Genomic DNA, 1,137,109 nt, shown 5'->3' on the forward strand with positions numbered 1-1,137,109 from the left:
TTAGTATTTCCTGGCCTCCATCATTCAACTGCCATGATTTCTGTCTTCTCTGCACAGGCTTTAGACTATTATTTACTTAACCTTTTAAATGGAATTTTTTAAGTTAAAAGTATTTCAAAAGGGAAATTCATATCCCTATTTAAGTGGAAAAATGCACTTATCTAATATATTGAAAAATAACACTGTTACCAAGATCATTAGTGGGACAGGCCCTCTAGATTAGTTCCGCACACCCGTCCAGGGGCATCTTTGCCACTTCGGGGAGGCATGATTTTGAGCGTGATAGCCCCCATGTGGTGGGCAGAGCAGTTTTATATGTCCCTGGGGGCTTATGTTATGGATGAAGAAAAGCAGGGGTTCCAGTTGTAGAGGCCCTAGGGCTCAAACCAGCCCTCTTGCCCTTGCAGCCTCTGCCCTTCCCTGGGACGACCTCTGCGGCCTCAGCCTTGCAAACACCTGTTTGCCTCCAGCGCCACCTAGCGGCGGAGTCTTGCATCAGCCCACGCAGAGACCCCCTCCGCAGCTCCCTGCCGCCCTCAGGCACCCTCTCTCTAGTCCTCCCAGTCCCCATATCCTTCCACCTGCTTCCATCATCATGGGCGCTCTGCTCCATGCCCTCACCTCCTTGCTCTGACCTTGGGTTTGCGGCTCTCAGTGGAGCAGCCTTCCCTCCTATACCCCTTGTATGTCTATCATTTCTCCTCCCTCTTTCTCCGTAAAATTCCAGCTCCTTGAACTGTAAGCCATCAGACCATACTGTTCCTCCCCTTGTGACTCCTCCAGTGGATCCCATCTCACTTTGGCTAGAACACATATTCCTTATGAAGGCCTAGGAGGCCCTATGTGACCCGTCCCCCCGCTTCTGGATCCCTTCTCCCACCACCCCCCTTCACTCAATGTCAGCCACCTGCCACCTTCTAAGACAGTGGCTTTGCCGACTTTGTTCCTGCCTCAGGGCCTTTGCACTTGCCTTTCTTGCCACTTGGACAACTCTTCCCCAAATCTTTGCTTGGTTTGCTCCAGCTCGTCATTCAGGTATCACCTCTCAGAGGCCTTCCCTGACCACTGTCTAACCACTTGACCTTCTCCAAACACACCACTCTCTAAAATATCCCTCACCCCATTATTCTTTCTTTCTATGCTTCCCCCGCCCCAATCCTTGTTGTTTTGCATCCACTGGTTTCCTTGTTTAGTCTTTGTGGTCCTGCCAGGATGTAAGCTCCATGAGGGCAGGCACACCTGCCACCAGGAAGGTCCTGAGGGCATCACTGGGTGTTGACCCCGTGACATGTGCCTGCCTGCGTGCTTGTTGGCCAGCTACGCAGCAGGAAACACAAGCTTTTGCACACTCAGGGCTGCGTGAATACAAGAGGCAGCACAAAGTCAGCTGCCGCTGGATCCCTGGGTACCACTGTGGGCAAAGTCACTCTTAGAGGTGCCAAGTTGGAGACAGCTACCATTTATCTCCCACCCCTTCCACCCTAAGGACCTGCTTCCAGTGGAGAACTTGCTTCTATCTTTTCCCACAAGCCTGCCCTGCCACTTTGGGAATAGGAAACCTTCCTGGCAAGGCACAGAGCAAAGCCTGTAAGGAGCTGCCCCCACTTGTGTTTGGTCTCAGGCAGAGCCTAGGGGGGCACCCGATTCTAAACAAGCGACACAGCCCGCTGGCAGCAACCCCCATTGGCCAGTATGGTGCCTAAGGCTGAGGAGTGGGGCCCCTAACCTCCAGAGCTGGGACCCTTTATCAGCCAGGGTTCTAGCAGAGAAACAGAATTCATAGGAGATTAATTATTTGCTTGTTTCTATCTTTCAAGGAACGGGCTTATGTGATTGTAGAGGCTGGTTGGGTGAGCCTGACATTTTAGGACAGGCCAGTAGGCTGGAAACTTGAGAAGCAGCTGATGCTGCGGGCCTCAGGCTTAATGGAAACCTCAGTTTGGCTATTCTGATCTTTTCACCTAGTTGGATGAGGCCAACTCAGATGTAGAGCATAATCGCCTTTACTTAAAGTCTGCTGATTGTAGGTGTTAATAATATCTGCAAGATAACCCCCCAGCAACACCTAGATTAGTGTTTGAATAACTGGGCCTAGCCCAGTCCACCATCTATCAGCTAGGTACCCTCACACTCTTAAACCACACTTACCTCCAGATAAAGTCAGTAACAAAGCCTTGCTTCCACTGAATATGATGTGACTATCCCGCCCATAATCCAAACACACTGATCCTTTCCCCAGGAGAGGATGCCAAGTCCTTGGTTGGACACTCTTCTCTATGAGATCTTGTAACTTAAATCCTATGATGCAGGGGGCTTCCCTGGTGGTCTGGTGGTTAGGACTCTGTGATTCCACTGCAGGGAATCCTGCTGATCCTTGGTCAGGGAATTAGGACCCCACATGCCACGTGGCTAAAGAAAGAAAACATTCTGTGATGTAAAGCTAACTATTTTTAATTCATTTCATGTTACATGACAAGGAGATAAGACAAAAATATTTACTTTATATGTACTATATATCTATCCATAATGTACAAGTTTGTGTATGAAGTTACCAACACAGCGCAACAAATTGAGGAAGAAATACTCATAATCACAGGCCTCATTTCTGCAACTGGTCACGCAGATGCAGTTGCTGTTTACAACTACTGTCTTTCACTACCCATTCCACACCCTCAGCAGCCACCTCAGCTGGTCAGGGCTGCTGGGGTGACCGAACCTTCATTTCTGAAGTCAGGGCCATTAGTAGTCCTGCCTTCATTGGATTTTCCTACAGGCAGGGTAGCCTTAGGGATCTCCTGTATTCCCATGTTCTTCCTTATCTTCATTTGTGTAGTAGCAGCCCAATCTCCTCTTGATAGTCATTTCAACCAGCCAAGCCAATAGGATAACACCCTTCTCTGCCTGTTGATTCTGGAGGCATGAGAGCCTGAAGCGGCCGGGGAGCTGAGCTCCGAGTTTGATGGAGTCATCGTTGTGTCTCCTGGAAGCGCTGCTCTCTGTTGTGGGTTGAATTGCATCCCAAGTTTGTGCCCATCCAGAACCTCGGGATGTGAACTTCTTTGGAAATAGGGTCATTGCAGGTGTAAATCCAATGGCTCAGCAGTTACTTAGAAGGGAAGGGATTTATCTGCAGCAAATAGCAGGTGCCAATTTTTCTCTTGCTCTGGGCCCCACTCAAAACAGGCAGCTTTTCAGGTCACTTGGGCCTGAAAGTAAATAAGCCAGAGTGACACACCCAAATGAGGACTACATTGCTCCAAAATCCAGAGGACAATTATATGTTGTGCCTGGTTTTTTGGCTGTAGGAGGGGCAGGATGCCAATAACTTGTCTGAAAAAACCTATCTTGACATGGACCCAACCATTGCATCACTAGAAATTTAACTGAGGTGGAAGGCCTCTGACTCTTTTTGGAATTTATTTCCCACCATTTGACAATGCAAATGTCTTAATCGTCACTACTTCTTGGTCGCTAGATGGAATTCCCATTTATCATCAGTGTTCAGCCGGTGGGATATTTTGTGGAAGGAAAAGGTGATCAAGGTCCCTGCAGACCAAATTGTAATTACATTGGGCGGCAGAGTTGATACACCCGAGGCAGGACAGTGAATGAGTATTTTTGGTCTGGCCAAGTGAAAGCAAACTGCTTCTCATGGTTTTAACTAACAGGTATTAAGGAAAAAGCACTTGTTGGATCAGTAGCTGTAAACCAGGAACCAGGGGATGTGTAATTTGCTCAAGTAATGAGACCACATGGAAAAGCAGCTGCAATTGGAGTCACCACCTCCAGTCACCAGTGAAAATCAATTTATGATCACCCATGTCCACACATTTCAAAAAACGAAGATCATGGCATCCGGTTCCATCACTTCATGGCAAATGGATGGGGAAACAATGGAAACAGTGAGAGACTTTCTTGGGCTCTAAAATCACTGCAGATAGTGACTGCAGCCATGAAATTAAAGACACTTGCTCCTTGGAAGAAAAGCTATGACAAACCTAGACAGTATATTTAAAAACAGTATGTTAAAAGTATATCACTTTGCTGACAAAGGTCCGTATAGTCAAAGCTATGATTTTTCCAGTAAAGTACGGATGTGAGAGTTGAACCATAAAGAAGGTTGAGTGCCAAAGAATCGATGCCTTTGAACTGTGGCATTGGAGAAGACTCTTGAGAATCCCTTGGACTGCAAAGACATCAAACCAGTCAATCCTAAAGGAAATCAACCCCGAATATTCATTGGAAAGACTGATACTGAAGTTGAAGTTCCAATACTTTGGCCATCTGATGCAAAGAGCTGGCTCATTGGAAAAGACCCTAATGGTGGGAAAGATTGAAGGCAGCAACAGAAGGGGATGACAGAGGAGGAGATGGTTGAAGTGCATCACGGATGTAATGGACATGAGTTTGAGCAAGCTCTGGGAGATGGAGGACAAGGAAGCCTGGTGTGCTGCAGTCCATGGGGTTGTAAACAGTCGGACACGACAGAGTGACTGAACAACAAAAGTCATCCTCTATGACCCACCTGTCTTCTGCAGAGAATGAGGGGTGAACAGAGGTGTGGGGTCAGCACCGCCGCATCTCTTAAGTCCTTGATGGTGGCGCTGATCTCTACAGTCTTTTTCCTGGGTGCAGTCAGTTCTTGTGACTTCCACTTGGTTTTCCATAATAAGCCTCACTCCACAAGTGAGGGAACCAGTGTGGGGATTCTGCCTATTGCTAAGTAAGGCACACCTCGGAGATACTGTGGGTTCAGTCCCAGGCCCCTGCAGTAAAGCAAATATTGTAATAAAGTGAGTCATACGAACTTTTTGGTTTCCCAAAGCCCATAAAAGTTATGTTTACATTATACCGTAGTCTATTAAGTGTGGAATAACGTTATGTCTAATAAAACAGTACATACCTTAATTTAAAAATGCTGTAGGGACTTCCCTGGTCCAGTGGCTGGTTGGGCATCTGTGCTTCCAGTGCAGGGGTGGGTGTAGGTTCGATCCTGGTTGGGGACACTAAGATCCCACATGCCACAGGGGGTGGCCAAGACATTCAAAAATAAATAAAACACATCATGCTGACAAAATATAAAATAAAAAAAAAATTAAAGTACTGTATTACTACCCTGAAGAAGGAAATGGCAACCCACTCCAGTCTTCTTGCCTGGGAAATCCCATGGAGAGAGGAGCCCGGTGGGCTACAGGTGAAAGGTGTGCCCTCTGGACCCTCCCAGGGTGGGTGAGCAGGTCTGACATGATAAATTCACACTCAACATTGCAATCTCCCTATGATGAATACCTTCTACATATACCAAGGTAGTTCTGTCATTTCAGCTTCCCTAGTGTGGGCTGCCCTTCAGTCTATGTTTCAGCCAACTTAACTATCAGAACCATTTCTCATTTTTCACGCTGAAACAAACAGAATCTCTGCTTAATGGGAGGGAGGTGGGAAGGGGGTTCAGGATGGGGAACGCATGTACACCCATGGCTGATTCATGTCAATGTATGGCAAAAACCACTACAATATTGTGAAGTAATTAAGCTCCAATTAAAAAAAAAAAAAGAATCTGTACTCAGCGGGCTGTTAGTAAATCCAGCCTGGGCTTCCCTGGTGGCTCAGTGGCAAAGAGTCTGCCTGCCAAGGCAGGGGACATAGGTTTGATCCCTGGTGTGGGAAGACCCCATATGCCACAGGGCAACTACTGAGCCCGCAAGCCTAGAGCCTGGGCTCTACAGTAAGAGAAGCCACCACAATGGGGAGCCTCAGCACTGCAGCTGCAGGGTAGCCCCCACTCACCGCAACCAGAGAAAGCCCGCAGCAACGAAGAACGAGCATAGCCAAAAATAAACTTAAAAAAATTAACAAAAAATAAATCCATCCTGATCCAACTTGCTGTTGCTTCCACCACTAGCCCACACCCATTAATAATACCCATTCTCACCCCACCCTGGAATTGGCCGTATAAGTCGGAAAAATCATGCAGTTCTTTAGGTGTACCACACAGAGCTGTTCACTTCTTGAGACCTGCTGGGACTTGAGTCTGATAGTAGATGTAGAAGCAAAGGGAGGTGAGGGAGGTGTAGGTTTTGAGAAGACTCAGCCGCTTCTCTCAAAGGAACGCCCTCAGGGAGGCTGTTACAGTTTCTTCACCCAAAGGGTTAACTCCCTTAGAAATGGGTGAGAGAGCTTCTTCTGACAAAGATGACTTGGACCCTTTCTCTATTAGCCAGACCATAGATCCGCTTGGCTTCTGATCCCCTCCCTAGCCATCTAGAGTATTTACCTCCATTGCTCATTATGGATGTATAACGTCACTTCTCACCAAGCACCTGTTTGCTGCATAGAATGCCAAACAAATTGTCCATTAACAGTAACTTAACTGCATTTCCCAGAGAAGGCAATGGCACCCCACTCCAGTACTCTTGCCTGGAAAATCCCATGGATGGAGGAGCCTAGAAGGCTGCAGTCCATGGGGTCGCTGAGGGTTGAACACGACTGAGCAACTTCACTTTCACTTTTCACTTTCATGCATTGGAGAAGGAAATGGCAACCCACTCCAGCGTTCTTGCCTGGAGAATCCCAGGGACGGAGGAGCCTGGTGGGCTGCCGTCTGTGGGGTGGCACAGAGTTGGACACGACCGAAGCGACTTGGCAGCAGCAGCAACTGCATTTCCTCAGCCGTGGCACATTTTTCAGTCCTGGGCAGGTCCACAGAAGGGAGAGGCCACAGACCACACACCCTCCTTCGAATGCACATCAGTATGTTAAATGCCCTAGGAGCCCTGCAGTGCAGGAACCCACCAGCTTGTGTCGACTTGCGGCTTCCAGGTTTACCCGGCTGTGAGATCATTTTCCTGAGGCCTCCCAGGTGGCTCAGTGGTCAAGAATCCACCTGCCAACGCAGGAGACGCCAGTTCAATCCCTGGGTGGTAAAGATCCCCCAGAGAAGGAAATGGCAATCCACTCCAGCCTTCCTGTCTGGAAAATCCCTTGGACAGAGGAGCCTGGTGGGCACAGTCCATGGGGTTGCAAAGACTTGGACACAACTGAGCGACTGAGGACGAGCTCATTTTCTGGAATGTTCCTTCTATAGAACTGGGGTTCAAGAAAACACACCCTGGAAAAGACACACTTAAAAAGCAATGACGGCCTGAGCTAACACTTGGGAATTTTTTTGGTTTATGCTTTCAGCTTTTTAATTGCTACTTAACAACAGAGACTCAAACCAACAATTTCCAAAGTATTAACAGTGGTATGCAGTACATTCTTGTGAGTGCACATTTAGTAACTGTCGTAGAAACAGTTCTGCCATATCTCACACCCATCAGAAGTCTTTAAACCTTGACTCTTGTCTGAAGGCTCCTCTCTTAATGTGGCTAGGGACAATCTGAACCCTTGTCAGCTGTCCTTAGGAGCACCTTCCTGGAACTATTCTGGGCCTGTGGAATCCAGAGTTTAACTGATGCAACAGGACACCACAGGGAGAGTGAGTGGCCTCACCACTTCAAAAGCAGGAGCCCAGCACTGCCAGCTGCCTGGGGTTCCGGGTGTCTTTTCCAAGCGATGCTGCTCCTGCTCCATAAGACGATAGGCTTCTCCACTAGGGATTTTTAAAATGACCTCGTATCAACTCTTAATGACCGCTTTGATCAATGGCCAAGTACGCCAGGATCCAGCTCCATGGTGGGCGGGGGCCTCACCTCTGCGCTCTCGTTTCGGCGGGGACCCCTCTCTGCGGCTCCTCAGTCTCCTCGCATCACCCACTTCTCACTCGTAAAACTACAGAACCTCGTCTTGAGTTGCTTCTTCCTTCAGGCAAATATTGCCTTTGTAACTCGTTAATCATCGGTGGCTTCTGACTGGTCAGTCCTCTGGTTCCAGAGGTCTGGTGTTATTTCAAACTCTATGCTATTTTATTTTACTCCTTACATGATTATCTTGGTTAGCTTTTTAAAGCACAGTCATAGATAAAACTGGAGTCCTTTCCAGGTTGTGATAGTGGTTAAGAATCCACCTGCCAGTGTAGGAGACACCAGTTCGAACCCTGGGTTGGGAAGATCCCATGGACAGAAGAGCCTGATGGGCTACAGTCAATGGGTTGCAAAGAGTCAGACACGACTTAGTGACTGACCATGCGTGCTCACGCACAAACACATACATAAAACAGCTTTGCCTCTACCCAGCATCTGGCTATGAATTGTTCAGGGAATGTTTACTGGATGTCAATGATGTTTCCAGTCATCATTGTAAACAGTGATGTTTACATGAACATGACCAAGACTTCCCTAGTGGCGCAGTGGATAAGAATCTGCCTGTCAGTGCCGGGGACACAGGTTTGATGCCTGATTTGGGAAGGTTCCACATGCCACGGAGCAACTAAGCCCATGAACCACAACTACTGAGCCTGTGAGCTGCACTTACTGAAACCCGAAAGCTCTAGGGCCCATGAGCCGCAACTGCCGAGGCTGCATGCTGCAACTACTAAAGCCTGCGAGCCTAGAGCCTGCGCTCCACGAGAGAAGCCACCTCAGAAGAAGCCTCGCACCGCAGCGAAAAGCAGCCCCGCGAGCCTAGAGCCTGCGCTCCACGAGAGAAGCCACCTCAGGAAGAAGCCTCGCACCACAGCGAAGAGCAGCCCCGCTGCCGCAGCCAGAGAAAGCCTGTGCAAAAAAAAGCGACAAAGATCTAGTTCAGCCGTAAATAAATGATCATGACCATGACACAAGAAGCTGATTTACTTTGCTGAAAACAACAGTCCCAGGCCTTTAGCATTCTACTTACAGCATCATTCATGTGAAAAATACACAGCACTTTACTTTTCAGATTAGTCTCAAAAATACTACTTAAAGTCCAAGAGTAAAGCTCAGCATGACATGTGAGCAGGTGAAAAGTACTTAAAGCCACTAACTTTAAATCAGGGGAATTTAATGCTGATGGGTTACTATATAAGCCAATATTATTTAAATCAGGAAATGGGGAGTGCAGGGCAAACACAAGCATAATCTCAGTAAGTTGAAACTTCCATGGCTTTACCTTATCTTCTTAATCAGTACAAACAGTCCTCTTATAAAAAGAAGCAAAATATTCAGTTACTTAAAAATCGGCAGCTCAACTGCTGACCACCCAGTGACGACAGGCACAGAGTAAACAACTAAGATGACAGGAGTCTCTGCCAGGGTCATTCATAGTAAAACTTTATTGAACAGAAAATCCAGCAAAGGTTTTCACCTCTGCAAAGCTCCTCTTGGTGTAAAGTAAAGCACTGCATTTTAAAAAGCAATTATACATAAGTCTTTCCTAGAAAAGTCCTGCTAAAACATGTCTAGCAATTTCATTGATTATATAAAGTAGTACACTTAGTGTAATTTAAACATTCCAACAGGAATCAAATCGTACCAGCAGAACCGTTTCTGCGTCTATGACATCTATGTACAAACACTCATGCAGACACACACATCTGGAAAAGTTCCTCAGGCATAAACATGCGAAACTAACGCCTTCTACTTACAATGCCTATTAAACTACAACAGTATATATTAAAGCTCTTCAGAATAAAGACATGAGAAGCCTGTAGGCATTTTTTGTTCATCAATTTGTATCATGGCTTCATGTCTTACTTTCCGCTTTTGCGTAATCACAAAAGCATATCATCCTCTCTGTAGATTCTTATACTATTTCTGTGCCACTGCCACGTCCAGGTAAGGAAATCGAGCCAGAATCAGATGACCCAGTCCACTCCTGTCAAAGCCTCCAGCAGCCAGAGGGGAAACGCCGTCAGTTTGCTATGGCTGGAGGGCCCTCTGGAAGGAGAGAGGCAAAGAAAGTCTTGAAGACAAGCCAGGCTGTGCTCATAAATGAAGGGCTGGTCTGCTCGTCACCCCGTACATCCCTGTCTGGAGGGAGGTGGCTGGGATCTTCACTTTCAGGATCAGGGCCCCCCTGTAGGGAATAAACCACAAGGAGAAAACAATTAGGACTGTGACAAGCACCCAATAACATTGGGCGAGGGCAGAGTGACTCCCTGCGTCCCCGCCCATAAGCCAAGCGATGCAGGCACAACCCCAGGGATGATGTCCCACGCTGGACGGAGCTCCTCCTCCAGCCTCCACAGCACAACTGTGCTGAACACTCTCATGGTTTTCAGTATCCCTGGCCACAGTATCAAATGAAGTAACTAGATCTTCAACTATTATTAAGTTAGTAATTAAGCTTGACACTTCATTAAACATGGATATTTTTCTAATTTTGGCAGTGTTCTGAGTTAAAAAAAAAAAAAAAAGCAACTAAAACTGGATTCTAAAAACAGATACTACAGTGTACTTTATATTAAAAAGAATCTCCTTTAGGATTGTGCATTAAATTGCCTTATAGAAATCCTATTTCTGTATGTTATTTTCCAAGAAATCTATTCTGTGAGAGACAGGCATATGTTCCCAAGTCTTAATTAGAATAACTCTCCATTAGCAGTTTCCATGGTATAATACATTGTTACTGAGCATGAACACTCAAAATAGTGAGCTTCAAAAACCATTTACATATGCCAAAATGCAAATTGCCACATAACAAAAATACCTGACAGATTTTGTGACAGTGTTTTAAAAATAGCTACTGCTCTAAGAATAAATTTGAAAAAATCTTGAAATATTTAGTCTAATAAAATGGAAAAACCACAAGGTATTTAGAGATGAAGGACTCCAGGGCCTGGCTCTTCACACCGGGCTCGCCGGGCTCCATGGGAGCTCCATACCTGGAAGTTATTGTTGGGGTCTTGATTCACAGCCTCCTGAGGACCACCATCATTCGGGAAGTTCTGAACTGGCCTCTGCCGAAATGGAAACCACCCGACGTGATGCCTTCGAAGGAAGCACATTAAGTCCATCTTAGTGAACAGAGTGAGATGTACTCAAGAATTTAAGGGCCCTCTTGATGAGATGAAGTCCCCCCGCTCCCCTCCTCTCATCAGAACAGGACCCGATTAGAAGCTTGCAACCAGACCCATCTGCAGACACATTCTAGCAGGCCAGGTGGGATGTGAGGTGCTTGATGGTCACTATGGAAACTATGCCTTTTTCATCATCGTGTGCCCAGCAGCATAAAGAGCACTTGGCACACAGTGTGTGCACGATACATACTTGCTCACCTGAACTAAACCTTACAGTTGAAAACTTGAACAGAGAGGAAAAGAGGAAATACACACACAGCTGTGACTATATGTCATAACATACTAATAAGACCGAGATTTAGTCACCTAAATATATGATTCTACAGACTATAGAATTCAAAAAATTACCTAAAAGTTTTATCTGGAAAATCCACTTAAATCCAAGTATTGAAGCAAACATGACAAAATATTAACCATGATTAATACTGGGTGTGAGTACTGAATGCATTTTTCTAAATATTTCTTTTTTAAGATTTTCAAAAACTAAAACAATCCATTTTTCCTATAGAGGAAAAATGTCTTCAGTCAGTTTCACCACAAGTAAGGCTGTATCACTCCAGGCCAGGGCTTCCCCACTTTGGCACTGCCGATGTCCCAGGCTGGGTGTTTACTGAGGGGCTGAACCGTGTACTGCAGTAGTTTAGCAGCTATCAACTAGATGCCGGTAGACCACCTCCCCCCATCATCCCCGCTGTGAGAGTGAATAACGTCCCCAAACACTGCCAAATGTCTTGAGGGTAAGGGTTAGGGTTAGAGGGAGATGTAAAACCATTCTGGTTGAGAACTAGCACCATGGATACAGCCAAATGTCAGGCCGGCAACAGTTCCCTGACCCTTTAAGACTATGCCACAGCCAGTGGCCTTCATCCTAGAAGGCAGCTGTAGCCTGGTAAAAGAGAAATATGTTCTTATTCAACACAGACACAATTTTTCTTTCCATGCCTCCGTATGGAAAGAAGCCTGGCAGGTAGCTTAACTAGAGGAAAAGAAGAGAATGTTGTTCTTGTATCAACACAGATGTAATTGTATTGTCGGCAATGCACAACCAAGCCATCGATTCTTTACACTGAAAATGCCAGAATGACTTATTAAATATACCTCCTTAAATATTGACTGAAACTGCTCAGAAGAGGAAAGTCTGTACTTGGTTTGAGTCACCACATAGTGTAATTTGTAGTAGAGAGGGAATAAAAGCGAAATCATCTGCTTACAGGTACATAACCACGGTGGCCCCCATGACCATGAGGAATCGGCTCAGGGAGGAGTAGAAGTAGAGGATACTGAGAAACACGGAAAACGTAGCGGCTGAGTAGGTCCAATCCAACCAATCTCGATTTATCTCATCATCTTCTTCCACAATGGGGCCTCCTTGAGCATTCATCCGCAGATTCTGATTGGCCCCAGGGTTAACCACCACTTGTGGAGCAGCGTTCTGATTGGCGGGCTGGTTTTCAGCTGGAAACTGGTTGTGGATTGGGGCTGGAGTAGGTGCAGTGACCACAGGTATCTCTTGCGCACTTGGTGCGGGGACAAAAGCCCCTGATGCAGCAGTGGCTGCTAAGCTAAGGTAAAAACAACAGAGGCAGATACTGTTGAGACCAAGGCATCCTGAAGGCTGGTTCTCATCATCTCATTTACATCTTTTACTATTAAGAATTATAAGTAGGGATATACAAATGACAATTTTTAACTTAGCGAAGAACTTCTTTACTAGCAGTCATATTTTTAAAAGCTTTTCTGCTCCTAAGGGAAGCCACTTGGTAAATTTCATCTGGAATTAAACACCAAGGCTACCATAAAAGTACAGAGTAAAATAGTAAATTAAAAATTTCAAAAACCATTAAAGATACCACAAATTGAAAAGGAAGGAACATATTCTACATAAAGTCATCAAACCATGGATCACACACAAGCACACCTGTGTCAATACACAAGTTAGTAGTTACCATTTACACTGTTCTGCCCACAGAACCAGACACAATAGGACTTTGCAGATAATAATGAAAATACACTCATTCCTCCACTTCTAGCTTTACAGGACACATGGACGAGAGCTCCTTCCATTCCCGGGAGCCCTGGCCACACCCAGCACAGCAGGGAAACACTCACTACTGCATGTAGTACTGCCGCGCGTACATCTGCTGGAACCAGGACAGCTGCAGCCACCCGTAGGTTGTGTAACCCGAGAAACCAGGCCCCAGGCCTTGGAACGCCGGCTGGGCTGCTTCAGGCCTATGAAAGATGTTAAAAAATGCTCGTTTTGAGTTGGCTTAGTATGAATCAATGAAAACCAAGTTTAAATCACAATCAGGAATTCAAAACAGAAGGAGACAGAAGACTGGGCTTTGTGACAGTTACACGTAATTTCTGGGCGAGGCACCAGTGCAACACGATCACAGAAGGTACTGACGAAGCCCTCCTGCCACGGTCTGGATCCCATGGGAAAACAAGGGCCCTCGCCCAGCACCAGGGTCTCATGTCATCGCCCTGACGTACAACCAAGCCGGACCTTTTCAGTCTGAGTGGATTCCCACCCTTATTTTAGACTTGTGGAATCTCACTGGAGGTCTGCTGCTGCTGCTGCTAAGTCGCTTCAGTCGTGTCCGACTCTGTGTGACCCCACAGACGGCAGCCCACCAGGCTCCTTTGTCCCTGGGATTCTCCAAGCAAGAATACTGGAGTGGGTTGCCATTTCCTTCTCCAATGCATGCACACATGCAAATTTGCTTCAGTTGTGTCTGACTCTGTGAGACCCCATGGACAGCAGCCCACCAGGCTCCTCTGTCCACAGGATTCTCCAGGCAAGAATACTGGAGTGGGTTGCCATTTCTTTCTCCCACTGAAGGTCTAAACCCCACTATTCATCCTTCAGGGAGCAGCTCAAAAAAGTCACATCTCTCCAAAGCCTTTTCTGCAGGAAATACTCCCCTTCTCCTAACACCATTTCTCTCCCAACCCTAGATCTGCGATATAAAGGGGGCAGAGTTACGTACACCATCACCCAGCCACGCTTACTGACCACTTGTGCCCTGTGAGGCCACCAGGCTGCTATCTCACTGGATCCCCAACGAGTCTGTGGAGCTCTCCAGCCACGCCATTTACAGAGGGAAGCCAGAGGACAGCTCAGGGAGGACAAAGGATCTAGATGAGGCGGCCGAACTCCTAAGTAGTAGGGCTGGATCTAAGCCCTGTTTATGTGACACCGAACTCATGCTTTTGTCATTTAGCACAGCCTGGGGCAGGGTGTGTGTGGGAGTCATCTTCCGCCTGTGAGCCCTACACAGTGAACTCCTTTGGCATCACATCACAAAATACAAACTACCAGAACTGCAGAAGACCAGGAGTAGTTGTGTGGTCATCTGTGTGGTCATCTCATATCCTTAAACAAAGGTGCAGGCACCGTCTGTCCAATAAGTATGTGTTGGATGAAATCGACAAGTTTTATGACGGTGAAATTCACAGAGATATGAGCCTCAATTTTCAAATCATACAGTCAAAGAGATGCAGTTTTAAGAGCATCTATCCAATAATGGATTCAATTATCCAACTTGTTCACTGACAACAGTATTTTAACCAAATTCCATACCCAGAGTACTTTTAAAATTGTATTCTAACACAAGTATGTCATGTACGATACTGTTTTTAATTATTTAAAGATTCAAGGTTCTAATGTATAATGCAGGGAACTATACTCAATATCCTGTGATAAACCATAGAAAATAAAAATTAAAAAAGAATGTATCTATGTGTATAACTGCGTCACTTTGCCATACAGCACAGATTGGTACAACTCTGCAAGACGACTATGAGTTCATGCTCAGTCACGTCCAACTCTTTGCTATGCTATGGACTGTAGCCCTTGGGGCTCCTCTGTCCATGGGATTTTCCGGGCAAAAATACTGGAGTGGGTTGTCATTTTCTCCTCCAGGGGATCTTCCCAATTCAGGGATCGAACCTGGATCTCCTGCACTGGCAGGTGGATTCTTTACCACTGAGCGACCTGGGAAGCCCCATGTCAATAAAAATTGCAAAAAGATACAGTGTGCGTATAGAAATGACAAAATAAAGTATTTCTGTTAGCTCTGATGAGGACACTCCAGATACACAAGGTAACTACAGGGTTTTTAGAGTTATATCCTGAAGTATATGGGGATGAACTGACAATGTCTGAGAATTATTTTTAAATACCTCAGGATAAAGGAAAGGAGGAATAGATAAGGCAAGTATGGCAAAACATTTTAATCATTACATGAAGATTCATTATACAGTTCCCTCTACTTTCATGTATATCTGAAATTTCCATTAAGAAAAAAACCAACGCTTCATTCCTCAAACGCCCGACTAGCAACAATCAGGTATGGAAAACTAAGAAACAGAAGGCAGGGGACTCAGAGAGTAGAGAATTTCAACTCATAATTAATAAACTGTTTTTTTCCCATAGGACCTTTCCTAAAAAGGTGTTCTAAGGGCTACGAAATACAAACAGCACATCATTTAGACACTTCTGGCTTTGGCTCTAAAGAAAAGCTCTAATTGCACCCCCTCTCCGAGCTCCACCAACACAGTTCCTGGCAGAGCATTTCTCAAATGATACCTTCACCTTTTGTCACCCACTGTTACGACAGACAAAGCACAGAGCCACTCAGCAAAGCGGCTGCACAGTGCTGACAACAGCTGTTCCCGCACAGCAGCACCGACTCCACCGTGAGGTCAGTGCCGTGCCAGGCACACCCCCGCAAGAGAAGGAATGCCCAGATCTGCATGATGTGGCTCTCTACTTTTTAGATGTTCCTAAAAGTCCATGTATTAAGTTAAATACATAAGAGATCTTTAAAGTGAAGCCCTTATAAAGCAAAACTGTGTCCCTTTTAAAGTTCCATGACTCACAGTACAAACACAGCTTATTCGCAAGTTGATGCAACTGATGCACCTTCATGTTCTTTATGACAACACTCACCTTGAGATGCTCTCCCATCCAGAGGGAGAAGGGTTCCGAAGAACCTCCCGCTGCCTTAAACCATCGCTTGAGGAATCCCCAGGGGACTGTCCCTGATTAAGACCAGTGAGCTGCTCTGTGGATTCAGCAACCTAAGTGCAACGTGAACACAAGAACAAAAGGCCTGATGCAACTGTCTGAAATCAAGCTTCAAGGCTTCTTTCGCTGTGAATGGCTTATGCCTCAACCCTGACCTCTGAACTTGACAAAATCAAATAGACTGCAATGTTACATAAAGATATTCTGAAATTTTCTCAACACAGTATCAATACAGAGATACTAAATCTATACTTTTTTCCTGGAGTAGCTATGCTGTAGTTTCACTAAAATCTTCCAATGAAGTTATCATTGCTGAGAAAGCAATAGCTTCCTATTAATGCTCTATTCATCTTATGGTGTTAAATTTACTAAATCAAGAAATTAAATTTGACTGATAAGGCTTATAAATACAACACAGACCTGAAGTATTTCTTTTAGTATATTCAGATGTTTCAGGATGTACTGCTGTAATGCAAATTTACAGTGTATCACCACATTAGAATATTAATAGAGTATATTTGAACTAACACTGTGAAATGAAAAACAAGGGACTTTAACCATTTAACATGAGTCTTTATAAAGACTGTGATCTTTTCCTATCCCAACAAATGAAAATTTCCAAGGAAATAGTCACTTTTTTACTCTATAAATATGAATGGTTCCTTAGAAGAAATTTATTATGTGCTAAATTCATGACTGCCTTGCTAGTTTGGCGAACTGGACACCAAGCCACTATAGGTCAAACTGTGTCCCAGAAAAGAGTATACTGCAGAACTCCACTTTTCCACTACAAGACTAATAGAACAGTCTACTTCTATTACAGTAAACTCTCATTTGTATTGATAACAGTTTATTCCTGATTCTCACTGGGGAAGAGACAAAAAGAGATAAAAAGGCTCGCTTATGAGTTTAACCCAACTTCCTTTATTCTCCCTTGACAGTCTGAATGACACAAACTGCCATGCAGTCATGAAAAAGCAGACATACCTTGGCACCGGCTTCGGGCATTTTTGAAGTACTCTTCACATTGCACACCAGATGCATAACATGCCGTTTTTCCTGCTGAAAGTAATAAGGAAGTACTTTAGGACTTGAATTCAACCCGGTTAGTGCTTAAAAACATTCAAAAAGTTAATAATATTAAGTGATACCTTTGGAAGCAAGTCCCTGAGACACTGGTGATCCAACAACAGCTTCCCGGAATAAATTAACCTCTGGTCCTCTGGACGCTTATGGAAAGAAAGAGTAGCACAGGTCAGCACTTGGCCCTGCAAGTTCCCAAACAGAAGACATGGTTTTATACCAATATTTAAATGTTTTCCCCCAGCATCATAGGAGTACATTTTTCCAAAGGCCCCATATACTTTTATTTAGAAAATTCTCAATAAACTGATTTCTAACATGCAAACAAATTTAGGATGGCAAACTACATCCGGTCCACAAAGCCTATGGCAACCTACGTAACTTCTTAACTCCTAGGGAGACCGCTTTCTGCCACAAAAAGCACCAATCTGGAGTTCCTACAGCAACCAACTTCAAAACCTCCTTTGGTCTTAGAGAAGTCAAAGTTAGCCTTCACTAAAACCACAGAACACCGTCCCAAGATAACATGAAGCAGTTATAAACTTAAGTCCTCCAAGAGACTTTTCCCAACATACAAACGCAGCTAGAGAGGGGATGCTGTGGCAACACTCCACACAACCCTGTGAGATATTTAGTATGCCTATTTTAACATGGGTTAGATCTCTGGGTCAGGAAGACCCAATCCAGTATTCTTCCCTGGAGAATTCCACGGCCAAGAGGAGCCTGGCAGGCTACAATCCATAGGGTAGCAACGAGTCGGACACGACTGAAGCACCTTAACAAGCAATTCTAAGGGGGGGGGCAGGGGGGAGTCTAAAATTCACTGGTCCAAGGTTACCTGCTGCTAAAGTCAAGATTCCTAACCCTCTTCTCCATTCCAGTGATTTTAAAACCACAGTGGTGCCACACACTTTTATACAGATCTCACTTTTAAAATCTATTTTTAATTCCCTTTAAAACTGGACTTAAAGGCTTCAAACGATATACACCAAAGTCAGTACACTGGAGTGCACCACCAACTTCTTAACCTACTCTTGCCAGAATAACCAACTATGCAAAATTTGGAATAAATCCATTCCTGTGAAGTAGCCAGAGATACAAAGCAAGCTGTTTAAAACAAAACAATAACAGTATCTATTTATCTGTGTAAATCAGGATTTTTTTTGACACTGGGCAAGTATAACAAACTACAGAAATATACTGAATGTTGGATTCACCATCATTGTCACCAACTGAACTTTTTAAGTAAACGCTATACGCTTGGATTTGTAAGTGTTATTGCATCAGTGGGATCCTGCATTATCAAAGCGTTCCACACTAGGAAAGGTGTGAAAACCACAGGTGCCTGTGATCTGAGGCCTGTTAAAGGCCTGAACTGACACTGGTGTCTTTACCCAGAATGCTGATTTGAAGAAAAATATATTAAGCAAACCACTATCAAAAGTAAGGCTTCTCACATTACAAAGCAAACAACGAGTATGCTTCAGCCATAATTTTTAAACACAAATTTACATACCCCAGAGACCTTTTACTTACAACTTGAGGTCCTTAGACTTAATAAGAGTGATGCTCCTCACCCCGGGAAGCCCTAAAGGAAAGCTCTCTTCCAAAACACCGCCTTTCACCAAATGATGCAACAAGAGCCTACACCTGCCTCGCCAATTTGTGTACCTAATAGCCATTCTCACAGCAGCTTAACACCTGGTTTCTTGGAAGCAACTATGGTGACCTTGCAAACAGTGCCAGAATGGGAGCTTCTTAAACAAACAAGTAAATTTCAAAAGAACGGCTCAGGAGGGACACTCACACTTCCACCTTCTTGACAACACGGAGCAAAAACAACCTGACCCATGAGCCGTGGCATGTTGTAACGCTTCAGATCAGATCAGATCAGATCAGTTGCTCAGTCGTGTCCGACTCTTTGCGACCCCATGAATCGCAGCACGCCAGATAAGGAGGCACAATTTCACAATCTCGTCCTGACGTGATGCCCTCTCCTGTTTGATGGAGGCGAATTACAGCCGTGGGCAGCAAAGAACACTGCTGACACTTACATAATATTAGAGTAGAAAGTAAATACAGGAAGGTCCAGTTCATGGCTTCCATCACGTGGTGGGGAGGGAGGGCTGTCGCTAAGGGTGATGTTGACAGATGTGTCAACCAAAACAAAGCAAGGAAATCTCTGTAATTGTGGGACCAAAGTCTTTAAAACCCAGACTCGGGGAGGTTCCTTCCACCTATTTGCGTTCTAAGTCACTCTTTACCAGAAAGCGCACGAGGCTCCTCCCTGGGACTAGGCAGAGGCTGCGGAGTCCAGCTCACAGGGAGGGGCCCCCGTGGCGGAAGGTGGACGGGGAGGGGAATAGCCACGTCCTTGCTTCTGGGTGTGGGGCCTTAGGTACACACGGCCCGGCGTTCACCATGCTTCTCTAATAGCCACTGGCCTAGGCTTAGCCCCTGCACTCTCCTCTCCGCAATGAGAGGCCACATCAGAAAACTCATTCTGCAGCCTTCACGTTTTCTTATTTCCTTACTTCTTTCTAACTTAATCGGATACGATCCTAACCAGGAACACGTCGCTCTGACGTTTGGGGAAAACTGAGGTTTGGAGGATGAAATTATTCACCCAAGGTCAAACTGCTGTTTCAGAGGCTTGGCTAAGGCTGGAAACCAGATCTAGGGGACGAGAAGGAGTCTGGAGAGGTATACGGCAGAGTTTGGGGGCCTAGAAGGCGACGTGACAGGGGAAGGCGCCCCGTCAGGAAGGCGGGGCGATGGCGGCCTAGAAGGAGGAAGTGACAGTCACGGGGCCAGGTCAAGGGACGCCTACGGCGGCAGGGCACTAAAAGGGGGAGACCACAGGCCTGGGAAACTGGATTTGGGGGGAGCAGCCATTGGAGGCCGGCCGGCGAAGGGAAAGGGTACGGGGAGAGGGGAGGTGGACATGGCCTCTCTAGGGGGGAGGGGCGCGAAGAGCGCTGCGAGGATGACAGCCGGGGTTGAGGGATGCTGGCAGCGGGAGTCGGGGCCCCCCTCTCACCGGGCGCTCGGGGTAGACGCGGCTCAGATGGGCCTTGAGGCGGCCCACGCTCCAGCTGCGGTCGGCGCTCAGCTCCAAGTCTCGGTGGCGCTGGTTGGGGCTCTTCACCAGGAGCGTGACGGGCTCGGGCTCAGGCTCCATGTCGGCGGCACCCCCAGACAGCAGGGAGGAAGCGTCCCAGCCGCCAGCAACCCCCGCAACGACGGTTCCAGTCTCCTGGGCGCGCGCCCCCGCCTCCCGCACCTTTTATAGACACCCCGCGCCCAGACTCTGCGGACAGAACCCTTTGTGGCTGTCGCCCATTGGCTGAGGCAGAGGCCCCTGCCCTAACGTGGCCCAATCGGCGCCCAGCTCCGTAGGCGGAAGGGCGGGCCAAGGCCCGTGCACTCGGGCTGATGCAACCCGCCGCGGTGGCGTCACCCGGAGTCGCGGCTGCGGCTGGGGACCCCGGGTTCGGAGACCATGCTGGGGTGCGTGCTCCCCGCGCGGGGCGCCTCAGCCCTGAGGACACTGGCTTGCTCCGTGGCTCGGGTTACTCAAGGCCGTTTAGGGAGGGTCGTCCCTGCAGACTCCCGGTTTGGCGGCCCCTGCAAATTGTTTCCTCACAAAGCAGCACCCCCGCCCCTTTGCCCCCAGTCCCACTTACTCTTTCCCTTCCCAGGGGTGGCCCGAGACGTCAGGCCCCCAGGGCAGGCCGCGCCACCCCGACCCTTGCCGCGGCTCAAAGAACTGCTGGGCGAACCCAGTTTGCAGCGCCCTAGGAGGGCCAGGAAGAAGGGCGGATCCTTCCTGGGTTAAGGATACAGGAATCTGAGCCAATGTGGCCTGTTCATCTGTGACCTCAGTCTTGAAAGTTACACCCCTAATGTGGGACATCATACTAATGAGTGGCAGGCAGGGCATAGTCCTGGTTAAGCTGGGGGCTGTTCGAAAAAGTCCTCAGTCTATAGGATACTAACATATGCTTCCTTGAAACGGTCTGAGGAGGGAAGGCAGGATTCTGTTATCCTAAAAAGTGACCTCAAAGACCTTGCTGCTGTAGACCCTCCCTCCCTCTGTAGGAAAAAAGGTCTTGAAAAAATAAAACTGCCATTGTGCTTAGCCCATCCTTGTTCCAATCTTGTTGGGCTATCTGTTCTGCCAGGTGTCAGAAGTTTGGCAAGGGCAAGAGAGGAACAGGAGGAACCTGGTCTGGTTGGCGGATGTAGTGCCGGGTGGGTGCAGTGCCACAAACGGGGTGGCTTAAAGGACAGAAATGCATTAAGTGTCTCACAGCTCTAGAGGCTAGAAGTCTGAGATCAAGGTGTTGGGCAGGGTTCGCTCTTCTGAAGGCAATATGGGAGAATCTCTTCCCTGCCGGCAATCGCTGGCATTTGTTGGGGTGATGCTGCATCCTCGCCATTTCTGCCTTCATGGTCACCATGTGTCATTCCTCCCCCCGCCCCCAGTGTTCATGCCCTCACATCATTTTCTTTATGCATGTCTCTGTGTCCCAGTTGCCCCCTCTTTTTTATAAGGACACCAGCCATATGGGATTAGGGTTTTACCCTAATGACCTCATTTTAATTGATCATCTGCAAAGACCCCATTTCCAAATACAATAACATACATGGGGTGTGGGTGGCGGGTGATGAAAGTGAAAGTTACTCAGTTGTGTCTGACTCTTGGAGACCCCATGGACTATACAGTCCATGGAATTCTCCAGGTCAGAATACTGAAATGGGTAGCCTTTCTCTTCTCCAGGGGATCTTCCTAATCCAGGGATCGAACCCAGGTCTCCCACACTGCAGGTGGATTCTTTACCAGCTGAGCCACAAGGGAAGCCCAAGAGTACTGGAGTGGGTAGCCTATCCCTTTTCCAGCAGATCTTCCTGACTCAGGAATCAAACTGGGGTCTCCTACATTGCATGCGGGGATTCTTTACCAACTGCGCTATCAGGGAATTGGAGGACGCTGTTCAATGCATAACAATCAGCCTTAATGTAACACAGAACAGGGGTGGTTTCCATTTCAGCAGTCTTTGTACCAAGAAGGGAAGTGGAAGGCTTTGGAGATTATTGGCCCCATGCTGAACTTCCTGTGATTGGTTTTTGTCAGCTGAGAAGGGCTCAGTCCCTTTTTCATCCAGGCAGGCTTCACCCGTGTGACACCTGTTGGGCCCTGCTCTTGGTTTAATGTCCTTCTGAAAATATTGAATAAATTTTGAAGTCCTGCATTTTCATTTTTCACCCGGTCTCACAAATTATGTAGCTGGCCCTGTTTTTCATACATCAGGATGGAAAAAAATGACTGGTTATGATCTGGTAGTCTTGCAACTAGTGAGAAGCTGACCAGTGAGGCCAGACCAGATAAGACAAGCAGAGGCCTTGGAGGAGGCAGCCAGGCAGAAGATAACAGCTTCATTGGGTAATTAATGATGCCACATAACGTGGTTTCCTGTAGCCGACAGTGAGAAGAAGCAGGTCCCCTTAAAACGGCACATCCATTTTCACTCAGTAGAAAGAAAGTAAAGGGGCGTGTTTTTTCCTAGGGAAAAGGCAAGTGGATTTCTTGATTCCCTGTTGAGTTCTCTCTCTGAGACAACAACTTGTAAAGGACTTCTGTGATTCTGCCTGTAGCACAGAATTGTTCCTCATGTGCATGGAGGATTGGGTCTAGGACTTCCCCCACCCCATAGAAAAATCCTTTGCTGCTCTAGTCTCTTCTATAAAATGGTGTAGTATTTGCATATAACCAATGCAACATCCTCCCATATATATTTTTTCTAAAAACCTTTTGGCCATGAGGCACATAGTTCCTGACCAGGGATCAAGCCTGCAAAATTTGGAGTCTTAACCACTGGACCACCAGGGAAGTCCCATTCTCTCAATATATTTTGAATCATATCTAGATTACTTATGATACCAAATACAATGTAAATGCTATGTAAATAACTGTAAATACAATTTAAATGCTATGTAAATAGTTGCCAGAGTGGGGGCAAATTAAGTTTTGCTTTTTGGAACTTTTTGGAACTTTTTTCTTCAGAATATTTTCCATCCGTGGTTGGTTGAATTGGTGGATGTGGAACCCGTGGATACAGATGGGCAACAATATTTATAAAGACATTAAATTCAGGTCAACATGCTGGGAATAGAAAGATAAACATGAAGTGACCCTAATCTCAGTGACCTTAGAAATATAATGAGCATGATAAGACAGTGTAAAAACAGAAATAAAAGTCAACCTAAAAGTCTCACACATTGCTGAAGGACTTATGTTACACTGAGGGATTACACAGAGGAAGAAGGAGAGGGGAAGACGGAAACCTGGATAGAGAGGAGGAATTTGACCTGAATTTTGAAGGATGAGTGGGATTTGAGTAAAAATAATAATGACAGGGACTTCCCTCGTGGTCCAGTAGTTAAGAATCTGTCTTGCAATGTATGGGACGTGGGTTAGATCACAGGGAGGAGAACTAAGATCCCACATGCTGTGGAGCAACTAAGCCTTAGGAACCTGTTAGGTTCCTGTGCCACAGCTATTGAGTCTACACGACACAACTAGAGAATCCATGCTCAAGGAAAGATTCTACATGCTGCAACTAAGACCTGACACAGCCACATAATAAAGATTTTTAAAATACAATGTCAGCAATTACTGATTAAGCCCAATAGGGGATTTATACACAATTTGTATGGGCAAGTAAAAGTCAGTAGTTCAACTGATGGATGAAGAGCCAAAGTGCCTATTTCAAACCCAACTTACGTCGCTTATGAGCTATGTGACCTTAGGCAAGTTACTCAACCTCCCTCTTCCTAATTGTCCTCATCTGTAAAATAGGAAGAATAATAGTGTCTCTTTCACAGAGTTGTTGTGATATTTAAATGATATAACATTGATAAGATCTTGGGAAAGAGCCAGACACTTAGCAAGTGCTCAGTTAATATTAGCTAATAATATTCAGGGAACTGCAACAAGTCCAGTCTACAGGTTTCTAAGCCTGATTGCGAAACTGAATCATCCAAGGAGCTCTTTTTTTTTTTTTTAAAGTGAAGACTCTTACAACACCAAGTATTGAAAAAATATGGAGCAATCAGAACTCTCATACATGGCTGGTAGGAGTATAAAATTATACAGTCCTTGTGAAAAATCAGTGGCAGCCACCAGGGAATTTCCCCAGAGTTTATTTTAAAATAATAATGATGATGATGTCAGCAAGAGGTAAGACTGGAAAGAATTCTTGGGACCAGCTCAGGGAAGACTGTATGTTCATCCTTGAGAGCTGGTTTTATTTTGTGGGCAGTAAGGTTTTTGAGGGGTAGAAGGCACATGACCAGAATCATGTGTGGATCCGCATCATGAGGAAGGCTGGGTTTGAGAAGAAGAGAAATCAGCGCTAGTATAGAGTTAAAAAGGAAATGTGAAAAAAGATGCGGGGGGAAAAAGACATAGCAGCAATAAGGTAGGAGGGAAAGAGGCTTGGGAACAAAGATGGGTTCATGAACAGAGCTACTGGCTAAGACAGGGGAGTGCTTACCAGGTGCTGGATACACAGCTTCCAGAACTTTGCATTTGATCCTCACAGCAACCTAATGAAGTAGAATGCTTTTGTTATTGCTATCTCACAGCTAGGGAAATGGAGGCACGGGGAGTTTAAATAACTTGATTGCGTGTGTCTGCTAAGTTGCTTCAGTTGTGTCCGTCTCTTTGTGACGCTATGGACGGACTCTAGCCTGCCAGGCTCCTCTGTCCATGAGATTCTCCAGACAAATACTGGAGTGACTTGCTATGCCCTCTTCCAGGGGAATCTTCCCAACCTAGGGATCGAACCCAAGTCTCATCTCTCCTGCATTGCCAGGCGGGTTCTTTACCACCAGTGCCACCTGGGAAGCCCAGTTAACTGCATGAAAGTGAAAGTTGCCCAGTCGAGTCCGACTCTTTGTGATCCCATGGACTATCCAGTCCATGGAATTTTCTAGACCAGAATAAAACCCAGGTCTCCCACATGGCAGGCAGATTCTTTACCAGCTGAGCCACAAGGCAAGTCCAAGAATACTGGAGTGGGTAGCCTTTCCCTTCTCCAGCGGATCTTCCCCACCCAGGAATTGAACCGGGGTCTCCTGCATTGCAGGTGAATTCTTTACCAACTGAGGTATCAGGGAAGCTAATCTGAGATTTCACAAGGTTTAAAAATGTACCTGGGATTAATTCACTTGATAAGCTAAACAGAGAATTTTCACATGACCCAGCAATTCCATTCCTAGGGATATATCCAAAGTAGTTGAAATCAGGAATTTAAACAAAAACTTGTCCATAAATATTCACAGTAGCTCCAGGTTCATGACTGTCCTGGCTGCTTGGGTTTGGCTTCAGGGCAAACAGCACTCAGGTAGGCCCTGCCCTCCAGGCCTGCATCCCGGGCAGGATCATGGCTGAACTCTGGGGTCCAGGCAACGTCAGAAGCCCACAGTTCCTCATCACAGCCACCAGTCCAGCCCTCTTCTAAATATTCTGATTGTAGTTCAGCATTTTGCTTTAAAAAGAAAAGGAAAAAACAGTGTTTATTCATCTTAAGTTTTATAGTGCCTCATCTTAAGTTTTATAACACTCAGGCCTCCAAACCCCAATTTTTTATGGGGTTTTTCATAAATAAATGGAGAAGGCAGTGGCACCCCACTCCAGTGCTCTTGCCTGGAAAATCCCATGGATGGAGGAGCCTGGAGGGCTGCAGTCCAAGGGTTCGCTGGGAGTCGGACATGACTGAGCGACTTCACTTTCACTTTTCACTTTCATGCATTGGAGAAGGAAATGGCAACCCACTCCAGTGTTCTTGCCTGGAGAATCCCAGGGACGGGGAAGCCTGGTGGGCTGCCGTCTGTGGGGTTGCACAGAGTTGGACACGACTGAAGTGACTTAGCATAGCATTCATAAATAAAAAAATCTTTCCTATACTCCAAGTAGAATTTCGACTGTGTGTTAGTTTCTTTCTTTTTTCTCTAGCAAAACCTCCAGCTTCCCCAGGCTGGTTTCAGACTAGATCTAGCACTTAAGCAAAGATGTATAAGATCACAGAGATAGCAATGTTCTTGTTTTAACGGTGGGACTTATTACTCTCCTCCATGAAGTTTCTTGCTCGGCCCTCCCTTTGAACTCTGGGCTTCTCCTTTCCCAGACCATAACAAACATCTCTGTTCATTCCTCTAACTGCTTATCTCTCCCCTGGTCTGGCCACCTTTTCCTGCCCCAGGCCTAAGTCAATCACTCAGATCAGCAAGATTTTACCTGTGGGTCTGGTTCTTTATAAACAGGCTCTGGCTCTCTCCCCATGCACCTTGCCCCAATTCCCAAAACCTCCTCAGGTTAACCAACCCTACCTTTCTCTAAGACAAGACTTTTGAACATTTCCCATTGAAGGCAGCCTTTCTCCCATCTCCCCCTCCCCAGTGCTTCTTCTAAGCTGGTGTGCATCTTAGCAGCTTCTCTCTTCTCATGAGAAGGTTTCAGTTCAGTTCAGTTCAGTCGCTCAGTCGTGTCCGATTCTTTGCAACCCCATGAATCGCAGCACGCCAGGCCTCCCTGTCCATCACCAATTCCCGGAGTTCACCCAGACTCACGTCCATCGAGTCAGTGATGCCATCCAGCCATCTCATCCTCTGTCGTCCCCTTCTCCTCCTGCCCCCAATCCCTCCCAGCATCAGAGTCTTTTCCAATGAGTCAACTCTTCGCATGAGGTGGCCAAAGTACTGAAATCCCAGGGCTGATGAGGTTTACCTGACTGCAATTACAGTCTTTTGCCGTCTAGAAGTCTCTTCCAAGGTTACAAACTTCCTTTACATCCTTTGCTTTGCCCATCTCTCTCTCTCTGTCTCTTTTTTTTTTTTTTTTTTTTTGGCTGCATGGCATGCGAGATCTTAGTTCTCTGACCAGGGATCGAACCCAGGTCTCCTGCATTGGGAAAGTGGAGTTGTAACCACTGGACCGACAGGGAAGTCCCGTCCCTTGCCCATCATAATGGTTCTAGCTTCCTGATCACACTCCCTTTCATTCATATCCACTTACTTCTATCTCTGCTCTACTCTGTTCCCACTGCCCATTGGACATGATCCATTCATCCATTCATTCACTTGCCAAGCATTTACTGAGTGCCCTCCCTGTGCTAAGCTCTGTGTTGGATGCTGGGAAGCAAAGATGAGTCAGATGTGGTCACCATCAGGGCTGAAGAGCACTCACTCAGCCATCTCAGTGGTTAAGATATTCAAATACCCCCATGCCAGCCAGTAAACATGCCACGAATACCCTCCAGCTGCTCTGGTCCTCAAAGTCTTCCTGCCACCCAGTGACTAAAAGGTTCATGCCAATTGCCAACTTCACAGAGCTCACAGTCAAATGACAGACACCCTAGATTTTGCTCCAACACCTCCTGCAGAATCTCACACCTTGAAATGCACACATACTGACCACAAACTCCCCCACATTCTTCTCCATCTCTCTCTCCCACTCCCCTGAGCATCTTTTTTGTCCTCCTGCTACCAGCCCCTCAAGCGTTCTCAAATCTTGCGGCTCACTTCCAGTCTCTCCATCCACTTTGGAGCTCACGTACTTTGGTCATTCTTGGATTTTTCGCACCTTGGCCTTCCATCCTTCTTGCTTGGCCCATCCCATCACTGGAGAACAGGTCCCTAATTATTCATTCTGCACATTTGTTTTATGACCTGGTGCTTAGAAGCCTTGGCAGAGACTGGCACAAGGGCAAGTGTCCTGGGAATTTTGCACCCTTGAGATGGCAGACAATAGCTATGCCTTCCTTGTTGTTCAACTCTTTGCATGTCGTGTCCAACTCTTTGCGACCCATGGACTGCAGCACACCAGGCTTCTGTCCTTCACCGTCTCCCAGAGTTTGCTCAAATGCCTTCTGTGCTGCTTAGCAAAATTCCCCCCACATTTTGTTGATTCTCCATTACTACCTTTTCATCACTCTCTTCCTTGCATGTTAAATCTTCCCCCTCTGACCTATATTTCTCTCATTCCCACCCATGACAGAGACATTTATTGCCCAATGAATACTTCTATGGTCCTCCCCGTTTTCCAGCACTCTTGCAGCAAGGTGGTGCCATGTGAATTATTTGGCTCATGGACTTTGAGTGGAAGCAACAGGTCACTTCTGAGCAGAAGCATTTGAAAGCCAGTGCACCACCCTCCTGCTCTCTTCCCCTTCCTCAGTGAGTTGGAAGCTACTGGCTGAAGTGGTTGCCTCCCAAGATGGGAATAATCACTGGGACTTGAGGTGGACAAGAGGGCTTACCCAGCATAGGAATATTTGCAAGAGAGAAATTGATCTTTATCATATAAGCTGCTAACATTTAGAGGGTAATTTATGACTGCAGCAGAATCTAGCATTATCCTGACTGACACACCCCCTAAGACAACAACAATCTCTGCTTCTCCTCCAAGGTCCACCTTATTTTTCCTCACCGTATTGTTGTTTTTCTCCCCATTGCTGGGTCACTCAAGCACAGGTCTACATGTATATCTTCTGCTTTCCTTCCCCCTCCACCAACTGTTCCTCAGTCTGGGGTCCCTGACCCACCACCTTACTGAATTATTCTAAGGCTCCTAGTGATGCCCAGAACTGCAATTCAGCAGTGACTTTACATCTGGCAATTGGGTAACATGAGAGCCGACAGTTCTGTGCTTCTTGGACCCTGGTGCCTTCTGAGGCTCTTGGTTACCGGGGTTTTCCTCCTGCCCCACCAATGGTCTTTTCCGAAAAATTTTTATTGGAGTTTAGCTGATTCACAATGTTGTGTTAGCTTCAGGTGTGCAGCAAAGTGACTCAGTCATACTTGTATGTGTATCCAGTCTTTTTTTAAGATTTTTTCCCCATATAGGCCATTACAGAGTATTGGGTAGAGTTCCCTGTGCTATACAGTAGGCGCTTGTTATCTAATATATATATATATGTGTGTGTGTGTGTGTATATGTTAATCCCATTCTCCCAATTTACCCTGCCCCTCTTTATCCTCTGGTAACGATGAGTTTGTTTTCTACGTTTGTGACTCTACTTCTGTTTTGGAAGTTCATTTGTACCTTTTTTTAAAAAAAATATTCCATTTATGTGATATCATATGCATATAATATTTGTCTTTCTGTGTCTGACTTACTTCACTCAGTGTGACAATCGCTAGGTTGCTGCAAATGGCATTATTTTGTTCCTTTTTTATGACTGAGTAATATTCCCCCACTAATGATCTTTTCTAGGCTGCTTTGTTGGCTGCCTCTTCTTCCTGCCCCTAAATGGAGCCCTTCTGAGGTCCAGCCTCTAGCCCTCTCCATTCCCTTCACACTCTTTCTTGGTGATCTCACTCAAGCTATGACTTTGATTTCCTGTCCATGAGTGTGACTCCCAAATCTACTTATGGTCTCTGCTTTCAGAGTTTCAGGCTGAAACAGTGGACACCATGAGCTCTTCCTGAGCTCCAGGACCACATTTCTGACCCCTGGGGTGTCTTCGAAACCAAACCCACCTACTTGCTCATTTCCTCCAGCAGGAAGCCTAATCCCTCATCCTCCATGTGACACAGTTTGTTCTTACAGCTGCGCAGGCTCAACTTCTGGGGCCCTGTTCCATCTACACGTACATCCAGGCCATTCTCAGTTCTGGAAAATGCCATTTCTTCCTCCTCTTTCCCCTGCCCTTTGTCAATCTGAAGACTGTTGAGGCTTGCTGGCTTGCTTTGGCAGTTCTGCATATCGTCCTCTCTGGGCACCCTGCCTTCTCTCCTCCAGCCTCCTCTATCTCCTGTCTGGCCAAACTTCCTCAGGTTCAGGCTTCCTTTACCCTCAGTGGCTCCCTAGTGCCTTTGAATCAGTTCTGAGCTCCTCAGCCTCCCCATGGGGGCCTTGCACTTGAAGACCTTCTCTATCTTATTTTCTCCCAGTTCACAACTCTCTTAAACCAGGAAGAATGGTTTATTTCTTGTTCTCCAAACATACCTAGTTTGGAGAATTACAAAAGTGAGTCACATAGGAGAGTCACAAAAGAAAATGCTCTAAAGACGCAAAAGAGGGAGCAAAGACTAAAGTGGAGGGTGGAGGGAATTATTATTTTTTATTATTTATTTATTTGGCTGTACCGGGTCTTAGTTGCAGCATGCGGGACCGTCAGCTTTGTTGTGGCACGTGGGATCTTTAGCTATGCCATGTGAGATCTTTAGTTGCAGCGTGTGAGATTTTTTTTTTTAGTTTCAGCACGGGAGATCTAGTTGCCTGACCAGGGGTCCAACGGGGAGCCGCTGCCTTGGGAGCATGGAGTCTTAATAGTCCCTGGGAAGTTCCCTCCACTCTCCACCTTAGTCTTTACTCTCTCTTTTCCCTCTTTTGCATCCTTAGAACATTTTCTTTTGTAACTCTCCTATAAGCTGGAGCAGAAAACACTTATCTTTTCTTGCTACTGTCTTTTAACCGTATGACATTCTGCTGTTTTGCCTCCCAGCCAGGTGGTTTTTCTTAACACTAGACCACATGGTATTTTTAGAAACTGTGTTTGTTATGGCTCCCTTTCAGGCAGGGGCACTCATGTCACGCTTGTGCTTTCGGTCATAAGTTTGACCCTCATTTCAAGTGGGCAATTACCAACAAAGCTGGTGGCTGGACTTTCCTGGGCCCCGTTTCTGTGAACACTTCGAAAGTGGCTGGTACTTTTTTTTTTTTTTTTCCTGCTCTCCTGAGCTATACACAGCTAGAAGCAAAACCTGGCTGCTTTGCATGTGCTTGGGGACCTCTCAGCCAGGTGGTGGTTCAGGAACGTTCCAGCTAGTCGCATCTGTGTGAAACCCACCTCGCCCTCCAAGCCACACTATAGGCCAGGTAGGTGTGTAAAAGGGAATTCAGTCCAGACGGGGCTTTCCATGTTCTTGTGAGACCCACAGCTCTCTGCCTGAGAGGGGAGCTCAGAGAGCCTATCTTACATCAGAGCCACAAGTCTGGGCAGGAACTGAAAGAGGACATGAAATCTGGAGGCTGAAATGCCAGGGGGGAAGTCAGGAGCTATCTGAGCAGTGGATCCTGGGGGAGATAAGTGAGGAGTTCCTTCTGCAGTGGCAGGGTGGCTGCTGGCAGTGTTGGGCTCCAGCTCTGATGACCACCTCTCTGTGGTTTCCCGGGCACAGTGCCAGGCTGGACTCCTCACTGACGTGGAGCATCTTATCATCCAGACACAGACACACACACAGCGGACCAAAGTCTCTTCATCTCTCAGTGCTTCACATGCCCAGCGATGACTTGGTGGTGGTGGGGGGTGTCTTCACAGCCTCTGAGCACACAGTAGGGCCGGAAGTGGTGTGCCACAGTGGGGGTGGGGGTACTGAGGAATGTGTTCTCCACCCCACCTGGTGCCCCTCACTTCCATAACACTAATCAACCACACTGGGGACTTCCCTGATGGTACAGTGGCTAAGAACCCGCCTGCCAGTGCAGGAGACACAGGTTCCATCCCTGATCTGGGAAGATTGCACATGCCTTGGAGCAACTAAGCCCCTGCGCCCTCTAGAGCCCTCAAGCCACAGCAAGAGGAGCCACCACAAAGAAAAGCCCGAGCACTGCAGCGAAGAGTAGCCCCCGCTCACCACAAGCAGAGAAAGCCGGCACAGCAACGAAGACCCTGCACAGCCCAAAGAAATACACACTTAATTAAAAAAAAAACAACACGTGGGCCAAACCAGTCAGCAGCAGGCCAGTTGGCTGGTGACAGCTGCCTCAGTCCCATTCTCTCATTTCACAGACTGCGGCTCAGAGAGGGTAAGGGGCCATATCTGAGGTCATAGTCAGTTTTGGGGGGAACACAGAAACTCAAGTCCAGGTTCCTTGGTGGCCACGCTCTGGCTCTTTCCACTCAATCTCTCTGCCCGTTGGTTTGAGGCAAGATTGAAATTCCTGGGAGACTTTTTAAAAGATTAAAGAAGACAGGCTCTCTGTGCATCTTCAAGCACATGTAAGAGAAGCAAAGGGAAAAGTAAGTGACCCCTGTAAACATCCATGTGGAAATCTGGCACTGTGACCTATGGGACCAGTGGAAGCACAGAGAAAAGTTTAATCCAGGGTCGAAAAAACAATACAGTTAATTTTTCCAAAACACTCAGCGGAGTTGAGAAACAGCCTGTTCCAAAACAAATAAATTCTGTTGACTGAGTAAATGTATTTTTTATTCATTTCATTGTTTTTGACCTCACTGTTAACTCAAGACTTTTTTTTTAAACAAAGCTATTATCATTGTTCAAAATTTAGATTCCAACATGGTGAAGTGTTTTATTTAAGTTCCCAAAGTCAAAGCATTCTCTGTTCTTGGATCAGAGTCTCCTTGAGGTCAGAAGAGGGAGCAACCATTTGCCAGGAAGTGGTTTTCCATGTGGCTCTAGAAAGGCTTTGCCTCATCTGGAGTGGGAGTTGGTCCCAGTCCACTGAATGGCTCAAAGGCAGCCCCCTCTCCCTCCTTCAAGTGCTCGGCCAGGAGCTCTGTCTTTCTCAGCAAAGGATAAAGATTGTTTTGTCACACTTTTGTTTCATTGTATTTGTTCCAAGTTTCAATGTCAAATAGATTTCTTACTGTGGGTTGCCATCTAGAAAAGTTTGAAAGTCTCAGTTTACCAAAGAACCAACCAAAACACTTCAGACACATTATTGAAAGTGAAGGAAGTGAGAGGCAGTTAAATAAATTTGCATTATTATGGAGGCTCAAGGGGCCCTGTATTCCTCCTGCAAGGGTTGCAGGTGCATGTGGGGTGCCCACTCGCCTGACATTGGTATGGGGAGGCGTGTTTAGGGGGTGCTCCCAGGAAAGGTCTGTAGAAACCGCCAAGATACACATCCAGAAGTCTGTCTCAAATTTGTACACAAATCAAAGACTGAAATCTTAATTTGTTGTAATCAAGAGCAAAAGAAAACTTAAAAGGGATATGGACCCGCCAGATAGAGCAGACAACTCTATCTGCTACTTCTTTAGCCCATAAAAACAAAACCCAGAGCACAAGTCCAATGGGAGTGGGGTCCAGCCGATGTTTGAAAATCTACCAACTTCTTCCATCAGATCATCAGATACTACATGTGACAGGGTATGCCTTCTGTGCCCGTGGACAGGTAGGCATCCCCTGCGCTCAGGCTTTGGGCAGGTGCAGCCAAGCCCGAAGTTACTGGCAGTAAAAGGTGAGCACGTTCTCCTGGTTTCCTCGGATCAGGATGACTGGAGGTCTGAGGTCCTGGGACAGCGTCTCCAGCCAGGCCATGTAGAGTGAGCTCGGGCACTTCCCCTTCCTCCCTATGGGCAGGGTGCTGTGGGGCAGGAAGAAGCAGCAGATGGGAAATTAACCAGGGGCCTTCCCCATGAGGCCCAGCTCCCGGTCTGCTTCCTGAACAGCATCTCTGTTTGTTGGCCCCTTCAGTGCTCCTTCTTCCCAGCCACCCTAAGAATGACCTGTGGCTCTTCTTGAAAGCATGACTTGAAATGTAACTTCACCCACAAAGCATTTCTAAACAAAGCCATGGCTTGTGAGGCCCCTGTGATCCTGGCCCCACCAGCCTCCAAAACCTCCCCTCCCACTGCCCTCAGGCTCCCTCATACCCACACAGCCACAGAGGCTTCCTTTCCACTCCTGAAATAAACGGCCAGCTTGTTCCTGCCCCGGGGCCTTGGCACATGACATTCTTTCCACCCAGATGGCAGAGCCAGCTCCCAGCTCTTCAGCTTGGCTCCCTCGGGTCTTGGCCCAAGTGCACCTCCTTCTCGGATCACCCTCTTCAATCCCATCTCCCCCTCTTTATCATGTCACCCTGTTTCATTATCTTTGTAACACTTCACACTTGCAAATCCTCTTTTCATTTATTTGTTGTCTGTCTCCCTCCGCTAGAATGTTTGGTCACGCATGGGCAGGTGGGGTCTGTCTTATTCACCTGTATGGAGAACAGTCTGAGGCTCACGGCGAGGCTCACGGATCCCACTCCTGCAGCCACTCGGATCACGCCAGCCTCGCCTCTCCAGCCACACCCCTGCCTGCAGCCACAGCAAAGTGATACGTTCATGGGTTTCAGCTGAGTGGCCTAGTCCTGGCTCCTGCCACATATGTAAGGCCTTGGGAGCAGGACTCTGCCGTCTCCCTGAACTGCCTTGTCTGAACTGCTATGCTAAGCAAATAACCACATACCCTCGGAAGGCTCTTCAGCCACATTTTCATGGCTATTTCAGGAAGCGACTTTTCCACCATCTTGAGATTCCAAAGACACCTGGTGATGACTGCCACTGCCCTGCTTGCGGCTCTTGCGGGAAGGCGGCATCATACCGATCCCGCTGGCGGTGCACAAAGCTGGGGCACCAGCATGTTACATGGGCCTGAACTTTGTTTGTTTTCCCAAAGTACACCCACAGGTACTGTTTCATCTGAACCTCAAAACTACCCAGGGGAAAAGCTGGGGGAACCGGCCAGACAGGAGGATGCTGTGCAATGCTGGGCTTCAGAGGCTGGCTCTGGGTCAGAGAAGCTGCTAGAGTCGTGGCTTGCCGCTTCCTCAGCCATGTGGCTGTGACAAAAGGCTCATTGACCCTAAGCCTCAGTTTTTGTTTCCCCAAAGTGAACACACATGATTCTGTCATAGGCTTATGAGTTCCAAAGAAGCCCCAGGTCGTGAAGGGTACTGCACAAAAGCACTGGCGTAGAGTGAGCACTTTGTGACGTCAGCAGTATTGTCACCACTTATTACCATTTGCCAGCTCGAGATGACCCAGCGGGTGAGTGGCAGAGCTGGGACATGACCCAAGGTCTTGGGATCTTCCCATCCCCATGATCCCAGCTCACTGCAACCCCTCCTCTGCTGAGAATCGACGTCCCCAAACAGCTGTCCCTTTTTTTAAAATTCCCTTCTCAAAGCTTCTTTTGGGACAAACAGTATCCTCCCTTATAAAGCAAGGTCCCCAGGATCAGGGAACACCATGGGAACAAGCACATTCCATGAAGCCAGTGTCACCTTAGTTAATAGACTGAGTTTGTGTTTTTCTGGTACCTTTCCCAGGAAAAGGGAAGTGGAAATATTGAAACCAAATTTTCCTGATTTGACAGTCACACTAAAGGCTGGAAATGCCCACTGGTAACTACTCATCGGAAAAGACCCTGATGCTGGGAAAAATTGAAGGTGGGAGGAGAAGGGGACGACAGAGGATGAGATGGCTGGATGGCATCACTGACTCAATGGACATGAGTTTAAGTAGACTCCAGGAGTTGGTGATGGACAGGGAGGCCTGGCGTGCTACAGTCCATGGGGTCACAAAGAGTCGGACACGACTGAGCGACTGAACAGAACTACTGGTATTATACGTTCTTTTCAGGGACTGCAATTAGAAATGTCTAAGGCTTGGGGGCCTAGTAACTGCACTATCCAGGGCAGGGGACCTCCATCACTCCTGCTGTGGCTTTTCAAGCCCCAACATGAAGTTCCCTCTCAGAGCAGAGCCTGTCCATCTGTCTGCCTGTCCAAAGGACAGACTCCCTTGGCACTCTCCCCCAGTGCCAGCGAATGACACGCTCTGTTTCTGCCCACAGGATGTGTGTGGTGTAAGCTACTAATCTTTTGAAATCAAGCTGCTCCAGAACAAAGGAGCTTTTTGCTCAGAACTGCTTCGCTTAGTCACAAGGAAAGGCAGCCTTGGATCTAACCTAGATGCAGAAAGATAACCGAGCTTCAGAACCGGCGTCTGCGGCTTCAAACCCTAGTCACCACCTGGCAGATTCTGAATCTCTCTGAGACTCAGCTTCCTCGTCTCCTAAGGGTGTGTGCTGCGGTGGGGATGGGGGTAAAACAGAGTCACTTCATAGAGTTCTGAAAATTAATAAGGCCCAGTGGATTTAGGAGTTTGGGATTAGCAGATGCAGACCATTATGTGTAGGGTGGATAAACAGCAAGGCCTTACTCTGTAGCACAGGGAACTATATTCAGTTCCCTCAGATAAACCAAAACGGAAAAGAATGTGAAACAGAATGTATATATATGTCTAACTGAATCACTTTGCTATACACCAGAAATTAACATAGCATTATAAATCAACTATACTTTAATAAAATAAATTTTTTAAAAAGTTAGGACTGCCCTTGTGGTCCAGTGGTTAAGACTCCATGCTCCCAATGCAAGGGGCACAGATTGAATCCCTGGTGGTAAACTAAGATTTCACATGCTGCTCGGTATAGCCAAAAAATAAATGAAAAAAAAAATTTTTTTATTAATAAACCCCAATGCCTTGAGTGTCACAGAGGCTCAATCAATAAAATGCACTTTGATTGCTATTATTCTATTACTATTTGTCTTTGGTGACTTCCAGGTGCCACTAGTGGTAAAGAACTTGCCTGCCAAACAGGAGACACAGGAAGCACGGGTTTGATCCCTGGGTCGGGAAGATGCCCTGGAGTAGGAAACGGCAACCCGCTCCAGTATTTTTGCCTGGAACGTTTCATGGACAGAGGAGCCAGTGGGCTACAGTTCATAGGGTTGCAAAGAGTCGGACACAACTGAAGCAACTTAGCACACACGCATTTAGCTTTGAGGAGGGAGTGTTTATAAGAAAAAAGAGGGGTCTAGACCCAAAAGTTATGCCAGAAATATGTGCTTAGTGTGGTCAAGGTTGTTGGGCTAGTTACAAGGCTGGTTTATTAGTGTGCAGTTTAAGCTGAGCTCAAACAAGGACTGTTAATCAGATAAACCACTGATTAGAAGACAGCAAACAAGCCAGTTCTGCCTCAAAGCTGCTCTAGAAAACAGCCCCATGTGTGCTCTCTGATGTGCTAGAAAATGTGATTTTTGTCATTTCCTGGAGGCTTGGGAGGATTTTCTCATTCTTGGGATTTCTGGGAAATGTGGGCTCCTGGGCTCAACCCCAGACCCTGATCTAGAAGGAATTGAGGAATTTGCTGTTTTCCACACCTCCCCGCCCCCTCAATGGTTGAAGCAGGGGGCCCTCAGGGTGAACTTTTAAAGGCATGTCTCCGGGTTGGAGGAGCAAAGCAGCTGCTCCCCGTGGTGCTGGCTGGACAGCCAGGGCCCTTTCAGGCAACTGTGGCAGACGCCCTGGGGTGCACCTGTGTGCCGCTCTCTCCTCTCCCGTTTATTTGTATCAGCTAATCCCAGAAAGGCTGGGGGTGGGGATGGGTTTCCCCTGTGAGATCCAGAAGGTGGGGGAGTGGGAGGGGAGAGGTGACAGCAGGTGGTCCCTCCCCAGATGAAACTCCTCCTCTTATGGCCTGAGTCTGACTCATTTTAGTGGCAAACTTAGGGTCATAGAATGTTAGAATGAAAGAGAATCTTGGAAATAATTAATTTAACTCTTCTCTATAATCAGGGAGGGACTTCCTTGATGGTCTAGGGGTTAAGAATCCACCCTGCAGTGCAGAGGACATGGGTTCTATCCCTGGTCAGGGAACTAAGAGCCCACATGTCTCTGGGCAACTAAGCCCAAGAGCCACGACTACAAGTCTGGGGGTCTTAACTAGAAGAGAAACTACAGAGCCCACGCGCCCTAGAGCCCGTGCACCACAACTAGAGAGAAGCCCGCACGCCACGATGGAGAACCTGTGTGCTGCAAGTGAGACTTGATGCAGCCCCAAAAATAAACATTCAAAAAAAATGTATAATCAGGGAAGCTGAGGCTCAGAGAAGGAGAGTTACTGGCCCAAGGCCACACAGTGGGCTAATGGCAGAGACAAAATGCAAATCTGCTTCTCTGAACAGAGGTGGCACTCAGGAAGAGGTGCTTTGGCACACCTATGCCCCAGATGGCACATCCCAAGTACCACACCCAGGGAAAGTCGGGGAGCCATCCCAGGATGAAGGCGCTGTCACCGTCTTACTTGCTGACCCGGCCCACAACCAGGCTAACCTGGCCCTAGAAACGTTCTCTGAAAGATATTGACCAGCGGCTTGGAGATCAACTTGCTTCCCTTACACTACGGTCCCCACACCAAAGGAAACATGGAGCACTTTCTTTGTAGAAAAGATTATCTCCCCATGAGCCCCAGAAAGAACGGCTCCAGGCAGAGCCAGCTTTGGGGGCAGCCACCTGTGCGGTCACGAAGCCCCGCACTGAGACGGGTCCCAGGCTGTGTTTCACGCTCTGCTGTTACCATTCTGAAGTTCTTAATCGCCTTTGAACAAAGGGCCCCACATTCTCACTGCGCACAGCCTCACAAATTGTGTGCTCCATCCTGGTCTCAGGGTGTGAACAAACAGGTTCGGCGGCTTTCCCCGCTGTCCTGTGGAGTCTGCGGTAGCTCGCCCCAGGAAATGTCAGGGGCTCCTTGGGCAGAGGGCTGCATTCCCTCTGAGCCGGCCTGTCCCTGAGAGAGGGGGCTGGGGGCCTGGCTGACCGTGTTCTGCCTCTTGGCCTCCATGAGGCTGTCCGCACCACTGTCACCTTCCCCTCTTCTTCCACTTATTCAGCCTGGGTCAACGGCCAGCCGAGGCGGCTCCTAACCAGACAGGGCCAGCAGCGAGAGAGGCTGGAGCAGCCCCGGCCAGGGCAGGGTTCTGATTCCACTGCCCAGACCTGGCACCAACATCAACTGGGGGTGGCTGGTGACCAAAGAGAGCTGGCCAAACAACTAGGAATCGATTTTCTTCCAGAACAAACTGGGTCCCCTTTGCCAAGCTGAGTTTGGCAGGAAAAAGCAATGGACAGGGGAAAGCAGGGGTGGGGGGAGTCGGTGAGGCTTGGGACACAGGGACCCAAGACCTCGGCGAGCTGGTGCGCTGGCGTGGGGTGTGGGGCGTGGGGCATGGGGTGGATGCAGGCCCGGTCAAGGAGTAAGAAGCCACCCAGATTGTGTTTCTATGGGCCTGGGGCCCTTCATCCTCACAGAGGAAGGCTCGGGTCCTCAGCCAGTGACCAGCCCTCTAAAGCTGACACTCTGGCCTGGGCATCAGGCTTCTCCAGCACACAGGTCACTACTTACATGACAACCAGAGCAGCATCTCGGGAATAATCCAGCAGAATCTCGTTCAGCCTCACCTGCCGCAGGGACTGGGCAAGGAAAAGCCATGTGGTCATTTCCCACGTCCCCTGAGCGATCCCCGCCAAGCCCAAGTCCACGTTCTTGAACATCTCAAACTGGGTGTGTGAATTGTCCCCCCTAAATTATGGTAGATTCTCCCACCTCCAAGAAGGTGACTGAAAGCCAAGCTTACCTCCTGGAGGAGCCCCTGGGGTGTTTTCTTCCTGACCTTATTATTGTGGGATTGTGGTGGGAAAGAGCACCTCCCGTGGGGTGGGGAGGGCTGGGTTCACATCTCAGCTCTAAGAGTTTCTGACATCGAGCAGGCACCTTGCCTCCCTGAGCTTCAGTGTCCTCAGCTGTGAAATGGGTGCAACAGTGCCCTCCCCGGGGAGTCTGGGGAAGCCTGAGTGAGACAATGCACACAAAAGCTCCAGGGGAAGCACTTGCTAAGGTGCACTCAGCAATGGTGATGGCTCGATCTCCCCTGTGACAGAGTAGGCAGGAGCCTTCTGTGGACACGACACATTACTCAGCCTTTTCTCAGGACTGGGTGACTCTGGAAGGCTCAGGGGCCGGGTCAGGGAACTCCCCAAAGCTCAGGTGGGGCTGAGCTGAGGGCGGACTCCCTCCTCCTCTCCAAGGCTTGTCTCTGAATTGTTCGGAAGTGGTGGACACTCAGGGTCTGATTGTGGATACCCCATTGGAGAGAAAGGAAAACAGAGGGCAAGTGAGTTCACCCAGATCTCACATGGGCAGCATTTGGGTGGAATCACTCTGTGTTGTGGGTTGCAGGATGTTTAGCAGCATCCCAGGCCGCTACTCGCTAAGTGACAGCGGCCATTCCTGCTGGCAGGTGACAGCCAAAACTGTCCCCAGAAATCAGCAAATGTCTCCTGAGTCCTCAGAACTACCACCATGGAACTCACAGGGAGCAGAACTGCTCTCCCCACCTTAAAATGGGCATGGCAGCCCCCACTCTCCTTTAGGCCTGAGCAGAGTCCTGAAGATGCTGCCTGGGAAGGGCGTGGGGTCCATAGCCTAGGGGAGAAGCTCAGGCAGCTTTATGGGCCCACAAAGGACAAGCTCTACCTTGACCTTCACCATCTGCCTCATGAATTCCTTCCTGCAGGCATGGAAGAACAGGGGAAGAGAGGGAGAAGGACCCCAGGCAGTCCATTGCCATGGCCAGGGAGACTCAAAATGGACCGAGGGACCAGGTTCCCACACCAAGGATGGCTCTGAGATCAACCCCTGGGTCACTCGTCAGCCTGAGCGTGTGTGGCTTGAGGACACCTCAGAGGCTTGGTGCAGGGAGACTAGAGTTGAGGGTCAGGGGAAGGGGTTCAGGAAGCCCAGGACAGATGGGGGCACAGGCCCTGACCCAGGGGAGCACCTCGGTCAGGAGCACCCCCACCCCTACCCCAGCAAGGCCCTTCTTTCTCCCGCACCTTGATTCTATTCTTGTTAATCTCCTCATCCGAGATCTTCCAGGGGCAGTCCCGCCTCGTCTCAGTGACCGTGGCCTCGTCCTTGAAGCCATCATTCAGGCGGAAGGGTGCAATCATGTCCTCAAAGCGCTTGATGCTGGGGGCAGAGAGAGCCAGTGAGACTGGGCAAGGTGCCCATGTCCAGGGGAACGGGGTCCTCAGAGGGAGATGGAGGTGGGGGCCGTGGGGACATACATTTCAGGCTGAAACCCTTTCTGATGCTGCTGTTTACACCAAGCAGCCTCTGTGTTGAATTCAGCCTTGACAGCTGCGTCTGACTTTGAACAGGACTTCCACAAGTGGTCCGTGAAGCCTGACTGGGATCCATCTCCACCCCCTGACCACTCCCGCCCCAGGGTGTTTACCGAGCACTGCTCTGTGCTATACAGCAGTGAACAAACCAGACAACATCCCCAGGCCGCACAGAGCTCGTGGTCTGCTGGGCGACAAATAAGCAGGTGGATACAGATCAGAAGACTTATGAAAGCATACGCTGAGTCCTGGGATGGGAAATACTTGGGCAGAAAGTCCTCTCTGGACCCGAGGATGCCCGTCCTTCCGAAGCTAGCTATGCACAAGGCAGGGGGTGTTGGAGCAAACAGAATGGAAGGTGCAAAGGCCCCGAGGCAGAAGTGTACTTGGGCTGCTTGAGGAGCAACAGAGAAGCCTGTGTGGATGGAGCAAGGTGAGTGCAGGCATGAATGGGATGCCCTCAGGTAAGTCAGGGAAAGGAGGCAGCACCAGCAAAGGAAGCTGAAAGAAGGATCCCTGAAGTGGGAGGGATCCGGGAGAGGGCAGCATCTTGGATCCAAAGGGGCTGTTTCAAGAAGGACCGCTGTGTCAAATGCAGCTGTGAGGCAGAGAACGAGGAGGACAGCCGCGGGCTCTGCAGACCTGGTGGTGCAGAGGTCACGGCCCAAGCTGGAGAGAAGGATTTCAGCGGAGCTGCAGGAGGGCAGCCAGACTGGAGTGAGCTGGAGAATGAGGGAAGGGTGGGAGGAAGCAGCCACAAAGAGGGTAGCATCACTTTGGAGAAGGTTGGCTGTGCAAGGGAGGAGAGAAATGGTCCAGGAGGTGAAGGCAGATGCAAGAGGAAAGATGGGGTTTAAAGACAAGATGGGCTGGGGGGTTCTGCATGTGGCTCCCACTGTCCTCTCCATGGGGGAAGGTCTCCCCCTCCCATCTCTGTTCACGGCCGTTCTCAAGGCTCTGCTCCTCCACTAGCAGAGATGGCCCTGTTCTCCTTTGCATCTGCGTCCATCTCTGCACCATTCTGATGCTTCTTGACATCCTCCCTGTACCTCAGCCAAGGTAAACCATGCAGGGCAGGGCTGCAATTTACTCACCTCTGCCCCTGTCGCTCAAGCACAGCCCTGAGAGAATGGGGGAGTCAGTATATCCATCACTGTTAACTAGTTCCTTCCTTCAAAAAAATATTTATTTATTTGGCTACTCTGGGTCTTAGTGGCAGCATGAGGGATTTTTAGTTATGGCCTGGGGGCTCTTACTTGCAGCATGTGGGATCTAGTGCCCTGACCAGGGATTGATCCCAGACCCCCTGCACTGAGAGCTCGGAGTCTTAGCCACTGGCCCACTAGGGAAGTCCCCTTTCTTTTCTTCTTGATGTCCTTCCTTCTCCAGGTAAACAAGGGCTAAAGAGGTCAGGACAGACCTTACTTTACTGAGAAGACAGAGTGCTGGAAAACCTCACTTCGACAGATTTACATAAGGCAATCCTATCATAAATGTCTTCTTTTAAGAATGTGCAACTGAATCATTAGGAAAGTAACTTATTCCTTCTGGCCCCACAATTGAGCCCTGCTACAGATTCACACAGGAGTTTGCTTCAAGTCTGCCCACTTGCCATTGCATGGGTGAGCAGGGGAGCGGTTGCCCAGACCATTCGACATCTTCTACTCCCCAGGTGCCAGTGAGTTAACATAACATCAGGGGCTGCAGCTGCCACGCTTCTGCCTCAGGGCCTGGGGAACTTCCGTTCTGTTTGCTCCAGTGCCCCTCAGCCCCACGGAGGGGACGTGCCTCTGCCGTGGCCTCTGCAGAAGGAGCATCCTTCCAGTGGTGTATTTCGGGGCATATGATCCTGCCACTCGTGGCCATGGCCAACTGGACTAAAGGTGGCCAAGAAATAGACCTTCCGGTGACCTTTACCTCGGCTTGGCAGGAAGCAATGAGCTGGGATGGTCACAGTCCCTTTTTCAGACACTTAATTTAAGCCAATGTCCGGAGAAGGAAGGAAGCAGTCTGTAGCAGAGTTAGGACTATAGGGAAAGGTGGAGATACAGAAAGAGCTCAGAAGCTACAAGCGGGCAGAAGCCACAAATCCAGCCTTGACTGATCATTGACTCTAGGCAGGGCGCCCTGTTAAGCATGTTACATGGATCGCCTGAGACTGTGGTTCTCAAAGTGAGGTGCCTGCATCAGCACAGGAGAGCTTGTTAGAAGTGCACATTTTCAGGCCTCACCCCAGACCTAGAGACTCAGAATCTTGAGGCTGGGCCCCAGAGTTGTGTGTTCACAAACCCTACAGGTGATGCTGATGTTTGAGAACCACTCCTTTATGAAAACGATACAGGGGTTGGAGAAAATTTAGAAAATCAGAGTAGATAAATCAGCCTTTCATGAGTAGCCAGCAGCCTGAGCTTGAGAGGTGTGAAGCTGGAGACTTTCTCAGCCCCAGGGTGTGCGGGGTGGGTGGGAGGCCCCTGGCAGATGAAACACCAGCTCTGCTCTAGGAGCAGAATGGCCATGAAGAGCTTCAAAAACACTGGGTCTGTGAAAAGCATGAGTGGGAACTTTCATTGACCTTCAGCCCAGGTATTTTTCTGGCAAAGACCACAGCTCTGATATGCAAAGGACCACGGGGCAAGGGGGAAAAACTCAAACAAAAATTAACGGCTGCAAACTCTTTCTTTCCATGAGCCCAGTGTAGGCAGGGGCAGGTGAACCGGGTTGCCCTTGGTTTACCAAAGGGCCAACCCTTCTCCCTGGAACCCCCAACACAGAAAACTCACTGCTCGGCCCGTGGCTTCTGGTTGATGTCGGGAAGGACGTGAACTTCGTGGAATCCCAACCGGAACTTGCTCAGCAGAGAAATGATCCTGGAAGACAGAGGTTTTTTTTTAACGCATTCATTCCTTCAGTGAGTTTTCACTGAGCACCTGTGGAGGATATGTATGTTAGTTGCTCAGTCGTGTTTGACTCTTTGTGACCCCACGGATTGTAGCCCACTAGGCTCCATGGGACTCCCCCAGCAAGCATACTGGAGTGGGCTGCCATTTCCTTCTTTAGGGTATCTTCCCAACCCAGGGATTGAGCCTGGGTCTCCTGCATTGCAGGCGGATGCTTTACCATGTGAGCCACTAGGGAAGACATAGCAGCGAACAAAACAAACTCTGCCCTTGGGGATTTCACATTCTAGCCGACGAGGGAGGCAGACAGTAAGTGAATATTGATAAAGCAGGTCAGATGATGACAAGTGACAGGACAAAGGAACTGTCCTTAAGTCTCAGGTGGCCATCTCTGGGCTAGAGCTCCTCACATTCTAACGTCTGCGCACCTGCTGGGGAGCTTGTTACGACGCAGGTTCTGATCCAGCTGGCCTGGGTTGGGACCTGGGATTCTGCATTTCCTTTTTTTTTAATCTTTATTTTAAGATTTATTTATTTACTTTTGGCTGAGCTGGGTCTTTGTTGCTGCATGTGGGATCTTTCCGGACCAGGGATCGAACCCGTAGCCCCTGCATTGGCAAGTGGATTCCTAACCACTGAACCACCAGGGAAGCCTGGGATTCTGCATTTCTAAGAAGCTCCCAGGTGATGTGGGACTGCTGGTTCACTGGCCACACTTTGAGAAACGAGGGTGTAAGGAATGGGAGGTGAACGGTAGGAAATTCCTCAGGGTGGCTGGGGGAGCAGGTAACACATATGAGCTGAGTACAGAACCAGGAGTGGCAAGCCAGATAGCCCTGACTTTGTGTCCACAAGGAGGAAACGGCAACTGTGGTCTGAAGCAGTCAGAGGAGGCTTCACAGAGGAGGTGGCAATCTGGCTGGATGGTGAACAGTGGGTAAGACTGTTATAGACTGAAGAGGGTAGATAAGGGTGTTCACACCGGAACCACACAAGGAGGCTTCTAAACGGTACTCGTGCCTCGGCCCTAGCCCGCCCATTCCATCAGAATCCCTGGGCAGGACACGGTGTTGGTGACGCCCCAGGACTAGCCGGTGGGGAGTGAGCACCCCAGGAGGAGAGTCCAAATAAGCAAAGACATGGGGGTGCAGGGGATGGGGTGGGAGCAGCGAGGGGCTGCCTGGGACGGTGTGGAGCATGCCAGGGAACAAAAAGGAGACAAACTGCCATCGCTGGTCCCGGAACTTGGGAGTGAACTTAGGAAAGCACAGCTGGGGGCAGCACAGGGGTGGCCTGGGGTCACAAGGAAGGCAGAGGACTTGGGCTGGTCCAGAGTCAGCTGGGAGGAGAGGAGATTTCACAACCTTTGCTTGCAAGACATCCTGTGACCCCACAGTGCCGTGGCCTCGATCTGAACCAACACCCCCTGAGCCCAGCTTTGAGTGGGAGCTGGAACAGGAAGCCAAGAGGGCAAAGCAGCCTTTGCGGTGTGTTTATCTTCTGGAAAGGAGCACAGAGAAGCAGATGTTGCGTTTCCCAGGCAACGTTCTCCTCCGCATTGAGGAGAAGGGCCCTCCAGTGGAGAAGCTCTCAGTGGGGGTGAGGGCAATAAGATGGGGTTGCTAGTCACCCTTAACTCATGCAGCAGGGGTCATGGGGATGTATGAGGTACTGGCATAGGACTAGGGTGGCACAGGCCATGGAGTCCTGTCCCTGGGGTGTCACAGCAGGCACTCAAGGCTGTGCAGGGTTTTCTCTCTGGCTAATTAACTGCACGGTTTGGGGCAAGCCACCCACCCCATCCTCCCCAGCCTGCCCACACCCTCCAGCAGTCCTCGGTCCTATGGCCTTCGACCTCACTTGACCTTGCTCTAAAGCAACAGGGGCCCAAATCTAGCCCACGTGTGCCACCTGCCCGACTCCTGCCACCTCCACACCTGTGTACGTGCCCGACTGTTTACTTCCGTCTCAGCTTAAGTCAACTCACATTCTCACTTAGATATGTCTTGAAAGGAAATGGCTTCACAATTTAATCAGCAAATCAGCAACCCTTGCCAGAAAGATGAGGCCAATAAAACCAGTAAACCAACATCACTCAGTTCTGGCAGATGCCATCACCTGCCCAGCACTTGAACCAGGCCGACTTCCTCTTGTTTAGACAGAGAATCAGCCATGGAGTTGGAGAATGGAGTCTCTTCTCACCAAGAGATTCCAGGGGATTTGCTGCCCTTCATCCTGGCCACTTAAGTCACCTCTGGCCTCACCAGGGGTGGCACCTGAAGCTTGGGAGTTGGGGGGTGCGGGGGCTTGGGTGGGGAGTGGGGGACGTTGCCCTGAAGGATTCTAAGCTCTGCCCTCATTTCTGAGGGGCAGGGCCTTCTCCATCCTTCATTTCACTGCAAATCTCCTGGAGATTTGTGGATTTAAAATTTACCAGCCCTCCCTGCCATGGCCAGGACTAGGACATGTGTATCTTATTAAAGGGGACAGGACACCAAAACCGCTTCTGAAATGGAGAGAAACCTCCTCCTGTCCTAAACTCTCTCACCGCTGCTGTGACCCGAGAGCCCTGAGGGGTGGAATGGGGAGTAGGGGCAGGTGTGGGCAGGCACGGGTAGCCCTGGATGGTCGGCGCTCCCCACTTACGCCTTTCTCTCCTGGTCCATCCTGTTGATCTGGCCCCCCACGAACACGCGGATCCTGCATTTGCTCCATCTCTTCTTGCGGCCGAGGAGATAGGGGATGAGGAGGGTGAGGCCTGGCAAGGAGGGTGCCATGAGTTAAGAGAAAGATGCTCTCAGGATACAGCCTTGTCTGGGTCCCGCTCCACTCTGCCTCTAGCAACCCCATCCCTTCTCTTGACCTCAGTGTACTCATCTCTATAATGAGTTTGTCAGGTGAAACCAGGGTGAGACATGGGCTCTGTGGGCTGGGGTTTACTTGAATGGCATGATGCTTTTATTTATTTTTAAAAAATCTGGGGGGCTTCCCTGGTGGCTCAGTGGTAAAGGATCTGCCTGCCAATGCAGGAGACACGGGTTTGATCCCTGATCCAGGAAGATCCCGCAGGCCTTGGAGCAATAAAGCCCGTGTGCCACAACTATTGAGCCTGTGCTCTAGAGCCCCGGAGCTTCACTACTGAGGTTGCATACCCTAGAGTCAGTGCTCCGCAACAAGAGAAGCCACCACGATGAGAAGCCTGCACACCACAAGAGAGTGGCCCCTGCTCGCCACAACTAGAGAAAGACCCACACAGCAACAAAGACCCAGCATAGCCAAAAATAAAAATGCTGCTGCTGCTGCTAAGTCGCTTCAGTCGTGTCCGACTCTTCGAGACCCCGTGGACTGCAGCCCACCAGGCTCCTCCATCCATGGGGTTTTCCAGGCAAGAGTACTGGAGGGGGTGCCATTGCCTTCTCCGAAAAATAAAAATAAATTAAAAAAAAATTATTTTGGCCTTTCAGGATCTTATTTCCCAGAATCAGGGATCCAACCTGCGCCCCCTGAAGTGAAAGTGCCCACCAGGGAATTCCTGTGCACAAGGCTTTTAAATATGTGAGCCAGCATTTAGGGGGGCGGATTTAAACGAAGATCATGGCATCCGGTCCCACCACTTCATGGGAAATAGATGGGGAAACAGTGGAAACAGTGTTAGACTTTATTTTTCTGGGCTCCAAAATCACTGCAGATGGTGACTGCAGCCATGAAATTAAAAGACGCTTACTCCTTGGAAGGAAAGTTATGACCAACCTAGATAGCATATTCAAAAGCAGAGACATTACTTTGCCAACAAAGGTTCGTCTAATCAAGGCTATGGTTTTTCCTGTGATTATGTATGGATGTGAGAGTTGGACTGTGAAGAAGGCTGAGTGCCGAAGAATTGATGCTTTTGAAGTGTGGTATTGGAGAAGACTCTTGAGAGTCCCTTGGACTGCAAGGAGATCCAACCAGTCCATTCTGAAGGAGATCAGCCCTGGGATTTCTTTGGAAGGAATGATGCTGAAGCTGAAACTCCAGTACTTTGGCCACCTCGTGCAAAGAGTTGACTCATTGGAAAAGACTCTGATGCTGGGAGGGATTGGGGGCAGGAGGAGAAGGGGACGACAGAGGATGAGATGGCTGGATGGCATCACTGACTCGATGGATGTGAGTCTCAGTGAACTCTGGGAGTTGGTGATGGACAGGGAGGCCTGGCGTGCTGCGATTCATGGGGTTGCAGAGTCGGACACGACTGAGCGACTGATCTGATCTGATTTCACATGCAAATCTAGATCACTGTCATTTATCACTGTATGATCCACACATGACTTCTCCACTCTGTGCCTCAGTTTCCTTATTTGTAAAGGGAGTTAATAATCATTTTCACCTGGGGACTGCATTAGGTTAACCTATGTAAACCCTTGGTATCAAGCATATAGTAAATGCTCAGAATATCTTCTCTGTATCTAGGACTCTATCAAGGGTGGGAACAATAAAACTGAGAGTCACAAGAAAATCAAGAGAGCGTGTTTTTCTTTGGTAAGTGATGAATATGCCTACAGCTTTGCTGCGCTCCAGCTCATGTCTCCCACTTACATCACGTGCCCGTGACCCCGACGGCCTGTCCAGTCTGAAGTCCCTCCTCACACTGACCTCACCTGCTCCTTTAAGTCCCTCATTTTACAGCTGAACACAGAGGGCCACAGGAGGGACCTGGCCAGGCTCCCGTGAGGCCAGTGGTGGGCCCAGGGGCCCCATTCCTTTTAGCTGGGCCCCGAGGTCCCACCAGTGGCCTTGTCAGAGGCCAGCGAGGGAGGCCGAGAGTGGAGGTCATGGAAGGGAGGCAGCCAGGGGAGAGCCGGCATCCTGGGGCACTGACCTCCATCGTCGAACAGCCAGTAGATGTCAATGGTCTTCTTGCCCTGCTCCGACTGGAAGACTGTGCTGGCCTGCTCCTCCTGCACCAAGGCCTCGGGGTCCACTGCAGGAGCAGAGGGGCAGGTCAGGTGGGTGCGGAGCACAGGGAAAGGCCTGAGGCTGTCTGGGAACACAGCATGGGCTTGTGCACACGGTGGCCGGAAGCCCTTGCTGTGCGCATGCGCTGGGGACGCCCCCCTATGGGAGACTCCCGGGGCAGGGACCCCGGAAGAGCAGTGCTGGGATGTGCCCCTCCTCTGCTCCCAGCTTCTCTCTCCCTGGATTCTGGTTGGCTCCGGGGGTGGGACCATTCTCTTAAAAACTCCCCTGTGCCCCTCACAAATGCCCACAGGACACTCCCAGCCCCTGCACTGTTTCCCTGCTTCCCAGGGTGTTGTTGCCCCTCTGCATCGGAGCATGGCCAGGGGGCCCTTGGAGGGGCAGGACTTGGGCCCCAGAGCCTACTGGATGGTGTCCCACGATGCCTGGACTCTGAATTCTCCAGCAGGGCTGGAAATCTTTACCTTGCCCCTAGCCCCACTGCCCTACCAACTCCCTGTGACCCAATCCTAGGGGTTTCAGGTCACTGCCAAAAACAAAAATCTCCTGCCCTCGGCCGAGTTCCCCCGTGGCCCATCACTCAGTGCTCCCCAGGGTGAGAGCTCCCTGTGCCTCTGAGTTGGGGTGGGGGGACTGACCTGTGCCGGAGACAGACAGGTGGGCCCCGCCGGCCCTGGCTTCCTTGCTATCCTCTGCTGGATCAAACATAGGGTTAACTGAAAAAGAGGGGGAGCTTTGTACCCAGGCTTCTCTGGGGGCCCTCTTACCCTGGGGGAAGGTCCTGACTCTGCAGCTTCCACTGATCTGGTCTCTACCTCCCTGCACACTCCATGCACCCCCCACCAGCTTCCTGTCTGCTCAAACAAGGCATGCTCCTTCCCACCAGGTCTCAGCAGTGGGTGGGTGGCCTCAGAGCCAAGCGCCCTCTTTCCCCAGCCCTCTCCTTCTAGAAATAAGCGCCCTCCTCAGAGAGGCCCTCCTGCCCGCATTCCCCTCTGTGTGGGCTTCCTCAGGACAGCTCATGAGCTATCACTGCCTGCAATGAGTCCTGGGTCCACTGCGTTTCCCCCAGAATGTCAGCTCCTCCAGGGCAGACTTGGTTTTGTTCCCTGCTGCACGCCCAGCACCTAAAGCCACCTTGGTCAGGAGTGTGGCTGCTGCTCTGCAAATTCTGGTTGTGTAAATATTCACTGAACTACCAGCTGCCAGGCACACCCTCAGCCCATCGGTGACCTGGGTGAACAAGACCCAGGCTGGCCTGCAGCATCCGCTCCTCTCAGCATCACACCCCCCACCCCCATTGTCTTTATATGTGTTATTTCTATCACGCTTCTAAAAATAACGAGTTCAGATCTATTTACATGTGGCCTTAAACGTAGCACATCTCCCTACTCTATCCCCAGCTTTCATGGCCTCTCTGTGTGTGTTTTCATGCTCTGGGGTCTTCACGTGGCTCTTCTCCCCGTCTTTTTCTCTCTCCTGTCTTAGTTCCTCTTTATCCCATCTGGTTACAAATGCTCCCATGGTGATCTGGGGAGCTGTGGTCCAGTCAAGCAAGGCCTTGAACTAGCCACATCCCCTTTCAGGACCTCAGTTTCTCCTTTTAGAAATCTGATGATTTCCATCAAAAGCTGACTTCCTAGGAGTCTGTGACCTTTTATTCCTTACTAATTTCCCCTGTCCTCCCTGAACCACTTGGGAAAAAAAATGGGTTCTAGAGCTTCCTGGGATCCTGTTGTCTTTGACAGGGGTGTCAAGAAGGGGGGTACTCACTGTGCGCCTGCATCACCTCTGAGATGTTGAGGCCCTCACGCATCCTCATGACACAGACACCGTAGTTGAGATCAAAAGCGTCGCTGGAGAGAGAGGTCATGGGGTCAACCTGCTCTCGGCCCCGCCCCCAGCCCCCAGCCCCCAGGAGGCCTGTCTAGAGCTGACCCTGCCTCCCACCATACCCTTCTCCTCTCTGGGCCTCAGTCTCCCATCTGTATAACGTGCAGGCAGGACCGGAGAGGTGGCCAGGACCCCTCTAGCTCTACTGTCTGAGGCACTGTGGATCCTGCAGACCCTCTTGGGGGAAACTGAGTCAGGCCAGTCTCGGAACCAGCCCTGTCCTCCTGATTGTTGCTGTTGCTCAGTTGCTAAGTAGTGTCCGACTGTCGACCCCATGGACTAGACTGTAGCATGCCAGGCCTCCCTGTCCTTCACTATCTCCCGGAGTTTACTCAAACTCGTGTCTATTGAGTTGGTGATGCCATCCAGCCATCTCATCCTCTGTCACCCCCTTCTCTTCCTGCCTTCAATCTTTCCCAGCATCAGGGTCTTTTCCAATGAGTCAGTTCTTCACATCAGGTGGCCAAAGTATTAGAGTTTCAGCTTCAGCATCAGTCCTTCCAGTGAATATTCGGGGTTGATTTCCTTTAGGATTAACTGGTTTGATCTCCTTGCAGTCCAAGGGACTCTCAAGAGTCTTCTCCAGCACCACAGTTTGAAAGCATCACACGTGGCTCATCTTCACATCTCTACCAACAGAGGTGGGAATGGGAATTGCTACTCCCATTTGACAGATGCAAAATCTAAGTTTTAGGGAGTAACTTTTCTATGACCACATGCTAAGGAAGTGGCCAGTTCAGATCAGAATTAAATAGCTGAAGTTGGACATGCACACAGGAACGGCCTCACTCATGAAGACAGCAGTGGGCTGTCTGTATGGTATGTCTGGAAGACTCCCACCCCACAAGTATATTAACTGCCTGGTTGACAGGGTGCCCAAGAGCCCACCATCAGGGCTAATCTACTAGGCTAAGCACTGCCCTCTCTGAACTCTAATCACAAGTCTCTGGGACAGGGCCCTTTAGGCTTCAGCAGTTTGGAGTTTTGGCATATTGAAGCCACTATGTAGGGGTTCCTACAGAGCGGGTATGTACTGCCTCCTGTTGTGATTTTGCTAGAGGTGGTGAGATGCACTGCTCAGTCATACAGCTGGTTCCCAGCAGACCTGGAAGCCAGGCCCAGGTCCCCAGCACTCAGCCTCATGCTTGTTAAATGCCCCAGCACACTGCCTCTCCATACCCCATCAAGGCAGAAAAGCAGCTCAAGCAGGCATTTTCTGGACTTTGCACAGCAAGAAATGAAAGAGAACGGGTTTGGAGTTAACCCTGAAATCCCAGGGAGTTTATCCCCTGGTCCCATTCCCCAGCTTGTCACCTCCTCGGAGGCCTGGTTTCAGTGGTACCACCTCACAGCTTGAGAGCTGGGTATTTGCAGGTCTTCTGCAGCCCCCAGGTAAGCACACGATTTTCACCTAAAAACTCACATTTTTGACTTTCTGAAAAACTAGAAGACCTGGCAACACTGGGTCCTCATTTCTGCCTGGCACAATTAGCTGGAGCCAGGGAACACCTGTTCCTTTCCGTTTGCCACAGTCCCCACCGTTCCCTGATGGCCCACACCTGGCCCACTTCACTGTTACTTGCCTGTTCTCTGCCAATCTGGGTGCCTATGACCCACGGGACAGAGTGGGGGACCCTCCGTCTGTCTTTTCTTCCTCAGCTTTGAACCAGTGGACTCAGCTTCTTACAGCGCCCACTGCTTCCCCTCTCCTTCCCAAGGCCCAGGAAACGCCAAAGGCCCAAGTCAAGAGGCCTCAGGCCCTGCCCCGCCTGGTGACCTCACTCACTGCAGGATGCCAATGTAGTCTTCCACCGTGGCTGGGTGAGCCGACTGCCAGTTCTTCTTGAATCCGATCACCAGAATGTTGGGCTTCATCCTCCCGAGACCTGCGGCCTGCCACAGGGTGGGGATGTGGTGACGGGTCAGGCCTCTGTTCTGTGACTAGGGTGGAGCTTGGTCTCAGCCCAGTTTCCCTCTCCGCCATGGGGTGGGGGGCTCAGGAGAAATATCTCCCAGTTCAAGGTCCTCGTTGCCTGGATACACCCATGAGAAAGGTGAAGCTATAGCCAGAGTTATTCCCTGAGGCATCTGCAAGCAGGGCTAACAGCTGGACTGTCCCATTAGTTCTGGATTATCCCAGCTACTATTTATTTATGGAATTATTTCCTGTAACAGGGCACTTGAATTTGGATGTCAAGCTTAGAGTACTCCTGGGTCACCTAATCCATACATCTTTTATATTTCTCTTTTTTTAATGTTAAATTTTTTTTTTAATTTTTGAGGTAAAGTTTACATAACATAAAATCAACCATTTAAAAGTGTATAATTCAGTGGCATTTAATACATTTAAAATATCACACAATCATAACTTCTACCTCTGCTCCAAGTAGTTTTATAATCCCAATAGGAGACCTTGTCTGCTCTTTTTTAATCTTGAGAAATACTGGAAACTATTGAAAAGGAGTCCCCTATGTTGACTCAGAATTAACAACTGTTATTTTATCCATGCATCCCACTTTACAAATAAGAACACTGAGCAATAAAAGGAATTGCCTGAATGGAATGTTCTAGAACTTGACCCGAGTGGTGGTTTCATAGCACTAAGTGGTGTCTGCATTTGTAAACATATATCAAACTCTACACTATTTCACTTTGCTGTCTGTAGATTATATCGTTAAAAAGTCCCCAAACCACAAAATGTGTCAGCAGCTCCCACCGGTCTCCAAGGCAGTGTCCCCGGGATCCTGGGCACTTGGAGAAGGTGCCCTGAATCAGCACATCCAGAGAGGGGGAGGAAGGTGAGACTCCCATTGCAGCAAAAGGGGCTTCAACTAGCCCACCGGGGCATCCCACTTCCAGGTTGCCAAGCAAGTAGTAAGGCCTCTGGGGAAGCCCCAGGCCCACCCACCTGCATGAGAACCTGGACACCGCTGCGGAGGTCCTCGGCGAGCACGTCGGAGTAGAAGGCTTTGATCTTCCTCTTGTTCAGCCACTTGGTGTGCCCGTTGGCGATGAGCCGGAGCTCAGGCATCCTCTGTTTGCGGGGGCCCTGTGGGTGGCAGGGACACATGACCTCAGGGGTGGCCTTTACCCTCTGACCTGAGACACAGTTCCTCTCTTGCCCTGGAGGTTGTCCCCTGGGCTCACTGCTGGTTTCCTTTACAGAATTAGGGGAAAAAAAGAGGAGGAGGAGGGCTTCCCTGTGGCTCAGCTGGTAAAGAATCTGCCTGCAATGAGGGAGACCTGGGTTCGATTCCTGGGTTGGGGAGATTCCCTGGAGAAGCGGAAGGCTACCCACTCCAGTATTCTGGCCTGAAGAATATAGTCCATAGGGTCGCAAAGAGTCAGACACATGAGGACTGAGCGACTTTCACTTTCACTTTTTCACTAGGGAGGGGGAAGGCCAGGAGGAAGATGGAGGGAGCAGGTGAGGGGCTGGGCAGTGGGGAGAAGCCAGTGACAGGGACAGGGAAGGGGAGAGAGCCTGTCCAGGCTCCACAGCCCCTCCTCCGGCCCCTACCTCACCCTACCCCACGCCCACCCTTGGGGGTGGACCCGGTGCCCAAAGGCTCCTCCAGGAACACAGCCCCACCCTCCCTGCAGGGGACACTCACCATGAGCACATGGCCACAGATCATCAGGCTGAGGTTCCGGGTGAAGGTGCCCACGAAGTCCACCAGGGCCGGGCGGAAGTTGGGGGGCCCCGTGAGCACCAGGCACTGGGGGCTGAGGAGGGGAAGGGAAAGAGCAATTAGGACAGAGTTGGGGGTGTGGATGCCAAATAGAGTTGCTCCAGGCATTGCCCCATCTCCAGGACTCCCTTCCTAAGCAGAGGAACCAGCCCGTGGTCTTCCCATCCATGACTCCTTTCCAGCTCTCTCTGTGGCCAGCCACCACACTGGGTGTTCCTTGTCCCTCCTGTTCAGGCCACCACAAGCTCCCCTGGGGCGAACCTCCCTCCTGCTGCTCCACCTACTGTCCCCGCTCCGCCCAGCACAGCATGGTGTGAGCAGAATCAAGACTGCGAGTAGGGAGGCCCCTCACTCACGAGATCACTGTGTTACTGGGTAGAAGAGGCAGCCAAGGCTCACAGTCAAGGGTCACTACCAGACTCAGTTGGAACCAGACAAAACTGGCCATTCACCAGCTGTGTGAGTTGGGGCCCATTACTTAACCTCTCCTTGCCTCAGTGTTCTCATCTGTGAATGGGGTTAGCAGTTTCATATACCTCAGAGGGTTGTGCCGACGCTGTGTAGGTCACCTAGCATAGGATTGACACCTAGATACGTCCGATCATTAACATTGTGATCTGTTGGGAAAGGGATTCTGGAGGTACAATTTCCCTCACTTAGGAGGGGAATCAGCTTTGAAGAGTACTTGGGAGAGGCTCAGCACAGTCAGCCTCACAAATTATAACATCAGAGCACCCTTACGAACAGGTGGCACTTAGAATCTGTAGGTTCTACATCTGCAGGTTCAACCAAGTGTGGTGGGGACTTCCCTGGCGGCCCAGTGGCTAAGACTCTGCACTCCTAATGCAGGGGGCCCGGGTCCACCCCTGGTTGAAGAACTAGATACCACATGCTGCAACTAAAGATTCTGCACACTGAAACAAAGATCAAAGATCCCAAGTGCTGCAAATAAGACCCCGCGTGGCCAGAAAAATATTTTTTAAAAAATCAAGCATGGAGATTGAATCTGGATGTGGGACAGTGGACAGCAAGGGCCAAAGGTACTAGGCTTTCTACGTAAGGGACCTCAGCACCGGAGGATGTTGGTATCTGGGCAGGGGATGGGAGGTGGGGCTGGATCCAGGCCCCGGTGGACACAGAGGGATGTCCATGTTGTCTGTTTGTATCGCGCAGAGCATATGCCACTGTGGAACTTAGGTACAGAGAGGCCACTAGACTTGCTTGGGCCCCACTGGGCAGCATCTACTCTGGTCTCCTGACTGCTGGGCGATGCTCTCCGATCCTGCTCCCTCTCCGAGAAGGGGCCATGCCCATCCTGGGTCTGCTGGTCAGGTGTCAGGTCTTGGCTGGGGATCTCCAGAGCAGGGTCAGAGCCAGCCCTGCACCCCAGGCACCCCGAGCCCGTGCTCACCGGTAGTTCTTGATGTGGTCCTCCACCTCATTGAGACCCACAGAGTAGCTCAGGGCCAGGTTGTAGGAGCCCGCCTGTACTGAGGAGCCCCAGTTCACCTCTGAGATTAGAAGTCACGGGAGAAACCAGACATTAAGTACAAGGGAGGGAATGTTGACCTTTAGGAAGCAAACACTCATGGGAGCAGTTGACAGCCTGTAGTTCTGTTCCTAACCTTTGCACTTACAATATGGCTATATGCTCACCATTATACATTACATCAAGCTATTGAACTCTACAAACTAGTCTCCTCCTTTGACAAACAGACCTTCACAATGACCTGGAAGGCCAAGTTCAACTTGAAAGTTCTAGGCTTTCCTGGAGTTCTTTATCTCACTCTGAGAGTGCTGTCTCCTGGGATCCTTGCCTGCCTGCGTGTAGACACCCCTGCCCCTGTGTACAGGCTCTGACTGCCTGCCTTTCTATCAGGCAGCCCCTGGTCTGGTATGCACACCAGCAGGCCGGCCACTCTCTGGAGGTTGGACCTGAGCAGGCAATTCCAGGTCCTGGGTGTCCGGCAGGGGGTGGTGTGGGCTCTGAGTGGGCACACTCCCTGGGGGCTCCTCACTCCATGGGGAGGGATGGAGGACCAGAGGGAGCCCTTGGGAGCACAGACTCTGAGACAGGCCCTCTGGCTGAGCTGATGGGCAGGCTGGCTCAGCAGCCTCAGGGCGAGAAGGGGACGCCTGACCCCCAGGGCCGCCTGAGACACACACCTGGCTTCTTGTAGATCACATAGAGCAGGAGGAAGAGGACCACGCCGATGGCGATGAGGGCCGCCCACCAGGTGAGGAGGAACATGATGACCACGGAGATGATCGCCCCAAACAGCGCTGCCCACTTGCTGTAGTATCGGAACGAGGGTCTCCACCCTGGTGGGGGGCACAGGGCTCGGGGGTACACTCAACACTCTGGAGTCTCCCTCTGAGCCAGCACAGCTGGGCAGGGTCGGGGTGGCAATGCCCATAGTGCCTAGAGCCGGGGTCCCAGCCTTTGCCCACCCATCTTGCTTCCTGGGATTGGGCTTAGAAGCACTGATAGAGCCACACGCCTGCCTTGGTTGGCACCCTCCCACGTGAACAGGCTGTACCAAAGGACAGGCATCCGGCTCTGGCCAAATACGGCCACAGGACACCCAGCGTCAGCAACACTGCTGGCTTCCGGGGCTCGCACAGAGCCAAGGGGGTGAATGGAGGGGAAGGAGTTGATTCTGCAAGGCCCATATCTGCAGCTGTGCCAGGGCCACCACTAGTGAAAGCCACCCCACGGCACAACTCCAGGGCACCGTGGTCCACGGTCTAGGGAAAAGGTGGCTCGGGGACCAGCTTATCAGCAGTTTCAGGCCAATTGGAAAAAGTCTTCCTGGAAGACTCTTTGCTGCCATCTGCCAGAAAGTATTCATAATAAACATATAAATCTATGATGTCGTGAGTGGCGCCCCCTGGAGTTGGGCAAGTGCAACCTGCAGCCTCTCTGGTGATTTTCTTCCCTCTCTTGGGAACCAGGTTCCTGACTCCCTTAAATCTGGGGGAGGAAGGCAAGAGAAAAGTCTCTGCACGCTGTAAACAGTGTATGAATCCATGCAGAATGTATGTACATTGTAAGTGCCTGATAAAGGATAGCTGTTATTATTATTATTGGAAAGTTACCTTTAATTGACTTCAGTTTGACAGATGACCTTGGTCTTCCCACCTGCATCCATGTCTTCCACGCCCCCTCTCCATACCCCAGCCCCAAGTGTCACTTCCCATGGAGAGATGAGGGCCTTGCTTACCAGGAGAGTTGGTGATGGAGGCATGGAAGCAGCTGAAGTTGATGAGGGCGTAGGAGCACAGGAAGAAGTTGGAGATGATGGGGGCGATGGTGTTGAGCTCAGCTTCAGGGACCCAAGGGAGAGAGGAGACAGTCTGTTGGGCAGCTCCATCACAGAGTCCCCAGAATCCTCCCTCTCAGGGTAAGGGAATGCCAGACGGGCCACCAAGGCTCAGTCTCAGCTTTCTCATCTGTGAAAGGGGCCCATCATTTTGTGAATCTCAAAGCCCATTGTTTCGTAACAATGGAGGATGGAGAGGAATGCAAGGGTGGATCCTGTCAGGCTACAGGATGACCCAGGACAGTGACTGTCACTTCTTTTGTGACCACAAATTGTAATAAGAAATACATCTTACAATGCAACCCAAGACACATGCCATCTGTTATCTGAAACCTTGGGGCCATATCACAGTTCCATCTGCAGTGGAAGCCTGCTCAAGACCTGACTCCTGCCCTTCCCTGTCTGGCGAGCCCCCTGCCCTGGCACCCTGGCACACTTCTGCACATGAATCCTTGTCTTAGGGCCTGCTTCTGCACGATCCCCGAACAAGACAAGCGCCTCTGTGTGCCGGGTCTTCTGTACACAAGTCCATTGAATCAGCACAAGAACCTGACCAGGAACATCTGAGATCACTGTCCTCCGTCTGAGGTCCAGTCAGAACCACCCAGATGAAAGGACATCAAATTGGAGGAGGGGGTGGACCGCAGGGTGAGCAGGAAACAAGCAACAACATCCGGGACCCCTGACCTGACCAGGTGTTTCCAGCCCTGGGTGTGGCCCTCCTGCCTCTTCATCTGGTGTAAGACCCAGTCTGGAACGTTTCCCTCGAATGGAAGTGGGGCTAGATCACTAGGCTATGTCTCCTGGGTTGGCGGTGCCGGCCTAAGTCGCAGGGATTCAGCTGTGGCAGGAAAGCGCCCCCCAGCCAGGGGAGGTTCACCAGTCACTGACCCTGGCCCCATTCCTGCATCGGGAGGAGGGTCAGGGGTCTTCATGGCCACTGCTTTTGCTTGGTCGGGTCACCTCTCTCCTGGCAAGTTCTGCCTTGTTGGCTAAACTTCAGAAAGTACTGGGGAGTGGGCACACACGAGCGTGTGCATATATGAATGCGTGTGTGTGTGTGTACATACGTGGTCTCTTCCTGCCCATCAGCGACACACCCTCTACGCATTGTTGCTCCCATTTTGCAGACAAAGAAACCGAGGCTCTGGGAGGTGAAGTACCTTCTCCAAGGTCACTCACCTGGCACATGGCAAAGCCAGGATAGAGGTCAGTCTAGCTAACTGATTAACTGGGCTCTTTCTCCAAGGGCATCCCCTGTCTCAGACCCCAAGGGACCCAGTAGCTCAAGGTCTGAGAAATGAGGTTGGTGTAGCTTCTGCACCTACAGAGATAGTGACCCAGCTGCTTGTATCAGCTCCCGAGGAGCAATCAGTCGCTTGCCCTGTGCTCCCAGTGTTTCCTGGGGGCTGGTTCAGACCTGGGGAGGGAGGGCCCAGACGCTAGCACACAGGAGGGCAGAACCAGGGAAAGCAGGTCGGGCCCTGCCCTGTGGCCAGCCGGAGAGGTGGCGGCCCTGCATGCCCTCGGCCACTCACCGATGATGATGAAGGCCACAGCGATGGCATAGGCCAGCAGGTAGCCACGCACCGGCTCGTTGTTCTTGCCATAGCCTTTGCCGAAGAAGCCGATGAGCGGGTACAGCTGGTCCAGGCACAGGCACTGTGGGCACAGGGCGACACGCTCACCCCTGGCCGGGACCTGCCCGTCCCCTCCCCTGCGGCCACCTGGACCCCAGCCCCTGCTTGCTCTCTCCTTGACCTCAGCAGGGCACTTCCTGGCTTCTGTCTCTGTGAAAGTGGGGGATATCCCACCTGCCTTCTGTCTCTGTGAAAGTGGGGGATCTCCCGCCCTCTCCACTTCACCACGAAGACTGAAAGGGGGCTGATCACATCGGAGGGAGACTGGGAGGGTGGGCTGCAGACGGGGTGCCAGACTGTGCAGGGAGGGTGCGGGATGGGAAAGGTGGGTGCTCTTCAAAGCTCAGTGCAGCAAGGGGGCTGCTTCCTGCAAGCCTTTGGTTTCCCAGCTCCTTTCCTTCCCATCTAGACACGAGGTCACATGACTCCTCCGACCTCTGGAGGTCACCTGGCCTCTCAGACTCTCCCGCCCCCTCCTGAGGCCTCACCTGGAAGACTTTGGCGGCAGAGACGAGACAGGCCAGGGCAGAGGAAAGGGTGGCCCCAAAGATGCCAGCTGTGATCAGGGGTGCGAAGCCTGACACCATGCTCATAGTCTGCGGGGACATGGGGTTCAGACCTCCGAGGTGAGGGGTGGGCCCAGAGCCCCCACCCGGGTCACCCCAGTCCCCATGGCAAGCAGGGGCTCTGTCTGGAAGCTTCCACCCGAGCCTGCAACCCTCACTGGGGACCCAGTGCCTGCGGGGGCAGGAACTGGGCCCGGAGCCCCTATCTGAAACTCTTTCCCCAACCTTGAGCCATCCCCCCAAGCCTTGTCTTCTCCAGCCCGTTCCAGCCTCCACCCGGCCCTCCTGGCATCCGGCGGGGCTGCGCGTGCCTGATAGTAGTTGATGAGGCCGTAGCGGCAGCTGCGCTGCTGGGCGCACTCGGTGAAGTTCCAGCCGTAGCCACAGGCCAGCCCCTCGCAGGCGCCTGAGCCGGGGGTCACCGTGTCATTCAGCCCCCCAGAGGCATCTCGAACCACACAGGAGCCTGGGGAGGAAGGAGGGTGTGGGGAGGTCTCCCTCCCTTCCTCCCTCCTCCCCTGCCACCCGGAAAATGCTGGTCACTTCTGCAGAGGGCGAGATGCTGCTGCTGGGCCAGCTCTTCCTTTACTTTGTAATAATGATAATCATTTTAGCTCTATGTGGGAGCACTTTCGACATGCCAGGCCCTGTGTTAAGCATATTAAACACTCCTGGGAAGCAGGTATTTCTATTATTTTTGTTGTTGTTGCTATTCTATAGAGGCACAAGGAGCCTAAGTGACCCAAGGTCACAGTGTCCTCCTTATGAGGGAGACCTGACTCTCAGGCCCCGAGTGGCTATGACTGGGCCACGTCCCTTGGCCATCTGTGAGCAGCTCACCTCGCAGGGTGGTTACTGAGAGCAAGAGCGTGTGTGAGGGTCTCAGTGAGAGGCGAGTGTCAACAGCCCAGGCCTGGGTCCAAAGCCCACCTCTACCACTCAGGCTGTGTGACCTTCGGCAGGTCACTTGACCTCTCTGAGCCCTTGCTTTCTCCTCCATCAAAAGGCAGAAATGACCAGTGCCTGGATTAAATGTAATAAGGCATGTAAAGGACTGAGCACATGATAATAAGTCAGTTGCTAGAATCATCTTCCTCATCCTCAGCATCACTATTTTTATTATTATTCCTAGGGTTGGAGCTTGATTTTTCCTACAGGATTTTACACTCTTGAATCTGTAACCTGAGGTTTGAAGGGATCAGAGGAGCCTCGTCTGACCCCACATCTCCACCACAAACTACCTCCCACCATAAAGATGTTCTGGTTGCCACCATGGTGCCCCCCACAAAATAAAATCCACGGCTCCACTTCCTGGTGTTGCCACGCCTTCCCGGCTCGGCCCTCCCTGTTAGAGAGCCGACTGCACCCTGTGGCCCCTCCAGCGCTCTGGGCTGTCAGCTTACCGATGGTGGCCGAGATGGCCAGGTAGGAGACAGTGGTCCAGAAAATGGCCATGAGTGTTCCCTTGGGGATGGCTACTGCAGGGTCCTGGAGGAGAGAGGGAGGGAGAGGGGGGTCAGGCAGCCCCACCCAGGCCCTGCCCTTGTCAGGCTGAGGGTGGGGCCACCACCCCTGGCCCCTCAGAGCCCTTTCCCAAGGGGCATCTAGAGATTGAGCACCCACAGAGGAGGACGGGAAAGAAAGAGGGTGGCGGCTGAGACCACACCCAGGGCCCTGGGAGCCAGAGGCAGGGAGAGGAACTCCTAGCAGTTCCTCTGGTCCCTGAGGACACCTGGCCAGTGCTTGCCCTGGGGGCGGCGAGGGGGAGGGCTCCGGAATCAGCTTGTGTGCGTGCATGAGTGCTCAGCTCTGTTTGACTCTGTGCGACCCCATGGAATTCTCCAGGCAAGAATACTGGAGTGGGTTGCCATTTCCTTCTCCAGGGGATCTTTCTGAGCCAGGGATAGAGCTCATGGCTCCCTCGTCTCCTCACTGGCAGGCAGATTTCTTATGACTGAGCCACCTGGGAAGCCCCCTGAGCCATCCTGCCTGCGGTCAGATTCAGATGATCACTGGGCAGCCTGCCTGTCCTCCCAGGCCTCGGCCCCTCCAGCCTCACAGGGATGCTGGCAAAACAAACCCATCCTTGTCAAGCTCCTAGACCAGGACCCAGCTCATCAGTTGTGTTTGCTGCGTGTAATCCCCATTATGTGTCAAGTGATTTGTTTGATTACATAGCCAGGAATATATAGACCAGGCCCCAGCTTCCTCCTTCCTCTCAGAAGAAGAACTCTGCTGGTGCTTTCCTCGCAGCAACAGCAGACGTTCACAGCCACATCACGTGCTTCTCTCTTCCAGGCGCTTCTTCAAGCACAGCTTCCTGAGAGGCGGCTGGTGGGGAAACTGAGGCCAGGGAGCCAGGAGGAGGGCCCAGTTTGCAGAGCCTTAAGCAGCTCAGCCCTGACATGTCGAGGTCCATAGCCTCAGGCCCACCCCCAGGCGGCACTGGTCCTGGGTGGAAGGATATAGGCTGGGGGTTTTACAGCAGGTTTCTGGTCTAGGTATGGACCCCAGCCTGAAGGGGAAGGCCACGTCAGCCATGGGAAGTCAACCTGCCCGCCTTCCCTGGGCCATTCTGCTCGCCACTCAGCTGGCAGATGCAGAAAGCATCAGAGGTGACATAACTTGGAGGGACCGTGACACTGTTCAAGTTCATGGACAAGTCAAAACAAAGCTGGCCATGGTCCAGCTCTCTGCCTCAAACACCGGGGGCCTGAGGTGGAACCCGTGGTCACTCTGTGATGATGAGGCCCTGAGGCCTGGCCCAAGGGAGGAGGTACAGTGGGATCTTGCCCACACAGGGCAGATGGTGTGCCCACCACAGGGAGGACCACAGTGCACTGGGGAGCAAGGTGAGGAGACGCTGCCAGAACCCCAGAAGGCCTCATGGTGGAGGGTCGACTGAGGGCACTCTGAAGGCGCTGGGTGGGGAGGAAGGGGGTGGCAGGCCAGAGAGAAGTGGGAGCAGAGGTGCCGAGCTGAGGGAGGCTGGAGTCTCTGGAGCATCCTAGCTCTGAGGTCTCTGCTCTGCAGCTGTGGTCCAGCCAGCCCTGCCCTGAGAACCAGGAGGGCTCGCTAGGTCAAGCACACAGGGTCCCTGGGCCCAAGGCCAACAGACCAGGTCAACGTCCCATCTCACCTATGATGGGATGAATAGTGTCTCCAAAAATTCACATTTATCTAGAACCTTAGAATAGGGCCTTATGTGGAAATAGCATCTTTGCAAATGCAATTAGTTAAGATGAGGTCATACGGGATGAGGTGGGTCCTCCGTCCAATGACCTGGTCCTTGTAAGAGGAGGAGAGACCACAGAGACATGCAGAGGAAAGAAGGCCACTTGAGGACAGAGGCTGAGACTGGAGGGAGGCAGCTACAAGCTGAGGAGCCCTGGGATTGTTGGAAGCCTCTAGAAGCTGGGAAAGATTAAAGGCAGGAGGAGAAGTGGTCAAAGGACGAGATGGTTGGATGGCATCCCCGACTCAATGGACATGAGTTTGAGCAAAGTTCAGGAGATGGTGAAGAACAGGGAAGCCTGGTGTGCTGCCGTCCATGGGGTCGCAAAGAGTCGGACATGACTGAACGACTGAACAACAAAAGAAGTTGGAAGAGGCAGGGAAGGATTCTTCCCTAGAGCCTTCAGAGGAGCACAGACTCTACAGACACCTTTGTTTGGACTTTTGGCTCCTAGAACTGTGTGACAATAAATTTTCCCTGTCGTCAGTCACCAAGTGGGTGGTAATGCATTATAGCACCCATGGGAAGTGAATACACGAGGCCTCCATCCCGCCCTCACATCTTGGTCTGAAGTCTCAGAGCCCAGCTCACAGGTCAGGAGTATCTGGGTCCACATCCTGCCTAGCTCTCGCTGGCTGTGCACCTTAAGACCAGTCCCTTACCCTCTCTGGGCCTCAGCAGCCTCCCTACTGAAATGAGAGTAGGCTGGCACATAGCAAGTGCACAAGCCAGCTCACCAATGTGAGCGGTGAGGTGTGAGCTGTGTGGTCACACCGCCTGGCACAGATCCCACGGCAGTCACTAGGAAGTCCCTTGTCTCGGTCCCCATCTCCCCATCAGAAAATTGACTTCATAATAACGCTTTCCTTGGCTTTAGCACAGGGTGGTTGTGAAAAGGAGACCTCCCTGATACTGTGGTCATGAGACTGCTCTGTAAGTGCTAAAGGGTTGGGGGATGCACGGGGTGAATGGAGACAATGACATCTTTGTCATCACCCCTTTAGGGCTCGGCTCCCATGTCTCCTTCTCAGGGCTCGCTGGCCACCTTAGCCCCACCGCCGCCCCAGGCATTCCCTCCCTGCTTCTCTGCTTGCTTTCTCTCCCCATCACTCAGCCACCATCAGGCAAACTACACGTTTCACTTATTTATTTGCCGATTGTCTCCCCACGAGGCATGTGAGCTCCGTGAGGGTGGGAGTCTGTGTGTTTTGTTTACTGCTGTTTACTTCCTGTCCACAAGACACTGGCATCAAACCAGGGGCTCAAAAAATACTGGGTGAGTGATGAAGTTGTGATGAAGTTGAGCCTTCGGTATTCTAGAAACTTGGCATTCCAGCTCCTCTGCCCTCTGTGTGCAGGGCCCTGGGCAAGCCCCCGAGCCTCTCAGAGCTGGGTCTGCTCCTCTGTAACGTGGGGACAGTGAAGCTAGAAGACTATGGTGGCACCAAGGGTATTATTTGTAAAGAAGGAGGCACCCGGACTTCCCTGGTGGTCCAGTGGCTAAGACTCCGAGCTCCTAATGCAGGGGGCCTGGAATTGATCCCTGGTCAGGGATCTAGATCCCACGTGCCTCAGCTAAGGCCTGGAACAGCCAAATAAATAAATTAATTAAAAAAAAAAAAAAGGAAGGAGGCATTGTGCTGGCCACAAAATGACACTGACCTTGACAACTGGCCCTTGGCACTTCCTCTGGGCTGGGCACCATGCTAGCAGATTATGTAAATTAGCACGCTGAACCCTTCCTGCCCTGTGAAGACATGGCTGTGTGAGCCCCATTTTACAGCTGGGGAAGCTGAGGCCCAGAGAGGTTTTTAAGGGACTTGCATGAAGTCCCCACGAACAGGACTACTCTTTGCTGAGGACGTGCTGTCCCAAGGAATGGGCAAGGGGCCAGAGCCAGGAGGAAAGGGCCCCTTTAGGGCGTGAAGGCATTTAAGACAGAAGAAGGTACCCCTACCACCCCTAGCTCTGAAACAGCTGCTGGGCCCTGATGACTGCACACTGGGCTGGTCAGTAATCTAAGAAGCTTGATGAAGCATCTAGATAAATCCCCAGGCTGCGATTTCTACGACAGGGCTGGGAGGGGGAACCAGGCCACTGAGCACATGCCTGCGCTCTGCCAGGAGCTCAGGACAGGCAGACCAAGCCCCTGCTGGCCGCTGCCCAGAGAAGCGAGGGAAACGGCAAACACAGCCTCCCTCTGAATTCCAGAGCCAGGCTGCATTCGAGAATGCCTCCAACGCACGATTCTTAATTCATTCAAGAACGTGATCAGGGAGCACTTTCAAGCAGACCTGGAGGTGGAGGGTGAGGGTTCCCAGCACAGAGCCAGGCTCCTCTCTCTTCATCCCCACGTGTGTACCAGCTCCTTGGTTAACCCCTGCTGGAGAGGGCTCCGCCGGCACCAGCTTCACCTCCACCCAGAAGTGTTGCTGGAGCTCCTGCCACCTCAGCCCGCACGTCTCCCCCACTTTATTACATACTCAACTTCTGCTCTTACACTTCCCGTTTGCCATATCCCATCACTATCCACTCGACAAACAGGTCAACGGAGGAGACCAGCCCATTTTGGGGGTGGCATTCAAGGCCTAGAGCGTGGTGGTGCCAGTAAACATCCTTGGAATTGAATGGGCTGAACGGGATGGATTTGGGCTGGTCTAGATTGAGTTGAGCTGAAGTTTAAAAGCTCTGGCCCTGGGGGCTCAGTGCCCAATCCAGTAGGACATCCTGGGAGGAAGGAGCAGGAAGTGGGAGAGATGGACATCCTGCTCACCTTGAGGTCCCCAGAGATGTTGGCTCCTGCCAGGATACCTGTGGCCGAGGGGAAGAAGATGGAAAACATCCCGAAGAAGCTGCCGTCCATGCCTCTCCATTCAGGCACCAAGTTTTGGACAAAAATGTCCGCTGGAAAAATGAGGCCTGAGTCAGGGCCTCCTGGAAGGTCCGGCACCCCTTGCTGGGCCCAGCCAGGCAGGCAGGGGGCTCCCATGGCAGCTCGTGCCTCCCCGTGTAACCGAGCAGGATCCTACGAGGCCTTCCCAGAATAGACCCCTGCCCATGTCCTCTGCCTGCCTTTTGTCTGGTAGGGAAAAAACTTTAGTCAAAGAAGAAATTTAATCAGAGAACTGAGAAGATGTAGAGAGAACGGAAAACAGTCAAGTAAGACAAAATAATAATAATTTAGCCATTAAACAAAGTACCTCCTCTTTTGCCGCAAGGGCTGTAGATAATATTCTGAGCCAAATCCTTTCCAACGGTCCTGCAGCCACTGACACCCCCACCAGGGGGGAGAAGTTAACTGCGTGCTGCCCACAAGTACGTAGACCCCAGACCAGCTGGAACCAGAAGGTTGATGATGCTGACTCCCGACCCACCTCACCACCAGCCAATCAGGAGAAGGTCCTCGAGCTGGTTACACCCCCACAGCCCCCTCCCTCTCCCTGTCTTTATAAACCTTTCCCTGAACGCCTTCAGGGAGTTTGGGTCTTTTAAGCATTAGCTGTCTTGAACTCTGCTTGGTGCCCTGCAATAAACATTGCACTTTCCATCACCACAACCAGTAGATGGGGTTTACTGCACACAGGCAAGTGGACACAAATTTGGCAAGGTAACAGAGCCCTCAGAATGGGCCAGATAGGTGGGGCAGACTGTCTCTATCTCCAGAGCCACAGGCGGGGCTCCAACCCACACGTACCTCGGTAGCTGAAGAAGCCTTTGGAGGCCTTCTCCTCGGATGGGGGGATCAGTGTCCCCACCAGATAGTTGGCGAACGAGACCATGATGACGAGGAAGAAGAGCACCTGGGCCTGGGGGGAGAGGAGCCTGGAGGTCAGACAGTCTGGCCCTGCCTGTTCAGGGAGCCCCAGCAGGGAAGAGCTTGCCCAGGTCCCTCACTCTCTCATTCATTCAACACCTATTATGCTGCAGCCAAGCTCCTGTCTTGCAGACAAATAAGGAAGGTGAATCTAGTGAATGAACGGGGGTGTTACGGGGACTGGGTTGGGGCTCCTTTAGCAGGGTGGCCTGGGAAGATGTCTTCAGGTTCCTAGAGGAGGAGGGTAAGGGAGCAGCAGCATGACAGGGGCATTAGCTTGCTGCGTTCAAGGAACTGGGAGAAGATGTGGAGTTGGAGGTCAGAGGGTGAAGGTGAGGAGGGGATACAGGGCCATGCTCGCCAAGCCTGCCGCTGAGGCCTGACTTCTCTCCCCTTGTTTCATGCTGAACCTCTGATCTGGGGCTGGGCCCAGGTTCAGAGGATGCTCACATTTCCCTAGGCCCTGTTACAGTAAGGTGTGGCCATGGACTGCGTTCCGGCCAATGGGATATGAGCAGAAGGAATATGTATAACTGCCAGGCTGGGCCGGAAAAGTAAAGGGAGGGAGGACAGGGATTTTCTCCTTTTCACCCCCTTTCCCCTTCCTGGGGCTTCCCTGGTGGCGCAGTGGGAAAAAATCTGCCTGCCAATGCAGGAGACAGAAGATTTCATCCCTGGGCTGGGAAGATCCCCTGGAGGAGGAAATGGCTGCTGGCTGGGCTGTGGCCATGGAAGTGGGGGCCGTCACGGGCCAGGCAGATGAAGGCCGCACCCCAGGGGTGGAGAGGCCACAGGATGGAAGGAGGCTGGGTACCCCCCACACACACTGTGGCCACACACCCGAGAGAGAAACAAACAACTCTGGCTTGAGGCTCCCTTCCTTGGGGTCTCTGTCACCCGGCAGAGCTCAGGACCCGGCTGATACACACAAGAGACGGAAGCAGGAGCAGGCCCCAGGACTCCGGCTTCTGCACTTGACCTTGCCCAGCCCCCTCTCCAACCTCCTGCCCTCACCTTGGACTCCCACTCCATGCCAGCAAGGGAGATGGCCAGCAGAACAGTGACGGTGACCACGCCGATGATGCGGATGTCATTGGTGGGGTCCACGATGGGCGAGCCATACTCCTGGGGGAGGGGACAGGCCAGGCTGCGTGCTGTCTCCACACACCCCACCCCTCCAGGCTCCTCCACCTTGATTTACCTCATTTATGGGTGTCTGCTCACAGGAACACACACACTCAACCCCCTTCCCTGCCAACAGGCCCTCCATAGCAACTGCTGCATGGGCCTGGCAACTTGGCCCTAAAGGCAACACGCACCCTGGAAGGTGGTTTCTGGGAATAGTCTTTATTTGCTGAGATCATCATAGTCACCTGCAGTTGTCAGACTGTGGCTTTGGTCCCTGATGGGAAAGCTGGGCAGAGAGAGGCAGGAAGGCCTGGCACAGATGGGGTGGGGGAGGATGCGGCAGGCCACCTGAGCTCCCTCTGCCCAGGCTCCCGCCCCTGCCTCACCTGGAGCAGGTCCCGCACAGTCTCTGCAAAGCCCACGGTGTGCATGGCCACGCCCACGGCATTGGCAAAAGCAAAAATGAGGCCAATGGAGCCGCCTAGCTCTGGGCCAAGACTCCGGGAGATGAGGAAGTAGGTGCCACCTGTAGGGGACAGAGTCAGGAGCCATGACCCAAGAGGAATTGTCTGGCTGGGATGGACTTGGGGTAGGCAGAGCTGAGGCTGGGAGGAGGTGAGCATGGGACCCAGTGCTCCATGGGGGAGGAAAGACCCAAGGCCACCCCGTGGGTGTGGAGAGACTGCCCAAAGCCTACATCTGCAACCAGAAGAAGCATTCCCCGTTTGGGCCGGGGTGGAGGGTAGGGAGTGGTTCAGAGATCTGCCCCCGGGGTGAAGACTCAGGGTCCTACCAGAGGAGGATCTGGGGGCTGGGGTGGGGCCTACCTGACTTGACCTTGCCGTTGGTGGAGATGGCGGAGATGGAGAGGCCCGTGATGGAGGTCACGGTGACCGAGAGCAGGATGATGATCCAGGTCAGGACTGTGGAGGCGGGGGTGTGATTGCCCCAAAACTCAGTCAGAGCATTTCCAGAATGAGAAGCCTGAGTCAGCCAACCGATTCACCACGGGACTTAAGTTACTTTCCTTCTCTGAGTTTCAGTGTTCTCATCTGAAAAACGGGTCTCTGTCTACCTCATGGTATATTCTGAAGAGCCAGGGAGTTGATAAGCCAACGTGTAAAGGATCTTAAGATATGGATGGGGAAGTATTTTTTTTTTTAATAATAAATAATAGTTACCTCTTGCTGAGCACCTCTGGGTGCCAAACCCACTGCCGTTTTACGCACATCAGAGGAACAGTTATTGCCACAATTTGCTAATGAGGAAACTAAGGCTCAGAGAGGTTAAATGCTTGTCCAAGGTCACACAGCATGCTACAGAACCAGCAGCTGCTCTGTCCTTAGTGAGAGGTCCTAACCCAGAAGCTCTGTGGGAGAAATTTGGCTCCAAGAGGTTGACTTCCTGAGGGCAAACTGAGCCAGGGAGAGCCCCCAGGCCTGCCGACCCACATGCAGTGCTCCTCAACCGCACTGCCCTGACCTCAGCCACTGCAGGGCCCCGGGGGCTCCATAACCCGAGTTCAAGCCTGGGAGGACCAGGCCCCTTCCCCCGCATGCCAGAGGCAGCACTTACCAATGCCCGCCTGGGCGGTAATCCAGGGGAGCCGCAGATACAGAATCACACCCCAGATATTGAGCATGCAGCGGATCTGGGAGGAGAGGGGCGTCAGAGGCCACCTGGGGGCCGGGTACCCCAAGATCAAACACATACATCCCTGTCCCCAGTCATGGCCCGGCATCAAGCACCTAGGGGACACCTGGGCTCTTTCTTTGCTTCACCCACTTGAGCGGGTACCCACTTCAGTGCCTCTCTGGTTCTATGGGGCAGGGAGGGGAGGGGTACCCAGAGACCCACCTGTCCCTCCCACCACTCTCCTGCCCTCCTTCCATCGAGGCCTGAGGATGGGCGGCAAGTCTAACACCCGTCACCCCGCCCCAAGCCCAGGGTCCTGTGTCTGCCAGCCCCAGTCATGGCCCAGTGGCCAGCTGTTGGCCCACAGCCTGGCATTTAGGGAGAACTAGGCAAATGCCAGCTGAGCTGATGCCCCACATACAAGCAGAAGTCATGGCTCAGGTTGCTGTGATGTCAGCTTCCAAATTTAAAGCCAAGCTGGAGACCACAGCTGAGGCTGGAATTCCCACATGGGAGGGAGGTGGTGGTCTTTGGAGTGGGACAGGTGGCAATTACAAGTTCTGGAGATTTCTTTTTTCTTTTAGTCTTTAAAATTTTTTAATTTAATTAAAAAAATTGAGGTATAGTTGATTTACAATATTGTATTACTTTCACATGTACAACAGAGTGATCCAAAATTTTAGGCCAGGAGATGGCGAAGGCCTGCATATGTGCTGAGGTACTGAATGGGGCCCACACAAGGCTCTGAGCACCAAGGGAGGGAAGGAGGCCAGACGCTGGATCTAGGGGGAGGGGTGACCATTCAGATGGAGAAAGGCACAGCCTGCAGAGAGTTGAAAGAGTTAAGGTCAGAACCCAGGCCTCCTGCCTCCCAGAGTGGGACTAAAGCTTTCTCCTAGACCTCATGTGACCCCCTCTGTAAAGTCCCATAAAGTCTTTCAAAGCCAAATTCATTAGATTGTTTGCTGTCTCAGTGGGACCTAACACGGCAAACCATCTCCTCATCGTGGAGAATGAGAGAACAGTTGTGGAATTGTGTGTTAGGTGCTGCCCTCTCGTGGCTCTTAGGGGGAAAAAGTTTCTCCCAATAACTCCAAGGCAGGCATTGATTCATGCACTTTATATCTATTAATTTGTTTAATGCTGATCATTTCATAGATGAAGAAAGAGAGGCATGGACAGGTCACACGATGAGTGGAGCAGTCAAACAGAGATCCACCCCAGGGCCAGGCCTCAGTCTCGGGGGGTAAATGGAGGTCAGGAAACAAAAAGGGAGAGAAAATCTGAGATTGCTTTGCAGATGGGGAAACTGGGTCGTGGGTCTGCCTTGACCACTGCCTAATGAGAGTCAGAGCTGAGTTTGAATGGAGCTCTGTCTCCCCAACCCCCATCCCTGGACGTTCCATCCACTCACCATCACCCCTTTGACCCAGCCAAAGCGCACGGGCTCCTCAGGGTTCTTCTCACCATTGATACCTGCCTCATCCTCCACCAGCCCATCAGTCATCTCATGGCTGGGCCGGCTGTCAAAGGCAAGGGCATGCAGGTGGCTGCCTTCCTGCTGGGAGCCCAGAGACCACGGGTCAGGCAGGCCGGGGTCAGGACAATCCAGCTCCCTAGCTCCTCCACCATTCAGCCTCCGAGGAAGCACACCTAGTAAGCCCCCTCTCTGCTGCAGACCCTCCCTACCCCTCTTTCCTCATCTCCTTTAGGTGTGTTAAACCTCTCTAAACTACTGGGAATTCATTACTTCTCTGGGAAACCCTAGATTGCTTGCCTGGGTTGCCAAAGACTGGGCAATAAACATTACAACATGTGCCCAGAGGCTTACAGCTCCCATGCCCACATTTCACATGGGCCTCTCAGCCCACGAGGAAGACCGTTCTTGTCTTCCATGGAGACCCCTCTGTGTCCCTATGACACAGATGACAGAGCTGAGGCTTAGAGAGGTTAGGTAACCGGTCGAGGTCACACAGCAGGAAGGTCTGCTCCTCTGGGATGGTGTTTACCTTAAGGAAGGAGTGCAGGTCGGCCAGCGTGGGCCGGACCTTTCGGGGCTCACCAGGCAGGGCGCTGTTGGCATAGTGCTCGTAGGCGGGCACCACATCGATAGTGTTGTAGCCAAAGGTGCGATTGTAGAAGGTATTGCCGTGGGTCAGGTGGCTGGGGTGGCTGCTGTCATAGGCGGCCGGTGGGGGGGGTTCTTCGCCCCCCAGCAATGTGCTGATGGTGAAGCGCCCACTGCACAGAGCAGGGTCCCTGGGCGCCTCCGACACTGGCAGCTCTGCCATCGTGGGCTCTGGGCGTCAGGGGAGGGGTCCAGGGTCGACGGGGACACACAGGGTGGCTTTATAGGCTGGGTCCACAGCAGGGAGGAGACGGGGAGGTTGGCCCAAACCGCCCACAGCTGGTCAGCAAGGTCCCTGGACAGGGTGGGAGGCAGAGCACGTGCCCATTGCTGTCCTGCCCACCATCTGATCACAGAGATAGCAACTGGCCTTGGACTGGGAGCCGGGGCTGGCGCAGTCCCTGGGTCCTAGGGAGGCTCTCCTGAGTCTGGGGGCAGCAGACATCTGCAGCTGAATCCCAGGAAGGAGTGGACCCATAGGGACACTATGAGGGACCCCAGAGACAGCCTGATGACCCTCAGAAACTTGTGTCAGTTTTATTTACTTAGCATTTTGAATAGCTGAGTGGTGTGACATTTAAAACTGTGTGTGTGTGCTCACTCAGTCGTGTCCAACTCTTTGCGACCCCTTGGCCTATAGCCCACTAGGCTCCTCTCTTTATGGGATTTTCCAGGCAAGAATACTAGAATGGGTTGCCATTTCCTACTTGAGGGGATCTTCCCAACCCAGGGATCAAACCTCCATCTCTTGAATCTGCATTGGCAGGCAGAGTCCTTACTGCTGTGCCACCTGCAAAGCCCCATTTAAAACAATACACACACACATATATAAAAGGTTAGTCTCTCTTACTCAGACCCGAGTCTAATACGTCCTCCCAGAGGTATCTCAGAATGTTTACGCCCTTAGGTACCAGCAGCCCTAAGCAGAGTTCAGCAGGTCCCAGGTGTTATCTGCAGTTACCAGGGGACCAATGAGCCCCTGGGGCTTGTGGCTGCAAGACTCGTGGACACCGACCCCACGCACACCGCTTATAGGGCCACTGGGGTATGGAGCCCAAGGAGCCAGCCCTCACCCCCTACCCTGGGCCAGCCCATGAGCAACCAGCTCCCACGGCAGGCAGCGGGCCAGGCAGGCTTGTTTTGCCAGCATTCCTGAGGTCAACCTTTGAATGCACAGTGGCCATGAGGGCATCAGTCTGGTCACCAGAGACACAGAAGCCAAGGCAGGGTGGGGAGCTGAACTTTGAGTCATAGAGGATGAAACAGAAGTAGCTCAGGGTTTGAAGAGATGAGTTAGTGTGGTGGATGATGCTCTGCCAGAAAAGGACATCCCCCAGCTGCTGGGAGGAGTCTCGGCATCTGCCCCTATGGGAATAGCCTTGCCTATGGCTAAACTCCCCCGTGGAGCTCTCCTCCAATGATGGGTGTGGGATGCAGAGGCCTGGTGTCCTGCCCCCGGCTGCAAAGGCCCACCCCAGCTCCAGAGGTCCCTGGGGTCAGCTGAGGCTTTGTCTCCACAGCAGCCCGTGGCCCACTTTGCTTCTGTCCTGCTGCCTGTCTCCTCCCCACGCCAGCTGCCAGCGGGGTGAAGGCTCCGTGGTGAGGACTCCAGGGCCAGGACTCGGGGTCAGTTTTCCACCTTCCCTGCAGCCCCCACCCGACCCGCTAATTCCTCCTTCCCTCCCATAGGGCCTCAGGGCAGCGCTTACAGATCTTATCGGCCTCTCCATCAAGAGAGGCTGATTAAACTGCCACTTGACTGGTGAAAATCACAGCTGCCCAACACCCCCTCACACTGTCGCCGGAGCAGCTGTGGAAAATTCCTGATTAAGATCTCAGGAGAGGAAGTGGCCGGATTCCAGCAGCACCGGGGGCCCATGCCGAGTGAGGGGCCACCGCTTTGCTGGGTGACCTTGAGAAAACCACTTCCTCTCCCCTTTGCCATTCCCAGGCCTGGGTCAGCTGCGAGGTTCCTCCCAGCACTGGAAGCATTTGCTGTTTCAAGAAGCCTTCCCCATTGCCCTCCCCCATCCCTACATCTCTCTAGGGTGGGGTGGGGTGGGATTTAAGCAGGACCCCTCGAAAGGCCTATCAGTCGGAGAATTGAAGGGACTGTCGGAACTCTGTGCCCCAAGTCACAGACCCCCCGACCCACCCACCAAGAAGGGGGCTTCCTGCCCTTGAGTGGGCATCTATCACTTTGAGAAATGTTCACAGGGGCACTCTTCTTGATGGGGGCACAGCATGGTCACACACGACTCCTGCCTTCCAGGGGTCTGAGACCTGGGAGAGGGAGTCACAGGACCCCTGAGCAAAGCCCTGGGATGTGGCCGCGGGGGCCGTCAGGCTCCCTTCTCAGTCGTCAGTTGATCCGGGCCTCTGAGCAGGTTGCCTGGTCTTGTTGAACCTTTGCCATCAGTAGCCACGTGGAAGCGACACCCACGCCAGTGCGGCTCTCACTCACCCAGGGGCCCCTGTCCTCTCCTGCTTCTCGGAGGAGGCAGAATGGGCCAACAAAGGAACAGGAAAGACCCACTGCTGGGAAACTCCCTGGGCACAGGGGGCTGAGACGGGGAGGCAGGGGGGCCTGTGTCTTCACGGCCTCAGAGGCGCCTCAGTCTTTATGCACCAGAACCTGCATTCACATCCTAGCCTGGCAGACGAACCAGCAAGGAGATGCAGCAACCGGCTGGTAGAACAGGGAGGCTGCCCCGGAAGAGAGGGGAGCTGGGAGGGGAGATGTAGGCAGGGATGGAGGGGGTTCAGGGACGTGGGACCCAGGAAAGCGTGATCGGTGGAAGGGACCAGCCCGTGGGATTAGAGCTCGTGGAACTGGGGGGAGGCGGAGGGGAGAAGGGGTGGTAGATGAGGCTGAAAGGGGTCCGATTATTTCTCCAGTCACACACATTTATTGAGTGCCTACTGCATACCATGCCATGTGCTAGGCAAAGGAGGTACCACAGGGAACAAGACAAAGGCCCTGCCCTCCTGGAGCTCACATTCTAGTGGGAGAGACAGACAAGCAGTACACAAGCAATCATTACAATACATTCAGTGGTAAGTGTTATGAAGAGAACATTTTTTTTGTTGTTGTTGTTTTTCTAAAGGAGGGGCATTTAGGCTTCTCTGAGAATGAGAAATTTGAGCTGAGCTCCAACAGTAACGGGGAGCCACCCGTAAGTGAGCAGATGTGAGCACAGGGGTTCCAGACAGAGGAGAGATCATGTGCAAAGGCCCTGGGAGGAGTGTGGTTGGGGCTTCCAGATGGCGAGGAGCCTAGGATGGCAGGAGCCAAGGAACCGAGGAGATGGGTTTGAGACATGGAAGCGGGGACACCAGGCCTTAAAAGCTGGGGTTAGAAGCTTCATGTTCTGTGATGAGCAGATTTATACTTCTCAAACGTCACTTTGGCCATTGTGTGGAGACTGGATGTAGGGAAGCAGAGTTAGCCCAGTGGGGCCACTGTGGGTACAGGAAAGTGGCTGGGCAGTAGCTGTGGATGACAAGGTCGTGAGAAGCACTGGGAGTCGAGACACACGCTCAAGGCAAAGCCGACAGAACCAGCACACGGATTCATGTAGGAACAGGGAGGACTCCGTGTGGGAAAGGTGGTGTCATTTCTGAGTAGGGAAACCCGGTAAGGAGGACTTGAACGCCAGGGTAGGAGCCTGGCCTTCGTCCTTGGGAAATCAATGTTCACCTGCTTCTGGAAAGCTGGTGGGGGGCATAATGAATGGTGTGTGAGCAGTGCCAGGAAGAAAAACAGGGCCAGGGAGAGCCAGGAGGGGTTATGGCAACAGTTAGGCAAGAACAGACAGCTGCCCAGCTCCGAACCCTTGACTGCACACACACTTCAGTCTCACTGAGCCTCTGACAGATGCTGACTCTGTGGCCCCCACTGGGGATTCTATGGGCCTGGGGCCCAAAGTGGGTGAGGGGTTGGCATCAGTATTCTCGGAAAGCTCTCCAGGTGGTCCTGAGGGGCAGTCAGACTGAGACCCAGTGAGTTAAAGAGAACAATCTTTCACACACAGCCTGTCCGCCCCCACCCCACCCCCATGTCCCCGTCCGCCCAGGTCCCACGAGGCTCGCCTGGAGAGGATGGGTATGATGCAACCCTGGTGTCGTGAAATAGCCGGGTAAGAGGATGCGCTGCTCGTCGGCCTGATTCACAACACCAGCTGCAGCAACGATACCAGAACTCGGGCGCGCTTCCTCCTCTGGCTGGTGCTCCGAGGCTTCAAGGCAGCGATGACGGGCCTGTGCAAACGCCCTCCCTGAGCCATGGCTGCCCTGGACCAGTGCCATGCAGATGCCTAGGGCTGCCAACAAAGGAGGCTGGGTCCCTGCCCCCCAGGGGGTGCACAGACTTGAGGTGAGGAAGTGGGGACAAACAGGAGGCAGAGCCACAGCAGAGGTGTCAGGCACCAGAAAGGTCTGGAAGCCACAGGCTGACTGCAACCTCTCCAGCAACCCGAACCACGAAAACTGGGGTTTCTCTTGAGCCTTGCAAATAACTTAAGTGTGTCTACTGTAATTCTGGTCCTTCTATCCAGACAGCGTAATAGCAGTTGAACACTGAATTATCTTGAAGCTACTGGCAGCTAAAGCAAAAGGGAAACATGTTTGATGATTAAGATAGTTTCAGTATTAAAGGAACAACTCCTGGTTCCTTTTTCTTCATGGTTAGACTTACTTAAAAAAAAAAAAAATCTATTTAGCCAACATTCACTCCACAAGTAATGGCAGGTATTAATGATGTATTAGACTCAGGCCAGCTATTTTGGAGGGTACACAGAGATACTGCTCTCGAGTATCACACAGTTCATCAGAGGAGGAAACAGCCACAAACAGAGGCATAAAGGCATAAACCCCTGGATAGCACACTACAAGGCTTCATAGAAGGGATGCCTTTCTCTGGCTGGGGTGATGATGGAGCGGGACGTATGAAATACCAGTTAGAGAAAAGCAATCATTTAAGGAGGGAGAGTGCCATGTTAGCCTGGAGCTTCCTGGCAGCCAAGGCAAAAACTAGAACTATAATCAGTAGTCACTATCTGATAAAGAGTGAGATTTCATTTTCTCCCCCCTCTCTTTCCTCATAAAGAAAATAAATCTCCCTCAACCCATTATCCCCCCCAACCCAAGCTTGGAAAAGCTGCCCAAACGAGAATGGCTTGAGCGCATTCCTGCTGCATCAACACAAACTGAAGCAGTGATTCGAATAGAAACTTGGTCCTGTAGTCACAGGCATGTGACCACTCGGTCTTCAACCAATGACTCTGCCAATGTGCTCTCCAAGAGACAAATCCCATTGTTTTTCCTACCCCTAGCCTTTCACTTTTAAACACAACTTCAGTTTTTCTACCTTTCCTATAAACCTTTGTACCTTTCTTAAAAGCAATAGATGAGACACGTGGTCATTGTGCTCCATCTTGAATTCCACGGGTGCATTTCTCATTGGAATCCTCTTCAGTGGCGTCTTTTGACGCTTAGGAGTCTCTCAGAGGACCTGATCCTGGAGCTGGGACCAGGGGCCCTAGAATCATGGAACCGCTGCACAAGCTCAGGTTCCCTCCCACCACCTCCCCCAAGCTGGGCCCAGCCATAGACCCATGGGGAGAGGGGGAAGGATAGGAGGCAAAGGAGGCTGGGGCTGCCTGGCTCTGCACTACCTACCTCACGGCCTCAGACACATGGGGAGAGGGGGAAGGAGTCAAAGGAGGCCGGGGCTGCCTGGCTCTGCACCACCTACCTCACGGCCTCAGGCCTGCGTGCCTTAGTTTCATCATCTGTCAAGTGGGTAACTCTTCTCAGTCAATGAGTGTTTTGATGATCAAGAGAGGGAACTTGTGAAAGAAGCATTTCAGAAGACATTAATAAAGTTCTGCAAATATATATATATATATGTATTTTGCCCCCCACCCCTCCTCCAGCTCTTTAGCTACCAGAAAAGAAAGGTGGGGGGAAACCAACTCACCCTTGACTATTTAAGGGAATGCTTTTTAGTAAGGGCAGGTGCTAAAATTTATTAACAAACAAAACAGGGCATTAGGAGGAGTTGAGGGGAAGAGGTGCTCAGGATCAGAAGGTGGAAACCCAAAGAGAGTTGGCTTTGGTGGTTTGCATTCATCAGAACTCAAGCTTCAGCAGAGCAAACAGAGGATCCTAGAAGCCCAGGGAGACTCCTGTCATCTCTTTGCGCCTTTACCAGAGACTAGAAATAAGCTACTGACCTCCTTAATATGTATCCCAAAGGCTCTTCTGCGGGTGGTTACCCAGGGTTCAGAGGCAAGATGACACTTGCTTTGAGGCTGGGTGCAAGGGGAGTCTGTTCTCCAGATGGGGTCCCTCAGGCCTGGTGCAGGTCCCCCGGGTATGGAGCCCCCCAGCAGGAAGTTTGAGGGCTGCATGTGGAGCGGACCTCGGGCCCTCACTCCCTGGAAGCTTAGTCAGCAGCAGCACTGAGCACACTGGAGAGGCTCCTAGTGAGCCTGGTAAGACCAGTGCCCGCCACAGGTGGGCACGGGAGGCTTGGGGCAGGGGGCACTGGGAAATAGAACCCTGGATGAGGGCCCAGGGATTCAACCAGAGCTGTCAAACACTTGTGATTTACTGGGAAATGGGACACTGCCGTCCCCTCTGATCCTTTCACCCCCCTGCCACCCACCCCAACAATAACGCACTTCAACTGGTGCCATTTTTAACTGATGAACCACCACCATCAAGAACCATCCTGGACAACTGGCTTTGACACTGGTGGGTACACAGTGGGCTAGCTGACTCAAGGGGCCGTAGGTATGGCACATGTTTTTCCTAACTAGTTAGAATTTTCATCTTCCTGTTTAGTGCATCTCTGACACTCTATGATTTATTGATAGCCTTCCTTGAGGAGTGGGGAGGGGGGAGTCCACATTTAGAGGGGCCCAGAGGCCTCCTTCACCCCCTGCTTCCAGTCAGAGCAAAGGTCTTGACCCTGTTCTTGACTCAGGACATGAAAATCACCTGGGGAGCTATAACAACCCAATCAGTACCTGGGCCCCTCCAGAGACCAATTATGTCAGAAACTCAGTGGGTAGGGGCTTGGAAATCAGTGTTTTTGAAAGCTCCCCAGGTGATTCTACGTAGCCAGGGTTGCGAATGGCAGTGCTGGGGCCGAAAGCCACAGAAAGATGTGTTGACTAAGGCTGTGCACAGCACAAAATCTGGCTTTTCTTGATAAAGATAATGCTGAATTAGGGTTTCTTAAAAATAATCTTTCACGTTGTAAACGGATTTTAAAATGTTTTCTTTTCCTGGGTAGATTCATGAATACATAAGTAGGCTATCAGCCCTTTGCTTGGGTTCCCTGCCTAAGACCAACAGACAGCTGTACAGTTACTGATTTGTACAGGTGAGTGTGTCCCCCTACCAGACCGTCCCTCATCGCTCTGCCTGATGGACCACACACCCCAGGTGCAAACCCCACATACTCACCTGTTGGACAAGGTGGATGCCCCACAATCAGGTTTCTGCTCTGCCAGGAAGGGCTGAACATAAGGCCTGCGACCTCTGGCAGGTCTCCCCACCTGGCTTCAGAAGCCCTCAACTCCCCTGAGTCCTGCTGTCTCCCCAGCTTCAAGGTCACAAGAGAGATTAACAGTAGCAGGAGATGCTGGGGCCCCAGGGGGAGCTGGAGTGGAGCTCATTGTTACCATTCTGGGCCGGCAGGATGGCCACCCCGAACCGTGCCGTCCCCCGCCCCCCCACAGCCCCCCCCAAGTCTGTGGGTTTGGATCCTGGTCATGCAGATGGCTCCTGCATCCCCCGGCCACAGGAAACCCTGCCTCTGATCTTTGGCCCTTTCTTGTGGCATTTCCAAAAGGCTTCCTGTTCTATTATGATGTCTGTGGGTGCACACAACTACCTCTCTTTCCCTAACCACACCATGCGGTTATGCAAGAGGGGCTGCAAATCAGTCTCAAAAATCACCACAAAGTTCTTAGCCCCAGGTCCCTGGTAGGTGCTGAAGGGCTTTAAGCTCGAGTTAGCATAGGGTGGGGGTAGGGAGTGGGGGCAGAAGAGGCCCTTTCCTGTAGGTCTCACCTCAATAAAAGGTAAGCTCCTTGAGGGCAGGCATGTCGATTCATCTCAGCTCTGTGTCTCCAGCACCTAGAATAATGCCTGAAACAGCACAGATGCTCAAACATTCGTTGAATTGCGTTATCCATTTAGCAGTCACTGAATCAATAGGAATCACAAGTTGAACTTGACATGCCAATGTCTGTCCCCTAGTAGCAAATTTTTGGCTTACTAATTTTAAGCCTGTCTTCTTGCAAAAAAAAAAAAAAAAAAAAGCTATCACCGGCTTGGGGATAACTGATTCCACCCTGCACCCATGTGAAAAACCTGTTGTGAAGGGCAGAAGCCAAATGGTAGAGGAGCCCCTAGCTTCAGAGCCCCAACTAAAGGTTAGTAGCAGAGTGGCCAAAATTAACCTTGAGGCCCAGAGTGTGTCAGGCAATAGGTCAGTGATTTCTAGAAATTAACTTCACCTTCTCATTAGCCTGATGGAATAGCAATTGGACCCCTGCTTTATACCTGAGCAATCTAGTTTGCAGCAGTCAATAATCTGACCTCAGTCACATGATTACCAGATTGTGAAAGGAGGATTTTAGCCCAACTTTCTGGCCACCTCCAAGATATATGTTTCTTGAAAATGCTGGGTCTTGAGGCCTGGTGAGCTTGTTTCATCTAGGGCTCTGTGCTTGGAGAGCCTTCAAGCTCTGAACATCAGGCTGGCCCTGTAGGAGAGCGAGGCATCTGCAGCAGCCGAGGAAACTTGCCAGCCGACCTCCCCAAGGAAAAGGTCTTCCCAGCCAAGAGCAGCGCCGCCTCGCGCAGCCCCAGCTCCGGGCCTCGAGGCCCACTGTCAGTCCTCCTGCTTCCCTGCGCTCCCCGGGGCTTCTATGGAGACCTGGGGCCCCGCCCCGGGGGGGACCAGTGGCCCTAACCTGGTCCTCTTTCCTTGCCACCTGGGTGGCTTTTAGAAATATTTTAACTGAGGACTCCACTGAAAAGCCTCCAGTTCCGAGACTTGGATGAACAGGGCTATACTTCACAGCAGCGGCCAGCTCTTCACCTGGCCCTGCTCCTCGCCAGCCCCCCCTCCAGGAGGTGCTGCAGAGCCCAGAAGAGAGCACGGAACCCTACACAGGGTCGGGGGCACTTGTATGAGGCCCAGATTTCCAGGTGACTCATCAGGAAGTGGGCTCCCCTAGGACGCGGGGACCAGAACAAGCTGAGGGCCCCCAGGCAAAGGGAGTAGGCTGCAGCTCTTCCTGTGGCCCCTTCAAGGAGAGAACATTCCGGCCACAAGGCAGCTGGAGCCCGTCTCTCCAGGGCTTCTCGTTAGGGCCAGGTATAGAGATGAAGACCCCGACCTCCTTAGCATTTGCACATCCCCAGACAGAAGCCCAGCCTCCAGACCCTGAAAACCCCTCCCAGGTCAGAAACACAGCCAGATATTGCTCGAGAAAGTAGGAGACACCTGTCCCATGACCAGGCCCAAGTCTCTCCCCTCACCAGACCCATCCTGTATCCCCTCCCCCAAGGCCAATAACTGGCTCTCAACCCCCATTTAAAATTCTTTCCACTGAGCACCCAACACCAATGGTCACAGACTTTCAACAGCTCCCAGCCCCAGAATGCATGCCACACGCGGGTCACCACCCATATGCTCTGGATGGTCTAGGTCCCACCACACTTCCAGCTTGACCCTCCTCAGACCCCTAGCCAGGGGACTTAACTCCAAAGCTGGTGGGGGGACAGCCAGACCTCGGAGCTGCAAGTCCTGTACTTACAGAAACCCCTGGGGGCTTCGCAGATCCAGGGGCCCGGCAGGCCTCAGCCCTCCTTGCAGGGAGTGGAGGAGGGGCCCGGCGAGGTCACCCCAGAGACGGGGAAGAGGCATTTTGGCTGCCTTCTGAGGAGCCCCAGGCTGCGCCTCAGCTAAGGACATCCCCAGGAAGGGAGCCTGAGAGTGGTTCCTGCTCCACTGAAGGACTGAACAAAGGGGGCAAAATTCCGGAAATTTACTGGCTACACACAGGGGTGGTGATGAAGGAACCATCCTAAACACAGTAAATGCAGAAGTTACTGGAAGGAGCATGAGAACACACACACCAACTCTCTCCCACCCCGTCCCTTCCCCCAACAAACACCACACAGACTGACAGTGTCAGCAAAGCAAAGACGAAAGGAAAATGATCAGCCAACTAAACAAGGCAAAACATTCTCCCCCCGTGCATTTCTCATCAGCTACTGATCAACTGAGCAAAGGCTGTACTTTGCCTCTTTGCGCCCTTTATAAAATACACACTTGAAATTCCTGGTGGAAGAATACCCAGTAGAGGCTAGCAGCTGAGGTCAAGGGGGGCCCACACACATCCGACTGTCAGCCGGGCTCTTCAGAACTGAATTCTTGTTTCCGCCCTTTCTCAGGTGGTGCAATGATAGAAGAATCCACCTGCCAATGCAGATGTCAGAGATGTGGGTTCGACCCCTGGGTGGGGAAGATCCCCTGGAGGAAACGGCAACCCACTCCAGTATTCTTGTCTGGAGCATCCCATGGATAGAGGAGCCTGGTGAGCTACAGTCCATGGGGTCACAGAGTTGGACATGACTGAAGTGACTTAGCACCCATGCACGCCCTTTCTCAAGTAACTGCGTAGCTATCATTTCCGCTGCCCACAGAGGCACAAACAGTGCAACAAATCAGGGCAATCAATTTAGCTGGAGAGCTCCCGGCAGCCTGTGCCAAGCCTGGAAGCCTCTGCACAGCAGATGCCAGCAGAGGCAAGCCTGAATAGGGTAGCCAGATAAAACTGGGACAAACTTAGAGAACTATTCGTTGTTTATCTGAAATTCAAATGTGACGAGGTAGCCTGTATTTTTATTGGCTAAATCTGATGCAGGGGGCCTGGTGAAGGGGCCTAGGCCGGCTCTGCTGGGGCCACCCAAGAGGCTATACAATGTGTCTGTTTCTCTGTTAGAAGTCCCCTCTGGGATCATGGCTCTGCCACTTCCTGCTCAAACAGAAGCCACTGTCTGAGGCAACTCTTTCATCCTCCCCAGAATCTCAAGGATCCCAAAGGCAAAGGCAACAGGGAGGATAGATAGTGTGCCAATGCAGTGCTGGGTCTCTGCCCATCCCTCAACCTTTATTTTTTAAGATTTGACCTTTACTACTGTTAAGAGTGAATCAAACATCCACCCCCTTCTTCTCAACATTTCCCTGCAAACTGTGCAGCTCCACAAGTTTCCTTCTTTCAAGGATCAGCCTTGGTCTCTCTGACCCCAGGAGACACTCCCCTCTACCTTCTTTCAGGCTGAATGCCTATTAGAGGCCCCTGAGTCTGAATCCAGGCACGTGGAGCTGGGACAGAGGATGTGGGCAGGGGGCTGGTACAGGAGACGGAAGCAAAGGACCTGCTTGTTCAAACCTTTGCTAAACTAGGTGGGTGCTAAACGAGATTCCCCAGAGAGGGCACATGGAAGCTATTTCAAAAATCAAGGTTAGGACAGAAAAAGTTTCCTCCTTTCCTGGGCTAGCAATTTAGAACTGATAGTATTTCTACTAAGGTGGTTCTGGACAAAAAAAGATAGATCCCACCGAGACTTCTGAATGGATGGGGACTTGATTACCGTGGCCATCCCCAGCTCCGAGCACAGCCCGGCACGTGCAGGGCTATAACAGCTGAAGGGAACTAAGGTGGACACATCAATACACGGGGCCTGTTTGGCCAGATCCTCAATTAGAGCCAGTCACAAGGCAAGGAGAAGTACAGATCATCTGAAATTAATGTTCACAACATTTTAGGTAGTGGTTTTACGTTTTTTTTCCACCAACCTTTTTAGTTAGAAACAAGCAGTAAGAAGACAGATTTGGTTCCCTCCTGTCCCTGTCCTGTGAAGGATACCAGTATACTATGCAGCGGTCAGAAGATGGGCTGGAGGCAAGTGATGTCTCAATTCCACCTAAAAGAACGAAGACTGGGGGGACATCAGGGACCTCAACACAGCCTCATTGCCTCATTTCCCTCCAGGGAGCTACATGATTTCTGTTTAATGAGTCGCTGACTTCTTCCTGATATTCTGAAAGGCAGGCACAAAAGTTTTTTTTTTTTTTTTTACTAATACTAAATGAGCATCTTGAATGATACCTTAAAGTGCATATTTCCATTAGGAATTTTATAACATTTTTTCCCAGTTTGCTGGACAGAAGTCTCAGTCTCCATGACTGACTGAGGCTAAGTGAGAGTCCAGTCAGGCTGGGGCCTGCCAGCACTTTGGCAGGCCTGGGACAACGCCCCAGCCTGGGGTTTTATGCAGTATTTGGCATGCTCAATCACCTCCTGAGTGGTGTGATGTGAACTACCGAATGAGCTGGACAAAGATTCTGACGCCTAATGGAGAAGCATGGACTGTGGAGATCCATGTAAAGCAGTAGGGCACTGGCACATCTGCACGGAATGGCTTAATTGAATATTAAACAGAGCGGGCAGGGGTGAGAAGCCAAAGAGGAGATAGTCCACAATTTTTTCCCCTCTGTATCAGCAACTGTGGGATTCTGTGGGGAAGTCTATAGTACTGTGCTTAAAGTAACTTAAACCCTAGACTTTAAAGTCATTCATCAAAATAACAACAGGAGTGATGAACCCAAATGATTCACTCTGAGAGCACACTACTCCCACTCCGGTTTTCCCTTAGAAGTCAGGTGGCCAGGGCTGTTTAAAAAAAAAAATTCAAAGGAACAGAATCTTTGTAATTAAATCTTGAGGCCTCTGAAAAGGCCCTAGACCAAGTGAGTACTTCCCTTTGAGTGTCTCAGTGAGTTTATTATAAGCCATTTGGAGGCAAGCACTAACCCCATCAAGTTCCAAGTGCCCTTGATTTTGTTAGAAAGATTGGAATCTCATCCGGGGAAGGCGACAGACTCCCAGGCCACTTTCTCTGTTTCTCTAGAATAATGGTGAAATCACAGGCCAGTATCAAGGGAGAGGATTTAGTTCCGTGACCGACTGAGGATGGCTTTTAACCTAATAACCTGTTACAGGACCATGAATTCTGAGCACAAGCTGTAACCATGGGTACACGGTAACCTGTTGATGCAGTGGCCTTGCAAACTCAGCCTCCTGTCTCCTGCATCTCTGCACCCAGCTTTATTTTACCACAGAATCAGTCAATAGGACAAGCACTGGGGTGTGCTCCAGGAGCCTGGCCCTCCTGGAATAAGAAGAGTTATCTTATTTCTCCTGTAAGTGTCTCTTGCTAGGCAGGCCCTCAAATTCCAACCAGGGACTGCATTCATCTCAATTCCACACAGCTTCCCCATCAGGGCAGTTTTCCCCTTCCTTCTGTCCAAAGGTGAAGGACCTCACCCCCCTATGCAGGGCTCCCATGCAGCTCTCCTGTCTGGAGCCCGCAGAACTGCATGATGCAAAGAAAGGTAAATCCACAATTAATTCTCATGATGTAAATGATGAACAAGAGAAGAACTAGGGAGTAAATACATATTTAAATTCCTTGTACCTTGTGTCCTTTATGGTAATGTTACATTTCTATCTACAAGATCTAGCATTAAAAAAAAAAAAAAATCAGAACTCTTAAGTCACATTTATGAAAAGTCCTCAGAGAACTCTTTTAAGGCACTGTTAAAGCAAATTGTTTGCTTTGTTTAAAATATAAATCACTGCCTATAAAGAGGGTACAACTTGCTAAATCAAGTCTCCTGCAGAGCCTGTCCAGACTTTCTTAGTAAAGCTCAACTGAAGGTGAATAGATGCGAGCTGAGGAGGGAGACAGCCCCTCAGGCTACATCCTTGATAGATATAACGGGATCCGACTGCGGAGCAGCAGATGGCCCCAGTATCTATAGACGAGCTCCTTACTACAAGCAAAGGCAACAATTTGTATTTACAGGATTATGAGGGTAACTGTGCCCTGTGAGGAGTTTTCTCTCTAGAAGCAAAAGGTACCTTGGGAGACTCTGGGGACTTTAACACTCTCCCCCTGGGAGAGCTGCTGCAGGAGCAGTCCATAAAGCCAGCAGAGCCGACCACACCCGATCCTGTAGCCCCAGCTGGCACATCAGGTACATTCGTCCTCCCGTTCTCTCCAGCTTAGCCCAAGGCCTTGGAAGGAACAGGGCCACCGATGGGGGACAACCTTGCTCAGGGACCACATACCGATGGTACTGATGCCCAGTGGAATGAGACCCATGAGCTGACCTGGCCAACTGGCTTTATGAATGGAGACAGGGAGAGGAGGCTGTCCAAGGAGAGGAACCAACTGGCAGAGAAGAGAGAAGAGGTGCTGAGAAGTCCTCTTAAAGAGGGGCACGCACAAGGCCAAGCAGGCGCCTTGCTGTGGAGCAGACAGAGGGAGAAACGGCCAGGTCTGCCCTGCCTTGAGCTCCAGCTGAGACCCTGACAATGTTCACCGATCAGACTATGGGTCTCCAGGACTATGTTTTCATCTCCAGGGGGATTTCAGCAGAACAGCAAACATTAATCCTGGCATCAGGGCAGATAATTTGGAGGATGGTCTTGGAGAAACACCAACAACCTTAGATATGTGGATGATATCACTCTAATGGAAGAAAATGAAGAGGAACTAAAGAGCCTCTTGATGAGGGTGAAGAAGGAGAGTGAAAATGCTTAAAACTAAATATTTAAAAAAACTAAGATCATGGCATCCTTCCCCATTACTTCATGGCAAATAGAAGGGGAAAAGGTGGAAGCAGTGATAGATTTCCTCTTCTTGGGCTCTAAAGTCACTGTGGATGGTGACTGGAGTCATGAAATCAGAAGATGACTGCTTTTTGGCAGAAAAGCGATGACAAACCTAGACAGTGTGCTGAAAAGCAGAGACATTACTTTGCCAATAAAGGGCCGTATAGTCAAGGCTATGGTCTTCCCGGTGGTCACATATGGTTGTGAGACCTGGACCATAAGGAAGGCAGAATGCCAAAGAACTGGTGCCTTCGAACTGTGGTGCTGGAGAAGACTCCTCAGAGTCCCTTGGACAGCAATGAGATCAAACCAGTCAACTTAAAAGGAAATCAACCTTGAATACTCATTGGAAGGACTGATGCTGAAGCTGAAGCTCCAGTATTTTGGTCATCTGATATGAACAGCCACCTCTTTGGAGAAGTCCCTGATGCTGGGAAAGATTGAGGGCAGAGGGAGAAGAGGATGCGAAGGCTGGATGGCATTACCGATGCAATGCACATGAACTTGGGCAAACTCTGGGCTATGGTGAGGCAGGCCTGGTGTGCTGCAGTCCATGGGGTCACAAAGAGCCAGACACGACTGAGCGACTGAACAACAACAATGACTTGGACCTCAAGGCACAACTTGGGGAGATAAGAGGGAGGAGGATGAGGAGTGCCTGCTATTTCACACACAAATCTTAACTCACCCAAGGCTGAGGCTGGCTCTCACATTCAAATAAAAATGTGAAAAGCTAACTGTCACCCTGCTGTAGGGAATGTTATATCTAAATAAAAGCAACTCCCAAAGGCTTCATTTCCTTGCTCATTTTGGCTCAATTTTTAATCATATCAGGTCGACTTTAACCAACTCCTGGATGCCTATACAAGTCTGTCATTTTCTGGCCCAAGCACTAGTGAGGACAATTCCTCCCACACAAATAAAAATTTCAACAAAATTGCAAAAGGGGGAGAAAAAAAACAGTGAAATTAAAAGAATGTGAAAAAAAATACAAATCAAAGAAATTTATTGGTGTTGACAAAAATACATAATACAGAAAAATGAAACAAAACAAACACAACAGAAACAAAACCAGAAACACCCCCCAACCCTGGAGGACCCTTAAGTACTGACAGCAAGCAGCCCCGTGAGCCCCTCAGAACATCACACTTAATTCATGAGGACCTCCATCTGCACCAGCCTCGCGTTGGTATCCCCAGATGTCCTGTAGGGTATCATCCCAGCAAAGGTGATCAGGGCTCGGGCTTGGCTGCGGAGTTGCTGAGAGAAAGGGGAAGAAGAGAAGGAACCCAGTTAAGTTTTGGGTCAGGGCACTGTCCTGGGAACCAGCACTCCATCCTTCCATTTTCTCCCCTCGGTGGTGTAATGACAGATACCCAGTGGGTGGATGACCATCCTGCCCTCCACTGTCACGTTCCTCCAGTGTGGTGCAGAGTTAGCAAAGGTGGGCCGCCAGGCCCCCAGTTCCAAAGCCCTTTTACTTAGCAGAAGATGGATGGGTCTGCCAGGCAAGCCGCCCCATTTGAGCAGCTGCTGACCTGGCTCTGTGCTTCAGACTGCCTGCTCCACTTTTCCGAACCTCTCCCTCCCCTGACTGGTGAAGACCCGAGTTTCTAGGAGCCCATGAAGCGCCTGCACTGCCCATTCCAGGTCCTTCCTCTCCTGCGTCATCCCCTTTCCTCCCTTTCACCCGTTCAATCTCTCTCTCTAAGGGAAGTGAGTAGCCCTCTTTTCTCAGGCAACAGTATTTATGAGATTCCTGGATTGCTCCAGGAGGGAAAAAAATTTTAACTCAGGTGTTTCCAATATTAGAAATAACAACCTTTACTCTGATTTCCAAGTGATAAATTACTGAATAAAGAAAAATGAAATCTCAGAGAACAGCTTCAGGTTGCCCATATCGAGCTGTACTGGATGCTTAGAGAAGAAAGGAAACCACGGCTAGGATAGAAAGGGTGGCGGGGGTGGGGGTGAGTTTTCTGGACTAGTAACGAGACTTAAAAGGAAAATTCAAGGGTCACTTACTAGGCCTCTTAAGGACCATTCAAGAAGCAAGCTGAAAGGCAGGTGCCTTTTCCCTGATATGTGAAGTAAACTGGCAAGTCTAGGTGGAGGTTCTGACAATGACAGGACCTGTGGGGGTCATAGCTGAGAGAGGCCACAGACATCCTTGGAGGCAAGAGATGGATTTTCAAGGCTCTGGTTTCTTGACTGCCAAAAGCAGGTATGGTTATTACACACCATACTGAGAGCCTCATTAAATGTTAAGTGGAAATGTTAAGGGAAAGGTAATTCTAAAATACCACCAGTTTTAATATTTTAATGGGTCAAACACGTTTTCCTTTTTGTCAAATCAACTGTACAGCATATGCTGTTTGGGTCCAGGGGTTCTATCTGCCTGGACTCTGTGTGACCCAGGTAATGCTGGAGGCCCACAGGCAGTCGAAGGGGCACTGGCCCCGGTGTCAGACAGACCTGGCTTCCAGACACAGCAACTGTTGACCAAAAGTACGGTTTTCATGGAAGTGCTGAACCGAGACTCATAAAATGACCGTATATTTTAAAGTGGGCAGGAATTCTTATGGAATTCAATGGAATCAATATAAACTAGTATTTTGATTGATTTTTTTAAGACCTGATATTCACTGACTTGGAACATCATTATTTTTTAGCTTGAGAAGAGGAGCAACCCTAGTAACGTTCAATTTCTTCTGGAAGCGCTCAACATAAGCTTTACCCAGATGCCAGGTAGTAAAGAAACAAGCACTTTAGGTCATGAGCAATGGTCTCATGAGGAGCAACTGAAGGCAAACCAGAAAGGTGGTTCTCAGCGATGGCTGTGGCCAACGCTGGGATCTTACAGAGTCACGGTCCTCGATGACTCGCTGAGGCCTGGTTGCTGAGGATGGACTTGTCCCCTTGAGCCTCTTAAACTGTGTGAACAAGATGTTCATGGTGGCGAGAAGCACTTCTGAGAGGTTGTGCCTGATCTGCAGAGAGAGACATAAGGAAGTAAGAAGAAAGAACCCAGCCCTGGGGCCAAAGACAGGCTGGGGTAGTGGGGGCCGGTGCTCCAGGAAGGCTGGGTCACGCCATATCCCCACAGTTGCCAGCTGGTGTATTACACAGCCACCAAAAAGGAGCCGAAGGCACTGGAATGTCAAGCGTGAAAGCAAAGCCCAGGCAACACTATTCAGAAGGTCAGATCGGTCATTCTTCTGCCCTCTGCTCCCTTCTTTATGCGGGGAAGTGAGCAGAGAGCATGCTAACTAGGTCTGGCCAGCAGAGGGATTAGCAGAAGTCCGCATCTGAACATCAGGAGGTAGGGACGCACACGCTGGCTCTTCAGTCCCCATCACTGCCCACCGTCTCAGACCCACCACAGTCTCCCTGGGACTTGCACAACTTGAGCAGAGTCCTTGGGAGTGTCTACGAGGACAGGCCCTGGTACCCCACTTCAGTTTATAAAACAATGGATGATGTAACCAGGGGTCGGCAAGAAACAACAAAAGGAGGAACAGCTAGAGGCAGAATTGTAGTAGGTGTGAAGGGAAGGTTGGCAAGAGGCAAGACCTCTTAACTGTCTATACCATAGGAGGGAGCCACCCCATATGTGGAAGCTGGCCTTCTTCCTCTAGAACAGACACATGCTTCCATAAAAGGAATGTGCTCATTGAGTAATGGTTTTAAATCAGAACACTGTTAGGAACACCCTGGGACCAGGCAGCTGGTTCTAGAGAAGAATCTTACCCTAGCCACACACAGGAATAACCAGGGGAGTTCTGGGCTGCAGGCTCAGATCAGAGAAACCAGAATTTCTGGGCCTCGGCATGAGGATTTTTTTTAAAGGTCTCTGAGCAATTCCAGTGTGCAGCCCAGCTGAGTAGCCTTGAGCTAGGCAGTGGCAACATGCTAGAAACCCTGCAGAGAGAGGAGCTCTTGGGTTCCTGGGCTGAATACTGAGACCATGGTCATTGCATCTGCTTCTTGAGACAAAACTTCTCTGCTTCTTCAGAAAAGGGAAATAAGGAAATGAATCACAATGTATGTTTCATGCACCCGAAGGAACTACTTAATATAAGATCAGAGTTAAGCACTGACACACCCTCTAGAACAAGTAGATAATAAACACTCAAGCCAGATTTCATAGAATCAGTAAGAAACCTGTTTCTCTCAAGGATATGTCTGATCACTAGAGTCAGAGTATTTTCTGAGTCAGGAATTCAGACAATAATCTGATGGGTATATGTGTACTCACAGGAAAACCAGTCCCGGATTCCTGAAACTGGACTTGTCTTAGAAAATTCAGTCTGGATGGTGACTGTACTAGGACTCTTAAGAGTTATTGGCTACATTAAAACAAAAGCTTTCAGTAAAGTGCGGAAAAAAGAATTTCGTAATTCAGGAAGAGAAGGACTCACCTCATCACTGAAATTTCTGAAGGCAGCCACTCTCTCTTCCACACTTTCCTGATTCAGGGGCACCAGCTTCAAGCGATCAATTATCTGTTTAACACAAAAGCCATCAGCCCCATATGATACAATCATCACAGTCATTCCATCTCTTCAAACACATGTCAGCATCTAACATGTTCATAGGTGGCTTCTTAGTAGGAAATTCTACTCCCCTTGTTCAAAGGCTTTGATTCCAACTTGCTGACTGACTCAATTCCTATCCTTGTTTTCCGAGGCAGTTTTTACAATTCAGAGACTTCAAATTATTTTGAGAAATCCCTCTGTTTTTAGATTAAAGAAGAAAGGAAAAGAAAAAAGGGAAAAAAAAAGAACAACATAGAAATCCCTTTTAAATTGCCAGGATCTTACTTGTCCTTTTTCACTTAACAGGCATACTGGTGACATTTCCTTTGTTTTAAATGAATCCCACAAAATGTTTTGATTTTTCAAGGGCATACATTAAGCAGGACTTCAAACACCCCTCCTGAAACTTACATCAAAGGCTCTGTCAATATGCCCACTGTGATACTCGTCAAAAAAGGTGATCAAGTCCAACAGAAGATAGAATGTGGAGTCCACAAATTTATTTGCACTGATTCCCTGAGCCCTATACCTGAAGGAGAAAAAAGAGGGAAGGGAGGCAGAGGTATATTAGGAATTTCTGTGCAATCTGTAATTTGAGGACAACATCTAAAAAATGTCAAAACCTCTCAGGCTCTCTACATGAGGTGAACTAAGGAGTGGAAAATAGTGTCTCTTTTATAATGGCCGAGCATATGACGGTGGATTTGACAGAGATCCACCTATAAACGTTCTGTATGAAGTCCAGTTCTCCAGCTTTGGCCGCCATCTCAGCAAGCACCCTGACCCAGTTCTCAGGCAGATCTGGAGAGGGCACAAAAAGTAATGACTGCTGCCCAGCCAGGGAGTCACACTGGTTGGAGTACACCTCCACTCATGGGGAGAGGGGAGATTCTGAATCACTGGCCACTACACCTCGAAGAATCCCCCATCCACCCATCAATCTATCACTAGCTTTGTTACCAAATCCCTTTGAGATGGCTGCTAATGGCGCAGAGATGAGTATAATGCCTAGAATTAAACTGCAGGATTAGAATGCTGAGATATTCTTATATCCCCTTCTTTCTGGCAAAAATGTTTACCAAGTGACAGCTGGTTATGATGGTTATTAAGAACTCTCAAAACTGTCAGTGCCGGTGGGACAGTGGAGACCCTCTTAGGGACTGTGTGACGTCACAGTGAAGCTAAGACACACCTGGGTGGGGGCTGAGAGCCCAGGGCCCCGGGAGCTTCTTCGGCCTTACCGTTCTGCGATGGAGAGGGCCATGTTCTTCAGCCGCTCCTTGTTGGACTGTGGTGCGCTGATCTGGGGCACAATGGGGCTAAGCAGTTTGTTCATCAGCTCCAGCACCTTGTCAGCATTCTGTTTAGTTTTTTTTTAAATTAAAGAAGGAATTCATTAAAAATAATCAATAAGAAGAAAAAAACTAAATTACCAAGACAAAGAGGGAACTTTTTGTTCTGCATCTTGACCTGGGTGATGATGACACAGACATATACCTGTGGAAAATCCATTAAGCTGTTATGTATACTAAGTATCTACACCTTTTCTATTTTTTCACTAGACCTCAGTCTCAGTAGAGGACTTCGCTGACGGCTCAGCAGTAAAGAATCTGCCTGCAATGCAAGAGACCTGGGTTCTATCTCTGGGTGGGGAGATCCCCTGGAGAAGGAAATGGCAAGCCACTCCAGTATTCTGGCCTAGAGAACTTCATGGACAGAGGAGCCTAGTGGGCTACAGTCCATGGGGTCACAGAGTTGGATACAACTGAGCAACTAACACTTTCCCTTTACTTTCAGTCTCAATATTTTTAAATTAAAAAAAATGAAATATAATCCTATTTTGCCCACTTCAGAGAATGCAATCTTCTCCAGGCTACAGTTACTAGTATTCCCCAAATGTTCTAATGCAGAACTCCTAACTCCAGGGCTCTCAGCACGCCTTGGCTGTGGTTTTGTTCCCAAACATCCATCCGTCCCCAGTGGGTCTGCGGCTGCTTGGCGGATGAGCACCAGGCACTTTCACCAGCAGCTTTACTGTCCAAGCATGATGGAGGTTCATTCTGCTGCCAAGTGAGACTACAGCTCAATGCCCGCAGGACAGCCTTTCAATATATTGTGCTCTCGTCTGGCCAGAAACACCTTATGGGCAGAAATAATTCTGTAAAATGGGAATTTCACCCTGACCGGATCATTAACTGCCTAAGCATTAGGAGACAATGCCTCAGCAGACAGAGGGGTACAATAACAGCACCGTGGAAATGGTTCTGCATTTAATGCAGCAAGGCTGACAGATCTATTAGGTGCAGAGGCGAGAAAAGGACACATTTACCTTGGCAAGGTCGTAAAGCTTTGCTGCTTCTTCAAACAGTCCTTTATTTTCTGCCACGGAAGCAACTTTGTTGATAATAGGCTTTGTGTCACTGGTAAACTTATCTATGACTCCAGGCTGACAAGACAAATTATGGAAGGGAGGAAGAGAGGAACAGAGGGACAAAGCTGTCATTTTAAACACAGAGAAGCAATCGGGAATCTGAAAACTAACTGAAAATGCTTGCTCTGGGCAATGCATACATTTTCATCAGCCAGACTCTGGCTTTCCTGAAGATATAAGGGCCTATTAAACATATGAAAAGGACCAAGATGAGTACCCATGAAGAGGCAGACTCACAGGCAGCCCAGAGGAGTCAGCAGTAAGACTCCATGCTTTCTCATTTTGTAAAATGACCTAGTGAGTATGTGAAATCATCAATGATTTTAATTTTGCAAATGACCCTAGTGGGAGCAAAAAAATCAGGAGGCTCAGAGAAAATATCTGAAAGATTTTGGATCTGCTTTATAAGACAGACAGCAAAAGAAACCCATTCTTGAAAAAAATACACGGCAAGTGGTGCCAGGATACTAAAAACAACAACAAAAAAATCTGCATCATCACTCAACAGCAACCAAATGGTCAAGAGAGTATGAAACAGGCCTTAGGTAACACAAAGAGAGAGGACAGACTCCATGACGTCTGATTGGCTGCCTGGTTCTTCATTAGCCCTGGACCGAGTCAGGGGACCGACCTTCTCTGCCACCCTGGCACCACAGGAGGTCAGTGAAGAACATGGGCTCTGGGGTCAAGAAGGACTGGGTTCCAATTCCAGCTCATTTTCTTACTAGCTGTGTGACCTTGAAGACAAAAATTAACCTCTCTTGTCTCCACTTCCTCCCTTGAAAAACAGATAATAGTTCCGACTCTGTGGGGTTCTTGTGACCATTAGGTGAGAACATATTCATCGAGCATTCAGCACAGGGCCTGGCAGCTGTCACTGCTCCATAAGCATGGCCATCATCACATCATCACCAGTAGAGCCACTGGTCTTCCTGAGCTGGATGGTGTAAGCAGCGTGAGCTCATTTCAAGATTTCTGGGTCTAAACCACCCATTTTTGTAAGCAGGGAAGTGAGTCCCTGAGAGAGGCACAAGGAGCCCCGAGGCGGGTCAGGAGGAGCCTCCATGCCAGGGCCCCTGCCCGTCCACACGGCCCCGAGAGGGGTCCCGAGTGGGGTCAGGAGAGGCCACCACGCCAGGGCCCCTGCCCGTCCACACGGCTCCCAGTGGGGTCAGGAGGGGCCTCCCCGCCAGGGCCCCTGTCCGTCCACACAGCCAAGTAGCCATGATGGGTCTCAGGGAATTGCGGAGGCTCATGGGAGCAGCTGCATCTGTGGGGTCAGTGCAGAGTTCTGAGCCCTTGAAAACTACCTTTGGAGAGAGGTCAAGTGCATCTCTAATTTCCCATCTGGGGAGAGCAGCGTAGTGATCAATTTCTTTCTTGCATCTTTTCTGAGCCAAGAATGGCAGAAATGTAGCCTTCTCAGATGAAAAAATGGCAGGTGTAAACAGATGAGTATTCTGAACATAATTTAAAAAGCTATCTCACCACAGATTTACATATTTCAAGGAGAAATGTAAATGTGTCTAACATCAAGGTCATCACTTGGGACCTGTAATTTTTATTCTTTGTTTTTTAACACTAAGCAACTTCATTCAGATCTGCATCTTTAGTACCTTGCATCCTAAAACCTAACTGTAATTTTTTGGACAACTGTAAATCTCCACCTGCAAACTAACACATCTCCAGGGGTGTCTTTAACCCACCTTTCTGCTTCCATCATTCTCCAGTTTCCCAAGAATCATATCGAACTGCAGAGACAAAAAATGTTTACCCAGTTTACTGGATGAGGATATACACATAATCCACAATTCTTTGGAGATGAGAGAGGACTAGGGGAGGTGGAAGAAGTCTCGAGGACACTGAGACTGAATCAACATTTTCAGAAACCAAAGAATACTCTAAAGCTCCCTGCCTCCCCCCAACCCACACTGAGGTGATCAGCATGAGAACCGATATACTGGAAAGGTTAGGAGATATACCTCTCGACTTTCTATCACCAGCTCGCTCACACAGCGCAGAAACATGTTTTCTCCTTGACTATCCTTCTCATCCCTAGGAGGAGACAAAAACTGGTTTCTGAAGGTGCGACTTTAAGGTCTCTAATCATCATTCTCATAACGGCAGAAACCAAAATCAGCTGAAGTAAATGGTCAAAAGCCAGTCTCACCTGAGAAAGTAAAAGTACTGGAGGGCCTCTCTCGGGTCTGTGGACTCAAACTTCCGGGTGTAGAGCATGAGCAGCCGCACAAAGTTCAGCCTCCGCATGCAGGGAGGGTCGCCGGGCTCATGGCTGACTGCACGGGGCGGCGAGGACAGAACTGGTCACAACCACACAACCCGGAACTACAGGAACCAAGCCCAAAGACCCAGTGGCACCTACTCCCGCAGCACAGCCAACGTCTGGCAGTGCGAGCTCAGCCCAGTGCCTTCACCACCGCTCTGGAGTTCGGCCCAAGCACAGAGCAGAGACAATGGCATTTTGTAGTGAATCATAGTATGCTGGTCTCTGAATGAAAAGGTGGGAACAACCGACCATTACGAAATGTGCTGCGCTATGAGGAAACTGCAGCCCTCGGACACGTCTCCTCTCCCTCCTGACTACCGCTCCCTGCCAGCAGGCATACCTGATGGCTGGTGGGCCTTCCAGTGTCTCCAACTAGAGCCCCAGTGGGAACCAGTCTCACTGGGTTTATACATTGAACTCCCCAGGGAATCTGAATGGAGAAGGGAGAGGCAAGACCCCTCACACTGATCATCCCAGAGGCCCAACTGTCTACAACACTCTAACAACGACTGGCTGTTTGCTGTATCCCTGTCGGTTGCAGTTCTGCGTTCACTGTCACCTGACGGGGGATGTGTCATGTTGTGGAGGTGTGAGGGCCAGCAAGTACTCACGGAGCTGAGCACTCTGTCCTGAGGATTTTAAAAGCAGCTTCAGCTCAAAGAGCACCAGCGCCACGTGGACAGCGTGGCAGCGCAGCCGCTCCATGCGGAAGAGAAAGGCAATGGCGGCTTCAAACTGCGCCGTCAGGAACAGCACTTGGAAGTAGAGGAAGGGCTGCTGGTTCACCGTGAAGTGGGACTCGCCTGAGGGAGAGGAGGGAGAGCTGACTCAGAAGGAGTGAGTCGGAGGAGCAGCCGACCGGCAGCCCCGGTGCTCAGAGGGCGGGATGAAAGCACCAGCCTGAGCCGGAATGGACTTGGGCTCTGGACACAGCGGACGCCACTCCAGCTTTGCCCTGCTTCCCCAGCCTCCTGACCTCCCAACACAACTGGAGAGTGGGGGGCCCGTGTTGTAAAACCTGGACTACTTGCATTAGGTGGGAAAGAAACAGAGAGTAGGACCTTAAAATAGAATGCAAAAGGATCTGTTTATATACTGTGTCCTGATGAGTCACTCAATAAAGAGAGGAATGATTTCCAAGCTGCAGTTTCCTCAGATTCACGGCATTTAGCGCTGCTGACCACCAGTGGGAACTTTCTCTCAGTGCTCAGATGCAGTCACTTTGAGGTCCCTGAGGCAGCCGCAGCCAGGTCCTCCTATGTCTCTTCCTGAGCCAGTGTCCACCAGAGCCGTTCAAAGAACTGTCAGTGACTATGTCAGCCACGTCCACTACCTAAGGCCATGGGTGCGGCCTCTACTCGAATCTGAAATAATTGTTTTGTTGTGCTGTGTTTTGAAGGATCATGGGGTTTTGAAGGAGACACAGAGTTCAGAGATGAAGGATTTTCTCAGAAAGAAGCTAACCAGTGACCTTAGGTGGATGAGACAGACAGAAGGCATTTATGCTCAGGGGATCTTACCATAGTCTTCCAACAGCTGTTTCTGGAACTGAGAGAGAGTGAGCCTGTCCTGTGGGGAGCTGGTGCCATCGTCATCGAAACACACCTGGTTCAACTAAACCCCCAAAAGAAACACAGGCATTGGTACCAACGGCACCCTACTCCAGTACTCTCGCCTGGGAAATCCCATGGATGGAGGAGCCTGGTGGGCTACAGTCCACTGGGTCGCAAAGAGTCGGATAGGACTGAGCGACTTCACTTTCACTTTCACCTTGAGCCAGGAGCGAACTCAGAGCTGTCTGAGCTCAAGGCTCAAGGCTATGCGAATGGCTGTTACTGGTTGGGAATAGTGCACAATAAAAACTGGGCCAGGAGACAGGAAAACCACTAGTGCAGTCAGCTTCCTGGCATCACACATTAACAGGACAATCTGTGTGCAGAGCGTAAGCAGGGGGAAGGGGCAAACACCCTGCTGGGCAAGGGGGGCACGCCTGCCTTCAGCCACAGATAGTCCTCGGTTTTGTCGGCCACCTCGCTCTGGTTGTCTGTGACGTCGCATCTGCCGATGATACAGTACACGGCCCGTTTGTAGGGGTCTGTGTTGTTCCTGAGGGCCCTGCGGTAATGCAGTCGGAGCTTGTTCTCCGTAGCTGGGGACAATCTGAAGACACAAGGGAACAGACACAGGCTGAAGATCCTCAAAGGCACCTGAAAGCACCAGTTCAACCACACAACAACAAGGTTATGAAGCCTTCCTCCATGGAGGGGAACAGGCACTGTCCCACCCAAATCCCCGGGGACCATCACTTTAACCTGACTTGCAGCTCCCAGGACTTGCGTCTCTGCCTGCTGGCTTCCTCCAGTGATGGCCTTCAGGACAGAAGGCCTGCGGAATTGACCCCCCAGCCCCCCACCCTCAGTAGCCTGCAAACAGTGATGAACAAGACTGAGTCAGTCCTTTAACTGCCTCAGCTCCCTCTGGCCTCTCCACTCCCTTAACCCTGTGACATCACCTCCCAAATAAACTTCCTGCACTCAAATCCTTGCCTCGGGGTCTCCTGGTAAACCTAGGACATGGTCCCTACTTTACACTCTGATATGAGCAAGACAGGACTTATGTTTACCACACTCTCTGGAGATGGACACTGCTAAAAAAGTAATCCTGGTTTTCCACACGTGTAACTGGGGTAACTACCACTATTTCTTCTATATACATGCACATATATTTAAACTAGGTCTGAATGTGAATTTAAGTCCAACTACATTAACAAAAACCAAATAAAAACTAATGCTTTGTAGTTCCTTAATGTAAGAGGAAAAAACAAAAACAAAAAACACCTTAGTGAAGTAATTCAATGGTTATATCTCAAGTGTGCTAATGTCTAATTCTGGCCTTCGAGCTACGAGGTGCATGACAACATATTTTCATCCGGATCAACCAGAAAACCACCAACAGTGAACAAGTGAAGTGTAATACAATAGTTTCATTTTATAAAGCATTTCTGATGTGCCTAGGACTTTATAAGTCTACAGAATGGGGCTCTTGAATTCTTCATGCTTTCCAAAGTTCATTTTTCTCCCAAGCAGAAACTTATTTGGAGCCATGCGCAAGGAAGACAGAGCAGCGCCAGAGCGGACCACCCTGTTGATCCCATGTGGCTTCTTCTGGACCCGGCACCTCATTCACCGTACCTTCTGTCCTTGCTGTTCATGTACTCCTGGAACCAAGTTTTGAACTCTCCCAGTTGGTGCTGGGCTCGGTTGACCACCTGTGAAGCGGCAAGCAGGTCTCCGCAGCGCATGCAGTAATAAATTAACGCCCACACAGGATGGCCTTCCACCTCTCCATCCTAAAAAGGAAAGGTGCTCAAGTAGACAGGCAAACAAAAGCTAACTGATGGCTTTCGATGTGCTGGTCCTCAGCTAAGCCTCTTCTTGTATTAAGTCATTCAATCTCGCAACTCCACTAGGTAGGGACCCTGAATGGCTTCCCCCTCTCTGTTTTACAAACCAGGAAACTGAGGCATGGGGCTGTTAAATAGTTTTTCCATGGCAAGCTAGTAAGCGCCAGTCTAGCCTAGAGCCTTTTCTGTACAGCACCATGTGTTCCACATGAATCAAAGCCAGATGGGGGGTTCTCCATGGAACCCCAGGATTCACAGCGAAGGGGCGACATGTTCTGTGATGATTTACAGACATGCACTCTTGCCACCCCAACAAGTAAGGGCTAAAGCCATTCACTTACCAATAGGAGACTATCGTCATATTAAGAGTTTCACTGTGCTTAGCACTGGGGATGTAGAAAGCAGGTCTGATCCTACCCTCTGAGCAAGAGCATCTCTCCTGAAAGTGGCTGTGTCCCCAGACTGTGCAGCAGCCCTGTGGTTATTCCTCCCTCTGCTCCTCCCCGACTCCTCCAGAAATGTGGACCTCAGACTTCTCTTCTTGGCCCCTCCACCCTCCCCTCAGCAGGACTCCTTCTAAGACTCAGATCTGATTGTGTCACTTCCTCACTTAAACCCCTATGAGCTGTTTGTACCTTAAGTTCTTAGCCTGGCGCTCCCCAAGCTGGCCCCGCCCTGACACACACCCAGTGGGCCAAGTGCTCCATCCTGCCTCGATCTGTTTGTTCTCACTGCTCCCTCCCCTCGAAAACCCTATCCGAGACTGCTGGCTGGCGAGCCCCTTCTCTTCAAGCACTAGTGTGAGCCTCACTTCCCGCAGGAAGCCAGCCTCCTGTGTATTCCACCAACCTCGGTACAAAGATCTGGTTCAGCACTCTGCACACAGCAGGTATCTGAACTGAGCTGAGAAGAAAGGTACTTTCTAGGAACCATATCTAACTCTGTTCTGTCAGCTATTTGAGCCAACAATCTCAGAAGTCATCCCTGACTCTGCGGCTCACACCCATAGCCAAATTCTTCCACAGTCCTACTGGGTCCACTTTCAAAACATGTCCAGAAAACAATGACATCAACCCCCTGCACCCTCCTCCACCGTCATCCCCCAGACTCCGGAGCCACCAGCCTTTCCAGGTCTCCTAGTTTCTCTTCCTGCCCCCTCGGGTCTCTTCTTCATATAGCAGTTTCCACACACAGCCTCATTTCAGCTGAAAATGCCTATCTGAGAGGCTGATCTGGAGGAGTAACTGATCACATAAAGGTGCTAGTACCTGAAGGCCAGGCAAGGGAGCTGGAAGTTTAATGTTCAGGAAACTTCGAACCAACTGGTAAGTCCCCGGCACTCCGCCCAGCTGGGCCTGATGCAAGTTTCCAAAGACAGTCACAAGGGTGTAATTCTTATAACTGGAAAAAATTTGAAGGCACAAAAAAGGGAGGGGGGTTTGAAAACACATATTACACGTATCTGTGTCCATACCCACAACATTAGACTGTGAACTCCACATGACAGGGCCTGGACTTCAACTGAACACAGAAGAGGAAACAGAAGTGCATGCTTAATGACACAAGCTACATTATTGATTTGGTGGGTGGTGGATCTCCATGAAGACTTATCATTGTGGATGCTCAAAAGAATTCCTGGAGCCACATAATTGTGGATTTCAAATGCAGAAAGGGCTGCTGTGCAGAAAAATAAGTGCTCTGGCTCACAGCCTAATGCTCTAATGGGATCTTCTCAAACTTTTTATTTTGAAAAATTTTAAACCTACAAAAAACTAAAGAATAGTTCGACGAGTGCTCATACGCCCTTTACTTACATTCGTCAGTTGTTAATTACATGCATGCTCTTCTCTCTCTCACACATACATTTTATCTGAACCATGTGAAAATGTTATAGAAATACAGAAATCAGGGGCTACCTCATCTGTAAATATTTTGCCATGTACCTCCTAATTAGGACATTCTCCTACCTAACTTCAATATTATCATGCTATCAAGAAATTTAACATTAATGTACTGTTACTGTCTAAAATATAACACATATTCACATATCTTAATGTCACTTATAGTTTGTTTTTTTTAAATCCAGTAGCCAATCCAGGGAATGCATAAAATTAAGTTGTCATGCCACTTTCATTTCCCTTAATCAAGGATAATTCTACTTTTTTTTCATGACACTGACCTTTTGAGAAGAATCTAGGCTAGCTACCTGCTGTAATGTCCCACAAGCTGAATAGTTTCTCATGACTTGGTCCAGGTTCAGCTTTTTTGCTGATGCTGGTACTGCCACAGTGAGGCAGGTAACACCATTTTGCTCCATTCTTGGTAACATTTAATTTGATCACTTGGTTAAAGGTATGGTCTGCCATACTTCACTGCTGAAGCACCTTCTTTCCCCTCTGAAATTAGTAAGTACTCTGTGGGGTACCACTTGGAGGTCATGTGAATATTCTGTTCACCAACAATCTTTCACCCCATAGTTTCCACTGATGGTCTTTGCTGAGCCCACTGTCACACTGGTGTCTGCAAACGATTTTCTATCACTCCCTCTTTATTTGCTAGCATGCTTAAAATCCTTTATAACGTTTTAAATTGTTTTCGTATTAGGATTAAATGGTTCGAGTTACAGATACTCAAAAATGGGGTTAATATAATGAAAAACTTTCAGGTGCTTTATATGCACTAAAATGTTCAACATCAGATTAAGTATAATAGCAGACTGAGACACACACACACACACTTCTCAGAGAAAAATGACTAAATGTCAATTACAGAAAACAGACTCATCAGAAATTGAGGTAGTTTTAAAAAATGATACTGACAAAAAATTTTACAAGCAAACTATATAAAACCATATATTGTACACATTGGGATTATAAGCTGTGTAAAAGATAAATATCAAACAAAATATTCATAAGTCCCAAAAAGGCGGTGGGGGGTGGGTGTGGAGGTGGCGGTAAGGAAATACAAGGTACCAGGAGCGCCTGCATGTGAGAGGGGGGACTGCTCCTTTTTTCAGGTCCTCTTTTTGGCATCTTTCAAAATTTCTATAATAATCATGTAGTATTTTTATGATGAAAAATAAACATAATTTGATTTAACAAATACGAGTTCTCTATCATGGGAGTATTTAAAAGCAGAGGTTGGAAAAGAGATTAGAGAAGAGCCCCGTAGCAACTGGGACAAACAATGCCCACTATGTCTCTTCCAACTTGAATGAAGACAACCTACATGCTGGAAACGGCCTAGACTCCTTGAGAAACAGCCTAAATTCCTTGGGAGCTAAGAAATGCTACCTTGCTTCAAATTTGAAATACTCAAAAAATAATTTGGGACCAGGCCTGCTTTGCCATCTGGTGTATTACATCACTTGAAATACCGTATGTTGGGACTCCCCTGGTGGTCCAGTGGTTAAGACTTCGCCTTCCAATGAAAGGGGTGCAGGATCAATCCCTGGGCAGCTAAGACCCCACATGCTTCGAGGCCAAAAAACCAAAACATAAAACAGAAGCAATGCTGCAACAAATTCAATAAAGATGTTTAAAATGGTCCACATCAAAAAAATCTTAAAAAAAAAAAGAAAAGAAATACTGTATGTTATCCTCTCAGTGGATTAGTACCAGCAAAAATATTTTTTTAAGTGAGTACAGTTATCTGAAATACTCCCTTTATCAAAAGGGACAACAAATCCTTAAAAAAGATGCCAAGAGAGAGATGCTGTTAGAAAAAGAAAATAAGCATATAACAGTTGTACACAGGGAACTCCCCAATAGCTCCAAGTGCTGCTAAAGGAATTAATGGAATAAGATCATTCTAAAAAAACTAAATGAAAAGAATAGTAGAAGAATTGGGATGGCTTACATATATAAAATCCCAAACTGCAACCTGGTACCTCTGGTGGTCAAGCACCAACAGTGAGAATTAGGCTTACTGAAGAAAAAGCAGTCATATACTTAATCCTTAAAAAAAAAAAAAAAACCCTAATATTTTTTATACACTGTGAGAAATTTTTTGACTCATATTTTGCTAACTTGTAGCAAATAAATACCACTATATATATTAGTTTTTTCACGGCTGCAGACTTAACAAAACTTACATTATAAAAATTGAGTGAAAGCCTGATATAATACTTTATGAACTCTTTGCGCCTGTGCCAGAAAAAATGAAAGACCATTTGGAGTTTCAGATTTTTCTTAACAAAAGAATGGAGGCTAGTGAGTTTAATGTATCTGACGGTGTTTATCTTGTGTAGCTATTAAATAATTAATTTAGTATTTGGTATAAAAATCTGTTCTCTCTCTGCCATACCAAGTCTTGAATTACTCTTCCTAATGGAGTATTATTTTGTTGACAGAGGGTGACCACACAACAAGGCCACTGGCAGCTGCATGGGTGCAGAGGCAAAAAGCTGCTATTGAGCAAGTGTATTCAGCTTGGCTTTCTCTTCTCCAGCCAACAGAGAGAGGCCCAGCTCCCTGTCTCTGGGATAAAGAGGGTCTACTGCATACTCATGACAATACCTGCTGGTCAATTCAGAGCTAGGAGTGTCCACAGGGCGTGGATGAATGGCACGGGCCCTACCAACTAGGGGGACAACAGTCGAGGCACAAGGGCACAGCCGCAAACCCCTCTGTGACCAACTCCAATTAGTGAGGAGGTGGCAAAAACCTAGGCATAAATCAGAGGCATTAGCAGCTGAGAAGGATCTGAACTCACAGGATTAACCAAACAGAGCCAGAAGGAAAACAAAGGCTCAAGGGGCTTTCCTAAGGTTTGGAGGTGGTAAAATGCTGGGTGGGAAAAATAAAATGTTGAGAGAAAACCAAGAGCCTGAGGAGTAATGGCTGAACCCCGCGAGGGCCCAGGATCCTGACCCAAGGCACTGTGCCCTAATAACCCTGTGTCTGTACTGAGGGACGCAGGGTGGAGAAAGACAGAGAAAAGCCTAACAGGGCTCAGGGCTCCCACTCACGTGGTTTTACATCTGTGCAGAGACAGTTCCCATAGAGAAGTGCTCCTAAAAACAGCACAACATCTCTCAGACTTGCTCAACCTTGTTTAAATCACACCAGCTCCAGAGCACTTAGCTAGAGGACCACTTCAAACGGGAACGGCTGCCTTCAGGGGATTTTAAAGGCGGCCTCTGTGCTGCCGCTGCCTCACCTCTGTTCCAGGTACCCCAAGGCCTGCCTGACAAACTCCATGCGCACTTCCACGCTGTTGCGGCTCTTCAGGGCGTCAGTCGCTGGCACCAACAACACATCTGTCATTTGTTTCACCATGGCCCACATGTCGGAGATGTTCTGCACAGAAACGACACTGCATGTGACAACGCTGTGGGGCTGGGCAAGCAGCCTGGTTCTTCGCGGCGCTCTGACATGGAGGGGGCTGAGGTTAACGTCTTGTCTGCAGCCCTCAGGCTCAAGCCCAGCAAAGAAGATGGGCCTCGGCCTGGCCAGTGGCCAGGCTCTCATCTTCCCGTAAGCAGCCCCCGTCCTGAGTGGGTTTTCAGATCAATTACTATTCCAGGTCTGACATAACCACCTATATAATTGAGACCACATATAACAAGAACACTAAATCTCAGTGGGTTATCCCTTAAGAGAGAGTGAACACATTTATAATCGTCCAGAGCTCTAGGATCTTAAACTCAAATAGCTGCATGTCAGTCCTTACAAGGTCATTTGAGTTTTTTAAGACTTAAAATAAGAGTTTAACCTAAATAATACAGGTTTTGTCCTCCCGGAGGCTCTCCAGGGGGTCCCTGCTCTTACCCTGTTTTGTCAGCAGCATGGCCTCTCATTTTCCTGCCTACTCACTCCCCTCAAAAGGCACCTCCAGTGCAGCCTCCTAGAAGAGGCACGGGTGTGCTTGCCTGTGTGTAACCACAGTACAGACGGACTCTTACATCCCAGAACGCTCCTGGTTGTAAACTTTGCCTTAAAAGTGTGCTCCCTGAACCCTTTGCAATGTTAGAAAGTTAAGAATCTCTGGAAGGCAGTAGCAGTTGGAGAAAAAGCAGGTATACACTTTTTCCAAAGGAAAAGAGAAAATCCCATTTTCATTGTTTCTTGGAAATGTTAAAAAACTGTAGAAAATCCATCTAAATGTGACTCTTTCTAGGTGGTGAGAGAGTAGATAAATTCTTAATTTCTTCTTTAGATTGGTTTTATAATCTTACACTTTATTATTGGGGAAAAAAAAAAGTTGGCTGCCCTGTGAAGGAAAAATGTGTTTAAGTGCTTGCTTCCGTTACAGACTTCCTTCCTTTTCTCATTCTTCCTGGCCACCTACCAATCTATCCATCCCCTTTTTTGATTTTGATTTTTTCCCTGCAGTGAGAGAAACTGGGCCAAGAATAAGAATTGAGGGGCAGGAATGAAGAGGGGGGAGTCAGAGAGAAACAAAACCAGCAGCATATGAAAAATTCTTGTAAAGACCCCACCTGAGTCAAGTTCAAGGGGCTCACAGTACAAAAATCACATCACCTTTACAATTCACATCTCATGAAAGAGCCCTGTCTGTCTTAGCAGGGAAACTGACAGGGTGGAGCTGGAGCCTGACAGGACTTCAAAGCAAACACAGCCTGGCTGGGCCTTTTGAAGATGCATTAAAGATACATAAATTTATATATATACGCCATAAAAAAAAACCACCTCAAAATTACTTAAAATAAAACTCTGAAGAACAGTTAACTTCATCTTCCAAGGCATAGAATTTCTCTCTAGCACACTTCTGCCAAATCAGCAAGCTGCTAATCCCATCAGACACCCGACCCCACGTGTCTCCCTGGCTGGCTATAGGTGCTACCTTATCATCCAGCTCTGTGACGGAAGCACAGAGGTCCAGGAGGTTAGGCTGCAGGTGTCCATTTACGATCTTCTCGTTATAGATATAAATCTGAAAGAAAGAGCAGAGTAAATGGCACAAATTCCATTTTCACCTCTCCTTTTCAGAACCCCTTGAAGGAGTTCTGAAACCAACTTCTGCCCAGTGGTCAGAAGCTTTGGCCAACCTTTCCCTCCTCACGGTGGCTGAACTATCCACACTGCCTGGAGGGCAAGGCCTCTGGCTAGCTGCTCAGTCCTGTGTCCGAGTCTCGCGCAGCAGCATGAACACACACCAGAGCTAACTGCCCCCCCAGCCCTCCTAACCTGGGGAGCGGGAGCAGGGTGGCCCTGGGGGAGGAGCACCACGTGCAGTTCTGTGCTGCTCTGCCCCAGCAGACCCTCGGGCCCAGAGAGCAAGGACCAAAGTGGAAGACGGGACAGCGGAAGGTCTCTAGCTGCTGTTTCCTAGGAATCTGAGCAGAGTCTGGTCACCTTTCTGTCAACAGGACAGAATGGCCCCAGCCCAGGCTGCAGCCCTCCACACGTGTTAGAAGAGCACTTCTGCCCATTTGCAGTACCTATTTCTCTCATCGAGAATCTAGGCTCCTTAGTAAAATTTTCTCAAGAAAAAGGAACTATGTGATGTTTAAGGAATGGAAAAGCCAATATTACTCTGGACTTTGTTTCTAAAGAACCAACACAGTGATGGTGAAAACTAGTAAGTTCTACTCTTTGCATTCTGAAATCCTGCTCTGCTGAGGACTGAACTAGGTAGTGATTTTAGACAAAACAGGACCCTGTCGAACCCTGCCTTCTGCTCTCAATGGGGGAGAGCAGCACGTAGCCTCTGGAGCATTATAAAGACAAGGTGGTGTTTATTCACTCGACGAGCATTTCTGAGGGGCCTTCCCTTGGGTACTGTGTTCAGCATGGGATATAAAGGTTCTCTCTCCACTGGGGGGACTGCCATGTAAACAGACATGACATTACGGAGTCCTGAGTGCTAGAAAACCTTAGTCTTATAAAGCTTTAGTCTTCACAGACACAGAAGACCCATGGTTTCTCTCCTTAGAAGCCTGTAATTTCATTAGGCCTGAATTCTGGAGATGTCTGTGACAATGATAGTCAGTCATATAATCAAAGTGAAATTTTAAAAAAGGTAGATGGAGTGTGGGAGAGCTAAAAATTGGAGAATAAATATTAGTAAAACATGAGGGAGTTGGAAGAAGGTGGACTTGTGTGTGCAAAGCTGACACAACTTGCACAGTGCTTTGAGGGAAGAATATGTTGGTGCCACTGTGGCCCTCAGCATTACCCACTTCCTTTCTTCCACCGAGTCTCAGGTCGGGTGGGTGGAGGGCCACAGTGGCACCAACATATTCTCCCCTCATAGCACTGTGGAAGTTGGTCACAAATGAACAGATGTTCCTTGATGACTTCTGGTGCAGGACATTTAAAGGGGGTGGAAGCCCACCACCTGCAATTCAAGAAACAAGACTGTTTCTTTTTTTTTTTTTTTTTTTTTTAAGACTGTTTCTCCTTCATGATACTTTGTGCGGGAAATCAGCAAACCAGAATAAAGTACACAAGGCTGGTACAGCTTCACTCAAAAGGTCAATTCCAGGTATGTACTGTCTTGAGGGCAGTTTCGTGTAGTTTTTACACCCTGTGCTTTAACAGAGTGTCTCAATCTATATTTACACTATTGCATGGTCATGATACACAACCAGAATCACAACACCCCAAATACTACGAGCTTCTCCAGGACAGTAATATCCAGTAATGGTGGGTACCATTATGCTTACCCAGGCAGAAAAATATTTAGAAAATTTCTTTCTACAACAAGGGAGGGAGCAGGGTTTCTGATAATACCATTTGCCAACCAGGTGATCAGTTAATATAGAACTCCATTTACTCAGCAGTGCAATTACTCAGAGCTTTACTGTACATGGACTGTTGCCAAATGCAAAATGAGATGGCTTGGTCAGTGTGTGAGGCAGATTTCAATTTCCCTAAATCAAACCTGAGTCATTCTATTACCCAATTTCATAGACTTCTCCAGGGACCTAGATGGTAAAATATTAACAAGTCCTCTGAATGAAAACCCAACTTGCTTTTAGGGTCTGACTTTCACATGAAGTCTGTGTTCTCTTTCACTCTCCAGAGGGCTCACGGAAGATTTTCCTGGATTTGATCTTCCTTGAGAACATGCTTACCTGCCGGGCGTAGGCCATTTCGATGCTGTCTAGAGAGCTTCGACCAGGGGGTCCTGCATCACTGATGTAACTTGGCTGCAGAGAAATACACATTCAGAATTGGTTCAGAACAGCATTCAATCATGCAAAGGAAAAAAAAATCATAAACATCTGTTTGTCTTTAACGGAGCTGTGAGGAGTCTGTTTCCTAGTCAGACTTCCTGAAAACAGTGATTTTGGGGGTTTCAATAGAAGGAGACTCTCTTATCATGAACACATAAGGGAGCAGGCACAGGACCCAATGAACTCAATAACAGGAGGCTGACGAAGCTGCAGAGACATCTCAATAACTGTTTCTGTCTTTGAAACATTTGGTTTCAATCCCAAGCTCCCACTTCACCTCATCTTCCTCGTCCATGTCTTTATACCAGTGAGGCTGCGGTGTATGTGGGTCTCCTGTTTCCATCAATCATATTAAACAGCTGAGGAAATGGAGATTATAGGGTCACAATACTGAGGTTCAGACATTTCCTATCTAGAGTCCACACTAAGGCAACAGCTACTGATGAACTTTCTGCATCTGAAGATACAAAGTCAGTCTAAGTTGAGTCATTTATTTATCTATTCATTCATTCAGTAAACATCTGTTAAGTGTCTGCCTGCCACATGCACAGCATGAACGCACCCATCCCCACAGGGATGACAGGAAGACAACCCACAGAGGCTGCCCACAAAGAGCTTCTGATGGGGAAAGTCAGACACCAACACATGGGAAGGTTTATTGGTCTTTTTAGAGAAAGATTAAAGTTAATCTTTAGCTAAGTTTATTCCCTACTGTAAACAAAAATGGATCAAAAATAGATATGCTCCAATTAGGTACATCAGGCATATTCTTAAACTTCCAAATTAGTTTGTACTGTACTGCAGCAGAGATCAAATTCTTCTCTCATTTAAAAAAAAAAAAAAATCAATGCTCTATTCTCTAAAATCTAAAACAAAGCAGTTTTAAAGTAGGCTTTGTGGGAGCAGATGGAAGATAGCAGCAAAACCTCCCAGCACCACCAAGGCTGGCAGAAGGTTACCAGTGTGAGCATACGCTGGGGTAGGACAGGGAGGAAGGAGGGCCGGGAGGCAGAAAGGCGGGATGTAAAGCTTCAGCTTCTGGAATGGACACCTGGGTTCCAGGAGGAACACTCCACTCCCTGGTTTTGGGGTCCAGGGCCAAGCACATTCCTTTGGAGCCTCAGTTTCTCATCTGAGAAACCAATGAAGGGGCTGTCCTAGACAGTCTCGAGAAGTCCTCCCAGCTCAGATTTTCTGCAGTCACTAGGATTAAAGGAGCTATAAATAGCTTACTATTCAAAATATTGAATTTGGTCTCACTACAGTACAGCAAAAACCAGTATATTGGAAATTTAAGAATATAACTAACACCTAGCAGAACACACCTAATTTTGATCCATATTTATTTACAGTAGGGACGAAACTTAGCTAAAGGTTAACTTTGCTCTTTCTAAAAAAAGACTAAGAAACTCTTGCATATGTTGGCCTCGAATTCTCCCTATCAGATGGTAAGCTGAGTAAATGCTGCCGCTTGGCTGACTCAATGAACATTTCACATCCCTACCTCTTACCTCTAGTCGCTGCCACTTCCCCCTCTGGCATATGGCATTTTAGATATAACATATCTAATTGTGTGTTGGTAAATGTTTAACAACTGGCTTGGGGAAGCGGACTTAATTTGTAGCATTTGCTGGTTTCTTTAGTGTAGATACTCCCATGCTGGCAGAATTCAAGCTATTCCAAGTGATATCAACTAGATAGTAAGTTTTCTGAAAATCTGACAATAGGTCCTCATGAGCTAAACCCTACACACTACCCTTTCCAGCCTCCACTGCAGCTGGGAGTGGCCATGCACCACCCTGGTTCTGGCCAGTGAAGTGGAAGCACAAGCCTGGCAGTACATTCAGGCAAAGTGTAGCTTCTGCTTTTCCTGACAGAGGGGAAAAAGAGCCTGGCATGGCCTTTAGCATTCTAACCTGAACGCAAACAGCATGCCTAGAGCAGCGGCAATCATCTTGTAAGCCTGAAGGAGCTGTGCTAAAAAATGTTGGTGTACAGAGACAAAGACGTGTCTCTGATGGCACCACAGAGCAAGTGAATTAAGGCCCACTCTTTCCACACCTGCAGACTTGTTAGGTGAGAAAAATAAATTCTTCTTCAAGCTACATTAACTCAAGTTTTCAGTTATTCACAGCAGAATGCATTCCTATCTGAAATGACTGAAAACCATCAGGTTACAGTGACAACAGCCACACTTTCTGAGCAACTCCTATACACCAAGCAGTCTTAATTTTCGTGTATTAACTCCACAACCCTATGAGAGACATACTTTTACGATGTCAGTTTTACAGAGAAAGATACCTAAGGGCACAGAAAGCAACTTGCCCGAGGACATGCCAGTAAGAAGTAGCAAAGCCATGGTGTGCATCCACAGTCTGGGGCCACGCTGCCTGTGGGTAGTCCGGGGCAACTGTCCAAGGATGGCCACTGAAGAACACGTCAGCAGTGGTTTAGAAAGCCTGGCCCCACTGCTCACTAGCTACGTGATCTTGACTGAGTACACTGATTCTTTGGGGCCTGGGCTTCTTTAGCTGTAGCAATGATACAGGGGAAGCAATGATACTTACGTTATAAATGAAAAGATTAAATGGGAAGAAAACATTACCTACTTCACAAGGAGTAAGTAGGAACAAGTAGAAAGAACTCACTGTCCAACATCTGACCAGTAAACGCTAACGGCTATCACATTAAATAAAAAGTAAACCACAAGGAACCTGGGAATAAACCCAACACTGAACAACGGATAGATATGGACACTACAGAAACATAACCTACAATATTGTACTTTCTGCTGGCTGGAAATTCTCATCTCATTTTTCTACAATGAGCATGTGTTCCTTGTATGAACAGAACTCCCACTAGCTCATTTTCTACTTCTGAGTGTTGCCAGCAACACTGTGACAAAGACTGTTCTATAACACAGTCATCTTTCTGGAACAGAACTAACTCTCTGAAAGCTGATGATCCCCAAGTCTTTGAAAGAACAGAGCACTAAGGTTGTTAATTCCAGTGACCTAACTGGGGGGAATAAACAGGGATGAAAGGGAGAAACGGCACTAAATACTTCTGCAAGGACACAATTGTTTCAGCTAAATATACATAAACAGCCTTGAGAAATATTTTCCGGTACTACTAGAAACCTAATTCTAAAAATTATCCACTTAAAAAGTAGTTGGTTTTCAGCCCGCAAATTTCCATTTAAATGAATTTTGCTTAATATGCTTGTTTTCAAACATAGCTTTCCTTCATTTGCCCTTGGCGGAGCCTCTATTTCACCACACACAAAGTCAATTATCCACCAACAGGATGTGGACACGCACGTGCCTGAGGAGAGGAACCAGCAAACATTCACAGGAATCTCAAAGCCAGGGGTTGCTGGAGGGCTGGGAAAGTGGACTCCGGTGGCTGTGTGGGGAAACATTTCAAACTTTTCAGGTTTGCCTAACTGGATCACAGTGGGGATACCAGGATCATGGAGTTAGAGACCAGGAAAGCGGGGAAGATGGGAGGGCAGGGCCAGGACGACAGCAAAGGGTTCACCTAGGAGTCTGGAGACACTGCGGAGAAATAGCATCTCTGGGAGCACAGACATGAAAAGGGTTTTCTCAGCGTACATGGTGTTCCCAAAACAGTCATTTTCTTTTCTTTTTTAAAATCAGACTTTAAACTTTATTTTGTATTGGGGAATAGCTGATTTACAATGCTGTGGTATTTTCAGGTGAACAGTGAAAGGACTCAGCTATACACATACAAGTATCCATTCTCCCCCAAACCCCCCCTCCCATCCAGGTTGCCACATGACATGGGGCAGAGTTCCATGTGCTACACAGTAGATCCTTGTTGGTTATCCATTCTAAATAAAGCAGTGTGTACATGTTGATCCCAAACTCCCTATCTCTTCCCCCCATTATCCCTCCTCTGGCAACCATAAGTTGTTTTCTAAGACTCTGAGTCTGATTTGTAAATGAGTTCATTTGTATCATTTCTTTTTAGGTTCCACATATAAGGGATGTCATACGATAAAAGAGCCATTTTCTAAGAGAGCATTCCAGAACTGGGAGGATATGGCTGGAGTGGCAGGGGGTTAACTGTAAGCTTTTATCAAGAAGCTATTTTTGTACATAACCTATCCAGGGATAAATAAACCTCTTTTTCCAAGGAGGGAACATTCTAGACAGAAAAAAAGGAACGTAACTAGCACTCACTTTTAGCAAAATAAGTACAGAGTAAAAAGAAAACGTGATGATACTATTGAAGGAGGAGAGTTTTTAACTTCCAAGTGGAAGGTTTTGGCTTTACATAAACAAAACAGAACCGAAGTAATTAATGTACAGTAGTTGGCTATAAACTCTGTACATAGAAGCTCAGTACTACTAGGACAAAAACACCAACTGGGGACCAGAAGACCCAGGTTCTAAATGCAACCCAACTGTGTGACTTTGGGTAATGACATCGAACTTCTCTGGGGCAAAGCTCTTCATGGATAAAATGGGAGGAACACTTGGGTCATTTATACAATGAAATTCATTACAGCCACTAAAAAATGGCAGGCACCTACACATACTAACCAAGAAAAAGCTCCAAAATAAGTTAAAAAACAAAACATAATGCTAAGTTGTAGTATCTATTATATAAAATGCTGCCATCTATGGAGAAGATAATAAACTGACTGGATGGACATATATGTATAAACGTGCACATAAAGACATAAGAGGGAATGAAAGGACAGAATATCAGAGGTTATGTTGGGTTTGGGGTGGAGGAGAGCGGCTGAATTTTTACAAGGACATTCAACCATTGGAACGCTGTGCAAGAAGATGTTCACGTGTGATACGGCTTGATATTAAAATGAGTTGGTTCTTTAAACTTCTTTTTGAAAGAGCAGCGAAGCACTTTCCATACTTGAAATTCTATTCAAATTCCAGTATGTGGAACAAAACCAGCCCTTTGGGAAACTACCAGGGAGCCATACAATACAGCTTGGAATCATCTAGTTTGGGGTTTTTAAATTCAAACATTGACAGTCAATATTTTTGCTGTATTCCACCAAATCTAACTATCTATTATAAGATATCATGTTTATGTACTAAGAAAGAACTCTTGCCTGGAAAATCCCATGGGCAGAGGAGCCTGGTAGGCTGTAGTCCATGGGGTCCCAAAGAGTCAGACACGACTGAGCGACTTCACTTTCACTTTTCACTTTCATGCACTAGAGAAGGAAATGGCAAGCCACTCCAGTGTTCTTGCCTGGAGAATCCCAGGGACGGGGGAGCCTGGTGGGCTGCTGTCTATGGGGTCGCACAGAATCGGACACGACTGAAGTGACTTAGCAGCAGCAGCAAGAAAGAAAAATGCTGACAATTAAACTATACCATTGATTTAGGACATATCTTGATTTCAGAGATGCTAAAATATAGAAAAGATGTGTAGCTGGGAGCTGATGGTATTAAGTCAGTTATCTAAATTAGAGACTACATTCAACATATACCATTCATTATCAGTAACGATTAAGCTACAGCAGCTTCTTTATCAAGGCTCCTGCTTGAGAAGCTGAGTCATTTCCCACGTAATACAATAAAGCACTAACCACTGACTGTGTCTAACACCAATACAGCCATGACACACTGAGGCTAGATAAAAACTAACTTTTAAATACTGTTTTAAATGTTGGCTGAGACATATCAAGGATTCTCAACACTGCTCCCAGCCTGTGTGCTGTCACGCAAGCAGCACAGACTGGGGGTGTTCTTCCCCACAGGCCAGACAAAAGGTCTGGGGCATGGGGGTTCTTAGCCAGGAGTCTCTTTCTTGCTTTAAAGCCTATCATTTTTACTGAAACCAAAACTTGGAACATTAACAATCTTTCAATTCCTACTTCCTTTAAAAATTATATCTTTTTCTTCAATGATATTCTAAAGAAATTAATTTCCCAAATTGAATTTTGCTATTGAAGCATCATTTTCCTTATTAAAACTTGCCAGGAACAGATATTACTAATGTGTTGCTGCTCTTCTGTTATCAGAAGGCTTGAGGGAAAAATGTTTTAGGAATCACCATCTCCTAGTTCATTTTTGTTTAAAAAATTAAAAAAAGCCTCAAGCCTCTTTTCATATTAAATTAAATTAGCCAAATTTGGACATTTTCCTTCAATGTAAAGTCAGCTCCAAAAGACTGGAAGCCTCTTCTTAGCTAATGACTCTCTAGATTCCAACAATCTTATTCTTCAAAATAAAGTACCCAGAAAAGAATGGTTTAGATGGCAAGTCATACTTTAATTATTTCCTGTACTTATGAGATATTTGTCATTCTCAGAAACACTTCATAAATCAAGGGACAGTTAAAAAGGGATTCATTTTAGAATAATAAAAATAAACTTAACAATGTGTGCATGGATATGTGCTAAGTCGCTTCAGTCATGTCCGACTCTGCAACCCCATGGACTGTGGTGCACCAGGCTCCTCTGTCCATGGGATTCTCCAGGCAAGAATACTGGAGTGGGTTGCCATGCCCTCTCTCCAGGGGATCTTCCTAACCCAGGGACTGAACCCATGTCTCTTAAGTCTCCTGCATTGGGAGGCAGGTCTTTACCACTAGTCCCACCTGGGTAGCTTACCAAATACCAACCACCACCATGAACACTGCTGGGATGTGCTAAGCGTGTGCTCTATGCAGGCTCTGGGCCAGGTACCTTACACACGCGCTATGTTCCTTCCAACCATTCTTCAAGAGAGGCCTTTTACAACAAGGATGAGAACAATGTGGTTCCCAGGGGAGGCCCGGGAACTCAGACCTGCTGAATTCCAAAGCCTGCCTCTGTGGTTTCCTACAGAGAGGGCAGAGAAAGTGCCTGCCCAAGTGGAGCTAATACCACCTTTCCATCTTTTGGAAGAAAATTATATGGGAAAAACACATGGTTCTTCCACACATCCACCAGAATGGTTGAACTGAAAAAGGCAAAAAATACCAAGTGTGGCAAAGATAAGGAACAAAGAATTCTCACAGTGCTGGTGGGAGGGACCGTGAGACACCATTCTGGAAAACCGCTGGGCAGCATCCGCTGAGGCTGAACACGTGCACCCTGTGTGCCAGCAATGCCCTCTCACATGTGCCCCACGCGTGTGCACATGTACGTTCACCGACAGGTCCAAGAATGCCCTCACTAGCACTCGGTATAAAAGCTGAGAACTGTAAACTATTCAAACGTGCATCCACATCAGAATGGATAAATACTGCAGTCATACTATCTGGCCATGAGAATGAACAGCTTTCAACTACATGTAATGGTACACAGAATGTTAAGCAAAAGAAGCCAGACACAAGCGCACATACACCATGACTCCACTTACACAGAGTTTAAAAACAGGCAAAATTAGTCCATGGCATTAGAAGTCAGGACAGTGTTTCTCTTGGTGGTTGTGGTGAGGGGTCGTGAATGAAAAAGCACGGGGGGCGGGGATGCTAGGGGGATGGCAGTGTGGTTTCTTCATCCGGGTGTGTTTCATTTTTGGTAACTCATGAGCGATATACTTAGAATGTGTGCATTTTTTTCTATATGTATGTCATACTTCAGGGGAAAAGTTCAAAACAGCAACAAACAATAAAACCTACGAGGGTTCCAGAAATGGCAATTCCCTGGATAACCTGAAGAGAGAACCATCTGCATTATTTGCCAGCTTTTTCAGCAAAGCTATCCACTCTGCTAGGTGTCACCACAGAGAGCAGCAGAAGTATCAATATAAGAGGGAGGACTCGAGGTCAAGGAAGAAGTGTCTACTAAATAGACTAGTCTATTTTTAAGACAAGAGCAATCAAGAAAGAATACCTCATTAGCAGCTTATAATTACTTCCAAATCCCAATACAGACCACAACCTATTAACACAGTTTTAAAAAATGAAGTTTATAAAACCATGAGCTGTTCTACTTCTCTGCCTAGACTTATAAGAAATTGAGAAACATCAGGCTGCCCAAGGATTTTCTACATTAGCTCTTTTTTTTTCCCCAAGACTCTGCTCTTCTCTGAAGTCTTTGAGTCTAAGAAATGTGGAACAAGGTCCTTAATGAGTAATTTCCTAAGATAAATGACTTTAGCATCTATTTATTTGGGGGCTAATTTAATAGAAAAACTTGATTTTAAACCAGGAGCAAATCTGTAGACACAGGATGTGTAACGTTATCATGCAGGCATGACACTGCCAAGCTACCCACCTTTGACCCAGACCTCAATAGGACGATGGTCCAAATGTCAACAGTCCCCGGTCTCACCTAGCATAGCACAAGTTTCACTGAGCCTTAGGTATCCAATCTCTTATGAGAAAAGAACGTCAGCTAGTCAAAACAACTTCGGAGGAAGCGCTGGTAATATTACTTGAAATGTCTAATGCTATAATTTTTATAAGTTTTAATAATTTTTTGACATAATTTTTAACTTGCACATCCAAACTGTCTGAAACTACTTTTTGAGTTTTATTTTTAATGTGGACCATTTTTAAAGTCTTTTATGAATTTGTTACAATACTGCTTCTGTTTTACGTAATGGCTTTTTTTGGCCTTGAAACACATGGAATCTTAGCTCTGGAACCAGGGATCGAACCAGCACCCCTTTCATTGAAAAGCACCATGGAAGTGCCCTGAAATTACTTAACTTTTAATCAATAGTAAAGGACAGTCATTATGGGAGAGGGGCTTTACATTATCACTAATCTTCCCAATAATCCCATTCTACTAATGAAGACACTAAATGTTTGCAGGGTTAAATAACTTGAATATTTAATATATAAGTAATAACTTGGATGCCATATCAGAACTAGTCAGTGGTGAAGCTAGGGTTAGAACCCCAAAGTCATCCTCTCCCCAACACTGGTGTGGTGAATATATGGTCACAGTTCCCACAGGCCAAGGGCAGACATCACTAATCAAGCAAGACGTACTTTCCTGCTGATCCCAAGATGCAGCCTCAAAATCCCTCTCAGGAAAGATCTCCAGGATAAGTAAGAGATAAACCCCATGTAACATACCCATTCTAAAATCACACATCCCTAATACTCTGGTTGGCACAAAGTTAGCTAAGGCCAAAGGATTTATTTACCAAATATTTTTGGAGCATCGAATATGTTCCAGGCACTCATCTAGGCATTGGTGATATGAGTAAATACAGCAAACAAAAATCCTTACCTTCCTGGAGCTTAAATTCTTCTGGGAGAAACAGACAATAAGCAATATAAAGACATCACACACACACACACAGTGATTTTAAGTGGTTTAAAGTGAGGAAGTGCTAAAAATAAAAATATAGCAAGAAAAAGGGGATATAGGGAGGGTTGAATGGGGAGAGCTTGGTTTGGATTTCAGATGTAAAGGTCCTGGAAGGCCTCACCGAGATGGCACTGGGTAATATTTGAAGGAAGTGAGGAGGACAGGCATGCAGTGATTTTGGGGAAGAGCCTTTTAGGCACAAGGAACAGGAAGCCCAGATGATCTAAGGCAGAAGCAGCAAGAGCAATGGGGAGAGCAGAATAATGTGAGCTGGGAGAGGCAGCAAGACCAGGTCAGAGACGGATTGGGAAGTCAGGGCGAAGACTCTGGCTTTCACTCCAAACGAGACGAGTGTCACTGGAGGACCCTGAGAAGAGGTCTGACATGATCTAGTCTGTGTTTAACAGCATCGCTCTGGCTACTGAGAAGACTGCACGAGGGCAGAAGCAGGGAGACCAGTGTGGTTGACAGCCTCTAAGATGGCTCCCAGTAATCCCCACGCCCTGGGATCCAAGTTCTCATTTAATCCTCTCTCCTTGAGTGTAGGCTGATTTTAGTAATTTACTTTGATCAGAGAGGCGACAGAATATAACTTTCAAGATTAAGTCATGGAAAGACTGTAGTTTCTCTCAGGGGCCCTTGAACTCTTCCTTGGATCCTTCACTCTTGCCCCAGGAGAGGAACACTACCATGCTGTGAGCAGCACAAAAGAGACCCACACAACAAGGAACTCACACCCCTAGCCAAGAGCCAGACAGGACCTGAGGCTTGTCAGGAAGCACATGAGTGAGCCTGGGACTGGATCCTCTTCGAGTTGAGCCCTGCGAGGAGTGTAGCCTTAGCCAATATCCTGACCACCAGGGCCAGGACATCCCAAACCAGAAACACTGAGCTAAGCTAAACACTTGTTTTCAGCTACTATGGTTTGGACTGATTGATTACACAGCAACAGATAATGGAAAAACTAGTTAGGAGATCGGTCCAATAATCTGAACAAGAGATGCTGGTTGACTTGGCCCCAAATGCTAAAAGCAGAGGTGGTAAGAAGTGGTTGGGGAGGGGGATTCGGGATGGGAGGGGGGACATATGTATACCCATGGCTGATTCATGTCAATGTATGGCAAAAACCTCCACAATATTGTAAAGTAATTAGCCTCCAATTAAAATAAATAAATTTTTTTAAAAAGTGGTTGAACTCTGGGTATATACTGAGAGGAGGGTTAAGTGGATTTGTCACCATGTCTGAGAGTCTAGGTAAGAGAAGGGTAGGATAAAAATGAATCTGAGGTGTTGGATCTCAGCAAGTGAAAAACTGGAACTGCCCTTTATAAAGATGATAAACTCTGTGAGAAAAGTGGGGAGGGAGTTGGAGGCAGTTGCTACCACGACTCAATTCTAAACATGTTAAGCTGATGGCTCTGAGACACCTGAGTAGCCAAGAAGGCCACTAGAACAAATGAGTCTGGGAGGATTTGGGGCGGTGATGTGAATTTGAGTCTTCAAGTACAGAGAAGGTATTTAATACATAAGCCCAGAAGAGACCAACAGGGCAGTGATTAATGAAGAATCAGGAACACGTCAAGGATGGAGCCCTGGGACAGGAGTTTGAGGACAATTTAGCACAAGAGGTTGAGCAGAAGCAGCCAGCCATGCTGGAGGAATCCAGGCAAATGTGGGCATCTAGAAGGCGATGAAGAAAGGGCTTCCAGAGGAAGACAGGGACCAGCTGTTCCAGGCCAGCCAGCGGTCAAGCAGATAAGCATTTTCTGACCTCACATTTTTAATAATGGTTTATTTTCTGGATTCAACTCACCTCGCTTTCTTGAGTAAAGTCAAGGGCATCTTCTCCTGATGCCAGCAGGGTGTGGAGAATTCGCTGCTTCACTTGTTCCCACTCGACCAGCATTGACTCTCGATGGTACTCCTCAGCCATACCAAAGGTCTGGGGGAGAGAAGAAGAGAGAGAGGACCCGAGTGAGAAAACAAAGAACACAGTTTCCCTTAACGTGCAACAGAAATTCAAAACCCGCTAGATCTGCCATCTTTCCATAATCAGAGCAAAGGCAAGCTATTTCAAATTATCCTTAAAGAACTGAGAGCTGTGTGCAAACATGCCCTATTTCATCAAGTCTAACACATGAAAACCAGTTTTTTAATTGTGGTAAAACGTACTTAACCATAAAGCTTACGATTTTAACCACTTTACCGTGCAGTTCAATGGCGTTAAGTTCATTCATATGGCTGTGCAAACATCACCACCATGTATCTCCAGAATGCTCATTGTGCAAAAATGAAATTCTGCACCCATTAAACAATACCTCCATTCCCATCATTTCCCAGACACAGGCAACCACCATTCTACTTCTGTCTCTAGGATTCTGACACATCTAGGTACCTCATAGAAGTGCAATCATACAGTATTTGTCTTTTTGTGTCTGGCTTATTTCACTTAGCATAATGCCTCAGGTTCATCTATGTTGTAGTGTATGCAGCCTCCTTCCGTGTTAAGGCTGAATAATACTCCACTGTACATATACACCACATTTTGTTTATCCATGCCTCTATCCATGCACACGTGAGTTGCTGCCAACTTTTGGTTAATATGAATCATGCTTTTGTGAAACTGGGTGTACAAATATCTCTTCAAGTTCCTGCTTTCAATTCTTTGGGATACATGTCCAGAAATGAAATTGCTGGATCACATGGTCATCCTATGTTTAATTTTTTGAGCGACTGCATATGTTTTCAATGAGGCTACACTTTTTCATTCCCACCAACAGTGCACAATAGTTCCAATTTCTCTACATCCTCTCCAATATCATTTTCTGGTTTTTTTGACTGTAGCCATGCTAATGGGTGTGAGGTGACCAGGTGATAACTCCTGGTTTTGATCTGCATTTCCTCTAATGAGCAGTAATGCTGAATTTTTTTCTTATGTGCTTATTAAGATAAATATCTTCTTAAAACCTTAACCCTCTGAAATCAGGCTACATATTACGATTGATAGCATGTCAAAAGCTTAAATCGAAGTACTGTTTTTTAAAGTACTTTTTCTGTGCCGTACATAAAATAATGACGGATTGTAAGTCAATGGTATCTTAAGATTTAATGAGCCTCTAAGATGAGACAGAAACAAAAGATTTTCTCAATGTCTTATCTTTTTTAAAGAAACAGTAATATTTTCACAGGAGAAAGCAAATCAGTAAAGAAAACACACACACACACACACACACACACACACACACACACACACCTAGAGCCATCTACAATTAGGTTTCCTATCAGTCTACTCGGGCTTCCCTGGTGGCTCAGAGGCTAAAGCGTCTGCATCAGTCTACTCAAAGTCACTCTTGAAATCGCTGGCAAACCTCACTCCTATTTGCTAGTGACACTGCAGGTTGCCAAAGCAAATGCACTCAGGAAAAAAAAAAAAAAAAGAAGGAAAACAGAAAAGAAGGGAGGCAGAAAGGAAGGGAAAAACAAGCAGCAACAACAACCCCCCTCCGAAAAAAAGAAAAAAAAAAAAAAACCCCTTGAAAACTAAAACAAAACCCTCTGAGGGGGAGACTAAAGCAACTTATAGGGACATACTGAATCATAACCATTCTTAGCCTATGATTCTTTAATTGGCAAACCAGGTTTCCCATAAGCTTGAGCCCACTTTTCAAAAAGCCATTTCATTTACAATCAGATTGGCATCCAGTTAGGCAGCACCGAGGGAATGAGTATTAGTAATGCCTGCTTTATTTCTGGCAACAAAGATAATTTATATACTGATAATATCCATATATATGAGCTCTGGGAAACTCTACGAAAAATCGTATACTCTTTTTACAAATGTGGTGTTTGCATATGGATCAGTATTTATTAAAACATGAAAAAGACAGCAGACAGCCACAAAAATGATTAGGAAGAGGGTTGGCACATCCTGCAAATTTGATTTGGTCCATCTATCAGTGTATTCCTAACATGTACTCTGAAGACAGAAGAAATGATAATCAAAAACTTTAAAAATAGACTTTCACTTGGTTTTCTTCTGAGAGTCAGGAAGAAAAGACCATTCCAGTTAGCCTGGATTGAAAAAAAAAATACCTAGAGAAAAATCATTTTCTCTTGCTACATTAGGGACCTTAAACATGAAAGCTATGCTTTTTGAACAGAGAAGGATGTTGGACAGAAAGATGGGGGAGAGGGGAGGGGAAGGGGCTACCCAGAAATGCTGTACGTGTTGAACCACATTTCTTCTAAACCTCTTCCTGTTTAGCGATCAACCACCTCCTCAACCTTGCACCTGTCGGAGTAAGGGAAAACAGAGAGCTATGCGGCAGGTGGACCAGGGTGGGCTGAAATAAAGAGGTGGCGAGCTGGCATACCATACAGCTTTCCAAATTTGCAACAGGAAGTGAAGCAAGTGAAGCGCTGACTAAGCTGTGGCACTGACCCAACACACTAGGGCATCACATGCATATTTTTTAAGGCTAAGTCCTCCGGCTGGTGAAGGATGGCAAAGCAGTAAAGACAACTGAAGAGAACACAATCTGTCTCAGAGACACTGTTGATGAGGACGGCAGGGGCAGACTTCCAACATCATGTAAGGGTCAGAGCCATAACAGTGGGAATCAACCATCCCATGTTAATCAAGCTGCCCACCTGTGTGCCAAGAACTGCTTCAGGAACACAGGAAGTACTCTGAAAATTGGCAGCTTTCTGGGCTCCAGTCCTCAGAATATGTATGAGAAGTACGCCAGGCTACTCATTTAGAAACAGCCCCACAACCTGAACAAACAGCACTGTCATTCCATTCATCATTAGTGTGATAAGGAGCTTCAAATAAAAATAAATGGCCCAACATTAAAATTCTCTTCTCTTGACCATGCCACCCCCAGCTTATCTTAATTACATTAGAGATAATGGAACATCCAATTTGTGGGCTAATCAGGGATGATCAGCTGCCCATCTGCCCTCTTCCAGCCTATTCCCTTTAGACTCACATCTGACCACTGGATTAGGTGCAAAGAAGAATGTCAACTAAGAGAGCTAATCAGAGAGAATCAACAGAGCTAAGAACTAAGAGGAAGGAGGACAGGGAGGGTCTGAAGTGAGGTGAGAGACAAGAAGGAAAGAAACTCAAGGGAAGAGAAGAGGGATAAGGAAGGGTATGGAAGGGTATGCAGAGGTCTACAAATTAAAAGGGAAGACAAACCACAGAAAATGACAAAGCAGGGAGAAACTGTAACAAACCAGATCTGAATCTTTCAAGTTATGTGGGGAAATAGATCTCTTCAAACACGGTTAAGAAAGGCAGGCACAGAAAGAACTGGGCAACTGAATTAAGAACAGGTGGGGAGCACTCGAGCCCCATTTTCATAAAGGGAAGAGGGCAATATGCTTTGACTTCACACCCGCTTATTATTGAGCTGTTGCTGGCTTTTAGAAACTCTACATATGTTCTGATAATGTTGTTCTGTTTTTGCTGGGATGCACCAAATGGGAAAAGATAGGACACATTTGTGGTTTTGTAGCTTGTTTTCTTGGCATTTCAGCAGGACATTGGCAAGTTATTCAAACGTGAAATTACCACCAAAATGCCAGGAAGCGGCTCACCTTTGTTTGAAAATGATTCTTGCTCAGTGGCAGCCTCCCTGTATCCAGACAGGTGAAAGGTCCCCCCTCAGGGCCAGCTCCCAACACCGGAACACCTCCCTCACAAACACATATGCACACATTTTGCACTGTGGTATGTCACTTAAATGTTTTGGCTGGCGGCACATTTAGTCTCAGTATGGCACAACGTTCAGAGACTGCCAATTTCAGAAACACATTCCGCAGGGTAAAAGGATTAATAAGGCTCGGTGGCATTCAACAATCCTAATTTAATTTCATTGGTCCTGTACAGCAGGAGAAATCAATGTTGGTGAATAACTCATTCCAAGTGTGAACAAAAAGGAAAAAAAACCTTAAAAAAATTTTTTTTCAATTCTGGATCAAGTGAATCTCTCTATTTCTAGGAATAAGTACTATTGCCAACAATATAATTAATTAAATTTTAGGGAATTTTACTCTGATAATTAAGCATACCAGTCATTCAAATAATGTCTTTGAAACATATTCTTATCAATTAGAGCTGGAAAGCTCCCGTGCTGCCCTGTCTCACTCACATCAGCCCTAATGAGACACTTACACCTGTATGGAGTATTTAATAAAGCATACCGAGAAGCAGCAATTTTTTTTTACTCTCTTATTTTTTGAACCATATAAATACACAAATGTACTTCATGTGATCTATGGGCTACAGAAGTAAACAGCAGAACAGAGGTCCCTTCACTCCTACTCGTCCTTGCAGATACAGAGACTGCTTTCAGACTAACCCGAAACCCCCAGCCTCCTTCCTGGGAAAAGTTGCATCTTTAGAACCAACTTCACATACTCACTAAGCTGCTGCTTCCTCCTTCCCCAAAAGACCCAGGGGCTTGAAAATCTCTTACTCCATAATGGAAGGTTTTGGAAAGGTTTTGATCTTTTCATCCTTGTTAAACAATTGAAGATAACTCACATGTTAGTAAAGTAAATGATCTTTGAGTATCTTGTGGGAATGCTCGTTGCAAAATATTGCTGCCCATGTCATGGGTGTTCTGGCTGACTTATGTACTATCCTCTTGAACATCAAGATGTTTTTGCTTGTTCAAAAGAGTTTGGAGAAATTGCTAATTTAAAAGGTGTTGTAGAAGGTCAAATTTTATGACAAAAGGAAAATAAATTAGGGAAAATTATCAAGGATCATAACTGCTTTTCTGAATTGCTGGTTCAGTAGAAACCAAAATGCCATTTATACTATAACAATGAGACCAAAGAACTATCTTGTTCTCCCATTTCAAGATTAACTTAATGGTCAACTGCCCAGCCCAATGTTTCAGATGCAGTCACTGTATACACCAGAGTTACAAGCATGGTATTTTCCTCAAAAATGGTTACTGTAAAACTCCCCCTGGTGAACTACCAGGAGAGCTGGGCCTGGGACAGAGAATCCAGCTTCTAGAACCTGTACACCCCAGCATACATGCTGCCCTCACAACAGCATACATCTATGCATGTCTTACCCTCTTCCGGGACTCTTCGATGGCAGACAGCAGGGCATTGTCTTTTTCATTCTTTAGGAAGCCCTGGGAAGGAAGAGAGAAATGATACAACTTAGGTCAAAATTAATGAAATTAACCTTTAAAGAATCAAAGGCACACTGCAGGAAGAAGAAGAAAAAAAAACAACCATAGGGACATCTATTACCCTGCTTACCTTCACCCTCAACAAATGCTCTCAACTGGAAAATGTTACACTACAGTTTTGGCTATGCAGCCGGTCACAGTGCCTGTAACTGTTCTGGTCTACAATTTCTTCCTAATATTGAGGACGCCATCAGCCATCCTTCTGTTTGGGTGTTTTTCACTTGTTTATCAGTGGTTGGGATACTTGCAAAACCATTTATTTACACACTTCTTCTGGGGTTATGCTACGTGTGCCCCCTATTTCAGGCCAGATGACATATACTGTTTGTTTAACACAGCTGGGGGGAAGGGGAGCTGACCCACAAGGCTGGTTTTACATGCACAGGGTGAAATGTTTGTAAAATACAACTTCACGGTAACACAAGAGACCTAGTTTTACATTGTGCTCCCCCTATTTACTACTTGCATGGGTGACTTGATTTTAGACAAGTCACCCAGATTCTCTAAGCTGTAGTTTACTCAGATGTAAAATGAAAATTAAAGGAGATAATGTAATCAAGTGCTTTGCCCAAGGCTCAAAACATGTAGTTCTAGCATTAGGACGGATTAGATCTAGATCTGCTGGTGACATTAAAGCAAGATGCCCAGGGTGACTTCCTTGCCGCTACTGTCTTCATTGCTCAACCTGAGATCCTGGGGAGGAGAAGGGAGAGCTGCAGACACAGTGGGCTTCCATGCTGATCTCTAGGCTAGTACCTGGCCCTTCACAGAGGAGTGAACCTCACGGCTGGGATGTGGGGGCCAAGGAGGAACAAGGAAGACAATCCATTAACTAATAGTTGGAGATCAAAGCTTTAGTTGTAATGAAAGAACTGCCATCATCCTATACATTAGGTCCACCTGTACTATGGAATTCAAGGTACCTGCGCATCAACAACACTGTGGGTGTATTTATGTGTTCAAAATCATGTTTCTTTTTTTTTCAGAATCGTGCTTTTACTGTTCTTATTTTGGGAACTCTTTGGGGAACTATAATACAAAACAGAATTAAGCTAAAAGTTTCATGCTAAATTTTAAAACATTGATAGTTTTCTTGAAAACTTACTGTCGTGATTAATTGATTTACTGATCACTTATTTATATCTCAACAATTGTAATGTTTTAATATATTTTGTTCAAACAGTCCCAGATACAAGGCTATGATTCTTAAATTAAGAAAAAAACAAAAACAAAACAGGGGTGGGGGCTAGATAAGACTGGAGACATATATTTAAATAAAATATGACTGATCTTTGTACAAGTCTCCACATCTGTCGTCACATCCCAACCTGGGCTAAGCACTGGAATGGACAACGGCCAGCAGATCTGGGAGCAGTTCTCTTGTTGGCGTCTCCAGGGCAGGCAGTCCCGAGGCAGCACTCAGGCTGCTCCAAACATCTACACTGACATTTGGGGGAGGTGGTCGGGTAGAGAGAAGGAAGCACTGGCCACTTGCCTACTAATATAATGGCCTCAGTAAGCCAGAGCACGTAAAACCTGGCACCCCATGGAATCCATTCAGGAGAGGGCAGCTTGTCATCACATGCTTGTTTCTGACCATTGCAAGGGAGCCAGACGTGAAATGATGGGAAGGATTTTAATGGACCTTGTTCATACCCTTCACAGTGAATGATTATATCAAGTAAACAAATCTTTATTATGATTCCCTTTTCCTGAGACGGTCTTCAACGGCAACAGCCAAAGGCTTTAGTGTCACAGTTTATAAACAAAGCTATAGAACTATTATCTTCGATTGCTGTTTTGAACAAAGGGCAGGCATGGTTTGTGCTTTGTTGCACTGTTTCATGCTGCTAATGATCAGGGTGGTGGTGATAACCACTGCCTGACAGGCCTGGTTTCAATTTTTTCTTTTTGGTTGGGGTGGGAGGGGCTGTGCCAGCTGCCCCACCTCCTCTCTGGGCTTCTCTGCTCTTCCCAGTGACCAGCCATCTCATTCTTTCAGCTGCATCCATGTCTGTCTATAACCCACATACACACAATTCAAACACAAATGCAAAGCAATAATCAGACATTTGTTTAAAAGCAACATAATAGTCCGTAAGAAACACAATTTCAAAACTTCTAAGAAATGAAATTTCAAGTAGTGGTTAAGAAACAAAAAAGAAGGAAAAAAAGGCATTATTGGAGGGGGTGCAGATTACTCTCTTCTTATAACCCTATCTTCCAAAAATCTCACTAAATAAATTAAATGAAGCATTTGTGCGTGAGAATCAAATTACAGATACCACCTACATATGAACAAAGACCACGAGCCACGATGAACCTCAACAATAGGGGCTGTTGAGCCAAGTTTACAAAATACACGGATTTTGAATTTTATTTTTTCATCCTTTATTCACTTCTAAAATGAAATGTTAAAATATTTTAATATATTTTATTTTTAAAAACAATGTATCAGTGACCTAACTTTTGAAAAGAATCTTAAACGATTACCCAGTCAGAATAGTGCTGGGATCTGTGCGCCATCTAGTGGCAGTTAGATTCTTGTAAAGAACATATGTCTTAAGGAAAAATAACAAATTAAAGAACTAATAAGCTGGGCAAGAAAACACCTGCCTCAGTCCAAGTTTCCATGGGTCTCTTCTTCCACCTCCCTTTTCCATGTGCGTGTTTCCTGCTCCCGTGAGGCACCTTTCAGAGATATATTTCTAAAGCTTATAAGAAAATGGCTTTTCTACAGAGGTGAGCTGGGGCGTGAACAGTGTCACTAGGAGATGCCTTCTCTCCACGGGCGGAGCTCCCTGCCACACTGAAGATTCCTGGTCAAAGAGAAGGCCCGACAGCTCACTTCCTACTTGGAGACGCCAGCTGTGTAACTGGAACCCTCAGAGATTCTCATCATTAATTTCCCCTCTTTTTGTCAACAAGTGCTTTTTTAATTGCTCAGTCTCCAACCCTTCTACTGCTGACCCCCTCAATAAAGAACATTCCATAAACATCTGCAGGCCTGCTAAGTAAGATAACTACTCCTGACTTCCCATCTATATATGCTCCTCTCTGCCAGAGTCCTGGAAACAGACCCTTTTCTAACTGGCTCCTTGAATGGGTTTTGGTTTCAAGCTTTCTGTAACATATAATAGCTTCTATTCAGGAAGCAATTAGGGGCCAGACACTGCTCCAAGCAATTCAAAGACATTATTGCTAATCTTTTAACAATATGAAAGAATAGACATCCATTCTCCCTCCCTTCCCAACCACATTTTACAGGTAACAGATTTCAGCATTCAACTAACACTGATAAAGGGTTCCCAACCAAGAAGAGGCAGGGGAAGAATTCAAACACAGCTCAAACTCTCAAAAGACCAACTGCTTCTGAAATACTGAGGGAATACTTCTAAAATTTAGAAAATAAAAATAAAATTTCCTTTTATCTCTAAAAGGATGGAGTCCAGGAGGGGAGCAAAATATCCTTATATTTGTTTCCTTCATCAATTACCAATTCCCCTTTATAGATGATGAAGTTAAAGGCTTTGAGAATACCAATTCTTACACCAGTACTAGTGAGAGCAAACACTTACATGGGTATGGTTATTACTCTGTCCTAAGTGTGTGCTGCACATATTTGGTTCTAGTCTTCACTTTTAACCCAATGCTCAAATGACTCTCAATAGTACTTAACTGGATAATCCTATAAAGTATCAATATGTTCTTAATATAGGTTTAAAAGTTGAAAGGGCTTTTGAGATGGTTTCCAGAGCTTCCATCAACTCTGAAACATTATGGTTCCATATTAAGATAACCTCGTTCGTAAGGAGTCAAGTTCAGACTCGGAATCCAAATTTTCTGACCCCTTTTCTACCTTTTTCCACTCTACCATGCAAGTTAGGATGAGATAAACAGCTATTTTATGCTTGCATATTTACCCTTCCCCTTCCCTACCTCACACAGGTGAGGAATGAAACAATAAATGTCAAGTTTGGGGCATTTCTTTAGAATAGTGTTTTTCAAAACATGCGTCAAAACTCTTAATTGGGTTATGAAATTAGCATTTTAAAAATGAAATAAAATGCAACAGAGATATATGGTATGGATAGATGCTGTCTTGTGAAGCTTTCAATGATATATACTTATTTGTATGTAGAAGGGGTCATGGTGTTACATGTATTTCTCACTATGGATCACAGACAAAAGATGGAGAAATCACCGTTCTAGACTGTCCACGGTATAGTGTCCCAAAATACTGCTTTTACTGCTGTGGAACAATAACCACTGTACATCTGCACGAGTAGTATCTCCAGCCACGTGCTCCATCTTTAACAGAGGACGTGGGCTGTCTTGCAACACATACTGGCTGAGAACAATCTAGAATGCTGCTGCAAGGTAAGCCAAGTCTCCTATCAAAAGTGTAGTCACATCTCAGGGACCTGGCAGGCCAAACTGGCTTTTAAATGGCTCAGGTTGAAAAAGACAAGCATGAAAAACTGCCTTATTTTAATCACCACGCAGACTCTGGGTTTCAGAATATAAATGACTGTCGAAAAAGCAAGTGGGCAAAGGATGTTTGTTTTTGTCAAGTGGCCAAATTCTCTTCATTTATTTGCTTTCCAAAAGTAAAACGGTTAAGAAATAAGGGTCTCTGTGAGAAAAATTTTAGTATCCCCTTTAGCCAGGGAAATGTGACAGCAAAAAAAGAGCTTGCGTTGATGCCTTCACAGGCCTTTGCTTCCCACCAACAAGTAAGTGGTTTGTCGAAGAGTTACGTAAACGGTTTGAAGTAAAGAACACATAGATTTCCTGATCATTAAAAAATAAAACAAAAAAGAAAATAATTAGTCTAAGTTGGCCCCACAAAACAAAAGCCAGTTTACATGGTGCTCAAAACATGAAAGACCACTCTAGGCCTCTCTCCCTTCAACAGACCGACTGGCAATCTCCGGTCAGAATGTAAAGTGAGGCAGCCACAGCAGGCCTGGTTTTCTATCAGAAGGTATCTGACACGAGACACACACTGATGAGTGCTACAAAAAATCTCTCTTCTCTCATGGAATACACACAAAGTTAAAGGAAGTCAATAACCAACATCCCAAATCCAAATAATATTAACACAATTAAGCAGTGACCATACTTAATGGTCACTGTGGTTGGAAAAAAACATTGCCAAGATACAAGCAAGAGCTAGGAAGGCAATGGAGAAGGAAAGAAAAATAAGCAGGGCAAAAAATAAACTTAGGAAACAGAATAATCAAGAGAGTCTATTCCAAGATGAAACAAGAATTTCAATAAGCACTACAAGTATTCCTGAGAACTTTGGATAGTGAAATGGAAACGTGTCCACTTTCTGTCAAGACTGCTGTACCCATTATTTTGCTTCAGCTCATTCTGAACAAAATATCACTCCCTTAACCTCTCCCAAACCTTCTTGCCAATTTCTGAATGAACGATCTCTTCTGAAGTCTTCTCTTGTAAAATTTTTACAAAGGCAAAACTGTTACTTAAGGAGAAAGTGAGGAAGGACAAAGCAAGATCCTGTTTTCAGACAAGCAGCAGAAACCCTGCCAGCACTCTGCCGCTGGGCTTATCAGATGGTGTGGACACGCTTTTCATTAGCTCCCTTTGTGGTGCCTACAGAGAACGCCTCAAGGAATTTTTCAGGTGCAAAGAGATATTCACTACTGATAAAGTCCAAAAGACGAACAGAGAAATTTGAAATGGGGGGCATTTTTCAAAATTTGGGGAACTTTCATTTTGTTTTATAGCATGGTTGGTTATTTTAGGAGATCAATATTTAATGCATTAAAACAAGAAGATATAAAAGCCCACGAGAGACCAAACTCCTTTTGTAAGAAATACAGACTAAACAGCAAATCCAAGCTTTATTCACCAATTCAGATATTTACAGTAGGTTTCACCGCTTGTTTTCTACAAAAAATTTAATATTTTAAATTGTTCACAAATTGTATTAATATTTTTCAGATCGCATTAAAAAGAAATACATATATGTACATATATTTGTTTTTCCAAGAAATACCCCTGCAGAAACAGTGCTAAGATCTGCCACTGTCAACTGTAATACATTTTTAATGCTGTTGTATGATTTCTCACTGTGCATTTATGCAAAAGCCTAGCCACCCTCATTCAGCAGGTAGCAGCAGATGCTGCAAGAGTGGCTCTGGTGTTTGTTCCCCCATTTGCCAGATCAGCAGACCCACTGGCCCACAGGCAGCTCTGCAGCCACAGGTGGCAGACCTCGGTGCTGTGTGAGCACCAGGCCATCTGTCACTCCTTAGGCTGCAGGGTCCCATTTCGTACATGGTTTCTGCTGCTGGGCTAAACAAAGGGTCACACAACTATGTGCTGGATTTGGGTCCATGAAGGCGAAGCAAATCACTTGCTCCCATGTAATTCAAATTGGTTTACAAGATGGTCTACAGGTTCTCACAGGCTGAAGAGAACTCAACATGTGCTGAGAGACTGTAAACCCAAGAATACACAGCTCTGAGCATGCTTCCTCCTGGGCCCACTTGGGGCCTTATGGCAGCACTCTGATGCAAGTGTACTGGCTGGCCTGGTCTCTTTCAGGCATGTCAGTATCACCGTGACACAAATCCATCTCACTTGTGTCCTCTGGAAGAGTCACAGGCCTCTGAGAGAACCACTCATATAAGTCTGTCTAATAGCTTTTTGTGGCTCCTTCCCTATTACCCTATCCATTGCACAAGAGAACAGAAAGAAGAGGGAGGAGGTGGAAAGGGAGAGAGAGGGGGAACAGGAAGGGGAGTTGAGGGAGGAAAAGGAATGAGGCCCTCAGGCCTACCGCTTCAAGAATTAGCCTTCCTGTTTCAGGAGAGGGAGGAGGAAAGATGGGCAAGGGGAAAAATGGAGGAGGAAGGGAAGAAGGGAGAGGTGGGGGTGGAAGAAAAGGAGAAGGGAAAGGGGAAGAGGGGGAGGAAGGGGAGGAGGGGGAGGAAGGAAGGGCAGAGGAGGAGGCAGAAATAACTATCATAAAACAAACACCCAACTTCCGAGATATTCAGCACTGGGTAAAGAAAGCATGTGAGAGGTAGGACTCACTCTGATCCAGAAGGGAAGTCACATCTGAGAAGGAGACACGGCATTCCTGCGGGGCACTAGTGAGGGGTGCACGGATGCTTGCACACTTTCCTTGCCAACAAAGCGTAGGCACACTTTCCTTGCCAACAAAGCGTAGGCAGGCAACTACTCTAGACGCCTCTTCTGGTTCTGCACCAAGGCTTCAAGCTGGGGTTGCTTATTGGCACATCTGGTTGCTGTACTTGGAGGATAAGGCCAAGGTTAAGGTCTGCATTCCAGTGAGAGCCATGTAAGTCTCTTGTGCTCCTGCTTAAAAACCAGTTCTGTCCCTTTTAGGGGGCCCAAGCCATCCCCGTTATCTACCTCTGGTCATCCGGGAAAGGGAAGCGTCCAGGTCAGGTACTGGGAGACTCTCTGGGGTAGGGGGCAAGCAGTAAGGGCATAATATGAACGAGTGAAATAAAACATGATGGCCATTTAGTCAGCTAGGGGGGAAATGTTTTTCAGCAGAAATCCCCTCTCCTCCCAAATGCAGCAGAGCCCTGCAATAACCTTTCAGGGTTGTGTAAGCAGCTCTCCCCGGCTGGTCACAGGAGGCCTGTGGAGAGGATGTGACTTGCTTGGCGCAGATTCCCACATCTCACTGCTTCCAAAAAACAAGCCAGAGCCCGCACCTCAGCGATGCCGCAGGATATGCCCTGCAGTAGTCGCTGGGCCTCTGCTGCGCCCCCACCTCCACTCCTGGGAAGGAGGGGGCCGAAAAGTAAGAACACTAAAAACCAAGGCAGGGAGGGAGCGGGGAGGCCAGCCAGCCAAGTGCTCTCAGACTCGGAGGTGGCCCCATGGGAGAGAGTAAGGACAGCAGCTCTGAGCAGGTTCTCTCCTCTGCCTGCCCCTCAAACCCGGACCCTGGCTCCAAACCAGCATACCTGTTAGAGCAACCCTTCGAAGTCACAAGAACAGGGAGGATTCTAAAGAGGAAACTTTTCAATCTAGCTTTGTGAGTGGAATAAACTGTGTGCCAAAGTATGCCCAGCTGAAGAACCCTCTCCTCACCCAAAGACTAGATCTAAAAAATATTAATCCCATAGCCACTCTTAGGTGATGGAAAGATAAGATAAGGAGGATATATTAAAGGATGATAAAAATGTTTTAATGTGTCTTTGGGGAACGGATTTCCATCTTGGAGATGGATTAGTCCACGTTCAAAGAACTTTAGGTACTAAAACTGCTCTGCAGTATGAAATGGGAATGTATCAGTCATGGCCTTTATCATGGCCAAAGTCCCTTCCCACTGTCCTCCCGCTCCCAACCCAAACTTAAAAGAACTTATTAAAAGAATCCTGTATTATATATATAAAAAAATACAGGTTGCCTGCTTTGTCAGATCTAGTGTCTTTTCCCCTTGGCAACAAAGTAAGGCTCGGGGGCTATGAGAAGGACAGGCAGCAGAGGGTGTGTCTCTGAGGCAGTCAGGTGGGAGCTGAGTAGTGTTTGCCAGGCTAGTTTCCACTGCGCTCAAGATTAAGTCTGAGTTCTACTTAGCAAGCGCAAGGAGCGCCCTTAGCGAAGACAATGTTTGGGAACCACGTGTCATATTCATTCCCTGCTGGTACACGGTGTCAGTCATTCACACTGCAGTCGAAAATCCCAGCTCCTCCTGCTATGCAGCACTGCTTATGCTGATGGGATCGGAGCGCTGATCATCATGGCTGTCACAGAGAAGGGAGGTTTGGTTCTGCTGCAGTTTCTTCTCATTCAGAAATTCTTTTTCAAAAATGTATTTGTTGGGAAACCACTAACAGACTTTCTCTTTTATAACTTCCCATTGCCTTAGATGGAATCTGTCATGGTACCCCATTTGCCTCCAGTACTTGGGGTTTCACACACTCTCTAAAACCTTAAGTTTGGAAGCGTTTTGACTTTACCCTGTCAGACCTGAGGGAATACTGCAGGATGCACTCACCATTGTCACTGCGGGTACAGAAAACACCAAACACTGCTTAGCTAAAACGGCAAATGCGAGCAAACAGGAGGGGAGAGAGCAAGACCATTCTTCAAACACAAATTGCCTAAAATAGACAGGGAGGTAAAACCTTTCACCCAGCCTATGCATACTAGGAGAAGAGGGGCAACCCTGCCCCATGGTACCCCTCACACCTGGAGAACAAGAAGTGATCTTCTGGGAGGATACATCAGAATGCCCGTGCCCATGCCAGGAGACAAGTACTTCACCCTGCATGCCAAATCAACAGAATGTACCTAAAAGCTCAACCTGTAGGATTTACCTTGTTTTAACTGTTTGTTTATAAATGTGTATCGTCTACATCAAAGGATCGGAGGACTCCAAGCAGAGCTCCATAAAGCTATTTCCGACGAGACCGAGAAGGAACATCTCTGGGAGAAGGTTGCTTTGCTGCAAGCTCAATCCATTAGATCCATCACCAACCAGTAAGCCCACAAGAGAAACAGTCAAATGCAGGCAGATGCACAGCATAGATTATGAGTCTGATGGCCTGGATTCAGGCAAAATTGACTGCTTTCCAGACGTATGACCTTGAGCAAGTTGTTTAATGGCAGTCAACCTTGTTTTACTTAACTGTAAGGATGAGCTGATTATAGTACATAAACTCTAAAGCCAGTTCCAGAAATTCTAACTCCATGAAAGGTGGGAACAGGTAAGAAATTGGCATCGTCATGACTGTAGCTCACTTCCAAAATAATCCATACCTTAAACTACAAAAGAAATACAGCAAACTTCGTTTTCGAAGGCAGTTGACATACATTTCATACTTAAACTAATCAAAGCCCACAGAGAGCTAGAAAGAAAATCAGAATCAAAGACAAATAACGTTTTTTCCACAGGAATGCCAGTTTCATCTTGCCATAAAGGAGAAGCATACTGTCTTGTTTTCTGAAAAACCATCCTATACTGAAAGGAGTACATTTTCCCAATTAAAAAAAAGAAGAAAGCACAAAGCAAGGAAATTCAGAAGTCTTAACAAAATACTTATTTAAATTTTTGTTTTATCCATATTTGCTACCAATTTCTTAAAAGCAGCAATCGGAAGCTATCTAGATACAAGTGCTAATTAAGTCTTTACTTCAGGAAAATCTCAAAATTTCTACCGTTTAACAGAGTAAAAAGTAACTGTAAACTGGCAAGGTAGTGCTGCTAGAGCCATCTTCAGACTTGACTGAACGAAGATGACCCGTGCGGCCCACCTCTTCTCACAGGGCTCCTGGGGACGCCATTTTCCTCCTTCCTCACTGCCATCTTAGTGCCACAAACGTCTCTTAGCGGGCTGGCCGACAAGCTAGCTTATCTACATTATGGCACTGCCAGAGCATTCAAAGGTTTGATAGAAACATATTTTTTGCAGCAGAAAGAACAGCCTCTGACTCTCTACTACCAGCCAGGCTAAAATTTCCACATTAAAGAGATTTAGGAATCGCCTACAAGTACCAGAAATGCAAGCCTCTCCCCAGTAGCCACTCTTGAGTAGACCATGGAGCAGACCATGGTGAAGGTAAAGAAAATGGAAAGCAGCTGGGTCTCTGCTATGTCCTCAGAGTACCTGGTACACAGCTTACATAAAGCCAGGGAAAGAAAATAAGACCAGCATCTTTAACCAAGTTTTACTTTAAAAATGTCAAGGGAAGGCTTTGTGATACCCTTTATGTCATCCAACCAAACATTTATGCAGGCAAAGATGCAGTTAAGAGGAGTTCTAATTTGCTGTCCTCCAAGTCTTTTATTTCAAAGTGCAAGCCTTGTAAAAACCAAAGGAAAAGAATCCCTTTGCATTCTACTATATACAGTAAACAATTAATATATTAAATGTCTCTTTCAGGGTTAGTAAAATTATATTGAGATCTAGGCTCTTACGCGACAAGCATAAGATTAATGCAAGATTTACGGAATCTTTATGGGATTCTAAAGAGGGCTTAGGAAAACTGAGCCTTCCAATTTCAATGAAAAGACTGATGTGAAAATCCTCCTCTCCCCTAGTTTCAAAAACATCTCCTAATTAGAGAAAACAGCATTCAGTGAAGAAGATGAACAACAGCTACTGCAACAAGACTTGGAAGAACAGCTGGCTTTATAAATTTGGTATCAAGTTAAAAGATACCTAGTTCTGTGAAGATTCAACTCCTGAAACAGCTACTAAAGTATTCTGAACAAATTCTTCATGGCACAGTTTACTGTAAAATACACTTACTATAAATTCTTCAGGGTTAAGTGCCTTTGAAAACATAAACACACAAATCAAAGTTAAAATCCACTTGTTTCCTCTTAGTAACAGCATAAAGGAACAAAGGAAAAGCCGAGTCAAATCCAATTAATTTTAAGAATCAAGATTTCTAAGCTTATAATCACAAACAAGAGTTTTCCACAAGTAGCTTTGAAGTCAACTATTAATTAAACAGAAGGCACTAAAAATTGTCCCCATTAATGGGAGTGAAAGCCCTCCATCATCTACTGATCTTTTAAGGACAAAATCTTCTTTTGTTAAAACATTTTCCCTATATATTTTAATCAGCCATTATAGATCATTAACATTGGAAGCATTTTCTTAAAAAAGAAAAAAAAAAAAAAAAAAACCAACCAACCAACAATAAAACCCCTAAAATCCAGCAATTTTCTTCATAAATGGAAAACCAATTGTAAAAGACAGTGAAAAGAAGCCGGAACTCTCATTAACTTAAATTACCAATGAATACTTAATTAAAAGCATGTATTAAAACCACTTACAAAACCTATATTTCAAGTACACATATATATCAATATATATCACCCTTGGTTTCCAACACATACATAAAAAATACATCTAACAATCTCTGTTTTATACCTTTAATATTTGCAGTGTTCATTTTAAAGTCTATTTTGTCCATTCAACCAAAGACAAATTTTCAACTTCTCACTGCTAAATGAGTATGAGAAATACTTACTGTAGACAAAAGGATTCCATTTTCTTTCTGGGAATGCTCTCCACCCTCCTACAGAACTCTTCTGTGCAGTGTGCAATTGCATTTTTTGACTTTTACAGTAACAAAGCTCGCGTGCCACAGAACCTAATGTAAATGAAATGGCCCTGCAGCTGCCTTCAGAACTCAGCTCACCTCAACCATGATACAGCTAATTGTTAAAAATGGTGGCTGAGACATTTTCCATACATTAAATTAAGGAGCTCTGATGAAGGCACTGGCATCCTCCCACTTCAGACAAAGGAAAATAATTTGCAACTGTACCAAGGCACGGATAATTGAGTCATTTCCTATACTGGGTCAGTGTTAGAGGTTTCCTCCATCTTTACAAAATGCAAACCACAGCTCATTGTCTCATCCCAGAAATCAATTCATTGCAATGCTGCACTGGGTCACAGTTTTAAAGCAATCTTAGTCCTGGGTAAATCTACACCTCCAACACGGAGACAAGTGAAATTCTCACAGTTCCTCTCTTCCCTGGGCTGTTCTCTTCTATTCCTCACTTGACAGTGCCTCAAGTCTTCCTATTGTTAAGAGTACAGAAAGTCCCACACCTCTGAAGGAAGCTAAATCTCTTAACTAGGTGAGCAATTTCCAAGTCCATGCTTTGCAAAGAAGTCCAGACCCTATGGGTCCCATGACACAAATACATTCCTTGGGATAAAAAGCTATGTATTGTTGGCTTTCTTTTTTGGTGGTGGTGGTGGGGGGTTGTTTTTAAGGGAAGACAAGACAATCAAGCTGCTTTTTAATGCTGAATCAAAAGCATTTTATCTCTGATATTAGTCAAGGTATTAACAGTGGTACAAGCAACAAACCTTTATGGTTTTACCACCCTCCAGATAAGGCTTAGAGGACTCGGAAAGTTTTTCATTTCACTTATACAAATCATGATCTCTGCACCAAAAATTGGAAATATACTTGAAGTGTTCATATCACACTCTTCTGAGAACAAATTTGGGATAGGAAAAGTCACTATCTCAATTCAAATCACCTACATTTGATAACACTTAAGAATCCACATCTTTGATGCTGTATTTAATTTTCATTTAAAGTCTTATGCCAAAGCACTACTTGTGAGATAATTCCAGATACCTTGAATAGTACTTTTTCCCTATAACAAAATATAAATGACTGAATTCCTTGGTAAACCATGCTCCCCCCCCCACACACACACTCTCTCTCTCATCTACAAACCCAAATGATTTGATTTTAGCATAGAAAAATTCTATTTTAATTATTTTATCTCATGTAAGAATTCTACACTTCACATGGATCTTTTCAAAAAAATCCTAAAGAAAGTCCACACTACTTACTACTTAAAGATGAAGTCTGCAAAAATCCTAAATAATCGACTATTTAAATCTTTAAGTGAATGCTTATCTGCCCCACCCAACAGACTTTTTTTTTTTTAAAGAAAAACGTTAGAATGACAAGGCACAAATCTGAATAATTCCCAGGAGAATCAAGTACTTTTTCTATCAAATGAGTTAAATGCTTCTGAATTCATCTCAAAAATTTAAACAAACCAAGATCTTATCTTTCAGAGGTATTGCAACAACATGCTATTAATGTATTTACTATGGCACATTAATCTTTTTTTAAGGTGCATTAATCTTAATTTCTCTATGAAACACAGGCAATCCTACCTGCAGCTCTCCAATTTAAGGAGTTTCTCCAATTTAAGGAGACCGGTCGACATTGTTGGTCACTGCAGCTCTTCCATACCTTCTATGTGGGATGAGCTCTGTCGGAACCAGTGCTCAAGTTTTCCCCACTCCAAACAGCCAGAAATGAGCAGGGGGAGGAGAGGAGAGCGAGACACAGGGAAGAGAGAAAGAAGAGAGAGTACGAAGAAAAAGGAAAGGATAGCACCCTGCAAATGCTCATATGACTGAAGCACTGAAGAGTCTAATTAGACAATGAGATTGCAGGGTCCCCTTAAAAAGGGTGCTCGCAGTCCCCGGGGCAGAGCATCATCACCCGTGTTGCCCCACACAAATTCAGAGAAGTCAGCTATCAGTTTGAAAGCACAAACTGATGGGAGTAACAGTTTATAGGTTACAGAAGGGTATTTTATTGTTAACGGACTGTACCAAGTTAAGATTTAAGAGGGGGAGAGACAACATGTAGGCAAGGAATGCTATGATACTTTTTTTTTTTTTTGACCCAAGCCACTGCAATTACTCTGATGTGAATTTTTGATGACTTCCGACATCTTGCATGGTTAATACTCGCTTCAGCTGTCATGTTTGGTTAATGTGGAAAATGCATTTGCTGCATTGTGATGCAGTGCTGTGGCCACAGATTGTAACACCAGTTGTGAAGCTGGTCCCTTAACTGAGCAGCAGGAATTTGCACATGCCATGATGCTAAAATAAATGGTAGTTAAAAGCTTTTATACAGTAGCAGGCAGATTCTGCCATTTTAGCCTGCAGAACGTGTAGTTTCTACCTCCACAAGCATCTCAGCTCACTGTGCCCTCATCAATTGCACTGTCCTTCAAACAGAACGGTAAATTCACCATCTTATATGTTTGGCCTCTCAGTAGTTAAAAGATTTCAATACTGTTTAAATAACTATTCAGATTAATTATAGCTTTGAACAGAACCGAGGTTATTTGCATTTCAGGAATATACAGCCAAAGAAACTGTCAGTGACACAGGAAAATGCAGACCTTTTATTAACATATGCTCAGCTCAACTGTCACTTCTCTGTACAACATTTAGGGGAAAATATATGATGTGTAAATAATGAATATTTCCATACTACCATAATGGTTTTTTTTAAATGTTTCTCAGAAAGGGATTTTTTTCCTCCTTAGGTTTTAATGTATTATCTGAGACTTAAAGACTATCTCAAAATACTAACGTGTTTTTTATTGTCACTAAAAGAAATTTAATGCAGCAAACAACTGTGCAATTACAGGAAAGCTTGTGCAAAAGCAGAGATGAAACTGCACTGAGAACCAGGCACGAGAGGCCAGTAAGGTAGTGGACCATCATTACAGTGCAGATTGCAAAAGAAAAATCCTTCTTTTCTGCAAGAGAAAGATCCTTCCACCTTCAAAAACAAAAACCACAAACCCTACGACTGCAACTGTGTTGGCTGCAAAACTAATACCTATACTGCAGAACGTGAAGGACAGACACAGGATTTGCCAATTTTACAACATTTTTATACAAATATTAACTTGGCTACTTAGCATCTAGAATTTGGCTACTTAAGGTTCTTATTCATCTGTAACAATCATTTCGGTATTTTAAAAAAGCAGAACCAAGTTACAGACTTTGTTTTTTAAAAGAAAAACAACTAATATAATCAACTTGTATTTCTTACATCAGAACTTTTGCCAATTAAATGCTCAGAGTTAAGGTGTTTCAGACGTTTCTGCCTTGAAAAAAAGAAAACTAAACGGAAAAAGAATGAACATAAGAACACACTGGTGTCTGCACAGTGAATAACAATGAAAGAACTTATGTTACTAACATAAAAACGAACCCATGATTTCCTTTGTTTTATTCATTGTGATAGCACCAAATGCATAATTTGGAGGTGCATGTGTTAACAAGAGCTGTAAAACTGAAGAGCTTTCTAGTTCTGTTTCTTCTCCCAACTTAAAATTAACTGTACCAACAACGCTATTTGGTGCCATAGCAGATGTCACAGTAGTTGTAGCTAACATTCAACAATTCAAGGTTTTTTGTTTCAGACCCAATACAAGGTACCACTAACGGCTCAGAAACCACATAAGCAAGGAGCGGGGGAGAGAGGGAACGTGTGTTGGGGGTAGCTTTGAAATTAACCAGGCTCAGCTTATGCTCCAATTACTGAACAAAAGACAATCCTGGGGGACCTCTCTCTGAACCAGTGCAAGAAGCAAACTCTTTTGTTTCTGATCAAATAAATACAGCATTGGAGCATAGTGGATATGCAGCAAGAGGAGTCTCTGCCTGGGGATGGAAGGGGCAAGAGAAAAAAAGAACTCAGAGACCCCAGTGTGGTTACAGTCAAACCATTTCACTGATGGTTAAAACCTATTCCTGAGGGAGACATCTAAAGTTCACTACAGGAGACTGAGAAAACCCCCTTCATTACTTAAAAAACCCCATGTCATTAGAGCCACATTTTTCCATGCCACTGTGGCCAAAGAAATAAACTAAGAGGATACACCTTGTTGCTAGAGTAAACTGTGAGCCAGTTCAGCCTCAATCTGTGAGTATCCCAAGGAGACCAGATGAGCTGCACGGTATCTTGAATGCAAAGGACCTCAGAGTAGAGACTACTGAGAAATGTTAAGTGATCTGCCTCAGACCCCAAGCCCATGTAAGTATGGGGAGGTCGCTAAAACACTGAAAAGACGACCCCTGACAAAGGAAGTACTTTTCCAACTGCTGTGTCAGTAGATGAAGTAATCCATTCCTAAATGCCTATTTGGTAGTCCACTGTTTAATTCTGTGTTTTGGCTTTATACAGCCCTCAGCATAAAAACTAAAAGAGAAAATGGTAGACAACTAGTGGACTCAGTACTTATTAATACAACAGTCGTAAATGGGCGTGCTTATTTCACAAATGCAGAGACGATGTAGGATTCTTCCTACCACAGGGGATCGATATGATCTTTTCAAAATCCTCTGTATACTGCAACATTCTGAAATACAATGGCACCTAACTTGTACATCAGATACACATACACTCTGTGTGAAAAATGCAGACAACCCAAAGTGTAAAAACAGATGGATCTTACTACCACAATGACCAAAGTGCATTCAGGTCTTTATGCATTTGAAAGATCTCCAAATTTCTGGTGAGGGCTCAAATTTTTAAACACTATTCCATACAAATTTCCAATGAAGTATGCCTTCAGATAGTTCCTTAGAATTCACTGTAATGAGAATCTTTAATAGAAAAGTTTCGAGTTCATTGTTTTTATTTCCATCTCTCTATAGATTCTCCCAGTTAGTCCATTAAGTAACTTCTTAGCAAAGTACAGGTACAGGACCAAGAAAGAGAGAAGAAAATTTCCAAAAATAGTAGCAACACTTCCTCCAACCTCAGACAGCCATATTCCAAAGTCTCTGATTTTCTCCCTCATGCAGTTAACTGGTTTTAAAGATCTGAGTAGGAAAAAATAAAAAATAAAAAGGAGGGAAAAAGTAGCTCTAATTTCCTTAGGCCTGTGTTTGAAACACAAGAAGGATGAGGAGACTTTTTTTTAAGAGGTGGCATTAGTACGCCTTTTTTTTTTTTTAAACCTGTTACCATTAATAAAGAAAATTACAGAACAGAAAAAGGAAGCCACTGAAATTCTGTGGTTCAATTAGAATTATGATAATCACTCAGTGAAATTATCATGTTCAAGCATACAACTGTAATGCTTTAAAGTACATTAACAACATGTAGGGTTTCACGCAGAAATCAAACTATTACAGAATCCTGATGAGCTCTGTTCTCCCTTCTACTGGGCTGCTGGGAAGATCAAGTAATATCACTGGAGGGCAAGTGCTTTTAAGAGTTAAAAATGAGAGACCATGTGAGGTCAGGCAAGCACTGTCCCCGATTCTAGCCTTCTGAGGCGCACAGGCTCCCAGTTCGCTTCCTGGCCGCCCCCACCGACCTCCTCCCGGCTCCCCCTCCCTGCTGAGACCTTGGTCCCTGGCCCCATGCTACACGTTTCCCCTTCTGTACAGTAGCTTGTACTGCCACAACTCTTACCTCTAGACCAGTGACTCTGGAAAATTCTGGCTGGAGTAAGTTTCTGAGCAGTGTTTCTTATCCTATCTTCAAATGTTTCAGGGGCATTTCCATGAAGATGCCTTGCCAGAACATCGAAAACTGAAACCAAATCTCAGCTCCCAATCTAGTTAACTTTCCTAATTTCTCAGCCTTGACCAATAGTGCCCATCCTTCTTGTGCCACAAACCTCAAGTGATTTCTGAACATCCTTCTTAAGCCCATCAGATGTTTTATTCCAGATGTTTCTCACACACCTTTTCCTCTCTGTTTTTTCGGCCACCAACCTGGTCCTGGCCACCATCACTGTGCCTGGATTGCTGCAATCACCTCTGAACAACACTGCAGCAGGTATCCTTCCCCTCGCCCAGCCAACTTCCACAAGTGTTTCCACACCTTCCCTCCTTTCCTGTTGACACTTACCTGCTCCAAAACTTTCAACAGCATGTACTGCCGACACTCTGCTGCTTGGTAGTCACCCCTTTCACATCTGTTCCTCCTACACTGACAGAGTTTATTTTTTAGCACATAGCTTCTATTCTCACCTCCCTGACTTTGTTCAGGTTATTACTTTGATATCCTCTTTCACTTCCACAAGCTAAGCCCATTTAATCTTGCAAGGCCTACTGAGATCGTGACTGTTCCAGGGGATCTTCCCCAATCACCCTAGAATTCATTCATCATTACCCCTTTTCTCTCCTCTGAGCTCCCTATGGCATTTAGAGTCTCATGTGATTCCTATTTAGTTTTGCCAGTCATTTTACACAGTCTTGGACAGTTTGACCCTATAATAGGAATGTTAGTCTTGGCTCTCCAGGTAGAGAACAATGAGCTTCCAGAGGGAAGCATCCAGAATTTAGGTTTATTCTAATTGTCATCAGTGCCTACCATACGGCACTCCTTAATGGGCACTCAACAAAACCACTTCATTGATTTTTATTAGTGTTCACTAGGCCCCACCCAGGGAGATGGAGGTATCTACTTAAAGGGGAGCTAAATATTACTTTACTTATTGTTCGTTCTTTTAAATCTCTTCAGCTCCCTGAGATAATTGCAGCCTTAGGTACTAAGACAGATGCTGAGATGGTTCTTGGCCAATGTGCAGAGGCACCAAACTCGTCTTTGTGACTAAGCAATATTATCAACAGTGTTCAATCCCCAAAGTCGGCTTCCTTCTCAGTTGCATCCAGAGCCAGGGAGGTTCCGGGAAAATGAGATGGTCCTGGCCCAAAGTCAGTGGTGTGGCATTCACAGCTGATCTGTCCTGACAAATCAGCTGAGAATGAAAAAGCAATCTGCTAATTTTATCAATGACATTTCACCTTGAGTATTGAGTGCAGACTACTAGATTTAGGCAGTCATTAAAGAATCAGAGGATCTCTGCTCATCTTATTTAGCAGGAAAATAAGGTTCATTATCTGTTGTTCAAATGCAAACTTGTCTGCCTAGGGCTCAAGAAACAAAAGGAAAAAGAAAGCTCTCCTTTCTATTGCCCCACAGCAGGGTTCTGCCTCCATAAGCTTACCAAGGGGACAAAGTTAGGACTGGGCCAGAAACTCAAGGCAGGTAGGTGAAGGTAATTTCAGAAGCTAGGCTTCCACTTTAAGTACGTTTTAAGGAAGCAGTTTCTCAGTAAGTGTGGTTATTAATGGGAAGGGGCTGAAGTGGGAGGAGGCAGCATCTCTCCTCAAATATACCTCCGGGAAAATTCACTGCAATCCCAAGTTCCAGAAATTCAGAATGGGAGTTCTCTTGTCAGTTTGGGTCTGGCTCTCTGTCTGTCTCATAAACACACACACAAACAAATACATTCCCAGCATCTAATCAAGTCTTAGTATTCAGATAAAGGGAACAAGTGATTCTGGCAAGAACTTGGAGATTATATGAAGAAGTTCTACCTTAATAACAACAAATGAAATAATAAATAAAAACTTATCTTCATCACAGTCATGAAATTTCAGGGGCAGTTCATTTCCCTGTGGCATAGATTAAGAAAACAAGGAAACAGAGCGTCACAGGTCCAGGCCCTGGGTTCAGGCCTGAGCTCCTCGCTCTCAGGGTTCTCTACACAGCACTATGACACGGTATCAACACAACCTGGCGAGGGGTGTGCTTGATGAAATCCGACCTCAGGGAATCTGAAGTTCTTCCATGGACGATGATGGTGGATACAAAAGAACAGCTTCTGGCTTGCTAGTTCTTGTTACCAACGTACTTTACACAACAGATGTATTTCTTACCAGGTTGATTGTAAATAGAATTCTTTTAAACAACTTCTATTTTAAATTCAGTAGGGAAGCTGTTATCTCAAGGAATACTAAAGCTAAGTATCACCCCAAGAGTTCTTTAATAAATGCAGATATTCAGATTTTGGATTTGCTTACTAAAGCAGGGCCCATCATATTACTATTATTTTAGATAAAAGACATTACAACCTCAATTTTCATGCAGGTTTTTTTTTTTTTTTTGCTGTATATATCTACTGTTTCTGTTATTAACTGGAAAACACTGATGAGGCCAGAAACTGATTTAAAAAAAAAATACACTCCTCAATAGAAAGAAAAGGATTACTAAAATTACTCAGTCCTCAAGGATTCCAACAAGGCAACATTTAAGTATTTCATTATCTGGTCTGAGTTTCAAAATCTACTGACATATAAAATATTAGTCCTGAAATCTAAGAAAAATTTTATAAGAAAATAACCAGAGTTAAAAATTACATGCAAAATAACAACAAAATGAAGTGTTCCTGTGAAGCTACCTGTATATTATTCTAACTTAATCTAGTTAAGCCTTATGGGTTAAATGCCCTGTAAAGCTACCTACAGAGGATTTCCTAAATCTAGTGGAAAGCATTCTGAAGTTGGAGTCAAAAGAACTGTGTTCTAAGTAACCCTACACTACTTATTCACATCATGCCTCAGTTTCCTCATCTGTAAAATGGGAAAATGCCACCAAACCTATATGATGAACAGTATGTTTATCTTCACCAGCTAATACAAGAGGATTATTCTTCAAAGCAAAGAGAAGATGTTTCAAATGATTTCTAAGACACACAGGCTGCAAATTTTAATATATTTTTAAAATATGCAGACTGATTTAGACATTTCCAAGGAAATACTTATTCTGACTCTGCTTTCTTTCATGGCATCTGTTGTTACTAGCAGCTAAGGAAAAGTAAAATCTAATGTCATTAACAGTCGACCGAAGATCTTCAGCACTCACTCAATGCAGGAGGGGCTCACAGAGAGAAACAAATGAAAAGGTAAATAAAATGAGGATGAAAGAAGCTGAGGTGAAAGGCAGAGAAAATCAGGTTAATAAGTATAAACAAGAAGTCCATCTTTCATCTCTCCTAGCTCCTACTGATGGCAGACGGTGTATTTAATCTGCTGAGAGACCAGATTTAAGGCCTCCCTTTGGTATAGTCCATCCATGAATTATTAACGTTAGCAGAAGCAATAGCACATCCGCTCACAGCGATCACAGAGGAAAGTGATGATTAACCAAGACGGGATTATTAATCCCTCCACTTCCTGTTCCTCCATCCCCGTCTCTTCTTCATCCCCCACTGCACTCTCACTGCTTTTTAGGCAGTGTATATTAAGCTACAGCTTCGGAATCAGAGTTAATTCCTTCACGGTGAAAAAATAATGAATGACCGATTACAAGTAATAGACTTTTAACATATATAAGTTTTTAAACATATTTTATTGACCACTGTGCCCTTCATAGAACAAGAATAAAAACAAGGGTGATGGGGCTTCCAAGGGTGGAGGGCCAGTGGTTAAGAATCCACCTTGCAATGCAAGGAACATGGATGTGACCCCTGGTCCAGGAAGATCCCACCCACATGCTGAGAAGCAACTGGGCTGGGCACCACAACTACTGAGCCCGTGCTCCAGAGCCCAGGAGCCACAACTAGAGAGCCCACATGCTGCGACTACTGAGCCCGTGCACCTAGAGCCTGTGCTCTGCGACGGAGAGTATTCCCTGCTCATCGCAACTACAGAAAGCCCGCCATACAGCAAAACAGACCCACCACAGTCATAAATAAATAATTTTTTTAAAAAAAGAACAAACAAAAACAAACAAACAAAAAACCCAATGGTGATTTCTAATTCTTTATGGTCTCAAACACTTAGATGATAAATATACTGCTTTGCAGGCTGAAAGTTCAGGGTTAGTCCACAGGTGGACCAAGTGTAACAGTTGGCAGAGATGGCTAGAAAAGAAGGGGTCACTTATTCTAGGCTTCTGTAATAGCATAACCCAGTGGATCTCAAGCTGGAGGGCTTGTTAGAACAGATTCTGGGGCCCACCTCCAGAGATCTGGATTCCTTAGGTCTGCGGTGGGACCTAAGAGTGAACATTTCTAACAAGTTCCTAGGTGATGCTGAAGCTGTTGGTCTGGACACCACACTTTAGAATCACTGACCAAGAGCTTCTTTCCTGTTGCCAAATGCATTAAGGGCATGAGAGGAACAGAGAAGGAAATTAGAACCTGAGGGAGAAGATTAATACAAATACAAAGATGAGATATGCAGCTCCTTTCCCTTCCTAACCCCTAGTGAAAAACCTGGAGGCCTAAAGGGCTCCTCAGTGTCTGAGGCTCCAAAATAAACCCCATTTCCACAACATTCCCTCTCCCCAAAATATGAGATAGCAGGATGGATAAGTTAACACATGGTGAGGAACACATATGAAGCTGAGAACTAGATTAATTTATAACTCCATTCCTAAAACATGTGAAACAAAATCAAATATGCCCTTTTCCTTGGTCATTTTCTTCCCCATCCTTCCCTCTAGGATTTGGCTTTAATGCATGATCAATCCTCAAAACACAAGGAAGTTGTAATAGCCTTACCCAAAACAGCTATGTACTGTAACAGAAAACTTGTATACATCTTCAATGTCAAGCTGAGTTAGGCACCAAAAGAAAAAAAAAAAAAGAAAGACCAAAAGAAAAAGTAGATTAGCAGAGGCTTTAGCGCTTTACAGCATCCATTAACAGAGCAAAATAAGAACAGGTTAGCCAGATGGATAAACTCCACTCCACCTCTTTGGGGTTTGCGAACGCAGAAAACCCAAGTAATGATAGCACATGAGGAAGAGCAAGGCCTGGCTCCCACAGAACCAGCTTCTCCACACCAGCTCAACCCCGCACCCAGACTCACTCTACAGAGTACATGGCGTGGGTGGGTGCACGCTGCCAGGCTGCAGGAACCATTCTAACAGCCATGATTTCACAGCTGCTACTTGACTGGAAAAAAGGAGGTACGCTCCCATTAGCAATGGCTGCTCCGGATGCCAGCCAGTCTAAAAGGCCGGGGGTGGAGTGTAGACAGAGAAAGAGAGATGCAAAGGACAGAAGGAAAAAAGCAAGAATGGAAGGAAGAAAGGAGAAAAGACAAAAAGAACAGACAAAAAGAATGGAAGAAGAGACAATAGTCCAAAGGAAGGAAAGAAAAAGGGAGGGTGAACCAGAAAGCAAAAAACTGGCAAAAACTAAAAATTTCTCCCTTGACTTGTTCTGAACCCTGACCATCTAGTCCAGCTAAAGTTCCAAATACAACTTTTGCTCCGGTTTGCCACTTAGCATTTGCTTGGCACCAGTGACCTACTCAGACAGCACAAACCAGGCTGACAGGCTCTAGTGCAACAAATCTCAAGAATCCCTGGGCCGTTTCACACAAAGGGCATCTATAAACTATGTCAGCAGCAGTTACTCTTCTGTTCAGTATCACTTCTTCTTTCAAAGTATATCTCAGATGGAAGCAGTGAGGTTTGTCACCAGTCTATAGTATTGCTCTTCTAAGTAGCATTTTTGTCTCTACAACTGATTTAGTTAACCAGCAAATCTTTCATGTGGAAAGGAATACATGGAAATGTCACTTCAAAGAAAGCAAGTAAAAAAAAGTCCAGGGGGAAAGACAGAACCAAAACATCAAGAAATTTGACCAGTGGCAAAAGAACTAGCTTAACATTTTGCAGAAAAATAAAATAATAATAATGATAATGTGGAATTTACCCAATCATCCATCCCTTGAGGCTTTCCTCAGCAAGGCATGATATGAAGCATCTGGATTCAAGTTCCACCTTTGATAGTAACTAATCAATCCTGATCTTGATTTCTTCCCTTTCTAAATAAAGATGATGCCAACATCCATTCACCTCACCTCAAACACGGCAGAAAGGAATAAGACAGTGATGGACAAAGCCCATTGCAAAGTATTATACGAATGGAAGGATTGTTGTGCTGTGTCCCTCAAAGCTCACATAAAATTACTAGTCCGCTACCTCCCCCTTGATCTTCCAAATCAGGACAAAGTCATAAGACTTCTCAATAACTATTTTTCCCAATGGTTTGAGAGGGACAGTGAAATGACATAACGATCATTCATGAAATCTGTATCAGATCTCTATTCACACAATAGAAAACCTTTTCTGTCACAGAATAAAGGAAAAGACTGTATATTACTTTATAGGAATTGACCAATGGCCTGATGAGGGCCATTCTTATAGTCTACCTCTAACATGTTTCATGAAACAATTCCTCACTGCCCTGTTAAAATAAATCAATTTTCCTTGTCATTTTCAAAGATGTTTCACAGCTTAAAGTACCTGGTCCAAACAATTCAACACTCCCCAAACAGTGGCAGTCAAGAAAGTGCACTATGGAGCCATTTCCCAAGTACTCTGAACTAAGCACATTTTGCTTTTGTAATTAGATGGAAAAGTCCATTTCCCCTTTTAATGCCACTGAGTTCTCATTCATACCCTTAAAATCCCAAATTTAATGGTTTCTTGTCATCTAATTCCCTCAGCCCTCATTTACCCTCAATTCCAGTCAAGAGGTGTTCAGGTTATGAAAAGGAGGGTAAAAGTCTTTCACAGACATTGACTACTTCTCTTCCAACCATTGTGAGCCCAGCTTCCTCCATAAGCAAGACACTGTAAACGCCTCTCAGCTATACTCTATTTTCAACTTTGCATGGGGAGAGTGGCACTGGGCACGTGCTGAGGACCACTCACAAGGAAGCGCCTGCTTAGCTGGGACCCACTCTGGTGTACCACCATGCCCGCCCAGTTCCCTGCTGGTCTTCTCATCAAGATTCTGTTATGCTAGTCGGCGTTTATTTCTAAGAACCGGTTAGTCCAGAGGGTATCAATTTGCATGACTTCAGGTGAATGTCAACTCCTCACTTTTGTGTTGACTCCTAGAAAAGCCTGATTTTGCTATGCAGAAATTCTTTCCCGTATTCTGGAGCACACATACCAAGTGGAGGGCTTTGCCTGTGTCTTTAAAGACCAAACACATATAATACCCTTAGACAGCCAAATCATATTACGAGATGTAAGATTTCAACATTCCGGCACACTGCCAGAACTTAATGGCCAGTCAGACGCTAAGTAAGGAAATGGGTCTGCATTAAACCTACAAAGAAGTCAACAATCAATAGTTCAGGACTACAGTAAAAATCTGATGTGCCCTTTAAATTGCTTCTAGCATCATCCTTCTAACTCCAGCTCAGCTTCAGAAGCAAAACAAAACAAAGATGATCAAGCAAGAAGCTGAACACAACCTATTTTCACAAGCACAAAGCGCTGGCATTTTAAAACTAAAAGCTGCTCCAGGATTTCACAGAAATCCTTTACAGTGTACCTGTAGGGCAGCAAACCTGAGAAATAACAGGCTGGGCTTTGGACAGTAAATTAAACTGACAGCTCAGCAAGCAGAAAACTATGGCAAAAAAGCCAGCACCTGGAGATAAATGGAGGAAGCAGGTTTGGCCTTCCTGAAAACTCAACCCCCCCCCCCCAAACCAGCAGGGGTTTGTATTACAGTTTAGAAAGCACATTCTAGCTTCTCCCTCAATCAACATTATTTTACTACTGAGCTTATCTAAATAAGAGAGATGCCCACCATATCCATTCTCTATGAGCTTTACACTCTTTATTTTGCTCTAAATGAGCACTCAGTTATACTATTTCCTATTTCTACCACGAATAGTCTTCAAAATACCCTGAAAATTCACTCCTATGCTAAAAGAGCCTTAGTCTACAAATGAAATTTGAAATCTCATGGAATAAGGGCAAGGACTGAACTCAAACTGACAGAAGGGAGTTCAAGTCTGGCACACACAGCCTCTTAGGCCTCAGGCTCTTCCTTGGTGAAATGGGGTTAATGTCACCACCTCAGAGGGTTACTGGAAGGACTGAATGAGGAAACCCAGAAACTGCTCAGTACAGTATCTGAACACAATACACGTTTAGTTAGTCTTCAGCTCTGCCTCCTTGACTTTAGCTGGGATAAAACAAGACAGAAGTTCAAACTTGTCTTTGGTGCCATGTTTTACCGTACAGCAAGGAACGCTTAAAACGAAAGGAAGGAAGGGAGGCAGGAAAGGCGGAAAGAAGAAAACACACCCACTGAAACCAGAACTGCCCAAGTACAGCTGAAGAAGCGCCCGTCCACAGCTCCCAGTCTGTAGCAGATAACTACAAAAACTGAGAATTAGCATTTAGAAATTTTTATAGCAACCTGACAAGAGTAGCTTTATGTCTACTGACTTTAATTAAAAAAAAACAAAAACAAAAACAAAACAACCAAGGCTTCCAGGAATTCCTTGGTCTAGCAGTCCACTGGTTAGGACTCCGTGCCTTTCACTGCCGAGGGCCTGGGTTCAATCCTCGGTCAGGGAACTAAGATCCCAGAAGCTGCATGGAGTGGCCAAAAAACGCAAAACAAACATAAAACCAAAACCTAAGTCTCATATTCTGTATGTCTTTTACTTCACTTTTTCTAGTAATTCATATAACTTATTTTATCTCAGTCTGGGATAAATTGGGAAAGAAGAAAAAAGAAAGTTGAGAAGCATGGATTCTATTAGCACCTTTTCAGTACAACACCCATCACTCTATTCCTTCAAAACAAGCGCATGTGGGACCTCATCACAGAACCAAGTGCGACTAGTGAAGGCCTTAAACCTTCAAGGACCCACCCAGCACTGCTCCGTTAGAGGCTGCTTCTGCTGAGAAAGACGGACACGTTCTGTGGATAACAGAGAACCTAATAAGAAATGAGAAAGCACTCCCAGATAATATCATACACGTATATTTCGGTACCTTGAGCAAATCAAGCATATAACCTTCCATGGTTGTTTCCACCTGTCCCTAAGAGAGCAACAGCTTTTCCAAATAGACAATTTTTTTTTCATTAGAAAAAGGAGGAATGGAGAAAACTGTGCCCCATATCCTTGCACTTGTGCCATTCAAAGAAATAAATCAAATCAGGTAGCAATAATAAAAATCAGCCAGTGGATCCATACTCCCACTTACATTCTGCTGACCTAATCCTCCCCTTTGTGTTATAAACTAAATGAATGGTTGGGGCTAGTTGTAAATGTGTTTTGTAAGACAAGAGGTTTTTTTGTACAGTTTCTTGGAAGCTGTGTCACGCCCAGCCCTGCTCAGCTGATTCTGCCGCAGTGCTTCAAGTGCTGCGGCTTTCTGAAAAGCACAGGCAGGATTCTGCTGATGGCATCTCAGCCTCACCGCCACTCCATGGTGAGAAGCAGGGATTCGCCTTTCTGTCCTCCAAGATAATTAAAGCCGCACGTGCACTGCTGCCGATTGTTAGTGTCGCAGACCAGGAGAGTGGGGGACGCACCCAATCTCTCCACATCTGAAGTGCAAGATGGAAGCCAACCTTTTGAGAGACCGGAAAATGCTCCCCTCCCCCGAAAAAAAGCAATACACACTGGTTCTGAGAGCTCTGCAGCAAAAGAAATTCTAAGTACAGGTCTCGTCAGCAGAGGATGATGCCCATCCTACGCCCCCCCGCTTCTTTTCCTGGTCCCCGCCAAAAAACAGACAGAAGCAAAACCACGGGACTCTGTCTCAGATGCGGAATTTTAGTGGAGACGGGGAGAACCTGACCCGGAAGTTCAATGACTAGGGAAGCCACGTTTTGCAACCACCACCAATGGAAGGGGCCAGATCACACTGCCGGCCTGGAAAGCCTCGGATTGAACATTCCGAAATGGAAATAAGAGATCACAGGGCGCTGTGGCAAGCAGATCCGAGTGGCACCCAGGGTCAAGATGTGCCATCTGAGAACGACAGGCTGGTCTACAGTAAGTGTGTTCAGTATCTGACTAGGTTTTAACCCCCATTTAAATCAAACAGTTCAGCCCGTTTCTAGTTCCTGAAACCAAGCAATTTAAAGATACCAGACTGAAGATGACAATATATGTTTCCTATCTCCAGAGTTCTGGCATCAATAGGTATCGGCAGGTTAAGAGAAGGTGGTAAAGAGGGAGGAGATGACTCAATTCCAGTTCAAAGGCACCAGTGCCTGGCCAACACTTGAAGTGCTCTATTAAATTGTTAGATAAATATTTTAGCCATGGGCTTCTTCCAAAATACTCTTACAGAACCATTCCAACTTCTTTCTTCTTTAAGTTGGTAATTGATATTCCTCTGCTCACTACAGGATATAAGAAACCTCTGAGAAGACAAAAAAGCCTGTCATTTCCTCCCTGTTCAGAATGCATTCAGCATCCATTTACTTGTTTGTTCTGAAAGCCCTGCATTCAGGAGTAAGTGTGAATGGATAAGTAAAAAGGCTGAAATCTTATATCCCTGGCTAACATAAAAGCAGTTTTTCACATTTTCCACAGATGATGCTTCTAACACCCACTTTTATTACCATTTTTAATTCCATTTACAGGACACTTTAATGTAATTGCATACTTTGCCACCAGACCATGATGTCTACCTTTCCCCTTATCAAAAACAGGCAGGAAAATTAAGTCATTTCAGTACTTTCCACAGCACTCTGCATTAGCCCACCTAATTATAAACACAAAACAGGATGGCACATTAACCTGCCTCTGCAAAGACACTATTTTTTCCTTTTTACATGTTTACCGGCTTTTACCAGCTCTGAGATTTATTCCGGGTCAGGGTTTAATGACAAGGAAGAGCAAATATGCTCATTAAGTGGGGGTGATGTGGGCGCTGCAGTGTTTCCACGAGATGAAGCCTAGCAGGGCTACCGCCTTGAACAAGAGCACAGGGAGAGATGCACCTGGTCCACATGCACCTCGGCCCCTACAACTGAATTTTAGCCTAAAATATACCCGGTATTTGTTCTAGGAAAGAGTTTCTCTCTCTACTAACAGGCTTTGGATCCACTGGGAATTGGATTCATTTGCTAGTGAACCCAAGAGTATTACCCATAGGTTGTTTCAAGTCCAGGACAGAGAGTTGTTATAAGGTGGAAAGGGCAAGATTCAAATATCCATTAAAGTCCTCTAAAAATTCAAAAGAAAGGTTAGCGTGAACGTCCCACTGACTCTCTTAGGAGCAAGAGGACTATAACAAAGGTTAATAAACACAAATGCTTAACTAAATAAATATCTTCACACTGTCAGATTCCATGCAATGGTCTCTTACATTTTTATATTAATATTATGTGAAAACATTTAAGAGCAAAGTCTTATTCCCTCAGAGTCCATCAATTCAAAATTCTGAATCATCCAATATTGGGCAAGATAACCATTATGTGCAGAAAAGACTGCTCGAGTATATTTAAGAGCAGAAACAATAATGCAGGTAGGTTATGTTTTGTCTACTTTAAACCATTTCTTAGAATTGTTATACAAATTTCAGTATGCAAACAGATGCAACTCTTATGAATGAACCTCATCTCTTCCTTAATTTACTAAAGCAGTTTTGGTAAGACCTCTGAAGGAATGATGCTAAAGCTGAAACTCCAGTACTTTGGCCACCTCATGCAAAGAGTTGACTCATTGGAAAAGACTCTGATGCTGGGAGGGATTGGGGGCAGGAGGAGAAGGGGACGACAGAGGATGAGATGGCTGGATGGCATCACCGACTTGATGGACGTGAGTCTCAGTGAACTCCGGGAGTTGGTGATGGACAGGGAGGCCTGGAGTGCTGCGATTCATGGGGTTGCAGAGTCGGACACGACTGAGCGACTGAACTGAACTGAACTCTTTGGTACACGCACTTAGCAGTTTCAATTTCTAGAACGATGCAAATGACAATGATTTACATTTCTTTAAAAATAATTCCAGATTTAAAGGAAGTCAAGAGATACCTGGAGTAACAGGCAAATTTGGCCTTGGAGTAAACAATGAAGCAGGGCAAAGGCTAACAGAGTTCTGCCAAGAGAATGCACTGGTCATAGCAAACACCCTCTTCCAACAACACAAAAGACGACTCTACACATGGACATCCCCAGATGGTCAATACCGAAATCAGATTGATTGTATTCTTTGCAGCCAAGGCGGAATGGCTCTATACAGTAAAAAAAAAAAAAAAAAAAGACTGGGACTGACTGTGGCTCAGATCATGAACTCCTTATTGCAAAATTCAAACTTAAATTGAAGAAAGTAGGGAAAACCACTAGACCATTCAGGTATGCTAAGTCGCTTCAGTCGTGTCTGACTCTGCAACCCCATAGACGGCAGCCCACCAGGCTCCCCCGTCCCTGGGATTCTCCAGGCAAGAACACTGGAGTGGGTTGCCATTTCCTTTTCCAATGCATGAAAATGAAAAGTGAAAGTGAAGTCGCTCAGTTGTGTCTGACTCTTAGCGACCCCATGGACTACAGCCCACCAGGCTCCTCTGTCCATGGGATTTTCCAGGCAAGAGTACTGGAGTGGGGTGCCATCGCCTTCTCTGACACCATTCAGGTATGACCTAAATCAAATCCCTTACGATTATACAGTGGAAGTCACAAATAGATTCAAGAGATTAGATCTGACAGAGTGCCTGAGGAACTATGGACAGAGGTTCATGATACTGTGACATTGTACAGGAGGCAGTGATCAAGACCATCCCCAAGAAAAAGAAATGCAAAAAGGCGAAATGGTTGTCTGAGGAGGCCTTAAATATAGCTGAGGAAAGAAGAGAAGCAAAGGGCAAAGGAGAAAAGGAAAGGTATACCCATTTGAATGCAGAGTTCCAAAGAACAGAGAGAGATAAGAAAGCCTTTCTCAGTGATCAATTCAAAGAAAAGAGAGGAAAACAACAGAATGGGAAAGACTAGATATCTCTTCAAGAAAATCAGTGATACCAAGGGAACATTTCATGCAAAGATGGGCACAATAAAGGATGGAAATGGTATGGACCTAACAGAAGCAGAAGATATTAAGATGAGGTGGCAAGAATACACAGAAGAACTATACAAAAAAGATCTTCATGACCCAGATAACCACAATGGTGTGATCACTCACCTAGAGCCAGATATCCTGGAATGTGAAGTCAAGTGGGCCTCAGAAAGCATCACTATGAACAAAGCTACTGGAGGTGATGGAACTCCTGCTGAGCTATTTCAAATCCTAAAAGATGATGCTGTGAAAGTGCTGCACTCAATATGCCAGCAAATTTGGAAAACTCAGCAGTGGCCCCAGGACTGGAAAAGGTCAGTTTTCATTCCAATCCCTAAGAAAGGCAATGCCAAAGAATGCTCAAACTACCGCACAACTGCACTAATCTTACACGCTAGCAAAATAATGCTCAAAATTCTCCAAGCCAGGCTTCAATAGTACATGAACCATGAAATTCCAGATGTTTAAGGCGGATTCAGAAAAGTCAGAGGAACAAGAGATCAAATTGCCAACATCTGCTGGATCATCAAAAAGCAAGAGAGTTTCAGAAAAACATCTATTTCTGCTTTATTGACTATGCCAAAGCCTTTGACGGTGTGAATCACAACCAACCATGGAAAATTCTTAAAGAGATGGGAATACCAGACCACTTTACCTGTCTCCTGAGAAATCTGTATGCAGGTCAAGAAGCAGCATTTAGAACCGAACATGGAACAGCAGACTGGTTTCAAATAGGAAAAGGAGTCAAGGTTGTATATTGTCACCCTGCTTATTTAACTTATATGCAGAGTACATCATGTGAAATGCCAGGCTGGATGAAGCACAAGCTGGAATCAAGATGCCAGGAGAAATATCAATAACCTCAGATATGCAGATGACACCACCTTTATGGCAGAAAGTGAAGAACTAAAGAGCCTCTTGATGAAAGTGTAAGAGAGTGAAAAAGTTGGCTTAAAACTCAACATTCAGAAAACTAAGATCATGGCATCCAGCCCCATCACTTCATGGCAAATAGATGGAGAAACAATGGAAACAGTGAGTGACTTTATTTTTTTGGGCTCCAAAATCACTGCAGATGGTGACTGAATCCATGAAATTAAAAGATGCTTGCTCCTTGGAAGAAAAGCTATGACCAACCTAGACAGCATATTAAAAAGCAGACACATTACTTTGCCGACAAACGTCCGTCTAGTCAAGGCTATGGTTTTTCCAGTAGTCATGTATGGATGTGAGAGTTGGACTATAAAGAAAGCTGAGTGCCCAAGAACTGACACTTTTGAACTGTGGAGTTGGAGAAGACTCTTGAGAGTCCCTTGGGCTGCAAGGAGATCAAACCAGTCAATCCTAAAGGAAATCAGTTCTGAATATTCACTGGAAGGACTGATGTTGAAGCTGAAACTCCAATACTTTGGCCACCTGATGTGAAGAACTGACTCATTGGAAAAGATCCTGATGCTGAGAAAGATTGAAGGCAGGAGGAGAAGGGGACAACAGAGGATGAGATGGTTAGATGGCATCACCGACTCGATGAACATGAGTTTGAGCAGGCTTTGGGAGCTGGTGATGGACAGGGAAGCATGGTGTGCTGCAGTCTATGGGGTGGCAAAGCGTCGGACACGACTGAGCGGCTGAACTGACTGAAGATACTGTTCGCCCATTCAGAATGCCCCTTCTCTCAACTAATTCAAGCTAGGAAAAGCTTACTGCATTCTCCCCTCAGTATTAATATTTTGCCAGTACTAATCCTGAAGAACTGCTATTAGCATACTAATCATTCTAGGTAAGTCTGACCCTCTTTTCAACAAACCGCCATAGGATTTCTGGAACCAATTCCCTACCAACAACTTGCCAGTACTACAAACACACAATTATTAATAGCATTCAACCACTTTTCCTCTTAGCTGTTATATATAGCTGCATTTAATCAGCAGTACCTTAATTCTGAAGGTATAAAATTAAAAGATAAACCTCGAAAATAACAATTTAGGTGATATGGGATTATAACACCAGTGATTTGTTTTATACTTAACCAAAGCCATTTAGTTTCTTCTGGTTATTTACAAGATAAGCTAACAGTGGTTTGAGCATAACTCTACATTTCCAAGGACAGAAAAAGGAAGGACATAATGAATATTTTACTATAGATACAGTGTGGTAAGCAGAACAAGTTTTTAACAAATCAATTATTATTGCATCATTAGTTTTATATGTGATACATCAGTTCCCTGACTCATTTTCTTACAGCTATTTTCCTCTCTTTTTAGGACTTTTTTTTCTCTTTACTTATACAGGACAGATTTCCATTTGGAAATTTAGCAGACTATGAAGATCTTTAGTTCTGTATAGGGTTTCTTGTGTATAGAAGGGGCTGTATTTTCATTTATCAAGATTTAAACTGGCTGCTAAGTCAATTCCAGTAACATAATCTAGGTTGCTGTTTACTTTGTGGGGGACCATTCAGAAAGTTTTGTTTTTTTCCTAAGCAGTAAAGCCAACATGCTACATTTGGAGGCCATGGGAAGAGAGATCTGAGACTATGAAAGAGGTAGCATCTAAGGAAGGCCTTAAGAGTGTCAGACTGAAAGGGGGCTCAGACATTTTCAGAGGTGCTACTCCACGCTAAAGCATGGTGGTGAGCAAAGGCCTAAAGTATAAACGGAAAGCAGGGCGGTTGGTAGCCTGGTTGGCCGAAGGAGAAACCTCTTTCTCACCCCCAGTACTCCCTCCCCTCCTAGATTTAATGCTACCTGTCCTTACCCCGAAAACTAAAGTACTTAAAACTATTTTAAAAAATCAGGCTGTTTCTAGCAGTCAGCCTCACCTTTCAAAGGCCTAAAAGAGAGCTGAGGGTGAGATCAGATACTTGATTGAGCTTTGCAGTCCCTGGAACAACTAGCAATAGACGCCTTATCCTGACACTCCGTCCAGTTGTGAAACACAGAATGTTTCATTTCAGTTAATTTATAGTTTTACATTTTCTGGCACTGTTAATACAGTGGGTTAAAGTAGCTATGTCTAAGTCCTAACTCCTGGTACCAGTGAATGTGATCCTATTTGGAAATGGGGTCTCTGCAAATGTAATTACGATAAGGATCTCTAGCTGAGATCATCTTGGATTTAGGGTGGGCCCTAAATCCAATGGCTGGTGTTCTTAGAAGGGAGAAGTGGATTGACACACATGAGGAAAGAAAGAAAAAAAACCTATGAAGATGGAGGCAGACTGTGCCTCTGCTGTCACAGGTCAAGGGGAGTCAGGAGCCACCAGAAGCTAGAAGAGGAAGGAGTCTTCCCTAGTGCCTTCGGAGGGCCTTGCCAACACCCTGATTTCAAAGTTCTGAGCTCCAGAACAGTGAGAGAATGAATTTCTAATGTTTTAGGCCACTAAGTTTGTGGTAATTTGTTATGGCAGCAATATGAATCTAAGTAAGTTTAGCAATAATATTATATTTTGGTCTATTGCCATTTGGAAATATTGCAGGCTAATGCCAAGAAACTGCAGCTCCCATTTTTATGGCCAGCCCAGGTTATTTCTGCACAGCTTTCTTAAAAAATACATGTAATCTCGTGAAAAAGCCCAGAACACAACTGAACTGTGTAACTGTGTACTTTATTACTATATAATACATATCATCCATGGTACATTAGGTCTGTTCAGACCACAGTAAAAATGTGCAGTCTACCCTCAGTACTTTTTCTTCCAAAGACAGAAGTGAGCAAGAGGATCTCTGTGAGAGGGACAGTACTTACAAGCACCACAAAGTCACTCAGAATAGAGCAGTAGCTGCTTTAGTACCACATCCTGTTAACAATTATTGCTCTTCATCTCTATTACAGCAAATGTGTAGGCCTTCTTTATGAACATTTCCAAAAATTAAGTCAATAAACATTTTTTAAAATTTCACTAGTATCATTCAAACATATATTTAAGTGGGTTTATTTAAATATGTTACCTTTGCTGGCCACAGCAATTTAAAAATGCATTCTCAGTGCATGCCAAGATGACTGATTATGATAAACAACAAAAAACTTGTATTAATTTCAAGCTCCATTAGAAAGAGAAGGAAATACAATCAATGTTTACCAAACAGAAAAGGACAATCTATTCATGGGAAAATGCCTTTTCAAGCTTATAAGTAATGCAAACATTGGACAATACAAAGTCTTGGGCAGAATCTACCAAAGGCTCCTTCAGCATTTCCTTTTATGAAAATATATACTGACATAATAAATTCACTCTGACTGATACTCAGTATATGAGATTAGGGTGTGTTCTTATCTCAGAACTGCATAGTTGGAAAACATGACATTCATATACAAAAACTGATCAGATTTATACTATGTGAATCATTTCAATAAAGCTGGTAAGAAAAATAAATGAGAAGAAAGTGTCCATCAAAAAGTATATCTGGTTTTTCAAACTTAAAATGTCCAAATTAACTCTTCCTGGATAATCAATACATGAAGAGAAGAATTAAAAGGAGGATCACTCCTGTGAAGGGGGGAGGCTGGCTTGGCTCCTATATCTGATTACTACACAGGAAGTCAGAAAAGGACATGATACTATATCCTGCACAGGAAGTTAAGGCATAGGTCAACGGAGCCACACAATGCAACTTAAGACTTCAAATCTCTATCAACCACTAGCTCAAATTAGGCCAAAGACTCAGTCCTTTGAAAGTTAAATTTTCTTCTTTAAAAGGCTTTGCTGGCAAGAAGATGAAGTCAACAGAGGATTTTATTTTGAAACTAGTTAGTCTTAAATCTTTGTCTTAAAACTAGTTAGTCTTTGCAGGTCTAGATGATCAATTCCCAAATAATCAAAACTTATCTTAGAGCAACCAACTCACATTTTAAAAAATATTCCAGAATAGCTCAACTGAGAGGTTAAATTCCAAAATGGAAGCATCCTTCCTCTCAAAGTTCAAAGGTTCACAGCAGGGGCAGGACCAAAACTCTTAGCCATGCTTATTTCAAATTAAGAAACTTTCTCTGATGTGACCAAGCATGCACTGCTAGGAAGCCACCTAATGGGGCTGTTGAAGGACAGTGTTCACACATAAAGTAGAAGGTTAGAATAAATCATTATTACCTAATACATCTGTAAACCTGTCATTAATCCCTCAGAGCAAAAAATGTAACACATCAAAGGGAATTCATGAACTGCCTCACTAAACATTGCTGGGTATTCCAAATATGCATTACAAATATGCCAAAGAAAGTAAAAAAAGCAGTTTTTAAAATAAACAACTTATCTGGCATCTTAAACATTAAAAACAACTCAAATAACAACCTTTCAGTAAGTGCCATCTCTTTCCACACTATTTGGATACTCCCCTAAATACATGGTGATTATTCAAATTATTTGAACTATATCCCATTCAACCACCTTGATCCTGTTGTAAGTACTGGGTTGGTCAAAGAGCTCATTTGGGCATTTCCATAGATGTTATGGGAAAACCCGAATGATCTTTTTGGCCACCCCCAATATTTGTTTACAGGGCATCAAGCAAAATAGAAGGTGGAGAGAGGAAGAGTTAAAACTTAAAAAAAAGAGGCAATTATACATGCCATTTTAAAATTACATGGAAATAAGAAAGCATCTGTAACGTGAGAGGCAAATATAATTTAGCATATAAAACTGGGAAAAACTGAATTTTCATAGTCTGGGAACACATCAATAACAGAAAATAACGAACATCTTTAGTTATTCAACTCTCAACTCAAAAGTCTAGGGTTTTAGGTTTCTGAAGTGGAATAAATGCAGTAGCACTGTGGCCATTAGATGGATTAAAACAGTTCTTGAGAAGGATGGTGGGGTGAAGTGTTTCAAATTGAGCCCAAATAATAATAGATCCATTCATACTAGGATTTGCCTCTGTAGGACCTGCATCCTTTTATCTCAAAGGTAAGTCAATGACAAAAATGGTATCCTACCATCCCTTCACTCTAACACAAATCAGTGCTCCAATTCCTCAAAACTAAATGGATCACAAGATTTTTTCTTAACAATTTTGGACACACACTCACACAGCCACTAGTTTCTGATTAGATTAAAATAGCAATCAATTGTGCCAGTGGCATGCTAGGTTAAATGAGACTGGAGTGCTCTATTAGGCCATTTCCTGGTGCCACTAATGGAGCCAAATACTTCCTAGAAATCGATAAGTGGGTTTCAGTAAATAGTACTTAAGTTTTTCCCAGCTCTTTGCCAATGCATACAAGCAAGATGCAGAAAAGAAATGTGGAAGAGGAATAGTAAAACTATTTGAGATCTAGCAAAGAAAGCAAGAGAAACTTACAACTAATGTCTCTGTCCCTTGGATTAAGCCCAAAGAAGGAAGACAAATCTGTGCTCGTAATTACAATAATTTAAAAAGTGCAGGTCGGAACTGCTTCCCTAAATTCAGTCTTGCAGAGCACTGTGAAAATAATCCAATGTTCCTCCAAATCTGAGCCTCTCATTCTCTTAATATTTGAAGAAGAAAATTAACAAAGAAATATGGAATTACTAAACCAGCTGGTGAACAAAGGGTCAGGGCCTTCAGCTGGGGTTGCATGCTCAGGGTTTCACTGCACCAGTCCTGGTGCCTGGCATCCCTTACCTGAATGTCTGTATCCTTCACAGGCTCAAGAGGCTCGAAAGTGGTGGCTGCACTCAGACTCTCCAATCGCTGTGAGATGTGGGATATGTCAAGTCCCCGAGACCCAAGGAGAACTGACCTATATGAGGATACAGGGCAGGGAGAAAAAAAGAATTAGGACATCTAATGTACTTCCTAAAATATTAAAGAGTATTTTTAGTATAAAACATCTTATACGCTGCATGAATACTTTTGTATGGTTGCTTTATACCTTTCCAAAAACATCTACCACCTGGTATAACAGATACAACGTTGCATTTTTTAGTAAGAGTTCTGATCATGCCTAAATTAGAGTGAGGGACCTATATAGGATAAAATGATAGCATATCAATAAAATCATAGGCTAAACTGCTTCAAATATTTTACAGTGAAGAAAACTGTGAGGTGGGTATTATTCTCAATCACCATTTTCCAGATAGGGGGACCAAAGTGCAAAGAGGTTAACCAACTTATTCAAAATCACAAAGCCAGGAAACAGCAGAGCCAGGTCACCAAACTCCACAGCACAAACTCTTAACCAGCACGCTATATTTACAGCCTCTGTACAGACAGATGTAGTGAACCTCAAAATTTTAGAAGCTTAAGGAGTAACCTAGTTCAAACTTCATTCATTAAGGAAACTAAAAGTCCAGGGCAATCAATAACCTGCAAAGGGCAGTAAAACCAGAATTCAAGGCCAATTCTCCAAAGATTCTCTTCAAAAGCCAAACATCATGTAAAGTGCATCTTCAAGTTCCCCCTCTGTTGCCCAGTCTAACACGTGACTAATAAATGCTTTTCAAGGGAAATGAGAATAATACAGCTGGATTTATGTCTACTCACTTGAGTAATGTGACAATGGAGACCAAAAATAATTATAGAGTCTCACTAATATCCAGAACACTTTCTAGAAGAAAGAAACCTAGGAAGATTAAGTTGTTTAGACTGTTACTTTTGGATTACGGTTTAATACCTCAACATTCCACTGACAAAGTCTCCGCTCATTCTGAGTAATTCAGAAGTGAGACCACCTGGCAGCACAAGTAACCCTAATACCTATGGGTGTTACACTGAAGAAGACCAACTCTGAACACACTTATTGGAGAAATGAAAGGACTTCTCAAGCCTATTTCCACTGTACTAAGTACCACTAATGGTACTAAGTGCTACTAACAGATGATGTGCACCCAGAGGACTCCCCACTGTAGATTTTTGTCTCTTCTATCAGAATGGTCAGCTCTGATGCCATCCCTGGCCTGCCCTCCAGGCTATCATTTCAAACAGATAATCTTGCCTCTCTCTTCTAACAATCCTTGACAGCTAACTTCCTAATACACTGGTTCCCAGTCTTGGTTGCACATTAGAATCACCTAGACAACTTCCCTCCCAGTGATTCTGATAATGCTGGGTGAAGACTGGAGACTGGGTATCAATATAATGCTCTCCTTCCTTTTTTAGTAACAGCTTTACTGAGATATTATTCATATATCACACAATTCACCCACTTAAGTGTATAATTTCATGGGTTTCCGTGTATTCACAGGGTTGTACATCCATCACCACAATTTATTTTAGAACATTTTCATCCCCCTCCCCCCTCCTAATTTTCCAACAACCCATCAGCAGTCATGGGAATGTAAGATGCCCATGTCTCCACAAATCTCTCCCCAGCCTCTGGCAACCAGTAATTTATTTTCCATCTCTCTAACTTCTCCTATTCTGGACATTTTCTATAAATGGAATTATAAAATATGTAGCTGTTTGTGACTGGCTTCTTCCACTTAGCGTATTTTCAAGGTTGATCCATGTTGCAGCATGTATCAGTACTTTATTTCCTTTTATTATTGTACAGTACTCCATTATATGAATATGCTATATCTTATAGTTATGAACATATCCATTCATCAGTTGAAGGACAGCTAGGTTGTTTCTACTTTTGGCTTTTATAAAAATGCTGCCATGAACATTCACGTACAAAATTCTTTTTCTTTTTTTTTTTAATATTTATTTGGCTGCACTGGGTCTTGGTTATCTTAGTTGTAGCATGTGGGATTTAGTTCCCTGACCAGGGATTGAACCCAGGCTCCCTGCACTGGGAGCACAGAGTCTTAGTCGCTGGACCATCACGGAAATCCTTGTACAAGTTTTTACATTAATTTATGTTTTCATTTCTCGTGAGTATATACCTAGGAGAGGAACTGCTAGATTATATATTAACTCCTTGTTTAACCTTCTGAAGAACTGTCAGACTATTTTCCAAAGCAGTTACACTATTTCATATTCCCATAAGCAATGTACGAGGGTTCCAACTTTTTCCATATCTTTTGCCAATACCTGTTATTACCTTTTTGATTGCAGCCATCTTAGTGAACTCCCCCTTTTAAACTATTATAGGAAAAGTCTTAATATTTTATTATAAAATAACAAACCTTGTACATATTGCTGTTGTTCAGTTGCCAAGCCATATCCAACTCTTTGCCACCCCATGGACTGCAGCATGCCAGGCCTCCCTGTCCCTCACCATCTCCCGGAGTTTGCCCAAGTTCATGTCTGTTCCATCGGCAGTACCATCCAGCCATCTCATCCTTTGATGCCCCCTTCTCCATCTGCTCTCAATCTTTTCCAGCATCAGGGACTTTTCGAATGAGTCAGCTGTTTGCATCAGGTGACCAAAATACTGGTACCTATTACTGCTTCAAAAATTAGCATGTCGTAGGAAAGTTTATTTCATCTACATCCCCACCCACTTTCCTCTCGCTACCACCCAGATTATTTCAAAAGAAATTCAAGATATTTCTCCAATTACTTAAAATTATTTTTAAGATTTGTGTTTGTTTGAATAGAACACAAATTAGTTCTCTACTTGCAAATAACTGATATGCCTCCAAGTGTCTTTTCATCCACATAGGCTGCCCCGTCTCATTTTTTTTCTTACAATTGCTTTGTTTGGAGACTCTAGTTCATTTGTCCCGTAGAGCAACACTACTCAAACTTGAAACGTGCATGTGAATCACCTGGGAAACTTGTTAATATGCAGATCGTTTCAGCAGGTCTGAGAGAGTATGAGCATCTCCATTTCTAAAAAGCTCACGGCTGATGCTTATGCTGTTGATCTATGGGCCACACTCAGAGTAGCAAGGATGTAGTTCCCCACATAAAGGTTTTACTGACTGCATCCCCATGATGTAATTTAGCAGGGTCCTTTGGCCTCTCCTATCCAATTTCCTGTAAATTGAAGGTAAGTGCTGACAGTCGGATCAGATTCATGTGGCATTATTTTATTTTTTTGGTTCGATTACTTCAGACTTTTATCAAGAGGTATGTAACGTCTGATTACCTCTTTTTGGAATGTTACCAGACGCTGATGATCACTGCTGAGATTCATTAATTCCTCAGAGGTTGCAAAATGGTGGTATTCTATCTTTATTAGCTGGAATATTTCCCCTCAGAGACGCTCTTCATCAACTGTGTGGTTACTCTGAATAACGAGTTGATTCTCTAGCATCCTCCAAAGGTGACTGATGAGTCTTGCTTTAGTATCATTATGAACTCATGAATTTAAGCATATTTGATGTGTTTCACTCCACGCAGTTATTATCTTTATCATGCTCAAAATCATCTCATCTGTGGTTAATAGAAGTCTTTTCAAGTTGGTTTCTGAGATCTTTTCACATGACTCAAGTGGACCTTCATAACTTCCTTGCCATCTGGTATAAGTTCATCTTACACAGACCTGGAATTGGTCAACTCTCCAAAGAGCCCCAGTTACTTTTTATTAAGAAATGGATTTTTAGAGCATACTCTCTGGGCACTAGGACTGCTACACTGTTTCTAAGCCTTCAACAGGCAGAGCTAGAAACAGAGTTTTTAATTTTGTTTCAGCTTCCTTAAGATAAATTATATCATGAGTTCATACTGACGCTTTAAATTCAAAATTAAAAACCTACAGTTTTGGGTTAAGCTCATAGACGGAGGAGCCTAGTGGGCCACAGTCCATGGGGTCGCTAAGAGTCAGACAAGACTCAGCGACTTCACTTTCACTTTTCACTTTCATGCATTGGAGAAGGAAATGGCAACCCACTCCAGTGTTCTTGCCTGGAGAATCCCAGGGATGGGGGAGCCTCGTGGGCTGCCGTCTACGGGGTTGCACAGAGTTGGACACGACTGAAGCGACTTAGCAGCAGCAGCAGCACAGATTTTCTATCTGCATCTCTCCCTTCTCTTATACCAAAAGTCCTAGTTCTCAACATCACCACCCTAACTATCTACTTCCTTTATCCTACGCTATATACACAACAATCTCAAAACAACAGTATTAATCCCTCCACCAACAATATCATTATTGACGACTGATTAAGATATTACTTGGAAATGTTCCTCTCTGAATGGTTGTGTCATCAACTGAATGAGCATTTATTTTTCTTCTGTAGGAATTTTTTGAGATTTGTTTTACAGTTATGCAAAATATTTAAACCATTCCAAAGTCCAAAAAAAAAGTCCCTGTCTTCTCCATCTTATTTTTTCCCTTTTCCTATAGGTAACCGTCTGTGTTAATCACATCTTTTTACTTTCTGTGATTTGCTGCTTTGACATCTGGGGTCTTGCTGATACTGGAGGGACTGCCTCTCTCAGGTTTGCTAATCCTAGAGGCCTGCAAGCACATATAACATATGCATACTAATCAATCCAGAGCCCATACCTCAACCACCTCCTTCACTGGGACACTATCCTCTTCCCTAATCATCTCAGGGCTAGGTACCAAACAACCAGAGACAGCACTTTTACCCTAGAGCCCACTGAAGTGATTCAAACTAGCCAATCCTAAGCCTGCTCATCATGCCTTCTTACAGAAACCACAGTAAAGGCTTTTGCCCACGTGTTCCCCTTACTTCATTTGCCCCGACTGACCTCAGTGCTTCCTCAGTGGCCCTGCATAGCATGCTCTGCCTCCTGTTTCTGGAAAAATGTGAGTAGAAACTTCTTCCCTCATGACAGTCATATCCCTGTCTTCATGTCTTAGCATACTTTATTATAGCAAACCTTCAGTTCAGTTCAGTTCACTCAGTCGTGTCCGACTCTTTGCAACCTCATGAATTGCAGGCCAGGCCTCCCTGTCCATCACCAACTCCCGGAGTTCACTCAAACTCACGTCCATCGAGTCGGTGATGCCATCCAGCCATCTCATCCTCTGTCGTCCCCTTCTCCTCCTGCTCCCAATCCCTCCCAGCATCAGAGTCTTTTCCAATGAGTCAACTCTTTGCATGAGGTGGTCAAAGTACTGGAGTTTCAGCTTTAGCATCATTCCTTCCAAAGAACACCCAGGGCTGATCTCCTTTATAATGGACTGGTTGGATCTCCTTGCAGTCCAAGGGACTCTCAAGAGTCAAATACTTATATACATTTGTGTTTTCTACTTTTTGCAAACAGTTTTACTGAGACATAATCCACATACTATTTAATCATCCACTGAAAACGTGTAATTCAGACACGTGTATGTATGACTGAATCACTTTTGCTGCACTCCTGAAACTAGTAACATTTTTAATCAACTATAATATAAAGTAAAAATTAAAAATAAATTTTAAAAAATGGCAGAATGTTGATATGATGGGTGATGGGTACCTGGGAGTTTACTATACTGTTTTCTCTACTCTTACGAATGTTTTAACATTTTCATAATAAAAGGGTTAAAAAGAAGTGTGATGGGGTGGGTGGGAGGAAATCTCAAAAAAAAAAAAAAAAAAAAAGTGGTTTTTAATATATTCACAGATTTGTGCAACCAACACTACAATTAATTTTAGAAATCTTTTCATTACCCAGAAAAGAAACTCCTTACCCAGAGCAGTCACTCCCCAGGCCCCCTAATCTATCACTCCCTTGACAACCTCTAATCTACTCTCTGTTTCTATGTATTTGCCTACCCTGCACGTTGCATGTAAATGGTACTATACAGTATATAGTCTTTTGTGACTGGCTTCTTTCACTTAGCATGTTTTTTCAAGGTTCATCCATGGTGGAGTATGTATTAGTAGTTTATTCTTTTTTATTGCCAAATAGTATTCCATTATATGGATATACCACTTTTCATTTATCAATTTTTCAGTCGTTAGGCATTTGGATTGTTTCCCCTTTTTGGCAACTATGAACACTCATGTACAGGTTTCTGTGTGGACCATTGTTTTCCTTCCTGCTGGGTATACGCCTGGGAGTGGAACTGCTCATGTATATGGAAACTCTATATTTAACCTTTTGAGGAACTGCTAGACGGTTTTGTAAACTCTGCACCACTTTACATTCCTACTGACAGTATATGAGGGTTTCAATATTTTCCACATTCTTTCCATTTGTTATTACCTATCTTTTTGACTACAGCCATCCTAGCGGGGGTGAAGTGGTATCTTTCTGTGGTTTTGATCTGCAACTCCCTGATGGTTAGTGAACTGAATATCTTTTCATTTGTTTACTGGACATGAACAGACCTTCTTTGGAGAAACGCCTATTCAGACCCGCTAATCTTAAAGCTGGGGTGTCTTCTGGTGCAGCCACTATGTAAAACAGTAAGGAGGTTTCTCAAAAGAAAAATGCTAAAACAGAACTACCGTATGATCCAGCGACTTCACTTGGAATATATACTCGGCAAAAATGAAAACACTAATTCAAAAAGATACATGTATCCAATGTTCATAGCAGCACAGTAGCCAAGATATGGAAGCAACTCAAGTGCCATCCACAGATGATAAAGAAAATGTGGTGTATATGTATGTGTGTATATATATATACACACACACACACAATGGACTGTTATTCACTCATAAAAAAGAATGAAAATTTGCATTTGCAGCAACATGGACGGACTGAGAAAGCATTATACTTAGTGAAATTAGAAACAAATACTGTATGACATCACTTATATATGATATCTAAAAAATAATACAAATGTAATTAAAAAATAATACAAATATAATCTAAAAAATAATACAAACAAATGTATCAAAAACAGAAACAGACAGACAGACAGAGAAAACAAATGGTTAGCAGAGAGGAGAGGGAGAGGGGGAGGAGCACATTAGATACGGGATTAAGAGACACAAACTACTACACATAAAACAGATAAGGAACAAGGATACACTGTAGAGCACAGGGAATTATAGCCATTGTCTTTTAACAACTTTCAATGGATGATAACCTGTAAAAACACTGAGTCACAATGCTGTCCATCTGCAACTAATATTGTAAATCAATACTACTTCAAAACAGAGTTGTCTTTTTATTATTGAGTTGTAAGAGATTTTAATACATTCTGGATGTAAGTCCCTTATCCAATATATAATATACAAACATTTTCTCCCCATTCTGTGGGTTATTTTCTTCCCTGATAGTGTCCCTTAAATCACAAAAGCTTTTTAATTTTGATGAAGTTCAGTTTATTTTTGATTCTGTCACTTGCGCTTTTGGTTTCATATCCAAAAAGGCTCTGTCCAACCTAAGGTCAGGAAGATTTATGCCTATGTTTTCTTCTAAGAGTTTTAAAATTTTAAAGACAAATACCGTATGATTTCACTTATATGCAGAATCTCAAAACCAAATCAAGTGAACAAACATAACAAAACAGAAACAGATTCATAGATTCAAAGAACAGGTGGTTGCCAGAGGGGAGAGAGGTAGGGGGAACGAGTGAAATGCAGGGAGGGAGATCAGGAGGTACAAACTTCCAATTATAAAATAAATGCGTCACTGGAATGAAATGCACAGAATGGGAAATACAGTCAATAATACTGTAATAACTTTGTATGGTGAGATGGTAACTAGACTTATGTGATCATTCTATAAAGAAATATCGAATCACTGTTATACCTGGAATTAACAAAGTGCTCTAGCTCAATTATACTTCAATTAAAAAAAAAGATTGTTGTGGCCATTCTAGGTTCCTTGAATTTCTATACAAATTTTAGGATCAATTTATAAGTTGCTGCAAAAAAGCCACCTGGGATTTTGATAGGAATTGCACTTAATCCATAGATCAATTTGGGGAATGTTAACATCTTAATGAGATGAAGTTTTCCAATCCACACACATGGACTTTCCTTCACCTGCTTTCTTAAATAACGGAGAAGGCAATGGCACCCCACTGCAGTACTCTTGCCTGGAAAATTCCGTGGACGGAGGAGCCTGGTAGGCTGCAGTCCATGGGGTCCCGAAAAGTCGGACATGACCAAGTGACTTCACTTTGACTTTTCACTTTCATGCATTGGAGAAGGAAATGGCAACCCACTCCAGTGTTTGTGCCTGGAGAATCCCAGGGACGGCGGAGCCTGGTGGGCTGCTGTCTATGGGGTCGCACAGAGTTGGACACGACTGAAGCAACTTAGCAGCAGCAGCAGCAGCAGCATACACGTTCCTCCACCTTTCATGTTTATTTTACTTAGCAACATGGCCTGGAGACACTCCATCCAATGAGTGTATATTCTCATTCCTTTCTGCTACTGCTATGCACATGCACCACATTTATTCAACCAGTCCCATATTGATGGATACTGGAATTGTTTCTAACTTTTGCTATTACAACCAATGCTGCAAAGAATATCCTTGTGCACACATCTTTTTGTACTTTTGCCAGTGTATCTTTGGGAGAGATCTTCAGAAGTGTGACAGCTGGGTCAAGAGTAAATTCACTAGCTACTGCCAAATTCTGTCCCACCGGCACTCTATCCCCACCAGTGATACGTGAGAATGTATTCAGAGGCCAGAGATTTAAAGGCATACCAGGGTTGGGAACCTTGAAATTTAAAAATTAGCTATGAAAATTATGAGGAAAAGTCATCGAGGTGGCTGGTGCCCAGAGGAAGTGTGCAGTTCACGGACTGTGCAGTGCATTCACAGGAGCCCTGATTGGGGTGGGGAGCTGGGGGTGGAGGGAGGGACCATAAAGGAGGCAGGCAATCTGGGGTAGGGATGATGTTACTAATACCAACAAAGGCTGTTTCACCTTCTCAGGGCGGAAAAACCCAAAGGTTCCCTGCCCCAATTTTTACAAGCCAGAGAGCCTCTCCTGAGCAGAAAGCCAGAGAAGCTGGAGTCAAACAGTCCAGTCCCAGGAGAACAAGAAGACAAAAGCTGTTCTCAGAAGAAAGTCCAGAGGCCTGGGTTAGTCCCATCTGTCAGATACTGACTGAAAATCCTGGACAGCTCACTTGTCCAAGCTTCCTTTTTCTCCTGCTAACATGTAGAGGAAAGCCCTGCCTCTCTCACCTCTCAGGGCTGTGAAGACCAGTTGGGAGAACGCCCATGATAAGCCTTCGGGAACTGAACATGCCTCACAAACAAGAGGGATTCGCACTGCCCAAGCTGGGTTGGAGTTCTGGCGTGATTACCTGCTCTCTGACTCCTCAATATAAAAAGGAGACAGTCACACTTATTTCAAAGGGTTATTTTATTTCACAGGAAAGTACATAATGCATGTAAAGTACTTGGCACAGCGTCTGACAAACAATAAGTGCTTTAAAAGGTAGGTTAGTAGTATGAGCACAGAAAATGTTATAATCTGCTGTTTAACTCTGGGCAAATAAAAGTGTATACATGTTTTGCCTGATCATGGGGAAAACTGTGAAAGAACAAGCAAGTTAATGGCATTGATCACCTTGTAGGTAAAGTTAGGCAGAGAGAGTGATTGCCGACTTTTTCTTTGTATCCGAGGTTGTTTGGTTTCTGAGCTGAATGGAAAAATTCAATGAGGCATCGCCCGTGGGAAAAGAGGGGGATGTAATTGACGATGTGTACCCAGACTGGGGTTCACAGCTACTGATAACATTCTATGTCTTAACTGCGCAATGTGCACAGCGGTATTCATTCACTTTACTACTATTTACACCATGAGTCGGCAAACTTAACTCCGTAAAAGGCAGACAGCAAGTACTTCAGGCTTTGCCGGCCATACAGTCTGTCATTACTACTCAACTCGGCTACTGTAGCACAAAGGCAGCACAGACAATACACAAACAAGTACGTGTGGCTGTGTTCCAACAAAACTTTAACAGGCAGCAAGTTGTATTTGGCTCCTGGGTCTTAGTCTGCCAACCCCTGATTTATACCTTCATATACGTTATGCATATTCTTTTGTGTGTGAAGAAATTTAACAATTTAAAAATATCACACACACATGCAAAAAAGCAATCAAATCTGTTCCCTAAAATGAAAAATCCAACACAGTTTATTTAAACAAATGCATTTCAACACAGAACAATTCAATCTTAAATCTACAATCCAATCTTAACTAAAATCTTGAAGACAGAAATTTCTTTCAAAATTTATTTCATGTAAGAAAATTTTCCCTATTCACTTCTTTCCTCTGCCCTCATCCTGTACTAAAATATTCACATCACACTTTATGTCTCTGCCTATCACAGAGATGGAAAAATACAGTCATCAGCCCTTTGGTTTCTTTTTAAGCACCTGCCCCACCCTATACCCATTCTTTCAACGTTCCAAATTCCTCCCCACTAAAATGATGAATTTAAGGTAGAAAGAAATGAGGAAGAATGGAAATTTACAAGAAAGAGAGCATGACTGATAATTGTTACCAAGAAAACATTTTCCCTTTTCGCTCTTAATAGGCTGTAAAGCTGATGCAATTAAATTATAACTATAGCAACTCAGCTGGCATCACAGTCCTTTCACTCCAGCAGCATCTTTTCACATAAGCAAAGCCTGCATGCTCGAGCCCCGGGGTAACTGCAGGCAGCCAGGAGCTGCAGCAGCAGGAGCCTGCAGGGAGGGTAAGTTAGTGGAAACGTCTGAAGGCTGGTTGGGGTGTTGGGCAATAGTGTAGGGGAGCAAGGATGGATAATAAAAAATCCCCACCAGGGTTCCCCTGATGTGCCTTTACCAATACCAACAGAACCAAGAAAACTTAGTATTTTAAAAAAATAAAATTCTGGGGAGGCCTACATAAGGATTTCTACAACATCCTTACCAATTCAGCATGGCAGCCAAAACATTCAGATCTCAAGATGAGTTGAAAAAAGAAAATGTGGCCGTTATACTCATCCTGGTGACATTCACTATGTATCCAAACAATGTCCCCACCTTAATACCGGCACTTATGTCTTTCTCAAGTTTAAGGAATGAAGACTGAGCAGATGACTGACAATTCCCATGATGCATTTTCCACAGAGAATCTCAGCCACTTTCCAGACCCAGCAAGGTCACCAGTAACAACACCTCTCCATCCTCCCATGACCCTTCCATCAGGCCTAAAGGAGCACACACTCTGGAGTCAACCTCACTGGGTCTGAATGCTGACTCACTACTCACCAGCTGTGTGATCCGAGAGAGTTATTGCCCTCTCTGAGCCTTAGCTGCTCAACTGTAATACAGGGGTCACAGTCCTACTATTTATTGTGAAAGTGAAAGTATTAGTCACTCAGTCGTGTCCGACTCTTTGTGACCCCACGGACTACAGCCAGCCAGGCTCCTCTGTCCATTGAATTCTCCAGGCAAGAACACTGGAGTGGGTTGCCATTTTATTGTGAGAGCTAAGCAAAATCTTACTGATGTACGGTAAGTAATCAATAAACACATTTGTTATGGAAAGTGGCAAGATTTTTTTTCTGCCTCACTAAAGAATAAGCTCCTTGAGGGCAAGGACCATGTCTAATTCATGGTTGTAGCCGAGAGAGTCCAGGCCTGGCACAGTGGGGATCCCAAACATATGTCTGTAGAATCAACAACCCAATGCATGCTGCATGGCAGCAGCAGCCACCGGTCAACAGTCAATCTGCACTTTTCCCCCGCTGCACCTTCTCGGGGCTCATTCACTTTCCTCTTCTACAATCAACTGGCAGGCACTACATTTCCAAGGTCTTTTAGAAGCAGCCTATGGGGTCACTGACAATAAGCAGACAGAATCACTACTCACGTGGATGGCTTCTCATCACTAACTGCTCATCAATTTCTTCCAAGTGCTCTTAAAAATGGTGCCCATCACTTCGTGCTCTCTGGCTTTTAAGGGAACACTTATCTGTGTGACCCACATTTACCAATATACTATGTGAACCATTTATGACCCAACAGTCAGTGAACCCAAGCAGGAAAATGACTGGGACGCTTCTGCACGGCAAAGCTCTACACCCTTTCTCACCCTGATCATCTCTGCCTGTGACAGGGGCTCACAGCTTGGTCAGGCAGACAGGCTGGAAAAGCCAGGAAGGTGGGAGACAAAGCGGTGCTGTTGACCTGTTTACGAAACCTCTCTCGAATTCCTGAGGATCTGGCGTGTATCTGAATTTTACAGACTGCAGCCACATTCAAGGCAGGAAAGAAGAAACAGATCCTGCCCCCGAGCTCCCCAGTGCCAGTGCTCCCTCCCCAGCAGTACTCACGCCTTGACATCTGCTGTCTCCTGGGACGTGCGTGTGAGGGTACGGGAACGCAGACGCTCGCCCGCCTGCTGGATCTCCTGCAGGTTCCGTTCCACATGGGGAAGCTCTGAGATGCCCTCGGTCTCCGCGGCAAGCTGTTCAGCTTGCTGAAGGAGCTCACCAAACCCCTCAGTATCCATTGGGGATGCAGATCCTAGGTGGGGGAGAAGAAAGAAGAGACCCAAGTCAAGGGACGGATAGGCGTCACACACTGCCTGAACCTGTCACAAGCTCAACAAAACACTGGGACTTTTTGAAAACAGACAAGGAGACAGGTCCTCAACAAGCAGGGTTTGTTCCTGAACGTAGCCCAAGAACAACAGGTCTGACAGAAAATGAGTCAGACTGAGAATAGATCATTTCTGTCCAAATTGACAGCCCCAAGATTGATTTCTGCCACCAGAACAAAAGCAAAGATATTAAGGCACAGACTAGAATTCCTGTCTCCCTCCACAGACTCAGAGCTGACAGGGCATGGAAGCCATGGGCATCCTCTGAGAGGCCCAAAGAACCCTCACCTGTGCCTCCTTCCGCCCGCTTGAGACAGGAAAACGCCCCGCCTGCAGAGGGCCGGGCAATTAGGCCCTTACCTTATATGATTCCCAACAACTGTGAGGATCTTGAGAAGACAAAGAAGCAACGTCAGTCCACAGAGCTCAGTCCTGTGCCCAGAACAGTCTCTGCGGCAACGAGGCAGAACTGAGGCCAGAAGAAGACAGGCTTCTGACTGATCCCTGTTAGTCTCACACCTGCTCCTTTGCTAACATAAAAGACAGGGTTTTAAAATTCATGTCCAAGTCTCCACTCATTCTTTTTTAGCTTCACCTCTGAGAGCAGAGATTCATCTCTGCTTGTTATATATGACACTCAGAATATTAGACTTGTTAATACATCTACTACTTTCAGAAATACCACTGCAACTGATAATTATACAATAGGAGCTGGCTTCTAGATGATGAATATTATTAGTAAGATCACCTGTTTCTCCAACAACTGAGAAAAGCGCTTTGAACAGTGTTGATATTTAATGCACATTATACATTTATTAATCTTCTATATACTTCACCATCCTAGTATAAGGTTCATGACCAAGGAGTTTTAACTACTACCCCTACTGAAATCAACAAAGATAAACAGTATTAACATCATTTAAAAAAATTTCACTGCTAAAAGGTTAACAAAATTATTATTTATTAATAAAGAACAAGTCTTTCAAAAGTAGCTTTTGTTGATTATAATTTTCCTCTTTGTTCCAAAGGCTTGGCCTCTATTGTACTTTTGAAATCCCTTGGTCTAGAAGTATAGTTACAATGTTAATGTAATATACAATTTCGTCTCAGCTATGAAGCTCAGGTTAATGTTAAAAGGGCATGGTTTCCACCATAAATCCACAGCAAGAGAATAAGGAGTTTTAAAAATGAACATTAAAGGACATTAACTTTAAAGGCAAGGGCACAAGGTTAAAACAAAAACAGCTCAGCTGGAATAAACATGGAAACATTTCTATATTCTTTATGAAGTGCCAAGCTGACTTTAATATTTAGATGAAAAGTCATGTACACTATAACTCTTTATCTAAAGTTTCTAGATATTCGTGGTCGTTTTTTGATTTTTGTTTTTTTTACCTAATGGAATCAGGCTGTAACTGGCCATCTCTACCTGTGGGAAAATGCAGATTACAGAGTAAGAGGTACTTTCTGGGACAGAAGAATAAAGAAATAGAATATTATTACACAACGGCTCCTGCCTGATGGAGAAATGTTTTTCCTTCAGAAACCTACAAGGCCAATGACATTCTATGAAGTGTCAGAAACATGGTCTCTCACCACAAAGAGGAAAGAAAAGAAACATGCTGCCTCTTCCCCCACATTTTTTTTACTCTAAGATAAAAATAATTTGTCAAACAGAGCCAAGGAGAAGAAAACACTTTTTTCCTTCATAAGGAAAATTTTGGAACTCCTTGAATAAAACACTGAATGAAACAAAACTTTATGTTTAAAAAAAAGCAGAGAGAAGAAAATACATCCAATATCTCACATAACATTTCCATATCAGAGAAATTCAGACAAAGGAAATGCTCAACCTCTCAAATGACTTATCCATACAAAGACTTAAAGTGATGCATTTGAGGGTAAGTAATAAATGTAAAATAAAAGTCATGCTTTAGTTCAATATGGTCCAATAAATATGATTCATCAAAGTTAATGAAGAATTATTCTGACCACAGTAAAATAAAGGCTGAATCTCTAAACAACATCCTAAACTTCAGTCAATTCAGTTCAGTCACTCATTCGTGTCCAACTCTTTGTGACCCCGTGGACTGCAGCACGCCAAGCCTTCCTGTCTATCACCAACTCCCAGAGCTTACTCAAACTCATGTCCATCGAGTCGATGATGCCACCCAACCATCTCATCCTCTGTCATCCCCTTCTCCTCTTGCCTTAGATCCTTCCCAGCATCAGGGTCTTTTCCAATGAGTCAGTTCTTCGCATCAGGTGGCCAAAGTACTGGAGTTTCAGCTTTAGCATCAGTCCTTCCAATGAATACTCAGACTGATTTCTTTTAGGATTGACTGGTCTGATCTCCTTGCAGTTCAAGGGACTCTCAAGAGTCTTCTCCAACACGATAGTTCAAAGGCATCAATTCTTCGGTGCTCAGCTTTCTTTATGGTCCAATTCTCACATCCATACGTGACTACTGGAAAAACCATAGCTTTGACTAGACAGACGTTTGTCGGCAAAGTAATGTCTCTGCTTTTTAATATGCTGTCTAGGTTGGTCATAGCTTTTCTTCCAAGGAGCAAGCATGTTTTAATTTCACGGCTGCAGTCACCATCTGCAGTGATTTTGGAGCCCAAGAAAATAAAGTCTGCCACTGTTTCCCCATCTATTTGCCATGAAGTGATGGAACCAGATGCCATGATCTTAGTTTTCTGAATGCTGAGTTTTAAGCCAGCTTTTAAACTCTCCTCTTTCACTTCACGAAGATGCTCTTTAGTAGTTCTTCGCTTTCTGCCATCCTAAACTTAACATGCCCCAAACTGAGCTTTAACCTCTCGTCTATAAAACCTGCTCCCTGGCCTTCTCAGTGTGGAGACCCCATCAGTCACTTGGGTCAAAATCCTTAAGTTCAGTTCATTGCTCAGTCGTGTCTGACTCTTTGCGACCCCATGAATTGCAGCACGCCAGGCATCCCTGTCCACCACCAACTCCCAGAGTTTACCCAAACTCATGTCCATCAAGTCGGTGATGCCATCCAGCCATCTCACCCTCTGTCGTCCCCTTCTCCTCCTGCCCCCAATCCCTCCCAGCATTAGAGTCTTCTCCAATGAGTCAACTTTTTGCATGAGGTGGCCAAAGTATTGGAGTTTCAGCTTTAGCATCAGTCCTTCCAAAGAACACCCAGGACTGATCTCCTTTAGGTTGGATCTCCTTGCAGTTCAAGTGACTCTCAAGAGTCTTCTCTAAAAGTCCTTAAAGCTCTCCCCAATTCACATCCCACATGAGATAGGCCAACAAAGCCTTTCAATCTACCTTCAAAGTGCACCCAGGATCTACCTCTTCCCACCACCTTCCCCATCCAAGTCACCTGGACTTGGCTCCCTGGCTTAAGCCCTTGACTCCTGCACTCTCAACCTGACAACTAGTGGTCCTTTAAAGGTCTGATCACATCCATCCTCTGTTTAAAACTCTTGTGTTAACACAGAGTGAAGCTCAGTGAAGCAACCCACCTCTTTTCTCCTCTGAGACTCGTCTCCAGCCCCATCCCTCCTCCTTTTCTGCACCCCACTCATTCCGAGCCTCCGTGCTGCTCCCCTATGAGTCAAACACCATCCTGTCCTTTTTCTGTACCTTAGCTCTCTCAACTGTCACCGTGCCTTTGATGCCAACCTGGGCTTCCCTGGTGGCTCAGATGGTAAAGAATCACCTGCAGGGTGGGAGACCTTGGTTTGATCCCTTGGTTGGGAAGATCCCCTGGAGAAGGGAACAGCTATTCACTGCGGTATTTTTGCCTGGAGAATTCCATGGACAGAGGAGCCTGGCAGGCTACAGTGCATGGGGTCACAAAGAGTCAGACACAACTGAGAGACTTTCACTTCACTTCATTTCATAGGACAAAATATTTAAGAGTGCAGCCTGCTACCACCCTGAGCACTCCCCCATCTCCCTATGGTCTGTCATCCCAGCCACAATGTAAACCGCACAAGGACGGCGATTTTTGCCTGTTTTGTTCACTGAGGTTCACCCAGTCCCTAGAACAGTGCCTGGCACATAGTAGGTGCTCATCTGTTGAATGAATAGTAGGAGTTTTGTTCTTCCATTTATGGAGACTGTTTTTCTTGAAGACTTCCTATACATTCTTGCCAAATCCACTGGCAAGCACAGACCAGAGCAAAAACATTCTCTTCCAACTACCAACTGATACTTAACATTTCCGAGGCTGCACAGCATAAGGCAGTGACAATATAAATGGCATGAATTCAGATCACACTTGGTCCAGACAAGTGCTTTCCCTCTAAATACCCAGACAAAAACCCAGTGGTATTTTAGAAGAAATAGCCCAGTTTTCAGGTGAACAAATTCCAAACTAAGCAAATAATACATAGAATTGTGCTATACAACTTCAAAGTAGAAAATAAGCTTGTTTCATGTCTGTCTGAAAGAAGACAGTAATGTATATAATACTATATTTGGGAAAAACTGGATTTGTCCTGCATTATAACTCAACCAATGGAAACTGATTTATCAAAAAATGCTATTAAAGTTTCCAAGTCTATACTTTTATGCAGTCATCATCCTGTTTCATTAAAATTTTTAAATGCATGGTTAATTTAACAAGTTTAAAGACAATTTTTAACCTTTGTGCAAAAATAAATATCAAATTAGCCACAAAATATAAGGGGTTAAATATCGGTATCATTTGATCCAAGATATTGAAAACTGATCAGGAAAATAACCTCACAAGCTTAGTCCAACAGAGAGAACTAAAATGGGATGGGGAAGAGGGAGTTGTCAGGGTGAAGTCCAAGCTCTGTGTTGGGGAAATCTGGTCAGGACACACGCAGAGACTGGATGTCAGCTGCATGGCGGGAAGCTGTGGAGGAGGGAGCCACTCCACGGGAAGAAGCCACTGAGAACCCACACATGTGGGCTGTGGCACAGCCAAGGCAGCAAAACCGGGGCTGGATGGGAGAAGACCAGCAAGGACAGCTCATGGCACTGGGGCCCCTCTCTGTCATAGGACTCCGTGCCTGACTGCGAGGGCCCCTGGAAACACTGAAAGGCCCTTCAGAGAGCACAGCAGGGTACGAGGGCTCTGAGCAACAACCTGCTCTCTGTGCCTCTGGGAAGAAGTCCTCCAACGACTTCCTCAAATACCCGGTGAAGTTTAAAATGAAGGGCAAACTTATCACTGCTGTCAGAAGGCAAGACTGGTTGCCCTTTGCGGGGCAGGGGTAGAGAGAAAGGAGGCTTCTGGGGGTTGGTAATTTTCTTACACTTGGTGCTGCTTAATAGTGTGTTCAATTTGAGCAAGACTCATCGTTTACGCACATTCTGATTGTGCATCACACTTGAGTAAAAAGTTCCCCTCCAAAACGAAAGGCAATGACCCACTGGTGAATGCTTCTTAAGTGGAAGTTCCCCAGTTCAGACCTCTTCACCACACCTAGAAGATGCTGAGAAAATTAACTAGAGGAAAAAATTAAAGCCTGCAGCTTTAGAGAGACAGCTCCTATTCAGAGCTAAAGCCAAGGACTGGGCAGATTTCCATTTCCTCAAATTAGTTAGCATTCACCTGTCCTTCAGTGTCCAAAAAAATGCCCCTTCTATGCACATAAACATTCTTAACAAAGAGAAAAAAAAAATCTCCAAATTGCATATAGGATGAAATAAACTTAAAAAAAAAGGGTAAAGCAAAAATGCATCAAATAATTTTGGTCTACTTGCTATTAACATGTGTCTTAATTATGAAAAATATGGTCATTTCCACATAATATAACCATGTTAAATATTTAATCAAGTCAGAAAATAGTAGCGTAGTATAATACATACATTTGGTCTTTGTCCCCAAGTTCCCGGCACAAAGCTTCTATAACCCCTGGAATGTCCTGAAGTTCTGAGTCTTCTGTAACTCACAATGAACCCTTTTAAGCACACCTGAATTTATGCAAATGAGGTAACTTGGAGATGCTATTCTAGGCGGCCTCAGGATGGGGCCAGTCACCAGGAAGACCAGGTTGGAACTTTCGGCCCTACCCACCAACCTCTGGCAAGGGGAAGCAAGGGCTGCAGATTAAGCTCTATAGAAACTCCTGAACAATGAGATTTGCTGAGTTTCTGGGTTGGTGAATCACCTACATGCTGGGACAATGGTTCCAGGGGAACAGGAATGGTACCCAGGTTCCACAGAGACAAAAGCTCCTGGGCTAAAGACTCATCTGGACCCCATCTTATGTACCTCTGCACTTGGCCATTCATCCTTCATGACAAACTGGTGAGCGTTAAATAAATGTTTCTCTGATTTCTGTGAACTGCTCTAGTGAACCAGTTAAACCTAGAGGTGGGGGTGGCGGATACAAGAGCCTCTGATCTGTAGCCAGTTGGTCATAAGTACAGATAACAATCTAGGAAAGATTAAGGGTAGGTGGAGAAGGGGGTGATAGAGGATGAGAAGGTTGGACGGCATCACCAACTCAATGGACATGAGTCTGAGCAAACTCGGGGGAGACTGGGAAGTCTGGTGTGCTGTAGTGCATAGGATCGCTAAGAGTCGGACATGACTTAGTGACTAAACAACAACAACCCTTGCAGCTACTCAGCTCCACTTTAAAGCAGTTAACAGGTAAATAAGTATGGAGGTGCTCTAATAAAACTTTAATCACGGCCACTTGAATATGAATTTTATAAAATTTTCACATGTCATGAAATAGTCTTTAGATTTCTTCCCCCACAATGACTTAAAGACATAAAAAATAAAAACTCTTCTCAGTTTCTTTGGCCCATAGCTAGGAGTTTGCCAACCCCTAGTTTGCCGAGGATATTTGAGCTAGACCTGCTAAGTGCTTACTGGCCTGCTTCAGTGTCCTGCCAGACCTCCCCTCCCTAGGCCTCAGCAGGGACAATAGTTACAGAGACTGAGTGACACAACCGGCCTGCTGTCCCTTCCCTTCCCTCTTTAAGCTGTGTGTTTGGAGAGTACATCTGGGAGAAGAAATCTGTTTTGTAAATGACGAGTTGTGTCCAGTAAAAACACACAGAATGTGTTCTGACCGACCACATAGTGCTAGTGGGAACGCACTGCCCTGTTCAGGTATACGGCAACATACTGAACGACCCAAGTGAATTTTTCCTTTTCCTTATAACCCACAATCCAAACAGCCTAGCTATCCAAGAAACACCAAGGGCTGAGAAAGAGATGAAAGGATAAAGACAAGGCCATCCATTTTTATTTCAGCATTAAAGGACTCTCAATTCAGTGAGGTGCATGGGGAGAAGATGCCAGCTACTTTCCCTGCAGAATGTCAAAGTACTCAAACAATACTTTATTAGCACTCACCATGGAATTCTAATTTTACCATACACCCAAATATTATCTCTTTCAACTACAAAGATCCTGCAATCTAATATAAACGCACATTTAGCACTGCTGTACATTTTCTGGATGTTGTCAAAGGAGGATTTCATATACATGAGGGGAAATAACTGATGCTGCAGTTTATACCTTTTTTCTCTAAAATATACAATAACAATATTATTACTTCTTTCAATTATTTTTAAAAGTTTTGACAGTAATAAAAAAAATATTTTGAAAGGAACTGGTAAACAGGAGAAGACTGAACTTTGAGCCCACACACCTGGTTCAAATCTAGAAGGTTCACTTACTAGCTGAAGGGGGGGTTGACCTACCCTGGGATAGAATCCCAATCTCCCCCACAATTTCCTTGTCTCTAAAGGGGAGAGGACAATGCCTACCTATTTCAAAGAGCTGATGACACACAGGAAGTATTTTTATTAACTCTTGTGGTTTATGTCATTATAAAATGGTATTTTAGCTTCTTTCCAAAGTTGCCAATTTGGCAATATTTTGTCAATTGCAAACATCTCTGCTTCAAAAAAATCTAGTAAATATATGATACTAAATTATGACTTATTTAACCACAGCTTCTTATCATTCAGCAAGAACTTCTGGGAGACAGCCGCAATTTTTACATGTACAATTTTTAAATTCCCCACTATCAAATATGGTTTTAATTATAAATCCAAATTTCTACAATGAAAGTGTGACTCAAATGAAATTTAGCATTGAATTTGAAGTGGAAATCTTGCCCTTAAACCTTCTTATTAGACTGCAGTAGGATTAAAACACAAGAACAGTGTTCAATGTTCAACACCAAGATTAATGAGGAAAGCCTCACAGGAAGTGTCAAAAGTTGAAGACTGGCTCTGTCCTCTTCTTCCGAATACATAAACTATGGTTAAATGACAACAGCACTCCGCTTTATGCTCTGTCAGCTGTCAATTACAACAATAGCCAAAAGAAAATTACACCCGACACCTCTAGAAGACTAGGAAAAAAATGATTAAAAAACTGTTTTCAGATAATTTTTTATAGTCTTGTGAAACGAAGTAAAAGAGTTAGACCTAATCATTATTCAGAAGGTAGACACTGGAGAAAGAACTAAAATAAATTACCCCAGACAGAAGAGAAATTAAAGACCTGGTGATTCATTACAAGTATGGGCCTGGATGATTCAGTCAGGAGTGTGTAGTGTCAGCTTTCCTGATACATAAAATAACACTTGTATTATTTCATTTCAAGGAGCCAAGAGAAGCAGAAACCAAATACCCACACGGCCCACTTCCTGACACACTCTCACGGTGGAAGGCTTGGGGTAGAACGTAGACCCCATCCTGGCTTTGCCCCACATCAGCCCTCTGACCCTGGGATCTGCCCTTCCTCACCTCCGGATCCCAGCTTCACCACCAATGAGATGAAGGGGTTGGCTTGGGTGATCTCTAAGGTCTTGCCCACCATGAAGAATCTACAGATGTGAGATATTTTAATTGTCTCTAAACAGAGGATGAGATGGTTGGATGGCGTCCCTGACTTGATGGACATGAGTTTGAGCAAGCTCCAGGAGTTGGTGATGGACAGGGAAGCCTGGTGTGCTGCAGTCCATGGGGCTGCAAAGAGTTAGACATGCCTGAGCAACTGGACTGACTGAAACCCAATGAACGTGTTCTTGGAAGGAGCAGCCCCAACTCAGTGGTGATGAAAAGTATCTGTATGTAGAATCTTGGGAACATAAACCAGGGCAGATCACCAAGCCTACACCAAAAAGGCTTTGGCTCTCCTCTCTAAACTAAGGATTCTCAGCTGGGGGCGGCTTTGCCCCCTGAGGAGCTCTGGCACTATGGAGAGGCATTTCTGGTTGTCACAACTGAGAAAGAGACCACATGCTACTGACATCTAGATGGCCGAGGCCAGGGGTGCAACGCACAGCACAGCTTCCACAACAAAGAATTATTCAGCCTAAAATATCAACAGTGTCAAGGCTGAGAAACCTTGCAGGAAACTAAAGAAGGCTTCTTGTCCTGAGGGCTACTACACTAACATCAAAGGCACCCGGAACCTCTGGAAATATATGCATGCATCTTAAAAAATATACAAGAAAAGCACTACAGCTGTTACCAGATTCTAACAGAAGTCTGAGTCCCCTTCTCACTCCGCCCCAAATAATCTTAAAACACTGTATAATTCAGAATTATACCATTTGGGTTTTTCATGGTGGTATATTCATATGCCAGCATATCACACAGCACTGGAGAAGATCAAACCACAGCTACATGGAACAGGGATAAATGGAACTACAGCAGCCACATACCAAAAAGGACATATTTCATGATTCCATTTCCATGGATTTTAAGACAGAAAAAACTAATCTATGGTGCTAGAAATCAGAACACTGGTTGTGGGGGCGGGGTGCGGGTGCGCGGTTAAGGGGAACAGGGAATGACTGGGAGGAAGGACAACAGAACTCTCCTGTCAGCGCAGACTGAAACGCGTCCCTCCAAAAGTCACTGTGAAAGGCACTCAGTCGTGTCTGACTCTGAGACAACCACGGACCATGGAATTCTCCAGGCCAGAATACTGGAGGGGGCAGCCCTTCCCTTCTCCAGGGGATCTTCCCAGGAGATTGAATTCAGGTCTCCCGCATTGCAGGCGGATTCTTTACCAACTGAGCTATCAGGGAAGCCCATAAAAGTCATTATGCTGAAGTCCTAACGTGAAAATATATTGAGAAGTGGTCTCTGGGAGGTAATTAGGTTTAGAGGAGGTCATGAAGAGGGCATCCTCAGGATGGGACTGGTACACTACTAAGAAGAGACACCAGAAAGCTGCTTCCTCTATCTCCTACCCCCACTCCACACACACATTCACCCAGAAAGTACACGTGAGCACACTAGGGATGGTGGCCACCTATGAGCCAGGAAGAGAGAGGGCCCTCACCAGAACCCATCACGTGGCACCCCAGTCTCAGATTTCCAGCCTCCAGAGCTGTGGAAAAACAAACTTCTGTTGTTTACACCACTCAGGCCATGGTAATATGGCAGCCCAGGCGAAGACATCGGGGTATTGGAAATATTCTATATTTCAAAATGGGTGATGGTCACAAGATTGAATAACTATGTAAAAGTTCATAAGCTATACTAAATATATATTAACTGTGTATATAATATATATATTGAAGCTTGTTCACAGATAGTATTTAGAAGACATAGCAAGAAACTAAGCATTACCTTGAGAAAGAGAGCAAAGCTAAGATTTGAGAGATTTCTACTTTTCATTTTATACCCTCTGTCAATCTGAATTCTTTTCCATAAGTGAATGTGACCCTTTCTAATTTTTACTAACTTGTTCATCTGAAAACTGCTCTGAACTCCCTGTCTCAGTGTTTGTCTCATCACTGCCCCGCACCCTCGATGGCAATGAATGTCAACTCCACACGCCCACCCTGCTTCTTGCACTCGCACTCCAACCCAGGAGTTTCGAGGCACTGCCTGTGCACGTCCACTCAATCCCATAACCGTCACACCCCGCACGTCTCCAAATGCAGTTATTCACCACCGCTGCCGCCACCAGCTGTCTTCCCAAAGCCCTCCACCTGTCCCCTGGCTGCTCTCTCAGGTTCTAACTCATCCTTCTCCTTGCATCTGTGCATGGATTGTTTATTTATAGGTATTCTCCACTCTCCAGACTCAGAAACCATAACAGATTTTGATACACTTTTGAGAGACAACAGGGAGGTATTACACATTATCCAAACTATTGCTACTCCCTAACAAAATCTCAGGAAACCAGTACTACAGATTTAGATGACATGACATCCCTCCAAATCCCTCATTACCTAAACAGATTAACCAGCAAGGGATACTGTATTTTTACAGCGTCTTCTGTTGCTTTTTCTTTTTCCAGCTTTACTGATATGTAACTGACCCACCATACTGTATCATTTTAAGCACACAATGTGATGATGTGATAGACACACATACTGTGAGATCATTACCACAAGAAGGCTAGTCTAACTGTTGCTTCCATCTTTGTCACCATCACTCTTGGCCAGACTTCCTGCCCTTTAAGCCCAGTTCTTGCTGGATGCCAGTTCCAGTCCCTCCCAATGCCTACCACTTGCTCACTGCGACCACATCCATCTTTCCACCATCACTTTCCCTCTGTTGCTCCTGCACAAAAGCCCTCAATACATCCCACTCATGGGATCCAGACAAGGCACTGTTTTTGCAGAAACCCTGTGTGCGAGCAACGTGATCCGCTCTGTCTCTGACCATCTTCACCCACTCCCTGCTCTGTGCTCGCGCCCCATTTTTCACAGCCAGGAACATCTACTCGCCTTCCACCACCCCCGGACCCAGCTAGGAACTGCACCCTCTAACTGGGCGACTTTGGGTAGTTAACCACTCCTTCTGCGCCTGGCCTATGAAGTGGAAACATAGTTGTACCTTCCTCACCTGCCACACAATAACCACTCAAACATCAGCCACCGTTACCACCAATTCAAGTCCTACCTGCCAAATGGTGTTCCCCCACACAGGTCCCACAGCAACCCCCCCTCAATTCCTCTCGACTCCATTTTTCTATTTGTCGTGCATGTTTCCATGTAGCCAATAGTCTGTTTCTGTGCTCCACGGGGTTTCTGTAGCCTCATTTCACTCTGGAGCTTTCACCGAGCTATTTTTCATCTACATCTAGTTGTTTGTTTGTTTCTATGGGAGGACAGGCATTAGGACCTGTTAGTCCAACACCCTGCTAACTTCATTCTCCTCATTTGCCTTGTTATTGTCTATTTGTATCTAGATTCCTTCTTTCCCAAACAGCTTAAAATTTAACGTATTCTGAAGCGTTACCAATTAAAAAAAAAAAAAAGCCTTCGACTACAATTCCCACCAGTGGCCATTTGTCTTCCAGATGGCTACAGACCTCTCTGAATCCATTCACATACATGTGGGCATCCAAGAGAAACACACACACACACTCTTGAACAGGCGGTATCAGGAAATTCAATGTCGCCTTTCCCCAGGAACTCAATCCAAGGACCTCGGCGGTCTATCTGGGCCCAGGCAAGGAGCCTCATCTGTCAACACAAAGGTGACTTCCGTATCTCTATGTCTAGCCGAGCTCTCTCCCTGGGCCAATATTTCCAACTGTCCACCTCACATCTACACCTGGCTGACCAGTGGGTGCCTCAAGCTACACATCATCCCAAATGCTTCACTCCTCCCGCTTCCTAGCTGCCACTGCAACTGCCACCATCACCACCTCCTCCTCCTCCACTTCCAGTCTCTCTAACCTCATTCTTTTCTCCTGATCACCTTAACAATCTAAGCCTTCTCGTTCCTCTAACCCACCCTCCCCTCACCCAGAAAGGTTAATTCTTTCTGAAATGTTCCCCTGCCTTTGCACTTGACCCACTAAGGCCACCTTCCATCCACTACATGCAAAGAATGGGCACAGCCACCCTTACCATCCTCATCTCTTACTGTCTGCTCCCCACAGATACCCCAGCAGTTCGCTACTCTTTGGGGTGCCTCATGCTGTTCCCTCCCTTCATACCCCAGGACATGCAGGTGCACACTCTGCTAGAACACAAACCTACCCTGTCACACTCTTAGGTAGCTTGCAAAGTGAACCAGGAGAGTCCTAACTACCTCAAACCGCTCCCAAACGATTCTGAACCTTCAATTACTATTTTCCTGGACAGCTGGAAAAATGGTGATGATTTCTCCCTGAGTCTGTCTCCTCCACGTGGAGAATTCTGGTAGGATAAGGTCCACAGACTGATCAGCTCTGAATTTTCAGTTGCTAAGTTTGGCACAAAAAAGGTACCAAATCAATGTTTGCCGAATGAAAGTGGCCAGTTCCCTGAGGACCTGTACCTCAGGTACTCACCCCCGGATCTTAGCTCTGACCCCTCCCTCTCAGTGGCATGTCTTTCTTTCTCTCCACCTTATTTTCCCCTTCAGCCCGTCAGGAAGCAGGTGCAGACATTCAAGTTCACTATCTTGAATCTCCAATATTCCCACCTCAAGGTATTTGCACTGGCTGTTTTCCTCCAGGAATGCGCTTGCCCTAGATATTACCCTCTCAGATTTCAATCAGGTCTCTGTTCAGATATCCTTGTCCTCTTTTTAAAAGGGCCCTGCCACCACATGCTATCCCTGTAGGCTCACCACTGGTGCTGTGCCCCACAGAAACAGCAACTCAGTGAGTGCAGGCCTATCTCAGGCACCACTGGATCCCCAAATCTTTATTGGTGTCAGGAACATGGCCTTATTTCCTGTGTTGAGCACATACTGTGTAGCAGGTCTAGGTGCTGGAGATACAGCAAGGAACAAAAGAGATAAAAATTCCCCCTTCATGTTCCCAAGGGGAAAAATAAACAATACATTAGATAAACAAGAAAAATATAACAACAACAACAAAATTGATAAAGGAAGACAGGAAGTGGGAAAAGTCTCACTAGGTGACTTGCAAATAAAAATCTGCGAGAAATGAGGGAGCAAACCATGTGAATACTGAATTGCAAGCCCAAAGGTTCTGAGGCTGAAGAATGTCTGCCATGTGCAAAGAGTGGGGAGCAGAAACTAAAGTGCGAAAAGTAACAGTGGATCAGATTATAGCTCCCTGTAAGGACTTCATCATTTGTTTGTTTTTTCTTTTTGTTTTTTTGGTCATGCAGCACAGCCTGTGGGATCCTAGTTCCCAGACCAGGGATGGAACCTGGGCCTGAGACTCAAGTCCCAACCACTGGACCACCAGAAGATTCCCAAGAGTTTATCTTAAAATGAGATGGGGACCCATTGGAGGGCTTTATGATCTGCCTTGCAGGGATCCTTTTATCTGCTGTGCTGAAAACAGGGGTTAGGGCAGAAGCCAGGAGAACAGATGGGAGACTATTTCAATAATCCAGGAGAGAGGTGATGGTGACTGGGCCAAAGGCACTGGACGTGAAAAAGCAGTCAAGGATAACTCAAAGGTTGTTGATCAGTCTCTTATGTTCCTGAGAAGAGAAAAAAATAGCAAGAAGAGCAGTCTGGGAAGAGAGGTGGACGGGAGCTTGATAGCGCTGTCCTGACATGTTCAGTCTGAGTTCCGAACCGTAGGCAGCTGCATATAGGTGAAGGGAGAGGCCCAGGCTGGAGATATTCAGGTGGGATCTGTTAGTCTAATAAACAGGTATTTAGAATGATAGCCTTGAGTGACATCACCAGGAATGAAAAATAAAAATGTTCCAAACACAAATTCACAAAGAAGAATAACTGAAAAGATACGATGCCTAAGGACACCCTCTCACCCTTCAAACAGAACAAAAAGGTGACCCTTGCTGAAAGACATTTTGGTCAAAACAAAACCTCTTTCGCATACCCGGCAGAGGGACAAACCAGGACCAACTCTGTCAATGGGTCGTCCAAACTTTGAACAAAGACCCCTGCGGTCCGCCCCGTAATTTTTCAAAAATGAGACCCAGTAAATGTAGGTATTGCCTTTGTAAAAGATGGGGTGCTGTGGGCCCAGAGAAAGTGAGGGCCACGTCCAGGTTCTAATCACTAGCATCTCCCGGCACTGGAAGGAGCATTCTGCTGGATGCAGACGGAGGAGATAGGCCACGGCTCACAGGGTTGTCAATCTCCTGGGAGGGCACCGCCTCCCGACTGGGTCCATCCATCCCTGAGGGGCGAGCGAGCTGGCAGGGCGCGGTCAGGAAGGTAATCAGGCAGATGGGTGCGGGGAGGGGCATCGACACAGACAAGGGTGGACTCGCAGGGCAGGGTTGGACGTGGGGGCGTGGCGCGCCCGCAGAGCGCTGGAGTGGGACATGAGGGCCGCCAGGAGGCCGCGGCCTCGTGTTCGGAAGGAGGGCAGATAGAAGACACCGCAGGCGCACCCCGACGCTATAATCAGGGGCGGTTCGACAGGGCGCTGTGTAGCCGGGGTGAGGCATGCCGGCTGACATGAGGCGAACGGGAAGCGTGGGCAGCACGGTTCTGAACATGTGGACCGGGCTCCGCCCAGCCTCGAGGACCTGGATTCAAGGATACGCCGCGTGTCAGAAGGACGGGGCCACAAACACCCTTACCTAGCGCAGCAGCAGCCGTATCCCCCTCGCAGGTCCCGGCTGGAGAACGCGGCCGCCGCTCCTCGCGCCGCTCGTCCGCGCTTCCTGATTGGCCGAGGCCGGCCCTCCCAGAAGCCCCCGCGCGGCGCGCCTCCAAATGAACTTTATGGAGACCCGTGGAAGAGGACACGGACACGGGGCGGGGCCTTCGACTGAGCTGTCACTCCCCACACTCCCTCGGCCACTCCCCTCACCCTTCCCACGTGGTTAGAGTCAACTCGGGCGCAAGAAAGCGGTCGCACAATGACCTGCGCGGATTTCTTACCCTTTATTGAGCACCATCCAAGTGCCAAGCACTATTCTAGGCACTGGGGGCACAGTAGTGACCACGACAGGCAAGGTCCCTGCTCTAATGGAGTTCTCAAGGTGGTGGGGAAAATGAAAGTGAGTCGCTCAGTCGTGTCTGACTCTTTGCGACCCCATGGACTGTAGAGTCCATGGAATTCTCCAGGCCAGAATATTGGAGGTAGCCTTTCTCTTCTCCAGGGGATCTTTCCCAACCCAGGGATCGAACCCGGGTCTCCCGCATTGCAGGCGCATTCTTTACCAGTTGAGCCACTAGGGAAGCCCGTGGTGGGGGAAATAAAATTTAATAAATGACTGCCAGTTTGTAAGGAAGGCAATGGCGAAACAAGCAGGGTAACAGGAGAGAGAATGCCTGTGTGGTCAGAGAGGGCCTCTCGGAGAAGGTGATCGCTGAGCTGAAACTTAAATGAAGAGAAAGGGTCAGCCTTGCATAGCCTTGGCTGCAGAACATTCCGAGTAGAGGGAACAAATCTGAAGGTTCCACGGGGAAACACCTGGTGTTTGAAGAATAGAAAGAAGAGGGGTATGCCTGGTAGAAGATGATAGAGCACAGGTCGGGTAAGACTCACAGCTGGGGGGGCCAGACTTTGCAGATCCTTCAGGCTGCAGCGAGAAAGTGTAAGTTATTCCTCATGCAAGTGGAAGCCACTGGAGGGTTTCATGCTGAGTTCTGACATGAGCTGGTTTACTTTTGTAGACAATCCCTCTAGTCCTTTTTGGGGGAGAATGGACAATAGGCAGCAGGGAGGAGCTGGGAGGCTACTTCTGTGTTTAAGACATAAAGCAGAGGACTTCCCTGGTCCTCAGGTGGTTATAAATCCACCTGCCAAAGCAGGGGACACGAGTTTGATCCCTGCTTCAGGAAGATTTCACATGCCCCAGGGCAACTAAGCACCACAACTACCGAGCCCAAGCAGCACAGCTACAGAGTAGCCGCCTCTTGCTGCAACTAGAGAAAGCCTGCCCATGGCAATGAAGACTCAGTGCAGCCAAAAATAAATAAATAAATAAAATGAAAAAAAGAAAGACAAGAGAGTGGAACTACGATTGTTGCAGTGCCCAGTCATGCAACACAATTAGTCCTTATTATCTGATGAGGAAGTGGGTACAGAAAGAGTGTATTTCAATGTAACATGTAAGGATGCTAAGGGAGTTTAACCCAGTCTGGTGGGTTGAAAGGAGCCTTCCCCTGGGGGTGGGTGGAGTGACACCTTAACTGAGCTGTAAAGATGAACAGGGCTCAGACTGGCAAAGAAAGAAGGGAGCTTTTTCCTCGCCAAGGGAATAGAATAAGCAAAGGTGGAGAGGAAAGAAATAGTGTCTGCCCACCCTCTCCATATATTACCTCTCAATTCTGAGAAAGGGAGCATCTACCCAGGCTCCTTTAAGACCTGTTCTCTTCTAAGCTTTCAACTTGCACCTGTAAAGACTTGAGCAAAACACTAACATACTTTCTAACAGCTATTAAAATCAGATATGAAAGTGTGGACATTACTGCTGATTCTATAGAAATAAGGATAAGAGTACTGCGAATAATTGTACCCCAACAAATGATGGATGGTATGGACCAATTCCCAGAAACGTAAAACTTACCAAGACTAAATCAAGAAAAAGTAGATAATCAGAGTAGATCTGTAATTCATGAGATTGAATCAGTCAAAAATCTCTCAACAAATAAAAGCTTTGGATCCAATGGCTTCACTGGTAAATTCCACCAAATATTTTAAAAACTACTACCAACCCTTCTCAAATTCTTCCAAAAAACTGAAGGGGAGAGAACACTTTTTATGAGTGTTCTGTGAGGCCAGTATTACCCTGATTCCAAAGCCAGCCAAAGATACCACAAGTAAAAATTCTTAGCAAAATACTAGCAAACCAATTTCAGCAGCATATTTTTAAAGAGATTTTTTGGATGTGGACCATTTTTTAAAAGACTTTATTGAATTTGTTACAATACTGCTTCTGCTTTATGTTTTGTTTCCCTGGCCATGAGGCATGTGGAATCTTAGCTCCCTATATGTGCATGCTCAGACATATCTGATTCTTTGCGACCCTATGGACTGTAGCCCACCAGGCTTCTCTGTCCATGGGATTTTCCAGGCAAGAATACTGGAGTGCATTGCAATGTCCTCCTCCAGGGGATATCCCTAACCCAGGGATCAAACCTGCATCTCCTTTGTCTCCTGTATTGCAGGCAGATTCTTTACCACTTGAGCCATCAGGGAAGCCCTCAGCAGCATATTAAAATGAGTATAACACCATGACCAAGAAGCATTTATTTCTGGAACGTAAAACTAGTTCAACATATGAAAATCAATCAATGTAATACACCACTTTAACAGAATGAAGGAGAAAAATCATGATAATCTCAACTGATGCATAAATACATTTGACAAAATTCAACACCCTGTCATTATAAAAACACTTTGCAAACTAGGAACAGAAGGAAAGTACTTCAACAGAATAAAAGCCATATATGAAAAAAACATCATACTCAATGGCGAAGAGCTGAAATCTTTTCCTTTAAGATCAGAAACAAGACAGGGATGCCTGCTTTTGGCACCTCTATTCAACATAGTACTGGAAGTTCTAGCTAGAGCAGTTAGGCAAGAAAGAGAAATAAAAGGCATTCAAATAAAAAAGGAATAAGTTAAATTATCTCTGTTCCCAGATAAGGTTTATATGTAGACAGTCCTAAAGATCACACACACACACAAACCCTGTTAGAGTGAACAAATTAATTCAGCAAAGTAGCAGGATACAAAGTCAACACACAGAAAACCACTCACATTTCTATACTCTAACAAAGAAAAATCTGAAAAGAAAATTACAAAAACAATTCAGTTTTTAATAGCATAAAAATAATTTAGAAATTAACTAAGGAGGGAAAAACTTACACAATGAAAACTACAAAATAGCTGAAACAAGTTAAAGAAGACATAAGAGAAAACACATTCCATGTCCATGGATTGGAAGACTCAGTATTGTTAAGATGTCAATATTACTCAAAGAGATCTGCAGAGTCAATGCAATCCCTAAAAAAAACCCTTATGACTTTTTTTTGGAGTAGAAAAACCCATTATTTATGGAGAAGCCTCAAAAACTAAAAATGGAATTTCCATATGATCCAGTAATTCCACTTCTGGGTATATACTCCAAAGAATTGAAAGCAAGGTCTCAAAGTGACATTTCTACACCGATATACATAGCATTATTTACAATATTCAAACTACAGAAGCAATCCAAGTGTCCATGATGGATGAATGGATAAGCAAATGTAGTAAATACAGAGAATAGAATATTATTCAGCCTTTAAAAGGAGGGAAATCATGACATATACTATAACTGGATGAACCTTGAGGACACTATACTAAATGAAATAAACCAGTAACAAAAAGACAAAGACTATATTATTTCACTTAGAGTAGGTAAAGTCATGGAGACATAAAGTAAAATGGCAGTTGCCAGGAGCTAGGGAGTGGGGTGGGAATGGGGTTATCATTTAACGGGTTCAGAATTTTAGTTTTACAGGTTGAAAAGGGTTAAGAAGATAGATGTAGTGGTAGTATTATAATAATCATAAACACATTGTGAAAGTATTTAATACTACAGAACTGTACACTTGAAAATTAAGATGGTTAATTTTATGTTGCATATTTTACCAGAATTAAAAAAAAAATGTTTTTAAGGTTGTGGAGCAACTAAGACCATGATATACTACAGAGGATTTGTAAATAGGAACATCCGTTTTGGAAAACTAGCAAAACATATTAAAGTTAAATGCACACAAACCCCGTGATTCAACAGTTTTATGTATGTATGTATATGTTTGTGTGCTTTACTCCATCTCTTGCATAAATGTGTACATATTTTCACTAAAGCCATGTACAACGACACTTATAACACCATATCTTGTACTAGCCCCAAAGTGGGAACTACCCAAATGTCCATTAAAAGAAGAATGCGATAAATAAGTTATGGTGTGATACTGCAAAGTGCTGCAGTAAATAAATGAATATGTGAACTACATCCACATATAATACCATGAATGAATTTCATAAACAGAATAATGGTAAGCCAAAGCCAGACCCAACTGTATGACTCCATTTACATAAAGTTCAAATCAGACAAAACTCATCTATGGTGACAGATTGTCAGATCAGTAGTAGTGCTTTGAAGGCACATCAGTAGTTATTTTGAAGGGAGGAAAGGTTGTTGATTAGGAAGGGAAATGAGACAATCTTCTGAGGTTTGTTAATGTTCTGTTTCTTAATCTGGATGCTGAGTACATGGGTGTATTCACTTTTAAAAAATTCATTGAGCTGCACATTTAAGATTTATATACTTTACCACACATATATTATTCATTATACAATAAAAGTTAAAAAAGGGAAAATATCCCCTTCACTGTGGAATATTCGATATTTTTGCTACCCCAAAATTCCTATCACTTCTCTTTCCTCAAGTATTTGCAGTTTAGAACCTTGTTTTACTTCCTTGGTATCCCCCACAATCTTTAGCATGTAGTACATGGAAAGAAAGCTAGAATTATTTCTTAAATGACAGAATTCAGCTCCACAATTGCCCCCTATCTTGAGCTGCTACTGCTAGAGATGGGCTCTTAGTGGGTGGCAGCAAATTGCATAATGCTTTGTGATCTGTGGCTGAGTGATCAGCAGTATTCTTTAATAGTCATTAAAAGCTTAAAAGGGAAGCTTCTTACTTTGCTCTTTAGATGAATTTAATTTCAGCTGCACAGAAGGTGACTTGGCATTATCAGAGATGGCAAATAGGCTTTGACTAGAATACTAACTCCTGTGTCAGCACAATTGGCTGGGTCTACCAGAAGTCCTGTGTAAAGATGCTGAGGGTAGTTCCAGGCTCAATAGAGGACCTCTGAGATCATTTAGTATGATCTCTAATCATACAGTCAGGATGTTTGAGCTCCAAATAACCAATTGAATTTGGCCTGAACCATAAGGAAACGTGTTATTAACCTAACTGGAAGTTTGGCAGTAGATGTCAGGCTGGTTGATTCAGCAGCTCACAGTCTCCAGGGCCCTTCCAGCTCTCTGCTGTGTCATCCTCGGTGTGAACTCCATCTTGAGGCAGTAAAGATGTTGCTGATCTAACAGGATAGCCAGTTCTTACCCTATAAAATGGGCTTCCTTGATGACTCAGTAGGTAAAGAATCTCCCTGCAATGCAGGAAATGTGGGTTCGACCCCTGGGCTGGGAAGATCCCCTGGAGGAGGGCGTAGCAATCCACTTCAGTATTCTTGCCTGTAAAATCCCAAGGACAAAGAAGCCTGGTGGGTTACAGCCTACCACAGGGTTGCAAAGAGTCAGACATGACTGAAGCGATTTAACACGCATGCACAGGTGTATACATATCAAAAATTTATTGAGCTGTAGGCTTATGACTTGTGTACGTCGCCAGATGTAATTATCTCTCAATGAAAAGATTAATAAGCTTGAAATGAAAGAAATGCGATTCACATCTAATATCGCACTTGAACCTTGCAACAACCCAGGGGTAGGCAGGGCAGGGCTGGTGATCATCGTGCATCCCGTGGGAACCCAAACTCCAGGAGGATTAAGTGATATACCCAAGCTTACAGAGGGAGGTAGTGGCAGCCTAGAGCCTACACTCAAGTCTTCCGATATCAAGGCCGGTGTTTTCTAGTCCAATGAAAGCCTCAGAGGTGAATTTAGAAGCCTTCGTGAACTGTAATAAGAGCTATGCAGTGAAGTTCTTATATGGACTTTCTTGCCAAGTTTCTGAATTGGGTTGGAAACAAACCTCACATTCTCATTAATCAGCAGCTAACTCTCAGATGACATTGTGGAGATGGTAGGATTTTTTTAAACATCTGGTTGTTTTATTTGTTATTAAACAAACTGTTGAGTGAAAGGAAAAAAAATCCTACACATTTCTTCGTTGCTGCTGTTTCAAAACAGCTTTGCCGACATCTATCAACTTTGTTTATGTCAAATTGCACAATTTGTCACTGATGCTGAATTTGCCAAAAGTAAAGTGAATTTGATTGACAAGGCCCCAGGGCTTCTCTCTCTTCCTTTTCAACATTCCAGATGTTAAAAAAAAAGTTGGATCCACCCCCAAGAAAGGCTCATCTGCGGGTGGAGCTTGGGGGATATGGTTATAGTTTGTTACAGTTTCTGTAGAAACTTTGCCTCCTAGAAACCCCATCTTCTTGATTGGTTCAAATTACCCTCCATTTTCGATTGTTGCCTTTCAATGGAGCCATCTGTTTTGAGGCTCATCTGTCAGGGGCTCTGTTGTGGTTGATTATTAAACATATTTGCAGCTGGAGGTTCAGAGAAAAAAAAAAACAACAAAAAAAACCCTTAAATAACAAAAGAAAAGTGTCCCCAAAAATGAAAGTAGAAAACAGAAACAGACTTCTAGCTATTACCACTCTTAGATGGCTTAATCCTTCTCTGAAAACCCAGGAGAAAATTAATATAAGCAAACAAGTATGGTGGACAGTAATGGCCATTGGGTGGCATTGGGGCTTACCACCGCACAGTCTCCCTTCTTTGGAAACTACACCCAAGGACACACAGGCTAACTCTGGGGGGATTACCTCTTTCACATTGTGACTATTCTCATAGGGATAATAGTAATCCACCATGAAGGGCTGTCTCTAAGGATTAAATTAGTTAATGCATGTTAAGGGCTTAGAGCAGTCTTAACATATATCAGGTGCTCAGTAAATATTAATTGTTTTTATTTCTGGCAGAGCTTGTTGTTACAATATTCTAGAATTGAGTAGAGGTTTCTCTGACCCACCAGGACCAAGCCACCCTCTGCCCTCACCCATCCCATCCCACTCCACCTCACCCCATGCTAGGCATCACAGGACATGGCAACTCTCCATAACTTTCCCCTTGAGAGCTAGGTCACGGCACGTTCTGCTTTATGTCCACCAAGGGGTGATCAGTGAATCTTAGTTGAAAAAGGACCAGCCTGACCCCCTGGCTGGGACTCTCGGAACAAAGGCTCCAGCATCCCCAACGCGTCAACTCCCCTGGAACAAACACAGAGCCTGAAATTCTCAAATAGAATTAGCAGCCTCAGCATTTGGTTCAGACTAAGGTTAACAGTGGTATGTGTAATATAGTATGTGTAGCCCCATCTTGGTGGTCACGGGTTCTGTAATATTCCTAGGCACTGGAAACATTTCCTGAAACATGATGCAGCCAGACCTTGTCTTGTGTCTTGCTTTGAGATAGAAGACTGCTGAATACTCAGACTTCAGTGAAGCAATGCCAGAGTTTACCCTTACGAAAACCATTTCACATACACTCACCAGGCTACAGCCCCTGGCTGAAATCTGGCTTAGGTGTCTCATCCTTTTTTAGAGTAGAAAAAGAAAAACAGTCTTCTGAAAGTCAGAGAAGAGGGGCATTTAGGGAAGAGTAAAACTTTCTTTATCCATTTGGTTGGTAATGTAATTTTAATGGAAAATATGTTTGTTTATGTTTTTAATCCATGTGTCTTCACAGCATTTACTTTTTTGTAATGCATTTAATTTTATATTATGAAAAGTATGACCTTCAGTTTCATGGTTCAGTTTAAACTGGAAGATTTGAAGGGAGAGTTTTTATCCAGTATGGTCTCAATTTTTCAAATCATCCGTCATTTTTTGTGAAGTTTTTGTGAAAAATCTATCCTGGCAAGAATCAGTGTTTCTGTTTTTGTTTGTTTGTTTTTTAAATGAAATTAATTCCTGCAAGTAAAATTAAAATACATTCATTTCAACTCAAGGTCTTGTATAGAATATTTAATAAATGTGTCAAGTGAATGAGAGAAATATTAGTATGAAAGCCTGCAAAGAAGTGGGGTAACTTCTGTGTTGCGGAGTTGACTGTGCTGGACTCAGCCCATCGTTTCATTCCACCCAGCAGCAACACTTAGGGAGGACCTGTCAGGGTCTATTTTGGAAGAGAGGGCTCTCTGCTCTTTGACTTCCATTTAGCCAGCCAGGAATGGTTGTTTGACAATCAGAACACGCCTCACTGGTAGCTGGATCAGGGTTGTTTTATCTCTACCTGGTGAATAATCTTAGCATCATCCTTTATACCCAGAAGGTGTGTAATTAGTGTAATGAATTAACAGTTTCTTGCTTCTCTGGGAAAATGAATACCAGGAACCCTATTATCATAAAGGGCAATTGAGGGGAAAGGAACTCACATGGCAGATACTTGACTTATGCTGTTTAATTTAATCCCTCCAACAGCGCTTTCAAAGTATTCGTGTGTTTCAGAGCAGAAAGGAAGCTGAGCAGAGGAAAATGTCCAAGGTCACGTAGTGAAGTAACTAGAAAAGGGTTTTTTTGAACCAAAAGTTGGTCTAATGCTGTGGCCCATGGTCTTGCCGCCATATCATTCTCTTTGTAGAAGAATGAGGGGCTGCTGTTTAGAGACAAAGAACTGAGCTGAACATTGCACAGCAGGGACTCAGATGAGGCAGGACCTCATGGAGGATCATCCCATGGCACCTGACAGTGGGTAGCCCCTTGCCCGACCTGAGCCCTAGCTCTGGCACACTCCACTGTCATCGGGGGAAAAGGACTTCACCCTTGCCCTTTGAAATGCTTCATGCCCAGACATCCCTGTACCACTGTGGTTCTCAGGCATTTCCATAGTGCCCTGGGCAAAAAGTCAGGGGATCCCACCACTGCCTGTGGTCTGTTTGGGCCATGGAGGGGAGGATTGGGCAAGTTACTTGCCTTCTGAATCTCAGACCTTTCCTGTGTCAGGGGAAGTCACTACTGCTTGTCCAAATACAACCCACCTGGAAGGATGCAATGAGACTCTATGAAAAGATATGTGTGGAAGTGCTTTGAAAACATTAGAGACTGTAGGAATATTCTTCCAGATTCCTCGACTTCTTTCCAAAAAACATGTGACCGAATTCCTGAGAAATTAATTGGTATCAGTTTTTCATTTTGTTTTGTTTTGCCTTTTTTCCCCCTTTGGTCAGCATCTTCTAACAAAGAACGGAGAGTTCATTTTCTCCATCTCCCTCAAAGGAAAACAGCCAGGTGCAGAAGTTAGTATTCAATTCAACTGCAGAAAACAAACAAAACCCAAACACAGTAACACCACCAGTACCTGAACAAGGGAAGACATTATTTTTCTGTCACTTAAGAGAAGTCCAAAGAGAGGCCATGCAGACAATGTGGTGGCTCCCGAGTCATCAAGGACCCAGGCTCCTTCTTCACTGTTGCTCCACCACCCTTAACGTCCCTCCTCACTGGCCAAGGTGGTTGCTTAAGATCCAGCTATTGCATTCAGGTTCCAGCTAGCATAAAGGGCAGGACTCTGAAGAAGCTCCTAATTCCTTTAAGAATATATTCCTACAGTTTTATACCCACTTCCACTTACCAGTCATTGGACAAAACTTGGTTACATGGCCACCACTGGCTGCAAAATAAGCTGGGAAATGTAGTCTTAGCGGGACGTTCACCTCCCAGACAATTGTGGGTTCTTATTACAAAGAGGGAGAAGGCAATGGCACCCCACTCCAGTACTGTTGCCTGGAAAATCCCATGGATGGAGGAGCCTGTTAGGCTGCAGTCCATGGGGTCACTAAGAGTAGAACGTGACTGAGCAACTTCACTTTCACTTTTCACTTTCATGCCTTGGAGAAGGAAATGGCAACCCACTCCAGTGTACTTGCCTGGAGAATCCCAGGGACAGGGGAGCCTGGTAGGCTGCAGTCCATGGGGTCGCGCAGAGTCGGACATGACTGAAGCGACTTAGCAGCAGCAGCAGCAGCATTACAAAGAGGGAGGGGGTGCATAGCGAGGGCAAACCCATTGTCTACCCATCATATCTTGGGTTCTTAAGTTCTGGATTCCTTGTCCAGGTATGTGTGTGTGTGCGTGCATGCATACATGCACACGTGTGTTAGGTGGAAGAGAGCAAGCAGGGGAAAATACCCAATAGAGCACCACTGAGATCTCAAATTTTAGTGCAAAGCAGAATCACATGAGAAGCTTACTAAACACATAGTCAGTAGGCAGATCTTAGGCAGGAAACTAGCACTAATCAAAATAGGACAAAATAACAAACTGGTTTTCAACACAAATTAAGATTTCTGATCATCAAAAGATACCATGAAGAAAATGAAAAGGCAAGCCCTCGACTGAAAGGAAAATTTCCTAATATTTATCTATGACAAAGGACATATGACCAAAACTGTGTGCTGGTCTCAGCCTGTCGATAACCAATATTTTGGTTGGACCAGTCCATGTGGTTCTTACGATTGAAGACACCCTTCAGCTACAGCCATCAGGAAATTTTGAAAAAAAAAAAATTGAGGTTTAAGACTTATAAGATCTGGAAATGACACATCACATCTGGGGCCACACAGCAAGGTCAAGGGGAGAGAGACTGCATGGGCCTGGTGTTCCTCTTTTATTGGGGTTGAGGGTGGGGGGGGTAGATTTTCCTGAACTCACTCCTTATTGATGAATTTAAAACATAAAAGTGGGAATTTTAAAACATAGAAAGAAGAGAAAGGGTAGCACCTAAGGTCAGTTGTTGGAATCAACCAAGATCTCTAAAAATAAAGGAATCTTGGTGGGGGAGGCCGCCTGGCTCTTTATCTTGCTGTGTAGCTGGCAATGTGTTTATTCTAAATGTTTGTTTTTGAAGTGGATGCTTCTTTGGAATAGATGCCCCAGTGATCAAAGTGTGTCAGGCACTTGCACTATAAAAAAGAAAATACTGTCGGAGCTTATACTATAAGAATATATAAAAGAATATCTGAAAATTAATAATTATTAATAATAATTTAAAAGATAACCAATTTTTCTAAATGGTCAAAAGACTTGAATAGGCACTTCATGAAAAGAGCATGCTGCTGCTGCTGCTGCTAAGGCGCCTCAGTCGTGGCCGACTCTGTGCGACCCCATAGACGGCAGCCCACCAGGCTTCCCCGTCCCTGGAATTCTCCAGGCAAGAACACTGGAGTGGGTTGCCATTTCCTCCTCCAATGCATGAAAGTGAAAAGTGAAAGGGAAGTTGCTCAGTCGTGCCCGACTCTTAGTGACCCCATGGACTACAGCGGGATTTTCCAGGCAAGAGTACTGGAGTGGGGTGCCAGTGCCTTCTCTGGAAAAGAGCATATAAAATGCCAATAAACATGAAAAAATAGTTAATATTCTTAGTCATCAGGGAAAAATAAATTCCGGTCACAATGATCCACCACTTCATACCCACCAAAATGACCACAATTTAAAAGCCTGATAATACCGAGTGTTGGCAGAAATGTGAAGCAACTGGAACTCATATTCTGCTGGATGGAGTCTTAAAGGTTACAACCATTCTAGAAAAGTTTGGCAGCTTGTAATAAAGGCCCAGAAATTCCACTGCTAGGTGTCTGCCCAAGAGAAATGAAAGCATGCTGTCCACAAAAAGACTTACCCTCAAATGCTCATGGCCGCTTTCTGCATAATGGCCCCAAACTGTGAACAACCTGACTGTCCAGCAAAGATGGGATAAGCTAACTGTGGGGCATGCATACAATGGAATGCTACTCAGATATAAAGGAATAGACTATTGATATATGCAATAATATGGTTGAATTTCAAAAACACTGGGCTGGGTAAAAGAAGCCAGAACAAGTATTAACTATAGGATTCTGTTTACATGAAGTTCATGAATAGATGAAACTAATATGGGGCAGAAATCAAACGGTGGTTGTGGGTGGGTGAGACGTATTGACTGGAAGCGGGGCTGGGGAATTCTTAGGGTGATGGACATGTTCTATGTCATGTCTGGTGTGTGAGTTACATGGGAATGTTTCATTTGTCAAAACCCATCAGACTATGAATTTAACGTTTGCACATTTTACTGAATGTAAATGTAATTTAATCTCAAAAACTGTGTGTGTGAGTTGGTGGTGTGAGTGTGTGTGTGTGTGAATTGCCAGTCCTCATCTCAGAGATTTGGATTCATGGGATCTAGGAAACTGACGTTTTTCAGCTTAGGAACTGGCATTTTAATCACCCCCCTCCTCAGGGTGTCCTGATGCAGGTGGACAGGCCTGATGTGGCTTCTGGAACCAGGGAGGGAGCCGTGAAGGCCGTGTGGCTCGGATGGGAGTGGCTCTGAGTTCTGGAGGACCCCAAGGTGGAGGGTGGAGGAGGGGAGAGGGGCCTGGGTTCACAGCACACAGTGCCCTGCAGGGGGCCCTCGGGTGGGGAGGTGCAAGAATACTCCTGACCCTGGTGCCTAGTGCCTGGGCCCTGGGGGAGCAGGCAGGGCCCCATCAAGAAGGCCTGTGGTCAGTGGTGAGGGCAGCTGGGAGAATGTCCTTGTGGCCTGCTTAGAGCGGCTAGAGATGATGGCCAGCGGAAGAACAATCCAGGGCTAGTGTTACTGAACCAAGCTCGGGTCTGCTTACCTGCATGCAATTAAGCCCATCTACTGACACCAGGTTGTGGTGAAGGAACGTGCAGTGTTTATTGCAGGGCACCAAGCAAAGGGTTCAGGGCAGCTAATGCTCAGAAGGCCCAAACTCCCCATGGCTTTCAGGGAAAGGTTTATAAAGACAGGGAGAAAGGGTTGCAGGCGTGTGGACACTCTTCTGATTGGCTGGTGGTGAGGTAATCGGGAGTCAACATTATTAACCTTCTGGTTCCAGCTGGTCTGGAATCTATGTGCTTGTGGGCAGCACACCATTAACTTCTCCTACCTGGTGGGGGGTTCAGTTGCTGCAAAGCATTTGAAAGGATTTGGCTCAGAATATTGTCTACTGCCCTTGAGGAGGAACTGAAGATCCTTGACTTTAATGGCTAAACCATCACTTTTGTCTTGCTTGACTGTTTTCCTTTGTTCCTGAATTTTCTCACTTCTCTGATTAAATTTATTCCTTGGAACTTGGGGGAGGCCGAGGAGGCTAAAGTTTTTCTACAACCAAGGGGCAGGTGGAGGACATAGGGAAGGGAGGTCTGTCCCAGAAAGGCCCATTAGGGTCCCCCTTGGTGACAATTCCCTCTTTTTTTTTTGTTCCTCAATCCTGAGGAAGAACAGGTCTGGAACGAGAAAGGAAATAAAGCTTTGGATACAGAAGTTAATCGTAAACTCCGTGGAGGAGCTCAGTTTTGGGTGAGGGGGAACTCCGTTTCTCTAGGGATCAAACTAATAGTTATCGATCATTGAGTGTGAAGAGGTTTACATGTACTGATATCTATTCATTTCGTTTCCCCCATATTATAAGTGAAAAAACTGGGATGCCAGGGGAGCCAGGATTTGAACCCGACAGCCTGGTTCCAGGGCTTACATCCTCACCCTCCATGCTGATCTTCCCCTTCCACTGACCCCCACCCCTTGTATCTCTGCTTTCCTGGGCATCAGACAAATTGCTGTAGCCAGAGGTAGAATATACAGCCTCGAAAGGAGATTGAAGAAAAAAAAGGTAGAAACTGAGGTTGGACTCCTCAAAGCCTTGGTAAGTGGGAAGCCACGGCCCCTTGCAGGGCCAGGAACTCTTGCTCATGAGTAACAAGGCAGGTGTGAAACGCTGGGGAGTGGGGGGCGCGGGCTGTGGCACGACCACTTTGAAGGGGGCAGACGTTACTGAGATGGTCCCCTTGGGGACATGCAGCAACACTGATTTTTAAAGATTCTGATCCTTCTGGTTCACATTCCAGTCAAGTGAAACGTGGGCAGGTGGGATGCAACCCTGGGGGTGCCTATTGCAATGTCTGCTCTTTTCTGCTCCCTGGGTGTCCTGTGGCAGGATGGATGGCAGGCCAGTGGCCTTCAGAAGGTTGGCCTCAGGCTTCTCAGGGAGAGCATATTTAACTCCATTAGAGCCCACCCGCCCCTGTGTACTGAGCCTGAACTTTCTGAGGTGGCCAAGGGAGTCCCACACTGCCCTCGTGTCGGCGTGCACCCTTCCTTGCTGACAGTCAATAGCTTTATCCCAGAATCCTACCAGCCCTTCCTCAGGGGCTCCTTTGCCCCATGCCAGTTTTCCCAAAGGCCCTCACGTCTGCCAGAGCTGCCTCCCGCCTTGTCCCGCCACGTCCCACTGCCTCCCACTCCGTTGGCTGGCTGATACACATTTTTGGTTTCTTAAATTCCATTTGAGCCATCGTGCTGCCCAATCTCTTATCTCACTCCCTATCTAGCTTCAGCCTCAGCGTGTGCGTCTTGTGGGCTTTGCAGCCAGATATGAAAGGAGGAGAGATTCATTTCCTGCCGCCTGCCTCTCCAACCCCACATCTTCCAGTTTAATTCACAAGCTCTTTTTTGGTGTAAACAGCAGACATTCGTTTTCTCACGATCCTGGAGGCCACAAGGCCCAAATCAAGGTGTCAGCAGGGTTGACTCCCCCTGCCCGAGGCTTCTCTCCTTGGTTTGTGATGGTTGGATTCTAGCTGCGTCCTCACTGAAGTCTTCCTTCTGTGCGTGTCTGTGTCCTCATCCTGTCTTATGAGGACAGCAGTCACACTGGACGTGGGCCCACCTTCATGACCTCATGGTAACTTCATTATCTCTCTAAAGACAGTCTCCAAATACAATCATTCTGAGGTGCTGGGGGTTAGATTTGCTTTAATGTCACACATGCTTTTTTTTTTTAATTAAAAATGTTTTAATACAAATTTTAAAGTTCACACTCCATTTACAGTTATTTTAAAATATTGGCTATAATCTGCGTATTGTACAATGTATTTTAAAAATATAATAATGTCTTATTTAATGCAATATATCCTATTATTTCAACATGTAACAAATGTTAAAAAAATTTTTAATGAGATCTTATTTTTTTCATACCAAACTCTGAAACCCTATGTGTATTTTATTTATTTATTTTTAAACTTTATTTTAGTTGGAGGATAATTGCTTTACAATGTTGTGTTGGTTTCTGCTATACAACAATGTGCATCAGCCATAAGCACACACACATTCCGTCCCTCTTAAGCTTCCCTGCCCCCGCCCCCCATGCTTGTTATGAAGCCTCGCTCACCAGTAGCTGATGGCTGGGTCTCTCGATGCACAGTGTGGGCGTGTTGCCATTCCAGGCCTCCTTACAGGCTGTCAGCATCCTTCGCCTGACACTGGGGCCTCTGCCTCTCCCTAAGATGCTTGGCAGGTTGCATCTCACTCCTGGGCAGACCTGAGGGAAACAAAACCCTTGCTCATAGCAGGACAGTTCAGTGGTATAAGTTCTGCACCCTAGTGGGAGAGGCCGAGGATAGAGGGTCCCTGACAATTATCTGTGCTCGGTGCCCTCCTTTCCTGTTCTCACCCTCCTTCCCTCCTTCTCACCTTCAAAAAGTCACCTGCATGGAATTGTGGTCTCCAGCTCTGAATCAGAGAAACCTGAGGGCAGAAGAGGGTCAGTGCTGGGCTGAGAAGAGAGCAGGGCAATGTCTAAGACGGGATGGCAAGAAACCCCTGTACTCCCATCGCTAAGTTCAAGACGCTAAAAATCCCATTATTACAGTGAAAAAATAAAGTCTTAGTTTTCCAACAATAGAGGCCAGCTTGATAAATTACAGCTCACCCTTACAATGCATATTCTGCCATTATTAGTAGTGCTGTATAGAGTATGGCAAAATGTTGACATTTGTTGAAGCTAAGGGATGGATACATTTCATTTTACTATCCTCTTTACTTTTATATGTTTGAAATTTTTCATAATAAAATGCATATAAAAAGATGGATGAAGAAAATGCCGTTGTACTTGGAAATTATTCACTATGTTGTTGAGTGAAAAAAAAACTGGCCACAACTAATTCAACTATTTAAAATAATACATCTATATGTGCATTTTAAAAATATTAAGAAATTAACTATTAAGAAAATAATATTTTAAAAAGAAATTGAAATGTACATGCCCGATGACCCAGCAATTCCACTTCTGGGTAGAGAAATGCATATGAGAAAGGAGATGGGTAAACAGCTGAAGTATCTATTAATAGGAAAATGGCTTTTACAATGGTACTATAATCATTCCTTGAAAATTTGGCAGCAGACAAAAAGAAAATTACTAGAACACTTAAGTGCAGGTACCCTTCTAAATACTTAGGCACGCTAACATAATTCTCACCCTATAAAGTAGGTATTATTGTTAAGCCATTTTATAGATAAAGAACAGAAAAGCTAATAAACTTGCCCGAAGTTCACTGGGCCAATGGTAGTTCTGGGACTGGAACCCAGGGAGCGGTCAGCCTGACTGCACAGCCCACGCTCTAAACCGCTACGCTACTTCACCATTTGATGAGGAAATGGTCCTAGAAATAGCAGCACATTTATCAGACCTAACATTCATTTGAAGTCGTCCATGTGGCAGGCCCTGTTTTGAACAGTTGACGTGTATGATCTCGTTTTGTCCTCATGACAACTCTTTTAGGAAGGGAGATAAGATACTAACTACTAAGAGCTCATTTTTCTAAAGGAGACAAAGAGCGGAGAGGCTAAGTAACCTTCCCAAGGTTACACAGCTAAGAAGCGGTAGAGACAGGATTCAAACCTATGGAATCAGGTTCCAGAGCCTAAGCTCTCTACCCCTTTGCCCTAAGTCAATACATCACAACAGGATAAATACAGTTCAAACACACGAAAAAAAACCAACAAAAATAATGTATTTTCTAGAGGTACATATGTGAGCATATAGAATAAGTATTCAAATGTGAAGTAGAAAGATGCACCCACAGAACTGAATTTACAATATAAAATATATAGATAAAGAATAGAAAAAAAAAAAAAAAACCCAGGTCTCTGCATCTCCACATACATAGAAAACGGTCTGGAATGATACTTACTACCCTAATGAGTGGTCATCTGGGAGGCAAAGGCTGGAGCCAGCTACAAGAGTGGGGCTGGCTGTCTAAGGGGACTTGAGACCTATCTATAATGTTTTAATTTTTGACAAGAAGACTATATTCATGTATTATTCATAATTAAAAATTTAACAATGCCCCTAATAGTCTACATGAATATACACTAAAATGGCAGCAAGTACCATCTCTGTGTGGTGAGGTTTTTTTTAGTTCTTTCCTATAATTTATAAATTTTCTACCAAGAAAATATGTGACTTTAGCAATCAAGGTGGGGAAGGAAGGGAGGGAGCAAAAAGAAACAAATGTAACATTACTGCCTCCAAACGATGCCCCAACTTCTCCTCCTGGATCATCTGTTTTTTTTTTTTTTTTCTGGATCATCTCTGGTTCACTCTCCTAGCTCACCGTGCAGCGCGGTGTCCTGGTCCCCAGCCCCTTCCCACAGAACAGCTCACTCCCCACGCAGTGCTCTCTGAGCCCCATGGGGGCACAGAATACATTGTTCTCTGTTGGTTGGCTCTGTGGCTTGGCAGTGAACTTCTCCAGGGTAGGCCCTCTGTGCTGACCTCTGACATCCCTGCTGGCTCCTCCACTCCAAGCGCTGGCCCACAGGCATCAATAAGTGTTGGTGGAATTTACAGTGTTCAGAATCCATCAAAAAAGGAGAGGAGAGGATCCTTCAGGTCCACCTTTCTCTCCCACCTGGGACCCCCTGTGAATCCTAAGGGTCTTCTGACCATCCACTCACATACCCCCAAAGATGCATTGCCAAGTCCAGCTTCCTTTTCACTGAGTACCTACTATGTGCCAGTCACTTCTGGGCACTGGGGTTGACCCACAGTGACATGCTCTGTAAAGAGCAAAGACAAGGATGGACCTCAGCCTTTGATACCATACCTGATACTGACCTCAGAACCTCAGACCCCAGACCATCAATGAGGAAACCCTTGGTTTTGTTAGGGCCACCACAGCACTCACAGTTAATTTCTCCAATGTGGTTATTCAGAGACCTACGGCAATTCACTTCACAGCTGCCCTCCACTGTTCTTGTTTCTGCCTTGACTAAATAAACCCTTGAGGTAACAAATAGAAGAAATGAAGAAACATAGGTCAGATATCATCTGAATCTATAGAACCAAGATGGGGGATTGTTATGTTGCTTCGCGGGATAAATAAAAAGTTAAGCCTTTTAAACCATAAATAGAAGACATCTTTTTACAATAACTGTATAATCAGTCAGTCAATCGCTCAGTTGTGTCTGACTCTTTGGGACCCCATGGACAGTAACCTGCCAGACTCCTCTGTCTGTGGAACTTCCCAGGCAAGACTACTAGAGTGGGTTGCTATTCCCTACTCCAAGGGATCTTCCCGACCCAGGGACCAAACCCACATATCTTATGTCTCCTGCATTGGCAGGCAGATTCTTTACCACTAGCTCCACCTGGGAAGTCTTAAGAATGGTTTCCTTCATATAACGTCCCTGTTTCAAAAAGCTGCTGCTGCTGCTGCTGCTAAGTCACTTCAGTCGTGTCCGACTCTGTGCGACCCCATAGATGGTGGCCCACCAGGCTCCCCCGTCCCTGGGATTCTCCACGCAAGAACACTGGAGTGGGTTGCCATTTCCTTCTCCAATGCATGAAAGTGAAAAGTGAAAGTGAAGTCCCTCAGTCATGTCTGACTCTTAGAGACCCCATGGACTGCAGCCCACCAGGCTCCGCCGTCCATGGGACTTTCCAGGCAAGAGTACTGGAGTGGGTTGCCATTGCCTTCTCCGGTTTCAAAGAGAGAGACCTTTAATTCACAAGTTTGCTTGTCTGACTTATTATGTGCACACTCTGCCCATTAATGTCTGGAGAAAGCAAGGATTTTTCCATAATAAAGTCCCTGCCCTCATGGAGTGTGCCTTCTATTAGGGGAGGATAGATAATGACAGGTGCTCAGGCAAAAAATAAAGCTGGAAAGGGGAAGGGGTAGGTTTCTGAGGGGGAGGGGCTGAGATTTTAAAGAAAAGAGGGCGGGAGTCCACTGACAGCGCATCACAGGCGCAGAGGACCAGAGATGACAAGGGTCCAAGCAGAACATTTCTGATGGTCCCGAGGTACAGGACTTGGCAAATGGAGCTAGTGGGAGGGAGTCATGTAGGGCCTGGTGAGCCAACATAAGGACTTTGGTTTCTACTCCCAGAGAAGTGCTGAGCCATTGGAGGGTTTGCAACAGAGGATGACACGTTCTACCAGGATGAGTCTGGCTGCTGTGTTAAGAACAGACCAAAATCCTAGCTGAATTCTCTTGAAGCCTCTTGAAACACCATTGTTATTGCTATTAAATATTATTCATGTTAATAACAGTTGTGGGTGGATTCTGGCCAAGACTGAGCTCTGAACAACCATTTTATCTGGGCCCAGAGGGACAGGGAAGTGGCAGAAGACCGGAAACTGAGTCTTGGGACTACTCAGCATCCTCAAGGTCAGCCAGCATCCTGTGTCACCACAGCGACAGTGTTGACACTGTGACACTGAGGTCCCTGGGCCTCCTTGCTACTAATAGTCACTGAAAGGTCCTGCCTCGGGCCTGCTTTTTGCTATGTTTCTAATGTCAGGCAATTTGGAAAACAGTGCTTTAAAACAAGATGTTCCCAGTTTTGGGCATCCTAAATACGTATAATTATCTCCAATTGTACTATGAAATTCTCAAAAACATCTTCACAGGATGAATTCAACCATCCTTGACTATAAATTTATAAATGCATTCTGAATAGGGATTTTAGTAGCAGGGAAGTTGGGGACAAAGTCAAGGTCCTAAAAATTCAAACTAAGACCCTAGGGAAAAAATGGGGGGGAGGGGAGGTCACTACATATATCAGCTCATGCTAACTCCAAAGTGTTTACTCAAGGGCCTGTCAGCTATAAACTTAGAACCACGTTCTAGGATCTGAGCAAAGCAAGTCTGATTGTTTCAACCTTTTGATGTGCTGGTTGGTTGACTCAGTTCAGTTCAGTTCAGTCGCTCAGTCGTGTCCGACTCTTTGCGACCCCATGAATCCCAGCACGCCAGGGCTCCCTGTCCATCACCAACTCCCAGAGTTTACCCAAACTCATGTCCATCGAGTCAGTGATGCCATCCAGCCATCTCATCCTCTGTCATCCCCTTCTCCTCCTGCCCCCAATCCTTCCCAGCATTAGGGTCTTTTCCAATGATTCAACTCTTCACATGAGGTGGCCAAAGTATTGGAGTTTCAGCTTCAGCATCAGTCCCTCCAATGAACACCCAGGACTGATCTCCTTTAGAATGGACTGGTTGGATCTCCTTGCAGTCCAAGGGACTCTCAAGAGTCTTCTCCAACACCACAGTTCAAAAGCATCAATTCTTCGGTGCTCAGCTTTCTTCACAGTCCAACTCTCACATCCATACATGACCACTGGAAAAACCATAGCCTTGACTAGATGGATCTTTGTTGGCAAAGTAATGTCTCTGCTTTTGAATATGCTACTAGGTTGGTCATAACTTTCCTTCCAAGGAGTAAGCGTCTTTTAATTTCATGGCTGCAATCACCATCTGCAGTGATTTTGGAGCCCCCCAAAATAAAGTCTGACACTGTTTCCGACTGCTGCTGCTGCTGCTAAGTCGCTTCAGTTGTGTCCGACTCTGTGCGACCCCATAGATGGTGGCCCACCAGGCTCCCCCGTCCCTGGGATTCTCCAGGCAAGAACACTGGAGTGGGTTGCCATTTCCTTCTCCAATGCATGAATGCGAGAAGTGAAAGTGAAGTCGCTCAGTCGTGTCCGACTCTTAGCGACCCCATGGACTGCAGCCCACCGGGCTCCTCCGTCTATGGGATTTTCCAGGCAAGAGTACTGGAGCGGGGTGCCATTGCCTTCTCTGACTAGTTAAGACTAAATTGGGATTTCCCGCAGCTTGCAATGAACTAAATTACCACTAGGTGACAGCAGACACCCAGTAAAAGTCAATTCCTTTTTGACCTATAAAGTTCTCACTTGCAAACTCAAAAGATGAGATCATTGGATAACATTGGAAAGGGGAGTACTTAAAATTCTGGATAACTATAGCTAAATTATGTTGCTGATTAAAAAAAAATGTATCCAGCTTTCTTTCTTTTTTTTATTTTATTTTCAAAAACAACTTTATTCATGACACATATTAAAAAAAAAACTCCCACCCCCTGGAAATGAGCTAAAAAAATAAACAAAATCCACCTCCCACCTCCCTGTTCCCACTTCCTCCCATTCCCTCCAAATAAAAGGGGGAAAAAAAAAGGCAAAGAAAAACAAAACAAAAAAAACCTGAAAAACAAAAAACACCCCAAAACCCCCCAAAACAAGGTAGTGCATTCCCCAAGGCGAAGGGGAATTTACACTGGAGCCGCTGGGAGCGGAACGGAGATCTTCCGGCTACAGAAACCTGCAAAGAAAGACACTCAAAACAGAAAAAGAAACACAAAAGGAAACAAAATAGATCACCAGGCAATCTGGAGCGGCAGGGAGCCAGAAAAGAGGGGCAGGGTGGGTGGTAGACCTGGCAGGACAGGAGCAGGCAGGAGGGGACTGTGAAAGTGAGGAAGATGGAGGGAAGGTAACAAGCAGAACAGTCTGGTGTCGTTCCAGAGCCCTGGGTAAAAAAAACCCCTCCTACCACCCATGCCCACCTACCCTTGAGCAGCCCCCAAGGGGGCAAAGGGAAACAGGGAAACAGGGGAGCAGCTTGCGCGATTGAGACGTGTCCATGGCGAATCCCCAGAGTGAATGAGCAGCCCCCTGCCCCACTCCCTGGGCCTTCCCCTACTCCCCAAAGCAGGTCCCTCCTCAGCAGTTAGTTATGGGATTATCCCCCCTTCCACAGTATATCTTTTTTTTTTTTTTAATATTTTTTTTTCCATCAAGGTCATCTTCTGTTTTTCTTTTTTTTTTTTTAATTCTTTTTTTTTTTTCCTTCTTTCCTCTTTTTTTCCTCTCTCTCCTCCTAATACACACTTTTTTTTTAGTAAGGGGAATACCATGATGTCGCTCTAGCCCGGCCCCTGTAGACGCGACCCCGGGGCCTGCTGTTAAAACCACTGTAGAATCGAGAGCGGGTACTGTTGTAGTTGGTGGTTCGGGCACGGTATCGGGTTCGTGGGAAGCCTTGGTCTGTTGTGCTGATGCCTGGTCTGTTGGTTCGTTTAGGGATCACCTTGATCTGTCTTCCTCTAAATAAGGATTCATCTAAGGCCAGGGAAGTCCTCACTGACTCTTTGTCTGAGAACTCTATATACGCAAACCCTTTCGGATGGCCACTAAATTTGTCACAGAGTATAGTAACACGGTTGACTGAACCACAGCCATGAAAGTGTGCTTCTAGCTCTTCCGCTGTTGCACCATAGTCCACATTGCCAACATAGATGGAACGGGCATCAGCCTCTATCTTCTCCTCAATGGACATGATCACTGGGCCAGCATTGCCCGGAGGTGGACTCATATTCATCTGCTTCTCTACCTCATTCTGTAGCTCCTTTAGCTTCTCAGCTTCTTCCTCCATCTCCCTAACTCGAGCTTTGATCGCTTCCAGCTCCGGGTCCTAAATGGCGCCGTCCCCCGGGTCACCCTCGACCAGTCCCGACTCCTCCTCCTCCTCCTGGTTGCCGGGGACTCCCGAGCCAGGCCCAGGGCCCGGAGCTCCCGGGTGGGGGGGCGCGGGGCCGGGGCGGCTCCTCTTCGGGCTCGGGCTCCGGCTCGGGCTCCAGCAGCAGCTCCTCAGGCTCCAGTTCCTCAGACTCCAAGCCGTTCCGTAGTCCCCTGCGCCCCCCGGGGCCCCCTCCCCGGCCTCCCCACCGGCCCCGGGCACAAGATGGCGCCGCCGCCCCGGCCGGGAGCCCCGACCGCCCGCAGCCCCCGCTCTGTATCCAGCTTTCAACCTAAAATTTTCCTTTCCCTCAGCTTCAGTAGGTTTTCCCCAGGGCCCAAAACGGGATGGGTTTGCTGCCTTTTCCCAGTGGTTAAGAGATTCATTTCTTAGGGGAAGAAGTGTCTGAGCAGGGCTTCTAGCCTGCCCTCTTAGGACAGGCTTTCTCTGATCTTACTACCTGTTACCAGTATTTCTCAAAGCTCCCTGATAGAGGTCCAGGGAGAAGGGCCAGCAATGAGTAACCTTCCTGTGGGTCCTTGGTTTCTGAGGACTGTATACTCCCTTACCCGCTCACAGTTGGCCTTTAACACTTGATGCTCATTTTAAGTCACTCTACTCACACACGCAGTGACTCCATCTTCCACCTGTCAGCAGTCAGTCAGTGTTCATGTCCCATCTGTCTTCCACAGTGCTCATCTTCCTTCAGACTTCAGGGTAATTGCCCTGCAACCTCTTTGAATGAATCAGAAAAAGTCATGAAACGGAATAATCCAGATTTTTCTTGCAGAAAGTGTGGCCGTAACTTTCTTAGAGATTTCTACATCCCAGGAGAAGACAGTAGTCACCCCAGGAAATCTGAAAGAGACAGTTTTCAGGTGATACTCCTGGGACTCACTTCAGGGTGGTCACTGCTTGGATCTGATGTAGTTCAGACCGCAGAGAGGGTTCATATGAGTTGTTGGAAGAGATGGCCCCAGGGAGGGGCCTGGAAGGATAACACGTAAGTTGAAGAAAGCACTGTAGACCTGTGGGAGGGCCAGTAAGGGCCAGGCAGCCATGCCACATGTCGCCATGCCCCGTCCCTCTCTTTCCCACTCCAGGACATCCTCAGTCTGTGTCGCCTCCATCTCTACAGGCACCTCTGCATGGAGGAGGGGGACACGGCACTCTGGTCCCCCACATCCTCTCATTGGAGTTGTGGATGGCCCAGAGACATGGAGTGATGCAGCGTCCCCCTCAGCACCTCCCAGGGCCCAGCCCGCTCCACTCTGCACGTCCAGAGGTCAAGCCAGAACGGCCAGAGCACCTTCCTGCCGATGGTGCCCACTGCCTTCATCCTTCTCTCACTGAGGAGGATGACTATTCCAGCGCAAGACAAAGACATTGACTTGGTCTCCAAAAGAACGTTTATTTCCAAATCGAGGCCACAGAAACAGAAACTCCCCCTCCCTGACCTCTGCCACTCCCATCGGATAATTCCTCAGCCTCCACAATAAGATGCCTCTTTGGTCCATAAACATTTCTAGAGAAACCCCCGGTTTACAGCTCAACATGTTTTGACCGTGGTGCCTTCTTTGTTGCCTCCTGGGACAGAAGCTCATTCCAGAAAGCCACTTTCTCACTTTTCAGCTTCTCGGCTGCCTGAGTGTTAACACCAATCTGAAGGTATCCTTCTTTCTGGTCATACGCTGGCCAGTGGGGAAGCCCCTTCCCATTGGGATTCCTAGAACAAAATCAAACAGAAATTCCCCAAAGCTGCTGTGTGGTCTTGGACCTCTGAGATTGTCAGGGACCCCCCTGGCTTCATTTCTGCCAAAGGCTCAAATGCCTCCAGAGATAGGAGGCTGACCATGTCCTGGGCAGCCAATCTATCACGGGGAGCTCTCATCTCAGAGGTCACAGGGCGGGGCGTTTGACCATCACACATTGGAAGCTCCCCCCACCCAACAGACACGCCCAACCCCGCTCCATGTCTGCCAGCAGCTCACCCATTCCGAGCAAAGTTGGCCCAAAATTTCATCATCATCTTGCTGAGGTTGATCTCTTCTTCTGAGGCACCATCTGTGGGGAGGGGACAAAGCCAATGCTGCTCAAAGAGTGGTTCATGGGCAGTAGCAGCACTTGAGAAATTGTTAATAAATTCAGAAATGGGGGCCTTACTCCAGACCTACTGAGTCTGAGTCTGCATTTTAAGAAGATCTTGGGTAACACAAGTGGACTTTAAACTTGACAGTTACCAACTGAGGCTGGGCTCAGTGAAGGGCTGCAGTCGATCCATAAGCTGACTGCCTTGTCTTCTGTGCCCACGCGACTGCCCTTCTGCCTTTAGTGTTTCAGGGACACACCCCAGGGTTGCTGCTAGAGTAACCCCACTCCCAGGATGCTCTCCTTTGGGTCTTTTCTCGGTGTCTTTGATCCACACACATTTTCATAGAATCTGGAAAATAACTGAGCTCCAAGATCCCGCAAAAGTCACCCAACCAGGAAATGCCCAGAGGCATTGTGTGTAATGAACAGTTCTGTGATGTGTCACACACAATTTGTCTGTAACTACTAATGGTTAAGGCATTGAAGACATCTGTGAAAAGTTTTTATTTTTTTTAATATTACACACCTAGATATATTATGATATTAAAAGATATGAGTTTCAGACAGATAGATGATTGGATAGAGAGACACACATGTTAGTCCTGATTCAAGGTAAATAACAACTCTAATTTTACCCTCACGCACATTCTGATGTGTTCTTGTGAGGGCAGAGTGAGTGGTGGCCTTCTAGCCCTGAGCAGGGCCCTGCGGGTGACCCAGCTCCCGTCTTGCTAACGCCCGGTCTGGATTCTTACAGTGACCAGGGTGAGGGCACAAGGATTCACATTCTCCATCAGGTTCATTAGAGCAAAAGGATGGTTGGGACCTTTGTCCTTCCACCCTGTTATGGTGAATTCAGGAAACTAAGACCTGGAGAGAAGGAGGAACCTGCCCAAGGTCACCAAATAAACTTGAACCCAGATCTCCTAACTCCAAGTTCATAGTCACCAAAGGGCCATCACCTTGCAAAACTGGAATCCCGAAGACAGAGGACTGTTCATCCCCATGGTCCCCTATCACTGTCTTGGATTTCAGCTCTGATGAGAATCTTGGGCGATACTGAAATTCGTACATGTAGGTTGGGACTCCAGCATCTGGAAAACATGGATTCATACATGGTTCATTTCAGCAGACGCACACCTGATGGTATCAAGGTCTCCGGGGGTCTGTGAGCAATCAGGAAATTGGGGGCACGCCTAGTCCTGAGTGAATAACAACAGTATGAATAGCAGCTGCCCGCTGTGAGAACCAACCGTGTGCCAACCTTGTGTGTTCCTACAGGAAGCCCCTGGTTATGAGCACATTAAAAATTTTGGAAAAATTTCATCACTTGTTTAAGGCTGCGTAGTTGGTAGAGGTGGAAAAGGATTTGAGCTGGGTATTTATTGAATGAGTAAGTGAAGAGTGAATGAATGAATGTTGAAACCTTGAGTAGCTCCATTCTAAATAAATATAGGGGCACTGGGTCAGTTCACATAAGCCCCTTTTGATCATCCATGCACAAGGACATCCATACATGCACACTTTATTGTATTTCATTGCTGACAGGCTAGTCTTCATTTCCTTTGAGAATACCTGCAGCCTGACAGGTGTCTTCCATTATGTCCATTTTTGAACCTTTCCAGTGATTTTCACATGTATTCCAAGAGTGAAGTAAATTCAAGTTGTGAGCCTGAACGTGCGGATTTAAACACAAACCTATGCAGAAAGGGGAAAATTTGCTCCCCGTGTCTCAGGAAACCTCAATCCAGTATTTCCTTTTTGTCCGTCCTCTCACATGTCTTGATTCCTGCGTGGCTCAGGGAGTGTGCAGCACTGGCAGAAGGAAGAAGGGGCTGAGGAAGGGGACAGTCCCTCTCTCCTGGCCTCTCTCCTCCCCTCTCCTCTCCCCTCTCCTCTCCCCTCTCTCCACCCCGTCTCGAAGCCCCAAGAAGAGTCAGTTTTCCTGCTGATGCTTTAGCAGAGATGCTCATCTTGTTCCTTCAGGGCTAACTCGTGGGCCCCCCACCTGGGGAGCTCTGTGCTTTGCACTGATCGTTATGCCACAGCCAGTGACTGTAATGGGGAAGGGTCAGGCCCCAAGGCAGACTGGTGGGCAGATATCACAACATCCCCTCCCCGCCTTGGGGATACTATCACATTTGGAAAATGCCAAAAAAAAAAAAAGAAAGGAAAATGAACAAAATGATCACTTATAATCGCACTGCTCAGAGTGCAGAGTGCTCTGTTAATATTTCAGAACTTATTCCACTTATGCATATAAAATTATGATACTATTGATAATTATGTTATTACATATGCCCATAATAATTGCTTCATGTCATTAAAATTTCCCAACAAAGTAGTTTAACAATATATGCCATCCCAACAGGAGGATGTAAAATAATTTGTTTAATTGCCTCCCTCATCTCCCACCTTTGCACTTTGGTTTAGCAAGAGGTGGTTTTTGGAAGAAGCAATCCTCTGTGGTCCCACAAGCCACTTATTAAACAGTTGCTTCAAGGCTGTGGGCTTCCCTGGTGGTTCAGATGATAAAGTATCTGTCTGCAATGCTGGAGACCCAGGTTCGATCCCTGGGTCGAGAAGATCCCCTGGAGAAGGAAATGGCAACCCACTCTCGCCTGGAAAATCTCATGGACAGAGGAGCCTGGTAGGCTACAGTCCATGGTGCTGCAAAGAGTTGGACACGACTAAGTGACTTTACTTTACTTCAATGTCAAGCAGAGAATGCCGTAAGGAGGGGCTTTAACCTTGGCTCTACCATTTTAAAGTTTTAGAAAGAACTCATGATCCAACCATAGGGGAAAGAACTTTCATGAATGAGAGAAATTATTTTTGGGAGCATATTGCCCAAAAGATATTTTTGTTCATTTTTTTCTTTTTAACATTTCTGGCTTAAACTTCTGAGATTTATTAAATTCCTACAACCACAACACAAGTCTTCAAAAGAATAAGTAGGGCACAGGTTTGAATAGTAACATTTAGGAACAATAAGAAAAGCAGAGGGAAGGAAATAGCTAGCAATAAAAAATACACAAATTTAAACAGTGTGATGTTCTTTTTTCTCTATTTGGTAAGGAGGGGCTTATGAAATTGGCAGCATTATTTTTATTTTTTAATCTGAGTATCTTAACAGAGAGAATTAAGAAATACTCATTCTTATATACTGGAAGCAATTTCACAATATGTATCAAGAACTTTAAAATGGTCCTACAAGCTAGCCTAGTAATTAAACCTTTAGTAACCAAATCTAAAAAAAAAATCATCAGAGATTTCGTTAAAGATATATGCACATCAGGCTGAGCATAATATTTTACAGCATCAAAGTATGGTCAGCCTGCCTCAATATCCAGTAGGACAGGAATACTAAAGTAAATTTTAATGTATTATTCCATGAGATAATGGATGCTTTTTATGAGTTTTCATTGACATTGAGGAAATGCTTACCATATAGGATTCCATGAAAAAAACACAATATAAAATTAATATTTAAATTATATGTAAGTCATGGGAAGATTAATGAAGAAAATATGTCAAAAATTTATAGTGGATATTTCTATGAATTTTGAAGGCTTCCAAGGTTAGAGCTAGCTTTGACTATAAATTTGACTAGAAACTAGAAATTTCTAGTTTCTTCTTTATGTGTTTCCATATTTTCAAAATGTTCTACAACTATAAGATGCTAATTTTTATATTCAGAATAAGTTCTCTTCTGTATAAAAAAAGACTTAAGACAAGTACAAAAAGTTAAAAAAAGGAAAGCATAATGTTAATGAAGTCTGGGAATTCCAAGCAAAAATGACTCTGATGGGGGTCCGACACATCCTGACTCACCCAAGATGACTGGGTCAACAGACAATGAAGCAGAGGAAACCACATGTATGGAGAGACAAGACCACTTTGTGAGAGAACAGCTCTGACCCCAGGCCGCCCCTGGCTGAAGAGCTTCATCAAGACCCTAGGGAGGAGGAAGGGTAACCAGAACCTATCCATGACTGTATTGAACTGGGGGGACCTGGTAGGTCAGCTGTAGCTACTTTTTATTATGCTTATAGAGTCCCAAATTCTAAAACCCTTCTAGCATGGTTAGAAAGAGTGATCTGGGTCAGAGAACCACGTCCTGCCTTGCAGACTAGGTGAGAGATAGCTCCTGGAAAGGGAGGGTCCTGTGAGGACCTCAGCAAGGCACTCCAAAAGGACACCTCCTGTCCAGGTGAGCTCCTCCATCCTTGGCCTCATGCCCCTAGGGCCCCCTCACACACAGTCTTGGGATATGCTAAAAGGTCCTGCGATAGACCCAGCACACACTGGCATGGAACAAGGCCAGCTGCAGACATCAACATTCTCCAGACCACTTGCCCCATACCTCCCTCTGCTCAGTCCTTTGGGTTTTCTTGGTCCCAGACAACATTCCTGATCCGACACTTGGCCTCATGCTATCTCAGCTCCACTGGTTAACAAACTAGTCTGAAGCTATCTCTGACCTTGGAAGGTTTCTAAGACAAAACCTCCAATATTTGCCCTGTGGCCCCACAGACTACTGTAATTCAGGTGAGGGACCCCGGGGCAGAGACTGTTGGTGTCTCCCCAAGTCCCCTGCTTCTGGGCACACTGGCCAGAGTTCCACCTCCTGCATCTGTAGCTCTTTGCCTGAGGTCTTCGGCAGCCAGAGACCATTCTGCCCACATGTGCAGCAGATTAAAGCACCAGGGAATTAACTGCCCTTGGGAACAGCCTTCAACTGATGACTCATCAAAGCTGGAGGATAAATACCCCAGCTCTCTTGCCACTGACTGGGGAAAACCCTGAGCCACGTCTTCTGCTGGTTTCCCAGTGATTCCCCAGCCCCAGGTGTCCGTGGTGGATACTCGCTTGACAGCACAGTGTAGACTGACTTCCTTGTCCATCCGTGTCACTTCTCCACTCCTCTACCAGTGTTACCTGGGATCACCCCAAATACACTGCCTGCATTTAGGTCCTTCCTCAGAGTCTGCTTCTGGTGGAAACCAAAATAGGACAGTGCCCCACCCCTGGCTATGTGGAATGCATCTTGAAGTTTTCTTATATCTTTCTGTGCTGAGGGTTAAGACAGAATACAGTGTGAAGCTGGTGGGGTCAGGGTCCCTCTCCTGTCCAATGTCGAAGACTCACCTCTGTGGTAGCGGGCCGTGTTCACAGACGGGACACCAAACAACCCATCTGCAATCAAGTCCAGGAGCAGGTCTTTCTTTTGGACGGGGTCATGTGTCCCTCCTAAATACTTGTCAGTGGCCACTGGAGCCAGTTCCTCAGGGATGTTCTGAAATAGATCAAAAGTTAAAGTGACCACCAAGCCCTAGTGAACAGCCCTGGCTTCCCCAGCCAGGGAGGAAGGCTTGCATTAATGGTGAACTTCTCAGGCCCCATGCCACCACTCCTGCCCACCCCTGGTGGTGAGGTGGAAAGGCAGAAAAATAGGAGCTGAACCCCCCTGACCCCTAGCCCCAGTCTTCATTTTGCCATCAGATGCTCTGAAATTGGAAACAAGCCCCTGCCCCTCTTTGGTGCTCAGCCAGTTTCTGTGATTTCTAGAGTCTTACAAGGATGGGGTAGGACTTCCACACGAATGACGTGGCCATCTCCTGGTCCATCTTGCCTGCAGTGAGTGGGAAGCCCATGAGCTGTTAAAACAAAGGTTAAGCAATTATGAAATCATCAGGAAATAGCAGGAAAAACCAAAGTGACCAACAGACCAAACTAAATGGAAGCTGAAGGTCACTTTGTCATGCGTTTTTGATGAGTTTTGGACTCAAATGGACTTTAATATCCAGAGACCAAGGAGTGTAAAGAGGATAATGTAATTGTTAAGGGAAGCTGTCCTAGTCCTTGTGTGTGTGTGTGTATATGTGTGTGTGTGTGTGTGTATGTGTGTGTGTAGACACACACAGACAAACAATTAGAGTCCCCAGAGTGGTCCAGACAGACAGGGAAGATTTCGGCCAGCCTAGGGTTGAAGTGAAGGGCTCTGGGGCAGATGACATGGACCCACAAATACCCTACCTGTGTCAGATAACTGGTAAAAAAAAAGTGAAAGTATTAGTAGCTCAGTCATGTCTGACTCTTTGCAACCCCATCGACTGTAGCCCAACAGGCTCCTCTGTTTGTGGAATTCTCCAGACAAGAATACTGGAGTGGGTAGCCATTCCCTTCTCCAGGGGATCTTCCCGACCCAGGGGCTTTACAGGCAGATTTGATAGTCAGATAACTGAGAAAGCCCCAAATCCTGCCATTATGACTTTGGTCCTTTGGTATAACCTCTGAAATCATTCTGAAGAACCGCAGAACTACAACTCCATTAAAGCTCAGCCCTAAGAGACTAGACCAAACTCCAGGACAGCTAAAGAAGGCTTAAGGCCATGTCCCCAGGATGACCGCAGGCCCCCTTCAAGAGCTCTGGGCTGCCAGGAGATTTTACTGTTTGTTTCCGCCAAAGCCTGGTGATAGGCAGGTAGGTCCCTGAACTCCCTCTTAGAGCAGTTACTTTAGAACTCTTGTAATTATAAATCTTTTCTTTGTCCCTTTACATGTAAATCTACCACCCAAAGCTGTTTCCTCAAGGAGCTGAGAGCCATCTCTATGAAAAACAAACATGCAGGGGATAATTCTTGCTCTGTCCTCCAGTCCCTGTGAAAAGATAAAGGCCTAAGTTCAGTGGGAACCTTGATTCTACACACTGCCTCCTGTCATAAGACAGAAGTTTGTTTCTTCTCCAGATAAATGCCAGCTAACAAATCCAGGTGGTCCAGTCACATGGACAATCCACCCCACCCCACCCCACTCCCACCCACTCCTTAAATAAGCTCCAGGCTTTCATTTCAGGGATTGGATTCAGTTCACGATGGATCTTTTCCCTAGAGCAGGGGTGTAACTGAATCAAATCTGTTACCACGTCACCTAGTGTCCGGCTTTGTTTATCTTTGGCAGAAGGGAAAGCCCTTCCTAACTTTTGAAGTCAATTTTAACCCAGGAGGAAGCAGGCTCCTCTGACTCTTTCCGTGAGATGAGTGAGAGCACGGGTGACCAGGGGTGATTTGTGGGGAAAGCATGAAAACAGCAAGCCCTAGGGGAGAGGCTGCAGGTCCCAGACCTCACTCTCCAGAACCCCCGAGCCCCTGGCCCCGTCCAGGCCTTGGGTTTCATCTGCCCAGTGACGATCTCCACCGGCCCTCCCGGAACCAGCATTTCAGGATCCATGGATGGGGGGACAATCACAGAGTGTGTGGGGACGTGGGTCCCCAGGGCTACATCTCCCAGATGACAGTGTGGACCATCAGAGATAGTTTTCATGGAAATGTCAACTTTTGTATGACGGGGACAGCTGGCCTGGTCCCAGAGAGAGGTCTGTGACCAGAGATGGGAGGGTGATGGGATGGGAGACAAGTTTATGAGGCCTGCGCTTTCTCACCAAAGGCAGAATCCAGCCAAACTCTTGCTTGTTGATTCCGACGATGTAGGGAACAGTGTTGAAGTTCTTTTCAGCCAGCATCTCTTCTGGCATCTTTGGCAGCAGCACTCCGTCAACCACGGTGGGCAGGAAAGGATAGGTCTGGGGAAGAGGGCAGAGTATTGTCTGTGCTTCCCCTTCCAGGTCACACCCGCATCCCCGTCTCCACCTGCCGGAGCTCACAACCAGTATCGCACACCTGAGTCCTAACAAAGGGGGATAACTCTGTGGACCCCAGAGGGTAGGACTCTGACCAGGGGACAGCAGTGGCCAGGTGATGGGGACAGATCTTCAGTCAATTTGGTATAAAAATATATAATATATAATGTGCATATATTTGAAGTATCTATCTATCTAACTATATGTCTCTTTCCAGTCTCATTCAGCTCTCTGTATTTGTGATACTTAAGCTCTAAAAACTTACTGTAACGGACTTCCCTGGTGGTCCCCCAGTTAAGAGACTGTCTGCCAATGCAGGGGACATGGGGTTTAATCCCTGGTCCGGGAAGATTCCGCAGGCCTCAGGGCAACTAAGCCAACAAGGGCTCAGCGGTTCCCTGGGTGATGGGACTGTAAATCCCTTGGCCATCAGCCTCAACAGTGCTGCCCACTGTGCTTTTTTTTTAATCCGCCTTCATCTCATAAAATCACAAACACAGCTTGTTTTTCATGGCTTCGTCACACGCTATAGATGTTAATTTAGCATATTCCTAAGCAGCTCAACGAACTGATCGGCAAATAATCTTTTCCTTATTCTGGATGCTACGCATTGTTGATTCATTAACACTGAATTCTTGACCAGCAGCACTGTCATCCATGCCTGAAGGCAGTTTGTCTAATACTCATATTTCTCACAAGTCAGACACATTGTAGGCTGCCTGCACTTAGGCACACTAGACAGCCCTTCTGTCTGTGGTCGGGATTATTTTAAACAGCAAAATTGACAGCACAAAACTCAAGAATGCAAAAGGTGGCACTAAATAGGACCATGAAAAGATATGTTAATGGTATTAGAGATGAAACAAAAAGACAAAAATGTAGCTCCTTGTTTGATCTCTGTGAAGAAAAGGGAACCCTCCTACACTGTTGGTGGGAATGTAAATTTGTGCAGCCACCTTGCAGAACGGTATGGAGGTTCCTTAAAAAGCTAAAAATATTATCATATGACCCTGCAATCCCACTCCGAGGCATATATCCACAGAAAACTCTAATTCAAAAAGACACATGCATCTCAATGTTCACAACAGCCCTATTTACAGTAGCCAAGACACGAAAGCAATCTAAATGTCCATCGACAGATAAATGGATAAAGAAGATATGGAACATATGATGGAATATTACTCAGCCATGAAAAAGGATGAAACAATGCCATTTGCAGTAACATGGGTGGCCGCAGGGATTATATACTAGGTGAAGTAAGTCAGAAAGAGAAGGACAAATGCCATATGATATCACTTATATGTGGAATCTAAAATATGATGCAAATGAACTTATTTACAAAACAAAACAGACTCACAGACAGAAAACAAACTATAGTTACCAAAGGGGAAAAGGGGTCGAGTGGGGATAAATTAGGAGTTTGGGATTAGCAGATACAAACTCCTATATATAAAACAGATAAGCAACAAGACCCTACAGAGGGAGCTATATTCAATATCCTGTAATAAACCATGGAGAAGGAAATGGCAACCCACTCCAGTGTTCTTGCCTGGAGAATCCCAGGGACAGGGGAGCCTGGTGGGCTGCCGTCTCTGGGGTCGCACAGAGTCGGACACGACTGAAGTGACTTAGTAGTAGTAGTAATTAAACCATAATGGAAAATAATATTAAAAAGATTGTGTATATATATGTATAGTTGAATCATTTTGCTATATACCAGAAACCAGTCCAACACTGCAAATCTACTTAAAAAAAAAAAAAAAAAAAAAAACTTTGTTGAATGACTAAGTCTCATTTGATCCTCTCTACACCTTTTAAGGTAAGACTCCCCAGGGAGTCTGCAGAGAGGCCAGGACTGAGATGCCACAGAAGTAATGCCATCAGAACCTGGTGAAGGGAAGCGTTGGAAGGTGAGAGGAGACGAAGGAGATGGGAGACTGCTGTTGGAGTTTCCCACGTGGCTGGGAGGAGAGTGGTGTCCTGAGGACTCAAGACTCATGGCTCCTTTCCCCACATCCCTGCAAACAGTGCGACTTGCACAGTCAGTCAACCTGAAACCCCCCAGGAGATGATCCGGGCTCCTCCTGGAGGCTTCTGAAGAGCCCCTTACCCAGTCATCTCCACTCCCCACAGTGGAGGTTTCTCGTTCACCTTCTCCCAACAGGGCGTTTTCAGGAATGTAAACAAGACCATGGGCTGGTTGGGGACAGGGACACAGAGTTGGTGATGGAGAGCACTGCCCGGGGGTCAGGGTACTGGGTTCTAGTCTGATGACTGGTCTCCTCCTGGGGCCACCCGGACATTACTCTATCTCTCTCTGGGCGTCAGCAGGGTAAACACAAGGAGCTACTATGGCTTCGCATGGGAGAATTCCTGTCATTCATATGTAACTGGAGCTTAAAGGTGTCAAGACTTAAAACCCATAATAAAGAAACCAAAGGTCCTTACCTTTGTTGGGTCTCCCAAGAAATTAAGAGTGAAAAAGTTCTGTGAAGACAAAGACAGAGGTTGTGGTGAGGAGGCTTCCTGGGAAGAAAGCTGACCTCTGTGAGCTGTCCCAAAGGTACCAAGTGCTCCTTCCTGGTGCCACCCTGGCTGGGCTGAAAGGAAGCGGGCACGACACCCTCCCCTGGGCACCAGCACAGGGAGCAGGTGTGGGATGGGGGAGGGGAGCTCTGCAGAGGACTGTTGGTTGCCTGCCTTGCCCTCCACCCATTTCCCCTTCTTCTTCCTCCAGGCAACAACACCCTGATTTTCCTTTGGGGGGCCCCCTCTCCCCAACTCTCACTCCATGATTACAGGCATCTGTATGTGACCTCAGGTGCACCAAATCCCTGAATACAGGGACTACTTCAGCGGTGGACATGTGCCCATGTCAGTTCAATAGAGTTTACCCAAAACTTTTGCTGGAGTTATTGGGAAAGAGGGTTTCTAAGCAGATAGGATGTAAGACTAGAGTATTGTTGTTTAACTTCCCTAGGGGCCAGATCTGCCTAAGAGTGAAGCCAACACAGAAAGGTAAAAGGTGAGGGATAGAGACTGATTCTTAATAGCATCATATGTGCATCCAGATCCAGCCACGCCAGAAGCCGTCAACTCCTGGACTTGTCCGTGAGTTACCAGAAGATTCTGTCACAATATATTCCTCTCTCTTCTCAAAGCACTTTGAGATGAGTTTTCTCATCTTGCATTAGAAAATCCTGACTCCTACAAACTCACTGAAAATTCTCTTTGTTGTAAGTTTACCACGATTGTACTGACATTATTGTTATACTGTAGCTAACAGGCCTGACCAGTACATATGAGGTCACCAAAAACGGTCTCTCCATTATGTGTTGTAGCCCTGCAATCCAGGTGCATGTGTCCATGTGTGTGTGTCTATGTGTGTGTACTAGGGTGAGAAGGTAATCATGGAAACACTTCCACATGATCTCAGAAAACTCAGGAGGATTATAGAGGCTCTGGGTTTTACCAAAGTTACCAATTCTCCCTTTATAAACTGGACCTCATGTACCACATTGAGAGGTGCTGAAATAAATTCACATCCTTTCAGGCATTAGAAGGCAGTTGTGTTTTCATTCTTTGAACATATTGGTCACATCATGTGAGCCTGAGAAGCCAGGATCTAAGTCCCAAGGCCACACTGGAAAGGGCTCAGAGTCCAGTGTTAGAGACTTGTTTCTGGGGGTCCAGGAATACCCTCCGAGTCCAGACAGAGAGCCCAGGTGCTTAGGTTACTCTGGGCTTTCTTTCAAACCCTCCCCGACAGAGAGGATAGTTTATATTGGCCTGGGTGCTATATTTCTGGGTGTCCATCCTGCTGTGGCTTCTCTGTGATGACGCACTGCCACAGACATCCATCAAGCCTCACAGGTCACCTTCTCTGTGAAGTATCCTTGCTTAGTACAACAAATACTTCCCCTCTCTGTATGCCTACCACACAGAGCCCACAAAGTATGTGGGTGTGTTTCTCCCTGGAAAGTTCCTTGTGAGCAGGGACTATATAGCTGATTCACGTTCACATCACCCTCCCTGCTACCACCCCTCCCCGCCGCACACACATTTAACCTAGATACATGGATGGATGAAGTGGTCAGTAGGTGGAGTACTGGTGAGTCAGATGGACAAGTGGATACATGGAGATGGGTGATGGATGGATCACTGATTGGAGGGACGGATGATGGAGTGACAATACTGGTATCTGGATGGTGCATGGATAATTAATAATAGATGAATGAAAAGTTTTGAATGGATTTGTGGGCTGGATAGAGGAATGATAAGATAGATGAATAAATGAATGGATGGTTGGATAGATTAATGGGTTGATGTACAGTTTTCCTAGAATAACAACTGAGGCAGAGTCTTAAAAAAATCTAGAAAAGTGGCCCACCATTAGCTTAAAAATGAAAAGGTTTCTAAGTTAACTAAGACAAATTGTGATAATCTTTCCAAAAATATTTGTTTTTTATATTTCTGTCCCTAAAGTTCAGGATGGTAGTTACCTCTGAAATATACAATGTTTAATTTTTTAAAATATATCTAAAAATGAGAATAGAAAAAATGTTTTGATAGATCTAGAGGATTATTAATTGTTCATTATGTTCTTTTTTTGACTTTGCTAAAGTTTGAGGTATTCATAATAATAAATAAAAACAGTTCCCCATTCAGATCCAGAGGCTGACACTGCTCCTGGGAGGTGAGAAACTGTCCCAGGTAATTTTTCTAGGGCAAGAGGACTGAAGCTGAAATGGTGAAGCCTGGAGCCATGTTTCCAGGGTTGGCGGCTCGTTTTTCCAAGAGAACTGATGCACTTACCATCTTTTGTGTTATCTCCAAGAGCTCGTCCTCCGTCTTCTGGCGCAGGCAGTGAACAAGGACAGCCGAGGTGATGGTTTTGCACCCAGCAAAGGCAGCAATTCGCTACAGAGATCACAGGTGACAGCAGAATTCAAGAGTCACTTCTCTTCCCTCCATCAATACTGAGGTGTTCTGTCCCAACCTCAATTTCTCAAGGCAGCCAGAGGTAGCAGAAAACACCCGAGACCAGGACTTCCCTGGTGGTCCAGTGGTTAAGAATCTGCCTGCCAGTGCAGGGGATCCGGGTTCATCCCTGGTCTGGGAGGATTCCATCTGCTGCAGGCAACTAAAGCCACGCACCACAACTGCTGAAGCCCCTGCACCCCAGACCCCATGCTCTGTAACAAGAGAACCCACCACAGTGAGAAGCCTGTGCGCCACAACTAGAGAAAGCCTGCACACAGCAATAAACACTCAGCACAGTCAAAAATAAATACATGATTAAAAAAAAATAATAATAAAATTAAAGTTTAAAACACTAAAAGAAGAAGAAGAAGAAAGAAAAAGAAAATGCTCCAGACCAGTTTGCGTGGGTCCTGGGTCCCAGTCATGCCGATTATACAGCCTCTGCTCTGTTACTTTATGTCTGTTAAAATGGGCACAATATCCTTGAAACTGAAGAGAGGTATCATGGAATGGAGCTTAAAAATGTGGAATCCACAATCCCACTATCTAATTTCAAATCTTGTCTCATCCAATTAACAGCCATGTGGCCTCAGGCCAGTCACTGGCAAAGTGAAGCCAGAGGGGAAGATGCAGCGGAGAACTCAGGCGCCAGGATGGTGGGGCACTGGAGAGTGTGCACACTGGAGACGGGTCCAGTGTCTGACATGCAATCAGTGCTCAGCCATAAGAAGTGGACAGAGTAGGGGGAGAGAGAGAGGGAGGTAGGGCAAGAATAAGAATCTTAGATTCCTTCATTATCTTAGATTCCTCCCTTTAAGTGAGGCTGCTGGCCCTACCCCTCCACCAACCAGCCCGACCAAAATGCTCCACATCACTGACTCTAAGGCACACTCCTCAGCAGGGCCTTTGTGTTGCTCACCCTTCCCTGTCTTCCTAACATTCTCCAAATAAAGGCAAAGTCCCCACTAGGTCCTATGTAGCATGGCCCTGCCAATGGCCGCATCCTCAGCTCTCTCCAGGTGCTGTCTGCACTTTCTGCCCTGGCCATATCAGCCTTCCTCACCCTCTCACTTGAGATACCTGCTCCTGCCACAGGACACTTGCTCAGGATGTTCCCTCTTCCTGGATATTCTTTTCTTACCAAGTAATTTACTGCTCACCCTTCTCATCTCAACTCGTTGATCATTATTTTTTCCAGGAGCCTTTCCTGATAACTTCTCCCTACACACTGGACTAAGTGCTCCTTTTGGATTCTTTTGACATCAGGTACCTCTTCTCTCGGAGAAGGCAATGGCACCCCACTCCAGTACTCTTGCCTGGAAAATCCCATGGATGGAGGAGCCTGGTAGGCTGCAGTCCATGGGGTCGCTAACAGTCGGACACGACTGAGCGACTTCACTTTCACTTTTCACTTTCATGCATTGGAGAAGGAAATGGCAACCCACTCCAGTGTTCTTGCCTGGAGAATCCCAGGGACGGGGGAGCCTGGTGGGCTACCGTCTCTGGGGTCGCACAGAGTCGGACACGACTGAAGCGACTTAGCAGCAGTAGCAGTAGCTCTTCTCTATTGCTCTAGTCACAGTTGACATTTTACAAGTTGTGCAATTGTATAATTATTACTCTATCTCCTAAATTATAATAGAAGCTTCATGAGGTTGCCAGATGTCAGATTATATCAAAACTACTTGTTGAGTGAATGAATGATTGAATGAATGCTCCAGGAACCTACCCCAGTCACAAGCCCCCAGGGAAAATCCACTCCAGGCTCACATGAGGCCAATGAGTTCAGCAGACTCAGACACTGAGGGAGGCAACACAGATGCCACTGCCCACTGTGCAGCCCCTCACCCCACCTGGCACACTTTGGGACGCATGTTCAGTGCAAAGTGCACCGGGGCTGGCAGTCCAGAGTCACGAGCCCGAGTCCAGCTCTGCCCTCATCACTGGCTGACCTTGACAAGTTCTTCTGCTCTCTGCCCCAGTTTGCTTAGCAGGAGAACTGGGAGGTGGGGTGGAGTGTGTCCTCGCCCTTCCTGGTCAGCCACCCTCACTGCTATGATTCTCTGAGGATGTCAGCCAGACCCTGTGATAAGAAAGGGCCCTGACAACTTCAGCAGAGCAGAGCATGGTGTAGGGACAGTCCAGTGTGAGACCTACCTTAGCTTCAGCCTTAGAGTCCTTCTTGACCAGGCCAGGAATAAGGGCAACACCACTCTCTGAGATGGCCCGGTGGAAGAGATTCTTGGCCAGAGGAGATAAAACCTGGGAGGAGAGTGGCAAGAAAGGGAGTTTATGCTCACAGGGAGTGGGGTCTTCAAGAGCTAGACCCATCCATAGCCCCATCCTGGACTGTTCCTATGGAGACCGTGGGGCTCAGTGGACATGACAGGTCCTTGCTTGAACTGACTGACCTTGTTCCCTAGACTGACCGGAGGGTCCAGCTTCTCCAAGAAAACCTCCTCTAGAGGGAACCAGGTGTACAGAGTGAGGCATAACAGTCAAAGTATCTGAAAGGCAGCTGGAAATTTCTAGCATCGATTTAAACACACAGTTCTAATTTTCCAATTCCATTACTCAGGATTTAAGGGAAATGATTTGGAGGCAAACAAAAATCTCCAAGATGTTCACGTTATTCATAACAGTAAAAAGTGGAAATAACACAAGGTGTTATATGACATTGGGTAAATAAGGTATTTTTCATTCTTCATTCAAAGACTAGAAATACTAATGACTATACACACAAAACATAAATAATAATTAATGGTTAGGGAAACATATATGCTATAATGTAAAGGAAGCTTTTTTGTTTAAAAATTCATACATATAGATAGATGATAGATAGGGTGATTCATGGGAAAAGGGCTATTCTGGTGGCTCAAATGGTAAAGAATCTGCCTGCAATGCAGGAGACCTGGGTTCAATCCCCGGGTTGGGAAGATACCCTGGAGGAGGTCATGGCAACCCACTCCAGTATTCTTGCCTGGAGAATCCCCAAGGACAGAGGAGCCTGGTGGGCTACAGTCCACAGGGTTGCAAAGAGTTAGACACGACTGAGCGACTAAGCACAGAACAGCACAACAGCATGGAAAAAAGACCAGAAAAATGAAACTGTCCATGGTGAGAATCACTGGCTAATGGGATTGTGGATGAATTTTTATTTGAGGGGGTTATCTATGATTTTCTTTTTTCTCCATTTTATAAAATATAAAAAAGTTTTCCCTGAATATTCAACTATGATTCCACATGTTTTAAAAATATAGTAATAGTGCTCAATAGTGAGGTAGTTGGAGTGTTTCCCACAGCTCCCAGCACCTTCTAATCTGGCTTTCCAGCTTTGCTTCCTTTGGTGTCTCCCTCATTCCCATTCCCCACACCACACTCCCAGGTCCTATCTGTGTCCCTTGTCGCCTGTCCCATCCCCCATCCCTCCTCTTCTTCTCCTTCTCCCCAGCCCAGCTCCATCCCTCAGCCCCAGAGACTGCTGCCCTCCCTCCTGGGCATGGACAAGCCCCCAGAGCCCTCAGAGGGGACCCCCAACCTGTTCCTAGTGCTCGTGTCTCCCTGAACTGTAGGCCTGGCTTCAAGTCAGACAAGGACACCCAGACCAACCTCATGGTCAGCTCCTCTGATTAATCATTTACACCCACCCCTAATCTCAAAAGAAGTGAGGCGAGTCCTAATGTTAAAATGATTAAGAAGGAGAGGATGAGCTCAACCGACACAGGACAGCAAGAGAGTGTCTGTCGCAGCTGTGGCTGCAGCTACGGCCCTGGAGGCTGAGCTGAGTCCTGAGCTTCCTGGGGGCCAAGGGGAGTCTGGCCATTAACTCTCCACCATCTGATGCTGCACAGAGGTGGGTCAGCCTTGAATCCAGATCTTGAAAGTAAAGGTCCCAGGACTAGATGGGCTGGTCTGCAAGGGGTCCCATCAGCAGCCACATCAGGGCCAGGAAGACTTACAAGAACGGAGACACTTTCCGCTCCTGCTGACCCTCCAAAGATGGTCACAGAGCCTGGATCCCCTCCAAAGTTGGCAATGTTCTCCTGGACCCAGTGCAGCGCAGCTACCTGGTCCAAGTGGCCCCAGTTTCCCCGGCTGTGCTCGTCCCCTGTGCTGTGAGTAAGAGAACAGGGTGGGGTTGGGGGCAGAGATGTCCCGGCAGGGCCCTGAGGACCAGAGATGGGGCTGGGGGTCCAGGGGAGCCTTCTGGAAAGGACTGGGCTTCCACAACCCTGACACAGGGTCTTCATCTTCTTCTATCCTATTCTGCTGTAGGGCTCTACATATCCATCCTTTATCTATTGACTGAGCATTTCCTATGAGTACATGGACTTCACAAATATCCAAAGAAGGGCGTTCCCGGTGGAAGAAACAGCAAGTGCAAAGGCCCTGGGGTCCAGTGAAGCAAAAGTGTGAGTCTAGGACATGCAGCTACAGAGGGTCCTGAGGCTCTGGGTGAGGACATCCATGTCGCTGTAAGTAAGAAGGGAAGCCATTGCAGAGATAACAAGATTCCATTTATGTCTTAAATGATCACTCTGGTTACTGTGGAACCAAGAGGATTTGGTGGTGACTGAATGTGGGGAGTGAAAAAAAGAGAAGAATTCATGCAACCATAAGGTTTTTATCCAGAGTAACTGGAAGGGTGTATTTGCCAATAGCTGAGCATGAGGCCCTGTTGAGGGGACCATGGGAGCCAAGGGCTATGTCTGTTAGTGGAGGAGTGAGGTGCCCTCAGATGCCCCATAGAGAAGGTAGGAGGCACTTAATGGTGTACTTGTGGGCTTCAGTGGAGAAAAGGGACTAAAAATAGGAAGCTTGGAAGTGCTCCCTGAGGTCACTCAAGGAATCAGTGGGACAAAGAAGGAGATGCACAGAGGCTGAGACAGGAGGAGGAGGGCCAGGGAGGAGCTGAGAAGGAGGACCCATGAGGGAGGAGGTGGCCAGGAGCCAAGAGAGGTCAGCTTTTCAAGAAGAACTGAGGGATCACGTGTGGATCTGCCAAGGTTGGCTGAGAGATGCTGGGGCATGGTGACCTGGACCAGAGTAGTCTGGTGTCTGGTTGGGGTGAAACCTTGGTTCATGTGGTAGAAGAGAGACTGGGGGAGAGGAAGTGGGGCGAGTATGTGCAGTTACACTGTCCCTGGGAGCAGACACGGGTCGTGGGGGGAAGAGCTGAAGGGTCTCCGTGAAGGGGACACATCCTGAGACACGACTCCCCTGGGACAACCCTCCCCCAGCCCACAGGTCTTTCCAGGGAGGTGACCACCTCTCACCCAGGCCACCCCCCAGCATCTCAGAGTAAGAGGTCCTGGCACCAGTACATTCGGGAAAAGCTCAGTAACTGCCTGCTGGAAACCTGGTTCCTGTCCCCACAGAATCCACACAGGAGACTCAAGCCTTCACTTACGCATGTGCCAAGTTCCAGAAGGAAATGGGGTGAGTGGCCCAACGCTCCTCCCAGTAGATGTACCCCTGGAGTCAGATGCTCCTTACCACCTCCTAGTTCCAGGCACCCGTTCCTTCACCTACAAGACTTCACGGAGCTCCCACATGAGTCTACCCCTTCCTTTTTTTAAAAAAATTAATTTATTTTTTTAATTGGAGGCTAATTACTTTACAATATTGTGGTGGGTTCTGCCATACACTGACATGAATCAGCCACGGGTGTACATGTGTCCCCCAGGTCCTGAACCCTCCTCCTACCTCCCTCCCCATCCCTTCCCTTTGGGTTGTCCCAGTGCACCGGCTTTGAGTGCCCTGCTTCATGCATTGAACTTGGACTGGTCATCTATTTCACATATGGTAATATACATTTGCTTCCCCAGGAGATAAGATGTGTGAGCCTCTAAGTGCTGTGCTGCATGATAACTGTCATCTTAAAGATACTGCAACATGCCAGGCAGCAAAGTGAAAACGAGATAAGTAGTTCAGATGAGATAACATCTGGGTTGGGCTTGGTAGGAATAATAGGAGTGTGTCAGGGAGATTAGGTGTTTTATGTGTAAGAGCTCAGAAGTAAGTGCACCAGGGTGGCTGGGGAATGAGAAGGTAGGTGGAGCCCAATTAGGAGGGGACTCAGATGTCTTAGTAGGGAGCCTAGCAAGGAGCCCCTTGAGGGCTTGCATGACCAGAGTAGGGTCCTAGCACCCCCACACTCCGGGCAATGTGCCATCAGGAGAGTCCAGAGTCTTACCTGAAGAATCCCCAGATGCCCAGGCGGTACTGAATGGTCACCACCACCACATTTTCATGGGCAGAGAGGACCAGCCCATCACAGCTTGATGCTCCACCCATCAGCAGAGCTCCTCCATGGATCCACACCATCACCTGGATTGGGCGGGGTGGGGGGGGGGACCCAACCACACAGGTTACAGAAAGCAGAGCTGGGGAAGACCTCAGAGGCAGGTTTGGTCACCTACCCATTCTCCAGCAGTGGCCCAGGCCGCCACCCCACTCAGGGCACCCCAGCTGCCCCTGCCTGTCTCCCCTGCCCCAGTGCCACCTGCACTCAGCGCTCTTCATGCTGAGAGCATCATCATGGGAACAGCCAAGGCTCGAGCATCATCTTCTTTCCAACACTCCCACCACCCTCACTCCTGGGCCCCTCACCCAGCTCAGTACACTCAGCATGCAGAAGCCCTTGGTTAGAAGCTTGTTTCAGCTTCATCTTAGTTACCTTTTGTGTGGCGAATTCAACTTCTCATGTGAATGAATGATCGTGTCAAGAAGCCTATGCCCTGGGTGGTACCTCATCTTAATATGACTTCCTGCTGCCTCCTTCTGCTCCCCAAATCTCACCCATCCTCCAAAGACCGGCCTAAAAACCACCTCCTCCAAGAAGTCTTCAACCATTTGATGAATATGATCTGAAAACCTACTAGGTGCCAAGGACTGTGGTAAGAATTGAGGCCATTCATAATGCATGTCCCCAAATTTAAGGAGTTCACATAGCAAGAAAGTGAGAATAGCTAAAGTTTTTGTTAACACCATCATCATGGGAACGGCCAAGGCTCGAGCATCATCTCCTCCCCAGCACTCCCACTCCTGGATCCCTCACTCCTGGACCCAACACCAGCCTTGACCAGTGGTTCCCACCGCTTACCGGCAGCCTGCTTCTCTTCATCAAGTCAGCAGGGGTGTAAATATTTAGGTAAAGACAGTCTTCAGAAAATTTAGTTTTAACAGTCTCCATTCCGTTGCTAATGAGGTCTGAGGTCATTTCCACCAACACTGCGTTTTGGGAGCACCTGGGAGGGGCAAGGAAAGAGAAGAACTCCTGATGTTCAATCAGAGCTGACCAAGGAGATGTCTCCTGTAGTGAGGCCAGGTCTTGGACTGGGAGAAGTAAGCCTGTAAACAGAGCTGTCTTACCAGATTCCAGACACTGGAATGGGTAGGAGACTACCTGGGGGGTCAGGATAGGGGGCTCTAGGGCTCACCAAGGTCTCTGGGGAGAGTGACTAATGAGAAGACCTGGCACCTCCCCCTTTCAGGAGCTTCGGAATGCATTGTGTCAAGAAGATGCTGCTTATGAGCCTGGAAGTGGACCATTTCCTGCATTCCCTGGTTGCAGCTGGCTCTCTGCTGCATAGCGAGTGCAGGGTGCTTACGCTCCTCTACAGGTCAACTAGGAGTTCCAGTTCATGGGAGACTTCCAAAAACGGTGAGAAGCCACTCTGTTGGCAGTCATTTAAGGCATGCCACAGGTCAAGGGCAAAATATTTGTGGTGAACATTAGGAGAGCTTGGTTCTAGTTCTGCCTCTGCACTTACGTGCCGGGTGACCTTGGGCAAGTTCCTTCTCTGTTCTGGGTCTCAGTCTGCCACGTCTGAATGCAGGGAATGATTTCTATACGGGTCTTGCAGCACTGACATGCTAAGATTTTGTCAGCTCATCTCGTCAAGTGTTATGCATTGCCCAAATAATGGATCTGAAAGGTCTAACAGCGGTAACAGGCAATACTTAATATTTAAAAGACACTTGCTCCTTGTAAGGAAAGCTATGACCAACCTAGACTGCATATTAAAAGGCAGCGACATCACTTTGCCGACAAAGGTCCGTACAGTCAAAGCTATGGCTTTTCCCATAGTCATGTATAGATGTGAGAATTGGTCCATAAAGAAGGCTGAAGGCTAAGGAATTGATGCTTTTGAATTGTGGTGCTGGAGAAGACTAGAAAGTTCCTTGGACTGCAAGGAGATCCAACCGGTCAATCCTAAAGGAAATCAACCGTGAATATTCATTGGAATGACTGTTGCTGATGCTGACACTCCAATACTTTGGCCACGTGATACTAAGAGTCAACTTGTTGGAAAAGACCTTGATGCTGGGAAAGATTGAAGGCAAAAGGAAAAGAGGGTGGCAGAGGATGAGATGGTTAGATAGCATCACCGACTCAAGGGAGATGAATTTGAGTCCAGGAGATAGTGAAGGACAGAGGAGCCAGATGGGCTACAGTCCATGGGGTTGCAAAGATTCGGATATAACTTATGGACTGAACAACCACAAAATCTTCAGATCAGGGGCTTCCCTGGTGGCTCAGTGGTAAAGAATCTGCCTGCCAGTGCAGGAGACACAGGTTCAATCCCTGATTTGGGAAGATCCCACATGCCACGGGGCAACTAAGCCTGTGAGCCACAACTACTAAGTCTGTGCTCTAGAGCCTGGGAGCCTCAACTACTGACGCCTGCGCGCTAGATAAAGACTGCACAGCATCAAAGACCCAGCACAGCCAAAAATAAGTAATAAGATAAATAAAATTATTTTAAAAAATCTTCAGATCAGACCCATGATATGGGTTCTATTATTATCCCCATTTTACAGTTGAGAAAACTGAGGCACAGAGAGGTTATAGAACCTGCCCAAGGTCACATAGCCATGAAGAGTCAGACTATGCACTGCTTATGTTTCCGAGGACATTATAAGCCACATTTCCAGATTTTCAGAAAGCAGGCATGGTGGCCCCCAGTACTGAGGTGCTTGGATGACATAGCTGTCAAATGACTGTCAGAGCCCCAAAGAGACCCTCTTGATTTCCATCCTGGAGGAGCTGTCCCCAGATCACCAAGGCAAGTGGATATAGTATTCATAAAAGGATACAATGAAAAATTAATGGGAAAGAGAGTTCAACATCACTAGTATTGAGATAAATGCAGAATAAACTCTAAAATTATATAAATAATTATGAGGCTAATAATTATTATTATTTTGCCTACTCAATAGCCAAAATATTTTTAAATAATCTCAAGCATTGGCTACGGTCTGGTGAATGAAAGTTTTCATATATTAACGAAAAGAGTGTAGCTGGGACATTTTCGGAAGGAGATTTAACAAAAGGTGATACTGTTTTACTCAGAAATGTCATTTCTTGGAACTCAGCCTCAATTACTGTGAATGTGCATAAAGGTTTGGCTATAGGATGTTCATCACAGTGCTAATTATATTATCAAAAATATCCAGAACTTAATGGTCCCAAATAAGAGACTGGGTAAATAAACTATAACTCAATACCCAATGTAATGTAATGTCAGGCTGTGATATGTAATGACATATAACCATGTTTATGATACAAATGAGCAAAGCAGACATCCAAAGTATCTGTATCGGGCTTCCCTGGTGGTCCAATGGTTAAGAGTCTGCTTTGCAATGCAGGGACATCGGTTTGATCCCTGATCTGGGAAGCTCTCACACGCTGTGGGACAGTGAAGCCCGTGAGCCACAACGACTGAGTCCGAGCCCTACAGCCCATGCTTCACAACAAGAGAAGCCACGGCAGAGAGAAGCCCACGATCTCAACTAGAGAGTAGCCCCTGTTCCTTGCAACTAGGGGAAGCCCACGTGCAGCAACAAAGACCTGGTGCGGCCAATAAAACTTAATAATCAAAATTTTTAAAATTGTTAAAAAAAATAAAGAATCTGTATTGTGTGATATGATACTGTGATATAATAAGAAATGTGTCTTTGGTCTTCCCATTTCCTGCAAGGAGTTCCTAAAGCCCTAGGAATTTCCTAAGTGAAGAGAGTGACAAACGCATCATATGTTGTGTTAATGAGGTGGTTCTGGACCCCACCTTAGGGCGGAAAGTAGCGGCAAGAGGCAGATCCTGGAAATCCCCAGAGATCCACGCATGTAGATGTCCTAGGTGTTCTGGGGGATGACTTTGACTTCTTTGCCCAACGTGGACACAGTGACTAGGACACACCGACCATTGCTGTCCTCCTTACTAGGCAGCAGTCACACCTGGGAGTTAGGAACTGGCGATACCCCAAAGACTCCCCACCCACACACTTCCTGGCCCACCTCACTCCCCAGCTGCATCGAAGATCAAGACAGAAGAATAAACAGAATCGTTACTTCTGACCACTGCTCAACTCCTTGTTTTATTCCAAAGCACTTAGCCTATTCTTACATATTATTACTCTGCTACCTTGCATATTGCTCAGGATCTGTCTTTCCCTGCTACAAAGGCAAGCTGCATGAGGGTGGGATCTTTCTTTGGGTCACTGATGGATCCCAGGACACTAGAACACGCCTGACACATAGGAGGTGCTCCAGAAATATTGGTTGAATAAAAGGCTCTACAGTGCTGTGAGAATTCTGGAATGCTGGTAAGGATCTACAATATCTTGAGGATTTCAGAATAAAGCATAAGCCACTCAGAGGATTGCCTTGGCTCCTTCCTGCATCCCTTTGAGACTAACATCCCCACTGAACGATGCCAAAAGCCACACCCCCGGCTTACATGGGAGAGTAAGAGGTGGTATTCTTCACGAAGGTCCATGGTTCTGCAGGCTGCGGCGGAGCAAACCTCAAAGATCCAAGAGGAGGCTTGGCAAAAGGAATTCCCAGGAAAACGCCCACAGGCTGTGCAAATCCTTTTAAGCTGACATATTTTCCCAGGACTCTGCCCTGAGCGGTGTCCACAATAGGCGGTGAGGGTGGCAGCCCTGCTGGACATTGGGAGGAAATGAGGACACGTCAGAGGTGAAGGTTTGAACCGGATTCTGGGTGGACTTTGTTACCTTTGCCATGTGATCTTGAATGTCCTCTCAACTCTCTAAGCCTCAGCTTCTTATGTGAGAGACAGTGAAGCTGACTGTCCTTCCTAACTCACAGGGTCATCAGAGAGAGCGAGACTGGGGGTCACACTCTGTCTGTCCCATTCCCATGGAGCAGACAGTTCCTTCTCACTGAGCTCAAATGCATCTCCTGCAGTTGCCACGTCAGGCCTGGTCCTCCCTGCTTGGGGACATCCTGTACCTTCACAAGGCAGGTGGCCTTCGTGTTGACCCCTGTTCATGCTCATCTCTCAAGTCCTCTCTTGTCCATCCTCAACAGCTGCAGTTTGTTTAAGCATCCTAACAGAAAATGATTTCCAGCCTCTCACCCTCCCAATTGTTCCCTTTTAGATACAGAAAAAACGACAACCTCTCCCTCAAAGCGTGTGGCCAGAACAGAGAAGAATAACCCAGATCTGGTCTTATAAACACATCTGATGATAACCTTCAAGAGACATGAAGTGGACAGATGGCCAATTGGCAAAGGTGAAAAAGTGGGTGGTGCTGTGAGGCACAGGCAGCAATGGTGACGGCGGCGGTTACCACCTGAGGTGCATGTAATGATGTGTATTGGGTACTTTCTCTGTGCCATGTGGACATTCCAATGACAAAAGCCTCGCTAGGGAAACATTAATATGCCCATTTTACAAAAGAGGTAACTGAAGAAATGGAGGAAGCCAGTATGGATCTTTAAAAGATGGAAATAGACTGACTCTACCCAGATAAACCAGCAGAAAGGGGATAATCAGCTTCTAATGTGCTTCTTACTCTGCTCTTCCCCTCAGTTCCAGGCCTCTCACAGTGTCACAGCACCAGGAAGAGGATTAAACCCAGTGTAGACTGGACTGTCAGAGCACTTGCTCTGGACTCAGGAGACAGGGATAGAATTCAGAGCATGATTTTCCAGCTGACCTTGGATACATACCTTTCCCCTCTCTGAGCCTCGGTTTTTCCATCTATAAAATGGTACAGATACATTCTGAGGGCTCTTGCTGCACCCTTGTATTAACCATGTCTTCTATGCTGTGTATTCTGATGCTTTGACACTGGGAGCCTTGCTGATTCTGGGGGGACTGCCCCTCCCAGAGTTAGCCAATCCCTGGAGACAGGAATGAACTTTCTCTTCCAGCATGCCAGAGGCTGAACCCCAACCACCTTATTTATCAGGCCCTCCACAATGGCCACTATCATCCTGCCCTAATCACTCCAAGGCAAAGTACCTAACAGTTGTGGGCACTCCCTAAGCCCTAGAGCGTGGCGGGGATTGGCTAGTTCCCTCACCCTATCCAGCCCACCCCACTAACCAAGATAAAGTTCTTGCCCTGATTCCTCCCTTCTTCCTCTGCCCCTGACACACCTGGTGCTTCACCTTCTAGCCCACCAGGTGGTGTCACACCCCCACCTCTGGGAAACTGGGAAAAACAAACTATCTCTTAAATGGCAATTGGCTCCTGATCTATGGGCTTTACCACACCTCAGGGTGTCTATTAATACACTATAAGTTATAACAACTCTTTTACTTATGAATCACTGCTTTTTCACTTTTTCCAATTCCAGACACTCTTTAGAAACAACCCATTTCACACTTAGAACAGCCCAATGATGTAGATACAGTTCTCACCTCCATTTTAGACGTGCAAAACTTAGACACAGAAAAGAAACATCCCTTGTCTAAGAATACATAGCTACTGAGTGCTGCCTTGGATGGGAACCCTTGTACACTGACTCCAGAGTGGACATTAATACTCCATTAACCCACTTTTGGAGAAGGCAGTGGCACCCCACTCCAGTACTCTTGCCTGGCAAATCCCATGGATGGAGTAGCCTGGTAGGCTGCAGTCCATGGGGTCCCTAGGAGTCGGACACGACTGAGTGACTTCACTTTCACTTTCATGCATTGGAGAAGGAAATGGCAACCCACTCCAGTGTTCTTGCCTGGAGAATCCCAGGGACCGGGGAGCCTGGTGAGCTGCCGTCTCTGGGGTCGCACAGAGACGGACACGACTGAAGTGACTTAGCAGCAGCAGCAGCAGCAACCCACTTTTAGCCATATCTGGACTAATGATCAAGGGGGAAACAGACGGAGCTCGCCAAAGTCCTCAGCTGCTCAGCGATAGGTGAGCTGGTTGCCCTCCTGCACGTGGCACGGCCGGTGGGCTCCCAGTGGGTACCCTCCCCTTTGTCTCCTGTCGCCGCCGGGAGTTGGCAGAGCCTCAGAGTTCTGACAGCTCGCGCTGCTGTGGGACCTGGCAGCTTGTCACTGCTTTGCACTGTACGCTTCTCCTCCACCTGGTCCCCTACAAGGATTCCCAAAGACCGCCTGCTATTTGCATTTCAGGACGACTCACCCCAAGCCGTGGAAATGGCGAGGGAGGTCAGGACGAGAGCGACGAGCCACATCGTGGCAGGACAGCAAGCTCTTCGTCCTCAGGTCTCTGTGCCTACCGAGGGCCTTATGAGTCAGCCCAGTTCCCGCCCCCTCCAGCTTCTCCCCTAGCCCCGCCCCCGCCGCCCAAGAGCCTGAGGAGACAACAGAAAAGCTCTCCCCGCTACCGAAGATGAGAGGGCTGACGTTTCCGCGGCCAAGCCCGTCCAGGCCCCGCCCTCCAAGACTTTGACTTTTATCAAAAGAGCTTGCATTAAACTTTCTGATTACAGATAACCACTGACTTGTTCAACCACAGGTTTCACAAGTGTTTCTCCCTTCCTGGATTCTAACCTTAGTGCACTGTGAGCTACCCAAAGCACGCATAAGCAAACAGAGGTCTTTAGACAAGGGCACACTTTGATGGAACAAAAGACTGGATACAAATGGGAAAAGGAGTACCTCAAGCCTGTATATTGTCACCCTGCTTATTTAACTTACATGCAGAGTACATCATGCGGAATGCCAGGCTGGATGAAGCACAAGCTGGAATCAAGATTTCTGGGAGAAACACCAATAACCTCAGATATGCAGATGACACCACCCTTATGGCAGAAAGTGAAGAAGAACTAAAGATCCTCTTGATGAAAGTGAAAGAGGAGAGTGAAAAAAATGGCTTAAAACTCAATATACAGAAAACTAAGATCATGGCATCAGGTCCTATCATTTCATGGCAAATAGATGGGGGAAACAATGGAAACAGTGAGAGACTTTATTTTCATGGTCTCCAAAATCACTGCAGCCATGAAATTAGAAGATGCTTGCTCCTTGGAAGAAAAGCTATGACCATCCTAGACAGCATATTAAAAAGCAGATGCATTACTTTGCCAACAAAGGTCCGTCTAGTCAAAGCTATGGTTTTTCCAGTGGTCATGTATAGATGTGAGAGTTGGACTGTGAAGAAAGCTGAGCGCCGAAGAATTGATGCTTTTGAACTGTGGTGTTGGAGAAGAATCTTGAGAGTCCCTTGGACTGCAAGGAGATCCAACCAGTCCATCCCGAAGGAGATCAGTCCTGAATATTCATTGGAAGGACTGATGCTGAAGCTGAAACTCCAATACTTTGGCCACTTCATGCAAAGAACTGACTCATTGGAAAAGACCCTGATGCTGGGAAAGATTGAAGGCAGGAGGAGAAGGGGACAACAGAGGCTGAGATTGTTGGATAGTATCACTGACTTGATGGACATGAGTTTGAGTAAGCTCTGGGAGTTGGTGATGGACAGGGAAGCCTGGAGTGCTGCAGTCCATGGGGTCGCAAAGAGTCAGACACAACTGAGTGACTGAACTGACTGAATTGACGCTTTGGTCTGTGGTCTTCAGAACAACTCAAAAACTTTCAGAGTGACTCATACCCCACAGCTGTCCGGTTGGAGAATATGGCAAATCTCTTCGCTTCCCCAGGTTTCTGTTTCATAGAATTCCATGCTTTCCACTTTGGAAGCATCTTAAATTTCATCCCATTTCCCTTTTGATACGTGGATTAACTTTACAGTGTTCCTGACAATTAACTCAGCCTCCTTTTGCACACCTCGCACAGAGTCGAACATGACTGAAGCAACTTAGCAGCAGCAGGGTCTGAGGACTCACTACTTCTCCAGGCAGGGATCTTTGGACAGAATGTTCTTATAGTAAAGGAACACTGTCTCTTCATAGTTCCTGACTCTAACCATCCATCTTTCCATCTATTCATTATTTCCTTTATTCATTCATTCTGAAAACATCTATCAAATATTTGACTCTATGCTGGGAAGTATGGATACAAAGGTACATTTAAGACATGTTCTAGTGCCCAGAGGAGTTCACCATGTAATAGATAAAAGAGATGGGGGAAGCTATGGGTGGCTTGCCATGCAATGTGAAAGTGCCATATACAGGGATATGTGCTATATATATAAAGTGCTCTGGATATACCTGGGAGAGTGTCATCTCCCTGGTGGGGATGCAAAGAAAATGCTCAAAATCTGTTTCATAGAATCATTAAATGTCCAACAAAAGAGAATTCTCCAAATATGCTCTGATGTTGGTATTTAGCTGGCTAAGACAATACTATCCATTCACTCAAACTAGTGATGCACACTTCTACATACGGACAAGAGAATACAGTCATGATCCACTGTTAAGGGGAAAATATAGGTTATAAAATAGTTAGGGTTGCTTTAGGACACAGCTTGGCAGTTTATTAAAAATTAAACTTAGGAACTCCCTGGTGGTTTGGTGGTTAAGAATCAGCCTGCCAACGCAGGGGACACAGGTTTGATCCTTGGTCTGGGAAGATCCTATATGCCGTGGAGCAACTAAGCCTGTACACCACAACTACTGGGCCCATGCGCTGCAACTACTGAAACCCGCATGCCCTAGAGCCTGTGCTCTGCAACAAGAGAAGCCACTGCATTGAGAAGCCTGTGCACTGCAAGGAAGAGTAGCCCCATTTGCTGCAACTAAAGAAAGTCCTCGAGCAGCAACGAAGACCCAGTGCAGCCAAACATAAATAAATAAAAACATAAATTAAAAACAAATAAATAAAAATTAAAATTAGAGTTACCATATTTCACAGCAATTTCACTCCTAGGTATGTACCCAAGATAATTGATAATATGTCTATACAAAAACTTGCACACAAATAGCAGCATTTTTGTGTTTGAGCACAACTGAGCACAATTGTACTCATCTCACATGCTAGTAAAGTAATGCTCAAAATTCTCCAAGCCAGGCTTCAGCACTACGTGAACCGTGAACTTCCTGATGTTCAAGCTGGTTTTAGAAAAGGCAGAGGAACTAGAGATCAAATTGCCAACATCTGCTGGATCATGGAAAAAGCAAGAGTTCCAGAAAAACATCTATTTCTGCTTTATTGACTATGCCAACGCCTTTGACTGTGTGGATCACAATAAACTGTGGAAAATTCTTCAAGAGATGGGAATACCAGACCACCTGACCTGCCTCTTGAGAAACCTATATGCAGGTCAGGAAGCAACAGTTAGAACTGGACATGGAACAACAGACTGGTTCCAAATATTGTCACCCTGCTCATTTAACGTATATGCAGAGTACATCATGATAAATGCTGGGCTGGAAGAAGCACAAGCTGGAATCAAGATTGCTGGGAGAAATACCAATAACCTCAGATATGCAGATGACACCACTCTTATGGCAGTAAGTGAGGAGGAACTAAAAAGCCTCTTGATGAAAGTGAAAGAGGAGAGTGAAAAAGTTGGCTTAAAGTTCAACATTCAGAAAACTAAGATCATGGCATCTGGTCCCATCACTTCATGGGAAACAGATGGGGAAACAGTGGAAACAGTGTCAGACTTTATTTTTTTGGGCTCCAAAACCACTGCAGATGGTGATTGTAGCCATGAAATTAAAAGATTCTTACCCCTTGGAAGGAAAGTTATGACCAACCTAGATAGCATATTAAAAAGCAGAGACATTACTTTGCCAACAAAGGTCCATCTAGTCAAGGCTATGGTTTTTCCAGTGGTCATGTATGGATGTGAGAGTTGGACTGTGAAGAAAGCTGAGCGCCGAAGAATTGATGCTTTTGCACTGTGGTGTTGGAGAAGACTCTTGAGAGTCCCTTGGACTGCAAGGAGATCCAACCAGGCTATCCTAAAGGAGATCAGTCCTGGAAGGACTGATGCTGAAGCTGAAACTCCAATACTTTGGCCACCTCATGTGAAGAGTTGACTCATTGAAAAAGACCCTGATGCTGGGAGGGATGGGGGGCAGGAGGAGAAGGGGACGACAGAGGATGAGATGGCTGGATGGCATCACTGACTTGATGGATATAAGTTGGAGTGAACTCTGGGAGTAGCTGATGGACAGGGAGGCCTGGCGTACTGTGATTCATGGGGTCGCAAGGAGTCGGACACGACTGAGCGACTGAACTGAACTGAGCAGCGTTAGTCAAAAGAGTTGAAAGTGGAAACAACCAAAATGTCCATCAACTGATAAATGGACAAAGAACTATTATGATCTATAATATAATCTATCCACACAATGGAATATTATTTGGGCATAAAAAGAAATACAGTATGGATACTTGCTGCAATGTGGAGGAACCTTAAAAACATCATGCTAATGGAAAAAGCCAGCTACAGGAGGCCAGATGTTGTATGATTTTATTTACAAGATGTTCATAATAAGCAAATCCACAGAAACAAAGTAGATTAGAGGTTCCCACAGGCTGGGGATGAGGGGAATAAAGAATGACTCCTAATGGGTATGAGGTTTCTTTTAGGAGTGGTGACAATTTTCTGGAATTGGATAATGGTGATGGTTAAACAACTTTGTGAATATACAGTCCACTAAATAGTGCACTTTAAAAATGTGAATTTTATGGTACTTGAATTATATTTCAAGAAAATAGTTATTTTAAAAATCCCATCAAGTATAGCGAAAAGTGAAAGTGAAAGTGAAGTTGCTCAGTCGTGTCTGACTCTTTGCAACCCCATGGACTGTAGCCTACCAGGCTCCTCCCTCCATGGGATTCTCCAGGCAAGAATACTGGAGTGGGTTGCCATTTTCCTTCTCCAGGGGATCTTCCCAACCCAGGGATCGAACCTGGGTCTCCCGCATTCCAGGCAGATGCTTTAACCTCTAAGCCACCAGGGACAGTATCCTATGTTAAAAAATAAAGTTCCACTTCATAAATCTGAAGATATAATTGCCTTTTCAAATGATTCACACACAAAGCAGAAATCCATCTAGCAAGCAGAAAAGTTCTGAAAGGTAGGGAGGAGGTTGGACAAGCAAATCATAAACAAATGAAAAATGATGACGTTGGGCAGTGTCACTTTCTTCGAGGGGACAAAAGGGTCTATGAGGCATATTACCTCACTGGTGCTGGCTAGGAAATTCCAGACTGACTCGTTAAGATTACATCCCTGGGGAAGGTTGACACTCCACTTAGGTAAGGTACTAAATCTTCATCTGATGATGAGGGCTTAGCACAGTGACTGCATCTGAGGCCTGTTTGTTTTTGTTTTTAACAATTCCCCTCTTTTGATCCAATAGTTAGCTTAACTGAGAGAGGTGATCAAGATCTAGGCAAGATCTAAGCACCACTCTTGGCTACAGGTCACAACTTCTGTGGGTCCTTTGTGTGGTGTCCAGAACGCAACAATTTTTTTTGTTTAATCCCCATGACAGGTCATAGGTCATGGCTTCAAGTTCATGATACTTATCTGGTTATTCTCTTTCCTTCTTTTCCAACATTCCAGTCTTAGGGAGATCATTTTCTTGGTCGTTAGCAGCTGGGAACATGTATTTAAAGCTTTTGAGAGAATATAATGCACTCATGGAAATGACTATGATTGCAATAAGCACAGTAACTCTCAATGTTTGGAGTGCACTCAGTGCAGGAGATGCAAGAGAAGCAGATCTGATCCCTGGGTGGGGAAAATCTCCTGGTGGAGGAAATGGCAACCCACTCCAGTATTCTTACCTGGGAAATCCCATGGACAGAGGAGCCCAGCAGGCTACAGTCCACGGAGTCACAAAGAGTCAGACACAACCAAGTGACTGAGCTCGTGCGTGTGTGCACACACACACACACACACAACATACAGTAGAGCCATGGTACCCAAGAACTAATTCAAAGTCAAATCTGTCCAAGAAAGAATCTTTGAAGGAGTCAGCTTTTTAAGCCAAGTGGCTTGCTCAGTGACCTTACGTAATTGATCATACGTAACTAAGTCACTTCCCCAGAAATGTTAATCCAAGTGCAGCACGTGGTGTTGGTCAAAGTACAGATATCTCCTTGCTCAGTCAAAAGATAATCAGGCGAATAAGACACATGTATCCCATTGTTCACAGCAGCACTATTTACAATAGCTGGAACATGGAAGCAACCTAGATGTCCATCGATAGATGAATGGATAAAGAATTTGTGGTAGTATACACAATGGAATATTACTCAGTCATAACAAGGAATGCATTTGGGTCAGTTCTAATGAGGTGGATGAACCTAGAACCTATTATACAGAGTGAAGTAAGTCAGAAAGAGAAAGAAATATCATATTCTAAGGCATATATACAGAATCTAGAAAAATGGTACTGAAGAATATTTACAGAGTAGCAATGGAGAAATAGACATAGAGAATAGACTTACGGACATGGGGAGAGGGTGAGAGGGTGAGACAGTAAGACTAACATGGAAACTTACGTTACCATATGTAAAATAGATAGCTATTTTAAAAAATGGGGAATTTGCCGTATGGCTCAGGAAACTCAAACAGGGGCTCTGTATTAACCTAGAGGGGTGGGATGGAGAGGGAGATGGGAGGAAGTTCAAAAGGGAGGGGATATATGTATACACACCTATGGCTGATTCATGTTGAGGTTTGACAGTAAACAAAATTCTGTAAAGCAATTATCCTTCAACAAAAAATAAATAAAAAAGATCAAGGGCTATCCTGTTACCAAAAACAACTTTGGCTAGAGAGTCTAAGGAGTTTTCTTGGGCAGCTATTTCTTTAGTAGCAGATTCTGTAATACTTTCAACAGTAAAGGAGAGGTTCCTGATCATAGCCTCATTTACATTTACTCCTAACCATTTACATTTACACATTCCTTCAAAGGAAGCAAGTCCTGAACACTGAATGTCTCCTGGTAATTCCCATTTGAATCTTTGGCTCAAGATTGGAAAGGTGACAGCCATGGAGGCTAGTAAAAGGGTCTGTAGACCACCTAGGCAGTTTTACCTTTTCCTCATGTACAATTTTTTTTGCAGACAGCCTGGACACAAGGTTTCCCAAGTTTGGGGTTGTTAACAGAGACAAAGAAATGGATCAGGGTGACCCTGGCATCATGGACAGACAAGAGTTTTTTAAAATGACAGATCCAGCAGTCTGAAAACTTACTCCCTTTAGCAATGGATGATGGCATCATCTTTCCAGGCCATTGCCAGAGTCGAGGGAAGAAAGAGAATAAAAAGAAAGGTTTCATGTTTAAAGTATTAAGTATTTTTTTAAATTAATTTCTGTTGGCATATAGTTGCTTTTTACAATGTGTTGCCTTCTGCTATACAGCAAAGTGAATCAGCTATGTTGTTGATGTTCATTGCCATTTCCTCCTTAGGGGATCTTCCTGACCCAGGGATCGAGTGGCATCTCCTGCATTGCAGGCAGATTCTTTACAACTGTGTCTCCTGGGAAGCCTGCAATACCTATTGTTTGGGTAAATTCCTTTCTTCTTGAGGTTCCTGAGTCTGCCAGGAAGTTATTTTCCTTTCTCACCTGGTAAGCTTGCTGGGAAACCTGTAAGCAAGGTAACAGGTCAACTTTTTCAAGCAGCTCCTTAAAGTTGTCTGGTCATATTTGAGCCTTTATACATCTCTTTTAAATATGACGTTCTCAGGTTCAATGGCTGGGTCAAGGCGTTCCCCTGGAGAAGGAAACAGCAACCTACTCCAGTTTTCTTGCCTGGAAAATTTCATGGCCAGAGGAGCCTGGTGGGCTACAGTCCATGGGGTCCCAAAGAGTTGGACATGACTGAGGAACTGAGCACTAAAACTACTAGTCAAAGCTTTGGTAATATGTCCAATATTATTGTGTTCTGTTATAAGGAGAACAGAGTCTTACTGAACTTACTCAAATAAACTATATTACCATGAAAAGAATACTCAAGAGTTTCTGAATTTTGAAGGGGTTAGGTAGGGAGAAAAAGTAAATATTTCATCTTTGTTCGCAAAGGTATAATTGATTAACTTGTCAATCACTTCAAGAAAAAGAAAACAGGTTTCCTTAAATCTGGAAGAACAAAACATAAACGAACCAGCAACATTTCAAACAAAAAGTCATCAAAAGTTATAATGATCTTTATCAATTCATTTAGTCCTACATAATTAATTCTTGCTGATCTTTTGTTAGCAATTTTATGAATTTAATTTTTCCTTAGAGTTCTGAAAATTCTTACCCACTTTGGTGGTATGATCGAAAGTTATTACAATAGGTATTCTAGAGCACTTGTGAGAATCTCTTTTATGAATTTCTCTGAAGATGAAACATTTTGTTGGAACACTTTTGCAAAAGCATCCAAGTAAAACAAGAACTTTCTGTAAATGACAGAAGACTTAAAATAACCATGGTTAAAGATCTCATTAGATTTCATTACAGTGTGATTGATACGGAAATTTTGTTATTTCTGTGAAATACAACATTTTAAGATAATAACTGGAACTACTAAGCCATTTCAGATTTTTAGGAATTTCATGCAATTTTTGGAACACATAATACATACTAACATAAATACAACATTAAAAAGCTTAGTGTTACTTCTTTTCTGACAATGCTTCCCATGTAACTTAATATATCAAATATATCTAATTAATATCTTTTCATATGAGAGAGAATAAATTTTTTAAGGTGTTCCAGGAACTCTTCAAAAGATCCCAAAGTTAGTTTAGGTTAAAAGATTTCATTTAGAATTTTATTTTGGGGACGTTTGTAAAAAATAACAAAAGGTTTAAAAACAGTCAAATAGAATCACAGGTCACTGTGAAACAATACTTAGTTATCTACTAAACCAAAGTGACAAAGACTTCTCAAGCAAATATGGAAGGTTATATATTCTGAGCAAAACTTCCCTCATTTACTATTGAGAGGGCTAGTTTTACTTAAGTAATCAAAGACAACATGCAATACAAGTGATTATTTTAACAAGTCTCAAGATGTTTGTTTTCTAGGCAGATCATTTTAAAAGGTAAAGAAAAACCTTTCACTATCAGACCAATAGTTCAATAAAACTTTTTCCCTTTAACAGTGAAAAAACCAACTTTTAATTTGTACCAGCTTACTTTTGATATTGGGAAAGTTCCCCAGTGGCTCAGGGGTAAAGAATCCACCTGAAATGCAGGAGAGGCAGTTGGAGCCGTGGGTTCAATCCCTGGCTTAGGAAGATCCCCTGGAGAAGGAAATGGCAGCCCACTCTAGTATTCCTGTCTGAGAATCCAATGGACAGAGGAGCCCAGCAGGCTACAGTCCATGGGGTCCCACAGAGTCGCACACAACTGGACAACTGAGCACACACTTTTGATATGAAAACTCATTCAACTTATTTAAAAAATATATTTTTTAGAAACATAATTTTTATAGTAAAATTTTCAATGTGTCACAAGATATGTTTACTAACATACCCAACAAACTTAAACTAGCTTTTATTTACTAAAGATTATTTTAGATCATATGAACTTGAGAAACATTTGGGCTAGTTTCTGTTATATTTCTGAGAGTTTGACTTATATAAGCACTTAATTTTTCTTAAACTAATTAAATAAAGCTCATTTTACAAGCTAATTTTAGAAATACCATCTAGAGGTAGAAAATACACACACATCTACAGCACACATTTTTATACATATAAACATACAGAGAGAGAAAAAGAGACTTTATAGTTTCATTTATGAATTGTAGCCAGGCCAGTACAGTAAGAGGCGGCAGTACCTCCCTTATGCTCACATGCTTTGACATTGTCATTTAGCAAGCCTGCTTTTGTCCAGGCCAGACCAATATTGACATCAGAGAGAGCTGAGCAACCAGCAGCTATAAAACACAAGATAATCCCCAAAAGGCTCATGGGTTCTTGGCTAAGGGCATAGGCTATAGCTGAAATGAAGCTTCTGGAGACCCAAATTCTAGAAAGGATGCTCATTTGCACTCATTCTGGCCACAATGGCAGGCCAGTGAGGGGAAGCCCTGTGTTTCAGATGAGGACTTTGTAACAAAATTGGGATCAGCCTTCAGAGAAGATTGCTTCTATGAAGTTTGATTTCTTCCCTTACTTTTATCTGAGAAAGAATCAGGGGTCATATGAGCACCCTAAAAAGGGAATCTCTATTTCTATTCATGTGGAACAATCCAAGTGGTCTACCTAAGCAAAAAACAAGGCTGTTTCTAATCACTTATCATAACATACACACACACACACACACAAACTTACACTCACACTAAAACTCATAAATGCATACGCCTGTCAAGAAATACGGAGAAGGCAATGGCACCCCACTCCAGTACTTTGCCTGGAAAATCCCATGGATGGAGAAGCCTGGTAGGCCGCAGTCCATGGGGTCGCTAAGAGTTGGACAGGACTGAGTGACTTCACTTTCACTTTTCACTTTCGTGCATTGGAGAAGGAAATGGCAACCCACTCCAGTGTTCTTGCCTGGAGAATCCCAGGGACGGGGGAGCCTGATGGGCTGCCGTCTATGGGGTCGCACAGAGTCGGACACGACTGAAGTGACTTAGCAGCAGCAGCAGTCAAGGAATAACTATCCAGCCTTTTGCCCTGGCCATTTGGCCTTTCCATTCTGGGAACACAACCCTAGCTGTTAGCCTAGGAAGACTGTGGGATGCTGTCTTAACAAAATATAAAAAGAGGGGATGAATTATTCTCTTCATCTCATGGTTCAATCACATACCTACTTGCGACACCCACAATTTCAAAAAGAGAGGCAGCCACTCCCAGACCTTGCTCTGAATGGCTACAGTTATGAATGCCCATACCTAGCTCATGATGACTCTGCAGAAATGGGTAAGGCTGAAGCCTATCAAATCTGAAGCCAAACCTCAGTTTCGCTTAATGTGTATAATTCTGTGGCATCACAATCACTATAAGTAACACAGCTCTTAGGTGTCAGTGGTGTTTGATTGGGATGATCACCTTTCCTTTGGGTAACTCCCTAAGGTTTCCATGTGAAACTAGATGATCTGGAAAGTAAAATCCTAGGAACTGACCTTAACTCCTATGCAGCTGGGCAGGTCTTAGGAGAGAAGACAAAACCTTTCCATCTCTATCAATTTATTCAAAAGATATACAGAGAGCACATACTAAAACAAGCACTAGACAAGTATGAGCTTGTGTCATATGGGTCCTTTACTGGGCTTTGTTCGGTTAATCATGGGATTAATCAGACAAAGACTTCATGGTTTAGAACATGGCACTGGGAGATCAGAAACCTGGGAACTCCACTGGGTAGCATTCGGGCATCTGTTCTGGAAAGGGAGTGGTGAGAGACAGGAGTGCCTATGGGTGAGGTGATCTCTCATGCACCACTCACTCTGAATCAACATTCTATGAATCTAGAATTATATGACATTTTCCACTGCAGCCTAGACATATGCAGTGTTTCTGGAACCTCAGTTGTTCTCATAATAACATCATGCTTTTTTGCTGTATCAGTATACCATCTGTATTATTATTATCATGAGATCCTGTGTGTGTGCTCAGGATCACATGTCCGACTTTTTTCAACCCGGTGGACTGCAGCCCTCCAGGCTCCTCTGTCCACAAAATTTTCCAGGAGTGGATATTGGAGTGGGTAGCCATGCCCTCCTCCAGTGGAACTTGTCCATCCAGGGATTGAACTTGTGCCTCCTGCTGCATTGCAGGTGGATTCTTTACCACTGAACTACCTGGATAGCCCATCAGAACATATATATATATATATATGCCCAAATTTGTCCATGACTTCTGATCATACTGGGCATTAAGAGGTGAGCAGGATTTGGAGAATAGAGAAGAAAGGACATTAGCAGCAGTGCAAAGTGGATTTGGAGGCTTCTTGGGGTTGGGCAGCAGGGGCTGAAAGGTGAATAAAGGACAGAGACCAATTTTTTTTTACTCTGAAAAGTACCAGGTTAAGGAGAGCTGGGTTTCACCCCAGATGATGGGGATGACAAGATAACACGGGTGTTTCTGAAAGTAGAATCTGGCAGAAGCATGTAAGCCATTGGAGTGGCCAAGAGGGTTAATCTGAAAAGGAACCCTCCAAACACTCACTGAGACAGTGGAAGGTGAGTTCTCCTTCCCAAAGATGGCTAAATTCTCAGCAGGTGAAAGTTTTTCCTTAGGGGATCCCACAGACCTCAGCAAGAATAAAACAGAAGAATCTCCAAAATGCTAGATTGCCAACAAGTTTTGTCAAATCCCAGGATCTATTTTTGTGAGCTCTTGGCTCTCACTCTGAAAGGTCACAGGAGCCATGGGAAGTTGTAACCCACTGAGATTCCCCTGAATCACTGTCTTGTTCTGTGCTTACTTGTCCTTCTAGGAAGCAGGTCAGGAGCACACTGGGGACCGGGCACAAGTCTGTGGTGCGGGCGGAGGTTGAATTAGTCCACGGTTCCCCCATCATATCACCCAGGTTTCAAGTACCCTTCAAGCTGCACATATATATAAAATGTCACTCCAAAGTACAAGCATGAACATCAAGATGTGCAAATTAAAACTATACATATCAAACTGTACCTGTCCAATTGGCAAGGAATCACCTCACGACAGTTTTAGTGGTTGTGCCAAGTATTGGCAAGAAAAACAGGAAGTTTCACAACTGATGTAGGAGATCAATTAATACAGCATTTCTTGGGGCAATTTGGCAAAATCTATCCCCCCCGGAGAAGGAAATGGCAATACACTCCAGTGTTCTTGCCTGGAGAATCCCATGGACAGAGGAGCCTGGTGGGCTACAATCCATGGGGTTGCAAAGAGTTGAACACGACTGAAGCAGTTAAACACATCCAAATACTTACAAAGGATATCCGGGTGGCCCTAGCTATTCTCTGCTGCTGCTGCTGCTGCTGCTAAGTCACTTCAGTCGTGTCTGACTCTGTGTGACCCCACAGACGGCAGCTTTCTCTACTGAGGAATAATTCTGAATGTCTGTATGATTCTCTACTGAAGAATAGTTCTCAAAGGTGTCTGTTTCAGATTGTTCACCTCAGTGATACTGATAGTAGTAAAAAGTATGAAATAACTTATGACCAACAAAGTAAATGATTACATAATTTATTAAGTGTTTCTACTGTGGGATGCTATGTAGCAGTCAAAAATGTAATGACATGTATGATATTGTTTTTAAGTGTTTATTTAAAAAGCAGTTTGGCACTTGCTATTAAAGAAGAAGGATCAAAACTTGCATTTATGGGGACTTCCCTGGTTGTCCAGTGGTTAAGAATTCGCCTTGCCATGCAGGGGATGCAGGTTCGATCCCTGGTTGGGGAACTAAGATTCCACATGCCTCAGAGCAACTAAGCCCACGGGCCACAATTACTGAACCGGAACACTCTTGAGCCTGCCCGCCACAGCTAGAGAGTCGATAGGCTGTAGCAAAAGATCCCACACAACACGACTAAGCCTCGACATAGCCAAATAAATAAATATTTTAAAAAATCTATTTTAAAACTCCATGCATTTATTTCCACTCCCTTCTCAAGTTTTTCTAAAAGGAGAGCAAAATAACATTTGTTAAGGCACAAGCTGCTGTGTCCAAACAAAACAGAAGAGGAGTTGATGGCAACAGTATTTTAGAAGCTGAAAGATGACAGAACAATGATTACTACTTTCAGAGCAGAGAGAGGGAGAGTCGATGTGTGGGGATGAGGGAACCCCCAACAGATGGATGCAGAATGGAGGCAATAGACAGCCTTCTAGCTTAGAGGTGCCAGGTAACTGTTAAAGTGGGGGTGCAGATATCCCCAACTTCTGTGCATCAAGAGTGCAGCTCTCCCCTCCAAGATCCACCCAGGCCAAAGTTCCCCACGTGGGCTCTGCTTCTGCCATTCCTAGAACTGGACTGCATCTGGGGAATCCAATCACTTAATCACAACAGGGCATCAGAAGGACCCTGGAAGCCTCAACATAATGTTATTTCTGTCCAGAGATCTTAGTGTCAAAAGGAAAAGTCTCCTGAAGTTCCAGGAAGTGACTGCAGTAACAGTGACCCTTGATGAAGACAATGCCTGATTACCTACCTAGTGGTCATGATGGTGGACAAGGTGGTCCCATCCTTATATTACTAGCTGATCATCATGGTATGCTTTTCCCACTGAGTAACTTATTTTCAGGAAAACAATTTTCTAAGGGAGTGGCCAACATGGTGCAGTGGAAAGACCCTGAACTCACCTCTTCCAACAGGCACTCCAAATAGGGTAACAATGAGAATGACCTGAAGACTAGCAGAAAAGGTTTTCCACAACTAAGATACAAAGAAGGAAACAACAATACAAGAGGATGGATAGAGAAGACCCACATCCCCTGTGTAGGTGACCCACAAGCAGGAAGATAAGCACAGTTGAAGGGGTTCTCCCCAAGGAGCGAGGAGTCTGAGTCCTGCCTTCATCAGGCCCCCAACCTGGGGAACCTACACCAGGAAGACCAGCCAGCCCCCAGAGTCTCTGGCTTTGAAGGCCGGCATGCAGGGGAACTGGAGACCTTGGGAAAGGTGCACATAAAATATCACATACTCTTAGATCCAGCAAGGAAGCAGTCATATGAAAGGAGCCTTGGTCTTATCCACTTGCTGATCTTGGAGAGCCTCCTGAAGAGGCAGGAGACAACTGGGGCACCCCCTAAGGAGAAATATTACAGTGGCAGCTATTTATGGGCTCCTGTTCTACCACCAGGACACCAGGGCTAGCAAGTGCCATTTGGGAGCCCTCCCTCTAGTCCATTAGCACTGGCTCTTCCCTATCCCCCAGTTAGTTGGCACAAGTCCCAGGACCCCTCAGGCTGAGCAGTCAGCCACTCTGGGACACAGCCCTGCCCATCAGCAGGCCCAGAACCCAGCCTCACCCAACAGGTCAGCACCAGCTGTAAAACCCCCCGACCTCAGCAGCCAACCATACTGGCACATGGCCCTGCCATGAACAGGCTGAAACCAGCCCTGGGACCTACCCCCAATTCAGAATCCCCTGGCAGCCAGCTGGGCCAGGGACCAGCCCCACTTACTGTGGGCCCACAGTAGTCTGCCCTGCCAAAATAGGAGGACTCTGGCAATCCACACAGGTGGCACCACTAGAGCCTATAATTTTGGTGACCTGAGGGGAGTGTGCTGCTGGCTCCTATAGGACAACTGCTGCATAAGGCCACTTCTCCAAGACTGGGAAATGTAACTGACCTATCTAATACAAAAAAATAAAAACAGAGCTAGGCAAAAGGGGGCAAAAGGAAAATATGTTACAAGGGAAGGAATAAGATAAAACCCTAGAAGAAGTGGAGATAAGCAATCTATTCCATAAAGGGTTCAAGGTAATGAATATAAAGAGCCTCAACAAACTCAAGAAGAATGGATGAACACAGTGAGATGCACAACAAAGAGTTAGAAAGTATAAAGAAAAATAGAGCTGAAAAATACAACAACTGAAATTAAAAACATGCTAGAAGGAATCATCAATAGAATAGGTGATATGAATGAACAAATCAGGGAACTGCAGGACAGAGTAGTGGGGATCCCCAAAGTGCAAAAGGAAAAAAAAAAGGATTAAAAAAATTAGAATAGTTTAAAAGACTGCTGGGACAATATCAAGTATACTGTCATTTTCAGGGTAGGGAAAGAGAAGAGAGAGAGAAAGGGGCAGAAAATTTATTTGAAGAAACGATAGCTGAAAACTTCCCTAATATGGGAAAGGAAACAGAAATCCAGATCCAGGAAGCACAGAGTGTTCCAAGAGGTCCACACCAAGACAAAATGTCAAAAGTTAAAGAGTGACTATTAAAAGCACCAAGGTTAAACCAACTAGTTATGCCTAATGAAATTCTCATAAAGCATCAGCTAACTCTTCAGCAGAAACTTTGCATGTCAGGAGGAAGTGGCATGGTGTATTTGAAGTCATAAGGAAAAATCCTACATCAAGAATACTCTACCTGAGATGGATATCATTCAGGTTTGAAAATAAGATAAAGAGTTTAAGCTAAAAGAAGGATTCCCTGGTGACTCAGTGGTAAAGAATCCACCTGGGTAGGGAAAATTGGATTTTCCCTGGAGAAGGAAATGACAATCCACTCCTGTATTCATGCTGGGGAAATCCCATGGACAGAGGAGCCTGGCAGGCTACAGTCCATGGGGTTGCAAAAGAGTCATCCATGACTTAGCGATTAAACAACAAAAGCTAAGAGTTTGATACCAGAAAACCAGCTTTACAATAAATGCTAAAGGGACTTCTCTAAGAATGAAAGACCACAGCTAGAGATAGGAAATTTACAGAAGAAAATATCTCACTGGTAACCAATGGTAAATCAGCTCCTCTACAACAAAGGGCCACATCAAGATGGGCTGGCTGGGCAGAGTCATGGTGTTCCCCAAACCCACCCCAGTATGGTGACCCACAAGCAGGAGGAATATCACAAACACACTGCTTATCCCTGAGGAGCAAGGGGTCTGTGCCCACTAGCCCTTGGGACCTGAACTGGAGAGACAGGTCCCAGGATGCCTGATTTTAAAAACCAACAGAGCTCCTGTTCAGGAGAACTATGGGCCTATAGGGAATGGAGATTTATCTCTTAGATTATACTCAAACTCACTTCCTGGGATATAGCACAAAAGCAGCAGCTTGAAAGATGCCTAGACCATTTGTGAAGAAGATTCATTTGGTAATCCTTAAGCATCTGCTGGAGGGGCAGGAACCTGCTGGGTTGCTCTCTGGGGACACGGCCTCTGGTGGGCACCCTTTTTGCTTCTCCTTCTACCTCGCTAACATAAGCTTGGCAGACACGTTTTCTGCACTCTGCCTCTGGCCTGCTAGCTCCGGGGGGGAGGTCTGGCCTCTGAGACTTTCCCTTGGCCCCACCAAAGCTGACCAAGCAAGTGCCTCACCCCTGTACCGCTTCTGCAGTCCCACCAAAGCCAGTTGGGTAGGTGCCTACAGTCTTGCCAAACCTGGCTGGGCAAGTACCCTGCCCTTGCACTGCTCCTGTGACCCTCCCCCAAAGCTGGCAGACACATGCAGGCCATAGTGGGGACACCCTGGTTCACTCTGGTGGCAAAGAGTTTTATATTTCTGGGTCCCAGGGGTCTGAAAAATCAGAAAGTTTTTGACACCCTCAAAAACTGGCACCTATCAAGAAAAAAACCAGGCTGCTTAGAAACAGACTCACAGACTTAGAAAATGAACTTATGGTGGTCAGGGAGGGATATGTGGGGAAGGGATAGTTAGGGAGTTTGGGATCGACATGTACACATTGCTATATTTAAAATGGATAACAATAAGGACCTACTGTACAGCACAGGGAACTCTGCTCAATCCTATGTGACAGCCTGGATGGGAAAGCAGTTAGGGGGAGAAGGGATACATGGATACGTGTGGCTGAGTCCCTTTGCTGTCTGCCTGAGACTATTACAACATTGTTAATGACTATATTCCAATGTAAAATAGAAAGTTTAAAAAAAAAATCTAAACCACAAAATTAAAAAAAAAATCAGGCTGCTTAAATAATCACAAATGACTAAGAGACAACTCAAGCTAGGTCAGGTTAAATGCTGTTTTATCTCCTACTCAAGTCTGTTACTTCAAGACTGGGAGAGATAGCTATTTTGCCTAATATCAAGGTATGGAACAAATACAGAGAGCAAAACAAAATGAGGAGATAGAGGAATATTTTCCAAATGAAAGAACAAGATAAAACCTCAGAAAAACCTCAATGAAATAGAAATAAGTAATTTACCCAATATAAGTCTAAAAGTAGTGGTCATGAGGATGCTCACTGAATTTGGGAGAGGAAAGGATGAACATAGCAGAATTTCAGCAGAGAAAAAACACGAGAAGGTACCAAACAAATCACAGGCCTGCAGAATACAAGAACTGAACCAGAATATACACTGGAGGGGTTCAACAGCAGAGTGAAAGAAGCATTGAAAAGAATCAGTGACTTGGAAGACAGGGCAGTGGAACTTACTAAAAGAGAGCAGCAAAGAGAAAAAAAGAACTTTAAAAAATGAAGATAACTTAAGGGACCTATAGGACCACATCAAGCAGAATACCATTCACATTATAGGGATTCAAGAAACACAAGAAGAGAAAAGAGAGTCACTTCAGATCTAATCTGAAGAAGAAAATGGCAACCTGCTCCAGTATTTTTGCCTGGAGAATCCCATGGACAGAAGAGCCGGGAGAGCCCCAGCATGTGGGGTTACAAAGAGTCAGACATGACTGAGCGACTAACACTTCACTTCAGATCTAAAGATGCACACAAACTGAAAGTAAGGAGATGGGTAATTTCTGAGTTTTTTGTTTTCCCAGTGCATATAAAAGTTATATTTGCACCCTATAACAGTCTATTAGGACTTCCCAAGTGGCTCAGATGGTAAAGAGTCTGCCTACAATTCGGGAGACCTGGGTTCAATACCTGGGTTGGGAAGATCCTCTGGAGAAGGCAATGGCACCCCACTCCAGTATTCTTGCCTGGAAAACCCCATGGATGGAGAAGCCTTGTAGGCTACAGTCCACGGGGTCGCAAAGAGTCGGACACAACTAAGCGACTTCACTTTCTTTCTTTCATAATAGTCTATTAAGAATTCAATAGCATTATGTTTTTATTTTTTTTATTTTTTTAAATTTATTTATTTATTTTTTTTGCAAATAAGTGCATTTGTATACTTTTTTTAGAGTCCACATATAAGCAACATCATACAATATGCATGTTTGTAAACGCATTCAACATTCTCGATTGTTGGCATATGTGCGTATTCTTTAAATTGTCCTTTGAACTTACTAATTTTCTCATTAACTAGTGAATGTGACAAAGTTTGCATTTGTGTGAGATTTATGACTTTATTCATTAAAAAGTATCCCTTTTCCCCCAATGATTTATAATACACATTTTATAACAGGAAACTTACTATACAGCACTATAATAAGCATTTCTGTTTTTTTTTTTAATACAAATTTTTATTTACACGTGCTCCCCATCCTGAACCCTCCTCCCTCCCCCCTCCCCATACCATCCCCCTAGGCCGTCCCAGCGCACCAGCCCCAAGCATCCAGCATCGTGCACTGAACCTGGACTGGCATCTCGTTTCATACATGACATTTCACATGTTTCAATGCCATTCTCCCAAATCTTCCCACCCTCTCCCTCTCCCACAGAGTCCATAAGACTGTTCTATACATCAGTGTCTCTTTTGCTGTCTCGTATACAGGGTTATCGTTACCATCTTTCTAAATTCCATATATATGCGTTAGTATACTGTATTGATGTTTTTCCTTCTGGCTTACTTCACTCTGTATAATAGGCTCCAGTTTCATCCACCTCATTAGAACTGATTCAAATGTATTCTTTTTAATGGCTGAGTAATACTCCATTGTGTATATGTACCACAGCTTGCTTATCCATTCATCTGCTGATAGACATCTAGGTTGCTTCCATGTCCTGGCTATTATAAACAGTGCTGCGATGAACATTGGGGTACACGTGTCTCTTTCCCTTCTGGTTTCCTCAGTGTGTATGCCCAGCAGTGGGATTGCTGGATCATAAGGCAGTTCTACTTCCAGTTTTTTAAGGAATCTCCACACTGTTCTCCATAGTGGCTGTACTAGTTTGCATTCCCACCAACAGTGTAAGAGGGTTCCCTTTTCTCCACACCCTCTCCAGCATTTATTATTTGTAGACTTTTGGATCGCAGCCATTCTGACTGGTGTGAAATGGTACCTCATAGTGGTTTTGATTTGCATTTCTCTGATAATGAGTGATGTTGAGCATCTTTTCATGTGTTTGTTAGCCATCTGTATGTCTTCTTTGGAGAAATGTCTATTTAGATCTTTGGCCCATTTTTTGATTGGGTCATTTATTTTTCTGGAGTTGAGCTGTAGGAGTTGCTTGTATATTTTTGAGATTAGTTGTTTGTCCGTTGCTTCATTTGCTATTATTTTCTCCCATTCTGAAGGCTGCCTTTTCACCTTGCTAATAGTTTCCTTTGTTGTGCAGAAGCTTTTAAGTTTAATTAGGTCCCATTTGTTTATTTTTGCTTTTATTTCCAATATTCTGGGAGGTGGGTCATAGAGGATCCTGCTGTGATGTATGTCGGAGAGGGTTTTGCCTATGTTCTCCTCTAGGAGTTTTATAGTTTCTGGTCTTACGTTGAGATCTTTAATCCATTTTGAGTTTATTTTTGTATATGGTGTTAGAAAGTGTTCTAGTTTCATTCTTTTACAAGTGGTTGACCAGATTTCCCAGCACCACTTGTTAAAGAGATTGTCTTTAATCCACTGTATATTCTTGCCTCCTTTGTCAAAGATAAGGTGTCCATATGTGCGTGGATTTATCTCTGGGCTTTCTATTTTGTTCCATTGATCTGTATTTCTGTCTTTGTGCCAGTACCATACTGTCTTGATAACTGTGGCTTTGTAGTAGAGCCTGAAGTCAGGTAGGTTGATTCCTCCAGTTCCATTTTTCTTTCTCAAGATCGCTTTGGCTATTCGAGGTTTTTTGTATTTCCATACAAATTGTGAAATTATTTGTTCTAGCTCTGTGAAGAATACTCTTGGTAGCTTGATAGGGATTGCATTGAATCTATAAATTGCTTTGGGTAGTATACTCATTTTCACTATATTGATTCTTCCAATCCATGAACATGGTATATTTCTCCATCTATTAGTGTCCTCTTTGATTTCTTTCACCAGTGTTTTATAGTTTTCTATATATATATTTTTATAGTTTTCTATATATATATTTTTAATTTAAAAAAACTTTTTTTGCTAAAAATTGTGCTAACCATCATCTGAGCCTTCAGCAAGTCATAATCTTTTTGCTGGTAGAGGGTCTTACCTTGATGTTGATAGCTGCTGACTGATCAGGGTGTTGGTTGCTGAACGTTGGGGTGACTGTGGCAATTTTTAAAGATAACAGTGAAGTCTGTGCACTGACTGGCTCTTCCTTTCATGAATGATTTCTCTGTAGCATGCAATGCGATTTGATGGCAGTAGGACTCCTTTCAAAAGTGGAGTCAAATTCTCCCAAATCCTGCTGTTGCTTTACCAATGAAGTTTATGTAATATCCTAAATCTTTACTGTTGTTTTAATAATACAGTTAAATCTAGTTATTTTAACTAGATCTGCTAGACAGAGTGCCTGATGAACTATGGACGGAGGTTCGTGACATTGTATAGGAGACAGGGAGCAAGACCATCTCCAAGAAAAAGAAATGCAAAAAAGCAAAATGGCTGTCTGGGGAGGCCTTACAAATAACTCTGAAAAGAAGAGAGGCAAAAGGCAAAGGAAAAAAGGAAAGATATAAGCATCTGAATGCAGAGTTCCAAAGAATAGCAAGGAGAGATAAGAAAGCCTTCCTCAATGATCAATGCAAAGAAACAGAGGAAAACAATAGAATGGGAATGACTAGAGATCTCTTCAAGAAAATTAGAGATACCAAGAGAACGTTTCATGCAAAGATGGGCTCAATAAAGGACAGAAATGGTATGGACTTAACAGAAGCAGAAGATATGAAGAAGAGGTGGCAAGAATACACAGAAGAACTGTACAAAAAAGATCTTCACAACCCAGATAATTACGAAAGTGTGATCACTCACACTCACCTAGAGGTGGACATCCTGGAATGTGAAGTCAAGTGGGCCTTAGGAAGCATCACTATGAACAAAGCTAGTGGTGGTGATGGAATTCCAGTTGAGCTATTTCAAATCCTAAAAGATGATGCTGTGAAAGTGCTGCATTCAATATGCCAGCAAATTTGGAAAACTCAGCAATGGCCACAGGACTGGAAAAGGTCAGTTTCATTTCAATCCCAAAGAAAGGCAATGCCAAAGAATGCTCAAACTACCACACAATTACACTCATCTCACACGCTAGTAAAGTAATGCTCAAAATTCTCCTAGCCAGGCTTCAGCAATACATGAACCGTGAACTTCCAGATGTTCAAGCTGGTTTTAGAAAAGGCAGAGGAACCAGAGATCAAATTGCCAACATCCACTGGATCATGGTAAAAGCAAGAGAGTTCCAGAAAAACATCTATTTCTTCTTTATTGACTATGCCAAAGCCTTTGACTGTGTGGATCATGACAAACTGTGGAAAATTATTCAAGAGATGGGAATACCATACCACCTGACCTGCCTCTTGAGAAACCTATATGCAGGTCAGGAAGCAACAGTTAGAACTGGACATGGAACAACAGACTGGTTCCAAATAGGAGTATGTCAAGGTTGTATATTGTCACCCTGCTTATTTAACTTATATGCAGAGTACATCATGAGAAACGCTGGGCTGGAAGAAGCATAAGCTGGAATCAAGATTGCTGGGAGAAATACCAATAACCTCAGATATGCAGATGACACCACCCTTATGGCAGAAAGTGAAGAAGAACTAAAGAGTCTCTTGATGAAAGTGAAAGAGGAGAGTTAAAAAGTTGGCTTAAAGCTCAACATTCAGAAAACTAAGATCATGGCATCCGGTCCCATCACTTCATGGCAAATAGATGGGGAAACGGAGGAAACAGTGGCTGACTTTATTTTTCTGGGCTCCAAAATCACTGCAGATGGTGATTGCAGCCACGAAATTAAAAGATGCTTGCTCCTTGGAAGGAAAGTTACGACCAACCTAGACAGCATATTAAAAAGCAGAGACATTACTTTGCCAACAAAGGTCCGTCTAGTCAAGGCTATGGTTTTTCCTGTGGTCATGTATGGATGTGAGAGTTGGACAGTGAAGAAAGCTGAGCACCAAAGAATTGATGCTTTTGTACTGTGGTGTTGGAGAAGACGCTTGAGAGTCCCTTGAACTGCAAGGAGATCCAACCAGTCCATCCTAAAGGTGATTACTCTTGGGTATTCATTTGAGAGGCTGATGTTGAAGCTGAAACTCCAATACTTTGGCCACCTGATGAGGAGAGCTGACTCATTTGAAAAGACCCTGATGCTGGGAGGGATTGGGGGCAGGAGGAGAAGGGGATGACAGAGGAGGAGATGGTTGGATGGCATCACTGACACAATAGACATGGATTTGGGTGGACTCCAGGAATTGGTGATGGACAGGGAGGCTTGGTGTGCTGTGGTTCATGGGGTCGCAGAGTTGGACACGACTGAGTGACTGAACTGAACTAACAATCTTCACAACATCTTCACCAGGTATAGATTTCATCTAAAGTAGTCGCCTTCTTTGCTCATCATTAGAAGCAACTCCTCAGCTGTTGAAGTTTTATCATGAAAACATATACTTTGCCATATGTTAAATGGGTAGCCAGTGGGAATTTGCTGAGTGACACAGCGAGCCTAAACCCGGTGCTCTGTGACAACCAAGAGGGGTTGGATGGGGGTGGGAGGTGGGAAGGAGGCTTAAGAGAGAGGGGACTTGTGTATACCTATGGCTGATTCATGTTGATGTATGGCATAGACAAATACAATATTGTAAAGCAATTATCCTCCAATTTAAAAAAGTTTTATCATGAGATGGCAGCAATTCAGTCCCTTCATGAGGTTCCACTTCTAATTCTAGCTCTCTTGCTATTTCCATCATATCTGCAGTTAGTTCCTCCACGGAAGTCTTGAACCCTTCAAAGTCATCCATGAAAGCTGCAATCAACTTTTTCTAAACTATCGTTAATATTGACATTTGGGCTTCTTCACATGAATCGTGAATGTTCTTAATGGCATCTAGAATGATGAATCCTTTCCAGAAGGTTTTCAATTTCCTTTGCCCTGGTCCATCAGAGGAATCACTACCTGTATTGTCTATAACCTGAATGAAATGTATTTCTTAAATAACATGACTTGAAAGTTTAAACTAGCCCTTGATCCACGGACTGCAGAATGGATGTTTAAGCAGCATGAAAATAGAGCTTTTGAGCAGTAATATTTTGAAAGGAATCCTTCTTTTCCCTGAGCACTAGGTCTGAACAGTGGGCTTAAAATTTTTTGGCAAACCATGTTGGAAACAAATGTATTGTCATCCAGGCTTTGTGGTTCCATTTACAGAGCACAAACAGAGTAGATTTAGAATAATTCTTCTAAGCGTCCTAGGATTTTCAGAATGGTAAATGAGCATTGACTCAACTGAAAGTCAGCAGCTGCGTTAGCCCCTAACAACAGAGTCGGCCTGTCCTCTGAAGTTTTGAAGCCAGATATTCACTTCTCCTCTCTAGCTGTGAAAATCCTAGCTGGATCTTCTTCTAATAGAAGGCTGTTTATATATAAAGTCTGTCATTAGCGCAGCTGCCTTTGCTAATCATTTTAGCTAGATAATCTGGCCGACTTGCTGCAGTTTCTTGGCACTTCTTTGTTCTTCTATGTTATGGTGACAGTTTCTTTCCTTAAACCTTATGAACCAAGCTCTGCTAGCTTCACACTTTTATTCTGCAGCTTCCTCACCTGTCTCAGCCTTCACAGAATTAAAGGAAGTCAGGGTCATGCACTAGATTAGATTTTGGCTTAAGGGAATGTTGTCACTGGTTTGATCTGCTGCTGCTGCTGCTAAGTCACTTCAGTCGTGTCCGACTCTGTGCGACCCCAGAGATGGCAGCCCACCAGGCTCCCCTGTCCCTGAGATTCTCCAGGCAAGAACACTGGAGTGGGTTGCCATTTCCTTCTCCAATGAGTTAAAGTGAAGTCGCTCAGTCGTGTCCAACTCTTAGCAATCCCATGGACTGCAGCTTACCAGGCTCCTCCGTCCATGGGATTTTCCAGGCAAGAGTACTGGAGTGGGGTGCCATTGCCTTCTCCGACAATAAAATGAGGTATGTCTAAAAAGGGGCTCAGATACATAGATGATAGATAGATGTGTGTGTGTATGTGTTAGTCACTCAGTCATGTCCGACTCTTTGTGACCCCATAGACTGTAGCCTACCAGGCTCCTCTGTCCATGGAATTCCCCAGGCAAGAATACTGGAATGGGTTGCTATTCCCTTCTCCAGGGGATTTTCCCAACACAGGGATTGAACTCACACATTGTCTCCCACATTTCAGGCAGATTCTTTACCATTTGAGCCAGCAAGGAAGCCTGATAGATAGATATAGATGATAGATAATGGATGAATGAATGGATAGGTAGGTAAATTCACCTTTTATCAATCATCCCACTGTGAACAAAGAGATCTATTTCCTACAGGTCAAGGTATAAAAACTGTTCTCTAAGCCTCAAAGTTGTACTCCAGCAACCATAATACTCACCATGCTGCACATTGGGCTGACTCTCGCCCTGTCCTGCACATTTATGGCCGAGCTTCTACACACCTTTGCTGGCCTTTATCCCCCCATTCATTCTGGTCCAAATTTAAGACTCAGTCCATCCATATAGCATAGCAATCTCTTTGCCCAGGAATTCCCTTGTATTTGAACACAATCAAATGACAAGTTAGATTTTTTCCTCCCCACGCCTGCCTTCCCAGGGGATAAAATGAGGTGCACACTTACAAACTAGCAGAGCACAGGGCTATGGTGCGCTGGATCTGTCTTAGGGCAGTGGTCGCCCAGGCAGGGCAGCTTCCCAGGTCTAGGTCCTGAACCCCACCTCTGCCAGGAGGGGAAACCCGTGACTTGTGGCCAAGACCAGAGGCTGACAGGGAGAAGGATTGGGCTTTGGGGGGTCAGGCAGAAAGGTCCACCACGGTGCAAAGGGCCGCTGAGGGAAGAGTAGAAAGAACAGGATCCGCCGGGGAAGGAACTGCTTCTGACCCGTATGAGGCCCCGAGGGATTGATGGAAAACTAGAAAAAACAGGAAAGGAAAAGATCGCTGGCCCCAAACTCTTCTGCCTGTGAGTCATTCCAGTCAGACTTTTTTTTTTTAATTGGAGTATAATTGCTTTACAATGTTGTGTTAGTTTCTGTTGTACAACAACGTAAATCTGCTGTATGTACACATATGTCCCCTCCCTCTTGAGCCTTCCGCCCCACCCTCTCCCCTGGGCCATCTCAGCACTGAGCTGAGCCCCCCGTGCCACACAGCAGCTTCCCGCTCGCAGTGTATATATGTCGACGCCACTCTCTGCACTTTCCTCCCCTCCCCTTTCCCCACTGTCCGTTCTCTACATCTGTGTGTCCATTCCTGCCCTTGAGGTAATGAACTACACTTCTCCCCTTTCCAAATATCGCAGAGAAAAGAGACAATGATTAATGGTGTTGGTTTGCAACTTAACTGTTTTGTATGGTTTTCTTTTCCTTTTGCTGCTGCTGCTGCTGCTAAGTCGCTTCAGTTGTGTCTGACTGTGAGACCCCATAGATGGCAGCCCACCACGCTCCCCCGTCCCTGGGATTCTCAAGGCAAGAACACTGGAGTGGGTTGCCATTTCCTTCTAAGCTCTAGCATATCACAGCACCTGCATCCCAGGACCCCTGAGGGAAGGGAAAAATTTCCCCCCTTTACATTGCTGCCCTCTGCTGGATGAGAAGAAATTCAGGTGAAGACTGGGTTTGATTTAGTAATTCAATTCAAGATTGTCTGAAAAAAAATAAAGGATTTCTCTGTAAATAAAAAAGTTTTAAAGTTTGCAACAAGAAAGTAATTAAATACTTCATGCTTTTCAGTTTAGTTCAGTTGCTCAGTGTGTCCGACTCTTTGTGACCCCATGAATTGCAGCACGCCAGGCTTCCCTGTCCATCACCAACTCCCGGAGTTCACTCAGACTCACATTCATTGAGTCAGTGATGCCATTCAGCCATCTCATCCTCTGTTGTCCCCTTCTCCTCCTGCCCCCAATCCCTCCCAGCATCAGAGTCTTTTCCAATGAGTCAATTCTTCACATGAGGTGGCCAAAGTATTGGAGTTTCAGCTTTAGCATCATTCCTTCCAAAGAAATCCCAGGGCTGATCTCCTTCAGAATGGACTGGTTGGATCTCCTTGCAGTCCAAGGGACTCTCAAGAGTCTTCTCCAACACCACAGTTCAAAAGCATCAATTCTTCAGCGCTCAGCTTTCTTCACAGTCCAACTCTCACATCCATACATGACCACAGGAAAACCATAGCCTTGACTAGACAGACCTTTGTTGGCAAAGGAATGTCTCTGCTTTTGAATATGCTATATAGGTTGGTTATAACTTTTCTTCCAAGAAAAGACGAGTAAGCGTCTTTTAATTTCATGGCTGCAGTCACCATCTGCAGTGATTGTGGAGCCCCCCAAAATAAAGTCTGACACTGTTTCCACTGTTTCCCCATCTATTTCCCATGAAGTGATGGGACCAGATGCCATGATCTTTGTCTTCTGTATGTTGAGCTTTAAGCCAACTTTTTCACTTTCCACTTTCACTTTCATCAAGAGGCTTTTGAGTTTCTCTTCACTTTCTGCCTTAAGGGTGGTGTCATCTGCATATCTGAGGTTATTGATATTTCTCCCGGCAATCTTGATTCCAGCTTATGCTTCTTTCAGCCCAGCGTTTCTCATGATGTACTCTGCATAGAAGTTAAATAAGCAGGGTGACAATATACAGCCTTGACGTACTCCTTTTCCTATTTGGAACCGGTCTGTTGTTCCATGTCCAGTTCTAACTGTTGCTTCCTGACCTGCATACAGGTTTCTCAAGAGGCAGGTCAGGTGTTCTGGTATTCCTCTCCCTTGAATAATTTTCCACAGTTTGTCGTGATCCACACAGTCAAAGGCTTTGGCATAGTCAATAAAGAAGAAATAGATGTTTTTCTGGAACTCTCTTGCTTTTACCAGATCCAGTGGATGTTGGCAATTTGATCTCTGGTTCCTCTGCCTTTTCTAAAACCAGCTTGAACATCTGGAAGTTCACGGTTCATGTATTGCTGAAGCCTGGCTAGGAGAATTTTGAGCATTACTTTACTAGCTTGTGAGATGAGTGTAATTGTGTGGTAGTTTGAGCATTCTTTGGCATTGCCTTTCTTTGGGACTGGAATGAAAACTGACCTTTTCCAGTCCTGGGGCCACTGCTGAGTTTTCCAAATTTGCTGGCATATTGAGTGCAGCACTTTCACAGCACCATCTTTTAGGATTTGAAATAGCTCAACTGGAATTCCATTACCACCACTAGCTTTGTTCATAGTGATGCTTTCTAAGGCCCACCTGATTTCACATTCCAGGATGTCTGGCTCTAGGTGAGTGATCACACCATCGTGATTATCTGGGTTGTGAAGATCTTTTTTGTACAGTTCTGTGTATTCTTGCCACCTCTTCTTCATATCTTCTGCTTCTGTTAGGTCCATACCATTTCTGTCCTTTATCGAGCCCATCTTTGCATGAAATGTTCCCTTGGTATCTCTAGTTTTCTTGACGAGATCTCTAGTCTTTCCCATTCTGTTGTTTTCCTCTATTTCTTTGCATTGATCACTGAGGAAGGCTTTCTTATCTCTTCTTGCTATTCTTTGGAATGCTGCATTCGGATGCTTATATCTTTCCTTTTCTCCTTTGCTTTTTGCTTCTCTTCTTTTCACAGCTATTTGTAAGCCTTCCTCAGACAGCCATTTTGCTCTTTTGCATTTCTTTTCCATTGGGATGGTCTTGATCCCTGTCTCCTGTACAATGTCACGAACATCCGTCCATAGTTCATCAGGCACTCTATCAGATCTAGTCCCTTAAATTTATTTCTCACTTTCACTGCATAATCATAAGGGATTTGATTTAGGTCATACCTGAATGGTCTAGTGGTTTTCCCTACTTTCTTTAAGTCTGAATTTGGCAATAAGGAGTTCATGATCTGAGCCACAGTCAGCTCCTGGTCTTGTTTTTGTTGACTGTATAGAGCTTCTCCATCTTTGGCTGCAAAGAATATAATCAATCTGATTTCGGTGTTGACCATCTGGTGATGTCATTCATACTTTTGGAATGATGAAAAAGCAGAAGTGTCTGTGAAATACATGTACCTGTATTGTTGAAGAAGTGATGTGATCTTCCAGAAGTGAGTTTGTAGAACAAAAAGACAGTAATGTAAATAGGGCACCGCCTTTGATCCAGTTGATCTTCTGCAAATTCAGAAGCCAGAAACAGTTTTTAAAAGTATCAATAAAAGCACATGTGCACTGTATAAATTTAAGGTTACAGAATAATGATGTGACTCACATTTACCATGAAATGATTACCACAATTTTAGTGAACAGTCATCATCTCACAGATATAAAATTAAGGAAATAGTAAACTTTTTTTCCCCTTGTGATGAAACTTTTAGGATTTCCTCTCTTAACAACTTTCATACATAACATTTCCCAGGCAAGAATTTCCTGAGAAACCTGTACGCAGGTCAAGAAGCAACAGTTAGAACTGGACAAGGGACAACCGGCCGGTTCAAAATTGGGAAAGGAGTACATCAAGGCTGTATATTGTCACCCTGCTTATTTAACTTATATGCAGAGTTCATCATGCAAAATGCCAGCTGGATGAAGCACAAGCTGGAATCAAGATTGCCAGGAGAAATATCAATTACCTCAGACATGCAGATGACACCACCCTTATGGCAGAAAGCGAAGAGGAACTAAAGAGCCTCTTGATGAAGGTGAAAAAGGAGAGTGAAAAAGCTGGCTTAAAACTCAACATTGAAAAAACCAAGACCATGGTATCTGGTCCCATCAGTTGATGGCAAATAGATGGGGAAACAATGGAAACAGTGACAGACTTTATTTTCTTGGGCTCCAAAATCACTGCAGCTGGTGACTGCAGCCATGAAATTAAAAGACGCTTGCTCCTTGAAAGAAAAACTATGACAAAACTAGACAGTGTATAAAAAGCAGAGACATTACTTTGCCGACAAAGGTCTGATAAGTCAAGGCTATGGTTTTTCCAGTAGTCATGTATGGATGTAAGAGTTGGACCATAAAGAAGGCTGAGTGCCGAAGAATTGATGTTTTTGAACTGTGGTGTTGGAGAAGACTCTTGAGAGTACCTTGGACTGCAAGGAGACCCAACCAGTCAATCCTAAAGGAAATCAGTCCTGAATATTCATTCGAAGGACAGATGTTGAAGCTGAAGCTCCTATGCTTTGGCCACCTGATGCAAAGAACTGATTCACTGGAAAAGACCCTGATGCTGGGAAAGATTGAAGGCAGGAGGAGAAGGGGATGATAAAGGATGAGATGGTTGGAAGGCATCACTGACTCAACGGACATGAGTTTGAGCAAGTTTGGGAGATGGTGAAGGACAGGGAAGCCTGGCATGCTGCAGTCCATGGAGTTGCAAAGAGTGGCACGTGACTGAGTAGACTGAACAACAAGGCAAGAATACAGGAGTGGGTGGCCATTTCCTTCTCCAGTGGATCTTCCCGAAGCAGGGATCAAACCCGCGTTTCCTGCTTGGCAGGTAGATTTGCTGAGCCACCTGGGAAGCCCTTCATATATAACATACTGTAGTGTTAATTACGGGGCTTCTCTGGTGGCCCTAGTGGTAAAGAACCTGCCTGTCAATACAGGAGATGTAAGAGACCCAGGTTCAGTCCCTAGGTTGGGACAATGCCCTGGAGGAGGACATGGCAACCTACTCCAGTATTCTTGTCTGGAGAATCTCATAGACAGAGGAGCCTGGTGGGCTACAATCCACAGGGTCGCAAAGAGTTGGTCATGGCTGAAGTGACTTAGCACGCATGCATGCAGTGTTAATTATATTTATTATGTTGTACATTGCATCTCTAGTATTTATTTATCTAATGATGGGAAATTTGTACCTTTTGACAACATTTCATACAATTTCACCTTCCCCATCCCTGCCTCTAGTAACCAAAAATATAATCTGTTTTTCTATGAGTTTTTTAGATTATTTGCTTGTTTGGGCTTCCTATGTAGTGCAGTTGGTAAAGAATCTGCTTGCTAATGCAGGAGATGGAAGAGACACAAGTTTGATCCTTGGGTCAGGAAGATGCCCTGGAGGAGGAAATGGCAACCCACTCCAGTATTCTTGTCTGGACAATTCCATGGACAGAGGAGCCCTGAGGGCTATAGTCCATGGGGTTGCAGAGTCATACACTGCTGAACACAGCACAACCTTGCTTGCTTGTTTGTTTTTGAAGTGTAATTGCCCTACAACTCTCTGTTAGTTCCTATTATATAACATGGTGATCTATATGTTTCCAAAAAATCACCATGATAAATCTAGTTACCATCTCTCAATATACAGTAGCACATATATTTGCTATATCCCCCATGCTGGATATTTTACATCCACAACTCATTGTTTTACAACTGAAGTTTGCATTTCTTAATCTCCCTCCCCTATTTTTGTCTTCTACCCAACCCCCACTCCTTGACAACCACCTGTTTGTTCTCTGTATCTATGATTATGTTTCTGTTTTGTTTTTTCATTTGTTTTGTATAAGGGGAATCATACGATAATTATCTTTCTTTGACTTATTTTGCTTAGCATAATAACTGCTAGGTCCATTCATATTGTCAAAAACAGCAAGATCTCATTCTTCCTTATGGCTAAGCATGTATATATATATACACACACATATACATATGTGTATATATACCATATCTTCAATGTCCATTTGTCTTTTGATGGCACTTAGGCTGCTTCTGTATTTTACCTATTGTAAATAATTCTGCAAGAAACATTTCAAATTAGTGTTTATGTCTCCTTTGGACAAATTGCCAGGAGTAAAATTTCTGGATCATATGGCAGTTCTATTTTTAATTTTTTTGAGGATTCTCCATACTGTATTGCATAGTAGCTGCACCAAATTTACATTCCCACCAACAGTGTCGAGGGTTCCCTTTCCTCCACACCCTCACCGTTTGTTGTCTTTTTTATAATAGCCATTAGCCATTCTGACAGGTGTGAGGTGATACCTCGTTGTGGTTTTGATTTTCATTTCCCTGATGATTAGTGACGTATTTTCATGTGCCTGCTGGCCTTTGTATATCTTCTTTGGAAAAAATGTCTGCTCAGGTCCTCTGCCCATTTTAAAATCGTTTTTTTTTTTTTTTTTGATGTTGAGTTCTGTGAGTTCTTTGTGTATTTTGGATATTAGCCTCTTATCATATATATCATTTGCAAATATCTTCTCCCATTTAGCAGGTGGACTTTTTGTTTTGTTGATAGTTTCCTTTGCTGTATAAAACCTTTTTAGTTTGATGTAACCTCATTTGTTTGTTTTGGCTTTTGTTTCCCTTACCTGGGGAGATAGATCCAAAAAACATTACTAAGACCAAAGTCAAAGAATGTACTACCTATGTTTTCTTCTGTAAGTTTTATGATTTGGGGTCCTACATTTAAGTCTTTAATACATTTTGAATTTATTTTTGATTATGGTGTGAGAAAGTCATCCTGTTTGATTATTTTGCATGTTGCAGTTTCCCCAGCACCGTCTATTGGAGAGGCTGTCTCTACCGTCAGCGTGTATTCTTACTTTGTGCTAGATTGCGTGCTGTGTGCCTAGTCGCTTCAGTCGTGTCTGACTCTTTGCGACCCTATGGACTATAGCCCACCAGGCTCCCTTGTCCTTGGGATTCTCCAGGCAAGAACACTGGAGTGGGTTGCCATGCCCTCCTCCAGGGGATCCTCCCGACCCAGAGATTCAAACTGTGTTTCTTATGTCTCCTGCATCGGCAGGCAGGTTCTGTGCCACTGGTGCCACCTGGGAAGCCCTAGATTAATGGACCGGATGTGTGTGAGTTCACTCGGGACTCTCCTCTGTTCCATTGATCTGTGTGTCCCTTTTTGTGCCAGGATCATATTGTTTTGATTACTGTAGTTTTGTACGAGAGTTTGAAATCAGGAAACATGATACCTTCAGATTTGTTCTTCTTTCTCAATATTGTTTTGGCTATTCTGGTTCTTCTGTGTCTCCATACAAATAGTTCTAGTTCTGTGAAAGATTCCATGGGCATTTTTATAGGAATTGTATTGAATCTGTAGACTGTCTTGGGTAGTAGGGTCAATTTAACAATATCAGTTCTTCTAATCCATGAGCACAGTGTATCTTTCCATTTGTTTGTGTCATCCTTAATTTCTTTGGTCAGTGTCTTATAGCTTTTTGAGTACAAGTGTTTTATCTCTTTGGTTAGATTTATTTCTTAGGTATTTTATTCTTTTTGATGTGATTGTGAATGGAATTGTTTTCTAAATTTCTCTTTCTGATAGTTCATTGTTAGTGTATAGAAACATAGCAGATTTCTGTATATTAATTTTGTATCCTGAATCATTACTGAATTCATTGATGAGTTCGAATGTTTTTTCAGTGGTAGCTTTAGGATTTTCTATATATAGTATCATGCCATCTGCAAACAGGAACAAAAGGAAATCTGGATTCCTTTTATTTCTTTTTGTTGTCAAATTTCTGTGGCTAAGACCTCCAGTACTAAGCTGAATAAAAGTGGTGAGGGTGGGCATCCTTGGCTTGTTTCTGACAAGAGGAAATGCCTTCAGCTTTTCATTATTGAGTGTGATGTTATCTGTGGGCTTGTCATAGATGGCCTATATTATGTTGAGGTTTGTTCCCTCTACATCTGTTTTTTGAGAGTTTTTATCATAAATGGTCAAATTTTGTCAAAAGCTTTTTCTACATCTATTGTGATTATCATGTGATTTTTATTCTTCAATTTGTTGGTGTGGTATTTAATATTGATTGATTTTCAGATATTGAACTATCTCTGCATGCCTGCCATAAATTCTGCTTGATCATGTTATATGTTCCTTTTACTGCATAGTTGAATTCAATCTGCTAATAGCTTGTTGAGGAATTTGCATCTATGTTTGTTAGTGATATCAGCCTGTAATTTTCTTTTTTGTGTGATATCTTCATTTGATTTTAGTATCAGGGTGATGTTGGCCTACTGTGATGAGTCTGACCCAGGTAATTTCAAATGACTGCTTCTGCCCTGGGTCTCCGAGCATGTAATATTCTGTGTGTGTCCTTAAGTGTGGAGTTTCTGTTTCCTACAGCCTTCTGTCTTTCATGAAAGTTAGATCCACTGGCTTGCCAAGTCAAATGTTTTGGGGGATCATCTTCCTGTGCAGGGTCTCTGGACTGAGGACCCCAATGTGGAGTTTCGACTCCTCACTCTTGGGGGGAACCTCTGCAGTTAGAATTATAATCCTGTTTGTGGGTTGCCTATACAGGGGTATGGATCTTGACTATAATATTTCTGCCCCTCCAACCTATCTCATTGTAGATCCTCTTTTAATTAATATCTTTAATTATTAGCCTATCAAAATATTTTCTGCTAGTCTTCATGTCATTCTCATTGATAATTGCTCTGTAAATAGCTATAATTTAGTTTGCCCATGAGAGTAGGTGGAATTGGGGTCTTCCTACTCTGCCATCTTGGCCATGCCCCATAAAAATGGATTTTTTTTAAGATGCTCTAACAATTAGAAAAATACATATGCCACATGATTAACGCTCAGCAGTTCTTATTCAGGGTGTGCATTGAACATGTAAAAGCTGAAAATATAGATATCCAGGTCCCTCCCAAGAAGATTTTGCCTCAGTTAGACTGGGGTGTGGCTGGACATTGGATTTTGAAAAAAACCTCCATATAATTCTTCTACTTACACCCCATATAAATTCTGAATTAAATGAAAAATGTTGGATACCAAATGTCATTTATATTTCAACTTTGATTTGATAAAACATCTGGTTGCAGGTGGACAGGAATATGAGGAGAGAGGGCCCTATATCTGGATGAAGTAGAAATATGCTCCCTCCAGCAAGATACCAACCAAAATAAGAACCATATTTGATGTTAGGACTGCATTCAGTATATAAATAATATGTGTAATTTCATTTAATATAATAATATTTAAAAATATGAATTGAGTGGTATTTTCTAGTTGGTAGTTTTGCCAAATATCAATGTAGAAATTAGCCTTCTGCAGCTGCAGAAGCAATTGAATTTTCAGCTTGCTTGCATATGGCTCAGTCCCTCTTTTAAGAGCCATAAATTAGCCTGAACATCACTGATCTGCAACTTTCAAAATCACTTAAACTAGAGACAATCCAGTGACTTTGGATCATCTGCTGATGGAGGCAGCCAACATGGCAGGAAGAGTCTTGCTCTGGAGGGACAAGAGATTCAAGGCCTGGTTGATTCAAAGTTGGCTTGCTGCTAACTCACTAAGTGATCTTGGGTGAATCCCATCACCTCTGCAGATTACTGTAGAATGAGAAGGTAAAGGGTCCAAACCTAAACACCTTCAGGGGGCAGGAAATGTCAGTGAGCGAAGTGGGCCAGGACCAAGACAGTGGGGAATAGTGAGGGCTGTGGAACATTGAGAGTTCATTCCTTTGTCAAGGGATAGCCACTCCTCAGCTCCTGCAGACTGTTCCATCAGAGGACAGTTATGAAGGTTGTCCACTGCACAAGGACACTACTTCAGAGGATGTGTCATTCATATCACAGATGTAGATATTTTCTGGGGAGAGTTCTGAGGAAAGGATATCTTCTAATTTGCACAAAGGTACTTCACGGGCTTTCAGAAGTCCACATTACCGTGTGGTAATTCTGTTCCAGTGTCACCAGATCTGTTGTTGAGAAGCTGTAAATATAGCTTTTAATGTGAAATTTCCCTAATTTAAAATTAGGTGGAAAATAATTCCAAAACATATTTGACATTGTGTGAGCTAAACAAAATACTTGTGGGGATCAGATTCAGGCTGTAAGCGAAGATCTCTGACCTAGATGAACTGTAAGTTACTGAGATTTCAGAGACTTTCTTATTCTGTGTACTTCATGTGTAATTCTGAAGGAATAAAAAATAAACACTAATTACCTGGGTAAGTTATATGGATGTAACAGGGATTATATGGGTATAAAAAGTCAAAGTATACCCTTTGAATGATGGTATGTATAATGTTCTCCCTAATTATCATGTGGTTAACTTTAATTCATCCCTTCTTATTACAAATGTTATTTCTCCAGAGAGAGCTTCCTGAGACTTTCACCTAAGTTAGGTTCCCCTCTTATACTTTCTTAAAACACCTTACTTTCCTGAGTGAATTCTTCAATGTAATAATGTAAGATAGTCACATGTTTGAATGTTTGCTTCCTGTCTGCTTACCATTCAGTGGAGAGTATGCCTTTGTTAACCGCTATCTGCCCACTGGAGATACTACTGATATCTATCAGGCACCCAGTGTGGATTTACTGAATGATGGATTAGGCTTCACACATCCGTGTAACTTCTTTTCTTCTTGGTGTCTCTGACTGAACTGCTGCTTGGTGCTTGACTTCTGGGACTCAGACCTTGGAGGACACCTGGTTTCCATTTCTGAGGAGGATCTCTGGTATATCCCCCTCCCTGAAATATCTCTAGAGTCAGATAAGAGACATAGTTCAAGGCAGTGATGTTCAGGACATCCATTCTTGGTTTGTGGTTAAAATTCACCTGGATGGGGGTTGGAGGACTCGTAATTTGGGAAACGTACACAAGATACGTTTTGCTGATAGAAAGCCCACTTCATTTTGGTTGCTGGGACTGTGGGGAGAGTTTTCAGCCCAGAATTAAATTCTGTTCCCTGTAACATGTTTTGCATTCTTATTTTATTTTAGATCAGTAACAGGATCATGATGATGCCAACTGATGGCCCAGCCTTCTTCCAGCTTTACTAAAGAAATCTGGTAGCCTTCCAAGACAAACTGCATTTTTTTATGTTGAAAATAGTTTTTTAAGGATCATCCCCAAGTTCCCAAAACACAGATAAAGCAGCTGATTCCATAAAGTAACTGAACACAGATGAAGCTAAAGATGGTGGAAGAAATTGTAGGAGAAGGAAAACCAAAACTACACAAAGATAACTTCTCAGGGAGCAAAAGAGAAAATGAAAGGCAGGAGTAGAAAAAGGAAGGTTGAGGAAGAAAGAGAAGCCAGGAGAGCTCCGGACGAGGTCATCATTAAGGGGAGGGTTTCTGTCCAAAATTTCAGCTCCAGCTCTTTCAATCTCTGTCCCACGCTTATGTTCAAGTCCAGCTGCAAGTATTCCTCAGACTGCCTGTAGGCCGGCCACAGAGGCAGACCTTTCCCATTAGGATTCCTGGAAGTGAGAGATTTTTTTGCCTCAAATACCCAGTGAGATTTTCATCCTCAAATATCTGGTATGGAGGAAGATGGGAGGTTCACTTACCCAGTCCGAGCAAAGTTAGCCCAGTATCTCATCATCTTCCTGCTCAGCCCTTTCTCTTCCTCTGTGGCTTCTTCTGGAGGAAATAATCACAAAATCTCATTCCCACAATGATGTGCCAGAAGCCCAAGGGGCCTCACATTGGATGAATTGCTTTGGCGCCTTTCTTTCTGTTGCGTCCCTAACAGCCTGCTAAGTCTCAGTACTCATTGTGCATTTGCAGACAATCACCTTCCCAAGCAACCATGCTTTCGCATGGTAGAGGCTGAACACACACCGTTGCTGTCTGTCCAATGCTCTTCCAGCCCTTTCCAGGTGACTGCGATTTCCTTGGGGACAAAGATCACCTCTTTTCCTCTCTACCAATCCATTAATTGTATGTGTATTTTTTAATTTGAAAATGTAATACTGCTCAAAGTACAAAATTAGAAACACAGAAAGTAAATCTAATGAAAGTTAAGTTTCTCCCCATCTCTTCTCTCTAGTCACTGAGTTACCAGCCTCAGAGGCAACCTCAGAGGCGACCATTGTTTCCTCGTTCTTGAGTGCACTTCTGAAAGAGTGTAGATGTGCACAGGGCTTTAAGCAGACATCTTTTTACACACTTGGTACTATAATGGACACACATTCTATATCTTTCTCTTTCACTAAAACCATATCCAGGAGTTAGTTCCACATTGGCACCTATAAAACTTCCATTTGTTGCTCTTTGTTGTTCTAGAAACATATAATATATAAATATATATTTATATGTATGTGCTTGCGTGTGCGTTCAGTCATGTCCGTCTCTTTGTTACACCATGGACAGTAGCATGCCAAGCTCCTCTGTCCATGGGATTTTCCAGGCAAGAATACTAGAGTGGGCTGTTATTTCCTCCTCCAGGGGATCTTCTCAATCCAGGGATCAGACCCACATCTCTGGCATCTCCTGCATTGGCAGGCAGATTCTTTTCCACTGAGCCACATGGGAAGCCCATATTTATATTTAATTATATGTAAATATATTATTCAGGTATCCAGTACTATATTAATGGGTCTTGACATTTTTTGAATCTTTTGCTCAAAAAAGCAATGTTTCACTGTGTGCATATATATTTTTGCACACGAGGAAGTATAACTGCACACACAAAAAAATCTTAGAAGTTGAATTGTTGGACTAATGACTACGTGCATTTTAAGTTTTGATAGAGTGTTCCATTGATACATGAGGTTATCTATTATCCCCCACCTGCTCAAATACATTATGTAAAATGTTCTTCCCAACTTTGACCTATGAAAAATGATTACTTGGTCAAGGTTAGTTTTTAATCCTCTTTGCCAGGAGCCAGTCTAGGTAGATTTTTATGTTCAAAAGCCACTGGTGTTTCTGTTTCCCTAAACTATCTATTTATATCTGTTACTCAGTTTTTGACTGGGTTGTGCTTTTCTCATTGATTTCACAAGCTCTTCAGATACCAAGTAATTTAATTCTTTGACCCAAACACATGTTGTTCATTTGTCCATTTTTGAGAGTCCATGTGCCCATCACATACTATAGACTCAGTGATGGCTACTGAGTAGTAATAGTAATATTTATTAAGCACTCACCACGTGATTTATGAGAATTGTTTCATTTAATCCTTATGACAACCTAAGAGGTAGTTCTGTTATTACTGGCATTAAAGATAAGAAAGAATAAATAAAGCAATGAACAAACCACACTACACACACTCTAGAGGAGAGGTTCTGTCCTTATCACAGAGCGGCCAGCGTGAATTGGTTAAGGGTCCATATTGTGCAATTTTTTAAATGAAATAGTTTAGTCCTAACTCCCGTGTATAGTTCCTGTGGTTTTTAAATTTTTGATAACCTCAATGAACAGGTCATAAGCTCAGGAATAAATGAGCTAACCTCACTAGAAACAGTTCACAAGCATTCACATAAGATCACCTGAATCCACACCACTTTCAGCTAAAATTATGAAAAATATGGCTTTTGCCTTTGAAAGCCCTGGATGGTAGCCTCAGGGGAGCTCTGGGAAGGGCGGGGAGGATAAGATCAGGTGTCAGGGAGAGGGAACTAAGTGGCTTTGTTTCTCAAAATGATCAGATTGTGGGACTTACTGGTGGTCCAGAGACTAAGACTGTGCACTCCTAATGCAGGGGACCCAGGTTCGATCCCTGGTCAGGGAACTAGATCCTATATGCTGCTATTAAGAGATCACATGGTGGAACTTAAGATCCTGTGTGCCGCAAGGACAATGGAAGAACTCACAGGCCACAGCTAAGACCCAGTGCAGCCAAGTAAATAAATATTGAATTGCATGAGTGCCCCCAGATGGCCACCCTGCCTTTAGTCCAAACAGAAACATTTATCAAGCAAATGTTGGCCCTTCTTTTTCATCCTTGTTTCTAAAACTATGACTGGGGCCATTCTCCAGGGAAAGGTTGTGTCTGTTAACCAGAGGTTCAGTCCACCCCGCCAGCACTCCCAGGCTCTTGCATAGTGGTGAGGTGGGCGAGGCTTCATGCTAAAGGTGGTGATTCTCTCCTTATCCCCTTCTCCCTATTTCATGTTCCTGCAAGAGCAGGAACCCCTCAGGCCAGTTTCTTACCAAACATGACAATGTTGCCCTTCAGGAAGGCGCCTCCAAAGACGAAGCGGATTTCATCAGTGTGATCAGCCTTGACAAAAGATGGCTTCCTGTCCTTCAAGCACTGGGGCCGATGCTGAAACTCATAGAAGTAGACAGGGGCACCAGCATCTACAGGAAGGTCGAGAGGGTTTGTGGTAGACATGCAGGCAGGGGACAGTAGAGGCTGGCCCCTCACTCCACCCATCTGGTCTGGGATTCACAGACTCACAGGTGGAACAGCCCAGAGACTAGAGGTGACCTAAAAAGCTAACTCCTTCTTCCTCATCTGAGGCTAGGGTTTCCTGCTCCTGGAAACAGAACTCATTACCCCTCAGGGCAAAATTCTGAAAGAGATGGGAATACCAGACCACCTGACCTGCCTCTTGAGAAACCTGTATGCAGGTCAGGAAGCAACAGTTAGAACTGGACATGGAACAACAGACTGGTTCCACATAGGAAAAGGAGTACGTCAAGGCTGTATATTGTCACCCTGCTTATTTAACTTATATGCAGAATACATCATGTGAAATGCTGGGCTGGAAGAAGCACAAGCTGGAATCAAGATTGCTGGGAGAAATATCAATAATCTCAGATATGCAGATGACACCACTCTTATGGCAGAAAGTGAAGAGGAACTCAAAAGCCTCTTGCTGAAAGTGAAAGAGGAGAGTGAAAAAGTTAGCTTAAAGCTCAACATTCAGAAAATGAAGATCATGGCATCTGGTCCCATCACTTCATGGGAAATAGTGGAAATAGTGTCAGACTTTAATTTTTTGGGCTCCAAAATCACTGCAGATGGTGACTGCAGCCATGAAATTAAAACATGCTTACTCCTTGGAAGAAAAGTTATGATCAACCTAAACAGCACATTCAAAAGCAGAGATATTACTTTGACAACAAAGGTCCGTCTAGTCAAGGCTATGGTTTTTCCAGTGGTATGGATGTGAGAGTTGGACTGTGAAGAAAGCTGAGCACCGAAGAATTGATGCTTTTGAACTGTGGTGTTGGAGAAGACTCTTGAGAGTCCCTTGGACTGCAAGGAGATCCAAGCAGTCCATTCTGAAGGAGATCAGCCCTTGGGATTTCTTTAGAAGGAATGATGCTAAAGCTGAAACTCCAGTACTTTGGCCACCTCATGCGAAGAGTTGACTCATTGGAAAAGACTCTGATGCTGGGAGGGATTGGGGGCAGGAGGAGAAGGGGACGACAGAGGATGAAATGGCTGGATGGCATCACTGACTCGATGGACGTGAGTCTGAGTGAACTCCGGGAGTTGGTGATGGACAGGGAGGCCTGGCGTGCTGTGATTCATGGGGTCGCAGAGTCGGACACGACTGAGTGACTGAACTGAACTGAACTGAACCCCTCAGGGCAGCCTGCAAGGGCAACAGTTCTACTTTTCAAAACAAACAAACAAACAAAAACCAAAGGAGGGTGGGATAAATTAGGAGAATAGCATTGACATGTATTTAAATACCATGTGTAAAATAGATAGCTAGTGGGAAGCTGTTGTATAGCACAGGAGGTCAGCTCTCTGTGCTCTGTGATAACCTGGAGGGCTGGGGTGGGGGTGGATGGGAGGGAGGTCCAAAAGGGAGGGGATGTATGTATACTTATAGTTGATTCATGTTATTATACAGCAGAAACTAACACAACATCATAAAGCAATTATTCTCCAATTTAAAAAATGCTTTATACTGATCCAAGATGTACCTCCTTGTGACTTCCTTTCATTGACCCTGGTTCAGCTGTCTGCAGAAAATAGGACAAAGCTATCCTCCTGCTTCCAAGATGCTCCACTGCGTCCTATGTTGCTTCATCTCTCTTCTACTGCACGTCTTTGCTCTGCCATTTCTGCTCCTTCTCTGCATCAGTTTCTCTCTATTGGATCATCACCATCAGTGGCAAACAAGCTTACAAAGTCTCTCATTAAAGCACACACGTACACATGCATGCATGCATACACACAGAGAAACACATACAAGCATACATACTCTTGGTTTCAACTTGCCCTCCAGTTACTGGCTTATTTCTCTAAATCCTTTCTAGCTAGCCTTAATAATGCAGTTGCTTTGTACTCACAGTCTGTGCTTCCTTGCCTCTCATTTTCTCTCTTTTCATCAAAGTATCAGGTAAAAAGCACAGATTTTAAATGTGCATTTTGGTGAAATTTAACAAATGCGTGCACCTTCATGTAAACACCACCCCAAGCAGGATACAGAGCATTTCCATCACCCCAGAAGTTCCCTTGTAGCTCCTTCTAGTCATTCTACCAAGAAACACAATATTTTTATTCCTATCACAATTGATTAATTTTGCTTGTTCTTGAACTTTGTGTGAATGCAATAACACAATATGTACTCTCTTGAATCTGGCTTCTTTGGCTCATCATAATGTTTTTGAGGTTCATCCATGTTTTCCCTGTATCAATAGTTGATTCCCTGTCACCAAGTAGTATGCTGTTGCATGAATATACCATAAATTATTTATCTATTCATCTGATGAAAGACATTTGGGTTCTTTCCAGTTTGGGGCTATTATGATTGAAGCTGCTGTGGATATCCATACACAAGTCTTATGTATATTTGAATAATAGAGTAGGTATATGTCTAACTTTGTAAGAAACGTGCTGTTTTCCAGAGTGATTGTAACCATTTCACATTCTTGTCAAAAGTACTAAACATTCCACATCCTTGGCAATACTTTTTGGTATATGGCTTGAGTTTTTAATATTAAATATTAATCATTCTAGCAGGTGTAAATGATTGCCTCATTTTGGGCTTACTTTGCATTTCCCTGATGATTAATACTGTTGAGCACCTTTTCATGTGCTTTTTGTTCTCATTTTTCCTCTATTGCATAGTGTCTTTTCAAGCCTTTCACCCATTTGTAAATGGATTATTTGTCTTTTCATTATTGAACTATAAGAATTCTTCTAGTCTGGATATGGATTTTTTTGGTGGGATAGCTGTGTTGTGAATATATTCTTCCATCTGTGGCTTGCTTTCTTCACTGTAAGTCGTAAAAACTCACCAACATAAATGTCAACATTTTAATAGTTTCAGGGTGTGTAATTCAGCAGCTTTTAGAAAGTTCAGAATGTTGTGCAATCATCACCACTATCTAGGTCCAGAACATTCTTGTCACTCCAGACAGAAACCCAGGCCCGTTGAAGCACTCATTCCCTCATTGACCCCTCCCTTTCATTCATGAAAACTCTATGACTCTGTAGATTTGCCTATTCTGGACATATCACATAAACAGAATCACACAACATATAAGCTTTTGTGTCTGGCTTCTTACACTTAGCAGTGCTTCCAAGCTTCATCCATGTTGTGGCATGTATCAATATTTCATTACTTTTTAATGGCCAAATAATAATTCATATATATAAATTAAATATATATGTCCTGCATTGGCAAAAGGATTCTTTATCACTAGCATCACCTGGGAAGCCCCATAATCCAAAAAGATACATGCACCCTAATGTTCATAGCAGCAGTACTCACAATATCCAAAACATGGAGACAACCTAAATGTCCATCAGCAGAGAGATGGATAAAGAAGATGGGGTGTGTGTATTATGTATTTATATATACACATATATACACAGTGGAATACTACTCAGTCATAAAAAGAATGAAATGATGCCATCTGCTGCAACACAGATGCAACTAGAGATTACCATACTAAATGAAGTAAGCCAGAAAGAAAGTAAGCCGTGAAAGAAAAAGGCAAATACCCTATAACATCACTTACATGTAGTATCTAAACTACGACACAAATGAACCTAATTGTGAATGGGCTCACAGACACAGAGGACAAATCTGTGGTTGCCAACAGGGAAGGGGGATGGGGAGGGACGGACTGGGAGTTTGGGGTTAGCAGATGAAAATTGTTATGTATAGAACGGATAACAACAAGGTCCTACTGTATAGCACAGGAAACTATACTCAATATCTGTGATAAGCCATAATGGAAAAGAATACTGAAAAGAATATATATATGTGTATATATATACATATATGTAGCTGAATTATTTTGCTGTATAGCAGAAATTTACACAACATTGTAAATCAACTGTACTTCAATTAAAAGTAAATAAATACAAACTTTTTTTAAAAAAGAAAGAAAGGCAGGTTTGTGCCCCACAAGTAATCTCTTTCTTATTGCTCCACTGCTCCTTATAGATATTTGGGAAGACATTTCCAGACAGGGCTTCCCAGGTGACTCACTAGTAAAGAATCCACCTGCCAATGCAGGAGACATGGGTTTGATTCCTGGGTCGGGAAGACACCCTGGAGTAGGAATTGGCAACTTGCTCCAGTATTATTGCCTGGAAAACTGGAAGATTGTAGCCCACGGAGTCACAAAGAGTCAGACACAACTGAGCATGCACACGCACGCATTCCAAAGAGAAAGGTAAGTGTGGGCCGGCCTCTGAAAATATGGGGGGATGGGACTTTTCTACACAGTCCTGAAGAAAGGAAAGTACTAGAATCAACAAGGACTGATCAACATTCCTGAACTCTGAAAGGCAGGGGAACTGCGAAGGTCAGCATGCAGGGCTATATCCCAGGCAGCCTTGGGAGCTCCCTCTCAGCAAGGGAACAGCAGGGCAGGGCAGAGCAGGTGGCCGCCAGTATACAGGCAAAGGGATCCCTGCGGCCACCAGCCTTGCAGGAGGAGGCGTGCGAGGAGACTTACCTGTGTGATATTGAGCTGTGACCAGCCCAGGGATCACAAAGAACACATCTCCAAGCAAATCCAGGAAGCGATTTCGTATATCGACCAGAGAGTGCTTATTGTGGAAATATTCATTAGCCACAAGGTATAAATACTGGACAGGGATGTGCTGTAAAACATCATGGTAGCAAGAGATCCAGGTCAACTGCAATAGCCATCATAGCGACACTCGCCAAACATTTGCCTTTGCAAGCATAATTCTGAGTGCTTTATATGCATTGTCTCATTGAATCCACACAGTAATACTATGACGCAGGCATCAGAATTAACCCCATTTGACAGGTGAGGGAACTGAGGTTTAGAGAGGTGATGTGGTTTGTCCAAAGTGGTAGAACCATGACTCCTTCACAAGTCTATTTGCATCCAGGTCCCATGTTCTTAACTCCAGTATAAGGTGTTTGGTCATGTTCACCCATCCCAACAGTCTACAAGTCCCTCAGATTCAGGGAGAGTGCCTGCTATCACTGTTCAGTTCAGTCGCTCAATTGTGTCTGACTCTTTGTGGCCCCATGGACAGCAGCATGCCAGGCTTCCCTGTCCATTACCAACTCCCAGGGCCTGCTCAAACTTATGTCCATCGAGTCAGTGATACCATCCAACCATCTCATCCTCTGTTGTCCCCTTCTCCTCCTACCTTCAATCTTCCCCAACATCAGGGTCTTTTCCAATGAATCAGTTCTTCGCATCAGGTGGCCAAAGTATTGGAGCTTCAATTTCAGCATCAGGCCTTCCAATGAACACCCAGGACTGATTTCCTTTAGGATTGACTGGTTTGATCTCCTTGCAGTCCAAGGGACTCTCAAAAGTCTTCTCTAACACCACAGTTAAAAAGCATCAATTCTTTGGTGCTCAGCTTTCTTTATGGTCCAACTATCACATCCATACATGACTACTGAAAAAACCATAGCTTTGACTAGACGAACTGCTTTTAAATATGCTGTCTAGGTTGGTCATAGCTTTTCTTCCAAGGAGCAAGTGTCTTTTAATTTCATGTCTGCGGTCACCATCTACAGTGATTTTGGAGCCCAAGAAAATAAAGTCTTTCACTGTTTCCATTGTTTCCCCAACTATTTGCCATGAAGTGATGGAACCGGATGCCATGATCTTAGTTTCCTGAGTGCTGAGTTTTAAGTCAGTTTTTTTCCCACTCTCCTCTTTTACTTTCATTAAGAGGCCCTTCAGTTCCTCTATCACTGTACCCAGGACCTAAGGACATGCCAGGGTGTGCAGACTCTCAAGAAACATTTATTCAATGAAAAAATGAATGAAATGAACCTGGCACAGAATACACACTGAGTGTATGTTTATGGAAAGAAGAAAGGAAGGAAGGGAAGAAATCTGTCTCTGTCTTAGTGTCTAGGTTGATATATCTCTATACCCCTAGTATAGGGAGTGAATGAATAAATGATTGGCTAAAGGCCCTCAGCACTGCTAGAACAGAGAACAGTACCTGACTGGTACGTAGTGAATATGGGTCTCTAGTCCCAGGTGGTTTTCAGAATTCAAAACTTTTCAGTTCTTAGATGAATAATTCAGTACATATGCTGCATATTATATGATATGCTCAGCCCCCACATTGATCACATAGAAACATATAGTGGGACAAAGTGAATGAACGTGTAGGAATAATGAAGACCAATGGCTGTGTATCAGTCTAGGTGAATTTTGGCTGCCGAGCTTGTGGGCTGTCAGAGCTATTTGGATGTTGAGACTGTGGATAAGGGATTGCAGAACTCTGTTTAGTGAAGATCTACTAATGAATGAATGAATAAATCTCTATCCCAGCCTTACCCCTGAGTGTGACCCAGGAGGTTTGTGAAATGAATGGATCTTGGAGGAGAGTCAAGCTCGCTTACCAGGACTGAGTGTATCAGTTGCAGGGCGAGGGACTTGTTGGAGCCCCAGAGGATCTCAGGAAACTCCTTCTGTGGAAAGAAGCAGGGAGTCCTCCGTGAGTACATCAGGTCATCAGAAGGGAAACTGGTCTCCCCAAGTGCCCAGGCACCCACCTTTCAGAGGGGAGGCTGGCTAGAGCAGGAACCCTTTCAGCCCCGAGGGGTCCATGTGTAAGGAGCAGCCTCAGTGGGTTGGTTGAGCAATGATGATTCTTTTTCTCACATTTGAATTTATCAAGCAGCCGTTCCCTGTCATACCTGAGGTCTTGAGGGAGCTGAGTGGCCACCACGTTATGAGTTGGGTGTGTCCTCTACCAAATTCCTATGTGGAACCCCTGCTGCTGCTGCTCCTGCTAAGTCGCTTCAGTCTTGTCCGACTCTGCGCGACCCCATAGACAGCAGCCCACTAGGCTCCCTGTCCCTGGGATTCTCCAGGCAAGAACACTGGAGTGGGTTGCATTTCCCTCTCCAATGCATGAAAGTGAAAAGTGAAAGGGAAGTCGCTCAGTCCTGTCCGACTCTTCGAGACCCCATGGACTGCAGTCTACCAGGCTCCTTCTAGGACCTCAGAATGTGACTGTGTACGGAGAGGAGGGTCTTTAAAGGGGTTGTTGAACTAACATGAGGATGCTAGGATGGGCCCTAATCCAGTCTGATCGGTGTCCTTACAAGAAGAGGAAATTTGGACATGCAGAGACTCAAGGGGTGTGCACACGGAGGAAAGACCTGTGAGGCCACAGCGAGAAGGTGGCCACCGGTAAACCAAAGAGGAGGCCGCAGAGGAAACCAAACCTGCTGGCACTTTGATCTTGAACTTCTAGCCTCTAGAACACTGAGAAAATACATTTCTGTGGTTTAGGCCACCTCTGCGGTATTTCATTACGGCAGCCCTAGGAAACTAATGCAGACCACCACTTGGCTTCAACAGCAAGTTGAAGTGGTTTATTTATTGCTCTCTTTCTAAAGTCCTTTGTCATTGGGCTGTCTGAGAAACCAGCAGTTGGCAGAGGCAGGCAGCAAGTGAGGCTGCAGAGTGGATGGTTAAAAACACAGAGGCTGCTTGGTACAGAGTAAGAGCTACAAGCAGTTATTTTTAAAATGACCCTTCCCTGGCCAATATCACAGCTTAAAAACATGAGGTAATAGAAATAGTATTCACTTGTCAAATGAATTTCTCTGGTACATTTTCTGCTGAAAATCTTGGGGTAATGAATCATGACAGATATTTAAACAAATCTGTCTTGTGGAATCTGAGAGAACCCCTAGAGTCTTTCAAATAATCCACAAGTACTTTTAAACTACTAAGAACCCTCTCTGTATGTTCAGGAGCCAGGATTGGTTTTTGGAGGCTTTCTATGGTCTCAAACAACCACAGAATGACAGCACTCATGCAGGCTTTTGCTGTACAGACTTGGACACCAAGTCCTGTCCTCCTACTTGAATAATTCCAAAATCTAATAAATGCCTAGCATTTAGACTATATGCCAGGCTATTTGATGTGTATCTGTGAGGCAGGTAGTAACTTTAGCCATATTTCATAGATGAGGGAACAGAGATTCAGAGAGGTTAGGCAGCTCCTCGAAGGTCACACAGCCGGTAAATAGAGAACTCAGCATTTACAGGCAGAACCTAAATATATGAAATTTATACACTGCTGTCTCCTCTCTAGCTAGGAGATTTAGGAAAGTCACATTAGCCTCTCTGAGTCTCAGTTTCTTTAGCTGCTAAATGGGGATAATAATGCCTGTTTGCATTATTGTACAGTCGCCAAACACTTGGCTTATGAAAGACACTCAGTCACAGTGATTATGGTGATGAGGCTGTTATCAGTAGCGCCTGTCTCCCTTTTTCTAGTACAGATCCACAAAGCATTAAAAGAACTAACTTAAGCCACAGTCTGTGACTCAGTTGCTTCAATTACAATGAGGGGAAAAAATCCCCACTCCACCTACCCTGAAACATTGCTCTGTATGTCAAATTAATAATCGCCAGAACATGCCTTTAACAACCCAGTGATCTCAGGGTTTTGATTCCAGAGGACCACCAGCTAGCCTTGTAACTCGACAAATCACTGTATTTCATAGCCTGCATTTCATACACTGTATTTCACTGCCCCTACTTGAAAGGTGGAGGTTGATCTGTAGAAATGAACTAGGAAATATAAAGAACTGAGCGCTCTCTTCTGAGCACAGCATTGCACGTGTGCTAAGTTGCTTTAGTTGTGTCCGAATCTTTGCGACCCTGTGGACTATAGTCTGCCAGGTTTCTCCATCCATGGGATTCTCCAGGCAAGAACACTGGAGTGGGTTGCCATTTCCTCCTCCAGGGAACCTTTCCAACCCACGGATCAAATTTGTATCTCTTATGTCTCCTGCATTGGCAGGTGGATTCTTTACCACTAGCGCCACCTGGGAAGCCCTCTGAGGACAGATGAAAAGCTTATTTTAAATGGGGAGACTCAAACTACAGGGTCAAACAAACCATGGCTCCTACTAAGCATTCAGATCTCAGCTCAAATGGTCCCTCCTCAGAGAACTCTTTCCTGACCTCTTTTCTGCTCCCTAAAGAAGCCTCCTCTTCTCAGTCTATGTTCTTCATAGCCCTTGCTGCTGCTGCTGCTAAGTCGCTTCAGTCGTGTCTGACTCTGTGCAACCCCATAGACGGCAGCCCACCAGGCTCCCCGGTCCCTGGGATTCTCCAGGCAAGAACACTGGAGTGGGTTGCCATTTCCTTCTCCCATGCATGAAAGTGAGAAGTGAAAGTGAAGTCACTCAGTCGTGTCCAACTCTTAGCGACCCCATGGACTGCAGCCCACCAGGCTCCTCCATCCATGGGATTTTCCAGGCAAGAGTACTGGAGTGGGGTGCCATTGCCTTCTCTGACTCTCTGAAACCATCCATTCAATCTTGCATATTATCTGTCTCTCCCCTTGAGAATGTAAGCTGGCAAAAAGCAGGAACCATGTGACTTGCTCATTGCTGAATGCTGTTTTTTTTTAATGAGTGCAGGGCATAGAGTAAACCCTTGGTTCATATTTGTCGGATGAATGAAACAAGTCAATAATTTTGCAACTTGCACTGGCATTCTTGGAAATGAAATGCCAGAACCAAGGCTTGAAATGAAAGTGTGAAGGTCTGCAGTTTTCTAAACCTGTGTGAATTTCACCTCTGAGGGAGAAACAGTGCTTATTTGAAACAATCATTTGTAATATTTTGAACAAAGTCCATTTGGATCTCTCACTTTTTTGTACAATTGTTTCTTTAACCCTATAGGAAGAACAGAGTGAACACTTGCTGCAGCTGCCCCCAATCCACAGTTCTCCTCCTTCAGAGAGAAAAAGTGACTGGTGTGTATTTGGGGTGATGGGCTCCAGCCCTCATAATGCTGGTGAGAGCTATGTGCACGCCCAGTGTGAAGCAGACAGCTGCCTCACTGTTGAAGGAGTGGGAGGAGGCACAGAGGAATTCTTACCATGGGTAGCAGGAAGCCACACTCGTGGTTATTGACTCCGATGATGGAAGGAACCAGATGAAATAATTTTTGAGCCAACAGGTCTAGCGGCTCATTAGGAAAGAAAAGGCCATCAACCACTCGAGTGAAAGACTTGGTTTTCTGAAACAAGGAAGAAGAGAAAAATCAGCAGCTGTTTCATTTCACAAAACCTGCTGTCCCCAGACTCTAGCCCAACTGAACCAATCCACTATAGCAAAAGGCATTAAGAAAAGAAAAATCAATCACTCTTGGCCCATCCCGAGGCATCAGTGCTTCCTGGCCAACTCTGCCACTCACTTGGGCAAAGGGGCCCAACTTTTCTGGGCCTGAATTTCCTGGTCTTCTAAATGAGGATAAAAAAGTAGTAACTCCCTAAGATATATAATACCCCAGCACAATGATTCTCAGAAAGTGGCTCCAGGACCAGCAGCATTGCCTGGGAACTTGTTACAATTGCAAATTCTCGGGCTTCCCTGGTGGTCTAGTGGTAAAGAACCCGCCAGCCAATGCAGGGAACACAGGTTCGATCCCCGGTCCAGGAAGATCCCACGTGCCTCAGAGGAACTAAGCCCATTGCGCCACAACTACTGAAGCCCAAGTGCCTGGAGCCCGTGCTCCACAAGAGAAACCACTTCGATGAGAAGTTCACACACCACCACAAAGAATAGCCCCTACTCTCTGCAACTAGAGAAACCCTGTACAGCAATGAAGACCCAGCATAGCCGAAAATAAATAGAAATAAATTAAAAAAAAAATTCTCATGCCCTATCCCAGGCCTGCCAAATACAAAACTCTGGGGCGTGCAGCTCAGTAACCAGCCCTCCAGGTGAGTCTGATGCACGCTCAAGCGTGGAACCACTGTCCAAATGCCATGGACAGAGAGGTGAGGTGAGGGGATGGCCAGGGTAGTGTGGGTTGGTATGCCGTCTTCCCAAGGTGTCTTCCTCAGCACTGAGACTTGGGTCTGGATGGACGGTTCTTGGGTCTTAGGAAGCAACATCTGGTTCTATTCATGCTTTTTTTTGTTTGTTTGTTTTTAGGTCTCTGTTTTGGGAGTAGGGGTAGAAGAGAGCCCACAAAAAGAACTTTCACGCTACATTGGGTCAAGAACTTATCTATTTCCTGGGTCCTAGTACAACTTGTAGCAGATTTTTCAATCCATGCCAAATAATTGTTTAACAAATGTTGGAAACGGACAGGTAAGGATTTCATTGTCTCTCAAGGACTATCAGAGGGTCTCAAGATTGGAAGATTAGGCATAAAAGGTTATCCAGTCCAATAAATTACTTGGTGATTGAAATTCATCTATGGTCATTTAGACCCTGCTTACATACCTACAGAGGTGGGTATCTCACTGTCTTCTAAAGGAGCTGATCCTTTTTCAGATAACTGAGTTTTTAGAAAGTGCTTAGTTATGGCTCCCCAACTTCCAGCTCTTGATCTTGACTTTAGCTCCTGGTGGCCTGTGGAGCAAATGTGGACCCTCTTCCCTGTGAGATCCCTTCACTGATGTAGAGACAGTTACAATCTTGGTGTTTTGTTGTGTCTTCTCCAAGCTAAGCAGCACCCTGGCTTGTCAATCTCCTTAAATTAAACTATAAGAGCTCTATATTCCACATTGCTTTTTTTTATAGTCATTACTAGGAATCCCCAACCCCAATCTGTCCAAGTTCTGAATTGAAATAAATAAGAGAGAGGTAGGATTTGCCTACGATTCCATTCAAAGGACAACCTTGTCCCCAAACTCCCCCCCATCTTCACCTGGTTGATGCTCAGCAACTCCTTGGAGGACTTTGCCCGCAGGCACCGCAGCAGGGCAATGGAGTCCGACGCGCTGCAGTCACAAATACTTGCAATTGTCTGCAACTATTTTCGGAGAAGGAATAGGTCAGTGCACAGAACTGAAAGCCTCCAGGAAAATGAGAGTTGAAAAACGTCCTCAGTCCAGCCCTAGGCTGCTGCTTCATATACGAAGACCAGCATGTGGCCTCTCTCACCACGGGCCCATAATGGAATGCGCACACTGAGGACAGGCTGGCACTGCATCATCTTTTCTCTCTTGCCTGACTCTCCTCGCCATCTTTAGTAATCACCTGAGCTGGATCTGTTTCAGCCTGTCAGCTCCGCTCAAGCCCCACCGCCACCCCAACCTGGAGCATCTGAACATGTCCTGAACATCCTTTTTCTGTCTCTACCAATTCCATTTATTCCTTGAGGCCCAAGCCCCATCTTTTCCAGGATGTCCTTTTAGCCCATAGAGCCCATGAGCCCTTCCTTTTCTAATCTCCTGTTACTCTAAGTGTCCTCATCTTCCTGTCCTAGTTAGCCTTTGCTAGACACCTTCCTGCTCTCTCCCTGGACTTCCTACATATATAGAACTTGGCTCTTGATAGTAGTTGTCCTTACTCTTCTGGGAGTCATGGATGCTCTGAGTATCCAGTGGAAGCTACAGACGCTCTCCCTGAAAGACGCACACACATGCAGTCTGCATACAACTGCAGGGGTTCTAGAACCACCTCTTCTACTTTCCATGGGTTCCAGGTTAAAAATCATAAAAAGGATTGATGCCATCCAACCATCTTATCTTCTGTCACCCCCTTCTCCTGCCCTCAGTCTTTCCCAGCATCAGGGTATTTTCCAATGAGTTGGCTCTTTGCATCAGGTGGCCAAAGTAGATTAAGTAAATAAGCCATACATAATACAGAGGACTGAGTTATATATCACCAGCAAAGAATAATGGATAAGATGTAAGAACTATCACACATCTGCTTACACACACAGTCTTAAGTTTGTATATGCTTTCTTCACTTAAACACTCATTGGTCTTAAAATACAGCAGGGAAAACAAAGAGCACTCAATATGTGTGTGGCAAACGCACAAACTAAAAGTAGCTTGATATATCATTCTACCAAAATCAATATTCTCTGTGTATTGAGAGTATTTTTAAAAATAATATTACAGCTCTGTGTTCCCACTTTTGGTTGTTATTTTCTACAAGGTGCTTAAAAAAATGCACCACTAATGTGAATGATACCCAGGAGATGGCTCCATAGTCCAGTGCTTAATTAATATTCATCGAGTGAATCAGCTCATTTGTGAACTCATTCATTCAGCAAACATTTAGAATCTTCTAATACACACCAGATACTATGCTGGGACATGAAAGATACAGAGAGACCTTGGCCTCCAGGTCTTCTTATCTGGGTAGAGCGCTAAGACAAGATGATAGATGACAAATACCTGGGGCACATGCTTCACTTCCCCCTCACAGTCTCATGCCAGACAGCATTTATCAGTAACAGTGTTATTTCACACTGAGCTGGAAACAACCTCAGAACCTTTCTTAACATAGCACTCTAGGTAGAGTGCTGCTAAGTCACTTCAGTCGTGTCCAACTCTGTGCGACCCCATGGACGGCAGCCCACCAGGCTCCCCCGTCCCTGGGATTCTCCAGGCAAGAACACTGGAGTGGGTTGCCATTTCCTTCTCCAATGCATGAAAGTGAAAAGGGAAAGTGAAATCGCTCAGTCATGTCCGACCCTCAGCGACCCCATGGACTGCAGCCTTCCAGGCTCCTCCATCCATGGGATTCTCCAGGCAAGAGTACTGGAGTAGGGTGCCATTGCCTTCTCCGCTAGGTAGAGTAGAGAAAGCAGATAAGCCATACATAATACAGAAAACTGAGTCATATGTCACCAGCAAAGAATAATGGGTAAAACGTAAGAACTATCACATATGCTTACACCGCCCCTGCCCACCACCCCCACACATGCAAGCACACCAGCAACAGTGCATTGTGCGCCTGGGCCGACGTCCTGTTGAACCAGACCTTCCATGAAGCAAGAAGGGTCACCTTGGGCCAACATCAGATCCTTTAGTCATGGTCAGTACGGACAGCCAAGCAGATGGTCTCTGGACACCTGATCACATTCTCTCCTGACCAAAGACAGGAAGCTGGAGAGGAGTTTACAATATACCTACATCATCATTCCTCTCATAATCAGGGGCCTTCAGGTAAGGGATGATGGCCACCCCACTCTCCATGATGGCTCTGTGGAATAAGCCTTTGGTCATGGGGGACAGAATCTGGAGAGAGAACACAGGAGGCCCAGGAAACGTTATTCAGGGAGCTTCCCACCCATCACACATAATAGCCAGCCTTTCTTTAGAGAAAACTTTCACAGAGAAGCAGATGCAGAGAGCAGACCTGTGGACACAGGTGGAAGGGGTGATGCCCTGAGAAAGCTGCATTGGCGTGTATATATACTACCGTGTGTACAGTAGACAGCCAGTGGGAGGCTGCTGTGCGACACAGGGAGCCCAGTCTGGCACTCTGTGACAACCTAGAGAGGTGGGATGAGGGAGGTGGAGGGAGGCTAAACATGTCTACATAGGCTGATTTGTGTTGTTGTGTGGCAGAAACAATACACATTTTAAAGCAATTAAAAAATTAAAAATAATAAAAATAAAAGAAATAAAACCTACCAGGAAGCCTCCTTAGTTGTTCTACCCTGCTAAGTCACTTCAGTCATGTCCGACTCTGTGCAACCCCATAGACGGCAGCCCACCAGGCTCCGCCATCCCTGGGACTCTCCAGGCAAGAACACTGGAGTGCGTTGTCATTTCCTTTTCCAATGCATGAAAGTGAAAAGTCAAAGTGAAGTCGCTCAGTCATGTCCAACTCTTCGTGACTCCATGGACTGCAGCCCACCAGGCTCCTCCGTCCATGGGATTTTCTAGGCAAGAGTACTGGAATGGGTTGCCATTGCCTTCTCCGTAAGTGTTCTACACTTAGAGGGAAAAAAAGTCCTGGTTTGGGAATTTCAAGGACTAGCTGCAAAGGTTTGGGCAAATCTTCTAACCTCTCAGAGGCCCAGGTTCCTCATGAACTTGAAGGTCAAGCCTTCTGGCACGGGGGTGCTGGCTCCTTCACTTCTTGCCCTTGAAATGAGACTAAGCCCCTTACTCACCGTGTATTTGTGAGGCTCGAGGGAGACAACGTGTTTATGAGCATTTGTTCAACACGAAAGCAGCAATTAGATGTGCATGACTCATTGTCCTAATTTTTGTCACCTCTCCCACCGAAGTTCCTTCAGGTCCCAAAGAGAAGAAACTCACAAGGCTGGAAACACTTATCGCTCCTGCTGACTCGCCGAAGATGGTCACGCAGCGTGGGTCCCCACCGAAGAACTCAATGTTTTCCTGGACCCAGATCAGAGCAGCCACCTGATCCATGAAGGCCCAGTTCCCCCGCGCATGCTCGTCCCCTGTGCTGTGGACAAGAGGCAGGGTGAGAACGCTCATCTGGCCACTGTCTGCTTCCCACAGCCTCAGGTGTTGGAGGCGGAGGCTGTGGGCTGTGTCAGGGCACCGCCACTCCATCTGGAGAAAAGCGGGGAGCCAGAGGCCTGGGGTCGCTGGGAGAACCAGGCTTAATTCTCACCCTCTGTTGGGATTTGGGTTTCTTTGAGAATCCGATGAAAGCTCCATACCCCCAGAAAAGTGCATGGACAATTTGGTATGTGCAATTTCAGGGTGTTCACAGCCTCCCCTGAATCCATGGATTCCAGAAGAGTCCTGCTCCTGAGAGTTGGTCTGCACCAGGAAGCAAGACCTCCCTGGGCACAGGGGTTCCAAGTGAATGACTGAATTAAAAATAATGATAATAATAGCAGCTGTTGCAGCATCGTGTACAATGCTGTCCCCAGGGCTTTATAGCTGGAGTTCCTATAATCCTCCCACCCTATGAGGTAGGTGGTGCTGGTCTTTCTCCTTCATCCTTGTGGGTACTCTCTCCGCCCTTCTCCACCTTGTTCTCAAAAGGGCGATTTTCATGAACTACCCCACTGTGTGTGGTCAGAGGGAGGAACCGGCTGGGGGTTTCAGGGTGGAAAATTGAGAGACTGATTCCATCACCCCATGTTCCCCCACCTCTGCTGGGAAGTGGTTTGGGCAGTGGCTGCATTTCTAGGCAGCCAGAACTTACTCACGTCATGCCCACTCCCATGCTTGATATCCGCAAGCGTGTTCTAAGGATACTGAGGGATTCATCATTTCCGTCTCACAGACAGGAAGCAGAGGCATAGAGAGGTGAACTCCCTAGCCCAGGAGCTAGAAAGTCGCAGATCTGGGTCCATTCTCCTAACCGTGTGCCCCTGCTGCTGGGTAGTACACGTATGCTTCCCACCACGTATGAGGGTGACCTCGGGATCATAGTCTACTCCTCCTCCATCTTCCAGTCCCCCACACCGCCCCTCCCCTTGGTTCTCTCTGTCTGTCCCTGATGCCTGTGCTGGCCCCACCTCCACCTTCTCTCTCCCACAATCCCTGCATCTGGTCAGGAGCCACACTCTGCTAATTTCACCTCCATTCCATCATGGCTCCCACGTTGGTTCCCATTCCTCCCTTTGTTTATCCTGATTCATAATCTGGTCACTTATGATCTGGGTGACCATGAGGAAGTCGCTTAACTTGCTTTGCCTCAACGTTCTCATGTCTGAATGGGGTTGATAATGGTACCTGCTTCACATGACTGTTGTGAAGACTGACGGTGCAGGCACACAGTAAGTGCCATATCCATGCTAGTAATCCCTCTAGTTATTCAGCCACCAGCCTGCTTCACCCCATGACCTGCATCTAGGCTGCACAGAAGCACCCCAATCAGATGTCCCATCTGAAGCCCAGGTACCCCTGGGCCAGCCTGCACTCTACTTTGGAGTGACCTTCCACTCTGTTGCTCTGCAGGGCACTCCTGGGTCCCTCCTTCTTTATCCACTAAAAACCAGTAACCATGTACAGCCTGGCATTCAGGGTCTTTCCCAATCAGGCCTGGCCCTACCTTTTCGCACCCATTTCCTATTATATTCTCATCTACCTGTCTATTAGAACCCAGATGTTATAAACAACTTTTGGAAACCTTTCTGTTGAGAGAACATTAGGCAGAATCCCAATGTACAGACCTGCTAAACATGTAAGCACTCTGGTCAGGACATTAGTCTGATCTCAGTCCTTTCTGCCTCCACTGCAGCCTCTCAGCCACCTCCCTGTGCTACATGCCCCAAAGCCCAGTTTGCAAATACTGTTCCAGCCCCAACTTCCTTCCAACTTCCAACTATGTTTCCTTCCAACTTCCTAGTCTTTGCTCAGGCAGCTCCTGTTGCCAAGAGTGCTCTCTCCCAACCCTTCATCCCTAAGTCCAACCCCATCTTTAAGGTGCAGTTAGTTCCAATTCCACTTCTCTCAGGAAGACTGGCTGATTTCTTGCAGCTCCCGCCTCTGTTTCTACATGCAGCTCTGGCACCTCTTATCCTCAGAACGTGACTGATGTCCTGCCTGGCGGGGATTTGTGTCCCTGTGTTATTTTCCCCATGACACTGACAGCCTCTCAGGGGCAGGATACATGCTGGACTCCTTGCTGCCTTCCCCATACTTTCTGACCTTTGGCTCACATCCTGGCCAGGGCTTGAGTTCTGCCATGTTCTAAATAGTATCAAGGAAGTGGCCAAGAGACCTAGCTCCATTCTGGGAAGTTGTTTCACCTCTCTGTGCTTCCATTTTTCAAGTGTAAAATGAGAATAACAACAGTATGTTTCTCATAGAATTAGCCTGAGGGTGAGTTATAATGAATGCATAGCAAGTGCCTGGCATGGTGTTGGGCTCACATGAGCACTGAAACATGCCTGATATTACTTGGTGGGGGAGGGAAGTCATCAATGGAGTGATTATTCCTAGGTGAGCAATGGAGGAGGCTTGATGTGGGGCCCAATGGCAGACACTTGGAACTGCTCACACTCCTGGTTTCCTCATCTGCCAGGGAGCACATTTCCCTCGCAGTTGAGTGTGGCTATTATGACTGAGTTCTGCCAATTGTATGTAAACAGAGCAATAATCGCCCCCACCAGGCTGGCCTGGAAAGACCACCCTGGTATGATTCTCCTGCTTGTTCTCCATCTGCTGGCCAACTGCAGAGAAGCTGGGTGTGGCCCTAGAGGAGGGATGGAAGGAACCTGTGTCCCTGATTGACCATGGAGAAGAATGCCTGTCAGTCAGAAACACTTGGTTGGATTTTAGTTGAGTGAGAAGGAAAGTTTAAGTTTAACAGATAAACTTGGGGTTTATCAGTTACAGCTGCTAACATAACCTAACTAGTTTGGGCGAAATTAGTTCAGCGTCCCTGAAGGCTCATTTCTCCTTAGGTTGCCGAGCACTAAGTTCCCTGTGGCTGTGCCCAGCTGCTCCTCGGGGGTCAGGGGTGTCAATCCCTTGGGGAGACTCACTTGAAGAAGCCGAATATTCCTAGTCGGTACTGAATGGTCACAACCAGCACGTCCTCATAGGAAGCCAGGGCGGACCCATCAAAGATGGACGCTGAGCCAGTCTCGAAGGCGCCGCCAGGGAGCCACACCATGACCTGAGGAAGGGGAAAGGAACCCTCCAGCCAGCCCACCAGGCACCCACAGCCCCCCTCATGCATGCTGGGACATTCTTTCTTTAGGGAAATAGGAATGTTTCGCTTTCCTTCCCAAACAGCCTCAGCGGTTTTGTCTTTTCAAGAAGGCCCAGGGTTATGTATGTGGATTCTGGCATATGAGTGCCTGGGTTTGATTCCCATCTCTGCCCTTGACTAGTTGTGTGGCTTTGAGCAGCCTTCTGAACCTTTCTGAGGTTCGTTTTTCTCATCTGTAAGATGTGCAGAATGAAAGTGTCTCGTTTATGAGGTTATCATGACGTTTAAAGAAAATTCTTCATCTGAAGTTCATGGAACAATGTTGGCATATTTCAAGAGCTCAAAAAGTGTTAACTTAATGTCATGAAACTTGTGACCCACAGAAAAATGGAAATAGCTATAAGCGATATATGAGACCAAGAGCCACTTAAACTGTTTTAATCTAAGAGTTTATCCTACTTACAGAGAGAAGAGAAGAGAGAAGGGAAAAAGAGAAAAGTGTGGAAGTTTTACTTTACCAATTAGAAAAATTGGGGCCAGGAAACATCAAACATTCAAATGGTATTATCACCAGGTATATACTTAATGTATGTGTGCGAAGTCACTTCAGTCATGTCCAACTCTTTGCCACCCCATGGACTGTAGCCCGCCAGGCTGCCCTGTCCATGAGATTCTCCAGGCAAGAATACTGGAGTGGGTCACCATTATCTTCTTCAAGGGATCTTCCCGACCCAGGGATCGAACCTGAGTCTCTTATTAAGTCTCCTGCGTTGGCAGGCAGGTTCTTTACCACTAGCACCACCTGGGAAGCCCATACTTAATGCATATTACCATGTATATACTTAATTAAAAAAAAAATCCCTTCTCTTCTCTTTTAAAAGTCATATTAGTGACTATAACTCATGGGGTAGGAAAGAGAAGAAAGCCATGGAGGTAAAGGAGCACTGGACAAAGCACTGGATTGATACCCAGATCTGCCGCTTACTGTGTGTATAATGTGGACCAAGCTGCTTATGCCCTCCCTGGTCCTCAGCTTCCGCGTCTGTAGACTAGGTCCAATAATCCTCCCCACTGGGTTATTGTGGGGGCTTAGATGAGAGAATGAACTGTACCTGGCACACAGTCAGCCCTCAATAGGTGCTGCTGTTATGATACAATAGAGCAAGTCTCTGTTGCAGTGGCAAGGGGGAGAGAGAGGGTGTGGTCCAAAATTAGATGCAAAGTACACTCACTTGTACAAAGATCTTTCGCATTCTTAAGTGAAACATTTCTCATTATAACCTGTCTTCATTTGAAAATAAAAAATTTGCAAAAGGCAATTATCTTCTTTAAAACAGGATGTCCCCCAGACTTCCTGGGTGGTCCAGAGGATAAGAATATGCCTGCCAATGCAGGGGGCACTGGTTAAATCCCTGGTCTGGGAAGATTCCACATGCCTCGAAGTGACTAAGCCCGTGTGCCACAACTACTGAGCTCTCACTCTAGAGCCCATGTTCTGCAACAAGACAAGCCCCAGCTTACAGCAACTAGAGAAAGACACTTGCAGCGACAAAGACCCAGCATGGCCAAAAATAAACGAATACATAAATGTTTTTTAAAAAACAGGATTTTCCAAACCAAAAAAAATCAGAGTCCTTCAAAGCAGGGTATTTTCTGTTTGCAGACTATTTAATACCCAACAGAGGCGAAAACCAAAACAAAATAAAAAATCAGAGGTCAAATCACTAACCATAAAGAAGTAATCACAAAAGAAGACAAAGCGAATCTGTCAGTAGAATGATTTTTAAGAAAGCTATTGACATGTCAAGTGATTACATTTCCTTTTTACCCAAGGGAGCCTATATTTGATTCCAGATATCCAGACACTCCACCCAGGTGCTAGGCCCAGAACCTGCAACTGAAGCCCCTAGCACAGCAGGAGCTGTGAGCCTTACCGGGAGCTTGGAGCCAGTTTCTGCATGGGCCGGTGCGTAGATGTTAAGATACAGGCAGTCTTCCGATACTCTGAATTTGGGGTAATGCACCTTGAGAATGTGTTGATCTGTGAACAGCCACTCTGAGTTCTGGAAGCACCTTGGAAAAGGGAAGGAGAAGACCCCAGAGTTGCTGTCAGCAGACCTGCCTCGGAGGGGCCAGCTTTTGTGACAGCAGGGAGGCCTAGTGATGGCCTATGCCTGAGCAGAATAGGGATTCAGTGCTCTGGTACAAAGTTTAAAAACACCCCAGCCCCCATGGTGGCCCAAACAAGCTGTGCATGTTAAGTCACTTAAGTTATGTCCAACTCTTTGTGACCCTATGGACTGTAACCCACCAGGCTTACATGGGATTCTGTCCATGGGGTTCTCCAGGCAAGAATACTGGAGTGGGTTGCCATGCCCTCCTCCAGAGGATCTTCCTGAACCCAGGGATCAAACCCATATCTTCTGGGTCTCCTGCATTGGCAGGCAGATTCTGTATCATTGGTGCCACTTGGGAAGCCCAAACAAGCTATAATTCTCCTTGATCTGGTTTCTGAGTAAGAAAGCACATTGTGCAGAATAATTACACCATGAACCCCCAGGACCCACTCATGCCTACCCCCATTACCATAATTCACACACACACACACGTAAAGACTAAAGCTGGCTCAACAATTCTCCAAGCTGTAGACAGTAGGTCACAGGGTTGTGTATCAAGGGTTGTGCTTTGGGGACTCCCTTTTCTGCCTCTAGAGGAACAAAAGGACATTCCCAGGCCTTTCTACCAGAAACAACAGAGGTAGGCTAGCAGCAAGATTCCTGCAATCAGGCCTTTGCCTAAGCTAGTCCCTCTGCCCTGACTACTCTCTCCCCAGATCTGCTTGTTCACATTCTTCCCTTTCTTTCAGATGCTGTCAAAGTGTCACCTCCTCCAAGAAGCCTCCTGAGATTTCTCCAGCTAGACCAGAGCTCTTGGAATTGTTTAGTCGCTAAGTCGTGTCAGACTGGTTTGCGACCCCATGGACTGTAGCCCGCCTGGCTCCTCTGTCCGTGGGATTTCCCAGGCAAGAATACTGAAGTGGGTTGCCATTTCCTTCTCCAGGGGAGCTTCCCAACCCAGGGATTGAACCTGTGTCTCCTGGGTTGGCAGGTGGATTCTTTACCACTGAGCCACCTGGAAGGTCTTTGGAAACACGTATATATTTTGTGTTCTTTCCTAGAATCTCTCCTAGTGAGCAGCTAAAAGCCTAGGGTTCTGTGTGAGTCACCTTGGTACCTTATAGTCCCTAGCCCAAGGCATAGTAGGACTAAGTGAGATTATATATGTGAATATGTCTAGTAAGTGCTCAATTAATGTTCATTGTTTTTCTAAAATAGAATAGTGTACAGATTAGGCAGCAGAAAATCATTGCTTCAAATGCTTTTTTCTTCCTGTGTATGTTGTGTATCAGAAATTGGGGCTCACTGCTTTTAACAAAGCCATTTCTGGCCTCCCCTCAAGGCTCCCTCACTGACCAGCTCTGTGTCCCTAATGCTTGCCTTGTCACCCCATATTTTAACTGTCCTTATTGTTTATGTCTTCAACACCACAGCCAGTCTGCAGGTTCCTTGAGGGAAGCTCTCAGGGCCTAATGGAGAGCCAGTTTCTGAGTTGGTTCTCAGTGGATATTAGTTGAATGAATGAATGAACACATGAGGTTCAACTTATTGTCCTAGGTGTCTGGACAACATGGGGTTTTCTTCTGTGGCTTAGTTTTCTGGCACCAAGGTCCTCCTTCTGCCTGGGACCCCAATGCCAAGAACAAACATGGCCCAATCTGAGGGCTTCACAGAATCTGAGAGTTGAAAGATTCTTGGTGGACTTCACTGGTGGTCCAGTGATCAAGAATCTGCCTGCCAGTACAGGGGCCACAGGTTGGATCCCTGGACTGGGAAGATTCCACATGCTGAGGGGCAGCTAGGCCCATGGACCACAACTACTGAGCTCGTGTGCTGCAACTACTGAAGCCTGCATGCCTAGAGCCTGCACCCCTAGAGCCTGTTCTTTACCACAAGAGAAGTCACCGTGATGAGAAGCCTGTGCACTGGGCTGGAAAGCAGCCCCTGCTCGCCAGAACGAGAGAGAGCCCGAGGAGCGATGAAGACACAGCACAGCCAAAAGTAAATAAATAAATAAACTTACACTTAAAAAAAAAAAAGATTCTTGGCATTTCCAAGCCTCACCTCCCACCCAGTGCACTAGACACCTCCACAATTTACCTGGGAACTACTTGCTCATCTCACCTGGAAAATTTGCAGTGTCTGGGGGCATCAGCCCTCCCAGCTCCCCTGGGTCACAGAGACACATTCATGTATCCATTCCCCAGGTAATTATTGATTCCCCACTATGGGCCAGGCCCTGCATTGGGCACCTTGTGAATTGCTAGAGTTAAAATTCATCTGGGATGGTTCTCACTCTAAAGACCTGATCCAGTCCAATGGTGGAGACCAAGCCTGGGGTGGAGGTCACCTGGAGATGCATCAATAACCTCTTGTAACCCAAAGACTCAGTCAGCCCATCACAATGGTTCCCCAGCCTGACTGGTCCTCAAGATCACTAGAGAGCTTCTTTACAGTGCAGTTTCCCAGGCCCAGGTCTGGGGATTCAGGGAATTCAGAAGAGAGCCCAGGGACTCTGCTTGTTTAAACAGGTGGGAAGCCATGTTAAACAAGGTGGGGAGCCATGCCATCACAGAAGCCTCAACCACATCTGACCCTCCACATCCTCCTCACAAATGCCTCCCCCTTTTCCACTGGGCTGCATGACCTTTACTTCCCCTCAACGTTCTGCCCCTACTCCCAGGTCACAGGCCGCCCCTACTCCCAGGTCACAGGCCACCCCTGGGACCAAGCCAGTTCTTACAATTTAGGGTAGGACGTGGCATTTAGGAAACCATCCCAGGGCAGTAAAGGCTCCGGTTTTGCAAATCGCAGGGGCCCTACAGGGGGTGCGGCATAAGGGACCCCAAGGAACACATTCACGAGCATGTCGTTTCCCAGAACAGAAGCTTGCGTCCCCTGGACCCATCCCAGGTTGGTGTGCCTGGCTGGTGCATCAGCGGTGGCTGGCCCTGAGGAAACACAGAGGGAGGAATTAGGGGCGCAGGGAAGAGGCTGGGAACAAGCCAAACTCAGAGTTTCCCAGGGTGGAGAGCTCTTTCTCAACCCAGAGACTGTGCAAGTATCTGGATTCCTTCTCAATGAATCCATGTCCACTGCTCCTTCGACATTCCCCTAGAAGTCATCTTCATCAAAGCATTCACTGAATGTCTCCTAGGAGCATAGACCAAGCCACAAAACTTTCTAAGATGTAAGTTGGGAACCCATCTCCCTGCTGCTGCACACAAGCTTTTCTTTACTGTGGAAAAAACAAACACCAGCCTTTACAGAGCCTGAGTGTGTTAGTCGTTCAGTTGTGTCCATCTCCTTGTGACCCTGTGGACTGTGTAGCCTGCCAGGCTCCTCTGTCCATGGAATTCTCCAGGCAAGAATACTGGAGTGGGTTGCCATGCCCTTCTCCAGGGGATCTTCCCAACCCAGGGATCGAACCTGGGTTTCCAGTATTGCAGGCAGATTCTTTACCCTAGGACCCCATAAAATCTGACCCACATTTCAGTTATTTTTATACCCACCAGCATAACTGCTGGCAAGTCTGTGTATCACCTGTGTGACTACTGGCTTTCTTCTTTTCTTAAAATTAAGTTGAGATAGGCTTCTAAAATTTTACTTAGTGGAATTCTACGATACTGGATGCTTGGGGCTGGTGCACTGGGACGATCCAGAGGGATGGTATGGGGAGGGAGGAGGGAGGAAGGTTCGGGATGGGGAACACATGTATACCTGTGGCAGATTCATTTCGATATATGGCAAAACCAATACAATATTGTAAAGTTAAAAAAAAATTTTTTACTTAGTGGAATTCTAAACAATGACACCTATGGAACTGTGGCTTTGATGACTTAGGTATATGCTTTTGAGTATACAAGAAAATACATATAGAGCAACAAAAACAAAAAATTATCTTACGCTTCCTGAAATCAGCTCATTTACCTCCAGGGGTACAAGGATAACACTTAGGGAGACTGTGCAAGCTTCTTGGTTTCCACATCAAATATGGAGCCTTGAGAAGTTAGTTGCCCAGGTATTTACTTAGGAGCGCCCAGATTTCTTGGCATCACCTGTTCTAAACTCATTTCAACAGCAACAGTCCTGCCTCAGCAGTCGGTGTTATAGAAACATAGGCTCCGTTCCATGCCCTTCCAAGCCTCCCAAGATTCAAGCAACCCAAAGACAGGACAGGATCTTCTGTGCTCTACACACACCTGAGAAGGAGACTCTGGCCTGGGGCTCTCAGCAACACCAGGACATGGGTCAGGTGCCCTGAGGTTCTACACAACCCTCCATTTTCCATTTTCCACCAGTGGAAAATCCTCCAAGGCAGGGAAATCCCCTATCCCATCTTCTGAGGGCCCTCCTCTCCCACTGGGCGTCTCACCCTTGGTGGCAGCTGCAAGGACCCAAACAGCCCAGATCAGGGTCTGGCCTGGGTGCACCCACTCCCCACTCATCTGGCTGGCCCGCCTGACTCTCTGGACATCCACGGCCACAGCTGGCCTCGAGGATCTTCCGTCAGGGACAAGAAACAACTTCCTGATAGGAGACAAGTGTTGAGCAGGCAGACACAGGACACAGCCTCAGTGACGAATAATAGCTAAGATTTTCGGAGGAATTGGCCAAGCAAGACTTTCCTGTTCTGATTTACATAAGAAGCTGATGATTAACTCTTAAGTGCAGTGTTGGGTGGGAGGAGGGGAGCATTTAGAGATAATTTGATAGGCTTTGGATTCACAGGATGGTAGAGGCAGAAAGTACATTTGGGAACTTTTGGGTGCATCTCAACTCAGATGCCTACAGAGGCTAGGAAGGCAGCAAACAAGCAGTGAATGAAGCTGGCCAGGAGAGACAATAGGGAATGGTAGGGACTGTGGAAAACCAGACAGCACATGCTCTGTTTAAAGGGGCAATGACTACTCCACTCCAGTAAACTTTTAGTTCATGATAATGTAGGTTGGCCAAACTAGAAGTCTATGATACTTCTCAATTCTTAAATGTGGCCTCAATTTAAAAAAAAAATCACCACATGAGCCCCAAAGCATTTCTACTGGCTCGAGTTGTGTGTGGATGAAGACTCTGCAATCCTAATCTAGATCCAGGCTCCCCACAGTAAATATAAAGAGACAAACCTAGGGAGTGAAATTATTATAAGCCATTCTGTTGGGACCAGTCATCAGCATTCTGGATTCTTGTTGCAGTACTGGTGGGTCATGGATGATCCATTTCAGAACCCAGGACTATCACCATCCTGCCCCTCACAGGCTCCATACCTCACGTAGGGTTCAGGACTCAGGATAGAGCTTCCCAAATATTTGGGGCTGGGCCAGTGGGGTCAGAATTATCAGGGGCACTTGTTGAAAAGTACGTTATTCTGCCCCACCCTCTGGAGATACAGAGAAGGAATTTAACAACAGCAATAGTGGGTTTGAGAAGCAAGGGAAGTTTCCTAGAATAGTCAGCTCCTAAAAGAGACAGGGGAGTTATGAGCCAGATACAGAACTCTGCACTAGCAGGTAAGGTCATCCTCAAGGTCAGAGCAAGGGGCTGCCTGATGTACTTTGCTCATCAGGTGCTCCATAAACTTTTGTTGAACCTCTGTCCCCTGAATTGCAAGATGAATTCCTAATTACTGGACCACCAGGGAAGTCCCTACAAATATCTTAATTCATGTTTTGTTTGTTGTAATAGGTTCAAGAGAACTATAGCATTTTAGACATCAAAGCATTTAGTGTATGCCCGGACTGTATAGTAGGTGGTCAGTAGTGTTTCCTAGATCAGAATCTAAACCTTTTTCTCCAGGCCTCGGTCTCCCATGTTATGAGAATTGAGAAGACATTTAAGGATTACAAATTCTAGAGACCCCAGTACAAATGAGGTTTCCATTCCTGCCTGTGATGCCAGAAGAACCCAGAGCAGGGTGGAAAGGCAGAGAAGTTTCCGAGGAGAGGAAGAAGGCTGCTGATTGGATAAGTGATTGACTCTGAGGCATAAACTTTGCCAGCTCAGAATGGCATGTCCCCTGGCCTTTCCACCCAGTGTCTGAAATGTCCATTTTGTCTATAATCTTGAGCCTTCTTAGACTATCTCCCGGCTCTGGCCCTCCCTCACTGCCTCCAGAAAGAGTCTTGTTGCCCTACAATTCTGTCCCTCCATCGAATCAGAAATAATATTAACACCTTATACCAGTACTCATTCAACAGTTTTAAAAGTGTCTTCACTTGTACTCTTGCTATTGTCACAGTCTTTCGTCTCTAGCTTCTTATCCTTTAAAGTCCAGTTCAATGGCCACCTCTTTCAAGAAGCTTTCCTAGGTTCTCCTGAACAACTGAATGCTCTGCTTTTTCCACCCGTCCTGCTTGTTAATGAGTTGTGTACATGACTGCCTTACGGTCTTTTCTACCCATGTATGTATCACAGCTTTTACCATGTATCCCGGTGTTTCCCCAACTCGGCCATTGACCTCCTAACTTTACAATTTGTATCATTCCCACTACTAACTTTACTATCAATTCACTTGATATTTTTCTTTAAATTGACCTTGAAAACTGTTAATTATCAAAGAAATCATTAATATCTAATACAATAGGGATAGTATTTTAGAAAGAGTAAACCAGTATGTCTTGCATTTCCATACTGCAAAATCATTCCCCCTTCTCCTGGCAACCATCATGTGAAGCCAAAGGGTGTGATGTAGAGCATCTCAAAATAGGACCAAGAGGAGAGTCTTGGTCCCCTCTACACTGTGGACCTTGGGAAGGAGACGGAAACCGAGATAGGGAAGGCAGGCATTGACACAAGTTGCTCTGAGTCCCTCTCCTAGACTTACGTCCCAAAGTGGGAGGTATGAGAGGTGGGAGGGTACCAAAGCAAGCTTGGCTCTTCAGGAGGAGGAGGCTGCCTCCGGTGTGTCCACACCACTGAACCAGACTGCAGCGGCACAACAAAATAAAAGAGGACAGACAAATCACAGGTGATGCTCCCACTTCCCTCACATCTGCTGTTCCTTGGAAGGACCCCAGATAAAATCTTGAAGGGAACTCAGAGGTGATTGAGAACCTGGCCATGAGCTGGAGGGGGAAGAGGGCAAGAGGCCCACAGAGGTGCTTTCTAGGCTTGAAAACAAAGTGGAACCACAACTTGACCTGGGCGGAGCACAGTGCTGAGTGCTGGTCAGAGCTAAAGTGAGGGCTGAGTTAGTAGGGGAGGACCATTGGTTTTGATCAAGACAAGAGGACAGATCACTAGCCTACCACGTTAAAATTCGTCATCCTCCCAGAAACCTGGTGCAGAGGGAAATTGCCGTGGAAATCACAAGAAGATGTTTACAAATGGCTCCAGGCTCCTTCTGCCCTTCTACTCATATGCTGCTGCTACTGCTGCTAAGTCGCTTCAGTCGTGTCCGACTCTGTGCGACCCCATAGACGGCAGTCCACCAGGCTTCCCTGTCCCTGGGATTCTCCAGGCAAGAACACTGGAGTGGGTTGCCATTTCCTTCTCTAATGCACGAAAGTGAAAAGTGAAAGTGAAGTCGCTCAGTCGTGTCCGACTCTAGCAACCCCATGGACTGCAGCCTGCCAGGCTCCTCTGTCCATGGGATTCTCCAGGCAAAAGTACTGGAGTGGAGTGCCATTGCCTTTCCCCAATTCATACAGCCAGATTGCACCTTGGAGAGGAGGAGGGAAGCTAGGAAGCCAGTCTGAGAGGCCACACATTCATTTGAAAAAATTACTTTTTAAAGCTTATTTATTTTTTTAATTGAAGTACAGTAGATTTATAATGTTGTGTTAGCAATATGTGTATGTGCTCAGTGGTGAAGTCATGTCTGACTCTTTGTGACCCCATGGACTGTAGCCTGCCAGTCTCCTCTGTCCATGGGACCCTCCAGGCAAGAACACTGGAGTGGGCTGCCATTTCCTTCTCCATGAAAAAAGTTTATGTTACTTAAAGAGACTTTAAAGTATTGAATAGGACTGAGTTTACCAGATTAAACACAATGTAATTTTCTCCCATTAACCAGAGGGACAAGGGTGTTCTCTCTTTGTTATAAAGAAAAATTAACCAGATATATATGGTGGCTCAGCAGTAAGGAATCCACCTGCAATGCAAGAGATGGGTTTGATCCCTGGGTTGGGAAGATCCTCTGGAGAAGGAAATGACAACCCATTCCAGTATTCCTGCCTGGGAAATCCCATGAACAGAGAAGCCTGGCAGGCTATAGTCCATAGGGTGGCGAAGAGTAGGATATGACTTAGTAACTAAACAACAACAATATGCATATATATCTCTTATTAATAAGATAGATAAACATATATTTTATTTTATATATGTATGTATATCTTACATGTATGTATATATGAAACATGCAAACTGAGTCTATCTTTTCTGCAAAACCATTATTGAAAGAGAATTGTGGAGGATATGGCTTCCTAACCATATATCTTCTATTTCCTGTTCCGTCTAGGTCGCCTGTCCCCTAGTGCTCAGGAACTCCACTCTGGGAGACACTAATATATGTCAAGAAACAATGGTACTAGTTTTCATGTATGGAATGCTTTGTAGGTGTCAGATCCCAGGCTGAATGCTTTGCAGCCATTCTCTAATTTAATGCAATGATTGCCATTCTGTAGATGAGGAAGCTGAAGTTTTGCAAGGTAGGATGAATTGTCAAATATCACAAGGCTGAAAGGCAGCATAGCTGGGACTTGAGCCCAGATTTCCTGCTTCCAAGCTGCAGGCTTTGCCATTTAGAGAGGATGGAGTAAGAAATGAGGAACAGAAGTAAGATTCTGGAAGGATGGCTGACTTCTGCAGTTCTTGATCTATGAAAAATCACATAATCTTCTCGGAGGCTGACTAATCACTTGACATCACCTCCTAGGACCTTGATGTCCCCATCAGTAGCACAGACCAGTGGCCTGGATGGCCCCAGAGAGACACAGGACTTCAATGGGCTCTCACTGTTCTCTAGATTGCTCTGCTACAACCCCTGAGGGAGAAACCAAAAATGAGAGAGGACCCCAGTCTGAGGCATGGCGTAAAGCATGCGCTCAACCACCCCTGCTGATAGATGCAAGTGGAGATCAAAAGCACACTTTCCGACTCTCATAATGGGAGACTGAAGGAACCCTGAAGGCATCAGAGCAACCCTGTGGCCTCAAAGTGGAGACTGGCCCGAAGGTTGACAAAACAAAGGGAGGATGGTCTGGGGATGGAATCAGGTCAGCAGGCAATGCCTCTGTTTTCCCGCATGGACCCAGAGCTGGACCTTTAGAGTTTCCTTCTTTCAATCTTTCTTCAAACCCACTTCACATTCATGTGAAACCCAAATACTGCCATCCCAGAGAGATGCCTCATTGCACCCCATCCCAACAACCCCATAAAAACATGCCATCACTACAGCCCCATAACTATACTCATCACTGTACTCCATCACTGTACACCATGGGTGTATATGGTCTTTGTTAATTATAGTTTCCTCTCCTGGATGTTTTGCCTTGACTTCACCTGATGAAATCCTCAGTCAGTTCAGTTCAGTCACTCAGTCGTGTCTGACTCTTTGCGACCCCATGAATCACAGCACGCCAGGCCTCCCTGTCCATCACCAACTCCCGGAGTTCACCCAAACTCATGTCCATCGAGTCGGTGATGCCATCCAGCCATCTCATCCTCTGTCGTTCCCTTCTCCTCCTGCCCCCAATCCCTCCCAGCATCAGGGTCTTTTCCAATGAGTCAACTCTTTGCATGAGGTGGCCAAAGTATTGGAGTTTCAGCTTCAGTATCAGTCCTTCCAATGAACACCCTATTTGTCTTTTAAGATCCCATGGAAATACCATCTCCTTTATATAGACCTCTTTATTATCAAATGTGAGATTCATTTTTCCTTTCCTCCTATATATTCTGTAGGTTTCTCATTATATTACTTATAACAGTGGTCCCCAACCTTTTTGGCACTGGGATTGGCTTTGTGTATGACAATTTTTCCATGGAACAGGGCTGGGAGGGGGGTGGTTTAGGTATGATTCAAACACGTTACGCTTATCATGCACTTTATTTCTATTCTTATCACATCAGCTCTACCTCAGATCATCAGGCATTGGCTCCCAGAGGCTGAAGACCCCTGATTTATATATATATATAAATAACTCTGCCCTTGTTCTACAGCTGGTTTAGCCACAAATAATGATGATGAGGAGGATAACAATGACAATGATGATGACGTCACTCATCACTTGGTCACTAAACCTCAGCACACTTCTGGTTTAAGTCTTAGCTTCAGTGGACAGTTCTATGCACGCTCAGCCTCACCTTGCAGACAGAATGCCACTTGAAGCCTCAATGGGCCACATGACTTTCTATTTTCTGTTCCCGTTTGTCTTTGTTCAAGTGAGACTGGAATTATAGGATGGTTAACCCCCCCAGGAGTAACCCTGTGCTCCAGCCTCTGGAGATGTTCTGTATCCTGCTCAGGTAGCAGGAAGTCCTGGAGAAATTGGGCTCTCCTTGGTCACAGCAGCAGTTTTAGTAATACATACTTATCTTGTGGTTTCCCCCCCTGTCTGTCTCAGGTTCTACTCTCAGGGGACAAAACTAAGTCAACTAGCCCTAGAGGGGGGCCTAGGAAGGAGACCCTCAGTGGGATTCTGTAACTGGATCACTCCAGTCTGACAACATCATGTCATTAAGACTCTCTCCAGCTGGAGGGACAGCACTGATATATGGATTAACTCTAAGTTATGGAGGCAATGGGCTTCCCAGGTGGCTCTAGTGGTAAAGAACCCACCTGCCAATGCAGGAGAACCAAGTGATATGGGTTCGATCCCTGGGTTGGGAAAATCTCCTGGAGAAGGAATGGAAACTCATTCTAGTATTCTTGCCTGGAGAATCCCATGGACAGAGGAACCTGGTGGACTACAGGTCATGGGGTTGCAAAGAGTTGGACATGACCGAAGTGCCTCTAGCAGCAGCATAGAGGCAATGATAATGATAAGGATTGTGGTTTGGGCTAGCTTTGAAGCTTCTTGGAAATCTTAAAGAAAATGACAAGCTCAGCTATTAACAGAGTATGCCACGAAAATTAGAAGGCTCTTTCAGCTCTGAAAGATACCTTCTCTCCTGGAACCATAGTTAGATCATGCTGAAAGTTATTCTCAAAATTTAACCACAGGAGTGAGAGAGCTACAAAGGAGGTTGAATATACAGCCATGGAAGATCTCCTATGCTAAAGGTCAGTTCAGTTTAGTTCAGTCGCTCAGTCATGTCCGACTCTGCAACTCCATGAATCGAAGCACACCAGGCCTCCCTGTCCATCACCAACTCCTGGAGTTCACTCAAACTCATGTGCATCGAGTTGGTGATGCCATCCAGCCATCTCATCCTCTGTTGTTCCCCTTCTCCTCCTGCCCCCAATCCATCCCAGCATCAGGGTCTTTTCCAATGAGTCAACTCTTCGCATGAGGTGGCCAAAGTATTGGAGTTTCAGCCTCAGCATCAGTCCTTCCAATGAACACCCAGGACTGGTCTCCTTTAGGATGGACTGGTTGGATCTCCTTGCAGTCCAAGGGACTCGCAAGAGTCTTCTCCAACACCACAGTGCAAAAGCATCAATTCTTCGGCGCTCAGCTTTCTTCACAGTCCAACTCTCACATCTATACATGACCACTGGAAAAACCATAGCCTTGACTAGATGGACCTTTGTTGGCAAAGTAATATCTCTGCTTTTGAATATGCTATCTAGGTTGGTCATAACTTTCCTTCCAAGGAGTAAGCGTCTTTTAATTTCATGGCTGCAATTACCATCTGCAGTGATTTTGGAGCCCAAAAAAAATAAAGTCTGACACTGTTTCCACTGTTTCCCCATCTATTTCCCATGAAGTGATGGGACCGGATGCCATGATCTTCGTTTTCTGAATGTTGAGCTTTAAGCCAACTTTTTCACTCTCCACTTTCACTTTCATCAAGAGGCTTTTTAGTTCCTCTTCACTTTCGGCCATAAGGGTGGTGTCATCTGCATATCTGAGGTTATTTGATATTTCTCCTGGCAATCTTGATTCCAGCTGGTGCTTCTTCTAGTGCAGCGTTTCTCATGATGTACTCTGCATATAAGTTAAATAAGCAGGGTGACAATATACAGCCTTGACGTACTCCTTTTCCTATTTGGAACCAGTCTGTTGTTCCATGTCCAGTTCTAACTGTTGCTTCCTGACCTGCATACAGGTTTCTCAAGAGGCAAGTCAGGTGGTCTGGTATTCCCATCTCTTTCAGAATTTTCCACAGTTTATTGATGCTAAAGTGAGGTCCCATATAAAGAATGATTAAGACCCTGAGACATGGAATGGAGACATTTGGAGGTATGCATTTGAGAAATGAGCACCCAGATTCTCTTAAACTCTCCAAACTAGCAGGAGCAGCTCTCTCCTTCTCACTAGAAGAGAGCAGATGTGATCTATGACGTGTGTCTCCTATGAAAATGCTTTTCCTCATAAAGATCACCTGACTTCATGCATTGCCCCAAGTTAATAACCAGGGACAGGTTGCAGCCTAAACAAGAAAATACAGTTCCTTCTCTGGGAGGAAATGGACTTCTTACTGAATTAATTGCATGACACGGCTAATACGTCCTGGTAGGAATGAGAACGGAGAAGGCAATGGCAACCCACTCCAGTACTCTTGCCTGGAAAATCTCATGGACGGAGGAGCCCGGTAGGCTGCAGTCCATGGGGTCGCTAAGAGTTGGGCACGACTGAATGACTTCACTTTCACTTTTCACTTTCATGCATTGGAGAAGGAAATGGCAACCCACTCCAGTATTCTTGCCTGGAGAACCCCAGGGACAGAGGAGCCTAGCGGGCTGCTGTCTATGGGGTCGCAAAGAGTCAGACACGACTGAAGCGACTTAGCAGCAGCAGCAGGAATGAGAAAAACATATGTGGGAGTGACTCTTGAGGGTGGTGGACCTGAGGCATGGGGCAAAACATAAGTCTGTGTGGGAGGGAACTGATTAACACAAAAGCACATGCTCATGATTTAGGATTTATTGTCCTGAAAGAATGCCTCAGGCTGGTCTAGCATGCTTCAGGAATGGCTCCTTGAAGCTTGGACACATTGACAGCCTATAGTAAAAGAGATGGAACTGCTAGAATTGCCATGGCAGAATCTTGATGAAGAGATCAAAAAACTAGGGACTGTAGGTCTGTTAGAATACATTTATTTCCTAATACGAGGGAAACCACCACCTAATGATCTTTACTAAGAGAACCCAGGAACTCTCTTCACAAAGGCAACAAGAAATGCACTAGTGTAGAGGCCACCAGCATCTTTGAGAAGCCAGATGGTGACAGTCCTTGTTAGATCAGGGTTGACGGTAGTCAATTCTACCATGAAAATGGGCTTTATTCAGATTCCGTGGGAATGAGTCAGGAAAAGCAGAGGCCAGGTAGTGCTACTTAACCACTACAGATAAGGCAGAAATAATTACCTTAATGGGCAGCAAAGATAGTGGCAACCAGGTTGCCTCATCCCATGAAGATCTATGACAGCGAGTAATAGACCATGGTATTCCTAGAAGTAAGATAGGTGGACAGCCAATTTGAACATTATTTAACTTTTAAAACCAGAAAAAGTCAAGAGCTGGTGAGCAGAAGTTTTATGTAAGCCATAACAATGAAAAATCACAATATCTTGAATAAAGTCTTCTGGGTCCTCTTATGGAAGAATTATGCAATGCCACTACCTGTAAGCAACTTCTAAGTCCTTCCCTAAAGAAAACTGTAGCCAGGATCCAGTTCACAATGGAAAGTTTCAGAGTCATGGGCACTCAGTGCCCAGGATCTAGCATTTCTTCTCTACCAGGACCAGTAACATACCAGGAGATGCTTCTCACAGGGCATGTAATTCTCTGCTGGAGTTGGCAATGGCCTTATTCCAGAATTCCAGGGAACTGTATCATGATTATCCCACTGGAGCTTGACATAGACTCCACAGAGTGCATCTTTTCCTGACTCTGACAGCTCCAACACTATAAGGCCTGGCAGATCCTGTCACTCAAACAGCAGGTCTCTTTATGTTTCACCTGGTATTTGGAGCAAAGCATTATGCCTCGGTGTAAAATTTGGTACCTACAGAACCCAAGGAGGCCTAACTTTCTTCTTTTTGATAGGAATTTCAATTTGCATAGATTTGTCTTTTATTTTTAAAGGGAGATTCTCATATGGTCCTAATCACTAGATTCCTAAAACCTTCAATGAAGTGTCTACTCTCTGAATTTCCATAGGATTTATCTCCTGCCCTCTGGATCCTAAGGCCTCCAGAATGCTAGTCACCCCTTGATCATCCTGTCCACTCAGCATGACGTTGTCAATTTAATGGGAGAGTGTGATATTCTGTGGAATACCTGGCAGTCTAGATGTTTTTGGACTATATTATGACAGACAGTGGGAGACAGCCTTGCAGATGAATATTACTCATCCCATGTGAATGTGAACTATTTCTGATCTTCTTCCTAAATTGGAATAGGAAAGACTGCATTTTCTAAATCAATGGCTATGTACCTTATAGCAGAGGCCTTATTAGTGGCAAGGATACCACATTTAATGGCAAGGATACCACATTTAGCACAGCAGCTATGGTCAGGGTGGTGTGCATGCATGCTGAGTCACTTCAGTCGTGTCTGATTCTTTGCTTCACTATGGACTATAGCCTGCCGGGCTCCTCTGTCCATAGGGATTTTTCAGACAAGAATACTGGAGTGGGTTGCCACGCCCTCCTCCAGGGGATCTTCCTGACCCAGGGATCAAACCAGCGTCTTTTAAGTCTCCTGCATTGGCAGGTGGGTTCCTTACCACTAGTGCCACCTGGGAAGCCCCATGATCAGAGTTACTACTTGGTTAAGTCTGCTGTAGACATCAGTCATTCTCCAGGTTCCATTCAATTTCTACAGGTGCTAAACAGGTGAATTAAATGGATATGTGAGAGGAACTAACATCCTTTTATCTTTTAGGTCCTTAATGGTGGCATTGGTCTATGTCATATCCCTCCCCAAGGACACAGTACTGTTTTATATTTCTTGTTTTGGCCATGGGATGGGGACCTCCTGGATTCTGGCAGGACAGAGGTTTCCATTTGGCCTTCCCGTTGTGACAGCTCTAACTCCATAAACCATGAACCCAATATGAGGGACTACTCCAATTGCCAAGTATATCAATCCCAATTTATGCACTTGGGTACTGGAGAAATGATCACTGGGTAGGAGTCTACTGATCTAGTGGGCCCATTATGAGCTAAAATTTAGCTGAGATTCCATTTATTATTTGTCCCTATATAGGTCCCCACTCTAATAATGGGATCATGATGACACTCTGGGTCTCCAGATATTAAAGACAATTCAAACTTTGTGTCCAACAGTCCTGGAACTGTTTGCTGACACAGTCACCCAAGTACATAGCCATAGGAGAAGAACTACGGAAACTGTCACAGTATATACTTGTCATAATTTTGCAGAGCCCTTCTTCCTGGGGATTCAGTCACCTTTTCATTCAATGACTTTCAGATCTTACTATAACCTCAGAGCTACCTCTCTTATCAGGGTATGAACTGCATGAGGTCAGGGACACATTAGATTTACCTTTTACACATCAATGACCAGCTTAGAGCCAGACAGAGCAAGTCTTTAACAAATGTTAAATTTAAAATTATAAATGTGTTTTCCTATTCAATTTGATAGTTAAAAGGGAGTTTTACACAAATGTGGCCTGGAATAATTCAAACCCAGCAGAGATATTTGAAGACATACTGGCTGCAAAACTGATGGAAGACATCAACCCACATATCTAAGAATCCTAACAAATCTAAAACAGGGTAAATACACACAAAGAAACCTACAGCTTGGCACATCACAATCAACTGCTGAAAACCAAAACTTAAAAAAAGTCTTTCCAACAGCCAGAGAATAAAATACATATTGGATTTCAAAGGAAAGCAATAAGAATGATAGCTAGTCTCATTAGAATGAATGGAAGGCAAAAGATAACAAAATGATGAAAGAAAAACATTGTCATTCTAAAATTCTTTATCTAGGGAAAATACCCTTCAAGGATGAAAATGAAATAAACACATATTCAGGAAAGAATATGCTACTGGCAGACTCAGACAATTCAGAAAACACGGGTTTGATTGATTCCTGGGTCAGGAAGATCCCCTGGAGAGGGAAATGACAACCCACTTCAGTATTCTTGCCTGGAGAATCCCATGGACAGAGGTACCTGACAGGCTGCAGTCCGCAGGGTCACAAAGAGTCAGACATGACTGAAGTGACTTAGCACACATACAAAACTGCTCATCAAGAGATATCATTAAGAAAGTGAAAAGACAAGCCACAGACTGGGAGAAAGCATTCACAATACATGTATCTGATAAATCATATCTGGAATATATAAGCATTCCCACAGTTCAATGATAAAAAGACAAATCATCTAATTAAAAATGGACAAAACTTATATGTGGAATCTAAAAAAATGGTACATATGAATTTATTTACAAAACAGAAATAGGGTTATAGATGTAGAAAAAAAATTTGTAGTTACAAAGGTGGAGGGAGGGATAAATTGGGAGATTGGGACTGACATACACACTATTACACAAGGTAACTAACAATCGACTGAATAGCACAGGGTACTCTATTCAATACTCTGTAATGACCTATATGGGAATACAATCCAAAAAAGAGTAGATGTATGTATATATATAACTGACTCACTTTACTGTACAGCAGAAGGTAACAGAACATTGCAAATCAACTGTACACAGATCAAAAAAATCTGAAAAAATGAATAGACATTTTATGAAAGAATCTATCCAAATAGTTAATAAGCACATAAAAGGGTGTTCAATATCATTAACCTTCAGGGTAATGTAATTAAAACCACAGTATAGTTACCACCCAAAATGCTAAAAATAAAAAAAATCTAAGTATTGGCAAGGATGCAGAGTATACATTGCTGGGAAGAGTTAAAATAGCAAAAAGCACTTTGTACAACTGAATGGTAGTTTCTATTAAAGTTAAACCATTGTACTCATAGTTGTTGGAGCAAAGGCTTCAAGCCTCCTCTGCAGGGAGCTCATAGGCCCTAGCATACTCCTCCCCTAGCCTTGAGGGTTTTCATCCTACCCTCCCACTTTGAGCTTCAAACCATGACATCTAACCCCAGGAAGTTGCAGGGCCACATCAAAGGAGAACAAGTGTTTGAGCCCCTATCAGAAGGAGGGGGTAAGGAGTGGGAAGGGGCCCCAGTAGATTAGTGGTAGATTTTGTCCATATCTACCCATATCCACAACTATGGCATTGACTCTTCTACAGTGACTCAGAGGTTGGCCATGTGATTTACTTTGTGGGCTTCCCTGGTGGCTCAGATGGTAAAGAACCCGCCTGCCAATGCAGGAGATGCAAGAGATGCCGGTTTGATCCCTGGGTCAAGAAGATCCCCTGGAGAAGAAAATGGTAACCCACTCCAGTATTCTTGCCTGGAGAAGTCCATGGACAGAGGAGCCCAGCAGGCTACAGCTGATGAGGTCGAAAAGAGTGGGACATGACTGAGCGACTAACACTTTCACTTTGAATTAAACAACAGCAAATATAACACAAGCAGAGATTTGAAAAATATCTATATATTGGGGTTTTCCTTCTCTTGCTGCCCTTTGGGACCCTGCCATTCCCTTGTGTTGAATCAGTCTGGCCAGCCTGCCAGAACAATGTTCTGAGGCCCAGGGTCCCCATTGTTCCAGCCGACAGCCACCTAACCCTCAGAGTCAGGGTCTCCTAGCTGACTGGCAGTTGACCCTGCAAGCCTCTTGCTCCCAAACCATGCCTTGATAATCCAGGGATTATCACTGGTTCTCCAGAACTGAACAGGGGGTTAGGGAACCCAGAAAGAGTTCAGGCTAGATTCTCTCACCATTTGTGTACAGTGAGGTCTCTGCATGCTAATTTAGCATTATCAACATCAAAGAACATTATATTTTTATTCTAAGTTTGGGGTAGTTACATTGCAATATTTTCCTTTACTTTCAATGATTGTCATGAAATTAAGTGTCATGAGTTAAGCTTTAGAAGTTCAGCTCCTTCCAGCTGGAGGAAATTAATTATTTAAATTATTTATGAGTGATCATATTAATATTATACAACCATGTAATATTTACTGTTTTGTTATTATTATCATGGCTTTCACTGTGCTAAGTGCTTTACATACATTGCTTTAATTAACCTACCTACAACTGTATGAAATGGATATTATTACTGCCATTCTATACAGGACAGAATTAAGGCTTAAGGGAATTAAGTACTTAGTTCCCTAACTTCTGAGTTTCATCCCCTATCTTATACTGCAATTTGATTTTGGAGGCAACAACTATGGCTGTACTGATTCCAAGAGAATTACAACTAGGAGGGATCTAGAGATTCCCAAAGTCAACCTCATCAGAGCGCTGGGGTCACGCAGAGTTATAGAGGGTCAGTTTTGACCAGAATGCAGGTTCCTGACTCCTGACCACTGTTCTCTACACAGATTCAGGGTGCCACCTTACAATATGCAAGCATTGTGGACCAAAAGGGTGGCAGGCATTGCCTCATTTAATCCTCATGACTACCCTAGGAGATGGGGTTTATCCTTATATTAAACATAACAAAACTGTGGTTTCAAAAGTTATTATCTTGCCCAAGGTCTTGGATGCTGAATGGACAGTCAGCATTTGAAAGTAAAACTCTATTAGAAAACCTGTGTTTTCAACTCATAATCTGCCCCCAGGGCAAGTGGTACTCATCCCAAGGAATGGGTTCACAGACTTGGATTTTCTATTGACTGGAGCCACGGCAGCATTCCCACATTCCTGAGTGAGGCCTGGACTGCTCACTTGTGTGCAAAGAGCTCTCATTTTGCTCCTCTTCAGCTTGTGTCTCCAGGGGACTGCTAAGTGTTCTGCTCCTCTAAAGCCCATGCCAAGAGCATCTAACTACCAGGGACTACTCCCTGCTGTCCTCTGTGGGAAACAAAGCACTTTTCTTGGAAGCAGGGGAAGGGAGAGCCAGCAGGAAGTGGGATGCAGGGAGAGCGATTTGTTCTTTACTTTGACCAAAGGCCAAGACACCTCCAGGGCTGGGGCTTTGGGGGAAGAGGAAGAAGTGGTCCTGGGACCCTGTAAGTGACCCAGGGTCTTAGAGGGGTCCAAGATGAAGGTTTGCTTTGTCTTTTTTTTTTTTTTTTGGTCCTGCAAGAGGCATGTGAGATCTTAGTTCCCCAACCAGGGACCGAATCTGTGCCCCTGCAATGGAAGTGTGGATTCCTAACCCCTGGGCTGCCAGGGAACTCCCTGCTTCATCTTTCTTAGAAGTCCATCAACACCTAAACCGAATGGATGTGTTGAGTGGAAGCCAGCTGTGATGATTAATTTTATGTGTCAATTTAACTGGGCTAAAGGAGACCCAGAGAGCTGGTAAGGCATAGTTTCTGGGTGTGTCTGTGAGGGTGTTTCTGGGAGAGATTAGCATTTGAATCAGTAGACTGAGTAAAGATAGTCACCCTTACCAATGTGGGTGGGCATCTTTTAATCCATGATCCTGAATAGGACAAAAAAAAAAAAGTGGAGAAAGGTCAAATCTGCTTTCTGCATGAACTGAAATACCTGTTTTTTCCTGCCCTCAGACATCTGTGCTTCTGGCCTTTGGACGTGGATGAGGACTGATGTCAGCGGCCCCCTGGGGCTCTCGGGCCTCCAGACCCAGACTGAATTATACCACCAGCAGACAGCAGGTCGTGGGACTTCCAGTTCTCCATAACTACGTGAACCAGCTTCTACAACTGCTCTCCTCTTACATATCTCTCCCTATCTATCCTAGTGTCTCTTGTTTCTCTGGAGAACCCTGGCTACTATATCTGCCTTAGCCTGAAGAAGGACCAGGTAGGAGCCTGGATGTAGCGATGTGTTCCCAGAATCCCCTTATTTGCCTGATGGAAGGACCCCAGGAAAACATTGCCTTCAAGCCTCTCAGTGTACAATGGGGAAAAAAAATCAGAACTCAGCATGGGGTAGATATCTCCATGTTTCCTTTTTGCTTAAGAGGCACTTACAGATGACAGTATGTCTTTACCATTAGGCTTTAGAAAGCTACTTTACTGTGCATAGCAGAATTATTTGTAAAAGTAGAGAATTGGAATGAATTCAAATTTCTGGCATCAGTAGGATAAGTAAACAAATGTATTACTGGGATAAATAACTGTGGTCTAGCCATAAGTGGAATACCATACAGTAATGAAAAAGAATGAACTGCTGCTATATGCCATGAAATGAATGTCTCTCCCAATGTCAAACTTTAAAAGCCAGACACAAAAAGATTACACAGTGCATTAGTCCCATAATCTCAATTTCAAATACAGTCAGGCTAATCTATGGTGGCAGAAGTCAGAACAGTGGTTGCCTTGGTGAGGTAGGTAATGACTGCAAGGCTTCGGGTAATGGGGATGCTCTCCATTTTGATCTGTGTGATGTGGTTGCATGAGCAAAAATTTGTGAAAACTTGATTTGTATACTGAGGATTTGTGCACTTTTCCATATACATGATATATGGTATATTTTGATAAAAAGGTAAAAGCAAATAGTGAGTATTTCCTGAGTGCATGGATGTAAAATCATGTGTAAGTGTATTCAGGAACTCTGAAAGGTGGGTCACAAGATGTCAAAAGCAGGTAGATCTTCAAAACAGGAACCAGAGTGATCTTTACTTTATACTTTTCCATATTGTTTGAAACTTTATTTGTAATGAGCAAGTAATATTTTTATAATTGGAAAAAAATGGTTATTTTTATCTGGGGAAAGACATACCTGAAGCAAAATAAAGGCAAATAAGAGACTAAAGGAGGAAGCCTCCAAAGTATAATGGCTCATCCTAAACACAAAAAATTCGGCAGAATGAATGTATTGATAAAACCTCAAGAGGTTGTTTCAATAGACTTGGAAATTGAAATTCAGTAAGAAGTCCTTTAAAGCCTCATCTCTAATTATGGAAGAAAGGTTTTATCCTAATAATGAGATATGTCCCTAAGGGGCAGCTAGGGCACAGAAGCCCCTGCCGCAATCTGGCTAGGTCTCTGCCACCATGGGAGAGGCTGGGGGCTTCCTGGGAAGATAGTCTGAACAAGGAAACTAGGGGTGGTGGTGCCAACACTGAAATTTACAGGTGTCGTCACACTCATGACCGCGTCCCAAGAGATCACTGTGTGCCTTGCACAGTGAAGGCACTTAAGTAGGTAATTTAATCTCCTCTTCTCAGTTATCCTATATGGATGTCTTAATGGCTGCATTTCATAAATGAGGAAGCAGAGGTTCAATCAACCCACAACTAATGTGACAGATGGACACTGAGATTGAGGTTCTGTGGTGAGGGCCTGGAGACACCTCAGTGTGGATCAAATACTGGACACCAGCATCTCAAAGATCTTGAAAGCTGTCTGAGCCTATAGCAAGGAAAGGACAGCTCAGTTAGGTGGAAAAGAATGGTTCCACTTAACTGGTTCCAAATGGTGCTTTCAGAATCGACACAGGAGTTGAGAGTATGTTCTCTCATTGGCATTATGATGGAAGGCTTCCTGGAGACGGTGTCCAAATGAAGATGCCCAGAAAAAGCACTTGCAGTGCTACACATCCTTCCAGAATGGGAGCTGGGAGCACTGAGGAGGTGACTGACTGTCCCTCCAGAGCCCCCTCCTCTGCCTTTCCAACTGAAAATCTGACTTGGAAATGGGGCCCTAGATTCACATGGCAATTCTGAGCTAAGAGACAACTGGGATTCTGAGTCTGTAAGTTTTTACATTGTGTCTCCTAAAACACTAGTGTGTCAGAAGAGCCTCTGGGGCAATGGAGAATGGAGAATGGATCCACATCACACTCCCTCCCATCTCCCTTCAAAGGAGACTCTCACCTTTTCACTGTTTTATTGGATTAAAATAGTGGGCTTCAATCAGGAGCAATTTTTGCTCCCCTCCCCCAGGGACAAGTGGAAATGTCTGAAGACATTTGTGATTGTCACAATTTGGGGAGTGCTACTGGCATCTGGTGAGTAGAGGCCGGGGATGCTGCCATCCATTCCACAGGGCAGCCTCCCACAGTTATCCACCTCTAGGGTCAACAGTGCGGAGGCTGAGAAACCCTGCCCTAAACCATATGAACGAGTCAGTCTTAAAGGAAATCAACCCTGAATGTTTATTGGAAGGACTGATGCTAAAACTGAAGCTCCAATACTTTGGCCACCTGATGTGAAAAGCTGACTCACTGCAAAAGACCCTGATGCTGGGAACGACTGAAGGCAGGAGGAGAAGGGGACGACAGAGGATGAGATGGTTGGATAGCATCACCTACTCAAGGGACACGAATTTGTGCAAATTCTGGGAAATGGTGATGGACAGGGAGGCCTGCCCTGCTGCAGTCCTTGGGGTCACAAAGAGTCGGACACGACTTAGCGACAGGACAACAACAACAAATGGCAATTTCACATGATCCATATTGCCTTTGTATAGATTTCAACTTAATAAAGGGTTCCAAAGTATTCTTAGATACTGAAATCATTAATCAAATCCAAACTCCTGATTGCACAGATGGCAAAAATGTGGCCCAGAGAGGATAAGGGGATTTCCCAAGGTCACACAGCAAGTAAGCATGGATCTAGACCTGAACAGAGTCCCTGTTAACCCTTCCCATCAACACAGAAGCCTCCACCCAGGCTCATTTCTCCAGCCACAGGAAATGGCTTTGTTCCTATTTACTGCTCTAATGTCCTGTCCCAGGAGAATGTTTCAGAGACGGCTGCTTCCCACTGAAAACTTGGAATGGCATTCATTCAGAACTCAAAAGAAAATGTGTTTGCTTAAAAAGAAAGAAAAGAGGGGGTGCAGGACAAAAAAACTTTATTCCCAAACAGCCATGCAAAGTAAAGGCCAGCTGCAGGGAATTAAGTGAGATTAATACCCGCTCATGTTGATCAAGAGAGAAAAGGCGGATGAGAAGCACATTGGGCCTTTGTGCTTTCCTCTCAAGGAATAATAACTGCCTCAGATGGACAAGGAGACTTTCACTCTGAAAGAAGCGACCCAGTACCATCCCCCCATAATAAAGCCTGTGCAGGGGTCTTCAGGAGTCCAGGGAACTTGTCCTCCAGGAAAAATGAAATTGCAATGCCATGGCTACTTCTAAGGGCAAAGGACACAGCCTACAGGAGCGCTTTCCTTGTCAGAGCCGGGAAGAACCTTAGAGACTGTCTTGGGGGAAAGAAGCAAGCCAAGTTGTGCAGATTTGGGGTGAGGAACAGGAGTCAAACTTGCCCTCACTCTGCAGCCAAACGCCAAGGCAGCTTGCCTGCCAACTTGAATTTAACCTGCACACATTCATCTTAGTACCAGGACATTTACATCCCACCTGCCCAATGTCTCACCCAAAGAAGAAAGAAAGAAAGAAAGTGAAGTCGCTCAATCGTGTCCGACTCTTTGCAACCCTATGGCCTGTAGCCTATCAGGCTCCTCCGTCCATGGGATTTTCCAGGCAAGAGTGCTGGAGTGGATTGCCATTTCCTTCTCCAGGGGATCTTCCAAGTTTCGTTCAATTACTTCTCTAAAGAGTGCATCAAGGAAGTGCTCATTTGATTGCACATCCTTACTGTGTGTCTCATGGGGAAATTGAGGCAAGAAGACAGGGAGGGGTTTGCCTGAGTTATGGGAAGTGCGGCTTACCTCTCCATACCTACACAAGGAGGGAAATGAAGTCAGCGAGCAGATACCTCATGGGCAACCTAATTAAAGTTTTGTTTTGTTAAAGAAACAAAACTTCACCGTAGAGTTAAACTCATACAGACAAAATACATGAAGCTGCTGACTATACAGCTTGGAAAGCAGATGCCCCATCCTCAGTGAGGAGGCCTTCCCCTTACAAAACACATCAAGCCTCTGCTCCAGCCTCTCTGGATCTCCTGTTTATCTAGGCCTCAGTTATGCCCCCTGCTGTGTGGGTGCCAGCAACAGTCTGCAATCACCTGCCAACACCTGGGTTCCCTCAGCTTCCCTCTGATGGTTTCCATGGCAAACACTCCCACCACCCATTTAAATGGAGGATTTAGGCCAACCAAAGGGCTCTTGGAATGAACTGGTTTTTCAGATCCAACTAGTATTGATTTCTGTTTTTGTCTTATAAGTCGATGGATTTTATTTTAATTGCAAGGCTCACAATGACATTGCAGCTGTCCCAAGATTGTCTGTCTGTCAGCACGCGGCTTCAGCAGCCAGCCGCCGCCCACATTCCTCATCCTTGTTCCTTGCAGCGCAGGGTGACAGAAGCCTTGGCGAGGACTGTAATGAGGAACAGGAGAGTTTGCTCTCAAATGAAGCCCATTCCCTTTGATCTTCACCTTTTTGACTGTGCCTCTGGCTGCTGAGCACCGCTTTGATCCTTCACCTGCCAGAAGCCATGGAAGATTTTCGACATCCTCTGCTCTATTTAGAAGGAAATAGAAGCTTCATCACCTGGCAGGCCAGGGCACCAGTGTCAGGGAACGAGAGAGGTGAGCATCCACTCTGCAATGGTGACTGGACATTTTGGGGGGCTGTGATCAATGGGACATGGAATGGGCAGTAGAAATTTTCTTACATGCTGCCTTCTGTCCAGTTTGGTCAAGTGTCCAAGGGGCCTGTCTTCCACCCCCAGGGGGGAAGTGATGGCACAACTTTACTGCCCATCAGGACTGACCTTCTAAGGCCCTTCCCATAGGAGACAGGAAGGCAGATGAAAGAAGACATCACCTTGGTTTCACCTCTCAGTCCTGACCAACATCCTATAAAATGATTGTTTATTTAAACCTTCCCCAGAAAGATATTCACAATGAAGTGGGATTATCAGAGGCACCATCCACAGCTGTCAGAGGCCTGGGGTCAGTGGGGTTTGAAGAGGGATTGGGGGGAAGAGTGTGCTTTGCAAGAAGCTTCAAACTGTAGATAATGTTGGGACTTACCATCTATTAATAGCTGCTGACACAAAGCCCTCATGATTATAGACCATAACCCTAGTACAGAGGAGAGAAACAATAATAATTGAGAAGAGGAAAGGGAGGGCTTCCCAGAGGGCTCTAGTGGTAAAGAACCTGCCTGCCATTGCAGAAGACATAAGAGATATGGGTTTGATCCCTGGGTAGGGAAGATCCTCTGGGGGAGGGCATGGCAACCCACTCTAGTATTCTCTCATGGACAGGGGAGCCTGGCAGGCTATGGTCCATGGGGTCGCAAAGAGTTGGACATGACTGAAGCAACTTAGCATGCACACATAAGAGGAAAAGGAAGTTTTAATTTATTAATTTCCTGGGAAATCTTTTGACACTTTAAGTGTGCCAGTTCATTTAATCCTTGCTACAACACCCCTGGGAAGAATAATTGATTTTATGTGACCAGTGAGAACACTGAAATTCAAAGAAGTTAAGCCCCTTGTCCAAATTCACAGAGAGAAAAAGTGACCGTCAGGATTCAGATTCAGGTCTATCTGCCTCTAGGGACCTGTAGTCTCAGACTATATGGACTGTTACAAATGGTCAATGTTGGGGCGGGGGTGGGGGCGGCCCCTCTGAGGATTACACACGCCCTAGGCACCAAAAAAGACACTTGGGCTTAAACCAGACAGTGTCTAGCTGAGATCACTCTTGTCTCCTGGTGACAGCGTTTGAGGAGAGGGATGCTGATTGATGCCAGTTGTAATAATACTTATTTGTCTGTAATTGCTCCTTGAATTCCAGCCAAAAGGGACACACTGAGCTGCAGCTGTATAAGACGTCTGGATTCTCCCACACAGCACAGAGTTGGGAATGGGCTGGTCAGAAAAAAAGCTGAGTGGGGCCGGAAAGATGTCTCCATTTAACAAATATTTATTGCACCCCTGCTTCATACCTAGACTGGGGAGGTGGGGAGGGGGAAGGAAGAGAAAAGGCATGAAGCTAAACAAAATGTAGTTCCTTTAGTTTCTTTGAATGTCATTAACTGTTTCCTTCATGGTGCAAAAATTTTTCAAAAGAGTCATCTCTTCCTTTGAGGGAAATAACAGGCACATGAACAAAAACCAGAAGCCCGATGTGACTAACATCATAATCAGGGTGTGCTGGGGAGGCCGAGAGAAAGCGCTCCCCAGGAAGCTGCAGAAGAGTTTCTACAAGAGGCGATTTTTAAGTTAGGGCTTGCAGGTAGGTCTTGTGTGCTTGTCCATCAGGTGGAGAGAAGCTGAGAGGTGAGGAGGCAGTTCGGGCTGGGGGGAACAGCCTGGGGAAAGTCTGCCAGGTGTGGGCAAGCATGGAACGCGAGAAGTTCAGTGTCAGATGTATCTGCTGTTGAGTCACAGGCTGCTGGAAAGATCTGAGGCCAGTACATTTCTTTGTGCCTCATGTGTCTCTTCTTGTAAGATGGAGAGGATAATAGTTCCTAGAGATGCGGGTTCGATCCCTGGGTTGGGAGGAGGAAATGGCAACCCACTCCGATAGTTTCGCCTGGGAAATCCCATGGACAGAGGAGCTTGGCAGGCTACAGTCCATGGGGTTGCAAAGAGCTGACGTTGTGATAAAGACGAAATGTTATCACATGTTTAATGCCTAGAAGAATTCCTGGCACATAGATGCTTAATAAAAGCTAGTTGATTTTAATTATTCATGTGATGAAGATAACAATGATGATATAGGACAATGATGAGAAATGAGAATAGGACATTGGGTCAGGGTCAATTTATCAGGAGCTTCAAATGCTATGGGAAGGAATGGAGAATTCCATCCTGTGGGCAACACGTTTCAGAATAAAACTGCAGAAGACTTCTGCTCAGAGTGCTTTCATTTCTTTCAGATGAGCCCCATCACTTTGACAAGGACACTCTCCCGGGGTGTGGCAAGGCAGGCTCACTCATCCCAGGGATTCTTGGAGTGAGAGTGGGGGGCAGGGGTGGAGGGACAGACAGCAGGACAAGTCCCCCTCCCTGCCCCCACCATCAAGCTCTGTCACTGATCCTCACAGATGTGCTGCGTAGAAGGTTTGTAAGGATATCTCCAGGCCTCCTGCGGTTTGAGGCACACCAGACGCCACAGGAAACCACCTATACTTCTTCTTTGGGCTCCACTCACTGGGTCCCTCCATCCCCACCCCCATACCTCCCCAACAGCTCTCAGAAATAGGACATGGATGTCCCATCATTCCCTGAAGCCTTAGGCCATCAGTGATCTGGTGTGACTAACTGGCCTCTGGTCTGCACTTGGCTTTGTCTTCTCTTCACCCTGCCCTGCAGGGTGGACAAATTCTTTTCCAATTTGTTCCCTCCCATAGCCCTTGTCCATCTACCCCTGAAATCAGCCACCCCTCCAGGCTTGCTCCTACTCCTTCAAGCACAGGACCCCTGCTTTCTTCACCATCCTGGCCCCCCACCCCTGAACATGAATGCTTCCTGTTCCTGCTTCTCCTCTCACCTTGCCCAGATCCTATCTGTCAGCCTCCAATGGAGACTTCTTGTTCCAACAGTGTTCTCTCTTAATTCCTAGAGTCCATGCTAATTTTTCCCATCTCGCTTGCTACCTGTAAATCCAGGATGCTCTCTCTGCTCACAGTTTAGTCCACCTTATATCTTGCACGGGCCATAAGCACCTTGACTCATAATCTGATTCCCCAAAAAGGTTGCCCTACAGAGGCCTCTCCACCTCCCCACCCACAAGGGGCAAAGGCACCCAGCACTGGCTACAAGGGAGCCACCCCTTTCCCTTGACGGGTGAAGGCTACACCCCTTCTTCTTCCCTTCTCTCCATTCCAGGCACAAACTGCTCAAAGAGAACAAAGAAAATGCTCATATTTTCCCGAAGAGAATAAAACGCAAAGAGAATCTAGAACAGAAGAAAAAAATGTTCCATATTTATAGGTTGGAGGAGGGAGGAGAAGTGATGGGATTGTAATAAAGCAGAAAAGGGCAACTTTCATTTGCCTGGGGTTGGGTCAGGCTGTAGAGCCCACTGGTTTCTGAAAGACACTGCCCTCCACCCTTCCCTCCAGAGCCTTGGGGATGACTGGGACCTGGGGGTCTGGGTGGACAGTCCTCATCTACTTGTTCTCAGTCCATGGGGGCTGGAGGTGGGGGGCTGGATCCTTCCCTCCACCCCCTTTCCCATGGAAATAGGAAAGAAAGTGAGGGCGAATTCATGGATTTCAACCCACTCCTCACTGTCATAATGCATAATGTAGCAAAACCAACCTGTATCTAGAGGTTAAAATAAATCAAACCAAAAGTGAAGCAGGAATGACTGCAGTAAGACACCAAGGAGAACTGGCAGACCACTGTGGTAGGACACACAGAGGTGGCAGAGAGGAGCTATGGTGTCTGAAGGGCAAGGAAAGGTGGCCTCGAGTGAGCTGCCATAGCTGAGGATGCACGCACGCCTGGAGACAGAGAGACCTGACCTGATCATCTCTTGAGTGCTCTTCAAATTCTGAGGTCCATGAAATAGTAGCCAAGACTCTGCACTTTCAATGCAGGGGGCTTGGGTTTGATCCCTGGTCAGGGAACTAGATCCCATATACTGAAACTAAGAGTTTGTATGCCTAAACTAGATCCCATATGCTTCTATGAAGAATGAAGACCCCACATGCTGCAACTAAGACTTGGTGCAGCCAAATAAATAACAAACTTTTAAAGGGTCCTACAAGTGGAGAAATGGCTCAGAAGTGGCCAACAGCAGATTTGAGGCCTGCACACAGCAGTAAAGAATCCACCTGCCCATGCAGGAGACACAAGAGACACAGGTTCAATCTCTGGGTGGGGCAGATTCCCTGAAGTAGGAAATGGCAATCCACTCCAGTATTCTTGCCTGGAAAATTCCATGGACAGAGGAGCCTGGAGGGCTACAGTCCAGGGGGTTGCAGAGTTGGACGTGACTGAGCACACACACACACACACACACACATACACACCCTATCTTTATGTCAGCTGCATCCCCCAACTTTGGGAAATCAGGAAATCTGGATTCAGGTTCCTCTACTGGCCTTGGGAGTTCATTGCCTTCTCTGGGCTCAGTGCCACCATTCTCAAAATGACAGGCTAGAAAAGATCATCTCTAGGGGGCTCCCAGCTCTGCCTTCCAAGAAGTTGGCATGTTCACTGTATGCTGAGACAGTGGGAGGCACTGCTCACAGGAGTGCCTGGCCCCAGCTGGTCACCCAAGGCACTACAGGACCCTCACTCTGCTGGGCAGCCACAGCCTCAGTGAGCCCTGACACACCAGCTGGACAGCAGAGGCATCAGGTGTGGGCTGAGGGGCACCAGCTAACGGTAGCCACGTGCCCTGTGGCTGGTCCCCCTCCACCACTCACTTCCAGCAAAGAGGCGCCCTGTAGCCCACTCCTCTAAATGCACAATGCACCCAAATCCAGCATCTACCAGTTCAAGACCACTGTTGTACCAGCACAACAGTCATTTGAGCCAAGGTACCTGTGTGCCCCCCACCCAACAGCGGAGCCATCCCACAGCTCAGTGAGGATGCCCTGCACCTCATCTCTTCCCGTAGTCTCCAGCAGGTAAAGTTTCAGGTTCTGTGACTATGCCGGTCCACACCCATTTGCCCCTTCTCTGAGGACATACACCATGTACTGCCCGAGCCCCAGAGATACCAAAGGCTGTATGCTCTGTTGAGATAAGTGTGCTCCTTAGCATGAACCTTGTTTCCTTAACTGTGACAACCTCTGTGACTATCCAGGGGTCCAGGAGCTTGGAGAGACTGCATAAAACCGAAAGCTTCCATATGCATAGTATTTGGAAATTACATTAGGGTCAAGGTTAAGCTGCAAAGAATCCTCAGTATATAGTGGCTTGAGGAACATAGGAGTTTATTTCTCTTTCTGCAGAACCAGAGCTGAAGCTTCTGGTTCTGGGCTTACATTCCCTTGGGTCCCCTTACTGGGCCCATGCCCAAAGCCAGCACCTGCATCTTTGGCAGAGGGCTGCCCTCAGCCTGATGACATTCACTTGGCCCACCAGTACACAGAAGACTGGAAGTGCCTGAGAACTAGTTCTCCCCAACCCCTGCCCTGACACTGATGGGTGTGGGCATAAATATGGCCCAGTTCCTCCACCCGTGGCTAGCTCTGAAGGCTGTATTCTACACTGTTTCTCAGAACTTCCCCATGGAACTCACCCCTGGTCATCCACTGTGGTAGCTGGCCTTTACTGGCTGCCTTCTCTTCCCTTTGTCACCTCCCCACTCACCTGCCAGTGCCCTGAGCCTTCCAAAGCAAACCACATGCACTCAGTCCTAGTCTCAATACCGGGACCCAGGTTCCCTCCAATCTCTTGCCCTGTCAGCCCTCCACCACTCCCAGCATGCCATCCTGCTCGGCACAGCCAAAGAGGTGTCGTGGCATAGCCATGCCCTGGCTTGTAGGAAGGGAAAAAGAGGACGTGCTGGGAGGCAATTTGCTACAAGTGAGTGACATCGAAGTGGCACCCACCCTCTCCTCTCATGTGTCCTTAGTGACCACAGAGCGGCAAGGCGGGCTGGAAGCGTACGCTGCTTGAAGCAGTAATCTGGAGGAGACGAGACGGGTGCCGTGGCCACTCTGTAGTTTCTGCTACAGAAATGAAATAAAATCTACCCATTTACTGGACTCCATAATAAAGGTGCTCTGCTTATTTTCCATGTGCTGCTTTGCTGACTCTGCACAACACAGTGAATGTCACTGTTGCCATTTACAGATTGGGAAACTGAGGCACTCAGGAGCTCAGGGTCCTGTGTGACGTCACACAGGGGCAGTAAGGGGGCAAGGTCAAGATCTGAACCCAGGTTTTTTTGTGCTCTCTGGTTATTCTGCTTTTTATCCCTATAAATGTATTTTATCTGGTTCCATATCCTGACTTTGAAGGTGACAAAATGGGGGGGGGGGGTGGGCAGAGAAAGGCAGGGCCTCACCACAAATCACCCAGAGAGAAAGAGAGAGCAAAAGGCTGAATCGAGCCAGGACCCAGGGGTCCTGGCTGCCAGCAGGCTGCTTTATCCATGGAGCCTGCTCGGGGCTGGTACCTTCAAAACAGCTCCTGCTCCAGTTCAGATCAGTGCCTCCGGGGCTGCAGGGGAGGGGGACATGCACCTTTTGGGCTCACTGAGTCCAGAGCCCAGCCTTAAAACGCAGCAGCATCTACAGATTCCACACAGGAAAATCTACCAGTCACGGTGGCAGTGATGGCCCAGTGTCCCTTGTGACATGAACAGCATCCTCTGTGCTCAGCTCACAAGCCTTAAACTGGCTCCCTGTCCTCTCCCAGAAGAGGGATGCAGATTCCCTTGGGCCTCGCTGGCGGCATGCAGGAATTAGACAGAGGAGAGGGATTGGGCCATCAGGGTCCCCAGATCCTCCATGAAGTCATCCCCTTGCTGTCGTCAGTGTCAGTTGCCTAGCAACTGCCTTTGGCAGATGGTGGCACTGAGAGCATGCCAATCTCTCCACAGCTAAAAATACATTCCGACGACAACGGGTCTATTTTAAAAGATACAATGCGCTCCCAACATCTTCCCTTGTCTGCAAAGAACTGTGCCATGCCGGGTCTCTCCGCGCTTCTGATTTGGTCTGACGGTGTGGAAGACAGTATTCTAGGAAAGGAACTCAAGACCAGGCACCACAGGGGTGCTTAGCAAATTGCCCTGGAGGAGGATGAGGGAGAGGAAGAAGAGGAGCAGTAGGAAATAGTGGACTGGGAGGAAGACACAGGAGTTGGGAGCAAACCCTGTCGTTTGGTCATAATCCTTCCCTACTCAGAAGGGTGGGGTTAGGAAGAAAAGTCATAGAATCACAGAAGCCTAGTGCTGGAAGGGACCCAATCCCACTTCCCAGTTGGGAAGGCAGAAGCCCTGAGAGATTGAGATGAGAAGAGTTGGCTCTTTGCCCTTGTTCACAGTGCAAGGGCTGGGATTCCCAGGGGTGGGTGTGAGACCTTGGACCCTCAAACTCCTCTTACATTGTATCGGCATCATATCACTGCCCCCCTGCCCCACCAGCTTAGTCTTTCCGTTTAATCACCATAATTTGCAGCTTTTTTAAAAAAATAGAGAATAGTAAGCCTATTTGTGCATTGATTAATTCAACAAATACTTCTTAAGCACCCACTGCCATACTGTGCCAAGCTCTGCAGATACAGCAGGGGACCCATACACGTGGTCTCCACCACCTGTTGCTGGTGGTCCAGCAAGTGATGTTGGCATCAAGCAGGTGACCACAGGGTGCACTGTGCTTCAGACATCAAGGCAGATTTGGGTCGGGCCCACTTACCAGTTCTGCAACCAAAGGACATCATTTAGTTAGGGTTGCAAGGCAAAATATAGGGGACCCAGTAAAATATGAATTTCAGGTGAAAGACAATTATTTTTTTAAGATTAGTGTGTTCCCAGTATTGTATCCTCTGAGGTTCAAATTTAACTGGGCCTCCTACAATTTTCTGGAGAAGGAAATGGCAACCCACTCCAGTATTCTTGCCTGGGAAATCTCATGAACAGAGGAGCCTGGTGGGCTACAGTCCATGGGGTCACAAAGAGTTGGATACAACTGAAGTGATTTGGCACAGCTCACATAGGGGTTATTTTTCAGATTAAATAAGAAAACATATATACTTCTATGGCTGGCTGATAAATGTTACTTCCTCTCCTCTCCAAGCAGTGCTTCCCTGGGGTTTAGCCCTGGTCAACATCTGAGCCCAGCTCTCCTCCCCTCAGGATCTAGCAATAAGCGATGGTTAGCGGTAACTCTGTTCTGTCCTAAGGCTGAGCTAGGATGAGGGAAAATCTGCTGGTGGACATTGACTTGCCAGAAGAACTAGGAACCAACCCAGCTTTACTTGGAATGCTGGTCGGGGCCAGCAGTTCTACACTACCTGGGGTGCTTGTTAAAAATATAGATACCAGGGGCTTCCGTGGTGGCTCAGTGGTAAAGAATCTGCCTGCCAATGCAGGAGACACGGGAAGATCCCACATGCCATGGAGCAACTAAGCCCATGCACCCCAACTACTGAGCCTGTGCTCTAGAGCCCGGGAGCTACAACTACTGAAGCCCGTGCTCCACCACAAGAGAAGCTTCCATAATGAGAAGCTGGAATGGTCCCTATTCGCTGCAAGTAGAGAAAAGTCCATGCAGCAATGAAGATCCAGCACAGCCAAATATAAATTAAGTTATTTAAAATTTTTTTAATTAAAAAAACAAACAGATGCCAGGGTTCTACCCAAGATTCGCTGAATTGGGATGTCTAGGGAAGAATGTGCCATTTAAGCAAAATCCCTGGTGACTCTCTGGACCCGATAAAGTTTGAGAACCCCTGGTCTGGTGTGTGCTGAGAGACTGCTGCCCCTGTAGAGGCAGCACCAAAAGCTTGTTTTGGAATATAGGATCCTGGACTGGATTCTGGAACAGAAAAATGACGTTAGTGGGAAACTGTCTGAAATCTGAAAAACATCAATAGTTTAGTTAATGGTATTGTGCCCATGTAATTCCTTAGTTTCGATCACTGTACTATGGTTACATAAGATGTTAACATTAGGGAAAGCTCACACTGAAGGCTATCTGGGAACTCTCTGAGCTATTGTCGTAACTCCTGTATAAATCGCAAATTGTTTCCAAATTAGAGGTTTAAAAAACAACTGCTTTAGCTCACAGCCTGCTGTGGGCCTTTCCCCAGACTGGTGGAGCATCAGAAGGCCTGGCCCATGTGCTAACCTGGCTTGAGCTAAGCAGGTGCAGGTAGCTGAGAGCTCCCACTCCACAGTTCTGGGAGAGCTTTGCTCTCTTCCCTGTCATTCACACTGGGGCTTAAATGTCAGCCTCAATGAATTACATTTTAATCTGTTTCTGTTATCAACCTGGCCAGGCCCTAATTGGATGCCAGGCACACCGCTGAAGGGCATGCATAATTCATCAGCTGGGAGGCCAAGAAGGCCTTTCATCATGGGCCAGGGAAGCAGGAGGGAGAGAAGGCGGAGGGGAGGAGAGAAAGGGGAGAAGAGAAGGGGCAGGAGCTCGGAAGGGAGTGAGAACAGGTAGGTTGCAGGGGAGGGGAGGAAAGGGTCCTGGCACAGTTGTAGCCACTCCCTTTCAGCCTCTGCTTCAGGGCCACCTCCTCCAGGAAGTCTTCATTTGCAAGCCTCAGGCCCTTCTTTCCTTGGTTGCCCATTGCACAGGACAGACCTCTGTTACACTTGACTAATTGCAAGGTCCCCCTGATGTTCGTTTAAACAACCTGCCCCTAGACCCTGAATGCTCTCCCTTTGGGGTGACGTCTGACCTCATGACAGATCACCCCAGTTTGGCAGAGTCCCGGCACAGTGAGTGAGTGCTGAATGACTGGAAGATAGATTCTAACTCAGGCCATACAAAGAAACGGTCTTAATTTGAGCTCCTTGGCTCTGCCACCAAACTTGCCCTAGCCGGGTCCTGTTCCCCAAAGCCACCTTCCATTCTGTAGAGCCTCTGTCTCTTCCTGCCAGCCATCTCCCAGGACCAGGGACCACATGGAAAAGCAAACACAGTTATACCGGAACTGAAAGAGAAAGTCCGTATTTCTCTGACCATGCCTCATGCTATCAATACGTAGTTGACTGCACAGATCATCTGCTTTCCACACTTTCCTCAGTCTTCTCTAGGGGGACCCACTCGGCTCAAACCACTATTGTCCAGGTCACCAACCAGCTCCATGTGGTCGCAGCCAAAGTGCACTCCTCTGCCTTGGCCTTGACTGACCCTTCAAGAGCATTGACCTCAACCACCCTCTGACACATGACCTCCTCCTGATTCTCAATACCACACCCTCTGCCTTCCTCCTTCCACCTCAGCCACTTCATGCCCACTTACTTTGCTGAATCTCTCTCCTTTGCTCAATGACTCTGAATGTTGGGAAGCCCCAAGGTTCACTCTTCAGACCTCTGCTCCTCTCTAGCTACTGTTTCTACTTAAATAGTATCATTCAGTTCCATGGCTTCAAATGCCATCAAACACTAATGGTTCCTAAACATATATGTCCACCCTTGACCTCTCCCTTAAGCTCCAAGCACAAGTAGCCACTTGAGTGTATTAGTTCTCTATTGCCAAGTAACAAACGACCCCTTGCCCCGCCACCCCATTTAGCAGCATGAAACAATAAAGACGTGTTGTCTCACAGTTCTTGTGAGTCAGGAATTTGGGTGCCACTTATCTGGGTGTCTCTGGCTCAGGTTCTCTCATGAGGGTGTAGTCAGACTGTCGTTTGGGGCTGTGGTCTCTTCCTAAGGGTGTGACTGAGAGAGGACCTGCTTTCAAGCTCACTTTTGTGGCTGTGGGCAGGATTTGCTTCCTTGCCGGTCACTAGACTGAGAGTCCCTATCTCTCACTGACTGTTGATGGGGGTCTCCCTCAGTTCCTTGCCATGAGAGCCTCTCTGTAGATTGCCCACAGCACAGCAGTTGCCTTGCATCATAGTAAGTGAGCCGAAGAACAAGAAAGAGTACCCAAGACAGAAGCTGTGGTCTTCTTGTCATTACTCACAGAAGGGACCTTCCACCACCTCTTCCCAGTTCTGTTTGCTGAAAGTGAGTCACTAAATTCAGACCACACTCAAGGGGGAAATATTACTCAGGGCATGAACAGCAGGATGCAGGGATGTTGGGGGCTATTTTAAATAGGCATCTCAAATTAAACATGTCCATGATAGAACTCCTTTTTCCCATCTCAAATTTCCTCCTCTCCAAGTTTTCTTTAAGCACAAAGAGGTGAAGTGATTTGTCCATGATCTCACAGACAATTAACAAAACAGATAGTAAGAGGGGCATTGGAGCAAGGTGCACGACTTAATTCTGGAGCCTTGAAAGCGCTCTGCCAGAGCCCCTTCCTACCTCAAGCCCACCTCAACTAATAGTCTCTGTTAGGCTGGAAGCTTAACTCAGCCATACACAGAGTCAGTAACAGAACTCCCCAGGTCTCAGATCAAATGTCCTGCTGGGCAGAGGTTGAGTGAGTCCCAGGTGGTAGGCTCCCCTCCTTCATGGCTTTCGCCAGCTTCCAGGCAACTCTACCCTGTGTTCCCCTGCAGAAGAGCTGGGCTGTATCAGGCCTTCAAGGCCCACATGCAGCTCTTCTGAGGTTTGTTCAACAAATAAATACACAGAGATGGAGAAACAGTCTCATACTCTGGCAGGTCAAAGGGCTACAGAGAAGCCAGTGTCACTGTGATTAGTATCATCTCCAGTGGCTGCTGGACAAAGCTCAGGGGGTAGGGGCAGATAAAGCTTCACAGTGCCTGGGAAGTACCTGCCACCCTCTCTCCCACGTGGGGTCTTCCTGGGTAAGTAAGTTCCTATATTAAACCCACTCATGCTGTTGCAAGTGACAGAAGACCCAATTTGAATGTTAGTTGAAAACAAAAAACAAACTTACAGATTCATATAACTGAGACAGTCTGGCTTCAGGTATGGCTGTATCTAGGGGTTCTGATGATGTTTCAGGACCTGGTCCCTTAAAGTTTCTCATTTTTGTACTTCCTGTCAACTCAATGGACATGAGTTTGAGCAAGCTCTGGGAGTTGGTGATGGACAAGGATGATGGTGATGGCATGCTGCAGTCCATGGGGTTGCAGAGTTGGACACGATGGAGTGACTGAACCAAACTGAATTGTTGGCTTCATTCTCAAGTTCCACATTGTGACACAAAGCCTGCCAGAGGAATGAGGGCTTGGTGGCATGGTCTTAACAAGCTGAAGCTCAGGCTGGTGAGCTAATATTGAGGTTGGAATAAACAAGAGTGTTAAAGGCAGTGGGTATACTCATGTAACAGAACACCAGAGCCCCTCTAGTCTAATTTCCTAATCTGTCAGACCGGGAAGCTGAGGCTCCAAGAGTCAAAGGGATTTAAGGTTACCGTAAGTAGGTGGCTCAGCAGCCGGGACCAGAACCTGGGGCTGCTGACTTCTGAGCCAGTGCCTTGCCCCCTCCTCTTCTGTCCCTCTTAATTCTCTATTCAGAACCTGAGATCACGTGGTCCTGACCTGACAATGCCTTGACAATCAGATCTCAAGACTCAGAGCTCCCAGTTGATTCTGACTTTACATCATGGGTGGCCTTGGAGCTCAAGGCCCTTAGTGGACATCCAGGGTCTGCTTCCCAGCCTCAACCTGCAGGAGCACAGAGGCAGGTTATGTTCAAGGTCTGGGTACAATCTGAGACCTTGGTGACACAGCCAGGTCCACACGCCTGTGGGGTCTCAGCACATGTGGCCTCTCATGGGATCTACACAGGCCACATGAGAGAAGTCAAAGCTGGGACCAGGGCTCACAGGGGTGGTAATTGAGGAGGGGAGTGGCCCTGAGTAGGCATTGGAAGGGAGCAGATAGGGGTCCATCAGCCCCTGGGGACCATCGTGGATCAGCCCCAAGGCAAGGCCAAGTTCAACCTTCCGACTTTCTGGGAAGATGGTTTTCCAGCAGCATCGCTGATGGAAGTGGAAGCCTAGCTCACAAGCCTGGTTGGCAGGCATGTAGGACAGATGGGCTGCTGACAGCATCCCCCTCTTGCCCCCTCCTCAGAATACTCCGAAGCAGGGAGGAGCAAGCAGCAGGCCTGCCCGCACATCTCCTCCCGCCTGCATTCACACAATCTGGCTGCATCTCTCACATGGACCCAACCCCCACTCATCTCCCCCACTCACCCTAGCCCTGTAGGCCTCTGCTCCCCACAGGCCTGAGTTACCAGCTCAGAGTTGGGGCTGGGACTAGGGTGAGGCAGCTGAGGCATAATATTTACGGCAGCTTCAAAATTACTCAGTGATCAAGATAAATAATCATTTGTGTGATATTTTTTAAAAAACAAAATTAATGCAAAAAAGTCCACAATGAACAAATATCAAAAACTTACATATAACAGTCTATAAAAGGATTGGGTTGAGGTGATGAATGCCACATCGTGTAAGTACAGGGTTAAATGTCTTTATTTAAAAATTTTGGTATACATTTTGGTATTGTGTGTACTGTAGATTTTTTTTTTTTTTTTTTGCATTACCTTTAAATTTTAAAGTACTGCATTATTAGTTATCTTAGTTACTAATTTTTGGCCTCCACTTAAATTCCGTGCCCATGACAATGCCTCACTCTCCTCACCCAGTTCCTGGTAAAACTCACTGTGTTCCTGCCCCTCACCATCCTCAGTCCCAGGAGTGGCTCCCAATATTGTCAGGATGCAAGTGAAACTCTCAGTGTGCTGTCTAAGTCCTTGCGTGGGTCCCTAGCTACCCCTCCACCCTAACCCTGCTAGTCAGCAGAACATGGCATCGAGGTGGTTTGAGTACTGAAACACTTCCTTATCTCTCATCCATGTCAGTGCACCCTCCCGTGTACTCTCCTGCGAATGTGTCTCAGCGATTAATGCCTTTGTTTGGTGTATCCTCTCTTCCACACACACTCCACATAGTCTTCCTGTCACCATACAAAATATGAGACAGGCAGGCCTGCCAACGCTCTCATCACAAAGTTATCAGGAATAGAACTTAATAAACAGGAAGCAACATATGAAAACACTGAGTCAGAGCAAAGATACACAAATGCTGAAATTGCCCTTGTTGCCAAAATTCCAGTCTGTAGATGGGTCCTTCATGGTCGTCAAGGACAGCCCATGTGCTCGGGTCTTCTGTTCTGCTGACTTCAGTGGGCGTCCTCTGATGTGCCACTTCAACTCTCATGCATCCTTGGGGCCTCCGTCACCTCTAGTCTTCGAGAACCCCCAGTACCTGGGCTGTTATTTCCGGACCATCCTCCATAGCATGCCTAACTTTCTGTGATATTTGGAAATCTACTTCCCGTGCCTCAAGGAACCAATGGAAGGGAATAGAAAAGGAGGGACTTGGCGTTTGATTTCACAATGCCGTCTTTGCACCTCTGCAGTCTGATATCTTCCCTTTTTTAGTGGACTTGTTTGGAGGACTTGCGGGAGAATCCACTTGAGAAGCTGCTGGGATCTCTCTGCCAAATCAGATAATTCCCCGATGCCCACCTTCCTGGCAATGATGCTCTCCATGTGAAAGTACCTACAAGCTGGAAAGCAGGTCTGTCCTGGGAAGTCTCTTTACAGTTGCATCCTAGCATATGTTGCATTTCTCCATCTGGTCCCTGAGTCATACAGCCAGGTCTGGGAGACCTTCTTCTGTGTCTGTTTGACTTTTAATGGTAGGTGCTTCTTTAGTCCTGGCAGACCACAGAGTGACACCCATATGGATCAGAGAATTAACTAATTCAAGAAAGGGATGCCTTTTGAGAGTAGACATGAGGTTACGAGAGGCTCCTTACAGTTAGAATAAAGTTTTTGTTTTAGATGAGGGGTTACTTGAAGTTAAAGAACACTTTAATGCAGAAATCATTTTTGAGCAGGTATTATGTACAAAGTATTGTACTGTAACTTTTACATGCACAGAGAGCACCTCCATTTGCCTCAAAGACATTCATACGTGTTAAAAAATTTAGTCCTCAAAAAAGGGAGCAGTAGTATTACACTCACTTTACAGATGAGGAAACTGACACACAGGGATGTTAAGTAGGGCAGCAAATGGGCTGTAGGAGTCCAAGCAAACACATGAGTGGTATCAGAAGGGCAGAGTAAGATAAACACCACAAGAGAGGAAAGTGTAGAGGGTAGTTCCCTTGCTAGAGTTCCCTCTTATGCCTTCCTTCCTGGAGAACTTGACATGTCCTTCAAGATTCAGCCCTAGATCTGTGTTTTTGGTAAAGCCTCTTCTTACCCCTCCCTCCAGCAGAGATGACCACTCCCTTGACTGATGCCTCCTGCCGGAGTCATAGCATTACCCAGCCTGACCACCCTGTGTGACAGCTGCTCCATATTTGCCCCCCTCGCTGGCTGTGAGCTCCTGGAGAGCAGAGGCAAGACTGTGCACCCAGGGCCTCCCCTGCATAGAGCATGGCACAGGATAACTTCTGATGAATGATACAGCAGTAAGTCAGGCTTACAAGTCCTGCTATGGTGGCTCAGTGGTAAAGAATCTGCCTGTCAATGCAGGAAATGAGGGTTCCATCCCTGGGTTGGGAAGATCCCCTGGAGAAAGAAATGGTAACCCACTCCAGTATTCTCACCTGGAAAATCCTATGGACAGAGGAGCTTGGCAAGCTACAGTCCATGGGGTCGCAAAGAGTTGTACAAACTTAGACATTGAGCACAAGCACAAACTTACTTAAAGGCCTCTATTCTCAGGTGACCCATGTCACTTCCGCTTACATTCTATGGCCCAAAGCAAGTTACATGCTTCTGGCTACACTTTTCACACCTCAGACCTTGCCTGGCCAAATTCAGCTATGCCAAAGAAGACTCCAGGGGGACTGCCAGATGGATTGGGGACAGACAGGTGGAGAGTGCCCAAGCCAAATTAACATATCCACACCTTGGGAACTCCCTGCAAAAAATGGGCCCTTCTGGAAATGTAGAGAAGCTGTAAAAGAGGTGGGTACTATGTGAGCTATGACAGGAAGGAGTTTGGACACTAATGGAGGAGCCTACACAAGGGAATATTCCTATCCTGCTGTTAATTCTCTGTAGATCTCAGGCACAGCCCTTTCCTTCAAGGGTCCTCTTTCTCTCCATCAGAATAATCCCAGGCTACAAGTTCATGGTCTCCATGTTTTTAAGCTTATGTGATCCCAACAACCAAGGAATATGTCTCATGACATGCCCAAAATATTATCTACCCCCATAGTTTGGGAGCCTGATGAATTTTAGCAAATGCAGCAAAACACTGCAGAGAAACAGATCATATTCCTTTCCCCCCTACCTGTCTTTCCCCCCTACCCTCTCCCATTTTTTTTTTCCTTCTTGAATATTAAGTCTCTGGGGTGACTAAGCTTTGTCATCTCTAAATTCTGAGAAGTTTAGATTTCATGGGGTGAGGGAAAGGAGGGATGAACCATCTCTTGCCTGTCATCTCAAGAAGATGCAGCACATTTCAAAAGTAAGATTGGCTTCTGACTATTAAAAATAAACTCTGGCCCAGGGCCTTCCTTGCACATTAATCTTGCCAATAGATATAGGCAAGATACATTGCTTGTACACACACTATCTGGCTCCATGCTGAGACCCAACTTCTCTGGCCTGTTCTCATGCTAAGATTCTCTAAGGACAACCATTTCTGTTTGGACAACTGTGAAGTCAGCCATTTGTCCTTTCAAGGAAAGGGTGCACAGTTTGAGTCATATGCCCTTTCCCTACCAGTCATCGTAGACACTCCATTCACATTTCACAAACTGAGTGCAAGAGTATAGTTCCCCAAAGAGAAGCCAACGTTAAGACCTGGAAAAAATGCATGGAGCATTCAGAGGACTCTGTGAGGTAAATAATAACAGATAGATAGCAGAATAAGACCAGAATTCACAGTACTAATGAACCAGTTGTGAATTATCTTTCCCCCGCTCTCATATCCCTGGACCTGAATACAGATCAGCCTGAAACCCAAGTGGGCACTATCATGAACAGAGAGCTCTAGGATAACTCTATAATTTTAGCTCAAGGAATAGGAAGGACAACTCTGAATTCTCAGATACAGATGAACTGAACACCACCAAGACCAAAGTACATCCATTTGACGCTTACCAATTCCTTATTTTTCCCAGTCAAAAGTAGCATACACATTCTTTTCAAGGGAACATTAAATACTTACCAAGACAGACCATATTCTAGATATAAAACAAATTTTAACAATTTTAAAGTACTTGAAATCATGTAAAATATGTTCTCAAGCTATAATGGCATTAAACTGGAAACCAATAAGATAAAGATAAGAGGAAAATTTCCAAGCAGTAGCATATGAAACAATACACTTTTAAATAATACATGGGTCAGAAAAGAAGTCTCAGGAGAAATCAGAAAATACTTGAACTGAATGAAAATGAATATATGACATATTAAAATTTGTGGGATGCATATAAAGCAGCTGGGCTTTCCTGGGTGGCTCAGATGGTAAAGAATATGCCTGCAATGTAGGAGACCTGGGTTCAGTTCCTGGGTCGGGAAGATCCTCTGGAGAAGGGAATGGCAACCCACTCCAGTATTCTTGCCTGGAGAATTCCATGGACAGAGGAGCCTGGCAGGCTACAGTACATTGGGTTGCAAAGTATCAGACACGACTAAGCAATTAATACTTTCACTCTTCACTTATAAAGCAGTGCTTAGAAATTTATATCAAATGCTTACATTAGTAAAAAAGAAAGGTCTCAAATCAGTAGTTTAAACTTCCACAAGAAAGTAGAGAAAGAAAAGCAAAATAAAACCAAAGCAATCAGAATAAACAATAAAGGTAAGGCAGAGTAAAGGAAATTGAAAAGAAAAAAGTAATAGAAACAACTAATCAAGCCCAAAGTTGTTCTTCTCTTAGATGATCAATAAAATTGAAGTGTGTCTTGGAAGGTTCACAAAGAAAAACAAAGCACAAACATTAATATCAGGAATGAAAGAAGGGATATACTAATATCAGGATGAAAAGAAGGGATATACTACTTTACATTAAAAGAGTAAGAAGGAAATACTACAAATACATCATTTCATGCAAATTCAACAACTTAGATGAAATTAAACAATTCCTGGAAAACCACAAAGAACCAAAAATCACTCAAGATAAACAGACAACCTAAACAGTCCTATAAATATGAAAGAAAATGAATCTGTAGGTAAAAACCTTTCACAAAAGAAATTTCTAGGCCCAGTGGTTTCAGTGGAAAATTTCACAAAATATTTAAAGAAGAAATAATACGAATTCTATACAATCTCTTCCCAAAATTGGAGTGAAGGAAACACCCCTTTCATTTTATGAAGTCAGCATCACCTTGATACCAAAAGCAGACAGATAGTGGCAAAAAGAAAACTACAGATAATATTCTTCATGAATATAGATATAAAATTTCTCAACAAAATAATAACAAGCGAATTCAGCAATATAATAAAAAGAATAAAATACATAACCAAGTGAGATTTACCAGAAAAAATATAAGCCTGGTTCAATATTAGAAAATCAATCAATGATATCATCATATGAAAACTTAAAAGGGGAAAAAGCCATGTGATCATAATAAATGATTCAGGAAAAAAGCTTTTAACACATTTCAACTCCAATTCGTGATAAAAACTTTCAGTAAGAGTAAAATAAAAGGGAATTTTCTCAACTTGATAAGTAGTATCTAAAACAAAAACAAAACCAAAACCCTCTACCATTAATATTTCGTTTAATGGTGAAGGTCTGTGTGCTGTCCCCTCAGATCGAGAACAAGCCATGGATGCCCACCAGAATAGCTATAATCAAAAGAGACCGACAATACAAAATGTTGAGTCTATAGACCAACTAGAACTCTCATGCATGGCTGCTGGGAACATAAACAGCACAACCACTTTGAATATCTGTTTGGCAACTTCTAATAAAGTTAAACATACACCATTTGCTCCAACGTGTCACTTCCAATTCAACAAACACATGCATGCATTTGTGCACCTAAAATACATACAGGACTACACCCTGAAGCCTTAATCATAATATTCAAAACCCCAAAATAACTCAAATGTTTTCAACAGGAAAATAGATAAACTGTTACATTTATACAGTGGAATACTAGTTGGCAGTAAAGAAAAGAGCAACCTTGGATGTTTTTGGATGAATCCCAATAATATTATGGTGGGCCAAAGAAGCCAGGCGCAAAAGAGTACATACTGTGTGATTTCATCCATGCAAAGTTCTAGAACAGGTAAAACTAAACTAAGGTGATAAGAATCAGAACAGTAGTTGCCTGCGGGGTGGGAAGGCTGACTAGAAATGGACCCAAGGGAACTTCCTGGAGTGATGGAAATGCTTTATATCTTGTTTGGACTGGTGGTCTCAGAGTCGATTACAATTGTGCAGACTTACAGAACCGAATATTTAGAAGTTGTGTGTTTCTATTGTATAAAAATAACCTCGATTTAATTAGAAGAAAAGAAAACCTTTACGAATATGGCACAACTTTCCATGAAACATTTTCACATCCATTCCCCTATACCCTCTGTTTGATCTTCCCAGCAACCTCAGGAAGCAGGAAGATTGGCTTACTTTACAGATGAGGAAACTAGAAGATGGTTAGAGTCAGGGAGGAACTCCCAAGGGTGTACAATGTGTGCCAGAGTGAGGACCAGAGCTCAGGTGTTAGGACCCCACTGCTCCTTATGCAATGCCCTGGTTTTCAATCTGTGTTCTCCCTGCTCTGAAGTATTGTAGAGATGCCCATGGGCAGATGATTGTCAGCCTCTACAATTCTCATCACTTTTATCCATACTTTTGCCTAAGATTTTAGCTGAAAAGTTTGAGAACTGCTGATATTACAGATGCTATTAATAAAGCAAATATAAATGTCCAGGGGCTCCCCTCTGCCCTGGCAGCCTCTGTGGTATGACTTGCAAGACTCTAGAATCTGATTTTCACTCTAGGATAAAACAGTGACATAGGCATGCTAAATCACTTCAGTCATGTCCGACTCTTTGTGACCCTATGGACTGTAGCCCATCAGGCTCCTCTGTCCATGGGGATTCTCCAGACAAGAATACTGGAGTGGGTTGCCACGCCTTCCTCCAGGGGATCTTCCCCACCCAGGAATTGAACCTGCGCCTCCTACATTGCAGGCAGATCCTTTTACTGTTGAGCCATCAGGGAAGCCCAAAACAGTGATATCTGCCTGGAACAGTGCAGCCTGCAGGCACCAGCTATTACATCAGAGTGTGTAAAACAGAAAGACCAGCTGGAGAAGAAGGTCTTTAACCATCGTTCTGCCACTGTTTGATGTTAACCCAGTCACCCCCATGCCCCCGAGTCTTGATTTCCTGATCTTTAATATAAGAGATCTGGGCTAGGTAAGTTCCAAGTAAGTATCCTATCCTAGGGTCTAGAGCTGGAAAGGAAGGATTCATGTTACTCTAAAACCTTCTATATGAACACTGTCAGTCCAGACATCCCACCTGAGATTCTCATTCCAGAGAAAACTCTCACAAGTCTTTAAGCTAAGAGGGACTCCCCTTCCGTGTACAGAAGTAAGAGACCTCCAGGATAAATCATCTCCCATTCCCTTGTCCAAGATCTCAAAGGACCTGACACCTTTTGTGTGCCACTTCTGGGCCAAGAATTGATACTGCAAACACTTGGGTCACAGTCCTAGTTCTGTTAATAGTTGACAATGCAACTCTTTAACAAGACCCCTCCTCTATATGGACTTATTGCCCCACCAATAAAACAGAGTTCATGACCCCTGCCTACCTCCCTGGATAATTGAGAAGAAGGAGGTAAAATGGAAAGACATACTTTGAGCAGAATAAAACTCCCTACCAAGATAATGGAATCTTATCTTTGCGGGAGGGAAGTCAGAGACAACTTACCTTCTAAATCCTTGGGGTCCAGAACCAATCTTTTTTCCCCCGTGCCTGTATGGTGCTACTCAGACCACTAGATGGCGGTAGCTATCATTTGCAGATTCAGAAAGAAGGGTGTGGGAGAGCCAGGGGGCCGCCTGCTTTAAGAAAACTAGGCCAAAGCAGGCTCGTTACATCACCTCTAATGGAAGCAGCCAGTTCAGTCTGGATTTTTCTTTATTGCAGGCAATGGTGCAGGGAAACTTCCTGGTTCCTGCACATTTCAGCGCTAATTCAGGGCTGAAATCAGTCTTTATCTCCCAGGGAGAGGTCCTAGAGTCTGTCCCACCTTCCCTGGGGTACCGGCCTTTCTCCTCCAAGCCCCTCCATCTGCCCCACAGTACTCTCAGCCCCATGCTTGAAGTGCACTTCTTGTCTTGCCTTTAACTCTCAATTTAGTTCTTCAGGCACTCATGTCTGCTTATAGCCAGGGCCACTGTAAGTGTACCAGGCCCTACCCTCAAAGGAAAACAGGAGAGCTACAGGCTGCTTGAGAACCTCTGCCCCTCACTTGCTAAATGCATGGTTTTGAACAAGACATTCTAATTCTGTTCTTTACTTCCCTTAATTTTAAAATGGGATTAATCATTGTCTTTTTAAAACCATGAATCCTGGTTTTTACAGCTCTTGGAACAGGGTCTGGCATGTTGTAGGCAATAGTAATGATTCATTGAGCACCTAGTGGGTACATTATCTGATTTAATGCCCAAACCAATGGCCCTGAGAAGTTAAACAACATGGCCAAGGTTGCACAGCATCTCAGAAGTAAAGGCAGGATTTGAACCAGGTTCTGTCTGACTCCAGGAGCCCTGCCTTCTGCTGCTCTTGAAGAGAGAAAACAAGCACCCAAATGTAGGAAATGGAGAGATGAGTGAATCAGCAAACTACACTGTCAGTCCCAGGGTACCTACAAATCAGCCATCCTGAACTGTGTCATTCAGGTCTCAGAGATCTCATACGGATCAACTCTAGCACTCCCTTAGGCTTTGAGAACTGGGGCAAGACCCCTCTATACAGGCCGCAGATTTTTTCATCTATAAAATAAGGCAGCTTGATAGATCACTTTGTGCACATGCTCAGTTGTCAGAATCAACTGGGGTCCTTCTTAAAAGGATGGATCTTTGGGAGGGACCCCACTTTAGAGATGCTAAAATAGACTCTCCAGGGAAGGGATTGGAACTTCTATATTTTTAACAAGTGACTCATGATTCTCAGGACCAAGAAAATTAGAAGAAAACATCCTAGGTCCGGATGATCTTAGAAGTTCTCCCAGTTCTGTCTATATTTCTGCACTACGTCTCATCTGGGCTCCTGACCCACCACCACGAACACCACAGACCCTCTCCCTCTGTCCTCCCATTTGATCCCCTGAGTATCCCACCCCACATGGACTTGATCCTTCCTTCCTGTAAGATATTCAGCTTCTCAAGGGAGCCGAAGCTGTATAAATAATAAATGGAATTTACAGTAGCATTTAAAATTCACTTAAGCACTAGAAACACAGTTGCAGTGAAGTCTTCTTAAAAATCATCCTTTCATTGGGTAAGAAAGAACAAAGATAGCTTCTCTCTTGACTTTCCTAACATACAAATCTGGATATTTTGACACGATTTGATTCTCAATGTCCACGACGTCCTTTGGAAGGTATCATTTCCATTGTCAGAACAGCAGTGCCCTGCTGCCCCAGTCTGATATACACAGGAGCCCTAGGCCAAACCATGTTTTAGGCCAAGGACAGGGCTACTAGCCCCATGTCCTGGTGGAAGGCCTTGTGGAAAGACTGAGAAAGATGTGCCAAAGCATAAAGCCAACCTCAGCCTTATAAAACCAGATTCTCCTGTAAATCCCAATTCTTGCTTTTCCTGTTTGCATAGTCCTCAAATGGTACTGTTGAGCAATACTGGCTTCTCATTTTCCCTTCTTTCTGCGACAGTCTCTATCTCAGTCTCCACAAACCTCTGCTTCCAGTACTCAAAATTCTTACTGTTAGGCTAAGTCTTTGAGTTAAGGAAATGTTTTTTGGGAGAGTTAGTACCCTGGGCTGGGTTTTGGAAGGCTGGTGCAGTCAGCTATGGCCATGATAATGCAGTGTAACAAGCCATCCCAATACTCAGTAGTTTAAAAACAGTTACTTATTCTCACTCACACATATGTGTGTTGGCTAGGCAGCTCTGCTGATCTCATTCAGCTGATCTGAGCTCAGTAGAGTTTGGCTATGGCCTTCAGTTTGGTCCAGGTCTGCTTCAGGTATCCCTCAATTCTTGAACCAGTGGACTAACTGGAGCATGTTTCTCTTGTGGTGAATGGCAGAAGCCAAAGAAGGCAAGTCCACAGGTAAAGCTAATCTCAAGCCACTGCTGGCATCACATTGGCTCACAGTCCATTGACTAGGGCAAAAGGTAAGGTATACACCCTGCTCTACAAGAGGCCAGAGTGCATCAGAACATAGGCTGGGTGCAAGAAGGCAAGAACAGAAAAAGAGTCAGGCACCATGGCTTTAGTCCCTGCAGGTGAAATGACACAGGGACGATGTGAAATGATCCTGGAGCAGCTGGACCAGGCTCATATGGAACTAACTCAAGCCATAAAGGCATGGCCACAGTAATGTCTCCATGGGGAGAGGGGTGGTAAGGAAGGAGAAAATGTAAATCAGAAAAAATAAAAAATAAACAGTCTCCAAGTAGGCAGCACATCACTGCCTGGACTTTGACTGACCTAATGCCTTCTCTCTCCATCTTCCAGGGTGAAAACCCAAGTGAGAGGTGCATGACCTCTTCTTTGTCACAACTGGTTGTTTGCTTTAGACAAATCACAGCTTTATAAAAGATCAGACTGGGAAGGGACTCTGGATGACCATCTTATCCCACCTCCTCAGCTTCCAGAGAGAAAAAGAGTCCTGTGGTGGGTCATTAGTCAAGAAAGAAGCAGAATGAGGAATACTGACTGTGCTTAAGCAATTTTCCCACTTGATACGCCTTCAAACAGCCAGGTAATTAAGATTTCATGTATTCAACAAACACTTACTTAGCACCTATTCTGTGCCAAGCACTGTTCTAGGTGTTAGGGATAAAGAAGTGAACAAAACACCTCTCCTGAAGCTTCCATTCTACTGAGGGAGGGGGCACAGGCAACAAATAAGCAAAAAGTAAATTCACTGTGTGGTGATAAGCTTGATGACAAACAAGCTGAGTGAGGGGAAGTAAGTGTTAACACGGGCTGTAGTGAGAGGAAGGTGGTGTCATATACAGATGGTCAAGAAAGTTCTCACACATTGAGATGACATTTGATCAGTGCTATGGTCTGAATGTGTCCCCCCAAAGTCATACACTGAAATCCTAATCCCTAAGATAATGGTATTAAATGGTGTGGTCTTTGGAGGTGATTAGGTCATGAGGGTGGAGCCCTCCAGATTGGGATTAGTGCCCTTAAAAGGAGACCCCACAGGGACTTCCCTGGCAGTCCAATGGTCAAGGATTCACACTTCCATTGCAGGGGACATGGGTTTGATACCTGGTATTGGAACTAAGATCCCAAATGCCATGTGGTACAGCCAAAAAATAAATTTAAAAAACAGAGACCCCACAGAGCTTCCTTGCCCTTTCTGCCATGTGAGGATACAATGAGAAGTCTGCAACCTGGAGGAGGGCCCTCACCTGACTATGCTGGCACCTTGGACTTCCTGCCTCCAGAATGGTGAGAGATACATTTTTTCTGCTTATAAACCACCCAGTCTGTGGTGTTTTGCTATAGCAGTCTGAACAGATTAAGACAGGAAGCTGAAAGAAGCAAAGGGGCAACCGAGAAAATATCTGGGCCTTTTTGGCAGAGAGATCAACAAGCACAAAGGTCCTGAGTCAAGAATGAACTTGGCAGGGAGCAAGGTGAGCAAAGGGGATGTTGCGGTAGAAGAGATCAGCAGGACAGCATGGGGGCAGGACCAGGTCATGGAGGGCCTTTGGGGCTGGAACGGTTAATTTATGTGTCAACGTGACTGGGCTACGGATGCCCAGATAGCTTGTAAAACATTATTTCTGAGTGCATCTGTGAGGGTATTTCTGGAAAAAACTAGCATTTGATTCAGTATACTATGTAAAGAACATTCTCCGTCACCAATGGGGGTGGGCATCGGCCAGTCTCTTAAGGGACCACGTAGAATAAAAAGGCATAAAGAAAGGTGAATTTCTTCTCTCTTTTCTTGAGCTAAGACTTCCATTTTCTCTTGCCCTTGGAGACGGGTGCTCCTGTTCTCAGGCCTTCAGGACTTACACCAGTGCCCCCTCCCCAGCTTGATCCCCCACCCCTCCCACAGACCTTCAGCCTTGGACTAAATCATGCCACCACTTTCCTGGTTCTCCAGCTTGCAGATGTCAGACTATGAACGTCTCAGCCTCCATAACCACATGAGCCAATTTCTGTAATAGATCTCCTCTTTATATCCATATCTATATACCTGTATCTAAATCTATGTCTACATGTATCCTATTGGTTCTGGTTCTCTGGAGAATGTTGACAGGGGCCATAAAAGAACTGAGGATTTTGCTCCAGATAAGATAGGGGATATTGCAAGGTTTTGAGCCAAGGAGACACATGATTAGACTTTGGTTTTAAAAGATCACTTTGGACACTGTGTTGAGAACAGACTGTAGAGGCTAGAGGTGGAGGCTAAGAGTCTGTCTGACTTGGCAGCAGTGTCCAAGCCAGCAATGGTAGTAGTGGCTGGGAACAGGGGTTGGCATTCCTGGTGGTGAGAAAGGGTGAGATTTGGGATTATTTTGATGGTAAAGTGGAGAGGATTCCCTGACAGATTGAAAGTATGGTGTTAGAGACAGGATTCAGAAAAGACTCCAGGAAGATTTTTATCTTGAGCAACTGGAAATGGTAGTCACCATTTTCTGAGTTGGGGAAAGTTGAAGAAGAAGTAAATTTGGGTAGGCAAATCAGAATGCGTGTAGAAAAGGCAGTTACTTCCTTTGCTTCCTGATTGCCGGGGTCTAGCCTCACACAACTCAGCTATCCACATCCAGGGCAGGTTAAATGGTTTCTGTAGCCAAATACACCCACAGTGGTACTTTCCTCTGACAGACTTAGTGATTTCCAGGAAATTCTTGATTCTAGGATGGGATCTCCAGGAAGTAGACTCAGATAAAGTTTAGCATGCTGGAGGTTTTTTAAGAGAGTACTCTTGGGATCAACAGCTGTGGAATGAAGGAAAGGAAGCCGACTGGGCAGAGGAAGTGATGCGATGCAGCGTCAACAGAAGTGTGAGATCTGAAAATGAGATAATCCTTCAGAACTGCCAGAGCTGGGGTGAGAAGCCTGGGCAAGGGAACTGCCTGCTGCCCAGGAAAGGATGTGACCTGAGAAAAAAGTCACTCTCTTCATCTGAGGCAATCCTGAAAGGGCTGAGAGCTGACATCTGTATTCCTAAGTCATTGCCAGAGCTGGGGAAATACATTCTTTATTTCAGAAGGAGGATCTGGGTGCTGGATCAAAATGTCCACCACATTTCCTTGCGTAAGTCACAAGGAGGCAAGCTAGTTTCTCTATGTCCAGTTCATCTGCACTAACTCATGGCTGGTCAGCAAGTGGCAAATCCAGGTGAGTTCACAGAATTTCCAAGCAGTGGTGAAACAGAAGAATATCTTAACAATGGAAGTGAACTCAGAGGGAATTCTTAAGGATGTCACAGTGGAGCCATGGGCTGTCATGCAGCTATCAACCCAGATCCTGGTAATATCTAGTCACATATTTTACAGTCTTGGTTTAACACATCAGTCTTGGACCTGGTGGTCCAGTGGTTAAGAATCTGCCTGCCAATGCAGGGGATATGGGTTCAATCCCTGGTCTGGGAAGATTCCACATGCCATGGAGCAACTAAGTCCATGTGCTGCAACTGCCAAGCCTGGGTGCTGCAACAACTGAAGCCCACATACCCTAGAGTCTGCATTCTGCAACAAGAGAAACCACCGCAGTGAGAAACAACTAGAGAGTAGCCCCCACTCACTGCAGTGAAGACCCCGTGCAGCCAAAAATAAATACATTGATTAATAAATTTTTTTAAAAAAAGGTTTTAAAAAATTAGTCTTCACTATATGAAAAACTCAGGAAGTTAGGTAAAAATTGTGAATCAAGTACAATCTTTGCATTCTCCTTCTTATCCTAAATGCTTAGAAAGAAAAATTAAAAGAAAGAATAATAATAATCATAAACATTGATGATTATATAAAAAATACAATATAAATATAATATATGCTTAATAATATAATGATATATAATAAAAATCCATACCAGTATTGAAACAAGAAGGGATGCTCAGACCAAAAAATGTTAGGAATCCCTTAAAAGACAAGGAAGGATAGGAAGGACTTAAAATAGATCACCACCACCCAGATCCTCCTTCTGAAATAAAGAATGTATTTCCCCAGCTCTGGCAATGACTTAGGAATACAGATGTCAGCTCCCAGCCCTTTCAGGACTGCCTCAGATGAAGAGAGTGACTTTTTTCTCAGGTCACATCCTTTCCTGGGCAGCAGGCAGTTCCCTTGCCCAGGCTTCTCACCCCAACTCTGGCAGTTCTGACTTAAGATAGGACTTAAGATAGGACTTAAGGACTTAAGATAGGAAGGACTTAAAAAAGAAACCACATTTTACCTAGCTGTACAAAGGAGAAGCTTTCTGCAAAAAGTTGGGGGAGCAGCCTCAGGAGGTCCAAGGATGATCAATAAGGTGACTGTTTCCGAAGAAACTCAGCACTATAAAAGAAAAGTACTAAATTTAATAGTTGAAAACTACATATAGCATGAAGAACTAAATTCAACAAACTGAAGAACTAAAAACCCATGGAAGGAATCAATGAAACGAATGAAAAAAGACTTTAGGAAAGTCTAATTAGCATTCTCATGTGAGGCGATGTTGCGTATATACAAAATAATCAACTAGAAGTTTTGGAAATAACAAACTTGGGTATTGAAATAAAAAACTCAACATATGGGCTGAATATCAGAATAGATAGAACTAAAGAGCAAATTACTAAACTAAGATATGGAACCAACGACTTCTCCCGGAACAAAGCACGGAAAGCAGCAGAGGTGGAAAGTAAGAAGAAAGTAGAGAAATGGAGAATGAATCCAACAGCGACAAAATCCATCTAAAACGCGTTCTAGAAAGAGGGGAAAATTAAAATGAAGAATAAGTACTCAAGTAAGGAGTCAGGGGGGGAAATTCTGGAAAACAAACAAACTTGAAAGTCTGTAGATTGAAAGAGCCATCAAGTAAGTGGTGAGCAAGTTAAAGTTTAAAAAGATCTACATTTAGGTTGGATGGCATCACTGATTCAATGAACATGAGTTTGAACAAACTCAAGGAGATGGTGAAAGACAGGGAAGCCAGGTGTACTGCAGTTCATGGGGTTGTAAAGAGTCAGACACGACTTAGCGACTGAAGACCAACAGCATTTAGTTATCTTGTGGACATTTTCACAAGAAGAGACAAGTTGTCCATACAGACAAAACTGATTCCTCACAAAGGAATGAGAGTCAAGTGTTATCAAAATTCTCACTGGCACCACTGAATGCGACAAGCAGTAGAACAATAGTCCCAGAGATCTAAGGGAATTTATTTTTAACCTGGAATTTGATGTTCAGTAAAACTATCTTTGAAGTAAGAGAGGAAATAAAGATATTGTCAAACATGCCAGAAAGAATTCTTAGACAAGATGGAACCATATAAATGAAAAAAGGAATCCAAGAGGGATTACATATTTTATCCAAATATGGGATTCAAGTCATGTTAAGAAAAGGAATCCAAAGGAATTAAGAAATCTTACTAATTGAAATGTATGATGATATTAAAACAAAATCATTAATATTTTGTAACTACAATCCCAAACCCTATCAACATGTTAAGTGCTGGAGAGGAGAGAAGAAAGATTAGCAGGAGAAAGGAAGTAAAAGGTTTTAGTATTCTTCACTGAAAGAATGTAAGTAGTGCTTGATTCTAGATATCATTATGCCTCTCAAAAACTCACCCAGCCTATTACAGTTGATTCAAAGTATGCAAATGAGATCCATAGCTTCCAAACATTAGAGAAAAAAAGAAAAGAAAAATGTATTTAATAATTTTTTTTAAAGAAAAAGGCAAGAGAGGGACTTCCCTGGTGCCGCAGTGGATGGAAATCTGCCTGCCAATGCAAGAGACGTGAGTTTGATTCCTGATCCAGGAAGATTCCACATGCCTCAGGGCAACTATGTCCATGCACCACCACAGCTGAGCCTGTGTGCTGCGACTACTGAAGTCCACACATCTGAAGCTGTGCTCTGCAGTAAGAGAAGCTGCCACGATGAGCAGCCCTCGCACCCAGTGAAGAGTACCACCAGCTTGCCATAACTAGAGAAAGCCCGTGCACAGCAACGAAGATCCAGCACAGCCAAAAATAAAAATAAAATAAGTAATTTTTTTTAAAGGCAGGAAAGATGGGGGGCACGGGGGGGGGGGAACCATGAATTTATGATAAATAAAAAGCACGAAAATTGGCAGGAATAAGTTAAAATAATTAGTAATATCAATAACATGAGTGGCTTAAATGCCTATTGGATGAGAGAGACTATTAAGTTTAAAAATAAAAGCTTATATGCCAGGGGAAGGTTAAAAGTTAAAGGATGAAAATAGCTATGCCATGCAAATACCAATAAAAACAAAGTAGGCAGAGTTGTAATAATATCAAACAAAATAGAACCCAAGGGAAAAAACAAGAAAAGGGACTGAATAGTCTGTGGCAAGACTAAGACTTGTGGGTAGGACAGAAAGTAGAAAGGACAGAGAGTACAACATCAAGAATGGGGAAAAAACATACTAGATGAAGTATATTTTAATTAAAGAGAATATATGTGCTAATTTATACCAAAGCATTTGGATATCCAGATGAATCAGATAATTTTCTAGAAAGCAATAAATCACAAAAATTAGCTCAAAAAGAAAAAAAAATCATGAAAGAACAATAATTATATGAGAAATATAAATAGTCATGATAACTCTACCCTCATAAAGTGCACCAAATTTAGTTTTGAATGTCCTACAAAACATTCAAGAAATCCAGAATTCCATGCAATATATTATTCCACTTTTATAAGAAGATAGAAATTACCCAACTCATTTTATGTGGCTAGCATAATCCAATTCCAAAACTGGACAGGGAAAACAGATACAAAAGGGGAAAATCCATAAGCCAATTATAATTTATGATAAAGATGCAAAAACTCTAAACAAAATGCTGCTGCTGCTGCTAAGTCACTTTAGTCGTGTCTGACTCTGTGTGACCCCATGGATGGCAACCTACCAGGCTCCCCTGTCCCTGGGATTCTCCAGGCAAGAACACTGGAGTGGGTTGCCATTTCCTTCTCCAATGCATGAAAGTGAAAAGTGAAAGTGAAGTCGCTCAGTCATGTCTGACTCTCAGCGACCCCATGGACTGCAGCCCACCAGGCTCCTCCATCCAGTACTGCATTGTGAGCAGGTATATAAGAATGAAACACTAAAACATCATCCATGTTTCTGACTAGATTGAAATCCTCTCAACAGATCATTTCAACTGATACTGAAATTTAATAAAATTTAACATCCATTTCTGATTTAAAACAAAAAACTGACTTAATAATGTTTTCTACTATAGACCCACAGCACACATCAAAGTTAATGGTAAATTACCAGAAACAATCCCATTACAGTCAGGATCAAGGCAAGGACACCCATAAACTCTGCCATTTTCAATAGTGTACTGAGGGCTTACTTGTGGCGAAAGACAAGAAAAAAAAGGAAATAAACACACTGCTGAACAGAAAGAGACAAAATGAATAGTATTTGCAGTCAATATAACCATCTACCTAGGAAACCCACTAGAACCAAAAGGCTAGTATAATCGAATATAAATTTACCAAGGTGACAGATATAAAATCAACACACAAAATTAATAGCTTTCATATTCCATAGCAACAACTAATTAGAACATGCACTTTATAACCTGATTCACAAAAGGGAAAAAAATAACCTGAAAAATATCTCAGACAAACTTAATAAAAAATACCAGCAGAAGAAAGGTAAAAAGCTTTAGGACATGAAGGAAAACCTGGGTAAGTATGAAGGCTGCAAAACTGCTAGGTTGGAGTAGAGCTTAAGTTTTGTTGTTTGTTGTTGCTTAGTCACTAGATATGTCTGACTCTTTTGTGACCCCACAGACTGTAGCCCACCAGGCTCCTCTGTCCATGAGATTTTTCAGGGCAAGAGTACTGGAGTGGGTTGCCATTTCCTTCTCCAGGGGATCTTCCTGACCCAAGGATGGAACCCAAGTCTCCTGTTATCTCCTGAATTGTCAGGCAGATTCTTAACCATTAACGCCACCAGGGAAGCAGAGCTTAAATACCTGTTTTTTAAAGCCCTATTTGTCTAACACTAACACCAGATTCTAGCTCAGCTGGTAAAGAACCCACTTGCCATGCAGGAGACCCAGGTTCAATTCCTGGGTTGGGAAGATCTGCTAGTGAATGGATAGGCTACCCACTCCAGTATTCTTGGGCTTCCCTTATGGCTAAGCTGGTAAAGAATCTGCCCGCAATGTGGGAGACCTGGATTCAATCCCTGGGTTGGGAAGGTCCCCTGGAGAAGGGAAAGGCTACCCACTCCAGTATTCTGGCCTGGAGAATTCCATGGACTGTATAGTCCGTGGGGTCACAAAGAGTTGGATAACTTTCACTTTCACTTTCAGGACCAGATTCAGACAACAAAGGCCCAAATAAGTCAAGTGTACAGGGCTTTGTAGATGGAAGACTTTGTTAGCAATTGGGAAAATTAAGAAAATGTTTTTTCAGGAAGAAAAATGAGGGCATGCACTGGAAACAGAGGGGAGCAGAAAAAAAAGACTGGAGGACATGGAAAACAAAACTTGCAGACTTAAAGTTCATCATTGTGGGCCCTGACCAAGGTGAGACCTGGAGTGGAAGAGGAGGAGGTCTCTGTCCCCACATATACCCCTCAAAGCCGTGGTGGCCAAACAGATGGCACACAGCACATTTTTAAACCACTTTTTAACACAGTCACTTTTTTTTGCCTGCTTGCTCTTTATTCCTCTAGTCAAAAGTTCCACCAGCTGTCACTGTCTCAAAGAAAATGTCAGGGGTTTGTGGCTGCCTGTGCCTCTCCTCAGGGAGGGGGCCGGGGGACCTCAGCCTGCTGTGGTCCTGGCTACAGGATAGGTGAAGCAGCTGAGAGGGTGGGCTCCTCACCAAAATAAACCCTCCAAGGGGGTCCACAGCCAATCTGTCCCCCATAGTCACTCGGTCCAGGTGGAAACATACAGACTTCCCAAAGCACTTTCCCTCCTATTTCTTTGCCTCCTTCCAGACTTTCCTGAGAGGCCAATATTATTTCCATTTCAAAGGGAGAACAAAGGGGAAGTCTGGCTTCCAGCTTTCAAGCTGTGTGACCTTGGAAAACTCCCTTTTCCTCTCTGGGTCTCAGTTTCCCTGCTGCAAAATGGAATTGACCAAAGGTCCTTCAAAGTCCTCCCAATCAGGGTCTCACAGAGTCGGACACAACTGAAGCAACTTAGCAGCAGCAGCAGCAGCAGCAGCAGCAGCAGCAGCAGACCATTGCCTAGTATCAGGAAAACAGCCCTGGGACTTTCCTGCGGGTCCAGTGGCTAAGACTCCACGCTCCCAACGCAGGAGGCCCAAGTTGGACACCTGGTCAGGGATCTAGAACCTGCATGCCACAGCTAAGATCCTGTGTGCTATACCTAAGACCCGGTGCAGCCAAATAAGTTAATACTAATAATGATGATGAAAGAAGACAGCCCTGAGCCTTCTCTCTGAATGACAGCTCCTGCTGCTTCTCTGACTCTATCCTTCTGCTAAAGAGGATACACCAAGGAAATCAGAACCTGGGAACTGTGGGAAGCTATCAAACTAGGTCCTGTTCTTTTAGCATTTTTTTTCCTCTCCAAACACCCATCACTAACCTCTTTAAGTGACAGCCAAATAGGACAGTTGGTTTCTTGCTGAATCAAAAGAAAGACAAAAACTTGATGAGTAATTTGCTGAAACTAATCTTTGCTCCACCCCAAACCTTTTGAAATTACACATTTAAACTGATTTAGAGAACTTTAAAGATGCATTTAAAATTTCTTTCCCCCTTGTTTAACTATATAATTGTTTTCATTCACAGTAATCTTCTCTCGGAGGCGTATGCCTGACTTACTTAATAACTCCTTCTCCACATTTGAGCTAATCCATTAGTGATACGGAGCTCAACACTCCATTACCCACAATAAATTTCTGCCATTAAATAGCCACATGTCACATGGAGGAAAGGAGATACCTGGATGGCCATGTCGAGCCAGGGCAGCATCAGAGCTCAGCCCTGGAGCCTGCTCCAGGTCTGCCTCTGAGTTCCTTATTCCAGCCTTGGGAGTCAAGATATTGATCCAGCCAACCTGGAGCTGACCCGGAAAGACAAAGTAGGAGGGGCACACGCATCCCGCTCTATGGTTCATCTCTGTCATTCCAGAAGGGGTGGGGCTGGGGTACAGGCAGTTGGAGCCAAGGCAGGGAGCAGGCAAACAGAGCGGGTGGCCAGGACTGCCCTTGGGCTTAATACAAGGCCTCAGCAGCCCAGCTGGGCTTGACACAGAGCCCCAGTCCTCCTGTGCATCGTGTACACGGCACAGCTGATAAAGAAAAGTCAAACGTTGTTTACCGCTTTTCTCCACCTTTGCCAGCTGGCTGCATTCTCAGGGGGCACTGAAGCTTGGCTTACAAGCTGATGGCACCTCTGCTCATTGACAACAGGCAGCTCCATCATGGGGAGAAAGAACAGAATCATTAACTGGGGAACCTTGGAGTCAGAGGGAAAAGAGACCTCAGAGGCCACTGATTCCAGGAGTTCTCAAGCTTTGCTGTGTGTCTGTATCACCTCTGGAGATGGCTGAATCTTTAAGGAACACCCAGGTAAAGCTAATGCATCCAGAAGTGATCTGGTTTCCTGATTCTCAACATTAGCTATATGATATAATGACCTGGGAAGTTTTAAAAGTACCAATTTCTGGCCTCACTCCATACCAGTTAATTCAGAATTTCTGGCTATAGGCCTGGGACACAAGAATTATTGAAAAGCTACCCTGGTGATTACAGTGGGCCATCAGGATTGAAAACAACTGATCTGGGCATCTTACAGAAAATACATGGCCCAGAGAGGGGTTAAAACTTGCCCCATGTCCCATAGCAAGTGAGAGAGAGAGAGAGAGAGAGAGAGCAAGCTGTATAGAATCCAGGTGGCCATTAGTCCGATGTGAGCTCTTGGCGCCTGCTGGGATATGTGAGAGTAAGGAAGATGGCCAGTGTCACCCAGGAAAGCTTGATGCTCTGAAATGTCAGCCACTCTGCAGGGGATGATCGTTCAGAAGATTGTGCACCTATATAGTGTCAGAGCTGCTGACCCGAAAACACACTTTTAATAGCAAGAATCCAGATCCCTTTTATAATGCCTCCTCCTTCCTTTTGAATCTCAGTGCTCATCCATCAGGCATCAGCCCCTAGTTCTTCCCTGTCTCTGCACAGAATGAAGCCATGGAAATGAGCACACTGTATTCTGCACCTTAGGGAGGCATCCCAAGTATTGTGAGTGAATGGCAGGTTTGGTAATCTTATTTCCTGCCCAGACTGTGAGTGCTCTGAGGGCAGCTCTGAGCCCCCTTCTCTCGCATCCCTTGGCTTGTGGTTCAGGACAGCAAGACAGAAAAGGCTCCACATGGCCCTGGGCAAGTCACTTCTTTGCAGGAGTCCCATCTGTAATATCTGAATGCTAACACTCACCTCCTAGGACATCATTATGATTAAAGTGAAACATCAGAAGTAAAGTGCCCAGCCCAGAAGGGAAGTACAAAAAGTAGTTGACAATCTCAATTTCTGTACAGGGATGGCACATCAAGGGAGATGCTGAACTAGGATTGCCTGGGTTCCAATTCAGTCTGTACCACTTAGACCTGAACCTTTCTGACCTTGACCTTCTCTTCTGTATGATAATAGCAAGAGACACAAAGGATTGCTGTGAAGGTTAAATTAGAAAGTGCATTTAGGCTTCCCTGATGGCTCAGTGATAAAGAATCCGCCTGCCAATGCAGGAGACACAGGTTTGATCCCTGATCCTGGAAGATCCCACATGCCATGGAGCTACTAAGCCCATGTGCCACAACTAGTAAGCTTGTGCTCTGGAGCCCAGGAGCCACAACCACTGAAGCCTGCGTGCCCTAGAACCCACGCTCCACAATAAGAGAAGCCACGGCAGTGAGAAGTCTGTGCACCACAACTAGTGAGTAGCCCCTACTCACTGCAACGAGAGAAAAGCCCGTGCAGCAGAGACCCAGCACAGTCAAAAATAAATAAAATCATATAAAAACAGAAAGTGCATTTAGAGCACTGAGCACATGGTAAGCACTTGGTGAACATTAGCTATTATTATTACTGCTGACCCCAGCCTCCTTCATGTCATTTTCAGATTCATATCCCTGCAATTTATGTAAACTTGTTCCCTGACTCATAGCAGGTGCTCCATACTTGTTGGTTGAGTATCCAGGATGGTCTAGAAATGACTCATAATTGAAACAGTGTCTTGAAGAAGAGGCACACACTTTGCCAGGGGCAGGCAAGCTACAAACTATAGGCCAAATCAGTCCCCATCTGTTTTTGCACAGCCCACGAAGTAAAAATGATTTTTATGCTTTTATATAGTTGGGACAAAATCAAAAGAATAATATTTTGTGCAAAGTAAAAATCAGATAAAATACAAATTTCTGTATCCATAAATAAAGTGTTCTTGGAACACATCTACACCCATTCATTTACGTATTGTTGATGGGTGCTTTCTCTTGCCCCAGTGGAAGAGCTGAGTAGTAGGGGCAGACCATAAGGCCCACAAAGCCTAAAATATTTATTATTAGGTCCTTCACAGAAAAAGGTTGCCAGCTCCTGTGATAAACATTGAAAATATTTTGAAGAGCTGAGAGAGAGTGAAAGTAAGAAAGAGAAAGAAAATGAAGGAGAAAGAAAGAGATTAGCTTGGTAGAAGAGGAAGCTACTAATAACCTGAGTGAGCCTTACTCCATTTGGGCTGCTATAATTAATTGCCATCTACTGGGTGGTTTAAACAAAAACATTTACTTCTCACAGTTCTGGAGGCTGAGAAGTCCAATATCAAGGTGTTGACAGGTCTGGCGTCTGGATGGCAGATGGCCATCTGCCCGCTGCGTCCCCACAGGGCAGGGAACCAGCTCTCTCCTGTCTCTTTTCATAGGAGTACTAATCCCATCATGAAGGCCCCCCTCTCATGACCTCATCCAAACCTAGTTTCCCCTCCAAGCCACATTTCCAAATACCATCACATTGGAGATTCGGGTTTCAACATAAATTTGGGGACAGGGGAGAAAACACAGGCATTTAGTCTATTGTACAGGGTTATCCAAAGAGTATATAAAAGGCCTTGAAAAGGGTCATTTGTTCCCACTCCATTGGACACCTACTTCTGAGATGCTTTTAGGGGTTTCAAGCATTAGGACAGGGAGCTGGCAGATGATCTTTAAGCCTCTTCCACCCCTGAGATGCCCAGAATTTATGACTCAGATGCCCTCGAGGCCAGAGAATTCCAAGGTGACTCTATTCCAGGGGTCTGATGCCTTCAGGCTATCCCATTACATTCTTTGTGCACCACCAGTCCTGGGGTAAGCTTTTCTGGTACCAATAAGATAGCAAACCCACTGAGATGAATGCATCTATCCATCAAGTATGCATAGCTAGATATGCACGAGGCTGGAGATTCAAAGTTTATTCTTTAAACCAATAGCTGATGGCCATTACTGACAAGAAAAGTTATTTCTGATTCACCAAGTCTCAACACTTTTGATGAGTCATTCTTCCAATGAAAAGTGATATTGCAGTTATATCTGATTTTCTGTCACCATTCTCTGTTGAACCACATTGATCTATTTCTCATTTGAAGCCACAAGGTCCTGATATACCTGCAGTCTGACCTTCCATCTGAAAAAGTCCTATCAGCTCTCTTGACTTGAGAACTCCCATCATGGGATAAACAGGGGCGGATTCTGATTAAGGCTGATAGCTCAGCTGGTAAAGAATCTGCCTGCAATGCAGGAGACCCCGGTTCGATTCCTGGATCGGGAGGATCTGCCGGAAAAGGGATAGGCTACCCACTCCAGTATTCTTGGGCTTCCCTTGTGGCTCAGCTGGTAAAGAATCTGCCCGCAATGCAGGAGACCTGGGTTCAATCCCTGGGTTGGGAAGATACCCTAGAGAAGGGAAAGGCTACCCACTCCAGTATTCTGGCCTGGAGAATTCCATGGACTGTATAGTCCATGGGGTTGCAAAGAGTCTGACACGAGTGAGCACCTTTCACTTTCCCTTTCCTGGGTATAGGCACAGTCTGCTCTTCAAAACTGTTCTACCCAGGAAAGGTTGTTTGAGGTGAACAAATAAAGTAAAGCCACAGAAGGAGCAAACAGAAGCCCTAGATAGCTTAGAGTAACCTCAGGGGATCAAAAGAGCTGGAGAACAGGTTGGTGTGATTAACAAAATTTTCTGTCATCTCAGAAGGTATGAGTCAGGTTTTATTGTAATAATGCCATGCAACAAACAATCCCAAAATTATAGTGCCTTATAACAAATAAGCGGTCATTTCCTAATCATGGGTCAACTGTAGTTGGCCATTCTCAGCTGGGTTTAGAAGCATTCAATAAATGAGATTGGACTCATGTTTTAGGATGTTTCAGATCTCCTCTGTGTGTCTTCCATCAGGGCTGGGGCATGTTGCTCTCACAATACAGAACACAAGCTCCAAGAGGGCTGCAGAAACTCACTGAACCTCTTTAAGTCTCAGCTTGGAACTTGCACAATACCTCCTCCCACATCTCATTGGTCAGAGCAAGTCATATGATCAAGCCCCACATCAATGGGGCATGGAAGTATACTACAGCCATGGAGAAGCCATAGCCAAGGCATAAAGTGAAGGAAGAATTATGGACAAAAGCACACTCTAGGATGGGATCACCTGAGTGCCTTTACTTCCCAAGCTTTGCTGTCAGGATCCATTTTCTTTCTCACTTGGTAGAGCTAAAGGATTGTGAACGAATCTAGGTCTGATGATGGAGGACATGGGTGGTATGGACCATTGTTGGAACACCACTGGTCCCATCTACTCCTGGAGATAAGGGAGGTTTATGAGAGGTGAAGCTAACTTCTCTAGAATGTGAAGAAAAACTGACTACATAAATGCATTTTCCCCTCTCTCCACCTGCTTGAAAGATTCTGTTTAACTGGTTAGTTCTAGTTAGTTGGCTTCCAGTTTACTGAGATTATATCTTGTAAGCATTTTTATCACCCATTTAGCACGTGGTGTTATTTCTGAATAGCCAGGATAATGATAAAATAAACAAAAGACTACAGTCCTTTTCACATGCTTGCTTCTTAACTGTTTAAAATTAGCTCCTTTGACACAATCAACCATTCTGTGAAGTGAGAACAAAGGAAAGATAAGAACTATTTTAAAAGTGCTGACATGACACCATCAACAATAGCCCAGCTCCAGTTCAGGCCTTCTTGTATGATCATAAGACAACCCTGTATGATCACAAGCCTGGATTAGACTCGAGGGCACCAAACCAGGCACCAGGAGATGGTGCCACCATATGTCCGTGGAGCAGAGGTCTAGGCACAAAGCCCTGAAAAGTGGCATGTAGACCAGGAGCATGACACAGACTAGACTCCTCATGATGCTCTGGGGTCTCCTTCATGGGGCTGGCTTCCTTGAACCAGTTTCCTACATGGCATGGATGTCTTACAGTCTCCTACTTAGGGGTCCTTGTTAACCCTGAGAGTTTCCCTGAGCAGAGAAATAAATACATGGCCTTGCATTGTCCCACCTGGGGCATGGCTACCCATTCCAGTATTCTTGCTTGGAGAATCCCATGGACAGAGGAACCTGGTGAGCTACAGTCCAGGGGGTTGCAAAGAGTTGGACACATCTAAGCATTGTCCCTGACCCATCTTATTGACAGCAGATGAAGATTCATCTTGACCACCCCAGGCAGTGGGAAGATGGCCTCTCAGAGCCAGCATTGGTTCCTTCTCCATTAAGGTCTATTATGCCATTATTCATCAATAGAAGACCGACTCTCACCACAGATTTTTTTTTTTTTTTTGGCTATGCCATGCTGCATGTGGGATCTTAGTTCCCCGACTAGGGATTGAGCCTGTGGCCCCTGTATTGAGAGCATGGAGTCTAAACATTGAATCACCAGGGAGGTCCCCCACCATAAAATTTTAAAGTAGAAAAGAAACACATGTTACATGGTCTCCATCTCTCTTCAGCTGTCAAGGTATACATGCTTGCTTGCATGCTAAGTTGCTTTAGCCATGTTCAGCTCTTTGCAACCCTATGGACTGTGGTCCGCCAGGCTCCTCCGTCCATGGGATTCTCTAGGCAACAATACAGGAGTGGGTTGCCGTGCCCTCCTCCAGGGGATATTCCCAACCCAGGGATCAAACTCTAGTCTCTTATGTCTCTTGCACTGGCAGGTGGGTTCTTTACCATTAGCACTACCTGGGAAGTTCTATCAAGGTGTACACCTCATACTAAAAGAATAGTCCACTTCACACACATAGTAACACCAGCCATGTGACCTTGGCTAACCAGCTAAGCCTTCACTTCTTAAGAGCATCATTTATAAAAGGGGAATCAGTCTCACCAGGCTGCTTGGAAGTTGCCCAGAGATTTGAGTTTGAGTCTTTTATCAATCTTTATTTCTGTAACAAGTTAGTTTAGCTCTTTCTACTTTAATTTCCTCTGTTATAAAATGGGAATACTAGTTAATTATTAAGGGTGCCAGCTCTAAACATCCATGAAATGTCATCAGATTGTTCAATTAATTTGATTAACCTACAGAAGATTTTCATATACAATAAAATATACAGTGTATTAGAGCATCATTTTAACTAGTATGCCATATTATATAATTTCAGAGAAGGCAATGGCACCCCACTCCAGTACTCTTGCCTGGAAAATCCCATGGATGGAGGAGCCTGGTGGGCTGCAGTCCATGGGGTCGCTAAGAGTCAGACACGACTGAGCAACTTCACTTTCACTTTTCACTTGCATGCATTGGAGAAGGAAATGGCAACCCTCTCCAGTGTTCTTGCCTGGAGAATCCCAGGGACGGGGGAGCCTGGTGGGCTGCCGTCTATGGGGTCGCACAGAGTCGAACACGACTGAAGCGACTTAGCAGCAGCAGCATTATATAATTTATGTACCTAATTTGCTTTTTGTCAAATATAGGTGTGCTAATACACCTTGAAATTATGTGACAAGGTGTGTCCCAGTACACACCTCAGAGACTTAATTTGATTTGGAGATTAATAAAGCATGGAAGTTGCCCCTCTCTCGAGGTTACAGTGTTTTAAATACCGATTGCCTTGTGAAATGGATTTTGGGACTATTACAGCAATCCAAGCTGACCAGAGGGGAGAAAGATGCCATTGCAACAGTCTTTGTGTTTCCTGATGCCTGCTTCAGTCAAGACACGACAGAAGGCTGTGCTCTGGCCTAAAGAGAGGGGCGCAGGTTCACTGCCTCAACTCCCACCCAGCTAGACCAAGAACAGACTTGCTTTGGTGGTGGATTGGGGCCCAACAAAGGAAGGGTTTTACAGGCTCAAATCTACCCTGGAATGTGAGCTTCAAAGGTGCAGGGACTGAATCTGCTTGCTGTATAGAGCTGGGCACACAGGTCATCAGTGATATTTGTGGAGTGGAAGAAGTAAGGAGCAGTAAGACTTTATGAAGATTCCAGGAGGACCCAGGCAGAAGGTGAGGTGACCTCTTGCTGGGGATACTGCCCAGAGGAGTCATGCACTTGTTGCAGGAAGGGGAACCCCTTCCAGGGCCTAAGAGTGAGCTCTTGTCTAACACTCGGAAATGAATTATCCAAGGAGACAAATGAGCTGACAAAGCAGGAGATGTTATTGGTAAGGGGTGCCCAGGCAGAGAGCAAGAGGGTAAGGGGAACCCAGGAGGACTGCTCTGCCATTGGGCTCACAGTCTCGAGTTTTATGGTGATGGAATTAGTTTCTGGGTTGTCTCTGGCCAATCACTCTGACTCCAGGTCCTTCCTGGTGGCACATGCATTGCTCAGCCCAAAACGGATTCCAATGAGGAGGATTCTGGGAGGTTGGTAGGACACATGGGATCTCCTTTTGACCTTTTCTTGGTGGTGGCTTGTTATTTCCCTGTGCCTTACCAGGACTTCATGTCATAAAATAACTCATGGAAGCGGTTACTATGGTGCCTGGCCAGGGTGGATGTTTTGAGTCCGTTGTTCCCCCTAAACACATTCAGTGGGGACCAGGGATCTTTAAGGTCTATATGAACCCTGAGATTCCACCTGGACGTGCAAGGATGAGTGCAAAATAGGCAGCAGACAGGAGACAAGACAGTCCCTCTTTTCATGTAGGTTCAGAGCCACGATGCGGTGTTGGCTGGTTCACACCTGGCTGGGTGCCTTTCTCTTCCAGAAGAGGGACTCTTTATTTATTTTTTTTAATTTATTTATTTTCCAATTGAGGGATAATTGCTTTACAGAATTTTGTTGTTTTCTGTCAAACATCAACATGAATCAGCCATAGGTGTACATATGTCCCCTTCAAGAGGGACTCTTTAAATTTACGTCTGTCTGAGCTGCTGGTGGAATGAATCACAGAATTCAGTACAGGATGGGAGAAGCATGGTCTAAGCTATAGGCAGGATCATAAGAAGAATCAAAGCTTGGACCCTATATTAGTTTCCCAAGACTGCTGTAACAAAGTACCACAAACTGGTGGCTTTAAACACCAGAAATTTATTCTCTCACATTTAGAGAGGCTAAAAGTCTAAAATCAAGGTGTTGGCAGGGCCATGATCCCTTTGAAGGATTCAGGGAAGAATTCTTCTTGCCTCCTCCCAGCTTCTAGTGGTTGCCAGCAAGCCTTGGAGATACTTGCAGCTGTAACAGTCCAATCCCTACCTCTGATTTCACATGGCCTTTTCCTCTGTGTCTCTGTGTTTCTCTGTCCAAATTTCCCTCTTGTTAAAAGTACACCAGTCGTGGGATTAGGGTTCACTCTAATCCAGTTTGACCTTATCCTAATTAATTACATCTTGGTTATGTATGGATGTGAGAGTTGGACTGTGAAGAAGGCTGAGCGCCGAAGAATTGATGTTTTCTTCATCAACTGAGAGGAGACTCTTGAGAGTCCCTTGGACTGCAAGGAGATCCAACCAGTCCATTCTGAAGGAGATCAGCCCAGGATTTCTTCGGAAGGAATGATGCTAAAGCTGAAACTCCAGTACTTTGGCCACCTCATGCGAAGAGTTGACTCACTGGAAAAGACTCTGGTGCTGGGAGGGATTGGGGGCAGGAGGAGAAGGGGACGACAGAGGATGAGATGGCTGGATGGCATCACTGACTCGATGGACGTGAGTCTGAGTGAACTCTGGGAGTTGTTGATGGACAGGGAGGCCTGGCTTGCTGCGATTCATGGGTTCGCAAAGAGGCGGACACGACTGAGCGACTGAATTGAACTGAACTGAACTGCTAAGACTCTATTTCCAAATAAGGCCCACATTCTGAGTATCCAGGTGGACATGAAGTTTTGGGGGGACACTATTTGATTCAATACAGCCTGAGGACTCCAATGGGACACTCTCCAAGCTTGGAGCATGGACCTCATAGCCTAGTCTCTCCGAACCTGCAACCTCTGGCCTCCTGGGGCTCCCTCTGACCGCTTCTGCAACTAACATGCTGGCCTCTGGGGGCGCTGTGCCTCCTTTAACCCTCCCTCCGCCCCCATCTCCCCACCCCAGCTCGAGTTACAGATCTACGCTTACTCCTTGGAGGAAAAGTTATGACCAACTTAGATAGCATATTGAAAAGCAGAGACATTACTTTGCCAACAAAGGTCCGTCTAGTCAAGGCTATGGTTTTTCCAGTGGTCATGTATGGATGTGAGAGTTGGACTGTGAAGAAAACTGAGCGCCGAAGAATTGATGCTTTTGAACTGTGGTGCTGGAGAAGACTCGTGAGAGTCCCTTGGACTGCAAGGACATCCAACCAGTCCATTCTGAAGGAGATCAGCCCTGGGTGTTCTTTGGAGGGAATGATGCTAAAGCTGAAACTCCAGTACTTTGGCCACCTCACGCGAAGAGTTGACTCATTGGAAAAGACTCTGATGCTGGGAGGGGTTGGGGGCAGGAGAAGGGGACGACAGAGGATGAGATGGCTGGATGGCATCACTGACTCGATGGACGTGAGTCTGAATGAACTCCGGGAGATGGTGATGGACAAGGAGGCCTGGCGTGCTGCAATTCATGGGGTCGCAAAGAGTCGGACACAACTCAGTGACTGAACTGAACTGAATCTAAAGGTTCCCTGAAGTTCAGAGGGAGGTTCTTGCTTTGCTCCTGTTCATCGCCATAGGGCAGAGATTCTATAAGACCCCCACCACACAGAGTGACCACAGGGGTATGAAAATGCCTGAAGTCATATGAACCGAAGAGAGGGAGACCGCTGAGGACAGCGTTCCTTCTTCCTTCTGTCCTGAATGTTCTAGCCCCTTCTACAGTGGAGTTCTAGCCCCTCCCCACTGGGAGGGGGCATAGTTTGATTCTCCTGCAGTAAACCTTAGTGTCTGGGTTTCATGGAGCAGGGCTACTCTCCTGCTGCTTAGGCCTGAGATTGGTGGAGCAGCGGAAGAAGAGATAGTGGGTGAAATTAGAACACAAAACATCTTCTCCCTCCCCCTGGTAGCCAGTGGAATGCTGTTCTGTTGGTTCCACGTGATGATTGAATTGCCTTTTCACTGAGGGATAAGCAGATCTTTAAAAGGCAGGTAATGTAAGCTAATGGTTTCAAGAAAATGCAGCCTATCAAAGGGACCATAAAAGAAAGTGGGGTTAATGGTTATGCTGCTAAGAATCTAGGGAGCAGCTCTCAATTTAATACTAAGAAAACCTCCCAGGTGCCTACTGCTACCTGCTCCCATTGTCTCTCTCAACAACCTAATAAACTGGGAGAAATCAGTCATCCCCACTTCACAGATGGGGACGTGGATCTTTGGAAATCTAATATGAACTAGCAGGAAATGGCTCCTTAAGAGTATCCACACAGTCCCTTTGGTTTACATATGAGGAAAATGAGATCCGAAATGGTCACACACTGAACCAAGGTTACACAGCTCGTAAGATGCCCAACTGGAATTCAAATTTGTCTGACTCTGAGTCCAGGGCTCTTTACATGACTGCGTGATGATGTGGTTTGTGGTTTGCTCAGGTTCCCACAGTTAGTGGGTATTAGAACGAAGACTTCAACCAGGTCTTCCAACTTCTGGTCCAGCCTTTTTCCCACTGTGTCCCTTGGGGTCTCAGCGGGAACTTGCACCCAGTCACCAGCTCAGTCTCCTTTTTGCTTCACCTTCATAGATGATCACTTCAGGACTTTTTTCCAGGAGCTGGGACTCCGTGGGTCCAGGCAGGATGGGAGGCCCCATGCCTAACCACTTGTTGGGAGGGTAAGCCCTGATCTTTACAACACAACCAGGCTATGTTCTCAAATTGGGCCAGAACATTTGTTATTTTGCATCAACTCTGAACACTCAATAGAAGAGAAAAAGTGGGACACTTTGGAACTGGCTTTCCTCTGTGCCAACAAAGTGCCATTATTTTAACTTCATTTGTGTGGTACAAATGAGGAGATAAATGTCGTGTTCCAGCCAGAGTCTATTAGTGGGTATGGACCGCAACATGGAAAGACTGTGCGATCTGGCTGGGTAAGGAACAGGGAAGAGCTGCACCCAAGGATCTCCGCTCTTAAATTCCTGCTGCCTGGGATTTCTGAACGGTGAAGGAAGATAAAAATGCATGTGGTATGTTACACACCTACAGCTAGTTGCCTTTATATTTTTTTAATTACATACAAATTCTGATTGGGTAACTTTGGGCATGTCTCTCAATCTCTTTAGGACTTAACTTTCTCATCTGTAAAACTGAGACAATATCTGACCTCCCTGCTACACTATGTATTTTGGTGTTAGAATTAAATAAGAAAATGAACAGAAAATTGCAATTGTTCCACAAATGCTATTGATTATACATTATGCATTGTATATACACAAAATAATTAGGCACCTAAGTAATCTTGCTTGCTTGGTTGCTTGCATAGTCACTTCAGTTGTGTTCAACTCTCTCCGACCCTATGGACCATGGCCTGCAAGGCTCCTCTGTCCAGACAGGAATACTGGAGTGGGCTGCAATTTCCTTCTCCACCTAGGTAACCTAGATTCATGTTATAAGTATGTGTCTGCTGTGCTCAGTTGCTTCAGTCGTGTCTGACTCTTTGCGACCTATGGACTGTAGCCCACCAGGCTCCTCTGTCCATGGCATTCTCCAAGCAAGAATACTGGAGAAGGTTGCCGTGCCCTCCTCCAGGGGATCCTCCCAACCCAGGAATTGAACCCATATCTCTGGCATGCTCCTGCAGTGCATGCAGGTTCTTTACCCACTGAGCCACCTGGGAAGTCTGTAAGTATGTAATTCAAACTAAAATATATTGCCTTTTCACCTCCCTGATGTAACTAATCCCATGAGATTCAATAAGAAAAAGGAAGGAATGCTTAAGCCTCCATTCTTTTGATTTAATAAAATTTCACTGAAATATAGTGTATCATACAGAAAGTACTTGATTAATTTTTCCAAAGTGAACATATTTACCATCAGCACCTAGATCAACAATTACTATCAACCCCTCAGAAGCCTCCCCTAATATTCCTTCCCACTTAACTACCATCAACTCTTCCCCAAAGTTACCATTACTCTGAATGCTAATATTATTACTAAATTTAACTGTTTGTGCTTTGATAAACAGAATCATACAGTATATGCGCTTTGGGGTCTGGCTTCTTTCAATATTACATTAGTGGAATTCATCCAACACATTCTGTATAGCAGTAGCATATTTGTTTTCATTGTTTTATAGTATTCCATTATGTGAAAATACCTTTATCCATTCTACTGTTGATAGACATGTGCACTGTTCTCAGTTTGCAGCTAACACAAATAATGGTTCACATGTATATAGATTTTTGTTGAAGATGTAATTGGGAGAGGAATACTGGGTTATAGAGTAGTGAGGGCTTCAGTTCAGTTCAGTCGCTCAGTCGTGTCTGACTCTTTGCGACCCCATGAATCACAGCACGCCAGGCCTCCCCGTCCATCACCAACTCCCGGAGTTCACTCAGACTCACATCCATCGAATCAGTGATGCCATCCAGCCATCTCATCCTCTGTCGTCCCCTTCTCCTCCTGCCCCCAATCCCTCCCAGCATCAGAGTCTTTTCCAATGAGTCAACTCTTCGCATGAGGTGGCCAAAGTACTGGAGTTTCAGCTTTAGCATCATTCCTTCCAAAGAAATCCCAGGGCTGATCTCCTTCAGAATGGACTGGTTGGATCTCCTTGCAGTCCAAGGAACTCTCAAGAGTCTTCTCCAACACCACAGTTCAAAAGCATCAATTCTTCAGCGCTCAGCCTTCTTCACAATCCAACTCTCTCATCCATACATGACCACTGGAAAAACCATAGCCTTGACTAGATGAACCTTTGTTGGCAAAGTAATGTCTCTGCTTTTGAATATGCTATCTAGGTTGGTCATAACTTTCCTTCCAAGGAGTAAGCGTCTTTTAATTTCATGGCTGCAGTCACCATCTGTGGTGATTTTGGAGCCCAAAAAAATAAAGTCTGACACTGTTTCCACTGTTTCCCCATCTATTTGCCGTGAAGTGATGGGACCGGATGCCATGATTTTCGTTTTCTGAATGTTGAGCTTTAAGCCAACTTTTTCACTCTCCTCTTTCACTTTCATCAAGAGGCTTTTGAGTTCCTCTTCACTTTCTGCCATAAGGGTGGTGTCATCTGCATATCTGAGGTTATTGATATTTCTCCTGGCAATCTTGATTCCAGCTGGTGCTTCTTCTAGTGCAGCGTTTCTCATGACGTACTCTGCATAGAAGTTAAATAAGCAGGGTGACAATATACAGCCTTGACGTACTCCGTTTCCTATTTGGAACCAGTCTGTTGTTCCATGTCCAGTTCTAACTGTTGCTTCCTGACCTGCATACAAATTTCTCAAGAGGCAGGTCAGGTGGTCTGGTATTCCCATCTCTTTCAGAATTTTCCACAGTTTATTGTGATCCACACAGTCAAAGGCGTTGGCATAGTCAATAAAGCAGAAATAGATGTTTTTCTGGAACTCTCTTGCTTTTTCCATGATCCAGTGGATGTTGGCAATTTGATCTCTGGTTCCTCTGCCTTTTCTAAAACCAGCGTGAACATCAGGAAGTTCACGGTTCACATATTGCTGAAGCCTTGCTTGGAGAATTTTGAGCATTACTTTACTAGCGTGTGAGATGAGTGCAATTGGGTGGTAGTTTGAGCATTCTTTGGCATTGCCTTTCTTTGGGCTTAGCTTTATCAAATATTGGCAAATATGCCCCAAAGTGATTGTTCTAATTTGTACCCAGATCAGAAGTGTGAGTTCCAGTTACTACACATCCTTACCAGCACTTGATTTTTCTTTAACTGAGGTTACATTGGTTTATAACATTATATAACATTATATTTAGACTTCCGTAAATACTACAATGTACTTACTACCAAAAGTTTAGTTTCCATCACTGTACAGTTGATGCCTTTACCCACCCCCATTTCCATTCTGTTAACCCCTACTCTGTTTTTTGTACCTATGTTTTTGTTGTCGCCTTCTTGTGTTTGTTCATTTAGATTTTTTAATATTCTACACATGATTGAAGTCATATGGTATTTCTCTTTTTCCATCTGACTCATTTCACTTACCATAATACCCTCAAGGTCCATCCATGCTGTTGTAAATGGCAAGATTTCGCTTTTATTATGGTCAGATAGTATTATTGAGGCTTTGCATGTTTTTATAAGTGGTAAAGCTAGTCATTTCTCTTACTTGTGAATATTTTTCTTATTATTATAGTTTGTTTATTTTTTCAAGTGAATTTTGGAACAAGCTTCTTTGATTAAAAACAAAACTCCAAATATCTTATTATGATCATATTAAATGTATAAATTAAATTAGGAAGAATTGACCTTTTTTTGAGAACTGATATTTTATTTGTAAGTTTTTCTATCCCTTTCAGTTTTCACTTGGTGTTTGTATATTGATCCTTCTTTCCTGATTATGTTTTCTAATGATTTAGTTATCTTATTGTTTCAAAGAACTAGACTTGTGGATGTCCCTGGTGGTTCAGTAATTAAGAATCCACCTGTCAGTGCAGGGGACACAGGTTTGATTCCTGGTCTGGGAAGATTCCACATGCCATGGGGCACATAGCCCCATGCACCACAACTACTGAAGCCTGTGCACCTAGAACCCGTGCTCCACAGTAAGAGAAGCCACTGCGATGAGAAGTCTGCACGTTGCCAACTAGAGAGAAGCCCCCGCTAGCCACCAGAGAAAGCCCACACAAAGACCCAGAGCAGTCAAAAATAAATAAATAAACTTTTAAAAAAGAACTAGATTTGGGATTAATGTATTAGTACTGTTTATCTAATTCATTAATTTCTATTTTTATCATTAGTACTATTTCTGATAGCTTTCAATTTATTTTTGTATGCTTTTTATAACTTTTTGAGCACAGTGCTTAAATTTGTTTTTTATTCTCTCTTTTGTTATTTGACTATGATTTTCCTGTCTACATTGATTTAGCTGTGTATTCATTTCCTAGGGCTGCCGTTAAAAACTACTGTACTCTGGGTGGCTTAGACGATAGAAATACATTGCCTCACAGTTCTGCAGGCAAGACATCAAAGATCAAGTTGTTGGTAGGGTTAGTTTCTTCTAAAGCTATAAAACAGAGGGGTTCTATGCCTCTCCCCTGGCTTCTGGCAGTCTGTTGGCAATCTTTGGTGTTCCTTGGCTGGTAGAAGCAGCACTCCAATCTCTGCCTTCATCTTCACACAGTGTTCTCCCTGTGTGTCTTTGTGAACAAGTTCCCCTTTTCATCAGGACGATAGTCATATTGATTTAGGGCCCACCCCAATGGCCTCATTTTAACTTAATTACCTCTGTAAAGACCCCATCTCCCTAAAAGGTGACATTCTGAGGTACTGGGAGTTAGAACTTCCACCTATGATTAGAGGGTGGGACACCATTCAACCCATAACAGGCTGTGTCCACAAAACTGCATAAAGAGTACCTTCATTATTGTTGTTGCCTAAGACAGTCTTCCATTTCTGTTTTTTATTTCCCTCTTTGAGAGTTTAAGAGAGCCTTTAAAAAATTTCCACATGGAAGGAACTTTCTCCTTTCTATTTTGTTATCAGTGTTTAGTGAATTGTATAATATATAATTTAGTAGTTACAAAATGTTATCCAAACTGCATCTAACTTTGAGAATTTATTGAAGATTTATTTATGGGTCAATGTACAATTGGTTTCTATGAAAATTCTCACAGCTTTTGGGGAAAAACAAAATGTTTATTCTTTGGTTACGTGGTTTAATTAGTTCTATCTCATTAGTTACTTAAATATTCTTATCTTTATTTATTTTTGTCTTCTTGATCTATTCTTACAGAGGGAATTATATTCCTCTTCTACTTATATATGTCTGCCTATTTCTTGCATCTCTTGTAACTTCTGCTTTATAAATGTGAAAACTATATTATTTGGTGAGTTGATATTTACAAATGTTGTCTTAGTCAAACTCATAAAATCAGAGTAGATTGGTTTGTTACCAGGCACTGGGGGGTGGGGAAAATAGAAAGGGCAAAGGTAGAAATTTTTTTGCTATAAAATGAGTAAGTTCTGGAGTTCTCATATACAGCATGGTGACTATAGTTAAAATATTATATTGTATACTTGAAATTTGCTAAGACAGTAGATATTAAAAGTTCTCAGTGCAAAAAAGTAACTATGTGAGTTGACATGTGTTAAGCAACATTATTGCAATAAAAATTTCACTTTATATATATACATATATAATCATGCTGTATACCCTAAAATTATACAATGTCATTTGTCAACTGTATTTCAGTAAAGTTGGAAGAAAATATTGTCTTTATTGAATTATACTCCTTAGATTACAATATATTTTTCTTTTTCATTTAATGATCTTTGTACTGAATGTCACCTTATCTGTCCTGTAGTTGTTCAGTCACTAAGCTGTGTCCAACTCTTTGCAACCCAGTGGACTGCAGCACACAGGCTTCCCTGTCCTTCACCATCTCCAGAAATTTGCTCAGATTCATGTCCTTTGAGTCAGTGATGTTATCTAACATCTCATCCTCTGCTGCCCTCTTCTCTTTTTGCCTTGAATCTTTCCAGCATCGGGAACTTTTCCAGTGAGTTGGCTCTTCACATCAAATGGCCAAAATATTGGAGCTTCAGCTTCAGCATCAGTCCTTCCAATGAATATTCAGAGTTGATCTCCTTTAGAATTGACTGATTTGATCTCCTTGCTGTCCAAGGGATTCTCAAGCATCTTCTCCAGCACCACAATTCGAAAGAATCAATTCTTCAGCACTTAGTCTTCTTTATGGTTCAATTCTCACATCTGTACATGACTACTAAAAAAAACCATAGCTTTGACTGTATGGATATTTGTCGGCAAAGTGATGTCTCTGCTTTTTAATACGTTGTCTAGGTTTGTCATAGTTTTCCATCCAAGGAGTAAGCATCTTTTAATTTAATGGCTGCAGTCATCATCTGCAGTGATTTTGGAGCCCAAGAAAATAAAATCTGCCACTGCTTCCACTTTTTCCCATCTATGAAGTGATGGGACCAGATGCCATGATCTTAGTTTTTTTAATGTTGAGTTTTAAGCCAGATTTTTCACTCTCCTCTTTCATCCCCATCAAGAAACTCTAGTTCCTCTTCACTTTCTGCCATTAGAGTGGTATCATCTGCATATCTGAGGTTACTGATATTTTTCCCAGCAACCTTGATTCCAGCTTGTGATTCATCCAGCTCATTATTTCACATGATGTATTCTGCATATAAGTTAAATAAACAGGGTGACAATATATAGCCTTATCATACTCCTTTCCCAGTTTTGAACCAGTCAGTTGTTCCATGTCTGCTTTTGATGGTGCAGACAGGTTTCTCAGGAGACAGGTAAGGTAGTCTGGTATTCCCATCTCTTTAAGAATTTTCCACAGTTTGTTGTGATTCACACAGTCAAAAGCTTAAGCATAGTCAATGAAGCAGAAGTAGATGTTTTTCTGGAATTCCCTTGCTTTCTCTATGATCCAACAAATTTTGGCAATTTGATCTCTGGTTCCTTTGCCTTTTCTAAACCCAGCCTGTATATCTGGAAGTTCTCAGTTCATGTACTGTTGCAGCCTAGCCTGAAGGATTTTGAGCATAACCTCACTAGCCTGGGAAATGAGCACAATTGTACAGTAGTTTGAACACTCTTTGGGATTGGAATGAAAACTACCTTTTCCAGTCCTGTGGCCATTGCTGAATTTTCCAGATTTCTGACATATTAGCATTTTAATAGCATAATCTTTTAGGATTTGAAATAGCTCAGCTGGAATTTTATCACCTGCACTAGTCTTGTGTGATGTTTCATAAGGCCCACTTGACTTCAGACTCCAGGATGTCAGGCTCCGGGTGAGTGACTACACCACTGTGGTTATCTAGGTCATTAGTATAGTGTTTTTGTATAGTTCTTCTGTGTATTCTTGCCACTTCTTTTTAATCTCTTCTGCTTCTGTTAGGTCCTTACCATTTCTGTCCTTTATCATGCCCATGTTTGCATGAAATGTTCCCTTGATATCTTCAATCAAGGAGAGATCTTGAAGAGATTCTTGAAGAGATCTCTAGTCTTTCCCATTCTATTGTTTTCCTCTGCTTCTTTGCACTGTTCACTTAAGAAGGCCTTCTTATCTCTCCTTGCTGTTCTCTGGAACTCTGCATTCAGTTGGGTATATCTGTCCTGAACTCCATCTTATCTGATATTGAGATAACTACCTTTGCTTTCTTTGTGTCTATATTTCCCTGGTGCATATTTGTTTTTCTGTGGTTTTGTTTTAGATGTATTTCTTACATATAACATAGGGTTGGGTTTGCTTTGTGATTCATTCTGAAAATCATTTTATCGCAATAAAATTTACTCTAATAACAGGTCAAATATGCTTGGTCTTTGTTCTATCATATTAATTTTGCTATGTTGTGATTGAATAGCTCTAGTTTTTAAAAATCTTTCATTATGTACTCTATAGTTATTTTGTGTCTTGTTATTCTGATATTTAGAAAGATTTGTATTTTTGTTCTAACAGTCGCCTTTACAAGTATCAGTTCAGTTGTTCAGTCATGTCCGACTCTGCGACCCCATGGACTGCAGCACGCCAGGCTTCCCTGTCCATCACCAATTCCTGGAGCTTGCTCAAACTCATGTCCATCGAGTCGGTGAAGCCATGCAACCATTTCATCCTCTGTGGTCCCCTTCTCCTCCTGCCTTCAATCTTTCCCAGCATTGGGGTCTTCTCCAGTTAGTCAGTTCTTTGCATCAGGTGGCCAAAGTATTGGAGTTTCAGCTGCAGCATCAGTCCTTCCAAAGTATAGTCAGGACTGATTTCCTTTAGGATTGACTGGTTGGATCTCCTTGCAGTCCAAGGGACTCTCAAGAGTCTTCTCCAATACCACAAGTATAGTATCATTTTAATGCCCTTAGCTCTCTATCCCCTTAGTTAGTTCTTTACCACAAGCAATAATGGAATGATTGTATTTCCTTTCCTTCCCTTGTCATATTTCTTAGTTTTCCTACATAGCTCATAGATGAGGCCACCAGTGATAATCAATAAACATTGATTAACTGCTACACTTTTCTAAAAACAAAACCCCAAAAAAACACACACTCAATGTCTAGAAAAAAATCTTCTCTGTAGTCCTCTGCCTGAATATCTTATACTGGCTTGTCTAGAACCAGCCACCAGTCCTGTTTGAAACCATTTTCCCTGGACCTAAAGACAGGAATCTGGACCTTGGAAAGTGAGAATTGCTGTATGTAGGAGCACCTGCCACACCCATGTTCTCCTCTTTGATCCAGCTCCTGATTTCTCCATTGCCCAAGCTTTGGGCAATCAGAGCAGCAGAAAAACGAGCAATCAGTGGGAATAACCAAGACTGGATCTCAAAACTGTTCCAGGGAGCTGGCCTCACCAAGTACAAAGGCTACAAGATTGAAAGGACTAGAGGTACAAGTCAGGAAACAGAAGTACATTTTAGAGACACACCTGATTACCAGAATGAGTCCGCGAAGAATAAATGCTGGAGAGGGTGCAGAGAAAAGGGAACCCCTCTACACTGGTGGTGGGAATGTAAATTGGTACAACGACAACCACTACAGAGAACAGTATTGCTACTGCTAAGTCACTTCAGTCGTGTCCGACTTTGTGTGACCCCATAGACGGCAGCCCACCAGGCTCCCCCGTCCCTGGGATTCTCCAGGCAAGAGCACTGGAGTGGGTTGCCATTTCCTTCTCCAATGCATGGAAGTGAAAAGTGAAAGGGAAGTTGCTCAGTTGTGTCCGACCCTCAGCGACCCCTTGGACTGTAGCCTTCCAGGCTCCTCCATCCACGGGATTTTCCAGGCAAGAGTACTGGAGTGGGGTGCCACTGCCTTCTCCGATGGAGAACAGTATGGAGGTTCCTTAAAAAACTAAAAACAGAGTTGAAAATATGATCCAACAATCCCACTCTTGGGCATATATCTGGAGAAAACCGTAATTTGAAAACATACATGTACCCCAACGTTCACAGTAGCACTATTTACAATAGCCAAGATATGGAAGCAACCTAAACGTCTGTTGACAGAGGAATGGATAAAGAATATGTGGTACAGATATATAATAGAGTATTACTCAGTCATAAAAAGGAATAAAATAATGCCATTTGCAGCAACATGGATGGATCTATAAATAGAAGTTACTGTATTAATGAAGTAAGTCACACAGAAAAAGACTAATATCATAAGATATCACTTATATGTCAAATCTAATAAAAAATGATACAAATGAACTTATTTACAAAACAGAAAAAGACTTACACACTTTGAAAACAAACTTATGGTTACCAAAGTGGAAAGGTGGAGGGGAGGGATAAATAAGGAGTTTGGGATTAACATAAACACGCTACTGTATAGCACAGGAAACTCAATATTCTGTAATGATCTAAATGAGAAAAGAGTTTGAAAAAGAGTGGACATGTGTGTACATATATATATATAACTGAATCATTTTGTTGTACACCTGAAACTAACACAACGTTATGAATCAAATACACTCCAATATAAAATAAAAATTAAAAAAGAATGAGCCCAAAGGCCTACATGACCTACTGCACCTGCCTTACCTACCTGTGGGGTGACCACTGGTCTTGATGAACAGTTTTGCTTTGTGCCTGTTGAGCCAAAGGATTTCAGTTTGGATAACAAATTATAGACTCACCTCATCCCAAAACCATGTGTATGATTGACAAAGGTGCCAGGTAGTCTTGGTCTTCGTTTTCGTCATAACTGGAAAGCATACATGATCTGCCAGTGACTAGCTGTCTTTCTGGCTAAGTTAAGTGTCCTAATCTGTAAAATAGACAAAAAGAGAGTGAGTTTTTTGAGCTCAAAAGTCTCTTTTGTTAGTACATCAGAAGTGTAGTTTTACACAGCTTCATCATTTTTTTCATTAAGATCAAATTATTTTGGTCATGGCTATTTTAAGAGTCAGAATCAAAATGGACAAAAAAGTAATCAGTTGTGTGATTATATGCAGACAACAAGCACCATTATTACTTCAAGAGGCTTTCTGGCACTTTCCTTTAGAAAAAAAGAAAGAGAATTAAACATTCTATTGATTTTTAGAGTTAGGTTCATAGAAAGGTCTTTTCTACCAACGCAGTGATGTGTACAAGGTATGCGGTATCCCTGAGGACAGCAGGTCCTGCTTGACAGGAACTAGGATTTGAGAGGGATGGTTCATGTGCTCACAAAAATCTCCAGCATAAGAGTTTCAGGCAAAAGCCAATATGTGGGAGGCTCTGAGGGCCTTAATTAAAAGGTCAATCAATTTTTTCCAAGGTGATTTTATAGTGTGCATTAAAAGGATTCGTGATTTGTTCTCTCCGTTTGGGTGGAGTTCAGACCTACTGGAGCACATGGTCCTGTGTCTAAGGAACAACAAGTAACAACAGATACTCATTAGACAAAGTTGCATCAACCTGACAGACATCGCAGTCCAGCCCCTCTTCCAACTTCTTTTAGAATCTATCTTTAAGGGGAAAAGTCTCTCAATAAGACTCAGAGCTTTAGACTTTCCTGTTTGGGAAAATTTTTCAAAGTATCTCAGTATACATCCCTTCTCTCGAACAAGTTGGTCATTTGCCTAGTTCTTCTCTAGATGCTGCCACCCTTCCAGACCAAGAGGCAGCAAACTTTTTCTGTAAAGGGCCAGGTAGCAAATATTTCAGGTTTAGCAAGCCATATGATCTCTGTAGTACCTGTTCAACTCTGCAGTTGGAGCCATAGATAATATCTAAACAAATGGGCATGGCTGTGTTTTAATATAATTGTATTTATGAACACTAAACCGGAATTTGAATTTCTTATAACTTTTATGAGTCATGAAATGTTATTGTTTTGATTTTCTTTCAACCATTTGACAATATAACAACTGCTGTTAGCGGCAGGTTGTACAAAAACGAGTGAACCAAACCGGGCCCATGGGCCATAGCTTGCCAACCTCTCTTCTATATCATGAACAACTTGAGGACAGGGACTCAATCATAATCATCTTACTATCTCCTAGGATTTCACTCAGTATCTGACACTTTTGAGGCATCCAAAATGGTGGAGGAAGAAGTGAGCAGTGAGGACCATGAAAAAGACAGCAGATGCATCTATCACACTTCACATTGTTCTGTGTATGGGTATTGGAAGGGAGGATGTGTGAGAGCTAATAGTATCATTTTGGAGTCAGAAGGACCTGGGTTTTACTCACAGGTCCACCATTTTCTGGCTTGGGCCCAGGCAAGCAAGTGAACATCTGGATGCATTTTTTTTTTTTTTTTGTAAATAATAGAAAAACAACCAATGGTTGTTTGAACATAGCAGATATTCATTGTCTCGCTTATCAAGAAGCCTAGACATAGCGGTTCCAAGGCTTGTTTGGCGGCTTAACAATGTCACTAAGGTCACACAGTTTATATTTTGACAGCCTGAGCCATTGGCTTTTCATCTATATGTGTGTCATCTATGGTCACAAATGGCTATCCCAGTTTTCAGCATATTTGCATGTTCAAGCCAGGAATATGAGGACGGAGGAAGTGCCAGCTGAGTCTCCTCTTATCCTGCTATCAGGAGGCCACTGTCTTATCTAGAACATTCCAAGCAGGTATCATTTACATTCTCCATGTGCAGACCTGAGCTGTGTGGCAAAGGAGGCGAGCCTTTACTGCGGGAAGCAAGGGAAGATGGAATTGGGAATGGTTTGGGGAGACCCTTAACAGTGTCCATCTCACAGTCTGTTGTGAGGACAAATGAGGCGATGTGTGAGAAGCACTGGCACACGAGTACTCAGTCAACGGCGGCTACCATTATCAGTAGGACTAACAATAGTTTCAAAATCCTAAATATAATCCCTACACTGTCAGTATGAAAACTGTAATTTCTCAGATGAAGTTAGAAAGCCTCCATACTCTCATTTCACTGTAATTACATATAGTTAAAATTAATGAATATTGAGTTGGAAGAGAGAGAATGTGTATGTGTGTGTTGGGTTATTGATTTATTTCATACTATATATGTACATGGAGCTATATATACACATATATGCACATTAAAATTAAATGAGAAAAACCTGGTGATGCCAGGTATGCTCCACATCCTGCTTGTTAAATGAGATAACTCAGTCACTTTCTCCAGGCTTAAAATCTGAGTCATCCTTCCCTCTCTCTTTGCCTTCCCTGGCCAGTCAATAAGCCCTATAGATTTTTCACTACAATATGTCTCATATTTGTTCTCTATTTTCCAGAACCCAAGCACAACTTTTATCACCTCTTGTCCAGATGACTGCAATAGACTGCTAAGTATTCATCTGTCCCTAGTTGCTCTGTTTGCTACCAAACCAATCCACTCCCTCCTTCTTCCCAGAGTTATCTTCTGGAAGCAAAGCTCTGACCATGCCATTTTCTTGCTCAAAATCTTTCAGTGGTTTACCAATGCCTTCAAATTTCAAACTCCTCATGTTATTCAAAGTGTTCCTGACCTGTCCCCAACCTCCTTTCTTGTCCTCTCTTCTCCTCACTCACATGCACAGTACAGCTCACTTAGAACTTGCCTTCTGTTCTCTGAACCATCCTCTCCCCAACCCCCATGCATCGTTGCTCACACTGCTCCATCTCTGCTTTTCCAGATATGAGAATGATGGGTAGTTTCCATTTTAAGTTACAATGAAACTCTGCTTGTGGGTGACTACAAGAAATTTGGAATTTTATGGACCATAATTTGTGTAAAACTGTCTGATTAAATAGTCAATCATTGCTTCTGATGTTTTTCTAGTCCAGGGATAGTCAAATGTACTGACGATCTACAACTTAAAACTGAAATGCCTCATCCATCAAATGAGTTAGGAAGGAGACACCTGATTCAGGCCAGCAGGCTCAGCATCTGGACTTTGCAGGGAGCTGGTTGGAGCTCAGCTTGGTTCTCCCTTTATAGAGATATCGGAAGGCTTTTGTATGGCAGAGGGTTGGAGTGTTCTGTGCTGGTCCAGGCAGTGTAGTGGTAAAGAATCTTCCTGCCAATGCAGGAGACATAAGAGATGTGGGTTCAATCCCTGGGTCAGGAAGATCCTCTGGAGAAGCAAATGGCAACAGGCTCCAGTATTCTTGCCTGGAGAATCCCAGTAATCAGAGGAGCCTGGTGGTCTACAGCCGATGGGGTTGCAAAGAGTCGGCAAGTGCACCCAGTGACTAAGCAAGTGCACACACACACACACACACACGCACACACAAATCAGGAAGGGAGCCACTGCATTTGGTGCCAGGTGCTGTGATGAATGTGCCATTCTGTTGTCTAGTTAACTCTCCCAACGGCTCTGTGAGGTAGGCATTCTTATTATCTGTTTTCTAGTGGAGATGAAAGATTCAAAGATGAGTAAATTCTTAAGGTCACAATGCTGGGGTGTAAAACCAAGTCTGTCTGACTCCAACATTTTCTGTACATTTTCTTGTGTATCCAAGATTACACAGCAGGTAAGTGACTAAATTCGGATCAGCTTCCATCAAGGATGCCACAGAATGCATTTGTACAGAGGACAAGAAACTGGGCCAGATGAACTTGGGAAATCTCTCCCAGTAAGGGGATTCTAAGAGTCTATGCTCATGGGATGGGCCATTAGAAGAGGACCCCTCCTCACTTCAGCTGTTGGAGGACTTTTCTTCATTCAGATCTGATATGAAATTCAAGCAGAAGAGCTCAGCCATCACCCTTCACATGACTTCAGTTTCAATGTATTTACTTTCAGGATCAACCTCACTCTCATATTTTATCATTTTGCTGTTCAGTCACTCAGCTGTGTCTGGCTCTTTTACAACTCCATGGACTGCAGCACGCCAGGCTTCCCTGTCTTTCACTATCTCTCAGAGTTTGTTCAAACTCATGTCTGTTGAGTCGATGATGCCATCCAGCCATCTCATCCTCTATCACCTCCTTCTCCTTCTGCTCTCAATCATTCCCAGCATCAAGGTCTTTTCCAATGAGCAATGCCACTCCCCATGATATATTGTTTCATGTTTGTATGATGACATGAAGTTGCTCAGTCATTTCCGACTCTTTGTGATCCAATAGACTGCAGCCTACCAGGCTCCTCCGTCCATGGAATTTTTCCAGGCAAGAGTACTGGAGTGGGTTGCCACTTCCTTCTCCAATGTTTGTATGACTAATCCTTAAAACCAGATCACAAAAACTAGACAGTAGCAATCAGTTCTTTTCCTCTTTGTGAGCAAGTGTAACTCCAGCTTTTCCTGTTTTACATAATTACTATCACATAATTTATTAGGCTAGAGATTGTCTGAAGTTTGGTTGATCTAGATTGGGTTCAATTAGGCTTGACTCCAGGCCATGAATTAGGTTCAGGTCTGTTTCATATAGTTCTCATTCCTCTGGGGCCAGCCTCTGGGGCATGTCTTCCTTATGGCAATGAGGAAGCACAAAGGAGGGTAAAAACCCAGTCACCCAAGACATTTCAAGCCTCTTCCTGAATCACATCCCCTCATTTCCCAATGGCCAAAAAGTTATGTGGGGACTTCCCTGGTGGTCCAGTGGTTAAGAATACGCCCACCAGAGCAGGAGACAGGGGTTCCATCCCTTATCTGGGAAGACTCCACATGCCACAGGGCAACTAAATCTGTTTGCCACAACTACTGAAGCCCGTACACCTAGAGCTCATGCTCTGCAACATGAGAAGCCACTGCAGTGAGAAGCCCGGGCACTGCAACTAGAGAGAAGTCCCTCTTGCCACAACAAGGGAAAACCCACGAGCAGCAAGGAAAACCCAGTGCAGCCAAAAAATAAGTAACTAACTAAATAAATAAAAATTAAAAACTTGTCAATGTATACACACACATACGATATACATAGATATGTGTGTATATACACACACACATGTATGGGAATGTGTGTCTATATGTCCATGGGTACTTATATGTATATATGTACCCAAATTGGCACACAGCTGCTGTGGTCACTGCAGCCACAGACCACACTCTATCTCAAGCCACACTGACTGCCCAGGAGCTATGGGCTTCTTCACACTCTTACATGTTCTTTTTGGAAACAAATAAAGAGGTCATTCACAACCTGTGGTCGAATATGAGCCTCTCCTCTAGGCTGTCTCCCTTTACTTGACATCCAAGACCCCAGAATCAGCACCAGGAACATGGCCAGGGAATTCAGTCGTGCAGCTTCAGTCTTCAAACAGAAGAGACAGACTTTGGGGGTTTGATCCACCAGCCAAAAATATAAGACACAAAGGAGGGGGCATATCTTCAGCCATGATTCAGAAGCTGAACCCCTCAGCCCTTGAGCTGTCTGTTTTAACTACTGTTTACAATCTATTGTATCTCTCTGTTGTTTGGAGGGAAGGGTTGGGGTCTCAGTCAATCTCTCCCTCTTTCCCTCAACTTTTCTGACTACTTCCTGAGTGCAAAATGCCTACTCCCATACATGGCTTCAATTCTTAATCTTCTTTTTCATTTCCTCCCATTTCTTCCTGTCTCTACTTCTTTGTAATGGTAGCTACAAATACTTGTGGGAAGTGTCTTAATTTTTTAACACATTTGTAGTCAATTTCCCAGATTTGATGAGCATGCCACCCTGGAGCTCTCCAAGAAGCCAGGCCTCTCACCTTCCCCACCAGCCCTGGTCCTCAGGGGTTTAACATTGAATGGTTCTCTCATCACCTTGTCCCGTAATTCACCAGTCTGATTTATTATACTTGGCTGAGGACTTAGAACCTACATTCAGAACAGGTTTCAGCTGTATACTTTGAAATTAATGCACATCTCTCATTCGGGGCTTCTTATTTCATGTGCATGTGTGCATGCTAAGTTGCTTCAGTCGTGTCCAACTCTTTACAACCCCATGGACTGTAGCTCGCCAGGCTCCTCTGTCCATGGGATTCCCCAGGTAAGAATACTGGAGTGGGTTGCCATGCCCTCCTCCAAGGGATCTTCCCGACCCAGGGATCAAGCCCTCATCTCTTATGTCTCCTGCTTTGGCAGCAGGTTCTTTACCATTCTCACCACCTGGGAAGCCTCCATTATTTCATGCATGGCACCAGAAATCAAACATCCTCTCTCCTGCTTGCTTTTGTGTGTGTGTTGGTGTATTCCTAACAAAAGTTTAAATTCCTAAAAATTTAATTATTCTAAAAAATCTTGGCTTTAGACAACTTCTGTAGCTAGTAGATTATGCCAATAAAAATTTACTATATACTTACTATGTGTAAGATGTTGGTCTGGAGCTGCTGCTGCTGCTAAGTCACTTTAGTCATGTCCGACTTTGTGCGACCCCATAGACGGCAGCCCACCAGGCTCCCCCGTCCCTGGGATTCTCCAGGCAAGAACACTGGAGTGGGTTGCCATTTCCTTCTCCAATGAATGAAAGTGAAAAGTCAAAGTGAAGTTGCTCAGTCATGTCCGACTCTTCGCGACCCCATGGACTGCAGCCTACCAGGCTCCTCCGTCCATGGATTTTCTAGGCAAGAGTACTGGAATGGGGTGCCATTGCCTTCTCCGTGGTCTGGAGCAGGTTGGGGCAAATTATAGTCCATGGATTTTTGTAAATCAAGTTTTGCTGGGACACAGCCACATCCCTTTGCTTATGTATTGTCCACTGTGGCTTTCAAGCAAAATGCCAGAATTGAGCACTAGCAATAAAGATCATATGGTCTGCAAAGCCTAAAATATTTATTATCCAGTCATGGTCTGGACACTGGACAGTTGGCTGCAAGCCATCTGAAGAATCTCATTGGTTCTCGTGGCATTCACTGCAAACATTGCTGTTGCTGTTGTTTAGTGACTAAGTTGTGTCTGACTCTAGTGACTCCTGAATCTGGCAGCTCTCTTTGGACCTCTCTCCAAAGTTCCAGAGTTACATTTGCAACACTTTTCAGACAGCTCTACATGCCATCCCAATATTCTACTGACTCCTCAAGCCCAGTCTTCCCATATGAACCTCTCTTTTCATGGTGTCACCACCAACAGATCCTGGGTCTCGATCACTTGGGAGACACCCCTGGATCTTCCCTGTCCCTCAGCTGCACATGTAACCACCACTACTGCGTTTATGTATCTCCAGATCTGTCCCCCTTACGTCATCCTTGCTGCCACACTCTCTTAGTCTCCCGCCTACACCAGAGCAGACGCTTCCCCTCTCCACCCCTGGGCTCACCTTAGACCCAAGGGTGAGGACTGACCAAACTGAGGAGCAAAAGAAGCACACGATACACAGCTTTTCATATGATTTGGGAGAACAACCCTTGTACTTTGAAATAATAAGAGTCAACACTTACAGAGCACTTACTATGTTTCAGGTGCAGTTTTATGTAATTTGTGTTGTTCAACACTTTTGATCCTTATAACAGTTGTACGAGTTAGACACTCTTACTATAACATCACCAACTCAATGGATGTGAATTTGAGCAAACTCTACGAGACAGAGCCCATGGGCCTGCAAAGAGTTGGACATGACTTAGCTACTGAACAACAAAAAACAACAACTTTCCCATACCCATTTGACAGATGGAGACATTGAGGCATGATGACATTGAATAACTTGCATAAAGTCACAGGGACACAAGGAGAGAAGCCAAGATGCAAACTGAGAAAGAAGGGTTCCAGAGCTCATGCTCTTAACCACTGTGCTACACCACCTCTGCTGAGCCCAAAGCTTTATTTATTGTGCCAGGGTCACCAACATGGAACCACAAGTCAGTCTGGGTGACAGCTTCTTTACAGCCTGGATGACTCCTAAGAAAAATGTAGATTATTCCGACCCAAAGGACCTTATACTGGTACTCCAGGAGAGGGGCTGCCCAAACCCTAGGCCTCTCCTTCTGGTGTAGAAGTGGGGCCCAGGGGCTCAAGACAAAGATGAAACCCAGAAACCCCAGAGCTTCATTTATGAGAGAACAGCATTTCAGAATGTGGCTAGAATAGTTAGGACAATTATAACCCTTAAGCAGACTTTCTCCTGCATTTGTCTGCAATAAAATCCATTACCAAGTTGTCTTTCTGCTCCCTGATCTGTCACTCTTCAAGCTTTTATCATGAATAGCAACACTTAAATATTCAGCAAGTGCCCTGCAGAGCACTAAATACCAAAAGCACACATAAAGGTCATGGTCTCTGAGCCCTCCCTACTCCCGGGAATTTAACAGTTTAAGAGGCAAGACCCCAAAGCTGAACCTCATACGACGTGGCCTAAATATGTAGAAAGAAATTATTTCTTGCCACGTTTTTTTCAATTTTGACTTTCTTCTGTCTTTGTTGGGTACTGCCAAGAGGAAAAGGCAGGTAAAATGACATATTTAATTCATCTGAACAAAACATACTAAGAATCTACTCTGTCCAAAGCTTTATGCTTGGTACAGAAAGTAACAGGAGTGCCAAATAATTCCTACCTTCAAGAAGTTTCTATTGAGCAGAGAGATCAGTTACATATCTACGTAAATAATAGTATCATATTATTGCCCCAAAAAGTATACACAAGGGAAATAATAATAAAAGCCACTCATTGAGTCCCTGCTATATGTCAGGAACTTTGTGTTCAGTGTTGCAAGCCTTCTGACAACTCAAAAGATCTTTACAACAGCTCTGCAAGGCTGGGATATTATTAGCCCCATTTTACAAATGAGGAAACTGAGGCTAAGAGAAGTTGAGTAGCCTGCCCTACAAGTGGAAGAGCTGGGATTTAGATCCAAGTCACTTGGACTCTGGGCTTCTCAGGTGGCACTAGTGGTAAAGAACCCACCAGCCAATGGAGGAGACATAAGAGATGTAGGTTCAATCCCTGGGTTGGGAAGATCCCCTGGAGGGCATGGCAGCCCACTCCAGTATTCCTGCCTGGAGAATCCCCATGGACAGAGGAGCCTGGCAGGCTACAATCCATAGGGTTGCACAGAGTCAGACACAACTGAAGCGACTTAGCACGCATGCACGTGCATTCAAACTCCAAAGCCCATAGTAGATACACTATCTGAGCTCCTTTTTGTCCCAGTGAATAGAACATTAATAATGATGAAATGGGCCAGTCAGTACATCCCAAGCAGAGGGAAGAGCCTGAGGGTGAGCTGGGGGCACAGAAGACTGTGAGGGGTGTGCCTGAGGTAGAAGGGTGAGGGAACATGGTGGATGTAACTCATAAAGGCAGGTTGGGGTTTTGACTGGATATTATGGAGGGTCTATCGTTTGATGGCTGCTGGCCAACCAGAATGGTGGCTTCTCCAGAGGACATTGCATTTGGGACATAAAAACAGCCTCAGAAAGCTCTGACTTTTTCTGATTTTAAGCCAAATCATGTTCATCTCCCTCAGCACTGCTCCTATAACCTTTTTTTAGCACAACCACATCTTCAGCAATTTGGGGCCAAGCAAACATGGTCATTCAGGACGGGTCACTTGTCCTTGCAAGGGGCCTTCATGCTCTGGTGACAGAGATAGTTGGCACGTGGCTGCCCTCCAGCTAACCACTTCTCCCTCTGAGAAGAGTAGTTATTGCCTTGCATCTCTGCCTCATAAAAGGGGAATGGAATTGGCTGGGGGCAATCTGTTGGGATTGGTCTGTGGCATGTTGCATTAGTGTTTGAAGCGTGGCCTTCAGAAAGTATGTTTCCATTTGTTGTACTTGATCATGATCAGAGACTCGGCTTCAAAAAAAAGAAAGAACAGAGTTTGAACTCTACTTATTGGATGAAAAGAAGGAGAAAAGCAGGGGTAGGGCAGGAAGCAAATTGTGGAAGAGACTCAATCTGTATTTTCAATAACAATAGCCATTTAAACACTGCTCAGATTATGTCTGATGAGCAGGAAGACTCAGGGTCATTGGAGGAAGAAGCATGAATCCAGGAGACAAATCTCCACACAAAAGCAACCTCAAAGGTCAAGAGAGGTCAGATTTGAATCACAGCTGGAAGGAACAATGGAGATTAGCCCCTCAATTTTTTATATTTTATTTATTTTTTCATATTAGAGGATAATTACAATATTGTGATGGTTTCTGCCATGAATCAACAAGAATTGGCACTACATGTACATATGTCCCTTTCCTTTTGAACCTCCCTCCCACCTCCCTTCCCATTCCACCCCTCTAGGTTGTCACAGAGCACTGGCTTCGGGTTCTTTTAAAACTGGAGCAGCTAAAGCCCAGGGGGTGCAAAGACTTAGTTGAGGCCACACAGATGGTGAGCAATGGGACAAAGTTTGAAGTATCTTGCTTTCCAGTTCTGGGTTTGTTTGACATCAAGCTGCCCTCTAGGAGAATGTGACTGTGAGCAAACAGTAAATGTTTTAAGATGTCAGAAACCTGGGTGTGGGTGTAAAAGGCCAAGGATGGCTTCGAGGAGGACATGGAGCGATGTGAAATAGGTGGAGAGCAGAGGGCATTGTAGCTAGAGGGGGAATGCCCTCTACCTGCCCAGAATGTGCCAAGCCTGGCATCTCAGTGTCAGGAAAAGAAGTAAGCAGATTCTTGTGGCCAAAATAAATTGCTACAGCAGTAAAATTAAATCCCCTTTCCGGAAGAAATGGAAACCTTTGTAAGAGATGAGAAATCTAAACCTTTGTGCCCCAGCTTAACTGATTTAAGAAACCAACAGTTCCTTGCAAGGTTGAAGAGAGAAGGAGGAAAATACTAGGCTTGCCTCCTCACTTAAAGGAAGAGGATTTTCCTGCCGGCAGCTACACACATCTATGAAGCACAAGGGCTGCGTCCCCAGTAGGAGAGCCAGACAAGAGACAACTCCCCCCAAAACCTCGAGGGGCCGGGTTCAACCTCCCCCGAGCCTGACTTATTCACCAATGGGTGACAGGACCTCAAGTGACCTGAGTCACCCTTGCTAATCATTTCATTTCATTGGCCCATAACAAATCTCCCTCAGCCGGAATGGGATGCAACCTCTAATAAAATAACGCAGGTGAGATAGCAGCTACCACGGAGAAGCATTTATATGATGAGTCTGGATGAAAAGTGTAGAACCCATGCCCAAAGCAGGATGACAACAGCGATGTAAACTATACACAAGGAGGAATTAAGACTGAAAAGAAATATTAACGCCATTGTGTTCAGTTAGTGGGATTATGGATGCTTTTAGAAATCTTTTAAAATAATCTTTATTATTCTTTTAAAGTTTTATTTATTTATTTATTTATAGCTGTGCCGGGTCTTTGGTGCTGCACACAGACGTTCTCTATGTGCAGTGCGAGGGCTTCTCGTTGTGGTGGCTTCTCTTGTTGCGGCTCATAGGCTCTGGAGTGCAGGCTTGGCAGTTGTGGTGCATGGGCTTAGTTGCATGTGGACTCTTCCCAGGGCGGGGATCAAGCCTGTATCCCCTGCATTGGCAGGTGGATTCCTAACCACTGGACCACCAGGGAAGTCCTAAAACAATTTTTATTACAATTACATGTGATTTAAAGAAAGATAAATACGTTTTGCAATACTTTTAGCAACTGCGCTTGCTTCTCTCTGCAAGCTACTCCCAGCATACATGGAGCCAGTTAAAGAAATAGGTGATGTTTTCTTTTTTTTTTTTTAAACTGAGAAACTTTTATTTCAGATGCTCCACACTGAAATGAAAATTCAATGGCAAGCAGCAAATAATTTAGGATAGTCAGTGAAAGTATCTTTGAAAGGACCTTATAAAATCTAAGAATAATCATTTCATAGAGAAATAATAGTGGACAAAACAGACAGGAGGCAGTTTGATAGTTCTAATATAGAACTGGTATGACAACTTCCTTTAAAGTATACTAAATAAAGAATGGCAATATAAATAAGTTAGCCAAGGAGACAGGGGACGTTCTGATCAGCACTCACTCCCCTCCCCCAATGCCCTCTCTTTAATATCTTCATTTTATACCCTGTGTTATCTCTCTCAGGCCTAATTCTGTAACCATTATCACAGATTCCTGACTTCTCCCTCTCCTTCTTCCTGCCCTCTCCCTTACCAAAATATTTCCTAGTATTGAAGCTGTCCCCAGTGCTCAGCAGTGCAGCAGTTAACCTGGTGAAGGAAGGTGTTCATAGAGGTAGGTTGCTCTCTGGGATAATATTAACATATTTGCCTAATAGCTGGATAATCTCCAAAGACAGACGCTATCAGTTCCTTCTGTCTTTGCACATATATGTTACTCCCTCTCCTTAGAACTGTGTTGGCCTTGGTGAACTGCTTGACCAATAAAATGAAGTGGAAGAAACATTCTGGGTTTCTGAGATCAGGTCATAAGAAATTTTGCAGCTTCCTCCAGGCTCTCTTGGAACACTCACTCTTAGGATACTCTTTTCCAGCAGTCAGCTGCCATGTGATGAGAAGTCCAAGCCACAGGAAGAGACTAAGTATAGATGGTCCAGTCTAGTCAATAAGTATAGATAGTCCAACAGCTGACATCAACTGTCATGAGTGCAACATTTTGGACATCCAGCCCAGTCAAGCCTTCAGATGACTGCAGCTTCTGCCTGCATAGGATTAAAACTGTATGAGACCTCAAGTGAAAGGCACCCAGCTAGCTCATTCAGTCCACATAACCAACAAAAATAACAGCTTGATGTTTTCAGACACCAAGTATGAGGGTGTTTTTTTTAATGTATCAGTAGACAAGGAGAACATTTTTTTAAATACTTTTTTTAGGTAGGATGACAAAACTTCAGTTTCTATGGTCCTTGATTTGGTGGAAGATTCTGAGAAGGACTGCTTTTCTGCTCAATCATTTCTTTAATCATTCATTTATTCACCTAACGTACACATCATGAAGAACGCGTCATATAAGGCACTCTGCCAGATGCCAGGGAGTACAGCAAAGGATCAGAAATAGCCCATGCAAAAACTGTATTTCATCAAAGCTATTGACATGTTATGTAAAAGTGTTACAGTTACTTAAATTTGGATGGGCCAGGTGGATAAGATCTGAATATATATGCATATTTAGGTGCAAAGGCATTGAAGAAAATGAGAATAATATGATGAAGGCAAAGCTCCTGAATCAAGACAGCAGGGAGTAAGCAAGGGAAGCAAGAGAAAGCCTTCTAGTTTGATTAGAAGGTAAGGAGCCCTAAGGAGGATGGTGGTCAATAGGGCTGGCTGGGAAAGTGGGAAACTGGCCCTTGAGCAGGTCTCACAGGATGGTCACCCTCTGAACCACATGATCAATATGTCCCTGAAGGCTAAGGTCAATGTGATCTATGTTCTCTGCCACAGACCAGTCACTGATAGCTTTGCTGAGAGACTAGAGACTAAAGAATGCAAGAATCAAGTCTAAATAAATCCCCAAGGAATTCAAACTGCCCATCTTCCTGTGTATAAATTATGGCCCTCAATGCATTTATGAGCTGTGGCAAAATCTACCACCCATTAATATTGATGATAGTCCCATGAAGACGTTATTAGGTGGGAAAACATGATTATAGCTCAGAGTTAATGGGTGAATGAATCAATCCCACTAAACTTCTTGGAAAGGGCTGAAGTTGGAGCTGGACAAGGGCTATAGGCATGGCTTCCAAAATATAAGCTGACTTAGATCCTAACAATGCTGGTGATGCAGTGTGAACTTGCCAAAGTCACTCTCCCTCACTGAGACTCAGTTTCTCCACTTGCACAAGGCAGAGTATCTCTGAGGTTGCTTTAAGCTCTGATATTTCATGATCCTAAGGGACAGTGACATGTTACATGAATGGGAGGAAAGGGGTGACGTAGGACTTGACCCTCACACATGCACCATCAACTCTAAACTCATCCCTGGAATTCTGACCAAATCCTAATGGCCTCAGTGTTTGGGGGTGCAGTGCATGACTTAGTGCTTGGGTGAGAGTATGCTGCTAAGTCGCTTCAGTTGTGTCCGACTCTGTGCGACCCCATAGACAGTAGTCCGCCAGGCTCCCCCGTCCCTAGGATTCTCCAGGCAAGAACACTGGAGTGGGTTGCCATTTCCTTCTCCAGTGCATGAAAGTGAAAAGTGAAAGTGAAGTCGCTCAGTCATGTCCGACTCTGTGTGACCCCATGGACTGTAGCCCACCAGGCTCCTCCATCCATGGGATTTTCCAGGCAAGAGTACTGGAGTGGGGTGCCATTGCCTTCTCTGATGAGAATATAACTAAACCTCAAATACCCACAGAAATGACTTTTCCCCAGAACATCTGGAGCCCACGAGCCTACGTTTCTCCCTGTACATTTCACTCCGGAGGTCAAGCTCCATTACTGCATGCTTCAATGTGATGAGTTTAGCTTTAGCCTCATGCATAAAACACTGTCATAATCCACTAGGAGAGGGGACATTCTTGTCAGATTTTCTTCTCTGTATCCTCAGAAATGTAACATAACTTCTTTTCACCACACCATAAATTTACTTCAATGAGTCAAAAAAGCAGCTTCTCGTCAATATTTAAATGGGTCACTAATAGCCTGTATTTTACTACAATCTCCCAACTTATGATGGTCTGACTTGTGATTTTTTTTGACTTTACAGTGGTTGCAAAAATGATACAAGTGGACTTCCCTGGTGGTTCAATGGTTAAGAATCCACCTGCCCACGCAGGGGACATGAGTATGACCCCTGGCCCAGGAAGATTCCACATGCTGTGGGGAAACTGAGCCCGTGGGCCACAACTACTGAAGCCCTCATGGTCTCGAGCCTCTGCTCTGCAACAAGAGAAGCCACTGCAAAGAGAAGCCCACACATCTCAACTAGAGAGTAACCCCTGCTTGCTGCAACCAGAGAAAGCCCATGCAGAGCAATGAAAACCCAGCACAGTCAAAAAAAATTTTTTTTCAAAATTCTAAAAAAAATAAATTAAAAATTAAATGGGATGGGTAAATATGTTTTAAAAAAGCAAGACACGTTCAGTAGAAACCGTACATTAAATTTTGAATCTTGATCTTTTCCCAGGCTAGTGATATGTTGTAGGATGCTCGCTTGTGATGCTGGACAGAGGCAGTGAGCCGCAGCTCCCAGTCAGCCATGCCATCACCGGGATAAACAGCCAATAACACAACCATCATGTACCCGGACAACCATTCTGTTTTCTAATTTCAGAAAATTTTTCAATAAATTACATGAGACAATCAACACCTTATTTTTTAATAGAATTGTGCTACATGATTTTGCCCAACTGTAGGCTACTGTGTTCTGAGCATATTGAAGGTAGCTGAGGTTATTAAATGCACTTTTGACTTAAGATATATTAAGTCCATTAACTTACAATGGATTTATCAGGATGTAATCCTTATCAAATCCAGTAAGATCTGTATAAACAAGAAGTCAGGAAGTTCAGGATGAATTACGAGCTCACTGATTTATAAGATGAGTGCCCTCAGTTCTTTAATTTGAAGAAAGAGTAGAAGTTTTTTAAGATTACATGAAACTTCACAACAATGCAGGTCTCATTATCCCTAAGGTTGAATACTGAGATGCGCTTTCTTACACACCAAAAAGGGCGCCTCAGGGATTGCAGATAGAGACACAGCATTTGCTAGCAGTAGGGTGTGGTCTCCCTGTGCTGCTTCAGAAGCGATGTTCCCTTCACCATCTCTGTGGGTTGCCATCCTGTCAGTCAATTTAGCACCACGTGCCACCTTTTTTTCTTTCCAGGCAACCAGGTAGGATTCAGAGGGAAAAATAAAGGGTGTAGGACCCCCCACTCCTCATTATTTCTGACTTGTGGAAAGTAGTGGTGAAATGGGTCATCCAAGCAAAGTTTACTTTGGACTCTTCACTTTGATGTATTCCTTGATGTTTGCCCCCAAACTGTCTCCTCCTTCTTCCTTTGAACAAGTGAGAGTTTAAGTAACCAAGGGTAGGGCTTTGTTTGGAGGAAAGACAACCATGTAGAAAGACAGCCTGATGTTTTATTCCAAAAATCAAGAGACGAGGGACTTCCTTGGTGGCCCAGTAGCTAAAACTCCGCACTCCCAATGCAGGGGACCCAGGTTTGATCCATGATGGGGGAACTAGATCCCAAATGCCACAGCAAAGATTGAAGCTTCTGCGCGCTGCAACTAAGACCCAGTACAGCCAAAGAAAAATTAATAAATATTAAAAAAACAAAAATAAAAATCAACAGACAGTTCTGAGAATAAGAAATAGTGACTAAAAGCCAAGAAATAATGGCTAAGACACTGAAGCCTCACTGCTGCTACTGCTGCTGCTAAGTCAACTTCAGTTGTGTCCAACTCTATGCAACCCCATAGACGGCAGCCCACCAGGCTCTGCCATCCCTGGGATTCTCCAGGCAAGAACACTGGAGTGGGTTGCCATTTCCTTCTCCAATGCATGAAAGTGAAAAGTGAAAGTGAAGTCGCTCAGTCGTGTCCGACTCTTTGCGACCCCATGGACTGCAGCCTGCCAGGCTCCTCTATCCATGGGATTTTCCGGGCAAGAGTACTGGAGTAGGTTGCCATTGCCTTCTCCAGAAGCCTCACTGTCTGAGTTCAAATCCCACCTCTGCCTCTCAGTATAAGTGTGATGTTAGGCACATTACTTAATCTTTCTGTTTAGATTTATAAAACAGTTTCTTGATCTATAAAACAGTGAGAGTAACAATGCTTACTGCATGGGGACGCAGGGATGATGAAATGACATGACACATAGAAAGCAATAGAGCAGTTCCTGGCATATGCTCCAAGTTTGCTCTTTTATTCCTGTGAAGGGTTCTAGCTACCAAGATACCATAGTGGTCCAGTGGCTAAGAGTCCACACCACCAATGCAAGGGGCACAGGTTCAATCTCTGGTTGGGGAACTAACATTCTACAAGCAGCATGGCACAGCCTTAGAAAAAATGTTAATAAAATATAAAAATATTCTTTTTAAAGAAAGATAACAGGACTTTCCTGGAGGTCCAGTGGTTAAAACTTCACCTTCCAGTGAAAGGGGAGCAGGTTTTCAATCCCTGACCAGGAGGCTAAGATCCCACATATCTTGTGGCCAAAAAACCAACATAAAACAAAAATAATATTGCAACACATTCAATAAAGGCTTTTAACATGATCCACATCAAAAAAATTAATAAACACCAGATAACCATAAAATTGAGCTGGTTCCACATCAGCTGGCCTCCTAGAAGACTGTGACCACCCCCAAAGAATAACCTTTCCAGGTCCTTCCCACTATGGAACTATACAAATCATGGCCAACTTCCAGCTGCAAACCCTGGGTTGAGGAAGGGGAGTAAAAAGTGGAAGAGTTGAGAGTGCCCTGACATGTGCAGGGCACTGACAAAAGCTATGACTAGAAAAACCAAGGTTTGTTTGATTCCAATGCCAGCTGTGGCTTGGACTATACAAGTGATCCCTGTGGTGGTTGTCCTGGATGACTTCCATGGTCCTTTCCAATTCTAAGATTTTGACCCCCTGGAGCCCAGTGAGATGCTGGCTGCCATGGCTCCTATGTCTTTTGAAAATCCTGATCTGCAGCTTTCATGCCTGCTTCAGTCCATAGGACTGGGCTCATTTCAGGTCCCAGCTGCCTCCAGTTCATACCTCTCTCTGTCCTAAGATGAGATGATATCACTGAAGAGTTTGTGTCCTTTAAACCTGCCACACTTCTAGGTACCCAAATATTCTGGGACCCTATGAACCACAGGCCATTAATCACATCCTTTTTGCCTTCACAAAGGTTAGCTCTTTTCAGGGGAAACACTGAGATAACTAACAGACTTGTTTTTCAGCCCTGCCCAAAATAACGGCATATGTTTTCTGGGTTATGTCAGCTCACTGAGCTGTCAAAGACACTTGAGAGAAATCAAATGTTCTTCAAGGATAGTGTTGCCACACACCTCACACATAACATACTCACTGAGCCTTTTAAAGCCCCATAGAGTCAAGAAAAGATAGAGGACTGGAGTGCAGGAAAGAATTCTATATGCACTCGAGCATTATTCCTCCAGCTTGAATCTATGGGGGTTAAAAATACATCCGAGGGACTTCTCTGGTGGTCCACTGATTAGGAGTCTGCCTTGCAATGCAGGAAACATAAGTTCAATCCCTGGTCAGGGAACTAAGATCGCATATGCCAAGGAGCAACTAAGCCTGCTCACCACAACTAGAGAGACTGTGTGCCACAAGGAAAGATCTCTTGTGATACAAGGAAGATCCTGAGGGCCATAACTAAGATGCAATGCAGCCAAATAAGTAAATAAACATCCAATAGAATCTTGATTCTTACCTGAACTAAGCTAGGTGAAATAGTTGGCAATCCGCGTTTAGTGAGCAACTTTGCTGAGTCAGCAAAAAGGAGAGTGCTCCACACTTGGTGCTTCCCCTGCTCTCCTGACTTGGCAGCTAATGGGCCTCTTGGTGACAAATGAAGACACAGAGTGACTTCCAGCATTTGTACTAGAATGTGAATGACATGTGTAAGGAGCTTTATTGGATTTTAGGCAGGTGAGTGATAGCCTTCCCACATCATAAGCTCTTGTCAAATGTATCCTGACTGATTGATATTTTCTCTCACTTTATGGGCTCCCTTAAGGAATGAATTCAGCTGAAAAGAACAACGCACCATTTCTACTTAATTAGACATGTTTTCTATAAAACTAAAAATATTTATTAAGATATACAAGTATAGATATTAATTTGAATTACCATAAATGCCATACTTAAATGTGCTGCTTATTTCAAACCCAGACATGTACATATGTATATATAATTAGATGCTTTGCTCACTGAGGCTGAACTTTCTGGAGTGACTATTTAAACTAGTGGTTCTTTACCTTATGGATATTCCTGGACATTTTGAGAATCTCTTGGAAGTTATCAACCCCTCCCTGTAAAATGCATCCACAGACAACATGTTGCTTACATGTTAAATACAGATTCCCTGGAGCCCATTTACAAACCTTCCTCTTTCCCTCCACTCCTAGGGTCTATGGACTCAGGTCAAGAACCTCTGACTTGGTTCTCAGTCCTAGACCGAGCTTAAATACTGTGCTTTTCTCTCCTTGAGTTTTTAATAGCACTATGAATTTGAGCAAAACCCCTTCTCTAACCCAAATATTGTTTCAAGCCGAGATTCAGAGATGCTTAGCATCAAAAGGTCATGTGTATTTTCCTTATAATGGTTTCAATTGCCCTAACAAAGATTTATTTCAAAAATAAATGCTGTGCCTTTATTTTCCTTCTAACTTTTCTGTCTGGGAAACTATTTTTTTCACCTCGTAGCCAAGAAAAGAAAAGAGAAAACTACTGAAGAATAAAAATGACTTGTTAATCTTCAGAAAACCCATGTTTTGGTTTCCTCTAATTGGTAGGGGTTAATTTTCCCTCTCTTTTGACAAACATGTTTCAAGTTCCTGTACTCTTTTCTAATCAAAAGTCTAAAATATGGTTATGACTCTTTTTCTGTTGGAGGATAACTGTTTTACAATGTTGTAGTGGTTTCTACAAAGAAAGCTGGGCACCGAATTGAATTGTGGTGTTGGAGAAGACTCTTGAGAGTCCCTTGGACTGCAAGGAGATCCAACCTAAAGGTGGATCTAAAGTCCATCCTAAAGGAGATCAGTCCTAGGTGTTCATTGGAAGGACTGATGCTAAAGCTGAAACTCCAGTACTTTGGCCACCTCATGCGAAGAGTTGACTCATTGGAAAAGACCCTGATTCTGGGAGGGATTGGGGGCAGAGGAGAAGGGGACGACAGAGGATGAGATGGCTGGATGGCATCGCTGACTCAATGGACGTGAGTCTGGATGAACTCTGGGAGTTGGTGATGGACAGGGAGGCCTGGCGTGCTGTGATTCATGGGGTCGCAAAGAGTTGGACATGACTGAGCGACTGAACTGAACTGAACTGAACCATACATCAGGTTATGATTGTCATTAAAGACTCCCCTGTGACATAAACTCTGTTGCCTTTGTTGCAGAGTTCCTCTACCACCATCTTTGAAAGGAACACTATCCCTTTACACCGACCATAGACAGGGTGTTAAACAGATATACTCTTTTTATTAGGCTGTATGTCATCAAATCTGGTGTCTGAAATGGTTATTCAGGCCATTCAAATTGGACAAGGCAGAAAGTGAAGCTCAGAGCTAGTTTCTAGGTCTGTAGAAACAAAGCTGCTGATTCTAACCTTGCAGAATTGCCAGGAGGATTAAAGGACACAGTGTTTGTAAAGTACCCGGCACAACACCTGTTCAGTTCAGTTCAGTCACTCAGTCATGGCCGACTCTTTATGACCCCGTGGACTGCAGCATGCCAGGCTTTCCTGTCCATCGTCAACTCCCGGAGCTTGTTCAAACTCATGACCATCGAGTTAGTGATGCCATCCAACCATCTCATCCTCTGTCGTCCCCTTCTCCTCCTGCCTTCAATCTTTCCAAGCATCAGTGTCTTTTCTAATGAGTCAGTTCTTCACATCAGGTGGCCAAAGTATTGGAGCTTCAACATGAATATTCAGGACTGATTTTCTTTAGGACTGACTGCTTTGATCTCCTTGCAATTCAAGGGACTTTCAAGAGTCTTCTCCAACACTACAGTTCAAAAGCATCATTTCTTCAGCATTCAGTCTTCTTTATAGTCCAACTCTCACATCCATACATGACTACTGAAAAAACCGCAGCTTTGACTATATGGACCTTCAGGTGTTGACTATACAAACAACACCTGTTACATAGCTGCTAACAGAAACTGTCCAATGGGCTCTAGCAAGGGAAACTACAGCACCATGGACAGCTCCTCGTGGTCTGCCATTGTGGAGGCCTTCCTAGATGAGCAAGATTCTATGGTTCTTAAAAGAACCTTGACCACTTAGACAACCTCTGGCTTTCTGTGACAAGGGATTCATCCTCTTCTTTATCTCTGTGTGCACCCCACCAGATGGGAGGCTCATCAAAGGGATCTAAGTTGTTCAGAGGTTTTGCTGAATTAGAGACTTGGGTTTCTTTCTTCAGTATCCCATGGTGAAGCCCCCAGCTGATTATTCTTCATAGATCTTTTTCCCCTCCAGGCGAGTCCAGGGGAGTTTGGGACTCTTTGTTCTGACTCCACCCTAAAGACTGTATTTCTTGACTAACCATCCATTTCTCAGGGAGAATAATCTGGCCCTACCCTATACATTCCTTGGTCTGGTGTGTGGGTTTCAAGGGCAATTTCCTACTACATTTAGGACAGCCAGCTCCTACAAGTGAAAATACCAGCCAAGGCACTATCTTTCTAAATAAAACACTGACTAAATGTTAGCAGGCTTCTTCATCAGAACAAGGCAGGAGCTGTGAGGGGGTACTGAACAAACATGTGGATGTGCTCTTTGCTGACAGCCGTCAGCTGCTTGGACTCCTGCCATGTGCTGCTCCACGTGGTTGCCCACCCAGGAGCATGTGCATGTATGCCCCATTTCCCCACCCCATCTCCAAGAGAGAGTTCTTGACTCTTTGGTGCCAGCACTACTTGTTGGCAATATAGGTGGTTCTATAGTTTTGCTCCAGAAAAAAAATATATTTTAAAATTAGAATTTCATAAAGTGAGTGTCACTTTGTCGCTGATTGGTATTAATTGTCAATGGTCCCCTGACTGCAAATGTCTCTAGGTACTTCAGATTCCAGCCAGTCTGTCTCCTGACAAACTAGTTCTGTTAGTTGTTAGGAGTTTGATCATCACTTATCAACTTTCCCTAAGACATATATTAGTACTGTTTCCCTAGACAATAGTAATAGCCTCATGCTTTTCTACCTTTTTTTCTCCACTTTCAACCCAGATTACACAAAGCTGCCAGATTAATTTTCTTAAAAGTTTACCTAAGCATATATAGCCCTGCTTAAAATTCTTTTATTTATTTATTTATTTTAAAATTTAATTTTAATTTATTTATTTAGACTGTGGTAGGTTTTAGTTGCTCATGCAGGCTCTTCATTGCCCTGAGGCATGTGGGATGTTGGTTCCCTGACCAGGAAATCATATTGACATCCCCTGCATTGGAAGGCAGATTCTTAACCACTGGACCACCAGGAAGTCCCCAAATCCTTGTTTTTAATAGCTCTTCACTGGCTACAAAATTACATACAAACTCTTCACCCTGGTATTCTTCTTGATATGGCTCCAGCCAGCTTTTCCTGCTATTTTTTTCTAATAATTACCCCTGTCATATGCCATCTGGATTCATTAATAATTCCTAAACAAGGGTATCCTTGTAACTTTATTCATGTTTCTTGTCTTTCTGGAACAAATTCCTCTTTCTTATAAAATGTTTCCATTTTTCTGGATACAGGTATATGTATGGCTGAGTTGCTTTGCTATGCACCTGAAGCTATCACAACATTCTTAATTGACTACAATCCAATATAAAATAAAAACTTAAAAAAAATTCTCCCATTCTTCAAAGTCACCACAAACCCCATTCCTTTGTATAATCTTTGCTAAGTAACAGTAAAAGCTAACATTTAGTAAGCACTTAGGACATGCCAGGCACTAGGCTAAGTGCATTATAGGCATTATACCTCATTTATTTCCAGCAAAATTAACCTATTATAGTCTATGTTTTGCAATATTAGGAAGGTTTAAGAAGTTGGACTTCTTGCCCAGAGTGTTAGAACTACTGAGTAGTGAGGCAGGCTTTGAACCCAGGTAGCCTGAGTTTTCAGATCTCAGCTTTAAATCACTCTCCTGTCCTGCTACAGTCAACCTCTAGTACTTGATTAATTCCTATAGTGTTTTCCTTACTCCACACCTATCTTGTATTATAATTATCATCTGTGTGTTTTTCTTCCTTTCCTTCACTCTGGACAGTGAATGTATTACCAACTTGGCCCTATTCATTGATATCAATAACCAGCACAATGCCTGAAACTTTAGTGGAAAGAACTTTGAAACAGCCACTAAAATATGTGGGTATTTTAGATGAAAGAGGGAACCTGATCTATTCCCAGAGGTCTGTGATTATGAGAGGGAACAGGGTAAATTTCATTCAAAATACATTCTGCAACCCTTGAGAAATGCCTACCTGCTTGGGGCAAGAGGTTAAGGAGCTAATATCCCTTCAGTCAGGGGGGCTGGCTGCAGGGGGTTGCATTTTCCACCCTTCCTGTCTTTCCTTGTCCAAAGGGACTGTGATGGGACAACAGCAAACCCACTCAGAGAGCAAGAGTCATGATGCGGTTCACCTCACAGAATGAATGTGTGGCCTGGGAAGCCAGCCAAGCCTTTGGCTGAGGCTGAGCTGTCCAGAAACTGGAGCAAGGTGAGTAAGGATGCAAAGGAGGGGGTGGACAGCTGATCCATTGATGAGGTTCTTTCATACTCTGGTGGTATCAGAGTCCAAGCACCCACAAATTAGGTGATTTAAGAAAAATGTGATAAAAGTACCCTTCTCAAGAGTACAGTAAGATGTAGGAAAGCCATAGGGGTGGTGCTATGTCCTGGGGTGTGCAGCAGTAGGGCTATTACACCCCCAGGTCTGAAGGCCAGGGAAGGAATGGAGAACTTGGAGACAGAGCAACTGTCTGAGAAGAGCAATGATGTTCAGTCAAGGGACATGGCAACTCGACACAAGGCTGCTAGGAGGAAAATACCCCAACTTGATTCTTCTTTCTCCCTCTAATCTACATCTTCACTTCACCATTGGTTGAGCCTAACTATCATGAGAGAGCAAGGAAGCCCACTGATGTCATCCATAGAGGTCAGCCTCCCCAGGCACAGGGCTGGAGGGTGGATCTGGAAGGGCCAAAGAAAGACAGGGGAGTCAGAGTTATGGTCCAGCTTCAGTGACCTTGTCAACAAAGTACACTCTCAGAACAGGTTATGGACTGAATTGTGCTTCCCCAGCTGCAGTCCATGGGGTTTCAAGGAGTTGGACATAACTTAGTGACAGAGCAACAACAACCCCTAAATTCACATGTTGAAAACTTAACCCTCAGAGTGACTATATTTGGAAATAAGGCCTGTAGAGAGGTAAGCAAGGCTAAATGAGGACATAAGGGTGGGGCCTAATCCAATAGAACTGGTGACCACATAAGAAGAAGAAGAAGAAAAGACAGTAGTGATGAACATACAGAGGAAAGGCCATGTGAGAACAGAACACGATGTCTTCTTGTCTGCAAGCTAAAAAAAAGGCCTCAGGAGAAACCAACCTGCCAACACCTTGATCTTGGATGTCTAGCCTCCAGAACTGCAAGAAAATAAATTTCTGTTCTTTGAGCCACCTAGCCTGTGGTATTTTGTTATGGCAGCTCTAGCCAACTAAGAGCAAGAGGGAATATTAGATAACATCCTACCTGACACTCTTACATCACAGGCGAGGAGTCTGAGCAGCAAGAGGAGATGTGCTTTCCCTAAAACACTAGTCACTTAGAGGCAGATTTGGACTAGAACCCAACCTGGCGGACTCCTAGGCCAGGTCCTTCCACCACACCCAGAAACTCCAAGGTGGTGATCATGAGTGAAATCCAAATTAGTTAAACATTTTGTTAGGCTTATAACCAGTACTGAGTTTTAACTGAGTTAGTTTCCAACTGTGAAAAACCAGGAGATTTCACATTAGTATCTAGATATTCAACTTCTCTTTAAACATCCTGGCTATACAGAGCCTGAACTAAGTTACAGCACTCTGCTTCTAAGACATCCAAAGCAACATGTCCACCAGGTTGCTTCACTCAATTTGTCTGGCTCCAGTAAGCAACTTCTATTATCAGTCCCTGACCACAAGCTATTTTTCAAAAGGAACACACATGGCTATCAATAACTAATCAATAGGCTGCACCTCACAGGAAATACATCAGTCAGTTGAGACTTGGGAAATAAGACTGTCCTCAGAGAGTTAAACTGTGAGGTCAGCCCACAGTTGTGTAGGGCAGAGTTAGGCTGAATTGTCTGAGAGAGATAAATGCCCCTGAGGTGTGTGGTACAGGACAGGAACCTGACTGTATGTGTGACACAACTGAAGAAGGAAGGTGTCAGTAGGTCTGGGGCTGGTCAATCATAGAAACTTAGAAATTAGAGTCAGGGACTTCCCTAGTGGCACAGCGGATAAGAATTCACCTGCCAATGCCGGGGTCATGGGATCGATCTCTGGTCCACGAAGATTCCACATACTGAGAACAACTAAACCCTCACGTCATAACTACCGAGCCCACACTCTAGAGCCCACAGACCGCAACCACTGAGCCTGCAACGGCTACTAAAGCTGGTGTGTGGAGAGCCTGTGCTCTGCAACAAGAGGAGCCACTGCAGAGAATCCCATGCAATGCAGCGAAGAGCAGCCCCAGACCGCCACAACTAGAGAAAGCCATGCAAAAGCAATGAAGACCCAGTGCAGCCAAAAATAGATAAATAAAATAATAATAATAATAATAAAGAGCAGAAAGAAAACAAGAGTCAGAGCAAAACCTGCTGATAATCACCAGGCAGCATTGAGGAAGGAATAACTATAGTCAGAAATACAGCTGGGCCATTCCCAGGACAGATAAGATCTGCCATGCCATAAGACTATAGCCCATTAACCATTTGAATCATCTTATGCTACTTACTCTGGAGAAGGCAATGGCACCCCACTCCAGTACTCTTGCCTGGAAAATCCCATGGATGGAGGAGCCTGGTGGGCTGCAGTCCATGGGGTCGCTAAGAGTCAGACACGACTGAGCGACTTCACTTTCACTTTCATGCATTGGAGAAGGAAATGGCAACCCACTCCAGTGTTCTTGCCTGGAGAATCCCAGGGTCGGGGGAGCTTGGTGGGCTGCCATCTATGGAGTTGCACAGAGTCGGACATGACTGAAGTGACTTAGTAGCAGCAGCAGCAGCATGCTACTTACTCGGAGAAGGCAATGGCACCCCACTCCAGTACTCGTGCCTGGAAAATCCTATGGATGGAGGAGCCTGGAAGGCTGCAGTCCACGGGGTCGCTGGAGGGTCGGACACGACTGAGCGGCTTCACTTTCACTTTTCACTTTCATGCATTGGAGAAGGAAATGGCAACCGATTCCAGTGTTCTTGCCTGGAGAATCCCAGGGACGGGGGAGCCTGGTGGGCTGCCGTCTATGGGGTCGCACAGAGTCGGACACGACTGAAGTGACTTAGCATATAGCATAGCATAGCATGCTACTTACTCTGGGCCCATGCTCATCAAACCACCTCCTCATCAGACTCTTGCTACCATGTAGAAAATTAGTAGTCCCTCTTCATGCACCCAGGGATGGGTGATCACTGGTTTCCTTGTGCTTCCACATGCTCATTTTCTGATCGATTACATCAGTTTTGGAAGATTGATTAAAGGCTCACACCTCTGAAGATCAATTTGATTCTCTGTGCCCTGAAAAACCTAGTTTCTAAGCCTGCAAGATTGAGAGCCAGATGTTCCCCTGGAGGTCTCTTGGGAGCCCAGCAAGCTGGCCTTCCTGGCGAGTTTCCTCTCTGCTCCCTTCCTCTGTCCCCACACATGCCAGAACCTCATCTTTGGCCATATGGCCTCACTTAATAATAATAATAATAATAATAATAATAATAATACATAAGCAATTTAACAGGGGTCTTCTGAACACAGTGCCCTAATGAAAAGGAGAAATACTTTAATCTGCATATCCACGTGTGGCTATTTAAATTAATTAAAATTAAATAAAAATTAAAAATTCACTTCTTCAGTCATACTAGCCACATTTCAAGTATTTGGTAGCTACATGCAGCTAGTGGTGGTTGTATTGGACAGCTCAGTTGGAGAACATTTCTAGCATCACAAAAAGTTCTTTAGGATAGTAGCAAGATTGATGATAGAATTCAGATAAGACAGAGAGATAAACATAAGCAGAAGGACTCTTTGTTGTTGTTATTCAGTCACTAAATCATGTCTGACTCTTTGCAACCCTGTGGACTGCAGCAAGCCAGGCTCTACTGATCTCCACTATCTCACTGAGTTTGCTCAAATTCATGTCCACTGAGTCAGTGATGCTGTCTTAGCATCTCATTCTCTGCTGCCCTCTTCTCCTTTTGCCTTCAATCTTTCCCAGCATCAGGATCTTTTCCAGTAAGTTAGCTCTTCACATCAGGTGGTCAAAGTATTGAAATTTCAACTTTAGCATCAGTCCTTACAATGAATAGTTGGATTGATTTCCTTTAGGATTGACTGGTTTGAAATCCTTGTAGTCCAAGAGACTCTCAAGAATCTTGTTCAGCACCAAAATTTGAAAGCACCAAATTTTCAGCATTCAGTCTTCTTTATATCCATAAAGAAGCTCTTATATCCATACATGGATATAAGCTCTTATATCCATACATGGTCCAGCTCTTATATCCATACATGACTACTGGAAAAACCATTGTTCTCAACTCACACCGCTTGTGTTTCTAGATTCTGCATCTATTGGTGAGGCCTGGCCACTTGCAGATTCATAGTAAGTGATGAGAATGAGTGGCAAGAGGCTCAGGTCAGTTTCCCAGGGATACTGACTGACTGCCATGCCTCACCACCTAGAGATTAACTTGAACCTCAGCTGAGAGGGAGTTCTTTACAAACCCTTCATTACTCAGGCAGCTGAGTGCCTGCAAAAATGCCAAACTTTGGACTAAGCTCTCAACACCTCATCACCACGACCTCATACCTACTGAAACTCAACAAAGGGGGTCTCAGGACAGATGAGGGCTTCCCTGGTAGCTCAGTTGGTAAAGAATCTGCCTATAATGCAGGAAACCCCGCTTCAATTCCTGGGTCAGAAAGATCTGCTGGAGAAGGGATAGGCTACTCACTCCAGTATTCTTGGGCTTCCCGGTGGTTCAGCTGGTAAAAAATCTGCCTGCAATGTGGGAGACTTGTGTTCAATCCCTGGGTTGGGAAGATCTCCTGGAGAAGGAAAGGCTACCCACTCCAGTATTCTGACCTGAAGAATTCCATGGACCATACAGTCCATGGGGTCACAGAGTCGGACATGACTGAGTGACTTTCACTTTCAGGGACAGATGAGGACCAAGTTCTCTCATCCAGATGGCCCTGCACAGGCTTCCCAAGCAAGTAGTTCATTTGCTCTGTGTCAGAACTTGGTGAGAATGGCAGGGCAGGATTATAGATTTTACAGATGAGGAAACTAAAGCTCAGGGGATTTAGATAAATTGTCCTTGGTCAAGGCTGAGAAGTTTCAGGTGAAGTCAGGATTTGAGTCTTGATCTCCCAACTCCTGGATGAGTGCTTCTTCTGCTTGCACTGTGTTGCCTCTTTAGAAACAGCTCCCCAACCCAGTGCTCTGTGACAACCTAGAGGTGGCAGGATGAGGTGGGGGATAGAAGGAGGTTCAAGAGGGAAGGAACATATATTTATTTATGTCTGATTCACATTGTTTTATGGCAGAAACCAACACAATGTTGTAAAGCAATTAGCAATTATCCTCCAATTAAAAATTTTTTTAAAAAGGAAGAGCTCCCAAGTTTGCAAACCATTTGCCCAAGTGGCACAGGGTTGGGACACATGGTACAGAACCTGAAAGAAGGAAGGATGTCTCTGTACTTCTGTGCTCTTCATGGCAAAGCAATGGATGAGGATACAGAGGAGTCCCAGATTAGAGGACCAAGGGGAGAACAGAGGGAAAGGGGAGAGGGACCTAGGAAACACATTTCCCTTATAACAGGAGCTCTGCTTTCCAATCTGTAGTGCAGGGAAAGTGCTAATTGTCCCTTCCCAACCTCGCAGACAGGCTAGAACAACAGAGTGAAACCATGGATGAAAAAATCATTGGGAAGACGGTAAGAAGCTCAGAGGATTATAAACCTCCTGCTTCTCAGAACCCAAACAAAGTAAAGCTAAAATAAACAGACATTTTTCTCAGCCTTTTAGTTTCATGAAAGAGATAAATGCCAAAGAAATCAGGCTTACATCAGACAGATTATATATAAAATTTCCCCAGGAGTCCACGTGTCAGCAAAAGTTCAGTTCAGCCTCCTATATTTGCCCAGTTGGAGTCCTAAATAATGAGAATTACTCATAATAATGTAACAAGACCCTTCCAGGCTATGATGGATCTTCCGAATCATGAGAAGCAGTCCTAGGATTTTTCTACAGCAGATTTCACTGCAGTATAATTATCTGGACACTGGCAAAATGTACTGTGTAGTACATGTGACAGTCCTCTTTTAACATAGTGTGTATGTGTGTGTTTGTGTGTGTGCTGTTGGTGCTCAGTCATATCTGACTCTTTGGACCCCGTGGACTGTAGCTCTCCAGGCTCCTCTGTCCATGGGATTTCCCAGACAAGAATACTGGAGTGGGTTGCCATTTCTTTCTCCAGAGGATCCTCCCCACCCAGGCATTGAACCCACACCTCCTGTGTCTCCTGCATTGCAGGCATATTTTTTTTTACTGCTCAGCCATTGGGGAAGTCCTTGATAGAATATTATATTTTTTCTTATCATTTTGGATGATGGGGGTGTTAATCTATTATGGAATAATTATTTGGATATGTCTTTGAGCTTTTTGAAGGCAGGGGAAGTATAGTGGGGAGAAAAATTCAATTTTCCCTGAGTTTTATAGGCTGCCATGGACAATGCTTTAACAAGACTGGGTGAGGCAAGTCTCACGTAAAGACAGGATTCAAGGGATAAAAGAGAAAAACATACAAAAGGGAAAATAGTGTATGTTTGTGTGTGTGTGAGAGAGAGAGAGACAGACAGACACAGGGACAAAGAGAAAGAAAGAGAGAAACTGAGCTAAAGTAATACCTCTTCCAGTAAGTCCTGGACCATCAAGATCCTCCTTGTGAGCAAATGGATTTCTAAGCCCCCCAGAGAGTTTACAGGGCTCCATTCAACGCTCACGAAGCAGAAGTCTACATACAGCTAATAGCCTTCCCCAGTCACGACAATTCCAATCTAATAAAGAGTCTTCCTGAAGCAAAGGCAGGGCAAGTATCTGACAAGACCAAACTTTATCGAGTGTCATGCTGTCTAATGCAATTCTCCAGGCAATATTTCTTAACTTTTTACATGGTTCTCATTTCAGCTCAGGCTTATTGATCTCCTGCCAGATGATCCAGGTAGCTATATGTGCTGTTTATTGAGGTGTTTTGATTGGTGCCCTGTATTAACCACCCTTCAGCCAAATGGGAGTCCCATTCCTTCTCACCTCTCTGTTTCCCCCTTATCTTGTCATTAAAACAGGATGTACACTTGGAGGCTTGTATTACACTTTGAGAGAAGTGACTCTTGTCCTAAGTTATCTTGCTATGGTCTGAATATTTGTGAACCCCCCAAACTGATATGTTGAAACCCAATTTCCAAGGTGATGGTATTATGGGATAGGGCCTTGGGGAGGTGATTAGGTCATAAGGGTCAACTCTATGAATGGGACTGGTGCCCTTATGAAAGCTGCCTGAGAAGGTGCCTGTGCCCCCTCCACCATGTGAGGCCACAGCCAGAAGTAGCAAATCTGCAACCCAGGAAAGGGCCATCACTAGAACACAACCACATTGGTACCTGATCTTAGACATCCAGCCTCTAGCACTGTGAGAAATAATTTTCTGTTGTTTCCTGGTCTATGGTATCTTGTTACAGCAGCCTGAGTGGACTAAGACATACCTCTTCTCCCCAAGTCAAAACCGTCTAATTCACTCACTTAACAGAGGTTTTAGTGACCACTAAGTGTTCAAACCAAACCTGTTCCCTTAAACACAGTTAAATTATTAGAGTTCACCTAATTCCAATTTCCTATGTAAATGTCTCTGTGTGTGTGTATGTGTTTAGGAAAAGGGTTGATATGTTACTATATGCAAATATAAGTTACACTCTGTAAACAAACAAGAGAAATGTCTTTGTGTCTATCTAGACTTTTCTATATTCAAAATGTACACATTTCTAATCTCCCTGGACTCTAGAAAGGGTTCTCTAGTGATCTCTGTCTAGCGGTTTTCTCTGACCTTGACAAGAATAGAGCCCCAGAGAGACAAGGATTAGAGGGACTTGAGGCATTTGCCTCAAGTGGAAGCCTTGCCTTCTGCAGGGTTCACAGGAGGAGGAATGGAGAAAAGGAAGGCTACAGATGCCACCGAAATGAACTGAGTCAACAGCTGTGGAGACTATGTCTCATCGTGGACAGAATAAAGTCTGAGAGTCAAAATGGCTGGGCTCCAGTTCAGATCTGCCACCTACTTACTGCTCTTCCCTGAAGGTACCTAACCTTTCTGAGCCTCAGACTTTTATCTGGAAAATGAGGATAAAAAGTGCCTATGTCCCTCTGAGAAAGAATTGAGGCTACACTTGTGAAAGTACTTCATAAAGCATGGTTTCTGTCAGGCTTCACTAGGGTATGCTGTAGTGACAAACAACCCCCCAAAATCTCAGGGTAATGCCAAGAAAGTCTATTTCATTCACAGCACATTCTCCATGGCAGTGGGCCCCACTCCTCATAGTCAAAGACCCAGGGGGTGGCAGGCTCTGTGCTGACGGCTGTTCCACAGCCCCTGGACCAGTGGGAAGAGAATGTGCTGAAGTGTGCACAGGCTCTTAACTCTTCCACTGGAAGTAACCCACTTCACTTCCGCCCACATTTCATTCACTAATCAAGTCATATGCCACACATAACTTCAAAAGAGAGAAGGGCAGTTCTTCCATTGTTGTTTTTTAGTTGCTAAGTCATGTCCGACTCTTTCACAACCCCATGGAGTGCAGCCCACCAGGCTCCTCTGTCCATGGGATTTCCCAGGCAAGAATACTAGAGAAGGTTGCCATTTCCTTCTCCAGGGGATCTTCCTGACTCAGGGATTGAACCTGTGTCTCCTGCATTGGCAGGTGGAGTCTTTACCATTGAGCCATCAGGGAAGCCCTGTGTATCCCACATGGATCATGAAATAATTATTACTTAATTCTGGTCCCAGTATTAGTTGAAATGAAAAGTGCCATCATCATCCCCTTTGAGATGCCATCACTTCTTACTTGACTCTGCATCATCAACAACTATCCCAAGTTGCATCCCAAATGTATCCTTTTCAGTGCTGATTTTTCAGCACCATTCTCTACCTCAATGTCTACACTAAAGACCAAGTCCTTTTACACAACACTCTTCAGTCCTCACTGCCCACACACTGTACACCTTTCTCCCCATCCACATACCACACTATATCTTCCCTTCCACCTCCTCATAATCCCATAGAGCTAAAAGACAGTTTAAGAATCATTTGCCTAATTCCCATATTTTACAAACGCGTGAATGAAGGTTCAGAGAAATTACGAAGCCTCTCTGCTGGGACCACATATGTCCAGGCAGAGCTCAGGATCCTGCTCTTCGAGTAGTTCTACTTCTTGTCTTCCAAATTCTCCCTTAATATGGAGCAGAATCTTACCATCCTCCTTACAGATGACTATTGCTAGATGTTTAGAATTGATAAAGACAATTATTAGCTATTGATTTATGGTCTGATTACTGTAAACTTGACAATGGAGATCAGATGACTGAGATTTGTTTTCAGAGTTCTTTAAATGAAGAAATTTTATGCCCAAAAGTTGGCCAGTTTTTGTTTTAGAACCATATACTCTGGAGTTCCCTGGTGGGCCAATGGTTAAGAATCCACTTGCCAATGCAGGAGACACAGGCTCAAGCCCTGGTCTGGGAAGTTTCCACATGCCACGGGACATCTAAGCCCATGTGTCACAACTACTGAACCTGTGCTCTAGGGCCCATGTGCCACAACTATCAAAGCTCTCGCACCTGGAGTCCATGCTCCAAAAGAGAAGCTACCACAATGAAAAGCCTGTGCACTGCAACTAGAGAGTAGCCCCTGCTCACTGCAACTAGAGAACAGTCCATGCAGCAAAGAAGACCCAGTACAACCAAAACTAAATACATAAATACATAATTTTAAAATGACAAAAAAAAGAACATTTTACCATGACTTCTTAAAGTGTCTTCTCCAGAAGTTCTCAGCTTCTCAAAGGGAAAAGCATTAAACTTACTCTGCAGTTGGTGATAGCCTTGCTAAAAGGTTCTAGCCTTTCCAATACAGTCACTGGGCACTGAACACTGATTTTTGACAAGTGTATCAGTCAGAGTACTGAAGGGAAATAGATGGCATAGTTTCATGGAGGAACTAGTTACACAGTTGCAAACAAGATGGAGAGAAACCACAAGAAACAGTGCAGTACCTCAGAGACAGTAGTTGCAGGGGAATTTCACCCCCAGGCCTTCAGGGGTGAGAAAGGGGTCCAGTCATGAGTCCCAGAAGCAGAGAACTATGCAGGATGGGCCACCTAATGGGTGCTGTGGTTTTCAGCTGAAGGCAGCAGCTGGTCTATGGTGAAACCAGAGGGAGAAATACAGGAATTGACACCCTGACTTTGCTCTGCTTCCTTCTTCAACATTTCCCACTAAGGCTCCCCTCAGGTCAGAGGACAAGGAAGCTCTTAGGTTTAGTCCAAGCAGATCACTTTCCTGAGTCAGAGAATGATGGGTAAGTGCACCCGGAGAGGTAATGGGAAGATTTTTCAGCACAACTTATCCCAACTCTATCTCTTAAAGCTGTCTTACAAATATACCCAAAGTTAAAGATTCTTCTAAAGACCAGCTCCTCTTCCTGCCTCCAAGTAAAATACTACAAACAATCCTGAAAGGCCAGAACTCCAATCTTAAATATTTAGAGAATATTTAGCCAACCAGATTCATTTTCTCACAACTAGGGAAAAATCTTCTCATCGAATTTAAGCCCATCTCACTACATGTTAAACTTGTCCGAGGAGCTGAAACATGGTGACTCCACTGGTAAAGAGAAGCACAGTGGATTAAGAATGAGAAGATGGATTCTAGTCTTTACTTTGTTGCTGTCTGTGGTACCTGAGACAAATCATTTCATCAATCTGTGCTTCTCTTAGCCTTTGGGTATTTCACCAAAAGAAAATTATTGTCTTTTAGGTGGTCTAGAAAAAAAATCACACTTACACCAGGGAAAATTTTTTCATGATTATATCATATATCATAAAATATAAAACTTTTTAAGATATCCTTGAAGATGACCATTTAATACTTCCTCTCAAGATGGGGAGCACGTGTACACCCGTGGCGGATTCATGTTGATGTATGGCAAAACCAATACAATATTGTAAAGTAATTAGCCTCCAATTAAGATAAATAAATTTAAATTAAAAAAAAATACTTCCTCTCACCTAGTCATTTATTTAACATGGTCTAACCTTATTTTTTACAGTTTTTTCTCATAAGCTGTGTTTTCGGCTTTCTAGAATTTTCCTTGTTCCTCATCAAAATGCATTTATCTCTCATTAACTTCTTTTTTAAAGTATCATTTCTAAGGGAATAAGTCTTGGTTGCTTAAAGTATTCCTGGGTATTTGGGGGGCTTCCTAAGTGACTCAGTGGTAAAGAATCTTCCTGGAGATGCAGGAGACGTGGGTTTGATCCCTGGGTTGGGAAGATCCCCTGGAGGAGGAAATGGCAACCCACGCCAGTATTCTTGCCTGGAGAATCCCATGGACAGAGGCTGAGCATGCTGTCACAGCACTTACACCACTTGCAATTTTCTCCTCAATTCACTGGCAACAGAGTCTTTTAAATGTCTTTCATTTGAGAATGTCTTGATTTTCTCCTTCAGTCTTGAAGGATATTTTCACTGAGTATACTATTTCTTTCAGTATTTGGGGGAAAAAAATACTGTGCCACTTTCTTCTGGCCTCCATGGTTTCAGTTGAGAAATCTGCTATTATTTCACTTGTTCTCCCCTAGATATAAGATATCATATCCTTTCAAGATTTTCACTCAGTTTACAATCTTCCTGGTTCTTGGTGTGGCAAGTTATTTTGTATTGAAACTTGGACATTTTTCATAGTAAGTTATGAGACTCTGGATCTTATTTAAACCTTTTGTTTTAACTGGCTTTCTCTGACATCACTCCAGCAGAAAAAGGCATGATGCCTGTTTGTTACTTTCAGACAGAGGTAAAAAACCAGGTTTCCCACTCAGATCTCGTTGACAGCCAAAGTGAAGCTGGTGATAAGGGAGCTGTTATAACTGCTGAGCAATGGCAGGAGCTCTGGCTCCCCAGATGATTTCCACTAACATCAAGGTGGCACAGCTTCATTCCTGCTGGGTGATGGTGAAAGACCTGAATCTCCACTAAAACTCCTCTGGAACCACTCCAGCGTTGAGGGAAGAGAAGCCTCATTACTACCAGGTATAACTGGAAGTCCAATCTCGAACACTTCCTTAGCAGTCTCCACTGACACCATGGTTGCCGAAGGGAAGAGCTGGCCACCAGATCGTAGGGATGAATGCTCCAGTCCTCTACTCAGCTTTATCTGACACCAGCCCAGCAGGGATGTTGGATGCCTCATGACCACCTCAGGAGGGTGATAGTCAAGACTCCTCATTTGACCTGTGTTGGAATTGGGCCATAGCCTTTTTTCCATGGTGTTTGGCTACAGTGTAGATTGATTATTGTCTAAAAATATTCTTGTCAGGCTGTCTAGTCAGAGAGAGCAGGATTTTGTTGGGGTTTTGTTTGTGCTCATGGTGTTTCTGGGTTGCTGAATTCAATTCCAAACTTGGGACATATGACATATAAAGAAAACCAGGAAACTCACCACTGTGTCTCTCCTTCTTGAGTCCCAAGTTCTCTAGCCAATCTGTCTTCTTCCACTTTTTAGAACCTTTTCATGCTTGTGTTATATAAAGTGCCCAGGATTTTAGTTGTACTTTGCAGGAGTAATAGAGAAAAGTACATGCATTCCATCTTCCCAGAGGTGGGAGTTGCCCACTGTATATCTTTAAAATCTGAATTTACTGCCAACATTAAAAAAACCCAGAAGATTTCACATAACAATCCAGAGATCTGGCTTCTCTTAAAAAATTAGAATAATCTGGCAATATTGGGCCCTCTCTTCAAAGTGGAAACAAGTGGCTAGAGCTGCACTGTCCAATAAGATAGCCCACTAGCCACATGTGGCTATTATTTAAGTTTAAATTTAAATTAACTAAAATTTCATAAATTAAAAATTCAGTTCCTCAGTCACATTAGTCACATGTGACTAGTGGCTGCCATATTGGACAGTGTAGGTATAGGACATTTCCATCAATATAAAAAGTTCTATTGCACAGCACTGGGCTTACACATGATGGGGGCATGCCTGCTCAAGTTTGCCAACTCCCCACCACTTGATAATATATAAGGCCATTAGACCTCATCTGCTGACAAATTTGTGTTTATAATCCTTGGCTTAAAAGATCAGTAGAGTTTTTGACTTGTGAAGATACAGGTACAAGCAAACCAGATGGCAAGCACAGCAGGAGCAATGACACAGAGGAGGAGGAGCTGTGGTCCTGGAAAGTCAAGGCAATTAGGTTTGGATAGACAGTGGGAGAAGAATCAGGGAAGAAAAGCAAGGTAAAGAATGCCTTAGCAGAAAGGAGACATGGTTACAGTCCCCACTTTACCTCTAATTAGCTGTGGGACTGGGCTCAGAGATTAACCTCTGCTCTACAGGCCTCATCAAAGCTCACCTTGGACCATGCTACCCTTTGCTCTCTGTGGTCTAGCTAGGTTGGCTTTCTCTCAGATCCATGGATGCTCCAAGCAACTTGCTTCTTTGGGACCTTCACACTGCCTGGACCAAACTACATCCCAAGTTTCACCCCCACATGCTGGGCCAACTCCACTTCACCAGTCGACCTCAGAGAAGCTTCCCCTAAACCTCAACTAGGTGAGGTTCCCAAACATTTGTGCTCAAAGTGCTGGGTTCAACTTCATTGTACTCATCACACGTACATCATCATCTACTAGAGAAGGTATTTATCTGTTTCTCTCTCCCTCAACCTGGTTCTGAGTTCTGTGAGACCTGGGACCATAGCCATCATGTTTACTGCAGTCTCTGAACTGGCAGAGCAACGGACACAGAGTGACAGGCACACAGTAAACACTGAGCAAACACAAATTGCATAAAGGTATGAAAGTTATCCATACCTTACTTTCTGTCTCACCAAAATGGAAGCAATAGCAATTACTGCTCCTGCATTACAAACATGTTTGGAGGAAAAAGCAAGGTAGAGAGGTTATTTTTAAATTTAAGACCGAAAAGCTACAAACAATTTAATTATTGAAAGGAGAGCTATTAGTTACCAACCATGAAACTCTGGTGACCTGGTTAAAAATGGATATGCTCCAGAACTCAGGGGCTAAACTGAGGCTCCAGAGTTGATAGAAAGTGACTAGAAAGCACTGCTATGAATTTTCCCTTAGTAATAGCTAATTGATTACTGAATGTTTTGCTTGGTTTTAATTATCTCGTGGGCTTCCCTGGTGGCTCAACAGTAAAGAATCTCCCTGCCAGTGCAGGAGACCAGGGTTCGATCCCTGTGTTGGAAAGATCCTCTGGAGAAGGAAATGGCAACCCACTCTAGTATTCTTGCCTGGAGAATTCCATGGACAGAGGAGCCTGGTGTGCTATAGTCCATGGCATTGCAAAAGAGTCGGACATGACTTAGTGACTAAACAACAACAACAATCTTGTAGCTTAATTTGTTTTAATCTATAATTTGATAGATTTCATTCCATCTGGAGATACATTTTATGTCTTAGCTAATTACCTCCAAGTCAATCAAAGAGTAACAAACCTTCTGGACCTCAGTTTCCCCATCTGTTAAGTAAGAATAATAATTGATGGTCTATTAAACTCACAGGTTTGTGGAGATAACTGAGACAACTCATAGGAACACAACTGACTATGTTCAAACTATAACGTGCTGAGAAACAGTTCAGTTCAGTTGCTCAGTTGTACCCGACTCTTTACAACCCCATAAACTGCAGTATGCCAGGCTTCCCCGTCTATCACCAACTCCCAGAGCTGGCTCAAACTCATATCCATTGAGTTGGTGATGCCATCCATCCATCTCATCCTCTGTCATCCCCTTCTCTTCCTGCCTTCAATCTTTCCCAGCATCATGGTCTTTTCCAGTGAGTCAGTTCTTCACATCAGCTGGCCAAAGTATTGGAGCTTCAGCTTCAGCATCAGTCCTTCCAATGAATATTCAGGACAGATTTCCCATAGGATTGACTGGTTTGATCTTGCTGTCCAAGGGGACACAGTGGGGTGTTCTTATCTGGAAGCAGTACTTGAGCTTCTTCCCCAGGACATTGTGTTTGTCCTGTGAAAGGATCGACCCAAAAGTATCCAATCTGAGTAGCACGGGAAGAATTCCGACCTCCAACAGTGCCAGGAAGATAACAAATACATAGCAAGCTTTGCTAGGACTATCTTTGTGTCAGGAGACCCCGCCTGGGGAAGGCTTGGGACAATGACTACTTCTGACCCACAATCAGACACCAACAAACAAACACTGGGTGCTTTTGCCTCACCTCCTGCGGTGAAGAACTGCAAAGGCAGAGTGGAATAACACCAAGAGGGATAGATCAGTTGAGCCTCACAATGGGTGAGCGAGACCTTTTATTTTATTTCCACGTTCCTATCCCCCTCTGGGACAAGGTGAGGTGGGGATGTTGGCAACATTCACCTCTCAGTACAGCAGAGGGCAGTGGTGCTCTCGTTGCAGTCCACACCCAAGCCAGTCTGGAAGGCGGGGCAGGTCCTCCAGGGTGTGTGCGCAGGGCAACCACTCAGGAGGACGGGTCTGGCTCTCTGATACTCGGGATTAGCCCTGCTGATCCTCCTTCCTTCCCAACCCCAGTGACCCCCCAACCCTGGCCAAAATACACAGAAGCATACATACATACATACACACATTCAGGCACAGAGACATACATACATACACCCACGAACACACACAGAAGGAATTTTCCAAATTAATCCCTACAACCTACTGTAATTTAAACCATTTAACATCTATATAGGACAAAAACAAAAACCTGGATTATAGCTTAAGGTTTGGAAGCCTGAAGCTGTCCTTTAGCCAAGCAAAGAGATGAGTTCGTTCCACTAGACAGCCAGGAGCTGATGTGACTGGTGTCCTGTGGTCCAGGCTTAGCTGCTCAGTCCTGTCTGACTCCTCACAACCTTATGGACTATAGCCCACCAGGCTCCTCTGTCCATGGAATTTCCTAGGCAAGAATACTGGAGTGGGTTTTCATTTCCTTCTCCAGCGGCTCTTGCTGATCCAGGGATCAAACCTACGTCTCTTGTGTCTCCTGGATTGCAGGTGGATTCTTTACCCTTTGAGCCACTGGGGATTCCCCCAGAGGTGAACAAACCCTATTCTAGCCCCAACACTGCCACTGTGTGTCTGATACGACCTGAGGCCCCTCTCCCTGTGCTCCAGGTGCCTCTACCTGAAATGAGGCTGTCAGTGGAAACTTCTTGGCTCTGTGTTCCCCCTGCTTCCTTCATCTTCCTAACGGCAGACAGGGGAGGTGCTCTCTCTCTAGTCCCCAAGAAGCCAAGGTGCTTGGGGGCATAAAGCCAGCAGGGCTGGGGGGAGCTCCTTTCCTTCTTTCTAAAGGTACTTAAAATGGGTTTGGGCACCTGTGGAGTGCAGGGCATGGTTTTAAGGTATGTGGGTTTATTTGACTAAATTAGAAATCAGGAAAGAGGTCAAAAGGAAGTCAGGTGATCATTTTAAAGAAAACTGAATCCGTCCTGTCATTTACCTCTGATAGGTGGGATCCCAGAGGAGCCTGGGTTAATGGAGGGATTTGGAGTTGGGGTATTAAACCTGCAGTTTTTGCTCTAGGAAATAGGCTTTAGAAGGATGGGCTGAGGGAAGCAGGGCCAGATTTCAACAAAATTATGAGGTCGGTGACTTCTGTTCCGTGGTTCTCCCTCCCATTGAGGGCACCTTCATGACCCATTTTCGGGAAAGCCATCCAATGGCTTCGTGACAGACACAACTCCCTCCAGACTACTCCCAGGCACTGCTTCCCATCCCCGCAAAACTGCCCTGGTTAAGTCTAGTTCTCTAGATGTCACCTGATTTCAATGTAGGGAAATGCCTTTGGGTCCCTAAAAGCCACTTCATTTCAACAAATAGGTGTTCCTATCTATGAGGGGCCAGACCTGTATTAGAGACAAAAATAGGACATGGTCCTTTCCACAAAGGGCAGCTCCAAGGGCGCCACTTGAGAATGTCCCTTTCTACCCCTGTTCCCTGACAATTGTAAGCAGTGAGCTTGCCCACTTCAGGTGGACTTGAGATCCAAGCTGGCTTTGAGCCCGCCCTTCCACAGTACTACAGTCAGCCAGCGGGAGCAAGCGTTCTGCCAGGGCCCGTTCATCATCTCCTCCGCATACTGAATTGAACATCTGAACCCAAGAGCTCACCGTGTCTTCTCCATTTCCGATCACAGGGTCCAAATGCCCTGCTTATTGATAATGCATTTGGAAATCTGTTTTCTTCCTTCTCTGAGCGAATTGTATAAAATGTCCATTTCCTCAAACCAAAGCATTTCCAAGAGAATTAGCCAATTTGCTGATGTATTAAAAAATAACAGCATAACAAAGGAAGAGATGGCTTGGACTCTGCAGGAGACCATCAGAAAATTAATTCACAGATTTTAAACTTACAAAGCAGAGTATCCTAGTGTAACGGACCGATAATATGTGTCCCTATTTTTGCGACTGAGGCAACTGAAGTTGCCCTTCTGTCAGTCAGAAGACCCGGATTATCATTTCTGGAGGTTTGAGGATGGAGCCCTCCTAACAGAGCTCACGTCTTTGAGCATTAGCATGGTACTGCTCTTAGTATGCTGGGTGTGGCTGGGAGGACTGGGCACTCATGCCCAGTGGCTCGGCTCTTACCAGCTGTATGGCAAGTGGGAGGTACTTAGAAGACCAGGCTTTTCATCAGAACCCCACAGAGGGGATACGAAGAGGAATGGGGAGAGTGGCTCTGCCCCCAGTCCCAATGGCCAGGATCTGAGCCAGGTACCTTCCCTTCTCCAGGTCTCAATTTCCCCACCTGTAAAATTATGGCTTTGGCTCTTGAACCAGACCTAGTCCGTAACAAAGTTTTTGTTGAAGTGGGGAAAGATGAGGACTGTGCAGTGAGTTCCTCTTAAAGCCAAACGTATTCTGTTTAAGAGACTGTTCTCAACCTTGACCTCAGGTTTTTCTTATGGACTTCCCAGGTGGTTCAGTGGTAAAGAATTCACCTGCCAATGCAGGAGATGTGGGTTTGATCCTTGGGTTGGGAAGATCCCCTGGAGTAGGAAATGGTAACAGACTCTAGTATTCTTCCCTGGGAAATCCCATGGACAGAGGATCCTGGCGGGGTACAGTCCACGGGGCCACAATAGAGTCGGACGACTTAGCAACTAAACAACAATAAATGTTAAAACTTTGTTTAAAAAAGTATATTATCATACAAATGAACGACAGTTAAGTTTTATTTGCTTTGTTTTGTTTTTACTGTCTAAAGTCAGGAAAATGAAAAAAAAAAAAACAACACACTGCAATTCTTTTTCAGTCCTCAAAATATCTTATCAACTGTACTGGTTCACCAAATTGAGAGGTCAGAAACCTATAGATTGGATAGTCTCTAAGCTCACTTATGGGTGATTTCTACCCCTGGTGGTGGTAAGTTCAGCACTTGCCCTTACTAAGAAAAGGAGTAGTTTTTTGTCTTTTTTTAATGGTCCTCAACTGCACCTAGATTCACAAGGCAGCCTTTAAAACATGTTCAATCCCCAGGGCTCTCTCTCTCCACTTGTTGTTCAGTCGCTCAGTTGTGTCTGACTCTTTGCGACCCTACAGACTGCAGCACAACAGGCTTCCCTGTCCTTCACCATCTCCCAGAGCTTACTCAAACTTATGTCCATTGAGTCAGCGATGCCAGCCAACCATCACATCCTCTGTCATCCCCTTCTCCTCCTGCCTTCCATCTTTCCCAGCATCAGGGTCTTTCCCAATGAGTCAGCTCTTCCCATCAGGTGGCCAAAGTATTGGAGCTTCAGCTTCAGCATCAGTCCTTCTAATGAATATTCGGGGTTGATTTTCCTTAGGATTGACTTGTTTGATATCCTTGCTGTCCAAGGGACTCTCGAGAGTCTTCTCCAGCACCACAGTTCAAGTGAGGCCCAGGCAAGGGGACTTTGTTAAAAGGCAGTACCACTGATGTGAAGCTGGGAATGAGAACCACGGACAGAGGCATTCACAGGCCTGACTGTATAATAGTATTACTTGGGGAGATGTTCATAAAAATTCAGATTACTAGTCTTTACTCTGGATTTACTAAATCAGAAGAAACTCTAGAGCTCAAGGAATCTTTGTTTTCAAAAGCTTACCAAGTAAGACCATTGCAGCCAGGCTCCAGATAGATCTTAAGTACAGGTAACTGTTACATATTAAATACTGAGGAACCTCAGAAAGGCTCACTGCTCCTCTAGGCATCTTTCTGATATAAAGGTAACATTTGAAATGTCAGCACTTAGGATCCATTCATTGCCCCATAGCATCTGCCTTAAGAATGTCTCTGTCCAGAAGGTCAAGGATGTCATCCAGTACCTTTCATTTCAGAAAGATCTCTGAATTTGTGGAACTGGAGGAGGAATGGGCAGGCAATGCAGAAAAAGATGAGAAAGTGCCAGAAAGATAGATTTCTCTGCCCACTCCCTTGCCCTGCCTGGCCCCGGGTGTGTTCTATATTTAAACATCTTTTCAGTAGTTGTGGCTGTGATGCAGATTGTCTACACACTCCATGACACAGAACCCCTAACCCCACATACGATGCAGCCAGGCCACTGGCCACAGAGGGCCAATGCAACTTCCCAGTGACAGCAAACCTGGAAGCGAGAAGTTCAGCAAAGCTCTGGTTGTCTTCAATTAATATTTTTATCAGCTTAAGCCTCCCTCTGAGATGCTGAGATCTCTGTTTGCTATGTTCCTAAGCAAAGCCCAAAGGAGTTGGAAACCTTCACAAAATTATATTAAGGGTCCAAAGGCTGTTGCATGAATGAAGTGGTTGAGATAAGAGCTATTATAAAACAGACCTGTGATCAATGAAGGCAAGGAATTGTATCCAGAGCACTGTGCCGCTTAACTCCAAATCCTCATGAAATTCCCATGAGAGCACCCAAGGTTGAACTAAGGTCCAAGAGAGTTGCTACCCTCAAAACACCTCCCACCAAAACCAGCAGCCCCCACAGATCTGTCCTCCTTAGCCCAGACTTCCAGCCCAGGGTTAGGACATGGTTGTTTAGAAAAGGCAATGATATACTGCAGGATGCTGAACTGGTCCCTGAGGGGATGTACATAGAATCATTCATTTATTCAACAATTTAGTCAGCCCCAACTCTAAAAGGCACTGTTCTCAGTTCAGTTCAGTTCAGTCGCTCAGTCGCTCAGTTGTGTCCGACTCTTTGCAACCCCATGAATCGCAGCACGCCAGGCCTCCCTGTCCAACACCAACTCCCGGAGTTCACTCAGACTCACGTCCATCAAGTTAGTGATGCCATCCAGCAATCTCATCCTCTGTTGTCCCCTTCTCCTCCTGCCCCCAACCCCTCCCTTTTCTAATGAGTCAACTCTTCGCAAGAGGTGGCCAAAGTACTGGAGTTTTAGCTTTAGCATCATTCCTTCCAAAGAAATCCCAGGGCTGATCTCCTTCAGAATGGACTGGTTGGATCTCCTTGCAGTCCAAGGGACTCTCAAGAGTCTTCTCCAACACCACAGTTCAAAAGCATCAATTCTTCAACACTCAGCTTTCTTCACAGTCCAACTCTCACATCCATACACGACCACTGGAAAATCCATAGCCTTGACTAGATGGATCTTTGTTGGCAAAGTGATGTCTCTGCTTTTCAATATGCTATCTAGGTTGGTCATAACTTTCCTTCCAAGGAGTAAGTGTGTTTTAATTTCATGGCTGCAGTCACCATCTGCAGTGATTTTGGAGCCCAAAAAAATAAAGTCTGACACTGTTTCCACTGTTTCCCATCTATTTGCCATGAAGTGATGGGACTGGATGCCATGATCTTCGTTTTCTGAATGTTGAACTTTAAGCCAACTTTTTCACTCTCCACTTTCACTTTCATCAAGAGGCTTTTGAGTTCTTCACTTTCTGCCATAGGGGTGGTGTCATCTGCATATCTGAGGTTATTGATATTTCTCCTGGCAATCTTGATTCCAGCTGGTGCTTCTTCCAGCCCAGCGTTTCTCATGATGTACTCTGCATATAAGTTAAATAAGCAGGGTGACAATATAGAGCCTTGATGTACTCCGTTTCCTATTTGGAACCAGTCTGTTGTTCCACGTCCAGTTCTAACTGTTGCTTCCTGACCTGCATACAAATTTCTCAAGAGGCAGGTCAGGTGGTCTGGTATTCCCATCTCTTTCAGAATTTTCCACAGTTTGTTGTGATCCACACAGTCAAAGGCTTTGGCATAGTCAATAAAGCAGAAATAGATGTTTTTCTGGAACTCTCTTGCTTTTTCGATGATCCAGCGGATGTTGGCAATTTGGTCTCTGGTTCCTCTGCCTTTTCTAAAACCAGCTTGAAGAACTGGAAGTTCACGGTTCACGTATTGCTGTTCTAATCACTTTAAATATATTAATTAATTTACCTTAAAAGAAAATGCACTGTTCTTTTTTTTTTCATGTAAATTTTATTTTTATTATTTTTTTAATTTTATTTTTTAACTTTACAATATTGTATTGGTTTTGCCATATATCAACATGAATCTGCCACAGGTATACACATGTTCCCCATCCTGAACCCTCCTCCCTCCTCCCTCCCCATACCATCCCTCTGAGTCTAATCACTTTAAATATATTAATTAATTTACCTTAAAGTATCCTTTAAGATAGGTATCATCATTAGCTACATATCATAGAGAAAGAAAATAAAACACAGAAGGCTAAATCAGTTCTAAAAAAAACACACAGGTAGCACATGTTGGAGTCAGGATTCAAATCCAGAAAGCCTGGCTTCTGAAACACGTGCCAGACCCTGAGCTAGATAGTTTTGAATATAAGGGTGGATCACACCACAGAGTTCCAGGATGGTGAAGGGTTAAGTTTGAGGCCAGAGAGCAGTGGGAAGGGTTATGGGAAGTAGATTCCTCCTTGATACACTTTGGCTTTGAGAAAGTCTCTTCCCCTCTCCAACCTCAGCTTATCTACCTATAAAATGTAAGGACAGTCTAAATATTCTCTAAGATCTTCTTAGCTCAAAAAAAGATAAAAACATAAAGTAGCAGGCTAGACAATGGAACACAGTGGGTAGGACATTTTATACGTATGAGGCAGAAGTGGTATGAAGAGGTGATGCAGGGCTTCCCTGGTGGCCCAGTGATTAAGAATCTACCTTTCAATGCAAGGGACATCAGTTCAATACCTGGTCTGGGAAGATCCCACATGCCATGGGGCGACTGACCTCATGTCACAACTAGTGGGCCCCACTGTGGAGCCCCCAAGCCACAACGATTGAGCCCACGTGAAGCAACTACTGAAGCCCACATAGCCTAGAATCTGTGCTCCAAAATAAGAGAAGCCACCACAGCGAGAAGCCCCTACACTGCAACTAGGGAGTACTCCCTGCTGACAGCAAATAGAAAAAGCTAGAACACAGCAATGAAGACCCAGCACAGTCAAAAATAAACAAATATTTAAAAAGAGGGGATGCAACCCCTCAAAGATGTAAAGAGCCAACCTGTCCTTCTCTATAACCTGAGGGAACCCACATCTAGTACCCTTCTTTAAAATCTGGGAGGTTCATGCAATACCCACGAGAGGGCAAAGGGAAAAAAACAGGAGCAGCCTTCCCTCCACTCCCCAGTGAGTTTGCTTTAAAAGATGTATCAACTGTCACTAAAAAAGAAATTAGACACGCGGACAGTTTAAGACAAGGACTTTGCTGGTCATTTCAGTGTACATGTTCCCAACAGCCAACAGTATCAAATATTCATCCCCATCTGAAAGTAACCCTGCCAGGGCATCTGAAAAGTGCATTTGCTAAATACCTAAACATCTGGACAGCAGCCTTTCCAGAGGAATCAGAGCCAGAGAAAGCAGAGCCAGAGCTCAAAGTGACAGAGCAACTAGCTTAAGCAGATGAAAGGACAGAGGCGGCCAGAAAATATCACCCCAGCTAGGCTGCCATTGAGTGGGGCCGGCTGGTACGAAAAGAGCATTGGCAACAAGCCTCTTGTTTACAGCAGTCTCCTCAGCTAACAAACAAAATATGTTGGTCTTTCTATCACTGCAAGGTCAAAAATGAACCTTCTGTCCCGTCTTTATTCCAATCAGAAGATCTAATTCTAGGCCACAATTTTGGCTTGGCAAAGCACAGCCAAAACCCTTTGAGATGTGCTGCACTTCTGTAGATTAACTTGGGTCAGTTCCCATGACAGCGATCAGCCTGGGACCTGATTCTCTTGGCTGAGCATAATCTCCAGCCACGGGTACCCAATATCCCCTCTTCCTCTCCTCCTTGCCTCTCCTTTCCTCTTCTTCATCTCCCTGTCTGTCTCTCTTAAAGCTATCATGAACTTCCTCAAAACAAATATAGTGAAAATGGTTCAGAAGCTCCTCAGAAAGGTAAATGTAATGTTATCCTATGATCCAGCAGTGATTTTTCTCCTAGGTATCTATCCAAGAGAACTGAAAACACATGGCCATGCAAAAATGTCCACAGCAGTACCACTCACAATAGCCCCAAAGTGGAAACTATGCAAATGTTCATCACTGGGTGAATGAATAAACAAAATGGTAAATCCATACACTGGAGTATTATTTGGCCATAAAAAGGAATGGAATACTTATATGCTACAATGTGGATAAACCTCAAAAACATTATGCTAAATGAAAGAAGCTAGTTACAAAAGACCATACATTGTACAATTCCATTTATATGAAACGTCCAGAGGAGGAAATCTGTAGAGGCAGAAGCAGATTAGTGGTTGCTTAGGGACGGAGTGGGCTTCCCAGGTGGCTCAGTGTAAAGAATCTGCCTGCCAAGCAGGAGACATGGGTTCGATCCCTGGGTTGGAAAGATCCTCTGGAGGAGGAAATGGCAACTTACTCCAGTATTCTTGCTTTAGAAATCCCATGGACAGAGTGCTACAACCATGGGATTGTAGAGTCCATGGGGTCTCAGAGTCGGATACGACTTACAGACTAAACAACAACAAGGGCTGGAGTGACTGCTTACAAGTATGGGGTTTCTTTTAAAGGAGACAACACTGTGCTAAAGTTAGATTGTGGTAGTTCTTGCACAACCCTGTGAAATACTGAAAAAAGGAGCCATACACTTTAAGCGGGTGAATTACATGACATATGAATCATAGCTCAATAAATGTGTTTTAAAAATGAATATACTACTTATATATACCTGGTAATGCAATATAATAAAGCTTATAGGATATTTAAGTGGATTACATTTTTACACAATTTTAGAGAAAATGGATGTGAAATTTTCTATTACCTCTTTCTTCCTTTTCTCACTGAGAGGAAATGTTCTCACAAAAGTGGGAAGTAATTGCCTAATGCCTTTCACCTCAAATTTCAATTTCAAACAGAAGTAAATCGGATATTTTTATGATAGACACCACAAGAAAAGAATATTGCTTCAGCCAAAACCAAGAATGATGGAACCTGAATATATTGAAGGATTTTGTTATTTTTAATACAATTTGAGAAAACAGAAATTTAAGTCAGCTATAGAATTTTCCATACAGCCAAAGCTATGGTTTTTCCAGTAGTCATGTATGGATGTGAGAGTTGGACCATAAAGAAGGCGGAGCGCTGAAGAACTGATGCTTTCGAACTGTGGTGCTGGAGAAGACTCTTGAGAGTCCCTTGAACAGCAAGGAGATCAAACAAGCCAATCCTAAAGGAAATCAACCCTGAATATTCACTGGAAAGACCGACGCTGAAGCTGAAGCTCCAAAACTTTGGCCATTTGATGAGAAGAGCTGACTCACTGGAGAAGAGTTGACTCATTGGAAAAGACCCTGATGCTGGGAAAGATTGAGGGCAGGAGGGAAAGGGGGCAACAGAGGATGAGATGAGCATCTCTGACTTAATGGATATGAATTTGCATAAACTCTGGGAGTGAAGGACAGGGAAACCTGGCGTGCTGCAGTCCATGGGGTTGCAAAGAGTCAGACACGACTTAGTGACTGAACAACAAGTTAAAATGAGGTAATTCGAGTGGACCCTAATCCGTTATGACTGGTGTCCTCATAAGGAGACAGGAACACACAGAGGGAAGGCCATGTGAGGACACCCGGAGAAGACAGATACCTACAAGCCCATCAGAGAGGCCACAGGAGAAACCAGCACTGCTGGTATCTGGATTTCAGACTTCCAGCCTACAGAACCATGAGAAAAGGCCCCATTGCTTAAGCCTCCCCCTTGCTGTGACAGCCCAAGCAAACAAATATAGTAAGAGTAAGATAATCAAGTAGTCTTGTATTAAGCATCACTTATGAGCTCATACTTCGGAGAAGGCAATGGCAACCCACTCCAGTACTCTTGCCTGGCAAATCCCATGGACAGAGGAGCCTGGTAGGCTGCAGTCCATGGGGTCGCTAGGAGTCGGACACAACTGAGCGACTTCACTTTCACTTTTCACTTTCATGCATTAGAGAAGGAAATGGCAACCCACTCCAGTGTTCTTGCCTGGAGGATCCCAGGGACAGGGGAGCCTGGTGGGCTGCCGTCTATGGGGTTGCACAGAGGCGGACACGACTGAAGTGACTTAGCAGCAGCAGCATGAGCTCATACGTATGTCACGTTCTTCCATCTATAGGAAAACCCAAACACTTGGTCTCTATCTCAAGAATCTTATGATGAATTAAAAGAAACATAAATTCATAAGATGGTGACTATACTACTCAACACTTTCCACAGGGAAGGGAGAGCTCAACAAGCTATGGTCAAGGCAGTCTTATACTAGAAGAGGTGGGCTGTAAGTGGGTCATCATCCATTATTTCAAACAGTAATAAATAGTATTACTGAATATAAACAGTAATAAAGGGCCAGCAGTCTTGATAAGATGGAGCTCACTGGAAACCTTACCCAGAGGAGTTACAACAAATCAATGGGACAGAAGTCATGTTTCAGCAAGGTGAGAAGGCAATGGATGGGTAAGAATTGGAGGCATAGAAACAGAGAAGAGAAGGAAAATAAAGAGGATCACCATTAGGAAGAGTGACAGGACAGAAAAAGAAGAAGGGGGTTGTTTGTTTTTTAATTTTTATTGGGGTATAGTTGCTTTACAATCTTGTGTTAGTTTCTGCTGTACAGTGAAGTGAATCAGCCATATGTATACATATTTCCCCTCTTCTTCGGATCTCCTTTAGGTCCCCACAGGGCACTGAGCAAAGTTCCCTGTGCTATACGGTAGGTTCTCATTAGCGATGTACCTCATACATAGTAGTGTGTATATATATCAATCCCAATTTCCCAATTCATTCCACCACCTGCCTTTCCTCCCTTGGTATCCATACATTTGTTCTCTACATCTGTGTCTCTATTTCTGCTTTGCAAACAGGTTCATCTATACCACCTTCAGTGCTTATCCTGGTTCCAAATTCCTGGATTTGTGGGAGAAACTAACTACACAGTCTGAGTAAAAAGAGGAGTGAGAAGTTGAGGAAATGGATGCAATCTTCCACGCTAAGATGTGTCTTTAAAAGACAACTCTGTCAACAATGTAAGGAGTGGATGGAAGGCAGAAAGAGAAGGCAGAGAAACTAGTTTGGATTATGGTTATAATTCATTCACGAAATGACAGGAGCATGAACTAAAGCAGCAGCAGCTGTACTGGAGCAGCGAACACTGAGGATGTCTTAACCCCTTCTCCACGGGGAGAGCTTCGTCTCTGAGAAATAAGGAGATGAAAATCTGTCAATGGACATTACTTGGTGGTATTGATTGAGCCATGTTAAGCTATCAATTCCTAACATTTCTTCCTTGTGTTGTAAGACATGGCTATTTATCTTTAGTCTTCAATCCTGGATAAGATGATTCTTCGCTAGAAAAGAAAATCTAAGAGATAAATGAGGGCCTGCAAGGGGCCACACAGCAAGAATCACTGTAGTGTTACTATTGAGGTCAAAATACCTAACTGAGTTCCACACAGGTATCACAGCCCCTGTAGCAACTACAGTCTCAGCCACACTTTATGACACTGCTTATATTCTGCTATATTGTTTTTTTTTTTTAACCATTTACTGTGAACCTGAGTTTCTATGTTGAATATATAGTACAAGTACAATGAAGATAGTTGGCCTTGACTGCCTTTTGCTTCAGTTACCCTGCCTGTATCATGAGGTCAAATGTTATTTACTAATTTCTCCTACCTAGGGGGTACCTGTTGGGAATTAGAGTCAGTAGCCGGAGTGCAGCATGTTGGGGAGACAACAATAGGATGATGTCATTCTCTTGGGGACACCAAGTCAGGCTGCTTTGGTGCTTTAGAGCCCAGGTGTTTAATTCATTAAGTACTCTTCAGATGGGTGGCTGGGGAGATACCTGAAATTAATAGATCCACTACTGTAACCACTGAGGGCAGAGACTGACAAACTGAGGAAAGCAGGTCATTAAAAAAGGTGAGCTCTGTGACCCCTTCATTCCTCGTGACATGTCACAGAGGCTATGAAATTATCTTGCTCAGAGTCTTTATGAATGCTCTTCAGTGATGGGAAGATGGGCTCTGTGACCACCAGAGATTCTGATGTTCATCCACCAGATGTGGACCATGAGTCTCTGTCCCCCTTTTGGGTGAATCCAACTGGGACAAGTTGGTCACCTTACGAGATTCTGCCTTCTAGACCTTGTCGTTTGCTCATCTGGGGTGACTTTAAGCAAATCCTAACTTCTCCATGTACCAGAGTTGCATCCTGTTGAAGCCAGCCAGCTTGACATGCTATTGGGCCCATTGCTTTACACTCTGGAGTACAAAATTGCTTTATACTTTGGAGTCCAAATATTTATAAGAAACAAAGTTGATTATATCAGTGCTTTGATGCGTGCCATCATTATCACCTCTTGCATTTCTCTACTGCATTTCCTTCCAAAGGATATTCACAGCTATGGTCTCTATTCATCTTAACAACACTGTGAAAGAGAAAAGGTAGGTCAAAGTGTGTTAGTTGCTCAGTTGTGTCCGACTCTTTGTGACCCTATGGACTGTAGCTCTCCAGGTTCCTCTGTCCATGGAATTTTCCAGGCAAGAATACTGGAGTGGATCGCCATTTCCTTCAAAGAGACATGGAAATTATCCTGATCCCCATTCAACACACACACAAACAGAATCCCAGAAAGAAGTGACTTTCCTGAAGTCCCCCTGTGAGTGAGCAGGTGATCCTGGCCTCTGAGCTACTGCCCAGCAACTTAAGAGTCCTCACATTGGAATAGCACTAATGCTGATGATATGCAGCCCCATGGTGTCTTTGGTACCCTACTCTGGCTCTGGTCTCTCTTAGGGAGCAGATTTAGTATTTCACAATCACATGGGTCTTTCTTTAAGAGAGCACTGATGAGACTTTAAAGGTGGAGTAATTGGGCTGATAAGATAATGAGCCCTAAAGTGGATAAGAATATTGAGCTCTAGAAGGGATAATAGTATTGATCTGCCTATCAGGCCTGTTGGGAGGATTAGCTCACTGGCAATTGGGAAGAGCTTTGCAATGAAGGAACATAAATGATAGCACATTTGGGAGTCCCCTTGTTCCCTTTGGAATACTCTCCCTGGACTGATTTAAGCAGTCATAAGATGCTATGGCAACCTAGGCCTGCCTAATGGAAACCGTCATTTCTATACTCCTCCTTCAATTCCATATTCTTTACCTCAACCATCAGGAGAGGACTTGTCTTCTTTAAAAATAAAGTACAGCGAGAAAGCATTGACTTTTAGGCTTCTGGTGAGAAGCACAGTCATGGGGGAAATGCCGGGTGCTTTTAAGAACCCTATCTACAGACACTCTTGTCCATAGTCATCGAAGTAATGGGTGGAAGAATGACCCTTAGAAGAGCACTGAGAGATGGCTATGAAGGGCTCTGCCAACTGGGGGCTCAAGAGAGGCTGATACGAGGCTTTGGGTTTGTGATTCTTTACTGTCGTCAGGGAAACATCATCTCTCTCTCACACACACTTCCATAGTTCATGTGGGAAAGCTACTCTGCTGTTTTCACAATGTCATTATTATAGTACTACTGGTTTCAGAGTAAGTGTTCAATAAATGCTGATTGATGGATGTTCTGGTGTTTGTATATGTATCATTGCTTCCCCACAAGCAAGTTTTTCCTATTTTGGCAAATGCTTTGCCATATTCCCTCTATCCTAAACCCCTTGTGAAAAAATACACGAATGAATGCAGTGATTAGCTCAGGGTCAAAGCTCGAAAATCGCTAAACCAAGATGGCCCCAGAGCTTCCAACACCAAGCCTAGATAGAGGTCCTTCCATTCTGCAGCCTGGCCAGCCATAGCCAGGTTGCAATCCAATCACATGCCTTCTTGAGGACTGTAATGGAAAAACCACTCCTGGGCTTCTCCTTCACTCTCACGATATTACCATGGTCACAACACTCCTGATACCAGCTGTTGGGGGTGGCTTCCTCACACAAAGCAACACTCTGTGACACTAACTGGAGTATCCTACAATTCGATTCAATTCTAATACTGACTGGAGTTAGTGTAGATCCACAAGATTGCCCCTGCTTCAGACACCAATTGCAGTTATAAGAGGTAAGTCCCCAAGTTACCCACAACTTCTATCCAACTTGGCTACAAATTAGAAGTTCCCATGACCCACCCCCACCCAGAATTTGATTATTTGCTAGAACAGCTCACAGAATTCAGGGAAATAGTTACTTACTGTACTGCTTTATTATATAATACAGGGTATGATACAGTATACAGGCAAATAGCCAGATGAAGAGATAGATAGGGCAAGGTTGGGGGTGGGGTGGTCCTGAGTGCATGAGCTTCTGTCCCTCTGGGTTGGGATGCCTTATCCTCCCAGAACATGGATGTGAACCATTCTGGAAGTTCTCTGAAGCCCACACTGTTGGAATTTTTATGCAAGCTTCATATAAGCACAACAAATTATTAACTTGATTTCTAGCCCCTTTCCTCTTCCCCTCTCAAGAGGGTAGGGAGGTGGGAGGAGGTGCACTGAAAGTCTGCATTTCCCCCATGACCGAAAGTCCTAAGCTTTGAATCATAGTTCCGTCTTTCTGGTGACCAGCCCCATGCAGGAGCCCACCAGGAGTTACCTTATTAAAACAAAAGACAGTATTATCACCCCGTAAATTCCAAGGGATTTAGAAGCTCAGTTTCAGATGCTCCTATCACTCAGGATATGACAAGGGTTTTAGAAGCTCTACATCAGGAACTAGGGTCAGAGAATAAATGTCAGAACAAAAGATTCTCCTAGCACCTCTATTTAGAAGGGTTTTAGGTGCTCTGTGCCAGGAACTGGGGACAGAGACCAATATACATATTTCTTATTATTTCCCTGTGCTTGTTTTTATTTTCTCTGTGTTCTAACCAGCTGAGCTAAGTATGCCCTTAACAATGGTGAACCACTCCAGGGAGGCCAGCATGCCAGGAGCCCAGCCTCCCCGGTACCCTCAAAGGGTCCTCTGGTGGACCCTGCATGCCTCCTTTTACACAGAAAAGGGAAGTTAACTTTTGTATTCCAGTTTCTTGCATTCCCCCTCCCAGCTTTTCAATTTCTACCTTCTCAAAGGCATTTAAAAAAAAAAAAAAAAGTTTTAAAATTGCTTAGAAATTGAAGCAAGATTGCCTAGTTATCGATTCAAATTTTGGAAGGTCTGACTCAGAGCTCTCTTTCATTACTGCCACCAATTCTGATGGCTGAAGAGGGATTCCAAGGATTTGGGATGTAATCAAATAACCCAAGAATCCCCATCTCCTCCCTGTGCAGGGGAATTTAATATTTCCATCCTACCTGAGGTTTCATTGCTAGGATGTTAACTGGAACTTCAGTTTTTCTCTCTCCATTCTGGGATTTTGCTTAAGCTAGTGGTTTTGGTTCCTTGCTCCTGTATCTTGACAGCAGACAACAAACAACCTCTAAATATTCACAGAATGGCAAGAACTGGGTTTAGTCGGCATTTTGGCAGATAAACACAGTAACAGTGGCCTCAGAAGCCCTGCTATTGGGGATGTGATAGGGAATGTGCTGTGGCAAAGGAATCCTATACTTTGTGTCATCCTCTGCATAGAGAAAAAATCTGTGTCTATTGCATCTTATAAGAAAAATGAGATATCAAGAGACAATAAGATAATAGTAATGAGTCAGTTTGTGTGTTAAAAGGTTTGAGACATAATCATACAGATCTGAATCTACTTATTTTCTAGGCTTACTTTAGCAAATTTTCTTTGCTTGGTTTCTATGGAAACTGGAAACTGCACATGAGCCAGAGACACTCAGTAGTCTTCCTTGGCAGGCATGTCCATTTCAGATTTCTCTGCTTTAAGTGATAACCTATTGTAACTACTAAGAATAAAATAATAATAATATATACACTGTACTCTCAGAATCATCACTGAGGTCAAGGTTGATGGCTACCATTGTTGAGCCCTTGCTGAGTTCCAGGGCATACACTAAACAACTGTAGACCTTAACTCACTTCCCAGTAGCCCTGTGGGTTTGGTGTATGTAACTGTCAGTCCAGCCAGTAGAAGGCAAACCACTCCAGGTATTTCTAATGGAAGGGACTGAATACAAGGAGTTAGTTATGCATGTGACAGAATTGCTGAGAGGCCAAACTGGGGGCTGTGAGGCAGCTCAGAGAGCAGTGAGAATAAGAAGGAAGCTGCACCAATTCTGAGGCTCAAGAGACAACAGGAAGAGATAGTGTTTCCAGTGTCTAAAAGTTGAGATCAACTGTTAGGAATGAGAAATATCATGAGGACTGCATACAGGAGTTGAGACCGCTGAGGCAGGAGTTGCCTGGTGGGCCCTGGAACCACAAAGGAGACACAAGTACCTACTACCAGCACTTCACAGGAAGCAGAGAGGGAAAGAGAGAGAACACCTTGGCTTCTCTCTTCTTCTTGCCCTCATTTCTAAGCAATCTTCTGTCAAGACTTCCTACTGACTGAACCTGCACAGAAGCCAGAGGGCAAGAGATCTGGGAAATAAGTTCCTCTGTGATACAGAAGAGAGCAGAGGAACTGTGAGGATGCATCTGAGAACAAATCAGCAGTTGGTTAGCAGATTATCTGGAGAAGGAAATGGCAACCTGCTCCAGTATCCTTGCTGGAAAATTTTGTGGACAGAAATTTTCTACAGTTCAAGGAGGGCTGCAGTTCAAGAGGTTAAAAAGAGTTGGACACAACTGAGCGACTGAGCACCAGCACCAGCAAAGTATTACTATACCCATTCCATGGATAAGAAAACTGAGTCACGGGCGATTTTCTTAAGACAAATGCTAGTCAGTTAAATGAGTCATTATCTGGTTAGGAGTATATGCTCTCAACTTTATGATTTCCTCTCTGTAGAGAGGAAAATGACTTCCCCATGCTCATGGCAATTCTGTTTCACTTGCCCTTCACCTCAGTAGACCCAGTGGATTATGAGAACTTTACGCTGCAGTGGTCTGTCCATCTGAAATTTGCCCATTTGGGGGGTCCTGGATATTTACTTGATGTGTGCTTATTCCCGATGTTTCTGTCTGACCACATATCATCATCTATACCTTTAGTCATAAAAATGTGAAAAGGGCCATTTACTCATTAGGGACACAGACTTAAGAGTTAGAGGAAGATGGGACTGGAGAGAAATCTCACCTTTCTCATATTTTCTAGAGAACTGGACTATGAGGCAATGGGGGAAAACAGACAGAAATTCCAAGTTCCTATTTTCTCCCTTCATGTGTGAGCATTTGCCACTGCTAAATCTGTAAGAAAAATTTATCAGCTTTGTCAAAAATTTCTATCAATTCATCTTGTTTCTGAACTAGGGGAAGAAGACCATTTAGCTGAAAGATACCTTGGAAAACCTTGGAGAAAACTATTTCATTTAATAACAAGGGTAGACTCCTCTCAAAGGCATTCATGTTTTAAGAGAGTTTACTTTAAAAACCAATAAACCTTCTAACATAAGGATTTTCAGTGACTGGTTATGGAGGAGAACATTTTTTTGATAAATCATTCTACTGTTTTTCTTTAAATTCATGCTCTATGTGCAGGAACCTCTGTATTTGGAAAGCATTTTGGGCCTTTGTGGGAATTTCAATAAGATAATACACACAGAGCTCCTGGACCACAACAGGCTGTTAAATGATTGTATTCATTATAGTCATTGTCATCATCATCATCATAACTATGCCTGATTTTCAAAAAGGTATACAGAAAGACTGGCATAGTCAGGAAGCTTTCTGCAGGAGAAGGGCCTTCTGCTAGGTCTTAAAGGCACTTTTACTTTTAACATCTACAAGTGTCTAGTCTTTTCAGGCAAAGACATATAATAACCAATTTCCAGGACCTGAAAAATCCAGATGGCGGCAGAGAATATATGACAGGTTCATATTTGCTACAATTTCAGTCTGGACCGAAGGAAGAGGGTTTGATTATTCAAGTTATTTTTAAACTGCTTTAATTATATTTTTTTGAAACTCTAAGAGTAGGTTTTAAAAAGTAAAAACAGCAAAGAACCTCAATACTCTGTTTTTCCAGGATGATTTGGTTTCAAGAGAAGTTGGTAAAGTGATCTGATCTACCTGCATCAAGTTACCCTACAGAAAAAAGCTTTCTGGAGAGACATAGACACACAGAAATAGGCTGAATCTTTCCTCCCCAGAACCAGATAAAAAACAGTTACCTTCCTCATATCATGGGAAGTAGAACCATCTCAGCCCTTGTTACTGGTGCCAAGAAATGGTATCAAAGAGAGGAAAGCTATGCTTCTGCCTTCCCATGGAAAATTCCAGCTGGAGGAAGAGGAGAGGCAAAAGGCAGGGTTTTGCCCAGAAGAGCAGGCACACTGCTAAGCCCCTCCTTCAGCAGCCTTACTGTCCTCACTCAGACCTGGCCAAGCACCACTGCAGAGGTGACGCCAGCCCTGGTGTGGAAGGAAAACTTTGGAGGGTGGTGACAAAGCTCTCAGGTTCTCAGAGCAACAAAGCTCCCGCCATCTTCCCAGGCCTGAAACCATTCATACTCCTTTACCCAGCCCCCAGGGTGGAGGGTGGCAGACTCCTCATACTTTTAGGATATTGATATATGTAAAGCTCTCCTCCAGGCATTAACTCTCAGGCTGCAAATGGACCATCTGCTGACCTAACAGCAGAGCCACGAGAGGATGGGCATCGTGAGCAGCTTGTCTGGACCTCGCCACGGTGCTGTGCAAGTCCAGCTTTGCTGTGCTTGTTTGGGCCTCTACTTCCTGGAGCTTCACACTCTCCACTGGGCTCACACTTTTTCCTTCATTTCCATGGCCCCAATTCTACCTCTCAGTCCATCCATGATAACCACAGAGGCTTTCCAATGGTCACTCCTTCTTCTGACCTCTCATAGGTTTTAATTTAAGTAATTAGTTACTTTTTACACTGATTCTTAGATATGTCTTTATTTTCACTCTACTGGTTGCTGTGTTTCCACTGTGTTTATGCTCAAAAACACTTGCTAGATAAATGAACAAATGACAATTTGGAATCAGAGAAAATGATCCAGGCATCGTTCTCTGGAGAGTGTGACTGAGGAGGGCTCCAGGAAAGATGCTGGGAAGCCTGGAGGGTGCCTGAGGAGCATGCCATGTGCTCTAGGGCAGAGAGGCCTCAACGGGAGAAAGAGGGATTCTAAAAACAAATCCTGACACCTGACAATGCCTGTAGACACCTGACGGGTAGTCAGGATCCCTTGGTTTGCAAGTCACAGAAAGAACTCAAACTGACTTAAGCAAGAAGGGAATTATTGGCCTTCATGGATGAGAAGGATGCTGGAGTGGCTCAGAGAACAGAAAGAAGAGTTCTAGGAACCAAAACTCTAGGACAAAAGGCCTAGGTGGTGCAGTGGCAAAGAATCTGCCTGCCAATGCAAGGATGCAAGAGATGCAGGTTTGATCTTTGGGTCGGAAAGATCCCCTGCATGAGGAAGTGGCAACCCAGTCCAGTACTCTTGCCTGGGAAGTCCCATGGACAGAGGAGCCTGCTGGGCTACACTCTACGGGGTTGCAAGAATTGGACACAACTAAGTTAAGGACAAGAAGGACAATGGATGAGAAGGATGCAGGAGTGACTCATAGAATGGAAAGCAGAATTCCAGGAACCATAATTTTAGGACAGAAAATGCAAACCCACTGAAATGGATAGAAAGTGCTTTTCTCCTCTCCTCTCCTCTCCTCCTTGTGTCAAAATCTCAGATATGTTCATCTCACTTGACACCTCTTTCTTTTTACTCTCTCTTCTCCTTCTCTCTCTCTCTCTATCTCATTGTGTCTCTATCAAAATTCCTTTCTCTTTCACATGAGAGAATTTCTCTCCCCATATCAGAGAAAACAATTCTCAGCAACTCCAGACATATACTTTTGGTGATTTAAAATGAAGGAAATGAAGGAAAACTAGCCTTCCACCTCCAAACAGAAGATTCCACGCAATGTCGCCAGTGAGCCTGGATGCTATGCATACACCCTTCGGATGAGTCACTGTAATGTGATGACAGAGTCTAGACAACATGACTGATGGCTACACCAGGACCACATGGAGAGAAGAAACAAGAACACCAGCAACTCATGTTGTTAGCAAAAACCAGGGCCTGGGAAAGAGCTCTAGGAAAGGGTGGAGAGAACTTAGAACCAATTTTGGGCAGTTCAGTTCAGTTCAGTCGCTCAGTCATGTCTGACTCTTTGCAACCCCATAGACTGCAGCATGCCAGGCCTCCCTGTCCACCACCAACTCCTGGAGTTTACCCAAACTCATGTCATTGAGTCCGTGATGCCAATCTGACCATTTCATTCTCTGTCATCCTCTTCTCCTCTTACCTTCATGTTTCCTAGCATCAGGGTCTTTTCAGAAGAGTCAGTTCTTCACATCAGGTGGCCAAAGTATTGGAGTTTCAGCTTCAGCATCAGTCCTTCCAATGAATATTCAGGACTGATCTCCTTTAAGATGGACTGGTTGGATCTCCTTGCTGGTTCAAGGGACTCTCAACAGCCTTCTCCAACACCACAGTTCAAAAGCATCAATTCTTCGATGCTCAGCTTTCTTTCAGGGGTGACATCAAAACTAGGGATAAGCAGGCAGCAAAAGAGAGGCCCTCCCAAAACTTTCAAGGCTTTTGTCTTCTAGGGATATGCTGCCTAAAATGATCTCAGCCCAGTAACTTACAACATGTCAACACAGGTATTGTGAAATACCTTTCATGCTAAAGCTGAAGCTCCAATACTTTGGCCACTTGATGCAAAGAGCTAACTCATTGGAAAAGTCCCTGATGCTGGGAAATATTGAAGGCAAAAGGAGGAGAGGGAAGCAGAGGGTGAGATGGTTAGATGGCATCACTGACTCAATGGACATGAATTTGAGCAAACTCCAGGAGACGGTGGAGGACAGAGGAGCCTGGTGTATTGCAGTCCATGGGGTTGCAAAGAATTGGACACAACTTAGTGACTGAACAACAACTTCAAAATTACAATACATCTACCTCTAGGTCTTGTTTTTGGTATGCTCATAAAAATCATATATTACTATATCATTATTTTACTTTATAACAATTTAAAACCTGTATTTCAATGTAACTGGCTTCCTTTGTATTCCTATGTATTTTGTGCACTTCAAAGCATTATTCTGAGAAGGGGTCTGTAGGCTTCACCAGATTGCCCGAGGGGTCTATGGCACAGAAAAGGCTATGAGCCTTGTTTTAGTTGACTGTCAGATGCTGAACCGCTTGGTTTAATCCTCTAATTTTTACAGCATTTTCTCTATTTTCTGTATTTTTGTCTTTTTGTTCTACTTTCTGCACAATTTCCCCAATTTGATCTTCTGATCCCATTCTCTGACTATTTTATTTCTGCTGCATTCCCCTTGATAATATCCTGGTCTTATTCCAGAGTTGTTCTATCTTCTCATCTATTAGGCTATCAATTGTAGGGTGTAATTTATTCCTGCTGATCTTTAGCTGTCATAGGGAAAAAGCACTACAAAGTGACTGGGATTTCTGTACCCAAATGAAAGGGTTATTGGATGATGGCTTCACTGTGGGGTTTGCAAGCAGGGACCAACCATTTCATCATGGGATTCCCTACTTGTCAGAATCTGTAACTTTCCTTTTGGGGAAGCCTAGAGGACCGTTTCCAAGGCAAACCATTCAATATCACAGTAATCCAAGTCTATGCCCCAACCAGTAACACTGAAGAAGCTGAAGTTGAATGGTTCTATGAAGACCTACAAGACCTTTTAGAAGTAACACCCAAAAAAGATGTCCTTTTCATTATAGGGGAGTGGAATGCAAAAGTAGGAAGTCAAGAAACACCTGGAGTAACAGGCAAATTTGGCCTTGGAATACGGAATGAAGCAGGGCAAAGACTAATAGAGTTTTGCCAAGAAAATGCACTGGTCATAGCAAACACCCTCTTCCAACAACACAAAAGAAGACTCTATACATGGACATCCCCAGATGGTCAACACCGAAATCAGATTGATTATGTTCTTTGCAGCCAAAGATAGAGAAGCTCTATACAGTCAACAAAAATAAGACTGGGAGCTGACTGTGGCTCAGATCATGAACTCCTTATTGCCAAATTCAGACTTGAACTGAAGAAAGTAGGGAAAACTACTAGACCATTCAGGTATGACCTGAATCAAATCCCTTATGATTATACAGTGGAAGTGAGAAATAGATTTAAGGGCCTAGATCTGATAGACAGAGTGCCTGATGAACTATGGAATGAGGTTCGTGACATTGTACAGGAGACAGGGATCAAGACCATCCCCATGGAAAAGAAATGCAAAAAAGCAAAATGGCTGTCTGGGGAGGCCTTACAAATAGCTGTGAAAAGAAGAGAAGCAAAAAGCAAAGGAGAAAAGGAAAGATACAAGTATCTGAATGCAGAGTTCCAAAGAATAGCAAGAAGAGATAAGAAAGCCTTCCTCAGTGATCAATGCTAAGAAATAGAGGAAAACAACAGAATGGGAAAGACTAGAGATCTCTTCAAGAAAATTAGAGATACCAAGGGGACATTTCATGCAAAGATGGGCTCGATAAAAGACAGAAATGCTATGGACCTAACAGAAGTAGAAGATATTAAGAAGAGGTGGCAAGAATACACAGAAGAATTGTACAAAAAAGATCTTCATGACCCAGATAATAACGATGGTGTGATCACTGACCTAGAGCCAGACATCCTGGAATGTGAAGTCAAGTGGGCCTTAGAAAGCATCACTACGAACAAAGCTAGTGGAGGTGATGGAATTCCAGTGGAGCTATTTCAAATCCTGAAAGATGATGCTGTGAAAGTGCTGCACTCAATATGCCAGCAAATTTGGAAAACTCAGCAGTGGCCCCAGGACTGGAAAAGGTCAGTTTTCATACCAACCCCAAAGAAAGGCAATGCCAAAGAATGCTCAAACTACTGCACAATTGCACTCATCCCACACGCTAGTAAAGTAATGCTCAAAATTCTCCAAGCCAGGCTTCAGCAATATGTGAACCGTGAACTTCCTGATGTTCAAGCTGGTTTTAGAAAAGGCAGAGGAACCAGAGATCAAATTGCCAACATCCACTGGATCATGGAAAAAGCAAGAAAGTTCCAGAAAAACATCTATTTCTGCTTTATTGACTATGCCAAAGCCTTTGACTGTGTGGATCACAATAAACTGTGGAAAATTCTGAAAGAGATGGGAATACCAGACCACCTGACCTGCCTCTTGAGAAATCTGTATGCAGGTCAGGAAGCAACAGTTAGAACTGGACATGGAACAACAGACTGGTTCCAAATAGGAAACGGAGTACGTCAAGGCTGTATATTGTCACCCTGCTTATTTAACTTCTATGCAGAGTACATCATGAGAAACGCTGGACTGGAAGAAACACAAGCTGGAATCAAGATTGCCAGGAGAAATATCAATAACCTCAGATATGCAGATGACACCACCCTTATGGCAGAAAGTGAAGAGGAACTCAAAAGCCTCTTGATGAAAGTGAAAGAGGAGAGTGAAAAAGTTGGCTTAAAGCTCAACATTCAGAAAACGAAGATCATGGCATCCGGTCCCATCACTTCATGGCAAATAGATGGAGAAACAGTGGAAACAGTGTCAGACTTTATTTTTTGGGGCTCCAAAATCACTGTAGATAGTGACTGCAGCCATGAAATTACTTGGTAAATACAAGTAATTACAGCTTACTCCTTGGAAGAAAAGTTATGACCAACCTAGATAGCATGTTCAAAAGCAGAGACATTAGTTTGCCAACAAAGGTCCATCTAGTCAAGGCTATGGTTTTTCCAGTGGTCATGTATGGATGTGAGACCCTTGGACTGCAAGGAGATCCAACCAGTCCATTCTGAAGGAGATCAGCCTGGGATTTCTTTGAAGGGAATGATGCTGAAGCTGAAACTCCAGTACTTTGGCCACCTCATGGGAAGAGCTGACTCATTGGAAAAGACTCCGATGCTGGGAGGGATTAGGGGCAGGAGGAGAAGGGGATGACAGAGGATGAGATGGCTGGATGGCATCACTGACTCGATGGCCGTGAGTCTGAGTGAACTCCGGGAGTTGCTGATGGACAGGGAGGCCTGGCTTGCTGCGATTCATGGGATCGCGAAGAGTTGGACACGACTGAGCAACTGAACTGAACTGAACTGAGAGGAACGCTCTAGTCCCATGCTTGGAGGGAGTAGCTATATAGGGTCAGCATCCTAGGAGCCCCCCAGTAAGGACCTAGGCCTTAACCCTCATTCTCCATCTAACTTAGGGCTGTTCTCTGCTGTTTCCTGCTCTTCTCTCAAACTGAATTCTCTCTGGTTCAATTACCCAGGAATTAAATCTCCTGTTTCCTGCTGGAGCAGAAGAGAAACAACTGTCTGGCTGTTTGGACTGGGGAAAGAGACCTGAGATAAATCTTCAGCCTTTCCTCCTATGTTCCTTCCCACCCTCTCCCAGCTTTGAGAGTTGATTGGTGCCTCCAGTCCCTGAGCCTTCCAACTATTTTTGGAAGCAAGCAGGCCTGCTTCTTCTTAGCTTTCCCCTCTGTGGGCATCATTATCCACTCTGCCGAGACAGCACTCAACCCCCTACTCTTCATGTATTGTTGATCTTTCTTGTCTGGTATCACATTCTCTCCTTTTGTTTTTGTCTCTGTAGGTTTATACCTCTTCTTTCAGTAGGGCTTGGGGAGGGACCAAAGGTTATAGGGCATAATCTGCCACGTTTATCCACATTTCTCACTTTAGCCCAAAGAATATAAAAAGACACCATCAGACTTATACTGATACTTGTTGGGACTTTTATGTACAACTCAGTGTTTCAGTGAGGGAATGGCTGTTGTGAGCTTTGGCTGGCACCCAGTAACCAGTATGTCAGTTCCCAACCTGATAATGATTAACCTGAAACTGTAGGAACTAAACCATAAGATTATAAAGGAAGGAGAGAAATCCAATGTCCAAAATGGCCATCTTCAGACGGAGTTGGGAATGTCCACTTCTTCCAGGCGGACTACCCAGACTGAGAGAACAGAGATAGAAATCACCCTCTCTGTCCCCAAACACGATACACACTTGACAGCCCACCTAACATCCTCACAACTGCTTCCCCAAAGCCTTGCTCTGTACTTCAATATGACCACAAGGTTTCACTGTTCTGTTTATATACTGGTTCTACGGATGCTGTTCTATTGACAGTGTATTCTCTTGAGGCAGTTCGTGCGTTTACTGAATAGCTACCCAAATATCTCAATTCAAGCACAAATTCTTGCAGTACCAGATTTAAAATATTGATATTCTGATGAGGAGAGCAAATTAAGTTGAGAAGGACAGGAAAGAAATCTGACATGCTTCCTTGTTTGTTTTTTTAAAGAATGCAAGCATCTAAAATAATGTGTCTAAAATCTTGTACATATTTCTCGAAAGTAAGAGGAAAGTCTTGTATTTCTATGGCACTTTTCTTCAGAGGGTATCAAAGCTCTTTCCTTTAAAATTATACAAAAGAGAGACTTCCCTGGTGGTCCCGTGGTTAAGAATTTGGCTGCCATTGCAGGAGACATGGGTTCAATCACTGGTCGGGAAAGATCCCACATACTGTGGGTCAACTAAGCCCGTTCACCACAACTATTGAGCCTGTGCTCTGCAACAAGAGAAGCCACCACAGTGAGAAGCCTGTGCATTACAGCTAGAGTGTAGCCCATGCTCACTGCAACTAGAGGAAGCCTGCGCACAGCAACAAAGGCTCAGCACAGCCAAAAATAAATTAATTAATTTAAAAAATTAAAAATAAACATGCATGCATATGTTTGTGTTGGAACTGCTGTAGTAACAAGTTTCCATTCAACCAGTGTCATGGAGAAGGGTAGAAGATGCCTCTGAAGTAAATCCCAAGACACCTAACAAAGAATTTTAGAGTTCATATTTGTATTCTTAAGGACTAGAATCAATTACTAAAACTCTTTCTAGCCCAGACTAGTATTAAAGTTGAGATTATATCCAATTGAGACTCCCCATAATACCCTGAAAATGAATTTTGGGAATTTGTGCAAAAAAAAAAAAGCTTTTAATGATTCTGTTTCATTTTTGATGCATGTTTCACTTACTAATGAAAAGACAGTACCTGGTACTGTATTAGAATTCAAAGTATGATTGGCTGATATGGCATCATTAAGAAAATAACCAGACTAGAGACATAAAGTTCAAATTAAGGAAATGCAAAGAAACTAAGAACAACTGCTAAAATAAATATGACGTTATTTCAAAATTTGCAGAAGAGCTAACTTTCACCAACCGAAAAGGGTATTAGGGGATTTAGTGTATCCTTCCATCCTGAAAACTTCCTAAGATGTACATTTGAAAAGTAGATAAGTGTTGCTTAATAATAGGTTGTATGTACTTTACTAAGAAACACTGTGTACTAACGATTCATCAAGAGTATACTATATTTACTGCATTCATTTTATATATGTGGATAAGAATACATTATATAGAGTGATCCTATCTTAATATACTCATGTATTTATATTGTAATTTTGCAAATATTTTCAGTAAAATAAATATTTATCTGAGCTGCAAAAAAAAAAAAACTATACAAAAGAAAACAAAGGCTCCACGTACAAATGTTTTGGTGTCTGTGCAGCAAGTCCTTGTTATTATTTAAAGACATGAAAACATAGATCCTTAGACAGACTGGAGCTGAGTTCATTTCAAAAGCTGGGGCTGGGAGGGGACCGAGGATTTCTTTCAAAGCCCTATGGCCCTACCATGAACTACTGAGCAGCTGGGAAGTGCTGGCCCCTCAAGTGTAGCCACAATCCTCCTCAGCCTCCACCTGAGGCTGGGGTTTAAAAGATGAAAGATGGACCAAGTGCAACAAGGTGAATGGCTCCCATTATGACAAAAGAAAACAGAGTATTTTTAATTTACCAGAACTCTAATTGGGTGGATTTTCTGTAATATGCATCATGGTCATGGGGGCTATTTTCTGGGATCTGATGAAAAATCAGAGGTGAGTTTTTGCTTTGAGGACATTTTTAGAAATAATAGCCTAATAGCTTAAAGTATAAGGCTAAAAAAAGAAAATGTCCTGGCCACAGCTTCCTACTGTACTGATGAGAAAGTCCAGTGCTGGCCAAATGTCATCTGAGCCATAGGCTTACTACACATTTTATTGGAGTAAAATTAAGTAGAACTGGCAACACTGCCATAGAGAAAGGCCACAGTGAATTATTTGACCACAAGTTGTCACATCAGGGCCATTCTGAGACTGCTGTGCCCCCACAATAGACAGGTCCAGATGGAGAAATTCCCAGAACCCTGCCAATCTGTGGGAAGAGCCCGTGAGCACTGTGGACAGAGTTGAGGCCAGAGGTGGACATTTCCATGTGGGAGAAGTATCTCCCTGGAGATATCAATTACAGGCTAGAGGATTATAAAATTCCTCTACTCTAGAGATCCACGCTAAACATAAACTACATGAATAGTGGCTTTTCATTCATTGATGTGAATACAAAGCAGAACTGGTTGCTTTGGGTAAATTTCAGAATCTTTCTGAAGAAGGAGAGAAAATAATGGGTGTTATATTCCTCTTTTCTATATTTAGGCTTTTTAAAAAAACCTAATATGTCTTTTTAATTTAATTAATTAGTTCACTTATGGCTGAACTGGGTCTTCGTTGCTGTGTGGGCTTTCTCTAGCTGTAGCGAGAGGGGGCTACTCTTTGTTGCGGTGCATGGGCTTCTCGTTGTGGTGGCTTCCCTTGCTACAGAGCACAGGCTCTAGAGCACGGGCTCAGCAGTGCAGCGCACGGGCTTAGTTGCTCTGTGGTATGTGGGATCTTCCCCCACCAGGGATTGAACCTCTGCCCCCTGCATTGGCAAGTGTAATCTCATCTACTGCACCACGAGGAAAGTCCCTGGATTTAGGTTTAATTTATTAAAATTCCACGCAAAATATAGGACCTGGGTCACCACCAGGTAAGGTTATGCAGGCTGTGCACTGAACTCCAGGACATTCTTACATCATAAATAGTAACTATAAATGAAGCCTGATCAAAGACGCTTCCCATTTTCAGATTCTGTCATCACAAATACCATATAAAAGTTACACGATGAAAGAACAGATCCTAACAATTACTGGCAAGACTAACTACAGTCTGAAGTTCCAATCTCAGGGTCTCTGAATAACCATTATTCTAGGCCAGGTTCTATTGCCAGAAGTAGGGACATGGGTGCTGTGGATGTTGCAGGGTCAACTCTGGGCAAGCCTGTTTCCATATTAGCCTCCACTTCTTCCCAAGGCTGCAGCTCCCCCTAGCCTCTATGGAGGCAGCCTGGCCGACCTCTGGATGCTTCCTTTCTGATCTGACCAGGATATGTTCTAAGGCCCCCACAGAGGCTATAACTTTCTCTCTTCCAAGTGCAACACAGCTCTCTGGCTTCTCAGAGCTGACTGCCTCCCTAATACCATCTTTGCAAGGGTATCATCAACCACATCTGGGCTCTAAGGATCCTGAAAGAAGAGCCTACAGTCTTCTCAGAGCCCATCTCTACCCATCAGCTGAAGTCAGCCAGCACTTCTGGCTCCATGATTTAAATACATGGACTAATTTTGTCCTGCCTGGTATTCATCCTGACCTGTCAGTAAAGTCATGGAAATTCATCCTGCGAGAAGCATACCCCATTCTCCCTGCAATAACAAACCACTTTAGCTGCTCCTCAAACCTCTGCCTTAAGCACTGAGGGGCTTTATGAACACTGACCACTCACAAACCCAGCACACTTCATGCACACTTCATATGATGACCATTGAAATATATATTCACATTGACAGCACATCACTTTTATTTATCTAAGCCTTGGGCACCAAGACACGTGAGCTTGAAATATTCTAATAAACAGTCTTTCTGATTTCAACCTCTATTCTTCTTGCTTACAATCACTCTCCAGCAATGCGGTATTCCATTTTCCTTTCCCCATCTTCACTTCTATGAAGATAAAAGCATTTGAAATGAGTAGTTGAAATTACCTACATTTAAACCACTCTGTTGGAAGTTGAAATCTCTTTATTTCCCTTCTTGATTTCTCTGTGCATACATAGTGTTAGATATAATTGCCTTTCATGACCTAAGATCATGGTGATACTTCCCCAAAAGAAAAGTGAAAATGAAAACCATCATCATCATCTTCACCAACATCATTATTGTCATCTACCATGATCCCGGTGAGCCTTTGCATTATTTTGGCCAACCCTATCTAGTGTCTGATAACTCCTCAGGTAAATAAAAGTCCTGACACCTGCCTGGGTTTTGTCCTCTCAATCTGTCCCTCATAGACACACTGTGGAGTACTTTCTAATACTAAAAATAATAAAAATAACAACACTTGTTTAAGTGCTTGCTATGTGCCAAGCACTGTTCTAAACCAATTGTATCTCATTTTCCCCCTGAAATCCCTCTGCAGTAGCTATCATCAATATCCTCATTTTACAAATGAAGAAACTTAAGCACAAGGGATTGAGCCATTTGGCCCAGGTGACATGACTGATAAGGATTCAAACCTAAGCAGTCTAGCTCCAGAGCATACAGGCTGAGCTCCAACACCACCAGGAATCTGTATGAACAGCCATCACTTAGCTAAGCTGGAGCAAAGCAACGCACAGTTCCTCATGTTTATTGACAGATCCCTCTTTAGAGACATGGGTTCTTAGAGAAAAAATGTTCTGCACCTCACTGGATCTTCCCCTGATGGTACCACTATGCTGCTGGCCAGACCAGACCTGCAAACCTTTAAGGGACTCTAGTGAAATGTCCCTCTGGCCTGCCCCAGTTCCCTCAGCACAGGCAGTGTCCCCCAGGCCCTCATTCCCACCTATTCATCTTTGGATCGCGGTCTGTACATCCAGCACTGTGTTTCCAGGCAGCCCTGCAAGTTTTCACAATCCATTACCTCCTTCTCCTCCCCGCCCTACAAGTTTCACATGCCCGCCCAATCAGTCCATCCCTATGCTAATTGCCCTTTCAAAGCTAACATTTCCAAATGGCAGAGAAGTTCAGAGTCATTTAAAGGAAAAATAGGCATACATGAGACGTACCATGAAAATCTTGGACTTAAAAAAAAGAAAAAAAAAATCTCATCCTTACTCTGCCTGTAGAAATAGTGAGCACAGGAGGCCTCCTATTTATTGTTTTTCCCACAGAAGCCAGTTTCAGTTCAGTTCCCACTGTTTCATAACAAGAGAGCTCAACTTACATACTTCCAAACAGAGGGATGGGTCCTTGGTTTTGTTTTCTTCTTTCCTCAAGAAAAAGCCTCAATCTCAGTTGCAGGCTTAAACAGACTTAATAGCCATAAGCCCCATAAGCTCTGGCATGCCACAAATAGTTCTTTTCATCAGAAACTGCAAATCACAATTCTACTGTAAAATCCAGAGCTGCTCTGATAGCTGCCCAGGGCATTGAGCATGGGACCTCGCATTTAGTGGCATTTAATAAAGATTTGTTGATGGACTGCTTGATCTGGTTCTCCCATATCAAGTGTAGCTTGAGTTTCTTAGATTTTTTTTTTTTAAAGGGATTTCAACTAAGATTTAAAACAGTCTGGTGCAGTCTTAATGCACCAACTTCTCCATTCCCACAGTCCTTTGGGCCCAGGATCTTAAAACCTATTTATGATGCCTGAGTTTCAAAGCAACTCAGAGGGCAAGAAGGCAGGCAGGACAATCCAGTAAAAGCCCCTATACCATCTGGGCCACAGCACAGTGATAAATGGTGTCCTCGTGACAGAGGGGCCCTCTAGATGATCAGAGAAGAGTAAACCAAAACTCCATTGTGATGGTTGAGAGCTTTGGAGTGAGGAATCCAGACTTCATCACACATAGCCTTATGGCCTTAGGCAGGTTACTCAGCATCTCTGTGCAGAAGTTTCCTCATCCAAGCAGTTCAGAGGATTAAATGAAGAAACAAGTGTGAAGCCCTTGAGACAGTATCTGGCATGACAAAAGCATCATTTGTGTTTTAAATAACTAGTGTAGCAATACAGTGAAGGAAATTTTACCATGCTTTTAATGTTATAAAAACTGAGGGTCCATACATACCAATTACGGGAGCTTAACTCACCAGAATGTTCAATTAAACAAACACCCTACTCTCCAAAAATGCCAGACAAATTAGAGCTCATGGTTCATATGAAAGAACTGAACAGAACAGAAACCAAGTAGGGATAGGTTATAAGTGAATTTAATTGGGATCCCCAAACACTAAAAGTGCTAAATACTGTGCTTAAAAATTTTTTAATAAAGTTATAACTTCAAGGACAGGCACACCATATGAGTTATTCCAACTTTTAATAACACTTTGTCATCACAATGGGCTTCCCTGGTGGCTCAGCTGGTAAAGAATCTGCCTGCAATGCAGGAGACCTGGGTTCAATCCCTAGATTGGGAAGATCCCCTGGAGAAGAGAACAGCTACCCACTTCAGTATTCTGGCCTGGAGAATGCCATGGACGTAGAGTCCATGGGGTTACAAAGAGTCTGACACGACTGAGTGACTTTCACTTTTCATCACAGTGGAAGAAAGAAAGCTGAGCTACTGATTTTCTATTTCAGTCATCAGACTTTAGCAAGAAAATTTAAGGGAGCGGGATAGATATATACAGTTAGGAAGTGATTAAGACCATGTAAACACAGATGTTGATTAAAAAAAAACACAGGTAAGGAAATTCCTAGAAAAATTAAATGTAATAAACCAGCAGGCAGGATAAAATGGTTCCCTAGGCAGTGAAGAAACTTATTAATAGACTTGCTGAACCACTAACAACTCAGAAAAGTAATAGTGAGCTAGGACAGAAATCTTACAATACATCTTGACGTGAGCTTGGGAAAGAGAAGACTTTTGGGTGACTAGTAACTTCCAGGGAAAGAGGAGCTGTGAAATGACAAGGGTGGAAGTGGCAGAGTTTCCCTTCTTGGCCTCTCTCTGTGGTTACGACATCATGTTTCAAGGATGGATCATTGTCAGAGTTAGAATAACCTGAAAGAAATCAATTCCCCGAGTATTTATTGAGCTTCTCTCATGTCCGAGGCACCATGACAAGTGAGAGATGCAAAGATGAGCAAGTTTGGTCCTAGATCTCTGGAAACATCCAGACCATGAGGGACAACAGCTGTGAGCACAGTAATACCAGGTAAAAGGCAATCAATAACTGTAGCAGAGTTACACACATACATATAAACAGGAGGGAGGTGAATTTACACCAAGAATATCAAGGAAAGCTTTCTGCAGGAGGTGGCATTTGACCTGACCTTGAAGGATGGATAGGTAAAAAGCTTCAGGCATGGTAAGATCATTCATTCATCCACCTATCACCCATCTATCCATCCATCCAACCATCCGACTATCCATGCAATTAACAAATATTTACTGGGCACTTTCAAAGCAAATAGAAAGGGGAAAACTGGAAACAGTGACAGATTTTATTTTCCTGGGCTCTAAAATCACTTCAGATGGTGACTGCAGCCATGAAATTAAAAGACACTTGCTCCTGAGAAGGAAAGCTATGACAAACTTAGTGTAATAAAAAGCATCACTTTGCTAACAAAGGTGTATATAGTCAAAGCTGTGGTTTATCCATAGTCATATATGAATGTGAGTTGGACCATAAAGAAGGCTGAGCACTGAAGAGTTGATGCTTTCAAACTGTGGTGCTGGAGAAGTTTCTTGAGAGTCCCTTGGATGGGAAGAAGATCACCCAGTCAATCCTAAAGGAAATCAACCCTGAATATTCATTGGAAGGACTGACCCTGAAACTGAAGCTGAACTTTGACCACCTGATAAGAAGAGCTGACTCACTGGAAAAGACCCTGATGCTGGGAAATACTGAGGGCAGGAGGAGAAGGAGGCAACAGAGGTTGAAATGGTTGGATGGCATCACTGACTCAATGGACATGAGTTTGAGCAAAGTCTGAGAGATAGGGGAGGACAGAGGAGGCTGGCATGCTGCAGTTCATGGGGTCGCAGAGTCAGACACAACTGAGTGACTGAACGACAACAACACTGGGCACTTTCTGCCAGGTACTGTGCTGGCTGTTGATGGCAGAATTTTGAGCAAGAAGAGACAGAATCCCTACCCTTGGGAGCTCCTCGGGAGGCAAATATTGACGAAAGCATAAAACCTTCAGATGTAAACTGCAGTGTAATATTGTCATGAGGGGTGGTCCAAGGTTCTGGCTCTGTTAGAGTCTAAGGCTCTAACAGGAACATTTGACCACGGCAGAGAAATTATGGAAGGCTTTGACTGTGAAGTGATCAGTGGAATTGAAATCCTATGGGTTAAGGGTAGGGGGAGAGTTGGAGACACCCAGGCAGAGAGAGGATGGCAGCATTCCCAACTGAGGAAGTGGCACATTTCACAGTGGGAAAGAAGCAGTGAGAACAGGTTGAAACAGTCCAGGAAGGCTGGAGGGTGTAACATGGGATGATCAGTGTGCGGAGATGCGGCCAGAGGGAAGAGCAAGGCATGGGAGTCTTGGAGGCTTAATGAGAAGCTCCCAACCTTTACTCTAGGAAATATTCTTAGACTACTTTAATTAGAAACAGCCTTAGAAATATTTTAATTGGTGCCATTATATGGGTGGGGGGAGGCAAGAGGTGGCATGGTGAGAGTTTTATTTTAGACAGATTGTTTGGCTGAAATGTGAAGACTGGGGGCTTCCCTGGTGGCTCAGTGGTAGAGAATCTGCCTGCCAATGCAAGAGATGCAGGAGACATGGGTTCGATCCCTGGGTTGGGAAGATCCCCTGGAGGATGAAATGAAAACCCACTCCAGTATTCTTGCCTAGACAATCCCATGGACAGAGGAGCCTGGCAGTGGGGATCGGGAGAAATGACCTCAGGAGACATGTAAGGCTAAGTCAACAGGACAGGAAGGTAGGCTGTGGGGCTTTGGTATGAGAGAGGGAGGTGTCAAAGTTACTTCTGGTTTTTAGACCTGGACAAATGGAAACGCTGATCCTAGGTAGGGCAGAGCGTGGTAGAGAGACTAGCTGTGAGGAGCCTGAGGTGTGCAGGTGGGGTCAATATGTATTTTCCCAAGTAGACTGTTAAGTCCCCCAAGGACAGGACTCTGTCTTTTTTTACTCAACATTGTGTCCTTGGCAAGCAGTATGGTGTCTGACAGACAGCAAACGCTCAGTAGCCATTTACTGAGTGGACAGTTGGATAAGTGGATGATTTTTGAGGTGCTTTAAGACATCTGAGGCTTGATGGCTCAGAGGGTAAAGAATCCACCTGCAATACAGAAGACAAAGGAAACTTGGGTTCAATCCTTGGGTCAGGAAGATCCCCTGGAGAAAGGAAATGGCAACCCACTCCAGTATTCTTGCCTGCAAAATCCCATGGACAGAGGAGTCTGGCGGGCTACAGTCCAAAGGGTTGCAAAGAGTTGGACATGACTGAACGACTAAGCACAGCACAAGACAACTGAGAGATGTTTGGCAGAAAGCTGGATAGATGGGCTGCAGTTCAGGAGAGAGGTTGGGACAGGAGCTATAGATGCATGATCTACCCCAGGAGGGTAACTCCAAGGAGAAGATGAAGAGGCCCTGGATTTAGCCTTCAGAAATTTCAACACAACAGGTCAGGGCCAGGTAGCAGAAGGAAGGCGTACAAAGGAGAAAGAGAAAGGGCAATCAGAGAGAGTATTTCTAGAAGGAAAGGGTGGTCAATGGTGTCAGTGGCAAGTAAGATGAGAACTGAAGAATGTCCTTTGGATTTAGCAGCACTGAGGTCATCAGTGACCTTTGTGGGAGCTGTTTTTGTGAAGCAATGGGGTGGAAGCCAGATTGGAGGGGGTGAGGAGTGGGAGGTGATGAAACAGCCACAGGGTGTAGACACAAGTCTTAGGAGAAGTTTGGCGGTGAAGAGGAGGAGATAGGCGGGGCGGATGCTGAGCAAATGCAGGAATGTGCTCAGCAGGTTTGAGACGTTAAAACAGCCCAGCCTGTAGTGTTAATGTGGCAGCCTGGATGGGAGGGGAGGGGAGTTTGGGGGAGAATGGATACATTATATGTATGGCTGAGTCCATTTGCTGTTCACCTGAAACTATCACATTGTTAATTGGTTATACTCCAATACAAAATAAAATATTAAAAACAAAAACACCCAGCAGTCTAGTATGGCTAGAACAGTGCTACCTGTGCCTTTTTTTCCTGTCCCAATATCCCCTGAGGAATAGACATCCCAGGTTCTTAACAGAAATCAGATTATCATGAGAAGGAGCTGATTTCACTGGGGTGATGAGCTTGAGTTTTGGAGATCTTAATTTGCGGGGCTTATGGAGCAGGCAGGGGAGAGTGATGTCAGGATGGTGGTGGGAAATACAGTCTAGGGCAGCGCTGGCAAACTGCAGGCCCCAAATCCAGTCCCTCATTTATTCTCAATATGCCAGCCCTTGAGCTAAGAATGGCATTTACATTTCTAAAAGTGAAAGTCTCTCAGTCATGTCCGACTCTTTGCGACCCCATGGACTATACAGTCCATGAAATTCTCCAGGCCAGAATACTGGAGTGGGTAGCCATTTCCTTCTCCAGGGGATCTTCCCAACCCCAGGGATTGAACAGGTCTCCCGCATTGCAGGCGGATTCTTTACCCTTACATTTTTAAGTGGTTGAAAAATAAAAAGGAGAATAATATTTCATGATAGGTAAAGAGAGTATGAAGGTCACATTTCAGTGTCTGTAAATAAAATTTTATGGCAATTAGTTTATAGCCACACTCATTCATGTATATATCATCTAAGGCTGTTTTTGTACCACTGCCATACAGCTAAATAGTTGCAACAGACCAATTGGCCCTCACAGCCTAAAATGTTGACTATCTGGCCAATCCTTAGCTAAAGCCAGAGGAGGACAATCAAAGCAATTTCCTGACAGCCAATTTTGGGGAAAGCATCAAGTTAAAGGGGTCCAGATCACACTGCACATTAAAGGAAACCACTGGCTGGCCATTTGTGGAGAGGGGATGGCAACAGCCTGATAGCTCTGGGTCCAGGAGGGGCATCTTGTCCCCCCCTCAACATGCCCCCTGCTCGATGATGTCATGAATGGGACCCTACAAGGCTCAGTGTAAAGGAGACTTCTTCAGGGAAGCATTCTCCTTCCCTTCCCCAACTGAGCCTCCCAGCCATCTTAAACAGAGCTCCTTACACGTCTCCATTACAGCATTTATCGCCATGGTAATGAAATAATTATTTGTAGAATTCTTGGTTCACTGCCTGTCTCTCCCTCTAGGCTGGGAGCCACTCTGTTGTAATGACTAAGAGAACAAATTCGGGAGACAGGCTGCTCAGTTTCGATTCTGGTTCTACCATTCACAGGCAGGTGGCTCATTTACACTCTCCTGGCTTCAGTTTCCTCCATAGTAAAATGGGGACGGTGAGAATCTGTACCATTTGGGGAGGGCTGCAGGATTAAACAAGATAATAAAATAATAGGACACAACGTGCTTGGAGCAGTGCCTACGATGTACTAAGTGCCCAAGAAATATATCATTGTGGGTAACTGTTTGGATAAGGGAAGGAGTGGTAAAGGAGTGGGAGAAAACAAAGGTAAAACCTGAATTTGGGGGCAACTGTGGGGACAGTGATGTCATTTCTGGAGATAGGAAACACAGGAAGTGGAGGAGGTTTGAAAATTTGCCGTGTCTGAGGTGCCCAGGGACAGCCAAGTGACGACACAAGGTAGACAGGTAGATGTGGGCCTCAGCAGAGATTGTGGGGTGGAGTGAAGGGTTGGAAGAGTCTGGAGGCTTGAAAGAGCTGGGAGAAATAGCTGTGGGAGAAACATAAGACTGCAGGGCTGTGGTTCTAGCCTATGTAAACATGCAGATGGCAGACCAGGGGTTTCTCAGCCTTCATAATTGTGTGAGCCAACTCCTCATCATAAATCTCTTTCCATACCTCTATATTTAGCCTATTGGTTTTGGAGAACTCTAATACAGTATCCTTGGGTACAATTTCCTGAAAAGCTTTCTGTAGGTGAATTCAAGTTGCTAGTGAATGCCACTTTCCCCAGTCTCACCTGTCTTACCTGAGAAGCACTAGGAAAGGGGAGACTTGCAGGGTATCATTGCTACTCTCCCCCTACCAAGAATCTTCTCTCCTGTGTGGGTTAGCAGCTAGAAGAACAGAACTATAGCTGGAAGAAAGCTCTAGATATCTACACATCTAGCAATTGGACCTTTCTACCTTCCCTTTTTGACCTTCTTAACAATTCTAATTGAAATATCCTCATGTTATAGGTGAGGACTCTGGGGCTTGGAGAAAAGAAGTTCCTTGTCCAAGATCATACAGCTAATAAATAGCTGAGTGGGGATTCAAAATTAGGAAGGTCTATGTGGTTCCTAGCAACCCACTCCAGTATTCTTGCCTGGGAAATCCCATGGACAGAGGAGCCTGGCCGGCTATAGTCCATGGGGTCACAAAGAGTAGGACACGACGTAGTGACTAAACAGCATGTGGTTCCTAAGCTGCCCTTGGCAGGATTCTCCAGAAAAATAGAACCAATAGGTTATGTGTGTATGTGTGTGTGTGTGTGTACACAATTCTGGATGCTGACAAGTCCTAAGATCCACAGGGTGAATGGGCAAGTTGGAGACCCAGGAATGTTGATGCAGTGGCTCCAGTCCAAAGAACAGCAGTACTGGGATCCAGGAAGAACCATTTTCCTGCAGATGAGGGAAATCATGATGGTACCGCCTTGCCCCTTCTTCTTTGATTTTCAGCTTGGAAGTCTTCCTGGGTTTGACGGTCATCTCCCACCTCTCAGGCCTCCTTTTCCCTATTCTTTTACAGATAAAATATTTCATCCCCCAAAATATTTTGTTTATTCCTATGAATATAATCAGTGATCAATGCAAAGAAATAGAGGAAAACAACAGAATGGGAAAGACTAGAGATCTCTTCAAGAAAATTAGAGATACCAAGGGAACATTTCATGCAAAGATGGGCTCAATAAAGGACAGAAATGCTGTGGACCTAACAGAAGGAGAAGATATTAAGAAGAGGTGGCAGGAATACACAGAAGAACTGTACAAAAAAGATCTTCATGACCCAGAAAATCACGATGGTGTGATCACTCACCTAGAGCCAGACATCCTGGAATGTGAAGTCAAGTGGGCCTTAGAAAGCATCACCATGTAACCCTCCATTGTGTATATGTACCACAGCTTTCTTATCCATTCATCTGCTGATGGACATCTAGGTTGCTTCCATGCCCTGGCTATTATAAACAGTGCTGCGATGAACATTGGGGTACACGTGTCTCTTTCAATTCTGGTTTCCTGGGTGTGTATGCCCAGCAGTGGGATTGCTGGGTCATAAGGCAGTTCTATTTCCAGTTTTTTAAGGAATCTCCACACTGTTCTCCATAGTGGCTGTACTAGTTTGCATTCCCACCAACAGTGTAAGAGGGTTCCCTTTCTCCACACCCTCTCCAGCTTGTAGACTTTTGGATAGCAGCCATTCTGACTGGCGTGAAATGGTACCTCATTGTGGTTCTGATTTGCATTTCTCTGATAATGAGTGATGTTGAGCATCTTTTCATGTGTTTGTTAGCCATCTGTATGTCTTCTTTGGAGAAATGTCTATTTAGAAAGCTGTGGTACATATACACAATGGAGTATTACTCAGCCATTAAAAAGAATACATTTGAATCAGTTCTAATGAGGTGGTAAAACTGGAGCCTATTATACAGAATGAAGTAAGCCAGAAAGAAACACACCAATACAGTATACTAACACATATATATGGAATTTAGAAAGATGGTAATGATAACCCTGTAAGTGAGACAGCAAAAAAGACACAGATGTATAGAACAGTCTTTTGGACTCTGTGGGAGAGGGTGGGATGATTAGGGAGAATGGCATTGAAACATGTATAATATCATATATGAAATGAATCACCAATCCAGGTTCGATGCATGATACTGGATGCTTGGGGCTGGTGCACTGGGACGACCCAGAGGGATGGTATGGGGAGGGATGAGGGAGGGGGGTTCAGGATGGGGAACACGTGTATACTTGTGGTGGATTCATGTTGATGTATGGTGAAACCAATACAATATTGTAAAGTAATTAACCCCCAATTAAAATAAATTTATATTAAAAAAATAAAGAAAAATAAAATAAATAAAATATCAGTGAAAAAAGAAAAAAAAAGAAAGCATCACTATGAACAAAGCTAGTAGAGGTGATGGAATTCCAGTTGAGCTATTTCAAATCCTGAAAGATGATGCTGTGAAAGTGCTGCATTCAATATGCCAGCAAATTTGGAAAACTCAGCAGTGGCCACAGGACTGGAAAAGGTCAGTTTTCATTCCAATCCCAAAGAAAGGCAATGCCAAAGAATGCTCAAGCTACTGCACAATTGCATGCATCTCACACGCTAGTAAAGTAATGCTCAAAATTCTCCAAGCCAGGCTTCAGCAATACCTAAACCGTGAACTTCCAGATGTTCAAGTTGGTTTTAGAAAAGGCAGAGGAACCAGAGATCAAATCGGCAACATCCTCTGGATCATTGAAAAAGCAAAAGAGTTCCAGAAAAACATCTATTTATGCTTTATTGACTATGCCAAAGCTTTTGACTGTGTGGATCACAATAAACTGTGGAAAATTCTGAAAGAGATGGGAATACCAGACCACTTGACCTGCCTCTTGAGAAATCTGTATGCAGGTCAGGAAGCAACAGTTAGAACTGGACATGGAACAACAGACTGATTCCAAATAGGAAAAGAAGTACGTCAAGGCTGTACATTGTCACCCTGCTTATTTAACTTATATGCAGAGTACATCATGAGAAACGCTGGGCTGAAAGAAGCACAAGCTGGAATCAAGATTGCCGGGAGAAATATCAATAACCTCAGATATGCAGATGACCACCCTTATGGCAGAAAGTGAAGAGGAACTCAAAAGCCTCTTGATCAAAGTGAAAGAGGAGAGTGGAAAAGTTGGCTTAAAGCTCAACATTCAGAAAACGAAGATCATGGCATCTGGTCCCATCACTTCATGGCAGTGTCAGACTTTATTTTTTTGGGCTCCAAAGTCACTGCAGATAGTTGACTGCAGCCATGAAATTAAAAGACGCTTACTCCTTGGAAGAAAAGTTATGACCAACCTAGATGGCATATTGGAAAGCAGAGACATTACTTTGCCAACAAAGTTCCATCTAGTCAAGGCTATGGTTTTTCCAGTGGTCATGAATGGATGTGAGAGTTGGACTATGAAGAAAGCTGAGTGCTGAAAAATTGATGCTTTTGAACTGTGGTGTTGGAGAAGACTCTTGAGAGTCCCTTGGACTGCAAGGAGATCCAACCAGTCCATTCTGGAGGAGATCGGTCCTGAGTGTTCTTTGGAGGGAATGATGCTAAAGCTGAAACTCCAATACTTTGGCCACCTCATGCGAAGAGTTGACTTATTGGAAAAGACTGATGCTGGGAGGGGTTGGGGGCAGGAGGAGAAGGGGACAACAGAGGATGAGATGGCTGGATGGCATCACTGACTCGATGGATGTGAGTCTGAATGAACTCCGGGAGTTGGTGATGGACAGGGAGGCCTGGCGTACTGTGATTCATGGGGTCGCAAAGAGTCGGACATGACTGAGTGACTGAACTGAACTGAACTGATGAATATAATGGCTCATCTATGAAGCTCCCTTGACTAACCTAGAAAGGTTGGACTGCTGAGCCATTTGTGACCTGCAGATACAATAAATTCAGAGACTGCATAATTGCTGCTTAGTCCTGAAGAGTCGCAAGTGACTGCATTCCTCATTAACTTGGCCTTGTGTGACTCTTTATGATGGTTCCTAGATACAACAACTGAGTCTGTGACCAGGGAGCTCATGGAGGAAAGAAAGCATGGTCTCTAACACCTTGTAGCAATGACATCCTATTCCCAAAGGAGGAGGTCCAGGGCTTTGGACTTTACCAGGTGCTTTGAATCTTCAGGAAACCCTGTCCCAATATCATTTTCTAGCCTTAAACACCAGCAAAACTTCCCAGATAGACAGACCCATAGAATTTCTCTAACTCTGTTTTGTGTTCAGCACTTATTAACTCTGTGATAACCAAAGAAATTTATAAGTGGCTCCTAGAACTCTGCTTTTGATCATGATGGAATAACTGGTGCCAAGTAGCCATGGCAATATACATCTTTATAATACTGAGCAAAATGAATGAAACACTTCTTTAGACAGTGAACAACATGTGCAACCCTAACCTTAACCAACAAACACATGAAATGATGCTAAACATTACTAATTACTAGAGAAATGCAGATCAAAACTATAATGAGGTATCACCTCACACTGGTCAGAATGGCCATCGTCAAAAAATCTATAAACAATAAATGCTTGAGAGGGTATGGAGAAAAGTGAACACTCCTACGCTATTGGTAGAAGTGTAGACTGGTACAGCCACTATGGAGAACTGTATGGATGTTCCTTAACAATCTAAACATAGAACTACAACATGACCCAGCAATCCCATTCCTGGGCGTATACCTGGAGAAAGCCATAACTCAAAAAGATACACACACCCAATGTTCATTGCAGCACAATTTATAACAACCAGGACATGCAACCTAAGTATCCGTCAGCAGAGGAATGGATAAAGAAGATGTGGTACATATATACATTGGAATATTAGCCAATGTGGATGTACCTAGAGATTGTCATACAGAGAAAAGTAAGTCAGAAAGAGAAAAACAAACATCATGTAATGTCATTTATACGTGGAATCTAGAAAAATGATACAGATGAACACATCTGCAAGGCAGAAATAGAGACACAGATACAGAGAGCGAATATATGAACACCAATCAGGGAAAGGGGTGAAATGAATTGGGAGATTGGGATTGATCTACATACACTATTATGTATGCTATGCTAAGTCACTTAAGTCGTGTCCGACCCTGTGCGACCCCGTAGATGGCAGCCCACCAGGCTCCCCCATCCCTGGGATTCTCCAGGCAAGAACACTGGAGTGGGTTGCCATTTCCTTCTCCACTGCATGAAAGTGAAAAAATAAAGTGAAGTTGCTCAGTCGTGTCTGACTCCTTGCAACCCCATGGACTGCAGCCTACCAGGCCCTTCCATCCATGGGATTTTCCAGGCAAGAGTACTGGAGTGGGGTGCCATTGCCTTCTCCGACTATTATGTATAAAATAGATGATTAATGAGAACCTACTATATAGCACAGGAACTGTACTTGATGCTCTGTGGTGACCTAAATGGGAAGGAAATCCAAAAAAGAGGGGATATATATATATATATGTAGAGCTGATTTACTTTGCTGTACAGCAGAAACTAACACAACATTGTAAAGCAACTATACTCCAATAAAAATTAGTAAAAATAAAGTGAAAAGCAAGCCACAGTCTGCGAGCAAATATTTACAATACATAAACTTGATAGGACTTAGATAAAAATATAGAAAGAGGCCTCAAAACTTCACAATTAAAAAGACAATCAAACATTTTTAAAAGGTAAAAATTTCAATAGATACTTCACAAAAAATGTGAATGATCAATAAGCAGATGAAAGTGTATTCAAATCTTAAATCATCAGGAAAATTCAAATTGTAACTATAATGAGATGTGACTACATAGTCATTAAAATTTAAACGGCTGACAATGCCAAGTATTTGGTGAGGTTGTGGAGCAACTGGAACTTTCATACTACTGGTAGGCATGTAAAATAGAGTAATCACTTTGGGAAATAATTTATCAGTTTCAAAATAAAATTAAACATGCACTTACTAGATGACCTAGAAATTTCACTCCCAGGTATACACCCAAGAGAATAAAAACATGTCTACACTAAAACTTGTGCATGAACACTTATAGCTGCTATATTCACAACAGCCAAAAATTGGAAACAATCCCAATATCAATCAACATGTGAAATTATAAACAAGTTGTGGTATAGCTACACAGTGGAATATTAATCAGCATCAAAAAGTCATGAACTCTTGATACACACAATATGGAAAAATCTCTAAAACACTGTGCTGAGCAAAAAAAAAACCCACAAAAGAATACACTCTTTGTGACTAAATTTATGTGGAGTTCAAAAACAGGCAAAACCAACCTGTAATAATAAGTGGGTACCTGGGTCAGGGGGTGGAGAGACTGCGTAGTGGCACAGAAGGACTTTTGGGGTGTTGGAAATGCTCTCCACCTTAGCTGTGGTGATGGTTAAGTTACATGGGTATGTACATTTGTCAAAACTTACTGAAAAGTTTCAAGCAGATGGATTTTATAATATATATTCAGTTCAGTTCAGTTCAGTTGCTCAGTCGTGTCCGACTCTTTGTGACCCCATGAATCGCAGCACGCCAGGCCTCCCTGTCCATCACCAACTCCCGGAGTTCACCCAGACTCATGTCCATCGAGTCAGTGATGCCATCCAGCCATCTCATCCTCTGTCGTCCCCTTCTCCTCCTGCCCCCAATCCCTCCCAGCATCAAAGTCTTTTCCAGTGAGTCAACTCTTCGCATCAGGTGGCCAAAGTACTGGAGTCTCAGCTTCAGCATCATTCCTTCCAAAGAAATCCCAGGGCTGATCTCCTTCAGAATGGACTGGTTGGATCTCCTTATGTTATACCTCAACAAATTTTAATAAAGAGGTTTTCATTCCTAAGGAGACTGTAGTTCAGATGGGGAAACTGGATTGGAAATGAGAAGGAACCCTTATAATCACTCACAAGTCAGAAGGGCATTGGGTACTAATTTATACCTTGCACCCCGGTGCTGTGGAGAGCTCAGGAGAGGTAGGTGAGCAGTCAGTATACCTTTCAGAGGGAACCTATCCCAGGATCTGAAAGGAAAGGGAGAATCTGAGGCGTGGGGAGAAGGCTTGGGGTCTCCAAGGACAGATTCACCATAGTGGTGTGGAAATGTGGATGGCCTTCATTGTGGTCATGCAGATGACTGTAGTTAATTCAGATGAAGTGAGATATGGGAAAGGAATAGAATAGAAAGTCTTAGAAGCAGACCAAAAAGTATATAAAGCTGAAGATGGGCATTCTTGTGAGTTCTGAGCTGGGCAATAGCAAATGGGAGCGACCTAGCTGCAGTGGGTTATCTGAGACCAAGAATCTGTGAAGGAGGCCCTTGCAGGTGTGCAGACATAGACTGTTACAGGCACGCTCTAGAGCATGGACCTGGGGAAACACAGGGAGGAGTAGACCTGAGAACCAGTCTGATGAGCACAAGCCTTTGGGAGATGCTGACTCTATCTTCAGAAACTTCTGAGCCATGGAGGGGCAGCCAGCCCCAGGGAACAGAGCTCAGATTCTGAAGTCCACACTCTTTAGCTCCAAGCCTGGTTCTATTACAAACAAACTTGGGGAAATTTTTTAAAGCACCTCAAATTTTACTTTCCTTATATATAATATGGGAGTAATAATTCTTAACTTGTGGGATTATTGAGAGGATTAGAGGTGAGGTAGGTGGAGCATCTGGTGCCAAGGAGATATTAAATGACAGACATTGTGATGAGTCCTGTGCCTGATCAGAGACTCCTGGGACCACTGTACAAGGTGTCTCCTTTCTGAGGGTCTCGGCAAGGTGGGGGGTGGGCCACAAATACACTGGATAAGTGGAAAGAAAAAATTAACATACACAGAAACACACCAGTATACTAGCCATCAAGGACAAGCAACACAAGGTGTAAACATATTTACATATGTGCTGTGTGGGGCCACAAAAAGAGAGTGAGGTGGGGTCCTCTCACTAACAAAGGACCAGGGGGTCTGATTATGGAAATTTGGGCCAAGGGGTTCATAATTTGAAGTTTCTCCATTGGGAGAAGGATGCCTTTTTAATTTTCAAATTGACCGAGAGTAGCCTACTTAGCCCAACATCTCTGTCATTGAGTGGCCCCCTCAATGCTCTGACGCAGGCGTCTGGCTCTTGGAGAATCCTCAGAGACCACTGCTCCAGAATCTCATCTCCAGGGAGGGGTGTGTGGTGGGGATGTCAGGCAAGCACAGACTTAATGTAGCTGCTCAGATCTAGGAAAGATTATTTTCTCTATGTTGAAATAGGCAGGCAGGCATTTACTGATACCTAGTGTTTACAAGGTGAGCACTGTGCTAAGAGGCTTTATCTGGATTGTCTGGAATAACCACTCACTTATTCAACAATTATTTATTAAGTTCCAACAGGCACTGTGTGGGATGCTAGGGATGCTTGGGGATCAGGGTGACAGATAGGTAAGCAGATCATAACCATGAGGGACAAGTATCACCTAACCATGAGGGACAAGTATCACCGGCAAAAGCGGGTGACTACTTTTGTGCACCAAAACTCAGAGTTCCCCAAAATACAAGCCCACTTTTCCAGATGGATACCAGCTCCCCACTGGAGTCACCGTCACCTCCTCTGCCCCTCACTACCACAGCCAAACCAGATTCAGAGACATGAACTGACAAGGTGGAAAGGACCTACAGGGCCAGTTGCCCAGTGTCCCCCTTTGAGCAGGAAACCCAGCCACTGCCGTCCCCACAGACCCCATCTCCTCTGTCTAGCTCTTAAGAGTTGACTCCAGCCTGTAATAGTCTTTCCCCCACCTTTCACTTCCACTAACAATATGCTTAGGTGCCAGAAAGTACTTTACCAAGCTAATTAGAGCTGTGTGTTAAGTAAGAGTCAATGATCTCTGAGCAAGGGCCCAAAAGGCTCCTCTGTGTGGAAAGAGAAGCTCTGTAATGCAGAATCCAGGTGCTCAGGGATCTATCTCATCTCCTCCCCCTCTTGTTCCAAATGGATGATCCTGCCTCCTACCTGGGTGCCACAGATGAGGTTAAACAACTGTTTGGATGAGCATGACCCAGGGTTGCTTTAGTCTATTTGAACAGCACATGGGAGAAGATGGAGGGGCGAGAGAAGGGTGATGTGCACTCGGCCGGCAGAATCTCCTGCAGGAAATCACTGACGCCAGCCGGCATCTCCGGGCCTCTGCCAGGCTGTTTCTTCCGCTCTCCTATCTCTCGGGGGTTGGCCATCCCGCTGGGGCTTGCCAGCTCTGAAAGACAAAGAGGGCAAAGCTCTCGGCCTGCTGTGTACCTACCTTCAACACGTCCCCCCACAAAATCACCCACAAACACTGGTCTGGCCAGGGGTGGGGGTGGGAGGAAGTGTCTGGCAATCCTCTTTTCTTTAGAAATAGGATTGGAAATGGGGTAATCGTCTAAATGGGCAGTCTTGATGAGTCGATAAACATAACTCCCATTTTTATTACAGTGATGAGGCTGCCTGAGTGAGGGTAATCCCTCTCCTGGGCTCCAGGGGAGATTGCCAGGCAGCCAGTCGCCACCCCACCCTTCACCACAGCTGCATTAGTCTGATGGGAAGAGGCACTGAGCTCTAGACGGACTGCATTTCATAATGGCATTTAAAAGCCTAGATCCTCGGGTCATGCCAGAGTCCAGGACACTGCTGACCAAGCTCCCTATTCCCTCAACACTGGTCCCTCAAACACTGAAGGGGCAGAGATGGTCTGAAAGCAGGGCTGCCCTCAGTCATGTAAGGTGTAAAAGGCGTGAGGAATAGACCCCAACTTAAAATGGCTCAAGCAAACAGGGTAGCATGGAAAAACCTCTGGGTTCTAGCCTCAGCCAAGCCACTAAGTCTTGAGTCCTCAGTTGCCTCAACTGTATTATGTGGTTTCTCAGTTTCCTCATCGGCATTTCTGCTTTGCCTTGTAAAAGAGAGGTTCATGACTCTCCCAGCTGGCCGGGAATTCCACCCTAATAGAGTAATTCCTTTGTGTTTGAAAGGCTGTTTTATCTTTTTACACCTCCCTTGAAATTATAATCTTCCATTTTACTAATGAATGCCTTAAGGGAGAGGACAATCTAGTGGCAACTGGAAGAAAGGCCCTGAGAGATGAGCACAGGCAGGGGAGGGGTGGCCTTGTGTTCCAGGAAAAGGCAAGAGGTTCAGGAAAGGAATCAGAAAGACACCCAAGGTCATGTCATCTGGGGCCCACCGTGTGGGCAAAGTCCACATGGAAATGGTTGAGGTCCAGGTAGATGGACTGAGGTTAGGGCAGCTGGTTCTGCTGATGGCAGGTCTCCGGACCTTCAGAACAAGTCATGGACTTTGTGTGCTCATTTGGCTCCTGGGTGGAGTCTTTATCACTCCCCATTCACTCATTTACTCAAACACAGATCAGTCAAGAGGCCACAAGGCATGGCCAAATTAAGACTGGATTTAGATGCAGAAGCTGAGCCCTAGCTGCAGCACCAACACTTACTTGTCACGTGACACTAACAAGGCATGTCACCATTCTGAGCTGCAAAATAAGGCAAGTGCCTGCCTTGCATGCTTCACAGTCAGCTTTGCTACCATGCACGCCTCCAGGGGATGCCATCCTGTGGGGGTCTATAGGAGTGGCACCAGTCAGAACTGGGCAATGCAAAACTGGTACAACCAAATGTTGCTACCCTGCTTGTAGTTAAAAAATATCAAATGACACATTAGCCAAGAACACTATTAAGACAACAGTGTTATTATTAATATATTGGTCACACTGTAAAAGGCAATGCTAGATCCACAAAAAACATTTATAAAAAGTTAGAATTTCTTGGCATAAGGATTTCCCTGGTGGTCCAGTGATTAAGAATCCATCTTGCAATGCAGGGGACATGGGCTCAATCTCTGGTAGGGGAACTAAGATCCCACATGCCCACGAGCCACAGTTAAAGAGTCCATATGCCACAATGAAAGATCTGCATGACACAGTGAAGATCTAAGACCTGACACAGCCAAATAAGTTGGAAAAAAATTTTTTTAATTTAGTGGCATAAATTTTTAAAAATTAAAAACTTAGTGGCATAATCTAGTTTTGTATTCTATCTAACAGTGACAGAGCAGTAGAACAATCCACACAATCCTAGTGCTGTTGTTGTGATTCAGGTCTACAGGAACCACAAAAAATAATAAGCAGGGGCTTCCCTGGTAGCTCTGATGGTAAAGAATCTGCCTAGAGAAGGGAATGGCTACCACTTCAGTATTCTTCCCTGGAGAGTTCCATGGAAAGAGGAGCCTAGTAGCCTACAGTCCATGGGGTTGCAAAGAGTCAGACACAACTGAGCAACTAACACTTTCACTTTACTTTCCCTGGTGGTCCAGTGGTTAGGACTCTGTGCTTCCAATGCTGGGGGCCCAGGTTTAATCCCTGGTCAGGGAACTAAGATCCTGAAAGCTGCACAGTGCAGCCAAACAAAAAAAGAAAGAAAAGTATAAGCAAATAAGAGGTGTGGCCCCAAGCCCAGGTCTGACCTGGTGGTCCCAAGACCACTCTGTCCTCCATAATTCACCCATTTCAAAATACCCTTCATTTTAAGACACCCAGAATCTCAGTTAAGCCAGGCCTCCATTGATAGACTTCTCAGATCAGGACTGGAAGGCGGGGATCAGATATGTTTAGCCCCAAAGGAGGTTCCCTAGATTTTGCACCCCTCACACACCAATTTAGCATCAGCTCAGGGCAGCAAGTCTAAGAGTATCCACTCCTCTTAACCTTGCACAGGCCACAATTGCCTGGGAAAGGAGAAAGACCCACAGATTCATGACTCTACCACACTGCCACTACCCCAACAGTTTCAAAACCCTCTCATTCTTCCCCACATCAGTGACCTTGGGGTCAGACAGATTAAAAATGTTAAACCATGTAAAACCCCTTGATCCACTGTTTCCATCCTTAGGGGGAAAACAGAAGGGGGAAATAGTAAAAGCGTTTGTCCCCTCCACTCCATTTTTCCTCTCACAGCCCCAGGGCAGGGCATCTTCAGCAGATGCTTCCAAAAGTGTTGCCCTGGTTCTAAGATCTTCTGCCTCTATGCTACATCCCCCCTCAGAGCTACTCCTCTAATACACAGCTCTTGGGCTGTCATATCCTTGTGTCCCAGGCTGCTCAGCACCCCCGTGCCTAGGCGACAATATCCTGACCCAGTTTCACCTCTGGCTACTTCTTCCCATGGGGTGGCCCTCCATTCATGAACAACCATCGTGCATTCACTCATCCAATGCATGATTAACAGAAGTTGTAAGGCAGTGCACTGGGTATCAGCACTGTGGCAGAGAGCAAACCCAGCCAGGCATCCCAGAGCTTACAACCTTCCAGGGAAAACAGACATGTATCAAATGACCACAAAAGTACATGTATGGTTACAAACTGATATTTGATAAGGAAATGTGTTCAGAAATATACACGGTGGAAGGGCTGAAGTAGTCTGGGGGATCAGAGAAGGTTCCCCTGAAGGAGTGATATTTGAGTGATATCTGAAAAATGAGAAGGGACAACTTAGGCAAAGCGGGTGGGAGTGGCAGCAGCAACAGAAGAGTGGATTCCTGCCAAGGGAGTTGCCTGGGCCTGGGGCTGCTGAGGAGCAGAAAGGAGGCTGGTACTGCTGAGGACAGGGGTGGGGTTGGTGGTCCAAGGTGCAGCAGGGAAGTCGCCAGGGGTCAGTTTATGAGGGGTCTTAGAGGCTCTACTGAGGATATGGGCCTTTATCCTGAGAGAAATGAGACAGCATTAAGAGGTTTTATGCAGGGGAGGAGGGGAGTTAGGGAGCGTGGGACATAATCAGATTTGCCTTTCGAAATGCTCACTCCAGCTGCTGTGGAGAGAAGGGGATGGGGGCACAGAGTGGGTGTGCGGACCCAGTGAGGAGGGAATTGCATCCCTCTCAGGCAAGTGATACGGATGTAAACTTGGACTGGGAGCTGGGAGTGGTGAGTGAGCCGAGAAAATAAATTTACCGAACCTGAGTATAGCCAACCAGATGGATGGGCAGTGCCATCTGGAACGATGGAACATGGGAAGGTGACCAAATTGGGTAAAAAGATCCTGAGGTCAGTTGAGGACATAATGGGTTTCGGGAGCCCTTGAGGCCTCCCCATGGAAAGACAAATGATAGATGGGTCTGGGCTGGAGATGTACGTTTCCAGAGCCATCTGCACCCAGATTGTAATAGAAAATGTGAACATGAATGAGATTGTGTTATGTCACTACTCACGGTCACCTTCTCCCTCCAGTTGCTCCAGCTGTGCCTGCCCCCACACCAGGAGAGCAGGTCTCCGCTGGTTCATAGTGACCCCTCAGGCCTCTGTACTCACTCCTGCTGCTATACGGCTCCTTGTATCACTTTGTGGCCACTCCTTTACATGTCTTCCCCACTAATGGTCCAGCAACACCTTGGGGACAGAGACACCAAACACCAAGCTAAGGAGTTTATACTTGACCCTGTAGTAACTGAGCATTGCCTAGAGACATCACTCTGTGATGGTTAATTTCACATCAACTTGCATGGTCCTCAGGGTTGCCCAGATTAAAAGTTACTTCTGGGTGTCTGTGAGGATATCTCCAGATGTGATTAGCACTAGAATCAGTGAACTCAGTAAAGTAGGTTGCCCTTCTCAAAGCAGGTAAACATCATCCCATTCATCGAGTGTATGAATAGAGCAAGAGGTGGAAGGAGGAGAAATCCGCTCCCTTTCTCCTGCCTCACTACTTAAGCTAGCACATCTCTTCTCCTGCTTTCAGACTGAGATTTAAATCATCAGCTCCTCTGGTTCTCAGGCCTTCAGACTCACACTGAATTATACCACTGGCTTTTCTGGGTCTCCAGCTTGCAGACAGAAAATCATGAGACGTCTCAGCCTCCATAATGACATGAGCCAATTTCTCATAATAAATCTCATTTTAGATAGAAAAATAGATGGACAAATAGATCATAGAAAATTGAAGAGAAAAAGAGAGAGAGTGTGAGAGAGACAGAGATCCTATTGGTTCTGTTTCTCTGGAGAATCCTATTACATCTTTTTCTCCCCAAAGCAATGCCATGGAGAGTGGGGTTTCAGGATTAGTGCTCACCAAAGAACCCCCTGGCATCTGTAGGTCTATGAAGGATGACGCTGGACAAGGAAAACAACTAAATATCTTTGTGCTGACATGGTGTGTGTTCAGTCGCTAAGTCATGTCCACTCTTTGGGACCCCGTGGACTGTAGCTCACCAGGCTCCTCTATCCATGAAATTTCTTAGGAAGGGATACTGGATTGGGTAGCCATTTCCTTCTCTAGGGGATCTTCCAAACCCAGGAACTCAACCTATGTCTCCTGTGTCACCTGCATTGGCAGGCAAATTCTTTACCACTGAGTCACCTGGGAAGTCCTGTGCTGACATGGAACCTCAAATAACAAAGTCTCATCCCTTACATTTGTGTCATGCCTAAAAATAGATATTTTATACCAATACATTCATTTTCACAAGTCTCATGTAATTAATAGGATGAGGAGACAGAGCAGTTAAGGGCTTTGATGAAAGTCAGAGAAAATTCACAGAGGCAAATCTAGGACTGGAACTCAAGCCACTTCCTCAGAATCCAAAGCTTGAGGGTGCCCAGCCTCCCGGCACTTGCCTCAACAGGGTCCGTCTTTCACCAGCCACCACACTGACTACCTGAGTCTGCCAGCCCTGCCAGGTCCTTTCCCAGAAAAGACAGAGCTTCGGAACAAGCAGTGATGACATTGATTATCCCGAACCCGAGGCAGGGGTTTCTGGATCATTTCCTGAAAACGCTTGCTCAGCAGCACCCCTGTCCTCATCCCTACCACCCCTCATTCCAAGAAAGATATGTACGGTTGTTCATTAACAGGAAGGGAAAATCATTCCCTGTGGATTTCTGCAGTCTCATTTTCCTAGCTTGTCAAATGCCAGCAGCAAGCCAGTCTGGCTGCATTGTTAGATTGGCTCTCTCTTGTAGTGTTTTTCAGATTGCAGCAGTCTTTCTTTTTTCTCCCAATTGGGCAAAAACATATCACCTTTGAGCTTCCTGGTATATCATTCAAAAGATTTCTCTGTTGAACTTGGACTGCATAATATAATATTCTCGTCTGCTATCACAAGCCATTTTTTTCTCCAAGAAAGAACACGAAAGTTATTTTTAACACCATACTCTGTGAGAAAAATATAATTAAATAAATAAACAGAAAACTTTTCAATATGCCATGCAAAGCCTAAAAAGCATGCTGTTCAAAATATGATAATTTTCAGTTATTATATTTACATCTCCTCCCCCCACTTTTTTTCCTCCTTCAATTCTTTTGTTACTAAGAAGTTGGAATGAAAGGGGATTTGCGTCTTTTTCTCAAAGACCTATCTCTCGCTGCTGAATTTCTCCACACCTGAATTCACACATCTCCCACATCATGACAATTACCTCCATGGTAACCACTCATGACATCACAGACACAGGTGACCGCCAGAGAAACAAGAGCTCCTGAGACCCTGCTGGAGGCATATGGCCTGTATGATCCAAGGGATTCCAAGGCAAGAACAGAGGGAACTTTGTCTTGAGGTTCTAACGGAAACGTCATTCTTGAGATCTATTTTTATATTTTAATATTTATTGGAGCTTCTCACTGCCCAGAAGCCTGTGAATATGGTTAAAGGGCCAAGATATTTTTAAAATGGTGCCACAGCACCTGCACCCAAAAACAGACTAATGGGACCAACAGATTTCAGCCTAAAGACATAAATCCCTAACAATGGTATTTCTCACAGTCAAAAGAGGACTCTTCAAATGGTTCCACAGTTTTACAGAAAATGATATATTCATGGAAAGTCTTTTTTTCTTTAACTTTTTCTTAACTATCCACTCCCCCACCCAAATAAATCACTCAAAGCCTCAAGCCAAGGTTAACAGTTCTTAATTTTGTGAACAGCGGGCAAAAAGTGTGGACACATTACCAGTGTGACACGTACAGCACACAAACATCCCAGAGAAGAATGGAAGCGTTTTGTTGTAAGGCAGTGATAAGATGCGAGATGAATCCTAACATCCAGTTTTCCTGGGCATGTGTCTCTGCAAATGGCCCCAGCTTAGGGACTTAAAATCTTATTCCAAATACTATTAGATATATCAGGGCTCTCAAAATATGAATTTCAAGTTGGAGACATCAAAGCACATTGTTTACTGAAACCACTGTGGCTTTCATAAGATGTTAGTGTAAAATTCAGGCTGCTCTAATCTCTGAGATTGAAAAAAGAAAGGAAGGAAAAGAAAAGTGCAGCTTAAAGAGAAACTGAACACATAATCTGGGAGCTAAAAAGTAAACATTACCCAGTGAGCTCCTCAATTTAATTACTGACCTGAGAATTTCAATTTACATGTGTTTTAATTATCCACAGAAGGCCTCACCTATTATTCTCTGAATACAAAACTTAAAAAGCAGACAAAATGGAGGAGGAAAGGCTTATTCAAGGGCTTCCAAGGATTAATCTTTGCATTCTTCTCATTTTTTTCCCGAATTTGGTAATAAAATTTGTCACAGAGTATTTGATCTTAGGGAAAAACTGAGCTTAACTTGGTGAACACAAACTACTTCTGACCATTATTTTAGCAAACAATTTCAGAAGCACAGGGCTCTAGCAGAAGGCTACATAGATCTCTGCACAGAACTCTGCATGAATAGAATAATACAACTGTTTCCTATTTGCTTTATCCTGTTGGCATCATCAACTCAATGGACATGAATTTGAGCAAACTCCAGGAGATACTGGGAAGCCTGGCATGCTGCAGTCCATGGGGTCTCAAAGAGTTGGACACGACTGAGCAACTGAGCAACAACCTGTTTGCTTACTGAGTGAATGAGTGGGTGAGTGAATGAAAGTTTCAGAACTCCATTACTCATCATGCCTTTTATGTCCTTAAAGTTCTACTTGCATTTTTAGAGTATGTTAGCTTGTTTTGCTTGCCCATGTTGGGTGGTCAGTTTCTACCAACAGAAAAAGAAGAGCAAAACTTATTTTAATTGATGTTAATTTAAAAAATGTGTCACTCCAGATTTCTAAAAAGTAGAATTCTCAACACGATTGGGCATTGCCAAAACTTCAAGGAGCCTTTGAATGGCTATAACTGACTTATCACAGTCTCACAATGATACCCATGGAGAAAGTATTTTTTCATTGTGAAGGAAAAACCTTTTTATTAAGGCTGGAGTCCCTGGTAGGCATCCCAGCTAACCAGTCAACATCTGTTCAAGCAGGTCTAACTGAGCTGCTACAATGGGTACGGAACTCTGCTAAATGCTTTGAGGAATAAAAAGCTGTCATTATATGGTTCTTGAGGAGTTTCTTAAGAGAAAGAGGACCTCTCTTGACATGTGGAAACCATCAGTTATAGTCAGTATGTGCTTTGAAAGTTCCAAGGAAAGAAGACCACTTCTGAGTAGGAGGATCATTGTTGGCTTCGCAGAAATCTAATACTTAATCTGAGAGGATTCAGCAAGAATCCATGGAGAGACATAATATATGCAATGATTCAGACCCAGAAGCCTGGGATGTATTTAGAATAATGAGCAGAGGGACTGGCTTTATTGAGTGTCTGTTGTGGGCAGGGTGCAGAACAGAAAGAGTACCTTGTGGATCAAGCCATATATGTAAAAGTGGAGAATACGGTCAACCTATACTCCCAGGATCTGAGTGAGAGTCAGAGCAGAGGAGGAAATGGGTGGCAAGAGCCTACAGTAAGAGCTCTCAAGGAGACATCCACAGCTTAAGGTAGAGACATGGTCACTGTGAGTTTCTCAGGCAGGATACAAGGGGAAGAAGACATGTGGTCAATCACTAAGCCATTGAGCTGTGAGAACCTGCCCAAGTTTGTCCTGTTGGTCTGGAATGAGTTTTTCTGGGCCCCGCAAAATGGTAGTGGCTTCCACCCAGTAACTTCTTAAAGGCATCACTCTACTTCCAACACTTATACCAGCCGTGACATATTAGAATGCACTGGCTGCTGCTTCTGGGATGGCCACAACCCAAAGACAGCTTGTTAGGAACCATGTGCCTGCCAACCGCAAAGTCCTCAGGTCTTCAGCAAAGTTGGGGACACTTGGCAGGATCTTTGGTCCCCAAAGTAATGATGGAAAGAACTCTGGGCTAGAAGTCAAGAGAGCGAGTACTGGCTGATCCTTGCTGGGCATTAACTCCCTGTGGACTCTAGGTGAACCTCTTCCTCTCTCGCAGTCCAATGTCATTCATCAAATGAGGAGGTTGGACCAAATACTTAATTCTATATTTTGTACTCTGTGGACTGGGGTCAACTGACTGTCCCAAGTTCATGTAGCCACATAAAAGTGAGAGGCTAGACCAAATTCTGGGTCTCCTGTCCTATTAATCCAGTATTCTTTTCACAATGCTGGGCTGCACAAGCAGGAGATGTTAATGGTAACAGTTAACACTAAGTGGCCACTGCAGGCCAGTGTACTCTCCCCAGTTAGTCCTCATATCAATCATTTGAGTTGAAGTTGTCAAATCACTTTACTGATAGGAAACAAACCCAGAAAGATTAAGACTTTTGCCTATAATCACAAAATTAGCCCATGCAAAGCCAAGATTTAAAGTCAAGCAGTCCAATTCCAGGACCCATTATCTTCATCTCTACTCTCCATACCACAGGCTAGAATTAGAAGGAGCAACAGAGCTACATAAAAGACATGGGACCTTAAAATAGAAAGCATGGCAGTCTTCCAGTAGTGAATTCACACTGCAAGTATGAGAGCTTTCAGGAGAAATATTTTTGGTCAGTGTTGCTTGCCTGCATACCTCCCTTTCCCTCCCCACAGATGACCACATGAACAGTCCCTGGGGGATCATTTATGAGCCAGTGGTCTTCACTGTGGTCTGAATGGAGTATGGATAATGACCACATAGAAAATCAGGAGTCAGTGGCCTCCTGGCTGACAATCCCATCTCATAAGACAAGGAAAATCAAAATCACCACTAAGTATTTTTACTACAAAATAAAACCTGAGAGGAGGCATCCTCTTGAAACCTTCGGGGAACCACGTCAACATCACCCCTAGATGCATAAGTGCACATGGACTAGAACACATCTCAGACTCCTGGCTGTGGCGAGTCAGACATTATTTTAAATATAATAAAGAGAGAAGGTACTTACAAAACTCTAAAATTTCTTTCAGATGACTATGCTACACAATCTCTATACTTTTTACCTACAACATCAAAGATCTCTATTCTAAGAGGTTTATGAGTTGTTTTTGAGTAGATTTTCCTGTTGCTAATAAAAATTGCAAGAACCCTGGATGAAGGCTGGTAAGCTTTCTTGTAGTCCAGTGCTTCTACCAACTTGCCACTTGACCTTGGCCAGTCATGTGACTCTCCCGAGCCGTGGTTCCTCACCTGGGGTGAGAGGGCTGGTCTTGTCCCAGTTCTGTAGTTCTGGGAGCCAGCCAAGGACCAAGAGCCCTTGAATCGTGTTTAGCTAGATTAGAGCCACAGAACAAAATTGTGATCCATGGGGATTCAATTCAAGTAAGAGACAAGAGGTTGTGAATGCTCTTCTGAAAAAGGAATTAAGTCCAGATAAAAATCTGCGCCTCTATCTGGTTCTGGAAGCTTGGCTTGGCACTGACCTGCTGTCAAGCCTTGGGGGCTCCTCAATCTATCCACACAGCAGGGACAGTGAAGGCTCCTTCCCTGGAGGGATGTTTGCATGAAGCAAAGCACTGAAATCCTAGGTGACCTCCCTGGAGGGAAGGTTTTGCCTCCTTCTCTGGGAGAGCTTTAGCAGTATAGATAGAGTAGATGAGGTAATGAGCTGGGTAGAACATGGCTGAGAGGAAAGCCAGATACAAGGCCGGTGAAACTTTCTGGGGTGGGAGCAGAAGCCCCCTATCATACTTCATGATTCTGGCTCATCAGACTGTGGGTTTTCCCATAGTTCTTCCAGAAAAACCCCCTGTTGCTTTCTTGATGGCCATACACTTGGATGATCTCCCTAACGTTCCAGTTCTGGATTATGTTTGCCAAAACCTGTATTTCTCTGAGTTTCTAGGATCTTCCTAATGCTGTCCTAGGGAAGCAGGTTACCACTATTCAGAGTTCAGTACTATTTTCAGTACAATACAATACTCTAAGTACAGAATTATACTTAGGCACTTTAAAAAGAACTTCACATTTCCAGCTAAGAGTGGAAGGCACTGTTCCTGTTCATTAATGTGCTTTCCTAGACATCTCTACTTATCTACAAAACAACCTAAGGAGGTCACATTGTTATTTCCATTCAACAGATGAGGAAACTGAGGCAGAGAGAGCACACAGTTTGCCCAAGGCTACCCACTTGGTAAATGGTAGGGCTTAGCTTCAAACTCAGGCAGTGGCTCCAGAGGGAATGTCCTTAACCCCTAGGCTTGCTGTGTCAGCATCAGCCCTGCTCAAAACTGGAGAATTCATAACAGATCTCTCAACTAGAGGAAAGGATGCTCAAGGTCTGTAGGCTTTCAAAATTATCTGGAGCACTTCATGCTCCATCAGACTCTCCAAGGCCCTACTAGTTTCCTCTGAGTTTTCATCTGAGTCACTGAAGAGTACTCTTCAAAGTAGAAGGATTGCAAGTGACAGCATAAAATGTATTCAAGACCAGATACCAAACCTTGTACCAGTTCAGACCTACAGGTAGAGACAACTCTGTCTAAATATATATTTATATAAGCCTTTCATCATCACTGTATACCAACATCTATTATTTTTGACCTCTAATGGATGGTCAACAAATGTTAAATTAATAAATTTATCAATAAATTAATGAATAAATAATTTAATAGAAAATTTCAAGTTAAAACCCTTTTTTTATACACAACAAGATGTCATTATTCTTGGAAAACACATATCTTCAGTGTCTGCCATGTTCCTAGCTCTATGCTGGTCATTGTATGAGCCAAACGGAAGCAATTAAGAGAAACCCCACGGTTGAAAGTTACAGTTGAAGTGGGAAAACAACTAGACTGCAATATATTCTAACTTCACAGAAACATTTGACACTATCCCATGTCTTAGGATAATTGAATGTGTTCTTCTAGGTTTATTCTATATATTTTAATTGATTTGAGCTAGGTAAATGGTCAAATCCATTTTGGAGATGAGAAAATGAAGTATGGAAAAGTTAAGTCAATTGCCAAAAATCACACATGAATGAAAATTTCTGCACTATGGATTGCTATTGGGGAAACTGTTTGGTCAAAGTAAACCACATTTTTTGTAAGTGGATTTGTAAGGGTTTTGTGATCTTGGCTAAAGGCAATTAAAGTCCACAGACAGGCATTATGGCCGCATATCTCATACTTATATATAGTACCTCACACTTTCCAAGGAGCTTTACATATATTATCTCCTTTATCTTTATAATAAGTTATGATAGAATGCTATTCTCATTTTACAGATAAAGAAACTGACACCCAGCAGTATTGAGAGACAAGTCCAGGGTCATTCCTTTTAATTTAATTCCATGAATTAAAATCAGAGCTGGAAATAGAAAAAAAAATCTCATTTGTAATTCAGGGCTTTTTCCTTTAAACCCACACTGGTATAATAAATGGTATATAACAAAATGTTTAGTTTGTGCTCTGCTGTCAATGAATCTATGTACATAAGTTTTTTAAAAGTGATTGACATGAGCCTAGTTAGGCCTGCAAGTTTTGAGGACAGAAATACATAAGAGAGGATGAGCGGGGGCGGCGGGGGGGGGGGGGGGCAGGGTACTCTCCAGGTCAAAAGTACTATGATTTTATGATCCTACAGAATAAAAAATAAAGAGAAGACTTCTTTGCTGATAAAATGGGGATAAAAAGTAAAAATGGTCCAGAAAATGTGCTTAGAATAGGAGATCCTACAAAAACTGGTCCTAGGAGTCCCCACAAGATCTGCAAAAAAGAAGCCCTCAGAACATGCTCACTGTTTCGTGGAAGCTGGAGTAACCCAGACCCAACCTTCTTTCCTAAGAACGGTATTTCAACCTAGAAGCTTCTTATATAAACTGAAAGGTGGAAATGACAATTACTTGATCAGTAGAGAATTCCAAAAATAATTTACTCCAAGTAAAAGATTTCATTGCTAAATATTACTTATGATTGAACAATAGGTATCATTAGGTAAGAGAATTTTGAAGAGGAATGAGTAAGCTTCTCTGCAGAAATGAATACAGAAATCTGTTCTTGATCATCTTGATCAGAGTAATGACAGAAGGAGTAGGAAACCTACAAAGATGTTTTGATAAACTTACTCAGTCAGGTGCCCTAATATTTACATGTAAGTTTCAACTAAGGATTCTGCAAGGACTTAAGATAACTCAACAGTTGTGAAAAGACAGATTGCCCCTGTTTCAGCTCCTTTCACTTGCTAGTATGTAATTTATCGATAAATTGTTACTCTCCTCTAGTTCTGACTATATAAACTGCAAATGAGATGAATTAGGACAGGATCAAAGATAAGGACTCAAGCTGAATAGTACTTTAGAAGATAGCTGCCATAGAAGATAACTTTTAAAAAGATGTAAGATGTTTAGGAGGAATATTCCATGGTTAGGAGGAAATAAAAAGGGAAAATGCATCCTTCAAGACACATGTTTTCTGAAAACTATACAGTTCTTTAGGAGAAGGTCTTGGACTACGAAAAATTGTTGGCAAGAGATGGCACACTATTACTGCATACCACTGGGAGTTTAGGCTAGAATTTACAATTTTGGCTTTAAGTAGGACACTCAGTGTCCTGGCCATCGTCTATAAAAGATTGGCTGTGAATTTTGCCAAGGACTTATTCACATTTCAGCTGACCAAGATTTTTAATAACTGTATGACTTCCAAACCACCTATTCTGAGGTCTTCTGCAGCAGCCCATGGGAAACAAAAGCCTTCATACTCATTTCTATTTCTCCTTTGACTGGCTCCAGCAAAGAGTCTCCTCTCTCTAGGGATTCTTGATAAATATGTAGCACATAAAGAGAGCAAGGCAGGGGTTCAGTCTGTGACAGGAAGGATAGAAACCATGGCACCTTCATAGGACTCTCAACAGATGCTCACTGCACAGAGGGCTTGAAGGAACTATGAGATTGCTGTTACTGTGGCAACCATGCATGCCTAAATGAACAACAAAATTAATAGTCCTAACAGGCTTTGGTGGCGTCAACAGTATGACAACACTTGTTTTTACTAGGGGATGTGTACTCTCAATTGCAATTCCACTGAGATATGGTTCTCACATAAAGAAAAATAGTGTCCATTAAGGACAAATAAACAGAATAACCATTAAGTACTTGCCACATAAACTTCTCCAAGCCAAGGGCAAGGGCCATGTTATTCTGCCTTCCTGCTAAAGTTAAAAGGCACCTTTCAAATTCCCAGGCCTTTTTGTGACATTCTATTTAATTTTATCACGTTATCTCCTATTGAGCTTTTGTTGTAAGCAGATAAGGCTAAAGGGGGAGCTGAGGGGAAGTAGAATGAGACACAAAAAGGAAGAAAGTAAAATTAGCTATAACGCATAATTGGACCCTGCTTGGCCTTGAAGAAGGCATAATACATGTTAATTAAGTAGATTAATATGTTGTTTGCTGAAGGGACTATTCTAGACAGCAGGAAGTAAGTTTAAAACAGGTAAGAACTGTTTTTTTCTGGACTAAAGTTAGTTAAGCCATTGCTCTGAACAACTGGATAAATTTTATCCTTGGATGGAGACAGGGAATGGGTGGGGGGAAGAAAATCTTTCTTAGGATATTAAAAAATCCATTGGGCTAAGTAACTTTTAGATCATGAAGGATTTTCTAGAAATTTCCCAGTCACTGTTCACTGTTCTATTAATTGATCCGTGTATTGGCCGTGCAGATAAGTTTAACACTCTGATCCAATATTAGACAGAAGATTTATTCCCCAAATGTTTATTATAATTATGTGACAGAATTAGTTACTCCAAGAGTTGAAATGAGACTGTTTCAGCTTAAATAACTTGTCCAAAGTTCTGGGAAATGCCTACATGGGGAATAAAGATTTCATCAGATAGTACTGAAACAACGTTTAAAGCCTGGTACTAATGAGCTGAGCCACATGCGTGGGTTAGCTGGCTTAGAACAGAGGCAGGTCAGCTCTTCAATCAGACATGCTAATACCAGTCAGTCCACACAGAAATACATCCAAGTTTGCCAAAAAGTATAAGTAAAAACACGTAATGTGCTCCATGCAAACCCACTGGGGCTCAGAGTAAGTGTGTACACTGCTAATAGTAGATTGACGATTTCACCTTCTTTTTAAAAGAATAAAGCACACATACATACCAATGTTTACAAATCTCACGTAACAAATGATCCCTGAAAAGTGTTCTAAAGTAGATATTTAAGTACTATAGAATGAGTCAGATTCATACTGGTATGAATGAATTTTATGATTTTAGAACTTTATGATTTTACAACCAGCCAAACACATGGTAAGTCTGCAAACAAATAGGCAAATAAATACACTTCACCTTCATTACAAAAGCAAAAGGATATATTCTTTAAATGCTGCATTATGAATTGTGAGAGATGCACGTAAGGATAAGTTGTCATCTTAAAGTTCCTTCCCCTTTCTACTCACCGCCCATAAGAACCTATATATTTTATAGAACATATGTAGGTGACAATATAAAAATAATCATATAATATTTATAGTAAAAATCTTCCATAGTTAATGTCCTGTTTCTTGATCTGGGTGTCTGTTACATGGATAGATTAATTTTACGAAAATTCATTGTGTTTATACAATTTTCTGAATGTATGTTAGAGTTTTCTGAAAATCTTTTCTTGTGACTGCACTGCTGAAGTTTACAGATAGTTGTATGCTGCTTTAGAGCTAACACATTTATTGCAATAAGTTTGAATGTGAAAAACATTTTCATAAAGTAATCATATTTTAAATGCATCACATAAATTCATTATTTAAGTAAAAGGTGTGGATTATATCAATAGCTCTGGCTTGGCCACTAACTAGTGGTTGAATCTGCACCTCTTTGTGCCTTATTTTCTCTCTCATCTAAAAAGGATTAGATGAGCTACAGTCCAGCGTCATTTCCAGCTTCAGTGTTACACGATACCCGGTAACGGGCCAAATGAGAAGTAAGGATCTTTTGGTGAATCTTTCTGTAAAGCAACAAGCCACTTCCTGGTTTATCTCTTTTGCAGACAAGCATTTCATGAGGGGTGGGGAGACAGCTGGAGTGAACAAAAGCTTGACTAAAGTGATATTCTTGACACATAGGCTCTGTTAACCACAAGAAAGCCTCTGTCTAGTCATATAATTCTGGAGTCCCAAAGAAAGGAGAAGCTGCTGGGTATTTCCTTCCTTAGAGTCTGACAATTCACTAAGATGAGGATTAACCTCTTCCTGCCAGAAGAACTGTGCAGTTTTCAGTGGAACTAAGTTTAGTCAAGGGCTTCCCAGATGGCACAATGGTAAAGAATCTACCTGCCAATGCAGGAGATGCAGGTTCGATCCCTGGGTTGGGAAGATCCCCTGGAGGAGAAAATGGCAACCCACTCCAGTATTCTTGCCTGGGAAATGCCATGGACAGAGCAGCCAGTTTATAGGGTCACAAAGGGTCAGATAACTTAGCGACTCAACAACAACAAAAGTTCAGTTAAAAGACTACTCCTTCCATAAACATTTATTGAGCTCCTGCTGAATGCCAAGCTTCCTGGTCGCTGCCAGGGATAAACTGGCAAGACAGGCCGATGGGATCCTGCCCCATGGGTCTCAGGAGCTTGTGGGAAACATAGACAAGTGAACAAGCAATTGCAGGCAGCCTTGCATGATAAGTCTATAAAGGGAGAAATGGGAGGTGTGGCTGAGCAGACACAGGAAGAGCACATAACCAGCTGGGGGCTAGGGCAGGAGGTATCAGGGAGGTTTTCTGGAGCAAGTGATGTCTAAATAATGAGTAGGAGTTAGCCACGTAAAACTGTTTAAATCACATGCTGAGAGGCAGTATAGCCAAGAGTAGGCTCAGGAGTCAGACTACTTAGCGTCAACTCCCTGTGTTCATACTTAATAGCTGTGTGAGCTTGGGTAGGTCTCTTACATGCTCATTAAGCCTCATTTTCCTCATCTGCAAAATGGGTATGATAGTACTCAAGGGTTGTTGTAAGGATTAAGTGAGAGAACCCATGTGAGCCCTAAGACAGAGCCTAACAACTACTACTACTACTGTCATTACTAATAGACGGATGTGGGAAAAGGACAGCAGGATGCCTGTGTGCAGACTGGCCCAAAGAGGACAAAGAATGTAGCTATGTGGTGTCCTGAGATTAGTCCAGTCCAGGAGAGAAGACAGGGAGGACGCCATGAGACGAGGCTGGCGTGGAAAGCAGGGACCAGTGGGCAAAAGGCCCTGAGGGCTGTGTTAAGAAGTCTGGAGTCCATCCTAGAGGAATGAGAGCACTGAAGTGTTCTAAAGAGAGAAGTTCATGATAGTTCACCACCCACATTTATCAACAGAGGAGAAGGGAGCTTGCCCACATAAAAACTATTTTACCCCCAAAGAATTGAGAATTCTGCATCCACTAGCCATTTCCTCTCAGAGGATGAGCTCCGGTTGGAATTTAATAGCTCACTAACATCCAAGGATTCCCTTCTGTTGGTAAGTTGGAGATGCTGGGTGCTCAAATAAATGCAGTTAATTCTGGAGAGGCATCACCGAAATAATGTAATTCAGCTGAGAGACCCAGTTCAGAAAATTAACATAGTATATCTTTTCATGAGCCATGAGCTATAATATACAGCAGACCTCTCTTGAGTATTAAACTTGCTCTATTAGATTACAGAAAATCCCAGACAACTAGCCCTGCTCTGGCTGGAGTTTTGTAGAACGCGGATCTCTTTTTCCCTACGAGGAAGAGCAAGTGTATATCACAGCTGCAGAGCCTCATGTAACACAGGATGCAAGATATATACTTCTTATCCTGCACTTCCCATCTCTTTAGACCTGACCTCTAAGGAAAACTAATAAGGACCAACCATGGCTTCTTGGGATGAATAAATATTAAACTGAAGTCCAAAAGGGATGGATGTAAGGACTGACATGACTCAATACTCATAAATGATATGGAAGAAGAAATAAGCAATAAACCTCTAACTCAGACAAACTTAAATGCTTCTGGGTAGTTCAATGCCAAGGTGTCATGGACCAAATGTAGGGGGAGTGGGCAGGAGAAGGATGGCAGATGTAATGCAAGTGTATTTTGAATAGAATGATACAAATCCTCCCAGTAAAAGGATGAACTACCAATTAGAACCAGAAAGTGACACCTGGAATTACAGTGTCCGCCCCATTAGGCTGGCTTCCCTCATGGCTCAGATGGTAAAGAATCTGCCTGCAATGTAGGAAACATGGATTCAATCCCTGGGTGGGGAAGATCCCCTGAAGAAGGAAATGGCAATCCACTCAAGGATTCTTGCCTGGAGAATCCCATGGACAGAGGAATCTGGTAGGCTACAGTCCACGGGGCCACAAAGAGTCAGACATGACCGAGCGACTAACACTTTCACTTCACTTTCTCTCCCTATTAGGCTACTGCAGCCAGAAAATTTGGGGTATCATCAAGGAGAGGACTGAAAGCAGGAGAGAAAGCAAACCACCATTCTTCAGTCCTCTCAGCCAAAATGGAGGCACAGCTACTCCTGAAAAGCTCTGTAGCTTGATGGCTGTGCACCAAGAAATAGAAAACAGAACCCGCTGCCATATTTACACACCTCCTGTTTGTCCACCAGACTCAATGAAATCACATACACTATTTTGCACACATCAATGGTATTTGTTAAACATTAGTAACAAATGCCATTTTGTTCATGCATTTGGTGAGTAATTTGCTACAAACCAGCTCAATGCAAATGGCCATGCTAGCAACTGGGGGCAATATCAAAGATGAGATATGTACACTGACCTCAAGTGGCTTACTGCCTAGTAGATGAACTATAGACATTAATTATAGCACAAGGCACAAAGGAATAAAAACCACAACAAAAAGGAGCAGATTAAGTGTTATAGTAACATCCTACACATATTAAGAGGACATTATGTCAAAAAATCACACACACGCACACGCACACACACACACATATATACATATAAAATCTATTTGTATTTAACTGCATTAATTTTAAGGCTTAACCTGGACTGTGATGGTCATTGTGATTTTACTGACAATTTCATTCATGCCCAAAGCCAGTGGCTGATATTGATCAGCAGTTCATAGTGGCAACAGGAAGCTGGGAAGTTTCTGAATGAGGCTAAACTCTGGAGCTATTACCAATAGTGAATATTAAGAGGGTGAATTTTTTTTATGGTGGCAGAAAGTAGAAAGGCAAGGGAGCTTTTGAGTGAGATCAGCCGTTGTTTCTGCTGTCTTAGCCTTCAGGGCACTTGGTTTCTTCTGCAACTGCTAGAAAGTAAAAGAGCCATGCTCAAAAGCACTCTTTAATGGAGGGGAATAAAAATCAGGCTCATTGTCAGGATCAAGTATCTAACATCCTGTTGCCAGCTAAGTCAGCTTATAGAAGCCATTTACTATATTAATACCAAAAACTCTGTCCTCTCTTGCCCTAGCCCATACCAAAGGTACACACTGGATTTAGGAGATTAATCCTGCTTGCAGAACTGCTAGCTCCCTCCAGCTTTCATAATCGGAGTTCAAGGGGGAAAGCAGTGATACTGTCATAGGGCTTGAGAGAGACATGTCTTTGAGAATATGAAATTTCCATATCCTCAAAGTAAAATACTCCAAGGAAACCAGGTATAGAAAAAGGACTTTTCATTTGTACTTAGATACACATAGGAAACAAGCTACATTTGCAGTTATCAATGACTTTAATTAATTACCTCTTTAATTAATGCAAATAGATAGACTTACTCTGTTCTCCATTGTTTCTACCATTACATTTGCTTTTGCCTCTGGGTGTATTAGTGCGGGGGAGGGGTATATATATATGTGTGTGTGTGTGTGTGTGTGTCTCTCAGTTAATAGAATGCATTTAACTGAGAATTGAGTTGCTATGTGTAATAAAATCACATTTCAGAATGGAATAAATCTCTTAAGATCACATATTTAAAGAAAATGAAGAGTTTCCCTGATGGCCCAGTAGATAAAGAATCTACCTGCAATACAAGAGGCACAAGAGATGTGGGTTCAATCCCTGGGTAAGGAAGATCCCCTGGAAGAGGAAATGGCAACCCACTCCAGTATTCTTGCCTGGGAAATCCCATGGAGAGAGGAGCCATGGGTCCTCTGGGTCCCTTTGCAGTTCAAAGGGTTGTAAAGGGTTGGACATAACTGAGAAACTAAGCACAGCGGTATTAAAAATTTTAGCATTGAAAGCAGTTGAAGTAATCTATCAAGGTATGTTACAAGATGATATGTAAGATTTCTTTTTAAGTTGAATATATGACCTCTATTTCAAGAGACACAATCTAGTTGGGAAGACAAGTTTTAAAATATATACAAAATAATGGCTCAGGAAACTCAAACAGGGACTCTGTATCAACCTAGAGGTGTGGGATGGGGAGGGAGATGGGAGGGAAGTTCAAAAGGGAGGGGATATATGTATACCTATGTCTGATTCATTTTGAGGTTTGACAGAAAACAACAAAATTCTGTAAAGCAATTATCCTTCAATCAAAAACTGAAGTAAAAAAAACATTTATATATACAAAATAAGTATAAGACTTAAAAATATTAGAACAGGACCAACATATCTAAGTCTCAAAAGTTTAAGGAATAGAAAAGAATGAGTGTAAATGTTAAATTTCATTTCCAAAGAACTTGGGGTTGGTAGAAAATAACCAAGGTTTTAGGAATTTCTACTTTTCAGCTAGACCCACTGTGAGACAGGGTAAACTTGCTGACCCTACTAGGCAACAGTTTTGCAGTTTTTGTGTTCCATTTTGGGTATTTTTAATTTTATGGTTTATGCTAAATGTAACATGACATTTTTTTTAATATTGTAAATATTCTTTGCCATCCCATCCCTAAAGCTCATTATATTAAAAGAGTTTCAATTAATTAGAGAATACGTACATTGTTCAAATCATATTTCATCTGGTTTCTTTTATTTTAAGGAGGTATTACCTTTTCCGGGTTCTGTAAAATAGGGGAGCTACAGAATTACAAACTAATTCTATGCTAAATAGGATAAGCATGATGTTTTGGAAAAACAGTGATTCCATTTTGTGGGTGATTTAATTAACAACTGAATTTGTAGTTTCAGTTTAAACAAAATAGAAATCTTAGTTGTTAACCAAAACAACTCTAAAACTTGAGTTTTAAAATGTCATAGTTTAGAATTCTTAGTTCTCTGTCTCCCTTCTTTCTTTCATCTCTAATATGCAAAGAGCCCAGAAAGTCACAAAACTTAGAAAAGACCTCAAAATCAAGGCTGAACATTCGGATTCAAATTGCAGAGGAGGAAAAGGAACATTTTAGAGAACTGTGGTGGATATGACTGTTGTTATTGCTTTAAATCAGTTTGAGCACATGGTGCATTTTAAGTAAGTCATTTGCCTGGTTTGTGTTATTTTTTATAAATAAACATAAAACTATAATCTTAAATGCATGGTGAGAATACAAATAATTGCTTTTACTTTTATAATTGGGAGTCAGCTGTGTCTCAAAACACAGTGAGTCGGAAAACCGCTCTGGGGATGACACACTATGCATTTAAAGTAACACGGGAGCAGGACTTCCTTAGTAAAACAGTAGACCTGTGGTCACTGCACTGGTGTTTGTAAGTTTCTGTTTTATGTTTCTAGAGTTCCCAGCAATATGGACAAAGATATTCATGTTTTTAAAAAATGCTGTTGTTGTTGTTTTTCAGTCACTAAGTCATGTCCAACTCTTTCAACCCCATGGACTGCAGCACCCCAGGCTTCCCTGTCCTTCACCATCTCCCAGAATTTGCTCAAATTCATGTTCATTGAGTCAGTGATGCTATCCAACCATCTCATCCTCTGTCTCCCTCTACTCCTTTTGCTTTCAGTCTTTCCCAGCATCAGGGTCTTTTCCAATGAGTCAGCTCTTCACATCAGGTGGCCAAAGTACTGGAGCTTCAGCTTCCGCATCAGTCCTTCCAGTGAAAATTCAGGGTTGGATTTCCTTTAGGATTGACTGGTTTGATCTTCAATTATTTTGTTACTAAATTAAAAACTAAAGTATCCCCAAACTATCCAACTCCACATTCACACACACAAATTATAGCATCATAGTTGAAAGCTTCTAAGTCTAATTACTGTGCCAATATTAAGATGATAATACACCCCATTCTGTATTACTCAAAGACTAATTATCTAGGCCAGGCACTTAAGCTTGTCCCTAGTCCCTTGGTTTTCTGCCATTTGGCTATTTTAAGGTTCATTAGCCTCTTCACACTCAGGGCAGACAAAATAAAAGAAGATGAAACTCAAATCAGCAAACTTAAACTTTTCACATGATCTAGTAAAAATGATGGGAGGAGAGAGGAGAGATAGTTAACGTGACAATCAAGGTTCTCCGTATATTCATTTATTCACAGTGTTCTCTTTCTCCAGGGATAAGCTGACCAGATATCTTGAATTAAGCAAAATAACACTTGATTTTGACTCCTCTTTTTTTTTTTTTTTTACTCTTTGACCTTCCTATTCTTTCATTTTATTGATTAATTTTGTACCGCAGATGCCAGTTCTTCCTCCCTTTGTCCTTTCTTCTCCTTTTCCTTTCTCACTGTCAGCAGGAGCTACATTTATTTACTAAATGGCACTCCTTTACTTCTGACATTGAAGGGAATCCCTAAGAGTTCCAGGCCTTTCCCATCACACTTTTAACTCAACTAACTTTGTGAAGCTAGCCCCTATATAACCTAAACGCCCATACTTAGAACAGTAGCTGGAAATACTATGGTATATCTATGCTTATATGCTAGCCTTAGCAGAGAATGGGGGGCAGCTCTTTAACCCCTCTCTGGATTGCAAGTTTTATCATGTCTTCAATACCCTATCTGAAGTTTTGGCACTCTAGCTATTCATGTAGATATTTAAGATGACCTATTATCCAACTCTCCCTTAACCCCCTTCCCACTATATATATACTTATGCAAATAACAAAATCTTCAGCCAATTGAATACAAATCAAAGCATTCATTCTTTCAGTCCTGCCTCCACACAATTGGTTGTTCACCAGCCAAAGGCAAAACAGTTTTGTGAGGCTCAAATTGTCAAGAATTTAATCAAAAGCTTAGACCACAGAGAGGATGGATCCCCAGAGAATAATATGCCGATGAACAAGATCCCCCAAACTCATCAAATTCATCTTTCACTAGCTCAATGTGGGCACCAAGACCTCTATTAAGCCTGCAATTTTCTGTCCAATGTGAGGAACCACAGTCTGCTAAACAGCCCAAAACCTGAAGGGTAATGACCTGCTCTTCTCCACACCTCTAAATTCTAAAAGGTATATCATAGTTTCAGGATAATGAGGGAAGAGCAGGAGAATTCAGGTTATAGGTAACAGGCTCATATACTTATCATAGTCTATTCTAGTCTGATCTATGTGATATGATGTGATGATTCACATAGCTATATATCCATATCTATATCTCACAGAGACTAAGTGGTTTAAGGGCATCATCTCTAATCATCACAGCAACCCTGAGATAGGTACTATTAATATCTATCACACATGAGAAACTGAAGCTCCACTTAACAAGGAAATGACAGAACTGGCTTCAAATCCAAATTGCCTGACTCTAGAGTCCATGCTCATTCTATTACATTATTATTACACAGCCCAACCCTGGGCTTCTTGCCCACTTATCTAATCTTATTCTCCCATTTTTACCATACCTCAAGCTGTCACCAGCCAAATCTTGTTGGAGTCAGTCTATAAATAAACCCTCATTTCTGTGTAACTGATCACTTAAAACCACTCTAACTTCACACTGACCTGCCTCTTAAGGAACCTATATGCAGGTCAGGAAGCAACAGTTAGAACTGGACATGGACAAACCGACTGGTTCCAAATAGGAAAAGGAGTACGTCAAGGCTGTACATTGTCAGCCTGCTTATTTAACTTATATGCAGAGTACATCAGAGAAATACTGGCCTGGAAGAAGCACAAGCTGGAATCAAGATTGCCGGGAGAAATATCAATAACCTCAGATATGCAGATGACACCACCCTTATGGCAGAAAGTGAAGAGGAACTCAAAAGCCTCTTGATGAAAGTGAAAGAGGAGAGTTAAAAAGTTGGCTTAAAGCTCAACATTCAGAAAACTAAGATCATGGCATCTGGTCCCATCACTTCATGGCAAATAGATGGGGAAACAGTGGAAACAGTGTTAGACTTTATTTTTTGGGGCTCCAAAATCACTGCAGATGGTGATTGCAGCCATGAAATTAAAAGACGCTTACTTCTTGGAAGGAAAGTTATGACCAACCTAGATAGCATATTCAAAAGCAGAGACATTACTTTGCCAACAAAGGTCCGTCTAGTCAAGGCTATGGTTTTTCCAGTGGTCATGTATGGATGTGAGACTTGGACCGTGAGGAAGGCTGAGCGCAGAAGAATTGATGCTTTTGGACTGTGGTGTTGGAGAAGACTCTTGAGAGTCCCCTGGACTGCAAGGAGATCCAACCAGTCCATTCTAAAGGAGATCAGTCCTGGGTGTTCATTGGAAGGACTGATGCTGAGGCTGAAACTCCAATACTTTGGCCACCTCATGCGAAGAGTTGACTCATTGGAAAAGACTCTGATGCTGGGAGGGATTGGGGGCAGGAGGAGAAGGGGACAACAGAAGATAAGATGGCTGGATGGCATCACTGACTCAATGCACATGAGTTTGGGTGAACTCCGGGAGTTGGTGATGGACAGGGAGGCCTGGCGTGCTGCGATTCATGGGGTCGCAAAGAGTCGGACAAGACTGAGCGACTGAACTGAACTGAACTGTGAACTTCACCCAGGCTTTGGCATATAGATTATAGCTCTTTCCAAGATTCTCCAACTCAGGCCTAGATTCCCATTGATAAGACTCTTTTCCAGGTGGTCTTTTAACAAACTCTATCATGAAGAGCAAGGGACAAGACTATAAAATGGTACTGACTACAGAAATGTAAATGGAAAAAAAAAAAAGAAATGTAAATGGCATATGGAAGCATAGATGACAAAGAAACAAGAATACGGTATAAAACATCCAGGAAGTTTATACCAACAGCAAGATGCCAGTGAGTAATGAAATTTAGCAACAATTGATAGAGCAATCAAAATAAGTAAAATAAAATATTATACACATTTCTGAAGACCCCAAATAGATTAGAACACATGCAAAGATTTCTTCTTTTCTTGGATAGGATGATGCAACATCATAAATATGTTGGCTCTTCCTAAGTTTAGTTATAAATGTAATTCAATATCAATAAAAATATCAACAAGATTTTTATGGAGTTAGATAAGCTGAAACTAAAGTTCACATGGAAAAACAGTCATGCAAGAATAGCCAGAAAAATAGAGGGAAATAGCTCAACCAGACATTAAAACATACTAGAAAGCATGCAAGTTCCTATTTAGTCTATTTAGGTTAGATAAAGATTTTTAATCATGGTCCAAAACCTAGAGGTGTTACAAGAAAAGATTAATAAACGTGACTACATAGAAAAATTTTTATATGGCAAAAGAAAAAACACTAGAAACAAAGTTAAAAGACTTTGACAAATGAGAAAATATTTGCAACATATACCACATACAATGGGCTAATATTTCTAATCACTTCATGGCATGGTCCCATCACTTAATGGCAAATAGAAGGAGAAAAAGTAGAGGCAGTGACAGATTTCATTCTGTTGGGCTCCAAAATCACTGCAGATGGTGACTGCAACCACGAAATTAAAAGACGCTTGCTCCTGGGAAGGAAAGCTGTGACAAACCTAGACAGTGTATTAAAAAGTAGAGACATCACTTTGCTGACATAGGTCTGTATAGTTAAAGCTATAGTTTTTCTGATAGTCATGTACGGATGTGAAAGTTGGATCATAAAGAAAACTGAGAGATAAAGAGCACAATGCTTTTGAATTGTGGTGCTGGAGAAGACTTTTGAGAGTCCCTTAGACTGCAAGGAGATCAAACCAGTCCATCCTAAAGGAAATCAACCCTGAATATTCATTGGAAGGACTGATGCTGATGCTGAAGCTCCAATACTTTGACCACCTGATGTGGTCAGATGTTTTTCACTGGAAAAGACCCCGATGCTGGGAAAGATTGAGGGCAGGAGGAGAAGGGGGCGACAGAGGATGAGATGGTCAGATAGCATCACTGACTCAATGGACAAGAAGCTGGGCAAACTCCAGGAGTTAGTGGAGGACAGAGGAGCCTGGTGTGCTCTAGTCCATGTGGTCACAAAGAGCCAAACAACAAAAACAACATTTCTAATATATAAAGAACTCTTAAAAATTGAGAGACAATGTGCTAAAAATGAACAGACACACAGAGACCACGATTTAAAGTGGCCCTTAAAAGTGAAAGTTGCTCAGTCATGTCTGACTCTTTGCGACACCATAGACTACAGTCTGTGGAATTCTCCAGGCCAGAATAGCCTTTCCCTTCTCCAGGGGATCTTCCCAGCTCAGGGATCAAACCCAAGTCTCATGTATTACAGGCAGATTCTTTACCAGCTGAGCCACAAGGGAAGCCCAAGAATGCTGGAGTGGGTAGCCTATCCCATCTCCAGGGGATCTTCCCGACCCAGGAATTGAACTGGGGCCTCCTGCATTTCAAGTGGATTCTTTACCAACTAAGCTAACAGAGAAGCAAGCCCCTTAAACATGCAAAAATGATCAAACTCACTCATAATTAGAGGAATGTAGATGAAAACACTGAAATACCAATTCTCACTTATTAGATGGGTAGAAATTTGAAAGCATGACAACATATCCTCTTGGCAAGTCTGTGGGGAAACAGACACTCTCATATATTGCTGACGGGAAGGCAAACTGATATAACCTCTCCGGAGAATAATTTGGCCATATCTAACAAAACTACATATGCATGTACCTTTTGATCCAGCATTTCCACTTCTGGGAATCTAGCCTGATGATACATCTCTGACAATCCAAAAATACAGATCCACAAGATTATTCATTGCAACACTGTAGTTGCAGGATAGAAGAGACAATTTAAATGCCCATACTTAGAACAGTAGCTGGAAATACTATGGTATATCCACACAATGGAGTACTGCGTTATGTGTAGCTGGAAACAAGAATAAGGAAAATCTCTACAAACTGATATGGAGAGATTTCCAGGATATATTGTTAAGCAAAAATAATAAAAGAGAAAATTACAAAGAGTATCTACAGTATACTACACTTCAAGTAAGAAAAAAAGGGAACGTAAGAAAACATGTATCTGCTCATTTGTGCAAAAGGAATACAGGAAGAATGAACCAGTAACTAATGAGCATGGTTAATTTCTGGCTGTTAGTGGGAATAGGGAGGAACAAAGAGGGCAGGGAAAGGGAAGTAAGGATGGTAGGAGAAACATTTCTCTGAATACATCTTTTTATATAACTCTTAGAACTATGGTACAGTTTCACAGTACTATATACTCTGTGGATAATGAGAGCCAGCTTTCCTACTATCAGAGAAAGAAGCTCAACTCAGGAAAAGGGAAGGCCAGAACAAACCCTATAGCATTAAATTGGAGTTGGAGGTATCAGTATTCATTCATCGATTACAATACATATATAGATGGGTGTATGCTTGTGCATGCATGTTCAGTCACTCAGTTGTGTCTGACTCTTTGTGACCCCATGGACTGTAGCCTGTCAGGCTCCTCTGTCCATGGGATTTTCTCAGCAAGAATACTGGAGTGGGTTACCATTTCCGCCTCCAAGGGATCTTCCTGACCACAGAGATAAGTAAGTATATGTGTACATGTGTGGTTCTCTACATACATACATTTCCTAGTTCTGTGCACTTGAGAGAGCCTGGAAAAAATGATACCCAGTAGCAATAAGAACACCTAGTGCCCAATTTCAGGTTTCTAAATAACACTTTGACAGGGACCAGGGGTCCCTGGAGAAGTAGCTGGTTTCAGAGCTGGGATAGGAAATATAAAAGATGAGCCTGGAACACCTTGTGGAGAAAGGTAGTGTTGTTTATTGTTTAGTTGCTCAGTTGTGCCCAAGTCTTTGTGATGTCATGGACTGTAGCCCCCAGGCTCCTCTGTCCATGGGATTTCCCAGGCAAGGATACTAGAGTGGGTTGCCATTTTCTTCTCCAAAGGATCGTCCCAACCCAGGGATCATGTCTCCTGCATTGGCAGTTGGGTTCTTTACCACTGAGTCATCAGGGAAGTAGAAAGAAAGAAAGTGAAGTTGCTCAGTCGTGTCTGACTCTTTGCAACCCTATGGACTGTAGCCCACCAGGCTCCTCAGTCCATGGAATTTTCCAGGCAAGAGTACTTGAGTAGGTTGTCATTTCCTTCTCTAAGGTAAGTAGAAGCGAAGTGAAGTCAAGTCACTCAGTCGTGTCAGACTCTTTGCGACCCCATGGACTGTAGCCCACCAGGCTCCTCTGTCCATAGGATTCTCCAGGCAAGAATACTGGAGTGGGTTACCATTTTCTTCTCCAGGGGATCTTCTCCAGGGGATCCGACCTAGGGATCGAACCCAGGTCTCCCGCATTGGAGGCAGACGCTTTAACATCTGAGCCACCAGGGAAGCCCCAAGGTAAGTAGAGAAGTGCTCAAAAAAGTGACACAGAAGCCAACCTGAACGAGCTCCCAATGGCCAAAGATGGGACAATGGGAACAATAAAAAGATAATAATAATAATAGTAATGGTTTATAACCCATAAAATATAAAATATCCATGATTCAATATTAATCTAAATAATCAAGCAAAACTAAGTAGGGGATAACCCCTGGATGAGAGCATGGCAACCAACTCCAGTATTTTGCCTGGAGAATCCCCATAGACAGAGGAGCCTGGTGGGCTGCAGTCCATGCATCATAAAGAGTTGGACGTGACTGAGCAACTAAACACAGCAGAGCACAAGCAGGGGATAAGCCCGTCACAGAAAGACAAACTTTGTAATATTACTTTTATATGACATTTCTGAAGTAATAAAATTCATGGCGACAGAAAGTATTGATAGAATGGTAGAGGCAGGAGTTGGAAATCAGTGTTTAATGGGTACAGAGTTTCAGTTGGAGAAGATAAAAAAAATTTGTGGAGATGGATGGTTGTGATGCTTGCACAACAGTTTGAATGTACTTTATGCCACAGAATTGTACGTTAAATATGGTTAAAGTGGTATATTTTGTGTAATATATATTTTGCCACAGAAATTTTAAATGCATTTAAAAAGCAAAAACGAAAATAAATAATAAACAAAGGAGAAGGCCTAGCTCTTTCTTAGAGTCAAAATTTAATTAATAAATGTAGAAGAAATAGGGAAAATAAGAAAATCTCCAGCAGACAAACATTAGCATACTAATTGCTACAGCAAGAATTATGGGTAAATGTTAAAAATTATTGGGCAAAAGTATGATGAGAAACAGAATGTTTGCATAGTCAGAGTATTTCCCCAAAGATACTTATTAATTACAAAGGGAAAAACAGTTAACTTTGAAGTGTAGAAGCTTGGCAGACACCATCTTGGCTATGTGATCAAAGTTAACACCATCACTAGTAATGCATATTGACATGGGGAACACAGCATTGATTCTGTGATATTCCTGCCAAAATGCATACCCTAAACCCAATCACGAGGAAACATCAGACAAACAAAAACGGAGGGACATTCTACAAAATAACTGGTCTCTAAAAACCCAAAGAATCAAGATCATTAAAGTCAAGGAAAGACTGAGGAACAGTTTGGGAATGAAGAAGACCTAAAGGGACATGACAACTAAATGTCACTAATTTCTAATCATTTCCTATAAAAAATATTATTGGGAAATTCAGAGAAAGTGGAATGAAGCCTGAATATTAGATGGTGGTAATATGTCAGTGTTAATTTCCTGGTTTTGGTGGTTGCATTATACTCATATAGGAAAAAGTCTGAATGTGCAGCAAATGTCCACTAAAGTACACAGGAATAACAGAACATGAGGTCAGCAAAACATTCTTAACTTTTTTGTGGTAAAGGAAGTTACTTTACTTAATTTGAACATATATAAATTTGTAATCTCAAAATAAAAAGATAGTAACAATTATAAAGAGATAGAAAACTAGAAAACATGAAAGAGTGGGAGAAGTTCCAGTGAATACCTCATGGAATTCCAGAAGCAGAGAGTAAAGGAAGTGACAGAAAGGCATCATTGGAAGAACTAACAGCTGAGAATGGCTAAGAATTTTTCAGGCTGAAGAGTAAAGAAAGACATGAGTCCCCAGAGAGAATGTTTATATCAACTGCTGAGACAGAAAAACAAAAATAAATCCACATCTAAGCATACCATAGTGAAAATTCAGAACAGCAGGGATAAAGAGAAAATCCTAAATGCTACCAGGAGAGAAGACAGATTACCTACAAAGCAGCAGTCATTAAACTGAAAGCATGCTTCTCATCAGTGAATTGACGCCAGCAGACTGTGGGGAAATAGCTTCCAAATGATGAGTGAAAATAATGAGAATTGTCTATAGAGCAAAACCAGTGCTGCTTCAACTGAAGTAGGTCATGAAAGGATATACTTCAGCGAGAAGAAAAATGAACCCAGAAGGAAGGAGTGAGATATAAGGAGCACAATTAGCAAAAAAATTAACAAAATGAATTGGTAAATCTATTTAGGTATTGGTTGCTAATGATAATAATCAAAATAACAACAGCAACTAATTTTGTACCTTTAAATACTGGTAAAATTAAAATCCTACCTGACAATAAAATGGCAGATTCAAGGAAGGATTCTCTGGGTAAAGTCTGCTAAATTCATTGTCTTGCTCAGAAGGAGAACAGAGAAACTAAACAGTGATGGAAAGCTTAATGTGTATGTTTAAAATGTGAAGAAATTATTTTTAAATACCCAGGCTCAAAAATTTTTCAACTGCTGGGGAGGAGATGGAGAAAAGAATAATAAAAATGTATAAATCTCAAACAGAGCAATAAAGGATAAAAAAGAAGTAGGTAAAAAGCTTGGTAAATAGCAAGTAACATAAGATGGCAGAAATAGGTCTAACTATGTCATAATCACAATCAATGGAAACAGAATAAATTCAGCTATTCAAGAAAGTTGCCATAACTGTGGATAAAGAAACAAACATTAGCAATTGGCTACTTCCAAGAGATAGACCTAAACAAAATACAGAAAGGTTAAAAATAAAGAGATGAGAAAAGGCAAATACTAAAAAAGGGCTTCCCTGGAGGCTCAGCAGTAAAGAATCTGCCTGCAATGCAGGAGAAGCAGGTTTGACCCCTGGGTCCTGAATATCTCCTAGAGAAGAAAATGGCAACTCACTCCGGTATTCTTGCCTGGGAAATCCCATGGACAGAGGAGGCTGGTGGGCTACAGTCCATGGGGTTGCAAAGAGTTGGACATGACTTAAAGATTAAACAACATCAAAACAAAAGAAATCTAGAGAGCAATATTGATAGCAGATAAAACAGAAAATAAGGCTAAAAGCATTAAGGGAGATAAAAGTCTTCACTTTAAAATGAGTTTTTTAAAGTCTTCAAGCAAATATAACTATCATGAACTTGTATGCATCTACTAATACAGTTCAGGCATACACAAATTAAAAAATGATGCAATCACAAAGAAAATTGGATAAATTCACATTTATAGTGGGAGATTTTAACACAACTCTCTTAGACACTGATAGATAAGTCAAACAAAACAATTAACAAACATGATATATTTGACAGCTACATTAAGAGAACACTACACCAAAAGACTCTTGAGAGTCCCTTGGACTGCAAGGAGATCCAACCAGTCCATCCTAAAGGAGATCAGTCCTGGGTGTTCACTGGAAGGACTGATGCTAAAGCTGAAACTCCAATATTTTGGCCACCTCATGCGAAGGGCTGACTCATCGGAAAAGACCCTGATGCTGGGAGGGATTGGGGGCAGGAGGAAAAGGGGACGACAGAGGATGAGATGGCTGGATGGCATTGCCAACTCAATGGACGTGAGTTTGAGTGAACTCTAGGAGATGGTGATGGACAGGGAGGCCTGGGGGGTCGCAAAGAGTCAGACGCAACTGAGCGACTGAACTGAACTGAAATGAACACCCCCCAAAATAGCAATTATACATTTTTTGATGTATAAGTGGCATATTTATCAAAAAAATTAAATCACAAAGAAAGTTTCAACAAAATTCAAAAAATCAACAGCACATAGTTTGCATATTCTGACCACCAATGCAATTACATTAGAATCAAGAAGAAAAGACAGTAACAATAAAACATCCTATATTTAGAAATGATTTTTCACTTTAAATAATCAAAGGTTAAGGAATAAATTACAATGGGAATTATAAAAGATTTAGACTGAATGACAGTGAAAATATTTGTTCTCTGAAAGTGCTCCTTCAAAACTCCTAGGATGGGTGGGCAATACCAGTCCTGAACCTTCTCACCTCTACTCCCCTAGCCCATTTACTAGAGCCAAGGTTGCAACAGGCAAATTTCCTTTCTGCCTACCTTGAGAATATGAGCAGAGTAGATTTTTCCCAGTTTAATCACTAAATGGTCACTTTTCAGGTCCTGGACTCATTCTGGAGGTCTTGAATCCAACTCCTCATCTTGCTTGAAATCTTAGCTTTCTCTCCTACTCCCCATTAGGATCTATTAAAATTGAAACTCAAAGGATTAAAAACAACAAGGGAATCTAAGGCTTTTCTTACTTTCTTTCCACAAAATATCTTAAGATTTTTTTTTTAATGTTTCATTCAGCATTACAGATGTTTGTATTAGGGGGGGCTTCCTGGAATAGCCAGTCTCCTTTTGACCCAAATTGAGTGCCACCATTAATCAAGTTACCAGCCCCTCTGTGCTTAGCTGCCTCTTCTATTAAATGGGGTTAACAATTTATCCTATAAATTTGTTGTGGGAGTCAATAAGTAATGCATGGAAAGCTCCTGGCACTAGTAAGTGCTAAAAAAAAAAAAAAAATGCTGACTATTACCAGCAGCAGTTATAGTGTGAACCTGGTTCCAATAAAGCAAGTACCCCCTTCAAAAAATCAGTATCATAGAGCAATCTCACCAGTGAATATACATGGAAAATCCTCTAGTAAAAATAAAAGTTAAGCAAATTAAATCCAAAAGAGTATAAAAGAGCACAAAATAGCCAGTAGGTTTATCTCTGGTGACATTACACTTAAAAAAAGAAATTAACCAATACAGTTGACCATAACAAAAGATTAAAGGAAGAATCTACATGATTATCCTAATCAGTTCAGTTCAGTCGCTCATACGACTCTTTGCAACCTCATGAATTGCAGCATGCCAGGCCCCCCTGTCCATCACCATCTCCCAGAGTTCACTCAAACTCACGTCCATCAAGTCCGTGATGCCATCCAGACATCTCATCCTCTGTCATCCCCTTCTCTTCCTGCCCCCAATCCCTCCCAGCATCAGAGTCTTTTCCAATGAGTCAATTCTTCGCATGAGGTGGCCAAAGTACTGGAGTTTCAGCTTTAGCATCATTCCTTCCAAAGAAATCCCAGGGCTGATCACCTTCAGAATGGACTGGTTGGATCTCCTTACAGTCCAAGGGACTCTCAAGAGTCTTCTCCAACACCACAGTTCAAAAGCATCAATTCTTCGGCGCTCAGCCTTCTTCACAGTCCAATTCTCACATCCATACCTGACCACTAGAAAAACCATAGCCTTGACTAGACTGATCTTTGTTGGCAAAGTCATGTCTCTGCTTTTCAATATGCTATCTAGGTTGGTCATAACTTTCCTTCCAAGAAGTAAGCGTCTTTTAATTTCATGGCTGCAATCACCATCTGCAGTGATTTTGGAGCCCAAAAAAATGAAGTCTGACACTGTTTCCACTGTTTCCCCATCTATTTGCCATGAAGTGATGGGACCAGATGCCATGATCTTTGTTTTCTGAATGTTGAGTTTTAAGCCAACTTTTTCACTCTCCTCTTTCACTTTCATCAAGAGGCTTTTGAGTTCCTCTTCACTTTCTGCCATAAGGGTGGTCATCTGCATATCTGAGGTTACTGATATTTCTCCTGGCAATCTTGATTCCAGCTTGTGCTTCTTCCAGCCCAGCATTTCTCATGATGTACTCTGCATAGAAGTTAAATAAGCAAGGTGACAATATACAGCCTTGACGTACTCCTTTTCCTATTTGGAACCAGTTTGTTTTTCCATATCCAGTTCTAACTGTTGCTTCCTGACCTGCATATAGGTTTCTCAAGAGGCAGGTCAGGTGGTCTGGTATTCCCATCTCTTTCAGAATTTTCCACAGTTTATTGTGATCCACACAGTCAAAGGCTTTGGCATAGTCAATAAAGCAGAAATAGATGTTTTTCTGGAACTCTCTTGCTTTTTCCATGATCCAGCAGATGTTGGCAATTTGGTCTCTGGTTCCTCTGCCTTTTCTAAAACCAGCTTGAACATCAAGAAGTTCATGGTTCACGTATTGCTGAAGCCTGGCTTGGAGAATTTTGAGCATTACTTTACTAGCGTGTGAGATGAGCGCAATTGTGCAGTAGTTTGAGCATTCTTTGGAATTGCCTTTCTTTGGGATTGGAATGAAAACTGACCTTTTCCAGTCCTGTGGCCACTGCTGAGTTTTCCAAATTTGCTGGCATATTGAGTGCAGCACTTTCACAGCATCATCTTTCAGGATTTGAAAGAGCTCCACTGGAATTCCATCACTTCCACTAGCTTTGTTCGTAGTGATGCTTTCTAAGGCCCACTTGACTTCACATTCCAGGATGTCTGGCTCTAGGTGAGTGATTACATCATCGTAATTATCTGGGTCGTGAAGATCTTTTTTGTACAGTTCTTCTGTGTATTCTTGCCACCACTTCTTAATATCTTCTGCTTCTGTTAGGTCCATACCATTTCTGTCCTTTATCGAGCCCATCTTTGCATGAAATGTTCCCTAGGTATTTCTAATTTTCTTGAAGAGATCTCTAGTCTTTCCCATTCTGTTGTTTTCCTCTGTTTCTTTGCACTGATTGCTGAGGAAGGCTTTCTTATCTCTTCTTGCTATTCTTTGGAACTCTGCATTCAGATGCTTATATTTTTCCTTTTCTCCTTTGCTTTTCACTTCTCTTCTTCTCACAGCTATTATCCTAATAGATGCAGTCAAAACAACAGAATTTAATCGTCATTCATTATAATTACTCTCGACAATGTAGGAGTAGAGGATTTCCTTAATAGATAGCCTCAATTAATGAAATTATTCAAGATGCTTCTATTATTTTTTCTGCACTTGATACGATATTCTCATAAAAATGTTAATATGTCTCACTGTGATTATATATTTTTTCTTTTCCCTTATGTTTCTTCTGATTTTTGCTTTATGTGTCTTTGCTTCTTTGCTGTTAGGTGTTTAATGGTTTATGATGTCTATTTTCTTCATGGATTGTACCTTTTGTCATGAAAAATACTCATCTTTGTTTCATTTAAAAATATACAAATAAATAAATTTAACAACAAAAAGTAGATAGCTACAAAATACTAAAAGCAAACATCAGAAAGCAGTGTTTCCACAGAAGTTGCAAATAAAACAAAGAAGTCTGCTTTCACTAGGAGTATTTAATATTATACTGTAGTTTCTAGACCTCTGCTGTCCAATAGAAATTTACTGAACACTACATATGCATTTTAAAATTTTCAAGTAGGCACATTTAAAAAAGTAAAAAGAAACAGGAGAAATTAACTTTAATAATATATTTTATTTAACCTAGATATCCAAATTAATATCATTTCAACATGTAATCAATAGAAGAATTATTAATGAAACATCTCACATACTTTTTTCACATTAAATCTTCAAAATCTGGTGTGTATCTTACTCTTTCAGCACAGCTCAGACTAGCCATGTTTCAAATGCTCAATATGCCCAAAGGAAAAGGTGCTAGGCCTCATATGTAACCAAGGAAACTCACCAGATTGACAAAAATGTAAAGGTCTGACAATGACAAATTTTGGCAAAGATAAGGAGGACTCATACATTGCTGGTAAAATGTTCTACCATTTGGGGAACAATATTAATATCTGAAAATGTGGATAACATTCACCCCAATGAATCTACTTCTAGACATATACTTTAGGAAAATTCTCCCCTGTGTAAATTAATATTTTTTAAGATGGTCTTGTCAGTATTGTTCATATTATAGTAGGAAGAAAAATTGGAAATGCTCTAAATAGTCACAGGTAGAAAAAGAGACAAATTGAGGTATGCTTACACAATAGAATAATATATAGCAGCTAAAACAAACTAAAATAGATCAAGTCCCAAACCAATAATAGAACAATGTGTACAGTATGATAACATTTATGGAGAATTTACCAAATGTATAAAAAATACTACATATATATTAAGCAGATTCTATAGCTAGTAAAATATAAACAATATAGTGGATGATTGCCACTAGAATCATAATAGTGGTGCCTCTGGGAAGAAACAGAGGGAAAGAAATAAGTATGAGAAAAGAAGACATCAAAGATTTATCAGTAAAGCATTACTTCTTTAATTAAAATAAATCTGAAGCAAATATTACAGTGTCACTTGGAAATTCTGCTTGATGGCTCCATTGGTATTTCACAGTATTGTCCTCAGCACTCTTCTGTATTTTTGAAAGTTTTCATAACAGTAATCATAAAGTCCTTCTTGCAATCTATGTATTAAGGATGAATATTTCTTACTAACTCTACAGAATCAGAACATTTGCTATTAAAAGGAAACAAATGTAACTCTACACACGATCTGTGTGTATACCCACACATGGACACACACATGTACGTGGCAGAAGTCCAGTCTTCTGCTATCAGACATGCCATGACCTGTGTCCAACACTGTGTCTGGCACATAACTGACATTCCATTAGCACAGGTTCAATGAATGCATAAAGTATGTTGTGCTGCTGGGTGGGACTTCAAGAGTCACTTTGCATGAAGGGAGGTTTGCCACTCATGTGCTGTGATTGCTTAAGAATGAGAATTTGCTTTTGCAGGTGTATCTGAGGGTTCACCAGGGGGAACAGAATATGGTGCCTGAAGGAGATACTGGTCTCTAGTCCAACTGAGGTCATTGCTTTTTGGAAAGAGGAAAGATGTCTAATTTATAGGAGAAGTGACTTTTCCCCATTTTACTCTGCACACAGCAATTCTCCTTTGGTAGCCAAGTGACAAAGTGTATCACCCATTGGATGAGCATGAGCGAGAGGCAGAAAGGATGTTTTCCCTAATTCCTCAGACACAGCATGGCATTGACTCAAAAAGGACTCCAGGAGACTTGTACTTACTTTGGTCCTTTAAGAATTTGCCACAGAAAGCTGCATATAGCTCTACTGGCAGAGCTTCATGGTAACTTGACCTGACATCACATAGTTTTTCGGTGTCTCTTTCCCATACAAAACATTTATGTAGCATAAAAGCTGAATCTAACAATAATTTATAGAAAGCTAGAAAAACAGATGAAAGATAGGTGACAGATAGAGATAATGGATAGATACAAAGATATCTTCTCCTCATTTGAGAAGATTTCCACTCTTAGATAAAATATAGCTGCCAAAAGATTGAACAAATATGCCAAAACTCATGAGGCTTCTCTGTTAAAAAAAAAAAAAGTGAGAACCTCAGGAATGTTTTGCAATTAACCACGCTCCATGCATAACAAACTTAAATATGGGAATTGGCAACCAGACCTGCAGATAGTGTAAAGAAGAGGGTTTTGAGTGCTTCACGTTGTCTTTTTTGGCTCCAAGTTAAGAGGACCAAGATGTGATTTCAATTTTGGATGCGCTAATTATGTTTGTCAACTGTGAGCTTTGCTTAATTAATTAGTCATGCAAATTTAACTTTAGTATTTTTTGCACATCTAAATCATTACTATAGCAATTAAAAAGCTGCTTTGATTAGCTCCTTCACAGTGTGTAGCACAGCATCCTTTTGTCGACTTCCTTTTGACAAAGGAAGTACTGTTTAGACAAAATGTATTCTGTATGTTTGGGAGAAAGTAAAAACCAAGACAGGTGACAGTGAAGGTGTCCTAGCAGTAAAAGATAAGTCAGCAACTCTTGGCACCATACAATCAGCAAATGCAGACTAGAAACTGTAATAGCACATGTTCAGGAGGAGTTCCCAGGGGTGGAGATGTGGAAGAGTCAGGAACATGAATCTTTTGGTAAATTAAGCTGAAAAGATGAGAAGTAATTTATATGTCTTTGCCCTAAAACCAATGTCAAAACTTATAAAGCATCCAAGGAACCAGGCTGGTCCCTGTCTGGGATACCTAGCCTGACCCTCATACTCACTAATAAATACTGCGGCCAGGTGGAGCTGTATCATGTGAAGCTCTCCTGAAGGGCCATTTCACACTTTAACAAGCCCAATTGTCAGAAACATGTTCTAATATTAGTTTGAACTTCCTTTTAATTGCTAAAAAGATGTGTTGCCCCATGAACCACCTGTGTGGTTCGTGGATGCAGTATGACCCTCCTTTCTCCAGAGTGAGAATCTGACACATACAGGGATTTAATTTATTTCTCCCACCCCACATTGGACAGTAGTAGAAAATTCAAGAACACAATCAAGTCGTTCAGTTGTGTCTGACTCTTTGTGATTCCATGGACTAACAAATACAGGCTTTTAGCCCTGCCTAAAGAGATACGTGTCAACCAGATCTTTCCACCCGTTCCTCTCGCCATCAACCTTACAGGCCAGAGGATGGCAAATGACAGTTATGATGTTTTAAAAGCACGAAACAGCAACTATTTAGAGAATATGGTACCATTTCTCATTTTAGAGTCATCCCCAAAGGCTAATAAGTTCACACATCTGGTTTCTCTAGGTCACCAGCACATCTCTGATAGAATCCAGCTGTGGGATAGAAAATAATACAATAATATTTCACCTAACAAGTGGATGATCCACAGGTGGCAAATGAAAAACTACTGTTGAATGCTGTAAGATACATTTAAAGAGAGGTGGGGAAACAGCTTTAAGTGACTTATGGAAAACTCAGTGCCTACAAGGATAAATAAAAGGATGGAAAAAGATGAAAAAGGGAAGTGTTTCTTATAGAATCTCCAATGAGTAGACAAAACAAAACAAAACCCTATGTGTTTCCTGAGCACTCCAGAACAGGTGATTGAGGTATCAGTCAGACTGAAACAAAGGTGGCCCTGTCATTCAGAAATGTGAATGTCCTAAATAGAGAAATAAAATAACTAAAAAGGCATGACTTGAATCCCACAATCCCTTGATACTCCAAATCCTCCAGTACCCTGAAAAAACATTCATTTTCAAACACTTCTCAATAAATTTGTCTCTTAAAATATCCCAGATATTTGGATACACAGATACATGTACACATATGTGCTGAATACATTCCAATTATATTCGAGTCTTACTCACTCCACCTCCTCACTTCTCAGCCCACTGCAATCTGGGTTCCACTGAAAATGATGCTGCTAAAGTCACCCAAGCCTCTCCATTTAACAAATCAAGGGCAGACTTCTGTCTATCTTATAGGTCTTTCTGATAGCACTGGACAATACTCATCTCTCCCTTCTTGAAATTTTGTGACCAAAGCTTCATTGGTAACACTTTTTCCTGTTTTTTTTTTTTTTTCCTCTCTCATTCATTCATTCTGTCTCTCCCTTCTCATTCTCTTTTACTGCCTCTTCTAGCATTCCTAAAAGTTGAGAGCCCCAGGGGTTCTACTCCAGTCCCCTTCTCTTTCTCCTAGATTCCTTATGGTAGATCTAAGCCAGAAGCCTGGGAATTATTCTATTATGCCCTTGTCTTCACCTCCACATTCAATGTACCTCAAGTTCTATTTATTTCATAACTTCTTCTTCTGTCCAGCATCCCTACTCTCTAACATTTTGTCCAAACTGCAACCAGAGTAAGATTTCCAAGAAGAAAATCTGATCATATCACTCTCTTGCCTGACACCCTACAGTGTCAGTTTCCCCACCAAATATAGCTGTGGATTTCTAACTTTTTTTTTAAGGAATACTTTCTACCATTAAAAAAAATTATTTTCTAATTGGAGGAAGATTACTTTTAAATGTTGTGTTGGTTTCTGCCATAAAACAACACGAATCAACCATAATTATACATATATCCCCTCTAACTTTTTTAAAGGAATGTTTTCTGCACTGGGAAAGAAGAATTGTGTATATCAGCACAATGCCTGGCACCTAGTATTTGCTAAACAAATATCTGTTGAGTGAAATGAAGTCCAACTTAAAACCTGCACACATGTAAAGCTGAGTGGTTTCTACTGAAGCAGGAGTGGGAGCAACTTCCTACCTGTTAGGCTGGATTACATTCCCACCAACACCTCAGGTGTCTACGAATACTCTGGCATGCTGGAGCATACCTGGAAAACCAGAAACCTGAGCTTCCTAACTTGGCTACAGATCTTTAGCAAAATGATTTCTACCCACTCTCCAACATCATTTCCAACTGCTCTCCATTTTCATCTTCAAGCCATGCCTGGACATGCAAGGGCTTTGCACGTGTAGTTCTTTCTGCCTAGAATGTTCTTACCCTTCTTGACATCCTAGAAAACCCCAACCTATTCCTCAAGACCAGGTCATTCTGATTCCATAAGGAGAATGTATCATCCCATTTGTGCCATTAACATATCTCATACATATCTTTTTTATAAAGCTGCTGCTGCTGCTAAGTCACTTCAGTTGTGTCCGACTCTGTGCAACCCTACAGACGGCAGCCCACCAGGCTCCCCCATCCCTGGGATTCTCCAGGCAAGAACACTGCTACCATACTCTAAAGCAATTTCTATTTATAGGCATATATGCGCTACTGGGCTATTAAGGCAAGAATTGTTTCTGTCTTTCCTTTATAACCCAGGGCCTAGCAAAGTGCCCAGCTGTTATTTAGTCACTAAGTTGTGCCCAAATCCTTTGTGACCTCATGGACTGTAGCCCACCAGTCTCCTCTGTTCATGGGATTTCCCAGGCAAGAATACTGGGGTGGGTTGCCATTTCCTTCTCCAGGGGATCTTCTTGACCCAGGGATCAAACGTGTTTCCTGCATTGGCAGGCAGATTCTTTACCACTGAGCCACCAGGGAAGTGGCTCAGTAACCAGAAGTTATCCAATACATGCTTGCATGAATAAACAACATTCTATAGGAACAAACCATTCTTTAGTTCATATCCTTTTTGCAATGAGGTGGAAAATAAACAGTTCTTAATTCTATCAGGTCACATTATTTTGTCCCATGTTAAAAAATGTCCAGCTAATCTATGTTTCAACAGAAATGAATTGTGATTAAGCCTTAAGGACTCACCTTAATATTCAGGAAGAATGTTAGTCTTTTTAATTGAAAAGAAGATGTCTGAAATCTAATGGATTATTATAACTGTCCTGCTGGGAACTATTGAAATAACACCTTACATCTTAGATTTTATACAATGAAATAAACAAGACAGGAAAAACATGTGGATCATATTTGTCCAATGTGGATGAGATCAACAGAGCAAAATAATCTGATCCCTTAATAGATTCAGATGAGGGCCATCTCTTTAATGATATAAAATAGGAAATGAGAAGTATAAAATGCAAATTTTAAAAATTTGATAGCAAAATTTAACTCAAGCTATGCAAAAGAGTCTTCCCAGGCCATTAAAAAATATCTAATTCTCCTCCATTGGTCTCCAGAGTCAGTGTTTTGCATCAATACTTGTATTAGTTTCCTTATGATTCTGAAATTCAATGTGTTGGCCTGGTGGGTGATTTTGTCGTTCACTTTTAAGGCAATTTTTCAATTATGTAGCAGAGAATCATATTTATCTTTGACATATATCACTCAATCACGCTACAGTAACAAGTAGTTTACCTACCACTTTACTGTTGTAATTTACTGTTTAGTCACTAAGTCATGTTCTACTCTTTCGCAACCCACATGGACTTAGCCTGCCAGGCTCCTCTGCCCATGGGATTTTTCAGGCAAGAATACTGGAGTGGGTTACCATTCCTTTCTCCAGGGAATCTTCTCGACCCAGGGATCAAACCTGTGCATCCTTCATTGGCAGGTGGATTCTTTACCACTTTATTAACTAAAAATTATGTGGTATAATCCAAGACTTCTATACATATGAACATAATGTTCTCGATGTTCACACAAATGGCACTGCAGGAACCAGAAGTACCCTCTGAATCAAGGAAGAGAGATGAAATTAATCCCTTGAGTTTTCCTTCAAATCCAAGTGTACATTACTGTATTCTAATTTTCTGAAAAATTATAATTCTTATAGAAAATATAGGGAGTATATATATGTATATGTGTAGAATATTTGTTTGTAATACCCAGTCAACCAACCATGACCCATAATGGGAAACTTACTATAAATTTGGTGTTCTCAAAGTGTACTCTAGAGACCTTTGAGGAAACTGGATAAATTTTCAAAAGCTCCATAATGTAAAAATTACATTTATAATAATAATATGATTTGTCCTTTTCCTTCTCATACTCTCACAACTTGGAGTTTTCCAAAGGCTACATGATATTGGGACAGATTGAATGTGGAAGCAGATAAGAGAATCCAGTTGTCTTCTTGAGCCAAACATTAAATAAAAGAAAAGAAAAAGAAAAAAAAAAGATATTTGCAAAATGCAAAACAATCTAATTTTGTTTTAGAAAATATAATTATATTTCATAAAATATGTTATTAATATTAAAACAAAATGGGAAATTTTGGAATTTATTGTGCTTCCTAAATCTGATGAGTTGTCTTTTATCTATTCTGTAAAATTCTCACCTTATCAAACATTTCCTATTTCCTTCCAATCTCTTCTCCACCTAGAATGCCCATACAATGTATGTTGATCATTTTCATGTTCACATGTTCAACATTTTTCATATTTTCCATCCTTGTAACTTTGTACTTTATTTTGGAAACTTCCTTTAGATCTTTCCAGTTTATTAATTCTTTTCAAAACGGAGTCTAATTTTCTTAATTAGCCCTGCTATTGCATTCCAAAATTTAAGTTCTGCTTTGTTTCTTTTTTAAATCTGTCAGGTCTTCTGTGTATTCTGAGTTACATGTTACTTCTGACATATATTATTTCCTTAAACCTTTTCAGTTCAGTTCAGTCGCTCAGTCGTGTCCAACTCTTTGTGACCCCATGAATTGCAGCACACCAGGCCTCCGTGTCCATCACCAACTCCCGGAGTTCACTCAAACTCATGTCCATCGAATCAGTGATGCCATCCAGCCATCTCATCCTCTGTCGTCCCCTTTTCCTCCTGCCCCCAATCCCTCCCAGCATCAGAGTCTTTCCCAATGAGTCAATTCTTCGCATGAGGTGGCCAAAGTACTGGAGTTTCAGCTTTAGCATCATTCCTTCCAAAGAACACCCAGGACTGATCTCCTTCAGAATGGACTGGTTGGATCTCCTTACAGTCCAAGGGACTCTCAAGAGTCTTCTCTAACACCACAGTTCAAAAGCATCAATTCTTCGGCCCTCAGCTTTCTTCACAGTCCAACTCTCACATCCATACATGACCACTAGAAAAACCATAGCCTTGACTAGACTGATCTTTGTTGGCAAAGTAATGTCTCTGCTTTTCAATATGCTATCTAGGTTGGTCATAACTTTCCTTCCAAGAAGTAAGCGTCTTTTAATTTCATGGCTGCAATCACCATCTGCAGTGATTTTGGAGCCCCAAAAAATAAAGTCTGACACTGTTTCCACTGTTTCCCCATCTATTTGCCATGAAGTGATGGGACCAGATGCTATGATCTTTGTTTTCTGAATGTTGAGCTTTAAGCCAACTTTTTCACTCTCCTCTTTCACTTTCATCAAGAGGCTTTTGAGTTCCTCTTCACTTTCTGCCATAAGGGAGGTGTTATCTGCATATCTGAAGTTATTGATATTTCTCCCGGCAAATCTTGATTCCAGCTTGTGCTTCTTCCAGCGCAGCATTTCTCATGATGTACTATACATATAAGTTAAATAAGCAGGGTGACAATATACAGCCTTGACGTACTCCTTTTCCTATTTGGAACCAGTTTGTTGTTCCATGTCCAGTTCTAACTGTTGCTTCCTGACCTGCATACAGGTTTCTCAAGAGGCAGGTCAGGTAGTCTGGTATCCCCATCTCTTTCAGAATTTTCCACAGTTTATTGTGATCCACACAGTCAAAGGCTTTGGCATAGTCAATAAAGCAGAAATAGATGTTTTTCTGGAACTCTCTTGCTTTTTCCGTGATCCAGCGGATGTTGGCAATTTGATCTCTGGTTCCTCTGCCTTTTCTAAAACCAGCTTGAACATCACGAAGTTCATGGTTCACATATTGCTGAAGCCTGGCTTGGAGAATTTTGAGCATTACTTTACTAGCATGTGAGATGAGTGCAATTGTGTGGTAGTTTGAGCATTGCCTTTTTTGGGGACTGGAATGAAAACTGACTTTTTCTAGTCCTGTGGCCACTGCTGAGTTTTCCAAATTTGCTGGCATATTGAGAGCAGCACTTTCACAGCATCATCTTTCAGGATTTGAAAGAGCTCCACTGGAATTCCATCACCTCCACTAGCTTTGTTTGTAGTGATGCTTTCTAAGGCCCACTTGACTTCACATTCCAGGATGTCTGGCTCTAGGTCAGTGATCACACCATCGTGATTATCTTGGTCATGAAGATCTTTTTTGTACAGTTCTTCTGTGTATTCTTGCCACCACTTCTTAATATCTTCTGCTTCTGTTAGGTCCATAGCATTTCTGTCCTTTATCGAGCCCATCTTTGCATGAAATGTTTCCTTGGTATCTCTAATTTTCTTGAAGAGATCTCTAGTCTTTCCCATTCTGTTGTTTTCCTCTATTTCTTTGCATTGATCACTGCATTCACTATCTGAAAATCCTGCCAACAGTCGTGTTTTTCTCTACTTACATTTATGCACGGAAATCTGTCCTTCCTGTACGATGCCACTTTAGATTGTGTGTTTGTGTTCGATCAAGCTTTTTACCTACAGGAGCTGGTTTGAAGACACAAGTCTTTACAGAGGACTTGTATTCACTTCTATTAAGCACCCAAGGTGCCCAAGGTAGTATATATTAGAACCCTCTCATTCACTTGAGGGCATGTCTGTGGCTATAAATCCTCAGGAGAAACTTTTTTTCCCAACGGTATCATCAGGCTAAGCCAGAGAATTTGCTTTACAATCTCTTCTTGCAGGTTGTTTTTTTCCAGTCCATCTTTTCATGGCAGACATAGTGCTTAGAGATTCCAGTTTCACGTGAAGGTCTTGCTTTCACCTTGATTCTCCTTTTGCTGTGACCAAAGTCTTATCTTCATGTGGCTGTTAAACACTGAGCATCCTGGTTACCAGGAACAGCAAATGTCCCTGGACATCTGTGGCTTCAATGACTGCTTCCTCTCTTGCTTTTCAGCAACTTTCATTTTGGTCCCTGGGGATTGTCCTTACTTTTTTTCACAAACCTAGCAGATGAGATATTTGTTACATATTGTTTAATATTATAGGTGTCTTTTCCGAGAAAGTTTTCAGATTACCTAGTTTGCCATATTGCCCAAGAATATAAATTGGTACAACATTTCAGAACGGTATATACATCTTGAAATGTATATACACCTTGACCTAGCAGATTCCTCTTCAAGTTTATTCTTTGGATAGAAATTTGGTAATATCGATCAAAGTTTAAAGTATACATAAGTTTTAACACAGTAATTCTACTTTATAGGAATTTATCCTAGAAAAAAATATATGTACTCATACTTGAATAGAATGCCATATGAATAATACTATTTGTTCCAGCTGGCTTAGTGAAAGTTTAAAGATTCTAAACACCTTAAATATCCATCACTGGGAGAATGGTTGAATAAATTACTTCCCACAGTATTCTGCAATAGTTAAAGAGAACTTAAAAGATCCATATGACCTGATATGGAAAGATGTTTATGATGCAAGTTGTCTGATTTCTTTGTATAAAAAAATACAAGGTATATATGTGCTTATATAGTCAGTAGAAGCTTCTGAAAAGATACACAATTAACCATTAACAGCAGTTTCTTCTCTAGGGAATGTAACTGAACCATTGCTATATAAACATTGCTTCCAAATGACAAATGTGCTCATTTAAAACGATTTTTTAGCAATTTATTAACATCAACTTCTTACTACTTCACTATCACCAGCAGTGGTCCTGGAGGCATACGAAAATAAAGTCCTGGGACTTCCCTGTTGGTCCACTGGCTAGAACTCTGCCCTCCCAGTGCAGGGGGCCGGGTTCGATTCCTGCTTGGAGAGCTAGATCTCACATGGCACAACTGAGAGTTCCGAGGCTGCAATTAAAGATCCTGTATGCTACAACTAAATACTGAGTGTTGCAACTAAGACCCGGTGGAGACAAATAAATAAATTAAAAAAAAAGAAAATAAAGTCCTTCTCTCCAAAATGTTGTACAGCTCTTATCATCCACTACCTGTCTGTCATTCCTTGCCAGTCCCTTACCTGTCAATTATTATTCCAAATAATCTGGTTGTCCTCTGTTGATGTCACTAGATCACTCATTACCTAATGCTCTAAATACAATGCTATATAGACTGAAACGGATAGATTTCTTACACCCACCTGTCCTGAGAAGGAATGGTTTGTGGTGTACATAAAAGTCTTAGATTTTAAAGGCCACACTAATGCATAGGGAAAGGAAGGACTCACTGAAGATTAAGCGAAGCCAGGCCTATTACTTTGACTGTGTCACAGTTTAATCAGCAGGAGATACTGATTTCAACATCTGAGTTCAGATGTAGCTTCTGGCTAGAGCCTGAATTTTCAATGAGCAACTTAATTTGTAAGGACTAGTAGCTGAGTTCAGAGAAGGCAGTGGCACCCCACTCCAGTACTCTTGCCTGGAAAATCCCATGGACGGAGGAGCCTGGAAGGCTGCAGTCCATGGGGGCGCTGAGGGTTGGACACAACTAAGCGACTTCCCTTTCACTTTTCACTTTCATGCATTGGAGAAGGAAATGGCAACCCACTCCAGTGTTCTTACCTGGAGAATCCCAGGGACGGGGGAGCCTGGTGGGCTGCCGTCTATGGGATCGCACAAAGTCGGACACGACTGAAGTGACTTAGCAGCAGCTGCAGAAGCTGAGTTAGGCACGTATGCAGCTGGAAAGACCTTCTGGCATGAGCCTGAAGGCTTTCCTTTGAACATCTTCATTCACAGGATGAACTCCTAGTGATGACAGCATCAGTTATTCCTGGTGCATCAGAGTTAATTTCCTGTTATATTTAAATGCACAAATACTGTGACACAGCCATGTAATTTTGCCTAGCTTTTCACATACTGAAATGCTACTTCCTTTCTCATCTTCCTTGAACTAGGCTTCAAGGAAGCCTATGCTAATGGAAGCTAATGCTTCGAGGAAGCTTTAGCACTATGATGAAAGCAGGCACAGATATTATTCTACACCTGGATTACAATTTTCACCATTTTGTGATGCTATGTCATGAGTTATATGTTTAAGATACTGTTGCAGAAATAGGTTGTTTTGATTATGGGAGGATTGTTTTATTGTTTTGGTTTTTGTGAAGTTTATTTTATTTTGTTTTGAGAAATAATGGAGAAACAGATCAGAAGAAAAGAGAAATTTTCCTTTTATGAGGATGATTATTTCCCTTTTGAGTTTTTCTTAATAGTATTATACTGTTTAAATAGAGTTCAAAACCATGCAAAAGAATACTATACATTATCTCTGAATGCATGCATGCAAATCAGTGATAAAACCATACTTGCCTATAAACAGTATAAAATTACAGGAGGTTTGCATCTTATATTTTCCCGCAGCAAAGCCTTAGATCATGATTGGATGTAGGGCATTTATTGAGGGGTTATCCCAGGGAGTAGGAGTGAAGGAGCAGGGAGAATGAGATAGAGAAGGAGAAAGCCAGGAAAGGATGTGTTATTGAAGTCATTGCTTTAGGCAAAAGGGTTCACCTTTACTGGGACCTCTGAGAATTGCCTCTTAGGGATGGGGGAGCCTGGTGGGCTGCCGTCTGTGGGGCCGTACAGAGTCGGACACGACTGAAGTGACTTAGCAGCAGCAGCAGCAGCAGCAGGGGTTCCACCCCTTTTGGTTCATCTTTTCCCTGAGGGTGTTATTTCTCCCACACCTTTTTTTCCCAAGAAATAGTTTCTGACATGATTTGATTTCAGCTTTCCTGAAGTATAATTGACAAATAAAACTGTAATATATTTAAAGTATACAATGTGATTATTTGATATATGCATATATTGTGAAAAGTTTCCCACAATTGAGATAATTAACACATCCATCAACTCACATATTTACCTTTCTTTGTGGTAACAGTTAAGTACTATTAAGTACTATTCTATTAGCAAATTTCAATTATACACTAACAGAGTTATCAACTGTAGTCAGCATGTTATACATTAGATCCTAAGACTCTATTCATCTTTAACTGAAAGTTTGTACCTTTTTACCAGTCACCCCCAATGACCCCAAATCCCGGCCCTGGAAACCACCACTCTATCCTGTTTTTGACTTTGACTTTAAAAAATATTCCACATATAAGTGATACCATGCTTTGTCATTGTCTGTCTCACTTATTTTTCTTTCCAGTAATCCATTGTTAAGTATTTAGAAACAAAGCTGATTTTTGTGTATTAATTTTATACCCTACAACTTTACTGAACTCATTTGTTAGTACTAATAGTTTATTTAGTGGAGTCTTTAGGATTTTCTAATGTATTACCATGTCATCAGCAAACAGAGATAATTTTACTTCTTCCTTTCCAATTTGGATGCCTTTATCTCTTTTTCTTGCCTAATTGTTCTGGCTAGGCTTTCCAGTATTATGTTGAACAAAAGTGATAAGAGTGGGTATGCTTAATCTTATTCCTGATCTTAGAGGGAAAGCTTTTATCTTTTCACCATTGAATATGATGTTAGTTGTGGGTTTGTAATATATCACCTTGATTGGGTTAAAGTGTGTTTCACCTATACTAAGCTTATTGAGTGAGTTTTTATCATAACAGAATTTTTGTCATAAAATAATTTTGTCAAATGTTTTTTCTACGTCTATTGAAATAATCCTGTGATTTTTATCCTTCATTTTGTTAATGTGATGTATCTAATCATTGAGTTATAAATGTTGAAACATCTTTGTATTCCTGGGATAAATATCATTTGATCTTGGTGTATGGTCTTTTTAATATACTGCTGAATTTGGATGGCTAATATTTTGCTGAGGATTTTTACATCTATGTTCATCAGACACAGTGACCTGTAGTTTTTCTTATATTGTCCTTATCTGACTTTGGTACTAGGGTAATACTGGACTCATAAAATGAGTTTGAAAATGTTTCCTTCTATTTCTATTTTTGGAAGAGTTTGAGAAGTGTGAAAAGGATGAGTATTAATTCTTTAAATGTTTGGTAGAATTCACCAGTGAAGTCATTTTATCTTGGACTTTTTTTGTTGGAAAGTTTTGATTACTATAAATCTCCTGACTACTAACTGGTCTATTCAGATTTTCCATTTCACCATGATCTCCCTTCAGAAGGACAGGGAGGCCTGAGGTAATGCAGTCCATGCAGTTACAAAGAGTCGGACATGACTGGGCAACTGAACAACAACTTCCTTCAGAAGTGTTAATATTTATGCATTTAGGTGGTCTCATGTTGGGTGCGTAACTGTTTACAACTGCTATATCCTCTTGTTAAAATGATCCCTTTACCATTATATAATGAGAACTTTTTTGTCTTTGCTACAGTTTTGGGCTTAAGGTCTGTCTTCTCTGATATACATAGGCTTCCTTGGTGGCTCAGATGGTAAAGCATCTGCCTAAAATGCGGGAGACCTGGGTTTGATCCCTGGGTCAGGAAGATCCTCTGGAGATCTGGAGAAGGAAATGGCAACCCACTCCAGTACTCTTGCCTGGAAAATCTCATGGACGGAGGAGCCTGGTAGGCTACAGTCTATGGGGTCGCAAAGAGTTGGACACGACTGAGCGACTTCACTTCACTTTCTCTGATATATATATATACAGCTACTCTTGCTTTCTTTTGGTTTCCATTTGCATGGAATGTCTATTTTATCCCCTCACTTTCAGTCTATGCATTTCTTTAAAGCTGAAGTGAGTCTCTTGCAGAAAACCCAACCCAGCATATAGTTGGGTTTTCTTTTTTATCCATTCAATAACTCCATGCTTTTTGCCTGGAAAAGTTAGTCTACTTACATGTAAAGTGATTATTGATAGGTTTGGCCATTTAGTTCATTACGTACTGGCTGCTTTGTAGTTCCTTCGTTCATTTCTTCCTCTCTTGCCCTCTTCCATTGTTATTTAAAGACTTTCTGTACTGGTATATGTTGATTCTTTTTTCTTTATATTTTGTATTTACTATAAGCTTTTTGTTTTGTGGTCACCATTAGGTTATATAAAATAGTTTACAGTTGTAACAATCTATTTTAAGCTGATAAAAACAATTTAAAATACATACAGAAGCTCTACGTTTTTATACTCCCCCTACATTTTATGTTTTTGATGTCACAATTTACATCTTTTTATACTGTCTCTCCATTATCAAACTATTGTTATTAAAGTTTTTTTAATACTTTTGCCCTTTAACTTTTTTACTAGTTATAAATTTACCGATCATCATTACAATATTAGAGTATTCTGGATTTAATGGCATATTTACCTTTATCAGAGAGTTTTTTACTTTCATGTGCTTTTTTTGTGTTACTAATTAGCATCCTTTCATTTCAGCTTGAAGAATTCCTTTTAATATTTCTTGTAAGACTTGTCTAGTAGTAATAAAACTTTTCAGCTTTTCTTTGTCTGGAAGACTCTATCTTTTCTTCAGTTCTGAAGGTCAATTTTGCTGGGTAGGGTATTCTTGACACCCTGTTTGACAGAGTTTTTTTTTTTTTTTTCTTTTGACACATGGAAAGTATCATCCCACTCCATTCTGGCCTGCAAAGTCTCTGCTGAAAAACCTGCTAATAATTTTATGGGGGTTCCCCTTGTACATAACAAGTTGCTTTTTAAAATTTAATTGTAGTATGTCTGCATGTGGGTCTCTTTAGATTCGTCTTATTTAGTATTCATTTGACTTCCTGGATCTGGATGTCTGCTTCTTTCCCCAGGTTAGGGAAGTTTGCAGCCATTATTTCTTTGAATATGCTTTCTGTTCTTTTTTTTTTCTCTTCTCCTCGGAGTCTTATAATGAGCTTATTGGTCCACTTATTGGTGTTTCATAAGTCCCTTAAGCTGTCTTCACTCTTTTTCATTATTTTCTCTTTTTTCCCCTCTTTTGGGATGAATTCAACTTTAATTTTGCAGATCCTTCCTTCCACTTGGTTAGTCTGCTATTGAACTCTATTGAATTTTTCAGTTTAGTCATTGTACTCTTCGAAAACATGATTTCTGTTTGATACTTTTAATATTTTCTATCTTTCTGTTGAAATCCTAACTTTTAAAATGTATTGCTCTCCTGACCTTGGTGAGCACTTTATGATTGTTATTTTAATTCCCTATCAGGTAAATCATTCATGTCCATTTCATTAAGATTGGTTTCTGGAAATTCATCTTGGTTTTTTAATATATTTTCCTGTTTCTTCATTTTTCTTGACTTGTTTTCTGCACATTAAAATAACAATAAAATAACAACCTTCCTGAATCTGAAGACTGGTTGCAATATAAGATGAACATCATCAATCAATCTGCCTCAAGTTTCTGGTGGTCTCTCAAATTTCTGTAATTGTCCAAACCACTGTCTTTGTTCTTACTGGCTATAACAGAGGATATACCAAGACTTATCAGTATTCCAAAGGGGAAGATCACAGTCAGCACATAGATGCAAGCTGACTAGAAGCTGGACCATCAGATAGCAACTAGCAAAGTATGTAGTTTAACCCCTCCAGGGAGAACCTGGGAGATGAGCATTTTTGCCTGTTCCCTCTGCACTGAACCTGAGTGTATAGTCATGGAGGAGTATTCCTGCACCTATTTAAAAACTGTTTTCTTGCTACAGTTCTATGTGACCCATAGGTTATCAGTGCCAGGTGATCCAGAGGCCCATCCCTCAGCTTGCAGTTGCAAAAGCTGGGGTGCCAAGCAAGGCACAAGTTCCTTCCAGAGAGATGTTGGCCATCTGGTTTTACCACTGGAATGAACCATAAGGAGAAGGTGAAAGAGACACCCACCAGCTCCCCCAGGCTCTGTGGGAGATTGTAGCTAGACCCTGGATGTGTGCAAATTAGAAACCAGATCCTCGGGCAGTAGGTTGTAAAGTATGTAGCCAGTCTGCTTCCAAGGAAAGAATGGAAGATGGGCATCTTTGCCTGCTCCATATGTACTGAGCCCTGGAAGGACAGCCTCAGGGAGTGCTCACTCACGCATTAAAAACTACGTCTTTGTTTATCATAGTCCTGTGGGTCTTGTGGATGAAAGCCCTATTGACTTTCAGAGTTAGGTGTTTTAGAGGCCCATCTCTTTATTGAAGAATGTTAAAAGCTGGGATCCTATATATGTAATCCAAACCCTCAGCACCTCAGGAAGAAGCTGGGAGTTAGATGTTCACTCTCAATTGTATGGTGCTGTGCCAAGGATGGAGCTTGGCTATAAAAAGAGAGTGTGTTTTAGCCTTTCCTACTCATTTCACTGTGGGTATTTTTTCAGTTACCTGATTGTAGAAGTTACTCAGCTAGTTTCTAGATGTCTCTCAGAGGGAACTGCTCTATGTGTAGCTGTACATTAGGTGTATCCATGCAGGAGGGAAGTCCCATGTTGCTATCTTGGTCTCTCTTGAATTTTTAGTTTTTATTCACATCAAAGTCCATGAGATTTGACAGTGAGGTCTTAGAGGATGCAGACATGTTTAAATAAAGATAGAAGTTTGTAAGATAATGTGGTCTATGGACACAAAATAAAAATCATACCAAGTCAGATGGTTTTATAGAAAAACACAGACAAACCTCTAATGATCATTATCTTAAAAGTTTTTCAAGAGAATACAAAAACATGGAAAATTCCCTAACCATTTTAATGATGATTAATTGTCATCAAGACTGAAAAAGTAAATTAGAAAGGAAATTGCTAACTCAGCTCATTTCTGAACATATTTACAAAAATCATAAATATTAGCATACAAAACCCAATAATTTATACCATAAATGTAAATATATATATACATATATATAGTGTTACCAAGTAAAATGTATCCTAAGAATTCAAGTCTTGCTTGATATTAGAAAGTCTTTTAATATATTTTAACACATTTACAGACTAGAGGAGAAAAACCATTAATTACCTTATTACATGTAGAAAAAGCATTATTAAATTTACTACATCATCATCATAAAAAGAAAAGTCCTCAAAAAATCAGGAATGAAAGCAGATTTCCTAACCTGAAAAAAGCATATTTCAAAACTCTATAGAAAACATCACAATTAATAATGAAACTTTAGAAGCATTTCTCTTGAGACCAAGGAAGAAGAGGAAAATTATTGTTATCACAATTATTCAACACTGTTCTGGGAGTCCTAGCCAGTGGAATAAGATGGGAAAAGAAATAAAACTTCAAAGAATTACAAAGTAATTATTGTTATGTAGGCCTATCCAAAAATTTATGAAGGCCTTGGGCTGATTTGAGATATTTCTGCACAGAGTAAATCTTCCTTTCTAAACTAGAATTCCCAACTACACTTCCAGACTCCTTTGCTATTAGGTATACAGAACTGGGTGTTGAGCAGAGTGTCATGTTATAATTATTAATTATGCTTCTTTCATACTCAGAAGAGTTCTGATTTGGATGATAAACCATACATTTATCTCAATTACATGGGCAAAAAAGCAACATGTAGAGATTTGTTTCGCTAGTAGCAATCATGACATGGATCTTTAGCCCTTAGCTATGGAAACCTGGGTTTAGCAACTTCTGTATTAGGGTGGAGAGTATACAGCTCCAGAGCCAGTAGCTAGTGTTTATTTATGCATTCGAGGTGATTCTAATGCATGCCCAATTTTGCGGGCCATCATTCTCCAAGAATTCTTGTCCATATGCACAAGAAGAGATACCTAAGGATGTTTACCACAACACTATTTGTAATATTAAAAGAAGTGGAAAGAACCTTGGCATCTTCAGTAAGGTAAGGGATAAATGGCTTTATTTATGAATGAGCTAGGGATAAATCTCAACAATCTAATGCTCAATGGAAAAACCAAGTTGTAAAAGGACTTATATGGCCTGATGCCGTTTGTTTAAAATTTTGAAACACACAGGACTACAGAATATTTTATGATTTTTACATAATTTTTTAAAAACAGAAAAGCATTAAGTGAATCCCACATACCAATTTTGGACTAGTGGTTGCTTCTAAGGAAGAAGGGAAGGAAATGGTTTAAGGGCATCCTTTAATATTTTATAGGAAAATATGCTAGTATTTTAGTATTTATTAAAACTGGATGATGGGTTCATGATTTTGGTTATACTTCCCATATTTTTCTTCATATTTAGAAAAATCATAGTTAAAACACATGTTTGTTTGTTTGTTTTTTAGTTAACTTTCACTTGATAAAATGATTTTATAAAACATCCAGCAATGATGCTGTGTTTCATTTCCAGGGACCTAATGTCAGACAGAAGCTCAGTCCACAATCAAAAGTAAAATGTTAGATCAAGCACCTCAGTAAAATATGTATTTTAAGTTCAGTTTGTATTCAACTTGATCCCTGGAATTGCTGATAGCCAACAATTTAGGGACGACAAAATATATCAAAACTACAGGAGTAACACATGTATGGGACAGGCTTGCCTTGTATATTACATGAGATCTAATGTTTCTTAAATAAGGACTCTGGGTAAAGCATTTTGTAAAATAAATAATTATTCTTGAATCCGCTAGTAAGTTCCTGAAATATTACATATCTATAAAAGCATATAAACTAGAAAACTCAGCTTTCTACCATTGCTAAAATCTTACATGACTGAAGGGGTAATTCAGGAACACCTTGGGGGAAGAAAGCCAAAACGTGAGACTAATCTATTTATCCATCTATGTTTTTCCTCCATCCATCCATCAGGTGCTCAGGTACACATCTAATATGGTTATCACACACTGATTCCAGACTGTGCCAGCATTTAGTATTCAAGTGAAAAATCCATGACAGTTAATTTATAAATACTACATTGATGCGTAATGAGTAACTATTTATAAGAAATGTATATGTTTCTAGGATTTTATTTACTTAGTCTTATAAAATGTATTACCCAAGTGAACTTAATAGAGTACACATAATGGTTTTTACTAATCTTATTGTATGAAATATTTATGTATTGTTAATATTTACCTACCTAATCAAATATTTATAATCTTTGAAGAAATGCAAAAACTGCTAAAACGTGAAGATCTCTGAGAAATGGTACTCATGAGACATCAGAAAAGAACTCACAAAGACTAGGAGGTTGAAATGAAGTGTTAGGAAAAAAAGAAGGCAGAAAAAGTGGAAGAAAGGCAATTTTAAAACAGATAAGAGTGAAGCACTGTAGTAGGAATCATTAAAGAGTTCTAGGTTCAGCTCCTTAACTAGGTGTAAACAAACATAGGTAATATAAAAGATGAGAAGTACTACTCATGATTCTAGGACAAAAGTTAAATGCATCGAATAAATTAATTAAATGTGGTCATAGTGGGATATTTCCCTGTCCAGTTCAGTTCAGTTCAGTTGCTCAGTCGTGTCTGACTCTTTGTGACCCCATGAACCACAGTATGCCAGGCCTCCCTGTTCATCATCAACTCCTGGAGTTCACCCAAACTCATGTCCATTGAGTTGGTGATGCCATCCAGCCATCTCATCCTCTTTCGTCCCCTTCTCCTCCTGCCTCTATCTTTCCCAGCATCAGAGTCTTTTCCAATGAGTCAGCTCTTCGCATCAGGTGGCCAAAGTATTGGAGTTTCAGCTTTAGCATCAGTCCTTCCAATGAACACCCAGGGCTGATCTCCTTTAGGATGGACTGGTTGGATCTCCTTGCAGTTCAAGGGACTCTCAAGAGTCTTCTCCAACACCACAGTTCAAAAGCATCAGTTCTTCGGTGCTCAGCTTTCTTCACAGTCCAACTCTCACATCCATACATGACCACCGGAAAAACCATAGCCTTGACTAGACGGACCTTTGTTGACAAAGTAATGTCTCTGCTTTTCAATATGCTGTCTAGGTTGGTCATAACTTTCCTTCCAAGGAGTAAGCGTCTTTTAATTTCATGGCTGCAATCACCATCTGCAGTGATTTTGGAGCCCAGAAAAATAAAGTCAGCCACTGTTCCCACTATTTCCCCATCTATTTGCCATGAAGGGATGGGACCGGATGCCATGATCTTAGTTTTCTGAATGCTGAGCTTTAAGCCAACTTTTTCAATGTCTTCTTTCACTTTCATCAAGAAGCTCTTTAGTTCTTCTTCACTTTCTGCCACATTTCCCTGTAATATGTACTTAGTTGAGAGCTGTTTTCATTGCATACATGAGAAGTTAAAAAATAGAGTACAGAGATGAAATCAGTCTGCATTTAGTCACAACCATATAGCTTCCTCGAGTTTAACAATTAGACCAATTAAGTATTGTGTTTATCATGCAATATAAGTAAATAAGAAAAAATAAAACGTGTTGCTAGTTTATCAATTACAATTAAGAGCTGCTAGGACTATTTATGTTCCGTAGTTTATGTCTTGAATCTTTTTGAAATAATAAGAATCTTATGATGCAAACTTCCACAAAGTAGCACAGGTTTCAAACAGGAAAACTTGAGGTTGAAATAGAAAAACCTCCTAAAATTTTTTTTTTTTTAATTTTTAAACTTTACAATATTGTATTAGTTTTGCCAAATATCGAAATGAATCCGCCACAGGTATACCCGCGTTCCCCATCCTGAACCCTCCTCCCTCCTCCCCCCCCTCCCCTCCCTCTGGGTCGTCCCAGTGCACCAGCCCCAAGCATCCAGTACCGTGCATCAAACCTGGACTGGCAACTCATTTCATACATGATATTATACATGTTTCAATGCTATTCTCCCAAATCTCCCCACCCTCTCCCTCTCCCACAGAGTCCATAAGACTGATCTATACATTGGTGTCTCTTTTGCTGTCTCGTACACAGGGTTATTGTTACCATCTTTCTAAATTCCATATATATGCGTTAGTATACTGTATTGGTGTTTTTCTTTCTGGCTTACTTCACTCTGTATAATAGGTTCCAGTTTCATCCATCTCATTAGAACTGATTCAAATGTATTCTTTTTAATGGCTGAGTAATACTCCATTGTGTAGATGTACCACAGCTTTCTTATCCATTCATCTGCTGATGGGCATCTAGGTTGCTTCCATGTCCTGGCTATTATAAACAGTGCTGTGATGAACATTGGGGTACACGTGTCTCTTTCCCTTCTGGTTTCCTCACTGTGTATGCCCAGCAGTGGGATTGCTGGGTCATAAGGCAGTTCTATTTCCAGGTTTTTAAGGAATCTCCACACTGTTCTCCATAGTGGCTGTACTAGTTTGCATTCCCACCAACAGTGTAAGAGAGTTCCCTTTTCTCCACACCCTCTCCAGCATTTATTGCTTGTAGACTTTTGGATCGCAGCCATTTCGACTGGTGTGAAATGGCACCTCATAGTGGTTTTGATTTGCATTTCTCTGATAATGAGTGATGTTGAGCATCTTTTCATGTGTTTGTTAGCCATCTGTATGTCTTCTTTGGAGAAATGTCTATTTAGTTCTTTGGCCCATTTTTTGATTGGGTCATTTATTTTTCTGGAGTTGAGCTGTAGGAGTTGCTTGTATATTTTTGAGATTAGTTGTTTGTCCGTTGCTTCATTTGCTATTATTTTCTCCCATTCTGAAGGCTGCCTTTTCACCTTGCTAATAGTTTCCTTTGTTGTGCAGAAGCTTTTAAGTTTAATTAGGTCCCATTTGTTTATTTTTGCTTTTATTTCCAATATTCTGGGAGGTGGGTCATAGAGGATCCTGCTGTGATGTATGTCGGAGAGGGTTTTGCCTATGTTCTCCTCTAGGAGTTTTATAGTTTCTGGTCTTACGTTGAGATCTTTAATCCATTTTGAGTGTATTTTGTGTATGGTGTTAGAAAGTGTTCTAGTTTCATTCTTTTACAAGTGGTTGACCAGTTTTCCCAGCACCACTTGTTAAAAAGATTGTCTTTAATCCATTGTATATTCTTGCCTCCTTTGTCAAAGATAAGGTGTCCATATGTGTGTGGATTTATCTCTGGGCTTTCTATTTTGTTCCATTGATCAATATTTCTGTCTTTGTGCCAGTACCATACTGTGTTGATAACTGTGGCTTTGTAATAGAGCCTGAAGTCAGGTAGGTTGATTCCTCCAGTTCCATTCTTCTTTCTCAAGATAGCTTTGGCTATTCGAGGTGAAAAACCTCCCAAAACTTTAAAGTAAAGGAGATGACAATCATCACAAGCTTACACTCAATGTCTATCAGTAGTTGCTTTGCAGCCCTAACAAGACTGGTATGTCCTCTTAACTGAGGGTGTTGACTGTAGCATGTTGAAGAAAAAAAAAAGCAAATCTCCCTGAAGTTCTTTCCAAATTAGATGGGAACCAAATGTGAGGGGCCTTGAACCAAGGAAAATACCAGTTGGTTCAGGTACAGTTTGAAGTGTCTTGGCTTGTTTGTTTTTGTTTTTTGCTGGTTTAGGCCTTTAAATATAGAATACAATTTGTTTCTAAACAAATTGATTTGTTAGGTGGAGTTTAGTCTTTGCTTGTGTTGGAAAGAGCATTATTCAAAAGAACCACCAAAAAATGAGGGCTTATATTCCATTCCCCTGAGGCAAATATTTTAAAATATTTTAGCTGTTTCTCTTTGTGATTATCTTCATATTTCTAAATATGTGTTATATCTTGATTGATCAATTTTGGACATTGACTTACTATGTGATTTTGGTGAGAATGTAGCTCACGTTCATCCATCTTCCTCTCTGTGTTTTCCCATCATAAATATATCCCATGCTTTCTTTTTAAATCAAAGCAATAGAGTTTACATTAATTGGGACATTTAAATACTGTTCACTGCTGAGTTAAATGGTTGACCATGATTACTTCTCCTTTTTCTGGAGCCAATACTTGTTCTTCCTTAGGATCTGTTGGGATTTTTTTGGTTGTTGCATTGTTCTAGTGGCTAGATCTTCCCATGCCCTTTAACGGCAATAATTCAGCTTTCCATATACTGAAAGCAAACAGATGATCATTTTCCCTGGAGCCCTCCACACTCCCTGTCAGTCTGGACTGGTTGCTCTGTAGGCCTAATACACAGCTGTATCCTGGGATTTTCCTTCAGGACCACCCTAAGGATTCCCTATACATTCCTCCTGTTTTCCAGAATCCCACACCTTTTCTTTCTTGACTTAATCCCTCATTGTGATGGAGTACATCCACCTGCAGATTCCTGAGAAAAGATTAATGGATAAAGAAAGAAGCTGAGGGATTTCACCATTCATGTGCACATTTTAACCTAATCTCCCTGTTTTCAGTCTGGGATCTCACTTCTCAATGGGTTCTTACTAAATGAAAATTATTTCAAAGAAAGCAACTGTTAAAGCTAAAGCTTTATTTCATTTGTAAGAGCTAGGATCTGTTGCAGGGGAAAAGGGGATTTATAGGTCACAAACTTGTAGTATTTGGAGTAAAGCGTCTTTACTATAAGTCACAGCATAGAAACGATATTGTTTATGATGTAAGGGCATTTTTCAGTACATGAGGTAGAAAGAAAAGGTCTTTCTGGACTGGGGCGGGGGTGAGGGGCAGGGGTATCTAAGGGTAAAATAGCCAGAAAGTGGAGTTTCGGTAAAAATCTACTTTTTGCTTAGTCATCTTGGATTCAAAACCCCAAGGGATAATGGAAACTCTCAGGCCTTAGGAAACGTGGTTGGGCAGAGTATAGCCTGGGAAATGCAATATGAAGGTCAAGGCCAAATGTGCTAAGAAGATGCCCTTGATTTAAATCAGATCTTATACAAAGTTAGAGTGATGGGAAAAACACACAATATGCCTTGGCTTCTATTTCTCTCCTAGAAGTAGCCTTGGGTTCCACACCATCTTGGAACAGCATAGCTAGAAGCAATATATCTTATGGTACTCTGGTTAGGCTTGAGCCAGGGCACAGAGGGGTGCCTTCTTTGCCAGTCAGCAATCCGAAACTCTGGTGAGATTTTTCAGGTTAATAACAAACACATTGCTGACATGGGTGAGGATATGGAAGCTGAGCATGACTGAAGACTGTTCACAAAGGGCCTATTTTCCTATTCAGATGATCCCTTTTTATCTAGCTGAAGTGAAAACTGAGTTATTCATTCTAAAATACAGTGGGCCAAGAACAAATCTGTCATCGAGACTTAAGTAAACAAACTTTTGGCATTCTCCTCAGCAAGTCAGACGTCCTTTCTCTTTTTCTAGAGCGCATATGAAAGCCCTTAAGAGACTCTGAGTGAGGCATTCAACAACTGATCACCTGGTAACAGAAAAAACACCTGGGCTGAAGCTTGCAAAAGAAGCTTCTACTCTTGTGTACTGTATTGGTGGGAATGTACTGTTACAGCCACTATGGAAAACAGCTCTGCAAAAAAACTACCATGTCATTCAGCAATTCCATTTCTGGGTATATATTCAAAGGAAAAGAAATCACTATCTCAAAGAGATATCTGAACTCAAAGCGTTCATTGCAGTATTATTCACAATAGCAAAGATGTGGAAACATCCTCATTATTTATCAACTGACGAATGGATAAAGCAAATGTGAAAGCTATATATTACAATAATGGAATACTATTCAACCGTTATAAAAAGAAATCCTGACCTTCGCAACAACACGGATGAACCTAGAGAACAGTATGCTAAGTGAAATAAGTGAGACACAAAATGGCAAATACCACATAATCTACCTTTGTTATTGTTTAGTCGCTAAGTTTTGTCCGACTCTTCGCAAACCCCATGGACTGTAGCCTGCCAGGCTCCTCTGTTCATGGAATTTCCCAGGCAAGAATAATGATTGGGTTGCCATTTTCTTCTCCAGGGGATCTTCCAGACCCAGGGATGAAACCCGCGAATCTTGCACTGGCAGGCGGATTCTCTGCCACGGAGCCAGCAGGGTACAAAGTTTCAATTATGCAAGATAATAAGTTCTGAAGATCTAATGTATAGCATGATGACTATAGTTAACAATACTGTACTGTATACAGACTGGTTCCAAATAGGAAAAGGAGTATGTCAAGGCTGTATATTGTCACCTTGCTTATTTAACTTATATGCAGAGTACATCATGAGAAATGCTGGGCTGGAAGAAGCACAAGCTGGAATCAAGATTGCCAGGAGAAATATCAATAACCTCAGATATGCAGATGACACCACCCTTATGGCAGAAAGTGAAAAGGAACTCAAAAGCCTCTTGATGAAAGTGAAAGAGGAGAGTGAAAAAGTTGGCTTAAAGCTCAACATTCAGAAAACTAAGATCATGGCATCTGGTCCCATCACTTCATGGCAAATAGATGGGGAAACAGTGTCAGACTTTATTTTTTTGGACTCCAAAATCACTGCAGATGGTGATTGCAGCCATGAAATTATAAGACGTTGACTCCTTGGAAGGAAAGTTATGACCAACTTAGATAGCATATTCAAAAGCAGAGACATTACTTTGCCAACAAAGGTCCGTCTAGTCGAGGCTATGGTTTTTCCAGTAGTCATGTATGGATGTGAGAGTTGGACTGTGAAGAAAGCTGAGCGCCAAAGAATTGATGCTTTTGAACTGTGGTGTTGGAGAAGACTCTTGAGAGTCCCTTGGACTGCAAGGAGATCCAACCAGTCCATTCTAAAAGAGATCAGTCCTGGGTGTTCTTTGGAAGGAATGATGCTAAAGCTGAAACTCCAGTACTTTGGCCACCTCATGCAAAGATGCTGGGAGGGATTGGGGGCAGGAGGAGAAGGGGACGACAGAGGATGAGATGGTTGGATGCCATCACCGACTCGATGGACAAAAGTTTGGGTGAACCCCGGGAGTTGGTGATGGACAGGGAGGCCTGGTGTGCTGCGATTCATGGGTTCGCAAAGAGTCAGACACAACTGAGCGACTGAACTGAACTGAACTATATACTTGAAATCTACTAAAAGAATAAATCTTGGGTTCTCATCACACACAAAAAGGATGGTTAACTATGTCAAGTGGTATGTTAATTAGCTTGATTATAGTGATCACAATGTATATCAAAACATCATATACTCTACCTTATACATTTCTATTTGTCAATTATACCTCAATAAAACTGAAAAAAGAGTGGTTTCCAATCTATTTTCTCGGTAACTAACTCTGTGACCTTAAACCAGTCATGTCTCTTCTCTCAGCTTCAGTTAGCTCATTTGTAATTGAAGGGGATGAACTTGCCTTTATCCTATGGGTCATCTGTGTACTTCAGCAGAAAAACCAGCTGAATATTTTTAGGTAGCTCAAATGAATAAAAATTAGATTTCAACCACATTGCTGTTATTAAGTGGCTACCTAATCAGACCCCTCCTTTATCCCAAATTCATCTGTAATGATTTAACTTACAGGTTTTGAAGTGCTCGCTTATTTATTTCCCTCTTTTTCTCCATTTGTGGTAAGTGGGACAGGCATCCTATCTCCATTGCTCTCTTCCTGGGGAAATGTACAATTCTTACCCTAGGGTCCTGGTAGTCTGTGGCAGCAATTCTCCAGAGTGCACCTATCACAGATGCTCATTCCTGGGCCCTACACTAGAACTACTAAATCAGAAACTCTGAGATTGAGGCCCTAGGACTTGTTTTTCTGACAAAATACCTCTAGGTGAGTTGTATACATTTTGTGAATTCAAGAATCACCAGTTTATGGAGAAACTTTTGAGGCCCTATTACATGTCAGGCACTATACTGCTTTGCTTTTATTCTTTCATTTAATCCTTGTAACAACTCAGTGAAGAATATATAGTTTTAAAATAAACTTTTTGCCATAGTTTTAGATTTAAGAAAAGTTGCAAAAATAGCAGTGATAGTATCCACCTGCCATAGTTTCAGTGGCCCCTATTGCTGTTATTTACATTATTGTGGTTAGTTCTTCAAAATGGAGAAACCAACACTGGTAAATTAGTATTAACTAAGCTCTATTGTCTGTTTTTCTTTTCTAGGATCTCGTCTAGGATACTACATTGCATTCAGTTGTTGTATCCCCTCTGGTTTGCGAGAGTTTCCTGTTTTTGTTTTTCATGGCCTTGATAGTTTTAAGAAATGCTGGTCAGGTATTTTGTAGAGTGTTCCTCAAATTAGGTGTGTCTGATGTTTTTCTCACAAGGAGATTTGGGTTATGGGGTTTTTGAAAGAATACCACAAAGGGGAAGTGTCTTTCTCATCACATAACAGAGGGTACATGATATCCATGTGATATCACTTGGTGATGTTAACAAGTACATGTTTGTAATCCCAACTCAACCAGTTAGGAAACAAAATTTTATCAAGTGTTCTGCAACTGTTAAGTGATGAAATTAGGGTAAAATTTCATTTTTTCCCCCCTCTGTCATTTTGGTTGCAAGTGACCATTCCAGCTTTATCATCCCTGCATAAAACTCTCCATTTCAGCTTGACTTGTCCTTTCCTTATGTTATTTTATGCTATACTCAACCCCCATGCTTTCGAAGTCCTTCAGTGTTCAAATCACTGTTCAGATATCCAATTTGCTCTTTCAAACTCTTCATGACCCCCAACATACTTCTCTTCCATAAAATCTTGAAGTGCCTTCTGTCTGCCCCTCTAATCTTTCACTTTGCATATACTGTCTTAACCTCTGTCTTTCCAAGCTAAAATGGAATGATAATGGAGAGACCAAACTACACGTGACTCCAAGTGCTCTTGAGTTCAGTGACCTTGGTATCTCACCAACCGTTCTTACCCTCTTCAATCTTCCACACGATAGAGGAATGCTTCTAAACTGCAAATCTAATTATGCCATTACCTTATTTAAAACTCAATGCCTGTAGACTATTTACAAAATAGTGTCCAATTATTTGATTCTGACATATGAGGCCCTTCATGCTCTGATCCTTGGCTACCATTTCACCTTGTCTCTAGCCATCACCCTACTCGCAACACTACATCCTGCACTTCAGTCAGGAAGAACTGGTGGCAATTTCTAAGTAGCCTGTGACTGTTCTGAGCCTTCTGCCTTTGCATCTGCTCTGTTGTCAGTGAGGATGCTGCTGCAGAAGACTCTAATTCAAAGTGGTCAATAGAACAAAAACAGCTCTAACATGTGACAGGAAGTTGAAAAGGTTGTTCAGAACCCAACAATATCATTGAAGATGCTGGTTCTTTTTATTATCTCTTTGCTTTGCCATCCTCAGAAATTTTGATTTGCCCTCAGATTGGCTCCCTTCACAGTCACGAGATGACTGTGGTAGTTCTAAGCATCACTTCCAAGAACAGCAATATCGGGGGTGGGGGGTGGCAAGGAGAAGGGCAATCTCTTTCAGTGTTTTCCTTCTTAAGGGCAAGAAGCATTTCCTAAGGCGCCCCAGCAGGTTTCCTTTTATATCTCATTGGCCAGAATTGGTTCATATGCCCAGCCCTAGGCTAATCAAACAAGAGGAGTGGACTTGCCATAAATGGTTTAACCAATCAGCACTTCCTTCTGAAGGCAGCAATAGGATCACTCTCCCTTGGGTCAAGCAGGTGAGGAGACACTTGAGCAAAATCTTGGCACTTCCAGAAAGAAAGAAGGTAATGTGTGCCGAGTGGGCAGCTGTTGATGGCTTCCACACTATTATTGCTGCCTTATTTTTCTTGTCTACTAGATGGACTCTTCACTTTTAAGACTCACTTTGAATATTACCTCTTCCAGGAAGCCTTCTCTGATATCATCAAGCAAAATGGACTGCTTCAATCTCTGAGCTCCCATATTATTGGGTTCATATCTCTACTGCAGCTCTTAATATATAATTCTGCTACCTTCAGAAAAAGTGAAAACTTGGAAAAAGGTACCATGTTCCGTAAGGCTCAAGCTTTTGGAAAAAAAAAAAAAAGAGAGAGAAGGAAAGAGGAAGGGAGAGAGGGAGGAAGCAACTTAAATTCTCTGAGTCTCAGGCTGTTCACCTGTTAAAATAGGGATAATTTTAATTCCCAATAGCTGCTTTTTTTTAAGATTTTTTTTTTTAATGTGGACCATTTTTTGAAAGCGTCTATTGAACTTGTTACAATATTGCCTCTGTTTTATGTTTTGGTGTTTTGGCTGTGAGGTATGTAGGACCTTAGCTCTCTGACCAGGAATGGAACCCACACCCCCTGGATCGGAAGGCAAAGTTAACCACTGGACCAACGAGGAAGTCCCCTAATAGTTGTTTTAAAGATTAAATGGGACAATATAAAGTACCAAACACAGTTCTTAACATAGTTTTCCTTACATTTTTGGAGAACATGTACTCATCTTGTGTTTTTTAAATACCATCATCTCACCTTTCACACACATTTCCTAACAGAATGCTTTGTATACATACAGTTGCTCAATAAATGTGTTGATAATTTGCATCAATCTTAAAAAATACAGATTACTGAATAAATTAAACAACCAGCCTAGTTTGCCATGTCCTGATTTCCTTTATTAGACTGGCTTAGAGAACTTTTTAATAACATTTCCTAAATTCTCTATTAACAGAACTCTTAATTGAGGCTTTTCCTACAACCATCCGGAACATTAGCTCTGTGCTCACTGCTTTGGTGACCTTTCACGAGGCACTCTTTTGCTTTTCCATACCACTCTCGTCAGTATTCTGGGCTTCATTTCAGATCTGTCCTTCTGAGGTATGCCTTCCTCCTCTTCCTAACACTTCTTTGTTGCTAAAAATAGGTGATGTCCCTTCGGAGGAAAAACACTTGGCAAATCAGCTAGCTTTAACAGGTACAGCTTTAGATTGGTCTCTGCAAGACTGGGGCATGGATGGATTAAATAAAGGAAGAAGTTCACCACTGTTTCTTTCTATGTACCCCTGCATTCCTCAAAGAAGTTCACAAAACATGTAAAAATAGAAATACCATATTCATCAAAAATGCACAAGCTAAAGGATGCTGAGACTTTGCAGAATGCTAAAGAGTAAATAAAACAGCCAGCTCAGAAGATCATCAGAAAGCATGTTGAGGAGACACTTGATTAAAGGGCCCTATGCCATCCAGCAACCTGGGACTGGAGCTGTTGATGATTGTGATTTAACAAATGCACTTTTTCACGGAAAACTGGAGCATGTAATGGTGGCCAGTTTCCTGTAGACTATAATGGATATCTGTAGAACGTCTCTCACCTAGACTTGCTCTTGATATGATACTATACTGTCAGCTTGGGTTCTGCCTACACTTAGTTTTGTGACATTAATCCTGAAAGAGGCATCAGTATACCACCTAAAATAGCCTTCTCGTCCATCAGATATTTGCTTTGAAATACTCTTATTTCCCTGCATGTGAAAACTGTCTACCAGATACCATATTTAATACTCTTTACATCTGGCATACATGTGAATGAATATATACGTATGGATCGATTCTTATCTCTATGGGTATCAGGGCATGAACATGTAGTTTTAAGGTCCTTTTAAAATATTTATTTATTTACGTATTCAATTTTTGGCTGCACTGGTTCTTTGTTGCTGTGGGTGGATTTTCTTTAGTTGCAGCGAGCAGGGGCTGCTCTCTAGTTGCTACACGCAGTCTTCTGGCAGTGGCCTCTTTTTGTGGAACATGGGCTCTAGGGTGCACAGGCATAGTTGGCCCACAGCATGTGGAATCTCCCAGACCAGGGATGGAACCCGTGTCTCCTGCATTGGCAGGCAGATTCTTAACCACTGAGCCACCAGGTAAATCCAAACATGTTGCTTTATTTGTGCACTAATTTGTATATGTACATACTTGAAAATGAATGTTTTTACCACTTGGCACTTCTGAAACTCATCTCAAGCTGCATTGTCCTAATTTCTTTGAATGAAAGTAGCAAAGTTGCAGCACCAACTAAAATTGCTCAGAGGCCTCAATTTACAGGTAGCTAGTCCAATTTAGTACCAAATTAAATCCTATTCTGTTTCATCTATTAGTAACTGTGTCGACCTGCCTGTCAACTACTATCTTCTGATCTTCTGTCTTTAATTCAAAAATCACTCTACCTTCTCTTTATTTTCTAGAGTTCATGCTAAGTTCCCTGCCTGTTGTTTGGTATTTCACACACATTCCTACGGTCAGTTTTCGTAGCTTGATTTGCATGCTTTCTTGGTTATCTGTCAAAAAGATTCTTTAGGTGTATAAATAGTCCAAACAGTGAATCACAGAAAAATGGGTATGGTGTCAGGGTAAGGTGTGAAGAATGTGAAGTACTCTTTAGTGAAGATTGATATTATCATAAAATCATAAGACAAAAAAGAATAAATCAACATCCCAACAACATTATCACTGATGGGTCATCCAACTATTAACATCTCCAGTGTTGGGGGACTGAGAGCCATCCCCAAACATGCCTTCTGGTCATAACAACACTCTCTTGTACATCAAGGTCATATCTGTCTTGCTGTTGTTTCTCCCACTCAAGTATTCATCGAAAGTCCATCAGAGTGTTAACTTATAGTGTTTACCCACTGAGTCTCTGAACCCCTGGAGAATCTAATGAAAATGATGGATCTGTTTCAAAAATTACACGTGCAAAATTAATTTTTTTTTTTTAATTTCAGGGAGCTGACAAGTTCTGTGATGCTCATCCATCCATGGACTCCCTGGCAAAGAATTCCTCACTATTGAGGAATTGTCCTGAGTAGAGAAGTGGGGTAGAAATAATCCATGGTGTCTTCCTTGAATGAGCTTACTTTCTAATAGCAAATGCTTGTGAAACATCTCACAGCAATAAGGCAATATATTGTAAAGTACTCATCATACACAGAGGGACAGAAAATTCTACCCTTGCTTATTTAGCAGGACAGAAGTCCTTACGAGTGGCCATCAAGCACTCACATTTTACAAGGGAATTAAAAGCCGCCTACTGTGTTCTCAGAAGCATCATCTGATGGCATAACACCAGGACCAAAGAGGAGAATGCTGGTCATGGTCTGGTGCATGGCACTCAATAAAAGTTTGGTGAAGTAGAGGACCCAAGAATAAAATGCCCCTTGATCTTCTGAGGAGAAAGTTGAAAAGAAAAATAAAAATATTTCATTCTTTTCCAAGCTTTTTTAGGAATAGCATGCCCTCCTCCAGGGGATCTTCCCAACCCAGGGACCAAACCCAGGGCTCCCACATTGCAGGTGGATTCTTTACTGTCTGAGCCACCAGATTTTTGCTTAAGTAAAAGGATATTACATAAAGACAAAATCTTGCAAGGTAGTTAACACTCTACCAACTATAAATGACATATTCCCTTTAACTTCTTACAATGTCTTTCTCCAGAAAAATCAAAGATTTTTGCATTATGTAAGGAGATTTGCAAATACGAATTAAAATCCCAGCTCTACCACCCAACAACTGTGTTACTTTGATCAAATCCCCTAGCCAATCTGAGCCTCTATTTTGTTACCAGTAAAACCGGGGTAATAAAACCAGCCCTATTACCTTCCATGGTTGAATGAGGTTTGCATGAGATGATGCACATGAAAAGAGCCTTTTAAAAGTCTGTGTCTGTTCTAAGGCAATATAACTTCATCCAGAAGAGATGCTTACCTGGTGATAGTTGGGTCTCTTTCCACTTGCTCAGCATCAGATTTCTGAGGTCAAATTAGAGTAGTGGGTATAAGAATTAAGATCACTGCCATGGATACTCCCCTTTTACCTTCTCCTGCATCTCAGTTCAGCTCTACCAGAGTCATAATCAGCTAAAAAGCATCTAAGTTGCCCCTCATTTCATGAACATTCAAAGCTATTTATCTGGAGGAAAGCAAAGACATATATGATGATTTGTTCCAAAGTCCAGGGGCACAGTATAAACAGTCAGCAGCTGAATTCAGAGACTCCAGGGCTCCCACTTTGTCATTCAATAGCCAATTAACAGTTCTCAACACACTAGATTACAAGTATATCTTTATAATAGTGTTGATAAACAAACTTAATAAAGGGGGAAAACAGTCCTTATTTTTAAAATTAACATATACAGAGTCCGGCGAGTTCAGAGAAATAGCAATTCAGAAGTGTAATCCTGGACAGATGGCTGCTCTCCACATGCTATCTCTGAGAAGGATTTTTTTCAAGGTAAATAGAAACAAATGCTTTGTGTACCAAAATACAGATCTCACAAGAAGCATTTTCCAGCATGAAACAATTTTCTTAGTAATTACATTTTTATGACACAGACAAAAACTGGTGTATGAGCTACTTTAAGGCATTCACTGATATTTCATCATTAAATTACTCTTATTAATAGACAATATGTTCAAGCTACTTCTAAGATATCCAAGTTATTGTAAATCTGCAATGTTCCCTCATTCCTACCCCACCTTCACTTGGTTCTTAACAATATGAAGCCAGTTTGTCTCTCTTTGAAATGTGCCTTTTAGAACCAATAAAGTATGAGTATGTTTAAAAGAACAATACATATTATTGTTTAACTTATTTACTCACCAAATGTAGTTCAAGGATCCACACAAAGGGTAAAAGACAATTCTGTCACCGATTATATGACATGAAAGACACCTCATAACTTCTCCTAGCTTCAGTTTCATCATCAATAATAATAGTACCTGACGTGCTCACTTGACAAGCCTGTGCATGAATATGCTCATTCATTTATTCATTCATTCAACAAATATGCATCGAGCCCTACTCTGTGCTGAGCACTGGCATGGTGCTACAGATAACACAGTAAACCAAAGACATGTCCCAACTTTTTGAGCCTAATTTATCATTATTCACAGAAGGAAACTAAAGTGAGAGGTCTTATTTGAACAGGAGAGTGAGAGAAAGACATACTAATTTTGGAGCCATTAGAGGCTGGCATCCTTTTGCCCGAGCTACAGGTTAGGCTCCAGAGAAATGGCATGGATGACAAGAGAAAAACTTTATCAAATATGCAAAAAGGACCACCTCATAATTGATTCATATCCATACTGGCACAAAACACAAGTTAAAATACAATCCAAAACATTTCTTCCTCTGGGTGTGACTTTTTTCCCCAGAACTGCCCATAGTGGTGTTTTTTTTTTTTTTTTTTTTTGAAGGGAGATGTTATAACTTTAAACACAAACGAGTAAACAAATGTAGCATTCTAAACAACACAGCACGGTGTGACATCTCCTCTAGTCCAGAATTTTCCAAAATGTGGTACGCAGACCACTGCAAAACATGAAATTATTTTAAGTAGTATGTAGACAAAATTTTAATAATGATGTATCTACTTTAATATATATCAGAAAAAAAACCTAGTATATCAAAACCATGATTTCACTGGTATTCAGGTTTTAGCATGAGGGTAAAATAGGTAGCACTATATACAGTCTACTTTATACAGCCCACATGAATTACAGGAGCAGGGCTTAGGCAGGCCCATGAATGTTTTCCAATCTTCCATCATAACTTTAGAGACAGAGGAAGAAGTAGAAGTGAATTGAATTTTGTATCCTCAATGTCCACATGTATTGCAGCAATCTATCCGTACTGTTACTGAAAACAGTAGAAATGGTCTTGGGGGAAGTATTCACTGATACAGCTTGTGTCCCTTGCTCCTTTATGGCAATCTTGTGCCCACTGGGATGAGATTCTCAAATTGGCTGGATCTAAGCTTTACTGCCCCCTCTGGAATCTGGGGCTGGAGCAAATCTACCTAAACTATATAAACTAACAATGGAGGAGATGTGATTCCACAAAAAGAAAAGTGAGGGACAGTTCCTTGCATGTATAATGAGGAGAATAAGTCTTACATTAGAAATTGTGGTGTCAGTTAAATAAATATTTTGCCCTATTGACTCAGGGAGTGGCTCAAAGAAAGCGCTCACCAAATGGTGGCACTAGTGGTGGTAGTAATAACTGCTATTATTATTTGTTAGCAAGATGGTTGTTGTTGTTGTTATAGTAGTGGTTGTCTAAAGCAGTTTCAGGGTCACATTTTTAACTTAATTATTCTATCAAACCAGAAATGAAGGATAATTATTTGACTATAACCTTTGGAGAGTCATTAATCCAAGGCGGCACTTCCTTCAATTATACCCTTAATTTGTTTATCATCTCTATGCATAATTACGGCACTCAATTATCACAAAAAATTTTTCAATGTCTTACCAAATAGCTTTTGATTTGTTCTTAAGTAATAGTTTTATCATAAAATAATTTAATCTAAAGTATGCAACAATAGTGTATTCACAGTAATACTATATTTACAGTAAATTGCAATGCATTTTTCATAGAGTCCATATGATCTTATGGGTTAGTTTAGTGTTTATAGTTTCAAAATTAAAAGTAGTGATTATCATGATAAAACATATCAGCAAGAACTTAGTAATACTGCTAGAATCTTTACTTTTTAAAAAGCACGTTCTGTGGTTAGGAAGAAGAGTTAAGCCAAACTTGAAGACTATAAAAAAAAGAAACAAAGTTGGTTATCCCTCTGTAGATCAAAGATAGTACTACATACATCTTTTAAGTAAACCAATTAATTGAAGATTTATGATAAGACAGACATAAACATAAAAGTTAACCAAAATATTTCTAGTTAAACAATATATGAATAAAACATATTTGGTTTATAATTTTATGAGTAAAGATTATCATCTGCTAGATTATCATGAAAAAACACACAAAAATATAAAGCACTGAATGAAATGAAGCATTGAAAAATTCAAGTTTTAAAATATAGATTCAATATATTTCTTTTACCTTCATTACTGTAAACCTTGACAAATTTCAGGAGAAATGAGACAAAGTGGGTGAAATATTATCTAAATATCATAAACTTTAAATATTCTAGAACAAGTCATTGAAGGAATTTTAAAACTCTGAAATTACAAGTGGTAATTGCTCCTGATTTTTTAAAATGTAAATCCTGTCAAATAAATTATAAAAAATATTAAATTATAATAACCATAGGTCTCCTACCTTTATATAGTGAAGGCAGTTATAAAGTCCCCTGGAGGGCAAAGCCATTTCTATTTGTGGCTTTTTTATGTTCTAGTGCTTCCTCACTTTGAATCAGTTTTTTAGGACATATACTTTATTAGTGATATAAATGCATGTGGCTTTCTACCAAAAACCTCAACTGAATTAAGAGAAGCACTGGGGTTTTGCTTTTAGTAAAGAATTGTGAGCTCCTTTTTCTTTAGAACATTTGCATCTATGTTCACAAGGGATCAGTTCAGTTCAGTTCAGTCGCTCAGTCGTGTCCGACTCTTTGCGAGCCCATGAATCGCAGCACGCCAGGCCTCCCTGTCCATCACCAACTCCCAGAGTTCACTCAAACTCATGTCCATCGAGTCAGTGATGCCATCCAGCCATCTCATCCTCTGTTGTCCCCTTTTCCTCTTGCCCCCAATCCCTCCCAGCATCAGAGTCTTTTCCAATGAGTCAACTCTTTGTATGAGGTGGCCAAAGTATTGGAGTTTCAGCCTCAGCATCAGTCCTTCCAAAGAACACCCAAGACTGATATCCTTCAGAATGGACTGGTTGGATCTCCTTGCAGTCCAAGGGACTCTCAAGAGTCTTCTCCAACACCACAGTTCAAAAGCATCAATTCTTTGGCGCTCAGCTTTCTTCACAGTCCAACTTTCACATCCATACATGACCACTGGGAAAACCATAGCCTTGATTAGATGGACCTTTGTTGGCAAAGTCATGTCTCTTCTTTTGAATATGCTACCTAGGTTGGTCATAACTTTTCTTCCAAGGAGTAAGCGTCTTTTAATTTCATGGCTGTGCATTGGTCTGTAATTTTCTTTTATTGTAATGTTGTCTGGTTCTGGTATCAGGGTGATACTGGCCTTATAGAATGAGTTGGGAAGTATTCCTTTCTCTTCAATTTTATGGACATGTTTGTGAGAATTGTTTTTTTTTTTTTTTTTCCCTCTTCCTTAAAAGTTTAGCAGAATTCCCAAATGAAGCTATTTGGGCCTGTCATTTTTTTCTTGGGAATATTTTTAACTACAAACTTAATTTCTTTAACAGATATGAGGTAATTCAGGTTATCTATTTTTTCTTGAGTAAGCTTTGATAGTTTGTGTCTTTCAGAATGAATTTGCTAATTTCTTTTAAGTTGTTGAATTTATTAGTATCTAAGTTTTTCATAATACTCTCTCATCCTTATTAATACTAGCATAATATGTAATGATGCCACTTCTCTCATTCTTGGAATTAGTAATTTGTATCCTAAATCTTTTTTTTCTTATCAGTCTGGCTAGAGGTTTATCAATTTTAACTGATCTTCCCCAATAAGCAACTTTTTATTTCATTTATTTTTCTCTACTTTTCTGTTTTATATTCACTGATCTTCATTCTGATCTTTTTTCTTTTCTTTCTCTGAAATAAATGCAAAGTGCTGATGGAGACAATAGTTCATGCATTTCTAAAACACCCTGTTTTCCTCACCACAAAATTAGAACCCAAAGTATGAGCAAAATCTGGACTCTAAATTGTGGTATATGTGAATGACTAGTCAGAGTTCAGTTAGCAAGGTATTAGAACCTCTGTAAAGTTTTTAATGAGTAGAAAAACAGAAACAAAAATAATATTCTAAAGTGTAACTGATTATAATATTTAGAAATTCCTCATGGTAAAGCAATTTTTTCATGATCTGTCAAAATCAAGTTTGGTTAGTAATGGGATGGGCCTAAGGAAGGATCAAGTCCCAGAGAATAGAACTGTGGTCTCAAATTGTGGTTTTTATACTATCTACTCCAAAATTATTTAGGGGTATGTGTTTAAATGCAAATGTCTAAGCCCAATTTCACAGAGTTACTGAATCACAATCTCTAAAGGTAGAACCCCAAAACCTGCACTTCTAATAAGCACTCTTGGTGATTTTCATGCACATTAAAGTTTGAGAATGACTATATGTAATCCCATTGGGAGCAGGCAGGAAATTAGGTCTACTCAATAAGCACCAAAAATAAAAAATCTAAATACGCAGGCAAGACATGGTATCAAGGGAATCTGACAGTAAGTAGATGGTTCATGCAGACTACTATAGGAGTGGGACGAAGGTCCTACAGTGTAAACATGTGGAAATCCAAAAGAGGAGCAATTTGTTAGGAGTCAGGCACCGACAATAGGTAAAGTTTAAGTAAACTGGTGATGGGCATCAGAGAAGTAGCAATTTGTAAGGATCCAGTTGTGCAGGCTTGGGTTTCAGGATTGGGTTCGAATTTCCATGAAGTTGAGAAGATCAAAGAAGAACTCCAATCCCAAAGCACAGTCAAAGTCAGATACAAGAATCTAACAAATGCTATTACCTGAATCAGTCATAAGGACCAAGTTGAGAGCCTAGTACTCAAGGCCAGGGTAAGCTCAGAGGACCACTGCAAAGACTTATTTGAATGTCAGCCACTGAGTAGCTTAACAAGGGGCTCTTGGATTTCTTTGCTTATGGCCTGTATCAGTCTGGGACCTGTTACAAGGGTTAGCTTCCCCCAGGGAGCTAAGTGGTCCTGATGAAAGAATTGGAAAAGATCTATCTGACCCAACTCCTCATCTCCTACTTGAACTCTTTTTCAGACATAAGCCTCAGGATGTTGCCACAGAGGTAACGGTGGTTTTTCTCAATAGTTCTAATAATGGCAGCCAGCTGTGAAAGAGGATGATTCCTAAATAGTATAGGTCCCTGAGGTGAGCAAGGGGCACCTGGATTCCAGAGCCAACAGCAAGTTCTCTTCACTCCCAAGGAATTCTGAAATATAATAGCCTAGAGTAGAGAAGCCAGGTGCCCTCTGTGCAATTCCACTTTTATTTAAAGTACCAGATCACTTTTTCAGTGAAAGAAAAACTAACTTTTAGCTCATTGTTGAAGGAATCCATAAATCCTCTCTTCCATGCTTAAGTTCCTTCATGCTTAGAGACTGGTATCTCTAAGCACAGGCTGAATTCCTCCGTTCTCTCGATGAAACCCTTGCAACAAGTAGGCAGGGAGCAACTAGTATTCATTAACCAAATGATTACTAACCTAGCAGATATGCTCTGGGAGTGTGGGAAGTGAGGGAAGAATTGGGAGAACTGTCAGAACCAGCACCAAAGAAAATCACAATAAGGGCAGGGCTGAAAAGAATTCGGAGAGGCTGTTGGGAGAAGGCTGACCACTTTTCAAGCTCATCTGCCCCTCTGGTTATTTACCCCTGGCTGTCTCACTCCTGGATCTGTGCTACTCCCTTGGCACTCACCCCCACCCCCAGCCCCGTGGGATGTTTCCCACTCATCCTATTCACCCACAAAGAAATACTCTCAAAATCAATTGGGTGGTGATTATGAGCCATTATGTGCCTGCTGTGCTTAAAGAGACATAAGGCAATTTGGAGAAAACCTTTCAAGATAGGCTTAAAAAAAAAATCTAGTATATCTAGGAGTGGTATCACTTCTAAGTTGAAAAATCAGAATCAAGCTACAGTCCTTACATAATATTGGCTTGTTTTGTTTACAAAGATGTTATATTTCTAAAGCAAATGCCATTAAGAAGTATGAAAAATTCACTCTTGATTTGAAGAGAAAAAAAAAGAAAAGGGAACCATTTCAGTAGTGGAACCAACAGACTCAGATCAAAGAACTGAATGGGTTTGTAACGTTTTCTTGCTTTGCCCTGTGGAAGGACCTGCTGCTCTCCCTTCAATAGTTTCTTAAATGTTCCTCTCCAGGGTCTCTGTCCACTGAACTCAGATTTAGAATTATGGATGTAGATCAGAGAATATGCTTAAAATTCAGCTCCTCAGTTGAGGAAATTGGGGCCTGGAAAGAAAACAGAATTTCCCGAACCAAGACTAAAAGTTTTGTTTCTCAATTCCTAGCCCAGTGCTCTCTTCCCTCTGTTGACTTTCTTGATGTTAGTGTTTTTGTTTTCTTTTTTACTTTTGAAAATTACTTTCTCAAACATACTGGGACTAAAATTTTTCAATATCTTTCTTTAATTATTATATATATCATCTATTCCCTATTTCTGGTTGTTACTTTTATGAGGGAGAGAGTGTTGCAAAACATGGAGAATATTTTGACAATTATGCACTACAAAGATAACCTATTTTATATTAAGAACTACAAATAACTTGGAATAAATATTATGGGATCATAAATTGCTTAAAGTTCATTTACTATGATCAATAATATCTGACAAAGGGGGAGGGGAGTATTAAGTAAAGCAATAGCTCACTAAATTATAAATAATATAATTGGTTTAGGTGCTATTTAAAAGAGCAACTTAAAAAGAACCTGAAAAAGAGTATATATACATGTATATATGTACACACATATGTATAACAATCCCTTTGTGTATACCAGAAACTAATCCAACATTGTAAATCAACTATACTTCAATTTTTAAAAAAGAGCAACTTAGACATAATCTTCGAACTTTGGATCTTAGGCATAATGTGACAGAAAGAACACTGTTTTGGAATTCAGAAAATTAGGGTGACCATCCTGATTATACAATTTACCAGCTACATGGTCTTGAATAAATCACTTGAACTCCCCTAAGTTTACTTTTATTATGCATAAAATATAAATAGAAATCTTGGCATTTCAAAGGGTTGTTAAAAGAATCAAATCAAATACTGTGTGAGACAGAGTGCTATAATTCAAAGATCAGAGCTAATATGCACTGTGACGGCAGGGGACCAAGTGTGTTATATTCAACAATGTATTCCCAGTGCGTTCCCGGAACAGAGTCTGGTACACAGTAAACACAATAAATATGTATTAAATAAATGAAGGCAATGATAGGGAAATTTTCATTCTTATCATTCTTTTCTAACTGGAGAAATGTTTATGCTGGGATTAAGCCAAGTACTGGAGTGCAGCAGAGGTGGGAGAAGCAAAAAAGAAGGAAAGGAGGATTCACCAACCCTTTGATTCACATCTCTGCTAAAACAGAAGCAGAGGTGGTAGAATAAAAGAAAGGATGAACAAACTGAGCAATCTCCAAATTTACCCTTTTTCTTTCCCTGCCCAACCTATTCCATCTCTCAATCCATGAAAACTACTTCCACTATTAATTACTTTTTTAAGATTGCCTTTGTGCATCTACCTCTTTAATTTTGGTCATTTTATACCATTATATTCATGTTTTTATTGAAATCTGTATATGTCCTTTCTTTGGTCACTAGAAAAAGTGCTGTTATAAATTTACTATTGGATGTAACTAATTCAAAGTCCTCCTTCCTCCTTTTTCTTTCCTCTTCTGTTAGCTTTCTCCAAAGGCTACAGTGGCCAAGGGGAAAGACAGCCAACTGCAAGTTTCCTTGAGAGGAAAACCAGTTCTTTCTGCTTCAAGGTCTGAATGATCCTAGTTAAAAGTCCTACAGGACTGTTTGGAAATACATTTCTCTTTGAATTACCCTTCTTCAATTTTATTGATGTGTTCCATCACACACACAGGAATTTCATAAAAATGTTTTTCTCTGCCACAGAGGTCAGGGTTTTACAGGGCCTTGGGGAATAGATAATACGCCTAAATGTCCACACAACTGAAGAACCATGTTTCCCCACTGGAACACTACGTTCTCAGCACTTGGCAGACTTTGGGAACACCCCAAACCACATGTACTTTAGAGGATGCAGACAGGTCACAAAATTAAATCAGTCTAGTCTGGCCAAATACCCTCAACCTACTTCTAATAAGTTTGAATTAATTGATAGCCTCACCCTCCTCCAGTCACACTGGTTACAGACAATCCAAACTGGTTTTAACTGAATCCAGATAAACTCACCTCTGTTTTGCTTTCACAATTACAATTGTCAAGAACAAACAAAAACATTTTTATCTTTAAAAAGCAATGCAGTAATAAGACTGGACCTTGAGCTTACAGAAGACTAATGAGATAATGTCTAAAATGTGTTTGAGCTGCATGTGTGAAAAGCTCTATGGAGATAGAAAATATGATAAATAATGCAAGAAATCTTTGTGTCAGGAAATCTCCTGTCTTCCGGAGGACTCAATAAATATTAAATAAATACTTTATAAACATGTACCTGCTAATCACCCAAAGATGGGCACAATAAAGGACAGAAATGGTAGGGACCTAATAGAAGCAGCAGATAGTAAGAAGAGGTGGCAAGAATACACAGAAGAACTATACAAAAATGATCTTCATGATCTAGATAATCACAATGGTATGATCACTCACCTGGAGCCAGACATCCTGGAAGGTGAAGTCAAGTAGGCCTTAGGAATCATCACTACAAACAAAGCTAGTGAGGGTGATGGAATTCCAGTTAAGCTATTTCAAGTCCTAAAAGATGATGTTATGAAAGTGCTGCACTCAATATGCCAGTAAATTTGGAAAACTCAGCAGGGGACACAGGACTGGAAAAGGTCAGTTTTCATTCCAATCCCAAAGAAAGGCAATGTCAAAGAGTGCTCAAACTAACACACAATTGTACTCATCTCACACCCTAGCAAAGTAACACTAAAAATTTTCCAAGCCAGGCTTCAACAGTACGTGAACAGTGAACTTCCAGATGTTCAAGCTGGATTTAGAAACAGCAGAGGAACCAGAGATCAAATTGCCAACATCCATTGGATCATAGAAAAAGCAAAAGAGTTCCAGAAAAACATCTGCTTCTACAAGGGCTTCCCTTGTAGCTCAGTCCGTAAAGAATTTGCCTGCAGTGCAGGAGACCAGGGTTCAATCCCTGGGTTGGGAATGATCCCCTGGAGAAGGAAATGGCAACCCACTCCAGTATCCTTTCCTGGAAAATCTCATGGACAAAGGAGCCTGGTGGGCTGCAGTCCATGGGGTCGCAAAGAGTCGGACACGACTGAGTGACTAACACTTACTTACTTACTCTGCTTTATTGACTACTCCAAATCCTTTGACTGTGTGGATCACAACAAACTGTAGAAAATTCTTAAAGAGATGGGAATACCAGACCACCTGACCTGCCTCCTGAGAAATCTGTATGCAGGTTAAGAAGCAATAGTTAGAACTGGACATGGAACAACAGACTGGTTCCAAATTGGGAAGAGTACATTAAGGCTGTATATTGTTACCCTGCTTACTTAACTTATATGCAGAGTACATCATGAGAAATGCAGGGCTGGATGAAGCACAAGCTGGAATCAAGATTGCCGGGAGAAATATCAATAACCTCAGATATGCAGATGACACCACCCTTACAGCAGAAAGTGAAGAAAAACTAAAGAGCCTCTTGATGAAAGTGAAAGAGGAGAGTGAAAAAGTTGGCTTAAAGCTCAACATTCAGAAAACTATGATCATGGCATCTGGTCCCATCACTTCATGGCAAATAGATAGGGAAACAGTGGAAACAGTGACAGACTATTTTGGGGGGCTCAAAAATCACTGCAGATAGTGATTGCAGCCATGAAATTATAAGACGTTGACTCCTTGGAAGGAAAGTTATGACCAACTTAGATAGCATATTAAAAAGCAAAGACATTACTTTGCCAACAAAGGTCCACCTAGACAAAGCTATGGTTTTTCCAGTAGTCATGTATGGATATGAGAATTGGACCATAAAGAAAGCTGAGCACCAAAGAATTGATGCTTTTGAACTGTGGTGTTGGAGAAGACTCTTGAGAGTCCCTTGGACAGCAAGGAGATCCAACCAGTCCATCCTAAAGGAAATCAGTCCTGAATATTCATTGGAAGGACTGATGGAAGCTGAAACTCCAGTACTTTGGCCACCTGATGCAAAGAATTGACTCATTTGAAAAGTTCCCAATGCTGGGAAAGATTGAATACGGGAGGAGAAGGGGACGACAGAGGATGAGATGGTTAGATGGCATCACTGACTCAATGGACATGAGTTTGAGTAAACTCCGGGAGTTGGTGATGGACAGGGAGGCCTGCCGTCCTGCAGTCTACAGGCTCACAAAGAGTCAGACACGACTGAGCGACTAAACTGAACTGAACTTACAAACATGTACCTGCTAATTAGCTCAGATAAATTGAAAAGTCCTATGACACTTATTATAACAAATAAGAATCTTGGTTTCTGATGAAAGATTTTCCAAGAAAATGCCAACAGGGATCAGGGCCATTAAGTAATGCCTTTACTTTAAGCCAAGCCTCCAACTTCAATTTCAGCTCTTGATCAGTTTTACCAATGTGAAAGCACCAGCGCTAACCCCCTTCAACTTTCTACTTAATTTAAGCCAAATGCATCCCTGTGGGAGTCTCCTGCTATCCTAAATTGAGAAAAATCATAAAGCATACCCTCTTTGGGGTTCTTGAACCATCAAAATACACTCAATAAATAACATTCTCAACAGTTACCGCATAATGGACTTCAATAACTTAAGAGCTCAACTCAATTACCTACAAGTTTTCAAGCAAGTCCTTTCATTTAAAAGTACAAAAATCCTTTATTTCTTCCCATGTCATCTTTTATTCTAACAATGACAAACTATTTTTTTCATAAAGTCCACAAAACAACAAATGAGAGAAGAAATTTAGTGAAAAATATTCTGATGAGAACTTCAGAGACATTTGGCATATGCTCTTCTCACAAGTTCCTAAATACCAATACATTTCCCATGTTTGTTTAAAATCAGTATCATTTTTCAGAAACTTACTTGAAAATAAGTCATCACCTGTTTGAAATCACCCAATCTTAAACATTTTCTAGAATTAAGTCATAAAATTTCCATTAGAAAAATCAAAAAGTCTCAGAACTGGGAAAAACTCTGATATATGATCAGCTTTAGCCCTTGCACAGGTGAATTTGGTTAATAATCATTAAAACTGATGATCTGTGGTTGACCTTTTGGGATATATAGGAAGTGATAACTCCCTCCCCTCATAGGAGTTTAAAGTCCAGTGATGTGTTTCCTAAGTGCATCACTTGATGGAGAAGGTATGATCTTAAAAATGAACATTTCCAGGCTCCACCTGAGACTCACTGAATCAGAAATTCTAGACATTGACTCAGCAATCTGCATTTTAGAAAGCATCCCACATGGAACTCTGCTCAATGTTATGTGCCAGCCTGGATGGGAGGGATGTTTGAGGGAGAATGGATACATGTATATGTACGGCTGAGTCCCTTCTCAGCCCGAAACTATCATAACATTGTTAATTGGCTGTACCCCAGTACAAAATGTTTTTGGTGTTAAAAAAACAAAAATAAACTTAAAAAAAAATCCAAAGAAAAAGAAAGCATCCCAAAATAATTTGTATGCACAATAACATTTGATAATCACTGCTCTGGTAGGTCTGAGAGATGTGCACAAAATAATATTAATATCAGCCAGAGAAGCACTGAATATTAATAGGTTAATTAATTAATAGGGGTTAGTCCTATTAATATCTTCTAGGGACATAAAAAGAATTGGATCAGCATCTTCCCTAATACCAGATATTTATCAGAAACTCTAAGTCGTGTCTTAGCCTTACCCAGACGACCTTCTAAATTATATTCACCACTAAGTTAGAGTGTAAGCTATCAATTAAAATAAATAAATAAATAAAAACCCTAATGCAGAAACTTAAAAAGTCTCTAGTGATCTACCATTCTCCCCTAAATGCCTAATACATATGACATTTAGTTTGGTTTCATTTTGCTCATGAACACACATATTTTAGTCTATTTTCTTCCTATGAGGATAATAGTGTTCATAAGGAATAGTAATTTTCATAAGTTTTTCCTTTGACAGAAATACAAAAACTACCAAAGAAAATTTAAATTCAGAAACAGGTAAGATATTTGGACTTTATATATGTAAATATATGTAAACTACTAGCAGCAGCAACAGCAGCAGCAGTATTAATTAACACAGATTCTCTATAAGACCTAACACTGTGTACAGAAAAATCATTTAGGGAGTGGCTACCAATGCAGATTTTAGAGTAGTCTGATTTGGTAGAATTAAGATTAACTGAATTTTTAACAAGCATCCCATTTGGTTCTGATATGAATGGTTTTAAAACATTCCAGGGATTTCAAGATTGCAGGAAGCCAAGCTCATGTCTAAACCTCTCTTTGAGTCTAAATCAATACATTAAACACAGTAGGTGGTAAATATATGCACATTTGATTAAAGTAAACACAAAAGGTAACAAATAGGGAAATTCAGTTCATCAGATCAGAGCCCATATTCTGTAAGTCAGAGCTGGATCTTGCTTATATAATAAATTACTGTCCTCCAGAATAAGGAGCCACATGTATAAAAGCAACTCATTGTAGGCTTTGTTGTTCCTTTTAGAGTTATAAAATATGCTGACCATATACCTTTAAAATTAAAAACATGCTGAACGGGCTATAGTTGACCTGAAGAGGGGTAAACGAGAATTATTCTTTTGGTCAACAGTAACAATCAGAGAAATAATTCCAAGGATTATATAAAATAAAAGTAAGTGAAATCTGTCCCTGATTACTCCTGATGTTAGGACTGTAATTTCCTCATTCCCACAGGAATTAACTGTGGACAAATTTAACATATATGGCATTATCTAATTACTAATAATTCATTGAGAACTGAGATGTTGTCATCCTCACTTCTTTTGGTGAGGGAGACCAGAATATGATTGGTTTCTGGAGTTTGTAAGCTTTCTGTGAGCCTAGGAAGCATAATATATGTATATATATAGACATATATATAGTAAGTACATGCAAAATGTTATCTTTCAAATGGTCCACAAACCTGTAAAAGGAGTCTTAGATTAGTACTTCATGACTGTATGACCTTGAACAATTTATTCAGTCCCTTGGAGGCTCAGTTTTCTCAGCTGTAAAATGGGAACCCAGGCTGATATGGGCCCAGGCTTTTTCCACTCAGCCATGATGCTCCAACACCACAGTCCCTAACTGAGGTTTATGTGGAAGGATCACAAGAGACAGTTTTCATAAAAGTGCTCTGTAAACCGTAAGGCACTACATAGGTGAAGCAGATTATTATTAGCATTTTATGAAGCCCAGCTATTAAGATGCAAAGTAACCCAGGAAAAGAAAACAGTGTACACAAATCTGAAACACAACATCTACAGTGCCTAGAACATCACGTTGTTCATGGCAGGCAGGTGCTTAATAAGTACTGAGTGAGTAAAGAAAAAACACAAAACACAAGTTTGTGTCTCCACCATACTAGGTATGACACCAATAAGGAATAAATATACCAAAAATCAGAGACAGTTTGATTCAACCATATAAACCACAATGCCCCAAGAATCTAAGATCTTAAAATAAAAATTACTTGATATGAAGGAGCATTAAAATGTAAAATATGACCCACCATTTACAAAGAAATGGCTATGGTCTTACCTCTTCAGTATTTCAGACGCAGCCTTTCAGGGATTGCAGAATATGGGTGAGGTGGCTTAATTTTTTCCCTGTATCTGATAGATCTGCATAATCATCCTAGCAACCTTTAAAAGAAATAACAAATTCTATAGAATGTTAACTAAGCTGTTTTAATCTGGGAGGCTGATTTTTAGTGACACCCAGATTTTAAAGAAACCATATTTATCCCCTAAACTCCCCTCCTTTATACACAAAAAAGGAAATTGGGTAGGGGTTGGGGTGGGGAAGAAGGGAAGTTATTTACTTCATAAAACAATTCTCTATAGGAGACTTTTGTTAGTTTTCTAGGACATGTAAAATGTGATCTAAGTGTAAATATTCAAATTACATTACATACAACTTTTGACATAAATAGCTATTTGTGGAATTAGGCAAACCCAAACTGGGAAAAAACAAACTGAAAAATACAGGGGTAAAAATGTTTTCTTCTGGGTGGGCCTTAATTGCCTTTTTTTCCCCATTCCAAATGTATTTTTATGTTGGGTAACATTTCCAAAAACAGGGGTGTTTTTTCTATTGTTGAAATGAAACAAACAAGTTCGCTTTTAGAGCCACAAAAATGCCCAACTGTTAGAAAAAAAAACAAAAACACGTTTTCCACTGGCCGCCTGCCTCTCCTATCCCCATGCAATCTTTCCCATTGGCCCCTTTCTCTAGGAGTGCCCCTGAGGCTGCCTGATGGAACTGATTGTAAAACCATTTTGTGCAGTGAGAACTATTTAATAGTTTCTTCAAAATCACCCAGACCACACAGAATATGCCCAACCCTTGGAGAAGTGTACGTGTTTCCTCAGTATTGGATGAGGTGTACACTAACTGACCCAGGTTTCTGGGGTTTTATTTTAAAAAGAGATGGGGGAGTATTTTAAAACAGAAAGAGGAAGAAACTCTCTTCTCTTAACGAAAATTTATTCAAAATTCATATCTGTATTTTGGGAGATAGGTTACAATCAAACTAAACCCTCCAAAATGAGAAAAGCAAATGTTGAGGAAGTAAGCATCACTCCATGAAAACCTGTCCTGCCCATCGAAAAGCTTCTCAGCATGGGAACTGTCGCGTGTGCTGCCCCCTTGGCTGGGAATCACGGAGCAGGATCCGCGAGGGCAAAGGGAGGCAGAGGCTCCTTGAGAACTGGCCCTGTCTTTATCTTAACCTTCTGTGTTCCTCTCTTCACAGCCTACTTCTCTCACATACTAAGTGCTCAATAAATGTAGGACGCAGGAAGCGAAAAATCCGAATCTGCCCCCAATCCCCAAGGGCGAATGACAGGGAACGCAGGTTTCCTCAGAACCACCGTCTCCTCGGTGGGGCCACCTGACCTCAGCCGTTACGGCCCCAGCAGCAGGAGAGCAACCAAGAAGGTGAGCTGCCGGAGCCAAGATGGAGAAGAAACGGCAGAGGCAGGGAGGCGGCGCCGGCCCGCAGCTAGTGGACCCACCTGACCGCGGCGCGGGCCACCCAGTCCCGCGCTCCCATTGACCAGAGGGCCGGAGCCGCCGGCGCGTGGGGCCGGGGCGGAGGCGGGGGCGGGGAGGGGCGCCGCGGCGCGAGCCCGGCCCCCGGCTCCGCCCCCGCTAGGCCTGCACGAGCCCACCTCAGGGAGCCTCGGGCCTTGCGGGGAGTGGGGGGAGGGGAGGCCGCGCCACGCGCGCGCCGCCGCTAGTTGACGCGGGCCCCGACGCGCGCGCCTCCCCCGCCCCCCGCCCCTCCCGGTCCCGGGGGCCCGGCGCGCGGCCCTGCTGACGTCAGCGGGCGGCTGGCGGTGCGGGGTGCGCAGAGCAGCTGGCGCACTCGCGCGCTGCGCTCGCCTGTTCCCCCCTCCCGGCCTGTGCGCGCGCGCTTGCTCGCTCGCTCTCCCTTCATTTTTTTCTCCCCTCCCTCCCAGCCTCTCTCCTGTCTCTCCCCCTCGAGCTCTCGGCTGCCCGCGGCTCCCTCTCGCTCTCCCTCTCTCTCCGGTAGGCTCCGTCGAGCGATGCGAGCTCTGGGAGACAGCGACGCCGCCTCCCGCTAGAGACCTGCCCCCCGGCCCGGCCCCTTGCCCAGCCCTGCCCAGCGCGCGGGGGTCGGCGAAGGCGCCGCGGACGCACCAACGGCGGAGGATCCGCGATGCAAATGCACTAGCGGCACCCTCTAACTCACTCCCTCCACACCCCGCGCCGCCTCCTCCTCCGGCAGCAGCGGTAGAAGGACCCACCCTGCCCCCCCACCCCACCCTCCGCCGACTCCGGCTCCTGCCTCGACTATTATTTTATTTATTTTGGGTCGTGCACAAGCCTCAGTGCCTGCAGCCCGCGCCTCCTCGGACCGCGGGCGCCTCCTCCCTCGGCTCCGGAGCCCCAGACCCCAGCCACCTTCGCCTCGACACCCCCCCCAGAGCCCCGCCAGCTGCCGCGAGTCTCCGCGGCTGGGAGCTTGTTAGAGGCTGTCTTTTTGGGGGGTTCTGGTTTCTCGACATTTTTGTTTTCAGCCAAGGGGAGGCTATCGTGATTTTTTCCCCTTTGAGCCCAGGTTCTGCTCTTTGGGGGGGTGGGGGGCGCGCCGAGCCGGGGAGCCGTGCCAGCAGAGTCGTGCGGGCTGTGGCAGGGAAGGGGCCACCATGGGATGTACTCTGAGCGCAGAGGAGCGAGCCGCCCTCGAGCGGAGCAAGGCGATTGAGAAAAACCTCAAAGAGGATGGCATCAGCGCCGCCAAAGACGTGAAATTACTCCTGCTGGGTAAGGACCGGGGCTGCCACCCCCATCCCTCGACCCCGGACACTCTGCACCCCCCAACCAGTCCCCCGACCCCGCTCGCTCCTGGGGAGACCTGGCCCGCGAGTTGGCACCACGATGTGCCCACGATCGCCCACTCTTTAGCATGCCTTACCCCCTTCCCCCTGCAGCGCCCCCCCCCCCCCGTTCCCCTAAGCTGACACTCACCAATTTCCCCCCCACTGTCTGTCCCAACAGGGGCTGGAGAATCAGGAAAAAGCACCATTGTGAAGCAGATGAAGTAAGTCCCTGTGGTATTGGGATTTGTACTTTTATTAAGCGTAATTTTTAAAATGAATTTTATTACCTTGTTCACTTCACATCGCTCTCCAGGCCCGGTTTTTAATTCGTACACACACACACACGCCCCTGAATTTGACTCCCCTCTCCCAGGCCCTGCGTTGGTTCTGGGTCCTCCACCCCAACTCCCAGGGTGGGTGTTTTTTTTTTCTCCCCAAGGGGGTGGAGGGAAGGGGAGCGCCTGTAGTTGTATGAATGACAGTGTCCGCCATATTGATCAGAACATCACATTATTGGCATGATTATGGTCATTACTCTTGTTTGTGGGATGTTTCCTGTGTATCACTGCCTCCATTTCTGTTTCTGTGTCTCTGTTTCATTCTGCATATCTCTCTCTCTCTCCTTCTTCCACCCCTCCCCCCACTCCACATCCATAATCCCATTTACCCCTGCTCTTCTCCTGGGGCAGTGATTTTTGAACTTGGCAAAAACATGGAGGGGACACAGCCCTAGGCTAGGGTGGAGTATCAGGTGTCTGCTGTTCATGGATTTGGTGCTGAATTAGAGGCTGTGGTTTCTGCCCCCTCCCATCAAAAAGACGAATGTTTGGGGAAGGGGCGTGTGGTAGGGGCAGGGGTGGACTTCCAATCGAATGAGACTGGCACAGATGTATCCAAGGTAGAGGTGGAAGGTAGGACGCTGGATGAGAGGCTGAATGCCCGCCCCTTGCTGCCCCTTCCTTCTCCCCCACCTTTCCAGCCTTGGCTCTCCTGACACTGGCAGTTTTCGTTCACTCTCTGGCCTTTATCAATGTAGTTATTTACACTCTGCATAGGCTGTGTTCCATGTAATCTACCCACAATGCGGATTTCAGGCCCCACTTGCCGCACCACCCCCTTCTGCCTTTAGATATCAGTTTCCCCTCCTAATTAACTGGGGGTGGATTTGAGTGATGGTTGAAAATTAAAACAAAATGGGATATTCCTTCCCTTTCACACTTGCTCAGTAAGGAGCCTGGCCCCTCCTTGCTACTCCCAGGCTTGCTTCTTGCCCCATCCACTCCTGGTTAGCAGTTCCTGGTGAGCCCACGGGCAGCTTTGCTTGGGGAGGGGGTGGCTTTAGGAAAAGGGAACGCGCCTCGGGCCTCCTGGCCCTGCTGCTTCGTTGTCTTGTCAGTTCGGGACGGAGGAGTTCGTTAAGACCGTTTAGCGAGGATTCCACGTCGCTTTGCTGTGACACCTTCGTGCACACACAGCTCCTAATTAGGGGTTGCTGTGCAGTAAACAAAAATGATTATTTTTCAACTTGACAGAATAGCCGAAGTAATTGCATCCCGTAGGAAAATAATGGAAAATAAAAACCCCTTTCGCAGAAAGGTGGGTGGGAGACGAAGCATGCCTGCGATTTCAAAACCAATATGCAAAAAATCTTGCATGTGTAACAGGCATGACAAGCGGGTTCTAGGCGGCGCCATGATGGTAGGGAGTAGCGACTCGGAGACAATTTCTCCCGTCGGCTTGACATGTTCTTATTTTTGTTCTAGAGCTCCCTGGGGCTTTCTTTGCAGAGGCCCCTCGGCTTGCCGCACCCCACTGAGCTACGGGTAATTTGGCCTGGGGCTTCTTTGGAGCTTGTGCAACCCAAATGGATGGGGAGGCGGGGCCTGGGGAATTGCACTTTGCAACAAGGTGCATATTGCATCTGCCAGGAGCTCTTGCAGGTCGGTAAATGCAAGCAGCACCACACCTTTCTCCCAGCGGGGGACATTTCAAAACTTCAGAACTCTGTAATCTGCGGTGACCGGCTTGAAGCCGGTTAGAAGCCCCAGCCACCGGAGCGGGGTGAGGTTTCAGGCGCTGCGAGTGGTGGACAGCGCCCAGCCGAGGCCGGAAAAGTCGATGAGGCTCAGCTCGGTGGCGCTCGGCTGGGCTCGGCTCGGCGCAGTCTGGGCGCGGGGCTCGGAGGGACTCGGCAGTGTTCGGAACCGAGCGGGGACCCCGGCGGAGAGAGCCGAGCTTCTTCGACGAGGGGACCGAAGGCTTTCGGAAACACTCGGGTGAAGGGAGCGGGGATGAAGTGCGGGGTAGGCTCCAGCCTGGAAATTAACTTTACATCTGCCAAAGCAACTCCTTATCTGCTTTTCCTGAACAAGCCTCATAAACTAGGCTGATTTAATAAGTGTAAAAATATATACCGACTCCCCTGAAGGGTACCTTTCCTTTTTTAATCAAAGAGAGCCACGCTTTCCAAGGAGATAGGTGTGCCATTTTAGAATGAAAATTTCTAATTGTGTAATGAAGGCTGTATTTAGACTTCCCCGGAAAAGTCTTAAGGGACTTATGGTTGGTTACACGGAAGATGGAGAGAAAAACAATTTTAAAAAAATAAAGCGTTAGATGTTTCGGATGGTTAAATCAGACGACCTGGCACTTTTTCTCTTTTCCCTGCTCTCCCCCGGTCCCCCCCCACCCCCCCCCCCCCCCATCATCCCACAGGACGCCTTTTTGGAGAAAGATTATCAGGCAAAGTTGAGATTTTTGTAGGTAAAACTGAATATATTTTCTAAAATACATCAGTTCTGTCTAGAAAGTGAGCAGTTTGCTCACAAAAGGTCAGTCAGAAAGATTTCTGGCCCATGTAAATTTTGCAGCTAGGGTCCCTGCGTCGTCGTGTCCTGCTGAAGCATTCATGAATGGCTGCTCTTCCTATGAGCCCTCCAGCTCGGCTTGAGATAAATCAGATCAGGGCCTTGTGCCAAGCTGGATGCAGAACTTGTTTTATTAACCACAAAATGTGGGATTGGTGTCACTGTATCCTAGTGACAAATTCCTGTGAGTCCTCCCTCGAAGAGGTGATTTTCCAGATCACCACTTGGCTGAGCATCAGTTGAGTCAGGAGAACTGTACTGTTCTCTGGGTGGGGCTGGCCCTGAAAATCTAGGTGGCGTTTACAGAACGCAATTTTGGACTTGCCTGGGCAGCACAATGGGTGACCAACTTATCAGACCATACTTAGGAGTTAATCTGGATGCTGTTTATTTCACCTGGGCAAATGCAATTAGCGCGTTCTCCATGGGTGATGTCCTGTGAGAACTTGATGACTTCCTAACAGGGACTAGGCTTTAATGGCTCAGCCTTTTGCATTGAGAAGAAGACTGTTGATAGAGAAACATCTCTAGATCCTTTGAAGTCAGCGTTTCCAAAACAGCAAAGAGCCACTCCATTCAGCCTACCTTCTTATCCATGTTATGGCATGCTGATTATAAGAAGGACGAGACTTCCATGTATGCCCCTACTAACTGAAAGTATATGGAAAAGCCTGACTGGCAGATGCTGCTTAGAACAAAGTGTTAACACCCATATCAGCCTAGGATATCAGTACGGGGAGACTGATCTTTGAAATTCTTTTGCCTGACACATTTTGCAGTGGGAAATGTGCATCCATCAAGAGATGCCACGGGTTAAATTGTCATTGAAAACCCTGATTCCTAATACTTTCTTAAAATTTTCATTCGAACATAGCTCGCTAGGTTTTATTCCCCCCCACCTCCCACTTTCATGTGTGGGCTTCTCTGGCAACTCAGCTGGTAAAGAATCCGCCTCCAATGCAAGAGACCCAGGTTTGATTCCTGGGTCAGGAAGATCCCCTGGAGAAGGGATAGGCTACCCACTCCAATATTCTTGAGCTTCCCTGGTGGCTCAGATGGTAAAGAATCTGCCTGCATTGTGGGAGATCTAGGTTTGATCCCTGGGTTGGGAAGATCCCCTGGAGAAAGGCATAGCAATCCACTCCAGTATTCTTGCCTGGAGAATCCCCATGGACAGAGGAGCCTGGCAGGTTGCTGTCCATGGGGTCACAAAGAGTCAAACACAACTGAGCGACTAAGCGCAGCAGAACACATGTGATTGTGAACTAGTGTTTCGTAGTTCAATGTCGGATAATCCAAAATATTTCTGTACTGAGAAATAAGCAGTGATCATCGAGACAGCAAAATATAATTTTATACATACCATGAGTAATCAGTGACTTTTGTGTGTGCAGCATTTTAAATAATTTTGCTTGTTAGGAGGTCATGACCTCACCTGTGATACAGCCTCGTCATTTTTGCAGCTTCCCTGGTGGCTCAGACGGTAAAGCGTCTGTCTACAATGCGGGAGACCCGGGTTTGATTCCTGGGTCAGGAAGATCCCTTGGAGAAGGAAATGGCAATCCACTCCAACACTCTTGCCTGGAAGATCCCATGGACGGAGGAGCCTGATAGGCTGCAGCCCATGGGGTCACAAAGAGTCGGACACGACTGAGCGACTTCACTTTCACTTTCAAAGTTTTAACAATAAGTGTTAACTTTAGTTAATCACCAAACCCTCCCAAAGAACTCTCTCAGGGCATTATATGTGGAATCAACATAATCCCTTTAAGCGACTTCCCATTCTGAACAAATAGTGACAACTACTTGGACTGTCTACCTGATGAAAATGTAAAATGAACCGTGAAGTTGCTGCGGGCACCACAGTTTGTCCTCATTTGAGGTGTTGAGTTTTCTTTGATGTCCTGTTCGGGCTATCTGTTGTCTCTGGTGCATTTGGTTAATTTTTAGGGAGCTAGAGAGTCCGAAGGTGGCAATGAGGCATGGCTTGCTAGCTGGTAAGCTTTATGTAGATGGATGCGGTAAAGTGGAACACTTTGGATGTGTGTTCTTTTCCAAGTACTTGCTCAGTGCCATTAGTAAATCAAAACTTATGGATTTGCCCGGTAAGGACATCATTGCTCATACAAATTAGCCCTGCCCTTCCAGTAGGAAACGATTCTGAGAACAGACCCTACCAGACAGGGAAGGCGATTTTAAGATTGCCGAAAGCTGGTAGTTTCCTCCTACCAGATGACTCTGACTTTGTGATTGGGGTGTGGATTGTTTGGCTTGAGTTCAGGGCAAGCCTGTGTTCATTCAACACACTGCTGTTTGGCACCTGCTAAGTGGCAGGCATGAGTGGAGATGAGTAGCAACTTGGAACCATTACTCGGTAAAAGTACAGTGGTCTGGAAGGGTGTTTCCTGCACATCCCCAACGGGTCCCATGTTGAGGCAGCGTTCCCCTGAGAGCTGCTCTTCTAGATCTGTGGACTTGTTTCTGCAATCATCTCTTTGGCTGCTCTGCTCGCCCTCCCCTTCCTCCTGTCTCCATGTTTATCCAAATGGATGCACCTTGCTCTCTGGAGACATTGTGAGTGCAAACAGAATGTCAGATCAAGTAGCAGAAGCATTCTCTTTTGCTGATGGATGGTGCTCTCTTCCTCCTTACTGTTCACTGAGCTGTAAACACCAGCAGACCTTCCTGCCAGAAGAGTAGCCCAGAGTCCACCTGATCTCCTCAGGAATCAGCTGTGGAATTCTTGAACCTCTGTCACCTGTCGGATTCTGAAATTGAACCCGTGTGCTTATTGAAAGGGTGTTGCTGATGAGATTAAATGGATGAAACTTCATACAAGATTGACAAGACTCCAGAGAAATCCAGAATTTCTAGTCTCTATTGTAGGGCTAGATTAGGTTTATAGTGCCCAGAGTTAGAGGACTGTCTTTTTTTTTTTTTTTTTTTTTAAGTGCTTGGAGCTCCCCAGATTATATTGTGCATTTAGCCACACCTGCTAAAGATGGGACAGGATCACTTAGATTTTTCAGCGGCTCACAGTGCCTGTTAACACTGGAGATTTAATATGAGCAGAGGAAGGTCTTATTTTCCTGATGTATGTTCCATCCATCTAATTCAGGGACTTGGTTCCCTCTCTCCGAGGTGTTTTCAGTCTCACATTCCTTAGAAATCTAGACAGACCATGATCACAAGAGCACATTTTGATCCAAAAGACAGTAGACAAACTGCTGAGATGATTTCAAACTGAAAAAAAAAATTTTTTTTTGAAAGGATTACTCCAAAATTTGACACTAGCAAAGAACAAATTTTGACTTTGAAAAAAAAAAAAGTTTTTAAAATTTTTGAATATATTTAAACATGTACTACATGGATTTTAAAATGGCTAGCAGATGCTATACAAAGAGCACTTCACCTCACTTTATTGATTGCATTGCCATAAAAAGCTTGAAAGTGCTCAAACTCCATTCTAAGAATTTATTCCAACCAGTATCACATTCTTATTTTATTTTGTGTCTCTCATTCATGCACAATAGTGGATAGAAAAGAAATCGCCTGAGAAATGGCAGGAGGAAGGAGCAGTGGCCTTCTACTGTTTCAAAGAGATAGGTAAGGTTCCTATTGAGAGAAGTGGTTTAGTTTGTTTTTAAAACTGAGAGGTGGTTAGCAGCTTGGACTCTGTAACCAGGCTGCTTGACTTCATATCTTGACTGTACCACTCACTAGATGCCTGCTCTTAAACTTCAGTTTTTGTGCCTCAGTTTTCTTACATATGAAATGGGGTGCACGGTAAAAATAACTAACAGGGTTGTGAGCATTAAGGGATGTAATATATGAAATGCCCTCATAACAGTTTTCTAGAAATCATTTTACAATTGTCAGCTACAGTCTTGATTCCTTTGACTGATTAGTGGGTGTTCCTTCCCATATGGAATTCTGAAGGATGTGGGCCATAGCTTGCCAGAGAGCCAGAAGGGGGGCGCTGTGGTCCACGCTCAGGTCTTTTCCCCCTTGCCTGCTCTGCAGCATCAGTTATATAACTAACTGTGTTGTCATAAGTGATGTGACATTTTTGATGGCGCAGCTGCTTCAGCCCAGGAGGCTGGAGTGATGTTACAGGGAGTGGGAGAGAGCACTGGACCAGGAGTCGAGACAAGTTGCTCTGCTCCTGCCTCTCTGGGGGGCCCCGTTTCGTGGAGTAGTTGTCCTGGGGCTGCCCCAAGCTCCTTTTCTGTTCTAAGTGGTCAAGGAAACTGGGAATTACCTTCAAGTTCAGGGTCTTGAGGTCTTTGATGCAAGGTTCTAAACATAGAAGAATCAATTCTGGCTCCCTCCTGAGGGGGTTTGGGGGTACCCATGAAAGCTTTCTTAAGGCCAAGATAATTGCAGAATAGCAACCTCAACCACAAAGCTTTGTCAGCCAGGAAAGTCAGAGTCCTGAAAGGCATTTAAAGAAAACCACCTCTAACCAAACTTTTCATGCAGACATGCTTCTCAAACCAAAGAGGAGGATCTGAAAGTATCCTGTGATTGAGAAACAAGATGTTTATGGGAGGAGGGACCCAGTGACATGTTAGAGGAAGAAGTGGTTTGTCTGTGGCTTCCAGGATGCTTAGCAAAAGAGACAGCCCTGGCTTCTACCCGAGATGGGATGGCTGCACAGACAAGAAGGAACCTGCCCAAGTTCAGGTGCCCAAGCTCTATGAAGTCGGGGGATTTGCAGAATGGGTAAAGGGGAGAATCAGGAGGGCTGTGTTTTAATTTTGGTTCCTTCTCTAACTTGACTTTGGGCAAGTCATTTAGCCCCCTGAGTCTGTCTGTTCATCTCTTCCTTAGGATATGGGCTGGACTTCCTCAGGCCTCTTTCAGGTTTCTAGCTCAGTAACTGCAAAGAGAAACCTGGAAGCCTGAAATGCAGGGGGACAATAGTGGGAGTGTTTACCACCCACAGCTTTTTATCTGCGGAGCCATCTTTAGTTCTAATTTTCTTTACAGAAAAGAGGGAAAACATTGTGCTTTTCATAGCACCAAAAAAATTAAAATAAAATCCTGCAAGGCTAATAGTCAGTACCCTGATTTTGTCCCCCTGCTCACTTGATTTCTCAACCAAGAATGGAGAAAAGGGGAATAATATATATAAGGATAGAGCTCCATGGTCAAGAATTTACCCCGGATTCTCTGCTGATGGCTTGACCAGCAGATAGGTTTTCTGTGGAAAATTGTTACTTATAGGAACAACTTTGCCATGCTATAAGATCAACCTGGGCCGCCTGCCTTCAGAATCGTAGAGCACTAATATTTATCACACATTAATTAGATGTTGATGTGTCTGTCTCCCTTCCTAGTCTGGGTGTCCCCTCCCTACCAGAGCTCCCTAAGAGAAGGAATGGTGACTTATTTTTGCCCATCATACAGCACTGAGCCCAGTGATGCTTAATAAATGTTAATTGAAGAAAGAGAAAGAACTGAGGCATGCAAAGAATGCAGACTCATTTCTACATAGGACTGAATAATAGTATTGAAAGCCTTTGGTCTTAAACTGTGTTCATCATTTTCAGTCCCATCTGTTATCTTCATTTGTTTCTTCTCATCAACCCATGATGAAATAGTCATCAGTCCCATCTTACAGATGAGGAAGCGAGGCACAGAGAAGCTAGGTGACTTACTCAAGGTCACACAGCTTAGTAGGTGACAGCAGTATGTTAAGATCATGATTTGTCTAACTCCCAAACCTGTATCCATTCTATTCCTACCCTGCACAGCTGTTACTAGATCACCACTTGCGTGGGCAATAGAGAGCTGGCAGTCTGGGACCTAGTACCATCAGCAAACGGGGTGGCACGAGCCTTGGTTGAGGTCAGTGGCTGAGAGAAGAGCAGGTGCTTGGTTGGTGCTGGGTCCCTTCTGGAGGTGGTGGTCACCATCGCGTATCACATTGATTCTCAGTGTTCCCTAACCACCATCTGGACAGCTCCTGAAATAATTTCCATTCCAGCCTCAGAAGTGTGGGCCATTAGTAGGTGACAGCAGAGAGGACCTGCCACTGAAGGCTCTGACTCTGTTGGAAGGAAGTGGTCAGAGAAGAGAAACAGGATAATAGGATATCCATCCATCCATCTGCTCACTCAAAAGCATTTACTGAGCACCAGGTGTGCGTTAGACATATATACGGAGGTATGGAGGAAGGTCTTAGTCCCTGCTCTTGCGGAACTCAGCCTAAAGGCAGATACATGTAAAACACACTTCTACTTCAGAGCAGGAAGTGTCAGGAGGCTGAGGGAGAACAGAGGGTACCTTCTCTATGTGTGAGGTTCAGGGACATTGGCCAAGAGAAATGCCATGTGGGCTCAGTCTTGATGAGTGGTCGTTAGCAGGTGGAGGACAAGAATGGCAGGCAGATGGACCAGAGTGTAAGAAGATACTGAGCTATGTCGCCACGTGGAACATGTTGGGATGTGGAATAATTTGGTGTGATTAGAGCACCATATATGAAAGAAGTGTCAAGAGATGGAGGATGAAAGATGAGACAGATCTGTCATGAAGTTCCTCGTACCAAGGACTTTGGATTTTATTCTCAATATAATGAGATGCCACTAAAGGGTGTTTTGTTTTTTTTTTTTTTAATTGAAGTTTAACTGACATGACATTATACTAGTTTCAACTATACAGTGAAATGATTCAGTATTTGTATGTATTGCAAAATGATCACCACAATAAGTCTATTTAACATCCATCACCACGCAGAGTTAGTTTTTGTTTTTTTTTAGCCTTGTGATGAGAACTTTCGAGAACCAGAAGGTTTTAAGGAAATGGGTGGCAGGGTGACTTTGCACGTTAGAAAGATCACCTGTGTGACTGGAAGGAGTCAGGTTCTAAGGTTGGGAGACCAGATGGAAAGTTATTTCTGTGACTGTTTTTCCAGGAGGGAAAAGTTTAAACTAAAGCAGTGGTAGCAGGAGGTGAGAAAAGGAGACAGATTTAAGAGCCATTTGCACAGTGGAATAATTGAATTTTTTTGGATGATCAATTGGAATGGTATTGAGGGGGCTGTACATTTTAAAGGCTGTACACAAAAATGAGTCCAGGATTCCTGGCTTGGGCCACTGGTGGGATGTAGTGCCAGTCCCTGAGATGGAGAAATGAAGGAGGAAGAGGGAAGGCTCCAGGAGAAAAATGCTGACTTATTTGGTCATCTTGATGATTGTTGTGGATAGGCTAAGTGGAGATCCCTGGCAGGCGGGCGGTTGGATAGTGGGTGAGGAAATAGGGTGCACCTGAGGAGGGGGGTCAGTTTGAAATTCTGTGGTGCTTGCGGGCAGTGAGAGCCACAGGGGCCGAGTGAGAGAGGGAGAGAAGGCACAGGATGCGCACAGAGCGCTCCCCACACAGTTCCAGAAACGGAGGACCATCTAGGGAGAGGAGCCTGTGAAACTAGCAAGGAGGGAGCCAAGAGATGGAAAAGAAAAAACCAAGAGAAAGCAGTATCATGGGAGCCAAGGAAGAAAAACATTTCAAGAAGGCTCGGAAGTGGTTAGTTGAGTCAGATACTGCCACAGTCAAATACGAGGAAGACCGGCAGATGCCCTCTGGGTCTGGAAAGTTGGCAGTGACCATGGCAAGAACAGTTTCAACAGAATGGTGGGAGAAAAGCCAAAATGCAGTAGGGTTAAGCAAGTGGGACTGAGGAAGTTGAGGCCAGAAGTGGAGTCTCCTGGAAAAGAAATTGGAGCTATATAAGGAAAGGCAGAGACAGAAGGGAGGAGAGAGGTAGTGGGGCTCAGGGAGGGTTTATTTGACTTCATTTGGCTCCCGTGGAGGGACTTGGATCCACCGAGAAGCTGTAAAGAAAGAGCCCAGACTGAGGGGGGTGTGGAAGGTAGAGGAAGGAGGAAGTGGTAGGAGGAGCAGAGCCCAGAGAGGATGGTCAGGGAGGAAGTGCAGAGTCAGGATGAGCAACTTGATCTGGACATGAACGCGCATCCCTTCTCCTGAGACTGGCAGAAAGATCATAAGCACAAGGATTGTATACAGAAATTTGGGCGTGGGATGGTGGGTACAAAAAGTTGGAGTTCCTGCCTTGTCATTTGTTTTTCTCTGTAAAGTAGGGAGAATTAAAAAGCAGCTGTGCTCATTTAACAAATACCAAAGGCTGGTAATCTCTGTTCAAACCACTCATTTGTTCGTTTACTCAATATTTATCCAGCACCGGTTGTGTTAGGCACTGTTTTAGGTGCTTGGAGATTTGGTAGTGAGCAAGTCTGCCCCAGGGGAATCAGGCCACCACTTCATAAGCAAATAATTGGACATAGTAATTGCAAACTGTGAAAGTTTTCTGGAGTCACACCTTTGAGTGAGGTCTTAAACTGTTCGCCTAGGGATCCAATTCCTGCCTTCAGAGAGTGCAGGAGACAAGTCAGTACACAGAAGAGGCAGAAGTGGGGTTTGATTCGGACAAGGGCTCAGGATGAAGCCTAGAGGCACCAGGTAGAGAAATGAGAGCTGCTATCACTGCTGATAGAAATGGGCATGTGACCAGACCTTGCCATTCACAAAATCCCATACCCCTGGCCCAGAGGATGGGGTGTGACTCAGTCCAGGTCGGCCAGAGTCCTTCTCTGGGATTTTACAGTCCTTGTGAGAAAGGAGCTCTTCCTCTGGGGCCCCAGCAAGGTCCTCACCGGATTGAACTGATGGTAGCGCGGAGCTATCTGCGGCCATGTTTCCACGTCTGCATTACTCTCTGCAGAAAGGAAGCTTACCTATTGTGGGAGAGACTTCAGGATATGGGGGAATGGAGAGGAAAGAGAAAAGGAGAGAGGGGAAGCCAGAAAGACATTTGACTATTTGGAAGGAGTGATGTTAAAGCTGAAACTCCAGTACTTTGGCCACCTCATGCAAAGAGTTGACTCATTGGAAAAGACTCTGATGCTGGGAGGGATTGGGGGCAGGAGGAGAAGAGGACAACAGAGGATGAGATGGCTGGATGGCATCACTGACTCGATGGACGTGAGTCTGAGTGAACTCTGGGAGTTGGTGATGGATAGGGAGGCCTGGCGTGCTGTGATTCATGGGGTCGCAAAGAGTCAGACACAACTGAGTGACTGAACTGAACTGATTGCAGTCTCTGAAGCAGGCTCTATGCACCGGACAGTTATGTGAACCAATAAATCCCTTCTTCTTTATATAGACTAATTTGAGCTGGAATCCTCTCCTTTATAACCAAAATCATTTTGAAAATGGATAAGGCCTTCCAGGAAGACAAAACAGTATGAGAACATAAAAGCACAGCTCGAGCAATCAGGCTGCCGTCATGGGGGTGGGGCAGTCCTGTGTGACTGGAATTAGGGTTGAGGGGTATATGAGGAGAAGTGTGTAAAGGATGAGTGGAGCTGGGTTGTAGGCTTCCCTGCACATTTGGTTTCAGGATACACTGAATCCATGGTAGGGACACTAATCTTCTCCCTACATGGTAGGATAGTATGGTGCCAAGCTGGGAGAGCTTGAAGAGGGAGACCATAGAAGAGGCTTAAGAGCAGAGAGAGAAAAATTCTGTAGTCTGTACTAGAGGATCGCTAGGAGAGGTAATGAGGAATTGGGTGCGGGAGAGATTTTGGCAGAATAGTTGAGACCTGGTGTCCAGTTGAACATGGGGAGAGAAGAATAGATCAGAGAAGTCCCCCCAGTTTGGAACCTGGATGATAGAACTTAGTTATGCCATCAAGTTAGGAGGCATAGGAGTAGGGAGGGAAGTGGTAGGAGAAAGATGGCAAGTCAGACCACTGGTACAAATTTCAGGTCCTTCCCAGATGACTTTTGTGTTCACAGTGTTCTTGGGGAAGTCATTCTGCCATTTAGAAGAGAGGTCAGTTCTAGAAGGAGATGGGGCTGGGCTGTCCTGTGTGGTAAGACCATGAGAGTCAGTGGGTGTACTGTCCCTGGAGAGAGTCTGCAGATGGAGAGGAGGGCTCTCAGGGAAGGAGCCTCCCCTGTTGTGGAGGTGAAGCCTTTGACAGATGCAGAGGCACCTGCCTTTGATAGACACAGAAGTAGCTCACCTGGGAAAAGGGGCTGGAGGTCAGAGGAGCGCAAGGAGACCACGCCATGTGTGCTGCAGGAAGTTCTGTGTGTGTGTTCTGTTCATGGCATTGCCCCATTAGATGAAGACTGAAAACAGACCATTGTATTGGGTGGGCCAAAAAGTTCGTTTGAGTTTTTCCATAAGATGTAAAGGAAAAAGGCGATTGAACTTTTTGGCCAACCCAGAATTTGTTGATTGAGGCTATTTCTGCTGCTGCTGCTGCTAAGTCGCTTCAGTCATGTCCGACTCTGTGCAACCCCATAGATGGCAGGCCATCAGGCTCCCCCGTCCCTGGGATTCTCCAGGCAAGAACACTGGAGTGGGTTGCCATTTCCTCTCCAATGCGTGAAAGTGAAAAGTGAAAGTGAAGTCGCTCAGTCGTGTCCGACTCTTAGCTACCCCATGGACTGCAACCCACCAGGCTCCTCTGTCCATGGGATTTTCCAGGAAAGAGTACTGGAGTGGGGTGCCATTGCCTTCTCTGGATTGAGGCTGTTACTGGCCTTGGAAAGAGCAGTTTCAGTGGAGGGGAAGGGATAAACACCAAATTGAAAGAACATTTTTTGGGTGGAGATAAAGCTGAACTGGGATTAAAGACAAGTTTGACCCCAGCTCTGTCCCTGTTTGGCTTGGTGGCCTCAGGCAAGTTCCTTCACGTCTCTGGGACTTAGTACCTTCATATATAAAATTAGGAAACTGGGGCTTCCCTGGTGGTCCAGTGGTTTAGAAACCACCTTGCAACGCAAGGGACGTGGGCTTGATCCCTTGTCTGGGAAGATCCCACGTGCCGAGGAGCAGCTAAGCCTGTGCAAACAGCTGTGGAGCCTGTGCTCTAGATCCTGGGAGCCGCAACTGCTGAGCCCGCCCACCCTAGGTAGAGCCTGTGCTCTGCAACAAGAGAAGCCCCCGCAATGAGAAGCCCACGCACCGCAACCAGAGAGTGGTCCCCGGTTGCCGCAACTAGAGAAAGCCCATGCAGAGCAGTGAAGACCCAGAGCAGCCAAAACATAAGTAAATCTTAAAAAAATAATAGAAATAGGAAACTGGACGGAATGATCTGTAAGCTTCTGCTCAAGTCTCGAGGTTATAATTTAAATTTTGCTGTCCAGCAGAACAGATGTTCTTGTGGTGAGGAATTCCCCGCCTTCTCCCTTGGCCATCCTCAACTGAGATAATAAATTATAACGAAATCAAGCTCTCAGAACTGCAGCGCTAATTGAGAATGAAAACTGGGACATCAGCTCAGGGAACTGTGGCACCAGGGCGTGTTGCACCCACGTGTGCACTCCACTGAGAGTGTGGGGCCCTGCGAGGCAGGGATTTGTCTCATAATACTGTCAGGGTTTGTAGGACCAGGGTCCTGTGAGGCTCTTCCGAAGGGAAGAGTGTAAGACAGAATAACCCCTGGGGTCCCCATCTCTTTGAATGCACATGGGTGGGAGAAAAAAGGACCATGAGTCTGAACTGGCTGCGGGGGGCTGTTCCAGCCAAGTAGGCAAAGAGGAGTTGGAGGGACCCTCAGCCTCAGGAGAGGAACAAGCCTGAGGGAACCAGAGGGCCAGAATGGGAGAGGCCTGGCTCTGTGTCCCAGGCACATTGTGACTTCATCACTGGAAAATGGCAGTAGGGAGACCCTGGTTCGGAGTTGTGGCCAGCCCTCCTACCAAATAGAAAGCCTGTTTCTTCTTTGAATCATCTTAGAGTTTCAGTCACACAGACCTCACCAGTCCCTATTTCTTCAGCACACATGTGTTCATTCTGTGAATACCAGTGGAAGACCAATCATGGGTTGGCGTTTTCTAAGTTTCTAAGAACAGAGCTCTTAACTCTGTTCTCTAAAATCGACAATCTCCCTGTCTTTAAGGCTCTTGCAGCTTTAGAGAAGGGGGATAGACAAGTAAGTGAATAAGCAAGGTCGTTTCATGTAGTGATATATTCCAGTAGAAGAAGCTGGGCTTGAACAGTGTGGGGTAGTTAGAGGAGATAAGGGAAAGAGAGCTGGTCAGGAAAGAGCTGAGGAAGAGGGAAGAGCATATGCAAAGGCCCTGGGGCAGAAATGAGCAAAAAGGCAGCCAGGGAGGCTGGACCTCAGGGAAGAAAAAATGTCACAAAATGGGATTAAAGAAGCTGAGAAGAGCCACCATGCAACCCAGGGAGAGACATTTGGGTTTCAGAATGCCCTAGGGGCCTTAAAACGTGGGACAACTTGACATGATGTACATATTTAAAAAAATTCCTCTGCATTCTGGAAAAAGCAAAACCATAGGGATAGAAATCACATCAGTGGTTTCTAGGGATGATAGGAGAGAAAGATTGACTATGAGGGGAAACAAGGGAACTTTGGGAGGTGAGAGAAAATACTCTCTCTCTTAATTGATGGTTACACAATTGTATATGTTTACCAAAACTCATCCAACTATCTACCCCAAAAGAGTGAATTTACTGTAAGTAAGTTATGCTTCAGTAAATCTGACTTGTAAAACGTCCATTTTTTTAAGGAATCCACCGGCCGTGCAGTGGTTAGGATTCCGTACTTCCACTGCAGGGGGCATGGGTTTAATCCCTGGTCAGGGAACTAAGATCTGGCATGCTACATGGCACAGTCAAAAAAAAAAAAAAAAATTATTAATTAAGGGGGAAAAAGAATCGCAGTAAGCTGTAACAAAATCCGTCTGTCTGCATTGCTCTGTGGCTGTTGAACGACAGAGCCGGCCTTGCGCAGCGCAAGCAGTACACCCACTGCTGGTCTTACAATTGAGCCTGTATTGTGTGCTGTTCCTGAAGGCTTCCGTAAGTCAGTTTATTGATGTGTATTCCTAGTTTTCCTGTTCACACAGTTTTCCTTTAGAACTGGTTTGAAAGCTCAGTGTGGGTGGAAAGCATCTGCTTCTTCTGTGTGGGCCCATGGTAAATGCTTACTACCTATTACATTCCTTACCTTTGAGTGGTGCTCTAGAGTGTAAACTGCTGCTTCTACACTCGCCATCACCTTTGAGCCTTACAACAGTCTTGTCAGGCTGCACAGACATTCCCGTATCCCCATTTTACAGATGAAAAAACTGAGGTGAAAGTATAGCACTATCAGGAAAGCATGAATTTTGGAGATCTTGGCTTTGCCATTTGTTGGCGATCATGTACTTTGGGGGAAATTATTTAACCTTAGTGTCTGAATCATTAAAAAGAGATTAAAAAAATTAAACACATTGCAGATGTACTGTGAGGATTAAATGCAGCAACACAGCTAAAAGCATTTAGCATAATGCTGAAGTTCCTTAGATGGTCATAGTATTTTTACTATCAGTGAGAGAGGCGAGGCGAGAGATCCCATATAGGCCATCAGTGCACATGTGCTCAGTTGTGTCCGACTTTGCAACCCCATGAACTGAAGTCCGCCAGGCTCCTCTGTCCATGGAATTTTCCAGGCAAGAATACTGGAGTAGGTTGTCATTTACTACCCCAGGGCATCTTCTCGACCCAGGGATCAAACCCGAGTCTCTTGTGTCTCCTTCATTGGCAGGTGATTCTTTACCACTAGTGCCTCGTGAAAAAAGTGATTTATTTAAGACGATGTGGCCAGGACACAATAGAGCCAGAGCCTGGTTTTTCTCACTCCAGGTGTGCCTCTCCTTCCATCACATGAGTATATTCTTCCTGGTTTTTAGTTGGTTTGTCCAGAGCTAATTACTTTTTTAATTTTTTACATTTATTTTTTTAACTGGTGGAAAATTAGTTTACAATTTTGTGTTGGTTTCTGCCATACAACACTCGAATCAGTCATAATTATGTGTTTATCCCCTCTTTCTCTCCCTTCCCCCTATCCTACCCCTCTAGTCAATACAGAGTGCCAGACTGGACTTGCTGTGTTATTTAGCAACTTCCCAGTGTTTTACACACGATGACGTATATATGTCAGTGCTGCTTTCTCAGTCCCTCCTACCCTCATCTTCCCCCACTGTGTCCACAAGTTTGTTCTTGACTCAGTTCATCGGTACCATTTTTCTAGATGCCATATATATGCGTTAATATACAATACTTGTTTTTCTCTTTCTGACTGACTTCACTCTGAATAAGAGGCTTTAGGCTCATCCACCTCACTTCAACTGACTCAAATTTATTCCTTTTTAATGACTGAGTAATATTCCATTGTATAAATGTACCACAACTCCCTTATCTGTTCATCTGTCGATGGACATCTAGGTTGCTTCCATGTCCTGGCTATTATAAATATTGTTCATCATTGGAGTGCATGTGTCTTTTAGAATTATGGTTTTCTCATGGCATATGCCCAGTAGTGGGGTTGTAGGATCATATAGTAGGTTTATTCCTAGTTTTTTAAGGAATCTCCACATTGTTTTCCATAATGGCTATATCAGTTTACATTCCCACCAACAGTGAAGGAGGGAGCTAATTAGTTTTTTACCAACACAGGTCCTTTAGTGCAGTCATTGGTTAAGTTCCCAAATATTTATTGAGCATGCACTGCATGCTCCATGTATGCACAGGATACAATGGTGAGCCAAGACAGGCTCCATGGTTGCCCTCAAGGGCAGACATGCCCTTAAGTTCATTGGCATCACAGCCAACTGAGAAGTGAAGAGTGCTGAGGGAGCACCAAAGTAGATTTGGAGTATGGAAAGGCTTCTGGAGGATGTAACGTTGAATTATTTTCTTTCTTTAGCAAAAACACTTTTGTCATGACATAGATCAATACATATGCAAAATATGCATTAATCTTTCATGTTTAACAAGCTTTTGCAAAGCATGCACTCGTGTAAAGAAGATCCCCGAATATACCTACTCAGTCATAGCTCTCTCTCCCTCACTCCCCACTGCCTGAATTTTCACGATGTTTCCTTGCTTTTCTGTATAGTTTGTCACCCTACATGCATCTTCTTATCGTAAAGTTTATTCTTATCTGCTTTTGACCTAGTCGGAATCCTAACTGTTATGTATTAAGTTGTAGCTTTCCTTCAACATTGTGTTTGTAATGTTTACTCAAGTTGTTGTACATAGCTGTAGTTCATTTTTATTGCTGTGTAGTATTTTATAGCATTTTCTCCCAAATATTTATAATTTTTCTGTGTAGCATTCACAGATATTTGTGTATACTCATGAATTTGCCAGATATTATTCAGTTCTCTGCTGTACAACATACACCATTCTATACCAGCTCTGAAGACCCTGAGTTTATTTACCCATTCTACTGTCGATGAGCCTTTGGGTTATTTTGAGCTTGGGGCATTTGTGAAGGATGCTGCTATGAATACCCATGTAGATTTATATCCTGAGGCACCTACGTTTGTAAATGGTTATTTGAAGTGGAGTTGCTGGGAATCTTCAGCGATGTTAGATAATGCCACAGTGGTTTCCACAGTGGTCACTCCATTTTACATTTGCACTAGCAGGGAGAATTCCTGTTGTTCTAGATCCTTGTCAGTATTTGGTATTGTCAAACTTTTAAATTTTTGCCTAATTGATAGTATTTCTTTGTGGTTTTACTTTACATGCTCTACTAATGAGGTTGAACAGCTTTTCATATATTTATTGGACATTGGATTTCCTTTTCTGTGAGGCACCTATTCTGTTTCTTTTTTAAAAATTAGGTTGTACTTTTCTCATTAATTTGTAGGAGTTCTTTATATGTTCTTGAGAGTAGTCCTTTTCCAGTTTTATTCATGTAAATTTTACCTCCCTTTGTCCTTTCACTTTGTTAATGATGTATTGTGAGTTTTTAGAAAGGTTCTTTTTAAAAATAACTTGTTTATTCTTGGCTGTGCTACGTTGTCATTGTTACGTGGGCTTTTGTCTAGTTGTAGGGAGCAGGGGCTGCTCTCTAGCTGCAGTGTGCGGGCTTCTCATTGTGGTGCTGCTCTTGTTGCAGAGCATGAGCTCAGTAGTTAAGGCTCCTGGGCTCTAGAACACAGGCTCAGTAGTTGTGGTGCATGGGCTTAGTTGCTCCTGGGGATTTGGGATCTTCCTGGATCACAGATCAAGCCTGTATCTCTTCCACTGGCAGGTGGATTCTTAAGCACTGAGCTCCTAGGGCTCAGTGGTAAAAGAAGAAGCCTCAAAATTCTTATTTTTAATATTAGATTTTTCAGTCTTCCCCTTTTTGGTTAGTATTTTTTGTGTCTTGTTTAAGAGATCTGTGTTTTACCTATTGATGACAAAACTTACTCTTTCTCTTCCTTTTCAAGAAGCTTGGAAGCTTTTTCCTCCCATATTTTGGTGCTCAATTCATCTGTAATTGATGTTTGTATATGGTATAAGATAGGGTTCCAGTTTCATTTTTTTCCCCTTGAATGGATACCCATTTGTCCTAGCAACACTTATTGAAAAAGAGAGGTTTTTTTGGTCACGGATCTGAATAACCACCTCTGTCATATGTCAGATGTTTGTGTACACAGGGGCCTGTTTCTTGACTCTCTGTTCCAGTCCATCAGACTCTCTATTCCTAGGTCGTTGCCACACTATCTTGATTACTGTAGCTTTATAGCAAGTCTGGATATTTGGTTTAGTAAATCCCCCCACCTTGGTCTTTGTGAGTGGTTTGGCTGTTCTCAGTCCTTTGTGTTTGCATGTAAATGTTAAAATCAATTTATGTAACACACACACATACTGCTATTGGAATTTTGATTTGTATTTCTTGCTTTCTTTCTATTCTAGGTAGAATTGATGTCTTTACATCTTGAGTCCTCCTGATCTATGAGTGTGTGACATTTCACCACTTATTTAGATTATCATAATTTCTCCTAAAATATTTATAACGTTTCCCATAGAGGGCTTACATACTTTCTGTTAAATTTATAGCTAGATACTTGATATTTACAATGGTCTTCTCCCCTTTCCTCAGTCCCAGACTCTCCGTGCTCCAGATAGGAATACAGCTCAGCTGACATGTTTTTAGCAGCAACCATAGCAAGTCTGGTCTTCTGATTGGAAAGGCTTCCTTCCTAAGGTGATGGTAGAAGCGTTTGAATTGCATTTTGTATCTGTTGCTGGTGTACGGAAATAACAGTTGGTTTTGTGTATTGATTTTGTATTCATCAACCTTACTTAATTTTTATGTAAATTATAATGTTTTCTTGTAGATTGTAAGGCCTAGAGAAGGGAGTGACTGTCCAGGTTCCCGTGGCTAGCTAATATCAGAGCAAGAATGAGTGTGCTCCCATTTCTCCCTTAACTTCTCCAGAGAGAATATTCCAAGGAAGGGTTGGGAGAAGCCAATGGGGAGAAGGAAATAATGTTTCTTGAACATTTATTATTTAAGACGTTTAATAAACATGATCGGACTTCCCTGGTGGCACAGATGGTAAAGAATCTGCCTGCAGTGCAGGAGGCCTGCATTGGATCCCTGGGTCAGGAAGATTCCCTGAAGAAGGAAATGGCAACCCACCCCAGTATTCTTGCCTGGAGAATCCCATGGACAGAGGAGCCTGGTGGGCTAAGTCCATGGGGTCACAGAGAATTGGACACGACTGAGCAACTAATCCAGTATAGGATCAGCTTAACTCTCCCTGGAAACAGGTTACTGGTTATCCCTATTTTAATTCTTTTTTTTTTTTAATTCGGCTGCTCCTAGTTGTCATTGTGGCATGCAGGATCTTTAGTTGTGGCATGTGGGATCTAGTCCCCTGACCAGGGGTGGAATCCGGGCCCTTTGCATTGGGAGCACAAAGTCTTATTCGACATTGGACCACTTAGAGAAGTCCCTGGTTATCCCCATTTTGGAGTTGAAGAAAGTGAGACTCAGAGGTTATCTGAAAGACTTGTACAGGGTCACACCTTGGTTCATAACTGAGCAGACATTCCAGAGGTGGAGGGGTCCTGTTGCTCTGTCATGTGTATACCAGTCGGCACACCTTCTACATTCGGGGTTAGAACTCTCTGGGCCTCCCATCCCTGCCATGCTGTCTTCCAGAGCCCAGCCCTTGCAGATCTGCGCTGCCGCTAATGAGGCCGTCCTAGCGTCTTTGGACTCAGGCAGGCCTGCTTTTTGTCAGCTCCTGGGTTACATTCCTACCCAAAGTCCTAAAATCAGTTTCCACCTCTGCCCCCCTACGTAGTTCCGTCTCAACTGAGAAAATGAGTTCACAGCTTGTTGGGTTCTAGGAACCAAATTAGGTGTTGCCCTGGGCCTCTCGTTTCAGTCCTGGCTTGAAAATACGATTGTGGTTTTTATGAGCCTGCTTTGTTATACAGTGAAGTAGAGAGAATTTATGGTCGAAGTCCTTCCCAGCACCCCTGCCCCCAATCTCGCCCATTGGCAGGGGCTGCCTGCAGGCAAGGAGGTTTGCTGTTGCTGGCTGTGCAAAGGAATTGTGCAATGCTCTGTTTGTGAACGCAGCCCAGCCGCGCTCTATTCAGTGTGACAGCTTCCTACTCGGGAACACACGGCCCTTCATGGGGTGACTGTAAATTATGCAACCCCAGAGCTAAACAATGAGGAGTCGTGGGGAAAAGGAAGGGACCAGCTGGATTGTAGCCTGGACCTGAGATGAGAGCGTGCAGACTTCGGCTGCTTGGCGATGGATGGGAGGAAGGTCTTTGGCAATTGAGAAAAGCCAGGAAGTCCTGTCACAGTGCTACTTGTGAAAGCGAGTTTTACTTTGTAAAAAAAAGTCAATGTTCCTTTCAAGCTCTATTTATCAATTCAGGGAGAGGTTTAGAAACTAGGAGGGACATTTGCAAAAGAAAGTGGTCATATGGTGTGACCAAAAGTAACTGAATGCTGAACACTGTATTTAACCTTTGTCCTGGTGGCCCCAAGTCATCACTTTTTGCTATCGCTTTGGTGCTAAAAACCAGCAGTGCCCCTGAGGGCAATTGATGGGCAGACTGTTTCCTCCCTACCCGCCCTCCCACCCCCTGCAAATGGTCCTGGAATGTAATTAATTCTGCTTTGATATGCTTTATATAACTTTCCCATCTCTTCACTTGCTGTCATCTGTCCCTTCTTGCTCTTTCAGCGTTCCTACCTCAGATGTTATTTCCCTTGCTTCTTCTACCCTGAATCTGCGGTGGCCTGGAATGAAATGACTGGCTTTGTCACAGTCGTGTGTAGGGCAGGAAGAAATAGGATATAAGCGAGGCCCCGAGGAACTCTTGTAGAGTGCTTATGCTGTGGTACTTGGACTTTCCGCGTTTCTGCTTGCTTATGACATGGGATTAGTATGTAAAAATGAATTGACAGCCATGAAATGCTTTACAAATGTATACAACGATGACAAGGTTCCTATTGTACAATCTGCTGCTCGGCGTTCCTTGTTGTCCGTCGTGGCTCCTAGCAAGGTTTTGACTCATGGAGATTGCTGGACACGTGGCTCCCAGATAAGAGCGATGCCCTGTCGTCTCTTGTTGCAGATGTTGGCCTGACTGCAGCGGCAAGGAGGCTAATGCGAAGAATCTCTGTAGCAGAAGTGCTCTGCTTGGCCCTTTCTGTAAAATGGCATGGGTGCCACACAGGGTCAGACTGTATGGGAGGGTTCCTGGGGAGCCCTCCCCAGTGGTGGGCACCACGGCCGTATGCTCACCTGCATGAGAACTTAAGGTCTCTCGGCTCAGCCAGGCCAGATGTATTTGCTACCTTCTGGTCAAGGTCCGCACTAGCAGTTCTTCCAGGGAAGAGGGAGTGTGAATGGCTATTTTCAGATGTTTGTGGTCTTTGCCCTGAAGTGTGTGAAACCAGTTGGTTAAAAAGCTTTCCACCAACGTTATCGTTCATTCATGTTTTTACTCTGCAGGTCTTTATTGTGCTCATACCTTGTAGGGAAGGGGGATAAATGTGGAGGGGTTTTTCAAAGAGGTCAGGAAGGCCACACCAAGAAGATGAAATTGGAGTAAAGACTTGGTGGAGGGGAGGGAGCCAGCCGTGTACAGTGGGGGAGGAGTGTTGTTCAGTCCAGTTGCTCAGTCGTGTCCAGCTCATTGCGACCCCATGGACCGCAGCACCCCAGGCTCCCCTGTCCATGACCAACTCTGGAGCTTGCTCAAACTCATGTCCATCAGGTTGGTGATGCCACCCAACCATCTCATCCTCTGTCATCCCCTTCTCCTGCCTTCAATCTTTCCCAGCATCAGGGTCTTTTCCAATGAGTCAGTTCTTCATATCAAGTGGCCAGAGTATTGGAGCTTCAGCTTCAGAGTGTTGTAGGCACAGGGAATAGGAAGTGCGGAGGTGCTAGGCCAGGAGTGTGCCTGTGTGTGGGAGGGAACCACAAGGAAGTTTCCATAGCTAGAGTCACAGATGAACCAGGAAAATGGGTGCCAAGTGGTTACTTGGAATGTGGTCTGATCTAAAGGCGAGGTCAGAAAGAAAGCTCCCTGACAGACCCTTGCGGACCCTTGTTTTGTGGATATGAGGACTGTTATTCCCCAGCAAGACCTGGTGCCTGGGGGTGGGGAGCCTTGGTGATCTGTGCACGTGTGTGTGTGTGTGTGTGTGTGTGTGTGTGTGGTGTGTGTGTGTGTCCTGACAGAGGAGGGATGAAAGAGGGAAGGAGCCCTCCCAGGGATGAAGTGGGTGGACTCTACATGGCCTCGGAAGGACAGTCATTTCTGGCTGGCCTTTAGGAGACAAGCACAGGGTCAAGGTGCAGATCCCTGGCAGTCAGACGCTCAGGGCAATCTTCTCCAAGTGTAGCCCAAACGCTTAGTGGTGTGCAGGTGAACACATATGTTAATATGTTTACTTTCATGTGTTTTAGGACCAAAGTCCCTAATACATCAAAACCACGGTCTTATAGATAATTATAGTGTAGAATGACGTTTAAGCAGAATTTTTTTTAAAAAAGAGAATAAAAATCATGCAGTGGCCAAAAAAAAAAAACGATGCTGACTCTGAGCAGCAGTTCCACCCTCTTGAGGTTGGGGGTACCTGGGCAGAGCTCCTCCATGTCATCTTGGGAGCAGCAGCAGTGTCTCTGTCCCCACCTAGGTCCGTGAGCCACCACCTTCTCCCCAGCACCTGCCTGCAGGTGTGTCTGTCCCACTGCCTGCGCCTAGCCAGGGCCCCTCATGGCCATCTCTGGCTCAGCCTTTCTCTGAGTCTGGTGCCTGGAGTCTTCTCTCACTGCCCTGTGCAGCCACCTCAAGTGGGTCTGAAACCCTACCCGCCACCCAGATCCCGAGCCCACTCTGGGATGCCCACCTCTGGCATTCCTCCATCTCTCCATCTGTGCTGGAGGCCCAGGCGGGCCCCTGCTGTCTTCTGTGTGTGTAGGTCTGGCCTCTGAGGACCAGCTCACTCTCTTCTGCTCCGCAGGCCGTTGCTCTGTACGTTCGTTCACCCATGCCAGGATCTCTGTTCTCCAGATTGTCTTGTGCATGAATCCGCACCACACTGTGCAGCATCTTAATATACTGTCATGGTCGTGTAGAGATTCCCCGTTTACCTGGGCGTCATTCATGCACGGTGCACACACGTGCAGTGTTCCTAGAGCAGCCCTGCTCCCGTGAGCCTAGTGGGGCGCATTGCACCTGAGCTGTGCGCAGGAGGTCGCGTGGGTGGGAGGGCACATGTGCCTGCTTTGCTGCCAGCCCTGCCTGGGTGGCATCCTGACTGTGCCACCTTCCAGTGAGTAGGTTGGAGGCATGTAGGAAGCAGAGAAGAAGGTATGTACCCCAGCCCCGAAAAAAAAGTGAAGGTGTTGGTCGCTCAGTTGTGTCCGGCTCTTTGTGACCCCAGGGACTGTAGCCTTCCAGGCTCCTCTGTCCATGGCATTCTCCAGGCAAGAATACTGGAGTGGGTTGCCATGCCCTCCTACAGGGGATCTTTCCGACCCAGGGATCGAAGCCAGGTCTCCTGGCATTGCAGGTAGATCTTTACTGTCTGAACTACCAGGGAAGGCATATAATAATAATTATAGTTGTTATTGTTTACCAGTTGCAAACATTTGGTACATTTAGGACTTGTTTCCTCATCAAGGTTGTAACCTTCCTGTGGAGGGAATCTCAATTCTTACTTTTTTCTACCCCACTAGCCAAATAGGTCCATGGTGTGCACTGAATATTTGGGGCCGATTTACACCATCAGTAGAGCAGCAAATTTACATTGCTGTGGGTTTTCTTGTAAATCACCTATTGGGCCTGGAAGAAGTGTTCACAACTCTTATATGAAACTCCACTATACATGTGTGCTATGTATTATTTGTGTATGTGGGTCCCCAGTGAATTAAGGCTGGCTGAGCATATGAAGCCACAGCTTTTTATTGAGCACTTACTGTATGCAGTGGGAGGGAAGGGCTTTGCTGCCCCTACTTCTTTGGAGGAGACTTCCTCTCTGGTTGCCCTGTCTCCTCTCTCCAGAGCCTAGGCTGGCTCTTTGCTCCTTTTCCCTACAGATCTTGAAATTTTCAATTCCTTCCTGCAGATGCTAGAACCAGGTCCAAGCAGTAGAAGAGTTTGCGGCAGGGCTCCGGTGCTAAGCCCTTCCTTCCTACACTAGGGGCCCAAAAAAAAAAAAAAAAAAAATCTAAAATAATATCTTGATCTAGGCAGTGGTTACACAGGTTATAATTGATAGAAATTATGGAGCTGTATACCTAGGATTTTATGTCTTGAATGAATGAAAATCATTCAGTCCTGTCCAACGCTTTGCAACCCCATGGACTGTAGAGTCCATGGAATTCTCCAGGCCAGAATACTGGAGTGGGTAGCCTTTCCCTTCTCCAGGGGATCTTCCTAACTCAGGGATCGAACCCAGGTTTCCCACATTGCAGGCTGATTCTTTACCAGCTGAGCCACATTACTATATGTAAATTACATGTCAGTTTCTTAGGACTTCCCTGGAAGTCCAGTGGTTAAGACTTTGCCTTCCAATGCAGGGGTTGTGGGTACTATCCCTGATCGGAAAGCTAAGATCCCACATCCCTCGTGGCCAAAAAACCCAAACAGAAAACAGAAACTATGTGGTAACAAATTCAATAAAGATTTTAAAAATGGTTCACATCAAAAAAAATTCTCAGTTTCTTGAAAGGTAATAATAGTGCATTCTATTAAGCAAAGGAAGGTCCAGGAAACTAAGTGATGCTCCTTTGAGTCTATCAGCCTCAGGAGAATCTAATGCTGGGGGAGCAGGGAGCAGTACTCTGTGGGGGACGTGTTTGAGTCCTCAAAAGAGAAAGGCATGCCCCATACTGCCTAGATTTCCCCCCTCACTGCTGGCGTCAGCCATCTGTGAACCTCCCTCATCCCCCACGTTTGCAGCTGGAGGTACAGAGCTGGAAGGAGATACCCCAGCACCCACTGTAGAGTCCGTGAACCGCCAGCACGTGCGTTCCCGGGCACAGCCCACTCTTGTGCACAAACCTCCTGCCACTGGGAAGTGCAGGCACTCAAGTCCTGTCTCTGCGCCTTGCCAGGCTAGAAATCAGCAAGTCTGGACCCTCAGTAAGCCCCTCGGAGGGTGAGGGGGTCATCCCCTGTAAAATGGTCATAAGACATGTTATTTCATATGGTTGTCAGGAGCAACAAACGAGATCCTGAATGTGGAAGTTTCTGATAGACTCTGTAAGCAAAGTGGACTCCCAAGCCCAGCTTCATTCCTGGGTTTTGAGGGGCAGTAAAGCCCAGTGGTTCAGTGTGCAGGTGCTGGAGGTGGACTGGCCTGCCTGGCCCAGCCGCTTACTACCTGCGTGACCTTGGCGAGCTGTGCACCCTCCTGGTACCTCAGTTTCCTCAGATGTGAAAGGGGAGTAGTGACAGCACTTGGCCCACATCGTTGAGCAAAGAATTAGACAAGTAAATCCAGGTAAAGCACTTGGATCAGGGCTCAGTTACGCAGTTCATGTTACCATAGGGCAAGATTCTCTGGTAAGCCTCGAGAGGACATCTTTAGTGGCCAGAAAACAAAACAAAACAAAACAAAAACTAGAACAGGTCTTATTTGAATATAACTGTTTCATGCACTAGCTATATTTTGCATGATTAGGGAACTTGAGATTATTTGCTATATTTGGTAACTTTTTCATCCTGGAAAACCTTTAATCTTTCTAGTTTGTCTAATAAATAAAGGTCCCCTGTGACGTGTCCTTGCTTCAAGAGTTTCTGCTGCAGCATCAGTTGTGAGCACTCTGATTTACAATTCAGCAAAAAGTGACGGACTGGGGATTCTTGTTCAATTCAAGGTGATTGCTGCTTAGTCATTTTTAACAGGACACCAGATTTAGCTAAATGCTTGCAGTGAGGGAGTGTGCATATCAGCTCAGGACGCTGCTTACACAGGCCGAGCCTCTGCAGCATTGTGTTGTGTGAGCCTGGCTTCTAGAAGCTCATACACGGCTGACGCAGTGGCCTCTGTGTTGCCCAAGGGGGCGAGGGACCCCTAGCACTAGAGTCGCATCGTTGACTCTCTCTTCACCCAGGTTTTTGGTGAGTATTTGTGAAGGCCCAGGCTGGGGACTGTAGGAAAATGCAGAGAAGGAGTAAGAAGGCCAGATTCCCTGAAGGTCTGCCAAGTGGCAGGTGTTGTATATGCATTAAGATTATTTAGTCATCAGGCATTACACCGAGACTTAGGTATTATGACTCCCTTTTTACAGACGAGAAGACTAAAGCAAGGTTAAGTCAGTTGTCCAGGGTCACTGTCTTGCGGTATAGCCCAGGCGCTGAACTCAAGAGCTTTCCTAGGACCCTCGGTTGTACTGTCCCAGGGCTGCCATTCCCCTCGTGTTATGTATGCGTGACATCCCCAGGATCTTATTCCTGAGTAAACATAAAAATCAAGTAGCAGGGGACTTCCCTGGTGGTCCAATGGTTAAGAATCCACCTGCCAGTGCAGGGGACCCAGGTTCAATCCCTGGTCCGGGAAGATCCTACACGTCGTGGGGCAACTAAGGCCATGCATTGCAGTGACTGAAGCCTGTGCGCCGTACAGCCCATGCTCTGTAACAGGAAGAGCCACCACAACGAGAAGCCCTCGCACCGCAGCTGGAGCGTAGCCCCTCCTCGCCACCCCTGGAAGAAAACCTGCAGACAGTAACGAAGACCCAGTGCAGCCACCAATAACTTCTTACTCTTTAAAAATAAAAAATGAAGTAGGCGAGATAAAACATAAATAATTCAACCACAACACATGACATAAGTCCAGTAAGGGACAGAGCTGTTTGTGTGCCGTGGAGGGCAGAGGCGCTTACTCAGGGGGAGGCAGAGGAGATGCCAAACAACTCGTGATCCGAAATCAGTTCTGTTGTGCTTTGTGCTCTGATTCAGATGTCCAAGTGTGTCTTTCTGATACTCTTGGAATTGCCGTAAAACAGCTATCAAGCTGTGCCTGGCCCCAGGTGGGCTCGGAAAGTCTCTCAAACGTCCCACTTCTTCGTTTCCTCCCTATGCTCTGCGGGAGATGGGCGTTGCCCTACTGTGCTAAGGAGAGCTGCTCCCCCCTGAAAACTGGATGCCCGGCCGGCTCACACTTTCTCGAGCAAGGAGGTGATTTGTTTGTGGGCCTCAAATGTCTTTCCTGGTAGGTGGGGACAGACCATCACCCACCCTTTGGGTGCTCCCCGGGGTGTTGAGTTGTAGGGAAGGGTAGGAAATGAGGTGTCAACATCAGTGGAGAAAAGGGATAATGTTCTCCTGTGGTGATAAGTTGGCAAGAAGGGTCCCAGCATAAAGCTCTGCACAAAATGAGGGCTTCCTTGTGGTCCAGTGGTTAAGAATCTGCCTACCAATGCAGGGGACACGGGTTCGATCCCAGTTCCGATTTGATCCCACAGCTGTGCGGTAACTAAGCCCATGCGCCCCAGCAAGAGAAACCACCACAACGGGAAGCCAGAGCACCGAAACGAAGGGTAGTCCCCGCACACAGCAATGAGGAGCCCAGCACAGCCAAGATGAATAAATTAAAAAGCTACACAGAATGAGAGATGATGAGACCTGATGGTGAACTTGGGGCGTAACCATGCTATCCACCGTGATAACTGACTCCGTGGGCTGGCTCAAGAGGAGCATTTGCTGGGCACCCATGACAGCTCAGTAGTGACTCACGGCTCCCCGTGGCCTGATTCCCTAGGTCAGGCTCCAGGTTATGCATGATCTGGCCCTTCCTGCCCCTCCAGCCTCTTTCCTTGCCTTTTCTCCTTGTCTGCTGAAACCACGCTGATCTTTCCTCGGTTGCTGTGACAGATTCTGCTTGCTCACTTTCATCTCCAGGCCTTTGTCCATCCTGGGCCTTATTCCTGGAGCCCCTTTTACCCTGCTCTTTGCCTGGCCAATTCCTACTCCCCATCCAGGCCTCAGCAGAGACATAACTTCACAGAAGCCTTCTCTGAACCGTGGGCCACTGGCGTTTCCATCGCACATGGAACAGAGCGACTTTTCTCTTGTGTCCGATAATGAGATCTTTCTTTCTGCCATCTTCTGCCCTGTCTCCAGATAAAGGAAGGAGAGGAAATCTAACTTGTCATAGGTCAAGGAATGCCCCAGAAGTGAAGACTGGAGCCAGTACCTCTTGACTCTTGACGCAGGACCGTGTCCACTGCCACCTTCTGCTTTTCTGTGTGGCTCTGATTTCCTGGGTTCTCTGGAAGAATCCTGAAAACCCCCGACCTGTGAAATAGCCCCTGAGAGAGAAGCATCTGGAAGTGTGTACTACGCCTGGAGCAGCCGGAAAGAACCCTGCCCCATGGCTCCTGTCGATAGGGAAGTCCCTAGTGCCTTGGGCTGTCCAAGATCTGAGAATTTGAATCAACGGAACTCGAGGAGGCCTGGTCAGTCCAAACATCCAACAGAACAGAGAAAAGTATATGTCAGCCTGATGCTGAGAAACAACGGGTCTGGGCTGTTTGCTCCAGAAACACGACAGGAGAGGTAGAAAATGACAAAGCTCCCCATAGCTCTTTGGACAGCCCTGCAGGACAGATGGTTCTGGCCTCTTTTTGCTGGTGAAGAAACTGAAATTGGAGGCAGACCTGGTACCAGGACTAAGATCGCCTAGCCTGGGGATCTGCCAGGATACCCATCCGACTGCAAAAATTCATCCTCCATCTCCCCCACGTCCTTTTCCTCCTCTCCACCCCCCTGCCTCTCCCATGAAGAAATCACCTCAGGTGGTGCTTTCAAAATCATTCTTTTAAAAATAGTTTACCAAGAACCTACTATGGCCGGGTTCCATGACAAGTTCCCGGCTTTCAGAACAAAGTGGTACTTGAACTTCCAAGTATTTCTCAGAGGCTCCAGGAGGAGTTTAGGTCCTAAAACCAGCATTCTTAATGTCTTTTGGGTCTCAGGTTGCTTTGAGAAACTGATGGAAGCTGTGAAGAGTATCCTCAGGAAAAACAGAATCTCTTCAGTCTCCTGCATTGTTTTGAGTTGGTAAAAACAGTATTTGTCTATCGGGGTTAATAGTCTCCCAAAGGCAGGCTGTGGGTCTGCCACACCTGGGCTTGATTGCAGATTAAGAAACTGGACCAGATAAATGGGATTATAGCCTTGTTCTTTGAGAACAGCTATTGGTTCTCCCAAGGCAGCTTGTCACAGTGAACAGAGGCTGGGGGCATGGCTGTGACTTTGTAGTCATGGTTCTCGTTTTGGCAAAGTTGTACACGTGCCAGTGTCCCATGGTCTTTAATTTTTCCTCTCCTCAGGGTGCGGGAGGAAACCGAGGCAGAGAGAAGGATAACCGGCATGAGAGCCAACAATGGTGCTCAGAGAGAATGCAGCCATTGGACCCGAGCCTTCAGGGGGTGCGGGAGGCTGGGGGGTGGGGGAGGAGGCCAGGTGGGGTGTGGGAGAAACTTAGGAAAAAAGCACAGAAGTTTTGCAATGGGATTTAACAGCGTTTTAAAGAGAGCTCAACTTTGAGATGAACAGGAGGCTGAGAAAGCCTTTATAAGGTCTTCCTAAATGATGCTGACAGCTAAGAGTGGCATGCCCCTGAGAGTCTATGATTATCTCGAAGGAACGATCTTTATGGGAGCCTTATTAAGCACAGAGCGTGTCAGTGGGAGGAGCAGCACAGTGTTCACAGCTCTAGAGGGCAAGTGAGGCAGCCTCCTCGATTTGCAGTGAGCTTTGCAGCCCTTTCCCATTATTTCCTTAGCAGACTGTGGGGCTGGTAGAAGACCCCCTTGCTCCCTAGAAACCAAAGAACACTAGGGTTGTTAGCGCAGGACATGGTGGGCTTCCCGTCTAAAGGTATCCTTAAACCCTCAAAAGAAAAATAATAACATAAAATAAGCCCTTCCTTGGGCCTGGGGTTTGCCCCTCTACAACCAGGGTGATGTGACACTCTAGAATGCCCACCCCCTCCCCCAAGCTCTGGGGCCCTGGGATTCCCTGGATCAGTGGCCTCCAAGAAAAAGCAGGAAAGCCATGGCCTGGTGAGGTCTTCTCCCCATTCACGTGTGCAGGGAATCTGCCAGCCCTGCCAAAGGCTTACCCTGGAGCCCGGCAGCCTGTGCGTCCATCTCAGGTAGAAATGCACACATGGAGTGAGCAGAGGATAAACCCAGAGGAGATAGGTCTGGGGAGGGCAGGAGAGCGTGGAGTCCAGTCCCTTTTTGATAACACAGGGAAGCAGTGCAGTGTCACTTAGCTGCTAGACGGTAGCGGCTGATGAGCAGGGTGACAGTAGGATCATATTTTGAGGGCTTGCTGTGCACCAGGCGTACTGAACTGATGTCATCTCGCACTCTCCAGGGGCTTCCCAGGTGGCTCAGTGGTAAAGAATCTGCCTGCTAAGGCAGGAACGCAAGAGATGTGGGTTCAGTCCCTGGGTTGGGAAGGTCCCCTGGAGGAGGAAGTGGCAACCCACTCCAGTATTCTCACCTGTAAAAATCCCATGGACAGAGGAGCCTGGCAGGCTACAGTCCATGGCGTCACAAGAGAGTCAGACACAACAGAGCAACTGAGCACCCATAGACACGCATCCTCTACGAGACTAGCATCACAGTGTGGCTGAGTGTCCATGTATGCACAAGGTCCTCCATAGAATGCAAACCTTGAAGCCCCAGCACCTGGCTCCAGTGCCTGCTGAGTGTGTAGCAACTGTAATAGTTCTCAATGACTGCTGCCCACATATCACCACAAAGTGTCATGACTTAAAGCAGGACACAGTTATTCTGTTAGCAAGTTCTAGGTCAGAAGTCTGGTACAGGTCTCACCAGTCTAAAATCAAGGTACTGGCAGTCTGTGTTCCTTTCTGGAGTCTGCAGGGAGAATCCAGTTCTCACTCTTTTTGAATTATTGGTGCAATTCAATTCCTTGCAGTTGTAGGAGTCCCACTCCTCCTCTTGAATGAAACTGAGGGCTGTCCCTAACTTCTGGAGGCCACTGCGCTCATTGGCTCGTGGCCCCTTTCCTCCACTTTCAGAGCCAGACGTGGCTAGTTGAACCCTTCTTCATCGCGTCTCTCTGATCCCTCTTCTAGCTCTGCATCTCTCTCTGACCCAATTGGGAGAGCTCCTCTGCTTTTAAGGACCCATGTGATTAGATTGGGCCTATCTGGATAATCCAGGATAATCTCCTCTTCTCAGTGTCCATAACCTTAATGACATCTGCAAAGCCCCTGCAAAGGTTCCAGGGATTAGGGTGTGACTGTCTTTGTCACAGTGACTTAGGGAAAAGGGCTTGTTTTCCTGCTTTTGTTTGCCATTTCCCCTGGAGAAGGAAATGGCTACCCACTCCCATATTCTGGTCTAGAGAATCCCATGGACAGAGGAGCCTGGCAGGCTATGGTCCATGGTGTTGCAATGAGTTGGACACAACCAAGCGACTGTCACTCACTCACTCCTGGTTTTGTGCGGTGAGGAAGGTGATGGTGCTTGCCTCTGGGTTGTGATACTCAGTCCAGGCACCTTGGTAAATGCTTTGTTGGTCTTTGTTGTGGGAATTGTCACCAAATCTGTTTTGTATTGAAGAAACTGAGACTTAAGAGATGTTAAGTATCTTAACGATGAAGAAGATTCAAAATTCCTTGAGGGAAAGGACTACATTTTATTCATCTCTGACATCCTCCATGGTACCTAACACAGCGCCTGGCCCAGAAAAGATGTTCAGGGAAGGTAGGTTGGATGAATGACTGAGGACCAGAAAGAATGAATTGTATGAGCACCCTCAAACGCAGATTGTCACAGATGGAGGGACTCTTAGAGGTCACCAGTCCCAGCCCCTCATGCATAGCTGGGGATCCAAGGCTTCGTGGGGAAGGGCCCTCCCTCCCGTGATGCCTCAGGGAATGGCAGAGCCCAAAACGGAGCCTGTGCCTCCGTGACTAGTGCATCCTCCTCTGTGCCAGGCTGTGTCCACTTCTGTTGGGCTTTCTAGACCCTGTGGTCTCAGCTAGGCTGGCAGCCAGTCCTGTGGGATAGAGGTGTTGACTCTGACCCCTGGTCCAGCCTTGGAGGGAGGATCTGACACAGATGAGTGAGAGCCCCCATTCTTTCTTCCTGGAGGTGGCCCGTGGCAAGGCATTTCTGTAGTTTGTTCCTCAGGCTTCGGTAGATTCCCTAGGCAGTGACGCAGTAGGATAGCAAGCAGATGCCTCACGCTACATCAGTGCCCCTTGCTTTGATATAAACTGCATGGCAGAGTCAAGGGACCTGAGTTCAGGCTGCTCACTTAGAGTGTTATGAGACCAGGGACCATTTGGCTCTTTGGGGTTCGGCTGCACCATCTCTAACCCATGTGGACACCTCCAGGGTCCCAGGTGACGACCCTGGGTTTCAAGACCCTTTCAGAGAGATGGTTTGAAAACACTCACATCAGACTCCAGGACTGAGATGCAGTGTTGTTCCCAGGGCTCCCTGGCTCTGCTCAGGCTGAGGGCAGCTCAGCAGCCAATGAGATCTTTCTGGGCAGCTGGTGGTGTCCCCTGTCTCCACGAGAGCCAGCTCAGGCGGGCTGGGTGGTGCCCAGTATCTCCGGGCTCTCGGCTGTGCCAGGCTGCCCCTGACACAGGGCAGCCACGGGAAAAGCTGCTAACATCTCTCTAGAGCAGAATGTGGCATTTATGCTGTCTCACTGGAATGAGGGCTTTGTCATCGTGTCTGGTTGTTGGAGGAGAGTTGAGCAAAGTCAGAACTCTTCTTTCCTGAGCAGCCCATGTCAAGTGTTACAGTGTCAGCAGTAGCAGGAGGAACGGAAGGTGCTGTGGGTGGGACCAGGAAAGGGGTACTAATGTGTATTCCTACTGGGTGCCAGGCCTGGGCTCAGCGCTCACTTTGACAATGGTCCCTTGAGGCAGGTACGATTTTCCTAGTCTTACAGGTGGGGAGATGAAGGTGGGGAGGTGGCGACTCCCTGGTCCCTCGGCGGGTAGCAGCGGCAGTTATTTGGGCTCTAACTAGTTGAATCCGAGCTTCACTTGGTTGTCAGATCAACACCAAGGTGTGTGCCTGCTCTCCAGATCTGATGGGCCTGGAGCATCTTCCCCCCCTTCTGATGGGAGGCTGGAGTCCATTCTAGCAGAGAGGGGCCGGGCAAAACAGTGGGTTCATTACCACAGCCCCACTTACCAGTGATGCTGTGTGTGCTGTGTGTAGTGCTCCAGCACTGGTAACGGGGCTGTAAGAGGAAGAGTCAGGGTCCTCAGCCTCAGGGAGCTGCCATTCTGGTTTCAGCAAGACAGACAAACACACAGACAGGAAGTTGCGGGTACCCAGGGCTAACCAGAGGATAAGAGAGGAAAGTGTGATGGTGGATAGCTGGGGAGTGGCTTTAGCTAAGGTGGTCAGGGAGGCCTTCCTGAAGGAGTGAAACCTGAGCTTAGACTCCAGTGGTGAGAAAGGGGCAGCCCTGCAGAGACCTGGGGAGAGAACTTTCCAAACAGAAGGAACAGGACAGAGGTGAGCATGATGACCTGGAGACGGGAAGACTGCCAGGACTGAAGCCCAGTGAGTGAGGGAGAGGGCGGAGGGAAGGGCCCTCAGGAAGTTTCTCTGAGCATGATGAGAAGCTGTTGGAGGGAGTTAATTAGAAGAGAGATGCTCTGATTGGTACTTGGAAAGTTCACCCTAGCTGCTCTGGGGAGGATGGTGGTGGAGAGGCACAGAAGAGAGCAGGGTGACAGGAAATGGGCCATTACGGTCTTCCAGGTGGCCAAGAGTGGGTGGCGACTGGGACCTGGGGTGTGGTGGTGGACCGTGAGACATTACTGGAATCAGGCTATTTGGGAGGTAGAGTCAATTGGGCTTACGTATAATGAGGACGATGGGATGCCAGAAAGCCAGCTGGGGTGGGAAGGAAGCCCACACTAGCAGTGGGCCGGTCTCTGCAGTGTAATATCCCCACCGTGGTTGATTTCAGGCTCCCAGTTTCACAGTTAGCTCTGTGAGCCCATCCTTGCCAGCTCCAGCACACTCCTGGGTTCGGCCTTGGGAGGGTGAGGAGGTGGGAACTGCTGAGAAGCATCCCGAGGTCTTTGGTCTGAGTGTCTGGGTGGCAGTGATGCCGTCCATGGAGCTGGGAAAGACCAGAGGTCAAGAGAAAGAGGCTGGGACAGCAGTGGGGTAGTGGTTCTTCTCTGGCCATGTTACATTTTAGATGCATGCTTTAGATCAGACCAGCTTCCCTGGTGGCTCAGTGGTAAAGAGTCTGCCTGCAATGCCAAAGATCCAGGTTTGATCCCTGAGTTGGGAAGATCCTCTGGAGAAGGGAATGGCTACCCACTCCAGTATTCTTGCCTGGAGAATCCCAAGGACAGAGGAGCCTGGCGAGCTACAGTGCATGGGGTCCCAAAGAGTCAGACAGAAATTAGTTACTAAAAAACAACATCATATTAGACATCTGTTTTGTAAGTTCTGGGCAGTTGCATGCTTTATCTCATTTTAATGCTAGTCCTTCCAGTACCTATCTATGAGTTTGCTGGTTTCTTCTCCATGTACAGAACAACAAAAGGGGCCAAAAAAATTGAAGTGAGGTTGCACAGCCAGTGAATGGCAGAGCTGAGTTTGAACTGAACTGGTTTGATGCTGCCCCAAGAGTCTAACCACTGCAGAAACCACTCCATCCTCAGCTCTATGCTGCTCTTCTTAGGATGTTGCAAGTGGGTCTTTAGAATGTTTTGCAACAGTCTTCAGGCTAGAGATTACAGTAGGGTTGACCACACCCACCTTTGGCTGTGTTGTGTGGGATGGGGTTTTTTGACAAGGGGGAGCTTTTCCTGTTTGAATCATTTTGTTTTATTGGCCTAAAAAAAAATAGGAGAAAGGTGTAATTGCCTTAGATGAGAGTGTATTCTCCGCTGCCACCCCCACGCTCCTCCATTCCCTCCTGTGTCACCACCTGCCTGCTCTGCCCATTACTGGCTTGGCCCAGGAGGCATTGAGGTGTCCCTTGCTCAGGAGGAACGCAGCTGTGGTGGCCTGCACAGGGGCTCTTGGTTTGGTCCTTGCACATCAGGGAGTGAGCCGCCAGGCTCCTGTCCCGACCCCCATACCTGAGCCTGCCCCCAGGGTGTCAGGGGTGTTTGATTTGCACGTTCAGTGGCTCCCTTCCAGAGCCAGCCACCAAAGTCACCCTGTTCTTGAGCACTGAGAATTGTGATCATTTGAGTCAGTAAAACCTGAAATTGTCCCATCCCAGCAATATTGCTGTTATTAATTTGCTAACAAAATGAGGCATGGGGCCCTTGTTTGTCTCTGTTCACAGCCTTATGGCCTGTCTTGCTGGTGATATAATCAATGACATGGTGCACTTGAGCATCACCCAGCTCGGCTGGCACTGAGTGAAGCTCCAGGGAGGAGCTGAGAGGCACGCACAGCCAGCTGCTGTGGCTGCATCTGCCTGGCTCCCTTGGATCGAGAGGGCCGTGCTGGGCTGGGTTACCCGAGCGGCATAGCAGGGTTGATGGGAAGGCGCCACCCCAGAGTTGGCATGACCAGGTCGCCCCGCACACTGCTCTGGAGCCGACGGCACTTGCCTGAGCCAGGGAGGGAGGCCAGCCTGCCTCCATCTGGGCAGGTTCTTGCATTGCAAGTGCAACCTGAGGCGAGAGATCCCGGGCTTGGTCAGAGCCCCAGGCAGGCTGGACCGAGGGTAGGTGGAGGCTGACCTCTCGAGCAGCAGGACTCTGCAGGCATTTCAGATTCGGCCTGCAGAAAAACATCTTTTTAGTACAAGGTGTTTAAGTCTGTATTCCCAGTAGGTGTATTTTAATATTATGTAAATTAAGATACTTAAGGACAAATAGAAAAGTTAAGTAAAAATGATAACACTTTCTCCTATGCCCCCATAGGTCCTGGCAGTGGGTGTATTTTTATATTATGTATATTAAGATACTTGAGGACAAATAGAAAAGTTAAATAAAAATGATAACACTTTCTCCTATGCCCCCATGGGTCCTGGCAGTGGGTGTATTTTTATATTATGTATATTAAGATGCTTTAGGACAAATAGAAGAATTAAGTACCAATGATAACTGGAAGTGATAACACTTTCTCCTATGCCCCTATGGGTCCTGGCGGTATCCTCCCCTCCCTCTTGCTGACCTAGAGCTCATGCAGCCGGAAGAGCATCAGGGCGTCAGAATCCTGGGTGCCAAGTCTCAGGTCTACTTATTAATCACCTGCATGCTGTGCACACGTCTCCTCGCCTCACTGGCTCCTGTCCTTCAGGTCTGTGCAAATGTCACTCTCTCAGTCCTTTTCAGAACCTCCCCCCCACATCCTGTGGTAGATCCCAGCCCACTTTGTAATTCCTAGAAGTCCTTACTGCTACCTACGGTGTTTATATATTGTGTTTGTTTGCTGTCTGTCTTCCCCCACGCTTCCCCTCCAGGGGAGCGGGGCTTGCCTGTTCTGTGGTGTGCCTGGCACACAGTAGAAACTCAATAAATATTTGTTGGTTGAATGAATTAACCTCCTCTATGTAATGTAATGCTGCTTAGTGTACTTTTGTGATGGAGGAGAAAGAACCAATAACTTTAATGCTTGAAAAGAGGATTTAGAGGGTGGAAGTGGAATTGTCCTAAGGGGTATCTGCTTTGATGGAAAACATCACTGTTGCCTTTAACCATGGTTGAGGGTCAAGAGCTGCAAGTAATTGAATCTCTGCTGACTACCAGGTGCTGTTCTAGGAGAAGATGGCTAGCTAGGTAGGTAGATAAAAAGAAATAATTTAATCTTAATAATAACCCATTGCGGCAAATTCATTATCTGCATTTTACAGATTTTAAACTTGAGATTCTGGGCCTCAAGTTTGTTTTGGGGTTAGAGTGATTCTGCTCTGAGCCCACCTCCAAATTGTTCTCAGTCAGTCGCCTTGGGTTTCAGAGTGTCAGGACCTGGCCACAAAGAGGTCTAAATAGAATCTCAAGCACAACTAACTCCAGAATGCCTAAACCCATGGGGCACAGTTCAGACACCCAGTGAGTACCAGTGGAATGAAAGATAGCCCAGGCATTTATACCCCTAAAGCTTGTTAAGGTTTTCTACCAAGTAGCCTGTGTGATGGAGAAGGCACTGGTGACCCACTCCAGTACTCTTGCCTGGAAAATCCCATGGGTGGAGGAGCCTGGTAGGCTGCAGTCCACGGGGTCTCGAAGAGTCGGACATGACTGAACAACTTCACTTTCACTTTTCACTATCATGCATTGGAGAAGGAAATGGCAACCCACTCCAGTGTTCTTGCCTGGAGAATCCCAGGGACGGGAGCCTGGTGGGCTGCCGTCCATGGGGTCGCACAGAGTCGGACACGACTGACGTGACTTAGCAGCAGCAGCAGCAGCCTTTGTGGTAAAGAACCATGCCAGGTGGTACTAGTGGTGCCATCCCAGGTGGCGCTAGAGGTAAAGAACCTGCCTACCAATACAGGAGATTTAAGAGGCACAGGTTCGATTCCTGGGTCAGGAAGATGGCATGGCAATCCACTCCAGTATTTTTGCCTGGAGACTCCATGGACAGAGGAGCCTGGCAGGCTACAGTCCATAGGGTCACAAAGAGTCGGACCCGACTGAAGCGACTTAGCAACAGCCCTTGTGGAAAAGGCTGGTGAGTGTGCACACAGGAAGGTCAAAGGGCAGCACCTGAAGCAAGCTCAGAGATTCTTTGATGTCTAGCTTTTCATTTTAAAAATTTAATGTGAATTTTTGTATTGCCTTTATATTGTAAAACAAACTCCCCTTTTTACTATAAAAATGATGCTTTTCATTATTTAGCAACCTCCATTTTGTAATTTTTTAAAAATTCCAATTAAAACTGCTGCTCTGTGTTCAGCTCGTTCAGGTGGTACGCTCCTGGTGTGAGTTTTGTGCACCCAGGGGACGTTCAGCCCAGTGTGCGGGGGCCCCAGTGGCACCTGGTGTGGAGCCTGGTCTCTGGCACAGCCCTCAGCAGGCTCTCATGCCACTTGTCCCTGGGTAAACACGGCCTGTCCAGAGGAGACGGCATGTTCGCTTCCAAGCCCGGGCCATCTGTTGTTTCAGACCTGCATGGTGGCTGCACCCAGGCGGACGGGGCCTTCAGCAAACAGTGCCTTGGCAGCCCCCTGATAAGGGGTTGCCTCTCAAGCAGATTTTATAGCTCTGCCCTTCATCCCCAATCAGAGAGTGGGCGGAGAGAGAATGAAATATCCCTGAAGCTGTCGGAATAATCTTTAGAGTCTGTTTTATATAAACCAGAGGTCCAGAGCACGGTACATGAAATGGACCGCTGAGACTCGGCCCACAAGACTTTGATGTCGGAGAGCCGAGGGCCTCCCAGAAGAACCTCTTTGTGGGTTAATGCTTCAGCGACTGCGTTTCCGATCGTCCTCTCCGGTGTGGGAGTGACGGCGTTCCCCTGACTCTTAGAGGTTTCTCCACTCTCTGGGTCTTTGCCTCTTCCTAGAAACTCAGTCCGTGCCAGTTCAGAGCCACACAGTGGTTTAGGACCAGAAGGCCTCTTAGAGACCCTTTAGGCCTCGCATTTCACAGATGGAAAACTGAGACCCGGAGACAGACAAGGAGGCCCCACCCCACTGTCATCTGCCAATCTGCAATCCCACAGTCCAGGGCTGTGGACTAGGGGCCCTGAGTATATGTCTCTGCTGGGAAAGAGCTGACACTGTTCTCTTTTCCTCTCTGGTTAACCTCCGCCCCATGGATCCATCACAAAGCCAGGTCCCAGAGACACAGTGAGAGGGGAGGAGAATGGGATGTTCAGGTCCATAAAGAGGATGTTGCTATGACCTGGGCAGTTTGACTTACTCTCTCTCTGTGAAGGGCTCGGTTGGTCCCTGTTCAGACCTCTCCATGGCCAGGCAGGTCTCCTGACACTCTGAAACCCAGGGCGACTGGCTTTGTGAACAGTCTGGAGGTGGGCTCAGAGCAGAGTCACTCGCTGCTCCAGAATGACTCCCTTCATTCAGGTCTCTGCCCAAATGTCACCTCCTCCAAGAGGCCTTCCATGATACTCTACCTTTTAAAAGAGCATTCTTCATCTCCCACTGTTCCCATACCCTGCTTTAATTCCTCACTATGACCACCTCTCGCGTGCTTGTTTGTCATTTTCTGTTTTCCTTCTCTAGAACATACATTCCCTGAGAGCCCAGTGCAGGTCTGTTTTGTTCTCTGCCGTATCCCCACAGCCTGGAAGAGTACCTGGCATGCTCTGTTGCTTACTAAGTATTTGTTGACTGAGGAAAAGAAGGAGTGCGGGAATAGGAAGGACGGGGTACAGTGCGAGGGTGCTGCGAAGGTGGGAACAGAGGGGAAGGCAGTGTGCGGGCCCTAGGGGCTTTGCGGGCCGTGGAGCACCCGAAGGCGCTGATGGACTGGGAGGGGGCAGGGGGGCGTGGGGGAGGAGAGGCAGCGACAGGGGTGGGGACTGGGGCCAGACCCTGGGAGATAGAGGGCGTGCCGTGCCCTCTGAACCACCTAGACAACCCCGAACACAGAACGCTCAGAGCTGCTTCAAGGCGGTCGTCTGTGATTCTTTCCAGAATCACCAGGCTCAGTGCTGGGTGCTGGCACATGAGGTTGAATGTTTTAGGTTCCCTACTGGCCCAGCCTGTATTTCTGCAGGGGCCTCTGCTCCTTTTAGGCGTGATGTCCTTCCCACTCTGTAGGGCAGGGCCCCTGGCGAGAAGGTACCTGGTCTCAGGGGACACGTGTGTCTCAGCTACTGTGTCATCCCCAGCACTGTCCACCAGTACTTCTGGTGACAGGTCAGAGGGAGAACTACAACATGGGAGTTGGAGGGGCCCCCAGACCATCTGGTCCTTCCCCATCTGTTGCAGAAGGGCGAGTGGGGCCCGATGCCCAGTGTGTAAAGAACCTATGTAAAGGGCACACAGCAAGACACTTGCAGAACCCAGACGAGAACCTTCTCCCTCACTTTTTTTAAAGTTCTATAGTATTGCTGATCTTTTGATGTTCCCTCCCTCCTATAGCCTCCCCTGTTTAAAAACATCCCCCAAACCCTGGCAAGGACCTCCTGCTGTCTACTCTAACATGCTTGACCCACTGAAGACTTGTAACTCTGGGGTAGTTGCTGGAGGAAATTCATGCATCTTCAAAAATTGTGCCCAGTAAGAAAAATGGGACTTCTGGCAGAGAAAGTGGTTTCAGTGAGTCAGGTGTTTCCCAGGTTCATATTCCCTGGAATTCTGGTTTCCTGAGCCTTGAGCCTTTATTCTACACCTCCCCCCCCAAATAGTTGTACAGTCAAGTGAGAAAATGCTACCTCCTGCATCCCTGTCTTGGAGAGACACAGTGGTCTTTAACATATTAGATGTTCTGAAAAGTTCTGTAGTTAAAAAAAAAAAAAAAACCAGCAGCTCTTTGTGTATAATTCAGAGTTTCCCACACTTGTTTGACCTCAGAACTCTTTCTGCATGAAAAACTGCTGGCCTGTCTCAGAGCTGGTCTTCATCCAACCACAGACTAACTAGATCACTCACACAAGGTGGTGTCCAGCTTTTGCTGTTTATACACTCCTGGGTTTTTTGGTTTTTTTTTCCAGCTTTAATAGTAAAAATATATTTTCAAAAATAGGTCATAAGGCCTTTTCAAAAGGGGTGGGGTCCCCTCCGATCAGCCTTTCACTGATTCGAACTAGAAGGATGGAAGAAAGCTTCACAAAGATATCCCCTCTTCTTTATATCCTGTGATTCTGTTTTTATTGTCCTAAGAAAGCCCATAGGCACTTTCCATTTCGTGAGTAAAACATGTTCTCTACACTAATGGCTTTCAAGACAGGCCAAAAAGGATTCCCCGTTGGGAAATGGCATCAGTGATGCTCACATAGCTCAGGAGTCAGAGCGTCAGAGCATTAAGTGGGTCTCAGTCCTGCCTTCCCCATGGGATGTTAACTTCTGTCTTTCTGTTTCCTCCCCTGTTAAGTGGGATGCTCTTGGTAGGGTCTGTGAGCCTTTGGTTGTCTTGAGGGTTACACAGGATCCATGTCCAGCATTTAGGTGGTATCCAGTGCAAAGCCAGGGCTTACTGAGAGTGCCCCTGTTAATAATCACCCCTGCATTGAGGGCTCTGCTTCAGCCGGAGCTGTGTTCTGTTAACTCCTATACCCCCGGTGTCTAGAACAGGGGCCGGCACATAGTTGATGCTTATTTGGTAAAGATGCTGGTTGAATGCCTGAGAAAATGAACAGATGGCCTGCCCTGTGTGGAAAGCAGAGCACCTTTCTGAGAGTCAGATTCCAGCAGAGCAGGCCCCTGGGTACAAGTGAATGACCTTCCGTTGGGCAGGGCGGTGGTCTCCTCTGCCTCGTCCTTCCGGCCCACAAATGAGAGGATGCAGGTCACAGCGGGGAACCCAGAAGCGGGAGGTGATTTCCTGGAAGGTAGTGGTGTCATCTGAACGTTGCGGGCTTCGAGGTTCCAAGCCTCGTGGATTTCTGTTCTTGGTGACTACTCGAGGTCTGTGTTTCTCCCAACCGGAGAGTGTTCAGCAGGAGAACTGCTTACCTAGGGAGGGCCATCGCCAGAAATTTGCTGCCAGGTGCGGAGTGTGGGGTGGGCTGCTTTGGGAGGCAAAGCACCCCCGGCTGTCCAAGGGGGCCCCAGAGTCCCTTAGCCCGTTTGACATCCTAGCCCCCAAAGGTACCACGTTTGTTCCTTCCTCTGTGAGTTGGCACCACAAAGTGGCATGCGAACCCTTGGCCTGCTGGTGTTGACTTTACCCTCTCTTGAGAAAACAAAACCGAGGCACTGGACCAAAACTAGCAGTGCAGACTCTGTGCCGACCAGGCTCTGGTGGGAAGTGTGTTATTGATTTGCCCCTGGCTGCTCTTTGCCTTCCGTTACCCAAGCTCTGCCTGTCTCCTGGGCTGGGATATTAACTCCACTCATTCCATCCAGACACCTATACCCGCTTTGTTGTTACTCCTGACGGAGCCAGGGTTCTTCTCCCAGAGTTAGGGGCTTCTGAGGACTGTGAGTGGCCCAACCCACTAGGTCTCTGCTCCGGCTGGACGTGAGTGGTCACACCCCTGGCCCACCCTCTCTGGCTGGAGGACCCAGTAGCAACCAGTCTGTTCAGGGAGAGGCAAAGGCCTGAGTCATACTTGTATGATCTGCCAGGTCCATGGCCTTGGCCCCTGGCCCAGAATTGTCCTCAGGTTGGGGAGACTTATGGCCCAGTCTTATGGGTGCAGGTCTCCGTGGAGGGGGTGGCCTGCAGCTGAGTGCCGTCTCTCAGGAAGTGTAGCTGGAAAGAGAGGTTACTGTGATTCAACCAGGCCTGAAGTTCCTCGGGCCCTCCCATGGGGTTCTGATGTCCAGTTTAGGGCGCTCTCACCAAAGACGGACGCCTGGATGCACCTGTGAGCCATTTCAGCGCTGACTCAGCTCTCAGCTCTGCAGCTTCCATTTTCCCAGTCCTGGGCTCAGTTGCTTCTCGAACCCAGAGGGTGTTCTGTGAGGGGCTAGGAGTTCTCAGGTCCAGACTTGACCAGCCCTCTCCTCTACCCTCCCCACAAGACTCCTGCTCTAGTGACCTCCAGGGATGTGCAGGGGGCCCTTTTCAAACTCACAGATTCTCCAGTAGAGTACCCCAGCCTTAGTAGCCAAGGAAACCACCTTGCTCTCTCCCCACTGTTGTCTGTCTGAGTCAGAGACCTGTCTCCCTTGGGGTGGTGAGCACACAGCCATCTGCAGCTGGCCTGCACCTGGCTAGCTAATGTTCAGCCACCTGCTTGCCCAGAAAATGTGATTTGTGTCTCTCCCCCAATACCCCCACACCCGACCCATCAGAGAGTTTAAATGTGGTGCCAGTGCTTGAGTTCTAGAAATGACACCATTCTCTGACCAGGCAGAGATGCCTCACCACAACTCACAGCTCTCAGGGTAGTTTGGAGGTGGGGGAGAAGGTATTAAGCTCAGCCTTCTGAAGGCTGATGATGGAGGTAACATCCTTTGTCCTATCATCTGGCTCCCTCAGAGAAATTCAGTACTTCCCTCTGATCACAGGGGGGCTTTAGGATGTTACTGAAAGCTCAGTCTGTGTAGATCATCCAGAAACTTGAGATAGATTGAGACTTACTCTTAGACAAGATGGAGCTTAGAAGAGCATGCAGCCTGGCCCGTTTACAGATGAGGAAGCTGATGCCCACAGAGACCACAAGGATGTAGAGAGCGCTAGGGCACCTGGAGGGCGGCCTGAGTGAGCAGCCCCCGCTCTCACAGCCTCTGCCCACACCCCATTTCCCCTCGGCTCATTTAGAGCATATTGTTGTTATTTAGTTGCTAAGTCATGTCCAGCTCTTTGTGATCTGGCTCTTTGTGGACAGTATAGCCTGCCAGGATCCTCTGTCCATGGAATTTCCCAGTCAAGAATACTGGAGTGGGTTGCCATTTCCTTCTCCAGGGGATCGTCCCAACCCAGGAATCAAACCCTGCATTGTAGGCAGATTCTTTACCACTGGGCCACCTGGGAAGCTCCCTTTACAGCATGCACCAATCTAAAGCTTGTCTCCAAAGGTAGTGCTTATGGTGAGTTACTTACTGGGAGAGAACTGTCTATTTCCATAGGATTTTGATGGAAATGTGTGTAGAGTATGCCCCACCCTCCTCTGGCCTCCCTGGCTGTTCTTCTGTGGAGACTGCAACCTCTGTGTCCTTTCACCCTCTGCCCCAGCACCCAGCTGTCTGCTGGGGAACCTCACCTTACAGCTAGGCACTTGCCCTGTTGGACTAAGATGAATATGCATTGATTCTGGTGGGAGGTTAGGTATTTATGTTCATCACTTGACCTGTGTGGATCTCATGGTCATATGTAAAATAAGAGGAGAAAGGGAGTGGCACTTGATGTGCATGACTTGAGTGAGTCTCTTTCATTTGAAATCATCACAAAGGCAGATCAAGACTGCCCTGTTTAGGACTTCCTGGTGGTTCAGTGGCTAAGACTGTGCTTTCAATGCAGGTAGCACAGGTTCAATCCCTGGTTGGGAAACTAACATCCCACATGCCAAACGGTGCATGGTCAAAAAAAAAAAAAAAGATCATCTTGTTTTTTATCTGAGATGGTGACTCTTGAGTCATAGCACATTTTGACACAGGGAAGCTAAACATCAGTCTTAAGATATAGATGTTGTCAGCCCAAGTCTCCCCTTGATTTCAGGCAGTCAATCTTTACTTCTCAAGTAAAGTGGAAACAGTGTTCTCCCATCACTGCTTCCTAGATCTTTCCTGAAGTTGCCAAACTGATGGACCTTTACTGGCAAATCCACATTGATCTACTTTAAGGAGAAGAAGTTAAGGGTATGGGAATACTCACTGTATTATAAATTGAAGAATCTCACCATAGGCAGGACTTGCAAGATGGATCATGTTGGAGAAAAGGGAGACTCTGTTAAATTGTATCTTTTTTATTTCCCCACCACACACACACAAGTATACACACGCTCACAGCATTCAGTTTCAGCCACGGAACTCACTGTCAGTAGTAGTTTGGAAGAAAAGAAGGGCAAGTAGAGGTGCCCTTCCTAGGGGCCTTAGAGATTCCGAGCAGTGACTGCCCAATATGTCTGAACAGCATTGATTCAGGCCAGCCTGGTCACTTTAATTGGCTAAGGTCAGAGAAATGAAGTATTAGGCTTTGGTTCTCCTGCAAACAAACCTCCTAATTCCCAGTCGAGTGCTGTGTTTCACTATAATGTGTTATTTCTCTCCTGGAGTGACCTTTCCAAGCTGGTTCATGACTCACCAGAGCAAACTGGGTCTCCTGGCACTGTAGTCACACAAGCAGCTTTGTTCCCAAACTCAGTGGTCCTCTGTGATCATCACACACCTTATGGTTTTGAATGATTTATCTTTGTTTCTCAAAGTTAGCCTCATCAATGGAGACTCAAGTTTTAACACCATTAAATACTTTCAGATTCTGGAAAAGGCAGTCAGAAGTGCTTTGTTGTTGTTCAGTCACTCAGTCATGTCTGACTCTTGACCTCATGAACTGCAGCACGCAAGGCTTCCCTGTCCTTCACCATCTCCCTGAGTTTGTCAAATGCATGTCCATTGAGTCAGTGATGCTATCTAACCACCTCAGTCTCTGTATCCTCCTCCTCCTCCTTCTGCCTTCAGTCTTTCCCAGCATCAGGGTCTTTTCCAGTGAGTCAGCTATTTGTATCAGGTGGCCAAAGTATTGGAGTTTCAGCTTCAGCATCAGTCCTTCCAATGAATATTCAGGGTTGATTTCCTTTAGGATGGACTGGTTTGACCTCCTTGCTGTCCAAGGGACTCTCAAGAGTCTTCTCCAGAAGTGCTTTAGCCAACGGCAGTGTTGGTGGAGTATGTGGGCTTGTGCATTTGGGTGTCTGTGTCTAGTTCTACCACTTACTGCTGGGTGATCTTGGAGAAGTTTATATACTTTATCTGGGCCTCAGTTTCTTCATCCAAAAAATGGGAGCAATAATAGGACCTAATTTATAGAGTTGTTGTGAGAATTGAGTTGTATGCTGTACATAAAGTGTTCATTAGCATGTTGCTGGCACATAGAGAGCACTCACAGAATATTTGCTATCATCATCATCATTTTATTCTTTGCTCTCTTGTGTTTAGATTGGTCTCTCTTATAGCTGTAGACATTATCACCCAATGCAGATAAATATGAAGAATCAAAGAACTAAAGAGTAGTGACATTAGCCTAGTGGGGTGTGTGCAGTCTTCCAACAGACATTTATTAAGCACTTACTTGTGTGCAAGGCATAGAGTGCACGTTGGGATGAATAAGACAGATGTGATCCTACTTTCATGAATCCTACCCTCTTGGCGGGGAGACAGGCATTTAATGGGTACTTAACAGTGTGCAGAGTGTTACAACACGGATGCCCTGTTTCTGACAGAGGAGGGAGAGGGGAGAAATCACACATCCTGGTGGCCACCGCCACTCTGCCAGCCAGGAGAATGCAACAGTCTCCCTGGAAATCCATCTGGGTAAATTTAACTCTAGGGGGAAAAACACAGCCGTTCCATTTCCAAACTGGAATTCTCCCCCATGTGTTTTTGGGAAGCGCAGATGCCTTGGCATTTCCCTCTAACAATAACAGAGATTGTTCACAATTATGAATGGTTTTGGTTGACTTCAGCTCCAACAAAACCATGAATCATTTCATAACTCCTGAAATTGCAAAGAAATAACAGACACTCTGGCTCTAGAAGAAAAAAAAAAAAGGACAAGTTATAGAGCACAGATTCGTCTAATTAAATGTGAATTCTTTTTTGTTTGTTTGTTTGTTTAACAGCTGCATATAGCAGGGCCAGCTGGCAATGGATAAAAAAAGCCAGTTCAGTGTCTGGGTACCTGGGGTACCACTTGCACAGTCTCGTGTGTGTAATCCGTGACTGGCTATCCATAACCTCCTCTCTCCATCCTTCTTAAAGCTTTAGGCCAGAAGCATTATTTCATACATTTTACCATGTTCTAAGGAATTGAGGGTAAAACGAAATACATGGGCTGAGGCTCGTGTGACAGGGACTCTCCATCATGAATCCCAATCCCAGATCCCCATTGCACAGACACCCTTAGGTGGGACCACCTTTTCGAGCAGGTTTTTGACTCCTCCTGATACCAGGCCATAAGATGAAATTTTCTAAAGATGGGGTAATGAGGGTCAGGCTTTCCCAATTTGTGACAGTCTTATGAAGTGCCATTTGAGGGACAGGCTAGCAGCTTCTTCTCTTCCCTCCTAATCTAGAAAGGTGCATCTTTTCTTTAAAAAAAAAAAAAAGAAAAAAGGTGCATCTTGGCCGTAACCACCCTGACGCCCTTGCCCATGCATGCATTCAGAGGCACAGCTGGGTTCTAATATCCCAGAACTGAGACCAGATGGAGAGTGGGGGCAAAAACATGAGAACAGCGTCCCAGTCTCCAAATCTTGCCTTCCATTGTATTGACATTCTTTTTTGATGTTAGTAATGTTAAATGCTATAAGAATTTCTTGAAAAGGTGCTTCTTTTGGAAAACAGGTTCAGGGGTGCCAACTCTGCTTCCAACCCCTGGTCCATTTCCACCCTGGAGAGTACAAAACAGACCACAGTAGACTCAGACTCATTGGCATAGCATGTCCTAACACACACACATTTATCCTTAATAATGCAATTAATACTTTATTGTCGCAGATAAATTAGAGTATTACAGACGTCAAAATGGAAGAAAATTAATATAACCTGTATTCCCACTATGCAAGGAAGCCACAGTTGGCATTTTGGGATATGTAGTTCCAGACTTCTTTCAGTGCAGGAATATGTGTCTTTAAACAAAAATTAATATCAAACTGAACACATAATTTTGTTACCCCTCTTTACATTCAGTATACACGCTGAACATTTACCCATGTCAACAAAAATAATGGCATATCCCTTTGTACTGCACTCTTGGCAAATCTTCCTTTTATTTCTCTCTTCTTGCTGTCAGAGACAGAGACAAGAAAAAAACACACTTCACTGTTGGGTTGCAGACTCACATCTTCAGCACCTCTAAAAGTTTGCACTGACCCATCACAGACACTCTACCTTCCCTCTCTGAATTGTAATTATGAGCATGCTCAATCCATCCATCAGTATCAAGGTAAAATGCACCTGCATCTTTGGCACCATGGAGACGGCAGGAAGTTGCCTTGGGTACCACTTAGAAAACCTACTCAGATTTTCTTAACAAAGAAAAGGGGACTACATTTTGATAGAACTCTCTTTGGTGATTAGATACTTATAAAAAGAAGCCAGGTCAGCATTCCCCTTCCCAGCATAGGCTTCCTGCAGCTGGAAAAACCCTTCCATGGACAGAGAGGGTCCTAGTGACATAGTGAACAGGCTTCTCCAGCTGCCGAGCCCACAGGGTCTGGTAAGACACCACTAGATAAGAATATCTGTCCCCTTTGGAGCCTAAATCAGAGGTGCTGAGGCATCACATTCTTCAGGTTTTAATGAAGAATTGTTTCAGTGATGAGTTCTATAGATAATTGCTGAATGTGTATTATTCTGGGAGAAAAAGAAGTTAAGAATTTCCATATTTAGAACAAACTGGTTAATGTGGGAACTGCACACGTAATCCAGGTGCCTAGACCCTTGTAAATGTCATTCATTATCACTGGATCCTTCAGCCCTGGCTCTGTTTTCCAGAGTAGATGAATAAGATTGCCGTTTATTCATTGAAAGATAGAACAGATAGCATACAGCATCTGGGGAAGGTTGCTCTGCAGATGCTGTGATAGTGCCTTTAAGGGGTTTGGTGGGGGAGGGTTTCAGTAAGTGTCCTTGAGCTACTCAAAGAGGGAGTCCTGTCTCCACAAAGGTGCTTGCAGGTCAAGCTTTTTAAATCAGAAGAACAACTTGCCATTGTCCCCTTGGACCACAGAAGATGGAAACGTGGATGGTCTGGAAAGTTCAGGAGGAGGCTTCATACAACACAATCTGGATTCAGGGCAGGGGCCCGGCCAGCTCCTGATGTCTGAGGAAGGCATGGGGCCTCTTCTCCAAGTGCATCTGAAAGCCACCTCATAGCCCCTGGAGAAGTGTCATCTTGTTGGTTTCGGCTCAGTCTGTGCGGGGCTCACGAAAGGCAGAGGCAGACTTGGAGACCCTTTCTCTTGTGGACACCATTCCCTGGACCCTCTTTGTCCACTGAGTTATGGAAGGCATTGTGCTGCCCTCCATATCCAAACCGTCATTGGGCGCCCCTTCTGTGGCCTCGCCTCCAAGTGTCTACAGATGTGAACACCTGTAACTTCACCGCCTGGGGTGGTATCAGTTTTCAACCACTTCCCTAAAATGTCCTGTCAATCCGTCATGGCCCTGTGTAATGCTCTTAGTAGGTGGTGGGTCCCATACGTATATCCATTTAAGCATGTCAGTTTGGTGGCATTTCTTCTGTCATCCTGAACTTTGATCTGCATCTCATATTGGAATCTCATTTTCCCCATTTCTGTAAACTTGGCAATTCCTTCATGGATCCCTATTCAAGGTCCTAAATGGAGCTCCATGACTTTGTTTAATTGATTGGTCTTAGATTGTGATTACCTCTCTCAAGGCTCAGGGCTATTCATAGCCAGGTGCTCAGGATGACAAGATTGTGAGCTGTGAAGTCAGCCAGGGTGTTCTCCTGGAGTGGGGTCATCCTTCAGAGCCCAGGTGTGGGACGGGTATTTGGAAAGTTTAATAGGACAAGTTCTCTATGGGCTCTGCTTTGATTCAGCTCAGCTCAGGGAGGCCAACCTTTGTGTGGAGGGACAGTGCAGGTGAGAGCCAAGGTCAGGGTGCCTCCAGAGGAAGGGTGTGCCTTCCAAAGGGCGGCGTTGGCATCATCCAGCTCTCTCTAGGGCTCTGCGCTCCGTGGGCTCTGTGCGTTTGGTGGTCTTGGGGAGCAGGGGCAGGCCTTGAGCACCAAGCAGTCCCTTGACTGCATCCCAATAGGAGCCATGCAGGACTCTCCGGTGACCCTCCTGAGCTCTGATGCTGGTCCTGCAGAGTTTTTCAGGGTGAGTTCAAAGCACTTTGGGTGGGTGGCAATGCCTGGTGCCTGTGTTGTGACTCTCAGCATTAGAGAATGCCAGGATGGTTGAGCAGAAGAGCTGGAGGGTGAAGCGTCCTTTCTTGAGCCCCTTCCTCAGCCTTGTGTGCAGCATTGGAGATTCAGGGGTGACGGTACATAGCACAGCACTCCGTCACTGAGTGGAGGGAAGTGAGCCTCCTTCCCATTCTCTTTCAGGCCTCCTGATCAAGTTGAGAGAGTTTCAGCTGGGCACTAGGATGTCTTTAAATCCCTCCAAGTCTTGCTAATCTTCTTTTTTTTTTTTAACAAAGAGCATTTTATTCTATGATCTTAAATTTTGCGGTTTTGTTTCTACTATTTGCTTTCATCATTATCTCCTACTTAAAGCCTGTGATACTGGTTTTTTCATTTAAGGCAGTCATATAAAATTTCTTTTTTAAATAATAAGATACATCTGTTTCCAGTGTGCAGAATTAAACTACTGGACTAATCAAGTAGGATGGTATGTGGCTATGGCCAGAAATCATGAGGGTGGCCCTTGAGTGACTCAAGTTGGAGAAATGCTAAATAAGAGCTACTCTTTTCCTTACCACGCCACCCAATGTCCCTTTCTTGCCAAGGCAGCTCAGAAGGCATTTCAGTTTGAGTGTGTGTGGTTTATGTCACTCACGGGAGCTCCCGATTACAGGCCTGTGCGAGCTGAAGGGAGTAGAGGTCGTGCTGTCCTCTGGCAGAGACTTCAACCTTGAGCCTCAGTAGGAAGCCCCACTTGGGAAAAAGCAAAGTCCTGGACTCAGGAGTCCCTGTAGCAAACCTGACGGCAGCCTGCATTCTAGCGTGGTTGCCAGCAGAGTTAGGGGTGCTGTGGAGGTCACTCAGTCTGCTCTCCTGCCAGCCTCTGGGGCCCAACCAAAAACACTTAAGCAAACGTGTATTGAACCCTTATTATGGGCTGGCACGTCACATGAGTTGTCTTATGTACTTCTCATAATGGTAAAAGGTAATAGTAATAATAGTAGTAATAAGAAGAGGAGAAGGAAGAAAAAGATGGGGAAAAGGTTAATATTTATTGAGCACTCTACCCCAGATGATCTACAGATTCAGTGCTGGGCCTTTCAGGATCTCAGATGCCTTCTTTGTGGAAACTGACAAGCCTATTCTAAAATTCATGTAGAATTTCAAGGGACCCAGGATAGCCAAGACAACCCTGAAAAAGAAAAAGAAAGTATGACCTGTACCTCCCAATGCTACAAAGCAACAGTGATCAAGACAGCATGGTCCTGGCGCAGGATGGACATGTGGGTCAATGGAGTAGAAACAAGAGTCCAGAAATAAGCATACGCATGTGTGGTCAACTGGGTTTTACAAGGGTGCCTCATTCAGGGAAGAGATAGTCTTTTCAGCAAATGGTGCTGAAACTGAATAGCCACATACAAAAGAATGAAGTTGGACCCTTACCTCACACCATGTATGAAAATTAACTTAAAATGAATCAAAGACCAAAACATAAAAGCCAAAAGTATAAATAAATAAATAAATCTTTATAAATAAATAAAGAAATAAATCTTCATGAGTTTGGTAAAGAGTTCATAGACATGACAGCCAAAACACAAACAATAGAAGAAAATATAAACTGGACTTTATAAAAATGATAATTTTTGTGCTTCAAAGTACATCATCAAGAAAGTGCAAAGACAGCTCAAAGGGTCGGAGAGCATATTTGTAACTCATGTATCCAAAAAGGGATTTGTATCCAAAATATATAAAGAACTCTTAAAACTCAATCATAAAATGGCAGATATCCCAATTTAAAAATGGTCAAAGGCTCTGAATAGACAGCTCTCCAAAGATAACATATGAGTGGCCAATAAGCACATGAAAAGATGCTTAACATCATTAGCCATCAGTAAAAGGCAAATCAAAACCATTTAACACTCGCTAGGATGGCTAGAATCAAAAAGATAACAGCTAGTGTTGGTCAAGGATGTGGAGCAGCTGGGACCCTCATACACCACTGATGGGAATGTAAAGTGATGCAGCTGGAAAGCAACCTGGCAGCTCCTCCAGTGATTAAACATAGAGTTACCTTATGGCTGTACGGCGTGACTTTATGACTTCATGGTTGGAGAACAACCCAAGTAGACAAATGGATAAGCAGAATGCAGTATATCCATACAACAGACTGTTATTCAACTATAAAAAGAAATGAGGTACTTACACATGATACCAATGGATGAACATTGAAAGCCTTATGCTCAGTGAAAAAAGCCAGTCATAAAAGAGCACATATTATATGATTCTGTTCATATGGAGGTCCCGAATAGAGAAATTGATAGAGACAGAAGGTAGATTACTGGTTTCTCAGATGTGGGGAAGGGTGTGGGGGAAGTGGGGGAGGAAGAGGGGTGGTAACTAAAGGCTTCAAGGTTTCTTTTTTAAGTAATAAAAATGTTCCAGAATTGACTATGGTGATGGTTTGCACCTATCTGTGAACATACCAAGAATCCTTGAACTATATGTTTTAAATAGGTGAATTGAATGATATGCTAATTATATCTCAATACAGCTGTTAAAAACATTTATTGAGTCTTACTAGGTGCCAGGCAGAGTTCTAAGCATTTGTGCCCACATTAACTCATTTTGTTCTCACGATCACCCAATGAGGTAGGCCCTGTGGTATGGATATATTCCCCCACTTTACAGCTGAGGAAACTGAGGCAGAGTTGCCCCGGGAACTGTTCTCAGCTTAGCACATAAGGAAAATGAAGCACAGGGTTCAGTGCTGCATCTCTGCCCATGCAGCGAGTGCAGAGTGAAGAATTGCAATCGGGTACCAGACTCCTGCTCTCAGCCACTCACCATGCGGTACTAGAGATAAAGGAGTGGGGGTCACTATCCCAGTGGGTTACAAAGAGAAAGAAGCCCCAGAAACACTGTCTGGACGACCATCCGCACTAATTCACTCTGCGACTTTGGTTAAGGCAGAGCATTACTGGGCCTCCGTGCCTTCATCCCTTCAACCGTGTCTTAGGCTCGATGCAAGGAGGGGTTCTTGAAGGTACTAATGAGGATCTGTGGACAACCTTTAGCATTAAAAAAAAACAATTCTAGCAGGATCCTATCTATTATCAGGCCTTGCCGGCTAACGAGACCACAGAGCATCTTTGCTCTTGGCTGGAATTACATCCAACCAGGGCGGTAACCCTGGTTACCTCAGGCTGATGAGAAGCTCTGATTAGCAGTTACATATCTGACTCTGCTTAGCAAGAACAAGAAACTGAATCATGCATTGCTTGAGAAGTGCCGTGAGGTGGGATAAGCCTGATTCAGAGCCCATTTTGGGGCCACTGGGTGGGGACGGCCAGTTGCAGGTCAGAGAGCTTCCACCTTTCTGTCAGACAGTGATTCTCCAAGGTCATTGGATCCCCATGGGACTTGTCCTGTGCTGGACCCCCAGCTTTCTAGTCACTCAGATCCTAACGAAAGAAGCATTCTCTTACTACCCAGGAATTCCCTGTGGAAGATGGGAGCCCAGGTGGGCAGGAGTGGGGTGGGGAAGCAACCGCTGTAGCCAGGCTGGGCGAGCGCTTTGCTGTGAGGAAGAAAGGCAGGGCCCTCCATGCTCTGAACCACGAGTTTTTCTCTTTTGTAGGCAGAGGGCAAGGCCCGGGCACTGCTCATCAGCGCCGTCCTCGGCCGTGCCTGGAGGGCTCTGAAAGTAAGCCAGGTTAGGAGTAATGGCCTCGTGTTGGCTCCAGCACTAGTGTTCTCTGGCACTAAGTTTCCCAACACGGTCTACTAAAATGTTCTCCATTTACTAAAGTAGTGCCTGTAGGATCGGCCTGGGCTAGAGCCTTAGGACAACTGAGGCAGGAAGGAGCCCTCAAACAACATTTATGTTATAGATGAAGAAGCCCTTCGGGTTTGTTTAAAGAGCTGCCTCAACCACCACTGTTGGCCTGGAGAGAGGTGGTGGCCTGCCATCGCTGCTGCTGCTGATCCGATAGTCAGGATCATTTTTATCCATTTGCAGGAATCAGCAAGGACTGCTGCTGCTCCCTGCAACTGCTAGACTCAGTTTGGGTGGAATTTATCACAGCCTTGGTGTTCCACTTGATTCAGCTTGGCTGGGGTGATGCTCAGGTCTTTTGTAGAAGAGTGCATGGCCCTGGCCAGTTAAAGAGTGGCCTGCCCTAGAGTGGCCAGAAAATGTTGCTCACTGACTCATTCGTTAACTCACGGACGTAGCAGACCTTGCCCCAGGAACTTGGGGAAGTACCAAAGCAGTTCTTGTGAATGTGTTCCTGACCCAGAAAGAACTGACGGGTGTACTGAGGAAGGTAAACGCATGTACTCATTAAGGCAGAAAATATTTGGACCAGTGGGAGGGCTGGGGCACTTGAACAAAGAAGGAGCAGCTATGGGATTGCTAGAGGCCCACGGGAGGTTTTCTGGAGGAGATCTCATTTGAGCTGCCCCTGAGGGATAAGTAAGATTTGGGAACTGATATGGTGTACTTTCTCTGTCAAAACACGGCCCACTGAGAACAAAAAAACAAAGCAGTTGAGACATTCCCAGTGCCAAGACTGGAAGCTGGAGCTGGACAGTGAGGCAGGAGGGGGGTCCTTGAAGGTTTCCAGGATAATCACTCCCCTCTTCCCCTCTCAGTGCTGGGTTTCCCGTCCTCCAAATGGTGGGGCTGATGAGACAGATGGTCAGCCACTTCCTGCTCTGACTTCTGAAAATCCAGTCCAGGCTGCTTGTTTTTTAGGAGCACTCTGTGTGCAGCTACACGCATTAGGTGCTGAGCATGACCACGCGCTGTGCTGAGTGCTTTGTTTGCACCAGCAACACCCAGTGAGGCTTAGAGATCAAGTCGCTTGCTCACCAGGTTCATCCAGCCACTTAGCAAATAATGAAACGTCTGTGTGCCAGATACTGCCCTAGGCATAAAATGTTGAGCAGCGCAAACACACCCTGTGCACCTGTGGGGCTTATAAAGTTTTATGGAGGAGAGGGACACTAAACACATGAACGGATGTTCTTAAAAACTGCGGAAAACCAATAGGTCTGTAACAGATTTGGCGTGTTCTGGTAAGGGGCAGTCGGACTCAGATGCAGATCGTTCAGAGCCTCTTCTGTATAGATTGCCCAGCCTCTTACCAGCTGGGTAGTCTTTGCAGGGCCCCTGCACAGTCAGGGACAGAAGTCAGGTCTCCACCCTCCTAGGTCACCGGCTCCCTGCCACTCGGGTTACTGTCTCAGGATACACACCTGTCCGCACGACTGATGGGAAAACATGGCTGACTCCTGCATGCCCTCTTTGAGGGGAGGTTGGTCCTAATACCCAACTCTCCTTTCCATCCACCTTCTAGGAGCTCCCAAGTCCCAGGTCTTGCTAACACAGTTGATAAGCTTTCCTCAAATGTCATGTCATGGAAAACTCCTGCTGAAATCTGCCGGCTGCAATCACAAAGGGCATCAGCGAGAAAACCTCTTCCATGGAGTGTCTGTGTTCATGGTAACGTACCAGGGTTACAATCCAAGACATTGGAGTCTGGTACACACAGGCCAGGATCCTGTTGCAGGCGTCCCTGGGCCCTGCCACTGCCTGCGACAAGAGGATGCTGGATGTCCAAGTTCAGTGTCTCTGGCTAAAAGCAGCTCTAGGAAACTTCCCAGCTGGGGGCCAATAAGGACAGGGAGCCAATGTGTTCAAGAACCAAAGGCGCTTTTCTCTGCTGGGATTGTGCTCAGGGAGAAGCTCATGGCATTGCAGCCCCCCAAACCTCTGCCGTGCACCTTGCCCCCCAAACCCCTGCCGTGCACCTTGCCGCCCAAAGCCCTGCCGTGCACCTTGTTCTCTGTGCTTCTATGTTCTCCCTCATGTGACAGTCCCTCTGTGGCCAGTCCGCTGGCCTTTCTTCCCTACTCACCCTCCTTTCCTTGCCTACAGCCCCTCCCCCTAGTACAGCCCTCTCATCTCTCTGCCCTGGACATCAGCGTCTTCAAAAAGATTTTCTAAAGAGCAAAACTGTAATTTATGTTTGTTAACTAAATGAATTAATCACTGAAGCCTTTTTATTATGTAATGTTTTGCCCATAAAAAGAATATATGACATCAATATAAGGTATTAATAAAATGCCCATTCTCCTGAGTTAAATCTCCTGTGCGGCCCTTCCCCAGAGTAACAGCCTCTCTAACTGGCAATGTTCCCTCTTCCCAGTCTTTACAAAGAGGTCCCACTTGGTCATATGGTTCTAGAAACACTTCGAAAGCATTTCTTATCAGAGATAATCTTAGGTAATGATGACTCTTCATCACACGCACACACACACACACACACACACACACTGCACTGTCCAGAGTACACAGGCTGGCCATCCTGAGCAGAGCAGAAGCCCCTGAACTCTGCTTGCCTGCCTGCCTGCGGTGCATGGTTTCCCTTACCTGGAATAACCTCTGCCCACACAGCCCACGTCTCTGCCTGTCACGCCCACCTCTTGTTCTAGGCCCCGGAGTGTCATGGTTTTCCAGAAGCCTCACCTGATTTCTCCAAGCTCTGCTCCCTCCTCCTCTGAGCCTCTTTAGAACATGGCTGGTTTTTCCTTTTCTCTTGAGGCAACTGACATATTGCTGCTTTCTATTAAGGTTGGTTTTTCCCGATCTTATCTCACACAGTGCATTATAAGCTCCTTGTGGACAGCCCTGTGCTGAGTTTGCAGGGCCCAGCGGAGCGCCTTGCACATAATGGATGCTCAGTGCGTAACTGGAACAGTCCTCCTCCAAAGCCCACCTCTCACCCTCTTCCCTGAAATCCTATAAAAATAGGTACCCCCGTGTCTCCCTAGGAAGTTAGGGGCTCCTTAAGTAGGAATGTGGTCAATTCTTGAAAAATGCTGGCTGGGTAAATGAATATTTGTAATTATTCTGCCCAAGATTGAGAATTACACTCAGTGCTTCCTAAGGCCAAAAGCCATTTAACCTATATCACTTCTTGATAATTAACCCCCACTTGATAATTAACCCCCATGTAGTGATATTCAGAATTAGAAATGAAATAGCATGTAAAGTTAAAGCAATTTTGATGAAAAATGTGCATTTTCACAAGCACCAATTGAAGATTGTGGTTCTCTGTTATTCATAAAGTTTTTTTTTTGTTGTTGAAGTATATTTGATTTACCATGTTTTGTTAATTACTGCTATACAGCAAAGTGATTCAGTTATACATATGTGTGTATGTACACATTCTTTTTTCAATATTCTTTTCTATTATGGTTTATCATGCTGCTGCTGCTAAGTCACGTCAGTCGTGTCCTACTCTGTGCGACCCCATAGACGGCAGCCCACCAGGCTCCCCCGTCCCTGGGATTCTTCAGGCAAGAACACTGGAGTGGGTTGCCATTTCCTTCTCCAGTGCATGAAAGTGGAAAGTGAAAGTGAAGTCGCTCAGTCGTATCGCAGCCCACCAGGCTACTGAATATAGTTCTCTATGCTATACAGTAGGACCTTGTTGTTTATCCACTCTGTATATAAAAGCTTACATCTGCTACCCCAGTCTCCCACTCCATCCCTTCCCCACCCCCCTTCCCCTTGGCTATCACCAGTCTGCTACCTGCGTCCGTGATTTCATTTCTGTTTGATAGATGTGCTCATCTGTGTCATAGTTTAGATCCCACATCTAAGTGATACCATATGGTAGTTGTCTTTCTCTCAGACTGACTTTGCTTAGTGTGATCATCTCTAGGCCCATCCATGTTGCTGCAGATGGCATTATCTCATTCTTTTCTGTGGCTGAGTAGTATTCCTCTGTGTGTGTGTATATGTATAGATATAGATATATTGGTTGGCCAAAAAGTTCATTTGGGTTTTTCCATAGCATCCTGTGGAAAAACCCTGATGAGCTTTTTGACCAACCCAATATGTGCCACATCTTCTTTAGCCATTCATCTGTCAGTGGCCAGTTAGGTGGTTTCCATGTCTTGTCTGTTGTGAATAGCACTGCTATGAACATAGGGGTACATGTATCTTTTGAATTACAGTTTTGTCTGGATATATGCCCAGGAATGGGATTGCTGGATCATATGGTAACTCTATTTTTAGTTTTTTGAGGAACCTCCATACTCTTCTCCACAGTGGCTGCATCAACGTACATTTTCACCAACAGTGTAGGAGGGTTCCTGTTTATAAGGGTCTGAAGTCTCCCTGTAGATATCTTTGGTGATAAGGGGTTCTGAAGGAGATTTTGTCTGCACGTCTCACTTGTTGGCACCTTTAACAAAACACCAGCTGCTTTGTTTTAAATGACACTGCTAAAAAGAACATGTTCAGTTCTTTGAAATGGTTTTTGACCTTTTGGTCAAAAGGGTTATACCTTTAAATTGGACCGTCATTAACAGTGGTTAGAGAGTTTAACATACAAAAGCTTCCACCACCCATAACTGCTGTTTCTGTTTTTCTCTGATACTTTCCAACCCTTGTCCATATGTAGCAAAGAAACTTTCATTTCTGCCAGGAATGAAATTGAAGCGGTGATGTGATCACATTGTAGACAAGCTTTCTGAATACCTACAAAATCCTGTGCTGAGAGTGGTGTGTGCTCAGTTACTCTGTGTGACCCCATAGACCGTAGCCCACTAGGCTCCTCCATCCATGGGATTTTCTAGGCAAGAATACTGGAGTGGGTTGCCTTTTCCTCCTCCAGGGGATCTTCCTGATCCAGGGATCAAACTTGCATCTCTTGCATTTCCTGCATTAGCAGGTGGGTTCTTTTACCACTGAGCCACCGGTTCAGGATACAAAAAAGAGATTTTCCCCTGAACAGATGTCTGCTTGGTGTCTGCTCTGTGACTGGAGCTGCTCTGGTTCCCAGGGTGCCACAATGAATAAGGCGGAGCCCCAGCTCTCAGAGATGGGGAGGCAGGCACCAAAGAGATTAAAAAAAAAAAAATAGCACGTTGCCTGTGAAGAAAGATAAAGCCAAGTAAGAGAGATAGAAGGAGTTGCTATTCTAGGTGGATTGTCAGAGACATCCCCTCCAAGGTAGCTTTGAAGCAGAGATTTGAAAGACATCTGGGAGTGAGGGAAATGTTTTTGGCAGAAGGAGCAGCCAATACAAAGTGCAAAGGCCCTGAGGTGGGAGCATTTCTGATGCATTTCAGGAACCAACAGAGGCTTGGGTGGCTGGAGAGTGGTGGGCATGGGATGGGGAAATAGGAGGTCAGGTGAAGATGCAGGAGGCTGGGGTTGGCCATGTTGGAGGCTGCAGTAAGGACTTGGACTTTTATTCTGGTGTGATGGTGCCTTTGCAAAGCACGAACTTCACTGTGGAGAACAACCCAGGGAAAAGGAGTGGGCCCAGGGAGATTACTGGGGGCCTGAAGGAGTTGTTTGAGAAAGAGGCTCTGGTGGCCTGGACCAGGGCGATGGTGATCTAGGGCTAAGGCAGTAGAGTGGTCAGGTTCTGAGGGTGTTTTGAAGGTGAAGCCAACAAGATTTCCTTTCCTACTGAATGTGAGTGTGCAAGAGAGAGGAGTTGAGGGTGAATTCAAGATTTTGACCTGAGTAACTGATAAGATGGAGACGCTGCTAAATAAGAACACAGGAGAAACTGGTTTGGGCAGCAAAATCAGGAGTTTTGTGTGGTAATGAGAAGCTGGGTGAGCCTCCTCCTAAGTTTGTGGCAGACAACCCCCAAATGTGGCGTCAGCATCTCCTTGACACTGTGCTTCAACCCACACCCAGGAGGAAGACTTTTGCTTTCCTGATGTTGACAGAGAATCCAGTGAGGGTGTGCTGATTAGGGCAGCGCTGGGGGACAGGTGGGATCTGGGAAGGTTCCAAGGAGGAGAGGAGCTTGAAGTGAGCTTTCATATCAGGTGGCTGTGGTTGCAGGTGACAGAAAACCCAACTCGAAATGTCTTAAACCACATAGGAAATGACTAGCTCACATATCAAGAAGTCTGGAGAGCAAGCTATCCCGAGGTTGCCCAGTGCCGCCGTCAGGGACCTACGTCTTTCTGTCTTTTTGTTCCGCTAGCCTTAGCACTTAGCTGGCACTCTCACAGCTCCAGGCATCCTGGCCTCTCACACCTATATCCAAGGGCATCCCAAGGAAGGAATTCTTGAAGAACTCAGAGGCAGTTAGAATAGCAGGTGCACTTATGCAGAGGGCGGACCGTCCTCAGCTTAAACCCTGTGCTGGGGCCAGGTGTCGTCGATGGCTCTTGGGTAGAAGATGGAGCACACAGGACAGTGTCTTCCTTTGGAAAACACATCCTGAAACTGTTTTTGTCATTCCCGCCTTCATTCAGGTTGTGCATCAGACTCTTTGAGTTGCAAATGATAGACATGCCTACCCATCACTGAAAACTGTGGCTCCAAGGACTTGAAAGATACCGTCAGCACTAGTGTCTGTCTTCTCTGCCTTCCTCTCTGTTAACTTTGCTCTCAGATGGGCTCACCCCTCAGGGCCATGAGATGTGGCCTCAGCTTCGAATCCCGTGGGAACTGTGTTTCCTTACTGGACATCCCCGGAAAAGGCTTACTACTTATGCCTCTGACTGGCTTGTGTTCCTATCCTTGAATGAACCATCATGGCTCTGGGGAGTGCAGTGTGCCCAGACCCCACCTTAACGACACTGAACAGGAGTGAGTGAAAGGTAGCACTCCAAACTCTTGATGATAGAACAGTCGGTAGTCCCAAGCCACAAACATCAACCCAAGATTCTACCTCCAGGTTCAAGAAATGTCTCACATGTTTTGTTTTGACATCCCCTTGTGTGTTTACAGTCTACAGCAGGCTATCTCAGACATGTCAGTCAGTCCTCACAATACCCCTATAAAGGTGGCGGGGAGAGATTTGGGGACTATCCCACGTTACAGGACGGGGTCAGAGAACTTAATGACTTACTCTGAGTTTACCAGGTAGTAAAGACCTTTGAACCCAGGTCTTCTGACCCCAGGTTCAGTGTTCTAATCTACTCTGCCAGCAAAATTGCCCATTACATCGAAGACTCACTGTGAATCTGTGTGCATATTTGATGAAAGAAGTTCTTTAAACTGCACAAATGAGATCAAGTTGAAGAGTCAACTCAAGGAGTCCCTGTCACTTGAAGGCTCAGGATATGTAAATGGTAAAAGAAAGAATGTCATTAAGCTCAAGGGCATGTTTTAATGACACTTAATTAACTTCTTTAAAATAGCAAATCTTTTCCCCTTCTGCTGAGATAGGTCCTGGGAAGAAGGATTGTACTATCCCCAGGTGGCTAAGGACCAGGAGAATTTTCCTCACGGCCTCCTCCGTAAAGAAAAGCTCGGGGACTTCCATGGTGGTCCCGTGGTTAAGAATCCACCTGGCAGTGCAAGGACATGGATTTGATCCCTGGTCCAGGAAGATGCCACATGCCATGGAGGAACTAAGCCCATGTGCCACAACTGCTGAGCCTGCGAGCTGCAGCTACTGAAGCCCGTGAGCCCAGAGCCGACGCTCCTCAACGAGGGAAGCCACTGCAAGGAGAAGCCTGTGCACCACAAGGAGTAACCCCCGCTCGCCGCAACTAGAGCAAAGCCTGTGCAGTGACAAAGACCCAGCACAGCCAAAAATAAATAAATACATGAAGTTATTTAAAAGCTAAAAAAACTTGGCTGTAGCTGAGTCTCCTCTCACTCCCCAGCCTCGCCCTCCCCTGGCCAACATGCAAACCATTGTCGGCTGAGGGTGCTACAGCTCGTGGGCCAGAATTCAGTCTGTCCCCAAGGTTGGCACCCCGAGCTTTTTCCTGCAGGAGTCGATTCCATGCCAAGTGGGGCTGTCTGCCCACCCCTGTCTCTCTCTGAGCTCCAACTGCAGTCCATTAGCCAAGCCGCCACTTTTTCTCATGAACAAGTGGCTCCAGGGTGGATTCTCAGGCACCCCGTTAGATTTCTGGGTGTTTGGAAGTATTTTTCTGGGATCTTAGACGGAACCAGAAGGCTTCAGGCTTCAATTCTCTGAGGCCCTGTTGTACAGACAACAAGTTAGACTTGTTCTCTCCAGGAGGAGCAGTGGGCAGATAAGTTACAGAGAGGGTAAGGAATCATCCTCCCACTTGCACAATAGGGTCACGCGGGGGATAGAGGGAATTCTCGCATCAGACGAGCTGAACAGGCTGGAAATGTGTTCATGATTCACTGAGCACATAAATGAAGGCCCAAGGTAATTGTAGGTCCTCCACTGGCTCCCCACTGGTTATTACCCTCCGGATGACAGAGCAGTAGCAGGACCAGGTCTTCTGACTCCTCGTCCCCAGGTTGGCCCCCCGATGCCAGGCTGCTGGCAGGACCCCCTCAGATGAGGGTTAGGGGAAGCCGCGAGTCCTGCGCTGGGCTGGCAGCCTCAGGCTGCTAGGCCCTGGGGGAGCGGGCGAGCTGGGCTGGCAGTGCCTTGGTAAGAGCGCAGGCTTTGGGGTGAAACAGAAGCCAGCACCTGCCGCCTACTACCTGTGTGACCTTGAGCAAGTGAGCTCATCTCTCTCAGCCGCCACTTCCTCCTCTCTGACATGGGGGTAATCATCGTACCCTCCTCAGGAGTTGTGGTGAGGATGAAATGAGATGGTGCGTGTGAACCACCGAGCACAAGGTTTGGCACAGAGTAAATTCCTCAGTGTGTTCAGGCAGTGAGACGCTGACCTCTCCCATCCCGTGTCCAAGTCCTGCCCAGGGTCTCGGGAGCAATGCCCGGGTACTAGCCCTCTCTGAGGAGCGTGGCATCACCTAGCCGGCCATGCTCATCCGCGTGCCCGCATCAGGGATACTCAGGCGGGCTCCCAGATGCCCGCCTCACCTTCCTCCTGGCCCCAGCCCCGGCCCACTGTACCTTCTTCTCAGGGGCAGCTTGGTGGGCCCTGTGTTCACGGGGGAGGGATGCCCAGCCGCTTTGCTGAACGGTCCTCCCACGGCCCCCAGGGCCCGTGTGGGGGGTGGGATCAGAGGAGGCGCCGTGCTGGAGCCAGGTTCTGAGGTGGCAGTGGGGCTTCCGGGGATGGGCCCATCTGCTTGCCTCGCTGGCCTCATGCCAGGAGTGTAGCTAAGGAGTTGCTCCTGTCTGACCTCTGAGTGGCCGATGAGCCAGCAGCAGCTGCTGCATCTGGAGCCAAGTGTTGGAGCCTGGAACAGCGTCACCCCCCGCTTGGGGGCCCTCTAGCCTGGCCCAGATTTTGGCCAGCTCTCTCGAAAAGGCTCCCTGAAGGACCCTGGGTCTAGTGCCAGGACCCATCACCCCCGCCCTCTCTCCCCCTGGCCTGCCGGCAGCAGCGTGTGACTCCTCTTATCACAGAGATTAGCGGGGAGGAAGCCGGCACGTGGAGACAGAAGGCCGAAGGTGAGCCCCGCCGCGGCCGTCTGCCCGCTGCTGACCTTGAGAAAGTCACATTTGCTTTCCAAACATGCTTTTTTGCCTGGAAGAGAGGGAGAAGAGAACAGCTATCCTTTCTCTGTAATAGGGTATGTGTGAATGTCACATAAAATAACCATAAAGCAGTGCTTGGTTGTTTGAGAAGATGTTAAAGAAAGTCAGAGGTGAATCTGAGAAATGAAAAGACTCTTTCCAGCCCAGTTAAGCAGATGCTGACCACTCTTTTCATCTATTCGGAGTGAAAGCAGGCACTCTCCCTGGACCACCCTGCTAGTTTCAAGGCTGAAACTGCAACTGCTGGGTCTCGCTCAGTTGACCCTCCAGTGGGAGGTCTGCACAGGCCTGGGATGTCTCGGAGGCCTGGCCCTGACCTAGTGGGCTACATGTTTCTGTTCTCCTGTGAAAGCGGAGCTGAGGGATGCGTGGGTGACTAAGTGGGATTGGGAAGCCAGCACTGAGGCCCTACCTCCTCCCTAGCCTGGGTAGGGGTGGGAGGGAGGTGTCAGGTCTTCCTGGAATTCAGCTTCCAGTGAAAAACGCAAAACAAAACAACCTTGTTGAAATTTTAACTGAAATTTGTATTAAATTTCAATATATAAAGGAAGAGATTTTAAAAATAATACATATTCCCATTCAAGAACATATATATTTTCTTCAAATCTGGTTTTATAGCCTTCAGTAAAAAATTTTTTTACTATTATTATTTTTTAGTAATTTAAAAGAAATTTCCTTTTGGCCGCTTTGGGTCTCCCTTGCTGCCTTCAGGTTTTCCCTAGCTGTGGAGAGTGGGGGCTGCTCTCCTGTTGTGGTGCGTGGGCTTCTCATTGCACTGGCTTGTCTTGCTGCAGAGCACAGGCTCGAAGGCACGGAAGCTTTAGTAGTTGTGCCCCATGGGTTTAATTGCCCTGTGGCATATGGGGTCTTCCTAGACCAGGGATCAAACCTATGTTTCCTGTGTTGGCAGGTGGATTCCGAACCACTGGAGCACCAAGAAAATCCCAAAATGTCTTTTTTTGAAGTATATCATACCTAGTGCGGGCGTGCGAAGTTGCTTTAATTGTGTCCCACTCTTTTCAACCCAAAGGACTATAGTCCGCCAGGTTCCTCTGTCCATGGGATTCTCCAGGCAAGAATACTGGAGTGGGTTGCCATGCCTTCCTCCAGGGGATCTTCCCGACCCAGGGGTCAAACTGCCAGTTCTTTGCCACTAGCTCCACCTGGGAAAAGACACAAGCCCTAATGTACAGCTTGATGGATTTTCACAGGGTGAACACACCGGCGCCCGGCTTGGCCTGCACTCCTCTCTTCACCATTGCCTCCATGTCCTTGACTTCCAGCAGCTTAGGTCGGTTTGCCTGTTGTTGCCTATTCTGCAAATGGAACCATTCAGTGTGTGCTCTTCTGTTTTTGTCTTTTACTTCACAGTTGAGACTTATCCACACTGTTGGGTATAGTTGCTGTTTCTTCTCGCTGCGTATATTATTACATTGTGTGACTAACCTCAGTTCTTTTCATTCCTTCTCCAAGTGATGGGGATGACTTCTAGTTCTGCCCTATCACCAGCCATGCTGCTAGGATCATTTGTGTTCATAGCTCTGGGTGAACTTAGGCACACATTTCTCTTGGGTACTTGCCTAGGAATAGAACTGGTGGGCAGTAAGATTTTTATAGTTTTCTTCATGTAGGTTCTGTAAGTTTCTTGTATAATTTATTCTTAGGTATTTATAATTTTGTCACTATTGTAGATAGGCTATTTTTTAATGTTCTCTTTTTGGTATTTATGACTAGGAAAAAAATATTAACTTTTGAATATTTATCTTGGATCCAGCCACCTTACCAATTCTCTTATTAATTGTAGGAGACCTTTTTTTTTCTTCTTTTTTGCAGTAGTCTCTTAGATTTTCTGGCTATCCAAATATGATCAAAGAATTATTTTAGTTCTTATTTGATAACATTGATACCACTTTCTTGCTATACTACTTTAGATAGTAGTGGTAGATCATGATAAATAATCTGATTACACTCATCCTTATCTAGTTGTACATTTTAGTTAAAATCATTAAAAAATATCCCTGTTAATAATCATGTTTGCTACTGGATTTTGATTAATAGTTTCTATTTTGTATAAATCATTAGCTTCTATTCAGGAATAGAATTTAGATAATTTTACCAAAATTTAGATAATTTTACCAAATACCTTTTCAGCATTTGTTAATGTGACTTTCCCATCTTTGTGGTTGCCATGGATAATGATGTTGGACCATTTTACATTTCTGGGTTTAGTTGTAACATGTTTTTTTTCTTTTGATACTTAACTAGATTCAATTATGTAGATAATTTTTGCATCAAGTTTAATAAATGAGAATGGTTTATAGTTTTCTTTCTTGTGCTATCTTCTTATTTTTAATAGAGTTCAGTGGCTTCATAGCACTAATTGGGGAACTCTCCATCTTTTAGTATGACCTAGAATCCTTGACGGAGAAGGCAATGGCACCCCACTCTAGTACTCTTGCTTGGAAAATCCCATGGATGGAGGAGCCTGGTAGGCTGCAGTCCATGGGGTCGCTAAGAGTTGGACATGACTGAGCGACTTCACTTCACCTTTCACTTTCATGCATTGGAGAAGGAAATGGCAACCCACTCCAGTGTTCTTGCCTGGAGAATCCCAGGGGTGGCGGAGCCTGGCGGGCTGCCGTCTATGGGGTCACACAGAGTCGGACACAACTGAAGCGACTTAGCAGCAGCAGCAGAATCCTTGAAATGATGTTGCAATTATCTGCCATTTAAAGACTGGATAAAATTAATTGACTCTATCTGGCACTAAATACCTAGCACCATTTTCAATAGTAGATCTTTGATCAGTTTCCAGTTTTTCTATGATAATTTGTCTTTTCAAATGTTCCTTTTCCTCTTGGGTCAATTTTAGTAATGTACGTTTGTCTATGCAATTACCAGATTTTCAGGTTTGTGGCCACGTGGTATTCTTTTATGGTTTTGCTTTTCTCTTCTGTCGCTTTGGTTGGATCTTCTTTCTCATTTCTGATCCTTTTAAGTTTACTCTTTTCCTCTTAGTCTCATGAAAGTTTTATTTTACTTATTTTCAGTTTTGGCAGTTATTTATACTCTCCACTCTTCTACTATATTTTAATCTTACTAATTCCAGCTTTTAACTTACTAGTTTATAATCATGTTTCTTCCATTTTGGTTTGTTCTTTTTGTAATCTCTTAAGAAGAGGACCAAATTTCTTTATTTTTCATATTCCTTCTTTAATCATAGAGGCTTTGAATTTCCCTCTGAGCGTGACTTTTGCTCTGTCCCATGGGAATTGATATGAACTACTTTCTAGCTACTTTGTCATTTCCCTTATGATTTTCTCTTCAACTAGATTTTATCTAGGAATGAGCTCCTTAATTTCTAAGTCAATATTTTTCTTCTCACTTTTTTCAATTTCTAGGTTTATTGATTGTGATTAGATATTGTGATGTATAAAAGCTCTCCTTTGTAAAATTTATTAAGGTGTTATCTCTTCAACCTAACATGTAATCAATTTTTGTAAACGATCCAGTCCATTAGAATAGTTTATTTTGGGTTTTAAGGGGTGTAGGTCCTGCATATTTCTAGAAATTCAAATTATATAATTTGTTTTCCTTAGTTAATATTTGCCTATAAGATTTGTCCATTTCTGAAATAGACATTTTTAAAATTTTCCATCAGCTTTTTGTTTATTCCATTTCTGATACATGTTTTATATATTTAGTTTCTCTGTTGTCTAATGCATACAAGTTTCTGATGGTTGTTAACTTTTTCATAAAGTATTCCTTTTATCATTCCAAATACCTTCATCCTCTGCATTATTTTTCAGCTAAAATTCCCCTTTATCTAATTAATTTTGACACTCATGCTTTCCTTTTGTTTGCATTTGCCTGGTATCTATTTGTCTTTGAATTTATTTTCAACATTTTTACATACCTTTATTTAGATTCTTAAAAACATTGTGTACCTGGGTTTTGTTTTTTGTTCTGATTTTTCAATCCAATCTAACATCGTCTTCATTAACTGATGTACTTGATTTTATTCCTTCCATCTTATGGTATGTTTTTAATTTCCTTCCATCACTGTTTCCATGTTTTCTTTTCTCTTGTTTGTGCTGGTTTGATGTATTAATAGTTGCTTTGCATTTCCCTTGTCAGTTTGGATGTTCTCTACTTTTCCATCTTATTAAAGGTTACATTCTTTCCCCCTTGATTCATAATCAAATGCATATTGCCCTACTATTATTTGAAAGCAAGAGAACACAAATAACCATTTCTCCTTGGGAGTTGCTCCATTTCTTCTCTCATTTTGTCCACTTCAGTGGGATGAGACCTTAGAATCACGTCCCTGACCCCTGCTTAAGATGAGACCTTGGAAGACTTTTACTCCCTTCCTTTTCAACCCTTTGATTTTGTTAGGATAATTTAATATTTTTAGCCGTGGGCTGTGGTTGGAATTTCCCTGATAGTATGTCCCTTCTATTTTCAGAGTCCTCATTTATTGGCTCTGTTCCCAGAGAGTCCACCTTTCTCCATTCAGATTGAGGAGAAAGGGGAGGGAGCAAGCGTGTGAGCAAACATCCATATCCATCATGCTTTCCTGACCTGTTCACTTTCCCCATGTTGAGTTCTGTTCTGGTGCATATATGTTGCCTTAAATATTTTCCATAGGTGGGATGTGTGGGTGATAAACTCCATGGACTCTTCAGTTCAGTTCAGTTCAGTCACTCAGTCATGTCCGACTCTTTGCGACCCCATGAACCGCAGCATGCCAGGCCTCCCTGTCCATCACCAACTCCCGGAGTCTACCCAAACCTATGTCCATCGAGTCTGTGATGCCATCCAGCCATCTCATCCTCTTTCGTCCCCTTCTCCTCCTGCCTCTATCTTTCCCAGCATCAGGGTCTTTTCCAATGAGTCAGCTCTTCGCATCAGGTGGCCAAAGTATTGGAGTTTCAGCTTCAACATCAGTCCTTCCAATGAACACCCAGGACTGATCTCCTTTAAGATGGACTGGTTGGATCTCCTTGCAGTTCAAGGGACTCTCAAGAGTCTTCTCCAACACCACAGTTCAAAAGCATCAATTCTTTGGTGCTCAGCTTTCTTTGTAGTCCAACTCTCACATCTATACGTGACCACTGGAAAAACCATAGCCTTGACTAGATGGACCTTTGTTGGCAAAGTAATGCCTCTGCTTTTTAATGTGCTGTCTAGGTTAGTCATAACTTTCCTTCCAAGGAGTCAGCATCTTTTAATTTCATGGCTGCAGTCACCATCTGCAGTGATTTTGGAACCCAGAAAAATAAAGTCAGCCATTGTTTCCATTGTTTCCCCATCTATTTCCCATGAAGTGGTGGGACCAGCTGCCATGATCTTAGTTTTCTGAATGTTGAGCTTTAAGCCAACTTTTTCACTCTCCTCTTTCAGTTTCATCAAGAGGCTCTTTAGTTCTTCTTCACTTTCTGCCATAAGGGTGGTATCATTTACATATCTGGGGTTATTGATATTTCTCCTGGCAGTCTTGATTCCAGCTTGTGCTTCTTCCAGGCCAGCGTTTCTCATGATGTACTCTGCATATAAGTTAAATCAGCGGGGTGACAATATATAACCTTGACGTACTCCTTTTCCTATTTGGAACCAGTCTGTTGTTCCATGTCTAGTGCTAACTGTTGCTTCCTGACCTGCATACAGGTTTCTCAAGAGGCAGGTCAGGTGGTCTGGTATCCCCATCTCTTTCAGAATTTTCCACAGTTTATTGTGATCCACACAGTCAAAGGCTTTGGCATAGTCAATAAAGCAGAAATAGACGGTTTTCTGGAACTCTCTTGTTTTTTTGATGATCCAGCAGATGTTGGCAATTTGATCTCTGGTTCCTCTGCCTTTTCTAAAACCAGCTTGAACATCTGGAAGTTCACGGTTCATGTATTGCTGAAGCCTGGCTTGGAGAATTTTAAGCATTACTCTTGCATATCTACAATTATCTTTTGCCTTGAAAAATATACAGAGTATTTGAAGGGCTTTGCTTCTCTTTTCTGAATGGTTGGTAGATGGTACTCTACTCTTTCAGTTCGTAGTGTTTCAGAGGAGAAGTCAGATGTGTTATGTTTTTTTCTTTACAGGTAATATGTTCTTTCTGTCTAGAAGCTTTTAGGGTTTTGTGTTCATCCTCAAAGTTGAATTTTGCCAGGATAACCTGTTGTATACATCTCTTCTGGCCACCCTTCCTGGAACTCTGAGTCCTTTCGGTCTGTAGACTCTGGTTTTTTTCTTGGCTTCAGGAAATTATCTTCTATGTCAATAGAATTATCTTCTGTTGTTTCTTAATTACTGGCTCTCCTCCATCCATTCCATTTCTTTCTTCTAGAACTCCTAGTATTCTCAAGTTAGATCTCCCTGGGTCTGTCCTCCAGGTCTCTTATATACGTTGTTGTTGTTCAGTTGCCAAGTTGTGTCCAACTCTCTGAGACCCCATGAACTGCAGCATGCCAGGCTTCCCTGTCCTTCACTATCTCTCTGAGTTTGCTCAAACTCATGTCCATTGAGTCAGTGATGACATCCAACCATCTTATTCTCTGTCACACACTTCTCCTCTTGCCCTCAATCTTTCCCAGTATCAGGGTCTTTTCCATTGAGTCAGTTCATCACATCAGGTGGCCAAAGTATTGGAGTTTCAGCTTTAGCATCCATCCTTCCAGTGAATATCCAGGATTGATTTCCTTTAGGATTGACTGGTTTGATATCCTTGCAGTCCAAGAGACTCTCAAGAGTCTTCTCCAACACCACAGTTCAAAAGCATCAATTCTTCAGCGCTCAGCCTCCTTTATGGTCCAACTCTCACATCCATACATGACTACTGAAAAAACTATAGCTTTGACTATACGGACCTTTGTCAGTAAAGTGATGTATCTGCTTTTTAATACGCTGTCTAGGTTTGTCATAGCTTTTCTTCCAAGGAGCAAGCATCTTTAATTTCATGGCTGCAGCCACCATCCGTGCATTGGGTTGTGGCATGCAGGCTTTTCTCTACTGTGGTGTGTGGGCTCTAGAGCACAGGCTCGGTAGTTGCAGCACATGAGCTAGTTGCCCTTTGGCATGTGGGATCTTAGTTCCTTGACCAGGGATCCAACCCACGACCCCTGTGTTGAAAAGCAGATTCTTAACCACTGGACCTCCAGGCACATCCCCGTCCTCCAGGTCTTTTATCTTTTCCCTCATGAACCCTGTCTCTCTCTACTTTTGTTCTGTACTTGAAGATGCTTTTTCCTTTTGGTCTTCCAGGCCACTAATTCACGTCTCAACAGGGACTCGCCTACTATAGTTGGAAAGTCGTTTATGTCTTCCCTGACTTGCTTTAGGACACGTGTGATTTTCTTTTTGACCTGTCATTTGTCTCTTGGAGCACGTGCACTGTTTATTCTGACTGGTCTTTTTCTGCTGGACTTTGAACATGTTGTGAACTTTTCATTGTTTCTGGTTGTAGAGTCCAGAGTCAGAGCTCTCCCGTGTAGAGTGCAGCTGCCCTTGCCCTCTGGGCCAGTGGTGTCCAGAAAGGCAAGCCAGTGGTCTGCTCCTGGGATACCCGAGAGGAATCTCTTCTCCCCGGGCTCCCTGTTCTCCTTCAGCCCCAGGGGCAAGGGGAGTGTAGCCCACTTATTCTGCTCCTTCTGTTCCTGAGGTCCAAGAGACCTGGGCCAACCAGGCAAAGCCAATTTCAAACTCCCCATCCCTACCCCCAGATTACCCCACACAGGCCAGTTCCACAGGTCTCTCTTGGTCAGTCTCTTCCCAGTACCTACAGCTTTTGATTCTTTTTTTAAAACTTTTTATTTTGTATTGGGGTGGTACTAGTGGTAAAGAACCCACCTGCCAATGCAGGAGACGTAAGAGACGTGGGTTTGACCCAGGGTGGGGAAGATCCCTTGGAGGAGGCCATGGCAACCCATTCTAGTATTCTTGCCTGGAGAATCCCATAGACAGAGGAATCTGGCAGGCTATAGTCCAGGGGGGGTCTCACAGTGAAGCAACTTAGCATGCATGCATAGCCAGTTAACAATGTTCTGATAGTTTCAGGAAAATAGCAAAGGGACTCAACCGTACATATACATGTATCCATCTATTCTCTGCTAACCCCGCCTCCCATCCAGGGTGCCATATAACATTGAGCAGAGTTCCCTATGCTATACACTAGGTCCTTGTTGGTTATCTATTTTAAATATCAGCTTTTGATTCTTGCTCCAAAGCTCTCTTAAACAGCTCTTGAGGTAAAAGAGAGACCCTCACCCCAGTGTTTCACTTTTATCTCCCCCATGTACCCCCATCCACCCAAAGCCCTCAGCAGTTCTCTGGTTCAGGATCGGCAGAGAGATTAGAGATGCTGGTCTCTTTCAGGATATCCCGGCTATCCACTCTCAGTTTCCAGTAGGTCTGCTGAGACTGGATCACCCCTTCGCCTCCCCTTCCTCTGAGCAGGCTCTTGTTGTGAGTGGCCCCTGGGACCCTAGCATCCCTCCACACTCTAAAGCCCCCTCCACTCCTTTGTCCACTTGAATCACGTCAGATGCTGGACTAGATTCCAGAATCATATGCTCCAGGGTCCCTTGCATTGTAGACTGGGCAGTGCTAATGCCCCCAAGATGATTTACGATAGGAAGAAGGACCCAATTTCTCTAGCACTGAATTCATGACTGAAAAAAAATTTTTTTTTCTCAATTCTCTTTCATTTCTTCTTGAGTTGGATGTTACTATGTCTGTGACACCTCTTTAACACTTACACATCTTCCTATGTCTGTGACACCTCTTTAACACTTACACATCTTCCTTTTAACAAAAAGGAGAGCATGCTCAGAGTCATTGGTAGGCAGCAGGATTTGCCTTAAGCTGGGGCGGGAGGAGGAGAGATTTGGTGGGAAAACCAGTAGTTCAGTAAGGAATCCATTTAGTCGCTAACGCCAGTGTAGATGTTTGGTTGGCAGGCCAAGGTCTGAGCCCTGGGGCACCCCGGTGTTTAGAGACTAGATTCCTTCCTCCCTGCCATCCCATGCATAGATAACTTTCCCACTGGTTGGCTAAGTGCCTTCTTATTGGCTCGCTCAAGAGATTTGCTTCCCATCACTTCTGAAGCACTTCTCGGCAGCCAAAGCCACGTGATTGTCATTAGTGCTCCATGTGTCTGACCACGCAGCACTTAAGTGCAGCCATGGACTGTGGCCAAGCTTCCAGCTGTGCAGACCCTCCTGGTTGGCCGTGCATCTTGTCAGATCCTTGGCATGTGTCATACCCTTCAATGAGGTGGCATTGAAAGATGGGAGCAAGCTGGACCTGTTTCACAAACTGGAACGTGGTTCCCCATAAACTCCAGGTTCCTCGGGCCTGTCAAATTCCTGGCCATATTTGTTATTATTATTCCCACCCATATTTATTAGGATAACAAAAAAATCGGCCATTAGTTTAGCACTTTTCCTCCCTAGCAACATGCTGGTAATGTTTAGTCTACCAGAACCGTGACTAACACCACCAACTGGGGTCATAGTGCCCACAGGGCCAGCAGGCAGTCCACCGAGGGCTGCGGATCACTCAAGAGCTCTGGTCCTGCCCGCCACAGGAGCCACAGTCAGGTCCCACCTGACAAGGCAGATCAGCATGTCCAGTTTTTTTGTAGAGAAACTGGAAATTAGTTTCTCTTAGAATTCTCCTGATTTATAAACATTCGCTCCAATTAAAAAAAAAAAAAACTAAGCTAAACAAAAAACAAAACCACTGCGGGCCAAACAAAACATCTCTCTCTCTGGCCCAAATCCAGGGTGCAGATGGCTAGTTGCAGGCCTCTGCTCTGGGACAGTGGGCCAGATAGTCACTTCGATTCTCATGCCTCCCCCATTACTGTGAAACGGGACCACTACCAGGGTGTTAGGTTGGAGGTAATAATCAGGACCCTGCTTCCACCTGCGGCTCTGCTGCTAACCAGCTTCAAGACTGGCCAAGCAGTAGGTTAACCTCCCTAAGCCTCAGTTTCCTTATATGTAAAACAGGGATAACTGTGTTCCTTATCCCTGAGATGTTTTTGTTATAAGGATTAAATGAAATATTATATATAGATGCCTAGTACAAAGCCGGTGTTAAGTCAATAGGAACTATTAGTATTGTTCAAACAGTACCTGTAAAAATGCTTGGAAAACCCAAAAGGGAGCGCTGGGTCACTTGTCAGTGTTCTGTGTCGTGACTTGCCAGCCAGCTCAGAAAGCCCCTTGCCATGTCTTGACAGCAGGGCTGGCCTGAGAACGGCCTCGTTCAGGCCTTGCTCCTTTGTTTTGTTCAGGGTCATGATGGTAATGATAAGATTTCTGAAGCCCTGAGACTTGCTGTCGATGAAGGCCCAGCGCCACATCCCCACAGCTTCCCCTGGGGCTGGTGTCAGAGGCTCGCTGCCCACCACACCCCGGCTCTGACCCACACTAGGTCTCTGAGCGGCCCCCTCCCGTCCCAGGATCGAGGGGTGCTGAGGAGACAGAGGGAGAGCGTCTGTCATCTCTTTGGGGAGGAGTGAGGGGTTGGGCCGGGTGTGGTGAAGGTTTAGTCTGACGTTGCGCATGGGAGTCCCACACAACCCTGGGCTCCAGAGCCCTGCTGGGGCCACTCCTTTCCCTGTGGACCTCACGGTCCAGGCTGTGCCCGCACGAGCACTGCCGGGCACGTGTCTGGCTTCAGACGATCCTTGATCTTAGCCTTAGAGCATGGTGATGGCCTTGAAGCAACACACCCCACTCCAGGAAGCAGGACATTTGCTTATACATTCTTGCATGATCAACCAAAGAGTCCCAGGGACGTTTGGTGATCCCCATGAGCTGGCCAGTCTGTGTCGGAGCTGGGGATGCTGGAGCCAGTGCGGGAGGAATGGCCTGGCTTTCAAGGGCATGGGCAGCGCCACTGCCTGGCACTGCAGCCATTGCCCTGGAATAGGACCTGGTACACCATCAGCTTCACACATGCTGGGAATGCTGCCTCCTCGTTGCGGGGCATGATCTGCACTAAAGGGGCAAAGGCTGTGCCTTGCACTAAAGAGATATTGGGGAAGTGCTCACTGAATTGAAGTCCATTCTTGGGAGCCCTGTTTGGGTTCACATTAGATGCTGGAAAACCGTTTGTCTTCTCTGCCTCTTCTCACCATCCTTCCGGGGCTCTAATCACCCCTGCACCCAGACCGTGCTGACCAACATGTGTGTGGGAGCTTAAGCTCTTTGAATGCAAAAGTGTCTTAGAACAGCTATCTCAGCAGTCAGCTCTGGTGCTAATAAACAAAAATAAATTTGGTGGGGACACACAGTGTCAGGGCCTCCCAGGACAGACCCATTCATTCATTCACTGTTCACTGCTTCAGCACCCAGGGGTCTGGCTCTGGGGCAGGAGGAAGAATCTGAGCTGGATTCTGCCTTTGAGAGGCTTTCCATCCAGTGAGAGGGGCTGAGATGTGTTATAAGCAATAGGAACATCAGGTAGAGAGCGGTGAGTAGAGCAGACGCAGTGCTGTGAGGGGCCAGCAGAAGGGTCAGGGCAGGGCATTCATTTGATGAGGATTAAGCTGTGACACTGCAAAGGTGTTAAAGACGTATAGACTAAGGGGCCAGTGTGGTCATAGTCCTAGAGAAGGGCATGGCAACCCACTCCAGTATTCTTGCCTGGAAAACCCCATGGACAGAGGAGCCTGGAGGGCTACAGTCTATGCACTCATGTAGAGTTGGACATGACTGAGCAACCAACACTTTCATTTTTCATATGGTTATAGTAACCTCCTGATTGTGGGGACCCCTTCCCAATGCCTTTCCCCTCCTTTCCAGTTGGTCAGAAGTCTTGCCCCTCACTAGCCTGGTCTCCTTCCTCTGAATGTGCTTGATGACATCAGTATTCCTTGGAAATTGTGGTCCACAGGCTGTCCATACGATAGTTAGGAGCTTGGGCTTTTGGAAACACCCGCCTTTACCTGCTGCAGGACCTTGAGAAAGTGCATGAACCTGGCTGTGAGCCAGTTTCCTCATCCGTAAGATGGAGCTGACATGAAGATTCACGCAGCTGTGCTGAACTGGATACTGAGAGCTGAGGTCCCAAGGGTGTTGGGAGGATTGAATTCGTGAGTGTCCAGCCATTCCTTGGCACAGTGCTGGCACCTGGGGGGTTGGCAGGTGCTGGCCATCCATGATCTTTCCTAGGACCCGGCTCCTTGCTCCTGGTATGGCTGCTGCTGCTAAGTCACTTCAGTCGTGTCCGACTCTGTGTGACCCCATAGACGGCAGCCCACCAGGCTCCACCGTCCCTGGGATTCTCCAGGCAAGAACACTGGAGTGGGTTGCCATTTCCCTCTCCAATGCAGGAAAGTGAAAAGTGAAAGGAAAGTCACTCAGTCATGTCTCACTCTTCGCTACCCCATGGACTGCAGCCCACCAGGCTCCTCCGTCCATGGGATTTTCCAGGCTGGAGTAGGGTGCCATTGCCTTCTCCGCCTGGTATGGCTGAGCAGTGCAATTCCAGTGGGCTTCGAAGATAGGCAGTGTGCATTTTTCTTTTGTCTCTACCTGAAATCCTAATGAGGAGAGCCTGACCAAGTGGACATATTCTCAGGATGGCAGCTTGTGAGGCATCCCAATGCACTGCTTGATTTCAGTGTGAGCCCATGTGGGGCTTAATTCACATTTAAATCCCTCAGCTGCCAGCCTCTGGACTAGGCAGGAGCAGGTCTGCTCCTCAGCAGCAGCTCAGAGATCACGATGAAGCACTAGGCTCTATTTACCCTCCTGCAGGCCTCACAGACAAGCAGAAGAACCATCAGCTGAGCCCCAACTCCACGACCTGCCAGCCCCAGCCGTGGCCAAGACAAGGCCAAGAGGGTACAGCTCCGCCCCACCTGCAACCCAAGTGGGTGCCTTCGACCTCAGGAGGAGAACACACGGCCCCACCCCAGATCCCTGGAGAGGAGAGCTGAAGTGGGAGCTTGCAAAGTGCTGTTTGCAGACTTTGTCTTTTGTGTCATATGCTAGTGGTTTTGCATTAGGATCTTGGGTCTGCCTGAGAAAGTCTGGGGTGGGAAACCTGGACTGTTTGAATTCACTGGCATCCTCTCTGGGCCACATCCACCGCCAGGGAAGAAAGGCTGGCTGGGCTGGGCTGGGCTGCACGTTTCTTGGACTGTATTTCTCTGTCTGGCAAGACAGGCCCTCACTTGGAAATTACCTCACTTTCTTTCAAAGACTCAACAAATGGGTGACACAGGGAACCAGAAGAACACAGCTCACGTGGTACCATCAGAAAAGTTCAGGGGCCCAAGGACAGATGGGTTCCTTTGTCTGGGAAGCTGGTGTGGCTGCTGACTACTGCCGTTAGGTTAGGTCTGGGGGAGACACGTGAGTTACTCTGGAGAGGAATGTGAATTCAGACTGCCATTTGGCTGGCTTCACCACGACCGTTTCCCTGGAGGGCAGGAGAAACGCAGTTTCCCCAGGGAGCCCTGTCTCAGTGACCTGTTCCTTTTGCCTTGAAGTCTCCTCTTTGGCGGGGAGCTGAGAAGGGCCTTTTTGTTTGTCTCTTTGTCTCAGAACAAACGCTCACCTAGCACAGTCCACCATCTGGGGCAGTGCTTGGGAGGCTCCATGGAGGATCTCAAAAGCTGCCCACTGTGTGCGGGCCAGGCAGCCCAAACCAGAGAACAGGAGGTGCTTTCCATGCCCTCTTTGTCTCTGCCGGTTGATGGTGGTGTTTTGGTGTCCTTCCTGCCTGATCAGTGGGAAACAGGGAAAGCAGAACAAGTCCTCACCTAAAAAGAACAGTAAGGGAAAAACCAAGAGCCTTTTAAAAGTCTTTTCCAGGCTGCCTGGGTCCGTGATCTAGAAGAGAAGCAAGGAGAGTGAAGTTCCTGATTTTAGGTGGGGTTGGGGGACAGCAGAGTGTGCTTTGGGAGCTGCTGGTCCCTGGAACATGTAGGAAAGAAAGTGATCCCCACGTTGGCTTAGCCACTGTAAGGTGGGATGGGGCAGAGACTTTCCTGCAGGGCTGTAGCCCGCAGAGCCCCCAGAAGTTACCAGTTACCAGCAGTGTGCAGTCACTGCGCCCTCTTTCACATCATTGAGTCTCTGTGGCTGGTCCCGTGTCCTGCTGCCATCCTTCCAAACAAACTCCCAAGGGCTAGACAGTATATCTGCCGTCATCACAATTTCTGGTTGCTAAGAATCAAAACCTACCTCTCAGTGACTGAAGCGCTGAAACACGTTGGCTCATGTCACTGAGTAGCCTAGGGATATACTAGCATCAGGCACGGCTGGATCCAGGTGCACTCAGCACTGACTGGCCAGGTGTGAATCAGAGGCCCACTTCTGGAACTTAGGCTTGGGACAGGGAGATTCTGCAAAGTGGGAGGAAGGATGGTTCTCCAAAGAGAAGGAGAATAGAAGCTGGGCGAGCAAAACCAGCAGCCACCACACCAGCCCTCATTAGCTGTTTACAAAGCTCACTGTTGCTCACAGGCGTTTTCCACAGTGAGTCACCCGTGCACCCCACAGCGAGTGGTGAGGGAGCCAGGAGGAACCCAGAGAGGAGCCCTCCCACGGACTGTCAGAGTCCAACCTGGTCTGCTTAGACCACAGAGCCTTCCGGGTGTGTCAGAAAGGGAGATGTTCTAGGTGGCCATCTCATCTGTGAGCTGGCGGCCAGCGACTGCGGGCTCTGGTGGTCTTTGCTGTCTTCCCTGGGGTTCATGAGACTGCGTCCCAGGGCTAATGAGCGAGGTCATAAATGATAAATGAACATGCTGGAGGCAGGAAGGGTTTCTTCCCCAAGGATTGAACAAGAAGAGCAAAGCACTGCAGCTTCACTCACGCTTTCTCCACAAAACACAAGCAGAAAGCTGTGCAAACTGCCCCCTGGCGTATAACATTATCCATAGACTAGACATAACGCACTAATAAGAATACTTCATTTCATTATCTCAGAGGAGGAGGAAAGGGCGATCCAGCAGCTGCCCTCATCAAGCAGATGGGAAACCAGAAGCGTTGCTTAGATTCAGGCAGTAAAATCGACATTGAGCCAATTTGCCTTACTCGCAGGCTTTTACTGTGTTTAACGAAAACTCACGTCTTTACATAAGGCATCATAAAGCGGGCTTGGGAGCCACGAAGCTCTCTGTCATCTTTGCAGCACAACCAGTGAGTGTCACAGCTGGGCTTCAAAACACGACTGGATTTTCCCAGAAACGATGTGGAGTGGGCAGTCTAAGGTGTCTGTCCGTCCTCACCCTTCCTTAGAAAACCTGCAAGAACCGGGATATTAATGTTCAAGGGGGGTGGGCCCCTGCTGGTGAGGAAGGGAGGGGTTCTGGTTAATCACTAGGAAAAGGGCCACAGTTTCTGGGTCCTCAGGAAAAAAACTGTTCAGCACCCAAAGTGGCAAAGCTGGGTGGAACGCTATGAGGTGGCGTTGGGCCAGGGAGGAACGCCTGTTTCCTGGCTCACAATTTAAAGCCTGTGTCCCTTTGCAGAGAGGAGTCATGTGTAGAACCTGCTGTCTTAGAGCTGCCAAGGTCCTAGGCTCTCACTTGTTTCATTCAGCTCTTCAGCCAGCGTTTATTGGTCTCTCACTGTGTGCCCAGCGCTGCTGATGGTGCTGTGGTCAGTGAGACCGATGGGGTCCCTGCCCTGAGGGAGCTCACCGGTATGTGATGAAACAGATAACATACATGTAAATCTATGTTATATGAGGTGATGGGGCGATTTTGACTGTTTTGAAGGGAAGTAAGATGAAGACAGGGAACTATGGAGGGCCTCTTAGTGGATGGAGGAGGTGACCTCTGAGCAGACCTTAAACTCAGCGAGAGATGCAGCCCCCTATTTCACAGCTCCTTGATATTGTATCCACCAGGAGCTGCTTGGATTGTTTGCCTCCCCCGTTTTGTGATTTGTTTTACCCCTAGAAGACAGAGAGGTGACCACAGAGCTTGGTTAACCTGAGTGAAGCAGGGTGACCACAGGGAGCTGACTCTACCCAGGCCCGAAGCTGGCATCTGACCAGTCCTGGAGGCTAGGGCAGCACACGTGGAAAGTGAATCCAGTGGTTAGGAATGCACTTTGCAGTGCAGGGGACACAGGTTTGATTCCTGGTCAGGGAACTAAGATCCCACATGCCGTGGAGCAACTGAGGCCTGACTCAGCTAAATAAATAAATACTTTTTATAAAATGGACCTGGAGCCCCAGGGACTCACTCCAGCTGGTCAGTAGCAGAGCTACAACCAGACCCCCAGCATCCTGAGTTACCAAACTGGGGTCGAAGCTGCCACAAGAAATGCCGGTGCTTTCTAACAACACAAGCATGGCAAGAGCCAGGGGCTGAAATCCGAGGGTGGGTTAGGGGGCCAAGGGTGTCCTCACAGGAGGCTGGCAGAACTTCCTCGAAGGACTTCCTCGGACCCCACGGTGGCGTCCCAGGCCAGGGTGGATGGGGCTGGCCAGAGGACCCAGCTCTCTGGGGCCTCTTTCCTCCCACTTCACCTGAGGTCACAGTGCTTGTTAGTGACCAAACTGCATAAGAACCCAGGTCTTCTGCCTCCAAGTTCAAGACATGATGATGTCTCTAACCCAAGGCTGGGGTCCCAGGAATCAGACCACCCATGCTACCCAAAGGAGGAAAAGGAACAGCCCCGTGAAGGCAGTGCTGAGAGCATCACGCCCCCCACCCCACTCCAGTGAGAGCCCCTGTGCCCATCCCCACCCCGCCCCCCGCACCGGGAGGCTTGGGAGAGGGCAAGGTCCACACTGTTTTCCAGATAATGGCTGCAGAGGCTGTGTGCTGGAAGCACAACAAGTCCCGGCCTTGCCCCTGGCTCTGTCTGGTGACAGTTGGCAGCTGACATCTTTGCTCCTGGCCCGAGTTCCCCCTCATTAAAAATGGCATCTTTATAACAGATTTCTGCAAGTCACTGTCAATAGGACGGACCCCTTGTCTTGTGCCAGTCATTCCCCTGGGGGATTGGTCTGCCTGATACTATTCTTTTTGCATTCCCTCCTCTTCTATGTTATTCTAATATTAGAATATCAAGTTTTAAATCTAACCTTAATTACTAAGGGATCTTATTTATTTTTTTAGATAATTTTTCTCATACCATACAACGTCACCCCACAGTTACATGGATGGGTTTCCAATCAAGTCTTGCATGTCTTCTTTACAAACAGCTGAAAGACCCCATGGTGCTCACATGCTTCACTCGAGCCCAGCCTGGAAGGCCAGGAGTCGCTCAGCCTTTGGCTTGTTCTGTGCAGGTTTCGTAGCTTTCTGCCTTCCCTGTGAGGGGTAGGCTCACAAGCAGCCCAAATGGCCCCTGATAGGGGTTTGGTTGAATGACACAGGGCCCATTCAGATGATGGGACCCCAAGCAGCCAGACAACTCCTGGTTTTCTCTGGGGAAACAGTAAGCAGATGGACTCCTGGGTGAGAGGACTGAAATTTACACTCACCTGTGGATGGGCCTTCCCTCCAGGTGATGGGATGATGGCTGAGTTTTTCCTTCTTGTTTTCCTAGCTGTGTGAGTTGGACTCTATGAGTGTTCCAAGAATAGGCCTTTCAGGCAGGACTGGAGAATTCAGGGAAAGAGAAGGGAAAGCTGCTGCTTTAAAGTGACTTTTCTGGTGGTCCAGTGGTTAAGACTCTAGTGTTTGGTTGCAGATGGCTCAAGCTCAATCCCTGGTTGAGAAACTAAGATCCCTGTATGCCATGCAGTACAGCCAAAAAATAAAGTGGTCTATGCTTAGAGCAGAACTGGTAGAAGTCAAGATGGCTCAGGGCGGCACACAGATGAACTTTTTAAAAGAATTTTAATAGGTGACTGCATAACGTATTTTTTAAAAATTTAAGTAGTACATTAGCCTTACATATCAGGACCCTACTTGTTCTGTCTGACCTCATCCCCGCTACTTTCCTGGCTACTTACTTCATTCCAGCCCAACTGGCTCCTCACCATCCTTCTAACACACAGGGTGCCCCAAGACATTTGCACAAGCCTGAAATGCTCTTCCTCACATATATGCAAGATCCACTCCATCTCATCCTTCAGGTCTCAGTTCCACATGTCACCTCATTTCCTGGCTCCTAACTCTTCACTCCCGTTTTGTGTTTATCACTGTGATGTTTATTTGTTTGTTTACCAGACCGTGCGTCCATTGAAATTAGGGCTGTGTGTGACCTGGTACCCACTGCCTTGTGGGTGCAGTGTGAACGTCACCTGGCACCTAGTGTTCATCTCTGCAGGTGAGAGGAGGAGGAAGAGGTGGGAGACTGGACGCAATAATCCCGAGGTGGCTCCAGCTTGGCCAGTCAAGGAAACAGCCTTTACGCCTAAAGTAGAGCAAAACTTCCAGCCTCCCATGAGGGGCTTCCAGGTCTTAGTGCCTTTACACTCTTGGGACTCTGGGAAATCAGAGTCAAGGACCCAGCATCATTACTTAGTAAGACACATGCGTCATGCCTCTGCCCAGCTGGTGGCCTCTGAGCCAGTCATTCACATCATGGATACCCTCTGGCTCCAGTCCCTCACTCATTTAGGCCAGGGCACTGCTGCCCTGGATGGGTGGGAGACCTATGGCCTGGGAGGCAAGGCACGTGGTCTGCCTGGCACTGGTTAGTCTGTGACTTTTAAATAATACTAGCGACTGGCAGTTACTAGGCCCAACTGTGTGCCAGACCTTCCCCACACGTGCTTTTGTACTATGGACAGCCCTGCACAGACAGGCATCATCCCCGTTTTTTAGAGGCGAGACCTAGGCCCACGATGGTTAACGTGCCTGTGGTCCATAGGGCTAATGAGGAGGAGAGTCAGGTGTACCCGTCTCCTAACGGGTGCTCAGTGTCCATTGTAGAATGCATGAAATGAATGACTAGTGTGCTCCAGGGGATTTGGCTGCTGTGGGTCCTGGAAACACCACCCCCACCCCCACGCCCCTACCCCTGCCCTCCCCAGTCCCTCTGGACCACTGCCGACTGCCCTGCTTCATCTTCAGTCTTGTGGCATCCACCAAACGGGGGGCCAGAGTCTGTCCTGCAAGTCACACCTCATTGGGCACCAGACTTCATCAGTGAGAGTATGTACAAGAACAGAGTCAGTGGGGCTCCAACGGAGGGGTGGTTTCAGTGTGACCAGCCCCACCCCCCATACAAATACACACATCAGCTTGGGTGCTTCCCCTCTGCCCTGCCAACCGCAACCTGCTCTGCTGGTCCTGCCAGTGCCCGTAGCCTGCCTGGTGTTCATGGTGCTTCCCCATTGAGTTAACTTGCTGTTTGTAGTTCACTATGAGGCACAATGAAATCCTCCCTCCAAGGGAGCATCAGCCCTGTGCCAGCACCAGACCCAGACTGGCCCTCCTGACTGGGCTCTCTGGCTTCTAGTCCCACCTGCCGGTCCATGAAGTGCCTTCTGTCCATTTAGCACAATTTCCTGGCACCCCACGTGCCAGCCAGGGGCTCTGGAAGACATGCAGAACGCACACTGACCCTCCACGGCGCCGCCTCTGCCTGTGCCATGTCTACCCCCCACCCCCACCCTAAAGTCCCGTCTCCCTCCCTGTCTCTCCCACCAGCTCCTGCTCCACTTGGAATGCTGCTTCCCCAAGAGGTGGGCCCTGCACCCACCCCGCACCACTGCTAGGTCCTCCTTTTGTAGCTCTTCATAGTTTTATTTTTTTCTTGGGTAGCACTTACCCCAGTTATAATTTAGATAACCATTTTTAAAAGTATCTCTTGGATATCTTACCTTCCACATTCGAGCTCCACAAGGGCAGAGCTTCACATTGATCGGGTCACTCTTACATCCCCAGTACTTACCTGGTACATACATGTATGTATGACGTCCATACATACGTCGGTCCCTGAAAAATATGTGAAAAGTGAATTAGGGACAGGATGAAGAAGCTTACAAAATACCCTCTGAGAAGCCTCAAAGATGGGAACTAGAGCTTTTAAGACAGAAGGGGAAAAAAAAAATCTTTCCGTTTTGCAGTTGATTGATGTTTTTCTCACCTGGTATCACCCATCACCTCGCCTGTCTCAGGGGTGCACTAAGGTAGGCAACAGGCCTATGACACTGTGTAAGAGTCTCTGGAAATTTTGTCCCTCCTCTACCACGAGCTCACCACGTGACTGTAGGCATGTCTATCCTCTCTAAGTCACAGTCACCGACCCAGGCAGGGGGCATCATGGTGGGAGCATGACCTTTGTCATCAGACTGTCTCAGGGTTGATTCAACAGTTCTGCAGCGTTACTAGGAATGTTCTATATCCCTCTGACCTGCCATCCTTAGGGTGGTGGCATTTAACCTCATGGGCACAACATGGCTGCCATGGCTCCAGTATTTACTTCTTCACACAACCACATATAAAAGCAGGAAGCCACAGAATGGCTGGTTGAGGGACAGCCAGGAGAGGGGGACAGTGGAAAAGTGAGTGGACCGGAAAGCAGTTCTCAAAGGCCTCTCACTGGAATAAGAAGAGAAACTCTTTCTCAGGGACATTTCTAGCTAACTCCCCTTCAATCTTACTCACTTGAGCTGGTTCACATGGTCACTTTTAGCCACAAGAGAGAAACGGAAGGGGACGCACCATGATAAGAAGTTTTCCTTATGACTGTTGGATGGCAGTCAGCATGTCTTGACACACACACCCTTCAGTTAGTTCAGTTCAGTCACTCAGTCATGTCCAACTCTTTGCGACTCCATGGACTGCAGCACACCAGGCGTCCCTGTCCATCACCAGCTCCCAGAGCTTGCTGAAACTCACGTCCATCGAGTCAGTGATGCCATCCAACTATCTCAGCTTCTGTCATCCCCTTCTCCACCTTCAGTCCTTCCCAGCATCAGGGTCTTTTCCAGTGAGTCAGTTCTTCATCAGGTGGCCAAAGTATTGGAGTTTCAGGTTCAGCATCAGTCCTTCCAATGAATATTCAGGACTGATTTCCTTTAGGATGGACTGGTTGGATCTCCTTGCAGTTCAAGGGATTCTCAAGAGTCTTCTCCAACACCACAGTTCAAAAGCATCAATTCTTCAGTGCTCAGCTTTCTTTGTGGTCCAATTCTCACATCCGTACATGACTACTGGAAAAACCATAGCTTTGACTAGACGGACCTTTGTTGGCAAAGTAATGTCTCTGGTTTTTAATATGCTGTCTAGGTTGGTCATAGCTTTTCTTCCAAGGAACAAGTGTCTTTTAATTTCATGGCTGCAGTCACCATCTGCAGTGATTTTGAAGCTCCCCAAAATAAAGTCTCTCACTGTTTCCATCGTTTCCCCATCTATTTGCCATGAAGTGATGGGACTGGATGCCATGATCTTCGTTTTCTGAATGTTGATCTTTAAGCCAACTTTTTCACTCTCCTCTTTCACTTTTATCCAGAGGCTCTTTAGTTCTTTGCTTTCTGCCATAAATGTGGTATCTGTGTATCTGAGGTTATTGGTATTTCTCCTGGCAATCTTGATTTCAGCCTTTGCTTCATCCAACCCAGCATTTCTCATGATGTACTCTGCATATAAGTTAAAAAAGCAGGGTGACAATATACAGCCTTGATGTACTCTTTTCCCGATCTGGAACCAGTCTGCTGTTCCATGTCCAGTTCTAGCTGTTGCTTCTTGACCTGCATACAGTTTTCTCAGGCAGGTCAGATGGTCTGGTATTCCCATCTCTTTAAGAATTTTCCAGTTTGTTGTGATCCACACAGTCAAAGGCTTTGGCATAGTCAATAAAGCAGAAATAGATGTTTTTCTGGAACTCTTGCTTTTTTGATGATCCAGTGGATGTTGGCAATTTGATCTCTGGTTCCCCTGCCTTTTCTAAATCCAGCTTGAACATCTGAAAGTTCATGGTTCACATACTGTTGAAGACTGGCTTGGAGAATGTTGAGTGTTACTTTGCTAGCGTGTGAGATGAGTACAATTGTGCCAAAGTGAACATTCTTTAGCATTGCCTTTCTTTGGGATTGGAATGAAAACTGACCTTTTCCAGTCCTGTGGCCACTGCTGAGTTTTCCAAATTTGCTGGCATATTGAATGCAGCACTTTCACAGCATCATCTTTTAGGATTTGAAATAGCTCAACTGGAATTCCATCACCTCCACTAGCTTTGTTCTTCATAGTGATGCTTCCTAAGGCCCACTTGACTTTGCATTCCAGGATGTCTGACTCTAGGTGAGTGATCACACCATTGTGGTTATCTGGGTCATGAAGATCTTTTTTGTTTAGTTCTTCTGTGTATTCTTGCCACCTCTTCTTAATATCTTCTGCTTTTGTTAGGTCCGTACCATTTCTGTCTTCTATTGTGCCCATCTTTGCATGCAATGTTCCCTTGGTGTCTCTGATTTTCTTAAAGAGATCTCTAGTCTTTCCCATCCTATTGTTTCCTCTATTTGTTTGCATTGATCACTCAGGAAGGCTTTCTTATCTCTCTCTGCTGTTCTTTGGAACTCTGCATTCAAATGGCTATATCTTTCCTTTTCTCTTTTGCCTTTCACTTCTCTTCTTTTCTCAGCTATTTGTAAGGCCTCCTCAGACAACCATTTTGCCTTTTTGCATTTCTTTTTCTAGGGGATGATCTTGATCCCTGTCTCCTGTACAATGTCATGAACCTCCGTCCATAGTTCTTCAGGCACTCTATTAGATCTAACCCCTTGAATCTATTTGTCACTTCCACTGTATAATTGTAAGGGATTTGATTTAGGTCATACCTAAATGGTCTGGTGGTGTTCCCAACTTTCTTCAACTTAAGTCTGAATTTGGCAGTAAGGAGTTCATGATGTGAGCCACAGTCAGCTCCCAGTCTTGTTTTTGCTGACTGTATCGAGCTTCTCCATCTTTAGCTGCAAAGAATATAATCTGATTTCGGTATTGACCATCTGGTGATGTCCATGTGTAGAGTTTTCTCTTGTGTTGTTGGAAGAGGGTGCTTGCTGTGACCAGTGCGTTCTCTTGGCAAAACTCTGTTAGCCTTTGCCCTGCTTCGTTTTGTACTCCAAGGCCAAATTTGCCTGTTACTCCAGGTATCTCTTGACTTCCCACTTTTGCATTCCAGTCCCCTATGATGAAAAAGACATCTTTTTTGGGTGTTAGTTCCAGAAGGTCTTATAGGTCTTCACAGAACTGTTCGACTTCAGCTTCTTCAGTATTACTGGTCGGGGGATAAACTTGGATTACCATGATATTGAATGGTTTGCCTTGGAAATGAATAGAGATCATTCTGTCATTTCTGAGATTGCATCCAGGTACTGCATTTCGGACTCTTTTATTGACTATGACAGCTACTCCATTTCTTCAAACAGATTCTTGCCCACAGTAGTAGATATAGTAGTCATCTGAGTTAAATTCACCCATTCCAGTCCATCCTAAAATGTCGATGATCACTCTTGCCATCTCCTGTTTGACCACTTCCAATTTGCCTTGATTCATGGACCTAACATTCCAGATTGCTATGCAATATTGCTCTTTACAGCATCGGACTTTACTTCCATTATCAGTCACATCCACAGATGGGTGGTGTTTTTTGCTTTGGCTCTGTCTCTTCATTCTTTCTGGAGTTATTTCTCCACCAATCTCCAGTAGCATATTGGGCACCTACTGACCTGGGGAATTCATCTTGCAGTGTCCTATCTTTTTACCTTTTCATACTGTTCATGGAGTTCTCAAGGCAAGAATACTGAAGTGGTTTGCCATTCCCTTCTCCAGTGGACCATGTTTTGTCAGAACTCTCCACCATGACCCATCCGTCTTGGGTGGCCCTACACGTTATGGCTCATAGTTTCATTGAGTTAGACAAGCCTGTGGTCCATGTGATCAGATTGGTTAGTTTTCTGTGATTGTGGTTTTCATTCTGTCTGCTCTCTGATGGATAAGGATAAGAGACTTATGGAAGCTTCCTGATGGGAGAGACTGACTGAGGGGGAAACTGGGTCTTGTTCTGCTGGGCAGGGCCATGCTCAGTAAATCTCTAATCCAATTTTCTGTTGATGAGTGGGGCAGTGTTCCCTCCCTGTTGTTTGACCTGAGGCCAAACTATGGTGGAGAAGGCAATGGCACCCCACTCCAGTACTCTTGCCTGGAAAATCCCATGGGCAGAGGAGCCTGGTAGGCTGCAGTCCATGGGGTTGCTAAGAGTCGGACACGGCTGAGCGACTTCACTTTCACTTTTCACTTTCCTGCATTGGAGAAGGAAATGGCAACCCACTCCAGTGTTCTTGCCTGGAGAATCCCAGGGACGGTGGAGCCTGGTGGGCTGCCGTCTATGGGGTTGCACAGAGTTGGACACGACTGAAGTGACTTAGCAGCAGCAGTAAACTATGGTGGAGGTAATGAAGATATTGGTGACCTCCTTCGAAAGGTCCCATGCATGCACTGCTGCACTCAGTGCCCCCTGCCTGTAGCAGGCCACCACCAACCCACACCTCTGCCAGAGACTCCTGGACACTCACGGCCAAGTCTGGGTCAGTCTCTTGTGGTGTTACTGCTCCTTTCTCTTGGGTCCTGGTGTGAACAGACTTTTGTTTGTGCCCTCCAAGAGTCTGTTTACGCAGCCCTGTGTAAGTTCTGGCGGCTCTATGGTGGGGTTAATGGCGACCTCTCCTAGAGGGCTTATGCCATACCCAGGTCTACTGCACCCAGAGCCCCTGCCCCTGCAGCAGTCCACGGCTGGCCTGTACCTCCACAGGAGACACTCACACACAGTTCTGACTCAGTCTCTGTGGGTTCTCTGGGTCCTGGTGCAGACAAGGTTTGTTTGAACCATCTACTCTGCCATCTTGTAGAATGTCAACCCTTCAGTTGGCCCTTGGCAAATGCCACTTGTTACTGTTAACTCTCATGTTCTCAGCACCAGCTTTCTCACTTGGCCTGGAACAGAAGTCCTAGGCAGGCAGGGACCAGGCTGAACCCAAGTGAAACACGTCAGGAAATTCCTAATGATTGATGACTACCCCTTGTTACTCGATTCTTCTCTTCTGTTAAACCTGTTAAATAGTGTCTGTCTCCCACTGAACATGATTTGTTGTTCTTTCAAATAACAAACACACATTTTTAATGAAACAAAACATAAGAAAGTAAAAAAAAAAATCAAAAGTGATCTTGGTGATAACCATGTTAAGCATCCTCCTGTGTCATCTTTTCTCTCCCCCGCCTTCTCCCATCTCTTACCAACATCATCACACACAAATCTAGCTTTACACAGATGGCTGTGCAGGGTACACTTTGGGCTATACCTGGTGTTTTCATCTTATAGTCTTGTTCAGATCCAGTGCTCCGGTGGGTTCTTTGAAGCCCCTAATTGCTGGTATGTGGTTCATTAACTCACTAGTATCTCACTGCTGACTGTTTGCTTAAAGCTGCGTTCTCTGGAGCCAGGGTGGTCACTTCCCCCCTTCACTGGGGAGGGCGGTGGCTCCAGGGCCAGAGCCCTGTTACACATCCGGTCTCCCTGACAAAGGGAAACCCTCCTCAGTGGTCACAGCAGTGAAGCTCTGAGCACCAAGTCTAACCCAGGCAGCCTGCTTATGATCAGAAGCACCTTCTGTCACCTCATGAAGCAGTCCCCATTCAGGAAGCTCAGCCTTTCACTTCACTGCTGCTCCTGTGATGTTCAGTAGGTGAGTAAGCAGATTCTCCGCTCCAGTCTGGTCAGGGCCCCCTCCCCCCTGCCTAGGCTTCCTTCTCCCAGGGGGCAGGGGTTCTCCCATAGTGTCCGACCTCCCTGCTGCCCTGCAGCCCCTGGTCACTTTGTGTCCTCAGGAAGACAGACACAGGACACCCTGTCCTTTCTCCCTCAGTCCCACTCACCAAATACAATAACAGTCCTAGTAACAGCTGCACTGACTGCTTCCTGTGCTGGGCCCTCTTCTCTACATCCACAACCCAGCGAGGATACTTACTGTTGATTACCAAGCCCCTCTCCATGGAAAGTTAAGGAAACTGCAGCACCAGGCAGTGAAGGAAATTGCCCAGTCACACAGCTCGAGTCTGGCTCCAAAAGCACCCCCTTTGTCTGAACTCTTAAGGGGATTATCGTGGAGGATGGAGTGACAGTCCCAATGCAGGGGAAAGGGTGCTGAGAAAAGGAGGCAGAGAAGGGGCATTTAATCCACCGTGGAGATGGAGTGAAAAATCATGTTCCAGCAGCTTAGCGTCTGTGAGTCTGTGAACCTCCAGAAGTTGGGCGGAGGGGTGTGTGTGGTAAAACTGTGTCTTGGTGCATTTGTCACAGTGTCAGAAGCATCTTGATTCAGAGAGGGGGGATGGCTGCCGGGCCAGATGATCTTCCAGGGTCCCTTCCAGCTCCCAAGCCTGTGATTCTGTGACCATATAAGGCCGTGGTGCCTGGGGAGCCTCAGTGCTGCGGAGTGCAGTCCTGTGTGGAGAAGGGGAAGCAGAGAGCAAAGGGAGCCCCAGCCCAGGCCCCCTGAGGGTCCCCAAGACAGCAGAGAGAGGAGCAGGGTAGGGAAGGCTGGGGGACCCTCCCTGGTCGCCTCTTCCCAGAAACCTCACGTGAGCTCACTGCTGCCCTCCCGTGCTCTCCCCGTCTCCACGTGGGTTCTCCTCCCTCGGATGCGTTGCCAGGTTTCCAGAGTCCTGCCAGCGGCTCCCGTCCAGAGTCGGACACTCAGGGCTGCAGAGTTAGCCTTGCTTGCTCCTAGGTTTCTTCTGCTCTGGCAGCTTGGAAAACCCCTCAGAGCCCCTGATTCCTAGTACAATTATACTAGGAGATGACCTAGTATGGAGTGGGCACCAATGCTGCATCTAGCCTGGTCTACCTTTGTGATGCTAGCTCTGCAGATGTAAGGAATCCAGTGGGTTCCCACTCCACCCCACCCCACCACACACACACACACACACACACACCTACCTGTCTTTTTTGGCGAGCTCCTTGGAGAGGGGCAGATCTTGTGCCCCAGTGTAATCTTGCTTGTGGAGTTACATCCCACGTTCTCTGAGTTCATAGAACCACCCTGTGTCAGTCTATTCAGAGCCTACCCTGTGTCAGCTGATAAGGATAGCGGGAACTGAGATGGAGGGGATGTGGTACCTGACCTCCCAGGACCGACAGACAGGCTGCTGGTATGGACAGAAAGTTAATAAACAAGTGTACTAGGAGATGGCCTCCCAAAGTGTGAAACATGTTTTGGTCATGACTGTGTTGGTGTAAGTGACAGAAACCCAAATCAAATGAGTTTATGCAAAAATAAGAGGGAGTCAAAGAGCTCATGTCACTCAAAAGTGTCAGGACAGGTCGCGCTTCAGGAACAGCTGGATCCAGTGACTCAGCTGCTCTCTGGGGCTTGATTCTGTGCCTCTGTCACTCAGCGGTGCAGATGGACCTCAGTTTGTCTGAGGCTGCTGCAGCGTGAGATGCTGGAGCTGCCGCTGACTGTTACTAAGGTGCCCCCGGCAGACTCATTCCTGCTTTCCAGATCCCATCCTCATCTCTTCCAGGGCTAGACTTGGGCTGCCACAGGAAACCCGACTCCCCCAGGCTACCTCTCCAACCCCTGTGCCTCCTATCCTCCCTTCCTTGCTCCACACTCCTTGGACTGATATAGGAGGTGTTCTGATGCTAACTTTGTGTGTGAAATCTCTGGGTTCTCAGGGAACCTGGATATAGGAATCCTAGCAGAAGAAGCAGTCCTGCATCTCAGCATCCACTTGGTGGGCACAAGCCCACCGCCTCAAATGCCACTGTCACCTTACCAGCTGTGTGACCTCGGGTAACTGGGTTAGCCTCTCTGAGCCTTTGTTTCCTTTCTCTGTTGAGCGGAGATAAAAATAATCTCCTAGGATTGTTTTGAAGATTAGATGTGATAGTACATGCAAAGCACTTGGCACGGAGAGTAAACCCTTGAACATTACTGGCTATTGTGGTTCTGCTTCTCTTATACCACCAGTGAAGGAAATTCTCTTTAAGGGACTTTGACTTTAGAATGAAGGTATCATTACTAATAGCTACTATATATTATTGTTGTTGTTGTTTGTTGTTGCTAAGCTGTGCCCGACTCTTTGTGACCCCATTATAGCCCGCCAGGCCCCTCTGTCCGTGGATCCCAGGTGAGAATACTAGAGTGGGTTGCCATTTCCTTCTCCAGGGGATCTTCTCAAACCAGGGGTCAAACCTGCATCTCCTGCATTGGCAGGTGGATTCTTTCCTGCTGAGCCACCAGAGAAGCCCACCATATATTATATACTTACTATGCAGTGAAGTGAAGTGAAACTCGCTCAGTCATGTCCAACTCTCTGCGACCCCATGAACTGTATAGTCCATGGAATTCTCTAGGCCAGAATACTGGAGTGGGTAGCCTTTCCCTTCTCCAGAGGATCTTCCCAACCCAGGGATCAAACTCAGGTCTCCTGCCTTGCAGGCAGATTCTTTACCAGCTGAGCCACAAGGGAAGCCCAAGAATACTGGAGTGGGTAGCCTATCCTTTCTCCAGGGGATTTTCCCGAACCAGGAACCAAACTGGGGTCTCTCCTGCATTGCAGGTGGATTCTTTACCAACTGAGCTATGAGGGAAGCCCTAGTATACAATAGGCACTTTACATTTATTTCTCACAATGACTTCTTGAGTTGGAGAAACCAAAGCCTGAGGAGTTAAATCCTTTCCTAGCAACACACAGCTCACGAGTGATGGAGTTGGCGTCACCCACATTTTTCTGACTCCTCAGATCTGACCACTGCTCTACTCTTTTCTCCCCGGAATGAGACGGGAAATAGAAACAAAAGGGGCCTTAAGTGATACTTTTAAGGATAAATGATTCAAATCAATGCTGAGGCAGAGTTGGGGGAGAAGAATGTGGCATGAAAGAAATACTAAAGGACTTTTACTAAAAATGTGCAGCGTTTTTCTCTGAATAGTAGCATTATGAATGTTACTTACTTTCGGTGTTGTTATGCATGGTGCAGCTTTTCTAGGGTTGAGTCAGTGGGAACGGAAGGTATAAAATTCTACCCTGAAGCAAGAAGCCCAATTTTAAGCTAGTATAAGCCAGCGTGAACAAGTTATGCAACCAGTAATCATGATGTGAGCAGTTTTTGCCCAAATTGCATCATTTTTGTAAGCCCCAAATGAAGCTTTCTTATTTTGGGCTGCCCCAGGCACCTGTGAGGCCTTCCAGGCAGTATTCGGTCTAGTCTACGCCGGTGGTTAGAGACCCAGGTTCTGTTCCGGCGTTTGGCTCTTACTGTTTTTGCTGACAGCCGTTAGGCCAGTTACTCAGTCTTACTCAGTCTCAATACAGATGGATAGAATAAAAATTACCCTCCCTACCTTGTCAGGTGGTGTAAAGGTTAATACTAACAGGTGTGAAAAAACAACCCTAGTGGAAGGAAATCCTGTAGGCAGCCAAGGGGATAGAGAGCATTCCCAGGAGAGTAGCAAGGCTGGCTGGTCCAAAGCAAAGCGTGAGAAACTCATGGTGCCGGCTTCTCGCGAGAGTATGTCATGGGAACCAGCAAATCCAGGCTGCACCTCTCGGGGCACCCAGAGTTCCCACCCTCTGAGGAGAGTCGGCCATGAAGGCTTTTGAGTGATGGCTCTAGAGTTTACAGTATGTATCGTATCAGGCTTTCTTTTCAAGTAACACTATGCTTTGTTGTTGTTGTTTAGTCACTAAGTCACGTTTGACTCTTTGTGACCCCGGGGACTGTGTGCAGCCCCCCAGGCCCCTCTGTCCATGGGATTTCCCAGGCAAGAATACTGGAATGGGTTGCCATTTCCTTCTCCAAAGATCTTTCCGACCCAGGGATTGAACCTGTGCCTCCTGCATTGACAGACATTGGCATACAGATTCTTTACCACTAAGCCACGAGAGAAGCAATATGACGCTACTTCTTGTATAATATAAGAATTGTTCAGCAGTATATTTCCATTTACCCCTCCCATCCTTTGTGCTATCATTGCATAGATTTTGCTTCTACATGTTATCCTATGTATGTCACAATACATCTTTCAGCCTTTTTCCTCTCTCTGCTTCAGTTTAGATGGTTTCTATTGCTGTGTCTTCAAGTTCACTATTCTTTGGGGTGTCTCATCTGCTGTTAGTCCCCGTCAGTGAAATTTTTATTTCAGATATTGCATTTTCATCTCCAGATACTGTTTTATTCTTTTTTATATCTTCCATTTCTCTACTCATTACATTCATGTTTTCCTTTAGTTTCTTGAGAATATTTTTTTTTAATTTTATTTTTAAACTTTACAATATTGTATTGGTTCTGCCATATATCGAAATGAATCCGCCACAGGCATACATGTGTTCCCCATCCTGAACCCTCCTCCCTCCTCCCTCCCCATACCATCCCTCTGGGTTGTCCCCAAGCATGCACCAGCCCCAAGCATCCAGTACCGTGCATCGAATCTGGACTGGCGACTCGTTTCATATATTATATTATACATATTTCAATGCCATTCTCCCAAATCATCCCAAGATAGCTGTTTTTGAGGTCTTGTTTGTTAATGCCATCATCTCTGACACTTCTGAGTTTGCTTCTGTTGACTAATTTGTCTCCTGGTTATGGATCACACTTTCCTCCCCCTTTGCATATCCAGAAATGTTTTTGTTGGATGCTGGATACTATGAATATTAGATTGTTAAGGGTCTGGATTTCACCGTCCTCATTTAAAGAGTGTTAGATTTTATTCTGTCACGCAGTTATTGACTTGTGGGTCAATTTGGGTTTTTCTTTGAGGCTCATTTTTAAGTTCTGTCAGGGCAGGTCTAAAAGTAGCCCTTACTACCGAGGAGTGAGCCTTCTGGGGTCTCTGCCAAGTGCCCTAGGTGTCTAACTCTCCATTTTGACTAGTGGGGACTTGCACCACGCTCAGCCTTGGGTGAGCTTTGAGACGGGTCTATCTTAGAAGCTCCCTGACGCATGTTTCTTCTCAAGTTTGTAGAGTCTCACTCGATTCAGCCAAAGCCTCGGAAAGACCCCCAGTCAGATACGTGGAGCTCTCTGTCTCGCTGTCTCTCTCTCCTCTCCTCTCTTTCCTCTCAGGTACCCTGCACCTCAGCCTTCCAGAACTTTTCCCTTTACCCCATGCGCTCAGGAAGGCGGCTGTGATGTGTGCGGGTCCTCCCTCCCCGAGCTGAGGTCTGGCGGATGCCTCCAGGCAGAAAGCCAAGGCGATCACAGGACTCATCCCTCACAGGTCTCGCCATGCTCCCTTCCCTTCCGTCCCAGATCACAAGTCCTGCACTGCTTATTCTCCAATGTCTGAAAGCCCTTGTTTCACATATTTTGTCCAGATCTCTAGCTGTTTACAGTGGGAACTAACAATTCCCTTTGAGATTCCCTCCAGGGTAGTACACATCCATGATGCAGACTGGATGTACGCTCGAGAAACTTGTACAAAGCCGGATTTAGGGCTAATAAAAGACAGTGAAAAGGCAGTGGGGTTATTTTGATCTGCTTCTTAGAGAAGCTCAGGATAAAGACTCAACCCAGCACCAAGTCACATTTTATAATAGAAACTGTTAATATCCATCAGCTGACCTGGGGATAAGTAAAACATGGTATATCTGTATATGAAATCTGGTTTGACAATAAAAAGACTAATGGATGCTTCAGCACGGATGAACACAGATGAACACGCCAAGTGAAGGAAACTAGTCGCAAAAGACGACACTTCGTCTGATTGCATATATGTGAAATGTCTACAGCAGACAAATTTGTAAAAACATAAAGCAGATCAGATGAGTGGTTGCTTCCTGCTGGGGGTGGGAGATTGAGTGACTGCTAATGGGTACAGGATTTCTCTTGGGGAGGGCAAAAACATTCTGAAATTAGACTTAGAGATCACTGCCCAACCTTGTGAATATACTAAGGAATGTTGAATCTCACATTTTCCACGGGTAGATTATATGGTCTGTGAACTCTATCTCAGTAAAACTGTTTATAGAGAGAGAGACTCATTAGCAGTGTTCTCCAGTACCGAAGGACACAAAAGGCTGGAGGAGGGCTGCAGAGGTAGTAAGGGAGTCTGAGCTTTCACACAGGTGGATGTACACGTCGCAGGTGGTCTTCAGTCTTGGACTGAAAAACGTGACCACAGGGGAGTTTGCAGTTTATTGGCAGATGACTAATGTTCGATGTGTGTGTGTGTGTACGTGTGTATGCGTGCTCAATTGTGTCCGACTCTTCATGACCCTATGGACTGTAGTCCCCCGGGCTCCTGTGTCCATGGGATTCTCCAGGCAAGAATACTGGAGTGGGTTGCCATTCCCTTCTCCAGGGGATCCTCCCAACCCAGGGACCAAACCCACGTCTCTTGCATTTCCTGCATTGGCAGGTGGATTCTTTGCCACTGTGTCGCCTGGGAAGCCCCTAATGTTGGGTGTTAGTCTTAAAATCCAATTGTCTTTTCTTAATTACCTCAACCATGAGCAGATTCTTGCAGAGTCTCAGTTTTACCCCCTTTCTAGTTTTCTCTGGTCCCTGGGCCCTTGTCAGCAACGGGCACCATCTGCAGGGCACAGGAGCCTCAGGGCATGTCTGGCCTCAGCCTTGACCCCAGCCAAGCCTGAGCACAGAAGGGTGCTGAGTGTCGCGCGGCCTCCAGGAGCTGCAGTGTCACCTCTGTGTCCTCCGTGTCAGGTTCAGAGCCACCAGAACAAGGGCGACACAGTGCTCACATCCCAACCGAGGGTGGAGAACAGGCCCCTCCTTCTGCTGGCTCTCCTGTTGTCAAAGATGAAGGTGGTTCGTTTGAAGTGAGTGACCTTAAGCAGTGGAAGTTTGCTGTGAGAGAAAAATGTGTTCTTCATCTGCAGGCTTCTTTCAGGGGTCTTCAACAGTATGCTCCTGAGTGGATATTTAAGCTAAAACCCTGAGCTTTGCTTAAAAATACTATTGGCAGGACTTCCGTGGTGGCTTAGTGGTTGAGAAATCTGCCTGCTGATACAGGGGACAGGGGTTCAATCCCTGGCCTGGGAAGATTCCATACACCTCGGGACAGCCAAGCCCGTGTGCCACAGCTACTAAGCCCGCACCCTCGAGGCCTTACCCCACAACAACAGAAGCCGCGCATTGCAACTGGAGAGTAGCCACACTCACTGCGACCAGAGAAAGCCCACACACAGCACCACAGACCTAGAGCAGCCAAAAATAAATAGTAAAATATTCATGACAAGCATATATTGAGTGCTCAATGTGTATTCTGAGTGCTTTCAAGTGTTATTAACCCCTTGACTGATCTTGCTTCCACGGTATGTAGGGAGTATAAAGAGACTGCATTTCTTTTTTTCCACAATTCTGTGTTTCAAATTAATTTTCGGTAATTCAGGTAGATTTACCCTTCAGATACTGTGGTGTGACCATAGCAGCTCAGTAACTCAGCATCCAGGTTGGACCAGGCCCTCAGCCAGCTAAGCCAGGAGGTTGGCCAGGGACCGGCGGGGAGAAGGGAAGAAGAGAGGGGAGGGGAGGGCTCCCATGTCTGACGGCGCTCGTTGCCAGGTGAGGCCAGCGCGCTCATCATACGTGCTGTGTGTGGTTTCTCTCTAGGATCATCCACGAAGACGGCTTCTCTGGCGAAGACGTGAAGCAGTACAAGCCCGTGGTCTACAGCAACACCATCCAGTCCCTGGCAGCCATCGTCCGGGCCATGGACACTCTGGGCATCGAGTACGGTGACAAGGAGCGAAAGGTAGGCCGCTGCACCCGTGGGCGCGGGGAGGAGACGGCCTGTCCCTGCTCCCCGCCATGTCCTCTCTCTGAGGCCGGGCTGCCATACGGGGACAGGACGAGACTGTGCTGTGTCACCAGTCAGGGCACCTGTCCATCTGGCCAGTACAGCCCAACAGGGGGCTCCAGTGGTGGGCAAACCGCCATAGCACGATTGCCGATGGAGATGACAGACCCAGAATTCCAGGGTTTATTGTGTAGATGAGAAAGGGTTGGTGATACTGCCCTAAATCGTGACCCTCACAACATTGTCCAAGTACATGCCCTTGGGCAACTCACTTGAACAGAAAAATATGTTTTTTAGGCACTACAAGCCCTACCTGGCCACCATCTCCCCTCCTTAGGGGAGCTTTCCTTTCCTTGCCAGTGGTGGGGGCAGCTGTTTGAATCCACTCTCTTCCTCCTTTGCACCAGGGGGCTGTGTTTTCTGCCCCTCCAAGATGAGTCTGAGGACCAGGCGCACTCTCCTTCCTGCAGGAAGTTGACATCCTAGAACAGGGATAGTTTTCAGTTGAGTTTCCAGGCTTCTGATAGGTGGTGAATGGAATAAGTCATAAAAACTCTTATTTGCAAATGTCTGTGTTCACTGAACCTTACACAGCTATACTGCTGCTGAGTCACTTCAGTCGTGTCCGACTCTGTGCAACCCCATAGACGGCAGCCCACCAGGGTGCCCCGTCCCTGGGATTCTCCAGGCAAGAACACTGGAGTAGGTTGCCATTTCCTTCTCCAATGCATGAAAGTGAAAAGTGAAAGTGAAGTAGCTCAGTAGTGTCCGACCCTCAGCAACCCCATGGACTGCAGCCTTCCAGGCTCCTCCATCTATGGGATTTTCCAGGCAAGAGTACTGGAGTGGGGTGCCATTGCCTTAAGCCGAATAAAAGGGGCAAGGGAAAACAGCCTTGGAAAATTCTCTTGAGGAGTGGCTCTTTATCTCCTGCTGGGACGCTGAATCCCAACCGTCCTCTCCCTATGACCTGGAGTGTGAGGTGGGGAGCAGGTGGAGGCCACCAAGTGCCTGGGCCCCTCGTTGAAGCCTCTGGATAGAGAGCGTTAAGCTCCGATTCCCGTGTGGTGTGGTTGTGCACTGTGTATATATCCTTTCTTTGCCAAAAAATCACCTCCCTCACAGAGGAAAACCATCCTCACCTTCACTGGGTATGATAAATCATCTGTGACAGATAGCTTTAAATGTAAAATTCAATATTTTATGCACAAAATCCTAATTCTCTGCGACAGTCATCCCAGCTCAGGCATTGCCTCCCCCCGGAGGAGGGGAAATTGAGTGACGGAGGATGTCCAGGGCCAGCCTGGGGCGGGGAAGCCAGGCGCTGCCCCTCAGGGAGGAAACCCTTCTCCCTGGGGATGGGCTTTGGTTTTGGTCACAGAGCCAGGGCTGTGGAATGAGGGACACTGTGAGGTCTTCAGTTCTGTTTGCACTAAGAATTCACTGAGGAGACAGTGTGCCAGGCCTTGCTGGAGATGTGTGTGTATGAGTCACTCATTCGTGTCCAACTCTTAGGACCCCGTGAACTATAGCCTGCCAGGTGGCTCTGTCCATGCGATTCTCCAGGCATGAATGCTGGAGTGGGTTGCCATTTCCTTCTCCAGGATAGTAGAGCTGGAAGACCAGTCAGCAAAGAGCAGCTCAGATCATCAGATGTAGCCAAGACAGGTTATCAGTAGCCAGACAGCTTACAGGACTTCATTCATTTTAATAATAATGGTCACAACAGTAACACCAATAGCTCTCTTGTACTGAGCACCTACTAGAGGCCAGGCATTGTGCCATAAGCACTTTGCAAGTATTAACTCACTTTTGTCAACTTGGGCGGGTGTTAAAGCAGAAAATGCCCGGTCTGATCTTCAGACATGGGACAGGCCTTTGGTCTCTCTGCCTTTCAGCCAAAGAAAGCTTGGTGCCTGAATCTCAGTTAACCAGGTGACAGACACAGTGCAGAAGGCTCACATGTCCATAGCACACACTTTACACAAACACACACACCCACCACAGCCTGTGAGACCTTCCAAGAGTGTGTGTGTTCACTGCCACGCCCACCTCTCAAGCAACTCTTCCTTCCTCAGAACCTCCTGCCCTGATTATAACCCAAAACAGCGTGACTTTGAAATGCTTTTCTCCTTTGGTTTTGGAAAACATTTGTTGTTCCTGGAGGATTTTGTTTTCCCAGTTTATTATCCTGAGTAGAGAGGTGGTTGCTTGGGTATTTCTAGGAACATAATGTGTTAAGGTCTATACTGGGAGAAGGCAATGGTACCCCACTCCAGTAATCCCTGCCTGGAAAATCCCATGGACGGAGGAGCCTGGTAGGCTGCAGTCCATGGGGTCTCTGAGGGTCGGACAAGACTGAGCGACTTTACTTTCACTTTTCACTTTCATGCATTGGAGAAGGAAATGGCAACCCACTCCAGTGTTCTTGCCTGGAGAATCCCAGGGACGGGGGAGCCTGGTGGGCTGCCGTCTATGGGATAACACAGAGTCGGACACGACTGAAATGACTTAGCAGTAGCAAGGTCTATACTGTGGGCCCCTTGGCCTCTGTGGCTGTTTCTTGTGTGGTGGAGACAGCCCTCAAGTAGAGGATTGGGAAAAGGTCCACTGAGAAGGGAGAGCAAGAACACAACGGGTAGTCCCTGGAGAGTCCCCTGGACGCGGAGGAGCTGGAGCCCAGTCCTCTGTCGGCAGATGGCACCACGGCACTCAGGCTTGTCAGGAAGTCCTCCAGGCCCTGGGGCGTCTCCTCCTGTTTTATTTCACCTTAGGCCACAGTGAGCTGGGCAGCTGGAGAAGGTGTTTCCTGGGAGTGGCCTAGTGTGGCTTTGCTGTCTAGGAGCTGCTGCAGGGACCGCGCCCCCCTCCCCGCCCCCAGCCTGCCTGTGTATCAGCTGTGGGGGGTTTGAGGGATGAGGTGGAAGGGGGCAGCTACTTCACACTAGGTGGCCAGGGAAGGTTCCCCTGAACCTGAAAGGGATATTTGTGATGAAACGACCTGAGAAGGAGCCGTGGGAGGAAGAGAGACAGAGGCTCCAAGCAGACACCACCAGGCCCTAAGAGAAAGTGAGCCTGGTGAGTTGGGAGTGAGAAGTGGAAAAGAAAAAAATGAGGCACAGAGAGGCAAAGTGATTTATCCAAGGTCATTCAGCACAGAATCCGTATTTATAGATTTGTAACCCTAAGGAAGCTATGATCCATGTGGCTCAGGTCCAGGGCAGAGTCCCATTTAAAGAGGCACAGTACAGCCAGGCAACATAAAGCTTCAGAACCCTGTTCTTCGGAGTCTCTCCCAAAACATGGAAAGGCAGTCAGAGGACAGCCCCCACTGCTCTTCTCACAGGGCCTTTCCTGTCTTCCTCGGGTCTGTCCCAGTCCTGCTCTCTTGAACTGCTTTCTTCCTAAGTGCCCCGGACACCGTCTGTCTACCCACCCCCACAAGCCTGCCAGGCTTTCCCCTCCTGTCCTCTTTCGTCTTCTCGCTTGTCCGTCTCTGCCTCCTGCCGCCTTCTTCCCTCTCCCCCTCTCCCTCCGTCCCCGTCTCCAGCTGTCTCTCGGTTGCCTTCTCCCTCGGTCTCTCTTCCCTTGCTCCACCTCCTTCCTCCGCCTCCTCTCCGCCTCTCTGTATCTCCATCTCCCTCCTTCCTCCCCCCTCTCCCTACTCACCCCAGCTCATTGTCATGTAAATTGTCCTAAACTTTTGAGAGGATCTTCCCCCTCCCTCTTCTCCCTCCATCCTCACGCCCAGGGCCTGCATCTGCATCACAAAAGCAGAGTAGCTTGTCTGGCAGAACTGGCCTCAACCCTGACACTGGAACAAAGTCTGGGGGAAACTGGACAACTAGAGGATTAGGAGGTTCGTTTGGGCAAGCTGAGGATGGGGAAAGTCTATGAACACTCCCTTGTGATAAATTTGATCACACCCACGTGTATATAGAAATACACACAAAATTTATGTGCATATGCAATATATACTTGCATATGTAAAGCACATTATAATGGGACAATAGCAAAGAAATAATGCTTTGAACTTGTGTGAGGCTTTATTAAATTGAAAAACCCTCTCATTTTCATTTTTTCTTTGTGCACATGCCTATTTCTCCCACTAAATTTTAAACTCCCTATGGGGAGAATATAGGTCTTATCCATCTAGTACAGTGCCTGACACAAGAAGTACTGGATAAACTGTGTTCCAGTCCCGGTTCAACCACCAACTGTATGGCCCTGGGTACACTATTTAGCTTCCTCAGTATTTCTGTCTGTAAGATGGGCATAATTCTAATACTGTCTCCTTTCCTCTGGTGTTAAGGTTAGATGAGGTGATGCACATGAAACGCTGGGACAGTGCCTGACACATACAGCACCTAACCTGCAGTCCGTGGCCAGTGCCCTAAGCGGGACTAAAGATCAGTGCTGGTGCTGGAATTGCCACCCAGCCTCTGACGGTTCACCAAGGGGCTTCGTTGGAATGCCCCCTCCCTGCCCTGAGATGAGATATGGTACTCTTTGGGGAGGCAGAATCAGATTTCACACTTAGATTCCAGAATGTCATCGGATCTCCTCTGGTAAGAGAAATCTTGCCGTTTAAGTCACACAGTGGAGCGCTGAACACGGTCTCCTTTTTAATCAGGGAAATGCTGTGATGCCGTCTCCACGGTGCAGGGCTGTTTACCCTGCAGTTCACAAGAATTCTGAAAGAGACGAAAACAAGGATGCTGTCTAGTCTGTATCTGCCTGAGTTCTTTGGGGTCTGGAGAAACCTCAGCAGTCGTTGTCAGGTCTGATGGGGGGCTGGGGAGGTGACAAAGGCCCAAACCTGAGGCCGGAAAGAGGCTTCCTCCAGGCAGCAGTGTGTACACCACCATGCGTTGGACGCCGCCACTCTTCAGCTGTAGCAGGCCAACCCCGGCCCAGCTCTGACCCTTTGCCCACCCAGGCTACAGAGCTCGAAACTCCTCCGTTTAAGACCGTCTAAGTCTGCTGCTCCATTTTGCAGATGAGGGCCCCACCTGGCCCCAACAGGAAAGAGACTTACTCCAGGGATGACGTGGCAGGCCCGGGACTAGAACTTGAGGTTTTCTGAATCTCTGCTCAGTTCTCTTTCCATCTCAGCAGCCTGCCCAAAATCACTCAGCCAACCTGGGGCCTCATTGTCTTTCGTTTGGTGGGTCAGCCAGTCATCCCACAAATACTCAGTGAGCAGTCACAACACCCCAGGCAGACAGTGCACAGGAAGGCAGGGTTAGATGCAAAAATGAAAGAGGGAGCCCACCCTTTGATTTGCAAGGCCTCCTCAGCTCTGCAGGGTTCAGTGCAGCCAGGTTGGCTTGCTTCCTATCATCTAAGACTGGATCGGGCAGGCCCTGGGTTTGGGGCAGGTGTCTGTTTTTTAAGCTCTGCCGTAAAGAGTGCCACACCTGGCTGCTAGTACCTTGGCCCAGATTGGCAACACAAGTGGCTCTTCCTGGCCCTCCTCCAAAAAGACCAGCTCAGAGGAACGGCAGGTTTTAAGATGGGAAAGGAAGAAACGGGGGATTAAAATGCCAGGTTTTGAGATGGCCCTCCAATGCCTCTCTTCCTTAGCCTCTTCTTGGGTTTCCGCAGCTGAAGATGGTCGCTCCCTCTTCTGAATGTGGTCATTCTGGAGCTCCAGCCCCAGCCGTCCCCTGGCACTCTGCAGCCGGACAGGGAAGGAGGGGAGCCTGAGGGCCAGAATGGTCTTATCTACCTGTACATTCACCCATTCATTCATCCACATAGGTGTTCCTGCAGGGGTGGGCAAGACCCAGTCCCTGCCACCAGGGCGTAGGCAAGGAGGACAGATGCTTCGGTAGGCAATGGTGTTTTCTTTTGATTTGTTTTAAATTTTTATTTATTTGTTGGCTGTGCTGGGTCTTTGTTGCTGTGCACAGGCTTTTGCTAGTTCCGTCAAGCTTGTGGTGTGGGGGCTTCTCCTTGCGGTAGCTTCTCTTGTTGCAGAGCACGGGCTCTAGGGCACTTGGGTTTTAGTGGTTGTGGCACACAGGCTTAGTTGCTCCACAGCATTAAGCCACAGCACGTGGAATCTTCCTGGACCAGGGGTCGAACCTGCAGCCCCTGCGCTGGCAGGTGGATTCTCAACCCCTGGACCACCAGGGAAGTCTGGTAGATGGTGTTTTTTCTTTTCATCAAAATGTGGTGATAATGATGCTCCTCAGGGGGTTGTCTTGAGGACTAAATGACTACTAGGTGCAAGATCTTAGAGTAGAGCCCGGCACCCAGTAGGTACTCAGGAAAGCTTAGCTGTTATTAGCATTGTGTGCCTTGAAGCAGAGTGACAACTACTCCAGTTTTCAAAGGCAGCCCCCTGGCAGAGGGCAGGGATCTGAGCGCTCACGGGAGGAGCCCTGCCTTTGCCTGGGTTTTGTCCTGCTGTCAGTGCCCATCCTCAAGAATCAGGAAAGCTGGAGCCAACTTGGGCTTCTCTGTGTGATTGGCATTTAATGAAGGGGTGCTCATGAGAAGAGGATGGTTCTCCTCCAGAGAGCTTTGAGGGCTAAACAGAAAACCATTTTTCTGAATCTTGATAAAATGCTGAGCCCTTCCCTGCCTTCATAAGTCAAGTGTTGAGAACACATCAGGATATTTCCTTGTCAATGGAGGGTCATAGTGGGCCTCAAGGTTCTCTCCATGGACGTCAGAGATTGTGGTCCAGGCCCAGAGACAAAGGACATTCCAGTAGAAGGTTGGGCCTAATATGCCACCCCAGGACATTCGTATAGACACCTTCCTTTGAGCAAGTCATAGAGCTCCTCTGAGTTGCACTGTGTAAGTTAGGATGTATTTGGCTGCTAGTGAAGACCGCCCAACTGTCAGTGTCTTTGACGGTAGGGACACCGTCAATTCCTGGACAGGGACTCGTGAGAGATGGCAGCCCCGGGGCTCCTTGCAGCATCAGGCCTGGGTCCACCCTGCAGGGCCCTCTGGGTGTTCGTGGCTCCAGGTAACACCTCCCACAGGGACTCCAGGGCAGGAGGAGAATGCTGGGTTGCCCAACTTCGAACCACACATCAGCCTAGCAGGGAGGGAGCTGAGGAAAACAAAAACATGGCTTTTTTTGGGGGGTCTAGTAGGACACAGAGGCAAGAGAGAAGGGGGCTGGGGGATGGCACCGGTCACCGCCGACCACTCTGCCTGTGAGCTGTCATGGGGATCTGTAAGAACGTGGAAGCAGATGTGCTGAGTCGGTGGGAAGTCCAGTCTGGAGGCTAGAAATGGGGGTACGGTGGGGGAGCTACTCTGGGGAACGTGTGCTCCTCCAAGCTGGGACAGAGGTGGTAGTAGCTTCTTCTCTGGTTTCTGCCTTTGTTTGCCCATTTTAGTCTTTTCTGGCCAATACAGCAACAAGACCATAGATGGGTGGCTTAAACAACAGGAATATGTTTCTCAGTTCTGGAGGCTGCGAAGTCCAAGGTCAGGGTGGCAGCAGATGAGATGTCTGGGGAGGACCCCTTACTAGTTCACAGACAGCCATCTTCTCTCCGTGTCCTCTTGAGACGGAAAGACTGGGATTGATCTCTGGAGTCTCTTATAAAGGCACTTGTCCCCTAATCCCCTCCCAGACGCCCCACCTCCCAATATCAGGACACTGGGGATTAGGTTTCTACATAGGAATTTTGAGAGGACACAGTTGGTCTATAGCACCCATGTCAGAAGCTGGAATGTTGTCCTGAGGGGCACTGGGGACGAGAAGATGGTTGGTGGCAGGTAAATCTCCTGGCAGCGCAAAGCTGTGGCAGAGTGTCTGGGAGGAATGTCCGTGCAGAGGAGCCTGGGGTGGGGCTCGCTGAAGAGAGCAGGGCAGTCCACCCCGAGACCACCACCCACCCGGCCTGGCGCCCCAGCTTCCCTGGGCGGGCTGGGTGACTGCCGCGCCTGGCCTCCATCCGGCCCCTCCACGTCATGGCTCGTGGAATGGGTGGGTGTTCCGGCCTGCGCCTCGGCCAGGCTCCGCACGTTCATCATCTGTAGAAAGAGATGTGGAATTTTAGAAAGAAAAAAGGAAACCTAACGACTCCAACTAACAGTAAATGAAAACCACAGGCAGTGATGTCTTGCGCTTGTGTCTCCTCCCTCCCTCCCTTTCTCTTTCTCTTTCTCTCTCTCACAATCTCTCTCTCTCTCTCACAGTAGCGTACACTCCCCTCATCTGTCTCTCCCTGTAAGCCCTCTAATGGGGAAAAAAATGTTATGACTGTGAAAAAAATGGTGAAAAAAATGTTATGACTGTGCAAGTGAACATTTCCGAGCATCAGGATGGGGGTCCCCACTAGTGGCCTTTCCCTTGAGTATAAGGGGGCCCACATGATGGCCCTCAGTCTACCCCTATCCCCTGCATTTCCACCAGCTACCCACAGGAAAGCCAAGAGCCTCCTCTTTGGAGCAGGAGCGTAGGGGGCACATCTTTTGGGCTCAAGGTGGCAAACAAGCTGCCAAGGATCTTGCCCAGCCTTGGAAGACATAGAGGACAGCTCAGAGAGGCCTGCCTGGCCAATGCTCATGTGTTAAGGCTCCTGGCATGTTGAAAAATAAAGAATTCTTAAAATAAGGCCACAAAATTGTATATTTTAAATGGGCTTCCTCTGGTGGCTCAGACGGAAAAGAATTTGTCTACAATGCAAGAGACCCCGGTTCCATCCCTGGGTTGGGAAGATCCCCTGGAGAAGGAAGTGGCAACCCACTCCAGTACTCTTACCTGGAGAATTCCATGGACAGAGGAGTCTGGCGGGCTATAGTCCATGGGGTCACAAAGAGTTGGACACGACTGAGCGACTAACACTTCTAAATGTATGCTTAACAAATTAATACTTTGGACCCACCATTAATGCAATGCAGTATAATTTTGCTACCCAGAACATGGTCAGAGGATCTATAAAAATGTTATTGCACAGTGCAGGGCTGGCTGCACGGCCCCATAGGGGACACAGGTTCAAGCCTTGTGGTGAGCACTGTCACCGTTCACCCCGGAGGGCGGTCTCTCCCTGACCATATCTGTTGCCTAATTTGATCCAAACCCCACATTGGAGCCCCTTGTGGATGACGAACCCTTTCTGAGGGACCCGGTGTTTTACAGAGGAGTCAGGGGGACCCAGAGGTGGACTTTGGCTCATTGTGGGGTGTCATGGGTGTGTCGAGGCAGCCGTGTGGGTGAGATCGAGAGGGTGGCCGCGGAGTGGTGTCTGGGTCCCTCCCCAGCTAGAAGGCCCCGCGCTCTGCGTGCCTGGGCCAGAGGGGTGTAGTCCCACAGAAGCAGGGTGGTGGTGGCTTCCCCAGGAAAACCAGCGCCTGTCTGCCCCTGTCATAACCACACACACCCATCTTCCTCTTTACTCAGCTCCTTCCCCTCTTATTTATTTACGCCTCCACAACCTACCAGGGTCTTGCACCACTGCTGAAGACCCTCTCTGGATAAGATAGGACACTCTTGGTCACCAAAAATAAGAAATACAATCAAACTGGCTTGTGAAAGCAAAAAAACACTCCCCGGGGCCAGGGAGGAAGAAGTCCAGAGGGCCGGCTGCAGGAGAGGCTCCACCAGCAGCTCTGCTGAGCTGCCCCGGCTCCTCTTCATCTCCTCTGGCCCCGCAGCCTTCCTGTTGGACCCACAAAATCACTTCTCATCTTGCAAGAAAATGGCTGTCACAGTTACATCACCACTTCCTCCTGCTCCCCCCTGCCCCGACCCTTGAGCATCCCTGAATGTGCAGAGCAGAGGGTGTACCCTTGTACACCCTTCCCTGAGAAGCCACTTAGATCCTGGGAGTTGCCCTCTCTCCTTGGCCCCACTGAGATCATATGCGCATCCCTGAACATGCCTGAGCCAGTCACTGTGACCAAGGAGATGTGGTACTCTGATTGCCTGAAGGGTTCCTGGAACCAGAGTGAATTCCCCAGGAGCTCATGAAACAGGAAATGGAAGCAGAAGAAAGAGATGCTGGGGAGGCCACCGTAGTCATCCTGAATACTCTCCTTGACTTCAGCGCTGCCCACTGTGCCTGATTCATATCGTATTGGTGGATGGCCAGCCACGCTCAAGCTACTATAGCAGGATTATGACGCAACCCAGTTTGGCTGGAGCCAGAGCTACTCCTCCCCCGGTGGCCTCTCCCTCAGTGGCCAGCCAGGATTCCGGGTGTAGCCCCCAGCCCACCACTTACCCTTCCTTTCTCACCTTTCCGCTGGGGCTGCGGCAGGGGGTGATGGCAGAATGGGAGATGAAGGCAAGTGGAAGACATGGGCCCATGTGTGGGAATATCTCCTGGGAAGACTCCGGTTTCCCTGAGCCAGCAGGGACCTTAGCCATGTGCTAGTCAAGGCTTAATTTAGAGCCAGACCAGTGCAGTTGCAGAGGGCCATGCCCAGGGGGAGGCAGCTCGGCAGGGGTCAGAGCCAGGGCTCGGAGTCAGAGATATAACCTTGAGTCTTGGCCTTGCCTGCCATCAGCTTTGGACTTTAGGGTGGTCACTTGGCTCACTCAGCCTCAGATTCCTCATCTGGAAACCGAAGGTAATAATAACAATGACCTACTCACAGGGCTGTTACGGTTGAAGAATTCATATATGTTGAGGGCTAAGCATGGGGCCTGGCACGCAGTAAGTGTGCAGTAAACAGCTCTTGTTTTCATCTTCCTCTCACCCACACATCACCCCCTGGCTGGTGAAGGGAGAGCCAGGACTAGAAGCCCGGCTGTGACCATTGTTCCAGGCCGGGGAGCAAGGTGTGTGCCCCGGCCCCTGTCCCTCTTCCTGGCTTTGCAGGAGTGGAGCTGAGGAAGGCTGCTCCTGAACCGGGGTCCTGCAAGGCCCAAGACAGAAGCCAAAAGAGGTAGACCCAGGGAGAGAGGAGGCAGGACCCCAGAGAGGAGAGAGGCAGTTGGCCCTGGGTGACAGTCCCCCAGAAACACTTGGGATGGTTCTTCCTGAGTAGGAAGGTTGAGCCCCATCAGGTGTCCCAGCGTCAGTGGGGCGCCTGGCCCAGAGCACATGCTCCCTAAACAGTCGCTGCTTTGTTTCTTTGTATTAAGGCTGTCCCTGATCTGAGAACATCATTCCCACCATAAACCCTACCTAGTCCCTGTGGCTGTAAGTATCTTTTCCATCTCCTGGGCACCTCCAGCTTCTCTCTCCCTCTCTGTCTTTCATTGATTGTCTCACTTGTTCTTTTTTTAAAGTCCTTATTGAATTTATTAGAGTATTTCTTCTATCTTATGTTTTGGTTTTTTGGCCATGAGGCATGTGGGGTCTTAGCTCCCAAACCAGAGATCGTACCTGCACACCCTGCATTGAAAGGTGAAGTCTTAACCACTGGACAGCTAGGGAAGTCCCCTCATTTGTTCATTTGAGAAACGTGCTGTGGCCTTCTGTGCACTAGCAGTGTGTCAGGCACTGGGTGAACAGAAATGAGCAGAGATGAGCAGACTGGCCTCAGTTTCCTCATCTGTAAAATAGGAGTGTTTTTTTTTTGGGGGGGGGGGTGTTTTTATACTTAGGACAGCACATGCCACAGACAGGGAGTCCTGCCATGTCATGTGCTTGTCCAGGCACAGCGTGAGCGTGTTTCTAGCTCTGATGGGCACAGACCCTTCTGGCTCAGACAGCAAATACGCATCACCCAGCGCAAGCGCTGGCCGTCAGCCCCTCTACGTCCTCGCTCCCGAGTGAGCCCAGGAGCAGCTGACGGCCCTAGAGGAGCTGCAGATTAGGAGCGTTTGCACAACCAGACTCTCCTCCCCCGGTGTCTCTGGTCCGAGGTCCCCGGGGCACAGTCCTGAAATAGCTCACTGCCAAATTAGGTCCCGCTTTTCCAGCTCTGTGGGCACCCTCCCCCTTCTTGCCCAGGCCTCGGTCTTCCTTCCCTTCTCCCTGCCGCACTTCCCTGCCGGGTGCCTGGACCAGCTGGTGCCCTTGATGACAACCAGCCGAGGAGAGGAAGGCGGCTCTCTGTGCCCAGCTCTGCAGACCAGGGTGACTGCTGGGGGCCCAGGTGTCCCCCACCCCAACCCCAGCTCTTCTCAGGGTCCGGGTTGTGCACCTGAGTGAGCAGTACCTTGATTCCCGGTTACGGCCCTCTCTGGGGCCACGTCCAAGCGTCCCCTCTGCAGCAGGGAGCCTCATGATAAGGCCTCAGCCTCTCGTGTCTTCTCATGTGGAACCACAGCGTGCATCCTCTGAGTGAGGTTCTGTGTGTCATGGGGCACAGAGCACATGCTCAGGAGTCAGGCAAGTGCAAGGTCAACACTGGATCCTCTTATCTTTGTGGCCTCAGGCAGGTTCCTTAAGTACCCTGAATTTGAACCTCAGTTTTCTCCTCTGTAAAATGGAAATAATATCAGTGTATATCAGCCAGGGTGCAGGTTTCCCTGCTGTTACAAAGAGCCCTAAGTAACAGTGGCATAAATAAGATGAATACACATTTCTCTCCTGCCTGAGCAGCCCGGATGTGGCACTGGTCAGGCCCTTCTGCCCAGTTGCTCTGTTACACTCAGGGTCTCTGCCTCCGTTCCAGGCCTGAGGTGCTGCCCCTGCTACCCCTCCTAGCCTGTGCTGTGCTGTGTGCTGTGCTTAGTTGCTCAGTCGTGTTCCATTCTTTGCGACCCCATGGACTGCAGCCTGCCAGGCTCCTCTGTCTATGGGGATTCTCCAGGCAAGAACACTGGAGTGGGTTGCCATGCCCTCCTCCAGGGGACCTTCCCAACCCAGTGATCGAACCCAGGCCTTCCTCATTGCAGACCATGGGGAAAAGGGTGGGTTTGGCTTAGAGAAGGTCCTGAGTGTCAGGGTGAGGAGTATGGATGCTCATGGCCTGGACCGGGGGATGTTTGCATTGGGGGAAGAGCCTGCGGCCAGCAAGGGCTCCATGGAGACCGCCTGGCGGGCAGGAGAGGTGCAGGCCCCTCCCTGGACTGTGTTGCGTCATGTCAGTGCGCTTCTGGTTTACTTCTTCTCCAAGACCCAGTGGTATGGAAAGTCCTGGCCCAACACATCAGAATCTCAGATCCTCTTCCACCAGCCACTCAGGGGCAAGCCTCCCTGCAGTATGAGAGTCCCATGGTGCCCAGCGCCTCCTGCTGGACCTGCAAAGGGCGTCCTGTCCCTGGAGGCCCCTTCTCTTCCTGCGATGCTTCCCTTGTCTGTGTATCCACATCTCTCACTGTCTGCAGCAGCCCTACTAGAGTTTGATCCCAGCTTTCTCAGTGCACACTTCGCTGTGAACCTACAGTTTTGTGCTGGAGGAATCATTGACACTCCTCTGGCTGGGATTCCTCAGACAGTCATCCTTCGATGTGATGGAGCAACACCCTTTCTCGTTGAGTAAGTTTGGGGGCACGGACTGTGTCTCCTCTTGGAAAGCCACGAAGGCACTCAGAGCCCAGCAGAAAGGAGGCTTGTTGTCGTGGGTCTCATCCAGAGTTTCCTAAACTTTTGGGGTTTTTTGGAGTAATCCTATGAAGTTTTTGGTTCACGTACTGTTGAAGTTTAGCTTGAAGGATTTTGAGCATTACCTTGCTAGCATGTGAAGTGAGTGCAGTTGTATAGTAGTTTGAGCATTCCTTGGCATTGCCCTTCTTTGGGATTTGAATGAAAACTCACCTTTTCCAGTCCTGTGGCCCCTGCTGAGTTTTCCAAATTTGCTGGCATATTGAGTGCAGCACTTTCACAGTATCATCTTTTACAATTTGAAATAGCTCAGCTGGAATTCGATCACCTCCACTAGCTTTGTTGGTAGTAATACTTCCTTGGCCAGCTCCTGGGGGCTTGCCAGCCATAGGGGTGAGCAGGTGGAAAGACCACTCTAAGCGTCGTCATCTTCCGGAGTGTGCAAGGAAGCAAGGCCCGAAGCTTATCCTTGGGCTATAAGTCCTAGACATTTCGAAGCTGGATGGGGAGAAGAGAATCAGATCTAGCCTTTGTGTGGAGGCTGTTTCTCCTGGAAAAGCTGGGGAGGTGGGAGATCACAGCCCCCCCCCTCCATCCCAGCCCTTCTCTTACCCGCCACCCACCTGGATGGGGAGAACACCCAGCATGGGGACCCATCTTCCCTCTCTGTGACTCTCTGGCACATGGAGGGGCAGGAGCCCAGTCCTTCTGGGCCCCCCAGGAATTTAGGGAGAGGCCAGGGTCTTTGTCAGATTAGGGTCAGACTTGAGCTGGAGGTGTAGCAGGCCTCAGCTCATGGCAACCCACTCCAGTATTCTTGCCTGGAGAATCCCATGAATAGAGGAGCCTGGCGGGCTGTAGTCCATGGGGTCGCACAGAGTTGGACACGACTGAAGCGACTTAGCATGCACACACGCAGGCCTCAGCTTATGGCAGAAGAACACTGATGCTTCAAGGAAAGCTGGGCTTTGGGCCCTGCCCCCAGCCTACTCTGTGGCCTCAGGCAAGTCCTTCATCCTACAGTTGCTACTGAGGAGCCAGAGGGCCTCTAGATCTCCCCTCTACCTTGCCCCCTCATTTCAGTTCCATAACTTCTAGAAAGTTCTGTAAATGCTTCTGGCAAAACTTAAATGCTCAGCTTAGGTGATTGCCAAGCCCCCTCTTCCCTTGTATCCAAAAGAGAAAGAATCCCCTGTGTTGCAAAGGTGGCACAAATTAAAGGCTGACTTGTCTAGGGGAGGAAGTGGTGCTGGACAGCTGGCAGACAGTAGTCAGCGGTGGAGGCGGCCCCACTGTGGGCACCAGGATGCACAGCTTGGGGCCAGGGCCTGGGGCTGTAGATATGGGTGCAATGCCAGCCTAGGAGGAGCCTGGTGTGGGGTGACACGTGGGCCACCAAACCACGGGCATAAAGCCATTAAATCAAGCAGAAAAACACCTTTTCTGCTTGATTTAAGTCAGGTATCACTGTCGCCGCATCTGTGTCAAGGGTAAACCGTGTTGGAGGACTGTGGGGGGAGATGAACACAAATGGCCCTGGGAAGCTGTCAGCTTCCCTCTGATCACTAGGGCAGGCTCCCTGGGGGCCAGAGAGTGGATGGTGGATTTCGGGAGCCATTTGCTTGACGAAAATGAGATGGCAGAACATACAGAGCCGGTTCAGGGTTGGGGCATGAGGCCAGCAATGCTTCTGGGCTTCATCACAAACGTCGTGCACACAATTCATTGACTGACCCACGCCCTCAACCCAGACCTCACGGTTTATGCACACAAGGAGCTCACAAACTTGTATAGTGCTTAGGCTCACTCTCTGTAGCCAGCCTGTCCACTCGTGGAGCCCAGTGCTGCTTTCTGTACCCGACGTGACCTGGGGGAAGGTACCCATCTGCTCTGTGCTGCTTGTTTTTAATCTGTAGAATTGGGATAATACCAGTTGTTAACCTCATGCCTGGGACAACAACGTGAAGGGCTTGAACAGTGCCTAAAACACTAGTATGCAAAAGCCCTTTGTATTAGTCAGCTCAGACTGCCATAACTAAACATAGACTGGGCAGATTGAACAACAGAAATGTATCTCTCACAGCTCTGAAGGCCAGAAGCCCAATATTGAGGTTCTGGTCCAAATAGTTTCTGGTGAGAGCTCTCCTTCTAGCTTGCAGACAGCCACTTTCTTACTGTCTCCCCATGTGACCTTCTCTAGGTAAACACACCTGCAGAGGGCGGGGAGTGAGAGCTCTCTGAGATCTCTGATAAGGGTACTAACCCTATCAGGTCAGGGCCCATCCTTATGATCCCGTTTAACCTTCATTCCTTACTCTTAAGTACAGCCACACTGGGGGTTAGGGCTTCAGCATACGAATTTTTGGTGGACACATACACTCAGTCTATAACACTCTTACCTAGAAGATTTAGCCTTTATGATCTACTACCGTGATTTGGCCCTTGGTAATGAAGTTGCCTGGCATATATGAGGTCTTTAGCAATTACACAGCTCTGTGATGAGCCCCTTAAGGGGAGGAATCCTTTGTTTCTCAGCTCCAAGCCCTGTGTTTGGCACAAAGGTAAACCCGTTTTACTACCGCCATCTTTGTGCTCTGGACCTCCCACCTGTGGGGCAGGTATAACAGGTGTTCACACATGAGGAAACTGAGGCTCAGAGAATTCAGATGACTGGCCCAGAGTCAAACAGCTAGTCAGTGGCAGAGCTGTTCTTGGGCCCAGATATCTCAGAACCTGGCCCACTGCCCTTTCTGCTGTGGATATGACCCCCATGAGTTCAGAGGCAAAAATCGGATTGTGGAAGACCAGAATGGATTTGGATCCTGACTTGTAGAGCCACCTTCTTCATAGACCATCTCTCAGGCCTGAGTTTTCTCAGCTACTGAATGAAAAGCACACATCCCCCCTCTGGAGTCTGTGCAGCAAGGAGAGCAGGTCACACGGGGGACATGTGCGAGAGGCGATACCTACTAGGAGCTGGCTCTGTGCATCTTCCCCTGGAACATGGACCCTCTTCAGACGGGACACAGAGGACAGGCACCCAAAAAAGAAACCTCATACCCGAGCAGCCACCCTCAGCCCCTGGCCACCCCAGTCTCCTTTCTGTCCCTGTGGATTTGCCTGTTCTGGACATTTAATTGGAGTGAAATCATATGGTGTGTCCTCTTTTGTGTCCGCCTTCTTTTCACCCAGCATTATATTTGCAAGGGGCATCCAATGTTATACATCGAATAATATCCCATTGTATTGGAATTTGGATATATCAGACTTTGTTCATGTGCGTATTATATGATGGACCTTTGGCTTGTTTCCACTTTTGGGCTATCCTAGCAATCATGCTGCTGTGAACATTCATGCAAAAGTTACTGTGTGGTCACACTTTTATTTCTTTTGGGTGTATACCTAGGAGTGGAACTCATGGGCCATATGTGAAGTCTGTTTTTCTGTTTTAACTTTCCAAGGAAGTATATAACTGTTTTCCAAAGTGGCCACACCATTTTTTATCACCATAAGCAATATGTGAGTGTTTCAGTTTCTCCACATTCTCACTTACATTTGTTATTTGTCCATCTTTTTTATTGTAGCCATCCTATCGGGTGTAAAGTAGTGTCACAGAGTGGTTTTAATTTGTGTTTCCCTAATGACTAAGGCTGCTATTCATGGGGTTGCAAAGAGTCGGACACGACTGAGCCACTGAACCGAACTGAATGACTAAGGATGTTGAGCATCTTTTCATGTTATTAGCTATCTATATATCTTCTTTGGAGAAATGTCTATTCAGAATCTTTGTCCACTTTTTAATTGGGCTGTTTGTCTTAACTGTTGAGTTGTAAGAGTTCTTTATACATTCTGGATACCAGTCCTGTATCAGATGATTTGCAAATATTTTCTCCCCATCTGTAGGTTATCTTTCCGCTCCCTGGATGATACCCCTTCAAGTCTACCCACTTCTTCCCCTAAACCTTATTTGGGCGTCTTTCTTTCTTTTTTTTTTCCTAATATTTATTTATTTGTTTAGTTGCACCAGGTCTTCATGTGGAATCTGCAGTCTTCATTGCAGCATGTGGGCTCTTTGGTCTGGATTGAACCCAGACCATCTGAATTGGGAGTGTGCATTCTTAGCCACTGGACTGCCAGGGAAGTCCTGGGCCTCCTTCTTTTCTGGTCTTACTCATCTTTTTCACCAGCTCACCTGGAGCTACAGGAACTGCCTCTTCCTTGCTTTGTGGACAATGTTCCCAGCAGGTTCTCACCCAGTCAGCAGCCCCAGCCGCACCCAGACTGTGGTTGCCCTGGGTTTGAGGGCTCTGTGTTGGTCAGACGAGTGCTGCCCACAGGCCCACAGGGTGAGAGTGGCAGAGTAGAGAGACCACCATATGCTAAGCATCCACTGGGCACTTGATGCTTTGCTCACATCATCCCACCGCATCTGTAAACAATCTTGAAAGATGCTAGTATTTTGTCTTCCCTGCACAAATTGGTGCCAGGGTTTGCTCTTTGGGTTGTGTGGCTGCAGAGCATGTGTGTGGCTCACAGGCAGCAAGTTTGCCTCTGCTGTCCTATTTGGTGAATGTCAACTCCAAGAGGAGCCCAGTGTTGTTCAAAAACCCTAGAGGATGTATTGGTCCCTTCCTAATACTAAGTCCCAGGATAGTAGCAGCAGAGTTTCCGTGACATTCTGAAAAACGCCTGACTTCACCTGCTGTACCAACCAACCCCTAAATCTCAATGGTTCAACACAGTAATGTTTCTTGTTCACATCACTACCTAATGTGAAAGGTGAGGGTGCTCTGGCTGCCCTCTGCTCAGTGGCTCTGCCAGACCCCCAGCCTTGGGGTCTCCTGATACGAGGCCAAGCAGACAGGGAAAGGAAACACATGGATGGTTGTAAGGAAGGTTAGGGTTGAGGTAGGGACAGGTCACATTCCATTGGCTAGAACTTGGTCATCTAGTCACACCCTGCTGCCATGGGATCTGGACAGTGTCTAGCTGTGACCTCAGGAAGAAAAGCCAAAATGCTCTTGTCACAGGAAGCCAGTGTCTGGCACAGCCTGTGGATGGGGATTTTAGCTCAATCGCCTCCAGCTAGTAGAAGCCCCACCTCTCCTGTGGTGAGAGGTGCATGTTCCTGGCTCTCCTGGCCCTGTTTATCTCCTCCTCAGTGGGGACCCAGCTGAGTTGGGGCCACACAGTGAAAGAGCAGCGCTTCTCTGTGACCCGATGGAGTAAACCTGGACTTGGCTCTTGGTGGTGGCTGTGATAAAGCCTCCCTGTCTCCTCTGTCCCAGCTCCGTAGAAGCAGGCTGCCTTCCAACACCTACATGCATGATAGCCCTGGAACTCTGATTCCATATGCTGTGTTCTAGGAGCTTCTGTTAATGTCATTTCTCGAGCTGTTGTCTCTCGAGTCTCATACACACACTTTGGTGGATGTGAGCTACATATAAACCTTTGATTTTTACTGTCATTCTATGTCTGTTGTAATGGGTACTAGAAAAAAGTCACATCAAACTCATAATTTCACACAAATAACCATTGAAGATGAGGCTGCTATCAGGGCTCTACTGGCATGGAAAAAGAAGTGACTCATGAAGGACTGAGTTTGGGAACATGGCATAGAGTGAAAAGGCTCAGGTGCTAGACTGCCAGCTGGAACTGTGGTTCCAGGGCTGGCCAGCTGTGTGACCACCCCGCACCGAGTGTGTTCATGCAATGTAGACAGAGCCTAGGGTGGTTAAGGTGTCAGACAACGGACAGCAGTATCTGGTGTGTGTTACGAGTTTAGTATGTGTTAGGCATTAGGACACATTGCATCGTGTCACTGACTGTGCCCCAAATCCTGTAGTAGCTGTTACTACTGCCATTTTAGAGATGAGCAAAGAAAGGCTAAGTCACGTGCCCAACTAGCAGCAGAGCCAGGCTGTGTCCCCCAGTGTGGCTGACTCCCAGGCTGGTTTCTGGGGGGGGCGTCCACTCATGGCCCTGGCTCTGGCACTAACTTAGGAGTCCGTGTCTGCAGGCCTCATCCCTCTCTGAGCCCCTGTATGCACGGGGCAGGAGGTCCGCTTAGTGGCTTGTGCAGCACCCGGCTCACAGAATGTAGGGCTGTGTCCTCACTTCACCCACAGCAGAAGCCTTTGCCTAAAACAAACAAAAATAAAACAGAGCTGGACCAGATGCGATCTCGATGCCTACAGACTTTGCCCGTTCCTGACCCCCTGCCTGACTGTGGATTCTTGCTGTTGTCTCTTTCCACAACACCTGGGTACTTTATTGTGAGCAAACTTGAGGTGTAACCCAACTATGAATGCTCAGTTGTGTCCAACTCTTTGCAATCCTATGGACCATAGCCCGCCAGGCTCCTCTGTCCATGGCATTCTCCAGGCAAGCATACTAGAGTGGGTTGCCATTTCCTTCTCCAACCCAAGTAGAGGCCATCATTTATCCACCTAATTATCTGTTGATGGATATTTGAATTATTTCTCTTCTAGGGCTAATGTGAATTAATACTGCTAGAACACTGATGTACAGGTTTTTGTGTGGACATATATTTTCACTTCTCTTGCTACTTACTTATGAATGGAATTGCCCGGTCATCTGGTAAGGATATGTTAATTTTATAAGAAGCTTCCTAACTGGTTTCTGAAACGGTTGTACTCTTTAAACCACGAGCATTGTAGGAGAGAGTTCCTGTTGCCCAGTACTCTCACCAACACTTGGAATTGTCAGTCCTTTTATATTTTAGCTATACTAGTTTGTCGGAGAATGCGATGGCACCCCACTCCAGTACTCTTGCCTGGAAAATCCCATGGGCGGAGGAGCCTGGTAGGCTGCAGTCCATGGGGTCGCTGAGGGTCCGACACGACTGAGCGACTTCCCTTTCACTTTTCACCTTCATGCATTGGAGAAGGAAATGGCAACCCACTCCAGTGTTCTTGCCTGGAGAATCCCAGGGACGGGGGAGCCTGGTGGGCTGCCGTCTATGGGGTCGCACAGAGTCAGACACGACTGAAGCGACTTAGCAGCAGCAGCATGATAGTTTGTATGTAGTAGTATTTCATTGTACCTTTAATTTTCATTTCCCTAATGACTAGTGGTATTTGGCACCATTTGTATATCTTCTTTATAAACTATCTGTTCATACCTTTTTATTCTTCCCTTTTCATGGGTTGTTAGTTGTCTTATTAATGAGTTGTAAGAGGTTTTTATTTTTTATTTTTTGGTGGGGGTGGGGGATACATTTTTATGCTTAAAATGTTTTCCGCTAGTCAGCAATTGTAAAGAGTTTTTTAAAAAAAATCTCTCCTGGATGCAAATGCTCTGTCGGATATATGTATTGTGACTATTTTCTCCAGTCTGTGGCCTCCCTTTATCATGAACATTTTTAAGTGGATTAATTAATAAGTGTTGATTCGTTGACTCTCAGGTTTCCATCTCTAGCTCATACCTCTCTTTTGAGCTTGAGGGACCCTTTTATTCCTTTGGCTGCAAGGTCCCTTTATCTGCAGGTGAAGAGGCAGTGTGGCGTTAGGGGTAGACCTGTGGACTTTGGGGTCAGGCCGTCCTGGGTCCAAGTCCCGGCTCCAGGCCTCACGAGCGGGCAGATCTTACCCTCTGCTCTGAGCCTTCCTTTCCTGGCTTGGAAAAAGGGGGACAATAAACGATCATTCCCTTGGGCTGTTGTGAAACTTAAGCATGATGATGATGGTAAAGCACCGAATGAAGGCCCAGAAAGGCTGAGCTATACCTGTTGGCATGCCTGTCGTCAAGGGGGCGATGTGCCCTCCACACTTGGGCTCCAGCCCAGACCAGTCCAGGTGGCAGAGCCAGCTGCCTCTGTCCTCCTCCTCTATGTTGAAAACACCATGCTCCTCACCATTACCCAGGGCTGGACACCTCGGACCTCTCTGTTTCTTCCTGTGCCCCACTTCCCTTTCCAGAAGGGTTCTTGCACCAGCCCCTTCCCCTCTCTGCCCAGCCTCTGCCCCAGGCAGGCCTCCTTCGCAGTCTGCATAGCTCTGGGAAAAGCTCCTTACCTAGACGGTCTCCCTGCCTTCTGCCTCCCCCATCTCCCACCCTGCTTCGCCAAAGGCTCCTTTTCTGAATCTGAACCCTGAGGCCCCAGGGTGCATGTTTGGGGGAGACCACTTTGTGAGGGTGGGGCTCAGCGGTCACCAGCTTCTTCTCTGGTTATAAATAACAGGCTCTATTCTTAGGCTACCGCGAGTTACTTCTCCTCCTCTACCTCCCAGCAGAGCCTCCATCGGAGACCTTGGCCGTCCTTCCTGGAGACAAGCCATTCCTTGGCCTTTGGCAGGACCCATTCCTTTGATACGTGATCAGAAAATTCAATTATAAAACCAATTACCAATTTCCTGAGCTTCACAAGGGAGACATGAAGGTTTGATTAAGTTTGAGTTCCTGTTGGGCTGATTGCCAGCAGAGGCCACATGGGCTTGTGGGAAATTTTCTTGTTGATTCTGTTTTGTTTTGTGGCTGCACTCTTGGGGAGAGAGGGGCCCACTAGTTTTGTGTGGTGGGGTGTTTTTTTTGTTTTTTTTTTAACCACCCCTCCAACTTGCTAAATGGCTTTTCCCCTGTTGTGATGCATGAGATGTAAATCCCCCAAAGACCCGTTGCCAGGGTGACAGGCTCTGGAATTGAGCTCAGCTAAACAAAGTCCTTTAGCATTGAAGGTTGAAGCACTCATTTCTCATGCAGAGTTGGGTTCTAGGGGCCCTCAACGAGGCTGCGTTCAAAGTCGCCCAACAGGGACAGAGAAGGGGTTGTCTCACTGGTCACTGTGGAGTAGCTTCAGCAGTGTAGCTGGGCTGTCTGCTTCCAGCCCCTGCCCAGGGAACACACAGATGCTGAGGCCAAGGATCGGGGGCCAAAGCCCTGGAGCCCCCGAGCTGCTTCTACCCAGCTGATAACGTCTCCCCAGAACCTGCAGGGTCCTAACAGCCAGGGTCAAGGGCAGGTGGGGACTAGAAAGCAGATCTTCATCTCTAGCCAAAGCACCTGGTGTTTTCAATACTTCTGGGCACCTGAACGGAGCCTGCGATGGGGGCTGACCGGGAGTCCAGGTCAGAGTCTTGAGTTGGTTCTAGGGTCCAGGTTCCCTCCCTAGGAACAAACTTGAGAGGATTCAGTGTTTGGAAGCTGGAGCCATCCCAGGACTGTTCCTACAAGAAACTCATTATCCCGAACTGGGAATGAGGCCCCATTCAAAACTGTCTGCCCCGGACCTGAAGTGCTCCAATTAGAGATGCAGCCCTCTGGGTTTTAAAGACTGTTAGGTCTCTAAGAAGCCTGGTTGAAGTACTGATACCCCTCGAGAGAAGATCATCTCCCAGTGGGGACTGCTAAGCTAAGTCACTTCAGTCGTGTTCGACTCTGTGTGACCCCATAGACGGCAGCCCACCAGGCTCCCCTGTCCCTGGGATTCTCCAGGCAAGAACTCTGGAGTGGGTTGCCATTTCCTTCTCCAACGCATGAAAGTGAAAAGTGAAAGTGAAGTTGCTCAGTAGTGTCCGACCCTCAGCGACCCCATGGACTGCAGCCTTCCAGGCTCCTCCATCCATGGGATTTTCCAGGCAAGAGTACTGGAGTAGGGTGCCATTGCTCTCTCCGCCCAGTGGTGACTAGCCATCAGCAAATTGAGAAAACGGCCCTCTGGGAGTAGGATATGGGATTCCCTAGGCCCAGGGCAGAGTTGGGTGACCTCCACCTGCCTCCCTCAAGGCCAGGCCCACAAGTGACCCCTCAGACGGAAAATGCTCGCACCTCTGCTGTCCACACGGTACCCCACACCTCACAAAGCACTCCCAGCCCACCTCACCACACAGCGGCTTCATGAGCCAGCCACCCTGACCCCGCTGTTGCACTGGGGTTCCGAGGGGTCAAGTGCTGTCCAGCCCCACGCTGCTGGTGAATGCAGACTCTGCCCTGGCCCTGGGACTTCGCGTCCTGCCTGCTCCTCTGCACTTGCAGCCTCCAGCCGCGCTGAGGCCACCGACACAGCGCACCCGCTTTGTTTGACTGGTTTGCTTTGTGCGTGTGTTTGTTTTTACAAGGTGAGAATTTTTTGTAAGGCTTGAATTTGGGCTTTTTTCCGTCTCTCTCTTTCTCTCTTAATGAAACTGTTACAGCTTCCCAGTGGAGTGGTAATTAGGAAATTCTGGGTTAGTCAGCTAGGCAGAATTGACAAATAACCAGGCAGTGCTAGATGGAGGACTCTTTCCCCTCCTTTGAAATTCAAGTTTTGCCAGATTGAAGGGGGGACAGGAGAGAAGTTGCAAAGATGGGAAATTGTGTGCAGCTGGGCTGGACCATTGAGCGTGGACTCTCTCCTTTATGGAGGACTAGACAAGAAGAAAAAGTCAGTTATCATTGCATATAGCATGATTGTTTGAAAGGCGCAGATGTGAGTAGGGTGGGAAGGGCAGGGGAGCAGAGGGAGGAACCCAGGTTGGGGTCTAGGCTTTGACAGGAGACTGGCACCCCACCTTACACTGGTGGGGTAAGGGCTCCTGAGCAGGTCCCTGGAGGGGACCCCGCCTTTGCCCCTATGCCACTTGTACTTCTGAGTGACAGTGATGCCAGCAGGACGGTAGCCGCCGTGTCATGTAAGGAGCACATGCAGGCAGGCCCCAGGCCAGACGCTGTTTGTTTATGATGTCCTTTATTTCCATTCTTCATTTTAATAGTGACATGTTTATTATAATATGAATCCAAAAAGTATGTAGCCCGTTTAGCTCATGATTACCCAGATATTAGAGTAAGGCCAGTGTAGGGACTTAACTTTTTTAAAAAGTGAGTCAAATGAAATACATACTACACAGCTAAGGCCAGGAGTATTACACAGATTGGGAAGACATGATGAAAGCAGAACAGAAAGGAGTGAAGTTGGGGAAAGCGTGCCTGAATCTGTGGGTGCTAGGTAGGTGATGTGATTATGCTCGTTTTACAGCTAGGAAACAGGCTCAGCAAGGTTGAGTGACTTGCCCACAGTCACACAGCTGATTGGTGGCAGAGCCAGGACCAAGCCCCAGGCCTGCCTGACTCCAGAGATAGGTGAGCAGCCCCAGCAAGGCTCAGAGCCCACAGTCCAGGTGAGTATTCTTGTCTCTGTGCTCCAGGTGAAGCCCCCAACATAGGGCCCCGAGCCAGCTTTCCTGGGACTGTGGCTGGAGAAAGAAAGCTTTTCTAGCTTCTCGTTCAAGGGCTGATGGAGATGAATCCCACTTGAAAGGGGGCTCTAGGCTTGCTTCCTCCAATCAGTCGCATTTAATCCTCTCAAATAAAAGCCTTTTCAGAAAGCACCTGGCACACTGCTGCATGTGACTGGCAGAGCTGCGATGCCCAGGACCGTCTGTGCCTGCGCCAGCCCCAGCCCAGCTCCACCCAACCCCGAGGGCCCTCCTGGTCTCCCTGTCCTTTCTTCCCTGGCCTCTCCCAGCCCTTCCTTTCCTTCTTTCTTTCTTGTCTCTGAATCACTTTTTCCAATAAGTTGCATGCTCAGTATATCAAGTAACTACCTGAATGATCTCTGAAAGACTCCTGGGGACTGAAGGAGTCTTTATAAATATAAGTGCATTTGTATTGATGTGGGGCCGAGATTTCAGAGCAGTATGAAGTTCGCAGGGGGAGCTGGCCGAATAGCCTCCTCCATGCAATCTAGATGGTGATGAAACAGCAGCTTCAGCAGGGTGAAAACTGTCACACGAGCAACTTTGCAAGGTCTGTTACTCCCCTGGGAAAAACCAGCCCAGTTCACCCAGGCCTGGGGCAGCTGCAGTCAGACAATCAGAACAGATCTTGTGGCTCAGAAACCATTGCGGTTCCCATGTTGTATGGTCAACTGGGCTCCTAACTGGGGATTCTGGGGCTGCCGCCCTAGAAATAAAAGGCAGGCAGTTGGTTTGTGTGTGTGCTTGTGTGTGTTTAACCAGGTTCTTTCTCTAAAGAAAGAGCTCTTTGCTTTTGTCACCTCTCAAAGGGGCCTCCTACAATCCTAAAAAGGTTACACTAAAGACCCACTATATGCCAGGCACATAAGCTGCTAGCTGAGGCCTGTGGAGAGAGTAATTCTCACTGAACTTAAAGAGTTGCATGGAAACATATACACTGACATGTGTAAAATAGATAGCCAGTGGGAATTTACTGTATGACACAGGGAACTCAAACCAGGGCTCGGTGACAGCCAAGAGTTTAGAGATAGGAAATGAATATGTAAACAAGAAGAGTTGAGAGAAGAGACACCAACAAGTAAACAGGAAAAGCCAGATAGTGCTCAAGCAGTGCAGAAGATTTAAATAAGAAGGTTCCATGAATGGGTGGTACTGGAAGTCAAGGGGGTAACCCACCAGCTCCTTGCTGCAGCTTGTGCTGTGTGACACAGTGACAGCTGCCACCCACCGACAGCTCATCATGTGCCGGGCTCTGTCCTAAAGGGCTTACGTTATTTCCTGTAACCCTCCCAACTCCCTAAGAGGTTGGGACTGTTGTACAGATTTAGGTGGTAAGGCTTGGTGAGGTTACACAGACATCTAGTAAGAGAGTCATACCAAAATCTAACGTTCAGTTCAGTTCAGTCACTCAGTCTTGTCCTACTCTTTGAGACCCTATGCACTGCAGCACGCCAGGCTTCCCTGTCCATCACCAAGTCCCAGAGCTTACTCAAACACATGTCCATTGAGTCGATGATGCCATCCAAACATCTCATCCTGTCGTCCCCTACTCCTCCCACCTTCAGTCTTTCCCAGCATCAGGGTCTTTTCCAGTGAGTCAGTTCTTTGAATCAGATGGCCAAAATATTAGAGTTTTAGCTTCAACCAGTCCTTCCAATGAATATTCAGGACTAATTTCCTTTAGGATGGACTTGGTGGACCTCCTTGCAGTCCAGAGGACTCGCAAGAGTCTTCTCCAACACAATTCAAAGCATCAGTTCTTCGGTGCTCAGCTTTCTTTATAGTCCAGCTCTCACATCCATACATGACTACTGGAAAAACCATAGCTTTGACTAGATGAGCCTTTGTTGGCAAAGTAATGTCTCTGCTGTTTAATATGCTGTCTGCTGCTAAGTTGCTTCAGTTGTGTCCAACTCTGTGCGACCCCATAAATGGCAGCCCACCAGGCTCCACCGTCCCTGGGATTCTCCAGGCAAGAACACCAAAGTGGGTTGCCATTTCCTTCTCCAATGCATGAAAGTGAAAAGGGAAAGTGAAGTCGCTCAGTCATGTCCGACTCTTAGCGACCCCATGGACTGCAGCCTACCAGGCTCCTCTGCCCATGGGATTTTCCAGGCAAGAGTACTAGTGTGGGTTGCCATTGCCTTCTCCGAATATATGCTCTCTAGGTTGGTCATAGCTTGTCTTCCAAGGAGCAAGTATCTTTTAATTTCATGGCTGCAGTCACCACCTGCAGTGATTTTGGAGCCCAGAAAACTAGTCTCTCACTGTTTCCATTATTTCCCCATTTATATGCTATGAAGTGATGGGACCTGATGCCATGATCTTAGTTTTCTGAATGTTGAGTTTTCAGCCAACTTTTTCACTGTCCTCTTTCACTTTCATCAAGCTCTTTAGTTTTTTCTTTGTTTTCTGCCATAAGGGTGGTTTCATCTGCATATCTGAAGTTACTGATATTTCTCCCGGAAATCTTGATTCTAGCTTGTGCTTCATCGAGCTCAGTGTTTCTCATGACGTACTCTGCATATAAGTTGAATAAGCAGGGTGACAATATACAGCCTTGATGTACTCCTTTCCCGATTTGGAACCAGTCTGCTGTCCCATGTCTGGTTCTAACTGTTGCTTCTTGACTGACATACAGATTTCTCAGGAGGCAGGTCAGGTGGTCTGGTATTCCCATCTCTTTAAGAATTTTCCAGTTTGTTGTGATCCACACAGTCAAAGGCTTTGGCGTAGTCAATAAAGCAGTAGATGTTTTTCTGGAATTCTCTTGCTTTTTCGATGATCCAGCAATTTGATCTCTGGTTCCCCTGCCATTTCTTGAACATCTGGAAGTTCGCCGTTCACGTTGAAGCCTGGCTTGGAGAATTTTGAACGTTATTTTGCTAGCATGTGAGATGAGTGAAATTGCGTGTTAGTTTGACCATTCTTTGGCATTGCCTTTCTTTGGGATTGGAATGGAAACTGACCTTTTCCAGTCCTGTGGCCACTGCTGAGTTTCCCAAATTTGCTGGCATATTGAGTGCAGCACTTTCACAGCATCATCTTTTAGGATTTGAAAAAGCTCGACTGGAATTCCATCACCTCCACTAGTTTTATTCATAGTGATGCTTCCCAAGGCCCACTTGACTTTGCATTCCAGGATGTCTGGCTCTAGGTGAGTGATCACACCATCATGGTTATCTGGGTCATGAAGATCTATTCTGTATAGTTCTTCTGTGTATTCTTGCCACCTCTTCTTAATATCTTCTACTTCTGTTAGGTCCATACCATTTCTGTCCTTTATTGTGCCCATCTTTGAATGAAATGTTCCCTTGGTGTCTCTAATTTTCTTGAAGAGATCTCTAGTCTTTCTCATTCTATTGGGAAATCTAAGGCTGCTCATGTCCAAATGCTTCAGTGGGTAAAATGCCTCCCTCTCCAGATCTCATTTTTCTCATCCATAAAAATGGGACGATTCTGTCCTCAGCTTATCCCTGAGAAGCAAAGAGAGCAGTTTTTAAAATATAAATTTCTGTACAATAGACCTGAAGGTGCCCTAGATGGAGCTGATGGCATGTCTGTGGTTTTACAGATGTTCCGGAGTTTTCTGAGACCCTGTCAGGGCTTCCAGTGGAACTGCCAATGTGAGGAGTTTCCCTGAAACCTCACCTCACTTAGCTAAAGTTTGCCTTGTCTCCCACTCCCCTGTCAGAGTTCCAGGGAACAGCACTTCTAGTTCCAGAACACTGACACCCGCAGCCACTGGTCCCTGAGGTTGCAGTTCTCACTGCTCACTCGCTGCCAAGAGGCCGCAGGCTCACCTCTCTCAGCCCAGTGCCAGGTCTCATCCCTTGGACCTCTGGGAGCACCAGCATTTGCCCGCGTGGCCAATGTGAGCACAGGCTGACCCGCGTGGCCAGTGTAAACACAGGCCGACAGCAGGTGCTGACAGCGGCTGATGCTTAGCCACAGGCTGATGGCATCAGATAGTTACAGTGACCTAGAACGCTGAGTCTGGGCCCCCTTAACCCTGCCACTGATGGAGGGTTTTTGATGTTAGCCCCCTGAGAGTATTAATGGAAAGTGTAACCCACTTCATCAAGTACCTTGGGGTGACTTGGATGTGCTTCTAAGGATCAGAGCCCTTACAGACGGGGTGCGGTAGAGCCAAGAGCACAGGTTTTGGGAGTGAGAAAGATCTAGACACACCCCACTCTAGCTTCCAGGTTTGGGATCATGCCATTTATTTGCCTCTTCATCTTCCTCTGCCCTGTTCTCGTTTATCCAAGGGCTGTAGGAGGTAGGGCCATTCTTCGCTTAACCCTCTAAGCACTTACTAATCAGAAAGTAGATAATTTTGTTCATTATTACCGTGTGTGTGCATCTGTGCACAGGGAGACTGGTTTTTTGTTTTGTTTTTCCGTATTTGTTTGTGGTTTCTTATTTTGTTTTGGTGAGTTATTTTTAACCAGCACCCTGACTTGTACATGTTTTACTGTGCATTCCTTCCAAGTGGGACACAGCCCTACCGCTCTGCTTGATTGAGGGGTTCAGTCACAGCAGCCCTAGGTATTCGTGACTCATAGACCACAGTGGCCATTATGTTGCATTCTTACTCTGTCAGGCCAACTGCCTGACTGCGCTAATGTTGAAAACACCCAGAGTCCTATGCCATTGTAATCCCATGTCACAGAAGCCAATACTGAGGCTCAGAGAGGCTGTTGGCTTGGTCCCAGAATCCAGGGGGTCTCGCCACATTGCTGTCTGGAAACATGACTGTAGCTGAAAGTTTTGGGGCCCTGAGTGCCCCCACCCAAGGGTCCCCTTACCCCATCCAGACTGTGGCACCTGCATCCCATCTCACTTTGATGTGAGCTGTCTTATGCATGTGTAGCTCAAAATCTGCCCCTTCAAGCTCCACTGACAGCTCCATCCCATCCTCAGGATTCAGTTCTTAGAGACTCCAGTGCCAGCCCTGAAGTTCCCTGGGCCCCAGCTACTTGGCAGTTCAGACAGTGGCATCTCCCTAATGGGCTTCACCCACACATCCACACCTTCTCTACCTGGATGGGCCCCACGTCCCAGCCAGCCTGAGCTGAGTCCTACCTCCTTGCTGGGAGCCACCAGCTGGACCAGAGAGGACCCTGCAGCCCTTCCCCTCTGTGTCTCCTGTGTACGTTTTCCAACTTGTAAAATGACAGGCGTGGAGACAGCATCACTTCTGAGGGTCTCTCCAGTTCTACATTACACACCCACACCGTCCCTCATCTGCTGACGGTGGTGGCCTCCTTGGGGTTCTCTCTATGGCCACCGGCCGAGCTCTCCCACACCCCACCTGGCTGCACAGAGCAGCCAGAGTGAGCTTTCAAAACCAGAATAACCTTTCTCACCCCTCCATTAAGCCATCCCATGGTTTCCCACCAAACTTGGGATGAAAGTCAAACCCCTTGTTGTAGTCGGCAGCGCCCAATGGTGGCTGGGGGCTGGCATGCTGGCCGCTGCTCAGAAGGCGCCTGGAGCACAGGCGGCCTGCCGGCCCACCTGCTGTTAGGCCCTGGTACCCACGTCACCGATAGCGTCCCTCTGTGTCCTAATCCCTCACCCAGCCCGTGTCCTCAGCTTGGTAAGTGCTTGCCCTGACGTTTCCCTTTTCTTACGTGTCCCAAATTATTAAAAACAGCTGCTTTACAGTTAATTGAATGAATCATGGGAAAATCATTTTTTCTCTGTCTATAAATAATTCCACCTTAGATTTTTCTGGGAGGATACAGTGCTGTGACGAGCCCCCAGCGTGCACCCGATGCGCACCAGCGTGCTCACAGCCTCAGCTTGCGCATGTCCTAGCGTCACTGGAACTCCCTCTGGCCCGCATATGGGGTCCTCCAGGGTCCCTTGAGGTGCGGGGGTGGAGAAGGCCCACGGGAGTCACAAGCTGCCTTCCAGTGCAAATGCTGCCTCTTCTCGACAGTGAAACCACCCCCAGAGGGATCAAAGTCTTGTTTTCAAGACCGACACACAGAAGCCCATTCGGCAACTCACTGGTGCGACTCACAGCTGCCGAGTGTCGGCCCTCAGGGGAGAGGCAGGCGTGGGAGCTGGTGCAGCACCTTCCCAGAGCAGAGACTTCCCCCCTCGCCCCAGCATGTCCTGGAGCAGGTGGGTTACAGGTGTACCCAGGGAATCCCCTCCTGTGTGTGCAGGAGGTGCTATACAGATCATCATTCTCCACTGGACCCTGACATGTTGAGGGACCAGCCCACAGGAGGTAGAGCCTGAGTGGGCATCGTAGGTGGTGAGCTCTTGGGGAGAGATTTCAACGTTAGGGGCAGGGGAGCCCCTCACGACTGCTGGACGTGTTAAGCACTCGCACGCTTGTGCAGTGTCACACAGTGTGATGGTTTCAGCCACCTCAGGGTCACGTCCAAGGAGAGGCACAGAGGCGGCCTGTGTGCTGCACTGACCCCCGGCCCTCTTCATGCCTGGCATCCCTGCCAGTCAGTCCCAGCACTGAGCCTGGCCCCGGCGTCCTGTCTAGATGACTGCGTCAGGCGGCCCTCGAGTTGAAGCCAGCTCCCAGCTCTGGTCTGCCCGGTTGTTGTTTAGTCGCTAGATCATGTCTGACTCTGCGACCCCGAGGACTGTAGCCCGCCAGGCTCCTCTGTCCATGGATACTGGCGTGGGTTGCCATTTTCTTCTCCAGGGGATCTTCCTGACCCAGGGATTGAACCTGCATCTCCTGCATTGTAGGTGGATACCATTGAGCCACCAGGGAAGCCTGGTCTGCCCAGTGCTGGTCCCTTATTTCAGAGCCTGGCAAGGGAGAGTGAACTGGAAGGCCACGTGGGAAAACACCCATCTTACACCGCAAGTTTGTAACCCTGGCTGTAGCGCTCATTGGCTCCTTCCCTAGCAAGTTCACTAGTCCCACCAGTGTTAACCGAGCACCTGCTGTGTGCCCTGCTCAGTGGTAGCTCCTGAATGCATGAGGGAGCCAGACTTAGGCGCTCAGGATCCAGAGAGAGGAAACACATGCCCTGGAGGGTGGTGATAACCACCCTCATCCGGGGGAGCAAGACTCGACAGCCCCAGGCTTCGGTGGGGCCCTTGTCTCTGCCCCAGGTCATCCTCAGGGGCTTTGCCGGCCATTCTGGATGCCTGTGTTCTGTCACTGCTTGCTGGAATCCTTGCCCCAAATTCCAGCCTCGTCTCCAGGGCTGACCAAGACCCATGACATTGAGGCAGGCAGATCCTCATCAAGCCAGTATTTTGGGGATATCATTTATCATTTATTTAGGGAGTTCATGGAAACCCTGGTTTTCTAGGTTTTCTATTAATGGGCATTTTTTTTTTCTACACTGTTCCAAATCAGGGATATATTACCTGCACCAAACATAGCCTCGTGTTTCACTTTGGGGAGCTGGCTTTCATGTCCATCATCTGTAACAAGAGAACCCTGGTTCCTCGTAGTCCCTGAGGGGAGAAGGGGCCCATCTGGATGTCATTACACAGTTAGGCTCAGAAGTCAATTTACAAGTTCCATTTTGTTTTTCTCTTCTTTCTCCACTTTTCTGCAGTTCAGTTTTCATTTGCAGGACTCCCAGCTAGACAACTTCTTGGAAAGAATATGAGAGGATTCGAAATGTAGACAATAAAACAAATCCCCTCTTCCCTGAAAACAGCCCTACACCATGCACAGCTCAGTTTTAGAATTCCACGGACCACCCGACTTGGCCTGGCAGGGAGCTGGTCCCCGCGTGTGTGCCCCGCACGTGTGTGGTTGTATCCCTATTCAGCTGGCAGAGGTGGGCACCCAGGAAGGACACTGTCCAGCACTGCTAGAGCTGAGCCCGCTCGTTCCCCTGTGGTTGCTCTGGAGGCATCCAGGACACGGGGGCTTCTGTCCACACCTGTGGCATTGCAGCTCCTCTCATGACTAGTCTGCCCCGTAACTGCTCTCCCCAGTTTCCTGTTGAGGTGCGCAGAGACCTTGAGACCAGGCAGTCCCTCGTCTGCTTCCCAACCCCGTCTTTGGTTCACCCTGGTGCTGCCAAGCCTTCCAAGGACAAGGAGGCAACGGCACCTGGTTCCCAGCTCCATCTATGTCCTGGAATTCATTCATTTCTTCATCCCATAGGCAGCACCTTGTCAGTGAACAAACTAGTCAGCAAAGCAGATGCAAGCCCTGCTGGTAGGGAGCTCACAGTCTCTCTGGGAAGGTAAATAGCCAGTAAATGAATGAATTCTAGTACGTAAATAAATGTATCTACTTACACACTGCAGTAAGCTCTGTTAAAGGGAATAACGTTGGCATGAGAACAGTAGGAAGCACCTGCTTGAGATAGGGTTGGGGGTCATCAGGGGACGATCTCTGGGTGGGGGAAGTTGGGGGAATGTTACTTTTAAACTGAGACTGGAAAATAAGAGCTGGTCTCTCAAAGTCTTAAGGAAGCAGGAGGAACCGTGCAGAGGCCCTGGGGTGGAAATGAGCTTGGCAGCTGTGTTGCAAAGCTGAGAGGTGGGGAAGGGTGGCCAGGAGGTTCAGGGAAATGAGGGCAGGGGAGCCTTGGGATAAGGTTCAAGGGGAGGCAGGTCCCAGATCCTCGTGGCCTTGTAGGTAGGGTTTGGAATGGTGGACAGAGAACCACCACTCCCATCCCCAGGAGACCCCATCTTGGGTGCTGTATTTGTTTGCTTGGGCTGTCACAGCAAGGGGGAGGCTTAAGCAACAGGGCCTTTTCTCATGGTTCTGTAGTCTGGAAGTCTGAGATCCAGGTGCCAGCAGAGCTGGTTTCTCCTGTGGCCTCTCTGATGGGCTTGTAGGTATCTGTCTTCTCCGGGTGTCCTCACATGGCCTTCCCTCTGTGTGTCCCTGTCTCCTTATGAGGACACCAGTCATAATGGATTAGGGTCCACTCGAATTACCTCATTTTAACTTGTTCAGTCACTAAGTCGTGTCTGACTCTCAGCAACCTCATGGACTGAAGCACACCAGGCTTCCCTGTCCATCACCATCTCCCAGAGCTTGCTCAAACTCATGTCCATTGAGTTGGTGATGCCATCCAACCATCTCATCCTCTGTCACCCCCTTCTCCTCAGGGCCCTCAGTCTTTCCCAGCATCAGGGTCTTTTCCAATGACCTCAGCTCTTTGCATCAGGTGGCCAAAGTATTGGAGCTTCAGCATCAGTCCTTCCAGTGAATCTTCAGGGTTGATTTCTTTTACGATTGACTGATTTGATCTCCTTGCAGTCCAAGGGACTCTTAAAAGAGTCACAGCACCATGATTTGAAAGCATCAATTCTTTGGCACTTAGCCTTTATGGTGCAACTCTCACATCCACACATGTGGAAAAATCATGGCTTTGACTATACAGACCTTTATCGACAAAGTGATGTCTCTTCTTTTTAATATGCTGTCTAGATTTATCGTAGCTTTTCTTCCAAGGAGCAAGCATCTTTTAATTTCGTGGCTGCAGTCACTATCTGCAGTGATTTTGGAGCCCCCAAAAATAAAATCTGTCATTGTTTCTACTTCTTCCCCTTCTATTGGCCATGAAGTGATGGGACCGGATGCCATGGTCTTCGTTTTTTGAATGCAGAGTTTTAAGCCAGGTTTTAGTCTCTTTAAAGACCTGAGGTACTGAGTGTTTAGGGCTTTAACATGTGAATTTGGAAGGACACCATGAAGCTCATAACCTGACCCCGTCTTTGAGGACTGGGTTTGGTTGGGGAGCAGCATAGTCAAATGCCCCCAAGGCAGAGGAGATAGTCCTAGGCCGCCCACAGTCTCTTTGTTGAAAGAGCTAATTAGCAAATGTTTAGGGGCATCAAAGACTTAATGGCACCAAACAGACGTTCTTATCCTCGGTTAATCAGAGTCTTTGAGAGTTGGAATGGGAGTGATTCAGTGGTTATTACTGCAGGTCCCCAGTAGCTTACACTTGGGGGGACATTGCCAGGCAGGGCAGAGTCTAGGCAGGGAAGTAGGTGACAGACTGGATTAAGGAAGGTGGCTAGGCCTAGCTAAGCCCACGCAGGCACCTTCGTGTTTTCTCCCAACCCCTAGCATAGCCCCATTGCCTAGGTGAGAGGCCCAGAGGGCCTGGTGCTGAATTAACTGGAGGGAACTGAATTAACAACAGACCTCAGGACCTGCCTTCCTCAGACCCCTCAGGTCAGTGAGTTCTCAGCTTCCAGAGCCAGGGGGGCAGCTGAACCCCAGCTGCCAGAGAATTGGGCATGTGCAGGTGTCTGCAGACTCACAGATTAGCCTTGGTGAGACTCACAGACTCGCTTTATGCCAAAGATAAAAATAAGCAAAAGGAGGGAAACATCCTAGAGAAATTACCTTGAAATTCAGAAAACACGAAGCCAGGCTTCATCTAATTAAGATGACATTTTAAAAGGGGGTAGGGGGGACAGGGGACGCCTCGGTGGCATTTTAAATTGCAAGCTGATTGTGCGGCCTCTAATTTTGGTTCTGAGCCATTTCCAGTTGGAACAGAGGACCTGACTTCAAAGGTACCGCCTACCGCTGGTAGGGGGAAGAGGGTGAAAAGAGCAGCGGGGGGCCTGGGGCACACTCTGACTGAGACTCTGGCAAAGGCTTGCAGGCTGGGCCGGCCCCGCCTACAACCCTGGAGGACCTGCTGTGCCTTTTAGGGGATCAGTGGAGCCGCTCCTGGGAGGACAGCTAATTGAGGCACTGGCCTTGTCCTTGGAGAGTGAGCTTTTGTCCAGCCTGGGCCAGCCTGGGGGCGCCCACCAGGCAGAGCTCTGGCCTGGGCTGGCCGCAGGTCTCCCCACTACTCCAGTCTCTCCCTGGTACCATAGAAACAAACAGGCTTGGTTCTCAAGTAACAGTCCCTAGCGCCCTCGTGGGAGGGGTTTACTCCCTCTAGGGGACTTCTTTCTGCCAGCCTTTAAGGCCTAGCAGGTGGAGAAGGCCTGCTCCCTCCTCCCAGAATCCTGGGAGCGGCAGGCCCAGTCCCTTTTAACTTAGAAGGCAGGTGGGTAGATCTCTGAGTTGGAGGAAGTTGTCTGACTGGCCCTTCCCCAGACACAAGATAACTGCTCCCCGGCTCTCAGGACACGGCGGCCTCAGGTGTGTGCGGAGGCAGCTGCCCTTGGGGGCTTCTGCATGTCCTCCCTGCTTCTGTCCTCCCCGAGTCACCTCAAAAGATAGCATTACTCAGCAGACTTACTGTAGCTCAGACTACTAGCATTGGTCTGTACACATGCTCACATGAATGCACTCCATGGCTGAAGCATTTCACAGTTCAGAGAGCACATGCCCCCAGACCCTGGGTTCTTACAGAAACCCTGGGGGGAGAACATGACATGGAGACCACCACCACTCAGAGCCAAGGAGTCACAGACTGTCGAAGTGATGTGCCCCCATCTTTGGAGGCCAGATCCTTGCATTTGCTACAAATCTCATGTGGACTCATGTCACTTGCTCCACTGGACTCCCCTGCTCCCTGCCCCCACTGCCCCCAGCTTCTGACCCACCTGCTAGCTCTCTGTTCCACACCCTCCCTCTGGTCTCCATCTCGCTGTCTCAGCCAAGGTCTTTATCCAGTTCCTCTGCAGGGAGATGGGTTGGCGAGGCGGCTGATGAGCCAGAGTTGGGTAACAGATGGAAGGAGTTCTAGTATGTGGGCGGGTGACGTGGCCTTGGTCACACCATAGTCTGGAGCTGTGGAGGGTTTCGTGATGGTGATTAAGTGCTCCTCTGGGAAGTAGACTAATTAAAGGGAGGGAGACCTGGAGACTCGTGGGACCCCTAAGGTCCTCCATACTGGAGAGGGAGTGTGGTCTTGGAGGGGAGTCAGACCTTTCTGGGGAAACATGACAGTTCTTGGGGATCAGTTGCTGCAGGAGCAAAAGAAGTGAAGAGGATGGAGCTGGCCTTGGGGCCTCCATCTTGTGTGATGGAAACACAGAGTTGCCTTTGAAAGGCAATGTGTCCCCAGAGTGGTACAGGTGCTCCTGAGGGGGTTGGGGTTGGGGGGGGCGGGTCACACATGTTCACCTAGGGCTTCCTGCAGACCACTACTTTCTGTTTGAATAGTTTTGTTTTTTCCCTTCACAATTATTTTTCCTTTTTAATTTTTATTGGAGTATAGTTGATTTACAACTTGTGTTTCAGGTATACAGCAAAGTGATTCAGTTATACACTGTAGATTTTTTTCCAATATAGACCATTACAGAATATTGAATAGAGTTCCCTATGCTACATAGTAGATTCTTACTAGTTAATCGATTTTGTATATGATAGTGTATATATGTCAGCCCCAGTCCCCCAATGTATCCCTCCCCTCCCCCATCCCCTGGTAACCATACATTTGTTTTCTACATCTGTAACGTTTGAGTAGTTTTGTGTGTTTTAACATATATTAGAAAAATTAGCACACCAACCTCTGAGTTCGTGGATTATTGTTGAGGATAAGATTTTTTTAAATGTATTGATTTTGGTTGATTTACAATGTTGTGTTAGTTTCATGGGTACAGCACTGTGACTCAATTATACCTATGTACGTATATATGTTTTTTTGTTTGTTATTTATGGCTGTGCTGGGTCTTTGTTGCTATGCGCATGTTTTCTCCAGCTGCGGTGAGCAGGGTCTGCTCTCTGGTTGCGGCGTGTGCGCTTTTCATTGCAGTGGTTTCTCTCGTTGCAGAACGCGGGCTCTAGAGCACAGGCCTCAGTAGTTGTGGCACGCGGGCTTAGCTGCCTTGATGCACGCGGAGTCTTCCTGGCCAGGGGTCAAACCCATGTCCCGGCTTTGGCAGGTGGATTCTTAACCCCTGGACCACCAGAGAAGTCATATATATATATATATATTTTTTTTTTTTTTATTCTTTTCCATTATAGATTATTACAAGATGTTGAGTGTAGTTCCCTGTTCTATACGGTAGGTCCTTGTCGGATACTATTTTGTATATAGTACTGTGTATATTTTAATCCCAAAGTGCTAATTTGTCCCTCCCCAGCACCCCCCTTTGATAACCATATGTTTGTTTTCGGTGTTTGTCGCTCTGTTTCTGTTTTGTAAACAAGTTCATTTGTTTCATACTTTAGATTCTGCATATAAGTGATATCATGCGATATTTATCTTTCTCTGATTTACTTCACTAAGTATGATCATCTCTCTGGGTTCATCCATGTTGCTGCAAATGGCATTATTTCATTCTTTTTAATGGCTGAATAATATTACATCTCTTTTATAGGATAAGCTGGGTTTTTTATAAATGAGTTTATTTAATGTCACTTTTAAAAATGAAATAAGCAGCAGTGGTCATTTGCTGGTGCAGCAGGAATCTTGAGCCTGAGATGGGCAGGAAGGCCATGATGGAGACAGTGAGATGGGAAACCAGAAGTCGGGGCGAGGGTTGGACTGACCAGGAATGTGCTGAATGGAGTAGAGGAGACAGTGAACCCAGGGTCACTGCACAGAGGAGGGGCTGGCGCTATCTGGCCCACCAAGAAGGTGATTTGTGAGAGTAAGAAGAGTTTTGAGGACTGAAGAACTTAAGTGTCTGGTGGAAGGACAGGAGCGCACAAGGGAGGCAGGGGAGCTCACTGCCCAGGAAGCAGCATGCACAGGACCCAGAGCTCCAAGAGAAGGGCGTGAGCAGAGGGCAGGCAGTGGGGGAGGCACTGAGAGCGCTGGTGGGAGAGGAGACAGAGGCAGCGGGACGGCAGGAGGAGGGGGGACCGGAGGACAGCAGCCTGGGGGACAGGGCCAGAGCAAGGTCAGCGTGCGAGTGCCGCGGGAAGGTGAGAAAGAAGGCCCCAGAGAGGGAGTGAATGGGGGATGTGGGTGGGGCGCGGATGAAGCATCCACAGAAATGGCCTGAGAGGACTGATGTGGGATGCAGGGCACTGTGACTTCCCTTTCAGGGTTTGGCTGAAGTTCATGTGGAGGCTGGGTGGGGTCCCAGAGGCCTGAGAGGGGGCAGTCCTGGGTGTGGATTCAGTGGTCCGGGGGACTGGGTCCTTCTGGCCTCCCCACAGGCAGGCAGAGAGGACAGCCCCCCTCACTGGAGGGCAAGTGCCCACTCAGCCACGGGGATGCTGGAGACAGGTGGGCAGGGTGGGTGCCCTCCCTCCTTCATTCTGTCCGCTCTGCAGGCCTGGGGGTTGGGCACGCACCATCCGCTCCCTACTCCCTTCCAAGAGAACGTTGGCAGCTAGGAGACCGGAAGTCACCATGACAACAGAGCTCCTTACTTACTGGGCCAGAGCCCCTGGTTCTTCTGCATCTGTATCCAGGCTGTTTGAGGCGATCATCTCTTAACAAAGGTGAAGCCTCAAGTGGGCTGCTGATGGTGGGGAGCCAGGGCAGAGGGGGTAGACTCACTACTGCCACCTCCCCACCAGGAAGGCAAAGACGCTCCTCCATCCCCCGAGAACATGCCACATGCCTCTTACAAGCTGGGACCGCCAGGGAGCTCATTCCTGTTGGAAACTAAAACCAGGGAACCAAGGAGGGAGGCAGGGACAGAGAAGGAAACAGGAGGCCTGCAGCTGGTGGAAGCTGGAGCCTGTGGCCCGCCCCTAGTCCTGTGATCCCTGCCAGCCAAAAGCGACACACGCGGTAAATCAGGGTGGCTCTCCAGGCTTCATGGGACCTGCCGGCGAGGCCCTGATAGTGGGAGGAGGGTCCGGGCCAGCAGAACTGTAAGTGAAGTAAGCTGTACCCAGCCTCCCCGCTCCAGGGCTTGCTTCTTCTGCTTTGTGTCCTGAGGACACACTGGCTGTGTGCCCATTTTATGCTGGGCACTGTGGGATGGCCCTTCCCAGTGAGTGGACACATTTGAGCTCACATGATGGACAAACATTGATTTTTATCTCAGTTGGACACGACTAACACTGAGCGACTCACGCTTTCACTTTTTGTCACTTCAGTCTCATGGAGAGGGTAGTGTCTTGCTCACTGAAGCAATAAAAGAGGGATTCAGTTCAGTTCAGTCGCTCAATCGTGTCCGACTCTTTGCGACCCCATGAATTGCAGCACACCAGGCCTCCCTGTCCATCACCAACTCCAGTGTTTACTCAAACTCATGTGCATTGAGTCAGTGATGCCATCCAGCCATCTTATCCTCTGTCGTCCCCTTCTCCTCCTGCCCCCAGTCCCTCCCAGCATCAGGGTCTTTTCCAGTGAGTCAACTCTTCACATGAGGAGGCCAGAGTATTAGAGTTTCAGCTTTAGCATCAGTCCTTCCAATGAACACCTAGGACTAATCTCCTTTAGAATGGACTGGTTGGATCTCCTTGCAGTCCAAGGGACTCTCAAGAGTCTTCTCCAAAACCACAGTTCAAAAGCATCAATTCTTTGGCGCTCAGCTTTCTTCACAGTCCAACTCTCACATCCATACATGACCACTGGAAAAACCATAGCCTTGACTAGATGAACCTTTGTTGGCAAAGTGATGTCTCTGCTTTTGAATATGCTATCTAGGTTGGTCATAACTTTCCTTCCAAGGAGTCAACGTCTTATAATTTCATGGCTGCAGTCACCATCTGCAGTGATTTTGGAGCCCCAAAAAATAAAGTCTGACACTGTTTCCACTGTTTCCCCATCTATTTCCCATGAAGTGATGGGACCAGATGCCATGATCTTCATTTTCTGAATATTGAGCTTTAAGCCAACTTTTTCAACTCTCCTCTTTCACTTTCATCAAGAGGCTTTTTAGTTCCTCTTCACTTTCTGCCATAAGGGTGGTGTCATCTGCATATCCGAGGTTATTGATATTTCTCCTGGCAATCTTGATTCCAGCTTGTGCTTCTTCCAGCCCAGCGTTTCTCATGATGTACTCTGCATAGAAGTTAAATAAGCAGGGTGACAGTATACAGCCTTGACATACTCCTTTTCCTAAAGTACCAGGTAATTCATAACTGAGGGCTGAACAGAGGTCAGAAGTCACGTAGGGAGCAACAGCCAGGAGAGGAAGAACACTGGAGCGTGTATTGGTCAGAGACCACTAGCTGCTGCAACAGGTGTGCCCCAGGGCCTCGTGCGTCAAGCGCGACAGGCTATGTCTTGCTCATCTAATAGTCTAGGCAGCTGCTCTCAGTGGGTGCGTGGCTGTCCGTATGGTATTCATGACACCGAATCTTCCATCTTAGGGCTCTGTACCCCCCCTAGTCTTTGTCACCCTCTGCATTCAGGGGCAGGAGGCGCACGTGCACACGAGGGGCCAGGCCCACGAGCGGCACGCTGTGCCTTTACCCTCCACCGACTCCTGCGCATCTGGGAGGCAGGCTGTGGCCCGCAGGAGGGTCCCACAAGAGGGCCGAAATGCAGCCCACCTTCTTCTCACTGAGCCCCGTGTGTTATCACTCAGTCGTGTTTGACTCTTTGTGACCCCATGGACTGTAGCCTGCCAGGCTCCTCTGTCCATGGGATTCTCCAGGCGAGAATATTGGACTGGATTGCCACTTCCTTCTCCATCACTCAGCCGTGAGGCCTGAAGAAAACTTCCTTTTTCTGACCCCAAGGAAGGTGCCATGTGGACAGGCCTCTACCCTGGCCAGGGGTGGGGGCACAGGGCATGGAAAGGGGTGAGAGGGGAGGGATGGGGGCACAGGGCATGGAAAGGGGTGAGAGGGGAGAGAGCAACCTGAGCCCGGGCGGCACTTTTGGCGCCCCCTTTGGCACCCTGCCACTTCAGAGAGTGAGGCCAGACCCTGGGGGTGCGGGGGCCGTGGCTGCCCCTCTCGCTCAGGGAGCCCTGTGCTGCTGTTCCTCAGCATCAGGTTGAGCTGAGGCCTGGACACTGCCCAGTGGGCACCTGACCACCTTGCCATGCCCAGGTCTGTGCAGCCTTGTCCCACCCCCCATTGTGGTGCCCATGACCCCCCGGTGTTCACATCGGGTGGTGAGACTGGCAGGGGCTACGCGGAGAGGGTAGGCCTCCCACCCTGATCCCCGCCTCAGAGGAGGCTGCCGAGGTGGTGGCCCTGGGCTGAGCAGCTCCCTCTGGGCCAACTTCACATGAGAGTCAGACCCCCCGGGGCTTCACTCAGCCCCCAGCCTCCCCCAACCCTGCACTCCTCTTGTGGTTAGGTCTGGGCATCCAGGGAGCTGGCAGCCAGCCTGGCCCCACTGTGCCCTCCCCCTCCTGCCCGCCCAGAATGGCCCCCTGGACCCTCTGCTGGGGCACAGTGGCGGGCGCCACCCTGCCTCGCCATGTTTTGGTCGACCCGCCTATTTGTTACCCTTGTTTTTTACACCTGTTGCCATCCCACCTGCCTCATGTAAACACTGCAGCATCAATAGGCTGACGCCAGTCCCCAGGGTGGGCACCAGCCGGGCCCCCAGGGAGCTCCAGCCCCTTAGCAGCAGGGCAGGGCAGGTGATGGCAGCAAGTGTGAAAGTATGAAACTCCGAGAAGGTAACATAAGAGGCAATCTCGATGGCCTTGGGTGTGATGATGCCTCTACATACGGCACCAGACACAATCCATGAAAGAATTGATAAACCAGACTTAATAAAAATTAAAAACTGTTCCGTGAAAGGCGAAAGTCAAGAGTATAAGAAGACAAGCCTTGGACTGGGACAAAATATTTGCCCCCCGCTAAAAAAATATATGTGTGTGTGTGTGTGTGTGTGTTCAATAAACAGCTTTTATCCAAAGTATACAAAGAACTCTTAAAATTCAACAAGAAAGCAAACAATCTGATTTTAAGATGAGCCCCAAACCTTAACAGACACCTCACCAAAGAAGGTCTATGGATAGCCAATAAGCGTATGAAAAGGTCCTCCACATCATATGTTGTCAGAGAAATGCAAATGAAAGCAAGAGGGAGACCCCACGACACACCTACGAGTGACCAAAGCCTGGAACAGTGACCACACCAGGTGCTGGTGAGGGTGTCAGGCAGCAGCAACCCTCAGGCCTTGCCGGTGGTCCAGTCACGCTGGAAGAGCTTGGTGGTTTCTTACAAAACTAAACATACTCCTACCATACAAGCCAGCCATCGTGTTCCTTTATATTTACCCAAAAGATTTGAAAGCTTATGGCCACGCAGAAAGCCTGCACACAGATGTTTACAGCAGCTTTATTGATAATTGCCCAAACTTGGAAGCAACCAAAAAGTCCTTCAGTAGGTAAACTGGGGTACACCCAGACATGAAATATTATTCAGCACTAAAAAGAAACGAGCGATCAAGTCATGAAAAGACGTGGAAGAACCTGAAAAGCATATCACTAAAGAGGAATAACCTAATCTGAAATGGATCCATCAAATTATACTGTATGATTCCAACTACATGACTTTCTCTAAACGGTAAAACAGTGGAGAAAGTAAAAAGATCAGTGGCTGCCAGGGGCTGGGGAGGAACAAATGAATAGGTAGAGCACAGAGGAGTTTTAGGGCAGTCAAAATACACTGTATGATACCACGGTTATAGATACACGTCATTATGCATTTGTCTACACCCATGGAATGTGAGTTGGAGCAAACTCCGGGAGATAGTGAAGTTCAAGGAAGCCTGGTATGCTGCAGTCCATGGGGCTGCAAAGAGTCAGACACGACTTAACAACTGAACAACAAGAAGAGTGAAACCAAAGGTTAACAACAGGCTTTGGGTGATTATAATATGTTGGTATCGGGTCATCTTTTTTTTGTTGTTTAATTAAGTATACCATTGTGAGTGATGTCAGTAATGGGGGAGGCTCTAGGGTTATATGGGAAATCTCTGTACCCTCTTCTCAATTAAGTCTTTTTAAAAAATCCATTGGTTTACTTTGCTCTTTGAATGGGTCAGCCATGCCAGATTTTTGACATCATTTTGATCATTTGGAAAATAGTGGTTCAGAATTATGCACATCTTCCAAACAGTGACACTTTTCAATGGAGAATATAAGAAACTCGCATTTGTTAACATCAGTGTCTGTCTTACCAGAAAAGTCTTCAGGTGTTGGAAAGCTGTCAAACTTACGGTATTAAATACAAGCTTTCCAAAATTCTGGTTCTTCCCTTGGAAGCTGGAATTTTTTCATTTTGGTAGCAAATTTGTTAGGTGTTTTCCTTGAAGCAATAGGCTAGCTTGATATTTTAGAAACTTGTCTTCCAGAGACCAAGTCTGAATTACCTACATTTGTCTGTCGGTCATTCTTTCAAGTTCAAGTGGTGTCTTGTGAGAAAAAGGAAGCATTTTGGCTGGCGGGGCAGCCTTTCGCGTGCCTTCCCTCCAGACAAGCACCACCTGCAATTTGCAGGACCCTCCCCGTTTCATCAGAGAATATGAAAAAGACATGTGTGCCACAGGAGGGCTTTCAATTCCCAATTTTGACTACTTCCTCAGGGACAGTCTTTGTTTCTTAATGCTTGTTTGTTTTTGGCTGTGCCAGGTCTTAGCTGCTGCACGTGGGCTTCCCTCCAGTTGTGATGAGAAGGCTCCAGAGCACAGGAACTGCGTCACAGCAGCGCACGAGCTCCATGGCCCCTGGGGCGTGTGGGATCTTAGTTCTCCGACCAGGGATCAAACCCACACACCCTGCATTGGAAGCACAGAATCTTAACCCGCTGGCCCACCAGGGAACTCCCGCGGACATTCTTAAATGTCTTGGGAAACCAGCACTGGTTTTACTGTGACTGCGCGGTGGCAAAGAATAGAATGGCAGTTCGTATCATTTGGTGCCACTACTTCCTGCTGAAGGGTGCTGTCTTGTCTCTCATCAGTTTAGGCATTAATACCTTCGGAGAGGCCAGTAACATCGTCTAGGAGTTAGGAAAACAGTTTTGATCTTAGGGACCCCTCAGAGGCCCCCAGGGGTGTGAGAACCACTGATCCAGCCAACCCTGTCCTTGTGCCTTTGAGGACAGAGCCTCCGAAAACAGATGAGACCTGCCCAGGGTCAGAGCATGGACGCCTGATGACGTGCTCCTTGTCAAACAAAAACATCATCTCATCACTTTAATGGATGGTGCGGGGACTTTCGTCCCCAGTGAGGAGACAAGGAAAGAGAAGGGGGTGTCAGCAAATAAGCCTGAGGAGAGGACCCACCCGCCAAGCTTGCTGTCCCCAGGGCCCGCCAGCCTACTGTCACCCCTGCCATCTGCACATTGCTCCAGCTTCCATCTTTTCTCTTCCATAATTGTGTGTTAATATCTCACAGCCGAGGTGGCTCTAATTAAACTCCTCAGCATCGTCACAGTGTGTTCTGAAGAGCCGAGCTTGGCCGTTATCACTTGTCTTTCCCTTTGACTGCGCTCTGTGTGGGTAATTTCATTCTGCCCTTGTTCGTTTCTTAGAAACTTAGCCTATCCAATTTTAGTTCTTTTCTCCTGTCTTAGAACATTGAGCTCAGGAGACAGAGGGTGAGGCTGTGGGAATGTCTGCCCTGCTCACCTTAAGGTTTATTTTGGCCTGATAGAGCCTGCTGTCCTCCATGCACCCCTCACTCCGGCCCCCACCCAGGGGGGAAGGGCAGCAGGAGAAAGTGGCACCACATGAGGTGGTAATTAGGGTCTTGGACAAGCGTGCATGCCCACTCCATCCTCGGAATCTGAGGAGGTCAGAAGCCGTGGTGACATGAACACACCGCCACCCTTGGGCAGCTAGGACAGCCGCCACCCTACACCCCCTGCCTGTGCCAGGACACCCCCCTGCGCTTGGGCCAGCTGTCACCTCTGCAGTCCCTGCTCCCGCCATCTACACTGGCCTCGGTGTTACCCTGCCCCATACCCACCAGTCTCCCTGCCCCGAACCTCTGTCAGGGTGGCTTTAGGAGACGCACATAGCAGCTTCACCTAAGACCGCAAAGCTGGCGAGAGGACTGGGGGCCCGAAAATGTCCCTGGTCCCACCCTCGGGGAGTGTTAGCATCCGCTCAGTAAGGCTTCCTCCCCAAGCTACCAGTCGATGGCCCAGGCTGCCTCCAGCCTCTCCCCTGGGGGTGGGAGGTCCACAGTTCATGCTGGGCTCAGTCTGTGTGCGGGCTCCTGAACCACCTGTGTGGGCTTGGGTGCCATTCTTCATTTCATGTCTAAGGGCTGCATGGACTCTGAACCCACCATTGTCCACAGGCCCTGTTGATGGCCCAAGGGGTGTCTGATGCCCCCTGGCAATACCCTTAGCTTCTCCTTTAATTCCCCCCTCAGGGAAGGCCAGTCTCTGAACGGTGCCTGCCTTGTGGGCACAGCCAACCTACGACTGCCTGTCTTCCAGATGGACCCCTCTCACCTCCCCTGCCCGCAGCAGTGTGTCCTTGAGGAGTGGCCCTCACTCAGCGGCTGCCTCCTTGGAGGAGCCTCCCTGACTCCAGAGCTTGGTTAATGTGTCTGAGCCCCCATCGGACAGCAGGCTCTGGGCGGGGAGCGGGGAGGCAGTTTCCATACCCTGCTGTCCGCCATGTCCCCTGCGCCCAGTCCTGGGCTCAGCCAGCCTGCTGAGCCGACATTTGCTGCTGTAGCACTGGTCCTTCTGCTGAGCTTGGGCCAGGGCCAGGGGTGGGAAACCACACCAGTTACAGAAGCTGCCACAAAGCTTCTGAGTGGAAACTTTTAGGTGTGTGAGAGCTAGAACTCAGATCAAAGTCATCCCCACCCCCACAACCCCTGGTTCTTGAAGATACATAGTAAACCAGCGGGAAAAGCTGCTTCTATAAACAATTGGAAGATCCAAGGGTTTTGAGACTGAAAAGGGTGTGATCCTTCAGAAAGTAAGATTCTTGGGACTTACCTAGTGGCCCAGTGGTAAAGAATCTGCCTGCCAGTACAGGAGTCATGGGTTTGATCCCTAGTCCACATGCTTCAGGGCAGCTAAGCTTATGCACCCCACAGCTGTTGAGCCTGCATGCTCTAGAGCCCACACTCAGCAACGATGAGAAGCCCACACACAGCAGTGAAGACCCAGCACAGCCAAAAATAAATTAAAATTTTTTAAAGATTCATTAAAAATAAAATAAGTGAGTTTCTTTAGAAAATCCAGTCTTACCCTCGCCCCTTCAGAGGCAGCCTGGGCCCCAAACAGAGAAAGCTCTCAGAGGGGCTTAGGACAAACACATCCCTGAGGAGCCCGGTGGACCCAGCTGGAGGCCTTAGGAGAGTCTTCCTTTACAAAGCCCTGGGCTCCTGACAAAGACCAGACCTGGGGACAGAGTGAGGGGCCATCAAGGGGGCAGCTCTCCCCTGATGTGTTCAGGGCTGGGGAGAGGCAGGCTGTCTCTCCCTATGCCTAAAGATTTCTCTTTCTGGCGAACGTGAAAGTTCCTAAGGTGGGGACCTCACTGGGTAGTGGGTGTACGTACAGTGGATAAGTGAGTGACTGGGTGGATGGACAGTTGGATGGCTACACAGATCAAAGAGGAGTGAAAGGGATGAAGAGGGTGCACACGTGAAGAACGAAGGGATGGACAGACGCTATGAAAAGACAGATGGGAGGCGAGGGGTGACCGGGTGGGTATGGGAGTGAGTTGATAGATGAACAGGGTGGCTGATGGGCGATGATGTCATGGGTGGGTGGACGCATGACGTTGAGGAGGTAGGTACCCTGGATGGGGCCGTGGGATGTGTGGATGGATGGATGGCTGGAGAAGGGATGGGCACAGCCGAAAGGAGGCAAGATTAGAAACAGCAGCAAATCCTTGGATCTGCTGTTGCATCTTTCCAGGGAGACAGGAAGGCTCCCTTCACTGAGACAAATGGTAGACCTGTGGGGTCCTCCAGCTCTCCTAGAGACCCTGTCTGCCTGACAGCGTGCTCCAGGTACAGGCCTCACTAAGACAGCGTTTTCCAGGTACAGGCCTTTGCTAAGTCTCAGCAAAGAAAGAGCCCCATGCGTGCTCAGCTCCCAACTGCTAATTGCCTATAGTGCCCCAGGTTTTGCCACCAACAAAAAAAACGCCTCACGAATGTCTGAAGTACCCCTGGGGGGACCACGTCCACTGAGAGTCACAGCTCGGGAGCCATCTGCCAGCCCAGGGCCAGGGAAGCAGGGATGAGGGAGTGCACCCCTCTCTTTCTCACCCCAGCGGCAGCAAGGAAGGGAGAGACCAGGACCACAGCGTTTCCTGAGATGCTCAGATCTGGGTGACATGAACAAAGTGCCTGGAAAGGTGCCCCCTGCCATTCTCCACCTGCTGACCTTGCAGCGCACAGGCTGGGCCTCCAGCAGCAGGGGTCTCTCAGCCCCTTTCACTTGAGGAACAGAGTTGGCAACCATGCCCCCGGCCTGGCCCAGCCCTACCTGGTCTCTTGGGCTGGGCTTGTGCAGCATCCCTGAGTCTCCTGTTGGCCTGTGCACTCCTGCCCCCTGGCGGGAGCTGAAGCTACTGCAATGCACGTGGCAGGACAGGGCAGGATGGCGATTTCCTTTGCAACCAGAGGACTGTGCGTGTGTGTATGTACGTGTGTGCGTGTACATACATGCACACACTCACACTTCACCAGGCCTAAAAGATTAGAGGAAGAAAACTCTGAAAGATCCAAAGCAGCTACTCAAACGGAAGGGGTTATTATTATAATTACTATGATTATTGTTATCAAGATTATCCTGCTTGCCTGAGAAGTCTTGTACAAAGCAGGCTAATTTTATGTCAGCTTGTTGTTTGTGTCTCAGGGACCTCATCTTTGCTTATAATAACTAACATTTGCAGGGCTCTTTATGTTGCAGAGCTGTGTCACATCGATTTAGCCTTTCATCTGCGCAAACAGCCCCACGAGGTGGGAACTAATGAGAGCAGAAGCTCAGGGAGGTTAAGTGGTCTGTCCAAGGTCACAAGTCTGAAAAGCAGCGGAGCTGGGATTGAACCTGGGTCACCTGACTGAAAATCCCTGTTCGCTTCCCTCCCATATCCTTTGCATTTTGTCTCTTGAGAGGGAAAGGCTCTTGTTCTTACTTTAGCTCTAAGCCCCTTTGCTCTGAAGAGAGGGGAGGAGTTTTGCAGACACAAGTGCTTATCATGCACTCAGCCGTCCCAGTTTCAGACGATGCGTCCACAGTGGGCTGGGGGCGGCGGCGGCAGCAAGGACTGGCAAGGCCCTGCAGTTCCTGACGTGTGAGCAGATGTGTGTGGTATTGGTTGCCAGTGGCTCAGCCAGCTGATTCCCACTCCCTTGGTCACCACTCACCCTGCAATCACCCCCGGTGAGGCACAGAACAGACAGGCACCAGCCACATCTCTGAGAAGGGTGAACAGGAGACATTAGGCAAGAGGAGTGGGTGCAGGGGGCTCTCTTGTGGTCCAGGAAGTGGGAGACGGGCAGGGCCATGGGAGCCTCCAGCCCTCCTCATAGTATGGAGATGGCTTTCAGGAAGGAGAGCCCCTCAGCCATGGATGCCAATGGGCAGCCCCACCAACTGCCCCCTGCATCATGGGCGCTGCTTTCCAAGTACACTTATGGCCAGTCCCCAGGAGCCCATGTCCTCCTGGTGCAGGGGGCCTGGCCTGTCTGCTGCAGGGGGGACCCCTGTGTGCTACCAGTTCAGGGGGGCAGCTGTCCCCATCACCTCCCCGGGCACCCTGCTCCCCAGAACTGACCCAGAGCAAGACTACTTCTGGGAGGCACCCTGGCAGAGCTCCCCACCCCCCTCAAATGCTGGAGGTGCCCCCTGTCTCCAGGCACTGCTTCCTCTCCCTGCCCACCCCTTTCTCCAGCTGCTTATGGATGCGGTGTCCACAGGAGCATCTCCACCATTGTGGAGCTTTCCAAAAATATCTCACCTCCACCTAGGGCAGCTTCAGAGCATGTGTATGTCAACATTCATGTGTGAACATTAAGATATCATTTAGCCAGAAGCCTTGTACCGGCTCTGATGAAAAGAAGTGTCAATGCTGATTTTAAATCACTGACCTGGTGAGGAGAATCCTGCAGGTGGCCCTGAGAGTTAGTCACAGACTCTCCTGTGCCCCAAGCCTCCTGATCCAAAACCCATCAGAATGGCATCTTGCCTGCAGTTCACAGTCCGAAATGCAGGGTCCCAGACATGCGTTTCTCAACGTCTCATCCCTTCCCGTGGCCCCGGCCCGCAGGCATCCCGAGGGCGGCAGGTTGGCCTCCTCATCTCCTGTGGTCCCCAGGCGGCTGGGGTGGTGGGGCTCGGCCCGGCCCGCCCCTCAGGCCATCCTGTGCTAGTGCACTGTCTGCTCCCACGACAAGAGGGAGCCCCTGTGAAGAAAGCGATGAGACTGCCACCCTGGTTTTCAGGGGAGGACGCTGAGCCTCAGAGAGGTTAAGACCCCACTCAAGCCAGGAGCCCAGGTGTGGATGGAGCCTTGAGCCTGTGGCCTGAGCCCCCCAAAGTCCACATGGAACAAACTAGAAGCCCAGGGCAGGAGTGACCAAAGGGGGCTGTGGGAAAAGGAGGGAGACTTGTTGGGGGTCAGGGGGCATGGGAACCGGATGTCACAGCATGGGCAGCCCCAGCAGGTGGACAGCGGCGGCCGTGGAGGGCCGGGCACACTGGGCACATTGTACTTGCTGGACCCACGCCACGGGCACGTGTGTCTGAGGAAACGCGGCATCTCGCACATTCACTGGGAGCACCCCTCCGTCCCTGGAGGCCATGGAGGAGAGAAGGGCCCACTCCCTCACCACTGTTTCCCTGGCCCTGGGCCAGCAGATAGCTCCCTGACTGTGACCCTCAGTGGGCATGGTGCCCCACAGGGGCATGTTAGACACTTGTCTGTAGCAGTGGCAATAATTGGCCCGAGGCTGCGTTGTGTGACAGAGCCCGCAGTGACGAATGTCCTGCACTCAGCCCACCACGCAGGGACCACTGGGCACGGCGTCAGTGGACAGCCTCCCTCAACTCCTGTGTAAAACTGTCTCCAGGAACCCAGTAGACAGCCCCTGGGACGTGCCCAGTGCCCCCAACCCGTCTTGGTGCTCCCCCCACAGGAACTAGCACAGCATGTGGGCCTGTGCATGTGCCCAGGGCATGGTCCAGACAGGAAGAGGGGAAGGGAGTCAGATGCCAGAGGAACTGTGTGGACCGCAGTAATGGGAGGGGTCTGCCTGGAGGAGGTGAGCCTGGTATTGGTCTCGACACACCAGGAAGTGTAACACTCTTTGAGGTTATTGTACAAAAGTACACCAACCAAACAAAAACACGTCTTCAGGGTTAACAAAGAGTCAGAGGACTGATTGATGGAGGTAGCTGGAAAGCCAGAGATGCGTGTGGCTGCAGGTGCAGCTGGATCCGGGTGTTGACGTGTCATTGGGACTCGGGGTGCCTCCCTCTCTCAGCCCTGCTTTCCTCAGGGACGGCTCCACATTCAGGTGGGCCCTTCCTTGGAGGGTCTCTCCTGATAGTTTATGCAGGTGTCCTGGGGCTGGTCAGGTTAGTCTCACTTGACGGATTGGGATTCTTTATCCACCCGGAACTGCTCACTAAGGGCAGAGGGATGGATTGGCCAGGCCCAGACTGTGTGTCCATGCCAAGATTGTGGGACAGAGGCCACCCTACCTGGACTGCTCAGGCTGAGTTGGGGAGGAGTGCTCCCCTTCAGGGGAGCAGAGGCTCTGGTATCAGAAAAGGAGGGACTGGAAGCCCCACCAGTGGAGGAGGCAGCCGTCCAGCAGAGAAAGGTGCAGATCAGAGGGACTGGGCCCTCTGCAGCCACCTCGAACCTGGTCACCACCAGCAGTGGGAGCACAGGGTGTGTTTTCTACAGAAGCTTGCCCCAGCATCCTCCACTGAGCAAATCTGCACAGGTGGGGCTGCCCCAGTCCATGCATCTTCTGTGTCACACCCCCTGCTGCCAGGACAGCTGGGCATGCTCTGACCAGTGCCATGGGGACTGTAGCTGAGAGCAAGGTGTGGGAAAATGCACCCCCCACCACCACTGGCCCAGGAGGGGACTCGGACAGGAAGGTCAGGCCCAGTGTGAGCCCCACTCTCCCAGGGCCCCAAAGGCAGGAAAACAAAGGGATAAGGGGCCCCCTCTGGCTCTATTAATTGCTTGTTAGCTTGACCCCCACAGGGCTGGCCAGGCCTGGCAGCCACCATAGTCCTCCAGGTGCATTGGCATGACCCCTCCTTCCCGCCACCCTCACCCTTCCTTCTCTCTTACCCATCGCCCACACCTTTGCTCAGGGTGGTGAGGTGAGGGGTTGGGCTGGGTACCAGTGTCTGAGATGCAAGTCAGGGCTGTCCCCTGGAGCACAGTGGGGGTAACCCTGGGTCCAGGCAAGTCCAGGGCTGTCCCCTGGAGCACAGTAGGGATTAACCCTGGGTCCAGGCAAGCCCAGGGCTGTCCCCTGGAGCACAGTAGGGATTAACCCTGGGTCTAGGCAAGTCCAGGGCTGTCCCCTGGAGCACAGTGGGGGTAACCCTGGGTCCAGGCAAGTCCAGGGCTCTCCCCTGGAGCACAGTAGGGATTAACCCTGGATCCAGGCAAGCCCAGGGCTGTCCCCTGGAGCACAGTAGGGCTTTACCCTGGGTCCAGGCAAGCCCAGGGCTGTCCCCTGGAGCACAGTAGGGATTAACCCTGGGTCCAGGCAAGTCCAGGGCTGTCCCCTGGAGCACAGTGGGGGTAACCCTGGGTCCAGGCAAGTCCAGGGCTCTCCCCTGGAGCACAGTAGGGATTAACCCTGGATCCAGGCAAGCCCAGGGCTGTCCCCTGGAGCACAGGAGGGCTTTACCCTGGGTCCAGGCAAGCCCAGGGCTGTCCCCTGGAGCACAGTGGGGGTAACCCTGGGTCCAGGCAAGCCCAGGGCTGTCCCCTGGAGCACAGTAGGGATTAACCCTGGGTCCAGGCAAGCCCAGGGCTGTCCCCTGGAGCACAGTAGGGATTAACCCTGGGTCCAGGCAAGTCCAGGGCTCTCCCCTGGAGCACAATAGGGATTAACCCTGGATCCAAGCAAGCCCAGGGCTGTCCACTGGAGCACAGTGGGGGTAACCCTGGGCCCAGGCTCTCCCACTTGCAGCATGTGACCTTGAGCCTCAGTCTCCCCATCTGCTAAACAGGATGTCTCCCCAGCAGAGCTGTTGCTGTGGTTGACCTAGACACACTGTTGTTGAGACGGACGAGATTAGAAGACTTGGGAGACGTAGTGGATGGAGTGAGAAACTGGGGTCATGCCTGGTAGTAAGATGCCGAGGACCGGTTCATCTCACAAATAACTGCAGAGCACCAACTATGTACAGAGCATTGTGAGATGGGGGTGCCCTGAATAATCGGAAAACCGAGGGACAGGCACACGCAACGCCAGCTGTGACACATGGTATGGTCGGTGCACCGTGGGGGCAGACTCTACCTGGGGGCATAGAGGAGGGCTTCCCTGAGGAAGTGACGTTATGATGGAGAAGGGCAGAGCCAGGGAAGGATGATCTGGCTGGGTGGAGCACCCTGAGGTGAGATGACCCTGACTGCTTGGGGAACAGAGGAAAGGCTGTGTGCTTAGAGGACCAGGAGAGGGAAAAGGTGGGAGGAGGGTAGAGCAGACAGCAGTCAGGCCGGGGCTTTGGAGGTCATGGTAAGGAGTTTGGAATTTAGAAATAATGGGAAGCTATTGAGAGTTTAAACAGAGAGAGTTATTGTATCCGTTAGAATTAGGTTTGACTGTGAATATCTGAGACCTAGAAAACAGTGATTTAAATGAGCTAGAAGTTTAAAAAAAAGTAAAAGTGAAAAAAAGAAAAATGCAGAAGGTATGGAGTGTCTACAGAGCTGTCAAGGACCTGACTGTTTTTAGATCGCCAGTCCACTGTCCCTCAGGTGTAGATCTTATCTTCATGATCCATGATGGCTGCTAGAGCTCAGCCATCACAGGTTTCAGGAAGGAAGAAGTGAGAGAAAAGGGGTGCATCTTCCCTTTACAAAGCCTTTTGCAAAGACCTCACTACACTTGGGCTGATCTCTCCATGGGTAGAACTGGTCACATGGTCACATTTTTGCCACAAGCAAAACAAGGAGATGCCATCTTTAAGTTGGATATCAGTGTCCCCAGTTGGAAAAATGGGGAGTTCTTTTTCTACAGCCTCCCTGCTGGCTGTGGTGTGGAAGACAGACTGAAGAGAAGCAAGAGGGAGGCAAGGAACCCTTGGGAGGGGGTCCAGGAACAGCCAGGAAAAGACAGGGAGTGGCTTGGACTCAGGGGTGTCCCGGAGGAGATGCGGAGAAGTGGATATGGGGATGGAGGTGGGTGACTTGAGTCTTAGTGGTTGGGCCAATGGTGGTGCCATGCACTGAGCTGGGCAGACGGGAGAGAGACAGAGCAGGGGCCCATCGAGAGGTGTCGCCAGCACAAGACCCGCCACCACCACACCTCGGTGATGGGGTGCAGCCGGGAGGACAGCTCCAGGCTGCCCTTCCCCAAACCGTGTACCATATCCCCCTGGAGTGCAGTTCCCAGGATTCCACATCAGACATAGAGGAGCACCAAGTGGCTCTGGAAGGCCCAGGTTTCTAAACCACACCCTCTAGTGGCCTGGCTGAGGCATAACATGGCTCTAGGTGGGAGGGTGTCTCCCTCTAGCAGGAAGTCTGGCCCTGCCCACCACCCTCAGGTCCCAACTCCCTTCTCTCAGGATCAGGCAGAAACCTTGACAGTGGGGTCTAAAGGAAGAAGTTTGGGAAACTGGCCAGGTTTTTCCCAGTCATTCCTCACACGGGTGAGCCTTCCCGAGGTCATGCGGGCACACAGAGCAGCATCAGCGTGTGGGCCCTGACTCACAGGCCTGTTTTTAGCCCCAGGTGGAGGCACCACCCCTGCTCACCCACCCCTGTCTCCCTGAGTCACCGCCTGCTTAAGGCGCTCAGCGCCTGGGTCCCAGGGCCAGCTTTCTGGTGGCTGCCCGCAGGAGAGGCTCGGGTCCTGGAGAGGGGCCGGGACCCAGGCTCTCCTGGTGGGAGACTTGGGAATCCGAGGGCTGGGGTCTGTGGGACACTGACCCTAGGGAGCTGGGTCTGGGCTGGCATCATGGGCATGGCCTGCTGGCCTCCAAGCTAGTTACAGCTTCCTTCCCAGGGCAGGCAGACAGGAGGGGACACAGTGCCTGCACCTTCACGTTGACCTGCTGCATTAGACAGGCCCTGACGTGCGAATAGCTACTGAGCTGGCAGCTCGATACTGAAAGTTTCCACGGAAGGCTTTGCCCCCGACATACCTTGGTAGAGACCCATGGACAGAGAAGCCTGGCAGGCTGCAGTCCGTGGGGTTGCACAGTCAGACACGACTGAAGCAGCTTAGCACACAAGCACCTTGGTAGAGAATCTTTTGTCAGCCATGCGCCGTCCAGGTGTTGACCTTACCCCCTTCCTTCGTGTCTTTCCCACCCCAAAGGCCACCTGCAGATTGCTGCCTCCTGCTCACTTCCTGAGCCGTGGCCTGGGGTGGGGGGGTGGGTGTCTGTCTCTCTTGCTCTCTTGGAGGGTGGCGGGGTTCAAAGGACTCAAGAGTGGGGTCACCGACCAGTGATCATTGTTGTGCCCACAAATAAAAGACTCTGTCCGTGTCCTCGTCTCCTCACAGGCCGACGCCAAGATGGTGTGTGACGTGGTGAGTCGGATGGAAGACACGGAGCCCTTCTCTCCAGAGCTGCTCTCCGCCATGATGCGACTCTGGGGCGACTCGGGGATCCAGGAGTGCTTCAACAGGTCCCGGGAATATCAGCTCAACGACTCTGCCAAATAGTGAGTGTCCTGGGCAGGCGGGAGGCCACCAGCAGGGCAGCGATGCGGCGTGGAAGGGGCTGGGGGTGGGGGCGGTGGGGCAAGGAGGCGTCCTGGGCTGAGGCTGCAGCCTATGTGAGATGCTTTGCCTTGTGTGTCAGGAAGGAAGGAGAAGGGGCATCTCCTCCTGCCCGTCCCCCGACCCCAGGATGAGGAGGAGGCCAGGGAAGTCGGGGGCACAAGAGACAGCTAACAGCAGGGCTCCCGGAGGGCCAGGGCCATCACCCGCCTGCCCTGGAGTGGGCTGGGCCCCCCCAGAAGGAAGGTTTTCAGTGCAGCAACATTTTTTTTCCCCTGGAGAATCCTTGACCCCGTAAGTACTAATCAAAGGCAACATAGGCAGAAAATAACTTACGTGGTTTTCTTTTTGAGAAAACAATAAGCTTTCCATTCCTCTATCTTTAAAAATAAGGAATATGTAACCCATCAGATAAGTGAAATAGTCAGGCATACACTTTAATACTGCATTACAACTAATAAGGAAAAGTAGAGGACAGAGGGGAGAGATCGACCCCAGGGCAGGAAAGAAGTGGGGGTGAAGCACTGAAGGCCAGAGAGAGTGGGTGGGCAAGAGAGGGGAGGGCAGAGAGGTGGGCCTTCCAGTGACCACGGGGCCACATGACTGCCCACTGCAGCCTAGTCACTCCAGGCGTCTGGAGGTTTACATGTCCTTGGCCCCTGGATCGGGGGCTCCAGGGAATGGTCCTCAGTGGTCAGGGATGTGTCTTCTGTTTGAAGACACTGGGATTGCATTCCAGCTTTCAGAACACGCACTCACATTTACAGACTCGTGCCCAGGTTTTCAGTGGGCACCTCTGGGCTTAAACCCCGCTGCGTTAGGACACATGTGCTCTGACACTGATCTGCTCAGCCTCCTCTCAGCCGGGGCCTCTTTGCCCCCCAGGACACACCAGCAGTGGTCTGGAGAGGTTTTCAGTTGTCCTGACGAGGGTGGTGCTACCGGCATCTAGTGAGTAGAGGCCAGGGATGCTGCTGACTTCCTAGAGACACATCGTACAGCCCTCCACAGCAATATCACACCCACAGTGTCAGTAGCGCCCAGAGTAAGAAACGGTGGTCTCCCTGATGCTGATGTAGAGGAGGCCAGCGCTGAGAAGGCAGCCTCCACTAACAGACACTGGAACGTGGCCACTCTGCACACCTAGACTGTCCCGGGGGCAAGCGCTCGTGTCCTGTGAGTCCCAGGTGGTGGTGAGCTAGGCTCCAGTCCCTGAGGAGCCCCCAGGACACCTTGGTGGCAGGGATGTGAGCCCAGAGACTCAAGTCCACACCTCTCTCTGTGCACGCAAATCATAGATTCTGACCCAGATGTCCCCTCAACCCCCAGCCAGTCAGGCCTGGAGAGGGTGCCCCCTTCCTCTCCCACTCCCTGCGCCCTGCTCAGCCTTAGTCCAGACCCTTCCCATCCCCCCACTGCCCTCAGGGGCTGCTGCTGCTGCTGCTGCTAAGTCGCTTCAGTCGTGTCCGACTCTGTGCGACCCTATAGACGGCAGCCCACCAGGCTCCGGGGCACCTCAGGACATCAAATTGTGCTCCCCACTTAAATGAGCACCACTTAACTAATCATAATATCAATCCATTGCAAAAAAAAATTCTTTTTAACAGTATGGAAAGATATAAAATTCATAGTGGACTCCTCCTCCCAGGCCCGTCCCCCTCCCACTGTTAACTATCTCTGTTTGTCCCGGTGATGTCCAGAAAACCTGACCTGCCAGCTCTCAGTGGTGTTTAATGGCTGCAGCTGTGAAAGCTGAGGAATTTAGCTCCCCTCCCTCCCTCCCGTTTTTCCTTCCTTCCTTCACTCTTCTCCACTTCCACCCCCAGTTTTTGGCTAGTTACAGGGTTATTTTTAGTTCTTCTGGTGGTTACCTTGATAAGTCAAAAGGAGCGACTTGAGTGAGCACTTGTCAACTCCCCCAGGTGAGCTGAGGAGACGGCCCTCTGCTCTCTGGGAGGGGCTCTGCCGAGGGCAGCGGGGCCCGCAGGCAGGTTCCCAAGGCCCTCGAACACTTTCTGGTCCAGGGTGGCTTTGCTGTTGTAGTTTTAGCTGCTAGCCTTTGTCTTCTGACAGAATCTGGGGCCTGAAGTAGATTTATTGTGATGGAAGGGAGAGAGAGCCCTAACAGGGCTGTCGCCTGGCACAACTCTGGGTGACATACACACCTCACACTCCTCTCACACACACACATTCTCACATACACCTCACACACAGCTCACACTCACCTCACACACACAAATTCTCACACCCTAACAGACACCACATACTCTCACACTCACCTCACACACACACATTCTCACATACACCTCATACAGACACACACACACATTCACACACACATTCTCACATAACCTCACACACACACAGTCTCACATACACCTCACACACACCTCACACACACACATTCTCACATACACCTCACACACACACACACACACACACACACACACACACTCACACACACAAATTCTCACACCCTAACAGACACCACATACTCTCACATTCACCTCACACACACACATTCTCACATACACCTCACACACACACACACACACACACATTCACACACACAAAGTCTCACACCCTAGACAGATACCACATACTCTCACACTCACCTCACACACACACACACACACATTCACACACACATTCTCACATAACCTCACACACACACACATTCTCACATACACCTCACACACACACCTCACACACACACATTCTCACATACACCTCACACACACCTCACACACACACATTCTCACATACACCTCACACACACACACACATTCACACACACACATTCTCACACCCTAGACAGACACCACATACTCTCACACTCACCTCACACACACACATTCTCACATACACCTCACACACACACACACATTCACACACACACATTCTCACACCCTAGACAGACACCACATACTCTCACACTCACCTCACACACACACATTCTCACATACACCTCACAAACACCTCACACACACACATTCACACACACAAATTCTCACACCTTAGACAGACACCACATACTCTCACACTCACCTCACACACACACATTCTCACATACACCTCACACACACCTCACACACACCTCACACACATATTCTCACATACACCTCACACACATTCTCACATACACCTCACACACACACATTCACACACACAAATTCTCACACCCTAGACAGACACCACATACTCTCACACTCACCTCACACACACACTCTCACATACACCTCACAAACACCTCACACACACACATTCACACACACAAATTCTCACACCTTAGACAACACATACTCTCACACTCACCTCACACACACACATTCTCACATACACCTCACACACACCTCACACACACATTCTCACATACACCTCACACACATTCTCACATACACCTCACACACACACACATTCGCACACACAAATTCTCACACCCTAGACAGACACCACATACTCTCACACTCACCTCACACACACACATTCTCACATACACCTCACACTCACCTCACACACACACACATTCACACACACAAATTCTCACACCCAAAGACACCACACACTCTCCTCACACACACACACTCACACCCGACCTACACACCACAGACACACTGTCACATACACCTCACACACACACCCCTCACACACACACACTCACCTCACACACATACACACACATATACCTCACACACACACACACCCCTCACTCACACATACACACACACTCTCACACCCTAGACATACACCCCACACACACACACACCTCACTCACACACACACACACACCTCACTCACACACACACACACACACCTCACACACACACATATTCTCTTTCACACCCTAGACATATACACCCCCCCACACACACACACACACACTCTCTCACACCCTAGACAGTGTGAGCGACTCCCCAAGGCCCAGAGTTCAGTCGCCACATGTCCCCACCCAGCCGTGGGGGGCAGGCCAGCCGGCCTCTCACGTTGCTGGGAGGCTCCAGGGCTCAGGGCGAGGGGACGCCATCTGGCCTAGGTCTCCCTCTGTCATGGGTCTTTGAACACGGCCAGCACTCCATCTCCCCTCTGAACGATGGCTCCAAGACGGGTCCCAGAAGCCCAGAAACCCCAGCACCTGCCAGCCAGGGCTGTAAAAGGTAGTTATTTCCATGGTTTGGGAGGATCATTGTTCCCCAGACCCGGGTCCCCACTAGAGGTGTGACTGGCAAAGCACCCTTCTGGTCAGAGCCCTCCAGAGTGAAAGCCCAGGCGCTCACACTGAGCTCAGGGGCCCACTTGCTGTGCCATCACCTCCGTCACCCTCTGCAGCCTCACTGCTCGCTGCCTGCCCTGCCCTGCCCCGTGCACAGCCTCTCCCTGACTCCTGTCCAACGCCTGCAGGCCTGGCTCCTCCTCCAGGTGTGGCCTCTGCACCAACTGGTCCTTCTGCTGGACCACGAGAGGCTCATCCCCTCACTGCCCTCCGTCTCCTCTCGAATGTTGTCCTGCTCCACGAACCTTCACCAGCCACCTGATACCAAACAGCGGCCCCCAGGCGGCCTTCCCCTACTGATAGTCTGAGTCTTCCCTCCTGACACTTACCACCTCCTGACATGTTGTACAGCTTAAGTCGCTCAGTCGTGTCCAACTCTTTGTGACCCAGTGGACTGTAGCCTACCAGGCTCCTCCATCCATGGGATTCTCCAGGCAAGAATACTGGAGTGGGTTGCCATTTCCTTCTCCTTACTTCTCTGCTAATTACCTCATGCACACACAACCCCAGGAACAGAGGCTCCGGGAGGGCCCCAAAGCACCCAGGACAGTCGGCAGGCAGTAGACACAGTAGGCACACAGTCCCCTGAGCGCAGCCTCCACCCTCCCATGGTCGCCACCCTGCATGAGGCTCACCCAGCAGAGAGAGGGAGGGCCAGGCTGTCTGCCTAAAGGAGGGTTCCCCAGCTGGGATGGGGCCAAGACCAGAGGCTCCCAGCCCAGGTCTCCAGCTGGGGATGAGAGGAGGAGGCTCCTGAAACCGGTACCACTTCTGGGCAAAGGCAGTGTGGGCAGGGGAGAGACACATACAGAGAGGTTGGGAGGACCTGCTCCAGGCTGAGGTTGAAGGCCACCCAGATGCCCATGGGCCTGGCGAGGAGGCTCCATGGCGGCCAGGGCTTTTAGGTCTGCTCTGCCATCTCAGCCTCCCTCCTTCCACGGCAGAGAGGAGGCCTGGAGGCCTGTGTAAGAGCACTGGCTCTGGAGTCGGGCAGACCCAGCCTTGACCCCCATAGCAGTGTCGTCCCCTTTCTAGGAGTGTGGCTTCAAGCTCACCTTCCCTGAACCTGGGACCAGCATCAGCTATGTTTACTTAGGGAGAATTCTCATAAGGATTTGAGGCAGCTTGGATTGTTGGTTTACCAGTGGACACCCTCCTTGGTGAGGCGTCTGCCCTTCCCAGCCCCGCCCTGCCAGCAGGTCTAGAGTGGGTGCTTACGAAGCTGGCCCCTCTTGCACAACCTGGGACTCCCACATCACGCCATGACTCAGACGCTCGTGGTTGCTCCCTGTGGGCTGCGTGGGACTCTCCCTGCACAGGCGTGGGTAGCCCAGCTGGCCCTGGGGGTCACTGAATCTTCCTGCCAGTCTGAGCGAGCTCCCTCCTTCCTAGTTTCCTGGATCCCAACCTGGCTTAGGGTTCAAACCTTAACCCATACCAACCCCTAAAGCCTTCCCAGCGTGTGGCCTTGGAGGACCAAATGCACAGGCCGGGTCTGTCTCCAGGGCAAGTGATGGCATGGCAGGAGCCATGATGCCTAAGGTCCCAGTGAGGCCCTGCCCCTGCCTGTCTGTGTGGCTTCTGGTGCTTCTGTGATGCTTCCCAGGAGCATCAGATGGGAAGATGTGACAGCCCCCTGGTAAACCTGAGGAGCGCGAGAGGCGGGTGGAGGCACAGAGGGCCTCTGGGAAGCACTGCAGGGTACGGTTAGGAAGTGGGATCCCAAACCCTGACTCAGGGCTGGGCAGGCACTCACCTTCATTAGAAAACCTGAGTTTTCTAATCTAGGAAATAATACATTTACCTTAAGAAATTAAGGGTGGAACATGATAATGCACAAAAAGACTAAAACCTAACTTTAGCCCATTGTTATTTTAAGATGAAGAAATGACAGTGTTAGAAACACATGTGTGCATGCTGGGTTGCTTCATTCATGTCCGACTCTTTGAGCCTATGGGCCCACCAGGCTTCCACGGGGTTCTCCAGGCAGGAATACTAGGACGGGCTGCCACGCCCTCCTCCAGGGGATCTTCCCAACCCAGGAACAAACCCAAGTCTCTTACATCTCCTGCATTGGCAGGTAGGTTCTTTACCACTAGCACCGCCTGGGAAGCCCATAAACATGTTAGTCTCATTGAAAAGTCTGACCTTGTCTGAGCGAGCCTGGAACCGTGCACGAAGCCCTTGGTCTGAGTTAGAGGCTCTGAGTGCCTGAGGCCGGTTCATGAGCATCTCTTCCTCAGCTCCACCCCATGCCTGGCCCTGGACGGGTGATGCCATCCCTCCCTGGCTTGGGTCGGGGCTGGCGCTCTGGGAGGGCAGTGCCCACACCTGGTCCACGGTCCCCGTGTGCTGCCGTCCCCAGCTACCTGGACAGCCTGGACCGGATCGGGGCCGCCGACTACCAGCCCACCGAGCAGGACATCCTCCGAACCAGGGTCAAAACCACCGGCATCGTAGAAACCCACTTCACATTCAAGAACCTCCACTTCAGGTGAGGCCCAGGGAGACTCCCCAGCCCTGGAGAGGGTGCCGAGACACGGGCGACCCCTGCCTCGGCCTCAGCTCATCTGGAGCATTCCTGTCTCAGGGAGCTCTCAAGTTGGGACAAGCATTGGATGCGAGAAGGGACCTGTGTGTGCGCCTCTTTGCCACCAAGGTCAGGGGCTGCGGTGAGCAGGGAGGCTTCCTGGCAGAAGCGTCCTGGAGGGGGGCTCTGAGGAACAGGGAGGATTCAAGAGGACAAAAGAAGGGAGTCCTGTCCCTGCGTGACTTCCGAGGGGGAGGATGGTGGATCACCCAGGTGGTCTTTGAAGGCGTAGAGGCATGGGGAATAAGGGCGGGCGAACCTAAGCGACATGTTTTGTGTGACCCAAGGACCCATGTCATCTCACAGCTGGAAAGGGCTTGGATATCTGCTGGCCCACCCTCTCCAGGTATATAGGGGAAACTGAGGCCTGGAGGAGCAAGTCTGTTCCCCAGCACAGAACACAGCTCAGGCCCAGGGTCTGAGCACCATAGGGGTCATAGCACCACCTGGGGCAGCTTGCATGCCCTGAGGCCTGGGTGCCCCTAGCTGCCTCCAGCTGCCTCCCAGGTGTGGTTTCTGGGTGTTGGGTGGAGCAGGAGGAGAGGCCAGAATGGCTGGGGCAGTAGACCAGTAGACCTGTGTGAGGCCGCTGCCTGGCCCTGCCCAGCCTGAGGCCCAGCCCCCGCCTGCTCCCACACAGACAAAGGGCTGGGGTTCTGTCTCCATCCCCGTGAAGCTGCCTGAGGCCTCCCCTGAACCCAAGGAAGGCAGGGATGGGCCAGGCAGCCCCACGAGATGCCCCTGTGCTCTAGTCCCTCGGTCTCTCCCACTCACCGCTCTGGGCAGAAGGTGTAGAGCTGGGCTGGGGGCGCCCGACCCGCAGCAGCTGAAGAGTACATGCTGTGGAAGGGCCTCAGAGACTGTCACCAGGGCCCAGTATTTCAGATGGAGAAGCAGGGTCCAAGGGAGGCGGTGACGGGATGAGGACCTGACCTGTGTCCTTGCTTCAGGCCCGCTGTGGGCTCCGGCCTGCAGTTGCTCTCCTCTGTCAGCGGGTTGGGGCCCAGCCCACCCCGGCAGCTGTGCATCAGGCCTGGGATCTGCACTCAGGGCGTTAGATGTGAGGTTGACCTCGCACTTCCAGGACCAAAGCCCCTCTACCACTGTCTCACCTGACAGCTCTCATGCCCTGGGGGATGTCTGAGAAGGGGTGAGGGAGGGAGGGCGCAGAGCAGAGGCTTTGTCTGCAGACAGACCTCGGTCTCACCCCAACTCCTGCTGGCACCCTGCACTCAACCCCTTGCTGCCTCACTGTGCCTCCATGTGGGAGCTGCGGGTCCCTGCCCGCCTCCCTCTGTGCCTCCCAGGCTGCTCTGGGGTTTCCACAGACCACAGACATGAACAGACATGCTTAGAAAGCTGGGGGCTCGCAAAGGCATGTCCAGCCATGGTCACCCCTTAGCGACAGCCCTGAGACATAGGGGCAGGTCTTGGCGTCGCTGTGTGGGGCTCTGCCCAGTCCCGGGACAGAGCAGTGATGGCCGCCCCGCCCCAAGGGTGCCGTGCTCAGTCCTCAGCCTGGAGCGAGGCTCCTTGGGAGGCTTGCTGTGTGCACAGCAGCCTTCCTCCCCAACCCCTCAGCTCAACCAGTGTCCCCACACCTGCTGGGGTCTCCCTACCCCCACCCGCAGCTCCCCTGTCTTCCCGACAGGCTGTTCGACGTCGGGGGCCAGCGGTCTGAGCGCAAGAAGTGGATTCACTGCTTCGAGGACGTCACGGCCATCATCTTCTGTGTCGCGCTCAGCGGCTATGACCAGGTGCTCCACGAAGACGAGACCACGGTGAGTGGCCCCCGCCCGCCCGGCCTCAGCAGCCCACGGTGGCTCTCGGGTGGAGCCGGCTGTGGCGGTAGGGGGCTCCTTTTTTGGCTAGGTTGTTCCCACCTCTCTCCTGACTTCAGCCAGTTGCCTCATGATGCCAGTGCAGTGAAGGCAGCCGTGGGCCCCATGCTCAGAGGCTGTGTGCAGACGCCAGGGGTCGGGCAGCAAGAGCCTCTTCAGTAAACACAGCAGAGTCACAGAAGCCGTCAGGTCAGAACCAAGTTAAGCAAATCCTAAATGAAACCAGGGTGCAGTCAAGCAAGAATGTATGTAAGACAGAAATAGCAGTTCTTAGCCCCGACAGCCCTCCCTGAGCAGTGGACGGGGCTGGCAGAGGGTTGGGCCATGGACCAGGGCTCATGGTGAGTGACGGGGTGGGGGGGCACAGGCCCTCCCCTGGAGGGCGCCAGCCCGGGTTCCCACCTTCCGTCACTGCGTCTTCAGTCTGGGCCTCGGTGAACTGCCAGGCTGGGGGGAACTTCAGAGGGGGGCCCTCTCTGCAGGGGTGCTGTCTTTCTCTGGGCCTGGCCCTGGTTTGCTGCTGGATTCAGGGAGCACCCTCTCTGTCTTAGGGGTGTAACCATTATACCCGCCTGGTGGGGTGTGGGCAGTGGGGTGAGAATCTTCAAGGATTTGGAACCGTCTCTGGCTTAGCAGCCCTCGGCTGGTATTCGTGTCGTCCGTGGGGGTTGTCCTGAGCTGGGGGCCCACTGAGCTGCCCACAGAGAGGTCGGCCTGGTGGGGTCTCAGGAGACAAGCACCCTCTGAGGTGGGGCTTCTGGGCCGTGGGGTCACATCCTTGGCAATCGTGAGCTCTTGTGTGTGATGCAGGCAGGCACAGAGCCCTGGCGCTGAGGTTTTGGGACTGGGGTCATCACAGTGGGCCTTGATCAAGGCTGTCTTCCTTCTGGGTCTGTCTCATCGTCGGTCCTGCCTGCTGGTCCCACGGGGCTGCTACTAAGGTGTGCTGGGCTATGGGAGGAGGCGCCGCCGTTCTGAGAGGTCGGGGTTATGCAGTGACAGTGCTGTGGTTAGATGGGGCCAGAGCCACTGGCCGGGTGGGCCGTCAGGACTCGCGCTGCATGCTGGCCTGTCCCCCTTGCCCTTTCTTCTTTGGTCCCTGGAACACTTCTGAACGGGGCATCAGCGGAGCCCCACAAACCCTGCCGTGTTCTGGGGCGAGGCTCTGGGACCCCAGCTGTGCGGCTCTTTCCAACGCCAGCACTGTTCTCAGTGGCCTCAGGAGCTGTGGTGGGTAAGACCCCCAGACCTGGACCCACTGACTATCCTGAAGGCCGGGTCGGCTCCCACTGCCCCCACAAGGCACCGCGCACAGAGACCACCCCAGCACATCTCTCACTGATCCACTGTTGACCCTGCTTCTGGACCCACTGTTCACAGTCCACCTGGCCACCGTGTGGTCTGAGCTCCATTTGGTTCATCTCTTCTCCTTGCTATGCCTGGGAGTGGGAAGCAGGGCTGGTGCAGGAAGCCAATTCTGCCGTGAATTTGAAAGAAAACCAAGCAGTGGAGTGTCGAGGGCCCCAGGCCTCTTCCTGGGGACCCGCCTGGCTCAGTCCCAAGCCCCAAGTCCCTCTCAGGAAGGGGCGCGCGCTGGCCTCCGGAGCATGGGCAGAGCGGAGGACCTCGGAGCAGGTCTGGCAGCCACGGAGTCCCAAGCTCTGTGGCCCACAGGCCTCAGGTGAACCCGGCAGGTACCGGGCCTCACGCTCAGACGGCCCTCCCGGTCTGCCCGCCTTCCAGCCCTTGCTCTGGATCAGGACCCGTTCTGGAGCGCCTTCCTCCTCGCCTTCCTACTTTCACTGTCTCTCTCCCATCCTCTCCCTCGGCTCCTTCTCCCCCGTTTCCCTGCCCTTCTTCACAAAGGCTGGGTCCGAGGACCTTGGGGAAGCCACAGCGTGTGGGGTCGCGAATGGGCTCTTCCTGGGTTCCTTTCCACCCGGGAGAGAACAGCAGCCTCTCCAGAGCTTGGGCGTTGGCATCACCACTCGACAAGAGCCCGCAGAGGCGGCTCCTTGCCATGGTGCCAGTGAGAATAGCGCCCTGCCTGTGTGTCCAGGGCCTGGTGGACATAGCCCAGGGTCTAGCGCCACCACTGGCACCGTGGGAGCGTGGCGGCTGCTCCACCTGCTCCTCTGTAAAGTGGAGCCCACGGCGAGCGGCCTCTGGGCAGCTCTGAGGACCCCTGGGGCTGGGGGCTGTAAGAGTGCCTGCGCTCGCTTGGGACCCTTCGCGTAGCAGATGGCAACTGCAACACAACTCTGCCCAGGAGCTCCACTTGAGGCCAAGTGGTGGGACTCGCACGTGCTGCCCCCGGGAGCAAGAGCTCCAGCCACTGACCCATCCTTAGTCGTCCACCTTCCTCTTTGGTCAGCCCTGCTCCGCCCTCTCAGCCCAGACTGGCCAGGGCGAGAATTGGGGCTGCCTGAGAAAAAGGTGTCTGGGGGCTCCTGGAGCTTGGCCAGGAGCCATGGGGCTGGTGGCTGCCCGCCCACCAGCCGGCCACCCTGCCCGCCACAGCCCGGACCCCCGCGGCCCTGGGCCTCACTTGCCACAACTTCTCAGCAGCAGCACCGTCACCGCCGCCTGCAGGGCCTTAACTTGGCAAACCAAGGCCAAACCCATGAGCAGATTCTGAGAGACGCTGCAAGTCGGGCAGGTATGAAGCGCCTCCTTCCAGCTGAGACCGTCAGCTAAGAGTTGAAAGCAGCAGGTTCCCAGGGCACCGCCGGGTGACTTTGCTGTGAAGCCTGCCCCTACTCCCACGTCCCACCCTCCTCACCGGCTGGCCTAGGCTGGTACGCCCTACCTTGCATTCCATCTCCAGGCACACGATCCACAGCCCCGGGGCGGCCGTGGTCTCTGGAGCCTGCCCCGGGGGCCCAGACGGATCAGCTTGGACTTCCTGGCCTGAGACTGGTTGAACTAATTTGGAGTTTTTGGGGTTTTTTTTCCCCCTCTTTCCTTCTCTCATGTTTTCTGGGTTTTTTATCTTCCTCTCTGTTTTAATCTGTTTTGTTGGCTTTCATCTTGGGGTTCTTCTGGCCCCTCTACTGGGAAAACAGTCTCGATAAGCAGCTCACACAGAGCTGCCCCCAGCCCAGCCACGGCCCAGGCAACCCACCCGGTCCCCAACCAGACCAAGGCCACAGCAAGAGCACTCCCCCGACGCTGTCCCCCTGGTGTCTGCTTCCAACTCTGGATTAATGCGAGGATGCTTCAGTCCTCGGTTAATGTTCCCCAGCTGAACGCGTGCATCCTCCCGCCCCTGCTGGTGGAGCCGAGTGCGACCCCCTGTAGTGCCGTCTGCATGCCCCGGGGTCCCACATGGGCTGTGGAGGGTGGCGGGGTCCTGCCCCCGCGTGCATGGTGCATGTCCCCTCAGTGGTGGGCTGGAGTCCTCCGGCGACCTCACTGCCACCGCCCGGGTCAGCCCTCTCTGGGGAAGGGGCAGTGTTCCCCTGCCCTGCCCTGCTCCTTGCTCCACCCCCACCCCACCCGCGTGTCGAATGCAGCAGGGACCAGGTCCTTGTCCTTGTGGGTCCTCGCGTCTGTGTCCCTGGTGGTGCGTTCAGCCGTGTTGGCAGACCGTCCCTTTGCTTGTCCCGCTGTGTCACTGGCCGCGGTGGGTCAGGGCCCCGGGCGCCGCATGGGCCTCACTCGCCTCTCCTCCGTTCTGTTGCAGAACCGCATGCACGAGTCACTGAAGCTCTTCGACAGCATCTGCAACAACAAATGGTTCACGGACACGTCCATCATCCTATTTCTTAACAAGAAAGACATATTCGAAGAGAAGATCAAGAAGTCCCCGCTCACCATCTGCTTTCCGGAGTACACAGGTAGAGATGGCCGCTTCCCACAGGGGCTGCAGGGGCCTCTCAGTCCCCCTTCACCATGTGCTGCAGATGCACCAGGCTCTGCCCCAGAGGATCCAGCACAGAGCCGAAGGCAGGTCCCCTGCCTCCCTGTAATGTGCTGTAGCAAGGGGCCCGGGGCAGCCAGCTGGGCTTCCTAGTCAGTGGAAGCAGGGCTGAAATCCTGGCATGGCCACTTACAAGCCCTTGACCCTGGCAGCCTCTGGACCTCAGCTCGGTCGTCTGTATGTAGAGGCTGTCAGTACAGTGGTAACACCAAGATGATGCTGGGGTGAAAATGGGGCTTTGAGCTAGACAGCCCAGGGTTCCTGCCCCCACTCTGCCACTCACAGCAGGTTATACAACCTCTCAGAGCCTCAGTTTCCACATCTGTGAGATGGGTAATCACCATGATTATCGATCCCTTCCTCCCAGAGTTGCCAGGAGGACAAAGTGAGCAGGAATGAGCTTATTAGCATCGCAGTGGGCGCATACTAAGTGCTCACTGAACACACTTTTGTGACCGTGATTACAACTGAGAAGTACCCTGAGGGCACCCCCACATGGGTAGTTATGAGTCAAAAAGCCTACTGGATGCGAGAGCCTCATGAACGGTCCTGCTCACACCTCCCTGCAGAGGACGCTGTGGCCGGCAGAGGCCACCTTTGTCACAGTTGTGGCAGGGTCACCTGGCTGTGGGTGGGCGGGCAGCCTGACCAGGCCCCTGTGGAGCAGCAGCGTGGCTGGAATAGCCCACAGGCCCACTGGCTCTTCAGGATGGCCAGGGCCTGGTCAGAGAGACAAGTGGAAGCGGAAGTGGGCATCTCCAGCCTGCCCAGCCCCCAGCCTGGAGAGCACAAGGGGAGTCAGAGTCCCAGCTTGGTGTAGGGGAGCCTCCAGGCTGAACCCCAACTCCCCAGGAGTGGACGTGGGGGCCACGGCTCAGAGCTGGGCAAGTGGTGCAGCTCACTGTCTCTCCCCTCCCTTGAGATTCGGCTGACAGCCCCCCGGGCCAGACCCCAGCAGCACACGGCCAGAGGCGGGCTGGGCTCAGCACCCTGTGCACACACCAGTCGACCTCTGTTTAGTCACATACGAATTGTGGAGGGTCCGTGCATCCAGCCCTAGGTGGCCGAGACTGTGACCCACAGGGCAGCAAGAAGCAAGGGAGTCAGTCACCAAGGCCAGTTTGGGGCTGATGAGGTCCCAGGGACCCTCTCCCTCACCTCCAGCACAGATTTAGGAAAGAGCTGTGGTCTAGAAGGCCCTCCAGGCCAGGCCTGGTGGTCTGTGCCCCTATGCCGAGGGGCTAGGTACCCCCCATCCCCGCAGGTGTGCCCCTCCCGGGTTTCCGGTCTGCACTGCGGCTCCAAACCAGCCCGTTCCCTCCCTCCCTCCCTCCCTTGGTGGGTCTGGCAACACTGCCTGGGCCTGTGGAGGCTTCAGGCAAAGCCAGGAGTCCCTTCTGTTCCTCCCTGAACAGCAGCTGCTCTCCTGAAACCCCACAGAGCAGTGTGGCAGCAAGTCGGGGGGCCAGACAGTTCTTCAGCCGTGGAAGGTGGACGTGACAAGGAGGCAGGAAGGGATGAGAGGAAAGAGGCCAGGGCAGCTCGCAGGTGCTGCTGAGTGTCCACCGGCTTGCCCAGCAGTGGCCAAGGGCATACCCATCTGCTCCAAGGAGTGGCCACTGGCAGAAGACAGCCTGCAGGGGCTGGCAGACTTCTGATCCCCTGTGAGCGCTGGTTCAGGCTTCTTTGGGCAGGACCCCCAGGAAGGAAGCCTGTTTGCGTCAGGAACCTGTAGGTGCATCTATAAAAGTTGAAACAGGAGTTCCCTGAAACAGCACCCGAGCCTTAGTGCCGGTGAGGCCCACTGAGGTCTGCGCTCTCGCTTCCTTCATTGTTTTTAAACTGGACATGAGCTGCGGACTGGATTTCATAACCCGCTGTTGATTGCGCTGAGCTGTCGTTAGGTTCCTCCTGCAAGGGAGTCACTAAGGGGCCCCCGGTGTCCACTCCCTGGCCTGTGGCCTGACTGGCACCTGGGTGGGGGCCTCGCCTCACCAGCTGCCGACCTGGTCTCTCCCGCAGGCCCCAACTCCTTCACAGAAGCCGTGGCTTATATCCAGGCCCAGTATGAGAGCAAGAACAAGTCCGCCCACAAGGAGATCTACACCCACGTCACCTGCGCCACCGACACCAACAACATCCAGTTTGTCTTTGACGCCGTGACGGACGTCATCATCGCCAAAAACCTTCGGGGCTGTGGCCTCTACTGAGCCCCGGCCCGCTGCCCAGCCGCCTGCCACCCTGCTGCCCCAGCCCACCCTGGAGCCCACGCTCCGCCACCTCCCAGCCCACTCTCTGCCCTTGACAAGGAAGCGCCAGCGGCTGGCACCAGGGGGGCTGGACAGGAAGCGCCCTCTGGCCACCCTGGCCCCAGACGCCAGAACACGTGGTAACGGGGCTGGTCGGGAGGCCGAGTGCCCACACCTGCCGCGATGGGCGACTCGCCAGCCTCTGCTTCGTCGCCGGGTCTTTTCCCTGGGGGACAGGGCTGTGGGGTCAAGGCCGCCGGAGTGGGTGTGTGCTCTGTGCGATGATTCACGCTCGAAGTCTTGGGGTCTCCTCCTATCATCTGAGGCTGTGCAGGGGTGGGGGCGGTGGGAGCCACTGCTCAGCTTTTCTTGGGGTCTCTCTGGTTGAGGGCAGCTCCGTCACCAAAAAGCCAGGGTGGGACCAGGCCACCAGCCGTGTGTGGGTCTGAGGGTGCTCAGGCCTCAGCCACTGCCTCCCTCCTCCTCCCCTTGGATCTCTGCCCCCTGGACGCCAGCCCTTCCTTCTCTGGGCTCCCCAACACCCTCCTGGGGAACCCCCACCCCCAACTCTCGTAGGTCTGCAAATGCTCCTGAGACTGACTTCTTGCAGAGGTGTGTGGGGGGTGGTGGGAAGGTCGAGTCCCGCGGTGCCTGGACAGAGGTCGGTGGAGGAAGGCCGTGGGGAGGGGAGGCCCAGGGGAAGTGGCATTTGTGTTGACTGCCGTGGGGGCCTCACAGCCCACCTTTGCAGGCCCAGGGTGGTTCCTCTACTTCTGCCCTCAGCCAGGTCTCGGGCAGCCACTCTGGAGTGTGAGCGGATATGCTTTTTTGCCTTGAATTCAGGATGAATCCAGTGCAAACCTGCCGGGGTCCCAGGAGGCCTGGGGTGGAGGAGGCCCGGGAGAGGTATGGACACAGCCCCTGTGGCCAGTGTCCCAGCCTCCTCCTGTCTTGGTGAAGAAATAGGAGAGTCTGTTCGCAGCCTTTGGGGTCCCGCCAGCTCAGGGGGCAGAGGAAGGCACGTGGACAGGCTCACCACACTGGAGTGCCCTGTGAGGGGTACAGCCTGGCCCACACACACCCAGTCCCCTCCTCTGGACCAAGAGTCCTCAGAGCCCTTGGAGGAGCTTTGCTCCTGAGATACCTGAGCAGAAAAGGGTGGGGTTACTCCTACTGCTGACTCAGGCCCTGGCTGGCCTGGGATGGTGAACACACCACCCCCTCTCTCCTGGGCGCCCCTCGCTGGCTGATGCTGCCAACCCACAGCCTGGCAGACACCCCATGTGCTTGGGTGGTGGCTCTGTGCCTTGAACGATGGCTCTGCCTAGGGAGACATATGTGCCTATGGGAAGAGAGGGGCTACCCCTCGAGGGGGCTCCAGCTCCTCCCTCCTCAGGCCCTCTGCTCCTCCAGATCCCACACGGGCTCTGCTCGGTCCCAGGTCAGGCAGGACCCCTGAACTCCCAGCGCAGCCCCCGACTGCCCTGCAGCCAGGAGCCCTGGGCTTCTTATTTCCCACAGGCAGAGCTCTGGGTGGTACATGGGAGAGCCAGGGCACCTGCCCTAGTGCCAAATGCCCGCAGGGGTGGCTGAGCCCCGTCCCCCACCTGGCTCTCCGTTGCTGCCCCTGGTCTCATGGAACTCGCCAAGCATCCAGGCCACAGGAGCCACCCTGCCAGCCCAGGTCCGTTTCGGTCTTGTCTGCCTTGCTGTGTGCTGTGCCTTGTACCGGGTGCTGGGTCGTGGCAAAGATCAGGCCCCTGGAGCCAAATGCCTCCGTATCCCGTGTGGGCAGCCCAGCCCTGTCAGGCCATCTTGCCCAGTGCTGAATACGTCACTGTTATTTCCGGGCACCACCACCCTGGGTATGACCAACTGTGCCCCTCAGTCTGCCCTATGACCCCCAGGCTCAAAAACAGCTGACAAGCCCCCATCTCTAAGGCCGTCATCCTAGAGATGGCGGTCACCAGCTGTCCTGGGCAGCAGGCAGGTGGGAGGGCCCCAGACCCCAGCCCACCCTGCCTGCAGCATTAGGAAGCTGGGGAGTAGGCTGCTTGGGGCCTTCCTGCCCCTCTGTCCCCTGGGCGGCCTCCCCTGTCTCTACCCTGCTCAGCTTCTTGTGCTGTTCCTGCCCTCTGACCCCGGCCTGCCCAGGGGTCCCTGGCTGTCTAGTCACAGCCCCCACGAAGCAGGTGTCTAGAGCTGAAATTCCCTCCTGTCCACTGCGTCTCCCATCCGCATCGTTCCAGGCAGCTCCACCCTGTGGAGGAGCAGCTGAGGTGACAGATGAGTTTTGGCTCCGTCGTGGGTGTGGGGGTGCTGGGGGGCGGTGTTACGAGTGACCAGGCTGGGTGGCCCCATGTGTGCCCCACCAGAGGCCATGCTTCAGACCTCCGAGGGCCTCTGGTCATCAGGCCAAAGATAACCTGATTTTGGGAGGGGCGCCCTCGCCGAGCCCGTAAAGGCTGCACCTGCCGTCTGGATTTGTAGGCAGCGTCTGTGTCCTGCGCCGATTGCCCCGGAAAGAGCGGGCGCTTGGCCTTCCCACAGACAGCAGGGAGAGGCCCCAAGGCGCTCTGGCCTGACTGGAGGAGGCAGTGCCTGAGGCCCGCGGATGGGCTCGGTGGAGCCTGTGGGCTCTGCCCTGAGGAGGGGGCAGGGGTTGCCCCAGCCCTGAGCAGACAGCACGGCTCGGGGCCTCTCGCCAACAGCTCGGACAATACGGTTCTGGGGCGTCCTTCCATGGAGCACTAGAGGCCTGGCACCCTGGCTCCTGTCCTGTCTGGCTGCAGCAGAGCCTGGGGGCCCATGGCCAGATGGGGGTAGGAGGCACAGCTCGGGCAGACAGCCACCCTGGTATCTGGTGCCAGGATACCCTGGTATCTGGGCCTCCCAGCGCCCCCCCCCACCATACCCAGCTCCACGCCCCAGTGACAGAAACTGGAGGCACCCCGCCCCCACAACGGTCCTCTGTGACTCCACAAGTGCCCTCCCTACCTGGAGCCCCCACAACAAGGCTGTCCTTAAACAGCCTTGTCCTTAAACAGCCCTCCCCAGCGGGGAGGACCCAGGCATCACCTTGCCCAGGCCCTTCCTTTCTGCCGGGGAGAGTCCTGCAAGGGGAGAGGTTATCCCCTGGCTTCACCCCTCCCTGCCCTGGGACAGTTTCTGCCTGGTGCATGATCCTGCCGGTTCTCCACTCTGGCCCACATCTCTCCTGGCCCCTCCCTCTTCTCTGGCCTGACCCAGGGCAGGCCAAGCACATGCCTCTTGGTGAGTAAATCCACTGCAGTCCGGGCCCCAGCCTTTTCTCCAGACCAGGCAGTGTCCTGCCCCGTCTCTGCGAGTAGGGCACACGGAGCCTCCGTGGGTGGCCCCTGCCCTTTCTTGAGCCTTCTGGATGCCTTCGGGCACAGCCTGGCAGTTCTCAGGAACTGAGGCCCGAGGCTCCAGCTCCAGGGCCACCAGAGATTCAACCTGGGGTGCCAGAAGCCAGCACCCCCCAGATAGTCCCCCCGACGTCAACCCACAGGCCTACAGAGAGAAGGGTCCAGCTGCCCACAGCAATGAGACCAGACAGGACAGCCAGATCAGGAACAGGGTCTGTGAGCTGCTGCCCCCGACTGCACCCCCACCCCCAGAAAGGCAAGTCTCAGCCCTCTGGGCCAGAAGCAAAGTAAGGCCTTCCCTTGGGGGCTCCAGGCAGACCCCACCCCAACAGGTGAAGGCCCCTGTCAGGGGAGAGCCTGGCCTGGGCAGAAGCAGAGAAGGCCCACCCAGACCCTGTGCACCCAGACCACCAGCCTGAACACACAGCCCGTTCCCTGCAGGGCCAGCGGCTCACAAGCACTGCTGTCCTGTGGCCTGTCCTCTCATTGCCCCCCACGCCCCTGCACCCCCATACCTGCCACCTCCCCGAGCAGCCAGGCCCTTCACCTCCCTGTCTCCTCTGCCTTGGTCCCCCTGCATCCTCCCCTCCTGTGCCCGGCAGAGGTGGACCTGGGCACCCCCTTCCTTCCTTAGCAAACCTCCTATCTTAGGTACAGTGGTCCCACCTCCCAGCCCCACACCCACCCCCCCCTTATTAACTGTAATTTTGTAAGAAGAGTGACTCTTTGGTTTAATAAATCTCTAGTCATTGTAATAATTTATTGGCTGCCGTAATGTATTTATTAGTTACCTACCATTAATAAAAAGTGCCAGCTTTTTCTAGTGTGAGTGTGGTGTGTTGTATCAGTGCCCAAGTTGCTTCCGCCGGGCACCGCCCCGCACACCCCATGTCCTGGGGCTGGACTGTGGGCCACCCGGCAGAGGGCACAGTGGGACAGGGCAGGGGGATTCCAGGCGCCAGGGGGTGTGGTGAGGGCAGAGGCTGCCCTGTCTATCCAGAGGGCTTGGTGCCGGCCACTGGCCACACTCTGCTGGTGAGTGGGAGAGACAGGAAGATGACGCTGAGCTGGGGTGGGTGCTGTCGCCTGGCTGTGACCCCTGGCTTCCTTCTCTTCTCTCAAATGTTGACATCTCTTCTGAATGTGTTCTGGCATCCATGTTCTCTGGGCAAGCATGTACGCACAGGCTGGGCTCTTGGTTCCTTGGCAGTGGGTTCCAGTGTGTTCAGAATGATGAGCGGTGAGGCCTGTGGGGTGAGGAGAGGGTCTCAGCGCCGGCGCCTCCCCTCCCCACCACCGTCCCTGCATCTCCCTCCATCCAGGCTCACTCCCCAGGTCTGACGGGGAGCCTCACTGCCTGCGGGCCCCTCTCCTGCTCTGTGCCGCTCGCTCGCTCGCTCGGAACCGGGACCTCTTCACGTGTGTGCACTTTCTCTCCGCGACTAGACTGCCCTCTCTGCGAGCAGGAGCCTGTGCTGGTCATTCCTGCAGCCCCACAGAGGACTGCGCACAGACCCCGCTGGTGTGAGTGGGAAGAGCGCCCTCTCTGCAGCCCTGGAGCGGGGAGAGGCCGAGCCTTAGCCGAGTGGGACTTGAAGCCGGGAGCTGGCCTGAATTGTTCCTTTGGACCAACGCTTGGCGGCCTCCAGACCTTTCAGCCCAGCCCATGTGCGTTATGCTCAGAGTCCCCACTCTCAGCTCAGGTCTCCCTGGTGGCCTCTTCTGTTCCTGGGAGTGCCATGGGCATGTGTCCCCAACATGCCCCCCCGCCACGTCTATAGATCAAGTTGAGCTAGTTGGGCAGCGAGGTGGGAACTTGCCTCTGGCCGTGGGCTTCCAGCTTGTGGTTGAGCAGCTGTAGGCCCAGGTGCTGCTGTGTGGTGGGGAGGCGTTTCCTGTTGAATCCTTGGCTTGGAGCGGCTCTGCTCTGTTTCCCTGGTGGTCTGGGGACCCTGGGTGTTCCCAGCCCTGGCCCCGCGCAGCATCCGCATGACCTCCCAGGAAGCCTCCGCCTGCCCCCTTCTGAACAGGCTCCACTGAAATGGCACCAGGTGGAGGTGTCACATTTTCTCCACTCGAGTGTGACTGTGCAGTGACCAACCGGCAGAAACCGGGTGGGGGATTGAGAAGGAAATGGACTGGTTGAGGCCAGGAGGGTAGTAAGACCATAGGAGTCTGCTGGATTTGTGTGGCGCGTCCCAGAGGCTACAGTAAAACTGTTGTCTAGGGGCCCCTGAGGGGCAGCTGAGACCCGAGACTGCCCCCTCCACCAACTGGCTTTGGCTGTAAGAACAAGGGTTTGGTGCCAATACCCCTTCCAGGTCACCAGGATAACAACCCAGCCATGCAAGAGATGACCAAAGACACACAGGGCCAGCCGTTTATTCTGACCATTTATTCTGGAGCCCACAGGCTACTCACACTGGCCAGAGAGACCCATTGTGTTGCAGAAGCTGTGGTCTGGCCCAGAGTTGGGGGCACGTCTCTGTCCTTCCCAGTCCCAGCCCTGTCACCTCTGTGTCCCCTAAGGATTAATGGGGTTAAATGACATGAGGCAGGGAAGAGCTGGCAGAGTGGGACTCGGTGACAGGTGGTGGTCACTTCACATTCAAGCAGCCCATTCAGCTCCACTGCCTGCTCGTCTATCTCCGGGGATAACGCCCAAGGACGCCCACACCACTGCTCTGCTCTCCGGTCATTTGCTTCAGTCGTCTTACTTCAGAGGGAGCATGCAGCCAGGAATTACTCCTGGGCTTGAGCTGCAGACCCACGGAGCTGGGCTTGCGGATCGGACAGGGGTCCCCCTTCCCCTGGAGAAGTAGTTCACGAGGGAGCCACCTTCCCGTGCATAAATGGGTTAGTTCATAGAGAAGGGGCTGCCGAGAAACAGGTTAGAATAAGGCCATCCTTGCCCAGGGCAGAAGGCTGTCCCCAGGGTCCTGCTTGATTGGGAGTGCACATCCTTTTGGTTCATTTGCTAAACAAACTCCTGTGTGCAAAGCAGTTCTGCACGGCTTTCAGCTCTCGTGACCCAACCTGTGGTTGAGTTTGACCCAGCCCGAGGGAGTGCAGCCATCCCCCAGGCATGTCTGCAGGCAGCCTGGGCAGTAGCATCTCCCCAGTCCCCGGAGGATGCTGGCAGGAGTCTGGCATGACCCTTAGACCACAGGAGAGGCCTAGAGCCCCTCTCTGCTCCCGGAGGACACCCCCACCCACAGGTTAGGCCCAGCAGGAAAGGTGTGGACCGGAATGCCAGAGCACAGATCTCACGCTCTTGTCCAGCAATCCCCCCAACACACACACATGCCTGGAGACCACACACATGCACATACAAATACATGCATGCACTTGCACAGACCCACCTGGAGGCCACACAGACGCAGGGAGACCCTCTCATGGCTTCGGACTCTGCAGGGGGAGGGTTGGTCTCCCTGTCCTCAGCCTCTCCCAGGGAGCCCTGGTTGGTTCCCAGTCCTCTCTCTGCCACCGGCCCTGAGACGGGGGTATGGGTTGCTCTGAACACTGGACACAAGAAGCGCCGTGCTGTGCAGGACGTTCTACCTGTCAGCCTTCCAAGGAGCCGTGGGGGCCCAGCAGCCCCTCCTGAGCTGCCAGGTAGCCCTGATCCTCCCTTTCCTGCCTAACTGTCGTCTTCTCTTTCCCTGTCTCTCTGTCTGTCCCTCTCGCTGTCTGTCTGACTCTCTCCCCCTCCCCGCCTGGGGCTGCAGAACCGCATGCACGAGTCTCTCATGCTCTTCGACTCCATCTGTAACAACAAGTTCTTCATCGATACCTCCATCATTCTCTTCCTCAACAAGAAAGATCTCTTTGGGGAGAAGATCAAGAAGTCACCTCTGACCATCTGCTTTCCCGAGTACACAGGTGGGTGCCGCGTGGGCCTGCCAGGGACCCGCGTCTCCCGGGCATCTGGCAGGTGGGGTGGGGCTAGAAGAGGCGAGGGTGCTGCCCTGGGCGTGGTGGGAAATGAACCTTCATGATGCACGCATGTTGAGACCAGATGACTCGGAGGGACATGGCAGGATCGGGAGGCCGGACCGACCCCGATTCCCCTTCTGCTTTCGTCCTGGCCTCCCATCTCCCCAGCACCCCTCCTTAACTCCTGCCCTAGGCCTCTGCTGGGCCACACAGCCCATTTGCCTGCACTAGAGAGGGTGCACGCGTGCCTGAGGAGCGGGGCCTGGGCCGCCTCAGCCCTGCTCCCCACCTCCACCAGCATCCCACCTACCCTCTCCTGCTCTCCCTCCATCCTGGGCTTTTCCCCAATCAAACCACCCACTCTGCAGGCCTCCTCCCACCCCTCCTGTCTGCCTCTCTTCCACGCCTTCTCGGGGGCTTTTCCTTCCCAGCTGGCTCCAGGGGAGTGTGTCACACACCCCTGTGATAAGGCTGTCTCTGGCAGCTGATGGAGGCTGGCTGTGTAGGGTGGCCCAGCTCTGAGCTGCTGCTTAAAGGCTGGAGCAGCACTGATGGGAGGCCAGAGCCCAGCCTTTGTCACCCTGGGGACTGGCAAGCTTCTAGAGGCTCCTCAGGAGGCAGCAGAGGATGTGTCTCGTGGGGCTCAGTCGGGAACCCTCTCCCTGCCAGCCCCAGGACAGAGGCTCAGCTCCCAGGGTGACGTGGGTCCTCAAACCCAGCCCGATTCCAGGAGCAGTGGATGCTGCCCCCAACCCCCGCCAACCTCCTCCATTACTGGGGCGAGTCCGCCCTCACCCTTGGGTGTGGAGGAGGGTGCACTGTTCTGAGCACTGCCTGCCTCCCTGTGTGAACCTGCCGGCTACCTGCCCTCCCCAGGCTGTAGGGAGGCTGAAGCAGCCTCTGGAGCCAGACCACAACCTGGGGCAGGTTAATCGCCGGTGTGTGTGTCATCATCAGGGCCCCACAGTAGACAGGAACCCCCACCGCTTGGGGGGAGCGTGGGGAGGAATGGAGAGGATGGCACCCAGTGCCAGGCCTGCTCCACGCCTGCCATCAGCACCTCAGTACCATCCAGAGGATGGACACCACGAATGGGGGGACTGGCCGTGTTTGAGGTGCCCTCTGCGGGCGGGGCAAGTCCAGGAGGGCACAGGGCAGGGCCAGGGTGGGGTGAGCCAGGCCGTATCCCCTCTTGGCAGCCACCTCTCCCAGCCCCAGCGAGGACCTTCAGGACTGCTTGGGTCTTCAGAAAGTTGTGGTCACTAGATGGGGCTCGGCAGGCCCTCTCAAGCCAGTGCCACCTCCGAGGGCTCTTCCTTGTCCCCAGGGACCAGGTGCCCCTGGAGCCCAATTCAGGACACAGCCTGAGGAGTGGTCAGGCTCATTGCCGGGTTGTGTGGGGCTCTGGGCACACCCAGGTGAAGTCAGTCTGACTCTGGGAAACACTTGAGTGCTTCAGGATCTCCAGAGGGATCCAGCTTGAGTTCGGAGAACATGACAGGTGACAAATGGTCAATGAGGTGGCCCCTGGGGGTGCCTAGGCCTGTGGGGACAAAACCAGCTGGTGTTGGGATATGTCTCGGGAGCTCTGAGGGATCGTCGGGCTGTGTAAGGGCACGGACTCAGTGGACGCTGAGAAGGGAGGAACGGGCACCCTCAGAGTCACTCCTGGGCACTTTTCACCTTGACGGGTGCCGTCTTGGCCCCCTCTGCATGGGAGGGCCTTTGGTGGGGTCCTCCCTGGGGCTGTCTAGTCCCTGAGCTGCCCCCAACTTAACGCTTCACTGGTGGCCAGCCAGCGGTGGAGTTGAGGCTCTCTGCCCTGTGGGCTGTCTGGAGCTGGTCTCCGCCCTGACCCCCACCCAGGGGTGTCCCCACCCCTTAGCCCTGACCCCTCACATTTAATTATCTGGCTGCAGACACTTGCCAGCGCCCAAGTTGCAGATCCCCCTGTGACTCACTGGAGACTAGAGCAGCTGAAGGGGGGTGGAGGAGGTGTAGCCGCCCACCCTTAACGTCAGACTGTATCCTTTCCATGCTGGCCAGCTCCTAGGGGCACTGAAGAAAATGGGGCAACTATACTTGGACAGGCTTTTAGGCAGTTCTGGGTTGGTCCATGTTTTTTTTTTTAATGTTGATAGAAAACTACAGAATAGAGACATGGGGCTTGGGTTGCAGCTCGTGGGCAAACTGTCCTTACGTCATCCAGATACCCCCACCAGACCCTGGCCAGGACCGAAGGAGCATCCGAGGAATTGGGGGGCCAGTGGGGCCCCAGTTAGTATTATAATACCACCAGCCCCTCAAACTTCCCAACTTGGGGATGGAGGGTACCCATGCCCCCGTCCTGGTCACTCACTTTAAGCATGGGGACTGCTTAAAGACAGTCCCTGCCCTACCGGTGGAGGAAGCATTGAGGAAAGTGTAGGCATGGCACCCCGCATGCCCAGAGCCCCCACCCTACCCGGAACAGCTGCAGCAGGAGCAGCAGGACTGGTTTGGACCAGGGCTGAGTGCTGTGAAAGGCAGACCTGCAGGCCTCAGAGTGCTCCTCTAGAGGGCGGAGGGCTAGCCTGTGGCCACTGTCTGCCCAGGGCCTGTGGGGGGACCGCTTGTGAACACAGAGGGAAAGACCTGGGAAAGCCAGGCGATCGCTCAGCTGTGTGTGGTTTTTAACGTGAGCTGCAACTCTGCCTTGGAGGAGGGCCCCAGGCAGCCCCCTGGAGAAGGTCACGGCTGAGTCTCTAGCCCACCCACCCCCAAGCCCGCTCTCACCAGGCCCTCCCCCCACCCCCTGCTGTGTCTCCTTACAGGCTCCAACACCTATGAAGACGCCGCCGCCTACATCCAAGCACAATTTGAAAGCAAAAACCGCTCACCCAACAAAGAAATTTATTGTCACATGACTTGTGCCACAGACACGAATAATATCCAGGTGGTATTCGACGCCGTCACCGACATCATCATTGCCAACAACCTCCGGGGCTGCGGCTTGTACTGACCTCTTGTCCTGTATAGCAACCTATTTGGTAATGATTCCAGCACTCACAGAAAAGCTTGCACACATACACACACACCCCACCCCTCCCCACTAACAAATGCAAGTTGGTAAACAAATTCCAAAAAGGCATAACAAACCTTATATATATAGACAAATATATATTAAAGTTTTTTAGTCTGTACTAGAAAGAGCTTCAGACAGAACTGACCACCATTCCATTGCTCATCAATTTCCTGGGACAGCACCTGAGCGTGCGCTTACGCGCGTACACACACATAGACATGCACTGCGATACAAGTCCTGATTTGGGAGTCCGTCCTTTTAAGAACAGCCACATGCTTTCACGCTCTGAGACCCACCCGTTTCTGTGAGCAGGGGGAGGGCAAGGAAAGCCCTGGCCTCAGTCCAGCCTTTTCTCTGCTTCCACCTGCTCAGGCTGTGTGCTCTTGGTTCTGTCCTGCACTTGTGTGAATTCCAAAACTGTTTTTTTAAAAAATGGCCCGCACCCCAAATGTCTCCCTGCCCCATACTTTGCAACAAGAGAAAACTTTAGGATGCTTCTCTTTTGGGTGGCGGAGGTTGTTAACTTCAAGAATTTAGAAGAATCATTGCTCCGACAAATCCACTGTCTCCTGAGTTTTCTTTATTCATGTTAACAAGGCAAGAGTCAGAGAAAAGGGAGACTTGGTCTGCTTCCCACATGCAGCTGAGCGGAGGGGCCGTCACAGCACAGGGTCACCTGCAGAGCTGAAGCCGCTCCTCAGGCTCCCCCTCCAAGAGGGCTGGGGCAAGGTCCCTGGGCTGAGGCCTCCCAGGGGGGCCCGGGCAAGGCTTCCTTGGGTTCTGGATCCCCCCTGCAATGCTGCCCCATCCTGCCCCCACCCCCACGTCATTAAACACGCTGGAGGGTTTTTCGGTCGGTTGGTTGGTTGGTGTTCTAAATCAAGGAAAATGGTCCGACTGGACCCCTTGTCTCTCTCTCTACAGACTGCTTCACGGACTCTTTGCTGTTGACGATCTCCTGGTAGCATGACCTTTTGGCCTTTGTTAAGACACACAGCCTTTCTGTATCAAGCCCCCTGTCTAACCTACGACCCAGAGTGACTGACGGCTGTGTACTTCTCTAGAATGCTATAGAATCCGGCTTTAGTTTGAGTCTTTACATTTAGAATTTGAAAGGAAAGGAAGAACATTTCTCACATGCTTTGTAGTGTTAAAAAAAAAAAAAGAGGATAAAGGAAAACTCACCATCTCATCCATCTTTTTTTTTTTCCTTTGTGAAATAAACACACGCCTGCAGCCTCGCCCACCCCACCCACCTGCAGAGGTGCCGCCTGTCCACACCCTGGGCGCTGGTTCCCGGGTGTGTGCTCAGGCCTGCTTTCCCAATGCAGCCTCCACGCCCACAGCACCCCGCTGCCCAGCCCCGAGCCACTCAGACCACACGCTCACTCGGGGTTTGTACAGATAAAGCACAGCTCTCACTGGCCAGTAGCCGCCCCCAAAGGATACAGAACATATACATAACTAGAGCCCAGTAGAAAACAGTTTTCCCCTCACTCCCTTCCTACAGAGTCCCTTTATCATTTTTTATTTTTAGTTGTTCTAGGTTTTGGGTTTTTTTGTCCTGATGAGCACTACGCGTTACACACCAGATCAGCTTTCGTAGTCTTTGGGAACCGGGTTGTGGTTTTTCCTGCTGACACGTTCGCTTCTCCGTCTCTCAGATGGATGCTCCGTGTGTGTGTGTGTGTGTGTGTGTGTGTGTGTGTGTGTGTGTGTGCACGTGCGCACACCCCTCCACCTTTTCCTTTGTTTCAGTGACCTGTGTTCGCTCTTTCTCATGTGGGGATGTTTGTGCTGCAGATAAAAAAACAAAAATTTTTAAATACCACAAGATGGAAAAAAAAAAAAAAAAAATTAAAAAAAAAAAAGATGGAATGTAATGTTTACATGAAAGCCACAGTTCTCATGATCAGTCCAATGTCATTTCTACTTTGACTAGTATCCAAACCCCAAACCTCTTCACGGTTCACTTTTAAGACAATATTTGCTGAAGAAGACCAGTCACAGCCATTTCAGATAAAGAGGCAAAAAGACAAAACACAAAAAATTTAAAATGCAGAAAAAAAAAAAAAAAAAAAAAAACTTGGAAAAAAAAAAAAAAGGAAAAAAAAAGCCCACGGGTCTTTCTAAGCCTTTCTATTCCCAATCGGTGAGGTTTCTGTGATATCTTACACACTGCCAGTCTACTTCTCTGACTAATGGAAAATTCATGTGTAGCTCAATAAAGAGAATGTTTGTCTGTATTCCTGAGTCTCACCCTTGGGCTTCATTCTGACAGGAAAGGGAAGGAGGGACTTGACTGGGCCACAGACACTGGGAGGCTGGTGCGTAGGGCTTGTGAGTGCCAGATTAAGTACCCTTCATCCTGGACCTTCCCCATGCCTGTGCCAGTGTTGCCATCAACGGGGAACCGGCTGAGCACAGCTACCTGAGAGCAGGGCAGGTAGAGGAATGGGCCACTCTAGCCAGCAGTGCCCCCTTCCTCCTGGTCCAGCACCCCCTCATTGGAAGGGCAGGTAATCCCAAGTCTCCTAATACGTGATCCTGTACCCCGGGCTCCACCACAGCATAATGGGTGGTCCCAAGGATGAGGCCAAACTGCCCCAGCCCTCTGCACCCAAAGGGTCATGTGCACTCAGTCAGTTCAGCCTCCCCTGTTGTATCTGGATGCCAGCAGTCCCCAGCAGGCCTAACACGGGACGACTGAGACCAGCACAGCCTGGCGCACGGAGTCGGTTCTCGATTCCTCTGGGTTGCCACGTTTCTGCTGCAATTAAACTGCAAGTCAGTTGAGGCCGGGACCTGGAGGGAACACAGCTCAGCAAAATCCTTGTGTCATGTCCTTGGATCACTTAGTAGCCAAGCAGTCAAGCGCTCCACCCAGGAGATGGCAGGGGCTGGGTGAGGTCAGTTAAGCGGAATCCTCCACACACCAGCAGCCCAGGAAGGCCTCTCCCTGGCACTGCCAGTGGCCTTTTAAATCTGGTGAGGATGGAGGGTAGGGGCTGATACTGACTGCTGCAGAGACCGTGGAGTAATAAGAGGCTAGTCCCCTTCTGTTACAAAGAATGGATCCAGGAGCTCCTGAGCCAGGACAAGCCTGCTGGTGAGCCAGCCAGGCCCGGCCCTCCCCCAGGGCTTTTCCCACCAGCTTCCCTCAACACAACTTATCTGCAGAAGGAGGCGCACCATCTCAGTTGATGGGAACCCTGTGCTGTCAGGACTTGACTGAGAAGCTTGACTTCAGGACACTGGTCTGGGGGGGTGGGGGGTGCGTTACAGATGAAAGGCTGAAGGATACCATGATTTCTACACATGGCATCACCTGAATTTCTCAAAAAAGGAGCCATAGGGTAACAGGGTCCTTGCCCAATTTGCTTGTGAATTCTGTAGCTAAAAACAAAAGACGTTTCTTTGCCCTTACTTAAAATGGAATCCAGAAGCATTTTGCTATGAAAGGGTGCAGGGAAAGACCAATTCAATTATTAGAACAAGACACGTGGGGGTGGAGCCTATGCGTCATGGTTTCCAGATGCTCCCCAAGTGACTCTAATGTGCAGTCAGGTTCAGAACCACTCCTAAGAAAAAGAAGGGGTGAGGAGACAGGAGATGAAGGTGTCCAGAGGCAGGCAGGCTGAGTTGTCCCTTGACCTAGCTGGGCAGCAGGGCCAGGGCTCCTTGTGCATGCGAGGTCCTGCTCCACAGAGCTCTCAGCTTTACCAGAGAGGACCAAATCTGCTGGCCAAAGATCGAAGAGCACACAATCTACCCAGCTCAAGTGGGAAGCCAGGTCCATGCGGCCACCTGCACACCCAGAATTCACATCAACAGAACTAAAATATCCACGAAGATCATGGATCTCTATGGTACATAAAAGCCTCAAAATTAGGAAAAAAACCAAACTGGGAACCCAAGATGTCAAAAGGGTCAAAAGAAAATGAAGGGAGTGAGGGAGACCACTTCCAGAAGAGCCCAGAGAGGGCAAGGGCACCTCCACCACCATTCACAGAGCACCCAAACGCCCTCCGCTTACAAACCTGAACCAGCTGCCTGGCCTCCACTGCGAGCACGCTGGAGAAGCTGGCACAGCCAAGGGGCTGGGGGTGGGGGGCCACCCCATGGAACTGGGGGGCTGGCCTAGCATCCTGCCCTTGCCTTTAGTCTGTCTCAGATATCCCCAAGAAGTGACAGAAGCCAAGAGGCAGTAAGTGCACAGAATCCTTTCCTATGCAGGTATAAAATCTCAGGGTGAATTTAGGACTTCTCTTTTGGGCTCGTTTTAAAGGTATGTCTCTCCTGTGATCACTGTCATGCTGTTGTATTCCATTGTTTCAGGACTCTCTAAAATTGACTCCAAAACATTCTCTTTTCACACATCTGAAACATAAGAACACATGGAACTGGTGTCATCTTTAAAGGTGCACATCACACACACACAAAATTATAAAGAAAAACCCACCAACCAAAACAGAACACCCGAAATCAAAACACGACCTAATTTCTGCACTTCTGAAGAAAACTGCCTGAGCTCCAAGCCACACACAACACCACACTAGGACAGTTTGCTTTTTATTATTATTATTGTTGTTGTTGTTTTACAGTAAAAACAAATAGCTATGCTCTCAGCAAAACAAATTTAAAAAGAAAAAAAATGACAGAAATTTACTAACAGCATTTCAAGATAAGGCTTTTGAAAGATTTATTGAAATAAATTATCTCAGCCTAAACACGTACTCATCGCTCTATTTTCAGTTACTTCTCAACATCCTAAAAACTTTGTTATGTAAAATACATTTAACTTTGCCAATTTTAGGTAATACTGGATTCTTCCCAAAAGGACTACCATAAAACTATGCTTTCAAACATTAAAAAAAAAAACCTTAATCCAGTAGGACATAAAACTGAACTATGTAAGCTATGATTGCGTGTTTCAAACCCTTCAAGTGAAATTTGTCAAGGATTTGAAAAAGTTCAGATCTGGGTCTGCTCCAAGGCAGGTGGACGCAACACCTTACCTTTTAACCAACACAGTTATGAAAATGAAGGGTTCCAGGGAAGAAAGATACAAAAGGTATCATTTATTTCTTCAATGAAGCCCTCCAAGAAGTACTCTCCCATCCCCCAAAGACCAAACCCACAGCCTTTGGCACTGCCTAATTGACTTCACCAAGGAATTAAAACCACGAACCAAAGCTTGCTGCTTAACCCTGTCAGTGCTGACCTTCCCCATGTCTGGGAGCAGGTGGGCAGGGGACATTGAAATACAGAGAGGAGAGGATGGACACGCAGGGCATACTCATAGATGGAGGAGCACCAGCATTAACTGAAGTAAAGCCAGCTCTGGACAGGGCTCGGAAAGTCCCGGATATCCTGGGACACAACTGTCACCTCCTCACACCACATCCCTGGGCTTTCCCCTGCTCTGCTCCAGGTATTGAACCAAACACGGTTTTTCCATGATGCCCCGCCGGCCCAGGGGTCCAGAAGCCCGTAGCTCTGGCCTCACTCTGACATTCTGAATGCCTCCTCTCTAAGAACAGCAGCTGGACAGCAGAAATTCCCCAGCGGTGTGGAGTCAGGCTCTGGCTATCCATCTGCACGCTGCTTTGTATGGATCCCCCTGCCTCCAACCCCCATCTGCTGCACCACGCTTCCTGCCATGTTTGGAGCTAAAGACACCGGCATCTGTTATGACTTCTGCATAAGGCAGTCATGGACGTTGCCCGCTTCAGGTCTTTGGTTGCCCACTTCCTCCTGATCCTCCCCACCCCTCCAAAGTCCAGTCAATGCAGAAGAGATCATGCCTAGAGTTAAAATGTGCAGTGTTTCTAAGGGAAGAGAAATGTCACATAGAAAGTATTACAAAAAAGGATTAAATCTGTCAGCTGTCCAAACACTATTAAGACCACATGCTTTATACAGCGGTGATGCAGTCAAGCCCGCTTCTTCACACAGCAGGCACAACTGGGGACAGGCCTCTTCAGCAGGCCGGGCACGCGGCTCTGGCGGAGGCAGCCGAGGAAGGCAAGGCAGCGCTAGGAGGCCTGCTGCTTCTGAAGTCTCCGCTCGGCAGCAGCAGCCAGCATCCTTCGACGCAGGGTCACGGGGTCAGAGGTTGTCCCTTCTGAGGGCAGGCAGCTCTCTGAGGCTGAGTCATCTTCAGAGCTTCTGTTCAAGAAACGCCTACCAAAAACCAAAGGTGCACGTGAGGGACCCAGGGAGCTCTGGAAGGCAGGCATACAAAAACACACAACATGCTTCGGTAATTCCCCCTTCCCCGTCAGGCTACGAAGCTGCCACTCAGCACCACCCCATAAACGAGACACCCCGCCCTGAACGGAGGGGCGGAAGGTCTCTGCCGTGGAGGCTGCTCAGCCCCTCCCTCTCCTCCGGCCCCCCACCGCCCCCACAACTAACACACAGCGTGAAGTCTCTACTCACCAGCCTGGCGCTGGGCACCAAACCCACCCACGGGAACAAAACCCCAGCCCTGTCACCAAATGTTTAACTACTGAGTGCCTGCCAAGTCAAGAGAACACTCTCCCTCTGGCTGCCCCTACCCGGTGCTGGGCCTTGTGGGGATGTGGCCGGTGCTCCGGGGCTGGCCATGCACAGAGTAGCCAAGACGGAGGACTCGGGAGCTGGGCACCAGGCTGGCATGAGGCCCTCAAGGCCTTGGTTTCTTCAGCTTTAAGTCTGTTTAATGGGGATAATCACCGTGCTCCCTCTTAGAATTAAGAGGAAGAGAGAGTAGCTAACATAAAGGGTCTAGACCACACTGGCACAGAAGTGCTAACCACGGGAGTGTGGGTGAAAGTGCCCACTGGGGACGCTGGCAGCGCTGGCCAGAGGCTATCGGGTGGCCCAGTATTACCAGATCCTCTGGCTGGTGAAAGTGCCCATCGGGGACGCTGGCAGCGCTGGCCAGAGGTTACCGGGTGGCCCAGTATTACCAGATCCTCTGGCTTTTCAACAGAGACTTGAAATTGGAAACTGTAGGGAACAGGAGCTAGCTCTCCAAACCCAGCATCTATGGCAAGGGCTTTCAGGCCCCGGGCCTGGACGGCAGGTGCCCCCCAATGGCACCGCGGACCTGCTCACCTCCGCGCCTGCTGCAGGAGGTCATCCTTGCGTTGCACCAGCATGCGCTGCCTCTCGTCTGCGGACTTGGAGAAACGGCTGCCCCGGGCCTCAAAATCCTCCCCCTCACTGGGCTCCGCTTCCAGCTCGCCGAAGTCCAATGCCTCCTCCAGCCGAGGACTGAGGTCCAGCGGCACCCGCTCGGTCTGGACACAGGAAGCAAGGGGTTGCCATGAGCAATCCAGTCCCCACCTGATTGGAGCCCCTCGTGATGCTCTTCTAGACCCCAAAGGAGACAGGCTGCCAGGCAGGGACCGACAAACACATGTCAGCAGACAGGGGTTCTTGATGGGCCTGACTCACCACGGCATGTTTAACATTGGGGAGTAAGTGAAGGATTACTATATAGAAAACAGAAGCACCTTGAAACTGTACTCTCGGAAGACACACAAGTTAACTACTAATTTGTTCTGGGAATTTTCTGTTCACCACTACTTACAGCTTTAAAATTTCAACAAGTTACCACATGTACTACACAAATTTTATACCCTCATTTGACTCTGAGAATAGCTAGGCAGATAAGAAGGGTAAATTCTTAGTATCTTTTTTAAAACAGACATGAGATACTGTGCTTGAGTCACAGGATGTGATAATGGGGCTCTCTCCATTATAGCTGCAGCTGTGAAGGTCAGGACAGTGCCCAAGGCCCTCCGCAGGCTCGGTTAGGGGCCATCTGTGTTGCTCGGGCTTCCAGACCCAGGCTGGCCAGCATCAGCCCAAGGCGAAGACAGAGTTGAGGAGCAAGCGGCTGAAAGGCCTATTTTTAAGAGTTTCGGGTGGGAGCGCTTCTCCAGCTTCTCAGATCAGCAAGGGAGGAACTTCAAGAGAATCCTGGGGCCTGACTTACATGCCCTAGATGTTGGGGGACATGGGGGCCGGTGATGACTAACACGCACCTGAGAAGCCTAACAGGAAGAAACTGGTTTGTAGCAGATTTTAAAAAGGCTTTGATGGGAGCAACTTTAAGGTCCGCCAACCATAAGGCACTGCTGTGTGTGCTCTGGGGAGGAGACATGGGTCCTACGGGAGGATCCAGCCCAAGGCTGCTGAAAGACTGCCCAAGAGGGCCACTGGAAGGGGTGAGGGGGCCCCATGAAGTAAGGGCTGGCTGTTGAAAGACAGTCCAAGTTCAAAGGAAGAATACTCAAGGTTTCTGGTGCTAGACAGGACAGAAAGATCTCTAAAATAACAGCTGTAACACACCCACCCACCCACCCTGGGGTCACATGGCCCATCCTAACCCTCTCCCCTCCTGAGTCTGATCCTAGAGGAGTTGGGAAGAAGAGCCAATGAGTGGAGGTGGAGGCAGAGATGGAAGGAAGGGCATGGAAGCCCACCCTCAGGCCCCCACAGGCCTCCAAGCCTGACCCATGCAGGCCTGAGCTTGGGCAGAGGGAAGGCCTCGAATTAATGGGCAGAGCTGATTGGCTGACTGGGCTAAATCGAGGTGTTTATTAAATGACTGTCTGTTTTCCAAGAACTTATTATTTCCTGAGAACAGCCAAAAGTGTTATATAGCAAGCTTCTTTGTGAAACAAGTACTTTCCTTTCACTACATTAAAAAAAAAAAAAAGTCAGAAACCTTCAGGCTCGCTCTGAAAAGAAAGTTGGGAAATCAAGACAAATTGAATGTGCTGTACCCACCCACAAGGCCACCCAGTAAGCCCAGCCTCTAAATCAGAGCTAAGCCAGCTACAAAACCTGGAAAAGCAATGATCCCCTTCTTCAGAAGCCAGACACTATTTTACAAATACTGCACAACCCAGCTACAGATTCGGACATGAACATTTTAACTCAGCAACAGATCTGAAGAAGTCTTAGGAGTGTTTAGTGTTTCTTGTTTGTAGGGAAAGACACGTGAGGTGAAAGCGGCTGCTCCCAGAGCCCTGACTCCCACTGGAGGGAAGGCGGTGCTGTCCTCGGACCTCTTCCCTGTGTGGGGAGCCCCACACATCTCACACACACAAGGAAATGCAAAGACAGGGTTGCTTGGGGATTTTCAGTCCCTTAAGAAAGTTTCCAGCATGTATGGTCATCGATAAGCAAATGAGAATTACAGAAAACGAATGTGAACTGGCACCCCCAGGCTGTAGGGTGAAGAGCTCGGGGTGGAGGTACCTCTGCCCTGCACCCCGGACAAGGGAGCTGTTTTCGGTTGGGGGCACTCACCCCAGGTCACCCAGAGTGGTTATCTAGACAGATTTGGTTCCCAAGATAACCATGCTTCCCCCCATCCCGGGGGTCTCCTGTTTGTGAAATGTGTGGAAGTTCCTGCAAATGCTGAGCTCAACAAGAGAGGTGTAGGGGAGAATAACCTGATGACCTCGGCTCTGGAGAGTGGGCCCGCGTGGTCACCCCAAGTCCTGGGCCCAGCCCCACCACACCCTTCCTAGTGCTACACTCAAGTTCATGGTGGCAGGCCCGGCCAGGAGAGCATGGCCCCTTTCTCCTCCAGGTCCTGAGGACAGTCCCCAGGGAGTGGGCTGCCGGCCACACCCGGGCACAGTAAGGTCTGTTAGCCTCACATGCTGAGATAGGACTGGCACACGGCCTGCTCACTACTCGAGCGCTGTCACACCAACATCAGAGGTGGACGAAGCCCACCGCCAGGTGCCCACCCCACTCCTCCACGCTCTCTAGGGCACAGGCCTTACCTGAACAGAGGCTTCTCCGTCCTCCTGCTCGCCGTTTGGCCTTTCCACAGGGCTGTTCAACGCGGGCCTGATGCTCTCTGACCGCTGAAAGAGAGACAGCAGCACAGACAATGCAGAGCCGCTCTGAACTCAAGGAACAGGTACAGGTGGGGCTGGGGGTGGCGGGGAGGAGCTACAGCCCCAGCAGGCTGAGTTCAACTAATCCCCGGCATCCAAGACATGAGAATGCTGGATTAATGACCCGACAAAGGAGTCTGAGGCCTAAGTCCGAGAGTTATCAGTATTTAATTTCCCTTTCAGTAATAACAACTGCACGACAACAGCAAACGCAACAGTAGGACAGACAGGACACTGGAAAAGCCCTGCACGGTCATCGCATCCGCCTCGACATCCTGCCAACCGGTGCCGCTGTCCTCACGCTCAGCCAGGCTGAGCCCCCGGCCAACACGGCAGACGCCTCGGGACCTGCCCTCACCCCTGCAGGCCTGTCCCCTTGGTGCCGGCTGGCCGCTTTCTGTATTTCATCGCCCAAGGACTCACTCTGGCTGTGTGAGGGAACTCTGCGCTCCTCAGAGGAAGCCCTCTGCTGACAATGGATGGGAACTGGTGTATATGAATTCTGCACTGGATCCCAGAAGCCTCCAGCGGCCCCGAGCTCTAAACACCCTCGATGCTGACCTGCTGGACAACAAGTCCTTAACCCACCTCACGGTCCCACCTGCTGCCTGTGTTTCCTAGACTCCTTCCCATGGTTCCCAGAAAATGTTAGTCACTCAGTCATGTCCAACTTTACGATCCCATGGACTACAGTCCGCCAGGCTCCTATGCCTATGGAATTCTCCAGGCAGGAATACTGGAGTGGGTAGCCATTGCCTTCCCCAGGGGATCTTCTCAACCCAGGGACTGAACCCAGGTCCCCTGCATTGCAGGCAGATTCTTTACCATCTGAGCCACCAGGGAAGTACTGCATGGTTCCCAGAACACTTCTCAAATTAACTACTGGCATCCAAATCCTTCTCAGAGTCTGCTCCCAGAGCCACAGCCAGTTCCTACAGGTAAGGAACACAGAGCCACCTCTAATACCTCAACCCCTTCGACTACCAATTCCAGGCTTATTCTCTCTCCAAAGATTCTCACATTTTAAGATTTTTACTAACAGATTTCCATGTTTTGGTATATAAAAACTGAGTAATTTTTTGGTATATGATAGCCTGCATGTGGCTCAACCACTTAGTCGTGTCTGACTCTTTGTGACCCCATGGACTGTAGCCCGCCAGGCTCCTCTGGCCATGGGATTCTCTAGGCAAGAATACCGGAGTGGGTTGCTGTTTCCTCCTCCAGGGGATCTTCCTGACCCAGGGATGCAACCCACATCTCCTGCATTGGCAGGTGGATTCTTTACCACTGAGCCACTTGGGAAGCTCTTATGATACTCTAATCACATATTCATTCCTTGGTCCTGCTGGAAAGCTTGTCTTTAAAATGTCAATACTTCTTGTACCCATCGAAGAGGCTTTATGATGGGCCAGGAGACAGGACCTTTTTTTAAAGAGTCAAAACTACAAGCCTCACACAAAGAGGAACTATACCACTGGAAAGCTACACTGATGTGCAAAGCCAGCTGAGGACAAAGGGTGCTGTCTCCCACGCCAGGGCTGGCAAACCACAGCCGATAGGACAAGTTACTCCAACGGTTTCTGTAAATAAAGTTTGACTGGAACACAGTCGCATACATTCATTTCCATATTGTCCACGGCTACTTCAGCACTGCAGCATGGAATTAAGAAGTTACAACAGATAACGCATGGCTTGCAAGGCCTAAAATACTTCAATCTGCTAGAAGAAGACTGCCAATCCTTGTCGAAAAGTGAACTGATACTATGACTGGTGAGGGCAAACTGGTTTGGGGTATACATCTGCATAAAAAATCAGCCAAATGTTTGTGTCCTTGTCTTCAGCCAAGCCTCCTGGATGAGTCTGTTCTCAATCATAATTTGGAAAGTTAGGGAATTTACAGAAACCCTTCATCAAGTCATAAATGATACTCAGCTGTTAAGTAACTAAAAAGTTAATTTAGAAGATTAAACCTTGGTAAGGACAGAATTCACTTGTCATGCCTGAACCCTCAGTTTACCTGTGTGGGAAAAGGTACTTGAATCCGTCCTTCCAGAATGTTGTCTGTTGTTATTTCAACTGAGCGTGTCAGCTGGAGGTCTTGTAGTACCAGGTGGTATGGCACCTGGGGAAACATCTCTTGAATCTGATGAGCCTGGAGGGAAACAAAGAGGCCACAGAAGCGGTCACTCCCAACAGTTACTCCCTGAGGTTACGGGGTGAGGCAGGCTCTGGGCAATGAACCCGGTGACCTGCCGTGAAAACACAAGGACGGGGGCCACTGCCGTGCTGCAGATCACCCTCACACTTAGGACTCCTCCAGAAGGCCAAACAGAAAAGCTGGTGACGGCATCAACTCCAAATAAAAAAAGCACAGAAATACGACCCTGAGGCAGACTGAATTAGAATATTTAGCTTTAAAAAGTGTTCATTTTATTCAATCCTGGGTTTTGGCACCAAAAAAAAAAAAAGCTCAGTAACAGGATACAAACATATTCTCCTTAAAGTTATATATTCCTAGAAGGAACAATAGATGAAATTCAAATGTGTTATGTGAAAGATGTTCCACTCAAAAGGCTATGCGCTGTAAAACAGTGACAGTGTTAGTTGCTCAGTCGTGTCCGACTCTTTGCGACCCCACAGACTCTAGCCTGTCAGGCTCCTCTTTTCCTGGGATTCTCCAGGCAAGAATACTGGAATGGGTTGCCATTCCCTTCTCCAGGGGAATCTTCCCAACCCAGGGATCGAACCTGGGTCTCCCACATTGCAGGCAGATTCTTTACAATCCAAGGATTCCATTTCTATGACACTCCAGACTAAGCAAAATTATAAGGGTAGAAAACTTATAGGTGGTTCCGAGAGGCTGGGGGTAGAAGCAGAAGTGATTACAAAGGGGCACAATGGAATCTGAGGGGAGGGGGAATGGAGCTGCCCTGCATTTTGATTATGGTGCTGTTACACCACTGAATGGGTCTGACGAAACTCATAGAGATGGTTACTAAAAACTCTGAACTTACCATATGGGAGTTACACTTTGCCCAGCGGGGGCGGCGGGGGTGGGGAGGGGGTGAGGTGCGGCTAAGATTCTAAAGAATGTAATTGCTAATACTGCTCCAGAGCTAAAGTTCTCAAACTGCACTCTAGAAATGTCACAGAGGCCATCAGGGCTCTAGGTTGGCCACACGTACAGAGGGGAGCAGGCGGAGATCTTGCACGCCACCACCTGGACTTTCATTTGAGCAGCTCCACATTTTTTTCTCATGCATGTATATTTATTTTATAAATACTTATATTCAGGGTTTTATATGTGGAAAAAGTCCCAATGATCAAAAGAAAAAATGAGGAGGAAAAATATAACTGCCTCGGGGAGACAAGAAAGTCTACTGTTGGGAGAGGACCATGTTGTCGTAACTGTAGAAAGAGGGGGAATGTGTCTCAACGTCAGACCGAGAGAGGAAAGACCAGGCTGAAACCTGCTTAAAGTTTTGCTTGGGTCACTGTTGGGGCAGAGAGGGCAAGACACGTGTGTAGCACAGAAGGACCTGGTGCTCTGCTGTCCTGGGATCCCTGTATTGTTTCTATGAACATGAGTTGATAATCTTTCAAAACCCAGGTCAAGTCAAAGCTAACTGGGCAACAGTCCACAACAACCTGGATAATCAAATAACATTCTTCTCTATTCATAAACAGCTCCCTCTTCATTTCCCAAATAAAGTAAGTCCAAAGCATTTCTCCCAGAAAATGCAGCAAACGATACATTAGATCTTTATAAAAAATATATTGTGCCAGTAAATTAGTTGTGCTAAAAACAGACTATTCCAATCCACTGTGGATGGGGAGGAAGAACACCAGGACCTGTCTGTTTAGAATTCTAAATACATCAACTTCAAGGTAATTCTCATTCCTGGGAGGTTTATGCGCCCATGGATTCTGACTTTTTTTAAGGGGGCAGGTGAGGTGATCAGCCTGAAGAGCTTCAACAGCTGACTGAGCCTAAAGTACCCACGCAGAGCATCGGGGCGGCCACATTCCCAGGCCATCTGCCCTCACGACGTTACTCTCTCTCTCTCTCTCCGCTGATGACCTGACTGAGTGCTTCACTGAGACAGCAGAAGCCAGCAGGAAGCCTGGTCTTTTGTAATGGTCAAAATAATATACAATCACCCATCTTAACCATTTTTAAGTGTACAGCAGTGTTAACTACACACACACTGCTGTGCAAGACATCCCCAGATGCCTTCATCTTGGCAAGACCACAACTCTAACACCCACTTAATGGCAACTCCCCACTCCCCCTTCCCCAGGCAGCCATTCTACTTCCTGTTTCTAAGAGTCTGAGTAATTTAGATACCTCATGTGAGTGGAATCATGCAGTATTTGTCTTTTTTGGTAATTAGCTGATTTCACTTAGCACAATATCCTTAAAGTTTTTTGGCTGGCTGAATCATACTCCCATTGTGTGAACAGACCATTTTCATAATCCATTCATTTCTTATGGACATGTAGGTTGCTTCTACCTAAATGGTTACTATGAGCCATGCCTTTAAAAAAAAAAACTGTTTCTCAAAATGACATGCCTGCAGCCATGTCCATTCGTCCCCCAACCAAGGTGAATGAATGCCTCTCTCCTGGCTCTGGCGCCCACCTCAAGAACTGTGCCTTCAGTTAACTTTGTTCTGTACCATCAATCTCTCCCCGTCTAGTGATCATTCCTATTTGCAAACCAAGCATGCTTTAGAATCTTTTTAAAAAGACTCTTGGGTACAGAAAAGAACTAAAAACAGGGTCTCAAAGAGAGATTTATTTGTACACCCATATTCGTAGTCCCATTACTCACAATAGCTAACACATGGAAGCAACCCAAGTGTCCACTGACAGATGAATGGACAAGCCAAATGTGGTCTATCCATACAAGCGGATATTTATTCAGCCTTAAGAAGGAAGGAAACTGACACATGCGACATCATAGCTGAACCTGGAGGACACAAAGCTTAGTAAAATAAGCCAGTCACAAAAAAAAAAAAATTTATGATTCTGTTTAAATGAGGTCCCTAAAGTCAAATTCATAAAGAAAGGAGAATGGTGGTTGCCAGGGGCTAGGAAGGAGGGAATGGAGAGTTACTGCTTATTGGGTTAGGGCTTCAGTTTTGTAAGATGAAGAGTTCTGGAAATGGATGGTGGTGAGAGTTGCATAAAAACATGAATATACTTAATACCATTGAACTGTACACTTAAAAGTGGTTAAGGGTATGGTATGTGACTCACTGGAAAAGACTCTGATGCTAGGAAGGATTCAGGGCATGAGGAGAAGGGGGCAACAGAGGATGAGATGGTTGGATGGCATCACTGACTCAATGGATATGAGTTTGAGCAAACTCCAGGAGACAGTGAAGAACAGGGAAGCCCAGTATGCTGCCGTTCATGGGGTTTCAGAGAATCAGACACGACTGAGCAGCTGAACAACAAACAACAAAAAATAGAAGAAAAAAGATGGCCCGTGGGGAAAAGAAAAAGAATACACACTTCGCGCTTGCTTCTGTGTGTATGTAAACACTGTGAAAGAACACAACACAGAAAAAACTAATCAAAATTGTTATTCCCTGAGAGGAGGGAGTCTGGGCAGATGGCAGCAAGGACAGGAGTGTGACTTCACCAGATACTCTACAGGTTTTGTTTTTTGATTTTGGGGGTGTTTTTGGTCATGGCTCAAAGCAAGTGGGATCTTATTTCACTGACCAGGGACGGAACCTATGCCCCTTGCAGTGGAAGTGGAAGCATGGAGTCCTAACCACTGAACCACCAGGGAAATTCCCTACAGGTTCTGAAATTTGTGGATCAATGAATGGCCTGCTCAAAAATCTTAAAGAAAAAAAAAATCAACCAAAACTCCTCTGATGGCACACCCCTATTAAGCAACCACCTTACTTCTTTGTACCATCTTGTAACACACTGCCAGCTACTGAGTGTCTTCAGCTCCCACTCATTTTCCCATCCAACAATCTAGAATTCAACCCCTCAAGCCATGGAAACTGCTTGTTCCTCTCCAGCTGATAACCACCTCCACTCTGCCACACTCAAGATGCATCTCTGACTTCATCTGCTAAGAACTACCACACACCTGACCTACCTCTTCTCCTGCGGTTTCCTTCCTTCCCAATCGCCGCCACAGCTCCTCTCTCTCTGCCAGACCTCAGCCCTGAGCCCTCTTCTCTTTGTGAGCCACCTTCTTTCCCCTGAAGAGATCCAGTCCCCTACGACGTAAAGCTCCCAAATGTTTCTCTCCAGCTGGATCTCTTTCTTGAGGTCCGCAACTGTCTACCTGACATCTCTACTTGGCTGACTCACGGACACCCCAACATCCCCGGCCAAACAGAAGGCTGAGGTCCTTCACCTGCTCCTCCCTCAGTCCTGCCCATCTCAATACCTGGTACAACTGTCTGCTCGGTTGCTTAACGAAAACCAACCCTCCCCTCGCCCCACTACCCTACATCCAAACCAAAAGCACTGTCAAGTCCTATCAGTTCATTTTCAAAAAGCCTTCAATCTGCCATTTCTTTTCATCTTAATTCCCAACACCCTGGTCCAAGCCACCATCCTTTTTTGCCTGAACTACTGCAACAGCCTCCTAACTGGTCTTGCTGGTTCCATTTCCACCCCGTAAATGTCATTCTCTCAGAAGTAAATTATCCTCTGCTAACGGTCCTATCAGTCACAGTCACCTGGGGGAGGGGAAAAAAAGCCCCAAATGGCCCACTAACAGTCATTTCATTACAGAATCCAAACTGCACTGTGGCCTACACATCCCCACATGACCTGCTCTGCAACCTCGATTATGTCATAGTCTTGCTTTTGATCCACACGCTCCAACCACAATCACTTCCCTTAGTTTCCAGAACATTGTCACCTCATGGCCATGCACCTGTTTCCTCTACCTCCTTTTCACCGTTCCTGTCTCAGCTTAAATATCACCTCTTGAGTCTTCTCTGAATGTCTCTTCTAGAACAGTCTGTGCTCACCACTCAACATGACCTGCCCTACAGCCTGCAAAGCCCTCATCCCCACTGGCAATGACCTCGTCTGTGTTTACAGTCGGTCTCCCTCTCTCCCCACATGAAGAAGTCACACTTCTCGAAAGTAGGACTCCTGTCCACCCTGTTGACACTCCAGGTGCTACGCAATTTGTTGAAACAGCACAGAGCCCATCTTAGGAACAGGCTTTCACTACACATTTGTTGAATAAATACACTAAGATAAGTTAATGGACAAACAAATGAACCAATGACTTTCTAAAGTACTGGCCAGGCCTGCCCATGTCAACCAGAGGCCCTATTCGGGCAGGAATAACACAGTTTAGATTTTTAAGACTCTTGCATTTATCATCATAATGAACACTAAATTTCATTAGTGAATTAGTGAATCAGTGAAGATCAGATGACAAAGCTTTAGAAAATACACAGAATCTTGAAGTATTTTGACAATATCCTTGAATGAGCCAAGAGCATGCGCAGCATCTCATGGTGTGTGTGTTTGTGTGTACAAACACACACACTTTACACACAAACACACACACTTACGTCCACAGCCATATATGCATGTATAACGGTGTGTGTTAATGTATACTCAGTTATTTATTTGGGGAAGGGAGGAGATGGAGTCAAAATAACACATATGGTAGGCCTACTACAATTTTTAACAAAAATCATATCATTCACTCAAGTCAGTAACTCCCCAAATACTGGTGGTGAAAATTAAGAGGCGTCCCAAGACTGGCGAAGATCACAAGAGTGCCCCTAGCAGTGCTCAGAAAAGGGCACATTATCTGCCACATCAGTAAAACGAAGGCTCGCTTCCAAACCAGTTTCAATTTTTTTTCTTGGTAATTATTTAAATTTTGTTTTAAAGTTTTTACAACGTTATATCAATTTCTGCCATACAGCCACGCAAATCAGCCATAATTATATATACATACGCCCTCCTCTCCTAGCCTCCTTCCGCTCCTCCCGTCCCATCCCTCCGGGTGGTCACAGAGCGCCACACTGGGCTCCCCGGGCTGCACAGTAACTTCTCAGCAGCTCTCCACCTTACACCTCTGAGCGAACACGTGCTGATGCTGCTTTCCCCACCCGTCCCACCCTCTCCCTCTACATCTGTGTCTCCATTCCTTCCCTGCAAGTCAGTCAGTTTCAATTTTAGAACACAGGCATTGAAGTGGTCCCGATGAATACGATGCCCCTGAAAACCCTGTCATTTTGCCAGAGCAGAGTGAGACCAGCCAGGTCACGCACATGGCACACGCTCTCCAGCATCTCCTTCCCTCCTGATTAATAAGCTCCATCTAAAAGCAGCGAGCGCTCCTTACCATTGCATTGAGCTGGGAGTTGCTTGCCTGTGTAATGCCTAGAATGTTGGTGGTGTGCATCACTTCGACTGAGAAACTCGGCAGCCAACTCGCGATCCGGGACCCTGAAACAAACGAGAATCCAGGGCAGGTTTTAGAGGCCTCCCTCCTCACGTTAGCTACCACGTGAGTGTCACTACTAGCCGGGCTTCCTTTACACCAGGCCTCTGACCAAGTGTCAATTCTCACTAAAACCCCACCTGGGTTTATTATTATTCCTATGTTACTCTTCTCAGGGATTTGACTCCAGTGCTCCTGGTGGTCCCCAAGGCACTCAGAAGTTAGGTAACTTGTCCAAGATCCAGCATCTCGTTACGGTGGCCAGGACCTGAAGCCACACAGTCAGGTTCCAGGACACTTCACTGCCGGGCTTGCCCACGCCCCAGTGGCCCTGGACCCACACAACACGCCATCCCTCCCACAGCCCGCACCGTCAGGAAGGTGCTCAGGGCTGCAAAGTTGCTACAGGAGCCGACCTTTCACTCTTCTCTTCACACTACTCATAAACACTACTCATCAGGGGACATCATTTTCATGAAGTAGTTTCTACTTAATAATCTGGTTTAAAGACTTTATTTTTCTCATTCAAAATGCTTCTCCAACAGCACTACAACACAGGCTGTTGGACTAAGAAGTCTGCTGCTGCTGCCATGGCCCTAAGGAAGGGGAACCTAAGCTATAAGATCATGGGTGTCGGCACGAAAACAGTCCCATATCAAGCCACACATTTAAGTAGGATTCCCCTCTCCTTCAGAAAGGAGCACTGAGGCCAGCAGTGTAGAACAAGCTCAAGGGCCACTCAAAAGTCTTGCCTGGACAGTTTGTGCCCAAGAAAAAGCTGGATACCTATTTCATGTACTTACTAAGGAGAAATAAAGTTGCCTTTATCAATTTAGACTAGGTTTTCAGTAATAATTCACAAAAAATAGCTTACATAGCCAGAACCCATGTCCAAGATCCGCTTGTCTATTTCAGAAGTCTGACAAGGAAGAGGCCTTGATTAGCAGCCACAAAGCAGCCCCTCTACACCTGCTCAGCCAGCCGGCGGTCACCATCCCCTCTTCTCAGAGATGGACTCCGCTCCTCTGGTCCTTCCTATCAGGGATTTCAACGTGTTGCCACTCCTGCTGTGCCCCACCCTTGGAAACTCAAATCAGAGATGGGAAGAGCAATCTTCCTAAACAAATAGTCTAGGGATACCTACTTTAGAGTAGGAAATATGAACTCAGCATTTAGTGGTATTGAAACTGATGAAAAGCAGCAATGGGCCAATGTAATGTGAATTAAGGAATGATAAACCAGTTCCTGATACGGTGCCCATGATCTTAGAATTTTAAGTGTCGTTTTACCATGAATACAACTCTTTCCAACATTCTGGAAGACTGAACATTCATATCTCATGGACAAAGCAAGAGGCTTCCAGCTCTGATTCTCCTCCTAGTACTCACTGGAATGACTGTTCAGTGACCCTTCATTATAGGCTTAAGTATTATACCAGTGTAATAAATTATTAGCAACGGTTAACTATTAAAGTGATTAAGCTCACTCCTGCAGGCACGGCTGATTCAACTGTAACTGCTTTCACCTCCCTGGACCCCCTTCCCCGCAATTCACACAGAATCTAGCGAAGTGCCTGGTATAGACTACCCTCAGTGTTACCCATACTCACTGAACACTGTCAATTCAAACTGAAACGTGTTATTAAACTAGCCCGTACAGGACAAGTTATAATGAAAACAGTGTCCCCTAAGAGGAGAACACCCTGTGGGGGGTTTTAGAGGTTGAAACCAACTAACCGTCGAAGTGGAAGAAATGATTGTGTTGGTTTAAGCGAGGTCTGCCTTCGGCTGCCGCCACAGGAACCAAATTCTCATCCAGGTTCTCTCCTGGATGGTCTTCCCGGACACGATTATTGTCAGCAATGTTAAGAGACATCCTGCATGTGGGGCAAGAGGTGTCTTGTTCTAGCCAGGAACGAAGACAGGAGCTACCAAAAAGTCCAAAATAAGATATTCTTAGCATATTTTGCAAGAATTCACCAGAAATATTCTGAATATATCAGTGAGTTGTAATTTTACTTTCTATTCACCATTAGCAAGATTTAAACGTTGAGAAACACTTGCTGACATTACTTCTGGCCCTGCTTCACCCTAATGTACTTCTGGTGTATCCTGCTCTGAACATCAATTTGTTAACGTACATGGTCATCTACAAGTTCCCAGGCATGACCCCTTTTCAGTAAGACTTCCTCATACAGCTCACCATTTTCCTCTCCAGCTCAATCTGACTAACTTCCAATCCAACACCCTTGCCTCTCACGTCTTTGAATCCTCTATTCCAATGATCTGTTCTCTTACTCTACTTTAGCTACCCATTAACCCAGACTTTATTTTTCTGGGCTCCAAAATCACTACAGATGGTGAACGCAGCCATGAAATTAAAAGACGTTTACTCCTTGGAAGGAAACTTATGACCAACCTAGATAGCATATTCAAAAGCAGAGACATTACTTTGCCAACAAAGGTTCGTCTAGTCAAGGCTATGGTTTTTCCTGTGGTCATGTATGGATGTGAGAGTTGGACTGTGAAGAAGGCTGAGCGCCAAAGAATTGATGCTTTTGAACTGTGGTGTTGGAGAAGACTCTTGAGAGTCCCTTGGACTGCAAGGAGATCCAACCAGTCCATTCTGAAGGAGATCAGCCCTGGGATTTCTTTGGAAGGAATGATGCTAAAGCTGAAACTCCAGTACTTTGGCCACCTCATGGGAAGAGTTGACTTATTGGAAAAGACCCTGATGCTGGGAGGGATTGGGGGCTGGAGGAGAAGGGGACGACAGAGGATGAGATGGCTGGATGGCATCACTGACTCGATGGACGTGAGTCTGAGTGAACTCCAGGAGTTGGTGATGGACAGGGAGGCCTGGCATGCTGAGATTCATGGGGTCGCAAAGAGTCGGACACGACTGAGCGACTGATCTGATCTGATCTGGTCATAACCTTGGCCTTCTCATTAAATTTGTGACTTCAAAGCTCTTATTCCCCAGCTTACTATCTCTCTGCCAGAAGAGTGTATGACAATAATGTTCCAAAATAATAAATGTGGAAATTCAACTCTATCACATTTTGAAATAATAAAGTACCTATAATTCCTGTTTGTGATCATGCAACTATTAGCCAAATAAATCATATTTTTAAAAGTTCACGTCCCTTTAATCAACACCCTTAAATCACACTTCTAGTTATACCAGCCTTGTGTGGGGCTCCAAAAGTACGTAAAATCCTTGCCTTCCAATAATGCTACAGGTGAAACACATTTTCATAAGCAAATCTAATTTTACTTCATACTTCCAGCTCAAAGGGATCAGTGACCTAAAGGTAAGGGATAAAACCATAAAACTATTACAAAAAAACTATCATGAACTCAGATTTGGCAAAGGATTCTTAGATCTGACACTCAAAATGTGAGCTACAAAAGAAAGAATGGGTAAATTGGATTTCATTAGAAAATTAAAAGGTACACATCAGAGGCTATTACCAAGAAAGTGAGAAGACAAGCTACCAAATGGGAGAAAATATTTGCAAATCATACATCTGATAAGGGTTTAGTATCCAGAATACATAAAGAACTCTTACAACTCATCAACAGAAAGAAAAACAACCCAAATAAAATAGGATAATCTGACTTCAACAGACATTCTCCAAAGAGAATGCACAAACACACCAACAAGCATGTGAAACAATGATCAGCATCACTGGTTAATAAAGAAAAGAAATGCAAATCAAACCACAATGAGAAACCACTTTACAACCTTGAAGATGGCTATTAGCTAATGTAAAATGTAAACAGGTATACTAGCTATAGAAAACAGTACGATAGTTCCTCAAAAGCACAGAATTATCACATGACCCAGCAACTCCACCTCTGTGTGTATACCCTAAAGAACTGAAAGCAGGGTCTTTTTTATTTATTTATTTTTTTAATTTTTATTTATTTTTAGTTATTTAGTTGCAATGGGTTTTCTCTGTGGCATGTGGGATCTAGTCCCCTGAAAAGGGATTGAACCCAGGTTCCCTGCATTGGGAGCTCAATGTCTTATCCACTGGACCACCAGGGAAGTCCCTGAAAGCAGGGTCTTGAAAAGAAATGTGTACCCCCATGTTCGCAGCAGCATTATTCATGATAGCCTGAGAAGGCAGAAACCACCTAAATGTCTGTTGACAGATGAATGGAGAAACACAATGTGATACACACACACAATGGAATATTGTTCAGCTTTAGAAAGGAATGAAATTCTGACACGTGTTACAACATGGATGAACCTTGAAGACATTTAGTTCAGTCGCTCAGTCGTGTCCTACTCTTTGCGACCCTATGAATCGCAGCACGCCTGTCCATGGACAGGCCTCCCTGTCCATCACCAACTCCCAGAGTTCACTCAAACTCATGTCCATCAAGTCAGTGATGCCATCCACCCATCTCATCCTGTCGTCCCCTTCTCCTCCTGCCCCCAATCCATCCCAGCATCAGGGTCTTTTCCAATAAGTCAACTCTTCCCATGAGGTGGCCAAAGTACTGGAGTTTCAGCTTCAGCATCAGTCCTTCCAATGAACACCCAGGACTGATCTCCTTTAGGATGGACTGGTTGGACCTCCTTGCAGTCCAAGGGACTCTCAAGAGTCTTCTCCAACACCACAGTTCAAAAGCATCAATTCTTCGGTGCTCAGCTTTCTTCACAGTCCAACTCTCACATCCATACATGACCACAGGAAAAACCATAGCCTTGACTAGACGAACCTTTGTTGGCAAAGTAATGTCTCTGCTTTGAATATGCTATCTAGGTTGGTCATAACTTTCCTTCCAAGGAGTAAGCGTCTTTTAATTTCATGGCTGCAGTGACCATCTGCAGTGATTTTGGAGCCCAAAAAAATAAAGTCTGACACTGTTTCCACTGTTTCTCCATCTATTTCCCATGAAGTGATGGGACCGGATGCCATGATCTTAGTTTTCTGAATGTTGAGCTTTAAGCCAACTTTTCCACTCTCCTCTTTCACTTTTATCAAGAGGCTCTTTAGTTCCTCTTCACTTTCTGCCATTACGCTAAGTGAAAAAAGCCAGACATAAAAGGACAACTATTGTGCGATGTGCTATTGTGTGATAGCTGACAGAAAATAGAAAGGTAGTTGCCAAGGACTGAGGAGAGGGGGAGACTATGGAGTTATTGCTTGATGGGTATAGAGTTTCAGTCTGGGAAGGTGAAAACGTTCTGGAGGTGGATGGTGGTAAAGGTTGCCCAACAATGTGAATGTACTCAATGTCACTGAACTGGTACACTTAAAAATAGTTCAATTGTAAAATTTATGTTAGGTAAACATTTTCGAGGGTTTCCCTGGTGGCTCAGACGGTAAAGTATCTGCCTGCAATGCAAGAGACCTGGGTTCAATCCCTAGCTCAGGAAGATCCCCTGGAGAAGGGAATGGCCACCCACTCCAGGATTCTTACCTGGAAAATGCCACGGACAGAGGAGCCTAGTGGGCTACAATCCATGAGGTCACAAAGAGTTGGACACAACTGAGCAACTAACACTTTCACTTCATACATTTTTTACCACAACAGAAACATCACATTTGAGAACTAACATTAAAAAAAACCCCACCATAATGAGATACCACTTCCAACCAAAATGGCTATAATAAGAAAAAACAGAAAACAAGTATTGTTGAGGATCTGAAGAAACTGGAACCCTCATACATTGCTGATAGGATGTAAAATGGTGCAGCTGCTGTGGGAAAATCTGCTGGTTCTTCAAGGAGTTAAACATAGAATTACCCTATGACTCAGCAATTTCACTCCTAAGTATATACTAAAAAGAATTAAAAACAGGTACTCCAACAGATACAGATATCTGTTCACAAATGTTTATATTAATAACAGCATCATTTGGAATAGCTAAAAAGTGGAAGAATGGAGGGTCCATCAATGGAAGAATGAATAAATAGGTTGTTCAATTATTATAAAAATGTTTAACTCAGTCATAAAAAGGAATGACGTACTGAAATATGCTACAACTGGGATGACTTTGAAAATTTTATGCTTAGTAAAAGAAGGCAGTCACAAGAAGTCACATATTGTATGATTCCTTTCATACGGACTTTCCAGAAAAGGCAAACCCACAGAGACAGGGAGCGGATTACTGGCTGCCAGGTAATGTGCAGAGGAAGGAATGGGGAGTGACTTACTGTAATGGATATGGGGGTTATTCTGGGGTGATGAACAAGTTTTGAACTTGCAGAAGAGTGGTGGCTGTACCACACTGTGAATGCACTAAATGCCACTGAATTGTATACTTTAGGATTGCTGATTGTATGTTATATGAATTTTGCCTCAATTTTAAAAACTAAATCCTAAAATTAATCTAATTAAATGCTTGAAAACATTTCTTCTGGAGTGAAATATACTCTTTTGAGTTATTCTTCCAAACTTTCTCCAAGCTCCTTAGGAACTATCTGAAAGTTTTTGAGAAATGCGTGTGTCTCTGGTCTTTCAACCTCATCAATCAGCACCACCATCCATCCAGTCGCTCAGCCGCAAAACTAGAAGAATCCTCGACACCTTACATTCCCCACTCTCTCACAGCCAGTCTGCACCAGGTGCCTCCTGCTCCTCCTCACGCCTGTCCACCCGTTCCTGCCCCTCTTCCACTGCTCACATGCCTCTCGGAGCCCATCTGAACCCCAGCAGCCCTTACTAACTGGCCTCCCTGATCTTCCCCAGCTGCATATCTGACCCCGAACCCCTACTTTAAAACCTTCCACTGCCCTCAGTTCCCTGCAAGGTGACTCAGGCCTGTGTCTTCTGCCTCAGCAAACACCACTCCCCCCTCTGACATTCTGAGCTCCTGGCACATGGGTTCTCTTTCATTCCTTGGATACTCCCTTTTGCTTCAGTAATGTTCCCTCTGTCTCAAAGGCTCTTCCACCTGATCCCTTCTTCTGATGCCTTCACACCTACTCACTGTCAGAGTCACCTTCTCCAGGTGTCAGATTGCTTTGTCACAAGCTCTCAAGGACCACATTCCCTTTCTTTAGAGCACTTGTCTCAATTTATCCTTACATGCTCATAAACACTCCTGCTTAATTCATGTCTGTCTCCTCCATTAGGCTGAACGCCTTGTGAAACAAAGACCACCTCTGTCATTTTAACATTATTTCCCAGAAGCCAACTCAGTAGCCAGCACATTAAAAAAAAAAAAATCAATAAATTTGTTGAGTTATTGATACTCCAGCTCCAAAGTCTTTCTAACATTAAAAAGGAGAAGAAAAACTATTTGGGAATACAAAATAAAGAAAGGAAGATTTAAAGATGTAAAGATTATAACTTTCTCAATATGCAAGACTGATCATAGATACAAAAGGTCAAGAGATACCTCAAGGTCTGTCAACATGAAAACATCCAATCTACAAACAGAATAATTTAGGATTTAGGTTGAACAGTCACAGTCCATATGAGAGCTCTAAAAATGAACAACATTAGGAGGTGAGGACCGCAACAGCGAGAGACAAGGGCTCACAGGGGACAGAAGAGCCTGTACTGCACACAGATCTAGTCCAGCCGTGGAGGTGCTGTAATCCCTGATGATAGTCACAGTTCCGGGCTGCTTACTGTCTCTGGTCTGATCCCCATCCCATCACACCATCCTGGTGTGTGTTTCTATGTTGCTTCTGGGCATGTGTGAAATGCACAAATAAATATTCTCACCCCAAAAAAGGTGAGAAAAGGGAATAAGCTATTGGAAAGCGAGGATTCCTCCACCCCTTTGTTTTAAGTCTTAGGGGCCTATGTGTTATACCTCAGAGCTTACATAGAGAAGGAATGTGAAGACAGCTAACACATCCAGAAATTGAGATGGCAAACTGAGTGGGGAACAATCCTGCCGTGTAGGGAAGAGGCTGAGAAACAAGGCAGACACCCCCAGGCCCCCCACCCGACTCAGTACCAGCACCTTGGCCAGTCTGAGGGAACGCGCCCACTCTTCAGCTAAGGTTGGTCTTAAGCCCCGGCACAAGAAGCATCCTCGTGGCCTGGACAGAACACCAGTCCCATGTGGCCCCTGCCAAGCTCCTACTTGTGGAAAAGATGTCCACAGGGCAGTTTCCTCGCAGCCTGCATGGAGTCCCAGCAGATGGCGCAGTCATCGTTATTGACAGCCAGCTCCTCTGGAGTTGCCACTGCAAACCTGTAAGGAAAAAAACGGAAACCATCGCAGAGGGCACCTGGCAGAATCTCTGTCAATCCCACAAATACTGAGCATCACTTGCGTCACAGATTTCACCTTTCTAGCAGCACACTTACAGAGGAATCATGTTCACCATGAAATCTCCACCCACGCAAACCATGACAACCATGCTCTCTCCAGAGATCATCAAACAGCAGAAAACCAATACACAGAAACCGACTGTGTCGTAACACGACGGCCCTCGTTAGTGATGACATGAGCGCACATTTCTGGGTAGATTAGAGGAGTTAAGACACCTCAGAGAGCCAAACTGCTCCCTTGGACACAAAAAGGATGCCTGTTAAGCTCACACCATTCAGGCTTGGTTTAGCCTCAGGATGCCAAGTGAACAACCTCAGTGAGGTTAAGAGTGTGAGAGACAGAATGTGTGTTTGTGTGTGTCTGTGTGTGTATGTAAGCATGCATGTGTAAGGAATAAAAAGAGCAGAAGCCCAAGGAGACTTCCATTTAATAATAATGATGATAAAAATAACAATGTAATAAAAGAACCTAATATTTACCCAGTACTGTTCTCAGTATATTATGTTCATTATCCCACTGAATCCACCCAACATTCCAGGAAGAAGGTATTGTTATTATCCCTAGGCTTAAGCAACCCAGGCACAGGGAGGTAAGTAAATTGTCCAGAGTCACACGGTAACTAAGTGGGCTTCACATCTAGGCAGTCTGACTCCCGAGCCTGCACTTTTCACGATTCCATTAACAGCTGAAAAAAGCGGGGATATAACCCGGGATCTGTTATTATGAAAGATCGCAAATGTGTCAACATGGGCGGCATCAACCTGCTGACTCACCTGGCTTCCATGTTTCCGACCACTCGCAAATAGTTCTTATGCCGGCGGATGCGACGCTGTACTTCATGAAACAGGTAACGCAGCTGCATGAAGATGACCAAGCTGGCCATGGACAACCAGATGTTGCCAAATAACTTGATGAGAGGGACAGAGAATAAAATGTACAATAAAGGTCAACGCAAACTGGCTAGCACCAAGGGGCAAGGCAAGCAACGGAAGGTCTGAGTCGTGGGTAAAGGTGAGCAGGAGCAGCCACTGGGGAAGCAAATGCGCATATTCCTCTCACGACTCTCAACACTGCCCATGCTCTGGGGCCTAGTCATTCCATCCACAGCCATCTGTTCTGAGGAGCTCATCAGAAAGTTTAAAGCTTTATGCCAAATGATGTACATTCATGCAATTATAAAACAGAAAACCAGGAAACAGACCAAATGCCCAGTAGGGGAACAGTTATACTGTGAACTCACATAATGTAATATTGTATACTCATTATATGTATCATAAAATATAATTATATCCTATTATATTTTATATATAACATTTTGAAGATTAATAATATGGGTAAATAATATTTTAAGTGAAAAGAGGAAAAAAGTACTTCAAAAAAAACTAACATGTGACCAAAAAATTATGTAAAGATGTGAAGAGGCAAACAACTGAATAAAATCTAAATACCCTTATTATGGGAGCAGGGTGTTCAATGGCTAGGGGTCGGGGACTGAAGGAAGGAAAGTGGTCAAAACGTACAAACTTCCAGTTGTAAGATAAAAACTTAGTGGGGATATAACATACGACATGATAACGAGTCATAACAGTGCTGTATGCTGCATTTCAATCAAATCATCATACCCTGTCGTGGAATTTTTATCTTAAAGGTATCAAAATGATTGAGAAGAAATGTTGCTAGCACAGGAAGATGCACATAATACAACAGCTACAAAAACCTAAGCTATAGGCCCGATACATGATGAATACATGGCTCTGAATAAATAAAGAAGCAGTAACCACAAAAAAAAGTCAACACTTAACTTTTGACATTTGTTGGGGGGGGCTTTTTTTTTTTTTAAGTACGTTTTCAAAGTCATTTTTAAAAAGTACACTTAGAAATGTGCTATGTTCAACTCTCAAATTTTTAAATGCTACTTTGACCGGCTTATGATATAAACAAATTGCCCACCAAACATGATGATTCTCACCATTCTGAGATCACTGAAGTGCTAACCAGGGAAGCAGGTTTTCAACATGGTGATTTCTTGCACACCAAAATAAAATGCAAACAATGAAGTAGGAGAAATTAAGAATAAAGACTTTGCTTTTAATTACAAAGATGGAACATTTACGCATCCATGAAGCAGCTAACACTGTGGGAGTCCCCTTTACCACCTACAAAGTAACTGCTAAATATCAGAAGCCACAGAATCTATGAGGAGAGGAATTCTCTTAATACCATGCTAAAAGAATTATCTACTGACTTGGTCAGCAGAGTGAGTTAAGTCTCCTGGGAGGACAGCAAACACCTCTTGAGCTGGGCACCAAAGCTGTTCCACACTGTTTTACACCCGTTGGCCAGAAAGAAAAAAAAAGGGGAGGGGCACAGTTGCATCATTTTTATAGTCTTTTAAGTGGGTCATCCACAAATGTTTCACTTATTAAACTCTGTACAAAACAGAGTTCCTGATTCTAAAACCTTAGCTCTCTCTGTTGGAGCTCCCTCTGGGAAACTTACCAGCATGTGAATGTGGTGCATGAGGTCCAAGGACAAGAGAGTGAGCTCCATGACAAAGTCTGTGTAGTAGACATACGTCCCCTTTCCTTCCCATGTCCCTTCATGGCTGAGGTCCCAGAGGTGGATTACGTATCTGCCACGGACAGAGGAGAGTCACGTTAATGATTTACTGTCACAACTGAATTTGTTTTAAATAGGATACACTAGAGTCATATTTTTACAAATTTTTTACATGTTATACTTTAAAATCAACTGTACGAGTAGACCTCCATCACCTCCCTCCCAAATTTCTACTCACCGTAAAATCACATGAGCAGTCCTCACTGTCACAAGAAGAGACTATTTTAAAAAAGAGAGATTTTTTTCCTTTTAGTAAAGTTTAGGACTGTTCAGACCAAATTAATTTTTGCAAAATGATAAAAGACAAACATTTCTCAGTTCAATTAAAAAGCAGGTTGTTCAATGGCTGGGGAGGGGTGAGGGGGACTTGGAGGATGGTAGTCACAAGCTACCAGTTATAAGGTAAACAAGTACGGGGATGTAACGTGTAACATGACTACAGGCAATAGCGCTGTATCGTGTACTTCAAAGTTATGCAGAGAGGACGCCCAAAAAAGTTTCATCACAGGGGAAAAAACATTTTGGGGGAATTAAGAGGATACTTATTGTGGTAATAATCATTTCACAAATTATTATCATCATTATGTTGTACACCTTAAACTTATACAGACTGTATATCTCATTAAAACTGAAAGAAAAAAAAAGCAAGTTACCAACCATTTTAGTTCATGTGCTTCAAATTTCCATGCAATATTCTCATGACCTAGAAACTCAACTTTTATTGAGCCTTTTCCTGTTAATAGGTGACAACCAACTACACCTGTCCAGCTCCTGGGGATGCCTTCCACAATCTTGAGGTCACTGAGTTTGACAATCACTTCCATTTTGTACAGCACCGAGTCACTGTAATTGATAACCCGAAGAGGCTGTCTGAAGACCTGGTGACCATATACCCAAGGTGAGGTTTAGACCCTACTATCCTAGACAATCTGCGAGTCCCTGCTTGCTGCAAAATGCCTTCTGCACCCTGTTCACTGACACAGAAGAAAACCGAAAGCAGGAAATCAATAACAAAATAAGACCTTCATAGTATTCTGTATTATAGAAACTGATGCTAAGAAAAGTTTCCTCTTAATCTAGGAGAATTAAACATAAACATTCTTAGAGATTGGAAAACTTTCATTTACAAATAGAAAATATTCTGCACAGAAGAGAAACACTATAAAAAAATTATTTAGTTCAAAATATCAAATCTATAACATGATAATGTATCTTAAGAACTTAATGACCTAAAATAAAAATATGTACATGACCCAATAGACCTATTTTAAGCATCTTTATTTTTAGGTATACCTTTTTTAAAGTTTGGCCTAGTAGTAATTAAAAGCTCAAGAAACAAAAAAGGAAAACAATGTACTTACACTACATTATACTCCAAAATGAACACTATTAAGCAAAATAAATTTTAATCCTATTCTAACAAATTCCCAATTAGCAGTTTAAACTCACAGTTTTGATATTAGCCATCTATTGATAGTGATACTAGATATCTATTATTTCATTCTTTCATTAATAGCAATTATGGACAAGATAAAAGTGTTTTTCCTTTGGCCTGAAAAAAAAGCAAATATAGCCACTGAAAAGAAAGAACATTCAAATAATCTGATTTCTACTGAATAGAAATTGGTATTTTCAGAAAGGTTTTTAAAAGTACATTTTAAATATACATGAATATCTCAGATTATTCTCTGAAAATAATGAATATAGTTTCCATATTTATTGTATTATTCTGTAAAATCTTAATTTATGGCCTATCTAAACTAACCAATTACAGGTGGTAGTTAAGTCACTAAGCCAAGTCCAACTCTTTGCAACCCCCTGGACTGTAGCAGGTCAGGCCCCTCTGTCCACGGGATTTCCCAGGCAGGATTACTGGAGTGAGTTGCCATTTCCTCCTCCAAACCAATTACAGGGTATTTCCCTATTGTTACCAAGCACTACTTCTTAAGGAGAAAATCTTTCCCACTTTGAAGTCATAGACCTTGGATTATGCTAATTTTACCACTTTGGAACTTTTAGCAGTTCAGCTGCCATGCCATTTTCCCATCCATAAACAGGCATGTAAGTTATTTACAACAATCCCCAGTGTACAGTAAGCACTATGTATAACCGCTGGCAAAAATAATTACAGCTGACCCTTGGGCAACAGAGGAGTGTGTAATTTATCGTTGGCCCTCCATATCCAGTTCCTCTGCATCTGTGGATTCAACCACCCAGGGACCGGGTAGTATTTCCTCCTGAAAAATATCCACATATAAGTGGACCCACACAGTTCACACGTTGTTCAAGGGTCAACTGTACTTTTTATTAGGTTGTAGCAAGGATTACATGAAAGAACATACATAGAAGCATTCAGTACCAGAACCCAATCTAAAACAAAGGAACTCCAAAAATGTTTGTTAAAATCAAAGACCAGCTATCCATCATGGGTGAAAAGTAATCTGTCAACCGCCCTCTAGCTTCCTTGGAAATACACGGGAACACAACCAGAGCAAAGGCCAATGTCCGTATCTTACCTCTGCAGCCATGAAAGCTAACGTGTGCATCCCATGGGTGTAGCCTGTGACGCAACAGACGACTGCTAACCCGCAGCAGGAAAGCAGCATGGCGACCAGGAGGGACAGAACTCGGCCATGGCTACTCATGGGGGTGGTGGGAGAAAAAGAAAGCTGGAAGGACAAAACAGAAGACAGAAGCTCATTCTTCAGCATGGCAGGGTTAAACCTGACTGAGAAACTCAAGGTTAATCTTGGTGTCTTTGTTGGGACGTCTGCACAGAACCATTACCATTACCAGATGGCCAGAATTCTCCAGCCAACCTCAATATGAGTATGCGCTGATACCTTGAGATCTTCACCATTTAATTTAGGGACCATAACAATATACATGATATTTTCATCTCAGATTCTCAAGAATCCTCCTACCAGTGGGGTTACAAGCCTCTAGAAGCACCTTGCCAGAGTTCTGTCATTCTCCCTCTGGCTTCAACAGGACTCTGGGCAACACCATGTTCTGTCGTGCTCTTTCTCAATCTTGCTCTAATCCTGACCCCTCAAAGTCACCTGGGGGGACATTCCTAGCCTGTTCACAGCTGGGACAACTGAAGTGTACTCCACGTGAAGATGGCCCACTATCGTCGTGCTGCATTAACGGCACACAAGCAGAGGCAACAGCTTGGAGGGGAGGTCTGGAGCTGTGACTCCTGAGCAGGAACTGTAGATACCAAACCAGCTGGGGAGACAAGCAGCACCGTTCATGGCCCGGGATGGGGGCTGAATTCTCAAACAGCTCAAGGCTGTGGAACTGAGATCAGCTCACAGAGAGGTGCAAGGACCACCATGGTCCATGAAGACTGTGTAAAGAAGGGGGCAAAGAGCACTGTGCGGTGGGCTGCACAGAGCAGTAGGATCACAGGTGCCCACTGGCTCTGGATCTATGAGATTAGTTAGGGAGCACTCAGGAATGAAGATTCTCCCGCACAACTCTGTAGCCAAAAGGCAGAACTTTTACCCAGACAGAAAAGGATTCCCTTCTCCAGGGACCAAAGGGAGCTATTTCAGCACTGGCCCGGGGGTGGAAACAACATAAACTAGTCAGAAAGAGTAGCCCCAGGGGCCAGAGTAAGAAGGGAGAAAACGGAAGGAGATTAGAAAGCATCTGGAAGAGATCAGCTATTTTTTCAGTTTAAGCTTCCCTTTCACTCCGATCAAAACAGTTTGTGTTAGGTGAACTGACCCTACATGGGCTGTCATGTAACACTACTGGGGAGGGAAGAAAGCCTCCTGAGGGGACACTGCCCCTGCATGCCTTGGCTGCTGCAGAAAATTCCTCAAGAAACAGGCAGGAGGTGCCTGAGCCAGGAGCCTTCCGTGGGACAGCCGTCCTGCACACTCATGTCACGGCTCATTCGTATGACACCACTCAGACCTGCCACGTGTATGCCTAAGCAGGAAAAGAAGAGCTTGGGTAAAAACTCACATATTCAAACCGGTCCTTGCAGAGCTGAACCATCAGGTGCAGAAATACTAGTCCAGCAAACCAGAGGCACCACATGACCACTTCTTCCACTGTTTGGACATTCAGGACCCCGAAAATGAAAATGAACTTGTAGAAAATAAAATTCCAAAACTTGTCTTTGAGGTGCTAAAAAGAAAAATATTTGTAAAGGTGAGTACCATTACACCTAATCCGTTCTAGAGACAGTAAGCTGGCTTTTGAGGAGGAGAGAATATTCTATTCTGTTTTCTAACGCTTGTCCATGACAAAACCAAAGGCAAAGAGAGAAATGAGCCCTGTGAAGAACAAAGGTAAGACATCTAGGAAGTAATCTATGGATTCTGGATTGAATTCCTCAGTCAGTTATGAAATTTTAGACATTTAAGAGTGTAATAATATTAGTTTAGTATAATATTAATAATATATGTTATATAACAAAATAAAACACAGAATAAAAAAGAATGGTGACAGCTACAAGGATCATTTTTACTACTTCTGCTCTCTGAATTCTTAAAACAAAAGATTAGACATTCTTTTTTTTTTAAACATCCTTCAGGTTCAAAAATAACATATGCTAATTTTCCAGCCATAATCAATAATGTATGAAAAAGTACAAAGGTAAAACAAAAATGATGCCTTAAGATTTTCATGCAATTTTCTTCCTAAATGTAAAACACTGATGCCAATGAGCACTGTCTGAATGGACCACTTTAGGGTTACAGATGGTCACTGAAATGTTTTCTCACCATTCAAAAAATATTGCAATGAATATCTTTGTACAAGATTCTATTTTCTCAGCAATCAAAGGTTATGGATGTTGTTATGGTTTCTAATTATAAATGTACACGCCCACATAAGTGTATCTGCTTCACTGTACTCTTTCTTACACTGAGAATGTGCAGTTTTAAAAATATTTACCGTCCTGAAAAAAAAGAAGGGCAACAAGGAGCATCAACCCAACAGATATTAAAAAGCACCATCAAGCACAGTGGTGGAACTGAGTGCAGAGGAGAAGGATGAAAACACAGCTCCTAAGTTTACTTTTATATAAAGTTTTTAAACTGTGTAAACGTTTCACAAATTCAAAATTTTAAACAGAAAGAAAAGCAAAATTGAAAAAAAAAAAAAAACAGAAATAATTGAACCCATGTGTGGAACACATTGATAACAAGACTATTTAAAAATAAGAGTTATTTTGAGAACTTTAAAACACTGTACTGTGCCTAGATACCCTTTGTTCAGAGAACAAAATAAACTAGGAATCCTTAGTGAATGTCTGTTTCCAGATCTGGGGCAGGAAGCATGAGGTGAAGCTAGAACATTCTGTGCCCTGGTTCTGAACCTTCATTCCACCATCTATTTCCTATGTGGCTTTGGTTTCCATCCCCATGCTTTGGTTTCCCATCTATAAGACAGATCTTATAACAATAGCATATATCTCATAGAATTGTTGGGGGAACTAAGTAAGTTAATACATATATTGTTTTTAGACAAATGCCACAGTAGGCATTAAGTGCATTAAAAAAAAAAATCCTTGCTCTACACCGCCACTTAACAGTTTAATATTTGTCCCATTTTAGGTATTCAATGTCTTTGTGCCTAGTATTTACTTTACTTCTTCAACTTTAAGCACCCAGAGAGTAAACCCATGTCAACTCTGTAGTGTTCTAACTCAAAACAGTGCTTAGTAAATACTGCAGGGTGACACTGGTCAAAAATGGTCATCACAGAACAACATGAAAGACGTGATCTATACAGAAAAAAGAGATGAGCGACAAATGTGCCAATTATGATTACCGCCAGGTATTTAAAAAATCTCTGTAATACTTCAAGGTGAATTTTCTGTAAATTCTGAACTGGTATTTAGCATTTTAGGAGACATAAAGTGGTACATAAGGCCCACTGGTGCCAGAACAATCCACCAACAATTGGATGGCTTGCTTGGCCTGACTGATTTCTGGCCCACAAGTCAAAGTTTTACTTGAAAACAGAAGCATCAAAGAAAGCTTCTGGGGACTTCCCTGGCGGTCCAATGGCTGGGGGCCCAAGTTTGATCCCTGGTCAGGGAACTAGATCCCACATGCCACAACTAAGACCTGGTGCAGCCAAATACGCAAATTAAATAAAATTTTTTTTTTAAAGTTTTTGTATGCTACCAAAAAAAATGTTCTATTAATCCCATCTGGGAGACCTCTGGAGTTGATATTTTGCAGAAAGTGCTCAATACTCACTAATGAAAAACTGGGGGGAAAATAAACAGCCCTGCTCTTCACAGCATCCAAGGGATCAATCACACAGTAACTGCATTTTAACTCTGCCCAGGACCTCAGCTGACTTGATAACAAGAGATTTGGGTTGAAAAGGATATGTAAGGGCTGAGGCCACTGTGTACTGTTAATGTATGGACAGTAGGTTTTTGTGTCTTACCACTGGAATAAGACAAAGTACAACCTAGTTCTGTTCATATGTTATTGTTGTAAAGGCCAGTTCTGAAGTCTTACTTTAAAACACACCATTCTACACTCTATCCACTAAAATCCTTTGGGGAACTGCCAATCTGCACAGTATGTTCGTGGCATTAATTCTTTAATGAAAGCACATCCTGCTCATACATACATTCTGAGAATAATGTTCAAATGTCAGACTATCTCACCTGAACATTGATTTGCAAAATGAGGAATCTTAATATTCCTTTCCAAAGGGAAAAACTAAAATCTCTCAGTAAATTCCTTTGGAAAAGTACCCATATTCTAAAGAATGATATATATACGATTATTCAAACAAAAAAAGTCAGAGCTTCTTTCAGAATTACCTCATAAATGTCATGGCGAAATAGCAATCAAGAACAATACTGGGACAGCCTGGTTACACTGAATACAGACTGTGGACTACATGAGGTATTTTACCAATGCTGAATTTCCTGATGTTGATCCTATGGTTATGTAAGAAAAGCTCCTTGCTCTTAGGAAACATATACTGTACTATTTGAGGTTCTATATGATGCCCCAGTTTACTTTCAAACAGATCAGAAAAAAACATACAGATAAAAGGTGAATAGATACAGATATTTATATGTAGATAAAAGGTGAATGTATATAGATATAAATACTTATATATAGATAAAAGGTGAATATATATATAGATATAGATATTTATATATAGATAAAAGGTGAATGTTAGAACAGATGGGGCAAAAAGTTAATAACTGAATCTGGATAAAATCTATATGGGAGTTCTTCATACTATTTGTGCAACTTTTCTGTAAGTTTGAAATTATACCCAAGAAAGTTTTTGTTTTTTTAATCTAATCACAAGAATGCATCCTTGCTGTGTGGACTTACCTGTCTTTCACTCACTCGGAGAGGGCCAAACACGATACACTGGATTAGCTTAGCCACCAACATCAAGATGCAGCAAGCAGTATTTACTAGAACCTGTACACAAACCAAAGAAAGGAAGTTTATTTCCTCTTGTTGCAAAATAAATGCAGCTCTAAAAATTTTCTATTGGGGATTCAGCCAACATTTCTAATGACTGAACCTTTCCAGTTTTCTACCAGTACAAGATCAGTAACATGTGAAGAGGCACATTTTTATGGGTGGTGGGGGTATGGATGAGGAGTGGGGAGGGAAAGTACCAGCTTGGTGGTTAACTTACAGAGCCCTGTCCCAATGTGTACCCTTCAGAAGGCCAGCATCCCCTTCAGTCTTAACTGAATCGAGCGTAAACTCTGTACTATATGTGTAGAACTGTATATACCTTAGAAAACCGTATCTCCAAGGCATATCAATTCTCACATTAAGGTTTTGAACAATCTAGAAGAAAACTTTTCCAGAAAATGTTGTTATCTTGAACAGTAAAAGTCCAGCACCCAAACTTCCTACACTGCTCTGTTCAAAAACAGGAAATAGGGAGAAGAGGGTGAATGGTCACAAAGAGTCTACAAGATCATGGAGAACTGAGAATCAAAAACATACACATTTTCAAATATACTGCAATGGGACAAAAGATACCTGTGCTTGGTGTTGGCCTTGAAGGAAAGGTTCTGGGGCATTCGAGGGGGAGCAAAATCAAGAAAGCAGGAAGAAAACCGGCAGGAGGAGCTGAGAACTGCGACCATGAGACGCCAGAGACAGTGCAAGGCCTTCTTCACCAGCAAGCGGAAAACTTCCTTAGTGATGAAGAAAGCCCTCACGCCTAAACAACAGACCTAATGCTCACAAATGAAACTGCGGGCTGCCCCAACTCAGAAGTTAGTCTGGCACACCACCTTACTGATGCTCCAGTGATTTTTAAAACCAAAGAATCTGAAAAAGCCAAAAGGACCTTGATGCAGAACTGTACAGGGGACTTTTAGTTAGAGCAGATGAAAATGAACACCAACGACAGAAAAGACTACTTCAATCTTTTTTTGACTAAGTGTACAGGAAGGTGGAGGTGCCAGATTCCTCTTCCCAGGCCATCCGTCCCTCTACTTCTAAAAGAAGCAAACGATGTTTTAAAAATGAGTAAATAAAGGAAGGTGACAGAAGAGGGTAATATAAGGAAGGAAACTCCCTAGGACCTCTTCAGGTTCCTCTTTGTACGTGACATTACCCAGCCCTTTGGTAACCCTGATGCATTATGTATCATGAATGGTAGCCCTGATTCATTACAAAAGAATAAATTATGTTTAGTTACATTCTGCCTGTCTAATGGGACAAGGAAGTATGGGATGTATTTTCAAAGAACTAAAACAAAAATAGTGCTGAAAAATGAAACTGTTCCAGTAATTAATTTCTTCAGATAACCAGAAAAAAACCCGAAATTAGCTATCCAAAACATCCTAACCTCCTTAAGTACTGTGGAACAGCCCTATTCAAAACATTCCAACAAACTGGATGGAATACTAAATTTTAAGGGATGAAATAGATGTTTAAAAGGCTCATCTTCCTTGTGCTCTAAATCCGTCAGTGGGAACCCCAATCATGTCAGTTAAGGAAAAAATGCTGTAAGACAAAACTACAACCACAGTCCCTCATGCCATATGCCCCAGCCGAACTGGATTTTTAAAATCAGCCAAACACCCATTCTCAGCCTAATCACAACACAATTTTTTAAAAAGTCTTCCTGTTTTTGCAGGTAGGCATATGAAATGCAGAAATAAATTCAACATATTTAGCACCTACATGTTAAAGGTATGTGGGAGGTTAAAAGAAAGGAGGTTGATTTAGACCCTGCACTCAAAGAGCTGTTAGGATCTACAGGACACAGAACTTGGTTAACATCTAACAGGCCAAGCCAGCTGCTCTCCTGAGGACAACAGGAGAAATCAAATTTAGGGTCACTCAACCATTTCTCTAACCTAAACAGCTTTCTCACATACCCTGGGGTACAAAATAAGCAATAAAGTATTACTTCTCAGTGAAAACTTTTTTTTTCAGTTGTCCTAAGTTCAAAAATAAGGTATAAAAACTCTGTAACTCTGATTTACCAAAAAAAAAAAAAAAGGCGAAAGTCTCTGATAGTTCCATCAACAGCAGATAATCAATTCTATTTTAAATATAAATGGAAGATTTGAAAATTAGCATGGCTAAGAAGGGGAAAAGAGATTGATACTAGTAAACTGATATTAGGAAGAGATTTTACATAAAAAAGAAAAAGATAATATTTTGTGAACTTGATATGAAAGTGAAAGCTATACAAGATTGGAAGTAACTAAAGATTTTAAGATCATGAAAAAGGGCTTTTAAAACACCTCGGTTCAGTTCAGTTGCTCAGTCGTGTCTGACTCTTTGTGACCCCATGGACTGCAGCACGCCAGGCCTCCCTGTCCATCACCAACTCCCAGAGTTTACCCAAACTCATGTCCATTGAGTCAGTGATGCCATCCAACCATCTCATCCTCTGTCGTCCCCTTCACCTTCAATCTTTCCCAGCATCAGGGTCTTTTCAAATGAGTCAGTTCTTTGCATCAGGTGGCCAAAGTATTGGAGTTTCAGCTTCAACATCAGTCCTTCTAATGAACACTTAGGACTGATCTACTTTAGGATGGACTGGCTGGATCTCCTTGCAGTCCAAGGGACTCTCAAGAGACTTCTCCAACACCACAGTTCAAAAGCATCAATTCTTCAGCACTCAGCTTTCTTTATAGTCCAACTCTCACATCCACACATGACCACTGGAAAAACCATAGCCTTGACTAGACAGACCCTTTGTTGGCAAAGTAATGTCTCTGCTTTTTAATATGCTGTCTAGGTTGGTCGCAAAGAGTTGGACACGACTGAGTGACTTCACTTTCACTTTTCACTTTCATGCATTGCAGAAGGAAATGGCAACCCACTCCAGTGGTTGCCTCCACTCTTGCCTGGAGAATCCCAGGGACGGGGGAGCCTGGTGGGCTGCTGTCTATGGGGTCGCACAGAGTCAGACACGACTGAAGTGATTTAGCAGCAGCAGCAGCAGGTTGGTCATAACTTTCCTTCCAAGGAGTAAGCGTCTTTCAATTTCATGGCTGCAGTCACCATCCGCAGTGATTTTGGAGCCCCCCAAAATAAAGTCTGACACTGTTTCCACTGTTTCTCCATCTATTTGCCATGAAGTGATGGGACTGGATGCCATGATCTTAGTTTTCTGGATGTTGAGTTTTCAGCCAACTTTTTCACTCTCCTCTTTCGCTTTCATCAAGAGGCTCTTAGTTCCTCTTTGCTTTCTGCCATAAGGGTGGTGTCCTCTGCATATCTGAGGTTATTGATATTTCTCCCGGCAATCTTGATTCCAGCTTGTGCTTCATCCAGCTCAGCATTTGGCATGATGTACTCTGCATATAAGTTAAATAAGCAAGCAGGGTGACAATATGCAGCCTTGATGTACTCCTTTCGCAATTTGGAACCAGTCTGTTTTTCCATGTCCACTTCTAACTGTTGCTTCTTGACCTGCATACAGATTTCTCAGAAGGCAGGTCAGGTGGTCTGGTATTCCTGGCTCTTGAAGAATTCTCTTCTACTTACAGAAAAAAATGTCAATTTCACACATACTGTCATTCCAATACAGATATAAATTTCAAAACTGACAGAGCCTTGAAAATTTGAAAATACAGGAAGAAACATAATTCAAGCTGTCTTCATTTAAAAGTAAATCCCTGGATTAACATATAAACACTACCATATATAAAGTGCTTCCCTGATAGCTCAGTTGAGGTAAAGAATCCACCTGCAATGCAGGAGATTCCAGTTCAATTCCTGGGTCAGAAAGATCCAATGGAGAAGGGACAGGCTACCCACTCCAGTGTTCTGGCCTGGAGAATTCCACGGACCGTATAGTCTCGCAAAGAGTTGGACATGACTGAGTGACTTTCACTTTCACTATATATAAAACAGATTAGCAACAAGGACCTACTGCATAGCACAGGGAACTCTACTCAATATTCTGTAATAACCTATATGAGAACAGAATATGAAAAAAGGGATATATGTAATGTATAACAACCACTTAGCTGTACACATGAAACACAGCGCTGTACATCAGCTATATTCCCATATGAAATTAAAAGCAAACTGCAAATCAGATCCCACTAGGTCATCAGTGATATTCTTACAGGAACAACACTCCAGTCCATATTTAAACCAATAAAACCATGACAAACCTTCTCACCTTCAAGAATCAAAATGAGACTCACTTTCAACAGGCCTAGTCTGAACTTCTTCCTTACAGACCACAGTAAAAGCACTAACCTCCTTCTACAATCTTCCCTTGTGGGCAGAATCCAAACTTCCACGTAAATAAGTTTAAGGAGCTCACCGGAACACTGTTTATAACACCAGAAAAACGGAAAACAATTACATGGCCATTAGGGAGAACAGTTCAATAAAGTGTACAAACAGCCATTCAATGGAATACAATGAAGCCAGGAAAACTAACTCAGCAGTTCTACATTTACTAGCATTATACAGAACCTTCAGGATAACTTGCTCACTGTAAAAAAGCAAAGTGTAGAAATGTGATTACTATGCTACTTTCTTACTATGCTATGACTTAGTGACTAAACAACAACATATATACCATATTGTATACATACTATATATGTGTGTATAATATGTTAATGCGAACTGCGTCAAGGACTTGATCAATCTGGGTATTTCTTAATTTTCTACTTAACACCAGCACTAATTACAAGAAACTGGTAAGGGCCACTTTCAGGGGAGGGAGGCAGGTAAGAGGGAGAGGGAGATTTACTTTTCTTTGTACACATCACTTGTGCACCTTCTGCCTTCTGTACCATGAGCATACATCATTTATTAACTTTTTTAAGTTAAGAATCTATTGAAAAAAAATAATCTATTCAAGTTTAGAATCTAACCTGATCAGTTCTGAAGTTTCACATTACTTTTCTCATTGTACCATGGGAGACAGACAAGTAACAAACCCAAATTGGGCAGCCTAAGTCACAAGTTAACCTGGTATAACACACTGTATTTCTACTATATTAAAATACTTCAGAAAAGATTCTATCTATAGCAGTGTTAAAAAAAAAAAAAAAAAACTTATTATTTTTTGAAAATCTCACCAAATGCCTTTATTTTTTCTTGTCTATACAAAATAAAAACAAGTTTTGCTAGTCCTTGAGTAGTCTTAACCAAACAGACCAGGAAGTAATGACCCAAGGAACCCCTACTGAATCGGGCTTAATATAATTCCCTTTGCTCTAAAGGCCCCCTAAGAAAACTTTTCTCCCAGAACGGCTCTACTGTTCACGTAGAAGAAACAGAAACTGAGTCATGAGGCAGGCTGGTCTGCGAGGAAGAGAAGAGGTGCTAAGAGACAGCCTGGCCACGTTTATCACTGTGTGACCCTGCGGGTGTTTCTGATTCTATAAAATGCTGGCTACCAATGGGTGCATTCCCGGTGGCTCAGACGGTAAAGCGTCTGCCCACAATGCAGGAGACCCAGGTTCGATCCCTGGGTTGGGAAGATCCTTTGGAGAAGGAAATGGCAACCCACTCCAGTATTCTTGCCTAGAAAACTCCATGGATGGAGGAACCTGGTGGGCTACAGTCCATGGGGTTGCAAAGAGTTGGACACAACTGAGCGACTTCACTTAATAGGGCATTATTTATGACCTTGTGACAAAATGCCATTCAACTCCCAGGAACCATTTCAAGGATACAACGGATATGGATGTTACCTAGTCTCCTACTTAACACCAAAAACTACCTACCTCCCATCCCCCACCCCGACCACATACACACAAACACATCTTTTATCAGTGTCCTCTTTTTAAGGACACTCAGTTCAGTTCAGTTGCTCAGTCATGTCCGACTCCTTGCAACCCCATGAATCACAGCACGCCAGGCCTCCCTGTCCATCACCAACTCCTGAAGTTTACTCAAACTCATGTCCATCGAGGTGCTGATGCCATGCAGCCATCTCATCCTCTGTCGTCCCCTTCTCCTCCTGCCCCCAATCCCTCCCAGCATCACAGTCTTTCCCAATGAGTCAACTCTTCACATCAGGTGGCCAAAGTATTGGACTTTCAGCTTTAGCATCAGTCCTTCCAGTGAACACCCAGGACTGATTTCCTTTAGGATGGACTGGTTGGATCTCCTGGCAGTCCAAGGGACTCCCAAGAGTCTTCTCCAACACCACAGTTCAAAAGCATCAATTCTTCGGCACTCAGCTTTCTTCACAGTCCAACTCTCACATCCATACCTGACCACTGGAAAAGCCATAGCCTTGACTAGATGGACCTTTGTTGACAAAGTAATGTCTCTGCTTTTGAATATGCTATCTAGGTTGGTCATAAGTTTCCTTCCAAGGAGTTAAGCGTCTTTAAATTTCATGCCTGCAATCACCATCTGCAGTGATTTTGGAGCCCCCAAAAATAAAGTCTGACACTGTTTCCACTGTTTCCCCATCTATTTGCCATGAAGTGATGGGACCAGTTGCCATGATCTTAGTATTCTGAATGTTGAGCTTTAAGCTCAACTTTTTCACTCTCTTATTTCACTTTCATCAAGAGGCTTTTTAGTTTCTCTTCATTTTCTGCCATAAGGGTGGTGTCATCTGCATATCTGAGGTTATTGATATTTCTCCCAGCAATCTTGATTCCAGCTTGTGCTTCTTCCAGCCCAGCGTTTCTCATGATGTACTCTGCATATAAGTTAAATAATCAGGGTGACAATATACAGCCTTGACGTACTCCTTTTCCTATTAGGAACCAGTCTGTTGTTCCATGTCCAGTTCTAACTGTTGCTTCCTGACCTATACGTAGGTTTCTCAAGAGGCAGGTCAGGTGGTCTGGTATTCCCATCTCTTTCAGAATTTTCCAGTTTATTGTGATCCACACAGTCAAAGGCTTTGGCATAATCAATAAAGCAGAAATAGATGTTTTTCTGGAACTCTCTTGCTTTTTCCATGATCCAGTGGATGTTGGCAATTTGATCTCTGGTTCCTCTGCCTTTTCTAAATCCACCTTGAACATGTGGAAGTTCATGGTTCACGTATTGCTGAAGCCTGGCTTGGAGAATTTTGAGCATTACTTTACTAGCGTGTGAGATGAGTGCAATTGTGCGGTAGTTTGAGCATTCTTTGGCATTAGAATGAAAACTGACCTTTTCCAGTCCTGTGGCCACTGCTGAGTTTTCCAAATTTGCTGGCATATTGAGTGCAGCACTTTCACAGAGTCATTTTTCAGGATTTGAAATAGCTCCACTGGAATTCCATCACCTCCACTAGCTTTGTTCATAGTGATGCTTTCTAAGGCCCACTTGACTTCACATTCCAGGATGTCTGGCTCTAGGTGAGTGATCACACCACCGTGATTATCTTGGTCATGAAGATCTTTTTTGTACAGTTCTTCTGTGTATTCTTGCCACCTCTTCTTAATATCTTCTGCTTCTGTTAGGTCCATACCATTTCTGTCCTTTATCGAGCCCATCTTTGCATGAAATGTTTCCTCGGTATCTCTAATTTTCTTGAAGAGATCTCTAGTCTTTCCCATTCTGTTGTTTTCCTCTATTTCTTTGCATTGACCGCTGAGGAAGGCTTTCTTATTTCTTCTTGCTATTCTTTGGAACTCTGCATTCAGATGCTTGTATCTTTCCTTTTCTCTTTTGCTTTTCACTTCTCTTCTTTTCACAGCTATTTGTAAGGCCTCCCCAGTCAGTCATTTTGTTTTTTTGCACTTCTTTTTCCAGGATGGTCTTGATCCCTGTCTCCTGTACAATGTCACGAACCTCAGTCCATAGTTCATCAGGCTCTATCAGATCTAGGCCCTTAAATCTATTTCTCACTTCCACTGTATAATCATAAGGGATTTGATTTAGGTCATACCTGAATGGTCTAGTGGTTTTCCCTACTTTCTTTAAGTCTGAATTTGGCAATAAGGAGTTCATGATCTGAGCCACAGTCAGCTCCTGGTCTTGTTTTTGCTGACTGTATAGAGCTTCTCCATCCTTGGCTGCAAAGAATATAATCAATCTGATTTCAGTGTTGACCATCTGGTGATGTCCATGTGTAGAGTCTTCTCTTGTGTTGTTGCAAGAGGGTGTTTGCTATGACTGGTGTGTTCTCTTGGCAAAACTCTATTAGTCTTTGCCCTGCTCCATTCTGTATTCCAAGGCCAAATTTGCCTGTTACTCGGGTGTTTCTTGACTTCCTACTTTTGCATTCCAGTCCCCTATAATGAAAAGGACATCTTTTTGGGGTGTTAGTTCTAAAAGGTCTTGTAGATCTTCATAGAACCGTTCAACTTCAGCTTCTTCAGTGTTACTGGTTGGGGCATAGTCTTGGATTACCATGATATTGAATGGTTTGCCTTGGAAACGAACAGAGATCATTCTGTCGTTTTTGAGATTGCCTCCAAGTACTGCATTTCAGACTCTTTTGTTGACCATGATGGCTACTCCATTTCTTCTAAGGGATTCCTGCCCACAGTAGTAGATATAATGGTCATCTGAGTTAAATTCACCCATTCCAGTCCATTTTAGTTCACTGATTCCTAGAATGTCGACGTTCACTCTTGCCATCTCCTGTTTGACCACTTCCAATTTGCCTTGATTCATGGACCTAACATTCCAGGTTCCTATGCAATATTGCTTTTTACAGCATCGGACCTTGCTTCTATCACCAGTCACATCCACAACTGGGTATTGTTTTTGCTTTGGCTCCATCCTTTCATTCTTTCCGGAGTTATTTCTCCACTGATCTCCTGTAAAATATTGGGCACCTACCGACCTGGGAGTTCCCCTTTCAGTATCCTATCATTTTGCCTTTTCATACTGTTCATGGGGTTCTCAAGGCAAGAATACTGAAGTGGTTTGCCATTCCCTTCTCCAGTGGACCACATTCTGTCACACCTCTCCACCATGACCCGCCTGTCTTGGGTGGCCCCACATGGCATGGCTTAGTTTCATTGAGTTAGACGAGGCTGTGGTCTGTGTGATCAGATTGACTAGTTTTCTGTGAGTATGGTTTCAGTGTGTCTGCCCTCTGATGCCCTCTCACAACACCTACCATCTTACTTGGGTTTCTCTTACCTTGGATGTGGGGTAAGAGACGGACCACGACACTGGGATGTTACTTTTCTGCAGGCCCCCAGTGACAAGTATAAAATGCCAATAATGCATTCCCCTCCTTATTACACTGATAACTGTGCTCCTCTTTTCACAACATTGAGGAGATAAATGAGATTACATATATAAAGCACATAGCACACATCTAACAAGCAATTAAACAGCTATCTCCTCCCCCTCACTCTAGAGATTTTTCCTGTATTTTTGGGTTGTTTATTTAGGCTTATGTCCTATCATTTACAAGTTTAGTCTTTTTCTTAAGTTGCCCCAAACATTTCTAGAGCTAACATTTTTCTCTCGTCTTTGGAATATTCATCTTATCAACACTCAAACCTAGCAAATTACTTTCAGTTCTCAAATTGTATAATTATGTGAAGATGGGCTCTTTAAGGCAAGAGTCAGAAACTTTTTCTCTAATGGGCTATTAGACAGTAAATATTTTAGGCTTTGTAGGCCACATGCTCTCAGTCACATACTCTTCCTTTAAAAAAAATTTTTTTAATGTAAAAACCAATATTAGCTAATAGGCCAAATAGGCAAACAAGGTTTGCTAATCTCTGCTCTCAGTGACCAGTTCTCTTTTATCCATTTTCATTTTCGATGACTTTTTCCTTTGACATTTCTATTTCAGCTATTCTATTTGCATCTAATTAAATCGTCAGAACCTTAAAATTTGTTCCATGTTTCTATTTCTCTATTTTATCACTTCCTGCTCTTACCATTTTAAAAGCAAAAATAAAAGTGGAAGAAAAAAAAAAAACAGAACGGAACAGGAAAAATCAAAAAAACCAGGAGAAAGTAATGAAACTAATGAGTAAGATTAGCAAAGTTGAAAAGCCAGAGACACCTGAACAATTCAAACGAGGACGGAAAAGGATCAGGAGATGCTTTAATGGAAGGGACATCTGAACAACGTAAAATTAGCCTAGAAATAAATAACAAAACGAAACCTAATCTGGAATGGAAGTTCTAGAAAGACATAGAGAAAAAAACAATCAAGACAAATCTGAGTATTTGTTAGAGTAACAACACTGAGAACCTCCCCTCAAACCTGTTCTCAATATCCATGCCAGAGGGCCACCGGGAGAGCTCTGCTCGGAGCTGGAGTCTTTGGTCACTACATCTCCTAGCCTCTTCCCATTCTACATAAATCCATCTTCCCCACTGCTGCCATAGGTCCCCCCCTGAAGAAATCGTCTCATCATGACAGCCCCTTCTCCCCTCCACTCCCACTGAAACCCTTCTGCCCATGAAATTATGTTCACACTCCTTAATAGAGCAGGCAAGGTTTACATAACCTGACCTTCACCCCCTACCCCATCCTCTCCCTGATCACCCCATCCTCTCCCTGATCAGTTTCTCAACCATTAACGAGCAGAAAATCACTAGGACATTAATTAGAATGAAGACATATTCCTAGCTATATTCATCTAAACTGTGCCCTATGAAAATAAGTTTTAGAGATCAATATGCAAAATAATAGCTAGCAGGATTTTACAAACTGGCAGAAAGATCAACTGATTGTTTTTGTCTTGCTTGGTTTTTAAAAACTCAATGAGTGTCCTTGGGCAGGGCAAAAAAAAAAAAAAAACCAGGGTCCATTTTAACAAAGACTCCACCCTGTATTCACTTAATTATGCTATCCGGCAGGTCTCAGAGGAAGGCTTTTGAGATTGCAACTCCTATTCTGCTACTAGAGCAGAAACTTAAGTAATGGATGATGAGGAAAACTGATAATGCACACATGGAAGGTCTGAGGAACCAAGGAAAGCCAAGATAAAAGTGTGAAAACCACAGAGGAAAGATGGAAGAACAGCAGCAAGATCAACTGAGAAAGGAAAAAAAAATCATCCACAGAGAGGAAGAAATCATAAACTCACTGGAGGCAAGATCTCTGCTGAAAAAGCTGGGAAGAAAAGGAAATTTTCTTAAAAATCATAATTTTCACAGAAAATCAACAGGCTTTAATGCTTTATGTTTATGTAATGTTTTATGAAGAGGTGCTAACCTTGGAACTGGAATGAGTTTTGTACAAAGAGACTGGGGCGGGGGGCGGGGAAAGGGGGAGTAATCATTAAACAATACTGCTGCTGCTGCTGCTAAGTCACTTCAGTTGTGTCCGACTCTGTGCGACCCCACAGACGGCAGCCCACTAGGCTCCTCTGTCCCTGGGATTCTCCAGACAAGAATACTGGAATGGGTTGCCATTTCCTTCTCCAATGCATGAAAGTGAAAAGTGAATGTGAAGTCACTCAGTCCTGCAGGACTCTTAGCGACCCCATGGACTGCAGGCCACCAGGCTGCTCTGTCCATGGGATTTTCCAGGCAAGAGTACTGGAGTGGGGTGCATTGCCTTCTCCGATTAAGCAATACTAGTAGTTGTTAAACACTATAGCAGTTCCATCTCAAAGGCTTACTTGTATCTTATACTTAAATATATATATACATCAAAGACTATATTATAATCTCAACATTTGACAAAAGCACTCTTCACATTACTTTGTTTATCTGCCAATTAAAATGCAAAAAACAGATTTTTAATAATCTAGGTTTAACAGACATTAAACAAGAGACATGGGTTGAGTTCCTTCTCTTCTCCCTTCTTCCCTACTGTAAGGTTCAGCTTTCCACAGCAGTGCAAGAAGGGAACCTCACCCTTCCCTGCCTTCTACTAATCTCATCAGAAGGACCAAGAGACTTAATCTACACCCACAGAATTCATAAATCCCACTGCTTCCTGATGAGGCACAGTGGGATTAATTACAACAAATGAGCTGTATACCATTCTGTATATTTGTAATATTAATCCCAGTCATTTACAGCCAACTCTCAACCGAAATGGGAACTTAGAGGAGACAAGACTCAAGACACCACAGCAAACCCTAGGGACAGACTTCAGTCCCAGAACAACTTTTTCTGATCACTGTGGGATTTCTATGAGGCATTCAAAGGCCAAGGTGGAAACCAAGTTCTTTAGCCAAAATACTGTTGATCTGCCCGCCTGCAATTATCTGTTCTAATAAGTGAAACTAGCATTTATGCCTCCTAAACGCTGCTTATCTTACACTGGCAGACAAACTGGAAACCTTGTTTTAACATGGATCACTAGCAGGAGAAACCTTGAGTTAAAATGAAGAGACATCTCTCGACTCCAGATGTTTTGGCTGCCTTCAGACATCAAAGGAAACTTTCATGAAATCACCAGGTAAAAGCAGCAGGAAAGGAAGCACAGTCTGTATTTGTTGTACGTCCACTCAAAGAGGACAATCACATAATAAAGAACAAAGAAAAAAAAAAAACGCTGTGGGAGACGGTCCCTCTCCAAACAACGTCCAAACACACCCAGATGCCCAAAATTCTCCTATGCTCAACATCTGAAATTCTGTCTCTTTTTACACGTGAAACGCGTCTCCCTGCCTGACCGCGTCCGAAAAGCCTTCCCAACTCCGGGTAACTGACTGCTCTTTGAGGTCTTCCAGTTCACTTCCTGGTGGTCCCTCCGCAACCCCAACTCGGCCCCCCATATTTTACTTTCCCCCCCGATTCCCAACCCTCCCCCACCTCCCTCCCCCACCTCCTCCCCCCGCCCGTCCCTGGCCGGCAGCCGCGTTCCCTTGCGCCCCGCCCCCTGCGCCTCCCCAACCCCGTCCCAAACTCCCTTCCTCAGGCCCTCAAAGACGACCCGCCCCCGGGGACCCGGTCCCCCTCACGACCCCACCGCCACACCCCAACCCTCACCGGGTCCCACGGAAGCGCGTACGCGGGCGGGGCCCCGCCCCACCCGGCCTCACACTCCGGGGTCCCGGAGGGAGGGGACCCCGGCCCCAGCCACGCCCCCCACAGATAATGGGTGACATGGCGGCCCCCACCCCTGGCCCCGCTCCGCTCGCTCCTCCTCGGCGGCCCGGCATCCTCGCTCACCCACACGAACAGGCTGTCCGAGAGCAGGTACTGGGCCACGTCGCGGGCCCGGGGTCCCCCGGCGCTCGGCCGGACGAGCGCGGCCGGATCTGGCTGCACCGGGGCCGTTACCGGCTCCGTCTCTGTGGGCCCGGGCCCGGCCTCGGGCTGACTGAGAGCGCGGTAGGCGCTGACGATGGTGCCGAGCAAGGCCAGGCCGCTGAGGCCCGTGTAGGTGCGGAGGCTGGGCCAGGGGAAGCGCTCGAGAAAGAGCAGCGGCATGGCGGCAGCGGCGGCTTCCAGCCCCCAGGCCTCCCTGCGCTGCGGCCGGGTCCCGGCGGCCTCGCGAACGGCGCCCACGAGCTCTGGCGTCGCTGCCGCCGCCGCCACCGCGCCTGGCCGGGCCGGGCCGCTCCTGGCCGCTCCGCCCCGCGCCGCTCCCGCTGCTGCCCCTGCCGGCGCGGAAGAGCCTCGGCTGGCTCGGGGCTGGCCGCCGCCCCCAGCAGGGTGCGGGCGGGACGGGCGCGGGGGCGCGGCCTCGGTCCCCCGCCCCCAGCGGTCGCGCTGCCGCCTAGCTGGCGGAGGCCCCGGCCGCAGGCCCTGCGGCCCAGCACCCAGCATTATCTTCCGCCGACACTCTAGCTCGGCCTGGCCCGCGGACGCTCAGGGCACCCGCCCTGGGCCGGGGCCAAGCGTCACTCAGGCCCGACGGCGCTGACGGGCGGTCGAGCGCTGGCCGCGTGGGCCCATCCGCGGGACGCGGGGACCCGGGCCACCGAGCGTCCGGCCACTTGTCCTGTTTCCTTACCTCCCCGTAAGCAGGTTACCCCAGAGCCTCCCTGTGGGCCTGGGAGCTTCCCAAGTGGTGAAAGAAGAGACAGTGCTTAGGGAATAACAGAGGCCCTGGCCCCATGGAAGGACAATCAATCAACACTCTTAAATTCCTCGCAAATAAAATTTCTGCTGTTCACTAGTAACACCCGGCGAAGTCTAAAGTGAACCTGATTTCAGTTCAGATCAGTCGCTCAGTCGTGTCCGACTCATTGCGACCCCATGAACCGCAGCACGCCAGGCCTCCCGGTCCATCACCAACTCGCGGAGTCCATCCAAACCCAAGTCCATTGTGTCGGTGATGCCATCCAACCATCTCATCTCATCCTCCGTCGTCCCCCTCTCCTCCTGCCCTCAGTCTTTCCCAGCATCAGGGTCTTTTCAAATGAGTCAGCTCTTCGCATCAAGTGGCCAAAGTATTGGAGCTTCAGCTTCAACATTAGGAAATAAAAATGTGTTCCCTCATACATCAGGTAGGAATGTAACATAGTGCGGATACTTTGGAAAGTGATGTCAGCGCTTCAAAAAGTTTAAACCTAAGAGTGACCATTTGACCTTGCAATTCCATTCCTAGGTGGTATACCCAAGGGAAATGAAAACACACTACCACACAAAACGTCCACACAAATGTCAATAACAACGTTATTCAAAGTTAGAAACCACCCTAATGTCACTCAAGGGATGAATAGATAAATAAGGGATAATCCCCTAAAATGGAATAGTAGTCAGCCATGAAAATGAAGTAGGGAAACATGCTGCAAGCACAAAGCTTGAAAATGTGCTGAGTGTAAGCATACACACAAATGGTTGCATAGTGCGAGTCCATTTATATGAAATGTCCAGCATAGGCAAAAGCATAAAGTAAGTTAATGACTGATGAGCAATAGGGCGATGAGGAAACAGGTATAAAAGCTAAACATGGATTTTTTTTGAGGTGATGAAAATGTTCTAAAATTTTGGTGACTGTAGCAGAACTCTGAATATACTAAAAATCTTTATTTGTATAGTTATATGGTGAATTATGTAAATTATAGCCCAACAAGGCTGTAACAACAAAAAAGACAGGAAAAAAAAAAAAAAAAGAGCTATGGAACAAAAGTGTTACCTTGGGGGCTCTTATTCCTTGTTGTATCTCCAAGGCCTTTACAAGTGCCTGATGCAGAGTAGGTGTTCAGCAAATATTTGTCGAATCTTACAAACTTTCAAAGGCAAAAGACTAAATTATGTTCAAGGTCTCTTTCATGCCTAATCTAATGCTAAATGTTTATTAGTTAGAAAACAAAAGATGGTTCAGCTCAAGGGTATTACTATCCAATTTGCAATATTTAGAAACATTCCATTAAAGGCCTTGTGATGAACACAACAGTTTGGCTTTTACCAGGGAGGCAGGATGAGTGCCTACGCGCGCGCGCACACACACACACACTCACACACTTTTTTATATGAGATCTGTATGATTATACTTTCAATGCCCTTTGATTCTCTATCTGCAGCCATTTGACTAAAATGCTAAACTTCCAATTGTATTGGTAAATTAAAATTTCATTTTGAAAAAGGGATTGTCATTTTCCACAGAAGTAAATGTTCTACTTTATCTGAGCCCCCATAAATTTTAAACCACACTATCCTACAATCCACCTTCAATCTAAGTCACAATACAGTTACAAAATATACACCAAACTTGTCAAATCTTAATGGGCTATTAAGATACTCAGATGACAGCACCCTTATGGCAGAAAGTGAAGAGGAACTAAAAAGCCTCTTGATCAAAGTGGAGAGTGAATAAGTTGGCTTAAAGCTCAACATTCAGAAAACTAAGATCATGCCATCTGGTTCCATCACTTCATGGGAAATAGATGGGGAAACAGTGGAAACAGTGTCAGACTTCTATTTTTGGGGGCTCCAAAATCACTGCAGATTGGTGATTGCAGCCATGAAATTAAAAGACGCTTACTCCTTGGAAGCAAAGTTATGACCAACCTAGATAGCATATTCAAAAGCAGAGACATTACTTTGCCAACAAAGGTCCGTCTAGTCAAGGCTATGGTTTTTCCTGTGGTCATGTATGGATGTTGGACGGTGAAGAAGGCTGAGCACTGAAGAATTGATGCTTTTGAACTGTGGTGTTGGAAGACTCGAGAGTCCCTTGGACTGCAAGGAGATCCAACCAGTCCATTCTAAAGGAGATCAGTCTTGGGTGTTCTTTGGAAGGAATGATGCTAAAGCTGAAACTCCAATACTTTGGCCACCTCATGCGAAGAGCTGACTAATGCATTGGGAAAGACTCTGATGCTGGGAGAGATTGGGGGCAGGAGAAGGGGATGACAGAGGATGAGATGGCTGGATGGCATCACCAACTTGATGGACGTTGAGTTTGAATGAACTCCGGGAGTTGGTGATGGACAGGGAGGCCTGGTGTGCTGCAATTCATGGGGTCGCAAAGAGTCGGACACGACTGAGTGACTAAACTGAACTGAAGGTACAATATTCTACCATCTTGAATTCAAAGTGCTATACTCTGAATTGTATTTTGAGAGAAGCATTACTTTCTAAGTGTTAAAACTAGGCAACCTGTTTTCTGGAATGACATTGTGTTTAATAGTAGCTTTTAACATTTGATTCTGACTATATAATAAGCATGGCTTCCTTGGTGGCTCAGTGGTAAAGAATCTGCCTGCAATGCAGGATAAGCAGGTTCAATCCCTGGCTCAGGAAGATACCCTGGAGAAGGAAATGGCAACTCACTCCAGTATTCTTGCCTGGGAATCCCATGCACAGAGGAGCCTGGCAGGCTACAGTCTATTGGGTCACAAGAATCGGATGTGATTTAGTGACTAAACAAAATTTTATAAAGTCTAAATATTAAGCTTTCAGAAGCTTGAAATTTCTGAAGATTCAATGAGAATATGTGACATTAACCCAACTAAATAAGGTTATTTTTTGTTTGCATTTTAAGATTTTAGATGTTGGTGTCTGGACATTTTACTAGGGTAATAATTAGTATTTGTTCTACCAACATTTTATCCTCACCCACTCCAAGTAGGTAGCCAGGCTTTGCACATCCTTCCCTCAAGGATTTTTTTTTTCCCAAGGATAGAACCCATTTTCTAAAGTCAACCAATGCTCTTGGTTCTTGGTGCTGCTTCCTGCATCATCACAGGAGCAGGAAAGGAAACAAGACTCAGAGGGATGAATACTAGTGTGCCTTGGAAGGCTGGACCATAAGCACAGGGGCCACTTGCATCATCTGGTTCTAAGGCCTGTGTGACAGGGAGGCAATTGGATGAATATTCATGGAGTCCATGATGGTAGCTAGTGGTCTCCCCACCTCCACCTTCATTTCAGACTATCATTTATCCTTCCTGGATTCTTATGACTTTGGGGAGGCCCCTACTCCCAATAATGACTGAGACTGAATTCCTTGCCATCTTTATGGGATGGGGGCTCTGATCTGGTTTGATTTAAAGGAAATAAATGTAGCATTTAGATAAACCAGAGTTGTGAGGATTCATTATTTAGATATATTATTGTTTTCATTTTTTTTAATATCCAAAATCCTTCTATATCCATGACCTCATTTGAATTTCACCCTGCCATGAGAAAGGCTGAGTAGTTTTCGTGTTAAGGTTCTGAACAGCCTAGGAAACGAACCTCATCTAATCCAGTAGCCTTCAGTGTTTGCCCACAGAATTCTGTTGGTGTTTTCATTAGCTTGACCAATGTGTTCCACTACTGAATCTAGCAGAGGGGAAAAAATAACGAAGTCAAGTTTGTAGGGAAAAAAAGTAAGCTAATGGGAATATTACAACGTGTAGCTTTTGTTTCATAATTTTTCATAGCTCTATGGTGCCTGCTGTAAAATATACAAGTAGTAAAATTTTCAGAAAAACTTCACAATAAGTTTATCAGGTTTGTTCAACCTTTGTTCAAGGCTATGGTTTTATTACACATATTCTCAAGTTCTGAGTTACTATTACAATGATGGAATTAAATTACAAAGTGTTACAGAAGTAGCAAGCATGGTGTCACAGACCATCATGACCTTCAAGCAAATCTGATTAAAAGAAAAAAAAAACAAAAACAAAAACTGAAGTCAATACTCTATGGAAACTGAGACCTCCAATGATATAACACAGTTAGCAAAATTGTATGTCTACTTATAAATCCCAGTCTTCAAGTTCCAAGTCCTTAAACATTGCAGAAAATGACCCTTTCACCTCACAGGAAACTGAATCTGCCTAAGACCACTGCCAACACACAAGGGAGGAATGTGAGCGGAGGGCAACACAGACGTCCCAGGTCTCCAGGTCCCTGCTGTTACGCAAGTTGTCTCTTACCTAATGTAATGGCCCCTGGCCAATGATACTGAAAAAGAATCACGCAGGATTTCTCATGGCACACTATGGTTAGCAGCCACACACAAAAGTCAGAGTCATTCTGTTTTAATTTTTTTATTGAAATGACAATAAAATAAAATAAAATAAGAACAGTGAACATTTTAATCAAACTTTAACTTTACAATTATAAAAATATAACCAAAACTTCAGTTTCTTTTATACATTTTTCTATAAACCTAACGCCAGAATAATTCTCAAAGCCAAACTATAAATGATTCTTGTACACTGTGATGTGAACACAGCAACCAAAGTTTAAGTTTTTAAAGCACTGATCTTTCCCTTAACAGAACATGATACATTTTCCCAACTTAACTCTAGTCTCACAATACAATCCAACACTAAAATACAATTACATCTTAACTGGCTTAATCTAGACTTAGGTTTTAGTTTTCTTTTTCCCCAAAACAAGCTAGATAAATACAATACAAGCTAATATTAAAGTGTGTTTTATGGCTCAAGTCAAATTATAGTATTATGCTTTGCATTATGTATTTAACAAAAGCAAATAGCTTCAAATGAGTCCAGTTTAACCCAAATAATGAGTGATGTAAAACATGTGGAGTAATTATGGGAAGCTGAACCTTACACTTATAAAAGCTGACCCATATCAAAGTCAAAGCCCACTAAGCCTCTTCTGGCAAATGCAATATGCAAAATCTCACGCTCTCGGAAGTGGTCTTACTGAGGGGCATAAACTGTTCCAAACACTATGAATGAGTGAAAACATCAAGTTTGAGGAACTCCAAGGAGGAAGAGGAACTCCAAGGAGGAAAAGGTACTCCAAGCATTTCGTCTCAAGTGACTAAGCAGGTACTTTAAAGAAGAGGCATTAAAAAACTGAAAGCATAAGAGTCACACTATTTAAGGGAATTTTAAGTGAATGACTAGCTGGTTTGCTGAATCTGAGCAACTCCACCTCTCACTTCTGACTAAACATATAAGAAAACAGACTGACTAGTTTGGTTATGTTTGATCCAAATAAAATACTAATTCAACAAAACCCTTAAACATAAAAAAGGAATTACTGCAACACAAAATGCTGTAATAATTACAAGGGAAGACAACAATAAAAAGTAAAAAAATCTTTTAACTGTTGTCAAAAGATGGATTCAAACACAGAATTGTCATTATGCTATTTTAAGTATCATCCACTTATTAAAAAAACCATAAGTCTTCATCACATAGAAAAAAACACAAATTTCGCTTTTCTTCAAAGGGATGTCAATCCTAAATATGATTTATAACATTTGAGTAAAACTTTATTTTTTTCCCCTCAATCTATTGAATACTTTCCAATGCCATTTAGTAGTTTTATATAGGATATGCACTACTTACTCAGGGAAAAGATCATGACATATATTGTAATTATACAATGCAAAAGAAGGCTTTCATTTACAAACAAACCTGGAAAACAAGGCATTCAAACATATAAGTCATTTAAAACTAGTCAGTATTGATTATGTAAAGAATTGGAATGAACATTTTAAGACTGTTAGTTCTTGAAGAAATGATAAGAACTTACATATCAAAGTGTTAATTAAACAGTACCCTGTACCCTCTTTCTAATGGACTACATCAAATTTGAACTTCCCCAGTTCTATTTTCATCAGGAAACCTAACGAGAGCACTGGGATACAACTATAACAAGTTCAAAAACAAGTTTTAAAATGTGTTTGAATTATGAATTTTAACTCAAAATCAGATCTTATATATTCCAGGTTAGTAACTCCAGCTTACCATTTTTCTCACGTAAGCCCCAAAGTATGGATGACTCAAGCACTTATATTACTGGAAGTAATGATCAAGAAAGGATTTCTAGGTCAAAGCTTGAGTTACAAAAGAACATGAGTGGCCTCGAATCGGATGACATTTCAACTCTAACACTCCTTACTGACAACACTTCAAATCACACCACAAAAAAGTCTGCCTCTCTTCACCTTCCCCAAAGGGCATGAGCTAACACACCTCAAAGTGGTCACCATAGCTTTCCAATTGGAGGCCAGAAACAATTATTGAAGGTAGGCTGGAGACTGAGCCATGTCCATCTCTGCCTTCCCCAATCTTGTAGGATGCATCAGTGAGCTCAACAGTAAAATTACAGTTAGCTAGAAACATGTGAATGTGAAGCAGAACAGCAGAACTGTTACACTTGAAGGAGGGGGACTATCCATAGAAACAGGCTCTTTCAAAGGCGATCGCTGGTCATTTTTGGTCCGGGAGACAGATGCTCACCTATTAGTAGGCACAGTTATAGCCACTATTAGATTCACAACCGTGTGAAGGTTTCTTAGGACCTCACCTAGTTGAATGTTTAAAATTGCTCAGTTGCTCTCGGTCTCCTTTTCTCAAGCCTAAATAGGAAGAATATACGATGTATCTTTCACGTCACCCAATATTTAGGAGACTAGCTCTGTCATCAGTACCATAAAGATGCACAACTAACCAAAAGTTCATTTCTATCTATGAAAAACATAACTAGCAATCTATTTTAGTAGCTGCATCTTATAAGACTTCCTTTACATTAAACCTACAATCAACCATTTATAATAAGGCATACACAATGTACTATTAAGAAATAACAAGGCCAATTCTTTTGCCTTAAGAATTTTTTTTATTCCCTCAAATTTGATCCTAATTTAACTGTGCTTTTAGGATTCTTAAATTTGGTATTTTTCTCGTAGGCTGACAAAATCTAATTCTGATTATTCCAAAATATTTTTGAAAAGGCTTTATGTCACTTTTTAAAACCAAACTTTCATCTCATTGGCTATAACTCCCCATTAATTGAAATAACAAACTTTATAATCCAAGAGTTCAAAACCTAACAGACCCACTTTTAGAAACTTCCTTCACAGATCACCATTTCACCACAGCCATAAAAATAATTAAGACACATAATTTCACAAGAGCACAGATAATGAATACTTCCCTTATTGGGGAGGGGGGGGTGTTTAATTGAGCCCTGGACTTCTTTTTATACCAACTCCCAGGTCAATCTTAACAGTTTCCTGTATGGTTAACGTCTGTTGCTTGTGAAATAAGGTCTAGCTACGCTGGTATAAAATGTACTCATCAATAATACACTTGGAGTTCTGCTGTGATATAACTCGTAGAGAGTGTAAAATTGGTATAGCAGTTGCACCTTGGATTCAATCAAGCAAATGCAGTTCCCCAAAGTAACAGACAATCCTCATCACAAAAATCTACAACATGGTCTTGGGAGTATACCCCCAAGAATGGTATCAGAGCAAAGAGTCCCACTTAAGCCTTTGCTTAAGGCTTGACTGACCTTAATCAGCCATTATATCTTAACATTCACCTGTCTAGTTGGGGAAAAGGAATCCTCACCTGTAAGAATTTTACAAGTTTAATGTGAAATTAAAAAACAAAACAACAACAAAAAAACAAATAGAAAGAAGTCCACTTTCTTTAATGTTGTACAAAAAATATTTGTGTAGAACCAAAAGTAAACTAAACAATATCACATTTGTTTACAGCACAATCTAGCTTTTCATATTAACTTTACTATTCAGACAATAGAAAGCAGGTGCTAATTTCAGGACTGGGAAAGAGATAACATCAAAAAAACTTCAGGGACGTTTATTCTACACTGTGTATAGCTGTGCTCACAGAGACGGCTTCTCTTACTTCTCTGCTGTGCAGCAACTCAGTTGTATATAAAATTGAACCTGAATTTTAAAAAGAACAATATCTTTATTAAAAACAATATTATTTACATTTTTTCTACCTTAGATAAATTTATCTGGACATTTAAACTCTCCCTTGATATTTTGGGCATTTTCTACATAGACACCCTTTTCTTCCACTTGTCATATCTTACATTCAATGCTGCTGAATACTTATAACTTAAAAAAATTCTAATAGTGTAAGTTTGATTATCCACTTTCCTTGAAGTAAACATTTTTATACCTCATTGTATTCTGACCACCCAGCACAATTACTGTTACCTTACAGTGTTTAAATAAATGAGTAACATGACTCTTTTTCATATCCCATACTTCAATGTATAACCCATCAACAGACCAAAGCACAGGAACAAAAGATGAAGTCTGACTTCAGTGCCAGAACAGAAAGACCAATTTCATACTTAACACGCTTTCACAGAAGGCCAAGATCACAACTGAAATTGTTTTTAAAGTAACATTTGTTAAGCATTTACCAGGTGCCTGGCATTATTCTGAGCACTTTATTATATGTTATTTCACCTAGTCCTTATAAATCTTTGAAGCTGGGTCTACCACCCCCTTTACAGGTGAAGAAATAGGTATAATAATTTGTTAGAGACCACACTGCCCGGAAGCAATGATAGTGGAATTCAAATCCACACACAGACTGTAGAATCCATATTATTAACCACTATGTTATTCTGTGAGTCCTATCTGTTACTGACAAGGACCTCAACCAGCATAAGTCAATTTAAAAAACAAAACAACACACATTTCTCATCACTCCATCTGCCTTAAAAAAATAAATAAATAAATAAATAAACTCCATGTAAAAATTCAGGACTCAATCCTACATGCCCCAACTTGGACCTGAATAGATTTCCCAATGAGTAATGAGAATACTCATTACGACAAGAGATTCAATTCTCCACAGTTTTATATACATAACTCCCATCACATTTATTATACATTGTCGACTACGATTTTACCATCTCTTCTTTTATGATGATTTCAAACTTACCTGTAGAAAATACCAGATTTGGAAAAGAACAGAAGCACCAATACCAGAATGTCATGCTACAACTTAAGGTCTGAGGACACAGTCATCTTTGGCTTAATCTACATAAGACCTAGGGATCCATCTACTGTCTTAGTGTCCTTGAAGACCAAAATTTATGAACTATCCCTCCTCAAGTGGCTTGAATTATTTTAAATCCGCCAGTTTAGATGAAGCAAACACAAAAAGCCCAACTTTCCATACCTGCTCAAAAGCTGGGGGAGACTAGAAATGATGGGTCCATATCCAGGTGCATTGTCATACAGTTCAAATAGCGGTGCAGCTACCAGCTTGTAATTTTTAGGGACTGCAAACAAGGCTAAAACAAAAACAGTGTTTACTGGCTAAAACAAAAACAGTGTTTATTGGCTAAAATAAAAACAGTATTCATTTTCTATACTTCCTTGTATAATCACTGCTTCTGCTTCACTAGTAATCACCAATTTTACATTTGAGAAACTTCTGAGGAAAAAAATAATTCTCATTAACACATTTTGATTGTGTCTTTTAAGAGAAGGTCAGTCACAGCTTTGAAATGGACTCTAAAGAAATCCATGCTGTTAACAACCAAGAGCACCTTATGAGTGCTGGCTCTGGGAGAAAGAAGAGACTCTTGATATTCTAATTTATTTTGAATTCCATTTTAAAAGTATCAAAAATCAGAGTAATTAGTTGTTAATGTGCACAACAGAGCTAAAGACTCTATTATAAAAAAATCAATTCATCTGTCTCCTAAAATTTTATCACAATGTGAAATTAATACCAGCAGCTAAAGTTATTAAAAATACTATAACCTGATATTTTTGGCTCCAGTTATTTACTCTTCCCCAGTAACATAACTGGCATATCCAAGAAAAACTAGGTAATTGTGGATAAAAATGGTATGCGTTTTTAGTTTTACAATAAATTCCCAAATTCAAGTAACTTGAGGAAAAACCACAAATAGAGGTATCCTTGAAATTACACTATAGAAGTTTTTAGATGGCTGCCTTCAAAAACAAAGTAACTTACCTTTCTCTTGAAGCTGAACCAGAAACAACTTCTTATGTTCCTTAGGTTTTGTAATATGTGCAGGAATATATGGATACTAAAATAATAAGAGAATAATTTGTAGTTGCCAAGCCATCCCTGACACCTCCCATGCCTCCACTGACCAACTTCTCCCATTTCAGACTTTAAGCTCAAGTATCAGGCCTGAAGACCAACTTCTTTATAACCCCAATAGAATTTGAACGTGTACACCATGGCTTCATCTATTTATTACGTGTTTATCCCCTAATACAGTGTAAACTCCCTGAAGAAGAACCCTTTCTAGTTTTCCCTTTACCTAACAGATCTGGTACCTAACAGATGAACTAATAAATATATGCTTTAATAAATATAAAATATCAAGCAGTAAATGATTCAGTCACAGAAACAATTATAGGTTGACAAGTTTAAACACAATGAAGTCTGACATAAATATTTATAATAAAAGTTGTCTTTTAAAAACATATCATTACAAATTTAAATTTGCTAGAATCCTGATGCAGACCATGTTTACTAAATAAAAAGTTTAAATACAATAAGGTGCTCGACAGGAAATTTCTCCCCACAATTGCCACACACCCCACATGTGACAATGCTGCAAGAACACTGGATGAGCGGTCTCTGTCAGCTGAACAAAGTCAAATTGTTTGTGAAAATGGAGAAAATATTTTGAAGAATGCAAAGGAAAAAGAGAAGTACAGAGGGAAGGTTGCTACCTGAGAATGAAGAATTTTACACAAAGAATTCTAAAAGCCTAAGATAAGCTTTCTTCTGCTGCTGCTGTGCACACATAATGAAACCTCTCCTGCATCTCCCCATAATATATTCAGAGAAGCCTACTTTCCTTTTTGAAGTATTTGAGGGCAGGGGAATTTAAAAAGTGCTAAAAACAGGCATAATGGGAAAGGAGGATAAAAACAGAGGCTGCCTAAAGGAGGTTATCAGCATTCCCATTTCTGTAAGAAACTTGTGCAGAGACTAAGTATCCTTCCCAGAATGATACAGTTAAGCAATGATGCCAGGATTCAGTTGAGTCTGTCCAACTCTTACCTAACTGGAAAAGCCTATTTCCACTGTGCCATCCCAATGGGACCTAAACAGTCCTCCGACTACAGTAATCCCTAGGGTATAATGAATCAAGACAGCTAGCTATCTCAGGCTTTGGAGGTACCATACATGATCATGAAAACCATGCACACTGGCATCAGAGAGATCCAATGAGAGCGTGCTTCAAAACAACAAAAGGGTGGACAGCAGGGATGGAGCAGTCAAAAGGAATAGGACTGCTGAAGTATGACCATGAGCTAATTGGTGGGGGTGAGTGACAGCTAATGGGATTTGTTCACTTTTACTATGCTATTTTTGTACATATTTGAAATTTTCCTTTAAAAGAAAAAATGCTTGGCTTTTATTTTTTAATTTAAATTAATGAGAGAAAAAAGGAAATCTCAAGTCAAATTCTCTTACAAACTTTTTAAATGGCTAGAATTAAATCAGTTTCCTACTTCCCCAAATGTCCAGCAAATATAACTGAACACTGACCTGAGGAGGCTCAAAATTTGGTCTCCACCAGTTGCCAATGCAGTCATCGATAACCCAGTCTTGCAGGACTCCATCTTGACGACCCAATATCTGTCAAAAAGAAATGATAGAGCTGGTAAACTAAATATACATACCAATGAATATCCTTCTTCAGTGAAGAAGGTATTTTTCACAGCACTCCTAATAGAGATGAATAGCTAATATGCTCCCATATAAATTTCCTTTCTACAATTTATCTGTGTCATTCTGCCCAAGACATAAACTATTAGTTCAAAACTGGCAAGCTAGCATCAACATAATGATGGAGGACCAACCCATCTGTTCTATGCCTTGGCACTGAAAATCAAAGATTAATTACCTATATCAACCAACGGCATAGAACAGTTTTCTAGAATCAACTATAGCTTTTTTAAACCACCCACCTAACCAAGCTATAGAAATAAGTATGCAAAATTCAGTTTTCATTTCCATAAATCTGTATAAGATTAAACGTAACTTAATCAGAGTTATGCTCTACACATTTTAATTAGCCAAAAATGGTTTTACAAAGTTCATGATGAGAAAAAGCAGTTAACTGTCCCATTTTACCATTCCCACTGGCTACAACTTTCAACTCTTAGCCATTTCCCCCCCTGATATTTGCCTCGTTTTTAAAAGCATTCTTCTTGTTTTTAAATAAGCTGTTTATCTCAGTTTTAGGTTTACAGAAAAGTTGAAGCCTAGAACTAAGGAAGCCCTAGAACTCCAGCTGTGAATCAGAGCTGAGAGCATCTACAGATTGAAGAGACTTCCCAAATGTCCCACAGCCAGTTTTCCTACTATTAATATCTTACATTAAGATAGCGTATTTGTCACAACCAAGGAACCAACACTGATAACCTTATTATTAACCGAAGTGCATATTTTCATCAGATAACCTTCATTTTTACCTAATGTCTTTTTTTCAGTTCCAGAATCCCACCCAGAATATTACACTATATTTGCATTTCTCCTCAGGCTTCTCTAAGACTGACAGTTTCTCAGACTTTCCTTATTTTTGATAACCTTCACAGTTTCGAGGAGTAGGAGTTAGGTATTTTGTTTTCTAGAATGCCCCCTATTAGACCGAGATTTCAGATTTCAGGGAATTGGGGAAGGAAAATCACAGAGGTAAAGTTTCATTCTCATCACATCATTGCAAGGGGGTACATTCCATTAACATGATTTATCATTGATATTAAATATTAACCTTGATCACCTGGCTGAGGTAGTATCTGTCAAGCTCTCTACTATACTTTTTAATAGTTACATTTTTAATGTTCTTTTATGACCATTTCTTGATTGCTTTTCATTTTTAAAAACCTTTAAAAAAATTTAACACCCTCTACTGTGGAACAAGAATTTAGATCTTAAAACCATATTCCTCACTCATACTTTCTCTTCTACCATGCTCCCATTGTCGGTATTTAAATCAACATTCAGTATTTAATATGACTTGGTGAATCAGCAGAGCATTTATTAAACTATAATTACACACCCCTATTTGAACAACTATCCTTTCCTTCAGAGACAATACTCATTTCATTCACTATCACTAATTCATTCCCCACATTCTCCACAAGAGTTTAAATTTCTTCTCAATTCAAATATTATTCTATTTTCCTAAGAGACATTTTTCTATCATCCTGCTTCAATCTGTAGTTGCTCTCAGCCCTGATTCACAGCTGGAATTCTAGGGCTTCCCTTGTTTTCTCTCCTGTGTTATTAGATCCTCTCTATATTCTTAACCCTGTCCCTTCTTTCTTTCTTCATTCTTTCATTTTAGTGGTGAATATCCTCCATCCACTAGCTTCCTAAAAAAAGGTATAAAAGACATCACCTTTATAGAAACTCTGCTGGGCTGGAAATAACTTTATCTGCACACTTGACTTATAGTTTGATTAGATAAAAAAGTCTCAGAGGGACACTACGTACTTTCAGATTTATGAAGGTATGCTCCATGACTTAACTTCTGGTATTGTTTCTGGGAGGCTGATGCCATTTCTGACTTTAATGTTTTTGCATTTAACCCAGGTCTACCCATTCCTTGTCCCCAACTTTGGAAACTTTCAGGATTTTTCTCTTTACCCTTTTTCTAGAGAGAAGGCCAGTAGGTCTTTTCAATCTGAAAACTAATGATTAGGTTTGGGAAACTTTCTTGAATTATTGTTTTGCTAATTCCTTTTCCTCTGTTTTATTTATCCAGGTTAGATTTTATTTTTTAATTGAATTATAGTTGCTTAACAATGTTTCAGGTGTACAGCAACATGATTCAGTTATACATATATATATATATATATATAGCCTTTTTCAGATTCTTTTCCATTATAGGTTATTACAAGATACTGAATATAGCTTTCTGTGCTATACAGTAGGTCCTTATTGTTTCTACAGTTTATACTGATCCTTTTCTCTTACCTATGTTCTGTTTGTTCTACTTTCTGATAGATTTCAACTCAATTTTTAACTCATTACTCAATTTTTAATTCTGCCTTTAAAAAAAAAATTACTCATGAGTCCTTTTTTGTTGGCTATGTAGTCTTTTCTAATGGCACACTGTTCTACAGATACAATGTCTCCTTTTATCATATCAATAATACTAATTATAATTCTACTGATAACTGAATTTTCTGTTTCTGCTAAGTTCCCTTTGCTTCTTTTGCTCTTTCCTGTTTAGAAGTTTCCCCAAAAGCCTGGTGATACTGGATACCTGCTCACAATTAAGGGTAAAATAAGCTGCCTAACTGACAACTCTGTGTACATGAGTGACAAGGCTACCCTAGTTCTTTGGGGAGATTCCCAAATATTATCTATCATCAAAGTATTCTTTGGAACTCTCCATTTTCTCCAGGGCGGTGGGGAAACCCTCTAATTTTCAACCTGGGGTATATAAACTAGCTGTTAACACTATCAGCCTAGTAGAAGTCTCACTATCCAGGCTGTAACTTCACTTATTCTCCCCACCTCCTTAACTTTTTCATTGCTTAGTGTTTTCCAATTCAATCTCTACCAAGAATTAATCAGCAGCAGTCTTTGCCTAAAAGTAAAGTAGGGAAGATGATCTAGGTACATCAATAATCCTATGCAGACTGCCAGTCAATTCAGCTTTCAGTCCATGCACACCCCCTCTTTCACAAGTACCCCCAATTCCTAAGCTTTTCTGATGTTCTAGAGTGCTGGGTCCTTGACTGCCCTTCTGGGAGACTGAGGTTTTGGCTAAGTCGATTATGATTCGCTCATCTGCCTTCTACCTTCAAACACTTTTTCCTTGTTACCGTCTCATTTTACAATCCATCAACCTACTGGACTTTTATCTTTCTAAAACCCCTTTAATGTTTTTTGGTGGAGTTATAAGAAAAAGCTGAGGTAAGCAGGTAGGTTCAATCTACCGTATATAAATGAAAGTTCAAACAGCACAAAATTTAAGACTAACACTGCATTTTAGAAATACTAAAAAACAAGTCAAAGTGGAAGAAATACAGGTTTTAGTTTTGTCTCCTTTCTGTATTTGCCAAGGATTTTGCACAGAATATGTACTAGTTTTGTAACTAAGGGGGGTTGCATGCTAAGAAAGAAAACTATTTATTAATGAAACAGCCTACAATCTCAAAAACCTCCGGCATCTATATGCATCTAGCCCCAAGTCTTTAGAGACAGACATTAGAACAGCTTCTAAAAAGTAGCACAACCTGGGCAAAGCCTAAAAGGTATGTGCAAAAATGAAAATAGGTATGTAACAGGAATCATTCTCCTGTCAAAATTCCAACACCTACTCTGGAATAAAATTACCTGCATTCAAATCTCCAACTTCACCACACACTAGCTGTAAAATATCAAGGAAGCTACTTGCACTTTCTGTGCCCTAATTTATCAGTAAAACAGGATTAACAGCACCCACTTCCTAATGCTATTATGATGTTTAAACAAATTATTGCATGTAAAGCACTTAGAACACTGCTTAGCAATCAATACTCAGTAAATGTTGTTTTATTAACCATTATTGCTACATCAACTATTTCAATGGAAAATAATGCTACGACAAAGTATAAGTTCAACTTATAGAAAATAAACATTGTACTAACACTCTAAGATTTATGTTTTATTTACAGAAAACTAAATATTTAAAATAAACTCATCCTTTTCAAGGCATAAAAAAATCTGACTATGCATTAAGTTGACGGTATTTAGATGAGCATTAATGAAATCATCAAAGTGGTTAAACAGAAAAATACCTCTGTCATTAAGCGTTTTAGTCCTTCAACTTCATCTTCTCCTGGATTAAGCTCACCACCAGGTCTGTATAAAGGTTAAAATTTCAGCTTTCAACTTGTATTAACAATTTTGGTTAACAGGAAAAACACAATAATTACTACTTCTATCAAGTAACTTCGTAACACATTTCGGTGTCACGTAAGGCAATTAAAGCAAACAAATGTCAAATGGAGGGGGAAGAACGTGCTAGAAAACGGAATTCATGTCCATTCACGAGATTCACAGTAGACAAACCCTAGTCTTAAAATATGTACCACAACATAAACATCACATAGTTGCTGGAAACCAGTACATCCCGATTTTTTCTCTCTGGAAGTTATCTAGTGATAATGGAGTCTAGAAATGCTGAGGGAGCAGTGGACCCACATTCTCTAGATCTGAAGAATGCAGCATTTTTTAAGAATTCCAAACTAAGTATATGAGAACACTCTTTTTGGTATAATCTAGTCAAACAGTTGTGGACTAAACATACTGAGAGATTTATAAACTTAAATGAGAAAACTAAACAATCATCTATAAAAATGTAAAGCATTTTAAGAATAGGAAACACTATTGATCCTAAGCAAGAAATAAAATCAATTGTTCTCAGTAATGCTACAAAGACATCTAGAAATTGAACTTGGACTCGTTTGTTTCATAGGGCTTCTCTCAAGCTCAGTCATTAGCATCAACAATACACAGAAACATGAAGATTTCTAGTTAGGCCATTCTAGTTAGACCATAGTTCATAAATGAACACTGCAATGGAGGAAAAAAAATGCTTTTGAGTTTCTCTTCCAAGACTCCAATAACAGCCGTGTTTGTTGAGACAAATGACTAAAAGCTAAAGCTGTATTTTAAAGCTGCATAAAACAGCCATCTTATTCAAAGTTGTTCATTTCCAATGACACTTACAATTTGAAGAACGTTGTTCCCAGCTGTAGCAGTAACACATGGGGTAGCCGGTGCTCATGGACAATCAAAACCCCTTCTACAGTCCTCCTCATGCCAATTTTATCAAATTCCTCCCTCATGCGCTGAAATCTGGCTGCAACAGAGCTGTCCTTCTCATAGAGGGGTTCTTTTGTACCAAAAGTGTAATTGGTAAGAGGGTACCTGTGATCCAAAGACAGATATCTGAGAACTGTAGACAATAAATTACTAGGACAGACACCAATCATAGAAAAGAAACCTTGGTAAAAAGTGTATATATATATTGCACTTAGAGACAAAGAATTTGAAAAAAGTTAAACAACTAGTTAATAAGACAGCAGAGAAGGAAATGGCAACCCACTCGTGTTCTTGCCTGGAGAATCCCAGGGACGGGGGAGCCTGGTGGGCTGCCGTCTCTGGGGTCACAGAGAGTCAGTCACGACTGAAGTGACTTAGCAGCAGCAGCAGCAGCAGAGATTAGAATCTAGCTCTCTGGACTCTAAAGCCAGAGTTTTCATTAGCTCAATGCTGTTACTTCCTACTTGAACTCTCAAGTATAGATGAAGGGAAGTGAAGTTGCGTCCGACTCTTTGCGACCCCGTAGACTGTAGCCTACCAGGCTCCTCTGTCCATGGGATTTCCAGGCAGTAGTACTGGAGTGGATTGCCATTTCCTTCTCCAGGGGATCTTTCCAACCCAGGGTTCAAACCCGGGTCTTCCACATTGTAGACAGATGCTTTACCGCTTGAGCCACCAGAGAAGTCGAGGTCAAGTATAGATGACAATATCCTTAAAACTCTTAAATGCATAGAGGAGTGGCTATCTGAATAACTGGCTGCTGCTGCTAAGTCGCTTCAGTCGTGTCCAACTCTGTGTGACCCCATAGATGGCAGCCCACCAGGCTCCCCCATCCCTGGGATTCTCCAGGCAAGAACACTGGAGCGGGTTGCTATTTCCTTCTTCAATGCATGAAAGTGAAAAGTAAAATTGAAGTCGCTCAGTCGTGTCCGACTCTTCACGATCCCATGGACTGCAGCCCACTAGGCTCCTCCGTCCATGGGATTTTCCAAGCAAGAGTACTGGAGTGGGGTGCTATTGCCTTCTTCGAGAAACTGGCAATCCTCTGGTATTAGATGCTAACATTGTCAACCTGGCTAATGTGCCCTTGGGCTCCTCTACCAATCTAATCATAAATTCTATTAATTATGGGTGCTAATGCCTGATGTCTTTTTCTACAAACTGAGCCACCACTTTCCATCATCTCCTCATTTATTTTCTATTTGTCCCGTCAACTATTGTCAGAGTTTTCTGGTACCTTTCTTCAGATGAGCTTTTCTTTCCCTTATAAGATGTTGAGCCTTCTGCATTTCTTCTATTCAGTATCTTTATTCTTCCTTTCTCTTCATTTGAATCTTTTGCTGACTAGATGTAATTATAAACATTCTCTACTTCTTTAGCAAGAATTCAAAATACAACATATTGAAAAGTTTTCTTCTTGCCTAGTAAATATTTTTTCCTTAAAAATAGTTTAAAAACTCATTTCATCACAGGTACCACCTTGCAACCCTTTGATCGTAAGACTTACAGAAAGCAGCCTTTGATTATAAACCTTTGGGTAAGAATGCTTTGGCCACACTTGCCTGTCCCCAGCATATCTTGTCTACCAAAACACCTTGTGTTAGAAGTCAACAACTACATAACTAATCCACTAAGCTATTCTTAGAAGGGGAACAAATCAAGGTTGCCAAAATGTAAAAAAAAAAAATTTAATCCCAGAAGCCAAATTCCAGGGCTAAGTGAAGCAGCGCTAAAGTAACTAAAATAAACTATTTCCAAGGTGCTCTAAAGATTTTAGGACCTTCCCCAGTAGACTCAATTCTAAATCTAACACCTTCATCATGAGTAGCAGCAACCCCACATAGCACTTTGTGCCCTGCAATTAAAAAAAAAAAAAAAAAGCTTTGTATACATTAACATTCAGTTCTCATCACCTGAATTAGAATTAAAGATAGCTCTAATACATCTCGATTGCAAACCCAGCTCTCATATCAAAAGATGCCATTAAGATGAAATATAAGACTGTTCAGCTGTGAAGTCAGTGCCAGCCCAGACACATCTGTAGTACTCCCATCCTACTGTGAGCTTTGTAAAGCAGGGACTACACCTGACTTCCTCACCACTGTCTACGCAGCATTAATCCTAGTGCCTGCTACAAACTAAGCATTCATGCAATATTTCCTCATAAAATATACTGGAGGAGAGATAACTTATTTTCAATTTAGGCCATTACTCAACCAGGTGAACTGAATTCACAACAATTCTTTCTGAATACTGTGATTATACAGGAGAGGCAAAGTACTGCGAATCCATTAACTCATAACTTTAATGGAGCAAAAATTGAAACATTTCCACCAAGTTAGTTCAGAGAAGGCAATGGCACCCCACTCCAGTACTCTTGCCTGGGAAATCCCATGGATGGAGGAGCCTGGAAGGCTGCAGTCCATGGGGTCTCTGAGGGTCGGACACGACTGAGCGACTTCACTTTCACTTTTCACTTTCATGCACTGGAGAAGGAAATAGCAACCCACTCCAGTGTTCTTGCCTGGAGAGTCCCAGGGACCGGGGAGCCTGGTGGGTTGCCGTCTACGGGGTCGCACAGAGTCAGATACGACTGAAGTGACTTAGCAGTAGCAGTAGCAGTTCGATATAATGGCTTGATGCAAAACGATCGAATAATCAAGGTAAAGTAAGGTAAAACTGTGAGCACTAACAATAGTAACCAATGAAAGTAATACAGAAGCTGTGCTTTCACATTTAAAACAAAAACATTTAGCCTTTTCCGTTTCATGGGAATACTATGAGGATTTTTCTAAAGATGTGATGTGAAATTAAAATGCTATTATGTTAGTGTAATAGCTAGAGATATTAACTTGTATGTGTATGCTCAGTCGCTCAGTCATATCCAACTCTTTGCCACCCCATGGACCACAGCCCAACAGGCTCCCCTGTCCATGGGATTTTCAAGGCAAGAATACTGGAGGGGTTGCCACTTCCTCCTCCAGGTGATCTTCCTGACCCAGGGATCAAAATGGTGTCTCCTGTTCTGCCCTGGCTGGTGGATTCCCTACCGCTAGTGCCACCTGGGAAGTCTGTTAATATATATAGTATCTACTACTTGTATGAAGTTAAATGAAGTCCCTTTGTCGTGTCCGACTCTTTGCCACCCCATGAACTGTAGCCTACCAGGCTCCTCTGTCCGTGGGATTCTCCGGGCAAGAATACGGAGTAGTTTGCCATATCCTTCTCCAGGGGATCTTCCCAACCCAAGGACTGAAACTAGTTCTCCCGCACTGCGGGAAGACTTTTACTGTTTGAGCCACTGCTGCTGCTGCTACGGCACTTCAGTCGTGTCCAACTCTGTGCGACCCAATAGACAGCAGCCCACCAGGCTCCCCCGTCCCTGGGATTCTCTAGGCAAGAACACTGGAGTGGGTTGCCATTTCCTTCTCCAATGCATGAAAGTGAAAAGTGAAAGTGAAGTCGCTCAGTCGTGTCCGACTCTTAGCGACCCCACGGACTGCAGCCTACCAGGCTCCTCCATCCATGGGATTTTCCAGGCAAGAGTACTGGAGTGGGGTGCCATCGCCTTCTCTGGTCTGAGCCACTAGGGAATTCCTATTACTTGTATGCTTGTATAGTTCCAGATTTCATAAACCCAACATTTTTATTACCTGAATTTCCATCACCTGTTCTGTCAAATAAAACAAAACCATCTTTTCAATTCAAATCCCTTTTGAGCAAATTTCATTTGTTTGAAGATAAAGTAGAGAAACACCTAATGTTCCCTACCAAAACACCAGTATCAGTAAATCCTTGCATCCTTTAAATACTGACCAACGTAAACTGCTCATTTTCCTCCATTAGCTTGGCACCATGGTGCCTCTCAAACTCTCAGAAATGATTTTTTTTTTTTTTAAAGAAAAAGCATACTGATAAATTTCTTGAGCAAGACATAGCCCAAATTTCAATTCCCTGCCACAGATTACTTCTGAGAGTGGCTTCGAAATGCAATGGCTTTAAGCGCTTAAACAATAAGATGTTAAAAGTAAAATGCAGCCCACAATGGGTTCTCTGGACTACATTTTGGTCCTCTCCAAGGACAGAAAAGGCTTCCCAGGTGGCTCAGTGGTAAAGAATCCGCCTGCCTGGCAAGAGACGCGGGTTCGATCCCTGGGTCGGGAAGATCCTCCGGAGAATTGCAACCCACTCTAGTATTCTGGCGTGGAAAATCCCATGGACAGAGGAGCCTGGACGTCTGCAGTCCCTGGGACGCCGAAGAGTCAGACACGTCTTAGAGCCTGAACTACCACCTCCAAGGTCTGAAAGCCCATCTACAGTGAAAGCCCCAGCCCCCTCCCAAGCTGGGGCCTCCTGGCAGCTCGGATGCTGTCGCTGCGGCGGCGAAAACATGTAACGGAACATGGGGGAAGTCAGACAGCCCTAAGCAGATGAATAAAAGTCAGACAGCCCTAAGCAGATAAATAAAATGTATTCAGGAGCCCACACTCAATAAAGCAACAGAGGAAAAGACTAAGCCTGCGCATTATAGCTAGATCTCGAAAGCTTACTATTAAAGCAAAGCCTAAACGGCAAAAACGATATACTACGTTATACTGCTGCTGCTGCTAAGTCGCTTCAGTCGTGTCTGACTCTGTGCGACCCCATAGACGGCAGCCCACCAGGCTTCCCCATCCCTGGGATTCTCCAGGCAAGAATACTGGAGTGGCTTGCCATTTCCTTCTCCAGTGCATGAAAGTAAAAAGTGAAAGTGAAGTCGCTCAGTCATGTCCGACTCTTAGCGACCCCATGGACTACAGCCTACCAGGCTCCTCCATCCATGGATTTTCAGGCAAGAGTACTGGAGTGGGGTGCCATTGCCTTCTCCTACGTTATACTACTCACAACAAATAAAAACACACAAAATGCCATATACGCGCCGTTAAAGGATAAACACCACGGTTTGCGGCTGATTATCTCCACAGACGTGGGGAAAGAATGAGTTCAAAGCATTTTCTACATTGAATGCAGGGACATGGAAACAAGCCATCTTTCCAGGAAAGGGAAAACCCTCTCAAGTAGGGCTCTAGTCTGTGGCGCTGGAAGGTGAGGAAGGGAAGGCCGCTCCAGAAGACTGGAGTCTTTAGGGGCGCTCACGACCAAGGGGATGCAGACAGAACCGCGCGCGAGGAACAGGCCGCACTTACAGGTTGATGGTGCGCTCCAGGGTGAGGGGCTTGGTCTGCTGGATATACTTGTTGCCGAACTGGGTGACTCCCCGGGGCCAGCCGGTCTGCGAGCGATTGGGCGGCACCACGGACATGCTGGAGAGCTCCGGCACTAGCAGCGAGCGGAAAACGGGAGGCAGGGAGACTTTCCCTGTGTGAGCAGAGGTTGTCTGCGTCCCAGTCAGCAGCCGCCGGCGGCCATTAACAAGAGAACGCCGAAGGAGGCATACGGACGCCGGAAGTGCACCCGGAGCCTCTGGCGGCAGGAAGTAGAAAGGCGGTGTCCTATCCCCGAACGATCCAATCACTGCTGGGATGGCTGCAGTATCTGGGGCTCCCATTGGTAAATCAGGTACTGGTTCCACCTTCCTTTACCTCGGTGCTTTCTATTGGGTAGCAGTAGGGAAACACCGGAAAGGAGGCATTCTGGGAATTATAGTCTCCTTAGGAAAAGAGCTGCTACTTCAGCGTGCCGTGGATCTTGTAGCTAGCGAAGAGATGAACGGAAAGCGGCCTGCTGAGCCGGGTTCTGACCGGGCGGGGAAAAAAGTAAAGAAGGAGGTGATGGCGAAGTTTTCGGATGCTGTCACAGAGGAAACTTTGAAAAAGCAAGTGGCTGAGGCCTGGAGTCGCAGGACGCCATTCCGCCACGGTAAGCGGGCGCTGTGAAGAGGGAGGCGCAGCGCCGGGTTGGGGGGCCTCTGAAAAAGTCCTGGCAGTCGAGCAGCAAAGCTACAGTACAAGAGGCTCTTGGAGAGAACGTGACTTTGGCCACCTCCGACTCTCCTGCCTGGCCTGCTGTCCCTTTTTAATCCAAGTTCATTTGGCTTTAGAAACCCAGTAGAGAAAGAAATGAAGGCCAGGAAGTTTCAGGAAGTAGAGGGCATGCAAGTTGGTGGAAATTGTGGATTTAGAGATTAGCGAGTTAGCATCATCTTCACTCTTTGTGCGGCATTGGGCAATGGGTTCAGCTCCTTACTGTGTAAACTAAGATCAGTTCAGTAGCTCAGTCGTGTCCGACTTTTTGCGACTCCATGGACTACAGCACGCCAGGCTTCCGTGTTCATCACCAACTCCCGGAGCCTACTCAAACTCATGTCCATCGAGTTGGTGATGCCCTCCAACCATCTCATTCTCTGTCGCCCCCTTCTCCTCCCGCCTTCAGTCTTTCCCAGCATCAGGGTCTTTTCCAATGAGTCAGTTCTTCGTATCAGGTGGCCAAAGTATTGGAGTTTCAGCCTCAGCATCAGTCCTTCCAATGAATATTCAGGACTGATTTTCCTTAGGATGGACTGGTTGGATCTTCTTGCAGTCCAAGAGACTCTCAGGAGTCTTCTCCAAACCACAATTCAAAATCATCAATTCTTTGGCGCTCAACTTTCTTTATAGTCCAACTTTCACATCCATACATGACTACTGGAAAAACCATAGCTTTGGCTAGACGGACCTTTGTTGGCAAAGTAATGTCTCTGCTTTTCAATATGCTGTCTAGGTTGGTCATAACTTTCTTCCACGAAGCAAGCGTCTTTTAATTTCATGGCTACAGTCACCATCTGCAGTGGTTTTGGAACCTCAGAAAATAAAGTCTCACTGTTTCCATTGTTTCTCCATCTATTTGCTGTGAAGTGATGGGACCGGATGCCATGATCTTAGTTTTCTAAATGTTGAGTTTTAAGCCAACTTTTGCACCCTCCTCTTTCACTTTCATCAAAAGGTTCTTTAGTTCTTCTTCACTTTCTCCCATAAGGGTGGTGTCATCTGTGTATCTGAGATTATTGATATTTCTCCTGGCAATGTTGATTCCAGCTTGTGCTTCATCCAGCCCGGCGTTTGGCATGATGTACTCTGCATATAAGTTAAAAAAGCAGGGTGACAATATACAGCCTTGATGTACTCCTTTTCTTATCTGGAACCAATCTGTTGTTCCATGTCCAGTTCTAACTGTTGCTTCTTGACCTGCATACAGATTTCTCAGGAGACAGGAAAGGTGGTCTAATATTCCCATCTCTTTTAAGAATTTTCCACAGTTTGTTGTGATTCACACAGTCAGAGGCTTTGGCATAGTCAATAAAGCAGAAGTAGATGTTTTTCTGGGACACTCTTGCTTTTTCGATGATCCAGCAGATGTTGGCAATTTGATCTCTGGTTCCTCTGCCTTTTCTAAATCCACCTTGAACATCTGGAAGTTCATGGTTCACATGCTGTTGAAGCCTGGCTTGGAGAATTTTGAGCATTACTTTGCTAGTGTGTGAGATGAGTGCAATTGTGTGGTATTTTGAGTATTCTTTGGCATTGCCTTTCTTTGGGATTGGAATGAATATTGACCTTTTCCAGTCCTGTGACCAGTGCTGAATTTTCCAAATTTGCTGGCATATTGAGTGCAGCACTTTCACAGCATCATCTTTTAGGATTTGAAATAGCTCCACTGGAATTCCATCACCTCCACTAGCTTTGTTCATAGTGATGCTTCCTGAGGCCCACTTGACTTCACATTCCAGGATGTCTGGCTCTAGGTGAGTGATCACACCATCGTAATTATCTGGATCGTGAAGATTTTTTTTGTATAGTTCTTCTGTGTATTCTTGCCACCTCTTCTTAATATCTTCTGCTTCTGTTAGGTCCATACCATTTCTGTTTTTATGGTGCCCATCTTTGCATAAAATGTTCCCTTGGTGTCTCTAATTTTCTTGAAGAGATCTCTAGTCTTTTGCATTCTGATGTTTTCCTCTATTTGTTTGCATTGATCACTGATAAGGCTTTCTTATCTCTCCTTGCTGTTTTTTGGAACTGCATTCAAATGGGTCTGTCCTTCCTTTTCTCCTTACCCTTTCATGTCTTTTCTTTTCTCAGCTATTTGTAAGACCTCCTTGGACAACCATTTTGCCTTTTAATCTATAATATTTCTCTGGGAAAGATGAGAGTGATTAATGAGCTAATGCCTGCATGTATCAATACATATTTTTCTGAGTAAGGACCAGTAAGCATTTGGACACCTAGTCGAGTGGCTTTTGCAGGTTTTTCCTCTGAAGGTGATGCTTGTTTGTCCTGTGATCGCGTAGCCAGAGCATGTGTTGAGAGCTGCCTGACTGTAGGCACCTGGGCTTACTCAGTTTTGCTGGCCTGTAGTTCAACAGCATGACCCACGGAAGTAAACATGGTTTGAACAAAAGAAGGAACCTGCCTCAAATGATTTTATCCTCAGCTTCAAATATCACCTTGTAAGATAAGGACTCTGCTTAATGCATCATACTTTCACTTCTAAAGTTTGCCAGGTTTTTTTTTCTTTTTCCACATATAGCTAATGCAGCCAAATCTAACAAAAGTATTATATTCTTTGTGGGCATGGCTATCAGCGTGTTCTAATATTTTTTTATTATTTTTATTTTATTTTTTTACTTTGCAATATTGTATTGGTTTTGCCATACATAAAAATATGGAATACTTCAAGAATTTGTGTGTCATCCTTGCGCAGGGGCCGTGCTAATCTTCTCTGTATCATTCCAATTTTAGTATAAGTGCTGCCGAATCGAGCACTGGTTTTTTGTTTCATTGGTTAGGTGCTTTAAGAAGATGAGTCTTGGGTGTTGCGGATCACATGTAAAGCGATGGCTTCATGCTGAAGCTCTGTACACCAGGGATTTTGTAGTTTCCTTCTGTGTGGGATAGAGATAGTGATGGGGTCTACCTTAAAACTGTTGAAAAGACTAAACAAGATAACACCTGTAAGCTTTAACACTATGAAGCCCCACTGTGCCTGGCACCTGGTGCATGGTGGTGGCCGTGAGTTTTATTAGAGGGGTACATAATCTCTCCCACCAGCTTTAGTGGGTAAAACGTTGAGATAAAACTCAAGGAGTTAGAGGAGGTCATGACTGACCCAGTTTAAAAAATATATATATGTATTTTATGACTTTCTCTAGCAGTACCTTAGGGAAAGAAAAAGGACTGAAAAAAAATTGCCAGCCAGTATTGCTATTCTTTTTTTAATTTGCTGCTTTCATTTGAAGTTTGGGGGGAAATGAATTAAGACTAAAATGCATTCAGCTGAGTAAGCAATCAGTGAACTAAAAAACTCTCCAAAACAGCAGGAGTCTTAATTTAGTGACATCACCTATACTCATCTTAAGGCCTAACATTGTTAAGCACAATACCTTTGAAAAGTAGTATTGAGTGGGAAGAGAAAAGAAAAAGAACTTATAGTTCTTCCCCAAAATCTTTGACTTTAGGTACTAAGTTTCCAAAAATTCATCACCATCCCTTTTGTATTCTCTCTGCTGTGCTGTTCATGAGTCAAAAATACAAGAAGGAAAAGTCACAGATAACACTTTCTTCCCAACAGAAGCCATTGTCATGGACATGGACCCCTTTCTTCACTGCGTGATCCCAAACTTCATCCAAAGCCAAAACTTCTTGGAAGGACTTCAGAAGGAACTTTTGAACTTGGACTTCCATGAAAAGTATAATGATTTATATAAATTCCAGCAGGTATTTATGCCCCTTTCACATTAGCTTTTCCACTTCAGAAAGTCATTGTCTATAAAAATCATTCAATACCTTATCAATTTGAGGTTTTAGTTTGGGTTTGCCACTGGGGGTCCTGGTCTGGTCTTGACGTTGTTAAAAGCATTCATTTATTTAACATAACCTGAGTGTTTACTATGTGTTCAGTTCAGTTCAGTCACTCAGTCGTGTCTGACTCTTTGTGACCCCGGGAACTGCAGCACGCCAGGCCTCCCTGTCCATCACCAACTCCCAGAGTTCACTCAAACTCATGTCCATCGAGTCGGTAATGCCATCCAGCCATCTTATCCTCTGTCATTCCCTTCTCCTCCTTCCCCCAATCCCTCCCAGCATCAGGGTCTTTTCCAATGAGTCAACTCTTCACATGAGGTGGCCTAAGTGTTGGAGTTTCAGCCTCAGCATCAGTCCTTCCAATGAACACCCAGGACTGATCTCCTTTAGGATGGACTGATTGGATCTCCCTGCAGTCCAAGGGACTCGCAAGAGTCTTCTCTAGCACCACAGTTCAAAAGCATCAATTCTTCAGGGCTCAGCTTTCTTCACAGTCCAACTCTCACATCCATACATGACCACTGGAAAAACCATAGCCTTGACAAGATGGACCTTTGTTGGCAAAGTAATATCTCTGCTTTTTAATATACTATTTAGGTTATGTGTTAGGTGTTAATAATTATTATGGGGGAGTCTTTGCCAGTTCCTGCCCTGAAAGCCTTTAAAATTTAAAATTATAGAGGTGGTAGTGATGGTGAAAGATAGTCAAGAAGTACAGAAAGCTGATAAGTACATTTTGGGGAGTGATATAATAGAGAGTAGTACATTGGAAGATGCTGTGTTAGTTGCTCAGTCGTATCTGACTCTTCTGCGACCCCATGGACTGTAGCCTGCCAGGCTCCTCTGTCCATGGGATTTCCCAGGCAAGAATACTGGAGTAGCCATTTCCTTCTCCAGGAGATCTTCCTGACTTAGGGATTGAACCTGGGTCTCCTTCGTTGCAGGCAGATTCTTTACTGTCTGAGCCACTAACCAATTAAAATTTTGAGTTTGTGTCTTTTGTTTAGGTGGATTTATGTATTGTCATATGTCTTGTAGAGAGTTAGATCTAGTCTTTTTAAATGGGTGGACAATTGAATTTGACAGAAGACTAACTCAAAATCAAGGCTTGTTTTCCTGCTGTTAGAAGCGAGGCCCATGCTAGGTTTAAAAATATATAGGTCATTGGTTTCCCCAGTTTGGAGGGATATTTTTCATTGCAGGGTGTACATCACTCTTGGAGATCTTTCTAAAACAAAGACAGCCCTTAAAATCACAAAAAAGTGAGGATGAAGAACTATCTTGTTTTCTTTCCATTTTCCCTTTTGTTTCTTCTTATCTAAGGTAAAAGTAACAAATTCCTCTGTCTTGAGTTTAGTCTTTTGCACTCGAGCTGGTTGTTTCCCCCAATCTGTCTATCTTTGGGCCTTTTATATGTATGATTTAATCTGGTTAAATACACAAATGATGTTCTCCTCTTAATTCTGGAGATCTAATGAAAAATAGCTTGTATCCATAGTGAAGTTGTATAAGTTAATAAAAATCATAGTCATCTGTTTTTGTAATTATATCAGCTTTGATAACACTAGGCCTCTTTTGTTAATTTAGGGCTATATGCATATCCGATTACTGAAGTTGAGAAGCCAAACTGGTTTTTACTTAATGCAATTCGGTAGATGGAAAATACTTCTGTGAAGTCCACGAGAGGCAAAATAGTAAAAACGGCCCTAAGGTAGTGAGGGAAAAAGAAGAAACCATTACGTTAGATCCCAGTGGTGCTTAATGGAACTTCTGTGAATAATTTTTCTCTGTGCTCACTGTGGGGCTTCTTCACCCGAAGACAGTGAACGTAAACCTGCTTCCCATCTCCTGTCCCATCAAACTTCACTCGTAGCCCTTTTTCTTTACTTGTGCTATGAATTGACTTGATAATTGGTTCTATAACAACTTCCCATTCTCCTGACCAAGTTAGTCATTAGGAGTAGCCTGGTTTTTCTTTTGTTTTTCACTTTACATTCGGGATACTTTACGTTCACACTCATTTTCCTTCTGCCTCACCGGCGAGTCCTTCTTAGTTCCCTTCGGCAGGTCTTCCTTTGGTACCTGGCTTCTTAATGACAGAGTACTCTAGGACTTCGCCCTTGGAGACTCCAGGGAGTCTCATGGCTTTGCCTCCACTTTTGGATATCTGTTAAGTGTTTCACACTTTCAAAAACTAAACTGCTTGTCTTCTTACCCTAAATCTGCTCCACCTACAATTTCTCCCCATCTCAGTTGATGAGCGTCAATCTTTCCAGTAACCCAGGCCAGAAACCTTGAGGTTATCCTTCATTCCTCGCTCACACCTCTTCTCCATTCCAGTGGAAAATTCTGTTGGATCTACTGTCAGAATATATTCAGAAAAACACACTTTTCACTTCCACTGCTAATAGCTGTTACCTGACCCAAGCCTTTTCTCGTACCAGGATTATCCTGTTGGTGGATTAACTACTCTCCTTGCTTCTGCCCTTGGCCCACGTACAGCCATTGTGTTTGTTTAAAATGTTAATGGACTCAAGAAAATTGAAATCATTTGCTCACATAAAAATTTGTACTCAGATTTCAAAGCAGCAGTATTTATAATAGCCAAAAAGTAGAAACACCCAGTATCCATCAACTGATATTGAATGGATAGATCAAAATGGTATGTCTATACAGTGGAGTATTATTCAGCCAGAAAAAGGAATGAAGTACTAAATACTGCTGCAACATGGGTAAACTTTGAAAACAAGCTCAGTGAAAGAAGCTAGACACAGAAGGCCACATATAGTGTGATTCCATTTATAGGTAATAACCAGCAAAATGTAGAGAGTACATCAGTGGTTGCCAGGAGCTGGGGGTGGGGATGGGGAATGACTGCTTAATAGGTAAAGGGTTTATTTTTGGTGTGATGAAAATATTCTAGAATTAGATAGTGGGAGTAGGAAATGGCAACCCACTCCAGTTTTCTTGCCTAGAGAATTCCATGGACAGAGGAGCCTGGCAGGCTACAGTCCGCAGGGTTGCAAAGAGCCAGATACAACTGAGCGTGCGTGCATGATAGTTGCACATGTGAAAACACTGTAAGTCCCCTGAATTACATTCTTGGAGATGTTAAAATAGTAAATTTTATGTTAAGTGAATTTCATCTCAGTTCTAAAAAGTTTTGCTCAAAATCTCCTATGGTTCTCATTTGTCTGAGCAAAAACCAGAGTGGTTGTGTGTCTCCCATTACATCTTTGGCCCCACTATCTGCTGCTTCCCTCCAACTCGCTAAGCCACATCCTATGATTTCTTCAACAGGCCAGGCATTCTCCCCACTCAGGACACTGAATCTGCTTTGCTGAGATCTTCCCTGGGTACACTTCCCAGCTTCCTTCAGGCCTCTGCTGCACGTGCATGGTCTAACCTGGCCACCAAATTTATATTGCAAGCCCTTCCCTGCTCTTAGCACTCCTGGTCCCTCGTACTCTGCTTTATTTTCCCTTGACATTTCTCACCTTTTTTATTCTAATAATCAACTTTTAATGTTTATTGTCTTTCCCCCACAAGAATATATAAGCTCTGCTGTAATGCCTTTGTAAGTATTTGTGGAGTGAATAAGGCACAGAGAGGCTAAGCAGCGTGCCCAAGTCACAGAGCTGCCAAATGGAGGGGGCCACGTGTCAACCCCAGGCACTTCGGCTTCAGAGTCCAGGCTGTTAATGACAGCGCTGGACTGCCAGCATGCTCCCGTCCTAAACTGCTCTGCTCTGTGTGTCTGATTTATGAAGGAAATCCTTTTTTTGTTTTTTCATGGTCAAGTCTGATGATCTGAAGAAGAGAAGAGAGCCCCACATCTGTGCTTTAAGGTAAAGGAGTACTCATACTTGTTGGGTGCCTAGTATGTGCCAGGCAAAGGAGTAAGTGCTTTAAATGTTACATCATGCCATCTTTGTTGGCATTATTGTCCCCTTTTGTAGAGGAGGAAACAGAAAGTAAGTAATTTCTTCAAAGTTATCTAGGGGAAAATGGAGCTGAGATACAGATCCATGTCTGTCTGATTCCATGGCCAAAGTTTTCAGTGATAAAATGACTGTGTTAGTAACCAGGAAAACAAATTAACACTGGCGGTACCGTCTTTCACATCGTCAGGTTGACATATGTTTAAAACAAAAGCCCCAGGGTTGACAGAAGTGTAGATATACAATGCTGCAATTTTTCTTAGAAGATGGTTTTGAAAAATGTATCAAAACACTTAAAATTGTGCTTGCTTTTTGTAGTATAATTCCACATACAAGAATTTGTCCTGTGAAAATAAGGATGTGCTCAAAGATTCCATACAAGATTGTTTATTATAATAGTGAATAATTACATACAAATTAAATGGCCGTCCATCAAGAGTTATACAGATAATGGTACAGAACAAAGTGGAAAACTATACCATTAAATGAGCAACCTCCAGGATGGACAGGGAAGCCTGGTGTGCTGCAGTCCATGGGGTCTCAAAGAGTCAGACACAACTAAGTGACTGAACTGAACTAATACCATTAAATACTCAGCACATGAGTATGGTAGTTGTTTCATCAATTCCAAGACGCTTTTTTTTTTTTTACATTTTAATTTTTCTGAGACTCAGTATCTCACACAATTACTATTTTGTCCCAGTTAAATTTGCAGTGTTTTTTGAAGTGATTTATAAAATGTGATACTGCTGGCAAAGGCACAGGCTAGAAAAATATAAAGAGAAAAGAAGTTAAAAATAGCACACAAGGTGTGATCTCATTTGGAAAAAAGAAACGTTTATCTGTATACCTATGTGTATACAAAGAAAAAGACTTGTAAGAATGGTATGTTTAAATCTGGCTAATAGGATTATAGGTTTTTAAAATTTCTTTTTACTTATTATAGGATTTTTTCCCCTAGTTTTGCTACACTAGACACATGTTACTTCGTAAAAGCTGTTTATTTTTCATCTATACAAGTTATTTTTTTCTCATCCTGTTCTTTTTCCACGCCCCCCCCCCCCATGATAATTCCAAAAATAATGGCAGTCTGCACAGATTCTTTATTCTAAAACCTGAAGTATTTGTTAACTGTACTCGTAACAGTTCACAGATATTTAGACCTTTTTTCCCCCAAGGCCATACTTTTAGGGCATTGTCTCATTAGTTCACACCACGCCTCTGATCAGCATTTCTTTCCTCTGGGATTGAGTTACATTCTGTACCCAAATGGTAAAAGCCAGATGGTGTGAGAGATGGAATTCCTTGTCTTTACAGAAAGGTGACCTTTTTATTTCCCCGTTAGGTTCTGTGATTTCTCTCATGAGTACTGTTAACAAATAAGAATGATGGCAGAAAATAGCCCTATAATTGTGACAGCTTCGTGGGATGACCGGAGGAAGAGCTTTCTATGGAATAAATTTGTGGCAGCTGATGTTACCAGTAAAAGAGGGATGGAAGGCTTTGATAATATCAGTTGCATAAACGTTTAAGACCCAAGACTTTGACCACCCACTTTACCTGAAGCCTGGTTTGCAGTTTGCTTTGCTGGTCTGTTCTAATTTGCAACTCTGCCTGTAAAAGTTACATGGCATTTATGGTTGGACTAACAAATACAATATATTCTGGAACGTTCTGGATTGGGTAGTATACAGTATAAAAAGATATTTGGTAATAAAATTTCAGGGGATCAACCTGGAGCTTGATCTTTAGTTATTAACAGCACAATTGCATTTTATGGGGATTTCAGTTATGTACATTTGGATTAAGATGATTGAAACAGTGTTATCTCTTCATGTGCAAAATTTGAACTCACATAAACCCTTTAAAAATATTTTTTTTAATATTTTCCCCAATTTTATGGAGATAAAATTGACATAAAAATGTTGATCCATCAAAGTTAACCTAATTTCAGAGTTTAGTGAGTCTTAAATTGTGTTAGAGTTCTATACAGAGCCACTTTAGCTGTAAATGGAAATGTTCAACCATCTTTTCTTTGGTATCATCTTAGTATCAGAACTTATATGAAAAAAGTTTATTGATTGTTACACAATTAACATAGTAGTCACCATTACTGTAGTTTAAAGTTTTTAATCCTCAACAGTGCTACCCACCCAAGTGTTCATTAAATAATAGAGCTAGTGTTAGTGCTGAAAAGCATGTCTAGAAGTCAGTAACTTTGGACTAGAACATTGGTATTCTGCTGTCAAAGGCCAGACCGCTATCATGATAGGGCAATACTATAAATTTAAGAGGAAGAAAATAAGCTAAAACATTAGAACAAAATATATTACAGTAGAGAGGTTTGCATTTATTTCCCTGGGAATACTAGTCTTAAACTTGGCAAGTTTAAAGCGAAGAACATTCTCAAGAATGGCTCTTCAATTAACCAAAACCTGCAGGGAAAAACAGTTATGTCATAGATCGAAATGAAGCCCCCATCATGGTATAACAAGTTATCTTTTGTTTACATTTCTAGGAAAATTCTGTTTGAACATTTCCGGTCTTGGATTTCAGACATTTCCAAGATTGACCTGGAGTCAACCATTGACATGTCCTGTGCTAAGTACGAATTCTCAGGTAAGAGAGATAAAACCTTGTTGTCGCTGAGATTTAACAGCTTTAACTAAAGGATTATGGGAAGACAGTGTCAGTGTTGCAAATTCTAGACTTGTGTATCCCTTCCTAATGTTAGTATCTTCTTAGTGAGGATGGTCTGACCCAGCTCAGATAGAGAAATGTCCATCTTGGAAGGTATAAGGCAGGGTTCTCTTTGGGAGTGTGATGAGAGCTATGACTGTGTTGTAACCAAGCAAGGTTAGTGTTCCCACTAAACACAAAGCCACACTTTCTGTCTTTCTTTCGTTGGTTGTGTTGGGTCTTTATTGCTGTGCCTGGGCTTTCTCTAGTTGCTGTAAGTGGGGGCTACTGTCTAGTTTTGATGTGTGGGCTTCTCATTTTGGTGGCTTCTCTTGTTGCAGGACACAGGCCCTAGAGCATGAGGGCTTAGTTGCTCCATGGCATGTGGGATCTTCCTGGACCAGGGATTGAACGATGTCTCCTGCATTGGCAGGTGGATTCTTAACCACTGGACCACCAGGGAAGTCCCATAAAGCCAAACTCTTGACAGTAGTCTTTGCAGCAAAATAAAAATGCCAAGCAAGGAGAAAGGGCAGCTCACACTCAAAAAAGAAAATCTCAACTTCCCAGTAGCTTTCAAGGAAGGATTTTTAAAGACAAGGCAGAGGGTTTTCAGATGCATAATAGCTCGTGGACCTTCTGATCGGTTAGTGGTGAGGTAGCTGTGAAATGTTGGGAATCTCAGTCATCGACCTTCTGGTTCCAACCAGTCTAGGGGCTCTGTGTTGCTTGTGGTCAGCCTGATGTTACCATCCTCCACCTGGGTGGTGAGGGGGTTGTCTTAGTTTCTGAAGGATAGCTCAGAAATGTGCATCAAATTCTTACCTCTGTCCCTTCAGAAGGAATTAGGAGTCCGTGACTGTTGTGTCCTAATCATTAACTGCTTGAGCCTGCTCTTTGGAACTTGGGGATGCCTAGGAGACAAGCCTTTTTTTTTTTTTTCATAAGCAAGAAATGGAGGACACAGAAAGGCTTTTGTGTCCAGGAGGGCCCTGCAGGGTCCTGCTCTGTTTCAGTATTTTCAGAAAAATGCTAATAATGCATATACATGTAAGCTTTGCATATGGCATCAGGAAATTCAAAGGTGATATTGTAAACTCACTCTTACACTTCCTAGGAAACAAGTGTCCCCTCAATGCCTTTTTTTTCTTCTGAAGGTAATAAATGAACATATTCTTTTTTTTTTAATTTCTGTTGGAGTATATATGTTATTTACAATGTTGTGTTACTTTCAGCTATACAGCAAAGTGTATGACTTATACATATACATATATCCACTCTGTTTTTTAGATTCTGTTCCCTTATAGGCCATTACAGGGCACTGAGTAGAGTTCCTGGTTCTTTATAGTAGGTCTTTTATTAGTTATCTGTTCTGTATATATAGTGCGTATATGTCAGTCCCAGTCACCCAGTTTATCCCTCTCTGAATATATTCTTAAGGAGAAAAAGTCAAACAATATAGCATTTAATCCACAATAGTCCCCCTCACTTTCTTTCTCTTTGTCCTCCTTTCTCTTCAGACATGTCCACTGTCACCAGTTTGGAATGCATCCTTCCAGCTCCCTTTCTGAGCATGTACCTGTCCTTCTGAAAGCGTGTTTGATTTTCAGCTGGAAGGATAAGCGTTTTGGGTTGTTTTGTTTTTACTGAATAAAATTCTGATTTGGGTTTACTCTCATACATTGTCCTGGGGAAGTACAAATTGGTAACAACATTTTGAGGATAACTTAGACATAGAGCTATGTCACATCCCTTTTTTAAAAACAATTATTTATCTGGTTGTGCTAGGTCTTGGTAGTGGCATGTGGGATCTAGTTCTCTGACCAGGGATCAAACCTGGTCTCCCTGCATTGGGAGTATGGAGTCTTAGCCGCTGGACCACCAGGGAAGTTTCTTATATGCCCCTTATTCTGGGGGTCGAGGGATAATTTGAAGTAGTTTCAAACAGATAAGTGGTGAGAATAATACAAATGAATTTTTTCTATTTTATTTAAGAATAGGTTGCCTTTAGGATGCTCTGTGACCCCCTGAATACTTCAGTAACTCCTGCAACAAGGACCTTCTCCTACATGATAGTAATAAATGATCAGAACCAGGAATTAGGTTTGGTATGTTACTCCCATCTAATCCACAGACTCCATTCAGGTTCTGTGGTTTGGTCCTTTATTAGCAAAAGGGTCCTGTCCAGGGTTGTGCATAGCATTTAGTTCTCATGTCTTCTTAGTCTCCTTAAGTCTACAACAGTTCCTTAGTCTTTCCTTGACTTTTATAATCTTGATGCTTCTGACAATTTACAGATGAATTATATCGTAAAACTTCCTTCAGTTTGGGTTTGTCTGCTGATTTCTCATGTGTGCTTATTACTGCATCTTATCATGCAGTAGATAGTATGTCATATTACCAGTGCTTAATGAAGTGATTACTTAATTACGGTGGTAGCTGACATCAGGTTTTTCCACTGTAAACTTGTTCTTGTCTTTAAGGTAATAAATATTTTGTAGGGAGACACTTTATGTAAATATCCCATTTCTCACTAAAATTTGATTCACTTGTTTTAGCATCCACTGATTTTTTTTCTTAATATATTTTATTGAAGTATATCTGACAATGTTTCAGGTACACAGCAAGGTGATTAATTCAGTTATACATACGTAATTTTTGAAATTATTTTCCATTAGAGCTTATTACAAGATATTTATTGACTGTAGTTCCCTGTGCTGTGGGCTTCCCTTGTGGCCCCACTAGTAAAGAACCCGCCTGCAATGCGGGAGACCTGGGTTCAATCCCTGGGTTGGGAACATCCCCTGGAGAGGGAAAGGCTACTCACTCCAGTATTTTGGCTTGGAGAATTCCATGGACTGTATAGTCCATGGGGTCGCAAAGAGTTGGGCGTGACTGAGCGACTTGCGCTTCACTTCCCTGTGCTAGATATAGTAAACCTTTGTTGTTTGTTGCATATCTATTTTTTAAATTAGGAATATAGCATTCTGTAAAAGTGGAATCAAAATGTCATACATTTTTTAGTTAGGCAAAAATTCATAAGTTTTTTAAAATATGTATATTATACATATTTATATATATGTATACAAAAGCTTTTCTACTATGCTTGATAAAGGCTTGAGAAAGGACATCAAAAAAAAAGAGGTGGAGAAACTGGAAAACATAACCTAAATGAAATGGCAGCACTGAATATGAAATAGAAAAAGTGAAACAAAACTAGATAAAAGTGAAAGACCATCATATAGTCCAGTTGTTTTTAAACATGGCTGCTCTTTAAAAATATACCTGGAGCTCTGGAGGAAAAAAGTAATACCTGGTCATTTGTATTTTTCAAAAAATTCCAAGATCATTCTGACATACATCTGGATTTTAAAAAGTGATTATAGGTTTTTCTATTAAATCATAGTGGTACAGAGTTCTATTATTTTTCTGTTGATCGATCATGATACAATGGTATTAAGTAATAGTTACATAATCACAATAGTAAAAGATGCTTTTCAGTTTTCACAATCAATAGCCAGATAAAAAAATGAAAGATAATTACAGTTGCAGGCCATAGTGGGAACATGATTAACCTAACAGTATAAAGTAATTACATACAGTTTGGGGAGTCAAGCAGAGTGATGTGGTAAGTGGAAATGCATACACGCAGGTGTTTTCGTCTCCCAGCCAGTCTTTGTCTTTTGATCAGTGCATTTGATCCTGTTACCATTTCTTAATTGTTCTGGGTTTACTTTCTGTAGGTCTTTTCCTTCTTTTGTGTTTCTTGCCTAGAGAAGTTCCTTTAGCATTTGTCGTAAAGCTGGTTTGGTGGTGCTGAATTCTCTTAACTTTTGCTTGTCTTTAAAGCTATTGATTTCTCCATCAAATCTAATTGAGAGTCTTGCTAGGCAGAGTATTCTTGGTTGTAGGTTCTTCCCTTTCATCACTTTAAATATATCCTGCCATTCTCTTCTGGTTTGTAGCGTTTCTGTTGAGAAATCAGCTGATAGCCTGGTGGGAGTTCCCTTGTATGTTGTTTGTTGTTTTTCCTTTGTTGCTTTTAATATTTTGTCTCTGTCTTTAAGTTTTGTCAGTTTGATCACTGTGTCTCGGTGTGTTCCTCCTTGAGTTTATCCTGCCTGGGACTCCGTGCTTCCTGGACTTGGTTGACTGTTTCCTTTCCGACGTTAGGGAAGGTTTCAGCTATTACCTCTTCAAATATTTTTTCAGGTCCTTTCTCTCTCTCTTCTCCTTTTGGGGCCTCTATAATTCGAATGTTGGTGCATTTAGTGTTGTCCCAGAGGTCTCTTAGGCTGTCTTCATTTCTTTTCATCCTTTTTTCTATATTTTGCTCTGTGGCAGTGATTTCCACCATTCCGTCCTCCAGGTAATTTATCCGTTCTTTTGCCTCCGTTATTCTGCTATTGATTCCTTCTAGTGTATTATTCATCTCTGTTTGTTTGTTCTTTATTTCTTCTAGGTCTTTGGCAGACATTTCTTGCATCTTCTCCATTGTTTTCCTGAGATCCTGGAACATCTTCACTATCATTATTCTGAATTCTTTTTCTGTCAGGTTGACTATCTCCACTTCATTTAGTTGTTTTTGTAGGGTTTTATCTTCTCCCTTCATCTGGGATTCCCTGGTGGCTCAGACAATAAAGTATCTGCCTGCAATGCGGGAGACCCGGGTTCGATTCCTGGGTTGGGAAGATCCCCTGGAGAAGGAAATGGCAATCCACTCCAGCACTCTTGCCTGGAAAATCCCATGGTCGGAGGAGCCTGATAGGCTACAGTCCATGGGGTTGCAAAGAGTCGGACACAACTGATCGACTTCACTTCCTTCATCTGGGACATAACTTTGTACTTTCTCCTCCTGGATGTAATGTGGTTTTTGTTCTGCTAAGTCGCTTCAGTCGTGTCCGACTCTGTGTGACCCCATAGACGGAAGCCCACTAGGCTCCCCTGTCCCTGGGATTCTAGCTGTGGGATTGTGGTTCTTCTTGCTTCTTCTGTCTGCCCTCTGATGGAGGAGGCTAAGAGGCTTGTATAAGCCTCTTGATGGGAGGGACTGGGAAAAACTGGGTCTTGCTCTGGTGGGCAGGGCCTTGCTCAGTAAAGCTGTAATCCAATTATCTGCTGATGGGTGGGGTTTCGATCCCTCTCTGTTGTTTGGGCTGAGGCAACACTGCCCTGGGGTCTACAGGCTCTATGGTAGGGTTAATGGTGACCTCCAAGAGGGCTTATGCCAAGGGGGGCCTTCCCAGACTGCTACTGCCAGTGCCTTCATCCCCGTGGTGAGCCCCTGGCAACCCACGCCTCCACAGGAGACCCTTCAACACCAGCAGGTAGTTTTGGTTTAGTCTCCTGTGGGGTCCGTGCTCCTTTCCTCTAGGTCCTGGTGTATACATGGTTTTGTTTAAGACTGGAGTCTGTTTCCCCCAGTCCTGTGGAAATACTATAATTAAATCCCATTGGCCTTAAAGGTCAGATGCCCTGGGGATTCCCAGTCCCTTTGTCAGATCTCCAGGCTGAGAAGCCCGATGTGGGGTTCCGAAGCTTCACAACAGTGAGAGAACTTCTTTAGTAGTATTGTTCTTCAGTTTGTGGGTCACCCATCCGCTGGGTATGGGATTTGATTTTATTGTGATTGCGCCCCCTGCTACCATATCACTGTGGCTTCTTCTTTTGACGTGGGGTATTGTTTTTTGGTGGGTCCAGCTTCCTCCTGTCAATGGTTGTTCAACAGCTAGTTGCAATTTTGGTGCTCGCAGGAGGGGATGAGCGCATGTCCTTCTACTCCACCATCTTGAACTGGAAGCCCGATATTTCTTTTTATTACATTATTACTATGCAGGTTGCCAGATAGTAGTTTTTCTAATAAAATAATTTCTTTTCTATTATTAATTGTTATTCTTTTGTAAAGAAAACATTGCCATCTCCCCAGTTATTTACTCATTAAAAAATATATATATATTTATTTGGCTGCATCTGGTCTTAGTTGTGGCACGTGGAATCTTTTGTTGCAGTGCTTGGGCTCAGGAGTTTCAGTGTGTGGAGCCCTCAGGGAATGTGGGATCCTCATTTCCTGACCAAGGGTTGAACCAACATCCCATGCATTGCAAGATGGATTCTTAACCACTGGGCCACCGGGGAAGTCCCTACCCATTTATTTATGTCAGTGTGGATTTAAGAGTTACTATTTATGTAATGGTTCCTGTCATTATGTTGATGCCCATATTGTCCTTGATTTGATCAAGGGGAACCCCTTTAAGCGGACCTTTGTGTCCTTTTAATATGCCCTTACGTCACTCAACGAAATGTAGGCTGCTCGCAGTGCACAGCAAAGCCAGTGTGCTGGCTCCGGGTTGTGTGAGGAAAAGTACAGCATTTATTCCAGGGCACCAGACAAGGGCACAGGTGGCTTGTCCACAAAACATCCAAGCTCCCCGATGGAGTTTAGTGGAGGGTTGTTTTTTTTTTTTTTAGTGGAGGGTTTTTAAAGGCAAGGTGGGAAAAAAAATAAAGGCAAGGTGGGTGAGAGGGTCACAGGGTGTGTCAGCTTATGCACGGTTCTCTGATTGGTGCAAGGTGAAGTAACAGGGTGAGATCACAGGGTGGCATCATCTGTCTTCAGGTTGCAGCCGATCTGGGGGCTGCATATAAACAGCTTAGGAATGTGTGTCAGACTTACCTTTACCTTTGAAGCAGAGCTGGGAGTTCCTTGTGACTGATGTATTAAGTTACAGCTGCCCTCCTGTCTGCCTGCCCTGTCTTTGTTTCTGTGTTCTGTATTTCTCAGTCCTGCTGGGGCCTGCTGTTCGCTTCACGTGGGGGAGCGTAGGAGGTCACAGTTTATTTCCAGAGCCCTTTTTCTCAATCAGCAATAAGCAGGGGACACCAAGAGGTGGGTTGCCGGGAGGGCCAATACTGGGTTTGCTCAGTTTCATACATCATCCTTATTGTATCTTACTTTCTAGCAAAACAAGATTTTCCAAGCTTATCTTACTTTCCTGTGCTCTTGATCTGGAGCTGGCTGTACTTCCAAAGAATGTGGGTTCTTTCATATATATAATTTATATATATATATTGTGTGTATGTATATTTTTATATGTATATATATATATGAAAGAATGAAATTAAATTCACATTGATTCCTCCAGTTTCATTTCCACACTGTAGGGTTCATTCTATATTTCTTTTTCCAAATTTATAAATCTGTTCTTCAACTTTGAGAAATCTGTTTTCCATTAATTTCAATATGCTTCTGTATTAAAATAGTCCCTCTCTGTGGAAGGATCTCACTTCACCAATAGCACCCACTCGCCTCACCCACCTTGCATGGATTCCTGCCTTGTTCAGTCGTACCTAATGGCTTTTAGAAGTTTAGCTCAAGAAATGGTACTGTATAACTCAGGGAACCCTACTCAGTGCTCTGTGGTGACTTAAATGGGAAGGAAATTCAAAAAAGAGGAGGTATATGTATATATATAGCTGATTCACTTTGCTGTACGGCAGAAATGAATACAACATTGTAAAACATCTATATTGTTGTTGTTGTTCAGTTGCTAAGTTGACTGAACAGTGTCCAGCTCTTTGCGACCCCAAGGACTACAGCATGCCAGGGCTTCCCTGTCCTTCACTGTCTCCCAGAGTTTGCTCAAACTCATGTCTGTTGAGTCGGTGATGCCATCCCACCATCCTCTGCCGCCCTCCTCTCCTTTTGCCCTCAATCTTTCCCAGCATCAGCGTCTTTTCCAGTGAGTCGGCTCTTCTCATCGGGTAGCCAAAGTACGGGAGCTTCAGCATCAGTCATGCCAGTGAATATTCAGGGTTGATTTCCTTTAGGATTGACTGGTTGGATCTCCTTGTAGTCCAAGGGACTCTCGAGTCATCTTCAGCACCACATTTCAAAAGCATCGATTCTTCGGCACTCAGCCTTCTTTATGGTCCAACTCTCACATCCATACATGACTACAGGAAAAACCATAGCTTTGACTGGACGGACCTTTGTGGTAAAGTAATGTCTCTGCTTTTTAAAATGCTTAGTTTATCATAGCTTTTCTTCCAAGGAACAAGCGGCTTTTAATTTTGTGGCTGCAGTCACCGACCGCAGTGATTTTGAAGCCCAAGAAAATAAAACCTGTCGCTTGTTTCCATTGTTTCCCCATCTATTTGCCATGAAGGGACCGGATGCCATGATCTTAGTTTTTCGAATGTTGAGTTTTAAGCCAGCTTTTTCACTCTTTGTTACCTTCTTCAAGAGGCTCTTTAGTTCCTGTTCACCTTCTTCCATAAGGGTGGTGTCACCTGCATGTCTGAGGTTATTGATATTTCTCCTAGCAATCTTGATTCCAGCTTGTGCTTCATCCAGCCTGGCATTTCACATGCTATACTCTGCGTATAAGTTAAATAAGCAGGGTGACAATATACAGCCTAGATGTACTCCTTTCCCTATTGGGAAGCAGTCTGTTGTTCCATGTCCGGATCTAACTGTTGCTTGTTGTCACGCATACAGGTTTTTCAGGAGACAGGGCAGGTGGTCTGATATTCCCATCTCTTTCAGAATTTTCCACAGTTTCTTGTGATCCACACAGTAAAAAGCTTTATCATAGTCAATGAAGCAGAAGTATATGTTTTTTTGGAATTCCCTTGCTTTTTCTATGATCCAGTAGGTGTTGGCAGTTTGATCTCTGGTTCCTCTGCCTTTTCTAAATCTGGCTTGTACATCTGAAAGTTTTTGGTTCATGTACTGCTGAAGCCTAGCCTGAAGGATTTGAACATATATTTTTTTAATTTGTTTTTTAATTGACAGATAATTGCTTTACAAAATTTTGTTGAGTCAGTGATGCCATCCAACCATCTCATCCTCTGCTGCCCTCTCCTTTTGCCCTCGATCTTTCCCAGCATCAGCATCTTTTCCAGTGAGTCAGATCTTCTCATCAGGTAGCAAAAGTATGGGAGCTTCAGTATCAGTCCTTCCAGTGCATATTCAGGGTTGATTTCCTTTAGGATTGACTGGTTGGATCTCCTGTTTTCTGTCAAACATCAACATGAATCAGCCATAGGTATACATATGTCCCCTCCCTCTTGAACCTCCTTCCCATTGCCCTCCCAGTCCCACCCCTCTAGGTTGATAGAGAGCCCGTTTAAGTTCCCTGAGACATACAGCAAATTCCCATTGGCTATCTATTTTACATATGGTACAAGTTTCCATGTTACTTTTGCCATACATCTCACCCTCTCTCCTTCCCTCTCCCCGTGTCCATAAGTCTGTTCTCTATTTCTTCATTGCTGCCTTCCAAATAAATTCATCAGTATCATCTTTGTAGATTCCATGTATATTTGTTAGTATGTGATATTTATCTTTCTCTTTCTGATATACTTCACTCTGTATAATAGGCTCTAGGTTCATGCACCTCATTAGAACTGACTCAAATGTGTTCCTTTTTATGGCTGAGTAATATTCCACTGTATATATGTACCACAACTTCTTTATCCATTCATCTGTTTATGCACATCTAGGTTGCTTCCATGTTCTAACTACTGTTAATAGTGCTGCAGTGAACCTTAGGGTACATGTATCTCTTTCAGTTTTGGCTTCCTCAGGGTATATGCCTAGGAGTGGGATTGCTCAGTCATATGGTGGTTTTATTCCTAGTCTTTTAAGGAATCTCTATACCATCTTCCACTGTGGCTGTATATTCCCACCAGCAGTGCAAGAGGGTTCCCTTTTCTCCACACCCTCTCCAGCATTTATTGTTTGTAGACTTGATGATGGCCATTCTGACAGGTGTGAGGTGATATCTCATTGTAGTTTTGATTTGCATTTCTCTAATGAGCGATGTTGAGCATCTTTTCATGTGTTTGTTAGCCATTTGGGATTTTGAGCATAATCTTGCTGGCATGTTTAATAAGTGCAGTTATATGATTATCTGAACATTCTTTGGCATAGCCTTTCTTTGGGATTGGAATGAAAACTGACCTTTTCTAGTCTTGTGGCCACTGCTGAGCCTTCCAAACTTACTGGCATGTTGAGCACAATGCTTTAACAGCAACATCTTTTAAGATTTGAAATAGCTCAGCTGAAATTCCATCACCTCTACTAGCTTTGTAGTTATACTTCCTGAGGCCCACATTACTTCATACTCTAGAGTGACTGGCTCTAGGTGAGTGACTGCACCATCACGGTTATCTGGGTCATTAAGACCATTTTTATACAGTTCTTCTGTGTATTCTTGCCACATCTTCTGCTTCTCTTAGGTCCATACCATTTTTGTCCTTTATTGTGTCCATCTTCACATGAAATGTTCCCTTGGTATCTCCAATTTTCTTGAAGAAATCTCTATAGTCTTTCCCATTTTATTGCTTTCCTCTATTTCTTAGTATCGTTCACTTCAGAAGTCTTTCTTACCTCTCCTTGCTATTCTCTAGATCTCTGCATTCAGTTTGGTATATCTTTCCCTTTCTCCTTTGTCTTTTACTTCTTTTCTTTTCTTAGTAAGGCCTCCTCAGACAGCCACTTTGCCATCTTGCCTTTCCTTTTTTGGGGGATGGTTTTGGTCACCACCTCCTATACAGCGTTAAGAACCTCTGTCCTTAGTTCTTCAAGCACTCTACCAGATCTAATCCCTTGAATCTAATTTGTCACTTCCACTGTATAATCATCAGTTCAGTTCAGTTACTCAGACGTGTCCGACTCTTTGCGACCCCATGGACTGCAGCACACCAGGCCTCCTTGTCCACACCAACTCCCAGAGTTTACTCAGACTCATGTCCATTGAGTCAGTGATGCTATCCAACCATCTCATCTTCTGTCTTCCCCTTCTCCTGCCTTCAATCTTTCCCAGCATCAGGGTGTTTTCAAATGAGTCAGCTCTTCGAATCAGGTGGCCAAAGTATTGTAGTTTCAGCTTCAATATCATTCCTTCCAATGAACATTGAGGACTGATTTCCTTTAGGATGGACTGGTTGGATCTCCTTGCAGTCCAGAGGAACCAGAGGTCAAATTGCCAACATCTACTGGATCATCGAAAAAGCAAGAGAGTTCCAGAAAAACGTCTGTTTCTGCTTTATTGACTATGCCAAAGCCTTTGACTGTGTGGATCACAAGAAACTGAAAAATTCTGAAAGAGGTCAGAATACCAGACCACCTTACCTGCCTCTTGAGAAATCTATATGCAGGTCACGAAGCAACAGTTAGAACTGGACATGGAACAACAGACTGGTTCCAGATAAGGAAAGGAGTAGGCTGTATATTGTCACCCTGCTTATTTAACTTATATGCAGAGTACATCATGAGAAACACTGGGCTGGATGAAGCACAAGCTGGAATCAAGATTGCTGGGCGAAATATCAATAACCTCAGATATGCAGATGACACCACCCTTATGGGAGAAAGTGAAGAAGAACTAAAGAGCCTCTTGATGAAAGTGAAAGAGGAGAGTGAAAAACTGGCTTAAAACTCAACATTCAGAAAACTAAGATCATGGCAACCAGTCCCATCACTTCATGGAAAATAGATGGGGAAACAGTGGCAGACTTTATTTTTGGGGGCTCCAAAATCACTGCAGATGGTGACTGCAGCCATGAAATTAAAAGACGCTTATTCCTTATAAGAAAAGTTATGACCAACCTAGACAGCATGTTAAAAAGCAGAGATATTACTTTGTCAACAAAGGTCCGTCTAGTCAAGACTAGGGTTTTTCCAGTAGTTATATATGGATGTGAGAGTTGTATAATCATAAGGGATTAGATTTTGGTCATATCTGAGTAGCCTAGTGATTTTCCCTACTTTCTTCAATTTGAGCCTGAATTTTTCAGTAAGGAGCTGATGATCTGAGCCACAGTCAGCTCCTGGTCTTGTTTTTCTTGACTGTATAGAACTTATCTATCTTCTCTGCAAAGAATTATAATCAGTCTGATTTCGGTATTGACCATCTGGTGATGTCCATGTGTAGAGTTGTCTCTTGTGTTGTTGGAAGAGGGTTTTTGCTATGACCATGTATTCACTTGTCAAAACTGTTAGCTTTTGCCCTGCCTCACTTTGTACTCCAGGGCCAAACTTTCCTGTTGCTCCAGATATCTCTTCACTTTCCACTTTTGCATTCCGGTCCCCTATGATGAAAAGGACATCTTTGTGTGTGGATGTATGTGTTCTAGAAGATCTTATAGGTCTTCATAGAATCATTCAGCTTCTTCAGCATTAGTGGTTGGCATGTAGACTTGGATTAATGTGATGTTGCATGGTTTGTCTTGGAAGAGATGACAGGTGTTTATAGTGATATGGAAAAGACATTTGCCATGTAATTAAAAAAAAAAAGTCGACAAAAGAACCACTGTAGGATACTATTTTTAAAAGGCAAATACATATATGTTGGAAAAGTACTGGACGTGACCATCCCTGAGTCTGTGTGTTCTTCTGTGTTTTTAGAGTTTTCTACATTGACAGTTTTATTTCTGTAATTATAAAAGGAGAATTAGTGTTGTTGTAAAGCTGGAGGAGCTGCCATTACGGAGGACCAGCAGATGGACTGATAATAAGCACAGAGGCAGGCAGCTGTTCATTGCCCATGCGGGGACATCATGGTGTTCGCTCATCTGTTACAGATGCCCTGCTCTGTCACGATGATGAGCTGGAAGGGCGCCGGATCGCCTTCATTCTTTACCTGGTTCCTCCCTGGGATGCGAGCTTGGGGGGCACCCTGGACCTGTTCAGCGTTGATGGTAAGACAGAGGCGTGCACTTCAACACCAGCAGACACTTTTGAGTTCTTAGACGCAATGTCTGTTCTCGTCAGAGGAGGTGGAAGCCATCCGTTACCTTGACAACCACAGGGGGATCGAATGCCAGCCCTGACAGCCACCTCTCTGGGTTGTGCTTAAAATAATCGGTCCTCCAGAGATAAACTGGGGTTAATTTAAGATGAGCAACAGTCAGACCCTGGTTCTGAATGCTGGCCATGGGAGTGTAGAGCACATGTACAGCCGCCCTTGGTTATGAATCTCCAGGACCAGTCCATCTGCCAGGAGGTCCTTTTTTGTTTGTTTTTAATGACTGACACCAGAACTTGACTCCAGAAATCGTTCAGAACTTTTTCCAGCTTTCATCAGTAATGCATGGTGGAGTAAGAACAGATGTCGCCTAGCAGAACTGTGTTAAGAGAAACAGATGGAAGCGGGTGGCATTTGGGGATCTAAAGGGGACATCTAGCTACCCTTAGAAATTTGCGAATTGTCAAGGTGGAAACAAGGCAGCCTGGAAGTGGTTAATGATGATGAAGCTCGTTTATGGATGTGTTCTCTCCTGGCGCAGAACACTTTCAGCCGAAGCAGATTGTCAAGTCCCTTATCCCTTCGTGGAACACACTGGTTTTCTTTGAAGTGTCTCCAGTATCCTTTCACCAGGTAAAGACTGTAAGCCACAAACACATAAGTGCCAAAGAGCATGCTTTTCAGTCTCCCAGTTTCTAAACGTGGCAGCTTCCGGGTGGACTACCCAGCCAGGTGGTTTCCACACCTAGTGTGAAGGGTCCTGAAATTAGTGGGCCGTAGCTAGTAATCTTCCCCCCTTATCTTTATGTTGATGTGCTGCTGGTCTTGTCCTCTCAGGTGTCTGAGGTCTTGTCTGAAGAAAAGTCACGTTTGTCCATCAGCGGCTGGTTTCATGGTCCTTCACTGACCAGGCCTCCCACCTACTTTGAGCCTCTCATAGCTCGGAGCCCTCACATCCCACAAGATGTAAGGATAAATTCTTGTTGCTGGGATTCTCTTCTTAGAAGCTGTGGCATATCATTTGCTTTTCTCTTTTTTATTTATTTGGCTGCACTGGGTCTTCATTGCAGCATGTGGGATCTAGTACCCTGACCAGGAGTTGAATCCAGGCCCCCTGAATTGGGAGTATGGAGTCTTATTTTACTGGTATGACATGGTGGCAGAACAAAAGCAGAGGGAATTATTAACTTACCCTTCACATCTGCTGCTCCTTTCCAGCATGAAATTTTGTATGATTGGATCAACCCTACTTATCTTGACATGGAATACCAAGCTCAAATTCAAGAAGAATTTGAGGAAAGCTCTGAAATTCTCCTAAAAGAATTCCTTCAGGTAGGCCAGCAAATCCTGTCCGACAATACCATGTTTGGCACATAGCCTTGCTTCTTGGGTGGGTGAACAGGCATCACTTAGAGAGCTTTTAGTTTTTGTTCTGTTCCTGGTTAGAATTTTATATCATCCTTTTCAAATGATGAAATGATACTAGCTAACATTGGTACCAGTTGCATGTTAGTAGGCTGAGTCTCTTGGGTGTTTATTCCCCAGTTCTCTACGCTCTTAATCACACACACACACTCTGTCTCACTCACACACTTGTATACTGTGGGGGAGTGGTATGTAGTTCCCACCCTATTCATTTTGATGACTGGTGCTATTACTTTTAAATAATAGAAAGATTACTAATTAACAAATTAGTAATACATGTTTGAGAATGACGAGGTGGCAGCTTACAGTGGAAAGAGACCTAGGTTAGAAGTCACAAGACTATATTCACGTCCTGGCTCTGGTTTTACTGACCTCAGCAAATCACTAAAGGTCTCAGCTTGTATTTCATCACCAGTTAAACTGGGATAATAGCTGCTTTGCCTGTCCTGAAGAGCTGTCCTGAGGGCTGAGTGAGATCATGCAGACAGGTGTGGTGCTTCCCAGGTGATCCTGGGTTCCATGGAATCACAGTCCCAAGAGTTGTCCCTCCATTAAGAAAAGGTTGAGACACACTGCATCCTGCCTCTTGGAATTATATAGCAGATAATAGCATATTAAGGAATTTGAGAAGTATTATAGTAAATTAACTTTTTTAATCCTATTTAATTCAACTTACGTAAACTTGCCTTAGGATCCTTTCTTGTTTCACAACTGATAGGATTACTGTTTGTAGAGCACTCCTTGGGAAACTGCATTTAAACAAGTACTTATGAAAGCCTCTTATGGAGATTGTTTAGATTAATTAGTTTCTTGTACTATACTGAACTTTTTAAATTTAGAATGCTGATTAAATGAAGGGAATGAGCAGAGGCCTAAAGAATCTGTATTATTACATAGACATTTTCATTATAACAGTGTATCAGTTATAATGTATAGTGTATAAATTTAATTAGTTATAACTACATTAATGCAGTTTTTCTCCTCACATGAATTAAAGAATCTGCATTAGGATCCTTGTTTTATAAATGCAGGATTCCTAGAAGTCTAGTAGTTTGACATAAGACATACAGGTACATAAGGTAATGGCCCAAATTGACACTCAGGTCTCTTGGCTAAAGCATGCTGACAATTTATCCAGCCTTTGCTCTGGCTTCACCCTGTCAGGACTGGGGGATCTGATGCGAAAGGGATGAAGAAGGTCACCTGGCCCTTTTGGGAATGGGCCAGAATGATTCTGCAGAGCTGCTGTAGCTGCAGCAACCAGTGTGGGATGTAGAAAGTTCTGCTGAATGCTGCTTCATTTTCTCATTCTCCAGCCTGAGAAATTTGCAGAGGTGTGTGAGGCTTTGGAGAGAGGACGTGTGGAATGGAGCAGCCGAGGTCCCCCTAACAAAAGGTAGAACTCATCGTTGAGGACATTTACTTCTGCATTTAGCATCTACCTGGTCTGTCTGTGAGGCTCACCTCTAATTATAGGACATTTGCCCTAATGTTTTGTTCTCAGGCACATCCAGTAGGAGACCCTAACAGAATCTGTTTTTTTAAATGTTATATGTCTTTTATACCTCAGGTTTTTAAACATTTATGTATTGGCTTTGCTGGGCCTTGTTGCTGCACTCGGGTTTTCTCTAGTGGTGGCGCGCGGGCTACTTCCTAGTGGCATAATGGTGTCTCGTGGTGGTGGTTTCTCTTGTTGCGGAGCACGTGCTCTAGAGCACATGGGCTTCAGTAGTTGCTCCACAGCATGTGGGATCTTCCCAGACCAGGGAGTGAACCAGTGTCCCCTGCACTGCAAGGTGGATTCTTAGACAGTGGGCCACCAGGGAAGTCTAGGATCTCACTAAGTAACAAACTAGGATTCAGTAAGCTATGCCAAGGTTCAGGAAGAGAGGTACCAAGCTAATGATCAGCTCTCATCCCGTGAGTGATGTTCCATCCATGTAACGTGATGAACACCTTGATGAGCACCTTGCGTTGCTGCCCTACAGGTTTTACGAGAAGGCTGAGGAGAGCCAGCTTCCTGACATCCTGAGGGACTGCATGGCGCTGTTCCGCTCCGAGGCGATGTTCCTGCTGCTCTCCAACTTCACAGGTCTGAAGCTTCACTTCCTGGCACCTTCAGAAGATGAGCCTGAGGACAAAAAGGAGCGAGATGCAGTCTCTGCTGCTGAGAACACTGAAGAAGGGACTAGTCACAGCTCTTCTGAGCCAGAGAACAGTTGGGCGGCCACCAGCGACAGCAGTCTACAGAGCGAGGGACCGACGGACCCAGAGGAAGACGAAGCAAAGAAAGGTGAGCTGCTGTTATGTTCTGTCCTTTTTTACCATTAGGTATTCACAATTCAGTGGTTTATTCATTCAACAGGTATTTCTTAAGCATGTACTCTGTGCTAGGCCCTGCTTCTGGACTTGGAGAAGCAGACAGACAAGGTCTCAGATCTCCCTGAGCCCATATATTGTAGTAGGGGAGAGGCGAGAGATTAAATGCTACACAAACAACAAGATGTCAAATAAGGGCAGTTGCGGTGCAGGAAACCTGAGTAGGGCTGTGTGTGGAGGACTGACCAGGGCTCTCTCGTGGATGCAGGGCAGTCTGGATGCTCTGTCATCCGAAGCTCGGGTCTGAATGACAAGACAGATCTGTGCGAAGCGCATTCTGGGCAGGAAGCACAGCCAGCTAACAGTTTTATTAGGCTAACAGTGGTACAGATGGTAGAGAGAAATACCATTGGTTTTGCCTAAACTTCCTCTAAAACACAAGAACAGAAAGGAGCGGAAGGTGAGTGGTTTCTTTCTGCTGAGAACCAGTATCACCCTAAGAAAAACTTGATTGAACTTGGACAAATAGGTAGAAGGAAATTATTAAAAGCAAAGGAAGTTTAATCATCTTTTAAACAGATGGAATGGACACATGACACTAAACCAGTAAAATGTACATACCAAGAGAGAACCCTAACTGCAAACTGTGGAAATCCGTTAATACTAGTCTCTCCATACTGGTCAGCTGTAACCATCCCACTAAGACAGGATGGTAACACTAGAGGAAACTGATAGGGAGGGGCAGGGTTTGTGTGTGACAGGGATAGGGGAACTGTACTTTCTGGGAAATTTAGTTTTTCTGTAAACTGCTCTAAAAAATTCTACTTAAATAATTAAACGTTATTTTAAAAAATGGAGTGGGGGGCAACTAAAGTATATACTCCATCTGAAATTCATGGTAAAGAGAAATAAAGTCAACTTTTTTTCATAATAAGGCTGATGCATTATATATAATGTTATAATAGAGCCACAGGTCAGCTTAGGTTTATAGAAATGGTTTCTCTTTAGTGCTGTACTGCTCCTAATTATCATTCTTTTGCAATCTAGAAGTGGTATCAAGGTATTTTTTTCTGACCTCCTGTTACGATTTTCTTAGAATCAAGTGTTCCCACATGCCAGGGGGAACTGAGGCATTGGAAGACTGGTCACTACACTTTAATCCATGACAACAGCAAGACTGAATTTGCCCTGGACTTACTGCTCTATTGTGGCTGTGAAGGTAAGAGGGACAGTCGCTCCCGAGAGACCCTCTCTAACTGAACCAATTCACAAGTTATCTGCCTTGGTTATGATCTCAGATCATAGGAGCTCTATGTTGGAAGGGTCTTAAGGGTCATGAATTTCAGTCTTCCAGCTCAGAGTACTATTTGTACCCGTGACCAAGGTATAGGAGATGGACCAAATAATAATTCCTAAGGAACCCCCCAGAGCTTTTATGTAAGTGTCCTTCCAGGTATATTTTATATTTTAGTTTTCGGTTCTCAGTGTTGGTTGAATGATAAATTCAAGCTCTTAAGTCAGAGTTGGGTATGACTCAACTCCCAGATCCCCCAGTGTTAAGCAGCATGGAATCAATGATTCAAACAGATGATGTAACTCTTGCGGTGAGAGCTTTCTGAATGCTGTTTGTTTGCCCTTTGTAAGGCTGGGAGCCAGAGTATGGTGGCTTTACCTCCTACATTGCCAAAGGAGAAGACGAAGAGGTAAGTTGCTTCTGATAGCAAACCATCCTTTTTAGTTCTTAAAAATGTTTTCATTCTTCAGCGACCCAACTTTTATGACTTTCTGCCAGTGTCTTTAGCTGATAAATCCATGATGTTCTGTCTGGCAGTGGTTCTAATTTCTAGCAGAAAGTACTCAGCATGCAGTAAAGATGCTAAAGGATAATCCCTAGGCATTCTACCCAGCTGAGAAATTCCAAGTAAATGAAGAGTCAGGTGGTACATTTTCATGACTCTTTGAAGGTAGGAAAACCTAGATGCATTAGGTAAAACCTTTCTGGGGATGTACTGGAATGGGGCTTGCTGGAATACGTCTTGACAGCCAGAGCAATAGCACTAATAAAGGATCTTTTAAAAGATCCCTGTCACCAGAGTTTGAGTATTTGATATGGAAACATCTGTTTAAGAAAAGAGGTGAGAATCATCTGTGTTCTGATGTATCCTTGTATTTACCTGTTTCAGCTGCTAACAGTGAATCCAGAAAACAACTCTTTGGCACTGGTCTACAGAGACAGAGAAACTCTGAAATTCGTCAAGCACATTAACCACCGAAGCCTAGAACAAAAGAAAAGCTTCCCAAACAGAACAGGCTTCTGGGACTTTTCATTTGTCTATTACGAATGACAAAGCAGGCCAAAGCTGGAAAAAGACCTTTCCTGAGTACTGGCCCAGCTGTAAGAGTTAAGACGTTGCATGAAGGAGAGCCACAAGATGACCTGTTTGACAGCGCTCTTAAAACTGTGTATGACTGTCCTTTAGTAGGGCTCATAATGATTGTCATCGGTTTAGACCTTGAGCTTGGAGCTAGGTACTTACCTCTTGATTTTTTTTTTTTAAAGGGTTTTGTCTTTAACATTCAGTTCTTCATTTTCCATATTGGCTTCTTCAGTGATTAGAAAATGTGTGAGGTAAAATATACATAAAATGTACCATTTTAACCACTTTGAAGTGTACGTTCAGTGGCATTAAGTATGTTCACGTGGTCGTGCAGCCTTTGCCACCGTCCATCTGCTGAACATTCCCGCCTTCCGCAGCTGCGCCTCTGTCCTGATCAAATAGTAACTCCCTGCTCCCCCTCCCCCAGCCTGTGGAAGCCACCGTTCTACTTTGTCTCTAGGTATCTACTAACTCGTGTTCCTCAGAAGACAAATAATATTTGTCTTTTTGTGACTGGCTTAACTTCACTTAGTGTAAAATCTTCAAGCTTCATCCATGTTTCCAGTGGTTGTTTTTTTAAAAGTGTGTGTGTGTGTGTGTGTGTGTATATATATATAGAGAGAGAGAGAGAGTCATAAATTTATGACTAGTTTCTGTGCTTCCCAATGTCATTGGTTTAGAGGATTATAGAACCTCATACCCCCTTTGATTCTGGGCCCCTGTAGCTTCCTCTCACTGCCCATGGCTTTGTTTCACTGTGACTCTGGACTGTATAGACTTAAGACAATGTTTAATATATTCCCTTGGAAAATAGCCTGGTCTGAAACCACGTGGCCCCGAGAGACTTATGGTCAGTGACAAGGATGGCTGCTGTGCCCTGCACAGTGGTGTCCAGGTGCCCATGACTGCTCCATGCTGGAGTCGCGCCTCCAGTGTAGCCAAATGATTCTAATCTCGTGTGACTTTCATTTCCCAAGTACTGTAGGGTCATCTGTCAAACTGGCCTTTCTTTAAGAGACCAGGTGTTAAAGCCATGTGGGACTGCCAGGCGACGGTCCTCTTTGTTATCTTCTTTTTCCCATGAACTGTTGAAGGGGATAGTATGATGCCTGCCACCTGCATGCATGGGTGTGCATGCATGGGTGCTCAGTGTCACTGCATCATTAATCGAAAGATGCTGTTTTCATTCCATTCCAGTGCTATCTCCTTGTTAACTTTTTCTTTTTTACATTTATTATGAGCTACTGCAGTAGCTTTTATTTTGGATTTTACAAATTAATAGGAAAAGCATTGAGCTTTGTCCTTTTTATCTCCTAAAACTTTGAGTACTAAAATTTGCATTTAAATGAAGACAGTTTCACTTTCTTTAGGCTGATGGTTTCAAAATTTTTGATCTTGCACCTTAATCGGTAAAAAAAAAAAGTTTTAGCATGTATGTTTATTATATGGGGTATTTATAAATTTTACATACTTCCTATACTAATATTCAGTATTGGTTGTTATAAAACAATAATTTTTAAAAGATGAACTAAAATAATACCTAGAACTGGTTCTTATATATTGTCTTTCCCACTGACATGGTGGGAACCGTTTTTCGTGCATACTGGTTTGGGGACCACAATATTTTAACCATAGCATGGTGACACTCAGGTGGGATTACAGCTACTACTTTGTTGGTTGAAATTTCCGAGCTTGCCTTTTAAGTTCCTGCACACTGAAGGTCATCCTGTAATATTACTTTTGTTAACATAAAAATATGTTTCTGTTAGTGGCATAAACCCAGGAATAGGGCTGAGCGGGTGTGTGCCAAGTATGGAAAACAGTTTGAGACTCACTGTTCTAGGTAACATCTAAGAGCTCTGGAGCACTGAGTCTAAGTCTTAGCATCCTACACAAGCATTAAAATGTACTTATTACATTCTCCTTAATCTCAGTGTGCTTATGGCCTATCAACACATTTTCCATACACTACAGTACTCTGGTGTCCAAGGGGAGAGAATCCCTGAGAGGCAGACTGTGATGTTGCTGTCAGTTACATCACCTACGGTACCTCTTAGGCTGCAAAGGATCATGTAACTTGCAGGTCGCTTCTCTGCACTGAAGGTACCCAGTGATGAAGAAGTTGTTTTTCCTTAGTATTTCATTCTTCATCTTAGTTTTTTTAGGGCCTGGAGCCACTGTGGACAACTGTTAAGCAGCAAAAGAGGAATTACAACATGGGCATCTTTTTTATACTTACTTCTTGCAGGTACAAACTATGATGCTCACCTGTAAAAATGTCATCTCTTAATTCTTATAATTCCTTTCAATAAAGGAAGATATTTTTCCCCCAAAGAGAATAGCTCTTATCAGATTACCTCTGTAATACATGTTCATTGTGAAGAACACAACATATAAAAACATAAAGGTCACCTGGAATCCCACCAGCCTGTGGCAGCCTCTGTGTGCTGTGTAATGTATCAATTTGGCTAGACTGAACCACGTTTCCCAGGATTCCAAAACCTCTTTCCAGTTAGAAAGTCTATCACTAAATTGTGTCTGACCCTTTGCGATCCCATGGACTATAGCCCACCAGGCTCCTCTGTCCATGGGATTTTTCCAGGCGAGAATACTGGAGTGGGTTTCCAGTTAGACTGAGCCACAAGTTCCTGTGCAAGATACGGAGGGCCAGGACGAAGCAGTAGTCATTCTGTGCCTCACACACACTGTACTGAATAACCTCGCTGGTGGCTCACTTGCTCAGTGTGAATCCGCGTCTGCGCCTGCAACTGCTCCACTTTCCATTGGCTCTTCTTTCAACTTCTCTGATGCAGGGTCTCCCCTACACCATCAAGGTCAGGCAAGAACTGACAGATTTTAATGTGTCCTGGTGGGCTCCAACTTGTTCTTCCCAACTCTACATCCTTTGCGACTGCCAGTCCTGTGCACTTCAGCTTCCAGCATCAGACTAGAAAATTTAGATGACTTTGCCACTCCCTACAGCTGTGTAAGGTCAAGTCCCCTTGACAGATTTCCTTTATCATGTCAACCATTATGTAAATTAAGAGCATTTTCATAAAGTTATTTTGAGAGCATATTAGTATTTCTGTTGAGAAGGAAAATTATGTATTTAAGGAAGAAGCCTATAAATAATCTCAGTCCCTCATTTAAAGATGTAGAAAAATGCAGACAAGAAAGAGGCTGTTAACATTTTGAACTTGGCTTTTCTACAGCTTATAGCTTGCCTCCCGAACTCCTCTGAATGTGTATTTCTTTCCCAAAGAGTACTGAAAAATAACAAAGCTTGGGCTGCCTATGCCAGACCAGCATTTCCTCAACAAATAAGTTTTGGCTGCAATCTCTCTTCACTATCATTATATACTTTCCACTATTACAACTGAATGAGAAAATACAAACCCTGTTAAAAGGGTTCTTCGTAGAGTGAGTGACACCAGAGGCAGGCCCTTCAGCCTGTGTGAACTGGACATTCCTACAAAAACAGATGATTCCTTCTCTGATATAAAATCAGTCCACAAAGAATAGTTTAGAAAACTACTTGGAACTTGCCCATGTGGCTTCATTTCAGGAATAGCAGATTTCTGTACCACACAGATGAAAAGATGACTCATGAGCTAGAGTATATAGTGTGGGCAGGGGCCAGATGGGGAAGAGGCAAAAACGCAAAACACCAGGCTGCATGGTGTCTTACTGTACAGTAGTGTCAGAGTGAGACTGGAGCTGACTTAGTTTTGTGATCACAGGACTCTGCACTGGCAGATGTGTAACTGCTAATTATAAGATATGAAATGTTAATAATGCTGAAAATCATTCTGGTACAGTACTTCTGCTGCTGCTGCTAAGTCGCTTCAGTCGTGTCCGACTCTGCGACCCCACAGACGGCAGCCCATAGGTTTGCGTAATAGTTGTCGAGCTCCTAGTTCTTTCACTTCTGGAGCTACTGACAGGCTCACTGAGAACAGACACTTCACGGAGAATAGCAGATGCTTTTCTTTGCTCAAGGGATTGCCACAGCACCACAGGAGGACAGAGCTGGTTAAGATGCAGCCTTTGCTCTCACTTAATAGAGGATTTATATAAACATAGAATATAATAAGAGTTAAAGAACAGACATGGGAGAGGAAAGGTCTCCTGAGAGAGCATTTGAACTGAGCCTTGATGTACCAGAGGGTTCTCTGGTGGCTCAGACGGTAAAGAATCTTCCTGCAACACGGGAGACCCAGGTTTGCTCCCTGGGCTGGGAAGATCCCCTGAAGAAGGACACCAAGAAGCATCCTCCCAGATACCAGAATCCTCAAGCTTCTAAATGAAAGCAGAGCGTTCACTTAAAGCTACAACAAAACTCAGCAACAAAACAGAACTTAAGCTGTGGCTTCTAGAAGGCACTCAGATCCTCTCACCACAGAAAAATACGGCAACAAAATAGAGAACTAACTGATAACCAAACACTTTTCTTTTCCCTAAGCTGAACACGAATGACATCTAAGAGGATAAAAAATTTTATCCTTTGTATCATTATCCTGGATTAATGTTTTATGAACAATTTTCATCTCATCCAGCGTTTACTCACTGGGGAACAGTTTGAAATAGCAGAAAGGGCCATGACTACTTGGTTTCAGACTCCACACTGCAACTTACCAAGCACTGGGACCCTGTGGAAAACATTCTGCCTCTCTGAGCTCAGAGACAATAACAAGAGGATTAGATTAATGCGAAAATAACCTGTTTATAATCTATAGATCAGGACTATGAAAGATAACCTGCTGCAGAATGACTCCTTCAAGCCTTGTCCATGAATATTTTTAGGTTGTAAGGAGTTTGCGGGCTGAAGAACAACAGAATGACCTTTAATGAGATGATTCCTTAAGGGTCCCTAAAAATAAATAATGCCATACAATTTAAAACCAGCACCAGGCTTCCCTGGTGGTCCAGTGGATAAGAATCTGGCTGCCAGTGCAGAGGACACGGGTTCAATCCCTGGTCTGGGAAGATTTCACATTCCACTAAGCCCAGGTGCCACAGCTACTGAAGCCTATGCTCCTGGAGTCCGGGCTCCACAACAAGAGAAGCCCGAGCACCAAACCAGAGAGTAGCCCCCACTTGCTGAAACAAGAGAAAGCCCATGTGTAGCAACGAGGACCCAGCGCAGCCAAAATATATAAACAGGATTTTAAAAAATAAAAAGCAAATGCTTTTAGAAAAACCAGCACCAACTAGAGATCATCATCTCAAAAGGTATAAGTCAGACTATGGCTAACCAGGAAAAGACCCCACAGTGGGACTTGAGTTTCGCCAGTAGCTCTGTGACTCTAGTAAGTACTTAGTCCCTGCACTTCAGTCTCATCTTCAAAGCAAATAAAAGATACTTTACTACTCTGGAGATTATGGAAGATAATATAGTATACGAGGATGTCTTGAGCTTACAGATTTCAAAGTGCAAAACAAAAGGTGTTTTAGGGGCTTAGTCTCATAAAAATTAGAAATCTAAACGCTCAAATTTCAGAAATGGAAGAGAGAATCCTCTGTGGCCAAATGGAGGACACTAGTAAAGCTGATTCACCACAGAGGAAAGGCCTAGCCTCTGCATGTTCTCCATGGGGCTGCGTATTGGTCAATATTCTGATGCAGAGAACAGGTTAGACAATTTGCTAGACAACTGGAATAAAAGGATTACAGCATGCCAGGTGATTTACAGAATTACTAAGGTAGTTAAATAAAAAACCTGTAGGATGCAATTCCAGAATCTCTTCTCTGGTCTATACTACAGAGGAGCTGCTCCTACCACATCAGGAAGGTAGGTGCTTGGGAAACCAGAAGGCCCCTGTATTACCTACATAAATACAGGACTGCCTGACTCTGAGCCGCTGAATCAGCTACTGCTACTGGATCTGAAGAGCTTAACTGCTCCATTCAAGAAACCTTGTGCAAAACCAGGAAGCTGCCACTGTAGCTTCAGAGGCCCACATCATGCCAGCTCTTCTACCATCCAGAATCTATTTCTGCTAAATGGGCAAGCCTCAGAGACAGAGAACCTCTGCTGTAACCCACACTGGTCAAACGCATGCTCAGCATCCCATTTTTCTCATTTCAAATTTCAAGTGTCACGTGACTGCATCTGAAACAGAAGCTCAATCAAACCTCGATCACCAGCTGAAAACTAACTGGAGAAATCTGTTTTAGCTTCCTGCTCTTCACAGGAAAAGGAAGTCATCATACTCGAAGAAAACTGGAGTAGATAATTCTGAGCCAAACCTCCGTGACTGCCTTAAGAATTCACTCACTTCTTCACATTCAGCTCTGAAAATTCCAAACTTTTTTGTTTTGTTATACAGAGAATTTGATCCATCTTTGGACCCAAGTCTACAACATTCCTAATATAAATAAGTTCTTAATAAATCCATATTTGGGACCTCCCTGGTGGTCCAGTGGTTAAGAATCCGCCTTCCAGTTCAGGGAACGTGGGTTTGATCCCTGGTTGGGGGATTAAGGATCCCATTTGCCATGAGGCAACTAAGCCTGTGCGCCACAACTACTGAGCCCAGGCACAACCGCTAGAGAGTCCATGCGCCACAGTGAAGACCCCGTGTACCACAACTAAGACCCTGTGCAGCCAAGCAAAATAACTGAAAAATAAATGTACTCAATAAGTTGATGGGAGGTTTTACAAAAAAGGTGCACAAAATGAGTATCCAATTTTTGTTTCTCTCCACGCAATACACATGGTTTATGCAGTCCTGATGTGGTGAATTTTACAGTCAACACAAAGTGCAACCCCTTTACGTTTTAATGGAAAAGCAGATGATAATTTTTAATTACGATTTCAAGAAAAGATGTATCTATACACTGACATACATACATACAGAAAAACTGGACTTTGAAGCCCTAATGTTTCAAAAGTGTTCATTTCCCTCCATACAAACCAGTATTACTCAGCAACAGTACAACTGATTTTAAAAAAACAGAAAGTGAATACACTTCTAAGAGGCAATGCTTTGTCTTTTCATTGGTACAACTCACCAAGGTTGATTTTGCTCTCAGCACCCTGGGTTCACCAGGATGTGATCCAAAGCAAATCAGCCTCGAAGTTTACAGAAACCTCTTCTAGGAACCTGGTTTCCTGTCTCTCCCCTCCTAAGAAGAAGCTGTCCCCACCCGCATGATTCGGAACAGCATGTTGATGTTGTTGCTTCGAATCGCGTCCCGACAAGCAGTGATCACCTGGTTCTTTGGTTTTCCAACTGTCAGAGAAGAAACACCATATCCACATGAGCCAAAAGATGATTAAAGCGAAATTATAAATCAGAAGCCATCTTTAAAAACAAAACTAGGGTAGAGAAGAGTTAGAGATAATACAAATTTTAAAAAAAATTGTTTTAATTGTTTATTTTTGGCTACACTGGGTCTTTGTTGCTGCACTCTGGCTTTTCGAGTTGTGAGGAGTGGGGCTGCTCTCCAGTTGCAGTGCATGGGTTTCTCATTGCAGTGGCTTCTGATGCTGCAGAGCACAGGCTCTAGGGTGCTTGGGCTCATTAGTTGTGGTACACGGGCTTAGCTGTTCCACGGCCGGTGGAATCTTCCCTGACCAGGGACAGAACCCATGTACCCCACACCGGCAGGCAGACGCTCAACCACTGTACCGCCAGGGAAGTCCTAGATAGTACAAATTTATCTTATCTTACCATTCCCTAAAAAAGATATTCTCATATGGAACTTCAATCACAAACCAAGCCTAGAGACCATTTTATACCTAGAAACTTAAGAGTCAGTTTTACAGAAAAGGATCAAAGCTTATGTCCACTTAGCAAAGATTATTTCTAAAAGGAAGTCAAAGCACTGACCCAAACAGCAGATTCCAATAGGAGTACTTAAGGCTTTCCTCTTGGGAATATGTCACTCAGTTTTTCTTCTGAGGATGCAGCAAGTTTGGGAAGATCCTACATGCCTTGGGACAACTAAGCCTGTGTACCACAACTACTGAGTGAGCCTGTGCTCTAGAGCCCGTGCGCTCCAACTACTGAAGTCCTAGCGCCTAGGACCAGTGCTGGTTTCTGCTAGCCACAACTGAAGAAGGCCCAAGCACAGCAATGAAGACCCTACATAGCCAAAAATAAACAAATCTTTAAAAAAAAAGGATCTGATAGTTTTTACCGTCTGAAGTTGGCAAACAACTAAAGCCGTAAGCTGGCTAAACTCAAGTGAGTGGTACCAACTCGAATGTGAAAGGTGTCTTTATAGATACAAGCCCTGATAGGAATTCCTGAAGCTACCACCATCTTTAATGGTTCTCACCCCAAAATGAAGACGAAATGCAGTGCTACAAAAACAGACTTACCACGCAGATGACCTGCTCTTTGAATGGCTTGATTTACCGCTTTGAGGCTTCCCAACAGTTCTGTGTGATTGTTACAGCGAATTTTATATCCATTGAGCAAGTCTTTATTAAGGTCATAGAGTTCCATATAGCGATTCTTCATCGTTTTCCTGTGTACATCAATAGAAGGTTAATATCACTGCACCTCAGTATGGCAGGCTTAAATGAAAAGATTTGCAAACTTCTTAGACAGTACTCTTGCCTGGAAAATCCCACGGACAGAGGAGCCTGGTGGGCTGCAGTCCATGGGGTCGCTAAGAGTCAGACACGACTGAGCGACTTCACTTTCACTTTCATGCTTTGGAGAAGGAAATGGCAACCCACTCCAGTGTTCTTGCCTGGAGAATCCCAGGGACAGGGGAGCCTGGTGGGCTGCCGTCTATGGGGTCGCACAGAGTCGGACATGACTGAAGTGACTTAGCAGCAGCAGTAGCAGACACATTTAATAAAAGATCAAACCAGATTTTTAGCTGTACTGTCATTAAAACAGGGTAACTGCTAAAGTCTGCTTTGAAAACACTGAGAATATTCTATGAACTATTCTGTTTCTTCCAAATAAATGGAAGACAAGTGGCCTTCCTTGGTTATTAATCCATGGTTTGAATTTAGGAACCAAGAATTATCATGCCCATGATACAAGGGGTGGGGAAAAGTCAGCAAGGTGACAGGCTATATTCCAAGCTTCAGACTAATACTGACAGTTTCTTATCAAGCTAAATATACACTTACTATACAACCCAGCAATCACATTATGACACATTTCACCCAAAAGAATGGAAACATGTCTGCAAAAAACCTGTATGCAAATATTTATAGCAGCTTTATTCTCAATCACCAAAGTCTGGAAACAACCGAAATCTCAATCGGTGGGATATTTACCAAGTATGGATATCAATACAATAGAATATTCAGCAATAAAATGGAATGAACTACTGGTAACTTACAACGTGAATGAACCTTAATGGCATTATGGAACCTGAAAGAAGCCAGACTCAAAAGGTTGATTCCACTTATATGGATTCCATTTACATTGTCTGATTCCATTTATGTGACAGTTTGGGAAAGATAAAACTATAGGAAGAGAAACTCGATCATTGGCTGCCACAGACTGGAGGTTAGGAGAAGTACTTGATTTCGGTAGTAGCAACATAATTGTACAAATTTCCCCAAATTTACTGAAGTGTAAACCTAAAAGGGCACATTTTCTACGTGTATATTATAAATTACATGTCAACCAACTTGGCTTTAAAAAATAAAAACCGTGTATATCTGACAGTTTCTAAATGAAATATAAATCAAGAAAAAAGGAATTTTAGGGGTTGGTTACTTCCCTCTAGTTTTTTTTGTTGTTGTTGCTCAGTCATGTCCGACTCTGCGACCCCGTAACTGCAGCCTGCCAGGTTCCTCTGGCAGGAAGATATCCAGGAATTATCTAGGCAAGAATATTGGAGGGGGTAGCCATTCCCTTCTCCAGAGGACCTTCCCGACCCAGGAATTGAATCTGGGTCTCTCACACTGCAGGCAGATTCTTTACCGTCTGAGCCACCAGGGAAGCCTAACTGCCACCAGGGAAGCACAGTCAAATGCCTAAGGCCAGCAACATCTCTTTGCCGTAAAAAAAAAAAGCCAGAGAGAGAATAAAATGGGGAGCCCTAGAGATACAGGTGGCAAGAAAAAGCACCTGTCCTGGCCATGGTACATACTCACATGTCCCTCATCAGACGGGCATCTTCAGCTCGGACCAGCAAACTACGGATCAGGTTAGAGTTATCAGCCATGTCAGCACTGAGCTTTTGATGCACTGAGTGGTATTCATCCACCTGGAAACCATGAACACCCAGGAATTTAAAAGGCCTCACCAACTTCCTGAAAACTAAATAAATCGAGAAGGAACTGTCTTCTTTGTACCGAGGCCCTGTTTTTTCTGCCATTCACTTGTTCTATCTTAACTATCCTCTGTTGTTTCACCTCCTCTTCAGTGAAATACTCAAAATGACATTCTGTGTCAAGCTCTTCCACATCTTAGCATTGTAAGCCCAAGCCACACGTACACTAACATTTTAGAGGTCTGGGATGGGGATGTTATTAGTGGGGACCCATCACAAGCCTTACTTTTGGTTTTGGGTTCTCTGTTGTTGCTTGGTCGATAAGTCACATCTGACTCTCTGCGACCCCATGGCCTGTAGCCTGCCAGGCTCTTCTGTCCATGAGGTTTTTCAGGCAAGAATACTGGAGTGGGTTGCCATTTCCTTCTCCAGGGGATCTCTCTGACCCAGGAATCAAATTCGTGTCTCCTGTATTGACAGGCAGATTCTTTACCACTGAGCCACCTGGGAAAGCACTAAGACAGAGTGCAAAGTATATACAACAGATAAGATGAAAGGCTGGCAAAGGAAAATGTTAACATATATATTTTTCAAGTATCCTTCCAAACCAACACAGAAAGCAGGTGCTCAAGCTAACCACTCACTTTTATAAAAGAAATCCTTTAACTCATGAATTCTCAAATACTAGCTCAATTTTTAGTTTAAGAATTTTCCAAAGTTCTTTAAGATATGACTATCATGTAATATGTGTACATTTGTAGTTTCATTAATTTAACAGAAATATTGCAAACATTATTAGAACACTGTGTTCTCACAAATTCATCCACCAGGTGCCCTCACCTTAACTAGCACCTTTCGTAATTCTTCAAAGTAGACAGGGAAATCGGCTTCGACCTGAAGGTCTTCAATAGCGAAAAACGATGCCATCGACTGGATGATATCACCAGCCAAATCGATATCATCAGTATTTACAGTGATCTATCCACGGGAAAAAAGACAAGTTAGCACCCTCAGGCAGCTGGAACAGTACCTGAACTTCCCCATATTCAACACATTTATTGGAACATAAATGTATATGCAATGATAAATAAAAATAAAGTCCAGCCCTCAAGAAAATAACGTTATTTCTAGCAACAGGCCAAAAAAAAAGAATCAATCCTTTTGCCTTATAAATGGAACAACAAAATTATTCAAACAATGAAAACCTTTTGTTCTCCTCTATATTCCTAAACCACCCCAAACTAGGTGACAAACAGGTGAAGGGAAGTGGGGGAGAGAGGTAGAAAACCCGCTCATCTACATTATACGCCTGTCAGGGGTGATAACACCAACAGTCTAGGTTGAGACACATGGTTTTACGACCTTGAGATTGGTGTCACTCGCCTTGCTCAACACTGAGTGTTATAAACATTTACGTGAGAAATCTGTGTCCATGACAGTAAAAATTACCTCTCCACTAAGTTTTATCTTTATATACAGCTGGCCACCATTTCGTAGGGATGTGAAACACACTTGAAATGGAGCGTTCTGAATGTTAGTATCCTCTGGTAACAGAAAGTTCTGGTTGAGCCACATAACAACCTTAAAGATGAAGAGTGTGAAATGAATTTCCATTTTTTAAGTATGGTCATTAAGAGTTACCCTTCTTTCTAGTTTTACTACTTGGTTTAAAAAAACAACAATAATTACAATTCTTTCCCCACCAAGAAAACACTACTCACACTCCTTTTTCTTGTATTACATGTAATAAATAACATGCACAATTATATCTGGTCCCATAGCATGCATTTTATACTCAGACATGTATTTTTAAATTTATTTATTTATTTATTTAGTTTTACTTTTTGGCTGCACTGTGTGGCATTGAGGATCTTAGTTCCTCAACCACAGATTGAACCCAAGCCCCTGTAGTGAAGCAGAGAGTCTTAACCGCTGGATCGCCAGAGAAGTCCCCTACTTAGACATAACCTTATATGCAATGTAGACACGATTCAAGTAAGATGCTAATTCTGTTTAAACGAGAGCTCTTCTGTGGCTATAGCCTGCTTAAAATCATTCCACTCCATCCTTTAAAACATTTAAATGAACTTTGCACGCACACAGAGATAACATCAACACTGTAAGAATAAATCAATATAAATAATAGTAATACTTTACAGTGGTTTATAACACAGGTTCTACATAAGATCCACTTGTGAGGCATTTTGGAAGGGGCCACCTGTAGAGTTTCAAGTTTCACAGACCACTAAGGGGCCTGAGAATTTCCATGATTAAAAAGCCTCACTGAGAATTCTAAAGTCCAGTCAAGGTTAAAATCCACAGGTATTATTAGTCCTTAGTACTCCTGCCTGGAAAATCCCATGGACGGAGGAACCTGGAAGGCTGCAGTCCATGGGGTCGCTGAGGGTCGGACACAACTGAGCGACTTCACTTTCAAGCATTGGAGAAGGAAATGGCAACCCACTCCAGTGTTCTTGCCTGGAGAATCCCAGGGACGGGGGAGCCTGGTGGGCTGCCGTCTATGGGGTCGCACGGAGTCGGACACAACTGAAGTGACTTAGCAAACTTTACAAAGTGCTATTATACCAATTATGTAATCCTCAGGGGCCCCCTGTGAGGTAATACTATTCTCAATGAGGGGAATTGTGCAAGACCCCTAAGAATTTACTTAGTTAAGGTAGCATTTGAACCCCCACAATACTCCCATTTCCAAGGGCCACTCTCTTTCCATTCTGATGCAGGCTCCTCTTAAAACACTAGATCTAGACAATCCCACTGCTGCTGCTGCTGCTGCTAAGTCGCTTCAGTCGTGTCTGAGTCTGTGCGACCCCGTAGACGGCAGCCCACCAGGCTCCTCCGTCCCTGGGATTCTCCAGGCAAGAACACTGGAGTGGGTTGCCATTTCCTTCTCCAACGCATGAAAGTGAAAAGTGAAAGTGAAGTCGCTCAGTCGTGTCCAACTCTTAGCGACCCCATGGACTGCAGCCCACCAGGCTCCTCTGTCCATGGGATTTTCCAGGCAAGAGTACTGGAGTGGGGTGCCATTGCCTTCTCTGGGGACTAACCAAAAAAATAGGAGTTACAAACTGAAAGGAATTCACCTGTGACTAAGGATTGCTTAGATAAGTAACTTTGAATTAATGATTCAAAATAAATATTTCTGAATTGATTAGCCAAGATAAATATTTTTGAATAATTTTTTCAAAATGGGAGAAGTTATTTTAGCAACATTTTTGGTACTTGTTGTAAACTATTCAACTCCAACCTAACTCCTTCATGTCATATTTACTGCTACCAAATAACACACTCATGTAATTTCCCTTTTCTGTGAAATAATGTCAAAGATTCTAAAGTGCAAAAGGGTTGCAAAGAGAAAAGCCAGACACACTCACCCTCTGGGCCCGTTCTGCGATGATAAAGTTGACGTAACTGAGGGGCTCACTGGCAGGGTCCGGGCTGGTGAGCGCATACATGGAGAATCGGGGTAGCTGTCTTGTCAGCTCAAACACGTGAAACTGGGTGCTATGGCCAACCAACGGAATAGAAGAGAACTGTTTGTGTTGACTGTTATTTCAAAAGGAAAGGCCCCCCAGATAAACATAAGGTCACTACTGAGTCATCAAGCTGTTACTTAAGGGTTTCACTAAAGAAACTGTCTACTCTCTTCCCCCCACCTCTGCCTCAAAAAAAAAGAAAAAGAAAAAACTGAGGGTTCAAGTCCCACAGTAATGGGTTTTGGGATTTAGAGGCGTGAGTCTGTGTATACATATGCACGCACCCAGGGTTTACAACACCCAAAAAGGAATGTGAAAAGGTTTCCATCTTCCACAAATCTAGTGCTTTTCTTCACTGGCTGAGGTTACATACCGCTGTCATGTAGCAGAATCTAAACCCCTGTAGTCTTGGTGGCCAAAACTATCCATTAAGTATACTTTTGGAACTGCTGTGAATATGAAATCATCTGACTAAAGCCAGAAATAATCATTTCAAACTTACATTTATTTTTTGGAGATTTCAAATTAGAGAAATAAGAAGTCATGGGAAACCTTGCCTGGGTAGAAAGAGCCATTAAGTGGCTTCTCTGGCCCCAGAGAATCCATGGCAAGAGGGGAAATCTATACATTCTACTGTCCTCTCAGTGTTGCCGGGACATGACCTGCGACGTGCAAAGGGTCACCTGCTCCTGTAGCCCACGAAGGTTTTCAAGTGCAGGTCCACGGGGATGTCCTTGGGAGGTGTGATGGGGATGCGGACGGAGCTGGAGAGGTGGTGGACACTGGGGTGCACCACGTGGCTTTCACCCGCAAAAACGCCCTCCGCAAAAATCAACACTGCTCGGATGATGGTGTCTGTAGGGAAGAGAGAAGGCAGCAGTCCAAGAGCCGCTCCCAGACGACACGGGTGCCAACGAGCACCAGCCGTGTGTCAGTAACACCTTACCATTAGAGGTGGAAATGCACAGCTCGGCATGGGCGGCCTGCGCCTCGCTCCCCAGGCTGACGGAGAGGGCGGTGTGGAGCTTGGTGTTGGCCGGGATCACGCCCCGATGCCCATCAGCCTCGTTCAGTGGACTGCTCAGCTCAGCCTGCAAAACACGCAACCCCCCCACTTCCAACTTAGTCCCTGGAACAGCGAACTCATGTCAATTTTAAATACAGCTATTTGGCTTCAGAAGACACATCCCCTGTATCTTATATTCATCTGAGTCTTTAAACGTCAGAGAAGTCACCTCATTAGTGCTCTCGCTCTAACCTGGCCTTTTCCCAAAGGAAAAGACCCTCATCCCTTCCTGTGGTTAGGGACCACTGCCCTCCAGCACACCTTTTACATTCTAAAAAAATTATTTACTGGCTATGCTGGGTCTTCGTTGCTGTGTGGGCTTTCTCTAGTTGCGGCGTGTGGGCTTCTCACTGCAGTGGCTTCTCTTGTTGCAGGGCGCGGGCTCTAGGGCACTCGGGTTCAGTACTTGCAGCTCCCGGGCTCTACAGCACTGACTCAGTAGTTGTGGCGCACGGGCTTGGGCTTAAGTGCCCCGAGGCACTAAGATCTTCCCGATGAGGGATCAAACCCATGTCTCCTGCATAGGCAGGCGGAGTCCTTACCACTGAGCCACCAGGGAAGCCACCTACCTTTTACATTGTTCTGTATTGTTCTGTTTTAAATGACTAAAGAAACTCACTTAGTGTAGCAAATTCAAACAGTTATACATGATGGGACAAATTAAAATCCTACTCCCCAGCTCACCCTCCAGCTAGTCGGATAAGTACATGTACACACGTACACACACACACACACACACAACAGCAGACCCAGAGTCTCTGCAGGTGTCCATGTTTATGTTATTTGTGCTTGAAAAAGATACTCTAAACACACTATTCTTGCTTCCCTTCACTCAATAATATCAGACATCCTTCCACATTAGTCCACGTGTATATACTTCATTCTTTTGAGCTGCTTAATATTCCCCAGCACCTAGTGGGCTGCCGTCTATGGGGTCGCACAGAGTCGGACACGACTGAAGTGACTTAGCAGCACCCTCCCTATGACTGGCCGAAAGTCACCATCGCTCCCACCTGTTCCCTGCTACAAACAGTGCTGCAGTGCGTTTGAACAGTCGTGCAAATCTCTCTCTGGCTGAGCTCCCCGGCAGAGGGATTTCTGGGTTAAAGGATACGTGCCCTCTTCATTCTGACACTGGCAGAAAGGCCGGGCCATCTGCCCGCCCACCAGCGGGAAGGGGGAGCCCACGCCCCGCCAGATGCAGAGACCCTCCTTTCCCAACTGCCCATCCTCCTGGTCACTCTCAGCCTCCCACGTGCCCATCCCATCGGGTCCAACCTTGGCGTTTTCCTCATAGTTGCGGAGCTCCAGCAACAGGTTCTGTTTTTTCTGACTCAGCTCTCGGATCAGGTCCTGCTCTACGCTGATGTCCATGAGGTTGCCTCTCATCTCAGCCGTGCCCGGCAGGTAGCCTCGGACTGACAGGAGGGAAAAAAAAAAAAAAAACACCATAGGACTGAGGGAGGGCCCAGGCACAGCCAGGTCTTACTTTTAAGTCATCAATGACCTAGTCTTAAAACCTAAGTTCTCATTTCCCCAACTCAGGTGAATTTATTAGGACGAAAGGGTTTGATACACAAACACTTTATGGTGAATCTCCCGGGATTCTGAGCCAATCAGACTGAGAAATCTGACTTCTCAAAGATCTCTCCTGTCCCGATTTACTTTCTCCATCCACCGAGCAGCAGATTAACTGTTGACAGCCCTCCATCCGGTAATCTCCCTCCACCACACCAGCAATCGCAGATGAAAAGTTGTCCTTAAAGATGACCTCCCCAGTCCGGTCACTTCGAGCATCGACCTAAAAATAGAACAAGAACTTGAAAATAGCTTCTGCTACAGGTTCTTAAAAATGCCACAAAATTTTCAAGTTCAATCAGCTTTAGTCTGGAAGTTTTTAAGAGGGCTCCAAGGAGGGGACTTCCCTGGTGGTCTAGTGGTTAGGAATCCACCTTCCAAAGCAGGGGATGAGAGTTTGATCCCTGGTGGGGGGACTAAGATTTTACATGACACGGGGTAACCAAGCCCTCTCGCCACAACTAGAGAGCCTGCACACGGCAGCGAAGGATTCCTCAAGCTGCAACTAAGACCCGAGGCAGCCAAATTAAAAAAAAAAATTATTTTTAATGAGTACTCCAAGGGGCACCCCCCTGCGGCTTCTCAATACATACCTATAACCAGGGGACCAAGGGACCTCACTCAGCTCTGTTTTTTCTTAAAAGCTGTTTTACATACTGGCCTAGTATTTCATTTGGAGAAGGGGGTTGGCTGGGAGACAGTACTTTTAGAAAATATATAACACAACTGTGAAAGTGCAAACTTCCCAGGTTCGAATTCCAGCTTTGCCACTCACTACCTGTGGGATCTTGGGCAAACCTCTTTAACCATTCTGGACTTGGCTTCCTCATCTGGAGATCAACAATAAGAACATGAGGAAAGTAACTGTATCTACACGTCAGGGTTGTAACAAGGTCGAAAATGGTTAACATGTGTTAAGCAGGTTGAACAGGGACTGGCACATAGAGGTATACAAGACATATTAGCTCTATACACAAATTTCATCTTTATTATATATAAATATATAAAATACATTACACCTAAAATTTTTATTTATTTGGCTGCGCTGTGTCTTAGCTGTGGCATCAAACTCTTATCTGCAGCATGGGATCTAGTTCCCTGACCAGGGATCAAACCTGGGCCCCCTGCATTGGGAGTGTGGAGTTTTACTCACTGTTCCACCAGGGAAGTCCCCAGTTATATCTAAAGTTTGAAAAATGCCAAGCAAGCCCAGTCTCCCCCCATGCACGCTTCTGGAATAGCCCTGTTTAAGGTCCCTTTGCCACGTGAAGTACTGAGATACTGCAGAGAGCCCTACAATCATCCACATCTCCTCTTCCCAAAGGAGGCAGATAAATAAATCACTGACCCTTCAGAAACGATGCATCGCAAAACAACAGGGAAGGATAACCACCTAAAATGAGCTTTTGTTCTAAGCAAGAACACATGCATTATTGATAAAAGGCTGCTGCTGCTGCTGCTGCTGCTAAGTTGCTTCAGTCGTGTCCGACTCTGTGCAACCCCATAGACTGCAGCCTACCAGGCTCCTCCGTCCATGGGATTTTCCAGGCAAGAGTGCTGGAGTGGGTTGCCATTGCCTTCTCCATGATAAAAGGCTAGCTGCAGAAAATATAACACAGCAAGCATCTCAGTGACCACTATTTTTGTCTTTTCATAAACAGCGTTCTGGGCAAAATTTTGCAGTGAAAAACACACTAATTTAGGTCATAGTTACTACCAGCTCCTACCCCTTGGCTGGAGAATACCATGCTCTTAATAACAACATCAGGCCAGCCTGAAAATTATGGATGCTAAAGCTAGTAAAGCAATGAATGGCCTGTACTGACCAGAGTTCTTTACACATTAACAGAAGCCTTGAACTCAGACTGAACCGAACTTGCTTCATTCTAACTTCTCCATGACCTTGAGCACTGTGTTTCCACAGTATTTAGCAAATAAGAGGGTTAACTTGCTAACTAAGAAACAGGGCTACAAATCTGTATTTCTGTGGATTTTCTATTCTTTTGCTTTATCCAACATGAAAGTTTTGCCATGGAAAAGATGACCCTCCAACTCAACAAGTGACCTACTAAAGAAAAAGTTAGTTGGCTAGTTGTATTTAAATTAAGTAATTTTGCACCTACGTTCACCTGGTGGATCTATATTCCTTTTAATGTTGTTTCTGTTGAGTGCAGATACCAACTGTTCCACTTATATCATGAACTGTATAGTTTGCTTATCTTTTGTATGGCTTAGAACATACAAATTATGATTATGTAATAGAAATTTCTTAAAATTTTGAAAGCATTTAACTAGACAGACTTCAAGGTTTAGAGTCAGATCTAAAGGTTACTTTTGATAACTTAAGTCAAGTAGTTTTCTAATTCTTGGATCAATCATAATAATTTATATTCCCCCAAAATAGGGTCCCCTTTTATGAAGTTTCTTAATAAGCAACTACACAGTCTTCCTTTGTAATTTTTAACACCTATACCAAAAACAAAACCAAGTGGAGAAGTAGGAATCAACATAACGGTTTTTTAGAATCTGCTCTTCACACAACACCAAAGGAAGATTACAAGACACTGGCCAAAAGTGAAGAAAAATCAAAGAAGAAAAGCTAGAACTAGCTGATCTCCTTCAGGCAATCAGCACTGACAGACAAAAGAGCTAGGGCAAATGGTATCCATGGAGATCTGGGAGCTCCTTCGGCAGTTTCTAACAAGGCAAGCCTGACTTGCCAAGAGACTGTACAAAGTTCTGATCTGAAGTTAAAAAAGGAAAGAAGCAAAAAAAAAAAAATTCCTAGTTTGAAGTTATAGCTTGGAAAACAATGATAACATAACTCTTCCCACTAATTCTAAGATTTTAGTCAAACTTGAAGATTTACTAGAAAAGAGCTACATACTCACTGCTGCTGCTGCTGCTGCTAAGTTGCTTCAGTCGTGTCCAACTCTGTGAGACCCCATAGACAGCAGCCCACCAGGCTCCGCCGCCCCTGGAATTCTCCAGGCAAGAGTACTGGAGTGGGTTGCCATTTCCTTCTCCACGGTTCACTACTAGCTTACTAAAAATCCTTTTTTTTTAACTTGCCTATGCCTATGATCAACTTGATTAAATTGATTCCCATCCCTTCAAGAAAGGGATTTAGACCTTCCCTGGAGATCTTCCCTCTAGACCTTCCCTGGAGATCTTCCCTCAAATAGGGCTTATAAACCGAAAGGACACTCACTCACTCTGCAGTGTTGATTACCAGAGCAGGAAGAAAAAAATCTAGGAAGATTATGAAGTTAAATTTGAAAGCGCAGCCAAGGAACTCAAGTGCATATTCTCGTGTTATTGTTCGGAGTCATACAGCCAATATATCTCAGATAGTTATTACTTTAAATTATACTTGAACACTACTATTTAAACTTACCTTCCCATTGGACCAACCAGTTATCAGTTCACACACTCCATCAGAGTTAAGGTCAAAAGCATGAATACTCATGGCTTGATTTTTGGACTGAAAAGGAATTTCAATAATTAGTATAGAAGTCTCTCAATAAGTATAAAATCCCTGAATATCAGAGAATGTATCATACGAACTTTAATTCTCCAGTATCGGGCTGTTTTGTCATAAACTCCAACGGTGCCATTGGAAAGGGCATAACCAAATCGACTGCCATACATGGGGCAAAGAGAGGTGATGATCTGCAAAAAATAGTGAAAAAGATAAAGTTCGTTAAGGCTCAATTTAGTGCAAAGTGACTTTATAAAACTGCATACCTTGCTACAAGTGTGTTAAAATTAGGTTTAAATACACTTCCAATCCATTAGTGGGGAATGTGTTCTTCTCTATGATCCATGTCCTCTATTTCAGATTTGGATCATGAGAATTAAACTCACAAAGTTTACTTTTTTAGATCAAGCATATGTAGCAAATTTCAACAAATTATTTTTTTTAATAATAAAATCGAGGAATTAAAGAGGAAATAGACTACGTACACAAGATCTGGAATATGTAAAATTGATGTTAAATTGATACACACTAGCTCAAAATATTTTCATGATTATTTCAATTTCCTTAACTTACAATATCTTACAGTCTAAATTTTAAAAGGACTTATAAAATCCACAATTAAATATCTTTTAAGAGTATACTTTTCCAAGGTATAATTTACTGTTTGCTAGAAGAAAACATAATCCTTTAAAAAGCAAAACCCCAGAATACCATGGATTTGTACATATCTAACAATATACAGAGTGCATATGTTATACTGGAGTATTAACAGGACTGTTAAGAGGATTTAACACACTTAAGAGAATTTACAATTAAAATTTACAAAATCTCCAGTTTTAGATACTGAACAAAATTATCCTTAAAAGTTAAAACCAAAGTTTAAAGATATCTATGACCCTGCTGGTCTACTTTCTAATTCTGACTAATGTAAGAGATAATAAGAAATAAACTGTATAAAGTAGAGAATAGTTATGTAATTTCTTCTACACCTACAGCTTTTCTATAAAGCCACCCACTTCACTTAACTCTGAATACAAAGTGCCATGTGGGACTCCAGAATTATTTAGCTCAAGGCATTCTTTTGGCAGTACTGTTCATAATTTTGCTGGTGTGCAAAAACACATGTGAACTCAGAGCAAAACTAAACCAAGAGGACAAAAAAACGGCCCTGAAATGAACAATCTTATAAAGTCCACATTTTCCTAAATTTAGCCCCAGTTTCCCTAGGTCCCTTAGTCCTTTATAAGGTCACTAGTTTCTTCTTTTGTGGACCAGAGGATCAACAGGCACGTCAAATTTCTCGCCGTTATTTCATGTTCTCCTGTCTTTTTCTAGGATTTAGGAAAAAAGTGTTTCACAGAATGTACTCCCCTTGCATCTAGTATTGACGATCAACAGAAATCCAACAAAACCTCAGTGATTCCCCAAATGAGAAAAGATTTACTATGAATTTAAATGAAAGGGAAACGGTAATGCAGAACCCAGCACCTACAGGCAATTCTCAAGCTGGCAATCCCCTTCAACAATCTAATGAAAGCTAAGGACCGTCTCTCTAAAAAGCAGACATGAGACACATACAGGTACACAAAACCCCCAGATGGACACACATCTTCAGCTATGCACTGCTTTGGGCACTCACTTCTCCCCCTCATCTTCCTCTACCACAACTATCAGCTTACAACCATAAAAAATGTGAGTACATAAGAAGTAGAGTCAGATTAAGTAAAAATCTATAGTAAAAGTGAAGAAGTGAAGTCGCTCAGTCATGTCCGACTCTTTGCAACCTCATGGACTGTAGCCTACGACACTCCTCTGTCCATGGGATTTTCTAGGCAAGAGTACTGGAGTGGGTTGCCATTTCCTTCTCCAGTGGATCTTCCTGACCCAGGGATCAAATCCAGGTCTCCTACATTACAGGCAGACGCTTTACCATGTGAGCTACGAGGGAAGTCCATAGTAAAGGTAAACCCTTCAAAATCACTGATAGCACTTTATATATCAATATGCATGTTTTGCTTTTTGGTCTCCCTTTTGCAGGCAGGGGAACAGAAGCCTGATGTTCCTAAACAGCTTTTGTAAGCAATGAAAACCAAGGATGAGTTCTCATCCCGAGGTGAGCTCTCAGGCTGCTGCCCTCAATCTTGTCTGATACAGCCTCCCAAACACCAGCTGATTCAATTCTGCTCAATACCACCATTTGGATCTCTAAGACTTCCTTCTGTTGTTTTTCTTTTCTGTCCATTTACAGGGTTCACAAGCCAGTGCTCCTTTATTTCCATCTCCTTCCTTAATTTAGAATATCCTAATTATCTTTTTGGTTTCCATCTTGCCCAATCCTGGAAAACCAGCAGCAAATAAATATCCTAAGAATACCGAACTATAAGGGATAAGGACAATCTTTAGACACTGTTTTAAAAAAAGATAACTCTTTCAGAAACATTTCAGTTTGAATTACATGAGTAATTCTAATCACAAAGAAACTAGTCAAGTTCTCTGACATCTAGTTTTTAAGTCTACCAACAGAAATGTGCCTAAGAAATACTTAATTTGAATAAAGAGAAAAACTCTAAAACCCTCACATATACAGTTCATTCAATATTCAATCCCATTTAATACACATGATGAGAAGCAGGAGGAGGACTTGACCATGCCACTTACTAGCCATGACCTTTTGAGAGTAACTTAACAAAGAAATGTAACATGTTCCCTCATCTGTAAAACGAGAACTACTAATTCCTTCATAATTGGGCTGCTGTTGGATTAAATGAGTAGCTCATGTAAATAACTTAGCACAGTGTCCGGCATACATCAGGTACACAATAAATGGTTGCCATTATTGTTATTATTATGTAATAGCTCACTAAAAGAAATACCTTTTTGTGCTCCATAATTTTTGTCTAATCAGTGTTTTCAAAACATATATTTTTAATTTTTTTCATTGGAGTACAATTGCTTTATAATGTTGTATTAGTCTCTGCTGTACAACAATGTGACTGAGCTGTATATATACATATATGCCCTCCCTCTAGAGCCTCCCTCCCACCTCCCCATCCCTCTGGATCATTAGAGAGCACTGAGTCAAAATGTATCTCGATAAAGGATATTTAAAGGCTTCTTTCTCTGTAACATACTGCTCTATTTAATCCCCACACTCAGCACTCTCGTTTTACGCTACATTTAACTATGCTAATCTGTCAAGGTCATCATAATTCTGAGGTGGTGCTTACCTCTGTTTCTGACATTTCTGCCACAATCTCATCTTCTTTGAAAACTCGGATATCAAAATCCTCAGATCCAACAAGAAGCTGAAAGGGAAACAAAAAAATCAGGCATATTTAGTTCAGTAAGTGAAGACAGCAAAATTTCCATAAATAAAACCAAAAAACTGCATGATACTTTGCATGCTGCTAGAGCCACCCAGGAATTCCAACTTCTCGGTGATGGATGCTCAGAAAGGTTCCTTCCAATGAGAAGGTCACGAGTTGGTCAGTGAAGAAACAGTGGTGACTACAGACCCTGCCACGTGGGCACCTCCCACCAGAACAAGTTCTTTCACCAGGCTCCTGAAAATGCTCCCTGGCTCAGCGTCTGTGTGCCTGCAGGTGGAAGCCCTGCTTCAAAAGCCAGAGCCCAGTATCTGCAGACAATCGGAGGGTAAGTCAATGTCCAACACAGTACTTCACTGGTTCCTCAAGAGGTTAATTTCTAGAGAACCCATTAGAGTAATTTAAAAAGCTAAAGGCCAATCTCTAAAATGTCCAGATTCCTGAAAAAGTTGGCCAAAACTGGGAAGTAGGTACTAATATGATTTTAAAACATTGGAATCAAGTATTAAGACTGTGAATGTGACTGTGCTCCCAACAACTATTCCGCCCTCTCCCCCATCAGGGGTCTTTGAAATATGGTCTTGATCTCTGTATTTGACAAACCCAAGGGAATTATTGTTCAAAAGACAGGAGAAAGACAAATGAAGCCAATTACTTCATCATTCAGGCAACAGAACAGCAAAATCAATCATGAGAAGCTAACACTTCTCTCAATGCTAAGGTCACTGTCCTGGGGAAATGTATGTACTCAGCTGAGATGTACACACAGAGAAGGGTCTCCTCCCCCACATACCTCTTTCTTCCCATCACCATCAAAGTCACACAAGGCCAAGGAGTGAACGTTATCTCCAGTCACCTGAAAATACAACCCAAGTCATTACTGTGCTATTTCTTTTCACTTAATCCAAACAGGAGCTACATGAAAGACAGGACAAAATAAACCACGAATTCAAAATTCACATTACTCATATCCTTTTTTTAACGTATAAAATTATAAATACTGTTTTATTTTGCTTCCATTATTCATTACTGTCAATGGTTAAACAAACAAACAAGCAAACAAGACCTAAAGAACATTAAAAAAGTAAAAATGTTTAAGAGTACTAAAGAGATTATTTTGTTCTTCATACCGTCCAAAAGAGATCATTTCCTTCATGATTGAAACCCTGCAGAGCACAATTTCCACCAATAATTGCAAGAGGAGAGGTAATGTCTCCCAATGTCCCCAGCACAATTGCACTGGCCCCATCTGCTACCTAAGAAGAGAAACAAAAAAGACAAACCCTCAAACACAGTGCTGCACAGGCACATGGAGGTGACATACATCCTTTTTATCTGGAAACTCACAGGCTTCTGTCATCATTTCTGAGAGGCCACCTGGTCTCCTGAGAGGCGGGCCAGAGCTGTCCATCGAGGACAGTGTGTGTGGCTAACGTGGCTTATGCAAGGATGAGCACTGACTCAGGATAAACTCAGGCCCTTGGTCTCGCACTGACCTGCCATGATAACCTACTCTAAAACCCCAGGCTCTCTTGGACCAGCGAGTTCTACAGGCCAAATTCTCAGAGAATCAGACTTATGCCTTTAAAACACCCAACCTTTTGTAATCTATTTTAACCACTTTAGATGGAAATCTAGTGATACTGATTAATTAGTTCTCCTACTATTGCTCGTTCTTAATTGTAAGTACAAAAACTACAAGTACCTATAAACCCACCATTCTGAACTAGCACATGTCTCAGACTTCTTGAATAAAGTACATAAGCACAATTTGATGAAAATGTTCTAAAACTGATTGTGGTGAAGGTTACACAATTCTCTGAATAAACTAAAAACTGCTGGACTGTATGCTTTAAATATGTGAACTGTATGGTATGTGAATTATATCTTAATCAATCTGTTATAGAAAAAAAGTAAAAGATTACATGTATATATCATAATCCCACTTAGTAAACAAAGAATTCACTCACAAATACTAAGTAAAAAGTCAGGATAAATCAATCAAGAGTTAAGTGTTATTTCCAAATGAAGAAATTATAGGTGATTATTTTTACTTTGCTTCTATTTTTATATAATAAATACGGATTATCTGAGTATTAAAGTTGCAGCAGCCTGTAGATGGCAGGCTATGGTAAGTGCTTCTCCTGGAAACTACTATACTAAACTTCAATGCAAAGCCACCAGGAGACCTGTTTGCTGGCTTTCTGGCTACTGGCTGAATTTTTAATGACAAATCTTGACAGATGAAAGTATCAACAGGTAACGCTGTTGTTTTTCAGTCGCTAAGTCGTTTCCAACTCTTTTACAACCCCATGGACTATAACCTGCCAGGATCCTCTGTCCATGGGATTTCCCAGGCAAGAATACTGGGGTGGGTTGCCATGTCCTTCTCCAGGGGATCTTCCTGACCCAGGGATCGAACCCGTACCTCCTGCATTGGCAGATGGGTTCCTTACCACTGAGCCACCAGGGAAGCTATCAACAGATAATACCTCCTAAAAGATAATCTGGAGTGTCACCAAATGATTACCAACCATGACCAAATAAATAAGTGTGCATTTTTTTTAAACCACACTACAAAAGCCACATAATAAACCCAAATAAAAGTCTGATCTCTTTCAAGCATTAAAAAAAAAAAAAAAAAACCAGTGGATATTAATGGGAAGTGGGAGTTTTATGGTTATAAAGGGGTATACTTGCCTCTCTGTAGAATAAATCTGAATTATTGTAGACATCATAAGCCAACAGATTGGTCTGTGTTCCCACTAAAAGAGCATCATAGCCAAGTTCAGGGTTCAGTACTCCTGCAGTCAGGCAGCTGACTGTCTGGTTAATGTTAAGAAGTGAAACATCAGACTCCAGGGGGCTCTGGAGGACCCTGGGTGCGCCGAGATGCTGGCTCCGTGAATGAGGGTTGTGAATAAAAACCTAAAAGAAAAAGAGTTAATTACATCCCCTTAACATTAAAAAAAAATGCAAAATTAACATATATTTTTATTAAAAGGCTCAGGTTGTTAACAGATTACCAACGTTAACAAGAAAGGATTTAATCATCCACCAACCTTAAAAACACCCATACGCAGTTCTGTGCATGGTTGGCTTTCAATCACTTCAAACTGTGGAAATCCAATGGCTCTCAGCCTTGTAAAGACCAAAATAATGGCCAAAATCTAGTTGTCATTTCCCAGGGCAGCCTACATACAACCAACCGGCAGGACGTTCAAGTACTCTTACAAACCAGCCCTTTCCTGGTCAACCTATAGGAAGTTGCTATTAGTTACAATGAGATTGCACACACACACAAAGATCAGAGAAAACTGAGTAATAAACACTTCATTATCTTTCATCCCAGCACCTAACAAATTCACTTCCTAACCCTTAAAACTGATCGGTAGTAAATCTGTCTTATAATCCTAAGAGTCACACAAAGCAAGCTTCTTGAAGGCTTTCGTAGTCTATACAAGTAGAATTAACTCAAAATTAATTAATCTAGCAGTTTCAACTATCACAAATATAATCATCTGAGTGTCCCTACAAATCTTTAAATTTCCCTGGGCTTCGTATGTAAAAGGTTTAAACTAGAAGCATTCTTAAAAGGGGGTAACTGGGTTTGGGGTGGGGGCGGATCTTAGACATTAGGCCACAGATATAAAGTACAGAAATTTCATTAGGGAAATTTTCATTTTCTGGAAAAAGCATTATAAAAGACAATATTAAAAAAAAAAGAGGATGAGATCCCTTAAGCCCTCATCTAGTTCTGAAATTTGCTAATTTCATTTTACTGATTTATTTTGGCTGTGCTGAGTCTTTGCTGCTGTGAGCAGGCTTTTTCTCCAGTTGCAGTTAACAGGGGCTGCTCTCTAGCAGCAGAGCGCAGGCTTCTCCTTGTGGTGGCTTCTCTTGTTCGGAGCACAGGCACTATGGTTCATGGGCTTCCGAAGTTGTGGCCCCCAGGCTCAAGAGCACAGGCTCAACAGTTGTGGTTCATGGGCTTAGTTGCTCTGAGAAAATTTTCTAATTTTAAATGAGTATTTCAACCCTTTGGTGTAAATCTGTAACCCAGCGAGGCCAGTTTGGTTGCTTGCCACTCAAAAGGCTAATACCCAAGAGATAAGTGTTGGTGGGAAAGGAAATTTTGCTTTATTCAAGAGGCCAGCAACCTGGGAAGAAGGTGGACTAACATCCTAAGACCATCTTCAAGTTGCCAGATAGGAGAGAAAAATTTTAAAGGCAGTGTGGTCAGGAGGGGGCCGCAGGGCATGTGAGCAGCTTGCACACAACTCTTGGACTGGTTGGCATCAAGGGGAGGTTTTAAGCCTCACCTGTCTTCTGGTTTCAACCCAGTCTGGGGTCTATATGCTTATGATCAGCAGTTTTCAACTGGTAGGGATCTGCCTCCTGTAAAAACTTAGGAATGTATGTCAGACCTTCACAGATTTCAGGGAACTGGGAGTTTGGTAATTCTATCATCCAAACTGTTGCCAGTTTCCCAGCTCAAAAGCTTGTTTCTACACCTTCACATTCCTAAACATTAACACTTGAGCCAGCCTTCTGAGACTCAAGGGAGGCCTGGGAGACTAAAGCTTTTCAACAAACAAGAAGTAGAGGACAAGGCTGGTTGGGAGGGGGCTGTCCCAGGAAGGCCACCAGGGCCCAGCTTGGTTACAGTCTCGCCTTTCCTCTGATACTCCTCAAGCCTGAGGGTGTGGAACAAGAAAGGAAATAAGAGTTCTGGATAGAGAAGTTAATCATAAACTCAGTAGAGGAACTCAGTTTTAGGGGACTCGGTTTACACCCAAGCAGGATTAATTTTAAATTATTATCTAAACAAGGTAACCTGTTCAACAAAAGATAATTTTTACAAGACTTATTAGACTTAGATGTCCACTGACAGATGACTGGATAGAGAAGTTGTGGTGCATATATACAATGGAATACTGCTGCTGCTAAGTCGCGTCCGACTTTGTGCGACCCCAGAGACGGCAGCCCACCAGGCTCCCCCGTCCCTGGGATTCTCCAGGCAAGAACACTGGAGTGGGTTGCCATTTCCTAATGGAATACTACTCAGCCGTAAAAAAAGGAACGAATTTTAAGTCAGTTGAACTGAGGTGGATGAACCTACAGTCTGTCATACAGGGTGAAATAAGTCAGAAAGAGAAAAACATATATCATATATTAACGCATACGTATGGAAACTAGAAAAATGGAACTGATGGACCTATTTGCAGGGCAGGAATAGAGACGCAGACACAGAGAACACAGTGGGGGAAGGAGGTGGTGGGATGAATTGAGAGAGTAGCACTGAAACATGGACATTACCATATGTAAAACAGACAGCCGTGGGGAAGTCGCTGTGTAACACAGCAAGCTGAACCCGGGGCTCTGTGACAACCTAGAGGGGTGGGATGGGTGAGGTGGAGAGCAGACGGGAGGTTCAAGAGGGAGGGGATATATGTATGCATATGGCTGATTCACGTTGTCGTACGGCAGAAACAAACACAACCTTGGAAAGCAATTATCCTCCGATTAAAAATAAATTTAAAAAAAAAGATTGATGAGAAACCTACAGAAAAGGTGTGTAGCTACTGAATATCGTGTTCACATTCTCATTTGTGTAATACTTTACAACATGCTTTTATAAACGTTACTGCATTTGGTCCTCCGGATATACAGAAGAGGTCAGAGGGGTTACGGCCTTTCCTTTCTCAAGGTCTCACCACCAATAAGTGACAGGAGTGAGACACAAGCCCGGTGTCAGGCTCCACTCATCTCCAGCCATATCTTCCTTCCTTTTATAATAGTTCTGAACAAAAGAATTCTTACAGAGTCTTCTAGTAATTAGGCTGAGAAAGAACAGCAAGAAAAATAACCTGTGGACTTCACGTTCATTGTTATTGGGATGAAAGGAGTTTGAGGTTTATTGCCAGAGTCCTGGAGAAGGTGATGGCACCCCACTCCAGTACTCTTGCCTGGAAAATCCCATGGATGGAGAAGCCTGGTAGGCTGCAGTCCATGGGGTCGCTGAGAGTCAGACACGACTGAGCGACTTCACTCTCACTTTTCACTTCCATGCACTGGAGAAGGAAATGGCAACCCACTCCAGTGTTCTTGCCTGGAGAATCCCAGGGACGGGGGAGCCTGGTGGGCTGCCGTCTATGGGGTCACACAGAGTCGGACACGATTGATGCGACTTAGCAGCAGCAGCAGCCAGAGTCCCAGGCGTCTGGTTCCTCCCTAGGCCCCTCCTGCTGTTTTCCACACACAGAAATCAGTGCCCAGGAGACTCATCTGGCCCACAGGCTCAGTCACTCCCAGTGCCTTTATTCAGGGCTTCCCTGATGGCTCAGGGGTAAAGAATATGCCTGCCAATACAAGAGACCCTAGAGACTAGAGTTCAATCCCTAGGTCGGGAAGATCCCCTGGAGGAGAAAATGCCAACCCACTCCAGTATTCTTGCCTAGAAAATTCCATGGACAGACAAGCCTGATGGGCTACAGTCTATGGGGTCACTAAAAGTCAGACACGACTGAGCACACAGGCACGCGTGCGCGCGTGCACACACACACACACACACACAGTGCTTTCAAGCCAAAGAACTGGCTGTAGTTCACACGTTTGTTCTAGCTGAGGGGGTGCTGCTGCAGTATGTATTCCATGGTGAGAGGAAACATGGCCCCAGATGAACTAATGTTCATCCTGTGAGAAACCCCTTTTCAAAATATCCTTGCTCAGATGCAGAGACCAGATCCCAATAAGTCAGCCCCACCTTCACAACAGAGTCCCACAGAAAATTACAAAATCCTGTTTCTGAAGACACGGGCCCCCACAGTCAAGGAGGGCTTCAGCCTTACAGGAGACATTTTTGTTTTTAAAGGAAATTATATTTTTGTGTGTTGTTTGGATCATAAAATGGTGCCAATTTTTTTTTTTTAAGTTTAAAGATCAGGTCAGAACTTCTCAGATCTGTTTTTGAAGTTCTGAATATAAAGTATCTGATTAGAGAGAACATAGGAACTTCCATCTGTCCCTTTTTCCCCTGTCTTCAGAAACAGACCTAGAATAAGGTGTCCCTGGCTCCCTCTCTAGGTCACATTCTAATGAAAGGGTTTCCAGAGAAACCTGCTTCCACTCCCTGCATCTCTGTTGCAGTACCACCCAGTAATCCTTCATCTAAAACATAAACCAAATCCCAGTCACCCACTTTATCAAAAACCAAGGTCTCTGCTGTGGCCTATGAGGCCCTAAATGATCCAGCTATTACTGGCCACCTCACTGCCTCCCTCAATCCATTCCAGTCCCAGAAGCCGTCCTGTGTTTCTGGAACACACCAAGTATACCCTCTACCTCAAAGCCCGTGTGTACTTGCTGATATACTTAACTCTACCTATCTGCAGGGGCTTGTTTCATTTCCTTCAAACCTCTGATCCACAGTTATCCTATCAGAAGCCTACTTGATCACCCTGTCTAAAACAGCCACTACCCCTCTGCAGACTGTGTGTATCTGTTAACTGTCTGGCTCCTTCTCTCAAATGTAACCTCCAAGGGAGTGGACAGAAGTGTTAATTGCTCAGTCGTGTCCAACTCTTCGCAGCCCCATGCACCATAGCCGGCCAGGCTCCTCTGTCCATGGGATTTCCCAGGCAAGAATACTGGAGTGGGTTCCTACTTCCTCTCCACTGGCTCTTCCTGACCCATGAATCGAACCCATCTCTCCTGTGTCTCCTGCACTGGGCAGCGGGTTCTTTATCCCTAGTGCCACTGCCTCCTCACATTATTACAGCTAACATTATTACATGCCAGGCTCTGTGCTAAGTGCTTTCCTCCATTACACAACTTAATTGAAAAGAATCACTACTTTTTAATTGATGTATCCCAAGGCGGAGCAATGGCACCCCACTCCAGTACTCTTGCCTGGAAAATCCCATGGATGGAGGAGCCTGGAAGGCTGCAGTCCATGGGGTCGCTGAGGGCTGGACATGACTGAGAGACTTCACTTTCACTTTTCACTTTCATGCATTGGAGAAGGAAATGGCAACCCACTCCAGTGTTCTTGCCTGGAGAATCCCAGGGATGGGAGAGCCTGGTGGGCTGCAGTCTATGGGGTCGCACAGAGTCAGACACGACTGAAGCGACTTAGCAGCAGCAGCAAGGCGGAGCAAATGAGAAAACATATATTGGAGGTGGAAGTGTCTTGAAAACTATAAATCATTATATAAATGTCAACTTGTTAAATCCATGCTGGGTCAGAGAACAGGCACTCTAATCTCATTTCTACGCTTTCCAGTTGAGCAACCTCAAACATTGCTTTGAACCTCTCTAAACCATTATTTCTAATCAGTAAAGTGGGAGTAATAAAAAGAAAATAACAGCTAACAATTAGTGACCACTGCCTATATGCCAAGAGCATGACACATAGTAACTTAATCCTCTTAACAACTCTATGTGGTAGATACTATTAAGCACCTTGCCCAAGGTCATGAAATCAGCAGGTACCAGAGCCAGGATCTACCACACCTGTGCTATGCTACAGCAGTTGGCAATTTAGCAAGGACGCTGAGATAATTAACGTAATAAGGTTTTATAACTGTTCAGTCATTAAGCTCGGCGTCACTGTATTCCATGTTTTGGGGGCATTCCTCCATCAGCACATAGCGCCCTGATCTGCCCTGTCTGTTGTCCTGGACCAGAAGCTTTCTGAGAATACGGACTCCAGCTTTATCTCTGAATCCCCAGGATGTAGTACAAAGAAGGTGTTCAGTCAGTCTGGTGAGATATTGAATGACCACATCATCTCCGAGACGCCCACACTTTGCACAGCACCGGGTACACAGTAAGCCCCTAATAGGTACTTAGTGAATAAATTACAGGAAGAGACATGAATATACGTGGATAAAGATCAAAAGAGCAATTTGAATCATTTAAGTTAGAGGTATCTATAATTTTTTTCCCCCTGCCGTAGAGTTGTTTGGCTCTGAGAGGCAGTCTGAGATGGTAGGACGTTCCCAGAGAAGGACTGAGGCTCTGGGCTTAAATCTGGCGTCCTCCATTACTACTAACGCTGATCAAGGCCTTCCCTGCAGGGGACTTCTCTTCCCCTATGCTCCCTATCTGTAAAGAGACTCCAACATCATCCGAGTCTAAGAGCCTGAAGACAAGTTAACTGATCGGAAGGGCCGTTCCGCTTTGTTATTCAGGATTTCTGTGCAGAAAGGAGAGCTGGCTAGACTACCTATCCGTTGCCTGGCAACCCTGGCTGGGGGCGGGGTCTGAGAATGAGCGGCGGGATTGCCAGGACTCGGCCCGCGGAAGTCGTGGGGACTCCAGGGGCCCGGGCTGCGGGTGGGAATGGGTGGGAGCGGTTACCTTGCCCGCTTGGGTAGCGGCCGCCAGGCACGGGTGAGTCCCGTCGTAGCGCCCTACGGCCACCATGCGGGGGCTGATTTTGTGGCGTAGTTTCAGGGTGAACACGGGCTGCAGCATGTTGGCGGCGGTTCAAGAGAAGACAGCTAGTGGCCCGAGACCGGCACTGCGGACCCGGCCTCACCGAGGCGTTGAGAGGCGCAGGGACCGGACCGGACCGGGTCTGGCTACATCAGGCCAGGCGGGAAACTGATGCGAACTTGACTCGGACCCCAGGCCGCAAGCTCTTTCTGCGGCTGCGCAGGCCCGCCCACCGAGTTCTGCAGCTGCGCGGTCGGGCCTCAAGCGCGGCTGAGGCTGAACTTGGGTCTCGCGGGTGGCCTCCTGCCATTTTCCTGCTGTAACTTTCCAGCATTGGATCCAACTCAACTGCGGGTCTACAGTGGCGGTGTTTGAGCCATCGCACCCCTGGGGCTTCTCATTCTAGCACCACAACCAAGCTGCCCAACTGTTGCAGCCTACACATATTCTATCTACCCCACTCTAAGGGTTTATTCAATAAGTATGCCTTGAATGTGTGTTAATCGCTCAGGTGTGTCCGACTCCTTGCGACCCCATGGACTGTAGCCCGCCAAGCTCCTCTGTCCATGAAATTCTCTAGGCAAGAAATACTGGAGTGGGTAGCCATTCGCTTCTCCAGGGGATCTTCCCCAGCCAGGGATCGAATCCGCGTCTCTTGCATTGCAGGCAGATTACCTTCTGAGCCACCAGAGAAGTCCAAGGGAGCGACTAGCATCACCGACTCAATGAACATGAGTTTGAGCAAACTCCGGGAGACAGTGAAGGACAGGCAAGCCTGGCTCACTGCAGTCCTTGGGGTCACAGAGTCGGACATGACTTAGTAACTGAACAACAAAAATGCCTTGAATATCTACTCTTCTTACTTTAGCTGTTATGTTGATGCCCATAGTAATTACTTAATATATCAATCCTCTGGAAAAAAATCATACTTTAAACTCTCATCTTTAGTTCTTTATCAATTTCGTAGCATTCATTCAGACATTTATTTTTTGAGACTTTACTATGTTTACAGAGGATGAGGTGGTTGGATGGCATCACCGACTCAATGGACATGAGTTTGAGTAAACTCTGGGAGTTGGTGATGGACAGGGAGGCCTGGTGTGCTGCAATCCACGGGGTCACAAAAAGCTGGACAAGACTGAGAGACGGAACTGAACTGAACTATGTGTCAGGCCCTATTCTAGTAGTAGAGATATGGCAGTAAACGTAAAACAAACCTCTGGTCTCCTGAAGCTGACATACAAGTCAGAGGAGACAAACAGTAAATAAGAAATACATGTGGGAAGTCTTTTGGTGGTAAGTGGTAAAGAGGAAAGAGGGATGGAAGTTTGGAGAAAGTGCAATTTTAAGTAAGGTAGTAGGGAGACTTCCCTGGTGGTTTAGTGGTTAAGAATTTGCCTGCCAATGCAGGGAACATGGGTTCTATTCCTGGTCCAGGAAGATTCCACATGCCATGGGGCAGCTAAGCCTGTGTGCCACAACTACTGAGCCTGCACACCTAAAGCCCATGCTCTGCAACAACAGAAGCCATCGGAATAGATGGCTGCGAACTGCAACTAGAGAAAGTGAAAGTTGCTCAGTTATATCCCACTCTTTGAGATCTCATGGAATGTGGCCTGCCAGCCTCCCATGTCCATGGAATTCTCCAGGTCAGAATACTAGAGTGGGTAGCCGTTCCCTTCTCCAGGGGTTCTTCCCAATCCAGGGATTGAACCCAGGTCTCCCTCATTGCAGGTGGGTTCTTTACCATCTGAGCCACCAGGAAAGCAACTAGAGAGTGGCAGAGAGTAACCCACAATCACTGCAACTAGAGAAAGCCCCTGCACCACAACAAAGACCCAGCCAGCCAAAATAAATAATTTTTTAAAATATGGTGGTAGGGAAGAGACCTCACTGAGAAAGTGACATTCAGGCAAGAATCTGAAAGGGAATCAGTTTTGAGGAAGTGTGTTTCAGCAGAGGAAATTCAGGTGCAAAGACACTAAGGGATCGCTCTGGCTGACTTCTAAAAATAAACGTTTAAGGCTGAGGGATGAGATGAGTGGGAACCAACAGAGGAGACTGAGAAGGAAGCTAAGTGAAGAGAATGTTGCTAGGAGGAGGAAAATCACTGTGTCAGATGTTGAAGGTAGGTCTTGAAAGATGGGTTCTAGAATATTCTTGATATTTGCATTTTCCAATTACAACTGTTCAAATGAGCATCTTTTTTCAAGCCTACAGGGGGTGTCCATGACTAATTGTAATCTCTTTGGGAGATAATGTCTAAAAACTAAATTTGAGGGCCTTGATGGAATGTAGGGCTTTCATAGCTCAGTTGGTAAAGAATCCGCCTGCAATGCAGGAGACCCTGATTCAATTCCTGGGTCAGGTAGATCCCCTGGAGAAGTGATAGGCTACCCACTCCAGTACTCTTGGGCTTCCCTGGTGGCTCAGCTGGTGAAGAATCCACCTGCAATGCAGGAGACCTGGGTTCAATCACTGGGTTGGGAGGATCTGCTGGAGAAGGGAACAGCTACTCACTCCAGTATTCTGGCCTGGAGAATTCCATGGACTATCCATGGGGTCACAAAGAGATGGACATGACTGAGTGACTCACTTTCAAGCCCTGAGCCAATGGCCTAATAAGGCTACTCTAATAGGCTTTGCCTCTGACTTCTCCCGGTCCTTTCTGCCCACTGTCTCTGCTGTCACTGTCTAGACCCGAGTCCTGTAGCACTTACTCAACCAGACCCACAATGGAAAATGCCCTGGATTTGTCCTCCTGCCTTTTATAATCAGAACTTTGTGGGGTACCCCTCCCCTCAGACTTCCCTGGTGGCTCAGACGGTAAAGCATCTGCCTACAATGCAGGAGACCTGGGTTCAATCCCTGGGTCAGGAAGATGTCCTGGAGAAGGAAATGGCAACCCACTCCAGTACCCTTGCCTGGAAAGTCCCATGGATGGAGGAGCCTGGTAGGCTACAGTCCATGGGGTCACAAAGAGTGGGACACAACTGAGCGACTTCACTTTCTTTTCCTTCTTTTCCTCTTCTCAACCCCTAGACTCTGTCTCCAGGAAAGCATCATCTCACTGAATCCACTTTGCTAATAGCTGAGCACAGGCTGACAGGCCATCTCTCCCAGAACAGCTTGAAAAGAAGAAATCTCTAATAGAGGTCATCTCACATTTACTGAGGGTCTCCATATGCTAGTCAGTGTTCAATAAATTAGGGACATTAGGGACTCTGTGGCAAACCAGAAAGACATACTCTGTGCCCTTATGGAAGTTACACCTAGAAGTATATTTGTTTGCTAATACACTACCATAACAAAATACCACAAACTGGGTAGCTTCAACAAAAATATGTGTGATCGCAGTTCTAAAGGCTGGAAGTCCAAGATGCCAGAACAGGTGATTTCTCCTGGAGCCTCTATCCTCAGCTTGCAAACAGCCACCCTCTTTCTGCCTCTTCCCACAGTACCTCTGTGCATTCACCCTTCTTCGTGTGCCCAAATTTCCTCTTCTTCTGAGGACAGCAGTCATATTGGATCGGGGCCCGCCCTAAGGACCTCATTTTAACATAATCACCTCTTTAAAGGTCCCAGATACAGTCACATTCTGGGGTATAGGGGTCAGGACTTCAACCAATGAATTGGGGGGTGACACAATTCAGTCTGTAACAAGGGACAGGGAGCAACAGACATTAAACATGAAAGCAAGTATGATTGCTTTTTCTGGAGATAAAGCTGATATGCCAAGGCTCAGAAAAGGCTTTTCAGAGGAAATGACATTTGAACCAAGAGCTCCGTGACAAGACAGTGGCAGCCAAGAGAAGATGTGGGGGAAGGTCCTTCCAGACAGAGGGAACAGCTGGGTCCACAGCCCAGGGATGGGCATGTTTGAAGATCAGAAACAATAAGGTGGCTGGAGCCTAGTGAGTGAGAAAGAGGCCAGGAGGGGCCACACCAAGAAGCTTGTCTTTTAGTCTTTAGCAGGCAGACAGCCGATATCCATGTAAGGGTGGTCCTAGTCTCTGTCCACCCTGCTGAACCTCGCTCACTCTGTACTGCCTGGGTGGTCTGCAAGAGTTGCTCTCACTCTTCACTGCAGGACAGTACCAACACCAGCAGCAGCAGCACTGAACGTTTAATAAGCGTTTTCTAGGTGCCACTCCAAGTACTTTATATGGGCCTTCCCTGGTGGTCCAGTGGTTAAGAATCTGCTTGCCAATGCAGAAGACACAGGTTCGATCCCTGGTCTGGGAACATTCCACATGCTGCGGGGCAACTAAGCCCATGGGCCACAACCACTGAGCCTGTGCTCCACAACAAGAGGAGCCACCACAGTGAGAAGCTGGCGCACCGCAACTGGAAGGTAGCCCCTGCGCCCCACAGCTGGAGAAAACCCTCACACAGCAACAAAGACCCAGTGGAGCCAAAAATAAACAAAGCTAATTTTTAAAATTAAGAAAAATAAATGATTAAAAAAATACTTTATATGGATCATCTCTTAATCCCCCAATAACCCTGTGAGGCAGGTCCTACTTTTATCCCATTTGACAGATGACAAACCCTTACCAGAGTCACCTCCTCCCTTCATAACTCTTCACTGGCTCCTCATTTTTAGCCAAAGTAAGTTCAAGCTCTTTGAGAGATCAAAGACCTTCAAGTTCTGACCCCTTTTGGCCTCTGCAGCCTCCTCTTCTACTGCCTCTTGCCACAAGCTCACTCCCTACTCACATGCTTTCTTGGCCTCTCTGCCTTTGCTCACACCAGCCCTCTGCCTGAAACATTCTTACCCTCTCCTCATAGGTTGGACAGCACCACTCCAGGGGGTCGCATCTGGTGGTCTCTCTCACAGCGGCTGTCACATTTGGGAAGTACCCACCATTCCTCTGTGCTTCCATCAGTCCCCCAACGATCATATCATCCACCATATTGGGGCTATTTGAGTCTTTGCATCATATCCCTACCCACTCCAGTATTCTTGTCAGGGAAATCCCATGAACAGAGCCTGGCGAGCCTGGCATCCATGGGGTTGCAGAGTTGGACACGACTTAGCAACTAAACAGCAACAACATCACAACCCTAATTAGAAACAGCATGGATCCACAGAAGGGCAGAGAATCCTCATCTAAACCCCAATCAGGGCAGGAGACTTGGAAGCCTTCCCACAAGGGCCAGCAGAGGCTGGTCCACAGTCTTTCTCTACCTCTCACACCCCACTGGGAATCACTAGCTTTTCAGAGAGGGCATACCTTCACATTTATGAGATCCGAGGCTCCTTCCTGGGGACCCAGGACTTGGAGGGGAGGGGCTGGCTCTTGGTTGGCAGCAGTCCATAGCAGGGAAGCCCACAAGCCTTGACAGCCTGCAGACCTGGGTTCAAATTCCTCCTCAGTCAATCCCTAGCTGAGACTGAGGCCCATCATTTAATCCTCCCACTCACATTTACTGAGGGCCTTCTCTTTGCCAGGCGCTGGACACACTAACTCACTGGGTCCTCACAGCCACCCTCTGAGAGAGATTCTGTCATCATCCCGTTTTATAAGAGAGGAAACTGAGCGATGGGAGGTTCCATAACCTCAGCCCAAGGCCACACAGCTGGTAAGTGGCAGAACCAGGGTGGCCAGCCCAGGGGGTCTGAGTTCCAGAGTCTGAGCCATGAGTCTCCTGCAGTCAACACCCCAAGTACTTGTGTCCCTTCTAGAAAAGAGAAAGATGAATAATAGTGCTACTTCTGGAGAATGTTGTTGTGGGAATTAGACCAACTAATATAGATAAAGCATTTAAAGCAATGCCTGGCCTTAATAAGAGATCCCATAAATGGTTATTATCATTGTTATTATAAGTTTATTATTATTACCTCTAGGTGAAAAGGCTGCTTTTGACTTGTTGCTCAGTCGCTCCATCGTTTCTGACTCCTTGTGACCCCATGGACTGCAGCATGCCAGGCTTCCCGGTCCTTCACCATCTCCTGGAGCTTGCTCAAACTCATGTGCATTGAGTTGGTGATGCCATCCAACCATCTCATCCTCTGTCGCCCTCTTCTCATCCTGCCCTCAATCTTTCCCAGCATCATTAAGGTTGCTATTGCAATATTCAGTTCAGTTGCTCAATCGTGGCCGACTTTTTGTGACCCCATGGACTGGAGCACGCCAGGCTTCCCTGTCCATCACCAACTCACAGAGCTTGCTCAAACTCATGCCTGAGTTGGTGATGCCATCCAACTATATTGTAATATAGTTAGTGTCTTTTCTCTCTCTCTTTTTTTAAGAGTAGGTGGCTTCATTCTCAATATCCTTTCAGCTCTGGGACCAGAAAACCAAACTCACTAGTCAAAGGCTGGTGGGACCAGGTGAGACAGAGAATTTAGAACCTGAGTTACAGGGGCCTTTGGTCACACCTGCTACTGCCCTCACCTCGCCTATGCAAAGCACCCCCACTAGAGGGTGTGCAGGTGTAAAGAAAGGAGGCTCTCACACATTAGGACTCAGGATTAAAGGCCTAGAGGGAAGCGGGGTGGACGGCCCCCAGGACCCAAGGCCTCCACTGGTCCAGTCAACATCAGGGATGTAGACTGGGGCAAGGGTCAGCTAGAGATGGATTTTTGCCTTTTTCTTTACAGACTGTGATGTTTGCTGTGGTTATAGCAAGCTTGCTTTACTTTTGTGATAAAACACGTGTACACAACTTAAAAATAAAGGAGTGTGAGGATGAGGGCTCTCTGTGCCCTTTGGAGATCCACAGCCTTTCCCTACCAGTTGCCTCAGAACCTGCCAGTAAAGGCCCCCAGGCTCAAGTTTCCCTGACATTAAGAGAGTCACCATTAGCCTCCCTCCACAACACCTGGAGGGCAGGGGCTGGGAACGCGGGGCAGAGCGCAGCGCAGAGCCTGGCTGTGTGAGACGGTCCACATGCGGCCTTCTTGGATGCCCGGTCCATCCGTCTTTCATCACGTGACTCCCTGCTGACTGTGGGCTGCTGGGGCCGTGAGGGTGAGGCCGTTCACAGGGCTCTTCCGTCAGTCCATGTCACTCACAGGAAATGAGTACAAGACTCGTATTCAAAGCCTCGTCACAGCATGTCACTTATGCAAAACAGAAACAGCTGCTTTTTGGTCAGCAGACAGGGAAAAGCTACATCATCATCATAATAATAGGAGCTAATATCTGTTGAACACTTACCGTGTACCAGACTCTCAATTATTTACTCGTATTTTCACAAGTGCCCAATGCCCCAGTGCGTTCTCTCGCTCTCACACACAGCATTTCTGCTTTATTTTCTTCATAGTGTTTATCTCTTTCTGGGATGATCTTCCTTAATTCTTTTTTTTTTTAAAACACCTATTTATTTTTATTTTATATTTTGGCTGCGGTGGGTCTTCGTTCTGCACCAGGGCTTTCTCTAGTTGCAGCAAGCAGGGGCTGCCCTCTGGTTGTGCTGCTCGGCCTTCTCATTGAGGTGGTTTCTCTTATTGCAGAACACGGGCTCTAGGCCTGGGGGCTCTGGAGTTGCAACTCGAAGACTCCAGAGTGCGGGCTCCACAGTTGTAATGCATAGGCTTAGTTGCTCTGAGACATGTGGAATCTTCCTGACCAGGGATCAGACTGGGGTCCCTTGCACTGCTAGGTGGATTTGTAATCACTAGACCACCAGAGAAGACCCTCCCCTTTTTTTAAAAAAAGATTTATTTATTTCTATTTTATTTCCTTCTTTCTTTCTTTGGCTTTGCCACTTGGCTTGCAGGATCTTAGTTCCCTGACCAGGGGTCGAATCTGTGCCCCTAAAGTGTAAGCTTGGAGTCCTAACCACTGAACCACCAGGGAATTCCCCCATTATTTCTTTACTGTTTTTTTTTTTTGTCTCTCTGAGCTAGAATTCAAGTCTCTTGCCCACTTTTGGTAGGACAGCCCACTCCCTAGCCACCTCTACTCTGCTGCCTTGAGAGAAATCAGGCAGATGGGGGTCAATGTATTATTTTATCCCTGGTAAGAAATGATAATGGAGAATGTGACTTCTACATGCCAGAAAATGAGCTGGCTAATCCTGAATGCCAGTATCGGGAGATGTGTTCATCCCTGGAAAGCCACCGGCCACGTCCTAAGGGCAGGCCTCTCTCACCACACATCCGGGAGTAGGCAGGCCAGCTCTCCGGAGGTGGCTGAGCTGTGCACCCCAGAGTAAGAGTGGAACAGCAGGAGCCAAGGACACCAGGACTGTTGTGCGGTGCCCTTGATCCCTCTGCAAAGAATACTCCAGCCTAATGTCATCCAAACATCTTCAGCACTTTCTGACAAAAAATGAATGCACTTTATTATTTTATTATTTCTTTTCTCTGGCCACATCATGCGCCATGTAGGATCCTAATTCCCCAGACCCCATGCCATGGAAGTGCAGCATCCAAACTAATGGACCACCAGGCAAGTCCATGGCTGCAGTTTAGATATCTGGTCAATGAATGATGGTCTATTCAAACAAGTCAACATTCACATTTTAAATAACTCATTGGCAGGACTTACTGCACCACCTTACAGTTCCCTCCACCCAGAATGCTCAGCTCGCAGGTCATTTCAAGCCTGACTCCCACGTGTCCATCAGATTTCAGTTCAACACTTTCCTTCTCAAATAGGCCTGCCCAGAGCCCTCATCTTTCTCTCTCATGACCCTACTTCTCTCAATCCCACCCTGTAGGACAGGCCTTCATAATTTCTCCCCACTGAAAAATTCAAAATAGATCCTATGGTTTTGTATTACTGAGCATTGAGAAGTGAGGGCCTCTTTCTTTTTCTTGTTTTTGTACCGTGACACCCACAAGACCATGCTTGACACTGTGGGCATAATCTCAGCATGATTCATGATTCAGGGTGAGCCAGAGCCTCCTGAAGCACAGAAGGGAACATGGGGGAGTGATTACCGTCTTTGTACATATGAGGTTACTCATTGGTTTTGTTGTTTTAGCTGCTAAGCCGTGTCTGACCCTTTTGCAGCTGCATGGACTGTACTCCTCCAGGCTCCTCTGTCCATGGGATTTCCTAGGCAAGGATACTGAAGTGGGTTGCCATTTCCTTCTCCAGGGGATCTTCCTGACCTAAGTATCGAACCTGTGTCCCCTGCACTGGTAAGCAAATTCTTCACCACTGAGTCCCCAGGGAAGTCCATATATGAGGACCAAGAGTTAATTTTCTTTTTGTAGAAACAACAATAAAGCAACCACTTTGATGCATCACATTCTCAGTTATTCAACGACTTAGTAAGTTACATTTAAAGACTCTTTAGGAAAGTAAAGATTTTTGTCTAGCAGGATTCAAATATTATAAAAGCCTTGCCAAACATTTCACTCAAAGATACATATTTTGATCAAGTTTTGTTGATGTTCTAATACTTTCTGGCTTTAAGCATAAGCTTTTGATTTTGAAGTCCTTATGTAATGTACATGAGTTGTGTTTTTTTTTTTTATCTAAAAATCTACTCTCTTTAATCTTTTTGTTGTTGTCATTTATAAAAAAAAAACTCCTTCCACAGTCATCTCCACCTGCCAAGCCCACAGTGGTAAATGGTATTGATTGATTGGAAGGCGTGACCAGAGACGTACTGATAATGACAAGTCGGCTCTGCTAGGGCAATGAAGACCCAAGAGCCTTCAAGTGATTTTGAAATTAGAGGAGCCCACACAGGATAGAGGGCTTCCCAGGTGGCTCAGTGGTAACGAATGTGCCTGCCAATGCAGGAGACACAAGTTTGATTCCTGGGTTGGGAAGATCTGGTGAAGGAAATGGCAACCCACTCCAATATTTTTGCCTGGATAATCCCATGGACAGAGGAGCCTGGCGAGCTACAGTCCATGGAGTCAAAAAGAGTTGGATACAACTAAACAGCAAAACAACACAGGATGGCAGTCATCCAACATCCAAGGAACAGAAGAACTGGTTCCTGGCCCAGTCCACCCCCCAGGTTCAGATCAAAGCTGATGGCTGGAGTCTGTTCCAGTTTCCAAGAAGTGTGCTCTTTATTGCTCCCTGGAGCCCTACTTGGGTGTGGGCAGCATGGGACGCTGGCTGAGGCTTGCCTCGGCTTCTGTAACCTCCTACTTGGATGGAAAGTCAACCTCTGGGCGCCTGGTCTGGGAAGTTTGAGTTTTCTATCTTTGTAGGAACTCCTGAAAGCAGTGTGTAGCTTTGCAGATCTGAGCACTCTTATCTTCAGGGAACATAGCATTCTAAAGGCAACTCCAAGTTCCATTTGCATAGTCATGTCATTTCCCAGTAGAAAGGGGCCAGAGAGACGGCCAACCCAAGCTTCTAACCAAGGCAAGAATCACCATCCAGACCCTGTTTGAATATGTCCCTCGATTTAAGGGCTTATGCGTCTCATGGAGGCTATTACATCTGAACACCATTCTCAGAAATCTCTTCTTATATTGGTCCATGTATCAGTCTTTCCGTAGAAACAGACAGAAGGACTTCATTGCTATCCCCATGTGGGCTCCTCGGGGGTTTAAAGATGTATCATCTTCCTTCCATGACTTTTTTATGCTAAATACCCCAAGGTGGATCCTTCATGGGTTTGGGAGTTTGGGAGGATGAAATCTCTAGTTCCCTTACCCATTTGGACACATTTAACTGTTACTTATTCCTTAAAGAGCCTGCTTTGAAATGAATAGAACTTAAAAAAAAAAAAAAAATTGTCTCCAGGCTTCGCTGGTGGCTCAGCAGTAAAGAATCTCCCTGCCAATGCAGGAAACACAGGTTTGAGCCCTAGTCCAGAAAGATCCCATATGCCTTGGCGCAACTAAGCCCGTGCACCACAGCTACTAAGCCTGTTCTGTAGAGCCAGAGAGCCACAAGCCCTGAAGCCCTCAGCCCTGGAGCACGTGCTCCGAAACAAGAAAAGCCACTGCAATGAGAAGCCCACTCACTGCAACTGGAGAGCAGCCCCAACGGCTGCAACTAGAGAAAGTCGCATAGCAATGAAGACCCAGCAAGAAATAAATTACTAAAAAACCTTCAGATCAGACCCATAGCATGGCTTCTATTATTATCCCCATTTTACAGTTGAGAAAACTGAGGTACGGAGTCCACGCTCTGCAACAAGAGAAGCCACTGCATGAGACGCCCTCATACCACGACTAGAGAGTAGCTCACACAGCAACAGAGACCCAGCACGGCCAAAACCAAATAAATAACAAAATTATTTTTAAAAACTTTTGTCTCACTTTTAAGTTTTTTTAATTGTGGACCATGTTAAAGTCTTTACTGAATTTGTTACAATATTGTTTTGGTTTCGTGTTTTGTTTTTTTTAGCCAGGAGGCATGTGGGATCCTAGCTTCCCAACCCAGGATCAAACTCACACCCTCTGCATCAGAAGGCAAAGTCTTAACTGCTGGACCACCAGGGAAGTCCCTTGAGGAACAGAGCTTTAAAGCAGATATAATGTATTATGAGTCCTCTCCTCCTACACACAGAGACGTCCTTACCCTCCACCTGCCTCAAGCTCCCAGGGATAAAGCAGGGGCGATGAACAGGGGTGTCAGGCCGCCGTGAAATTCTCCAACAGCGACACCAGGAGACAAAGATCAGAGCTATTTTTTGAAAGACAAAAGCAAACGGCCAGAGTGCTAAAGCTTCATGGGTTTCTGCAAGACAGAAAAGACATGCTCAGCGGGCTGAATGAAGGTGTGGACAGGACTTGGGAAACCAACATGGGATAATGAGGCACCTGTTACGGCTGAACTGTATCCCCTCCACGTTCCCCCCACAAAAAAAGGGTGATGGATTTCTAACCCCCAATGTCTCAGAATGTGACCTTACTTGGAATCAGGGTCTTTACATAAATAATCAAGTTAAAAGAGGTTGTTGTTGTTTAGTCTCTAAGTCATGTCTGACTCTTTTGAGACTCCGATGACTGTAGCCCACAAGGCTCCTCTGTCCATGAGATTTCCTAGGCAAGAATACTGGAGTGGGGACTTCCCTGGTGGTCCGGTGGTTAAGATTCTGCCTGTCAATGCAAGGGACATGGATGCGATCCCTGGTCTGGGAAGATCCCACATGCCTCAGAGCAACCAAGCCTGTGCGCCGCAACTACTGAGGCTGTGCGCCATAACGAGAGGAACCACTGCAACAAGAAGCCCACGCACCACAACTGTAGAGAAGCCCCCACTTGCCACAACTAGAGAAAGCTCGCATAGCAGTGAACACCCAGTGTAGCCATAAATAAATAAATAAAATTATATATATGTATATATATAAAAGAATATTGGAGTGGGTTGCCATGTCCTTCTCCAGGGGATCTTCCTGACCCAGGGATCGAACCTGAGTCTCCTGCATTGGCAGGTGGATTCTTTGCCACTGAGCCACCAGGGAAGCAGAGAAGAGGTCATTGCTGCTGCTGCTAAGTCACTTCAGTCGTGTCCGACTCTGTGCGACCCCATAGACGGCAGCCCACCAGCCACCCCCGTCCCTGGGATTCTCCAAGCAAGAACACTGGAGTGGGTTACCATTTCCTTCTCCAATGCATGAAAGTGAAAAGTGAAAGGGAAGTTGCTCAGTCATGTCTGACTCTTAGTGACCCCATGGACTGCAGCCTACCAGGCTCCTCCGTCCATGGGATTTTCCAGGCAAGAGTACTGGAGTGGGGTGCCATTAGGACATCATAATCCAATATGACTAGGGTCCTTACAACTGGGGAATATTTGGACACAGACATGCACAGAAAGAACCCCATGTGAAGATGAAGGCAGAGATCAGGGTGATGCTTCAACAAGCCAAGGTACATAAAAAATGGCCAGCAAACCATCAGAAACTAGAAGAGAACCATGAAACAGATTCTTTCTGTCAGACTTCAGAAGGAATCGATCCTGCTGACACCTCAGTCCTAGACTTCTAGCCTCCAGAACTATGAGTCAATACGTTTCTGTTGTTTAAGTCCTTCAGGTTGTGGTATACTTCACTATGGTGGCCCTATGGAATGAATAAACCACCTCTAGGCCTAAAGTCAACTAAGATCATGGCATCTGATCCCATCACTTCATGGCAAACAGATGGGGAAACAGTGGAACTTTATTTTTCTGGGCTCCAAAATCACTGCAGATGGTGATTGCAGTCATGAAATTAAAAGACGCTTACTCCTTGGAAGGAAAGGTATGACCAACCTAGATAGCATATTGAAAAGCAGAGACATTACTTTGCCAACAAAGGTCCGTCTAGTCAAGGCTATGGTTTTTCCAGTGGTCATGTATGCATGTGAGAGTTGGACTATAAAGCAAGCTGAGCACCGAAGAGTTGATACTTTTGAACTGTGGTGTTGGAGAAAACTCTTGAGGGTCCCTTGGACTGCAAGGAGATCCAACCAGTCCATCCTAAAGGAAATCAATCCTGAATATTCATTGGAAGGACTGATGCTGAAGCTGAAACGCCAATACTTTGGTCACCTGATGCAAAGAGTTGACTCACTTGAAAAGACCCTGATGCTGGGAAAGATTGAGGGCAGGAGTAGAAGGAGACAACAGAGGATGAGATGGCTGGATTGCATCACCGACTCAATGGACATGGGTTTGGGTGAACTCCGGGAGTTGGTGATGGACAGGGAGGCCTGGCGTGCTGCGATTCATGGGGTCGCAAAGAGTCGGACACGACTGAGCAACTGAACTGAACTGAACTGAAGGCCTAAAGACTCAAGGAAAGGAAGCCATGTCTCAGATGCTCAGTGACGGTGAGCCTAACAGGAGCTGTATTCACTGAGGTGGCGATGTAAGGAGGGAGCCAAGCAATAAAGACCCCCTTGCTTTTCCTCCAGCCTCCTACAACGCCTCAGCCAATAGGAGCCAGCAGGCAAGGGCAATGGGAGACATACACAGAGGAATCTACTGGATTGGCCAAAGAGGTTGTTTGGGTTTTAACATAGCATCTGATAGAAAAATCACCCCCTGGTGGCTCAGACAGTAAAGAATCTGCCTGCAGTGCAGGAGACCCAGGTTTGATCCCTGGGTTGGGAAGATCCCCCTGGAGGAGGAAATGGCAACCCATTCCAGTATTCTTGCCTGGGAAATCCCAATGGACAGAGGAGCCTGGCGGGCTACAGTCTATGGGGTTGCAAAGAGTCAGATATGACTGAGTGACTACACTCATGGAAAACTCAAACAAATTTTTGGGCCAACCCAATACCTAGAGGGGAGCATTGTCCATACTTTTCTTGGGAACCAATGTGGGATTCTCAGCTGAAAGAGCAGGAAGGGGACTCAGGAGCACCAAATCCAACTCTCTTATCTGACCCCTGAGGAAACTGAATCCCAAAGAAGGGTGTGGCAATGTGGCCAATTTAATGCAAGGGGTTCTGGATTCTGAGTCCTGACATGCACTCCTTCTGAACATCAGGGCTGTTTTTTGTTTTACTGTTGTTGTTGTGCCCTTTGACTCATGCATCCTAACCTCTTTAGCACAATGTCTTTTAAAAATCATAATTTGAGATTTGAAAAGGTAACACTTTGACAGTGTATCACATTCAGTTCGGTTCAGTCGCTCAGTTGTGTCCAACTGTGACCCCATGGACTGCAGCACCCCAGGCTTCCCTGTCCATCACCACCTCCTAGAGCTTGCTCAAACTCATGTCCATCACATCAGTGATGCCACACAACCATCTCATCCTCTATTGTCCCCTTCTCCTCCTGCCTTCAATCTTTCCCAGCATTAAGGTCTTTTCCAAGGAATCAGTTCTTTGCCTCAGGTGGCCAAAGTACTGGAGTTTCAGCTTCAGCATCAGTCCTTCCAATAAATATTTAGGACTAATTTCCTTTAGGATTGACTGGTTTGATCTCCTTGCAGCCCCAGGGACTGTCAAGACTCTTCTCCAACAGCATATCACATTAAAAGCTATCAAAGCATATGCAGAAGGAGGTGGGGAGATTGGAATCCTTGTGCACTGCTGATGGGAATGTAGAATGGTGCAGCCTCTGGGGAAAACAGTGAGATGATACTTCAAAAACCTAAGCATAGGATTATCATATGACCCAGCAATTCCACCTCTAGGTATAGATCCAAAACGTTTGAAAACAGGTACTACTTAAACAGATACTTGTATACGAATGTTCAAGCAGCATTATTCACAATAGCCAAAAGTGGCAACAAACCATCTTCCCATAGATGAATGGGTAACTAATACGTGAAATGTATGGCTATCATTGATAATATATGACTGAAGAGGGAATTCTCTGGCGGTCCAGTGATTAAGACTCTGTCTTCCAATGCAGGGGTGTGGCTTCAGTCTCTGGCTGGGGAACTAAGATTCCACATGCTGTAGGGTGTGGCCAAAATTTTTAAAAATAAAGCTTGTTTTTAAAAAATATATATGATTGAACATTATTCAGACATATAGAAGAGTAAAGTACCAAAACATGCTATTGTACAGCATGGATGAACCTTGAAGACATTATGCTAAGTGAAATAAGCCAGACACAAAAGGACAAGTATATATGATTCCATTTACATAAGCTACTAGAATAGACAAATTCATAAAGAGAGAAAATAAAATAAAGGTTACCAGGGGCTGGAAGGGAGAAAAGAATAGGGAGTTAGTATTTAATGGGTATAGTTTCTCTTTGGGATGATAAAAAAGTCCTTAAAATAAATAGTTGTGACAATTACATAACGTTGTAAATGTGCTTAATGATACTGAATTTTATGTTAAAAATTATAACATTTATGTTATGTATATTTTACCATTATATATATATATATATATATATATATATGCCGTGCATAGTTGCTTTGTGACTCCATGGACTGCAGCCCGCCAGGCTCCTCTGTCCATGGGGATTCTCCAGTTAAGAATACTGGAGTGGGCTTCCATGCCCTTTTCCAGGGGATCTTCCCAACCCAGGGATCAAACCCAGGTCTCTCACATTGCAGGCGGATTCTTTACCATCTGAGCCACCAAGGAAGCCCAAGCATACCAGAGTGGGTAGCTGATCCCCTCTCCAGGGGATTGTCCGGACCCAGGAATCGAACCGGGGTCTCCTGCATCGTAGGCAGGTTCTTCACCAGCTGAGCTACCAGGGAAGCCCATATATATATGTGTACACACATACATGCACACATATATAAAAGTTATAAAGCCCATACATATGTGTGTATACACACACACACATATAAAAGAGTTATATTGGGCCTCCAATTAAATAAATTTTTTTTAAAAAGAAAAAAATTTATATTGGGTTAGCAGAAAGTTTTTCCATAAGATATTATGGAAAACCCTAACAAACTTTCTGGCTAACCCAATACAATGAAAAGGAAGTCTCCCTATCACCGCAACCCTTGCCACCAAGATCCCTTCCCTGAAAACCCCCTAGACCAATTTCCGGGGTCTCCTGAAAACACTCTGTGACTGCACAGGTAAGCCCTCTCCTCCTACATATACCCTTCTCCCTAACTTCTGTTTCCTTCGTAAATGGTAGCATACTAGACACAGGGTTTTATATTTTGCCTTTAACAAAGGCAAAGTGCCTTTGCACTTAACACTATGCTTTGGGAAGCACCTTTATTTTCCTTTTAAGGCCACAGAGGGTATTCTTGCACAAAGCTTTTTACACAGAAAGTGTCCAAGTAACATTTGAAGATGATAACATCCCCATTTTACTAAGGTACAATGTCTTCACTCTAGAGAATGAATTAGAAATGAGAGAATTTCAGAAATCTGCCAAGTATATAATAAAGAAGAGAGGATATAGTCTTTTTTGGTTCAGCTTAACAAATATCTATGGGGAATTCCCTGCCAGTGGTTAGGACTTCATGCTTTCACTGCCAAGGGCCCGTGTTCAATCCCTGGTTGGGGACCTAAGATCCCACACACCACACAGCACAGCCCAAACAGAAAACAAAGATTTATATAGGCCACATCAGGAAAAATGTCCTTTGAAAAATGTTGGCATAACAGCCAACACCTATAAAACTCCTACCATGCGACAGTTTCTGTCCTACACACATTAACATATTTAGTCCTCACAACGACCTTATGATGTAGGTGCAATTATCAATTATTTCCATCTTACAGGTCAGGACTCCCAGGCATGACGTGCTAAGTGACTGGCCTAAGATTACAGAGCTAACAAATGACAGGAAAGGCACTGCACACAGACTGGGGCTCCAGGACCCCATTCGTGCTCACTGCACCACCACGGTGCTGCCTCTCAAGCACACAGACATTTATGGAATTGCACACCAGGACCTGAGCTTCCTCCCCAGAGAGATAGAATGAGGCCTTTGTCAAAAGCCTCAGGCTTACGAGTTAATGACCACAACAGGCACACAGTTCGCCTTCCTGCGAAGCAGAGAACTGATCATGTTAAAAGAGAAGAACAGGACTTCCTTCGTGGTCCGGTGGTTGAGGATCCGCCTGCCAATGCAGGGGACATGGGTTCGATCCCTGGTCTGGGAAGATTTCACATGCTGCAGAGCAACTAAGCCCGTGTGTTCACAACTACTGCAGCCTGAGTGCCTGGAGGCCACGAGAACCCACCACAATGAGAAGCCCCCACACGGTAACTAGAGAGGAGCCCCCACTCACCACAACTAGAGAAAGCCCGTGTGCAGCCACAAAGACCCAGTGTAGCCAAAAAGAAGGGGAAAAAAAAATAGAGAGAGGAATATATGGAATGTTCTGGAAGTTAGGGAGGAAAGACAAGGAACCCCAAAATGCCCCGAGGAGGAAGTAGCATCTGAAGATGAAGGGAAGCAATGTTTATGGAACAGCCATCCCACACCAGCCACTTGACATGTGAACTGCTCCCAACAACCATATTATCACCCGTACTTCACAGATGAAAAAGACTGATGCTCCCAGAGATGTTTTAAAGGGGTGAAGCCAGGATCCGCTCCCAGGCTGGTCTCCAGGGCGGGGCCCGGCCACCGGCCTGGCAGAGTGCTCCCCATGCCAATGACATCAGCTCTCCTCAGTCAGGCTGTGGGATCTTGAGTCAGCTTGGTGTGAATCGTAACCAACTAATAAGCCAAAAGCACTTTGAAGATGACATTGCCCATAAAAAAGGGCTGGTTCCCACAGGTGCAGGCTTTTAAGGCAGGGTCAGTTTTCAGGGAGGCTTCAGTGATGACAATGCAGGAACAGGGTCGAGATTCCTGGGCAGAGGAGCCTTGAGCCAGGAGGCTGAGCTTCCAGGCCATTCCAAAAGTTTCCTTCCCTGGCCCAGAGGTGCCCACAATTGACAGCAGAGTTGCCCAAATGTCAGTCTTCTGTGAATACTCGCCCTACATTTTGCCGCAACTGCATTCTGCCTGTGTGGTAATTTATCCAGTCTTTTCATTACATTGATTCAGTTAAAAATGGTTCATCCTAAGCACAAACCTTGTGCAATTATAAATGCCATGTGTTAGTTGCATTTCTTTCTAATATGCATTAAAGTCAATTAAAATAACTAAGATAACAATGCTTTTCCATATATCATCTTAAAGCCTCTCCCTCTGGGAACCCCAGGCTACAGCACCTGTCTTCCTGGTGAGCAGAGGATTCACTAACCCACTCTTCCTCTTGCTCAGGACTTTGAGAAAGCCCCTTTTATTTCTTTGGGCCTCAGTTTCCCCATCTCCAGGTTCCTTACAGCTCTTACATAACGAGGTGATGAAACGTACAGATTCAAGTCATTCGGCCTGGGTCAGAATTCCTGCCTTCCCGTTCTTGGCAGTGTGACTCCAGGCCAGTCACGAAACTCACCTCTGCCTCAGCTGCACCATCTGTGAAATGGGGACAACTTCACAGGACTGTGGCAGGCCCTTCTCTAAGGAGTCTACCCCGACTGCCCAATTGTACACTCCACGTGTCCCCTCCCCCTGGCAACTTCTGACCCGTCTTTACACTTCTCTACCTGTGCCGGGGACCAGCCCCTGTGGATCCAGGGTATTCGAAGCGGGGACGGCGTCGGCGAGGATCAGGAAACAACTGCTTAATTAAACGTTAATTAAGGATATAAAGAGTAATAGAATGAGGATAGCTCAGTGAAGAAATTCAGTGGAGAAAAGAGGCTGAATAATTCAGCCAGAAGGTAAGAGAAAGAACGACATGGGGAGACCAAGTTTCGGTGAACAAGGCCTGCACTTTATTTTCCAAAGTAGTTTTTATACCTTAAGTTATGCATAGAGGATAATGGGGGAAGGGATAGAGTCAAGCAGCAAGCCAGGCTTTCTTCCGGCAAACTTATCATCTGCAAAAGTTTAGGTGATTTGCATCATCTTCTGGCCCGGAGGCCTTTTCCTCTAAAGGTGATTATTCTAAAGTCAGGCGCCAGCCTCCAAAAAGCATTAGATAAAGTTGCATTCTTACAGAGCAAAGGTGTGGTGGGCTATAACAAGAAAAAGAATTAATTCAAGGGTCCCAGGTTACAAACATTAAAGCTACTATTTACACCAATTATATTAATCAATACACTGCCAGGGACACAGCAGGTAAGGGATATGGAGACTTAGCAGCAAACATTGGCCCAACAAGTGAGAATCCCTTCACCAATACAATTTCTAATCAATCTTTTAACTGCTCAAAGGAATCTGTATTTAGACAGTTTAGAACATCTCATGCCTCTCACAGTTTGGAGGCTCTGAGCAATCACATGTGGCCGGAAAAACCTATTCAGGCAGGCTAGAGGACTTCCAAGGGAGTTTGTAGGTTGAAACACTGTCACACCCAGGAATTATTAACTGGAGCTGTAAGCTAACTCTTTTTTCAGAGAGGTAGTGGGGGACAGCCCCCCGTAAAGTCAGAGGTGTAGGTGAAAGCACAAAGCAGAAAGTAGGCAGACTCTGGTTTTGGGGGTAGATTGCTCGAGAATTTCCAGGGAGACTCCTGAGGCTTGATCCCGCCTTTGCGTATGTCAAGCCTCCTTCCTCATGACCTTTGCCACGGGCGGAGCTCGATCCCCACATACCTGTCCTTTACTCCACGGCAGCTATTACCTCCTAACAAGCTATATGACTGGTTGCTTGAGCATGTTTATTTTTTCCCTCCTCCTTTTCTCTAAGAACATAAATTCCATGAGAGCTGGAATATTCACCAGTTTTGTTCACTGATGTATTCCCAAGCACCTAGACACACACGCACCTTTTAAATTGTGGGAGCAACAGTGGTTACCCTGCAGTTTGGACGTCACCGTCTATGACTGAGCTCGTCTGTTTCCCCGCAGCCCACCCACACAGCATTTTTCACATTTTGAGATCCCTGCCAATCAGATACATTTTATAAAAACGATATGTAGTTGTAGCTTGAATTTGCATTTCTACTAGTAGAAGTATAGACGAGTGTCTTATCACTTGGCTCTAAGAGCCATTTCTATTATTTATTTCTATCATCTCTCCCTGCACACACATGAATCGTCTAAATTTTCTGCCACAGACCCAGCCCTTCCACAGGGAAATCCATGGTGTCCATCTCAGGCTGAGCCCTCTTTGGAGCCCTCTGAGGACTGAAAAGAACAGGGTCCATATCTCCTGGTGCATCCGGATCACAACCATGCCCAATGACTCATGTCTCATTTTGGGTTTTCTAGCTGTAAATTACAGAGAAGGCAATGGCACCTCACTCCAGTACTCTTGCCTGGAAAATCCCATGGACGGAGGAGCCTGGTAGGCTGTAGTCCATGGGGTCGCTAGGAGTCGGACACGACTGAGTGACTTCACTTTCACTTTTCACTTTCACGCATTGGAGAAGGAAATGGCAACCCACTCCAGTGTTCTTGCCTGGAGAATCCCAGGGACGGGGAAGCCTGGTGGGCTGCCGTCTATGGGGTCGCACAGAGTCGGACACGACTGAAGTGACTTAGCAGCAGCAGCAGCAGCAGCTGTAAATTAAGGGCAATAGTTTATGATAGTTGGACCATAAAGAAGGCTGAGCACTGAAGAATTGATGCTTTCAAATTGTGGTGCTGGAGAAGACTCCTGAGAATCCCTTGGACTGCAAGGAGATCAAACCAGTCAATCCTAAAGGAATTCAACCCTGAATAATCACTGGAAGGACTAATGCTGAAACTGAAGTTCTAATACTTTGGCCACCTGATGCGAAGAGCTGACTTACTGGAAAAGACCCTGATGCTGGGAAAGATTGAGGGCAGAAGGAGAAGGGGACGACAGAGGATGAGATGGTTGGATGTCATCACTGACATGAGTTTGAGAAACTTAGGGAGATAGTGAAGGACAGGAAAGCCTAGTGTGCTTTCCTGGGGTCTCAATTCATGGGGTCTCAAAGAGTCGCACATGACCTAGCAACTGAAGAGCAACAAGAAGGAAGGTGACCCAGCCCAGGCCCAGGGGGAGCCCCCAGTTCCCCCAGCAGCAGGCTGCAGGGGCCTGTCCCACTGCAGGCCTGTCCTTGAACTTTGCAGCGCTCCTGCCTACCCACCCTGAGGAACAGAACTTCTTAGTCCTCTGAGTTTCTATTTTCTCCCCATGTCTTTAAAAAGTTGTGTGCTGGGAACAGAACACTTCATTCAAAGGAAGCCTTGAATGGCCCTTCTGTGCTGCATCAATTCCAGGAACCAGCTCAGTATTCTCTGGAAGAGAAAAGACTTGGACAAAAGCAGGCATCTTAAGATCCCTGGAGGTCAGGTCCTCGTTAATTAGCCCCTGGCATCTTTGCCTCCTCAGTATGTGAACAGAGCTTCTGCTCCTCAAGCTCCCCCATGACCCAGCTCTGTCTTGATGTTAATTTTAGAGGCAGGTTTTTTTTTCTCTCCAGCACTTGGAAGGAGAGCTCCACAGAACAGGGCTTTTTCTACCTGAAAACGTGGCTGAAGATGGTATTTCAAAGAGCCCATCATTATCCTGACCATGCACGCAAGGTGGACAAAGCCCAAGCTTCCAAACAGATACACCAGGGCTCAAATCCTTGCTCTGTCCCTTCCTTGGCTGGATGACCTGAGCCGGTGTTTCATCACAATATGGATCCACAATAGCACCTACTTTGCAGGTGAAATGCCAGTGCCTTGAGATAAAGAAAGGATGCAGAAAGGACATTTGGAGATCACAGAAGATGTATTCGTTGGCCAGGCTTTCCTCTAAGGAGCAACCATTGAGTCCAGAATAATGCAAGCAAATCCTAACATTTCTTTTTGGGTTGAAACTCATCAACTTCTTATTACCTTATTATTCTCAAAGTAAAAAAAAAAAAAAAAAGTTGCCCTGGCTCCTAGGACCCGAAAGCTGGACCTGTACACTCCTAACCACCAAACCACCACGAGGCCTTGGGCTCTAAGGTCCCAGAAGTGTGGGCCCGAATTCAGGTCTAGGAACACTTAAGAGTACACCCACCCCTCTCCACTTCCACTAGAAGCTCCCTCAACCTGGAATATTCCCCCACTCTCACTAACCCTTGCTCCAATATTCAGCTTTCAACTGAAACATCACTATTTTGGAGTTAGATGTGGGTTCCTGAAACTAGGGGTGGATTACTGGCTCCTATGACCCCCCGCAAGTTCCATCTTGTAACAAGCATTGCTTATGTTTGTCTCCATGTTTTCCTTGTGAAGCTGCAAGTTCCACAACAGTGACTTTCTAGAGCCAACACTGCAACTCCATGTGACTGGCATCTAGAAGGGACCCACTGTGTTTGTGAGCAAAGACAGAAAGGGAATAGAAGGGGAGGGAGGGAAAGGACCAGGGGCTCCCTGGAATCCCACAGCATTTCTACCTAGGGAAGACCCCCTGGAGACTGGGGAGGGTGGATCTATAACTTGGTGGCGCTTTAAGAAGCAACCCCCTTCTGAAATTTGTTGTTTAGCTGCTAAGTTGTGAACGACACTTTTGCGACCCCATGGACTGTAGCCTGCTAGGCTCTTCTGTTCATGGGATTCTCCAGGCAAGAATACTGGAGTGGGTTGCCAGGCCCTCTTCCAGGGAATCTTTCCAACCCAGGGATCAAACTGGTGTCTCCCTCTGAACTTTGGTGGGTGCTTTACTCTTGGAAGCTTCAAAGTCATTTACAAACCTTAACTATCCCACATATTAGAGCCCCAGGGAGCCACCAAACTTGGCCTCAACCCTCCCATTTGCAAATTAGAGAAACTGAGTTTTCCAGTTAAAAGCTTGCCTGAAGGCAAAAAAGAAATCAGCTAAAAGGCTGCCCATTCCTCAGGAAACCACTGGGTGGAGCAAGAACTAGAAGCAGAGAGGACTTGGGGCCTCAGTTTACCTCCCAGGGTGAGGAGACACCACCCACTCTATAATTCCTTAAATCTCTACTGTGGATTTACTCAGCTCCAGGGCCTCCAAGAGGCAGCACTAGGGAGGATAAATTCAGTCCTCAAACATGTGTTGTGAAGATCTCAGTGTTTTGTTTTTTTAAAAAAGATTTTTAAATAAAAATCTAGAATTGAGAGTTATCTTCAAAAATCAAAGGTCTGGCAATACTGGCCAAGATTTCTTTTTCACATGTGCAAGGCTGGCTGGAGCTAAGCTGTGACTGCCTTTTTTTTATTAAAGATTTTTTAAAATTAAAAACATTTTTTTTTTTTTTTTTTTGGCACACCACTCAGCATATGGGATCTTAGTTCACCAACCAGGCACTGAACCAACACCCTCTGCAGTGACGCCTGGAGTCTTAACCACTGGATTGTCAGGGAAGTCTCATGACTGCCTCCTTTACACAGGTGTGTGGTCACCAATTTGCCAGTCTCCACTACTCCCTCTTGTCTCCCATTTGGCTCACTTCTTTCAACCATGGAACCTGCTGAACCCTGTATACATCTGAATCACAGTTCTTGAAGTATCTCCTCCTCTTTAGTCACTAGCTGCTAGTTGCCCTGGACTTCTCTGAGTTTTTCAAAAAAGTCAAGCTCTTCCAGCCACAGGGCCTTTGCACATGCTATTCTCTCTGCCTGGAACACATTTCCCTCCACAAGGGTCTGAATTGGGTTCCCCTTAATGTACCTGTAGTTATCTCTCATATCACGAATCACAACTTACAATTATTCATGTGTGTGCTTATTTATTTGTCTCTGTCTCCCCTACTAAAATAGAGATCCAGGGAGGGCAAGGATTGCTTGGTGTTACAGATTGCAGCATTTGCAGTATGCAGCCCAGAACCTGGCCCATCTTAGGAAACTGGTAAATTTTTGTGGTATGAATTAATGCTGGAATGCATGAGTGAGATTCTGCCAGGCTTGGGGGCGTCCATTCAGTGTCCATTCAGGGGCCAATCTTCCCTATTTACCTGCAGGGTTAGTAAGAGGATATCATTTTCCCAGCCTCTCCCTGGGATTCACTCAAGCCCATGTTGAGCAGGCCTATATGTTCCCTTGTTCCAGAAGCTCTGGGATGAGAGGTGAGTGAGAGCACTTAGAGGCATTTGCATTCAAAACCTGGGTACATTTGTCAGGCAAGTAAATGATGACTAAAGGGATCAAAGGGATGATGAGATGACAGAGCTTCAAAGTGAGGCTCCTTCTAGATGGAGAAAAGGAGACTTGAATTAAATCTATAAAATCCCAGAGTGGTTGCAGAGGTAAGGGATGATGGACACCCAACCTCAACTATTAGATGGAGAGGCTCCCCCTTTAAGTTTAAAAGAGTTTAAGGCAAAGAAAAGCCACACACACTCCCCAAGCTACTTTGCTCAGAAGAATGTTATGATGGTGGCAGAGCTGAGGCTGGGCTGAGGGACCTTTTACAAACGTGTGGTCAATGTTCAGCCAATTCTGGATGAAAGTGATGACATGAACGTCACAGCAGCATTCCTCTTCTGCAAGTGCCCACCAGATGCTGGTCAAAGAAAAGTACTGTGAGGAATTCCCTGGTGGTCCAGTGGTTTGGACTCTGGGCTTTCATTGTTGAGGGCACAGATTTAGTTCCTAGTTGGGGAACTAACATCCCTCAAGCCACATGGTGTGGCCAAAAAAAAAAAAAAAAAGCAAGAGAGCTGGGCTAAATGCATTCAAATTGACTCACATGGAAAAAGTTCATCTTCCAGGCTTGGGGGTCAGCCTCTCTTAGAGAGATAGCCACAGGGAGAAGACGGTGATCATGAGGTAGGTTTGGCATCTCATGCTGGATTCATGGAGTGAGGTCTCAAAAGAGGACAAAGGGATGAGATGACAAGAACAGGATTCACCAGGATCTGGTCAATTATCTGTTCCTGCATTCCCTAATCCCAAGAGGAAGCGATCTTCATCCTTGGCCAACCCCCCATCCCCTCAGCTTCTCCTGGTCTCCTGCTACAGTTCTTCCCTTTAGACCCTAGTAAAACCAGAAAGATGAGCTAGAGCACAAATGTGGGATTTGCAGGTGAAAGCTAGGGATGCTGGAGAAAGCTGCTTGTGAGAAGAGGTGACTGCATTCTGCTCACCACAGGAAGGACTTTTCTGAAGACTAATGCTTGCAAAAAGCAGGGAGGCTTTCTCCAAAGGTAATGAGCTCCCCGTCACCAGAGGAGTACAAGTAAGGCCCCAGAGGCTATTTTCATGGCACTTGTAGATGGGATTCCAGTAGTAAGTACTACCAATGTTCTTCACTGGGAGGTCTCCAGTGGCCTTCACAGAGAGGTATTCAGACTGCCTGACACTGTATGCAAAGTTTTTTCTGGATGAGCATCTTCCCCCACCCAGGAAAATGTTCATAACTTTCTTCAACTTCTAAAAAGTATTCATGACTGAAAAATTTTAATCACTAAGAACTGATGAGGTCCACCATTTCCCAAACCTGGCTGCCCAACTGAACATCTGAAGAGTTAAAAAAAAATAGGAGACCCTCCCCAGATCCCATTCCAAGCCCATTGCATCAGAATCCCTAAATACTTGTGTTTTTTTATTAATAAAAATTGTCTCTCTGTAATTCTGATACCCTCAGCCAGAGACTGGTCTGAAATCTCTAGAAAATGGTAAGCAAAGGTCTTAGTGAATTTTAAGGGACTATGCACTCCTGATGCTTTAGAATTCTACGCCAGAGGTCACAAAATAGGACCCAATAGGCTGCTCTGGCCTATGGATATGTTTGTTCATGAGGAGAGTATCCTAATATAATAAAGAAACAACTTTGATCACTGTTTAAAAATTAGAATATTCACACACATACACAATATCCAGTTTCCCATTTCTCCTGCACAATCAGAAGAGTTAGCAAAATTTGACCCTCATTCCCAAATCCTAGTATTCGACAGGAGCTTAGACAAATAGCCACAGTCAGAGAAGACTCTTGAGAGTCCCTTGGACTGCAAGGAGATCAAACCAGTCAATCCTAAAGGAAATCAACCATGAATATTCATTGGAAAGACTGATGCTGAAGCTGAAGCTCCAATACTTTGGCCACCTGATGCGAAGAACTGACTGACTCAATGGAAAAGACCCTGATGCTGGGAAAGATTGAGGGCAGGAGGAGAAAGGGGCGACAGAGGATGAGATGGTTGGTTGGCATCACTGACTGAGTAGATATGAGTTTGATCAAACTCCAGGAGATAGTGAAGGACAGGGAAGCCTGACGTGCTGTAGTTCATGAGGTTGCAGATAGTCGGACACGACTTAGCAGTTGAACAACCACCACCACCACCACAGCCTATTACTATAATCAGTTTACTTTGCTCTTATGCATTAAGATCAAAGTCTTACCTTGACTTGCCCCTGAAGTCAAGGTAGTTGGAGACCCCTGTTTGAGGTTTCCTCTGAAATTCACCAGCTTGGGAGATCCTCCGGTGACTCCCCCATTGGGACAGGGGCCATCTGCTCTTGGCTGGGCTGGGACCTGAAGGACCTCAGTTCCAAACTTCCCCAGCCCCCTGCCTCCCACCCTGCTGACATCTAGGAGTTGTGCTGTCACTCCAGCACCGGGGCCAAGGACTTCAAAGCCAAACAAGATCCAAACTGAACTGGCACTAATCCTCTTCAGTCTCGACCTCTTTTCTTCTGCCAGGCAGAACCTTCTCGTCTCTGTTGGCTTCCTATTAAAATTAACAAGCATCGCAGGCAGGCATCAAAGGCAGAGTTGTGCCTTTAATAGTCCAGGCAGGCCCAGGCTGTGATCACGGCCCCTCCCCCTCTTCCAACTGACTGGGGAAAATGGTACAGCTGCAACTGCCAAAATCAGAACAATGGCCATCCCCGTCTGTTGGATACGGGCACCATGGAAAATTCCAGGCTAGCGGAACATCTTCACAGCAATTTTCTTCAAAGTGCTCTGCAGAAACTGGCCAATTATTCTTAAGAGGCACCCTTAGAAGAGTGGGTGATTATCCCCATTTTACTGGCAGGGAAACTGAGGTCAAATGGCTTGCCCAAGACCAGCAGAGAAAGACGGAGATGGAGTCAAAGCAGTGGCAGCACAGATCTATCCATCTGAGGCTCACTCGACCTGTATATGGCCCAGCCTTCTAGCACACCTAGGTGTTCCTGCCTGGCTGGGCTGTCGTGGCCATCCCTCCTGGTTCTCACGCTGGGTTTGCCAGACCCAAATTTCACAAGACACTGGTAGCCCTGCAGGTGTGGAGGGAGATGACAGGCTCTATCATCAACCCTTTTGCCATGCAGGAAATGACTGCAGTGGATAATTGCTCTCCTCTATACAACCTTCAAACTGTGGTCTTTGTTTTTTCTCCCTGACATTAATTGGAGAGGATCTGATTATTTTCAAAGAACTATGTATTTATCCTGGAGAAATCAACAAAGTTAATACCTAGTATACCATGGTTCCGAGTTATTAGTGAAATCCCTGCTAGGTGGGGGAGGGCTCTGTGGGTTAAGCCTTGGTTCCTCTCCCTGAAGGGCCTGTTCAAACAGAAGTCCCTAGACCTGAAGGGTTTTGAAACTGGAGAAAATGTTGGTCTGGCGAGTCTTCTGTTGGGAGAACATGCCGCTGGGGCTGCAAGGCCTGGGCTGCTGAATTCCCTCCCACATCTTTGCAGGAAAAGCACAGCTTCAAGTGCCTGCAGACAATTAACAATTGTTGAAATTTCTCCAAAAAGTGACTTTGATCCCAAAGCTGTAGATACAAACTCCTTTGGGTGGGGCTGGGGGGTGGGTGTTGGCAGAGGGGGCTTCCCCTCTAGAAATCTAAAAAACAGGGATCTTCTAAACAAGCTGTCTCAGGACTTCCCTGGCAGTCCAGACGTTACCACTCCGAGCTTCCAATGCAAGGGACGCAGGTTCGATCCCTGGTCAGGGACTAAGATCCCACACGCTGCATGGCATGGCCAACAAAAAAGCTGTCTGTTTATGCACATCTAGAACAGAGCTGAGAGAGGCCCTAGTGGTCATCTAGCAATGACCATCTCCTCGTTGTTTCAGGTAACCTGTGACCCAGTGCTGGGAAGTGACCTTGTGAGTGAGCAATCAGTGAGTGAGTTTAGAGATACTCAGTTGCCCTGACTTCCTGGCTTCTTGCACTAAGAGAGAAAAACAGAAGAAACAAGAGAAAGGGTGAGATGTGAGAGGACAAACGGGGAGTGAGAGAAGAGGAGAAGGGAGGAAGAGAAAGAAGAAAGGAAACCAGGAGAAGGGATGGAGAGAAAGGAAAGCAGGGGAGACGGAGAGTGAGAGAAGAGGCAGCCTTATTTATTTCACCATCTGACCATGCTGGCCTGTGACACTCACCAGCGGCTTCTTCCCTGGTGCCTCACCTTGCCAATTACACAATAAATCTTCTTTACACCCTTGGGTGAGGCAAGCAGCACTGTGGGGGGCCCTCAGAAGTTGCTTTCCCCAAGCAGGAGGTTCTGCAAATGGCCTCACTCCACAGACACCTAAGAGATGTCAAAGGCCCTGGGGAGTTTCCCTCCTCAATTCATCATCTGGCCCAGCTGATCTGCACTGTGGATGAAATGGTGGCTAGGGCACTTCACCTTTGGGATCTCAGACTCCCAATCTGTAAATGGGATTGGGATTGAGACAAAGTCTGGCCCACACGATTGCCCTTACAGCTCTGGCATTCTAGAATGACCTTCATTCCAGGAATTCTTCTGCTTCCTCCTTTTCTAGAGAACCATTACAGAGCAAACCCAAAATGCCTTGCTAAGAATCAATTTCAACCGGAATGAAGGGTTTCTAAAGTAAGAGGATAAAGTGCAGGAGCCTGATAGGAGCTTTGTCGAGGGGGCTTGTAGAAGACTCGAAGGCTGCAGATACAGCTGTGTCAGCCACCCCCACCCCAACTTGAGTCTATCCTTCCTGGGGATACATCAGGATGTTCATCTTCCTCATCAACCAAGGTCACCATGAGCCTCCTGAATGGGGAAATTATTAAAAAACCAGAAATGTAGAAAGACACAGACTTGCCACGTGTCTGAGAAAATAATATGTAGACTGATCCCAAAGCAGGATGGCTCAGCACTCTGTCCTACCGAGTGATTGTGGAATGCAGCGTTTGAGGAAGAAGAGCGGACCACGTAGAGGAGACCTGAGGGGCCAAGAGTCTTATGATAGTATGCTCAGCCTCATTAGGGAGCTGCGAATCAGCAGCCAAGGAAATGCCACTTCACATCTGTCAGACTGGCAAAAATGAAGTCTGGCAGCACCGAGTATTAACAAAGCCATGGAGAACTGGACACCTGAGTACACCAGTCATGGGATTGTAAACCCCTGTGGTGAGCAATTTGGAAAGACCTAGTAAAGCAGAACAAGGCTGTCCCCTTCAATCCTGTAAGTCCCCTCCTAGGTACACCCCCTAGAGAAACCCTGGCACATTTCACATACAGAAACACGTATGCATGGATATTTACTGCAGCAGTGTTTATAACAATGACGAAGTAGACAGAAACATATAAAAGCCCATCAACTGGACAAATTGTGAAGTAGTCATGTAATATAATAATATAAAGCAGTTAAAACCATAAATCTCAAAACGCTGAGCCAAAAAAGTAAAAAAAAAAAAAAATTATAAAAGGCTACATTGAGAATGATGTCATTTTATAGAAGGTTTATAAACCTGTAAAACAAGGGTATGTAATTTTTATAGATATGTACCTATGTAGTAAAAGCAGAAAAACATGCAGGGGCATGATAAACGCTTCATGAGATTGGTTCCTGGGTTTGGTGGGGGAGTAAGAATGAGATGGAGAAGGCAATGGCTCCCCACTCCAGTACTCTTGCCGGAAGGGTCCTGTGGATGGAGGAGCCTGGAAGGCTGCAGTCCATGAGATCGCTAGGAGTCGGACACAACTGAGAAACTTCACTTTCAGTTTTCACTTTCATGCATTGGAGAAGGAAATGGCAACCCACTCCAGTGTTCTTGCCTGGAGAATCCCAGGGACAGGAGAGCCGGGTGGGCTGCCGTCTATGGGGTCGCACAGAGTCGGACACGACTGAAGTGACTTAGCAGCAGCAGCAAGAATGAGATATGGAAAGTTTACACAGGCAGTTTCTACTCTGATTATTTTGTTCCTTTGAAAATTAAAGTGAACAGAACTTGTTAATATTTGATAACATTGGAAGGTTCTGTATTCAATTTTCTGTTATCTGTTTTTGAAATCATTTCAAATTTGAAGAATAATTTTAAAAAGAGAAAACAACACTGTGGAGAACAGTATGGAGGTTCCTTAAAAAACTAAAAACAGAACCACCATATGATTCAGCGATTCCACTCCTGGTCATATATCCAAAGAAAACCATAATTCAAAAAGATATACACAGCCCAATGTTCACAACAGCACTTTTTATAATAACCAAGACATGGTAGCAGTCTACATGTCCATCAACAGAGGAATAAAGATGTGGTATACATCAAGATTGAATATTACTCAGTTATAAAGAATGAAATAATGCCATTTGCAATAATATGGATGGACCTAGAGATTATCATACTAAGTGAAATAAGTCAGAGAAAAATAAATATATGATCTATACGTGGAATCTAAAAAAATGATGATACTAATCAACTTATTTTTAAAACAGAAACAGACGCCCAGACTTTGAAAACAAACTTATGCTTACCAAAGGGGAAATATTCAGTGGGCGGGGGGGAGGGATAAATTAGGAGCTTGGGATTAACACATACAGACTGCTATATATATAGGCTTCTCTTGTGGCTCAGCAGTAGAGAACCCCTCTGCCAGTGCAGGAGATGTAAGAATCGCAAGTTCGATCCCTGGGTCAAGAAGATCCTCTGGATCCCTGGAGGAGGGCATGGCAACCCACTCCAGTATTCTTGCCTTGGAGAATCCCCACGGACAGAGGAGCCTTGGCTGGCTACAGTCCATAGGATCGCACAGAGGTGGACACGACTGAAGCACTACTATATATAAAATAGATAATCAATAAGGACCTACTATAAGCACAGGGAACTCTACTCGATATTCTGTAATAACCTATATGAGAAAAGAATCTGATACAGAATGGATATGTGTATAACTGAATCAGTTTGCTGTACAGTTGCAACTAACACAACACTGTTAATCAACTCTAATACAAAAATTTTGAAGTGCTATTTAGATTCCCATGTAGTGGATTTATTATTGTTATTTTAAAGAATAAATAAATGTTTTGAAAAAGAAGAAAACAAGAAGCACATTGGGCCTGAGATCTAGTTGGGATTCCAGGGGCGTATTTGGAAGGTCCCACTGTTCCCTGGGGCAAGACCATTAACCTGGAAGGCACGGCTCGTGTCACCAGTGATCCAAATGGTTCTAGCTATAACAACTGCCTCCCCCAGTCCCCAGATAAAATCATTATAAGAGGGATGGCGTGGGGTGGGGGTGGGGTGGGATGTACAAGATTAAATGAATTTTAAGAAGAAGAGCTGCCCTTAAACAGGGAAGGGGGAGACAGGGAAGGGGCCTAGAATCCCATCTGCAGCAGCCCCAGCCAGACACCTCCACGAAGCCCTAGGGTTCTGGGCCTCCCATGCAAACACCTCGGATCCAGCTCCAGCGTTCCATGAGGGACCCAGAGGTCACCTAGATGGGGAGAGATGAAGGGCTGAGACCAGGATGAGGCAAGGGAGGCACCTCTGGGGCAACATTCAGGGATCATTCCAGTGCCACCCTGCACTGGTGCGTCCTCACAGAAACCCTGCTCGCCTCTCCCTTTCTGGCAGCTACCAACACGCGTGCCACCCCTCTTGGAAAGCACGTTCGTGAGGACCAGGCCCTGTGTCTGGCTCCGTGACTCCATCCAGAGGGCGAACCCAAAGCTGAGCACATAGTAAGCCCTGAATATGTTTGCTGAATAATTGATTGAGGGACGGAAGGGAGGGAGGGGGGATGGAGAGGATAAAGTAAGGAAGGATGGACAGAGGAGAGCTTCCTGCGCCCTTTCCAAAGGCCAGCCAACCTGGACCAGCCACTGCGCTGCTGGGGGCCGTGAGCGTGAGTACTTCTCGGCTTTGGCTTTACTCATCCTCCCTTGGGGCCGTGCGCAAAAGCAGTTGGTTTCACTTGCCCAGTGGGTACTGAATTACAGCTGTGGGGCTGGAGTCCTATGTAATTAACCAGCAGCCGCCAGCCCTGGAGAGTCTGTGACGCCTGCCCAGGGCGCAGGTGGTTGGGCACCCAGCAAGCTAGCTCCTAATTAGCGGTGGCCTGCTTTTTTACAGTCCACAGTGCTGGGACCCACCTCCTCCCAGGCTGGTTTCCCCATGGGCTGTGGGGTTCTGTACTGGGGTTCCATGAGTGCAAATGGGGGCCAGAAAAGCAGAAGAGTGTTTGAGTGTGAGTGTTTGTGTCTCTGTGTGTGTGTGTGGGTTCTGGGGAGAGCATTTTTCAGAACTATCCTGAGAGAAGACAGCCCCAGCCACCCTTGTCTGCACAGCTTGCTCAGGGTCTCTGTCTGTCTCTCTCCCTTTCTCTCACGCGTAACACACATTGTTACCTTAGGTGATTGAACAAATCTTTGGAAAAAACATAAAGGAAATGGGAAGAACCTTCGAGTTTGTCAAAATTTACAGAAACTCTTCTGTTGCTAAGATCTTTAAAAATGCCCTCAGCACAGTCTTCAGAGCTTGGATCACATGGAGGAAGGCATCTCGTGATCCCAGCAGGGGAGGGGTAATCAGCACATGGGGGTAGGGGCTGCTCAACCAGCCTCCCACCCCAAAGCCCAACCCGCCAGGGTGTGGGGCTCTGTGCGGGGGTTCACCCCTCTGCGCCATGCTTCTCCATCTTCTGTAACAAAGATGCTGGCCCCTTATATTCTCCATGGCTTCCTACTTCTCCTTTGATCTGTCTACCCTAGAATCTCCTGTCCTGCTCTATCTCCCTCCTAAAGAGGCCAGCCTCATGTTTGGAAAGGTGACAGGACTTACCAAAGCACTGAGGCTGAACTCCAGGCATATCTGTCTCTGATTTAAGCTGCCTATCAATAGATCACTCCACTGTAAACGTGAAATCTTTTTTAAACAATTATTTCTAAAAAAAAATTTTTTTTTTTTTTTTTTAAATTTGACTGCCCTGGGTCTTAGTTGTAGCATGTGGGATCTAGTTCCCTGACCAGGAATCAAACCCAGGCCCCCTGTATTGGGAGCATGGAACCTCAGCCACTGGACCACCAGGGAAGTTCCATAAGCATGAAATCTTAACAATACCTACCACTCTTTGAGCACATGGTGCGTTAAATGCCTTATCTTCATTTTCTCTAATCCTCACCACAGTTCCATGAGTAGACCCACTTATCTCCATTTTATAGTGGAGGTTCCCAGAGATAAGGGAACTTGCCTGAGGTTGTATGGCAAGCAGATGGAGGAGCCAGAGTTGAAACCAAGGGTGAAGGTCAGGAGCCCACTATGCTCTCTCTTGCTAGAGTGAGACAGACTAATGAGACCTGAAGTCAGTGTGAGGACCGCTAGACCAGGCCTTACTTTCTGGATGTTAGTGAGCAGTGAAGTTGAGAGGCAGAGACATGCAAATTATACCTCAGGAAAATATCATTGCACATCACACTTATCAGATAGGCAAGCATTTCAAAGTCTGAATATAGGAAGTACTTAAGGAGGAGGTAAGGAGACGGTGAGTCTCAGAAATTGTTAGAAAGAGTGCAAATTAACATCTTTGGAGAGCAGTTGCCCTTATAACCTAGCCATCCTCCTTCTAGGGATGAGTGAGGCTTGTACACTCATGTACATGATATGCGTGGAGATGTTCCTTGCAGCATCTTTATTTTTTCAATTTTTTAGTCCATACTGTGCAGCATGCAGAATCTTAGTTCCCTAACCAGAGATTGAATCTGTGTCCCTGCATTGGGAGTGCAGATTATTAACCACTGGACCACCAGGGATGTCCCATAACAGCACTTTTTTTTTTTTAAGAAATATTTTATTTTTATTTATTTTGGCTCTGCCATGTGACTTGTGGGATCTTAGTTCTCCGACTAGGTATCAAACCCAGGCCTTGAACAAGGAAAGTGCAGAGTCCTAACCACTGGACAACCAGGGAATTCCCCAGCAGCATTCTCATAATAAAGAAAATATGGTAGAAAGGGCCCAAGTCAGATGCGAGAAAGCCAGTCAAGAAACGAGTGCTGAATCTTCATAGGACGTGATGGAGGCAGATAAGACACTGCTCTGGTTGGAGGTGAGGCAGGCAGCAAGAGCTCACTGGGGAGTGAGAGATGCTATTTGATGGCTACGTGGAGATGTCGAGTAGCAGCCAGAAATATGAGCCTGCAGTTCGAAAGAGAGGCCCGGGCTGGGGATATGAGTGGGGAGTTACCAGCAAGAGTGGTATTTGAAGCCACAATCCTGTTAATTTTTTATGTCTTACAAATAAAAGAGCTGAAGCAAATATGACAATGTTGACATCTGTTAATTCTGGGTGGTAGACACAGGGATGTTTGTACTACTATTCTTTGTACTTTTTAGTGTACTTGAGCTTTTATAATAAAATTAATTAATAAAGAGTATAGAAAACCACAAGGTTCCAAACTGCTGAACAGCTCTGTCATGCGTGCCTCAGACCTTGAGAGTGGGTGCTGGTAGTGAGTTAGGGAGCCATGTTCAACTCCGCCCTGCCACCAGCCTAAGCTAGGTGATCAAGGTTGACCCTGCCACTCCAGGCCTCTGTTTTCCCATTGGGGTAAGAAGCTGGCCCATGACTTCTCAGGGTTCTCCCAGCGCTGACCATGTCGATTCAAGCTGGTGGCCTCTGGGGTCCCTGCCTGCTTTTTGTCCACCCACATCTTATGTCTAGTCCTATAGACGAAGCCAGAAATACTTGATAAGACAGCCTCGTAGGCATAAGGTCAACTTGGACTCCAAACAGATACAAACTGCTGCCAGGGAAGTGAGAAAAAAAAAAAGATAATGCCCCATGGTCCCTATGCCCTGAGATCCAAAAGGAACTAGGCTGAGCTTAAAAGTTGGGAACGCAGAGACTAAAACTCTCCACATTATTTACTGCTGATGAATGCACCCCACAGAGCCTGAAACGAATGGGTGAGCAGCTGAACCAGTTGTAATAGACACAGATAAGAATAATAGTAATAGTGAAATAATGATAATACTTGTGTCAGATTCTGAATTAAGGGCTGAATATGCTGCTGCTGCTGCTGCTAAGTCGCTTCAGTTGTGGCCGACTCCGTGCGACCCCATAGACGGCAGCCCACCAGGCTCCCCTGGGATTCTCCAGGCAAGAACACTGGAGTGGGTTGCCATTTCCTTCTCCAATGCATGAAAGTGAAAAGTGAAAGTGAAGTCACTTAGTCGTATCCAACTCTTAGCGACCCCATGGACTGCAGCCCACCAGGCTCCTCCATCCATAGGATTTTCCAGGCAAGAGTACTGGAGTGGGGTGCCATTGCCTGAATATACATTTCCTCATTTCAGTCTCGCAATGAGAGTGCCCTGGGGTTATGATTTTCATTAGCTACATTTTTGCTGATGAGGGAACTGGAGCTCAGAGAGGTTAAGCAACTTGCCCCACATCAGGCAGCAGGACTTCCCTGGTGGCAGAGTGGATAAGAATTTGCTGGCCGATGCAGGGGCACACCAGTTCGATCCCTGGTCTGGGAAGATCCCACATGCCAAGGAGCATACAAAACCTATGTACCACAACTTCTGAGCCTGTGCTCCACAGAAAGAGAAGCTACCACAATGAGCAGCTGGCACACCACAACAAAGGGTAGCCCTCACTCACTGCAACTAGCAAAAGCCCACACAAAGCAACGAAGACCCGGCCCAGCCAAAAAATTAAATAAATAAACACAAATTATTTTTAAAAAATCAAACAGCTAAGGAAGAGAACCAGGATCAGGGCCCAGGGCCCATCACAAGCTCCGGCCTGCTCTCAGTGAGCGACGAGGCCCTTTAAGTCTATTCAACAAAAGCCAGAAAAGGCAGCCCACGTGTAACTCTATGAACTGAGTCATTTACTCATCATCAGCCCATAAATGTTTATCAAACACCCACTGCATGGGCAGCGCTCAGTGTGCCTGGCCACACGGATGCCGAGATGCATAAGCATAGCATCTGTTCATGAGAAGCCTGTGGTCTGGAGAGAGGTCAGTTTATAAACCAACATAATAAAACCTGTAGCTAGCTCCAGGCTGCCCCTGGGGAGATGCCCATGTCCAGAGGGGCCCTGTATGGGAAAGTGTGGCGACCTGAGAGGGGTGTGCAGTGACAGCACAGCATCTTCATCAACCATCAGTACCAAGGCCCACCCTCTACTCCCCCAGTCCATGAGTCCCAGACTTCTGGAAGAAACTGCTGGGTACAGGACAGCAGGTGTCTAGCTAGGACTTCTCAAGTGGTATCAGTGGTAAAGAACCCACCTGCCAACGCAAGAGATATAAGAGATGCAAGTTCAATCCTTGGGTGGGGAAGATCCCCTGGAGGAGGAAGTGGCAACCCAATCCAGTATTCTTGCCTGGAGAATCCCATGGACAGAAGAGCCTGGCGGGTTACGATCCATAGGGTCCCAAAGAGTCAGACACGACTGTCTGGGCACATACAGCTTTGACTTTCATGGAAGGGGGAGAAGATGATGACCTGGTCATTTTAGGCTAACAGGTGGTATGTTAGCTTCTTCTGTGGAAAAATCTATTACCTTGTTCTGAGAAAACAATTTTCCCATCCGTATGGAGAGCCCAACAGTGGAGGAGGAGATATTTAGGGCTCAACGGTGGCCACAGAAGGGCTACTTGGGCAGGCCTGCTTCTTTACAGAGAAGTTCTTACCTCAGGATCCCTGGGGGGAGGGGGAGGAGGCCCTGCAACGGGATTCAGGAGATCCACAAATCCTTGGAACTTACAAGGGGAAATGTGCATTTTTAGGGGAATTAAATTTGTGCTGATTTATGAAATTTGTGATTAGGGGGCTTCCCAGGTGGCATTAGTGGTAAAGAACCCACCTGCCAATGCAGGAGATGTGAGATGCAGGTTCGATCCCGGAGTTGGTAAGATCCCCTGGAGGAGGGCATGGCTACCCACTCCAGTATTCTTGCCTGGAGAATCCCATGGACAGAGGAGCCTAGTGCACTACGGTCCATAGGATCGCAAAGACTGGGACACGTCTGAAGCGACTGAGCACACATGCAGGTTCTGGCTAGAAGTTTCATCAGACTTTCAAAGGGCCTCTAGAATCCCCCAAAAGGCTAAAGATCACATCTCTGAAGAAATACAAGCATCCCTCAGTATCCCGGTGGGTGCCAAATCCACGGAAGGTGAAATCCTGGGGATCTGTGGGAACGGGTGAGTTACATTCCACCTACAGCAGCCTCAGGTGCCACCACTGCAGGAATGGAGAACGAGTTGTATCTATTCCTAGGCGCAGATTTAAGTTATGCCCTCCAGTCATGCCATGTTCCAGGGGTGGTATGTGTGTGTTTGCTTTTCTGCCGCCCTGCAGAGATCAGGAGCTGAGACCCAGAAGATGACCCAAAGGACAGAGGGGCCCCTGGATGTGCATCCCCAGGGCCTAGGGGCCTCCATGTAACAGGAGCTCGACAGCCTAGGTGCAGTCACAGGCACTCTTCTGCCCGATGATACACATGGTTGTTTCAATCTACACAGCCCAGAAACTGGGAAACTGTCATGCTTGATGACTGGATTTTGATACTTCATCATTCAGCTGGGGCCTTAAGCAACACTGCAGTGTCAGTCATCCAAGGAAGAAGCAACTCCCGGCTCAAGAGTAAGCAGAGAGGAGAGGTGGCTTAGATAGGGGGGAGGGAAGTCCTTTCCTTTTTCTGGGTTCACTCAGTTGGACCAGACCCTCTAAGGCATTTGTATCTGCTACAGGAGACACCCAAGAGTTGGGGGCAGGGGGAGAAGCTGGACCTGTGAAGAGATAGGCAGGGATGGAGCAGGAAATGCAGGCATGAGAAGACAGATCCAGCCTCTGGACTCTAAGAGCAGCCCTGCCAGTCATGGGTTTCCTGGGATGAGATGCCCTCCTGACCTTCTGTGCCATTAGCTCTGTTTTTACTCACCCCTGGCTCCACAGTGTCCAGACAGTGCTGGCCCTTGGAAGCTGTTGAATGAATGAATGGGCCTGGATTCCCTGCTAGGGGTTGTGAACTCCTTTTGGGCAGGGGCCATCTGGGGATCACTGCAATGTAGCCCCTACCTACCCATCCACAGTGCCCCGATGACCATGGGGCTGCTCACTAGCTCTTGGCTCAAACATGGCTCCATGGCTCAGACTGTGGCCCCAGCGATCCTTGTGGTTGAGGAATGGAGACCCCACTAACCTACAAGTAGGAAGAACTACCTTCCCTGGTTGTGGCCAGAATGGCTTTTTGGCCTTTCAGGATGAGGAGGAGGGGGCAAGACCAGAGGAGGCTAGTCCTTGGCCCCTTCTAATGTTTAGTGGGGTGGCACAAGAATATAAGTGGGTGCTGTTTTCACAATACCAGGTGAAAACATTTGAAAGGTATACATCAAATACATAAAATACATTCTATTCCCCAACCTTAACAAAGAGCTCATCGCAACCTAGAAGGCAGGGGTGCCAGGAGATCTGCCCTGTGGCCCCCACCCCCAATCTGTGGCCCACCTCCCTTCTCTCTCCACCCCAGCTCCTCCCCTCCACACCCCTATGGGCACCCAGCCCACACATTCAGACTCTGCCTGTACCCCCAGCAAACAGCCACCCTTGGCCATCCCTCAGGCTCCAGGGACACACACTGGCTACAGATCTGCCCATGGAAGTCTGGGGAGGAGAACTGAGCAAATCCTTAGAAGGAAGCGGGCTTGAGATGATAGAAAATTCCAGAATCCAGGGTGCTCCAGGTGCGGTCTGGAAAGAGAGGTTATAGGCTCTGGGTGGGCACTTGCTCATGACTTTGTGGGGCGGTGAGTAAGGGGGAAGAGGTCTTGAGTGGGACCTTCTAAAGCCAGGGTACAGGTAGAGGCCCCTGCCTTCCCATGGTAAGGGATTCTACAGTCAACCAGGGGGCAGAGAATGAGACCTGGGCCAGGGTAGGAACAGCCCCTGTGAAAGAGGGAGCAGAAACAGCAGGTAATGGACTTCTCTGGTGGTCCCATGGTATAGAATCTGCCTGCCAATGCAGTGGACATGGGTTCGATCCCAGATCCAGGAAGATTCCACATGTCGTGGGGCAAATAAGCCCGGGTTCTACAGCCATTGAGCCCGTGCTCTGCCAACAAGAGAGCCCACTTCAGTGAGAAGCCCCTGCTCCACAACTAGAGAGTAGCCCCTCCTCTCTGCAACGAGAGAAAGTTCACACAGCAATGAAGACCCAGCGCAGCCAAAACTAAAAATAAATAAATTTTAAAAGAGAAATAGCAAGTAATAGCTATGAAGGATTTGGAGAAGAGACATAGGTAACTCCGTATGTGACTGCCATTGGAGCCTGAGTCTGGCTCCCTGACACCTTGGGAGGTGGGCAGGTACAGCCACCTGCACTCCTTGTGAAAAGCCGCCTAGATGACTGCACGGCTCACCTTCTCCTCTGCCAACCCCCAGCCCATGGCTGGGCCGTGTGCAGGGCGTCTGGCCCCAGGGAGAGGTGGGGTGAGCCCAGGTCTACACCCACATGGCTATAAATAAGGAGCCTCTGGCAACTGCTCATCAGCCTCCCTTCCCCAGCTGTGACCACGCCGGAGCCTCTCAGCTGCTTGGACCATGGACTCCGGGGAATGTACCTGCATGTCTGGTGAGTAAGGATGCCCGCCCTGGGATTCTGTGACCTCTCACCAGTTCCCTACAGAGAGGCTGCAGGACTGGGATCAATGCTTCTCTTCTTCCAATTAGAAACACCAATGGCGCTTGTCTCAGACTGGCCACCTCTGGGGCAGCACCCGCTCTCTGCTGGATACCAGCTTGATTTACTAGAATGAATAAGCTGGTTTAGGAATGACCATGAGGGGACCTCAGGGGCAAGCCTCTGAGGGCAGCCACCAGGGCAGAAGGGAAAGAGCTCTGGCCCAGGGCAATCTGCTTTTGCTTCATTGCTTCCATCCACTCCTGATACTTATTTCCAAGCCTCAGTTTCTTCATCTGAAAACTAGGGTTACTCATTCCCAGCTGCGCACCTTCCAGGGTGGCTGTGAAGTGCTAAAATCATGAAGCTTTTGCAGATGTCAGGGGAGTTATTAAAAGCATATGTGAACTCATGAGTCTGAAAACTGCTTAATTCCACGGAGGCATGTTGGCCAGGAGAAGCGAGGTTGGAGTTCAGAGCCACCTTGGGTTTTGTGACCTTCGGAAATGGTATCAAGAAATCTCACAAGCTTCCCTGGTCTGTCTCCAAAATTTGCCCAAAAGTTTACAGAAGCTTCCAGTATCTTGATACTCAAAGCAGTAAGAAAGATGATTTTTTTTTTAATATAGATGTTTTTATGATATGGAAACAAGTAGTAGCTGTGGCTCTTGCTTTGGGCTTGTTTATAGTCTTTGCTCTTCCTTCTACCCATTTAGGATTTCATCTTGCCCGATATCTTGAAAATGTGAGGATGGTATTAAGGGCTTTGACAGTCCCCAGAGGACCTTGGACAGTGTTAGTTGCTCAGTCATGTCTAGCTCTTTGCAACCCCATGGACTGTAGCCTGTCAGGCTCCTCTGTTCATGGGATTCTCCAGGCAGGAATACAGGAGTGGGTCCCCATTCCCTTCTCTGGGGATCTTCCAAACTTAGGAATCAAACCCAGGTCTCCTGCATTGCAGGCAGATTCATGACCATCTGAGCCGCCAGGGAAGCCCATTGGCCTAACCTAGTTGTTCTCAAACCCGATGGTACATCAGAATCATCTGGGTTGCTTTTGAAAAATACTGACTCCCTTTCCCCCACCCAGACCTATGAATCAGAATGCATCTTAATGAGTACCCCTGGGGATGCTGATGTAGCCTCCCAGTTTCTGACCATGCACTGTGACTGGGAACCACTGGATGGTCTTCACCCCTGGGGTGATTCTCAGCAGCATCTTCACACTCTTGTCCAGCTCTGCCCAAGGGCACCCCAGACCCCCCGGCACCATGATGGCCCGCAGCAAGCCTGTGTGCCCCCTCCACCTCGACACTCATGTTTGTGGCCCTGCCCTTTCTTCTTAGGAGGAACCTGTGCCTGCGGAGACAACTGCAAATGCACAACTTGCAGCTGTAAAACGTGTCGAAAAAGTGAGTCTGGGGCCCATGGGCACTGCTGGCCAGGAGCCAGGAGAGTCTGTTTCTGCCATCCACCACCCTCCAGCCGTGGTGGGATGGAGGGGTTCCTGGGTGCCTTTTTCCCATTTGGGAGAGATCTGAAATGAAAGCTGAGTCCCCTGGACTGCAGCCCACCTGGGGCATCCATTCCAGGGGTTTGGAGAGGAAGAGGACTGAGAGAAGGTTCCAGCCAGCCCAGTAGTGAAGGAGAAAGAGTACCAGCCTGGTGTTATGGATCGGCCACTGTCCAATGGTCTCAGGCCAATCCTTTCCCCTCCCTGGCCTCTGATGGACTGTGGGTGACCCCTGAGGTTCCTTCCAGCTCTAAACATCTCACCACTTCCTGTCCCAGTCTTTGTTTGCTCATGTAGATCAGGGCCTGTGTGTGACACACTCTTCTTTTTCTATTTCCTGCTAAATGGTGCAGGGGGAAGCGGTCAGATAAGGGTGATGACCCAAAGTTCATCTTGTCCCTCTCCTGTCCCTTTCAGGCTGCTGTCCTTGCTGCCCCCCGGGCTGTGCCAAGTGTGCCCGGGGCTGCATCTGCAAAGGGGCATCAGACAAATGCAGCTGCTGCCCCTGAAATGCATCTGTCATGCTGGTGACGAGGCCTGGGAAGCATGTGTACAGCACATTAGCCAAGGAGTTGGAATAATTGTACAATAGGTTGTGCTTTTTATATATTTGCCCACGTTGGGTGTTGGTGACATTCACAGAAAGTGTTTGGAGCAATAAAGTTTTCACTCGTGGTTGTCTGATGGCTCAGAGCAATGTTTTACCCCAACTCAGTAGGACCACGGAGGGCTAGCCCCATGCATATATGGCAGTCACCAGCCTGGACCCATTCAGCAGATGGCTGCTAACCCTGAGATCCTGCCACACTGCCTGAGAGTTTCCTCCTGCAGCATGAGCTTCCATGATGCATGCACAGGGCAGGCTACCCCTGGTAACAGCCTTCAACCCATCACAAACAGGAGATAGTGGATTAATACCTCCAGCATCTTTACAATTACAATGGGACAAATCTGAGTCATGTTCTATACTGGCCCCCAACAGAAATCCTCAGCAGCAATGAACTCCAATAGCCCACGGAGGTAACCTGCTCATTAACATCCTCCTCGTTGGCTTTCTTCCTCTCTGCCTCATTTCTCCATCCTCCTGCTAGGGCCTCCTGGGATCCCCATCCAAAGAAACTACTTGTACAGTGTACACTTTGGGGGAAACCCAATCTTAGCCAGCCTCTCCTGGAATAGTGTTGACCCCAAGTGCTTTGTGCGAATGGAGCTATATAAGGGACTTTAGCATTGAACCATTGGAGAAGGAAATGGCAACCCACACCAGTATTCTTGCCTGGAGAATGCCAGGGACGGGGGAGTCTGGTGGGCTGCCATCTATGGGGTTGCACAGAGCTGGACACGACTGAAGCAACTTAGCAGCAGCAGCAGCAGCAGCATTGAACCAGCAGTGAGCAGGTAAGAAATCTGTGCAGAGCTAAAGAAGATAGATCCCCATGGCCAAAGCACTGAGGGCATTAGCCGTTTAGTTGTCTGGACCCACCTTTAGCACAGGGTGACTAGGCAGATATGGACATTAATGTTGCATGATGTTCTTGCATTTCACAGAAGTCAATGTGAAGAGACACTGAGGCTATATCTCCCCCACCCCCTTCCCAGATTGCTGACACATGTATCAGAGCTTTCACTCCACCAGCACAATCCAATTAAGTTTAATGATAATGAGTCCTGCCACTTTGTACACTTAAATGCACCAGCCCCCGTGCTGAGCAGTGCACACACGTGCTCCTCATTTAATCCCTACAATGGCCTTCCACATGGCCTTCCACACTGTGGGTGTATGGAGGAAATCTTTGATTTTTTTTTTAAACACACACACACACACACACACACACCACCTGCCCCAGGAAACTTGACAAGTGTTTTCTCTTATAAACTCTCTCCCAAGTGCTTCTTTCCATTCAAGAAAGAAAAACAGGTAGATGAAAAAATTAAAAGTTTAAACAACCAAAAAATAAGGTGACAAAAGAAAAACTGGATGAAACAAAAGGGGTTATAGAAAATATGGGAGACAAAGCAAAACACCACACACACCTCCACCATGGTGGCACTGCCCAAGACAGCCAAGACTCGTGACTACTTCTTTTTCTGACCCACTGAGCCTAGCACCGTGCCTGGGACCCCTTAGAGTAGGGGTCAAAAACACCCATAAAAATTCACCAACAGCATGAACTCCCTAAAAATACTCATATCTGGGTACAACCTCAGACAATCTTACTTATGATGTTAGGGAATTCACAGCCCCCCAAAGCCATCTCTGGACCCCCAGGAGATCCTGATTAAGAATCTATGGTTCATGACAAGGATGGGGTGGGATGAATTGGGAGACTGGGACAGACAACTATACACTACCATGTGTAAAACAGATAGCTAGTGGGAAGCTGCTGTATAGCACAGGGAGCTCAGCTCAGTGCTCTGTGATGACCTAGAGGGGTGGGATGGAGTGGGGTGGGAGGAGGTCCAAGAGGGAGGGGATATATGTATACATATAGCTGCTTCACTTTGTCGGACAGCAGAGACTAACACTTCATTGTAAAGCAACTTTACAATTCAAAAAAAATTAAAAAAAAAAAAGAATCTATGGTCCATGTGATCTGTTACTTAAAAGAAGGCACTCTAAAAATAGATTAAAATACTGAGTCCAGTACCACCTATGCATTACTTCATTTAGTCGTCACAACATGATTCGACGAGGTCAGTACTGTTATCAACCCCATTTTACAGGTGAGGAAACCGAGGAATACAGAGGTTAAATGACTTGCCCGAGACCCCCTGGCTAGTTTTGTAGAATTGAGATTTGAACCCAGGTCTGACAGACCCCAAAGCCATGTCCTGAGAGCAAATGGAGGTGCAAACAACAGCTTCCGGGCTGAAGTCCCCAACGCCGGCCCTGGGGAGGAAGTGGGATGAGTTCACACTCACCCATCTCACCATCCTCAACAGAGCAGAAGGTAAACTCACAGTTGGGGAGGGTGTTCATCCATGCTGCCAAGGGCCTGAGACCAGAGCAGCCAGCTCCACCACTGGCCTGGGTCAAGGTGACCCAGAAGCTGGAGCAGGAAAAAGTGAAGCCTTCTCCAAGTGTGTCCCGTGGGGCTGGGCTCAGCCAGCAAAACAAGGAGCAGGACTTACTGTGTGCTTCCTTGCACTGGGTGCTTTCATAAGCCACACTGTCATCCTCTCTGTTTGGAAATTATCTGGGGCCTGCCTGGGAAGGCTCCCCCTCTGTCCGTGAATTGAGCTTTATTTTTTTTTAGTTTTTCCTTGATGCAACTTCATATTTTTTTAATATAAATTTATTTATTTTAATTGGAGGCTAATTACTTTACAATATTGTATTGGTTTTGCCATACATTGACATGAATCCACCATGGGTGTACATGTGTTATCCATCCTGAACCCCACTTCCACCTCCCTCTCCATCCCATCCCTCTGGGTCATCCCAGTGCATCAGCCCCGAACATCCTGTATCATGCATCAAACCTGGACTGGAGATTCATTTCACATATGATAATATACATGTTTCAATGCCATTCTCCCAAATCATCCCACCCTCGCCCTCTCCCACAGAGTCCAAAAGACTGTTCAATACATCTGTGTCTCTTTTGCTGTCTCACATACAGGGTTATCATTACCATCTTTCCAAATTCCATATATATGTGTTAGTATACTGTATTGGTATTTTTCTTTCTGGCTTACTTCACTCTGTATAATAGGCTCCAGTTTTGTTCACCTCATTAGAACTGATCCAAATGTACTCTTTTTAATGGCTGAGTAATACTCCATTGTGTATATGTACCACAGCTTTCTTATCCATTCATCTGCTGATGGACATCTGGGTTGCTTCCATGTCCTGGCTATTATAAACAGTGCTGCGATGAACATTGGGATACATGTGTCTCTTTCAATTCTGGTTTCCTCAGTGTGTGTGCCCAGCAGTGGGATTGCTGGGCCGTATGGCAGTTTTATTTCCAGTTTTTTAAGGAATCTCCACACTGTTCTCCACTGTGGCTGTACTAGTTTGCATTCCCATCTACAGTGTAAGAGGGTTCCCTTTTCTACACACCCTCTCCAGCATTTATTGCTTGTAGACTTTTGGATAGCAGCCATTCTGACTGGCATGAAATGGTACCTCATTGTGGTTTTGATTTGCATTTCTCTGATAATGAATGATGTTGAGCATCTTGTGTTTGTTAGCCATCTGTATGTATTCTTTGGAGAAATGTCTGTTTAGTTCTTTGGCCCATTTTTTGATTGGGTCATTTATTTTTCTGGAATTGAGCTGCAGGAGTTGCTTGTATATTTTTGAGATTAATTCTTTGTCAGTTGCTTCATTTGCTATTATTTTCTCCCATTCTGAAAGCTGTCTTTTCACCTTGCTTATAGTTTCCTTTGATGTGCAGAAGCTTTTAATTTTAATTAGGTCCCATTTGTTTATTTTTGCTTTTATTTCCAATATTCTGGGAGGTGGGTCATAGAGGATCCTGCTGTGATGTATATCAGAGAGTGTTTTGCCGATGTTCTCCTCTAGGAGTTTTATAGTTTCTGGTTTAACGTTTAGATCTTTAATCCATTTTGAGTTTATTTTTGTGTATGGTGTTAGAAAATGTTCTAGTTTCATTCTTTTACAAGTGGTTGACCAGTTTTCCCAGCACCACTTGTTAAAGAGATTGTCTTTTCTCCATTGTATATTCTTGCCTCCTTTGTCAAAGATAAGGTGTCCATAGGTGCGTGGATTTATCTCTGGGCTTTCTATTTTGTTCCATTGATCTATATTTCTGTCTTTGTGCCAGTACCATACTGTCTTGATGACTGTGCCATTGTAGTAGAGCCTGAAGTCAGGCAGGTTGATTCCTCCAGTTCCATACTTCTTTCTCAAGATTGCTTTGGCTATTCAAGGTTTTTGGTATTTCCATACAAATTGTGAAATTATTTGTTCTAGCTCTGTGAAAAATACCATTGATAGCTTGATAGGGATTGCATTGAATCTATAGATTGCTTTGGGTGGTATACTCATTTTCAGTATATTGATTCTTCCGATACATGAACACGGTATATTTCTCCATCTATTAGTGTCCTCTTTGATTTCTTTCACCAGTGTTTTATAGTTTTCTATATATAGGTCTTTTGTTTCTTTAGGTATATATTCCTAAGTATTTTATTCATTTCATTGCAATGGTGAATGGAATTGTTTCCTTAATTCCTCTATTTTCTCATTATTTGTGTGTAGGAATGCAAGGGATTTCTGTGTGTTGATTTTATATCCTGCAACTTTACTATATTTATTGATTAGCTCTAGTAATTTTCTGGTGGAGTCTTTAGGGTTTTCTATGTAGAGGATCATGTCATCTGCAAACAGTGAGAGTTTTACTTCTTTTCCAATTTGGATTCCTTTTATTTCTTTTTCTGCTCTGATTGCTGTGGCCAAAACTTTCAAAACTATGTTGAATAGTAGTGGTGAGAGTGGGCACCCTTGTCTTGTTCCTGACTTTAGGGGAAATGCTTTCAATTTTTCACCATTGAGGATAATGTTTTCTGTGGGTTTGTCATATATAGCTTTTATTATGTTGATGTATGTTCCTTCTATTCCTGCTTTCTGGAGGGTTTTTATCATAAATAGATGTTGAATCTTGTCAAGGCTTTCTCTGCATGTATTGAGATAATCATATGGCTTTTATTTTTCAATTTGTTAATGTAGTGTATTACATTGATTGATTTGCAGATGTTGAAGAATCCTTGCATCCCTGGGATAAAGCCCACTTGGTCATGATGTATGATCTTTTTAATGTGTTGTTGGACTCTGATTGCTAGAATTTTGTTAAGGATTTTTGCATCTATGTTCATCAGTAATATTGGCCTGTAGTTTTCTTTTTTTTGTGGCATCTTTGTCAGGTTTTGGTATTAGGGTGATGGTGGCCTCATAGAATGACTTTGGAAGTTTATCTTCCTCTGCAATTTTCTGGAAGAGTTTGAGTAGGATACGTGTTAGGCCTTCTCTAAATTTTTGGTAGAATTCAGCTGTGAAGCCATCTGGACCTGGGCTTTTGTTTGCTGGAAGATTTCTGATTACAGTTTCAATTTCCATGCTTCTGATAGGTCTGTTAAGATTTTCTGTTTCTTCCTGGTTCACTTTTGGAAAGTTGTACTTTTCTAAGAATTTGTCCATTTCTTCCAAGTTGTCCATTTTATTGGCATATAATTGCTGATAGTAGTCTCATGATCCTTTGTATATTTGTGTTGTCTGTTGTGATCTCTTGATTTTTATTTCTAATTTTGTTGATTTGATTTTTGTTTCTTGATGAGTCTGGCTAATGGTTTGTAAATTTTTTTATCCTCTCAAAGAACCAGCTTTTGGCTTTGTTGATTTTTGCTATGGTCTCTTTTGTTTCTTTTGCTTTTATTTCTGCTCTAATTTTTAAGATTTCTTTCCTTCTATTACCCTGGGGTTCTTCATTTCTTCCTTTTCTAGTTGCTTTAGGTGTAGAGTTAGGTTATTTATTTGACTTTTTTCTTGTTTCTTGAGGTATGCCTGTATTGCTATGAACTTTCCCCTTAGGACTGCTTTTACAGTGTCCTACAGGTTTTGGGTTGTTGTGCTTTCATTTTCATTTGTTTCTATGCATACTTTGATTTCTTTTTTGATTTCTTCTGTGATTTGTTGGTTATTCAGCAGCATGTTGTTCAGCCTCCATATGTTGGAATTTTTAATAGTTTTTCCTGTAATTGAGATCTAATCTTACTGCATTGTGGTCAGAAAAGATGCTTGGAATGATTTCAATTTTTTTGAATTTACCAAGGCTAGATTTATGGCCCAGGATGTGATCTATCCTGGAGAAGATTCCATGTTTGCTTGAGAAAAAGGTGAAATTCATTGTTTTGGGATGAAATGTCCTATAGATATCAATTAGGTCTAACTGGTCTATTGTATCATTTAAAGTTTGTGTTTCCTTGTTAATTTTCTGTTTAGTTGATCTATCCATAGGTGTGTATAGGGTGTTAAAATCTCCCACTATTATTGTGTTATTGTTAATTTCCCTTTTCATACTTGTTAGTATTTGTCTTACATATTGCGGTGCTCCTTTGCTGGGTGCATACATATTTATAATTGTTATATCTTATTCTTGGATTGATCCTTTAATCATTATGTAGTGTCCTTCTTCATCTCTTTTCACAGCCTTTGTTTTAAAGTTTATTTTATCTGATATGAGTATTGCTACTCCTGCTTTCTTTTGGTCTCTATTTGCGTGGAATATCTTTTTCCAGCCCTTCACTTTCAGTCTGTATGTATCCCTTGTTTTGAGGTGGGTCTCTTGTAGACAACATATATAGGGGTCTTGGGTCTTGTTTTTGTATCCATTCAGCCAGACTTTGTCTTTTGGATGGGGCATTCAACCCATTTACATTTAAGGTAATTATTGATAAGTATGATACTGTTGCCATCTGCTTTATTGTTTTGGGTTCGAGTTTATACACCCTTTCTGTGTTTCCTGTCTAGAGAAGATCCTTTAGCATTTGTTGGAGAAGCTGGTTTGGTGGTGCTGAATTCTCTCAGCTTTTGCTTGTCTGTAAAGCTTTTGATTTCTCCTTCATATTTGAATGAGATCCTTGCTGGGTACAGTAATCTGGGCTGTAGGGTTTTTTTTTCCATCACTTTTAGTATGTCCTGCCATTCCCTCCTGGCCTGAAGAGTTTCTATTGAAAGATCAGCTGTTATCCTTATGGGAATCCCCTTGTGTGTTATTTGTTGTTTTTCCCTTGCTGCTTTTGATATTTATTCTTTGTGTTTGATCTTTGTTAATTTGATTAATATGTGTCTTGGGGTGTTTCACCTTGAGTTTATCCTGCTTGGGACTCTCTGGGTTTCTTGGACTTGGGTGATTATTTCCTTCCCCATTTTAGGGAAGTTTTCAACTATTATCTCCTCAAGTATTTTCTCATGGTCTTTCTTTTTGTCTTCTTCTTCTGGGACTCCTATGATTCAAATGTTGGGGCGTTTAACATTGTCCCAGAGGTCTCTGAGATTGTCGTTTCTTTTAATTCGTTTTTCTTTTTTCCTGTTTCGTTTATTTCTACCATTCTATCTTCGACCTCACTTATCCTATCTTCTGCCTCTGTTATTCTACTGTTGGTTCCCTCCAGAGTGTTTTTGATCTCATTTATTGCATTATTCATTATATATTGACTCTTTTTTATTTCTTCTAGGTCCTTGTTAAAACTTTCTTGCATCTTCTCAATCCTTGTCTCCATGCTATTTATCTGTAACTCCATTTTGTTTTCAAGATTTTGGATCATTTTCACTATCATTATTCAGAATTCTTTATCAGGTAGATTTCCTATCTCTTCCTCTTTTGTTTGGTTTGGTGGGCATTTATCCTGTTCCTTTACCTGCTGGGTATCTCTCTGCCTCTTCATCTTCTTTATATTGCTGTGTTTGGGGTGGCCTTTCCGTATTCTGGCAGTTTGTGGAGTTCTCTTTATTGTGGAGTTTCCTTGCAGTGGGTGGGGTTGGACGGGTGGCTTGTCAAGGTTTCCTGGTCAGGGAAGCTTGTGTGGGTGTTCTGGTGAGTGGAGCTGGATTTCTTCTCTCTGGAGTGCAATGAAGTGTCCAGTAATGAGTTATGAGATGTCAGTGGGTTTGGAGTGACTTTGGGCAGCCTGTATATTGAAGCTCAGGGCTATGTTCCTGTGTTGCTGGAGAATTTATGTGGTATGTCTTGCTCTGGAACTTGTTGGCCCTTGGGTGGTGCTTGGTTTCAGTGTAGGTATGGAGGCATTTGATGAGCTCCTATCGATTAATGTTCCCTGGAGTCAGGAGTTCTCTGGTGTTCTCAGGATTTGGACTTAAGCCTCCTGCCTCTGGTTTTAAGTCTTATTCTTACAGTAGCTTCATGACTTCTCCATCTATACAGCACTGATGATAAAACATGTAGGTTAGAGATGAAAAGTTTCTCCACAGTGACGGACAACCAGAGAGCTTCACAGAGTTACATGAAGAAGAGAAGAGGGAGGAGGGAGATAGAGGTGACTAGAAGGAGAAGAGGGGGAATCAAAAGAGGAGACAGCAAGCTAGCCAGCAATCACTTCCTTATGCGTGCTCCACAGTCTGGACCACTCAGAGATGTTCACGGAGTTATACAGAGAAGAGAAGAGGGAGGAAGGAAGCAGAGGTGGCCAGGAGGATAAAGGGGGGAATCAAAAGGAGAGAGACAGATCCAGCCAGTAATTAGTTCCCCAAGTGTTCTCTACAGTCCGGAACACACAAAGAGATTCACAGAGTTGGGTAGAGAAGAGAAAGGGGAGGGAGGACATAGAGGCGACCTGGTGGAAAAAAAGGAGAATCCAAAGGGGGAGAGAGCAGTCAAGCCAGTAATCTCGCTCCCAAGTAAAAATGGGTACTGAAGATTGGGTTCTTAAAGGTACAAAATTGATACCAAGTACCAAAAAGCAAAGATTAAAAATCTAGAGTAGAGGTTGGATTCTCAAAAATACAATATTAAAGAAAAAAAAAGTCACAAAAATTATAAAATATATATATATGAAGTTTGCTTTAAAAAATAGGGTCTTTTTTTTGCAAAGTAATAGTAGGTTGTAAAAATGAAAATTAAAGGAGTAATACAGGACTTAAAATTAAAAATTTTTTTTTAATTTAAAGAATGATAATAGTGAAAATATATCTAGGACTTTCTCTGGTGTTGTTGTGGACAGTGTGGGGTCAGTTCATTTTCAGATAGTTCCTTGATCCAGCTTACACTTCTCAAGATGTATAGGCCCCTTCCTATGTAGTCGGTGCTAACTGCAGGGTTTTAATCTATTGCACCTGTCACTTCCAAGGCGGTTCCCTCTGCTTTAACTTCTGTTTGCTGGTCTCTTCAGTGTCTAATTTCCACCCTGACACAAGCGGGCGGTGGTGGACACTTTTTTAGGCTCACTTGTTCAGTCGTGCTGTGGGGAGGGAGGAACACTGCAAACAAGTAACACTGGCGTGTGCTCGCAGTGTCTCGGCCACACTGGGTTTGCCCCCGCTCACAGCACATGCGCTTTCCCTGTCTACACTGCTTAGGCTCTAGGTTGCTCTGCTGGGAACTGTCTGAGACCAGCCCTGGGTTGTATGCACTTCCCAGGTCTAAGCCACTCAGGTTCAGATACCCGGGTAGTCCTCAAAGGCGCAGACTTGGTTGGGCCTGCATTTTGTGCCCTTCCCAGGTCTGAACAGCTCAGGTGACCAGATGTTTGGCAAGCGCGGTCACTGCAACTTATCGCCTCCCCCATCCCTGCCGCTCAGTTTTCTGGGTGTACAGCTGGTGCACCTTCTCAGATGTGCTGTGTGTCTCTTTTGGGGAGCTGATCTCTGGCTGTGACCCTCCTGGTGGATGTCAACCATCCAGAATCCCAAGAAGTCTTGGTTAGCAACGAAGCCTGCTTGCAGTTTGGTAGATGCCTCTCTGGGGCTGCGATTGCCCGCTTCTGGCTCTGGCTGCCCTAGCCTGCCTGTCTCCAGCGAGGGATGGGCTGGTCCACAGCCGGCTAGCTCTGCTCAGTCCTTTGTTCTGTGAGCAGGCCTGGAGGTGTCTTAGGTTAGGGCTTTTCCCAGGGTAGCTATCCCACAATCTGGTTTGCTATCTCAAGTTAGTTCCCTCAGATTGCCCTCGGGGCATTCAGGCCCAGGCAATGCCCCTGCATTACTCTAAGCAATGCAGCCTCCCTGCCCAGCCCCCGCTTGCTAGTGGCAGATGCAGGCGTCTGCACTGCTTCTCCCCTGGGAGTTACCATTGGGCACATAATCTGTGCGTTTTAATTATTTATTTTTCCTCCTGGTTATGTTGCCCTCTGAGGTTCAAAGGCTTGCCACAGACTCTCCAGTGAGAATGTTTCCTGGTGTTTGGAAACTTCTCTCTTTTTTAAGACTCCCTTCCTGGGACAGATCTCTGTCCCCACCTCTTTTGTCTCTTTTTTTTTAATCTTTTATATTTTTTCCTACCTCCTTTCGAAGACAACGGGCTGCTTTTCTGGGTGCCTGATGTCCTCTGCCGGCATTCACAAGTTGTTTGTGGAATTTACTCAGCATTCAAATGTTCTTTTGATGAATTTGTGGGGGAGAAAGTGGTTTCCCCGTCCTATTCCTCGGCCATCTTAGGACCGCCCCCTGAATTGAGCTTCAGGTGCAGCATTGCGGTGCAACAGGAAGGACTCAGGAGTCGGACACTCCACCCCCGCCCCCGACTCCCCGCTGTGCGACCTTGAACAAGTCACTTACCTCCCGAGGCTCAGTTTCCACATCTGCAAAGTGTCCCTCCCTCACAGGGAGAACCCACAGCGTAGGATCAGTGTACACAGTAGGTACTCTCTAAATGGGTATTCACAGGGCTTTCTTAGGCTTCTGTTCATGAGTCTCTGAGAAGGTCCCTGGCAAGTCACTCTCAGTGATGGCAGAGCTCTGGGGCCCCTTGGGAAGGACACGATCCTGGTAACCATAACTTCCAGGGGGCAGAGAGGTTCCCCGTGGCTCCAACAAGCAGGCTGACCGGTCACTCAGCCTCAGTGCTCCCAAGGGATGCCATCTCATCTCATTCAAATGCTTCATTCGAACAATCTCATTTATTCCTACCACATTCTTGAGCCTTCGGAGTTTCTTATTAATAATAATACCAACAACTAATATTTATCGAGCACAGAGGCTGAACGCTTAACAAGTACCAAACACTGGGCTAAGCAGTTTATAAACCTCATCTCATGGACCCTGCACTATCAGGACCACTTCAGAGCTGGACGGTCAGGGTTCTGCTATGGACCCCCTGCCTTAGAGGGTCTGTCTCTGGCTCTCCTCCCTACAGGTAAGGAGACTGAGAGTCCATGAAGACACATTCACCCAGAACTCGATCTGTCCCTCTCCCACTTACCCCAGTGAGACAAGGCTTTGAGTACTGGGGATCAACTTCAGGGCCTGTGTGGGCCTCTTCCCCAGGTCGGTCCTGCCTGAGGGTGGACCATGCCAGCAGTCTGTGTGCTCCTTGACGCGAGGGATGGGGGAATTCAAGGAAGGGGGATGTGTGGATAGGGACTGGGCACTAGGGTTTTGATGTCTGCAGAACGGAATGGAGCCAGGGGCAGAAGGAAAGGGATAAACTTATAGGCTAACCTTCCATCTTTCCTTTTGCCCAGATGAGGATGCCAAGGTTTGGGAGACTCAATGGGTTGCTCAGAGTCACAAGGCTCATAGGCAGCAGAACTGGGACCTGAATTTGGGGCTGCTGGGCTTAGAGTTCATGCTCGTGCCTTTGGTAGATGGATGGGGCAGAAGAAGGCTGCAGGTACTCCAGCCCCACACCCAGAATAAAAGGCCCCTGCCCTGGGCCTTGTGCTTTAAAGAGCCTACATATCCAAACACTCAAAACACAAATTTATTGAAGAATAATGGGGGCTGCTGTCACTCACAATAGAGTACTTGTTTGGCACCGTCTGATCAATTAACCCTAAACACTAGCTCTCGTGTCTAACAGGGGTCCCTAAGAAAATACTCCTCCACCTCTTGTCCTATGTCCTCAAAACAACAAAAAGTGAATCGAAGACCTTAACAGACACCTCACCAAAGAAGATCTATACAGATGCCACAGAACCATATGAAAAAATGCTCCACATCATATGTCCTCAGGGAAATGTAAAACAATGAGATGCTGCTACACACCTCTGAGGATGGACAAAGTCCAGAAGACGGACAACACCAAACGCTGGTGAGGATGGGCAACAGGAATGCTCATTTGTTGCTGGTGAGTTTGGCCCCTCCTAGACTGGTTACTCCATTTCTTTGGAGAATATCTCACAGTCTCAGCCTGGGGCAACATGGCAGATCCAAACAAGTAAAAGTGAAGGAGGCCATGTCACGGCTCTCCAGCTTTATCCCCCTTCAGTCACCATCCTGGTTGCTGTGCCTCCCTGTTCTTCCCCTCTCCCAGTTTGATTTCCCAACTAAAACAGAATAAAATAGCCACCCCACCCCGTGGACATCTCTACTTCTTGATCTGAGCTGTGGTTTTCTCTCCTTCCATCCACCCATAAATATGATTTGACCCATTTTGATATTCCAGAGAGTTCCAGGAAAACATCTATTTTTGCTTTATTGACTATGCCAAAGCCTTTGACTGTGTGGATCACAATAAACTGTGAAAAAATCTGAAAGAGATGGGAATACCAGACCACCTGACCTGCCTCTTGAGAAATCTGTATGCAGGTCAGGAAGCAACAGTTAGAACTGGACATGGAACAACAGACTGGTTCCAAATAGGAAAAGGAGTTCGTCAAGGCTGTATATTGTCACCCTGCTTATTTAACTTATATGCAGAGTACATCATGAGAAATGCTGGACTGGAAGAAGCACAAGCTGGAATCAAGATTGCTGGGAGAAATATCAGTAACCTCAGATATGCAGATGACACCACCCTTATGGCAGAAAGTGAAGAGGAACTCAAAAGCCTCTTGATGAAAGTGAAAGTGGAGAGTGAAAAAGTTGGCTTAAAGCTCAACTTTCAGAAAATGAAGATCACGGCATCCGGTCCCATCACTTCATGGGAAATAGATGGGGAAACAGTGGAAACAGTGTCAGACTTTATTTTTTGGGGCTCCAAAATCACTGCAGATGGTGACTGCAGCCATGAAATTAAAAGATGCTTACTCCTTGGAAGGAAAGTTATGTCCAACCTAGATAGCATATTCAAAAGCAGAGACATGACTTTGCCAACAAAAGTCCGTCTAGTCAAGGCTATGGTTTTTCCTGTGGTCATGTATGGATGTGAGAGTTGGACTGTGAAGAAGGCTGAGTGCCGAAGAATTGATGCTTTTGAACTGTGGTGTTGGAGAAGACTCTTGAGAGTCCCTTGGACTGCAAGGAGATCCAACCAGTCCATTCTGAAGGAGATCAGCCCTGGGATTTCTTTGGAAGGACTGATGCTAAAGCTGAAACTCCAGCACTTTGGCCACCTCATGTGAAGAGTTGACTCATTGGAAAAGACTCTGATGCTAGGAGGGATTGGGGGCAGGAGGAGAAGGGGACGACAGAGGATGAGTTGGCTGGATGGCATCACTGACTCGATGGACGTGAGTCTGAGTGAACTCCGGGAGTTGGTGATGGAAAGGGAGGCCTGGCATGCTGCGATTCATGGGGTCACAGAGTCAGACATGACTGAGCTACTGAACTGAACTGATATTCCAGAAAAATGTTAAAATCTGATTCATTAATCCAAGTCATCCTCCCCAACACCAAGTCCCTGCTGTCTTCTGAGTTTTTCTTCCCTTGGATCTTCAGGAGGAAGGAGAGGTAAAATGCATGTCCTCAGCCTTCCATCTTGAACCAAATATCTGGGCTCAGCTCTTTTTTTTTTTTTTGGCTGCATTAGGTCCCAGTTGTGGCACCAGGACTCTCTAGTTGTGGCACACTGGCTTAGTTGCTCTGCAGCATGTGGGATCTTAGTTCCCCGACAGGGATCAAACCCATATCCCCTGCATTGCAAGGTGGATTCTTAACCACTGGACCACCAGGGAAGCTCCTGTACTCAGCTTTTTATTGGTATTATTTGAGTGCCTGCAAAAACCTTGCAGGATAGCAACAATTATGTTAATTCTACAGGTAAAGAAACTAGACTCAGACGTTAAAGACCTTTTCCCTACTCAGGAGGAACGGCTGAGAGGAAAGCTTGAAGACCAGGAGGGAAGATGAGCTGGGGCAAAGGCCAAAGTGAAAAAGGGGAAACTGGTTACCTATGACCCTGAATGGGTAGCGCCTGAGCAGTTCAAGAAACACCAAGGAACACGATTCGAAGTCAGGGGAAAAACCTTTCTCATGGCAGAGTTGCCTGGAGCAGGAAAACGCCGTGTTAGCAGACTGACACAATACGGATTGTGCTCCTGTGTTGCCCAAGGGACAATGGAGACCTCAGAGAGGCTGTGACAGACGCTGGACCTGCTCAGGTCATGCTCCGACTTGGATAGAGACCAGAGCAAGGTTTGGTGGGGAAAGAATGGAGCCCAGGTCACCGGGTGGGAAGTTCCTCATGTGAACTGCAGGGGGAGCTCCAGACCCAGAGGCAGGAGCATACTGAGTCTGCTGCTGCTGCTGCTTAGTCGCTTCAGTCGTGTCCGACTCTGTGCGACCCCAGAGACGGCAGCCCACCAGGCTCCCCCGTCCCTGGGATTCTCCAGGCAAGAACACTGGAGTGGGTTGCCATTTCCTTCTCCAATGCGTGAAAGTGAAAAGTGAAAGTGAAGTCGCTCAGTCGTGTCCAACTCGTAGCGACCCCATGGACTGCAGCCTACCAGGCTCCTCTGTCCATGGGATTTGCCAGGCAAGAGTACTGGAGTGGGGTGCCATTGCCTTCTCCATGCACAGACTGGTTTCAACCTGAGTCTAGCTGGGTTTGGAGCCCAAGAAATCCCAGAAAGGGGCTAGAATCCTTAGTCACCTCTGGGGGAGGATAAATCAGTTCTCCAAAGGCCTTAACAAGGTGCAAAGCACCTAGATTCACAGGCGTAAGGCTTTTAAAAATCATTTGGTGATAACAAGGACAGAACTGGCAACCCATTCCAGTATTCTTGCCTGGGAAATCCCATGGACAAAGGAGCCTGGTGGGCTACGGTCCATGGGGTTGCAAAGAGTTGGACACGACTTAGGGACTTAAAACAACAACTGTATATACAGGGAACCCTGCTCAAAATTATGTGGCAGCCTGGAAGAGAGGGAGTTTGGGGGAGAATGGATATATGTATATGTATTTGCTTTCCACCTGAAGCTATCACAACATTGTTAATCGACTGTACTTCAATGTAAAATTAAAAAATACTTTGGCAATATACTGATATGTTAAAAACCATAAAATATTTTACCCATTTGCCCCAGTGGTTTCACTTCTGGAAATCTATTCTAAGAGTTCACTGCAAATTCAGGGAAAAAAAAACACAACTTCACTTACTCATAAAAAGTTTCGTTTTCACTATTTACAATTATGAAAAACTGGAAATAACTTCAATTCCATGAAGTTGCTCAATTAAGCCATGGTCTGTGCACACAAGAGGATATAACCATTAAAAATGCAAAAATACAGGAAATGATTACAGTCACAATCTTAAATATTAGGCTACAATTCATTATGCAGGATTTTTTTTTGAAAAAGAAAAACATACCAAATATGGAAATGAACTATACTAAAATAAACAGTGGTTGTGTTCAGATCATAGATGAAATTCTTTAGTTTTCCACTTTTCTATTACTCTGAAATTTCCAAAATTTACTGAAGTAGCATTTTTTAAACAAATACTGTTTGAAAAGGAAAAAATGTGTACTTTGAGCCAGAAATTCTACTTCAAGGAATGTAGTGTCCTAAGAAAAAAATTATGAATGGACACACTCAAAAGATGCCAAGATGTTTATCACAGTATGAAGTATAACAGTGAGGATTTGAAAACAACAAAAATGTTCCAAACTTGGGGACTGGTTAATAAAATTGTGCTCATCTTACTGTGTGTTGATTTTTTTTTTTTTTAAATGCCTCCTCACCCAGAATGTGGGTTCTTGGAGAAGAAAGACACTGTTCCACTTCCTTCGTGTCTGCTCAATAAATATTTGCAATATGAAAGGGTTCACCACTAAATGACTCATTAGGCAAAGGAAGATGCTGGGACCCACAGAATAACTTCAATAATACATACTTAAATCAACCTCTTTTCCTGACCCAGCCTTCAAAGGTGTTCCACAAAAAGAGTGAGTCCAAAGTTGGGCGCTCTCAGTTCTCACGTTGATGTATTCACTCAACAATCAAAGGACATGTAAGGTGTACAGGGAGCTTTGCTAGGCACAGAATCAAGGAGAGAGGAAGGAATCGCTTCTTCCAGCTTCAGCCTTCTGGGACCAGTCCACTGGGGAGACTGTCAGACTACCTTGTACCCTTCTATGGGGCAGAAGGTATCCAGACAAACCCCTGGAGAAGTTCTAAAGACGGCAATTACATTTGGTTGTAGACAAGAGTGAAGACTTCTTGAAGGAGGTGGCCTCGAAGTTTACATAGGATTTTGAACAGGTAGAAATCATGGGCAGGACATTCCAGGAAGTGGCAAAAGTACGAGCAGAAGCATGGGAGCAGGAGAGCCTGGGGCACATTTTTTGGGTTAGCATGGACTACATTTGGTTGCCAGGGTAGGTAGGGGGCAGACCATGAAGAGATAGGAGAAGTAGGTGAAAGGGAACTGGCATCCATCATTTGCTAGTTCCAGATCCTGGAAGATTCCTGAACAGAGAAGTGTTCACTGAGCACAAGGAGCGGTAGCTGCGCAGGTGCAGGAGGGCCTAGAGGAGCTATCCCATGTTGAAGGTCAGGAAGGGTGGCAGTGAGGAGATACCCCTCGTCCAAGTTAAGGAGCAACAGCTGCACTTTGCTGGAGCATGAGATACCATGCCCAAGGTAAGAGAAACCCAAGTAAGACGGTAGGTGTTACAAGAGGGCATCAGAGGGCAGACACACTGAAACCATACTCACAGAAAACTAGTCAATCTAATCACACTAGGACCACAGCCTTGTCTAACTCAATGAAACTAAGCCATGCCTGTGGGGCAACCCAAGACGGGCGGGTCATGGTGGAGAGATCTGACAGAATGTGGTCCACTGGAGAAGGGAATGGCAAACCACGTCAGTATTCTTGCCTTGAGAACCCCATGAACAGTATGAAAAGGCAAAATGACAGGATACTGAAAGAGGAACTCCCCAGGTCAGTAGGTGCCCAATATGCTACTGGAGATCAGTGGAGAAATAACTCCAAAAAGAATGAAGGGTTGGAACCAAAGCAAAAACAAAACCCAGCTGTGGATGTGACTGGTGATAGAAGCAAGGTCTGATACTGTAAAGAGCAATATTGCATAGGAACCTGGAATGTCAGGTCCATGAATCGAGGCAAATTGGAAGTGGTTAAACAAGAGATGGCAAAAGTGAATGTCGACATTCTAGGAATCAGCGAAATCAAATGGACTGGAATGGGTGAATTTAACTCAGATGGCCATTATGTCTACTACTGCGGGCAGGAATCCCTCAGAAGAAATGGAGTAGCCATCATGGTCAACAAAAGAGTTTGAAATGCAGTACTTGGATACAATCTCAAAAACGACAGAATGATCTCTGTTCATTTCCAAGGCAAACCATTCAATATCACAGTAATCCAAGTCTATGCCCCAACCAGTAATGCTGCAGAAGCTGAAGTTGAACGGTTCTATGAAGACCTACAAGACCTTTTAGAACTAACACCCAAAAAAGATGTCCTTTTCATTATAGGAGACTGGAATGCAAAAGTAGGAAGTCAAGAAACACCTGGAGTAACAGGCAAATTTGGCCTTGGAATACGGAATGAAGCAGGGCAAAGACTAATAGAGTTTTTCTAAGAAAATGCACTGGTCATAGCAAATATCCTCTTCCAACAACACAAGAGAACACTCTACACATGGACATCACCAGATGGTCAACACCGAAATCAGATTGATTATATTCTTTGCAGCCAAAGATGGAGAAGCTCTATACAGTCAACAAAAACAAGACCAGGAGCTAACTGTGGCTCACATCATGACCTCCTTATTGCCAAATTCAGACTTGAATTGAAGAAAGTAGGGAAAACCACTAGACCATTCAGGTATGACCTAAATCAAATCTCTTATGATTATACAGTGGAAGTGAGAAATAGATTTAAGGGCCTAGATCTGATAGACAGAGTGCCTGATGAACTATGGACTGAGGTTCGTGATATTGTACAGGAGACAGGGATCAAGACCATCCTCATGGAAAAGAAGTGCAAAAAAGCAAAATGGCTGTCTGGGGAGGCCTTACAAATAGCTGTGAAAAGAAGAGAAGCGAAAAGCAAAGGAGAAAAGGAAAGATATAAGCATCTGAATGCAGAGTTCCAAAGAATAGCAAGAAGAGATAAGAAAGCCTTCCTCAGCGATCAATGCAAAGAAATAGAGGAAAACAACAGAATGGGAAAGACTAGAGATCTCTTCAAGAAAATTAGAGATACCAAGGGAACATTTCATGCAAAGATGGGCTCGATAAAGGACAGAAATGGTATGGACCTAACAGAAGCAGAAGATATTAAGAAGAGGTGGCAAGAATACACAGAAGAACTGTACAAAAAAGATCTTCATGACCCAGATAATCACGATGATGTGATCACTCACCTAGAGCCAGACATCCTGGAATGTGAAGTCAAGTGGGCCTTAGAAAGCATCACTATGAACAAAGCTAGTGGAGGTGATGGAATTCCAGAGGAGCTATTTCAAATCCTGAAAGATGATGCTGTGAAAGTGCTGCTCTCAATATGCCAGCAAATTTGGAAAACTCAGCAGAGGCCATAGGACTGGAAAAGGTCAGTTTTCATTCCAATCCCAAAGAAAGGCAATGCCAAAGAATGCTCAAACTACCACACAATTGCACTCATCTCACACGCTAGTAAAGTAATGCTCAAAATTCTCCAAGCCAGGCTTCAGCAATACATGAACCGTGAACTTCCTGATGTTCAAGCTGGTTTTAGAAAAGGCAGAGGAACCAGAGATCAAATTGCCAACATCCGCTGGATCATGGAAAAAGCAAGAGAGTTCCAGAAAAACATCTATTTCTGCTTTATTGACTATGCCAAAGCCTTTGACTGTGTGGATCACAATAAACTGTGGAAAATTCTGAAAGAGATGGGAATACCAGACCACCTGACCTGCCTCTTGAGAAACCTATATGCAGGTCAGGAAGCAACAGTTAGAACTGGACATGTAACAACAGACTGGTTCCAAATAGGAAAAGGAGTTCGTCAAGGCTGTATATTGTCACCCTGCTTATTTAACTTACATGCAGAGTACATCATGAGAAATGCTGGACTGGAAGAAGCACAAGCTGGAATCAAGATTGCCAGGAGAAATATCAATAACCTCAGATATGCAGATGACACCACCCTTATGGCAGAAAGTGAAGAGGAACTCAAAAGCCCCTTGATGAAAGTGAAAGTGGAGAGTGAAAAAGTTGGCTTAAAGCTCAACATTCAGAAAACGAAGATCATGGCATCCGGTCCCATCACTTCATGGGAAATAGATGGGGAAACAGTGGAAACAGTGTCAGACTTTATTTTTTGGGGCTCCAAAATCACTGCAGATGGTGACTGCAGCCATGAAATTAAAAGATGCTTACTCCTTGGAAGGAAAGTTATGTCCAACCTAGATAGCATATTCAAAAGCAGAGACATGACTTTGCCAACAAAAGTCCGTCTAGTCAAGGCTATGGTTTTTCCTGTGGTCATGTATGGATGTGAGAATTGGACTGTGAAGAAGGCTGAGCACCGAAGAATTGATGCTTTTGAACTGTGGTGTTGGAGAAGACTCTTGAGAGTCCCTTGGACTGCAACGAGATCCAACCAGCCCATTCTGAAGGAGATCAGCCCTGGGATTTCTTTGGAAGGAATGATGCTAAAGCTGAACTCCAGTACTTTGGCCACCTCATGGGAAGAGTTGACTCATTGGAAAAGACTCTGATGCTGGGAGGGATTGGGGGCAGGAGGAGAAGGGGATGACAGAGGATGAGTTGGCTGGATGGCATCACTGACTCGATGGACGTGAGTCTGAGTGAACTCTGGGAGTTGATGATGGACAGGGAGGCTTGGGGTGCTGCGATTTTTGGGGTCACAAAGAGTTGGACACGACTGAGCGACTGAACTGAACTGAACTGATCATGTGTTAGGTGATCTGCATGAAGAATCTCACTTATTGTGCTGGAGAGAGTGTGGAGAAAAGGGAACCCTCTTATACTATCAGTGGGGATGTAAATTAGGGCAGCCACCATGGAAAGCAGTATGGAGGTTCCTCAAAACACTAGAGTCACCATATGATCTAGAAATTCCACACCTGGACATATACCCGGACAAAACCATAATTCGAAAAGATACATTCACCCCCATGTTTATAGAAGCTCTGTTTTTAATAGCCAAGACCTAAATGTTCATTAACAGACAGATAAAAAAAGATGTGATATATAACACATCCACACACACACATACACACACACACACAATGGAATACTGCTGCTGCTGCTGCTAAGTCATTTCAGCCGTGTCCAACTCTGTGAGACCCCAGAGACCGCAGCCCACCAGGCTCCCCCGTCCCTGGGATTCTCCAGGCAAGAACACTGGAGTGGGTTGCTATTTCCTTCTCCAATGCGCGAAAGTGAAAGTGAAGTCGCTCAGTCATGTCTGACTCCTCATGACTCCATGGACTGCAGCCTACCAGGCTCCTCCATCCATGGGATTCTCCAGGCAAAGGTACTGGAGTGGGGTGCCATCGCCTTCTCCCAATGAAATACTACTCATCCATTAAAAAGAATGAAATAATGCCATTTGCAGCAACATGGATAGACCTAGAGATTATCACAGTAAGTGGAGTAAGTCAGAGAAATGCAAATAACGTGTCACTTAGATGTGGAATCTAAGATATGACATAAAAACATATCTATAAAACATGGTACTCAAAATACATAGTAAAGACCCAGCAAATGGTTAACATTATCCATATTAGTCACTAGCAGTTATCTGGTCAAACTACGAAAACTGGGGAGAGATTTCCTTGAGTTCAGAAAGCTAGTTTTTGAAGGAGCTGGAACTAGGAACCAGGGGGCTCTTAGACCAGAGCCCATTCTTCTGCTTCAGCTGCCCCTTTGAACAATATTACTCTTTTAACAATGTATCTACTAATAAATGTCTAGATCTCTCCAAGAAATGACTTTCTTTGCAAATAAGCATGTTTGCAACCTCTTTTGGGTACACTGCTGTTTACTCAGGCTCCTAAACTCTTGGCCAACTTTCAGTCCCAGGATAATAAATTGGGAAACTCTTTAAGAGAGCAATGCAACCGTCTTAATACTGCACTGAACCAATTTCAGCCAGGGATGGGACTTGTTAGGCTTGTTTCTGAGATCACCTGGGGATTTTCCATCCATTAGTTGGTGTGATCCTAAGTGATCTCCACCCCTCAACCCATCTGATCCTGCCTCCTGGCTCCAATCTCATTTAAAAAGATAAGTATCTCCATGCACTCCCTTCTCCCAGGAAGCACTGGGATTGGGTGCAGGGCTCAGGGTGAGGATTGATGTCTGTGACTCAGCTGGTCCAAGCCAACGCCTGTAAACCCATGTCAATCAGAGGGAGCTGCCATTCGGGAAGCCCAGAACTGAGGCTAACAATACAGCTGGGTGTCAGGTAGGAGCTCTAGGGGTCCCAGGCTCCTGCAGAGTCTTCACCGGACCTCATGAGTCTCAGACTTATTTGCAAACAGAAAGAGCCAACATAGTTAGGGCCCTACTCTGAAAGCTTTCCAAGTGCCTTCCAATTTAAGCCACTGAAAAAACTTACCATTTTACCCTTAAGCAACCCAAGACACAGAAATGTTAGCAACTTGCTAGTCACTTGTCACATTATTAGTGTCAGAGTCAGATTGTGACCTGAAACGGGCTGGCACCTGGGACCCTTTGCTGCAGTGCTTGTACGTAGACAAACGTCTTTAAGCAACAAGATACAAATCAACTATGCTGCTGCTGCTGCTGCTAAGTAGCTTCAGTCGTGTCCGACTCTGTGCAACCCCATAGACGGCAGGCCATCAGGCTCCCCTGTCCCTGGGATTCTCCAGGCAAGAACACTGGAGTGGGTTGCCATTTCCTTCTCCAATGCATGAAAGTGAAAAGTGAAAGTGAAGTTGCTCAGTCATGTCCAACTCTTAGCGACCCCACGGACGGCAGCCCACCAGGCTCCTCCATCCATGGGATTTTCCAGGCAGAAGTACTGGAGTGGGGTGCCATTGCCTTCTTCTCAAATCAACTATGAGACTAAAATAATTGCCTGTGTATGCAATTGGGGCAAATTATGAACAAGATACAAGAGGAAAAAACCAGGGACTTGCCTGGTGGTCCAGTGGTTAAGAGTCGGTTAAGAGTCCACCAGCCAATGAGAGCAACATGGATTCGATCCTTGGTCTAGGAAGATCCCACGTGCAACTAAGGGGCAACCAAGCCCATGAGCCATAATTACTGAAGCTCACACGCCCTACAGCCTGTGTTCTCCAACGAGAGAAGCCACCTCAGTGAGAAGCCCACACAGCACAACTACAGAGTAGACCCCGCTCATCACAGTTAGAGAAAATCAAGGCACAACAATAAAGACCCAGCACAGCCAAAAATTATTAAATAAAAATAAAACAAAGAAAAAAAGACCAAAAACCCACACAGCACCATCAAAGGCAGACCACCTAGGCCATCCCTTTGGCCCGACATATGGACCCCCTCCTCCTCTCACCTCATAGAAGGAACCAGCTTGCCCCCTCTCAGGGAGAAAGCATGGGAATCTGTCACTTGTTTTTGCTCCCCACTGCTGCAGCAGGAACCCTAAAAAGCCTTGCCTAAATTCTTTGTCTGGTCTCATCAATTCCTATTGACGAAGGAGGTTAGGAACCTTTCGGTAACAAAGGCAACAGCTTGACTTCAGAGCCACTCATTCATTCATTCAGTAAATATCTCCTGAATATCTCTGATGTCCAGGACACTATTCCAGGCACTTTATATGTCCACGAAAAAAAGAAATGAATTCTTCATCAGATTACAGTGATTAAATTTTAGTAGGGGGGAGATAGCAATAAGTTTTACCAATGATTTAGTTCACTAAAAGGTGTTAAATGCTATGAAAAAAGAAAAGACAGAGCAAAGTATGGGGGACCGAGGTATGTGTTGCCATTTTAAGGGTGATCACGGAGGCGATCAAGATTTGAGCTTCATGGAGGCAGCAAGATTTGAGATTAGAAGAAAGAAGGGAGCGAGCCATGTGGATATCTGGGGAAGGAGCATCACAGGCATAGGGAACACAAACAAAATAAATTTACACTGAGAATTAACAAGGGGTCAGAGGGAAATGAAGGTGAGGTGATCGGGAACCTTCTGGAGTGACGCACCTACGTGAAATGCTCTTTGGAGGTCACAGAAGCTGAGAAAGAAGGATGAGAAGCCTGGTTCTGTGAAGAATTGGCAGGTAGGGGTGGGCAAGAGGGTATTTCAGAAGAATGTTGTGGCTTTCAGATTTCTCAAAATCCTGGCCACCCTTGGGTGTGGGTGATATATTAAGACTCTACAGAGAAACAAAACCGTAGGCAATCTACACATACAGAGTGACTCATTTTAGGAATTGACTTACTGGATTATGGAGGCTGAAATGTTCCAACATCTGCCATCTGCAGGGTGGAGATCACCTTTACAGCCAATGGTGAAATTCAATCCGAGTCTGGAAGGCTGGGAATGGAGAAGCCTATGGTCCCAGTCCTAGTCCAAAGGCCCGAGAACCAGGAGTCAAAGGGCAGGAGGAAATGGATGTCTGAGATCAGGCAGAGAGCAAATTCACCCTTCCTCTACCTCTTTGTTCTACCTGGACCCTCACTAGATTGGATGACGTCCACCCACAATGGTAAAGGTGATCTTTACTCAGTCTTCTGATTCAAATGCTAATCTCTTCCAGAAACGTTGTCACAGACAGCTCAGGAATAACATTTAATCAGCTTTCTGGACATCCCTGAGCCCAGTCAGGTTAACAAGATTAGCCCTCAGGGTGAGAGCTGGTTCTCCTAGCTCTGAAACCTCAATTCTGAGGAAATCTGAGCAGTCCAAGGGGAAACGGCAGGCAGACAGCTTGGCTTGAATGTTAGGTTGCACACCTAACCTGGCACTAAACCTTCCAGATAGCGAGACCTCGAGTACTGTCAAGCTTAGGGCCCAGGCCAGAGAAGTCTAAGGCCTGAGGGCCCTTAGGCAAAACGAAAACAAACAGGGAACAGACAGCAGTGCTCGAGGTGGTGGAATTGAAAGTGCCTGAAGCCACTGTTGCGAAGCCACCTGGGCTTCACGTTAAATACCTTGGGGTTGTTGTTGTTTGGTCACTAAATCATGTCCAGATAGGAGATGATAGTGTCTCCTCTTTGGACTTTTTTTCTTCCTTCTTTTTCCTCTTCCTTCAACTTTATCGAAACTGAAGACTCATGAGCCAACACGTGCAAAGCCTGGAGAAAGCTTAGCTCGCTCCTTGTCTGAGGCCATTTGGAGGCCCCCTGGAAGCCAATATTTTTGAGGGTGCAGAGTTTCCAACCAACATTTTCAAGTGCTTGTCCAGCTCTGATTTAGAAGAGGCTCAGCTTTGCCAGAGGGGAGCGGAGTAGGGCCTGGTCTGTCCTGGCGAGTCTCAGTCACTCCATCTTCCTGGGAAGCAGCCTCAGGACCACCTCCAAAGGGGGAGGGCTGCAAATCCTCCACAGGTATTGACCCTTTAATCAAGAGAAATTGATAAGAGGCCAGGCAAGGCTTTATTGGGTTCAGGCTGCAGCATGAGGGAGTGAGAACAAGAAACAGGTGTCCTTGCTCGCTCTCCCAGGAGGTTGGGTTGGTTCCTTAAATGGATGAAGTTAGGGGTGGCTCTGGTTGGGCCAGAGGGGTGGCTTAGGTGTGCTGTGAGCAGGGATCATGCACAGTACCCTGATTTTGCTGTGTGCGGAGTTGTTTCAGTCGTGTCTGACTCTTTTCGACCCCATGGACTTCAGCCCGCCAGGCTGCTCTGTCCATGAGATTCTCCAGGCAAGAATACTGGAGTGGGTTAAGCCCTCCTCCAGGGCATCTGCTCTGGGCACCTCCAAAGTGGCGGTCAGTTTGTGGCCCTCCTGTGTCTCTTTGTTCCTAATTGCCCCAACTGTGCATGCATGGTTATTTACAGTTTCATACAGTTTCTTTGTAAATGAAGAGACATTTGTCCAGGTTCAAGGGCAAGCCCTCTGATAGACAGTCCCAGGTGCCAGCCTATCCCAGTATTTCTTTTTTGAAAAGTGGAAGTTGGGTGTGAGAGGTGACCATGTCTCTTTGGGAGGACTTGTGGAGGCACTTCCATTCTTGAGGAGGCAACGGGTTGTTGTTGTGTAGTCGCTAAGTCGAGTCCAACTCTTTGCAACCCCATGACTGTAGCATGCATGGAATGCATGAAAGTGAAAGAGGAGAGTGGAAAAAGTTGGCTTAAAACTCAACATTCAGAAAACTAAGATCAGAGCACCCAGTTCTGTCACTTCATGGCAAATAGATGGAAAACGATGGAAACAGTGACAGACTTTATTTTCTTGGGCTCCAAAATTACTGAAGATGGTGACTGCAGCCATGAAATTAAAACTTGCTTGCTCCTTGGAAGAAAAGCTATGACCAACCTAGATAGCATATTAAAAAGCAGAGACATTATTTTGCCAACAAAGTTCCGTCTACTCAAAGCTATGGTTTTTCCAGTAGTCATGTATGGATGTGAGAGTTGGACTATAAAGAAAGCTGAGCACAGAAGAATTGATCCTTTTGAACTGTGGTGCTGGAGAAGACTCTTGAGAGTCCCTTGGACTGCAAGGAGATCAAACCAGTCAATCCTAAAGGAAATTAGTCCTGAATTTGTGAATTGGAAAGGAGTGATGCTGAAGCTGGTGTTAGAGAAGACTCTTGAGAGTCCCTTGGACTGCAAGGAGATCAAACCAGTAAATCCTAAAGGAAATTAGTCCTGAATTTATGAATTGGAAGGAGTGATGCTGAAGCTAAAACTTCAATACTTTGCCACCTGATGCAAAGAATGGACTCACTGGAAAAGACCCCAATGCTAGGAAAGATTGAAGGCAGGAGGAGAAGGGGATGACAGAGGATGAGATGGTTGGATGGCATCACCAACTCTATGGACATGAGTTTGAGCAAGCTCCAGCAGTCGGTGATGGACAGGGAAGCCTGGCGTGCTGCAGTCCATGGGGTCGCAAAGAGTCTGACACGACTGAGCAACTGAACTGAACTGACTGCAGCCCAACAGACTCCTCTGCCCATGGGATTTCCCAGGCAAGAATACTGGAGTGGGTTGCCATTTCCTCCTCTAGGGGATCTTCCCAACCTAGGGATTGAACCCATATCTCCTATATTGCAGGCAGATTCTTTAACTGCTGAGCCACCGGGGAAGCCCCTTAATGCAGGGTTCCTGGGAAAAATTTTGTTTTGTTTACTGTCTCTAGATGAGCGTTGCCTCTGTGAGGCCCAACACAACCATGTGAAAGGTGCTTACACTACAAGCAGCAGAAGTGAGGCCCCCCCATGTTCGGGACTGGGGGGTGGTAGGTCACCATGTGGCTGCCCTTTCTGAAATACCATCAGCAACCCTTTCTCCTCCTCCTTTAACCCTTGGCCAGTTGTCTAATGCTGTCCTTTGCTCCTCCATTTCCTAGGGATTAAGTGTCCTGACTTGCTGAGTGAGGACACAGTCTTATAACAAAAGACATGAACTGTTCTGTGTCCAGCTTCTGCGGCTGCTGGCCCCATCACTCCAGTCTCTGCTCCCATGGTCACATCGTCCCCTCCTCTTCTCGTCTCTGTGGACCTTCTAAGGATGCTCATCACTGGATTTAGGGCCTATGTGGATAATCCAGGATGATCTCATCTCAAGATTCTTAATTTAATTACATCTGCAAAGCCCTCCTTTCCAAATAAAGTAATAACCACAGATTCTAGGATTTGACATTGATATCTCTTGAGCGGCCAGTTTTCAGCCAACCACAGGCTCAAGGGACTCAGAAACTCAGCAGGAGGAACAGATAAAAGGAGAGAGGCTTCCCTCTGAAGCTGAGATGCAGCCACCTAGCATCACCACCCCTCCCCCCCAAAACTGCCGCTGGTCACCCCAGTCCTGCACTGCAGGGCTCCCAGAGCAGGTCCTTCCCGAGACAGTTTGTGAGGGCCCTTAGGTGGGGGCGGGGTGTGTTCTCTCCCCATCAGACACGCAGTCCTGGAGCAGCGGAATGGCTCAGCGCACCCTGGGAATCCCAGAATAAGGGATGACGGCGGTGGAGAGAAAGAGAAGCAGGAAAGGGCTGGGAAATAAGAGAGCCTTTGCTCTCCCTCCGCCTTCAGAGGCGGGAAGTGTGCACTTTCTGCGGGGAGGCGGCTGCAGCGGTGGACAAGGGCGGACAGGCGGGCGGGGAGTGGTCCCTGGGCACACGGTGGGAAGTACGTGACTGAGCGCGCACCCGGCTGTGCACACGGCAGCGGGGTGGGGTGGGGGGAGCGCCCCGGCCGTGCACACGGCGGGGGACACACGGCGGGGGTGCGGGGAGCGCTGCCGCAATGCGCGCCTCCGCGCAGGTTTGCGCTCCCGGATGGAGAGAGGAGGGGCGCGCGCCTAGAGGGCTGTGCCAACGCGCCCCCGCCTGGGGCTATAAAAGCCTCGCCACCTGCTGCCGCCAGTGCATCCAATTGCCCTAGAAGCCGATTCGCCTGCTTCGGCGGTCGCTCCTCTCCGGCATGGACCCTGAAACCTGCCCCTGCCCTACTGGTGAGCCCCCGCCCCCGCCCTGCGGCACCGCGAGCCCCTTTGCTTGCAAAGAACCCTACGCCTTTGCTCAAGGACATTTGGGGGAAGGGACCCTTAGTTCCCATTTTGAATCTCCTGAAGGACGGGCATGGCTATATCCCAAAGGGCACTGAGGCTGGGTACCCCATCTCCCTTTGGGCCTGGCCCCACCCCGTGTTCTAACCCTTCTTGTGCCCCCCACCCCGCCCCCCAGGTGGCTCCTGCACCTGCTCCGACCCCTGCAAGTGTGAGGGCTGCACGTGCGCCTCCAGCAAGAAGAGTGAGTGCGGGGACCCCTCTGCGCCGCCCCCCCCCCCTCACCGGTCCTCCCCTGAGCACCACGCCTGTCCACGTAGGCACGCAGCGGCCCCTCGGCCGGCTGTGACACTGCGTTGACTCTGACGGGAAGAGAACCACCCAGAGGCCTGAAGACTCAGTTGCAGGCCCTGCTTCAGTGATTGTTACCTTGGGCCCAGGCAACAATTTGTGGATTCCCAGAAGGTTCTAATGGGCAGTTAGGATGCAGAACTGCTCTCCTGAGCCTACTGCTCCCCTCCAGACCTCCAGCGCCTGGGGAAACATTGGTGAGGCCGGGGGTTAGCTCTGGAGTTGAGGTCCCTTGGGCCCTCTCAGGCCTTTGTGGATCCCCTCAGTTTTACCTCCCCTGAATCTCCCCCAAAGCAGTGTAATACGCAGGGGAAAGGCACCCTTGTTTGTGTATTAGACTAGGCATATGCCCTCCATGAATCTCCTGGCCCCTACACTTGCACCTTATCTGCCCCTGCAGGTTCGTCCTTCAAGGTCATTTCCCCTGGGTGTTTCCTCCTTAAGGCCTGGTTCCCCCTAGCATTGGCCTCACTCCACCGTCCCCAGGGCTCCTGGGCTCATAGATGGGGCTGTGGGCTAGTTACTGGCTACCCTTCCCCCATGGGAGCCCAGTATGTAGCTGACACACCAGAGATGCTGAGTCAACCCAGGTGTAAGATGAGGAAGCGGGGGGCAGTGACCTCTGGCGCCCCTCCTTTCCCCCCTTCCTTTTGATGGGCACAGATGGGGGGGGACAGGCCATCAGACTGGGCGTTCCCCATTTTATCTGCAGGCTGCTGCTCCTGCTGCCCCGCAGAGTGTGAGAAATGTGCCAAGGATTGTGTGTGCAAAGGTGGAGAGGGGGCCGAAGCTGAGGAGAAGAAGTGTAGCTGCTGCCAGTGAGGATGTGCCCCCTGTCCCGTGTGAAACGTGTGTAAATAGTACTGGGTGGCCCAGTGCCACCTGCCCCGTGGTGAGCCTGGCAGTGTGTCCCCTTCCCTGCAAGGCACTGGCAAGTGACAATAAATCCTATGAATGGCATAAGCCAAGGACTGGTCTCTTCTTAAAGGGGAAGGACGCCAGGGCGGGGGTGGGGGTGGGGGGGTGGAAGGAGCCTCATCAGAAGAACTGCCCAGTTGGAAGATAAAATCGGGAGACTGGCCACTGGTCTGTTTGGGACTGGGAGGACATTCTCCCACCTTCAGATGGCACATGACTCTCCTGCCAAGTCAAGCTGAACTCTGGGGAAAGAGGGGAGACCAGACTCATATGGGTCTGTTTCTTTTTCTGCTTCTCAGCCTCACAGTCTGCATCTGTACAGTGGGACTTGTTGCTGTTGCTGTTTTCAGTAAGTCGTGTCCAACTCTTTGCGACCCCGTGGACTGTAGCCTGCCAGCCTCCTCTGTCCATGGGATTTTCCAGGCAAGAATACTGGGGTGGGTTGCCATTTCCCTTTCCACAGGAACTTCCCGACTCAGGGATCAAACCTGTGTCTCCTGCTTGGCAGGCGGATTCTTTACCACTGACCCACCTGAGAAATCAATGGGGTTGGGGGAAGTTAAAACCGGACCCCAGCCCCAAAGGCCTGCAGTTTCTTCAATTTTCTAGCCACTCCTGCAAAGCTGCCTGTTTTCAGAGTCGTCAGAGGCGAGGCCAGGAGGCCCCGGGGCCTGCCTTGGCAGACTGTCATCTGTGTTTCCAAGGTCACCACCCTGAATAGCCTGTCTCCCCAAACAGATTGTTCCACTCCTTTTCAAACCTTCTCATTTGGCAATTTGTGTCCAGCTCCTTCTTTCTTCGGGGGAGGTAGGGTACTGAGAGCTTTAATCCACAGTGGTTGTGGCGCAATCCTAGATGAAAGGGAACACTCCGGTCTACCTGGGTTGAATGGAAAAGAAAAAGTCCTGGGAAAGAAAAGTATCCCAGCTAAGTGAATGGAATGCTGTAAACATGTCAGTTTTCCTCCACGTTACTTCATCAGGATGATCCATTCAAAAGTCCACCAGGATTTTTTTTTTAACCTAATAGGCTGTTTTGAAAAGAAAAACAGTACAAGAAAAGCCAAGCCAGTTTTGAAACAACAAAAAAGGCCTGCTCTAACCAACCCCATGGCAGGACTTGTTCTAAAGCTCTTAGAATTGGTGTCAGCTTAGGAATAGATCAATTGGACAGAAAGGATGGTTCAAAAATAGACCCCAGTGCAGCTGCAAAAGTGATTAAATCAGCGGCGAAAAGATACACTAGTTAGTGAAAAGTGTTGAAACAACTGCCTACCCCTGTGCCTATCAGATAAATAATTTTCAATCGATTTAAATACCCAGGAGCAAAATCAAAGCCTTAAAAGAATTTGGAAGAGGAAGACAGGACCATGCTGAGTACTATGGGGTGGAGATGACTTTCCCCGCCCTGGCCTCACCCCATGGCTTGTGAGATCCTAGTTCCCCATCAAGGATGGAACCCATGTCCCCGCAGTGGAAGCACAGAGTCCTAACCATTGGACCACCAGGGAATTCTGGGGGTGACTCTCTTAAATAAGACACCAAAAAGATGAATAAATGTGAGATTATCTTGTGCAAAATTCTTTTAAGCACACTGTCTTACTTGATCCATACAACTCTAGGAGAATGGTATGACTATTTTACCCATTTAACAGATGGGCCAACAGGGCTTGGGGTAAAACTTGTATGTGGTCTGTTGAAAGATAAACTGAGGCATATTAACATTTTTAAGAGTTGATTTGAGCAAATGCCTATTCAAACTGGGCAGCGTTGAATGTAGCAGATAGATTGGAGCTGTGAGGAACTGCACGAAACAGAAGACTTTTATAGTCAGCAAGACACAAGGAAGTTATAACAGGCAGAAAAGCTGGTTGCTTATTGCAGTTACTTTCCTTCAGGGGGTGGCAGGGCTTTCTCATGTAGATTACCAGATGATTCCTGAATGATTAAAGATTCCATTTCTGGAGGGCCAAAGTCTCTGGTGACATGGAGCTTAGCATAAGCAACTCCAATTTTGAGCCTGCTGTCCTGTGTTTCATTTCAGTTCAGTCACTCAGTTGTGTCCGACTCTTTGCGACCCCATGAATCGCAGCACGCCAGGCCTCCCTGTCCATCACCAACTCCTGGAGTTCACCCAGACTCACGTCCATTGAGTCAGTGATGGCATCCAGCCATCTCATCCTCTGTCATCCCCTTCTCCTCCTGCCCCCAATCCCTCCCAGCATCACAGTCTTTTCCAATGAGTCAACTCTTCGCATGAGGTGGCCAAAGTACTGGAGTTTCAGCTTTTGCATCATTCACAAAACTATAAGATGGTGGGCTTTCCTGGGGCTCAGTAGTAAAGAATCTGCTTGCCAAAGCAGGTGATGGGTCCGATTCCTGGGTCAAGAAGATCCCCTGGAGAAGGGAATTCTTGCCTTGGAAATCCCACAGACAGAGGAGCCTGGCAGGCTACAGTCCATGGGGTTGGAAAAGAGTTGGACACAAATTAGCAATGAAGCTCGAAGGTGGTAGAGGCAGGCTTTGAACCCAGGCTGTCTGACTAAAACCTAATCATGCTTGTTTCCTCTGCTTCTGGCTTGCTTTGTGTTACAAAAAGCATCAAAACAAAGCTAAATCACTTCATACCCACTAGGAGAGTGTCTGTCCCTTTGGGCTAGTATAACAAAATACTATAGACTGGGCAGCTTACAAACAGCAGAAATCTATTTCTCACAGTTTGAGAGGCTAGAAGCCTGAGATTAGGGGGCCAGCATGGTTGGGTGCAGCCCCTTTTCTGGGTCAAAGGCTTCTCATCGCATCCTCACATGGTGGAAAGGACTAGGGGCTCTGTGGGGTTTCTTTTATAGAAGCACTAACCCCATTCATGAGAGCTCCACCCTCATGACCTTAGCACCTCTCAAAGGCTCCAGAGGATACAAACACTCAGACTATAGCAGATGACTACTATCACAAAACAAAAATGAAACTACAACCACCACCCAGAAAATAGCAACTATTGACAAGGATGTGGAGAAATTGGAACCCTTGTGCAGTATTGGAGAAAATGTAAGATGAAGGTTCCTCAAAAGAATAAAAATAGATTTATCTTATGACCCGCAGTTCCACTTCTGGGTATATACCCAAAAGAATCAAAAGCAGAATCTTGGAGGGTATTTTAACAGTAGTTACTCAAATTTAAAACGCACACGCCTTCAACCCGGGAAGTTCACTGCCCATCGTTGGTATCCACAGAAGCCTCAAAACAAGCCAAATAACCTTCAAGAGGGAAGTATAAGATTGGTCATATGAGCCTCTAATAAAAAGAATGCTCTAAGGCTCTGGGTGCTGCTATGGAAAGGCCACCACAACTTATCATTTAGTGGGGAAAAAACAAGATGTACATGTAGTGTAACGCTAATCACATTAAAAGGGAAATTTAAACTATATATATGTGTGTGTGCATGTAATATATGTAAGGCTGTCTTTGATAAGCGGTGTGTGATGGTGGTGACAGAGGAGCCCAGGGCATCAGTGATCTGAAGGAAGACCTTGGAGAAGTAGGCCAGTTCATCACCTCCATAATGTTGACGATCTTCTCACGAGAAATATACTGTTTCTATCCCACCAGCTAATCTGTCAGAATCCATCAGCCTCTGTCCCTACTGCCTTGGTGAGAGGAAACTATCTCCCCAGGCCGTCCCTTCATCATCACCAGCTCTAATGGCCAGAGAGGCCTTTTCCTGCCCAGAACAGAATCTTTATCCCTGGTTCTGCCCTTGGAAACACAGACCACAAGTCTAATTTCTTCTTTTCAGTATGGCATAAACATGTAGTTGTGGAGTCAGAGAGTCCTGGGTTCAAATCCCCACACTGCCACTTCCAGCTGTGTGACCCAGAGCTGGCCACTGTACAACTCTTCAGTGTCTCGTCTGTAAAATGGAGAGACTAACAGCTGAGGTCTAAGTGAAGTCAACTCAGAGTGTTCTGATGCATAGTAGGTGCTCAATATTATGTCCCATGACGACTAGGGCAGATTGGAGATAACTGCAAGCGTTCATTCCTCCCATCAAGACCTGGGGTCTTCATCCCTTCCCCTCAAATCTGTGGCTTCTTGGCCAATCAAATGTGGTGAAAGTGACCTCTGCTAGTTTCAGGACTCAGGGCTTAAGAGACTCACAGATACCGCTCCAGTCTCTTGGGACTTTCACCCTCGGAGCCCAGAGCCAAATTTAAGAAACCTAATTGCCCTGTGGCCAAATGCTGAAGAGACCACAAGAGGGAGCTCTGGTCTCTAATTCCTGCTGAGTTCAGCCCTTTAGCCCTGTCTGTGAGGGTGCCAGACACGTGAGTGGGCGCCAGACCAGCCCGTCCACCGACTGAATGCCACCAAGTGACCTCAGATAGTGATACACTAAACAAAAGAATCACCCAAAGGAGCCCTTCTCAAATTTCTGACCCACAAAACCAAGAAAGAGAATAAATTCAGTTCAGTTCAGTCGCTCAGTCGTGTCCGACTCTTTGCGACCCCATGAATCGCAGCATGCCAGGCCTCCCTGTCCATCATCAACTCCCAGAGTTCACTCAAACTCACGTCCATCGAGTCGGTGATGCCATCCAGCCATCTCATCCTCTGTTGTCCCCTTTTCCTCCTGCCCCCAATCCCTCCCAGCATCAGAGTCTTTTCCAATGAGTCAACTCTTCGCATGAGATGGCCAAAGTTGGTTCTTGTCTTAACTTGCAAAGTTTTGGGTGATTAGTTGCACAAATCAAAGTTACTCACTCAGTTGTGTCCAACTCTTTGTGACTCCATGGACTGTAGCCCACCAGGCGCCTCAGTCCATGGGATTATTCAGGCAAGAATACTAGAGTGGGTTGCTATTACCTTCTCCAGGGGATCTTCCCGACCCAGGGATAGAACCTGGGTCTCCTACATTGCAGGCAGATTCTTTACCCTTCTTTACATGTCACGAACATGTCCTGAGAGCCCACAGATGGAGCCTATTCCATCCAAATCATATGGGCTAAGCATAGGAAAGAGCAATTCTACAAAGGAAGGCTAAGGATACTGTCACAGGGGAAAGATGAATGGATGACTCAGCAGTAGAAGTAGGCTTCATTCTAGATGGCGTAGTACTATTAATGCAGGCTAAGGCCACACCATTGCCTCACACTGATGACTCACACCAAATCTGCATTTAACACTCCTCGCTTCACACTGCTTGGCTTCATTTTCCTCACTTCCTACCACGTGAGGAGGGCAGGCATCAGAAGGGCAGGCGCTCTTCCTCTCCACCCCTATCCCCCCAACATAGTGAGGCTTTCAGGAGTACAGAGATGAGCAAAACTGGGCCTGGGCTGCCCTTCACCTTTGTTGATTGGTCATCCCTTCCCTCACAGAGTCAAAATGACTCAGAGAGACAGCTTCGACCTGAAAACAAATTTTACTGCCAACACAGATGGCCCAAACCCAGGGCTTGATTCAACACTTTTTGGGCCCCAAATAAGCTTTATTGTCTTCCTCATAGAGTCGGACTGTTTCCCCTGAGTGGACAAGTGACCATCTGGCTTATGAGAGATCTTGAAATTTTCATATAATGCACATGCACATGTAAATAACAACAAAACCTACCCACCATCCAAACAGCGGCCCTTCCATGCTCTTGGTCCACGGGGCTGCCAGACAGCGAGATTTCTGAGACCTTGGCTCTCAAATCAGAGCATGTTTGCATGTGAGCCTCCAATTCTAGTACAATCTAATTATTTGACAGATGAGTAAACTGATGCTTGGGGTGGGGCGTGGGGAGCCCCGGCCCATAACAGCCCCAAAGTCACTTAGCCTGTGAGTGGTGCAGTGAGCATTAGAATTAAGTCCTTCTGACAGTTCAACTTTCCTGCCCTGCTTGGCGTTTCTGGGTGACCACACAGGTTCAAGAGTGGTGAAAAACAGTTTTTTTTAACTTTCATTTTGTAATCAGCCCTAATGCTGGGGGGAAGGGAGGCTGGGAAGGGAGGGCACATGGATGGATTTACCCTCATTAATTGATTTGACAAATATTTATTAAGTACGGTAGTAAACTTGACCCTGGGCTGAGAGCCGTAGACACATATCAGGGGCAGTGAGTTCTCTTGGTGTTTTCAGCAGTGGCAAAGGTGGAGGGACCCAGACACGGATCCCAGAATCACACACGTTCCAACACATTACACACACAGGAAGCACCAGGAAGGAAAAGAACAGGCTATTTACCAGCATGTTCCACAGGCTAAGTCAGCGGCTAGGTCAGCTAGTCCGTAGCTGACCTAGGTGCTAGGGTCAGGACAGGCTCCCAGCAGGAAGTGATGTTTGAGCTGAACTGTGAAGATATTTCCACAGGACTTTACAGTAAATGCTCTGAGGACACCCTGTCCTCTGCCCACCTCCTCACTGAACTCCCCACTGCAGCAAATAGCATTCTCTAAGCCCGCTACTTTCCAGTAACCTGGTCCTCCGATGACTCGCTCTGGGCAGGATGATCTAAGATCCGTTGCTTAGTATTCAGACATGTGCCAGCAAGGGAGCAGGATGTGTCTCCGCAGAGAGGAATTTGGACATCACCTCCCCACTTCCCCTCTGCATCCACTGGGGAAGAAGTTTCTTGCGGGGTTTTTCCCTTCCCAATGTCCCAAGGCAGTGCCAACTTCCCATTGCTTCTTCTAGGCGCTGGCATACAACTCCTTCCTCCTCCCCTGCCTGGGGAAGACTTTCTCACCCTCAAGCCCAGGGTGCTTGCCCATCTCCCCCCAGGTTGGGCTGGGTCTCCCAACTCTTGCCCCCTGCCCCCATCCTAGCCACGACTCTGGTATTACTTTTCCCCATGCCCCAGTGAGGCTGCCCCCATGACTCTCAGTTTCCTGAGCACAAAGCTTGTGGCTTCCTGATCCTTGGTCTGCCCTGGTGGTGATGTCTACCTTAGAGGGACTTCAGCATCTGTTGGGCCCATTGATTTGAATCACCAGGCTCTGCCACTCACTAGCTCTGTGACCTTGGGAAAGTTACTTAACCTCTGGGCCTCCATACTCTAAAATGCGAATGATGACTAGTCCTTACCTCACAGGGTTGATGGAGGATTAAATAAGAGCTCCTACATAACAGGCTTACTGACTCCCCCATGGCAGCTACAGTACAACATCAATAATCATCCCATGGATTCAGTAGGAGGCTACAAAAATTTTGAGTCTTCACAGGTACAAAAAGTTTTCTGTAATGTCCTGAGTTCCAACCTTTTTTTCCACCCGAGCTGGATGGCATCACTGATTCAATGGACATGAGTTTGAGTAAACTCCGGGAGTTGGTGATGGACAGGGAGGCCTGGAGTGCTGCAGTCCACGGGGTCGCAAAGGTTGGACACGACTGTGCGACTGAAATGAACTGAACTGAACTGAACTGAACAGGATCCTCAGGATCAACTCTACTCAGGCCCGGCAAGCACAGGGTACAGAGCAGGGGGCAGGGGGAGGGGAGGGGCGGGAGAGCTGGGGGAGGGGCAGGCGGTGGCGGAAACTCTGCACACGCTGAGCGCAGGTGCCAGGGGCTCGGCGCACGGCCCGGGCCGCCCTGCACGCGGTGTTCCCCGCTCTGCGCCCGGTCCGCCCCTCCATCGCCCTGGCGCACGTAGGGCGGCTTCTGGGAACTGATGCCTGGCGGCCCGTGTGCACAGCTCGGTGAGCCGCGCGGCCCGCCAGTGACTCAGCGCGGGGCGGGTTCAGGCAGCTCCCGGCCCCGGAGGGTTTTTGCACTCGTCCCAGCTCCTTTCCGCTATAAAGGCAGCCCACCGCCCGCTCCGCTCCAGCACGCCCCTTCGACACCCTCGCCATCCTTTGCTCAGCAGTCTCCGGACCCCAGCCTCCAGTTCAGCTCGCCATGGATCCCAACTGCTCCTGCACCGCGGGTAAGGACCTCTGGTTTGGGGCTGGGTGTCCATCGCAGAGCTAGAGGAGAGTCTCCGACTTCTCATCACTCACTTTCAGAGCACTGTTTGCCCATTTCGAAAGGGTTTCCGTGTACCCTTCTCTCCTCTGAGTTCAACTAGGAGACCCCGTTTGACTGATAAGGCGATTCGAGTTCGTGGCTCGCCCAGGTTCCCACGAATTTGTTGTGGAACGGGGACTCCAACTCGGGCTGCTAGCCCGCATGCCCGCGTTCGGTTCTCAGGGGTCGTTCTTGCATCTTTCTCCTGGCAGGTGAATCCTGCACGTGTGCCGGCTCCTGCAAATGCAAAGATTGCAAGTGCGCCTCCTGCAAGAAGAGTAAGTGGGATTTTCTCTATGTCTACCCCTCACGCGCCCCACTCCCCGCGCCCAGCACCACACCCCCCCGCCCTTGCAGGAGGATTCTTTACCGTCTGAGCCACCAGGGAAGCCCCTACACCACTGGAGGGGAATTTAAATAGGGCAGTGGGTGCCCCTTCCCCAGGGAAGGCGGAGCCTCCACCGGAGAGGGCGGGAAACCTTAACCCGCTGTCCCAGGCGCTCATCAGTGCCTCCGCCCCCTTCCCTTCCCCAGGCTGCTGCTCCTGCTGCCCCGTGGGCTGTGCCAAGTGTGCCCAGGGCTGCGTCTGCAAAGGGGCTTCGGACAAGTGCAGCTGCTGTGCCTGAAGGCGGGGAGAGCCTGCTCCCCGGTGTAAATAGAACAACGTGTACAAACCTGCATATTTTTTTTTAATACAACCTGACCCGTTTGTTACATCCCTGTTTTTTTTTTTTTTTTGGTCCTATAAAATACAAGAATGATAATAAAACTGGTTGGCTTTATTCTGACTGTTTTCTTTGACTTGACCAGGGCTTTGGTGAGGGATGGGGCTAGAAGTACAGAGACTTGGTTTCTGGATGGAACTGTTAACCCCTGGCAACCTAGTGCCTTGTTTGAGCCACATTTCCGCACCAGCTTCATCTTCTGTAAAATGGAAGTGCCTCACGGCAGATGCTACAAGGGCACTGGGCACATGTGGGGTCCCCTCTGTTTTCAAGTTAAGGGTTGGTGGCACGGAAGCTGCTCAATCTAGAATTTTCATTCTGTATGGTTTCCCTGTTCAGTTTCTGTTCCTCTTGGGTTTTAGGCTTGAAAGTGACTAAAACCTGCTTGAATATAAATGGGGCTTCTAAAATAAATCCCTGTGGTGAAGGGACATATTTTACTTCCCATCCATCACAGATCTAAACATTGGTAAAAATAATAATAATGATTACTATAAAAATGCCATAAAGGAACAACACAAAGCCCATATTTTTAGATTCAACACACATCATTTCAATCACTATATGAAGAACAAGCAAAATCAGATTTTAAATTACTGCACAGGGGGACTCCCTGGTCCAGTGGCTAAGACTTTGCAATCCCAATGCAGGGGGCTTGGGTTTCATCCCTGGTGGTGTACCTAGATCCCACATGCCATAACTAAAGATCTTGCATGCTGCAACTAAGATCATGTGCAGTCAAAAAAAAAAAGGAATGCTGCGCATGCATTCATCAAGTGTCCAAGAGCAACGGGAAACAATTCATAAAATAGCCCCAGTGTGTGGACCCCACCTTGCACAGCACTGCCTTCCCACTCCTGGCATCCACACAGGGAACAGACACTTGACTTGCCCAGTGCCACTCACAATAGACCCACTGCCCTGAGATCTCCCTGCTGGGACTTGGCGCTCAGTCTTTGGAAGCTGTTCCGTTGCTCAGGCTGAAACTGGTCCCTCCAAAATCCAGCCCTTGGCTACCTGAAAACAGCAAAGTAACCAGGGATTCGGAGGGAATTACCCAGCCATTTCCCATGAAGAGGGCGGATGCCTGAGAACTGGATCCAAATGAGAGTATTTCATGTCTGCCAGAGCTAGGTGATGGCAGTTTGGAGGGTGTGGCGGTATTTGTTAGGCACGACTGAGGTGCCCAGTGACTTGTAATTAATGCCAACGGTTAGCCCCCCTGGCTGCTTGCGGACAGAATTGCTATTTGATGTCAAATAAAAGGGAAAGGCAAGTCATGTGGCCCGGAAGTCAAGACCATACTCGTTCACAGGTGCCCTAGGTAAAGAGGGGATCCCAGGAGTCAGCCTGTGCTGAGGGCATGGGTGTTGCAGTTCACAGCCTATTTTGGCATGAGTGGTAAGCCCTGGGCAAGTTACCCAACATCTGAGTCTCCATTCTCCCATTGAAAAAAAAAAAAAAATATATATATATATATATATATATATATATATATATATATATATATATATATATATATTTCTTTCTTTTTGGCTGTGCTCTTTGTTGCTGCGTGGGTTCTTCTCTAGTGGTGGCGAGCCGGGGCTGCTCTCTAGTGGTGCTGCATGGTCTTCTCAGTGCAGCGGGTTCTCTTGTTGCAGAGCACAGGCTTGGTAGTTGTGGCACATGGGCTTAGCTGCTCCGTGGCGTGTGGAATCTTCCTGGGTCAGGGATCAAACCTGTGGCTCCTGCACTGGTAGGCGGGATTCTTTACCACTGAGCCACCAGGGAAGCCCCCATTTTCCCATTTGTGGAAAGGAGATTATATCTCTATGTGGGGATTAAATGATAGTGTCCTGGCTTAATAAACAATGGCCTTTCTGATCACTATATCCACACTGACATTCATGGAGAGAGAATCCTTTCAGCTCCCAACAAGCTCTTGGGGAAAGACTCATTGGTTTAGAAGTAATACTCTGGGCTGGAGGTTAAGGATGGGATCGGAAATTTGCTGATCTGGTGCCAAAGGGAGTATGGATGACCTCTAGCGAGCACCCCCAGGACAAGATGCTGCCACAGCGTTTGGACACATTCCCAACCATGTCATCTGATCAGCACAGGAACCAGTGAGAGCGTAAATGTGCAGGCTGGAGTGAATATGCCAATTTCAGAGAGGTTAAGTAACCTGCCCAAGGACACACAGCTCAGAGGTCAGAGGCCTGAACCTATACTAAGCTGATCTCACCCCCTGGCCACAGCTGGTAAATTATGATGTCACTGAATGCTAAACCCTGCCTCTCACTATTCAGAGGGAGAAGGACCTTTTGAAAAGGTCTGAATGTGCTCCTGACTTGACACGTGGGGAACTGAATTCCAGAGAGGTCACAGAGCTGCCTGCTCAGTGCGCTCCCACTGCTGCCCCCGTGCCAGCTTTCAGCATCCTTGTTGGTCGTGTGAAGTTGGGGTGAAGGAGCCTGGGTGGGGGCAGCATGCTGCAGTCAGCCTGCGAGAGTACCAATCCGACCTTCGTCATAGGACATAACCTCTCTGTGGCTCAGTCTCCTCCACTGTTGGAGGGGCAAAATAAAAGCACATGGCTCAGGGACTGCCCTTGTGGTCCAGTGGCTAAGACTGCACTCTCAATGCAGGGGGCCCAGGTTCAATTCCTGGTGAGGGAACTGAATCCTACATGCGACCGCTATGACCTGGCACAGCCAGATAAATAAATATTTTTTAAACAAAAGCATATGGGTCAGGAGATTAAAGAACTAATACATGTGAAAAACTTAGTATGGTACTTGGCATGTGCTGAGTGGTCTATAATGTCTGGTGAGTGGTCTATAATGTCAGCTATTTATTATCATCATTATTATTCATAACATCGCGGCTATTCAAGTACCCTCCAGACACAGAAGCAGTGCTGGTGTGCCTAGATGTATGTCCTGTGGTCTTCATCAACCACTTGAGCATGTGACCTGTGGTCCAAAAAGAGTCAATGATTCTCACAAAATTGTGATCAGCACTGGGGGTTTATAACCCCGAGCACAACAGTCTGTGCCCTTATGGTGCATACAGACAATTGCCTGCGATTTCTGCTACCACACTTGCACCAGTATTTTATTTAACATTTAAATGATTTATATGTTTTAAAATATATTTGTATCAGCATCTCCAGAGAAACAGAACCAGTAGGTTGTAGATAGACAGAAAGAGAGAGAGACAGCGCCAGATTTAAGAAATTGGCTTATGTAACTGTGGAAACTGGCACGAAATTTGCAGGGCCAGCCAGCAGCCTGGAAATTCCAGTAGGAGTTGATGTTGGTTGCAATCCTGAGTTTAAAGGCCATCTGGAGGCCCAATTCTTTCCAATTCAAAAGACCTCATTTTTTCTCTAAGGCCTCCACTGATTGGATGAGGCCTTCCACATTATGAAGAGTAATCTGCTTTTCTGTATACTGATTTAAATGTTAATCATGTCAAAAAAAAAAAAAAACACCTTCACAGCAACATCAGGCTAGCGTGTGTGGTCAAGGACTGGGTATGATAGCCTAGACATGTTGGCACGTAAAATTAACCATTATAGACCATCACTAGTCACCCATACAACTTCTTCAGTTCAGTTCAGTTCAGTCGCTCAGTCATGTCTGACTCTGCCACCCCATGAATCACAGCACGCCAGGCCTCCCTGTCCATCACCAACTCCTGGAGTTCACTCAAACTCATGTCCATCGAGTCGGTGATGCCATCCAGCCATCTCATCCTCTGTCATCCCCTTCTCCTCCTGCCCCCAATCCCTCCCAGCATCAGGGTCTTTCCCAATGAGTCAGCTCTTCGCATGAGGTGGCCAAAGTTTTGGAGTTCAGCTTCAGCATCAGTCCTTCCAATGAACACCCAGGACTGATCTCCTTTAGGATGGACTGGTTGGATCTCCTTGCAGTCCAAGGGACTCTCAAGAGTCTTCTCCAACACCACAGTTCAAAAGCATCAATTCTTTGGCGCTCAGCCTTCTTCACAGTTCAACTCTCACATCCATACATGACTACTGGAAAAACCACAGCCTTGACTAGATGGACCTTTGTTGGCAGAGTAATATCTCTGCTTTGCAATATACTATCTAGGTTGGTCATAACTTTCCTTCCAAGGAGTAAGCATCTTTTAATTTCATGGCTGCAATCACCATCTGCAGTGATTTTGGAGCCCAGAAAAAAAAAATCTGACACTGTTTCCACTGTTTCCCCATCTATTTCCCATGAAGTGATGGGACCAGATGCCATGATCTTAGTTTTCTAAATGTTGAGCTTTAAGCCAACTTTTTCACTCTCATCAAGAGGCTTTTTAGTTCCTCTTCACTTTCTGCCATAAGGGTGGTGTCATCTGCATATTTAAAGTTACTGATATTTCTCCTGGCAATCTTGATTCCAGCTTGTGCTTCTTCCAGCTCAGCGTTTCTCATGATGTACTCTGCGTATAAATTAAATAAGCAGGGTGACAATATACAACTTATTAAACTATACTTAATCTCCCAACAAAGGCAATAACAAGGTCATGCTTCTGTCTAACACAACTACCTTACCTACAACTGAAAATGTATAAAACTGTCCTCAAAGGAGGATGTAAAGTCCTTGTGTGATGGTCACTTTTGAACTTGCTATCATGTAACTTAAATACTGTGATATTAACAACACATAAATACTACAATGTGCAGTCAATACATTCTATGTTATATGAGAAGGGAACAAAAGAGGGAAGAAAACAAAGATATTTGCCATATACATATATATTTACCTATATATATATATATATATATATATATATTACATGTGCTTCCCTGGTGGCTCAGGGTTAGAGAATCAGCCTACCAATGCAGGAGATGCAGGTTTGATCCCTGGATAGGAAAGATCCCCTGCAGAAGGAAATGGCAACCCACTCCAGTATTCTTGCCTGGGAAATTCCCATGGCCAGAGGAGCCTGGTGGGCTACAGTTCATGGGGTCGTGGACACAGCTTAGTGACCTAACAACAACAAATATATTACATTATTTACGTATTTATATATATTACATATTTGTAAGAAAATAATGAAGCAGCACTCAACAGTTACAGTTGTCATTTCTGTTTCTGGAACCAGTCATGTGGTCACAGCTGACATTTATAAATACCTTCTTCTCCTACCTACTCTGTGTTCACTTTGCCCCCTGCTTGTACCTCATTTGGTCATGGTTCTTGATCTGGTGACGCTAAACCTTCATTTTTGAAGGGTCTCGGCCTTTATCAGTCCAGTCTTGATTGGGTTGTTACAGTAGCTTCCCACTGACTTTAATCTCAGGGCAGGGTAGTACTAAGAGATGCCCTAAGGGATCTCCTCTGTTTCATAGGCTTTCTTAGCGCCATTGCAGTCTTACCCATTAGCCTAGAGTATTTGCTATGTTTTTCCACTAGCTCCAATCAGCATACCATCAATGTACTGGACCAGTGTGGTGTCTTAGAGAAGGAAAAGACAGTCTAGGTCCCTGAAGACAAAATCATGACACAAGCCTGGAGAGTTGATAAGGTTGAGGCCTATCTCTCTTTAAAAGATCTCGAGTGGTACACTGATATTGAAGGCACATCAAAGGAAAACTTGATCCTTGACGCTCTCCTTCCCTTGGGAAGCTGACCGGACTCAGATCCAGTGGCTCTAATTCCTAGCTCTGTGGGCAAGTTACTTAACATCCTTGTGACTTTCTTCCCATCAGCCAAATGGGCTCATAAATAATAGTGTTCCTCTTTAGATTCATTGTGAGGGATGAAAGATAAAAAAAAAAAAAAAAAAAAATTAACCAGGTGTGACACATACAAAATGCTGTCAAATAGTAATATTGAAAGGGAAACAATTACAAAATGATATGTAAGGCTAGGTCTGAATATCACCTAAAAAAATCCCTCCTCTGGACGCATCCCACTTTCTGAACATCTTTTCTGGATTGAGGTGGGCTGGCTAGGCTGTATAGATACGCAAAGGACCCAGACAAACGTGCCCATATATCCCTTCAAACTAGAGAGTGCAGGAAGGATGGAAGCAGAGGCCATTTCCGTTTATACCCAAAAGAGGCTCCCCGGGCGCAGTGTCCGCCTTGAATTGAGACAGAAAAACAGGGCCAAAGGCCTTCTGAGCACTGGGGGAGGAAATATTCGGGTTTTTCCACCGCCTCCTTTCAGCAGGGACGTGAGCACAGGCTGGGGTTGCACACGGGCTCCGGAAAGGACGAACTTGAGAACTTGAGTACAAAGGAACGGGCGGCGAGAGGGGTTGGGGCGGCGAAGACGGATGATTGGGTTCTTGGAAGATCCTGAAATAAAGGTGGCGTCCTACCTTGGGAAAATTGGGAAGGGGCGGGTAGAGAAGCTGGGACACCGAGAGCAACCCGGCACACGTTCCCTCCGCGAGTTCTCGTGACAAAGGGGGCGGTCGGAGCACTGCGCACGGACCGAAGTCTTGCTCACTGAACCTGCGCTCGGCGGGCGCCGCCAGGTGCGCTCAGCCCAGCGGGGCGGAGTGGACCGCGTGGTCCCACCGAGGTGCGCTCAGCCCAGCGGGGCGGAGTGGACCGCGTGGACCCACCGAGCGGGGCGGGAGGAGTGCAAGGCCGGGGCGGGGCCTCTGCGCCCGGGCCGCCTCCTCTGTGTATAAACTGAACCGCGCGTTTCTGGATTCCAACACGTCCCCAACCGGCTCAAGGACCTCTACTTTGCCACTTGCTTTGGACGGCCACACTTCGTCTCCGAATGGACCCCAACTGCTCCTGCTCCACTGGTAAGGGATCCCTGGCTCTGGGACTTCGGATGTCCCCTCCCCAATATCAAGAGGTGTCCCTGGGTTTAGAAGAGGGAGTATTTTGGGTGAGCTTCTGTAGTTAACCCAGCATGTACCTTCTCCCCAAACTAGCGACTTCATCTTCCATTAGAGCGTTCCCTTCCTCTTAGTCTTCCGTTTCAGAGGCAAGAGGTCTGAGGCTCAAGGCTGCCCGGTCCCACATCATTCAGGTGTCACGGGGCCTCTGGGTTGGCTCCAGGGCTCTGTCCAGGCCTCCGTATTGCCAAAGCTGGGTGGGGAGGAGATATTGCTTCTTCTGGGCTCAGACAGAAGGTCCGGACCATCAGACCCAGGCTTCCTGAATGGGCACTGGAGCCTGGGCTCCTCCTTGGGGGTAAATACAAGACAGTACCCTTTGCACCGAAGGGCAGAGAAGCGGGGTGGCAGGGGGCTGGGGAATGAGCCTTCTGTCTGTTCTGTGCTGGACTGGAGCTCCCAGGGCTGGTGCTGACCCAGGAGGAGGGGGAGGGCCCTGCTGATGTCTGCAGTGGCTCATCCTCTCCCCTGCTCACCGCTGGCTTTTCCCTTCCTGGCAGGCGGCTCCTGCAGCTGCCCTGGCTCCTGCACCTGCAAGGCCTGCAGATGTCCCTCCTGCAAGAAGAGTGAGTGCGCGGCCTCCTCTGGGAACCCAGGGAGGGGGTGGGTGGGGAGTGCTGTAGCTAGCGGGAGGGAGGGAACCCAGAGTGGGTTCTGAGTGCATGGTTCTGGGGGGCTGGCCCTCTTTTGCCGCTGGGCACCCACGTGTCACTGCGGCTTCTAACTTTCTGCCCTGTCCTGGGCTTAGATGGAGCCAGGCAGCCATTTCCTAGTAGAACTCATGCCAAAGGTCCTCCAAGCTGTCTTAGGGCATGTTTTTCTGCACTCAGGGTCCTCTGGGTCTGAAGGTTTTGCCGCAGGGTTGCTGTTGGGCAGGGAGGTGCCTGGGAAATGCATTGCTAACACCTGCTTTCCCCCATCTCTCCCCAGGCTGCTGCTCCTGCTGCCCTGTGGGCTGTGCCAAGTGTGCCCAGGGCTGCATCTGCAAAGGGGCCTCGGACAAGTGCAGCTGCTGTGCCTGATGTCGGGGAGAGCCTGCCCCAGGTATCAATGGAGGAACGTGGGCCAACCTGCATTTTTGTACAACTCTGACTTGATCACTACATTCCCTTTCTTAGGAAATATGTGAATGGTAATAAAGATTGTTGACACTATTCTGATTCAGTTTTCTTTTCTGTGCATTCGGAATAAGGGCTTTTGTAGGAGACTGGATGAGAACTGTAGAGACATGGCAACTAGAACAAAGCGTTAGGCCCCAATAAACTAAGTGTGCTGAGCAGATTCAGGGTCCCTCCGTTCTCATGTCAAGGGTTGGTGGCTTCATTTTCCATCCTCTGATTGCCCTGAATAACTTCAGTTCCTCACAGATTTTAGGCTTGATAGATTCTAAAGAAGTTGGACTCACACCCCTAGTTACCTAAATCCCTACCTGGGACTCTCAAACTCCCTGCACTGAAAGACTAGTGTGAATTTTCTGGCTGTGGTTTCTATTTTCTATCTTCACAAACCTAAATGTTGGCAAAATAAAATTAAGTGAATTACTAATAAAAATTTACAAGGATACAAAATACAAAGTCCAGTTATTGATTCAACAAATTTGAATAAATACATGGGGAACAGTAACACAAGAAAAATTTAAAAAGTAAAAACCACATGTTTGTTCACCCAATACTAACACAATATTGTAAATCAACTATGGTTCAGTTTGAAAAAGAAACAAACTACACACTTGTTCATCAAAGGTGTGTGCTGAACACTGAAAACACTGGTGCCCCACTGTGGGCCCCAGCCATAGCTGGAGCAGCCCCTCCCCACATCCCCACAGGGACCATCCCTCCCACTGCCAGCGACAGGACACCTGCTACCCTTGAGAGCTCCCTGCGTTGAGTTGGCTCTAAGTCTTTGGAAGTTCCTTTAGGTCAGGCTGAACTCTGCTTTCAAAATCCAGCCCTTGGCTACTTGAAACCAGCAAAGTGGCTAGGATTTAGGAGGTAATGCCCAGCCATTTCCCAGCAAGAGGGAGTATACCTGGAAACTGGTTCCTGATGAAGGACTTCATGTCTGCCTGTGCACATTCTGCACAGTGTCACATTCTGCAGTTATGAAACTAGCTGTGTGTATTTGGAAGGAGAGAGGTGCTGAGTGACTTGTAAACGATGGTCATGGCTAGTCCCCCCCGACAACATTTGGAGTGATTTGCTATCTGATAAAGAGAAAGACAAGTCACATGGTCCAAGTGTCAGAACCACACTTACCTACAGGTATCCTGTGTAAAGAGGGGATTTCTAGACCCAGTGTGCTGGTTCATTTAAGCAGTGGCACTTCCTGCCACATATCCTGAATGAAAGTGACATCGCTCAGTCATATCCGACTCTTTGGGACCCCATGGACTGTGGCCTAACCAGGCTCCTCTGTCCATGGGATTTTCAGGCAAGAGTACTGGAGTGGGTTGCCATTTCCTTCTCCAGGGGATCTTCCTGACCCAGGGATTGAACCTGGGTCTCCTGCATTGCAGACAGACACTTAACGTCTGAGCCACCAGGGAAGCCCCATATCCTGAATGAGTCTCTCAAATCCTCTAAGTCTCCATTTCCTATAAAAAGGAGGTTATATCTCTACGTGATATTAAGTGAGAGTGGCCTAGTTCCTCACTGCTGCAGCTGCTTCAGTCGTGTCTGACTCTGTGCAACCCCGTGGACGGCAGCCCACCAGGCTCCCCCGTCCCTGGGATTCTCCAGGCAAGAACACTGGAGTGGGTTGCCATTTCCTTCTCCAATGCATGAAAGTGAAAAGTGAAAGTGAAGTTGCTCAGTCGTGTTCGATTCCTAGCGACCCCGTGGACTGCAGCCTACCAGGCTCCTCCGTCCATGGGATTTTCCAGGCAAGAGTACTGGAGTGGGTTGCCATTGCCTTTTCTGTAGCTCCTCACTAGGTCTTAATAAACAATATCTATTACAATCCTTCAGTTCACAGTGACTTTATTGGGACAGAATCTTGTTGAATCCTAACAAGCTCTTGGGGAAAGATGGGAGGTTAAAGTTTGATTGGAAATGTACTAATCCATTGCCAGGAGTGTGGATGCCCTGCGACAGCCCCCCTCAGGTATGATGCTGCCACACCATTTGGACAACCACAAATTCAATGCCCACCCTTCATATCACCTGATCTACATTGAACCCATTACAGAGTGAACTTGCAGGCAATGGAGTGATGTGCCAATTGCCCAGAGTTTAAGCGACCTGCCCAAGGGCACACAGATCGCAGTCGAGAGGTCTGAATCTATAGCTGTCTCACCTACTCGCCAAAGGTGAATAATTATGAGGTCATATTACTCTGAGCCCTGCCTCTCGTTATTCAGAGCTGGCAGGCTCCTTAGAGACAGGCTAGTTGTGTTAATAGCAGAAGAGATGGGAAACTGAAGTCCAAGAGGTCACAGCTGTGATCTTCCCTTCCTTGGGGGTCATCATGCTTCTGGAACCTCCATCCTGGAATGGGGTGGACTGGCTAGGTTCAGGAAAACCCCTGAAAAGTTTAGGGCAAGAGCACCCGGAAAAACGTGCCCATCCATCCATTCAGTCGTGGAGAACAAAAGGAAGGATGGGAGGCAGAGGCCTGAGTGAGTTGATCCTGGGGCTGTTAGAGAGAAATGTTAAGAGAAACGCTGCCTAGGGCCCTTCGCGGGGACCAGGACAGGGAACGGTGGGGCAAGAGAGAGTCGGGGGCTTGGTGGTGAAAGTCACATCCACCACGGGGCTCTGCACACGACACACCCAGCTGTGCCTGGGACGTGAGCACGAGACTAGGGTCGCACACTGGCTCCGGGAAGTGGCGAACACGAAGAGAACAGAGCGGGGGTCGGGGGTGGGGAAGACGGCGAAAACACAGAGGCTGGGTTCCGGGAAAAAGCCGAGAGCAGGGTGCCTGCCGCCCTCGGGAACATTGGGAGGGGGCGGGTAGGGAGGCTAGGACACCGCGTCCCTCCCGGCAAACTGTCCCTCCCCGCGGGCCAGGGCCAAAGGCGGCCCTCCGTGTGCACCGCGGCCCCAAGGGCACCGGGAGACTCTTGCGCTCGGCTCGCGTGGGGCTCACCGCCCGGCCCGGAAGCTGTGGGCGGCGCGGGCGCGGAGCCTCGGGGAGGGTGCAGGCGGGGCGGGCCCTCTGCGCCCGGGCCATCTCCTCCGGTTACAAACCCAGCGAGCGAGCTCCTCGACTCGACACGCCTCTCATCAGATCGGGTGTCTCTTCTTTGCCGCGTGCTTTTGCCCCCTGGTCTCAGCTCGGCTCCAAATGGACCCCAATTGCTCCTGCCCCACTAGTAAGCGACCTCTGGCTCTGGGCCTAGAGCGCCCCCTCCCAGGCACTAGACAGAGGTTCCGTGGGGTTAGACGAAGAAGGATTTTGAATCTGAGCTAAAGTGGACACCCAGGGTTCACCCAGAAGTGCTTTCTTCCTAGCCAGGATGGAGAGAGCATTTTTTTTTCTTCCTGCCGCCCACCCAGTCAAGCGGCTTGTGGGATCTTAGTTCCTCCACCAGGGATTGAACACGGGGCCCTGGGCAGTGAGAGCACGGGAATCCTAAGCACTGGACTCACAGGGAATTCCCAGACTCTAATTTTGAATGGAGAGTACTGAGGCTCCAGACTATCCTTGTTGTCCTCAGCCAGGGGGTCAGGGGACAACTAGACTGGGACCCAGTGCTGGGAGGAGACCTTGGAGCTGCCGGGCCTTGATGGCAGGAGGGGACATGGTGCCTCTTGGGGTTCAGGACATAGACCTGGCCCCCAGCCCCAGTCAACCTGGGCTGGGTCTGGAGCCTGGGGCCTTCCCTGGGAAGGGGATCTACTTTCCTGGGACCAGAAGAGAGGAGCTGGGGCTTCTCCATCTGCCTGAGTGGAGGGGAGCTCTCCCAGGGCTGGTCCTGACCCAGGAGGAGCGGGAGGGCCCTGCTGATGGCTGCGTGGCTCCTCCTGCCTCCTGCTCACCACTTGCCTTTTCCTTCCTGGCAGGCGGCTCCTGCAGCTGCGCTGGCTCCTGCACCTGCAAGGCCTGCAGATGCCCCTCCTGCAAGAAGAGTGAGTGTGGGGCCTCCTCTGGGAACCCGGGGTCTGGGCTGAGTCCAAGGAGGGACCCAGAGCTCAGCAGGGAGCAGGACTGACCAGAATTCCCTACATCACTCCCCACCCGCTGTACCAGCACTGAAACAGAATCTGAGCTGAAAGAGCTAGAGAGATGATTCTGTTCCAACTTCTCATTCTAGAATGGCTAAATAAGTTTGAGAGAGGTCAGCGAATGGGGTCAAGGATGGAAACTAGACCTAGAACCCAGGTCTCTTGTTTCTGACGTCACCTTGTGAACCCTCCAGTGTCCTGAGCACTTTAGGTTCTTGAACTTGGTGACCAGGTGCGGGGTCTCGCCCTGGGGGTGCAGCCCTTTGCTGTACAGGCAGCCCAGTCCTTCCCTGACCCCTGGTGAACAGCTGTGGCAGCAGTTTGCCCCTCTCTGAACTTGACCACTTTCCTTATTTCACTGTATGTTTCTGAGGGGTGTGTGCATGCTTACTTCACTGTATGTTCGCTTCAGTCATGTCTCTTTGTGACACTAATGGGCTATAGCCTTCCAGGCTCCTCTGTCCATGGGATTCTCCAGTCAAGGATACTGGAGTTGGTTGCCATGCTCTCCTCCAGGGGATCTTCCAAACCCAGGGATCGAACCCACATCTCTTATGTCTCCTGCATTGGCAGGAGGATTCTTTACGACTAGTGCCATCTGGGAAGCCCTTTGAGGAGTGGCAGCTGCCCTTTCACTGCCCCTAAAGGCCCCACCACAGTCTCTAGGCTTTCTGCCCTGTCCTGAACTCAGAGCAATTTTCAGAGTGTCAGAAACGAATTTCTTAGGACAGAGCATACTTTCCTAAGGTCAGGGTCCTCAGGGCCTGGGGTCAGCTTGTGCCAGGCCTGCTGTTGGGAAGGGTGGTTTCACGTAATGCTGTCTCTCACTCTCACTCCCCCCAGGCTGCTGCTCTTGCTGCCCTGTGGGCTGTGCCAAGTGTGCCCAGGGCTGCATCTGCAAAGGGGCCTCGGACAAGTGCCGCTGCCATGCCTGATGTCGGGGAGAGCCTTCCCCAGGTGTCCGCAGCGCAACCACAACAAACTTGCATTTGACAATTGTCTCTTACTACCTTGATGCGATACGACATTCCTTTTTCTATGAAATATGTGAATTGTAATAAATATTATTGACTGTATTCTGGCTTCTGTTTTTGTTTGTGTGTCTTGAGTGGAAATGCAGAGACTTGGGTTCTGGACCTAACCAGTTGCCCCTAAGACACTGAGGACCCTAAACAGGTCAGGTTACCTCTCTGAGCTTTGGCTTCTCAGGTAAAAGGGGACACATCCTCCAAGTGACATGAAGGCATTGGGCACATACAGGTCCTCACTGTCCTCATTGTTTTAAGTGTCGATGATGGGGAAACTCCTCAATTTCTCATTTTCACTCTCTGGGCTTCCCCTACCAAAGTTCAGGCCTCAGAGTTATTAGGTTTGTAGGTTTCGAAAGTACTCAGACCGGGTGAAATCCGAACCCTAATTATTTTACTTCTACATAGGGCTTGCTTCTAAAACACTGCTGAAGGACCAGTTTTTATTTTCTAATGCTCACAGATTTAAACTTTGGTAAATGTACTAAAAAAATTTTAGAGGTCACAGTGAAAAAAAAAACAACCCACTTTTAGATTCAATACACAGAATTTCATCAATCGATGAAGAACCAATAAGAAAATTTAAGTTTTAAACGCTACACATATGTTCATCGAAGCCGTGGATAAGCCCTCCTGGGAACACTTCACCAGTGCCCCACTGTGTGGACCACGCACACCTGAAGTAGCTCTTGCCCCCCATACCCGCAGGGAACATCAGCCTTGGCTTGCCCAGGGTCACCGACAGGACAGCCACCACCGCTGCCAGCTTCCTGTGGTGAGTTGGCTTAGAATCTTTGGGAAGTCTTCCCTAGGGCAGGCTGAAATCTGTCCCTCTCTTAAAATCCAGCCCTTGGCTACACGAAAGCAGCAAAGTGATTGTGAAAGTGGAAGGAGTCACCACCCAGCTGTTTCCCAGGAAGAGGGCGTGTACCTGAGAACTGGGTCGAGGTGAAGGACTTCATGTCTGCAGGGTGATGGCTACTGCCCAGTTTGGAGGGCGAGGTGGTGTTCATAAGGCTGGAGTGAGGAGCCCAGTGACTTGTTATTTATATCAAAGCTCACTGCCCCTGGCCCTTTGCAGAGGGTATTGCCATTATTATTATTTTTTTTAACGCAGGAATCTTTTAATAGTAAAAGGACACTTAATGTAAGCTGTGTGCGTGCGTGTGTGCTCAGGTGGCTCAGTTGTGTCTGACTCTTTGCCATCCCATGAATTGTTCCTCCCCAGGCTCTTTGGTCCATGGAATTTTCCAGGCAAGAATACTGGAGTAGGTTTCCCCTTCCTACTCCAGGGTATTGCTATTTGTTGCATAATCAAAAAAAAGAAAAAGAAAACCCATAAAACAAGTCACTTGGCCTAGAAGTCAGAACCACACTTGCCCACAGATTTCCTTTGTGAAGAGGGGTTGGGTTTTGGTGTCAGGCATCCTGGTTCACAACTACCTAGCCACTATCTGACTTGGGCATGTATTTGATACTGCCTGAGCCTCCATTTTCACATGTGTTTAAGGGAGATTACATCTCAATGGCAGGGGCATAAATGGGATAGTGGTGATTCCTAGATATGGCTTTAAGAAGTGGCCATTATAATCACTTTATCCACGAAATTTTGTGGATATGTGGATAATCCATTGAGGCCCCAACAAACTCCTAGAAAATGACTCATGGATTTGGGAGGATGCCCCAGGACTGAGGCTGAGAATGGGTTGGAACCTTGCTGACTGAGTGCCAGGGGAGTGGGGATGCCCTCCAATGACACTGAAAGGATAAGATGCTACACAGTGTCAGGACAGACTCGGAAGACTTTCCCACCCTTCATGTCATTTGATCTGCACAGGAACCAGTGCCAGAATAAATGTGCAGGGGCTGGGGTCGTTGTGCCATCTTCCAGAGAGGTTAAGCAACCTGCCCAGGACACACAGTCAGAAGTCAGAAGACTGAACCTGTGCTACAGCTGTCTCACCTCCTGGCCACACACTGCTGGAGATGCCCCTGGAGGCTGAATCCTGCCTCTCCCTATTCAGAGCTGCAAGGGTCCCCAGAGATGGTCCAGTTATGGTCCTGGCTGGAGAGATGGGAGACTGAGGGCCAGAGAGGTCACAGAGCAATGCAGAAGGTTCTGACTGCCAGCTCAGTGCTTTCCCACTGCTCCTTCCATGCCAGGTGTTCCGTGTCCTCACCCGTTGTGAGATGTCATGGTGCCCAGTAGGGGGTGAGGGCAAGGGGGCTGCAATCAGCCTGCATGAGTGCCAGTCCCATCTGTGTCACAGCCACATGACACAACCTCTTTGTGCTTCAGTCTCATCTGCTTTAAAAGGCAAAAGAATAGTATCTTGCCCTTAGGATTAAAGAATTGAATATTTGCAAAGAAATTGGAATGAAACCTGGCACACAGTCAGTAATATAGTAATATTAGCTATTATTATTATCAGTCGAAGCATAGGATATATTTCTCTATACCCAGACCAATAAGCTGGAGCTGGTGTGCTAGCTGAGTGTTCTCTCTTGTTCTCATCAAACATGGGAGCAGATGACTAGTTCCCCTAAGAGGGTTATGCCCCTCTCCCAACAAAAAGGGGCTGGCACTAGGGATAGTAAGCCATCAGCAAGACAATCCGAGTTCTCCTAACAAAATACTGAAGGATTCTGCCATTACTGCTGTCACCTGAACCAAGATTTTACTCAACGTTTTATATACATATAAATTTATTTACATGAAAAGCAAACTCTTTAAGGCTATGAATATGAAGCTCAATTTACTTCTAGACATTGATGGTACCACTAAGACATATATGCATTCCTTTCCTGCCACTTCGGCACCCATGCTTGAGCTAAGGCAGTAGAGAAGTGCTGAACACATGCCTCTGGGCCTCAGGGAAGCTTCATCGCTGACTCCTTAAGAAGAGACAGGAATAGCATTTGGGGCACCACATCCCAGCACTGTGACCTTGGGTTAGTAGCGTCCTTGTACTGGATGTACTTTTTGCCTTGGGGAAACAGCCTCCCAAGTAGTGTTTCCCTTGAGCTGTTAGAATTCAAAGAGGAAAACTGATGAAACAAGGCTTGGCACAGACTCCCTGGTATGTAACTGTCAGGACTATTCAAAGGGAAATGCCCACTGTTTTACTTCGTTATGGAATGCCAGGTCTGCTTATCACTTACAAGGATGCTTTCCCTAGAGGGCATCGTATAACTAGGGAACCTCCATCCCGGAGCTGGGTGGACTGGCTAGGCAGTGGATTCCCTGGCCCATTCATGTATTCAGTCGTGGAGAATGTAAGGAAGGCTGGGCGACAGCAGGCTGAGTTCCCTGCTGGGCTGTTACAGGAGAAACTTTAGAGAAACTGTGTTCAAAGTCCACGGTGGGGGCTGTGGGAAGACATATTAGGGAAGCGGGGTTCGGGGGATTGGTGGTGAAGCTCACATCCATCACGGATCTCTGCACACAACACAGGGGCTCCAGCCGAGCCTGGGATGTGAGCACGAGGCTCGGGTTGCGCATGGGCTCTGGGAAAGGGTGAAAGCAAAGAAAGGAGTTGTGGGGGCAGGGAAGACTGCGAGGGCTCAGGGGCTGGGTTCCCGTAAACACCGATGTCTGTCCACATCGTGGAAAGCTGGGAAGGGACGGGCAGGAAGCCTGGAGCGCTACTTGTCGCTCGGGACAAAGTTCCTCCGTGTTGGGGGCAAGTAGGGGGAGGGAGGCGTTTCGGTGCACACGGAGCCCAGCCGCATTCCCGGAATCTTGCGCTCGGCCGCGCGTGGTGCTCACCGCCCGGCCCGGGCGCAGCGGGCGGCGCGGGTGCAGGCAGGGCAGACCCTCTGCGCCCGGCCCGCTTCCTGTGGGTATAATAGCGCTCGGCTCCTGGGCTCCAGCACGCCTCCCATCCGACCAGTGGATCTGCTTTGCCACTTGTTCTGGACCTCGGACCTCGCTTTTCCTCCAAATGGACCCGAACTGCTCCTGCCCCACTGGTAAGGGTTCCCTGGCGCTGAGCCCTAGGACGCGCGCTTCCAGGCGCAGGACAGAAGGTCCCGGCAGCTAGAGAAGGGAGGATGCTCAAGGGGACTCCTGTCATTGGACCACTGGTTTTTCCTAGTCTGGATTATGAGAGCGTTTATCTCCCTTTGCCCCCGCCACCCCGCCTTTGTTTTTAGTTTGTCCTCTTGCACGGTGTGCTGGATTTTAGTTCCCCGACCAGGGATGGAACCCGTGCCTCCCTGCAATGGCAGCGGGGAGTCTTAACCACCGGGGAAATCCTTGCTTCTTATTGAACTGAATGTACTGTGAGGTTCCAGCTCATCCTTGTCCTCACCCACCTGGTCATGGGACAGCTTGACCAGGACCCAGTGCTGTGGGGAGGCCTTGGAGCTGCCGGGCCTTGATGGGAGGTGGGGACATGGTGCCTCTTGGGCTCCAGGACATAGACCTGGCCCTCACCCCCAGTCACCCTGGGCTGGGTCTAGAGCCTGGGCCTTCCCTGGGGAGTAAATCAGGAGGGGACCTACTTTCCTGGGACCAGAAGTGAGGAGCTGGGGCTTCTCTATCTGCCTGAGTGGACTGGGAGCTCCAGCGCTGGTCCTGACCCAGGAAGATGGGGAGGGGCTCTGCTGAGGGCTGCAATGGCTCCTCCTCCCCTCTGCTCACCGCTGGCCTTTTCCTTCCTGGCAGGCGGCTCCTGCAGCTGTGCTGGCTCCTGCACCTGCAAGGCCTGCAGATGTCCCTCCTGCAAGAAGAGTGAGTGTGGGCCCTCCTCTGGAACTTGGGGTCTGGGCTAAGGAGGGATCCAGAGCTCAGCAGGCAGGAGCAGGACACTGACCGCACTTCCCTACATGTCCTGTGCCCGCCCCCCACCCCCAGCACTGAAATAGATTGAGACCCATACAAGCCATAAAGATTGTTCAGTCCCAACCTCTCATTCTCGAAAGGTAAACTGGTAAACTGAGCCCATAGAAGTCACATAATAGTGTCAACAATGGATGGGACTAGAATCCAGGTCTCCTTTCTCTGATGCCACTTTGTGAACCCTCCAGAGTCCTGAGTACTTCGTACTGAACTTGGTGACCATGTGTAGCTTCTCTGAACCACGTCCTTTGCTGCAGATGCAGCTCAGGGCACACCTGGTCTTCCCGGGACCAGCTCTGTAACTAGTCTGCCTCCTCTCTGGCCCTAAAGACTCTCTCACTTCATTCGATGCTTCTGGGGGTGGCCTTCCCTTGGTCCCGAGGCCCTGTCACTGTCTCTCCAAGGCCCTCTGACTATTCTGTACTCACATGGGGCCGGCAGCCTTTTCCTTTTGTCACAAAGCAAATTTCTTAAGGCAGCTCTCTATCCTGAAGTCAGAGTCCTCTAGGCCTGGAGGAAGAGCCTGTGGCAGGTCTGCTGTTGGGAAAAGTGTTTTCGTGTAATATTATCTCTGACTTTCACTCTCTCCTTTCTTCTCCAGGCTGCTGCTCCTGCTGCCCTGTGGGCTGTGCCAAGTGTGCCCAGGGCTGTGTCTGCAAAGGGGCCTCGGACAAGTGCAGCTGCTGTGCCTGATGTCGGGGAGAACCTGCCCTAGTTGTCAATAGAGCAACCATGACAAATTTATATATATTATTTTTTCATACAATCTGACCTGGTGCTACATTACCTTCTTCTATGAGACATGTGATTTCTAGTAAAGTTGTTGACTATATTCTGGCTCTGTCTTCCTTTGTTTGTCTTGGACAAAGAGACTTCATGCCTACGAGGACTGGGGGTGGGGGTGGGGAATGGACCAGAAGTGCAGAGATCTGGGCTCTGGACCAAATATTAGCCCCTAACACACTGAGGGTCTTAGCAGGTCAGGCTACCTCTCAGAGCTTCGGTTTCTCAGTTCAAAACGAAAACGTTGTCCACATGACACAACGATATCAGGCAGGTATTGATGGCTCAGAAACTTCCGTTTTTATTAAATTCTGTGGGGATTTGTGACAACCTCAGTCCTTGGTGATGTGAATCTTCAAAAGTACTCACAGGGGACGCTATTTAACACTCCTCTTGTTTGATTTCCATGTTTTAGCTTGCTTCTAAAACACTAAAATGACCTGTTTTTATTTTCTACCACACTTTTATTTTGAAAAATAAAAAATGAATTACTAAAAAATTGTTAAAATCTACAGTATGTAAAACCTACTTTAGGATTCAACACATAATAAGCAACATTAATATATGAAGATGATAACTTTTAAAAGTGTGTGATTTTTATATGTTCATTGAAGACGTTCATGAGCCCTAGAAACACTTTACAAATGCCCCACTGTGTGAGCAAACACACCTGAGATGCTGGGCTTGGCATCCCCAGAGGGAACATCAGTCTTGGCTTGGCCAGTTAAAGTGACAAGACACCTGTTTTTCCTGAGAGCTCCCTGTGCTGACCTGGCTCTGAATCTTTGAAAATTCCTCCCTAAGTCAGGCTGAAGTCCACCCTTCCTTGAAATTTAGCCCTTTGCTACTGGAAACCCACAAAGTAATTTAAATTTAGAGGGAATTTCCCATCTTTTTCCCAGCAAAAGCCAGTGTACCTGATATTTGGTCCCCGATAGAGGACTTCTATGTCTTCCTTGGCATGTGATGGCTATTCTGCAGTTTGAAGGGCCTCGTGGTGTTTATCAGGGAACAGTGTGTGCTGCCATGCGTGTGCGCTAAGTCGCTTCAGTCCTGTCCGACTCTGCCATCCGATGGACTAGCCTGCCAGGCTCCCAAGTGCTGAGTGAATGGTAATCCATTCCAGGTGTCCCACCCCCTGGCGGTCGTTGGAGGGAATTACTATTTGATGTTCAAGAGAAAGGGGAGTTTTGTGATTCAGAACTCAGGATGTAGATTGCCTACATGTGTCCAGTGTGAAGAGCCAGCCCGTGCTGAGTGCATGGGTATGGGGCGGGGGGGTGGGGGGGGTGGTCAGGCATCCTTGCTAACAGTCACTTTGCCACTTCCTGACAGAGGAAAGTTATTGATACTCTGGGATTACATTTCCTTCTTCCTATAAAAAAGATTAAAGGACTCCCCTGGTGGTTCAGGGGTAAAGAATCCACCTGCCAATCCAGAAGACACAGGTTGGATCATTGATCCGGGAGATCCCACATGCCACGGAGCATCTAAGCCTCCTGACCAGTTGTGTGGCACAACTGATGAGCCTGCACGCTAGAGCCTGTGGTCCCCAACGAGGAGCCACTGCAACGAGAAGTCCACGAACTGCAACTAGAGAGAGCCTGAGCACAGCAAGAAGACCCAGCACAGCCAAATAGAAATTAATAATTAATTTAAAAGATGCTATTTCAATGTGGGGGTATAAATGAGACAGTGGCTTGGTTCCAAGCACAGGCTTCGTGAATGGTGTCCATTATGATATTTATATCCACACTGACATTAATCCAGCTCCCAATAGGCACCTGGGGAAAGGCTCATTGGTTTGCAACCATGCTCAGGATGAGGCCACAGATGGATAGGAACCTTGCTTATCCAGTGCCCCTAGGGCCTGTGCATGTCCTTCAGTAAGCCCCACAGAATAAGTCACTGTCCCACCATTTGAGCAAACTCAGGGGACCTGCAAGGTCTGGAGTGACTGCTAGTTACAAAGAGGTAAAAGAACTTGCCTAAAGTCACACAGTCCACAGTCAGAAGATTGAACCTAAACTACTGTCTCACCTCCTGGCCTTGCCATGCTGTGTTGATGATGATGCCACCGGATGCTGACCCTGCCTCTCCTTATTCAGAGCTGCGAGGGTGCTCAGAGACAGTCCAGTTGTGCTCCTGGCTGGAGAGACGGGAGGATGAAGCCAGAGAGCTCACCGAGCATGCAGAGGGTTCTGACAGCCACCTCAGTGCTTCCCCCCAGGTGTTCATGTCCTCACCTATCCAGGGAGGGCATGGCGCCTGGTGCGGGGTGAGGAGAGGAGGCTGCGGTCAGCCTGCAAGAGTGTCAGTCCAACCCGTGTCACTTAGTGTCATGTAACCGCTCTGGGCCTCAGTCTCCTCTGCTTTAAAGTGCAAAATAATAGTGTCTGGCTCTCAGGATGAAAGAATGTAATACATGGGCAGACTGTCAAAGTAGGTTTGGCACTTAGTGAGTACCTATAATATCACCTAGTTATTTATTATGATTATTAGCATAAGAACCATTTTCCTTCTTCCAGAGAATCAAGCAAGGACAAGAGGCTTAGCTCTGGGTTCTGTGTCGTCCTCATCAACCCTGTGAGCATGTGACTAGTTCCTCTGAGAGTGTTGCCCTCCATTCAGGAAAAGAGGCATTGACCCTGGAGATAGAAGGCCATGAACAAGACAGTGTGGGTCCTCCTAACAGATACTGAAGGATCCTGCCCTTTCTGCTGTCACCTGCCTCAGGAATTCCTTACCATTTTCTTTTCAATGATTCATATTTTCTTGGGTATACCATATGAAAAATAGTTATATGAAAATTTCATTATATGAAAAATGACCACTACTGGAAAGGAGAGTAAGGCCATAGCCAGAATATCATATGTACATTCCTTTCCTTTCTCATGTATCACTCCCAGGATTGAGCCTTACACAGTGAGAAGTGCTGAACACAGTTCTGGCTCAAAGAGAGGCTTTCTCACTGACTTTCTCTTTCAATTGGAAAGTGACAAAAAAACCAGAAGGGAATAACTCCCCAGCACTGTGAGCCTGCCTGAGGAGCCTCCTTGTAGTGTGTGCGGTTTAGCCTTTGAGAAAGGCATTCGTAACTAGTATTTCCCTTTGGGGTTACTGTGAGAATTCAAAGAGCAAAAGTAATTAACAAGGCTTGGCACACCAGGTGTGTAATTACCAGGAAATTGTCAGCAATACTAACAGGGTAATACCCACTGGTCTTTCCTACTGAATGCCAGGTCTGCCTATCTCCGAGATGGGGCAGGGGTGCAGGGGACATCCTATGATTAGGGAACCTCCATCCTGGAGTGCAGAGGCCCCATTACAGTTGAGGGAAGCCGCTGGAAAACTGAGGCAAAGGGGCGCCTGGAGAAACGCGCCATTGTCTCTTCAGGAAAGGAAAATGGAAGTGAAGACCAGAGGCCTAAGGAAATGTGGGTCGCGGGGCTGTTACAGGAGACGTTACAGGAAAACTGCAGCGAAAAGACCGTGGTGGGGACCGAGGCAGACCATGCCTGGGGACCTCGCGGAAGGGGAAATGGTGGCGAGGGTCACCTTCACCTTGGGTCTGGGGCACCACTCCCCGGCCTCAGCCGAGCGGGACACCAGCGAGCTGGAGGTGGGTGTGGTTCACTGGCTCCAGGCAAGGGCGACCAGGAGGCCGGCGGCGCGGGGTCTGTGGTGGGGAAGCCGTGAGGACACAGGAGCCCTGTTCCTAGACGCCCGGGAACAGGTGGCTGCTCACGTGGCGAACACGGGGACGGGCGGCCGGGGAGGCTGGGACAGCGCTTACGGCTGGGCACAGGGGCCCTGGGCTCAGCCGGCACCCAAGTGGAGCCGCGCGCTCCGCGCGCTCGGCCCGGACGCTGCGGCGGGGCGGGCGCAGGGGGCGGGGCCTCTGCGGCGGCCCCTCCCCTCCGAACGCGGGACTGGCTCTGGGCTCCAAGGCCTCCCACAGGACCAGTGGGTCTGCTTCACCACTGCTTTGGACCTTGGACCTCGCCTTTCCTCCTGATGGACCCCAAGTGCTCCTGCCCCACTGGTGAGGGACCCCTGGAATTGAGCCCTACTGATGTCTGCTTCCCAGGCACAGGACGTGACAGAGGGTCCCTAGGGTTGCAGAAGGGAGTGTGTGGAGTTTGATCACAGGGGGACCCCTGTCACTTACTGGTCTAGGAATGTCTCCCCAGCCAGGTTCCTGAGAGTATTTCAGGCGCCCTTGGCCTCTATTCTAAATCTGAGAGCACCGAGGCACCACACTGTCCTTCTTCCCCTCACCCAGGGGTTCAGGGGACAGCAAGACCAGGACCCAGTTCTACGTGAAAGGCTTGGAGCTACCAGGCTTTGATGGCCGGAGGGGACATGGTGCCTCTTGGGGTTTAGGACATAGACTTGGCCCCAAGCCCCGGTCAACCTGGGTTGGGTCTGGTGCCTGGAATTTTCCCTGGGAAGGGGATCTTCTTTCCTGGGACCTGAATAGGGGAGCTGGGGCTTCTCTATCTGCCTGAGTGGAGAGGAGCTCTCCCAGAGCTGGTCCTGACCCAGGTGGTGGGGGAGGGCCCTGCTGATGGCTGTGGTGGTTCCTCCTCCCCCCTGCTCACTGCTGGCCTTTCCCTTCCTGTCTGGTGCCTCTTGCAGCTGCACTGGCTCCTGCTCCTGCAAGGCCTGCAGATGACCCTCCTGCAAGAAAAGAGTGCAGGGCCTCCTCTGGAAACTTCGGGGCTGAGCTGAGTCCTAGGAGGGACCCAGAGCTCAGCAGGCAGGAGCAGGACACTGACCACACTTCCTGGCACCCGCCTCACCGGGAACTGATTCTGAATCACCTGGAATCACCTCAGACATGACTGAACATCAAGCTCTCACTAGGGAACCGGGAAATGGAGGCCCGGATGGTCCCAACCAAACAGACTCAGACTCATCACTAGATCTAGTTCTCCTTCCTCCTGATTCAGGTTTCTGAATCCTCTCATGGACTGAAGCACCTTAGGGACATGAGCTAGTGACCATGTGTGGCTTCTCTGATCTGGTTCTGCCGTTTCCTGTAAGCAGCTCAGACCATCCCTATTCCCACTGGGAGGTGCTCTGTGAAGGTCACGGCCTCCACCTTGACCTGGAGGACATTCTTTCTTAAGTGATGGCTCTGGGAGCTGGCTTTCTCTTGTCCCCAGAGGCCCTGGTCACTGTCTCTCTGAGGCCCTGTGCCCTGTCCTGGGCAAACATGGGGCAGGAAAGCTTAACCTGGTAACCGACAGCAATGATGTCAGGACAGCGGACTCCATGAAACTCAGGGTCTGGGCGTCAGGGCTGCTTGTGTCAGGCCTGCTGGTGGGAAGGGTGTTGCTGGGTAACGTGTGCGTAACATGTGCTCTGACGCTACCTTGCCTTTGCCTCCTCAGGCTGCTGCTCCTGCAGACCCGTGGGCTGTGCCAAGTGTGCCAGGGCTATGTCTGCAAAGGGGCCTCGGACAAGTGCAGCCTGACGTAGGGGAGACCCTGCCCCACGTGTCCACAGAGCAACCAGGGCAAATCTGCAGTTTATTATTTTTCATACAACCTGACTCGACGCCACATTCCTGTTTCTATGAAATTCCTGAGTGGAAATAAAAGTTGTTGACTTTATTCTGGCCCTGTTTCCCTTGGTTTGTCTTGGACACAGAAACTTCATGACCATGAGGACTGGGGTGATGAACTGGAGTGGAAGCCCAGAGACCTGGGTTCTGGACCGGATAGTAGCCCCCTCACACCCCTATTCATTGTGGTCACCTCTCATATCTTCAGCTTCTCGGCTCAAAATGAAAGCATCGTCCAGATGATTAGGGCATCAGACAATGGCAGGATTCACTCTATTGGTGTTAAGAGTATGGTTTGCAGAGAAAGTTTTCAATTCCTCATTTTCCTTTTCTGGGAATCCCTGCAAACTCAGTTTTGGTGAGAGCCTGGAAAACTACTTGGAGGGGATGAAATCCAACACACCTCTTGCTTGACATCTACACAGGGCTGGCTTCTAAAACACCACGGGGAAAAAAAATCTATTTTTTTTTTACACCTCAATTTCAAACTTTGGTCAATAAAAGGATTTCTAAAACTTTTTTTGAAACAAAATATATCAAACCCATTTTTCCTTCAACAGATATATTCACCTGAATATGTGAAGAACAAATTACTAGCATTAGAAATGTTTATAAGCTGCACGTATATTCACTGAAGGTGTGCACCTGTTCCGGATACACGTCACCAATGCCCCATTGTGTGGACCACACATGCCTGGAGGGGCTCTCCTCCCCTCCTCCTCACAGGAAACAGCAGTTTTGGCTTTCCCAGTGCTACTGACAGGACCCCTGACAGGACCTTGCAGTGGCCGGACTCTGAATCTTTGCAAATTCCTCCCTAGGTCAGGCTGAAAGCTGCCTTCCCTCAAACCTAGTGGAAATCCACATACTGACTTGAATTTGAAGGGAATTTGATAGCCATTGTCAAGGAAGGGTGAGTGTACCTGAGACTTGGTTACAAAGGAAGGATTTCATGTTTTCCTCTGTTTGCTGTTGTTTATTCAGTGGTAGGAGAGCCTGGAGGAGAAGGCGATGGCACCCCACTCCAGTACTCTTGCCTGGAAAATCCCATGGACAGAGGAGCCTGGTGGGCTGCAGTCCATGGGGTCTGGAAGAGTCGGACACGACTGAGCAACTTCACTTTCACTTTTCACTTTCATGCATTGGATAAGGAAATGGCCACCCACTCCAGTGTTCTTGCCTGGAGAATCCCAGGGATGGGGGAGCCTGCTGGGCTGCCGTCTCTGGGGTTGCACAGAGTCAGACACGACTGAAGCGACTTAGCAGCAGCAGCAGTAGCAGCAGCGGGAGAGCCTGGTGGTGGTTACTAAGGAGCAGGGTGTGCTAAGTGAATGTAATCCATTCCAGGTGTTCTGCCTCCTGGTGTTTGCTGGAGGGAATTGCTACTTGATGTTCAACCCAAGAGAAAGGGATTCTGCTGTGGCTGAGTGGTAAAGAACCTGCCTGTCAATGCAGGAGACATGTGTTGGATCCCTGGGTTGGGAAGCTCCTCTGGAGAATGAAATGGCAACCCACTCCAGTAGTCTGGCCTGGAGAATCCCATGGACAGAGAAGCCTAACCGTTTATAGTCCATGGTTGAGAAGAGCCGGACATGACTTAGTCACATAAGAATAACAAGTACTACCTGTTACCAGCATTTCTCATGGGTCCCTTTTTGGGGTCCAGGGAGAAGGGCCTGCAATGAGTGTAAACTCCCCTATGGGTCCATGCTCCTAAGGACTGTATACTCCCATACTTGCCCACCATCGGCCTTTAGCAGTTGATTCACATTTTCGACTCATTCTACTCACACGTGCAGTGACTCCATCTTCCACCTGTTGGCAGATGGTCAGCCAGTTTTTGCATCCCATCTCTCCTCCACGGAGCCCATTTCCCTGACACTTCAGGGTAATGGTTTTCCTTGTAGCCTCTCTGAAACAGTCAGAAAAGGTCAGGACTTTAAGGATAATATAATTTTTGTGGGTTAAGGTGGGAGTGGCATTTCTTAGAGATTTCTACAGCCCAGAAGCCAGAAATCACTCCAGGAAATCTGAAAGAGACAGTTTTCAGGTGATACTCCTGGGACTCACTTCAGTGTGGTCACTGCTTGGATCTGATGTGGTTCAGGCCGCAGAGAGGGTTCATATGAGTTGTTGGAAGAGATGGCCCCAGGGAGGGGCCTGGAAGGATAACACGTAAGTTGAAGAAAGCACTGTAGACCTGTGAGAGGGCCAGTAAGGGCCAGGCAGCCATGCCACATGTCGCCATGCCCCGTCCCCCTCTTTCCCACTCCAGGACATCCTCAGTCTGTGTCGCCTCCATCTCTACAGGCACCTCTGCATGGAGGAGGGGGACACGGCACTCTGGTCCCTCACATCCTCTCATTGGAGTTGTGGATGGCCCAGAGACATGGAGCGATGCAGCGTCCCCCTCAGCACCTCCCAGGGCCCAGCCCGCTCCACTCTGCACGTCCAGAGGTCAAGCCAGAACGGCCAGAGCACCTTCCTGCCGATGGTGCCCACTGCCTTCATCCTTCTCTCACTGAGGAGGATGACTTTATTCCAGTGCAAGACAAAGACATTGACTTGGTCTCCAAAAGAACGTTTATTTCCAAATTGAGGCCACAGAAACAGAAACTCCCCCTCCCTGACCTCTGCCACTCCCATCGGATAATTCCTCAGCCTCCACAATAAGACGCCTCTTTGGCACATAAACACTTCTAGAGAAACCTCCGTCTGGGGACCCAGTCGAGCCTCCTGTTTACAGCTCAACATGTTTTAAGTGTGGTGCCTTCTTTGCCACCTCCCTGGACAGAAGCTCATTCCAGAAAGCCACTTCCTTGTCTTTCAGCTTCTCGGCTTCCCGAGTGTTGACGCCAATCTGAAGGTACCCTTCTTTATGATCATATACCGGCCAATGGGGAAGCCCCTCCCCATTGGGGTTCCTGAAACAAATCAATAGAAATTCACCAAAGCAACAGTGTGGTCCCAACAACCCTCTGAGATGGTCAGGGACCTCGTGGCTTCATTTCTGCCAAAGGCTCATATTCCGCCAGAGACAGGAGGCTGACCATGTTTTGGGCAGCCAGTCCACCACAGGGAGCTCTCATGTCAGAGGTCACATGGCCGGGCTTTTGACCATCACATGTTGGAAGCTCCCCTACCCAACAGACACACCCTGTTCCTTCCCAACCCCGCTCCATGTCTGCCAGAAGCTCACCCATTCCGAGCAAAGTTGGCCCAGAATTTCATCACCATCTTGCTGAGATTGATCTCCTCTTCTGAGGCACCATCTGTGAGGAGGAGACAAAGCCATTGCTACTCAAAGTATGATTTGTGGGCAATAGCAGCCCTTGAGAACTTGCTAGAAATTCAGAAAAGGGGCCCTTACTCCAGACTTACTGAGTCAAAAACTGCATTTTAAGAAGATCTTGGGTTATTCAAGCACACTTTAAGCTTGACTGTCACCTACTGACACTGGACTCAGTGCAAACGGGTTCTGCTAGACTAACCCCATCTCCCAGGATGCTCTCCTTTGGGTCTTTTCTCAGCTTCCTTGATCCACACACGTTTTTACAGAATCTGAAAAATAACCAAGCTGCAAGATCCCCAAATAGTCATCCATCAAGAAGTGTGCAGAGGCACAGCCCTGGGGTGTGTCACACACAAGTTGTCTATAACTGCTGATGGTGAAGACATTAAAGACTTAAGGACACTTGTGAGTGGTATTCCTTAAAATATTATAATTTAAATTATATTTATTTTTAAAAGATATGAGCTTTAGATGGATGGTTGGATATACAGGTACACACACTTAGTCCTTGTTCAAGGTTAACAGCAGTTCTAACCTTACTCTCACTCACATTCTCATATGCTCTTATGAGTGTGGAGTGAGTGGTGGCCTTCTAGCCCTGAGCACGGCCCTGTGGGTGACCCTGCATTTAAAAAGATCTTGGGTTATTCAAGCACACTTTAAGCTTGACTTGCTGATGCCCAGGTTTGGATTCTTAGAGCGATCATGGGTGAAGGCCCAAGGATACTCATTCTCCATCACATGCATTAGAGCCAAAAAAAGGTTGGGAGTCTTTGTCCTTAAACGCTGTTTTGGTGAAAGTAAGACCTGGAGAGAAGGAGGAACTGTCCAAGGTCACCAAATCAAAACTTGAACCCCGATCTTCTAACTCCAAGCTATAGTCATCAAAGGGCCATCACCTTTCAGAAAGGGAGCCCCGAAGACAGAGAAGAGCTCATCCCCATGGTCCCCCATCACCGTCTTTGGTTTCAGCTCTGCTGAGAAGCTTGGGTGATAACGAAACTCATACATGTAGGTTGGGGCTCCAGCATCTGTAAGACATGGATTCATGCACAGTTCATTTCAGCGGACGCACACCTGCATGGTATCGAGGTCTCAAGAGGGCGTGAGCAGTCAGGAAATTGGTGGCACACCTGGTCCTGAGTGAACAACAACAATATTATTAGCAGCTGCCCACTGTGAGAACCAACTGTGTGCTGGACGCTCTGTGTCCCTGCAGGAAGCCCCTGGTTATTAGCACAGTAGAGAAAGAGGTTGGGAAAAATTCTATGACTTAAGGGTGTATTAGTGGTGGAGGTAGAACTAGATGGAGCCAGGTGTTTACTGAATGAATGAAGGAATGTTGAAACTCTGAGGAAAATGATTCAAAATACTATCATTATAGAGGCCTTGAGTCAATACATGTGAACGTCTCTGCCTACCCATGCACTGACACCCCAGAACGTCTAGATACATACAGTTTATGCACACAGAAATACCACTACATTTCACGGATACGAGTGTGCTAAGGCGTTTCAGTCTTGTCTGAGTCTTTGCCACTCTATGGACTATAGCCCGCCAGGTTTCTCTGTCCATGGGATTCTCTAGGCAATAATACTGGAGTGGGTTGCCATGCCCTTCTCCAGGGGATCTTCCCAACCCAGGGATCACACCAGCATCTCTTATGTCTCTTGATTCTTTACCACTAGCGCCACCTGGGAAGTCCACATTTCTTTGAGAGCGGGTTTCTTTTCATTCCTGTGGAGAATACCTGCAGCACAACAGGTGCCTTCGATTCTGCCTACTTTTGAGCGTTTCCAGTGTTTTTTTCACCTACTAAGAGTGGAACAAATTCAAGGAAATTCAAGTTGCTAGCCTGAAAGTTCGGAGAAGGCAATGGCATCCCACTCCAGTACTCTTGCCTGGAAAATCCCATGGACGGAGGAGCCTGGTGGGCTGCTGTCTGTGGGGTCGCTAAGAGTCGGATACGACTGAGTGACTTCACTTTCACTTTTCACTTTCATGCACTGGAGAAGGAAATGGCAACCAACTACAGTGTTCTTGCTTGGAGAATCCCAGGGACGGGGGAGCCTGGTGGGCTGCCGTCTATGCGGTCGCACAGAGTCGGACACAACTGAAGCGACTTAGCAGCAGCAGCAGCAGCCTGAAAGTGCAGATATTGAAACACAAACCTATGTAGAAGAGGACAATTTACTCCCTGTGTCCCAGGAAACCTCAATCCAGTATTTCCTTTTTGTCCATCCTCTCACGTGTCCTGCTTCCTGCGTGGCTCAGGGAATGTGCAGCAGTGGCAGAAGGGAGAAGGGGCTGAGGAAGGGGACAGTCCCTCTCTCCTCGCCTCCCCTCTCCCCTCTCTTCAGCCTTTCTTGTAGCCCCAAGAAGATGTTACTTTTTCTGCTGATGCTTCAGCAGAGATGCCCATCTTGTTCCTTCAGGGCTAACTCGTGGGCCCCCCACCTGGGGAGCTCTGTGCTTTGCACTGATCATTATGCCACAGCCAGTGACTGTAATGGGGAAGGGTCAGGCCCCAAGGCAGACTGGTGCAGAATATCATAACTTCTCCCTGCTTTTTGACATTATCACCTTTGGAAAATGCAGAAAAAGGGAAAATGAACAAAACGATCACTTGTAATCGTACTGCTCAGAGAAACCTTCTAATATTTTAGCACACGTATAAAAAATAAGGGTGTTATTGGATATGTAGTTTTGTAATTACTATAATAATTTCTTTATATTATTAAATATTTGTCCACTCTATGGTGTAACAATATACACCACCCTGACAGGAGGGTGTAGAATACTTTAGTTGCCGCCTTTTTCCACCCCATCATGTCACCCTTAGTTTAGCAAGAGGTGTTGTTTGGAACAAACAATCCTTCCATGGTTCCATAATCCACGTGCTAAACAGGTGCTTCAGGGTCAAGCAGAAATTGCTGTATCGACAGTGTTTACTCTTGCTTCTGCCACTCCGAAGTGTTAGAATCAGGGGACATCCCTGGTGTTCCAGTGGTTAGTACTCTGCACTTCAGCTGCAGGGGGCACAGGTTCAATCCCTGCTCAGGGAACCAGGCTCTAGTATGCTGCATAGTGTGGGCAAAAAAGAGAAAGAAACTCAGAACCCAGCCACACAAGAAAGACCTAGTGTGAATGACAGAACTCAGTTATGATCATCTTCTTTCCCTTCCTCTTATTGTTTTTTTTTTTTTTTACTGTTTCACCTTAAACTATTGAGATTTATTAAAAAAAAATTTCCCCAAATCACAACATAATCTTCACAGAAACGTAGGACAGAGATTTCAATAATAACACTTAGGAGCTCCAAGAGAAGAAGGAGGTGGGAGAAAGCTAGGAATAAAAAATATGTAAACTAAAACAAAGTGATGTTCTCCTTTTTTCGGTGAGGAAGGACTTATGTAAAATTGGCAGCATTATCTTTACTCTTTTCATCTGACTATCCCAAGTGAGATAATTAAGAAATTTGCACTCTCACACACTGGAAAGAAATTTCACAAAATGTATCAAGAACATTCAAATGCTCCAACAGCCCAGCTTAATAGTTTCACTTCTAAATCCAACGCCAAGAAAATGATTTGAGACTTGGCTAAAGAGATCTGCACGTGAGGCTGAGTGCGATGCTGTGTGGAGCCTCAACACAAGCAGCCTGGCTAAATACCCACTAGGACAGGGACACTAAAGGAAACTTAACCCTTCGTGCCATGAAATAATTGAGATTTTTCAGAAAACAGTACTGACAGTGAGGAAATGACAACAATACAGTGTTTCGTGAACAACATAATTAATTTTAAAATTATACATAAGATATGGAAAAATTAATCAAAGAAAATATGTCAAACCTTTATAGCTGATACTTTCGGTGAAGGAATTATGAGTGATACATAGTTGCGTCTGCATATGTTCCCTTATTTTCAAAAAATTCTACAATGGTAAGATTAATTCATAATCAGAAAACGCTTTTTTCTTTTAGAGTAACACGTTTTTTTAATCAAAAAGAGATTGAGAGAAATACAACAATGAAAACATAACATTGATAAACTCCAAGAAGTGCTGGCAATAAGACCCTGAATTCAAGTCGTGAAATGTCATGTACATATATGACTGAGTCTCTCTGCTGTCCATCTGAAATGATCACAGGATGGGTAACTGGGTACACTTCAAAATAAAATCAAAAGTGTAAAAAACAGAATAAAAAAACAGTCATGAGAAGTCAGATAAAAGAAAACTCAAGCCTAGCATGGCTGGGAGTGGCACAGATGCAGACAGCGATACTAATATCAGACACACAGCAAGAAGCAAGACCAAGTACATGAAAGATCTGACTCCAGGCAGCCCCTGGATGGTCATCAGGACCTTAGGAAGGAGGAAGTGGTAGCTAGCACCTCCAAATCAGTGAATGTTTGGGGACAGAATATGTCAGCTGTAGCAATATTTTATTTGTTTATAAAGTCTCCAAGTTTAAAACCCTCCTAGCACAGTTATGCAGAGAGGTCTGGACCAAAGCACCATCTCCTGGCTTGCGGACTAGGTGAGTGAGGGCTCCAGGAAAGGAAGGGTCCTGTGAGGAACTCAAAAGGTACCCAAAAGGATCACCTCTTCTCCAGGTGGGCTCATCCATCCCTGACCTCACACCCCACACAGACTTGGGGTCAATGTTGGAAGGTCCTGTGGTAGACACAGCACACACTGGGATAAATTTAAGTTGGCCGCAGACATTGACATTTACCAGATCACCTGCTCCTACTCTTCCGGTGCTCAGTCCTTTGCACTTTCTTGGTCCCAGACAACACTCCTTTTTTATGGCTGCAGCCCACAGCATGCGGGATATAAGTTCCCTGATCAAGGCTCGAACCCCTGCCCTCTGCCTTGGAAGCACAGTCTTAACCACAGATCATCAGTGAAGTCCCCCAGACAACACTCCTGATCCTATGCTTGGCCTCATGCTATCCCAGCTCCACTGGCTAACAAACTAGTTTGCAGCTAGCTCTGACCTTGGAAGGCTTCTAAGTCAAAACCTCCAATATGTGCCCTGTGGCCCCACAGACTACTGTAATTCAGGTGAGGGGCCCCTGGGCAGAGGCTATCGGTGCTTCCCCATGTTCTCTGCTTCCCGGCACACTGGCCTGAGTTCTACCTCCCATATCTGCAGCTCTTTCTGAGGTCTTTGGTAGCCAGAGACCACTCTGCCCACGTGTGCAGAAGGTCAAAGCACCAGGGAATTAACTGCCCCTGGGAATAGCCTTCAACCGATGACTCATGGAATTTGGAGCATAAATAGCCCAGCTCTCTTGCCACTGACTGGGGAGAATCCCGAGCCACGTCTTCTGCTGGTTTCCCAGAGCCCCAGGTGTCCATGCTGGATACTCGCTTGACAGCACAGTGTAGACTGACTTCCTTGTCCATCCGTGTCACTTCTCCACTCCTCTACCAGTGTTATCTGGGATCACCCCCAAATACACTACCTGCATTTAGATCCTTCCTCAGAGTCTGCTTCTGGTGGAAACCAAAATAGGACAATGCCCCGGATGCAATCAGTTTTGGATGGATGACCCTCAGCAGGTTCCACCTGTGTGCTTGTGCCACGGTCCGGGCAGGAGTCAGTGATGGTGGCTGGGTGGGGACCTCCTCCTGTTCAGTGTGCGGGACTCACCTCTGTGGCGACGGGCCATGTTCACAGACGGGACACCAAACATCACATCTGCTATCAAGTCCAGGAACAGGCCTTTCTTTTTGACAGGGTCGTCTGTCCCTCCTAAATACTTGTCAGTGGCCACTGGAGCCAGTTCCTCAGGAATGCTCTGAAATAGATTGAGTGAAAGTAACCACTGTTAAAATTAAATACATAATGGAGGCCAGACTTACCAATTATCTGTGCAGACAAAACCATTTATGCCATGGAAACAAAACTGTAGATTTTCATGCACACGAGCAAAATCTAATTTAGGTTATTTTTTTGTAAAACCCTCTGACAGTCACAAAATAAACTTAAGTCATCTCCCTAAAATGGCATGAGATAACCACTTTTAATCAGTCCTTTGCTATCTGAAAAACTCTATTGCAATAAGCAATCACTGAAAAGGTGAACAACTTCCTCATTTTCACTTTAGAAGCCATGCTGTAACTTCACACCCCTGAGTTCCTGTGATTCCTGGCCTCTTACCAGGATGGGGTAGGAGTACCACACGAGTGATGTGGCCGTCTTCTGGTCCAGCTTGTCTTCAGAGAGTGGATATCTCATGAACTATTAAAACAAAGGTTAAGCAATTGTGAAATCATAGGTAATGGCAGGAAAAATCAAAGTGACCAAGAGAGCATCTAATGCAGGCTGAAGGTTACTTTGTCATGTCTTGATGGGCTTGGGTCTTTGATGAGTTGGGTAAAATCAATGAATCAAATGAACTTTCATATCCAGAGATCAAGGAGTGCAAAGAGAATAATGTAATTGTTAACAGAAGCTGTCCCAGTCTTTGTGTGTGTGTTCACACACACACAAGCAGATACACGTGTGCATGCTCAGTCTCTAAGTCGTGTCTGACTCTTTGTGACCCCATGGACATTCCAGTCTCTTCTGTCCATGAGATTTTCCAGAATACTGGAGTGGGTTGCCATTTCCTATTCCAGGGGAATCTTTCTGACCCAGGGATCAAACCCACATCTCATCTGGCAGACAGATTCTTTATTACTGAGCCACCAGCGAAGCATATACATACATACATATGTACACACACACACACGCAGACATATATATATAAAGACACATACACACAGAGTTAGGCTTAGAGTCCCACAGTGGTCATCAAGACAGAAAGGGAAGGTTTCAGCCAGCCTAGTGTTGAAGTGGAAGGCTCTGGGGCAGAGGACAAAGCCCCACAAATACCCTGCCATGTCAGATAACTAAGAAAGCCCCAAATACTGCCATTATGATTTTGGTCCTTCCGTAAAACTTCTGAAAATGTGCTGAAGAACCACAAAACTCTGCACATAACGACTCCATCAAAACTCTGTCCTAAGAGACTTGACCAAACTCCAGGACAGCTGCAGGAAGCTTAAGGCCATGTCCCCAGGATGGCCGCAGGCCCCCTTAAAGAGCTCTGGGCTGCCAGGAGATTTTACTGTTTGTTCCAGCCAACACCATGAAACCCATCTTAGAGCAGTTACTTTAGAAACCTTGTAATTTTTGCCCCTTTAGATGTAACTCTTCCACCCCAAGCTGTTTCATCAAGGATCTGAGAGCCATCTCTATGAAAAACAAACATGCAGGGGATAATTCTTGCTCTGTCCTCCAGTGCTTGTGAGATGATAAAGCCTAACTTCACTGGGGGCCTTGATTCTACTTACACCACTGCCTCCTGTCATAAAGACAGAAGTTTGTTTCTTCTCCAGATAAATGCCAGCTAACAAATCCAGGAGGTCCAGTCACATGGACAATCCACCCCACCCCACCCCACTCCCACCCACTCCTTTAATAAGCTCCAGGCTTTCATTTCAGGGATTGGATTCAGTTCACGATGGATCTTTTCCCTAGAGCAGGGGTGTAACTGAATCAAATCTGTTACCATGTCACCTAGTGTCCGGCTTTGTTTATCTTTGGCAGAAGGGAAAGCCCTTCCTAACTTTTGAAGTCAATTTTAACCCAGGAGGAAGGAGGCTCCTCTGACTCTTTCCGTGAGATGAGTGAGAGCATGGGTGACCAGGGGTGATTAGTGGGGAAAGCATGAAAACAGCAAGCCCGAGGTGAGAGGCTGCAGGTCCCAGACCTCACTCTCCAGAACTCCCGAGCCCCTGGCCCCGTCCAGGCCTTGGGTTTCATCTGCCCACTGACGATTTCCACCAGCCCTCCCGGAACCAGCATTTCAGGATCCATGGATGGGAGGACAATCACAGAGTGTGTGGGGACGTGGGTCCCCAGGGCTACATCTCCCAGATGACAGTGTGGACCATTGGAGATGGTTTCCATGGAAATGTCAACTTTTGTATGACAGGGACAGCTGGCCTGGTCCCAGAGAGGGGTCTGCAGAAAGAAGGGTCCTGTGACCAGAGATATGAGGGGTGATGAGGCCACAGATGGGAGGGGTGATATGATGGGCAGGGGAGACAAGTCTATGAGGCCTGCGCTTTCTCACCAAAGGCAGAATCCAGCCAAACTCTTGCTTGTTGATTCCGACAATGTAGGGAACGGTGTTGAAGTTCTTTTCAGCCAGCATCTCTTCTGGCATCTTCGGCAGCAGCACTCCGTCAACCACGGTGGGCAGGAAAGGATAGGTCTGGGGAAGAGGGCAGAGTATTGTCTGTGCTTCCCCTTCCAGGTCACACCCGCATCCCCGTTTCCACCTGCCGGAGCTCACAACCAGCACATGGTTGTGGCCGGTGGCCACACGCTCAGAGCTAAGTTTGTGGACCCCAGAGGGCAGAACTCTGACCAGGAGACAGCAATAGTCAGGTGATGGGGGCAAATCTTCACTCAAATTGCTATAAAAGTATGTAATAAATGGGTATTTAATTTGAAAAGCATAATTAATATATCCCTATGCAACTCTCCATCTATAGTCAGTTCTTGCAAGCACCTCTTTAGGAAATCACCCTCACCAGGAAGCCCCCCATTTTGGGGTCACTTTAGAAAAGCTATAGCATAACTAACCTTTGAACCAGGCCCCCTGATGCTCTACTCATCTTCAGCCCAAGCACACCTGTCAGATCTTTTAATCACCCAATGCCCTGCCCAGCTTGTTGGTTCTCCCCATAGATCAAAGAAGCAGAAATAAAGAATAAGAAATTCACAGATGATAGGACCTCTTCCCTAGCTGACACATTTGGAATCTCCCCAATATAAGAGCAAGGTAACATCTAGAGGAAGACCAGGAGGCGTCTACAAGCTGCACACACGCCTGCAGGCGAACAGGGCCGGCGACCACTCTGGACCCCTCATCTCAGGGATGAACTGAGGTGACTTCTCGGTTGCTCCTTAAAAGGTTTCATGGCCAAACAGAAACTTGGTGGTTTTTGGGAGGACACTGAGCCCACCGTCTCCCCAGATTGTGAGCATTCTGATTAAAGGTCGTGATTGGCCAGCAGCAGGAACCCCTCTTGACTTGGTAATATTCTCATTATTCGTGATATTTAAGTTCTATAAAGTCACCATGACTCTGATATAGCGAATGCTGAGCTGCTGTGCTGGTGAAATAAGGAATCAGGTTCCTGAGAGCCTCTGGTAACATTTTTTCAACCTTGTTCTGTAAATGTTTCTGTTTAAAGATCTTATGTAATATATTTATTTCTTATAGATAGTTATATATAATATTTATTGATAATGAAACACCAGTCAACAAGGGCTCAATGTTTTTCGGCTCAGGGAGGCTGCTGTTGGAGTTTCCTGTGAGACTGGGAGGAGGGTGGTCCTGAGGACTGAGACTCATGGCTCCTTTCCCCACAGATCTGGAAACAGTGCAACTTGCACAGCCAGTCAACCCTGCAGCCCCCAGGAGATGATCCGGGCTCCTCTTGAAGGCTTCTGAAGAGCCCCTTACCCAGTCATCTCTAGTCCCCGCAGTGGAGGTTTCTCATCCACCTTCTCCCAACAGGGCGTTTTAAGGAATGTACACAAGACTAGGGGCTGGCTGGGGACAGGGACTAGAGTTGACGACAGAGAGCACTGGCCTGGGGGCCGGGGCACAGGTTCTGGTCCCATTATATGGTCATCCTAGCTGTGAGACCCAGGAGGTCACAGCCCCTCTCTCGGTGTCAGCACTATAAACAGTAGGATTTACTAAGATTCCACATGAAGAATTCTTTCATTCTTTTCTAATCATTAACTGAAGCTTAAGGTGATAAGACTTAAAATGTGTAATCAAGAAACCAAAAGTCCTTACCTCTGTAGGGTCTCCATATAAAACAAGAGTGAAAAAATTCTGTGAAGACAAAGACAGAAGTTGTGGTGAGGAGGCTTCCTGGGAGGAAAGCTGACTTATGTGAGCTGTGCTGAAAGTATCAAGTACTCCCTCCTGGCGCCTCCGTGGCTGGGCTGAAAGGAAGCGGGCAGGACACCCTCCCCCGGGCACCAGCAGAGGGAGCAGGTGTGGGATGGGGGAGGGGAGCTCTGCAGAGGACTGTTGGTGCCTGCCTTGCCCTCCACCCATTTTCTCTTCTTGTTCCTCCAGGCAACAACACCCCGATTTTCCTTTGGGGGAACCCCCTGTTCCCCACTCTCACTCCATGATTGCAGATATCTCTGTGTGCCCTCAGATGCACCAAAATCCCTGAATACAGGGACTACTTCAGGGGTGGACATGTGCCCATGTCATTTGAATAGAGTTCATCCAAATTTTTGCTGCAATTGTTGGGAAATAGGGTTTCTAAGGAGATAATATGTAAGACTAGAGTACTGTTGCTGTCTTTAACCTCCCCAGGGGACAAATCTGAGAATGATGCCAACACCGAAAGGTAAAAGCTGAGGGATAGAGACAGTTTCTTAATAATAGCATATGTGTATCTGGATCCAGCCATGCCTGAAGCCATGGACTCCTAGACTTGTCAGTGAGTTACCTAAGATTCTGTTACTACATATTCCTTTCTCAAGGCACTTTGAGATGAGTTTTCTTATCTTGCTTTAGAAAATCCTGACTCATACAAGCTGACTGAAATTCAGCCCAGCCCACACTTCTCTTTGTTATGAGACTGTGCTAGTTCTATTGTGATGCTGAAGCTAACAAGCCTGACCCTGTAAGGGGAAATCCCTTTAAGGATCCCTCCATTATGTGTTGTAGGGCCACAATCCAGGGCTGTGTGCGTGTGTGTGTGTGTGTGTGTGTGTGTGTGTGTGTAATGGGGAGAGAAGATAATCCTAGAAACACTTGCACATGATCTCAGAAGAATAACATGGACTCTTAGGTTCTCTGGGTTTTCCCAACGTCACCAAATCTCCCCCTAAATAAGGTGGATCTCTTGTGCCACATGGAGTTTTAGAAAGAAATTTATACCAGAAAACAGTTGTGTATTTATCTTTGAGCACAGTGGTCACCTTATTTGAGCCTGAGAAACCAAGATTCAAGGCTACTTTGGACTTAAACCATGGAAATAGAGCAGAGTCCAGTGCTGGAGTCTAGACCCTGGGAGTCCAGGAGTAGTAGTCTCAGGATTCCAGGGTCCAGACAGAGAGAGTCCAGGTGTTCCGGCTACTCCAACAGTTCCCATTGGCTCTAAATGTGGTGTTCTCTGGGTATCTGTCATGTTGTAACCTCCTGTGATGACCCACCATCATAGCCATCAATCCCGAATGTCACCTTCTCTGTGAAGCAGCCCTGCGTGTTATAATGAATGCTCCCCTCTCTGTACTCCCACACACCTAATCCACTAAGTCTATGTGTGTCTTTCTCCTTGAATAGTTCCTTGTAAACAGGGACTATAGCCAACTATGTCTGCATCACCCAATCTGTTACCTCCACCCACACACCTACCAGAGGTGGATGGATGGATGGATGGGTGGGTGGATAAATGGATGCATGGATTGATGAAACTGATCACTATGTGGAGTATGGATGAACTGGGGGGTTACTGGGCAGAGGGACTATACCCAGCAGATTAGCTGATGGATGGTTCACTGATTTTACAGAGACGGGTGACAAAATAGATATATAGATGATTGGTAACAGATGAATGAATGTTATAGATGAATTGATATTGGACTGATGAAAAGATACTGATGAACTCTAATTCATCGACAGATGGACAGATATATAATAAGATGATGACCGAACTGATGAATGGATGAACAGGTGGATGGATGAATGGGTAGATGAACAGTTATGACGGAACGATGACTGAGGCAGACATGCAGAAAACCTAGAAAACTGGGCTACCACTGGGTCATAACTGAGGTGGTCTTGAGATAAGGTGTGGCAAGCTTTCTGAAATTATTTGTTCTACATAACCCCATCCCTAAAATTCAAGGTGATAACTATCTCTGAGCATATGTAATGTTTAATTTCTCAAAAATATATCAGAAAGCAAGATTGGAAAAGGTAAGTTTTGATAAATATGAGGGGTCATTGTTCAGTTGTTCATTCTGTTATTCACTGTCTTTGGTAACATCTGAGATACTCAAAAAAAAAAAAAAAAGAAAGAAGGAACATTCGCATTGAGATCCAGAGGCTGACACTGCTCTCTCCTGGGAGCTGAGAAACTGTCCCAGGTAGTTTTACCAGGGCAAGAGGACTGAAGCTAAAATGATGAAGCCTGGGACCATGTTCCCAGGGTGGGCGGCTTCTTTTTCCAGGAGAGTGGATGAACTTACCATCTTTTGTGTTACCTCCAAGAGCTCATCCTCTGTCTTGTGGCGCAGGCAGTGAACAAGGACAGCTGAGGTGATGGTTTTGCAGCCAGCAAAGGCAGCAATTTGCTGTAGAGATCACAGATGACAGCAGAATTCAAGAGCCATGCCTCTTCCCTCCATCAATACCGAAGTGTTCTGTCCCAACCTCCCTTTCTATAGGCAGTCCGTGGTAGCAGTAAACACCCTAGACCAGTAGGTCCTGGGTCCAAGGCATGCCGGTTATACTCCTCAGCCTCTGCTGTTTTATCTCTGTTAAACAAGGTGGGCATAGTGATCTCAAAGCTGAACATCTAAATAGAGGCAGCACGGAGGGGCTGCTTAAGAGCATGGAATCCAGAGTCCCACTTTCTAATCTCAAATCTTGACTCATCCAATTAATAGCCATTTGACCTCAGGCCAGTCAGTTGCAAATTGCAGCCAGAGGGGAAGATGCAGAAGAGAAGTCAGGCGCCACAATGATGGGGCCCTGGAGAGTGTGCACGGGCTGCCCAGAGCCTGGTCCAGTGTCTGACATACATCAGAGCTCAGTCTGTATTTGGTGGAAAAATAAAAAAGGCACAGGAAGAAGTAGAGGAGAGAGAAACAGCGAGAGTGCAAAATAAGAGTGTCAGGTTCTCCATTTTTTGATTTCTTGTCTTGTTTGATAGCAAAATCCAGTCCCATCTCCGAGACCTTTCTTTCCTTTAAATGAGCTCCCCCTTTTGGACCTAAGCCTGATTAATGGGCATCTGCTGTTAATATCCTAAAATTCTGAAAACATTCTCAAAAATTCTAAAAATTCATGGGGCCCCTTCTCTCCCTTTTCTATTTACCGGTCCCTTCAGTCAGTGCCGCCCCCAGCGCTCTCCAAATCAGCTCTCGCAGCCTGATCAAAACGCTCTGTGTCACTCACTCCAAGGCACACTCCTCAGCAGAGCCTCTGTGTTGCTCACCCTTCCTAGTCTTCCTAACACTCACCAAATAAAGCCATAGTTCTCACCAGCTCCTATGTGCTATGGCCCTGCCATGGTCCCATGCACAGCTCTCTCCAGGTTTCCTCTGAAATTTCTGCTCTGCCCACATCAGCCTTCTTCAGTCTCTCAAGACTTTTGCTCCTGCCACGGGACATTTGCGCAGACTGTTCCTGTTTCCTGGATATTCCTTGCTTGCCAAGTAATTTACTGCTTACCCTTCTCATCTCAACTCGTTGATCATTTCTTTTTTTTCAGGAAGCCTTTCCTGATAACCTTCCCTGTACCGTGGATGAAGTGCTCCTTTTGGGTTCTGTTATGACCTCGGATACCTTCCTTTATTGCTCTAGGTACAATTGACATTTTATAACTGGTAAAATTATGTAATCATCAATCTCCCTCCTTCTTGAGAATAGAATCTAGGTATTAGGTTATCCCCAAACTATCTGCTGCATGAATCAATGAAGCCATGAAGACTTCTCAGGCACCCGCCTCGTCACAAAGTCCCTAGGGAGAAGCCACTCCAAGCCACCATAGTGTAAGCGAGTTCACTTGATCTTAGACCTGGAGTGAGATAATACACGATGGCACACATTTGGGGCAGCACCCACCAGGCACACTTTGGGACGTGTGTTCAGTGGAAAGCGCACGGGGCTGGCAGACCAGAGTCATGAGCCTGAGTCCAGCCCTGCCCTCCTCACTCACTGACCTTGGCTAGGCTCTTGTACTTCAGCTCTCTGCCCCAGTTTGCTCAGTGGTAGAACTGGGAGGTGGGCTGAGGTGTGTCCTTGCCCTCCTGTTCAGCCATTTCTCACATCTATGCTTTTCTGAGGATGTCAGCCAGACTGAACTCTAAAAAAGGGCCCTGACAACTCCAGGAGGGCAGTGCGTGGTGTGTGGGCAGTCCAGCGTGAGACCTACCTCAGCTGCAACCTTCGAGTCCCTCTTGACCAGGGCGGAAGTGAGGGCCACGCCGCTCTCAGAGATGGCCCGGTGGAAGAGATTCCTGGCCAGGGGGGATAACACCTGCAGGACCGTGTTGAGAAGGGAGTTTATGCTCACGGGAGGAAGGGGGTTTGTTCATGAAGAGCCACACCCATCCTCACCCCTGTCCTGGACTGCTCCCTTGGAGGCCTGGGCCTGGTTCTGTGAGAAAACCTCAGCTGGAGGGAGGCAGGAGCAGAGTGAGGGACAGAACAGGCGGTGAGTGGCGCCCACTAACTGTAACAATCAACAGTATCTGAGGGCAGCTTAGCAACTCCTAGCAACACTTTAGTGGCACAGTTCTCGTGGCAACTATACTCAAGTAAGAATTAATTAAAAAAATAAAGGTGAATAAAAAATTTTAAATGGCTGGGGAAATATAAAATAAATAAAGAAAATAAAGGCACAGTTCTGACTTCCCGTTTCCATTACTCAGAATTTATCCTAAGGAAAATAAGCATGGAGGTACACAACAATTTTTAATAATGCTCATGTTGTTTATAATAGTAAAAATTGGAAACAATCCAAGGTTTCAATATTATGAGACTGGATAAACAACATATTTTTCATTCTTACGATGAAATAACTTGACTATACATACAAAAAATGAAAGACTGTTTAATACTCAGAGAAATATTTATGTCATTTCATGATGCTAGGGAAAGTTTGTCTTTAAAAATTTCTAACTAGGGCCTCCCGTGTGGTCCAATGGTTAAGAATCCACCTTCTAATGCAGGAGATATGGGTGCAATCCCTAGTCTGGGAAGATCCCACATGCCATGGAGCATCTAAGCCCATATGCCACAGCTACTGAAGCCCCTGCACCTAGAACTGAGCTCCGCAACAAGGCATGGTGCTGAGACGCCCCCACACTCAAACAAAGAGTGTGCAGCAATGAAGACCCAGCATAGCCAAATATTTCAAAAAGGAATTATAAAAATTCTGGTTATATTCATAGATGGATAGACAGATAAACAGGGTGAATTATGGAGAAGAACTAGAAAAATACAGCTCAACATGAGTATCCAAGGATAATGGAATTGCAAATGATTTTTTTTCTTTGAGATTTTCTGTACTTTTCGTTTTTTCCACTTCATGAAGCATAAAAACATTTTCCTCTGAGTGTTCAACTGTGAAATCAATATAAGTTTTTAAAATGCAGTAATAGGGACTTTCCTGGTGATCCAATGGTTAAGATTCCAAGCTCCCAATGCAGGGGGCTCAAGTTTGATCCCTGATTGGACAACTAAGATCCCACATGAAAAGCGGCCAAAAAAAAAAAAAAAAAGAGGCACTAATAGCGCTAACCCTCTGCTCAAATGTGAGGTAGTTGGAGTGTTTCCCACAGCTCCCAGCACCTTCTAATCTGGCTTTCCAGCTTTGCTTCCCTTGGTGTCTCCCTCATTCCCATTCCCCACACCGCACTCCCAGGTCCTGTCTGTGTCCCCTTGTCGCCTGTCCCATCCCCCATCCCTCCTCTTCTTCTCCTTCTCCCCAGCCCAGCTCCATCCCTCAGCCCCAGAGACTGCTGCCCTCCCTCCTGGGCATGGACAAGCCCCCAGAGCCCTCAGAGGGGGCCCCCAACCTGTTCCTAGTGCTCGTGTCTCTCTGAACTGTAGGCCTGGCTTCAAGTCAGACAAGGACACCCAGACCAACCTCATGGTCAGCTCCTCTGATTAATCATTTACACCCACCCCTAATCTCAAGAGAAGTGAGGCGAGTCCTAACGTTAAAATGATTAAGAAGGAGAGGATGAGCTCAACCGACACAGGACAGCAAGAGAGTGTCTGTCACAGCTGTGGCTGCAGCTACGGCCCTGGAGGCTGAGCTGAGCCCTGAGCTTCCTGGAGGCCAAGGGGAGTCTGGCCATTAACTCTCCACCATCTGATGCTGCACAGAGTCAGGTCAGCCTTGAATCCAGGTCTTGGAAGCAAAGGTCCCAGGACTAGATGGGATGATCTGCAAGGGGTCCTATCAGCAGCCACATCAGGGCTAGGAAGACTTACAAGAATGGAGACACTTTCCGCTCCTGCTGACTCTCCAAAGATGGTCACAGAGCCTGGATCCCCTCCAAAGTTGGCAATGTTCTCCTGGACCCAGTGCAGCGCGGCCACCTGGTCCAAGTGGCCCCAGTTCCCCCGGCTGTGCTCGTCCCCTGTGCTGTGAGTAAGAGAACAGGGTGGGGTTGGGAGCAGAGATGTCCCGGCAGGGCCCTGAGGACCAGAGATGGGGCTGGGGGTCCAGGGGAGCCTTCTGGAAAGGACTGGGCTTCCACAGCCCTGACACAGGGTCTTCACTTTCCTGCTGTCCTGCTCTGCTACAGGGCTCTACAGAGCCATCCTTCATCTACTGATTGAGCATTTGCTATGGTCGGGGTGAAACCGAGTCACGTGGTAGAGGAGAGGCCGGGGGGAGAGGAAGTGGGGCGAGTACGTGCAGTTACACTGTCCCTGGGAGCAGACACGGGCCGTGGGGGGAAGAGCTGAGGGGTCTCCGTGAAGGGGACACGACTCCTCTGGGACAACCCTTCCCCAGCCCACAGGTCTTTCCAGGGAGGTGACCACCCCTCCCCCAGCCCACCCCCCAGCATCTCAGGGTAAGAGGTCCTGGCGCCAGTGCATTTGGGAAAAGCTCAGTAACTGCCTGCTGGAAACCTGGTTCCTGTCCCCACAGAATCCACACAGGAGACTCAAGCCTTCACTCACGCACGTGCCAAATTCCAGAAGGAAATGGTGTGGGTGGCCCAATGCTCCTCCCAGTAGATGTACCCCTGGAGTCAGATGCTCCTTACCAACTCCCAGTTCCAGGCAGCCGTTTCTTCACCTACAAGACTTCATGGAGCTCCCACATGAGTCTACCCCTTCTTTACTTCCCAGGAGGAAAGATGTGTGAGCCTCTAAGTGCTGTGCTACATGGTAACTGTCATCTTTAAGAGACTGCAACATGCCAGGCAGCACAGTGAAAACGAGAACAGCAGTTCAGATGAGATGACAACTGGGTTGGGCTTGTAGGAATAATAGGAGTGTGTCAGGGAGATTAGGTGTTTTATGTGTAAGAGCTCAGAAGTAGGTGCACCAGGGTGGCTGGGGAATGAGAAGGTAGGTGGAGCCCAATTAGGAGGGGACTCAGATGTCTTAGTAGGGAGCCTAGCAAGGAGCCCCTTGAGGGCTTGCATGACCAGAGGGCTTGCATGACCAGAGTGGGGTCCTAGCACCCCCACCCTGGGGGCAGTGTGCCACCAGGAGAGTCCAGGGTCTTACCTGAAGAATCCCCAGATGCCCAGGCGGTACTGAATGGTCACCACCACCACATTTTCACGGGCAGAGAGGGCCAGCCCATCATAGGTTGATGCCCCGCCCACCACGAGACCTCCTCCATGGATCCACACCATCACCTGGCCGGGGAGGATGCAACCACAGGGTTACAGGAAGCAGAGCTGGGGAAGACCTCAGAGACAGGTTTGGTCACCTACCCATTCTCCAGCTGCAGCCCAGGCCACCACCCAACTCAGGGCACCCTGGCTGCCCCTGCCTGTCTCCCCTGCCCCAGTGCCACCGTGCTCAGCGCTCTTTTTGCTGAGAACATCATCATGGGAACAGCCAAGGCTTGAGCATCATCTCCTCCCCAGCACTCCCACCACCCTCACTCCTGGGCCCATCATACAGCTCAGTCCACTCTGCATAAAGCCCTTGGTTAGAAGCTTATTTCAACTTCATCTTAGTTACCTTTTGTGTGGTGAATTCAACTTCTCAAGTGAATGGATGATCGTGTTACAAAGCACACACCGAGACTGGCACCTCTTCTTAATATGACTTCCTGCTATTCTACTTCCTCCTCCACTCCCCAAATCTCACCCATCCTCCAAAGCCCAGCCTAAAACCACCTCCTCCAAAAAGCCTTCAACCATTTGATGAATATGATCTGAAAACCTACTAGGTGCCAGGGACTTTGGGAAGAATTGAGGATGAGAGAGGACATGAAAATTCATAAAACACTGCCCTGAATTTAAGGCGTTCACATAACAAGAAAGTGAGAATGACTAAAATTATATTATAAAAATTAGGCTAATAAAAAACAAAAGAACTCATTTACAAATTATATGCTAAGAATGGTTGTATGCAATAAAAACAAATCACCCATTTGAGAGGGACTCTTAATTGTCCCATTTCATAGACAGGTGACCACGCAGCTAATAGGCCGTAGAGACAGGACTTGAACCCAAGCAGTCTGGCTCCAGAGTCCACATGTTGAGCCACTCAGCACACAGACACCAATGGCCATGGCACAGCAGGGTGGCTGTTGGGACAGAAGAATTCCTTCCCTACAACTCTAACTAATGCATCAGGATGACTTGCCTCATGTTCTGACCCAGACACTGCCATAAACTTGATATTTGTTACTGAAACCTCATGTGTGATTATCCCCGATTTGAGGAAACACCTAGTAAAAGGCAGAACAAAGATTTACACCCAGACCCTACAGGTCCAGAGCCTGTGTCCACACTAGAGGTTCTCCAGCCTCAGGTTCCCAGAGCCCCTGCTCCTCCGACACCTCTGATCCCTGCCTGCCTCCGGGCGGAGGGACTGAGTTTGCAGTCATCTCTGAGTTTAGGCTGAGCCAGGGGCTGGTCAGCAGTGATTTGCTGAAGAGGCCAGTCCAGCTAGGTACAGATCCTCCAAGCCAGGGGCTATGTGGTCATGGTTTTCCCTTCCCTCTTCTCCTAACCCCCACTTCTAGCCATGTGTATGGGTACACTCAGTATGTAAGAGTGGAAATGAATGAATGAACAATCATCCTCACCTCTTTGAGCTTCTAGTCAGAAGTTCACAGACACCCTTCTCTACATCTGGGCACCATGCCAGGGGTGTTCCTGGGTGATGGCTGGGTGTTCTCTCCCCTGTCTCTACCCCCAGTGACCGCTCCTTTTCCAGCAGACCTGCCCCAACGTCTAGCCTGAGTCTGGAAGTCGGTCATCTATCTGGGCTCCATGTATTTTGGAAATGCTGACTCACTGGGTCATCAGCTTGGGCCAAAGACAATCAGGAAGTGAATTTAGCTACAAGAAAATCTTGATAGCTGGCAAAGGCAAAGGAAAATACATCTTTGTTGCTCGAGGCTCTGCCCCACAAGCTGTGACACAGAAAGCTGTCAGAGAGGGTCTCTGTGTGCTGAGGAAAGGCCACACACAGGCTCCATGCTAGCACGTGTCAGAGCGCTCCTGGCTGTTCCAGGAGCCCCGTGCTCCAGTCCTGCCAACCCTACTCTGTGACCGCTCCTTCCCCTCACTGGGCCTCAGTTTCTCTGTCTGTAAAGGAAGGGTTGGCTTGTTGGCTTATCTCCGAGATTGCTTCCAGCTCTAACTTTATGGAAATGACGTTTTACCCTCTCTGGGTATCAAATTCCTAATGTAGCAATTAAAAGTCATCCTTCTTGTCCATCTATTAGCATGAGAGACCCAAGAAAAATTAAATGTGCCTTACAGATGTGCAGCAATCTCCCCCAGGGGCCCTACTCTGGCCGAGGGGAAACAGAGGAGTGGGCAACCTGCGCTCCCTGATGTCGGGTTTGGCTGTGGTGCACAAGAAAGCCCTGGAGCCCCAGAAGACCCTTGGCCCAAGACGCCCCCACCCAACACTGCCTTCATCCCCTTCCAGTCTACACCAGCCTTGCCCAGTGGTTCCCACCGCTCACCGGCAGCCTGCTTCTCTTCGTCAAGTCAGCAGGGGTGTATATATTTAGGTAAAGACAGTCTTCAGAAAACGTGAGACTAATGTTCTCCTTTCTGTTGGTAAAGAGATCCGAGAACAACTGTGCCCCCACTGGGTCTTGGGAGCACCTGTGAGGGGCAAGGAGAGAGAAGAATTCTTGAGGTTCAATCAGAGCTGACCAAGGAGATGTCTCCTGTGGTCCTCAAAGACCTTGGGCTGGCAGCTTCAGGCCAGTAAATAGAGTTGTTCTTACTATACCTGGGGCATGCGATGGGGATCCACAGGCTCAACAAGGTTTCCCAGGACCATGTACAGTCAGACCTGACCCTCTTCCCTCCCTAGGCCTCTGGAATGCTCGGATCAAGGAAGGAGGCTGCCCTATGTGCTGATGGGTGTGTTCAGTTCAGTTTAGTCACTCAGTCGTGTCCGACTCTTTGCAACCCAATGGACTGCAGCATGCCAGGCCTCCCTGTTGCTGCTGCTGCTGCTGAGTCGCTTCAGTCATGTCCGACTCTGTGCAACCCCATAGATGGCAGACCATCAGGCTCCCCCGTCCCCGGGATTCTCCAGGCAAGAACACTGGAGTGGGTTGCCATTTCCTTCTCCACTGCATGAAAGTGAAAAATGAAAGTGAAGTCGCTCTGTCATGTCCGACTCCTAGCGACCCCATGGACTGCAGCCTACCAGGCTCCTCTGCCCATGGGATTTTCCAGGCAAAAGTACTGGAGTATGTTGCCATTGACTTCTCAGCCAGGCCTCCCTGTCCATCACAAACTCCCAGAGTCTACCCAAACTCATGTCCGTTGAGTCAGTGATGCCATCCAACCATCTCATCCTCTGTTGTCCCCTTCTCTGCCTGCCCTCTATCTTTCTCAGCATCAGGGTCTTTTCAAATGAGTCAGTTCTTTGCATCAAGTGGCCAAAATATTGGAGTTTCAACTTCACCATCAGTCCTTTCAGTGAACACCCAGGACTGATCTCCTTTAGGATGGACTGGTTGGATCTCCCTGCAGTCCAAGGGACTCAAGAGTCTTCTCCAACACCACAGTTCAAAAGCATCAGTTCTTCGGCGCTCAGCTTTCTTTAGAGTCCATCTCTCACATCCATACATGACCACTGGAAAAACCATAGCCTTGACTAGACAGACCTTTGTTGGCAAAGTAATGTCTCTGCTTTTCAATATGCTATCTAGGTTTGTCATAACTTTCCTTCCAAGGAGTAAGCGTCTTTTAATTTCATGGCTGCAGTCACCATTTGCAGTGATTTAGGAGCCCCCAAAATAAAGCCAGCCACTGTTTCCACTGTTTCCCCATCTACTTGCCATGAAGTGATGGGGCTGGATGCCATGATCTTAGTTTTCTGAAAGTTGAGCTTTAAGCCAACTTTTTCACTCTTCTCTTTCACTTTCCTCAAGAGATTCTTTAGTTCCTCTTCACTTTCTGCCATAGGGGTGGTGTCATCTGCATATCTGAGGTTATTGATATTTCTCCCAGCAATCTTGATTCCAGCTTGTGCTTCATCCAGCCCAGCGTTTCTCATGATGTGCTCTGCATATAAGTTAAATAAGCACGGTGGCAACATATAGCCTTGATGTACTCCTTTTCCTACTTGGAACCAGTCTGTTGTTCCATGTCCAGTGCTAACTATTGCTTCCTGACCTGCATACAAATTTCTCAAGACACAGGTCTGGTGGTCTGGTATTCCCATCTCTTTCAGAATTTTCCAGTTTATTGTGATCCACACAGTCAAAGGCTTTGGCATAGTCAATAAAGCAGAAATAGATGTTTTTCTGGAACTCTCTTGCTTTTTAGCAGATGTTGGCAATTTGATCTCTGGTTCCTCTGCCTTTTCTAAAACCAGCTTAAACATCTGGAAGTTCATGGTTCATGTATTGCTGAAGCCTGGCTTGGAGAATTTTGAGCATTACTTTGCTAGTGTGTGAGATGAGTGCATTGTGTGGTAGTTTGAGCATTCTTTGGCATTGCCTTTCTTTGGGATTGGAATGAAAACTGACCTTTTCCAGTCCTATGGCCTCTGCTGAATTTTCCAAATTTGCTGGCATATTGAGTGTAGCACTTTCATAGCATCATCTTTTAGGATTTGAAATAGCTCAACTGTAATTTCATCACCTCCACTAAATTTGTTTGTAGTGATGCTTCCTAAGACCCACTTGACTTCACATTCCAGGATGTTTGGCTCTAGGTGAGTGATCACACCATCATGATTATCTGGGTCATGAAGATCTTTTTTGTATAGTTCTTCTGTGAATCCTTGCCACCTCTTCTTAATATCTTCTGCTTCTGTTAGGGCCATACCAATTCTGTCCTATATTGAGCCCTTATTTGCATGAAATGTTCCCTTGGTATCTCTAATTTTCTTGAAGAGATCTCTAGTCTTTCCCATTCTACTATTTCCCTCTATTTCTTTGCACTGATCACTGAAGAAGGTTTCTTATCTCTCCTTGCTATCCTTTGGAACTCTGCATTCAAATGGGTATATCTTTCCTTTTCTCCTTTGCTTTTCACTTCTCTTCTTTTCACAATTATTTGTAAGGTCTCCTCAGAGAGCCATTTTGCTTTTTTGCATTTCTTTTTCATTTCATTTTTTATTTTTACTCCAAGGTCAGGAGCAGTGGCCATGAGGAGATTCCCCACCTCCAAGGTAAGAGAAACCCCAGTAAGACAGTAGGCGCCGAGAGAGGGCATCAGAGGGCAGACAGACTGAAACCACAATCACAGAAATCTCTCCAATCTGATCATATGGACCACTGCCTTGTCTAACTCGAAGAAACTAAGCCATGCCGTGTCGGGCCTCCCAAGATGGATGAGTCATGGTGGAGAGTTCTAACAAAATGTGGTCCACTGGAGAAGGGAATGGCAAACTACTTCAGTATTCTTGCCTTGAGAAGCCCATGAACAGTATGAAAAGGCAAAAAAAATTGGACACTGAAAAATGAACTCCCCAGGTCAGTAGGTGCCCAATATGCTGCTAGAGATCAGTGAAGTAACTCCAGAAATAATGAAGGGACAGAGCCAAAGCAAAACAACACCCAGTTGTGGATGTGACTGGTGATAGAAGCAAGGTCCAATGCTATAAAGAGCAATAGTGCATAGGAACCTGGAATGTTAGGTCCGTGAATCAAGGCAAATTGGAAGTGGTCAAATAGGAGATGGCAAGAATGAACGTTAACATTCTAGAAATCAGTAAACTTAAATGAACTGAAATGGGTGAATTTAACTCAGATGACCATTACATCTGCTACTGTGGGCAGCAATCCCTTAGAAGAAATGGAGTAGTCATCATAGTCAACAAGAGTCCAAAATGCAGTACTTGGATGCAATCTCAAAAACAACAGAATGATCTATTTGTTTCCAAGGCAAACCATTCAATATCACAGTAATCCAAGTCTATGCCCCAACCAGTAACGCTGAAGAAGCTGAAGTTGAACAGTTCTAGAAAGATCTACAAGACCTTTTAGAACTAACCCTCAAAACAGATGTCCTTTTCATTATAGAGGACTGGAATGCAACAGTTGGAATCAAGAAACACCTGGAATAACAGGCAAATTTGGCCTTGGAGTACAGAATGAAGCAGGGCAAAGGCTAATAGAGTGTTGCCAAGAGAATGCACTGGTCATAGCAAACACCCTCTTCCAACAACACAAGAGAAGGCTCTACACATGGACATCACCAGATGGCCAACACCAAAATCAGCTTGATTATATTTTTTGCAGCCAAAGATGGATAAGTTCTATACAGTCAGCAAAAACAAGACTGGGAGCTGACTGTGGCTCAGATCATGAACTCCTTATTGCCAAATTCAGACTTAAATTGAAGAGGGGAAATCCAATAGACCATTCAGGTATGACCTAAATCAAATCCTGCATGATTATACAGTGGAAGTGAGAAATAGATTTAAGGGACTACATCTGATAGACAGAGTGCCTGATGAACTATGGACGGATGTTTGTGACATTGTACGGGAGACAGGGAGCAAGACCATCCCCAAGAAAAATAAATGCAAAAAGGCAAAATGGAGGTCTGGGGAGGCCTTACAAATAGCTGTGAAGAGAAGAGACATGAAAAGCAAAGGAGAAAAGATGGGCATGAGAAAGGGCCATTTCCTGCATCCCTGGGTCCACACCAGCGCTGTATGACGCCGCTGTAGAGTGCCCATATTCTGCCCACAGGGAAACAGGAGACTTCCAGAAACCAGGACAAATCAATCAAATGGCAGATATTTAGGGTCTACAACAGATCAGGGGTCAAATATTTGTGGGCAGCATTAGAACTGCACCCTAGCCCTGCCTCTTCCTGATACGCTGTGTTTCCTGGCAAATGCCTTGCCTGCTCTGCACCTGAATCTCTCTGGTGTAAGTGAGGGGAGGATTTCTGTAAGGATTTTGCAGCAGGGACATGCTAAAATTCTGTCAGCAACTCATCACAGGCTGGAACTACAGGCTGCCATCACAGGATATCTAAAATATGGAACATGTGGCTTCCCTGATGGTCCAGTGATTAAGAATCCGCCTGCCAATGCGGGGGACACGAGTTCGATCCCTAATTGGGAAAGTGGCAGAGTCAGAGCTCCAAAGAGAACCTCCTGATTTACATCCTGGGGGAGCTTTCCCCATATGACCAAGACAAGCGGGTATAGTATTCATAAAAGAAGAAATTCAACATTTAATATAGGGAAACAGAGTCAATCTCACTAATATTAAAATCAATGCAGAATAAAAAAATAATTTTATAATGACTGTTCAGTATCCAAAAGCCATTTTTAATTGCCCCAAGCATTGCCAAAAATTCAGCTAATGGAGGTTTTCATATGTTAGTTAAATGGGTGCAGTTGGAATATTTCTGAAGGGAAATTTTTAAAAATACTCCAACTCCAAAATATCATATCTTGGAACTTAATCCAAAAATACTTATAACATGCAGGAAGATTTAGCTACAAGATGTTCAACAGAGTGCTACTTATATTATCAAAAACATCAACAACAATGAAGAATCTCAAATATGAGATGAGGTAAAGAAATTGTGATTCAATACCAAATGAAATAGAGTGACCAAAAATCATATTGTGATATTTAATGATACAGAATGATGTTCATGATATACTTGCATGAACAAAACAGGAATCTAAGTTATCTGTATGGTGGAATATGATACTGTGATATAAGAAGAAATATGCATTTGATCTTCGGCCAGCTTCACTGAATAGCTGTTAAAACCCTTGTATCAGTCATTTCCTGAGTGGTGTATACTATTGGGTGAATGAGGTGATTTGTGGACCATACCGAAGAGCAGGAACCGGTTGCCAGAGAAATAATCACATAATTAGAGAGTAGGAACCTTCTATCACAACCTCCTGAACTCTGGAAAGGGGAGATGGAATGGAGGGGAATGAATCACCGATTATTTCAATCACTATGCCCATATAATGAAGACTCCATGAAAACTCAAAAAGACACATTCAGAGATTGTCCTGCCAAAACAGAAGGCTTTTTTTCTTTATTGTGTGGCATGTGAGATCTTACTTCCCTGACCAGGGATTGAATCCGTTGCAGTAGAAGGGCAGATTCTTAACCTCTGGGCAACCAGGGAGGTGGCCACCATGCTGGGTCCTCTGTCAGGGACCTCACCTTACGGATCTCTTCATTTGGCTTGTGGTTTGTATCCTACAATACCCTTCATAAGGAACTGGTAATCTAGTGGGGAAACTAGTTTGTTGAGTTCTGTGAGCTGCTCTGGTAAATTACTAGAACCCAGGAAGGTGGTCACAGGAACTTCTGAGTTATAGCCAGTTGGTCAGACACACAGGCGACAACTTGGAATTGGCGTTTGAAGTAGAGGGAGGTTATGTGGGACTGAGCCCTTCACTGATGGAATCTGACGCTATCTCTGGCAAAACCCCGACAGAATTAGGCGAATTGTTGTGCTCCATATGGTGTGCAAGAACTGCTTTTTGATGCGGGAAACACACACACACACACACTAGAAGTGGGTAGGGAAAGTTATGTGATTCCATTTAAAGGGAGAAAGTGTGCAGCAGGTAAAAGACTGGAAAAATAGAATCTAAACTGTGAATAGCAGTTCTTGCTAGGTGGTGGGACTGTGTGGTTTTCATTTTCTCAACTTTACTCACCTGTACTTCCACACTTTAAAAAAATTACTCAATTTTATTTATTAATATTTGGCTGCACCAGGTCTTCGTCATGGCATGTGGGATTTTTCCGTTGCAGCACAGGAACTCGTAGTTGTGGCACTTGGAATCTAGTTCCCTGACGACGGATTGAGCCCACGCCCTCTACATTGGGAGCATGGAGTCTTAGCCACTGGACTACCAGGGAGGTTCCCTCACTTTTATATAATAAGTATGTACTACTTATTACTTGTTATCAGGAAAGAAAAAGAATGAATGTTTTTTAAAAGAAAGGGAAGATGGAAGGGAGTAAGGACAGTAGAGAAGAGAAGAAAGGAAAAGAATGTAGCAAGACACAGGACCCTGGAAATAATTAGAAATCTCTTGCTGAGATAAATAATACGTGACTCAAACCTTGCAGACATCTGAGATGCCTTGGGAAGCAGCTGAGCGTCTTCTTTACCCAACTTGGCCAGCTAAGCAGAAAACATCAACAATGGTTCTGCTTATGTCAAGAGAGCAAGACACACTTGGGAGCTGAGAACTTGTGCAATCAACACCCCAAAGCACTACCACCCATACATCTCCTGGCCCACCTTACTCCCCACTATGGTGAAGTTCAAGAAGGAAAAGAAATAGAATTGTGAAAATTAATAAAGGGAAACCTCACTAAAATAAAATGCAGAGATCAGGAGGGGCAGTTCTCAGGAACATACCACTTCACCTCAATACAGATTTCATTAGGTAGAGACAGACTTTGCACCTCCGGCTGGAAGTGACAGGACTTTACTATGAGAAAGATTAACTCTTCCCTTGGCAACAGCTCAGCCAATGAGAGACTGTCGTTCCTCAGCCAATTAAAAGCCACTACATAACAAACTCCCAGTTTCCTCCAGTGGACTTTTTATTTGTAACAGTGCCTCCTTCCTTCCCGTTGGCCTCTATAAGAGAAAATCCTTTGTTTTACTTGACTTGCATGTGGTTTGCCATAGTTGCATATCCACGATGGCAGTTCTTTGCAGCTCTCAAATAAACCCCTGGTTCTGCTGGAAAAAATCTGGTTGTTTTCTTGTTTTAGGTTAACAGAATCATTACTTTTGAAATCTTTCACCTGCTCCACTTTCTATTTTTTCCCACAGCACTTATCATATTCTGATACATTACATAATCTATGTTTCAATTTGCATACTTCTTACTATCTGTCTGCCCCAGCTACAGTGCAAGCTCCATGAAGGTGGGATCTTTGTTCTGGTCACTAATGGATTCCAGGAAACTAGAAGATACCTGGGAAAGTTGCTCAATAAATATTAGTTGAATAAAGGGCTCTAGAAAGCTATGAGAGTTCTGGAAGGTTGATAAGGATCTGCAATATCTTGAAGATTCCAGGACGAAGTATGAGCCACTCATAGGACTGCCTTGGCTCCTTCCTGCATCCCTTTGAGACTAACATCCCTACTGAAAAATGCAAAAGCCACACCCCGGACTTACATGGGAGGGTGAGAGATGGTATTCTTCACAAAGGTCCATGGTTCTGCAGGCTGCGGCGGAGCAAACCTCAAGGATCCAAGAGGAGGCTTGGCAAAAGGGACTCCCAGGAAAACGGCCACAGGCTGAGCAAATCCTTTTAAGCTGACATGTTTCCCCAGGACTCTGCCCTGAGCGGTGTCCACGACAGGCGATGAAGGCGGCTGCCCTGCTGGACATCGGGAGGAAGTGAGGCCTCGTCAGTGGTGATGGTGACCTGGAGTCTGCGTGGATTTTGTTACCTTTCTCACGTGATCTTTAATGTCCTCTCAACTCTCTAAGCCTCAGTTTCTTCTTATATAAGAGAGGTGAAGCTAACTGTCCTTCCTAACTCACAGGGATATCTGAAGGAATGAATTGCAATTGGAGGTGTAACAGCATCACATCAGACACAAACACATGAAGAAGAGCTGCTGGGAATGAAGATGGCACTCAGTCTCCACACTTAGGAGCCTCTGGAATCAACCACCCACTGGATCCCGGCCGTGAGCTGCACGTTGGATGAGAGGATGAGCAAGAGGCGGCTGCTCTTCTCAGACATCTGACCTTACGTGGAGAATGAGCACACGCATACCTGACCCTCCTGTGGGGACAAGTGGTCCCTGTCCTGGGAGAATTACTGATTAAGGTCCCATAGGAGACAGAAGAGGGAGCGAGGCCCTCTGACTGCTGGCTTCATGGAAGCAGTGACCTCGCATCTGGGACTTGCAGTGGTGGAACAGTGACCCCGGGAGGTGGAAGAGAGGGTATAAAGGTATAAAGAGAGACGAGATTGTGCAGAGGGGAGGCTCTGAGACAGCAAAGCACAACGCCTGCCTGAGGAAGAGCGATGGGTCTTCCTCATGACTCCAGGAAGAGTCATGGGGGTGGAGCATGATCCTGGAAGGTTCAAGGCTGGGAGAGTCCCAAATACCAGGCCAACCATTCTGGCTTTTTTAGGGGGTAAGAGCAACAGAGAACTGTCCTGGAGTAAGAGAGAGACAATCAGCTTGAAGAGGCTCCTTCCGATGACTCTGAGCAGGGTCATCACAGGGAGCGAGACTTGGGGTCACGTTCCGTCTGTCCCATTCCCGTGAGCAGGCGGTTTTTTCTCACTGAGCTCAAATGTGTCTCCTGCACTTGCCAGGTCAGGCCTGGTGCTTCCTGCTTGGGGACATCCTGCACTTTCATGAGGCAGGTGGTCTTAGTATGACCCCTGTTCATGCTTGTCCCTCAAGTCCTCTCTTGTCTATCTTCAACACCTGCATCCTAACAGGAAATGATTTCCAGGCTCTCTCCCTCCCAATTGTTCCCCTTTAGATACAGACAAAAGGCCAACCTCTCTCTCAAAGTGTGTGGCCAGAACAGAGAAGAATAACCCAGATCTGGTTTATGGACACATCGAAAGACAGCCTTCAAGAGAGATGAAGTGGACAGACGCCCGACTGGCAAGAGTGAAAATGTGGGTGTTGGGTTGAGAGGCACAGGCAATGGTGGTGACAGCAGAGGTTGACACTTGGTTACGTGTTTGTGCATAGAGCACTCACTAGGTACCACGTGGGGACCCTAATCAGAAAAACCTGGCTAGGGAGACACCATTATGTCCATTTTAGAGATGAGGTAACCGAGGAAATGGAGGAAGCCAGTACGGCCTTTCTAAAGGTGGTAATTGTATGGACCTGCCTGGGTAAACCAGCTGTAAGGGGATAATCAGCTTCTAATGTGCTTCTTAGTCAGTGCTTCCCCTTGGTTCTGGGCCCTTCACAGTGTCACAGAGCCAGGAGGAAGACAAAACCCAGTGGAGGCTGGGCTGTCAGAGCACTGATGGCCAGAGCACTGGCTCTGGACTCAGGAGATAGAGAGAATTCACAATGTGATTTTTCAGCTGACCTTGGCATGTACATTTCCCTCCCTGAGCCTCAGTTTTTCCATCTATAAAATGGTGCAGATGCATCTGAGGTCCCTTGCTACGTTCTTGTCTTAACCATGTCCTCTATGTTCTGTATTCTTATGCTTTGACACCTGCAGCCTTGCTGATTCTGGGGGGACTGCCCTTCCCAGAGTTAACCAATCCCTGGAGATAGGACAAACTTCCCCTTCTAGCCTGCTGTAGCCTGAACCCCAATTCCCTTCTTAGTCAGGCCCTCTATTGAGTAAATATCACCCTGCCCCAATCACTCCATTGCAAAATACCTGAAAACTGTGCATACCCCCTAACCTGCTGACATTTCTACCTTGGAACTCCCAAACCTGCTTATCCTGTCTCACCTCTGTCTTTGCCATCAGCGACCAAGATAAAGGCCTTAATCCCAATTTCTTTTTATTGCCTCTGCCTAGAGACATACCCCTGTCTTCATAACCTGCACCACCATGGTAAGGCCATGCCCTCTTCTTCAGGGAAATGTGTCTTAATCATCTTTTCAGTGGCAGTTGGCTCCTTAGCCTGTGGCTGCTGCTGCTGCTAAGTCGCTTCAGTCGTGTCCGACTCTGTGCGACCCCATAGACGGCAGCCCACCAGGCTCCCCCGTCCCTGGGATTCTCCAGGCAAGAACACTGGAGTAGGTTGCCATTTCCTTCTCCAATGCATGAAAGTGAAAAGTGAAAGTGAAGTCGCTCAGTCGGGTCTGACTCTTAGCGACCCCATGGACTGCAGCCCACCAAGCTCCTCCGTCGATGGGATTTTCCAGGCAATCGTACTGGAGTGGGGTGCCATTGCCTTCTCCGGCTCCTTACCCTACTTGCCAATATAGGTAGATGTAAGAGACGTGGGTTCAACCGCTGGGTTGGGAAGATCCCCCGGAGTAGGAAATGGCAACCCACTCCAGAAGTCTTGCCTGGAGAATCCCATGAACAGAGGAGCCAGGAGGGCTACAGTCTATAGCGTTTCACAGAGTCTGACACGACTGAAGGGACTTAGACACACACTCCTGATCTGTGGGCCCCAGGATAGCCCAAACTTTCTGTTAATACACTGTCTTTGAAAACAACTCCTTTATCTCTTTTTTCACTTTCTCTATTTCAGGCACTCTTTAGAAGCAACAGCCCATTTCCAACTCACAACAGCCCACTGAGGTAGATACAGTTGTCACCCCCATTTTCGAAATGCAAAACCAAGGCCCAGAAAAGGGACATAACTTGTCTAAGAACACACAGCTACTAAGTGCTGAGCCGCGACGGCAACCCACACCGCCGTCTCCAGAGCCGGTATTAATATTCTCGTAAAGGCTTCCTGGGTGGCTCAGTGGAAAGATTCCACCTGCAGTGCAGGAGACGCGGGTTCCATCCCTGGGTGCAGAAGATCCCCTGAAGAAGGAAACGGCAAGGCATTCCAATATTCTTCCCTCGGAAATACCATAGAGAGATGAGCCTGGCAGGCTGAATGGGGTCTCAAAAGAGTCAGACAGGACTTAGCCAAAAAAAAACAAAGACCCCTTCCAGGATTCTGGTAAGGTCCTGCTCCATATCTGCATTAACAATCAAGAGGGAAAGACATGGAGGAGCTCACCAAAGTCCTCGGAGGGATGTGGGAGGTGAGCTCGTTGGCTTCCTCTGCAGTGGTGGCCCGCAGCCGAGTCTAGGGTGTGCTCCGTCCCCTGTGTCTCCTGCTGCGAAACACGGGCTGGGCTACACCATCCAAGTTCACAGAGCCCGTGCTGCTGCAGAGCCTGGCCTGTCACTACTTTGTCCCATGCTCATCTCCTCCCCCATGTTCCCCAAAAGGATTTCCAAAGAAGCCCTGGCTATCTGCATTCAGGAGGACTCACCCCAAGCTGTGAAAGTAGAGATGGAGGTCAGAACCAGCCCAAAGAGCCACATCGTGGAAAGACAGCTGCTCCTGTGTCCACAGGTCTCTGCCCTGCTCAGAGGGCTGTTTCACTCTGGGACCAAAGCTCCCTCTGCAAGCTCCCACTCCAGCAGCTCAATAACAGAAAAACTGGCCTCCCTTCCTTGAGGGTGGTTGGGGCGTGTGAGCCACACCCACCAAGACTTTGCCCTCTTTTAAATCAAGAACCCAGACCTACTTCTCTAATTACAGGTAGCCACAGACACTTCAATTTGTTTCCTAAGTGCGTCTCCCTTCCTGGACTCTAAGCTTAGTGCTCTGTGAGATTCCCAGGGCAGGAACAAGCAGACAGAGGCGTTCAGACAAGGGGAGCCTTTGGTCTGGGGCCCTCAGAACAACTGGATAACTTGTAGAGCGACACCCAGCCCCATAGCCACCCAGCTAGAGAATTAAGGGGCTTATTTCAGAGCTCCATGTTCTTATTTTGGAAGCATCTTGAAATTTATCCAGTCACCCTTCTGATGCCCAGATTAAGTTTACAGTGTTCCTGCCAAGTGACTCAGCCTCCTGCTGCACAGCTCCAACAATCTTTGGAGGGAATGTTATTACAGTAAAGGGACTCCACCACTCCATCATCTTGGGCTGTGATTATTCATTCATCCATCCATCCCTCCACCCTTCCTTCCATTTATCATTATTTCATTTATGCATTCATTCTCCAAACATTTACCAAATGCCTGGCTCTATGCTAAGTGTTTTTCATCTTTCCAGGTGGCACTAGTGGCAAAGAACCCACCTGCTAGAGAGGGAGATGCCAGTTTGATCACTGGGTCGGGAAATCCCCTGGAGGAGGGCATGGCCACTGACTCCAGTATTCTGGCATGGAGAATCCCATCAACAGAGGCGCCTCGGCAGGCTACAGTCCATAAGGTCTCAAAGAGTCAGACACGACTGAAGCGACTTACCATGCATGCCAAGTATTATGGAGACAAAGATAAATCTAAGACATGGTCCATCTCCTGGAGGAATCACCATATAATAGATAAGACAGAGGCAGGGAGAGGTGATAGGGGGTTGCAATGCAGTGTGGCAGCAACAAAATAGAGGGATGCAGAGTGCTCTGAGCACACCTGTGACCGTGCTCTTATCTTCTAGGGGAAAGAGGAAGATGCTCAAAGCCCATCTAATAGAATCATTATATGTCCAGTAAATGGGACATTCTCTAAGTACACTCTGGTATAGCCGGCTAAGGCAACACTGTTCTTTCATTCACTCTAGTGATGTACACCTCTGTTTCTTAACAGGGAAAGGCAGTCATGATCTATTGTTAAGGGGAAAAACACCTATAATACAGTTATGACTGCATTAGGATGTTGTTTGGCAGTTCCTCAAAAATCACACACAGGGACTTCCCTGCTGTCCAGTGGCTAAGACTCCACTGCGGGTGGAATGGGTTTGATCCTTGGTCACGGAACTAAGATCCTGTATGCCATGTGGTGTGGCAAAAATTTTTTTCTAAAATATTGAACTCAGAGTCATCATATTACCCAGCAATTCCACTCCATATGTCCCAGCAAAAACTTGTACACAAGTAGCAGCGATTTATAAGGGCCAAAGTAGAAAAAATCAAATGTCCAGGAACTGATGAATGGACAAATGAAATAATATCTGTCTGTACAATGCAGTATTATTGAGCCGTAAAAAAAAATGAAGTACTGGTACATGCTAAAGAGGGATGAACCTTGAAAATATTGCATATTGTGCTAATGAAAGAAGCCAGATATGAAAGGACAGATATTGTATGATTCTATTTATATGAAATGTCCAGATTAAGCAAATCCGTAGAGCAAGAAAGTAGTACAAAGGTTGCTGAGTGCCTGAGGTTTGGGGGGCAGGGAATGATGTGTGAGTGCTACTGGGTAGAGGCTTCTCTTTGAGGTGATGTCCTGGGATTATATAGTGGTGATGGTTGCACAACTCTGAGTATACTGAAAAACCACTGAACTGTAAGCCTTAAAAAGGTGAATTCTGAACTTCCCTGGAGGTCCAATAGTTAAGGCTCCATGCTTGCTATGCAGCGGGTGTGGGCTCAACTGCTGGTGGGAGAATTAAGATCTCACATGTCACATGGTGTGGCCAAAAATGAAGAAACCAAATGTTTAAAAAGATTTATTTTCTGGTGTGTGGATTATCTTTCATTAATGAGATATTTTAATAATCTAGTCTTCCTGAAGGCTCAGTGGGTAAGGAATCCTCCTGCACTACAAAAGACACAGGAGACACGGATATGATCTCTGGTTCCGGAAGATCCCCTGGAGGAGGAAATGGCAACCCACTCCAGTATTCTTGCCTGAGAAATCTGTGGACAGAGGAGCCTGGAGGGAAATACTTTACAAATGCCCCACTGTGAGACCAAACATGCCTGAGATGCTGTGCTTGGCATCCCCAGAGGGAACATCAGTCTTGGCTTGGCCAGTTCCAGTGACAAGACACCCGTTTTCCCTGAGAGCTCCTTGTGCTGACTTGGCTCTGAATCTTTGAAAGTTCCTCCCTAAGTCAGGCTGGAGTCCACCCTTCCTTGAAAATTCAGCCCTTTGCTACCTGAAAGTCACAAAGTGATTTAGATTTGGAGGGACTTTCCAGTCTCTTTTCTAGCAAAAGCAAGTGTACCTGAGACTTGGTTCCAGATAGAGAACTTCATACCTTCCTCTGCAGGGTGATGGCTTTTCTGCAGTTTGAAGGGCCTGGTGCTTGTGTGCTAAGTGGCTTCAGTCCTGCAACTCTGTGGACTGTAGCCTGTCAGGGTCCTATGTGCTAAGTGCTGCTGCTGCTGCTAAATCGCTTCAGTCGTGTCCGACTCTGTGCGACCCCATAGACTGGTAATCAATTCCGGTGTTTCGCCCCCTGGCGGTTGCCGGAGGGACTCGCTATTTGATGTTCAAGAAAAAGGGGAGTCACGTGGCTCAGAAGTCAGGTCTCAGATTGCCTACAGGTGCTCTTTGTGAAGAGCCAGCCTGTGCTGAGTGCATGGGTTGGGGGTCAGGCATCCTTGTTCACAGGCACCTTGTCACTTCCTGACAGAGGCAAGTTACTGATATACTCTGGAATTCCATTTCCTCTTTCCTATAAAGAAGATAATAAGACTTCACTTGGGGGTTCAGTGGTAAAGAATCCTCCTGCCAATGCAGGAGACATGGGTGGGATCCTTGATCTGGGAAGATCCCACATGCCACGGAGCATCCAAGCCTGTGAGCCACAACTCTTGAGCCTGTTCTCCCCCACAAGAGAAACCACTGCAATGAGAAGCCTGCACATTGTAACTAGAGAAAGCACATACTCAGCAACGAAGGCCCAGAACAGCCAAATATAAATAAATAAACAAATAATTTAAAAGATGACATTTCTATGTGGGGGAATAAATGAGACAGTGGCTTGATTCCTAGCACAGGCTACCTGAACAGCGTCCATTATGATCTCTCTATCCACACTGCCATTAATGCAGCTCCCAATAAGCCCTTGGAGAAAGGCTCATTGGTTTGCAACCATGCTTAGGGTGAGGCCACAGACAGATAGGAACTTTGCTTATCCAGTGTCCCTAGGGCCTGTGCATGTCTTTCAATAAGCCCCACAGAATAAGTCACTGTACCATCATTTGAGCAAACTCAATGGACCTGCATGGTCTGGAGTGACTGCTAGTACTGACAAGTAAAGCAACTTGCCTAAGGTCACATAGCCCATAGTCAGAGGGCTGAATCTAAACCACGCTGTTTCATCGCCTGGCCTTGCCATGCTGTGTTGATGATAGTGCCACTGGATGCTGACCCTGCCTCTCCTTATTCAGAGCTGCACCGGTGCTCAGAGACAGTCCAGTTGTGCTCCTGGCTGGAGAGACGGGAGGATGAGGCCAGAGAGCTCACCGAGTATGCAGAGGGTTCTGACAACCACCTCAGTACTTCCCCCCAGGTGTTCATGTCCTCACCTGTCCTGGGATGACATAGTGGGGGTTATCTTGTGGGGGGTGAGGGTAGGAGGCTGCAGTCAGCATGCAAGAGTGTCAGTCCAACCTGTGTCACTTAGTCACATAACCTCTCTGTGCCTCAGTCATCTCTGCTCTAAAGCACAAAATAATAGTGTCTGGCTCTTAGGATGAAAGAATGTAATATATGTGCAGACTGACATAATATGTTTAGTGAGTATCTATAATGTCAGCTATTTATTTACTATTATTATTAACATAGGAGCCATTTTCCTCCTTCCAGACAATCAAGTGGGGACAGGAGGCTTAGCTCTGGGTTCTGTGTCATCCACATCAACCCTGTGAGCATGTGACCAGTTCCTCTGAGAGGGCTGCCCTCCATTCAGGAAAAGAGGCATTGACCCTGGAGATAGAAGGCCATGAACAAGGCAGTGTGGGTCCTCCTAACAGATACTGAAGGATCCTGCCCTTTCTGCTGTCACCTGCCTCAGGGTTTCCTTACCATTTTCTTTTGAATGATTCTTACATACATTATATGAAATTAATATACATTTTCTTACATATATGGGAAAAAAAAACCCTTGACCACTAGTGAAAAAGAGAATCAGTAGGTAACCAGAACATCATATATACATTTCTTTTCTTTCTCACATGTGACTCCCAGGATTGAGCCTTACACAGTGAGAAGTGCTGAAGACATAGTTCTGGGCTAAAGAGAAGCTTTCTCACTTTCCACGAGGAAGTGGGGGAAAAAAAAAAAATACAGAAGTAGGGCATTCCCTCCCAGCACCATCAGCCTGCCTGAGTAGCCTCCTTGTACTGTGCACAGTTTTGCCTTTGAGAAAGGCCATCCTAACTAGTATTTCCCTCAGGGTTGCTGTGAGAATTCAAAGAGCAAAAGCAATTAACAAGGCTTGGTACAGACTCCAGGGTGTGTACTGGAGTCTGACAGGGTAATACCCACTGGTCTTTCTTATTGAATGCCAGGTCTGCCTGTCTCCAGGGGGGCATCCTATAGGGAACCTGCATGCTGGAGTGGAAAGGCCCCGTTACAGTTGAGGGAAGCCGCTGGAAAACTGAGGCAAAGGGGCGCCTGGAGAAACGCGCCACTGTCTCTTCAGGAAAGGAAAACGGAAGTGAGGACCAGAGGCCTAAGGAAATGTGGGTCGTGGAGCAGTTACAGGAGACGTTACAGGAAAACCGCTGCGAAAGGACCGTTGTGGAGACCGAGGCAGGCCATGCCTGGGGACCCCGGGGAAGGGGAAATGGTGGCGAGGGTCACCTTCACCTTGGGTCTGGGGCACCACTCCCCGGCCTCAGCCGAGCGGGACACCAGCGAGCTGGAGGCGGGTGTGGTTCACTGGCTCCAGGCAAGGGCGACCAGGAGGCCGGCGGCGCGGGGTCTGTGGCTGGGAAGCCGCGAGGACACAGGAGCCCTGTTCCTAGACGCCCGGGAACAGGTGGCTGCTCACGTGGCGAACACGGGGACGGGCGGCCGGGGAGGCTGGGACAGCGTTTACCGCTGGGCACAGGGGCCCTGGGCTCAGCCGGCACCCAAGTGGAGCCGCGCGCTCCGCGCGCTCGGCCCGGACGCTGCGGCGGGGCGGGCGCAGGGGGCGGGGCCTCTGCGGCGGCCCCTCCCCTCCGAACGCGGGACTGGCTCTGGGCTCCAAGGCCTCCCACAGGACCAGTGGGTCTGCTTCACCACTGCTTTGGACCTTGGACCTCGCCTTTCCTCTTGATGGACCCCAAGTGCTCCTGCCCCACTGGTGAGGGACCCCTGGAATTGAGCCCTACTGATGTCTGCTTCGCAGGCACAGGACGTGACAGAGGGTCCCTAGGGTTGCAGAAGGGAGTGTGTGGAGTTTGATCGCAGAGGGACCCCTGTCACTTGCTTCTCCAGGAATGTCTTCCTAGCCCGGCTCCTAAGAGCATTTCAGGCGCCCTTGGCCTCCATTCTAAATCTCAGGGCACGGAGGCTCCAGACTGTACCTCTTGTCCTCACCCAGGGGATCAGGGGACAGCTAGAATGGGACCCAGTGCTGGGGGGAGACCTTGGAGCTGCCGCGCCTTGATGGCAGGAGGGGGCGTAGTGCCTCTTGGGGTTCAGGACATAGACCTGGCCCCCAGCCCAGTCAACCTGGGCTGGGTCTGGAGCCTGGGACCAAGGGGATTTACTTTCCTGGGACCTGGAGCAAGGAGCTGGGGTTTCTCTATCTGCCTGAGTGGGCTGGGAGCTCCAGCGCTGATGCTGACCCAGGAGGAGGGGGAGGGGGCCCTGCTGATGTCTGCGGTGGCTCCTCCTTCCCCCCTGCTCACTGCTGGCCTTTCCCACCCGGGCAGGCAGCTCCTGCACCTGCAAGGCCTGCAGATGGCCCTCCTGCAAGAAGAGTGAGTGCGGGCCCTCCTCTGGGAACGCGGGGTCTGGGCTGAGTCCGAGGAGGGACCTGGAGCTCAGCAGGTGGGAGCAGGACACTGACCAGACTTCCTGGCACCTGCCTCACCAGGAACAAATTACCAATCATGAGATGACATGGTGCCCGGTAGGGGTGAGGCCGAGGATGTTGCACTCGGCCATCATGAGTGCCCGTCCCACCTATGTCCCTGCCAGGTGACATCACCTCTCTGCTCAGTCTCCTCCTCTGTGACAGGTACAGCAATAGCTCCTGATTATTTTAGAATTTAACTTTAGGCAACAAACTTAAGAATTTAATAAGACTGAAGTATTTAAGAGATGGACAGTCTTAGAATGAAGCCTAGCACACACTGAGCAACAAAACTATCAGATATTACTTCTTATCATTCATATTACAGGAGATATTTTTCAACGTCCAAACCAATAACCCAGGGCTGCTGTTCATGGCTGGGTGTCCTGTGTCATCCTCAAAAACTACGTGTGATTGTGCCATTGTCCAGAGAGGGCTATCATCTTTTCCGCAAAGGAGGAGCTGGCAGTAGTGATGTAAAGCCACAATCGAGGCTGTCCCTGTTCTTCTGAGAGATGCAGGAGGATACCTACATTCCTGCTATCACTTGTACTAGGATTTTACCGAACACTTTCTATCTCTATACAAAATTTTAAAATTTTCCTTTCACTCAGCTACAATAGGTCTTACCCAGGGCCCCAAGGGAAGTGGGTATGCTGGTCTTTCAGTGGTTTGGGGGATGTTATTTTTTAAGGGAGAAGTGTCTGAGCAGGGCTTCAATCCTGCATTCCTGAGGCAGGTTTTCACTGATCTTACTACCTGCTGGGCATCCCTGGTGGCTCAGTGGCAAAGAACCCAGCTGCCGATGCAGAAGACAAGGCTTTAATCCCTGGGTCAGGAAGATCCTCTGGGGAAGGCAATGGCAACCCACTCCAGTATTCTTGCCTGAAAAGCCTCACGGACAGAGGAGCCTGGGGGGCTATAGTCCATGGACTCACAAAGAGTCGGACATGACTTGCAGACTGAACAGAAGCAACTGTCACCAGTATTTCTCATGGGTCCCTGATAGAGGTCCAGAGAAGGGCCTGTCGTCAGTGTAAACTCCCCTGTGGGTTAGTGGCTCCTGAGGATTGTATACTCTGATACTCACCAGAGTTGGCCTCTAGCCTCGATTCACGTTTTAGAGTCACTGTACTTACACACACAGTGACTCCATCTTCCACCTGTCAGCAGACAGTCAGCCAGTGTTCATGTCCCATCTCTCTTCCACAGTGCCCGTCTTCCTTCCGACTTCAGGGTAATTGCCCTGCAACCTCTTTGAATGAATCAGAAATAGTCATGAAACTGGGAATAATCTGGATTTTTCTTGCAGAAATGGTGGCCGTAACATTCTTAGAGACTTCTACATCCCAGGAGAAGCCAGAAATCACCCCAGGCATTCTGAAAGGCAGTTTTCAGGTGACACTTCAGGGACGCCCTCCAAGGTGGTCACTGCTTGGCCCTGATGTGGTCCAGGCCGCAGAGAGGGCTCATATGAGTTGTTGGAAGAGATGGCCCCAGGGAGGGGCCTAGAGGACAATACATAAGTTGAAGAAAGCACTGTAGACCTGTGGGAGGGCCAGTAAGGGCCAGGCAGCCATGCCACATGTCGCCATGCCCTGTCCCCCTCTTTCCCACTCCAGGACATCCTCAGTCTGTGTCGCCTCCATCTCTACAGGCAGCTCCGCATGGAGGAGGGGGACACGGCACTCTGGTCCCCCACATCCTCTCATTGGAGCTGTGGATGGTCCTGAGACATGGAGCGGATGCAGCAGCCCCCTCAGCACCTCCCAGGGCCCAGCCCGCTCCACTCTGCACGTCCAGAGATCAAGCCAGAATGGCCAGAGCACCTTCCTGCCGATGGTGCCCACTGCCTTCATCCTTCTCTCACTGAGGAGGATGACTTTATTCCAGCGCAAGACAAAGACATTGACTTGGTCTCCAAAAGAACGTTTATTTCCAAATTGAGGCCACAGAAACAGAAACTCCTCCTCCTTGACCTCTGCCGCTCCCATCGGATAATTTCTCAGCCTCCACAATAAGACGCCTCTTTGGCACATAAACACTTCTAGAGAAACCTCCGTCTGGGGACCCAGTCGAGCCTCTCGTTCACAGCTCAACATGTTTTAAGTGTGGTGCCTTCTTTGCCACCTCCCTGGACAGAAGCTCATTCCAGAAAGCCACTTCCTTGTCTTTCAGCTTCTCAGCGGCCCGAGTGTTGACACCAATCTGAAGGTACCCTTCTTTGTGGTCATACGCTGGCCAATGGGGAAGGCCCTCCCCATTAGGGTTCCTGAAACAGAATCAAATAGAAATTCACCAAAGCAAAGGTTTGGTCCCAACAACCCTCTGAGATGATCAGGGACACCATGGCTTCATTTCTGCCAAAGGCTCATATGCCACCAGAGACAGGAAGCTGACCATGTCCTGGGCAGCCAGTCCATCACAGGGAGCTCTCATGTCAGAGGTCACAGGGCCAGGTGTTTGACCATCGCACGTTGGAAGCTCCCCTCACCCAACAGACACGCCCTGTCCCTTCCCAACCCCACTCCATGTCTGCCAGCAGCTCACCCATTCCGAGCAAAGTTGGCCCAGAATTTCATCACCATCTTGCTAAGATTGATCTCCTCTTCTGAGGCACCATCTGTGGGGAGAGGACAAAGCCATTGCCGCTCAAAATGTGGTTCATGGGCAACAGAAGCACTTAAGAAATTGTTAATAGATTCAGAAATGGAGCCCTTACTCCAGACCTGCTGAGTCTAAACCTGCATTTTAAGAAGATCTTGGGTAATTCAAGTGCACTTTAAGCTTGACAGTTACCAACTGAGGCTGGGCTCAGTGAAGGGCTGGAGTCGATCCATAAGCTGACTGCCTTGTCTTCTGTGCCCACCCAACTGCCCTTCCCCCTTCAGTGTTTTAGGGACACACCCCAGGGTGGCTGCTAGACTAACCCCACCTCCCAGGATGCTTTGGGTCTTTTCTCAGTTTCCTTCACCCACATATGTTTTCAGAATCTGAAAAATAACCAAGCTGCAAGATCCCCAAATAGTCATCCATCAGAAAGTGTCCAGAGGCACAGCCCTGGGGTGTGTCACACACAAGCTGTCTGTTAACTGTTGATGGTGGAGACATTGAAGACATTTGTGAGAGTTATTCTTTAAAATATAATGTTAAATATATTTAATTAAAAAAGATACGAGCTTTAGATGAATGGTTGGATATATAGACACACACACATTAGTCCTGGTTCAAGGTTAACAGCAATTATAACCTTACTCTCTCACTCGTACTCTGAGACGCTCTTGTGAGGGTGGCGTGAATAGTGACCTTCTAGCCCTGAGCAGAGGAGAAGGCGATGGCAACCCACTCCAGTGCTCTCGCCTGGAAAATCCCATGGATGGAGGAGCCTGGTAGGCTGCAGTCCATGGGGTCTCGAAGAGTCAGACACGACTGAGCGACTTCACTTTCACTTTTCCTTTCATGCATTGGAGAAGGAAATGGCAACCCACTCCAGTGTTCTTGCCTGGAGAATCCCAGGGACGGGGGAGCCTGGTGGGCTGCCGTCTCTGGGGTCGCACAGAGTCGGACATGACTGAAGCGACTTAGCAGCAGCCCTGAGCAGGGCCCTGAGGGTGACACACTCCCGTCTTGCTGATGCCCAGGTCTGGATTCTAGAGTGACCATGGGTGAGGGCAGAAGAATATGCATTCTACACCATGTACGCTAGAACAACAACAACAAATGGTTGGGCCCTTTGTCCCTGTTACGGTGACTTCAGGAAACGAACAACTGCAGAGAAGGAGGAACTTGCGCAAGTTACCAAATCAAATCTCGGACCAGGAGCTCCTAACTCCAAGTTCATAGTCACCAAAAGGCCATCACCTTTTAAAAATGGAGCCCCGAAGACAGAGAAGAGCTCATCCCCATGGTCCCCTATCACCGTCTTGGGTTTCAGCTCCGATGAGAAGCTTGGGCGATACTGAAACTCATACATGTAGGTGGGGGCTCCCGCATCTGGAAAACATGGATTCATACATGGTTCATTTCAGCAGACACACAACTGGATGGTATCAAGGGCTCCAGGGGGCCGTGAGCAATCAGGAAATGGGGGGCACGCCTGGTCCTGCGTGAACAACAAGAGCATTAATAACAGCTGCCCACTGTGAGAACCAACTGTGTGCCAACCTTGTGTGTTCCTGCAGCAGGTGCCTGGTTATGAGCACAGTAGAGAATAAGGAGCTTGGGAAAATCCTATGAGTTGCTTAAGGGTACATTGGTGGTGGAGGTGGAACTACCTTTGAACCAGTATTTATTCAGTGACCGAGTAAATGAATGAATGAATAAACGAATGTTGAAACTCTGGGGAAACTGATTAAAAATAACTATCATTGTAGAGGCATCGGGTCAACTCATATAAACCTCTTTGCCCTGATGCATTCTCACACCAGAACATCTAGATACACACAGTTTATGTCCACAGAAATACCACTACATTTCATTGATAGCAGGCTGCTTTTCATTCCTGTGCAGAATACCTGCAGCACAACAGGTGCTTTCAGTTCCGCCTATTTTTGAGCATTTCAGGCCAAATGCAGTTAGTATCGGATGTACAAGTCTCAACAGTTTCCACGTGTGTGTTTCGGCTGAGGGCCGGGCAGGAACCAGTGAAGGTGGAATGGTGGTGACCCTCTCCTGCCTAATGTCCAGGACTCACCTCTGTGGCGACGGGCCACATTCACAGATGGGACGCCAAATAGCACGTCTGCTATCAAGTCCAGGAACAGGTCTTTCTTTTTGACAGGGTCGTCTGTCCCTCCTAAATACTTGTCAGTGGCCACTGGACTCAGTTCCTCAGGAATGCTCTGAAATAGATCAAGTGAAAGTGACCACTGTTAAAATTAAATACAAGGTAGAGACCAGACTTATGAATTATCTGTGCAGACAAAACCATTTAAGCCATGGGAGCAAAACTAACTCTCGCTTATTTCATGCACCTAAGCAAAACCTAATTTAGGTTATTTTTCTGTAAAGCCCTCTGACAATCACAAAATAAACTTAAGTCATCTCCCTAAAATGGTATGAGATAATCACTTTTCACCATTCCCTTGACACCTGAAAAACTCTCTTGTAATAAGCAACCACTGGAAAGGTGGACAACTTCCTCATTTTCACTTTAGAAGCCATGCTGTAACCTCATGTCCTCAAACCTATCAGCCTTTGAAGTTGGAAGCTCCCAGAGAGAAAAGTGATGTTTATGTACAATAAATTCTTCTTAAATATTATTCATTCACTTGGTGGTTTTAATTTTGCTACTTCTCAATTTCTGACCTCACCACCCCTGGTGAGTGACACAGCATCTCTTGTTTGGTTAATGGTGAGCCTTTTAAGCCCACTTGAAACTTTCCCCCACCCCTCAACTTGAGTAACAATAAGAAAAGTAGAAAAAGTGGATCAGAATCCCCCAGCCCCAGTCTTCATTCTGCCATTAATTTCTCTGCAACTGGGGACACGCTTCTGGCCCTCTCTGGGGCTCAACCGGTTCCTGTGATTCCTAGAGTCTCACAAGGAGAGAGTAGGACTGCCACAGGAGTGATGTGGCCGTCTTCTGGTCCAGCTTGTCTTCAGGCAGAGGGTAGCTCATGAACTGTTAAAACAAAGGTTAAACAACTGTGAATCATTAAGCAATAGCAGGAAAAACCCAAGAGACCAAACCAACGCAGACTTAAGGTCACTTTGCCATGTCTTGATGGGCATGGGTCTTTGATGAGTTGGGCAAAACCAATGAATCAAACAGACTTTTATATCTAGAGATTAAGGAGTGCAAGGAGGATAAAGTAATTGTTAAGGGAAGGTGCCCCAGTCTTTGTGTGTGTGTACAAATAATTAGGCTAGAGTTCCCACAATAATCATCAAGACAGAAAGGGAAGTTTTCAGCCAGCCTACTGTTGAAGTGGAAGGCCCTGGGGCAGATGACACAGACCTCCACAAATACCCTGCTGTGTCAGATAACTGAGAAAGCTCCAAATCCTGCCATTATGACTTGGGTCCTTTGGTAAAATCTCTGAAATCATGCTGAAGAACCACAGAACTCTGCACATAACGACTCCATCAAAACTCTGTCCTAAGACTTGACCAAACTCCAGGACAGCTGCAGGAAGCTTAAGGCCATGTCCCCAGGATGACCGCAGGCCCCCTTAAAGAGCTCTGGGCTGCCAGGAGATTTTACTGTTTGTTCCAGCCCAAACCTGGTGATAGGCAGGTAGGTCCACGAACCCCTTCTAAATCTTTTCTTTGCCCCTTTAGATGTAAGTCTTCCACCCATAACTGTTTCCTCAAGGATCTGAGAGCCATCTCTATGAAAACAAACATTCAGGGATAATTCTTGCTCTCTCCTCCAGTCCCTGTGAGATGATAAAGGCCTAAGTTCAGTGGGGTCTTGCTTCTACTTACACCATTGCCTCCTGTCATAAAGGCAGGAGTTGTTTCTTCTCCACATAAATGCCAGCTAACAAATCCAGGGAGCCCAGTCACACAGACAATCCACCCTGCCTCACCCATGCCTTAAAGAGGCTCCGGGCTTTCATTTCAGGGGTTGGGTTCAGTTCACGATGGGTCATTTCCCTCTAGCAGGGGTGTAACTGAATCAAATCTGTTACCACTTCACCTAGTGTCTGGCTTTGTTTATCTCTGTCAGAAGGGAAAGCCCTTCCTAACTTTTAGAAGTCAATTTTAACTCAGGAGGAAGCAGGCTCCTCTGACTCTTTCCAGTGAGATGAGTGAGAGCATGGGTGAGGCGGGGGTAATTTACGGAGAAAGCACGAAAGCAGCAAGCCTGAGGCGAGAGGCTGCAGGTTCCAAGCCCCACTCTCCTTAACTCCCGAGCCCCTGGTCCTTTCCAGGTTTTTCATCTGCCCAGTGATGATCTCCACCAGTCCTCCTGGAACCGATATTTCAGGATCCATGGATGGGAGGACAATTAGAGAGTGTTTGGGGACGTGGGTCCCCAGGGCTACATCTCCCAGATGACAGTGTGGACCATCAGAGATGGTTTCCATGGAAATGTCAACTTGTATGAAGGGGACAGCTGCCCTGGGGACACAGCCTCTCTCCTAGAGAGAGGTCTGTGACCAGAGATGGGAGGGTGATGGGATGGGAGACAAGTCTACAAGGCCTGCGCTTTCTCACCAGTGGAATAATCCAGCCAAACTCTTGCTTGTTGATTCCCACCATGTAGGGAACATTGTTGAAATTCTTTTCAGCCAGCATCTCTTCGGGCATCTTTGGCAGCAGCATTCCGTCAACCACGGTGGGCAGGAAAGGATGGCTCTAGGGAAGAGAACGAGGGAGTGTCTGTGCTTCCTCTTCCAAGTCACACCCTCATCCTCCTCTCCACCTGCTGGAACTCGAGGCCAGTATCACACACCTGGGTGCCCGTGGGTGGTGGCCACACACCTGGGTCCTAACAGAGGGGGCTAAGTCTGCAGATCCGAGAGGGCTGAACTCTGACCAGGGGACAGCAGTGGTCATGTGATGGGGACAGATCTCCACTCAAATTGGTATGAAAATATATCATATAATGTGTATTTAATTTGAAGTGTACATAGTAATATATCTATGTGCATTCCTCCATCTACAGTCCTTGCAAGCATCTCTTTATAGAACCACCCTCAGCAGAAAGTCCCTTTACTTTGGTCACTTTAGCAAAGCTATAAGATAACCAACTTTTAAACCAGGCCCCTCCGCCATGCTCTATTCATCTCCAGCCCAAGCACACTTATCAGATCTTTTAATCACACAATACCTTGCTTAACTTTTTGGTTCTTCCCATAGATCAAAGAAGTAGAAATGAAGAATAAGTAGTTAACAGATGACCAGGTCTTCTCCCTAGCTTCCCCTTTAGTAATCTCCAAAATAAACTGTGTGAACAAGATGATATCTAGAAGATCACGAGGAATCAACAACCTGCATATGAGCCTGCGGACAGAGGGGAATGGCTACCACTCTGACCTCCTATCTCAGTGGCGAACTGAGATTACTTCTCTGTTGCTCTTTAAAAAGTTTCATGACCAGGGATTTGCCTGGTGGTCCAATGGTTAGGAATCAACCTTGCAATGCAGGGGTCTCGGGTTTGATCCTTGGTTGGGGAACTAAGATGTCACATGCCTACAGATAGCTAAGCCCACGCACTAAAATTACTGAGCCCACGTACCACAACTAGAGAGAAGCCTGCATGCTGCAACAACAGCCAAAAGATTCATGGCCAAACGGAAACTTGGGAGGTGGTTTTGGGGGGATGCTGACTTCGCCATCTCCCCAGATTCCTGCATTCTGATTAAAGTCACCTTTCTTTTTTACGATTTGTGAATATGTATTTGATCTCATAACCAGTAAGGAGCAAGACCCCTGATTGGTTCAGTAACATTCTCATTATTCGTAGCACTTAAGTTCTGTAAAGTTACCACGACTCTGATTTAGGGACTGCTCTATCACTTCAACAGGGGAAATATGGGGCCAGGTTCCTGAGCCTCTGGTCACATTTTCTCAACCTTGTGTTGCGTATGTTCTTGTTTAAAGACACCTTATGTAATATACATTTCTTACAGACAATTAGTTATGTGTAATATTTATTGATAATAAAACACCAACCAACAAGGCCTCAATGTTTTCTCAGCCTGGGGAGATTGCTGTTGGAGTTTCCTGCATGACTGGGAGGGGGGTGGTGTCCTGAGGAATGAGACTCATGGCTCCTTTCCCCACATGCCTGCAAATAGAGTGACTTGCACAGCCAGTCAACCCTGCAGCCCCCAGGAGATGATCTGGGCTCCTCGTGAAGGCTCCTGAAGAGCCCCTTACCCAGTCATCTCCACTCCCCACATGGAGGTTTCTCGTTCACCTTCTCCCAACAGGGCATTTTTAGGAACGTAAACAAGACCAGGGGCTGGCTGGGGACAGGGACACAGAGTTCAAAACTGGGGGCATTGGACTAGGAGTCCGGGAAACTGGTTCCAGTCCTATGTCTGGTCTTCCTGGCTGTGTGACCCAGGCAGGTCACAGCCCCTCTCTGGGCCTCAGCAATATAAACACAAGGAGATACCATGATTCTACAGAGAAGAATTATTTCATTCTTTCCCTTTCACTAACTGGAGCTTAAAGGTGTCAAGTGGAGAAGGAAATGGCAACCCATTCCGGTATTGTTACCTGGGAAATCCCATGAATGGTGGAGCCTGATGGGCTACAGTCCATGGGTCGCAAAGGATGGGACTTGACTTAGCAACGGAGCAAAGGTGTCAAGACTTAAAATGTGTATTCAAGAAACCAAAGGTCCTTACCTCTGTGGAGTCTTTGTGTAAATCAAGAGCGAAAAATTTCTGTGAAGACAAAGACAGTGGTTGTGGTGAGGAGGCTTCCTGGGAGGAAAGCTGACCTATGTGAGCTGTGCTCAAAGATACCAACTTCTCCCTCCTGGTGCCACCCTGGCTGGGCTGAAAGGAAGCAGGCAGGACACCCTCCCCTGGGCACCAACACAGGGAGCAGGTGTGGGATGGGGGAGGGGAGCTCTGCAGAGGACTTTTGGTGCCTGCCCTTCCTTCCACCCATTTCCCCTTCTGTTCTTCCAGGCAACAACACCCCGATTTTCCTTTGGGGAACTCCCTCTTTCCCACTCTCACTCCATCATTGCAGACATCTGTATGTGACCTCCGGTGCACCAAATCCCTGAATACAGGGACTACTTCAGCGGTGGACATGTGCCCATGTCAGTTCAATAGAGTTTATCCAAATTTTTGCTGCAATTGTTGGGAAATAGGGTTTCTAAGCAGATAGTATGTAAGAGTAGAGTACTGTTGCTGTCTTTAACCTCCCCAGGGGACAAATCAGTCTGAGAGTGAAACCAACACAGAAAGTTAAAAGCTGAGGGATAGCGATAGATTCTTAATAATAGCATATGTGCATCTGGATCCAGCCGTGCCTGAAGCCATCCACTCTTGGATTTGGCAGTGAGTTACCTGAAGATTCTGTCACAACATATTCCTTTCTCTTTTCAAGACACTTTGAGATGAATTTTTTTATCTTGCTTTAGAAAATCCTGACTCCTACAAGCTCACTGAAATTCAGCCCACCCCACACTTCTCTTTGTTGTGAGCTTACCAAGACTGTGCTAGCTTTGTTGTGACACTGGAGCTAACAGGCCTGACCAGTATGCAGGAAATCCTATTAAGGATCCCTCCATTATGTGCTGTAGGCCCACAATCCAGGTGTGCAGGTGTGTGTGTGTGTGTGTGTGTGTGTGTGTGTGTGTGTGTGTACTGGAGAGAGAGGATAATCCTGGAAACACTTCCACATGATCTCAGAAGATCTCAGAAGAATAACATGGACTCTTAGGTTCTCTGGGTTTCCCCAAAGTCAGCCACTCTCCCCTTATAAGCTGAATCTCTTGTGCCACATGAAGAATTGATGAAAGAAATTTACCTCTGAAAGAAATGTACACAACCAGAAAACAGTTGTGTTTTTATCTTTGAGCACAGTGGTCACCTTATTTGAGCCTGAGAAACAGGGATCCAAGGCTACATTGGACTTTACCCATGGAAATAGAGCAGAATCCAGTGCTGGAGCCTAGCCCCGGGGAGCCCAGGAGTAGCCTCAGGATTCCAGGGTCCAGACAGAGAGTCCAGGTGCTCAGGCGACTCCAACGGTTCCCATTGGTTCTAAATGTGCTGTTCTCTGGGTATCTGTCATGCTGTTAACTTCCTGTGATGACCCACCACCATAGCCATCCATCAGTCCTGAAATGTCACCTTCTCTGTGAAGTAGCCCTGCTTGTTATAATGAATGCTTCCCCTCTCTGTACTCCCACCACACCTAATCCACTCAAGTCAATGTGTGTATTTCTCCTCGAATAGTTCCTTGTGAATAGGGACTATATCCAATTATGTCTGCGTCACCTGCTCTGTTATCTCCCTGCATACACTTAGCAGAGGTGCATGGATGGATGAAATTAGTCAATCCAAGGAGTATGGGTGAATTGGGGGGATAAGTGAATAGATGAATGATAGCCAGCCGACTAGGTGATGGATTCATCATTGATTTTACAGAGATGGGTGATGAAATACATACATATGGATGATTGGTAACAGATGAATGAATGCTATAGATGAATTGATAGTATTTAAGATTGATGAAAAGACACTGATAAATTGGATTCATTGGTGGATGGACAGATAAAATGATGAATGAATGGATGGAAGGTTGGATGGATGAATGGGTAGATACAGTTATATTAGAGTCACAATTGAGGCAGACACACAGAAAATCTAAAAAACTGGACCACCACTGGGTTATAATTGAGGTGGTTTCTAAATTAACCAAAACAAATTGTGACAATATTTCTGAAAATCTTTGTTCGAAATAGTCCCATCCCCCAAATTCAGGGTGGTAATTATCTCTGAGAATATATAATGTTTAATTTCCTAAAAACATATCAGAAACTGAAGCCCCCATACCTCCAGCACGTGCTCTACAACAAGACAAGGCACAGCAATGAGAAGCCTGGGCAACACCAGCTGGAAAGTAGCCCCCACTCACCAAGACTAGAGAAAGCCCGCACAGAGCCGAGGAGGCCCGGCATGGCCATAAGTAAATAAACTTTTAAAAAACATTAGAAAACAATATTGGAAAAAGTAAGTGTTGACAGATATGAGGAGTCATTACACAGTTGTTTATTACATTATTTTTTTGTCTTTGCTAACATCTGAGGTAGTCTGTAATAAGGAAGGAAGGAAAGAAAGTTCCCATTCAGATCTAGAGGCTGACACTCCTCCTGGGAGCTGAGAAACTGTCCCAGGTAGTTTTTCCAGGGCAAGAGGACTGAAGGTGAAATAATGAAGCCTGGGGCCATGTTTCTAGGGTAGGGGGCTTGTGTTTCCAAGAGAGTAGACGCACCTACCATTTTCAGTGTTATCTCCAGGAGCTCGTCCTCTGTCTTCTGGCGCAGGCAGTGAACAAGGACAGCTGAGGTGGTGGTTTTACAGCCAGCAATGACAGCAATTTGCTGTAGAGATCACAGGTGACAGGAGAGTTCAAGAGCCATCTCTCTTCCTTCCATCAATACTGAGTGTTCTGTCCCAACCTCAATTTCTATAGGCAGCCTGTGATAGCAGAAAATACTCCAGACCAGTAGGTCCTGGGTCCCAGGGATGCCACTTATATTCCTCAGCCTCTGCTGCCTAATCTCTGTTAAAGTGGGCAGAATGATCTCAAAGCTGAACATCTAGAGAGAGGCAGCATGGAAGGGGTGCTTAAGAGCCTGGAATCCAGAATCCCACTTTCTAATTTCAAATCTTGGCTCATTCGATTAATAGCCATGTGGCCTCAGGCCAGTCAGTTGCAAATTGCAGCCAGAGGGGAAAATGCAGAAGAAAAGTCAGGCGCCATGATGACGGGGCCCTGGAGAGTGTGCACGGGCTGCCCAGAGCCTGGTCTAGTGTCTGACATACATCAGCGCTCAGTATGTATTTGGTGGGAAAATAAAAAGGCGCAGGAAGAAGTGGAGGAGAGAGGAAGAGCGGGAGCGCGCAGTAAGGGACCTGAGAGTCTTTGTTCTGCCATTCCTGGTCCTGTTGGATAAAACCCAGGTCCATCTCTACCACGTCCATTTCCTCGGAATAAACTCCCCCTTCTTAACTTTAGCCTGATTAATGGGCTTCTGTTGTCCATAGCCAAACAATTCTGAAAAAAGTTCCCCCAAATTCTAAATGTTCTTGGACTCTTATCTCCTCCTCTCCTACTTACCACTCACCCCTTTAAGTCTGGCTGATGCCCCCACCCCTCCACCAAACCAGCTCTCACAGCCGGACCAAATGACTAAGGCATACTCCTCAGCAGGGACTCTGTGCTGCTCATCCTTTCTTTGTCTTTGTAACAGTCTCCAAATAAAGACAAAGCCCTCACCGGGTCCTACATAGCATGGCCCTGCCAATGGCCCCATCCTCAGCTCTCTCCAGGTCCTATCTGCACTTTCTGCCCTGGCCACATCAGCCTTCCTCACTCTCTCTCTTAAGATACCTGCTCCTGCCCAGGACATTTGCACAGACTGTTCCCTCTTCCTGGATATTCTTATCAAATAACTTACTACTAATCCTTCTGAACTCAACTCGTGATCATTTTATTTTTCAAGAAAACTTTTCAAGATAACCTCCCCCTACAAACTGGATTCAGTTCAATTCAGTTCAGTCGTTCAGTCGTGTCTGACTCTTTGCGACCCCATGAATCACAGCCCGCCAGGCCTCCCTGTCCATCACCAACTCCTGGAGTTCACTCAGAATCATGTCCATCGAGTCAGTGATGCCATCCAGCCATCTCATCCTCTGTCGTTCCCTTCTCCTCCTGCCCCCAATCCCTCCCAGCATCAGAGTCTTTTCCATTGAGTCAACTCTTCACATGAGGTGGCCAAAGTACTGGAGTTTCAGCTTTAGCATCATTCCTTCCAAAGAACTCCCAGGGCTGATCTCCTTCAGAATGGACTGGTTGGATCTCCTTGCAGTCCAAGGGACTTGCAAGAGTCTTCTCCAACACCACAGTTCAAAAGCATCAATTCTTCGGCGCTCAGCTTTCTTCACAGTCCAACTCTCACATCCATACATGACCACTGGAAAAACCATAGCCTTGACTAGACGGACCTTTGTTGGCAAAGTAATGTCTCTGCTTTTGAATATGCTATCTAGGTTGGTCATAACTTTTCTTCCAAGGCGTAAGCGTCTTTTAATTTCAGGGCTGCAGTCACCATCTGCAGTGATTTTGGAGCCCCCCAAAATAAAGTCTGACACTGTTTCCACTGTTTCCCCATCTATTTCCCATAAAGTGATGGGACTGGATGCCATGATCTTCGTTTTCTGAATGTTGAGCTTTAAGCCAACTTTTTCACTCTCCACTTTCACTTTCATCAAGAGGCTTTTGAGTTCCTCTTCACTTTCTGCTATAAGGGTGGTGTCATCTGCATATCTGAGGTTATTGATATTTCTCCTGGCAATCTTGATTCCAGCTTGTGCTTCTTCAAGCCCAGCGTTTCTCATGATGTACTCTGCATATAAGTTAAATAAGCATGGTGACAATATACAGCCTTGATGTACTCCTTTTCCTATTTGGAACCAGTCTGTTGTTCCATGTCCGGTTCTAACTGTTGCTTCCTGACCTGCATACAGATTTCTCAAGAGGCAGATCAGGTGGTCTGGTATTCCCATCTCTTTCAGATTTTTCCACAGTTTATTGTGATCCACACAATAAAGTCAAAGGCTTTGGCATAGTCAATAAAGCAGAAATAGATGATTTTCTGGAACTCTCTTGCTTTTTTGATGATCCAGCAGATATTGGCAATTTGATCTCTGGTTCCTCTGCCTTTTCTAAAACCAGCTGGAACATCTTGAAGTTCACGGTTCACGTATTGCTTAAGCCTGGCTTGGAGAATTTTGAGCATTACAAACTGGACTATGTGTTGCTTTTGGATTCTGTTGACATCAGGTACCTCTATTGCTCCAATCACAGCTGACATTTTCTAAGTTGTGCAATTATATAATTATTAACTGCCTCCTAAATTATAATAGAAGCTTCATGAGGTTGCTAGATGTCAGATTATGTCTAATAATGAGTGAATGAATCCTCCAAGCAACTACCCCAATTACAAACCCCCGGGAAGAATCCACTCCAGAGTCACATGGAGCCAATGAGTTCAGCAGACTCAGACCCCGAGAGAGGCAACACAGGTGACAGGCCCCTGCCCACTCTGCAGCCCCTCACCCCACCTGGCACACTTTGGGAAACAGGTTCTGTGGAAAGTGCACGGGGCTGGCAGTCCAGAGTCACGAGCCCAAGTCCAGCTCTGCCCTCCTCACTCTCTTGGCCAGTGCTTCAGCTCTCTTCCCGGTTTGTGCAGTGGCATAAGGGGGAGGTGGGGAGAGGTGTGTCCTTCTCCTACATGTTCAGCCACCCTCACCTCTGTGATTCTTCGAGGATGTCAGCCAGACCCCATTCTAAGAACAGCCCTTGACAACTCCAGGAGGGCAGTGCGTGGTGTGCGGGCAGGCCAGTGTGAGACCTACCTCAGCTGCAGCCTTCGAGTCCCTCTTGACCAGGGTGGAAATGAGGGCCACGCCGCTCTCAGAGATGGCCCGGTGGAAGAGATTCCTGGCCAGGGGGGATAACACCTGCAGGACCGTGTTGAGAAGGGAGTTTATGCTCATGGGGAGGGTGGTCTTCAACAGCTATTCCCATCCACAACCCTCACCTGGACTGTGGAGACCATGGGCCCAGCATCTGTGAGAAAACCTCAGCTGGAGGGAGGCAGGAGCAGAGGGACAGAACGGGCGGTGTGTGGCGCCCACTGACTATAACAATCAGCAGTATCTGAGGGCAGCTCAGCAACTCCTAGCAACACTTTAGCAGCATAGTTCTTATAGCAACTATACCCCAGTAGGAATTAATTAAAAAAATAAAAGTAAATAAAAAATCTTAAACCTGGCTGGGGAAATATAGAATAAATAAATAAAGTAAAGGCACAGTTCTGATTTCCTGTTTCCATTACTCAGAATTTATCCTAAGGAAAATGAGCATGGAGGTACACAACAACTTTTAATAATGCAAACGTTGTTTATAATAGTAAACACTGGGAATAACCCAAGGTTTCAATATTGTGAGATTGGGCAACTAAGCTGTCTTTCATTCTTTTCATGGAACTACTTGACTATACACACAAAAATATGAAAGGGTGTGTAATTGTTAGATAAACATTTATGTTGTTTTATAATGCTAAGGAAAATTTTTATTTAAGAAATTCCACCTAGATTAATACATAATAGAATCATAGGAAAAAATTAGAAAAATACAGATCAAAATGTTCACGGTGAGTCTCCACAGACAATGGGATTGCGAGTGAATTTTTTTCTTCTTTGAGGTTTTCTGTACTTTTATTTCTCCACTTTATGAAAAATAAAAACATTTTCCTCTGAGTGTTCAGTTGTGAAACCAACATAGATTTTTAAAAAGCAGTAATACGGAATTCCTTGGTGGTTCAGTGGTTAAGACTCCAAGCTCCTAATGCAGGGGGCTCGGCTAGGGAACCGAGTTGGGGAACCAGTTGATCCCCGGTTGGGGAACTAAAATCCCACAGGCCAAGCGACCGAAAAAAAGAAAAAACGGTAATAGCACTAACTCTCTGCTAAAATGTGAGATAGTTGGAGTGTTTCCCACAGCTCCCAGCACCTTCTAATCTGGCTTTCCAGCTTTGCTTCCTTTGGTGTCTCCCTCATTCCCATTCCCCACACCACACTCCCAGGTCCTGTCTGTGTCCCCTTGTCGCCTGTCCCATCCCCCATCCCTCCTCTTCTTCTCCTTCTCCCCAGCCCAGCTCCATCCCTCAGCCCCAGAGACTGCTGCCCTCCCTCCTGGGCATGGACAAGCCCCCAGAGCCCTCAGAGGGGACCCCCAACCTGTTCCTAGTGCTCGTGTCTCCCCTGAACTGTAGGCCTGGCTTCAAGTCAGACAAGGACACCCAGACCAACCTCAAGTTGGCTCCTCTGATTAATCATTTACACCCACCCCTAATCTCAAGAGAAGTGAGGCGAGTCCTAACGTTAAAATGATTAAGAAGGAGAGGATGAGCTCAACCGACACAGGACAGCAAGAGAGTGTCTGTCACAGCTGTGGCTGCAGCTACGGCCCTGGAGGCTGAGCTGAGCCCTGAGCTTCCTGGAGGCCAAGGGGAGTCTGGCCATTAACTCTCCACCATCTGATGCTGCACAGAGTCAGGTCAGCCTTGAATCCAGGTCTTGGAAGTAAAGGTCCCAGGACTAGATGGGATGATCTGCAAGGGGTCCTATCAGCAGCCACATCAGGGCTAGGAAGACTTACAAGAATGGAGACACTTTCTGCTCCTGCTGACTCTCCAAAGATGGTCACAGAGCCTGGATCCCCTCCAAAGTTGGCAATGTTCTCCTGGACCCAGTGCAGCGCGGCCACCTGGTCCAAGTGGCCCCAGTTCCCCCGGCTGTGCTCGTCCCCTGTGCTGTGAGTAAGAGAACAGGGTGGGGTTGGGAGCAGAGATGTCCCGGCAGGGCCCTGAGGACCAGAGATGGGGCTGGGGGTCCAGGGGAGCCTTCTGGAAAGGACTGGGCTTCCACAGCCCTGACACAGGGTCTTCACTTTCCTGCTGTCCTGCTCTGCTACAGGGCTCTACAGAGCCATCCTTCATCTACTGATTGAGCATTTGTTATGGTCGGGGTGAAACTCTGACTCACGTGGTAGAGGAGAGGCCGGGGGGAGAGGAAGTGGGGCGAGTACATCCAGTTATACTGTCCCTGGGAGCAGACTCGGGCCATGGGGGGAAGAAATGAGGGGTCTCCGTGAAGGGGACACATCCTGGGACACGACTCCCCTCGGACAACCCTTCCCCAGCCCACAGGTCTTTCCAGGGAGGTGACCACCCCTCCCCCGGCCCAGCCCCCAGCATCTCAGGGTAGGAGGTCCTGGTGCCAGTGCATTTGGGAAAAGCTCAGTAACTGCCTGCTGGAAACCTGGTTCCTGTCCCCACAGAATCCACACAGGAGACTCAAGCCTTCACTCACGCATGTGCCAAATTCCAGAAGGAAATGGGGTGCGTGGCCCAACGCTCCTCCCAGTAGATGTACCCCTGGAGTCAGATGCTCCTTACCACCTCCCAGTTCCAGGCAGCCGTTTCTTCACCTACAAGACTTCATGGAGCTCCCACATGAGTCTACCCCTTCTTTACTTCCCAGGAGGAAAGATGTGTGAGCCTCTAAGTGCTGTGCTACATGGTAACTGTCATCTTTAAGAGACTGCAACATGCCAGGCAGCACAGTGAAAACGAGAACAGCAGTTCAGATGAGATGACAACTGGGTTGGGCTTGTAGGAATAATAGGAGTGTGTCAGGGAGATTAGGTGTTTTATGTGTAAGAGCTCAGAAGTAGGTGCACCAGGGTGGCTGGGGAATGAGAAGGTAGGTGGAGCCCAATTAGGAGGGGACTCAGATGTCTTAGTAGGGAGCCTAGCAAGGAGCCCCTTGAGGGCTTGCAGACCAGAGGGCTTGCATGACCAGAGTGGGGTCCTAGCACCCCCACGCTGGGGGCATTGTGCCACCAGGAGAGTCCAGGGTCTTACCTGAAGAATCCCCAGATGCCCAGGCGGTACTGAATGGTCACCACCACCACGTTTTCATGGGCAGAGAGGACCAGCCCATCATATGTTGATGCCCCGCCCACCATGAGACCTCCTCCGTGGATCCACACCATCACCTGGACGGGGAGGATGCAACCACAGGGTTACAGGAAGCAGAGCTGGGGAAGACCTCAGAGGCAGGTTTGGTCACCTACCCGTTCTCCAGCAGTGGCCCAGGCCACCACCCTACTCAGGGCACCCCGGCTGCCCCTGCCTGTCTCCCCTGCCCCAGTGCCACCTGCGCTCAGCACTCTTCATGCTGAGAACATCATCATGGGAACAGCCAAGGCTCGAGCATCATCCCCTCCCCAGCACTCCCACCACCCTCACTCCTGGGCCCCTCACCCAGCTCAGCACACTCAGCATGCAGAAGCCCTTGGTTAGAAATTTGTTTCAGCTTCCTCTTAGTTACCTTTTGTGTGGCGAATTCAACTTCTCAAGTGAATGAATGATCATGTTAAGAAGCACATGCCGTGGGTGGCACCTCTTCTTAATATGACTTCCTGCTACCTCCTCCGCTCCCCAAATCTCACCCATCCTCCAAAGCCCAGCCTAAAACTACCTCCTCTGAGAAGTCTTTAACCATTTGATGAATATGGTCTGAAAACCTACTAGGTGCCAGGAGCACCTGAGCAAGAACTGAGGATGAGAGTGAATATGTATTCACATATTATGATAATTCATAACACACAGCCCTCAACTTAAGGAGTTCACATAGCAAGAAAGTGAGAATGACTAAAATAATAGAAACACTTGGTTAATAAAAAAATCAAAGAACTCATATATAAATTATGTAACAAGTATTATTTAAGCATTTAAAGTAAACCATCCATGAGAAAGGAATTACTACTGTCCCTTTTCATAGACAAGAAAACTGAGGCACTTAACCACCCCGAGGTCACGCAGCTAATGGGTGGTGGAGGCAGGACTCGAACCCAGGCAGTCTGGCTGCAGAGTCCACATGTTGAGCCACCCAGCACACAGCAGCCAGTGGCCATGCCGCAGTAGGTTGGCTGCTGGACAGGAGGAATTCCTTCCCTTCAATTCTAACTAATGCATCAGGAAGACTAGCCTCGTGTGCTGTGCCAGACACTGCCACAAATCTTCATATTGGTCACTGAACACTTGTGTGTGATTATCCCCAATTTGAGGAAACAGTAAAAGGTGGAACAAGGATTTACACCCAGACCCTGTGGTTCCAGAGTCAGTGTCCACAGCTGAGGTTCTCCAGCCTCAGGTTCCCGGAGCCCCTGCTCCTCCAACACTTTTTTTCCCTGACTACCTCTGGGTGGAGGGACTGAGTTTACAGTCATCTCTGAGACCAGGCTGAGCCAGGGGCTGGTCAGCAGTGAGGCCAGTCCACTTCTGTGCAGATCCTCGAAGATAGGGGCTGTGTGGTCATGGTTTTATGTTTTTCCTTTCTCCCAACCCTTAATTCTAGCTCTGTCTATGGGAACACTGAGTACATAATAGGGAAAAGAAATGAATGCATAAATGAATGAGTGAAAAACTGTCTCCACCTCTCTGAGCTTCTAATCACAAGTTCACAGACACCCTCCTCCACATCTGGGCACCATGCCAGGGGTGTTCCTGGGTGATGGCTGGATGTGCCCACCCATCTCTACCCCACTGACCCCTTCTTTTCCAGCAGACCTGCCCCGAAGACCTCCAGCCGGAGCCTAGAAGTCGGCTCTGTTAGGTAGGTAGAATAGGGAAAAGGAGTCCAAAACGGCGGTGGCTAAAAGACAAGGAAGGGAAAAGCCCGCAAAAATAGAACAAAAGAAGGTCCGAGGACCGAGGACCGGAGTGAGGACCTCAGGTAAAACAAACAACACTCCTGGCTGGCCCAATTTACAGAGGACAGGCCCAGGAAAAATAACATATAAAAAGAGGAGCCAAAGATAGCTCTCTCTCTCTCCCCCGAGCGCTGGGGTGCTCTTCTCCTCGTGTCTTTGGATCGATGTGCCCTCACGCCTCAAAGATGGATTTTCCTGCTATCTTCTAAATAAAATACACCTGTAACACTGAGCTGTAACACTGATTTGTCTAAGAGCTACAACATGGTCCATTCGAGACCTGAGAGCTGTAACACGGTCTATCCAAGACCCGAGAGCTGTGACACGCCGAAGGGGCTTTAATGTCCATCACTCCAAATCTTTGTTGTGACAAGACAAAGAACCGAGGAACATACACCTGCGTGACAGCTCTGTCTCTGGGTTCCATGTATTCTGGAAATGCTGACTCACTGGGTCATCAGCTTCACCCAAAACAATTAGGAACTGAAATTAACTACAAGAAAATCTTGATAGCTGGAAAAGGCAAAGGAAAATACATCTTTGTTGCTCCAGGCTCTGCCCCCCAAGCTGTGACACCAAGTCACAGGAAGCTGTCAGAGAGGGTCTCTGTGTGCTGAGGAAAGGCCACACACAGGCTCCGTGCTAGCCCATGTCAGAGCGCTCCTGGCTGTTCCAGGAGCCCCGTGCTCCAGTCCTGCCAACCCTACTCTGTGACCGCTCCTTCCCCTCACTGGGCCTCAGTTTCTGTCTGTAAAGGAAGGGTTGGCTTGTTGGCTTATCTCCGAGATTGCTTCCAGCTCTAACTTTATGGAAATGACGTTTTACCCTCTCTGGGTATCAGATTCCTAATCTAGCAATTAAGAGTCATCCTTCTTGTCCATCTATTAGCATGAGAGACATCAGAAAAATTAAATGTGCATCACAGATGTGGAGCAATCTCCCCCAGGGGCCCTACTCTGGCCGAGGGGAAACAGAGGAGTGGGCAACCTGCGCTCCCTGATGTCGGGTTTGGCTGTGGTGCACAAGAAAGCCCTGGGGCCCCAGAAGACCCTTGGCCCGACGCCCCCACCCAACACTGCCTTCATCCCCTTCCAGTCTACACCAGCTTTGCCCAGCGGTTCCCACCGCTTACCGGCAGCCTGCTTCTCTTCGTCAAGTCAGCAGGGGTGTATATATTTAGGTAAAGACAGTCTTCGGAAAACGTGAGACTAATGTTCTCCTTTCTGTTGGTAAAGAGATCCGAGAGCAACTGTGCCCCCACTGGGTCTTGGGAGCACCTGCGAGGGGCAAGGAGAGAGAAGAATTCTTGAGGTTCAATCAGAGCTGACCAAGGAGATGTCTTCTGTGGTCCTCAAAGGCCTTGGGCTGGCAGCTTCAGGCCAGGAAATAGAGTTGTTCTTACCATACCTGGGGCATGCGATGGGGATCCATAGGCTCACCAAGGTCTCCCAGGACCATGTACAGTCAGACCTGACCCTCGTCCCTTCTTAGGCCTCTGGAATGCCCCGGGTCAAGGAAGGAGGCTGCCCTATGTGCTGATGGGCATGAGAAAGGAACATTCCTGCATCCCTGGGTCCACACCAGCGCTGTATGACGCCACTGTAGAGTGCCGCTGTATTCTGCCCACACGGAAACATGTTCTAGGCCACAGGAGACTTCCAGAAACCAGGAGAAATCAATCAAATGGAAGATATTTAGGGCCTACAACAGAGCAGGGTCAAATATTTGTGGGGCAGCATTGCTGCTGCTGCTAAGTCGCTTCAGTCGTGCCCGATTCTGTGTGCCCCATAGACGGCAGCCCACCAGGCTTCCCCGTCCCCGGGATTCTCCAGGCAAGAACACTGGAGTGGGTTGCCATTTCCTTCTCCAATGCAGGAAAGTGAAAAGTGAAAGTGAAGTCGCTCAGTCGTGTCCGACTCTTAGCGACCCCATGGACTGCAGCCTACCAGGCTCATCCATCCATGGGATTTTCCAGGCAAGAGTACTGGAGTGGGGTGCCATCGCCTTCTCTGGGGCAGCATTAGGGGAACTATATTCTAGTCCTGCCTCAGCCTGATTTTCTGGGTTTCCTTGGGTGAATGCCTTGCCTGCTCTGGGTCCCAATCTGTCTGATGTAAGTGAGGGGAGTGATTTCTATAAGGGTCTAGCAACATGGACATGCTAATATTTGTCAGCAACTCATCACAGGCAAGAGCTATTGGTTGTCCCAATAGGAGACTTTAAAGATGCTACAGATATTATAATTTTTAATGTTTATTGAGTCCTCTCAACTTGCCAACTGTTGTTTTAAATCCTTCTTATATATTAACTCATTTAAATTCCCATTGGCCCCATGATATGGGTACTATTATTATCCTCATTTTACAGTTGAGAAACCGAGGCACAGAGAAGTTAGAGAACCTGCCCAAGGTCACACAGCCAGAAAGAGTCACACTATGTCGTGCTTATGTTTTCAAGGATATCATAAGCCACATTTACGGATCTCAATGCCCCCACCAAAACAGGCATGACTGCCCTCAGTATTTCGATGAGGTAACTGAGGCACTGATGTGCTTGGATGACACAGCTGTCAAGTCACAGAGTCACAACCTCAAAGATAACCTCTTGATTTCCATCCTGTGGGGACTTTCCCCAGATCACTTAGGCAAGGGACATAATATTCATAAAAGAAGATTAAGAGTTAAAAAGGAAAAATACTCAATGTCACTAGTATTCAAACAAACACAGAATAAAAAGAATAATTTTGTATATAATGGTGATGGTAACAATTATTAACATTATTCTGCCTATTCAGTAGATAAATAGATTTTAATAACTCCAAGCATTGACAAAAATTCAGTTAATGGAGGTTTTCATATATTAATTAAAACAGTGCAGTTGGAATATTTCTGAAGGGAAATTTTTAAAATACTCTTACTCCAAAATGTTATATCTTGGAACTTATCCAAAAATGAATATGCATGAAAATTTAGCTATAGGGTGTTCATCAGAGTGCTATTTATAGTATAAAAAATATCAACAACAATGAAGAACCCCAAATAAGAGATGGAGTAAAGAAATTATGATTCAATAGTCAATATAAAATGGTGATTAAACGTCAGGTTGTGATATTTAATGACACAGAATGGTGTTCATGATACACTTTCATGAACTTCGTCTACTGCTTTCATCTATATTATCTGTACCATGTAATACGATACTGTGATATAAGAAAAATGAGCATTTGTAAGAAGTATGTATTTGATCTTTGGCCAGTTTCTGCTGAAGAGCTCTTGACACCCTTGTGTTCATACTTTCCTGAGCAGTGTATACTGTTGGATTAATGAAGTGACTTTTGGACCACACCTAAAAGCGGGAACTGGTTGCCAGAGGAATAATCTCATTATTATAAGCAAGGGAACCTTCTCTCACAGCCCCCTGAACTCTGGAAAGAGAAGATGGGCTGGAGGGGAATCAATCACCAGTGACCAATGACATCAATCCATTGGCCATGTAATGGCTTTCCAGGGGGCTTCAAGGCAAACAAGCTGTCTGCCAATGCAGGAGACACAGGAGATTACCTGGAAGAGGAAATGGCAGCCCACTCCAGTGTTCTTGCCTGGAAAATTCCATGGAGAGAGGAGCCTGGTGGGCTATAGTCCAAGGGGTTACAAAGAGTCGGACACAACTGAGCAATGAACACTCACGCCCATGTAATGAAACCTCCGTAAAAAGTCAAAAGGACGGGTTCAGAAAGCATCCTGGTTGGTGAACCAGAACTTGTTTTTATTTTTCACACTGCATGGCATGTGGAATCTTACTTCCCTGATTAGGGACTGAACCCTTTGCAGTGGAAGGGCGGATTCTTAACCTCTGGACAACCAGGGAGGTGGCCACCGTGCTGGGTCCTCTGTCAGGGACCTCACCTTACGGATCTCTTCATTTGGCTTGTGGTTTGTATCCTTCAATATCCTTCATAATGAAATGGTAATCTAGTGGGGAAACTAGTTTGTTGAGTTCTGTGAGCTGCTCTGGTAAATTAATAGAACCTAGGAAGGGGGTCACGGGAACCTCTGAATTATAGCCAGTTGGTCAGATGCAGTTGACAACTTGGATTTGGCATTTGAAGTAGAGGGAGGTTTTGTGGGACTGAGCCCTTCACAGATGGAATCTGATGCTATCTCTGGCAAGACAGTGTCAGAAATTAGTTGAACTGTTGGACACACATATGGTCTGCAAGAATTGCTTTTTGGTGTGGGAAACACACACACACATTAGAACTGGGTACAGGAAATTATGTGATTCCACTTTAAAGGAGAAATTATGGAACAGATAAAAGACTAGAAAAATAGAATCTAAAATATGAACAGGAGCTCTTGCTAGGTTGTGGAATTGTGTATGATTTTCATTGTCTTAATTTTACTTACCATCCTCACTTTTCAAAAAATTAATTATTTATTTGGCTGCATGTTTCTTGCCTATGACACGTGAGGTCTTTTAGTCACAGAGTGTGAACTCCTAGTTGAACAAAGGGCTCTAGAATGCTGTGAGAGTTCTGGAATGTTGGTAAGGACCTACAAGAGCTTGAGGATTTCACAGCAAAGTATGAGCCACTCAGTGGATTGCCTTGGCTCCTTTCTGCATCCCTTTGAGACTAACATCCCCACTGAAAGATGCCAAAACCACACCCCTGACCTACATGGGAGGGTAAGAGGTGGTATTCTTCACAAAGGTCCATGGTTCTGCAGGCTGCGGTGGAGCAAACCTCAAGGATCCAAGAGGAGGCTTGGCAAAAGGGACTCCCAGGAAGACGGCCACAGGCTGTGCAAATCCTTTTAAGCTGACATGTTTCCCCAGGACTCTGCCCTGAGCGGTGTCCACAATAGGCGGTGAGGGTGCCAGCCCTGCTGGACATTGGGAGGAAATGAGGACACGTCAGTGGTGACAGTGAACTGGATTCTGGGTGGATTTTATTACTTTTCCCACTTTTGATACTTTGCCACGTGACCTTGAATGTCCTCTCAACTCTCTAAGCCTCAGCTTCTTATGTAGGAGAGGGTGAAGCTGTCTTTCCTAACTCACAGGGTCATCAGAGGGAGGGTGACTCGGGGTCACATTCTATCTGTCCCATTCCCGTGGAGCAGGCGGTTTTTTCTCACTGGGCTTAAATGCGTCTCCTGCAGTTGCCACGTCAGGCCCGGTCCTTGCTGCTCGAGGGCATCCTGCACCTTCATGAGGCAGGTGGTCTTAGTGTGACCCCTGTTCATGCTCGTCCCTCAAGTTCTCTCTTGTCCATCCTCAACAGCTGCAGTTTGTTTAAGCATCCTTACAGGAAATGATTTCCAGCCTCTCACCCTCCCAACTGTTCCCCTTTAGATACAGACGAAAGGCCAACCTCTCAAAGTGTGTGGCCAGACAGAGAAGAATAACCCAGATCTGGTCTTACAGACACAGCCTTCAAGAGACATGACATGGACAGATGCCCAACTGGCAAGAGTGAAAAAGCGGGTGATGGGCTGTGAGGTATAGGCAATGATGGTGACAGCAGTGGCTACCATTTGTGTTATAGGTAATGATTGTGTATTGAGCACTTACTATGTACCACGTGGGCACTCTAATCAGAAAAGCCTGGCTAGGGAGACATCAATATGCCCATTTTACAGATGAGGTAACTGAGGAAATGGAGCCAGCTAGTATGGATTTTCTAAAGGTGGAAAAGGTATGACCCTGCCAGGGGATAACTAGCAGTAAGGGGATGCTGCTGCTGCTGCTAAGTCGCTTCAGTCGTGTTTGACTCTGTGCGACCCCATAGACGGCAGCCCACCAGGCTCCGCCGTCCCTGGGATTCTCCAGGCAAGAATACTGGAGTGGGTTGCCATTTCCTTCTCCAATGCATGAAAGTGAAAAGTGAAAGTGAAGTCAGCTCAGTCGTGTCCGACTCCTAGCGACCCCATGGACTGCAGCTCACCAGGCTCTTCCGTCCATGGGATTTTCCAGGCAAGAGTACTGGAGTGGGTTGCCACTGCCTTCTCCAAGTAAGGGGATAATCAGCTTTTAATTAGGGCTTCCCTGGTGGCTCAGATGGTAAAGAATTTGCCTGCAATGCAGGAAAACTGAGTTTGATCCCTAGGTTGGGAAGATCCCCTGGAGAAGGAAATGGCAACCCACTCCTATATTCTTGCCTAGACTGAGGAAGCTGGTGGGCTACAGTCCACAGGGTCACAAAGAGTCAGACATGAGTGAGAGACTAACACATAACTGCTCTTCCCCTCGGTTCCAGGCCTCTCAGAGTGTCACAGAGCCAGAAAGAAGATAAAACCCAGTGCAGCCTGGGCTGTCAGAGCACTGATGGCCAGAGCACTGGCTCTGGACTCAGGAGACAGAGAATTCAGAGCGTGGTTTTCCAGCTGACCTTGGGCATGTACAGTTCCCTCTCTGAGCCTCAGCTTTTCCATCTACAAAATGGTACAGATGCATTCTGAGGTCCCTTGCTGCACCCTTGTATTAACCATGTCCTCTATGTCCCGTATTCTGATGCTTTGACAGCTGGAACCTTGCTGATTCTGGGGGAACTGCCCCTCCCAGAGTTAGCCAATCCCTGGAGACAGGAATGAACTTCCCCTTCCAGCCTGCCAGAGCCTGTACCCCAGTCCCCTTCTTTATCAGGTCCTCCCCATTCGCCACTATCATCCTGCCCCAAACACTCCAGGACAAAGTACCTGAAAACTGTGCGTACCCCCTAGCCTGCTGAAATTGTCTGCTTTGCCACTCCCAACCCTATTTATCCTGCCTCTCCTCTTCCTTCCCTATCAGCGTCCAAGATAAACACCCTTACTCCCAATTTCTTTTCTTCCCTCGTGACCCACCCCGGTCTCTCTCTCACATGAAAATGTGAGTCATAAACCATCTTTCCAAAAGGTACTTTGCTCCTGATCTGTGGGCCTTAGAATACCCTAATAGTCTATTAATACATATCTCTTTTTTTAAGCTTTAAGCTTTTAATTTTGTGTTTGGATATAGCTGATTAACCATGTTGTGATGGTTTCAGGTGAACAGCGAAGGCACTCAGCCATACACACACATGTATCCATTCTCCCCCAAACTCCCCTCCCATCCAGGCTGCCACATAACACTAAGCAGAGTTCCATGTGCTGTGTATAGTAGGCCCTTGTTAGTTAACCATTTTAATATAGCAGTAATACAGTGTCTTTGAAAGCAACTGCTTTATCTCTTTTTTCACTTTCTCTATTTCAGGCACTCTTTAGAATAAACAGCCCATTTCCACCTCACAACAGTCCACGGAGATAGAGTTGTCACCCCCATTTTCAAAATGCAAAACCAAAGCACAGAAAAGGGACATCCCATGTGTAAGAACACACAGCCCCTAAGTGCTGAGCTGGGATGGGAACCCACACCGCTCTGTCTCCCGAACCAGTATTAATATGCTGGTAAGATCCCTTCAGGGCTTCCCAAGTAGCTCAGCGGTAAAGAATACACCTGCCAATAGACACAGGTTCAATCCCTGGATCAGGAAGATCCTCTGGAGTAGGAAATGGCAACCCACTCCAGGATTCTTGCCTGGAAAATTTCATGGATAGATAGCCTGGTAGGCTACAGTCCATGGGGTTGCAAAAGAGTTGGACATGAGTTAGCTATTAAACAACAATAACAGAGATCCGTTGCAGGATTCTGGTAAAGACCCACTCCATATCCATATTAATAATCAAGAGGGAAAGACATGGAGGAGCGCGTCAAAGTCCTCAGCGGGATGTGGGAGGGGAGCTGATTGTCCTCCTCTGGTGTGGCTGTGCTGAGCCGAGTCTAGGGCGTGCTTGGTCCCCTGTGTCTCCTGCCATGGGGCACGGGCTGGGCTAGACCGTCCAAGTTCACAGAGCGCGCGCTGCTGCAGAACCCGGCCTGTCACTGCTTTGCCCTGTGCCCATCCTTGTCCCCTACAAGGATTTCCAAAGATGCTCCTGCTATCTGCATTTCAGGAGGACTCACCCCAAGCTGTGAAGGAACCAAGGGAGGTCAGGACCAGAGCTAAGAGCCACATCCTGGAAAGAGAACTGCTCCTGTACACAGGTGTCTGCGCTGCTCACAGGGGCTGTTTCAGTCCCGGGCCCCAGCTCCCAGCCTCAGCTCCCTCCACAAGCTCACGCCCCAGCTGCTCAATAACAAGCAAATCTGATGTGTGAGCCACGCCCAACAAGAGTTTACCTTCTTTGAAATCAAGAACCCAGACTTAACTCTCCAATTGCAGGTAGCTGCAGATTCTATAAACAACTTGTTTCATAAGTGCTTCTCCTTTCCTGGACTCTAACCTTAGTGCTCTGTGACCTTCCCAGAGCAGGCACAAACAGACAAGAGGCTTTCAGACAAGGGGAGTTTTTGATCTGGGGTCCTCAGAAAAACTGGAAAGCTTTCAGAACAACTCCTAGCCCCACAGCTGCCTAGTTAGAGAATTAAGGGCAAATCTTTTCATTTCCTTTGGCTTCAATTTCAGAGTTCCATGCTATTATTTTGGAAGCATCATAAATTTCTTTCAGTCTCTCTTCTGATGTCTGAATTAATTTTACATTATTCCTGCGAAGTGACTCAGCCTCCCATTGTATACCTCCAGGGTCAGGGAACTCATTACCTATCCAGGCAGGGATCTGGGGAGAGAATGTCTTTACAGTAAAGGGACTCCATCTCTCCATTTCTTTGGTTCTAATTATTCATCCATCCATCCATCCATCCATCCTTCCATTTATTATTTCATTTATTCATTCTCCAAACATTTACCAAATGCCTGGCACTATGCTAAGTGCTATGGATACAAAGATAAAACATGGTCCATCTCCTGGAGGAGTCACCATGTGATAAGACAGAGGCAGGGAGAGGTGATAGGTGGGTTGCAATGCAGCGTGGCAGCACCAAAGTAGAGGGATGCAGAGTGCTCTGAGTACACCTGCGACAGTGCCCTTACCTACTAGGGGAAAGAGGAAGATGCTCAAAGCCCGTCTAATAGAATCATTATATGTCCAGTAAATGGGACATTCTCTAAGTACACTCTGGTACAGCCGGCTAAGGCAGTATTACACTTTCACTCAAATTAGTGATGTGCACCTGTTTCTTAACAGGAAAAGGCAGGCATGATGTATTGTGAAGGGAAAACAATCATAATATAGTCATGCATTAGGATACTGTTTGGCAGTTCCTTAAAAATCATGCACAGGGACTTCCCTGCTGTCCAGTGGCTAAGACTCCACACTTGCACTGCAGGGAGGATGAATTTGATCCCTGGCCATGGAACTAAGATCCTGTATGCCATGTGGTGTGGCCAAAAAAATAACAAAAAATGAAACACAAAGTCAGCATATTACCCAGCAATTCCACTCCTAGGTATATACCTACAATAATTGAATAGGACCATTATTCATAATGGCCCAAAGTAGAAAGGCTCCAAATGTCCAGGAACTGATGAATGGACAAGTTAAATAATATCTGTCTGTGTAATGCAGTATTATTGAGCCATAAAAAAAATGAAGTACTGGTACATTCTAAACAGGGATGAACCTTGAAAATATTGAATGAAAGGAGCCAGATATGAAAGGAGAGAGATTGTATGATTCTATTTATATGAAATGTCCAGATTAAGCAAATCCCCAGAGGGAGAAAGTAGTTCAGAGGTTGCTGCAGGCCTGGGCTGTGGGGAGGAATGAGGTGTGAGTGCTACTGGGTAGAGGCTTCTCTTTGAGGTGATGAAAATGTTCTGGGATTACATAGTGGTGATGGTTGCAGAACTCTGTGAATATACTGAAAAACCACTGAGCTGTAAGCATTAAAAGGTGAATTTTGAACTTCCCTGGTGGTCCAGTGGTTTAGACTCCACATTCCCAGTGCAGTGGCTGTGGGTTCAATTCCTGGTAGGGGAAATTAGATCTCACATGTCACATGGTGCAGCCAAAATAAATAAATATATTTTTAAAAGATGAATTTTATGGTGTGTGGATTATCTTTCAATAAAGAAATATTTTCAAAATTTAGTCATGCATAGTATCCCATTATAACAAGGAAAACTGGGCTTCCTCGGTGGCTCAGATAGTAAAGAATGTGCTTGCCACACAGAAGATCCGGGTTCAATCCCTGGGTCAGGAAGATCCCCTGGAGAAGAAAATGGCTCCCCACTCCAATATTCTTGCCTGGGATCTCGCCTGGACAGAGGAGCTTCGTGGGCTACAGTCTATGGGGGTTGTAAGAGTCGGACACAACTGAGCGACTTTCATTCACATAATAAAAAGTACATCTCTTTCTTTTATAGGAAAAACATTTGGAAAGTTAGGTATTGAATTTCTGTATGCAACAGCCATGTCCTGGCTGAATGTGTTTTTACTTATTTGCAGGTTCCATTTGCATTTATTCGGACATTCACATGACAACTATTCCCTGAGCTCTCTGTGATCACTGAGCGCAGTGTGGGAATCGCTGTGTGGAGGGTGTGCATGCAGGATCTCACTCTGTTCTCAAAATTAACCTGTGAATTGATATCATGATTTCCCAGTGCTCAGTGAGGACAAGGAAATGGCCCACAGGCACACAGTAAGAGGAAGAGCTGAGAACTGAACTAAAACAGCACGATGTTACGGCCCCGACTCTAAACACTGTGGCAACTGGAGTCCTGAGGTCTGAGGCTCCTCCTTGCGAATGAGATGGAGCAGAAATAAAGGGATTGTCTCCAGGGCAGCAGACTGAAGAGGCAGCGCTGCCTTCTCCGTGCTTGTCCAACAATCATTTGTCAAAACTGACCTGGTCCAGGCCAGAGCAATGCTGACACAGGGAAGAACTGGGCAACTACAAACCCCATGACAATCTTCGAAAAGTTGACGGGTTCTTGGCCAAGATCATGGATTGTGACTGAAATGGACCTTCTGGAGACTCAAGTTCTAAACATGATGCTCATCTGCACTCATTCTGGCAATTGGCAGACCGGTGAGGGGTTAGAGTTCAGGACCACAGTGAAGTCAGCCCCAAGACGTGACTGCTTCTACAAGACCAACCTGGGCTGGGGCTCCTCCCTTTCAGCAGGAAAGAAACATAGGCCCTGAAGAGTACCCTAATAAAGAACACTCCTATCTCTGTCCACACTGAACGATCAAGGCTGTCTTCCAAAGTAGACAACAAGCCTGTTTCTAATCACTTAGCTCTTATACACATGCGTGTGCCTTAGTACTTATACATACAAGTGTGCCTGTCCCCCCACACACAGTGGTTAAGTCCTAACCATTCTGCCCTTTTCCCTGCTCAGCTGGCCTTTGCAACTTGTGATGCAATCCTGGCTCTCAGATTATGAAGACCCCAGGGTGCTGCGTTCATTTTAGTTCAGTTCAGTCACTCAGTCGTGTCTGACTCTGAGACACCATGGACTGCATCATGCCAGGCTTCCCTGTCCATCACCAACTCCTGGAGCTTACTCAAACTCATGTCCATTGAGTCAATGATGTCATCCGACCATCTCATCCTCTGTCATCCCCTTCTCCTCCTGCCTTCATTCTTTCCCAGCCTCATGGTCTTTTCCAATAAGTCAGTTCTTTGCATCAGGTGACCAAAGTATTGGAGTTTCAGCTTCAGTCCTTCCAGTGAATATTCAGGACTGATTTCCTTTAAGGATGGACTGGTTGGATCTCCTTGCAGTCCAAGGGACTCTCAAGAGTCTTCTCCAACACCACAGTTCAAAAGCATCAATTCTTCAGTGCTCAGTTTTCTTTAGAGTCCAACTCTCACATCCATACATGACTACTGGAAAAACCATAGCTTTGACTAGATGGACCATCGTTGGCAAAGTAATACCTTTATTTTTTAATATGCTGTCTAGGTTGGTCACAACTTTTCTTTCAAGGAGCAAGTGTATTTTAATTTCATGGCTGCAGTCAACATCTGCAATGATTTTGAAGCCCCCAAAATAAAGTCTGTTACTGTTTCCACTGTTTCCCCATCTATTTTCCATGAAGTGATGGGACTGCATGCCATGATCTTAGTTTTCTGAATGTTGAGTTTTAAGCCACTTTTTCACTCTCCTCTTTCACTTTCCTCAAGAGGTTCTTTAGTTCTTCTTCACTTTCTGCCATAAGTGTGGTGTTATCTGCATATCTGAGGTTATTGATATTTTTCCCAGCAATCTTGAATCCAGCTTGTGCTTCATCTAGCTGCATTAGCCAGATGGATGCTGCATTAGCCAAATATAAAAGGTAAGGATGAATTATTCTCCCAGTCCCCCTGTTCTAACACATGCCTTCTTGTGACAACCACAATTCTGCAAACATGGACAGCAATGCCCAGACCTTGATGTATCTGGCTGCAGCCTAAAGCTGGCCCACTCCTGGATCAGGATGACTCTGCAGAAATAGATAAGGCATCAAGCCAAACTTCAATTTGCTTAACCTGTGCCCTCTCCTGGGATCATAACAGCTGTAAACTGATTCAGTTGCAACTGATAGAGATATGTTTTTTAACTTTGGAAACTCAAGTTTCCCATATAGAACTAGATAGTCTGAAGAATAAAATCCTAGACTGGCCTTAATGCTTAAGTGGTTGGGCAGGTCTTAGGAGAGAAGACCCCTCCAAACTCCAAATCAGCCACCCACCCCCCTCGCCATCTCCATCAATTCTCTCAACAGATACATGGAGAGCACTTACTAGAGCAAGCACTGGACAAGTCTGAGCTCATGTTCTCCTGGGCCATTCACTGGGCTGAATTAATTAGTCATGGGATTAATCAGGCATAGCCTTCAAGGTGAACTGTGCTGCACTATGGGACCACAGTCCGGGAAACCCACAGGGTGCTCTTGGAGGTCCTTCATGAAAAAGGAGTGGTGAGAGGTGGGGGGTGGCTATGGGTGAGGTGAGGTCTTCATCCACCTTGAATTAACACTCTATGAACCTAGAATTCTATGAAAATTTTCAATACAGCCTAGACATACACCATGTTTCTGGAACCTGTTATTCTCATGCTAATGTCACACTTTCAGCCATGGAAGCACACCATCTCTATACTATTGCCGGGGTCCAGCCCCGGTGGATCCAGGGAATTCGAAGGGGAGATGGCATCGGCAATCAGGAAACAATTGCTTAATTAAATGTTAATTAAGGATATAAAGAGTGGTTAAATAAGGATAGCTCAGTGAGGAAATTCAGTGGAGAAAAGAGGCTGAATAATTCAGCCAGAAGGTGAGAGAAAGAACGACATAGGGAGACCAAGTTTCGGTGAACAAGGCCCGCACTTTATTTTCCAAAGTAGTTTTTATACCTTAAGTTATGCATAGAGGATAATGGGGGAAGGGGTAGAGTCATGCAGTAAGCCAGGCTTTCTTTCTGCAAACTTATCATATGCAAAAGTTTAGGTGATTTGCATCATCTTCTGGCCCGGAGGCCTGCTAACATTTTAAGACCCTTTCTTCAGAAAATTTATTTTTCTCTAAAGGTGATTAGTCAGGCGCCACCCTCCAAAAGCATTAAAGTTGCATTCCTATAGGACAAAGGTGTGGTGGGCTATAACAAGAAAAAGAATTAACTCAAGGGTCCAAGATTACAAACATTAAAGCTACTACTTACACCAATTATATTAATCAATACACTGCCAGGGACACAGCAGGTAAGGGATATGGAGACTTAGCAGCAAACATTGGCCCAACAAGTGAAAAACCCTTCACCAATACAATTTCTAATCAATCTTTTAACTGCTCAAAGGAATCTGTATTTAGACAGTTTAGAACATCTCATGCCTCTCACAGTTGGGAGGCTCTGAGCAATCACATGTGGCCGGAAAAACCTATTCAAGCAATCTAGAGGACTTCCAAAGGAGTTTGTAGGTTGAAACACTATCACACCCAGGAACTTTATTAACTGGAGCTGTAAGTTAACTCTTTTTTTCAGAGAGAGGTAGTGGGGCACAGCCCCCCATAAAGTCAGAGGTGTAGGTGAGAGCACAAAGCAGAAAGTAGGCAGACTCTGGTTTTGGGGGGAGATGCTCGAGGATTTCCAGGGGGACTCCTGAGGCTCGATCCCGCCTTTGTGTATGCCGAGCCTCCTTCCTCATGACCTTTGCCATGGGCAGAGCTCCTGCTCCCAGCATCTCCCCCTTTTTATTTCTTAAAACAGCCAGATGCAGCTCAGTTGCGAGTTTCTGAATGTTCTGCCAAAGAATCCTGACAATACAAGGAAGAATGATTATGAGAAGCAAAATTAAAGCACCAACAGATTAGACAGAATGTTTTTTCCTGAAATGAAGTTAGAGAAAGTGAGAAAAAAGTCATTAGCTGCTCCAGCGGCGGTAAAATCCAGTCGAGAGTGTTCCAGGGTCTGTATTTGAATATGAAGTTTCCCTAAGTCCAGGCCAATGTCAGAGCTGTTCCAAACACCTGAGATATGATTTTTTATTTTTTCCCATTCATAATCTGTCTCATTTACCTTTAAAGATGTCACGCATATCCACCGGTAATCAGCGTAGCACGACAGAGCCATTTTCACTTTTAAAGCCTGTAACTCAGTCCCAATATGGATTATTGCCTCTTCCAAGGCATCTACCCTCATCTCCAACTTTCTATCTATAGCTTCCTGTGTTGCTAGAGTTAAAGAAACATTTTTAGACATGGTATCAACATATTGGGCAGTATGCACTTGTTGAGTCAATGATATTGCTGCCGCAGTAACAGAAGTAATTGCTGCTATTAAAGCTGATATTCCTAAAATAAGTAAGCCCACAAACTGTCACGATTGCATTAAATCCTGAAGTTGTAATACAGCAAGACTATAGTTATATCAATAAGTGGTTACATCATAAGATAAGGTGGACGTTGTAACACTACAAAGGAGCAAACATTATATTGAGGGTATGCATTGTTCACAAGTCACTACATTGGATCCACCAGTGAAAGTCATATGTACATTAAGTTTTCCAGAATCGTTGGTAAAGAGAAAAACATAAGGCTTCAGTAGTTGTAGCATATGGACTCAGTAGTTGCGACTCAAGGGCTCTAGAGCACAGGCTCAGTAGTTGTGGTGCATGGGCTTAGTTGCCCCACAGCACGTGGGATCTTCCCAGATCAAACCCGCATCCTCTGCATTGGCAGGCAGATTCTTTACTACTGGGCCACCAGGGAAGCCCAAGCATCTTTCTTAAATGAATTCATTCTTTTTGTTTTAATGCAATTGTTCAAGAAGAAAATGTTACCCATTGCCATAAATGGAAGATTATAAGTTGCCATGAATTAAAGGTGTTAAAAAAATAAAAGTTCAACTGAGTAAAATTGAAAGATCCTATTGGCTCTCTTCAGTGATTTGCGAATTGGGCAGCATCCCATCTAGCAGGAAGAAAGATGCTCAGAGAGCTATACAAAATGAAAGACTCTCACAGGCAGAAGGAGATGGGACAAGAGAGTGACTAAATAAGAGTGGATTTCTCTTGGTGTGGTTCCCTTCCATTAAGGGAGGGCACACGACCAGGCAATTCTGGACTGACTCGTCTAATATTCTCTGCCTGGGAGAAGTTGAAGCTGTAATCAAATTAGATATTAAATCTGTTCAGTGACATGCACTTAATGCAAGTGACTCCATTTGGGGATCGGTGTCTCTGTGGACAATTTTCCGCTTTGGGTCAGAGACTCGGCTTAACCAAGAGATGTGATACACATTTCAGGCTGCTTGTAGCTGCCCCTCTGAAGTTTTTGCTGCTCTTCGGTGTGATGTTCACAGGCCATGATGTGCCATGGTGACCACAAATCGTGATGTTCTTTGTGGAATCTCTGTGGTATTCAGGGGTCAGGGTTTTTGATTCACACTTTTTTTTTTTTTTTTGGTTATTCTCTTTGTTCCTTTTCTTTTTTAAAAAATTATTTTTTTATTGGCGTATAGTTGCTTTACAATGTTGTGTTGGTTTCTACTGTACAACAAAATGAATCAGCCATATGTGTACATATATCCCCTCCCTTTTGGACTTCCTCCCCATTCAGGTCACCACAGGGCATTAAGTGGGGTTCCCTGTACCATACCGTACATTCTCATTAGTTATCTATGTTATACATGGTAGCATATGTATGTCAATCCCAATCTCCCAATTCTTCCCACCCTCTTTGCTCCTTTTCTGATATTCCAGCCTTAGGGAGATCATTTGCTTGGGGGTTAGTAGCTGTGAATATGCGGTTCAAGATTTTGAGAGGATACAACACACCAGGGAGATTACTCTGATTACTATAAGCCAGATAATTCCCAATCCCTAGAACATACCCTAAAGCTGTGATCTTCAAAACCTTAATCAGTCAAAATCAAGTAAGTCAAGAAAAGACTCCATTGAAAGAATCACTTTCTTAAGCCACGTGGCTTGCTCAGAGACTTCATGCTCGGGTAATGTTCAACTTCCCCAGAAGACTTAATCCAGGTGTCTCAAGTGTTCTGGACCACAGCACAGACATCTATTTGTTCAACTAAAAGATAATCAGTGGATGCTTTATTATCAAGAACAACCTGTTCAGAGAGCCTGAGGATTTTTGTTGGGTAGGGGTTTCCCAGGTGGTGCCAGTGGTAAAGAACCCACCTGCCAATGCTGGGGACATAAGAGATGCAAGTTTGATCCCTGGGTTAGGAAGATCCCCTGAGAGAGGGCATGGCAACGCACTCCAGCATTCTTGCCTGGAGAATCCCATGGACAGAGGAGTCTGGTGGGCTCAAAAAGAGTCAGACACAACTGAGTGACTAACACTTTCAGACTTTCAGCCATAGTGTTAGCAGAAGATCTTGCAATCCCCTCTTTGTTTTTTTTTTTTAATATTTATTCTTCACTGTGGCATATGGGATCTAGTTCCCTAACCAGGGATTGAGCCCAGGCCCTGTGCATTGGGAGCAGTTTTAGTCACTTGACGACCAGGGAAGTCCCCAGATCCTGCAATATTTTTAACAGTTGAGGAGAGGTTCCTGATCATAGCCTCATTTGCACTTACTACCTGGAAGAGTAGTAATCTGCCTTCAGTTCAGTTCAGTTCAGTCGCTCAGTTATGTCCGACTCTTTTCGACCCCATGAACTGCAGCACACCAGGCCTCCCTGTCCTTCACCAACTCCCGGAGTTCACTCAAACTCATGTCCATCAAGTCAGTGATACCATCCAGCCGTCTCTTCCTCTGTCATCCCCTTCTCCTCCTGCCCCCAATCCCTCCGAGCATCAGAGTCCTTTCCAAGAGTCAACTCTTTGCATGAGGTGGCCAAAGTATTGGAGTTTCAGCTTCAGCATCAGTGCTTCCAATGAACACCCAGGGCTGATCTCCTTTAGGATGGACTGGTTGGATCTCCTTGCAGTCCAAGGGACTTGCAAGAGTCTTCTCCAACACCACAGTTCAAAAGCATCAATTCTTCGGCGCTCAGCTTTCTTCACAGTCCAACTCTCACATCCATACATGACCACTGGAAAAACCATAGCCTTGACTAGACGGACCTTTGCTGGCAAAGTAAAGTCTCTGCTTTTGAATATGCTATCTAGGTTGGTCATAACTTTTCTTCCAAGGAGTAAGCGTCTTTTAATTTCATGGCTGCAGTCATCATCTGCAGTGATTTTGGAGCCCCCCAAAATAAAGTCTGACACTGAAGCTAATATTGAATCATGAATGCTTCCTGATAAATTCCATTTGAGTCTGTGTCTCAGGGCTTGAAAGGCATCAGCCATGGAGGTTAAGAAAACGTGAGGGTCTGGAGACCACACAGGCATATTTATTCAGTCTGTCTTTTTGTACAGAGTTTGGGATCAGAGGCAGGAAGTCAGACAGGGAAATGGACCACCCCCCAACCCGGGTCAGGTTGTCTGATACAATACAGAGGGGGGCTGAGTTTGTTCCAGGGAAACTGAGGCATTGGAAATCAGGATAAGTTTGTGACAGGAAAAACTACAGAATCACCACCATTGTAACAAATCCAACAGTCATCTGGAAGTTAGGTAGGTTTAGTTGCTCAGCTGTTTGACTCTTGTGACATCAAGGACTGTAGCCTGCCAGGCTTCTCTGTCCATGAGATTTCCCAAGCAAGAATCCTGGAGTGGATTACCATTTCCTTCTCCAGGGGATCTTCCCATCCTGGGCATTGAAGCCATGTGTCCTGCATTGCAGGCTGACTCAACCGACTGAGCCAGTTGGATTACTGTTATTTGCAATGTCAGATATCTAAACAACAGCATTCTCTTTCCAGGCCAGAACATGACAAAAGGTGGACAAAAGATCAAAAGGCTTCCCTGGTGGTACAGTCATTAAGAATCCGTCTGCCAATGCAAGGGATACAGGTTCGATCCCTGGTCTGGAAAGATCCCATATGCCGAGGGGCAACTAAGCCTGTGCACCACAACCAGAGTAGTCCCCACTTACCTCAACGAGAGAAAGCCTGTGTGCAACAACAAAGACCCGGCACAGTCACAAATAAATAAATCTTTTACAAGTTAAAAAAAATTAAAACAAATTTAAAAAAAAAAAAAAAAAAAAACCTTCATGGTGTAGGAATTAGGAAAAGATGGTTAATTAGGGAAGGAGAAGTGAAAGAAACTTTCCGGGTCCAACGTCTTGGTAGGAAGCAGTCTACTTCAATATCAGCTACTTTTCCTAGTCCATTCAATTTTGAAGTCTCTGGCTAGTGTGCAGTTCCTAGAGTCTAGAGGAGTCCTTTGAAGTTGATAAATGAGGACTCAAGGTTTAAGTCCCTGATATTTGGCTGTCATCTGGGTATTGAGAAGTTGCTATATAAAAGGTTCCCTTCCAAAGAGATCAAACAGCAGTCTTTGTACTTAGTGACTCCAAATTAGAAGGGTGGGGAAAAAACTTGAAACTTTAGTTTGGAGAGTCATGGCCAGATATTTGAGGAAACTAGAATTCAGGATCCAGTCCAGTTTACAGGAACATGTCTGAGATTTATCTTTGAATCCATAACACTTAGCATAGTGAGAATAAATGAAATAATGAACAAAAGGAAGGAAGGATGGAGGAATGGGTGGATGGGTGAATAATTAGAGCCAAAGATGATGGAGAGATGGAGTCCCTTTACTGTAAGGACATTCTCTCCAAAGATCCTTGCCTGGAGAGGTAATGAGTTCCCTGACCCTGGAGTTGTGTAACAGGAGGCTGAGACTTGGCAGGAACACTGTAAAGTTAATTTAGGCATCAGAAGGGAGACCGAAAGAAATTTAGGATGCTTCCAAAATAAGAGTATGGAACTTTAAATAAGAGCATGGAAATAGAAGCCCAGGGAAATGAAAAGATTTGCCCTTAATTCCCCAACTTGGCATCTGTGGGGCTGGGAGTCACTCTGAGAGTTTTCCAGTTGTTCTGAGGACCCCAGACCAAAGCCTCCCCTTGTCCAAAGGCTTCCGTCTGCTTGTGCCTGCCTTGGGAATCTCACAGAGCATGAAAGTCAGAGTCCAGGAAGGGAGAAACTCTTACGAAACAAGTTGTTTGAATAGTCTTTGGTTACCTGTAATTGGAGAGTTTTTGTCCTGGCTGTTAATATATTGATATAAGAGGGCAAACTCCGTGGGGAGAGTATCTTAGACGTGGCCAGGGGTGGGGGTGGGGTGAAGGCAGGTGGCGAGGGCAGGAGCTGGGGCCAGAGATGGAGAGGGCGGGACCTGGAGGGGGGCAGAGCTGGGAACGGGACCGCGTTGCCCCTCCAAACTCCTAGAGACCCGCAGCGACACGGGCTGCGCTCTTTCTGTGCTGTGGCTGTTTGCTCTGATCCTGACCTCGCTCTCCACTTCCACGGCTTGGAATGAGTACTCCTGAAGTGCAGAGAGCAGGGCGACGTTTGGAAATATTTAGCCTGGACAAGGTGCCAGAGATGCATATAGGGTAAATGTTCCCTAGCAGCGGTGCGCCCTCTGGACTTGGAGTTTTACATCCAGCCAATCTGGTGGCCTCAAAAGACACAGGGGAGGGTAAACACCCCAAGTCACAACTGCACGGGCTATGACTCGTGCAGAGAAAAATCAGCTAAACTCCTGCCTGGCTGTTGAGAATGTGGGAGAGCATCTCCTACTTCCCTCTTGATTATTAGTATAGTGTGTGTGTGCATGTGTGCGTGTGTGTGTGTGTGTGTGTGTGTGTGTGTGTGCCAGGCGCTCAGTTGTGTCTGACTCTTTGCGACACCATGGACGGTAGTCCGCCGGGCTCCTCTGTCCATGGATTCTCCAGGCAAGGATACTAGAGTGGGTTTCCACTTCCTTCTCCAGGGGATCTTCGCAACCTGGGGATCACACCTTCATCTCCTGCATTGCAGGTGGATTCTTTACCATCTAAGCCACCAGGGAAGCCCCGATTGTTAGTATGGATGAGGCCAAATCATGGAGAGTGGCTCACCAGAATATTATTATCGACTCTGGAGCCTGGATGTGTGGGTTCCCATCTGGCTCAGCACTTAGTAGGTGTGTGTTCTTACTCAGGGGATGTCCCTTTGCTGTGCCTCGGTTTTGCACATCTAAAATGGGAGTGACAACGGGGTTGTCATCGGACTGTTGTGAGATTGAAATGGGTTGTTTTAAAAAGTGCATGGAATGGGGAAAGTGAAAAAAAGGGGGGGATTCATAAATAAAGAAGTTGTTTTAACATGCGGTGTATTAATAGACACTCTGAAGTGTGGTAAAGCCCATGGATCAGGAGTCAACTGCCATTTAAGAGGTAAGTTTGTTACTCCCCGTTCCCCAGAGGAGGGGGTGTGACGCCACCTGATGGGTGACAAGGTAATGCACTGGGTGTGTCAGGGGGCAGAGGAAGGAGGGAGGAATTGGGGGTAAGAACTTTATCTGGGCTTTCCCGGCCGTGAGCCCTCGGAGGAGGCCTTTCGGCCGCAGCCATGGCGCCCAGCTTGAATGGCATGATCCTGAAGCCCCACTTTCACAAGGACTGGCAGCGGCGTGTGGCCACGTGGTTCAACCAGCCGGCTCGCAAGATCCGTAGACACAAGGCCCGGCAGGCCAAGGCGTGCCGCATTGTCCCACGCCCCGCGTCCGGTCCTCTCCAGCCGGTGGTGAGATGCCTGACGGTCAGGTACCACACGAAGGTTCGTGCCGGCAGGGGCTTCAGCCTGGAGGAGCTTAGGGTGGCTGGCATCCACAAGAAGGTGGCCCGGACCATTGGGATCTCAGTGGACCTGAGGCAGCAGAACAAGTGCATGGAGTCCCTGCAGGCCAATGTGCAGCGGCTCAAGGAGTACCGCTCCAAGCTTATCCTGTTCCCCAGGAAGTCCTCGGCCCCCAAGAAGGGAGACAGCTCTGCTGAAGAGCTCAAACTGGCGACTCAGCTGACAGGACCTATTATGCCCATACGGAACGTCTGTAAGAAGGAGAAAGCCAGAGTCATCACAGAGGAGAAGGACTTTAAGGCATTTGCCAGTCTCCACATGGCCCGCGCCAACGCCCAGCTCTTTGGCATCCGGGCAAAAAGGGCCAAGGAAGCCGCAGAACAGGATGTTGAAAAGAAAAAATAAAGTGCTGTTGGCAACTTGTGATAAACCTGAAGTGTCCATGTGACCTTCGTTGTGTAAGGAGCCAGGGCCTGGAGGTGGGGGGGGGGGCCTCCTTGAGAGGGACCTGGGGTGTGTCTGACCTTTGTTGCAACAGAGCTGTGAGGGAAGCAGCTTTGGTATGTGGAGGCTTGTGCTTAGTGAGTATTCTCGTCTGGACCCTCCAGCCCAGGAGGTGCTGTGTGTTCCTGTTACTATTAAAATACTATTTTCACATCTAAAAAAAAAAGAACTTTATCTTTATCTTGGTTGGTGGGAGGGGGGGTGAAGGAGCTAGCCAACTCCCCGCCCCCCCCACCCCCCCACCCCCACCAGCCCCCCCACCCCCCCCCACCTCCCCCCACCCCCCCATCCCCCACGCTCTGGGGCTTAGGGACTACCAACAGTTGTCAGGTCCTTGATCTAGAGTGATTAGGACAGGATGACAGTGGTCCATGTGGAGGGCCTAATAAAGAAGTTGGGGAACAGGCTCTGGGATGCTGGAAGGGAAAGTTCATTCTTATCTCCAGGGATTGGCTAACTCTGGGAGGGGCAGTTCCCCCAGAATCAGCAAGGCTCCAGCTGTCAAAACATCAGAATACAGGACATAGAGGACATGGTTAATACAAGGGTGCAGCAAGGGACCTCGGAATGCATCTGTACCATTTTATAGATGGAAAAACTGAGGCTCAGAGAGGGAAATGTACGTGCCCAAGGTCAGCTGGAAAATCATGCTCTGAATTCTCTGTCTCCTGAGTCCAGAGCCAGTGCTCTGGCCATCAGTGGTCTGACAGCCCAGCCTCCACTGGGTTTAAACCTCTTCCTGATGTTGTGACACTGTGAGAGGCCTGGAACTGAGGGTAAGAGCAGAGTAAGAACCAAATTAGGAGATGATTATCCCCTACTGCTGCTTTCCACCTTTAGAAAGTCCATATTGGCTGCCTCCATCTCCACAGTCAACTCATCTGTGAAATGGACATATTAATGTCTACTTAGTGAGGCTTTGAGCTTCCCTGATGGCTCAGTGGGTAAAGAATCTGTCTGCAATGCAGGAGACACAGGAGACTTGGGTTCCATCCCTCTGTTGGGGAAGATCTTCTGGAAGAGGAAATGGCAACCCACTCCAGTATTCTTGCCTGGGAAATCCCAAGGACAGAGGAGTCTAGTGAGCTGCAGTCCAAAGGGTCGAAAAGAGTTGGACATGACTGAAGTGACTGAGCATGGACGTGGACAATGAGGCTTTTGTGAAGATTAGTTAAAAGGGACCAGACTGCACACGGAATAATTTTAAAATTGTTAAGAATTTCAAGATTACAATAGAGTACTAAAGCAATCACGGGGCCTGGAGGCTTCTGAGAATGGCTGTTGTATAAGAACACAGGTCTCACATGCATGACACAGCTGGGATATGATGCTTGGTTGACTGCCTCTAGAACATGAGTCCATAGGCACAAAGTAATTCTCCCTTCCTACACAGAACATGGTTTAAAGATATTTATCTGGGCTTCTCATGTTTAACTTCATGCCTGAGTCTGGCCAAAGGCACCCATTTGACTGACAATTCTCTGCTGCCCTCTTGTGGGCAGTGTCAATAATAACCACACCTCCTTCAAGGGTGGTGGCTGACCTCCAGCCCAGGGCAAGACTCTCAGCAATGATCCCAAAGAATGGTGACTATGCCTGAGCCGACACACCCAGGAACAGCGTTCAGATTGCTCCCTTGTCTCTTGCAGCCTCTTGGGCCCTAACCGTGAAGCAGTTGCTTGGGCCTGGGGTAGGGTCACAGAGATTACCTAATCTTATTCCTCCTTCAAACTGAGATTAAATGCCTTCTGGTCCAGGTGACCGCCCCAGGCTCCAAGATGGAACCAGTTCAGTACTTAGCACCTCAGAAGTGCTGAGGCAAGTTGACTCATAACGCATTTGTCTGAAAAGGATCTATCCTTTGCCTCTTAGGATCCTATTTAGGTTGGCTGAAAGGCCCCTTTGGGTTTTTTCCCAGCACATTTTACAGAAAAACCCAAATAAACTTTTGGGCCAAGTTTTTAGTGCTTCCTGCTGCTGTTCTCCACCCTGCAGAGCCAGAGCAATCCATCTGAATGGCTACAAGCATTTTTGCTTCTCTCTGTACATGCCCTTTGTGGTGTGATTTTGTAACTGCACTCAGGAAGCGTATGGACTCTTAACTTACTTTGATAATAAAATAGAGCAGATGTAATGGTTTGCCAGCTCTTGACTCAGGACTCAAGAAGCCTTGCATGTGAACACTTACTCTCCCGCCCCTGTGACTGCCATGTGAACAAGTCCAGCTGAGCCTGCTGGAGAATGAGACAGCACCTGGAAGCAACTAAGACCCACAGCTGCAGACACAGGGGTGAGCCCAGTCAAGATCCTCTGAGGCTGGTCCAGGTCAGCAGAACTTCTAAGGTGGCCCACAGGCTCAGGAGCCAAATATATGGTTGTTGTTTTCAGCCTGGGGGTGGTTTGTTACGCAGCAACTGCTCACTGATACACTATATACAACCAAGTATGATCACATTGTGAGAGGGCTTCCCTGGTGGCTCAGATGGTGAAGAATCTGCTAATAATGCAGGAGACCTGAGTTTGATCCTTTGGTCACATTACTCCAGTGAAAAATATAAAGCTTTTCACTGGCTCCCTGCTACCCTCTGAAAAAAATTCCATATCCTTATCCAGAATAGGAGGGTCCTGTCTTGTGGATTTTATTTCTCTCTGCAGCCCTTCTACTTAGACACTTCAAATCTGCAAGTCCTTGTATTCCCTTACTGCCTCCTACTTCTGTGCTGTAAGAAGTGACTCTCATGACCTGGAATTTCCCTCATGACTCAGCTCAAGGGCCACCTGTTATGGGGAGACCTCTCTGTCTCCCTAGGTGGGAGTCTGTGCATGATCTCACTGCCAGGTTGAGAAACGGCCTTGCTTCATTCATCTGTAAACCCAGCCATCCACTGAGGACTGACCATATGCCAGACACTTGCCTAGGCACTGGAGATACACATAAAAGTAAGTGGTTGTGACCGCCTGTACCAAAAAGTGTTAGTTCTCTGAAAGATCTTTGTCTTTCTCTTAAAGACAAACCGTGGTAAATGCAGTGACAAGGACAGGCTCAGAAAGGCTTTTATAAGAGATGACATCTTAAGGGACAAATGGAATTAGCAAGTTTCAGAGAAAGGCACAGGGATGAGGTCCAGGGGGCCAGGTGTGCTTGGGGACACACCCGCAGCGAGTCCAGGTGATTGGCGCGGAGAGGTGGGGCAGGCTGAGGAGGGGGAGTTTGGATTTACCTTGAAGGCAATGGGAGCCATTAGAGGGCTTTAGAAAAGCATGCAGTCAGTGCTCAACACATGTTTCCTTATTAGCACACCATCTGTCTTCTTCATCGGACTGAGAGTTCCTGAGGACAGGGTTATTTCTTCCTTGTATTCTCTGGTTCCTTCCTGGAATAATAATGGGACTGAGTATAATTCTGATCAAAGAATGAATGAATAAGTGAATAACTCCACCCAAGCTATAACAATACAAAACCCAGCGGAGTTTTTTCATCCAAACAAGAATGGCTCTTCACTATCCTGGTCAGGCAGGTGTTGAGGGTTCAAAGAGGCTCTGAGATGGGTCCAGAGAACAAAGACCCTTAGTCCTCCTGGTGTCCCGCAGCCTCTGCTGGGCAGCCGGGAGTGTGTGCTGGTGCCACCTGGTGGCCACAGTGCTCAGGTTCTGCTTTGACTGTCTTCCTCCATTGCCAAAGTGCCCTGTCAGCCCAGAGAAGGGGAGCAGGAGCCTGGAGATGGCCAGAAATGGTCTGCCCAGCATGTAACTGAAAAGTTGGTCCCTGTTCCCAATCCTGAATGAGAACGAGGACAAAGCTTTGAATAAGGGAAAGAAAAAAAATTTTTTAAATATAACCACACTCCTTTTAATGCACATACATCGCTCTCCTAGATGATACCATTCCACTGGCAGGGTCTTCAGAACTCAGAATTAATCATAATACCACCCTATAAGGCTATATATAGCTTTAGAAACACTTTGTGCTCTTTAGACGGGGGCCAGAAACAGGAGAGAATGGAAAAGAACAGTGGCTTCTCCGGATAGCTTCACTAGAGTGCCAGGTTATCTAATCCAGTTGTTTGGAGTGAGAAAAATTTCCTGTCAAGTAGTTCACCATCTTTTCCAAAGCTTTGCAGAAACCTTGTGCTCTTCTGCTCTTGGCACTTAGAAACATTCCAGTCTGTTAGCTCATTGATTATTCCTTCATTCAACAAGCATATGTTTTTCATTCACATCACAGTCCAAATGGGTTTTGCCAATTGCAAGTTGCCTTCCCTGGTGATTTGGCATCTGGATTCTCCATCCTGGGATGCTGAGATCTTCCAGGGCCTCCTGAGTCATCTCTGCTGTTCTAGAAGAGTCTCCTGGAGAGGTGGGAAGCGATTGAAGCCCACCCTGGAAACATAGAAGCTGGCAGTAGCCATTTTTGGGGTAGCTCTTGTTACAAAAACACACCGGTGCTGGCCAGTGCCTTTCTGGAGTCCTAAATAAATGTATTTGTTTATTTATATTTAGTTTTTGGCTGCCCTATGCAGTTTGCAGAATCTTAGTCCCCTGATCAGGGATCTAACCTGCACCGTCCAGAGTGAAGGTGCAACACCCTAACCAGTGGACCACCAGGGAAGTCCCCTGAGAGATTTAATTTGCCAGCAAATGAGGAGGGTAGCAGACTAACATCTTGAAAACTACCGTCCTATTCTCTGAAAGAGGGCAAGACTAAGGAGAATTTTGAGGTTTGGGGTGGCAGGACTGCATGACTGAGACATGCAGTGTGTTTGGAGAAAGTGAGCAAAGGTATTTTCCTTGACTTACAGGAGAGATTTGTTCAAGATGAACTCTCTTACTTTGTTATCCAGAGCAAGTCATTTGCTTCCTAGCATATTGTAGGCAAATTATATTTATATATAAATGTATGTATATTTAAATGCATGTATATATATAACATATATAAAATATATGTGTGTATACAAATAATGAATGTGGATACACACAAATAAATTTATTTTTATATTATGTATTTTTAATTGAAGAGGGTGTTGGAACTAGTGGAGGATCCATGCCTCTGCCACCTGGATCATGTTATGCCTGAATGGCTGGGGCCCAAGGGATAGGGCACATCTGTGGTTAAAGGTCAGACTAGAGCCAGATTTCCTGACTTCAAATTCTAGTCCCCCCAGCTACTAAGTCGTATCATCCCTTTTTGTCTCCGTTTTCCCCACTTACAAATGGGGATAGTGATACTACTTCATTGGCTCATTGAGAAGATTCAAAGAGTTGCAGTTTGTAAAGTACTGGAAACAGTGACTGCCCCAAGATAAGAGTGTGCTTGTTGATGGAATGTCAGCTCAGGGCACTGGCCTTGTCCAAGGTGCTGACGCTCCCAAGGTCTCAGTCCTCCTGGGACGCATGGCTTGTGAGACGTGGATAGTCCCATTTTCTCTTTTAACAAAGCCAGGTACTCCTTGTGCCATGCTCTGTTCCAATTCCCAAACCCTGATGGGGGACTCTTCACAATTTAATCGCTTATCTAATAATTCTAGTCGTGGCTCTGTCTGTCACTCACTTGAAACATCGGAGCTGTAATGTCTTTCCTCATCTGCGAAGTGAGTTTGTCTCATTTGTCAGCCCTGCCCTCTCACTCCTCCCCATTGATAGGTTATTGTTACTACCAAGTGACCAGATGGGAGGGGTCAGGGGTCAATGGCAACTACCAGGGAAGTCTGGGGGACTGTGGTGTAGGAACAGAAATGTAGCGGGAACCTGGGCATGGATTCAGGGCGGGCAGCAGGCAGGTGACTTGTTGTCGGTCTGACCATGACCTTCAAGTGTGCCCCAGACTCACCGTCTCCAGGAGCTGGACTTGCTTCAGGGCTCTCCTCTCTGACTCTGGGTCTTCCTGTCTGAGGCCGGGACTCTGGACTAGACCTGAAGCTGCAGTAGGTGGGGTGGCTGCTCCCTGCATAAAGCCATTCTTTGCTGTAGAAACAGTCAGCCATGGCTCCGGGGTATGGTCAGGCCATGACCCTTGCTGGGCCTTCTCTGGGGATAGAGGTGGTCACTGCACCTCAAATCAGAGGTGGTCTGATTTCCTGCAGCCCAATCCCTCACCTTCATGTTTTTATGGGCAGCTCAGCTCCTCCCTGGCCCATGACTGACAAGCCAGTTGCTGATAAAAAAGGACATCTGAAGCCAATCAGTCGCCAGATCTTTCTGGAGTCTCTGGTTACCACACTTCTGTCTCCACCTCTTCTGGGTCATAGCTGAGGCCAGGGCCTCCCTGAAACATGGTCCAGCTAAGGGAGCATCTCCCTCGCCAGCAGCCTAATGGGGGCTGACAGCAGAGGGCAGCCAGGTCCTGCAAGAGGTTGGCTGCTGCCTCCCAAGACCCATGGAAGCTGGTATTTTCTGAAGCTGGAACTTCCTGCCCATCTGTTCACATGCACTCAGGCCCAGGGAGACTCAGATTTTGGCTATTCCCAATTCAAACATCTGGGGTGCTATCCTAATGAGGTGACAAGGGAACAGACGTTGTTTTGGCTACATGAAAACACAGCAGCAGTAGCTGGGCTGCCTTTGAAATGGGCAAAGATGGGTGAAAAGGAGAATAAATAGATAATCGTTATGTAACCGGCATGTACCAAACATAAACTAACAAGCTGTGCAAGCTAGCCCTATTCTGAATCCAATATTAATATCTAATCCTCTTTACAACCCCATGAGGTGGTCACTATCGTCATTCCCATGTAGAGATGATAAACTGAGGCAAGGGAGGTTAAATAACTTGCCAAAGTCTTCACACAATTGAGTGATGGAACCAGGATTTGGATCCAGTCACTGTGGTCCCAGAAAAGTTGCTCTTAAGTGTTCATCATCTTGTTTGATCCTGCTAATCCTCTTGAAAGTCTTATTCTCATTCTTCAGAAGCAAGAGAGACTCAAAGATTTTACGTAACTTGTCCAAGATTCCACAGGAATAAGTAGTAGGGCTGGTATTCAAACCCAGGTCTAGCCTGACTCAAAACCCTTTGTTCTTTTCCCCAGTCCAGAGCAAACCACAGACTGCAGGCCAAATCCATTCCACCACCTGTCTTGTAAATAAAGCTACTTTCATTCTACAACAGAATTGACTACTTGTGACAGAGATCTTTACAGAAAATGTTTGCTGAAAACTACATTAAAAATATGAAATGGATGAAAAGCAGCAACTTCCACTTCTGTCTATTAGGAGCTACCTAGAAAGGTAGTCGTTCACATTTTAGTATGAATTTGTCCATCACATCTGTGATCGCTCCCTGAGAGTATATCATAGTCAAAAACAGATGGGCCCTTGAAATTCAGCCCTAGAAATGAAAAAGTGAAACTAGTTAGCTAACTAGATATCCATTTTCTAATTAACTGAAAATATGTGTCAACCATTTACCTCACCTCAAACTTTTGTCCTAGGTTATAAAAAGAGTCATTTGGGTGAAAGGTGGGCCACGATGACCAGTTCTTCATTACTAGCTGGAGACTGATCACAGAAGATCCATTGGACTTAATTAATTTTGTAGTATTTTACCTTCATGCCAGAAAGAATACCACTACCAGATACATGACACAGGAAATATCCTTTATTATTCTGTACACTGAATTTTCCATGAAGAGGACAGCTTTTAAAATAAACACATACCAGATATAGAAATCTGCATGACATTGGAACAGTCCGTGACACAGGGCACCATTGAAAGAGTCCTTGTTTACACAGAAGTGGGTAAACAGAAGGATGAGGGCAGGAACCCCCAAAGCAACTTCACATTCACCAGAATTTTGGTGACTTGTACGATTGCAACTATAGCAAGCTGCACATCCTCAGAGCTGTGGATTTTCGGACTTACGAGGGCAGGACACCTGTTACCCTCAAATTCCTTCAAACAAAAGGGTTGCATTTATATTTTAAAATACCAAGTGTTTCTGTCAACAGCTGAAGAAATATTGGAGAAAGAGAAGTACTGAATGTCCAAAACACATGATACTTCCAACATGTCTCTACTTAGTAGATTGTTACTGCTCGCTAGATCATTCAGGAAAGCCCCGCAGTAAACTGTGTGCTTCCTTCTTTGTAAATTTAACATAATAATGTTGCTATGGAGACAGGATTTTTTTTTTTTTTTTTTACTGGGTGAGACCTTCAATTCTCTGATTCAACCCTTGCTTTTATAGACAGAGAACTCTGCAGCCCACAGAAGTGGAGCCCGTCCCCCAGGTTACCCAGTAACATAGTCACAGACGCAGCCTGGCACAACTCTAAATGCTGTGCTGTTTCCCCCACGCCACACTCCCTCTCTGTTCTCCCATCCATGGCTTTCAAAGGATATAAACGAAACGAGCTCAGTGAACTTCTTACTAAGAAATGCCATCTTTGGTAAGCATGTGCAGTCTCACTCACATTACCAGGATCCTTTGGCAAGAGACAGGCTCCCCCCTGGGCTGGAACCCCTCTGAGAATTAAGGCAGCTTTGAGGACCTTTATTTAGCAGGATATTTGGCAAGAGTTGGCAGGTCCCCTTCTCCTCTGTCTCATTTGCATCTGGAATGAAGACCAACTCACAGGTCAACACTAAATAATTAGACATTGAAGAGATGTTAACAGGATGGTCTTAAACAGATATTTCAACACTTCGTGGAAAATAAAAATTCTTTAAAAATCTAGTAAAATAGCAAAAGTGCCCTATACAGTACACAAGAGCACCCTTATCCTGGGTAAACTCTACAATAATAATAATAATAATAAAATGTCCTCAAAGAAGAAGTCAAACATTGTTTATGATAAAGCCCATGCTCTCTTTTCATTAAATGTGGGTGAAAGGTGAACCCAGAAGGTCTGCCAACACCTCCATGAGAACGTCCACGGGTGTCCCAGGTTCCCCCACCCCCAGAGCTGCTCCCCAGGCTCGAGAGTCATTTTCCCCAGAAGGCAGCACTACTGGGTTGGTTGGTGTTGGGTCAGCTAGCACCACATTTCCAACTCGCCCTCAGACATGTGTCTGGAAGCAGAAGGGCCACATACAGACAGCAAAGAGCAAACGACAGGATTTGTCTGAAGGGGGCCCCTGGAACACAGGCTTTTCTGACTCGTATCTGCCCAGCAGACTCAGCTCTTCACATGCCACCGTTCCCTAGAGCAGGGGTCCCCAACCTCCAGGATCTAATGCCTGATGACCTGAGGTGGAGCTGAAGTAATAATATTAGAAATAAAGTGCACAATAAGTGTAATGCGCCTGAATCATCCTGAAACCATCCCCGAAAAACTGTCTTCCATGAAAGCGGTCCCTGCTGCCAAAAAGGTTGGGGACCATGGCCCTAGAGTGGCTCTTTTCATCGAAGGAGAGCAGTGAAATACTTTCTTCCCTGGCAAACAGCTAGAGGAGAATAAATGACATCTCCTTCTTCCCTCTTCCCTTCTTCCAACACATTGCTCTTTTGCTAAGAAATAAATACTCCTTGGCCACTTGACTGGATGGATTGTTCTTTACATTTCATGACAGCCCTGGGTATGGTGAACTATATTGTACTGGGAATTTCAAAGTGCTCTCAGCTGAGAGTCAGAGCTGAGAGCTGAGGGTCCGACTGAATCCCTTAGTAGCTGAGGAACCTTGAGCAAGAATGACAGAAATGTTGGACCTTGGTTTTCTCACCTGGGAAATGGGGACAGAGAAGCCAGACCTACAGAATCTGCTGGGTGGATGGGAGGCAACGTGAATGAAAGTGCTTTGTAAAAAAAAAAAAAAAAAAAGGTCATACCTGGGGAGGAATTACCCTTCAGGGGTGGATTCAGAGCCACAGGTGGGACCAGATAACCATAGGCACCGGTCACCCTGCTCTCGTTCCCACACCTGTTTATTCCACTCTGTTGGGTGCTTCCAGGCTGCACCTTTTTCAGGGTCTAAGACACCTGCTACTTGGGTTGTCTCAGAATTTTAACTGGACTTTTTTATATGAAAAGATCTAAAGTCTCCTGAGTTTCCCACTTTAAAGAATGACATAAGGAGCCCGACTCAACAGAGCTCTGACTCTGAAAGAAAAACCATTCCCCTGCCCCCAGCCAGCCCCCAGGTAACCATCTTCCACTGACTCCGCAATCAGTAGATCAGGCTCAGTGACTGCCCGCCCCCTCCCCCTACCCCGCCCCACTTTCCCTAAAGCATCTTTGGGGTGTGTGTCACCCTGTACTCCCAGTGAAAATGATGTGGCCTCCTTTTTTCCCCGAAGATTCTGCAACAGGGCCTCTCACAGTCAGAACAAGAACCCACAAATCTAGATTTCCGAGAGTATAAGAAACTGATAACCACGAAGAGAAATTCCAAATAGATGCCACCGACTAACCAAGCTATAAACCACCTCTCTGAATGAGCCAACACTAACCAGCAAGCACCACCAGAGGGCAGCACTCATGAGTGTGTATCAGAATTCAACCTAGAAATTCTTGGCAAAAGCCAATCTGCTCCCTCAGCTCAGAATATGATGAGTGACCTCAACCTGAGTGACCGGAGAGCTGTGTCCTGGGTTCCATGCTGCCCTCAAGAAGAGAGACAAAGGGAGTTTTCAGGGCCCACTCCCCCTCACTCAAGAACCCCCGGTCTACACTGGGTGGGATTCCCACAGAACGGCTTTGAAGGTATCTGTGAACACCGCAGAGACAGCTGTCTGTCAGATGGCCTTTGGACACTGACCTGGCTCTGCGAGGAGGATCCTGCAGAGGATCCTGCAGTGGAGACACACAGCTGGCCTTGCTGGCTTCCTATCCTCAGTCCCCGAGGAAGGTCCTGGGAGCCACAGGTAGCTCCTGGGCGTCATGTCCCTAACAGGGCAAGACCCGAACGTGGCCTCTATAGACTCATCTGGTTCCTATGCAGAAGCCACTTACTATGACACCCACCGCTCTGGGCCCTCTGAGCACCAGAAGCCAGAAGAATGTCCCAGAACACACATAAATCAAACCCAGGTCAACTGGAGTGAAAACCATGAAGATTTGTGCTCATGATCCCCCCAGAGCTTCTATCCACGGACTTCATAACAGCAACAAATATCCCCAAAGCTCCCTGATCAAGGTCCAGCACTGACCAGGGCAAAAAAGAGAGGTAAGATCTATGTACCACTCCCTTGCCCCCCAAACTCAGCCTGGCTGCTTGTGCGTGTTTTGGTTTTACAGTGTCTGACCCAAAAAGCAACATCCTGTCTGATTTGGTGGACTGGAGATTTCTTCTGTGGCCCAAAGTACCAGCCAGCACAGTAGGGAGTTCTGCCTGAAACACAGACCTCAGCCCCAGCTGGCTCCCATAACTGGGGGAGACTTCCTCGAAACTAACAGAGGTTCAACAGAAGTCATTTTTCCTGTTCCCGCCTCTCCTCTTCTCCCACGAGGCTTAGCAATCCAAAAGCCCACAGCCCTCGGGCCAGGTGAACAGAAGGTGAAAGAAAACCAGGTCACTAAATCAGTGGTAACTTGGAAAAGAGGAAGAAGAGGGGTCGGAGAGGAATCCCAAGACAGTGTCCAGGGTGGCCTTTGGCCTGAACGCTGGCGCTGCAGGTTCCTCCTCGGGGCCAGGTTCAGATGGCCAGCCAGTGTTGCAACTGCAGAGAGAGACAGCAAGGCCAGGGTCAGGGTGGGCAGGGACCGAGGGACGAGGGCTGCTGTTCACAGCAGGACACACAGACGGGGCGGAAAGCACAGCCGCTCCCTTCAAAGACCTGGAGAACACCTGGGAGGGTTCCCTAACTGTCACATGGGGACTGCCCTGGTGGTTTGTCCGCTGGCTAAGAATCCAGCAGCCAATGCAGGGGACATGGGTTCAATCCCTAGTCCGGGAAGATTCCACATGCTGCAGGGCAACTATGCCCATGCGCCACAGCTACCGAGATCTAGAGCCCACATGCTGCCACTGAAGCCCGTGCTCTGCAACAAGAAAAGCCGCTGCAGTGAGAAACCCAAGCGCCCCAGCCAGAGAGCAGCCCCCGCCTGCTGCAATGAGAGAAAGCCCGCACAGCAATGAAGACCAAGCACAGCCAAAAATAAATACAATAAAACAGAGAAAAATCAAATTTTCACTGAGACCCAGAAAGGGCAAAGGACACTTTGCAAAGTCACACAGTCAATCTGAAGCAGGGGAATCACAGGGAAACTCCCCAACCCCCACCCCCACATTTTGAAAGGGAAAACAGTAGGGCTTAGATCACCAAGTTACTGATGTACTTGCAGAGCTTCCTTCAAGATAAGCAAGCCTCAACCTAATCTGGGGATACTCCACGGTCACAACTCAAAGAGGGAGAACAGAGTTGAGGAAATTGGGGCATCCGGTACCTCAGGACCAAGGAGCAGAGGGGCAGGCGGAAGCTGGTAGTGGGCAGAAGACAGGCCCCTTTTCCTCCAATCCTAATATCATACCCCGAGGCGCTCTGGGGTTTCTGGTGTGTATGGTGTGTGGTCCTGCCTTAGCACAGCAGGGAGCAGTGGGTCCCCACCCCTCAGCCCCCGCCAGAACGGTCCAAGCTGCACCTACTTGGAACTGCCTGATGTCCCTCTGGGCCACCAGGTGATGCTCGCTCTCTGGAGTTATGCCATAGGCCAGTCTCTGTGAGGATGGAGAAGTGGAGGAGGCCTCAGCTTGGCCCAGGGACACCCTTCCAGCAGCCCAGAGCACACCCCACATCAGGGCCACCTGCTGCTTGTCCCTACAGGCCCACATGGACAGCAGGAGAGGTTTGTACAAGACGCTCTCCACCCTGCTTTATGGAGCTGGTCAGTTCACTCTGAGATATGCATTCGGTGAATGCTTACTGAGCCAGTGACTGCTGTCACACACTGGCCTTGGCCCTGGGGGTCCAGGGCTGAAGGACACCCACACGCTCTGCTTTGGGGGAGCTTACAGCTCACAGAAGGGGCTGACACTGAACAAACACACACACAGGCACTTTTACAACCACGACCAGAGGCAGTACTGCAGACAAGCTCAGAGCACAGAGAGAAAACAGTGACAGAACCTCAGTCCTGCCTGGGGACCTGGGCCACCTTCTTAGGGGGCTAGACACAGGGTGGACTCAGGGAATGGGTCTGGAATCAATATCTGATCACTAGGTGGGGGGACCTCAAAGTGTGAAGAATAAAAGTACTCAAAGTAGGTCCTGGTTCCACGTCCAGGATGAGCTCACTGAACACGGTCCTCCCAGGGGCCCAGAAGTTCCAGGACCGTAGGATTTCATGAACAGGAGACATGTCTCAAGGGGGTGGGGGTGGACACAGCCCTGCCTGGGACCCTCTTCCCGAAGTTCCTGTACGGCTCGCTCTTTTAGGTCCTCCTGTGTGTATCTGTCCTTTCATGAGAACGTGAGTCCAGGGGAGTGTGTCTAATGCCAAGAATACGGTCTGCCCTGTGCAGATTCTCAGTAAGTATGAGTAAAGACCGTGGGTAAAGAAGGAATAAAATCAGAAGGACATGAGGAAAAGACTGTCACCATTATTTATAAAGAAAGGGCATTAAACCGAAGAATAAGGCAGACGTAATTTCAGTTAAAATTCTTTGGTTCCCAAATACCTGATTATATGTATCTGCAATGCACACAGCTCAAAGAAGAAATGTCCTTTGGAAATCTCTGGTTTAGGCTGATCAGGTATCAGGTTCAGGAAAAAGGCAGATGAAATCCAAAATACAAGGTCATAGTGAATACAGATAGGGAGAGTGGGAGACAGCTAGAGTTATGACAGACCTTAGGAGATGGGACTCAGGAGTGGGCATAGTTAATGCAGACTAATTCCTCCCTAAGGGACTGGAGGGCTGAGCTCATCAAGGTGACAATGGTGGGAGCAGCGTGTGAGCACGCACGTATGACAGACGACATAACTGCAGGCATCACGCACTGGCAACCTACGGTGTGCCAGGCCCCGGGCTAAGCATTCCCTTTCTCCGCTCAAGGCCCACCTGATTATCCCAGGGTATAAAAGTGGAACCTGAGGCTTAGGGGTAAATAACACGGCCAACATGGTGGGTCCGTCTGACTCTAGAGTCTGTGTCCTGTCTGTCTCTCTTTTTTAAAGATTTATTTTATTGAAGTATAGTTGATTTACAATGCTATGCAAGTTTCTGCTATACATCAAAGTGACTCAGCTATGTGTATTCTTTTTTTCGTGGTGTGTGTTTTTTTTAAATTTTTACAATGTTGTGTTGGGCCATACAACCATGTGAATCAACCACAATCACACATACATCGCCCCCCTTTCCTTCCTGTCTGTCTCTCACCCCAGCAGGAATGAGTTGGGATGTGCCTTCTCCTGCTCTCCCCACCCTCCCAGCTGTCCCCCACCCTGCCCCGCTGTCCCCCACTCTGCCCTGGGCTGGTTCAGAGCTCACCTCTCGAATGGAGCCCCGGGTGCTGAAGAACTTGTAGACGATGTAGGCGGGCACCAGAACCATGGAGGAGCCCGCGATGCCCCATCCGACCCAGTTGGCCCAGAGTGGGAAGATGTAGTCATCGTAAGTGAGTGGCTTGAAATTGATGATACTCACAATCACCACAAACTGGGGGAGGAAAGGATACAAGGATGAAGGAGAAGAGAGACAAGGAGAGAGAGGGGAGGAGGTGGGGGGGAGGGAGAGAGGCAGAGAGGGATCAGAGAGAAGTGAGGACCAATGCATGAGACGGATGCAGGGGATGGAGGGAAAGAGAGAAAGGATTCAAGGAAGGATGGATAATGAAAAGGAGACAAAGAAACAGGAGCAATACAAGTGGAAGACTAGAAAGGTGACCCTGGAGCTGGGCTGAGGGGTGGCACACACAGCCCCCACCCCAGACCTGGCTCCAGGCTGGACACCCTGCTCACACGGAAGCCTCCTTGGAATCAACAGGGCAGGCGGAGCCTCCTGAGCAGGTCTCTGCATCCCAACCTCCTCCCCTTAGAAGCAAAGATCCCCACCTCCACCCTCACCCCAGGACGCTCCTACCACACACTACGCACCAGGAGGAAGGCAGGGCTGACAAACTTCCAGCAGAGTCTCCAGTACAGGCCAGGCTTGAACCCCATCATCTGCTGGATGTCGTTGCTGAACCTGTCCACTCCTGCGTACACACAGGCAGGCCTGTCACTGAGGCCCCTGCAGAGCCCGGGGCCACCCACTCCCCTCTGCTGCCTCCCTGGAGGGGCTGCCCCCAGGTGGAGAGCAGAAAGCGGGGGCAAGCAGGGGCACCCTGGCTTATAGCAGACCTGGGGATGGGCACTTGGCTGGTTCAGAACAGGTGAGAACACACTCAAGGGTAGCATCCCCTTGTGTGAGTAACCCCAATTCACTTTTTAGAAGGAAAACCAGGGCCTGGGGAGGGGACACTTGTCCCTGTTACACAGCCAGGGTGGCCTGATCCCAAAGCCCAGCTCTTTCCTCTTGCTTCCTGAATCTTAAAACAGTGATGACTGTGGGTACAGAGGCTTCCCCGACTTTAATCTGGTAGAAGGGACCAGACTCTTTCTGGTGAGCAGAAAAGAGTGAGAATAGGATAAACACGTTAATTGTGACACACTGGGGACTTTCCCTGTGGCGCTAGGGGTAAAGAACCCGCCTGCCGGTGCAGGAGACATGAGACGCAGGTTCAATCCTTCATTCAGAAAGATCCCCTGAAGGAAGGCATGACAACCCACTCTAGTATTCTTGCCTGGAGAATCCCACAGGCAGCGGAGCCTGGTGGGCTAAAGTCTGCTAAACTTGGTAGAAAGTGAAATGTGCTGTCATTCGTTTTTTCCCCGCGCATGTGTGCTACGTCACTTCAGTCGTGTCCGACTCTGTGCGACCCCATAGACGGCAGCCCACCAGGCTCCCCCGTCCCTGGGATTCTCCAGGCAAGAACACTGGAGTGGGTTGCCATTTCCTTCTCCAATGCATGAAAGTGAAAAGTGAAAGTGAAGTTGCTCAGTGTCCAACCCTCAGCGATCCCATGGACTTCAGCCTACCAGGCTCCTCTGTCCATGGGATTTTCCAGGCAGGAGTACTGGAGTGTGGTGCCATTGCCTTCTCCGGGGCTAAAGTCTACAGGGTTGCAAAGAGTCGGACACGACTGAAGCGACTTAGCACACATGCGCGGGGGAAAAAGCGAATGACAGCACGTTTCACTTTCTACCAAGTTCTCCCCGTTCAGCTCCAGAATAAGGTTGCCAGAGAAAATACAGGACACTCAGTTGCATTTGATTTTCAGAGACAACAATATTAAATTTTAGTTTAAGAAATTTCATGCAGTATTTGGGGCATACAATAAAAAAAATTACCCATTATCTGAAATTCAAGTTTAACAAGGCATCTTGTATCCTGGATTGACTAAATCTGGCAGCCCTACTCTAGAATGAATGGCATGGCTCAGGGAGCAGCAGTTATCTCCGAATTCCTCTCTTAACAGCTGACACTGATGCCTCTGGGGCCTTTGCCACCTCTTGTTAAAGGGAGTTCATGCAAAGATGAGTTGAGAGCTAAGACCAATATAAGCCACTTATACAACTCTGAGATCAGCCAGTGACAGCCCTGGAAATGAAAATCCCCTTTTCCTGACCAGGTGAGAAAGGTCTCCAGAAGCCCAGGGGGCCGAGGCTTTTCCACACACACTCAGGGCCCAGCACCTACCATAAAACCAGGAGACGCCGATGGCTTCCATGAGCACAGCAAAAAGAATGGAGGTCCCCGCCGCAAACGTGTCCAACAGGGTCAGCACATATATTCCACCCTGGGGCATGGACAGAGAGAGCCTGAGGCCTTCATGGCTAGAAATAGCGATCAACTGTTACATCCATCAAATTGAGCTCTCCCCTGTCCAGCTCACTTGGAACTCACCCCTACCCCATACTCAAGTAATGAGGTTTAGGGTGCTACTGTGTTGCTGCTACATATTCTAACAAAGACCTTCTGGGGTCACTGAGTCTGGGGGTGGGGACTTCAGCCAGTAAATAGCAAGCTGGGAGACTTGCAGGATTCAATCCCTGGTCAGGGAACTAAATCCTGCATGACACAACAGAAAGATCTCACATGCCTCAGAAGATGGAAGATCCTACGTGCCACAGCGAAGACACAGTACAGCCAAATAAATAAATAAATCATTAGTATTAAGGAAAAAAAGCAAGATGGATTTTATCAATGAAAAAAATGTTGCCTTCCATGAAAGTAACAAAGGATGCTGCAGCCATCAAGCCATCACATTACAGCTGCCCTGAAGGTGAGCCCTGAGGGAATTCAGGATAGAAACAGGATGCCTGCCATATAGCAACCAACTGCTGCAGTCACCCACTGCGGGGGCACTCAGCTTGAAGAAGTGTGGATACTGGCCCCCAGACAGCAGAGGTGTATATCAAAGGAATGATTTCAATGAGCCCAGACTCTTGCATCTTCCTATAGACAGAAAAGCCCTAAACTCCTTAATTTGAGATGTTTGGTTTTCTTTAATTAACGGTAATCTTTTGATGTTCCAACTTCCTTGTTCTTTGTTGCAAAAACTCATATATTCTTGAGGCAGGAGATAGATGGGCTCCAGCTTTGACATTTACAACTGGCCCCCTGTTCACACTTACTGGAGTGATAAAAAGACAGACTCCAGGCCAGACACTCACTACCAGCCCTGTGTTTACATTTCCTGAAGCAAGAGACTAATGGGCTCTGGGCTACATGTTTAGGACCAAAGGCCTGCCTACATTTTGAGATCCGCATTTCGATATGACAATAGGAATACGGTGGTTAACCGGGCATTGGGTATTTTATTGGCATGAACAGTGAGGGGCTGCTGCTGCTAAGTTGCTTCAGTCATGTCCGACTGTACGACCCCAGAGACGGCAGCCCACCAGGCTCCCCTGCTCCTGGGATTCTCCAGGCAAGAACACTGGAGTGGGTTGCCATTTCCTTCTCCAATGCGTGAAAGTGAAGTCGCTCAGTCGTGTCCCACTCTTCGCGACCCCATGGACTGCAGCCTACCAGGCTCCTCCGTCCATGGGATTTTCCAGGCAAGAGTACTGGAGTGGGGTGCCATTGCCTTCTCCGAGAGAGGGGCTAAACTCTGTTAAGAGAGCAAGAGGTCATACGTTTTCCATCCTTGGGCCAGGGAGACACTGCTACTGCTGCTGCTAAGTCACTTCAGTCGTGTCTGACTCTGTGTGACCCCATAGATGGCAGCCCACCAGGCTCCCTCATCCCTGGAATTCTCCAGGTAACAACACTGGAGTGGGTTGCCATTTCCTTCTCCAATGCATGAAAGTGAAAAGTGAAAGTGCAGTCACTCAGTCGTGTCTGACCCTCAGCAACCCCATGGACTGAAGCCTTCCAGGCTCCTCCGTCCATGAGATTTTCCAGGCAGGAGTACTGGAGTGGGGTGCCATTGCCTTCTCCGAGGGACACTACACATGTGCAAAAGGCTTCTTGGGGTCAAAAATGCAGGGAATGCCAGGCCATAATAATGCCAGACCCCCTCCATATGCCTCTGCGACGAAATCCATCTTGACTCAGAAATGTGTGCACACCCAGGAAAGGGTCCTGACTGGCCAAGAAGAAGATAAAGACCTGGAAGAGTTCCCCTTTAACAAGGATTTAAACTTTCCAAAGGCTTGACTCTAACAACTCTGAGTTCACTCATGCATCTTCCCATATGCACTCTGCTTTTCTAATATATACTTTACTTTCCTCTATACATTCCGTCTCCTTGTCTGATTTTTCCTTACAAGGCAGCCAAGGACTAGGGATGGAGATTCTAGTCACCGGCCCCTGTGGTCTAATGGTTAGGATTCCTTTCCACCCAGGCAACCAGGGTTTGTTTCTAGTCAGGGAACTAAGGTCTTGTTTCCAGCCACTGCTTATTGCAAGCTACTGCTTACTGATGCGTGCATCCAAAATCATCCTGGCTCCTCCCTGACCTCGTCGGAACAGCCCCTCAGAGCGATCTGAGATGCTGTGCCAAGCTTAGGGCTTCCTTAGTGTTCAGATGGTAAAGAATCTGCCTGCAGAGCAGGAGACCCTGGTTAGATCACTGGGTCATTGAAGATCCCCTGGAGAAAGGAATGGCTATCTGCTTCAGTATTTTTGCCTGGAGAATTCCAAGGAAAGAGAAGCCTGGCGGGCAACAGTCCACGGAGTCGCAAAGAATCAGACACAACTGAGCAACTAACACTTTCAGGCTAAGTCCTCAGTTTGGTTCACCAAATAAAACCGATTTCTCAACTTTCAGGTTGTGTACTTTTTTTCAGTTGACAGTTTAAAATGGCCCTTTGCTGCTCCCCACCCCCAAACCAATAAACAGGTTTGCCTGGATGTCCTCAGGCTTAGAGGGGATAGACAACAATGGGATATAATCCTAGAGGACTGGACCACAGAGTTCAGGATACCAGGTACTGCCATGGTCCCCCTAGTCCTACCTTCTGTTTCAAGTCTGGGAATATCTGGCTGGATTGAAATGCAGCCTCACAAGCCCCAGGTGACCCAGAGGTAAGCCCCCCTCACCTTGGTTATACAAAACAGAGCCAGAAGGAAGGTTCCAAAGGAGACAGCAAACGTGAAGAGTTTCCGGTGTCGCTTCAGAACCTGGAAGTCATCAGCCAGGCCCGTGATGACCGCCTCCATGCCTCCCATCTGGAGGGGACCGGGCAGGGTGGGATGCAGAGGTGAATGAAAATTGTGGCCCGCCATATCAGCAAACAAAGGATGCTCCAGCCATCAGCTCCCAACCAAAGGTACACCCTGAGGGGACTCAGGATGGGAAAAAAACAGGATACTGGCCCTAGATGGCTAAGATACATATTAAATGATTTCAGTGAGCCCAGACTCTTGCATCTTTCCCTTAAAGAAAAGCATTAAATTTGTTAACTTGAGATGTTTGGTTTTCTTCAGTTAACACTGACCCCCTGGTTTTTGTTGCAAAACTCCTATATATGCTAGCTCCTCCCTTACCTCTTCAGAGCAGCCTCAGAGCAATCTGATAGGCTGCTGCCCAGGCTTGAAAATTTGCCAAATAGACCATAGGAAATTTGCCAAATAGACCATAATTATCAACTTTAAGGCTGTGTAAATTTTTTCAGTCCCTGGGGTCCAGGGAGTCCAGTCTCAGGTACCCAGCTCCCTCGGACCTCCTAGCAGCCCTGGACTCACGCACCCCAAGAGATTTCTAGAGAAACTGGCAGGTTCAGCTTTCTCCCTATCCTCTCACCCTACTTCTGCCCTGTTGTCAACCAAGCTCAGAACTCAGAAACCGTGTGAGAGGGGGCCAAGAGTTAACTCCTATCTCCCCCTATCAACAGGGTCTTGACTCCTGTCCACTCACTCAGCCTGAGTGGATGCTGATGAAATACCACGGGAAGAATGGTTGGTGAGAGAACAGAAGTTATGAAACTCCGAATTCAGTTTCCCCGTCTGTAAAAGGAGAATACTGGGCTGGCTTATCCCAGGTCCCTTCTAATATAAATTTCCACAGTGCCAAGGGGTTTCTCCTAGTTTCTGGCAGGTGGCTCAGTGATAAAAAGAAAAGGAGGGCACAGCAACCCACTCCAGTATTCTTGCCTGGAGAATTCCGTGGACAGAGAAGGCTGGAGGGCTATAGTCCATGGAGTTGCAGAGAGTTAGACACAAGTGAGCACACACACCGTCAGCGTTGACTTTCTGAGTACTGATTTCTTTGTTTGCATTTAAATAGGGCCTTATGGAAACAACTACTGATCAGGGATTTGAATGGGGGAAAACTTGAGACTTAGTAGTGTGTGTGTATTTGGGGAGGGAGGGTCAGAGTCTAGTGGTGTCTGTGGGCAGAGGTAATCTGAACAAGGTCACTCACCGAGCTGTCAATTCCCAGAGCCAGGAGCATGATGAAGAACACAATGGCCCAGAATGTGGATCCCGAGAGGGTAGAAATGGCTTCTGGGTACAGGATGAAGACTAGGCCAGCTCCTGGAAGAAACATCAAGGACCTCATCAATGGCTGGGGCTGTGGGTCTGAGCTGCAGATGACAGGGGAGCATTTTGAGTCCCAATAAGCCCTAGTCCAGCCCCATCATATTTGGTCAGTCATGTGTGGATAGAGCAAACCAAAGTTCTAAAGATGATGGACAGGGACTTCTCTGGTGGTCCAGTGGTTAAGATGCTACACTTCCAACGAAAGGGCTGTGAGTTCGATACCTGGTCGGGGAACTAAGAACTTATATGCCATGTGGTGAGGCCAAGAAAGTAAATAAATAAATATGACTGATGAAGCCAGATCCAAAATAAGGCTGCAAAGAAGGTGGGGTCATCTTAACACAGCTCTTGAATGCATAGGTGAGAAGCTGAGAGGCGCTTGGGAGCCATGGAAAATTTGTTGACGAAGAAAGCTAGTGACTTGATTTCCCAAGAGTTTGATATCAGTTTCATATCACCAGAATGCCAAGGGTTCGATCCCTGGGTTAGAAAGATCCTCTGGAGAAGGAAATGGCAATCCACTTCAATATTCTTGCCTGGAGAATTCCATGGACAATGGAGCCTGGTGGGCTACAGTCCGTGAGGTCCCAAAGAGTCAGACACGATTGAATGACTAAGCAGGTACACATGTGCCAAGGAGGTTGACCTTAAACAGCCAAGCCCGAGAGCCGTACCTCTCCTGGACAGCTACGGGTCTCAAACCCCACCTCCTACACCTCGTGAGGGATCCTCTTACTCTCAAAAGTTTGTGAGTTTTCAGAGTTCATCAGAGGCAGCCCCTGCCCAGGTCTCAGCCTATCTGTGGCCATAAAAATACGAGAAGGAAGAAAGAAAGAATATGAGAAGCTGTGGGGAAGCATAGGCTCTACTATAGGACTGGTCAGGGTTCAGTTGCTAGCATCATGCCTCACTAGCTGGGTGACCTGGAACAACTTTAATAGACTGAATTTCAGCTTTCTAATCTTTAAAATGGGTCTATTAAGACTTGCCTGGCAGCACTGCCAGAACTAAGCCAAGATATATCAAGTGCTTAGCCCAGGGGCTGGTACAGAGTAGGTGCTCCAAAAACCTATCTGGCCTGGCCTGATTCAGAAGATTCTGCCTGGAATTTCTTCTGATGGCCTCAAAGAAAGTCCATCCAGCAGCAGCAGGGAAGGCCCCACGTCCAGCTCCCCTTGGTCCTGCAGCCACAGGAGAACTGCACAGCTGAGAAGAAGGTGAGTTTCTCAGCCCCTTCCTTCTCAGTGGGCAGGACTACCCACCCACCTTCAGTGGCAACATCCTCAATGTTGACCTTGTGTTCATGGGCCATGTAACCAAGGATGGAGAAGATGGCGAACCCGGAGATGAAGCTGGTGACACAGTTGATGGTGCTGGTCAGCAGGGCATCCCTGGGGAAAAGCAGCACTGTTAATTCAAGTTGTCTGACTCTCCACAACCCTCTAATGGGCCATCTATGGAATCCACCGCTTTGAATGCCATCCCCCTCTTCAGTTTGCTGATGCCATCCAGACCCCAGTGCCCCACCATCCCTGGGTCAGAGCCTGTGGATGTAGGAAATAGGTCAACAACTGCTGGATAAAACACTCTGATACCACAAACTGCTATCAAACTCTTGTTGGGAGACTGAATCACCAGTCTCCTTCTTCAACAAACTTTCCGTGGCTCCCCAGTGCCTCTCAACTTCTCACCCAGGCATTAAAGAGCTTTGCTAAGATGACCTCACCTTCTTCCCAGCCTTCTTTCATTAGACTCTCTAACACGCACTCTCTGAGCAAGCCAGTGAATCTGCTGGTTCACAAACATACCACCTCTCCTGGCTCTGCTCATGCTGTTTGTGATCCACGCACTCCATGTCTGCCTATCCCAACCCTAACTCTCTACCAAGGCTCACCTCAAGTGCACCCTCTATGCTCTCAGTGATCCTCTATCAGAAGGCTGATTGCCCCATTTCCTTAGCCTCCCCACAGCCTGTCTCACTGGCATGCATTCATCCTACTCTGCCTTGTATCAGGGATTCTGTCTTAAGCCTTTGACAGAGAGTGATGAAGCAGCCCCATCTGTGCCCCTGTCTGAAGCCTTCACAGCACTGGGCCAGCAGGAGGCAGCATTAAATGCTTACAGAGCCAGCTGATCTAGAGCACCGTCTTCTGACTCTCCTACCCTGAGCAGGCTTTTTATTCTTCCCTGTGGTCTTAAGTTCTGACCCTGCCAGGGCCCTCACCCCTCAAGCAACCAGCCTGGATACTCCGCCCTTGTCTGCCCCCCACGCGTCAGACGGACAGGGGGCAGTGCTGGTTGCTCTGAAAGCCACAGTGTCCCTCTGTCACAGCTCTGCACTCCCATGATTTCCCAGGGTTAGTGGCCTCAACTATCCCAGTTCCTCAGCTTGCACTGCTTAAGTGTCCTGAAGTGACATATGTTCACCAGGACCCCCATAGGCCATGTCAGAGTTCATAGAACATCCAGGATGGTCTTTACTCTGCCTCATTTCACAGGGAACTAAACCCAAGAAGAAAATCTGACTTGTTCCAGACGAGAACCCTCTTTTCTACCCCTGTGAGGGTCCCTAGGATTTAGAGCTTTCTGGAATCCCAGGAAGGATCTTACCTGTAGCAGTTATTGTCAAATTTGTTGTAACTAGCAAATGCAATCAAGACTCCAAATCCAGCCCCCAAGGAAAAGAATATCTGAGTTGCAGCATCAATCCACACCTGAAATGGGCAGATAAAGGCCATCACCCTCTGCTCCCAGAGAACTGGACTACCTCACTGCTCCAGACGGGCTGAGAAGCCCCAGGGATGCTCTTAGACTCAGGAAATGAGATCTAGCCAGAGATGGGCAGTCACACAACTCCTGCTGCCCAGCAGCCTGTACAAAATCACTGTGGAGAGAGGCTGGGGTCTCTCTGGCATCATCCAGCCTTGGGTGGTCATGAGTAAGCTCACCCTGGAGGAACTCACTGGCTCAATTTGATATTTTGATTTTCAAAGAAAGTTAAAAACGGAAAGTTAATAAACTAAATGTGGCTTTAAAGTGGATGTGGCAAGGGCAAAGGGTTTAGACTATCTCAGGTGTTATGGAGACAACAGCTTCAGGAAGGAGTTACGATTCCTAGTAGCTTCTACCAACCCACAGAGAGTGGGGACTCCTTGGTGCCCAATGGGGCTTACTTCCCTCATCTGATGGATGATGAAATTACATGGCTAGAAGCCTGGAGATCTGAGCTCCTCCAATTGCTCAGCCTCATCGTCTAGCCCTGGTCAATTTCACTATCTATATCTCAGTTTCCTCATCTGTACAATGGGTATAATTTTACCTAGCTCGCCAGGACAAAGCCACAATCAGAGCCATGAGACTTCTGTCATCTCCCCACTTTGTAAGCAGAGGGTGTAACAAGAGAAGCCATCTGATGGAGGAAGACAGAGCTGCTCCTTCAGATGTCAGGCTATTTCTACTGTTGGAAAGATTTAAGATATATAAACAGTGCAGAACAGATAGAACTCTGACTTGCTTCACAATTTACAAGGCTGATTTGTTTCCTACGCTATTTTTCTGGCAGTTACTAAGGAAGCAGGTTTTTCTCTTGGTTATTGGGCTATAACACTGAGTTATGCCTGGAGAGTAGAAGCTGTGTCCCTCCTAAACCTCATTGGTCCTCCCTGCCAGGATATCGTGGGTTCAAAAAGAGTATGGGGATGTCTTTGGGGATTCTGAGGGGAATATGTTGAGGTGTTGTCACTGAGGAGCACATGAGTGATGAGGTTGCAAATCATCTCAGCTGTGATCTGAAGATGCTCAAGGCCCTAGGAACCTCCAAGGTGTCTCTGCTCCTGGCCTCACACCGCTGTTTTGGACTCCACTCCAAATTCACCCCACCTGCATGGTAGTCTCTGGGCAGGACAGTGAGCTAAAGTAGATGTGAGGAGAGACAGTCAGTAGGGTTTGGGTCCCCCCATGGCTGATGCTACTCCTTATGCTGACATCACAGACGGTACCAGAGGCCAGGGTTTGGAGACCAGAGTAGAAATAGGTCTGGGGTGTTGGAGTGGGTTAGGGGGCCATGACATTGGGCAGGGGTAAGAACCCAGGACAGCATAGTGCTGTCTTTGAAACGAGGGGGTCTGCAAAGGCCACTTAGTAGAACCACAGATTCCAGACCATCAGAGCTGGACAGGCTCAGGGATACTGTTTGGGTGCAGATGAAACTGGTCTTTGGTCAGATGGAGATGCTGCCGCTCAGAGTGGGGAGGATCCATCCCAGGCCACACAGAGCACTGAGAACCCTCCTCACCCTGGCCCAAAGGTGGGTGGCCCAAGGGTGGGTGGTCGCTGGGCACTGACCGTGGCCTCTTTTAGGCGGTAGAAGTCGATGTGCAGGTAGGCGTTGATGCCGTTGGAGGCGCCGGGCAGCGTGATGCCATGGACCAGGAGCACGAACAGCACGAGGTAAGGCAGCGTGGCTGTGATCCACACGACCTGGCAGTGGACAAGCTGGCCGTGAGAGCCTGGCTCTGCTGCCCGCGTGGTGCAGGGCTGGGGTGAGGGAGCCAGCACACCCTCCCACCACCTCCTTCCCACAGCGCACGTGCTAAAGGCTCCATCGCTAGGTCAGACCTGGGTTTCTCCAGGACAGAGTGGACAGACCAAGGCCGCACCTAGCGAGAAAGCCAGCCTGGAGGTGCTGCCACCAGGAAGCTAAGGGCAGCGAGAATGAAGACCAGGTTCTCACCGTGCCCAAGGCCTCCTCTTCTACAAGCTGCCTGTACTGACGCCCAGGAAGAACTAGGCACCCCCACCTTTATGCCCTCCATTGTCCCTCTTCTCTCTCTGTCTTGTTTACCTTCATTCAAGCATATCCTCCTAAGTTCACTGCCCAGGAAGGGACGTGGTTGGGCAGAAAGTCCCATCCATAGCAGTTCTTTCTTTTGGGCACAAACAATTTAGGGCAAATACAAACTGCCCTGTCCAGAAACCTGTAAGGGAAGAGGCTGACCCCAGACTAAGAGACACTTGCCCGTCTTGCCCAAGCTGAAGAAACAGAGAAGTGGGGAGAGGAGAAGGTTGTGTGGCTTCCTCTTTGTTCCTTCTCACCCCTGACTATACATGAGAATACTCTGGGGGAAAGTATAGACTGAAAATGTCAAAGTTCAGATTCCATTTTTGGAATTTCTGATTGGATTGGTCTGGGGTGGGTGCTGCACTTCAGGCTTTAAAAGCTCCCCCTGGCACTTTCCTGGTGGTCTATCAGCTAAGACTCCATGCTTCCAATGCTGGGGGCCTGGGTTTGATCCCTGGTTGGGAAACTAGACCTCACACTCTGCAACTAAGAGTACAATGCTGCAACTAAGGATCCTGCATGCTGCAATTAAGACTTGGCATAGCCAAATAAATATATATATATATAATTTTTTTTTAAAGCTCTCCCAGGTTGCAGGGGACAAAGATAGATGAGGAACATTTATGAAGTGATTTCCACCTGCTAGCCCAGCACCGAGGACCTCTCACCCCATCCTCCCAACTGCCCTGGAGGCTGGCAGGACCATTAATGGGCCTCACTTTGCAGATGAGGACACTGAAGCTTAGGGGGCATCATTCATCCTGAGGGAATGATGGTGTCTGGACTCCAACACAGGTCATCTGACCACAAAGCTGTGTTCTTAATCCTTCATGCTACTTTATGTTTGAGCCCCAGGTTCAAGTCTTTTCTGTCAAGACTCCTATGAAACCCTGTCTGTCTCTTGGCCTCAGTGTCCCCATTTGTACAAGCACCTGGAGTAGATGGTCTTGGAGAACCTTTTAGGTCAGCATTTAGATGTTCAGTACAGGCTTGTAGTTACTAAGGCTGGTTGAGCCAAGGACTACTAGTTGGAGGAGGCAGACAGGACTCCAGGGCAGCAAACAGCACTGTGTTTGACACCCTTGTATGACGCCCTGGGGGCTAACTGACTCCTGACTCAAACCTCCAGCCTCCACCCTGCAGTGGTCAGTGGGCCAGGGTCACAGAGTGTGGTCTGTGGTAACCCCGTTCCCTGAATCAGACTGTACCCGCCCCTCGCCATCCCAGGCGCCAGCTGTGAAGTCATGCACCTTCCCAAACAGAGCCTTCACCAGCCAAGACAGAAAGTGTGAACATTTGCAATTCATCCCAGGCCAGTTCTGTGGCTGGGGCAGCCCGCTAAGAGAAGGTCCGTATCCTGTTCTAGACGTAGTCTGGGAAGAAATAAGCAACACTTGTGGTTTTCTCATGAGCCAAAGTATAAAAACAAAGAGCACAGCACTATCCTGTGTGAAGCTCCTTATTCTAGAAAGCCCCTCCCCATGGACTGCAGGGCCCTTTGCCCACTCAGCTGCCAGAACACTGGAGGACTTAAGCAAAATGTGGGCGGGGACTTTGGGTGACGTATCTTCATCTGGGGCGGGGCTTCCTAGGGCAACACCCTTGCCCTGCCAGGCCCCTCACTACACTCCTCAGGGGGAGGGGATGAGTCCTCCTCTGAAGGTACCTTTGTATAAAGGAATGGAACATGTTCAGCTCCACTCCTTTTCTCTTTAGCATCGGTCCCCTCAGAGACAACTCCTGCCTGCTCCAGCCAAGTGCTAAACCAGGTGGGGCAGGCTGTACCCCTTCAGCGAAGGTAATAGGAAACTTAATGTGGGGGTGCAATATTAGAAATGCGTGGTGGCCCCTCACACAGGCTGGCAGCAGCAGTAAAACTCATATACCTTCTGCATCTCTTTTGTCTGCAGAGGCCAGAAGAGCCCTGCTCCGGACCCCCAGGAGAGGCACGAAGAGGCTGGATGAGGCTGGCCTGGGGCTTCTGTGGCTTCGCTTGCAGTTCCTTCCATTGACAACGCCTTCCTTCTGCTCCATCTCCACCTGCCCCTGTCCTTTGAGCTCTATCCCAAATGCCACCTTCTGCATGGTCTTTGCAGACCCTCTCAGTTTGATGAATTTCCTTCTGCCACTAATGCAGCTTTTTGGACCACAGGAACCATGGTAAGAAAAACCCTATATATTAAGACACATGGATTGCTATAACTGAATCACAAATTCCACAAGACAGCTCTTACTTTACTACAGGCAATGTACACTGCTATTATCTAGACAATTTCATTTTGAAAAACTGTGGTGACCCCCTAAATTGATTTAATGACAGTTGAAAAACCCAAAGTTTGTATCTCAAAGTGCAACCTGACTACCTGTTGAAAAATTATCTTCAAGGTAAAGAAAGTTAAGTTTTTAAAAAAGCAAGATCTGTAATAGTATGTATAGTTTGTGACCATTAGTGTTTTTGGAAATGGATGGGGATGCAAGAACAAATGTGATTGACCTACACCTGCCTGTAACACACATAATACTACAATCAACTGAATCTGTCATATTTACTCTTGCATCACTAATACTATCACCAAGCCTGGCACATAAGAGGTATCCATAAATGCTTGAAAAGTTGAAGTGGATTCAAAAGAACACTTAGTGAGGTTCCCCAAACTCATTTACCCACCCACCCTTCTTCCTACCTTCCCTTCTTCCCTCATTAGTTCTTCAATAAATATTTACTGAAGACCTACTATGTGTCAGGTATTGGGATGGTTGTGGTCCAATCCTGGCTCTGCTCTTAGAATTCCTCCAAGCCCTGGTCTGCATTTCATTTGGGTTCTTCCTTGGAGCAGATACCATGTCTCCAACATTCTAAGAGGAAGTTCCACTTCAAGCTCTTCTTGACAGATTTCATTCTCATTTGCTGCTGGTGCCTTGCTGCCATCTTTGCTATCTATCACTTAACCAAGACTCTAGGAGAACCACAGAGATGCCTGATGCATACCACTTTCCAAAATCAGTTGCCTAATGAAGCTTCTCATAAATTCAGGCTGCCTGATTATGATAGGTTGTTGCCTTGTAACTCCCTATGAACACACACTCCGTGTGTTCCATGTTGACTCTGGGCTTTACCACAAGACTTATTTTGGCCCCTGGGACAATAGCAAGCATGATGTAAAGAGAGACTAGAAGAGCTGCTTGCACATTAGGGTTTGTTTCCTTGGAACATGCTCTTGGAACTCAGCCACTACGCTGTAAGAAGCCTAAGCCACACAGCAAAACTATGTGGAAACAACCCAAGGTGCTCGGGTTGACAGCTCCAGTTGAGCTCCTAACCAGTACCAACTGCCCTCATTGAGTATGTGCCATCTTAAAGGTTCCAGCCCAGTCATGCCCCCAGACATGTAGCCCAAGCAATATCATATGGAGAAAAAGAACCATCTTGCTGAGCCAAGTCAACTCAAAGAATCATGAGAGACAATAAAGTGATTGTTATTTTTCTATCATGAAATCTTGAGCTCTTTTATTACACAGCAATAGCTAACCGAAACACTGGATAGAATATTTCCCAGCTACAGCCTCTTTAATACAGTCAAGCTCTACATAGACCCATAGGGTCCAAATGGAGTTGTTGTTCTCATGAAGTTTCTCAGGCTCAGAATCGATGTGGGCAAAGTCCTGATTATACTCCACCCTGAGGGGCTGGCTATGGGGAGCAGTGTTACCTAAGTCAGAACACCAACTCTGGCAAGCTGTCCTAGGTCATCTAACTCTGTACTCCTCTCCCTAGGAAACCTAAACTCTTGTGAGCACTCAGCACTGTGTCAGAGGATGTCCCAGGATTCATCCAGATATCTTCTAGAGCATTCTCTTTTACTCAAAGATTCAGGGGTGAGAATGATCAATTTTATAGTGAAGGAAATGGTTATATTCTAGAGAAGGCTGCAACACTGGCATTTTAGTCCCACAGAATCTAAGATTTATCAAATACATGTCAATAGATTGCTTTGGGCTTTGGGTGTCCTCATTCCCTGGTCTCTGCTATTAGGGAAGCTTTGGTGGGAAAGTGTGAGGAACCCTGATCCACTCACACCCCCTCACCCTACTGTTGGAGAGCCCAGAGCTTAGGAAAGGGAAGGGATTTGTCCGAGGTCTCCAGCAAGCTGGTGGCAGAGCTGGGGTGAAAACTTAGACTTTGTTCTTCTAGCATCACCTTTTCCTTTCACCAACTACCTGAATTACAGGTAGAAAAAACATATTTTTTTTTTTTTTTTGAGGACAACCTCCCAACTAAAAGAGAAACAAAGACATTACCTTTCCTGATGTCTTCACTCCTTTCCAGAGGCTAAAAAACAGGACGATGACAACGATGATCAGACAGAGCAAAAGCTGCCACTGGGGCAGGCCAATGTCATGAATCCCACTGCTCTCATGCAGATGCAGGACACCACGCCTGCCGGGGGAGATGGTATCATCAGGGAGGCTGACCTAGGCCTTGACCGCAGGCCAGTCCCTGAAAGTGCACATCGATGGAGACGGGCCTGGGCTGCCCCAGCCTGTCCAGTCACAGCCTGTGCTTAGCACTGCCTTGCTCTAGCCAGCAAGTCTTCTTGGAAGATACCCCCACCCAAGGCTGTTCTTTCAACAGTTACAAAAGTTTTCAACATAATAAATATCTCTGCTTGCCAGGTCCTGGAGAGATGGTGGTGAATAAACAGAGGAAAGGTCTCTGTCCTCACAGCACTCACAGGCTAAAGCAGTGGATACTGGAACATCTGGCAATGTCTGGAGATATCGTTGATTGTCACAACTTGGGCAGAAGGCATCTAGAGCAGTGGACCCCAACCTTTTTGGCATCAGGGACCAGTTTCATGGAAGACAGTTTTTCCATGAGTTCAAGTGCATTATATTTACTTCACACTTTATTTCTATTATTATTATGTCAGCTCTACCTCAGATCATCAGGCATTAGATCTCAGAGGTTGGGGACCGCTGATCTAGAGGACAGAAAAGTGGAACACCCTACAATGCACAGGACAACATAAACATCCTATACGGCTTGAAACAGCCTCCAAAATTCCCGTGTTACTGAGCTTAAGAATCCCTGGGCTGGAAACTAAGAAGTAAACATTTCTCCTATTTTACTCAAACTAAACGTATGTATATCCTCTGGCTTAGCAATTCTACTCCTGGGTATCTGTCCAATAGAAACATATACACATGTTCATCAAAAGACATGGTGTAGAATGTTCACAGCAGCATTGTCCATAACAACTCCAAATTGCAAAATACTCAAGTATCTATCAACAGTAGACTAGATAAATTATGACATATTCATAAAGTAGAACATTATACAGCAACTAACTCTGTATGGATGAATCTCACACACATAATTTCACGAGAAAGAAGTCAAAACCGAAAGAGGGCTGCTGGGGGCTGGTGACAAGGCTGTGGACAAGGAGGTGATGGCTCCGGCCACGTAGAAGTCCTGGGTGACAATAGCTGGTGCAAACATTCCCCATCTTGAGCTTTTTTTCCCTCTACAGTAAAAGGGCTCTCACGAGGTTTACACTGCAGAATATGAGACAGTGCTAGAACTCAGGAAATGCTCAACACCAATGATCATTGGAACTACCAATCTGATTGAGTCCCAGCCTTCAAGGGAACAGCAGCATCAGCAAAGAAACTGAGAGGGGCCCAGAAAATTCAGCCAAGGGAGTCAGCAGGGCAGGCTCCACAGAGTGGGTATCTGGTGCTTTCTCTGCAGGCCCATGGGAGAGCAGGTGAGTTGAGCTAGAGTGCCTGAGTGTGGTAGGAGTGAGACGGGGAAGGTGTGGTGTTGACAGGCATACAGAGAAGTCTGCAGTGAGTGAATGAGCACAGCTGTGTGACTGATCAAGAGCCACCAAGACCTGTGTTCCCATCCCCAGAACAGCCTTCATCCTGACCGCCCCGGGGCAGGATGTCATGGCTGTAAGCTACTCATCCTGCATCAGCTTCCCCAGCAATGAGTCTCCATGTCTGGTCCCTCCTAATCTTATCTCTTGATCTGCTACCAACACCCCATCCTCATGGCCCAATGTCAAGCCAGACCCATATTCCCTTCCTCCAGGACTGCTATAAAAACCTCCCCACTCCCCATCATCCCAGTCTCTCCAGTCAGACCCCTTAAACCCACAGGCTATGCTGCTGTAAAACCATCTGAGTCATCTCAAGTTGTGTTCTAACCTTGTCAGTCTCCTGCCCCCCAATCCTCAGAAGCTCTTTATCATCTAAAACAATGGTTCTCATGGGGTGCAAATTTGCCCCTGCCTTCTCCAGACATTTGGCAACATCTGGGGACATTTTTGGTTGTCATAGCTGGAGGGCAGGGTGGGTGTTGCTGGTATCTAGTGGGAAGAGGCCAGGGATAAGCTAGACATCCAAAATGCACAGGAGAGCCATCCCTCTGCAACATGGAATTATCCAGCCCCAGATGTCAAAAGTATCAAGGTTGTGAAATCCTGGTCAAGAGGATTAAAAAAACAACAACAACAACAAAAGGCTTTCAGAATCTGAGGCCTTTCAGAATTGTCCTGTGCCAAGTGCATCCCCCTGCCTTGCCACATCATGCTTTTGGCTCCTTGTGACCGCCAGCCACTTGTCATTCCCCAGTTATATGAAGCTCTCATTGCTCTGGGCCTTGGAACTATCTGTTCCTTTCTGCCTAGAATACACTTTCTGGCCCAATGTGTCTTCCTGGCAAACTTCTCTCCCTGCTAGTCTCAGCTCTAAAATGATGCCCTAGCTGAGGCCCACTCTCCTGTCCTGAGAAGGAGGGAGAGGAAGAGAGAAAGAGAGGGGAGGAGACAGAGAGGGAGGGAGAAAAGCGGGGGAGAAAGTGAGACAGAGAGAGGGAGGAAGTGAGGGAGGGAGGAAGACGAAGATGAAGATAAGGAGGAAGAGAAGGAGGAGGAAGTGGAGGAAGAGAATGGGTTGGAGGAGGGGAGGGAAGTGAAGAGAAGTGAAGAAGAGAGACTGGGCATGTCTAAAAAGACAGAGAACTAGAATCAGGTACTGAACCCATCTGACTCTTAATCCTGCTTCTTTCCATTGCTTTACATACAATCAAGTGTTAAATGGTATGAGTAAGCATTTGGCCAATTTGACTGGGAAAAAAAAAAGGCTCTGAACCAACTGCGCTTGCTCTGAAACATGCTAAAATGACTCCAGCATCCCATCAGATGGCTGACATGCCCCCTAACCAGCCCGGTGACTCACATGTGTGCGACGTCCACTTTAAGGTTTGCAGTGGTTGTCTAGATATTTCATCAGTGAGAAAAGCTAGACTCCAGAGCTGATTTCCAAGGAAAGGGAATCCAGCCTCCTCCCCACTAGAGGCCCCAAGCCTTGGGGGTTAGGACAAGTAACTTGGGTTTGTTGCAGTTTTCCAGCAGTTTAATGAAAATGAATCATCGTTAAGCATATGATCCAGACTTTCCGAAGTCTGCGGGCCAAACGGGCTCAGATCTCACTTGACATTTAAGCGCAGAGGGTTAGTGCTGGGGTGGAGGGAGAGGTCTTTGCCCCACTAGGAACAGGAAGGGAATAGAAGTTTTTTATTCCTGGTGCGTGTTCACCAAGCGTGCCCTTTTACAGATAGAGTTACAGAGCATCAGGGTTTCTTTTTGCCTCAGGCTGTTTGGCTTCAGGCCTGGAGCCTGGGGAGCACTGCAGTTTTGTTCCCTTAAACGATATGTTCAGTTCATCAGCTTAAACGAGCACAAGATGGTAAGAGAATTGGCCAGCAGGCTCCAAGGAAAGTAAAAAAAAAAAAAAAAAAAAAACCCAAAAAACCCAGCTAGCCTCCTCAGGGTTGGCACTGGGAGTCCTACTTGCTGGGTTCCCAAACTGAAAGTGAGTAACTTTTAAAGCAGAAGCATTTAGATAAAAGGGCCATTAAAAACAAATCCCAGAGGCAGCTCATGACTCAGATACTGAGAAGCACACAAAAGCAGCCTGAAGGTGAGAAAGAGATGCATGAGAAGGGCTCCGATCTACCCACAGACACCTCTAACTCCTGTCCCGAATACACCCCACTGGAGACCCTGAAGGGACAGAGAAGACAGAGAAGAGGCTCACGGATGGAGTGAGAGCCTCCACCCAGACAGCCTGGATTCAGATCCCTTCCGCCACTTCCCTAGAACCTGAACCACCACATTCTTATCTGTAAAACAGGAGTAATTTCCACCTCAGTGACCTGTGAAGACTAAGTGGGACGTGGACAGAAGATGCTGATGCCTGGATCACAGCAGACACCAGACTTGGGGTGGAGGTGGGGGCACTTAAAAGGATGGAGGAGGGGAGGGAGGGTCGAAGGAGAGGATGGGAAGGGAGCTCTATAGAGCAAAAAGCTGCTGAAAATAAGTCTTGGACTCTGCCCTCAACGACATCCCCCAAGAGAATCAGCCCAACGCAAGAGAATTCCTTTTTCTACCTTCTCACAGCCAAGCTCGGAGGAAGTTTAAGGATGTAATTAAAGCAACCAGAGTCTCAAAATCCAACTCACCTCTCCTTCCTCCAGCAGCAGATCCGCTGGCCATGAAGATGTCAGAGGAGGAATCAAATAACCACCAGGCTAGAGACGAGGCTATCATTTTCCATTTTAATTTATAAGGACGAGGGTTACCAAAAGCAAAAAAGAAAAATCGTGGATTTTCCTCTATCATGAGATGATAAAGGAGAAAGCCCAGAACCAATTACATGTATCAGCAGCACCCTCAGCTCCACTATCCTCTACCATTCCAAACTGCACTCATAAACTGGGAAGACCTAAAACCTCTACCAGCAAGCTCTCCAGGGGTTCTGGGATTGTCTGAGGCCACACCCCCTCAGGAGAAGACTAAAGGAGACCCTACATTTTCCATGACATGATACTGTAAGCATGTCAGACTGACCCCAGTAAGAATCTGTCAGAGATGGGAGAGTGCAATGGCCAAGACAGGGGCTGTCAACCTTGGCTGGATATTAGAATCAGTGGAGGAACTGTTAATAAAATCCCTGGACCACAGTTGCACCTGGACCAATAAAATGAATCTCGAGGCACAGCATCCAGGCACCAGTGTGTTTTAAGGCTCTCCAGGTGGTTCCAGTGGGCAGCCAGTGTTTAGCATCACTGGGCTGAGAGCTTGGACTTTGAAGCCAGACTTCCTAGGTTCAAACTCACTTCAAACGGCACTTCTAAATGCATGACTGGGACATAATCGAAGCTGGATAAATGTTAGTTTTGATGACAATAATAATTTGATATCATAATAACCATTCAAAATGTCTGGAATCCAATATAACACAGAGGTGAAGCCTGCAGGCTCTAGAGTTTCACTGCCTGGAAAGGCATGGGCTAGGGTGAAGAGAGCGAGGATCATGGAACAAAGGGTAAGGAGGAGCTCCCTCTCAAGAGTCCAGCAGATGCCATCTGCCAGGGTCCAAATCTTGACTCTGCACAGGACTAGCCGTGTGACCATGGGCCAGTGATTTACTGTTGCATCTGCAAAATGAAGCTAATGTTTGCAGCCGAGTTATGTACGGAAGAGTTACAGAAACCTCACGGGGTTGGTGTGAGGTTTATATTGATATAATACAGAGAAGTTAGCAGAAAGCCTGATGCACATGGTAAGTGATTAGCTGTTGATGTGACAGAGAGGAAGACAGGGATGATGGTATTAACTTAAATTGATGCTCACTTCAAGTTATAGCGGTTCTTTAGATTCTTTGGGGGCTGTAGAAGGATTTCAAGTTCCATGACAACTGTGGACCCTCTCCCCACCGAGTTTCCAAATCTATATAATTGTGCACTTGGTCCTGAAAGTCCACAGGAAACACAGATGGAGGCAGGTGGACATGTAGGTCCAGGATGCTTAGCAAATTCTCGGCCATGGCTCATGGAGGGTACTTCCTGGGTCCTGAGAACCCCAACTCCCCTCCCCTGGACCCCAGGAGGCAGCAGACTTCCCAGAGGCCACCTTTAACCACATCAAATCCTCTTGGTCCAACTGCACTGAGATGGCAAAGGTGGGAATGGTCCTAAGGAACCCCATTCTCTGGATAACCCTACTCTCTGGTCTGTGGTTTAGCAAATACACAGGACCAGAGAAGACTGGCCCTGAATTTGTGAACTTGTCTTTTTTCATCCTCTAGACTTGCACTGTCCAAGGAAGCAACTGGCTGTTTAAATGTAAATGAGGGAAATTTCCTGGTTAAGAATCGCTGTGCAATGAAGGGGATGTGGGTTCAATCCCTGGTCAGGGAACTCAGGCACTGATTGCCATGGATCATTTAAACCCACATGCCACAATTACTGAGTCCCAGCGCCACAACTAGAGAATCCACCCGCCGCAACAAAAGGTCCTGCATGAGGCAACTAAGACCTGATACAGCCAAATAAACAAATACTTTAAAATGTAAATGAATGAAAATTAAATAAAATTAAAAATTCAACTTCTCCGTCACACTAGCCACATCTCAACTATTCACTAACCACATGTGGCATGTGGCCACTGCACTGGGCCGTGCAAACACAGGACATTTCTATCATCGTGGGCATTCTCCTGGACAGCACTGCTCCAGACCAGGAGTCAACAAGCCACGCCCCCTGAAATTCGGCTGTGACCTACTGAGTGATGCCTGTGAGCTACAGATGGTTTCTATCTTTTTAAAGGGTAAAATTAAATAAAGAATATGCAAGATAGGTGTTTGGCTTGCAAGGCCCAAAATGTAATCTTTTACTGGAAAGTTTTCTAACCACTGCTCTAGACCATGTGTCCCTTGAGACCCGAGTGGGATTTACCTGTCCTGCCCCACACCTTGTGCCAGGGACTTTCTGCTTATCTGCTAACACTTGTGCAGGCATTGCTAAAATGGGGCTCACCCCCATTCCCTGAGGGATAAAGACAATAGATGCTACATTCTGAAGGGACCACTATGCAAACTTTCAAAATTAGATGGCTGACAAGTTGACTATCACCAACCTCAAGGACTTCAAAGGATGGAGTAGAGGTTGAAAGGGTTCAAGGAAGCAACAAAATAAATAATGACGGTTATGGGTTAAACCACAGAATAAAATAAACTCCAATGAGCTCATACAGACAGAAATGAGTAAATGAATGAATGGATAAATAAGAGGAAAGGGACAACTTTTTCCTTCAATTAATCTAGAAGGAACGATGAGACTAGAAATCACTTTGGACCAACACTATAACAATAATTCTCATTTGTGGGACCTCCCTGGTGGTCCAGTGGCTAAAACTCTGAGCTCCTGGTGCAAAGAGCCCAGGTTCGATCCCTGGTCAGGGAACTAGATCCCACATGCCACAACTACGAGTTTGCATGCCGCAACTAAATATCCTGTGTACCTCGCCAACGTCAGGCCTGTGGTGGCTGCTGAGCACACGTTACAAGGACTGACGTGGCCCCTTCCTCTCCAGTGGTGTCCTTTAGTGTTTGGCTCAGGTTCTGCCCAGTACAGGTCTTGATGTGAACAGTACAGGTCCCCATGCAAACAGGAAGAGGGGTCAAGGACTTACTCGTAAAACTCTGCTGCAGGTGTGAACTTGTACTTGGAGTACTTGGTGTGGTTGCCCAGCACGGAGCTGTTGAGGAGCTTGGGGTCTGTGCAGTTGGGGCTGTTCCAGGCGTGGCCACAGTCGGTCCAGGGCAGGGTCGGGGTGAAGGAAGAGAAGAGGTAGTAGAGGGACCAGGCGATAATGACGTTGTAGTAGAAGCCAACGTAGAGGGCGATGAGGATCACAGCGTAGCCAACTCCTGGGTGGGGGGCACAGCAGGTCAGGCAGGGGCTTCCCTAGGCCCACTCTCCCTCCCAGAGCCATGTCTCCAGGGAAGCTGGCTGTAACCATTGCACTACCCACCCCTACGCCTGTCTTTTTTCTGTAGCAGACGGTCAGAGCCTAAATCCCCCAGGCAGAAGAATGCATTGGAGGGAGGGGAGTGGGAGATAGTTAGGGAGTTTGAGATCGACATGTACACACTGCTATATTTAAAATGGATAACCAACAAGGTCCTACTTGTACAGCACATGGAACTCTGCTCAATGTTATTGGTAGCCTGGATGACAGGGGAGTTTGGAGGAGAATGGATATGTGTATATGTATGGCTGAGCCCCTTCGCTGTCCACCTGAAACTATCACTATATTGTTAACTGGCTATACTCCAACATAAAACAAACGGTTTAAAAAAAATCCCCCAGGCACCCACCATCCCTTTGCCTGAGGGCTCTCTCTTGCCTCTGGAGCCTGTTCTGTCCACTCATAAGGCAGGACAGAAATGCCAGGATTTTACTGCTCCCAGGGAGCAGCCAGGCCAGGTGTTGGAGTACAAGTATCCCAGCTCCCGCTATAACTTGAAATGAGCATCTATTTAAGTTAATACCATCATCCCTGTCTTCCTCTCCATCACATCAACAGCTAATCACTTACCATGTGCATCAGGCTTTCTGCTAACTTCTCTGTATGTATTATATCAATGTAAACCTGACACCAACCCAGTGTCTGGAACCCAGATTTCCGGACTTTCTAGGCTACAGCTATTCCTGACATCTCCAAAGTGCTCCGTGTAACTTTGAATGGTGGATGTGCTTGACCTCGCCAATACTTATAAATTCCACAAGAGAGCTGGTCTACCAAGGATCCCACCTTTGGGGTAGATTCTCCAGCGGCACACAGAAGCCTTTTAGAACAACCTCTGACTCCTTCTTTACCTTTGAAGAATGGGCAGATCTTCCACACGGTGGCTGCCCCTTCCCGGTTGTACTGGCCCAGAGCCAGCTCCATGTAGAAGAGGGGCATCCCAGCGATGATGAGGAACAGGGTGTACGGGATCAGGAAGGCACCTGGGGGACATGGAGGCAGAGCATGAGCCCCAAGACCCCTGTCCAGCCTTGGGCCTGCCCCTCAGAGTGTGTGGATCAATGTTGGTCAGAGTTGTAAGGGTTGTCATTCATCTGTCACCTGGCCATTTCTCAAGGAGTGTCTTGTGGTAGGAACACCAGGGCAATTAAACAAATAATCGTAATATAATGAAAGTTATAGCACTACTCACAATCATAATCATGAGGTTCTGTGGTCAAATTAGTAAAATCTGGTTCATCAAATCTAAATAGAGGACTTTCCTGGTGGCCCAGTGGCTAAGACTGTGCTCCCAATGCAGGGGACTCGGGTTTGATCCCTGGTCTGGGAATTAGACCCCACATGCTGCAACTAAGACACAGTGCAGGCAAATAAATAATAAAATTAAAATAAATAAATATTTTTTAAAAGCTAAATAGGCTTGTTCCTTGCAGAATTCTCTATGCCTTTGATACATAAGCACATGTTATGACAGGCTATGAGGAAGATCAGCTGCAGTCTTTACCAAACTGATTTCAACACAGAATCCTTTCTTTCATGAATCACCACTCTGGGGAATGCCAATCACCCCAAACCCTTCCTTTTATAGGTAAGGAAATTGAGAGCAGAGAGGGAGAGATATGTAACTAGTGCCCAGAGTTATATATGATTGAGTCCGATATTTTTTGTTGTTGTTGTTTTTTTTTTTTGGCTGCACTGAGACTTAGTTGCAGAATGTGGGATCTAGTTCCCTGACCAGGGATTGAACCCAGGCCACCTGAATTGGGAGCTCAGAGTCTTAGCCACCATTTAAGGTCACCTGGGACTTTCCCAAATATGACCTCACTGGATTGTCCGCAGTCTCACTTCACTTCACAGACATAATCAGAGAGGGTCATTATTTGTGCCCCTGAGCCACCTTCACCCCACACCCTGGGGGCAACTGAAGGCAGAGAAGTCCACTTGGCTTTGTTTGCATGGCTGCTAAGTGACAGAAGCAGGATTCACGTTCATTTCTTCCAACCCATCAGGCTTACTCTCTTACTGGCAGCTGAAGGTAAACAAACACTGGAGCAAAGAGGCCAGAGGCTCCAGTCTCTGACCAGGAAGATGCCCACCCAGAACACTGCTGAAACTAGAGAGAGCTCTTGGCAAGATGGGCAGCAACAAACCCCTGGGAGAATTCCTGGTGGAATGAGACAAGTCTGAGCTCCAGAGAAAGTTCTTGGTATGTCCGGTAGCCTGGGGTGAGCTTAACGGGTTCTGACGCTGTGAGGTGACTCACGGGATAGATACCACGTCAGCCTAGGCTGCAAGCGTGATCAAAGCAAAATGCCAGCTTCTTGGCCTGGGTGCAGCTGGAGGTGGCCAGGCCAGACCACGCTCCTCCCGCCACTGGCCTTTGGCTGAGATGCCGTAACCTTGGAAACCAAACACTCTCTGACCCGCCCACAGTAAGAAAGTGCAGAAACTGGGAAATATTCAATGATGATAATATTAGGAAGATAATATTCCCAGCTGTGTTCCAGGCACTGTGCTCCATGTAATGTCTCATTCCACCCTCACAACAACCTTAAAAGTTTACTACCTCCAATTTATGGATGTGGAAACTGGGCCTCCAGGTGAGCAGAGAATTGTGGCAAAGTTGTGTGTACCCAGGGTTACACTCACCCAGCTACCCAGACTGTCAATCTTCACTTTCTTCCCAGGGCTTCTCCTCAGGAAGCCCAGGGCTCTTAGGGACAAAGCATGAAATTCTGCCCCCAATGCTCTGAGACCCAGTTCTTTTGTAGCAGGAGATGGGCCAGTAGGGTGGGCAGTAGGGAAGAAACCACTGGAAAATGAGGACCTCCTATGTATCCAGCAGAGCACTGGGCACTGGACAGCTCTCATCCCATTTACCCTGCCCAGAAACTGTCTTGGGTAGCAACTCCTATACCCATTTTTCAGAGGAGGAAATTGAGGCTTAGAGAAATTAAGTGACTTATCTAAGTTCACTCAATTGGTCAATGATATCTGGGATTTGGACCCTTGTCTGCCTGGCTCCAGAACTCCAGAGCCATTCCCAAAATATTCTGCCAATTTCAGACTATCTCAGCCAAGATGTAGGACATGAGTCTGAATAAAATCTCAACAGAGGACGTTCTAAAACTGGGACTCTGGGGGCCAGGTGATCCACCTGGTCTATTGGCCATGTTCAACATTTCAGCCCCTGCTCCAGGCTGGATTTCTTCTTCTTTTTTTTTTTTTTTTTTTTTTGTGGACCATTTTAAAGTCTTTAGATTGAATTTGTTATAATATTGCTTCTGTTTTAAGTTTTGGTTTTTTGGCTGCAAGGCATGTGATATCTTAGTTCCTCGGGGATCAGGGATCCCTGATGAGGGATTGAATCCCTAGGGATTGAACCCACACCCCTACATTGGAAGGCGAAGTCTTAACCACTGGACGCCTAGGGATCTTAACCACTGGATCCCTAGGGATTGAACCCACACCCCTACATTGGAAGGCGAAGTCTTAACCACTGGACGCCAGGGAAGTCCCAAGGCTTAGACTTCTTTGAAATGGCCACATGCCAACCTTTCCCTTCCCCTCTTCATTTCTTACTTTCAATCTCTACCATTCTCTTTCCCCATACAGAGAGGGCTAGTCTGGCTTCAGAATGCATATCTGTCCACATTGTCGACAGCAATGTTCATGACGCTGACCGAGGTCAGGGTGGTGGTGGTGATGATGGAGTTGGTAAAAGTAACAGGTACCATTTATTAAGCCTCCATTATATGCCAAGCCACACACTAAGTTTTTTAATAATTATTCCTTTAAAACCATCCCTGAGAGAGAATTACCACCAATCCCTGTAAAAGATGAGGAAACCGAGGCTTAGAAAGGTCAAGTTGCTTGTCCGAACCAGTAAGTAGGTCGCTTGGCTCCACATTGGGATCTGTCTGCACCCCCCTTGTGGCCACCTGCCATTGCCCATGGGGCCTGGAGCCAGAGAGTAAGGGAAACAGACGTATTAGAGTGTAAGTTAACAGGCCTGAAGACCGAAGTCAGTGGCCCAAGGAAAAAAGGAAAGAAAAAATCCAGGAGTCACGTCTCAGATCTTGGCAGCGTGACTTGCTCCTGGCGACTGGATGCTCTTTTCTACAGCCAGAGGAAAGAAGAGGATCATCAGCCAATTCACCAGGCATCTCACATTGGCCAGTTTTCTCAACTCTAAGCCTCTGGGCAGCACTGCCAACAGGTAGGTAAATTGCCCAGTTTGAGATTCATCTCCTCTTGTGCTGGCTGGGAGGCCCAGTGGAGGGACAAGAGGAAAAATGATGGGTCTGCACACGTCCAGGACTCTTCCAAGTGCATTTGATGTGGGCCAGCCGAAACTTCAGCTGGCAACAGACCAGAAACACTCAAGAATGACGGAATGGCTGAGTATGAATGAAAACCAGAAAGCTGTCCAGTGGCCAGTGTCTTATCCTAATAGAAGACATCAACCAGTGAGCTGGTCTAAGCCTCTTTGCTGAAAGATCTGGAGGAAGCCAGGGCAGAGCTGAAGAGTCAGAAAGAGATTTATCAGGGGTGCCTAAAAGTCAGCAGAGGATGCTTCTCCTAGAAACAGCCCTGCAGCAGCTCCTGGGACACTGAGACTGGTTGCACACTTCGTAGAAGGTGCTGCTCTGTAAGGCCCCAAACTGCCACCTTCCCATGGCCCTGCCTCATCTCCCTGTGTGGTGGTGCCAACTGCATCCAGCCTCACAAGGGCTGGAGAGCTGAGAACCTAAGAGGCCACAAGCCCAGAGTCCTGGCTCTGGCTGTGCATGTTCTGGGCTGATAGGCGCAGAGCTGGAGAAACAGAGGCAGGGTGTACTTCCGAAGGATCTCAGCTCCTGGTAGTCTCCACCATTCACACATATATGACACATGCACACTTGTACATCTTCACACAAAGACTTCTGCACATCAACACGCCCACGTGAACACGGGAGCAAAAGACTGTCAACTGCAAAAGGGACTCCAACCAGTGGCCTTTGGTAAGAAAAGTATTTGCCTGACACAAACTGCCTGACACCCCATCATTAGAGAGGAACCCTACTGGTCAGAGAAGGGTTCTGGAATCCTCTGTGGAAATGCCAAGTCCTCAGAAAGGGAAGCCAGTGGTCACTCAGTTTAGAGTGGGGTGTGCTGGAGCAGACCCCGGGTGGGTGAGGAGGACCCCAGGACAAGGGATCCAGCAAAACGTGGGAGGGGACTTAGTAAGACATGGCATGGCCCAGGCCTGGTGGGGAATCAGGAGGAGGTGGAGGGACTGTGATCAAGGAGGGGCTGCAGGAGGGAGAGGAGAGTCCCTTGAGACCTTGCTGGACCAGTTTCCCAGTCTGTGAAGGGCAAGATTCCTCAAAGTGGCCACATTCTGATACATTACATACCACAGAACTGTTCACCTGGTGCCTGAAGCTCAGCTATAGGCTGTCACTGCCCATGGCTTTCACCAGAATTCCCAGAAAACCTTGATCAGTGCCTAGGGCAGCAGATTTGTTCCTGTTCCCCAAATACCCCAAGGGTATAGACAGCAGGGAGAAAGAGAAGGTGAGATTTCAGTAGGAGACATAGCTTCAGCATGTAGCAGGCCCACTCGACTGGCAGGGCCCAGGATAAGAGCACACGTGGAGATCTACCTTACAATGTCTACATATTAAAGATGACAACTCAGGCCGCAGCTGTTACACATGCCCCTTCATCCTACCTTGACGACTAGACCTTCAGCGTGGTTCTATTCATTATAAAGTTCAATTCTGGAACCCTCGGTTCTTGGAGAATTTGTGCTGGAATGTGGAGGCATGGCGGGGGCCCCCACATCCTGATTCTTCCCCACCCCAGCTCCATCCAGAGATGTGTGAGGCCTTTTGCACGTTCATGTGGACTCTTGTGCCCACAAGTCTAAGCTCTGTCCACAGCCTCTGCAGACAGCGGGCCCTTGGCTTCCCCTTGGCCTGGGTCTGCACAAGCCTGTAACCCAGTCCAGGCTGGGGTAGAAGGATCCAGGTAAGGGGACCATGCAGAGATTTCCCTGGTGGTCCAGTGGCTAAGACTCTGCACTCCCAATGCAGGGGGCCCGGGTTCAATCCCTGGCCAGGGAACCAGATCCCACAAACCGCAACCAAGAGTTCACATGCTGCAATTAAAGGTCCTGCATGCCTCACCTCTTTACTCCATCCCCTGCCCTTTACTGAGACTAGCCAGCAGCATCCATACACTTCTCTATGGAAGCCCCTGCTGTTCTATGAGGGGATTCTACAAAATGATCCACAAAATGACCAGAACTGACTTTTCTTGGCTCCGCAATCTCTCACTATCCCCCGTACTACCGCATCTTCACTTTGGGTCCTTCCAGCTGACCTCTGGCCTTAACTCTGAGTGCAGGGCAGTCCTAGCGAGGAAGAATGCTCACTCTCTTGTAGATTAAACCCCAGTTCTCTAAGGAGGTCAGTGGGGGTGAAATTCAGGGAGACTGGAGCTGGGCTACCCCTCCCCTCTATGACAATTCTCCCCTGGCTATCAACTTTGCAGGATCTGACTTGATTCTTCCTAATGAAGTTTCTTGAAGATTTTGGTTTCTCACCTTCTCCATCCTGGTCTCTTTAAGAGGAAGCAATTATAGGCTGCTTGGAATGGTCCGAACCATATTAGAAAAGAAAATGTAACCTACGAAAAACAGAGTGGAACTCCCCTTCCTGATTTGGGAGCTAATACTACCTCAATAACAGAATATAAAATGACATTAACTTGTAGAATATCTATAATAGACTCTGAACTCCCTAAAGGCAGAGACTGCCTTTTGTTCATCTCTATATTCCTGGCACAGGATGGGCACTTAGTAAACGGGGTTTTTTTTTTTGTTGTTAAATAAATGGATCCCAGCAGTGACTTACACAGAGGCTACAGCTAATGCAAGCCCCGGGGCCTTTCTCCACTTGTGCTGTGGCCTCATCCTTACTTAGGCAATTGGGTTTCGGACTGCAGGGCAGGATGTAACATTTATCCTTGTGAAACCCCATCTTGTTGCAAATGGTCTCTCTAGATCTTTTTGGCCAGCTCAGAGCAATGGGCCAATCATGCTGGTAATGTCAGATCATGGTCTCAGCTCCAGGCCTTGATGAACAGCCTCATTCCCACAAACTTCTTAGCCGAAGGGCCACACCAACTGGCAGCTCGTGTGCATCTGAGCTGAATCACCAGCGTCAGGCTTGGGAAGTCCCGGATGTAGATGGCCCCCTGCAGCCAGGCCCAATGTGAAACCACTGAGTTTGCAAACTCCTGCCCTTTGTACCTGCCACCACTTCTTCCTTGGCCTTAAGAACCCCAGATATTTTGACCAAGAGGATTCCCAAAGGTCTGTGGGTACCTGAGAACCTGAGCTCACTTGAGGAAAGAAGGGAAACCTATTTGGGACCCAGAACTACATATCTCATGGGACCCTATATAGGAATGTTCATCCCCATTTTTCAGGTAGGGAAACAACAATGGGATAAGGTTAGGTGGTTAGAAATTCCAGGCCTGGGGCTTCCCTGGTTGTCCAGTGCTTAAGAATCTGCCTGCCAATGTAGGGGACATGGGTTCGATCCCTGGTCCAGGAAGATCCCACATGCTGGAAAACAACTAAGCTTGTGCTCCATAACTACTGAACCCTCGCTCTAGAGCAATAACAAAGACCCAGCCCAGCCAAAAGTAAGTAAATAAAAAGAAATCCCAGGTCCAAGCATGATTCCTTTCCAGTCTTACAGCCCTTCCAAATTCCTCTTAGAGCCAAGTCTGCTCCCTCCAAAATCAGGACCCTTTCCTACTCCCGGATCTAGCCTGGGTCTAGCAGTTCCAGATCTAGGAACCATCAGTAACAACTTCATTTACTGAGCCCCTACTATGTGCCAGACACTGTTGTGAGTCCTTTGCTTGTATTATCTCTAACATCACATCACTCTATGGGAAGATGCAATCACCCCCCGCCCACCTTTTCTGCACAAGGAAACTGAGGTCCAGAAGTGACTTGTCCAAGACCACATTTCCAGGAAATGTCAGGTTCAGAGTCAAGCTCAGGTCTGTTGGAACCTAAAGGACATCTCTCTGACAGCTCAGAGCCATCAGCTGGACACGTCTCAAGCTGTCATTTACAAAAGATAATTCACAGTGGTCTCTTTTCTGGCAGGGAGGCAGACATGAGGACCCAATTGATCTGTCCACTTCTCCCTGGGGACCAGCAGGGCCAGGTGCAAGACCACAGGCGTGGAGGACCTTGGAAAAAGCCTCACTGGCACTGCCTCCATGTTCAAGAAGGTTCTGAACAAAGCCTTGGAACTCCTGAGAGGGGCTTTCCTGGCCAGAAGCCACCTGTATCCATGCATCTCAGCAATTAGCTTATGGGAAGATGTTCAGACAGGCTGATCTTTCTCAGTAATTCATTCAAAAAAATATCAGCCAGAGGCCTAAACTATTGTTACCTTTATCATTTCAAAACATCCTCCAGTCTGGGCCAGCATGAATAGCTGGACTTGGAAGTTGCCATGTTAATACTGGCACCAGGAGAGCACACAGCTTGTTAAGTAACAGGGCGTGTGAGTCCTGGCTTGGGGGCAGTGCTGATCCAGGCCTTGGAGAGGGACGGATCTCAGGGATCACCCAAGATCACCACCAGCTTCAGCGGGGCACCTGAGCTCGGAGAGGGGGACTTGAGCTCAGAGACGGTGATAGAGATGGGATTCGAACTTAGGTCTTTTGACTGCGTCCAGAATCACAGGTTATCACCTACCAACCTGCTTGCCCATCTCTGGGGCTGATTTTTAATCACTGGATGAGAACTGACCGACAAGGAGCAGCCAGGAGGTCTCAGCAGAGACAGTACCCAGAAGAGGCCTGCTGAGCATTCCCTGGAGGGGTGAGGAGTAAGTTAGAACAGGAGCTGCCTCAGACTCTAATATACGAGGCTGCCCTGCTCCACTGTGCTCCATGGACATTCTACCCAGAAATGGAAATTCACTTGTGTAACTTTCCCCGGCCCGGAGCCTGGCAGTCAAGGTCTCCATAGCCTGGCCCCAACTTGCCTCTCCACCCTTATCTCTCCCGGCTTGCCCTTCTACCAGTCTGTACTCCTAATCTCAGAGATGATCCCACCTACATTCTCACACAACTAGAATTCCTCCTCCCTTTCCCGAGGTTTGTGTGTGCCCCACCTGTCTGTGCTCCAACCACAGCCCACCTCCTCGGAGTCTTTCCTAAGCAGCCCTTCCCCAGGCTCATCCATCTCACACATCATCCTAAAGATGTGAATAAGAAGCAGCAGCTACCTTTACTAAGGCCATTGTTCACGTCAGGCCCTCCGGGGGCATTATCACCTTGAGTCCTCACAATGACCCTCTGAGTTGAACATTTGTCAGACAAGGAAACCAGGGCTTGGAGAGTCGCCCAGTGTTACACAGCTATAAGCTGGAACCCAGGACCCACAGCCAGGGCTCCTAATCACTGGGTGCCACCCCCACCCCCACCAGCACAGGCTTCCTCACTTTGTTGGTTCCTGCTGCGGGGTAGGGGTTCTACTGTTCCTGGGTAGGCATTAGGTCTCTGAGGGCCTGGACCATTTGTTTCATTTACTCATTAGTTTGTCGGCCACCTTCTACCACATCCCCTGGATCTAGCCCTTATCTTGGGCATTAGAAATACAGGCATGGGGACTTCCTTGGTGGTCTGGTGGCTGAGTCTGTGCTCCCAATGCAGGGGACCTGGGTTTGATCCCCAGTCAGGGAACTAGATCTCATATGCTGCACCTAAGACCGGTGCAGCCATATAAACAAAACTCAACCATAAGAACTTCCCTGGTGGTCCAGTGGTTAAGATTCCACCTTCCAATACAGGGGCCCCAGATTTGATCCCTGGCCGAGGAACTAGATCCCACACGCCACAACTAAGAGTTCACATACTGCAACTAAGACCCCATGCAACCAAATAAAGAAAAAGTAATGTGACTAATATAATAAACAGAAAAAAGAAATACAGGCATGAAAAGCCACAGCCTCTCCTCTCAATGTGCCCTAGTCTGTTTGGAAGACAGACCCACAAAGAGACAAATGACCAAACAACCCAGAATGGCTGATGGGCAGGGCTAGCAATTCCAGGAGAGGGAGCGTCTGGCCAATTTTGTCCCAAAATCGGAACGTGTGACAAATGTGCTGTGTCTTGTGCCCTGGGTGCCTGGGACAGATCACCTTGCATACAGCAGGAACTCTCAGTTGGTGGCGATGGCCAAGGGAGCACACAGTGTCAGTGAAAACACCAGAATATCCTTCTCGCTGACGTGTCCAATTGGCCACCTGGGGTGCTTTTAGTTTCAACAAACACTTAAAAAAGAGAATGACGTGTAGCAGCATGACAACGAAGCCCTTAGGTGACCAGAGCGCCTGGCAGGCAGAAGTGGCAGTTAATACATCTAGGTGACCCCTGCGGAGCCTAACACTGTGCCTCATGCCAAGAGGAACCCAATAAATACTGCTGATTAATGACAGAACCTGCCTCTGTCTAGGGTCATGCAGCCTCGGACGGTCATGGAGGACGTGCTAGACAGAGTGTCCTAGGTTCTCAGTCTGTCTTTCATTCCTCACCTCCCTGTCAGCTAAAAAATGACAGAGAATCCGTGTTTCCTCCCTCCTTGAGTCTGAAGGGCCAGAATGCTTAAACCTGATCAGAAACTCATGAGAAGCTGCAGCAGCCCAATGAGGGAAAGTTTCACCTCTGGATCATGTTTCCCATCCCTCACCCAAAACAAGCGTCCAGAGTACACACTGAAGCAAACAGCTTGGGACCCTATGGGACAAGGTCATGAGCTTTCCCTCCAACTCCAAACCCTTACCCTGCCTCCCTCTGACCCCCTGGAGTCCTGAGCCAGAGCCCCCGCCAGACAGATGGCCCACTGGATAGAAAAATATTTCGGCTCTGGTTGCCCCCTGCCCCCTTTGCTGATTTCTTCCTCTAGGTCATTTTCCCAGGCTCGCTACAGGGTACTCCTGAGCTCATCCCAGCAAAGAGGGGAGGTCTGGGGCAGTTTCGGCAAAAGCTCTCAGGAAGGAGCTAGGGCTAGGCCCCAGTATCCTGCACGCTGGGCTGTTTTCCCCAGGACTCTGCTCCTTGAGTGGGCTGTAGCTGATAACTAGGCTCTCATCCCAGGGCAGGCAGTATTAGGTTACCTGGCAAAGGAAGGGGGAGAGAGCCTGACTGCTGGAGTGACGTTTCCTCCAGGCCCTTCTCCCACTCTACCCTACAATGTGGCCAGGACCCCAGGAGTTAGAGGCTTCTTCCTAATCACCCAAGCCTCTTGCCCCAAGGATTAGGCCAGTTCTTGGTAGTGGCTGACACAACCCACCTAGGCTGTGCTCTCTGGTCCCTCCAGCCAAAGGACCATCAACCTGAGCAGTGGAGTTCTCTCTGCCACTAGCTTCTCTTTATGTGTCTTTGATCCAAGGGTTTCTGTCCCCAAGAGTGCAGGGCCTCCCAAGTGCCTTCAGGGAACCCAAGTCCTTTATCAAACTCAGAGCGCTTGGAGTTAGGATTACTCCAGAAAGTGCGCCTGGTTGTCACATTCTGTGCACTTTCAGCGCTGCGTCAGAAGCTCTCCAGATCTCTACCTCCCTTCCTGCAGACCATCAAAAGGTTCGAGCTCCTCATCCAACTTGGTGCCCTGTAGTCTGTCCTTCTACGCATGCGCCCATCACTGTTCAAGTTCATACCAAGGTCATGCCTCAATTTCCCTCTTCCAAAGGGGACTCCTTTTCCCGTGAGCCCTATTTGGTCTCTTCCTGCGCCCTGGACTTGCCCGTCTGTCTCCTTATCTCCTCCCGTGGGTATCCCCAGCTCCTCTCCCGGCCCCCGTCGCAAACAGGTAGCTTCCCAAGTCAAAACCCCCAGCCCGTCAGGGGGCTCACCGCCTCCGTTCTTGTAGCAGAGATAGGGGAAGCGCCACACGTTGGCCAGGTCTACAGCGAAGCCGACCACCGACAGCAGGAAGTCGATCTTCTTGCCCCAGGTCTCTCGGGGCTGCTCATCGCCGTCGCGGGACGCCAGGAGGCACTGGACGCCGTTGCGCTCTTTCACCACCAAGACTTCTTTGCGCTTCCGCGGGGGCTGCTCCGACCCCGGGCCCGCCCCGCCGTTCTCCGGCTGCACCTGCGGGTTCATCCGCGCCAGAAGCATGGGTGCGGTTGGTGAGAGGGGCGTCAGGAATACTGGGAGTACGCAGAGGCTCTGCTGGGATCAAAGGAAACGATGTGATCACTGGGCCATTCCACCCTGCCTGCGGCCTCCCGGGAGCGCCGGGATACTGTGGTTGGCACGCGCTGAGCGGGCGCGGGGTGCCCAGAAAAGGCGCGCCTCTGTTGGAAAAATTTGGAAGCAGAGGTAGTGGCGCGCCCGACTGGGACGGAACTTATAAGTGGAAACGGCCCCTGCAGCCCTCGGGATCGTTCCTGGGACCCCGAGCGCTTCCCTCATTCGCCCTCTCCCTCTTGCCCCCAAAAAGGCGAGGTTTGGACACGCCCAGGCAGAGGTTTCCCGGGGTGGTGACTTGACCCGGTGCAGCTGGCTGCCCCCTACCCTCAGCTCGGGTCTGCGCCACGTCCAACAGCACCAGAAGCCTTCCCGGACACTTATTACCTCTGCCCTTCAAACTCGCTGGCACCCTAGCTCTGCGCATCCCAGCCTGGGCCTCCTTGGCACACCTAGTCCGGTCCCGCGCGCAGGGCGCACTCACGTGTCCGGCAGCAAAGGGATCCCGGGTGCCGTGCGCCCTGCCTGCCCGCCCGGGACCCGCCTCGCCTCACCGGCTGTGGGGCGCGGGCTGGGGCTGGGGCTGGGCTCCGCCGCGTGGCGCTCGGGCGCGGCCAGAGGAGCGCTGAAAGCGCGGGGCGGCCGGCGGGGCGCGGGTCTGCTGGTTCTGACCGTGCTGGGCGGGGGCCGGGCTGGTAATGTAGCCTGCGCCCCAGGTAACGCGCCGATTGCATTAACCCAGCGCCGGGCCCGCTCTGTCTGGAGCCTGTTAGCGCTAATGCAGACTGACAGCGCGGCCGGGGATGGGCAGGGGCGGGGGCGCGGCGCGGGCTCGGCGGACTTCAAGAGACCGGCTCACGGCGACTCGCCAGACCCGGGCGACCACTGCCTTCCCAGCACGCATTGGGACACCAGACTCAGCTCCTGGGGGCAATAGGCTCTGACCTTCGACTATAGGAAGAGAGCGAGACTCTCAGAACTAAGATCTGAGTTTGAGAGGGAACAGGGAGAAAACTGGGGAGTGCACTGGCGGTTCAGTATCAGTTCTGTTATCCGCTGCAGGCCACGTAAGCTACTTGCCCAGAGTTTCTTCATCAACAAGATGGGAATGTTCTGTTCAGTGCCTACTGAGGGCTGGTGGGCCATCGGGTGGGTTTTGTTTAGCTTGTTCAGATTGAAAGGTCACAACGGGGTGCTTACTCCTACATCTGTTTGTTATGGGCAGACTAGCAAGGCATTTGAGGTTCTGACCCCTATTACATGAGGCTTAGAATTGCTCTTCATTCACTTATTTACCTATTCGTGCACCACTTTGCTCACGTGTTCCTACATATGCCTGTTAAGTACCAGACACTGTGCTAGGCTCTTGAGATACATTAGTGGACAACTCTGTCAAAAATTAGTGGACAACTCTGTCAAAAATTAGTGGACAACTCTGTCAAAAAAGTCATGGGACTTCCCTGGAGATCCAGTTGTTAAGACTGCACTGCAGGGGGACTGGTTCAATCCCTGATGGGGAAACTAAGAGGCTTCCCAGGTGGCTCAGTGGTAAAGAATCTGCCTGCCAATGCAGGAGACACAGGAGATGGAGGTTTACTCCCTGGGTTGGGAAGATCCCCTGGAGATGGAAATGAATGGAAACCCACTCCAGTATTCTTGCCTGGGAAATCCCATGGACAGAGAGGCCTGGCAGGCTACAGTCCATAGAACTGTAAACAACTGGACACGACTGAAGTGACTTAGCACACAGGAGAGCGTTTAGAGCATTTTCATTAAGGCAACCAACATGACAGATGTCCTCTGTGAAGGATGCAGAGAGAAGAGAAAGGGGAAAAGAGTGGGGTGGTGGATCTGCCCTGGTCTTCTGGAGGCTGGTGGCTGGAGGCAGAAGGTCAGGGCAAGGAGGAGGTTTCAGGAGGAAAGCCTGGGACCACACGCACCAGCGATGTTCATCTCCTCTGACCCCTGGACCATTCTGAAAATCCTGTGAGGAAAGCAGGATTGGAACCATCATCCCATTTGGGGGTCAGGAAACTGCAGCTCACAGGTTGGAAGTGACAGAGTTGAAATGAGAATGCAGGTCTCCTGGCCCCTGGCCCCTGTCTCCTCCACTAGCTTATGGATGGAGACACTCAGAAACTCACTAGGAGTCAGGCTGCCCTCCTGCCTGCTACCCTGCGCCTCATCCAAGTGATCCTGAGGATCCCACCTTAAAACATGCTGCGAAGCCCCATTCCCACTGCTGAAGCATCCCCACAGAGGGTCCCCATCCATCACCTTTCACTGCAGCAGCCTCCTTGCTGGTCACCCTGTGTCCAGTATATTTCCAGCCACATGATATTCACCAGCTGCCAGAGCATTTTCTAAAACTCATCTGATCACCTCACTCTTCTGCCTAAAACTCCTCTGAGAGACAACAACACATAAATGTGATTTAATTAACCCCGGATTTGAAGTAATTTTATTTTCTTTTTTATACTTCTCTTTATCTGCCAACTTTTATACAATGAGCCTTTGATACTTATGCAATCAGAAAAAGATAACCCATGATTTCTTCAAATCGTCCCATCTTTCCAAGATAATATCAAAACACCTTCTGCAATACAGACAAGATTCTGCCTGCCTATTTAACCACATCTCTTGCTATTCTAACCTCTCTGTATTCTTTTAAAATTCCTTTACCATCTCCAAAATATGCTTTATTCTCTAGGAACAAGAGAGATACTCAACTACCAGTGATTCATTGGATACTTTGTGCCTTTTTACACTTCTGAATTTTTAAAAAGGCTTTCCATCTTCCTCTTGTCTATCTGAAGAACTCCTATTCATCCTTTAAAACCTCAGGTGTCACTTCCACTGTAAAACCTTCCCTGATAACTACCTCCCACAAGAGAATAAACTCCTCCTTTATATTGTTTTGTATATTTATCTAGAACATTCTCTGCATGACTTCCCTACTAGGGATAAAGATAGTACCTGATATATCCTGTTACATAGCTTACACTCCAGAAATATGTACAAAACGGAACAAGGAGAGATCTCAATCGTTGGTTGGATTTGGTGTCTTTGATTGGGGCTTTTTTCTCTTGGATTCTACCAGATACAGAACCTGAAACAAATAATTGAATTCAAGTAGTTTATTTAGAGGGTTTCCCTGGTAGCCCATATGGTAAAGAGTCCACCTGCAATGCAGGAGACCTGGGTTCAATCCCTGGGTTGGGAAGATCCCCTGGAGAAGGGAACAGCTACCCACTCCGGTATTCTGGCCTGGAGAATTCCATGGACAGAGGAGCCTGGCAGACTACAGTCCATGGGGTCTCAAAGAGTTGGACACGACTGAGTGAGGTGATCCTGGAAACAGTGATAGAGGATAGGGGAGGTAAGAAAGAGAAGGAAACCAATAGAGGGGGCCTTAAGAAGCAGTCACTGCTGTGGGCAGCTGGTAGTCAGTCCTGCTGGAAACCTCTGGGCCAGGGGTGTCTCAGATCTGTCCATCCCCGGGCAAGAAAGCTGGAGTATTTATCCATGAAGACTGCTCCCAGGGTGCTAACTTACCAGCATTTCCATCCTGCCTGGTGTGTGGGCTAAGCAAACTCTTGTTGCCAGAAAAAGGCTCCCATTAGAGTCCCAGCTTCGGGCAGTAGGAAGCTGGTGGTTGGGTCTATGTTGGCAAGAAGAGTGGATTACAAGGGGTGTGGGCAGGCCCTGGAGTGTCCCCTACAGAGATGAAGGGAGACACTGCCCGCCACCCCCACAATGCACATCACTGGAGGGTCTGACAGCAAAACTTGAGGGTTCCACCTTGTGGTTTCACAGACTTCTGGAGACTAGCCTGCGGCTGGGCTGAAGGGGAAAATGTCTCTCTCCATCTGGGGCCCAGACTCCCTGCCTTCAGATCCAAGAGCCATGGGGCCATGTGGCTTCTCTCTGTGCCCTGCCTCCTGCCCCTCCAGGTGGCCTGAGGGCAAGTGCGGGGGCAGACGGCTGGAGCATTATCAGAGCTAACGTGATCCTTGGGGAGGCATCACTTCCACTTACCACGACACTTGGTGACACAGGCCATGGGCACAAGGTGCTGTTAGCCCAGCTCTGGCCATCTCCCCTCAGACACTAAGACCCTGACACACAAAGCCTGGTCTGTAGGATATTTGGAATCCAAGCGACTCGGTTCTGGAAGTGTCTTGAAGATAGTATCAGAACCTGTACCTCCGCTGCACTGATGGGGAAAATGAGGTCAGGGAGGAGGAGAAGTTGCCTGTACATTTCCTCCTTTCCTTCTTTCCTCTCTGTTTTCTTTCTTCCTTTCTTTCTGTTTCTTTATTTTGTTTTTCTTTTGATCAGGGGCATTAGACCTATGTCCTGACCACTGAACTGCCCTGGATGATTGGTATACGTTAAACTGCATTTCCAGACAGCAAAAAAGTGCCCTCAATAAAAGACCCCGGTGAGCTGAAGTCAGTCTCCTTCAGGATATCTTCCTCTAAAGCCTCCCAGGTGTCCTCGAGGCTTCCAACCTACTCAGATGGTCAGTCCTTTCACTCTTCTCTGTGGAGCTCCTACCCGACCTGGGACCACATCCAGGCACTGGCACTAAAGAGCATCCATCTGTCATTGATGATGGATGCATCCATTAACATTGCCTGCCTGGATCCAACTACAGAGCAACATCTCCACATGGGCAACAAAAGACACCTGGAACCCCTGTGTCAGAGATAGAACTCGTGACCTCCCCTTGTTTACCTGCACACACACCTGCTGTTCTTGACCTCCCCTTGTTTACCTGCACACACCTGCTCTTCCTTGTCTCCGTTATTCCAAGTGATGGCATCATCTTCCTTGTAGATCCTCCAAGGCCCAAAATCTTAGAGTCCTCTTTCTCATGTTCCCACAACCAATCCTACCGCAAACTCTCTTGAATATATCGTCCCCATCTCCCCATCTCCAAGGTCACCAGCCTGCTCCCAGCTATGTCATCCCTCACCTGGGTTAGTGCCGTAGGATCTGAATGGCCTCTGTCATGTCTCGCTTTACCCCTGAAGCTCTACACAGTCACCAGGAAGACCTTCTAGAAATGAATGCAGATCCTATCCTTCGCTCTCTCCAGTGGCTCCCATCTCATTTGGAATAAAATCTGAAGTCCTTCAGTGGGTGAGACGGAGTAACGAGTAAACCATCCTTTTGCGCACTTGGCACTGCAAGCCTGGACAAGCACATGACCGCCCCCACAGGAGGACAGAGGTGCTGGGGGGGAGAGGACAGGTGTGCCAGGTGGGGCAGCAGAAAAAGCACAGGGCTGGGTCCTGACTCCTGCTCTATTAGGGCTTTTTGGAGAGGGCCAAGTCCATCAGCAAGATGGGGATGGACAGGAGGAAGAAGAAAGATAGACAAAAGTTATGTCAGGACTGGAACTGGGGAGAGAGAAAGGGATGGAGGTGTTCAAGGCAAAGGGACTCAGTCTCCTGGGAGGAAAGAAGGACATCCCCCTTTTGCATGAACCACCAGATGACACCCTTTGACCCTAAGGTGGTCACGTGAGTTATGACGACAGAAAACTCACACCTGGTTCACGTCCCTCTCCAAGGCAGAGTGGGGTTGAGGTCAGCTGATCAGGATGAACCATAATCAGGCTGACACAAGAGTTCTATCCATCTAAGGAATGAATATTAGAGCACGATGGGACCATAGAAACCTTCACACTCAGGTACACTCTGTTAGAAGACTAGACACTTTGATAATCAGATGAATGTAGACTCTTCCAGAAATATGCACACACACAGCATTTAAAAATTTAGCATGAAATTTCTCACACATAACAAAAAGCATATAAAACATATGTAAACAGTTTATAGTTTAAGTATCAGTAATATGAACATATAAGAACCCACTCCCTGGGGATTCCCTGGCAGTTCAGTTGTTAAGATTCCACACTTCCATTGTAGGGGTCATGAGTTTGATTACCGGTCAGGGAACTAAGATCCCACACACCAGAGGATGTGACCAAAAAGAGAAAAATAATTTAAAAATTTAAAAATGAATTTTACAAAAAGAACCCATTCTCTTGGCTTAAGAAATAGAACACACCCTACAAGCCCGCCTGTGCCCCTCCCCTTGCTACTCCCCCTCCCAACTCCAAGGTAACCAGTTTCCTTTATTTAGTAAATCATTGTTTCTTTGTTATTCTTCATGGTATTGTCACCTATGAATCTATTCCTAAGAGTACATTCTTTAGCTTTGTCCTTCTTTGAACTTTACATAAAAGGAATCACACTACGGATATTGTTCTGTGACTTCTTTGGCAGAACACCATATTTTTGAGATTCGTTCATGATGATGGAGTTAGCTGTAGATCACTCATTTTCATTGTTGTATATATTCATTCTGGGCTTCCTTTGTGGCTCAGATAGTAAAGAATCTGTGCAATGCAGGAGACCTGTGTTGGATCCCTGGGTCAGGAACACTCCTGGGGAAGGAAATAGCTACTCATTCCAGTATTTCTGCCTAGAGAATTCTGTGGACAGAGAAGCCTGGCAGGCTACTCTCCATGGGGTCGAAAAGAGTAGGACATGACTGAACAACTAATACTTTCACTTTCTTTTCATATATTCATTCTATTGTCTGAATTATAACAATCTATTTATTCACTCAACTATTGAAGTGGGCTTCAATGTTGGACTGTTTTTAGTTTTTTAAATATTTTGAACAATGCTGCCTAGAGTCTTTTTTACAGACAGCTCTGATGCCCATGTGTAGAGTATGTGTTCAGCTTTATCAAATAAAGTCAACTTATTTTCTCAAGTGGCACCAGCTGAAACTCTGTTATTTCTTCACTTCCAATTTCTTTACATCCTCGGGAACTCTGGGTATTACCTGGCTTTTATTTTTTATCACTCTTTAAGATGTGATTTTAATGTGCGTTTCCCCGACTTCTAATAACGTGAAGCATGTTTTCACATACGTGTGGGTCATTTGTATTTTGTTTGCTTCTGCAACATGATGACATGCCATTTGTGCAATTTTGTGTGTTTTTTAAAAAAATTTGATTCACATGTGCGTGTGCTAAGTTGTTTCAGTCATGTCCAACTCTGCAACGCTACGGACTGTGGCCTGCCAGGCTCCTCTGTCCATGGGATTCTCTAGGCAAGAATATTGGAGTGGGTTGCCATTTCCTTCTCCAGGGGATCTTCCTGACCCAAGGATCGAACCTGGGTCTTTTAGGTCTTCTGCATTGGCAGTTGGGATCTTTACCACTAGCGTTATCACAGTTGTTCTTAATATCCTGTGCACAAATCTTTGTCACTTATGTTGCAAATATCTTGTCTTGGTTGTATGATAAGTCTTTTTTCTCTATATGGTGATTTTGGTAAACAAGAGGTTACTCATTTTAATGCATTTTATTTTTTTGATTAATTATTTGGCTGCATCCGTTCTTAGTTGTAACACATGGGATCTTAATTGCTGAAAGCGGGATCTCTCTAGCTTCAGCACATGGTCTTAGTTGTCCTGTGGCCTGTGGAAACCTAGTTCACTGACCAAGGATTGAACCCACATCCCCTGCATTGGAAGGCAGCCTTAACCACTGGACCACCTGAGAAGTTCCTATTTTACTATATTTTAATACAGCAATCTTTTCTTTTGGTTTATGTATTTATGTCAGAATGATAGTTTTCCCCTTCATATTTTGGAGGAGGAAACGGCAGCCCAGGCCAGTATTTTTGCCTGGAGAATCCCATGGAGGAGCCTGGTGGCCTACAGACCATGGGGTTGCGAAGAGTTGGGCTGAGTAAACAACATTAACAACAACCCTTCGTATTTATATCTTTAAACTATATGAAAAACTGATGCTGAAGCTGAAACTCCAAAACTTTGGCCACCTGATGCGAACTGACTCATTTGAAAAGACGCTGATGCTGGGAAAGATTGAAGGCAGGAGGAGAAGGGGACAACAGATGATGAGATGGTTGGATGGCATCACTGACTCAATAGACCTGAGTTTGAATAAACTTCAGGCATTGGTGATAGACAGGGAGGCCTAGCATGCTGCAGTCCATGGGGTCACAAAGAGTTGGACACAACTGAGTGACTGAACTGAACTGATATGGAGTTGATTTTGTATAGGGTATGAGATAGGGATTCCACTTCACTATTTCTCAGGTAAATCACTGATAAACTGTCCTGGCCCATTCATTAAGTAGTTATATCTTTCCTGCTCTGCTTGGCAGAGAATGGTCACTCACCAACCAAGTCTCCTTATACAGCTGGGTTTGCCTCAGGGCTCTTAATTCTGCTCCATTTGTCTGTTTTCTGTGTCCAAGTAATACCACATTGTCTTAATTAGCATTGTTTTCCAAGTACAGACTTTCAGTCGTAAGATGACTGTGTTCTAGGGCTCAAAATTATGGCATGTTGTTATAGCTAAGAACACTATATTGTATATTTGAAATTTACAGAGAGTAGATTTTATGTATTTTACTGCACACACACACACAAAAGGTGTGAGCTGACACACTTGCTAATTAAGTTAATTATGGTAATCATATTACAATGTATTTGTATATCAAATCACCACATTGTACACTTTAAATACATAAATTTTTTGGTCAATTATACCCCAATAAAGGGGTAAATTATACCCCTTGTGGCTCAGCTGGTAAAGAATCTGCCTGCAACGAGGGAGACCTGGATTCAATCCCTGGGTTGGGAAGATCCCCTGGAGAAGGGAACAGCTACCCACTCCAATATTCTGGCCTGGAGAATTCAATGGACTGTATAGTCCATGAGGTCACAAAGAGTCGAACATGACTGAGCGACTTTCACTTCACTTCATATCCCAATAAAACTGGGGAAAAAGCAAACAGCATTGCTTTATGATAAGTTTTTCTCTCTGATGGGGCATCACTGACTCAATGGACATGAGTTTGAGCAAAGTCCAGGAGATGGTGAAGGACAGGGAAGCATGGCGTGCTGCAGTCCATGGAGTCACAAAGAGTTGGACACAACTGAGCTACTGAACAACAACATGTAACGGGGCAAGATTCAGCAGCTCTTTTTCTTTGGAAGTGTCTTGGCAATGCTCTTCCCCACAAATTTCAAAATCAGCTTATTGAGTTCCCTGAAAAATCCCATCAGAATTTCAACCGTGATTACATTGAATCTATAGATCAACTTGAGGAAACAATTTTTTTTTTTTTACAGTATTCAGTATTCCTATTCAAGAAAACAGTACTTATCTCTGTGTATTTTTCATTTTTAATATACACAGCATTTTATTTTTATTTTTTCTTAAATATTTACTTATTTGGCTGCATTAGGTCTTATTTGCAATCCATGGGCTTACTTGCCCTGTGGTATGTGGCATCTCAGTTCCCCGACCAGAGATTGAACCCACATCCCTTGTATTGAGAGGCAGATTCTTAACCTCTGAACCACCATGGAAGTCTCTACACAGCATTTTAAATGGAGGTTTAGGGGACTTGCAAACTCTTGCACAGACTCTATCTCGGGATCCCGGACATGACAGCCCACTAGTCTCTGTGCTGTTTCCTTTTTCCTCAGGAATCATTTCCCAGTGATGTCACCAGTGGTACATAATACATATGCATACACCTACCTTCCCACCCTCTTCCTACTTGTCTCTCTGGCCTTCTGATATCTATTCCTAGGAAACTTACCAAGTTACGCTTTTTCTGCAGTCTGGAGAGACAGAATGGCTAAAAGCATGAACTTGGGAGCCATACTGCATGAATTTTAATCCTGGCTTCTTCCTATCTGTGAAACCTTGGCCAAGTTCTACTTCTCTGTGTCTCAGTATCTTCGTCTGTAAAACAGGTAAGATGGTGATGACAAATAGAACTTAGCTCATAGAACTGTCGAGAGGATTAAATGAATAAATACATGCAAAGCACTTAGAAGAGTGCCTGGGATAGCATGTGTTACTCCTTGCTATTGTTTCAAGAAGTTTAATGTCTTCACATCCATGGGAGGCAGGGATCTTCTTTAGAATTTTAAGTTAGGACATCTGACTTCAAATTCCTAGGCTGGGATGATGTAGCAAATATGGGTTAGTGTAACAATTATGCTTGTGGAATTGGAGTTTTAAAAAAATGTTGGATAGATTCAAAACCTTGTTTCGCCATTTACCTGCTGGGTAACTTTGGTTTCTGAGCCTCAATTTCCTCACCTGCAAAATGGGAATAACACAGCTATTAAATAAAACAATCAATGGGAAAGACTTTGGTAATGCTTTAGGAAGGGACTCATTTAGCAAGGCTCCGTGATGTGAGTTACAGTCACGTCCTTGAAGGTCATCTGCTTCTTTCTAGAGTTCTGCGGCCTCTTTGCCACTTTCACAGCTCACATTAGCCTAGCAGATTGTTCGAAGAGCAGATTCCTGTGCCTGGCCCCAGAAATTTAGGTACAGTGGGTCTGCAGCAGGGACCAGGAATCTGCATGTCTGTGGCACGTTTAATTCCTATTTAAAATATGCAATTCCAGTATTAACGATATGTTTCCAAAGCATGGTCCCAGGTTGAGAGTGGCTATAGCAATTCACACTCGCCATCTGAGTGCCTTCTTTTCCTAGCACTGGGGCTTCCTTTTACTCTGGCCACACTTGGCAAAAAACATTCAGCCACTTCCTGGCTGAGCCACTTTCTCCCTGGGAGAGATGAACGGGTGCCCTCTAGGGCATGGAAGGAGAAGAGCTGCTTCCTGCTTATTGTCTAAGGTATACTGATAGAGGTACATAAAACTCCCAGAGCAGGTGTGGGGGATAGGCAAGGGGATGGAGGTGGGAACTGCACTCTCATCGAGGTGATCTTCATGAGGCTTCAGCACAATGAAACCAAGGGCCACGGGATCTGCCCCCAGTCTGGGCTGGTCCCACTCTGCTCTCGTGCCTGGGAACATGAATCTAAGTCACTTAGCGAGGGCAGCAAGGCAGTAGCCACACTCTGTAGACCACGCATAGAAAACACCTGCCTACGGCACATCCTATGTGAGGCCTGCCCCCTACTCTGTCGTTTTTAGCCCTGTTAGCCTGGGCTGATGTGTGCTTCAGTTCTCTATTCAATGGGGCTTATCATAGTACTTATCTCATAGGGTAGTTGTAAGGTTTAAATGCTTCATGACTGTGAAATGCTTCATGCTGGGCACATACTAAATACACAATAGATATCTGCAATATATTGGAGTCTTTCCATTCATTGATGCATGAATTACATGAATTTTATTGGTTCTAGATGCACTACACAAAGTGGGCTTCCCAGGTGGCTCAGTGGTAAAGAATCCACCTGCCAGTGCAGGAGATACAGGTTTGATCCCTGGGTGGGGAAGATTCCCTGAAGAAGGGAATGGCAACCCACTCCAGTATTCTTGGGAAATCTTCTGGACAGAGGAGCCTGGTAGGCTATAGTCCATAAAGTTGCAAAAGAGTCAGATACAACTCAGCAACTAAACAATAGCCATGCTAAGTTTTATTTCACATAATACTCATTATTAATGGTATTAACTATACTTCAATAATTTTTTTTTAATTTTTCAAAAAAAAATTAATAGTAAAAGTGGTTAAATGCTTTGCCCAGGATCACATGGATAGGATGGGACAAAGGGTGGGATTTGAAACCCAAAACTAGGCTGGCTCCAGGGTACATGCTATTAACCACTGTTCTATCCTGGTGGCTCAGGGTCTCCCTTTTTGGTCCCCACTTTCTTCATTCACCTCACTTTCTCTCCTGCCCCACTCAAGCCCCCCATTCTAAGCAGGTCTCCTCTCCCTTTTTGTTTGGAAACCTAAAGGCTGTGGCTGATGCAGCTCTGAACCCAGCATTGTCTGTCTGCAGCCACCATCTTCTCTGGTCCCTTCTCCTCATAGCTGGAGTCCTTCCCTCTCAAGGCTCACCACCTCCTCCTACCCCAATCCCTTATGTCCACCCTACCTGCCACCCCTGGGACCTGCCACAATGCCATCATGCTTCTCTTCTATTTTTCTTCTCTCTCATTCCCGCTGTCCCACCCAGGTCTTCTCCATCCAATGGCATCCTCGCTCAGTGTGGTATCATGCTCCTTTCCCTTCCTCCCAGGGAGCTACCTTGAAGACCCTCCACCCACAGACACCTCCCCCTAACTCCCAAGGTCATTTGGGTAGTGGCAGAACAAGGATTCAGACCCTGACCCCTGACATGTGGTCCAGGGCTCTTCCACATGCCACATCCTCTCCACGGAGCATTATCAGACTAGGTAGTCTGGGCACACCCTGAAGGGATGAAGCAAGGGACAGGGAAGCTGAGATGAGGAGTCTGGTCCTGATGGAGGGAGGTCCAGGCTAGGCAGCATTCTGGATGATGACAGTCTAAGAGAGGTCATTAGGCCTTCCCCGCTTATTCCAGAGGATACAGAAATGCACATACTAATCCTCCACTGCACTGCTTTCCTTGCAGTGAGACCAGGTAGCCATTTTACACTGGCCGGGGACAGATGAGGGCTCTTGAACTGATGTCAGTCCAGATACTCCTGTCCCTACCAAAATAAAATGTGTATTTCTGCTTGTGTGTATGCTGGGAAGTTTGAGGAGAGGCAGTGGTAAAGGGACTTGCAGCCTTCAGGAAGTGGGGGGCAGAGCTGCTGGCCTCACAGGGGGACATGCGGTCAGAGAGGAGAGGCAGCAATTATATTCTCTGTGACCCAAGAGCAGGACTGAAGCCCATACACATACCCTGCGAGGTGTTAGCACCCAACTCACCAGAGCACAGGAGAGGGCTTAGAGGGCTGTATCAGGGGTGGGAGAAGACACCCTCCCAGGTGTGATGGCCTGGTTCCCAGATGCGTCCAGGCTGAGCCCCAGTGGAAGGACAAACCTCACAGTGGGGACTGTCTGCCTGACAGGTTCCCAGGCGTGCACGAGGCTGGGGAAGGGGACCTTGGGAGGAAGGGGACTCTTCCTCAAGGCTTTCCCAATTCTGCTCATCATTTTACTGATAATAATCCCTCATGTTTTTCCTCCCTGTCCCATAGCCCACTCTAAACAAGACCTCACCCTACTCCCCAAACCATTTAGAAGCCAGGATGGCCAGAGCTTAGCAAGAACTTCACTACTCCTTCCTGAAGTGGGTCATGAGATGCTGATGGTTTAGGGCCACACAGGTCCTGCTTTAAATAACACTGACTCACATAGGAAGAAAGCATGACCCCCTTCCTACTACAAGAGAGAAGAACAACCCTGACTCCATATTGGATCTGTTTTTTCTACTTTAACCTTTGTGTTCCATTGCTTTTGCTTCTGTTTAAGAATGTTGCCTATACCCTGAAATGTACATCACAGCCCATTCTCAAGCCTCTGACCTTGAAGGATATAACACTATTTTATTCATATAGAGATAAAACAGTGCAGAACAAGGAGAATGACATTTGCCTCATTGGAGGTTTATAGGAATGTCGTGACCAGACTTATGTGGACAATGGCAAAAACAAAGGATTCTGACAGCAAGAAGTTTGCAACAACCAACCATGCTCCTCCCTCACCTTGCCTTTAAAAATGCTTTGCCAAAACCCTTCAAGGAGTTCCATGTTTTTTAGGGAAATGAGCCACCTTTTCACCTTGCATGGCTCTGCAATAAGCCTTTCTCTGATCCAAATTCCAACAACACTGGGTCTTTTTAACCCTGACTATTGGAGGGGCACTTCTCCTTTGCTGATGCCCATTTCAACAGAGGGAAATCAGGCTTGGAGTCAGACCCTTTTAGCCCCCCTACTCCAGAGCCCCCCTTCCCCAGCCTCATGAGCGCCTGGGAAACTGTCAGGCCAAAGTCCCCGCCGTGGGGTCTGTCCTCACACCAGGGCTCAGCCTGGACGTCTCTGGGAACCAGGCTGTCATACTGGGGAGGGTGTCTTCTCCCACCCCTGATACAGCCCTCTAAGCCCTCTCCTGTGCTCTGGTGAGCTGGCGGCTGACTCCCTGTAGCACAATTGAATAACAGCATTTGGTCTCCTTGCATATTTGTATATGGCCTGTGGTAGTGGTTTTCTAGGGCTACCCTGATAGCTCAGCTTGTAAAGAATTTGCCTGCAGTGCAGGAGACCTGGATTCAATCCCTGGGTTGGGAGGATCCCCTGGAGAAGGGAAAGGCTACCCACTCCAGTGTTCTGGCCTAGCAAATTCCATGGACTGTATAGTCCATGGCGTTACAAAAAGTCGGACATGACTGAGCCACTTTCACTTTCTTTCTCTCAGGGGTTTTCTATTTCTGATGTTACATAAAGCTTTCCTCATTATTTACAACTTTAACAATGATTTTAGACTTAATGACTTATCTCAGACTTATATAAAACTATAGACAATCCTATAACAAACAGCTAGCTGACTTAAGTAAGAAAAACATTAGATATATGGTTGAAGTCCCTGTGTCTCTCTCCCCAGTTGTATCCCGCTCCCTCCCACCTCTGCTGGCATGCCACCATCCTTATATAATGTTGATTATTCCCAAGCAGGTATCTATGCTTTTACTAGGTGGGTGATATGTAAGTAGATAGGGAGACAGATGGATGGATAAAGATAGATATAGGAATATACAACTATAACGGGCTTCCCAGGTGGCGCCAGTGATAAAGAACCTGCCTGCCAATGCAGGAGATGTAAGAGACACGGGTTCAATCCCTGGGTGGGGAAGATCTGAAAAAGGATGTGGCAACCCACTCCAGTATGCTTGCCTGGAGAATCCCATGGACAGATGGAGTCTGGCAGGTTACAGTCCATGGGGTCACAAAAAGTTGGACATGCTTTGGTGACTGAGAATGCATTCATGCATGCATACCTGTATAATCACCACCCAGGCCATTTAAAAAATGATTGGCACCCCAGAATTCCCCCTATGTTCCCCCTCTCAGTCAACATCTCCCCCCACCCCAAAGGGAACCACGACCTTACCCTCTAATGGCATGGATTGGTCTTGCCTGTCTAAACAACAGAAAGGATCGGTTTGCACGTTTAAAGTTTATACAAAAGGCATCAATCTGCAGCAATCTTTCTGAAAATGTTCTTGAGCTTTTTCCATGTTGATACTCAAGCTTCCTTTTTAAAACAAATTTATTTGATTTAGAAGAGTGAGTTGACTTAAATGAAAACATCAAGGGCACACTGGGACAGTCTGAATGTGGACAGCCAGAGAAACAATGGCTCTAACTTCACTGCTTTCCCCTTTTACAGATGTGAAAACTGAGGCCTGACAGAGTAAGAACCGTCCCCCCAGGTCACTTGGCAAGTTCGGAGCACAGCTGGGATGAGGGCCACAGCCTCAAATGTCCGAGGCCAGAGATCTTTTCTACTGTGTCATGCTGGCAAGAACTTCTCCCTTCACCCCACCCCAGGGCAACAGATACCAACACTATTTCCTAGCCAAGAATAGATAGTTCTTCACCTTGAACAGCAGAAAGTGGACTGATTTTGTGAGTTGACTGTTGGAGAATTAAGCCTGGGGTTGGGGTGGTGTGGTGTTGGAGGGGAACAAGACAGCTGTCCAGGCTTCAAAGTTATGACAAGCCTTTCACTTGGCAGCCCACCTCGGTGACCTATATTTTAATACGTGCTATTAGATTATTGCTAATGAGACATCTTAGGGATAAAAGAATTATGCTCACTGGCCAGGCTGTGGTAAAAGTACAATTGAATTAAGGGCTGAAATCGTTTAGGACTCTGCTAGACAACCTGTCCCCCAGGCTGGGCCTGAATGGAGATATTAAGCTTTGAAAATTACACAGGAAAAATAAGTATAATTGATCTAAGGTAACTTCACTCGTCTAAATTAAATAATGTGATTGTTACAGGCAGAAAGGATCGGGATGAGGAGACGGACAGAAAAGGCTCGCTATCTGCAAACAAAGTTATAAGGAAAAGCCGTAGGGAACTGACTTTCCCTGATGAGCTGAGCACCCTCCTGATGGCTCCGAGAGTCCACTTGGGCGTCAACAGGAGATGGACCTCATCTGAGCATCACAGACTCTGGTGCGGCAGGGACTCCAGACCACAGTCTTTACCATCTCCTACCTAATACCTGGGGGCTTCCCTGGTGGCTCAACGGTAAAGAATCTGCCTGCCAGTGCAGGAGATGCACATTCAATCCCTGGGTGGGGAAGATCCCTGGGAGAAGGAAATGGCAATCCATGCCAGTATACTTGCCTGGGAACTCCCATGGACAGAGGAGCCTGGCGTGCTGCAGTCCACAGGGTCACAAAGAGTTGCACATGACTCGGTGACTAACCCAAGCACTTTTTGCTCTTCTTGGCCTCAGAGTGGGAAGCTCATGCCCCCTCCAGCCCCCTAGGCAGGCTGTCCAATGTCTGCACTCTGGTTAGAAGAGATTTCTCTGCTGGTGGCCAGCCAGTGGCTTTTGTGGAGTGTGTGTCCATCCACACGAGTCCTGCTCTCTGGAACACCAAAGACTGGTGAAATGCCACCTCCCCGGAACAAGGTCCCACCCCTCCTGAGTCACCTTCATACCGCATTGTGTGTGCGGTGCCTACCTGAGCTCAGATCTTGAGCAATGTACTTCATCCGCATAACTTCAGAAGACCCTGCCCCGTCTCCCAGGAGCTCCTGGGTTGAAGGAGGGAAACTGTATTCCTCGCTCTGACCTAAATATTTGCATTCCCCCAACTCTTTCATTGACTCTAGGTTATTTGGGGGCAAAGCTGATCCTGAAACTGTTTACACCATGGCAGATGCTACTATTACACACCTGCCAGGCAGGGCAGGCGCTGCCCACCTGTGAGGATGGAGACTTCTCCCCTCCTCCATCCATCACGCCCCCTGGTAGCTCCCTTTACCTCCCCAGCTCCTGTCCTACCCCTGGGCTACACAGAGTTGGCTGCCTGGAAGGTGGGACTGGAGGTTCCCCACCGCCAATCTGCCCCCCAATATTGCTGTTTCTAATGCATTAAAGCCCATAGTTAATCCTTTTGTTTTAGCTCCTACTTCCTTTAAGTTAAAACCGAACTAGAGTATGTAGATACAAGAGGCTTCCTCCCTTTATCTTTCTCTTTTTCTTCTCCCTTTCTCCTTCCCTCCCTTCCTTTTTCCTTTCTTCCCACAGTATTTCCTGAGCAACTATTACATATCAGGAGAAGTTCTATGAGCCAGGACTGTTATAGTAAAGAAAACAGATGAGTTGTCTCTTAAACTCAAGCAGGGGGAAGGCTAGAAACAAATAAACAAGCAAATAAATCAGCTATCAACAGATATTGACAAAGCCTTGCAAACACTGGAGCACTGGGTTAACTCAGAAAGTCTGGGGAGAGCCCTTTAGTTGGGTGCTCGGGGAAACTCTCTCCAGTTGAGAGACCAAACGGTGAGAGAGACCCAGGGTGGCAGGGATCAGGGAGGGGTGACTCAGATAGAGACAGCACCTTGTGGGTTGGAGGACTGGAGCAACGAGGCAGGCAGTGCCTCCCAGGAGTGTGGCCAAGGGCAAGGGGAAGGAAGAGGAGGTGGGAGATGGCCTGATTTTCAGCTGCCTCTTGGCCACCCAGAGGAGGATGGCATTTACTCAATGCAGTGAGAAAGTCCCTGAGGGCTCTTTAGGGTGAGCAGCACAATCTGTGTTCATGAAAAGGTCTGTCCGGCCCTTTGTGCAGAGTGGCTGGCAGAGGCCTGGTCAGGAGGTTCTAGAGTTACTGGAAGAGAATGGGGTGGGGTGCGGTGAGGAAAGGGAATTGGGGCCTTCCTTCTTCCCAGGCAGGAGGAGGATGACAGCAGGGGCAAAGGGTGGTTGTAACAACGAGTCTAAATCATACACCAAAAGAACAGTCTGGGGTCACTTTCTGATCCTGAAAAAAATGTAAAGAAATACTGAAAGAGTAAACAGACCTGCTCTCTCCAGTTCCTTACAAAACCGCCTAATCTGCCCAGTCCTCCTGGCAACCCATCTGGGGGCTTCTCTCTGCCTTCAGAGTGGGACAAGCAGGCTGCTTGCCCCTGAAACACCCAGGGATAGGCCTGCTCTCTGGATGGGTCTGTGAACAGGGCTGAACACAGAGCCTGGTTGTTCATAAGTACATCCCCAAACCTCACCCTGTCAATAAAATGTGACTTTTAGTGTGTGGGACAGGAGAAATCTCTTCTTCAAAATCCAGCTATTGAGTTGGAGAGGTTCCCATATTAATCTCAAAGATGACCTTTAAAAAAAAAAGCATGGGCACAGGAATCAATGGTCTTGTCTTTTTTTTAAAAAAAAGAAAGTGAAAGCCACTCAGTTGTGTCCGACTCTTTGTGACCCCATGGACTATACAGACTGTGGAATTCTCCAGGCCAGAATACTGGAGTGGGTAGCTGTTACCCTTCTCCAGGGGATCTTTCCCACCTAGGGATCGAACCCAGGTCTCCTGCATTGCAGGCAGATTCTTTACCAGCTGAGCCACCAGGGAAGCCCAAGGATACTGGAGCGGGTAGCCTTCGCCAGAGGATCTTCCCAACCCAGGAATCAAACCGGGGTCTCCTGCATTGCAGGCGGATTCTTTACCAGCTGAGCTACCAGGGAAGCCCAAAGGGTCAGAAACAGTTGCCAAAACCTGGGATTGAACCAGGGACCTTTAGATCTTCAGACTAATGCTCTCCCAATTGAGCTATTTCAGCCATTTGGCTACTCTGGGTCTTAGCTGCAGCACATGGGATCTCTTGGTTGCAGAATCTAGTTGGGAATTTCTTAGTTGTGGGCTCTAATTCCCCAACCAGGGATCAAACCCAGGCCCCCTGCATTGGGAGTATAGAGTCTTTGCCACTGGACTGTGGGGGAAGTCCTGCGAAGATTATGTTTTTTAAAATATGATGTTTTTTTAAAGTAGAAGCATAAGCTCTAACTTAAGCAATATAAGCTTCTTTTCCATTAATTTAGGAGAGAAAAGGAATTGGCCTTTGTACACCTTAACCTTCCCTGTTGCACCTGACATAGGATCCACTCTTTGGGCCTCAGCTTTCCCTTCTGTACAATGGGCACAATGATTCCCAACGTTTACTTCTGTTCTGACATTCTGTATCCTCACTGAGAGGGGATGATGAAATGGACTGATCAGCACTATAACTGGGGGTGAAGGAGATTGCTTTGAGCAAATGGTAAGGCTCCAATCTAACTGCGTCCTGAGGTGGGGGTTGCAGCTGCTACTGACCAGAAAGGGATCCAGTGAGAGGGAAGGGCCAGGGGCAGGACAGTCTGGCTGTCTCGAAGGACTCACCTATCAGTGTGTAATTAAATTTTCCCGAGTTCTGTTGTTTTGGTCACCAGGGGTCTTTGCAAAGCCTTCATTACTTTCCAATTGTCTGATTTTCTTTTCTCCTTTTTTTCCCCCTGTTACCTTCAGACTTTGAAATTATCTCGGTGACTCAGCCATTTGACTTCTTATTAATTCCAGGATCCCGTGTCCTATCTGCCCATTTTCCTTCCTGTTTTTCAGAAGCCTGGCTTGTACTTTAACTCTTCCCAGCAGCCACAAATTAAGGCACCGTCAGTGACTGCCTGCTGCCTTCACCTCGAAAGTATCGTGGTCCTGGGTCACCTTCCACTCGTCACAGTTCCTGGGCTGAGAGTTCAAAGTCCCATTTCCAGAGTGGAAAGAGAATTCCAAAGTTTCTGCATATCTTCTAAAGCAAAATCCCAAACAAACAAAAACAAGATCCCAAATAAAGCAGGTTAATTGAATATCACAAACTGTGACTAATAAGTTAAGTCGAAGAATTTCAAGGACGGAAAGGACTTCAGAGTTTGTCCACAGCTGTGCGTCTCTCCACCATATTATCTCCAAATGTTGGCCACTGAACGTGTGCTTGGATGCCTCCCATGACCAAGTGCTCACTTCTTCCAAAGGCAAGCGACTCCACCTTTAGACCTCTCCCCTGGCCCTGGGTTTAATGCTTGGGTCCTCACAAAAGAAGCTCCTTCCCCCTCCTTCTGTAACAACCCTGCAGGTATTTAAGGACAGGTATAACCACTCTCTCTCCACCACTATCACCACCTTGGGTTTTCTGTTCTCTGAGAAGCACCCAGCCCCAAAACCTTTAAGTGTGTCTTAAGAGGCTGATTCCAAATCACAGCTCCTGGAATTGCCTCTGGAATTGAGTAGCTGCCAGGGACACAGATGATAATTGCTTAAGAGGCCACAGGGACACATTTCTTCCCCTCCCAGTCCTTGACTTTCTCAGGTTTCCTTGATCCGGTTTGTAACGATCTCATCCTGGTGAAATGCAAACATTTGTACTGTTTCTCTGCCCCTGAGATACCTGCCTGGTCACCACACCGGAGAAGGCCATAACCCTTTGTGATCATTTAGGAAGGTACCCAAGGGCTCCTGTGGCATTGGATAGACAGATGTACAGATGGAGGGTGGAAGGATGCCTCTGGCACAGGGCATCACCTTACGGGCCCAGCTCAACGTCCCAGGGTTTTACTTGGCCCACCCAGTGCTTACAGACCGGGAAATTTCTTGTAAACATCTAGGTCTCTGCACAGAAAACAAACATCACTACCAAAGGGGAAGTGATGGGGGAGGGATAAATTGGGCGTATAGGCTTAACAGATGCACACTGCCATATATAAAATACATAAACAACAAGAATTTACTTTATAGCACAGGAACTATGGGGCTTTTCTGCTGGCTAAGACAGTAAAGAATCTGTCTGCAATGAGGGAGGCCTGGGTTCAATCCCTGGGTTGGGGAGATCTTCTGTAGAAGGAATGGCAACCCACTCCAGTATTCTTGTCTGGAGAATTCCATGGACAGAGGAGCCTGGCAGGGTACAGTCCATAGGGTCACAAAGAGTTAGACCGGAACTGAGTGACTTTCACACTCACAAGAACTATATTCAATATTTTGTCATAAACTATAATGGAAAAGAATAGAAATATATATATATATATATAGTCTTATAACTGAATTATTTTGCTGTAAACCTGAAACTAACACCATATTGTAAATCAACTATACTTCAATTTTTAAAAAATCTAGGTCTCTGGTTTCCCATAAAGCATGGGGAGTTCTGTCTGGCCACCCTGAGTTTTGAGAGGGCAGGAGCTCTCCTGTTCACCCCAGACCCCTTATTTTTTCTCTCTCTCTTTTAAAATCTTTCTTTTTTATATTTGTCTGCATTGGGTCTTAGTTGCAGCATGCAGGATCTTTTGTTGTGGCATGTAGGCTTCAGTAGTTGTGGCACATGGGCTTAGCTGCTCCTCAGCACGTGGGATCTTAGCTCACCAACCAGGGATCAAACCCACATCCCCTGCACTGCAAGGTGGATTCTTAACCACTGGACCACCAGGGAAGACCTGACCCCTCATTTCTTGACAGCCATACTCACTTCCCTTTCTGTCTAGTCTGTCATTTTGAGAATTTCCACTTGGTCACCAGCGTTGCCACCATGATGTGGTGCTGCCTGGGGAAGAGTTATTGCTTTGCTTCTACAAGGGGCTTTCCATGTGTATCCACCTCCCCGGTCATCGCTGGCCTTCTGTTTGCATCCCTACCTATATGAGTGCTGCCAGGTGTTTCCTGACCAGGTCAGGTGCCTTTGGTCCATCCTCCGGGTCTGGCATGTGAATCTGAGCAGATGTTCTGCTGAATAGGCAGTAGGGATGGGGAAGGAACCATGGATTATCAGGGTAATCTGAGCATGAATTAACCAGTTGTCCTGAGAAAGTGTGGTCACGTGCTTCCCTAGTGGAGGCCTGGGAATCTGCAGGGCTGCTGTTGAATCTTGTTCAGCACCACCTTTGGAAACAATTTGCTGTTGCTCTTTAGTTGTTAAGTTGTGTCTGACTCTTTCACGACACCATGGACTGTAGCCCGCTAAGCTCCTCTGTCCATGGGATTTCCCAAGCAAGAATACTAGAGCAGGTTGCTATTTCCTTCTCTAGGGGATCTGACCCAGGGATCAAACTACGTGTCCTGCACTGGCAGGCAGATTCTTTACCACTGAGCCACCAGGGAAGCCCTTGGAAACAAAACATTTACCAAAAATGACTGTATGAACTTCCTAGAGCTGCTGTGAAAACGTATCACAAGCTGGTGGCTTAAAACAAGTTCCGGAGGCTGAAAGTCTCAAATTGAGGTGTCTTCAGGGCCTCCTCCCCACGAAAGCTCCAGGAAAGAATCCTCCTGTGCCTTGCAGCTTCCCGTGTTTGAAGGCAATCCTTGGAGTTCCTTGGCTTGGAACCGTGTGGCTCCAATCTCTGCCTCCACTATCGTGTGGTTGTCTTCTCTTTGTGTGTGTCTGTGTTGGACTAGGGCCCACCCTAACAAACTCATCTTAAATGAATTACATCTACAAAGACCCTCATTCCAAATAATTGCAGGTTCTGAGTACTTAGGGTTAGGACTTTAACAGGTCTTCTTTGCAGGGGGGATACAATTCAACCCACAACACGTACCAAGATCTCTTCCACTTCTAGCCATTGCTGTTTTCCAAACTGATGACTGAACAATGTCCTCAAAGGCAAAGGCAATTGAAATGCTGCCATGAATGACCCAAGACTAACAGGGCTCAACAGCCTACACTGGTCCACCCAGAGGTCCATTAAGGGGAGGTGTGGATGCCAGATGCAGGGTTTCCTCATCTCATTTAATCTGCATGCTGCTGTTCTGGCCAGGACACCTGAGCATGCGTGGTGCTAGGTAATGCACCAGCCTCTCTGGGCAGTCTGTGATTTGGTTCCAAAGCTCAGGACCCTGAGATTGTCACGTACGTCCTCCTCCCTGCATGCATACATGCTAAGTTGCTTCAGTCAAGTGCAACTCTTTGCAACCCTATGGACTGTAGCCCACAAGGCTCCTCTGTCCATGGGATTCCCCAGTCAAGAATACTGGAGTGGGTTGCCGTGTCCTCCTCCAGAAGATCTTCCTGATCCAGGGATCAAACTCACATCTCTTATGTCTCCTGAAGTGACAGGTGGGTTCTTTACCACTAGTGCCACCTGGGAAGCCCTTTAATATTCTGAGCTGTTTCAGATGGAGCCTGAAAGCTTTCTGGTGGCTTCTCCTGATTGGTATAGGATTAAGGATCCTAGGCCGCTGGTGCTATCTGAATTGAAGGTTGGTCTTCTTTATGTGATATAGCTTCGAACCAAATCCATTCAGCTCAGATGACATCATATGATATTTAGATTTTTTTCCTCTGGTACACTAGTTATAAAAAGAATTAAAATTTGACTCCTATTGGAATGGATTTATTAGTGGATATTGGGGATAAACAGGAAGCCATTGTTTAGCTTTCCTTTATGATTCAAGGGGGAGATAATAATTGGTTTGTTGAAAGCTCTAGGAAATGAGCTTGATTTTTTTCCCCCCCGTTTGGAGTTCTGGGGTTCATGTCACTGAAGTATCCCTTTTAACAAAACTGAAAAGCATGCTTGTTCTGAGGAAAGGAATTCATACTCAACAGAAGGACATAGTAATACTTAAGGCTGCTGCTGCTGCTGCTAAGTCACTTCAGTCGTGTCTGACTCTGTGCAACCCCATAGACGGCAGCCCACCAGGCTCCCCCGTCCCTGGGATTCTCCAGGCAAGAATACTGGAGTGGGTTGTCATTTCCTTCTCGAATGCATGAAAGTTAAAAGTGAAAGTGAAGTCGCTCAGTCGTGTCTGACTCCGAGCGACCCAATGGACTGCAGCCTATAAGGCTCCTCTGTCCATGGGATTTTCCAGGCAAGAGTACTGGAGTGGGTTGCCATTGCCCTCTCCGAATAACACTCAATAGACCTCCACTTTCCCACCCCTACCCCTCATCCAAACTACATTAATAGCTGTTGTTTGGCCCCACCTGGGATGAATCAGAGAACATCCCTTGGTTCCCTTCGGCTGCTGCCTGGAGGGAGAATGAGCACCCATCTCTCCCATTCCCCCTGGTTCTACCTCTGCCTTTCTCCATGCATCTGCACAGTGGGTGTCCCAGGGCAGGAGGACAACATAGGCAAGATCTCTGCTAAGGTCTGAGATCCTTGGGAGGAAAATACCAGATTATATCCACCCGAGTCTCCAGCTTTCCCAAAGCTCAGACAGTAATGTCAGCTTTCAAGGAAATACTTTGTATTTGCATAGGATGTTACACTTTGCAGGGTTTTCTCTTGCTCTCTCTCACATGCCCTCTCACGCCTGCTCTTTCTGTCTCCCCTCGTCTCTTTCTCTCTCTCTCACACACAGAGTCTGGTCTGAACTGATTCACAAAATCTCAGTGACTTTATGCAAGTGAAGTAACAGCCCCTTTTTACAAATAAGGAAACTGAGAGATGTGACAATATGTCAGAAGGGAAGCCCCTCATAGCTCAGTTGGTAAAGAATCCTCCTGCAATGTGGGACACCCGGGTTCAAGTCCTGGGTTGGGAAGATCCCCTGAAGAAGGAAATGGCAACCCACTCCAGTATTCTTGCCTGGAGAATACCATGGGCAGAAGAGCCTGGCAGGCTATAGTCCATGGTGTTGCAAGAGTTGGACGTGACTTAGCGACTAAACCACCACCATTATAAGTGAGCTCAAGGCAGAAAACGGAATCATTCTCCAAAATGTCCTCTAGGGGCCAGACAGCTGTAGAACAAGACCTGTGATCTGGTTCCTTCACTTCTGAGCAATTTATGGTTTACGTTTGAATGTTCCCACAACTGTCCTGCATTTGCCAAACTAGCTAGTAATGCCTGTGGTGCAGGCATTGCAGGGTGATGATGGGGAAGGGGGTAGTTTTGGCAGATTTAAAGGCAGCTTACTAGCTGGTTGGGTTTCTGTTTACACACAGTTTAAACAGAGTGAAACTGTCACTGGGGAAAGTGACAGGGCATCTCTTTGGAGATTTCTATGCTTTGTTTCTTCATCCAGAAACTCTGAAGTTGAGAGTATTCAGTTACTTATTCGTCCAGAAATAACATGTCAGAGTTGAGGAAGTCACGCAAGGCCTCTAAATGTGGCAGAATTTGGACAAAGAGGAAATATGATGTGTGAAGATAACATTGACACAGTATGAGAGGGTTGGGGGATTATTGAACAAATGTTGGGTTTTATTGCAGGTTGAATCTACTGTCTGAGGAAATACTTGTGCTCAAATAAATTTCCTGCATCAGAAATCCGTTTTAGCCTCCTAAACTTTCCCTTGTTCATTTTGTTTGACAAATCATTTGTTCTCCTCCAGTCTGTGAGTCAGGAAAGTAACCCTGAATAGGGTGAAAAGTGATTTCAGCAGTCCCTGCCAACGCTGTTCATAAGGCCTGTGTTTACCTTTCAAAGGAAATTGCTTTTCCCCAACAACGATGCTGCACACAGAGATTTGGCTTCAATTCTCTCCACTTAGGGGCCCCTGGTAGCTCAGAGGTAAAGAATCTGCCTGCCAGTGCAGGAGACACAAGAGATGCGGGTTCAATCCCTGGACTGCAAAGATCCCCTGGAGGAGGACATGGCAACCCACTCCAGTATTCTTGCTTGGAGAATCCTATGGACAGAGGAGCCTGGTAGGTTACAGTCCATAGGGTTGCAAAGAGTTGTGTCCGACTGAAGCGACTTAGCATGCATGCATCTCAACTTAATTTGGAGCACCTTCTAGTTTAAAACATTGACAAGCAGGTAACTGAATCTAAGAAACTTAGAAAAATTTGAAAATGTACGTTATGAATGTTTTCCATTGAAGAAAACTGTGTGTGTGTGTGCAAAATAAATTTAGGGGATACTTCCAGCTTTTCTACTATCAGTTCAGTTCAGTTCAGTTCAGTCACTCAGTCGTGTCCCAACTCTTTGCAACTCCATGAATCGCAGCACCCCAGGCCTCCCTGTCCATCACCAACTCCCGGAGTTCACCCAAACCCATGTCCATCGAATCAGTGATGCCATCCAGCCATCTCATCTTCTGTTGTCCCCTTTTCCTCCTGCCCCCAATCCCTCCCAGCATCAGAGTCTTTTCCAATGAGTCAACTCTGTGCATGAGGTGGCCAAAGTACTGGAGTTTCAGCTTTAGCATCATTCCTTCCAAAGAAATCCCAGGGCTGATCTCCTTCAGAATGGACTGGTTGGATCTCCTTGCAGTCCAAGGGACTCTCAAGAGTCTTCTCCAACACCACAGTTCAAAAGCATCAATTCTTCAGTGCTCAGCCTTCTTCACAGTCCAACTCTCACATCCATACATGACCACTGGAAAAACCATAGCCTTGACTAGGCGAACCTTTGTTGGCAAAGTAATGTCTCTGTTTTTGAATATGCTGTCTAGATTGGTCATAACTTTCCTTCCAAGGAGTAAGCGTCTTTTAATTTCATGGCTGCAGTCACCATCTGCAGTGATTTTGGAGCCCAAGAAAATAAAGTCTGACACTGTTTCCACTGTTTCCCCATCTATTTCCCATGAAGTGATGGGACTGGATGCCATGATCTTCGTTTTCTGAATGTTGAGCTTAGAAGTTGAATTCCAATTCAGCAATGCTTATTCAAACAACCACTTTGGAAGGAATTTAATTCTTCCCCCAACTCTAGCTCCCCAAATTATCACTCACTTTAACTTTCTTCATCAGACACATTTGCTTCATCTTTCTATCAATGCAGCAAAAATGCATCCAGCGACCTGTGAAGCTACCTACTGGGAAAATCAGTCTGGGTTAAAACTTACTAATGTTAAAAAAAAAAAAAAAAAAAACTTACTAATGTTAAGAATATGAGAGTATATCATTAAGATTATATGAACATCAACAGGATAACACAGGAATATTAAGAACAAATTTATTGCAACAAATTCAACAACTTAAATAATATATATAAATTTCCTGCAAAACATGACTTATATTGACTTCACCAAATGCTAGTGAGAATGCAGAGCCATCAGGGTTTTTATTCATTGCTGAGGGGAATGTAAATTGGTACAGCTACTTTGGGAAAACGTTTTACAGTTTTATGCTTCTGGTGTCAAATTTCAAAACTCTTTGCTTCTCCATAGAGCACAAAGATTTTCTCACACATTTTTCTCTGAAACTTTTATAGTTTTGCATTTTACATTTAAATCTGTGATCACTTTGAATTAGTCTTTGTAGAGGGTGTGAGGTTTAAATTGAATTTCATGTGATAACATGCAAGTAAATTAATTACCTATCAGAATAAAACTCAAAACTCTGTTAAGGATAATAGCCAAGTCTAGACACTCGATAAGTTGGCATCTACAATGTACAGGATAAACTGTACACATTTGTGTACATAAAATAATTTGCATAAAGACATGTAAAGAAGGAAAATATGACCCATTACTTGGAGAAGAATCAGCCAATGTAAATAGACTCAGGAATGACACAGATGATGAAATAGGAAACAATGACTGTAAAACTACTACTAATATTATAAATATATTCCTGACGATTAAGAAATCTGTGAACATAATGAGGGAACAAATAAGGATTTCTCATTAGCCAAGTGGGCTTCCCTGGTGGCTCTGGTAATCCACCTGACAAACAGGGGATGCAGATTTGATCCCTGGGTTGGGAAGATCTCCGGGAGAAGGAAATGGCAACCCACTCCAGTATTCTTTTGGGAAATCTCATGGATGGAGGAGCCTGGTGGGCTACAGTCTATGCTTGGTCACTCAACTGTGTCTGGCTCTTTGTGACTCCGTGGACTGTAGCCCACCAGGCTCCTCTGTCCATGGGGATTCTCCAGGCAAGAACACTGAAGTGGGTTGCCGTGCCCTCCTCAGGCTACAGTCTATGGGGTTTTGCCGTGCCCTCCTCAGGCTACAGTCTATGGGGTTGCAAAAGAGTCAGGTGCTATGTAGCAACTAAACAACAACAAACTAGCCAAATAGAAACTAAGAAAAGAACCAAACAGGACTTCCCTGGTGGTCCAGTGCTTAAGACTCCAGGCTCCCAGTGAAGGGGGCATGGGCTCCATCTCTGTCTCAAAAGAACTGAAAGTTTTACAAAAAGTTATCAGAGGAGGATTTTTTTTCCCCCAATCTAGAACCCAGGCCAAGACAGAAAAAATTTCCTCAGTCTTTATTTACCAAAAGATTAATTTTTTTAATTCATTCTTTTACTGAGAGTAGCCCTTCAAGATCTTTTTTTTTTTTTCTTCCCCGAGATCTCAGTTCCAAATCCCCACATCACATAACACCTTTTGTCTCCCATAGCCACAAAATACAACCCTCCTGGTTATTAAGATTGCTGAATGCCCCCACGTCAATGGTAACTCAAGCCTTCACACAGTTCCAGAGTCCAGCTCTGTTTTCATTTTTGACTTCTGAGCATTTCCTTTAGTTTTGTGCATGCTCAGTTACACATTTCAAATATGTTGGTGACATTTTGCTTAACATTCTAGGGGATTTGAGGCCAGAGGGTTCTCAGATTATCTAGTTGCCATGCTTCTGGAACCTTTAATTTTTTACTTATTTTATGGGTTCAGGTTACATTGGCCTAATCAAAAGTTCCCTCACTTAGAGCCAGGCAGCCTTGGGTTTGAATTTCAGCTCCTGTACTCACCAGTTATATAACTCCGAGCAAGTGACAAAACCTCTCTGAGACTTATTCTCTACATGAGTTTTAAGGATCATAATCCCAGGTTTTCAAAGTTTGTTGTAAAGATGATCTCTATTCTAAATACAAGGCACAGTAAGTGAAAGATACAGTTATCATTATTCATTCTTCAAATACTGAGTGTTCACAGGTATATCCTCTAAGTGCTAGGAATAAGACAATAAATACATGAATAATATATAAATATTGTAATATATAAATATATATTTGTTATACATATATATATATATAAACAAAACTCCCAGAAGTTTAAGTGCACTAATAAAAAGAGTAATAAGAAGAGAAGTGAAAAGCAAAGGAGAAAAGGAAAGACATAAGCATATGAATGCAGAGTTCCAAAGAATAGCAAGGAGAGATAAGAAAGCCTTTCTCAGCCATCAGTGCAAAGAAATAAGAGGAAAACAACAGAATGGGAAAGACTAGAGATCTCTTCAAGAAAATTAGAGATACCAAGGGAACATTTCATGCAAAGATGGGCTCGATAAAGCACAGAAATAGTATGGACCTAACAGAAGCAGAAGATATAAAGAAGAGGTGGCAAGAATACACAGAAGAACTGTACAAAAAAGAGCTTCACGACCAAGATAATCATGATGGTGTGATCACTCATCTAGAGCCAGACATCCTGGAATGTGAAGTCAAGTGGGCCTTAGAAAGCATCACTACGAACAAAGCTAGTGGAGGTCATGGAATTCCAGTTGAGCTCTTTCAAATCCTGAAAGATGATGCTGTGAAAGTGCTGCACTCAATATGCCAGCAAATTTGGAAAACTCAGCAGTGGCCACAGGACTGGAAAAGGTCAGTTTTCATTCCAATCCCAAAAGGCAATACCAAAGAATGCTCAAACTACTGCACAATTGCACTCATCTCACACGCTAGTAAAGTAATGCTCAAAATTCTCCAAGCCAGGCTTCAGCAATACGTGAACCATGAACTTCCAGATGTTCAAGCTGGTTTTAGAAAAGGCAGAGGAACCAGAGATCAAATTGCCAACATCCGCTGGATCATCGAAAAAGCAAGAGAGTTCCAGAAAAACATCTATTTCTGCTTTATTGACTATGCCAAAGCCTTTGACTGTGTGGATCACAATAAACTGTGGAAAATTCTGAAAGAGATGGGAATACCAGACCACCTGACCTGCCTCTTGAGAAACCTATATGCAGTTCAGGAAGCAACAGTTAGAACTGGACATGAAACAACAGACTGCTTCCAAATAGGAAAAGGAGTATGTCAAAGCTGTATATTGTCACCCTGCTTATTTAACTTTTATGCAGAGTACATCATGAGAAATGCTGGACTGGAAGAAGCACAAGCTGGAATCAAGATTGCCGGGAGAAATATCAATAACTTCGGATATGCAGATGACACCACCCTTATGGCAGAAAGTGAAGAGGAACTCAAAAGCCTCTTGATGAAAGTGAAAGTGGAGAGTGAAAAAGTTGGCTTAAAGCTCAACATTCAAAAAACGAAGATCATGGCATCTGGTCCCATCACTTCATGGCAAATAGATGGGAAAACAGTGGAAACTGCGTCAGACTACTTTTTGGGGCTCCAAAATCACTGCAGATGGTGATTGCAGCCATGAAATTAAAAGACGCTTACTCCTTGGAAGGAAAGTTATGACCAACCTACACAGTATATTGAAAAGCAGAGACATTACTTTGCCAACAAAGGTCCGTCTAGTCAAGGCTATGGTTTTTCCAGTGGTCATGTATGGATGTGACAGTTGCACTGTGAAGAAAGCTGAGCACCAAAGAATTGATGCTTTTGAACTGTGGTGTTGGAGAAGACTCTTGAGAGTCCCTTGGACTGCAAGGAGATCCAACCAGTCCATCCTAAAGGAGATCAGTCCTGGGTGTTCATTGGAAGGACTGATGCTGAAGCTGAAACTCCAGTACTTTGGCCACCTCATGCGAAGAGTTGACTTATTGGAAAAGACCCTGATGCTGGAAGGGATTGGGGGCAGGAGGAGAAGGGGACGACAGAGGATGAGATGGCTGGATGGCATCACTGACTCGATGGACATGAGTTTGAGTGACCACTGGGAGTTGGTGATGGACAGGGAGGCCTGGCGTGCTGTGATTCATGAGGTCGCAAAGAATCGGACATGACTGAGCAACTGAACTGAACTGAATAAAAGGAGTAAAGGATAAGCAGGGAGACCAACAAAGGCAATGCTTTGCAATAGTTAGAATGAAGGTCCTAGATGCTCCACTTCTGGCTTTATCCTCAAGTCCCTCAAACTCTCCTTTATTCAGCATTTACTTTGTTCTGAGAGCAGAGATGTGACTGAAAAGGCCGCTACAGCAGAGGGACCCATGAGAACTAGAAAATGCACTCTCCATCACTGCCCACAAAGGAAAAAGTTTACTGTAGTATCTGGACATTCACCTCATCTTTGGTACAGTAATTGGACTGTTCCTATAGGAAGGTTTCAGGGTTTTCAGCTGACCTATCCTGGGCCACAGGAAGGGGTTAGGAGGGTTTCCTTGGGTAGGCTGTGGTTCGCCAATCTTTCTCAGCCACTGCTTGGAAGGAACCATTCTGAACCACCTCTGTTTCTCTTTAAGAACTAAGTCAAAATTTCCCACAAGGATGAAAATAAATGGCAGATGCTCAACCTACAAATTTTATAAATCAGGCAGCTTTACTACTTTATGTAAATTATTGGAAGCATGACCTTTGGAATCAAGACAAAATTGGGTTTAATTGCAAGCTCTATCATTTAATGAATGACTTAGGGGTAGTTCTCAATTTTGCTTAATAAAACTAGGGACAACAATACCTTTGCTTCATTGAGTGTTTAAGTGTGTATTTGCCTGTAAATCACTTAGCATAATGCCTGATACATAGTAAGGACTCCAAATTGGTATTATTATTACTTATTGTAATAATTAGTAAGTCTGTTACTTTCACAAAGGGAAAAATTCTCTTAAAAAGATGAAGCCTACTTACCTTTAAAAGATATGAACGTGTAAACTACTATGTGAAGTTAGAATTACTCTAGGGTATCTAGGATAATAATTCAATTTTTTCCTGTAATGAAATTAGTTTAAAATAAAGTTAATAATTGTAAAATCTTTAGGAAATTTTTCACTTTAGAATTCAGAAAGTATAAATAAGCCCCTTAGCAAACTATTCATAATTCAAAACTTATCATGGAATATAGAATTGGTTATTTTTAATAGTCCCAAGATGAAAATAAAACTCATAGTTTCAAAATCTGAAGTATGATCACATGATTATGTTACAGGTATCTGAAGGGAACTTAGGCATACATTTTAAAATTTACATTTCCAGAGTTTAAGGATACTGGAAAATGTTACATTGCAAGTGGAATAGTAGGATATAAATAGCATATACATTGTTAATGATATGTATACAAGACATGTATGTTGGATATATGTTAAGAACTTTATGACGGCCTTTCCCCTCTATCAACTCACAGCATGGCATTGACAGAATACTCTGGTCTAACAACTGAGCAAAAAAATGGCAAAGTCAATCCAAGTGAACAGAAAAGAAAATAAGAATTATAAATACATCTGCATTCCTAGGAAAGGGCTTCTTACTAGTATCTTTTTATCCTCTGTAGTGATACCCTTATAAGGATTCCATAAGGACCTTTGTGGTGAGGAGCCCATGTATTCTAATAGAGTCAGTGGTATATCAATTAACTGCTACCAACTAACCACCTTGCATTTGTAACAGTCTGATAGGGAGAGTTCCTGAGTCTGAGAATCAGATATCCATACTGCCGTGCTTCATACAGATAGCACACCATACGTCTTCTAAAAGGGGCTCTTTTAAGTCTCCATTAGAGGTAGCACTGCTAGCGATCCTATTCAGCCTTGCAAGACTCTAAAAACAGTGGCAGAAGATAATTAAATATACATAAAGCAAGCAACTTGCTCTGTAAACATTCAGTGTGTCGTTATCCTTCAACAGAACTGTTCTGATCGAAAGTTTTATGGTGTATAAGTCTTAGGATCTAGTATTTCTCATTTCAAAGAGTAACTTGGGTCTTTCAAACTATTATATAAAAGCACAGTGCATTTAACTGATTTAATGAAATTTAATTGCTTAACTTTAAATTCTAAGAGAAGAGCCGCTTTGAAGAAAATCTTTGTTTAGATGGCATAAAAGCAGAGGCCTAGTTGGTAGTAATACTAACAGTAATAACTTGTGTTATTACATACACTCCATCAGTCAAAAGTCAACTTTAGGAATACTATTGCTGCTTTGGCTAAAATTTGAGTCATTTATTAGAGTAAAATTATGTGTGATATTTAATAAGGCTTAAATGCAAACAAAATTGATCACATTCACAAATATACAAACTTACATTCAAACCATATTAAAAAAGTATATTACGTTTGAGACAAAAATGGCAAAACCAGAATTTTTAATTGCCAAGAATTTTATGTAGTAAGTTTGTTCAGTAACATAATAAAAGAGGAATAGTACATTGGCAGAAGTGGAATTAAAGAACATAAATATTACTCTAAAACAGTAAAACAATGGGATCACTTTCAAGAGCCTCATAGAAAGCTTGTAATTTAAAATGCTACTTTTTCATGATTAATGGGATTAACATGTGACTTTTCCATGATAAAAATCAGGGTACCTGAGTATTATATATATTCAATTCCATGTGATAAACAATATTATAAAGATGTACTTTCCTAATTACTTAAGCAATTGCTTTCAGCTCATTCCATTCTTTGTCTAAATAGCTTGCTGCTGCTACTACTACTAAGTCGCATCTGACTCTGTGCGACCCCATAGACGGAAGCCCACCAGGCTCCTCTGTTCCTGGGATTCTCCAGGCAAGAACACTGGAGTCGGTTGCCATTTCCTTCTCCAATGCATGAAAGTGAAAAATGAAAGTGAAGTCACTCAGTCGTGTCCGACTCTTAGTGACCCCATGGACTGTAGCCTACCAGGCTCCTCCATCCATGGGATTTCCCAGGCAAGAGTACTGGAGTGGGGTGCCATTGCCTTCTCCCTAAATAGCTTAAGATATGTAAAAAGCGAAGAATCATACATATATACTTAAGGATGAAACTTTTTAGTAAGCATGCATGACATCTAATAAAATGGCATTTGAGGGAAATTATTGCTTAAACTAAAGGAAAAAAAATGCTAAATTCCTGCCTGGGGACTAAATAGTGGTCTTGCATTAATAAAATAGGTTTTTGGATTCCCTAGCTTTTGGTGATAGTTTGGAACCTTCCTATTTTTCCTGTTGATATTTCAGGCAAGCTCTCAGATGTTAAATAATTTGTGTGCAATGCAGGAGACCCAGGTTTGATCCTTGGGTCAGGAATATCGCCTGGAGAAGGCAATGACAACCCACTCCAGTATTCATTCTTGCCTGGAGAATTCCACGGACAGAGGAGCCTAGTGGGCTACAGTCCATGAGGTCGCAAGGGTTGGACACAACTGAGTGACTAACACTTTTCACTTTCATTTTCTCAAATTTGAGAGGACACTTAATAAAATTCCCACTTAGATGGTAAAATATATTAATTCTGCTGCTAAGTCGCTTCAGTCGTGCCCGACTCTGTGCGACCCCATAGACGGCAGCCCACCAGGCTCCCCCATCCCTGGGATTCTCCAGGCAAGAACACTAAAATAAAGTAAATCTGATTCATTTACTGGGCAAGCACTACATTCTAAACTACCCAACTAAAATGAAACTAAATTCTGTGGCAAACAATTTATTTTCTCATTATACAATTAATGTTACCTTCAATAAGGCAATTCCTACATAGCCTTTGGCCACAGTTGTTGTCTTTAAAACAAAGTTCTAAATCTGTAGATCTCAAAAAAAGGTATGATTTCCTTAGCAGATGGTTAAGGAAATCAACAATAGGGATGCATGCTCAAGAGAATATGAGTTTTTAAGGAGTCTTTGCCAACAAAGGTCCATCTAGTCAAGGCTTTTCCAGTGGTCATGTATGGATGTGAGAGTTGGACTATGAAGAAAGCTGAGTGCAGAAGAATTGATGCTTTTGAACTGTGGTGTTGGAGAAGACTCTTGAGAGTCCCTTGGACTGCAAGGAGATCCAACCAGTCCATCCTAAAGGAGATCAGTCCTGGGTGTTCATTGGAAGGACTGATGTTGAAGTTGAAACTCTAATACTTTGGCCACCTGATGCGAAGAGCTGACTCATTGGAAAAGACCCTGATTCTGGGAAAGACTGAGAGCAGGAGGAGAAGGGGACAACAGAGGATGAGATGGTTGGATGGCATCACCGACTCAATGGACATGGGTTTGGGTGGACTCTGGGAGTTGGTGATGGACAGGGAGGCCTGGTGTGCTGCGGTTCATGGGGTTGCAAAGAGTCAGACACGA

General features: G+C 45.8%; 19 protein-coding genes, 2 long non-coding RNA genes, 4 other non-coding genes and 2 pseudogenes across 47 annotated transcripts; 11 read left to right on the plus strand and 16 right to left on the minus strand.

The window, feature by feature from the left end:
• Positions 1 to 2,435: 2,435 nt before the first annotated feature.
• On the minus strand, positions 2,436 to 5,079 carry LOC113876821. Its single transcript, XR_003506586.1, has 2 exons — positions 4,526 to 5,079; positions 2,436 to 3,206 (listed from the first exon to the last, which is right to left on the minus strand). It is a non-coding gene; the product is annotated as an uncharacterized LOC113876821 (long non-coding RNA).
• A 4,085-nt stretch (positions 5,080 to 9,164) lies between these two features.
• On the minus strand, positions 9,165 to 20,839 carry HERPUD1 (homocysteine inducible ER protein with ubiquitin like domain 1). 5 transcript variants are annotated; one of them, XM_027516490.1, is made up of 8 exons: positions 20,092 to 20,328; positions 17,120 to 17,236; positions 16,956 to 17,030; positions 15,891 to 16,021; positions 13,043 to 13,165; positions 12,145 to 12,495; positions 10,739 to 10,844; positions 9,165 to 9,930 (listed from the first exon to the last, which is right to left on the minus strand). In XM_027516490.1, exons 1-8 carry the CDS (start codon positions 20,230 to 20,232, stop codon positions 9,766 to 9,768), a joined length of 1,209 nt encoding a protein of 402 aa, XP_027372291.1. In that variant the 5' UTR covers positions 20,233 to 20,328; the 3' UTR covers positions 9,165 to 9,765. The 5 variants fall into 5 exon arrangements, with proteins under 5 accessions (XP_027372291.1, XP_027372294.1, XP_027372293.1 ...); XM_027516493.1 differs by lacking the exon at positions 20,092 to 20,328 and adding an exon at positions 18,859 to 18,991 and having other exon boundaries at positions 17,120 to 17,197; XM_027516492.1 differs by lacking the exon at positions 20,092 to 20,328 and adding an exon at positions 18,859 to 18,930.
• An 11,306-nt stretch (positions 20,840 to 32,145) lies between these two features.
• Positions 32,146 to 71,928, minus strand: SLC12A3 (solute carrier family 12 member 3). 7 transcript variants are annotated; one of them, XM_027516496.1, is made up of 27 exons: positions 71,620 to 71,916; positions 71,025 to 71,168; positions 69,551 to 69,626; positions 68,803 to 68,898; positions 68,362 to 68,501; positions 67,862 to 67,972; positions 66,728 to 66,839; positions 65,807 to 65,937; positions 61,202 to 61,286; positions 60,110 to 60,264; positions 59,721 to 59,828; positions 59,131 to 59,254; positions 57,494 to 57,595; positions 56,436 to 56,591; positions 55,681 to 55,780; positions 54,192 to 54,303; positions 53,486 to 53,626; positions 52,364 to 52,470; positions 50,458 to 50,540; positions 49,323 to 49,400; positions 48,587 to 48,688; positions 46,375 to 46,486; positions 43,612 to 43,698; positions 40,541 to 40,676; positions 39,051 to 39,118; positions 34,015 to 34,114; positions 32,146 to 33,396 (listed from the first exon to the last, which is right to left on the minus strand). In XM_027516496.1, the coding sequence occupies exons 1-27, from the start codon at positions 71,899 to 71,901 to the stop codon at positions 33,166 to 33,168; spliced, it is 3,279 nt and encodes a 1,092-aa protein (XP_027372297.1). In that variant the 5' UTR covers positions 71,902 to 71,916; the 3' UTR covers positions 32,146 to 33,165. The 7 variants fall into 7 exon arrangements, with proteins under 7 accessions (XP_027372297.1, XP_027372300.1, XP_027372298.1 ...); XM_027516499.1 differs by having other exon boundaries at positions 49,323 to 49,376; positions 71,025 to 71,171; XM_027516497.1 differs by having other exon boundaries at positions 49,323 to 49,379; positions 71,025 to 71,171.
• A 15,379-nt stretch (positions 71,929 to 87,307) lies between these two features.
• NUP93 (nucleoporin 93) lies at positions 87,308 to 190,500 on the minus strand. 3 transcript variants are annotated; one of them, XM_027516504.1, is made up of 22 exons: positions 190,398 to 190,500; positions 174,704 to 174,896; positions 162,309 to 162,426; positions 124,667 to 124,729; positions 119,383 to 119,511; positions 108,215 to 108,289; positions 105,979 to 106,068; positions 104,332 to 104,471; positions 100,440 to 100,572; positions 98,960 to 99,117; positions 97,799 to 97,928; positions 97,289 to 97,382; positions 96,380 to 96,571; positions 95,652 to 95,778; positions 95,464 to 95,536; positions 95,188 to 95,232; positions 93,380 to 93,496; positions 92,292 to 92,410; positions 91,462 to 91,579; positions 90,934 to 91,017; positions 89,374 to 89,502; positions 87,308 to 87,772 (listed from the first exon to the last, which is right to left on the minus strand). In XM_027516504.1, the coding sequence occupies exons 2-22, from the start codon at positions 174,880 to 174,882 to the stop codon at positions 87,662 to 87,664; spliced, it is 2,424 nt and encodes an 807-aa protein (XP_027372305.1). In that variant the 5' UTR covers positions 174,883 to 174,896; positions 190,398 to 190,500; the 3' UTR covers positions 87,308 to 87,661. The 3 variants fall into 3 exon arrangements, with proteins under 3 accessions (XP_027372305.1, XP_027372304.1, XP_027372306.1); XM_027516503.1 differs by having other exon boundaries at positions 97,763 to 97,928; XM_027516505.1 differs by lacking the exons at positions 162,309 to 162,426; positions 174,704 to 174,896; positions 190,398 to 190,500 and adding an exon at positions 138,478 to 138,813 and having other exon boundaries at positions 97,763 to 97,928.
• Positions 190,501 to 212,231: 21,731 nt separating this feature from the next.
• Positions 212,232 to 213,245, minus strand: LOC113876826 (annotated as a pseudogene).
• A 1,335-nt stretch (positions 213,246 to 214,580) lies between these two features.
• LOC113876830 (liver carboxylesterase-like) lies at positions 214,581 to 241,420 on the minus strand. 2 transcript variants are annotated; one of them, XM_027516512.1, is made up of 14 exons: positions 241,315 to 241,420; positions 238,651 to 238,855; positions 235,011 to 235,155; positions 234,102 to 234,235; positions 231,865 to 232,018; positions 230,063 to 230,167; positions 227,738 to 227,842; positions 225,371 to 225,409; positions 222,725 to 222,865; positions 220,860 to 220,940; positions 220,432 to 220,579; positions 216,243 to 216,374; positions 215,181 to 215,253; positions 214,581 to 214,915 (listed from the first exon to the last, which is right to left on the minus strand). In XM_027516512.1, exons 1-14 carry the CDS (start codon positions 241,364 to 241,366, stop codon positions 214,732 to 214,734), a joined length of 1,698 nt encoding a protein of 565 aa, XP_027372313.1. In that variant the 5' UTR covers positions 241,367 to 241,420; the 3' UTR covers positions 214,581 to 214,731. The 2 variants fall into 2 exon arrangements, with proteins under 2 accessions (XP_027372313.1, XP_027372312.1); XM_027516511.1 differs by having other exon boundaries at positions 238,651 to 238,858.
• A 4,515-nt stretch (positions 241,421 to 245,935) lies between these two features.
• On the minus strand, positions 245,936 to 246,007 carry TRNAS-GGA. Its single transcript has one exon. It is a non-coding gene; the product is annotated as a tRNA-Ser (tRNA).
• Positions 246,008 to 277,526: 31,519 nt separating this feature from the next.
• Positions 277,527 to 550,294, minus strand: CES5A (carboxylesterase 5A). The gene is made up of 14 exons (XM_027516516.1): positions 550,218 to 550,294; positions 548,740 to 548,843; positions 380,509 to 380,639; positions 301,234 to 301,372; positions 299,130 to 299,263; positions 295,972 to 296,125; positions 294,835 to 294,939; positions 292,614 to 292,718; positions 290,832 to 290,972; positions 287,322 to 287,390; positions 285,427 to 285,574; positions 280,699 to 280,848; positions 278,109 to 278,181; positions 277,527 to 278,018 (listed from the first exon to the last, which is right to left on the minus strand). The coding sequence occupies exons 3-14, from the start codon at positions 380,511 to 380,513 to the stop codon at positions 277,787 to 277,789; spliced, it is 1,455 nt and encodes a 484-aa protein (XP_027372317.1). The 5' UTR covers positions 380,514 to 380,639; positions 548,740 to 548,843; positions 550,218 to 550,294; the 3' UTR covers positions 277,527 to 277,786.
• An 860-nt stretch (positions 550,295 to 551,154) lies between these two features.
• On the plus strand, positions 551,155 to 732,249 carry GNAO1 (G protein subunit alpha o1). Of its 2 annotated transcripts, XM_027516517.1 has the most exons (9): positions 551,155 to 551,493; positions 551,728 to 551,770; positions 649,313 to 649,454; positions 704,524 to 704,684; positions 711,378 to 711,506; positions 713,254 to 713,383; positions 726,732 to 726,885; positions 729,753 to 729,968; positions 730,928 to 732,249. In XM_027516517.1, the coding sequence occupies exons 1-8, from the start codon at positions 551,376 to 551,378 to the stop codon at positions 729,938 to 729,940; spliced, it is 1,065 nt and encodes a 354-aa protein (XP_027372318.1). In that variant the 5' UTR covers positions 551,155 to 551,375; the 3' UTR covers positions 729,941 to 729,968; positions 730,928 to 732,249. The 2 variants fall into 2 exon arrangements, with proteins under 2 accessions (XP_027372318.1, XP_027372319.1); XM_027516518.1 differs by lacking the exons at positions 726,732 to 726,885; positions 729,753 to 729,968; positions 730,928 to 732,249 and adding exons at positions 717,129 to 717,282; positions 719,388 to 723,832 and having other exon boundaries at positions 551,322 to 551,493.
• A 2,310-nt stretch (positions 732,250 to 734,559) lies between these two features.
• AMFR (autocrine motility factor receptor) lies at positions 734,560 to 780,179 on the minus strand. The gene is made up of 14 exons (XM_027516506.1): positions 779,713 to 780,179; positions 766,582 to 766,674; positions 763,223 to 763,387; positions 761,761 to 761,913; positions 759,423 to 759,463; positions 759,125 to 759,257; positions 757,399 to 757,532; positions 756,434 to 756,544; positions 750,109 to 750,299; positions 748,274 to 748,377; positions 741,935 to 742,069; positions 739,801 to 739,884; positions 737,108 to 737,292; positions 734,560 to 736,189 (listed from the first exon to the last, which is right to left on the minus strand). Exons 1-14 carry the CDS (start codon positions 779,971 to 779,973, stop codon positions 736,042 to 736,044), a joined length of 1,938 nt encoding a protein of 645 aa, XP_027372307.1. The 5' UTR covers positions 779,974 to 780,179; the 3' UTR covers positions 734,560 to 736,041.
• A 4,778-nt stretch (positions 780,180 to 784,957) lies between these two features.
• On the minus strand, positions 784,958 to 802,973 carry NUDT21 (nudix hydrolase 21). Its single transcript, XM_027516519.1, has 7 exons — positions 802,700 to 802,973; positions 797,418 to 797,618; positions 796,484 to 796,547; positions 792,234 to 792,323; positions 790,674 to 790,749; positions 789,867 to 789,981; positions 784,958 to 788,608 (listed from the first exon to the last, which is right to left on the minus strand). Exons 1-7 carry the CDS (start codon positions 802,813 to 802,815, stop codon positions 788,587 to 788,589), a joined length of 684 nt encoding a protein of 227 aa, XP_027372320.1. The 5' UTR covers positions 802,816 to 802,973; the 3' UTR covers positions 784,958 to 788,586.
• Positions 802,974 to 803,141: 168 nt separating this feature from the next.
• On the plus strand, positions 803,142 to 834,707 carry OGFOD1 (2-oxoglutarate and iron dependent oxygenase domain containing 1). 2 transcript variants are annotated; one of them, XM_027516513.1, is made up of 13 exons: positions 803,142 to 803,372; positions 807,060 to 807,205; positions 811,094 to 811,140; positions 813,752 to 813,852; positions 826,501 to 826,617; positions 827,206 to 827,297; positions 827,502 to 827,630; positions 827,883 to 827,996; positions 829,406 to 829,485; positions 830,078 to 830,382; positions 831,505 to 831,627; positions 832,053 to 832,111; positions 832,592 to 834,707. In XM_027516513.1, exons 1-13 carry the CDS (start codon positions 803,219 to 803,221, stop codon positions 832,751 to 832,753), a joined length of 1,629 nt encoding a protein of 542 aa, XP_027372314.1. In that variant the 5' UTR covers positions 803,142 to 803,218; the 3' UTR covers positions 832,754 to 834,707. The 2 variants fall into 2 exon arrangements, with proteins under 2 accessions (XP_027372314.1, XP_027372315.1); XM_027516514.1 differs by lacking the exon at positions 811,094 to 811,140 and having other exon boundaries at positions 803,160 to 803,372.
• LOC113876886 lies at positions 806,148 to 806,254 on the minus strand. The gene has a single exon (XR_003506620.1). It is a non-coding gene; the product is annotated as a U6 spliceosomal RNA (small nuclear RNA).
• Positions 834,708 to 839,549: 4,842 nt separating the features above from the next.
• On the minus strand, positions 839,550 to 865,586 carry BBS2 (Bardet-Biedl syndrome 2). Its single transcript, XM_027516508.1, has 17 exons — positions 865,289 to 865,586; positions 858,626 to 858,853; positions 857,056 to 857,181; positions 856,719 to 856,781; positions 855,827 to 855,904; positions 852,686 to 852,790; positions 852,516 to 852,602; positions 849,206 to 849,341; positions 848,819 to 848,958; positions 847,421 to 847,565; positions 847,158 to 847,329; positions 846,373 to 846,502; positions 844,430 to 844,561; positions 843,821 to 843,958; positions 842,862 to 842,974; positions 841,116 to 841,264; positions 839,550 to 840,021 (listed from the first exon to the last, which is right to left on the minus strand). Exons 1-17 carry the CDS (start codon positions 865,403 to 865,405, stop codon positions 839,915 to 839,917), a joined length of 2,166 nt encoding a protein of 721 aa, XP_027372309.1. The 5' UTR covers positions 865,406 to 865,586; the 3' UTR covers positions 839,550 to 839,914.
• Positions 865,587 to 905,283: 39,697 nt separating this feature from the next.
• Positions 905,284 to 907,477, plus strand: MT4 (metallothionein 4). Its single transcript, XM_027516529.1, has 3 exons — positions 905,284 to 905,354; positions 906,748 to 906,813; positions 907,332 to 907,477. Exons 1-3 carry the CDS (start codon positions 905,324 to 905,326, stop codon positions 907,421 to 907,423), a joined length of 189 nt encoding a protein of 62 aa, XP_027372330.1. The 5' UTR covers positions 905,284 to 905,323; the 3' UTR covers positions 907,424 to 907,477.
• A 27,537-nt stretch (positions 907,478 to 935,014) lies between these two features.
• Positions 935,015 to 936,686, plus strand: MT3 (metallothionein 3). Its single transcript, XM_027516521.1, has 3 exons — positions 935,015 to 935,318; positions 935,551 to 935,616; positions 936,436 to 936,686. The coding sequence occupies exons 1-3, from the start codon at positions 935,288 to 935,290 to the stop codon at positions 936,543 to 936,545; spliced, it is 207 nt and encodes a 68-aa protein (XP_027372322.1). The 5' UTR covers positions 935,015 to 935,287; the 3' UTR covers positions 936,546 to 936,686.
• Positions 936,687 to 944,191: 7,505 nt separating this feature from the next.
• On the plus strand, positions 944,192 to 945,409 carry LOC113876836 (metallothionein-2). The gene is made up of 3 exons (XM_027516522.1): positions 944,192 to 944,547; positions 944,840 to 944,905; positions 945,162 to 945,409. The coding sequence occupies exons 1-3, from the start codon at positions 944,520 to 944,522 to the stop codon at positions 945,251 to 945,253; spliced, it is 186 nt and encodes a 61-aa protein (XP_027372323.1). The 5' UTR covers positions 944,192 to 944,519; the 3' UTR covers positions 945,254 to 945,409.
• Positions 945,410 to 951,958: 6,549 nt separating this feature from the next.
• LOC113876838 (metallothionein-1C) lies at positions 951,959 to 953,376 on the plus strand. The gene is made up of 3 exons (XM_027516524.1): positions 951,959 to 952,126; positions 952,723 to 952,788; positions 953,153 to 953,376. Exons 1-3 carry the CDS (start codon positions 952,099 to 952,101, stop codon positions 953,242 to 953,244), a joined length of 186 nt encoding a protein of 61 aa, XP_027372325.1. The 5' UTR covers positions 951,959 to 952,098; the 3' UTR covers positions 953,245 to 953,376.
• A 2,997-nt stretch (positions 953,377 to 956,373) lies between these two features.
• Positions 956,374 to 958,466, plus strand: LOC113876840 (metallothionein-1B-like). Its single transcript, XM_027516525.1, has 3 exons — positions 956,374 to 956,537; positions 957,229 to 957,294; positions 958,234 to 958,466. Exons 1-3 carry the CDS (start codon positions 956,510 to 956,512, stop codon positions 958,323 to 958,325), a joined length of 186 nt encoding a protein of 61 aa, XP_027372326.1. The 5' UTR covers positions 956,374 to 956,509; the 3' UTR covers positions 958,326 to 958,466.
• Positions 958,467 to 962,276: 3,810 nt separating this feature from the next.
• On the plus strand, positions 962,277 to 964,093 carry LOC113876837 (metallothionein-1A). Its single transcript, XM_027516523.1, has 3 exons — positions 962,277 to 962,390; positions 963,088 to 963,153; positions 963,863 to 964,093. Exons 1-3 carry the CDS (start codon positions 962,363 to 962,365, stop codon positions 963,952 to 963,954), a joined length of 186 nt encoding a protein of 61 aa, XP_027372324.1. The 5' UTR covers positions 962,277 to 962,362; the 3' UTR covers positions 963,955 to 964,093.
• A 3,873-nt stretch (positions 964,094 to 967,966) lies between these two features.
• On the plus strand, positions 967,967 to 969,665 carry LOC113876843. The gene is made up of 2 exons (XR_003506587.1): positions 967,967 to 968,089; positions 969,444 to 969,665. It is a non-coding gene; the product is annotated as an uncharacterized LOC113876843 (long non-coding RNA).
• Positions 969,666 to 972,181: 2,516 nt separating this feature from the next.
• LOC113876841 (liver carboxylesterase-like) lies at positions 972,182 to 1,004,429 on the minus strand. 2 transcript variants are annotated; one of them, XM_027516527.1, is made up of 14 exons: positions 1,004,302 to 1,004,429; positions 1,000,523 to 1,000,727; positions 992,874 to 993,018; positions 990,443 to 990,576; positions 989,189 to 989,342; positions 987,120 to 987,224; positions 985,210 to 985,314; positions 982,790 to 982,828; positions 981,047 to 981,187; positions 979,084 to 979,164; positions 978,574 to 978,721; positions 973,808 to 973,939; positions 972,816 to 972,888; positions 972,182 to 972,540 (listed from the first exon to the last, which is right to left on the minus strand). In XM_027516527.1, the coding sequence occupies exons 1-14, from the start codon at positions 1,004,351 to 1,004,353 to the stop codon at positions 972,357 to 972,359; spliced, it is 1,698 nt and encodes a 565-aa protein (XP_027372328.1). In that variant the 5' UTR covers positions 1,004,354 to 1,004,429; the 3' UTR covers positions 972,182 to 972,356. The 2 variants fall into 2 exon arrangements, with proteins under 2 accessions (XP_027372328.1, XP_027372327.1); XM_027516526.1 differs by having other exon boundaries at positions 1,000,523 to 1,000,730; positions 1,004,302 to 1,004,428.
• Positions 1,004,430 to 1,012,696: 8,267 nt separating this feature from the next.
• Positions 1,012,697 to 1,038,937, minus strand: LOC113876829 (liver carboxylesterase-like). 2 transcript variants are annotated; one of them, XM_027516510.1, is made up of 14 exons: positions 1,038,762 to 1,038,937; positions 1,035,457 to 1,035,661; positions 1,031,911 to 1,032,055; positions 1,028,926 to 1,029,059; positions 1,027,659 to 1,027,812; positions 1,025,852 to 1,025,956; positions 1,022,704 to 1,022,808; positions 1,020,092 to 1,020,130; positions 1,017,948 to 1,018,088; positions 1,016,326 to 1,016,406; positions 1,015,477 to 1,015,624; positions 1,014,645 to 1,014,776; positions 1,013,334 to 1,013,406; positions 1,012,697 to 1,013,055 (listed from the first exon to the last, which is right to left on the minus strand). In XM_027516510.1, exons 1-14 carry the CDS (start codon positions 1,038,811 to 1,038,813, stop codon positions 1,012,872 to 1,012,874), a joined length of 1,698 nt encoding a protein of 565 aa, XP_027372311.1. In that variant the 5' UTR covers positions 1,038,814 to 1,038,937; the 3' UTR covers positions 1,012,697 to 1,012,871. The 2 variants fall into 2 exon arrangements, with proteins under 2 accessions (XP_027372311.1, XP_027372310.1); XM_027516509.1 differs by having other exon boundaries at positions 1,035,457 to 1,035,664.
• A 12,614-nt stretch (positions 1,038,938 to 1,051,551) lies between these two features.
• LOC113876845 lies at positions 1,051,552 to 1,052,263 on the plus strand (annotated as a pseudogene). Its single transcript, XR_003506588.1, has one exon. The product of XR_003506588.1 is annotated as a 60S ribosomal protein L13 pseudogene (transcript).
• SLC6A2 (solute carrier family 6 member 2) lies at positions 1,051,971 to 1,102,902 on the minus strand. 5 transcript variants are annotated; one of them, XM_027516531.1, is made up of 15 exons: positions 1,102,728 to 1,102,902; positions 1,101,904 to 1,102,222; positions 1,090,822 to 1,090,953; positions 1,089,632 to 1,089,869; positions 1,082,385 to 1,082,523; positions 1,077,590 to 1,077,724; positions 1,075,856 to 1,075,959; positions 1,074,512 to 1,074,636; positions 1,073,127 to 1,073,239; positions 1,071,803 to 1,071,931; positions 1,068,953 to 1,069,052; positions 1,067,308 to 1,067,408; positions 1,066,703 to 1,066,870; positions 1,055,559 to 1,055,711; positions 1,051,971 to 1,052,084 (listed from the first exon to the last, which is right to left on the minus strand). In XM_027516531.1, the coding sequence occupies exons 2-14, from the start codon at positions 1,102,169 to 1,102,171 to the stop codon at positions 1,055,589 to 1,055,591; spliced, it is 1,875 nt and encodes a 624-aa protein (XP_027372332.1). In that variant the 5' UTR covers positions 1,102,172 to 1,102,222; positions 1,102,728 to 1,102,902; the 3' UTR covers positions 1,051,971 to 1,052,084; positions 1,055,559 to 1,055,588. The 5 variants fall into 5 exon arrangements, with proteins under 5 accessions (XP_027372332.1, XP_027372331.1, XP_027372334.1 ...); XM_027516530.1 differs by lacking the exons at positions 1,051,971 to 1,052,084; positions 1,055,559 to 1,055,711 and adding exons at positions 1,059,910 to 1,060,887; positions 1,064,858 to 1,064,929 and having other exon boundaries at positions 1,102,728 to 1,102,898; XM_027516532.1 differs by lacking the exons at positions 1,051,971 to 1,052,084; positions 1,055,559 to 1,055,711 and adding exons at positions 1,062,487 to 1,063,931; positions 1,064,858 to 1,064,929 and having other exon boundaries at positions 1,102,728 to 1,102,898.
• Positions 1,096,008 to 1,096,080, plus strand: TRNAG-CCC. The gene has a single exon. It is a non-coding gene; the product is annotated as a tRNA-Gly (tRNA).
• Positions 1,102,903 to 1,120,786: 17,884 nt separating the features above from the next.
• Positions 1,120,787 to 1,120,859, minus strand: TRNAF-GAA. Its single transcript has one exon. It is a non-coding gene; the product is annotated as a tRNA-Phe (tRNA).
• Between the last annotated feature and the right edge of the window lie 16,250 nt (positions 1,120,860 to 1,137,109).

Source organism: Bos indicus x Bos taurus, chromosome 18, assembly GCF_003369695.1.
Source record: "Bos indicus x Bos taurus breed Angus x Brahman F1 hybrid chromosome 18, Bos_hybrid_MaternalHap_v2.0, whole genome shotgun sequence".
Taxonomy (NCBI): Eukaryota; Metazoa; Chordata; class Mammalia; order Artiodactyla; family Bovidae; genus Bos; species Bos indicus x Bos taurus.

Bases quoted from the DNA above. Each gene is read 5' to 3' on its own strand.
- AMFR (XM_027516506.1), bottom strand. From the start codon at position 779,973: ATGCCGCTGCTCTTTCTCGAGCGCTTCCCCTGGCCCAGCCTCCGCACC. The intron at 763,388-766,581 runs GTAAGTCCACAC...TTTTCTTTTTAG, and splicing joins TCCGAGTGAGTGAAAGACAG to CACCTCAAAGACAAGTTTTG. The intron at 750,300-756,433 runs GTAGGAGCTTGG...ACTTTTTGGTAG, and splicing joins TGTGGACATCTTTTCCACAA to CTCCTGTCTTCGTTCCTGGC.
- MT3 (XM_027516521.1), top strand. From the start codon at position 935,288: ATGGACCCTGAAACCTGCCCCTGCCCTACTG. The intron at 935,319-935,550 runs GTGAGCCCCCGC...CCCGCCCCCCAG, and splicing joins AACCTGCCCCTGCCCTACTG to GTGGCTCCTGCACCTGCTCC. The intron at 935,617-936,435 runs GTGAGTGCGGGG...TTTTATCTGCAG, and splicing joins GTGCGCCTCCAGCAAGAAGA to GCTGCTGCTCCTGCTGCCCC.
- CES5A (XM_027516516.1), bottom strand. The intron at 292,719-294,834 runs GTAGGTATATTG...CTCCGAAAATAG, and splicing joins ATTATGAGAGGAATGATGAT to TTGCAGACAATTGCAAGTAT. The intron at 278,182-280,698 runs GTAAGAAACTGG...TATTTCCTCCAG, and splicing joins GGGCAACATTGTCATGTTTG to AAGAAGCCACAGAGGAAGAG.
- LOC113876840 (XM_027516525.1), top strand. From the start codon at position 956,510: ATGGACCCCAATTGCTCCTGCCCCACTA. The intron at 956,538-957,228 runs GTAAGCGACCTC...CCTTCCTGGCAG, and splicing joins CAATTGCTCCTGCCCCACTA to GCGGCTCCTGCAGCTGCGCT. The intron at 957,295-958,233 runs GTGAGTGTGGGG...CACTCCCCCCAG, and splicing joins ATGCCCCTCCTGCAAGAAGA to GCTGCTGCTCTTGCTGCCCT.
- SLC12A3 (XM_027516495.1), bottom strand. From the start codon at position 71,901: ATGGCAGAGCTGCCAGTGTCGGAGGCGCCCAGGGACCCTGCTCTGTGC. The intron at 50,541-52,363 runs GTGAGTGAGGTC...CTCTCTCTCCAG, and splicing joins GACTACATTGGCATCCTGCA to CGACGCTTTTGATCTCAACT. The intron at 43,699-46,374 runs GTAAGTGGGGAG...TCTGTCTTCCAG, and splicing joins ATGGACCAGGAGAGAAAGGC to GATCATTTCTCTGCTGAGCA.
- MT4 (XM_027516529.1), top strand. From the start codon at position 905,324: ATGGACTCCGGGGAATGTACCTGCATGTCTG. The intron at 905,355-906,747 runs GTGAGTAAGGAT...CTTTCTTCTTAG, and splicing joins GGAATGTACCTGCATGTCTG to GAGGAACCTGTGCCTGCGGA. The intron at 906,814-907,331 runs GTGAGTCTGGGG...TGTCCCTTTCAG, and splicing joins CTGTAAAACGTGTCGAAAAA to GCTGCTGTCCTTGCTGCCCC.
- LOC113876829 (XM_027516509.1), bottom strand. From the start codon at position 1,038,813: ATGTGGCTCTTAGCTCTGGTCCTGACCTCCCTTGGTTCCTTCACAGCT. The intron at 1,029,060-1,031,910 runs GTAAGCGGTGGG...CTCCCCGTCCAG, and splicing joins CGAAGAGAAGCAGGCTGCCG to GTGATGGTGTGGATCCACGG. The intron at 1,016,407-1,017,947 runs GTGAGAAAGCGC...TTGTTTTAACAG, and splicing joins TTGGCTGGATTATTCCACTG to TTCATGAGCTACCCTCTGCC.
- GNAO1 (XM_027516517.1), top strand. From the start codon at position 551,376: ATGGGATGTACTCTGAGCGCAGAGGAGCGAGCCGCCCTCGAGCGGAGC. The intron at 551,771-649,312 runs GTAAGTCCCTGT...GTTTCTCTCTAG, and splicing joins ACCATTGTGAAGCAGATGAA to GATCATCCACGAAGACGGCT. The intron at 713,384-726,731 runs GTGAGTGGCCCC...CTGGGGCTGCAG, and splicing joins TCCACGAAGACGAGACCACG to AACCGCATGCACGAGTCTCT.
- LOC113876841 (XM_027516526.1), bottom strand. From the start codon at position 1,004,353: ATGTGGCTCTTTGGGCTGGTTCTGACCTCCATCTCTACTTTCACAGCT. The intron at 981,188-982,789 runs GTAAGGACTTTT...CCTCTTCCCCAG, and splicing joins TATATGGAGACCCTACAGAG to ACCTATCCTTTCCTGCCCAC. The intron at 978,722-979,083 runs GTAAGAGGCCAG...AATCTATTTCAG, and splicing joins GGTACTCCTACCCCATCCTG to AGCATTCCTGAGGAACTGGC.
- NUP93 (XM_027516503.1), bottom strand. From the start codon at position 174,882: ATGGATACTGAGGGGTTTGGTGAGCTCCTTCAGCAAGCTGAACAGCTT. The intron at 124,730-162,308 runs GTAAGGGATGCC...CTTCCTTCCCAG, and splicing joins TGAAGGATACAGACATTCAG to GGCTTCCTAAAGAATGAAAA. The intron at 97,383-97,762 runs GCAGGCGTGCCC...TTGGGGGTTTAG, and splicing joins AGGACTATCTGTGGCTGAAG to TTGAACCAGGTGTGTTTCGA.
- BBS2 (XM_027516508.1), bottom strand. From the start codon at position 865,405: ATGCTGCAGCCCGTGTTCACCCTGAAACTACGCCACAAAATCAGCCCC. The intron at 852,603-852,685 runs GTTCGTATGATA...ATTCCTTTTCAG, and splicing joins CCCGATACTGGAGAATTAAA to TCCAAAAATCAAGCCATGAG. The intron at 847,566-848,818 runs GTTGGACCCGAT...CGTGTTTTGCAG, and splicing joins ACTATGAGGAAAACGCCAAG to GCTGAGCTGAGCAGTCCACT.
- HERPUD1 (XM_027516490.1), bottom strand. From the start codon at position 20,232: ATGGAGCCTGAGCCCGAGCCCGTCACGCTCCTGGTGAAGAGCCCCAAC. The intron at 17,237-20,091 runs GTGAGAGGGGGG...GGGAACTTGCAG, and splicing joins GCGTCTACCCCGAGCGCCCG to GGCCAAGTGCTGACCTGTGC. The intron at 9,931-10,738 runs GTATGGAGCTCC...TATTCCCTACAG, and splicing joins ACCCCAACAATAACTTCCAG to GGGGGCCCTGATCCTGAAAG.
- LOC113876838 (XM_027516524.1), top strand. From the start codon at position 952,099: ATGGACCCCAACTGCTCCTGCTCCACTG. The intron at 952,127-952,722 runs GTAAGGGATCCC...CCTTCCTGGCAG, and splicing joins CAACTGCTCCTGCTCCACTG to GCGGCTCCTGCAGCTGCCCT. The intron at 952,789-953,152 runs GTGAGTGCGCGG...ATCTCTCCCCAG, and splicing joins ATGTCCCTCCTGCAAGAAGA to GCTGCTGCTCCTGCTGCCCT.
- LOC113876830 (XM_027516511.1), bottom strand. From the start codon at position 241,366: ATGTGGCTCGTCGCTCTCGTCCTGACCTCCCTCGCCATTTCCACGGCT. The intron at 220,580-220,859 runs GTAAGACTCTAG...GATCTATTTCAG, and splicing joins GGAAGTCCTACCCCATCCTT to AACATCCCTGAGGAACTGGC. The intron at 215,254-216,242 runs GTGATGGCCCTT...CCCTCCCCACAG, and splicing joins CGGGATTCCAGTTTTGCAAG to ATGGTGCCTCAGAAGAAGAG.
- OGFOD1 (XM_027516513.1), top strand. From the start codon at position 803,219: ATGAACGGAAAGCGGCCTGCTGAGCCGGGTTCTGACCGGGCGGGGAAA. The intron at 803,373-807,059 runs GTAAGCGGGCGC...TCTTCCCAACAG, and splicing joins CAGGACGCCATTCCGCCACG to AAGCCATTGTCATGGACATG. The intron at 826,618-827,205 runs GTAAGACAGAGG...CTCCTGGCGCAG, and splicing joins GGACCTGTTCAGCGTTGATG to AACACTTTCAGCCGAAGCAG.
- SLC6A2 (XM_027516530.1), bottom strand. From the start codon at position 1,102,171: ATGCTTCTGGCGCGGATGAACCCGCAGGTGCAGCCGGAGAACGGCGGG. The intron at 1,075,960-1,077,589 runs GTCAGTGCCCAG...TGCCCATTTCAG, and splicing joins ACCGCCTAAAAGAGGCCACG to GTGTGGATTGATGCTGCAAC. The intron at 1,067,409-1,068,952 runs GTAGGTGCTGGG...GTGTGTACGCAG, and splicing joins CGGCGTCTCCTGGTTTTATG to GAGTGGACAGGTTCAGCAAC.
- LOC113876837 (XM_027516523.1), top strand. From the start codon at position 962,363: ATGGACCCGAACTGCTCCTGCCCCACTG. The intron at 962,391-963,087 runs GTAAGGGTTCCC...CCTTCCTGGCAG, and splicing joins GAACTGCTCCTGCCCCACTG to GCGGCTCCTGCAGCTGTGCT. The intron at 963,154-963,862 runs GTGAGTGTGGGC...TTTCTTCTCCAG, and splicing joins ATGTCCCTCCTGCAAGAAGA to GCTGCTGCTCCTGCTGCCCT.
- LOC113876836 (XM_027516522.1), top strand. From the start codon at position 944,520: ATGGATCCCAACTGCTCCTGCACCGCGG. The intron at 944,548-944,839 runs GTAAGGACCTCT...TTCTCCTGGCAG, and splicing joins CAACTGCTCCTGCACCGCGG to GTGAATCCTGCACGTGTGCC. The intron at 944,906-945,161 runs GTAAGTGGGATT...TCCCTTCCCCAG, and splicing joins GTGCGCCTCCTGCAAGAAGA to GCTGCTGCTCCTGCTGCCCC.
- NUDT21 (XM_027516519.1), bottom strand. From the start codon at position 802,815: ATGTCCGTGGTGCCGCCCAATCGCTCGCAGACCGGCTGGCCCCGGGGA. The intron at 792,324-796,483 runs GTATTTTTCTGT...TCTTTTTGACAG, and splicing joins TAAAACGCTTAATGACAGAG to ATATTGGGTCGTCAAGATGG. The intron at 788,609-789,866 runs GTATGGAAAGTT...TTTAAAATTCAG, and splicing joins CTCCCCCAGCTTTTGAGCAG to GTTCAATTTTATATACAACT.